Here is a 1,103,218-nt window from a genome sequence, read left to right as displayed (position 1 = left end):
GCAGATGTATTGACTGTTAAATGAGTATCACAGTTGCAGTTCAGAAGTTCTTAAATTGCAGAAATCACAAATTTGAACATCTGTTATGAATGCCATGAGTGCAGGGATACTTTGAAACTAAAGCAGCAGGAGAAAAATTTAGAAGTCTGGCATAAAATAAAAGAAGACAGGGCTGCAACACTGCCCAGAAATACAAAACTGAAGGTAATGGTAAGGCCGCAAAATGGCTTCTTGTCACTGAATATAACTTTTGGTGCCGGGCTTGACTCTTTACATTCATTCTTTGCAGGAACTCTAGTCCAAATGGTTCAGTTTAACTAAACCAAGATTACAGCACCCACGATGTCACCGTCTGTTAAATGAAGGCAAAGGATTTGGTCCAGGGTGACCTTGTGACATGGAGTCTTTTGTTAACCACATTTTATGGCTAGAATATTTATGTCAAGATTAAATTAGATTTTGCAAGTAACGTTTAGACTTGTGTTTTAAATTTCAATTTGCGATCATGAGGATGAATTAACACCCTATACCTCACAATTTTACCTTCAGTTGCACAAACCCTACTTTTCCGCCACCAAGAGACCGTGATGGATCTAACCCTACTTCTGAATACTTTCTCCTAAAAAGTCAAAGTGCTTCTGTTAAAGCTCTCATCTATTCTGTACTTCAAAGAGCAGAAATTTCTACAGAAAATCACAAATGAAGGGCGGGGTGGGGCTACAAAAAGTGGGTGTAATCGGAGTAACGGAATTGGTGACAGCTTTTAATCAACCTAGACATAACCTTGATTTTCTACATATTGTACCCCACACATTGAGAAAAGCTTTATTATTAAAGTTGTCCTGGATTTACGCCACTTACATGAGACTTTACAAATTCATTGCCCAGAGCCAATAAAAATACACCTGTTCATTTCTGGCAAAAATGAGTGAGTTTAAAAAAAATATTCCAAACACTGCTCTTAAGATAAATCTCACAATAATGTTCTTGTGGTTTGCAAGGAAACATCCCACTCTCCAAGGTCGTGGACCCTAAGTGCTATTGACCCCGGCATCAGTCACACAAGTCCTAATATCATATTCCCTGCCCTTGCCCTGTGCTATCGGTCCTGGTCATCTGTCTCAAATCTGTGATAATAAGAAATCCCTATTGAGGATGAGGATGGTTAGGAAGCAATCCAAAAAAACAAGCAAGCAGGTCACAAGGAACACTGCTGCCTGCTAAAGTGAGCTTTCTTTGAAGATTGCAGTCTTTGTGCTGTATTCTAAGAAGTGCTCCGGGCCCCTTCCTTAACGTGTCCTCTGGGTTAATCCCAAAATTGAGACTGGGAAGTGGGAGAGTTGCCATTCCTGTACAACAAAAACACTTATCAAGATAAATTTGCTATGAGGACACACTACAGAAAACCCCTCACTACCACAACTCCTCTGAGCCCGCTCGCTACCCACTACCAGTGTCAAGAGGTATATCGTTAGTCCGTTATATGTGGGAATTTGGTGCAGAATCTTCACAACCAATGCTGTGTAACAAGAGAAAATAGTTAAAAAGGGGAATGTAGGTTGGAGGTAGACATAAGAGGTGCTAGTCAAAGAAAGAAGAAGAATCTGAAACAAAATAGCATAATGGCAACATCACTGAGTAAATCTGAAAATCAAAACATAAGTGATAGAGCGCGCAGGTCACCCGGCTCAGAGTTTACCAGATTTTCACGCACTTGGGCCCAAGACGTGATTTTCGAAATACAATTTTGTGAGTCGAGTGAGTTTACACGCCACTATCAGTATTCTATATGCGTTTCCTGTAACACTATTACCATAGCACCTGACTTACCACAGGTACTTACTCTTCTTTGATGGATCAGGAGCTGTTTGAGGACAGGCAGCAAAATAATTCTTAAACACTTAGTCTATTCATTTAACATCACTTTTGTATTTTATCCAAATGACCACAGACACCTGAGGCGTTTTAAAGTCTTTATGTAAGAATGTAAAATTTAAAGTGACAAAAGTATAAGGCAAATGCTGATAAACACATCAATAAGCAGAATCACAAAAATTATGTAACTATGAATACGAGGAAACACCATTGAGGACAAATGAGACTCTATTGGGTAAGGGCAACAGGGAACATGCTATTCAGTTTCAGGCTTAAACTAGGGACGATAAATGTAAAACACATTAGTCAGTGAATTTCTATAGCCTATAAGTGATTCAAACCCTAATCTTAGTCTATCTAACTTAGATCCTAAATATTCACCACACTTTATTTAAGCAAAAACAGTTACAATATATCCTACAGGAAAGGGGAAAAATGGAACATACTAGCAAACTATTTGCAATTGCATCAATCGAGAGAACAGAGAGAATATCATTGGCATAGAGGCTTTATTAAAGAGCAGGAGGAAAAGATAGTAGACGGACACCCACAGGTATATTTACCTAGGACAGGAATGAGGACTAACCCTGGCCACGGGTCAGCTTCGGGAAAGACGAGGACAAGGACCCTCAAGGATTTAGGACATCAGTAGGTGAGCAGGTACAGCTCACGGAAAATCAGGACAGGATACCCCTCAGGATTTGAGTCAGGACTGGGCTCACCAAAGGGCACGACCAACACCTGCAGCTTCGGATGCAACGCCTGCGCTACCCCTTCACTGCACGGAATCCGCCAGTAACCCCGATTGGGTTCTCGAATCTCCCAGCAAAGTGCTCCGCCAGCACTTAGGACTATTTCCACCCCTTGGAGATAGTGGAAATTCGGACAGAGCGCTCCACAGCTCTCTGTATCAATCACCTATAGAGTCGTGGGGTCAGTGACAGGTCAGCTATTCGGACAAGTCGGACAATTTTCCCTAACTAAACTAGGCTAGTTATACCTCTTTTGGGTCCCCAGACCACCAACAAATGTTGCAAGTGACAAGGTCCCAACTTACGATTGGTCAGCAGAGGTGGTTAGGTCATAGCCACCACCTAAAATTCTGGGTTCCCATATTAAATATTCAAATGACAGTACCCACCCCTTACATTCCAGTACCCAGGCATATGTGTAGAAGAGCACAATAGAGTACACAGTAGGAAGAAACAAATGTATCGTTTTCAGGTGAAATTCAGCATCTTCTCCTGGGGTAGAGGTGATCTTCCCAGGAGCGCCTCAGCTTTGGTAGCCAGCTGGCTGAGTTCCACTGAAGCAAGGCCCGGTCCTCATATCACATGATCGGGTCCACATAGGTTTCCAAGATGGAGAAGCTCCCCAACTCCCAGGCCCCCAGATACGCGGTACATGAAAAGTAAGCGAAGACAAATTAATATCACAGAAAAATAGAGTACACTGTACACCATGATAATCTACACTGCACCCCTTACTTCATAATAACTATAGCGATTAATGATTAAGCAGGAATAGATAGAAATGCAAAGCAGCATGGGCAAGCAGAACGCGTGATTATAGACAAGCGGCCATGTCAGCTACAATGCGCATGAGCGAACTCTCCGTCCAAATCTGCGAGCGCGTCACATCACATGGGTATGACCGACGCATGCGCAGACTGAATTTCTGCGAAGCGGCCATTCTGTAGTATGCAAGCGGAGTTAGGATTAATGAACACATATGCAAGCATCTCTAGGACACCCGCGTGTACAGTAAAAGTGCAATATTAATAACAAACAGGATTGTTTAGTACTATTACAAGTTAACGAGGTTCATGAATGTGAACATGTCGCTTTACGTGCGAATCCTTGCTCCATCATAAGTAAACATGAGTTTTGTTTTAACTGACTCCAGATCTAATCAGTAGGTTCTTAGTAAATAGCCCTTCCACAACCACAATCCCACTACTGAGTAACCCAGTTAGCTCTCACAGGAAAGTTCTGTTCTGACCTAGTGTATGCTAGAATTTCCGTACTGTGACGCTGTTGCACTCTTAGCAATGTATTTCTGCCACCAGGATCAGTAGAAAGATGAAATAAAAGTCTCACTTTCTGGTAAAAAATAAAAAAGTGTTCCTACCATGTGTGGCTGTAGATACACTTTCTCTGCATACTGCTGCTTTTTAGTGTTGGGCTCGACTGTCACAGATTGTTTACTTGGAAGAAGCTTCAAGTCACAGAATGTTCTGTGATGACTCCTCTCACTGTCCGCGATGTTCATTGGCACTGACTCGACTTTAGATTGTTTTTCTGCCATCATGCTTGGACTTGTTCAGCAGCAGCTCTGAGATCGACGTGATCCTCGTGGCTTTTCCAGGCCTAACTATTCCTGTTTGAGACTGCTACTGCGTGGCTCCAAAAATAATTTCTAATCATCACTCACCATTTCCCTGAACCCTTTAAACACACAAAACATGCACCAGTGGGGCCCATAACACTGCGCATTTACTCTATTCACTTACACTTGGCTTCAAGGCTTTTGGTGAATCACAATGGAGAAATGCTGTAACATTTTGGTGGAGCGTCTAAACCTATTTAACTATTTATTATTTACACCTGCAGTTTAAAACAAAAATTTGCCATAGTTTATTAAACATTGGATTATTCCGACACACCCCCATAATGGCAATGGATCTGCTAGAAAGAGAATTAGGCATAGGAAAATCACAAGACCAGCTTTTAAAATTCCATTTCCTAATTTTATTAAAAGCAAAACTTTATTATGTCTGACATTTATGCATTAGTCAAATCTTTATTTAATTAAATCTCAAACTTTATTTCAATAATGATCATTTTATTTAGAGCTCAAGCTACAATGCACATGAGCGAACTCTCCCTCCAAATCTGCGAGTGCGTCACATCACATGGGTATGACCGACGCATGCGCAGACTGAATTTCTGCGAAGCGGCCATTCTGTAGTATGCAAGCGGAGTTAGGATTAATGAACACATATGCAAGCATCTCTAGGACACCCGCGTGTACAGTAAAAGTGCAATATTAATAACAAACAGGATTGTTTAGTACTATTACAAGTTAACGAGGTTCATGAATGTGAACAAGTCGCTTTACGTGCGAATCCTTGCTCCATCAATCCCCTCTTTGATGATATTTACTATCATCACTATTAATGGAAACAGATGCCAACTTTCAATTTTCTCACATCTCACTCATTTCTATCTCGACAAATTTGTTGTTAAGCCTTTTTTCAGCATCCTTATTGGGATGGAAATCTTTGGCCTTATAAATCTGGTTTCTTAACTCCTCTAATTCAAGTTCGTCAATATTTCTTTTGACTCCTCTTTTATTCACTGTATACTTTTTCCTACACTTTTGACACTTTTGACATTTATATATTTCTGAGTTTGTATAGCGCCTGGTTACACTGTCAGTGTGTCCCCGCGCTGTCAGAAGAGCTAGTTGCTCCGTCAGTCAGACAAGACGGGGCTATTCTTTAGGAAAGAGGAATGTTTTAAGTTTCCTGCGGAAGATGAGCTCCGATGTTTCCACTCTTAAGCTCAGGGGGAGAGAGTTCCATTTATGTGCCGCCAAAGTACGAAAGGATCTACCCCCCATTCTGGCTCTCTTGTGTCTGGGGACAGCGAGGAGGCCTTATTTATTTTATTTATTTATAGCATTTGTAGAGCGCTTCTGCAACCCTACGGGCATCCTGGCGCTGTGTACATATTGCTGAAAATACTGTGCATCAGAGGAGGGGGATAGTATAAAGTTCTGGTGAGATTAAACTTTGGGGAAGAGCCATGTTTTCACCTTTTTACGGAAAGCCATCAGTTCGTCTGTTTTCCTGATGTCGATAGGCAATTTGTTCCACAGATGGGCTGCGGCTATGCTGAAGGCTCTGCCACCGTAGGTGGCTTTCCTGATCCTGGGTATGCTTATCAGGTTGGAAGATGAGGAACGGAGGGGCCGTGTGGGTATATACCATTTGAATTTCTTTTGAAGTGGTCGGGGGCCCATTCCGTGTACTGCCCTAAAGACAATGCAGAGGGATTTAAAGCAGATCCTTTGATGTACAGGTAGCCAGTGAAGATCGGCTAGAGCGAGGGTGGTAGAGGATCTTCGCTCTCGGGAGAGTGCCAGCTTCGCTGCTGCCGCCTGGATGCTTTGCAGTCTGGAGATCAAATAGGCCGGGGATTCCAGAAGCAGAGCATTACAGTAATCCAGGCGGCTGAGAATGGTGCTCCTAACTATGGTGGTTCTGACCTGCGCTGGTAAGAGGGGTAGCAGCTTTCGCAGTCCTCTCATTAAAGCAAAGCAGCTACTCATCTGCTTGTTGACATTGGTCTCTAAGCTCAGACAGTCGTTAAAGCTGACTCCGAGATTCTTCACTGATTTCACTGGGGTTAATGACTCCCCCCGAGTCCAAGGGCCAGAAATCGGTGGGTAGACTGCTGGTAATTCTGCCAACTGCGCAGTGCATTATTTCCGTTTTATCACTATTAAATTGTAGTGAGTTCTGGTTTAGCCAGAGTGTCATTTCTGCCATGCAGGTATGGAAAGCCGTGAGTGAGTTGGCCTGGGCACCATCAAGGGAAATCATCAGCTGCGTGTCGTCCGCATAGTTGATCACGCTAATACCGTGGGCCTTGGGACCTGGGACTCCTAATGAGCGGAGTTGTCGGGTAGGCGTATAGGGGCAGAGAAGGTTCCGAAGGAAGGCCGGGCCCTTGCCATGTACGATCCTGTGACCAATACATAGGACCTTGAAGTCGATCCTTTCATTGATCGGAAGCCAATGTAGTATTTGTAGAGATTTTTTAGAGGCGGCTCTTCTGGGCAGCCGGAGGACCAGGCGAGCGGCAGCATTCTGGATTGTCTGCAGTCGACGCCGACTAGTGGCGTTGGCGCCTAGATACAAGGCATTGCCGTAGTCCAGTCTCGACGTGACAAGAGCGTGGACCAGGGTCTTCCTTGAGGATTCTGGGAGCAGGTCCAGGGTCTTACGGAGTTTCCGTAGAATCGAAAAGCACGTACCAGCTACCCGTCTGGTGTGGTAGTCGTAATTAAGCTTTGAGTCCACCCATACTCCAAGGTTCTTGACCTGATCACTGGGGGTAGGGAGGGGCCCCAGGGTCTGCGGCCACCAGGCAGATGACCAGACTGAGGGGGGTTTTCCTACAATCAGCACCTCAGTCTTGTCTCCGTTCAGACGGAGGCAGTTCTTCGCCATCCATCCAGCCAGCTCTTGGAGGCATGATGAGAAGTTCGCGGCGGCTTGTTCAGCAGGTTGGGTCAGAGCGACCACCAGCTGAGTGTCGTCTGCGTATGTCACTACTTCCACCCCATAGCGTTCCGCAGTAGTAGCCACGGGGGTGACATATAAATTGAAAAGGGTTGGACTGAGGCTTGATCCCTGAGGCACTCCTTGACCGAGGTCAAAGGTGTCGGAGCGTGCTCCTCCTTGCTCCACCGAGAAGCTACGGTTAGTAAGAAAAGATTCCAGCCATAACCAGGCCGTGCCTGTCACCCCTCCTTTCTTCAGACACTGTAGCAGCGTATGATGTGCTACAGTGTCGAAGGCTGCACTGAGGTCCAGGAGCACTAGTGCCGCCACATGCCCGGCGTCCACGTGCTTTCTCAGTGCCTCAGTCGAAAAAAGGAGGGCTGACATTTGCAGCAAATTATTATAATGAACACAATCAGACTTATTCCAGCTATTGGCATCAGTATTTTTCCCACGAGACTGCGGCCTATGTTAGTAAACCAACTACCTACAGAGGAGAGACCATCAGTCAGTCTCTTCCAGGCACTATCAACCTCCAGTGGTTTGAGTTCTTTTTCCAAATTAGTAATGTTTTGTACATATTTCTTAATTTCCACACTTTTATCAGGAATGTAAGTGCAACAATGTTGCGCCTTCAGCATTCTGCAGACTCCGCCCTCTTTTGCCAATAAGGTATCAAGAGCAAGGCGATTCTGTAAAACCATTGATCTGATCGCAACCATTTCAGTATTGACCAGCAGGAATCCAGCAGCAGTGTCAGTTGACAACCGATCCACTACTGTAGACAATTTGCAAATACGGTGAGTATTCAGAACCACTCCCACTCCAGGTATCAGTGCACTAAATATATCACCTATAATTTCTCCTACACTCTCACGTCTACTACGCACTAAACCATTAGTATTTTCATTGCTTCCAGCGTCATTGTTCACATGGTATATTTTCGGGAAGACAATGCCAAAATAGCAGCTTCCATACCAGTGATCCGGTAATTTGAAATAAGCCTTGTTCCCACATATATAATAAATTCCGGGAAACACAGGTTCTGACCCATTTTTGAAACCCCAAACTCCAATTACCTTGTAATTATGTTCGCATTCACTGGAACCGATGTTATAATAACTAGTCTTTTCTCTATGAAGACAGAGCTTCCCTTTCCGTTCAAAATCCAACAACAGCGCAGGATTTGCTTCGCCACTTGGGGTGCCCTCCATGTTTTCAGCCCATTTAGGAGTTTTCTGTCTCTTATCATTGGCCTTTCTTTGAAAACTCTCCCTTCTCTTTTCCGCCATTTTCAAAAACATTTTCTCTTGCTCTTTTAAAGAGCAAGTCAAATTATCTTTTCGAGTTTCATTCAAATCTGTCACCTATAGTCAGAAAGTATTCTCCCATGTAACGAGTCACTTCGCTTCTGACATGCACAATATTCAGGTGTCCCCGAATAGGCAGTTCAGAAAACATCACGTCAGTGTTTGAATAGTAGTACTGTAAAGTGCTTCTATAAAATAATCTTGCCAATATACTACAGGAAATTCCATAGGTCAGGGGTAAATGGTGATAGGTCACGCCTTCAGCTACTGAAGTAGGTAGCTTCATACAAACATAGGAATCTTCTATTTCCATAGCTTCTACGTAATGCACTAAAAGATTTGCAAAGACATTTAAATGTGATCTGTTTCTCATTTGGTGAAAATGTAGTCCTTCCTCATCTGGTGTTTCTAAGTCAGGTCGTGTTTGTCTCAGTCTGACTGAATTGTCACGTCTTTCTACACTTTGTGGTGTTTCTTCAGTATTTACAACTTCTGGGTCTGGGGTCATCGGTTTAGTAGGGTACAGGTTAGTATCTTTACTTATCATAAAAGGTATAAAGACTGTTAGTCCTATCCATATTACTATAACTATTGCTACACTGCATAAGCATATCTTACAGCAAGTTTTACAACAATTCCCTCTAGGTCTTCCATTTACACTTGAATCAGACATTTTTCCCTACAGGTGGCTTTCAACCCCTCTTTGTTCCTTAATACAAGAGGCTTACGCAGTTTCACTTTTCAAGGTGAATCTTGATCGCTTCTGTCACTCTCGTCTGTATCACCAATCTCTTCCAACACCAAATAGGTCCATTCAGGACTCCGATAGTTTTTATTTAGTCTTTTTACTCGGGTACTGCGTCTGTTTTGCTGAGTTCTTGCTTTCTGTTGTCTTTCACTAGCAGCTCTTTTTCGGTCTTCTATTTTCTCTTCTACTGTTTTCAATCTTAATTTCAGTCTCTTTATATATCTGGGTTCACTTTTCTTCTTGAGCCTTTTAGTCGTCGAGGTAACTTGGTCCTCTTCACGAGCTCTTTTATTTTCGTTCTGTTGTAACACTATTGCTTTGGCAGTGTCTTTTTCCCTTCCTGTCTGACTAGTTCCAGGTCTTTCCTTAGTTTCTTCTGCCTGGTTTCTAAGCTGGCCTTGTTCAGGTGTATTTTGTACTTGATTTTGATTTTCAACTGATTTAGACTCTGCTTCCTGAACACGTTCGTCTACTTCTATCTGTTCCTGTTCATGCACTTCGACCTCTTGATTTTCTTCCGCATGAACTTCAGCCTTTATTACTATCTGTCCCTTTTCAGTTTCTGGAGTCTCTGGATGTGTGTCGATGACTTGGTCTGTCCCTACTTGGCCTATTTCCTGATCAGGTCTGACGTGATTCTCGATAACCTGACCTTCTCCTTCTAATCCTGTCTCGCCCTCACTATCCCACTCTCTATCTAGGTAGGAATATTTTCTGGTTCTTATTGGATGAAGAATCAGGTCGCAAGCTGGAAACCATTCGTCTTGACTGTTGCTCGGTAGTATTACGTCAGCTAGATCCGGACCTTCGTCTGGAGTCTCCTCAGCTGTACCACCTTCAGCCTCAGCCGCCTCTTCTTCGGTCACCTTCTTGGTATGGCTGGCATGGATCCACTTCAGCACGCCAGCACACTTTACAGCAGTGGTAGTTATAAGGATCACTTGCCTCGGTTTTCCCCACTTTGGTCCAAGGCAACTCTTCCGGGTGTGTTTCTTCAACACCACCCAATCTCCAGGTCTCAGTTTATGGGCTGGAGTGGTTGGCCATTCGACAGCAGTCTCCCCAATCTGGTGAGAGATAGAACGCACTTGGTCACCCAGCTGCCTGCAGTATTCTAGCACCAAATCATCAGAAATACTCAGCAGTTTGTGTCCAGGTACCCATGCCTGTCGCATCACTCTTCCCATTAGTACTTCATGGGGGCTCAGGCCTGTCTTTCGGTTTGGGATGCTCCTCAATCCCATCAAGACAAGGGGCAAAGCTTCTATCCAGTTCAATTTTGTGGAATTACACATTTTGGCCAATCTTGACTTTATAGTGCCATTCACTTGTTCGACTATTCCAGAAGCCTCTGGACGGTATGCACAGTGTAACTTCGGCTCAATCTTGAATGCTGTATAGAGTTCTTTTAAGATGTCGTTGGCAAAGTGCCCACCTCTGTCTGTTTCAATTGTCTCTGGAAATCCATACCTAGGTATTGGCTCCCTGAGTAACAATTTGGCTACAGTGATGGCATCATTTTTCTTTGCTGGGTATGCTTCCACCCACCTTGAGAATAGGCAAACTATTACCAAGACATATCTGTATCCTTTACACATAGGCAACTGTATAAAGTCTGCCTGTAGTCTGACAAAGGGACCTTCTGCCTTTCCAATTGTACTTTGCTCTACCACAGTCCTCTTTCCTGCGTTGAACTGCTGACACACCAGGCACCTTTGGCAAAGCATCTCCACGATATTCCTGAATTTTGAATTGTAGAACACTTTGTCAAACATACAGCACATTGCATCGCTTCCAATATGGGTATCTCCATGAATCATCCGGGCCATTGGGGCAGCCATGCTATCTGGTAACACAGGCACACCTGTATTGTCAACCACAACACCATCCCTTTCCCTGAGCTGACATTCCTCAGTCTCCCATCTGTGTTTTTCATCCTCCTCTACAGCTTGCTGCAACTCTCTCAGTTCCTTCCAGGTAGATACATTCTCAAACACCATAAGTTGGCAGCTGTTTCCGCCCCCCCCCCATAATTTGCTTTTCAGGGACATTTTGTATCGGGCACAGTATTGGGCAATTTAGTCAGCATATCTGTTTCCGGCTGTCACATCGTCATTACCAGATTTGTGAGCAGCACATTTGACTACTGCCAATTCTTTGGGCAACTGGATTGCTTCCAGTAGGGTTTGCACCACTTTTCCATTTCTGATAGGGGTACCTGAGGAAGTCATGAATTCTCTTTGCAACCACAGCTGGCCGAAGTCATGAACAACCCCGTAACCGTATTGACTGTCAGTGTATACGGTTACTAGTTTATTTTTCCCTTGTTTGCAAGCTCTGGCCAATGCGATCAGCTCGGCCACTTGGGCAGACTTTATTTCACTTAGATAGGATGCCTCTAGGGTCGTTTCCAGTGTGACTACAGCATAGGCAGCACTCAACCCCCCAGCCTCATGTCTCAAACAGGAGCCATCCACAAACATCACAAGGTCCTCTATGGGAAGGGCCGTTTCTTTTATATCAGGACGTGGTTTTGTGCTAAACTCAGTCAAATCAATGCAATTATGCTCAATCTCGCCCTCCACTTCTGCATTTTGGGTGAGGGGCAACAGAGTGGCAGGGTTTAAAATATTGCATCGGGAAATTATTACATTCTCTGCACCAATAAGAATTCTCTCATACTTAGTCAGCCGACTAGGAGTGAGGTACTGGGTCTTGGTTCGGGTTAACAGAATCACAACTGAATGGGGAACATAAACCGTGACAGGATGTCCCATGACAATGTTTTCACTCTGTTCCAGACTCGTGCATGTGGCAGCTACTGCCTTCAGACACCCGGGAAGCCCAGCAGCCACTGGGTCCAAAGTGGCTGAAAAGTAGGCCACTGGACGTCTAGTCAGACCATGTTCCTGGGTTAGGACTGAGAGTGCACAATTGTCTCGTGTATCACAGAATAACTCCAAGTTCTTAGAGTAATCAGGCATGCCTAGTGCAGGAGCAGAGCACAGACAGTTTCGCAACTTTATCCAGGCTGTCATGCTTTCATCATCCCAACTAACTGGATCATCTGCCCCTTTCTTGGTCATTTTTATCAGAGGTTTGGCTAGAACAGCAAATCCCACAATCCACTGTCTGCAGTACCCCACAACCCCTAGGAACATTCTGACTTCCTTCTGTGTTCTGGGTAATTCCATGTCTCAAATTATTCTAATTCTTTCTGAAGTAACTCTTCTGATTCCTTTCTCTACTTGGTGTCCCAGATACTTCACTGAATTCTTACAAAACTGTAACTTGTCAGGGGATACTTTTTGTCAGGGGATACTTTATGTCCTCCTCTGCCCAAATGATTCAGCAGGGCAACGGTGTCAATAACACAGTCGCTCCTGACTTTTAGACGCCACTAGAAGATAGTCTATGTACTGAACCAGGACAGACTCCTTCGGTAGAACTAAAGATTCAAGGCATCTTTTTAGAATCTGATTAAAGATTGAGGGGCTTTCTGTGTACCCCTGAGGGACACGATTCCAGACATAGACATGACTGTCAAACTCAAATGAGAAAAGAAATTTGCTGTCTGGATGCAATGGGATGGAAAAGAATGCATGGCATAAGTCTGACAGTGAACCATTCTGCATTCCAAGGAATCTGATACAGGATCACTGCAGGGTTTGGCACAATGGGACAGCAGGGTACAGCAATCTGGTTCACCTTTCGCAGGTCCTGCACTACCCTGTACTTTCCGCTAGGCTTTTTAATTCCAATTATGGGTGAATTACAAGGACTGCTCATTACTTCCTGTATTATGTTTGCCTCCAATAATCTGTTTATTTCGAGTGCGACTCCAGCTTTCACCTCTGCACTCATTTTATACTGTCTAGTTTTCGGGTAGGTAGCATTGGGTTTAATGGCTATTTTAACTGGATCCACATTTGCCATTAATCCTACATCTCTCCCGGTGAAATCCCACACCTCTGGTATCACCTTTTGTTGGAGTTCTTCAGGTAAGTCATGAATGGTCAGAGCTTTAACTGCTGTGTCAGGCTTTAGCAACATTAGTTTGTACAGGCCATCTTCATCTGGGGTCTGAATTTCAACACCCTTTGGTGTGCAAAAGATGGTACAATTCATTTTGCACAACAAATCAGGTCCCAGTAGATTTACTGGACTGGAATCGCAGACCACAAATCTGTGCATTTCTTTGAAATTCCCTATAGAAATCTCCATGGGTTCAGTTACAGGAGTGCTAATTATCTGGTTTGATACGCCCAAAACTTGGATTGCTTCTCCCGAGAGGGGTAGGTTAGGAACGTCCGCTGTTCTCACAGTCGAACGGGTAGCACCAGTGTCCAACAGAAAGGTGACATCATTTCCTTCAACCTTTCCTTCAATGTATGGCCCTGTCTGGTCTACCGGTAGGGATGCGCCAAGTACGCACTCCCCTTCCTCCCCCCTCAGGCCCCGTCAGTACTGTTCATCACAGAGGAATGTATCATTTAACAGGAATTGTGAGGTTGCCGGATTTCTCTCATTCTGTCCTTCCCACACTTCAACCCTCTCATTCTGTTGAGCCTGATTCTTATAATTCGGTCTAGGAGCTCTAGGCAATGGAGGTGGATTTACCTGTTGCTGATTCTTTCGTGGCCCCTCTTTCTGCACCTGTGGATTTAAACCATTTATGGGGGCATTACCAGCCTGCAAATGTGGACACTCGTCTCTCCAGTGGCCTATCTGCCCGCACCCGTGACAGGGAAATTTCTTCTTAGCCTCTTCTTTACTCAATTTTACTCTAGGTTTCCCTCCCCCCCCCCCCCCCCCCCCCCCCAGAGTTAGTGTTTGGAAAATTGCTATTCATTTTATTTAACTGTTTCTCTTGTTGCTCAGCCAATTTCACATGTGCCCACATCACTTTCTCCTTAAGGGCCTTCTTTTTGTTCTCCATTTCATCCTCGCAGTACTTAGCGTACTTGAGGACATCATCTATGGGCTTTCCCTGCCAACAGATTTTATTATCTCTAATCCACTGGGATATTTCCGGTCTCAACCCCAACACAAATCGATAAATGAAATGAGTCATATCCTTCATTTCAATATTATCGATTCCACTGTAGGTCTTGAATACCTGCAACAACCTTTCATAATAAGAATGCACCGTTTCATTATGGTCCTGGGTAGTTCTATCTATTCGGGTCCAATCTGTTTCCTTCGCTGGTACCTTGTCTTTTAGATATTGTATGACTTGGTCATATTTCCTCATTACATCTGGGGAAGGAGCTCCAGTTCGGGAGTCCCTTGGTAATTCTTCACTGGGCCAATTAATGGCTATTTTGCAATCAGTCCATAAATCTACAGGAACTACAATGTCAAAGAACCCATCCAGGTCCTTCAGGAGACATGTTTGAACTTTCACAAACCGCTCCACCTGCCTATACCACTCCACTGGCTTCTCCCTCAATCTTGGGAAGTCGTTGGTAAACGACACAATGTCTTGCCGGGACCACGGGACATGTACATATTTCCCACCTGGTACTTCCCTCATGGGACACAGTTTTTCTGCTTGGCCTACTTCTTTCAACACGAATTCGGAAGCTTTTGGTTTTACCCTACTGTCTTCCTTTTTCTTGGCCCACCTGACTTTCCATTTATCCAGATCCCCCCATTTCTGCAGTATGTTCAACAATTCCTTTATCTGGGTTTTCTTTCCGGACACATTCATGTTTTCTAAATCCTTATCTGAGAATTCTGCCCTATAAGGTTTCTGCAAGACTTTGGATCTACTTACATCAATTCCCATGTCCGCAGCAGCGTCCATTAGTTTTTCATGGAGCACTCTAGTATTCCGGGTAAGGCTTTTGCTGATAAACAGCAACTCTTCTTCGTTAAGAGTATTTAATCTGTCTAATCCTACATTTCCGCCCATTAATTCCTCCATTTCTACCCTTAGCCGGTAAATGTCCAAAGGCTTGGGCGGGGAAGTTTCTCGGTCCATTTCTTTAGTCCATCTATCTAGTTCCTCTGGAGTCACCACTGTGGCACTCCGGATCCCTGATGTTGTTTCGATTAGGACTTCCCTAGCCTTAGCCTGACCTCCGGACCGAGATTCACTGTTACCAGGCTCTCTTATGGGCAGATCCATTAGGGAGATTACAGACTCACATTCGCTTACCTGGTCATCAACGATGCGTGGCTCTTTTCTGGGGGGTGCTGAAATGGGAGTAATGACTGGAGTTTTAGGACTAGCCTGCCTATCCCCATAAAGGGGTATAGCAGGACCGATAGTTACAGGGATTGTCAGGGCATCAGGGCTGGGATGTATCTGAGCTATAGTCTGAATTAGATCATTTCGTTGCTTAATCAGGGCATCTCTTTCTCGTTCTTGTAAAACTCTTTCTGACGAGTTATCATGCATTATTTGAGGCACCAAAGGAGGATATATATTCGGGGCAGTGGGGATGGCTGACCCTGGTCTATCCTCACCAAAAGGTCGGTAATTTGGGACTGCTGTACTAGGTCTCCAAAAGTCATCACTATTACTAGGCCTGCTACCAATGCCAGCTACATCTGTCTCGCTTGCCCTTCTACTTCTGGAATGGTGGAGAAAAGGATTTTTCGAACTTAGAGTTCCTGAAGCTTCAGCATAAGGAGGTGGATTTTTCATTAGCAAATCCTCCAGATACTCATCTTCTGAATCCCCCATGGCCATTAGATGTCGAGTTTTCTCTGTCTTCTTTCCTCCTGCTTTTTCGGTTACCCCAAGCATCGGAAATAGTCCCTCAACCATCATATTCTGTCTCCACTGCTTCATCTTTTGCTCTTTTGTCTCTCGCTGTAATTTTGGATACCATTTACTCACTCCCTTATCCATTCGGGGTCTGTCTCGCTCTAGAGCCTCAATCTCCCATTCCTCTAAAGCTTCATACTGCGTTGGTCTGGGTCGGGGGTGTAATTCATTCATTCGGGTTCTCAAGTTAAACAAGATTCTACCATTAAAAGTACCATCGAGGGGAAATGCTAAGACTCCGTCATTCTCAGTGTACTTTACCCAATTTTCCAACCACACACAAGTATGGTACCCTGTGTCAAACATCATGAAGGATGCAGAGTATTAGGAGGTGGAATGATCACACCCTCCCTAGTTCTAATGGGTTTATCTTTCTTGAAATAATTCTTGATCTTTTCGGCAAAGTCATTTTTCTCTTAACTCCGTACATATTGTGAGGTCTACCTCTGCTCATCAACTCCTTATGACAACCTAGATTCCTTCGATTAGGTAAAAATTCAGGATACCACATACACCTCTCGTAACAGTTTACAAGCTCTGTTCGCTCAATTTTGTTTACGTATCGGCTTCCAATGCTAATGCGTCTTTCAACTCACAGCAACCAATCAGCACTGAAGTTGCAAATTCTGTTGACCATTGGGTGCGCGACCCCTTCGTGAGACGCGGTCTCACTCTGCGGCACTCACCCCTCCCTTACAATTCTGGCTTCGCTACACACCCGCTGGCTCAACCAATACCAGCGCGGCACGGAGTGGCGTCAGCGCAGCCTTGCGACCGACTCCCTCCTTTACAAGGTAACGGAAACTTTGACTTTTTCTTAAAGTGCAAGTGCGGATTTTAGTTAACGTAAAACGTTTGCCACTGTGCTTGAGGGTTTTAAAAAGAAAGAGTTTTCCTTTTACTGCAAGTAAACCACTTTTGTCTACTTTTCATTCACTACGGATAGATCCCTTCCGCCTATCCTTTTCACACAAGCAATAGAGACCCTGCTACTCTTTGACTAATCCACTTCTTTCCGGGATATATACTAAGTCAATTTTCACCAATGTCCTCTCCTGCTGTCATTCAAGCTCCAAGAACCTATTACTCCTGCCGTTTGTGACCCTTACTAGGTGATATCACAACGAGTTTCACCTCGGTTTTGGTAGCTAACATTTACACATTGAAAGAAAAAAACCTAATTAGCGCTTCCAGTTCTGCCTAACCATGCACTAATCTCCCTCCTAGCCAGCGACCTCACAGCCAAGTGGATTCTACTCACCACTTGCTATTTCTTTTCCCCGGGGATCCCCACAACATGAAAACAATTACTCACAATTGGTTAGTAATATACTCAATATTTCATGAAATATAATAAACTTATTCTATGACATTTAAATGAAACAACAATCCTTATTATAGCAGCATAAGAAAAAATCAGCAGCACATTTTATTTTTCACGGTTCAACAGTAACTATCTTATATACCTATCTTAACTTGTCCTAACCATCCTCTGCTACCAGAAAATACTGATAGAGCGCGCAGATCACCCGGCTCAGAGTTTACCAGATTTTCACGCACTTGGGCCCATGACGTGATTTTCGAAATACAATTTTGGGAGTTGAGCGAGTTTACACGCCACTATCAGTATTCTATATGTGTTTCCTGTAACACTATTACCATAGCACCTGACTTACCACAGGTACTTACTCTTCTTTGATGGATCAGGAGCTGTTTGAGGACAGGCAGCAAAATAATTCTTAAACACTTAGTCTATTCATTTAACATCACTTTTGTATTTTATCCAAATGACCACAGACACCTGAGGCGTTTTAAAGTCTTTATGTAAGAATGTAAAATTTAAAGTGACAAAAGTATAAGGCAAATGCTGATAAACACATCAATAAGCAGAATCACAAAAATTATGTAACTATGAATAAGAGGAAACACCATTGAGGACAAATGAGACTCTATTGGGCAAGGGCAACAGGGAACATGCTATTCAGTTTCAGGCTTAAACTAGGGACGATAAATGTAAAACACATTAGTCAGTGAATTTCTATAGCCTATAAGTGATTCAAACCCTAATCTTAGTCTATCTAACTTAGATCCTAAATATTCACCACACTTTATTTAAGCAAAAACAGTTACAATATATCCTACAGGAAAGGGGAAAAATGGAACATACTAGCAAACTATTTGCAATTGCATCAATAGAGAGAACAGAGAGAATATCATGGGCATAGAGGCTTTATTAAAGAGCAGGAGGAAAAGATAGTAGACGGACACCCATAGGTATATTTACCTAGGACAGGAATGAGGACTAACCCTGGCCACGGGTCAGCTTCGGGAAAGACGAGGACAAGGACCCTCAAGGATTTAGGACATCAGTAGGTGAGCAGGTACAGCTCACGGAAAATCAGGACAGGATACCCCTCAGGATTTGGGTCAGGACTGGGCTCACCAAAGGGCACGACCAACACCTGCAGCTTCAAATGCAACGCCTGCGCTACCCCCTCACTGCACGAATCAGCCAGTAACCCCGATTGGGTTCTCGAATCTCCCAGCAAAGTGCTCCGCCAGCACTTAGGACTATTTCCACCCCTTGGAGATTGTGGAAATTCGGACAGAGCGCTTCGCAGCTCTCTGTATCAATCACCTATAGAATCGTGGGGTCGGTGACAGGTCAGCTATTCGGACAAGTTGGACAATTTTCCCTAACTAAACTAGGCTAGTTATACCCCTTTTGGGTCCCCAGACCACCCACAAATGTTGCAAGTGACAAGGCCCCAACTTACGATTGGTCAGCAGAGGTGGTTAGGTCATAGCCACCACCTAAAATTCTGGGTTCCCATATTAAATATTCAAATGACAGTACCCACCCCTTACATTCCTGTTCCCAGGCATACGTGTAGAAGAGCACTATAGAGTACACAGTAGGAAGAAACAAATGTATCGTTTTCAGGTGAAATTCAGCATCTTCTCCCGGGGTAGAGGTGATCTTCCCAGGAGCGCCTCAGCTTTGGTAGCCAGCTGGCTGAGTTCCACTGAAGCAAGGCCCGGTCCTCACATCACATGATCGGGTCCACATAGGTTTCCAAGATGGAGAAGCTCCGCAACTCCCAGGCCCCCAGATACGCGGTACATGAAAAGTAAGCGAAAACAAATTAATATCACAGAAAAATAGAGTACACTGTACACCATGATAATCTACACTGCACCCCTTACTTCATAATAACTATAGCGATTAATGATTAAGCAGGAATAGATAGAAATGCAAAGCAGCATGGGCAAGCAGAACGCGTGATTATAGACAAGCGGCCATGTCAGCTACAATGCGCATGAGCGAACTCTCCGTCCAAATCTGCGAGCGCGTCACATCACATGGGTATGACCGACGCATGCGCAGACTGAATTTCTGCGAAGCGGCCATTCTGTAGTATGCAAGCGGAGTTAGGATTAATGAACACATATGCAAGCATCTCTAGGACACCCGCGTGTACAGTAAAAGTGCAATATTAATAACAAACAGGATTGTTTAGTACTATTACAAGTTAACGAGGTTCATGAATGTGAACATGTCGCTTTACGTGCGAATCCTTGCTCCATCATAAGTAAACATGAGTTTTGTTTTAACTGACTCCAGATCTAATCAGTAGGTTCTTAGTAAATAGCCCTTCCACAACCACAATCCCACTACTGAGTAACCCAGTTAGCTCTCACAGGAAAGTTCTGTTCTGACCTAGTGTATGCTAGAATTTCCGTACTGTGACGCTGTTGCACTCTTAGCAATGTATTTCTGCCACCAGGATCAGTAGAAAGATGAAATAAAAGTCTCACTTTCTGGTAAAAAATAAAAAAGTGTTCCTACCATGTGTGGCTGTAGATACACTTTCTCTGCATACTGCTGCTTTTTAGTGTTGGGCTCGACTGTCACAGATTGTTTACTTGGAAGAAGCTTCAAGTCACAGAATGTTCTGTGATGACTCCTCTCATTGTCCGCGATGTTCATTGGCACTGACTCGACTTTAGATTGTTTTTCTGCCATCATGCTTGGACTTGTTCAGCAGCAGCTCTGAGATCGACGTGATCCTCGTGGCTTTTCCAGGCCTAACTATTCCTGTTTGAGACTGCTACTGCGTGGCTCCAAAAATAATTTCTAATCATCACTCACCATTTCCCTGAAACCTTTAAACACACAAAACATGCACCAGTGGGGCCCATAACACTGCGCATTTACTCTATTCACTTACACTTGGCTTCAAGGCTTTTGGTGAATCACAATGGAGAAATGCTGTAACATTTTGGTGGAGCGTCTAAACCTATTTAACTATTTATTATTTACACCTGCAGTTTAAAACAAAAATTTGCCATAGTTTATTAAACATTGGATTATTCCGACACACCCCCATAATGGCAATGGATCTGCTAGAAAGAGAATTAGGCATAGGAAAATCACAAGACCAGCTTTTAAAATTCCATTTCCCAATTTTATTAAAAGCAAAACTTTATTATGTCTGACATTTATGCATTAGTCAAATCTTTATTTAATTAAATCTCAAACTTTATTTCAATAATGATCATTTTATTTAGAGCTCAAGCTACAATGCGCATGAGCGAACTCTCCCTCCAAATCTGCGAGTGCGTCACATCACATGGGTATGACCGACGCATGCGCAGACTGAATTTCTGCGAAGCGGCCATTCTGTAGTATGCAAGCGGAGTTAGGATTAATGAACACATATGCAAGCATCTCTAGGACACCCGCGTGTACAGTAAAAGTGCAATATTAATAACAAACAGGATTGTTTAGTACTATTACAAGTTAACGAGGTTCATGAATGTGAACAAGTCGCTTTACGTGCGAATCCTTGCTCCATCAATCCCCTCTTTGATGATATTTACTATCATCACTATTAATGGAAACAGATGCCAACTTTCAATTTTCTCACATCTCACTCATTTCTATCTCGACAAATTTGTTGTTAAGCCTTTTTTCAGCATCCTTATTGGGATGGAAATCTTTGGCCTTATAAATCTGGTTTCTTAACTCCTCTAATTCAAGTTCGTCAATATTTCTTTTGACTCCTCTTTTATTCACTGTATACTTTTTCCTACACTTTTGACACTTTTGACATTTGCAGCAAATTATTATAATGAACACAATCAGACTTATTCCAGCTATTGGCATCAGTATTTTTCCCACGAGACTGCGGCCTATGTTAGTAAACCAACTACCTACAGAGGAGAGACCATCAGTCAGTCTCTTCCAGGCACTATCAACCTCCAGTGGTTTGAGTTCTTTTTCCAAATTAGTAATGTTTTGTACATATTTCTTAATTTCCACACTTTTATCAGGAATGTAAGTGCAACAATGTTGCGCCTTCAGCATTCTGCAGACTCCGCCCTCTTTTGCCAATAAGGTATCAAGAGCAAGGCGATTCTGTAAAACCATTGATCTGATCGCAACCATTTCAGTATTGACCAGCAGGAATCCAGCAGCAGTGTCAGTTGACAACCGATCCACTACTGTAGACAATTTGCAAATACGGTGAGTATTCAGAACCACTCCCACTCCAGGTATCAGTGCACTAAATATATCACCTATAATTTCTCCTACACTCTCACGTCTACTACGCACTAAACCATTAGTATTTTCATTGCTTCCAGCGTCATTGTTCACATGGTATATTTTCGGGAAGACAATGCCAAAATAGCAGCTTCCATACCAGTGATCCGGTAATTTGAAATAAGCCTTGTTCCCACATATATAATAAATTCCGGGAAACACAGGTTCTGACCCATTTTTGAAACCCCAACCTCCAATTACCTTGTAATTATGTTCGCATTCACTGGAACCGATGTTATAATAACTAGTCTTTTCTCTATGAAGACAGAGCTTCCCTTTCCGTTCAAAATCCAACAACAGCGCAGGATTTGCTTCGCAACTTGGGGTGCCCTCCATGTTTTCAGCCCATTTAGGAGTTTTCTGTCTCTTATCATTGGCCTTTCTTTGAAAACTCTCCCTTCTCTTTTCCGCCATTTTCAAAAACATTTTCTCTTGCTCTTTTAAAGAGCAAGTCAAATTATCTCTTCGAGTTTCATTCAAATCTGTCACCTATAGTCAGAAAGTATTCTCCCATGTAACGAGTCACTTCGCTTCTGACATGCACAATATTCAGGTGTCCCCGAATAGGCAGTTCAGAAAACATCACGTCAGTGTTTGAATAGTAGTACTGTAAAGTGCTTCTATAAAATAAGCTTGCCAATATACTACAGGAAATTCCATAGGTCAGGGGTAAATGGTGATAGGTCACGCCTTCAGCTACTGAAGTAGGTAGCTTCATACAAACATAGGAATCTTCTATTTCCATAGCTTCTACGTAATGCACTAAAAGATTTGCAAAGACATTTAAATGTGATCTGTTTCTCATTTGGTGAAAATGTAGTCCTACCTCATCTGGTGTTTCTAAGTCAGGTCGTGTTTGTCTCAGTCTGACTGAATTGTCACGTCTTTCTACACTTTGTGGTGTTTCTTCAGTATTTACAACTTCTGGGTCTGGGGTCATCGGTTTAGTAGGGTACAGGTTAGTATCTTTACTTATCATAAAAGGTATAAAGACTGTTAGTCCTATCCATATTACTATAACTATTGCTACACTGCATAAGCATATCTTACAGCAAGTTTTACAACAATTCCCTCTAGGTCTTCCATTTACACTTGAATCAGACATTTTTCCCTACAGGTGGCTTTCAACCCCTCTTTGTTCCTTAATACAAGAGGCTTACGCAGTTTCACTTTTCAAGGTGAATCTTGATCGCTTCTGTCACTCTCGTCTGTATCACCAATCTCTTCCAACACCAAATAGGTCCATTCAGGACTCCGATAGTTTTTATTTAGTCTTTTTACTCGGGTACTGCGTCTGTTTTGCTGAGTTCTTGCTTTCTGTTGTCTTTCACTAGCAGCTCTTTTTCGGTCTTCTATTTTCTCTTCTACTGTTTTCAATCTTAATTTCAGTCTCTTTATATATCTGGGTTCACTTTTCTTCTTGAGCCTTTTAGTCGTCGAGGTAACTTGGTCCTCTTCACGAGCTCTTTTATTTTCGTTCTGTTGTAACACTATTGCTTTGGCAGTGTCTTTTTCCCTTCCTGTCTGACTAGTTCCAGGTCTTTCCTTAGTTTCTTCTGCCTGGTTTCTAAGCTGGCCTTGTTCAGGTGTATTTTGTACTTGATTTTGATTTTCAACTGATTTAGACTCTGCTTCCTGAACACGTTCGTCTACTTCTATCTGTTCCTGTTCATGCACTTCGACCTCTTGATTTTCTTCCGCATGAACTTCAGCCTTTATTACTATCTGTCCCTTTTCAGTTTCTGGAGTCTCTGGATGTGTGTCGATGACTTGGTCTGTCCCTACTTGGCCTATTTCCTGATCAGGTCTGACGTGATTCTCGATAACCTGACCTTCTCCTTCTAATCCTGTCTCGCCCTCACTATCCCACTCTCTATCTAGGTAGGAATATTTTCTGGTTCTTATTGGATGAAGAATCAGGTCGCAAGCTGGAAACCATTCGTCTTGACTGTTGCTCGGTAGTATTACGTCAGCTAGATCCGGACCCTCGTCTGGAGTCTCCTCAGCTGTACCACCTTCAGCCTCAGCCGCCTCTTCTTCGGTCACCTTCTTGGTATGGCTGGCATGGATCCACTTCAGCACGCCAGCACACTTTACAGCAGTGGTAGTTATAAGGATCACTTGCCTCGGTTTTCCCCACTTTGGTCCAAGGCAACTCTTCCGGGTGTGTTTCTTCAACACCACCCAATCTCCAGGTCTCAGTTTATGGGCTGGAGTGGTTGGCCATTCGACAGCAGTCTCCCCAATCTGGTGAGAGATAGAACGCACTTGGTCACCCAGCTGCCTGCAGTATTCTAGCACCAAATCATCAGAAATACTCAGCAGTTTGTGTCCAGGTACCCATGCCTGTCGCATCACTCTTCCCATTAGTACTTCATGGGGGCTCAGGCCTGTCTTTCGGTTTGGGATGCTCCTCAATCCCATCAAGACAAGGGGCAAAGCTTCTATCCAGTTCAATTTTGTGGAATTACACATTTTGGCCAATCTTGACTTTATAGTGCCATTCACTTGTTCGACTATTCCAGAAGCCTCTGGACGGTATGCACAGTGTAACTTCGGCTCAATCTTGAATGCTGTATAGAGTTCTTTTAAGATGTCGTTGGCAAAGTGCCCACCTCTGTCTGTTTCAATTGTCTCTGGAAATCCATACCTAGGTATTGGCTCCCTGAGTAACAATTTGGCTACAGTGATGGCATCATTTTTCTTTGCTGGGTATGCTTCCACCCACCTTGAGAATAGGCAAACTATTACCAAGACATATCTGTATCCTTTACACATAGGCAACTGTATAAAGTCTGCCTGTAGTCTGACAAAGGGACCTTCTGCCTTTCCAATTGTACTTTGCTCTACCACAGTCCTCTTTCCTGCGTTGAACTGCTGACACACCAGGCACCTTTGGCAAAGCATCTCCACGATATTCCTGAATTTTGAATTGTAGAACACTTTGTCAAACATACAGCACATTGCATCCCTTCCAATATGGGTATCTCCATGAATCATCCGGGCCATTGGGGCAGCCATGCTATCTGGTAACACAGGCACACCTGTATTGTCAACCACAACACCATCCCTTTCCCTGAGCTGACATTCCTCAGTCTCCCATCTGTGTTTTTCATCCTCCTCTACAGCTTGCTGCAACTCTCTCAGTTCCTTCCAGGTAGATACATTCTCAAACACCATAAGTTGGCAGCTGTTTCCGCCCCCCCCCCCCATAATTTGATTTTCAGGGACATTTTGTATCGGGCACAGTATTGGGCAATTTAGTCAGCATATCTGTTTCCGGCTGTCACATCGTCATTACCAGATTTGTGAGCAGCACATTTGACTACTGCCAATTCTTTGGGCAACTGGATTGCTTCCAGTAGGGTTTGCACCACTTTTCCATTTCTGATAGGGGTACCTGAGGAAGTCATGAATTCTCTTTGCAACCACAGCTGGCCGAAGTCATGAACAACCCTGTAACCGTATTGACTGTCAGTGTATACGGTTACTAGTTTATTTTTCCCTTGTTTGCAAGCTCTGGCCAATGCGATCAGCTCGGCCACTTGGGCAGACTTTATTTCACTTAGATAGGATGCCTCTAGGGTCGTTTCCAGTGTGACTACAGCATAGGCAGCACTCAACCCCCCAGCCTCATGTCTCAAACAGGAGCCATCCACAAACATCACAAGGTCCTCTATGGGAAGGGCCGTTTCTTTTATATCAGGACGTGGTTTTGTGCTAAACTCAGTCAAATCAATGCAATTATGCTCAATCTCGCCCTCCACTTCTGCATTTTGGGTGAGGGGCAACAGAGTGGCAGGGTTTAAAATATTGCATCGGGAAATTATTACATTCTCTGCACCAATAAGAATTCTCTCATACTTAGTCAGCCGACTAGGAGTGAGGTACTGGGTCTTGGTTCGGGTTAACAGAATCACAACTGAATGGGGAACATAAACCGTGACAGGATGTCCCATGACAATGTTTTCACTCTGTTCCAGACTCGTGCATGTGGCAGCTACTGCCTTCAGACACCCGGGAAGCCCAGCAGCCACTGGGTCCAAAGTGGCTGAAAAGTAGGCCACTGGACGTCTAGTCAGACCATGTTCCTGGGTTAGGACTGAGAGTGCACAATTGTCTCGTGTATCACAGAATAACTCCAAGTTCTTAGAGTAATCAGGCATGCCTAGTGCAGGAGCAGAGCACAGACAGTTTCGCAACTTTATCCAGGCTGTCATGCTTTCATCATCCCAACTAACTGGATCATCTGCCCCTTTCTTGGTCATTTTTATCAGAGGTTTGGCTAGAACAGCAAATCCCACAATCCACTGTCTGCAGTACCCCACAACCCCTAGGAACATTCTGACTTCCTTCTGTGTTCTGGGTAATTCCATGTCTCAAATTATTCTAATTCTTTCTGAAGTAACTCTTCTGATTCCTTTCTCTACTTGGTGTCCCAGATACTTCACTGAATTCTTACAAAACTGTAACTTGTCAGGGGATACTTTATGTCCTCCTCTGCCCAAATGATTCAGCAGGGCAACGGTGTCAATAACACAGTCGCTCCTGACTTTTAGACGCCACTAGAAGATCGTCTATGTACTGAACCAGGACAGACTCCTTCGGTAGAACTAAAGATTCAAGGCATCTTTTTAGAATCTGATTAAAGATTGAGGGGCTTTCTGTGTACCCCTGAGGGACACGATTCCAGACATAGACATGACTGTCAAACTCAAATGAGAAAAGAAATTTGCTGTCTGGATGCAATGGGATGGAAAAGAATGCATGGCATAAGTCTGACAGTGAACCATTCTGCATTCCAAGGAATCTGATACAGGATCACTGCAGGGTTTGGCACAATGGGACAGCAGGGTACAGCAATCTGGTTCACCTTTCGCAGGTCCTGCACTACCCTGTACTTTCCGCTAGGCTTTTTAATTCCAATTATGGGTGAATTACAAGGACTGCTCATTACTTCCTGTATTATGTTTGCCTCCAATAATCTGTTTATTTCGAGTGCGACTCCAGCTTTCACCTCTGCACTCATTTTATACTGTCTAGTTTTCGGGTAGGTAGCATTGGGTTTAATGGCTATTTTAACTGGATCCACATTTGCCATTAATCCTACATCTCTCCCGGTGAAATCCCACACCTCTGGTATCACCTTTTGTTGGAGTTCTTCAGGTAAGTCATGAATGGTCAGAGCTTTAACTGCTGTGTCAGGCTTTAGCAACATTAGTTTGTACAGGCCATCTTCATCTGGGGTCTGAATTTCAACACCCTTTGGTGTGCAAAAGATGGTACAATTCATTTTGCACAACAAATCAGGTCCCAGTAGATTTACTGGACTGGAATCGCAGACCACAAATCTGTGCATTTCTTTGAAATTCCCTATAGAAATCTCCATGGGTTCAGTTACAGGAGTGCTAATTATCTGGTTTGATACGCCCAAAACTTGGATTGCTTCTCCCGAGAGGGGTAGGTTAGGAACGTCCGCTGTTCTCACAGTCGAACGGGTAGCACCAGTGTCCAACAGAAAGGTGACATCATTTCCTTCAACCTTTCCTTCAATGTATGGCCCTGTCTGGTCTACCGGTAGGGATGTGCCAAGTACGCACTCCCCTTCCTCCCCCCTCAGGCCCCGTCAGTACTGTTCATCACAGAGGAATGTATCATTTAACAGGAATTGTGAGGTTGCCGGATTTCTCTCATTCTGTCCTTCCCACACTTCAACCCTCTCATTCTGTTGAGCCTGATTCTTATAATTCGGTCTAGGAGCTCTAGGCAATGGAGGTGGATTTACCTGTTGCTGATTCTTTCGTGGCCCCTCTTTCTGCACCTGTGGATTTAAACCATTTATGGGGGCATTACCAGCCTGCAAATGTGGACACTCGTCTCTCCAGTGGCCTATCTGCCCGCACCCGTGACAGGGAAATTTCTTCTTAGCCTCTTCTTTACTCAATTTTACTCTAGGTTTCCCTCCCCCCCCCCCCCAGAGTTAGTGTTTGGAACATTGCTATTCATTTTATTTAACTGTTTCTCTTGTTGCTCAGCCAATTTCACATGTGCCCACATCACTTTCTCCTTAAGGGCCTTCTTTTTGTTCTCCATTTCATCCTCGCAGTACTTAGCGTACTTGAGGACATCATCTATGGGCTTTCCCTGCCAACAGATTTTATTATCTCTAATCCACTGGGATATTTCCGGTCTCAACCCCAACACAAATCGATAAATGAAATGAGTCATATCCTTCATTTCAATATTATCGATTCCACTGTAGGTCTTGAATACCTGCAACAACCTTTCATAATAAGAATGCACCGTTTCATTATGGTCCTGGGTAGTTCTATCTATTCGGGTCCAATCTGTTTCCTTCGCTGGTACCTTGTCTTTTAGATATTGTATGACTTGGTCATATTTCCTCATTACATCTGGGGAAGGAGCTCCAGTTCGGGAGTCCCTTGGTAATTCTTCACTGGGCCAATTAATGGCTATTTTGCAATCAGTCCATAAATCTACAGGAACTACAATGTCAAAGAACCCATCCAGGTCCTTCAGGAGACATGTTTGAACTTTCACAAACCGCTCCACCTGCCTATACCACTCCACTGGCTTCTCCCTCAATCTTGGGAAGTCGTTGGTAAACGACACAATGTCTTGCCGGGACCACGGGACATGTACATATTTCCCACCTGGTACTTCCCTCATGGGACACAGTTTTTCTGCTTGGCCTACTTCTTTCAACACGAATTCAGAAGCTTTTGGTTTTACCCTACTGTCTTCCTTTTTCTTGGCCCACCTGACTTTCCATTTATCCAGATCCCCCCATTTCTGCAGTATGTTCAACAATTCCTTTATCTGGGTTTTCTTTCCGGACACATTCATGTTTTCTAAATCCTTATCTGAGAATTCTGCCCTATAAGGTTTCTGCAAGACTTTGGATCTACTTACATCAATTCCCATGTCCGCAGCAGCGTCCATTAGTTTTTCATGGAGCACTCTAGTATTCCGGGTAAGGCTTTTGCTGATAAACAGCAACTCTTCTTCGTTAAGAGTATTTAATCTGTCTAATCCTACATTTCCGCCCATTAATTCCTCCATTTCTACCCTTAGCCGGTAAATGTCCAAAGGCTTGGGCGGGGAAGTTTCTCGGTCCATTTCTTTAGTCCATCTATCTAGTTCCTCTGGAGTCACCACTGTGGCACTCCGGATCCCTGATGTTGTTTCGATTAGGACTTCCCTAGCCTTAGCCTGACCTCCGGACCGAGATTCACTGTTACCAGGCTCTCTTATGGGCAGATCCATTAGGGAGATTACAGACTCACATTCGCTTGCCTGGTCATCAACGATGCGTGGCTCTTTTCTGGGGGGTGCTGAAATGGGAGTAATGACTGGAGTTTTAGGACTAGCCTGCCTATCCCCATAAAGGGGTATAGCAGGACCGATAGTTACAGGGATTGTCAGGGCATCAGGGCTGGGATGTATCTGAGCTATAGTCTGAATTAGATCATTTCGTTGCTTAATCAGGGCATCTCTTTCTCGTTCTTGTAAAACTCTTTCTGACGAGTTATCATGCATTATTTGAGGCACCAAAGGAGGATATATATTCGGGGCAGTGGGGATGGCTGACCCTGGTCTATCCTCACCAAAAGGTCGGTAATTTGGGACTGCTGTACTAGGTCTCCAAAAGTCATCACTATTACTAGGCCTGCTACCAATGCCAGCTACATCTGTCTCGCTTGCCCTTCTACTTCTGGAATGGTGGAGAAAAGGATTTTTCGAACTTAGAGTTCCTGAAGCTTCAGCATAAGGAGGTGGATTTTTCATTAGCAAATCCTCCAGATACTCATCTTCTGAATCCCCCATGGCCATTAGATGTCGAGTTTTCTCTGTCTTCTTTCCTCCTGCTTTTTCGGTTACCCCAAGCATCGGAAATAGTCCCTCAACCATCATATTCTGTCTCCACTGCTTCATCTTTTGCTCTTTTGTCTCTCGCTGTAATTTTGGATACCATTTACTCACTCCCTTATCCATTCGGGGTCTGTCTCGCTCTAGAGCCTCAATCTCCCATTCCTCTAAAGCTTCATACTGCGTTGGTCTGGGTCGGGGGTGTAATTCATTCATTCGGGTTCTCAAGTTAAACAAGATTCTACCATTAAAAGTACCATCGAGGGGAAATGCTAAGACTCCGTCATTCTCAGTGTACTTTACCCAATTTTCCAACCACACACAAGTATGGTACCCTGTGTCAAACATCATGAAGGATGCGGGAGTATTAGGAGGTGTAATGATCACACCCTCCCTAGTTCTAATGGGTTTATCTTTCTTGAAATAATTCTTGATCTTTTCGGCAAAGTCATTTTTCTCTTAACTCCGTACATATTGTGAGGTCTACCTCTGCTCATCAACTCCTTATGACAACCTAGATTCCTTCGATTAGGTAAAAATTCAGGATACCACATACACCTCTCGTAACAGTTTACAAGCTCTGTTCGCTCAATTTTGTTTACGTATCGGCTTCCAATGCTAATGCGTCTTTCAACTCACAGCAACCAATCAGCACTGAAGTTGCAAATTCTGTTGACCATTGGGTGCGCGACCCCTTCGTGAGACGCGGTCTCACTCTGCGGCACTCACCCCTCCCTTACAATTCTGGCTTCGCTACACACCCGCTGGCTCAACCAATACCAGCGCGGCACGGAGTGGCGTCAGCGCAGCCTTGCGACCGACTCCCTCCTTTACAAGGTAACGGAAACTTTGACTTTTTCTTAAAGTGCAAGTGCGGATTTTAGTTAACGTAAAACGTTTGCCACTGTGCTTGAGGGTTTTAAAAAGAAAGAGTTTTCCTTTTACTGCAAGTAAACCACTTTTGTCTACTTTTCATTCACTACGGATAGATCCCTTCCGCCTATCCTTTTCACACAAGCAATAGAGACCCTGCTACTCTTTGACTAATCCACTTCTTTCCGGGATATATACTAAGTCAATTTTCACCAATGTCCTCTCCTGCTGTCATTCAAGCTCCAAGAACCTATTACTCCTGCCGTTTGTGACCCTTACTAGGTGATATCACAACGAGTTTCACCTCGGTTTTGGTAGCTAACATTTACACATTGAAAGAAAAAAACCTAATTAGCGCTTCCAGTTCTGCCTAACCATGCACTAATCTCCCTCCTAGCCAGCGACCTCACAGCCAAGTGGATTCTACTCACCACTTGCTATTTCTTTTCCCCGGGGATCCCCACAACATGAAAACAATTACTCACAATTGGTTAGTAATATACTCAATATTTCATGAAATATAATAAACTTATTCTATGACATTTAAATGAAACAACAATCCTTATTATAGCAGCATAAGAAAAAATCAGCAGCACATTTTATTTTTCACGGTTCAACAGTAACTATCTTATATACCTATCTTAACTTGTCCTAACCATCCTCTGCTACCAGAAAATACTGATAGAGCGCGCAGATCACCCGGCTCAGAGTTTACCAGATTTTCACGCACTTGGGCCCATGACGTGATTTTCGAAATACAATTTTGGGAGTCGAGCGAGTTTACACGCCACTATCAGTATTCTATATGTGTTTCCTGTAACACTATTACCATAGCACCTGACTTACCACAGGTACTTACTCTTCTTTGATGGATCAGGAGCTGTTTGAGGACAGGCAGCAAAATAATTCTTAAACACTTAGTCTATTCATTTAACATCACTTTTGTATTTTATCCAAATGACCACAGACACCTGAGGCGTTTTAAAGTCTTTATGTAAGAATGTAAAATTTAAAGTGACAAAAGTATAAGGCAAATGCTGATAAACACATCAATAAGCAGAATCACAAAAATTATGTAACTATGAATAAGAGGAAACACCATTGAGGACAAATGAGACTCTATTGGGCAAGGGCAACAGGGAACATGCTATTCAGTTTCAGGCTTAAACTAGGGACGATAAATGTAAAACACATTAGTCAGTGAATTTCTATAGCCTATAAGTGATTCAAACCCTAATCTTAGTCTATCTAACTTAGATCCTAAATATTCACCACACTTTATTTAAGCAAAAACAGTTACAATATATCCTACAGGAAAGGGGAAAAATGGAACATACTAGCAAACTATTTGCAATTGCATCAATAGAGAGAACAGAGAGAATATCATGGGCATAGAGGCTTTATTAAAGAGCAGGAGGAAAAGATAGTAGACGGACACCCATAGGTATATTTACCTAGGACAGGAATGAGGACTAACCCTGGCCACGGGTCAGCTTCGGGAAAGACGAGGACAAGGACCCTCAAGGATTTAGGACATCAGTAGGTGAGCAGGTACAGCTCACGGAAAATCAGGACAGGATACCCCTCAGGATTTGGGTCAGGACTGGGCTCACCAAAGGGCACGACCAACACCTGCAGCTTCAAATGCAACGCCTGCGCTACCCCCTCACTGCACGAATCAGCCAGTAACCCCGATTGGGTTCTCGAATCTCCCAGCAAAGTGCTCCGCCAGCACTTAGGACTATTTCCACCCCTTGGAGATTGTGGAAATTCGGACAGAGCGCTTCGCAGCTCTCTGTATCAATCACCTATAGAATCGTGGGGTCGGTGACAGGTCAGCTATTCGGACAAGTTGGACAATTTTCCCTAACTAAACTAGGCTAGTTATACCCTTTTGGGTCCCCAGACCACCCACAAATGTTGCAAGTGACAAGGTCCCAACTTACGATTGGTCAGCAGAGGTGGTTAGGTCATAGCCACCACCTAAAATTCTGGGTTCCCATATTAAATATTCAAATGACAGTACCCACCCCTTACATTCCTGTTCCCAGGCATACGTGTAGAAGAGCACTATAGAGTACACAGTAGGAAGAAACAAATGTATCGTTTTCAGGTGAAATTCAGCATCTTCTCCCGGGGTAGAGGTGATCTTCCCAGGAGCGCCTCAGCTTTGGTAGCCAGCTGGCTGAGTTCCACTGAAGCAAGGCCCGGTCCTCACATCACATGATCGGGTCCACATAGGTTTCCAAGATGGAGAAGCTCCCCAACTCCCAGGCCCCCAGATACGCGGTACATGAAAAGTAAGCGAAAACAAATTAATATCACAGAAAAATAGAGTACACTGTACACCATGATAATCTACACTGCACCCCTTACTTCATAATAACTATAGCGATTAATGATTAAGCAGGAATAGATAGAAATGCAAAGCAGCATGGGCAAGCAGAACGCGTGATTATAGACAAGCGGCCATGTCAGCTACAATGCGCATGAGCGAACTCTCCGTCCAAATCTGCGAGCGCGTCACATCACATGGGTATGACCGACGCATGCGCAGACTGAATTTCTGCGAAGCGGCCATTCTGTAGTATGCAAGCGGAGTTAGGATTAATGAACACATATGCAAGCATCTCTAGGACACCCGCGTGTACAGTAAAAGTGCAATATTAATAACAAACAGGATTGTTTAGTACTATTACAAGTTAACGAGGTTCATGAATGTGAACATGTCGCTTTACGTGCGAATCCTTGCTCCATCATAAGTAAACATGAGTTTTGTTTTAACTGACTCCAGATCTAATCAGTAGGTTCTTAGTAAATAGCCCTTCCACAACCACAATCCCACTACTGAGTAACCCAGTTAGCTCTCACAGGAAAGTTCTGTTCTGACCTAGTGTATGCTAGAATTTCCGTACTGTGACGCTGTTGCACTCTTAGCAATGTATTTCTGCCACCAGGATCAGTAGAAAGATGAAATAAAAGTCTCACTTTCTGGTAAAAAATAAAAAAGTGTTCCTACCATGTGTGGCTGTAGATACACTTTCTCTGCATACTGCTGCTTTTTAGTGTTGGGCTCGACTGTCACAGATTGTTTACTTGGAAGAAGCTTCAAGTCACAGAATGTTCTGTGATGACTCCTCTCATTGTCCGCGATGTTCATTGGCACTGACTCGACTTTAGATTGTTTTTCTGCCATCATGCTTGGACTTGTTCAGCAGCAGCTCTGAGATCGACGTGATCCTCGTGGCTTTTCCAGGCCTAACTATTCCTGTTTGAGACTGCTACTGCGTGGCTCCAAAAATAATTTCTAATCATCACTCACCATTTCCCTGAACCCTTTAAACACACAAAACATGCACCAGTGGGGCCCATAACACTGCGCATTTACTCTATTCACTTACACTTGGCTTCAAGGCTTTTGGTGAATCACAATGGAGAAATGCTGTAACATTTTGGTGGAGCGTCTAAACCTATTTAACTATTTATTATTTACACCTGCAGTTTAAAACAAAAATTTGCCATAGTTTATTAAACATTGGATTATTCCGACACACCCCCATAATGGCAATGGATCTGCTAGAAAGAGAATTAGGCATAGGAAAATCACAAGACCAGCTTTTAAAATTCCATTTCCCAATTTTATTAAAAGCAAAACTTTATTATGTCTGACATTTATGCATTAGTCAAATCTTTATTTAATTAAATCTCAAACTTTATTTCAATAATGATCATTTTATTTAGAGCTCAAGCTACAATGCGCATGAGCGAACTCTCCCTCCAAATCTGCGAGTGCGTCACATCACATGGGTATGACCGACGCATGCGCAGACTGAATTTCTGCGAAGCGGCCATTCTGTAGTATGCAAGCGGAGTTAGGATTAATGAACACATATGCAAGCGTCTCTAGGACACCCGCGTGTACAGTAAAAGTGCAATATTAATAACAGGATTGTTTAGTACTATTACAAGTTAACGAGGTTCATGAATGTGAACAAGTCGCTTTACGTGCGAATCCTTGCTCCATCAATCCCCTCTTTGATGATATTTACTATCATCACTATTAATGGAAACAGATGCCAACTTTCAATTTTCTCACATCTCACTCATTTCTATCTCGACAAATTTGTTGTTAAGCCTTTTTTCAGCATCCTTATTGGGATGGAAATCTTTGGCCTTATAAATCTGGTTTCTTAACTCCTCTAATTCAAGTTCGTCAATATTTCTTTTGACTCCTCTTTTATTCACTGTATACTTTTTCCTACACTTTTGACACTTTTGACATTTGCAGCAAATTATTATAATGAACACAATCAGACTTATTCCAGCTATTGGCATCAGTATTTTTCCCACGAGACTGCGGCCTATGTTAGTAAACCAACTACCTACAGAGGAGAGACCATCAGTCAGTCTCTTCCAGGCACTATCAACCTCCAGTGGTTTGAGTTCTTTTTCCAAATTAGTAATGTTTTGTACATATTTCTTAATTTCCACACTTTTATCAGGAATGTAAGTGCAACAATGTTGCGCCTTCAGCATTCTGCAGACTCCGCCCTCTTTTGCCAATAAGGTATCAAGAGCAAGGCGATTCTGTAAAACCATTGATCTGATCGCAACCATTTCAGTATTGACCAGCAGGAATCCAGCAGCAGTGTCAGTTGACAACCGATCCACTACTGTAGACAATTTGCAAATACGGTGAGTATTCAGAACCACTCCCACTCCAGGTATCAGTGCACTAAATATATCACCTATAATTTCTCCTACACTCTCACGTCTACTACGCACTAAACCATTAGTATTTTCATTGCTTCCAGCGTCATTGTTCACATGGTATATTTTCGGGAAGACAATGCCAAAATAGCAGCTTCCATACCAGTGATCCGGTAATTTGAAATAAGCCTTGTTCCCACATATATAATAAATTCCGGGAAACACAGGTTCTGACCCATTTTTGAAACCCCAACCTCCAATTACCTTGTAATTATGTTCGCATTCACTGGAACCGATGTTATAATAACTAGTCTTTTCTCTATGAAGACAGAGCTTCCCTTTCCGTTCAAAATCCAACAACAGCGCAGGATTTGCTTCGCAACTTGGGGTGCCCTCCATGTTTTCAGCCCATTTAGGAGTTTTCTGTCTCTTATCATTGGCCTTTCTTTGAAAACTCTCCCTTCTCTTTTCCGCCATTTTCAAAAACATTTTCTCTTGCTCTTTTAAAGAGCAAGTCAAATTATCTCTTCGAGTTTCATTCAAATCTGTCACCTATAGTCAGAAAGTATTCTCCCATGTAACGAGTCACTTCGCTTCTGACATGCACAATATTCAGGTGTCCCCGAATAGGCAGTTCAGAAAACATCACGTCAGTGTTTGAATAGTAGTACTGTAAAGTGCTTCTATAAAATAAGCTTGCCAATATACTACAGGAAATTCCATAGGTCAGGGGTAAATGGTGATAGGTCACGCCTTCAGCTACTGAAGTAGGTAGCTTCATACAAACATAGGAATCTTCTATTTCCATAGCTTCTACGTAATGCACTAAAAGATTTGCAAAGACATTTAAATGTGATCTGTTTCTCATTTGGTGAAAATGTAGTCCTTCCTCATCTGGTGTTTCTAAGTCAGGTCGTGTTTGTCTCAGTCTGACTGAATTGTCACGTCTTTCTACACTTTGTGGTGTTTCTTCAGTATTTACAACTTCTGGGTCTGGGGTCATCGGTTTAGTAGGGTACAGGTTAGTATCTTTACTTATCATAAAAGGTATAAAGACTGTTAGTCCTATCCATATTACTATAACTATTGCTACACTGCATAAGCATATCTTACAGCAAGTTTTACAACAATTCCCTCTAGGTCTTCCATTTACACTTGAATCAGACATTTTTCCCTACAGGTGGCTTTCAACCCCTCTTTGTTCCTTAATACAAGAGGCTTACGCAGTTTCACTTTTCAAGGTGAATCTTGATCGCTTCTGTCACTCTCGTCTGTATCACCAATCTCTTCCAACACCAAATAGGTCCATTCAGGACTCCGATAGTTTTTATTTAGTCTTTTTACTCGGCTACTGCGTCTGTTTTGCTGAGTTCTTGCTTTCTGTTGTCTTTCACTAGCAGCTCTTTTTCGGTCTTCTATTTTCTCTTCTACTGTTTTCAATCTTAATTTCAGTCTCTTTATATATCTGGGTTCACTTTTCTTCTTGAGCCTTTTAGTCGTCGAGGTAACTTGGTCCTCTTCACGAGCTCTTTTATTTTCGTTCTGTTGTAACACTATTGCTTTGGCAGTGTCTTTTTCCCTTCCTGTCTGACTAGTTCCAGGTCTTTCCTTAGTTTCTTCTGCCTGGTTTCTAAGCTGGCCTTGTTCAGGTGTATTTTGTACTTGATTTTGATTTTCAACTGATTTAGACTCTGCTTCCTGAACACGTTCGTCTACTTCTATCTGTTCCTGTTCATGCACTTCGACCTCTTGATTTTCTTCCGCATGAACTTCAGCCTTTATTACTATCTGTCCCTTTTCAGTTTCTGGAGTCTCTGGATGTGTGTCGATGACTTGGTCTGTCCCTACTTGGCCTATTTCCTGATCAGGTCTGACGTGATTCTCGATAACCTGACCTTCTCCTTCTAATCCTGTCTCGCCCTCACTATCCCACTCTCTATCTAGGTAGGAATATTTTCTGGTTCTTATTGGATGAAGAATCAGGTCGCAAGCTGGAAACCATTCGTCTTGACTGTTGCTCGGTAGTATTACGTCAGCTAGATCCGGACCCTCGTCTGGAGTCTCCTCAGCTGTACCACCTTCAGCCTCAGCCGCCTCTTCTTCGGTCACCTTCTTGGTATGGCTGGCATGGATCCACTTCAGCACGCCAGCACACTTTACAGCAGTGGTAGTTATAAGGATCACTTGCCTCGGTTTTCCCCACTTTGGTCCAAGGCAACTCTTCCGGGTGTGTTTCTTCAACACCACCCAATCTCCAGGTCTCAGTTTATGGGCTGGAGTGGTTGGCCATTCGACAGCAGTCTCCCCAATCTGGTGAGAGATAGAACGCACTTGGTCACCCAGCTGCCTGCAGTATTCTAGCACCAAATCATCAGAAATACTCAGCAGTTTGTGTCCAGGTACCCATGCCTGTCGCATCACTCTTCCCATTAGTACTTCATGGGGGCTCAGGCCTGTCTTTCGGTTTGGGATGCTCCTCAATCCCATCAAGACAAGGGGCAAAGCTTCTATCCAGTTCAATTTTGTGGAATTACACATTTTGGCCAATCTTGACTTTATAGTGCCATTCACTTGTTCGACTATTCCAGAAGCCTCTGGACGGTATGCACAGTGTAACTTCGGCTCAATCTTGAATGCTGTATAGAGTTCTTTTAAGATGTCGTTGGCAAAGTGCCCACCTCTGTCTGTTTCAATTGTCTCTGGAAATCCATACCTAGGTATTGGCTCCCTGAGTAACAATTTGGCTACAGTGATGGCATCATTTTTCTTTGCTGGGTATGCTTCCACCCACCTTGAGAATAGGCAAACTATTACCAAGACATATCTGTATCCTTTACACATAGGCAACTGTATAAAGTCTGCCTGTAGTCTGACAAAGGGACCTTCTGCCTTTCCAATTGTACTTTGCTCTACCACAGTCCTCTTTCCTGCGTTGAACTGCTGACACACCAGGCACCTTTGGCAAAGCTTCTCCACGATATTCCTGAATTTTGAATTGTAGAACACTTTGTCAAACATACAGCACATTGCATCCCTTCCAATATGGGTATCTCCATGAATCATCCGGGCCATTGGGGCAGCCATGCTATCTGGTAACACAGGCACACCTGTATTGTCAACCACAACACCATCCCTTTCCCTGAGCTGACATTCCTCAGTCTCCCATCTGTGTTTTTCATCCTCCTCTACAGCTTGCTGCAACTCTCTCAGTTCCTTCCAGGTAGATACATTCTCAAACACCATAAGTTGGCAGCTGTTTCCGCCCCACCCATAATTTGATTTTCAGGGACATTTTGTATCGGGCACAGTATTGGGCAATTTAGTCAGCATATCTGTTTCCGGCTGTCACATCGTCATTACCAGATTTGTGAGCAGCACATTTGACTACTGCCAATTCTTTGGGCAACTGGATTGCTTCCAGTAGGGTTTGCACCACTTTTCCATTTCTGATAGGGGTACCTGAGGAAGTCATGAATTCTCTTTGCAACCACAGCTGGCCGAAGTCATGAACAACCCCGTAACCGTATTGACTGTCAGTGTATACGGTTACTAGTTTATTTTTCCCTTGTTTGCAAGCTCTGGCCAATGCGATCAGCTCGGCCACTTGGGCAGACTTTATTTCACTTAGATAGGATGCCTCTAGGGTCGTTTCCAGTGTGACTACAGCATAGGCAGCACTCAACCCCCCATCCTCATGTCTCAAACAGGAGCCATCCACAAACATCACAAGGTCCTCTATGGGAAGGGCCGTTTCTTTTATATCAGGACGTGGTTTTGTGCTAAACTCAGTCAAATCAATGCAATTATGCTCAATCTCGCCCTCCACTTCTGCATTTTGGGTGAGGGGCAACAGAGTGGCAGGGTTTAAAATATTGCATCGGGAAATTATTACATTCTCTGCACCAATAAGAATTCTCTCATACTTAGTCAGCCGACTAGGAGTGAGGTACTGGGTCTTGGTTCGGGTTAACAGAATCACAACTGAATGGGGAACATAAACCGTGACAGGATGTCCCATGACAATGTTTTCACTCTGTTCCAGACTCGTGCATGTGGCAGCTACTGCCTTCAGACACCCGGGAAGCCCAGCAGCCACTGGGTCCAAAGTGGCTGAAAAGTAGGCCACTGGACGTCTAGTCAGACCATGTTCCTGGGTTAGGACTGAGAGTGCACAATTGTCTCGTGTATCACAGAATAACTCCAAGTTCTTAGAGTAATCAGGCATGCCTAGTGCAGGAGCAGAGCACAGGCAGTTTCGCAACTTTATCCAGGCTGTCATGCTTTCATCATCCCAACTAACTGGATCATCTGCCCCTTTCTTGGTCATTTTTATCAGAGGTTTGGCTAGAACAGCAAATCCCACAATCCACTGTCTGCAGTACCCCACAACCCCTAGGAACATTCTGACTTCCTTCTGTGTTCTGGGTAATTCCATGTCTCGAATTATTCTAATTCTTTCTGAAGTAACTCTTCTGATTCCTTTCTCTACGTGGTGTCCCAGATACTTCACTGAATTCTTACAAAACTGTAACTTGTCAGGGGATACTTTATGTCCTCCTCTGCCCAAATGATTCAGCAGGGCAACGGTGTCAATAACACAGTCGCTCCTGACTTTTAGACGCCACTAGAAGATCGTCTATGTACTGAACCAGGACAGACTCCTTCGGTAGAACTAAAGATTCAAGGCATCTTTTTAGAATCTGATTAAAGATTGAGGGGCTTTCTGTGTACCCCTGAGGGACACGATTCCAGACATAGACATGACTGTCAAACTCAAATGAGAAAAGAAATTTGCTGTCTGGATGCAATGGAATGGAAAAGAATGCATGGCATAAGTCTGACAGTGAACCATTCTGCATTCCAAGGAATCTGATACAGGATCACTGCAGGGTTTGGCACAATGGGACAGCAGGGTACAGCAATCTGGTTCACCTTTCGCAGGTCCTGCACTACCCTGTACTTTCCGCTAGGCTTTTTAATTCCAATTATGGGTGAATTACAAGGACTGCTCATTACTTCCTGTATTATGTTTGCCTCCAATAATCTGTTTATTTCGAGTGCGACTCCAGCTTTCACCTCTGCACTCATTTTATACTGTCTAGTTTTCGGGTAGGTAGCATTGGGTTTAATGGCTATTTTAACTGGATCCACATTTGCCATTAATCCTACATCTCTCCCGGTGAAATCCCACACCTCTGGTATCACCTTTTGTTGGAGTTCTTCAGGTAAGTCATGAATGGTCAGAGCTTTAACTGCTGTGTCAGGCTTTAGCAACATTAGTTTGTACAGGCCATCTTCATCTGGGGTCTGCATTTCAACACCCTTTGGTGTGCAAAAGATGGTACAATTCATTTTGCACAACAAATCCGGTCCTAGTAGATTTACTGGACTGGAATCGCAGACCACAAATCTGTGCATTTCTTTGAAATTCCCTATAGAAATCTCCATGGGTTCAGTTACAGGAGTGCTAATTATCTGGTTTGATACGCCCAAAACTTGGATTGCTTCTCCCGAGAGGGGTAGGTTAGGAACGTCCGCTGTTCTCACAGTCGAACGGGTAGCACCAGTGTCCAACAGAAAGGTGACATCATTTCCTTCAACCTTTCCTTCAATGTATGGCCCTGTCTGGTCTACCGGTAGGGATGTGCCAAGTACGCACTCCCCTTCCTCCCCCCTCAGGCCCCGTCAGTACTGTTCATCACAGAGGAATGTATCATTTAACAGGAATTGTGAGGTTGCCGGATTTCTCTCATTCTGTCCTTCCCACACTTCAACCCTCTCATTCTGTTGAGCCTGATTCTTATAATTAGGTCTAGGAGCTCTAGGCAATGGAGGTGGATTTACCTGTTGCTGATTCTTTCGTGGCCCCTCTTTCTGCACCTGTGGATTTAAACCATTTATGGGGGCATTACCAGCCTGCAAATGTGGACACTCGTCTCTCCAGTGCCCTATCTGCCCGCACCCGTGACAGGGAAATTTCTTCTTAGCCTCTTCTTTACTCAATTTTACTCTAGGTTTCCCTCCCCCCCCCCCCCCCCCCCCCCCCCCAGAGTTAGTGTTTGGAACATTGCTATTCATTTTATTTAACTGTTTCTCTTGTTGCTCAGCCAATTTCACATGTGCCCACATCACTTTCTCCTTAAGGGCCTTCTTTTTGTTCTCCATTTCATCCTCGCAGTACTTAGCGTACTTGAGGACATCATCTATGGGCTTTCCCTGCCAACAGATTTTATTATCTCTAATCCACTGGGATATTTCCGGTCTCAACCCCAACACAAATCGATAAATGAAATGAGTCATATCCTTCATTTCAATATTATCGATTCCACTGTAGGTCTTGAATACCTGCAACAACCTTTCATAATAAGAATGCACCGTTTCATTATGGTCCTGGGTAGTTCTATCTATTCGGGTCCAATCTGTTTCCTTCGCTGGTACCTTGTCTTTTAGATATTGTATGACTTGGTCATATTTCCTCATTACATCTGGGGAAGGAGCTCCAGTTCGGGAGTCCCTTGGTAATTCTTCACTGGGCCAATTAATGGCTATTTTGCAATCAGTCCATAAATCTACAGGAACTACAATGTCAAAGAACCCATCCAGGTCCTTCAGGAGACATGTTTGAACTTTCACAAACCGCTCCACCTGCCTATACCACTCCACTGGCTTCTCCCTCAATCTTGGGAAGTCGTTGGTAAACGACACAATGTCTTGCCGGGACCACGGGACATGTACATATTTCCCACCTGGTACTTCCCTCATGGGACACAGTTTTTCTGCTTGGCCTACTTCTTTCAACACGAATTCGGAAGCTTTTGGTTTTACCCTACTGTCTTCCTTTTTCTTGGCCCACCTGACTTTCCATTTATCCAGATCCCCCCATTTCTGCAGTATGTTCAACAATTCCTTTATCTGGGTTTTCTTTCCTGACACATTCATGTTTTCTAAATCCTTATCTGAGAATTCTGCCCTATAAGGTTTCTGCAAGACTTTGGATCTACTTACATCAATTCCCATGTCCGCAGCAGCGTCCATTAGTTTTTCATGGAGCACTCTAGTATTCCGGGTAAGGCTTTTGCTGATAAACAGCAACTCTTCTTCGTTAAGAGTATTTAATCTGTCTAATCCTACATTTCCGCCCATTAATTCCTCCATTTCTACCCTTAGCCGGTAAATGTCCAAAGGCTTGGGCGGGGAAGTTTCTCGGTCCATTTCTTTAGTCCATCTATCTAGTTCCTCTGGAGTCACCACTGTGGCACTCCGGATCCCTGATGTTGTTTCGATTAGGACTTCCCTAGCCTTAGCCTGACCTCCGGACCGAGATTCACTGTTACCAGGCTCTCTTATGGGCAGATCCATTAGGGAGATTACAGACTCACATTCGCTTGCCTGGTCATCAACGATGCGTGGCTCTTTTCTGGGGGGTGCTGAAATGGGAGTAATGACTGGAGTTTTAGGACTAGCCTGCCTATCCCCATAAAGGGGTATAGCAGGACCGATAGTTACAGGGATTGTCAGGGCATCAGGGCTGGGATGTATCTGAGCTATAGTCTGAATTAGATCATTTCGTTGCTTAATCAGGGCATCTCTTTCTCGTTCTTGTAAAACTCTTTCTGACGAGTTATCATGCATTATTTGAGGCACCAAAGGAGGATATATATTCGGGGCAGTGGGGATGGCTGACCCTGGTCTATCCTCACCAAAAGGTCGGTAATTTGGGACTGCTGTACTAGGTCTCCAAAAGTCATCACTATTACTAGGTCTGCTACCAATGCCAGCTACATCTGTCTCGCTTGCCCTTCTACTTCTGGAATGGTGGAGAAAAGGATTTTTCGAACTTAGAGTTCCTGAAGCTTCAGCATAAGGAGGTGGATTTTTCATTAGCAAATCCTCCAGATACTCATCTTCTGAATCCCCCATGGCCATTAGATGTCGAGTTTTCTCTGTCTTCTTTCCTCCTGCTTTTTCGGTTACCCCAAGCATCGGAAATAGTCCCTCAACCATCATATTCTGTCTCCACTGCTTCATCTTTTGCTCTTTTGTCTCTCGCTGTAATTTTGGATACCATTTACTCACTCCCTTATCCATTCGGGGTCTGTCTCGCTCTAGAGCCTCAATCTCCCATTCCTCTAAAGCTTCATACTGCGTTGGTCTGGGTCGGGGGTGTAATTCATTCATTCGGGTTCTCAAGTTAAACAAGATTCTACCATTAAAAGTACCATCGAGGGGAAATGCTAAGACTCCGTCATTCTCAGTGTACTTTACCCAATTTTCCAACCACACACAAGTATGGTACCCTGTGTCAAACATCATGAAGGATGCGGGAGTATTAGGAGGTGGAATGATCACACCCTCCCTAGTTCTAATGGGTTTATCTTTCTTGAAATAATTCTTGATCTTTTCGGCAAAGTCATTTTTCTCTTAACTCCGTACATATTGTGAGGTCTACCTCTGCTCATCAACTCCTTATGACAACCTAGATTCCTTCGATTAGGTAAAAATTCAGGATACCACATACACCTCTCGTAACAGTTTACAAGCTCTGTTCGCTCAATTTTGTTTACGTATCGGCTTCCAATGCTAATGCGTCTTTCAACTCACAGCAACCAATCAGCACTGAAGTTGCAAATTCTGTTGACCATTGGGTGCGCGACCCCTTCGTGAGACGCGGTCTCACTCTGCGGCACTCACCCCTCCCTTACAATTCTGGCTTCGCTACACACCCGCTGGCTCAACCAATACCAGCGCGGCACGGAGTGGCGTCAGCGCAGCCTTGCGACCGACTCCCTCCTTTACAAGGTAACGGAAACTTTGACTTTTTCTTAAAGTGCAAGTGCGGATTTTAGTTAACAACGTAAAACGTTTGCCACTGTGCTTGAGGGTTTTAAAAAGAAAGAGTTTTCCTTTTACTGCAAGTAAACCACTTTAGTCTACTTTTCATTCACTACGGATAGATCCCTTCCGCCTATCCTTTTCACACAAGCAATAGAGACCCTGCTACTCTTTGACTAATCCACTTCTTTCCGGGATATATACTAAGTCAATTTTCACCAATGTCCTCTCCTGCTGTCATTCAAGCTCCAAGAACCTATTACTCCTGCCGCTTGTGACCCTTACTAGGTGATATCACAACGAGTTTCACCTCGGTTTTGGTAGCTAACATTTACACATTGAAAGAAAAAAACCTAATTAGCGCTTCCAGTTCTGCCTAACCATGCACTAATCTCCCTCCTAGCCAGCGACCTCACAGCCAAGTGGATTCTACTCACCACTTGCTATTTCTTTTCCCCGGGGATCCCCACAACATGAAAACAATTACTCACAATTGGTTAGTAATATACTCAATATTTCATGAAATATAATAAACTTATTCTATGACATTTAAATGAAACAACAATCCTTATTATAGCAGCATAAGAAAAAATCAGCAGCACATTTTATTTTTCACGGTTCAACAGTAACTATCTTATATACCGATCTTAACTTGTCCTAACCATCCTCTGCTACCAGAAAATACTGATAGAGCGCGCAGATCACCCGGCTCAGAGTTTACCAGATTTTCACGCACTTGGGCCCATGACGTGATTTTCGAAATACAATTTTGGGAGTCGAGCGAGTTTACACGCCACTATCAGTATTCTATATGTGTTTCCTGTAACACTATTACCATAGCACCTGACTTACCACAGGTACTTACTCTTCTTTGATGGATCAGGAGCTGTTTGAGGACAGGCAGCAAAATAATTCTTAAACACTTAGTCTATTCATTTAACATCACTTTTGTATTTTATCCAAATGACCACAGACACCTGAGGCGTTTTAAAGTCTTTATGTAAGAATGTAAAATTTAAAGTGACAAAAGTATAAGGCAAATGCTGATAAACACATCAATAAGCAGAATCACAAAAACTATGTAACTATGAATAAGAGGAAACACCATTGAGGACAAATGAGACTCTATTGGGCAAGGGCAACAGGGAACATGCTATTCAGTTTCAGGCTTAAACTAGGGACGATAAATGTAAAACACATTAGTCAGTGAATTTCTATAGCCTATAAGTGATTGAAACCCTAATCTTAGTCTATCTAACTTAGATCCTAAATATTCACCACACTTTATTTAAGCAAAAACAGTTACAATATATCCTACAGGAAAGGGGAAAAATGGAACATACTAGCAAACTATTTGCAATTGCATCAATAGAGAGAACAGAGAGAATATCATGGGCATAGAGGCTTTATTAAAGAGCAGGAGGAAAAGATAGTAGACGGACACCCATAGGTATATTTACCTAGGACAGGAATGAGGACTAACCCTGGCCACGGGTCAGCTTCGGGAAAGACGAGGACAAGGACCCTCAAGGATTTAGGACATCAGTAGGTGAGCAGGTACAGCTCACGGAAAATCAGGACAGGATACCCCTCAGGATTTGGGTCAGGACTGGGCTCACCAAAGGGCACGACCAACACCTGCAGCTTCGAATGCAACGCCTGCGCTACCCCCTCACTGCACGAATCAGCCAGTAACCCCGATTGGGTTCTCGAATCTCCCAGCAAAGTGCTCCGCCAGCACTTAGGACTATTTCCACCCCTTGGAGATTGTGGAAATTCGGACAGAGCGCTCCGCAGCTCTCTGTATCAATCACCTATAGAATCGTGGGGTCGGTGACAGGTCAGCTATTCGGACAAGTTGGACAATTTTCCCTAACTAAACTAGGCTAGTTATACCCCTTTTGGGTCCCCAGACCACCCACAAATGTTGCAAGTGACAAGGTCCCAACTTACGATTGGTCAGCAGAGGTGGTTAGGTCATAGCCACCACCTAAAATTCTGGGTTCCCATATTAAATATTCAAATGACAGTACCCACCCCTTACATTCCTGTTCCCAGGCATACGTGTAGAAGAGCACTATAGAGTACACAGTAGGAAGAAACAAATGTATCGTTTTCAGGTGAAATTCAGCATCTTCTCCCGGGGTAGAGGTGATCTTCCCAGGAGCGCCTCAGCTTTGGTAGCCAGCTGGCTAAGTTCCACTGAAGCAAGGCCCGGTCCTCACATCACATGATCGGGTCCACATAGGTTTCCAAGATGGAGAAGCTCCCCAACTCCCAGGCCCCCAGATACGCGGTACATGAAAAGTAAGCGAAAACAAATTAATATCACAGAAAAATAGAGTACACTGTACACCATGATAATCTACACTGCACCCCTTACTTCATAATAACTATAGCGATTAATGATTAAGCAGGAATAGATAGAAATGGAAAGCAGCATGGGCAAGCAGAACGCGTGATTATAGACAAGCGGCCATGTCAGCTACAATGCGCATGAGCGAACTCTCCGTCCAAATCTGCGAGCGCGTCACATCACATGGGTATGACCGACGCATGCGCAGACTGAATTTCTGCGAAGCGGCCATTCTGTAGTATGCAAGCGGAGTTAGGATTAATGAACACATATGCAAGCATCTCTAGGACACCCGCGTGTACAGTAAAAGTGCAATATTAATAACAAACAGGATTGTTTAGTACTATTACAAGTTAACGAGGTTCATGAATGTGAACATGTCGCTTTACGTGCGAATCCTTGCTCCATCATAAGTAAACATGAGTTTTGTTTTAACTGACTCCAGATCTAATCAGTAGGTTCTTAGTAAATAGCCCTTCCACAACCACAATCCCACTACTGAGTAACCCAGTTAGCTCTCACAGGAAAGTTCTGTTCTGACCTAGTGTATGCTAGAATTTCCATACTGTGACGCTGTTGCACTCTTAGCAATGTATTTCTGCCACCAGGATCAGTAGAAAGATGAAATAAAAGTCTCACTTTCTGGTAAAAAATAAAAAAGTGTTCCTACCATGTGTGGCTGTAGATACACTTTCTCTGCATACTGCTGCTTTTTAGTGTTGGGCTCGACTGTCAAAGATTGTTTACTTGGAAGAAGCTTCAAGTCACAGAATGTTCTGTGATGACTCCTCTCATTGTCCGCGATGTTCATTGGCACTGGCTCGACTTTAGATTGTTTTTCTGCCATCATGCTTGGACTTGTTCAGCAGCAGCTCTGAGATCGACGTGATCCTCGTGGCTTTTCCAGGCCTAACTATTCCTGTTTGAGACTTCTACTGCGTGGCTCCAAAAATAATTTCTAATCATCACTCACCATTTCCCTGAAACCTTTAAACACACAAAACATGCACCAGTGGGGCCCATAACACTGCGCATTTACTCTATTCACTTACACTTGGCTTCAAGGCTTTTGGTGAATCACAATGGAGAAATGCTGTAACATTTTGGTGGAGCGTCTAAACCTATTTAACTATTTATTATTTACACCTGCAGTTTAAAACAAAAATCTGCCATAGTTTATTAAACATTGGATTATTCCGACACACCCCCATAATGGCAATGGATCTGCTAGAAAGAGAATTAGGCGTAGGAAAATCACAAGACCAGCTTTTAAAATTCCATTTCCCAATTTTATTAAAAGCAAAACTTTATTATGTCTGACATGTATGCATTAGTCAAATCTTTATTTAATTAAATCTCAAACTTTATTTCAATAATGATCATTTTATTTAGAGCTCAAGAAAAATTGCTTTAGTTTTTAGTAAAGTTTAGCAAAGAACAGATAGTTCCAACTTCATTCTCTCCTAACATCCCTGTCTAACACCATCATCTTATCCTTATAGTCCTGCAAAGCAAACAAAGTAAAATAGAACAGAGTCTTACATCCAGGAATCAGTCAGCAAACGGGCAGCATCTCCGATAGAAATTGAAAAAGCGACCCCTTCTAGTCAAATCCAGGGGGTTTTATACCTTAATTCTCCTACCTTAATCTATCTAAAAGCAACTTGTCAGTCCTCAGCGGAAAAATAAAGGGTCTTTGTTATGTTCAGTTTGCAGCCTAGGCGCATCCGCGAATAGCAACATCCATCCTCTTTCCCAGGCTCTTGAGCATTACATCGTCCATTCTTGGCACCCGTCCTAGGTTCCGGGCCACATTCAGCCTTGAACAAGCAGCTCACTCTGACTTGCAGGTTTTAGCGCGCCTGCGCTTTTCAGCTCTTGCTCACAGTTTACCCACATGTCCATTTTGTTTAGGCCTCAGAGGCCGCTTTTTGGAACTATTATAGAAACAAACACAAATTCATGTTAGTTATTGAATTGAAACCCATTCTGTTTACCTCCCACCATACTAATGTTTCCTTTAGTTGTTACCTGGCAAATAAGCCACACAAATGCGTTTTATACTTACATAATCGACCTTCTCTTTTCACAATACGTGTACAAAAAGCACATTTAAATAGCGTTTTGTTTATAACCAAACAGCACATTAGTTCACAATACAATAATATTACACAGCTAGGTTTATTGCAACATGCAAGCAAAATTAGAATTCCCGTGTGTAACAAATAAAATAATGTGTGCATCTTACTCTATGGTTGATTTATTTTTCACAAAACATGCAATTAGTAATCATTAGTGTTATGGGACTTTGACTTCAAGAGGGGTACACAAAATTTTGTGTTTGCCACCTCGCTTCATCAATTCCAACGACTCGGATAACAATTACTCCACAATAAATCTCTGTTAAACTGTTCTCTCAACAGGAACACTGCTCCAATCTCAGACTGCTTCGCTTTGCCCTTGGCGGCCAGCTCTCAGGTCTCTGAATCTGTTGAGTCATCCTTGACCTTTGTGCAGCTAGTCCAGAGAATGCACACAGGAAGGGGCAATGGAATGCATACCCTTCCAATTTTTTCCAAGGTGCAACGGAAAGTACCCAAGGGTGGACTACCATGGTGCTTGCAAACTCTGCTTCTCTCCTGACCATACCACGGCCACCGGTGAGTTCTACTTTACCTTTTCAGTGTAAGAAGGCTTTCAGATACCAGAGAGGGCAGCAGTCATGCACTGAGACGCCTGACATTTTTGAGGAACAGGACCCACTCAGGGACCCACCTCTTCCTCCTCGATTCTAAGGAATCCGACCCCGATACATTGACCTTGAATGCCTACGAATAAGCAGTCCGGATAGTGAACCCTCGGCACTGTCACCAACAGGGGCCATCTTAAAGATGACACTGAATGGTGTGAGATTTACTCCAGTGCAAAGCCAGGGTCTGATACCTCACTCACACACATGTCTCATGCTGAGGCATAGCACCGCTCCTGCGTGAGTGGAGTCCTGAGCAGGACAAAATTAAGTCCTCAGCCTCTGGTCCTCTGCTATACTTGGGCTCCAGTTAGCACAGAGACAAACCTTCATAGTTAAGCAAGATCCCAGCAAATGGCGTTGTGCCGTGACACTCGACATCCACCATCTCGTCCAAAGGGCATCAAACTTTCCCCCTTCAGAACTCAAATCTACGTCAACAGCATCTCTAAGACTGAAGTCAGTGCTGAGAGCCTCTTCGAACAAGAGGAATCTGAAGCTCCTATCCCAGAGAAACTGCAGAAAGAACTCTATGCCAGGCAGCTCTTTATTAATCCTAAAGTTTTGCTAAGTTGCCCCCAGGAAAGACTTCAGCCAAGCTGCCCCGATTCCCAAAGAACAGTAGCTGACTTTCGAGGAGGAGCTCACCTTCTATGCACCACAGACATGCGGTACCGAAGAGGCATAAGAAAAAGGCATTAAGACTTTCTCCCAATCATCTACACCAACGCATTCCCCTTTCACCTCTACCACCCGCACACTCAAACTCACCTCCACCAGAATCTCCTAACAAGTGAGTGTATTTATATTCTGATACATGTAGCGCTTATAGGGATGGAGACCATTACGACTAGCTTGCTACAGCAGGGTGTGGGATGATCTACAAAGTTGACCCTGCGGATGATCCATATTTGGAAGCACACCCAGCTTATAATGCCGTCGTTTGGAGAGTGGCCTGCCACCATAAAGTTGACATGCATGTCCTAGAGGATGAGGATGACCTTTTGGTGGAGATCCTGTCCAGTTCCTGCCCATGCCAGCCCCATCAATTTCATGGACACTGTCAGGACAACCTTGGTCACAACGTAGGTCGCAAAGAAATTTGAGGCTTCTCCCAGTGACCCTTTTTAGGTCTCGGCCTAGCGTACACTGCGCAGCAGTGTCGTGCAGCAGAGAATTTATGTTTACAGTATGGGGGCTTGAACCCGCCCCTCTTCTCCAATGGCTGGCTTCCTAAACGGAGGCCAGCCATTGGAGGAGAGGGGCATCACTCCGTTGAAGCCCGGATTCAGGGGGGGTGTTTTTTAGCTTCTTTCTGTTTTTTCTCTCCTCTTCCCATTGGCTGGAATTTTATCTTCCAGCCAATGGGAAGAGGAGAGAAAGAAAACCACGCCCCCGAATCCCAAAATGACCGTGCGTTTCTCCGAGGCATTTCTGCTTCGCCTCGGAGAAGCATGGTCGTGTGGAGCGCTCCTCGTTTGGAATGCAGTAAATGTTAAATGTATTTAAACGTGTGGGAGTGTTTTGAAATGGGGACATTATGACTTCATGTCACACACAGCGTTGTCAGTTATAGCAGTAGCGTGTGGGGTGCAACTAATCCCTCGTTTACAGACCCGTTCCCTTGTATGCGCACCCACACTGGTCCTCATTTGCACCCGCCCGGTAATCACTTGCAATTACGTCAACCAATTGAGTAAAATAAAAATCTTACTGCATGCATTCATTGCAAAGTATCCCCGGCAAGCCTAGTATTATTTATTTTCAATTGCAAGATGGTTTGTGGGCTATCGAAGCTGCTTGTTCTTTTAGATACGCAACAAGCCTTCAAGAAATGAAAACGTAAGCAAAGAGGACAACTAACAGCAGACGCGGGCAATCACGTCAGCTTCCTACTCGCCCCAGATTACCCCTCCTTGTACAGAGCAATACAATGCACGATAGAACGTTGAATTACCCAAGGAGGCGGCTGCTCCTGGCTTCCCGAGTTTGGAATTGAGCCGAGGTGCCCTAATGGCCAATGAGGTGGTTTCTCCTTGCCCCGTACGTGTGGAATGAAGCATGGGTGCTCTATTTGACCAATGAAATGGCTGCCCATTGCTCCCGGCGCAGGCCACGAAACCAAGGTGCTTCCATTACCCAAAGAGACGGCTGCTGCCGGCTCCGCCCCTTCAGTTAGTCATAAATACCTGGCCCTGCCCTCACCCTCATTTGCGGGTGGAAGTGTGTGGTGGTCTGTGCTCTCAACTAGAGAGCACTTTAATTTTTGGCAATCACATAGAGCGGCTCTACGTTTATTTTTATTTTTTTTATTTTCATTTATAAAGTTTTGCATTCATTAGACTTTCTTTTTCCGAGATCTTTTTTTGGGCGCATTTTGTTAACAAAAAAAATAACTGTCTCTGTATCGAGCAACGACGTTGCTTTCTTGTGCCATCGTATTGTTAAAGGCCATGAGTTTAGTTTGTTTATTTATTGTATTCAGTTGAAATGTAAATATTTGGACACGACTGGTAGACGTTTGAAAGGAGCCGAGACTTCCGCATTGAACGGGGACAGACTGGCAGCAGAGGCGGACCGGGAACTCAAAGGGGTTCCGTGTAAAATGCTTGTGTAGACCCCGGACTGTGGGGCCTCCGTCTAGCCACGTGTGACATTCGTCCTCAGGGCTCCCCTGAAGCTCTCATTACAGGGAGGGAGAAGTGGGGCTGGATTCAGAGTTCGAGCCCCTCCTGCCTGCAGGGAGTGGTAACGGGGGCATCGGAGGGGCTTTAATCCAGGAATGCTTCATTGTTTCCAGCTGGACTTCGCTCTGTAGCTAGATGGTTGAGAGCTTCAGTGCGAGCACAGGAGGCGCTGGTCAGATGGCTGGGGGGTATTGTGTTCCCCATGCGGTTGCATGCTTGGAAAATAACGTTTGAGCAAGGGCGTGGGCACTGCTTTACGTGGGATGAAAACACTGGGGGCTCTCTAAAAGCGGTGTGGTAAATGGAACTAAGGACGTGCTTGTGCGTCTGCCCCCTCGCTGTGCATCTGCCCCCTCATGTGATTGCTTGCCGCCCCCCTCGCTGTGCTTGCTCTTCCTGCCACCTCGCTGTGCTTGCTCCCCTGCCCCCTCATTCGTTGTGCTTGCTCTCCTGCCCCTGCCCCCTCGTTCGTTGTGCTTGCTCCCCTGCCCCCTCGTTGCTCGTGCTTGCTCTCCTGCCCCCGCCCTCTCGTTGCTTGTGCTTGCTCTCCTGCCCCCTCGTTGTTTTTGCTTGCTCTCCTGCCCCCTTGTTGCTTGTGCTTGCTCTCCTGCCCCTGCCCCCTCGTTGCTTGTGCTTGCTCTCCTGCCCCTGCCCCCTCGTTGCTTATGCTTGCTCTCCTGTCCCCTTGTTCGTTGTGCTTGCTCTCCTGCCCCCTCGTTCGTTGTGCTTGCTCTCCTGCCCCCTCGTTCGTTGTGCTTGCTCCCCTGCCCCCTCGTTCGTTGTTCTTGCTCTCCTGCCCCTGTCCCCTCGTTGCTTGTGCTTGCTCTACTGCCCTTGCCCCCTTGTTGCTTGTGCTTCCTCTACTGCCCCGCCCCCTTGTTGCTTGTGCTTCCTCTCCTGCCCCCTTGTTGCATGTGCTTGCTCTCCTGCCCCTGCCCTGCCCCCTTGTTGCTTGTGCTTGCTCTCCTGCCCCTGCCTCCTCGTTCGTTGTGCTTGCTCTCCTGCCCCTGCCCCTGCCCCCTCGTTTGTTGTGCATGCTCTCCTGCTCCTTCCCCCTCGTTGCTTGTGCTTGCTCTCCTGCCTTTGCCCCCTCGTTGCTTGTGCTTGTTACATCTACGGCCACATTCTACTCAAGCAACTGTGTACACCCCTCTCTGCCAGGACAGCAAGCACTTCAACACCGCTAGTACAGAAAGAGCGAGGAAGAGCTGGAAAAGAATGTATTTGTGGCATGTGTAGTTGTACATGCACATGCTGTGCATACTTTCCTGCCATCTAGTGTTGGGCTCAGACATGCGCAACTTTTCTTTGAAGAAGTCTTTTTTTAGTCAAATGGCATAACGACTTTTCTAATGAATGGTAATGCACATAGGTTTCAGCTCCATGTTTAGGTTGTTTTCTTTCGCCACTGGGTTCAGACATGTATTGCTTAAGCTCTGGGTCGACGCCACGTGGTGCTAGTTGTCGGGGTCTTTTGGTTTTTCCACTCACGTTGGCAAGAAACAATCATGGTTTTCAGCCTTTTCGTCTCCGTTGTAGTTTCATTGGTACCATATGTAGGATCTTGGATGCCCCGTTCAGGGCCTCTCTCCTCTCGACCTTTTCCTATTGGCCTACGCACTCGATAATGAGCAAACTGTGGTGGAAAGTACTCCCTTTTGTTACTGCCACAGTGTTGCTCGAAATACTTGTGGGGGTCTGCATCCTCTGCTTGTCAGCAAAGCACAACAAGATGCCTGCCTTGTACTCCGGTCCAAAAAGGCCATCCAGTACCGACGTGATCGGAGACTCATTTAAGATGATGTTGGAGGGGAAGTGGATGTTTTCTTTTCCGCTGATAAGAAACCAAGTAACCACCCTAAAAGGAAGGAAGACTGCCACCTGACCCTAATTCTGAAAAGCGGAAGTACCTCGCTTATAGACTAGAAATTTAAATAATGGGCATGGACCGAGAGTTCAAAAAATACATCTCATATCACTGTATGCGTTTTTAAAAATGTATTAGATATTACTTTAGGTGTCATAACAAAAAGATATGATATATACTTTGTGACTCTATATATATATATATATATATATATACACAATATACACATATATTTCATTTGTGCTTTTGTTCTCTTTTTTCCTCTTTCTCTCTCAAACCTTACCATTCATAACTATCACGCATACCTCATCCACAACATTCAGTCATTCAACTACTATACTCAAGAAACTGAGTAGGAACAAACAGCAAACCAACTTGGGTATATACACAAATAGGAATAATAACAAGATCTCAAAAAGTTGAATCTATACAGAAAAAGTATCCTTTACGAATTCATCAAATGGAACTTTCAACATTTCAATTGTTTCCTAACAATATTGCAATTTTATGTTAGAGCATTTAAACATTGTTAAAAGGGTTTCCATGTGCTGCCCCACTCTGAGTATTCAATTATTCCTGTCGCGCAATATGTCTGTGCTGATAAACTATCCTCTTTCAGCCCGAAGCAGAGTTGTTCTCCAGGCTGTGAGACCGAAGACCAGCAACCCTCGCTTGGCCAACGTCAGAAAACATTGCCTGTGAGTTTGTGTTCACATTGTTCCCGACACCAGGTCTACCACCACACCTCCAGGGGTCAGGCGTGGAGTCCACAACCCATCAAACAGCCTACCTTTCCACCACTGCCTCCCAGCCATGGTTGCAAAAGTCGTAAGGCTTCGCAGCTGACTTAGGCTCCATCTCTGGCACCCAAACAGCCGCCCAAGCCACGGCCGTTTTTGGCACCGACCACTGCATCGATTCCATCAGGTTCTCTTGGGCACCGAAGGGCTCTTTGGAGCCGCAACACCTCTCGTTGTTGCTACCTGCCTCGAAGCTAGAACAATCTTTCGCAGGCAATAGACCACCCATGGCTCAATCTTCAGCGGACTCAGAGGAACAGGACCTCCCAATTTTACAGCGCCTACAGGAGGAATTGGACATGCATCAGACAAGATTATTTATCCATTAGCCAACTGGCAATATTTCTGTGAAATCTCTGCCAAAACCTCAAGAGACTATTCCTTGCAAAATGAAGCTTTCCTTTGAGGAGCAGCTTGCTTTGGTGCCCCACCACCTCCAAAGCTCAAGAAACATCATGATGGGGGCACTAGTCCTTTCCCCTCTCGCCTATCTGTCCCTCTTCCTCTTCCTCTTCCTCCTCCTCCACCACCACCTCCACCGACACCTTCCACCCCACCACACTAGCCACCTCTGCCATCCCATACTCGTCCTACAGCGAGGCTAGTCCCATGGACCTTTATGACGCCCCATATGACTGTAGCGCCAGGATGATTCCTGGGATTTTTATGGCATGGTTCCCCCAGGTGACAATGACCCAGACCTGTACCCAGGAAAACGCTTCCCTCCGGATGACACCACCTCTTACCACAAGGCTATCCATAGAACAGCCACATTTTAGAAGGTAGATTTCCACACCATTCCTAAGGAGGATTATTTCCTTATCGAAATGCTCTCCTACACCCAGCATTCGACCCAATTCCTCCCAATGTTCAAGGGCATATTGAAGACTGCCCAGGACACATGTAAAGACCCTTTGAAGGCGATAGTTGTTATTCTGAGGATAGATACAAAATACAGACCCTCCCACTCTCACATACCTTAAATTTAAGGTCAGTTCTCACCAGACTTGTTGGTTTTGCATATTGCTTGTAAAGGTGCTAATGCCAGGGTACTGGAGTTGCCTTGCCACCCTTCAAAGAAAGTAAAAAGATTGAAGTGGTGTGGGCAGGTTGGCTACTCAATCTGCCACCCACTGGAACAGCACCATCTCCTTTGGTTTACTCTCCAAGTATGACGGGGCCTAGTGGAATGAAATGGAGCACCTGATTCAACACCTCCCAGATCAGTAGAGGCAGCGGGCACAGGAGTTAGTTAAAGAGGGTCAGACAATTTCCAACACCGCCATTAAGTGTGCTCTGGATGTGGTGGGCACTGCCAAAAGGGATATTAATTCAAGCGTTGTTATACACCATCATGCCTGGCTCCATGTCTCTACCTTTAAGCCAGAGGTCCAGCACGATCTGATCAACCTGCGCTTTGATGGGAAATACGTCTTTGGGCTTCAGGTGGATCAGATGCTAGAGATTACGATAGAATAGGCAGTAGGTCTTTTCAGCCCCCAGCACCACACCGGTCCTTTCGTAGGCCCGATGCCATGGCCACATCACCAGAGGCTTCCACCTCATATCAGAGGAAGCGGCAGCACCAACAACTTTTCGGATGTTAGTCCAGGGGTGCTTGTACAGGGAATCACTCCGAAGGAAGGGGCAGAGGGATTGTAGCAAAGGGGGCCGTGGCTGTCAAACAGTGACACCCTGTCTCCCCATTGCACAGAACACCTAGTGGGGGCACTTACAGGGGCTCCTCACATGCTGGCAAATCATCACTTTAGATCAATTGGTCCATTCCATTTTACAGCAGGGTTACCTCCTTATACTCACTGCTCCACCACCCAACAACCCTCCCGCAAACACTCCCGCTCCATAGGACATCAGTGCCTCATCCGAGAGGAAGTAAACACACTCCTACTCAAAGGAGCCTTAGAGCTTGTGCTGTCACAGCAAAGTTGTGTGCTCTCTGTACTTTCTAATCCCCAAGAAAGTTTGTGTCGTCAGGCCCATTCTCTATTTAATACCCCTCAACAAGTACATTCTATTGGCTCACTTACACATGGTCGTGCTTCAGGATGTCATTACTCTGTTACAGCAATGCAAAATCATAACCACCCTCAATCTGAAAGACAACTATTTCCACATTCCAATTCATTCTGCGCACCATCAATACCTCGGGTTCGTGATAAGTAGGGAGCACTTCCTGTTCAAAGTTCTGCCCTTCGGGGTAACGACCGCCCAGACTTTTTACAAAATGCCTTGTAGTGGTAGCCACTCATCTCCGGAAGAACGGTGGCCATGTATTCCTATAGCTCGATGACTGGCTGATAAAGAGTGCAAGCAGATAGCAATGCTTGATCCAAACCCAAATCACCTTTGATCTTTCACACAATGTCAATTTCACTATCATTGTGTGCAAGTCCAGTGCTTAATTTGAGTCAGTGGTTTCCAGTGCTTAGTTGTCGGCACCGGGACCTGTGACAGTCTGCCACAAGGTGGCGCCTTCTAGCTAATTTCCAGACAACCACAACAACAGTTAATTATTAACTTGATATCCATTACAAATTATTACCTGCCACCCAAGCCATTCTTATAGCTTTGGGGGCCTGAAGTAGTCAGAAGTGTCACACTTGTAGGAGTGTGAATGTTAGTACTTGTGTTGTTACTATCATTGAAGGCGTTGACATGGGCAACGTGTGGTACAAGGTGCAGTGGCCTCTTGACGAGAGCTGTGACACTTATTTCTTTGCAAATTGAGCACTAAGCAAATCCCACTTGCAACCCCATAAGATACAGCCCTTTGTAGGGGTAACTCTCATTTCATTCACTGGGAACGCTTATCCCAGCCATGCACGGTTTCAATCTTTCTAGCTTCTGCTGCTCTTTGTCTGTCAGATCGCAGCCTAACAGAACAGTAATGCGCCTCCTGGGTGCGTTGGCTTTGTATCACCATTGTTCCCCCACACTCAATTAAATATACAGCACAATAGTAATTTTTTGGGAGGGGGGGGGGGGGGATTCTAGGAAGAGCTAGTGTTGATTTGGGCCAGCAGCCATCACTCTCTGCAGTGGTGAAATAGGAACAACCTGTTGCACGGCAGGCTTTTTCTAGATCCGGTTCCCCAAGTCACCATTACCACAGGCGCCTCTCTCATGGGCCGGGGAGCACGCTTGCAGGATAGGACCATTCAGGGACTTTCATCATCCTTGCAACAGAGCTTCCACATCAAATATCTAGATTTACTGGCAGTCCAGTTCACTCTGAAAGCTTTCTTTTGCCATGCACTTTACAGAATAGTCCTGGTCAAACGAAACAGCTTGACTGCCATGTGCTACCTTCAGAAGCAAGTAGCCACTCATTCTCCCCAGCTCTGGGTGTTAGCGCAGAAAATTTGGTGTTGAAAGCAAAAGAACAGGTGATGGGCTGAAAGCTGAACAATGCAAACATTCATCCCCCCCAGTAACAGATCTGGGTTTAATCCATATTTATTTTTGCTCATCACGCCACCCCAGTTTGGACCCAGCCATATGCTAATCAGTATCGACCTTGCTCCTCATGGGAAAAGTCTAGCCCAAACTGTCAAGCCAGGTCCTTCCTGGGTCAGAAACAAGCCTCCTGGGACCGGTTTCAGGGCATCACGCCTCATTAACCAGGCTAGGTTTAATCCAGTGGCACAGTGAGCACTGGACTCACAGCTGGGCATAAGCTTCCCACTTAGAGCTGCAAAAGAACAGATGATGGGCGGAATGTAAAACAATGCAAACATTCTCCCCTGATCACAGATCTGGGTTTAATCCATTTTTATTTTCTTTGCTATCCACGCCAGTTTGCACCCTGCGGTATGCAAATCAGTCTTGACCCCACTCCTCATGAGAACAGTCCAGCCCAAACTATCAAGCTAGGTCCTCCCTGGACAGGAAACCAGCATCCTGGAATTGGTTGTGGGGCATCACTTCTCAACAGCCAGCTTAGCTTGAATCCAGTGGCACAGTGAGCATGGGTCCCACGTCTTGAGAATATGATGTTGGACATTCGACCACCAAGTTCAACTGTTAGTGCAGAACCTTCGAGGAGTGGACAGCGACTATGCAGACCTGTTCAGTAGGATGCAGCAACAAGTCCATGATTGGGAACTCCACACTCAAATCCTCCTCCTTACCTTCAGACATTGGGGGGTTTCCAGCGTAAATCTGTTTATTAAAAAATGCCCAACCTTCTCCACCATGTTTCTGTATCCACAGTCCATAGGCAATGCAAATAATGAACTGATCAAGGATATTTGCCTATGCTCTTCTCCCTCTCCCACTACTTTGGTATGTAGTTCAGAGGGTACAGCAAACCCATCCCTAACTTATATCTTGGTGGCTCCCACAAGCCTGACAACCATGGTTGACAATCTTTCTTGAGTTGTCAGCAGTCCCTCATGAGAATCTGCCTAACGTGCCAGATCTTTGCACTCAATATCAGGGCAAAGTCAGTCACCCCAACCCCAAGCAGCCCAACCTTGTGATTTGCCCCCCGAGGTCCTAGAGGTTGGTTACCTCAATGTGATTATGAATGTATGTCCACCCTCAAAGAAACTCTCAGCCCCACTACTCGAGCCTGCTATTCAGAAAAGTGGAAGGGGTTCTTTCAGTACTGTCTACCCAAACACATTGACCCACTAAATCTAACAGTGCAAGATATTGTTTATCTGTTTAATTTACTTTTATTTGGCTACAGTTGCAGCATACCTACAGAACAGGGAACATGCTTCAGTATTCTGAGTTACCGTCATTAAAACCTTTATGGAAGGAAGATTACTCTCCCTAGGTTACCCTGCGCCTCTGGCTGCATTACACTCATGGGACTCGATTTTGAGCACAAGATCTTCGAAAGTACGTTTTTTAAAGTTGCAATCACTTTCCTCATGCAAGTGAGCGGACTACAAGCTCTTATGCTTGTACTACAAGCTCTTATGCTTGGACTACAAGCTCTGCGCCTTCCGGCCTGGTCACCCCCACGCTCCTGTGCCTGTGCCTGCTCCCGCAGCCCCAGCCACCCGAGGGCCACCGAGCCCACACCAGCCTCCCACAGCCCCAGCCACCCGAGGGCCGCCAAGCCCGCTCCAGCTTTTCCCGCCGCCCCCCGCCAGCCGATTGGCTCTCGCTCCCGCCTCACCGCAGACCCCCCCGACCGGCTCCCTTCTTAAGGGGAGCCTGACCAGAACCAGGGAGTGACCGCTGCGCCTTCCGGCCTGGTCACCCCCACGCTCCTGTGCCTGTGCCTGCTGCCGCAGCCCCAGCCACCCGAGGGCTGCCGAGCCCACACCAGCCTCCCGCAGCCCCAGCCACTCGTGGGCCGCCAAGCCCGCTCCAGCTTTTCCCGCCGCCCTAGCCCGCGGCCCCGCCCCCCGGCAGCCGATTGGCTCTCGCTCCTGCCTCCCCGCAGACCCTCCCGACCGGCTCCCTTAAGGGGAGCCTGACCAGAACCAGGGAGTGACCACTGCGCCTTCCGGCCTGGTCACCCCCACGCTCCTGTGCCTGTGCCTGCTCCCGCAGCCCCAGCCACCCGAGGGCCGCCGAGCCCACACCAGCCTCCCGCAGCCCCAGCCACCCGAGGGCCGCCAAGCCCGCTCCAGCTTTTCCCGCCGCCCTAGCCCGCGGCCCCGCCCCCCCTCCAGCCGATTGGCTCTCGCTCCCGCCTCCCCGCAGACCCTCCCGACCAGCTCCCTTCTTATGACGTCCCCAGAGCGACCGCGCAGCGGACGCGCGCAGCGGGAGCACCGATTGAGCGCAGAAGATGCGCCAAAGCTAAGCCCGTCTACGCCCGTCCGCGCCTGGAACGCGCCCAGTGCCAGGACCCCTGGCCCCCGCAGAGGCCACCCCTCCCGCCGGACGTACGACGCCGCCACCCTCAACGCACTCAACACCGGCCGAGCCCCGGGATGCTACCGAGCCACTCCGAGACGCACCCACGGACCCTTCAGCTGCCACGCCTGCAAGTTCACATGCATCCGGACCTGCACTACACCAGCAGCAACCACCTGAAGTGCATCCTGCTCAACACCCGCTCCGTCCACAGACACGCCGTTCAACTCTGGAACCTCCTCGACACCACATCTCCAGACGTCGCCTTCCTCACGGAAACCTGGATGAACGCCTCCTCAGCGCCCGACATCGCCGTCGCCATCCCGGACGGATACAATATCACCCGGAGGGACCGCGTCAACTAGACAGGAGGAGGCATCGCCATCATCCACAGGAACACCATCTGCATCACGACCAACACCGACGACACCCTGACAACCGCCGAACACCTGCACTTCCAGATCCACACCGACCCCAAGACCACCCTCAGAGGCACCCTGATCTACCGTCCCCCGGGACCCCGCACACAATTCAGCGAAGACATCGCCGACTTCATCAGCCCGCACGCCCTCCCCTCCGCTGACTACATCCTCCTCGGGGACCTCAACTTCCACCTGGAGAACAACAATGACCGCAATACCACCACCCTGCTTGACAACCTCGCCAACCTCGGACTCAAGCAGCTGGTGACCACCCCCACCCACCTCGCCGGACACACACTCGATGCCGTCTTCTCATCCAGCAAAGACATCGCCTTCAGCCACGCCACTGGACTCCACTGGACGGACCACAGCTGCGTCCACTTCAGCTTCAGAAGGACCACGATCCACCACCACCAGCTACAGGTTGCACGAAGAAGCTGGAACAAGATCACGGCCGACCAGCTCACCGCAGCCCTGAACCAGCACCCTCCCGCCAGCTCCGCGAACCCCAGCCAGGCCGCCGACAACCTCACGAAGTGGATCAGCAACTGCGCAGACGACCTCGCCCCACTGAGGACCCCGCCCAGCAGACCCGGCAGCAAGAAAGCATCCTGGTTCACCGACTAACTCAAGAGCTCCAAGAAGAACTGCCGATCTCTCGAGAAAGCATGGAGAAGAGACCCAACACCGGACAACATGACCACCCTCAAGCTCGCCTCTCGAAAACATCATCAACTGATTCGCGCCACCAAGAAAACAGCATTCAAGGAAAGACTGGACAACAACGCACACAACAGCAAGGAACTCTTCAACATCGTGAAAGAGCTCTCCAACCCCAACGCCGGAATCAACGACATCACCCCATCACAAGACCTCTGCAACTCCCTCGCCTCCTACTTCCACAACAAGATCGCTGACATACACAACAGCTTCAGCACACAACCAACGCTCCCCACGACCGCACTAACGCCCCCCACCACCACCCTCAGCGCCTGGACCCCAATCAACACCGAAGACACCATCCGCACAATGAACTCCATCCACTCCGGATCTCCAACCGACCCCTGCCCTCACCACGTCTTCAACAAAGCCGACGCCTCCATCGCACCCCAGCTACGAGACATCATCAACGCCTCCTTAGACACCGCAACCTTCCCTGAGAGCTGGAAGCACGCCGAACTCAGCGCTCTACTAAAGAAACCAACAGCAGACCCCACCGAACTCAAGAACTACCGCCCCATCTCGCTCCTCCCGTTTCCAGCCAAAGTCATCGAGAAGACAGTCAACAAGCAGCTGGCCGCCTTCCTCGAGACGAATGGACCCTCGACCCCTCACAATCGGGCTTCAGGGCCAACCACAGCACCGAGACCGCCCTCATCGCTGCCACCGATGACATCCGTGCCCTGCTTGACAACGGAGAAACAGCGGCCCTCATCCTCCTAGACCTCTCCGCGGCATTCGACACTGTCTGCCACCGCACCCTAGTGCAACGCCTCAGGAACGTCGGAATCCAGAAGAAGGCACTGGAATGGATCATCTCCTTCCTCGCTGGAAGAACATAGAGAGTCCGCCTACCCCCGTTCAGGTCAGAGGCCACCGAAGTCATCTGCGGTGTTCCTCAAGGCTCCTCGCTCAGCCCCACCCTCTTCAATGTCTACATGAGCCCCCTTGCGGCCATCGCACGCCAACACAACCTCAACATCATCTCCTACGCCGACGACACACAGCTGATCCTCTCCCTGACCAACGACCCCGCCACCACCAAGAGCCGACCTACACGAAGGGATGAAACACGTAGCCGAATGGATGATGACCAGCCGCCTGAAACTGAACTCAGACAAGACGGAAGTTCTCATCCTGGGCTCCTCGCCCTCTGCCTGGGACGACTCCTGGTGGCCACCCGCCCTGGGCTCCGCACCCAAACCAACAGACCACGCACGCAACCTGGGCTTCATCCTGGACTCCTCCCTCTCCATGACCAGACAAGTCAACGCCGTCTCCTCGTCTTGTTTCAACATCCTGCGCATGCTACGTAAGATCTTCCGGTGGATCCCCACTGAGACTAGGAAGACGGTCACCCAGGCCCTCGTCAACAGCCGTCTGGACTACGGCAACGCCCTCTATGCCGGAACCACCGCCAAGCTCCAGAAGAGACTCCAGCGAATCCAGAACGCCTCAGCAAGACTCATCCTCGACATCCCCAGACGAAGCCACATCTCCAGACACCTGAGAGACCTGCACTGGCTCCCGGTCAACAAGAGAATCACCTTCCGCCTCCTCACCCACGCACACAAAGCCCTGCACAACCAAGGCCCGAGTTACTTCAACAGCCGCCTCAACTTCTACGCTCCCACACGCCACCTTCGATCGACCAGCCACGCCCTCGCCGCCGTCCCCCGCATCGGAAGAGCCACAACAGGAGGAAGATCCTTCTCCCACCTGGCCGCCAAGACTTGGAACTCCCTCCCGACCCACCTCCGCCTGACCCAAGACCACCTCGCCTTCAGGAAGCAGCTCAAGACCTGGCTGTTTGAGCAGTAGCGGACCCCCCCCCCTTCCCAAGCGCCTTGAGACCCTCCGGGTGAGTAGTGCGCTATATAAATGCTTTGATTGATTGATTGATTGATTGAAACTCCCCTTTTTCCTGGTTTATGCTGACTGAGTAGTCCGTAGAACTAACCCAAAATTTCTATCAAAGGTGATGTCTTCTTTCCACCTCAACCAGACAATTGAGCTCCTGGTGTTCTTCCCACACCCAGACTCGGATGAAAAGAGAGCCCTTGACACTCTGGACGACAAACAGGACTTCATTGGGAGTCCGGCCACCCAAGGATCTTCTAGGTAGATTATTTAAATCTCTCTGGACTCGTACAACTGCTGGATACTACTATGACCTGATCCTAATACCCTAGCTGTTAAGGACTGCTTTGAGTCACCTTTTTTCCGTTTAACTATCAAATTTCCCTTAGGATCATAGGGGAAGGAATAATGCACAGCCACACGCAGGGTGCCCCCGGTACTGTGGTAAGCCCTGGAGGCAAGCGATGGTCCCTGGACCAAGTGGAATGCAAGTACCGCTTATGTCCAGATAAAGACTTGCAAATCTTTTATAAAATTTGAGCGTCAGCGGATCACTGTGGCCACACCCATAGAAATCTAGAACATGAAACTACTCCTAATAGAATGAATATAAAGGGGCCTTCTGAGGTCCAAGATAAACACAAGCCAATTATATCTTTGAAACCAAGAGAGGTGCCTGCGGTGGCCATGCTGCAGTGGAAGCTTTTATTTGTTGGCAAATGTCACATCTATGCACAAATTGTTTTATCTGTTTGTAGAGGCCATGCCACCAATAGCATTGCTGTAGCAACGAAACTGTAGCCACCGCTGTAGCAGTGAAACTGTAGCCACCACCTGCAAAGGCAGAAGTGGATCCCTTATGAGTGGCTATGATTTATTCTGGCCTGGTATTTAAAGAAGTTTTATATAGCACTTGCCTGACCCGAGGGTATCGGAGCGCTTTACAACAGTTACAATGCAGAGAATCACAAAATACAGTAATAGTGTAGGCTGATTAGCAGTTATGAGGCTTGCAGATATAGTCGAAGCTGTGAGAGGTGACTTTCCACCATCTGGTTGATCCTATCGGTTCCCTAGGGAGAGGTCGAGGAACAGGACTTTGAGCTGGCTTTTGAATTTTGTAAAAGAGGTAGTAGTTCTGATGTCGGGGGGAATAGAGTTCCAGATTTTGGGCGTGCTCCCGGTGAAGGATCGAGCCGCAGTTTTTTGTTTTCGAGTTTTCAGTGGAATGAGTAGAAGAGAGTTTGAGCTTCTGAGGTTCCTGGTCTGACCGGCTTTTTTGAGTTTGGCTGCCAAATTTTCAGGTTTGCTGGTGTGCAAGGCTTTGTGTGTGAGGCAGGCTGTTCTGAAGCTAGCCCACATTTCCACTGGGAGCCACTTAAGTTCTCTGATTGTTGGAGAAATGTGATCACATTTCTTGATTCCGGTGACCATTCTGGTTGCCGTGTTGAGCGTTGTTTTGAGGGGAGCAAGATGTGATTTTGCTAATCCTGAGAGGACTGCATTCCCGTAGTCTAGTCTTGACAACACCAATGCTTGAGTGGCCTGTTTGAGATCATTGGGCGGGATAAAAGGCTTTATTTTGCTCAGTAGTTTTAGGTTAAGGAAGGCGCTCTTAGCTGAGTTCTTGATGTGTAAGGTCATGTCCAGTTTTCGTGGTCTACCGTGATACCTAGTGATTTGACTGAGTCGGCCAGGGTGAGGTTCCCGTTGAGCGCATCAATAGCTTTTGGCCATTGAGCAATTTGGTATCAGGTATGTTCTGGGCACTCAGTAGGTAGGAGTATTTTGCTGGATATTTCTTAGGGAATTGTGTGCCTGCGCATGAAGCATTGTCCGCTACCATACTCTCTTCCAGCACTCTCTCATAATAACGAGTAATTGCAGCCACAACACCAGTCTGAAGCACTGCTTTTGCAGCTTCATCAGCCAGTGAATTCCCTGCAACGTGTATTCCAACACATTGGTGACTCACTGTATGAATTAAATGAGCCCGTGGCATACATTATTTTAGATGTGCCACCTTTCCCCAAAGCAATTTATGCTTGATAAATTCCCTTTTGAATCTTTGAATCCATTCAAGCACCAATAATGCAGGTGCTCATTTAAAGATTAGACTCAATAATTTGAATCACACCCTAGAAGTGTGGGGAATTCAGGATCAGTATTTTTCTAGTGCCAAAATTAGAGCTTTGAGTGCAGCCAGCTGGGCAGTACAATACCCTAGGGAATGTGTAAAGATTTTTTGAGGGAGGAATTCTTCATCCCTCATCACTCCACATACCGCTGCGCAAGCAGCAGAGTATAATTGTTTAGTTCCAACTGCGTGCTGGGCTAAACCATTAGTATAGACAGTAAAGTCATGCTAGTCAAGGAGCAAAGCTTCATTGGGCACAACATATTCTTGTTCAAACTGTAGGCATTCTTGTGTTTGTAGTGTGGGGTCAAAGACACAGTCTGCATCAGTAGATGTTAAGGAGGTGGCCCACTTTATCCATCAAGGATGTAAGACTTTTGTGTTAGGAACGCTGGCCTATGTGACTACCTCTCAGCCTGAAATGGGAGTTACCACAGTTATGCATTTTCCCTGAGCCAATGATCTTTCCTTTATAACAGCTGTCTGCAGTGCAGTCAGTATATTATTTGTAGATGCAAAAGGCATTCCAGCATTGGAATATAAATGCAATGTATATGCAATCGGTACAGTAGCACCTCAGTGGCTCCCGCAATCATACTGATCATCAAATTTGTGGCGTTGACATGTGTGTAAATGTTTGGATGCAAGCATGTCTGTTTGCAGTGTTCTCAGAATCTGTGTATGTTCTGGTGTCCAGTGTGAGCTTGAGCAGTGTGGACCCATTGTGCATAGTCTAGGCAGACTTTCCTTCGTCTTTCTGCCATATCTCCCTCCCATCCTGTTTTTCTGCGAACCTCTTCCCTCGACACCTGAGACCGAACTACTTTGTCTGATGCCCGATGGAGCTACCTGGTTTAGCTATAGGGGAGACGGACTGTGGATTCCCTCCTCGGTCGTCACCTACCCAGTCGGTCTTTAGACAGACTTACTCTCTTCTCTATGGTTGTCTCTTCCCTTATCCTCACTTTCTCACCTCACCTACCCCCCTCACTTCTTTTCTCTCTCCTTTCTCTCCTCTTTTAACGTATTGCTGACTGTTCGTTGTAAGGTATAATTGTTGAAATGTTTGTGTTAATCTGTTAAACCACATTGTTGCACTCCTTTCATCCCTTCTGCTATCTCCTCCCACATCCTCTCTCTTTTTATGTCTCTCCCTCTCCCTTCTCTCAATGTATTGAGACTGAACTTTTTTTTTGTCTGATGCCTGATGGAGCTACCTGGTTTAGCTATAGGTGCGATGGGCCGTGGATTCTCTCCTTGGTCTTCACCTTACCCTGTCGGTCCTTAGACAGATCTCTTTTCGTCGCTCCATATTGTCTCTTACCTTATCCTCCCTTTCTCACCTCCCCTGCCCCCTCCACTACCTCTCTCTCTCCTGTCTCCCCTCTCCTAATTGTATTGCCTATTATTTTTTTGGGATTTATTGTGTAATTGTTGAACTTTTTCTGTTACATGGTTGATTCTCATGTAAAGCGCTCTGATACCTCTGGGACTAGCCAGCGCTATATAAAACTGTTTAAATTAATAAATTAAATAAATAAATAAATTGTTTGGTTGTTGTAAGAGTGCATATTTCTCTAGGAAATATAGTGGTGCGCTTTTGCCTGTATTTGATGACTGGTCAGTGCTCAACTTTCTGAGTATCTTGAGCAAGGCAAGCTATTACATCCGAGTCAAACTAGTTTCCGCCCCCGTCACAGTAAAGAATCAGCAGTACTGGAGATCTCTGACCATATTAAATGGTCATTAGATTCGGGGTATAATGCGGCCTTATTTCTCCTTGACCTGTCTGCCACGGTTGTATGATGGAACAACGCATTCCATTGCAATTCATGCCTTTACCACGCCTGCGTTACAACATGAATGCCTTTACCACGCATTTTCTAACAACTAATATGCTTTTACCATGAATGCTTCTGTTGTAATAGCATGAATGTTACAAGCATATGTGTAGTAAAGGTTTTGCCTGAGCCCTAAAACCTGTCTCCGTTGTGATTACCCCCTGGACCCCAGCATGACCCCCCCAGCACTTCTAAAAAAAAAAACCTGCGCGTGACCCCTCCCCTTGCCCCCAGTCCTTTAAAAAGAAATATCCGTCCCCTGCCCTGAACCCTAAAACTGGACTCCTGCATGACCCCACCCTTAGCCCTTTTTAAAAAATAACCTAAAACTTTGTCCTCGCTCCCTAAAGCCCTAAAACTGCTCCCTCCGCCCTGGGCCAAATCCCCCTTACCTCACTCACAACTACAACAGGGCATCTCTTCAGGCGCGGCGCAGGTCGTAAGAGGAAGTAGAGGGGTCCCAAAGTTTTTTCTAACGACGCCAATAGACTTAGCCATGCTGGCAGCTTTACCACACATATGGCCTTACCACACACCTGCATCTTTACCACACATATTCCCTTACCACCAGTACCACGCATTTGCCCTTACCATGCATATCTTTACAGCTTTAATTAGTTGTAAAGGCATGCGTGGTAAAGGCATATGCGTTGTAAAAAAATGCATGGTAGCGGTGCATGCGTTGTAACGCATGTGTGGTAAAGGCATGCGTGGTAACAGCTGTGTTGCAATGGCTGTTTCCCATCGACAAAACCACAGTTGATTGGCAGAATGCAGAACAATGTCATACATTCACCCCAGTACAGAGATCTGGGCCTAAATCCATCGCCTTTTTGCACTCCACACCACCCCAGTTCAGACATGGCCATATGCAAATCAGTCTGACCCTGTGCCTCATGGGAACAGTCCAGCCCGAACTGCCAAGCCAAGCCTTCCCTGGACCGGAAACAAGCTTCAGAGGACCGGTTTCTGGCATTTCAGCCGTCTTCGGCCCGGCTTACTTGAATCTAGTGGTGTGGAGAGCATGGGACTCACGTCTGAGCATACCCATCCCACTCGGGGTGACAAATGCAACAAGCACTGGCGTTGCCAATAGGTTTCGCATTTGGAAAGTTGGAGCTATTGGTTTTGTAAATGACATTTTATATTTATATATTGTTATTGACAATGCCAATAACGATATATAAATATAAAATGTCATTTACAAAACCAATAGCTCAAACTTTCCAAATGCGAAACCTATTGGCAACGCCATTGCTTGTTTATAGTTACATCACAATGTAACCAACAGGGGCACAGAATGGACTGTGTGAATGCTGTATGTCTTATGCAGTGTTTGTGGGTTGCGGCGTGTGATCCTTACACTGTTGGGAATACAGGCAGTGCAATGTAACCAACATAGGCACAGAATGGAGCGAGGAAGGAGTGGGTGGGAAGGAAAGTGTTTTGCGGGTTGCAACTTGATATGTTATCACTGTTGGTAATAGACACATTACAATGTAACCAACACGGTAGAAGAATAAAGGGAGGAAGGAGTGGCTTTGAGGGAAAAAGCGAGCTCAGGTGGTTTTAAAGTCAGGGGCATAACACAGGCCCCCGCAGTGCTCCAAGGGGCCGCCTCTGCACTGAACTCTGGCCGGAAGAGCTCCTGATTGAGCCCGGATGGGGGCCCCCTAAGTACCGTGCAGGGAGGCCCCCTCACTTTTCGTTACGCCAGTGTTTAAAGTATGTGCGGGGAAGCTGGTGTAAATCACCGCAAGAGATACATAAGAATAGGTAGTAAGGGCAAATACCCGGGGCAAGAGCGCATTAGTAGAGGGGCAGCGTGACGCTGCGGGCTAATGCTGTGTGCAAGATTATTGCAGTGCCAGAGTGCGAAGATAAATAAATGTGCGCATCAGCAGCAACTTGGAATTGTGGGTGGGAGGGGTCCGATAGGGGAAGGGAAAAAAAGCAAGGGGTAAAAGGTTGTGTGGTTATAAGCCCTGCACATTGTCGTGGGAGGTAGTGGAAAGTTGTTCAGTGCATATGTGTGGGCTATGAAAAGCAAAATTAATTCCTGGTTGTTGAAGTAAATGTGGCGCAACCGATTAGCATGTGGGTAGGAGTACTCTGCGGAATAATGCTAGTGTTGTATTAGCAACCTAAATAAACAGCACAACGTCTGTGTTTACGTATACCACTCTTAACTAGCACTAACATAGACCTGAACGCGCCCTTATACATGTTTTCTACCATAACAGTGCGATTAATATTTTGGTGGAGCAGTGATTTGGAGCAGGCAGTGGTTTGTCTTTGGTGGGAGGATGACTTGTTTGTAGTGTAAATTAAATCTGTAGGTAAAGTAAGTTGCGCTACTGGGAGAAATTAGGTTAAGGTGCAACAGGCCTTAATTTTAGCAGGTAGGGGAGAAGCTGGGATAGACTTACATACAGGAGAAATGGGAAGTAAGGGCAGGGAAGAGGGGTTTTCTCAGAGTAGTATTAATATAGGGCAGAGGTAAGGGGCATGATGTAGAATAAAGAGGTAAGAGTCAGAAATGGGCTCTTGGTAGGATCCCTGTTTGAAGGAAGTTTTGATAATAAAAAAGCATGCGTGTGGATTTTTTTGGAGAAAGATGGGGAGGTGCGTGCTAAATATGAGGCTCCGAGTTTACCTTGTGCACAGTTTATAAAGCTGTACTAGAGTACAATTGCCTGTACGTATGCAAATTAATAAAGGGCAAAATGAAACGTGCAGAAGCCGAATAAATGCGGGTAGTGATACTGTGTGGAGGTATGTTTATCCCGTGATAGCGGCTTAAAACTGCTCCAGCGTTTGTTTATTCCTATATGACCCTTTGATCAGCAGTAGATAATGTCAAAGAAGGGCCAAGAAAGGGGGGGGGGAGGTAAAAAGAAGCGACGGACGAACTGATTCATGCGGCAAGGCGCTGGCAGATGGTGTGAAATATAAACTTGTCTGAAGCAGCCGAACAGGCCTGTCAAGCATGTGTTTAAAGCGACTGTTTATACTCCCGTTGGCGTGTGACTAGCAGCAATTGAGTGGAGGGAGGAGGGGCTGGGCGCTTTTTTTATGAAGTTGTGCCCAAATGAGAATATTGAAAAAATATGCTTTGTATCAATTCAAATTAGTGATTGTTTTTTGTTAAATTCTCAGTAACAGCTGCCTAAAATCATGTCAGAAACTGGTAAACTCGACTGTCTGTTCTATGGTCTAACTGCCTTTTGTCAATGTGCGCGGCACGCAGGTACCCGGTGAAGTCCTGCTCGGCTTCACCCATCGCAGACCGCTGAGGCCAGTAAAGTGCAGTGCGCAAATGAATCCCATTGGTATAGATTTTCTGCCACCTCCAAGTACATAAACTGAGAATGGATGCCATTAATGTTATGTTAATGATGAGTGGATCATTAATGCCTGAGAAAAAAAATGCCATTTGTAATGCTAATACTGTATTACGCTCTGTGAATGAGCTGTAGCTCCCATGCACGGCCATCCCTTCTGTGGCTGTCCCACCAAAGCTCCTTGAGTGTGATGACGACACAGGATGATGTTCCTGGAACTATAAGATGCATGCAGAGAGCATCTGTGACAACGCATAGGATGACACGCCGAGGCCGCGCTCTTTGCACCAGTTAGGGGCAGGGGTGCAGTCTCAACAGCCCCCCCCCACACACACACACGGGGGCAGGATCGAAAGGTGTGATCCTCCCCCCTGCGTTTAAAATGATCGCGGAAATGCTTGTCTGAGAAGCTAAATTTCTAGTGGGTGGTAGGTAGGAATTGCTAATCTGATCTGCTTGAGTAAACTTAAATCAAGGATTAGGGTAAGATTCCCGAATATGTTAATCTTCCTTTACAGAAGTAAACTCCAGTCCTGCCATCAACCCCATGGTTTAAAGTTTGAGCGAACAATGAACCAATTAAACTTCAGAAAGGAAAAAAATCTCCCGCACAAGTTCAGAGATTGTTGTCCAAAATACTGAATCGTTTTCATTCTTAGGTTTTTGGCTCGGTTGCAGAGGACCAGGAAACAGGGCAGCATTATGTTAGCGTGCACCCGTAATGCATTTCCAATTAAAAGCACTTTTGACAAACTTGGTTTTACATCTTTCATGTTACCGCGCAATTATTGAATAACCACAGATCCAAGACAAACGAGTTACACACTAGGGCTACAGAATAAAAAAAAACCTGCGACACAAAATTGTTCGGCCAGGGTTTGTTTACTCGTGAGAGATTTGGAATCGTCGTTTGCAAAATGGAGGTCTTACTTCTTGGGGCAGCGGCCACACACGCACTAAAAAAAGACACTAGTGAGTTACAAATTATCCATATGTTTAAGAATGTGCGGTCGCTGAACGTGATTCATACGCCAGGAGTAACACTGCGGTAAAGGCAAGTTTTCACAATGCAGTGATTTGTTACCACATACAAATGTCATCTCATTAGCACAAGTATAGGCACCCAGGATTAGCACTTGCCTTTAAAGGATTAAAACCACCCAAGAAGTTCGGTAATCCTCCGAAACGCGCAGGTCTTCGGCCTTCAAAAGACACCATCAAATAGCTGAAATTGATAGCTTTAAATGAAAATCCAACCTAACAGTATTGACAAACATGCTGGTCTCCGTTGCCGTTGCACCGTCACCGTGTGTGTCGAGGGCGCAGTACTAGTAAGGTGGTTTCTTTGTGCTAAAGCTTCGTCTTTGTTTTGAGTGGCGTTGTTCTGTCCACAACCATTGCATGAAGTGTTGCGAGTTGTCTGGCTAAAACAGTCGAGTCATACTGCGAGATAGTTTGGGGGTAGAGGAGGGAGTCTGTTGTATGTAAACCTAGAACAAGTAACAAACGGGCCAGTGAGGGGATGCGAGAGAGAAGGCAGGCGCTGGAGAGGGAGGGGGTTGGCTGCCCATATGGAGAGGGAGGGGGGTGGGCTGCCTGCTGGGCTGGGCTGCCTCTGATCATCTAATGCGAGTCACTGAAGGCAGGCGCTGGAGAGGGAGGGGGTGGGCAACTCGAACGACCATATGGCTGGTAGAAGCTGTGTGAGGGAGGCTGGGCTGGCTGGGCTCGTTCACGAGAGGCTTGTGGTCACCACGAGAATCACGTGACTCACATGCACTGTGAAGAAACTGCAGTGGTTTGACTAGTCGATCAAGCACTTGAATTTTCGCCTATTACATTCGCAAGCGAATGATAATAGGCGAAACCTAACCACAGTTGATGGACAGAATGCAGAACAATGTCATACATTCACCCCAGTACAGAGATATGGGCCTAAATCCATTGCCTTTTTGCACTCCACACCACCCCAGTTCAGACATGGCCATATGCAAATCAGTCTGACCCTGTGCCTCATGGGAACAGTCCAGCCCGAACTGCCAAGCCATGCCTTCCCTGGACCGGAAACAAGCTTCCAAGGACCGTTTTCTGGCATTTCAGCCGTCTTCGGCCCGGCTTACTTGAATCCAGTGGCGTGGATAGCATGGGACTCACGTCTGAGCATACCCATCCCACTCGGGGTGACAAATGCAAAAACCACAGTTGATGGACAGAATGCAGAACAATGTCATACATTCACCCCAGTACAGAGATCTGGGCCTAAATCCATCGCCTTTTTGCACTCCACACCACCCCAGTTCAGACATGGCCATATGCAAATCGGTCTGACCCTGTGCCTCATGGTAACAGTCCAGCCCGAACTGCCAAGCCATGCCTTCCCTGGACCGGAAACAAGCTTCCGAGAACCGGTTTCTGGCATTTCAGTCATCTTCTGTCGTAATTTGACAATGATCGGGTTAGCGTTAAGCTTTGCTACACGCATATCCCCTTAACTTGACTATGGTGGTCGGAAGCCATTTTGAACACACTGGCGGCCATTTCATAAGAATGCGTCGCCTCGTGGCCAGCATACCCTTTTGTCCTTTCTCTGTACCACTGACCACTCGAATTTGCCCAGCAACAGGTTATTTGTAGTACTGGTCAAGCTTGCACATGCGCAGTTAAACCTTCTGTACTAGTGGACAGTCATCATTTAGGAATGTCCCCCCAAACTGACCAGTGATGTTGTAACTCCTCCCATGAGTTGGCTGTGTTTCAAAAATGACCATATATGTAATTAAAACCGAGCAAATGTGTTCCGCCTACTCTTTTATTGCTGTAAAACTGTATAAAAGATGTCTCACACCGATGTTTGGGGTGATACTTCTTGCATTACCGAAGGGTGCTGTAGGTATGTACCACCACCCCATGGGGTCTTAATAAACTTGTCTTTTGCTTTTTCCAGTTTCCGTGCCAACATCTTTTTAGGGTGTAGCGGGTTTTGCGGAATATGTAGGCCTGGAGAACCCAATACCACAAATTGGCGACCACGAAGGGACTCATCGGCGACTCGGATGCCCGAAGGAGAGGTCGTGATGAAGGATTGGAAACTCGCCATGGACGCGTACGCTGCCACTGAGTGACCCGAGTCTTGGCACCCACGGTGTTTTCTTCCTTTCCTTCTGATCTGACCTTCCAGCTGGCGCCGGTCCTCGACTGAGATCCTGATCGTTCGAGTGGTTGTACAGTGCCGGTTTGGCTGATTCGTTTAAAGAACTTGGCAGTTGGAATCTGGATATCTGAGAAATTGGTAAGCTTGTGATTGGTAAGATAGTCTACGGGCGCTTACTGTGGCTTTTTGAATATGTTTGGAGTTAGCTAACGTTTGGTTCTATGATCTGAATTATATGTGCAGTGCACTTCACATAGGCGGGCATGTAGAGATATTTCTCTAAAAATTGTCTTTGTTTGAACGGCACATTTGTGTGGAGTATATTAAGTGCCATTTTGTGATATCACGTTTCCGTGATATTTTTGACATGCCTGTTTTAAGCACACTCCGAGGAATGTGCTGTCTTGGAAAAGGTACCAATTATCGATTAAATGAATCTCAGCCGTTTCCCCCAGAGGGGACTCCCAATCGGGAGATGTATGTGAAATTCGGCCTTCCCACTATATTATATAGTAAATTATGGAATAAGTACACCAGGTATGATCCCAAGTTGCAATGGCCACTACATGGGTCGTTTGATTTACGAAAGACTCAGTTTGTGGAGCAATGTTTGTTTCAGCGCAGGTCTAGACAAGATATGTTTGATTGTGTACGAATGTGGGAGAAAGCAGTGCGTGAACGAATGAAGCGTGAAATAGCCTTGGAGGACAAAGAGCAGCGGAAGGCTGCTCGGGATAAGGCTTTACAGCTGGAGGAGAAGGAGTTGCAGGAAAAGAAAGAGAGGGAGGCGCAGGAATGTAATTTGCAAATGAATGGTCAATTCCCTATTCGGCGTCCTCTTTATCCTGTCCTTACTAATGAAGTTGATGATTTTTCATTATTAGATCGTTGCCCGCCTCCGTACGTTCTACCTACGGCCCCAGATGCGGATCCGGATGGAGATGATCAAGGGGGTAGTCGTGTGAGGTTAAGTGCTAGTGAAACAGCGGAACTACGTAGCTTTGCCCGTAAACTTAACTTGAATAAAATAACTATGACAGAGATTACTGACCAAATGAGTAGGTGGTCTGAACGAGAACGATTGTATTTTTTGAATCAGTTTGGGGATGAAGTTGTAGAACGATTTAGGAAAAATTCGACTGATCTAGAGCCTAAGGACATATCGGTCAATATGGAGAATATGCGTAAAGGTTTATTTGTTATTGCAGATGCGGATCGGTTTTTCCATCGGTTGGTCCAGCTACGGGATGAGGCATCAAGATTACGGGAAGCACGCAAAGCATCAGATGTGTCTGTGCCGGGGTCGACGGAGATATCCAAAGAGTGTTCTATCTTTGGACCAGATAAGAGTTCTACGATTCATGTTATGCCTATGCGTGAAGCTGCACCTTTGTATGTTCCTCCTAAAGGGCAAGGTACAAGTGACGATAAATTGTCTGGGGATGCCAAGGGTTATTTCGTATATAATTGGGTTTATACACCTTGGAATAGAGCAGATGTTATGGCGTTGAAAAATGCTTTGCCAGATCCCCGTAAGAATCCGGCAGCTTTCTATGAAGGAGTGGAAGGGGCTATTTCTTCATGTGTTATGACGTTAGTTGATATTGATCTTTTCTTTGGGATGATATTGCCCCCTGATATGTGGAGAGCGATTCGTAAGTTCGATGATCAAGCGACCTTGGGAGCGGATTGGAAAACTTTAGGCCAAGCTGATTTAGATAGGGAGCCTGCATGTAAGCCGTGTCAATTAATCTTAGATCTTCCGACGGCTATCTTAAATAAATTAAAAACGCTTGTCCCCCCTAAAAAGATTGATTGGACTATGTTGGCTTCTTGCAAACAGAAACCAGATGAATCCGTTTCTGACTTCTTCTCGCGTTTTGTGGAAGCATTTCATGATTACAGTGGGCAATTATTAACAGATGATACGGGTAGGCACTTGTTTGTCGACAAGTATGTGGCTAATCTCCTGCCGGAGATTGCAAAACGTTTAAAGACTAGTGAAAGTTCCTGGACCACGGCGACCCCTGCGTCCTTATTGACTATGGCTCAGTATTATGAGCGACAGGAATTAGAGGCCAAAGAAAGTACTGATAAGAAAGCGAAGGAATTAAAGACAAAAGTGATGTTGGCTCAGGTTCGTGCTACACAGCCAAGAGGGAATGATAGAGGTAGGCGTGGAGCGTATGGTGCGTCTTCTGGTCGTACCGATATTGCTGAGGATCAGTGTGCATACTGTAAAGAGTTTGGACATTGGGCCTCAGATTGTCCGGTGCTCCATGAACAACGTAATCAGCGTGGTCGAGGAGGTGGAAGGACACGGAATAGTTATTCAGGAGCGAGGGGCGGAGCAAGTGATCGTGGCAGGTTTGATGCGAGGGGTCGTGGAAAGGATGATCGTAATACTTTTGATCGACGTAATCAGTATCAGATATCGGAGGGTGAGAATGTGGAGTTTCAGGACTATGTGCATGCATAGGATTGCGTAGGATGGGGTGTGGAATCGGTTGAAGTACCAGTAGATCAAAGAGGTCCATATGTATCAGCGGGCGTTTTGGGTTCTACTGATCAGTTCCTGGTGGATACAGGAGCTACTCGTAGTGCTCTGTCTAAAGACTTGGTTCCAAGGGCTCCCCTGTCTGGCGAAATGATTACATCCATAGGGTTCGATGGAACACCCTCTCTTAGCCCATTGTCACAACCCCTTACGTTTTACATTGATAGATTCTTTGGCCCATGCCCATTTTTATTGTCACTGAATACTCCAGACAATATTATGGGAATAGATTTGCTTAAATACTTCCGAGCAACAATACGCTGCGCTCCTGAAGGAGTGCGGGTTATTTTGAATGACAATTACCTAGATGTAGAGAGATTGTGTACTATGCTGGAAATTGAAGCACTGGCGTCCCTCCCACAAACGTTATGGGCTACCTCGGATACGGATGTGGGACAGATGCTTATTCCTCCTATTCGAATAACTGTTAAGGAGGGAGTGTCTCTGCCGCGTGTGCCGCAATATAAAATCTCTAGGGAAGGTGAAATTGCCTTAACTCACATTGTACACGACTTGATTATTGCAGGAGTAGTGGAGGAAGTTCCCTATAATGTCTGTAACAGCCCGATTCTCCCGATCTTAAAGAAAGATACTGATGACAAAGTCTATCGATTTATTATTGATTTGAGGGAAATTAATAAGATTGTAGTGCCCCAGTACCCGGTGGTGTCTGATATTACCACCTTACTTACTTTGATTCCGCCCACTGCCACCACGTTTACCGTGATTGATCTAAAAAATGCTTCCTTTTCCATTCCCATTCATCCCGATAGCAGATATGTATTTGGCTTCACATTGAATAATAAATCGTATAGATTTTGTCGAGTTCCTCACGGTTATACAGAAAGTCCTAGCATCTATAGCCAGGCTTTAAAAAGACAGCTTGATTCTTTCGAGTTGCAGTCTGGAGTGGCTCTCATCCAATATGTTGATGACATTCTACTTGCTGCAGATACGCATGCACAGTGTGAGGAGAGTACTCTTGCTTTGCTCTCCTTTCTTGCTCAGAATAATCATAAGGTATCTAGGAAGAAACTTCAATTTTGTAGACCAAAGGTGACCTACCTCGGTCATCTTTTGTCTAAGGAGGGGCGTGCATTAACATCTGATTGAATTCAAGCGATTTTAGATACACCAGTCCCCCGCACCCAGAGAGATGTGTGTGCTTTCATAGGTTTAACGTCTTTTTGTAGACAGTGGATAATGGGATTTTCACACATTATAAAACCTTTGTTAGCGTTATTGTTAAAAACTATACCAATGCCCCTTGAATGGACAGATGAATGCCAGAATGCGTTCGAACAATTGAGACAAGCTCTCTGTTCTGCACCAGTGTTAGGTACACCAGACTACACGAAGATTTTCACATTGTACGTACACGAGAAAGATGGTTGTGCATTGTCAGTCCTAGTGCAGACACATGGGGATAAACAGAGGCCCTGCGCATATTTTTCGGCAATATTTGACCCTGTAGCACGAGGATTACCTGGGTGCTTTCGAGCAGTCGCAGCAACAGCAGTGGCTATACGGCAGAGCGAGGGAATAGTTTTGTCACATAAATTGCTGGTGTTAGTTCCCCATGCGGTAGATGCTCTGTTAAACCAAACAAAGACCCAGTATCTCACGAGCGCACGAGTAACAGGATATGAGCTCACATTGTTGGCACCGCACATCACACTAAAGAGATGTGCTACCCTGAACCCTGCTACTTTATTGCCGTATCCAGTTGCTGAGGGCCAGGAGGAAGAACACCATGATTGTGTTTTCCTGACTGAAGAACAAACAAAGGGTCGTGTTGACTTACAGGATACGCCACTTCCAGATGTGGATGGGGAACTGTGGGTTGATGGATCGTGTTTAAGGCTGCCAGATGGTACAACTTCCGCAGCATATGCGATCACGACACTTAAGACAGTGGTAGAAGCAGCACGAATACCACAGAAATCGGCCCAAGCAGCGGAACTGATAGCCTTAACAAGAGCATGTGAATTGAGTGCTGGCTTGTGTGTGAACATCTACAATGATAGCCGGTACTCCTTTGGAGTAGCGCATGATTTTGGCCTACTCTGGAGAGAGCGAGGGTTTTTGACGTCACATGGAGTGCACATCATGCACGGAGAATTAGTGCATGATCTCTTGAATGCGTTACTTTGTCCAAAGAAAGTGGCGATAATCAAATGCAGTGCACATAAGAAAGTGACGGACAAAGTGGGACAAGGAAACGCTTTTGCAGATAGCATAGCGAGGGAAACTGCTATGTTACGAAATGCCTCGCCAATGTATGTAGTGAAATTGCAGGCTGAGCGATGGCATGATGCTATAGAGGAGATACTAGACATTCAGAAATCAGCGTCTGAAGCAGAACTCGCAACCTGGGCAGCGGAGGGAGTGCTGGATGATGAGGGTTGTTGGAGAAGCAAAGATATGGAAAGATGGAAATTGCCTGCAGCTTACTTGCAAGCGATGGTTCAAATGACACATGGATTGGCACATGTTGGAGCTCTTTCAATTACTCGATTGCTAACGCGAGTTTGGGAGCATCCTGAGATTGCCAATACGGCCAAAAGAGTAGTGCAGACCTGTATGATATGTTTACAGCACAATCCTGCTAAGGGGACCCATACTCCGAAAGGAGGGTTTGTTCCACCTACTGCACCATTCGAGGTACTACAAATGGATTACATCCAGCTTGAGCGTTGCAATAACCTTAAGTATGTCTTAGTGGTGGTATGTGCTTTCAGTAAGTGGATTGAGGCCTTCCCCACGAAGGATAATACAGCTCTGACAACAGCTAAGGTTTTGCTCAAGGATTACTTCCCACGCTACGGCGTTTGCAAATTTTTGTGGAGTGATAATGGTCCTCATTTTGTCGGGAAAATTGTGGAATATGTGATGAAGGGAGTGGGAATTCAGCAGAAATTCCATGCTGTATTCCATCCGCAGTCAGCAGGTCTTGTGGAAAGGTATAATGCTACTTTGAAATTGAAGCTAGCAAAGATCGTGGCATCCACGTCTTTGAAATGGCCGGATGCGCTGCCTCTGGCATTGTCATCTATCAGATCAGTGCCCCATTCCCGAACTGGCCTCACACCCTATGAAGTGGTGTTTGGAAGGCCTATGAATATATGGGGAGTTCCTAAGCCTCGATTGTTACATGATGTGACTTGTATAATGAGGAACGATTATTTGGCACGATTAACAAATGATTTACTTTCCATTCATCAACAGGTTCGAGAAGCGCTCCCCGACAATTCCATTGGAGAGGCTCACAATCTTCGTCCTGGTGACCATGTAATGGTCCGGTCCTTTTAGAGAACCAGCAGCTTGGAGCCGAGGGGGCGTGGCCCCGAGCAAGTGCTACTTGCAACTCGAACGGCTGTGCGAGTTACCAACAGGAAGTGTTGGGTGCATTCGACTCACTGCCGCCGGGTCTCTCCGGATCTGGTGAGCCCAACTGTGCTGTCTGATTATCGAGACATCTTGGACGAGGAGAAGAGCCCAGCTGTCACGTCTACTGAATCGGAGGGAGCCTTCCCGGACCACACTGTTTTTGGAAAAGAAAGATATAATTTGCGACCAAGAAAAGCAGTTGTTTTGTGCGAGACTGGTTGAGTTACCGCTCCAGGTTTCTGAAACGGAAGCCGGGAATATCAAGGGGGGGGATCTGTTCTGTCAAGTGTAGCGACACCCGTCTTGAATCTCGGAGAAGAAACCAACGGCTACCTCGGAGCTCAGCACTCATATTTTTATTTTTTAGTTGCTTTTTGAAGACATTTTGAACATTGAACTATGGCATCTACTACAATGCGAAATAAGAGAATTCTTGGTGCAGTACTTTTTGTTATAACAATTGTGGCGATTGCAGTTATAGCTTGGGTGGTAGAGTTGCTGGTGCCGGCAAGAGAACATTTATTGCCAACTACCCCAATTCCGGCTGAACATTTTCATTTCACTCTGCCTTACCACGAAGAACGACACAGACAGACTTACTTGAATAACAGCTTCATCCAGATTCTGCATCATACACATAACATGACAAACACTTCGAACTGCTGGGTATGTGGGATGTTGCCTGGACATCAAAAGAAAGGAGGCACTCCACTTATCCCACTCCCGTTTTCTCATAATGGTTCTTGCAATGCTTGGTATACCCTCTTGTTCACTTTGCGATGGCCAACGAAAGGTGGACTACTTTTCCGACTTAATAAAGTCTGTTTTAATGATCGAGATGGTTATCCACAAGCTGAAGGAACTAGGTTTGAATGGGAAGAGTACCGTCCTGATAATGTATCCTCGCCACGAATTTATAGTAACCGGAGAAATGTAAATATGTCTAATCTGCACGTGATTACTGTTATTGATACGAAAGCTGACTTATGCGTTCGTAATAAAGGTACAATCCCAGTAGGAAGAAGTGAATGTAACACCACTCTCACCTTTGACACTCCAAATGGTATTACCTTTGTGGCCTCACGAAATACGTACTTCATTTGTGGAAATAAAGGTTATCATCGTCTCCCTATAGGTTGGTTAGGAACATGTTACATATCTTTTGTATTACCTCCTGTGTTCATTGCCCCACCTATGTATCATAATAACTTCGTGTTATACCATGACTTTATATTGAATAGAGTGAAGAGAACATTAGCCCTCGAAGACATTGATCAGACCGACACTTCTTTGCAACAGTATGTTGATTTTAATTTAGGCCTCTTTTCATTTGTTGGGGCTGCCTTAAATAGTCGAAAAATAAGACGACTGACACGTGTTGTAGAAGCTGTTGCTAATGAGACAGTTTTTGCTTTAGGAAACTTAACAGAGGAACTTCAGATTACCAGAATTGTAACGCTCCAAAATCGCATGGTTTTAGATGTAGTATTAGCTGACCGTGGAGGTGCATGTCGCATTATCGTAAGTAGTTGTTGTGTATACGTGCCAGATAATTCACCTTCTGTATATGACGCAATATCAAAATTACACAAGATAGCTGCTGAGATACATCCTGATAATGGTACTTGGATATTTTCGGGGTGGTTTTGGACGTTACTTAGTACGTGGGGTTGGAAGGTGCTGACAATCTTATGTATAATAATTGGGATATTATTCTTTTTATGTCTCTGTATTCAATGTGGCCCTATGTTATGTTCCATGCGCCTTTCTGCTTGTATTCCATCCAGACGAGCTATTGTCAAGAATGAACAAACGATTCATAGAGAAGTAGCGAAAATTATGTCCATTGATATTGAAGATGAATATCCTGATTATGTCCACTATGAGGTAGCTTCAGCTAAAGGCTAAAAGGGTCGTCTGTCGTAATTTGACAATGATCGGGTTAGCGTTAAGCTTTGCTACACGCATTTCCACTTAACTTGACTATGGTGGTCGGAAGTCATTTTGAACACACTGGCGGCCATTTCATACGAATGCGTCGCCTCGTGGCCAGCATACCCTTTTGTCCTTTCTCTGTACCACTGACCACTTGAATTTGCCCAGCAACAGGTTATTTTTAGTACTGGTCAAGCTTGCACATGCGCAGTTAAACCTTCTGTACTAGTGGACAGTCATCATTTAGGAATGTCCCTCCAAACTGACCAGTGATGTTGTAACTCCTCCCATGAGTTGGCTGTGTTTCAAAAATGACCATATATGTACCTAAAACTGAGCAAATGTGTTCCGCCTACTCTTTTATTGCTGTAAAACTGTATAAAAGATGTCTCGCACCGATGTTCGGGGTGATACTTCTTGCATTACCGAAGGGTGCTGTAGGAATGTACCACCACCCCATGGGGTCTTAATAAACTTGTCTTTTGCATTTTCCAGTTTCCATGCCAACATCTTTTTATGTTGTAGCGGGTTTTGCGGAATATGTAGGCCTGGAGAACCCAATACCACACTTCGGCCCGGCTTACTTGAATCCAGTGGTGTGGAGAGCATGGGACTCACATATGAGCATATCCACCCCACTCGGGGTGACAAATGCAAAAACCACAGATGATGGACAGAATGCAGAACAATGTCATACATTCACCCCAGTACAGAGATATGGGCCTAAATCCATTGCCTTTTTGCACTCCACACCACCCCAGTTCAGACATGGCCATATGCAAATCAGTCTGACCCTGTGCCTCATGGGAACAGTCCAGCCCGAACTGCCAAGCCATGCCTTCCCTGGACCGGAAACAAGCTTCCAATGACCGTTTTCTGGCATTTCAGCCGTCTTCGGCCCGGCTTACTTGAATCCAGTGGTGTGGAGAGCATGGGACTCACAACTGAGCATACCCATCCCACTCGGGGTGACAAATGCAAAAACCACAGTTGATGGACAGAATGCAGAACAATGTCATACATTCACCCCAGTACAGAGATCTGGGCCTAAATCCATTGCCTTTTTGCACTCCACACCACCCCAGTTCAGACATGGCCATATGCAAATCAGTCTGACCCTGTGCCTCATGGGAACAGTCCAGCCCGAACTGCCAAGCCATGCCTTCCCTGGACCGGAAACAAGCTTCCGAGGACCGGTTTCTGGCATTTCAGCCGTCTTCGGCCCGGCTTACTTGAATCCTGTGGTGTGGAGAGCATGGGACTCACGTCTGAGCATACCCATCCCACTCGGGGGGACAAATGCAAAAACCACAGGGGTGAATGTTTGACATTGTTCTGCATTCTGTCCATCAACTGTGGTTTTTGCATTTGTCACCCCGATCGGGATGGGTATGCTCAGACGTGAGTCCCATGCACTCCACACCATTCCAGTTCAGACATGGCCATATGCAAATCAGTTTGAACCTGTGCCTCATGGGAACAGTCCAGCCCGAACTGCCAAGCCATGCCTTCCCTGGACCGGAAAAAAGCTTCTGAGGACCGGTTTCTGGCATTTCAGCCGTCTTCGGCCCGGCTTACTTGAATCCAGTGGTGTGGAGAGCATGGGACTCACGTCTGAGCATACCCATCCCACTCGGGGTGACAAATGCAAAAACCACTGTTGATGGACAGAATGCAGAACAATGTCATACATTCACCCCAGTACAGAGATCTGGGCCTAAATCCATCGCCTTTTTGCACTCCACACCACCCCAGTTCAGACATGGCCATATGCAAATCGGTCTGACCCTGTGCCTTATGGGAACAGTCCAACCCGAACTGCCAAGCAATGCCTTCCCTGGACCGGAAACAAGCTTCCGAGGACCGGTTTCTGGCATTTCAGCCGTCTTCGGCCCGGCTTACTTGAATCCAGTGGTGTGGAGAGCATGGGACTCACGTCTGAGCATACCCATCCCACTCGGGGTGACAAATGCAAAAACCACAGTTGATGGACAGAATGCAAGATTTATCACCCTCAATTTGGATGTTCAAATCATACAATCTATCTCGTGAGCTAACCCGCTGATTTGGTGTTTCAACTTGAATAAATTAGTTGCTCCCGCCATTTGAAACTCTAGAAGAGTTTGGTGAACTATGGTGACCTCTGCTGCAGTGTCCAGTAGTGCCAGTGCCCAGTCCATGTTTCGAAGTAGCATACTCAATATGTGTGACATATTTAACAGAAATATCTGCACTTTCTTCTTTTTGAATTGAGGCATTTATTGTGGAAGTTTCTCTTCCTTTTTTATGATGATGTCAGACGAGCGGTGTGAGACCTTTCTAAGTTTCATGTACTCTTCTGATGTGCCCTCTGATCGTCCTCTCTCAGCGTTTTTCGGATATGTTCTGAAAGGAAAGAGTATATCAGTATACTGATACCTATCAGGCTGTTTAATTGTTTCACGATCACGCAGATTATAGCGCTTTTTAATGGACTCTGGTTGGGGAGATTGAACCTGTGACTTTGTTTTTTCTTTCTTTTTTGTTTATCTCAGCGCTTTTTAAATGACTATGGTGCCTGTTTCGAGTTATCTTTTGCAGAATTACCATTAAGTTGTGGTTTATTTGGTCTAGCTCCCAAATTATCTCGATCTGTAGATGTATAGGTTTCAGCAATCATTTTTGTTAGTTTGCGCTCTTGGTCCGCTATGGGGAACCTGAGCGAGGAGCTGGCATACTGCTAAAGCTGCTGCTTCCCCCTTTAAATTTACTTAAAACAATTGAGGCGACTGTGGCATCGTTGCTAGTTTCATCCCCAAATCCAGAAGGTTGTATTAATTTGATTCTGTTTTAGCACTTCATTCAAAACAGCTATGGATGGTGTACCATGTGTTACGGTATTTATTGCTGCAACAACTGTGTCCCAAGTAGTCCATTCATCTATTGTGGTACCATCCCAAATGGTAGGCACATTGTGATAATTCTGTTTATCTTGTTGCCCCGTATAGGGAAATACTGCTTCAAGATGGTTTGCTTTTTTTTGCAATCCAGAACAGAATTTCCTTTTGTATCCCATAATTGAATTAATGGTAACTGGACTGATTGTAGGCACTGCAAAATGTGGCAGCGCTTCTTGACCGACCATCCCTGGGGCTGCTATTATTGTTTGTATAACGAAATGTTAAATGTCTGTACATTCTAATTAGACCTGTGTAAAGAGCACGGAGCTGTACCTCAGTGAGTGGCAATAATGTTGGATATGGTGTATAGCCGGCTAGGACTGGCCAGGACGCTCCATTACTGAGCTCCAGTGTATATATATGAAATGTTTGTGTGTTGGCATCTGCTGCAGGAAAGTGACCAATGAATCTACTACCTCTATTTTGTATGCTTTGTGGGCCTCTACCACGAAAGTATTATCTCCCCCTACACGAGGAAGTCCTCTATGTTACTGCATGCTTGCTATTGAGTGGAATAACCAGTGGTTGTTGCACCCTATTTACTGGATGGAATTCAAAGAAGGAAAAAACTATAGTGGGGTGATCCTTTTAGAAGTTCAAGCTCGTAAAAACCTACAGACAAAAATAGGGGTTCCCTATGTAGGGGAGGAGGATTATTTGCACCATCTAGAATCCTAACCTTACAGCAGTGGTCTTCAATCTGTGTGGCGCAACCCCCAGGGGGGCCGTGGAGGCATGGGAAGGGGGTCGCGCTCTTTAATTTTATAAAAGAAAACTTTCCAGACGGTTAATTTCGGGAATCTCATGTGCTGGGGAATCTTAGTCAGCTAAAGACACCTTTCTAATAGTGTGTTGCTGGCCTGTGAAAGAAATGCAAATGTGTGCAATGAGTTAATCTGCAAATGTAAAGGATTTGCAGATTAACTCGTTGTGAACATTTGCATTTCTTTCAAGCCAGCAGCACACAGTCAGAAAGGTGTGTCCAGATGTCTGCCTGCCTTTGATTACTCGGAGAGTGCAGTTGCATTCAACTGATCAAATCACATCACGTTTTTGAGTTGTAGTGCAATGCGTTCAAGAGGCTGGGAGGGCTCTATGCATTGAATGTGAGAAAAGGGATTTAAAAAAAAAAATAGCACTTGGAATGCGATCGGAAGAGACATTAGAACGGGTCAATATTGGGGTGCAGAGTGCTTACGAGTGCTTACAAGTGCTTAGAACTTAAATAAAGAAACAATGCTTAAATAAGCTCACCCCTTCTCTAAGAGAAAAAAATAAGATTTTGTCACAACCCTGGTGTGAGTATCCTGGGGAGGGCAGCAGTGGGGCGAGGGCATCTTCGGCATATAAAATAGAAACAACTCGGACAGCATTCTTTATAAAGGGGGAAAAACGGCCCATTGCCTGCGTTAGGAACAGCTTGTGCCCTCTCTGCCTTTACCATTTGAAATCATTATATGGTTTCTTGTTAAAAGGGGAAAGAAATGCAACTTGATGGTATGCACCATATCAAACAAGCGCTGAACACTGCCTGAGTTAAAAAAATATGTCCTTCTAGCTAAGATTCTGTGTATATCTCTGTGGGGGTTGTGGTCATGAGAACTGCATCTAAAGTCAGAAAACTAGAGGGGCACAGGGCGGCTCTTCACCCATGTCCTCGGAAGAGCAACAATGATGGGGTGAAGTAATGAGCAAATTAACAGAAAAGAAAGAAAACACACATTGTAAAACTCCGGCATATGACCTAGCTTAGAGATTGGGATAGGAGCACCCCAGGAAGCAGAACTCCTGGTTATGCTCGGCAAAGATTGTCAGTGGTTTTATGGTGGGGAGTGAGTGGGAAGAAGCACAAATGTTAATGAAAGAGTAAAATGGGGAGGGTGTCAAAACGGACTATGTAAAGCATTGCTACAAATTAAGCAAACAAGGGATGTTCTTACTTACAGCACCACATGCCCAAAATGTGTGCATATATAGATACAAATACACACAAATGCGCCATTTAAAACTACCTATTTGCTACCGAACTAAAGGTGTGGCATCACAAATGCTTTTTTTGAGGGGGTGGGGGTCTATCAGGGCAATCCAGTTTTTATTCTCACGAGGAGATGTGCGTTTTCCAATGAGTGTGTATTGAAGGAGGGGTGGGGGCAGCCATCCATCCACGGCCCCCACCACCAAACACACCTTTAAGCATAACAAGGCGACGGCATAGCACTGCAGATGTGACTCAGTGCAAGGAACACAGGGGCATATTATCAAGCCTGTGCGCTAAAATTATCGCTGCTTTATCGGCCGAAAACGGCCGATAAAGCGGCGATAATGGGCTTGATAATATGCTCTGTGGAATTCCAATCGAAGCCCATGTTAGATGTCTTCACATCTAACATGTGCTTCGATTGGAATTCCACAGAGCATATTATCAAGCCCATTATCGCCGCTTTATCGGCCGTTTTCGGCCGATAAAGCGGCGATAATTTTAGCGCACAGGCTTGATAATATGCCCCACAGTTCATGGGCTAAAAAGGGATGTTGTACTAAAAAGCAGCAACAGGTGTTGCCGCTCTGTAGAAGGCCCTTTGTAAAACTGTACTGGTTACCTTTTTGTTTCTTATTGCTATATTTGGGTGTTAAACTGGTACTAATGCGGTGCCACCACAGATTGACTGTTTCTCTGTAGAACATGTATAGTTGTCAATGATGAGGAATACTAGGTTCTACAAATTTTTGTCAAGAGGGGGTCCTTATGCCTAAAATATTTTGATGGGGGGGGGGGTCCCGGCATCAAAAAGTTTGAAGACCACTGCCTTACAGGGTACCGGATTGTATCTGTAACCTCAGAACATGACCACTCTAAAACCAAGGAAATTTTGGAAACAGATCAACACTTTCGCTCTTAGTTAGGCATGCCCAAAGGAACCAACACAAGAAATATACAAACTCGTGTTTCAAACATTTATTAAAGCTATTGTATACTAGTGCAAAAAACATGGGCTACAATTATTAGTAGGAGGAAAGAAAGCATCGTTACCTGCATTACAAGAATGGTGAAAAAGATACAGTTCAACCATTATGATCGCAATATATGATTATATGATTATGCCTATACTTATACCTAATCTACCTTCACTATCGAGAGCTTAGTGAGAGTACCATCTGCCAGATTGTTTGTGACAACACAACTTCCCATACATGTATAAGATGTATCAGGAACCAGTCTGGTGCATAACAGGCTGCTGTCCTTTGCAGGGAAGAGATTAGAGTCAGCGGGGCTGAATCTCAGTAACTGGCAAGCATTCCAGGATAATCTGTTGAAGTGCTCCTTGGAGGTGGTTTATATATTTGAAGTCATGTTCTGATTGCACTGTGTCAGAGGTGCAATGCTGATTTGTTTTTCTTTGGCTGATTCAGAGCTGCCTCCGACCGGACAGCCAAACCAAGGGCAACATGCTCAAGGTTCCTTAGCTTTGGACAGAGTGTACAAATGTCATGCTAACTGACGAAGAAATAGCTGCAAGCAAAATACTTTACAAGTATTTTATCATGTACGTGCAATGCATGTAAAACGTTACAGTATAAAAAGATGCCATGTTTAAACATGTATTACAAAACGGAGGCTTTGGTGCATGGGCCCTGTTGAACCTTTCAACAAACCCTTCAGCGCCCTGGTTCTGAAAAATATTTTCTGACAGCAAATGTTCATTTCTGATTATGGAAAATGGAAGAAAAAACACCCCTAATGACCTTTCGCCCCCTTATGCCACTGAGCTCGCTCCCTCAGTGACACATGTGGACAACTCATTACATCAGCCAAAGCCAAGTGCTATACAACAAGTACAACAGTGTCAACAAAGCTACCAATGAAAACAGAAGACATGTTCCAAAAAGTTCTAAAGACAGGACAGATCCTCCACTCCTGCAGAAATGCACACAGGACCCTAAATATCTTGCAACGACTGCCCCATCGCTCACCTACTTTTTAGTGACTTCATTGACAAAGCAGTCTATGCACAACTCCATGATCACATCATCAACCACTATGTTTTTCATGACTACCAATCTGAATTCATATTCAAATCTCATATGAAGCTGCAGCACAGAGAACTACGTTACAAATCTAAGACCGTGCTGTCCTAACCACAGATAATGTGACCATTGCCTCCTGTAACCTTTCAGCCAGTTTTGACCCCATTGTCCATTCAATACTTATCCACACACTGAAGTCTAGAATAGTATTCATGGCAATGTCTTCATTGATTCATCTCCTACCTATCCAGTTGGCACTGGTTAGTTTACATGGGCACCTGCATGTCCCAGAATATCCCTCTCACCTGCAGAGTTCCCTGGATTTCATCTTGTCCCCTGCCATCTTCAACCTCAACGTGGAGCCCTTTGGGACTCTACTCACTGATAACAGCACCAATATTCCATTGCCTTACAGTTTTACTCGAACCCTGCATCAAACACTTCAAATGATGCCTGCTCCTCAACACTACATAGGCAGACTTACTTCTTGTTCTTGACTATCAGAAGGATCAAGTAATCCAAACCTGCTCATTGGCTTGCAAATGGTCCGATTCAAACTCCAACTTCAACCTAATGCCAAGTTTACTTGGATTCACCTTGGACAATGACCTCTCCCTCAAAGAACACATTGTCAAGAAAATCAAAATGGTCTGGTTCCAATTCTCCCTGCTGAATAGAGTAAAACGATTTTGCCCTGAGAACGAATCCGGAGCTGCCGTTCAAGCCCTCCTGCTCTTGCATCTAGAAGGTTGCAACGCCCTGCTCCAGGACTTTCCAAAGCCTACACTGGCCTGCCCGTTAAGGCACGCCTCATCAACTGTCTCCAGCAGTATGAGCACATAATATCGACCCTGATAAGACATCCATGAACTACCCGTACCATCTTCAAAAGCAACTGCATCATTTCTAAAGCCATCGCAACAGGCATGTACGCCTATCTGGTTGACAGCTCACCACCTCCGGTGGCTCTTTGCACACCTACAACTAGGATATCACACTGGATAGAAAAAGTGCAGAAAAAGGGCAACAGGTCCTCTCCTTTTAAATACCTACCAAGGATCAGAAACAGCGTACCTGTATCTATCAGGAGAATAACAAAACATGACCATATTCAGGAAACTGTTGCAGACATATATCTTTTAAAGAACACTACATCACAATGAATTAACAGTTCATCCCCACTCTCAGAACCCAGCTTCCTCTCAAAATTACAGTCAGTATTTGGTCTTTGATCCTGTACAGGTTCCTCTGCCTTTGGCTTGGTTTGCATTTTATAAATACCAGGGGCCTCATTTATGAAAAGTGACGCATCCTTGCGGAAACGCAAGGGTGCGTCACTTTTCCGTACGACACGCTGCGCCAGAAACTTGCGGCGCGGAAGCGTCATATCTACGGAATGACGCACCGTGCCGCAAGCGGAGGCGCAAGGCGGGGAAAAGTCACGCAGACGCGGCCGTCCTGACGTAGCGAAAAGACACGCAAGTGCGGTAAAAATGCCGTAAGTCGCATTTGCGGAACGGCGCACGTGTACGCATCGCTGCGTCACTTTTACGTTGCGTCAGAATCCGGAAAACGCCAAAAACACGCGCATCTATCACCTAATTCTCCCGCAAATGGAAAACATTGCCACCATGGAGCCTGAAGGACAGAGCAGCAGCCAAGGAAACCTGCCACATGGCAGCCAGGATGCCCAGCCTGCAACACAGGGAGAAACTCTTGGAAAGAGGAAGCGCAAAACAAATTTCAGTGCTGAGGAGAATGATACACTGATAAGTGAGGTAACAGACCACCAGCACCAGCTGTTTGCCAGTTCCAAATTGCCACTAGCCAAAAAAGAGGCCATTTGGCTGGACATATTGACCAAGGTGAACAGTGTGGGCCAATCTAGGCGGACAGTCATTGACCTAAAAAAACGGTGGAATGATATCAAGCGCCGCACTAAAGAAAAAATGGCCAAAAACCGGAAAGACTCTGGGCTTACAGGAGGAGGCAGCCCAGCACAACAAGAAGAGCTGGATGACCTTGAGGAGCGGGTTGCAGCGGTCATCCCAGAGGAGTTGGTCGTTGGAATCTCAGGGCAGGACAGTGCACTGCATGAGGAACTGGAAGAGACACAGGAAGACACACAGGGTAAGTCCCTACAAGGGGAAATGTGCAAATAAGGTAATGTTGTGCTGTGCAGAAAGTAAGGTGGGTGGTTCAATTACTGACGTGTTGTGGAAAGCAGGGTCTACAAAATGTATTGTACCACGGACATGCACATGTTACATTTGGGAAACAGCTACCCCTGTGCAAGTAAACCTATATGTCCAAAGTGAAGTCCCAGCCCACTGCTGCACCTGACAAGTGCCACACGCAGGTGCAAAGATATAACTACCCTCCTGAAAAGAAAATCACACAACATCCTGCAACAGACCGAGTGTCACACTTGTATGACTTGGACTGCTACCACTGTGCTGGCAGGATGTAATTTTGTTCATGTAGTGGTGCCACAATGTGCCACACCCACAATAATAGGCCACAGACAGCCATCTAACATAGTACAACATATCATGTCATTGCATCATTACCACATTAAAGTGTCAGAAAGCGCACTTCCAGGGCTGTTGCTAAGGGTATACCCAGAAACATCTATGTCCAATTGACAATGTACAATAGGAACATCAAAATGTAACTATCATGCTGCGCAACAAAGATATGCATACACAGAGTCTGTGTAAGGCATGCAAACCTGAATTAAAACGTAATCTCCCCTCCATGATAAAAACAACATATCTCTTTTGCATTCAAGTGGACACATAGAAAGGTTAAAAATCTGTTCATGACTGCATCATGCACAAATGTGTCCTTTCCATGCACACAAACACTGATCCCCTGCACAGCTGGACCCCCTGCAACATGGTGCAAGTCTGCCTGGGTTGGCGCATGCCAAGCATTGTGTACCTGTGTTGTTGCGAAGGACAGGTGTGCTGCTGAGTATGGCCATGGGCCTGGTCACGATAATGTAGTTGTCGTAGTACATGGTCAACCTTGGCACATTAGAGTGCCTGCTCATTCTGAGTGTACCAGTGTATGGGTTAACAATGCCTCTTTGATGATTGTCGTGCTGCCACATGCAGGTGACACAGAAGTTGTCAGTGACAGTGATGGTGATGTCTGTAGCAGAGTTATGTCCTGGCAGGTGAGGTGGCATACAGGGTTGAAGGTGAGGAGGTACCTGACATTGTATACTTGCAGTGTTCAAGAGGAATAAACCTTTGTTCACAGTGTGTACCTGAGGCAGTCAAATGCAAACAGCGTACAGTATGGTAGCCGTTGTGTCATGCAATGACCATTTCAATGTATGCTGCACAATGTCAACTATGCAATGCATGTGTTCCAAAATAATATATACAAATTCTACTTCTTTGTGACACAATTTTGTTGTGATTGAAGTCATACATGTGGTAATGTGTCACTATGTGAAAAAAATACATATTTACAAATGTGAAAGAGTAATAAAAATGTTGTGCATTTATGTGTCAAACAATAACAATTGGTAGTGTCATGGGGGATAAATGTCTGAACTATTATTTGGATAGGTGTACATCATGAGAAATATGGGGTAACATCACAGATTATGAACCAATGCTGTGTACTTAATTTTTGGCTATGATAAATGGTGTGTGCAGCACTCACAAATCTGACTCCATTGTGTGTGTTGTGGTTGTTAATAAAGGTATTGAATGCTTCAGGTCTGGGTGTGTGGTGACAAGGAAACTCAATCCATGTACTCACTGAACTTTGAACAGTGTATTTAAAGTCTCCGCTGTGAAACACCTACTCTACAGTTGCAACATGCCAAGTATGAACAATGAATGAAATGGAATGTCATGACACGGCATGTTTTGGTATAATGTATGTGCCTTTTTGTACAAGAGTGTCACACCTGTTGTCCATGGGGGCACAATGTCAAACATTGGCAATTGTGGAGGGAGAGCTGTGAGTTAACAAATGCAGGACAGAACAATCAATGTCTCATGGTTGCAGGGATGTGTGTGTGAGTGTGTGCAGCAAAACATATAGAGGCCCATTCACAGAATGAACTCAAGACTCAATTCTAATCTTACTACTATATAGTAATTCACAGCATGCACTTACTACTTTTTCACATTCACACAATGAACTTAATACTTTTGGCATTCACAGAAGTAACGATTTTGCCTAAAATGTCTCTGAAGACAGACTTAAGATAGAGTAAAGGCAAAATCCTAACTCCTGTGAATACCAAAAGTACTAAGTTCATTATGTGAATGCCCAAAGTACTAAGGGCCTTATTTATGAAGGCCTTGCGCCGCCGGTGCGTCACTTTTTCCCATGTAAAAAGTGACGCACCGGCGGCGCAAGGCCTTCATAAATAAGGCCCTAAGTGTATTCTATCAACCCCAAAAAAGTATCAAGTTTACTATTGAGTTTCAAGTTTGTTTTGTAAATCTGGAACACATTGAGGGAAGTCACGACTCAAAGATGTGTCCCAGTTCTCTGCAGCCTATGCAACCCTGCCTTTGTGTCACGTGAAAGGAATCCGCCAGCCAGGCTCACTACTCTGAGTCAATCACAATGCTGTGAAGTGTTGGTGTCACTTGTAATAGTAAGTGGGACAATACATGCTGGAATGTTGGCCATGTTTGCCATGGATCCAGAAATCCAGCCTGTATACCTAACATGGAAGTGGGTATTACTGCTCTGGTCATCATAAGTGGTACCTGAGTCACCTTGGCAATATGCACATGAGCCACATTATGTAATATGGCCCCTACCCACCCTCCCATGCCATGATGACACATAGCATTATCACATCAGTCACTCATCCCTTCGGTCTCCATAATAAGTCATTTCAGTTCTCTCATCTGAGCCCACAATCCACATATGGTCTATGAACTACCACTAAGGCCACCACCCCTGTGTTCATGTGTTCCGTCATCACTGAATATTATAAGTCGCAATTAGCCTACTCCATGTCAGCCGCTGTGCAAGCCCACAGCAGACGGATGTACATGGTGTGCTGAAGCCACGCCTATGGGAAGTCCAAATGTGCCCATCTGGGTCTCAAATGCAATCATTTCCAGCAGCAACTGATATACAGTCATTCACTGATGCAGCTCAGCCAGCCTCCATGCACTTATACATGGAAAACATTTGAGAATGACAACAGGCCTTTCCAAACATGACCCACAGACATTGCACATGCCTACACTGCTGACAAACCTCTAACACCTATACAGATCAACAAGAGAGAGAGGACTAGATAAGCTAGCCTGTATCCCCAGTATTATATATATCAATCAATAAAGGCTAGCTAGTTTAAGGGAAATATTTTCGGAGACTCAGGTACGTCAGCAGTAACAATATGTGGAAAAAACACTGTTTTCCTTTGAAAGCCCTCACCCACCGACCTAGTCGGTGGCATGCTTCATCATCGGGCCCACCACAGTGGCACCGAATGTGCCCCGGGTGTGCTTCAACGCCAGGTGACTGCGGAGCTGGTATTTTGCTGAGTGTGCAGTGAAGGGGTGTGAAGGTGAGAAATTAAAATGCTATCCAGGAGGTCCCAGCACCCGAGGGTTTAGCAATATTTAATAAACTGGGCCTCTGTTAGCAGGTTAAAAAGGCAATAGGACGTTTTAAGGGAGAGTTAACAGAGGCCCAGTTTATTAAATATTGCTAAACCCTCGGGTGCTGGGACCTCCTGGATAGCATTTTAATTCAGCATTGGAATTAAGTGCATTTGAAGGCGAAGGTTGTCAGTCTGATCCTTGAACCTCTTGGTGGGGTGCTGAATGCAAGAGGGACCATCTATGTGTCTGACCCCTGTCAACATCAACAGGGCTGCCTCAGCACCATATGAAACCAAACACAGCCTCAACATTGTATCCATTGCTGATGACAGACTACTCATACTCTCTCACACCTAAGACTACACCAACTAAACACATGAAAAACAGTGAGGAATGCAGTACGTCCCAGTCTGCATCAACCACAGCTGCATGTAATCAAAATCAGAGAATACCGAATTCTGTGTCCTTGGAACAACTCCTTCAGCATGTGAAAACACATGTTGCATCTACCACTCTGATGGGAAGGGGCTGCCACTAACGCTCAAAGAGATACGTCTTGATGAGTCCTCTGAATGGGAGTAGGTCCTGGGTGTGCCGTAGATGGCCTGGGAGTGCAAGGTCTTGGCGGTGAGGTAGGACAGGGAACTGCTGCTGGAGGTTGGTCATCAGATGCGGTGGACAGCGGTGAGGGGTAGGCTGGTGGAGTGGACGTGGCGTGTGGGGGTGTAGAAGGTGAGTCTGCTGCACATGTAGGGTTGCCTGGCCTAATGGAGTGCATTGTGTGTCTGGTTGTGGAGCTTCAAGCTGATCCACTTGCTGATGGGGAACCAGTGTAGGTCTCACATTTGGGGGATGATGTTGCTGCGGTGGGGGACGTTGACAATCAATGAGCCGTAAGTGCATTGGATGTGTTGCAGTAGTAGTAGGTCCATTTCAGGGAATCCTGCCTACAGTGCATTGCAGTAGTCCAGTCTGCTGGTGCTCAGGGCCTGTGTCACAGTTATTGTTGTCTGGGGTGGGGATCCACTTGTGGATCCTGCATAGCATGTGGAAGCAGTTGTAGCATGAGGGGAAGATGGCGTTGACCTGCTCAGACATGGAGAGGGAGGAGTACTGGAAGTATTGTAAGTTGCGTGTATGGTCAGTGAGTGTTGTTGCTGTTCCCAGTGTGGTTGCGCGACAGGAGTAGTCCCAGGCTCAGGGTGTGGGTCCGAGGATGATGACCTGTGTGATCTCCAAGTACAGTTTCACACTGCTGCTCCTCATCCAGTTGGTGAGGGACTTCATACCCACGTGGAGGTTTGTTCATGGTGTGTGTGGGTCCCTGGTGATGGAGTGCAAAATGCCACATGCACTTCCCACTGTGCTGGAATGTGTCCCCAATACACCCCAACTAAACAGACATCAGGACATGCACTCAAGTAGAATGTTGCAAGTGTGCAAGCACTGTCTGCCCATGTGCCATGTTTTTTTGTAAAGTTCGTATCCATCAAATGATTAATGCCATGTCACTTTTTGTACACATGAGTGATGATGTGTCGCTTGAGCTTTGACATGTTGAAACACAGCAAAGTCAAAAATGGTAGATGACTCTAAATTGTGCATTTGTACACCACATGTCAGACATGATCATAAACCTACATCTACTTTTGATTTCAGGCCATGGTACACCTAATCTGGAGCTGGAAGCCATGTTTGAAACGGACAATGAGGGTGGTGAAAGTGTAACCAGTATGGGCCCAGAAATCATCCAGGACATAATCCAATCACTACAAACTCCCCCTCCACCCACAAGAAGGCAAAGCAGCCCAGTGGGATCTCCGGTTGGCCAACAGGGAAGCACTCCTATGCCACCTCCCACAACATCTGTGCCTCACCAGTCGCCAAACACACTAAATACATTTGAACAGCGTGTAGTGGATGTGCAGAGTCAGTTGGCACAGGAGGTGCGTAAGGGCATTGAGAGCATGGCAGGGACCCTAGAGGGAGTGCTCCGGTGCCTAACCTCAAATCCTGCCAGTGCGGAAACTGGTAGCACCACTGAAGCACCACCACGCACTTTGTTTGACGCCATGACAGAAATTTCAGAAGTCATGCAGCAGAGACACAGACTAATGCCCACCACAAGTGCCAGCTCTGAGGTGGCCAGCACTCTGAAGGAAATACAGGACACCCTCAAGCAAATGACAGCCAAACAGGATGAATACCTCACTAAATTGGCTGACTATCAACGAGATGTGACAGCTGTGCTTGAGAGCCAGCAAATAATGCTGAATGCATTTATGCGGTACCTGATGGGCATTGAACATGTCCCAGGTCAAACACCATCGACATCTGCAGTCCATGAAGTGGCTATGCCTACTGTGTCGACTGCCCCACTGGTCACACCATCAGCTGTGACAAACCCATCTGATGAAGATGAATCAGAAGATTTCCCAGTCCTCCGCAGAACAATGCGTTAGAAGCACATATTGTCAGTGTTATATCTTTGTAATGATGTAATGTTCTATGGTCTCTGTGCTCACAGGATTCCAGAGTGTGGAATCCAGGGGGCAGTACACAGATAAACAGTTACTGTGAGAGTTGGTCCTTGGATCTCCCTGTGGTTGTTACTTTGAATAAACTACATTTTCTTCTACAATCCACTGTACTTCAAGTCATTACAGTCATGAGTCGGATTTTCCTTCACGAGCAATTGTTGTCATCACAAACTACATGTTCCACAAACCCTGTGATCTGGGTGGAGTACATAAGGGTGGAACCTACGGAGAAAGACGTAGGATTAATTTTGTACCTGACCCGTAGGTGGAGTAGGAGGTTCATCCTTGGGAGTGCGTGTTCCTTGTGTTTCCTTGTCTTGGTCCTCTCTCCTGCTCCATGACAAACAGCATCAAGAGGTCCCTCCTAGACGCCACAGCAAAATCCACACAATCCTCAAAGTCGGTCACACTGCCAATCCATAGACAATATACATTGCTTCATTTCCAGAAACAATGTTCCACAACACACTAGCTGCCACACTCCACTATGGCATGCGGCAAGGTAATACACCACACTGGATTGTCTCCTCCCTTGCAGAGCAGATGATTCTGCATAACACATTTCACTGTACAACACACAGAGTACTGATGCTGAGTCCCTCAGTGACTGTCTATCAGTACCTTTGTCTACTATGTGTACATGGCCCCACTTGCTGAGAACATCAGTGGACATGGACTCTGCATATTACCCTACGCCTAATACACCCAGCTCTGCCTCTCCCTCACCAAGGTACACAACATCACAGGACACAACCACAATGGATGCAAGAATTGCCAACAAGTATGTGCCTCAGCTGGACAAATCTCCATTTGTTGTCAAAAGAGGACATCACCCTCACAACAACCACTACCACATGGGACTATACCTGGGGGTACCCTGGGCTGGATAAACAGTTCACCACTCATATGTCTAACACAAACTATACATTGTACAGAACACATCCCTCACCCTGTCAGTATGGATACTAGTAGTATCCTCACCATAGTACTTCACCCTCTGCAAACTGTGCAAGAGCATCAAAATTATTGTCAACTGATGCATTGATTAGACCTGCCACACATCCATCTTCATCATCCGGTTCTATGTTAATGGCCTCAATATCAGTATCAAAAATAGCCTCCGGACAAAATTGATTCACGTCCAGACAACCGTAGGTAGACGTTCCCAGTGGCTCACATGATTATACCACTACCGCCAGCACATACAGGAGCACTACTGCATCCACACCCATACAGATATACTGACACTAAAGGAGTTCACACACGCCTACACAGTCAGCCACAACCCTGGGCAAGCAAACCTCTACCAATGAATCTGCTTCTAGGCCCATAAGACATACGTCTGCAATACAGACCTAGCCATGGTCACATTTCCCTGCATCTACATAGTCAGCTTGTTAACCAGCTTTCTTTTCCACTTGCAGGAAAGACGTGGGTCATACTGGCTCTCAGCATTGTGAAACACTGCAAACATTGAGCTACAGTCTCAATACCAGGTGGCCCAATTAATGACGGCCATTGTGCCATCTGACCCTCACTTGTTGTGACGTTGTGTGACGCCTAACCCTGCCTAATTGTCATCATCCATCACCAAGGCACATGGTCATGCGATAATGCAGCATGCATCAAATCTGACCCTTACACGCCTTGTTCTGCGTTACAGGCACGTGCAATGGGTGTTGCTGGGTGCCTTGCCAACAACATCCATTTGCTGTTCACACTGGCCCAGATGTAATAGGAACATGAAATGGTAAGCTTTGTCCAGAAATACACTGACCCAAGGCAGGCTTGACGAAGGCTCAATGTAGAGAATTATGAAGAAGTCTACTTGTCTCACCTTTATCACACAATGCAGTACATATTGTAAGAGGAGGAGCCCGTTGTGATGATTGATTAACTGAGAGGTGTCCGTTCATGTACAAGTCTGATGGTCCCCGCAAGGCAGACACACTTGCCCCATTGTGCAAAGGTGACTGCGTTAGCGAAGAACAGGACATTGTACAACAGTGATGGTGAGAACAACAGGACTGCGCTGTATCTTGCAGACATGGCACGGTCCTGCCCTCCCTCCTGCAAAAGGGTAGCGCAACTGGAAGGGCTGCTGTGCTCCACTATGGAGAAACGTAATGAAAGACGTCCCACAATCTTTACACATGATTGTTGTTCACATGGGCTCACCTGAGACGCATTAGCTAAAGTCCCTCAAGGGTGAGTATTGGCCTGTATGAATTAGTGATAGTGTAAGAACAACTGGCTTAGAATAGCCAACACGTAATGGTAATCTCAGATATGAGATCATTGTTGACATTCCTTGTCCAGCAAGGATAACGCTCACCCAGAACTTATTTCACAACTTCATATGCCTACAAGTCAGAGTCATTGTGAAAGATAAATATGATTTATTAGCAAAAAAAGTTCACACTAAATAAAATCTATGCTAAACTACACTACACTTATCAAAACTATAAATCACATCCTAAACTAAGCTAATCTAAGGCGCTAACATCTACACTTATCTTGTCTAACTTATCCTATACCTACCTCACACATACTACACAGCACACAGATGACCCCCCACCCCCTATTCAACAATCACACATCAGGCACACATACACTTAATCTAAACACATACTAATTAACCTATCTAACTAAACAAGTATATATTTTTTTGTATTTTTTTAAATTTTTTTAAACATTTAACATACACTATACATCAACCCCTCACCCACTCCTAATAACTTAACACTTATCCTAACACTATTCCTAAGTACTAAAACTATCCTAATAAATATCTGACTACTTTAACATTTAAACAAGAACAAGGTCCGTAACTTGACAGGTGGTACACCATGTCATCAACAACCACAGTTCTGCAATGTCGTTATTCCTGCTCGTCCATTGCAGCAATGGTGGCCTTCAGGTCAGCAACCATGGACAACAGGGTGGCCAGCTGCAGCTGCATGCCCGCAACCTGCAAAGTCAACTCCTTTTGGCCCTTTTCAAAAGTGTCCATCTTGGCCTCTATTTTGTCTATCTTGGCCATCAGGAGCACACCGTCAATATCAGCCTGCGCACAAGCCTGTTTAGGTGGGGCTACTGCAGCTCCACCTGTCATTGTCCCAAGGGCCTGTGCAATGTTGGTTCCTGGTGTAGGATGAGTGCCTGTCACTGGGCTCAGATTAGAGGCATGTCCAGATGTGGAACAACCTGCTGATCGACTATCCATTTGGGGGTCTACATCTGCATGTGAGCCAGTTGCTGGTCCAGACTCAATGTGTGACCTTTTCCCCTTTAGATTCCTGCTCCGCATTTTGCATGGGGAAGTGGGAGTAGGTGATCTCCAGGCCCCTTCAGCACGTAAAGCATCATGTCGGCGTCCCATCTGTCGGAATGCACGACCAACATTGCGTATATGTCTGTATCTTTCCAGACGGATGCGATACTGCCTCTCCTCATCTTGTGACATGTTGTCTGTAATGGAGCAATGACATCCACATCAGTCTGCACTTACACATTGACACCTGTACACATGCACATTAAGCGATCTTCAGAACATTTTGGCAAGGGCCTATCGTTAACAGGGCATCTATTTCAAAGCATGGGGTCATCATCATCGATTGTCATATACAGGGATGCTAAGTGATGTTGCGTAATACCTAAGATGATAATCACTGTAGATGACATGTAAGGCATCAATACATATGAGATGGTACATTCATATACATTTGTCCTGGGCATGAACCCAATGCCCCCCATTCACATATGCAAGCTCCTTCTCAACATGATGCAAGAGCATCTGTGTGCAGGCAAGTTATCTCTCGGCATTGTAATTTGACACTTCATACGCAGATACAAAGCAAGGTATAGGGACCATCAGCACTGTATGCTGCACAAGGCAACACACATGTGAAAAGCACCATGTAAACAAAACATGGGCACATTAGCATTGTATTGGAAGGAGAAACACAGGTGTGCACTGCAATAGATTTGGGGACTGACTCCTATCATGTGACTCTTGTACATGGGGTGCTGCTTGGTAGTAAATATGTGGTGTGTTTTCACACAAGGCAACACACACTGCACAACACTTCCATGGTAGACGCTTCTTGACAGGGGACAACATATAGACAGCATCAAGGGCTGGTATGTGGATTGACTATGCATGATCATTGATGCAATGCACATTTAAGCACATGTACATCATACCATATCAACTACTGATGTCAATAGGGAATTGTGCCGGTGACCCTTTCAGTAGCATAGGTAAGTGCATGACTGTTGTGCTAATTAATGATGGACTTGCAGCACTGTTCCATCCCTATTACAATGGCAAGTACTGACACACGTGGGGCACAAGCAAGTTGAACTTGTAGGAGGAATATCTATGTACTACTACAATGAGCATGTCTCATGTAGCCATGGTATGAATACACTGACTGTCACGTACCCCAAGGGTCCTTGCTCAGCACAACAGTCTTCGACATCTCCATGAGCACACTTGCCACCATTGCATACACACACCACCACAACATAATATCCAATGCCAATGACACCCATCTGGTACTGTGCCTCACCCAAGACCCAGCCACAACCAAACACAACCAACATGAAGGAAAGATAGCCACTGCAGAATGGAAGAAGGTCAGTCAGCAGATACTGTAGACACACAATACAGAGGTTCTCAGCCTTGGCTAATCAACTAGCGCCAGGGACGCCGCCTATTGGTCAACAACAATGGTCACTGCAACAACACCCACGGACCATACACCCCACTTGGGATTTTTCCAGGTCTACTCACTCACAACTAACAAACAAGTGGACATCATGTCATCCTTCTGAATTTTCACCCTGCGCATGGTCCAATAGATATTCAGGTGGATCACCATGGGAACGTGTGAGACGGTCAGCCAGGCCATCATCGACACCCAACTGTACAAGGGGAATGCCCCATACACAGGAATCAATGCCAGACTTCACTTAGAACTACTACCCATAGTGAAAGCATCGGCACAACTCTTCTACGACATCCTTCATCACTGCAGCATTTCTACAGGCCAAAATGACCAACACTGGATCACCGTCAACACAAGGATCACGTTGAGGCTCCTCACACACACACACACGCACACACACATGACATGGGCCCAGAATGACTCCTCAAGGGGCTCTTGTTCTCTGATCCTACCGCCAACCTCTGCTCCACCAGCCTCCCACTAGCCACCATACCAAGGATTGACTGCTCCACCACTGGAGGTAGATCACCCTCCTACCTGGCCACAAAGACATGAAACACCCTTGGGGCACAACTACGACAGACCAGGACCATCTTACCTTCATTTAATATCTGAAGACCTAACTATTTCATGAGTAGCAGCACACCCCCTCCCTTCAGTGACTTGAGACCCTCACACCTGAGTATGGTGCTCTATGGAGGGCTAGATGTATTTTTTGAATGTGGTCTATTTTTGTGTGATGTATACTTACAGCAGCACAATTAGTGTTACTGTGTACCATGCACACTGTAACACCTCATACATGTGACCCTAATATTTGTGTTCATGCATTTCCACATGGTGCCATTGAGTCATTGACACTTCCATGCACATGTGATGTGTAAACAGGATGCATGCAAGAATGATGCATTTCGACTGTCTGCATACATGTCATGCATGAGGAGACATTGTAAGCATACAGACAAAGATAGTAATGATTTCACACTCACCAGTGGCCTTAGGATCCTTGAAGGACTCCACCTCTTCCCTTGTGTATGGTGGTGGCCCACCTACAAGTGAAAGACAATATACCAGAATGTCAGCGTATGCAGCATATTTCCACACAGTACAGACATTACATGAGAGTCAGTTGTATCCTCAAGATTGGTTTACGTGCGTCCCATGAGTCAACGTACATCAGACAACAGTCTATGGCTAACTGCTTCACATGTGAAGCACACTCTTGCACTGCATGTATTACACACATGTGATCTCTTGTTTGTGTTGTCACATTGAGATGGCATTTGCTAAAAATCTGCACACTAGGTCCATTGAGAAAATATGCCATTGTCATGTAGATGTATGTGATTGTGCTTTGAAGAATGTATTTAAACCGTATGGGATACCTTCCTGTACATCAATGGTCAAACTGCATACACATGTGTTGTTGTGTGCTGCACAATGCAGCTGCACACAGGGAAATATGACATACATGGATACATTTATACTTCACTCCCTGTGGCGCCTCACTTACACCTCCCCAGGGCAGGCATGTGCTTTTTGCGCTGCCTCACACTCGTACATCTCTGGCCTTATCTTCATAGGTCTTGCGCCGCCAGAGTGTTACTTTGACACATGTTAATGAGTGTTGCTGCGGCGCCAGAAGGCCTTCATTACAGAGGGCCCTGGTGCATTGACTAAGGTCCATGGATGTTGGTGTGAAGATGGCAAAGAACACACATTGCACGCCCTTTTGACACATGACAATGCATTGAAAGTGCTGACCTTTATCATGCATCATTATGCCTCAATGAGCGGCATAGTCCAGCATGGTGAAGATCAATCTTGCTTGTGCGTGACCACTACGTCAGTAGAGGCCATGTGTATTATGCCTTTTGTGAATTGCTAAGTCTGACAATTGCAGGATTTTGCCGTTGGAGCATTTCAAACTGACTATGTCCATGGCTTAGGATGTATGACACATTTTGCATTTACGGAATTTGAACATTTTTGTGAACAACAATTTGCCATAGCATGTTGGTACTTGCAAATTTGCTATTAGTTAAGTGCTATGGGCCTCATTTATGACTTTTTGCCGTAGGGAAGCGTAGCAGGCCTTCCAGCTGCGCTTCCCTATGGCAAAAGAAAAGGGCAGAAATGCGCCATATCTATTAGATACGGCGCATTCCTGTCCTTTTCCCCTGCGCTGGTGCACAATGTGCTGCCTGCGCCAGCACAGGCACCCTTGCACAATGGTGCAAGGGTGGCTGCGTTGCGGGGAAGATCATTTTTGTACAGGAAGGTAAACCTTTCAGTACAAAAATAAGCACAAGAGCCTTTTCCTCTTTCTATGTGTGCTGCAGAATGCAGCACACATGGAATAAGGAAATACGAGGAGAAATAATGACATTTCTCCCAGTTGCGCATCCCTTACGCCTCCCCTGGGGAGGCGCAAGCTTTAGGCACTGCTTCAGAGGTACGATTTCTGGTACATGTGGGGCAGTGTCAAAAGGGCATGGTTGTTGCTGGGAACGCCCCCAGCAACACCCATTGCACGCCCCTTTAACGCAGAACACTGCGTTACAGGGACTGATATTTATCAGGCAGCAGTACGCCACCAAGACTGGCGTACTGCTGCCTGATATATACCACGCAGGCTTCTGCGCCACAGAACATCATGAAAAGTGATTTTTCGATGGCGCAAGGGGCCGCGTTAATGATGGCCTATGTATGTGTTATTTTTGTGTATCAAATCATGTTTCAGATGTCGCTAATTGACAACAACCTGTATTTGATGGTAAGTAGCTATTTTAGGTAAATATGCTCCATTGCACATTTTTGAAGGTGCCAGGTGATGCACACACATGGCCATAGTGCATGTATGTGCACCATATGCACACACATCATTATGATGGGTCCAGCAGGGTTTTTTTGGGAAACACCTGCACCCTTTGGAGAAATCACGATGGCTGATTTGCTATTACAGTATTTATTGAAAAGTGATTCCTATGTCCCTCCTGGGCCATGGGAATGAATTTTGATTGACCCCTTACTTACATATTAGAAAATGCAAAGTAGCAACTATGGGACATTATCGTATTCCTACAAAGTAGTGATTTTTCTTTATACATACCATTTTGCAAAGAAAAAAAAGCAATTACATTAGAACCTACATTTATTTGTTTAAAAAGGGTTTGTTGATAGATATGGCCCTATGTCTGACTTTACAGGGGCACAAGGGGATCATCAGTGAGGCCCCTGTGGTTTGACATTTGGTTTGCTTTACCTTAGGATACCGTTGTGAATACATAAAATAAATATATATTGACTTACCAATTGTTCCATCAACCTCAATGCCAAGGTGGTCCAGGAGATCCTGCTCATGGTTAATGAGGTCTGCCCACCGGTGTTTGTACTGTCTGAGAGTCCGGTCCACTCCAAACATTCGCAACATCTGGTACCGGACCCTCTCCCACCTGAGCTTCCTTTCTTGGGTTGGGTAACCCTGCACTACCCTGCCTCCACTCCCAATCATATTTGGGAGGTAGTGGAGTATCAGCCACAGTAGCCCCCCATACTCCTTCTCACTGAGGTTCCTAGACCTGGGTGGCATTGTGACAAAGCACAAGCCACGCTGTGTAAATGCCACAAATAAAATTTTGCTGACACAGAAATACAAAAAGTACACAATTTCTCCACTTAACAGTACACTACTCCCCCTATTCCTAACTATGTAACAACCCCTAAACAGAACAGTAATCCCCCTATGAAAAAAGTTTTAAAAACCCCTAAACAGACAGACACCCCTTGACACACAAGACACAGTTAGACAATACACAACACTACAGCCACTATTTGGACACACTTACCAAGACACACACTGTAAAACAACTGCAGGACAGGACAAAACTCTCAAGCACTTTCCAAACACACTCCTACACCTCTCAGAGACTACAAAGGAGTGAAATAGAAAGTGAAAGTATCATATAACTTCCTGTTTGTGAGCAGGGCAGGCTGGGAGGCTAGGTACATCATTTCCTGTTGCGATGCGACTCGTTTCCGCAAATGCGACATTTTTTGACATGCGAACATTACCGATTTCTGTTGCATCGTTATTTTAAGCATGGTACACTGATAATACATTTTCCCTTACGGTGCGAGCTGTTATCGTGGGAGCGTCATTATTGTGATGCGACCAAATCATTATTGTGTCGCATCGGTATTTGAAGCATGGGTGACTGATGCCATATATTTCCATGAAGGTGCGACCAGTTGCAGTAGAAGCGTCACTATTGGCATGCGACTAAAACCTATTTATGTCGCATCGCTGATTAGACGCCGGGTACACTGATGACATATTTTCCATTACGGTGCGACCTGTTATCGTGGGAGCGTCATTATTGTGATGCGACCAAATCATTATTGTGTCGCATCGTTATTTGAAGCATGGGTGACTGATGCCATATATTTCCCTTACGGTGCGAGCTGTTATCGTGGGAGCGTCATTATTGTGATGCGACCAAATCATTATTGTGTCGCATCGGTATTTGAAGCATGGGTGACTGATGCCATATATTTCCATGAAGGTGCGACCAGTTGCAGTAGAAGCGTCACTATTGGCATGCGACTGAAACCTACTTATGTCGCATCGCTGATTAGACGCCGGGTACACTGATGACATATTTTCCATTACGGTGCGACCTGTTATCGTGGGAGCGTCATTATTGTGATGCGACCAAATCATTCTTGTGTCGCATCGTTATTTGAAGCATGGGTGACTGATGCCATATATTTCCCTTACGGTGCGACCTGTTATCGTGGGAGCGTCATTATTGTGATGCGACCAAATCATTATTGTGTCGCATCGGTATTTGAAGCATGGGTGACTGATGCCATATATTTCCATGAAGGTGCGACCAGTTGCAGTAGAAGCGTCTCTATTGGCATGCGACTAAAACCTATTTATGTCGCATCGCTGATTAGACGCCGGGTACACTGATGACATATTTTCCATTACGGTGCGACCTGTTATCGTGGGAGCGTCATTATTGTGATGCGACCAAATCATTCTTGTGTCGCATCGTTATTTGAAGCATGGGTGACTGATGCCATATATTTCCCTTACGGTGCGAGCTGTTATCGTGGGAGCGTCATTATTGTGATGCGACCAAATCATTATTGTGTCGCATCGGTATTTGAAGCATGGGTGACTGATGCCATATATTTCCATGAAGGTGCGACCAGTTGCAGTAGAAGCGTCACTATTGGCATGCGACTGAAACCTACTTATGTCGCATCGCTGATTAGACGCCGGGTACACTGATGACATATATTTCCCTTCCGGTGCGACCTGTTATCGTCAAAGCCGCATTATTGTCATGAGACCAAATCATTATTACGTGGCATTGTAAATTTGAAGCATGGCTGAGTGATGATATATTTTCTCCTCAAGGTGTGACCACTTTGACTAGATGCAACATTATTGTCATGTGTCACAATATTCAGTAATGGGGCATTGAATTTTTTAATCTGTCAATGTTGTTGCATATCTTAGCTGCTGTTTTTTTGATGTTGTGCAAAAGATGCATGTTTACGCTTAGCATGGAAGTGTCTCAACAGGGACAAACCATGTTAGCCTGCAGAAAATGTGTGTTTCAATATTCAGCTGAGTCAGACTAAGACATATGTTGACCATAGTCACTTTTGGCCCTTGTGTTATGTCACTTTTGTGCCTAGAGTCAGCAAAGCATGGGTCAGTTTCAGACTTATGCAGACCTAACGTCTCCCATCTCCCTCCTTTCTCAACATTCATGTAGGATCATGTTACCGGATGTCTATCACACTACATCGAATCCTCCTGTCACATGGAGCCCAATCAATGCGGCTTCAGACCTGCCCACTCAACAGAAGCAGTTATCTTGCCACTCTTGTACACACTCAGGGGCAATGCAGACGCAGGGTCCCCCCAAGCCCTCTTACTCCTGGACCTGTCGTCCGCATTCAACACGGTGGACCATTACATCCTTCTCCACCTTGGAAGACATGCAGGCATCCAGGGACCCACTCTTGAGTGTGTCGAGTCCTTCCTAACTGGAAGGACTGAAATGGTCCGCCTGGGACCCTATAGTGTAACAAATACCCCCACGTCCTGTGGAGTCCCACAGGGCTCCTCCCATTCAACACTCCAGTTCAATCTATACCTTTGGGCGCTGATCCATTCTGTACAGAAATGGGACCTTATTGTGTATTACTACGCTGACGACTTACAGATCATCCTCCCGCTCAATTCACCTCCTGCCATCAAGACGTTCCACGCTGTCATGATCCACATCCAATTATGGATGTACCAGTACCTATTGCAGCTTGACCCCGTTAAGACAGAGCTCCTCCTCCGTGGACTCAGTCATGGCCACTGTGGCCCTCAGTTCTGACCTCAGAGCTAGGTTCCCCCCCAGCCCTGGTAAAATCAGTCAAGGGTCTGGGAGTCATCATTGAGGCTGAACTCTCCCTCAGGCCACAAGTGGGTGCTCTACTTTCTTCCTCTATGTACCAGGTCCGGCAGATCGTTACAGTCAGTCACTTACTCCCTCCCACCGCACTTACCCAAGTGGTGTTCTCACTCGTGCTCTCACGCCTGGACTTCTGTGAGTCCATCATGTACGGTCTCCCACGATCCCTGCCACACCGCCTCCAAGTTGTCCAGATTCAAGCAGGCCGTCTAATTCACATTACACCCAGATGGCAATCAGCCAAACCTCTACTCCACAGTCTTCACTGGCTCACAATAGATCAGAGGGCATCTTTTAAGGTGACGTGTCTCACATTCTAAGCCCTCCAGTGGTCCCGCTCCACGTTTCTCAATTATCTTATCTGCCCTCACCGCACAACACAAACACTCATATCAGCTCACCGTCATCTGGTAGTCACGCCCAATACCAAAACCCAGATTTTTGGTGGTTGCACATTTTGTCATCTGCCTCCTGGGCTTTGGGATCTCCTTTCTCTCTCCTTCAAATCCTCCCCTTCCCTTCTGGACTTGTGGTTATCGCTTCCAACACACATTTTCCCTTCCATGTGCTAACTCTCGGCCACTCACGCTTCCTTCCTCACTCACTCTGTCTTATGGCGGCAGCAAGCCTATGGTCTCTGTGCACTCTATGAATTTCACCTATGAGAAGGTTACATCACATAACGTTGCTTTTCTGCTTTGAGTCAGGACTGCATGTCTCAGATTCTGACGTTGTCAGACCTATCGTCACTTATGTGCGTGGAGTCAGGAATGCATGGGTCAGATACTGAGGTAGGCAGACCCAACGTCACTTTTGTGTGTTGAATCATGAATGAGGTTCTGAAGTATGATACACTAACTTCATTTATGTGCCTACCACATTTGTTTATTTGTGCAAACTGGTGTGAGCACTGAAGGCTACTTTTTGATGGATGGTCAGATTGTGACGCACACCCACTGTGTAACATGTTGATGATAGAAATTTTTAACATATTACTTATTTACTTTCATCATGACTTTACAACATACAAGTTCTTTGTTGTTATTTTTCCTGCTGTGTGATTTCATTATGTGGACTCCTCTTCACCAGTGCTTTATTAAATGTCTGCACCACAACATATGGATGCTAAATGTTGCTTTTTGACAATTGTGAATGTACAACCTAATTTATGACGTATTAGCGTATAATATTACTGCATGCATTCCTGCGGCACTTCCCTACAGCAAGCAAATAGGGTGTGAAGGTGGTGTGTCTATGACATATGGGAGATTCATGTGCTTTTGATGTGTGCTGACGCGCAATGGGCGGCCTGCATACCTGCAGTATGTTTGCTGTGTTGCATGGAGGAATACTTTTGTACAGGAAGGGTCACCTTCATACACATGTGCATTCATACCCTGCACACCGAGACACATGCACTATGGTGCCAGGGTACCTGTGTGAGCCAGACACTGGTGAGTGTCCGCATTGCAGGTGAAATTGCAAGCCAGTACAATGTAAATGGATGTGTGGGCTGATGTATGTCTGTCAGCCTCCAGACATGAGAGTTAGTGTAATGTATGAACTCCACATATGAGATTGTCATGCAAATTGCAGTGTGAATTATTGTCAATTAATCATGCACAAGGTACATAAGGTTGTGTGAAGTATTTTTATTTGTGCAAACACAAATGTAGATGCATGATGCGGATGTTATTAGTGACATTCTTAGAAAAAATTGCGCACTATCTGAGCACGTCTCCGGATGCCTGCTGCTGTGCTTGTATTTACAGGAGCATGGCCATCCTCCTGGTCATCCTGTGGCATTTCTGCATTCAAATCTGGATCATCGTCCCAGGGAACACGTGTGAGTACACAAATATTGTGCAGTATTGCACAGGCCAAAATAATTTTGCACACTGTCTCTGGTGAATAGAGCATGCGTCCACCAGACTTGTCCAGGTGCCAAAACCTGGCCTTGAGCAGGCCAAATGTTCTTTCCACAATGTTCCTGGTCCGGCTATGTGCTTGATTGTATGCAACTTCCTGTGGTGTCTGCGGATTTCCATACGGTGTCATCACCCACGGCTGAATGCCATACCCCTGGTCAGCTGTAATAGAATAAATGAGAAGGTACAATGAAAAGTTTGATATGGTTGGGGTAAAGTAGAGGCCATATGTTGTGGGTAATATTTCATTTGTCAGTGTCCATTGGGCATGGATGTTGCAGATAACACACCCAGGGACTCACATGCAAGACACCTTTGCAACATAGTTCTGCTGTGCAATGGACACGTATTTGGAATTGACAGGTAGTGTAGTCAAACCACTGATTTTAACTGCATATCATTCCATAACATATATTTATTTATTGAAGTAGATGAGTATGTAGTCCTCCTATGCATTTTGGCCAGGAGGCCCTTTGTCATGGAGCGTTCATATCCACGCATTGCAAGGACCGTTACGCGGCTGTTCTGAGACCGGTGTTCTGTTATGCTGGTCTTGGAACAGCCAAGTAGCAGTCCTTGCTACGCGTTGCTATGAACGCTCCTTGACAAAGGGGCTTGTAGAAAAGTATTTTTGCTATGGATTGATATGCTGTTGATATCATCGATAACCCACTCACTTGAATACTTGTGAATTAAAACAGAACTTGTATTACAACTTCTTTGATTCTTTTTCATGATCATGTACAGAGTGCCTCGCCAAGGGAATGTATTTGCAGTGGTTTGTGTACACTGCCTGTCTTGCACTTTTGTTGCTTTGACGGAAGCACCACCCTTGGGAGCACCCTCAGCTGAACAAGATTCTACATACTTCTTTTACTACCGCTGTGCACCACCCACATCCTTTTGTATTTTATCAAATTTGGAAGGACATGCATTGACTCCCTATTTGCCTCTACATGACCGTGGGCCTCATTTATGAGGGACTTGCACCACTGGTGAGTGACCTTTTGCCATTTTGGTTTTGAGGCACCAGCAGTGCATGACCGTCATTAATTATGGCCCTTCTATTAATGTCTATGTATATGCTATTACATGGGTACTCACAAACTTTATATCGGGGCCAAATTTACAGTGTGGCTTGTGGCCGAGGGCCGCAGTGGTGGGGCCGGGGTCAGTGGGGGAGTGGCCGGGGCTAGAGCCACAAATACAAACTGACCATGAGGTTGGACACAGGCCGCAGCGACAGACGCCTTTTCTACTGAGTGACCAGACCTGGCATACACATCTGTCACACTCACTCTCTCCCACTCTGTCTGTCTGTGTGTCTCCCTCCCTCCTCTCTCTCCATCTGTCTCACTGTCTGTCTCTCTCCCTCCCTCTCTCGACCTCTGTGTCTCTCCCTCTGTCTGCCTCCCTCTCTGTCACTCTCCCTCTCTGTCTCTCTCTGTCTCCTTCCCTTTCTGTCTCCCTCCCTCTATGTCTCTCTCTGTCTCATCCTCTCTGTCTCCTTCTCTCTGTCTGTCCCTGTCTGTGTCTGGGCCTGTCTCTGTCTGGCCCTCCTCCCCCTCCCTCTGTCTCTCTGTCCTTGTGTCTATCTCTGTCTGTCTCTGCCGCTATCTGTCTATGTATGTCTGTTTCTTCCCCCATCTGTCTCTGCCCCCATCTGTCTCTGCCCCCTTCTGTCTCTGCCCCCTTCTGTCTCTGCCCCAATATGTCTCTGCACCCATGTATCTGCCCCCATGTGTCTCTGCCCCTATCTGTCTCTGCCCCTATCTGTCTCTGCCTCTGTCAGTCTGTCCCTGTCTCTGCCTTTCTCTAGCCCTGCCCTTATCTGTCTCTCACACTATCTGTCTCTGACACTCTGCCCCTATCTGCCCCTCCCTCTATCTGCCTCTGCCTCTATCTGTCTCTGACACTCTGCCCCTGTCTGCCCCTGTCTGCCCCTGCCCCTGTCTGCCCCTGCCCCTGTCTGCCTCTGCCCCTGTCTGTCTCTGCCCCTTCTGTCTCTCGGGTAGTGCACACATACTGTGTGTACACGTCCCCGTCACCAGCCCAGAGACAGCCTCCCCCCCTGTAATGTACAAGCCAGCTAGTTTTCTTTCAGAATTTGCTGCTTTGTAGGGTCTGTGTCCCACCACTTGTCACATCATGGCACCCCCAGCAGTGAGGCCAACGCCCCCTTGGCGCCAGTCAGCGGAGTATTTCAGGGCTCTTTGCAAGACCATTTAATTGTTAATGAGGCCTTGTTGATTTTGATCTCTTCTTAGCGCCCCTGCATCTCCACCCTATGCCTGAAATCACCCGGCCCCCATAAATCAACAACCGGTGGTGTTTGCAGACACTTTTGAATGAATTTAAATTTAACAGAGGTACATGTCTGCAAGGTCCGCGGGCCGCACAGGAAGGCTTGCCGGACCGCAGTGAAAGGCTTGCTGGGCTGCTGACGGCCCACCAGCCGTACTATGGGTACCTGTGTGCTAGTACAACATTTTTACATCCTGAACCTCATTTATGCATCATTACAGCAATATTAGCAGCATGGTAGCATGGATGGTGCATTGTATCATAGTCTTTTGCTTACCTACAAGTAGTCCATTTCCATACTGGCCATTCTTGAAACGATCATTTATGATGCAGTTCCTGAAGATGAACGCATCATGGACACTGCCAGGGTATTTTGCCAGCACATTCGTAAATAGTCCACGGTGATCCACGATGGCCTGTACATTAATTGAATAGGTGTGTTTCCGATTGATGTACAAATGTGCAGTTGCTGCTGGGGGAACAAATTGCACATGCGTACAGTCCATGGCACCCAGCACATGGGGTAAGCCTGCTATGGCATAAAATCCCTGCTTTATCTCCATCTGCTCTTGTGCATTGTTGGGAAAATGGAGGTAGCGGGGTGTGAGATGGATGATGGCATCCAGGACAGTTGGTAGGAATGATGAAAAAGCTGGCTGGGATATTCCTGCCAGTTTGGCGACTGTTGTCTGAAAGGAGCCCGACGCCAGCATGTGCAACACAGCCAGGAGCTTTGCCTGTGGCGGTATGTTTGTAGGCCTGTTGCTTCCTACCTCTAGCCTTGGTCCAATGAGTCCCAGTAGATGCTCAATGGTCTCCTTCTTCAGGCGGAATAGAGTAATGACCTCCTCATCCCTGATGCCTCTCAGGACGCTCCTTGGACGGAATAACCGCTCCTTTCTGCGGCGTTGCCTTGGGGGTGGATTTTGTGGTGCAGGGGGTTGTGGTGGTATTCCTGCAGCTAGTTGTCTCCGTCTGGCAGCTACTCTCAGCATAACGACCTCCATGGTGTGGGTATGGTTGCAGCAAAGTTCAATGGCCTCCTCTCCTCTCTCCTCTCCTCTCGCTATGTGCCGATGCGTCATTTCCTGCGCGTCCGTTTTGTAGGCGCACCAATTCCGACGCACCCGCAACGCTGCGCCATTTCCGTCGCGGATGCGTCATAAGCGGGAAAGTTGGTAAATGCAGATGCGTCACTTTTGCGCAAGCTTTTCCGCGGTTACGCCCACATTGCATACATTATTTTTTGCGCGTCGCAGGGCATTCTGACGCAGTGGGGTTTGTGGCGCAGTGAGGTAAAAGTGACGCATCGCTGGGGATGCGTCACTTCATTAATATGGCGCATGCGGTGCGCCGAAGATGCGTCATTATTTTTGACGCATCTTCGGCGCAAGCTGTTCATAAATAAGGGCCCACATACTTACATACACATTTTAACATTATACGTAATTATAGCTAAACTGCAGGTAGGTACGGAGATTTGCTCACAGTCACACTATTTTGTGCTCTGTTGTAAAGCTGAAATTGGAACAACGTTCTGCAGGTTCTATGGTCTAAGTAAGTACATCTGACTGTAATGAGAATTTTCTTTTAATTGGGAGGTAGAATGCATGCTACCTGTCCTTATTGCACCACTCTCCAAGAATAAACATTCTCCAAGAATAAACAAGCCTTGGTATTGCCTATGTGAGAGCTTTTGGTGTTGGCAATGTTTTTTAGCCATGTTATACAGCAACGTGGCTAAAAGTAATGTAAGAAAAGAAAGTGCTATGACAGCCAGCGCTGAATCTGTGTCAAAGCTCTTTTTTTCTCCTTCTTTTGGACAGGATGGGCAAGCACAGACCGGTATGGAGTGGGATTATGTGCAAGGAGCAATGACAAGCAAGGGTGGAGGTGACGGGAGCAGCAGCACTGAGAAGGGGTGGGTGGGAATTGAAAGAAGCAACACAGAGAAGGGGTGGGTGTTAGGGGAAGAAAGAACAGTACCTCAATCACAATGCTAGCAGCGGACATATATTAATTAAGTGAAAGCAATCTGTGCTTGGCCCATGCTTAGCAGAAAGGAAAGGAAGTGACAACGGTGTGCGCTACCGTATTAGGAGACAATAAAGCCAACAAATGGTAAGTAATGGGCGGTCTCCAAGCCATTTATTGTAAACAATACCCTCTCACAGTGACAGTGGATGCGCTGTCTGCAGGTAAGACCTAAAAACAGTTGGAAGAGCGTAGTTTAAGCAGAAATGAGAAGTAAAATAATGCCAGTATTGCTACAATACACACCTGAAAGTCAAAAATATGCTAAAGATGGAAAGCAAGGAAATGGGAACGGATGTATGGAGTATTCCAAGTCTACTTTCCCCTCTAAAAACTTTAAATGCAGGGAGAAATGTCATGCAATTACCTTCGGTTCTTTCAGCCCACCCTTCCCCACCAAAAACTAGTGGAATACAAAAAGACCAGTGTGCTTTCTCTTGCTAGTCACTTCCCCATAGCAAGGACATTTTGATTCTTTTTGTTTGTGAACCTTTTAAAAGCTGAATTTTTTTTAAAGGGTATTAATACCTGGTAAACACTCAATTTGTTTTCCTTTGCTTTGTTTTGGGTGAGGAGGGAAGGTTGATCAAAGTGAACGTCTGTAAATTTAAGATCAACAAACGCTAGGCTTATAGAGCTGCTGAACTCAGTTGGAGTGCACCTGATTAGTACATATGACTGAGCCACGAGACGGATAAAGTAAAACATGGAAGGAAAGGAGGACGGGGGCTCCCTGCAGAGCCATATAGCTATGCCTATAACTGTGTGAATGTCATTAATAGTATACAGCTTTGCTGGGAGAGGGGAGATGCTGTGCACTGTCACAGACCTGCTATGACAATGCCAACAATCCTCCCTTCTGCCGCCGGATAAGATATCAAACCAGGAGTAAACACAAGTTTAGCAACCCATATCTTTTTCCCCAGTAGGAATAAAGCAACCCCAATGTATTCCTCCTTTTACCAACCAAAAGAGTTGCACTTGACTTAGGGAGCCACATCCTCAAATAGCAGAGTAGTTAACGTCAACCAACTTTGAGGTTACAGCCAACTGGAACTAATTTGTGACCAACATGAGCAAAGCCTCTACCCAACACTGGCTTCTCTAACTGTATCTGCAGCCCTCCAGGTTTAACCAGTGAAGTTCTACCAAAACATTAGTCGCTGGCTATCTCACCGCCTTTAGCCACATCATTGTCAAGGAGAGACTAGAGACTTCAAGACCCAACCTAGGCTCCTACAAGACCACTCCTTTTATGGCTAAATCACTACTTTCCATCATCACAGTGAAAATGTAGAGATGCTGCTGTAGAGTTGTTTGGCACTATACAAGCAGCTATATGTCTGTGACTCAATCCCTTGCCCACAACCTGCAAAGTACCATTCCGCTATGGCGTTTTGCTTCTCCTGATCATTTTGTCAGGCCAGCCAAATCTACATTTCCGTCTCCTCACATTCTCGTAAATAATAGTGGATAACATGAACCGAATTTCATCACAATGTTGTAAAAGAAGCACTTCCTTCCTACAGTATTTGTCGGAGAGCTGGGCAAAGTATTTGAAGTACTTAACAGTGTCCACATGAGTCTCTAAAGGAAAGCATTGACTTACATCCTTCAAATGAAGGAACCTTCTCCTGAGTGACCCTTTTTAAAGTGAACAAACTTCACTAGAAATTATATGAATGGAATCTGTGCATGATGAGAGAAATAATTTAAAAACAAAACAAAAGTAGAAAAAATATGTATTATGAAAGCTATTGGAACCGTGTCTTATAGGCAGAGGTAATCATGGAAGGACCAATCTCTGAGGTACCTACTCTGAGTACAGACATCCTCAACATGGCTTTATTAAGCTAAGATGTGCTTCCCTCTGGGATTTTTTTACTGCTTTTTTATTTGTTCCTCCTGTGTATTGGACATTCTGCAAGCCCAGACACACGCGGTGAACTACCCAAGGCGGTGGCAAGGGCGAAGGGGCCTCAAATCGGGTCAGAAAATCAGCGATAGCCTCAGCCACGCAACAGAAGGTGACACTGGACGGGAGCAACAGGTGGCAACCCTCCGTTTTGGCTGGAGCGGCCCCTCCCGGGGGGAGAACATCCTGAAACTGCGACCCCATCGTGCGGAGCTGAGGGTGGCGGCCCCTACCACCAGTAGTCCAGGAACCGGGGGCCGACTATAACCCCCGGCCCAGCAGTGACTCCCTGGATGGCCCCAGAGCGGGCCGCCTAACTTCAAGAAGATGCCTGGAGTCCGCCGTGAATGGCGGGATTAACATCTAGAGATCTCGAGGGACGCATGCCGGTGGCAGAACAGAGGTGAGCAGCGATCCCCCCACTTGCAAGAGGAGACATCACAGTTGAGCCCCCCTCTCTTGTGGCTAAAGGAACTGGGCACATCGGAGCTAGAGGCTGCCTGACTTTAACATGGTGAATAATAAAGCGGGGCTAAGCCCGTGTCCCTCAGAACTTGGGTATAACGTCTATTAACAAAATTGTTTCTGTCAGGTTCTCAAAAGTAATTTCATCAGCGCATTAAGTGTCGCAAAAGCCAAATATTGATAGGGCATGAATATCACACAAGCCTAGACATATAAGAGTAGTTATCTGGAATAATCACAATAGCACAGTCTATGCATATCCACTTTGCATTTTATCTGACTTACTTATTTAACATGGCGGCATAGTCACCAGGCCGCATACAACAGTAACAAAGAGGCATACAGCCCAGATTCTGAACCATCCACGGCCTCCATAATTGCGACTCAACCATCCTGGCAGCACTCACCACCTGAGGTGAATTGAACAATAGTGCACCCTCCCCGACCAGGCACCCACCAAACTGCTTCACACCTCCCCCTTTACCTGGTGAGTGGACCTCCTGACCCGGCGTGGGGACTATCAGCGAGTCACACACTTCGCAACCCTTGCCAACGCTCGCAAAGCGCACAGTCTCCTCAGTCACCACCATGGGGAAACCGAAGGCAACACCATAAATCAGTGCCCGAGACTGCCCCGGCAAACATGGCAAACACCCGGACATGGACAAACACTACTGCGCCACAGTCTGACCCATCAATCTCGGACAAACTGGATCAGGTATTGGCAGCCATTAAACTCTCCAGGATGTCCATGGAGGAACGGTTTAGCACTCTTGCGACAGATATCGGCCTAATCCTCGGTGACCATCGCAAACTGGTGGGCAAAGTGAAGGACGGGGAAAAGACGCTTACTGACCTACAACCCATAGTCAAGGCGCACCAGAAGACGCTACAAAATGCCCTGCACCGCTTAACCACCATAGAAGAAAGCACAGATGATTTGGAAGTGCGTTTGAGACTCTGTAACTTTCGCGTGCTGGGTCTGCCGAAGGGAATTGAGGGCTGGAACCCGCTGGATTACATGGAGTGTGGGTGAAATCCTTCAACCCGATGACGGACTAGACGGCTTTCTTCTCCATTAAACACGCCCACAGGGTCCCGGCCCGAACACCGTCACAAGGAGCCGCCCGAGACCGATTCTGATTAAATTCCTACATTTTCGGGACAGGGACGTGGTATTGTGAACGGCTGGACTGGCAAGCTCCTTGCACGTGGAAAATAAACAGATTATGATACTCCCTGATTACACCCGAGCGGAGCAACAACAAAGGTCATCATTTTTGGACGTGAAACATCGACTACGGGCTCATAAGATACAGTGCTCCCTGCTATTCCCAGCTCGCCTCAAGGTCCTCCATAATGGCTCTGCTATCTTTCACCAACGCCAAAGAAGCGCATGACTGGGAGGACCATCACTGCTTACAGCAATCAAGAGCTGAGACCTTCCGTGACCCCATTCTTAAAACGCGGCGAACCAGAAGACGCAACCCGAAACAACAACGTGGCGGGGCAAATAACGTGACCGGGTCACGCACCCAAGACTCCTCAGACTTGGAACAAATCGTGAAGGAACAACAGGAGGCCCTACAGCCAGTGATCGACCTACAGGCATCCCCCTTGCAGAGGACATAGATCGACCCCCACACATTTTCTCGTCGGAAGGAGAGAATGACAGCGATGGAACTCTGTCTGGCGAGGACTCCATTACACTTCCCCTGGTCACTCCTCAGAGGGCCGACCCCATCCTGGATGGACAAATGAGCACCCTCTCGACATGAGCTGTTCTCACTGAGAACTCAGTGAGGGCCGGCACAACCTGGACTCGCTCACTAAACAGATGCAACATAGCCATATCCCAACATGCCTCGGGCGACGCCCACTGATCCTACAAAGGCGCGATCTGCCTCGCACATACACACTGCCACCCCCACCATATATTATTATACTCTCCTCTTCTGGGAGAGTAGGTTTGGACGTATCATTCCCAGCGATGGGTCCTTGGTATTGGGACTGTTTCCCGACACCAGTTTTACAGTTTAACACCCCGGTTCAGCAGTGTCCCACCCCCCTCATGGAACAGCATACAACAGGGTACCTGAACCACAAGAATGGGTGACACTATGGGTTGCATGTGTACCTCACCCGACTAGGGAATTATAGGTTATTATGCTCCGGCAGATGCTTGTCCTTTATGGTGCGCACTGATATTGATAAATGGCAATAACCACGCAGCAGACTGACATCAGCATCCTCACACTCAACGTCAGAGGCCTCCATACACCGAGCAAACGTTATGCAGTATACTCATATACAAAACGCCACAATGTTCGGAACGTGTTCCTACAGGAGACACACCTCACTGCTACCGAGGTATGCAAACTACAGACTAAATGGAGGGGAACCATATGTGCCACGACATACTCCGCATACACACGCAGGGCACTGATTTGGGTTCGGCCGGGGAAATCATTTCAGGAACTTAAACGGGTGGTGGACAAAGAAGGTAGATAGACCCTGCTTGAGGGACTCCTAGATGGGCAATCAGTACTCCTGGGTAACATATACGCCCCGAATGTAGAGCAAGACAAATTCTGGGACCACCTCACCGGGATCCTGGCCCAATTTACCTCCGTACCATGGATTTTAGGAGGCAATTACAACTGCACATTGGACCTCACGCTGGACCGTTCCCACCCACACACTCTCGCCTACAAGCAAGCCGAGCGATTTCGGGCCTGGTCACACAATTGGCACTCACGGATGCAAGACGACTAAATCACCCACAGACCCACTTTATTCATTTCACTCCATCCCACATAACCTGCGGGTCCGCCTAGACAGATTCTTATGCTCCGCAGCGGTTCCGCCCAAAATTCAACACAAAGACTACATTGGTAGGATTATTTTTGAGGAGCACAGGCGGATTACTGTGCAGGCTCTCGTGGGCTCAAGGCTAGACTATGCTAATGCCCTCTTTCTCGGCCTCCCTGATTACCTAGTTCAGCGCCTACAGGTGGTACAGAACTCTGCCGCCCGGGCTATTTTTGGCCTGCGCAGACGCGCCCGAGCCTCCGGGCTGCTACAGGCGCTACATTGGCTGCCGATCCGGAAGCGGATCCAGTTCAAATCCCTGACTCTGATGCACAAAGCCTTGTTTGGATCAGGGGCTGGATACCTGCGGCGGAGACTGGCCTTCTATCGACCAGCCCGCTCTTTGCGTTCGGAATCTCTTTGTAAAGCGGTGGTCCCGCGGGTGAGGAAGGCCCGCGCGGGAGGGCGTTCTTTCAGCTGCAAAGCTCCCCAGCTGTGGAATTCGCTTCCTCTTTTGCTTCGCAGCACTGCCAATTTGTTCCAGTTCAGGAAGAGCCTGAAGACCTGGCTTTTTAATCTTTAGGCTGTTTTTACTGTTTTCTGTATTAGTTCTGCTCTTATTTTCGCTGTGTTGTGTTCTTTTTACTCTGAGTTGCAGGTGGAAAGCGCCGGGACACTCTTTTCGAGGAGCCGTGCGCTATATAAAAGCTTTATAACATAACATAACATAACATAACATTTTTGACCATGATGCCCATATCCTACGGTTAAACTGGAGACCCCCACACCCTCCTGTTCCCACCTGGCTGTTTATCAGACCAGGTCTTTAAACACGAACAGGGACAAAGCATCCAAGACTACTTCGCTCATAATGCAAGCACAGCATCCTCAATGTTAGTGGAGTGGGACACATTCAAAGTAGTAGCCCGGGGAGAATGCATTAAACAAATAATAGGGGTCAAACGGACACTAGAACATGCACTCCCCAAAGCCGAGCAGCAACTTGCCACAGCTACTACGCGAGACGACTCATCTGCAGAAGGGGTGACACTAGTGGCCAAAGCCAAAACAGAATACCAAGTTGCCTGTGCTGATATCCGCCGGTACAATTTTAGGACGTATGCAACCCGGATGCCTAGAGATAGGGATAAAACGGGCACACTACTGCCGTGGTTAGCCAAACAGGACGCAGACGTGAAACCCATAGCAGAAGTAATTGACCCCCACGGTACTCTAGTACAATCCCAGGACGAGATCCTCCTAGCATTTGACTGCTACTATGCGGCAGTCTACAGCAGCCCAGCTCCGACCAAACAGGCCATACTCTATCGTTTCCTCGACGATCCCCAAAGTTACACAGGCAGATAGGATGGCACTAGATACTGAGATACAATCCACCAACATCACCCAAGCCCTACCTGCCCTGTCTCGCAACAAGGCACCGGGACTAGACGGGCTCCCTGCTGGTCCCTCGACTAGTAGCAATTTTTGCGACCGCACTAGAACAGGGAGAGTTACTGACATCCCTCCGGGAATCTGTAATCATGACCTTTCTGAAGCCAAATCGCGACCCGCAACAGATGGCCTCCCATGACTCCATCACGCTCCTCTCCACTGACTGTAAACTCCTTGGGAAGATATTAGCGGACACATACACGCAAATCATACGACCTCTGGTCCACTCAGATCAATGTGGTTTCATCCCAGTAAAAAACACGCCCCAGAATATAAGCCAAATATTCCACGTCCAAGACCAGGTGAGAGACGCACATCCCTGGTCAGCATGTCTTATCCTAGACCTCGAGAAGGCCTTTGATACCCTCACTTGGCAGCATCTTTTCTCGGTCCTACAACGAGCAGGACTCGGTCCCATCCTCTTAGCTTACACTCAACTCTTGTACACCAAACTCACCTCGGGTGTCTGCATAGGGCGGTACATCTCCCCAGAATTTGTGGTACAAAGAGGCACGAGGCAAGGCTGCCCACTATCGCCTCTACTCTTTGCCCTCGCGGTCGAACCACTAGCTATATGATTACGACAAGAAGAACACAAGCATTTCCATAGCAGACACCATACATAGTGTCTCCATGTATGCCAATGACCTCTTACTATACATACGAGACATCACCGAGGAGCCAAAACCCATTTGGGTAACACCGACAGAATTTGCAGCAGCCTCCGGGCTAAAGGTGAATTGGGATAAATCCACTGTATGCCCACTACATCCGAACCTACTCCCCGGGACATATGGTTAGGCAACCAGAAGGTGGCCTGGAGCGCGGAAGCCCCCTGCTACCTCGGGATCTGCCTCTACCATTCCCCAACCAACATATTTGAGGGGAATCACTGTTAGGCACTAACCGGCATCAGATCGGCAATCAGATTCTGTAGGAGCCTCCCATTAGCCCCGATCGTCCGGGTGGCTTTAGCTAAAATGATAATTGTTCCCCAGTTGCTATACCACTTCACGAACTTACAAGTAATCCCACCCAGAACCTTCTTTCGTGACTTAGTCTCACTTCTCAGTGCTCTAATCTGGGGATCTAACAGACATAGAATAGCATTGAAGAAACTACAATTACCCACCACACAGGGACGACTCGGTGCTCCATCCTTTGAATCCTATTTCCTAGCGGCAACACTACAGTGGTTATCCTACTGGACGGCAGGCAGGCACACAGACGAGACGCACACCATGACTGATCGGGTGCCCATTCTGGAACTCCACCGCCTATTACTACCTGGCACTAAAGCAAGAAGTACGTATCCCTTACAAGTGGCAGTAGCACGCAAGTGTATGCAACGAGTACACTGCATGTCACCGGGGACACCCCCATACCCCCCTTTGTTCCCGCTGGTCTGGTGGCCCAAACGCGAAAACTATTACACAACTAACATGCTTACCACATGGACGGACTGTGGCATCACCGAGACAGAGCCCCTATTCGAGGACGAACAGCTCAGACCGTTCCAACGCCTTATGGAAGACTACGGTCTCCCCCCTGGCCAGTTCCTACTTCACCGCCAACTCCTCGAGAGTTACTCTTGTATCATGACCTCTCGACAGGAGAGCCAAATACACACCCGGTCATACACACAGTCTTGCATATGGGAGTGGGGCGACACTTAACCACATGGCTTTATAAAACCATACGAAACGCACGAACAAAACCTTAGTGACCTTGCGAACCACTTGGGAGGAAGAAATTGGACGTCCACTACATGAGAAAGAATGGGCGAGGGCTCTGGAATATCCCAAGAAGGTGTCTAGAAACGCATGCTTTAAAAATATACAATTCTACATCCTCCATAGAGCGTATCTGACGCCGGCACGCCTTCAAAAATGTTATCCAGACACAGTTCCTTTGACCTAGATGCCAATCACTGGAAGCAGACTTTCATCATATGTTCTGGAGCTGCACTACAATTGATCCTATTGGCAAAATATTCATGACTCCCCTCACAGGGCTTACATACTTGAACACCTGGGAAGCCAGCACACTAGGTATTTTCCGGAAACAGAAACAATACAAAGTACAGATTCGATTTATTTCTCTAGCCGTTTTACTAGCTAAGCGGAGTGTAGCCATGCACTGGCGATCCCTTACAGGTCCCCTGCTTGCGGCATGGGTGGGAGTAATACACAAATGGGCTGCAGCGGAGGAAGAAGCATTACGAGAGGAGGTGGTGAAAAGGATACGTAGCACCCCATCTCCATGGAGTGAGCCCTATTACTGCACCGCTTCAAGCAATTATCACCTGGTGAGGACCCGGGTGGTGGCACGCACACACCAACGGACCCAGAATCACAAGTTCAGACCACAAATGCACACACCGTATGTCCCCCGGTAGCACAATCCTAATGCTGACTGTCAGTAGCACCACACACCACGTACCAATGGACAGCCAGATGTTGGAGCCAGACTGACTGCAATTTCCCCCACATCTCCAACAGCACACAGATGCATCAATTAGTGAGACACATAACGCCCCGACACCACACCTGATGTCTGTACCCATAAATTCCATGAACCATTCCCCAGTTTTGGTACCCTTGTTCTACATGGCAACCACTTAGCCCCAGATCCCAATGTTGACAAGTTGTCTATCGACCAAATTCATTTACGGATTTCACTATCCTATGATATGTGAGACGAAACATGCAATCCAACTAAATGTATCCTATCGCTATTTGTTATTGTAAACTATAAATGCCAATAAAAATATGTTTAAAAATAAAAAAGAAACACAGTGTTTATATAAAAATAAGGGGGCATATTAGCAAGCTGAAGTATCGCCATTTTCGGCGAATTGTGCCGAGAAAGAGGCCATACTTCCAGCGCCCTATTAACAAGGGCATGCTAACGCCTGCCTCAAGCCCACTTTGCATGTCAGCGAGAAACATCGCTAATGACATGCAAAGTTGGCGTTTCCACGTCCAACCACATGTAAAATGTGGTTGGAGGTGGGAACACCCGATTGCCAAGGCAGGCGTTGGGAGAAGAAGACCTGCGATAAACTCGTTTATCGCAGGTCTCCCAACGCCTGCTCTGACCAGGTGTTAAGGCATCATAACGCTGAATCCACCCCCCCATATTATCAAGGCACACATTAGCGCGTGAAAACAACGTTTGTTTTCATGCCGACTGTCACCGGATTTAATTTCGCCTGCGTGTTGCGCATTGATAACTACGCGCTAACACAGCGAAAAAATCTGGCGATAGCCGGCGATATGGAAATGTGCGATGTGCGTTATGTAACGCACATCTAGATAATATGCCCCATGGTTATTTATTACACAAGACAAACACTATCACTTGGTATATCTCCTATCCGGAGATATCAATACTACACATAAGAATACTTCAAATCAGGTAAGTAGCACAAATTTACAGTGGTCTCCAGGGAGAGACCAAACCATATTTTAAGCAAGTGGAATACAAACTGTAAAGACCAAAGGACTCAGAAGAGCTTGGGGAACAAGAAACCACTGAGGTAAGTACCCAGGAATCCCAAGGAGGCTGTGTGCAGAGTGAAACACAGCCACGTGCTCAATGGAAGTCAATGGAGAAGTTGTGGTTGCAGTTTTAAAGAAAAAGGAGCCTTCCAAAAGGACCTCGAAGAAACCCTTTGGAGGAGGGAAGGTTGGAGAGCCACCCCACCTGTGGAAGCCCCAGGAACCAGGTTACCTGCACAAGGGAAGATGTGTGCATAGGGTGAAGTGACATCGGAACTGCCTGTTGACTGCATTGGGAGACTCTGGACGAAGTGCCACTGGAGAAGTCTGTGAAGATGTCCGGTGGAATACAAGGGTGGATTGTTGGAGGAGAACCTGCAAGCACAGGGGACAGAGTCCATGCCACTCTGAGGTGACTGACCAGGAGGCATGGAAGCACAATGCCCAACCTTATCGAGGAGTTTTGAAGAGTTAAGGAGGACCTTGTCGCTGCAGCTGTGTGGACCAGATGACGCTGTAGAAATCCAGGAGCTGTACATGAGCTGTCCCACGTGGGATGCCAGTATTCAGCTGGTCAGTGTCTGGCAGGAGCACCAACAAGCCTTGGTAGTCGCAGCTGGCAGGGAAGCAAAAAGATGCAATCTTTAAGACCAGCAAGGTCCAGGGGACTCACCAAGTGCAGGAGTGTCAGAGCAGGCACAGAGCAAGTAGAGGAGCTCACCAGAAGAAGACCGCTGAGACGCCTCACAGTCCAAAGGCCCAGGAGTCGCAAGCTCCAGGAGTCAACAAGCTTTGGCAACAACAAGTTGACATGATGCAGGGTTTCGGTCCCAGCATCTCTAATGAGGGATACTGTTCTCTAAATTGCAGGGAAGATAGGTCAGGCCTCTGGGGAGCCACAGAACCACCGCCTGTGTTGCTGAGCTTTGGGAAGTCCTTAGGACAACAGGAGCAGCAGACCTATCAGCTTTAATGCGATGCCTGCAGATGCAGGGGAGTGACTCCTTCACTCCAAGAGAGATTTACTTCTGATGTCCTTAATGCCCACAGGTCTCTGGAGAACCTGGATGAAGCACATACAGGGCAGAATACTTGCAGAACAGCGAAACCAGGGCAGCAGGTGTCTTCCTTGATGCAGTCTCGGTTCCAGGCAAAGACTAAGTGTCCAGGCAGTCGAAGAGTATCTTGGTTTCAGAGGTGAGTCTTCATCCACAGTGAATCCAAGAATCCACCCATATGGGATCCCTTAAATACCCAAGGTAATAGTTGGAACAATTCAGGGACCCTACCCAGAGGAGGGGCTAGACAGAGGGGAGGATACTCCGCTGTCCTTTGCCCTGTTTCACTTCAGAGCGGGGACACAGGGTTCCTGAACTGGCCCAAACCGGTGTATGCAAGGAGGGCACCAAATGTGCCCTTCAATGCAGTCTTGTGGCACTGGAAAGCACCCTCACTCCAGCCAAATACACTAATTCCTGTCTGGGAGGTGGTCACACCTCCCTGTGGCAGGAAACCTTTTGTTCTACCTTCCCCGTTTTGAGCTTGGTTCAGCAGCAGGAGGGAAGAACAGTGTCTGTAGTCGGCAGTAGCACTAGCTTTCTGGCAGACCCTGAAAGTACAGGGGGCTGCTCCAAGGAGCTCCCCAGTATGTGAGATCATACCTCCAACACCGGTATCAGTGTTGGGGTATGATTCCAACATGTTTGATACCAAACATGACCAGGTTCGGTGTAGACATTATATAGTTAGACATCTCGTAATGACTGATGTCCACTGTATGTCTTAAAATGGCTGACTGCACTTACAAAGCCAGAAGAATAGACTCTGAGGTTTGAAGGGGTATCCTGCCCAAGCAGGGGCACCCTCACACTTATAACCACGCACCCTGCCTGCAGGACTGAAGGTCCCACCAAAGGGGTAACTTATAGGTTTTAAGTGTAGTGACCTCAGATATAAGAAAACGTATATCTGTTGTGAGGGGTGCAAGCACCCTCTCACACAGACTGCAATAGCAGGCATGGAGTCAGAGTTCAAGTGGACTCCCATGGGTGCCACAATACCTGCTGCAGCCCATGGGAGACCCCTGGTGTACCTAGGCACTGGGTACCTCAGTGCCATATACTAGGGACTTATTTGGGTACTGCAGTAGGCAGTTGTGGAAATAACAATGTACTTAACAAAGCCATTTTGGGAGAGGGAGCACAGATGCTGGGGTACTGATCAGCAGGATCCCAGCAAATTACAGTCAAAACATACTAACACCAAGCAGAAAGTGGGGTAACTATGAAAGAAAAATCCTACTTTCCTACATATCCTCTTTCCAAGGTCCAGTGGCCATGACAACCTGGCCTAAACCCAGATATGGAAGTTACATTTGAGGAGGACAGGGTTGGGGGAAATCACATAAACAACAAGTACTCTGAAATGACCGGAACCCTTTAGTATTGTCAACCAACTGTTGCCCTACCTCTAATGCTTGATGTCAATATAGGGTGCTAAAAATAGCCCAATCATGAACTCACATTTATTTGGACAGAAGGCCGTCACCACCACAAGGTCACATGCTTCAGCAAAAGCATTCCTCTTCCCATTGGATGAATATTTTTAACTTCTGCAGGCTACAACCCTTGCTAGAGGAGATCTTTATGACCCAACTTCCTTTGACTATGATATTGAGAGATCCTACTAAAAACAGATGGGCATATTACCGAGGTGTGCGTTGCAAAACGCACAACGCACATCTCCGTATCGCCGGCTATCGCCGGATTTTATCGCCTAATTAGCGCGCAATTATCAATGCGCATCAGGCAGGCGATTAGAAATCCGGCGATAGTCGGCGATATGGCACATTAGCGCATAAAAACAAACGTTGTTTTCATGCGCTAATGTGGGCCTTGATAATACGGGGGGTGGATTCAGCTTTATGATCCACACCCCCAAGTTAACAATGCCTAACGCCTGGTCGGAGCAGGCGTTGGGAGACCAGCGATAAATGATTTTATCGCAGGTTTTTGTCTCCCAACGCCTGCCTTGGTAATATTGTGTTCCCACCTCCAACCCCATTTTACATATGGTTGGACGTGGGATACTTTGCATGTCATTAGCGATGTTTATCGCCGACATGCAAAGTGGGCTCGGCCCAGGCTTTAAAGTGCCCTTGGTAATAGGCTTTAGCTGTATTGCTGCTTTCTCGGCACAATTCGCCGAGAACGCAGCGATACTAGCCCTTGGTAATATGCCCCAGGGGGTCAACGAACTCTAAACATTCTAATTCCAGTGTTTATTAATAATGCAAAGGCTGCTTTGTTTCTAAATCATACATTCTTAACTATATAATTAAATATTCTTCCCTTTTTTTAATATCCACAGCCAAAACGTATAGTGGCGTTGTTTGCTTACAATTTTCAATAAACATTTCCTTTTAAAAAAAGCACCAAAGCTCTTTTTTTCGAGCTATCTAATCCAAAATAAAGGCCATGCGTTGTCTAGGATTTAAACAAAAATGCTTGGCCTGCCACTCCTGTTGCTTGAAGCTGTCAAGGCTTCAAAGAGTGAGGGGCCACGTTATTTTTTGGCTGCGATCTGCATGGATGGACCAAACCCGTCCGCTCCCCTTCGGGTAATTCTTCGGCAGGTAACCATCTCCCAATAGGTATTGCCACAAAAAATATCATGGGAAGAAGATCCTCCTCCTCTTCTTCAATGAAAACGTCCAGTACCTGAGACTGTTTGGAGATGGGCATTTTACTCTTCCTCGTCATTGGAGGCAATTCTGATGTTGAAAATGATGAAGCCAGAATTCATGGCTCAGCTGAACCTGCAGAAGTCGAGACCTTCCAACAGGCCATGGTGAGTATCTTTAGGACAGCTCTGTTGAACTATGGACTACTCCCCAAGGAATGGGCATGCTCCTACGGGTTTGTCGAGTCTGTCGGCTCACCCTATTGTACCTGATTCTGCATCGCCAGAGGTTTCAGCCTTGGCACTGCTTGTGGTAAAGCCAGTGTTGCCCAGGGTGCTAACCACCATGCACTTGGCGCCGTCACCGGTGTTGCCCTTGGATCCGATTTCAGCTCAGCCTTTGAAGTTGACTGACTGAATCTCAAAGTAAAATTATTATGCCTGTTTCTAAAATGAACCTTTTGCACAACCCATCCATAGGCTCTAGAGACTTGCCTGCTTGAAGGAACCTTTTTGCACAGTTTCTGATGCTCTTGCTAAACCTGATAAAGACTGTGACCATATAGAATATGATGGTCTCCTCGATCTTTATGATGATGCAGGCCTATACCTGGTCTTAGAAATTGCGAGTAGTCAGTAAGCATCTCTAAAACGGGATATTTCTTACCCCTTTTAGCCCCCTTCATAAGAAGTCTCTTCAGTCGCTTTGGTGGTGCCAAAAAAGAGCAAGAGCATTGGAATTAGCTGTGCCCACCACTGATGCCAGTTTTATATTTTGACATATCTTGCAATCTTCCGCTGCAATTTCAGAGCACCTGAAACTTGTCAACAAGGCACTTTTGGAGTGTGTACTGGGTGCTTGGAGAAACCCTTCTCAGCCCAACATTCCGCATTATCTAATCTTCCTGCGTCACAGGTCTGCACTCGTGCCTCAGACTTTTTGTGATCATACCCCTCCCTGGAGTGTGTATGGGTCCAAGCTTCCTCTGCTAATTTGAGTCTGTGTTTCTTTCCTATGATGCCTCCAGATCAAGACTTTAAAAGCTGGACAGTATAGGTCAAATGGTAAATGAAGACTCTTCGGTGGTGTTTGAGTATACAAGAGCTCCAGCATCAGGGGAGTCTCTTGGCTCAGGTGTAGATCAGTGATTCTGTTCACCCAGATAATCAGTGGTGTATGTGTGTTGGGCCAGAAAAGTCCTCTGCATGATAAGAGGCGTGTACCCCTGCCCTGAGTGACCAACTATACTGTTGTCTGGATCGCTAATGCTGACTTTTTGTCATAGATGAACACAGATCATGCATATGTGCCATGACATAAACCCGTATTCTACGTTGTTAGTTAGCTTTATTTGATCAAATGCTTGTAACAAGAAGCATACAAGTTATTACTGTAAAGTGGCTGATTATGTTTGTGATTTAGGTTTCACGCAGCCATTCATTAAGATAGGATTGTCTAAACTGAACTACTATGACAAAAAGCTTCACGTAGACACCATCATAATTTTTATGATTGGTTCTGTCTGCACAAATACATGTATGTTTTGTTTGTTTTATGTTGAAAGTGTGTGAAGAGAATCTTGTTGTGATTGAGGGAGTAATTGAAAGAGGGTGTATGGAATTTTGTTGTGGAGCACTTACATTTGTTCACTGACGTCATTTGTCTTTGTTTACTGCACATATTTATAAAACGTTTTGTATACTTTTTTGCAAAAATTGAAAAATAAAAACCAAATGTTGATGAATTAATTAAACTATATGACTAAAAATTGACGTTTCTAGTCTGTCGCAAATTATTTAGGCCACTTATTTTTCAGTGCTGGCACTTGTTTTGTTCGTTTGGTTCACTAGCAATTAAGCAGCACAAGAGCAGTGGTGGCAGCATACTGTGTAGTGATCAGTAGTCGTGAGAAGGACCTTTTTACCCTGTGTCACTAGGGTGAGGCCTACAGGTTCACTCACCTTTTTAAAAGTTCCGCTGCTATGTGCTTAAATCACCCTTGGCCTACATCAGGTAGATGTGGAAGTTCTGCGCAGCACAGGCGTACTAGCTCTGCACTTATTGAATGTGTGCCTGTGGACGGTACAGTACAGGGATAGAGCAATACTGCACAGTATATGTATGGTTAGTGCATGCACTGAATGTTTGTATGCCTGTTGGGATACAGTACATGAGAGATGTAGTGCAGTGCATGCACATGGAGATGCAGTGTGTTTGCTTGCATGAAGTACAATACACAAAGAATAAAGTGTTATAGTGCACATATAGTGTGTATGTGTTTTAAAATAGCATACCCAGGTACAATGCAGAAAGGCTTCAGTGATGAGTGTGTTTGCTTAATGTATTTGTGCCTGTAATGGTACAATGCATTGAAGTAACAGTGCTGTTCAGTAAGTGTGCTATGAATGCATGCTAACCGTCAATGAACCTGCAATGGTACATTTCATTGAGGATCTTGGGTTCCATTTTGGGAGGCCCATGCCTGCCTGGTGAATGCATGAGAAGTAGATGACTCCCCCAGGCAGAATCATGTATTGCTGTATTCCTGTGAGCAGGGCGGAAAACACTTAAGAAAGGGATTATTCCTTTACACTTCAAAAGGTTGCTCTTTCAATCAATTAATCAAATAAACTTTATTTCAGCATACATGCCTTAAAATGTTTTCGCATACAAATGGATACAAAAAATAGAGGAATTTCAGATGAGTATTAAGCAGCATCATAATAATCACCATATAAGCGATTGAAGTTGAAAAAAATTATACTCGGTACAAGATCAGAAATTCTTATGTACTGATAGATAAAATGACAGAGATCACAGTGATACTATTTACATAGTAAAACCCCTTTTTTAAAACACCAATATTTAAAAGTCAGTTCCTGTACAATATGCAAGCGAGGGTTTGAATAACATCCCTGCACGTTACGTCTGGAACATATATAATCATAATTACATAGCAAGAATATATTTAAGAACTGTGGGCATTTCATGACATGAGGCAAGCCGCTTCATTCTAAGCTCCTGCCTTACACTTTTTCCTAATGCCCCACATGTGACCGAGGAACTTGGCAACCGCACAAGCAAAGAGGGGTCTGGTGTCTGATTTTAGAATTTGCAAGGCTTCCTGGTAATTCCGCGTGCCCATTTGCTGGGAAATTGGTTTTATTCATTTTGATCTCTGGCACGCATAGGCCAGGCAAGCACGTGCTACGGAGTGCACAGGAGCCTTGCATCCAGGACAGGTACTTGGGCTCAGAACTTTAGTTTGCCACATAGCTCTCAACTCGTTCATAGGGTGGGTGCCAAGTCTGAACAGGATATAGAGTTTCCGATCATGTATCTTTCATTAAGTGATAGATCACAAGGAAGGGGCTTGGGCACTCTCTGGAAGAGAAAAGGAGCTGATAAGTGAATAAAAGTGTTGGGCTTGGAGCCCAGGATTAACCTTTTGATCTACGTATCACTGTGGATGACATCCAGGTGTAAACTCTGGTCACTCCCATGAATTGTGCTTTGAGTTAATCAGCTTCGGAGTCATGCCTGCTATGACAGGCATCCTGTCAGAGGAAAGATGTCCACTTCAATAAACAAGCATTGGCATTGCTAATAGGTCTCGCCTTTGGGACCTTATAAGTGGTTAGTCATGCAGCACATTATCGTGGGTGCTGTGCCGCCATGGATTAAAGCATTGTCAGGCTTATCTGCACTACTTTTGCATCTGGCACGCACACCATAATGCTCTTTCAGGTGAAACATACTCTTTACTCATAGGCTCGGCCCCTCCCTAAAACATGACAGCAGGCAGCCTGAGAGCTTGATCGGGTGTGACTATGCAACCAGGCGTCCTAACAAATCAGATTATGGCTATGAGTTGCTCCATACCCAGTGCTCAGATCAGCTTGTCAAACTAGCCTTTACTCTTCCAGTAATCATCCAACATCCACAAACCACATTAAACACATCAGACTGAGTGCACCAGTACAAACTAGAGATGGCTCGTGATATCTACGGTGTGCTTCTACCATTCAGAGTGACTGCTACGCCTTACAAGGCTTCACACTCACTGGAGAATGGTGCATCGCCCATGCTGCCCGAAACATGTTTTTACACCATAGTATACTCAGTCCAGCACCCTTTTCAAGGATTTTAAAACTAGAGTTAAGTAATACTGAAATCCTTCACTCTGTGCTCTCCTTGGACATGGCTTCCAATAAGCATTAGATCATCTCTTTGCATTTCTCAGAGGTGCAAATGTCACTGATTTTAACACTAGGGGTAGGGGTACTCCTGCATGAACACTAGCAATCCCTCTAGGGTACTGTAATGTTATTGTGTACAAGCGGCACAGATAATATAAACCAAACTTAGTTTTCTTTTACTTAACAGCATTTTAATGCCCATTGTAGCAATGCATCACCGTTATCGCCGCACTCTTATTTTTGGAAAACAGGGAATAGTACTGTAGCTAGAATACTTAAGCAGGTGGAGAACAACAGCTGAAGGTTGTGTATTATTTTAATTTCATGGCTGAAGGCTCACTATTGTTACCATTGAGAATTGTATCAAATATTCAAAAGATTTGCACGTGGCAAATGGCCACAATAAATATTTCTGAAGGGAAGTGGCCTCTGCGGGGAAGACTGCCGTCCCATCCTCTGCCCTGGTCCCCACACCTGTACACTTAATTGCGTTTCGCATTCAGCCCCTGGCCGAAGTACTTATTGGTACCATCCAGAGTCAACCTATCTCAGGTATACCTAGGACTCAGCACAGAGGCCTTAAGGGACTTCATTAGTACCCTTACAAGGAGGAAACTCAGCCAATATTGGGATAAGAGGTCAAAACACTTGCACCATCCTACCCGGTAACTCGCCAAGTGCAGGACAAATATCAAATCAACCTAGCCCAGCTGAAAACTAAATTTGAGAAAATTGTCACGGGACATGTGGAAATGGATTATTTAGGGTATTACGGGGAGAATTAATTGCTTTATCTGAGTAAAGAGGCAGCAAAAGTGGCAAGAGAGGCACATGCCAGGATGGAAAAGGTGGAAGAGGAGTGTGGAATTGATATAACCCGACAAAATATTTTTTGCAAAAACACCAGAATGGCAATGGGTGAGAAAAAGCTAAGAATCTTAAATTTAAGGGGGTTGAGAACACTTGTAAGAGAATTGATTGATAATATTAGGCAATGGAATGACACTGTGAAGTTTAGAGCAATGTGGTCAAAGAAGGAAGGTTAAAGTGAAGCAGAAGAGAGAGAGATCAAGGGTATGTGAGGAAGCAGCCGTGAGAGGAATGGCAAAGGAGTATCCCTTGAGGGAGTTAATGTTTTATGGTCGTGATCAGACCTCTTTCATTTCACGAACCCTCTTCCAAAACTTAGGGAAAATCCGACAAGTGGAATACCCAGATGGAACAGATTGTGACCATCTTTAATATTTTGTGGGAAGATCTGAATGTCTTATTTGAGGTACCAGTCGCAAAAGGCTTGTGATCTTATTGCAAAAAGGCAGTTGATTGGCCAACTCAGGAACCACCTCGGGTGGCAGGGACGAATACCCCTTCACCCATTGTTAAAAGCAAAAACTCTCCACATTATCCTTCATATTTTATTCTTTTCCCCTTTTTTCTTACTTTCACTATTTTACTATTCTCTCTCAAATCTATTTTGTCTATTCTTTATGCAAGGTGAGTTTTTTCCTACGATAGTACCTTTCTCTATCATTATTATGATGATCACTAACTCATATTTATATTTGATATATTTCATCAATTAATAATATATGCTATTTCAATTTCTTATTTATGCCATTTACATATCTATTAATTACCCTTCTTGCATTCTCCTCCCCTCATCTCACTTGTATCTTCTCTGCTTTTTCACAATTTCTCTGTTTAATTATTTAACTATTTATTCACATGTCTATTTATATGCTCCATATTTATATGCTTTTATTCATCAACAAATGTCATGTATTTATCGTTACTCTTTATTTTTTATTGAACTTCTCATTTATTTATTCACACTCTATTACTGCCCGTATCATTATTCTCGATGTATTTTCATTGTAAAATTCAATAAAAAATTAACAACAAAATACGACATGGGTATTATGCATCTAAAGATAAAGCCCCCCCCCAAAAAAAAATGAATTGTCCCAGGATTTTCAGACTACTCAAAAGAGTCACTACACTCTCACTTTGAAAGGTTGATGCTGGTGTCTAGGGAGCACAGCTGGTTAAATGATCCACTGAGAGATAACTTGGGAGGGATTCTTGCACCTTTTGTGCATAGGCTAAGTCTAAAGCTCAGCAATCAAATCAGACAAGGAGTCCTTAATTGATAGAGCAACCCTGTTGAGGAGATATTCCACTGGGCGAAATATTGCAGTGACATGCTGTAAGCCAAATTAAAGTGACTTAAGGAAGTGTTCATGATAGCATAAACCCAGTTAGCTCAGAATGGAGGGGCCAAGGGACTTAAAGGTCCATGCCAGACACCTGAGCTACACCCCTATTGTGGGACAGCAATGCAAGAAGTTTCCTTGAGCTATAGTGGGAATGTTGCAGGAATGGGGAGAATATGAGGTAATGTGGCGGGGACAAATATAAGCACCCTCAAGAAAGTGACCCAATGTTACATTTGTAATCGAGTAGGGCAATGGAAGCGATAGCGACATTACAATCCAGACTGGATTGTAGTGAAGGTTTAAGGGGTGAGTCCCACAGGCCAGGGAGAGCTTCTCCCAGTCCTAGACCCCTTAGGTCTGCCCCAAAGGTCCCCAAATCTGGGATATTGCCAAATGTCTTTAACTCAACAAAAACACAGGGAGGTCTCACCCATCTAATCTCCAACCAAACCACACAGTACCCCAGAAACAGAAGCTGCCACAAGAGGGTTCAGTCCCCCATGATGTTCGAGAACTCCAACGAGCTCAATCAGGACCAATGGTGGTGCCTGAAGGAGGAGTGTGTACTTGGCACAGTCCTAGAAGTCGATCAGAGTGGACCATATGTGGACAGAGAGGTTAACAGACATCCTGTATGCTTCCTAATAGCCACAGGAGAAACATGTTCAATGGTTAGAAGAGTTGAGGTCTCTAACCTACCCATCTCAGAAAAAGAAGTTCAAGTTGTAAGTATTACAAACCAACAGTGCATTACCTAAATCAATACCTCAATACTAGTAAAAATAAATGACATTCAAGCACAACGTCAGTTTGTTATTCTAGAACTGTAAACGTGCTAGGGCAAGATCTTCTCTGCAAACTCAACTGCGCCAATTGTTGCACACACAAAGGGATCAGAATTGAAACTGAGACAGCCATTGTGGAGTTTAAATTGCAGTCCCTGGAACCTAGGTTATATCCGGCCGTTACAACAGAGGACTTGCCAGTGGATTTGAGAGAGACAGTTAAGAAAGAGGTCTGAGAAGCTATTGCAGGGTTCAATCCCGTCATTGAAAGCATGATAAAACACAGAATTTTAAAGGAAGTTATCTGGAGTCCCTCTAACCCCCCGTTCTTGCCACAGCAGAAAGCAAATAAAAGGAAGATCTTGCAAGACCTCCGAAAGATCAACCAGATTGTTGTTCGATGCTATCCTGTGGTACCAAACCCCGCTGTGATCTTGTTCCAAATTCTACTAGATGTAGAGTGGTTCACACTCACTGACCTCTGTGAAGCCTCCTTCTGTTACAAGAAGAGAGCTAGTTTCTCTGTGTTCTGGTGGGAAGAGACAAACCCGTGTGTGGGGTCATGCCCCACAAGGCTATACAGAATGTCGGTCCTACTTTAATCAGATACTGGAAAAGAACCTGGAAACTCTGCATCTACAATGTATTTCAACATTAATATAATACAGTGATGATCGTTTGATCACCTCAATGACTAAGGAGGCTTGCAAGAAGTACAATTGTCCTACCCAACCATTTGGCTGAGAAGCACATAAAGTCTCACCTGAGAGGTTGCAATATTGTCAGAGAGAAGTGAAGTGATGGGACATCAGATAGAAAAAGGGGGTAAGGCGAGTGTACCATGAGTGTATAGACAGTCCTTAAGATGAAGTTCTTGATCCCTCAGAGAGGTGAGGTTGTTTTTGGGCATGGTTGGCTTCTGCAGACAATGGATCCCATACTTTTCCTATGTGGTAAAGCCTCTGATATGGCCGACGCACACTTATGTCAATGACCTAGTATCAAAGGATGATGAAAGTGTGCAAGCCTTCCAGGAGCTCAAAAATCAGCTTTGTGTGCTGCCTGTACTAACACAGGCCGATGGGGAGTCTAAGAGCCCCACTGGATATTTCTCAGCTACACTTGATCCAGTGGCAGTAGCGTTACCTGGCTGTATCAAAGCGGTTGCAGCAGTACGCCTTAGTATTTAGCAGACAGAGGAAATAGTGATGGACTACCTCTTGATTGTAATGATAACCCTACTCTATTGAGATCCTCATGACACGTACCTAAACACAACATCTGACAAATAGCCACCTAAATCACTGTTACAGATCCATTTTAACACAGGAGAATGTTTCAGTCTAGAGATGTAACTCACAAACCTTACTTCTCTATTGCCAATTCCAGAGGGGGACAATGAGAGCTATTTCGACCACGACTCTGTTAGCGTTACTGAGTTGTACACAAAACTCGGACCCAACATACTGGATGCACCTCTTCCTGAGTCTGACGATGGGTAATGTCTGATAGGCTGACACAGCATTTTGAGAGCCGCATATGCTGCATGTACATTGAGCAGAGTTGTAGCAGTGTTTACTTGTACCATGTGACATCTGCATAAGTGGCTGAACTGATTGCCCTTACCAGAGCCTGTTGTACTTCAGAGGGCTCATGAGTCACTATTTACACGGACATCCAGTATTGCTTTGGATTAGTGCACAATTTCTTGCAGTTATGGTCACAGCAAGGATTTTTGACATCAGCTGGCACCCCCATCCGTAATGGGCTGTATGTTTAAACATTGTTGGATGCTTCAGAAATGCCAAAGGAAATTGCTGTAGTGAAGTGTGCTGCAAACAATTGTGAGAGAGATTTTGTTGAGAGACAACTGTTACTTAGATGACATTGCCCGATACTGCATTCTTGAGTCCAGCACCTTCCATTTAGATGAACAATGTAATGCACGAGAAAATGTATCCAATATGTTAATGAATACCAAACATACTTTCAATGAGCGGAGGGAATTGCAAAATTCTGCCCTAGAGCTAGCCTAATGGGATGTGTGAGGGATGCCAGCAACTTTTGGGTGTCCAGAGTGGGGAAAACAGTTCTTCTAGATTCCCTCTTGCCTGCAATGGTGCAACACATGTATGCTCCATCTCATGGAGGTAGGGGCAGAATGATGTCCAATTTCCAACTGTAGTTTTTGACAGCACTGCGTTGTCTGCCAAAGACAGAACATGGGCTAAAGGGTTACAGTGACCACGTGCCACATTGGAAAGTCTGATGGTCCCTATAACCATCTCCAGATTGACTTTGTCAAAATGCCCTGCAACCACTGCGATACCAAATACTGGTTTAAGAATTTACATCCATCTAAACAGTGAAAATTCATGGAAGGCTCAAACCTACCTGCAGCAGCAAATATCGCAAGCAGTAAAGGTTGGGTTGGGGCAAGTAAGCTCCACCTCAGAGAGCGACTCACCCTCATTGAAGCCTGAGATTTCAAGCATCTCAAATGGTCAAGGTTCAGCTGAAGACAGTGGGCTAAAAGCTACAGCTACCCGGAAAAGACTGTTAATGCCTCAAAAAAGACAAGAGACTACTAGGGAAGACAGTGAGTTAGAAGATCAGGGTAACCAGATTGACACTGCGGGCGAGAGTCAGGACCTGATCAGTATCAAGCGTCCCAAGAGAGAGAGAGATCAATCGAAAGTATTCAGGTCCAGACGGGACATACCTTGCCAAAATCAAGTTCGGCACTGATGACTACTTGACTGACGATGATGAGCCTTTCTGAGACAAGTTGATACAGCAAAGGGAGTCTATTCACATTGACCACTGAATCATTTTAAAGGACGGTCAGAAAGTTAGGGTAACAGTCAGAGGACGATAGTTCCTTTCGGCATCCAGTCGATGCAGAATAAAAATCCTGGTAGCTTTCGAGATAGGGTAGTAACAATAGAATATTACTTAGAGGACTAACTACTGCATTTCACATTTTATTGATCTGATTCAAGTTAACATAGCGCAGCAACGCTGCAAATTTCTACTTCAGTTGCCATTTAAGTTCCATGTTGGATGTCTAATTGTTGGGAAGAAATATCCCTTGTGTGTCAATTGCACATACCACAGCATGAGAATGTGTATAGTTACATATATATTATCAAATGTTGGCTGAATAGATAAAGGTCGTTGAAGTGGAGGATTTCTGAGTTTGTTCTCATCTCCCAGTTTCTGCTTATCTCCCAGCTTCTGCATCCGAGGGAGCTGAATGCTTTCACCTACCTTTGTCCTACTCTTTCTCCTGTTCTATTTTCCTAAATCTTTTCTATCATTCAAATTTTATCAAACTGTTTTATTTTGACTTCAATGATCTGTTAGAAAATGTACCAATTGTCAGTGGCGAAAATCTGTATCTGTGGGGTTACTAACCATGTTTTTCGCTTTAACAAAGGATTTACATCAAGGGGTCAGCAGGAGCATATGATGAAATTCTTTACTCCTGTAACTAATGTTAGTACCACTAACCAAAACATGTTATACCTTGCAAAGTTAACTAAGATAAGAGGGTATTCATAATATATTATAATCCTCTCATGTAATTCATCTATGAGAGAGGAGAATACAAAAACAAGTGCAGAGCACATTATTGGGAGGGGTAAAGAGACAAAAGGACCATCTCCTAGACCAAATATTAAGTTTTAAAAGGAAATGTTATTGTTCAAAAGAAGGGTGTCAATAAATGGTACAGAAACAATACAATGAAGAAGTTAAAACAGTCAAATATAGCAGTTTATCAATATTAAGAATTAAAAAAAAGAAAAAAAGGTTTTAAGATAAAACAAATGAGGTAAAATATCATAAACATGGGATAATGCAAATGGTGATGGGATACACTAATTAGGTGGCGAAATAAGGAACATCAGGGCAAATAATTGAGGGGGTTTCAAAACTTCCTGCTGGTCAGGTCTCAAAGGAAAAGAGCGTTTAGCACATGCATCAAGGTATAACGTAATAGGAAGCCATAAATTCATGCATTTTGTTGCCATATGAATAGGATAGACAAAAGCAGTGTCCAATCTATGGTTGTGAAAAACACTATACCACCATACCCTAAAGGAAATGTTCAAAATGTTTTTCCAGTTAGCTGTAATCTGTTGGAAAGCAACGGCCAGAAGTAAATCAGTAATTTAAACATTGAGTGAGGTATCATCCCAGCAGGAAGAAAGGCTACCCAGGAAAATATGAATGAAAGAAAAAGGAACTTGAGTGTGAAAAAGTGCATTAATTTGGGACCAGACTTGTTTCCAAAAATCATGAACAACAGGGCAGGAGAATAACATGAAATAAAGTGGCGTGTGTAAAAGAGCAGGTCCAACCAAGGTCTGGATTTGCGGATTTTTTTTATGTAGGTCATGTGGTGTGAAGAGAAGCCTATTATAAATCAAAAACAAAGTTTGTGTTATAGTAGCTGCTCTGGACGACTTGCGAATTTTGGTCCATATCTTATTCCACAAAGATATTGGCCAAATCGTGGTAAAATCATGTTCCCATTGCTCTTCTACCTTAGACTTTGGTCGCAATGAGTTTATATTGTGGAGGAATTTGTAAATATTGGAGGCTTCAGACATGGTACGTAAAAAGGAATGAAGCTGTGAAGAGGGGTTGAGAGGCGAAGGAGGTGCCTGAGAAGGTAAAAGACGATTGTAAGTCATCATTACCAAATTACTTTTATCTCTCAACCCTGTCCCTACAGCTACAGTTGCTGACTTTCTTACTTCCACTATTTGGCATATTAATAACATGCTTATTAATAATAAACCCTTTTACTGGAAATCCTGGAGGCAAGCAGGATTACTTTGGGTTTCCCAACTATTCTTGTGTTCTACCTTGATACCTTTCTCGAACTCTTAGCCAATCTTTTAACTTACCTGCATCTTTTGCCCATAAATATCTCTTACTCAAAGAGGCGGTAAAGATGACTTACAATCCTCTTTTACCTTCTAGACCAAACATTGATGTCAACCAAAAGGGATCTTTATGTATCATATGACAGCCAGAGGGGAATGAGATGGTTGAGAAACTGGGATGGAGCGAATGAGAGACCAACTATTTAGTTGAGGGAAACACCTTTTCAAACATAGACACAAGCATAAAGGGGATTTATTATGTATGTGATAAGTCGGCTTACATCCTGCTAACACAAAACTGGATAGGTAGTTCTTACACAGCTCTAGTTTTTCCTGGGATTTATCACATTAATGAGTTAGGTTTCCCTCGTTGATTGCCTCGCCACTAAAACCGCAGGTGCTTTGACTGTGAAAAGAAGGAATTGCTTGCAATGAGAGCTGTGATTATGCAAAATAGCCTTGTGCTGGATTTACTCCTCGTAAAGGAAGGCTAAGTTTGCAGTCATTCACGCTCAGGAATGTTGTGCGTACATTCAATGCATAGATAACCAGCTCAACAGCTACTAAGATTAAGAACATCACACATGAACCAACGGAGTTGGAAGAGTCAAGTACCTGGGAAGCGTTACAATCCATATTCGTATCTATTGGAAAGGGATTTACAAAGATAGCGGAATAGCTTTGTAGCGTAGGCAGAGAAATCCTAAAACTACTTCTAACCCCACTTTTGCTTATGTTGATTGGCATTGCATATATGATTATTTCCTTTAAGTTTTACAAAATAATTTCATCACGAAATCGTATGGATTGTGGGTGTAAGAAGCTGTCAGAAACGAGAGAAAGAAAGAGGCTTAATGTAAAGGTTTAACAAATGCATAGTGAACTTTACTATACCTTTCAGTATCTGGTAGAGTTCAGAAAGAAGAACCCAAAGTTAGTTAATGATGTTTTGTAATAAAGAATTGGAATGATGATTTAGAAATCATTAGAGGGGGGTTGTGGGAGTTGCCTTTCTTTCTGCATAATAAACACAGGATGAATTGAGTTAACACTCAGGTTGTGTTTACACTGTAATCAATCTTGCTCCAATATCATAATATATCACGTAATGACAACTGCTGTCTTCTTGTTCTGAATAAAGAATTGTAAGAATCACATGAACAACTCGAGATGTTCTCTGACTGCACCTAAAAAAGGATATTTGCCAATGTATTACTACTATCCGAGAAACGTCAAATGGATTCTGTAGTAAAAGTTTCTTCTTGCTTGTTCCCTATCGGTGCATATCCTGAGAATCATGTACTCATGTAGAATGTTTAAATGTTTTTGTTAGAAGTCCTATAAAAGGACATGTAGAATTATTGTACCCTCATGAGCTGGATTGTAGGATAGATTTGCACTCCAACAATACCACTCGTCAGCCATCAGCATGCCCGAATGTTGAAACTAAACATATCTTTATTCCGACCTATTAAATGGTAACCATTATACTATTGATTCAGAACACTATTCGTTATACATTTTAATGAACTTGTTACAAGAAACCTTCTGATTGCAGACTCTTCGTGAACTATTAAGCCTGAGATAGCGAACCAGGAGCTTATAATTTAAATGTAATCACCTACTCATAGTAGCAGATTAATCACAACAGAAGAAAATTCACTGTAAAACGACATGCCTTTAAATATCACGATAAATCAGCATGCAATCCAGACCTGTCCATGTGCTCTCAGGCTTCCTCTGTATCCAGTTGTTCGTTCCACAATTTAAGTAAGGGTCCTCTGTTTCATCCTACCATTTCTTGACTACCAACTTCCGGTTTCCTTCATCAATACCTTTGTACAATCTGCAGAAACAGCATTCATATTTGGCAGGCAAGACCTGACTCTGTCTAGCTGTTCCAGAGTGTAGCTACAATACTCTTGACTGAGTCCCATTTTATTTGCTCAATCTCCCATGTTGCACTCTCTCCAAAGGGTGCCTCTACTGGTGCGGATTCAGTTTGTATCACAGTTGGCTCATAAAGCAGTCTGTGTGTAAACTTCTTTTTCTATTCATGGCTTATTAGCGATTTTGAATTCAGACAGGGTTTGAAATTAGGTCACACTTTTGAAAATTGTACTGCGAGAATCCTACAGTCTTAGTCAATAACTTTTTCTTCAGCGACCACCGACAACCTAAACGTGAATCTGAACAATGAAAGCAGTCACTGGAGCAAAGCTGGCATGACAGACATCTCGTCTTTGGTTGAAGTATTGTGGGTTGAAGAGTTCACATGAACCAACATAAAACCAGTTTTCCTACATGCTTCTATATGTTGCTGTACCTGTGGTAATTATCCAAGACGTCTACATTTTGTGCATTCTATTGATTCAGACGATTTATCCATCAAAGCTCATCACAACATCAACAAGCATTGGCATAGCCAATAGGTCTCGCTTTTGGGACCTTATAAGTATTTAGTTATGCAGCACAATATCCTTGGTGCAACAACATCAACTGTTGCGTGGCTAAACACTTCCAAGGTCCCCAATCGCAAAACCTATTGGCTATGCCAATGCTTTTTCTGGTAGACACTTTTACTTCAAGACTCTCTGGCACTGGACATTGAGTAAGAAAGGCAGGGTTGACAGATGCATTACGATCGCGACAAGCAACCTGCCTGTTAATAAACTGACCTGAGCAAGGTTTTGATCAAGTGCCCAAAAGAGTGTCTTTCAAAGGTGCATTAAATAGAAACAGTGGCTTCGTGGGAGTCTGACCAGGTAGCAATACTTTCATTTGTACATTACTTTTAACTTCCATGGTTGTATTCGCAGCCAGCATGGCTCGTGGGCGGGAAGGGTTTAATAATTAAAGAAATGTAAAACTTACCTTTGGCACCCAGGAAGCAGGCTGCCTTCCTCTCCTCCCTTCCCGAAGCCAATCACAATGCTGCAATGGTAGCATTGCGATTGGCTAGGACGCCGACCCAACAGGCGTCTATGGGGAGGCCATTTTCTTTATGTAGGCTGCATGCAGCCTACATAGAGAAAATGCAGAGTGTGCATGACTGGTTTGGTTGGCCCTGGGCCCGACTAAACAGTCAGCGCCCACAACAGTGGGCAAGCCACTCCCCCCACTGCCTGGAGCAGGAACGCTCAACCCCAACTAAACCCATCCTTATGCTTTCTCGCAGTGCAAGAAGCAAAAATATAAAATGGTATTTAAAATACGATTTTATGTTTCTGCTTCTTGCACTGTGAGAAAGCAGTGATGCTACGCATCCCCGCACACATGGAGGAGCTGCCCCTGCATGGTTCGCAGTTGTAAGTCTGCAACTTCTGCCACTCTTCGCATAACAACAGTGAAAAAGGCACATTCCTCGTGGCAGGACCCAAGGGAGTGGTGTTGGGGGCACAAGGCCAGTATCTAGTGAAGTGACTAGCCCACTGAAATACTGCAGCTCTTCATACCACTTTTCCTCATCATATTGTGGAACATCTTTGCCCCGATCTTATATGCTTTGTTTGGGAGAGACTGGTGGAGGGGTGATGAGTACGAGATAAGGTAGCAGAACATAACTATAAGCATCCTTCTATTTCTGCTACAACTGGGGGAAGATGACCGTATGTGAGCCTACCACGTGTCTTATACTCATCAGCTGTTCCTCTTTAAGAAAGGAGTACCAGATTTCAGACCATTATTTGGCAAATGAGTACTTATTTTACCTCCCTTCTTAAAAATCTAACCTCCCAAGAACTGAGAGGATGTTTCTATCATTGATGAGTGACGTGGGAGTCTAGGGACGAGGCCGGGTGCCCAGAAGCACCCAAGTTCTGATCCAAAGAGAAGGTGTTGGTTTTACCATATGTAAATGGGTGCACAGTCTAAATATCGAATCCTAAGTATCGACCTACAGAAATATCGAGTTGGTAATATCGAAGGTACAGAATATCGAGGTCAAGAATATCGTTGGACAGAATATCGACCCCAAGGTACGTAATATCGATTTTTTTTATATCGATGTAAGTAATATTGAATTTAGTAATATCAATATCAAATATATCGAGGTTACTAATATCGATGTTACTAATATCGATATTTATACTATTGTTTTGTATTTTATTATGTATTTAATATGTATGTGTTATATGTTTTTTGTTAAGTATTCTACTGGTTTTAAATTATATGTATACTATTTTTATATGCTAATAATGTTTTTGTAAGTCAATTTTGGTTTTTTAGTACCGGAGCGGGTTGTGGGTTCATAGGGGAATAGGGTGGGAAGTAATTTAATTATACTAAATTAATTATTAATTTTTAGGAATTATAAATTAATTTTAATTAATTTTTGCGTTTACGTTCTGTAGCGGGTGGTGGGTTTATAGAGGAATTGGGTGGGAAGTAATTTAATTGTAATTAAGCAAGGACTTATTTTTATTTCTTGGTATTTTATTTTTAATTAATTATCAATTGGTAATGAATTTTTGTAATTGGTAATGAATTTGTTTAATTGGTAATGAATTTTTTAATTGGTAATTAGATTTTATTAATTGGTAATTAATTTTTATAAATTGGTAATTAACTTTTATTAATTGATAATTATTTTAAGTGTATTATTTTATTATTGGATTGCATTTATAGGGGAATAGTGTTGGAAGGAATTGAAATATTTATTGTTGGGTATTGATAATTAATTTATTGGACTTTAATTATTAATTGGTAAATATCTTACATTATAATTTTATGGTTATGAAAATAAATTTATTGTTGATTAATCATTAATTGGCAATTAAATATTATTAAATATTTATTGATATTTGTATTAGTATATTAAAAAAAGTATTATTAATTGGTAATTAATGGTTAATAAATATTTTTGGGTATAAAAAATCATTTGATTGAACAATATTTTTTAATTGGTAATCAGTTTTTAATGAGTAATATTTTTTTGTTATGAAAACTATGTTATTGCTCAATATTTATTATTCAATGGTAATCATGTTTTAAATAATTATTAATGGGCATTTGTAAATAATTTAGAGTGATTAAAAAATAAATCATTAATTATTTTAAATACAAAAATTATTTATAAGTATGTTATATTTAACTTCTACACTATCCAACACTTTCCCTACTGTTCCACTCTCTGGAGCTGGAATAGTAATGTTTACCCCTACGCTATCCAACACTTTCCCTACTCTTCCACTCTCTGGAGGGGGAATAGTAATTTTTACCCCTATGCTATCCAACAATTTTCCTGCTCTTGCACTCTTTGGAGTGAGAATAGTAAATTTTACCCCTACGCTACCCAACACTTTCCTTACTGTTACACTCCCTGGAGTGGGAATAGTAATTTTTTCCACTATGCTATCCAACACTTTCGCTACTGTTGCACTCTCTAGAGTTGGAATAGTCATTTTTACCCCTACACTATCCAACATTTTCTCTACTGTTGCACTTTCTGGAGTGGGAATAGTAATTTTAAGCCCTAGGCTATCCAACATTTTCCTTACTGTAGTTTTTTTGGAGTTCGAATAGTAGTTTTAATTTCTTTAGCTATTTAATATTTTTGTACTTTAGATAATGTAGTATATAATTAATGTAAAAAATATTGAAAATAAATGTAATATTTTTAAATGTATTAAACATAATTATTTAGTTTTTATTTATGTTATTGTTTTGTGTGTGTAGATGGATTTGTAATTTATCATATTTTTTAATAATTTATAAGTTATTAAAATAATTACAACTGATTAAGTATATATTATATTATTATTATTACGAGCAAGGCCAAATGAGGCTGAAATGTTAGGAAATCAGGAGGAAATCTACAGGGCACAGACTGGAAATAAATGTGGTTTGTTGCCAGCAATGGGCCTCTTGTGTTGATTATGTGCTTTATGGATGGGCTGTTCCGTGCCCATTGTTCCAGAGGCCACCCTGTAGGGTCAGGGGCCCCGTTAACGAGAGAATCTGTGTGCTGGTTTTCACTGAGGGGCATGACCCACACATGCTTCCCACCTACTGAGGAATGCCAATGTGGCGAAAAGGTTGCGTGCTGGAAGGGGTTTGTGAGGAAGAAATTTAATTTGCGATCGTGCTGGCTGGTGGCTGCTTCATTTGTGGTCACAATATACTCACCTGGAAATGAATACAGTTTGCTGCCAGCAAAGGGCCTCTCGTGTTGTTTATGTGCTTAATGGATGGGCTGCTCCGTGCCCATTGTTCCAGAGGCCACCCTGTAGGGTCGGGGCACCAGTAACCAGAGACTCTGTGTGCTCATTATATATTTTATGTATATGTTTTATTAATGCTTTATTATTATATATGTATGACTTATTCATTTTTCACTATGTTTATTTATTTATAAGAATTATTAGTTTATTTTACATATTTTTTACAAAAAAAAGATATTTTTAATCACAATATTTTTAACATCGATATTTTATTTTCGATATTTTTGTACTTACCATGTTGTAAATAGGATGTCGATATTCTTGACTTCGATATTCTTGCGTCGCTATTTCTGTAGGTCCATATTCTGACCTTCGATATTCTGTCAGTGATTCATGTAAATGTACTCAGTTTGTCGATCATAACAGAATTTAAACAGGTCATCTGGAGGTTGAAATTGGACCTCTGCAGCAACCTGCGAGTGAAGCTTCTGATCTATCCTGCTGGGTTTGGAAGCCTTACCTGCAAGTTACTTGTTGATCTGTGCAGCAATGACATTCACCACCGAGCTCTTATGCAGAGATCGAAAATTGTGACTTGCTGGGAAAGTACAGCTTGCGGTGGGCGCATTAACAACCCTGCAGCTTCTAAAGTAACCTGCTGCACCACTTGTCGGTGATTGGACCTTACCTCAGCCTGCTCACAAGCAGTCCCAGCAACCAAAACATAATGCCATTGATCTAAGTTACAATCACAGGCAACAGCAATCTGAAGTTAGCAAAAACGAACGCCCACCCACCAAATCAGGCTTGTTAATCTGACATGTTACTTTACTTTGCATTTTACTGGGATTAGATCGTATCTCTTTCACACAAATCTGCAAGCTTTGCATTATTATACTAAGCAATCTTATTGTATTTGAAGCCAAGGACCTGTACGTTGAACACCCATCTCTGCAGCAGATACTGAAACCTTTAAATTGGGATTGGAACCTGAAACCAGCTCATAAAACAATTTTCTGATGCATGAATTTAACTCACTGATACATTAGGAGCTCGACTTGAACTCTTTGTAGCAAACACATAGATCAAAAAGCGTGGGTGTTAGCTTTTTTTACCACATTCTAAACTGTGGTTTATATAAGTGCTAGAGGAAGCCGATGAATTAGCTAGCATTTGTACAACATATTGTGGGTGAATTACCAGGCAGCATTTTATAGAAGGTGCTATCACTGCACACAGTGGTACTCATGTTATCGTCCTTGAAAGGATGAAAGCCCGCGTCACTCTCTCTGGGATTCGAGTCTGTGAACCTGCAGATGTTGCAGTAGATATGTAAACTAGGTGAAAGAGGAGGTTTGTTTAATTCTACAATTAGATGCACCATGGGAAATACATTTTTAAGGATACCTGGGCGTCTCGGCAGTGCAGTGAGACTTCTGCATGTGCTGCAGGTTAGAATATAGGTCCTTGTGAGAGCTCTTTAAATGAACCATTTCAAAGCTACAACTATGCTAGGTGCGAGACAATGAGGAGGGGGCACTGTGATACCAGAGTAAAGGTGCACTGTGACAGCTCTCTGGATATTTCCATACAGCTGTCCTGCACAGAAGTGCTAGCTAAGAATTCTGGATGTCTTGGTTCTTGGAGACTAGTGCAAGATAACATCCGGATGTGTGTGGTGGGAGCTCTGCAGAAGCATCAGCACTATGGCACATAGGGAGAGGGAGGCCAGGTACCTCACCTGCTCTCAGGTTTACCTTAGGATTCTGATGCTTGTACTTGGCAGAGATGGGCAAAACAACAAATGAACAGGGAGACCTCGGCCAAAGGTTGGGTCTGGCTCTAAGAAGCAGTGCAGGAAATGAGCCTTGAAAACATTTGTCATGCAAATCTTGCCACAAACATCAGGAAAGATTATGACGAGGCGTCTTCAATTAAAAAGGTGTATATTTTCCCAACATGCAGAAACGTTTCACCTTAATGCGTCGGACTATACCGATGCACTAAGAAGTATACATTAAAAGTGAGGGTTTTTAACCATGAGCTGAGAACGATTCCTGTTCTTGCCTTGATGACAATGTTCTTGGTGCATTAAGAGGTTAGTTATCATTCATACCCAATACGTGTCCTAGATTCTTACTATAGATGTAACATTATAGGTGATTAAGTCAAACACGAGAGGTTTTTGTACAGCGAACCTCCTAAACACGCATTCTGTAGCTGTTCCTATATGTGTAAATAGACAAAGAGGAGGATCTATGAAAGCATTTGCCCAGGATCACACATTTTGATCAAGCAGAGAAGCTGGGATTGATGAAAAAAAAATCATTTTTACACAGTGTAGTACAGCCACTAAAAGAGTATCTCTTTCTGACATCACAGTTTAAGGATTTTTTCTTAATTCTTGAAAGGATGAGAGTACACCATAAGTGATAGGAAGAATCCACATTTTATTTTTGTCAGTTTCACATAACGCAAAACTTGCCCAGGGCCATAAGTGTGCTTCACAGCAGACATCTGTGGTGGGATTCACATGATGCTGTGCCGAGGACGTGATTCAATACTGGTCCTCGGTGTTAAAGAGCGAAAGCTGCAGCCACTAGGCCACATCCTCTCCTTTGAAAGCTCGGCTAGTTTTGGGCTGGAGGTTTCAAGAGGACCTCGAGGTCAGCCAGAGCCAGGATTCTGGCTATAGTCTGGCGCAAACTATCAGCTGCTCGCCCACCTCTAGTAGCTTGTTTTATTCACATGAAATTCAGGCTTGCAAGTGCCCCGGTTACTTACCAGTAATCTTTATTAATCCGAGTGTAGTCTTCCTCGCCACATAGGTTCACTACATTAATAATGTGGCGAGGAAGGCTTACGAGGAGGTAATGCCCTGGTTACTTACTGTTGATCTTCAATACTCTGAGTATAGTCTTCCTCGCCAAATTACTTATGTAGTGAACCTATGTGCCGAGGAAGATTTATGAGGAGCTAATAATACAAAAACAAGAAGGAGACACTCTTAGCTTAGATGAGCGACCAACCCATCATGCCTGGTGCCAGGGACGGTTTGACTCAGCAGAGCACCACGGGAGCATCAGACAGACAACCGAGAGATGAACTGGGGATCAGTTATAGGTTTTTCGCTGTTCATACCTTAAATATTAGGATTAAGTATCCTATCCACTCCCGGATTACACTCTGTATTCTGGTTCTTGTAGTTTTGTTCTTCAGGAAATAGAAGTACCATGATGCATAAAAAATGATGGGTCAGCTACCGATGCTGGAAATAGGACTATTTGGCAGTACAGAGGAAATACTCCACTTAATAAGTACCAGGCAAAGGGCCAGGAAAGTGCTGTGCAGGAGAGCTTCTATGTTGAAGGCGGGCAGAAACCATTAAAGTGCACAAAGACAAGTGTCACAATCACAAACGAGCATGCACACCTAGGAAATCTTTAAACGCAATTAAATGTCCTGCTTATTAACACCGCCATTAACACCTCTCAGATCTTTCTCTTAACCCCTACACCTACCACACACAGAATCAAATTGGCGAGTACCTGCACTTCTTTCACTACCCATTTAAAGCACAGGTTATGATAAGTTATTCCGGAATTTCTATAGCGCACATCTGTCAATGAATGCGGCCTCTTAGCGCTTATTACAGTTTATGGTGAATCAGGTGCATTTGAAATTAATCTGCACCCACATCTTTAAGCAAGGCGAGGGGCGTGCCCTTGCTTTCTGCGCTAATCTGTTCAAGTGGTTAAATTTTCTGGATGGCTAAAGCAGAAAACAGTGTAATCTGGGGCAAAATAATCAATCATTTTGCTGTTTCCGGAGCACCAACAATGCAGCTCTGCAACACGGCTCCCGCTCTCAGGCAACTATTACTGGCCAATTACAGAGCGGGGCCCCGGGGGAGAGCAAGAGACGTGTCCAATTGAAAACAGCCAAATGCAGGCCGAAAGGACGCAGCAAGCCTGGTCCATGGACCCTTGGGTGAACCTTACCTCGCAGGCCTATCATTTGGCCCCACTTTCCTGCAAGCCCCCTCTAGGGGAAAGTGAGATGGTCACTGTGGGAGGGCGCTGTACATTCTTCAGAGTGTTATTACAGCAGAAGTGGTTCTTACCGAGGGAAGGGCATTTATGTATGATGACTAATCGTATACATGTACGCTCATGCTAAACGTCTACCCATCTGTCAAGTGTCAAATGTTTGGAGGTGACCGACACTTGCCTCTGTGCCAGATATTGGTAGCCACCACAGCCATGATCTCATGTCAGCACCATCTAGCCAACGTTGTCAGCTCATGTTGGAGGCAGTGGGCTCTGTTGATAAAAGACTAGTGGTGTAAATAAAGGCAAACCATCTGACTTATGAGTCAGGAAAAAAAAAACAAGTAGAAGAATGCTGGGCCTGAATTATTAAGGACTGCTGGAAGCTGAATGCTAAAATCTCACACAAGTTAGTAGCAGCTGGAATAGGAAAATGAGATGCGCCAGAGGCATAATGCAAGACTGTCTGCTTGACCGGGCCCTGTACAATTTGTATAGACATCTATCAAGCTGTGGCAGAAGCAACTGTTAAGTCCCCAGATTTGGAAAAGAACAGTATTATATGTGGATGACTCTCAGTAGAACTACAAAAGCACACAGGGATTTCCTAAAAGTGGCTTATAACTGCACGCAAACAAAAGGATTACTCATGAAAACAAAACAACAAACGCATGCGCACCTCACGCAGCGGCGGTGGAGGGGGGGAGTGGGCCTGCTCGATTCACTCGCAGGAGCCAGCGGCTGGCGCTAAGATAATTGATAACAAATGGTGCCAGCCGCTCGCTCCTGCGAGTGAATCGCCACACGTGCACGAGTTGCGATTGAAGGCAATGGAACGCATGCACGTTTTTGGCTGAAAAGCCATACGATAGCTAAAGGTCTATTTGCCTATGCAGCGCATGCTCGCTGCGTAGGTGAGACCTAAAAATGACATGAACGCTTCAGAGAAAAAAGTGCAAGAAGCAAATAATGCTCGCAATCAATAAATAGCATCCTGATTATCGACTGAGTGCTCTAGGTCTAGCTATACACCAGGAACATGTTCATTCGAGACCTAACCAGAATTAACACTTCACTCCAATTGACCTTTGAAGTACAGTCATGGTGGAGTATTCCATGTGTCTCAGAATGTTTGTATTGGTAAGGACCAGTTACATTGTCGATTCAAATGCGGAATAGGACTGATTGTTGGCTTTGTGACAGATAGACAGACTTCCCATTTTCCTGTGTTTTTCTAATTTAAAAACGTTAGGGGCGGTGGGCAGATAAGTGAAGGTGGAGAATACCCCCCAAAAAACTCCCTGGCATCTAGTGGACTTTATGACCCCCCTGGGGGTCAGATGAGGGGATTATCCCCCAATCTGCCCCGCCGGGGGAGATGGTGGGGGGGGCAAAAAGCCCACTAGACGCCAGATATCTTTTGGGGGGCAAATTTGAAATAGGGTGGGGCTGCCCAAAACGGGCATGCCCATGCCCCCACCCCTCCCCCCCAACAATTACAGCCTTCCTGCCCCCCCTGGGGGGCAATACCCCCAATCACCCCCCGGGAGGGCAAAAAGCCCACTAGACACCAGGGATTTTTTTGGCAAAATTTTATTAAGGTGAGGGCATTGGTATGCCCGTTTTGGGCAGACTCCACCCCAATTAACATTTGCCCCCCAAAAAACTGGCATCTAGTAGACTTTCTGACCCCCCCTGGGGGCCAGATGGGGGCATTTTTTCCCCAATCTGCCCCGCGGGGGGTAAAAAGCCCAGTAGTCGCTAGGGATTTTTTGGTGGGCAAATTTGAAATAGGGTGGGGCTGCCCAAAACAGGCATGCCCATGCCCCCACCCTCTCCCCCGCAACAATTACAGCCTTCCTGCGCTCCCCTGGGGGCAGATGGGGCATTAGCCCCCAATCTGCCCCCCCCCCCCCGGGGAGGCAAAAAGCCCACTAGACCTAGGGATTTTTTTGGGCACATTTTTATTAGGGTGGGGCATTGGCATGCCCGTTTTGGGCAGACCCCACCCTACTTAAAATTTACCCAAAAAACTCCCTGGCGTCAAGTGGACTTTCTGACCCCCCCTGGGTGGCAGATAGGGGCGTTACCCTCCAACCTGCCCCGCCAGGGGGCTGGGGGGGGGGCAAAAAGCCCACTAGACGCCAGGGATTTTTTTGGGCAAATTGGAATTTGGATGGGCTTCCCAAAACCGGCATGCCCAAGCCCCCACCCCCTCCCCCATAACAATTACAGCCTTCCTACCCCCCTGGCGGCCTATGGGGCAGTAGCCCCCAATCTGCCCCCCCGGGTGGGGGGACAAATAGCCCACAAGACACCAGGAATTTTTTGAGGGAAATTTTTATTAGGGTGGGGGTATTGGCATGCCAGTTTTGGGCAGACCCCACCCTAATTAAAATTTGCCCAAAAAACTCCCTGGCATCTAGTGGACTTTCTGATCCCCTGGGTGGCAGATGGGGGCATTACCCCCCAATCTGCCCCACTGGGGTAGGGGCAAAAAGCCCACTAGACGCCAGGGATTTTTTTAGGGCAAATTTGAATTTGGATGGGCTGCCCAAAACGGCCATGCCCATGCCCCCACCCCCTCCCCCACAAAAATTACAGCCTTCCTGCCCCTCCGGGGGCAGAAGCCCCCAATCTGTTTCCCCGGGGGGGGGGGGGCAAAAAGCCCACTAGACACCACAGATTTTTTGGACATTTTTATTAGGGTGGGGGGCATTGGCATGTCCGTTTTGGGCAGACCCCACCCTAATTAAAATTTGATCAAAAAATACCTGGCATCTAGTAGGCAGATGAGGACATTAGCCCCAATTCCCCCCCCCCCCCCCTCCGGGGGACAAAAAGCTGACTTGACGCCAATGATTACGCTGGCTTTTTTATGTGTGGGGGCTGCCTAGAATGGGCATACCAATGCCCCCACCCCCCCCCCCAGAAAAAATAGCCACAGTGTTTCTGCCCCCCCACCCCCAAAATCCCCCCCCCCCCCCCGGGCAGAAGAAAGCCACAAGACACGGATTTGATTTTAGCAAGCAATCACAGGGGATTGATTCAGTTAAGGTAATCAGAGGCTGGAATCAAGGTAAATATTATCAAGTATGCGTTGCCTCTGACACAATAGATCTCACATATCATTTGTTTTCAGTGTCCTATTTATTGACAATGACTGCATTTATAATTATGCACTTTCTTTAGGGCTGTTCAATGGTTCACAATTGGGTGTAAACAAATCATTTGTAATCATCTCCTTTGATAAAGCACATACAACATATTAAGACAAATTACTTCCTAACATGAAAATAAGTCAACATAACACTTCACAGTACTACATAAATATACAAAAAACAATAATGAAACTGGTTAATTAAGCTCATATGCGAACATATTCCTTCAACCTTGCTATTTTTTCGGGTTTGCAAGGGAAGGAGGTCCTACTTAGAATCAAGGAAAGGTTTTATAAATAGCTTAGGGGTATGGCTATTTTTCCCTCAAAGAAGCATTAGTTGTCCTGTATTAGGCCGGAGAAGATCCCTTGTTTTTACAAAAAGTTTTTTGCCATAGTGTGAGGTTCGTCTCTCACTATATGTCCTGTTGCTTTACTGGATCATAAGGCATACAGTTCTCCTGGCCTGAGTAGTGAGCCTACGCGTTTCGACCTTCTGAATCTTGACAGGAAAAAGTTTTGGGAAAGGTCTTCATCAGATCTCGCTGTTGGTGCTGTAGGACATCAAGCTACACCCAATGTTAACGAAGGAGGTTCTGCTTATCTTGTTTTCAAGTTGAGCACAGAACTTGGCATGGTAGCGTTTGTCAGGTTTGTCTGGTGCGATGGAGTCTCTCTGCGATGAACTATCTCTCCACGGAGCCGGGTAACGCTGTGTTGAAACCGATTTCAACACAGCGTTACCCGGCTCCGTGGAGAGATAGTTCCGCGAGGAGACGCCGCTTCGAACGAAAAGGAAAAGCAATCTACCGGCCACCGGCCGACCCACAGTGTACCCCGGACTGTTGGACGACGAGGGTTGTAGGCGAAATGCTGTTTAAATTACCTTGCTACTGCTTCTTCATATTCGTAGAGACTCTCCTACAAAACGCAGCCGGCCCTAAATAGGGTTGTGGGCCTGACGCTACGTACATCTGGACCTGTGTTTTACTCTTTATTCAAAAAGAAAACAGATTTTCAACAAAATATAAAAATTGATTTTTAAAAATATATTTGTTTGTGAATTAAATAAAATATTTCATCCATTGTGTGTTCATTGGATGAATGCCCGTTTCTGTATTTTGTGTGTATATTGTATTGCGGTTCAAATAATTGGAAATGATTAGGCCAGGGTCCTCAGCTTCCAGTAATGACTCTGTGGGGCTCCATTGATTCTAACGATTCAGTGGGAGTCTCTGGGTTCCAGTAATCATTAAGTGGGGGTTCTCAGAAGTCAAAAGGTTAAGAACCACGGTGCTTTATCACAGCAGAAAGAAAACATGATAAATATAATACATAAGGACATGAGCAGAACAGTTTTTCCCAAAGGTCATTGTGAAGGTTGATATTTGTTAAATGGAGACGGGGATGTAGACTATCAGACTTTAAGATTACAAATGTGTACATTGCAAGCTATTCTTTAAGCTATGTAACCTAAACTTGTTCAATGTAGGAGAGAGCCTGGTTTAGTTTAGTTCCTGGAAAGATTCCTTTGGAAAAGGTGAGGTTATTCGTGTTGGGAGGGTATGATTTGACATTGCACAACCAAGAAGAATGTACCAAGAGGTCAGAAATAGCTGTCAAATATTTCAGATAAGAAATTGACATAAAGCAATGACCATAAACCTCATATCACACTTTTAGACATGGAAGGTATGGTTTCGATTTCGTCCACATTGCTACACTGTAAATGAAGTGGAAAGAGTTTACATATAGCATAGACTACATGTAAGGAGCAAATAATGTGACTATTTGTTGGGTTCTGTCCCAGTTTGTGTGTCCCTTCGTGCTCCATTCCACCTTGGAGCGTTCACTGTGGTTTCTATTCTGGGGTTCCTGGTCCGGCAGTTGCTGCCGGGGAGCCGCTGTTACTGGACTGAATAAACTGAATGCCAGTACTGTGCAACGATTTAACAAGTACCAAGGGGAATGAGAAAAGAATAGCTCATTCCCACAGACCACTCTTTCAGTCAATGATTTCTTTGATCAAATCTGTTTATTTTAAATATATTATTTTCTTTTTCCTTTTTTATGTAAATGATTTTTGTTTTGAAACACAAAAACTGAAACTTTTGTTATGACTTTTTAAGTTCAACTTAATTTTTGTGAAATAACATTGGGGAAGGATTTTTTAGAAAAGGAGTATGTGATTGAAAAATGAGGGGGGAAAAAAGGAACAAGACAAATCCACATTTCAAACATTCATTAGTGAACATGAATTGATGACGAAGTTGATCTTTGTTTAACGGAATAGGTGCATTTTGAATGGTATCAATAATCTTATGTGGTACGGGATACAAACATGTCAGGATGATTGGGATCTAAAACAATGTTCAAATCCCCGTGTGCGAGATATGATGGCCAAGGTAGTCAACACCATCTTAAAGAAACTTGCATTTGTCCTCCCTTAAGGTTAAACCACTGGTGCTTATAATGCTCAAAACTAGTTTGACTCTTTCATCATGCTCGGGCTCAGTCTTCCCGTGAATAAGGATGTCATCCTGGAAGAAAACCACCCTGGGAATGTCTTTAAACAGGTTGTTCATTAATCTCTGAAAAACGGCTGAAGCCGACGCAAGACCAAAAGGCATGAGGATGTAACGGAAAGCACCCTCAGGTGTTACAAAAGATGTTAAATGCCTGGACTCTTTACACAACTCAACTTGATGGTAAGCAGATGAGATGTCGAGGGAAGTGAAGAATCTGGCACCTTCAAGAGTGGACAACAGCTCATTTATGTTTGGAAGTGGTTGACGATTAATCCAAATGTTTGTGTTAATGTCTCTCAAGTCAACACACATCCTAAGACTTTTATCAGACTTGCGTGCTAAAACTATGGGAGCGAGCCACTGGGAACCCTCAATAGGCTCTATGGCCCCCACAGCACACAGTTCCTTCTTGAGTTCAGGACGAAAACTCAAAGGTACTTTATGCACCTTATGAGCTACAGCCTTAGCATCATCTTGGAGTACGATACGGTGCTGAAAACCTTTAAGCTTCCTAAGGTCACCTTTGAACACTTCAGGAAACATCTGCGTACACTTAACATTGGAAATTTGCGACACAGGAGGAGGAAGAGGTGCATTAGACAAAGAACTGTCAAATTGACAGAACGTGCTACGGGATACAACCATGTCAGGATGATTGGGATCTAAAACAATGTTCAAATCCCCTTGTTCATCCCACCCCATAAGTTTGCACCTTGTTCCTTTTTCTACTCAGAGTAAGGTTTTAAGTCTTGCTCATGAGGGGCATTCTGGTATTCGGGCGATGAAACGCAGAGTGCGGCAAGATTTCTGGTGGCCAGCCCTTGACAAGGATGTTGAGCATTTTGTTCGTGATTGTGGTGTGTGTGATACCAGTGATAAGTCTCAAGTGACACATCCTTCTCCCATGGAACCAGTTATGGTGAAAAATGTTCCCTGGTCTAAATTAGCATTGGATATTGCTGGTCTATTTGTACCTCTCCCAAGTATGCCCTTGTCTTGATTGAATATATATCCAAATGGCCTGAGGTAAGATTTGTCGACAACAAATTCTTCTGTGGTCATCAATTTTTTACAGGACGTTTTCCTTAGGGAGGGTTTTCCTGAGGAAATTGTGTCCGATAATGGGACCCAATTGGTTTCTTCTGAAATGGCTATGTTTTTCATAGAGGCTGGAATTAAACACATTCGCACATCACTTTATCATCCTCGTAGTAACGGCTTGGTTGAGCGTTTCAACCGTGTTGTTAAAGAACACCTCCAACTCACTTTGGTGAATGGTTTGCATTGGCGCCGGGCTGTTTGTGATATGTTGTGGGCAGTGAGAACTACTCCTCATGGGAAGAGTCGCAGGGACTAAGCTAAACAAAGAGTGGATATCCAGGAGAGTTGTGAACACAGAGGGTTTGGCTGTGGTAACTGATATCAGGGCTGCTGTCTAGGCCAAGTATGACACCAGATCTTCTGTTTCTTCTTTGCTCAACATTAAAGTTGGAGATTGGGTGAGGTTGAAGAAGCCAGGTTTTATTCGCAAGGGGGAGACCCAATTTTCGTCTCCCAAAAGGGTGTCAGATGTGAGAGATCGTGTTGTTGTGCTTGATGATGGAAGGATTTGGAATAAAAGTGCAGTCTCCATTGTTCATGAGTCAATGCTTGATCATGTCAACAAAAGTTTCGGGGTTCATTTTCCTCCTTGTGTTGATTCTTCAAGCATCTGTGGTGAGGGTGTTTCACGGTCTAATCTTATTCCTGAAAGGGGTGTTTCTTCAGGGTCTAACTTAATTCCTGTAAGGTGTGCTTCTTCAAGGGTGAAATCTGCTCCTATCAAATTTCAAGATTATAAACTGTTATAATTTAAACGAAATGCTATAAATATTTTGCTGCACACAATATTACATTAGGATATAATGTTCTGAACATGTTTCTTTCTTTGTTTTCCTTCTTATTTTCCCTTTTCTTGTTTTCTAGCGTTCCTATTTTTTTCTCTTTGCTTTCTCTTTTGTTATGAAGGAAGGGGGGTGTGTTGGGTTCTGTCCCAGCTCGTGTGTTCATTGTGGTTTCTATTCTGGGGTTCCTGGTCCGGCAGTTGCTGCTGGGGAGCCGCTGTTACTGGACTGAATAAAGCATACTCTTACCTGATCATGGCTGCATGAGATGCTCTTTTTTTCACTATTGAATGGGAAAAGTCCCTCGCATGGTGAAGGACGTGCCCCCTGCCTTGAAGATCCCATCTACAATGGTATCTGGATCCCTGGTGCAGATTTTTGTTGTAATGGGCGAAAATGGAACAAGCATATGAGCCATGAACTAGGCCTTTCTCATGGATTGTGGTCTTGTTGGAGGGGCACCCGAAGAACTACCATCATAGTGAGGAAAGGCTAATGGGCAATTGGCACGAGCACTGTGGTGGCAGCATACTGTGTAGTGATCGGTAGGAGTAACAGGCCTTTTTACCTGCCGTGAAACCTACCCCAACCCCCCCCCCCCCCCCAACCCCCCGCCCCACTCACCTCACTGCTGCGTCTTCCTGCTTCTGTCTGGCCAACAGCTAGCCCGTGCCCTGCCTTAACCATACATATGCACAGTTAAGGCATATGCATGGTAAAGGCAAGCATAGTTGCCCCAGCGTAGTCGGAACACACGTGGTTAAGTCTGCGGTGTTCAGACTGTTCCCTGGGCTGGGGCCAAGGGCTTACCTTTTGAAGGACATATCACTGTGAATGGCATACTGTTCTAAACTTCCAGTCACTCCCATGACCTGTGTTGTGGGGCTATCAGAATTGGAGCAGCTCCTGCTGTGACAGACTGCTTTCTGGAGGAAGGGCAGTGGAGTGGACACTTCAAGAGGAAGCATATGGGGGCGTGGCTAGGTGAGCCAGCATGGCAGACGTGTCTTAGCTGCGCTCCGTCCAGCCCGATAATTATCCTGCATTAATCCTAACTTCCTCCACGTACTTGAAGCCTTGGGGAGTCATCCCTGCACCTGCAGCCTGTCACGACGCTCCGCCGGTAATTCTGTTGTCTGGCGTGGCCAAAGACCGGAGATGTGGTCCCCGTGAGGTGGGGCCTGGAGCAGATCGAAGGAGCCGGGACGTAAAGTTTGGCACGCCCTGGGAGTGTGGTGAGCTGACGGCGCTGCAACCCGTACGGGTTCCCGAGGCAGCGGGCCCCGCTTGTGGCGATCGAGGGACATATCGGCCCCTTGGGGATCCCGCAATGCAGCGGCCGAGCGGCAGTCCCTGAATGGAGGCCCCTTTTCATTGTCCTGGGGTCCCCGCGAGGTGGGGCCTAGTGGAGGAGGAGGTTGGCACTGCCCGGGAGTGTGGTGGGCTGATGACACTGTGCCCGCGCTCTGCCTAGTGAGTTCCCAATCAGTGGGCCCTGCAGAAGGAGATCGGGAGCATATCGACTCTCTGGGGACCCCGCAACGTGGCAGTGGTGCAGCTGACCCTGATTGGAGGGCCAACTCCCCTTGTCCTGTGTCCTCCCCGGATCGGGCTGTGTTGAGCGGCTCACATAGCCCCTGGTTGGTGGGTCCGGCGCCTCCTGCTGCTGCAGGCCTCAGAGATTGGGCAGCAGAGCCAGGCCTCCATGGTGGTGGTGGGGGTCGTGGCCTCGCCGGTGGATTGGGCCTGCGGAGTATCCATGAAGCCTGGTGGTGTGGGCCGCGTGGCGGCCTCACGGGTGGCACTGGCCTGAAGGACGTTCTGCGGCGGTCGGATCTGGCCGCAGGAGTGTGGAGTGTGGCATAGGGCTGGAGCGGTGTCCCGCAGCAAAGTATTGATATCGGCGCCATCCTAGCCGAGAGTCCAGAGAGAGGAGTGTGCAGTGTCTGGCCGGACTTGGGGGGAGCTGGCATACGATCGTTGGTGCCCCACCTTGCCCCCTGGTGGTGCCTTCGGTGACGGTCAGACGGACCGGAAGAGGGGCCTGGAGGCAGTGGTAGCGGCTGGACCCTGCGGATACGCCGGGGCATTGGGAGTGATGTGGCAGAGGATCCGGGGGCTGACACCTGGGCCCCCCTGGGTGGATTGCGGGCCCTGGTTCGAGGGCACCTTTCTTCTGGTGGGGAGAGGCCCAGGTTGGATTCTGCGGTGTCTGAATGGGATCCGGTGTGGGCAAGAGAGCCGGTCCTGAATTGGGTGGATACCTACTGCAGGTGGCCATGACGCGGGACAAGGGCAGTGGCGGGCCGCAAAACATGGGCCCATTGACAAATTTACTGGACCTGGCAGGGGGTAGGTGCGTCAGGAGGGCAGCAGGAGTCCGGACCAGACAATGCGGCATTGATGGCAGCAATCACTCTGTCCCGGGATATGCTGGATGCTAAGATAGGCGCAGTAGGCTCAGATGTCATGATACTCCGTCAGGACTTGCGGAATGCCGTGTCCCGCATTACGGAGGCAGAGACCCAGATCTCAGGGGTAATGGACGACGTCGCGGCCCTGAAGCGTAAGGTGGCCAGTATGGAAAGCATTCAGAAGGGCCTGGCGGTCCGAGCTGAGGATGCGGAAGAGCGGGCCCGGCGGAACAATTTGCGATTTGTCGATTTTCCGAAGTGCTGCGAAAAAGGTAATATGGAGGGGTTCGTGACGCAGTGGTTGGAAAGCTGGCTTCCCCCTGATGCCTTATCCCGATGTTTCGTGATAGAGTGGGCCCACAGAGCACTCACGCAGAAACCTCCGGTAGGGGCCCACCCGCGGCCTGTGATCGCCAAACTTTTGAATTATCATGACCGTGATACCATCCTGAAACAGGCCAGGGTCAAGGAACCCCTGCTCTATGAGAACCAACGCATCCTGATCTTTCCGGATTATACGCGCTTAGTACAGCAGCAGCTGCAGTCGTTCATGGCCGCCAAGGTCCATCTCAGAGACCTCCAGCTCCCCTATGCCTTGCTGTTCCCGGCCCGCCTGCGGGTGGTGTTCCAATCACGCAAACTCTTCTTTGATACTCTGGAGGAGGTATTCAAATGGACTGACGAAACAGTGAAGGTGAGGGTGCACACACCGCCAGGTCTGGAGTCGGATTCTTCTCTGAGTGAGGCACAATCAAAGACTTCCCGAGGGTCTCGACGAAGGGGGAACTGGCGATCTCGGTGTCGGCAGCTCTCCGAGTCTTGTGGTGCCTCCGACCGAGGGGCTGCGGCTCCTGGGCAACAGACAGTAGACCCGTGACCTTTGTTTCATGCTGCCAAGATGGTGTTGGGGTGTTCCCTCTAGCAGACTTCTGTCTATGTTTGCTACAGTTCGATGGAGTGAGTTGTAACATGGGCCGACTCCCCCCTCAGTCTGGTACTTGTGGGGGGTGGGCCTAGGAGCTATGGGCTGTAGGTTGGGGATCCATTGGCATGGGAGGCCTCTGGTCCCTCATTGGGGCTGGGTGCAACCATGCCACAACAGGTACTTCAACGGTTTTGAGGTATGGGGTGGGGGTTTGTTAAATTGTTTTTGGGGGGGTTCTTGTTGGGCATGAGTCGTACAACCGCAAGGGGTTCCCTACACTTACTTTGTGCACACCCGCACGGCCCGGTGTCCGGGCTATGGTCCTGGTCGTTCCCTGATGGCGGGTCACACTGGCAATGCTTCAGGGCCCCAAGGCTCCCTCTGGGCTAGAGCTGACGTACTATTGCTACAAGAAACCCACCTGCTGGGTACTAAGGCTCTGTGCTTGCAGCGCTATGGATATCAACAAGTCTTCCATGCAGGCTTTGTGAGGGGCTCCAGGGGGGGGGGCATATTAGTACATCATAGAATCCCTTACATTCATTCAAAGCAGTGGGTCGGCACACAGGGGCGATATTTGTTTATCCGTGGTATGGTCGGGGAGGATCCTCAGGTGTTGGGCTGTGTGTACGCCCCGCCCCCCCTACAGTGGTCGCTAGTTGAGAAACTGTTTGCGATATGGGCAGACATCCCCGACGCGGTATCGGCAGTGGGAGGAAATTGGAATGATGTTTTTTTGGAAGTGCTCAGAGACAGGTATAGGCCTGGGGGAGGCTCAGGGGTAGGCCATTCCACCAAATTGCGTGATATGGTTGAGGGCTTAGATTGGGTGGACACATGGCAGCACTTGCACAGCAATGTACGAGATTACACATTTCTCTCTGCAGTTCACAAATCCTTCTCTAGATTGGGCTATATTTTTGTCCCTAGAGAAATGGCTGGCAGGGTGGAGTCAGCGGCCATACTTCCGCATGGGCTCTCGGATCCCTGCCCTATCTCTGTTGATCTCCAGATGGGCAGGGGGCGGCAGCCGTTTCTTTGGCGCCGCTTGGTGTGGCACCTGCAACAGGAATACTACGGGAGGCACATGGGTGAGGCAATCACTGATTACTTGGTCGGGAATGTGGGTTCTGTCTCTAGTGCCGGGACACTGTGGGAAGCACTAAAGCCCACACTACGGGGGTGGATATTGCTTAGAGTGCAGCGACCCGAAAGAGGCGCAGGGTAGACTTGGTGTGAGCCGAGGCAGAGATCGAAGCGCTAGAACGCCAGGGCAGCGCAGTGGGTGAGGGCCAGGCAGTGGGGCAGCTGCTCCTAGCGCAACAGTCATATGCTGCCCTCCTGATGGAAGAGGCGTGGCAGATCTGGCTTGCAACGCGCAGCAGAATATGTCAGTGGGGGGAAAAATCTGGCAAAATTTTACATCAGCTCTGTCAAGGTGCCTTCCATGCGCAGACCCTACCGGGGATACTGGATGGAGCAGGGGCCCCGATTACAAACCCGAGGGAGTTGGCAGAGAGCTTCGCTGAATATTATGGGGATCTATATGCCCCGAAACAGTGCCTGCCAGAATATATGGTTGACAAGTTCATAGCTGACTTGCCGCCTAAAGCTGTGTCTGATGAGGTGCGAGATCGGTTGGAGCTCCCGTGGACAGATGAGGAGCTGGGCACGGCCCTGGGGGAGCTCAACTCTGGGAAAGCTCCCAGATCAAATGGGTTCCCCAGTGAATACTTCAAGACATATCACCTACAACTAGCCCCTCGCTATAGGGCGGCGTTTGAAGAGACCAGAGAGCAGGGCAGACTCCACCCGGACTGGAGACACGTGGTGGTAGTGGTGTTTCCCAAGCTTGGCCGTCCCCAGATCATGCCTCATAACTCCCAATTTCTCTTCTCAACGTGGAGGCCAAGGTCCTGGCCAAAGCGTTAGCCAACCGGCTTCTACCTCATATCTCAGCGCGTGTACACCCAGATCAGGCCGGCTGTATGCCCCAGAGGGCGACCAGGCACAACATTCAGCGAGTGCATGTGGCGGCGGTTCGACGTACTGGGGAGCAGGCCGCACTTACCCTGGCAGATATGGGCAGGGCATTCGACTCGCTTAGCTGGGTCTATCTGTTTGCCCTCCTGCCCAGACTTAACCTCGGGCCTTGCTTCCTGTCCTACCTGCAACTTCTCTACACTGATTCAACGGCTTCGGTTCGAGTGGCGGGAGCAATCTCCTCCAGATTTCCCATCAGGCGTGGCACCCAGCAGGGCGGCCCCCTCTCGCCATACCTATTCGCCCTGGCTATGGAGCCGTTGGGGGCTTGGGTGTGCATTGATGCGCAATTGAGTGGGCACAGGGGCTGTCCGATAGGATCGCACTTTATGCAGATGATGTCCTTTTCTTCCTCACGGATCTCAATAGGTCGGGTCCGCGCCTCCTGTGGATAATGCAGATATTCAGAGAAACCTCGGGGCTCTACATGAACCCGCACAAGTCTACCCTATGGGTGCTGGGGGAGCGGTCAAGAGTGGGCGATTGGGCATCTACACTTCAGGTGGCAGTGGGGGGCATTAAATATTTGGGGGTGTTTTTATCAGAGATGCCTACCATCTCCTGGGAACGGAATCTAGCGCCAGTATGGGAGGGAGCTCGGGCAGATCTCAAGACCTCGTCCGGTATGCCGCTGACGATCTACGGCAGATCGGCAATCTTTAAAATGGTGGCTCTCCCCTGGCTGTTCTACCAACTGCAAAATCACCCATATCCCATCCCGCCCAAATAGTTTCGATTGGTGAACTCCGTGCTGGGGCAGTTTTTGTGGGAAGGTGGTACTGTGTGTGTGGCGCTGCGCACCTACTTTCTATCCACTTATTGTCGAGGGTTGGCAACCTCAGACATCCTCTCCTACTACCAGGCCTCTCACCTTCTGGTCTTGAATGAGTGGTGGTATGGCGACAGGGGGTACCCGGCGTGAGGTTCCGTGACAATTGTAAGTGGTGTTTCCGACTCGCGCGAATATGGTCGAGTCTGGTATCTATGAACCGCAAATGACGAGTTTAGTAAGTGTGCGCAGTTTCGCTGTGCTAACTTAAACCGTTCGTTTGTTACGTGGGTTTCTCATCTGTACCCACGGGTTCCATCTTAGATACGGCATCCATTTTGTCTCTTGCCCTCAAGTAGTCAGCGGACGGACGCTGTCCGCTTCGCGACCCTGGGACTCCCAAGATATTTGCGGAAGACACATGTTCTTTGTAAGTGTCTTTATGACGAGGGGGTTGCTACTGCAAGGCAGGTGGCGCCGCTCGAGGCTCATCTTGCCGCACGGACTTATTGTCTCAGCCGTGCATCTCATTAGGCACGTCCCTTTGATGCCTGTATCTCGTGCTTCCCGATACCTCCCCTTTTACACCCTTTCCGATCTCCCCACTGTCTCCGTCTTCCTCTGCACCTGTCTTCGTTCCTGTTTCGATCTATTTGATTGCTGATTGGAATTTGCTAATGGTGGGAAGATGGGTTTTTACAGTTGGGAACCGCCAAATGTTTCCGCAGTTATGTTCCGGACCTCATGTGTTTGAAAGTGACCAAAGCGACCCCTCTGGGAGCTAGATGTGGGAACCGAGTTGTAAACCTTTGTGTATCATGTTAGCCTATGGGTAAAAACTGTATAAAAGGAGCGATCCACAGAACCAATTTGAAGCAGTCTCCCCGAACTACACTCGATGTACTTCCTGTGATTTCTGTGTTCCCTGCAGTAAATAAACCTTGACTCTTTGACGCCGAAGGAAGTGTCCCGTGTCTCTGTGACTTGTACGCCGGAACAGGTTACCCACGAAGGTTTCAGGTGTTGTGCCCTGGCACCGCTGGGTCCAAAAGAACCCAGTCCTTCAGTTGGCGCCCAACGTGGGGCTGCATCAGTGGTACCGGTCCAAGCCCGACGATCGTGAGGAACTTCGTGTGAAATCTCCGAGGGAAGGTGCACCCCGCTTCATCGATCCTGTTGTCGAAATAAGTGGCCCGAAGACTTTTCCCGCGAAGATTCCCGCCTCCTAACGGCTGCGACGGACTGCTGCCCTGACTGTAGACCTGTTTTGGCGCCTGGCGTAGACCTTGGTATAGCGAGACGATTGACGGGCCTTCCTAAGGACGCCATTGATCTTTGAGTTAAGTATTTGTGGGTCGCTCCCAGAGTCCTTGGTTGTAAACACTTTAGCGAGTGTTTTTTTGTTGTAGACACTTTTAGCAAGTGTCCTTGTTGTAAACACTAGTGGTTTTTTGTTGTACACGCTGTGTGAGTGTTTTTGTCGGTGACACTTTGCTAGCGTACTTTGTTGTTGTATTTGTTTGACGACTGCAGCCGCCAAAGACCGAGGGTTTTGTTCTTGCTGGGACTTGGTAAATCCCGTAACCCTTGAAGTTTGTGAAACTCGGCTAGTGTGCAAGATGCCTGGTCGCAGTACTTTGTTCAGTTGTTGTAGACCTTGTGGTGCGGATTCCCTGCTGGAGGACTCGTGTCCGATACCTCCGGTTGGAACTCCTACATATGACTTATATAGCAAACATGGGCTAGGCCCGATTGCTTTTAACGATTATTGGATAAAATATACAAAGAAAGACGGCGATCTTCGTTGGCCACCTCACGGTAGCTTCGAAGCGTCGATCTTAGATAATTTGGAAATAAAGTTGTTCAAACGTAAATCTAGGCCGGCCATGTTTGATGCCTTTCGGTTGTGGCGCAAAGAAGCCCGACAGAAAGAAATCAGACAGAATAAACGTAGTGAGCGAGATAATGTTGCTACCATAGTAAAGAAAGCTGAGCAGTTTCAGCGTGATAAGGAGGATAAGGATAAGGAAGTGTTTGAGAGATTACAGCGTATGACCATAGATAAATGCTATCCTGCTTTGCCTACGGAGTCGGATAAGACGGAAGAGGCAGTTGAGGATCCTTTAATGTCCTATCTTATGAAGTCGCCACCTCCGTACGTACAGGGTACCGCAGCTCCTGTGGTCCCTGCCGTACCTGTTCTTCCACCTGTTATTCCTCCACCCGTTCCTCAACCTGCACCCGCTCTTCCGACTGTTCCTGCTCCTGTGCCTGTTTCTATTCCTACTGCTCCTCCGCTTCCACATACTCCTACTCACGCTACTGCTCCTGTGTTGTTAACACCTGTTGTTGCTAACGTTTCTACCCCTCCTCTTGTTAGTCCTGTGTCTTACTCTTGTCCCTCTACTCGTAACCGTAATTCTCCCATTGCGACAAATTTTTTTCAGTCGCTCGGACCTGTCTTTGGGTCCGCTGGTTCTGATGGTCCACCGCAGAGACGTAGTCAGCTTCCTGGCAATAGGGAACGCGCTGCGCTATACAATATGGCGATGGGTTGGGTGGACAATCCGCAGAGAAATCCACCCCGAGTTGTTCTTGAAACATTTAGTCAATTCAACATACCGACTCAGAGATATGTGTTTGACGAAATGTGTAAACTTGTGCATGATCAGATAGCGGCTGTTGCGCCTGACGAGGTGCTGACCGCCCTGTCTAATCTTCGGCTTCAGTTCGCGACTGGACTGATAGTCGATACTAATGTCCGACGTGCTATTGAGCAGTTGCTGTCTTTTCGTCTCGCTCCTATTCCTCACGCACTGTTTGTTGAGGATATTGAACGCCAACAAGCCGAGTCTGGCCAATATCCCATGCGTGAAGTTCCGCCGGTTTGGATACCAGCTGATAATACTAATGTTAATGCTCCAGTGGCAGCACATTTCCAGAGAGTGTGGATACATCTCCCATGGAAACGATCGGAAGTGCTTCAGGTGAAACAATCTTTGCCCGATCCTCGCAAAAATCCTGCTGGGTATTATAAGGAATTATCGCAGCTCGTAGATGCTACGGTAATGAATCTTGCCGATATCGACATGTTGTTTGGCAATGTCGTACCACAACCGGTATGGGCTAAGATTCGTCACCAAGATCACGCAAATGAGTTAGGTGGTGATTGGAATGCCATTACAGCGGCAGACGCTGGACAAGTGGCTGCTACTAAACCCGATCAGTTGATTGAACTTCTTCCTCAGCGAATCATTACGCTAATGAAAACGCTTATGCCAGCTATGAGGGTAAATTGGGACAAGTTGTCAGCCTGTAAGCAAAAGAAGGATGAGAGTGTATCAGACTTCTTTACGAGGTTTGAGGAAACATTCGTCGATCATAGTGGACAGGATCTGGGTACTGAGGGTGGACAGAGGTTGTTTGTGGATAAATTTGTATCGAACTTATTGCCCGACTTGTGCAATAAATTGAAGAATTCAGAAAGTGCATGGGCCGTTTCTACCTCAGCTCAGATTCTGGCTACGGCACAATATTATGAAAATAGAGAGAAAGAAGAAAATGACCGAGCTGATAAAAAGACAAAAGAGCTGAAAACTAAAGTGTTGTTACAACAAGCGTATCCGCCGCGTTCTAATCAGAATGCGTCTCAGCAGAATAGATCACAGTCGCAATTGAATGGATCGCAGTCGCGTAACGATTCCTCTTTCCAAAGATCTTCGTTGGGATACAATCAATGTGCTTATTGTAGACAAGAGGGACACATCAAATTCAATTGTCCTGCTCTGAATGAACGTAATAGTGGAAATTCGTCCAGAGGAGGCCGTGGTGGTTCGCAGAATACATCACGTGGTAGAGGTCGTGGTGCTCAGAACGACCGTTCTGACAACTCATCAAATTCTAATAATTGTTTCGATCAACGTGGATCATCGCAAGGACGATCTGCGCAGTACAATGTAGACGATTATTACGTCGATCAGGGGACTGACGACAGTAATTACTAGGACAGCCAAAGACAAAAGGAGGGAGTGGTATCAGTTCCGGTTGATCAGAGAGGGCCTTACGTCGCAGTTGCTACATCGGGCGTCGTTGAGCCTTTTCTGTTGGACACTGGTGCAGCGAAAAGTTCCATTATGCATTCGAAACTCCCTGGCGCACCTTTGTCTGGCTTAACAAATGTATCCGTTGGATTCTCTGGCGCCCCCGTTAGCAATCCAGTTTCACGCCCTTTGCCCCTTCAAATTGGGCCACGTGAGCTCGAAGCTCCGTTGATTTTGACCACTGGTTGTGGCGAAAATCTTTTGGGTCTGGATTTGCTTAAACGTTTGTATGCAACATTGTATTGTTCTCCTGCGGGTGTAAAGCTTACGTTAGGTGAGAGGGTTGTCTCTCCCATGTATTTGTCTCTCGATAAGCTTCCACCGGAATTGGATTCTCTTCCTGCGTCTTTGTGGGCAACGGGTCCAAATGATGTGGGCCTACTTGATATCTCCCCTTATGTTGTTCAGTTGAAAGCTAATGTGCGGCTGCCACGTATTCCCCAATATCGTATCTCCCTTGATGGTGAGCGGGCTTTGTTAGCGATCATCTATGATTTGATCGAGAAAGATGTTATTGAGGAGACTCGGGGAAACGTGTGCAATAGCCCTGTACTGCCCATTCTTAAACGTACTGATCCTACCAAACCGCCTGTTTATCGTTTTGTTATCGATTTACGGGAGGTGAATAAAATTGTGGTTCCTCAATTTCCTGTTGTGCCTGACATCACGGCGCTACTGACTCTGATTCCAGCTACTGCATCATGGTTTTCGGTGATCGATTTGAAAAACGCCTTTTTCAGCATCCCGATCGCCGAAGAGAGCAGGGACCTTTTCGGTTTCTCTCTTGGTGGACGTAGCTTCCGGTTCAAACGCGCTCCTCAGGGCTACTGTGAAAGTCCGTCTATTTACAGTCAAGCCTTGAAGGGTCAACTGGATGCGTTTAGGTTGCCGGTTGGTGCGGCCTTAATCCAATACGTCGATGACTTATTGGTGGCTGCTGATACTCAGGCCATTTGCAAAATTGCTACGGTGTCGTTGCTGCAACATCTCTGTGAGTTACATCACAAGGTGTCACCTTCTAAACTCCAATATTGTTGTCAAGAAGTAACCTATCTAGGTCACTTATTGTCAAAGGAGGGAAGGAGATTGACCCCAGAGAGAATTGCAGCGATTGCGCGAATGGCTGTGCCACAAACCCAAAGAGATGTGCGTGCCTTTCTAGGTATCACGTCGTACTGCAGGCAATGGATTCCAAATTTTTCATTGCTAGCGAAACCATTGGTGGCTCTTACGTGCAAGGATGTTTCAACTCCTTTACCATGGACGGAAGAATGTCAGAAAAGTTTTTCTGAACTGCGTGATTCATTGTGTTCGGCCCCTGTGTTAGGTACCCCTGACTACAGTAAGCCGTTTACGTTATATGTTCACGAGAGAGAAGGTTGTGCGTTGAGTGTCTTAACGCAACCTTTTGGTGGTAAGCAACGTCCATGTGCATATTTTTCCTCGACCTTAGACCCAGTAGCTAGAGCATTGCCGAGTTGTTTGAGAGCAACTGCGGCAGCTGCGGTCTCTATCCGACAATCAGCAGGATTGGTCATGGATAATATGCTTACGGTGATGGTTCCGCATGCAGTCGATACTCTTTTGAATCGAACGAAAACTCAGCACTTGACGAGTGCGAGGTTGTCTGGGTACGAATTGACGCTCTTGGCAAGCCACATTCAGATAAAACGTTGTAATGTCCTAAATCCGGCAACTTTGTTACCGATTAGTGCAGAGTCAGATCAAGTAACAGAACATGACTGCTACTTGCGTACAGAGGAGGAAACAAAAGGTCGAGTGGACCTTAAAAACACCCCATTGGAAGACCCTGACGGCACTCTGTATGTGGATGGGTCATGTTTTAAATTGCCGAATGGTGATGTGACTACTGCTTATGCTGTTGTGACGTTGAATACTGTTGTTGAGACTGCGAGATTGAATCAGAATTCTGCCCAAGCTGCAGAGCTGATTGCTCTTACTAGAGCATGTGTATTAGCGAAAGGAAAACGTGTGAATGTGTACACCGATAGCCAGTATGCTTTCGGTGTAGCGCATAGCTTTGGACGATTGTGGCGAGAGCGTGGTTTCTTCACGTCACACGGTACGAAAATACAGCATGGCCAGCTTGTGAACGATCTTTTGGATGCATTGACTTTGCCTGCTCAAGTTGCGATTGTCAAGTGTAGTGCGCATCGTAAAGTGACGGATGATGTTGGTCGTGGTAATGCGTTTGCAGATGAGATTGCTAAGGAGACTGCCCGGAACCTTAGTACTCGAATGTATGTGACGAGTTCGGTTAGGTGGCCTACAGAATCAAGTATGTGTGAGAATACCATAGAGAGTGTGAAAGCAATTCAGAATGAGGCCACCGAGACTGAAAAGATGAAGTGGAAAGAAAGTACGGGAAAGGTGGATGCGAATGGTTGTTGGATTGATTTGTCGAATCAGAAAAGATGGATGTTGCCTGATGCGTATGTGCTGGCCGTTGTGACAATGGCACATGGTGTAGCACATATTAGCGCGAAAGGTATTTGCAAGTTGTTGGCTGATGTGTGGAAGAATGATGGTATTACGAAGTGTGCTGAACGTCTGGTGAAGAATTGTATGGTGTGTATAATGTACAATCCTGGCAAAGGAACCCCAACTCCCCCTGGCAGTTTTGCTCCTCCTTCGTATCCCTTTGAGGTGATTCAATTGGACTTCATCCATATGGAGCGATGCAATAACTTGAAATATGTTTTGGTTGTGGTTTGCGCATTCTCCCGATGGATTGAGGCCTATCCCCTCAAAGACAATACTGCTTTGTCTACTGCGAAAATCCTACTGAAGGAATACTTTCCTCGGTATGGAATGCCTAGAGTCGTGTGGTCAGATAATGGAAGTGAGTTTGTTGGAAGTGTGATGAAGAGTGTGTGTAAGGGCCTTGGAATTACTCAGAAATTCCATAGCGCCAATCATCCCCAGTCAGCTGGATTGGTTGAAGGGTACAACGGCACCCTTAAACTAAAGTTAGCGAAGATTCAGGCTACGACTGGTCTTTCGTGGCCTGACGCTTTGCCTCTAGCATTACTGTCAACTAGGGCGACTGTACACTCCCGAATAGGGCTTAGCCCCTATGAAATAGTGTTCGGCCGTCCTGCGAATGTGTGGGGGGTTCCTAGGCCAGGTATATTCGTTGATCTTGAGTATCCGATGTTGATTGACTACTTACATGACCTGACTGCTAAACTGAGGTTAATTCATCAACAGGTTTACGACGCCTTGCCGACGCAGACGGAGGGTCCAGGCCACCAGCTCCAGCCCGGTGATTGGGTAGTTACCCGTAACTTCTCACGCAAGAAGAATCTGGACCCCCGCTTTGTTGGACCTTTCCAGGTGCTCCTGGCCACGAGGACTGCCGTTCGTCTTGAGGGGCGGAAGAATTGGGTACATGCTACCCATTGTAAGCGAGTCCCTATTCCTTTGCCGGCAGACCCGTGGGTAAGGAAAGGCATTGCGTCAACAGAAGCAGAGACATTGCCGGCGTTTGTACCTTTTAGCGACGCACAGCTTGTTGAAGAAACCTCAGCGCAGCAGAAAGCCATTGTTGGAACATTGTCAGCAAAAGACTCAAGACCAAATCAGCAAATTGATCAGCAGGACGCTGTCTCTTCAACGGATCCTTTGTTTGACGAGCAGACACGTCCCGGGAAACATCGATATTCTTTGCGTTCTCACACTAAGGACAAATAAAGTTTTTCTTGCTTTGCTGAAATTGATAACTGCAATATCTTCGTTTCCCCTGATCAACTTTGAACATTCGTATCGTTGAAACTTGCTTTGTACATATATCAAGCTTCTTCCTTGTATCTTTTTCCTTCCACAGCAGAGAATTATTGTGCTAAATAAATACATATTGTGTATTGAGGGCCGTAGGGCCGCGCGCGTACTTCCTTCTGGACAGTAGGTCTTGACGCTAGGTCAAAGGCTGTCGGTTCCTAGGAACTCCTGGGGATTGACTATTGCTGCACAGAACGAAGTGCGTCAAGAAACGTTGCGGACGGTCGTAGGGAAATGGCATTTTCGAAGCTGAACGATTTGGAAGGAGCTCAGGCGTACAGAGTCAAAATGCAGAAACTCAGTCGTACTAAATGTGTTGTATTCCAATTGTTTGTATTGTTTTTAACTGCTTCTGCGTTCTTGGCGGGTGGGGTGTATTACACTATGTCTTACTTCTTACTTGCTACCCCTACTCCTACTCCTTACCCTAACCTTACTTTTACTACTACTACTGCTTCTCCCCATTCCTTTCATATTTTACCGGAACACGAACAGGCTAGACGTGTAGAATTCCGCAACAATTCCTTTATCCAGCTCCTCCACCAGCATCAGTTAGTGGTTAACACTACTAATTGTTGGGTGTGTGGGTTGATGCCACATACTACGGGTAAAGGAATTCCATATCTGGTGTTACCGTATAGTTCCCAAGGGTCGGCTCGAGCATTCCAAACAATGCTTCGAAGCGCACTGGGTTTCCACCCCACTCCAGAACAACGTTCCCCCAACTCTGGTCCTACCTCGTATCAGTGGGTGCTATCGATGGCAATAGAGGATATGGAAGATGAGATCCATGATGCTTTTCTCATCCCTAAAGAAGAGGTACAAGCCTATAGGGTCCTGAGTAGAGGGGAATATAGTATGTTCACTAATGAAAAGCAGCTTAAAAGCTCGCCTCCAATATGGGTCGTACCCCACACTGGTAATCTTTGTCTCGTGGGTCGTGGTTCGCAAGCCTCACTTGGAGCCAGTGCTTGCATTGAAAGTTACGTTCTGCCAATGTCCCCTACCCCTGTGTTTCTGGCTGCCAAGGGTACGTACTTCATCTGTCATGATCGTGCATACTCATGGTTGCCCGTAGACTTCATGGGCTCATGTTTTGTTGCAAATTTGTTGCCTCCGACGTTCACTGTAGATGCCGATTACCATAAGACTAGAGTTGCACGAGGCGTAATTAGCGAAGAGGACACTGCCGGTCAAGAGGCAGGAGACTTTTTCAAGGGTTTCCTTCCGTTTTGGGGACCTATGGTTAATAGTAGGAACCTGAGACGTTTGACTCGAGTGGTAGAATCGACAGCTAATGTTACTGCCAGTGCCCTTGGTAATATCACCACAGAACTTCAGGCGGAGAGACTTATGACGTTACAAAACCGTATGGTTTTAGATGTCGTCTTGGCAGATCGCGGTGGGGTATGTAAAGTGATCCATTCGAGCTGCTGCATTTTCATACCTGATAATGCTCCTACTGTCTATCAAGCCATCTCGAAGTTGCATAAGATCTCCGAATCCATACACGTGGATGTAGGGGATTGGACGCTACTTGGTTGGTTTTGGGGCCTGATGTCGATTTGGGGTTGGAAGATTCTGATGATCATCGGAGTTGTGGTAGTGTTCCTGTTCACGTGTTGCCTTTGTGTGCAGTGTGGTCCTGCCTTATGTGGCCTATGTGCTACAACGTGTATAAGACAACCACCTGTTACCAAGGGGACTCGGTCGGACAGAGTTATGCTACAACGACATCTTGATGGTCTGATGAATATCGAATATGATTCCGACTAGTGCTTGCCTACATGAGGGCAAAAGGAGCGTCTGAGGTTCCGTGACAATTGTAAGTGGTGTTTCCGACTCGCGCGAATATGGTCGAGTCTGGTATCTATGAACCGCAAATGACGAGTTTAGTAAGTGTGCGCAGTTTCGCTGTGCTAACTTAAACCGTTCGTTTGTTACGTGGGTTTCTCATCTGTACCCACGGGTTCCATCTTAGATACGGCATCCATTTTGTCTCTTGCCCTCAAGTAGTCAGCGGACGGACGCTGTCCGCTTCGCGACCCTGGGACTCCCAAGATATTTGCGGAAGACACATGTTCTTTGTAAGTGTCTTTATGACGAGGGGGTTGCTACTGCAAGGCAGGTGGCGCCGCTCGAGGCTCATCTTGCCGCACGGACTTATTGTCTCAGCCGTGCATCTCATTAGGCACGTCCCTTTGATGCCTGTATCTCGTGCTTCCCGATACCTCCCCTTTTACACCCTTTCCGATCTCCCCACTGTCTCCGTCTTCCTCTGCACCTGTCTTCGTTCCTGTTTCGATCTATTTGATTGCTGATTGGAATTTGCTAATGGTGGGAAGATGGGTTTTTACAGTTGGGAACCGCCAAATGTTTCCGCAGTTATGTTCCGGACCTCATGTGTTTGAAAGTGACCAAAGCGACCCCTCTGGGAGCTAGATGTGGGAACCGAGTTGTAAACCTTTGTGTATCATGTTAGCCTATGGGTAAAAACTGTATAAAAGGAGCGATCCACAGAACCAATTTGAAGCAGTCTCCCCGAACTACACTCGATGTACTTCCTGTGATTTCTGTGTTCCCTGCAGTAAATAAACCTTGACTCTTTGACGCCGAAGGAAGTGTCCCGTGTCTCTGTGACTTGTACGCCGGAACAGGTTACCCACGAAGGTTTCAGGTGTTGTGCCCTGGCACCGCTGGGTCCAAAAGAACCCAGTCCTTCAGGCGTATGCTCTGGAACGCTATCTCATGGGGTCTCTCATACACTGCACAATATTCTCTACACAGTACCGTTGCGGAGCGCACTGCCTTCGGCCACGCAGGTTGTGTTTCGAATTTGGAGACAGGCTCTGCGCCGCATGGAATGGTGGAATACCCTAACTGCTGAAACCCCCTGTGGAACAATGGGCGGCTACCTAGCCTTGAGACATTACAGGGGTTTCGGGGATGGGACAACATTGGCATCTCGACTCTGGTGAATGTACTGAGGGGTACGACCCTTAAGTCCTTTCAGGATCTTTGTAAGGAATTTGGCATGCCCCGCTCCCAGTTTTTTATATACCTCCAATTCAGTCATGCACTGTCCCCCAGCCTAGAGGGTTTGGAGTCCCTCCCTGATTTTAGCCCCTTAGAAGTGAAAGAATTTATGGGGGACTTGGAGACAAAGAAGATATCCTGCTTATACCAGTCACTAGTCACGCACTGTTCCCCCACATTGCAGAAGCTCCGGGAGACATGGGAGGAGGATGTAGGTGAACTTGAGGAAGAGGATGGGAGAGAGGCTTTGGGTGCCCCCAGGGGTGCGGCCATAGCAATGCACCTCTGTCTCATCCAATTGAAATACTTACACAGAGTTTATTTTACCAGGGTTCGGCTATGGCGGGCGGGAATGATAGCATCACCGGAATGGCTCCGCTGTGGCAGGGAGGAAGGGGCGGTCTTGCATACAGTCTGGAGTTGCAGATCCCTAGACCGGTTCTGGAGGGGGGTCTTGGTCTGTCTATCCGAAGTGTTGGGGTGGGAGCTCCCACGAACGCCACAGCTTCCCTTGCTGCATGTGATAGATGGGGTGGGTGGCAACGTTTATAAAAGGCACTTGATGCAGCTTGGCTTCACGTTGGCCAAGAGAGACGTCGCTAAAGCGTGGAAAGATCCACGGGCCCAGTCACTGGCCGTATGGAAAAAGGGGTTGGATTTTTGTATGGGGCTGAAGCAGCAGATTTTTGAGGCCAGGGGTGCCCGCGAAAACATTATAAAATTTGGAAATGCTGTGCTGATTATAGGGCCCTGTGGCTTGAGCCTCCCTTGGAGCTGGATGACCTCCCAGGGGTGTGATGCAGGGGTTGAGAGGCGCAGGGGATTGGGGTGTGGGTGGGCCTGGGAGGCGGGTGTGCTTATGCAGCTATCTATTCGGTGCAAGTTTTGTTGTGTGTGGGTGACGCGTGGTGGATCTTGTGCGACTCTGGGGGGCGGAAGTTGGGGCGGGGGGATTTGGGGGGAGGGGGCAGTTGGGAGGGGGAGCGGTAGCTTGTTAAGTGCTGCTCTGTTCTATACTAGCTTGTTCTTGCTCGTGAAGAAAAGTCGATTGCATTTCAGTTGATGTCATGTTTCTAATCTGCAGATGTCTCTGGTGTGCAGAGCCCGGTAAAATATGTGCAATCTGTCAAAGTCTGTTTTCACAAAAGGAAGCAGAACCCCATCACAAACTTCAAAAGGCTCAGACTCTGCATCACGTTGGGGGTCTGGAAAAAGATTATACGAAGGGGAGGTGGAAGCACCCAACATTGCCAACTGTCAAGCAACCAATCTGGCTGTATGTCAAGGAGGAGAAGCTCAGCAAGACGTCTGCCTGTGACTAGGACTAGTGGTCAAGGTCTGCCAGTCTCCCAACTGGGTCAGGGACATCACTGTGGGACATCAAAGACCTCTTGCCCCTGGATCACCTTTGCCTGCCTGCTTACCAGTGTGACCTGTGAGGAAGAGGAGAGCGCTTGAAGCAAACAAGATCCAATGGAGGGATACAGCAGAGTGGATTCACGTAGTGAGGTGTGAGAAAACAGTTGCTGCGCCAAGCGGGTCATTGCCTGTGTAAAGATTTCAGTAAGCGACCCTTACGCACAGGGGGCCGCCATGACGTCAGCTGTGAGTACACCTATCGGGCCTTCGCCCGTGTGCAGAGTGAAATCAGTGACCCTGTTTAGCAGAGGTGGCTGCCATGGAGATTGCAAGACGGCTGTGCCGTTCAAGCCGTAACCAGAGAGTGGAGTGTATTCGACTACCTGGTATGCCAATGTGATAGTAGCCCTTGCGTGGAGTGAAGTCTGTGACCCTGTTTGCCAAAGAGGGCTGCCGTGATAAGGCTGTTACTACTGAGCCCATGGAGCCATCAACTGTGACCCTGTATGCCAAAGGGGGGCATACTGAAGAACAGGGGACACTGCTTGGTTCCGTTGCCGAAAGGAGAGGATGCCATGGTGACCTGTGCATGCCCGAAACTTGACTAAGTATTGGATTCCGAGTGAGTGACCATCTCACCAGAAGAAGCGGATGCCCAGCCACTGACCCTGCAGAGCTGCAAGTGCCGCAGACTGTCCTCAGCCACTGCAGCCCTCCACAACGTCTGAGTAAAACGTCCCCAGAGACACTCCTGCATGAACAGGTAAGACTGATTGTAGGACTGAAATGCCTGAAGAGAACTTGTTTTGCCACATAGCCCTTCAGGAGCTGGAACACCTTCAACAGAGTGGGACTCTTGAGACTCAAACTACTAGTGGGGCTTAACATGAATGACACCTATAGTGAATAGGGAGTTGCCACTACAGTTAGTGGAGCAGCGTAATTTAGACAACCACCCTTACACGTCAAAGAGATGCAATTATACACATGCACCTACTGTTATATTCACTGTGTGCCTTAAACTTTATTAAACATGTGAAACATTTAAACGCATTACTGAAATGTATTCACTATAGAATTTCGAGATTTATATATGTGTGCACTAATGTTCAGTTTAAATATGAGTCATTAATCAAAGAGAGGGGGGACAGGGAGCAAGATAAAGGCCCAGTACTCTTACTCCTAAATTAGAATAATATGTATTATCAATGTGGGTACTTGTTCCCTAGTGAAAAGAGCTAGAAAGGAGAGAAGAAGTAAATGGTTGGAATCTACGGTTATGGGGGGGAAATCTTTCTTATTTGGCAGTGTTGTCCTCACACACACATGCTTCATCGGGCCTTTTGCTCCTCGTGGGGCCGGCGCTGCAACGCCCCAAAGCCCCCACGAGAGGGCTCTCTGTCAGAGATCTTTTTTTGTGTCAGCCATGATTGTGTATGTGGGTGTGTGGAGCTCAATATTAGGGGCAAAGAGTGTAATCTAAAATTACCTCAAGGAAATTAAATTAAACTTTATTCAAAGTTCCTTTTGTAAGGTTAAAAACTAAGTCAGGGTAGTGTGCGCTGAGTTGGGAAGCGCCACTATTCGGTAATGTAGATCTACATGAAGGCAGGATGAGGAGTAGGTTCTGGGCGGCAGACCGTGCATGAAACTGAACCGCTAAAATTTGCGCTCCCCTGCCTTGACCTAAGGCACATTATGTCCTGTGAGTAGGGGTTGAGTTATGCATACTAAATGGGGTGAGCATATTATAGATACTAAGGATCTAATGAGTCATAATCAGGGATGACATAAAACGATACTCTAAATACCCACCCTGACCTGGAGTATGGGAACACATTTTTTGGTCCTAAAGAAACGCTAAGGATCCTGTATTGGACCGACAGAGCGAGAAACACGTCAACCTGAATAGTGAAACCTTGACAGATCACTACATTACACTCACTGAGGAGTGGCTTATTGTCTGTATTAGATGGCTGATAGAGAAGCCTGAAAGAGATATGGCAGTGAACGTGGAGAAAAAACGGTCGAAAGAAGCTTTCTGTTCATCGTGTACCAGGATGGCAAGATGTTCAAGGCTGAATACAGCAGCCATAGTTTGACGGATTGGGAATTTAGAGCTATGTTGCAGATACACTCAAGTGGTGCTCTGATTGGTTCCTGGTGGTGTGAGGGAGATTACATTTCTGAACATCCTGTTACTTTTATATTGTATTGGTGTACCCATACTTTGATTTACGGAGATTCCCTTTAGACGGAGAGGTACAAACCTCTCGGCTTGCCCTATTCTTGCAAGTGTGACGCTTTATGATAAAAACTTATTTCCTTTTTCTTTGGATTTCTACTGAAGTCTGATTATGCTTCCAAATTAGAGACCCTTGATAGATAATTTTGCATTTGACCCATGTTTAGAGTAGAGAAGGAAAGTTTCTTTATGGAAAACCTGCTCACTTTCATCTGTTATTTTACAATTGTGGCTGTTACAATTCTGTATCTCATTCTGTTGCGCCTCAACAGAGATATTTGATTTTGCTTATTGTACAGATGTATTACAGAACAATGAGGGCATTTACCACAAATGCCTTTATGACAACACTGGAACCACAACAGTGTCTTTACAACGCATGTCTTTACAACAACTTTTTTTTACCACAAGTATGCCTTAACCACGAAAATGTAAGTATGTTACAAGCAAGTATAATATATATGAATGAAAAAAATATATAAATATATATACACACTTACACACATACATATATTAAACCCTGTTAACCCACAATCCCAAAACCTTTAAACTACCCTTACCATTCAAAAACCCATACCCACTCTAAAAATTACCCTTACCACCCAAAAAGACAATAGCCACCCTAAACTAAAAAAAAAACAAATCCCTCCCCACCCGAAAACCCATACCCACCCTAAACCTTCCCTTGCCACCTAAAAACCCATACCCACCCTAAACCCTAAAAGTACTATTGCGAACCAAGAATCAACACCTACCCTAAACTTATCTTTTCCATCCCATGTTATGTTATGATGCATTTATAGAGTGCACGGATACTCAAGAGTGTCCGGCGTGGAGTGCTATTGTCGGAAGCAGAGGAGGCTAAGCATACCTCAGCTTAATCAAAGAGCAGGGTTTTGAGGTGCTTCTTGAACAGCCTGGTATCTTGGATGTTGCACAGTTGCACCAGAAGAGAATTCCAAGCTTCAGCCGCCTTAAAAGATAGGGAGCTGCCGCCCATACGAGTAAGGCGGAAGCAGGGATGACTGCCAGACACTGCGCAGTGGAACGCAGTCGTCTTCGAGGAACATAGAAGGCGAAGCGTCTCCTAAGGTAGAGTCGCCCCAATCCGTGTAAAGCTCCATGCGCCAAAGTAAGAGCTTGAAAATGGACACGACGGGCCACGGGAAGCCAATGGAGGTCCCGTATGTGTTGATTCATGCTAGATCTTCCTGGGATACCAAGCAGAACCCTAGCTGCCACATTCTGTATTGTTTGCAGTCTTTTTAGATGGTAGCCGGGCAAGCCAATGTACAGAGCAATGGCGTAGTCAACGCGTGACAGGATTAGAGCACGAGTCACCATTTCCTTAGTTGCTGAGGCAAGGGGAAAAACTTGAGTGATTTCAACGTGCCAAAGCACACTCCTGCAAGTTTCTTTATCTGCATAGAGAACCTGAGGTATTCGCTAAACCAGACCCCCAAGTTCTTAGCAGGGTTGCCAACAGAATTGGGCGGGGGGGGTATTCGGTGGGCCAGAGATCCTCCCTAAAATGCAGGGGAAAGGATCTGTACAGAAGTACCTCCGACTTGTCCTCGTTACACTTCAGCTGCGCCAGTGCAAGCCATTTAAAAACAGCTAAGAGACAGTTTTTCACTTTGTCTGGGGACAGGTCATTCTTCTTCCAGTGGAAGAGGAGCTGGGTATTATCAGCATAGGCAATGATCCTAGCTCCCAGCTCCTCTGCTAAGTAAATCAGGAGAGTGACATAAATATTAAAAAGCAGGGGACTCAGAGTGGAGCCCTGTAGTCACCTTTCTGGGTGCCGAACAGAACAGAGGCTGCCATACCTGCTGGGTCCTGTCCTCTAAAAAGGATTTGAGCCAGTCCCAGGCTGGTCCAGAAACCCCAAATACTTGACAGAAAGCACGCAGTTGGTGGTGGGGACCGTTTCAAAGGCGGCAGAGAGGTCCAATAAAATCAGAGCCGCCCTGCTGCCTGCATCCAAGCATTCTCTTATTGCCTCAGACATTTGAACTAGAGCCGTTTCTATAGTATTGGATGCTCTGAATACCGATTAAGCTAGATGGAGGGCGCTAGATGCCTCAACAAAGGTGAATAACCATTTAAAAACTTGCTTTCTCGTACACCTTCGCCAGGGCCGGAAGGAGAGATATAGGTCTATAGCTAACAAGTGTGGCAGGGTCTAGGGAAGGCTTCTAAAAAATATATATTTTTATTGTGGTGGTTGTCAAGAAAAACAAAAGCATTGTTTACGTCCGTGCACAAGCAGGTATAGGGCGAAAAACAATATACGGGTCAGAATACAATACACAGCCATTCAGTCCACACCCCTGAGGTCGGATGGCATACCGATTAGGGAAGGCTTTTTTAATAGCAGTAGCATTAGTAATTTAACCTGCTTCCAATTCAGAGGAACTGTAGCAGTCTGGAGAGAGAGATTTATGAGGGTATTAACCTCAGGGTTAACCACCTCCCCAGCCCCGGCAAGCAGCCTAGCCTGGTACGGGTCAGTCGGCGAGCCCGACTTAAGCGATTTAAGAATGGACAGTGTGTCAAGCGGGGCGATGAGTGAGAACCCCGCTAGGGGGTAAACTGACGGGTGGAAACAGAGATGGTCGAACTGGCAGACCCAACCTGCCCGGAGGAACAAGTCCCCAAACTGTCCTGGATTGCCTGGATCTTAACAATAAAAAAGCATGATAGCTTCTCACACCATTCATTGGAGGCAGGAAGGAAGGTACGCTCAGCGCTGGGCATTAAAAAACTCTGGACAATAGCAAACATTTCTTTCGAGTTATTTTTGGATTTGGCAAGAAGTTCCGCATAGAAGCAACTTTTAGCCTCTCTAATAGTATACCCTCTGGGCCTTCCTTAGAACGTTTTTAGCTAAGGGGCAACATGCCTGTCTCCAGCTGCGTTCCAATATTTTACAGGACTGTTTTAATTCCCGAAGCTTGCAAGAATATCAGGGTTTTGAAGGGGCGTTTCTTGCTCATCTGTTCGGACGGGGCGGGGTTAACAATTAAATTGCCTGGGAGATCCAGTTAGTGAAACTCTCCAGCGCACTATTCAGGTTATTGGTGAGAGCAGGACGTGTGTCCAACAGTACCTTGCAAAAGGCAATAGAATCAATTCTTGGCGAGGGTCTGCCTTAAGGAAATCCCGTAGAAAAGGGAGATAGTGCAATGGACCAAGAGAACTGTATCAGGAAATGATCAGACCAGTAAACTTGTAAATGTTCCATGATATACAAAGGGAAATTTGAACATACAGGATCTGAAATATGCCTCCCACTATGGGACGGAGAGTTAGTCCATTGACTAAGTTGAGCCATGTTAAGCGAGTCATAGAATTCCCTGGTGTCACTAGCCTCCAGACAGTCCCGATGGATATTAAAATCTCCCAAGAAGCAGGAAGTTCGAAAACCGAAGGGACCTGGGGACAAATACCTCATCTATGGCTTTCAAAAAGGCTCCCAAAGGGCCGGGTGGTCTGAACACCAGTGTGCCACCCAGTGTAAATCTATATCTATGCCCAACCTAAACCCTAAAAAATACCGTTGCCACCCAAAAATCCATACCCACCCTAAACTATGCCCCTGATACCCAAAGACCCATACCCACCCTAAACTATACCCCTGCTACCCAAAACCACACACCTATCCTAAACCCTAAAAATACCCCTGTCACCCAAAAACCTATACCCACCCTTTGCCCTAAAATTTCCCTTGCCATCCCAAAACCCATACCCACCATAAACCCTAAAATTACCATTACCACCCCAAAAAATCCATGTATATATATATATATATCTTACACAAATCCTTCGTTATTTTCTAACGAAAGAACCGAGGCCAAACTTCATATGCATGGAAGAAATTATTTATTCTTTATCATCGGCAAATCCTTGCCCGATGCGTTTCGGAGCCCAGCTCATTTATCACGGATATATATATATATATATATATATTTAGACGATTAGTGCTGCAACTGAACGTTCTTTGAGTGGTGAGCCTGTGTTCACCGCGCCCCCAGCATCTATCGTCTCCCTTCACACTCCTGAGGAGCCTCGGACTGCTCGACCTGAAGGGTTACTTGGCCCTGTTGCTCAGGACCCACAGTAGATTGGAACCCAGGCCATCAGAACAAAAAGGAAGACCACCCCGATGGTTGGGCCCAGTAGCACCTGCTTACCACTTGGCCCTCTGAAAGGGGTTCCGACACTGACAGATGTTTAATTGATACCACCAAAAAAATATGATAAAGTTGCTGGAAATGATCAACAGGATTGTCGGGTGGCAGAAACTGGATAGTATACGGGCAGAGAGAAGTTAAAAATAAGAAGTCTTAGCATGTGTCAGGAATAATATACTGAAAACAGTTTGAGGGATAACCCAAAGCAGAGTTGTGTTGTTGGGCATTGTCTGTAGATAGGACGAATCATATGGTAGATTCTCAATAAACGCTGCTAATGTAGTCAACAACTGAGTTGTATCTACAATTGTGAGGTGTATAATTTCTCATGCTGAAGTAATTCCTGGACGGATGGGGCAATGTAAAAATAGTGAAGTGTGCAACGATTATAAACAGTATAGAATAGGAACAAGAACAATGCAAGTATTGGCATAGTGTTAAAAATCCACACAAAAAATCCAGGTGAAGGTTTGTCAGTGGAGAAGAGTAAAATAAAAAGTCACAGTGGAGAGTCGCTGTGGTTTGAATACAACAGAGTGTTGAACTCTTTATTAACTATTTAACATAGAGGTTGGGAAGTTTAGAATTTCAGTCAATTTGCAGACAAATGGGTGATAGTGGTCGATGTGGTTTTCAATGGTGCATTGGCTTTCAAAGATGGTTACAGAAGATACCAGTATGCCAGGGCCGTCTCTACAAGCAAACAGAAGATAGACGAGGAGACAAAGGAGTCACAAGGAAATGAAAGGAAGGTGAGGATGAAAATGGGAGAAATTAATGAGAACTTTTGAAAGCAGAGTCAGTCTGGAAAATATCACTGTCAAGGGGTAAACAAAGTTTTGCTTGTTTATTGCACTTTCAAGATACAACTCTCCGGTTGCAAAATTTCCTAAGGAACATCAGAATTTGCAATGTAAATAATAAATATGGCTTATGATGGTCAGGGCTCTTTTCTTTATTCTTGCTTCGAAGGATGTCTTGCTATTTCTTTGACTTTCTTTAAAAGGGAGCAAACATATATGCAGGCGATTGTAAAGTATCTTAGGTTAGAACCACAGCAAATCATGGGATTTTAAATGTCACTGTGTTGCCCTTGATATTCCTTAGTGGTCAAGTGATCTGCTATTGTGGACCTTGCAGTGTGGCTCAGGAGATCCTGCAAGTTATCAACCAAATTGGTATCCAACCTCGTGGAACTGTCCTCAGCTACAGCCCTCTGCTTCGTCCTGCTGGAATTTTTGGACTTCCCTTTCGGCAACTAAGTTCAAACATAGAAATCTTCACAGCTGCTGTGACCCATGGCCATCCGATGATGGTGCTACCTCCTCAGACACCTCCTGCAGCCTTGCCCACCTGAACTTGACCTTCTCAGACATGTTTCTCAAGAATTTCCTCTAAGTCCAAAGGTAAGCGCTGACTGGGCCTAATTCTCTTCCAGTATCTGAACAGTACTCCTTTGCGGTCAGCCATAACGTTCGACTTTGACCAGGTCTCGCGTGGCTAGATGTTCGTGGTTGACACTGATCTTTTATTTTGAACTTAAAACTTAAACAATTAATTCCTCAGGTTCTAATGATGGATTTTTATCATTCTGGTGTTAAATAATTGATTAAAATGTACTCTATTTTTTGGTCGTGCCTGGCGTTGCTGCGCGAAAGCGCTGTCGCCAGCGAGACCTAATGTTGTTTTGCCTCCCATGGGAGGCAGACCGGTGCAGGAGCCGCTTAGGGTCTGTGGACGCGCTTTGTGCGCACACACACACACACACAAAGCGTTACTGAGGCCGGCCAAAGGAACGCACATACATACACAGACAGACGCACAAACACACGCGCACACACACACAGACACACACACCGCCGCCCCCCCACGCACACACACACAGATGCACACACAAACACACAGATGCACACACACACACACACATACATGCACACAACGCCGCCGCCCTCACACGCCCCCTCCCCCCCACAACTAAGCCCTACTTACCGCATCAGTGGCCTCAGCCGCTACTCCTGCCTTCTGCTGCCACCGCAGGGCTCTCCCTCAGGCATGGGAGCCCTGCGTCACCACTGCTCCTTGGCCATCCACTCCATGGGCATGAGATTCTCGCAGAAGACGGAAGTCCCGCCCCACGACAGGCGTGACGCTCCCGAACTTCAGGTTTCAGGATGTGAACGCTCACGGCTTGTCTTTTGCTGTCGCTCTTCAAGATTGCTCGACACGTCCGCTGGCAGTCCCCACTGTGACTTTTTGTTGTTTTCTTCCTCCACCAGCAAATTTTGGCAGGTGATTACTCTGTAGAGTTTATACACTCTTGCTGCGCACATCGATTTCAGTTGTCTACTACTGGATATTTCCCACACAGGTTCATCAGAACAGGATGAATTTGAGGGGACTCTGCTCACCTCTGCTACAGCAAGCACTTGCATGGAAAACCCTGTCAAGATAGATATATTTAAAATCCCCGCCGCTCAGACTAGATACACGATTGACGTTTTGACATTTGCTAATTTATAATAAACCTGAAAAACTGGCAGCATATGCGGTTTCTTCCAGGGAGCTTTAACGTACATGCCAATTTTAACTTGTGGGAAGAACATGCCCCCCAATTATTTTTTAACTCTTTCCTGTACATTAGCACTTTACTAGAGATTATTTATATTTCTTCACCTGGCGATTGCGCCGGCCTAGCCTGCTATATGTCTGTCTGTTCCCCTCACTTCAACACTGGTTCTGTGGTCTGCTGGAGAAAAGGCTCCACTCAGTGAAGTAGAATAGAGTGAGCTTACGCTAGCTCCCCATAGTTATGTGGGTTCTGCCGAGACTTTCACAGTGGCAGATCTTGGAGGCATTCAACTGTGTTCAGCACAAACACCCCACAATATTAGACCACCAAAAAAGTAATGCAATTCTGAGTGGTGCTTCTTTCTATCTGCCTGTTGCGTTATTTATACATTTTTAGGTCTCGCCTAGTGAGCGCAGCGCATGCGCTGCTTCGCCATGGCGAAAATATTGTGGTAGGTTTGGTGTGCAAAGGGAGACAAACCACGTGCGTGCCCAGACAGGCGATGTGCACACGCAGGGCATCTCCTCTCTGGCAATCTTAGCTTTCACGTGCTCCCACCGCGCTCTCACTTTCTCTGTGACTTCACACAAGGCAGACAGACACATGCCGGGCAAAATTTGTGCACATGCACTGTGTAAGGCAGGCACATGCCCTGTCACTCTCGTAGGAGATCAAAAACATAAATAAATAATGCAATGTTACTAAGAAAAGATATGTGGGGGGGTGTCCACGATGGTGGAGCGAATAGACGCATTCTCCCATCGCTCCATCCCAGTCCATAGTCTAGCACTCTTCACAGTGCCCCTCCCGACCCTAAAATCAGTGCCGGATCGAGCAACGTCAGCGTCCGGAGCAGCAACGCATCACTGGTGCCTGAATTGACCGGGACCGAGGCAACTACCCACAGCGGCCTTACAGATGATGGAGCTGTTGCGGTCGGGCCTTAGATAAGAGCGGAGACTGCCGGCGTATGGGATTGCGCCTGACCTGGTCAGATAGACATGTGCTTTGCGAGCCGCAGCCCAGCCCCTGGTGGCTCCGCAATGACAGCGGGGGGAGGGGGAATCGGGCCCTCCAACGCCCAGATATCGAGACCTCCATGAGTGCGGCCTAGCGGGCAGCCGCTACCCAGGGTCCAGATCGCAGAGGGACCCGCCCTCATGTACCTCCAGCTGCAGCGCCCGCCTCTTCACTTTGCTCATGGCTCCCGGGGCTCTGAGGAGGGAGGTAATTTGTGGATGCTCCCTGGATTTGGACGGCATGCCAGGCCTGCCCGAGTATTGGAGGGAATGTTTGCGACGACCAGCGTCACAGGCAGGCTATTCACTCTAGGCCAGTGTGTTGGAGCTTCCTAAATTACGCAATTTAGTTGCGTGATATAGCTTTGCTCGGCCCCCGCGAATGGCACATCCTGGCTTGGGTCCACCTCTGTATCTGTGGGGCCCCGGTCGTACGCAGCATCCACAACCCAAAGAAGACTCGCTGCTATCTCACCCGGCTCCAAGCTATATCCAAGGACCCAAGACCTGTACTGAGCGCAGTGCTGTGCGCAAGCCCAGGACGACGATGGGAACCAATGGGGATACCTATGAGACCACGTAGCCCCCGTTCGACACCAGAACACTTGCATCAGTTGGTAACCTGGAAATCTGAAGCTGATTAATTTGCGCATTCTTCCTGGAATCTCGACTTGAGAGAGGTAGTGTATGTGACTCGGACACCGGCTCGGGGAGTGGTAAGTGGAGCCTAACGTGATGGCTTCTAGCACACAAAAGCGGGAGGTCGCCCATAGCACTGAAATGGTGTCTTGGGAGATCTGGTGGGTCCTCTGCGCACCACAGTACCTCCTCGCTTGTCAATGCTCCTGTGGGGAATCATGGCCTCCATCAAAGGGACAAGCATTTGCAATGCAATAGGTCTTGCAGTTACACAAATTAAAGCTATTGGCATTGTAAGTTACAATGCCTTTTATTTAGGTTTTTAAAACAAAAACAAATATAAAAGGCCTTGTTATTTGAAATGTCAATAGCTCAAATTCACGTAAATGCGGGACCTATTGCATTGCAAATGCTTGTTCTAAATTGGTTTGGTGTTTTTCTTGTGTTTTCACTTGCATTAATGTCTGGGTACTGCATCAGTACTTTACACAAATTGCCTCCAAGTTAACCCTGACTGATTTTTGTGCCAAGCTACCCAGGGTTAAGCACAGGTTGTTTTAGTGACTTTTTGTGGTTTACCCAGCAAAGGATTGTGGATGTTGCTTGACCAGGGCCCACATCCAAGTTAACCAACAACCCAATTTCTCACAGGGGAGTACAAGTTAATAGTTTAAACACAAATGTCAACACACTCCTCAAATCCCTTTTGTTTTCTGTTCTAAAACGTAGTGTATGTATTAAGTCACAATTTCTCATGTGTAGGCATTATTTAAACACCGCTTTGGAAATCTTAATCATGCAATTCAGCATCTTAACTTTTCAATTGATGGTAAATATATATTTTGACAGTCTATTTATGTTCACATGTTAAATGATAACATTTATAGCATGCAAAGGTGGCTCCTCCTCATTTAATGTTCTATACTAGATCAAGTAATAGGAGTTATCCACTCAAGTCTACTTGCTAGCTAGGCATGGCAGCTTCAACATATAAACCTCCATTGTGAAATATCACTGTGATAGCGAACACAGACTTGGTTTTTTGGTTTTAAGAGCCATGCTTAGAGTAGAGCTGCTTCTTGATTAACAATGGTGACACAGAACAGGCAGCCAGAGAATGAAGTTGCATCCATTAGAGCAGTCACACACTTGCCTGACTTGAGACACTTGCATCATTGCTAAAAATATTGCATTCTTGTCTGACGTTTTTTTTGGTGGAGCTTTTTCTGCTGATACGGATAGTTTCCTGGTCTTTGAATGTCCTTTCCCAGTTGTAAGTTTTGCTAAAGTCAATCATAGCAATATATGTAGAGCACTGAGAAGGAAATTTAGCCAGTTTTCGCCAGTAAAGCACAAAGGTGTATGTCCGAGAGACTAGTGAAGCGCTTGTCACCAGTGATGAAGGTGCCTCTACAAGGTTATGGTTGAAAATGCAGTCCTTTATATTTGATGTGCAGTAAGCATATAACGATCCACAAGCTCCCTCCAACAGCATCAACTGCCTTCTTTGGAACTTTACCTCTAGTCAGTTCCATGATGTGGAACAAGAATTCTTTCACCATTCTACCCTCACTCACGATAGATACATCATCATTCATTGAAATTCAAAAGAATGAAATGTTGGTACAGTAAAAAAAAAAAAAAGCTACATAGCCACATCTTCCTCGAAAATATATAAAAGTGTAGATTTCTAACAAAAACAACTTTAAAAGTAGAGATTCTTTTATCAAAAAAGAATAATCCAGTTGTGTATGCTAATAGGAGTAATCGGAACAAGAAATATTATCGGAACACTACAACTTTTTCAATGATCATTTTATTTAATACAAAATATCAGACATTTCATAGAAATGGGTAAAATGCATAAAAGGACTTATAGTACCAATATGGATCATGCAAATCATATTGCTTCCATTATGACAACTAGCCCATGCTGTAACCAATAATTATTGTAATATTCTAATGTAACAAAATGAACATCTTCGACGGTGTCCAAGTTCTTCAATCAGTTACAATGGAAAAGACCAAAACACCATAACACCCTTTTACAAACATTTGCTAATTGCACTTGTTCAAGAGGTAGTTAATAGCACACGTTCATAACTCAAGTTTTAACCAGGTTTCCAACATGTTTATTCGAGCTCGAAGAAAGAATATGTAATATTTTGGCTTCATTCAATTTTTTTCAGACCTGTGATTTTCATTTTGAGATTAAAAATATATAGCAATGTGGATCATTGTATATGCATTTGTATATGCATCTAGGACACTATGGCTCACTTGTAGCCGTTTATAACACATAGAAAAAGAAGCAAAGCATCCTTAGTTCAGGCAGTTATGTGTTTTGAGCCAGATTTACCACGTCAACAAACGGCTCCGACCAAATGTCCTGCATCGCATACTTTAACATCCAGATCTTTACAAGAAATTAAAAAAAAATTGCATCAGCCAGGGATATAATGTAATCATGGTCTTAAGGTCACATACAAGCATGGCATCTACTATCAAAGTGCAGGTATGCTGTTTGATTTTGTTCAAAGGTGAAATTCTCAACCAGAGGAAGTAATCTAAAGTCAATAAATGGAAAAGGTCCAGTTTGTTTAATGTTTAAGAGTGCAAAGCATGACGGGCTTGAACTATGTTAAAAACTCTGCAGATTTGAGGACAACTAAAATACTTTAGTACTTTTAACAAGAAAGGAATTGAAACTGGAAAACTAAAAACACGTACCAAGTTGTCTATCACAGTTCATGAATTTGAAAGATAGTGAAGTAACAGAGGCGCGAATTCTTAAGAAGCTCACATCCACTCTGCTCGCAAGATTTTTAGTAACCGACCAGCAAATGAAACTGAACATTTCAATTATCTATAGTGGCTTCCTTATGATGGTGGATTTGTGTACATTAAATTGACCGAAAGGCAAAGGAGTCAAATCAAGTGCAATACTAAGCACTAGCATGTCAGTATTATTACCCCAAAAGCACTTGATAAGGACCGTTCTGGTATAAAAAGTATTGAGACTATTGGGTTAGAGCCAACTGATTAATCAAACGGCTGTGCAATGTAACTGAGGACCAGCGCCACTCTTGGAGAAACAGAATTCATATCCCATATCTTTTTACGTTGGATAAACTTTAGATCGAAATACATTCTTCTCAAAACTCACATCAAGTTTCCTTGGCAATATTCAGAGATCATACAAATGATAAGTAGACTAAGAAAAATCAATGTAGCAATACAGGTCCATACTCGGGCCCACATACAAAAAATTGAATAAATCGCAAGGGTGCACCAGTGGTAAAAAATCCCAACTGGGATGAATTAAAGAAGGAAGAACTAACAGTGACGGACACAAAAACCACATGTAAAACAAGGACATAGCGTGTACTTAAATAGAAAATATGCAGCGGGCTCAATAAACAAATATTTTGATGTTTCAATTATTTTTCTCAAACACTACTTTCTCACTTAATGGAAGAAGAAATTACCCTAAATTTTTAAAAATATTTTTACTGTATGGTAAACTAAATTCTATTTTTATATGTGCGTTGCTGTGTTTCAGAGTACAATGGTATCCAATAAGTGGTTAAAGCAGGCACATAAATAACAAATTACATTATAAGTGACACCAAACTAGCGTGGTGTCTCTTTAAAAAGACCACACTTTTTAAATAGCTTTGAATGGTAATATTAACCAACTTTCTGTTTTAAAGCCCCTTGCCCTTACAAAATGAGTCAGGCATGGAATTCCTTACTGAATGAAGGCAACATTGTAAGGTGCATGAGTTAAAGAGGTTTTACAAAACACACTACTAAGACATTAGGATTCTCCTGCAAAAACATGTTTGTCATTGCTAAGCAAAGTGCTTCTTTTCATAGCTTCAAAGAGTCCGTAGGAAAATGGAAATCTACGATCCCATAAAAATATATACATAATTATATTTCATATTATTGCACAATAAAGACCCATGCTGCCAAGATCAAAGGCCTAATAATCTTTAGACATGTAACTTTAGGTCCACTGCGATGGTAACCCCACTCTGACCAGCAGAGCGCATGGGGATTATGGGGAGGGGTAGATGGCATGTCTACCACACCAAGCATCTTCACACTATATCTTCAAGAAGTCTTTGCAGATTCTTCTGGATCTGAAAGGGCAGAAATGCTCAAATTATAAACTCAAAAGAACAAGTTTACGATTAGAAAAATAAAATCATGGAAAAGTGACTAGCATTAACAATGTGTCAAGTTCAACACAATTTCATCACTGCGAGAAAATCAGAGTACAAATTCGAAGTAAATAGCTAGCCCAAACTGGCCATGTGACTCTACCCTTAAAAGTCCTATTGCCTATTTATATTTGCACAATATTAACATTATATTCAGGTTTGAGAGAAATCTTCAGGTTTGCCAACACTGATTATCACTTTTCTGTTTCCATGTTGAAGGTGTCCATTGATTTTCACCTTAACCCTAAACACAATATTAAAAGTCTTGAATAGGTTACAATCTATTATTATGCTTAAATAAGACAGGCCAGTGCGTCAAATAAGGTAAATTGTCATCCACATTTGTCAGGTAGAGCACAGCCAGAAATAGTGCTATGCATGAGAAATTATTTTAATGTCATTCCTCGCAGATACAGTGAGGCAATGAAGGGTCCTCAAGAGAAGAGATTCACACTTACAGCAACCACTTGTAAGGGTGATGCATTTGGGTTCATATGAAGACTGGAAGGGCATACAGGTGTTGAGTCCTATTTCATAGACATGAATGGAGGCTTCTCTATTGTAACTGCCTTTACTTATGCTTTCACGCCTTGCAAATGTGCCGCATTGAGAGGAGCTGGTCAGCTACTCTCCTGTCTAGGCTCCTCTTCTCCCTTTTACTGCCCAACTTCCTGTCTCCTCCCCTTCCTGGAAGTTCCTCTTCAAGGCTGCAGCTACTCTCTTAACCTCTCCAGAGTACTGACGTTCATGGGAGACATTATGGAGTAAAGAAGCAGACCCCCTAATAGTAAATTATTTATCTCTAGGACATGGGAACAAAGTCTTGTATATGACTCCGAAAATCCAATTCAGAGACAAAGTGGACTGGCTATTCTGAATAAAGTGTAAGCTAACCCTAAACAAGGGAGGATACAAGTCTTTCCGGGAAGAGCTCCTTTTATTTTCTAGGAATAAAATCGAAAGTGTAACTGAAAAAATTCCAATGTGAATATTCCTTGTGATTGTATGCCTCAGCCATGTACCTTGCTAGGCCAGCCCAATACCAAATACATCGATTCTCAATGATGCAACAAGGGTAGTTTGCCATATATTAGTCGGTCCTTAAAAGAGTTTATGGAACTTCAGACTAACGATTACAAGCATGAAAGTCATACATCGCAGTGAAAGACTCTGGCGTTCCAAAAGAAATTAAGTACTAATGATTGCTTTTAGCTTTCTTAAAAAAGAAAAAAAAAAAAAAAAAACGTTTTGCTTCTTCCAAGTCAATAAATGCACACAGACATATTACTAAAAATTATTTAGCTAAGCAATGTGCAACGGTTAATGTAAAAATTCAAAAATCTAAAATGACACACATTTACAATGTGCGAGCTGCACCAAGCAGTCATAGTTATTAGAATAGGCCTCCGAAAAGCGAACTCGACATTGCTGTAATATACACAACAAAATTTAGGACATGACAACTAATGCAACATGCTTAGAAATATTTTACACAACCGCAGAATATTCCGGTTAAGCAACATTTATTAATTTACAAGGCAACAGTTCATTAGCTAAGCTTCCCATTTTTTTACTTTCACATAATGTTTAATAGAATAACTGTGCACTGTACACAATAATTCTTGTTCGTGTTAAATCAAATCCATTACCTAACGTGGCATTGCAAGTTTATTTTCCTTTTTCTTTTGAATAGTTTGTTGTTCTCGCAATTAAACTTTGAATAATTAGAAGGTGAGATGTGATCCAAGTCTATGAAAATCTGTTAGAGACATCTTGGGGAAGATTCCTTACCTTTTAACATCCAGACATCAGGGGGGATCCGGAAGATTTTGATAGCAGTACCTCTGTTTGCTGATAGGTGGCGTCAGCCGACTTCACGTAACATTGTAGGCGTCTGGTTCGTTGCCATGACATCGGAATCATCAATATAGGCGTCACTTTAGTGTGCTGACATCAGTCTTTTCTTTCCGCAACAGCCAGCACAGACCCAAAGAGAGCTACCCTTGTCATTTTTTGACAGACTTTTTTCAACTGTCGAATCTTTTTGGTGTGCAGATCATGTCCTGTAAGAACACCTCGGAGTTCAAGCCGTGCTGGCCTGTCCTTGCACCATGTTGGTCATGGACGCCCATTTGGTGTGTCTCTGGTGTCTGCAGTTTCACCACAACACTAAGTCATGCTCAGATTGCTGGGCCATGACGCCGAAGGCTTTGAGGGTGCGGTCCTTAACCCCTTCGAGGCTATTGACGAGCTGGGCACACAATAAAGTTCTATTGAGTCTTATCGAATGGTGTTTGCACAACAATTACTTTCTGTTTGGAAATGATCTTTTTAACCAACTCAGAGGGGTGGCTATGGGATCCTGTTTCTCCCCCAGCTACGCGGGTTTACACGTTGGCTGGTGAGAGGAACAGGTCCTAAGGAAACAACATCTAGTATGGGTAAATGAGAAGATAGTTAAATATCTTCGATATATTGATGATGTCTTCATTTTATGGCAGGGTGATGAGACTGAGTGTTCTTTGTTTATACAAGATATTAATAATAACAACCTCAATCTCAACTTTACGTCACATGTAAATAAGAAAGAAATTGAATTTCGAGACGTTAAAGTATACATCAATAATAACAAAATAGAAACCACCTTGTTCAGGAAACTCACAGCAGGGAATACCACTCTCCATGCCACTAGTCTACACCCCCAGCATACCATCAACAGCATTCCATATGGGGAAGCATTGAGAATGGGAAGAATTTGCAGCACCACTGTCGATTTTAATCTTTGTATTGGTGAGATGAAGGAAAGATTGAAAAAGAGAGGCTATCAGGATAGCACTTTAAAGCAAGCTATAGCGAAAGCTAATTACCAAACCAGAGAGAGTCTGTTATTCCCAAAATCCACTAATGTTGAATTAACTGAAATCAGTGATAATGGCAACGATCCCTCGGAAATTCATCAATGTCCCAGACTAGTCACCGTGTTCAGTAATGAGGAGAAACAAATTAGGAATATTGTAAAGAAAAACTGGCCCATAATTTTGACTGATACTGTGATTGGGTCTAAATTACCTAATTCTCCTCTGATCACCTTCAGAAGAGCTAAAAGTATGGGATCACTTTTAGACAAAACCAGTCCTGAGGTGAGCCTGAAATCTATGTGGCTACAGCCTACACGTGGTTTTTACAAATGCTCCACGTGCAGAGCTTGCAAATTTGGAGTAAACAAGATACATTATCAAACTCCTTTTAGCACTCAGGAAATTGCTATAGCTGGCAACTTCAACTGCAAAAGTGATCATGCTGTGTACGTCTTGACATGCACCTGTGGCTTGAACTATATTGGAAGTACCAAACTACAGGTGCATGTCAGGATTTTACAACATCTTGGGGAAATTTTACACAGCGATCAATCTTATCCTGTGGCACGCCATTTTAAGAGATTTCACGACAACAATCTGACATTTTTAAAATACTATGTGGTAGCGGCCATTCCTAAACTACGTAGAGGAGGGAACAGAGAACTCAGATTAAGACAATTGGAAACTACTATGATCTTAGAGTTCGATAGTAAATGGCAGAATGGGTTGAACAATGTAGAAGACATGATGGCCCAATGGGTTGAACAATGTAGAAGACATGCCCAATTTTTTATGATCTACATTTCCCCATGTTCCCACATATAATTGTTGTCCCTAGTATATTAAGTGAAAAATTTTTGATGCCGTATAGATCTTTTCCTCCATTGTATCCATATTCCTATATCTTGGTATTTCTTTATCTGTATTTATATATTTGTGTAATTCTTGTGCTTTTATACTCTATTTATTAGCAGATTTGCACATGGCATGTTTGCACTGTGGTTAGAGTATACAGGCAAATTTCTTGCACTGATATTTTTCGATTTGCAATTTGCAAGCTTTTGTTCCTGACATATTTTTTAGTGATGGGCATCTTTTCCCAGTTGCCTATCCTTGCTGATATAGATATTTACAACCCTTCCCCCCATTTTTTTGAAAGAGCAGTGGTTCATTGGAATGTATGAGATCATTTTTTAAGCTTAGAAAAATCAATTGCTTTCTAAATCTTTTTCCACTAACAGTTCCACTTGCCTTTCGTTTTTACTTTTATATTATCACTGTATGCACTATTAAGCTGCGTTTGAGGGTACTGAGATATCAGAACAGAATTTCTCTAAATAGAATGTAATATATATCTTTATAACTATTGGATATAGTTAATATTCATCACACAGTTAGCACTTTATAGCACCATGTTGCACTAATTCTTTCTATTCGCACTTTTTGCACAGCTTTGCACATAGACCATTATTGCTGCTAGCCCCCTTTTTTTAGAGATTGTGTATCTTTTTACCCTCTAAGTGTATACATGTTTTACTGTCCAAATTCTGAAGGGAAGATTTTGATACAAGAAATTCAATTAATAATGTATACGGTTTTTAGGATTTATCCTTTTGTATTATTTGTATTTATACAGTCATACATTTCACCATTTGCATTTATTTTTTTTAAACATACTTTCTGCTATTGCTGCCCAAAATTTGGCTTTTTATTTAATCTGCAGCAATAAGTTGTATCAGCCGCGTTGGACAGTCTGTTTACTATGCCTATTGGTCATGTGACCGGCATTTAGAGGAATTGAGGAAGATATCTCTTTAAATATCACACAATGGCATTTGGATGATGTTCTCCGCTTGTGAACAAGGGCTCTTGAGCCCGAAACGTGTCTATGCTGCCACTTAAAAACTAAAATAAACAATCTTCACCTACCTGATCCTGTGGTCTGTCTTCTTGCTTTGCCGTTCCTATGATCGGAGGTTGCTGCGGAATATTACTGCATATATATATATATATTATATATATATATTTTTTAAAGAGCAAAAAAGAATTGATATAGGTTTGTGAAGTTTTTGTTAGTTTATTGTGAGTACGAAAGAAAATTATAAAGGAGGGCGAGCTGCAGCGAGGAGTGCAGCGAGGAGTGAGATCACAATGTCACGTTGGGATTGGTTGGTTGGTGCACATTCACACGGAGATTGGTTGGTGTTGCACTGTGATAGGTCAGTGTTCATGTGGATATCACATTGGGATTTGCTAACAGGATTTTGATAAATAACTGCAACAGGATTGGAGTAAAGGAAATTGGCGTTTAAGGAACAGAATCCAAACACTAGATTCAAATAGTTTTCTTACAAATTTGTCAGAATCATGAAATGTTTTAAAGAATGTAAGAGTACAGTAAGGGGTGATTTTACAAAATCGGGTAAGGTGAAAAGGCACTTCCTGGAGGGTACGCCTGCACATTATCAGACAACTGAATTAGGATTACATACATCTTTGTGGCTTTGTCAATGGTGCAAGATCACAGAAAAAGTAGATGCATTAACATTTCCAGGGTATGGCACTTTTGAGACTAAAATTCTTGAGACATTAAAGGCAAAATTGTAAGAAATTCAACTGCCCACTAGACCCACATAATAGGAGGCTTTGAACATGTGGGAGAAAGTGGCACGAAAAAAAGAAAGGAAGAAATATCAGAAAAGAGCACAGAATAATAATTCAGATGCTCGGTGGAATGAAGATCAATAAAGATGGAGGAAAGCTAAAGTTGAAGGAACTAGATTGTATCCAGCTATTTCTACAGGAATACCAGAGAAGGGAAGGAACCAGGATAAGTAGAAAGGGGAAAAGGAAAAAAAAACGAGACAGATAATGTTACAGGGGAAAATATTTTAGAATAGGTGTTGCCTGCACGGCAACTGATCGTACATTAGTGGTACAATAGTTACTGCGCTCGAGGAAACCAGAATGGTGCAGATTGAGAGACTCCTTCAAATTCTCCATCACAAATTGCCCTGCCACACACTGTTACTTCACCTGTAGTAAATGCACCAGATATGTATGGTTCGATGACAGCATTGCAACCAGCTACTGCACAGACCATGCCTAGACCAGTTGCAAATATCCCAGTAAACTTTAACCTGACTTCGGAGGCTCAAAGAGTTGTAGGAGGTTTATCAACAACCGGATTTATTCGAACGTCTCAGAATTCTCAGATTGTTGTATGGAGACCACCTTTGACAGAACAAGCATTAAGAGATGGCGAAGGTTTGTTTCACAACATCAATTACTCCTGGGCAAACCTAACTGTTTGAAGAAGGAATTTTTCCACCATGGTTTGAAGAAGCTGCAAGGATTACAAAGGCACGGAGCCCAGTGCAACAAGCTAGCCCAGAATCTGAAACGGGAGACCATTAAATAGTTTCAAATTAAAAGTAAACTTGAAGAAATAATATGTGGATGTTTAGAATTAGATCATTTGAACCAATATCAAGAGAAATAATAGATTTACCTGTGGAAAGAAATGATAAGACGAGCAGCAATTGCACATGATAAATGAACTGAATTGACTCAGAAATATGAGGATGTTCTTTTTAAATGTTTTCCTTTGCAGAAAAGTTACAGGGTTCAGTAAGATGATGAGGCCGTTGAAACCGTGTGCTCTTCAGGAATACAGCTGCATATTACAGAGCTAATAAAATGTATTTGAAAATGGAGGGAAACTGACAAATTAGAATCTAAATGGGCAAGAAAACATGAACAGAAAAAGAGAGTACCTGAATTGGTAGGGGAAAAGAATGAGCAGAGCTTCAGCTTATCCTTTGAGAGAAATAGCAGTAGTGTATGTCCCTATACCTTGGAGTGGAGTAGAGGTAATCTGGCAGTTTTTATGAACAACTTCCCAAAATTAAGAGACAAGCATGTGCAGTGGTAGACACAAGTTGATCAATATGTGAAGATTTCAGGGATGATGTGGAGTGATCTGAATACATTCTTTGATATTGTGGTACTGAGCGGTTTGGGGGCTGAGTGTAAGACTGCTGTACAGTGGGCATGTGAAGAGCCAGCGAGAGTGACACACACTAATGCACCATCTCCTATAGTAATGGAGAAATATGTAGCAGTGATTACTTTCTTGAAAGGCAGAGAGCCTCTAAAAGATCGTGATTGGTTGAAAAATAACCAAACAACCCAAGCATCAAAAGAATCAGTTCATGAGATTTATAAATGATTGTTGAAGGTAATCCAGCAGCACAGTGGAAGAGAATATTCTGATGAGAAAGACATGGGTATTTGTATATCTTAGTTTGTTTTAGGATTAAGACAAGAGATCAGTTTGCATATAATCAAAAGTGTAATCTATTGGCAAAATACATCACTTGATGAGATTTTGAAGTATGCAAAATATTGCAGCGATGAACTAGAAATTAAAAAGAGAAAAGATTAAAGAGAAATTGATGTTGGGTCAGACAAAGTTTGTCAGGAAGGTTTTCAGAATCCTCCTTTTGCAGGAAATCAAGGAGGTAGGCAGGGTGTTGCTGTTCCACAAAAAGGGTTTCAGAGTAATCCAGGTGGTTTTTATGTTCTACAAGGTAGGGGTAGAGGGTTCCCAAATGATTCAGGTTCAGGAATGGAGGTTGCAGCATTGAAGAAAATTACCCCTGGTCACAATTGTCACAGGAACTGGCATTGGAAGAGGGAGTGTAGATTTAATCCTGATAATGCGAATGGAAATATACAAATGCAGAGAGGAGTGCAAATGCAAAATATGCCAGTACAACAGATGCAGATGGCAATGCAAAAATAAGTTCCGATGATGCAGGTCCCACAAGCTCAAATTGTGCCACAGAATAAGGGAAACCTGAGATTCTATCTGAACCAGATGCCAAAGGCAAATTTGAACCCCTTCCCGAATCAGAATCAGAATACGCTACAGCAATTCCCTATATTGAAATAGAATGCTTTTCAGACATTTTCTGGTTTTGGTAATGATGGTACAGGCTCCGATACTTTTTAATGAGTGTGCCTGAGAGGAGAGTAAGATTGCGCTCTTGGCGCAGTCTTAGAGTTAGACTGGAGTTGTTCATTCGTAGAAGGTTAGGCGAATGGCCACCCCATATACATTCTTATTGATACTGATGCTACATGATCCACTGTTAGATCTGTGGAACTCCTAGACCCACCCCTCTCGGGAAAGAAGATTCAAGTTGTAGAAGTTTCAAATAAACAGATTACTAATCCAGTTTCAGAGAGTATTCCAGTAAAGGTAGGCTCTTTTGGAGAAAGTCACCAATTTGTTGTTTGTGACACAATCCCAGTAAATCTGCTAAGGAGAGATTTTTTGCGCAAACTAAATTTCTCAATTTATTGCACTCCAGACGGTGTTGAATTCCAAACTCATGATGAGGATTTGGAATTTAAAATGGTTCAAAGGATTATTTCCCTTAATGAAAATCTAAGAACTGATCTAAGAGTGTGGATCCAGAAGTATGGGATTTCACAAGAACAGATACTGGACTGATTAAATGGGTAGCACCAGTCCAAAACTGATTTTGAGGGAGTCCATGTAATTATCCAAAGTTCAATCAGATGGCTGTCCCAAGTTGTCCCAGACACAAAGTTATCCCAAATTCCATGTACTGCAGAATGGTTTACCGTCATAGATCTTCGTCAGACTTTCTTTTCAGTGCCATTGCATAAGGACAGTCAGTTCCTCTTTGATTTTCATTTAATTTTTCAACAGAGTTTTGCCATGGTGCTGAGTCACACAAAGGCATACAGAGATTCCCTCCATTATTAACCAGATTTTGAAAAAGAATCTGGAGTCATTACAGATGTCCTTTACATGACTACTTGTTCAGCGCATAGATGACTTGCTTGTGGTATCAGAGACACGAGAAGCTTGTAAACAAGATACCATTGCATTGTTGAATCACCTGGCTGAGAAGAGGCATATAGTGTCACCAGGTAAGCTGCAGTACTGTCAGAAAGTAGTTTAATATCTGGGACAACGTTGAGAAAGGAGCTAGGAAGTGGTCAATAGAGAGAGGGGAATTAATTCTTCAGCTATATCCACCTTGAACTCAAAGAATTTCGGATTATTTCGGTAAAGATTGGTTACTGTAGACATTGGATACCAAACTTTGCCTTTGTGGCAAAGCCTTTACTGAAGCTGACACAAAATAGGTGTCTGATTTGCTACCTTGGGACAAAGATTGCTTGAAAGCCTTCCTGGAGCTGTAAGAAAAAGACTATCGTGCCCCAGCACTATGAATTCCGGATTACAGTAAAGAATTCACACTATTATCCAGTGACATGGAGGACTGTGCTATCTCAGTGCTAACGCAAATGCATGGTGAAGTTCGGAACCAGTGGCTTACTTCTAAATCCCCCTTGACCCCGTTACCACAGGGCTGCCTTAAAGCGATTGCCGCAGTGAGCACTAGTCTGTAAAATAGTGAGAGCATAGTGATGGGTTACACCCTTTAACTGCAATGGGCCCACACTCTTTAGAACTCCTATTGACATGAACAAAGACTCAATACATGACCCATAACAGACTCCCAAAATATGAACAGAGGATCCTATCCTATGATAATGTGGTTTTGAAACAGCCAAATTTGGAGCCCATCAAGTCTGTGGGCGATAATTGACACTATTTGTGATGAAGTTGAACATGATTACCTAGATGTCACAGATTTATGCAGAAAGCTAAACCCCGATTGAACCAGACCATGTAATTGTTCTGGATAGCTCATGTTTGAGAAACAATGAAGGTACTCCAAAAGCAGCTTACGCTGTAACCGATGTTGTTGAGGTTTTATGGCTTCAAGGGGTTACATTAGCACAAGTTGCAGAGTTGGTTGCTCTTACCAGAGCATGCTGTTTGACTGCTCAAATAAGAGTGACTATTTTTAAGGATAGTCAGTATGGATTTGGTGTTGTCTACGATTTTGGGCAATTGTGGTCACCAATAGGTTTTATGACCTCTTCAGGCACTCCCATTAGAAATGGAGTGCAGATGAGAACCTATGGGATGCATTAAAATTGTCTGCAGAGATTGCTGTTGTTAAATGTGCAGCCAATCAACAATGAAATGGGTACACTGCCATGGGAAACAGGTATGTAGACTCAGTCGCATGATATTGCGTTTTGTTGGCTTGCACATTTATTGGACATTTTGTGTGCGAGTCAAGGGAGGACACTTCATTTGCAATGTTCATGAAAGTAACAGACACTTGGGACAAGTTAAAAAGAGTAAGAAAATGTTTCAAAAGCAGAACAACAAAGTTGGATAAGGACAGGTTGTGAGAAAAGCTCAAATGACATATGGATGCCAGTTGACAGGAGAACAGTGTTACCCAAAAGTTTGATATCCTTAATGACACGATACTTTCACAGATATACACATTTAGGGAGAGACTTCATGGCGAAATCTGATGGTCAGAAAGGACATAATCTGTCTGGTGGCATTACCATATTTCTTATAAGAAGCGAAATCACCCGTTTTTTTAAAATCACACAAGCATGTATTCCCATATCTCCATTGTAAAGGGAATTCATTCTATGTACGGTAATCACATATACATAGACTCCCCCGAGACACAACAAAAGGTAACAGATAATTCCTTTCTAACATACGGTACAACGAGGGACTATGTCCCAGAACTCTGCACTAAAAGGAATGTACAACAGGCCCAAGGAATAGATCAAGATAACGTGACTGGGTGCACATTGGTCCCCAGTCAGGTGATTACTCACATACACACAGGTGTGCACTCGCTCTATGTGAATACCTTGTAGACACGCCCTCAGTGAAATCGATGGGCTCACACTCAAAACATCGGAGCAGGAGCAGCTCCAGGACATGAGTGGGGCACACAGCAGGCACGTAGGCTGTGGAAGTGACATCCACCACTCCGTTCTGCAGCTTTGTTAGGTCTCTCCTGACAATCAACAATCCTTCCAGGTGCTAATCATTACACAATGGGATTCACCCCATACTGGGAGGTTTAAAAACAATGGCTGATTTGTGAAACGGCTGTTGCACCGGAAGGCTGTTCGAAGAGGAACAGTAGGATCTCCAACTTGACGAAGTAATCGTAGAAATTAGCAAAGAGGTAGGGAGGCAGAATATGCCTCTGCTGGTAACAGTAATTAGGTTGCCTATTACGAAAAGGTCTGTCTTTGAAAATAATACAACTCTGGTTTTGGTTTTTTTCCCTATATACTTCACTTTATACAAACCTTAATGTTATATGTCGCCCTAGAAATCAGTGTGACAACCGGAGAAACCCACCCAAACAGACCATGCAGTAATTAGCTAAGCAGTATTAGGTAAATATAATTCCTGGCTCCCATGTTTTGTGTGTGACCTTAGCATGTTGTGCCTATTGAATGTTTAAAAATCACCTAATCACTCTTTGATTATTGTCTTCTATTGCTACATATGCTTTTTAATCAATATGAAAACCCTGGGTTGACTATACTCTGGGTTCCAGGAGTGAATAGTTGAGACGATCCTCTTCTCATGTATACTAATATATAAACAATACCTTGTTGCTACCTTCTTTTATCCATAGGTTCTTTCCTCTTAATGATACAATTGGAGAGGTAGGTCCTCTCTCTATACATTATAGCTATGCACACTCTGCACTTACTACTTGCAGTGTAGGGATACATAAACACAGCCCTGATGAATGCCTTAGACCCATGTCTAGTAAGAGGCAGAAACATGTTGGCATGAAATTTATTCATATACAGTGACGCATACAAGTCATTACATCAAGTTACGCCACCTGTTGGTAATTTTTTAACAAACCTAGGATACCACCAGAATAAAGGACACTTTAGTGAGTTATCCTAAGGTTTTTTTAATCTACAAACTGCACCCTAGCATTGTCCTAAGAAGAAAAGAAAAATCTAAGAACTCCCTCAGGTCAGCCCCAATCTGAGGTTCCGTCACTCCAGGTAGTACCAGCTTACTAGGGTGGGACGAGGTGGCAAATGATGAAGCATGTCACATTTCATAAGTGAGCCATCCTCGTCTAATTCTTGGAACGGTCTAGAGATTGGGTATATTGTAGGTAGCAGGCGACATGGATTGCTCCAGGTCCTTCATAACGACTCGCTAAATAGTCAAGCAGGCAGATAGCAGATCTCAGAGGGTATCATGCCAATTTGTGTATGTTTATGTAGAGCAGGTTTAATTCCAGGTTCAGAACGCTGGCAGAAGAGGTATGCTACAGATGTGTGACATGTCAACAAATGAATGTCGGGCAAAGAACACGTTATACTGAGTCACATAGGACTACAGATGGACTTAATCGAAATGCATGTTCACAACTGGCTGAGCTATGTCCTGGTCATAGTGTCTTCTTGATATGGGTAGATGCTTACCCAACCAAAAGAAATGCGCGTCTTACAGTAGCAAAACTGTTGTTACGAGAAATGATACCCCGGTACGGAAGCCCGGTATTTAACAATGAAGTCCTGAAGAGGATTTGCACAGCACTGCAAATTGAGCAAAGACTACATTTCAGCTATCGACCGGAGGCTTCAGGAATAATGGAACAAGTAAATTGGACAATCAAGTCTCACTTGGCTAAAGTCTGTGCTTCAACATCACTGAAATGGCCAGATACTTTACCCGTGGTGCTGGTGAGTATCTGAAATATCCTGTATATCGCCCCATGAGATCCTGATGGGCAGAGCAATGAGACTTCCTGCTGTACCTGCGAATGCACTTTTGAACATCACAGAAGAGATGATACTCTATTACTGCAAAGGATTAGCTGATGCGGTGCATTCTGTTTCTTACCAGGTTGCAGCGGTTACTAAAGATCTGCATCCAGAACTGTGCCACAACCTCAATCCTGGTGATTGGGTTTGTGATCAAGAAGTACGTTCGGAATACTTGCCAGGAACAAAGATGGAAAGGCCCCTCTCAGATTATTTTAGTGACAAATACTGCTGTTAAATGTGCTGGTGTCCCATACCAAGAAAGTGAGAAATATAGAGGAAGAAATTGTGTTCTTTGATCCTGGATGAATAGCCTTGGTGACTGTATCACAACCAGCTGAAACGCAGCAAAGTACAGCGGTGCTCTTAGTACAACAGCCGCAAGAAGAAGAGAGGTATGAGGATTTACAAAGAGACTAAGAGACTAATACTCCACTCTGGAACGTTACTGAGACAACAACAGTACAGTCAGACGATCCGGGTAAAGAATAAAGCACTAGAACGAGAAGAGTCACCCGCAAAACTGCATGGCCACAAGGCAGTAAACAAAGAAGTCTGAAAACAAGCATATCATTTGATCAGATTCTTTCGACTATCCCTGAAGAGACAGCATCAAGATATGAAAGTGATGCAGGAGATCGACAAAAACGGGGAAAGAGTACCTTGTCTGAGGTATTCAGCACCTGGCAATGTCGCAATCGATGAGCTGTGTGAAGTGAAATCTGAACTGTTACAACCTCCATGACATCACAGTGAGCACTACTGGAATAAGGATACTTGGCAAAAAACTAACTGTATAAAACAAAGACATTGAAAAGAAAATTGTTTGAAAGAACCAAAAGAGACTGACACTAACAAATTCAGCTGTAGAAGAGTAGGGATAACAATTTAGAACACAGAGTAGGGTTAACAAAGGTCTATAAGAAGATTGCTTTGCTAAGAGAAACTTAAAGAAGCTACTTGCAGAATTTCGCACTGACATTTGATATATCTTATTGTTCTTAGGAAAGACATTTGTTGCCTTAGAAATAAGTGTAAATATATTATGTGTTCAGAATGATTACCATAGTGCTAGTAGGAATTTATTTAACACCTGAGAAAGACACTAGATCTGCAAATAATACTAAAATGCATACATACATGAATGATGAAGAGCAACTGAAAGCTTTATTTGTTGCATATAATAGAGAAGATTACTCAACTAACGTTTACTCTAGATTGGTACAGGAACACCCGCCATGGGAGCAAAGGACTGCTATGTCTCCACTCATTTACCGGCATCTGCATCAGAAGTCGTCACATATTACCAACTGTGGTTATCATATGCAACTTCCTGTAAATAGTGCTTTCACTTGTATATAGAACGTTTTAAATATTTCTTTTCTAACTATGATCTAATTCTTTCTGAAGTGCCTTTCGGAGAAAGCATGAATTTACACCCGCAAGCCAAAGAAATGGATACTGGTTAGTACTATTTTGTGCCACACAGACCTATAGTGTTAAAGCTTATCAAAACAATTTAACTTTCTTAATGCGACCCTTAGAAAAGATTTTCATTTTGGCTTTAGAGGAAAGGAAAACTAACATAACATGTAGCAAAGATAAACATTGTGGTGTTTTAAAGAATGTTTGGAGAAAGATAAATTTAGGAAGAAAATGGTTTACCCAAAATTAAGATTAGACAATCAACATAAAGGAAACATCTGTGTTTATAGAACAACACTCAAATGAATCAGACCTGTAGGTATTAGTAGTTGTGAACACACATTTGAATTCATGGGAGGAACATGGCAAATTTTACAGTACAGGGGGGAGGAAACTGCAATTCCAGGAGTTGATTTTATTTGTGGGCAGAATGCTTATTTCTAGCTACCTGTTGATTCAGAGGGTATATGCTATATAGCTGTGCTAATTCCTAAAATGTATCATGTAGAAATTATAGATGCTTTGACACTGAAACCAGCAAACATACACATGTAGTACAGAAAGGGGGGTGAATTAGCAGGATACATATTTGGTGTAATCATTCCAACTGTAGCAGTCGTATTAAATGATGAGAAGATTAGAAAACAATTGTTGACAAAATGGCAACAAGTACTTCTGGCGCTTTATTGGTAGTTATCACTGAGCGTGTTGCAATCAGATTCATTGGTTTGCAGTATCAGTTAGCATTAGACATTTTACTTGCAGAAAAAGGTGGAGTCCGTCAGATGCTTAAATTAACCCATTGTTGCTCCTATATACCTGATGTATGTAAGAATATATAGGACTTTGCAAAGAATATTTTGAATTTAAAACCTGAATTAAAAGAGATGGAAACACCTAGCATTTTAAAATAAAATTGGAAAAGGGTTTCACGAACTTGGATTACAAACACAGGAGGAGGTACTGTGAAAGCAATACTTATGCCAGTAATAATAATAGGGCTTTGTTTATTATTTTTCCGTGCTTTATTTCAAGGCTGCTCGTATTCCTTACACAAGAGGAGGGAAAAAGAAAGGAATAAAAGATTTGAGAAGGCCCTAGATTTGAATCATCTCATGAACGAGAATTACATGATGTCATTGAAGATTCGAGGGGTAAAAAGTAAGCGTCAAGACTCAGATGATGAAAGTGCCCTCTGAGCGGAACTCATATGCGAAATCAAGATAGTGTGATGGATAGGCAGTTTATTAGACTAAGCCTCAGAAAAGCTAAATCAACATTGCTGTAATATGCAACCCACAATTTAGGACAGAACCCTAATGCAACATGCTTAGAAATATTTTTCATACCTGAAGAAAGTTCAGGTTTAGCATAATGTATTCATTTACAAAGCAACAGTTCATCCGCATTTGCTAAGATTCCTATTTTATTTTACTTTCACATAACGCTAAATATAATACCTGTACACTTTAGACAATAAATCTTGTTCAATTAAATGCATTACCTAACCCTGACATTGCAAGTTAACTTTCCCTTTTCTTTAGTATGGTTAATTATTCTCACAAAGAAACACTTAATAATTATAAGCTTATTGGAAATCAAGGATGATGCTTTCAAAAGGTACCCAAGTGAAAGTGTCCGTAGCTAACATTGTATTAAGACAAGCTGCGTGTTATTTCATGAAAAAGGAAGAACAGAACCGGCTAACAGCCAAGTGACGTCTCCTGAATGGACCAGAGCGAACAGAGCCTGCAATAATGTCTACGACTTAGTTAAATCGATTTTATATTTGTGTGTGTCCCTAGTGTAGCCCCAGCACACTCTCCACATTATTACCCACCTTGTGACTTTCCTTTTCCCTAGACTGATGGATGTGGCTACTGCTACTTCTATTATTGATTTCATTTTGACGCTGTATTTTACAGTTTGCTACTGTAACTGTATATTGATTTGTTCATGGTATTGAGACTTAAATGACTTTCATGAACTAATCGTTATGGGAAGTTCTGCTGCTTTAATTTGGCTTTCAACTTTATAGTCTCTTGAACTCGCTCTTTTCTCTTTTTCTTTTTGATCTTGGACTCTTTATTGGTCTTCCTAACTTTGAATTCCAATCCTGAGTTTTAGAATAGGGTCTGTATTTCTTTAGGGAACACGCTAAATGTGCAATGTGATTTATATGTTTTAACCAAACTCTTTTTATGAGATTTCTGTAATTTACTGACGATTTATTGACAAATCTGAATAAAACAAGAGTGAAAATGTACAATTGTTTAAATAATAAATAAATGTTTTAAAACCAATTTAAATCCATCATTGACTGAACTAAAATTTTAATTTTGAATCTGTAATGCCTGAAATACCATACGGTGACAAAGATCCATCACCTAAGGTGAGATTCCTGAAGGAGAGACCGGTGCGTAAACAGGGTTTTGCCCTGTGAGTGATGGTAATTGAAGGTTGAATCTTATTTATTTAAAATGGAGCCCCCTGCCGCGCTATCACAGCTTTTCAAAGATATTGCTACTATGTTTCAGTTTGCATCTTGTTACATTAATCCTAAATCAACTCTATTATGTGATTGAATTATTGAAGGAGAAATTTATAAAATAACCCAACCAAGATGAGGGGCCAACCAATAACCATATTCTTGGGTATTAATATTGCTACAACTGCATTTCCCTTATTTCTAAGCACTCATATGATTATACATTCAAAAGAACTGATTACTGGCCAACGAGCAAGAGTTAAAAACAAGCATTGGCAAAACCAAAATGTCTTGCGTTGGCCACTAGCATTTTGACAATTCTTGGGTTATGTTTTTTTTTTTTCAAAACTGTATTGTTCGGGAAGCTGCCTCATTAAGTCTAACAAAACGAAGAAAAAAAACTGGCTAAAGTCAAAGGCATTTTAGAGATTAAAAAAGACAATAAGTTACTTACTGTAACTGCAGTTATCTAGTATTGGTATCTTTCATAGATTCACATGCTTGAATCATTCCCAGTCGACGAAGTGGGAGTCCCACGGTACCATAGTACCCTTGACTCTGCTTGCAGGTCGGGCCGCTCCACACGCCGCACAGCACCTCCGCTGTGTCAGTGCCTCTCCCCTGCTGCCGCCGTGAGTTCGCCGCTCCTTCCCCTTGTTCAGTGCCCGTTGATTTTCATTACTGTTGCCCACTCTTTCTTCTGTGCCCCCCTGGTATTGTGATTTGATTCTTTTCCTTACTGTATATGGTTTTCTCCTCACTGCCTTTGTTTACTATGTTGTCCCTGACCCCCCTTTTTGCTGCCAAACACCCCCGCTCTGCCCCCGTTCCTGCCACTCCTTCCCTGCGGCCCGCCCCCTCGCTTGCCCATAGGCCGCCCCGCTTCCGCCTCCCAGCTGCTCCTCCCTCCCACCTACCCTTATACGGAGGCCGCTGCACAACAGTGAGAGCGACCCTTGACCCTGCTTGCAGGTCGGGCCGCTCCACACGCCGCACAGCATCTCCGCTGTGCCAGTGCCTCTCCCCCGCTGCCGCCGTGAGTTCGCAGCTCCTCACCTTCGTTCAGTGCCGGTTGATTTTCATTACTGCTGCCCACTCTTTCTTCTGTACCCCCCTGATATTGTGATTTGATTATTTCCTTAATGTATATTGTTTTCTCCTCACTGCCTTCGTTAACTGTGTTGTCCCTGACCCCCCTTTTTACCGCCAAACACCCCCGCTCTGCCCCCATTCCCGCCACTGCTTCCCTGCGGCCCGGCCCCTTGCTTGACCATAGGCCACCCCGCTCCCGCTTCCCAGCTGTTCCTCCCTCCCTTCCTGCCTTAAATGGCGGCCGCGCCACTGGCGCGCCAGAGGCAAGCCCCTCTGTGCCCGTCCGCACCTGGACCGCGCCCAGCGCCAGACCCCTGTACCCCAAAGCAGCCACAACACCAGACCCCACAACGACTCCAGCACCCTCCACACACTCAACCCCGGACGAGATCACTCCTGCTACCGGGCCACCCCGAAGCACACCCAAGCGCCCTTCACCTGCCGGAACTGCAGCTTCACCAGCATCCGGGCCACCAAACCAGCAACCAGAGAACCCAACCACCTCCGTTACATCCTCCTCAACACCCACTCCGCTCGCAAGCACGGCATCGAACTCTGAGACCTCCTAGACTCAACCACCCCGACGTGGCCTTCCTGACGGAGACCTGGCTGAACGCCACCTCGGCACCAGACATCGCCATAGCCATCCCAGAGGGCTACAAGATCTCAAGCAGAGATCGCACCAACGTAGTGGGAATCGCCATCATCCACAAGAACACCCTCAGAGTCTCGACCAACACTGGCGACACCCTCACCACCGCCGTGCACATGCACTTCCAGATCCAGACCGACCCCAACACCATCCTCAGAGGAATACTCGTCTACAGACGACCCGGACCCCGAACACAGTACAGCGACACCATCGCCGACCTCATCAGCACCCACGCCCTCGCCTCCACGGACTACATCCCCCTCGGGGACCTGAACTTCCACCTGGAGAACAACAACGTCAACTCCACCGCCCTGATCGACAGCCTCACCAACCTCAGACTCAAACAGCTCGTGACGACACCCATCCACGCCACTGGCCACACATTGGACCCCATATTCTCCGCTAGTCATCACGTCTCCTTCAACCACACCACCGAACCCCACTGGACAGACCACAGATGCGTCCACTTCACCTTCAGGAAACCCAACACACCCAACAGTTGCCACGACGCCGCTGGAGCAAGATCACCAAGGACCAACTGACCACCACCCTCGCCCTGGAACCACCCGCAGACCCCACCGACCCAGACACCGCCGCCATCAACCTCAAACAGTGGATCAACGACTGCGCCGACAAACTAGCCCCACTCTAGACCTTCGCAACCAATCACACTAACAAGAAAGCAGCATGGTTCACCGAAGACCTTCGGACCTCCAAGCAAACCTGCCGGAAGCTGGAGAAGAACTGGCTCTGCGACCGAACACCAGACAGCTACATCGCCCACAAGGACGCCACCCGCAGACATCACCAACTCATCAAGACCGCCAAGAAGACCACCTTCAAGGACCGCCTAGACAATGCACACAACAGCAAATATCTCTTCAACATCTTAAAAGAACTCTCCAACCCCAGCTCCAACACCAACGACTTTCCACCATCACAAGACCTGTGGGACTCACTGACCACCTTCTTTCACCGCAAGATCACCGACATCCACGACAGCTTCAACACCGACACCCCCACCTCCGCCCCGGAGACTACCGCCCCTGAGACCACCACCCGTGCGACCCCACCTGGTCAAACGTTCGCGACGAAGACACCATCAAAACCATGAACTCCATCCACTCAGGATCCCCATCTGACCCATGCCCTCACCACGTTTTCAATAAAGCCAGCACAGCCATCGCACTCCATCTCCGGAAAACAATCAACATCTTCTTCTAGACAGCAACCTTTCCGAAGAGCTGGAAGCACACCGAGATCAACGCCCTACTGAAGAAACCCAAGGCGGTCCTCCAGACCTCAAGAACTTCCGGCCCATCTCCTTGCTGAGAAGATTGTCAACAGACAGCTGACCCGCTACCTCGAAGACAACAACATCCTGGACCCATCCCAATCCGGCTACCGCACCAACCACAACACAGAGACCGCACTCATCGCCGCCACCGATATCAGGATCCTCATGGACAAAGGAGAAACAGCCGCCCTCATCCTCCTGGACCTATCAGCAGCCTTCAACACGGTCTGCCATCACACCCTAACAGCACGCCTCCTTGACGCCGGAATCCAAGAGAAGGCCCTGGCCTGGACCACATCCTTCCTCTCCTGCAGAACCCAGAGCATCCGCCTCCCACCCTTCCGCTCCGAGACCACCGAGATCATCTGAAGCGTTCCACAGGGATCCTCCCTCAGCCCGACGCTGTTCAATATCTACATGGCTCCACTCGCCCACGTCGCACAACAACACAGCCTCAACATCATCTTCTACGCCGACGACACCCAGCGGATCATATCCCTTACCAAATACCCCCACACCACCAAAACCAACCTCCACAGAGGAATGAAGGCCGTCCCTGAATGGATGAAGGACAGCAGGCTGAAGCTGAATTCAGACAAGACAGAGGTCCTCATCCTCTGCCCAACCCCATTAGCCCGGGACGACTCCTGGTGGCCTACATTGCTAGGAACTGCCCCATAACCCTCCGGCCACGCGCGCAACCTGGGGGTCATCCTCGACTCCGCCCTCTCCATGACCAAGCAAGTCAATGCTGTCTCCGCGTCCTGCTTCCAAACCCTCCGAATGCTCCGCAGGATCTTCAAATGGATCCCCTCCAACACCAGGAAAACTGTCACCCAGGCCCTTGTCACCAGCAGACTGGAATACGGGAATGCCCTCTAAGCAGGAACAACAACCAAGCTCCTGAGATGGCTGCAACGCATCCAGAACGCCTCAGCACGACTGATCCTCGACGCCCCTGACGCAGCCACATCGCACCCCACCTAAGAGGCCTACACTGGCTCCCCGTCGGCAAGAGGATCACCTTCAAACTCCTCATCCACGCACACAAAGCCATACACAATGCCGGACTGGCATACCTCAACGACGACTCAGCTTCTACACCCCGACCGCAGCCTCCAATCTGCCATCCTCGCCACAGTGCCACGCATCAGGAAAACCACCGCCGGCGGCAGATCCTTCTCCTACCTCGCCGCCAAAACTTGGAACATGCTCCCCACCGACCTACGGCAGACCCAGGACCTGCTGGCCTTCCGAAGACTCCTCATGACAACTTTTGCTAGCTCTGCTGAGAGTGTCTGCTAGGGTGTTGTGTACGCCGGACATGTGTTCACCCTTAAGGGATATGCTGTGGGCCGCGAGTAAACTCATAAGCTTTTGGGCTTAATGAGAACGTGTTAGAGATTTGGTAAATACTTGTTTCTTGATAGAATACATGCTGGTTGTATTGTCTGTGCCATCATCGAGGATCCTGCTATTCTTAGGAGAAAAGCCAGCAGGGAGAGAAAGATTGCTATAAGCTCAAGACTGTTGATGTGCGTGGTCATTTGACGTACCGACCACTACCTATAGATCAGTAGATCTTGCAAGTGGCCTCCCCAACCTTCCTGTGAAGCATCCATGGTGATGACTAAATCGGGTACCAATGGCAGAAACCTGAGGCCCCGCGACAGATGAAATCTTTGGGACCACAATGTTAGCGTGTATCATATTTGTTTAAGTCCTCGAAAGACACTTCTGATTGAATCCATTGGCGCTGTAGTTCTTCCAGCAACGGTCTCATCCTGATGCGCACCAACGGGACTAGGTTAATCCCAGGTGAAATCATGCCAAGTGGCAACTTGACCAGTCTCACAGAAACAAACTTTATTGATCTTGTTCGAGCCAAGTCTGCTAGCCTCTTTAGCCTTTCCTGGGAGAGGAAGGCTTTGTTCTGAGTGGTATCTAGGTAAGCTCATAGAAACATCATAGTTTGACTGGGAGTGGTTGAGAGTTTTCACTGAAACAGTGAGACCCAGCTTGAGGAAGAGTGCAACTTCCTGTACTGAAGGGTGCAGAGGGACTTGGCTGTGTCTTTATCGGTTTTATTGGCAAGAGTGTAATGAATGTGACTTGCCCTACAGTGTGTACCTATCATAGGCCATGTCTAATATCTTGGACTGAACTTCATGACGAAAAGAGGTTGCTTTAAACCATCCTTGGAGGCTTAAAACAGCTGCGCCTGCCAGATGATAGAAGCCTGTAGCGGTGATGTCCATGATGTAATCTATGATCTCAGAGGAGGTGTGTTTTTCCTCCTGTAAAATCTTCTTGGCTTCAGGTTTTCGGTCTTCTGGAATGAGGTGAATGATGGAACTGATATCTGACCACATTTGCTCGTCATAGTGGCCCAGAATAGCGAGTGAGTTTGCGGTTAGAACTGTGATGTCCGACATGTTGGAGAACCTTTTGCTGATGTTGTCTAAATGACTGGCCTCTTTATCCGGTTCAGAAAAGGGGGTGGTGATGAACAGAGTGTCTGAATTAAGCAGACCACTCTTACCCAGTCCAAAGATCAGGGCTTGATCCATCGCCGTTAATTATCTCACTGCACCATCCCAGCTCAGAACCTTGCTATATGCAAATCAGTCTGTCCCTGGCCCAGTGCATCATGGGAACAGGGCAGACTAAACTACCAAGCCAATTCTTCACCAGAAAGGAGACAAGCTACCGGGGACCGGTTTCTGGCATTTCAGCCGTCTTCGGCCCGGCTATATGCAAATCTTTATCCGGTGGCACAGATATGGGAGTGGCCAGGTTCTTGGATCAACACTGGCCAGGATGAGAAATGACAGTCAAGTTTTGGGTGTCCTTTGAGGCATGCAGGGCAATCCTCTGGTGCTCTGTACTTTTAGTCAATACGAAGCAGGACAGCTACCACTGTGGCAGGATTCCTCATTATGTTAACACCCTCTTACCAAAGGTAATCGATGACGGGTATAGCCTGGACCAATTTACCTGTATTTTTTAATCATAGAGGAAACAGTTGGATTGTTTGACCTATATAGGGAGGTGAAACCTGGTGCTACTCTTTCCATGAGGTTATGAAAACCTCCAAAGTCCTCTGGAGGCAAATCGACCAGGTGCTAAGGAGGTGGGAGTGGTGTGGGTATGACAGTCATCCAAGTCACCTAGTGGAGGCTGAGGCTCTGGACGCTCGCCTTCTTCTCTATAGTCATCACATGATGGATCATGCCTCAGTGGTGCTGCTATATGGGAATCAGGTGTCATTCTAGGAGTGGAGGTGCCAGATTAACAGGAGACACTGCATGTGATGGTTCTTCTCTGGGAGGTTGTGGAAAAGGTTTCCTGTAGTCCGAGAGCATAGCTGGAAGATCCAGGACTAACGATCTAGGCATTGTAAAGTCCTCCTGTCTAAGTGGAGAATCAGGGTAGTATCTGAAGGACTCAATGCTTTTGAGTAGGAGGAAGATAATAGTCCTGATAATACTGTCCTTCATCAAAGTCCTCATCTCCTTCTTGGCACTTTATGTGTAGCTCAGAATGGCTCTGCACTGTTCCGAAAGGACAGTCGTTGTCGGACTCTTCAAGGCCCAGAAAATGGCTTGGAGGCAGAGGTGACTCTTTGCTGGGCGAAGTAAACTCAAGACATATTGTCGTCTTGGTTATCTTTGTGATACCTGTTGACGGTGGCATCAACAGTGTCGCTGTCAGAGCAATGTATGTATTGTGCTTTGATACCTGTGTTGATGCGGAGCCCCTCATAGACATCGAGGTATTTGACTGGACAGTTGTCAACTGAATCATAGCCGACGGTTCATGGATGGGGCTATCGCCTATGGCAGTCGTGTTGCCAAGGTAGTAGTCAATGGGGGCATCTACAGGAGTTTAGATGAGGCAATTTTCGATGACAAGATGGGAGCGTCTATGGAGGCTGTCATCTTAGCCATCGATGGTCTCGACAAGACCATTGTAACAGTCATCTATGATCTTGCTGTTGACGGTGATGGTGGCGCTGAGGGCCTTAAAGGAGGAATTGCGCTTTGTTAGCGGGTCTGAGGAGGAGTAACAAGGGTGGTCTTTATCCCTTTTAGTAGTAGATGCCGCAGATAAGGTTACCTCGGAGGAGAATGGTTCATCCTTTTTCTTGGAGTCCTTAGCCTGATGTTTAGTCTTCAGGGATTTCCTCCTCCCCTTCATGGAACCTAGCTCTCTTGTGAGACCTGGATGAGGTATCACTGCCATCATCATTTATTGTTCTCTGAGCTTGGGGTTTTGAAGACACAATTGCAGCCTCCTCTCTCTATCCTTCAAGGCTTTTGAAGAGAAAGTGTGCCAAATTTTACACTTTCTTACCTTGTGGCGGGGGTAGAGACATTGAAGGCAATCCTTATGTGGTCATCAACATGTACCTGGGTCACGCCTAATTCAGACTGCTAAAGGGTCAAGGACCAGGGCAAAAAGGAGCGGTGACAGTGGGCAACCCTGCCTCGTACCGCGGTCGAGGGGGAAAGATTTGGAGCGATGATTCTTTACTGAGACGTGGGCAATAGGGAGTGTATACAAAAGTTTGATCAACCCAAGTAGTTTGGGCCCGAGCCCTATGAGAGTCAGGACCGCTGTTGTACCTTCATACTTTGCTTCTTAGCTTCCTTAGTCCTTCCTCTGTGTTTCTACCTTCTTACCTACCTGTATTCTATCTGGAGTGTTGGTATTCTAGCCCTGGCAGTTGGTCTGGTCAGCTGTGGGGTACTACTGCTCTGTGTCTTAACTTATTCTTAATAACTTAATAAATACAACTTAACTTAATAAATACAACCTAACTACTAAGCCAGGAGCCGACCCCTCTGTGATGGCCAACTATCGCCCCATCTCCCTTCTTCCCTTTTTGGGGAAGGTGCTTGAGCGACATGTTACATCTGCGCTCAGCTCCTTTGTCGAGGAGAATGGGAGGCTGGCCCCGTGTCAGGCTGGGTTTCGACCCAAGCACTCGACAGAGTCAGTGGTGGTGTCAGTACTAGACACCCTCAGAGAGGGTATGGACGTAGGCAAATCTCAGGCGCTGGTCCTCCTTGACTTGTCCGCCGCTTTTGACACGGTGGATCATTCCATCTTACTTTCCCGTGTCAGGGCGGCGGGCATAGGAGGCTCAGCGCTTATTTGGCTCTCGTCCTTTTTGAGGGACCGGACCCAGGCGGTTCATCTTGGGGAGTTTTCAGCTACCCCCTGCCAGGTCCAGTGCGGTGTTCCCCAGGGTTCTTCTCTGTCTCCTTTACTGTTCAACCTTTACATCTCGCCTCTTATCTTTGCTCTACAGCAGCTGGAGGTCACGGTATATAACTATGCCGATGACCTCCAGCTCATCTTTAACCTATCCTCTTCCTCTGACTCCATCTCTAACTTCCAATCTATTCTATCTTTCATCAGGGACTCGATGAACTTCAACCACCTGAAGCTCAATCCCGATAAGACGGAACTTGTGGTTACGGGTGGTTGTTCCAGTCCCTGGAATTCTCTATTTTGGCCCCCCTCCTTTGGTTCTCCTCCTACCCCAGTTTCCTCTGTTAAGACTCTTGGCATCAAGCTAAATGACAAACTCACTATGCACTCCCAGATAGGTTCGGTGGTTTCTTCCTGTTTTCTTACTCTCCGTACTATCCGCTCTATTTCTCGTTTTTTTCCTTCTCTGCACTTAAACTAATCATGTCCGCACTGGTCCTGTCCCGCCTGGACTACGGGAACATTTTGTTCAATGGCATCCCTCAGTACAGCCTGCGCAAACTGCAACTGGTGCAGAACCAGGCGACCCGCCTTGCCTTTGGTCTTCCCAAATTCCATCATACCTCTCCCCTCCTGAAGACCCTTCACTGGCTTCCCGTTCGGGAACGCGCCTTGTTTAAATTAGGCTGCATGGCGTTTCAGGCCAGGACGGGCCTGGCCCCTCTTTTTATATCTTCAGCCATCAAAGCTTATGTCCCTGGCAGAGACCTTCGCTCCTCGGCACAACATCTTTTAGCAGTCCCTCGCTACCGGAAAAAAAAACAGGGTGGCTCGAAATTTTCCACTCTTGCCCCCATGTTCTGGAATTCTCTCCCCTTCCACCTTAGGTCTCTCACCCAATATTCCATTTTCCGTAAAGCATTGAAAACATTTGTATTCACTCAGGCTTTTCTGTCTTAAACTCTGTTCCCCTTTTCAGTCTATGTCTTAGCGACTGACTCTGCCTAGCTGGCTGTTTGCTATCTCAGCGCCAAGAAACCGCTCAGGTGTATGTTGCGCTCAATAAATATTTTAAACTTAAACTACTAGAAGACGTGTCCTGCTGCTTACTTCATCTATGTACAACATTTGGCGACGAGGATGGTGTTGGTATTCTAGCCCTGGCAGTTGGTCTGGTCAGCTGTGGGGTACTACTGCTCTGTGTCTTAACTTATTCTTAATAACTTAATAAATACAACCTAACTACTAGAAGACGTGTCCTGCTGCTTACTTCATCTATGTACAACAACCACTAACAGATAATCCCATGCTACGGTGTCGAACACCATTTTTGCGTCCAGAGCGAGCAATATCTCTTCTTCCTCTAATGTCTCTACCCGTTCCAGTGTGCCATGGACATGAAGTAGATTACATGCCGTGTTTCGACCCGGCATGAATCCAGACTGATCAGGGTGAATCAGGTCGGGGAGATAAATGAGCAGACAGTTAGCTAACAATTTGGCCAGAGTTTTGGCCTCTAAGGTTATCAGCGAGATGGGTCAGTACGATTAGCAGTCCTCCATCTGATTACCGGGTTTGTGGATGACAATGATAGTGGCCGCACGGAGGAGGCCAGTCTCGAAACATTCATTGTATAGATTTAACAAGTGGGGGGCAAGTTTCGTAGCCATAGGTTATGCCAGCTTGATCAGAAGCCCATTAGGGCCCGAATTGATGTCTCGGATAGCTTTCCGAATCTCTTCAACCGAGATATCAGCATCTAGGGTCTCCCTTAGCTGTTGGGAGATACATGCTACCTTAATAGTAGCGAGGAGATCTTATATTTGCTCGTAATGTTTCGCGAACGCCTCTGTGATGCACCGGGGGTCGGTAATCAGATTATTTTCAGGCCCCTTTATTGCTCGCACCCACCTCGCCGACTGTTCTTTATGTTCCATCCATGCCAGTAACTTCCCAGTTCATTCGCTGTGTTCATAAATTCTATAGCGGGTGGCGAGAGCACGCCTGTTGGCGTGCTTTAAGAGCAGTCGCTTATAATCCTGCCTCTGAATACTAAGGGTATGTTGAGCATCTTGATCAGGGTCTTCGTTCAAGTCTCAAGATCTCAGTCTCCAGTTCGTTCACTCTCATGTTGCGCTCTGCCCTGTGGCTCACCATCATGGATAATGCCCTCCCCTCTATCACCACCCCGTATGCACCCCAAAGTGTAATAGCTGAATCCAGTGATCCTATATTCTCCTCAAAATAATAATCAGTATCTTTTCTTAAGTTTTCTCCAATGTGCAGTATCTTTAGTGCCCAAGGCTGGATCATGATGGGGCCTGGTTGTGAAGTTCGTTGTGCACCGGAAACTGCCAAGACCGGGAAATGGTCCGACACTCCTCGTGCGAGGCAAGCAGAGTCGGTGAAGTCCTATATATATGTTGCGCGGGAGTAAACAGGTAGTCAATTTGTGATTGACTGCTGTGCACACCGGATTGGAATGTGAAGAGTGCGTCGTGGGGATGTGTACCACTCCAGATATCTACCATCCCCAGGGCGTTGGCTGAGTCAAGTAATTGTGAACCATGTGTCGAGTCTCGCCTGGGTGGGGATCGGTCTTCTCGGTCATTCATAGTCAGGTTAAATTCACCCCCATCACCAATGTACCCACAGGCAAGTGCAGTAACATCGCTCCTACATCAGTTATAATGTCATGCGTTGAAGACCCGGTGGGGCATACACCCCGACAACATTGAGGTCTCTGCCCTCCCAAATGCCCGTGCAGGAGCCGTATCTACCCTGCGGATCAGTCCACGTGTTTTGTATCATAAAAGGGCAGCCCTTAAGGAGGAGGATCCCCATCCCTCGAAAACCCCCCGTAAAGCCGGAGTGTGTCACCATGCGATATCCATTCCTGTTAGGAGCCATACAGGAGTTGCCTATTAAATGGGTTTCTTTGAATAACACCATGTCAAGCACCTGACGGTGAATGTATTGTAACACTATACTTCGCTTTATTTTGTCCCCCAACCCATTGACATTCCATGTCATGAGCCTAAGACCTTTACCACCAGCCATTGCTCTCTACCATAGGTATAATAAAATATGTATAGCGTTCATGACAAGTGGAACCCTCAACTGCGTCCCTCCGAGTGGCTCCATGAGTGTGAAAGCACAATACAGTGTTTTGTAGCATGCAATCAGCGTTTTGAATGTTAAAACCAGCAGAGATGTACCCATACAAGATGCCATTTTGACCAGCTGCAATTAAATAACAACATACAAGCAGTTGTTCGGTCTTGCTGCAGTAACCCCATCAGAACGACCCCCCCCAACAAATCAAACCCAACATTACCCGTACCATTAGGAACACACCGCCATCCTGCCTCCCTGCTTGATGGGACTAGAATCGCCCCTCCCCCAACATGCAGAGAGCCTGTCGCCCACCCATGAACAACTCCAGGGAACGTGCGCTACCCCACTCCCAATACAACCATCACTTATCAGTAGATGCCAGGTCCCCCCGCCCCGCCCTACCCCCATAGCAGTGTATAGCACATAGCCCCAATAATACTCTCTTGTGTCATCCCGCTATGACTTTGGGAAATGATCAATACAGTGGTGGCCCATTAAAGAACCTACAATTGTGAAACAGTCAGCTACGATGAAAGAGCATATTGATCAAGACATTAAGCGGGTTCATTGAGCGCTGGGTCAACCCTCTAAACATCAGGGAGGGTGACCCCCTCCCCCCACCCCACCCCACCCCTCCCCCACCCCACCCCCACTCGGACCCAGGCCATGGTCCATTACCCCACATTTAAGGAGGCAGTGGCTTAGTGTTCAAGCCCTTGTAAAGTTCTGGAGGGCCTCCAGGGATCTGGATTGATAACGAATAGTCTTACCAGCCTCCAGGATCAACGCCCCTTGTGTGTCCCTGGGAGTCCGAGTCAGAATGTGGAGGAGATCGTCTCTGCTGGCGCCAGTCAGCATCCTCATCGGCAGCCAAGTGTCCATTCTTCGTCTTTTTTTCCACTGTGCGCCAGCCCTCCAACCAGTCCCAGAGCTTACTCTGGTCGGGTGAAGAACCAGGATTTTCCGTTGGCTTGGACTCTCAACTTGGCGGGAAACATCAGAGCATATTTGACCTCTTGGACCCGGAGGGCCCACTTCACATCAAGGAAGCTGCAACGCGGTTTCTGTACGCTCAAAGTGAAGTCTGGAAAGAACATGATTTTGCTGTTCTCTAGGGTCAGTGGTGGGGCCGCCCGTGCCGTCTGGAGAATGACATTAGAATCTCAAGAGTTGAACACCCGCGCCAGAAGTGGTCTAGGGGATGCGCCCGGTTTCGGCCGGCCTCCCTGAACGCGGTGGGCCCTTTCAATTGCGAAGCATTTAGATAGTCCGCAGGGTTGTAGATGTTTGAGGACTAACTCTTCGACAAAAAGATCTGCTGCCTGCTCCTCTGCGCGTTCCGGAACACCTAGAATGGGGATGTTGTTCCTCCGCATTCTGCCTTTGTAATCTAGCGGCAGGACCATCGCCTCGTGGGAGGTGCGTAGTTTGGCGACTTGTTGCTTTAGAAGGGACGGGAACCAGTTCCTTCGTGACATTTTCTACTGCACTCACTTGCTCTGCCATCTTCTTCATATAATCGCGGATCAGCGCTACCTCTTTGACCAACTTCTCAATCCCTACCTCGAGGGAGGTTCTAATCGCTGTAATTGCTTCGAGGAGATCTTTGTTTAAGGGCTCCGCAGCGCCACTCGGGCCACCATTTCCCCTCGATCTTCGTTCTGCAGGCAAATGTTTCCAGCTTGGTTTGAGTCGCAGTCCGGTTAGTACGTCAAGACGCCATAGGTCCTGTATTGTTACCGCACCTCAGTGTCTGGGTGCAACCTCTACTCCCCGCCGCCTGCAGTGGATGCGTCCACCCGGCCTGTCAGTTTTCAGGGAGCACTCCAAACCTCTGGGTGTACAATTGGAATCACTGCGCTGAGGTTGTTTCCGTGGAATCCGTTCCCACTAGGTACACACCAGTAGGGGACCAAGGCTGGATTTGGCCTCCTGTCTCCAGGCAGTCAAGATTACAGTCCACACCAATTCCCCGCTCTCTCTCCAGGGGATCGGGCCAGTGTTTGAGGGGAATCAAAAGTCTCAGGGGCCCAGACGACCAGAACTCTCCTGCCAGTCGCCCAGGGCCCATGTGATGAGCCAAGACAGTCCGTTTTCTCTTAGCCCTCAGCGTCAGCGTTCGAAATAAAGTTTTTGATAGCTAGCTCTATAGGCAGTTTTAACTCACTTTCACACGTTACCACTGCACAATATATTCTTTCACATGCCACACTCACATAGGGTTCGTAGTACAACCCATGTGCTCAATTTAAAAAACATCCCAGAGCTCCTCCCTCGTAGAGAGGGGGTTGTAGCCCGCGTCAGGACTAGGTTCCTAAAGTGGGGAGGCACCCCTATGATGAAGCATGACACCTAAGGTGTGCGAGGGGAACCGTCATTAAAAAGGGATACCTTCCCCATACCATTCGGTTTCCATTATGGTGTCTGGTATTTGTGCTCCACATATTCAGTAGTTTTTCATTCTGGACCCGTGGGCTCTTTGTGAGTTGAGCCTTGTTTACAGAACAGGTTTATTGACTAATTGATAAATACTTTAAAGGCATTGAAACATACTGGGAAAGGTAACAGTGATATTACTGCACTATAGGGGCAACATACAATCGTGACTGAGTAGCCAAAGAAACAGAAAAAAACAGAACTGCATGACACTAAAGAGAGCGATAGTGAACATCTAAATTTACTACAATAAAAAGTTCAGATTTTTTTTATTTATTAGTGTGCAACTATGCTTAGATATTGTGCTTATAAAATGTGGATGTCATCCTACAAGTTTAACATTTAAAAGGTGAGGCTTTCTGAATACACATTGTACCTTATCTAGTTTTGCAAGATTTGAGGTCAGTTCGTCATAGATGGTGTCAGCATTAACATGAAGCACTGAGCTCATTGCTAAACCTCTCGGCGTCTGTCTGCGGAAACAAGGGATGAAAGAAATAAGTATGGTTAGATCAATTATCTATGACAACTTCATACACCATATACACCTGTCTGGCCAGTTTCACGGGAGTGATCTGCTTCCAAGCACATACAAGTGTATTTAAGACATTCGACATTTATTCTTCACCTGTTCATTTAAGACCCATCACACCGTGCTCACTATAAATTGAAAAGGTTAAAGTCATGTCCATGTTTGCGTACTAGTGGTAAGCATTTAAGTGTGGTATCATATTTCTGTTTACTCTTGTTGTTAGAACTCCCACCTGGGATATCTGTGAATCCCGAAGGACGTTAAGTGACAATTACACTGATTTTGCAAAAAGCATCATCTTTTCAGACACTTGGGTGAGAAATAATTCTGGCCCTTTTACGGATCTGTAAATACTTGTAATCCCTAACATTTTATCTGGAACGAGTAGCAAAATTGTTGTTTGGAACAGGTCTAGTAAATATGTTAAAGCAATATATTGTTAATGTTGTTTTTAAAACTAAATTCGTTCTTTCAAAGAACTGAAACTTCAGAGAGGCAGCCCTGAACAGTGGTAGTAAGTAAACAAACACCTAGATTATTGCAACCCCAGAGCAAACGTGGGGCCTGGTGGCAGGCCGAGCACAATGGGGACCTGAAAAGGAGGGATCGCGTTTCTTAATGTTGGCGAACTCCCCAGTTTTTCAATAGCACCCAAAACAGGTTTAATATGTATTTCTCTTACTTTAAATGCACGCATGATGTTGCACCTACCAGAGAAATAAAGCACCCGAGTATTTTGAAATCCGCTGTCCAACAGCTACTTCCCCGAGTGTATATAATCAAGTCTGCAGGATCATTCTATGAAAAAGTAGCAAGCAATTTGAATACCTTGATCAGGGAAATTTAATCTGCCAATCTAGCAGCTTGAAGCCCTACAACTACAGAAATAAACAAAGCGAACAGTTCAGTGATTTTGTGTGGTAGGGAGTGACTTTGCTTTCCTACTTTATTTACTCTGGTTTACCCACCTCGCAAAAACAGACTCGTTTCCCTGTCCTCGGACGCGAATGGTGCTCTTTTACTGCAAACAATTGACTTCATTCAAGATTCCTCTCAGAAAGTCTTGGTTTGCCACGTCGTCATATCTTTCGTCGTTGCAACATTTTGTGCCCGCATAGTTTAAGCAGGCGGGTCTGCAGAGGCAGCATGCCGAAGAAAAACGAACAATGGGATTGAGATTAGAACTGACAAGTGTTCTCGACTTCTAAAACAAACTGTGTGTCCTTGAAACAAGTATGAGAGCACACCTCCATTTATAAATTCATGCACATCAACCTTGTCCCATAACAAATGCAAAATGAGACCTTGGACTTATTTTCCCGAGAAGCAGTAAGACATTTCAAACTGGTATAAAATAGCACAAGACCGGACCAAAGCTGGTTGAAATGCTTAAGAGTCATGATAGAATGCTGGAAATATTTTAGATGAAAATCTATTTTTTGAGTTTCAAGAAATGAACGCTACAGAACAATCTTCACCTACATCCGTTGGGCGGTGAGGTGTAAGTAGGAAAGGGAGGTTAACCCGGCGAGATTGAAGTTAGTGGGGGTAGGCTTGGCGGTAAAATGAAGAAGAATGACAAAGGAAAGAGGGTAGGCACTTGCTCGACAACCCCCGTTATCAGGAAATGTAAGGAGTTCAGGTCAAGGGGTAGCTAATACAAGTTTTAAGTGGTTACTTCCACACCTCAGTCAGCATCAATGTCCGTTTGTGTGAGGCGAAGGACACGCAAGAAGGCTGGACAGGAGTTTCCTGAATTTGTGAGCTAGAAACTGTATACAGGCCCCCCAAGTTTTATCAAATTACTGTCCACTATCGCGGTCAGCTTCACTATGCCAAGGAGTTCCCATAGTTCATGTTGACAATCCAGCTGTGTTGGCGTCCTATCCTGTAGTATCGTTAGAGATACGTTCTAGTGTTTCAGCATGGTGTAACCCACAATGAACACCCACTCACCACAGGCGCACGTGCTCATGGCCAGTTATCTAACCCAACTGAGTGCGTCTGCGTCACCTCATTCTAATAGTGTGAGGGCCTAGGGCCCAAATTCCACATTGGCGACAAGGGGGCTGTGCCCATGCGCGCAGCAGCCCAGCAGATGATGAAAAAGGGGGTGAGAGCTGCCGGGTGGTATCGCCGCCCCCGTGTGAACAGCGCCGGCAGGCCCGCTGGGCGTGTGACGAGCCCCGGGCCTGTATGCAGATTACTAGGTGACCGGGAGCCTACCCCGCACCTCATGAGCCCGCTGTGAGCCGCCCCCCTCCCCGGGGTGGAAGGGACGTGTAGAGCAGTGCCAGCCGAGCAGAGCCCACTCACATCGATCGCATCGGAGTGCCCCCGCAAGTGTGGAGGAACACGCGGAGCCCACCCGCATGGATGAAAGGGCCCGCCGGCCGAAGGTGAGGAAGGGGGAACACACGAGAAGTGACCCCGGAAGGTATGAAGCCAGCGGGAGCCCACCCCGCACATATGGCCAAGAGTGACCCCTGACTAGTCCGAGGTCCTGCAGCGAACAGCAGAACACACGAGCAGCTAACACCCCCACCCCGCGCAGCACATGAACTGAGTGAAGCTGCTGCTGCTGGGGGTGGGGAGGGAGCCAAGAGAAAGGAAAACTTGCAATCCGTGGCCGATCAGTGCGGCAACAGTAACCCCCCCACCCCCACCTGCGCAGCCCGTGAAGGTAAAAAGGCATGCTGCGCGGGGCGGGAAGCCGTGAGGAGTAAGTGGCTGCTGCTGCGTCCGATATGTGAGGAGACGCAGTAGAGGAATAGCGTTTGCCCAGAGGCCCCGCTAAGGCCCACTATGCCGTCTTGCATGATCTGAGACTGCCCAAGACGGAACAGGCCGGCCCCGGCAGCAGCGCCGACTTTCTCCACTCCCGCCCCCCCTCCCCAGCGCAAAGCGGGAGTTCGAGAGGCTGCTGCGGGCGGGGAGAGCAACGAGAGAGACTGCGTGAGCAGGGAGCAGTAAGGCCCACAGCGTGTGCAAGCTGCTGAGGCCAATGGGAAGTGCCTAGAGCCAAGAGAAAAAGTCTGCCCAGAACGGGGCAAGCAAGTTCTGGAAGCAGCTCCGACCCTCCCCGGCCAGCGCAGCGTGTGAACGGAGAGGCTGCTGTGGGCGGGGAGAGCGAGGAGGAGACAGCCCGCGGCCCGTGACCGATGGGAGCGCCCAGCATGCACTGATGCCTGCTCCCGCGCACCGTGTGTGCAAAGAGACAGTAAGGAGAGGCAGCGAAGGAAGTTATTGAGGCAACTCCGTGGGTCAGAGTGCCATAAGGGACAGTGAGCGCACAGCGACGCCCAGACATACGCTGCAGCGCCCCTCAACAGCACCGAAAGCACTGCTGCAGGATCTGTGAACAGTGGCAGCAGAGCGAAGTGTGCCCAATCGCGTTTGAACAGGCAACCTGGCAAAGTTACACGCAGAGAGAACAATAGGAAGGCACCTACCTGGCTGTGAGTGCCTGTGCCCCGGGGGTAAAGTAACGAGGACGAGCCAAGGTCAGGAGAAGTCTGCACCGGCATTCCTCCAAAGGAAGTGAGAAGGATGTGGTCCATCGGCATAAACGCCCGACGCTGGTGCCGGAAACCATGGTTCAAGCCTCAAGGTCGCGTCCACATTCTGTGATTCTGGGAAAATCACTTAATCTTCCCGTGCCTGAATGTGTAATGTAAATACGGTGCTCATGTAAAGCACTCCAATACCTTCGGGTCGAGTTCGTGCTATATAAAATATGCCAAAATAAAAAATAAAAAAGGCATCGAAAAGCTCGGAGAGGAAAGAGCCGAGGACAGCACTGGAGACAAGGCAACCCTGCCATCTAGTGGCCATTTCCCGGTACTGCAGGAAAGAAGGAAAAACAAGCCTGCAACAATCCCAATGGAACACTGTCAGCAGCAAAGAAGGAAAAAAGCTGTGAACCCACAACCACTGGTGAGGCAGTGCACATGCTCTGGATACCAAGACAAACAAAACAGGTGATGGACAGAATGTGGATCAATGTCACACATTCACCCCAGTCCAAAGATCTGGGCCCAAATCCATCGTTTTTTTGCACTCCACACCACCCTGGGTTAGACAATGGCGATATGCAAATCAGCTCTGACCCTGTGCCCCATGGGAACAGTCCAGTCCGAACTACAAAAGCAATGTCCTTCCCAGAACGGAATCAAGCATCCGAGGACCGGACCGGTTTCGAGGTAACACCTCTCATCAGCCCGGCTAGCTTGACTCCAGTGGTGTGGAGTGCCTGGGACCCACGTCTGAGCATCCCCAGCGCACTTATGGCGGCAATTGCAAACAAAACAGGTGATGGACAGAATGTGGATCAATGTCACACATTCACCCCAGTCCAAAGATCTGGGCCCAAATCCATCGTTTTTTTGCACTCCACACCACCCTGGGTTAGACAATGGCGATATGCAAATCAGCTCTGACCCTGTGCCCCATGGGAACAGTCCAGTCCGAACTACAAAAGCCATGTCCTTCCCAGAACGGAATCAAGCATCCGAGGACCGGACCGGATACCAAGACAGGCAAATCACGAAGGAGTGCAAGATGAATATGCGCAGTAGGTAGCGCACGAGGAGCCAGCTCACGGTGCCAATAAAACCCTGAAGAGCGTCTAAGGTGAAAGGCAGCGCAGGAACAGGAGCTGCAGAACTTACCAATAGCGAGAATGGAGCCCTGAACACAGCGGATACAGAAGGCACAGCGGTACCTTGTGGCTGCAGGTCGTCGCTGCAGCAGCAGTTAAAGGCAGGAGCACCACCAGGAACACAAGAGTGATTCAGGAACCAAGCACCAAGCAAGTGCGGAGCAACACAGACAGCGGCTACAGCTCCGCTAATGAAGGACTAAACAGTATAAGCAGTAAATGCACTCAACGCAGCAATCAGAATAGCGCAGTCAGAAGGGTGAGACGAAGGAGTGGTTGGGAAGACCACCAGAAGCATGAAGACTCACAAGAAGGAAGAAGCTGATCACCCAGTTGGTCGCAAGGAAAAAGAAGCCAACCACCCAGTTGGCCACAAGGAGGAAGAAGCCAACCACCCAGTTGGTCGCAAGGAGGAAGAAGCCTACCACCCAGTTGGTCGCAAGGAGGAAGAAGCCGACCACCCAGTTGGTTGCAAGGAAGAAAAAGCCGACCACCCAGTTGGTCGCAAGGAGGAAGAAGCCGACTACCCTGTTGGTCGCAAGAAGGAAGAAGTCGATCACCCACTTTGGTTGCAAGGATGATGCTGACCTGCAAGAAGTCAGCGAGCGAGGACGTCCGACAAGAAGAACTGAGAAGACATCTGTGAAAAGAACGACCGAGGAGGCGTCAACGAAGAGGACTAGAAGGAGACGGACGCGAAGTCCAACAACATCACTTGAAGGCAGATGTTATTACGTGAAGGAAGGTCGCGACGACAGGTCCAGTCACAGACGGATGTGAAGATTGTGTCCTAGGGGAAGACAAGACCAGAGAGACCCGGGTAGAGTGCAGGCTACATGGAGACGCCTGGTGAGGGAAGACCAACCAGATAGAAGACCAGACGGAGTCGCGAAGGAAGGAAGAGAAGACCAATCCTGAGTGGCACGACGTAGGAAGAAGAGAAGAAAGGAGAAGAGCAAAGAGGTCTGCGTGACAGACCAACACAACACACCAGAAGGGGAACGTGAAAAAATGCATGGACATCCGAACACAGTACCTGGAAAGCATCAGCACCACTGGGAGTACACATCTACGTGCAAACCCGAAGGTCACCCAGGAACGACAGAGGCGAGCAGGCCGGTCTGTTGGTAACAACCACCTCTGGGATGGAACGGACAGAGGACCGTGGCTATCCAAGGGGCAGAGGCCTCAGGAACACCGGTGGCAGCGGGTCCCGAAACGAGAAATGGACCGTTGAAGCTTGCTCTGGAGATCCAGAGAGAACAAAGGTAGCATGCAACAGAACAAGTGCCAACAACACCCTTTTCAGGTGGAGCTTCGGACACGGAGAAGGGACCCGTAGCTACTCCTCCAACGCTTTTGGAGCGACAAGGCGAGAGCCCACTGGTCCAGTGGAAGCCTGGCAGCAAAGGGCCTCCGGGTCATCCAGTGAGAGGAGACACCCACGAGAGAGGAGTATCTGTGAGAGGGATATCCTGCAACTTCAGATCCTGTTGGAGACAACCACCATTTGGAGAAAACACCTCAACGAGGACCATACAGTGGACAGGAACACACCGATGATCCACCATCATTCCATCTGCACTTTTCACTGACTGCAGTGCCGGAAGAAAGGGACTGTAAAGCACACTTCCACGGTGCAAGTACAAAGAGAGCACATCCACAGGGCACCCGAACATCGTACCAAGGAGAACTAGTGGTCCCGGCTGCAAGGAGACCCTCACCGGCAGATGACCAGTAGCGAAGAGACTATGTGGAAGTCATCTACATTGAGTTATGTTTGGTTTGCAATTCTGAATTCTTTCCCACAGGTTCGGACTTCATTTTGTTTGGACCTTCATTAAAGTTTGGGAGGGATGTAGTATCGTGAGGGATAGGTTCTAGTGTTTCAGCATGGTGTAGCCCACACTGAACATCCATCCACCACAGGCGTCATCAGTCAGATGACCATGCTAATAAAAAGGGCTGAGCGCATGTGCTCAGGGACAGTTATCTAACCCAACTGAGAGTGTCTGCGTCACCTCATTCTATTAGTTTGAGGGCCTAGGGCCCTAATACCACACTATTCGTAGCCCACTTGGGCAGTATGACTTGCTTGGCTGCACAGAGGGCAAGGGTGATAAGCCTCCCTCCTACCGATCACAGGGGGTACGTTAGTGCATTGGGGGGACCCAACAAAATATAGTTGGGGAACCTCGGCAGGTCGGTTCTGTACATCTCATTAATATCAGCCAGGACGTCCGTCCAGTATTGTAGTTTGGGGCAATGCCAGAGAATGTGTGTCAATGTGCCTCGATGCCCACATTGCCTCCAGGATCTATCATCCATACCCGCTTTCAATGTAGCTGATCTAGCAGGGGTGTAGTACCGATCATGTGCAATTTTAAGTAAAGTCTCCTTACAGGATTCACTACAAGCACACTTGCGGGCTCGGTGTAGAATGTCAGAGCATTCTTTAGGGGTAAAGGGGCACTCAAAGAAACCTCAGATTAAGGAGTCAACTCCTTCGCACCCTACGTATTAGAACATATAAATATGTTGGACAAGCCTTCTTATATTTTGCTACCCACAATTGGAATACGCTCCCCTTTTATATTAGGGCATGCACCGAGTTCTCAGGCTTTAAAAGACATCTTAAAACCTTGCTGTCCTAATGGCTGCTTCCTGACCTGTCTGCTACTTTAGTGCAGAGATGCCCCTCCAGGGGCAAGTCGTAGCGCTATATCAAGTATCCGGTAACATAACACACACTCTAGTTCCCATCGCCGCTGTGCTGAAGATTTGGTATTCATCATTGGGGCATTAAAGAAGGCGTAGATGTTATCGAGACGTGTTTTGTCTGTGCGATGGCTGAGAAGCCATTTCTCAACAGATGCAAGGGTTCGGCTGGCGTGTGGGCGTATGTGTGGTTGTGTAAACCAGTGCCGAATGGCAATATATGGACAACGTGCGCTGGGAGAGCTGCCATAGTTAGACTGGACCTGCATATAGGCCATAAGACCCTCTTGGTCGAATAAGCTCCCCACCCTTTTAAAATTTGCCTTCTGCCACAGTGAGAATGCGGACCCTTGGAGGGAAGTCTGGATCTTCGATAATCAGTATCTGTGGTGATATGCAGGTAGAGCGCTTCTGTGTCAACTGCACCTTATACAAGGCTCGTACCATCACCCTAAGGAAGAGATATAAACCCCTGGGGGTCGGTGTGGCTTGGGGAGCCATGGCACTTTCCAGATGTCGATCCCAGCTACTGCTTGGTCTACGAAGCACCAGTGCTGCCCAATGTAAGGCCTAGCCCATTCTACCAAATATCTGAGCTGTGCTACCTGATAGTACCACACCAAGTAGGGAATGCCCAAACCACCCTCGGCCACAGCAAGCTATGCTTGCTTGTTTGCCATGCGCGCCTTTTTGCCATTCCATTTGTAGTCTTCAATTAGATGATCTAGTTTACCAATGACAAGGGGGGGGGCTGCAGTGGCAATGTCTGCATGACATCGAGTATCTTTGCTAGTAGGGTCATTTTAACTGATGTCAGCTTTCCTAGCAATAAAAAAGGGAGCCTCGCTTCCAGGACTGTAGATCTGATCGGACAGTGGAAATCAATGCCGCGTAATTGTCTCCGCTGTGCACTCTAGCTTGGGGTATATTTGCCTGCCTAGATAGGTGACCCCTTGGTGGCCCATGTAAAGGGTTTAAGGTGGTCGAGTTGGGGTTGGTCAGCTTCTGGAATGGAAAGCCTCAGAGCCTGTGATTTCTGGAGGTTTACCTTAAAGCCCAAGACTCTCCCAAAGGCTTCAAATTCCTGTATCAGCAGGGGGAGGGATGTGAAAGGTTGTGCCACGGCTATCATGAAATCATCAGCATATAAAGGGAGCTTATGCTCCCGAACCCCCATGGTGATACTTGCTATGTGGGGGTGTCTAAGCACTCTTTCCGCGATCGGCTCCATATAGAGGGCAAAGAGGAGTGGTGACAAGGAGTGCTGTCTAGTGACGCATGCTACAGGTTGCAATATCAGCCCATTGACTCTGACCACACCTGCAGTGTTAGTACAACTATACCATATCCAGCTCTGGAATCTGGCTCTGAGACCAGCTTTGAGCAGCACCAATTGAAGATACAGTCAGCGCACCCAGTCAAATGCCTTTTCGGCATTGACAGAGTAGCAGCGCTGATGTACGGAAATAAATAATTTTGTCTATGAAAAGAAAAGGCGTTTGGGTATTCCTGCAGTCCCTCTCGAGAATTAACCTGGCCTGGTCAGGATCTTCCAGGCCCTGCACCTTGCACCCCTATGACCCCTCAATCTCGGTTCTTCTCTATTAGAATACATGAACCAGAAGACACCCTGCTTTATTGCTCCCTGCATAATACATTTTTTTCAGGGACGAAGGAGTGCGTATTCAGTCTTATCCATGTCTAGGACATTAAGCAGATCTTTGGCTATCGTGAGTCTGCACCCAAATTTATGTCAGCAAGACTGCTTATGGGCTTCTTCAAATTCCTTCTCCTGACCCTCTAGTCCAAGGGTCTCCAAACCGGTCCTGGAGGGCCGGATCCATGCCAGATTTGTAAAATTACTACATGTATCTCAATGGGGATATCCAAAAAATCTGGCATGGATCCGGCCCTCCAGGACCGGTTTGGAGACGCCTGCTCTAGTCGGAATGGTCCGTCTTTTCTGTCTTTATTAAATTGGGCTGAAATAGCTATAAAGCTGCTCAGAACACTGCTTTCAGTGTGTCCCACAGTATGTCGACGAGGGTATCAGGCATATCATTAGTGCTGAGAAAGGAGAGAATTGCATCACTGATTTCGGATATAGTTGAGTCATATGTTAGTAGTTTATAATTAAGGCAGCAGGTACTAGGCTGTAATTTGGATTCTGGGATGTGCAGTGTGATAGAGATGGGTGAGTGGTGAGAGAGAGCGTCCACCAATTTGGTATCTGCTGTAAAGCGCGATAAGCTCAGAAAGAAATCTATTCTGGCAGATGTTTGGTGGGCTGCTGAGAAGTAGGTACAGTCTTTTACTACGAGATGACACACTCACCACATGTCCACCAGTACCATGTCCCCCAGCTATTGAAGGCCTGTCAGATAAATGCCACCATCTGTCCCGTCTTCTGAGCCGACCTGTCCAGGAGTGTATCACGGACTAGGATAAAGTCGCCACCTATAAGAGCGTCTGTATCAAGGGTGGCCATCACTCGGCCCACAGCTTAAAGGACGAAAGCCTCCTGGTGGTCATTCAGTACATAGATGTTAGCAAATGTAAATCAACCAATCAGGAATTTATAGAGTGTGGCTACTTACCCATAAGGGTCTCAAGGCACAGGGGATGAGGGGGGTGGGGGCGGGAGGCTGCTGAGCCATCTGGGCATGGAGGTTCAGTCGAAGAGCCAGGTCTTGAGATCCATCCTGAAATGGGGTCAGAGAGGGTGATTGCCTGAGGTGGAGTGGCAGGGTGTTCCAGGTCTTGGCAGCAAGGTAGGAGAAGGATCTTCCTCCGGTCCTGGTCTTGTGGATCCGTGAGACGGTGGCCACTGCAAGTTGGGTGGAGCAAAGCTGTCTGGTGGTTGCGTGGAAAGATTGGTGGTGGTTCAGATATGCTGGTCCTGAGTCGTGGAGAGGGGTGTAGGCATGTGTGAGGAGCTTGAAGGTGATTCTTTTATTGACTGTGAGCCAGTAGAGTTGACGGAGGTATTGAGTGAGTGATGTGGCTGCGGAGAGGATGCCGAGAACCAGTCTGGCTGCTGCGTTTTGAACGTTCTGTAGCTTCCTGAGCTGTTTCTGGGTGATGCCGGCATAGTCTAGTCTGCTGGTAATGAGTGATTGGGTGACAGTCTTTCTGGATTCTGTAGGGATCCATCAGAATGTCTTTAAGAGCAGGCGGAGTGTGTGGAAATAGAATGAAAAGACAGCGTTGATCTGGCGGTTCATTGAGAATGAGGAGTCCAGTAAGATGCCATGGATGTGTTTCGTGGTTCATGGGGGGGGAGGGAGGGGTTGGGTTCCCAGTTGTGTATGAGTAATGTGTATACATTCGAGATACGTAAAGAAAGTAGTCAGCCTGGCAGCCCGGCTTGTGCCTGGATGACCTGACCTGGGAAGTGCATAGACAAAAGGACCGCCGCCCCCACCTGTTTCCATGGACCAGAAGCAAAGAATTGGCAGTCAAACCAACAGGACAGCAAGCGTTTTCAGTCAGCTTTGAGAAGGTGCGTTTCTCGGAGAAGGCAAATATCGCAGTTGGAGCACTGAGGCCTCAGACATTCAGGCTGAGTATTTTAACCACTTGCTAGAATGGGTATTAAGGCCAAGCAAGTGAGAGTGGGTTGAGCAGCAAGCCGTCCACCCAGTCGTGCTAGCTGAGCCATCACTGCCTGAGACAGGGGCATCAGTGCTTGCGTCGTCAAGCAAGAGAAGGGAGGTAAGAACAGTACAGCTAGAGCGTTCTCCTCTTTGGAACATAGTGGACAAAGTAGAAGAGGTCATTTTTGTCAGCGAGTAATTGTCTACAGTTGAAATGAGATCGGACTTCCACCGCATGAAAGAAGTGTCAATAAAGAGTGGGTAAGGCAGTCGGGCCTTCTTTGATCCAAGCTGGGGGTGCCCAGGGGACCTTGATGATTCAGCCATGTGTCAATCAGGCAAGGTGCAGGCAATCCTTGGTCTACCAGTCAATGTCAGAGTTTGATACACTGAACCTCAGCTGGAGTATTAATGCTGTTCTTTCTTTGCGGCTCTCTGTTCCTGCAGGCTTACCAAGGCACTTAATCGCGGATCATGAGGGGGGAGTCACGACATAGTGGATGATTGTGGTGGGCTTTGTGTGATTGTTCTCCTCCTGCGGTGCCCTCCATGCCCAGCACCGAACGATCTTCCACCAAGGTGCAGACAGTATGGGCCTCATTATTCCAGATGAAGATGCGCCGAAAAGGGTGACCACACTTATACAGGATCCCCTTTTCCCTTAAGAATAAGGTGGCTGGTTAAAGTACCCTATGGAGTTGTAACATCAGAGGAGACAACTCTTGGAATAACCATACCTTCGCTCCCTCACAAGGTGATAGTATTCCGGTCTCACACTACTGACATGATGGCTTCTTTCCGACGGGAATGCCCAGAACAACGAGGGCAGAGCCACATGTTGCGAAACATTGCAAGCTAAACTGCACTTAACTTAACAATGCATCTGCCTTAACCAAGCATAGTAGTCAGGATGAATGCAAAAAAAAACATTTGATGGGCAGAATGCAGAACCATGCCATTCATTCACCCTAGTACAGAGATCTGAGCCTAAATCCATCGTTTTTTGGTCACCATGCCTTTCCAGTTTGGACCCAGCCATATGCAAATCAGTCTTGACCCTGTGCCCAATGTGAACAGTCCAGCCCGAACAGCCAGATCAGGTACTCCCTGGACTGGAAACAAGCATCCTATGAGCGGTTTCGGGCTTTTAGCCCTCATCAGCCAGGATAGCTTGACTCCAGTGGCATGGAGAGCACGGGACCCACGTCTGGGCATACCCGTCCCACTCGGGGAGACAAATGCAAAAAGAACAATTGATGGACAGAATGCAGAAACATTTCATACATTCGCCTCAATACAGAGATCTGGGCCTAAATCCATTATTTTTTTGCTCGCCATTCCAGTTCGGACCCAACCATATGCAAATCAGTCTTGACCCTGTGCCCAATGGGAACAGCCCAGCCCGAACTGCCAGGCCAGGTCCTCCCTGGACTGAAAACAAGCAGGACTGGTTTCGGGGCCTTCAGCCCTCATCAGCCAGGATAGCCGGACTCCAGTGGCATGGAGAGCTCGGGACCCACGTCTAGGCATACCCGTCCCACTCAGGGTGACAAATGCAAAAAGAATAATTGATGGACAGAATGCAGCACAATATCATACATTCACCCCAGTAAAGAGATCTGGGCCTAAATCCATCCATCGGATGCTTGTTTCTGGTCCAGGGACGACCTGGCTTGGCAGTTCGGGCTGGACTGTATACACAAGGAATAGGGTCAAAACTGATTTGCATATGGCTGGGTGCAAACAGGGGTGGTGTGGTGAGCAAAAGAATGATGGATTAAACCCAGATTCTTGTGACTGGGGGTGAATGTTTGCATTGTCCAGCATTCCGTCCATCAAATGTTTCTTTTGCATAGTGTTCAGGATGGGCGGGGATGCGTCCGAACAGGAAGCTCCAGAAACAAAACAGGGTTTAAGTGGGGCTGGGGCCGGGTTTGGGGGCATTTTATTTTAGGGGTTGAGGTCGCTTTTAGGGCCCAAGGTGTGCAGGGGCAGGGTACTTATGGAAAGTGGTCAGGTTTTTAGGGCTTAGAGCGAGGAAGAGTTTTTAGGAGTGGGGCAGTTTTAGGGCTCAGGGCAGGGGGGAAATCGGGGTTGTTTAAAATAAATTGGAGACAGGGTTTTAGGCCTCAGGGCAGTGGAAGAGATTGGTGTCGTTTTGGATAGGGGGAGGTTTTCAGGGCACAGGGTGGGGAAGGAGTTGGGGTACTTTTAGAGACAGCGGGAGAGGGGGGTAGTATTTGGTAAGAGGCATGGTGTTAGGCCCCAAAGGAGGAGAAGGGGGAGTTTTAAAGGCAGGGCAGGTTTAGGCCTCAGGAGTAAGATATGAGATTCAAATTTTTGAGCTTAGGGCGGGGGTCGGAGTAGTGGCAAACCTTAACCATGCATACCCCCTTACCATTCATGCTGTTACAATAAGAGTGTGTGGTAATGAAAGTGCGTGGTAAAGGAATGCGTGGTTACGACATTTGTGGTTCGGGCTGCATGGTAGAGGCACGTGTGTGGTTAAAGCATGCATGCCTGTCATACAACTCTTTCTGATGGCAGTGATGCAAGCAAGTCAGGATATCCTGAGGCACGCCAGGGGATTTAGCTGGTCGTTCGCTCTATGGGTGTAATCCAAAACTATGTCCTTGTCTGCAAGGTCTAGTGCCACATGGAGGAATAAGCAAATGACCTAGTCCACCAGTTTCCCCGGAGTCCTCCTGGAGAGGGACTTAAAGGTGCAATTGCAGTTCTTCGATTTTGTCATGCAGTTCTAGTAATTCACGTCGGCGGTCATTTAGTTCCTCTTCTTGTGAGTCATAGGTTTGTCCCAAGATGACCACTCCTTGGTCCAATTCTCCCAGGTCTTTCTTAATGTCATTGACATCTGCTGCCCGGTCCTGCTTGAGGGCAGCTATGTCATCTCTTATGGTGCTAAGTATGGTCTCCAACAAGGCATGGGTGACAGGTGCCGCCTCCTCCTCCTATGAGTCTGTTATCGTCGCAGACGCTTGGGAGGGTGCAGTGGGTGAGGCGTCCCAATGTTGCTCAGATGTTTTGGCTGGGGGCTTACTGAGCGTGTCTTTCAAAGTGGTGTCTTTTTTGTTGCGGTGCGTGTCCATTTAAGCACCAGGTCAACCTACCAATGGAGGCAGGCTGACTACAGAAAGTCAGGAGTCACAGGTCACCGCCACCTGGTGTGTCTATATGTGCTCCCTTACAATTGGGGGATACTCTTGGTAGAGAATTCTTCTGCAGAATCCTACCAGAGGAGCTGGGGGGGGGGCTGGGAAGAGGTTGACCCCAGTGCAGCCAAAATACGAGGGTTTTCCCTGGAAGTAGTCTCCCCAAGGTCTACGTCTGCGTGTGGGACCCCCCTTAACTGCAAGTCTCACTAGATGTGTCTGCTGAAACATTAATGCTAAATCCCCGCTGCTGCTAGATCTGTAGGGCCCAGGGGGGTCCAAAGCTCACTGAAGCAGCTAAAGCGTTGGACACACCCTCGGTGGGCAGAGGTTGAGAGTGCTGTGGTGGGGCTGCTTTTTCAGGGTGTGCAAATGGGGTCTCGGAGTCTTACCAGCTGTGTCGCTATCCCTCAGTGAGGCACCCACTCCAGTAGAGCGCACATCAACCTTTGATGCGGTCGCCGAGGGGACAGGTGTTCCTACGCGCAATGCCCCATGTTGCTCTCTGCAAGGAGCCTGTTTTTTTCTCTGTGCCAGGAAATTAGAATCGCTGCAATTTATCTCTTGTGGCCGTAAGTAGCAGCACCTCACCATCACCACCAGTATGTGCCGCCCAGCGCCTCGCCCCCATCCAAGGGCCGCCCATTGTGAAGTTTTGTTGCCTCTTATTTTCTCAATGCAGGCTGAAGATGGCTTTTAATGGAGGGGGCACGATCCAGCCTGCCATCACTGCCACAGCCCAGATCCGGCCTCCGTGCTGCACTCGTGAGCGTTGGTCGCACAAGCACGACCGCAGGTCTGACCGCTATTGTGTTCCGAGATGTCCATGTGATACATGGGGGCCGGAGGCAATGCAGGGCCGTCAGGATCAAGACTTGTGGCGGACGCTATTTTAGTTGTCTGCGCTTTTCCTTGCAGGCCGGAGATCTCGGTACTGGATGTCGATGTAACCACAAAATTGCAATGCTTCCCCCACTGAGTTGAGTCATGGTGGTGTCCCGGAGCATGCCAAACCGACAACTTTTGAAAAAGCGGGCGGCAGAGCTCCAAGGAAGCACAGCTACTCAGCTGCCATCTTGGACATGCCCTTGAAAATATTTTAAAACAAATACCATACTTAAAGAAATTCTGGAGAGGCAGATCCAAGCAAGCTTTGAGAGTCACTTTTCTTTTTAGCTCACTCTTTGAGCATTCCACAAAAAGAATGGTTAGATATTTGAGGATAGGAGGCCAAAGACAAGCAGGGAATTTATCCGAAACAATCTTTTACAAGTATAGACCCAGATTAATCCGTTATAAGAGACCTGGTGGGGTCAATAATAGAAAGGTGGTGACTGCGACAGACGGCACAGTCGAGATGGGTAGGGCAGAAAGCAACACTGTGGGAGTAGCCATGCTAGGATTTTTATTTGAGCGTACTGGAAGCGAAAGGGATGCAGTTGATAGCAGATGACAAGAAGCAAAATAATCCTGAGCTCAACAGAGAGGCGTGTCAGTGAAGCCATCTCCCACCCAGCTGGTGTGTAAATGGAGACGGGAAACACCGAAGTAGCCAGCTTCGGAGAGGGTTTTTTTTGTTATGATCACAGGGGAGTACAGGTGAGTCTGGTCAACTCCTCTGAAATAACCTGTGAAAAAGGTCCAACGAAAATGGGTCAAGTAATAAATTGAGGTAGGGGGAGAAAGGCCCTGTTGCTTCTTCCTCTTTTGACATAAAATCTTAAACAAGAAGAAAAATGTTATCGATTGGTGTACAATTTCACAAAACTGAGCACCAGTAAAGTCTTTTTTTTTAAGTAGGAAATCTACTCCTGCAAAAACACTCCTATTCTTGGAGATTTCCGGCCCTATTGGTTTCACAAAGCATTCCAGAAGCACTCCTAGAAAGCTTCACGTCCATTATATTTACAGAAACCCTGTTGAGGGCAACATGTATGCAATAATGGTTCTACTCCTAACCACAAAGGGCACCACCTAATACCTGATTTTAGGTTCAAGAACAAAGGGGTAACAAAACCTTAAACATATAAATAAATATTCCACTCGACCATTCTGCATAATTAAGTGGAATTAATCCAACATTGTTAGTGACCCATAAACACACCCATAAATATTTTATTTTATTATTCATACAAACTTTTATTTAATAATCTTTTTTGTTTAACATTTTTGCTCCGACTTCAAAAACATATCTTTCATTATTTAATCATACATACTTTCTTCATAATTATCTTAAACAGGACCAACAATGAATGAATTAATCCAACTAGCAATACAACAACAATTAAATCAATCCTATATACATTAACGCTAAAAAGCGCCACTTCACTTGAATCCCCCTCTCATGATGGACCACACTCAAAACACACACTTCTCTCAGGACTCCCAAAAACCTTTTTTCAATGGTCCAACAAGGAGACCACTTCTAATTTAGTCTGAGAATTATTTCTCAGATAGAATCTGGTGCAGACTGAAATTCTCCATATTCCAGCAGGCGCACATGTTACAGGGAAGGGACACTGGTGTGCACGCGTGGGATAGGGAGTCTGTCCGAGATGGTATCAGAGGGTTTACCTGAGCAGCTCTCCTGGAAAAGCCATCCTTGCTGCCAAAGTTCAGTCCAAAGAAGGAAAGCTTTTGAAGGAGCAGAGGCAGGAGTCTGAGTCTTCTGCAAAGCACGTACCACACACATTCCTTCGTCATGATGGATGGTGAGCCACACTGAAGAGATTTCTTTGAGGTGGGAAATAAAATGGGGTGATTCCTATATCAAGGGCATACCCCAGTCAGTACACAAGCAGCAGGGGGGCTTCACCAGACCTTTCCCAATTTCTTCTTTGAAGGTCAGCTGTGTCCAGGGAGATTGGGACATAATTACTGCTATGTAAAGGTAGTGCGATGTAATGACTGTGTTGTAAAGGTTGTTTCCCGATATAGATATCTCAATTTATTGCTGAATAAACCAAGACTGATGTATAGGTTCCATGTGAAGAGGGACAATCTACCCACTCCTACAAACTGTCTCACCTGAAAGGGTAGGGGGAATCTTGGTCAGACACTATGCACAGCGACTACCTCATAGACCTAATGTTTACACAACTTTCTGTCGAGGAGTTCTCAGCTGTCACAACCTCACCCCTTGCCCCCACTCTAAGCCTGTCTCAGAGTCATGACACGCAAATTATATTCCCCCATAATTATTTTTAGCACATTGTCCCTCCTCTAAAAACTGTAACAGTCCCCAAGAATAAACCTCATTTTAAGAATCTACTCTGCTGTCCTTACTGGATTGTAAACACCTGTACCCTGTATACTTTCTTTTTGCACCTTTTCTATTTTCGTGGCCTCCAATTAAAAGACATACCCATTTATTTAATGTAATTTCCATCCCACTCCTCTTCAAATGTATAAACTGGATGCGTTGTATATACTAATAACCTCCTTGTTTGCAGTATCAAGTCTAGAAGCTAGTTAGGTATCGAAAAGGAGGGCCACTGTCATCTCAGCTACCCGTCTCACGCCTCTGAGATATGAATAGCTAAGTCTTGCTGCCCCAGAGCATGATATCAAGTACAGACACTCTTACACTCGCTTCCACTAATGTCCTGTCAGTGAATTTCGGAAACAGTTCATCTTTTGTTAACTTCTGTACAGCAACCCACTCTGTATCCATCACAACAGTTTTCCTCTTGGGTTTAACAACTTAGACTGTTCTCAATCTCCACAGCGTACAATCGTTGTTTTCAAGAACTTCAAAGATTCATTGTCCCCAGTACTTTATTTGGAGATAATACACAAGGCAGTGTGCATCGCGTTTTAGGAAAACAAAATGGTAATTGGTAACAGTGCAGAGTGAGTTGAAAGCATTCATGTTCCAACTAAGCAAAGGACAATTGTTGAGTAAGATGATGCTATTTTGTCTGCTTATTTGGAAATATATATTGATTGCTTAGTCTATTCTCAGAAGTCTTGTCTGTCACTAGACTAACTATCACATCACCACCACGAGACGAGTGCTGGCACCAATTTAGCTCAACCAACATTAACACACACAATATTTAGATCACCAACTAGGTAAAAGTATGCTTACTCATTCACAAAAAAAGGGCCCATTGTCGAGAGGCGTTCTTCCAGGATAATGATTTTAGATCTCATGTAGATAGTCGAAAACATTAGAATACAGACGCTGAGGAAGAAAAGGGAAAAACATACCCAAGACAATTAAGCGATGGTAGAATAGAAATTACACTGCAATACAGAATGACTTAAAAAATAATAAAAATATCCTACTACTGGGTGTCTACGGCTCAACCGAGAAGCGCATGCCGTCATGCAAAATTTGCAAACATTAACAGACAGCAACACAGTATTGTCAGGGAAAAGAAGTTACTTTCCTCATGCCAGAGGTTCTCAATCGGCTCCTCAAATGGGTAGCTAAAGAAATCGGGGATTTATTCACACATTACTTAAACAAGTGAAGTTGTCTTAAAACTCAAACCATTTTCAGCGGGTGTTTTACCCCCCCCCCCCCCCCCCCAAGTTGGAGCCATCTACCTCTTTGTTCTAATACTTAACATCCGCCTGCAATGCAACTTCTTAAAAGTAGCTACAGTGGTTTCTAGAGAATGTATAAAAGTGCAGCATACTTAACCAGACATATGCCCCAAATGGGAGATACAAAAATATTTGTAGGTCGCTACATTGCTGTGCATAAAGTTGCCGATTTCAAGCAGTAACTACAATAAAACCTAGCAAAAGGATAATCGCTTCCCAGTAAAATTAAGGTTCCAAAACACTATCTATCCATAAATTAAAATTAATTGACTGGTTTATGACCAGGGAGGTAGATATGCGTGCAGAAAGATCCCAGCCCATTAGGTGTGCAAAAAACCCACAACATTATTTAATGTACATTTTCTAGGATCGACTTGTATCTTTTAAAATAGAAGAATTAAAATTGCAACTAACAATTACAAAATTAGTTGGCTACTCCCGAGGTTGTAATATAACTGAAGCAGTGTGTACGGGAACAAACAGCATATCTATATTCTCAGAACCATTCCTCTTGTGGTGTAAACCCCCTGCTTTAGCGTGGACTATGTAATGTGATAACCTCATCCACATGCAGGTGCAGCACCTTAACGTGTGTTGGATCAAGCTGATCCGAATAGTAAAAGCAGGATGCAAAACATGTGGGTGCAAAAAAAATGACTTAGAAGCCAAGAATCTGGCTAGCCCCTTATTAGCACAATTTGTCACAGAGACTCCATGCTGAAGCCTTCTGTGCTCTGGTTTCCAATGCTTTTAAGCATAAGCATCAGATAACACAGGCTCAGCTGGAGTTTGGGGTTATTTTTTTTCTTTCCTTTTTTACCATTAAGCTGGACAGGGCTAGATCTAGGAAGGGATTTATTTCCGTCATCGTTTCAAATTCACAATGTACACCAAAAACGTATATATTCAAGAAATGCTATGGGATGATACTAAAATGTGAAAGACAACCCAGTAAGCCAATTCCTGAAGGGGCATGCCCAATCAAGTCAATGGCTAAAGAGGGCGGAACCAAATCGCCTTTCAGTATGTTATTACATATTGTGTATGTTGTGCTGACATGATCTTGCTAAAGCCTTACATTTGTCTATTTCAAATTATGGGATCGGGAAATCATTAGTGCAAATAATCGTAGCTTTCATAAATGAATATCATCTTGTGTTCTAAATTTACACTGCTTTGTCAAATTCCACGCAGCCCATATAAAGTATCCTACTGAATGTCAAATCAGAAATGGTAACGTTTAATAAGGCTAGCTCACTGCTGCATCCTCCCGAGTGAGGGGATTTGTCCTGTTTTTGAGAGGCAACAGACATCATACAACAGAGTGTATAATGCCAATCTTTGTTGGTTCATTCCTTTCAGCTGGTCATAACCATCAAGAGTTAATATATCTTACGAACTGGACACATAGCGTCCACAATTGGTTTGAAGTTTGCAAAGTTGATGATTTTGAATCAACAAACTTGCAGTTTGCTGCCTTCGACTACACAATGTATAATGTACGTACAGTATTTATACATACAATAACAGAATAGGTCCTTTATGGGTGAAAGGGTTTCTCAGGTTAGCTTTACTAATTCCTAGCCCATCGCAGGTTTGCCACATTTATCAGAATAAAAAAAAGTTCCAATGATAATAAAAAAGGGTCTACATAAAAGATTTGCTTGTAACCTTGCCGGATATATAATTTGCTTGCATGTTTTTGTTTGTGAAACATGTTTAATATCCAGCTTCTGCTCAAAACCTGTAAATCGTGAACCAGCACTCCGATTTAGCAACATTCTAGGAACCACATTTTCAGTCACCTGCAAAACAGCTGTATCCGCACAACCCAGCACAATTCCACAGCTGTGAACCTCCGTGAAGTTCCTCTGCACATTTCAGTATATGCAGTTTTGATCCAAGCAAGCTGCACAGCAGTGTCTCCTAAAAATGCAAGCCATTCGTTCATTTAGGTTTACTCTCCAGACCCGCTCTTTAACCTGTTCCAGCACGGAACAGATTGTGCGACAAATTAAACCTACTTTAGGGCGGTGGCTCTCCATAAAGCTCTTTCCAGATGTTCCTTCCACTAAGCAGCCGATCATTTTTCGCCATAAGTATACCCAAGGTGCCTTGGTGTGGCCATTAATCACAGAAATTCTTTACACTGCCTGTTGGTTACCATACATTCAATTTTTGAAGGAATTGGCAATTTTGCGTATACAAGTTCTCTTCAGTCAGACTATGCCAAATTTCGCACAAAACACGACCTTTCACAGAGACTTGCTTATTCACAGTCCCTCAGGCCCCGTGACTCAGATTCGAGGGGAAATATGCACTGCTTGAAATGGAAAAATAGATGTACATGTACCCTGTACCTACCTGATCTGAGAAGTGCCGGCACTCACCAACTAAAAGTATTGCACAGCTGCTGAGAAGTGCAGTACCCTCCCTCTCAAAATAAAGAATTGTAGGTACTCAATAACTGGCAGTACCACCCATTATGAGTTATGCCCTCTTCCTTGCATGCTGTTCTCATTCCACAGCCTCTGGATGGGGCACGCAGGTGTGGCAATGGCCACAGGCTTCGGTTCTCAAGACACAATTAAAAACACTCCATCACCAACTCTAGCTCTCCAGAGTGCAGACCTCAGCAAACTTAGAGGCTATCCATAAGAAATAATATGCTATATTTTGTAGGATCCTAGTCAAGGCCTCTTTCTGCTGTGTTTTGCCTGCCCTACTCCATCCCTCAAACTCCCAACACGTTTCCACTGGGCAACAAAAGATCCACCTTAGAAGTTGGACATGAGGTGTACTAAACAAAAGGAGTGGGCACTGTCGGATGTATAATGAGCATGAAATACCACTGGAGACCTTGTATGGTGGTATTTTAGATGCTGCTGTACTTTACTCCCGTTTCTGTTGATTCACAATAGGAAATTGAAACTAAAACTATTGAGACATTAGGCACTGAGAATACTTTGCACCGTTCTTTGAGAGTTACGCTAAAGTAATTACGTAATGGGCCCATGTTTTCATTTTATTGTCTCCATGACAATTGCTAGTAAGCATGGGATCAAGTTAGATTAAACGGGCGAGGCTGCATAAGACTTGTATACCGAGGCTTACATTCTATATGAATATTTTTAAAGATTTAGATTAATTATGACTAAGGATTTGGTTGCATCTGCTCATCGATAACAAACACGTAAAATAGTTATGCAATGTTTACCATTACCATATTGAGTCCATTTCATGCTTGTTGGGCAGTTTTTAAACAGCCTTTAACAAATCTGTAATTTTTACACAAAAGTCTCTCTGGTGAGTTTTATAGATTTTCAGGGTTTAGCGGCCTGAGAATATGCCCAAGCCCAATTAGCAGATTGTGGATCAAGATGTTTATTGCTGCAGAGCCCTAAATTGAACAATGTGGCACGTGAGATATGGGATATGCCTACAGAGACTATTCCATCACAATGTGAGTCTCAATTCTTCTAACCTGCCCATTTCTCCATGCCACTGTAAGTGGTCTGTCTTCCTCCCTTACCCCACAAGTGAAAACTTGACACCAGATCATTAGAGAACGGGCTGAAGGATCCGTGAGGTTTGTAAACTAATTAAAGGTTTAAGAACTAATTAACAAATACCGAATTCTTAAACCACAGCTTATCATAGGCCTAGCTGAACTAGCAAATACACCTACTAGAAGCATTTTCTGAGGAGAGCGTGCACAACGGACAGTCATAAAACGGCAAAACAGACAGAATACGCATTGGCAAAGCCAATCGGTTTAGAGTTGGCTTCCAGTCATTTGGCTTTGGCAATTCTTGTTTTGTTCTGTCATGGTTTGTGCAAAGCCTTATTGTTGGGCACTCAGCAAGGCCATCAGTTTAAAGAAAATCATTGGCCAATGCCACAAATATGTTTTGGTTTAAAAAAAAGCCACATTACCATAGTAGTCCCTGATGCCAAAGAGGATTACTTTGTGTGTGGATGTACTCCTTGTGAGAGCTACGCCAGGCTGATGATTAGTAATCATGTCGAAACAGGTCAAGAGCGGCTTGTGTTCCGTTCAGAGAGGACATGGCCTAGCAGTTCGGGCTGGCCTGTTTGCATTGAAGGGGGGTCCAGAATGACTTGCATATGGCTGAAAGTGGCAAGTTGTGCAGAATAACGATGGATTGGGATGCGGACAGAAAAAATACCAGTGGCTGAGATAAATCAAGCATTCCATGTATAACTTTCTTGTATTTTTCCTTGTAAAAGGCAAGCATGCTGTCACTCACAAGTGAAATCAGTCAGTGGCTGAAGTGTGATAACCCACAACCCCATGATGCGTGCTGAAGTGGCTGGTAAAAAAATTTGAATGATATACTAATGGATGAAGTCTGGCCAAAAAGCCCTATAAGTAACTATATTATACACATAATTGCGAAAAACCAAAAGATCTTGGCTAATACCTGACCGAAAAAAGCCAATGGTTTTCTGTTGGCTGCCAGCCTCTTCTAAAGATTTTTTGAAATATGTTTGTATACATTTCTTACAAACAGAAAGAGACTTACACAAACCGACAGAGGACTGCACACAAAGATAGGAAGGCTTACAAAAACAGAGAGGGTTGGGGAGACAAAGAGACAAAAAGGCTTACACAGACAGGCAGAAAGAGAGACTTAGCCAATAGAAAGGCTTGCACAGACAGAGAGGATTTCACAGATAGATTGAAAAGCTTGCACAGATAGATAGAATGGCTTGCAAAGACAGACAGCAGGCTTGCGCTGACAGACCAAGAGGCTTGCATAAACAGACAGGCTTGCACGGACAGGCAAAGGCTTGCACGGACAGACAGAAAGGCTTGCACAGACCGACAGAAAGGCTTGCACAGACCGACAGAAAGGCTTGCACAGACCGACAGAAAGGCTTACACAGACCGACAGAAAGGCTTGCACAGACCGACAGAAAGGCTTGCACAGACCGACAGCAAGGCTTGCACAGACCGACAGCAAGGCTTGCACAGACAGACAGAAAGGCTTGCACAGACAGACAGAAAGGCTTGCACAGACAGACAGAAAGGCTTGCACAGACAGACAGACTTGCACAGAGAGGCTTAGACGGACAGATAGAAATGCTTGCACAGAAAGGCAGAGGCTTCCAAAGACAGACAGAATTGCAAAGATAGAAAAGGTTGCAAAGGTAGATTGACAGACGGATAGGGTTGCAAAGGCAGATAGAACAAGAAACCAGAATAAGTGGCAGAGAAACTAAGTAATAGAATAGTTAAATATCTACATTAGTAGGACATACAAAAGCACTAAAAGCACACTAGACTGCTCCACAACCAAGACAAACAGACTGTATTAGTATACACATATAACGACATACAAGAGCACTGAAAGCAAACTAGAAAGCCATACATACAGAGCATATGGACTAAACTGGTTTACAAATATAACTGTAGCCCTCAAAATTCATACCAGAATAACATACAAGAGTGCAGTTAGAAATAAAATTCATTGCATGCATGCAAAAAAAAAAGAAGAAAATTACAACTTCATAATAGTATCAAATACAAGTTGGTAGGCTGAGAAACAGAAGTAGTCAGAAAAGAAAAAAAAACAAAGGAAACTCCAAAAAGAATTTATAAACACCATTAGCAGGGGATAGGAACTGATAGAGCTGAATGCACCCTATGCTCCACATGGAAGAGCTGGTAGAAAGTGTTCTTCATATCAGACTATAAACACAAAGGCAACACCAGAGAAATAAAGTTAGAAGAATCAGGGAGAGTAGTTGGCCTAACAGCTAGGGCGGTCAACCTCAAATCTGGGGAACTGGGTTCGAGTCTCGATAAGGACGCTGAGAGGCCTATGATTCTGGCAGATCACTTAATCTCCCGTTACCTAACAAAAATGAATGTATTCTCATGTAACGTAACTGGTGCTATGTAAAGCACTCTGATACCTGATTCGGGTCAAGTTTGCGCTATATAAAACTTTGTAAAAATAAAAAAAAAAAACACACTAGCACTGAAGAGTACTACCTGGCTTGTGGATGTGAACTTCGTGAAAGAGAAAAATGAAGTCATTCAAATGGAAGTTACCCAGTGGCTGAAGTAGGCTGGCCCAGTGCCCCATGCTGTTGTGGGTGGAAGCAAAATGTGAATGACACACCTACAGACCAATGGATGAAGACAGCCTCTTTAAATAAGTATATTATAAATATAGTTATTGAAAAAATCAAAAAAGGTCTTGGCTAACCCTAGAACTAAAAATGTGCAAACTCTGCCTCAGCTTTTCTTCCTAAAGGTGACTTACCAATGATGTGCATATTTTCTAATATATGTATATTATTACCAATAAATACAAAACGAGACATGTGGACTGTTAAATGGTCAAGTTACTGAAGAGAGTCAGAAAACCAAGACTGGACAGTGCCCTCGTTAGGAGAAACAGCGATTTATTATCAGATATTCACACAAGACCAGTCTTGCCATTAAAAACTTCCCACAAAAACATAAGCACATTAGAATACTTCCTCAAATGAGAGTGATGTAGGATAATAGTCTTAGAAACTGATGTTTTAACCAGTACTTGTGCATACACAGCAGATACCGAAAAATTGAACGAGACAACCTTTGAAGCCAGTGTCTGGGAGTTTGACAAAAACACCTTACTTAAGAGGCTAATCCCGATGAATACATCAAAAGTGACACACTGCAGAGCTGGCACGTAAAATTAAGATCATGACTACACAAAAGCTGAAGTACCACGTGTGGTTCAGCAACGGAGAAGAGGCCTTTAAACACCATGAAACATTCAGAGAAAGTCATGCATTTGACAATGAAAACGAAACTGAAGAATATTGGTTAAACGTTTCCCCCCAAAAAACAGAAGAGAATGTCCAAGCAAAAATAGAAGAAGGTTTTTCCCAAAGTTGAAGGAGTCATGGAGAAACATCAGTGAAGATCTAGGAACTAAGGGTTTACATCAAAAATGAAAGTCACAGTTGGCAAAACTTGATACACACGGGCAAGGGTTTTTGGCGCACATAAAAAAGTGTTGCTCCTTGCTTCCTACAGCTTTGCACCACTTTAATAAACACCCTGTTACAGTCCTTCTAGACACTTCAAAGATATTTGGGTGAGTGGGTATTCTGAAGATTCCTGGACACAAGAGAAGGGTGCCATATTAAGCTTTTGGCAACTCCAAGTTCCACTTGGGGGAACGGCTAGGCGACCCCATTTTGCCTTTAATTTCATCCCATCTGTGACTGTTAGAATTTTCTGTAATGCTGCACGAAGGAAGTAACAATATATTCTACATGCAAAATAAATGGTTACTGGAATTTGAGAAACTGTGGCTACTCACAGAACTGCATAGCAGATAAGCAGCCCGTTAAGGGACAATAGCTGCTGGGGTCCTGTGTGATGGAAGAGTCGCTGAAGTCTTGTCCCACCAGCTGCTGAGAAAAGGAACAGGCATTTAGCCACAAAAGGGGTCCTAGACTCTGAAAACGCTACGGTGCCTCAGAAATGGTAGCAGCGTGTTACACAAGCAGTGACATCAGAGCTATTGCACAATAAGACTAAAGCACAGTGAAGCGGAATGCATTGATTTACCATTTCTTGGGGAATTCCTGGCTTTTACTTCAAGAGCAGGTTTCTTCTCAGGCGTTGCAACTTTCAGAATGGGCTGAGCTTCCAAGGGAAATTCTGTCAAAAACGAGATGCTTAATAGTTGTATATATGCAGGAATTAAGGACCCAATGGGCTTTTAGGTAAGCTAATTTAAATGCTTGCTGTATTGTGATCACATGATTATAAGGCATAGTAAAATACAGGGGAAAAGTTAAACAAACTCATCCTCCTATTTATTAATAAAACAATATACATGCTATACTAACCACTGCACGTGCCTCGTTAGTAAATTAACAAACAAAAAAAATCAGCGAACTATTTAAAGGCCTAATCAACATGGGTTTAAATTGGAGATCATGCATTTGGGTGAATAAATAACAGTCTGATTTATATACATTTCGTTTGGCAGTCTAAAAGTTGGAGATGTTCTCTCAGCACCCTAACTGTACAGCTCTCCTTACAATGTGAAATATACTTTGTTTATAACAACGGTTTTCCGTTTGCCTCATACTTTTACTGACGATTCTACATTATTCACCCAAAGTAAGCATTTTTCATACAAAGAAGTGAAAGTTATGGCCGAAAACAGTGATTTCCTGTACAGTTTTAAAGTATGTTTTGGAACTCTATGTACATTATACAACATATACATTGGTGAGAAGCAGAAAACTACACATGCATTTCGAAGTTAAACCAAGAGCAAAGAAAACCCGAAATAGTATGAAATGTTCAAACGGAACAAATAACTTTTCTTAGTAGTGACAGTAAATTATCTATTATTTCTTACAGCTGAATATACGACTCAGTAATGTGCTCTACTCACAATCAGGGGATTTCAATCCTTCACACGTCACGGAGGGTTAACAGCAGCACCGCTTTAATAATAGGATATTAGAATAAACAGTGCTATACCGAAAGCCCAGGTCTGAACAGACTAGCCATTAAAATTCCCTACTCAACATATTTAAAAACAGACTTGAACAGCAAGGTCGGGAAAGAAAATAACTTCCTCACTGCAGTTCCGAAATTTCATCTGTTAACCAGGGCCCATTGATGCGCCAAGCGTCACTATGGTTACGTTCCATCCACTGTAGTTTACTCAAAAGATTGCAATTTGAGACTCTCTAAGGCAAGTTAATATGTATCGGAATTTCCAGCGGTCAACTTTACAACCCCGTGGGTGTGGAGTTGTGTTTTTCTGCACCCAAAAAAGGTAATACCCCTTCTCAGTTAAGTTATTTTGTGAGTGTGTCTGTATATGTTATTTAATTTGCTAAACATGTTGCATTGTTCCTCTTCCTCTTGTTATTCAAAATCAAAATGCGTACAGATGTGGAGACACGCATAATGCCCACAATATTTTATATTCATACTTCTTTGTGCATAGAGCATCCTGAGTAATCTTTGAATACCGCTCATATATATCATGGTAATGTATTAGAAAATGTACTTCCAAACTAGGCCATTATTTTGTGTGAATGCGGATTATGAAATTTAAATTTGAGTGAATAGCCCAAAGCTGTAGCTCAGTTAGGGCGCAGGGGTCACTGTGACTCATCAACATAATGGGATTATTATTAGTGGGTGACATTAAGCCTTTAATAACCTTGTTTTGTCATTGTTTTACTGGTATTTTTTAATTGCTACAGCAAACACCAAAAGAAAAGTAGCCACATTTTCCTACCTCCTCCATCCAATCGGAATGTACATTTTTTATTTACATAAACGTTTGAAGATTCATAACTTGCTGTAACAGTTTATAAATGTGTAACCAATAGTTTGCAGGCAGGTTTTAGAAAAATCCAGTTAAACTTGTATTTTGCCTTTTTGGCAGCTAGTGACAGAAAGAAAGTTATTTCTCTTACTTGGGGAAATCAATTGTATTAAGGACTCAACCAATATTTGAAAAAGTATCTCGTTCTTAATTAATCTGCCTTTGTCCGAGTTCATCACTTTTGGTATTCTATCCTCCAAGTTTATTGCCCGGTTCGTCATCACGATTTTGCGAGCATTGTAGAGGGTGCTTATCCTGTTTGACTAAAAATGAACATTTACCTCTATTACTAAATCGGTTATCTGCCAGGACTGAAGGAACCTATTACATTCTTTGATGAAAGGGCCAGCTCGCCTTTTTAAAAACTTTTTATAGAATAGCAAGGGTACCGTCCGAGCCTTAAACAATATCCCTTGAACCATCTCTTCCCCAAAGGAAGAGATGGACAGAGTCCTGACCTTCTCTTTGAAGTATTCCATTTCAATTGTGTTGTGATCCAGTCAACTAGATGCTTTGGGCAGCAAGTCGGAATACTGAGTACAAAAATATCAAGCTACCAAAATATCGCAGCCTAAATCAACTGGCAAAATATTATGAAGTTGAGAATATGTGCTTAAGTACAGATTTACTATTCTTAACTCCATATCTACATACTTGGAAGGTAAATATACCTTCAAGTTCAAGTAAAATTAAGTATAGTAAATTTACACCTACCAATATATACTTCTGTTCATGATATTTTGGTCGTCTACATTTCAGCTCTGACATTTTGGAAGCATGATATTTAAAACTCAATACTCAGGTGTACACCCACCTTTTTGTTGCTTTTGCCATAAAACACTTTCTTCAGTAGTTTAATTTTTTTTTCAAACTTTAAGTTCAGAGGCATGGAAGATGGAGCTCTCTTGTAATGTCCCATTAATTTAGTAATTTAAAAATATTTGCTTCAATTGAAGACACTGCACGTACAGTAGATGACTGAACCAGGAATATAAGTGTTTGCCAAAGCATGCATGAAGCAGGAGAAGAGGCAGCCATTCACTAAAGGAAGTAGGGTACTGCAGTTCGGTGGATTCAATCTAAATGGTCCTCAGGCAGTTCTTTTTTGTTCGCACAGAGAAAATACAAACAATTTCTTGCTGCAGCATAAGAACGCTCCAGTCTTATACCGCTAGACCTACAAATGACACCTGTGACAACACTAGCTTTGTACAAATTGGATTATGGAAATGCCCTTTAAGTAAACATCCCCCAAAAATATCTGCAAAAGCTACAGCGGCTTCAAAATGCATCAGCGCGCTTGCTGCTTGATAACCCAAAATATCAGTTGGTGTCACAAGGCCGGAGAAAAATTGCACTGGCTTTCAGTCGATAAAAGAATTACATTTAAAATCCATGTGTCTAGCCAACAAGGCACTGCATGGCTTCGACCCATAATACTTGAAGAACCGTTTGATCTGGTAATCACCCGCTTGAAATGTATGGTCCTTCTCCAGTAAACTCCTACTGAACTCCCCAGAACCAAGAGAGCGCACTGGGGCGGAAAGAGCTTTATTTTAGGAACAGCCACAATTCGGAACACTCCCTGTAGACATAAAGAACCGCCCCAATGTATGGTCCTTTAAAAAATCTCTGAAAACCTTGCTCTTTGTCAACTAAGTAACCATTACTTCTATCATCAGTAGCAATCTGGTATTTGCTGGGCCGCAGCACCAAGACGCCCCAGGGCATTTGAGCACTTTACAAAACTTCAAATCAATCAATCAATCAATATCTCTGTAAATCTTCTGAACACCTGGGTGGAACATTCCAAAGTAGGTGCATCCAGCACCAAATCACGATACCTAACAAGCGAAGATGTGTGTGGAAATTCAGGAATAATTGCCAATTACAGACTCAGTCTATGGGCTCTTCTGTCTTCGTAAATGGTTTGTATCCCTTCTCCGAGCAAAATGTGCGCTAGAATTATATTAGGATTACGAACTGGCACACTGAAATTTCAACCTCAAACTGGAAAGTTAGCACCAATCTAATTTGCCGCCATCAGCAGGGAAGCCAGGCCACGCCCACCGCCCTGAGGCCACACCCCTCTGGCTGCTACATAAGTCGCGCTACACTCTGAACGCGCATTAGCCTAATTGACATCTCCTGAGGCGGAAGCCGGGAGGAACGCTCGCTCGTTTTTTAAAGCATAAATTTGGAAAGTAACTGTTGTTTTTACCTGCACTGCACTTGCTCCTGGGCACTCCCCCCTCCAAAAATTCATTCAAGCACACTCCGCGCAGCCGATCTTAACGATGCCGTGGGCCAGATACTCATTTGCCGCCATCAGCAGGGAAGCCGGGCCACGCCGACCGCGCTGAGGCCACGCCCCTTCCCCCCAAAAAGGATGTGCCTTGGCCGGCCGCGCAGCAGACGCCCGCGCCGCCAGCGCGCCGAAGGCGCGCCAGGACGGGCCAGGGGCCCAGTCCCTCTGCACCTCCCTGCTCGTCACCTCTCACTTACTCTGCAGATACCCTCCGGCTCCTCATGACTAGTACCCCTTACCCCTGCCTCCATTCAATCTCTCCTGAAGAGCGTCAGAACAAATGCAACCACTGCACGTACAGACTCACCCCTCACCCCCCCCCCAAAATCAGTACAATCAAAATGGCCCTACTCAACTGCAGATCCCTCCCCAAACACAGCACTGAAATCAACCTTTTAATACTGAATAACGATATTGATGTGCTGTTTCTAACAGAAACCTGGATCAACTCAGCATCAGATCCAGACATAGTCCACGCCTTACCCCCGGGCTACCTAATTAAACACCTAGACAGACCCTCAGGGTCAGGAGGTGGCATAGCGATCATTACCAAAGCCTACCTCTCCTGCCAACTCAAGGACAGCCCAATCCTCGACTGCGAAAATATTCATTACTCCATTCACCTTTCCCCGGAGAAAACTTTGACGGGACTTTTGATCTACCGACCCCCGGGCCCACTCGGACAGTTCCCCAACTCACTGGTGGACACAGCCACTTCCATAGCCTGTCTTTCCTCCAACTTCACAGTGCTAGGAGACCTCAACATTCACTTTGATGACCCAGGGAACAAATTAGCAGGAGACCTCAAAGAAGACCTAGCCGCACTCAGCCTCCTTTTGAAAAATCCTCACCCCACCCATAATAAGGGCCATCTCCTGGACCCTATTTTTTTCAAACATCCCGGAATTCACATCATCTCTACCCCTCCCCATCCCCTGGACAGATCACCACATGATCCTTCTCAAACTTCCAATCACCACCGAACCCATCCACAGCTCTCCACCCCAAGCACCCTCTGGCCCATGGCACAAACTAGACATGGACAGCTGGACCATCCAGCTGATAGCCTCCATCCCCACCTTAGATCCGGACCCCTCTCTAGCACATACCCAAATTCGTTGTTGGATAGAAAAATCCTTAGATTCGGTCCTCCCTTGCAAACACCTCCCCAGTAAGAGGGGATCATTGAAGTCATCCTGGTTCACTCCAGAACTGCTTGAGCTACGAAAAAAATTTAAAAAACTTGAACGTCTCTGGAGGAAAGATTGGGCCTCAAACAGCAAAGAAACTTATAAATCAGCGATGAAACAGTATAAAATCCTCACAAAAAATATGCAAACTGCCTATTTCGAAGGGAAAATTCTAGCTGCAGCCAACTCCTCCAAGGAGACCTACTGCATAGTACGGTCACTTATGAAAGTCCCCGAACTGCAGCCTGCCGCAGATCCCACCGGCGACAGATGCTCCCAACTCGCCGAGTTCTTCTCAGCTAAAATTCTCAAGATCCTAAAGTCCTTCCCCCAGCTCCACCCCCCGACCGACCCTCCAGCTCGGCCCATCAACCAAGATGCCCCGTCCTTGGATGCCTTCCCTCCCATTTCCATCGAGAGGTTAGAGGCCACCCTCAATCAGGTGAAAAGTGGGTCCCCGGAAGATCCAGCGCCTATGAGCAAGCTAAAATTAGTTGCTCCCACTATATCCCCCCTCCTAACCAGGCTCATAAATTCCTCCCTCTCCCAAGGGTCAGTCCCCTCCAACTGGAAAAGTGCGACAGTACGGGCTCTCCTTAAAAAACCCCACCTAGACCCCTCAAGCTTTCGACCTATCTCCCTCCTCCCAGGCTTCAGCAAAGTGGCAGAAAAATCGTGAACGAACAGCTTTCTTCATTTTTAGAGACCAACAACCTCCTCTGCCACTCCCAGACAGGGTTCAGACTAGGACAAGGGACTGACACCGCCCTCCTAGCCGTGATAGTGGAGACTAGAGCCATCTTGGACACAGGGGGATCAGTGGCAGTGATCCTCCTGGACCTGAGCGCTGCCTTCGACACGGTGGACCACACCATCCTCCTCCACCGTCTCCACAACACTGGAGTCACTGGGACCGCCCTGGCCTGGCTAAAATCGTTCCTGGAGTATAGGACCTTCCAAGTGGCCGCCAATCACGGTCACTCCAAAGCTCTTCGCCTTCGATGTGGGGTTCCTCAGGGATCGTCCCTGAGCCCCACACTTTTTAACGTTTACATGGCCCCCTTAGACAACATAGTTTCACCATTTGGCGTAAAGGTGGTCATGTACGCCGACGACACCCAACTAGTCGTCTCCATCAACCAGGCCGATCAATCCATGGAGAATCTAGCTACCTGCCTGCATAACATATCCAAATGGATGGGCGACTCCCGATTAAAACTCAACGGTGAGAAATCGGAGATCATGCTCCTAGGTAACCCACACAGACTCCCTAAATCCCTCTCCTGGCCACCCAGCATGGGCACCTCCCCCACTCCAAAAAATGAAATCAAGAGCCTGGGAGTCTGGCTCGACCAGGACCTCAGCTTTAGATCCCAAGCGAGAAAGACAGCCGGCACTTGCTTCGGCCTCATGCGTGCCGCCCGGAAGATCCTCCCCCTTATCCCCCCCCCCAGTCTAGAAAAATTCTCATCCAGGGCCTTATCTCTATACTGGATTATGGAAACGCCCTATACCTAGGCACCTCAGTAGCGGTCATCAAAAAACGTCAGCACGCTCAGAATGCCGCAGCAAGACTCCTCACGGGAACGAAATCAAGATGCTCGGCTAAACCCTCTCTCAAAGCTCTTCACTGGCTCCCCATCCAGGAGCATATCGCTTTTAAGACCTTATGCATTTCCCATAAAATTTTACAAGGCAAAGGCCCACCCATACTAAAACCACTCATCAAACCTCATAAATCCACCAGACAGCTCAGGTCGGACTCCCTTTTCCTTGCCAGCATCCCCAGAATAAGAAAAGCGCGCACGGGCGGTCGCCGCTTCGCTTACAACGCCCAAAAGCTCTGGAATAGCCTGCCTCTTAACATCTGTAGAGAAACCAACCTGCTGTCATCCCGCTACTGAAGACCTGGCTCTTCCCCCAAAAATTTCACCTCAGGAGCACCTTAAGCTGACACTATAGCGCTGGGACGCCCTTGGGTAGCTACACGCTCTATAAATCCAAATCAAATCAATCTACTTACAGCAGTCTATATTTTTTCCATAACCTTTTTTGATGTTATGTATGGGTATGGTAAATTCCCAGTTTAATTTCTTTAAAGGATAAAATGAGGTTTAAGCTTCAGCTTTCACCACAACCTTGGGGTTTGGATTGGTCCTTTTGATCTAGTCCTCTAAGTCACATGAATTCCTATTTAAATCACATCAGTGTATCTGTGACAAATGCAAACCAATCCCTGTGAAGACATCAGCGGTTGAGGCAGCAAAGACTGGCCATTTTATCGACATTAATGTTCAGATGAAGAAAAGCACTAAAGGCCTTTCTCGCAGTACAGCCTTTGAAATCTCTATGGCAGATTTAACAGAGCAGGCTAAGAGAAGAACAGTTAGTTCTGTGAAATACTGTTTTATTCCGGACGGATCCAATCACAGGGGATTGAATTGCGGAGTTGTGGAATACAACCCCACTCCCATTGCCTTGGACTAGATAACTATTTGGTTGTCTAGAACTAACCGTTAGCTGAAATGAAATGAAATTAAGAGGCAGTGCTACAGAGGACTGAAGGACGTCAACAAATACTGTAAACTGTTTTAAAGATACGTGCTCTACTGTTCTAGGCTCGATGCCATGAATTGGGAAGGAAAAAGTAGCAAACCAGTTGATAATCTTAGTGCCCTTGTTACAACCTCAGTTTTACATAATCGCACGGCTGGAAGGCACACCAGCAGACCCCCCCTATCTACGGAGAAACGCTCACAGTTACCAAATAGTAAAATCTGGAAGAGGCCACCTAGTGAAACCAATCCTCTCTCTACAAGTCACAATAAGGAATGGTATGTGTGAAAATATAAAGAACGATGGCATAACCATTAGAAAAATATCCTTCCTTCTACACAATCATTTTTAAGAGCATAACTGTGGAACGAACTTGGAGTGAAATATGTTGTGCCTGCGAATCTCTACTCAACCAAAATAATATATTCTACGAGTAATCCAGATTAGAAATAAGAAGTGGAATCAACCAATATCAGTGCTATATATTTCCTGCTGAAACCTCTTCATTATTAAAAACATCAGAATCTCCGTCCTAAGAAATAACTGGAACCTACTCCACAGGATACCTAAGTAAAGAACTTGTCATACACTTGTCTGTGTGTAAAAAACGAAATGACGGTCACCTGATGAAGGCCTCAGGCCGAAACGCGTTGTGTTCTATTCTACCGCATTTTGCCTTCATATAAATTTCCATCGACCGAACATATCGTACAACACACCTTTTTTTGTATTTAATTGTGTATTGTTGTATGTTTTTTTCACAATAGGTATTGTATGTTATTTATTGTCACTGGTATGAACTATAATGGTTACTCTATAAATTAAGTGAAACTATATTTTTTTTAAAATAGAAACACAAAACTTTGTTGTCCGATATGGAAAAAAAGATATAAAAATGAAACAAACAATAAGAAAAATAAAATAATCATATATTTTGCATACGTTGCTGTCTAAGCGAATTATTATTGTCAATGTAATGATTATGTAAAACTGAGGTTGTAACAAGGGCACTAAGATTATCAACTGGTTTGCTACTTTTTCCTTCCCAATTCATGTCCGTACATTCCCTACGATTAGCAAGCCACTAGGTTGTAGGGGTCCCCTCTTTCCAATCTAGGCTAGATGCCAGCCATGTACTTTTGTACTGACATTTACTATGATATATTGTAGCGTACAGTAATTTTGATTCGTAAACTTATGACTCATATTACGCTAATGGATTTGCTTTTTATATGTCTATGCTGAAACAACCAATAAAAAACTTTTGAAATAAAAAAAAGAACTTGCGAAATATAAATAGTTAAGACTGAAAATGTATTAAATTCTGTTTTTATAGGGACCAATATCACAACAAAAGCATAATTGTCCTTTGAAGATTCAATTGCTCACATTGCCTTCTGCTACTAGAGTATTTCAGTTGCTGGATGGAAAACCTGAATGCTGTAGGCTGTTTCTCAGCTCTGAAGAGGGGTAGCACAATTGAAAAGCAACATACTAGGACATTTGTGACATCCTCCAATTCAATCACAGCCTTACTGACCTTTGGCATGGTCGAATTACATTTACTTTACCTGATAAGGGACAAATCAGCAAAACAAAGTGATGCAGCACCACTATTCTATAGAAACTGAAACTAAATATTGGAAACTGACCTATCAAAAGCGTATGCTTGAACATGTCGGCAATTTGAAGAACCGTCTGCATGCTTCTATTTCCATGCTGATTCCCACCATCTCTTTGTTAACCAACGTAGCCTTTGCTTCCTTTTCTTTTTTTCTAGAAGTGGCTATGTGAGGTTTGCAAATCTAGGCAGACCAGGTCTTTGCTACACATTTGCTTTTCTCAAATAGGTAAGAGGTCAATTTACAGCCAGTCACGTAGGGGCTCCACTCTAGGCGGCTTTGTCCCAGCACTCTCTTTGTAATACCAGGTTATTTTAGTTCACCTGAGGCCTCAGACCTCTGGCCACCATCTACAGTTTTCGTTTCCTACCTATGCCTCCATTCTTGCAGGCTTTGTTTTTTCTCCTTCAAGGTGTTCGGGTTATAAAGCAGATTATGAACCATGTGCGACTTAAAAGAGAAACTTTGGCTTTAACAGAAGAGGTATGCTGCAGAAATTCTGCATTGCGCTGCCCATCTTAAAACAGGTTATCTTCAGCAACAAGGTTTTCCTATATTGAACCTTTTTATGTGCTAGTGGCCAGTTTCAATGTAAATCAGCATATAAAAGCTAACTTGGGGAAACTTCATACCAGTGTGGGCTATCACAAGCCCAGACTAACACACCACGTGAATGCTGTACTTGTGATGTTATCAAGATGGGAGGCAAAATGAAGTTTCAACGGTGGCTGCAATCCAACGGTGGCTGCAATCCAGATCACGTGATGAGAAAAAATATTTATTTCTTTTAAGCACCGGAACATTCTGTTCTCGTTTTAGAGCAGCATGCTGCATGAATTCTATGCGTTTCCGGATGAGAAAAAACAGCACTTATTGGATTGTGTAATAATGTGACAACCAAGCAAACCCATTAGACTTGTAGCTGTATGCATTTTCAAGAATTCTCAAATCAGAATGAGCATAGTCTTACATTTACAAAATCAACGTTTGACAATAGTGTGTTTGACTCATTACCTTTTGAACAGGAAAAATCTGTCTGGGCACATGGCAGATTAGCCGAGGCACTCACCACGAAAACACCACCACTCCCTTGAAGTGAAATACTCCTGAAGACTCAGGCCTGAAGATGGCCCACCTCAGAAGTGAACCGGTCTACAAGGTTTGCAAGATGTGTATTTTTTGTGTTGTTTTTTTTTAAGAGCTTTGCAGAGGTAGAAAGCTCGTGGAAAAAGGCAAATATGTCGGTTACACAATCTGACCTACTACGTCACATCGTTCTCGTTTCCACTTCCAGCCTAACTGCGGACTCTGATTGAAGCACAGGACAGGTGCCCAGACAGAGCCTGGCAGTGCCCGGCGCATAGCATCACTTCAGTGACGTCGATCAGCTTGAAATGGAGAAGCCTTAAACCCATGTACCAAAATGCACTGAGCAACCACGCCATCACAGTGGAATTCAGGGGAAAGGTGGCATTCAAACCTCAAGAGAAAATTATGACAAAAAAACACAGGGCAAAAGTTGTCATTTTCAGTAAAAATTCGCAAGCAACCGGATATCTATTTTATATGCATTTTTACTTTTTTTTGGTTCAAAAACTAGGTAATTCAAGGATGCTTAATTTTTCTCAGAGCTACAGGGGCCAGCTGATGGTCAGGGGTCAGACATTCAAACTCCGAGACGGTTTAAAAAAATTGAACCTACGATGCTTTTTAAAACATTCCCCCCAAATTAGCAGAAACGCGTAGATTTTACAGGCACTTTTAAGAGTAACTAATGAAAAATTGTAATGCCTCAGTTCGGTCTCTACAGCGGCAGAAACTATGTGTACACTGCCCCACAGGTTTCTACTAATCTACTCCAACTGGTAAAAGATGGGATTTCACAAGTAACAGTCACCGATCAATCGTCATTTTTTATTTCAAAGCACAACTAGTCGCCTACAATTATCTCGTTTTCAAAGGGCAATCAATTTGACAGGAGGGTTGAAAACCCATGCCCTTAAGGAACTGTACAGTTCTGTGTTTTTGGTGAAGTGCAGGTGCTCAACCACCTCAACTTGGTCTTCATGTCCAAGCATGATCCAGCACTCGGAGCCAGCCATGATTCTCATCCACCCTCTCCTCGCACAGCCAGGGTCATTACATCACATTTAGAGTGTCTTCTGGCGGTTTCACAGAATGATTAGAAACTGCAGGGACGAAATGGGAGTTCTGATGCTTTTTAGGTTTCTCCAGCACAGCGCTTGCACTGCACTTGTTAGGTTTCACATGCACAGCATTTGTGCTATGCTTGAGAAATCTATTGTTTTTAACATAAACTTACAAGGGACTTACATCCTGCTTCCTCTCTGTTCTGGCTTCTCATTGGTTAACGTGCGTGCCTCTTACCTTTCCCCCATTTCTATTGGCTGTAGCATATTTTCCCCGCATTTACCAATGCCTGTTCCTCGTTTGCTTCTGTTATCAGTTTCCCATCGCCAAAATACTGTTAACATCCGCTTTAGTGGAACTATAGTTTCATAAAGCTTTGCCTTTTACTCTTGCAGCATATTTATATATCAATTTATCACCCAGAGCAATTAAGTGATTTGCATAGAATCACATGATGTTGCACAGCGCCACAGAGACTCGAACCGGGATCCACAGCTTTTGCTATGATCGCTGTGACACATCCTCTCCACTCGTGTGTTATCTGTCAGGGAGCTCTTTCCTTCTACGGACACTTATTAATGACAACAGCCCATTTTCATTACATAGGCGAAACCGATGAATTACCAATGCTTGTTATGTTAGCGGCACAATTTATTTCTTAACTACTTTATAGCCTCACAGCAATAAAAGTTCAAAGTTAGAGGAGGCCCTAAGCAACAGCTCATCATTCCTCCTTTGCCTGAAGAAAATACCTCAGGCTCCTAGGGGAAGATTAACAAGAGACAAAAAATGCTAAAAACATGCTGGAGCTATGAGAAATAGGAAACTCTCTTTAAAAGTTGTCAGTTTGTGGATCATTCAAATTCACCTTGTCTGTTATAATTCATGGGCAAGGACGCTTCTTCTCGGGAAATTCTTGGCATGCCCCTCAAACTTGTCAAGACTGGAGTCGTTTGTAGCCATATGAAGCTCAATCTCTGAATCATGCGTACGGCAAAGATGGGTGGTGCTTCCATTCGTGTGGATTAGGAGAGTGTAAACTAGGACACCTTCATAATGAAGGTGTCAGCAACTCTGGGGTGCTGCAGTGGGTTGGTGCAATTAATGACATTAGGGCCCACTCTGTGGGGCAACTGGCCCTGTGGCTGTGTGGTGCTACTCAACTCTTCCTTTGCCACATAGCAACACTTGCTAGTGTATACAACACGTCCCTGGGCTGGCTATAACACGCAGAAACCTTTGCTTTTGGATTGGGACGTGTTAGACCTGGCATCCTTGGCGTGGTTTCCCCCTATCTTTTTGCCTCTACCTCCTGTATTTTTGATGCTGTGCTGGATTTCGTTTTTGCTGGTTTAGATGCTTTGGACACTCTGCCACTGCTGATCAGTGTCAGAGTGCAAGTGCTCCCTGTGTAAATTGTTATTGTGATTGGAAATACATGATTGGCATATTTGTATCACCAAGAAGTCCCTAGTAAAGTGCCAGGGCTGGTGATGACAAATGCTACTAGTGGGCCTGCAGCACTGATTGTGCTACCCACATGAGTAGCCCTAAAATGGTGTCTCAGGCCTGCCACCGCAGTGCCTGTGTGCAGTCTGAACTGCCATGTCCTCCTGGTCAGTGTCCCCACTGACCAGGCCTAACCCTTCCCTTTCTGTGCACATTGGTCACCCCGATGGAAGGCCCAAGGTACCCCCGTGGGCAGGGTGCAGTGCATGTGAAAGGTAGAGCATGTACTTGTGCAGGTGACATGTTCTGGTAGTGAATTACAGCCATTTTCGTTTTTCACTGCTGCAAGGCTATCTTGCTCAATAGGCTATCGTGGGGGATGCTGGCTACCAGCATATCTTCTCATAGGAACAAGTTAAAACATTAATGTCTGGTATCCCTGAACTCAGAATTTAATAACACATCTTTTAGGAAAGGTTGTTTTTAAATCCTGTTTGAGAACAGCACGTTTAGAAAGTAGCTGTTCTCTTGTCTGACCTTTCTGTGTGCCTTGACCTGTTTGGGAATTGACGGTCTGGTTTGAGAGTGACAGGGGCTGGGGAGCCCCCAGGAGGCTGGCTGGGTCAGCCCTGGGCTGAATGACTGCATTTGCAACTTGAGTGGTGGGAGAAGATAGCACCTGGGCCTGAATAGGGCTGTGCCTGCATTCCACAATGCTGGCTCCACCTCCTGCTGGGCGGCTGACGACCCTGCCCCTCACTCTGAAGGGACAGGAGAAGCCAGGAAAACAAAGTGCTAAAGGAACACCCTGAACTGGTTCAGACCGGGCTCAGGGCCCACTTGCACAAAGAGTACAAAGACTTTTAGGGGTATAAGTACAGGACCCCTGACTACAGAAAATTAGATCATCCTGGATTCAAGAAGGAACCTCTGCCAAGGAGAAAGCTGAAACTGAAGAAGGAAGACTGTCCTGCTGTTGCTCTGCTGGACTGACCTGCTGCTGCTTTGCTGCCAAGGAGAGGGGAAGAACTTTGCTTTGTGCTGTTTTGCCTTGCTTGAAGGAATCTCCAAGGGCCTGAGAAGAGCTGGCTCCCTGTTATGAAGTCCCAGGAACTAAAGGACTTCACCCCAGCTTCCCTGAACTCTATTGAGAGAGTTCTGTCCTTCCTGGATTGCGTGGCCCAGTTGTGGTGCCTCTGGAAGTTGTACCTGTGTTGGGAAGCTGGAAGCCAAGCTTTTAAAGACTTTCTGCAAGTTTTGTCGCATCGCTCGCTTGCGGAGCGCATCCACGACAGTGCGAGGAAATTCCTGCCACTGCGAAGGTCGAGATAGTCGCAGCGCCTGTTGCTGCTGCCAGAGCCGTCGCATCCTTTGTTTACGGGACGCACCAGACCGGTGCGGGAAGATTACTATCGCTGCGAGTGTCGTCGCAGAGCCTGTCATTGCTGGGTGAGATCGCTGCACCGATTGCTTGCGGATGGCATCACGTCGCTGCAAGTGTTGTCGCAGAAGCCATCGCATCGAAGAGATGCGAGAGAGAGATCACCGCTGGTCCGCACATCGTCGCCCTGGAGATCATCGCAACTTCAAAGATCATCGTATTGTGCCTTTTTGAGAGAAAACTTCCAACGGAACCTACGCACCAGAATCCATACAAGTCCGCCTTACCTCCATACAGACCGGATTCGTCGCAACAGGCCCGCTGCTGCAGCGGGGTTGTCGCATCACCTTCCCAGGGTCTCAGGAGCAGCGCATCGCTTGTTTTCCACCACACCAGCTTCTGCTTTGGAACTTTGTCGCTTTTAACAGGTACTGTTGGCAAAACGTGACGCAACTGTGAACTTTTCAAGCAACTGTGGATTATTTTATCGTAACCTTAAGAACCCTTTTGCAACCATATTATTGAATTGTGTATGTTGGATTTTTGTCGTTTTGGTCTTGTGTAGTTTAGATTAAATACCTTTATTTTGTTAACTGTTGTGGAGTCAGTTTGTGGTGTTTTCACTGTGTTACTGTGAGTGTTGGTACAAATACTTTACACATTGCTTTTCGATAAGCCTGACTGCTGTGCCAAGCTACCAAGGGGGTGAGCAGAGGTTATCTAAAGAGTGTTTCCTCCTTACCCGGACTAGAAGCAAGGGTCTCTAATTGGACAGTGGTACCTACCTCTGCCAACTAGAGACCCCCAGTTCTAACAGGACAAATCATCATTAGTTTGTCACTAGTGGGCCAGAGGAGTGTGGGGAAAGAACATGGAGGATGCTAGAAGCCCTTCTAAACAATTGGGAAAACGCCTGAGGTTGAGTTGTGCTACAACTGCAGATGAAATCTGACGTTTCTTTCAGCAAAGGGATAACTATTGAGAAGGCACACCTTCCTATTACTAATAGTGAATGCCTTTGCATACTGGCAAAAGCAAAGAGGCAGTAGGTGACCAAAGAAGCACAAGCAGGCAGGAAAGGCACCAAACTCGAGTAATGGCGAACCAAACCAGTAAAAAAAAAAAAAAAAGGGGGCTGGCTTAAAAAATAAATTAAATAATCATTTTATCAACGGCTAAAAAAAGTCAATGGGTTAAATTAATAGGCACAAGGGGCCCAATCATAACTCCATGGAGCCAATCAGAGCTCATACAAGGAAGGATGCTGGTGTATTCTGTCTTACAAACACAGACTTGGCGCAAAACATAAGAACCTATTTGTTCATCACCAGAAGACAAACTACAAGCTACACTTGGGGTTGCATCAGTTTATTGAGAATGCCTCATATTTTGGGGTCAGGATTGCAATTATAGTAATTTAGAAACTGCCTACTGGATTTGCAGGTAGTAACTGATTGCTGGATTCTTTCAGAGGCAAAGAGGTCTAAATGATTTATGAACGTTAAGACTGAATGTTGCTGCATCTCGAAGATGTTTGATGTTATCATTAGGACTATTGTAGCCAGTAACACAGTTATTTGACTTAGGACTTACTGTTCACCTATTGGAAATTGTTGTTAGTGGGAATATCTTCACTTAAAATATAATATTTGTATAATATTATCGCTACTATCTTCCAAATAGCTATAAAATCTGGTTTACTACATATTGTATACTATCTATATCATTTACTCCCTAGTCCACCTTTCCTATTTCTTCCTTTCCAGGTTTTAGGAGTATCACAGATATTGTATCTTTTGATATCTGTATTATCTTTTTTGTATTTAGAAATCTGAGAAGTTAACATTTCATATTAATTCATTGTGTCGCCATAATTTTTTTTATTATACTCCTTTATGTTTTAATATATTGTTTATAAACTGACATGTACTTCTCAATAAAAATATACAACAACAAAATAAGCTGTTTGATGAATTGGTAGGTAGTGAAAGCCAAGTTGCCAAACTAAATTGAAGGTTACTGCGGAACTTTCAAAACTTTTGCTACATGGCATGTATTGTCAAATAATGGACATACAGACCAGAAGACTGGCCTACAAGATGTATTACCTTAACCCCTTGCCTGCTAATGACGAGCAGGGCCGGACTGGGAACAAAAACCGGCCCTGGCAAAGTGCTCGTCCAGCTGCCCCCCAGGAGTGAGTGGAGGTTGGGGATGCGACTGAGTTCTTTGCCGGGGCTGGTTTTCGGCCAATTTTGCAGCTATGCTGCAAAAACGGCCCTGAAACAAAAATGGCCCCCAGGGGCCCAAAACCATCCCGCACCACTCCCCCCCTGGGGCGAATTCCACGCCTGTGCGAACGTTCCACGGGAGTGGGCAAAGTCATGACAAGCTCAGCTCGTCATGAGCGCAACTCCACTGTGTCTCATGACGAGCTGTCATGAGCACCGCAGCGGGCCTCTCCCCCCTCAGCTAAGGGGTTAAGAATAGTTTACCTAAATACAGCACACCTGGACTTTCGTCATTTGTGTTTGTGTGCAGTTTTCACCCAGACTTTTTCTCAATCACTTAGAACTCTCCTCGCCATTTTATCAGGATTTGCTCTGTATATGATAAAGCTGCCAGAGAATCTTCTTCTCAACATACGCATCCCCAATTGTATTGGGTATATGTGAAAGCGAAGCAAAATATGCTTACATTTTACATGTTGCGCAAGGTGGCTTGTGTAGATTTGTGCAGAAAACAAACTAACTTTTCTCAATGACTATAATGCAAATGAAGGTGTTAGAAGCTGGGTGGTAGTTTTGAGTAGGCTTGTGTTTACTAGGTGACAGAGGAGTAGAGAGGGAGTTCAGCCAATCAAACAGCAGAGCAAAGCGAAGCACTCATTAGAGAAGCTCGTGTTTGGTTTCACCAGGGAGCACATGGCAGCACAACACTCTCTGGGTAAATTGAACAGGCTGTCTTGGAATGCTCACGACCTTCTATGGAAGGAAATCACAGGACCAAACATTCCAAGAAGGATGTTGCCTTTAGGCTGGAGGGCTGATGAGAGTTAGAATGTGTTACCATCAGAATAATGATAACATCCCTGATCTTGGGCACACCTTTGTGTTCTTGAAAATCAAGACTCCTTGGTTATTTCAACAATGCAAGGTTTATTTTAAAGTTCATTGTAGATTTAATACGGATATACTTAGTAAACCGTCCTTGCATGTTGATACTCGTTTTTATGACACGCCCGTATACACCCGATATCTCCAATGTTCACATTACTTTTAAAAGGGTTCCTGTGACTTTCGGTTCACCGCACTGTCTAAACGCTTTTCTTTATTAAGACAATTTTTCTTTATTAAGACAATGTTTCATTAAATAGCTGATAACGTATTGTATATTATGATGGCTATGCCATGTGGCTTACAGTTATATTTTACATTTTAGAGCTCCCAGATGAAGGGCTCTCAAGCCCGAAATGCATTGGAGCACAATGGAGCAGTTATAAGTTTGATATGAGTGGAAATAACTATGGATTGATGATAAATCTACAATGAACTTTAAAATAAACCTTACATTGATGAAATAAACAAGGAGTCTTGATTTTCAAGAACACAAAGGCGTTCCCAAGATCAGGGATGTTATCATTATTCCGATGGTAACACTTTCTTGTAACATTAAAATGACGTGTTGAGGACGGACAAGCCACCTGTAGGAGCACCCAACCTAAAAAACGGTATGATCAACTTGAATCAACTTGCTAAAAAAACAAGGGTGTGCACCAACCTACCAATAATCTGATGAGAGTTAGACCACAGAATAAATATATTCGGCTAGGCTCCACGACTGTCTAATGCCCTAGAATTCATTGCAAAGCCGGACTCTCAAACGACCCAGGAAGAATCGACTGGAGCGAATCAAAGAAGCGCTACAGCCTCACACTCCAAGGGCTGGTAAATGGTTACACAGAGTTTCACAATGACGTAAAGTGACTGCGTTTGATTTCCTCACTTGCTTTCAGGAGTTAAGCAATCTATCACTGGGATACATTGGAGAAGTGAAAACGTTTTAGGGGGTATTCGAAAGGACTGAATTCAGCCAGTAAGCGTGCGCATTTGGTGTAGGTAGGCCAGACCGGCGAGAGTTTGTACAGTTCCAGACTAGATGTGCTCTAAATTCGAGTTTGTCATAGTAAAAGCCTCGATGTGACCGAAGATTTAAAATAATTTTTCGAGTTTATAAACGAGCTGTTAATAAGGGTTACAAGTGGTGGCAACGGGTGACGTGGATATCAATTAAGGAACTTACATTACAGAAAGTCTGAAAAACTAGGCGGCTCGGGCTGCCTATTCTCTAAAAATAGAGATCATTAAATTAAAGAAGTGTAGATATGCTTGTTTGAGGGCACCGCCTGTGTGGCCCGCTGGTGCCCTTAGCAGTGCAGAAAGCCCGCCATCCATAATGTGAGAATGTCAACTATGAGCTGGAGTGACTGGAATGGGTTTCCAGCACCACAAACGGCTCACTGACCTCACCGCTCGTAACTGACCCTGTATTATTCTCGGCAGCCTTCACAATTCCGAGGGCAGTCGTGCAAGCACATACTTTGGTTTCATTTCCCCGCCGCGCACAAAACTAATATAACCTGCCGTTCAAATGACAACACAGCTAGCCGCACGAGCCAGTCGGTGAACATTCCAGCCTTGCGAACGTCTCTTTTGACAAACATGCACATTCTTTTTTTAAGGTGTGTGAACAGACTAGATTAAAAACAAAAACGGTTGCATGAAAATCAAGTGATCGGTATCAGGAGTACATTTTTCCAGTTATTTTAGACCACATTCCTACCTCTGACACGGTAATAGGTCTTCTAGGTAACAACTCAGTTAGGTTTTCGGTCCACTGATCTCCTTCCCATTCAGATGAGAACACACTTCACTACTGTTTCCCATCAGCCCATGCTCGCGCCCTGTGTCTCAACGTACCACGAGTCAGGGCAAACATTAAATGCTTACAAAATGCTATTTTGTACCTTAAGGTAACCAGTAATATTAAAAAGATAATTTTCTTTTCGAGTAAACTCGAGACTACACAAAAAACACCCATTTCAGGCAGGTTGTCATTAAATATCAGAAACCATCTATTTATTGATTTTCACGAGTGCCACAAGATACCACCGTCGCAAAATAACTCAATACTGTTCTTCCTTTTACTCAGGGCATCGATAACAGATACTTTTCTGAAACAACAGAAACGGAGTATTTGAAGAACAATGGATGTAACTGCCAACAAGCTGCTTTTAACCGAGGCCAACACGATGCAAAGAGATGAACAGCCATTTAGAATACAAAACACTTATCATCCTTAAAGTTTACCCTAAGGAAACTTTCAGATGTTATTGAAATTCAGAAACCTAGCATAGCACACCCTAATGCACAATCCATCCCAAAAAGTTCCTCTCCGCCTGGTGGGATGTTAAAAAGTTCATAAGAACTTATACTCTTTCATTACTCCTGGTAAACAGGGTTGTCTAGCACACATTTTAAACTTTATTTTTCAACCTGAGAGGAACGGTCAAGGAAAAGAGGTGGATAATAGAATTTGCTTTGAAGATTTACACATCTGGACAATATCCAGTATCCCCATGTGGAACAGGCACTCCTGTTTACGGTGATAAAAAAACTCGATGTGCTAAAGAAATGGTTTTGGTGTAAACAATTTCCATTAGTGTGTGTTGGACTGAAATACCAGGGTCACAACCCAGTATTTGTCCTGAGAGTTGCACTTTGTGACATTTAAAACCATGATGGCGCACCTTTGGTGTGCTGTTGCCCCTATCCTCTAACACTTGGTTCACCTGGGAGCCATCTGAGCCATTAATTATTGTCAGGAGACCAGCATCAAGTTGCAGCGCTTCAGCTAAAGGCTGCAGGTGAAGATGGCCCAGAGTGTAGGGGCGTTCCAAATTATGGCCAAGAGAGGATATGTATGGTACCTTATCCAATACCAGAGACTTAAATAAATTGCGAGAAGACACCTTACATTGATGAGAAACGTTCCCCTTTGTTCTCAATTTATGTTTTTTAGGATCAAAGCAAAAATTGGATTTTGAGATCTCTCTCTCTCTCTCTCTCTCTACAGGCTTGTATTGTCTAGCTACGGTCTTCACCACAGGGGATGTAGTAGGCCTCTCCCAAACCGCCATAATTGGCTCTAAAAGAGCATGAAAAGGGGTTCAGAGATTTGAGTGAAAGAACCTCTTTTCGGAGGTTTGCTTTTGATTAAACTAATGGAAGAGGAATTTCCAAAACCTTTGCTGCCTTCCTGATCATTGCATGTTAGGAAGCCACTTTTAATGATAAAGGGCCTGTAGGATGGAACATTTGTAATTCAGGGAGGATGTCTCTGCTCCTGACATCACCCAAGTCATGGTAGACAATTGATGGGTATTGTGGAGGATCACCCTAATCATCTGACTCTGACACTCTGGACATCCAGAGAACAGATTGAGAGAGGCCATGTAAGGTTTGTTCAGAAACAGGCACAGTTTTCTTGACCATAGCTCAAGGACACTTTGGGCCCCTCTTCAAGACCAGTGAAGATCTGGTCTCTTGACTTCGTAATTGGCGCCACTATCATCATAGAGAGGAACAGATGGCGGCATTAGAAAGGTGGGCCAGCACCAGTGAAGCAAAGGGCTTGACGGTGCGGGTGACAAAGAGAACTATGGCATGAAGGGGTGTACTGGCACAGTGGAAGTCCAGCTGGCAGAAGGCCAAACAGCACACCTAAAAGTACCATGAGGCCCGATGACGCTCCAAGAGGGACCATAGCTATCCTAAACACCTCAAAAGTGGTGACTAGTAAACATGCCAAATCTGTACCTTAAGCAGGGAGCTCGGGGTAATATAATTCCTGAAGTGGAGTATGCAATAGCACAGGATTGGGAGGTGACACCAGACCAAGGTGTGGAGAATGTGGGGTGTGCACGTACCTTTACTATGTTTATTGTCGTGTCTTTACTTCTTCTTGTGCTTATGTCACTTTTCCCCTTAACATCAAAGCTGGTGCCATTGGGGGACCTTAAACAGGGATGAGAGCATCACTTGTCCCAACAATCCTCTCTAGCACCGGCCATGAAGAGCTTTGCTTTCAGCTCTTTGATGGCTCTATGGAGAATGCTTTGACAGGTCTCTCAGAAGTCATAGTCTGAGCCAACATAAAAAGAAAGATGATCAGTAATAGACATCTGACCCTCACAATCCCTCCACTGTGTAAAGCCTAAATGTGGGGGCATAGGAAGGAAGAGAAATTGCTGGAGAACTTCTGACACAACTGTCAAAGAGCAAGCATCAGATCTTCAGAGAGGGGATTGAAAAAAAGGGAACACATGTTGGCACCTAGTGTGTGCTGTATGACTACGGTGATGCCATTATGATGTCCATTCTCTTGTCAACACAGAGTCAGTGTCCAATACTGGTGTGGAAGAGCTGTTGAAAAGCTTTGGGCTCAATTCTAGTGCCTGTGGTATTCAAACAGTGAGGAATTTGCAGATAGAACTACCCATCAGAATTAACAACTTTAAAAGCAGTTTGGGTCTGGCCTCTATGTGTCATGGTATCCATATATTCAGAACACGAAAGAGCCAACTCATAGGATTAATTAATATAACAGTGCTTTAGTCTTCAGAGTCTCCTTTCCTGTAGAGACTACATTCAACAACTGAGAGCATATCCTGGACAAGAATGCTTTGAATCTCGGTTAGTGGCCTGCTTGAAGATTCAAACACATTTGTGTTAAGAAAGATAGACATACAGTATTCTAGGTTTCATAACACATAAAATGTCCAATGAAAAGCCATACTTACTTTTGGCATTCATTTGATCTATAAAAATCTCATTTAAGTAAATATGAACCATAATGGAAAGAAATAATCAGCATTCTACATAAAGTGTGCAGAGACCCCAAGGACACAAGAAAGGGCCCTGTAAAGCCACCCCCTCCAGTTTGCTCATTAAGAACATTGCACATGTTCCCACAATGGAAAGGATAAAACAATTCATGCTGACCTGGAGAATTTTCAGATTCTGGAGTCTGTGAACAAGTACTGCTAGACCCATCTAGTTCTTCTCTTCTTTGTCTGACCATTCCATCCAGCTGTGAAAAATCTACATTTAAATCCTGTTGAAAGTGAGAAACACATTAGGAGGAATAACACTTGCCTTGGCTTCGAACCCAATGACATCCAACATAAAAAGGCCTATGCAAGAATGTTTTTTGTACAGGTGGGTAAAACCCAACAAGGGACCACACAAGTATGGCCTACAGTTTTCTTCGGAAAAAAAAACTGTAACTGAGCAGTATTTGGTGCAGGCACTGTTCGCCACCTCAATTACGATTCACTCTAGCTTGATAACTAAGTTACTCCCTCTGTATAGTTGCAGCCCAGTTGAGTTACAGTAGTCCAAGCTTGCTCCAGAAGCAGGTAGCAAGTATGGAACCTGGATCCAGTATGAAAGTAATAAGAAAACTAATGGCTAGTCACAGCTACAAGGGATTTTGTTTTGAATCTTACTCAATTATTTTTTAGATTCTTGGTTCTTACAGTAGAACCAAATGTATCCTCAGGATAACTGGATAAATGTGTTAAACACTTTTATGGAAAAATAGTACATTCATTATTGAAAGATTTAAAAAGTAAAAAGGCACACAGCAGGGGAGGGTATTATGTTAAAAAGAATTGTTTATATAGATATAAATCACAGAAAAAATTGATGGGGATACAGGTTGAACAAAACTATACAGAAACCATTATGAATAGCAACAAACAAATATTGAATTGACAATTCATAACAGTAACATCAACTCCAATAAGTAAAATAAGGAAACCAAATTCACAAATGTATCTTGATGTCCTATGGCAAAAATGCCTGGGGAGATGATAGTTGCCAGACGACTCTCGTTTCCTCTTCACGCTAGTCCAGGAGTGTTAGACCTAGGGGCTCCTAGACTACATAGGGTAGCCTGGCACAGAAGGGGGAACAGCTAACCTCCAAGGCGTTGGATAAGTGCTTACAGAACCCACTCACAGTAACCCAATGTCTTGCCACTAAAAATAAAGGACACCACACCAATTTAGAAAAATACCAGTACCTTTTATAAGAGCTCTCTTTGTTCTTTTCTAGTCAAAAAAAATAGTATACATTCAGTTCAGCATAAGTTTCCATATTCAATTCACAAGCTTCAACACTTTTCTCAATTCAGCGAAGATTAATTAAGGTTACATTACATTTGAGGTAAATCACCATCAGTTGCATCAGTATTGCTTCTTCAATTAGTTAATGCAGAATGGGAAATTCACTGTACAAGTTCAATGCGCCACTTTACATAACCTGGCATGTACATTACCCATCTGAACTCAGGGTCCAAAACAGCTCGAGCTCACAGCTCCACAGAATTCTACCCCCAGCAGCGTTCCTCGCAAAGCTCACAGCCAGCTATATGGCCAAAAGAAGACAAGGCAAATTAATTATGCTTTCTTGTATCTATTCTTCTACTCTGCCCCTATTGGAGATGTTCTGACTCTTAGGGATTAACTGCTCGGAGGGGTTTTCAGGATGAACTCTGGTTGCTACTGACACCCTGTAGCCCAGTTCTCAATACCCTTGCTTTAGGCTCATTTACTCGGTGCTCCGTTTCCCTTCTAACACCCCCAATATCTTGGTGTTTTCTCTAATGGTTTGAATCGAGTTTCTTAAGTTTCTGTTCCCAATTCCGGGATGTCTGTTGGCAGTTAATCTTTCTACCGGCGGTTCAGTGAACACTGCTCACCGGCTGTGCCACCTCCCGCTTCCCCACAGTTTTCCCCGCTTACTTCATCTGAAGGGGCAATCCGGCTTGAGTTGCCCAGGCGCTCAGTTGACTCGTTCCAGCGCCGACGATGAGGGCTCTGTGGGAGTCGGCGTCGGAGGGGGGGGGAAGGCTTACTCCAGTCCGTGTTGCTCCTCCGGCGAGTCCGTGGCGGCGCTTCTACCTCCTTCCGCGTTCCCTCAGGCCAAAGCTCCGCCTCTTCCGACCAGCTTACTCTGCTTCAGGCGCACCTCCTCTGACGCCGCCGGGGTCTTCCTGAATCCAGACTCCGCCTCTCCCTCCGCGACGACTCCTTCTGTCAACAACACGGGTCAGCTGGACTCTTCCTTCCCTACCGATCTCGCGTCAGGGATCGACTTGGCGGCAGCGTCTACAGGTAGGATCAACAGCTGATTCTGCCGCTTCCCTCCTCAAGGTGAATATCGGACTCGAGTGCTGCAGTTGCGGCTGGTCTTACTCCTTGCCCCCGGATTCCTGGGCCAGTCAGCGCGTCGCTGGGTCCAAATTCACCTGCTCTGCACACGGCCTTCAGGGCGGGGCGGTCAGGTCACTCGAGAGCCACACTACATAGATTCGCAGTGATTTATAAAACTTGCCACAGAGTCTCTGGTCACTGTGTATGGACGCCGTGACAGTGGGGTTTGGTCAGCCTAAAAGGGGGCACTTCCCAGTAGAGCGACAGCCGGCCCCACAGGTCGATCTTGTCACTACTAGTGCGCAATCCTCCTCCTCAAGTCGCCTCTCTCCACACTGGTCACTCCTATTAGTGCACAAAATGGCTGCTGGTCACTGGCCTTTTATAGGCTGGCCTCAGACCCCTGGAAGCCACTAGATGGTTCTGGAACCTTCCTCAGGTTAGCCTATGGGTCTGCCTTCCTTGGATGTCCGTTATGGCAGTTGGTGGACACCATTTTAGGTTTCTGAGTGTCCCTAGATTTCCAGAAGCTTAACTAGGCCTCACAGAGTATGAAGGAGAAAATGGCGTCATAGTCAAGGAACACCTAGCCCCCTGACAGCACTGAAAAATCCTGGTGAACATAAAAAATAAAAATAGAAACACTAGGAGGCTAAGGGTGACAAAAATAAATAATAATGGTTAGAACACCCCCAGATGCAGACAGGTCTAACACGCGTCCCCCCCAGCTGAAAGTGGGGAGAGCTACCCAATCCCTTGGGAGTTCTCATCACTAAGGCGGAAATACCTAGATAGACCGTCTGCGTTGGCATGGTCCATTCCAGGCCGATGTTCCACCCGAAAGTCCATTCCCTGTAGGGAGATTGACCACCTTAGCAACTTGGGATTCTCCCCCTTCATTTGCATCAGCCAACGAAGGGGCCGGTGGTCGGTCTGAACCAGGAAGTGCGAGCCAAACAAGTATGGACGCAGCTTCTTCAGAGCCCAAACCACCGCAAAGGCTTCTCGCTCAATGGTACTCCACCTCTGTTCCCTGGGGAGTAGTCTCCTAGACAGGAAAACCACGGGTTGATCCAAGCCCTCATCATTTAGTTGCGATAACACTGCCCCAATGCCATGTTCTGACGCATCTGTTTGGACAATGAATTCTCTAGAAAAATCAGGGGCCTTGAGTATTGGAGCAGTACACAATGCTTGCTTTAAGGTCATGAAGGCTCGCTGGCAAGCCTCCGTCCAGACTACCTGTCGGGGTTGTTTCTTAGAGGTAAGTTCAGTGAGGGGTGCCACAATGGTGCCATACCCCTTCACGAAGCGACAGTAGTATCCAGTGAGGCCCAGGAAGGCTCGGACCTCAGTTTGAGTCTTGGGGGGCTCCCAGGCCATGATAGCCTCAATCTTCGCCTGGAGGGGCTGCACCGACCCTCTGCCCACCAAGTGGCCTAGGTACACCACCGACCCCTGCCCGATCTGACACTTGCTGGCCTTGATTGTCAAGCCAGCCTGTTGCAGGGCATGAAGAACAGCTTGCAAATGTTGCAAATGGTCCCCCCAGCTGCTACTGAAGACAGCAATGTCGTCCAGGTAAGCAGCAGAAAAAGCTTCCATACCAGAAAGGACCTTGTTCACCAGCCGCTGAAAAGTGGCAGGGGCGTTCTTGAGCCCAAAGGGAATCACACAGAACTGGTAGTGTCCCTAAGGCGTGGAGAAGGCTGACCTTTCCTTCGCCCCATCAGAAAGGGAAATCTGCCAGTACCCTGAAGTAAGGTCAAAGGTACTCAAGTATTGGGCAGCTCCCAGCCGGTTGATGAGTTCATCCGCCCTGGGGATGGGATGAGCATCAGTCTTTGTTACTGAATTTAGTCCTCGGTAGTCCACACAGAATCTCAATTCAGGTGTGGTGCCCGGCGGGGCAGCTTTTGGTACCAAAACCACCGGACTGGACCAAGGGCTACTAGAAGGTTCAATCACTCCTAGCTCCAGCATCTTAGCGACTTCACCCTTGATGCTGGCCTTCACCTTGTCCGACAGCCGGTAGATCTTAGACTTCACAGGTGGGCTGTCTCCTGTGTCCACATCATGGGTACACAGGTGGGTCCTACCCGGGACAAGGGAGAACAGTGAAAAAAATTGCTCCAGGATCTGGCGGCAATCTCTCTGCTGTTCAGGAGTCAGGGATGGTGAAAGAATCACTCCCTCCACCGACCAATCCTTTTCTTGAGACGAGAGAAGATCAGGGAGAGGTTCGCTTTCCTCTTCCTCTGCTCCATCGGTCACCATCATTAAGACAACCTCGGGCCTCTCATGGTGTGGCTTGAGGCGATTGGCATGCAGCACCCGGTGGGGCTGTCTCGGGGTCTTAAGATCCACCAAGTAAGTGGCCTTACCCTTTTTCTCCAGTACCTCAAAAGGGCCTGTCCAACGATCCTGGAGGGCATTTAGCTCTCCAGGTTCCATCACCCACACTTTTTGTCCAGGCTCCAGTTCCACTGGGTGAGCATTGTGGTCATACCACTCCTTAACTGCTTGGCTGGCTTCCAAGTTGTCAGAAGCTTGCTTCCACAACTTGGCCATTTGGCTCCGGAAGGCCAGCATGTAGCTCACCACGTCCTGGGGAAGCTTCCTGGGAGTCTTTTCCCATCCGTCCTTCACCAGGCTGAGAGGACCCCGTACAGGGTGCCCATACAGAAGTTCGAAGGGGCTGAAGCCCACTCCCTTCTGTGGCACTTCCCTGTAGGAAAACAAGAGACAGGGTAGGAGGACGTCCCATTTCCTCCGCAGGCTCTCCGGCAGACTTCTTATCATACCTTTCAAGGTTTTATTAAACCTTTCCACAAGACCATTGGTTTGTGGGTTATAAGGGGTGGTAAACCGATAGGTAACACCACACTCCTTCCACATAGCCCGCATATAAGCTGATAGGAAGTTGGTCCCCCTGTCGGACACAACCTCCTTGGGGAAACCCACTCGGGTGAAGATCCCCATCAGGGCCCTTGCCACTGCGGGTGCAGTGATGGTCCTCAGAGGAATTGCCTCTGGGTACCGTGTGGCATGATCCACTAGAACCAGGATGAACCTGTGACCAGCTGAAGTTGGTGGATCCAATGGCCCTACAATGTTGATGCCCACCCTTTCAAAGGGGGTGCTAACGACAGGTAGTGGTTCCAGGGGAGCTTTTAGCTTCACCCCTGTTTTCCCACTGGCTTGGCAAGACACACACGTCCGACAATATGTATCAGACGCCACTCTCATCCGAGGCCAGTAAAAGTGGGGGACAAGCCGGGCAAAGGTCTTGTCCTGTCCCAAGTGTCCTGCCAATGGTATCTCGTGAGCCAGTTCCAAAAGAAAGGCTCTAAAACATTGAGGGACCACCAAGGCCCTGGATGAACCATGTCCGGGTGCCTTGGGCTCACTGTAGAGGAGTCCATCCTCCCAGTAAATCTGGTAGTTCCCTACAATGTTCCCTGCTGCCTGGGCTTTGGCCTGTTGCCGCAGCCCCTCAAGAGTAGGACACTCCTTCTGAGCTTTGCAGAATTCCTCCCTGGAAGGACCTCCCTCCACATGCCACTCAGCGGTGATGGGTAGATTCTCCAAGGAAGCAACATTCTCCTCTGTGGACTCCAGATCCACCTCCGCAGGTGGCCTGTCTATCTCACGAGGTAGAGATGTCGAGGCAGGGCCCTCCTGCCTTCTGTCCTTCTCTTCTCTGGCAGCGGGCTGGGCCATTGTTCCAGGCTCCAGCGTAAGCAAACTCCCCCTCCGGGTAGTCACGGACCTTGTGCTGACACAGGCCCAGTCAGGTGTACCCAGCATCTCAGAATGAGTCTGGTATTCCACCCCCTCCAAGCATTGTGCTCCATATCATTTCCTAACAGGCAATCAACAGGCACGGCAGGGCTTACGGCAACTCGAAGTGAGCCTGCAACCCCTCCCCACTCAAAGGGTACCTCGGCCACAGGATAGTGGCCCAATCTGCCGTCAGCCATCACGGCGGGATGGAGTACATTTGGGATGACCTGCTCTGGAGACACCAGTTGACTCCTCACCATAGTCATACTGGCTCCTGTGTCTCTCAGAGCCTCACCTCTACGGCCGTTGATGGTGACCCACTGCTCATACTTGGTAGTATTGGAGGGCAATTGGGTCTTTGGTACCATCTCCTTATCACCCAGGGACACTAAAGTGACACCCGCCCACTCCCCTCCGTTACCCAAAGGCATCTCCTCCCCGAGCACTACACTAGTTATTCCCGGGGCTCTTCCTCCAGTGGGAGGGGGTGGTCTTTTTGGGCATCTCACATCTCCTTTATAGTGTCCCACACCACCACACTTGAAGCAATGAACAACCCTTGGCTGCTGGCTTTGGCCAGGATTAGGGTTGCGGGGGGGGGGGGGGTTACCCTTAGGGATGAATCCTCTGCCCCTTCCTTGTGAAGTATTTTGTGGACTTTTTGAGAACTCCCTCTTATTATCTCCCCCCTCTTTCTTCTGGGGGGTGCCCTGTCCAGACTTCTGGGAATCCCCTCCAGTCCCCTTCGAGGACACCCGGGTACTAGCCCAGATGTCCGCCTCCTCAGCAAGCTTCCTAGGGCTGGTCAGCTTGCTGTCCACCAGATGCTGTCGCAGCTCGGGAAAACATTTCTCGAGTAGGTGTTCCTTGAGTATGAGGTCATATAAACCTTCATAGTCCCCTACCTCGCTGCCTTTCACCCAACCCTCCAAGGCCTTCCTGGCGTAATCAAGAAAGTCCACCCAATTCTGTGTGCCTAGTTTGTGGCTACTCCTGAATTTCTGCCTATACTTCTCAGGAGATAGCCCAAACTTCCTTATCAGCGCCACCTTCATTGTAGGGTAGTGGTTTTGCTCATCCTGCTCCAGGGCCAACAAGGTATCCCTGCCAGCAGGTGGTATGTATTTATACAACCCCCCCCCCCAGTGGGCTTCCAAGATCCCATGGGCCCTCAATGAGACCTCATAGGCGGCTAGCCATTTTGCAATATCATCACTTGGGGTGTAGCTAGCCATGACATCCTTGGGTAAGTAGGGTCTGGGTTCTCTGGTGTTCACCTTAGTTTCGCTGCCACCATTATCTGAATTGGAAGATCTTAGGGTTAAAGCTTGTAGGTCCATCTCTTTAATGGTTCGCTCATGGGCTAACCTCTTGTCCTCCCTTTCCATATCCATTCGAGCTAATTCCAACCTCATTCTCCTCTCCTCCCTCCTATCTTCTAGCTCGGCGTCGGTCAAACCCCTCTCCGAGACGCTGCTGCCCACCCTCGAAGGTGTCCTGGGACCTGTCAGTAGATTCCCCCCTCCAGCTTGGTACAACATTGCAGTCACCCATGCCCTTATGCTTGTCAGCAACTCGCCTTTCCTGGCACCTTTTTTAAAGAATACCCCCTGTTGCTGACACCATTCCTTAAGTTGGGTCACGGTATAGGAGTCTAGCTCTTCCAAATTTAATTCCATTTTTCACTATGGAATACAATTAACACACAGGAGAAAACCAAAAAGTGACCTGGGGTTAACCTCCACCCACCACCAGAAATAAATTTAGAAAAAACAAAATTCAAATTAGGAGGGCCGCAAGGAGAAAACTCCAGGTGTAGGCCCGTGGCAAGCACTGCGTTACTACGAAGTGAGTGTAAGCACAAATCCGTTATCCCACCGCTGAAACACCAATTATGTTAGACCTAGGGGCTCCTAGACTACATAGGGTAGCCTGGCACAGAAGGGGGAACAGCTAACCTCCAAGGCGTTGTATAAGTGCTTACAGAACCCACTCACAGTAACCCAATGTCTTGCCACTAAAAATAAAGGACACCACACCAATTTAGAAAAATACCAGTACCTTTTATAAAAGCTCTCTTTGTTCTTTTCTAGTCAAATAAAATAGTATACATTCAGTTCAGCATAAGTTTCCATATTCAATTCACAAGCTTCAACACTTTTCTCAATTCAGCGAAGATTAATTAAGGTTACATTACATTTGAGGTAAATCACCATCAGTTACATCAGTATTGCTTCTTCAATTAGTTAATGCAGAATGGGAAATTCACTGTACAAGTTCAATGCGCCACTTTACATAACCTGGCATGTACATTACCCATCTGAACTCAGGGTCCAAAACAGCTCGAGCTCACAGCTCCACAGAATTCTACCCCCAGCAGCGTTCCTCGCAAAGCTCACAGCCAGCTATATGGCCAAAAGAAGACAAGGCAAATTAATTATGCTTTCTTGTATCTATTCTTCTACTCTGCCCCTATTGGAGATGTTCTGACTCTTAGGGGTTAACTGCCCGGAGGGGTTTTCAGGATGAACTCTGGTTGCTACTGACACCCTGTAGCCCAGCTCTCAATACCCTTGCTTTAGGCTCATTTACTCGGTGCTCCGTTTCCCTTCTAACACCCCCAATATCTTGGTGTTTTCTCTAATGGTTTGAATCGAGTTTCTTAAGTTTCTGTTCCCAATTCCGGGATGTCTGTTGGCAGTTAATCTTTCTACCGGCGGTTCAGTGAACACTGCTCACCGGCTGTGCCGCCTCCCGCTTCCCCACAGTTTTCCCCGCTTACTTCATCTGAAGGGGCAATCCGGCTTGAGTTGCCCACGCGCTCAGTTGACTCGTTCCAGTGCCGACGATGAGGGCTCTGTGGGAGTCGGCGTCGGGGGGGGGAAAAGGCTTACTCCAGTCCGTGTTGCTCCTCCGGCGAGTCCGTGGCGGCGCTTCTACCTCCTTCCGCGTTCCCTCAGGCCAAAGCTCCGCCTCTTCCGACCAGCTTACTCTGCTTCAGGCGCACCTCCTCTGACGCCGCCGGGGTCTTCCTGAATCCAGACTCCGCCTCTCCCTCCGCGGCGACTCCTTCTGTCAACAACACGGGTCAGCTGGGCTCTTCCTTCCCTACCGATCTCGCGTCAGGGATCGACTTGGCGCAGCGTCTCCTACAGGTAGGATCAACAGCTGATTCTGCCGCTTCCCTCCTCAAGGTGAATATCGGACTCGAGTGCTGCAGTTGTGGCTGGTCTTACTCCTTGCCCCCGGATTCCTGGGCCAGTCAGCGCGTCGCTGGGTCCAAATTCACCTGCTCTGCACACGGCCTTCAGGGCGGGGGGGTCAGGTCACTCGAGAGCCACACTACATAGAGTCGCAGTGATTTATAAAACTTGCCACAGAGTCTCTGGTCACTGTGTATGGACGCCGTGACAGTGGGGTTTGGTCAGCCTAAAAGGGGGCACTTCCCAGTAGAGCGACAGCCGGCCCCACAGGTCGATCTTGTCACTACTAGTGCGCAATCCTCCACCTCAAGTCGCCTCTCTCCACACTGGTCACTCCTATTAGTGCACAAAATGGCTGCTGGTCACTGGCCTTTTATAGGCTGGCCTCAGACCCCTGGAAGCTACTAGATGGTTCTGGAACCTTCCTCAGGTTAGCCTATGGGTCTGCCTTCCTTGGATGTCCATTATGGCAGGTGGTGGACACCATTTTAGGTTTCTGAGTGTCACTAGATTTTCAGAAGCTTAACTAGGCCTCACAGAGTATGAAGGAGAAAATGGCGTCGTAGTCAAGTAACACCTAGCCCCCTGACAGCACTGAAAAATCCTGGTGAACATAAAAAATAAAAATAGAAACACTGGGAGGCTAAGGGTGACAAAAATAAATAATAATGGTTAGAACACCCCCAGATGCAGACAGGTCTAACAAGGAGTGATTGATGAACCTCTGCTAACTACTTCGAAAAATATATTTGGCGATCGAAATCACGATAGTTCGCGAGATTTACTTACCTTGACAAATCACTGACCGCTCGAAAGTGCTTGTATGTACCGCAACTGATCCAGGTCGTACAGTTCGTTTTTTTAAAATAAACTTGAATTATTCGTACAAGAGCCCATTTAAGAAAAGATACGTTGACTACACACAGTTATCTACTCCGCTTTCATTCAGAACCACTCCAGAGTGAAACACCATTCAATACCTTAAGACCCACCATATTCTCTGGTCTATCCAAGGGGTTTTCTCAAATAAACTAGTCCTGATGATGGTCTTGTTGACGACAGCCCAAAAGACCGAAACTTCGACATAAATATCATCTCCCCAGGCATTTTTGCCATAGGACATCAAGATACATTTGTGAATTTGGTTTCCTTATTTTATTTATTGGAGTTGATGTTACTGTTATGAATTGTCAATTCAATATTTGTTTGTTGCTATTCATAATGGTTTCTGTATAGTTTTGTTCAACCTGTATCCCCATCAATTTTGTCTGTGATTTATATCTATATAAACAATTCTTTTTAACATAATACCCTCCCCTGCTGTGTGCCTTTTTACTTTTTAAATCTTTCAATAATGAATGTACTATTTTTCCATAAAAGTGTTTAAAAAATTTATCCAGTTATCCTGAGGATCCCTTTGGTTCTACTGTAAGAACCAAGAATCTAAAAAATAATTGAGTAAGATTCAAAACAAAATCCCTTGTAGCTACTCTTTACCCTGATCACCGACCGCCCAAGCCTACAAGGGTATATTGGGTTTCCACGTTTGTATAGTCACAGCTACAGCATTGTAACTGAAAATGACACAAGCCAGCAGGTTCCAGGACTTTCTGCAGCACATGATGCAAAACACTTTGACTGCACTTTGCAGGACTGCACTACAATAGACATAAAACGGAGTCCTAGGAATAGTAAGTTCTCAGCTATAGCGCATTTGCAGCTATACCTTGTATCTAAAGTAAAATGCTGCACGAGTGAACTATTACTAAGGAGAATGGACACCCAGGATAATAGAAAAAAGCTACGCATCTAAGTTATGAAGAACAACTGGCTAAAGTTGATATGTTCAGGGGCAGGGGCATCTACTGGTCACCACTGGAGTTTAGGATTAGGGTTCAGACACTTTTTAATTATAATTTCTACAGAACCACACGGAGTAGTGAACTGGTGGAAACCGATCCACAATAGGTTAGACTACACTCAGCCAGTTGTACAGAACTCTAAACTAAGGTCAAAGCAAAAAGTACCCAGTGACTTTCTCGGGGTGGAAAACAGATATGCCTTGCAAAATGGCATTATGAAGAGCACTGGAAAATTCGGCCATGCAGGCTGGACTGCTCAAAGGAGGAGCACGAGCAGCCCGTGGTACCATTGGAGACTTCTAAAAGGAAGTCAGTTAAAAGAATAGCGAGCTGGGACAGTCCACATGACTTACCAAAGGTAAAGATGTGGGACGCTTAAGTTCGTCCCTGAAACTGTTTTCAACCGATGACGGAAAGGGGCTGTTTGAAGTACTGCCGATCTGAAAATAAGGAGTCAAGAATAAACAAAAACACCCCACAAGTATTAGAGCAGCTCACTGAGTCAAACAAAGACAGGGAAATCTAGCACAATACCATTCTAAGTCTCATGCATGCTATCACTGTATTTGCTAAATACTCAACAACATACTATCATGATTGTCTAGCGAAGTATTGGTTTCCTGAACGATTTGGCACATTCTGTCAGAGTTGATACTATCAGGCTGACCTTCTAACCAGCATTTATAATGTCCTTATGAAGAAGATAACAACAGCTTGGGAACGGCCTTGCAATTCTTATTTATTGATTTTCATGTTCATGAGTGTGATATTTCAAAAACGAAAAGTAACTAAAAGAACTAACAGGTAAAACAGTTAGTGTCCCTCTATAAAGAGCTTCTTATCAGAAACAATGAGGATCTCACCCAACTGTGGAGCAGAGATCCCTCCATCATCTGGGGGTTCAATGCCATTTGCTGGACAACAGAGACTCTGACCTCAATGAACTGCATGGAGCTCAGGATTGAGCACCATCGAGCACATGAGATTTTGGCATGTCTGTAAGAGGTGTTCATCTCAAGGTAAAAATATCCTCTAGATTGCTCCTGTATGGTACGAAACAAAGAACTGATCCAAGGTGTAACACCCACTACCATGATACAGGAAGTCAAAAACATAATTGCACTTTCAAGAAAAGGGGCTAGGACAGCCTAGCTGAATTAAATCCCTTACCCCTTCCACTCCCCATCGGCAATGATATACAGGTAATTAAGGAATAACCTCGGTTATCAGGGCAACTTTCGAACAGAAACCCAGCATATGCGATTCTGTGCTGGAGTGGTTCTCTCTCCACAACACCGGGGCTTGTGAGTTAAATAAATACCCTCCATCCTGAAATATTATTGGTAAAATAAGGGTTATAAAAGGTATTCAAGCATGGTTATTTCAGAAAGCAAAACCTTTTTAAAATGGGAACACTATTGGTATTCGGTAGGTTGACCTCAAAGGAAATGTTGCAGGTCCAGAAGTAGGCATTGTGCTCTCCATCTTTATAGGACCTAAACATCACCTCGCCTCCACTCCAAGGGAATGTAAGAAAGGGAGAAATGAGCATGCGTCTTCTTGTTATCTTATGTGGAGTGAGACAGAGTTTTTTTGGAGAGGTATGAGGGAGGGGGGGGGGGGGGCAAATCAGGTAGATTTCTAAATGGGTTGTCCTCTCTTTAAGGGCACTGCCACATTAACAATAATGGAATGCAGCTCCAAAGGCACATCACCAGGAAGTTTATAAGCAAGCATCTCTAGCCTATGTTTATTCTTTGAAAATAATTCGATTTTGGTACTCTCTGAAACTTAAGACGATTACACCTCAAATGAACAGAAGGGTGCTGAAACTGGCCTATCCCAAACACTGCACCAAACGTTACATCATGAAGTGAAGAAAAGGGAACGTGTCCTAATAGTACCATAACAGGCATGAAACTGAGGTTACCAAGCAACTGTGCTTTGCTTTCCATCAACGCAGCCATTTATAGATAATCAAGTGGCACGAAATCCCTCTTTATTCAGCAGAGAAACCAATCCTAATGCTCACAGCTCACCCAACATTTGGGCCATCTGCCCACACAACCATTCTTTGTCTTACTGCTTGAAAACACTGGGTTGTTCTCTTGAGCGCAACAAACCAAACGAGCAAAAAAGAAAACACATCAAAGAACCATTTTTCTTAAATCACGCAGTTGATGAATGCCCCTCTTAATGCTGAAAATAATGGATTTGAACCAAGCTTCTATAAACTACGTAGGGAACTGATTTGTGTAGATTCAGACTTTTAGAGGATTCACAAAAATCCACAGCAGAGAGCACTGAAAGCTACGCGAGTTTAGATTAGCATGCATTTTACTTCTGTCCTACACTTAAGCCCTAGGATTGCCTTTCGTCCGGCAATTCATAGGAGTTAGCAAGTCTGAAGTGTATTTTCACATTTATAGAAGTCTTTCCCCATTTTTATTCCTCCACTACCAAAACACACCACCAAGTGAAGCAATCTATGGTCTACACAAGGATAGAAAGTGTGTGTTTTCCCACCAATTTCCATACTTACTTCAGTCGTTTGCACTAGGAGGGCACAATTAGGATGTACAGGATCAGAACATGATTTCGAGATCTTCTCTCAGGGGAGGGCCAGGCGGTGGCCAGTGAAAATTAGGCGAATGCCCTTAGTCACAACTTTGTGGGAATTCACAAATATTTTAAGTGCAACATCCATCAAAAGTTTGAGCAAGTGTGAAAAGGGTGTGAAAGCGTTAGTCACTTACATTCTTTGACGAACATAGATTCTACGTTTTAAACTAGTCTCTGCTAAAAATCAAAGTATCAGCACAGTATTTGCAATTCCTAAAGTGTGCTGCTCCACCCCCCTGCCATGGCACCCAGCAAGAAAAGCCCTCAACGCCATGGATACTTCAACCATGCAGATCAAGGACGAAGACATGGATGACGATGCTCCAGAATGTGTTGTACACATGATCCATGTCATTGAACAGTCTCAGAAACGCACCCAAATGGCACCTTGCTGTCAGATCCTGGTGGAGGGCTAATACCTCAAAGCATTCTGACAACTAGCCCTTAATCAACATACAGCCGTGAGCGCTATGCAGGTCAATTCCCACCCCACTGACCCTTTGCCCAACAGCTGTGAGAGTGTATGCTTTTGGCACCACCACATCCCTCTCCCTGGCTGGGGTCTTCATTGCCGACATCCCAAACCAAGAACGATCGACAAGGGTGAAGATCTAATTCACTTTGGGAAAAATAAATGCTCTTAAGCTGTTAAATGGCAGAGAGCCTCCAGTTAGTTCAGTTCATGTTTAGAGTCTACACCAGTGCCACTGTTTCCCTTTTAGGAGAATTCGAACACGAGTTACAGCCACATGAGCCCCGAAAGGCAGAGGAGTCCTCCTTCACATAGACCAGTCCATCCAGCATGTTTCCAACCTCTTACCCTGTGCCACAGACGAGTAGTCTTCCACCTCAAGCCTAAAGTGGGGTCAGAGCCTGGAAGCTCGAAGCCTAAGAAATCATCCAAAAGGTCGACATGCCTACCCCATGGGTCACTCTTTTCCTCTGTCATCGCAATGAAGCCAAAGCAACTGGGAGAGGTGCGAATGTGAGTAGATATGTGCCTCCCAAATAAGGTCATAAAACAGGAAATGCATCTGAACCAGACAGTTGATAACATCGCAGGATGCTGCTGGCTCTCCAAGATGGACTTAAGATCAGGATATCACCAGATCCTATTAGCACTGGAACCACGCAACAATGTTTGCCACTCATATCGGATTGAGGTGCTACAAACTGTCAGTTTTGACATTTACAGCACCACCAAGGTGTTTCAGGACATCTGGGGAGTACTGGCTGGACTCCCAGGAGTGCTAATTATTAATAACGATATCCTGGTACACACAGCCACTCCAGAGAAACACCTCAGCAGGTAACAGGCTGTGTTCTGCCAACTCCAAAACAGCAGGCTCACTCTGCACAAAAAGACGTGTGAGATACTGATGGAGAAAATAAGATTTTTGGGTCCCTCTTCTTCGCAAAAGGAGTCATCCCTGACCCCAACAAGGTTCACAACATCCAATCAGCACCATCCCTGACCACTGTGACTGGCACAAGAAGCTTCCTAGGGATGGTCATGAACTGCAGCCACTTTATGAAAAACCTCACAAACCCATCCGTGAGTTCACCACCCTGACAATTTGGTAATGAACAAGAGCTAAAGCTCTAAGCCACCAAATAAGCGCGATCCAAACATACCACCCACGCCTACTTGGACCCAAGCAAGGATACTGACCAGTCAGTGGATGCTAGTCACACTGGCCTAGGAATCATGCTCTCACAGAGGCAGTCAAGCAGAGAAAGGGATCCCATCACTTATGCCAGTAGGGCTCTGGCGCCAATGAAGCAACGGTACTCCAATACAGAAAAAGATGAGATCTGCATTCACTGGGGCTGCAGACACTTCCGCCTGTACGTCAAACACTGACCACAAGGTCCAGTCCCCACTCTTTAAAGAATCCTCAGTGAACCCTCACCCAGAAGATCAACAAGTGGATCCTCCAGCTGCAGGAGTACCAGATCTTAGTCAAGTACAGACGAGGAGCACACAATCCTGCAGGCTATCACGGCCCAAGACGAGATGGAAGCGGCCGACAGTGAGGAGTACATCAGGATGGTCAAAGAGCAATTGTGGACTCTCCCAGTCTCTAGCTAACATAGCAAAGTCACCAATGCAAATGGCTGCTGTAAGTAGCTGCCCAGGTGGTACAATCAGGAAACTGGAAAACTGCCCCAAACAGTCTATAGAAAAGAACGGGTAGAAGCAAGCCATGTATGAGACAAATTAACTGTTAGTTATGACAGAAGGTTGCCTTCTGGGAGGGCACCGGCTAGTCATACAAAGGAGCGTTACTCAAAGGACTGTCTACCTTGCACATGGTTCCCATCAAGGAATTGTCAATATGAATAATCGACTTTGTAGCAAAGTCTGGTTCCCAGGGCTGGACGGCCTTATGGAGCAGACGGTCTAACACAATGAAATTTGCCAAGTCACTGGGGCATCAGACTCTCTGCCGTCCATCAACACAGAGCTCATCCCTGCTATGCCATTGTGCTAGTGCAGACTTCGGGAGTCTTACTGGCGGGTGACACCTATTAGTGTTTCTGGATGATTACGCGAAATACCTGGAGGTGGAGATCGTAGGGTCAACATCAGCAGGAAAGCCCATACCCAAATTGGGGAAAAAACAATGCCACCTGAAGCCTGGTGCTGCATACAGAAAATGGGCCTCTGTTTAATGGGAAAGAATTAACAACCTACCTCACGTCCCTGAAGAAGCAACACAGCAAAATCACTTCTTGGTGGCCCCAAGCCAACAGGGAAATTAAGAGGTCTATGTGGATACTAGTCAAAGCCATCTGCATCACTAAAACTGAACAGCAAATACGTGTAGAAGGCAATCTATGCCTTTCTGAGAGACTACAGACTGACTCCCCGCACCACAACAGAGAAAACTCCCAGCATCTTATGTTTTGGCCGGAAAATCTAAGATGCCTTTCCTGATGACCCTGCATAGGCCGAAGGTAGCCACAACAATGAACCAAGCACCTCACCAGCGTGAGGACCAAAACCAACACATCTCCCAACTGAGGAAGGTCAAGCCACTCAGCCTGAAGGTCGGGGACAAGATATTGGCTAAGGATTAACACCCCAGAAGCAGATTTTGGTTCCCCTTTGAGCAGTAACCATGGCCGGTCACCCATATTCGAGGTACTAGGGTGTCTGCGAGGAAAATAACAGCAGTAATTACACAGAACACTTTCCAAACATTTCCGTATGCCAGCAAGCGGAAGTGAGTTGTCAGATGGACAGGACAATGCAGACCGCAATCCACACTAGGTGCCCAGAAACATAGATGATGAAAAAGGACCATGGACTCCCTCCCTCCCGGTCGGGACAGAGATATGCCAGAGAGTTCAGGTTTCCAGCACAACCAACTGCCTCAGAGAAGAAATCACAGTGGAAAAGGATCAGAGAAGCGTACAGAAAAAATAATTGGCATAAGGCTAAGTCATTGATGATACAGATTCATACTGATGAAGGGGCGGAAATGGGAGCTCATGGGCTCAAAGGTGCTTCAAGTCGCCCACTGAAAGGCCAGCTGTGCTTTACTGGGCTGGTGCAGTTTAAGAAACATGTGACCGAGTAATAATTGAGCTGCATCTGTGGAGACAAACTGTGTGTGATGATGTGTAACACCAACACACAAGCAAGAACTGACCATCCCCTGTGCCAAGCTTTGATGTCCAGACAATGGAGCTAAAGGTAGGTAGTGTATTAATTGTTGTTGACACAGATCTGCAGTGTTTCAGAGAGCTTTGACACGTTCATGTGAGAAAAACAATTGCCACATCGAAACACATGAAATGTATATAGCTCGGAGCACTAAACACGGCAGGAACTGCCTCAATTGGGCACCTCCCCTCGAGTTTGGGCGATCGAGGCCACCTCAGATGACCGCCTGCAGGCCTGAGCTGAAATATCCCCGATCAATGGCCCTGCACTGCTTTTGGGCCAGAGGTGTGGAGATGGGTGGAGCTACGCAGTGACCTGGACGGCCTCGGAGGCCCCGTGGTGAGAGGGTCCATGGGTGAGCCTGAGGCCGGAGCAGCAGTGCTCCGTCAGGTATCCCACTGCCCCGCTCTGCACCTCCCCTTACCGCAATAATGCTAGCCCTGAAGTCTTACTCCGGGGCCTTTGTGCATGGATCAGGGCTGGGTGAGTGACAAAAGCGAGACCTGCGGCCTTACCCATGGGCCTACTGTTTGTCCCGATGCCAGGACTATCACCAATCTGTGGCTGCCCCTGCAACCCCCCGCCCGCCTCAATGCTCCTGCCGATGCTCCAGTCATGTCTGTGGTGGTGACAGGAGTGAACTGAAGACCTGCGCAACTGGGACCCGACCTGCGGGTGGCTCCGTGTGGAGGGTTCCGCTACGGTGACAGTATTTTTGAAGGTACTATCTGTGGTGCATTACCAGGGCAATGATCACTGCCCGATTAAATTAGTGGGGCTACATTGACTCTGGGGGCTGCGGGGGCCCCATGATTGAAGCCCGTGGCGGCTCCTTTCCTCTGCCTGCAACTGTGTTTCCTGAAAGCGACATGGGCGTGAGACCACCAGGCCTTGATTACTCTACTGCTCGCTGGGGGTGGGTCTCTGTGCTGCTACTGGAGTGTTTCCGCGGCTGAACGGAGTCCAGGCCTACTACTATCGGAAGGATGTGTGTTTACCCCTCTTCGCCTCCTTTCCTATACATACAACTGTGGACCCCGACGATGACCTGGGCCTGTGACCACTGACCTTGATTACTTTGCTGCTCGCCGGAGGTGGGGCTCTACGCTGCTACTGGAGTATCTCTGCAGCTGAACGCATGCTTGTGGAGTCCAGTCCTACTAATCCCTGAGAGGTGGGTGTTTACTCCTCTCCAACTCCCCCTGAGGCACGGCACTCGTCGGCTGTAAACCAATCCAAAGCCTCAATTCTTCATTGGGTGCCGCGGGCTGCTTCGGGGCGAGTTTCACTACTGAATTTGACGTGGGAGACACCTTCCTCGCCACCCCTGCTGACCGGGTGAAGTACGGGGCTTCTACCTTTTCTACGATACTTTGACCCACATACGCCACTGTCATGGATTGTAGGGACCCTGAACAACAGAAACTAAACTTTGATAAGCAGGGTGCGTCCAATGACCATAGTGCCGAAAGAGGGGAGGGCTCAGAACAAGATGAGCTGCCACTGGGGTCAAACAGCACCGCAGCTATTATGGCGGAACTCATAGCTGGATTCCATGCGATTGATTCCAGGTTAGACTCCCTGACCTCCAGCCTCGATAAAATGGGGGAACGACTAGAGAAACATGACACCAGGTTGGACAAGGCCGAGAAGCGCATCTCCTCTCACGAGGATCAATCCACCGACACACAGCACCGGTTGGAGCGAGTGGAGCGCCTACTTAAATCAGTGGCAATAAAGACCTGGAAGCGAGGTTTCGGAGGAATAACATTTGCATAATGTGTCTGGCAGAATCCACAAAATTGGGGCGACCTGTACCCTTTATCAAGACTTTGCTGGCGGAACTGTTTGGGGTGGACAACTTCTCCAAAGCCTTTATGGTAAAGAGGGAAAAAAGAGAAGATGCCCACACCTCAAAATAGTACACAATTATTCGAAGAAGGCACGTGTAACTGAATTGCACATGTAAAGGTACATTTATTTATACCAATTACTACTTTTTTTTAGAAATTTTTGGCAAAATGTTTTTTTCAAAAGCAGAAAAAAGGGGAAGAACCCACACAATCAACACAATGGTTATACAAATACAAACAATAATTATACACAATGACAATTGATGAGATACGTAAGAACACAGAGGGAATATTAACACATTTAGTAATTCATGGTCAAATATGAATGCCTGTTTTTAAACCACAAAAGCGAAGTGAAAAAGGGGGCAAGAGCTTGCACAATGTCCATTAGCGTAGATACAATTAATGTATTACTGTGCTCTTGCGAGATGCCGACGCGTTTCAGGTTCGAGCAGAACGTATTCGAACCCTCATCAGGGCTTTGTGAATAGTCTGTGTGAAAAAAATAAAAAATGGAAAACAGTTTTGAAAGCCACGACTAAATGTAAAGCGATTGAACTCATAGAGTTTTGAATGAGAAGGGTACCTGTGGTTATCAGGCTCCCAAGCTTTGTTCAATGGACAGGGGGCGATGACACAAAGGTTTAGTTCTAAAATGAATAAAGCACAAAATGTTGTTTCATATAATTGAATATGCATCAAAGGAGAATGGGGGAATCAAGGTTTGAGCCTACCTCTATGTGCACCGTCCGGCGCCCCTTAGAGGGAGGAGATCGAGGGTAAAAAATCTTGAATCCTGTCAATTAAAAGCAAAAGGCTTATGATCTAATGTCAACCTTAATAGGACTTGATATGCGTTGTTTAGGAAGAAGGGGCCCATACCTTGCGTTTTGCGTGCAATAAAGCGGAGTCCCTCTAGGTTGGAATCAGCATGAAGCTCCTACATGGACAAAGTGAAGGCGAGCGTCAAACTGGTTGCACTTAGCAAATATTAAACAACTACGTTATGGGCTGGTGGAAAGGAGCCTACCTGGGTCAGCTGCACGGATCATGGTGGCCCAGGAATCAGAAACCGGAGTGTTTTGTTTTGTCTCCGTTTCCGTGGCGCGCTGAGAAAAGGGAACAAAAGCGCGAATGAAATGCGCGTCTGTAAGCTGTCAGTTTGTGAATGAATTAAAGCTCCCGAGCGGAACGGGTTGCTACATAAATCAAGGCTCCCGAAGGGAGCACGTTTCTTACCTGGCCTCGAACAGTCACTATTCCAATGGAAGGCTTCTCGAAGAATGCCTAACGTTACGTGGGGCCATTTTGGGAAACTAGAAAAAGGGACGACCAGCGTCCCATTGCATTATGGGATATGTAGTCCCAATTTTGAAAAATTCGAGGGCGCGCCGAGTGGAAATGGATTCGTATTTGCACTCATGTCAGGGATGAAAATTAGCACACGGAAGGCAAAGGGGAGCCATTATGTAGGGCTCATGGGCTGCATAAAAGTCCACCTTATGAATACAAAGGAGACAAATGCAAGGCAGGGGGGGGCGCAAAAAGAGCTAATCAAAGCTAGGTCATTGTAGGAAAAACCAGCTAAATTCTTGATAGTTCAGACATACTGTTAAGCCCTGTAAGGGTGGTATTGAACTTGAGGATCAGGTATGCTTCGGGCCGGGGGAAGGGGCATTCTAAGCCATCAAGGAGGTGCCAGTTTTTGAGAATTGTCTGTCTCATTTTATGCGTGTCTGGACCAAATGTGGTCACGCATACCAACTGGTCCAGACACGCATAAAATGAGACAGACAATTCTCAAAAACTGGCACCTCCTTGATGGCTTAGAATGCCCCTTCCCCCGGCCCATTTTTGCCTACAAAAAAAACAAAAGTATTGGACAACAAATTGTCAGAGCAGATGTATCATTGCCGAAATCCAAACAAGATATTTTATCCTGTTGGAATTTGAAACCAATTGACGGCCACCATAGATGTGGTAACTGTGTGGCATGCTCTAGTACGATTGAGGGCAATGAGTTCGAACACCGTGGGATCAAATGGAAGCATTCAGGTTTCTCTAATTGTAAAACCAAAAACGTTATATACGTCATCCAGTGTCCTTGCCCCAAGATTTACATCGGGAAAACAAACCAGCAAGTTAATTTTCGCATCAGTCAGCACAGGTCCAGGATTAGAAAGAAAGTGCTTACGGCACCCATGGTTGAACATTTTATTGATAATTCTCATTCAGAATTGAATTTCAAGTGGTCAGTACTATTTACACTTGGTACAATACAGCGCCCGGCAGACATCGACAAGATGTTGCTCCAGAAGGAAGCATACCTGATCCTCAAGTTCAATACCACCCTTACAGGGCTTAACAGTATGTCTGAACTATCAAGAATTTAGCTGGTTTTTCCTACAATGACCTAGCTTTGATTAGCTCTTTTTGCGCCCCCCCCTGCCTTGCATTTGTCTCCTTTGTATTCATAAGGTGGACTTTTATGCAGCCCATGAGCCCTACATAATGGCTCCCCTTTGCCTTCCGTGTGCTAATTTTCATCCCTGACATGAGTGCAAATACGAATCCATTTCCACTCGGCGCGCCCTCGAATTTTTCAAAATTGGGACTACATATCCCATAATGCAATGGGACGCTGGTCGTCCCTTTTTCTAGTTTCCCAAAATGGCCCCACGTAACGTTAGGCATTCTTCGAGAAGCCTTCCATTGGAATAGTGACTGTTCGAGGCCAGGTAAGAAACGTGCTCCCTTCGGGAGCCTTGATTTATGTAGCAACCCGTTCCGCTCGGGAGCTTTAATTCATTCACAAACTGACAGCTTACAGACGCGCATTTCATTCGCGCTTTTGTTCCCTTTTCTCAGCGCGCCACGGAAACGGAGACAAAACAAAACACTCCGGTTTCTGATTCCTGGGCCACCATGATCCGTGCAGCTGACCCAGGTAGGCTCCTTTCCACCAGCCCATAACGTAGTTGTTTAATATTTGCTAAGTGCAACCAGTTTGACGCTCGCCTTCACTTTGTCCATGTAGGAGCTTCATGCTGATTCCAACCTAGAGGGACTCCGCTTTATTGCACGCAAAACGCAAGGTATGGGCCCCTTCTTCCTAAACAACGCATATCAAGTCCTATTAAGGTTGACATTAGATCATAAGCCTTTTGCTTTTAATTGACAGGATTCAAGATTTTTTACCCTCGATCTCCTCCCTCTAAGGGGCGCCGGACGGTGCACATAGAGGTAGGCTCAAACCTTGATTCCCCCATTCTCCTTTGATGCATATTCAATTATATGAAACAACATTTTGTGCTTTATTCATTTTAGAACTAAACCTTTGTGTCATCGCCCCCTGTCCATTGAACAAAGCTTGGGAGCCTGATAACCACAGGTACCCTTCTCATTCAAAACTCTATGAGTTCAATCGCTTTACATTTAGTCGTGGCTTTCAAAACTGTTTTCCATTTTTTATTTTTTTCACACAGACTATTCACAAAGCCCTGATGAGGGTTCGAATACGTTCTGCTCGAACCTGAAACGCGTCGGCATCTCGCAAGAGCACAGTAATACATTAATTGTATCTACGCTAATGGACATTGTGCAAGCTCTTGCCCCCTTTTTCACTTCGCTTTTGTGGTTTAAAAACAGGCATTCATATTTGACCATGAATTACTAAATGTGTTAATATTCCCTCTGTGTTCTTACGTATCTCATCAATTGTCATTGTGTATAATTATTGTTTGTATTTGTATAACCATTGTGTTGATTGTGTGGGTTCTTCCCCTTTTTTCTGCTTTTGAAAAAAACATTTTGCCAAAAATTTCTAAAAAAAAGTAGTAATTGGTATAAATAAATGTACCTTTACATGTGCAATTCAGTTACACGTGCCTTCTTCGAATAATTGTGTACTATTTTGAGGTGTGGGCATCTTCTCTTTTTTCCTTCATTAGATTATGGTCCAGCCCCTCCTCAGTCCCGATCAGGACCTAACTCCTTCTTTCCGCCTTTATGGTAAAGAGGGCACATAGATTTCCTGGCCCGCTCCCCCCCAGGATCCCCTCCTCGACCCATTATTGCCAGCATGCTCAACTGTGGGACTGTGACACAGCGCTCCGCCTCGCCCGAGAAAACGCATCAATTCAATATCAAGGGGCCACTCTTTCATTCTACCCGAACCACACATTGGCGATCCAGGAGGCTTGCTGAAAATTCACAGACACTAAACTCCAGCTTCGCAAATTGGGCCTGCCCTAAGCTATGTTGTATCCAGCTAAGCTCCGAGTGACAGTAGACAACAAGTCATGTTTCTTCGAGACTGCCGCTGATGCTGTATCCTTTTGTAAACAATTCCAAAGTGCAGCTCGTAGAAGCCCGACACGCATTTCACAACACTCCTCCCCGGACAGGCAACTTGCTGCAAGCGCAGAACTTTTCACCACACAATAGCAGCCATTAGGATGTTGATGTCAGGCCCTGGAGTAACTTGGCTCTGTACCTTGTTGAGTGTGGGGATAGCACTATGTAGAGTTTGTTCAAATGGTTGCATGACTTCCGAATGCTTACATTATGCAAATTGTTTACTTTAAATGACGGGCTCAGAACGTCCGAGGCGTCGCCCGCCTCCCGCGGAGGACTCCGTATGGTTTGTCTTTGGGGTTTTTCTTTCATGATTGGGAGGGAGGAGGGTGGTTTTTCACCGAACTTTCTAGTTCAGGTGTGGGAGGGGTGTGATCTTTTTCATTTACATCGTTTTTTGCATTAATGTATGGTTTTTCAAAGGTCCCTATGTTGTTCTCCCTAAATGTCACTCTCTCTCTTTGAAATCGAAGTGCAAATAAGGATTTACCTAGTATATGTACAGGCACATGACATACCCCATAGCTGGAAATGGCCCTTGACTTAGCTGACAAGACTAACATGATCACTTTGAACATTAGAGGGCTGAACCATCCTAGAAAGTATAAATTAGTACTGGTGTACCTCCGAAGTCATAATGTTAAGATTGTATTCCTACAGGAGACCCATCTTCCGTTGCAGACTGCCCCTCCGTTCGCAACGTCCTGGAGAGCGAATAGATTCTTTCCCAGTTACAGCAACTATTCTTGTGGGGTGTGCATTCTAATTCCTCATACTCTCCTATTTACACTCAAAACAATGGTGGCTGAAACACAAGGTATATTTATTTATTGGTGGTAGGATCAATGCTAGGTAAAATGGTGGCATTTTTCAACGTCTATGCACCTAACATAGATGACCCGTTTTTTTTTTTTGCAAATCTACACACATTATTGCACAGATATACGAGTACAACTTGATTTTCTTTGGGTGAGCCTTAAATATATGGTTGGACCGGGAGTGTGACTCCTCAAGCTCTGTGCACAGCAGCAAGCCTCCGCACATCAGGAGATAATGGACTTAATACGATCCCAAGACCTGCACGACCTCTGGCGCAGTGACCTCCGGATACACCTTTCACTAAGCACCACATTCCACCCAGACACGCTTAGATTATTGGCTTATTGATGCATTGGGATGCCACTGGACAAAGGGCATAGAAACATTGCCGCATATGCTTTCTGACCATACGCCAGTGCTCCGTCACTTAGACTTTTCCCATGTGGTTGGATGGGAACAAAGATGGTTCTTTCCTGCTACTGCCCTGATGGACGACCTGTTTAAGTCAGCTTTGTGAAGCTATCAAAGAATATTTTACTTTAAACACTGGGTCCGTAGATAAATATGCTACTCTCTGGGACGCCTTTAAGGCATATATCCGTGCTATCTGCATATCTAAGCAGGCGGGTGTATTGCGCTCTATATAGGGTAGCCTCACCAGGGTTGAGAGGGAGGGTCGCTGTTAGATATGACCCTAGATGCGGCTGTTCCCTTAAACGTAAAGCTCTTCGACGTAAATTTAATGAGTATGCTGATAGGGAAGCTACCTTCTCAGGTAAATTACATGCAGCCCGCCGTTATGGCGAAGGGGAACGCCCTTGAAAAACGCTGGCCCGTTTGATGAGGCCCCCTCGGGGAGCGGGGCACATAGTGGCAATAAAAAAAACTGATGACTCCATGGCAACTGAAGACTCAGACATTCTTACGGAACTTTTTGCATACTATAAATCTCTTTATGCTACCAAACTGCCCAAGGACTATACGCAGCACTTAACGTACTTGCAGGAGATTGCCTTGATGTGGCCTACCATGGGTCAAGCGGAGTTTCCTAGTGATCCTTTCACGGTGGAGGAGATTATCACAGCAATAGAGGCCCTGTGTGGCTCAAAGGCACCTGGCCTGGACGGTCTGTCCAGAGTATTTTATAATGCATTTAAGGACATTTTAGCGCCCCAGTTGCTTGAAGTCTATGCGGAGGCTCTGGACGTCGGAGTCCTACCCCCCTCTATGCGGGAGGCTGCTATCTCTCTTGTGTTGAAACCTGATAAGGAACCCACAAGTTGTGCCTCTTATCGGCCCATATCCTTGATAAATTTTGATAATAAAATTCTGGCAAAACTATTATCCACCGACTCTCCTTGTTGTCAGATCAAATATTGTCGCCAGCACAGTCTGGTTTTATCCCGCATAGGTCTACCGCACTAAACCTTTGGACAGTTTTTCCAGTCATTAATCGAATCAACCCAAGTGTCACCGCAGCGATAGCTCTTCTCGACGCGGAGAAGGCTTTTGATTTATTAGAATGGCCATTCCTGCTTTCCACGCTCCGTAAGTTGGGGCTCCCAGCTAACTTTATTGCGGTGATTGCCATTTTGTATTCAGCCCCTACGGCTCGTATTCGAGTGAATGGCTCCCTGTCAAAACCAATTCCTATCTCAAGAGGGACGTGACAGGGTTGCCCATGTCCCCTCTGCTTTTTATAATAGCCATGGACATCTACATCTACAGGAAAAACATCTGTTCCGTGGCCTCCAGTTTCAGTCCGGTCCCCTGTTAATGTCCCTGTATGCAGACAGCACATTATTGTTTGTCAGACACCCCAAAACCAACTTACAGCCCCTCATCGACAAGATAAATCGGTTTGGGGCAATGTCTGGGCTGTGGATCAACTGCAATAAATCGGTGATATTCCCAATCACGGAGTCTGCTACCCTCGGTTGAGCTGGAGATGCCATTACTTTGGGCTGGGAATACTACCAAATATCTGGGTGTTGTGCTACACAAGCAGAAGGAACAAGTTATACGCCTCAACTACGGACCTGCTATTCTAAAACTTAGCTCACAAGTGGAGCGGTGCATTCAACTACCTATCTCCATGGCTGGGGGTATCGCCTTCATCACAATGAACGTTCTTCTTCGCTGTATTTATTCGTTAGTATACCCATTCCGCTCACCAATGCCTTTTTTGCACAACTAAAGGGACTGCTGATACGTTTGAGTTGGGGGGGGGGGGGCGCCCAGGCCACGAATAGCCTTTGACAGACATGCTTCCATATGTAAGGGTTGGGTTTTCAGTCCCCGACTTTCCCCCATTTCTACTTGGTCAGGCAGGCACAGTTTGCCAGTCACTGGTTTCATCCAGACGCATGCATTCCCTATGCAAAGCAGGAACTGGACCTGGCCTCCCCATCCCTTGGGGGCGTTATTTCCACGGGGTATCCCATTGGATCCAAATGATGTACAACCTCTCTCAACTACATGTTGGGCTTGGCGTCGGTTGAGCCGGAAGCTAGGTGATAGCTCCCTCTACTCCCCTGAGCTCCCACTATGTCGGAACCCACACTTACTGCTTACTATTGAGGTAGTGGTACAAAATACAATCAAACTAAAACTACTTACTGTTGGTTCCCTCTTCCGGGATGTGCGGGCGATAACTAGGACAGACCTCACTACTCGTACTGAATTGATATATATGGACAAGTTTGTGGTAACAAGGCTTTTGGAGCACTCTGCTCATCTACTTCCACATTTCCTACTCCCCATGCGGAATTCCAACCACTCACATTACTAATAACTGACAAAGAGGGAGATCACCTTGTCACCAAATTATACTGAGCATGCTTGGTGTTAAAACCGGCTTGGGATCAAGGGGCTAGAGAACGGTGGGTCAGCCATTAACGGATAAGGAATGGGCGTGCTGCCTAGAACAAATACACAGGGTATCTCCCAACCATAGGCACAAACTCCTCCACCTCAGGTTTGTGCATAGGACATACATCACACCGTGTCAGCTGAATAAACTTGATCCTACTAGGCCACCCATCAGCCCAAAATGCCAGGCTCCTGCAACAGATTTTTCCCACATGCCCTGGGTATACCCCCGGATAATATCCTACTGGACTGATGTCTTTCAAACGATCTCAAACATTATAGCTACCTCATTTCCTTCCTCTCCCTAGTTGGCTTTACTGGGAATAGTTGGTCGTAAAATTATGTTACAGACGCTTCAGCCCCCAACCTCCCGTCCTAAGGACATCTGGCATGTCTACTGCTGCTACTTAAGGCAGACGCAACAGCCATCCCCTCACCCCTCTCCAGATTCTCCATACGCTGACAGAGAGCAAGGGCCCCCAGCCACCATTAGCCCCCAATACTATTCTGACACCCTAGAGCGGTATCTCACTCCACCCGCAACACACCAAGACGAGACAGGATTGTAAAGATATATGAAAGCACTGTGTCATACTCACCACCTAATGGAGTACGTTACTGCAATTTGAGACATATATGATCTTTTTACTTTTATTTTCGTAAATATATTTTCTTGTAAGAGAGACTGTCCCCCCGCCTTTCTGCCCCCCCTTCCTTACCCCCCCTGTGGGGACTTCATTTTAGGTTTGTTGTGTGATTTGAATGGCATTCCAATGTTGATATTATTGAGCAAATATGCTGGAACTACTATGTGGCATATGTCTAGGAATGAGTTGTAATGTTTTGTTATGGCAAATGACTGAAAATCTCAATAAGAAAAAAAAATAGCAGGGAACTAAATTGCCCTCCCTCCCCCAATTCTGCTGGGTACTAAAAGGTAGCCATAAAGGGCCTCTAAACTCGCAGAAACCTGGTGTCCCTGCGACAGCTGCACTAATATGCTCCTGCTTCCCACTGTGGCCAGGCCCCTATGTTGTGGGATGGGTAAAATAGGGGCGAGGTCTCTGCTGTAGGTCCTGCCCAACTTGGTGATGGAGTGCAGGGCTCCTGCAGTTCAAAGAACAGGGCCCCCCTGGAGTAATCGGGTTCTGCAGAAGCTTATTAATAATTAATTAATTAACTGATTCATTCTATCAGCACGCCGCGGACAACAGGAACCTGCATTCCCTGAACACTCTTTAAAACGAGCTTGGGTCCCTCTTGTGCTGCGGCCGACTGCTCCCTAGTAACTTCACAGATCCTACACATCCATCAAATGGCAGTGATAGGGAAAAATTGTCAGCATCTCATGTTGAAAAAAATGCCTCTTGCGTTTACTAACGGTAGCCTGGTCCCTCCATCGTACTTCAGTGTCTGGGACTCTTCCCTCTAGGTAAAGGAATGCGGGCAATACACTGCCACTGTCTGGGAAGCTATCCCCACCCTCATCCTGTGCCATGCAAAACTGGAGGCATCCAAGATGGATCCCACTTAGCTTTGGCAATTAATACTGTGGGACAAACTTTAAGGGTAAACATCAGAAGTCATCCGCTCCAGCATTTACTAAATCTCCTTTTCCATGCTTGAATGAGATATTTGCATTATTTAACCATATATGGCCTCTCATGGTGTTTTTATTTTATTTGTGCAGTTTGGTATAGCATTAACATGGCCAATGGGTGCTAAACCGTGCTTAATTTGCAAACAAATTAAGTGTCAGAGCCCACGTCAGGAGTCCACTTCATCCATTGCCCCAGCCAGTGCCACCAATGACAGAATCAACACAACTACTAAACATCACACTCTACAAGTGTAACAATGCAGACTATTCAAAACCTCCATAGCTATAAGAATGGCTTTGGCAGCAAGTAGTATTCAATGTTTATATATACTGAATGAATAAACAGCTGTTGTAGTGTTCACCTCTAATTTAGACAAACAATGGTACTATGTGGCAGACGGTCATAAGTACAGGTCTTAAGAATTAAGTGCCAGTGCGGAGCACCAGAAACCACTGGCTCATATTAAGCACTGGTGTTAGAGAACTTTACGAGAGAACATTGATCATTCTTTGCTCATGAAGTTTATCCTTCATTCAGTTCAGCCTACAACTCTCACTATGTCCTAATTTCTGTGTCCAGCCATTAAGTACCTCTTCCAACCCCGAGCTGATCAGCTGTCCGGGCTGAAGCAGTGACCGAGCAGCCAGCAAACTCTGTTTGTCTGATTTTAGGGTTTCTCAAGAGTACCTAATACAGGACTATCTCAGATGCAAATTTCTAGAGCTTTGCATTCTCAGAGTGCATGTTATCTCAAAAATGTACTTTATGTCCCTAAAAACCCTGCATGAAAATCTAACCAAGCCTACAGATTACTACCACTCACTTTTTCTTTAAATAACCCCCTTTTTTACTTCCATCCTCTGCAAGTCTCCTCTCTTTGAATATACTCAGTCTCATGCATGTTCCAATTAATCTGTATTGTATTTCTGGAAATTGCTACACCTTATCTCAAAGGTCATAACTTGTCCTTTAAAGTAATACCTGGTAACCTATGAATGCATTAACCCCTCGTATGCCAATGTTGCAGCACTTCTGGCTCTGAACCGATGACAAATATGCTTAATTACCACCCCATCCACCAGTCCAGCCCGAACTATGCACTTCAATCACAGAGTTTGGTGCCACCAAGGAATGAATTCCTGATGGCTCACCGCACAGCTACGGTCCCTACAGCAGTACCTTGAGTGTTAAATGCAGGACAACAAGGGGAGGTATAGCAAAGATGTGGCTTTACACAGTTCAAAATAAAAGAAAAACCTGGCAAGCGGATAATATGCAGCTTACCAAAAGGAAATATCCCCGCTGCTGTCAAAATACCAAGCATACATTCTCAGCCTCTGCTGAGCACTGGGCCCATGAAGAATAAAAACACCCTAAACCCTGTTACCGAGAATAAATATTGTCCCAAGCACAAAAATAACCGCCACATGGATCAGTAAAAAAAAAATGATCTTTTTGAATAGAATTACCACAGACACACACACACAAACACACACACTGCAACTTACTAGGAATAGTTGCTGTAAATGACACAGATAAACACAATGAAGACTCTCCCCTTGTATACTGTAAGCCATTAAAATAATAGTTTCATGTTGCCTTTTAACCACAAAGTAAGCTCTCTACATGTGACATTCAATACAAAATCAAGAGTGATCCATTGAAAACTAAGCACGTTTGCAATGCATAGCTAAAAACAGATTCTCTCCCACATGATCTCAAAAACAGTCACTTTGCTCTACAAGATTCTAGAAACATTGCAACACTTTCCTTTAATACAGCTCTCAAGAACAAACAACATCCTTGATCTTTAAAGGAATTCACAATTGGCCACATAACCGTGATATGTGCTGCAGCTTTCTCAAAACACTACCAAAGCAAGGCCCTCATCGGAACACAGTGGACATAGATCAGTGCCTTCTAACCATGCAGAATGTGGCAGCTCCGCTCGCTTGCTCAAGTCTCTCCATGCCTTTAATTTGTTCTTGGTATTTAATAGGGTGAAAATTAAATCATGCTGACTGGTCCAAATTAGTTAGCCAGTAACGCAATAGTCACTTGCAGCCTGAATAGGAACTCTGATCAGCCAAACACTACTGAATATACATTCTATGCTCTAAGGGATCCAGGTTTAGAGGCTGCTGATTCTCCGATCTGAAGATCTCATGTCAAGAACTATGTGCCTTGTTTATTTGAGAAGAATCAGATCTTTGGAAATTTAGCAACGCTACCAAGACCTAGCTGCTCCCCTCTGAAAAGGCACTTTGTAGCTGCTGGCCTATCATTCTCCTCTCCAGCACCAGGACCTAGTGAGCGAACTCATAGCGTAAATAAGTGCGCTCAATATCAATCTCTTGAGCAATCCTTCTGATGCACATGCTGGAAATAGGTCTGGCTTTCGCATCAGCCTCTTAGCTTTGTCAATGAGTGTTTTGTCATGGCTTTTGCAAACATTATCATTGTGAAAGCGGCTGTGCCCTTGTTAATATTAGAAAAACACAGTAAATTAAAGTAAAAATACTTTTGGCTCAATGGCATTCATTGACATAGTAGTCCCTGGCATTGAAAGGCACTAGCGTGTGTACTGATGTACTTTTTGTTGAAGAGCAAAATGTTGTCTCTCTTACAGCGAAGTTGACCTAGTGCTCCATGCTGTATGCCGCAGTGGGCGAAGAAAAAATGTGAATGGCACAGCAACAGACCAATGTATGAAGAGGGCTGACTGAAAGTCTCTTTAAGTAAGTATATTACAGATATAATTTAAGTATAATCACCTGGTCTTGGCTAGCGCCAGACGTAAAACCTCTGATGGTTCCTCAATGGATGAGTGGCCATTAAGTTGATAGAGGACATTTATCTATCCAATTCAATTCTGAAACTAAGGACACTATTTTAGAAATGCACAGAAACGTATGGGTTGCAAATAAAATTCGCAATTCTTGCACTCCCATTTTGCCTAGTAAAATTAGAACGTTTAGATTAGTCAAATGGATCCTCAGATAAAGCAGATAATTCATGAGTCATAAAACATGAATTTGTGATTTATGTAAGTTTGATGTCAAACAAGAACTTTGGGAAAAAAGAATCCTAGACAAATAATATTTAGTTTAAAAACTGACCTCTAAGTGGGTACAAACAGATTTCAGTAACTTGTAAGTGTTGTCTCTGGAGAGAAGAGAGACGAATATATACTGCAAAAAAGAAACAAAATGCAAATATTGTTAGCGAGAAACAGCAGAAAATGTAGAGGTCAACTCTTTGGTCTCTTTTAACACTGTTGTCACGTTTGAAGTTTGCACAACTTCCCAACAAATAAATGCAGACGAGTAGTAAGTAACATGGAAGAGATTTTCGTAGGTATTCTAGAGGTGAAATCACACTTACCCTTTCAGTGGCTGTGGATATGACCAGAGAATTTGGCACCAAGAGAGCGGTCCTAGTTTTCTTTATCATTACTACAGAAACCACGGGTATAATAATCTGAAATGTGAGCATTTAAACATGAGTTAGCTGTTTAGGATTAGGAAACAATATGGAGAGAGAACATTTTTCATGAAACCGCACACGTTGTGACAGTGTGCTGAATGTAACCCAGGAGGAGCCGATATGGCGTCTTCTCACTCACTACATGAACAGAAGATTTATTGAATTAAATGTAATGCCTGCAACACTTTCTGCACTATCAAACAAAATCCTAAAATAAAAGAAATTGCATTGCCTATGGAAGCATTCTTAAAATACATCTGAACCTTTCTGATAGAACTCTAAATAATTACATAATATGCTCTTACCTGTATTTAAAAAAAACGTACACAGTATGTTAAAGTGACAGTTTTATAGGTAGAACATACTGTTCATCTTCTTTACATACATATGTAACGACCCCTCTTAAAGGTCGGTAGTTAAAGAAATCTAACAAAGCTTTCAGATAAAGGATTTCCAATTTCAGTGTCAGACTTCTAGCATATACCACTTTGATCCAACTGAAACCTCCATAATGAAGTAATGAGGAACATTCCCATATATTTTAACTTGTTTTCCATACGAAGAACTGACAGGAATTCTTTGTAATAGCCTTTAAACAGAGCGATTTGATTATCTGAAAAACAAAGCTTGTTGTATCAGTTAACCAGTAATCTTTATATTGATTGTTTCCAGGACGTCCGCTTTCAATGAAGCCTTTTTAGGTGGCTCAGAAGTAGTCGTCTTGCTCTCAATATAGTAATATGGCAAATAAAATATAGGTGTGACATACCGACATACAAATTAAGTGAATAAATCCCCAATTCCATTCCTAATGCACTAAATGCAGTAGTTGGTCTAAACCCAGAGAAAATCTCTGTAAACGACCCTAAATATTGACAAAACGCCACCATGCTCCAGATCAAACATCCCATAATTTTTCATAAAATGTAAAGGTAAATTCCTCTTAATACAGTTTATTTTACTCAGATTGTTTCATCTTCATCTGTACTTTTGTATTGATGTTCTCCACCCCATAACCCCACAGCACTTCTTCCATAAGTATGTACTGTCAATTTTGCATGCATACTAACCTTGGTGTCTCTACCAAAGACTTTTGAATGGAATCCTATCCAATTTTCAGATATGTATAACTTCCCTTGATACAAGATCTCTTTTTGAAGTGCACAGCTGAAACCTAATTTTCAAAGATATAAATATAATCACCAAAAGAACACATTAGGATTACCATTCTACTTAAACCAAAAAACTTAAGGAGATATATACTTACCTCTCCATACGCAGTATCAATTTTTTTTGTAGCCTCATCACTACTCCCTGCTATCATGCGATCGCCTAGTCAAAAACCTTTCAACATTGGTGAGTTTTTGCCTCTGCTTTCTTTAAGATAAACCTTTACATTGTTCTCAACTTATTTGTTCACATTTCTTTGAAAAGGAGTAGCCCTTCACAATAATGCCTGTACAAAAGACAGAGTAGATCACTCACTGCCCCCAAACTCATGCCTCAGCATGCATGTCTTTGCCCCCAGAGGTAGCATAAAGACCTCTAAGCTTTATGTCCCTCTCCCACTGACATTTGTTCCTGGCTGCCTTAAACAACAGCACAAGTACCCACCTTTGAATATAACCACATTTTGCCTCTGGGAAGACAGTGAGTAGTGGCGCTATAGGAGCCCTACGGAGAATGAATGTTACCAGATATATACCTACCTGGGAGTGAAGCTGGCTTTTTATTTTTTTACTACTGGGGTCGCAGGGCTGATAACCAATTGTGGCTCCATGTACTACTAACTTTTGCATGCAGTCTTAACAGCGAGGGGAGTTGATCTAAACAGGAACTGTCAGACTTCCTTCCACATGATCCTTGTAGAAATCATTTGCATGGCTTGTACAAGTTGACAGAGTTAGGAGAAGGCTGCACTTTTTTCTTCTTCTTAAATAAGAAGTGGCATTCAGGTAATGGAAAGAAGCGAAGTAGTGACCAAGCCTCTTTTTAGGTTACGTGAATTCTTCCAAGTAGTTCACTACATAAACTGTTTAACAGCTAATTCTTCTGCTGAATGTTGCAACCCGAGATCTTCCACCCCAGCAACACAGCTTTTATCTTTTATTAATAGACTGTTGCTTCAGATAGTTGAAGACCCAACTTGAATTTTGCTAGTTAAAACAAATGGTCAGATAATACCTAACAGGTTTACACATATTCTAAAAGCACACCCTGATAGTAACAACATTGTAGGATTTGAGATGACAAAGTGCAGAAGGAGAAGTACAGATGACCAGCCTTCTACTACAATAAGCTGTGGATCTGGAATATCTATCTCAGATCAGATTACACTACCTCATTCTCCACTCCCTAAAGGAACTGAAAACACCTCCCTTCACTGTTCATACAGTTCTTAAACAAGTGATTCATCTTATCTTGCAGAATAATTAAGAATCTTCACTTCTCTTCAAATTAAGGAGCACATACTCCTTCGTTTGGACTCTTTCCCTCCACTCTGTTCAGCACTCTATTGCTTTGTATCTACAACTGTATTCTTTAAATGCACATATGCATGCATGGATGTCCAGAACCAGGTGAAAATGTGCCTCCCCACATTCTTCATGAATCCAGCGAATAGTTACAACACAGGTGTTGAAATGCAGTACTCATTCTCTATGTTAATTTATTCCTAAGGATTTAGCATTAAAAAGTCATTCACAGTATTTTTAAGACTACCAGCAAAACTTCGGATTATTTGTGGATAATAAATACGGGCCAGGGCTGTACACCAGCAAACTCAAAAAGTACTGATTTAGCATCCTTTCATGTCTTAAGATTACCCTACGACATGCTAAGTTTGCACTCTGGTGGCAACACAAGAATGATCTTAATGCTTGACAGTATTTTTTAACCAGTCTATGAATGACTATCAAATGCAATCTGCTCAGTGAAATAGCACAATCACTAGTCTTCATTCAACTAAGGTTTGTGTGGATGCCCACTTAAATGTCAGTGCGATCAACTTACAATCTAGTATACGTGCAGTCTTTTCACCCTACTACATGTATTAGCTCAGTGTGCGGCCCTACGCTCCACATGCTGGATTTTCTTTGACAAGGTTATAAATGCAGGCATTAGAACACTAGAATGTTGGGAGCTCCATTAAACACAATGAAGTGGCTCATGGCCAAAAAAGACTGGTATAAGCAATAAAAGCGTACACATGGATTTACTAGATAATCTGATTCAGCCATTGTTTTCTTGCGTATGTTGACACTATCCCCTGAAAAGCGCCAGGTCTCTGTGGTGACGCAGATCGTGCACCTTGGCTCCTAATGGGTGAAAACTAAGACGAGCCAGCTGACCTGAAACAGTAAATATATTTTCACCTATCTGAAGGTCATCCATTATTGGTTCCATGCTTTTAGACTAGGCACCTGCTAGTGCTTATTGTAAGAAATACATGTGATCCAAACTGAAAACCTGTGTACACTAGGGTATAAATTTGCATCTTACCTTCGGTCCACAGCTTGCTCCAAAAACTGTCCATAAAGGAATCTATGGCTTTTTGAACCTACGATTCACAGATTCTTTTTTCTTAAATTGGACTGGACCTCCACACAACAGTCCCAGGCACTAAAGGTTAAGACAGAGGATTCCCTGTGAAAAAAACGTGGGTGAAAGTTGTCCCAGTATCTGGCTCACCAATCGGGTCAGGCAGTTTTCAGTGTTTTCCTAATTTTTTTTAAAAGGAGCCTCATTGAGTTTACAGTCTGTATTTAGGTCCATTTGGTGTTCAAGTTAAGAACTGTTGTCTGGGTATGTGCCACAGCATAAAACCGGCTTGGGTAAGTATGGTTAGCCCCAGTAAGTTGAAGTGTGAATGAAATCCATAGTCTAAGAGTGGGAGGCTCTAGACGGTGGGGCAAGGGTTGCCTAGAACTCCAGGTCAGACCATAGTGAATGAATGCATCTGAAAGTAGTACACTAGTACAGCTGCTCCAGACCGTCTACGATCCCCATAGGGCTGGGATTGGAGGTCTTCCGATAGCAAGGGGAGATCAGTGGACAATGGAGAACAAACTTTGACATCCCTTCTAGGTAACTGACAAGAAAAAGGGCTTTCTGATCCTCCCTTTCAATCAATCAATCAATAAATATATAGAGCGCGCTACTCACCTGCGAGGGTCTCAAGGCGTTGGGGGGGGGGGGGGGGGGGGGGGGGGGGGACAGCTGCTACCGCTCGAATAGCCAGGTCTGGAGTTGTTTCCTCAAGGTGAGATGGTCCTGGGTCCGTCGTAGGTGTGCGGGGAGGGAGTTCCATGTCTTGGTGACCAGGTAAGAGAAAGATCTTCCTCCGGTGGTGGTTCTGCGAATCCGTGGTACGGTGGCGATGGCGAGGCTGGCAGAGCGGAGCTGGCGGGTGGGAGTGTAGAATGAGAGGCGGTTGTTGAGGTATTCGGGGCCATGTCGTAGAGGGCTTTGTGTGCGTGGGTGAGGAGCCTGAACGTGATCCTCTTGCTGACGGGAGCCAGTGCAGGTTTCTCAGGTGGGCAGATATGTGGCTGTGGCGAGGGATGTCGAGGATGAGTCGTCCGGAGGCGTTCTGTATGCACTGAAGTCATTTCTGAAGTTTGGCTGTGGTTCCTGCGTAAAGGGCATTCCCGTAGTCCAGTCGGCTGGTGACGAGGGCCTGGGTGACCGTCTTTCTGGTTTTGGTGGGGATCCACCGGAAGATCTTTCGGAGCATGCACAGGGTGTTGAAGCATGAGGATGAGATGGCGTTGACTTGTTTGGTCATAGTGAGGGAAGAGTCCAGGATGAATCCCAGGTTGTGTGCATGGTCCGTGGGCATCGGTGCGGCGCCCAGCGCTGTGGGCCACCAGGAGTAGTCCCAGGCGGATGGGGATTGGACGAGGATGAGGACCTCAGTCTTGTCTGCGTTCAGTTTCAGCCGACTGAGCTTCATCCATTCCGCGACGTCTTTCATTCCTTCCTTTGCTTTCTAACCAGTTGTCAGAACATCAAAACAGTATGCATTACTTTAGTCGTGAGGCCCTCTTGGACCTACTTTTATTCCCCATTTTATTTCATATTTACATGTTTTAGCAGAGTTTGTATTAGCCCTGTTATTTTTACATATTTTATTTACAGCATATTATTCTGAAAAGATGCTGTACATGCTGCTTGTTTTTAGACAGCCTTTTCTGCCACATAATCTGTACACTTCGTTCAAGGCTAATAAAAGAACAAGATACCTAGTGCTTGCATGGCCCTGTTTGAGACAGCTTCTAACATCTATACACATCATTGCACCAGAGCTGAACGTCTTACACAGTGGTTTTATTATATAAACAATGCACTGCCCCTTTACGGGTCAGAGGGGCACTACAGTCGCGACGGTCCTGGAATGAAGGTTGAATTCGACATGCAGTCCTACTGACACTGATCTTCCATCCTGCAGAGATTGATTGCCAATCCTACTTCAAACCAAGTCATCCAGGTATGGGGTCTGAGGCTAAACTAAGAAATCGGGTAGAGGGTACACCCACAATGCTCTCAGAGGAGGTGCAGTGATAGTTAGATATATCCAGAAATCAGACTGCCAAGTTTGGAATGCTTATTCTTTTCACCATGTTCATAATGCTGGTTACATTGCTTTGCTTCAGCTGCCTAATATTCACAGCTCATTCTGTCTATGCAAGATTACGATTGTTACCACAAATGTATTGGAAACTTCTGTCATGTATTTGTTTATTAACGGCATGCATGAGAAGACAACGCAAGGGGTAAGATCCATTTCCACGATTCCCTTGGGGATCAGAGTGTCCTGTTTGAGGTTGCCAAAATCCCTTGCCACCCAAGGAAGGTTATGGATTCGGGTGAGGCACTGTGAGCTAGCTAAGAATTGGGACAACAGTCTCTGATGGTATAGATGGACTCAGTTCCTGCATTCTGACATCCTGTTGTCCTAATACGCAGTTCTACCTTTTCTAGTGGGAACCATAAAACACCTGTGGTCAGAGTAGGAGAGGTTTTATCATGGGGTCCATCAAATTAGATGGACATAAGAGCGAGGTACATTTATAGTTCCTTACATGGAGCCATTCTAAACATTTATGTCTTGAATACTGATTTCATGTAATTAATATTGAATCCAGATTTAAATGATGTTCTATACTTCTAAAATGGAAGCCGAAATGGTGAGTGTTAAGTGTATATTTCCGTAATCAATATTGCATCCACATAGTGACAATCACATTCAAAATGATAACTAGAATGTGGTGGCCATCTTTCAATTGTCCTTGCCAATGGGCGTTTGTCTGCGCGCATCTTGCTGAGCTAGGTCGGTTGACTCCATGTCATGCAGAGGCGCAGAAGACACACCAGATGTGGAATTGTAAAGTGATCAATGGATACTGGGAAGGAGACGGGGGTGTAGCGACAGGATAATTTGCCCTATTTGGATTAGTGATGACTAGTAGTCCACTGCCATCTCAGTATATTGCTATGAGCCCTTTATTTCAGCCAATTTGTAGGGTTTGCCTATTGACCTTGGCATGATTCTGTGCCTTCTTTGCCTCTTTTCGGGCCTAGAGGCCTAAACTAGAGAGCAGCCATCTTTGTCTTGCCTCTGCTGACTGAGGCGCTTGCAGGGTAAAGGTAATGTTTATAGTTAAGCCTGTTGTGCGCTAGAGAAAAGCCAGCGGAGACTGGTTCTTATCGAAGAAATGTGTTTGTCTCTTGGGGTCTAGACGTAACATGCAGATGGCCACTGCGGTTGCGCGGAGAACCTTGGAGCTGGCACAAGAATTCTGTGGGAGGTAGTTTCTGTTGGAAATTTCCATGAGTAGAGAGCACTCTATATTATTGAAGTGCAGAGAGGCAGAGTTGTCAGATGGATCTTCGAGTGGTAGAAGTCAGATGGTTTTTGGAGCTGAAGAGAACAGTCAGTTGGTCTTTGGAGTTGGAACTGTCAGCTTGAGCTGCCAGTCTGTCAAAATATATTGAAGCAGTAGCCAGTCAGATGGAAGAGTTGGAGCTGCCAGTTGGAGCTTTTGGAGCAGTTGAACGAGTGGAGTTAGCATGTTGGTGATGGTGCAGGAGAGAGAGAGTCCTGATTCCACCTCAGAGAGAGAAACAGACAGCAGATGTTGGTCCGTTGGTGGTGGTGCCATGGTGACGGAGAGAGTCCTAATTCCACCAGAGAGGGACAGAGAGTTGGACCCTTCTTAATAGGGTGAGGTGTTCTTAAAATGTTTCTATTATATCTGTTCACAATTAATCACTTCTCTTTCAGCTATCTATGTGTATGCCATGAGGATTCACTTTACTTTTCAGTTCATTATATAAATGTATGTGTTGATGATTGAATTCTATCATTGCGCTATATAGAGCATTAGTCATTTAGATCCTTGTCGTTGTAATAAAGAGACCCCAGTCAAATTCTGTTTGTTTATTGTCTCTGAGAGAGAGTAAAGGGTTCCTTTTTAACCAGATGGTGATGTATAGAGGGCTGGGAGACACCCCCACTTGCGGGTAACTGTTGATAACTAGGTACACTACTCAGGATCAAGGATGGTTGCAAGACAGAATATATAATTGGCCCTTAGTTTCTGTGGAGGAAGGTCGGGCCCCTTTGTGCTGACAGAGAGATGGGTGATTCCTCTCTGGTGAAGGGAAATCGGCTCCTAAGCAGGAATGCCCAAATTGTTGATAGAGCTACCCCACATGGCATAGACAGTCGTGAGACTATAAAGATATCGTCGGGTGACGTAAAACATAAGATAAAGATAAAGATAAGATAAAGATAAAGTCGGGGGACTATAAAGATAAAGTCTTACGGGACTATAAATATAGCGTAAAGTGAGGTAACTATAGGATAAGATATGGAATCCATTAGATGTTAGTGGTATCTTTGATTGTACAGGCTTGTAAATAGCTTCTTTTCACTTTCTCAAGTGAGTATTCTAGATATCTTGTAAATAGTGGCCTGAGAAGAGTGTTGTACGTGACGACTGGGTTAGCCACGGTTGGTGAGCTGCCTGTCCTAAAAATCCGGTCGTTACAGGGGGTAATGATTTCTGGGATGGCAATGGAAGGGCCTGAGGAGCTATGAGCCAGATCGAAGAAAAATAAACCCAAGTAATTTTATTTATAGGCCTGGCAATGGTAATAGAAAATATTCACATGGCATTGGTGAGGCGATCCGACTAGGCTCCAAATGCAAGACTTTGGATACACAATGCTTTATAGTCACAAGAGCTTGAAGGGGATTTCTTCCACAACAAAAAACAAAGGGGTGTAGGTAAAATTGTGGAAATGTGGGATGAATTGTTGTAAATATTTGAAGAAAATATGGTAGATTAAGGCTAGAATAGGGGTTGAGGATAGCAACTGGAAATAAAGTTCTGCCTGAAAATGCAAAGTTATGAATCTCACAGATGGCATCATGAAGGGATTGAGTGAATGAGGAATCAAGATGTGTCCAGCATAAGAATGAATGTTAAATGGAGAATGACTGGATATGAAATACAACAGGAAATCAACAAGTGAATACCGCATGTGTGGAACCACCAGTTCACCAGCTCGGGGTTGAAGAGTTACGTTTGATGACTTTATTACATTATTTTTTCTCTTCCTTTAGGGAGATGGAGAGCATGTGTAGAATTAGTTATGTAACAGTGAAATAGAGTAAGATACCCAGTTATGTGTATGACATTTTTTTAAATGTGTTAAAAAGCAAAAAAAAAAAAACCAATGTCCTCTGCACCTGCTTAGGACTGCTTACGGGCACCAAACCATTACACGTTACAATGCTTATAAAGGGAGGGCTTGATTAGAGAACGAAGATCAAAGAAACAGCCTGCTTATTATAGTTCGGCTCCTGATGCTGTGGAAGCAGGGCTTCCTCAGTCTTTGCGTGTTGTCACTGCTGCAGCCTATCTTACTCAAGTATGGCGTAGCATTATATTTAGTTTACTTTTTATTGTGGCTGTCCCTCAAGCACTATTGCTGACTGCAAGAACAGCAATTGTCTATGTTTAGATTGTCAAAGTATGAAATATTGTTACTCTCTGCCTCTCACATCACAATGATTCAAAGACCGGTGTTAAATCCAGCTTCCCTTTTCCTTACTGTCCTCGAGGGGGGAACAACGCAATTGTTTACTCACCACTGCCTACGTAACCAAAGCCACCGTTGATCTCACTGCTGCACAATTACCGAACTATGATCCTGTATTTTAAGTTGATGGTTCAGGTCTCCAAAACGATAAGGGATCCCTGGCTGCTGGTTAGCTATCAAGTTGTTGAGCAGATTTTTACCACGTTTACACACTGTTTAAGTAGCTGGTTTAGTAGCCCGTACCGCTGCTTGCATTTTAGCCACTCAGAAAACTTGAACTGTTTTCGGTGATTTTATGGTGAGGTATCCTCAACTAAGCCAGAAATCCAATCAAAAAATGGGTTTTGCATTAAAGGTTTGCTTGATGCTCTTCAACTGCCTCTAAAGGTTGCTATTGTCAAATTTGTTGCTCAGCAATCTACTCTGGATTAAGCATCTAAATAGGAGCTGCTTCTGCTGACTGATCTACTAAGAAGGGTTGCTTTGTCTCAGATTCTGAGGTAACATGGTACGTGTCTTAGATTACTCAACCCATCATGCCCACTTTGAGAGACTTTGCTGAATGACCAGATGGACACCAAGCAATGAAAATGAGAACCTAGATTAGGCATGAATACCAAAAAAACTCTATGGCGAGGGGGGAGGGGCACCCTGAAGTAGCGTCCATTGTTACTCCGAAATTTAGCCTGACTATTCCATGGTCTTATACAGGTTAGCCAAAAAGGAATGATTCATGCTGGTGGCACTCATTGTTTCGCACCTGATTTCCCCTCCATTTCTCAGATGTAATGTCACGCTTGTGTTGTATGCTGGGCTTACAATGTTGGTAAATGTGTTAAAGCTATCTCAACTGCTTACCCTGCTTCAGAGAGGCCATGGAGGAGGTATCCATATTGATTATACAAAGATGCCCTGATTTTGTTCCTTTGTTAATGTATTGCATCTCTGTTCCCTGGATGGATCAAAGCTTGACCCTCTACCCTTTTCTGTCTACAGTTTTTCATGATGACTTGACAAGATTTCATTGTGCCGAACATTCTGAATTTTCAGGGAACGTCGAGCTGCAAAATGGCACACTGAAAGTTAGGCGTCTATGATATGTAGTGAAATGGGTCTTTAGTGGCCTAATGCATTACCATTGGCAATCTTGTCAAATTGAGCCACACCTAGCCCAAAGACTAAATGAACAAGTTTCTTACTTTCAGTAATGATCTTTCTGATGGATACTCCATTTAACATGATATTCTTCACCTTGTAAATAACCAACTTGTAAAGCACCAAAATGGATCCGGAGAATTTTCTCAGCAATTCTCTTGCACGTCTTTGTGGCTCCGCATCACGTCTGGCCCATACTGGATGCAGCGTTCGGGTCTCTACATGGCTGCACACAGAAATCAGTTTCATTCTTATATCTGTCCACACTGTGAGATTTGGAGACTTCAATAACCATACAGAGCCAGTGTGAAAAGCTCTAGATTGGAATCTTATCACTATGGACTAGAGGAGACCATTCCACAGAACAGGAGGTAGGTGAATCGTTGAGGAATCTGCAGCTAGAGAATCCACCAGAAAGATCCTTACTGAAGGCAAGTAACTTATTCTTCTGATAGATACTTCTAACTGCATATTCATCACCCAGTGAATAGATAACAAAGCAGTACCTCCCCAACTGGTGGGAATGTGGAAGACTCAGATTAGGAAATGCTGTACGTCAAAATGCTGGACATGGTTATCGAGCAGTAGTGCTTTGTGAATGTGTGAACTGACGTACATGTAGCAGCCTGGGAGAGCTCCAAGTTGGGCACACCATGGTCCTGGTAGCAGCGTTTCATATGGTAGAAGGAGCACGTAGCCCTTCTGAAGTCTGTTTCTTGGCTAGTCCATAACAGATCTTGATATACAAGACAACCCATCTGCACATGGTTATTTTTTTAACAGCTTTCCCCAGTTTCTCCCCAGAGAACCCTACAAAGAGCTGGCCGTCCACTTGATGCTCTTTGTTGCGATCAAAGTAAAAGTTTAGGTCCTTCTTTGGTTCAATGCAATGGAATCTTACTTCCTCGTTGGAGAAACAGTTTGGCAGGGTGTTAGTCTGATGTTGAAAGGCGTGACAACCTTAGGGAGAAATGCTGCTTTAGTCCTAAGGACTTGCTTACCAGGGAAGTAGGTGGTGTGTAGCTGCAGAACAGGTAGTGAAGATTATTTGAAGCCTGGCTCCGCCAGAGGCCCTACCAACCCACGATAATTGACTGTTAACTCCAGGTGGAGTAAGGGTGAGGTCTGCCACCAATCCAATTGGGGTCTAACAGTCTTTTGGAGTCTCCCCAACTCCTGGTTATAATCTGGTAGGTTTCCTTGTTGCAAAACCCACTGAAACTTCAAACCCACTGCAGAGCCTGCATGTGAAACCTGGCGAGGTCCACAAGGAAGATGCCACCAAGCCTCAGATCTGCTGTCCTTGAGACCCAGGTCAAAGGTTAAAACAGTGGGATCATAGCTAGAATGTCTTAGACCTGCTGAGACAGAGGGAAGGCACGGAGAAGCATTGTGTGCAGAATGGTTCGAATGAAAGGGAGTGTGACCCGGTATCCACACCTGACTCCGGGTATCGGCATCCTACCAGGTTTCACCGCCACTCAAACACAGACCCGGAAGCGGCCATAGCGGTCCAAACTTCACCCCTCTGCCCTCTCATATTCCAGGAATCAATCCCCTTCGAGGATGAACCGGAAAGACACCCGGTCGACCCCGGAAGTCCCTCCCTTCACCAAGACCTGAAAGCTGGAAGCGCCGAACACCAGAGGGAGAACGCCGTCAGGGGAGGGAACTTGTGGCAGGAGGCTCGAACTGAAATGGAACCAGAGGCGGAGACGGGAGAAGAAGAAGACAAGTGGAGCGAGGATTGGTGGCGTCCACAGGAGGTGGCTGGGGAGCGGCTGCAACTCACTGGAGAGTTGCGGCGGAGCCGGTGAGTACTCACCCACTGAGAGTAGACACTGAAGCACAGTGGGTGCACTGTAAATATAAAATTGTCACCAACAGTTCACGCCTGTGCACTATAAAGTATTGTTTATCACACCCTTGGAGTGTCACTACCCTTTCCCTCCTACTTCGGCACTTTCCTTTGTCCCTACCGCGACCCCTCACAACCATTCCTTCCTGCCGTGGACCATCCTTTTCTCCCATTCTTCTGACCCCTCCTGCTATCCAATACCCTACCCTCCTCACAATCGCTTTAAAGCCCCCTCACCTCTCGGGTTTCGGTAAGCGGTGCTCCATATTCATAGTCCGCTAGGACTAACGGCTCCCTCTTCTTTTCCCATACGCCCTCTGAGGACTACCCAAGGGACGACGCCATGGAGACGAAGACCCCCCAACCCTCGATATCCAGACCCTTCACCGGACGAAGACCCGGACACCTATCTTGTGGAGCCATATTCTTTGTGTTCTTTTCTTTATCTGTCTGTTGACTATATTAACAGCAATAAAACATCAAAACCATTGCGCACCTAATACATCCTCCACGCCTGTTTTTCCGGCCCGCCCTACCCCCACGTTCACCGGGAGCCTCTGCAAAGTAGTCAGGTGTGACTTTAGAATGTTGATGGAAAGACCCAACAACATCAACAGGTCGGCAGTCGTCTATAGATGTTTGAATCAAGCCCGCCTTTAGCAGTCAGTCGTCGAGGTACAGGAAGACTGGTATTCCCAACTCCATAGATGTGCAATGATCATCATCACTTTCAAGAACACCCGAGGTGCAATGTTAAGGCCGAAGGGGAGTTCAGAGAACTGAAAGTGCTCGCGGACTACCTGAAACCACAGGTAACGTCCGTGGGACTCTAAAACAAGGACGCTGAAGAAGACATCCTGCAGATCAAATACAACTATCCAATCTTCTGGGTCCAGGGCAGACAAAACTTAGGTCAGGGGATCGCATTCTGAACTTCTCCTTCAAGAAATAAAGTTCAGAGGGTAAAGATCAAGGAAAGGGTGGAGGCCTCCATCCTTTTTCAGCACCAGAAAGTAACTGGAATAGCAACCAGTCCCAATTTCTGATGGCAGTAACCTCTCCATGGCTCCCTTGGGTGAAAGATCTTGAACTTCTTCTCCGAGTATAAACAAATGGTTCTCTAAGAGGGGTTGTGGTGTAGGAGGCTTGTCCTGGGTGGGGTATGTAGGTAAGAAAGGGAAGGGAGTAACCATTCTGGACAATTTGGAGCACTGCAGGTTGAGCGTGGTGCTCCTCCAGGGAAAGGCGCTGTAATCTCCTTTTGGCCGATCGGAGGAGAGATTAAAGCGGTTTTGCAGCATCTGTGGAGTGAGGTGCTGGGATGTGGATAGCTCACTGCCTGGGGCATGGACACTGACGGATGGATCCCCGGCATCTTTATCGAAAGGCTTGGGGGCCCTATTGACATTTAGGGATTGACTGATGCGGTCTTTGTTGGAACCCCATTCTGAAGCCTTGAAATGAATTAACTGTTCGGAAAACTGTCAAACTGGTAGTGCCAATCCAAAAGAGCACTGCTGCCACTTTGCATTCTTTATAGTGCTCCAGAGCTAAGTCTGTCTCGTCTCCGAAGAGACTTGTGCCATCGAATAACATGTATAGGAGGGACAGTTGGACATAGCTAAAAAAAACTGTGGAGTGATTCTAAGTGTGGTTCGGAAGCACTACACTGGTCCCCACTGCCCTACCCTATCACTTGGTAGTGTCCAGACCAGATTGGATGGAGTGCTTTGCTATATACTGCCCATGCAGGGTAAGATATTGGAGATTAGGCTTAATGTCATCTGGGACGGGTGGCATGAAGTCCACTATTATATAGGACACATCAGTTTCTCCCCAAGAGGTGTTATTTACGGATCTAAGGGCAAGGCTAGCTGAGGAGAACATGGTTTTGTGAATGCCTCCATGCATTTCAATTCTGTCTGATGGGGCGGTCAGAAACATATTTGGGTTTAATCTACTTGTGGAGGCCTGCACCATAAGCCTCTTTGGAGTAGGGTCCTGGAGGAGGAAGGCGGGGTTGCCCAGAGAAGGGCTATGCAATCAACCTATTAACTGGGGTCCACGATCCTGACTTTGCCCAGGTAGTCATCAGTTTATCTGTCAGAGAGGCTCTTGAGGTGTCTGCCCTCGTTGAAGAAAATCAGTTAATATGTTGGTCTTTACCCCGCTAATTGGTAGGGTAAGGTTTAGTTATTCTGGTGCTCTCTTTATAAGTGTGGCAAAGGAGGCAGCAGATTCCTCAGTAGCAGTAATTACAGAATGGAGGTCAGTGTCAGAGGACGTGTCAAGCCCACTGGTATCCAGTAGGTGAAAATACATTCTTAGCCTCATATACAGGACCATGAGAGGCCAAAAGGACTACTGGAATCTCCCCTCCAGTGGCACCAGTGTCCATACTCGGGGTTGAGGAATCGGTTGCACCGCCGTAAATTGCATAGGGCTTGGCACCATGCCTGGAATTGTGGGCAACTCTACAAGGGGTGTAGTGGCAACGTCAGCATCGGGACAAATCTGCCGACGGTAAACTACCTGGTGGCCTCCCCAGATCCTTAAGGCCCAAAGGCACTCCAAGGGAGCCATTAGGGTACCAAATATTCTATCCATGACCTCCTTGAATTTGGGCTGAGTCGTTGCAGTCGCCAATGGCCTGGGGAAGTAGGGATGCATTGGGACAAGAGTTAGAGGTGGTTCCAAGGACAGAGACCAAGAACGTGGCTTGGAGGTACCCAGGGCATCACCTGACACCTTGTGATTAGCGTGGTGGTACGAAGGGGGTAGTGCTTAGACTTCTTGTGTTTCTTTGATTTATTTGAAGGTGGATCTTAACTTCGAAGATGAACGAGCTCAAGAGTGACCACTGGAGCGAGAGCATACCCACACCCTTAAATGACACGAGCCTTCTTAGTTTTCCGACAATGTTCCACAACGTAGACTTTAACATCACTCTCTCAAAGGGCCTTCAGGTTCATCTTCACACACTTGTTGCATGACGTTGAATTATGTATGGAGCCCAGACAACAGAAATCGACCTTGTGGGGGGTTGCTTACCTACATCTGTTTCTGACAATGCTTACATGGTCTAAAACCTATTGTGTTTGGAGTGGACAGGTTCCTTGCACTCTGGAGAGAAAATTTGTGTGTGAAAGTCAGTCAGGCCTGACAGAATTGAAGAGGAAGCACCGGATCTGCATCAGAAGGTGTGCAAAGAAAGGAACGGGAATCACCATGTGCAGGTGGCAGCTATGTAGGGCCCCGAAGGGCACATCTGGGGCTGGATGGACCAGACACAGAGCTGCACTGAATTGCTGACAAAATTCTCTGGATCCAGTGTGGCACCTGGCTGTATTCACAAGTTGAAGAATCTTCAGTTATAAGTATCCAATAAAATGACCCATTTGAAATTTTGATCGGAAGGCCCATGATCCTTCCGGTTATTCCTCTAGTATCTACAAAGTGCTTGATTTGCTTGAATGATGATCTGACTTTAGAATGTGGCAAATACATGATTTGCTGTATCAACTGTTTCAGGGATCCAGGTACAAGCTGCCCTTCTCACCAGTCCTGCCAAAGCCTGCCAGAAGCTGCAGCCCAGCGAAGGGGTATACATTCAAGATCCACTAGCAGAAGTCTGTGCTTCAGTCATGGTTGCAAGGACCACACCAAATCCTGCTCATCACAGACACTGTTGTGCTTTTTGTCATGGACTGCTTGCATGGGTTCAAGCATCACACTGCATGAAGGCTACAGAACAGAGAGACACTGGTCCAGAAAATTAAGTAATTCCTGCTCTTGCCGATGAACATCAGAATACTGTGCCTCTTCCTGTCCACAGCTATAGTCTGAAAGTAGTGGGAAGCCTCACAGCTACCTGATCCTTCAAAGTATCTGGCCAGCTGTTTGTTGCATGCTTATCTGGTTGGATCATTCTATGGCTGTGTCTGGAAGACGCCAGTGGGCTAAAAGAAACTGCCTACACTGAGTTAATTCCTAAGGTAGGCAACAGACAAGCAATCTACAATGTCAACAGATTCCTGCAAGCTATTAAGCAGTAAAAGCAGGATTTAAATATTTTATTCATGTACGGTGTGCACCCATTTGGCCACCAACTCCAATGGTGGAGTGCCCACAATCCTAGTCCCATTTGAGAAGAAGGAACATTGCAACAACCAACACCTGCACAGGCACTTCATCTCTGACTGTGACAACTGCATTACTTGCCTCTCAGAGATCAGGCGATGCCCCTGCCTGACCGATGGACCTTGCCCTCCTGCTGCTCATTTAGCTCCTACTGCTCACAGACTAGTCTGAGAATTTGGAATTGGAAGTATATTCAGGGGAAATAGTGTTTACATGTTTCCATCATTAAGCACATTGAGCCCACTTCTTATCGATGCTCTTCCAAAGTTAACCATTCATGAAGTATCTTTATAATATTGCTCACCTGCAGTGTAATTACGTATAGGGCTGGGACACAATACATTTATAGAAATCAAGCTTGCATTTGGGCTGCCCGAGGACTGGTCTGGATTTTGCTATACTGCTTATTTGAGCCAGGAATTTTACATTTTCCTTCCTGTACATCCACCTATCTCACAGGTTGAGCAACATTTGACGGCACGATTCTTCACCATATTGATCCCGGGCTATGGAATGGGACTGACAATCTATGAGATACACAGTGGTAAAAGTACTGGAGGAGGTGGCAAACCCAACTGGTACAGCCCTAACGTTAATTTCTACCTAATAAGTTGCTGCGCGAGCTGTTACTTTACAAAATGGAATGGCTCTTGTTTTTGTCCTAGCAGACAAAGGAATCATTTGTGCCATAAACTGTGCTGAATGCTGCACATTTATTCCAAACGTTTCTGTTGGTATTCATGCACATACAAATAAAATACATGGAAGTGTCAAACATTTACACACAATTGACAGTATGGGTGAGAGGCTTGGTCAGGATTGAAAAGCATTTCTGGAGTATGAGAAATTAAAATACTTCAAGCCTTATGATCATATGACAAATTTTGTGCTTTTACTGTTTTACATCCTTGTCCGAGTCTGTAGTGCCTCAATCTCAACTCTTACCAAGTCAGTATTCATTCACATTATACCCATGGACTACCCAAGACGACACTGATTATGTTGATTGGAGGTTTCACTTCGGAACTTTATATTGCAGTGAAACTGAGACTGAATATTGATGTGGCTTGAGCTGCCCACAAGGCCTTCTGCGCTAATAACCCAATGTTGGGTTTTTTGTTTCTCCCTTTTTAATTTATAAGCCTTCACACTTAGTAAGTGGAATGTTCTCATAGCATTATAGTCCTTCTGCCTCGGGCTGTACTGGTTGTTAAAGGCCTTCCTCATTACAGGCCCTCAAATATTTCTTTAGCCCTTTACTCAGGTCCAGGCCTTTTAACAACATTGTTTCTTTGTAGGTGTTGCAATATTGAGATACATTAATCTTAAACCGAAACAAACATCAATGCGGTTGGAGACCAACACTCGAATTACCTCAGCACAGAAGACTGACACCGTAAGTTGAAAAGATGCCACCCCAAGAGAAGCCAGGCATGCAATTGTTAAGTTTGCTACAGCACAATGTACCCTGTGGACAATGAACACTGCACAGAAATCAACCAACCCTTTTAGGGCACACCTGTCGGGGAGCTGGGTTGACAACTCTAGACAATTACACCTGCCTTCCGAGAGCGACAAAAAGTCATTGTTTCTCTACAGTACCTTCAATGTTTTCTTTAAAGGTTATGGACTCTTAAAAGTGGTCATTAGCACTGCTGTAAAGTATTGCATGGTTCATAGAACAGTTTGTGATACTGTTAGCCGATCTTTACCAAGAAAAAGCCCAAACAAGAAAAACAACATTTAAGATGCTGTGCCAGGAGACACTTACTTTGCTTCATTAGTTCTTCATTTGGTACATCCTGAAATAGTTTGTGAAATTTAGCATTTGCCTTGGAAAACTACAAATAAAAAAAGAGATGTTAGGACTCATTGCTGATCATTAATCGAATACAAGTGTTTACATCAGCACTGCCTTAGCAAACACATAAACCAAGACATTGAAAGAGAGAGAGAGGGCTTGGAGGACATAGTTTTGATTTTGTCATATGTGAAGCTACATGGCTGGCAGACATCACAGGTAAAACAGAAATTGACATAACTAAGCAAGTGGACACCAAAGCGATCTACGAAATGTAAAACATGAATATAGAAAAAAACTGATTAACAATTGAAAGCTAATTTGAAACCATCAATGTTAGTAGAGCATAACTTGCTATTGGAGAGTGGTACATCAACATCACACTGGACAGTTTTAATGTTTTGGAAGTGTGCTCAAAGTCACCCATTCCCAATGCAGATAGCATCTTCCCCCACCATCTTGTAACATTGCATCAATCTGTGTTGTGTGGCATTCTAACTGCCGGGAGGCAAAAAACATCTTTGGCGTCGGACACTCAATAAGATCTAGGTTAATGTCAAAATGTTCTCGCAAGGGACTGGAGTCTTTAGATCATCATATTGCACAATATTGTAGGCTTTAGGTAGGAGGAGGCAGCGGATATATAGAAACATTCACAAAATCCTCCAGAACAGAGCACAATGATCACCTCTAGTTTGGTTCCCATCCCTTGAAATAGGGTACTAGTGCATTTTAGCAAGATTATACTAAAGCGGACTGTTAGACCTGGCACCATTGGCGTGGGTCTCCCTTCCTTTTTTTGCTGTTGCTTCTTATGTTTTTGCTGGTTTTAGAAGCTTTTGGGCACTGTGCCACTGCTATCCAGGGCCACAGTGCAAGTGCTCCCTGTGGTAAATTGATGTATGGATTAGTGACTCCATGATTGGCTTGTTTGGTTTACTTGTCAGACCCTAGTACAGTGCACTGTTTGTGCCCAGGGTTTGTAAATCAAACGCTGCTGGTGGGCTTGCAGCACTGATTGTGCCACCCACTGGAGCAGCTTGTAAAGTGTGTCTCAGGCCTGCCATTGCAGAGCCTGTGTGCAGTCTGGTTCTGCCATGTTGACTTGGCAAGTGCACCCACTTGCCAGTCCCTATACCTTCCCTTTTCTACATATTAGTCACCCCTAAGGTAGGCCCAAGGGCAGGGTGCCTTGTAGGTAAAAGGTAGGACAGGCCCTGATGTGTGTGGCATGTCAGGATAGTGAATTACAGCCATTTTCGTTTTTCACTATTGTAAGGCTAACTGTTCCCCATAGGCCAGAATGGGCAGTTTGATTATTACATCTTATAATCCTAAATGACTCAGGGAACTAGATAGAAATTCGAGTCTAGTACGCCTGAACTCAGAATGATAAAATACATCTTTAAGTAAAGTTGGTTTTGACATTCTATGTTTGAAAAAAACACTTTTAGAAAGTAGGTCTTTTCTTGCCTAACTATCCAAGCCTGCCTCCTCTAGGTTGTGTATTCCTTGTCTGGTTTTTGAGAGACAGGGGCTGGAGGGCTACGGGAGACAGGGTGAGTCAGCACAGGGCTGAATAACCTATCTGCATGTAGAGTGGTGGGAGGAGTTGCACCTGGGCCTGAATAGGGCTGTGCATGCCTTCCACAATGCAGGCTCCAGCTCCTGTGGGGTGTCTTATGACCCGGGCCCACACTGTCAAAGGTAAGAAGGAGTCCTGTAAACAAAGTGCTCCAGGACTGCACAGAACTGGTGTGGACTAGGCACAGACACTCTCTGCCTTCAGAGACAAAGGGTTTGGGTATATAAAAGGGGGGACCCAGACCCCAGAACTTTAGATCACTTCTGGGAATCAAGACAACCCTTTGCTGAGGAGAACAACTGTGGAACTGAAGGAAAAGACTGCCCCTAAGCTGCGTGTTGTTGGGGTTGGCCTGCAGTGGTTGTTTCAGTGCCAAAGAAAGGAGGAAAGGACTGAGTGTGCTTTCATCATCTTGAGGAAAATCTCCAAGGGCTTGAACTTGAGCTTGCCTCCAGCCTGAAGTCTCAGGGATACAAGACTTCATCCATCATGCTTACTTGCATCTAGAACTGCGGTTTTAACTGCTGCAGAAGGAAATTGCAACACCGACACCGGCGAGCGACGCAGTCTTCTGCACTGAAGCAGTGAGCGCTGCTCCGACTTGCACCATAGACCCGACGCCAGGCGCCATGCCACATCGACACCAGCGAGCGACGCAGTTACCTGCCCGAAGCCGTGAGCGCTGCTCCGACTTGTGCTGTGGTCCCGACGCCTGCTGCTGGGCTGCATCAACTCCGAAGCGGACACCGACATCGCGGAGCCGATCCTCGACGTGGGTGACCGAGAATCCATCGACAGCACGACATCGTAAGGAACTGTGGTTTCGGCGCCATTGTGACATCACCTCCCCGGAGCAGTAAGGAACTGTCGTCTCACCTCCCCTGCGCTGCAATAAGGAACTGAGCCTACACCTCCCCTAGGGTCGTAAGGACCGACGCCGCGCAGCGCCAACAAACCCACACTTCCTCGACGCCGTGAGCAGTCATCGTTTTCATCGCTTTTCCAAGGTACGGTTCTTTGGGGGACTGTTTGACTCTGGGCCCGACGCAACGCACCTGCGGTCGGCGCTGTACTTTGGCATTTCTCGTGTCACAACATCGTGATAACTCACATTGGAATTATTGGTTGCTAGAGACTGATTTTAAGTGAACCACCTATTTTTAAGTCTTTTTTTGTGTACAGTGTTGTGGATTTTTTGTTGTTTGGTCTTGTGTTAAGTCTATATAAAAATACTTCTTTTTATAATACAACCTGTGTGGTGTCCATATTTAGTCTTGTCACTGTATTACTGTATGTGTTCATAAATGCTTTACACACTGCCTCTGAGATAAGCCTGCTTGCTCGTGCCAAGCTACCAAGGGGGTGAGCAGGGGTTATTTTAGGAGTGTAGGCCCTTACCCTGACTAGACGCATGGGAACCTATTTGGTAAACGGTACTCACCTCTGCCAACTAGAGACCCCCAAATCTAACACGGACGAAGTCATTTACAAAGCGTTCTGCAATAGACAATCGTACAAGCCAGATTCTTGTATATTGGAATGCAGTAGCTGCAACCCAGATATTTCAATATTCTACGTAGTGGTTTCTTTAATGGTAACCAGCACAAACTATAATGCTGCAACAACAAAAGGAGGGAACAAGGAATCTCACACAGTATGGATTTTATGTAAGCTCCCCACTGACATAGTGGCAATGGATGCCCTACAAAAACTACTTTTCAAGTTTGTGTAGGGAAAAGGAGCTCCATCCCTTTTCAGCCCTTTTAGGGAATATCCTACATTTTTTAAAACAGGACAGGAGCAAGATAGGCATAACAGAATTAAGGCTGTAGAAGGAGAAAGCGCTAGTGGAAAACTTGATACTTTCTCAGATTCCTATATCTGAAAAGGCCTTGCCTCTGAATCAGATCTCTTTTACATTTTGAAGATGCTCCTTTGACACAAAGTAGGGAATCTGTCTTTCAAAGTACGAAGACATAATTCAACAATACTTTATACCAGATATTGAACTAGAGGGTCTCCAACATTAGGGCATCAGCTACACTTGACAGGACTTTGAAATTTCAAATATCCTGTAAGGGTAGTACAAGAATAATCTTACATCTGGCTTCTCTGTACCAACCTGGAAGGTGTGTGGTATGTCTTGAAGCTTATGAAAAGATGGGCAGTGATCTGAACTTGCGCTGGTTAAGTTGCTTGCAAATTTCAATTAAAAAGGAAACATGGGGCAGTTTTATCACCCACCTTGGTCCAATAGGCAGCTGTAAGATGCAAGAAAGTCAGATCGATAAGTATTTATTTGGGGAACGATACCTTGGTGTGCCATAACTGCTAATGCGTTTGAGTGAAGACGAAGGTTAGAGGATATTAGGAAGTCAGTATATTTGTCAAGACATTTTTCTTACGAGCTCCATTTTAAACCCATTGACGTAGTGAGAGGTGGAGAAATTAAGACCATCCAAACAAGCAAAATACTCCCCATAGTCTCTCACCACTGATGAAAGGTTTTTATACTAGTGATTGTTAAGATGTGGAGACTAGCATTATCCCACTCTGGGACTGTTCTTGAAAGTTAACACCTGCGGGTGGCATATTTTGTTACATATTCTCATCTGAAGATGTACTGATGTGAGATGGCGGTTTAAAGATTTAGTTTTAAAGTATTTTTGAATGAGCCATTCCTAGTTCTCCTTCCTTTTAATTTTTTTAAATTTATAAAATCGGAGTTTGAACCTGGAGAAGCCTTTGAATCAAAGACGAACTACCCAGGGTGAAACTGATGACAGTGTCTAGGTAACGATTACAGGGTAGATTTGTTCCATATTCCGCTTGCATAAACTGTAGATTTTATGAAGAATGACAGAAAATGAAGTAATATGTTACTGTTTCCTTGCTGCTGAGTGTTCAGAGTAAAGAAAGAAAATACTCTCCAGGTGACTTTACTAGAATTTAGACTTTCTTAAAACGCTAGTAAAGAAAATTACTTTCTAAATAAAAATCTCACTATAGGACATACACTGTGGGGTGAATAGCTGGCAGTGTTGACTGATTCAACTTACGCTGATCCCTAAATTTTTAACTCGAAATGGTTCGCCCACAGATGATGCATTCAAGTACGCTAGGTGCACCTGGCTATTCAGAGCCCATTACTGTATCACCATTTAGGTGGAGCCAGGTCAAAATCCCACCCTGACAGTTCATGCAGAGAATGCAAGTAACTGTGAGCAAATCAACAGCATCTTCCTTGAAGCACAAGGACTGTGGCTTAAAAAAGGAAGCAATGGTTATGGGATACAGCAAAGTAATATGGAGATTCTTGCTCTAGGGTCAACATGCCACAGTATGTCTCCCACTACACGATTCACTTAATAATGGGAAATGCTAGTAAAACATTTCTATGAAAAAACCTCTGAAAGTAAAACTTCTGTTGGTGCTAAACAGGTTTGTGTTTCCAGATATCCTTTTTTGGCGACTGTCTACGTGTAACAAATATTAGAGCCAAAAACAGCTGGTTACCACCCATTCAGTGGAGGAATGCAAGTCTATTGGTGGATGCAAATGATCTTTCGTCTGAATTTATAGCCAGTCGCTGATTTACCCAAGTCATAACACGCCTAGCACATCAGATTGAGTCCCCCTTGGAAAAATAAGATGTCAGGCAAGGACTACTACACCCATCCCATGACAGGCTGCTCATCCTATATTTCTATGTGCGTCGTAGATGCTTCATGGATGTCAGCTGCGCTGTCCTTTGAGGTCTTAAAATCATTTCCTAACGAAAGGATACCACTTGCAAACACAAAATTAAATTGCAAATAAATTTAAAATCAATTATGCCAGAAGAAAGCCATCCATTGTTTTTGTAAAATTCACAAGGCAGAACCATCATACCTGGTTGAGACTAGATTTTTTCCTCTCAGGTTTTGTTGAATTTAAGATGTCTGGTGATGCTGGTGATCTGGAAAGTAATTTAACAAGCTGTTAATTATTTAATTCAATTTATCAGTTAAAACTGTGAAGAAGAATCGTAGATATTTTCATGTTCACAGACACAGTTGCAAACTTTTTACAATTCTGATTGATGGCGCTTATTAATGTCCCCACTCTCACCGCCTCTTTGTGTAAGATTGATTTTGCTGTCAAAGGGCTGCAATTGGTTAGTGCAGTCTCTTTGGCAGCATGTAATACCTGCGCTATACAACAAATCTGAGACATTAAAGCTCACGTCTCCATCTGCAGCTTAGAATACAGGCGCATTCAAAGAAGGGACAAACCTTTTATCTTGGAAGCCTACTATTGCTTTCATCACACTACACCTGGCATGCTGTACTTTCGGCTGACACAATAACATGCAGTGGGTACAAGCAGCCAACCTGTAAGCAAACAAGGTACTGTGCGTTTAGAACATACCTGGTAGACATACAGACGCTGCCAACCAACAATGTACCCAGATACAAAAGGATGCATTTCATGCTTTAGTTCATATGACTGGTTAAAACTGCATTTTGTTCTAGTAAAGGTTATACTTTTGAACCAGTATTTTCAGTAGGTTGCCTATGAAACACAGTAATATACTGTAATCAAATTGGCAGAACAGCAACGGTGTAACCATTGCTCTAATGAAGAAGAAATTCACATGAAAGACGTCTCGCCTTCCTGTTACGGCTCAAGTTGGCTTGTATCATATCAAAAGTCTTCAAAACAATGTCAAAACCAACAGTTTCTGATTTTCTATGGTGAACTAGAAAAGTATACCAGACTTGTACTGAAGGAATATATTTTAGTATTAAAGGGATCTAACATAAAGCATGTACATAGCAACACGAAATAGTACATATTATTGAAGGCACATGGTAACATCAAGTGGCGTGAACCTTAAGGCTCAACTGAATTCTGGTGAAGAGAGGGAAGGGTGTCCCACAAGTGAGAGCCATGCAGATGAATCATCTGAACTTTGGCACATGCAGTATCTGTTGGCTGAGCGTACAGGGGGATATAGAGTGGCGAGTGACTCATTAGAAAGAGGCTGCTTTTTTAAAATCCGGTTTTATTTGGCCGCTTGCCAATCAGCTTTTTGTTGCTGTAGATTGGTGGATGACTGGTGGAGAGAGCTGAATATTGTGCTTGCATTAAAAGGAATAATTCTGTACAGCGAAAAGAACGCATATGGAAGGGGGTCCTACAAATAGATTATTTCAGTAACTAAGTGTGGAATCCTCGCGGGGGGGCTCGTGTCTGCTGCTTATTCCTGGAACTCGGAACCCTCTGCGTAGGAGATTCCGAGTACTCCAGTGCGGCGGTTGGCGTGGGCTCCTATAGATGCTAACTTACCTTTCTGAATAAACCTTCATAAACCAACCCGTTCCAGCCTACCTAATTTCTTTCCTGACTGGATTCTTCACTGGCGACGAGGGAGAAGCAGGGATTCTGTAGATTACTTGGGGCATTCCATCAGTAAGAAGGGCAGTTCTCCCAAGTTGAGTTTGGTCAAAGCTATCGAAAATGCACCTGAACCTAGTAACAAAGATCAGCTCAGGTCTTTTTTAGGACTAGCCGAATATTATGCCAAATTCATCCCTTCTTTTGCTGACAAAACTTCTCATTTAAGAAATCTGATGAAAAATCAATAACAATTTATTTGGGATGCCAATTGTAAAGATCAATTTAATTTTGTTAAGAAGTATATTATTTCTGCTCCTGCTTTATCTCCCTTTGACACCAACTGTAAATCATTCATTGTCACCGACGCTAGCAATGTGGGCATTGGTGCGGTATTGATGCAAAAGCAGAAAATTGGTTTGGTTACTATTGCTTTCGCATCAAGACCGTTACGTGGTGCTGAGGTAAAATATTCTACGATAGAAAAAGAAACCTTGGCCTGTTGGTGGGGTATTGAATATTTTCGCAGATATGTGTACGGTACCAATTTTGTTGTACGGTCTGATCATCGTCCTTTTGTGGATCTTTTCACAACTAAAGGTTGTAGCAAAGCTACTTCCAGAATTGCGAGATGGCAATATAAATTGCAAGATTTTCATTTTCTAGTTGAATACATTCCTGGTGCGAAAAATGTTCTAGCTGACTTTCTCTCGAGATTGCCCGTGGAAGATGATAATCAAGTTGCTCTGATGACGATCCTGATAAGGTTGTATCAATTTGTGAGGTGTCCAATGGATGTATTAAAGAGGACGAATGGAGGGTTGCTTGTGATGATGATCTTGATTATATGAATGTGCTGTCTTTTGTTAAGAATGGTTGGCCTGTCATAACGAGTTTGTCGCAAAGGGTTTTGCCTTATTTCCATGTTGCACAAGAGTTGTCAATTCAGTGTGATATTTTGTTGAGGGGTCTACTTTTGGTTGTTCCTCAAACTCTTAGAGAAACGGTTTTGGACATGGCTCATGAAGGCCACCCTGGCATGTCCAGCATGAAGAGGAGAATAAGAAGTGAATTTTGGTGGCCTGGTGTCGACAGATTTGTTGAAAGAAAGGTTAGATCTTGTGTAGAGTGTTGTGTAAGTGACAAGTCTCAGAAAGTTGTGAAATATCAACGTGACTCTGTTACTAGGCCTTCCAGACCCTGGGAGTGTGTATCACTTGATATTGCTGGTCCAATGAGCTTTGGTCAAGGTCCTGTCTATGCTATTGTTTTAGTTGATCAATTTTCTCATTGGCCTGAGGTGAAATTTGTTCCGCATGTGTCAGCTAGAGTCATCATTGAGTTTTTAAATTCTATCTTTGAAAAAGAAGGTTTCCCGGTTTTTATCTTATCTGATAATGGTACGCAGTTTACTTCAGTTGAGATGAAGTCATTTTGTTGCAACCACGGATAATTCACAAACGTTCTTCCGTGTATTATCCTCAAGGCAATGGCATGGTAGAGAGGTGGATCAGAGTACTTAAGGAAGGTTTACAACTGGCTGTGTGTAATGGTGAAAATTGTTATGATGCCGTTAAGAAACTCTTATGGAGTTACAGAAATACTCCTAGTTTTGAAGGGGATTTGTCTCCTTTTGAAAAAATGCGGGGGAGAAAGGGTGTTTGTAACATGAGCCAACTGTGGATGAGGGATCTTATTAGTGGCAAATGCAAGAAACCCGGTTCTTCTTTGGTCAGTGATGCTGTCACTAGCCCGTGTAAGGTTGATTGGGTACGCGTGAGGAAGTCTGGTTTCATTAGATCTGGTGAGTCGCACTTTTCTGATCCCATGGTTGTAGTTAGAGTTGGCAGACAGGTGGTGGAGTTGTCTGATGGAAATGTTTGGAGTCTTTCCAAAGTTGTTAAGGTTCCCTGGTTAGGTGATAGATCTTCACCACCTGATGCTGGTGTTCCCCATAACAGGATTGGTGGTGCTCCCGTTCTTCATGGTGGGCGGTTCTCCTTTTCTGCTCCCATGCCCTCAGCAGCTCCCATTCCTCCTGTCAACAAGTCTAATCCTCGGCTAAGGAAGCCTCCCTCATGGTTCAAAGACTACAAAGTGGGAATGTAATTTTGTGTTTTCAATTTGCAATGATTATCTCATGCTTTAGTTGTTTTAGCTTCAAAGTTGTTTTGGTTGATGAGATTCTCATATGATATCTTTATTTGTTTTATCTTTATTTGGTTTTGTTTTTATGTTTATTCTTTTTAAGGAAGGAGGATGTGTGGTATCCTCGCGGGGGGGGGCTCGTGTGCTGCTTATTCCAGGAACTCGGAACCCTCTGCGTAGGAGATTCCGAGTACTCCAGTGTGGCGGTTGGCGTGGGCTCCTATAGATGCTAACTTACCTTTCTGAATAAACCTTCATAAACCAACCCGTTCCAGCCTACCTCATTTCTTTCCTGACTGGATTCTTCACTGATTCTTCCCTAAGGTTTCTCAATCTCCACATGCTCGTTGGGAACTTAATTGCGAAGACAAGATTCTGGTGGATGTTTTGCTTGCAACCGGAATCTAGTCATAGTGGATGTGGGCAGAACAAACGACTCCAATCACATACTGAGATGAAGTATAATTCCTCAGTTCCTGGCATACGAAAAAGATAACCGGGTTATTTAAAGGAAGACTGACAGAGACGAGGATTTTAGATGAAGAGGTCATCTGTAGATTTACAAGAGAATGGTGGTTGAGCAACTGCAAGGAAACTATCAGGGAGCCTCAGATCTTTGTTTAGAGCATGGCCAAAAAGGTGGTGAGAAAAAAAACAAATGTAGAGTACGCATGTAAATAGTGTGAGAAAAGCAAGCAGTAGACGATGTTGCCAAAGGATATGTTATAGAAGGAGAGGCTTCGTTGGTGAAAAGGGCTCAAAAGAATACATGCATATTGCTCATCTGATCCATGTTTCTTTGCATTCTGTAATTTTACTAACGTTTATACTACTATGTTGTCAGGGCTCTTAGCACAGAATGGCAAAATTGAAAAATCTGGACTGGATGAGCTACTGGAACATGGGATCTAAAAACCAGAGAACGGGAGCCCCACGCCACAGGGAAGGTTGACTCAGCTGTGACCCCTAGAGAGGCGAAAGTATTTAAGCATTTGAGTGGCAGGAGCCGCATCATCGGCACCGTGCCAAGCCAAGCAACGCTTAAAACCGGGGTTAAGGGCGACGGGCCCGACCCCCCCTGAAAGGACACCTTGACCTGCCCTATGATCTATTTTGCCAGGTACTGTACTGTGGCCATACCCCGGCCTTAATTTTGTGACTCTGTGCCTTTGTCTGCGGCGTGTAGATCTTACTTTTAACAATGAGCAAAAACAAGGGGGTTTCAGGGGTTACAGGAACGTTGGACGCTTTCCTTATAAGGGCAGAATCCTTACTTACTCATGAGATCCAACTTACGAAGAGGAGGTTATCTTTGGATCCGTCCTCCTTACAAAGGCGCTCATCATTAGGCATTGCTGCTTCAACTGCCCCCCGAACCTGTTTGTCGCCCTCTCCACAGGGTACGCTGCAGGCCCCTCAACCATGACTATGAGCCGAGGGTCTCCATAAAGGATACCTTCAGCGGCCTCAATGAGCCCAGCATATCTTTAAGGACTCAGACCTCTAAAATTCACTGTGAAGGTACGACAAGAGAGTTACCTGCGAAGCGTAAACGGGGTTAGGCACAGGTGCATATAAATCAAAAGCACTAAAGGAGCCCCATGGTACTCACTCTCCATCAATCCAAACAATTCCATTGGCATACAGACCGATGATTTTGTGCTCCCTACGCCAAGCATTGTTTCAGAAGCTGCGGTTACCGAGGGCAGTAAGCCTCTTTTGGATAGTGTTTTCACCCAGTCCAAGGACCTTATTGACACCAAATGTGCCCAATTGTATGGAAGCTTAGAACGTATGGACATGGTCCTAAACAATATGAACAATTTGAATGGTCAAAATGTGCCCTCTCATGTTGCTGTTGCTCCAGGGGAGGGTCTGGTCTTGGATAATTTCTATGCATCAATTAAAGCTCCCCCAGAGAAATTGCTGGCCAGGGTACCTGAAATAGAGGAAGCATTAAAAAGAAAGTTGAAAGCATAAGCTCAGTTACCCACTCAGTTCATCACTTGCAAACTTTTCCAAAACCCACACCCACACTGAATACTGGCAGTTCATCTCATGCCCCATGTCATGCACTCTTCAAACACAAGACAGGACACTTGAAGGCAACAAGAATACCACCAACATTAAATTTTCTGGAGCCGTAATACACAATAACGCCAGACGTCCTCTCAAGTTGCCAAGGCCTTGTGCAGCCCCTACGGATAGGGAGAACATGGAAGAGGTGAGATTGCACTTGCCCCCAGAAGCCAAGGCATATATAATATTGGCAAATGTTCCATCTCTTACCTCACAGGCTAATGAAATGTGGGCGACATTAAGGAACAAGGCACTCTGCTGGCTCGGAACTAGGACCGGACTAACAGAAGCCCTGTTCACCGAGTTTAAAATGGTGAGAAGAGTCGGATGGGTAGGGACCAGGGAAAAAACACTCCCTGGCGATTGTATTGTTATTACTCTTAGAACGCCCAGCTTGACACGGGAGATTCTACAAAGACTTGGTAGCACTTATGTGACAACTAGGGATCTAAACTTACTTCCCCTGGGATACTTCTACCCTCCAACAGATTACATCCATCACCAGGCACAATAGCAGAGATCTACATATTTAGCCAATCATTTACAATTTAGTGTACCACGACACAATAGATTAGATATACTCTCTTCCATGGAAGAAATATATTGACTCAACTATGCATCTAGTCACACAGTGCTGAGCCAGTCTACTGTAAGCTGTCCAGAAGGATTAGTTCCCAATCTAACCCTTCCTGACCCGTGGGATGACCAAAACACTTTTGACGCTTCACAAGAGGACCGTGGCCTAGGTAGAGAGGGCCCACTGGCTGATGCCCACTTAGATGCTGAGAGGCCAGGTGACAGCACTGTACCCTGCAATAACGAGCAGAGCCCAAATCAGTTAAATATAACGACTCCTCATGCATACTTTCTAAAAAATAATAGTCTCCCTTCTAATGCCTTTAATGAATTCCTCCCTGTAACAATTGTGATCTACTTTGCAGTAACCGTGATTGTCAGGATGCTTATGGGTCTATCCTAGAGACTAATACCTCTGGGAATGTGGCTTATAACTACTGGTTATTGTAACCTTCTCGGAAACGATATTGATAATAATAATAAGATCTGTATGAAATCATCAGGGAATAACCTTGCAGTTTTAAGCTGGAATGTCGCGGGGCTCTGCAGTAAACATAGTATTCCAGAATGGCTGGAATTCATGAATGGTTTTGTGATCATGATGGTGCAAAAAACCTGGGCCAACAGCCCTATACATCTTAATGGTTTCAAAACCTTCCATCACTGAGCTATTCCATCCAGTCATGGTAGATCAAAGGGTGGCCTCTGTGTTTATGTTTCTAACAAATTGGCCAGCAACAGTGTAACAGTAAATTCATCCAATCCATTTTATCAAATTGTCCAGGTTGATTCTACGACCTCTATTTCAGTGATCTTAGTTAATTTTTACAACAATGCCTGTAACTGTGACATAAACTTGATGAGAAACTGGAAACTATCTTGGATAAAGGTACAAATTATAAAATCTTGCTTTGGGGGGTAATTTTATTATCCAACCCTGCCAATTGCAGGCTAATAAAGTATGTGGCACGATTTCTCCATTGGGTAAATATGCCTCCCACTTTGTTCATTCAGGGTACAGGGAGAAACTTCATGAGCTGCTCTTTAAATAGGACTTAGGTTTTACTAACAAACTTGGCTGCCTGGTTGCAGTACCCTGTACATTTGATGGCAGCAGGGGTAAGAGTGTCACTGATTTCCTTTTCTTTCCCAAACGTTATTCTGCACTTTTTCTTAACTTTACATTACACTATATCGGTATGAGCAATCACTTTCCTCAGAGCTTTGAACTGGACATTAGTCTTCAGAGCAAGCCTGATCAAGGGCAATCCATGCTTGCCGCGGAGAATACAGTACTCTCCCGTTCAAACGGCTTTACCCTGCGTTGGTCCATGGTTGACCCATCTCAATTTTTACAGAATGTCATTATAAAACAGAGTAGGGCTTTTGAGGTCGGTTTGGATGAGACTGCCTATGCTAGTACGGTCGTGGAGGCTTTTGGACACATTAGTGAGGCGATTAGTGGTGGGTTGATTACCAAACAGATGAGGGGCAACGAAAAAGCTAGGATGGTTTGACCACATGTGCACTTCTGCACACAATAATGTAAAGGAGGCCTTGAAGGAGTCGCCTAGGAATAACACAGAAGTACAAAACTGTAGACGGGCCTATAAGCTAACACTAAAACATCGCAAAAAGGTTCTTAAAGAGGAGGCTTGGGGCCGTCTGCAGGAAGCAAACCAGAGTAAAGATTCTAAGTCATTCTGGCGTATTGTAAACTCTCTCTTATGCTGTGACGATGATAAACCCAGAGTAGAGGCAGCAATTACAGAACAAGAATGGGTGGCACATTTTGCGAAATTATATATGGGTTCAGCTGAAAAAGACCAAGAGAACTCTGTGGCCGGCATGAGAGATATCTCCCCCGGGGCCCACTCCAGTGTGAAAGTATTTTGATTTTAGCTTCACATTGGAGGAGGTGATCCGGGCAATTGGAGCTAGCAAGGGAGGGAAGGCTCCTGGCCCTGACGGGATCCCGATTGACATTTTTAAGACAACATTGATCTCTGGGGGCCTCTTTTGACCCTGGTCCTGAAGTCTTTTTGGGAAGTTGGTTTTCCAGCATCCTGGTCGAAATCACATATTGTGCCTGTATTTAAAAAGGGAGACCACAACTGTCCTGCACACTATAGACCCATCTCCTTGCTGGACTCGCTGGTCAAGGTGGTGGGTTGGTATTGTGCTGGACAGATTGCAGGAGTGGGCAGGCTGTAACAATATTCTGTCCGACTTCCAATATGGATTGTGCCAGGGTGTTGGGACCACAGAGCAGGCCATTAACTTGAACTTGCTAGTGAGCAAGTATACACAAATAAAAGGGGGCAACCAGTTCCTGGCATTTGTGGATTTGACCTTCACAGTCGACTGTGTCGCCCATGATAAACTCTGGTCTATTATGGCCTCGATGGGCGTTGACCATGCTATCGTCAACTTCATCAGATATTTGTATTCAATGAGCTCTGCCAAGATCCGATATGGTATGAATGGTGAATGCACAAGCCCTGTTGACATTAAGAAGGGTGTCAGTCAGTGGTGTGTGCTTGCGCCGTTATCATTTAACTTATAAATCAATGGTTTGAGCAGCACTCTTGTGGACTCCTGTATCGATCTACCCCAAATTGGCAATAGGCTAGTACCCATATTATTGTATGCGACTGACGCAGTACTTATTGCCCGCACCCCTAATGCCCTTCCGCATCTTTTAGATAAATTTGTACATTTTATCGAGAACCTAGGTCTTTTAATCAATATAGGTAAAACGTACTTTATGAACGCTGGTCGAAAGCTAGCCAAGGGACGCAAGATTTTAATAGGAAATGAGATTTTACCCCAACCATCAACTTTTTCATATTTGGAAATCCAGTTCGATAGTAATGGTAACTGGAAAAGTGCAGTGAAATCGAGAAGAATGCAGCTCCTCAGATCAATTGTGGGTCTGAATAATTTTTCTAGGAAAATGGAACGTAAATCTCCCAGGGATATGATGAGCATTTATAACGCCAAATACCGATCAGTAGTGATGTACGGTTCTGAGTTGTGGGGACACGTAGATGTCAATTCCTTACAGCTGGTAGAAAATGGGTTTCTTAAAAATCTTCTGGGGCTCCCAACCAGTTGCTCAAACTTTGTGTGTCATGCAGAGTTGGGTGTAACTTATTTAGAAGATTTAATAAGGGTGCAGCCAGTGCTCCTATGGCACAAGCTTTGGACATCGGACCACACAGGCTTTAGCAGAGCCATCATACAGGACTGTTGGGGTGCCGACCATGTATTAAAAACTCCATGGCTGAAGTACATAAAGAATTTTATGCAGGATATTTGTCATTCAGAATACTACGATAATCCTGAACCTTTGTTGCATTTATCAAGAGCATCCTTAAAGAAAACATGCCTGAACAACTTAGAGGAAAAGTGTTTAACAGCAGAACTTGAGAAGTCCATCGTACAATATATCCAATTGGTACTGACCTTTTATACGAAGCAACGTATTTAATTGGCGTTTTAAATGCTCAACATAGATTTGTATGGACACGTTTTAGGCTAGATATTTTTCATAGTTTGACAACCTTTCCCACTACCAACAATTGTTCTTGTCAATTAATATGCTGTCCTTGCAACCAGATCTCTAAACATTCAACTATTCATGTATGCTTTTCTGCAAATTTTATACAGACCTAAGGATTATTTTTATATAGGCTCTAATGAAATTGTTACATTTTAGACAATGCAGACCAGCCTACTTATACCTACAATTGCTTCCGGACTTGTTTACATGTGTGGTAGTGGCAAGATTCTTGAGGTCTGTTATCACTAAAAGGAAGTTTTTAACTGCTGTATTTTAAATTGGCAAGCGTTTTTACTGTACCCATTTTTAATAAATGTATTAACTCTTCTCATTTTTAAACCTGTACTGAACTGTAAGATTTTATGATTCTTTGTTTGAATCGAATAAAGTTGATTTGATTTGACTGTTAGGGGTTTAGGGCTTGCCTGCCTCTCTTTAAAAACACAATCAAATAATTAAACATTTTCTCATTCATATAGTTACAAAAACCTCAATTTAACTTAACATTTATATTGGTATAGCGTTAGGCTTTATGATTTAACTTAATCTCAACTAAAATAATAATAATGTAACATTTGTAACGGTTAAGTATAGAATATACTTTATTAAAGTTTTTGACATTCACAAGGGTTCAAACTATATTTACTTTAATTAAAAAGATGCACTTATTAACATTATTAAATTGAATGTTTTTTACATTTTTTTTAGAGGGAAAGTTTAGGATATGTCATTTGTTAACATTATTTTTTGGATTGTATGGAATAGGATAAGTGATAGGATTGAAGTAAGAGGTATTTTTAAAGTCCGGAATACCTGGTCAAAATAATGGGAGGGGTGAAGTGAGGAAGCAGAAGTAAATGGTATGAAGATACAATGATGGTCAAAGTAATGCAATGATATACATCCAATGATGTTAGGAAAAAGCGGTCAACCTGACAGCAATAGATAAGGGGGGGACGGATCGTGCAAGACTATTGGTGTAGTATGTCCAGCCAAATGCAGACTGCATTTATCTTACCAATTTTGGAGGGAATGCCAAATGCAAAGTCATTAGTTAAAGATCCGAACAGAGTTTTCCTGGAGTAAGGATTATGTTAGGTGTTCAAGTTTCTGAGGGTAATCCCCAAGGAAGGGAATTAAGTCAATGTAGCATTTTCAATTGGGTGAGCCGAGGGAGGAGTTACAGCACAGAAAGCAAGTTAGTAGGATCTAATTACAGGCGGCCCATGCAAGGGGATGCTCCATCTGTGTAGGCGAGTGCAGGTAGGGGCTGACAAAGTAATTATGCGGAGCAAATAATGAAAGAAAAGATTGGTCATTATGGAACTGGCCCAGGTATCCAGCGAGTATGTTGAGAGATTTGTCAACAGGTGATCAAAATTCTAGAGATGGGCGAGCACATGGCAGGATGATGAAGGACCTTGGAACATTATCTGTGTGACCCATGCATGAGTGGATGTCCTTATGTAGCGCTTGTTTCCAGTAATACATCTTGCTTTTCCTTACACTAGTCTTAATCTTAAAATACTTTATTTGGTTTTACAGATAGAAAACCATAAAAGCAATGTTACAACAATAAAAGGGGCAATTTCTGTTTAAAAAAACATATGCATTAATCTTGGGCAAGTATTAAAATAATTCATCCAAATATTAATACAAAACATGTTAAAAAACCTCCGGGGGGCATCGTAATAGTGAAAAGAAAACAAAGTGTGTCAGGTCCTGTGGAGATGAAGCATCGCAGCCACAGGGAGACAATACCTGTCCACTATGGCTTCCCTTTGGAACAGTGAGTAGGAGGTGGTAATAGTTAAACCTGAACCTAGTTAACAAGAACCGCTCATGGGAGGAGAGGGGCCAGGTAAGATATCGTTCCAGCGATGGAACAGTTTTAAGTAACATAAAATTACGAGCGCTGGATTTTGCCAATTCTGCCCAGTCTCTGTTGAATTTTTGCCATAGAGAAAAAGTATTTTTAATCGAAGCCACATCCCCGACAGTGATTGTGTCAGGGCTTAGGAAAAGGTCCGGACGTCCCAAATCATTAAAGCAGGATTTAAAATATTTTAGCCAGAGGATATTAAGCATATTGTCCAAAGCCAGGGCCTCTTTAAGTAGCTGGTGATTGAGGGTAAGGTCTTTATTTAGCCAGCACTTAAGCCAGAAAAGCAAAGGGTGCATGGCTAAAATATCACCAATTAAGTTTGAGATTCCCATTGGTACTCCCAATAATTGTTTTAAAAAGTTATTCTCCGCCACCTCAATGCCCTCACTACTGCATATCCCCATAGCTCACTGCTGTAACTACCAATTGCAACGCTTTTTGCCTGGTATAACTTCAGCATTGCAGCAAATGGGCGTTTGCCCATTTTGCTTGCAAAACTGAAGATCGCGGCATTCGCCCGTATGATCTCCCCTCTTTTCCTCTCGACTAAAGCGGCCCAATTTAGATTGTCATCAAACAGGACGCCCAGGTAGGAAAAAGTTGTGGTTATAGGCACTTTCATTATTTATCATAAAGGGATAATTTTGCTTCGGTGGGTCCCAACCTGTAGTATATATGATTTAGAATTATTTATGGCTAGATCGCGATCCGCCATGAAGCTGCGTAAGGCATTCAGTAAGGATTGCAGGCCTCTTGCGGTTCTAGCCAGAAGGACCGTATCGTCCGCATAAAGAAGGACGGGAAGACCCCTTCGCCCTACATATGGGAAATCCACCCCAGTTTCAATCAGAGACTTATCTAGCTCATTAATATATAGGTTAAAAAGAAAGGGCGCTAGAATGAACCCTTGCCTTACTACCCGAGTAACCGTAAAATCCCTTGATACTCCAAGATCCTGTGAGAATCTAATGTTCGCCCTGGTGTCCCGGTGTAGATCCCTCAGGAAGTAAACTAGAGTGACATCCACCCCCATGGCGTCCATGGACTGCCACAGTTTGCCCCGATTCACACAGTCAAATGCGGAGGAAAGGTCCATGAACGCCATGTAGATGGCACCCTTACGGGCGACAGTTTACTTCCCGAGGATCATATACAGATTAAGGCATTGTGCCAAGGTAGAGTTCCCAGGGCGGAACCCATACTGAATATCAGAGATAACTCCATTTTCTTCAGCCCAAGTGGACAGTCTGTTCAGGACTACCCCTCCCACTACCTTAACAACAGAATCAAAAAGGGAGATCCGTCTATAGCAACTATTGCCATTACGGTCTCCCTTCTTGAAAACTGGAACGATCGTGGAGGTACCCCACGACTCTGAGCAACCTTCCACCACTGCTGCATTAAGCACAGCCGTGAGGACTGGGGTCCAGAGGTGCTAGTTTGATTTAAAGAGGTCTGGGGGCAATTCATCCGGGCCTGGAGCCTTATTACAGGTCAGGCCAGAGATGCCTTTCTCGACTTCACAAAGCGTAAAGGGGGGCAGAGTTTCATTACTTCCTCCCAATTTCGGGTATGACTTTAACGAGGTACAATTAAATATAGACCCAAAATGATGTACCCAGTCATCTTCTGTGATATTTGTGCCAATGACGTCCACCCCTTCCCTTTCGAATCGGGGTTTGTTGATTATTCCCCAAAATTTCGAGCTATTACCTAACGTGTCTGGTTTTTATGAGCTCCTTCCACGTGATATCCTTTATTTCGGATTTCCGATTTCCCAGGACCCTTTTATAATTGAGGCGGAGAACCCTAATTCGAGATTGATCTCTTGGGATGGACCTCAGACCCGCCTTTAGCTCTCTCGCCGCTCTCGAGCATAAACTGTCAAACCACTTAGGGTCTCTGAGCGATGGTTTTTTAGAGCGGATAAACAACAATGTTCCCGCCTTATTAACAATGGCCTCAAAGGCGTTAAGTATATTCTCAGGGGAAGAGTCAAGGGACACACATGCTGCTAAATCAGGAGCACAAGATTCCTGGATATTGTGATAGAATGCTACGGGGTCCACCTGGGACCACTTAAGTCAGTGCCTGCCGTCCGTAAGTTTCAACACGCCAGACGCTACTTTCTTCCTTTGTTGAAACAGTAAATCTCCACTGAGACATACACACACAGGATTATGGTCGCTAAAAATGCTACTTCTAATTTTAAACTCCAAAAAAGAAGATTGTAGGCCAGTAGAGATCAAAAACAATCTATAAAAGAGCCCCCATTATGACCTTTAAAAGAAGGAACAAGTTGTTTTCTAGAATCATCTACCATAGACATAGCTGAGATCAAGTCTAACTCATTAAGTAGATTATTAAGCGCGTCTCCCTGCAGTGAATGCTCAAAATGTAGGCCCCCCATCTTTGCACAACCAAATTCTCCAATGCATGTTAATGCCGGGTCTCCACACGGTCGCAAGTTAAAATCACCCGATACCATGAGGCAGTAAAAAGATAACCACAATGCTGTTTAACAAATTCACCCAGTAAGGTGATCTTGCAGGACCCCGCAGCGTGTACTGCATTATAAAAGTTAATCAGGCAGAGATTTACATTCCCTTGCTTTAAAACAACAGTTTGGAGATCTAGGTGGGGGGAGCAGATGTCCTTTATTCTGCATTTCAGAGCTAAGGCTGTGTAGATAACCAAACTGCCCTTAGCTCTACCTCTCATCGAGAGTGATGCGGGGACAAAAAAAGCGTTACATCCCGCCAGGAATAGATTACATTTCACCATCCAAGTCTCCTGTAAGCAAATCACTGGGAATTGCTTAATAAACCTGACCCACTTTGGATCAAGGAACTTCCCCACCAATCCTGCGATGTTCCAGGAGATGATATTATGTAATACTGTCTCTGGGTGGTCCTTCAAGGGGACATTCAATTTAACCTCTAGTAGTACAGGGATACACACCCTTTGGGAGGGCTGCCTACAGTATAAAGAGGGTGTAGGTCACTGAGTTCAAAGTTGCAACGGTCGAATCAGAACTAGGACTCAGTCAGTCACAGTCTTCTAATCCCGAGAGGGCAGCGAATCTATTTGTCCCCTGAGGAATTGATGAAGAGGGGCGCCCATCCAAGGTAGAATATCTTGGGATATGTGGAGTTATGTAGGGGCTCACATTGTTCTCAATCTGGCGTACCGATAGTTGTGGCCGTGAGGCTTATTACCAAATAACCCAGGGGAAGAATCTGAATGTTAGAACCCCTATAGAACTGACCAGAGTGAGATTCTCTAAATATTCTTTCAACAATCATTCGATTATTGAAATGTATAATAATGCAGTCCCTTAAAAAAATGGGCTATCTACAATCTGAATGTCCTAAATGGTCCCGATTAGCAGCTCCTCACAGCAAGAAAGACAAGATTATTGAAGAAGGATGTAGGCTGAAAGTACAAAGAGCTCACAAGGGAAGACACAGGCACTATTTGGCCTGGAAAGCACACAGGTCAAATGGCTGCTTGACCTCTACACAAAGGGCAAGGTCAACAAAGGACAAAACAATAGATATCTAAGCATGGAGTCGCCAATCTTGCCCATATGCTCTTGAGACAGCTCTTTTCTTGTCCCAGGTGTATGTTTGTGGGGCATGCGTTAAGAGGGCTTCTCGGTTTCTAGATCCCTCTGGCTGGCTGGGATAATCTACAGACAGAAGGAAATGGTCAGCACACTTCTTGACTTTCTAGAAACAAGTCAGCAGCAAATTCCCTGCAGTTCTGTGCCCAAGCTTATATTTCCAAGTCCTTGAAGTGGGCATCAGCTTACATCACATCTGAGTCAGCACGTCACTGAAAGTACAAAAATCTAACCAACCAATCTGGAGTAGAGTTCTCTTCTAAGAGATTTAATAGTGAAGGAAAGCCTCATAATAAAAAGCACTGGAATGGCCACAGCCTTCCTGCAGTTGGCCAGGTGAACTTAAGGGCTCTCCTCTTGTGAGAACCTATGTTAATTTCTTTCAGACAGGTCCAGGGAACAAGGAAACCATAGGGGAGGAGCAGGAGCTGGAGCTGGCTTTGTTATCCTTTCTAGGCAGCATCCATCATCTTGCAAGTGCCATTAAAGCTTAATCTTGATGGCTGGTGGATTTCTAGTGATAAACTACTTTCATTGCACATACTGTCTAATGTTCACCATGATTACCAGAAAACCTAAACACAATGTTCCAGATCATTTCAAATAATCAATCTGCTCCAAGCCACTGGACACAATTTTCACAGGCCAGTATGCATGACCCCAATCACAAGTACTGCACATAAAATCCTAGAACTGATGATGCCACCAGGCAGGGCTTATGCAGAGGTGGTTAAACTTGTGAGGCAACAGCTCCATCTGAGGGATAACAAGTGTGTGTGTGTGTGTGGGGGGGGGGGGGGGGGGGGGGGAGGGGGGTGCCAAAGAGTTCCTCGGAACACCAAAATTAGCAGTTTGAGACTAACCTTGAAGATCAGGGAGCCCACAAACTATTGCCAAAACGTAAAATATAGGGAGTCTTGCAGAGTGATTTTGTAGCTCCATAGGGTGGGGGTTGTTTGTGATTTTAAGCCTTGCAAAGTTCTTAGGATGACCATCTCAAGTCAGCAAAGTTCCAAGCTTGAGAAGGCACATTTAACCAGTAATGTGGATGTGGATGTAAATTACCTGCTAACTCAAACGTGTTAATGAGGTGGTGGTATTGTTGAGGTCTTCCAATGGCAATGATGCATGATCCAGATACCCTGATTTCCCAGACTACATGTGTTGGTTTTCAGAGAGATCTCTTGATAAGGAGTAGGGTAATTCTAGCATGACCATTTGTTTCATGCACATATGATGTCAATAGCCTTTTTCAGCAGTGTTATTACAGATACGTTTTACTTCTGATTACAGTTTATTGTTCGCCCACAGTATGTTTACATAGCTTACTTCCTTGAAGCCAGAGTAGACCTTGCCACGTGACTAGAGCATAGCACCTCCATGATTGGAAGGCTTTCCAATCACGTGACCGGAACTATAATTCTTCCGCTTACTTATTAACATTTGGCGCGTAACTTTGAGAACGCCAAGACGACAACAGTTAGTACACTCCGTGTAGCAGACCCGATCGTCGCAAGTAAGTAGACCCGCCGTTTGACTGTAAGCTTATAGCTATGCGATTATGAATTGTACCATTAGTATAAGGTTTTCCCTGAGGCAGTTAGTCACTAATCAGGCATCTTTCATTTTAAAATTCGATAGTTTTTTCATTAGGAATTTTATATTTACCCCAGTAGATAACATTTAGCTTAATATGATTGTATCGCCACATTGACTATGTGCAATTTTTTGGTCTTATTGGTTTCGTAACTGTTGTAACTTTATTGACATTGTGACTATTGGACAGTGAATTAATTGGTCCTGTTTCTTTTCATTTTATAGTCCCCTGACGAAGGGTCTATTCCTTTGGACCCGAAATGCATTGGGTGTTAAAGATGTATTGACCATTGGCAAGATAACCTGTAATGAACTGTGTTACAAAACAATAATCAAATGGATTACTAAATGGATTTTTGATTTGCAAACATTTGGAATAAATACGGATGAAACTCAAAAATGTGGTGAAGAAACCCGAGTGTTTCATTGTAAATTGAGCGCACTCATTTGTAGGAGGGAGTCTCCTTCCACACTACATACTGCATGTGTATTTGTTGCCCACAACGTTTTCAATATGGTCTTCGCAATTTCTGTGCAAGTGAGTGATTGCATGGGTCATGGGAGTACCTCAAAGATCCATTTGGCATAGCTGTATGCTGCATTCAATCTGGGCTTGGAAACAAAGTTTTAGTTCCAGTAATGTGGTTCTTGTACTGATTTCTGTCACATCAAAGTAGTACATAGGTAGTAATTTGGCACCATCTCCTAAATTGTAGGCCCAAAAGGCTTATGTGCAGCCTGGCTGATGTACAATGAGCAGATGGTGTTGCTATTATTCTCTTCAAGAAGAGCTTTCAGTTCATCAAGAGGTCGCCACTGAGTTTAGGTCTCTGCCTGCCCAGTACTGCACAAGACCAGGGGAAAAAAATCTGTTAAGCTTGTTTAGGTATATTCTTGTATATTTCAGACCCATGTTTTCTGGACGTTGGGTTGACCTGTGTTCCTCGTCATGCAAAACTAAGAAGGGAACTCGAAGTGATTAGATCAGTCAACTAAAAACTTGCTCTTACATCACAGGGCTATTTGTTCAAGATGAAGAGCTTTATTTCTTGCAGTGTTACTCTAGGCAACAATCGTAAGAACCATAAAATGATCTCCAACTCAGTGGAGGTTAAGGCCTCTGAAGAAGACGTTACTTCAGAGTGCAAAATATTGCTCCATGAATAGTTTATGTTTCTAAGTAGCTAGTTAAAGTATATTTATTCTAGTGGATCTGAAAGCAGAAATGTTTAATTGTATGGACAAGCTTCAAAAATGGAAAATAACTGAATGTGCGTATATTTGCTGGCGAGGGCGCTTTGGTGCAGTTTATGAATGCTTCAATACCCAAGAGACATTGAGAAGTCTGCCAATTTATGAAATATGTTTGAATGAGGTTTTTGTTAGCATGAGTAGTTTGAGCTTTTTTTTATAGTAAGTAAATTTCTTTATTCGGCATTTCGTGATAGAAATCCATAAAAGCATTTTTGTACACATTATACCAGAAAGTTAAAAATACAACAATATTTACAATAAAAAACATTTTTCAGTGCAAATTTGAGAAAGGTTGCTTGGAGGAAGATCATGTCTTCTTTCATTGAATTAATTTCATTATGATTAAAGCAATTGTTCTCACAGATTATTCCTATGTTTAAAAATGCATTTTAAAAAGTTAACCATGTGATAGCAGGAAATTTCAGAGTCCAAAAGTTGAAGGCGCAACATAGCAGGGCGACACTGTCTTAAGTCCCATGATTTCAGCAGTGGTACCAGCCAAATTTTGCGATGAGCATGGTAATATTTACAAAACAATACTGTATGTATGGTGGTCTGTACAGATATATCATCGCAAGGACAGTGGTATAACGTTTGTTCCCAGGTGTTTCTCGTTGGGAAGGCTATTAACCGATGAAAAAGATTTAGTCTAAATCTGGTTAATAAAAAGATCGAAAATGCTAATTTCAAGCGTTAGGTATGGCTGAATTGTAGGGACAAGATGGACCCTAATTGCGTGGTGGACAGAGGGTTTCCCTATTTCACTTGCGAGTCTTATTCCATCTAAGTGGTTCAGGGCCATTTCTTTTAACTCCTTCTTGGATATCTCAGTGATCTTTTCCGGTGTTATATAATAATCCTCTAAGCCTAAATCTGTAGGAAAGTTTCTAATGTAGGCGAGCCATTTTATGTCTCCCGAATGATCTAGTGTAATAGAATCCATCATAATTCCTCTAGTTAACATGTTTTTTCTGAGGTCCAGATACGCCTCCATAGTAGGAGAGGTTGGATTTTAGCTAGGTCCTCAATATGGGGTATGCCCAGTTCAATGTGGGATGCGTATATGGAGATTCGCCTCGGTGCAACCAGAAGAAATCTTAAAAAGGAGTTTTCTGCCACCTGTAGAGCGCTGACATCGACATGCCCCCAGACCCCAGCCCCATACAGAGCTACAGCTCGGCATTTTGCATTATAAATGTTCAGCATTTCCACAGGCGATCGTTTGCCTAGTTTTTGTGAGAAGGAGATTAATGCAGCTATTGCCCGCTTAAGGGAGTGTTTTCTAGCCTCAACTGCCGCTTTCCAATTTAGTTTATCGTCTATTATTATCCCTAAGTAGGGGTATTGGGCCGTCAGTTCGAGGTTTTGGTTGTTAAGGGATATATTTCTAAACCTTTTTTTCCCTTTGCCTGCCACCATTACGAAGGTCTTCTTGATGTTGATGTGGAGGTCAAGGCTGCCCATGAAGTCCGCGTACCTAGTTAGCGCTTTTTGCAGCTCGCATGGGGTGCGGGCCAAGATGACAGCGTCGTCCACGTAGAGCAGAGCGGGAATAGGGCGTGACTTTACTTGGGGGATGTCCTGAGCCCCCCTCAAAAGTTCTATCTCCAGGCTGTTTGTGTATAAGGAGAATAAGAAGCGGGCCAGGACACAACCCTGCCTTACTCCACGCTCTACTCCAAAAGACGCGGTCAACTCGCCCCTGACACCATAGCGTACTCTTGCTGAGGCCTTGGAATATAGTTCCCTTAAAAAGTCTAAAAGTGGAGGGTCCACACCCATTTGGGAAAGAACCAACCATAGCTTGGTATGGGACACGCAGTCAAAGGCTGCGTACATCATGTAGAGTTTATCTTTTTTTGCATGGACATATTTTCCTACAATTATTGATAGATTTAAGGCCTGCTCCACTGTACCAAACCCCTCCCGGAAGCCAAATTGTAAGTCTGACAGTACCCCACTATCCTCTGCCCATTGCTGGAGGCGCTCGAGTATGACCCTGCCGGCTACCTTACCCACTGAATCCAACAGTGAGATTGGACGGTAGCAGGCAGGGTCCTGGCGGTCTCCTTTTTTGAAAATCGGGACCATGACAGACTTGGTCCAAGATTCCAGGAGCCCTTTTTTTGCAGCTGCCGTACACACCCTGGTCAATATAGGGGCCAATAGGTCTGAGTTGTATTTAAAAATGTCCACCGGGACTCCGTCAGGACCCGGAGCTTTTTCATTTTTACTTAAATTTATGGCCGTTAGGACTTCAGAGATATCAAATTCTATTTGAATAGGGTAGTCAACAGCTGGTTGAGTTATTTCTTCACTCTCAGGAAGCATCTGTTTCTTAAAATTTTTTGAGAAGTGAGAAATCCAGGCGCCTTCTTGTATGGCTACTTCTATTTTTGGTAGATTGTCATCAGCTAGAAAAGTGGATTTTACTACTCGCCAAAAAGCCTCACTGTTTTTCTGTAGGGCACTTTTATGTAATTCATCCCAAAGGGTCTGCTTTAATTCTGCTTTTCTCAGCTTTTGAACGGAAAGATATTCCTTTCTGAGTCTAGCAATTGTCCGTGGGTCTCTATTTTCGTTATTCGGAGCCAGTTTGAGCTTGGTATGTGCCGAGGTGCAGCTGTGGTTAAACCAACCTCTTTTATTTAAAGTTTCTACGTTTGATGTTTTTGTCAAGAAGCCCTTGATGATAGAGGAGGAAGTTATAATCAACTTCTGTAAAATTCTAACTATCACAGTTATGTCAAGGCATTTTATGATATAAGGGTATGCTGCTTTGATCACTTCCTCCGTAATTTGCCCAGGGTCTATTTTCCCCCATTTTAGGCTATACCTATTTACCTGTGCCAATTGTAAATTATTCTGATTCAGAGCTTGGGCTATCGTTGTCTCAAGAGATTTTTGTTGTAATAAGTTGAGTTCTATCCTTACGGCAAGGTGGTCTCTTAATATATTTGGTAGAGTCTCAACATGTTTAATCTTGTTTGACAGCCCATCTGATGTGAGAACATAATCAACAGTGGACTGGTAACCTCTCCCTACGTATGTCAAATCTGGTTTTCTTGTTTTTGGGTTTAAGCTATTGACTATTATAAGTCCCAAGTCGGACATAAGGTAATTCAAGGCTGTGCCTGGTTTAGTATGACAGAAATGGTTAAGGGGAATATCCTGGTCCTTAATCGTTTCAATGCAATTTTTGTTAAGGCAGGGGTGCAGATTAAAGTCCCCTCTCCATAGGAAGGAGACCGCACCTTTCCCTCCTTTCGACTGTCTAAGATAGGAGAGTTTTTAGTTTAGGTTTACTATTAGTCTCATGAATTCTCCTTCCTCTAAGTTATTGTAGAAATTGATGAGTACGATAGTCTCATTTTTTTGTAGGGAGAGGGAAAGAAGCTGAAAATTTGTGTCCAATTCGAGAGTAGTTATTTTTATTTGGACAGTGTTCGCTATATAAATAGTTAAACCCCCCTTTGCTCTGCCCATGTTCCCAACCAAAGCTGGAGAAAAGAACGTCCTAAAGCCCGAAAGATGCAGTTCTGTTGATGACCAAGTCTCCTGGAGACATACAATTTGGTGCCTGTCTAGGAAGCTTATGGCGGTACCGTCCTCAATCTTGGGGCGGAGACCGGCAATGTTCCAAGACACGATGCTTAAAGTTTGGGAATCTCAAGTTGGAGTCCTAATTATTTGTGATCCTCTATTACTCTCTAATTCCCTTTTTTTGGGGCTGAGATGTTTTTTATCCTGTGATGGTCAGTCAACTAGCTCAAGGCCACTATATCTATTCAACATTGGAATACCATTCCAGCCCTCCCAGGGTAGTGGTTCTCTATATGAATCCCTGTGCTGAGGTCCTCCCCAGTCGTCCCTTTCTCTACCCCGATGTCGGGGGCCTACTGTATGCCAGGATCCATCATGATGATAACCATTTCGATTTCTCGAGGGGTAGAAGAAGGAAAGACGCTTTGTTCCTATAGCCCCAGTTGAACTCTGGTAGTCCCATGAGCAGAAGTAATCAACTAATCTGGGATCATAAAAGGTGATGAGGACGCAATCACCTTGTATCGTTTTTTTGCCATGTCCTACTCAGGGCGCTCTTCTTACCATTAGGATCTTAGGTGAACAGTAAGGAGGAGGTGGGCGATTTGCATTTAACCAATGTTGGACCTTGTTCTTTAGCGACCAGATTGTTTCATTAGTTTGGTTTCCCAGTTCCGGTACGCCAGCCATTCCAACTGTGAAAGGACTGGCTTCCGGTGGGAGGTTGACGGAAAATCTTCCATCATGGGGTCCTCTATCCCACCCTTTATTCGACTGTGTAGCTGGTGTTTTTAAATCTATGCTGTTATGTGCCGAGTTAGTATTAGTGACATTGGTCGGAGTATTACTTAGGGTGTTATCTAATGTCTTTTATTTGGTCACTAGCGGTTGTACTGGTTTAGCTACTGGTGGAATAGGTTGTTTATTTTGTGCATTTGGTATTGCAGAGGGGTGCTTGACTCCCCCTGTTTTTTGTCCCAGTTGGTTCATTTTGGTTTTTGGAGGAGTTGTCAGGTCAGCTAATGCTTTTTCTATTTGTCCCAGTCTCAATTCTAATGGTTTGAGTAGATGTTTGAGAAGGTCTCCAATTTTGGTTAGTAGATGGTCATTGGGATCGGTGTTAGCGTCTGCTTCCTTATCTAATGGGAGGCCAGTTATAATTTCCCCAGTATTAGGGGCCGGGGTATCAGGTAGTGCCTGATGAACAATCAGATTGGAAATTTCCTGGTCTCTTCTCTGTGGTATGATGGTTCGAGTCTCTCCTGTCTTGTTCGGAATCTTATGCGTTTTTTTAAACTTTTGGTTGTTCGGGGTATAGGTTTTTTTTTTTTACTTATTGCACCCTCCCTCCTCCCTCTTGACAGTCTAGTTTCCTCTGGGGTAGTTTCAATCACTAAGTCTGGGGTTTTTTCTAGGTCCAATGATAGTTGTGAGTCGGAGAGCTGTGAAACCGATAGATCCACCGTGGTTGGAAGGCTAAGCCTTTGGCCACAGGGTTCACTCGGTCCAGGGTCACTACGTTGCTCCGGCGTTCGTGCATCTGCCAGATGTCCCATGGAGGACCTTTTTGCGTTAACTAGATCTTGGGACACTCTGAGTTCTATCAAGGAGACACTTTGATCTATAAAAGCGTTTGCTCTGGTGATGAAATTGTCTATTGGACCTGTTATTTGTCCCTCTTTTGCGGCAGTTTTACTTCTACTACCTCGTGTAGACATAATGGACGTTCACAATACAGTCTTACTTATAGAAAGGGGGAGGTGGGGTGTATGTATACAAACAGAACCTCAAATTTGATATATTACAATACTAAAGATTTTGGGGTATGAATGCGCAAAAACAACAGGTTAGGGGGGTGGCCCAGCCCAGTCTATAACGGTCTCTAACGGGCACAAACGGGCACAAACGGGCACAAACGGGCACAAACAGGCACAAACGGGCACAAACGGGCACAAACGGGCACAAACGGGCACAAACGGGCACAAACGGGCCCGCCCTTGGCCCGGGCTTCGCCCGGCGCCGCCCGCGCGCGTCCCGCGCGCGTCCCGCGGTTGCGGGATTGATGCTCCTAAAATAGAGCAGGGGGGGAGGGGCGGGAAGAGGCACCAGGTGTCCGCGATGTCAGGAGCGCTGAGAACCCTGGTCCTCGCAGTCCCGCTTCCCCACAGTCAGCAGCAGTTCAATCCAGGCAAGAGAGGGACCCGCTCTTCAGGTCAGCAGATTCCCCAGCAACAGATGCGGTAAAGACTCCGTATTGCGCAGAGACCCAGGAAGCGTTTAAATGCCCAAGGCGACTTCGAGCGGCACCTCGCGTTTTAAGGTACAGTGCAAGCCGGGCCGAAGACGGCTGTAATGCCAGAAACCGGTCCGCGGAAGCTTGTTTCCTTTCCAGTAAAAGAATTGGCTTGGTAGTTTGGTCTGCCCTGTTCCCATGATGCAGTGGGCCAGGGACAGACTAATTTGCATGTAGCCAGGTTCTGAGCTGGGATGGTGCAGTGAGCTAAAAAACGGTGATGGATCAAGCCCTGATCTGTTGACTGGGTAGGAGTGTTCTGCTTAATTCAGATACTCTGTCCATCACCACCCCCTTTTCTGAATCGTTTTGTCCACCATAAGCGTGGAAGGGTATGCTCAGACATGAGTCCCTTGCTCACTGCACCATCAGGATTCAAGCAAGCCGGGCCGAAGACGGCTGTAATGCCAGAAACCGGTCCCCGGAAGCTTGTTTCCTTTCCAGTAAAAGAATTGGCTTGGTAGTTTGGTCTGCCCTGTTCCCATGATGCAGTGGGCCAGGGACAGACTAATTTGCATGTAGCCAGGTTCTGAGCTGGGATGGTGCAGTGAGCTAAAAAACGGTGATGGATCAAGCCCTGATCTGTTGACTGGGTAGGAGTGTTCTGCTTAATTCAGATACTCTGTCCATCACCACCCCCTTTTCTGAATCGTTTTGTCCACCATAAGCGTGGAAGGGTATGCTCAGACATGAGTCCCTTGCTCACTGCACCATCAGGATTCAAGCAAGCCGGGCCGAAGACAGCTGTAATGCCAGAAACCGGTCCCCGGAAGCTTGTTTCCTTTCCAGTAAAAGAATTGGCTTGGTAGTTTGGTCTGCCCTGTTCCCATGATGTACTGGGCCAGGGACAGACTAATTTGCATGTAGCCAGGTTCTGAGCTGGGATGGTGCAGTGAGCTAAAAAACAGTGATGGATCAAGCCCTGATCTGTTGACTGGGTAGGAGTGTTCTGCTTAATTCAGATACTCTGTCCATCACCACCCCCTTTTCTGAATCGTTAAGGTACAGGTAGGCGGGGGGGAGGGCGGGAAGAGGCACCAGGTGCACGCGATGTCAGGAGCACTGAGAACCCTGGTCCTCGCAGTCCCGCTTCCCCACAGTCAGCAGAAGTTCAATCCAGGCAAGAGAGGGACCCCCTCTTCAGGTCAGCAGATTCCCCAGCAACAGATGCGGTAAAGACTCCGTATTGCGCAGAGCCCCAGCAAGCGTTTAAAAGCCCAAGGTGACAGAGATAGAGAAGTGTACTCTAATTAAAGGAGCGAGATATGGCTGAGGAGGTCATAGTGTAGTTTGGCCATTTCTTTCGTCATTAAGTAGATTTCCACTGAGAGTTATTGGATTTGTATGCAGGTACTTTTTAGGGGAAACCAATCATTTTGTCTAGAGTTGTAGGATTGTAAACGGATTTGCACACTGAACAGGTTTTGATAGCCGGAGTCTTATTCTAACTTTAGAAAAACCCATAGTGTCCACTCTCAAGCACTATGGAACAGGTAAGATGATAACTTGTCTTACAACATATTCAGTCTTTAAAAAAACATAATTCGATATGCTGAATTGACATAATCAAATGTTCAGTCTTTATAGACATTTTAAAATCCTTTTTAAAAGGCATATTTGTACTTCTTTATACCATACATTTTTGTTCAAGCCTATAAACGGGACACAAATTGTGTAAGATTTTACCAAAAGCAATGCATTCTGCTTGGCTTGGGGAATACTGAGGAAGGAGCTTGCCAGCATGTTGCCTCTAAATGCAGCTCAAATTACAAAAACCAAAACATGTTTAGAGATGTTCTTATTACATCAAAAGATTGGCAAGTATCCACTGCAAAAGAAAGACTTCATATCTTTGCCCTCTGGTGCACGGAGAGGAGTTTTAACAGCGTGATAACAGATGTTTATTGTGGAGCTTCACCCACAACTCTCGGAATACTTTAGAAGTCAACTTTACAAGCACAAATCCTCACAGACACAAAAAGAACATTCTCTAAGAATTGAGATAATCTCACTTTTATCTAGCAAATGATATAGCGTCAGTATCTATATCAAAGTTCAACAGGAACTGTTGTGGTTGTTACCCGAAACAAATTTTCGGAAATACAAAAAGATGGGGTGGATGTTCGGATAGTAAGCATGCAACTCAGATTGCACACAATCCGAGGCAAGAACTGGAATTGTTTCCTTTTTTTAAAGCCAATAGTTGTTTTACATGTTTCTTCTCGAGTTTACTACAAAACTGAGCAAAGAGTACCACTGAGAAGGTAAAGGGATAACTGTTAGTGAGGTGTTTCATGACAAAGTGATCACATTCTAGAAAAACTCAAAGTTATATTGCAGAGGCGACAAATGCACATTTGGAGTCAAATTTGATTATTGTATTGTAGCAAATCAGTCCAATTGAGCCACAATAGGCTCCAAATCTGTTCGCAGATTTAAGTTATTAACTTTGTGAAATGTGATACATAACCCACGGGGAAAAGTATTCTACCCTAAAGATACCTAGGAGAACTCTAGGGCTGCAACCATTACCTTGATATGGAATTTTTCTTCTTGATCTCAAATACTTCTGCATCACTGTTTGCCAGATGATGAACTGTAGGGTTCAACTTTGCATGCTTCCATTTCTCATCCACACCATTTTCTGCATCCGAGCTGAATGAAAAAAAAGTAACAAAATATTAAACAAATTCTTGCTACAAAGCCAAATCTAGAGAGTGGTCTCTGAAGCATAAAGGGACAATTTCAATTGATTCAAACAATTTCTCACTCAGATGGAAGAGCATTCACAACCATTTGATATACTAAAGGGAATTCTTCCTACACTAATGCCTGATTCAGAAACTCAAGCTGGCTCTTAACACCTGTTGTTGCACAAAGCTCTGTAGTGCTTCAGTTTTTTTGGAACTGGGTCATTTCCGCCTCCGCTTTCGGCTGTAACCAAGCTGGGGGACCAAACTAAATTGACTTCATTTGCAAGGCAAATATTGAAATAAAAACAAACAATATGGAATACATTGTGTGCTGGTGAATAACCTCAACTAGCAATCGCCTGTGGAAAGATTCCCAGAAGACATCAAGGAAGCTACTACATTGGTCCTGCACTGTGCATTTTTCGAGCTTTCACAATTGTGGCAGTGTATTCAACTGACCTGGCATGACATTTGACCGCTTTAGCCACTGACTCTAATCGGTTCTTGTGGTTAGTTGTACCCTGCATCTCCACCATATTGCCCAACTTCACATCCAACATCCCAATGTTCCTGCGACCACTTACTACACGCTCCAACTTACCTTTAAAGCCCACCCACAAATACCTCTCCTCAAAGAACGCACCATCCTTACTTTCCTTACTCCTTGAGCCCAAGCGGTCTTGCCTCGTGCAGTCGTACTCCACACGTAAACTTAACACCCTTTGTTCCCAACTTCTCATACTAATTTTTGCATGCCTTTGCGGTCAACAAACCTTCTCCTATCTCCAATACAAACTCAAGTGATCAACATTTTGTAACTTAGGAAAACAAGAATGGTATGAATTGAAAGTTCTCTAAAAATCATTCGAAGATTCTTTCTCTTCCCTTCTTCCGCTTCACTGTAGGCACATAGCCTACTAAAAAAGGAAACACCAACTTCACATTAATACAAGTTGCTCCCAACTTTTACAATCCGTGAATTTGTGTGGCACAAAAAATGGGGATCAGAACGAACAAACTGTGAATTGCACTACAGCTGAGAAATGGAAATTTAAAATCTTTACCGAAATATAGAATACAAATGTGAAATAGACCAGCATTGCTAAACTAAACAAAAAGGTGTGTCTGGTGCTGCCCCTCACCAGTCTAAAAAGGCATTGTTGGGAACCAAAGCCATAACAATGTTTGACTAAAAGGACAGTAATGCAAGTTAGCTATGCTGTTTTGTACGTCTTTCGTTATCTGCTTAGGGCAACTGTGGCATGCCTGGAAACAAGGATAGAAGACCTTGGTGCAGAACAACAAAGGAAAGTAAATGTAGATAAGGAAATGAAATACGAGAACAGTGCACGTTTCTTTTTCCTTAATTATATAACCAAGCTATAGTATTTGGACACATAGGTCGTTTTTAGGGCTCGGACTCCTCCCCACTGAAAGTGGGAGGAGTTTCGAGAACTAATGTTAAAGAAGAAAAAAAAGAAGTATCTCCTAGGGCTTTGGCCGAGACAAATTCCACACATTCCTTTGCGTGTTCTGTCATCTGGCCAGTGATTCGTGTTCGTTGTGTTGTCGTTTTAATAGGCTTGAAGTGATAGGGTAAATGTAGTTTTGTTCCGCCATTTTGGGCATATTTCGTTCGTGCTCGCGCAAAGAAGTACATTAATTATAATTAGGAGCTGTCAGGGTGCCTCCGTAAGTGAATCCAGATGGCCGGGCGCGTTCACCATTCAGCAGCGCTCAGCGCGCAGCTGCTCCAGTCCCGGGCTGCCGCTAATTATCCTCGTAGTCAGGGAACTCCTCGTATTTCGATAACTCGACAAGCTCACAGGGTCCCAGCGTCCGTGGCAGGGAAAAAGCAGAGGGTTTGTAACAGCGCCAATGAAGAAAAGAAAACGCCAATGTTCAGTGTTGTACTGCGAGCGGCCATCCGAAATAATTGTTTACTTTCTTGTACCGTGCAAAGAGTAGCTGATTCACCCCTCGTTGTAGCATAGTTTGGTGGAGCTTTTCTGTACCCTGTGTTCGGCTGAAGAGAGGTGCGAATAGGGAGCGATTACGAAGCTGTTTTCCTTGCCATTAGTGGAGAAGGCGAGGCAGAGAGGGCCTCACAGTGATCATGGAAAGGGCGCCCTGCAGCAGCCGCCAGGGAATGGGCATTCACGCTTGGGGGGAAGAGATAGGAGCAGCCTTGTTCAGTCACACTGTCCTGATAAGCGGGTTTGCTGACAGGAGGCCTGATTAAACTGCCAAACTTGCTTCAAAGAGTCAGATCACAGTATGAAGGGGCCGAAAAAATGTCGAATGAGTGTGCCTCGGGAAAAATGAGAGGCCAGCGGGTGTAGTTGAAATGTCCAGCCTGCACACACCCAGCCCACCTTTACCACACTGCAGCATCCGCGGCGCAAACCTTTCTTTTTAGTGGTCGCTGGTTGTTACTAGGTGCGAGGTATCTTACACAAGTTGCCAGTGGTAAGCCATGTTTTTGTTTTCTTGAAAATGGCTATTTTGCATGCGTTTCTCGGTTATTCTGGTTTGGTACCGACTGGTAACTTTTGTAGAGTTAAAGGATGATGTCTGTTGTCGGCTGCTAAAGGGGAGGCGTGTGGGTGTTTTAACACGTGTGCCTAGTTGCCCTCAGTTAATGCAGCCGTGTAGCCATTTGCTGCTGCCCAGGCGTGGTATTGATGCAGACAGCAATGAATCAGCTAAACATATTAAGGAGTTGCAGACCTACATAGATGTCTGGCGACCTTCCCCGACTAAGCCCCTGACCCTTGTTTGATTATATTTGAAATCGCTTCGAGAGAAGGAACACACACAGTAGGGGAATTGAAACATGTACACGACATGATGACGTTTCAGCAGATTTACATTCTTGCCATGTTGTAGTGTTATTACAAATATCGTAATGTTCGCTTTGCATGTGATGGGAAAAATACCCTTTATTTGTAAGCCCTAGAAAGCTATGGTAAACGAGTCCTCTGGTACAACTAAAAGTGCAGTTTGAGAGCAGTTTGAGAGTGCAGTTTGAGTGCAGTTTGAGAGTGCAGAGTGCAGTTTGAGAGTGCAGTTTGAGAGTGCTGTTTGAGAGTGCAGATTGCAGATTGAGAGTTGAGAGTGCACGTTGAGAGTGCACATTGAGAGTTGAGAGTGCAGTTTGAGAGTTGAGAGTGCAGTTTGAGAGTTGAGAGTGCAGTTTGAGAGTTGAGAGTGCAGTTTGAGAGTTGAGAGTGCAGTTTGAGAGTTGAGAGTGCAGTTTCAGAGTGCAGCATGAGAGTTGTGAGTGCAGTTTGAGAGTTCAGAGTGCAGTTTGAGAGTGCAGTTTGAGAGTGCAGTTTGAGAGTGCAGTTTGAGAGTGCAGTTTGAGAGTGCAGTTTGAGAGTGCAGTTTGAGAGTGCAGTTTGAGAGTGCAGTTTGAGAGTGCAGTTTGAGAGTGCAGTTTGAGAGTGCAGTTTGAGAGTGCAGTTTGAGAGTGCAGGTTGAGAGTGCAGTTTGAGAGTGCAGTTTGAGAGTTGAGAGTGCAGTTTGAGAGTTGAGAGTGCAGTTTGAGAGTTGAGAGTGCAGTTTGAGAGTTGAGAGTGCAGTTTGAGAGTTGAGAGTGCAGTTACAGAGTGCAGCATGAGAGCTGTGAGTGCAGTTTGAGAGTTCAGAGTGCAGTTTGAGAGTGCAGTTTGAGAGTGCAGTTTGAGAGTGCAGTTTGAGAGTGGTGTTTGAGAGTGCAGAGTGCAGTTTGAGAGTGCAGAGTGCAGTTTGAGAGTTGAGAGTGCAGTTTGAGAGTGCAGGTTGAGAGTGCAGTTTGAGAGTGCAGTTTGAGAGTGGTGTTTGAGAGTGCAGTTTGAGAGTGCAGAGTGCAGTTTGAGAGTTGAGAGTGCAGTTTGAGAGTGCAGTTTGAGAGTGCAGGTTGAGAGTGCAGTTTGAGAGTGCAGTTTGAGAGTGCAGTTTGAGAGTGCAGTTTGAGAGTGCAGTTTGAGAGTGGTGTTTGAGAGTGGTGTTTGAGAGTGCAGAGTGCAGTTTGAGAGTGCAGAGTGGAGATTGAGAGTTGAGAGTGCAGTTTGAGAGTGCAGTTTGAGAGTGCAGTTTGAGAGTGCAGTTTGAGAGTGCAGTTTGAGAGTGCAGGTGGAGAGTGCAGATTGAGAGTGCAGATTGAGAGTGCAGTTTGAGAGTGCAGTTTGAGAGTGCAGTTTGAGAGTGCAGTTTGAGAGTGCAGTTTGAGAGTGCAGATTGAGAGTGCAGTTTGAGAGTGCAGAATCAGAGTGCAGAATCAGAGTGCAGAGTGCAGATTGCAGTTTGAGAGTGCAGTTTGAGAGTGCAGAGTGCAGATTGAGAGTGCAGATTGAGAGTGCAGTTTGAGAGTGCTGAGTGGCAGTGAGTGCAGAGTGGCAGTGAGTGCAGAGTGGCAGTGAGTGCAGAGTGGCAGTGAGTGCAGAGTGGCAGTGAGTGCAGAGTGGCAGTGAGTGCAGAGTGGCAGTGAGTGCAGAGTGGCAGTGAGTGCAGACTGACAGTGAGTGCAGAGTGACTGTAGAGTGAGTGCAGACTGACAGTGAGTGCAGAGTGAGTGCAGAGTGAGTGCAGAGTGACAGTGAGTGCAGAGTGACAGTGAGTGCAGAGTGACAGTGAGTGCAGAGTGACAGTGAGTGCAGGGTGACAGTGAGTGCAGGGTGACAGTGAGTGCAGGGTGACAGTGAGTGCAGGGTGACAGTGAGTGCAGGGTGACAGTGAGTGCAGGGTGACAGTGAGTGCAGGGTGACAGTGAGTGCAGGGTGACAGTGAGTGCAGAGTGACAGTGAGTGCAGAGTGGCAGTGAGTGCAGAGTGGCAGTGAGTGCAGAGTGGCAGTGAGTGCAGAGTGACAGTGAGTGCAGAGTGACAGTGAGTGCAGAGTGACAGTGAGTGCAGAGTGACTGTAGAGTGAGTGCAGAGTGAGTGCAGAGTGACAGTGAGTGCAGAGTGACAGTGAGTGGAGTGACAGTGAGTGCAGAGTGACAGTGAGTGCAGAGTGACAGCAGAGTGACAGTGAGTGCAGAGTGACAGTGAGTAGTGAGTGACAGTGAGTGCAGAGTGACAGTGAGTGCAGAGTGACAGTGAGTGCAGAGTGACAGTGAGTGCAGAGTGACAGTGAGTGCAGAGTGACAGTGAGTGCAGAGTGACAGTGAGTGCAGAGTGACTGCAGAGACAGTGTGTCAGGGTGCACATTGTGTGAGTGTGCAGAATGAGTGTGCAGGGTAAACAGTGTGTGACTATGCAGGGTGACATTGGGAGTGTGCGGGTGAGCAGTGTGTGAATGTGTAGGGGCAGTGTGTGAGTGTGCAGAAAACACCCCACACACATACACCACACACACATAACGCACACACAAACCATACACCTCAGTCTCTCAACACCACACACTTGTCACCACTCAACACAACACACTCACCACCACACTCACTCCCCAGGCTCACCCCCACAGACTCACCACCACACACTCACCAGCACACAGAAAACAACACACACAACAACACACCCCCAGCCGTCAATGAATGCTTTCACCATGCACAAACACCAACAACCATCATCCATCTGTGCACGCTTTTACCAAGCACACACCCACCAGCCGTCAGTGCACCCTTCCACCAGGCACACACACCTCCAGCCGGCAGTGCACTTTTCCACCAAGCAATCGCAGTATGGTACACTTTACTTTTAAACATATTCATATAAAGCACAGCATGCCACCATTGGTAAAATTACAATTCAACCAAGATACTTCCACTACACACCACATGCACACACTCCATAACACATGGCAAAAAGACATTGGCATTTACAATGCCATTAGCTCAAACTCAAATAAATCCGAGCCCGATTGCATTTCTAATGCTTGTTTAACAAGCTTACACCACTGGCAATCATAAAGACCCACTTTTCTAACTGCTCTGACCATTCTTCACAGAACCAGCCATGGAGATCTGCCAGCAACGTACTGAAAACAACATATACAAGTGTAATGTGCAGCAAGAATATTCCCAGCCACTTATCCCACGTTTTCCTCATTTCACTCACTGATCACCCTTAAAGAGCACATTCTGAAATATATTTTAGCCTGGTAGCAGGTCTACTATCAAATAGAATGTCTTTGTGCATCTAAGATATAGAGGTCCAACTTCTTATAACTAAAACATGGCAAGACAAAACGGCCCATGCTAGAATAAATGTATGTATACATATAACTTCTACGCTGGAAATATACCAAAATGCTGCTACAACTCTACTATTTGGAACTGCGATCCATGGATCAGGTCATATCTATGGTCAAAGTTGGTGTGTGCTTTTGAATACCTTAGTTAATTATATGCATCTTCAAGAAAAAAAAGGCAAAATGGCAAATTCTACATCAAGCCTTCTACATCACTGACTCAAATTCAAGACATACAATGGTGCTTGCAGCACAAGTCTCCAAGACCCAAAACTAAATTGTTATTCAGTCTGGAATATCAGCAAGGTCACACTAAACGACTGAATTCGCTTCAAAGCTAAGGCCCCAACTTCATAATACTATTCCTCCCTGTTTACTTAAAAATCAAAACATTTTTAAAACAATTACATGAAATTAGCCAATCACCATTCTCAAGTACATTGATGCACTCGTGAGAAATTCTCACTTTTAAAATAACTATTGACTCAGAGACAGTTGGACAAACCTGTAAATTGATCAATTCTAGAAAATTTAATCTCAAATGGAAATGGAAATAGAAACTTAAAGCAAGGATTGACATTCATTCACCGATCTATTTGGAACAATGATGAGAGTAAGCAAAAAGCAGCCACTACATAAGGGGGTTCAGCCCTGAATGATGCTGGAGGAATAACGCTCCTCGCAAGTTTACTCCATCCTTTTTCAATATTTTTTTCACTGTGAGGAAAGTGGCACATTATGTGGTGTGGTTGTGAGTGCTCACCGTGGAATACACTCACTCACACTACTTACTTGGATCCAGTTAGTATAGTATGTTAACATTTAGAAGTACCAAAAAACAGAAATAAGAAAGTCACACAACACAAAAAAGATCCAACACCAACTTATTAAAATAGATTTTAGTTACACGAATTTCTAGATTCCAAAACAAACAAAATTGTTCATGAATTTCTAGATACCAAAGCAAACAAAATTGTCTGGAGATATAGATTTCTTAGTACATCATAAATCACAGCTTTTCACTCAAACACGTACAAGCATTGGTAACCAAAGACGTTGTAAAACTATTAAAGAGTTGTGTTTAGGTACTCCAGGTAACTTTGGGTGACTACTTCAAACAGGGGAACATTGGAGGAGGGGTGGCAATGAGGAGTAGTAGAACAGCTATCCTGTCAACAAAGCAGTCTCAAGTTTAGTTCAGGGCTCAATGGGTGAACTGCCATAGACTTTAATTAATAGGTCCTGACGCAAGGGATACAAGATGCTGAAGATGCTGTGGTTCCTGAGACTACTCCTCGGTCCACAGTCCAGGTGAGGCAACTTTGGCTGCAGGGGTTGATGTCCTTCAAAGTCCTCTTTAGTCTTACAAAATTCCAGTTGCCACTGGACCATTGGTCTCCAATCACAGAAAAACCAGTGGCTCCCTTTGGTGAAAAGTGTGCTGATCTTGGGTGATGGAATTGCACTCCGACCACTCTCCCAGGTCAGGGAGACTCGGGTGCAACTTTTGAGTGTCGGGACTTGGTTGTAGGGGCTGCACATAAGCAGTCAATGGAGACTAACCAATTGTGGCTACTGAGTGGCCAGAATGAGCTCCTTTTGCTTCAGTGACCCTGGTACTGGAACAGAAAGTCAGCCAACTGACTCGTGAAGTTCACCTTTTCTGTCTTGGGCTTGGCAGAGACTTTTCTACAAGCCAGACACCACAGGCACAGTCCTCTCTTTGCTAGTTCAAGCATCAGCAGGTGCAATCCAGTGGTTGGTGCAGTCTCTTCTAAAAGATCCAGGGAATAGTAGGGCAGTCCTCCTTTGGTCCCCTCTCCAGTCCAGATGTGATCTGAGGTCTGGGTGCCAGGGGTGCCATATTTAAACCCATAAAGTGCCCAAAGGGAATGGATCGATTTCTAGTCAAAGAGATTTTTAGGAAACTTCCGCCTGATGATGACTTTGTGCAATGTGTTACATTTGGCAATGCCAGCAGGCATTATTTTGCCCACACCAAGATGGAGGAACCCCTCTCTCAATGTGTGGAACCTGTTAGCCCACATTAGAAATGTGGCTACCCGAGGGCTAAACACTACCCGAAAAACTGGTTATCAACTGGTCTCCCCTCTCTTTCCCCAACACCACCCAGTCTACTTCAACAAAAGAGCAGCCCCTTTTGTGTGTATCAACCACTTGCCCTTCAAAGGCACTTCCCCTTTGAAGCTCGCCTTTTGGACTCGTTCTCTGTGTGGCTTCCCACCAGGAAGAGTGGACAACTCTTCCAACTTCAGGCCTTTATTGTTCGCACTCCAGGGAGTTGTTCACACTTCTCCCTAGGAGGGCAGAAGGCTTTCTTGTGGCTCGCATCTGCGAGTGGCCACAGGATAACTTGGGCAACAGAGTGGCAACTTTCTGAAAGTTGCATTTCTTAAAAAGTTAAGTTAAATTCGACTTGGGCATCAAGGCCGATTTAATGTAGCGATTATTTTGATACCTTGAAGTATCAACTTTAGTAGTCCCATTCACAAGTTAGCACAGCTAAGTAACATTGCACTCAACTTGTAAGTAAGTAAAGTTATACATAGTGAGTATAAGCCAATCAAACATATACTTTGTAGGGTCAGAACACTGGCACTGAGCTCTGGTTAGTAGGCCTTCGTGCACTCCGAGTCCAAAAAACAGCAGCATTAGTACAACATTTAGGGGTATCATGCAAAAAGAGTAATTTGCTTACATTTACTGCATCTGGTAATCCCAGTATCAACACTCTATCCATTCAGGATATTATTCCAATACCACAACCACTACTACATCCTTAATTCTGTCAAAGTAATATTCCTATCCACATGCCAGCATGTTTTGCATAACGCTTCATCAGGGGATTGTAAGTCTTGCATTTTTATAAGATTGTTGTATGGCTACAATTAATTTGATGAATAAATTAGTTGTAACCAATTCAGCATGTGATCAGTGCGTAGTCCAAATGTTGAAGCCCTGTTTAAGTTCATGTTGGATTTGATGAATGTCCGACAAGAACTAATTAATATAATCCTGCACTCTAACCCACTATCATTATGAATTGTGTTACAAGAAATGTAGCTAATCAATTGTTGCCCATACAGTAAGAACATATCAATGTGAAAAACGTTTTGAAAGTAAAACTTTGCATTCATTCCTAAACATGTAAATTTCATGCTAAACCCTATCCCTACCTTGAGATGGTAATATAACTGTATTAAAGTAACAAGGATGTCAATTAATTGTTATTAAACTAGGAACACACATGAAATATGGAAGCTTATTTAAAACAAATTGTGCTCATAATTTAAGTTTAGTCTTCTGTGTATTTGTTTTATATTTTGATTCAGATTGACCAGAGTGAATTCTGAACTCAAGTAAACAATTATCTAATAATGCATTGGAAGTACCTACAATGCCCTGATGAAGCATAATGCGAAACACGTGTTGGCAAGTGTATTGGAATATTATTTAGAATGGTTACAATAAATTAAGGTTTGAGGTTCTGGTAATGGAATAATATCCTGAATGAATTAAGCGCTCATTCTGGAACCATCAGAAGTAGTAAAATAAACTGAAGTAAAAACAAGTGTATTGACTTTTACTCTCATTCGCGACAGAGCGGAACCTACATCTATTAGTTCAAATAGAAGGTGCCCAGAAAAGCTATCAAAATGTAAGAAAGAGAGCGTCCCTCAGCATAGGACACAATTTATATGAGCACCACCCGAGGGGCTGGTAGCATACCATGTCTGGCCTACTACAGAATGTGTCAATACTCACATGTTGATCTTAAGTAGTCAGGTCCCTTAATCTGAGGATACAAAAACTGCAATACTCAATCCAGACAGATTATAGACTCTGGTAGTTTACTGGGTCAATGAAAATGTAAACAGTGGGATGACAAGTTTGTGTAATACCATTATGATCAACTGCTGGTGTAAAAGGTAAGATTAAAGAGAGAATTTCAATCACCAAAACACTGCTGTTTTAGCTGGAATTGAAATGTTCAGAGACTTTGATGATCTTAAACAAGCATGCTGAACCAAAGTGTTCAGATTCAGACAAGAGCAGGTCTTGAGATCATAAAGATGTCTACGAAGAATATCAGTTTTAGAGACCGTGCATGCAAAAATACAATAATAAAATCTGGTTATTGGAGACTCTTGCACAATTAAAATAAGTAACCGCACCGTGAATGCCTGCCGCAGCCATTATGACACTAGATTTAGTGCAACCGAAATATTTACTTCTGTATTGACTCATGACAATAAAGTAACAAAAAACAAAAATAGTAGCTCAGCAATATCGGCATAAAGCGAGGACGGGAAGAGGTGTGTCACAGCGGCCAGGGCGGCTGACTCCAGAACCAGGGGGCTCACGGTTCAATCCTCGGGGAAAGATCAGCCCAGCACCATGCGACTCTGGGCAATAGCTTGCTTAATCTTTCCGACGGCCCCCAGCGCCTTAATGCCCTCGGGTAATTGTTTGCGATTTACAAATACTGGACATTCGCATTTACATCTGGACATTTACCTTGTGTTTTTCAAACTTAAACGATATGCTGCGAGGTTACTTGCAAAACAAATGACATAGGTGGGTGCGAAAGGTGGTGGAAGATCACCAGCACTTGAAGCCAGGACACAAATAAATAAATAAAGTTCTAAAATGTCATGCAGTGCAATATCCTCAGTTCATTCACCTCCTGATTCCGATCTGTCCCCATAAAAGCTTCACACAGGTATAAGTGCAATCTGTTCCAATCACGAACTGAACAAGCATTGGCATAGCCAATAGGTCTCGCCTTTGGGACCATATAAGTGTTTAGCCATGCAACAGTTGATGTTGTTGCACCAAGGATATTATGCTGCATAACTAAATACTTATAAGGTTCCAAAGGCCAGACCTATTAGCTATGCCAATGCTTGTTTTTTTATTCCCTCCACACATCCCTGTTCCCAAACCCCCGTTTGGTAGCAGCCGTTACTAATTAAGGGGCAATATATCAACGTCCTTCAGCCATTGGTTGACTTTACTACTACTACTACTACTACAAGGAACACATACACACCAAAATAGTTCCCTTCAGTGCCAGGAGCACTACGGGAACGTGTGCTATTTTTTTTGTTTGCCCAGATCAAATGGTTTCGTTTTTTAGATTGATGAGGGCCTGGCATATTCCCAAGCAAAGTTTTGCAAAAACCATTGCAATACAAAAAAAAAATTGCCAGAAGCCTGTGGCCCACCCCATTAATTTGGGCTTTCCATGTGAAGTCCACCGAAGACCCCTGATCGTGGTGGGACCCCACAGACTCGCATCTGGCAGTTGAGTCCTCTTCGCCCAGTACTCCTGTGCGGGTAGGACAGCTGCAGTTCTTTCTATAGACCAGGCCAGAGGGAAGCCTAGCTTTTATGTACAACTTCTCTTAAGACACTTTGCACAAGCAGTGGTCTGTCACAGTTAGATGCTCCAACAGCCAATCCTGTGTTGTGGTGCTCTAGTTGCTTTGGTTATTTCATGTGAGTTATTACTTTTTTTTCCTCAGCAAAGTTTTTATTACTGTCCACTGAAAGCAACATTAGTATTTATATGTGCATTAGTACCTTTATCAGAACTAAGGGTAGGAGCCCCGGTTTTCCTGCCAGGTATCTGAGATTAGAAATCAACTTGATGGCGAAGTGTCAAAGAAGCAGTCATCACAGTAAGAATAATTGCCCTGAAGAGACCGCTCATTATTGCACGATGCACCTTGAGTCCTGCAACTAGTGACTGCACGCAGGCTTCGGTGTGGAGGACATAGCGCCTTCTAGGATCATTAATCAGGGCTCAGTCGCCCATGTGTCTGTAGTGCTGATTGCCTCAGTCAGAGATGTATACACCAGCCGTCACTCTCCTTAAGATGGGATCAACAGGCCTCTTAAATTGTGGGCCTGCGTTATTTGATGACATTTAACGTTCACCTTTGGCAGCTTCATTGCTTGGAATGTAGCTTTGTTTACAGTGGGGGCTTGCACAGCGGCCGAGGTGTTTCATGGGAGCCGCTCTCCCGATCAATAAATCATCGATGCTGCAATGTAATAGCATTAATGTGTGATTCTGACACGCGCGCAGAGTTGGTTTATCCCGAATCACAACCCGACATAACATCGTATTAAACAAGCGCGTGCACCTCACGCCGAGAGTAAAAAAACGAATTTGACAAGGAGAAAAGGAGGCAGCAGGGGAAGGGGAGAGAGGAGGGGGCCTGCGCCCGTTTCCCTTGCGGGAGCGAGCAGGAACCATTTGTTAATTACAAACAGATGGTTTCAAAGCTCGCTCCCACAAGGGAATCGCCAAACTTGCACGCGTTGCCATTCAAAGCAATGCAATGCATGCACATTTTGCCTGAAAAACGGAATCGATTTCTAAAGGTCTCCTCCTATGCAGCGCAGGCGAGACCTTAAAATGATTAAAATACCTTGGTGTTCAGGAAAACATGAAGCTTTATCCATTTTGCTAAAACTATTCCAAGACAAGCCTACAGTATTTCTTGGGAAATAATCCCTTGCAGAGCAGTAATGGGTCACTGAAAAATTTGCCCAAACACAAATATGAAGGATTTTATAAATATATTTGAAACAGCTTTACTTTCATGATCTGACTGGAAGTAGTTACATTTTGCTATTTTGCCGTTCAGATGTTCTACAACTAGTTGGTTAAGAGCTTATTAAGGGCAATGTTTTTATTTGCACCTTGTAAAATAAATTATTTGTAGCCTGTCTTGAATAAATAAATAAAATGAGCGAAGCCTCTGGAGATGTGATATGACCCACTCATGTAATACTGCAGTGTTCAATAGGTTAGCCTTTTCTAGTCGCATCAGAAAAACCTACAAACACAGGTCTTCGGTCTGCGGGGGAAAGCGTGTCAAAGGTTTGATGCTGAAAGGTGCATAGATTGTTACTAAGGGATAGGCTGTGTTTCACCAGTGCACAAACATTAGAACAGCCCCGAGTAAGAAACAATAACGAACAAAGTAATGCTGCACAAGCTCGTGATCATATTCCATGTTCGGCACACCTCACCCTCAGGCACACACGTACACCGAGGTCATTGAATATGTACGAGCTTTCTTCTCTAAAGAATGTCACTTGCCTCTCAGGGAACGTCAACCACGACTTTCAGCATGACGCCCTGGAAAGTAGACCCATTGTGACCTTCGTGAAAGCCTGGCCATTCATGTGTGGTAAAAAGCAAACAAGGCACTGTCTGAAGTGAAAGGGTCTGTGAAGAATCTTGGTTTCAAGATTGATTGTGGTGGCCGAATGGCACGGAGAGGATTTCACATTGCTTCAAGGCCATCTTTTCAAGACAATAAGCTGACGGTTTGACATACTTAAATGATTATTGCTCGAGAAAATAGTCGCACGCTTGTGCGTTCATTGGTTTTAGTCCCAAATACATTCAAAGATGCTACTGGGCAACTTGCACCTGACCATGTTATATACAACGTACAATAAAAAAAGAACTAAACCTTGATATTTATATTGATGATGAATTTGGTAGGAACGTTTTGTGCATTTAGTTTGCTCGTTTTTCATGCTCATGTGACACCGAATGAAACAATGATAAAGTATCTGTTGCTGTCCCTTCTCTAGAGCTTAACTGGAGTACCTGATCTAGTGGACATAAAGCAATTCTGGAAATAATATACTGATCTGACAACCCTCCAGACCTCATTTCAATTCGTTCTGCTTTGCATACATATAATTGGGCCCAGGTACGGGTGGCTTTCAAAGTTTCACAGTCTGATTTACCACATAGATTCCAGTGCACTATGGATTAAACCAGGGCTGTGTGTTGGTGCCAGCCCTGTTTGGGTTGCACTTGGATGATCTGCCAACTACATTAAATGAAAGGGATTAATTTTCTTCCTGAATAGGAGAAGCCATTGTGCCATGTCTTCTACAATCAGAATACCTAGTCACAGTGGCTCCCACGCCAATCCTTCTGCAATGGAAGTTGGTGGCTCTTCACGAGTACTGTATTAATCTTGATAATCTGCTTACAGTAAGCATTGCTAACACAAAGTCGTATTTTGGCAAAAAATATAGGAAATGGTCTCCTGTCAGTTTGCAGAAAATGGTGTGCTCACATAAATATCTAGACTTTACTTTCTCCAGCTCCTTAAACTGTTCAGTCTAAGGTAATCGAGGGCAGTGTAGCAAAATGTAATCATGGGTGCCCAAGACTATGTACTACCTTTCTTTTTATTAGCCTTTAAAAGTAAAATATTGCCGAAGGCTCTGCATGGTGCAGAACTACTGGCCTTGGACCACCATCCCAGTGCCCTCCGAGTTGTTTCTATGATGGACCATTTATTTAGAAGATTACTGGTGAAAGTAGGTGAGTGAAGGCCATCTGTGTTTCCTTCTGGAAACATCATGGTAGGAGGAGCACCTGCACCAAAGCATTTTCAGAATTCATTTTAACCTTCACATGATTTAAAATGGAAGAAAAAAATCAAGTTAGATTGTATATGTAGGTAATCTATCCAGGTTTTCCTCTACAATGATGTTTCACCTCAAATGGTTTACAAGGAACATAGGGGCATATTACCAACAACTAGCGATAATTATCGCTATGTTGGCTTAGCGCGAATATCTCCAAAAGTTGGTAATAGGAGATAGCGATGTTAGCGACTGTTTCCAGTCGCTAACATCTTGGCACGCCCACTTTGCATGTCATTAGTGATAAATTTCACTGACATGCAAAGCGGGGCCCAAGATGGTCACTATCTCCTACTAGCTGTCGCTAACTGGTGTTAGCGACAGCTAGGTAATAGGGAGATAATTATATCTCCGCTTTCTTGGCTTTTAAAGCCAAAAAAGCGGAGATAACCCCCCTTGATAATATGCCCCAGAGTTTCTGCGACTCAGATCACAGAACATCATATCAAGGTCTGAGTTGGGAAGAAGGCACACGTATGGATAAATGTCCAGATTCCGGGAGGGAAAAGGCCAGGGGAGGATGCAACCTGTCTTAGGTTTGGAAAATTCCATGCGATACTGGACATAAATAGGGCAGGAAGGATGCATGAATACAATATACCGGTTCTAACGTACAATTCGTCCAAAAATTAAAGGAAGAGAAATATTTGGAAGATGTGATGTGAAAGATTCAGTTAGGTTGAAAAATTTGAAGGGATAAAACATGCATTACGCCTCTGTCACTGTTTAGAAAGGTAATAGATTTCCAAAAGTATTGGTACCGCAGAAGAAATAAGAGGTTCCCTCATTTACTTTTGTGTGTAGAGTAAAACTTGGAAATGTCCTGAAAACCTTTCACAAAAATGATACTTTTGTAGCGAAATTAGGTTTGCCAGTAGTTCATTTATTTTCCTATCTGAGTGTGTACGCTGTGTTAAAGTCCTGTGAGATACTGGCAGGAGAATGATTAGAGTAAGAAAATTCCTCCTTGCAAACTATTTTCTATTCAAAGAGGTTTCCTCTAGTAAAAAAAAAAAAAAGTAAATTACACAAAAAGTGGGGTATTTCGTGATTTCGAGAAATTTCATCAATCTTGTAAAAAGCAGAATAATATAATTTCACTGGCGTAATTAGAATTTCTGCAAGACCTAGTGTGGAGCTTGCTATTGGAAACATCTGAGCAGACCAATAGTCCTATATTTACTGCAGCTTTGCAGTGCTGTCCTCGGGATGACTAATAGCCAGTCTAAGGGAAGGCAACCTTATCCTCCCAGTCAGGAAAACGAGGGAGCCAGATAGCACAGTGATGAGCCTTTCAGTTGTTTCTGTGACTGTTATAAACAAGCATTTGCAATGCAATAGGTCTTGCAGCATTTAAGTTAGAGCTTTTGGCATTTTTTTGTCAGTGTATTCTAGTAAGAGGGAGCCAGCCAAAATGGATGCTTAAAGCGCAAAAAAGCCCAAATAAATGCTTAAACCGCGAAAAAGCCAATTTTAAAAAGGCAAAACACATCGTGGCAGGTATACAAATGCACGTTAATTTTTAGCATTTGCCACTGACCGATTTTAGTATTCTGAAAAGCACTGAATTAGCATTTACCAGAATAGATGCTTGAAGCTCCAAAAAGACCATTTTAAAAGGGTAAGACACGTGGCACCAGGTATACAAATGTGCATGCAAAGAGGTCTCCTGGTTGGTTATGCTTGCTGTCCTGCCCCTCCCTCGTTGTTTCTGCCAGTGTCGGGCCCCCCCGTTGGTTGCGTTTGCTGTCCTGCCCCACCCTTTTATTGGTTGTGCTTGCTTGCACCTCTGTTCCCTGCTCGTGTCTCTATTCTCTGCCTGACAGGCTGTACAAAAAAAAAACGCTAAGCCGTAAATATTAAAGCACGTGAATGTGGAGCATTTTACATAAAATAATCGCCTGACACGCTGTACGAAAAAAAAAACCGCTACGTTGTGAATATTAAAGCACGTAAATGTGGAGCATTTACAACAATCATGCCCTTGCCCGCCTCGCACGCAGTACGAAATAAAATAATCGCCTGACACTCTGTACCCCCCAAAAAAACGCTATTACTTAACTGACGTATTAGCATTGTAAAAAGCCGTACATTTTTAGCATTCACTTTAAGACGTAAATATCAAAGCACGTCAATATGAAGCATTTACAACAATCATGCCCATGGCCGACTGGCACGCAGTACGAAATAAAATAATTGCCTGACACGCTGTACAAAAAAAAAACGCTATTACAATGCTGCTGCGCAAACCTTACAAAGCCACAGAGGCAGCTGTCCCACCATGTACACAAAGCATACCCTCACACGGTGTTAAACTGCCACATCACAGCACCTTCAAAACTCATAAATATTGACATTTACTACCGCCAGCAAGGCGCCACTTGATTTTAAGCAGACGCTGCTATTACAACCCAGCGATACAAAAGTAAGCAAAACCAAATTGTAGCCTGCTTAATGAAGCGCATGTTCATGTGCATGTGCGTGAATGAGTCACTAAGAACAAAACTGAAAGTAAAGGAAACAAAGTGGTAAAGAGAAGAAAAAAAAACGATGACGTTCAAAGTGCACTGTGTCTGTAAGCGCGCATTGCAAGGGAATTGTGGCCTGTTCAATGGAGCGCGCGTTCTCGTGCACGCAGCCCGTTCAAATCGCTTTCTTGGAGAGGAGATGCGGGCGGCCAGGTCTCCTGGAAAGCTGAGTCGCTGACACTAGGTCTCTGGCGAGACAGCGCTTCGCGCTGTAAACGCCACGAGACCTAAAAAAAAACGAACAAAGCCAGGCTTCATGAACATCAGATTTCATGGCATCCAACCCCTCATCACAAGGGAGGTAAAAGAAGTGGATAGGTGCAGCAATATTTCATCACAAGAGTTCCTTCAAAGGACTTGGGGGTATGTACAATTCTCAAAGCCCTATCTAAAAATCCCAGGCTTCTTCTAAGAGCACGTTTTCCAGTTAGTGAAACTTTTGAAGGGGAAAAAAAAGAAGTTTAAATGGTGCATTTTACAGCACAATTTGTCCTAAATTGCCTATACATCTAGAGATTTTCAAAGGCACTAATGAAATCCTGCAACATTATCGTCCCCTGACCTGCTGGGGCTATTGGGACAACTTTTTCATGGGGCTTTGAGGTCTATGGGATTGGACTGTATATAATTGATCAGTAAATCATTTTCTAATATTCCAATTGCTTTCATGCATTTAAAACTCCTCAATGGCCCCCACATCTACTAACAGCCTCCACAGCGAGCACTCGGAGCCCATTCCAGGCACAGAGGATGCCGAGGGAAGTTCTGCTCGGCACCTTTGCAGGAGTCTGCCTTCTAAAAACTCTGAGCTGGGTCCGGGCATTACCAGCATTACAGGGAGCTGCGGGCTCCCATCTGGCAGAGCAGGTGTGTGGTCCTCCGGACACTGGGGTTTCAGGCATAGTAATGTCGTGAGGCGCCAAAGATGTGGTGATGACATCCATTGCTAGCGTGCACTGCAGAGGCCTTGACACACTTACTCCTTTCAAGCTAACACGCACTAGATAAACCTATCAAGACTCCGAGAACAGTCATGCTCTGCCAGAGTTGAATGCCCTTTATCTTGTCCCTTGGAGCTAAATTAGCCAATTGAGGGCCTGCAGAGTATTCCACCAAGCTTATGATCTCCCACCACCGTGATGCTGAGTGAGGATCAGTTATAGATAGCACTAGACTACTAAGGCACCAGGCGAATGGCTGCCCTTCAGAAATAAACAGGGCGCAGTATGGAAATCCTCCCTATAAAACCGCCTGATACACTACATTTTTCAAAAATGTACCCTGAACACCATGACAGAAATCTCCTGGAGGAGGTCTGAGTGGAGCAATGTGAGTTTCCCTTTGAGGAAGACCATTAGGAATCCATAAACTCCTCAAATAAGAAGGCTGTTCTACATTAAAAACCCTGGGAAGAAATATTTTGCTCTTGGTAGCTGCACAGATCCATCCTGGAAAGGTGTCAACATTTTCCCATATGATTTTGAATAAATGGTGCCAAAAGAAGGAATTTTTCAAGGAAAAGTAGAAACACAAAAGCCCTTTTTGGAGCGGTCCACAAGGTTTGATCATCTTTATGGTATAATCTGACACAGGCTAGGATGGGCACTTTGCTACGTCTGTGGTAAAATACTCTAAACTTTATTCCTCCATGCTTCAATGGTTAAAAGCATGAACTCCTGCAGAGGTTCCCTTATGTTAAGGAGACGGGGAAGTGGATACAAGTTAGCCTCATGCTCATTTTCCCCTGTGTCTCAAATAAATAGTAGAGGGCCTGTCATCCCCTATGAAACTGGATTCTACCTGTAATGAGACTCCGTGACATCTGTGAGGCCTCTCAGTAGACCAACAAGTTGTCGGGTAGATTTTCCTGCCACTATGTCCACTGAGTCTCCTAAAGGGTTCCTAGCCTTCCTTTAGAGAGGGACCAATTAAAGCTCTGGGTCACTCTACCAAAGTTCCAGCTGCTGTGAATCAGTGCTTATGAATAGAGCTAGCTGATCAGAGAGGATCTCCTTAGGGAAGTTTACAGTCTGTACTAACTCCTTCAGAGACTCAACTATTGACAGGCACCAATGGGCATTGGGCCAATGCCTCAGAGTAACTAGTGATTTATTCCATGACCAGCAGATGAAAGTCTTTGTCTCTCTTCCAAGGGGCCAGCACTGTCTATTCGTCCATGCTGAATGTGTATACCTGTCAGAATAAAGTCCTTGACTTCGCACCTCTAATTATAGCCAGTTAACAAGCATGACATCCAGCAGAAGGTAGCAAGTCCTCTGTAGAGGTGAGCCACACAAGACTATCAGTTGCTTGGATTTAGCTAGATCCCAATAGTCAACACTGAGAATCTTTCAGGCCAGTCTCAGGATCGCCCCCCTCCTGTAGAGGTTTGGAACCCAATGTCAGTGCCAGAGTCTACGAGTGTAGTTTAGGGAGCTCTCCTTTCCAATATATTGTGCACTTGGAAAATAATTTCTGTGCCCAGGAGGTCCAACGTCAGTTACCTAGCTTCAGACCTCAGCTGTGTCGTTGCATGATCTCCTTTAGGGCCAGTGAAAGTGTACCCTGTTGTAGTAAGTCCCCGCAAATCAAATAAAAAAATCGAAATGGTCATGAGGTTTATAAAAATGCTTGATGAGGCACACCAGCGATGCTTATACATTCAGCTCATTACTTCTCTCCAGAAAGAGGATACTGAGGAATTGGGTAAAAGAGAGAACAATTCTACTAATATTTCTGCCTTACAATAATAGGCATAATTATTCGAGAAGAACTTAAAGGCTAGACGTAACTTTTTTTTATTTCGATACATTTTCTGTTGTTTTTTACAACATATAACATGTAATCGTCAGTGCTTTGTCGTTACAGGATGGAAGCCCAAACTGGCTGTGTTAGTTGTGGTACAGTTTCAGTTTATATAAGCTTGGCTGTCCCCCTATCCTCTGTATAAGCAAGAGACAACCTTCGATAGTTTAGCATGAGCAGACATGGGGATATAGGAGTGACGTCCTAAATGAGTACATTTACACCCTAGACTCGCACTTCATTCAGTACAGTCAATATAGTTACCCATGTGGTCTATAAACTAGCCAACAGCCAAGAAACCCAGTGTTGTCACATTCGAGAGGATTTACTGAGAGCTGTAATTGGTCTGAAAAAAGGACCTCCAGAGAGTAGCGGAGAAATACTTCGGATACTGTCCGCGTCGGAGGTTGAATGATGCCACACACCATTTGCAAGCCAAATTACTACCTTTAGAATTTTCCTCTTCAACATCTCCTGACGAATCGGGTATTATTGTTTTAGCAACAAGGAGTTGTTCAGAGATTGCAGCTTGCAGAGTACTGGTTTGCCTTGGATACCTATTTTCCCGGCAGAACATGCAATATGAATGTCAACTACAGCTAACTACCCGTGGAAATGTATGGTTAAATCCCTGAGTATTGCGGGCAGTATTTGTTGAAGAGAAACATATATGGCGAAAAAAAGACGAGTGCCCCATGGTGCAGAATTACTGATGGAGAAAGAAGCAGTTTCCAGTCCCACTGATTTGAATAAAGGGGTGATGCGGAGGAGATATGGGGTACACTGAAGTTATGGGCAGAGAACCACGTATGTGCACACATGAAGCACCCTGCAAAAAACTCCCACTTCAACATCTTCAAGAAGTGGTTTTTGGCACCAGCACTCGGGGAAACAGGCCTACAAATGTTGTCAACAGTAGAGCAAAGGATATAAGCGTAAACTGTGAATGAGGATATTTAATAATGTAATCAAGTATGACAATTCTATACACGAAGGAGAGAAAGTAAAATGTAATTATTTATTGACTGAAATTCGACGATGAAAATATACGCCATACACACACACTGTCAAGTGGAATTTGCAGGTGAACGGCACACACCCAACAAAAAATATAGAAACAACCAGTTTTACCAGTTCTCAGCATCTGCTCACCCTAAGATATATTGGCAAAACTCACAACACAGCCTTGCCTTAAATTCAAACTCCAGGTATGAAACCGCAGATCTACTAGCTCACCACTGATGTCATGCTTATGCAAACATTTAATTTCCCTAGACGTTAAAAAGCAGCACTTGGATCAAACTGGAGAATTCTTCCATAGCTTACTCTGCCGATTTGTGGAGAAAAAAATAGGCTATACTAAAAACACAACTTTTCCAGGATCGATTTTGTATTAAAAGTTTCATTTATTCCGGGTCTAGACGTCTCGTTTATTACCAATAGCTCATTATGCTCATAACAACCACACATATATGGATGGGTAAAAAAAAAAAACACATACACAATCTACTCTCAACATGAAGCAGGCAGGCAATGACAATAGGTATGCACAGCCTTCCACCAATGTAGCTCCCTGATAGGCTATGGTTGCAAGCGTGGGGGTGAATGAGTGAAAAAGAAAGGACTAAATATTTGTAGGATGAGAACTGGAAGTCCCAATACCACCAGCTACTTATGGGCCCGCACTTCAGAGTAGTAAACTATGTGCAAGGTTTAACACGGGTGAAAACAACTAGATCCCTAGTTCGCTCTCCCCCACTGCCAACTGCACCATGCCAAAAGGAAAATGCAGATTGGAACCCTGCTTCATACCCATTGCCCCGGCTGAAGGTTCTTTGGCCCACATTGTTGCCTCTTCTGCGCCTTCGCAGTTACAATCATTCCAACCTCTTAACAACCTAACCACCATTCTCTAAACATTTCAGGAGGTCCTGGTGAGCTTTCACACAATGGCAATTTATAGGCCAGCGCTATAGTGCAGTTCAACAGATACTGTACCCTAGGGAGGACTATATGGGCCCATTTTGATCCAGGCATTTCAGGAATCCCTGGTGAGCTCTCGCACACTTGCTATTTATAGGCCAACACTAGTGAGGTTCAACAGGCACCACATCCTATGTATGGGCTATTTTTTATACTGATCCTCAATGACCTCTCCTGGTAACACATTAAAGAGGGACATTAAGACACAATGTACTTGCAGTTAAACTACTGACCCAATACTTCCCATCAATGCGATCAGTAAGAAACTCATGCCGCATAGAGATTGGCTCATACACACCTCTAAAGCTTGTGACCTGCTGCATCACCAATATCACTACACCCCTGAGCACTGTGCACCTCTCAATGGTTGTGCTCCAGCTCTCCCGAGCTCAAAGACTGAGATCTGTGATCATAATCCCAGTACCCCGAGGAACTGTTACTCTTGAGTGTTCAATGCCCCATATAGACCTTTGTGCTCCATCTTTAACCACCCCAGGTTCCCTCCACCCACGCACTATTTTCCAACTGAATGATCAAGGTCTTAAAACCAAACATCACTATCTGTTGTCAGCACATGTACTTATCTCCCCAGTGACTCCCCAAACACTGACCTAATCCTCAGGCCTAAATTCCTCCACAGCCATGTCACCCTTCCACTATCAATACACTCTAGATCCTCAGTATGGGCCACTGCCCTCCACGGACACTAGAGATATGCCACATCACACCATGCACATATACAGTCCACACCTCTTTCACACTGCACATGGATATTCGTGATTTCCCAATAAATCCTAGTTATCCAGCAAATACTAACCCAGAAAGGCAAATAACTAGCTAGATCCCTGCGTGTTCCTGCTGATGGAATGCCATATTCATCTGTAACAAGCCCCCTTTTAAAGTCACTTCAGACATTTGGATTGACAACAGACACACCATTAGCCCTCCACATAGCCAGCATTTAACTAGCTTTTCACACACAAACATTCACGTTAAAAGCTGCTGTCCTCAACCCAGGACCATCGCTCCCATTGTTTAAATCAAGGAAAAAATTATCAACATATTCATAAGTCAACTCATCTTATGCATCTTCTAAATCTTTCAGTCCTCAATGGTAAAATCTTGTCCAATTTCCTGTTCAATCATTACCTTTCCACTGGGTGCTCTCCTCATATCTTCTCTGCTTCAATAACAGCCCTTACCAACTCCCTAACACCTTCTGTTTCTACCCCGTTTCTCAACCATCATTTTTATTCAAAGCTCTTGAATACCTTAATAACATGTGTATTTGTAAAACGCACGCTCACCCAGAAGGGTATCCTAGCGCCGAGTAATAGATGTTTCTTGTTATCCAGTCAATGATACTCATTTAAATCGACCTCAGAAAGATACAAGGCTGAGTGGACCCGCAGAGATTTGAACCTGTGACCATGAGGCCAAAGACAGGCCCCGACAGTAGAAGCATTAGTCCAGTAAGCCACCGACCCGGCTAATGCATTATGTTCAACTAACCTGCTCAGTCATAAAAAAACATTCATCCAATTCTTGTCTTGTTTGTAGAGACATCTGTCAGATGTAAGATACAGGGCCCCAAAGTGGTGGTCTGAGTCAATTACCATTGGTATCATTCCTACTATAGCTGTGCAAACGGAGCCAAGTACAACCCTACCCACAGTGGACGCTCAGGGTAGTAAGGGCAAGCAGTCCTAAGCATGTCAGGGAGGTAGTGCGAGGGGCAACAAGCTTAGAACTCAAAGGTCAAGCACCCCAGTGTTTGGTTTTAGTTAAAAGAAAATACTTTTCAACGCCCAGGTTGTTTGCATGCGATGCACACTACGGCGGCAGACTTTTTTCCACGTAGCAGGGGACTGTACAGCATTGTGCCCCTAAATGGGGTGGGCCGAGAGCTCTCTGCGGTTCTTGTATGCCGTTTGAACTTGATCTCCTGTAATGTGGTGCTGGATTTGTTGGAAGAACTAGGGGATCCACAGCCTGAACGAATTTTCCTTAGGGTGGACTGCTTGGTTCCGAAGAGAGAGGTAGCGCATACATGGAGACAATGGCCACCCTCCATGAACCAGTGTTGGTGCCGGGAGGGGGAGTTTGGGGGTGCTGTTTGGTAGATTGATGTGTGCAACAGGAGAAGCCTATTTATATTGCTCGTGGGTGCCCCCATAAGCATGAACTGATGCTCCTATGGACTGTCAGGGTACGATGGTTTGTATGTTCAGTACTTTTATGATCCATTTTATGAATCGAATAAAGTTTTGAAATGAAATAAAATGACTGTCAGGGTAAGCAATTGTTTTTCGCCACTGTGATGGACCATGTCCTGCTTTATCACCATATGTACAGTTTCATCTGTATGTGACAATGAATGTTTTGAAGCAAAACTTGCAATAAAGTTGGTTATAATAAAAAAAAGAAGAAAATACCATTATCTCATAACAAAACTCACCTGTGTAGAAAGGCAGTCGTCACGCTAATAGGCATATCTTGAGACTACAGATTTCAGTATACCAGAAACCATATAAGTACAGCCCGTACCTCTAAACTCTTTCTTGTGATGGATGCTCCAGCTAATAACCCACTTTAAGCATGGTAAACCATTTAGTATGTCCTCTGGCTCCCCAGACCTAATTCGCTGATGTTTTCAGAGCCTGGCTCATCTCAATTGGCTTCAGCTAACTACTCACTGCATGTTGCTGTGCAGTGGCCAACAAGTTCGCAGCTGAACGTTGAGCAGTGTTTCAGTCCAAAGCAAGTGCCATCTCCTGATGTCAACCTCTTTAACCACATGCGCGCAGCTCTTATTCTGCTGATATGCTGACTTTTTAAAAAACCCATTGTTCATGACGAGCTGGGCTCGTCATCAGTGTTTGAGGAGGCTACACCATGACGAGCCCAGCTCGTCATCAGCCTCGAAGGGGTTAACTTAAGAGCATTATGGAGTGTAGATTTCTCATAGCTCTGGCATCAGGATGATAGAAACAAAGATCACGGGGCACAAGGATGCCTCCAGAATCCATTCCCTCCCATAAAACACTGCACCCTACTCCCTTGATCCTAGTTTAATGCATGATTTCATTTATTTATTTATAAAGTTTTGTATATAACGGGAACAAGACCCAGATGGGCATCAGAGCGCTTCATAATTTGGAGTGTCGTAAATAGGAAAGGGAGTAAAACCAACGTAATTTGAGAATGTATGCAAGGGACAGTGACAGAGGGGGTATCACACAACATCACATTTAAAGAATACAAAGCGTGCTGGGAGAAGAACAATCATAACTTATGAGAGTATAACTGGACAACTCTGGGCTTCACATATAGTAGTTAATCCAAGGGCGGTGAGCGAGACAGAAGAGCCATGGTCATTGTTCATAAGGATTATTTTCACTTCCTTTTTAGGTCTCGCCTACGCAGCCCGCATGCGCTGCATAGGAAAAAGACCTTTAGTCATCGAGTCGGTTTTGAGGCCAAAAAAGTGCACGAGTTGCATTGCTTTCAATGGCAACGCGTGCACGTTTGGTGATTCCTTGAGGAAGTGAGCAGCAGGGCCATATGTTATCAATTAACGCACCTTGCTGCTCGCTCCTGCAAGGGAATCGCGCAGGCCCCCTCCTCTCTCCCCTCTCCCTGCTGCAGTGCAATGCACACGCGCTTGTGCTGGTTTAAAATGTGGTCGCCCCTTAACAATGCGGAGAGCCCCTGAACGATGCGGAGATGTGTCGTATGGCTGGAACTACCGAGCTTGGCACTGGGGAAACAGGCTTCAAATCTGGCACAAATTCTGGTCATTCTGGACAAAAATTAATCCTCCCCGTGCCAGGAATATTGTGTAATATGTTCTAGAGCTTATGTAAATTGCTGTAATGCCCTCTGGTCACCTGCGCTATATCGCATAGCAACAAAAAAAAGAGCAGAAAGTAAAAGAACGTTGTTACACTGGGTAACGTCATCTTCCAGTCCTACTCTATGGCGGAAGCATTGTTAAAATATCTTCGTACCAGCTGTGCTGCTGACTTTTCTTTCACTTAGCGTGACGCTTCAGAATACTGTCTAGCGTTTTCCATTATGGTTGGCTCGTGTGGCATTTATTTCTTACCTCATCATGATTGGCTGTCGCTGGAGACCGTGTGTTTCCTGTTTGTTACTCGCTCTGTGATTGGGGAGCTTAGCCGGTGCTGCTCAAGAATAATGATGGAGGTCGGCGGGAGGTTGTTGTGAGTCCCCGCACCCTGGAACCAAGTTGTCTGCGTAAAGAAGGCCCCGGAAAACAACAGGGGAGTATTAGGGTTGAAGAAGGTGCCGCCGGGGAACTGGGGAGGAGTCTTATGCAAAGACCGGTCAGTGGCCAAAGAGGTAAGGCAGGAGGAGAATCTTTTTCTGAAGTTGCTAAGAGAATTTCAAGAGCTGCAGTCTGGGCTTGCCAACCGGAAAAAAGATCACTCTTTATCCAGTCGGGAAGTGAAGTCATTAGGGCAGGCAACAGGATATATGGAGGATTGGGTTGAGGGAGCGGCCAGTAAGCACTAGCAAGTGGCACTGAGCCTTAAAGTAGGGGGAAGTGGCTCAAGACATTGGAAAGGGCAGGAGGGAGTCATTGGTCATAAATTAGATGCACTGAGGGTACTCTATTTGCAACTTCTTAGTCGTGCTGCCTCAGCCGATCACTGGCCTTTGTCATCCTCCCTTCCAAGCTTCATTCTGGCTGTCCTGAACAGCATGATCAGCGACTCCACAGAGACAGTTGTGGGCGCTGCTGTCTACCCAACACACCACGGGTTCCTCACAGTTGCTTTCAGGGAGTGTACCATTGCGCCCTTCATGAGTTACAGGCTTTAAGCAAGCACCAGGGGGCGGCTCTCTGCTGTCAGTCACCAGAACTCTTTCACCAGGGTCTACTCTACAGCTAACTGAGCTGGAAGGAACAATGGCTCCCTGAAGCTCCAGGCTTCGGTATCTGGGAGTGCCACGAGTAAGCATGGGGTTGCCTGGTGTCTCCCGGGTATCTGAGAGATGGGTCTGGGTGCTGGATGGTCTAAATTTACCCTATTTTTTCTCGGGGTTTGTCCCTATGCACTTTATCTCTTCTGCTCTTTCCGCTTCGGCATCCTTACTCTCGTCTTTAACCCGCTCTCCTGCGGGCATCGCTCTCTTCTCTGCACCCTCCTTTCTCTCCGCCGCATCCGCCTGTGTCATAGCTGCAGCTTCCTCTCTGTCTCTGACCAAACCTCTTTTTTTCATCATCTCACCCTCCTTTTATGCTCAACCTGGTCTCATCTGAAAGTTCATCATGCATCAACCTCCTACAGAGCTGCACTCCTCTCTGCCTCACCTTCTCCTCTCCACCTCACCGTTGGCTCTCTGAGCCGCACAAGTGGCGTAATGAAACTTGAGGGGGCCCCTTTGTAAAGTACAAGAGCGCCCCCTCCCCTGCACTCAGTCAAGAGCTCTCCGGCAACGGGCCCATCACCCGTGGAGCTCGGCCCCACCCAACCTCGAAGGCTGTGGGGGGGGGGGGCTAATGTTACACCTCTGAGCCACACCATCTTATATCTTCCTCTCACCCTCCTCTCTCCCCACCTCACCCTCCTCTCACCCCACCTCATCGTCCTCTCTCCACATCACACCCTCCTCCCACCCCACCTCACCATCCTCTGGCCCTACCTCACCCTCCACTCTCCCCACCTCAGCCTCCACTCTCCAAACATCACCCTCCACTCTCCCTACCACAGCTCCCTCTCTCAGCTGCACCCTCATCTTTCTCTTGCTTCATCCTCCTTTCTTCACCTCGCTATTCTCTCACTGTGTGTCAACCTCCTTTCTCTAAACCTCACTCTTGCCCACCTCTCCATTCTCTCTCCAACTCACCCTCTTCGCTCTGCCTTACCAACTTACCATCTTTCTTCTCTCTACCTCATCATCCTCTATCTCTGTCTTCCTCACTATCCTTCCTCTCTCTACCTCACCCTGTTCCCTTTCCCCTAACTCTTCTTTCTATTAGACTCCCTATTACACTCCCCTCTCTGCTTCACCCTCTTCTCTCTCCACCACACCCTCCTCTTTCCACGTTACCCTCTCTCCACATCACCCTCCTCTCTCTCCACCTCACACGTGACTCTCCACATTACCCTCTTCTCTTAGACTGACTGCACTGATGCTGCAAATGGCGTACTGCAAATGGGGTACTGTTTTTGTGTATGTAAAGGAAACTTTGGGACCTTATAAGTGTTTAGCCATGCAACAGCTGACGTTGTTGCGCCAAGGATATTGTGCTGGATAACTAAACACTTAAAGGGTCCCAAAGGCGAGACCTATTTGTTATGCCAATGCTTGTTGAAAGAAGCAGTTGATGAGATTCTGTGGTCTTCCGGTGGGAGTTTCAGATCTTCGGGGCCGAGCCTGAAAAAACTCTGTGCCTCATTATCTTTTTACAGAAAATCTGTGGTTTCAAGAGGAAAGAGTGTGCACTTCTTGATGGTCTACCCCATTCTGATCGTTCTAGCTTTTGTGGCAGGTAAAGGGGGGTATTGAAATGGTGGGCAGGATGGACTGAAAAGTAGGTCTAGATGAGCCATAGTCCTTCAGATGGGGGGGAACAGCGTCCATATCATGAACATCTTCAGTTATGTTATGTTATGTTATATTAACTTTTATATAGCGCACGGCTACTCAAAAAGAGTGTCCCGGTGTCAGTACTCATGTGTATGCCTCAAAGGGGGTTGTGTGGCAGTTTTACTTAAACTATGGTGCTTTTTGCCCATACATGGACTCAAAAAAGTTACAAGTTAGTGTTAGAGCTGCGGACAATACAGCTCTGAAATTTAAAGAGGCGATTGTTGCTCTGTGCTTCCTAGTATTTGCTCCACACAGCTCAATTTCAGGACACAACAGGTGCATGGACTGGTTTCTGATGAGCCTGTTCACAAAATAGGGATGCATCCGTAATACAGTCCCAGAATCACAAAGATCAATTTTCATTGCTACTGCCTCCATGTAAAAATGAGCTTTGAACTTATGGTATTGAAACAAGGCTGGACGCTTAGCAACATCACTTGAACAAATCCCTTTGACTGCATTTGACGGAAACCTATTGAGCTGAGCTTTTGTTTCCCACCTACATACAAAATGCACCATAACAGTGCACAATACACAGAAAACAAAGCTAAAATGTTGTGTGCAATTCTCACACAGGCCCAGCAGGAACGCAATTCTACTCTGCTTTTAAATAACAAAAGTCCCACACGATTGGTTAAAATGAATAGCAAAATGTATTTTTGATATCTTAAAAAAAATAAAAATTCTCAAAATCCCACATACACAGACCATCAATGTAAAATAAATGTCATTCACGGTGTGAACTGCACCAGCAAATGACCCACCATATCCTGCAGGTTATAAAAGTTTAGTACCTCCATTGCTTCTTCGTACAGTAGCAGTTAGCTATGGGGACTTTGTTGACAGCTAACAGTATTCATATTCATACATTTTTTCGCAGGCTTCTCTCCTATGACCAGACAAAGCAGGAATAGGCCGAGCCATAATAATGCATTTTTTTTTTAGCCCAGGCCTGTTTTTGGTATCTTGAGGAGAAGAACTGGGTAATGTGACACTCGCTCGCAATAACAGAGCACCGCACAATATGCAGCTCATGTTCGGAGTAGAAAAGCTCCATTCAGCAGATTTTTGCCATTAGTTTAAAGAACAGAGCAGCAGGAACATGTGTTAAACACCCACCTTTAACCTTTTTGTCAATTACTATCGAATCTCAATGAGATGTAAGCCTATCTTCAGCTGTGAACATCCTTGACATGGGGTGGTACTGGGCCGCTGGAAAGGGGTTTAGGTACTGAGAACTTGGGCAGTGAGTTGAAATAATGGAAAGCAAATTGAAAAAGCAAATGCAAAGTAAGGGTACAAAGAAGGGGGCTAGGCGCAAGAAGGAAGGGAGTAATAATTAACAATTCAAATTACCAGGAAGGAAGGTAATAAAAGCACATTTCTTTATAAGCACTGGAAAAACACCTCTCTCAAGATTTTATGTGGAGCAAAAATCACCAATAACCAATGATTTTTATACTTTTTAAAAACATTAGAAAATAATGTAAAAACACTGGAATTCACAGATAGTAACTGAAAACAGGAAAGTGTAAACATGAGTGAGATTCATTATTGCAGTAGTCTAGAGGTAGTATTGTTTCACACCTATAGACAAGAGAATACATTTGGCTGTGAGCACCATTTTCAGCCTCGACAAACAATCGCCCAACTCCAACATTAGGTTGGATGTTTTTTTATACATAAACAGGACCATATGTACATTTCTGATACTAGTCCTCATACACCTATTATTATTATTATTATTATATAAAATTTATAACGCGCTCAGTTACCCAGGGGCATCCCGGCGCAGTACAGAACAAAAAAGAAGCACCGCTCAATCACTACACTGGAAACAGATGGGTCTTCAGAAGTTTCCTAAAGAGTAGGATCTTAGGCTCTGAACGGATCTTAAAGGGAAGGGAGTTCCACAGTGCCGCCACTTGCACTGAGAAATGCCTGCCCCCAGAGCGAGCTCTCTTTACTCTCGTTGACTGCAGGAGATGTCTTTGGTCCGAACGCAGTGGGCGTGTGGGCTTATAGGGGCGTGCCATGGGGGCAAGGATCGGTGGGCCCTTACCATGCAAAATTTTATGGGCCGTGCACAGCGCTTTAAATTTCACCCGTTCCCTAACGGGGAGCCAGTGAAGCGTTTTCAGGGCCGGGGCAGCTGAATGTCTTCTGGGAACATCCATCAACACTCTAGCGGCTGCATTTTGTACCTGTTGGAGGGTTTTCAAAGTCGCTTCGGGAGCACCGAGAAACACCGCGTTCCCGTAGTCAAGCCTCGACAAGATTAGACCACAACCTATGTTGAAAAGCTCCCTTGAATCTCTCTCAATTGATCTGCTGCCACTTCATAAACTGTATCTTATTATTAATCTCCAAATCAACCTGCATCTAGTTAAATCCTTTAACCTCTTAACCCACGTGCTTTAGAACAAACTTTCCAACAAGCTTCAAACAAGTGTCCTTCCCTCTCTACAAACCTATCTGAAGAGAATACGTTCTGAGGAGAACCTTAGAGGATGACCAACCTCCATATAGAATTACTACTAATGGTTAGGAATCAAAATATATCATTTTGTTTTTGTGATTTACTTTGTAAGCTGTAACCTCAACTAAACACAAAAGTCTACACCGCCTTTACAGTTCATCCATTTTGGACTTTGCTACGGCACATTTTTTTTCTTTATCTTAAGCTTTGTACAGCATTTATAGTAGGAATACTTCCACTTATTTTGTCAACTTGAAAGATTTATATACATTTAAACTTTGCAATGAACATTGGTGGTGGTTTGGGATGCCTTTTGCCCCACTCCACTCTCCACCAATAACTTCCTCTTGCAGACAACCTTATTTTCTGCCGTTTGAAGAGTTCATGAATACACTATGGTTACACACCCACTACAGGCAAAGGCTGAGGGAGTCTAATGGAAAATGTCTGATATTTCTCATCAGAACGCCTCTAAAACAAGAAATGTTTGCTATTAAAATAGGCCTGCTTGCCCCACCCTCCATCGGGTTCATTAGGAGGTAGAGTTCGCCCTGGTGGTATTGTCCTACCAGGGTGGGGAGAGGTTGCCTATGATGAAACATGTCACATTACTTGAGTGAGGCTTCCTCTTCCAATATGATTAGACTTTCTTCTCCTCTTGGGTTTACCCCTATTGATGCCAGAATCTTGGTAATTTAGGTCTCAGGGATTTGTACCAGAACACTGAAATATAGTTTGCAGAAGCCACCATACCTTTGTGTGTTTTGGAACTTTCTTAAAGTGACATTTTAAATATAGTGATCAAAACTCGACTTCACCACTAAATGGGGCTTTTCACCCCAATTCAAAAAGCACCAAATCTCTTCCTATTTGAAATTAACACTTATGAAAATCACTACGGCAACTCCAATGTTATTCTATGGGATAGCTAGGCCTTGCAGTAGTGAAAAACGAATTAGCAAGTATTTCGCTTCCAGGACATGTAAAACTTAAAAGTACATGTCCTACTTTCAAAGTACATTGCACCATGCCTTCACGGCTGTCCAGGGCATTCCCTAGGGGTGACATATGTATTTAAAAGGAAGGTTTGAGCCTGGCAACAGGTTTATTTGCCATGTCAAATGGCAGCTTAAAACTGCACACACAGGCTCTGCAATGGCAGGCCTGAGACATGTTTAAAAGGCTATTTAAGTGGGTGTCACAACCAGTGCTGCAGGCCCACTAGTATCAATTAATTTACAGGCTACATGTAGTACCACTTTAATAGGGACTAAGGGTCAGATGTACCAAAGGGTTTTACCCATTCTGTGTCTATGGGAAGATGTGTTCAAACATATGGCCCTTAGTACATTAAATATACCAACTGGGGAGGAGCCAATTTTAACACATTTTAAAAGTGAGAACATGCACTTTAGCACGGGTAAACTGTGCAGAGTCCTGATGCCAGAAAAAATGAATACAGCAAAAAGTTGCAGGAGGAGAATAAAATGTTTGGGGATGACCCTGCAGGAAGGGCCAGGTCCAACAATCACTAATCAGGACACACCTACATTAAAAAAGGCAAGTAAAAGAAATAGGCATAGATGCATCAAGGTAAAATCCGCTCGCAAAGGGGCAGATTCTCAGAATCTGCCCCTTTGCGACTTGTATTTTTGCATTTGGGATGCATCATCCCAAATGCAGAAATTGCAAATTAAGAAATCGCAAAATTGCGATTACTTGCATTTAAGGAATCTCAAATTGAGATTCCTTAAATGCAATGCATTAAAGTTTAAAAAATAGAGATTTCGTTAATAGGGCTCGCAAATTACCATGAAGTTGAACTTCATGGTAATTTGCAAAAACTTTGAAAAAGGCACTAAAGTGCATTTTTCAAAGTTTCATGTTGCGCACATACATGCCCTAAGGGCATGTGTGTGTGCAACATATGTGCACAGATCAATTTCAGGGGTGCAACAGGGTGTCCTTTGGACACCCCTGCACCCTTGAAATCGTATTCTCAATTTGCAATTCGCTAATTGCGATTCACAAATTGAGAATGACTTCCCATTCATTCCTATGGGCCTCTGGGCCTATAGGAATGAATGGGGAGGTATTCCTTAATTGCGACTCGCAATTTGCGAGTCACAATTAAGGAATTTTAGGAAATCTCTATTTTTTTTAGTGATTTCTGCATGCATTGCATTTTGCTATTCCTTAATAGCAAGTCGTTATTTTTCGCTATTAAGGAATAGCAAAATGGGTTCTTGATGCATCTGGGTGTTAGTCTTAGAGTTTCGGTAAGGTAAGAAAGTAAGGATTAAGGGGCCGTTAGGATCAGGATTACTGGTTATAGTAGGATTAGTTTAATGGCTACTTTTAAGGAGTATAGGTTACGTTTAGTGTTACTAAAGGTTTATAGTTATGCGAGGGATATGGCCACAGTTGGGTCAGATTTAATTTTACAGTAAGGTTATGTTTAGACTATCGTATCACTGCAAAAGTTAGTATACTTACTCCTATACTTGACAAGTTCAATGTTGCAGTATCTTCGTTAAGGGCAATTTGCATTTAGTGCCCCCAATACAGTGCCACCTCAATATAAAAGCATTCTTTGCAGTACTGCGATACACCTCCACAGGTGGTAGTATTGTATATGGACAGTGGGAGCAGGATGGTAAGTGCGTCGGGTAAACAAAGCAAACAGGTTCACCAGCCCGGTTGATAAATCAAGCACCAAGTCAGTCTGCTTACTTTTGTTCTCAGTGGGCAAGGTTCAAAGCCATGGCAGGGCGTGTTATATTATCTTATTTAATCCGCATCTGTACAGTGCAGTTATACCATTTGTATAGCACTGAAGCATCTTCGTAATCACTGCACCCTTTTCAGAAGGTTCTGGGATTTTCATTGACTGATCAAGAATGGTTGTGTCTGTGTTTCTTTAGTTGACATTTCTAAAACGTCTAGTACAGAAATGGTTTGCACTGGTGAAAATATCAATGTAAAATAAATCCTACATAAAGAAATCACTGTAGTACATTATGTGGCTGGATGAGTGTGTCAAACAAATGTGCTGTTTTTCAATGTGTTGGAGTGACCATATAGTCCACTGCTTGGCCCCAGAACACTTTTTACGTCGAGCATTCGAGACCTCTTGTATCTACTTTAGTATATACTTATAAGTGTATGTACTTTGTGGGCTCTGGAGACCAGCCTTAGGATTGGTCTGCTTCCGATTAGAGACTTTTTTTTCTGTTCAACTGCCTCTATTTAACGGTCTTGATAGAAAACGAGTAAAATACATGTATCACTTTAGCATTCTCTAGTTTCCAGTCCATAGAAATGGTCTTCCAAGAGCACCCGTAGACAATATTTTTTTTTAAATCTTGTATTTTCAGTGATATGACCACTGAAGGCCCTGCTTTTATAGTAAAAACAGAGCTTTGGACTATAACATTTCCCGCTGAAAGGCAATATTTATCTCCATGTGTTCCCATACCTGGTGTGTCACGCAGTTTGGTGTTTACTTTTCCTCCATGTTAAAGAACAGCAGGTGTTTCAGCACCCAGGCTAATGTGCTGCATGGCTAAATACATATAAGGTCCCAAAGGTGAGACCGATTGCATTGCAAATGCTAGTTTATATAGATACTGCGACCAGGTACAAAGGTGTGATGCAGTGTTGTTGAGTATCAGAAGTGGCACTTTCTGTATTTCATTTGACTGGCTCTACTCCCATGACTGCATCCCATCCCATCACTTGCCACTAGATCTACTTCTGACCCTGCATGGCTGTCCTCTACTTTCCCGAGCCTGTGCTGCGTCCATGGATAGTGGCTGTGATTGGGATCAGTAAAGCTTAAAACTTGTCAAGAGAAACAGCTCAAAGGTGTTCACTGGGTATCATGTAAACCCCCAAACTCCTCATGTGTTAGAGGGACTGGACCGAAATGGATGGTTATGGTGTGCGCCCAACTACGAGTGCTAGTATATTCCATGGTCATGGTTCAGAAGGCATAGGAGTGTCCCCTAAACGGATACCTACCTTTATGACGCCAGATGTGCAGCATTCAACAGAACACACCCTCATACAGTAATCCCCACATCGTGGAGCGTTTCATACACTGAGCTCTTGTCTGTGGTACTACTGGGGAGAGAGAATGTGTTGATAACGCGATAGTAAACTGGTAAAACTGTTTTCAGTACTTTTTGGTAAATGGTACAGTACATGGGGGATAGATGAACTGCATCTCCCCACAATTAGGATCAGTAATTCACTCCTGCCTTTCCACCAGATTCTGCACCAACCCAGGTCTCATTCAAGTGGGCACCGGTACAACGTCCTGCACAGTTGCTCTCATTCCATATACAGGAGTCAGCATGCACAATGGACTCCCTTTCTGGACAACCCCAATTTACATTGCAGGAAAGCTACATTTGTGAATTCACCTTTCATTTCAATGGGCAACAGCAATTACATAAAGTGGGATTATTATTTGTATCCAACCAATGCACATAAACAATACACTCGGCTGATTTCCATGAGATAACAAAATAACATACAACCTCCGACAAATGATGGAACCGATGGTGATAATCCTAGCCACGCACCATTGTCCAGGTAAAACTTTGAAAGTACGGCTGACATTTTAAAAATCTGCTTGGGGATTCTGTTGCATTTTTTTAATGTATTTTAAGCCCTCAGGTCCGCCACAGCACGCAGTTTGTGCGGAGGTTTTTTTTTTTTTTTTTTTTTTTTTAAACCACCACTTCCTGGTTTATTTTTGGGCACATACCACACCCCCATTGTGGGGGTTCGATGGTCCAGTGATGCTCTCTCAATTTGGGCGTTGCCTAAAGAAGGGCTGATGAGAGATTGCATGTCAAATGCAAGCCTGTCCGCACCTGGACGGCACCAGGGGCCAGAAGCCCTAACATTTCTCCGTAACATATAAAAGAGAGCAACTGATTAGGTTTAAAGTTGAGGGTAAAGAGCGCTCTTTGTGATAATTTGGACTTCACTTGATGACCTTCATGTAAAATGTAAACACTGCTCATTTGCATCCAGAACAGTAGCAACACCTTCAGCATCGATGCCAAAAATCTCTCCCCACAATACTACGCAGCTTAACACCAAATCTATCATAGTCTCAGAATGCAGGGACGATCTCCTATACATTTTATTAAATGCTCATTCCATTATTAACCATTGCTATGAGTTCAGAAACTTAATGGAAAACTATACATCCAACATAATGTTATTAACTGAAACCTAGGCACACCAGACCCGAACCTCTGTACTAGTGGTTGCAGTACCCAAGGGATATACGTCCTTGAGGGTAGACCGCAATAATAAACCAGGAGGTAGGATTGCTATTATTTATCAAAGCCACCTAAAAATTATGGGGGCGGAAATCTCCCAAGTTGATTGTGAGCCACTTATGTTTAAATGCAAACGTTAAATGCAAAACTAACAGGGAAGGGTTTAATGGTCTTCTTATTTATCGTCCTTCAGACCCAAAACCCTAATTTCTATCGACATTAAATGATTATATTGAGTCCTATATGCAGTATCCCAATTTTACTATCTTCGGGATTAAAATGTTCATCTTGAAAATCACAAGAATGCAAATACAGAGCAGTTCATAGAGAACCTTACACTTTTGATTTGGTTCAACTGATCGGGCAAGCTACACACACGGCTGGCCCTACTTTGGATGGCATCTATTCTAACTATAAAGGTCAAAAAATTAAATATTATTTTTACCATTGCCGTGCTCAGACCACAAAGCAATTTTGTTGACTCTAAAAACCCTAAAAAAGTTACTCCTGGTAAGAGTTTAAAGCAGTGTCTCAAAATGAAAGCTTGCAAAAAGATTAATTCAACTAATTTCCTTGAGACCCTGGCAAATTCTACCTCTGCTGGTGGATCCAGACACAGCAGCCTCCAATTGTTCCCCCAAAACCCTTAAAAATGGCAGTACGCAGACTGCCTGAAAGTGTAGACGCCGAGAAAGGGAATGGAGGGACAAATACTGCAAGATTGAAAAATCCAAATATAAACAACTTCAATTGGAATATAAGCAGTTAATTGTTGAAAAGAAATCAAAGTATTTTACAGAGAAATTTAAAATCAGCAAAGAATTCTGCAAAGGAGCTATTTAATAGGGTAAAAAAACAGGTTAGTTTGGACACCCCTTATATTACTGCACCGAATCAACTGATATGTAATAAGTTAGCCAATTCCTTTGAAGATCAGATAAAGACAACATTTGGTAACTTTACACCTAGCCTGAACACTAATAACTCAAGGGATGGTTTAGATAATGCTCACACTCCCGGGGTACTTTCCTAGAGTTCCCTTCGCTGACTAAAGAGAAGGTGGGTCAGCTTCTTGAATCCACAAAGTCTGGCTCACCTTTAGACCCTGGTCCTCCATTTACTCTTCAATTAGCATCAAAAGCAATCTCAGGCCATCTGAACACACTTTGATTTTAATTATTCAAACAGAAACCTTTCTCACTGAGTGGAAGAATGCAGCAATTCTTCCCCTACTGAAAAAAACCTTCACTGGATCCTAAGGAGGCAAAACGTTATAGACCCATAGGTAGGCTTTCTCTTGCATCAAACATATTGGAAAAAAATCTCAACCCTAGATTTCTGAATTTCTAGATGCAGATGAAATCCTTGACCCAGTGCAGTTTGGTTTCAGGAAAAAGCACAGCACAGAGTCAGCATGGAAGAAATAAGAATGATCATGCATAAGGGAGGAAAAGTGACACTGATCTTATAAGATCTCTCTTGCCGCTTTTGATATGGTCTCAGATTCAGTACTGATCAAGTGTCTAAAAAGTATAGGGATTGGTGGATCAGCACTTGCTCTGTGGACATCTTTTCTGATGGATAGAGAACAGACGGTTCTATTTGGTGATTTTACATCTACCCCTTTCATTTTGCCCTGTGTTGTCCCTCAGGGATCTTCTCTGTGTCCGACCCTTTTTAACATTTATGTGGCACCAATGGGCAAACAGATTAAATCATTTGACTAGTCCACTGTATCATATGTCGATGATACACAGATTGTAGTTTCAATCTTGGGAGATCCATCAGAGGTTGGAAACCGTTTCAGATCTTGTACGAGGAAAGTTGTAGGCTGGATGGGCAACAACTGTCTGAAATTAAACCTACTGTTTTGGAAGAGACACCACCTTCTGGAATCCAACTTGGTGGCCTCAGGAATTAGACCCTCTTCCGTCTCCAAGGTCAAAAATCTAGGGATTATTCTTGCGAGTAAACTCATGCTCTCAGAGAAGATAAATCAAACTACCTCTGCCTTTTCCTATCTCTAAGAATTCTAAAAAAATATGTTGCCATTTATTTCCTTTGACCTACAAAAAACAGTTATCAGTTCAGTAATGTTGTTTAAGATTGATCACTGTAGTACCCTGCATTTGGGTATCCAAAATAAGGCACTTAAGCAAATTACAAGCTCTCCAAAATGCCGCTGCTTGTTTGCTGATTAAAACTCCTAAACGTGCATCAGTTTCTCAAACTATCAAGCAGCTGCTGGTTGAGGTGGCAAAAAGTGACTTTCAAAGAACTGTATTTAGCTTATAAAGTGCTTCATGATATAGGCCTTCACTATTTGAGGAAAATGTTTTGCTGGTATAGGCAGAGTAGATCCCTCCGTTCCAGTTACAACAAATGTATGGTACATCCGAAAATCAAGATAGCAGCTTGGGGAAGGAGAAGTTTTTCAAATGTCAACATCAAGTTCTGGAACACACTTCCTTGAAGTATCAAAGCATCTCCTACCCTTATGCAGTTTTGGAAACAATTCAAAACATGGTTCTTTTCACAAAAGCAGATTCTTTAATATCTTCATATTTGACTAACAGATTTGCTTTTGGTTTCTGGACGTCAGCGCCAAAACGGCCAAGGGCATTCGAGCGTTCTACAGACATTTTCAATATCAAACTCAATTGTCTTTTAAGACGTCCTTTGAACGTTATCCTGAGGGCTTTGAAAATAAAAGGGATCTGCTGTGTGTTTTGAGTGCAGTGAGCCAGAGAAGACAAGTTCACGATTGACTGAAGTTCTTTTCATAGAATATCTAGAGGTTTGTTTAAATATGTGGAATTAGCATTTTTGTTAAGAAATTTGACAATGTTGATTTAAATGACTATTTAATATAGAAGTATACGATTAGATTTATGTTCAAATTACGCAACACCAAAAGTGTAATTCTTTCTAAAGCTGAAAATGAAATCTTTCTCATTGGAACCATACTACTTTACAGACCATCCTATATTTCAAACATAAGGGGCTACAGTGTAATGTGTACTTATATTGAGAGAAGTTACGATGACAAGCCAGGAGGTCAAAAGCCAATTGTGTTGCATCTGTCACCAAAACTCTGAAAAGCTAATATGGGACAAATATTACATAGTTACCATTTAAGTATTTTTAATTGCATGCTTATTTTGACTCAGCATGAAAACGTATTTTCTAGATAGGTAAATGGTCATTGGAAATGGAAAGTTCACCACTGGACTATACTATTTAGTTGTCATTAGTATAAAGAAGAGAACATATTTAAATCTGTGGATGGGTATGTAGTTTATTAAAAATGTTTTGCTTTATTAAAAAAAAGCATTTGCTCTCTAGAAGTCGTGAGCTAACTTTAAGTTACCTATGAAAAAGATACCCACAAGCTTAGCATTACATTTAATGTCCTTTAACAAGTGGTTTTAGTGCCACTTTTTGTCTCCTTACAGGAAACAGGGAAATTAACTCCAAGAGGAATGCTACAGGTGATGCCATTCACACAGAGACTTCCTGTAATAACAACGGAAAACCCATTATGTACAAGAGGACCTATGCCAAGTGAGAAAAAAAATTAGCTGCAACTCACGCAACATGGCCCTCCTCCATCCTTGATGAAAGTAGCCCAAGCCAAGTATGCTTGGGCAGCACAACTCTCATCTTAAAAGGAACTGGAAAGGGCTCAGTGCAGAAGCCTTTTCCCAGACCTTGAATAACTGCAAATGGAATGCTCATCAGGATGCTGAATTAGCAGCCCTATAATGTTATGCATGGCTCACGGCATCTATTGATATCGTGGCCCCACTCAAGGTAATTCACATACAAAGAAAGATGCCCACAGCACCATGGTTTTTAGAAAGACTGACTGCTTAAACAGGTTTGTCGCCAGGAATGAGCATGGCGAAAATCTTGCCTCCTTCCTGAAAGAATTCCCAACAAGGCTATTTTGGCTGAATACAAAGCGCCTATTAGGGAGGAAAAGTCACGGTACTGCACCAGTGAGCTTCCTTCAACTAAATCTACTAGAGATCTTTTCAAGCTGATCAACCTTTGATCTGTCCCTCCAGCTCCTTTGCGCATTTAGAACTCCATTGATTTCTGTGACAGAATGGCCAATTTCTTCTATTCTAAAGTTGAGTATATGTACAAAGACTGTGACCTTCACAACTGAAGCTCTAACTCCTTCAATGTAGAGTCTCAGGCAGAGTATGGCCTTCAAAAAAATCTGTCTGCCAAAGACATTCCCACAGCAAGTTTATGGTGTTTTACTCTTGACACAACAGCAGACATACCATTATCTGCTCTGTGTTGAATCGGGCTCCCCACTAGAACCTTGCCCACCTAGTGTCCCGCAATTAGGAGAAAAGAGAATAGCTCCCCTTCTTACTGAAAGTCTGAATAAAGTTATTGAATCAGGGTGTTTTCCTCTAATTCGGAAAAAGGCGGTAGTTAAGCCTCTGCTCAAAAATGCCAGGCAGAACCAAAAAACACTATTGGCCCATTTCCGTGCTGGCTCTAGCCACTAAAATCTTGAGAAACATCTGAACCTTCAGGGTATTAATTATCTTGAACAACTCCAACTCCTAGAAGCATCTTCTCAGTTTGGCTTTAGGAGTAACCATGGGACTGAAACAGCAGTAGTATTTGCAGTTAACAACATCCGCTCCATGGTGGATGAGGAGGCTGCAGTGTTGGTCCTTCTGGACCATTCTGCAGCCTTCGATACCATCTAGCTGATCAGACTTGTTTATCTGCTCCAGAAACTGGGGGAGGGCGGTGGGGTGCACAGACTTGGCACTTATACCCCAGGCATCTTTTTTAAGTGACAGGGCAGAGATGGTCATGGTGGATCAGTTTTGTTTGGGGTCCGTAATGATGCCATTTTGGGAGACTCGGGGCTCCTCTATGAGCCCAACACTGTTGAACTTGCATATTTCTTGACTGGCGAAGCGGATTAGATCTTTTGGCTCCAAGATCTTTTAATGTGGATAACACCTAAATCACTGTCTATCTCAAGAAACATGGATGCAACAGCAGGCAGTGGTCACATGGATGGAGAGAAACTACTTAAGACTGAATGGAGACAAGATGGAGGATCTGATCTTTGGACAATACAGAAGGTTGCCAATCAATCAGTGGTGGCCAGATAGGCTGGGGGCTTTACCTAAGCCAACAGTCTTTGCAAACACTTTTGGAGTAGTGGTCGATAGAAACCTATTGTTTGATTTGCAATGAAACAGGACAGTTTCTAACTATTTTTGGATAATTAAATCCTTGAGGAAAGTGTTTCCCTTCATGCACGAAAACAAGTAGCTTTGCCACTCATGTCAAGGTTGAAATACTGTAATACTCTCTATATGGACATTAATAAGACTGTTCTTGCTAAACTACAGCTTGTTCAGAATGTTGCAACCAGACTAATTCTTTATATTCCTAAATTTAAGTCAGTCTCTGCAGGAATTCGGAAGCTTCACTGACTTCCTGTGAATAAACAAATTACCTTTAAGGCTCTTTGCTTGGTTCACAAAGCCCAGGAAAACATAGGCCCGAAAAAACTCAGGAATCTATTTCAATGTTACACTCTCTCTAGACAGCTGTGATACTCAGGAAGACATCTCCTAATTATTCCTAGGTATAGGAAATTGAGTTGGGAGGTAGAGACTTTTTAGGTGGCTGCATCCAAGCTGTGGAACTCGCTTCCCCTTTCAATTTCCAGTCTTAAATCTTACGCCTTATTTCGCAAGGCCTTAAAGACCTGGCTGTTTACTCTGTAATAGGTAGTCATCAAGACTCTCTTTGTTTTCTCTCCCCTCTGAAGACTAACTGCTATCAGTGCCTAGAAGCAATTTGTTGTGCTTTACAAGCCTTTTTTCATTCATTCATTTTCCAACCTATTGATACACATGACTTGAGAAAAGATAATCCAATCTAATTAAAATGCAATTAAAGGAATGAGAAAAGGATTTAAAAAGGATAGAGTATGTTGTTCATCTAAAGCAGGGGTTTCCAAACCGGCCCTGGAGGGCCAGATCCATGCCAGATTTTTAAAACTACTACATGTATCTCAATGGGGATATCCAAATAATCTGGCATGGATCCGACCCTCCAGGACCGGTTTGGAGACCCCTGATCTAAAGGAAGAAATCAAGCAGATGGTAACTACATCTTTACTAAGATATCACATTTACATATTTTATAGATTAATACATTTTGAGCGCTTCATCACAATGGGCAGGTAGAAATCAACTAACATAGCGAACGAGTGCAGAGTTTTTCTACTGTACACGACCCAACCATGAACTATATAGTGAAAATGAACTTCAAAACGGATCAAACTTATTGTATTGTATGGCATATTTGTATAGCGCAGAAAACTGTCACCCAAAGGGTATCCTGGTGCTTTTGACTTTAACCAACCATACGCGATGTTACACTGCCACAGTCTTTACACTGTCCTAGGGAAGAGGTATGTTTTTAATCCTTTTTTAAAGGAGGAAAGATCCCCCTTATTTCTCAAAGGCAGGGGTAGAGAATTCCACAGTTTAGCTGCGGTGATTCTAAAAGAGCGTCCGCCCGTCCGAGTCCTCACAATTTTAGGGATTACCACCAAACAGGCTGACGAAGAACGAAGAGATCTGGAAGGTGTATACCAAGAAAACATAGTCTGCAGCGGAGACGGCCCCTGACCATGCGCTGGACAATTGGCAACCAGTGAAGGTCCATAAGCGCCAAGGAAGAGGAATCAGAACGCCGTCTAGAAAGGGCCAGCTTAGCCGCCATGTTCTGTATTCGCTGCAATTTACCCACTAAGGTGGCTGGCGCGCCCAGAAGTAGCGCGTTGCAGTAATCGAGCCTGCTTAAAATGATACTATGCACTACTTCTGGTCGGGCGTGAGCCGGAAGCAAAGATAGAATCTTCCGCAATGTGCGGAGCAGCATCATGCACGTAGCCACAGTTTTGTTGACAAACGTGTCTAACTGTAAGTTGGATTCGAACATCACCCCCAGGTTACGAACTGAGTCTGCAGTCAACCCAGAGCCCTGGGAGGAAGAAGGCCAAAAATCCGGTGGCAGAGGTCGGGGAATGCGATTCAACGAACAGTGCAGTACCTCAATTTTAGAGCTGTTAAATTGCAGGGAGTTTAGACTCAGCCAATCCGCGGTAGCGGTCATGCAGCGATGGAAAGTCTCCTGCGACACAGTATCCTACCCTCAAAAGAGAAGATAAGTTGCGTGCCATCGGCATAGTTGATGACCGCAATGCCAAAGGACTTAATCAGCCTGACCAGGGGATGGAGTAATAGATTAAATAAAATGGGGCTGATGGCCGACCCTTGAGGTACGCCCTGCCCCACCTCTTTGATGTCAGAACGATAGGGCGGCAGGGCTACCACCTGGCGTCTATTACCAAGATAAGAGACCAACCAGTCCAGGGCCAGACCAGACACCCCAGCTTCCTCTAGTCTCCTTACCAGAATGGCATGGTTGACCATGTCGAACGCGGCCGACATGTCGAGCAGCACTACAAAGGCTGCTCGGCCAAGGTCGACACGCGAACGAAGGTCATCCAAAGCGGTCACCAATGCAGACTCAGTACCGTGGGCTGGCCTAAAGCCAAACTGAGCCACGTCCAGACAGATGTTAGTCTCTATAAAGCTGGACAGATGTTTAGTAGCCAGCTTCTCCATGATCTTAATTGGGAAAGGAAGCAGTGAAATTGGCCTGTAGTTCGCTGAGCAGGTAGGATCCAATGTATCCTTCAAAAGCGGCGATACCACGTCCAGCTTCCAACAGTCCGGAACCCGAGCAGTGCTGAGGGACTGACAACAAATGGCATGCAGGGGGGGAAAAAGCTCCTCATGGAACAAATTCCAGTATTTATGTGGTAGCGGGTCAAAGGGAGAACCTGAAGAAACCCCGTCAGCTACTGAGCAAAACTCCTCAAAGGACGGGAGGGGGAAGCTGTTCAACCGAGCCTGCCTACCATCCACCTCCAGAGATCTAAGGGTGGGCACCGGTACGAAATTAGACATAGCCTGGGGGTCAGGGATGGATGGAGTACCTAGATTGCTCAAAATAGAAGCAATCTTGTCCTCAAAAGCCTTTGCCAGAGAGTCACATAGCGACTGGGAGGCCCGAATATCATTAATAACATAGGCAGGGCGAGAGAGATCCTTAACGACCTTAAACAGGGCTGGGGACTTGTTCACTGCTAGCAATAGCGTCTCCTCAAGAAATCTGGCATTGGCACGCTTAATCTACGTTTTGTAAACCGACAGTGCCTGTTTAAAGAGGGCCTTCTCTGACTCAGAATACTGTTTCCTCCAGGCACGCTCGCCCCGTTTACACTGGAGTTTCAACTGAGGAAGCTCCTTGAAAAACCAAGGCATGGTGTGTTTGGCCCTGTCCCTGGTTTTCCGCACGGGGGCCAATTCATTCAACGATTTAGAAATTTGCTGGCTAAGAAACTCATAACTCTCCTCTACACTGCCACCCAAAGTAAAACCCTCTGAGAGCAGAATTGGCAGGCTCGACTGTTTCAGGAGCCTTGACCATTGCCTACCAACCTTAGTAGTAGCTCCTGTACTGCCACTCTTCAGTGTATCAGCAAGAAGTAGGAGAGAGAAGTGGACATGGGCATGGTCCGTCCAACACTGGGGGACGATGTTCCGAACAGTCACTTGACTAGCCTCTGCAAAGATCAGGTCCAAGGCGTGACCCTTTGAATGAGTCTGAGAAAGTACCATCTGCTGCAGATGGATATTGCAACAGGCCTGGACCAGTTCCTTGTAAGCCAGGTCTATGGGCCCATCCGGCCACAGATTAAAGTCTCCCAGAACCAAAGTCCTGGTATGGGAATTGGAGAAATCGTAAATCAAATCTACCAGCTCAGGCACGGCAGATAAAACACTAGCCGAGGGTCTGTAGCATAGCAGCCCGGAATACAGGACACCTCCTTGTCCTTTTAAGGTGAAGCCCATAAGTTCCCAACCCGGGATGTTCTTGATCTTCAGCTGGGAGATATCCAATGCTTCCCTAAAAATGAAGCCTACGCCACCTCCTCTAGTCCCTACACGGGGGTTGTGTCTAATTTTGTAGCCCGGGGGACAGGCAAGGCCCAATTCCACTGCACTGTCTATTCTGGTCCATGTCTCTGTCATGAAGAGCACATCTAACTCGTAAGACTCGATGAGTAGTGCAATTTCCACATGGTGCTTACTGAGAGATCTGACATTGAGCAAGCCACAGGACAGGGGCTCCGGATGGCTAGCAGTGGTGTGAGGCTGGCGGTTCAATATAGAACGAGGATTCATACTCATAAGCTCATCTCTCGAGTAGGTAAAATGTGTAAGTGACCGAGAGGCAGCGTTCCCGGCGCCCGGCGCGGCCTGTGCGCGAACGGGCGCAAACGGGCTTACCTCTGACGCACCTCCGTCGCGCCCGCTGCGCGCCTATGCTGCGCGCTTGGGGGGTGTCCATCTTATATACCGTAGATCGCGGAAGTCCTGTGAGGGCAAGCCGCTGGCCCCTCAGCCAAGATGGCGCCTAGGATGAGTCACCTCCTGGAACCCCACACCCAATATGGCGGCAAAAGACGGCGCGAAGCGAACCCAGCCCGCCCTAGATGTCCCTCTGTCCCGCTAAGAGCGGGTGCCCAACAATTATAGTGCAGGTAAGCTCTACCTAGGATTCTTGATATATCTAGAGGTCAGAAGCGCCTGCGTCCTGTACTCGCGCAGCGCAGCGCGATTGAAGCGAGTGTAATTGTATTTTAAAAAAAGTTAAAATCTGAAAACAGAGTGCAAATCAAAGGGGTAATAGTGAAGCAGTGCGAGCAAGTCAGTCAGTAATTAAAAAATATATTCACATCAGAAACTTACAATGTAGAGTATATTAATACAATTATACTTAAAAGATTAACGGTCACATCCAGACATATTCCATTTTTCAAAGTCATTAAAACAATGAATCCCTTCTATATGAATGTACCCAAGAATAGAGTAGTCTTTCTCTTATGTTTCTACTCAACCAGTCTCAGTCTTCAATTTTGATCAACATGGTTACTTTCAGATCTTCATCTAAACATGCAGAATTTTGCCATGAATTTTTATAATAGGGGTCTACAGTTTCATGCAATCTGATATAGACTCCTAGAAAGTCATAAAGCACATTTACTATATAGTACATTTATTAAATCTGAGGATTTCAGTCATTTAATCAGAAAAGCTTAATATTACACAGCTTCGCCAATGAACTTAATTTTGGGCAAAGATTAGAACTGTGTGGAACAAAAGCAAACTTTATGTGGACACTTTCCGCTTTGTCATTTTCAAAATCATCCTGAATTCCGTAACACTCCCATAAGACGGGGCACCCTAAATCTCTGTGCCATCCTTGGTGGAAGATTAACAAAAAATCTGGCATGAATAAGAATGGTACAACTAAATGTTTTTATCTCATTTTGGAGTCGGAGCAGAGTTACAATTTGCAGGTGAGTCCCTAACTGGCAGACCGGACTTCGCTGGGTGAGTGAGTAGTTTGGTGGTCAGAGCCCCCAAGTCTTTCTTCTAAAGCTGGGAAACACAGGGCCTGCTGGTCTGTCCTTTGTGCCTTAGCCTCAGATGACATGTGGTGGATGGTCAAGGTGGGAGCAAGGTTGGGGTGGTGGGTGGTGACAGCCTATCCGATATCCTGCAGGGGTCCGTCCCTGCTCTATATAAGACACCAATAAAACCATTTTTTTGTTTTATTTACCAAGAACAAGGATACACATCAGACCACAGCCACAACGTTGTCCATGAAGTGTCTGGGCACTCAAGTGCAGTCCTGATTGCCAGGTCGTTCCCTTGTGAGGATGTACCATGTTACTCCGCATACTATTACAACTACCTACCGTTACAACCCGACCATTACAACGCATACCATTACAACGCATAGCGCTTTGAGGTGCTGGATAGTGGTAAGTATAATTTACTATTCTAACTCCAGTCCCCGTGGACCCTAGGGAAGGTGTTGGATAGTAAATTATACTTATTTCCTATCCTAGAGCGCCCCCCAGCGCAATGCATTGTAATGGTATGCGTTGTAAAAGTCGCGTTGTAACGGTAGTGCGTTGTAACAAATGCGTTGTAACAGGTGTATACCCCTTGTGATCTATTAAGAATCCAAGGCCGACGCCTTGATCTTGTGACGTCCCAGAGGTAGCCAGAGTGTGCAACATACTTTAATGTGGCAATCTCCCCAGGCACCTGAGTAGCTTGGCATGAGGAACCCATGTACACCTACGACTTGACAACTTGGGAGATAGCTGCTACCTCTGAATAAGTGATGTAATGAGGACCTTCAGACGTTTAAGCAATGTTGGGGATTCTGAAAGTAGACACCCTACTGTAGCTAATCACGGATGCCCACCTACAGTTAGTCTGTAGATTGGGTTGAGTACTTATTTGATAGGGTGCGGATGCCATGTAAGTAGAAATACTGTTTGTAAGATCAAGGGCAACCAAATAACACAAGCACATACAAGTTTGTTTAAATGGCTCAGACAAGTGTTGATGCTCAACCAAGCTATAATACCTTGTCGCATGACCTGGCTATGCCCCTTAACTGTGATTTGTAGCAGCTCGCCCTAGAGGGAATCAAAAAGAACCCAAGATGTCAATCTCAGTTAACAATTGCCCAAGACCTGGAGAAACCGACAGATTGTGCTTCTAAATCGTATGCTCAACGTGGAGGGCAAGAGTGAGCAAGCAAGTACAATAACAGGTATGTGCACAATACTGAAGCAACATGAAGATCAACGGTAAATTTGTACAACAGATCAAGACAAAATAACATACAATTTTGGGCCTTCAGAAAGGAACAGAAACATATCCGATACATATCTAATAAAGTCTTTCATGAAAGATTTCAGCACTACATGGTTTGAAGACAAATAAATCTTGATGGGCAAGGATCATCAGACATCCACACAGTAAATCCTCCCAACCTCTTCCCACATGTGGTCAGTGCTTGACTTCTGATACAAGAGACACAATGAACTTGCTCATAGTGACTAGGACACAAGTGTATCTGACTTACAATCGAAACACAATATTGCTGTAATTCAATTATGGCACCGACTACACAGACAAAATATGTTCCTTTGATGAGAAAACTGCTTAAAATCAAACATTACTTACACTCAGTTACCCCGCACTGAGATGAAGAGACAGGGAGCACTGTCTTAATCACCTTGATGCACTGCACTATGTTGAATCTCTAAGTGAGGGATGATATCTGTTGCTCAATAGGCAGAGGGTGTTGTTGGAATCTATCACACTTTGTCACTTGCTTTAGTTGTCTGGGATTTCTTTCTTTACATAATCTGCTTGGTAACTGTTTATTATTGAGGGGGTGTGGGTCACATCGCTTTGTTGCAAATACCACCGTTTTTTTAACCTTCCATCTTCTTGGCGGATGGTGATGTAAATTCTTTTTTCTTTGCACAACTGGTTGGTGTCAGAGGAGGGCGGAGGCATTATATGGGGTACTTAGACCTGGTTTGCTCAGACCACTTTCCCTCCGAATACTAGAGGCTTAGCTTGCACCTCCTCCATACCCAAACTGGTAGACTGGTGTGGCACCCCAGGACAGCATATTGGCTACATTTTCTAACACATCTATAGATGGGTCGTGGTTGGTGCAAATGCAAACATGATTATCTGAACTGGTGGCAGAATTCAGGTAGTGATGTTGCTGGGGATACAGTTGACTAAAGGAGAACTGTGAAGGGAGTTGGAGAACAAGCTGGGTTATTCTTTGTATTCCTCTCCCACTAAGGAAGTACTGCTATGGGTGGGCTTGGACGCCCTCTTCCAGGCCCAACACTCTATGACTGGCACAGAAAGGTGATCTGTGAGGTCATGGGAGCATTGTAGGGCACACAATTCATTTGCAAGTATACACCAAACAAAGTCTACTACTACTTCTCCACTGTCGCACAGCTACTCTGAGAACCCCTAGCATATAGAACTATATGACTGGGTGACTAATTAAACAGTGATCTCTGAATTGAATAATATTAGATTGTCTGAAGGATGTCTCTTCAGTGGTTTTTTGAGCAATTACTAGACTGGAGACAGAACGAATGTACTGGAGAGAGGAGCTGCAGTTGGGGGAAGATGTTGAATATGAAATAGAAGTGCCTGGTAGAGAGCAGGAAGACAGGCTCGGGCTTCACGTTTATCAAGCATTGGTGATTGGACAACATCGAAGCAGAAAAAGCAGGATGTGTACTCACTTTGCTGGTTAACATAGAAACATTCTGGAAAGGTCCAGAATAAATATTTTGACGCCACTACATTTGTTTCTAGTACACAGCAGTCTGAGGACATGCCAACAGTGTTCTGAGACAACGGAGCTATTGAACTACCAACTGTCAAGATATTGCAGACCCTGCTGACAAGGGATACTAAACACAAGATGTCAGAATTCCATAGCATTTACTAGATGTCCTAGAGCAAAGAGCCTATTGGAATACACACACAAAGGGAAGAAAAGGCGGATAGATAATTTGTGGACATACAATGTTAAGGAATAGTTACCTGTGTAACTTGCAACTCTAGAAATAGTATGTTTAAACTGATACAATTAAATTTCATCAATCCCACCTATGAAGCCCCACCAGACTGCGTAGAATATTTGGCACAGCCTTGAAAAACTGCCCTAGATGCCACTCCTCGTACTTTTTCCATTTAGTATGAGAATATCCTGTGTTAATTACACAAGGGGGCAAGGTTCTCTTTCTCATATCAATGCAGTCCTGCAGCACCAGCTGCCAATCTAGTATGAAGTGAGTGTCCCGAGACTTTTTCCACACAAGTGTATCAATACGTATCCCTAAATTTGCAGACCTAGCACCATTAGCCAAACATCAGATAGCCATGTAACTTGAAATCTGCATAGAACCACAAATAACATCATGGAGCTCAGACATAATGCAATTGGCCTTATATTCGTGGGAGCCTTCTCACATGCAATGGCTGCAAGAATACAGAAAAGCGTCTCCCTGGAAACAGGAGAAATCTCCCACCTAGAATTAATAAACGAAATTAAATCATTTGACGAGCCCCTTAAAGACATTATGTGAGGGTGGGGCCAGTGACAGGTTCCAAAAAAAACTCAAGAGCGCCATGCCAATATATAAATTATATATTACATTAATCTGGGAAAGCTTATTGCTTATTATGAAATTTCATTCTGATTTCATTTTGTTTTTACTCATCGGCTGCCTCCTCTACGCACTGTGAAAGTAACGCCATTCATCCACCTATACATCTTTGGTACCCTATACTCCATGGATAAGAATGTTACAGAAATTAAGGCTGACATTCACTGTACTGTTCTGTGTGGAAAAACAAAAATATTTCTACCCCTTCTCCTTTACATCTAGTTAACATGGGGCATACGTTTTTCGGATGCAGTACCAGATGATCAAAGCAATGTCCACAGGGAGACCTACAGCCTCAATTAACCACAAGAACTTCAGATGAGGTAAAGGAAAGGTTTTAAAGTCATTCTACGAACCTTGTTAAGCTTAGTAATATTCATCAAAATACAAAGAATATTCACATCAAAAGCCACCGAAAACCAATATTCATCTCCGAATCCCTGGGAAGGACCACTTATGTCCCAATTAAAATAAACATTTTTCTACAGAGCTTCATAGTGCATCTTCATCATTTCAAACAGCTGTAAATACTACGAGCTACTATTACCCAACTTACTGGCACTCAATCCACCTTTATCAAAAAGTACTATTTACCTATTACACTACCATCAGCCCTAGTAAATAGCACGCCGCATTCCTGAACAACATGCAAGCCCAGTCCTTTGGTGGACACACTGCAAGGCCTGTGGAGTTTTAAGAGAATCCATGAGCTAACATGGGTTTACCTCTCACCATTTCCAAGTTCATGAGGGTGGCGTCCATCATAGGGAAAGGCGAATCATCAAGGAGTCCTCCAAGAGAAGCACGGACAGGGCACCAGGGCAACTCTGAAGTAGTGTGCTTGCAAAGGGGTATCTCTCGGAAACGACTCCAAGGTAAATAACACCTTCAGGAATGCTTCCCAGCTTTGCTGATCCTCTCAGTTGCTTTCTTCAAGTGATGGCCTCAAAATCCTGCTCCTACCGACGTTGACCTTTCTTTAGGCTCATATCCACTACAAATTTTTCCTCCACCCGTTGTTCTCAACATCTGCATTGTAAACTAGGTACAATCATTCTACATGCCCTGCCTAGTTTATACTGCTGTTTCTATGTAAAACTCCTCTTTCACACAACTACATTGAACAAAATGATGCGGGTGCAACATATGGTTCCAAATAATAGTTGTAACTCTTTTCATTCAGAAGGATATAATGGTAGCAGAGCGATAATAATTGTTTTTTCCATGATGGTATTTAATCACAATCTTCTTTATATGGAGGCTTACAAACACAGGGGTCACAAGATCTCCAGAAAGACATGTACAACAAAAGACAGTCAGTCACATTCTCTTTATGCCCTGCGTCCAACATGGATGCAAGTCCAATGAATGAAAATGCTGCCTGCGGCCCTTACCACTGGAAGCACGCTGCCCACAGTCTTTTACAAACCACTCCAGTGTGAGTCACTCCTCCTCAAGTCAGCTCTCTCAGACACCTTAACTGAGAAACGTCTTGTCGGACAATCTGTTGGTGGCTAATAGGGAACCTCAGATGGATGAAACACAGGTGCGAAGGATCAAAGATGTGGGGTCGAATGAACCCCCCTGCTTAAGGGTCACTTCGCTAAATACCCGGTCCCTCCAGAAACATAACAGAGAAATTTTTACGTTGCTTTAGGAGGAGAAACTGGATATCCTCGCATTGACGGAAACATGGCTAGATGACGCTTCAGGCCCGGATATAGTGGCCTCCCTCGCCCAGGAGTATGATGTTTTGACATATAACCGGCAGGAGAATAAGAGAGGGGGTGGGGTCGCAGTGTTCTGCGGAAGGGCACTGTCCATGGAGAAGACAGAGGAGGAGAGCCTTGATGGGGCGGAGGTCTTGGGGATTAAGACTGGGCTGAACTCATCCTGCCCGACTGTGGTGGTGGCCTACCCAGCTGTTTAATGACCAGTTCCATGAAGTAGCCAGCGACCTGTGCACGAAATACCAACAGATTCGGATTTCATACCTAGAGATCATGCGGCTAGTGGGTTCGGGGACAATATGACTATGATAGGGTTGAAACAAATTATGGACAACCCCACCCACGAGATGGGCCATACCTTAGAACTGATCTGGACCTCCTCCTCATCATCTTCGCTAGTAACAGAGTGTAGGCCCTGTAGCTGGTCAGACCACTATCTGATCAGCCTCGAATTTTCGTTATGCAGTCAACTTCATCACCCTCCTCTACTGTGGAGGTCAGTATGGAATCGGCATGAGATAGAGGAGGGGAGTCTGAGGGTAGCACTAACCAAGACCGTTTAACAAAAGGCACAGTCTGATGATCAGGATGTGGGGTATGAGAAATGTACTCATCAGCTAAGGACAGCCATTGCTGTTGTGGCCCCCGCATGAAGGGAAAGGATCGTGGATAGAACAAAGGGTGCCCCTTGGTATACCGAAGAATTGAGAAGCGGAAAACAGGCCCTTCTTCAATGCGAAAGGCATTGACGGAAATCATATGCGCCAATGAATCGGGAAAGCTACAAAGTAAAATTAGCCCTTAACAAAGCATCTCTAATTGCCGCTAAGTCTGCATATCATGATTTGAAGGTCAGGGAAGCCACTGACACCCAAAAGGAGACGTTTAACGTACTTGGGGAGCAGAGTAAAAAGAAGGAACTGAGGTCAGTCGCTAATCGGGAGGCTGTGGCAAGATACAGGACTTCTTTTTAACCAAGGTTACAGAGATCATTAGGGAAATAGGCACTACTCCTATAAGTCAGCTTCCCTTCCCGGTGCTTGACCCACCAGACTTTGAGCGTGGCACACTCTGTCTTCCCTGCTCTCGATTTAAACAGGCTAGTCTATAATATGACTAAAGTAAAGTCTGGGTCCTCCCAGTGATAGGGAAAGAGATTCTGGAAGCCATTGTAACCCATTTGCTAAATAAATCAGGGGAGGATCTGAAGAATTTTCGACCTATCTCCAGACTTCCACACCTGGCAAAAGTGCTTGAGCAACATAGAGTGCTCTCATCCTTTTTGGAAGAGCATCAGCTGCTACACACCAGGCAAGCGGGATTTAGAGCCCACAATAGCACTGAGTTGGTGATGCTCTCAGTGCTAGATGAGCTACAGCTAACAGCTGATAGGAAGCCCCCCTGTGTTGATCCTATTGGATCTTTCAGCCACGGTGAACCATGCACATTGGTGGATCGTGTCCGTCGGCTGGGAGCCACTGGGACGGTCCTCCAATGGATTTCCTCCTTTTTGGAGGGTCGGTCCCAAAAAGGTCCAAATAGGGGAATGTAAATCTAGTCTCAGCCCTTTCCCATGGGGAGTTCCGCAGGGCTCTGCGCTAACCCCGCTGCTTTTCAATATTTATCTCCAGCCTTTGATTGCAGCATTGGCTAAACTGAAATGTCAGATATATAACTATGCATACGATACTCAACTAATTGTCCGCATTGATAATTCCTCTCAGGCATAGCTCAAGGTACAGAACATCCTTCAGTTTACTATGAATTGGATGACTCTAAATTCACTCAAAGTAAATCCAGACAAGACGGAGGTCCTTGCTATTGCTACAGGGGCTATCACCAGGTCCAGTCACTTCTGGCCACAAGAGCTTAGCACTACTCTGATACAGGTGCCAGCAGTGAAGAACCTGGGTATCAGGTTAGACTAAGTTAACAATGGATACCCAGGTAGCTGTTGTAGTGGGGAGCGGAGTGTGGGATTGATGGGGCAACTATGGAAACTTGTACCCTTGCTCTCTTTCGCTACCATGCGTACCGTGGCGTCAGCTTTAATCTGGTCACGCCTGGACTACCGCAACGCAGTATACCTAGGACTACCCGATACACTTTGGGGAAACTCAGGTGGTTTAAAACGATGCAGCGACACTGATCCTTAAACTGCCGAGAAGAACAGATGCCACACCATTTCTACGGCAGTTACACTGGCTCCCTATTAAGCAGAGGGTCAGGTTTAGGGGCCTGTGATTGCACATAAGGCTATGTATGGAGCAGCGCTTCGCTACATCAAAAACGGTCTGAAGCTTTATGTGCTTGGTCGCGGTCTTCGTTCATCAGGGACACAACTGCAGGCCTGTCCGCGCTTTTACAGAACCCCCTTGGGAGGACGTGCCTTCTCGGTTGTGGTTCCACAGATCTGGAATAAGTTACCAGAAAGTGTGCGCAGGGAGACAACTCTCCTCCCATTTAGGAAGAAACTTAAGACCATCCTGTTCACCGAGGGGTTTGGATAAGCTCACCCCAATTCTTCCCTATCTGTAAGTTATATGGTATCCCTGGGTTCATGGTAATAGTGCTTAGAGACAGTTGCTGATTTGGTGCTTTACAAATATAATTTAACATAACATAACATACATGCGTGGAATAAAAGGGATACCACAAACCTTAATGTCCCTGACAGAGGTAGATAAAGAACAGGTTTCAAAAATCACTTGTGCTGATTCCTTGCAAATATTTACTTTCAAACCGGTACTGCAACACAAGCCTAGTAGAATGGTGAGAGGCCAGGTCCTTTATATGGTGTTCTTTAGCTTTATTCGATTTTGGTTTAAAATCATAAAAGCGTACATTTAAAAACAATCATAATGAAAGTTACATACAAAAGCACAAAATGGCAAAGAGATAAAGCATTTGTCCATGCTGCAGGAGTAAGTTCCTTGGTTTCATAGGAGAATTCATGGTTTTCCATACCTATGGCCAATGTGCATTGTTACGGGGTGATTGAACGCAGAAAAGCCACGGCCACACAATGCCCGGGTGCTTCTGCCCCTCGAGTAAGCTGACTCTACCTTTGGTTTTAGTACTGGGGTATATGCTATGCTTGGATAAAAATCGTGTAGATCCCAAATGGATATAGGGCCATCACCTTCACGGGGGTACAAAGTTTGCAGGTAGGGAACGATTAGACTGCTTCTAAATTTTATTAGAACTAGGTCGCCGTCAATATCTTTTTGTAGGGGACCTAGCCAGCCCACCCTTCTAACAGACATGATTGTACCGTCAAGATCTAGGGGCAGGGGCCTGTTTATAGTTAACTAATACGTGACTTTATTTAGTAGGTCTTGTTCCCACTCAGTTTTTCCATGTTTGAGTGCTGGGACTCCCGCAAGAACACACACGAAGGGTGCAGCCTCCGGGGGTAGCTGTATATGAGTTGTATTATAAGGCTCTACTCTTGTAGCAGTGTATTGTAAAGGGCCAGGTTTGGAGTTAACTTTAGGGGCAGTGGGGGGTGGTAAGATAGAAACTAGAGGATGAGTTTGATTATTACTATTTGTACCAGATGGGTTGGAGCAGATTGGTGTTACAGATTCTTCAATGGGAGTTAGGTTGGCCTTAATACTTTTCTCTATTCCCAGCAGCCTATGTGGGAATAGAGAATTTTGTCATTCAGTGGAGAAATGAGTGATCTAACCAATTGTTCGATCTGGGACAAAAAATTCGAATAGAAGGAAGTTACCAGTTGGTCTATTTTTTCTTCCAGATTTAGAGGGGGGTTAGTTACAATCAATGGGGAGCTAGAACACAATTTTTGTAGTTTTGGTTTATTCCCTGTGGGGTTGACCCCATCCCACTTCCTTTTGCTAGATAAGGACTGGGGAAGAACTATGTTTTGTGTATTTGCGTTTTTGGGTAATGAGGGGTGTTCCAGGGGGCTGGCGATTGGAGTTGATATACTAGTTTGTTTAGCGGGGCAAGGGGAGGAACTTTTGATTTCATTTCTAAATTCCACAGTGGCATACCTTGTTTTGCAAAGGGAATTCAACTCGTCCAACAGCGAGAGATGTTGTGCTATACCATTCGTTGGGTCGGGAGATTGGTTGGTGGATATGCTATCTATAATCTTGGCAGGTTCATTCGTAATGGCGGTGGGCGGAGATGACCTACAAAGAACTTGTGACCCGGAGCGTAAGCCTCTCTGGCTGATAGGTATATTGGTCACCCCCTTGCAAGTCATCATGGAGTGTGCTAATGTTCGAGTATAGCAAGGCCACAAGGCAATCTGGGGATATTTGGGAAATTTCGACTAAAGTCCAGTGGGGTAATCCCTTGCCAGAATGTCAGGAGGGGTCAAAAAGTCGTTACCTTAGCGGTGTGATGGAGACAAGGGGGTGGCCCCGTCCCGTCCTCCTCATGCCTCTGAGGGCCACAGAGGGCCCGCCTTTCGCCCGGGTCTAGCCCGGCGTCCCGCAAGGGAGGGATGTCGGAAGTTTAATGCGCCTCCTGGCGCTACGATTTGGTCACGTGGTTCTCTGGGCTGCTGGGGCTTGTAGTTCCCTGACCTGCACTGCACGCGGCGGCCAGCGCTTCCCCAGATGGTAGTGGCAGCGGGAGGCAGGCAGGCGGCAACCCCAGCGAGTCAAAAGGGTCAGCAGTCCTCCACCCGGGCTCCCCGGCGGCAACAGGCAAGTTCCCAGATGCTCCCCCCGCTCAGCAGGGCTGTCGGAAGTTTAATGTGCCTCGTGGTGCTACGATTTGGTCACGTGGTTCTCTGGGCTGCTGGGGCTTGTAGTTCCCTGACCTGCACTCCACACGGCGGCCAGCGCTTCCCCAGATGGTAGTGGGAGCGGGCAGCGGGAGGCAGGCAGCAACCCCAGCAAGTCAAAAGGGTCAGCAGTCCTCCACCCGGGCTCCCCGGCGGCAACAGGCAAGTTCCCAGATGCTCCGGTGATTAGTGGACCTTTTAGGGTGTGACTGTTCTAATATCAATTAATGGAGACGAGATAGAATCGGAGGGCCACGGGAGAACCGGCGTCTTCCCAAGAGTATCGGGCGCGTCTCAGGTCCTTTATATAATCAACAAGCATTTGCAATGCAAAAGGTCTCGCAGTAGTAAAGTTTAAAGTTGTTGGTATTGTAAATGGCATTGTTTTTTTATCTATTTTGTTATAAAAGCAATAAATATATACAAGGTTATTTATAATGTTAGTATGTGATAGTGGGTAAATGTGTTTATGCACGTGGGATAAGACGCTATCAACTACTGCCACTCCCTATAGCCATGGATTAATATGATGTTTTGCCAAGTGTGTTTTCTGTTGCAGAACACATACCATGATTGCCAATCGATGCTTTGTGGTCAATACCTAATTTCCCCTAACTTGAAAGAATCGGTTGGTGAGAGTTGCGTGCTTTCCAACATATACACCATTAGGAATGGGGAGCATTAGTTTTTAGTCACTGTGATTTTTAGGAGATATTGCTCTGTTATGCTGTCTTGGGGGTAATGTCATCCAAAACAAGACGTCGATTTTTTTTTGATCTGGGACCTTAATTCACTTTCCCAGTATGGCGTCAAGTTTCTTGTCATAAACTACCCACTGCCTGGCAAAAAAACATGTCTACTTCACATGTAACATTAAAAAAATCACAGGGAATGGCAGGAAATACAAATACGGGCAACTGTGGTATCGGTTCACATTTAAAGGAGGAAATGTACATGCGTGTGTTAAGTGTTCTGGGCGACAGGCAGTCCACAGAGGACGATATCCGTGTACTGTTAAAAAGTCAGGGAGGCAAATGGTACATAATCAATAGCACTCACGGTTTAGTATACCACCCTATACTGACAGTGCAAGTAGCCTGTAAAGATACTCAGACACAGAATTTTGAAGACTGCATTGCAGTCCGGTTAGTTCATGGGTCAGCTGCATAAGTCTCTTACTGTTACTGTTTACAGACAGTGGCAGACCATTTGCTCTGCATTCCTGTATCGAGATTTATGGCGAGGGCATCAAACTACCAACACAGCCCTCCATCTCCGAACCCCTGGCTGCGCTGGGAAGTAGGCGTAACCTGGAGCCCCGAAACTGATTGAAAGGGAGGGGGGAGAGCAGACAGAGTGGAATGAAGGGGAGAAAAAACAGTGAAAGCAAGAGCGCTGTGCTGATACAAAGACCTCCTAGTAAGAGCCCATGCATGAAGTTCTTCCCGAGACCAGAACCAGTCCACGATCGGGGCACAGACTGCCCCCACCTCCAACGTGCACACCCACCAACTTAAGACCCCTTTCAGCTTGCAACCTTTGTTAGGCACAGAAAAAGCGAGGTGCCCCAAAACAAAAAAAAACAATGCTCATATATGCAGAATCAAAACAGGTTCTAGTTATTCACAACAACATCATTATGTAATGCAACTAACGATCATTGGCAAAGGCAATTGGCTCAGATTGTTTTGTGTACATTTTCGTTCTGTGCTACGTCTGGATGCAACAACCGAAAACTCAGACAGGCATGCAAACATCAGTCAGGTGGCACTTTGTGATAAACACAAAATTGCAGTTCATGTTTATGCCATATCTTTAATTAGATCAACAAGGCAGCTTGGAAAGGAATCCCAGTTAGGCTCCATTTTCTTTGGCAATATCGCTTTCATGGACCACCCACCACTAACTCTACTCTCTGCCTCAACCACTCGCCTTTTTCATCCGATTCACTGTTTCCGGCACTGGGCATTCATTAAAAAAAAAAAAAAACTAAAAAAAAAAGAAAACGCATTCTGGGAGTTGTAGTCTTACATAAACTTCATTTGGATTAAAGTAGCATTGTAAAATTATTTTGTGAAGAAATACCACTCTTGTTGACGCCAAGTTCCAACAGTTTAAGGACTACCTTGACTATAGCTCGGCTTAGGATATTCGTGGTTGCCGATTTAACATGCAGTCCCGAGTATGGCTAGAGGCAAACATAAATGATAGGGGTTTGAGAGTCGTGATATCACGCCACCCCAACTCATGTCCACACACCCAAGCACGGGAGTTATAAATAGCCGACACGTTACCGTGCCAAACCGCACACTGTTGTCATCGCTCACGGGGACAGATGTCAGAAGTAGATGTCACATCGAGTGGTTGTCGGAAGCCACAGGACGCAGATGCAGTTTGTTCACATATGACACAATTATGGGTGTGTCTGAGGAAGGGTCCAAACTGTAAATCAAGCAGGGCAGGTGCTCTGGGCTCCAGGGTACATGCAGAGTTCGGAGAAGTGCCAGGATGATCTCATCAAATGTACCTCAGCTCTGCTGAGAACTGCTGGCACTGCCATAGGAAGTGTAAGAAGTGCCAATTTTGACTCAGAAGATGCAGTCAACACAGGACACCCACGTAAACTTCCATAAATGGCCCTCTATAACAAAATACATTATACCTCACTATTAGTATAGTCGTTCTACTATGTGCAGGTTGAAAGTGCAACGGCTTTTCTTTTGTAAGAACAGCAGGTGAAGTGCTGTGAAATGGATAGCAGAGTAGTTGACAAGTTCTAGACCGGAGCTGTTCACATTTCCCATGTCCATGTGTGAGTGCCCATTTTCCAGTCCAGGTTTTTAATTTTGATTCTGGACCTTGTAGTCCCATTTTAAAAGTAGACAACATCCAAAACGTTCACAATGGAACTAAAACAAGCAGGGAATCGAAATCAGTGGTGTGCGCACACCACAGAGGAGCGGGGGCTAGAGAGCACGGCAGCGGCGATAATACGCGCTGCTGCGCGTGCTAGAATTTGAAGGGATTGGGCCGAGCAAAGCCGGGACATGCGCCCGCCTTTGCCCAGTTGCGCGTCTTATTTGTGTAAAAAGTACCTGCTCAAGCCAATGGCAGCGGGCGAAAGCCTGATCAAACGCATGAGCGTGTGGTCAGCTTTCAGAACCCCGTACAAGAGGTCTTGCGCTGCGCGTGAAATGCTGAGCACTGCAACGCTAGGCGCAAGACCTAAGAAAGGGATTACTAGCGGGTTTTGATCGATTTTCAAAAGAATACACATTTTAGTTGTACACATGGTCACAAAAAGTTTTTTTTTTTTAAAAAGAAAATATGCAGGCAGAGTTTGAAGCATCTATTTACGTATTGCTAATAAACATTCACTAGGCAGTGGATATCTCCTTCAATATTTTGTGGTCTTTTGTTCTAACTAAAATTTGAAGCATTTCGCTCATTATTCACATTAAAATTCCAAAGTTACATGTAGATTTAATTGAAAGAGCTCATTAGAAAACACCCTCCTTTTTGCTTGGCATTATATACGGCAGGGGTTCCCAACCTTTTCTTTAGTGAAAGCTACGTCTGATCAGTGAAAATCGGTGTGAGCTACTGAAGGATAAGTTACTTCCACAGTTTTACCAAACACACCCTGTTTCATAAAATCTAAGCCTTATGTCCATAGAGCCAAAGAATAGAGTGAACAAAATACTTTGCTTAGTGGCTATGACTGAGCGGCCATGTGCATCTGTGAGAGCTTGGTCTTTGAGGATGTATGATAAAGTGTATGCATGAATGGGATATTTCTGTATGGGTGAAAGAGAGTATGTTGTATGTACTTGTGGCACAGGACATACCTTGGCCCATATGTGGCATTGTTACATGTATAACACAAACATACAACCATTTTGTTTTAAATGGGAGAACTTTAAAATGCAGAAAATGTTCTGCAAAAATGTCATAATACGTAACGTTTTTCAAAAGTTAAAATTTTTCCACTTGAATAAATGGCTGTATTTTTCAGTTAAAAATATAACAGTGCATTCCAGCCACTAAGAGCAAGAGGCCTGTTGTGTGTAAATGTGACACTCTGAAGTGAGATAAAATTTAATTGAGGAGTTACTTTCATCTTTATATGGATTCCATAAAACTCATCATCTAACTTTTACCCATTTCAACGTGTCATATTTACAAGCAGCAGGCATCGTGCAGCCAGTGGCCTGTAGACGCGGTGCCATCTTTATAACAAAAATACAGCCGTTTGTTTAAATAGGAGGAATTTATAGTGAACGAGCATTCGTCAAAGTATTAAGATGTAATTGGCTTAATTGAAAGTAGAGAAAAATATTGACTAAGTGTTTCATAGAAATATTTTTATATACTTTACATTTCTCCCATTTGAAACAAATGAGTGTTTTGCCGGTTATATATATGGCATAGTGGCCACTGGGAGCAAGTGGCCTGCTGTCTGTAAATGTGACTGTTTGAAATGGAATACAATTAAAATGAAGAGTAAACTTTATCATTAGGTTAACACTACATTTTAATTTTCTCCAGTGCAAAAGCATTGAGAAACATCATTTTGTTCTCATGATCCCATACTGAGTTGACAAGGACCTTTATTTAAGATTGAAATACCTCAGTGCTTCAGTTCTTCACCTATTTGCGCTGGGTCATAAAAAGGACTTCAGCAATGCTCATCATCAGGCCCTGCTATCTGCAGCCTGAAGGTAATAATGTAAAATAAACACAGCCTTCCCTTAACTGTTAGGGGACACTGTGACCCTGTGTTTATTTAAAAATGAACTCAAGGCTGGGAGCTACTCTGAAGATGTCTGAGTTACTGGTAGCACATGATTGACTAGTTGGAGACACCTGATATAAAGAATAAAGTGTGCCCTGCTGTACATTATGAGGATATTGCAAGTCACCGAGAAGAAGCATAATCGTACCATAATCATATAAAGGAACGAGGCTTACGGCAGTGTTCATTTATAAGGTTATGGAATTCTGAGGTGACATGCAATATCCTTTTGTATGCCGGGAAGGGGGGGGGGGGTACTTTATCCCATTCAATATACGGTCACACTGCCCACTTTCCCACAAACCACTTAAAACCTTGGTGTGCAGCTCTTTTATATGAAAGAGCAAGCATATTTGCAAACCTGAAGACTAAAAAAAACTCTAGTGCAAAATTAAACACATCAAAAACTGGTTATTTGTTGCAGATATTGAAACAGTTCAATAAACGTCAGTTTAAAAATAAAAGTTACACTGAATGTGTAGAAACATGCAGAAAGATTCAAGCTTTTTCTTTATCGGAGAGCAAAAAATAAACATGGTCTCTCTGCTAGTCATTGTATGCTAAAAAAATATAGCAGAAGAAAAGCAACATTCTGTTTTTGTTGCTTTAAACAGCTGTCTCAATTATACTCTGTGACCTGACCTGCCTTTCAACTTGGCTGCAGGATCTGGCAGCAGGCAGTGACAAAACTCGACTGTATTAACTCATAATAGCAGAGTTCTGACGTCTTTTCTTTTTAATCGGCAGCTGGGTGCGTCACAAGTTGGCGATTAAAAAGTCATTGGATACTGGTGTTTACAAACGGATTACAGAATCCCATGCATTATAAAATGATTACTGTAACCCTTCAAACACAGAGTCTTTGCGCGATTATATAAGCGATCCAACGCAAAGATTATTTCATTTTAGCATTTTAGAAGCTTTTTCATGTTCATGATCAGAATAGATCTGAGTTTATGGGTTCACAGCACAATGGGTGGCATCGTCCTCCTTTGTAGGATTGTAGATAGTAAGCCATTAAACAATCTTTCTCTTTTACTCTTCACTCTCCTGAACCAGACCCAGTCTGCGATGTTGTTAACCTTAAATAGTTGTAAATACCATTTGTATTAGCTGCACCACTGGATGCCTTGAGGTTACTGTGAAAGATAAGGCAGCAATATATGTCCCTGGGTCTTACTACTTCAGCAAAAGAATCTTAGCCAGCGTTCCTTTCTTTCCAGACTTCTTTTCCCAAAAAGGCACCATAAGTGAGTATTTCTATTGATTGCATAAAACAATCGGATACATATAAAAAGGAGGTGGTGGTGTGAGTAAGCCAGGCAATCCTAGGCTCTTGTTTCAGGACCCTGATAAAAGCAGTGGATATACTCGCCATTACCTGTAATTGTCTTGAATTTACTAACAGGAAGTACGGAGGTCAAAGGAGCGGATTACAGCACTCGTGTTTCATGGCCTTCTAGCTAAGATCAAGTGTACTGTCTGGTCCGACAAGAGGACAGTTGGCCCCCCATGTGGACTGACGTGCTTAAATAATTTAGTCTTGATAGCTTCCTCAAACAGAATAAATGGTTGCCTTGCAGCCGACTACAACGCAGTCAATGTACTGTTTCCGAATGTACTCTTCCTATCAATACTTTCGAGGATGGACAGCGAGACAGTAGGGTCTCGGATACAAGGACAAAAGCAACTCTGCCATGTCATGTGGGTGTGGGAAAACACTGGTGAGGCCCAGCTGATGAATATAGGATTACCATCATCCTGACAGCCTGGCACGGTCTGATCTGCAGCTGAATGTAGACTTACCTGGCCCAGCAGGTCTTTAGGTCTTCCTTTAATGGAGGCTAACACAAAGGAGAATGGCACAAATGAAGCTATTTTCAGCCCTTCAGACACGAAAGCATGGACACCTGCCAGGGAGGTGCAACAAAGAACACCAGATCAAGATCTAGTCGAGTTCTTTAAGTGCCTCAAATACATCACTGCTGGGATGGATATGTCCCCAGCATAGTGACAGACGTGCTCCTGTGCCCCAGTTGTATCGATATATCGATCCCCGGTACTAGTTTTTGGCCATGGGTTCTAAAAAGGCTGCTTAAATCTTGAGGTGCGCACCAAGTGTTCTCCCTCGTGAAGGTGGAAAGCGACTGCTCTTAGCTGGAGTTACGGGACACAAGAGAAGTGGTTCCAGCATGCCCGTTTTGTGTTCAGTAGAATCAGTAATAGGGCAGACCTTTTTACCTGTGTCCCTGGAACGAGGCTTACTGGCAGACTAGTACAAAGTTTGGTGGCTGTGTACTTAACTCAGCTTTGACCTGCATGGATTCTGTGCAGTGCCCGACACCACGTGATAGTTTGTGCATGCAGGGTTGTATGTGTGTGCCTCTGGATAGTACATCACATGGAGGCCTATGTGTTCCATTCCATCAAACTTTATTTAGGTCTGAAAGACCTTAAAAAGTGAACAATACAAACAATAATCAATAAAAATACATGGAAAAGCAAATATATAAAGCATAAAAGGAGAACAAGCTCAGTTAAAAACTCCAGTAGAATTCATCATGACAGGAGATTAATACAATTCAGATACTAGTAAGCGACAACAGATTGCCCCTTATCAAGTTGGTAGCTTCAAGTTTCTATTGTGCAAAAATGTTGATGTTTGGAATATTAAAATCCAATGTGTGTGGCACTCCGTTTCTATTCTCGTTGTTTTTTGTCTCAAACCTTTGTGGTGGATATGTTAACATGTTTGGGTGCTGGTGGGTTGCTCCCTCTGACCTTGGGGAGTTGGATTCAAAGATTTGTCAATAACACTGCTAATCATACCAGTGTGCCAGCCAGCACTCCTTTGTGAGACAGAATGTCTTCAAAGAACGTAATCAATTGTCTGCATGATGTAATCCGAAAAAATCAAGGTATTCCAAACAGTTCATGTCTTATTTTTATCCAATTTGGTTAGTTCACTGTTACATCACAGTTTCAGAAAGTTCGCAAACTTAATCCATGTAATTCTGGTACATATGTAATCTTATCCAGAATATTATTGTGGTCTATGTGCGTTCAATCCCAATGCATTTCGTGCCGCAGCACTTCATCAGGGGAAATACATTACATCAATGAATAAAGTAAAATAAATGCGTGTAAGATGATAAGGAAGTAGACACATGAAAGTCAACAGAACTACTCAAAAAGTAGACATTTGCAGAGGGTAAAAAAGCGTGTGCCATGCAGTGATCTTAGTTAGTCGCGATCTCAATGTTCCAAAAACTGTCGTGGAAAGTGATTGACATGAACCTGAATGGTCCCGTGCGTAAAGTGAATCTGTGACTATAAAACAGTAACAACCCGAGTGAGTGGAATTGATTAAACAAGGGTTCAAGTGCAAAATAAAAATAAAAGAACAACCGGGTGCATCATGTTAACCGGAACTTAACGTGCTAAAACGGAAAATAGAATTGCCAAGAGTTAAAGGTGTATAGGCAAAGTACGTGAAGAAACGGCAAAAAGTTGAGTCACCAGTTTAATCTAAGGGGATCGATGGGCATGCTAATTCGTGCGAATTTCTCTTACCGGTGAACGGCGTCCAACTTTCAAATGCGGCATAGAAGTAGAAAAACTCCCCCGCAATGGTACCGTGATTATAAACATGGTACTGCGCATGCGTGAAGCTCCGATCAGTGCATTACATGAACAACGGACTAACGCGTAAATGAATATTTGCCAAAATGAAACGTGGTGCATTAATGCGTTGGTAAAAGAATACAAACTGATAAGTTATGTGCGTGCAATATAGCGAAATAAATAAACGTGTACAAATAAGCGCCAGTGGAAAGTGTCAGGGGACAATTGAAATGATGTAAAAAAGGTGTTGGCGGCGGCCATCTTGGAAAGGTATATAGAGACAATACTAGTGGGAGAAACAGTAAGAAAAGATGCTGAATAAGGTTGAGAACCAAGGTGTAAGCAACTGTAGATGTTATTTAAGTGTGTATATGCGAATTCACGAGACTGCTGTGTGTGTGTGGCACGGGAATAACACAAATCTATCCCATCTGAAAATGTAAACAAATCATTATGTGTGAATAATGTATGATTATGATACAAAAGTTATTAAAGGAAGCAGCAGTATTCCATACGGTCATTTAACCTCCTGGGGTTACATGACTCCAATTCCTTTATCCAGTACATTTCGCGTTGCAGTAATTTCTTCCTGTTGTCAACGCCTTGTTTTACAGAAACAACCTCCAAGACCATGAATCTAAGTTGACTAACATTATGGTTGTTGGCGGCGAAGTGTGCGGCTACCAGTGCCTTCACTGTTTGGTTCCTGATGGTGCTTTTGTGCTCTTTCAAGCGAGTCTTGATTTTCCTTTTCGTTTTACCAGTGTATGGAAGCCCACACGGACATTTCAACAGATATATGAGATTTTTGGTGTCGCAGGTGCCGTTGGTGTGTAGTTTGATTGGCTGGCCTGTAGTCGGATGGTTGAGAGAATTGCCACATATTATATTATTGCAGTGTCCACAGTTCAGACAGGGGATTGTGCCTTTGTGTGTTACGTTGTGATCAGTTGGCTTATATTCTAGCATATCTTTCAAATTTCTAGATCTTTGATAAGCAAATAGTGGTTTTGAAAAAATTCCATTAAAGTCGGGTTCAGTTTCAATCATTGGCCAATTTTTCAAAATGATTTTCTTGATCTGGTTGCTCCTGCTTGAAAATTTGGACACAAATACTGGCCTGTTGGGGTTGGTTTCCCTTATATTCGTTTTTAGTAACTCCATCCTGTCAATGGTTCTAGCCCTTGTCCTAGCGTTGTTCAGGACAAAGTCCGGGTATTTCCTCTCTTTGAATTTCATTATCATCTTTGAGTTACTAAAAACTAAAAAAGCTTGAGAAAGCCCCAGGCCTCTGTACCAAAAGGGGCGAAACGCATGTTGTCGGTCTTTCACATGTTATTCCAACATAGGTTTTGTTTTGAACTATGAATGTAAAATTGTGCAAATACACAATTGAATAGAAAATTCACCAACATTTACAGAATCTTATTTCCTGTGAACTACAAAGTATAATACCGGTGATAAGCAAACGTGTCTGGAATTATAGTACTGACTACTCTATACATTTATTCATATTGTACTGTTTTTTGTTTGCTGTTCTTACCAGACAGACATGTTGTCTTGGTTGGGCTGAGCTTCCGGTCAGTACTGTGCAACCAGGTTTAGCTGATGTGCAAGAATTGCTTAAGGAATTGCATGTAAAAAGCACAGTAGCCTTTCAAGTAGAGCTGTGTATCATCACTGTGTCAATGGCAGCTAAGTGATCGAGGAATATCAGGAAGCAGGGGTCATCTTTATCTGTTGTCAGGAGAGCATTGCCTATGAGGTGTAAGGTAGTGGTCTCCCTGCTGAAGTTTGAGCTGAAGTCAGACAGGTAGTTGTGCATATAAAAATGACTTCATTTAAATGTACAAGGCATTCACAAACTGTGACCATGCAGTAGTAAATCCATTTAATTATTACTCAAGGAGGAATAATATTGCTCATGGATAAATACTATGACAGGTGCAGGGAATAGGTTTTTGAGGATTTGGATGCCAGGGAATGTTTTACACTCAAGCTTTTGTGAATATTTACAATTATTTTTCCAAACCATTCCTACTATGGAAATGGTTGGTGATTCACTCGTTTCTAGGGGCATGAAAGAATCCTACGGAACATGAAAATGGGTCCGGAGCTCCGGCAAAAACAGAGTGGCATACAGGAAAGGGTATCGCCAAGCTCATTTATATTATCCTGGATGAGAAAGGGCAATTGCAAATACAAATTCTTAATTATTAAAAAGAATACTCAATTTTGGGTCAGCCCGTGTTTTATTTTAACCAGTGCTGGTATTTACCTTAATTTTTTTCTTCCTCTGATGACAGTTGAAATCTGAACCAAATATTAGTATTGCTCTGAAATGATCTTATCTTCTTACACAAAGTTTTAAAAAAGCATTGTTGACCTCGATTCACCAAAATGCTAAGGGTATCAGGAAAAAAACTCTCTCTAAGTGACATCACAGGAATTGTCATCACATGATCTTTGAAAGCAATCGTCACAGGAAGCGACCTCACATGACCACTGACCACACACCACCACACAAATTAACATACTTGTTAAGAACTGCAAAATAAGTGTACAATTAGTAGTTGCTAAGGTACAGTGTGTGCTTTCTATACCACCTATATTTTCACTAGGGTATTGCCACAATATTCCAGTGGCTCAGTCATCTCTTGCTCAGGTACAGCCATCATATGTTTAGCTAACAGGGTTATATGCAGGCACAGCCGAAAACACATGTGCACAGCCATGGCATGTCCATCCATTTGTTCCTTAGCTGTTCTTGCAAGTATTTCATTGCAATTCAGTTGCTACTCTTGCATCGAATGTCCTGTGCAAACCTCCCTGCAGCCTCCAATACACCAGTCCAGCCTCCAGAGCCAGGTACACCCAGGGGCGGCTCATCTATTTGAGCGGAGAAGCATCACAACACAAAGAAAAGCCCCAGGCCAGAACTGAAAAATAAAATGTCAATGAAGTTTCTTTATTACAATTTTATTTTTCAGCAACCAACTCATCCTGAACTGAGTGTCAGGACGGATCACGCGGGGCTCCTGCTGCGGAGTGGCAGCAGGGAGCTGTGCACTTAAGTTTAAAATGTGCAGGTGATAGAGCATGGATGTTAATGAAGTCTATCTCTATGAATTCACCCTGACAAAATGATTTGCAACATTTATTTATGAACATGACAAATGTGTGTTAAGAAAAACGCACAAAATTAGATATAGATGCTGCATCGTAAAAGAATGCAGAATATTAGACGTAAGTTTGTAATGACATTTAATCGTCAACAAACTAATGTAAAGCTTAACAAATATATTGATATCTTTTCTTTATGCATAAATAAACGTCATAATTAAAACAAGAAAACTATAAAGAATAAGGCTGATAAGTGTTAAGAAAAGGGTCCATCACATTAGAATGTGTAATGTGAGCACAAACATTGAAGAGAAAACAGATGCTATAAAGATTTGTGATATAAAAAGTTTTATTTTGAATGTGATTTTGAATCTTGAATGATGCATTAGCCTATAACATGAAAAGAGAATTGCAAATTAGGTTCGCAAAATAATAATGAAGTATTAAAACGTTATTGGGGTACTTTATTCGCATATGATGTAGATGAAAAACATTAATTTGCCAATTTAAGAACTAATTTATTGTATTCAATAATGTGAGATTCATATTTTAGCATAAATTCATCATGCACAAGCTGTGTTTCGTGAAGGCCTCAAACTTCCTTTTCTTTCTTCGCATTAACTTATGAACTGAATAGTATGAAGCCTATGGGAACCTTTCGTAAAGTTTCTACTTTTTCTCTAAGGCTCAATGATTCCTTTCACGTTTGTAGCTACTCGACTGGACTTGCAACAAATGTGTTACTTCCTGGATCACATACTTGAAAAAGAACTGACAAAGGATGACAACATGAACTCGCCTATTTCCCAAATGTAACAACCAATCGCATGACTAAAGTACAGTGGTCTTAAGGAAAATACAAAGTCATTCTTCCGGATTTGTATACTTTTACCTACTACATCATTTCATCTTACCGAAACTGACCAATGGGACAGAGTGGTCCGACAAATTGGGGAGGTCAAGGGGTGTAAACCAGGAATCTATGGAGTATAATTGCCCAAACTATGGACAGGGGTGGTTCCTATTTTGTCCACCTTCTCCTCTCATCTTGCGGTACAGAGACTGACTAATTGGATTTCCAGAAATAATGCAAACTGTGACGAAATACTGAGTTTGATGCCAGCTAGTAAGCTTGCATACTGGATTCTTTCCGGCTGGAAGGTTTCCGACAATAGCTGTGGCATGGACGCTGCAGTACAGTCAGGGGCAGATGATCCTGTCCATGAAATGGACCTGGTCATTTGGCGTTTTACTGAACTTTCATACATAGGGTTTGTATGCAAGAGAATTGCTTTTTATAGACTCACTTCTTTAGGTTTTAATCTCCGGTTGAGGAGGATAACTCCCTTCTGATTGAATTTCAGTTTGTTAATGCTTATTGAATCCTTTCAATTCATAAGATTATATTGGTATGCAAATCTTTTGAAAATCTTATAAAAATAAACATTGAGAACAATTACCCTGCTGATTCTGTTTCATTATTTGTTGTGGCCAATTTATCGGTTTCAAAGTTTACTGACCTAAAGGATAGAATGTATCCAATAAATTCCCTTTATTAATGAATTAATGTTTACAATTATCTCATTCCAGGTCCTCATATGATAATTGTTCATCATTAAAGTATCCTGGTCCCTTTCAGCACAGAACAAGATCCACCGGAGGACCTAATGGTTTTAGTGTGGTAGCCGAGGTTATTCCTGGATAAAATTAGACCAATTAAAATAATTTATAAGGTCCAACACGTTTACGCTACAATACGTCTCTTGCGGCAGCCAGCCAGACATGCGCATTTTAAACTTCTCTAACATAGCTGTCTTAGACAGCTGGGTTAGAGAAAGCGCAGGCACCGAGTGCTCTTAAGAGTGCTGAGAGAGTCAGCTCACACCAATCCTGGCGCTTCTCTATTGCTTTTTACCAGCATGAAAGCTGCGCCAGGATTGATTAGGCTAGTTGGCTGGGCTTCGTGTTGGAGATTGCCTCGAATAGAGAAGACTGACATAGGAAGGTAAGTGTCTTTTTTTTAATTCTGTGCCACCAGCTTCATCACTCTCTGTACATGGTGGCTGCCACTGGGTACACACAGCCCAGACGCAGCACCACTGTCCAATGCCTGGGGCAATCTCAATGGAGGCAACCCAAGCCATATACTGCCTAGCCTGCAGTAAGTTATTAAAGTTTGAAGCTCTCCAAGAGGTTTACCAGATCGATTACTTTACCACTTTTGGAAAAGTGATTAACCTACCTGTCTAATGTAATATCATTAATCCATTAGGTTTGAGCATGGTGTTGAAGTCACATATGTATTCAAATGGATCTTAAAACAATAGGCAATGATTAAATTGACCATTACAATTCTGTGTCATTTGTGCAAGTCATTCAGTATTGAAAAGCAAACAGGCCCCTTGGTGATGTGATACATATATATATATATATATATATATATATATATATATATATATATATATATATATTTAAAGGCATACTTGGGAAGTGCATGTGCTACCAGCCAGCCTGTTGATAAAATTTAGATGCTTAATGTTAGAACTAGGGGTCTCTAGTTGGCTGAGGTAGGTACCTTAGGCCAAATATGGACCCTTGTTTCAAAGTCAGGGAAGGGTAGGACACCTTCTCAGATAGCCCCTGCTCACCCCCTCGGTAGCTGGGCACAAGCAGTCGGGCTCATCTCCAAGGCAAATGTGAAAAGTATTTGCAACCCCGCACTTAGTAAGCCAATGACGACACCACAAATGGACTCCACACGAGTTTCATAAAAACAAGTATATGTTTATATATAAAGATGTAAGATAAGCCCACACGAAAATCCAACATAGGCGTATTTTTAAAATCTCACCTGGACGGTTATTAGGTCAGCCAGCCCTTGTAGGTTCTTGCAGTATTGATGAGCAATTCTAGATGATCCAATGCAGTCCGAATGCAATGCTATGCAGTTCGTAATGCACAAATCAGGCACTTCGCAATGTAAAAATAATGCAGTTCGTTATGCAACAATCAGGCAGTTTGTAATGCCAAAATAATGCAATTCGTTATGCAACAATCAGGCAGTTCGTTATGCAAAATAATGCAATGCGTAATGCAACAATCAGGCAGTTCGTTATGCAGAAATAATGCAATGCGTAATGCACAAATCAGGCAGCTCGCAATACCAAAATAATGTACTCCAGCACCGTTCACGGTGCTTCTGGCAGTCTTTATAGCACTCCCGCTGACTCGCGGTCAGCTGCTGCCAAAATATTCCCCCCAACTCGGGTATGGTGTAAAACAAAGTGTAGCTCCACACTCCGGCCCCAGTACTGCCACTCCTCAGCAAGTACGGGCCGCAATACTGACTTCAGCGGAGGCTCGCGCTGCAAAGTGAGGAGAGGCCAAGAGCGTCTTTCTCGGAGCCCGCACCCAGCTCCAGGCGTTACACATGCACGCTCGCTGATCGTTACCTGGGGGGTGCGATCTCACTCTCCTCGCAACTTGGGCCTCCGATGCGACTTCTTTGATCTTGGGAAGTGGAACATGGCCCCCCCCCCCATTGTTCCATCTAATTTTCTTGCTGTGTATGTAGCAGTGTAAGGTCTCTGTGTGCTGCAACCAAGGCTATGTGCACCAGGAACCAGACTGGGCGTGTGTTTGCAGCGACAAATATCAAGAGCAGATTGTGTGAGTATTCATGTTAATCGTAGCGCGAGTCATGAGCTGCAATTAACATGAATAATTTCTCAGAGGCACACAATATGCCCCGCACACGGACAGCCTTAGTCGTGGTGGCGGCCTGTGTAACAATGTTTGTAGGCGTCCCCCAATGACCACCTCTGCCAGTGATTCCCTTACTATTACCCTTCAACAGTGCCCCTCAAATCTCCATTACCATACTCTCCGAGAAGCATTTAATTAGGTTTATAGTGCCACTCATACCATGACGGTGTCAGAGCACTTTACATCACACACACATTACACAGAGACAATCAATCACACATGTGTAAATCAGTGTACAGAAAATGTTACATCAGACAGAGGAATGCAATGTGTAGGAGTCCAACCTATAAACAAGGAGCGTTTAATTTTTCTATATTTCATTAATGATCAATGTCAATGCTGTATGCTCTTCCTCCAAACAAAGATGATCTTAAGGGAGTCTTGTTGGTAGATAGAACAGTTCCAATTTGTATTCAATCCACCAGGCGTTAAAAGTACGAATTCAAAACAATCCAGACAGTAATCAAATTAAATCAGACGTACAAATTCAAAATAATCCAGCCAGAAGTCAAATTAAATCATCCAACGCATTTCATTCAGTGCGGACATCATCATGGCTCGTAACATCGTATGCCCATCCTGGTACATTCATTTGTACAATTGTACACACTGAAGTGAATGTACCAGGATGAGCATACGATGTTACAAATTGTTTAGATATAAATGAAAATAAAATATTTTTCACATGTGATAATGAGCCATGATGATGTCCGCACTGGACAAAATGTGTCAGCTTATTAAATTTGACTACTGGCTGGATTATTTTGAATATGTACGGCTGATTTAATTGGACTACAGGTCTGATTGTTTTGAATTTGTACTTTTAACGCCTGATGGATTGAATACAAATTTAAACTGTTATATCTACCAACAAGACTCCCTCAAGATCTTCTCTGTTTGGAGAAAGAGCATACAGCTCAGACATTGATCATTAACGAAAGATAGATCGATAAATTACATGCTCCTTGTTTATAGGTTGGCTCTTCATCAGACCTGGCCCATTGGCGGCTGGACCACAATAAGTTGAGCGTGATTGGAACTTTGCAATAGATTACCAGGAACTGACGCCAGTGCGCACTTGTTCCATGCTCCCACTGCCAGAAAGTTGTGATCTTGGTAGGCGCTTGGTCTGGAGAAGCACATACTCAAAATTTTAAACATAACGCCAAAGTTGGGGGGGGGGGGGGATTCCTTTAATAATAAGAATTACAATTTTATTTTTATTTTTTTACAGAAATGAAACTATTTTGCAAGGTTAAAATAGTGAAAGGCTGGGAAGAAAAGCAGAATGTAATAATAATAATAATAATAATAATAATAATAATAATACACCCTGCAGTTCGCTTGCAGCTGTTTGATGTCAGTTCTGTACGTTATATGCACTCTGTGATCTGCATGGTACACGTACTTTGCATCAGGCTTATCAACCCACTGTGCTACTTATGGTTGAGTCAAAACTTCCACTAAACAAAACTCAGATCCTACTCCAGGACCCAAATACCTAAACTACCATCTCTCCTTTTACACACTGACCAGACCTCTCCGCTCCACCTATCTGGCCCAGGCCACTGTCCCACAGATCCGCAAGATCTCGGCTGGAGGAAGATCCTTCTCCTACCTTGCGGCGACGACCTGGAACTCCCTACCTCTGCATCTCAGGCAATCACCGACCCTGCCTCAATTCAGGAAGGATCCTAAGACCTGGCTCTGACTGAACTGCAGAACCCACCTCCTTGGGATCCTTACAGGTGATTAGTCACACTCTACAAGAACCTGGATTGAGTGATTGACTTTTAAATATTCTGCTTCAAAAATCGAATAGCGTCAACAACCAATATATCAACAAGGTAATTATATGCAAGTATCTGACATGTACACAACTTCAAGGTACATAGATGTAGAGTTAAGAATAGTAAATCTAAACCTACCAATATACATTTATATCATTTGTAATTTGGTTGTTAATATTTTTGCGACAATATTCTCATAGCACAAGGTTTCTGTAGTCAGTATTCTGACATACGACTTCTGTAATTGAGTGCACCTTGCACAGACCCTGGACAGTGTGGACAATTCGGAATACAGCCCCGGGTATATATACAAGGTTTTATGGGTACATGGGGCTTGTGTTTGCTCTGTGAGGCTCAAAATAGACATAGGATGCTATCCTTAAGTAACTAAGATCCTGATTTGGGGATTGGTAAGAGATTCACTATAGAATTGCAACAGATGCTGAAGTCCACAGTGATTACATCTCCTAAAAATCAAACTCAGATCTTTGTTAAGATTTATAAAATGCTGGGACTTAGGGTCATATATTTTCAAAGCATTAAATATCTAATGACTGTAGGATCTAGACAAGATCCGTTATTCCATGTTCTCGTAAGTTGAGGGCTCAGATGGAATCTTTGACACAGTCATTAATTTATAGATCAGCAGAATAAACAAACCAATATTTTTATGATTCTACCTCACGAAATTCGTTAATACAGATAAAACATGTTGAGAATAATCCACCAAGTTTCACACATTTTCTCATTTGTGGAAAGATGAAAGGCTGAGTCAGCCTGACCAGAATTCCTGCAGTTAGCATATCGTTCTCTACAGCGGGCACTCGATTCCAATAGCTATCTTACCGCCTTCTCAAGAAACCTGAGCTTTATTTAAAAAAACAAAAACACAATGAACGTCCCCCCTCCCACCTCCCCAGCTGGACCAAATGCTCCATGGAGATCTGAATCAGTGTGTATGACATACAAAGGGAATGCTGCACAAGTTTGTGGGGACGGTTTGATAATATCTGCCCGGCGGAGATGGAAGAAGGTGATACCCTGTGCCAGTGGATGCAGACGCAGCACGCATGCCAGTAAAAAGGGACAACATTTTCCGTATTGATCGACCAGTAATGTGTTTTTTTTTCCTGCCTGTTCAACACAATTCTCTGAAGGGGATTAAGGGCTTTGAAAATAGGGTGACAGTTTAATCAGCAGGTGGCCGGCCCTCTACCACCTTGCTGCGACCACAGAGAGAAACAATAAAATTGTGTTTAAGTGGAATTCATTTGGGAAAAAGTAAGCGGGGTCGACAGATGTAGGGCGAACGCAGGATCATTTTATTTTCCATGTTTTTCCCCCACCTCTGTATATTTGGCCATTGACCCAGGGTAATTAGCATGCACAAGTATTTTCTAGGCACTTACCAGCGCTGACACTAAAATAAAGGTCCCTCACTTTCATAGCACCTTGCTGTAAACACAGAGATGCTTGTTTTTACTGCGCTAGCATCTTGTTTGCACACCCCTGCAGGCCGGGGTGTTTGAACTTTTGCGCAGCACAGTTCTGAAACATGCTCCAGCGCTGTCCGTAGTATCCTGCCGCACATCCTTGGTGTGTTCGAGCTGTGTCTGTGTGCACATGGTTGACACCTTTACACCTATTTTTTTGTTCAGTTCCTCTACTGTGCCCCATGTGCTCGACTCGCCCCTCTCCCTGGTTAGGCCCCGCCTCGTATGTGTAATCTATGGGTGTCAGAACCCTTTCTCACGCTACACGTATGCCCAGTCTCACCCTGGCCTCATGCATGTAAAGCCTCTGCGATCCTCCAATCCATCTGAAGCGCCTAGTGTGTGCCTAGTTCATTTATATCGGCCACTTGGGAATTAAATCCCTTTCCCCACCGTTCAATGAACTCACACACACACACACACGCCATTGCCCATTTATATAAGTGACAAGAGGTATCAACTTGCATGCTTTGACGAATCCTCAGGGGTAGTAAGCGCTATATAAATACAATTACAATAAAATACATGCTGCCAACACCAAGCATGCCATGTGATTGCCTTTACATCAAGGGAGCAAACCTGCTGCTTCCGACAGAATACCGCCTCCATGCCTTCGAAACCATTCTTAAGCCAAAGTAAAGAACTACAACTCCCATTCTGCACTGAGGTGGCCATTTAAATCACTGTAGTGAAAGTGCAATGCTGACCCGGGAGATCTGGCTAAACTACCTACACTAGAGCTCAAACATTTGCCAAGTATTGGTAGTCTGGGGCGGGGTGAGGAAACTGAGAAAAGCTGCACTGTAGAACAGTGCAGAGTGCAGTGCACACAAGAATGTCTTCCCCTATCACCCTTTAGAGCTTTCTAGCCATGCCTACGCCTGTTCTGAAACTGTTTAAATAAACCTCTTCCTGATCTGTCAAAGCCCAACGGAGCAGGCAGACTTTTATTCTACTACAGCAGTCAGGCTCCTCTCGCGCCTGCCGCCACCCTCCCCCTCTTTCCAGGAGCTGTCAGCCACTTCCAGGAGCTGCCGTACACTGCACCATGGTCAAAGCTGGAAGACAAATGAAAGAAAAAGAACACCCGTGCAGGCCGGTATTTCTTGGAGCTGTAGCAGGCAGTGATACTCAAAGCACACGTGTGCTTGTAGACTTGTATTTCTTTTGGTAATAGAGCGGCCAGATGGTGTGCTGTGCTCGATTTCCAAAAGAAATTCAGCAAGTCAACAAGCACACATGTGCTTTCAGAATCCCCTGAAAGTACACTTCGTGGTCCTTTAATATTGCTGCCTTCATGTGTTTAAAGGGCGCGCCTGAAGGGCAGATTATTTCCCTTTGTTAAAGTAATCATGCTAATTACAGCGCATGATGGGCGCTGCAATTAATATGGATACCTTCACAAAGGCATACGATCTGCCCCGCAGCGGCGCCCTTTTAACAAAAGAAATGTATTAAGTGCAGGAGGCACTTGCTGCTGAACTCACCTGTGTGCGCTTCAAACCCCCCCACTGCTCGCTCGAGGTGAGATAGGTGCGCACGCGCCCAGGCGCGCACGTTTGAGGGAACAGTCCCCCACCCCCTTTCCCCCCGACGGGATTGGTTCGAAGTCCCTCCTTGGCAAAGACAGGCTCGGAGCAGCAGCATAGCTCCTCTGGGGATGCCAGTCCGGGCCGATGGCAATGACGCAGGTCTCAGGCTGCAACAAGGCGCACACACACACAAACACACACACAGCGTTGCTGAGACTCACTTAAGCTCCGGGTGCCCGCGATCACAGGGCAAACCTCACGATGGTCTCAGGCTGCACAAAGCACATGCACACAGCGTTGCTGACTCACTTGGACTCCAGGTGTACATGATTACAGGACAATCTTCACGAAGGTCTCAGGCTGCACGAAGCACATGCACACAGCGTCGCTGAGACTCACTTTGATTCCAGGCGCACACGATCATTGGCAGTTCTTACGAAGGTCTCAGGCTGCAAAAAGCACATGCACACAGCATTGCGGAGACACCTCTGAAAACATTTATGTTCCTGAGTTTCCACAACAGGGAGCCAGCTCTCCTTGGGCCCTTGAGGATAAGTTACTTCAGGACACAGGACACAGCAAAGTCCCTTAGCCTCTCCTGGGTTAAAGCAGCAAACTGCAGGCCAGCCCCAGAACACACAGCAAGGGTTAGTCCTTTAATTCAGTCTCTTCAGCCGTTTCTTCCTTGGAAGAGGTTCCTCTTGAACACTAAGTAGTTTCAATCCTTTTCAGTCTTGATCAATCCATTCCAATCCAATGTTCAGGGGCGTTAGCGTTCATAGTTATACCCCTAAATGTCTTTGAAGTCTTTCTTTTCAGGGGGCACTGACCCCTGTCCAAACCAGTTCTGTGTGTCTCCCTGCCAGTGACACCTTTTTCCTTTGATTGGTGGGGGTCTGGATCCTTAATCACTCAACAGGAGATGGGGCCATTGTTTTATGGCGGCAGCCCAGGCCTCTTCAACCCCAGGGGCTACTCCTCCCCACTACTCTCAAGATGCAGGTCAGCCTGTTACTGTCTCACCTCCTCCCCTGGGTCAAGACATTCCCCAGATCCTATCACATTTAAATCCAGGCAGTGAATACACAACTAGGCAGAGACACACAGAAATGTTAGAACACAAAAAACAGCCACTTCTAAAAGTGTGGTTTCTAAACACACAATGCAACAAACACCTTCAGAAAAAGATGTGGTATTAAATTGTGAGTTCAGGCATACTAAACTTCACCTCTCCATCTTACGCCTATGGGAAGATAGGCTGGAAACTTATTACACAGCCTCCCCATTCGGTCCTATGGGCAAGGTAGCCTTTTAACAGTGAAACACAACGAAATGGAGTGCATTTCACTATCAGGACAAGGTACGTACCTCTGTACATGTCTTACCTTTAACATACACTGCACCCTGCCCAGGCAGGTACTCTGGATCTACCATTTTTATTTATTTATTTATTTAGAGGGTTTTATAGAGCGCAAACAAGATCCTTGCGGATATCAGAGCGCACTACAATGATCAAGGTTGATTATGTATAATGAATAACATGATACATTATACATGCAGTAATATGGGGAGAGAACAGGCATGAGATAAATAGAAGAATACACACGAAAAAGTCGTAAAGTACCGAAACATGGGATCATAGTAAAAAAAATAAAAAAACACAGAAAAGTCGTCAAAGAACATGACAGGCGCGTCTCGGTTGAAAAAGGTTTAGGGCAGGTTAGAGTGGTCAAGTAAATTTTGCCATGAGGATCGCTTTTACTTCCTTTTTTAAAGATACGGTAGAAGAGATCAGTCTGGTTTCAGGGGGAAGAGTATTCCAAATCCTAGAACGTTTATATGTTTTTTTATTGAATCTTTGAGGTTTCAGTAGTAGGTTATCTGCACCCCCTAGAGGACCTTGAGCCACCAGAGATTGTCAATTTCTGTGCGAGGTAAACAGGTGCCTTGTGGTGTAAGGCCTTATGAGTCATGCAAGCTATTTTTAGATTAATTCTTGCTTCAAACGGGAGCCAGTTCAAGGATTTTAGGTCAGGGGAGATGCAGGAGCTTTTTTTCGAGCCAGTGATGAGTCTTGCTGCAGCGTTTATTGATGCTCTAAGAGGGGCTGTAGTCGCTTTTGGGAGGCCGCATTAAGAGACACTACCATAATCCACACTGGGGATAACTAGCGCCTGTACAGCCTGGCAAGAATGGCTTCAACTTTCTTAGAATGTTTAACTGGAAGTTTGCTCCCTTTGTACCGTTGCTAACGTGTTTCTGCATAGTGAGACTGCTGTCCAGAGTTATTCCCAAGGATTCTGCAGTCCACAATTGTTGGTTGAACGTTGAGGGCAGTGAGATGTTGGATTAAGTTTTGCATCAAGGGGATTTTAGCGGGGGGCTTTAAGGAGGAATTCGGTCTTTAGAGCGTTCAGTTGGGGTTTGGTTTTCTGCCAACCATGTTTGGGTGTTCATGAGTGTGGTGTTAAGCTGTTTAATGTCTTCTAAGATATTAATCTTTAGATACAGATGTGTATCATCAGCGTACATATGATATTGCACGTTAGCCGCTTGTAGAATTTCGGTGAGCGGCTCCATGAACAGGTTAAACAATGTCGGGGATAGTGAGGATCCTTGTGGGACGCCCAGCCTTACTGGTACTGGGTTGGAAAGAGTGTTGTTGATCTTGAATTGTTGTGTTCGGTTATGTAGAAAGGAGATAAACCAGTTTAGCACTGATCCTGAAAGACCCATCCTAAGTATGAACAGATCAAGCAAACTCTTGTGTTTGACCGTATCAAAAGCTGAAGATAGGTACAGAAGGTTGAGTAGGCATGATCCGTTCTGGTCCAGGATTTGAAGCGCATCATCAATAATGTGGGTCATGGCTGATTCCGTGCTGTGCCCTGCTCTGAAGCCTGATTGGTAGTTGTTAAGAAGGTCAAAGTGAACGATATGTTTTGTTAGTTGGTGGTGCACATATTTTTCAAGCAGTTTGGCCAGGGTAGGGATATTGGATATAGGACGATATTTGTTAAGATCCGTGGGGTCAGCTGTTGGTTTCTTTAGGATGAGTGAGACCTGACCAACTTTGAGGGTGTCCAGAATGCAACCTTGTTGGAGTGAACTGTTGATGATTTTTGTCCATAGCGGAAGCAGCCATGGGGTAAGATCTTTAACAGCGTTAGCGGGGAGCGGATCGATGAGGTGGTTGGAAGGTTTCAAGGCATTTAGAATCTTACCCAAAGCCTCTTCCGGATAGGTGTCAAAGGATGACCAGGCGGCTTCATTCTTAAGGTCACACTTTGAAGGGATTTGGTGTGTCGTAGTTGGTGGTGACGGGGGGTTTGTGAATGTGGCACAGAATATAGTAATCGGTCCTTTATGAGATCATTCTTGATGTTGAGGGTCTTCCGAGTAAAGAAGGTGGAGAATTGTTCACAGTTGGGTTGCGATTGGGCGGCGTCTTGTAACCGTTGAGGTGCGTCCTTAGATTGAGTTTTGATTAGCTCAAAGGGTTTTTTGGGGCAATTTCTAGCCTGGTCTAGTTGGTGTTTGAAGAAGTCTTCCTTGGTGCGCTTAATCTTCTTGTAATAGGCAATTCTATTTTTCCTTAGTAATTTGCGATGAGTAGTCGATGGGACAGATCTCCAGTTTCGTTCAGCAACTCTGAGAGAGCGTCTACCTTCATTGAGTAGGCTATTGTACCAAGGTTTTGAGACTTTAGTGGAGACTCTCTTTAGTTGAAGAGGGGCTACCTCATTGATTATTGCGGAAATCGAGTTGAGGTAGTGGTTTGTGAGATCATGTACGTCTGCGGTGCCAGCAGGTGGCAATAAAAGGTTGTAGCTCGAGAAAGGTAGTGTGTTTGTGTTGAGTTGTTTCAAGTCTCTTTTCCAGATCTTTGGTTTCGTGGCCTGAACAGAGTTAAATGTTACTGTTTCCTTGATAAAGAAGGTAATGATATGGTGATCAGACCAGTCAGAGCGTTGTATCGATTCCAGTTGAATTACGTCAGTTTAGGAGATTATTAGATCCAGGGTTGATCCTTTCTTATGTGTAGGGCCATTGCAGGTTAGGGTAAGGGCTAGATCATCCAGGAAGCTTCTGAGGCAGTTGACAATTGTGTTGTTGTTGCCATTCCAGTGGAGATTGAAATCGCATAGGAATATTTGGTTATTTTGCCTACCGTTGTTAGTTGAAATCATATCCATGAGTTGTTCCGAAAATATGAGATTGTCACCTGGATGATGATAGATGTGCAGTGACCAAGTTGGCTTGCCGTTGCTGCTAAGGTCTAGGCAGAAGTATTCGCAGGACGTGAAGACAGGGGATGTGGCTCTGGCTCTATTTACAGTGATGTCACTATGATGAATACAGATGATTCAGAAAAGGGGGTGGTGATGAACAGAGTGTCTGAATTAAGCAGACCACTCTTACCCAGTCCAAAGATCAGGGCTTGATCCATCACCGTTTTTTAGCTCACTGCACCATCCCAGCTCAGAACCTGGCTACATGCAAATTAGTCTGTTCCTGTCCCAGTGCATGATGGGAACAGGGCAAACCAAACTACCAAGCCAATTCTTATACTGGGAAGGAAACAAGCTTCCGGGGACCGGTTTCTAGCATTTCAGCTGTCGTCGGCCCGGCTTGCTTGAATCCTGATGGTTCAATGAGCAAGGGACTCACATCTGAGTATACCCTTCCACGCTTAGGGTGGACAAAATGATTCAGAAAAGGGGGTGGTGATGAACAGAGTGTCTGAATTAAGCAGACCACTCTTACCCAGTCCAAAGATCAGGGCTTGATCCATCACCGTTTTTTAGCTCACTGCACCATCCCAGCTCAGAACCTGGCTACATGCAAATTAGTCTGTTCCTGTCCCAGTGCATGATGGGAACAGGGCAAACCAAACTACCAAGCCAATTCTTATACTGGGAAGGAAACAAGCTTCCGGGGACCGGGTTTCTGGCATTCCAGCCGTCGTCGGCCCGGCTTGCTTGAATCCTGATGGTGCAATGAGCAAGGGACTCACATCCGAGTATACCCTTCCACGCTTAGGGTGGACAAAATGATTCAGAAAAGGGGGTGGTGATGAACAGAGTGTCTGAATTAAGCAGACCACTCTTACCCAGTCCAAAGATCAGGGCTTTATCCATCACCGGAAGCTTGTCTCCTTTCTGGTGAAGAATTGGCTTGGTAGTTTAGTCTGCCCTGTTCCCATGATGCACTGGGCCAGGGACAGACTGATTTGCATATAGCCAGGTTCTGAGCTGGGATGGTGCAGTGAGCTAAATAACGGTGATGGATCAAGCCCTGATCTTTGGACTGGGTAAGAGTGGTCTGCTTAATTCAGACACTCTGTTCATCACCACCCCCTTTTCTGAATCACTATGATGAATACAGGCTATACCTCCCACTATCTTATCGATTTTGTCTAATTTGATGATGTCGTAGTTCGGGGGAACTAGAATGTGCATCAGTCGGGTGGAGGAATCAGTTAGCCAGGTTTTGGTTAACAATAGCAGGTCTAGTTCCTGTGAGATGATGAGCTCAGCTAAATACGCAGCATGACTGGAAGCAGATCTACAGTTTAGGAGTATGCATTGAAGACGTGGAGTAAGGAGGGAGCAGGAGGGGTCTTGGGTGAGAGGGACGCTTCTAAGGTTGCTATTGAGGATCCCTCTATTGTTATGTCTGGCAACTCTGAGTGGTTGGGGTGGATAGTAGGTATGGTCAACTGAGTAGGGGTAATGTAATTAGTGGGAGAGGGTTCGTAGGATTGTAGAAGAGATAGTAGATCGCACCTTGAGAACGGATTGACGCTTCGCTTAGGGCGAAAACGTGTATTGTGGAGGGGAACTGAATTCCAATTGGGGGAAATGAGTTTAGGGGTGTGAGTTATGTGGTGTGATCGGTAGTTTGGATTAAAGGCTCTTGAGGAAAAATTACGCAGAGGTTGGCTAGATATCAGATCCTTGAAAGATTGGAGTTCCTTTTTAATATGGAGTAGAGCCAACATTATTTCCTCAAATCGAAGGTTGGGTTCAGTTATGCCTGGGGTAGGAGGCTGTGTTCTGCATGTGGGTGGCTGCAGCGGTGCGGGTAAGGCTAATGTTGGAGGTGGTATTGTGTGGGAGGGTGGATGAGAGGGGGCTGTTGATGTCTGAGTTGAGGGGGTGGATGGTTGTAAGGTGGGTGGGGAGGGGGAAGTAGGGGGTGGGGGGGGTGCTCGTCAGGTAGAACATCATTACAGTAGTGTGAGGTCGAGACATGTGTCAACCTAAGACTTCTGAGGGGAGAGTATTTGTGATGAGTATCATTAAAAGGTAGTGATGCCGAGACCGGCGGGATGTTGGAGGGTTTAAGTGGCTGAGGAGAGGGGGTGGCTGGTTGTAATGTGGGAGTGGTGAGGATAGATGAGAGCAGGGGGATCTCGGAAGATAATGCTTGATCATTAAGTTCCTGTGTTGTTTCGACATGTGGTAAAGCATGGCCTCGTATGGGGTGGCTGAGACGGGTGAGTACTTAGAAGGAGTAGCAATATAGTGCAAGGATGCAGAGACAAGAGAGAGGTTGGTGTTAGGGTGGGGGGAGCTATAGTCTTGTAATGTAGGGGGTTCAGTATCCCTTGATGGGACATATGCAGAGTTGGTCGTGTTGGGAGGTCTAATGTGTGGGACTGTTGGGGTGTTGTGAAGTGTTAGGTTAGGGGGGGGTCGTCTGGGTGTGTATAACATAAGAGTCAGATGCCAGAGGTGGACAGGGAGAACAAGAAGCGGAGAAGATCGGGGTTCTGGGTCGATTAGGTGGGATGGGGTGTAATGTATTAGGGGGGTAAGTTGGGTGTCAGCTTCGGAGACCGATGTCGGAAGAAGACAGAGTGGTAGCAGGAAGTCAAGTGTGTTGTTTGGTTTTGGTGCCGTGAAATGTGGTATGTTAGCTGTGTGAGAAAATTGGGTTGAGATCTCATAGGATTCCAATGTCGGAAGGGGGCGGGGAGGTTGGAGGTCCAAGATGTCAGACTGGTTGGGTGAGGTGACTACCAGTGTGATGGTACTGGATGGAGATTGGGAACCCACATGAGGTTTGGACACTAGGTTTTTGATGGTAGGGAAGAGGTTGTCCATGAGAATAAGATTGCGGTCTGTGGCTTGGATGAGGATAATACCGTTATTGTAAATGGTGATGGTTGCTGTCGCATGGAAGAGCTGGGAGGGCGAAATATATAAACTAATACCATGCGCGATTTTCCTCGAAGAAGAGATCAAGAGTGAGGTGAGGAATGCTTTCCTCCATTGGGCTCTTCGTTTTGTATGGAGAATGAGGTCAGTGGTTGTAATCTCGTTGTGTATTGAGAAAAAAGGATCAGCAAAGAAGGTTTCAGGGTGCTGTTTTATAAAATTATGTTTGAACAGTTTGCCAGTTTTTTTTGTGAGGTCGGAGGGGTAAATGATGTTGTAGGAGTGTGTGCCTGGGGGTTCCATTATAGGGTCAGCACAATAGGTGAGGTGATATAAGGAGAGTCTGATGTGCATTAAAAGGGAAGGGTAAGGCCTGGCAAGTGAGTGCACTGGTCAGGACAACAAGGCAGTTTAACAAACTGTGTGCAGGCACTGCAGTGGCAGGCCTGAGTTCTCCCTTTAAGGCTACTGGTGTGGGTGGCACAATTACTGCTGCATGCCCACTAGTAGCATTTACATGACCAGCCCTGGCACACACAGTGCACTTTACTAGGGACTTTAATAGTAAAACAAATATACCAATCATGGACAACCAATTACAATTACACTTTACACAGGGAGCACTTGCACTTTGACACTGATCAGCAGAGACAAAGTGCCCAAAGCATCTAAAGTTGGCAACACCAGGTCACAAAAAAGGTCTAGGGGCAAGGCAAAAAGTTGAGGGAACTTTAGCCAAAAAGGGCCAAGTCCAACACTTAATATCACCCCACTCAATGGCATTAATTGTAATTCTTCCAAAAGGCAAAGGCTGGTTTGGCAAGGCTGGACTAAAACCTTGGACCATGGTGTCAAATACAGATGCAATGCATGCATAGATCTACTGGCCAGGCCTGGCATAACATTTTGCAATGTCTGCACTTCGAAGCAGAAGTATTGTACTATTAATGGGCAGGACAAGCACTTAGAGGATATTTAATGCATGATTAACATAATCAGATACCCATTTGTAGCACTTAAAAAGACTGAACATACACAGAAGATAACTACCAATTATTTTTGCTTATTGTCTTTAGACCATAAGAAACACCTATTTTTAAAACAACTGTGTTTATAATTGATGGGTCTTCCATGAAATATCTGCACACAAAAACTGTACCAAGCCTCCACTTCCTTTTGTCATAATTCGACATTACCTCCAGAGACTCAGGAACCCTCAGCTTGAATTGCTGTACTTTTTTTGTCATACGCTAGTGATGGAGAGGCCGATAGAGACCAGTCTCAGCACCTGCTTTTTAGAATTACTTTTAAGGCTCTTTTTCCCTCTAAATTGGTTTGCTTTCAGTCTGACTTTGCCGTCCCTTTTGTATGTAATGTCTTTTTGGTTATATATAAGGTGATAAAAATACTTAACATTTTTTTACTGTAACTTTCCAATATGCTGTACAGCAGCCACACTGCTCTACAACATAGCTTAAAGACATTGGCAAAGCCAATAGCTCTGACTAAACACTTATCAGATCCCAAAGGCGAGACCTAATGGCTACGCCAAGGCTTGTCTTATGAGCTACTGAACTCTTCACAGTGTAATGATCCATTCATTTTTCAAAGAAACAGCTTATCACGAGTCTCGCCGCAGCAAGCTTGCAGACGTGTCACTTGACAAGCGCTCTTTGCCTGCTTTGATTTCTGTGCATCTGAACCCTGGATGTCATCGGTTCAGGTGTCTGCTCTCCCGGGCAAGTACAGAAGAGTGTTCCCCCACCCTCCCCCCAAGCAGTAATTCGATTACAGATTGGGCTCAACCCATTTGCAAAAGTGTTTTCAGAATTTTTAACCCCAAAAAATAGAGGGTGTTCATTTTGTCAATGCTCTCATCCGATTTCAACGATACACCTGCTTTTTTGTGACTCGGTTTCTTTTTCTCGCCGAAGCGGAAGTATATATAAAAGTTGGTGGACAAACAAAGGTAATGTGAGCATGAACTGGAGGTTTCTGATTTCTAAGGCTGTAAAATCTATCCTTGATATTTGTCGTCCTTGTTTCAAGTGGACTTGAATTGTGTTTTATAGAGGTATGACCTAGACATTCAGGAGCCGGGCTTGTGATGTAATCAAAAGGAGGATGGATACTTCATGTTAGATTATTCAAGTTACTTTATTAAGATAAGTTGTTAAGATAGAAATGATAACCCCATCAGGAGCAGCTGTCCTGCTGCTCAGCCCTCACCCAACTGACATTCACAAACCACTAACATTCCATTCATCCACCATTCCACATCACATGCATTCTAGCCGAGCAGCAGGAAGATATAAGATACACCAGCTTGCCCATGTAAATAGTTGCCTCCCCCAACGCCCCGAGCCCCTCCCCCCACCCCCAATGCCCCAGGCAGCTGCAACACTATATATATTAAAATTCTGATTATTCACGCAAACTGCATTCACATTTGAATGCGTGTATTGTAAAATGAAAATAATATTCAGCCTCAAAATGCAGCCTAACTGAAAGAAAAAAACGTTTCAATGTGGCACCTTTGAACAGCAGTTTGTTGCGGACAGTCAGCCTGCCGAAGAAGGTGGATGGTTTGTCCTGGGGATAACCTCTGAGAGGGAGGCACAATAGACCACCTGCATAAAAACTAAAATTCCTTCACCAGTGTAGTGTCTCTGCTGAGTTTTGCAAGTGCACGTGCCAGGCACCTCTGATCTGGAGTAGAGAAAAAGAGGAGGTGGGAGATTCCAGAGAGGGACAGCAAGTCTCTCTGTGCCTGTAGCTTGCTTTCATCTTCTGGACATGGGAAATGGAACTGAAACTGTGGCAAACTTTCTAATTTCCTTCACTTATGCAGCCTAGCAGAAAGGGCAGCAGTGAACAACATTCCTGGGTCAGATACATTGTGCAAAGATTAATACAAGAACACAAAATGTTTCAACTGCAAGGAAGTCCGGCAGGTCCGATCCCTGAAATCCCTGTAAATTACAGCTTGGAGCTGTAATGTGAATTTTAACAACAGGAGTGACTGCACGGTCAGGATTACTTTTGCTAGGTGTTCTAAATTACTTACAGAATATCAATGTGTTACTCGCACATTTCAGAACTACTGTTTGCACAAGTATAACTGCTGTCAATAAGCTCCATTATGTGTAACACATCCACCACTCCAACCTTTAATCCAATCGCATTTTGCATTTTTTGTTTTACTGCATAAAGCAAGCCTATAGATATCACAGCATCTAAGGTACCATTAGGTAAAAATCAAGGACTGCCGTAAAGACTGTCACATGACATGATGCCCCTTGGCAGCTTTGCACAATTATGCCTAACACTTGCTTCCGGTGCTCAGCTGCTGCTCATGCTGTTATTTTGTTTGGACGTTTGCCCTCAGATCCTACCATCCTCAATCTGTATTGTGAAGGAGCTTTTCCCTGCTACTCCATATAACTGTGAATGAGGCTTGCAGAGCAGCTTACTGTAATGCACCATGTTGTGTGGGAGTTGCATGCCAAGCTCATTTCTGTGATACAGTTACTTTTCCTGAGAGTGATCTTCATAGTGGTTGTCAATTCTGTGCCTTTTTTGTCCTTGTCCAAAGGAAACTTGCACTGTATCTGCCAATGTTTCTATGTTTGAAGGAAACATGCATAGCTACATTTGTGCTTTACCACTACTGCTTGTCTGAGCAAAGCTTGTAGTACTGCTGCTATAGTAAACCGCTCATGTGTGATGAAATCCCACACTCTGGCCCATGTTCTACCTGTTGTGTGTGGGCATAAAGCATGCAATGCTGCTGTAAGTGTAGTGCCAGTACTGCATATGAATTACATTTAAAATGCTACTGCTTCTGTCTCCTGAACCCTATGAGAGAAACCTTATTTGTTGCTGCCTTGGCTGTGTGTTGCAATCATTTAAGTGATCTCTTCCCCCCTCCCATCACTCCCCCCCCACCCACTCCATCCCCTAAATCCTTGAGCTACACACTCCATGGCAGCCTCTAAGGTACTCTGGGTGAGAAACTGACTTGACTGGGCTGAAGGACCACAGAGATCGACTGCGGAACACAAGCTGAGAGAGATGGAGAAACAGTGTGCTGTTAAGGACGTGGGAGGACACTGCAAAGAGAGGAGGAAAATGATATAAATTTAAGAAGCAAAGATGAATTTTTAACCCCTTCACTGCGGCGGCTATTCCGCCGCAGTGCTAAGGGGGTGGGGCGGCCGCGCGGCGGCCGCATGCTGGTGACGGAACCGCTCCGTCACCAGCGTTGGTGGCGCTGTGCTTATGACGGAGTGGTTCCGTCATGGCCCGCCCCGCTCAATGGAACGCCCAGCCAGGCGCGGAATTCGCGCCGCGCAGGCGCTCCGAGCGGGCCATGACGGAACCGCTCCGTCATCAGCACAGCGCCACCGCAGCTGATGACGGAGCGGTTCCGTCATCAGCAGGCAATGGGTTAAAGATTGAATTAAATAAATAGCACCAGGAAGCACAAAGCAGCAGCTACTGTCATCTGGTTGTGCTAGACTGGGTCAAAGTTAAAAGTTAAGGCCGACCACAATGGAGGGCAGGTCGGATACAGGGACCAGGTTCGTCCTGGTGGAAAGTTTACTTTCAGAAATAGAACATTTAGGTTATAAAAGAGGCTGCTGGCGAGTCGTCTTCGTGGGAAGCTAGATTTTAAATAGGCTCTACGAGGCGGGTTGCTGAAGAGCTGGATCCCAGAGCGTTTGCCTATAAAGGCAGTTGAATGAGCCAGCAAAGACCATGCCTGGGAAGGCTTGATGTCTATCAGATGCTGTTTGGCATGGGCCCCGATGAAGCCCTCTATGTTCGGACTTAGAAATATTCTGGAAGTCAGATTTCCCTCAGGAGGGCAAACTAACAAATTGAAGGGGAGGCTAACTGGCGATTACACATCAACAGCTGCGGTTTTGACATCAATCCCAATCTCCGTTGATTCTCCAGGCAGAAAGCTGCCAAAAAGATTCTAAATCCCACTTCTTATAGTTGAGGGAGAAGAGGAGTAGACCAACACCAGCCTATGGTTTACAACCTGAAGGGCACCACTTGGGGGTTAAGGCTCACTTTAACAGAGGCCAGCAGCACAGTCCAGGGCAGGTCCAGTTAGAACTGGTTAGCTGGCCAGTTGCAGGAAGAGAGTCGACTGGAAGCTCCAAATCAATCCTGTATGAATTTGAAATTGTATTACATGTGGCGAGGAAAAAGGGGAAAATGCATGTATTTTTCAATTACTGGACTGTGTATTTTTCAATTACTGGACTGTGCAGGATTCCATCTACTCCACTGGTTTCTGGTTATGCAGCTCTATAAAGCTGGGTTAGATATAAGAAGAGCCTTCCTTGTGAATGCTCAGATCATTCTCCTGCAGCGATTAGACATATGCACACCCAGATGGTGAAAGTGGACTGTAGGATGAAGGTACCCCAATGAAGCTTTGGGAGACAACGTTCAGGGGCAAATTACTGCTAATTTAGCAGAATACTTTGAATAAATAGAAAATGATTCACTAGCTTACAGTGTACGAGGTCTTTAAATCCATGATACAAGATACATACATATCTAGACAGGCATTGATTATGAAGAACAAGTGAAAAATACGTTTTCATTTGTTCCCATTTTATTATTTATATTGTACCACATGAATTTCTGAGTAGTCTGTATACAATGAAAAATCATTGTACGGTGCAATTCAGTTGTTGGCTTTGGGTTATTGTGTATTCTTGGAAACCCTATAAATCCTATATATTGCAGCGACCAGAAAGGTCTGTCATACATAACGGTGTACTGCTTTTGTAAATCTGCCATTGTGATAAAAATGTACAGATAAAAACATTGTCACAAATTACTTTTCTTACTTATTTACAGTATTTTTTATTTCAGCATTTGTTTCTTTGGGAAACCCCGAGGAGTCTACACAAATGAGAATTTGCTTAAATTAGAATGTTGTCTGCTTACCAGAAATGAATGTTGCTCTCAGATCACTAAAGGTTTCTCACCCAATTCCAACACAAACTAGAAGAAGGCTGATAGCAAATAAAATGAGGAAAAATGGGCTACCTCTTAGAAAAATGTCAACACTTTGGTAAAAGATTTTTGTTCATTTACCTCTACTCGTTTCTGAAAGCTGAAGAGATGGTGATTTTAGCACAGCACCATCTCATTGAAGACATTTTCAGGAAAGGGAAAAAAATAAAAAAAAAATAAGATAATTTAGTGCAGCACTTTGTTCCTATTTTCCCCAAAAACATATCAAAACAAAATGTCGCTGATTTGGGGTTACTTTCACAATCCCCTTCAAGGGGAATTCACAAACCCAGAGTTCCTTTGGAATCCCAATGACGTGGAGGAAAAAACAACGGCATTTGGTGTTGATACCTTATGTGGGGGGAAAAAGTTATGGAGGCCTAAACAGTACACCAAATAGCCAAAAAAAGGGCCAAGAACAGGTGGCAAAGCCTCAGCAGTTAAGAGATTAATACCAAGGCGAGATCAGCCCATAATTTACAGCCTGGTCTCCTTTGCACACCTAAAAAGCCCAACTAAATCTAATACATAGGCACTGCTATACACTGCTGTCTTTCCTCTTCCTACGACTAGCAAAAGCCAGCAAAGACAGAAAGAAGACGGCGTGGTAGCAAGCGTAGATGTGGCACTGTGTCTGCCAGCAAGTCAACATTTTAACTGACTTTACATGCATTCAAGTAGAAAATATAAATTATTTTCTAAAGTGAGGCAATAACCATGCTCCAAAAAACAGCTATGTGTTTTGAAGAGCTGCCCTGTGACCGAAAACATTACTCAGTTTCCCATATGTATTTGAGATACTTGTGTTAATAGATTTCTGTTGGGTTGGCAAATATCTGGGGAGAAAGAAGGAGTGTAAAGTGCACACAGGTTTAAGGCTACGTTTGTGCATCTTAGAGGAAGATTTGCTCATTGCTTTGTTTGTAACGTGATGCAATTGTGTACGTACCTGAAGAGAGAGTGAGCAGTTGTGTCAGGTGCAATAGGTATGACTGATGCATCAAATTGACACGATAAGGTAGAAAAGTGTTTGTGGTGCGCTTTGTCCACATCGCCCTGGGCATGGCAGGCAGACTATAAAGGTGTGTGTGACAAAGTGTTTAGTGACTGAACAGGTGACCGTACCTATTATGGGTTTTTATTATGATGACATTTTTGTGCGAGGGATTGTAAAATGTGAGTGTCTCAATGCGTTATTATACAGCTCTCAGAGTATGTATGATACTACTGTGAGAGAGTATAAGAAGTTGTATTTATCAGTATGTCCAAATGTATAGTTTAGAGAAGCATGCATAAATAAATAAGGTTAGCTTCTGTGTCTGTGAGAAAAGTATGTGTTGGTGCACCTGTAATTGTTAATCAGCTAATTTTAGATTAAACAAAGTTTTGGATGTGCTGAAGCACGATTTTAAAAATTATAAAAGACACAGAAAGCTGAAAGTGCACTTTGCACAAGTTAGACAGCGACACATGAAACTGAGACAAGTGTAGCAGAAGCACTGTAAAAGCATGCTTTAAAATGTAAGATGTAGAAAGCATATATACAAAGTAATACTAATACATATAAACGAGTTTCACTTATGAGAATTACTCATGAACATGTTTATAAGCAATTACTGCTGAAAATTGTGCTATTGATAAAGTGGCCTATTGTTTCTATTGTCTTCTATTAGAATGTACTAATCAGAAAAATTGGTGCAAAAATGTTAAGAAACCAAGAAGAATTTTGAAATTTTGCATAATGATACTAGAAATTCTATAGTTTATGAAAAATGAAACACACATGTGTGAATTTAGAAATGTAAATATTTATATGAATAATTAAAATAATTGTGGGAGTAAGCTATTTCTAACGTTAGCTATTTCCATTAAATAATGCCTGGGGAAAGTTCAACATGTTCCCTATTTGAAATGATTTATTGCATTATATTTGCTATTGATTTAGAGTTTGTTTAATTTGAAATGTGTAATGGCAATTTAAAGGCTTTTTCTCTAATGCTGACCTTTCCCTGACTTAATACAATGGTCCTTTTACAACTAGTGAAATGTTGCTTTATTTGTTCAGTGCATGTGTAACATTAGACGCTCCTAAATGTTTCTTCAATGTTCACAGTGAATTATTCCTGTGGAAACAGGATTTCAGCTGTTACTATATATAGACTGATACTTTGTGAATCCAAAATTGAGATTCATTCTCATCTTTCACAAGTAAAAGCTTCTGAAAATGAAAGACGAAATTATAATCAAGCAAAAACTCCACTGATGCCAGTAGGGTTGGTTATTACCATGTCATGCACAAACAAAGGTAAGTACCGAGGAATTCTCATTTTGAAAAGAAATTCACTCCACATTCTTCATATCGTCACAATTGCTGTAATCCCATTATCCCAAATGCTTCACACTCCATTTAGAACAAAGCCCCCTCAAAGATTTTAAGAGCATCTCTATTCTAGGAGGAGTGGCTTGGACTACGTGCAAGATGGTAGTTTTTATTAGAGCTACAGCAGCCCTGCTGCGCCAACAAGATCCTATCTATGACAGATCAGAATAAATATTGTCTCAAATGGCAATATGATACGACAGAAGCTGCACGACACCCATGCCAGCTTAGGCAAAGAAGCAGAACCGGCTCTGAAGTTATAAGCCCCAGGCTTAGACGGAGCTGGGAGCAAGATGGAGGAAGCATCACTTCATCATCAACAACTGCTGCTTCAGTGTCCTAAACAGAGCGGCTCACCACAATTATTTTAAGCAGTTATCAGTCCTCCACTGGTCGCTGCGAATACCAAAGGGTGAGTCTTCTTTGGGCAGGGCTGTCTATCAGGCTGGCGATCCATAGCTCTGCTGCCACCCGGCTGCTCTGACATTTTCAGAAATAGGTCTCTCGTCTTTCCAGATGAAAGAGTGGGTCTCATGGTCCCATTTTTATACCTGGTGCCCTCTTTGAAGTAGGAGAAGCTTCTGGTGTTTCACCCTACAGCGGTGTCCTTAATTGCCCTAATCTCTGCACTGGCTCCATTCTGTCTCTGGTGCAATAGGTTAGTGTTAAATCCTTTGTATATGATCTAGGTCAGTGCCTTTGAAGTGCAAGTGTGGAAGTGGTCAGCTCCCCCACCCATCCTGCAAGAGATGGCCCATCCTGCCAACCGCCAGAATCCCTATTGTGATACTGTCTGGAAGTAATACACAAAGTCCAACTGCCAACTACACCCAGTCATGGGACTCAGTAACAGGCTGCAGGCACCAAACAGGCCAGGAGAATGCCACGTGGCTTAAAGGTGGCATTCTCAGAATTGTGACTTAAAAATCTGGACTTTTCAATTAAAGAGTATTTTAAACAATTGCTCAGACACTGTTAGATTTGGGGGTCTCTAGTTGGCAGAGGTTGGTACCTTTGACCAAAAAGGGACCCTTGCATCTAGTCAGTGTAAGGGGGGTACAGTCCTAAAATAACTTCTGCTCAGCCTCTTGGTAGCTTGGCACGAGCAGGCAGGCTAATCTCAGAGACAGTGTGTAAACCATTTGTGAACACATACAGTAACCCAGTGACAACACTACAGATGCATACCACACAAGTTGTAGTATAAAAATAAGTATTTTTATATAGGACCACAAACGACAAAAATCCACAGTACTGTACTTTAAAAATGGTAGAAATAGCTTAGTTCTCTTTAGATATAAAATGCGACACTGAGTTCAATGTACCTTTGGATGCGTACTGCTATACAACAAAAGTGTTGCAGGGAAGCTGATGCGACGTAGGTTCCTTACACGCAGGAAGGGTGATGCGTCGGGTCCCTACTGCTGCGTAGGGGATGCGTTAGATTCTTCTCCACGTGGGGGGTGATGCATCGGTTTCTTACTGTGCTTCCGTGGCGATGCGACCAGCAGCGCTGTGATGCAATGAAGATCTGATGCAATGAAACAAAATGGCACCTTCTTGTTGTGACACGATGCGTGCATGCCCGATGGCCGTGCTGCGACTCAACAATTCTTCTGAGCCGCGACAGGCCCTGCGACATACTTCTCCGGTGATGCGAAGGCGTCTGCTGTGACGGCAACACTCTTCTCCAGTGATGGGACGACAACGGCGGCGACACACTTCTTCATCTTGAGTCGCGCTTCCAGCTCCCAGAGACACACAGTCTCTCAGAAGACTCAGCTCAACTGCAGGCACTTCAATTCCCATCAAGGGAAGGAAGGGGAGCTGGTTGATGAAGTCTGTTGTCCTTGAGACTTCAGCAGGAGGCAAGCTCCATCTCAAGTTGATTTGAAAGTAGCACAAAGTCTTTTCTTTGGAAGTCAGGCAACCACTGCAGGCCAATCCCCAAACAGCACTCAGCTTAGGGATAGTCTCCTCCTCAGTTTCTCTGGTTCCTCTCCTCAGCAAAGGTTCTTCTTGTTTCCCAAAAGTGTTCTAAAATTCTGGGGTATGGGTCCCTATATTTATACTAGCAAACCCTTTGTCCACTGACGGCAGAGGGTCCCGTACCCAGTCCAAATCAGTTCTGTGCAGTCCTGGAGCACTAGGTTGACAAGACTCCTTTCCTTTGACAGTGTTGGCCAGGAACACACCACAGGAGGTGGAGCCAGCATTGTGGAAGGCAGGCCCAGCCCTATTCAGGTCCCAGGTGTAACTCCTGCCACCCATCTACATGCAGATAGCTCTATTCAGCCCTGTGCCGACTCACCCTGTATCCTGGAATCCCCCAGCCCCTGTCACTCAACCTCCGGACAAGGAATATACAGCCTAGCAGAGGCAGGCTTGGATAGTTAGACAAGAAAATACCTATGTTCTAAAAGTTGTATTTTCAAACACAAAATGTTAAAACCACCTTCACTAAAAGATGTATTTTATCATTCTGAGTTCAGGCATACTAAACTCGAATTTCTACCTAGTTCCCTGAGTCAGTTAGGATTACAAGATGTTATAATCAAACTGCTCATTCTGGCCTACGGGGAACAGGTAGCCTTGCAATAGTGAAAAACTAAAATGGCTGTAATTCACTATCAGGACATGCCACACACACCAGAGCATGTTCTTCCTTTTACCTACAATGCACCCTGCCCTTGGGCCTACCATAGGGGTGACTAATATGCAGAAAGGGGAAGGTTTAGGGACAGGCGAGTGGGTGCACCAGCCCAGTCAACATGGCAGTACCAAACTGCACACAGGCTCTGCAATGGCAGACCTGAGACACACTTTTACAGGCTGCTTTTGTGGGTGGCACAACCAGTGCAGTAAGGCCACCACCAGCATTTGATTTACCAGCCCTGGGCACTCGCAGTGCACTGTACTGGGGTCTGACAGTAAATCAAAGAAGTCAATCATAGAGTCACTAATCCATACATCAATTTACACTAGGGAGAGCATATGCACTTTAGCACTGATCAGCAGTGGTAACGTGCCCAGAGTCAAAAAACCAACAAAAAACAGGTCAGACAAAATACAGGAGGAAGGCAAAAAGTTCAGGGATGACCCAGCAAAAAGGGCCAAGTCCAACAGACACCAACATGAATTTCCTACTTGCACTCACTCGAACGTTAGCACTTATTAAATGCAATATGGTAACCCAATGTTGTCCTATAGGGGGCCTTGCAGTAGTGAAAAACAAATTTAGGCGTTTTTGACATGGAAAACTTAAAAGCACATGTCCAACTTTTTCATTACAGAGCACCGACCCTATGGGCTGACTACTGCCTACCTAGACTTATATGTGATAAAAAGAGACTTTTAGGCCTGGCAAGGGATTTATATTGACAAGTCAAATTGCCATTTTAAAACTGCATATGGGCTGCAATGACTGGCCTGGGACATGTTTTAAGCGGCTACATACGTGGGTGGCACAATACGTGCTGTAGGGCCACTGGTAGCATCTAATTTATAGGTCCTGGATATACAGTATACCACTTTACTAGGGACGTATTCGCCCTATGCCAGAGGGGTGGCAATTTTGATCAAAAGAGGGGTGCAGTTTGTGGAGGGAGGGCAGGAAGTGGATCCTGAGGGTTGGTACTGTCTGATGTGGGGGTCATTACGATCGCATGACATTGTACTGGTGAATTATTATGGGCCCAATGTTGATGACCCTCACTGTATACAACTACTCCGGGGCAAAATCAGGACGTTAGGATGCAGGCACCTGATGTGGGGGGGGGGGGGAGACTTCAATACGGTTGTGAAGCCCATTTGGGACAGATCACATGCCACAGCGGCACATTACCCCTCCTCCCAACGCACCCTCCAGGATATAGTAACAACGGAGTGCCTGGTGGATGCTTGGCGTTTTACACCCTGCGCAGAAAGAGGGCACACATCACTCATCCATTCACAACACTAGGGCCAGATTGGATTATGTGCTTCTTGCCAAAGGCATGTCCCACTGGGTGGAGGGGGTGCATCACTTGGCCAAGACTTTCTCTGACCACTCCCCTGTGAAGGGTTCCTTACAGCTCCCATTAGATCTCGCACCACACCTTAGCTGGAGACTTAATCCCTTGCACCTAAAGGATGCCGTGTTCAAGGCAGAGCTGGAACAGGAAATGATAGAATTTTTCCCCAGAAACACTGGCTCTGTGGCAAGCCTCACAACTGTCTGGGAAGCCTTTAAAGTCACTGTCAGGGGGTGGTGCATCTCCAAGGGGGGGGGGCTCTTGAGAGATTTCCGTCGCACACTACATACTTTGGAGACAGAGCTAAAGGCACTGGAGCGGGAGGATGCGGGCACTGGCAGTTCATGTTCCCTGAAGGCACAAATAAGGGAGAAAATGACGGAATATAGTGAGGTGGCCGAACAGGAGTGCAGGTTTTGAGGGAAACAGGCAGTGGCCAGTCAGTACGGAGAGGGGGACAGGGAAATCTTTAGCTGGAGCGATCAGACCTCCCCGCTTCCGAATCCACGTCACGGAGCTGCGGGATGAACAGAATGACCTCTGCAGGACCATACCGGGCCAGATGGATATCCTGACTGCCTATTAAAAGGCATTATACACGTCGCGGAGGCAGTCTACGCTACAATTGCGGGACTATTTTGAAGATGTGGCCCTCGCTAGGCTAGGACCAGTGCAACAGACATTTTTAGCGCTGGAACATGACATTGATTAAATTAAAGAGGCAATAATGAGCATGAAATCAGGTAAATGTCCCGGATCGGATGGCATTCCCATTGATTTTTATACAACTTATGTCCACATCCTGGCTCCTATCCTTAAGGCAGTATATTACGAGTCGCTGGAAAGAGGGCGTACTCCCAGGTACTATGCGAGAAGCGCACATACCGTCCTTGCTTAAGTCCAGTAAGGCTTCAGACCAATGTGACTCCCATCGACCCCTCTCCCTCCTGAACAGCGACACTAAAATCCTTGCCACGGTGCTCACCACCAGGCTGAACCTCCTACTTGAAAGGATAGTGCTACCTGACCAGGCGGGAATTGTCCCTAATCGGGCCACATCTCATAACCTTCGTACACTCCTGGCGATCCTTCAGGACATTGACCCCAAATGCACCGCGGTGGCTGTTTTTTAGACGCCACCAAGGCGTTTGATTCAGTGGAGTGGGACTACCTAATTGGGACTCTAGCATATATGGGGATACCGGAGCAGTTCCTACAATGGGTCAAGCTGCTCTATAAGGCACCACTGGCCAGGGTTCAACTTAATGGATCCCGCTCTGACCCCTTCCCCATTACTAGAGGGACAAGGCAGGGCTGCCCGCTGTCTCCTGTCTTGTTTGCTATTGCAGTTGAACCCCTGGCGGCCAAATTACGCCAGCATCACAACCAAAGGGGCCCCATTTACCCCTCCAGACAGGTCCTAGTCTCGCTCTACGTGGACAACATCACCCTGTACATTCGCAACCCTGCAGAAAACTTTAACCCAGTCTTAAGGGAAATCACCAAATTCGGAGTGATTGCCGGTGTACAAATAAATTGGGGAAAGTCGCCTGTGTTTACACTGACTGAGCATAACCCCCCCCCCATCCCCTAGACTACCCACTAGAATAGGAGGACTCAGAAGTTAAGCATCTAGGGATTCATGTCTCCAGAGATAAAAGACACACTCATTAGAACAAATTACGGCCGTGCCATAACTAAAGTAACTGACAATGTCACAAATTGGATTAGGCTTCCTCTGTCAATGGCCGGGCGCATATCCCTAATCAAGATGGTTATAGCCCCCAAATTCTTATACTTATTTATTAACATCCCCTGGAGCACATTTTTTCGCCACCCTCAAAACGCAGATTGTCAGATTGAGGGAAGCATGCACGGCTGAAACTAGACACCCTGGCAATCCCCTATCGTCACAGAGGCTTCGATTTGCCTGATTTTGAACAATACTACTATAGTGGAGAAGCGTGGCTCAGTGGTTAGAGGCGGCAGACCCGGAAGCTGAGATCGGCCGTGGACCAGGGTTCGATTCCCCGCCTCGGCGGGTCTCGGGCTCAAAATTCCACGGAGTCGACAATTCTCGCTCCGGTGCCTACTCGAATCACGGGGTCACACTCTGCGACTCTGGGCAATAGCTTGCTTAATCTCCACTATGGCCCCTCGCGGCGGGATGCCTGGCTTTCACCTTGTGGATACCTGGCCGGGATATCTCACAGGGGAATACCAGGACGGGTTCCCTAAGCAAGCGCCTTGGGACCCCTGGGTTAAAGTGCGCTATATAAATCGAAACACATTTACATTTACATTTAGTGCACAGGCGCACTACGCAGTGTACTGGTTCCCCCCACCCCCTCCCCCTACATGCCCCATCTCGCAGTGGAGGATGGCCACATGGCGCCGGTCCCCCCAGTTGGCTATGTGTTCGCTCCCTATAGGGAGAGAGATAGGATCCTACTACTGTAGACTGTACGGTTAAGGCGCTGCACTGGCTGGCTAAGGCTGAGGGGGTTGCGCAGCTCTTCTCTCCTAGAATACTACTACGTAACTGTCCGACCTTACAAGTGACGACTGAGAAAATCTGTCAAAACCTGCTTACTAGGCTGCAGTATTTCACGTGAGGAGATTTATTCCTCGAGGGAACGTTGCAGTCCAAAGAACAATTTTTCGGGGACAGTCCTTTTACATTCATGGATCTGTTCCTCTATACCAGACTTCGACAGAGTGTGCCGGCCGTCTGTCCTGAATTCCCGACGGAACCGGAGGTTTTCAATTCCTTGCACCTAATGCTGCAAGACGAGGCCCTGAAGCACGCCACCTCGGTGCTCTATTGCAGAATAAGATCTGTGCCCCCCCACCCCCATTGCATGCCAGAGCTAGAGCGGAATGGGACAAGGACTTACCTGAACCACTCACAGATGATCAGTGGGAACTAGCGTGTACACAGACGGAACGTATTTCTGGCAGCAGCAGGCTTCGTCTTCTACACTTTAAATTCCTGCACAGACTCTACCACACACCTGCTAGATTACACAGGATAGGCTTCAGGGAGGACGACAAGTGCCTCAGATGCAAACAGGGCCCCGTTGATTTTATTCACCTGGCTTAGAACTGCCCCCAAGTGGCTGAGTATTGGGTTGAGGTCTTTGCGGGACTCACTGACATGCTGGCGCTCCATCTTGACCCACTCCCTAAAATAGCATTACTGGTACTAGTAGCAGACATTGACACCCCACACGGAAGGTTTCTACTTATGGGCATACTATTGGCACGACGCCAAGTGGCGTGCCGTTGGGGTAGAGGGAGAGCACCAAAATTCAAGGGATGGTTACAGGATATGGTTACATGGAAAGAACAATTGCACACCTATGCGGAACAACTGCCACTGAAGTCTAGGCCTAAGGACATATGGGGCCCGCTTCTAGCCTATCTCAGAGAACATCGGGACAAGGGGGACGTGGATAGTCCGGAGATGGCCGAGGAGACATGAATTTTGGGGGTGGTGAAGGGAGGGAGGGGCTAGGCAGGGACATGGACGGTAAGCTGATTTGTTGCAGGCGCTCTGTGACCAACATGTAGTGTTTACTGTCCTGGGACGTGCCCTCTTTACGTAACTTACACTATATCGATAGCACTATGATGGACTGCCCATACCGGAACACTATCACTATGTGTGTATTTGACTTCAATTTGGCTCAATAAGACACCATGCACTGTTGGGGAGATTTTGGGAGCGGAGGGAGTGGGTGGGATTATGTGGGTGGGGGAGTTTGAGGTGGGAAGTTTTGAAGATTTACTGTAATCCACCAGACGATGTATGTCTTTTGCGACAAATGACAATAAACAAATACATTAAAAAAAAAGAATCTTTGATATGAAGCCATGTAGTAATCACCGACTGTTAGATATTTTGTCAACCTTTTCACCATTTGCTGTATCATCTGATGCAATTTGTATACATTCAAAATCAGCCAAAGTGCAAGCGTTTACACAAGGACAGAGGAGTACTTTCACATTAACACTCCTTTATTAGCCAAGCGAGTTTAAGCCAAGCTTTACCTGGCTTACTTCCTCTGCCTTTTGGTCAAGTGGCTGCGGAAATTAATGACTACTGATACAAGGATTTTCTTAATGCAACTGAAATGATATTTAAAAGGAGAGGGGCCCATAAAAGATCTGGACCTCTAGCTAGTGTGACAGGACGAGATCCAGAGGCTATGCTGTGTGTTTGTGGATGGAAATTGAAGGGAGGAAAAATCAAACTTCAGGCTCATATTAGGTACAAGCTTAAGAACTACTACCCATGTACTTAGATCAATTTAATGATCCCTAAAGAGAGGACGTTTACATTTTTGTGCGCGGGTACGCTAGGGCAAGGCCAGCAAATAACATTTAACACAGAGCTTCCCAAGATACTCATGAGAATTGACCAAACCTTATTTCTCATTCAGGGTGCTTAGCTTTAGGATGTGCATACACAAATCATTTTTGCAACTCAAAACTTTTAAATGAAAAGATCAGGCTGTACCAGCATTTTAGTGTTAAAGGGCGAGCAACATCTACATAGCAAAACTTCATCTACGTACAACCGGTTTCCAGTCATTACCCGCTTAAAACTTTTCATTGCCATTTGCAACTAGGACCCAAACTGTGGCTTTTGAACTATACTACTGCTTGCTCCTTAAGATGTTGTATACTTCCCACAAAGTATCAATATGTGCTGGGACACAGCAAAGATTTAAAATGACTAAATGTGTCACTTTAAGTACCTTGCGCCACCTTTTGTACGTACGTATCCGAGCATTGGCAATATTGCATATTTAGGAGCTCTTGAATCAGGCCACTATAGAGGTAGCATAGGCATTTTACTTGGTTAATCCTGGTCTGGTCTGACCCAACAAAAACAAGCATTGGCATAGCCAATAGGTCTCGCCTTTGGGACCTTATAAGTGTTTAGCCAGAGATTAGGTGTTGTTATAACAAGTCTGCAAACTAGGGACATGTGGTCCAAAAATAAGAAAACAATAAATGGCGGAAACGTTTTTAAAGGCAAGTCTTTTCTCAGAGAATCTTTAGAATTAGTGCGGAAATATGATTCCGCACTAATTATAAAGCATTTGCTGAAGCCTAGTGACATGCTTAGTAGGGTGCTGGATGAATTTGTTTTGTTTTTTAAATGCAAGCTTGTGCTCTATACTGTTTGCAGTAAGAATGAACTTCGTCGCTGGATTTTCAACAAAAATGTGCATCTCCGTTTCGATAAACATGACTGTAGCTTTGAGAGAGACAAGCGATGAAAAACTCCCGATAGTGACTGCTTTGTCACGGGTGGACAAATGTCACCTGATACGGTAGTCCTGTCGGCTAAAACACCTGCTGCACAGAATACTCTCAACTTCAGGCGAAAGGCTGGAAATTTAGTAAGGGAGGTTAATGCGCCAGATGCAGACTGTCATATTAATCAGCCCGCTGCAATTCACAGAGAGACTGCTCAGGTGGTGAATGTACCTGCACCAGAGATCTCAATGCCAGCAGCACCTTACAAACAAGAATTCTAGTGAGAAAGCATGCAAGGTTAATGAACCTGTTGCTGAGATTTGAATTCTGTAGGTCACATGTTCTAACTTGAATAAGTCAGCTCAGAAGGCACCAGTCATTGAGAACTCTATGTAGCCTGTTGGCCAAATGTTAGAAGTGCAGTATAACAGCTCATAAGACTAATGCAACTGTTGCAGACATATGTATATCATCTTCAAAACACTTGTTAACACTGAATAAGACAACTGATAGGGTTCACCTACCTGCCACAGAGATGTGTGTGTAGCCTGCAGGTTCCAGGGTGAGATTCTAGGGAGAAGATGATGAAGGCTCGCGCAACTGTAGCCAAAAGGTCAGGTATTCACTTTCAGTTCAACAACTCAGAGGATTAATGCACCTTCAGCAGATATCTCTTTGTCCATTGTCACCTACAGGTTAGAAGTCTAGTAGGACTACTCCGTGGGTTAATGCCTCTTCAACAGAGATCTCTTTTATCATCTATAGGTTAGAAGTCTAGTAAAACAGCTAACTCCGTGGGTTAATGCACCTGCTATAAAGATCTGTATGTAACCTGAAAGTGACAGCATCTAATCCAATAATACAAACATGCACTGCAAGCCTGTGTATAATGCTGGTATCTAATTTCATAATAATATAGAACGCCTGTGGTGACAATTAACGATCACTTCTTTAGAGTCGAGATACACAAGTTTATTTTTTCGCATGTTGCTGCTGTGAGCAGATTATGCAGTTGGGGGCTTTTTTGAGCTGGCTGGCACAGACCTGGAAGCCACTGTTACCCAGGAACTAAGAATTGGAAAATCCGTTTCCACTAGGCGCTGCATGACACGTGTGTATACAGCGCTACTTCCGGCATTGCCAAGCTCCGTACACATAAATTCATAACCCAGCGTCGTGGAGCTCACGTTATTGAGGCCTTCTAAGGGAAATGAAGGGCTCGCTGAATTTGAGCCGGTGGCCTGCATATCTCATCCGCGACTGTACAACCCACTGAGCTATGCCGCAGTGTCATAGGAGGTGTCTGCTAGGACCCCTTGCTCGTTGCCTGCCACTGACCTACCGCACCCTGCTCACATCGTCACGTGCAGTACACGCAAATCACAATAAAAACAGATTCATAAATGGTGTTCCAGCCCATTCCATGCGGTTGATTATTTTTAAAAAGTCCACAAACCAGCACATATGCGATCGGGCGTGTTCCAAAACTATACGCGCAGACAATTTTTTTCAAACAAATATAAAACAACGAAAACCACTTAGAAATGATCATATATATATATTAAATTCACGTACATGTTGTCCGTTCACAAACACAGAAGTGGACCTCTAACCCACACATGAGCAATAAACAGTTTAAGCCATGAATGGGAACAAATCAAACCCACGACTCTAAGAGGGCAGAGACAACTGATCTGCATTCCAGATGCGGTGAGCTTTCCGGATTCGAAGTAAAACAGCAGAAAAACTCCCCCAGGGAGTTTCAAATGCACATTTCGGGAACACCCAAAACAACATAACCAGGGCCCCCTCTTGCACGTGTCGACAAGACTCAAGACAGCTGACCCTGATGGTCTGGCCCCATTAGTAACAAGAAGCAAGAGCAAAAAAAACGAGATACAGTTCCAGCCCTGGGTGGTTCACGCGACAATAGGGAAGGTCAGGGATTCAGTCATGCAGGGGTTGTTTAAAATGATCGCAATTACACAGTACAGAACAGCAAGTTCCAGGACTCTGTAACGGCACACATTCACTATATGTACCAGGACCTCTCTCTCAGACATTTACAGAAGCGAAGGGGGGGGGGGGGACATTATAGCTACAGTGCACGAGGCATGCAGGGAACAGCTGAGGGTCTGCGCTTTATGTCCCAAAACACACTGCCCAAAATGCGAGCTCTTCCATCACTGGCCTGCCTTTCTCCTCAGTAACAATTGGTGTCGGTGGAGTACTAATGTATGGTGCAAAAGAAATGAAAGCGTGCAATTGGGTACACTGAGCCCCATGCAGAGTGGGGAAGTGACGCAGTTAGCGCCATGAGCAGCAGCCTGGTGAACACGGACAATGGGAGGGGACGGGGACAACAGGAGGGGGGTCGGGAGCATGTTGAACACTGCCAACGGGAGGGGGGGGGCGGGAGCAATGGGAATGCACACAACAGGAGGGGACGGGAGCAAAGTGAAACACAACAGGAAATTCAATAAAGAAGAAGCGTGAGTGCACGCCACTGCAAGCCATGTGTTTCTATTATCGCGCCCGTGTTTGCACGCTAATAGAAACCACGTAATGGCCTATTGGTGTCTATTACGCACACCAAGCGCGTAATAGACACCAATAACCGTGGGCGCAGGAACGCGCCAGCCTTTGGCCAATTGCGTGCAGTCTTTTATAAAAAGACGCATGCAAAGGCCAATGTGATAGCACAAAAGGAATCGCACACGCATGAGCGTGTGTGCGATTCCTAGGTCAGTACTAAAACCCCGTTTTTGATTACAAAATACCTCGCGCTGCGAAGCACTGCTTTGCAGTGCAACGCAGGCGAGACCTAAAAACAGGGCTAGGAAGATGGGTAGTAATAGTAATATTTATTATCAGCAATTTGTTATTATATATTGAAAGATAAAACATTTGGTTGCTGTACAATTATGCGTATTATAGATTCCCACCAACAATCTTAAGATACAAACATTAAAATCCATACAGAAAAGAGAACACATTTCATAAAATTTCACTTTGGGCAAAAGGAGCATACTGTATAACTTCCCCCATCATAAACTTCAGTATAAAGTGCATTTAAATTTTATGTATATACACACACACAATGGCAATACAGATTACATAAACATCCTAATTAATAATTCCATTTGGTCTACTCCTGGTCTGAAAATGCATAATAACTGGCAATGCTGCCCATATGCAAGACATAGTTGAACATTATCTCATCGTCTGACAGAAAACAGAGCAATATTGTGCCCGATCCCGACCTGATGCTAAACATGTGGAATAAAGGAAGTAACCAGAGTTTAAGTACTGCATACAATTTTGAGCAGAATAGCAACATGTGCATGGTGTTATCAATGCCTCCAACTAAACAATCACAGAACTCTTTCCTTTTTTCGAGCCTACCGCTCCTCACTGGGTACACCCTGGTGGGGAAGGTGCCAAACCTGAACTTAAGATTTAGATTGTGTTTACATTCAGATAAATACAGTCGCTTGAGGACAAGATACCCATCAAAATAATTTGCTGGGTGTTTTTTTTTATCCTTTACTCTAACTTTTGAGATAAACAGCGGTCCTTAATTATTTACACAATTCTTGGGCATTTTGAGGTCGGATTTACACAAAGAGGTTATAACTGCAGTAAAGATGAGGTTTTCTTAATATGTCCCAGCCAGCTAGCTCTGCCCTTAATACAATTGCCTCCAATCAGTGCAAGAACACTAATTTAGATGCTGACCGTGTTTGTGGTATCACACCCAACATGCTTGGAGTACGAAGGCACAGGGGATAGCCAAGTTGAGGTTAGAGATATAACCGTGATCCTTTGAATAGCGTCTTCAGTATCTCCAGAAAAATGCAGATACTTCGCTCTGATTTTGGCGCTCCCCGGCGCCTTGGTACTCCAAGCACGTTCGGTGTGATACCGCCAACGCGGTCAACATCTAAATTAGTGTCTCGCACTGATTGGAAGCAATTGTATTCAGGCATGTAATGTAATGTCCTGATAATGATCCCAAAATGTATAAAAAGGGATCACAATGTCGTCGACTTAACGTACACCATATACACTTTTCTACTGAAAATTAATTATGCGTAACAGTGTCCCATCACACTCTTGTTTCTCCTATCTGAATGTGCAACATACAAACAAGTCACTCTGCCTGAGCCTTTTTTGTTTTTCTATTTTGTATTCTGTGTTCTTTTTACATGTCTAGTAGGATGCAGGCGTGTGTCCTACTCTATTGCTTTCGTTCAAATTTTATAAATTAAAAGTATTCCTGTCCGGCTGGACAGCTTTAAATATAGCACTGACTGAGACTCTATTCATCTTTCTCCTTGTCCATTGCCCCCGTCTTGGGACCACTTTGTCTAAAACTTGTAACTACCCAAGGTCCCTGACCAATTATATTTGGGTTCCCTTGTCCTTCATAGCACTTCATGCCATCCCGGAGCACCCGACATTGCATCCGTAGGCTCCCCGAGGCTCTGGCCCACCGTCATCAAGTGTTGAAGGGTCTTGCACTGCTCCTTCTTGATTTTGAGATGGCCTTTGATACGGTGGACTTACCTTCAGCAGTTGTATGTTTGTGCCGACTTTGGACTACACTTTCGGAACATGGTCCGAGTCCTCTACTCCAACCCCACAGCTCATGTGCGCGTCAATGGGGTCTTGTCTGACGTCTTCCCTATAGTGAGGGGAACCAAACAAGGCTGCCCAATGCCCCCCATCTCTTTGCCTTGCAGATACAGCCTTTGCCTCAACTCATACGCACAGACCCTCAGTATTCTAGTTGGACCTGGAGCGTTGGCTACGAGAACTGCATCGCACTCTACGCGGATGACATACTCCTCTATCGAACCCGGCGGTTAGCAGTTCTAGGTACCTTGGGATCCTTAAAGAATTCGAACTGCCCTTGGGACGTCGGATGAACCCCTCATAATCCGCGTTGGTCACCCTGACACAAGCTAGGGACTGCTTTGATTGGCAATCCACTATACCTCTACGCCGACTCAGTTTCAAATACTTGGGCATATGGGTCGACCTCCAGACAGAGCTGACCCCGACCCTTAACCTTTGGTCCAAAAAGTTAAAGCGGATCTCACTAAATGTTATGAGGCACATTGAGCTGTACAACATTACGATTCTACCAAGATTTCTTTACATTTTCCAGAATTTACCTTTTCACTTGTCCCGGGAGGGGTTTCGGACACTGGATGGAATTACAGGGACGTTTCTGTTTCGGGCCCTAGACCCCATTTATCTTTCACACACTATCAATGGGGTCCCCTTGAGGGTCGCCTGGAAATGTTCAATCTTTATCTGTACTATCTGTCCTCGCATCTCCTTATTATCCATGACTGGCTCATGCAGGTGCCCGTCCTATTACCTTCTGCCCTCATTGTGGGACCTACAAGGCAGATTTTTTTCACATGGTATGGAACTGTCAACCAATTTGCCAGTATTAGACCAAAGTGACCCAGGAGCTATCGCATGTCCTTGGGTGGGAGGTCCCCCTTTCTCCCCTCCTGATTTTCCTTGGTGTGCTTGAGGGCTATTGTGGCACGAGGGCAGAGAAAGCCTTCTTGGGCATGGACCTTCTCGTAGCTTAGCAAGACATTGCTGCATGATGAATATCCCCTGCGCCCAAGTCTCTTACGTGTTGGGAGACGGGGAGTAGATTGGTGTGCCCAACAGGAGCGTGCGGTCTTTCGAAGCCAGGGGCTGCCCTAGGAAACATGAACGGGTATGGAGAGTGGTTGGGTCCATTTCTGTAAGATTGCTATTATTATGCTTTTCTATTCCCTTTATTAGTCCCTTCTTCCCTAACAGTTTGTTGCTCCTATTTCTTTCACTCATTTATTTTTTCTCCCCTCTTAGTCGCAACTCCTCGTTGTTGGCATCCTTCGCACCCTCCCCCTCCCTTGATCCTCTCCCTCACCGTCAGGCAACCTATCCGCCCTGGTACGCAAGCCCTGCAGCTCCGGAGCCCTGTCCTACCACCTCCCAGACTGCCCCTCCCACCTCCAACGGCTACTTAAAGAAGGGAGCAGTACGGCCAAGCTGCCGGCGCGCAAAGGCAAGCCTGTCTGCGCCCAACCCACCTGGACGGCTCACAGCACCAGAAGCCCTGGTTCCACAGCCTGCCTCCAGTACACCACGGATGAGCTCCGAGCACTCAACCCCAAGAGCCTGGACAACAGCTGCGGCATCGCTTCACCTCACTCAACGGAAGGTCTCTTCACTTGCAACCACTGCTGATTCACCTGCGACGTAGGAATCCCTGAGACCAATACACAGCTAGCACCAGACCAGAGACTGCAGCTCCACTGCACGCTGCTTAACGCTGGATCCCTCTGCAGGCATGTTCACAGCTGGCGACTATGGCAACAAACTTCCTCTTAAGCCAACTCCAGACCATTCAAAATTCAGCAGCTAGACTAATCCTCGACCTTCCCAAAAGAACCAGCACGTACCCTCGTCATAGAGCCCTCCACTGGCTCCCTGTTCAGAAAAGAAACCTCTTCAAAATCTTCACTCACGCCTTCAAAGCCCTCCACAATTTCAGACCCGCATACATCAACAACCGCCTGACGTTCCACCAGCCAAAGAGGGAGCCCTGCTCCTTCCCCCTCACCCACGTCCATGGAAACCGCTGAGGTGGTCGTTCCTTCTCCTACCTCGCAGCCAAGTCATGGAACGTCCTCCACCTATGCACCTCCCCTTCACTGGAGGACTTCAGGGAGAAGTTCAAGACCTGGCTCTTCGACTGGCACAGCCACCCAACCAAGGCTCGCAGAATCCCAGGGCCTGGAGATACCCCTACCCCACTTCCTGGGTGACAAGTTGACCATTTTCATACCTTATGATCGACTGACTAAATTTGTGACCTGATTCCAACTAGCACCTCAAACAGGACATTTTTGCCCTCTGCCCAACCCTGGTCCGATTTAACAAGACTTTACCAATACTTTTCCCTGTCCCATCCAGCAATAATATTGCCCAATAGTTCAACAGGCTACTACTGAAGATTGGCATGTTTATTTGTACTGAAATGAGTACCTCACCTTCTGTTTAAGTGCAAAACTATATTTTTGGTGAGATGATAATGCAATAGTATTATTTAAGAAACAGCAGTTCAATCAAGATTCAATTTGAATTAATCGCACTATGATAGCTATGCATATGTGGAGGATTTATTTCCAAGATTACATTCTTCTATAATTAATTTGCTTATCAAGACACTAACTGCATAACATACCAAATGAAATACGTTGTAGGCAATCGTTAATAATTAATAAAAAGAAGAAATATCTTTCAATATTTCTAAGCAGACCAATCTATGGCTCAGGAGTAAAAAGCAAATACATTAAGCGATTCACGCGACTACAAAGCACAAAAAAAGCCCTCTCCTTTTAGGTTAAAGACTTATCAACACGAGGAATGAACACTATGGTAACAATCACTATATAAAAAGCAAGTTCCTATTATGGCCACTTTTTTTTCACAAACATTGATAATCTACCATTTTGAAATGTTTGTGTTTTACAGAACTTGAACATCAACAGGTAAGAACTGTGTAGCCATTATGCTGTGAATTTCCAAAGTGTTCCAAGCAGGTGCACTGAATGTCGGGGACCACAAGTTCACTTAAGTAATCTGAGAGTCTCTACGGGTCGAAGCTCCTACCTCTGCACTAACCTTTGGAACCCATTGCACTGTCAGAGATCCATTAACTTTAGGGTCATAATAATTGTATAGAGGAGGGACCCCTGCAAAAAATTATGAGTACCTAGAGCAGGGAAAATATATCAACATGCAAAAGTCTAGGGCAACTCAAATAATTTCTAGCCGTTTATACAATCTAAGAATAGAAATAAATTAAGATTACCAATGCATGAACAAGGCATAAAGATATTTTGAACGGTAATTTTTATTTATTGATCAATATATTTTAAAGTGTTAAAAACAGTTGCACACTATAAAGACTATCATTAGGCAATTCATCAGTAATTGTTCCATTCATACTCCATTCGCATCTGCAGTCAAACTGAAAAAACAACACATACACACTAAGAACTAACTCAATCAGATGTGATCTAAGACAATTTATGTAAAATGAATGATATCCTAGGTGTGCATTAGACACTATTGCTACAACAGATCAGAACAGCGTAGCCAATCCAGGATAGCAGGTGATGGATAATATATCCACAGCTGTAGGCAAAAGAAAAGATCGCAATTATGTTAATGAAAAAAGTGAGATAATGGATTAGTAATGATAAATGGATCGGATAGACCTTTGGTCTAGATATTTTTGTGTCACCATCATCACCGTCTGAATTCTGCAGTTTAGCAAGTCATACACAGCGAGTAGGAGGAGTTAAGGTTTGGTATTTTTCCTGTTGGACCTTTCACACCATGAAAAACTGGCTTCTGGCCATCATGCTCAGTTTATAACCACGTACACCTATGAATATAGGATCTCAGGTGGGTTTTTACTACTTGTTAGTTATCTATTGTTATATGGCATAATGCCATTAAAAAAATATATATATATAAATATAAAACTCAACACACTGGGATGGCGGATGTTACTGTTACCAACTTGAATAACGTCACTCCACTTGTTCTTGCTAGGAGACATCAGCCAATGGGAATGAGAACAGATCAATTAAAAAGACTTGCAACTGGCACCCATCTTGTTACCAGTATTGAGAAAGGCAATGTCTCCGAAATGCGTCTACTTGGTTATAATACAGAAATTTGGAATCTGCAGAGTGCTCTTATGTCCCTGGTGGATGCTTGTTGAAATAAATAAATATGTATATATCTTTCTCACAAACACTGTGTGCCTTGTTAATCTTCATTTATTTCCATTCTTAGATTAAATTGCTAGAAATTATGTAAGTGTTGCTCTAGGTTTTTGCATATTGCCTTAAGGTTCATAAAGACATCAACAGAAAGGGATAAGCCCTACTTTAATCGGCCTGATTAAGTTCTATTCTTTACACTCTTTGTCCTACCAATAGAAAACACGTGGCCGCTGAGAAGCGAAGGGTGAGATAAGGGGTCTTGAGGGGTCAAACTGTGATGTCACTTCTACAACCCTAATATTTTGGCTAGTGTTCGCCCAAGTTTTATCATAGCATTAATAATTCCTTAGGGCAGCAGAATGTGGTCTAGGGTGACAACATTGGCACGAAAAGAGCTGGCTGGAATCTCATCTTCACAAATGACCTTAACGCGTGCAACTAAACAAATTGCTTTATGTCTCGATTTATTTTTCTTGTGCCCTCTGGAAGAAAATCGCCACTGTATGGATTATTTGACACAGTGGGACTAATCTCGTCGATACCTGGCCAGAAGGGTGTCAATAACCTTCACAATGGCAACCACCACATGCACCCAAACTGCCCAATCAACGATTCAAGTATTTCATTAAAAGGCTTTAGACATAAATGTGAAATGCGGTTTCTTGACACTAAGCACTTGACATTAAGTCCCTTAATTTACTCAAAGGTGGCTGTTTGGCAATATGCCTACCAGAGTGCATGTCGGTCGTAGACATCTGCAGTAATCAGAAGGTAAAAAGCTTTACTGCTAGTAAAGCAGACTCGACTTTCCAACTTTCGGAAGCAAGTCAATTAAACACGATGAACTTAGATGTTAGTAACATCTCTTATTTACAATCCTAGGCTATTTGATTAGTGTGACAACGTGAACGAAGACACATGGACTCTGGTGGAAAAACTAGTCAGTCTACTCTAGATGCACCGTTGAAAACGAGCATATTTTAGATGTGTTTATTATGGTTTCAAGTTTACCGAAAAAAAGTGTAATTTTATTTTTCCACCCAATGATTATTTTACGCAAAAACATATATTGAAAAATATACAAATAAATAATTACACTGGTTTGGGCTAGTTATTGGTCACATTAAATGTTGCTCCCTGTTGTACCACAATTCCAAATCCGATGCAGGCTCCATACTAGGATGGTCGCCGAGGCCACTGTAGGGGAGATGTGGGTCACCCCCCTGCCCCCTGATTTATCGTCCTGGGAGTTAGGAGGGGAGAAGTAAGGCCAAAAAGGTCTAACGAGGGGTAATCGTTCTCATGTATTGTGTTGCGTGCATTTTATTGTTGAAATTGCGAGGGACCTCACATTCTCATAGGGAATGCTAAGCACAAACTAATGACGAGCAATTGGAGTAGCCCTAAAAACGTTTAGAGCATTTGCAAGTGTTCCCTCGACAATGAATGGGCGCAAACACTACACAAGTAGTATGCAAGTGTTGAGTTTACATTTCAACAGATTCCATAAAAATTGATCGCCAACATTCGTGTAATTCTTTGGCCTGCTAGACGGATAACATTTGAGTAAATTTGCGCCACTACATCTTGCGGGATGCAAACGGGCTCGCTGGTATCTATGACAGCACAGACTTGCAGAACTCCCCGGTTGGAAATGTTTACCTGAAAGTGACCGCTTTGAAGTCCTTCTTGGAGCCGGAGCCCCGATGGGCCATGGGCCTGCTGGCGTCCTCCGGCTCGTAGTGCTGCTCGGTCATGAGCACCATGTCCCGCGGAGTGTGCAGCCAACTCGCCCTGTGCTGCCGCTGCTCCTCCGCGCTCAGGGCGGAAATCTCGCACGCAGACAAGCCGCTTCCTTCTGAACTAAAACACGAAACACCTCGCTCAACAAGTCCGTCTGGGGGAGTGGTACCAGAGGGGAGGTCTAAATGCGCTCCCGGCAGCCGCTGCCGACTGGGCGAGTTTCCACGCCGCAAACGACACACGAAAACTTTTCCCTCTTACGCTGGTGTTGGTGGTGAAAGCCCAGAAATGGTCGAATCCTCAACGGCGTACATCTTGACAGAACAAAAGTATCCCTTCAGCGGTCAACACCTGGGCTCCGTCGTTTTGCGCTCCGGTAACAGGGCGTCGAGGAGGCGTGGCGCCTCTCGCACGGCCTGAATTATTCAGGCAATGTGCTTCCTGCCTCCCCCGACACTGCACGCTGCAAGCCGCGGCACGCTCACGGCAAGGTGGCAAGAGGCAGGGCAGGCTCCCGCCCTCACACTGAAGTTGTGAGTGACGGCGATTAACCTTAAGGTTATGTCTCATTAGTATTAGAGGGACTTGGGACCGTCTTCTTGTCACTGAGAGAGCTCATAGTCGAACCCACCACCCCTTTTTAAAGTGCACATGGGTACTTTGTACTCACATTTTAAACTAAACAGGGGCAAAAGTGGGAACTTTGGTTTCAAATGTAATCTCTTAAAATCCACGGACTTTAATGTGGTCAATACAAACGTTTACGTGCTCGACCAAGTCGTAGATCCAACTCACAAGAAAAAGCTACAACCATATTTATTTGTTTTTTTAATTTGTTTTTGTGGTATTGCTTATTGTAAACATGAACCCAATGTATTAGAGTAATTTGCAACAGAAGAAGCAAAGTTACAGGGAAAAGTAGTCAAAACAATAGATAGATTATACAGTGGATACGTCTTAAACCAAATAATTATGAATGGCAGTAGAAAAAATATATATACTATTGTGAGGGAAGCAAAATAAACACCAGGAAATTCAATAAAAAATGGATACTCACTAGGTATATAACTGACATTACACCAAGTAGTAACTACTAAAACATAGTTGGTAGACCTCATCACTGAGAGAAGCAAAGGAAATATGATAATTCCTGATAGTAATCCAGAAATGTAAGAAACTGGCCAAAACAGGGAAGATGATGAAACAAGTTAATTTAAAAGGTTAAGCTAAGGATGCAGGAAACAAGAATTGGACCAAAAGATGTTCGAAGCAACAGCCAAGATGCGTAAGTGGAATTAGAACATTGGAATGTGGACCACTTTATTGAAGACTTTGGAGTGCTCCGTGCTTCTATGGGCCGGTAAAATTTATGTATTTATTTATTTAACGATTTGTAGAGCGCCTGGTGACCGAGCGCAGGAGTCTGGGTGCCGTGTATGGGGTGACCATGTCTCTCAAGATCGAAGGGCCTAGACCGTTGAGGAGTTTGTGGGCGGTACACAAAGCCTTAAATTTTATCCTCTGTCGCACTGGAAGCCAGTGTAGGGCCTTGAGCGCTGGTCTGGCAGAGGCTCTGGAGGGGAGACTCATAAGGAGCCGGGCAGCCGCATTTTGGGTGCGCTGAAGTTTTGCCAGGGTAGATTCGGGGGCTCCTAGATAGACAGCGTTACTATAGTCTAGACAAGCAAGGATCAGGCCTTGAACCAAGAGTTTCCTTGATAGGGGAGGGAGTAGCGGAAGGATCTTCCGGATGGAACGCATGAGTCCGAAGCAGGTTCCTGCTGTTTTGGCTGCCTGGGTCTTCATGGACAGATCAGGTTCAAGCCAGACTCCCAAAGTCTTGATTTCCTTCTTCGGGGTGGGCACCTCGCCAAAAACATCGGGCCAGACTGATGGAGGGATAGTAGCCCATTTCTTGCCCAGTGGCATTACTTCGATTTTAGATCCGTTGAGCTTAAGTGATGACTCGCACATCCAGTGGTGGATTTCCTGGAGTCAGTTCAACAGATTGTCTGGGTGGTGGTCAAGATGTGAGAGTGAGACGACCAATTGCGTGTCGTCCGCGTAGCTCACTATCTTGATCCCGAATGGGGCAACTACATCCTCCAGAGGGGCCATATAGGCATTAAACAAAGTGGGACTTAGCGAAGACCCTTGGGGGACTCCGCTAGAAAGAGGGAGTGAGGCTGAGCGGGAGTTGCCATCCCATACCTGGAACGAGTGGCCCGATAGAAAAGACTCTATCCAGGCGAGCGCGGTGCCCCCAAGTCCTACCCTGGCCAGCCGGTGGAGTAAGACACGGTGGTTCACCGTGTCAAAGGCTGCACTAAGGTCCAGGAGGATCACTGCCACTGACCCTCCTGAATCCAAAATGCACCTTGCCTCCTCGATGACAGCGAGGAGGGCGGTGTCCGTGCCGTGGCCGGGACGAAACCCAGTTTGGGACCGACGCAGAAGGTTGTTGGATTCGAGGAACTGGGACAGTTGGACATTGACCAGTTTCTCGGCCATTTTGCTAATGCCCGGGAGGAGCGAGATCGGCCTGTAGTTTGCCAAATCGGTGGGGTCCAGTTGAGGTTTTTTAAGTACAGCTTTGACTACTGCACCCTTCCAGCTCGGAGGGACAGAGCCTTGGGACAGCGAGATGTTAATCAGCTCCGTGATAGGGGAAACGATGGCAGGGGCCACTGTTTTCAGGAATCTCATGGGAGCGGGGTCACAGGGGGAGCCGCTTTTCATCTTGGCCAGAGTCTTTCCCACTTCGTCCAGAGATACCGCCCTAAATGCGGTCAGCTGTGGATGTGGGATGTTTCCTGTATGGGTAACAGGTACATCAATGTCCCTGTGGTTAGACAGACTGGGAGGTGGGAGTGAGGCTAGGATACGGGAGATTTTGGAATCAAAGTAGGTTGCCAGTTCATCACTTCTGCCCGGAGGGGACCTGTTGGAAGAGGGGGGTGCTGGTATATTCAGAAGCTCTTTGGTAATGTGGTAGGACTCTCTCGCCGAATTGGCGGCATTTTTTATTCTAGCATCGTAATATGAGGCTTTAGTGAGTTTCAGGGTGGATTTATAGGTTCTCACCGACCTACGGTAGGCGTCCTTGCTGGAGTGGAGCCAGTCCTTTCTCCACAGTCGCTCCTCTTTTTTGCATTCTTTGCGGAGAGTTCTGAGTTCCGGGCTGAACCATGGGGCTGATCCTGTCTTTCCGTTTTTATCCTCACAGGTTTTTATGGGGAGGATAGAATCAAGGGAGGTGGAGATCCACTCCCTGAAATTTCTGTCCGCTGTGACAGGGTCCTCCGAAGGACTAGGGGTCGTAGAGTTCAAGGCTCTGGCCCAGTCCTCTGTAGAGAGTCTGGACCATGCCCTGTCCCTGGTGTAGGTGGCGGGCTTGTGGGGCTTCCTGAATGCTCCTGGCAAGAAGAGAGGGACCAGAAAATGGTCCGTCCACGGGAGGGGAAGGGACGCTTTGGCTTGAAGGGTGTGGATATTGGTAAAAACTGGGTCTAGCAGGTGACCCTTGATGTGGGTGGATCCGGAGTTGGTCAGTTGGAGGCCGTAGGCCGCCAGATCTAGGATCAAATCGGCTGCCCCTGTGTCTAGGGGGTCGTCAAAATGGATGTTGAGGTCTCCTAGTATAGTGAAGTTGGAAGTAGAATGGGCCAGTGATGATATTGATTCTAGAAGGGCGCTAGCGAAGGGGCCAAAATGGCCAGGGGGGGCGATATACTAGGAGACCTGACAGCGAGCTTGTCGGTGCCAGCTGGATGGTAAAATGACAGCTTTCTGAGTCCAAGATGTGGGCATCGTTAATTCTACAGGAGAAGTGATCCCGGTGGAGGATGGCTAGTCCACCTCCTTTGCCAGAGGGCCGTAGTTGGGACTGGATGAGGAAGCCCGGGGATAGGGCTAAGACCACGTCCGAATCCGAGTGGGCAGTGAGCCACGTTTCCGTAAGGAACAGAATGTCGAGGTCGTGGTCTACCATTAGGTGGTTGATGAGCAGAGCATGCATAGGGAGTGACCTGCAATTCAGTGCGGCTAGTTTAAGGCCAGAGTGTGAGACGGGTGGATTGGTAAGTTGTAGCTGGACTGGGTGACAGAGTGCACAGCTAGTGAAAGGTCCGTCTAAGTCATGAACATAATTGCACATAATGTTGTTAGTGGGTCTGAGACTTAGGAGGGCCCGGCCAGAGTAACTCACCCTAGTGAAAGCTGGCCCCGGCATAGGTTCTGGCCCTGAGCCCGTTCGAGTGCGACGGGCGCAGACGGGCTAGCCTTGGGCGCGCAGACGGCGCTCCCGCTGCGCTCGTCCCCTGCGCTTCCTGGCCAGGCACATAATGAAGGCGTTTGCTGGAGAGGGAGGTCAGGAGGGCGTGTCCCAAGGGGGTGTGTCCCAAGGGGGTGTGACCAAGAAGGGTGTTGTCCAAGGGGGTGTGGCCAAGAAGGGTGTGGCCCAAGGGGGCGTGGCCAAGAAGGGCATAGCCCAAGGGGCGTGGCCTAGAGTGGGCGTGGTCACCGTCCACGCGGTGCTGAGATCATTGGGGGTGTAGGAGGGGGTCGAGGCAGCGTGGTAGCGCTGGGGTCTGCTGCCCGTGCCAAGTGCCGCTCGAGAATGCCCAGGTGAGAGTGATTTTTAAAAGCACAACACAAAATCAATTAGAACGCGAGTATTCAATTTTTAAAATATAGCACAACAGGCCCGGCTTTCCGCCTCAGGACACAACAAGAACTGGCTGCCAGTCGCTTGCAATCAGCGTTTATATCTGGTGCTTGAAGGGGGCGTGGCCTAGAGTGGGCGTGGTCACCGTCCACGCGGTGCCGAGATCGTTGGGGGCGTAGGAGGGGGTCGAGGCAGCGTGGTATCGCTGGGGTCTGCTGCCCGTGCCAAGTGCCGCTCGAGAATGCCCAGGTGAGAGTGATTTTTAAAAGCACAACACAAAATCAATTAGAACGCGAGTATTCAATTTTTAAAATATAGCACAACAGGCCCAGCTTTCCGCCTCAGGACACAACAAGAACTAGCTGCCAGTCGCTTGCAATCAGCGTTTATATCTGGCGCTTGAAGGGGGCGTGGCCTAGAGTGGGCGTGGTCAGCGTCCACGCAGTGCCGAGATCGTTGGGGGCGTAGGAGGGGGTCGAGGCAGCGTGGTAGCGCTGGGGTCTGCTGCCCGTGCCAAGTGCCGCTCGAGAATGCCCAGGTGAGAGTGATTTTTAAAAGCACAACACAAAATCAATTAGAACGCGAGTATTCAATTTTTAAAATATAGCACAACAGTCCCGGCTTTCCGTCTCAGGACACAACAAGAACTAGCTGCCAGTCGCTTGCAATCAGCGTTTATATCTGGCGCTTGAAGTGGGCGTGGCCTAGAGTGGGCGTGGTCACCGTCCATGCGGTGCCGAGATCGTTGGGGGCGTAGGAGGGGGTCGAGGCAGCGTGGTAGCGCTGGGGTCTGCTGCCCGTGCCAAGTGCCGCTCGAGAATGCCCAGGTGAGAGTGATTTTTAAAAGCACAACACAAAATCAATAAGAACGCGAGTATTCAATTTTTAAAATATAGCACAACAGTCCCGGCTTTCCGCCTCAGGACACAACAAGAACTAGCTGCCAGTCGCTTGCAATCAGCGTTTATATCTGGCGCTTGAAGGGGGCGTGGCCTAGAGTGGGCGTGGTCACCGTCCACGCGGTGCCGAGATCGTTGGGGGCGTAGGAGGGGATCGAGGCAGCGTGGTAGCGCTGGGGTCTGCTGCCCGTGCCAAGTGCCGCTCGAGAATGCCCAGGTGAGAGTGATTTTTAAAAGCACAACACAAAATCAATTAGAACGTGAGTATTAAATTTTTAAAATATAGCACAACAGTCCCGGCTTTCCGCCTCAGGACACAACAAGAACTAGCTGCCAGTCGCTTGCAATCAGCGTTTATATCTGGCGCTTGAAGGGGGCGTGGCCTAGAGTGGGCGTGGTCACCGTCCACGCTGTGCCGAGATCGTTGGGGCGTAGGAGGGGGTCGAGGCAGCGTGGTAGCGCTGGGGTCTGCTGCCCGTGCCAAGTGCCGCTCGAGAATGCCCAGGTGAGAGTGATTTTTAAAAGCACAACACAAAATCAATTAGAACGCGAGTATTCAATTTTTAAAATATAGCACAACAGTCCCGGCTTTCCGCCTCAGGACACAACAAGAACTAGCTGCCAGTCGCTTGCAATCAGCGTTTATATCTGGCGCTTGAAGGGGGCGTGGCCTAGAGTGGGCGTGGTCACCGTCCACGCGGTGCCGAGATCGTTGGGGCGTAGGAGGGGGTCGAGGCAGCGTGGTAGCGCTGGGGTCTGCTGCCCGTGCCAAGTGCCGCTCGAGAATGCCCAGGTGAGAGTGATTTTTAAAAGCACAACACAAAATCAATTAGAACGCGAGTATTCAATTTTTAAAATATAGCACAACAGTCCCGGCTTTCCGCCTCAGGACACAACAAGAACAAAAAGCCCTCAGAGCAACATTCCAATGTTGTTCTCACAAAGGCCTCTTGGAGCCCGTGGGTATTTAAACCCCCTCGGGCTCCGAGAGAACTTTGCTTTATTTGTTAGAACATCCTCCCCTCTAGTGGCAGAATGTTCAAATAGCCTTATAGCCCTTTGTAGCTGGGCTGTACCGGCTATTAAAGTCCCGCTCCCTTGGCAAAGGCTTGAGCCGAACGCTGGAGCGGGCCTTTAATAGCCGGTATGCCCACCAGGGCGGGCTATAAGGCTATAGTATCTGCATTAAAGACCGAAGGAGGCAGGAATTAAGCCCAAAAAAGGTTTTTGTTTTTTTTTAGAAAAAGGAAACAAAGAATAGTAAGATGGAGCAGGAAGTGTTATTAATCAAGTATGGAGGAAACAATGATTTTAGGGCCTTGTGACTGAGACAGGCCTTCTATTAAAATTATTTAGCTTCAATGGGGAGCCCTTGTAGTGTTAGTAATCCAGGGCTGATTTCAACAAATGTGTTGCCTCTGGTAACAAAGCAAGCCACTGCATGTAGAACAGCTTTCAGTGCTGCCAGATGAACGTTTGGAAGATCGATCTGAAGAGTTGCCTCAATCATGCCTTGAGGAATTGAATTGATCTATGGTCATGACATTACGTTTGGAAACAACTATCTTGAAAATGCAGTTGGAACTGCACACTCATGACTTTCATTTGTGCTTGAATGGTAACTCTTGTCAAGAATGACGCCAAATGAATGATGTCAGGATTGCAATCAGGAAGGTTGGAGAAGTCCGTCCAAGCGTAGTCAGGATTGGTAGAGTGAATAGGTGCGGTAATGAGGAACTCTGTTTTTAGTGGGTTTAATATTAGGCGGTGGGATGTCATCCAATTCTGGATGTATAGAAGGGTTTGAGTGAAACTTCCTGGGAAGAGGACATTTTAGGATTGATCTATGTGTTTCATTAGGATATTAGATAGAATAGCTCAAAGTTCCTGAGGATGACAACAAAATATTCAGGGTAGATATGATAACAGGCTGGCATTGTAGGTGAAGTAGTGCCCATTGTGGCGTAACCCTAAAGAATGATGTCCACATTTCTGACCACTACTGTAGTTTAGTTCCTATATTCCCAATAGGCTCTGCACATTGGAATAACATATCCTATAGATGTGACGTAGGACTTATGTCTACTAGGTCTCTACCGAATATATTCAACTTAATTGTGAGTGCCAGTTAGCTCAGAGGTTACTAGAAACTTTCTCGAATAAACAAGAAGGGATTCGTTTCTGACAACCGCATAAACATGACAACTTTGTTTCCCCAAGAATAAAACTGATCTTCAGAGTCGTGGAAACAATAGATAGATATTTCACTCAGTCAATCGTGCATGCTTTGTTTCATCAGAGGTGCAGAGAAATAGAGAGACGGGCGTTTTCAATAAAAGGGTTTATTGAACAGTCTTCTTTCTCAAGCAAGTAAAGTGAACTGCTACAATCGTAATACTGGTTGCAAAGTATAATGCGTACAGTAAGAAGAGTATTATAAAATAATACTGTAAAAGCATTGTATGGTTTCTAGACCATAGATAAATACATACATAAATAACAAAGCTAAAAAGTTCTCAACTGGTGCTTCTAAACTACTCCTACCCCGATGTACCTAACCTAAGTGTAGTACGAGGGAAGAAGTAAGTGAGGTGTAGCATAGGTTTAGTTTTTCGTTGCCAAGAATCTAACCAAGATTTGTCTTAGGGTCTAAACGGTTCCGTACCTTGGTTTTAGAATGAAGGAGGTCTGGTATCTCTGTCTCGGGACTCGATTTCCTAACACCCCGTGAGGGGAACTTGGAAACACTAGAGCTGGATTCTCAGCGAGAGAAAGGACAGCTTCTCTGTCAGTACGTCAGCTGGAGGGTCGTCTTCCTTCGGCACTTGCTGTAGCGAGCTGCGTCGGGCAAGTAGATAGTCGAGCTGCTCCGAACCACCGTGTGTTTGCTAGGGGAAGTGTAGGCATATTTATACCTTGAAGGTTCCTAGCTTGATGTAAAGTCGGACATAATAACGTCACCAAAGAACCCCAAGGGAATGGTAGTTCTTTGAAAATTCAAAGATTTCTAGGACAAATTAATATTCAAGTAAGGGGATGCCCCTGACTGCCGAAGCCGAGTTTTCCAAGAAATCGTTGTGGCTTTTTTGAACGAGTGGAAGTAGCCATGCCTGTATATGGACTGGTTTGGTTATGTCTAAATATGGATATGATTTCTATGTCTATATAAGGGCAATGTGAATTATACCTATATAAGGGCATGAATCGGTAAATTGCGCTCGAGTCCTAAAATGCCACACAAAACTCACTCCACTTTATTATGTTGGATATTACTAAATTCTATGCATTTAAAACATATCTAGGCATGATGTGTTATAAATCCCTCCCAAAATACATAAAATGCATTACAAATGGCTGTACACGAAAGTTGAGCATTTGTACTGCATGCATTTTTTTTTATTTTTTAAAAAAGCAATATTTTCATTCAAAGCATGTAGTGTGATATTGGAAAATGCTTTATCAGAATGAGTCATGAAATAACATTTATGAAATGGCTCTTGAATACAGAAGAAAAAGTCGAGACCATTCCATGACAGAATATACTGTTTAGGTTGTGGACAAGGTCAAATATTGTCTCTTGGAAGTGTTTCAAAGAATTCTTGTTCTCTAAGATTAGTTCTACTTTAAGCAGATTACTTTGTGCCAAAAAAAGTTCAATTTTGGAAAATGTCAAATTGCAGAAAAATAGAGTTCTTAAAGTTGGAAGTTTTGTTTTGAAAAGTGAAGATCGAATACAGAGTCCCATAGAACGCTGTGTGCTAACTTCAAAAGTCATTCTCGTTGTTTGGAGAAAACATTAAATCTTCTAAGCAGGCAAAGAAATCGTCTACCACAGTAGGTGAAAGTTGGACCACTTCATTAAGTAAACCAATAGCACAAAAATGTGAAGCATCGCCGTCAGTGTTAGCCGCATTAGCAATGTTTGTCGTAGATGGAGATGAAGGTGGTACCTGTGTGCCTGTCGATCCACGTATCTCACCATCAGCAGATTGCGTCTGTGAGATCTCGATGAATGCCATCATCAGGATTGGTAGCCGCTGGGGACAACACGATGCATGGGTAGTTACCCAACCAATCAGGGTATCAACATCCGCTGGCAGTACTGATGGAAGTGTTAGACAGACATCCAACACACATTCTTCTCCACATAGCAGGCATCATAGAACAGGTAAGATGCAATCTTGACAGATTGGTCGGAATGATAGGAACCATGTGATATTCAGGTCTCGTAGACGAGCCAGGCTCAGGATCTGTATTATGCGCTCATGACACTTCATTGCCAGGAGAGTATTCTTGATGGTAATCTGGGTGTCGTTGCTGACCGGACTTGCCACATCGAAGCAAAAGGAACAAGAATATTATTCCTGCTACAGGTCCCAAAATGAGAGGCAGGCCGCCAAACACAGTGTGCACGAAGTTTGGAAAAATGCAGAGAACTGCTTCAAAAGGTGCTAACAGACCCAAAATACTCTTAAATACATGTATAATACCACTGGCATCAGACATGTTTAAAATAGGACCTAACATTTCTACAAAATGTATTGGACAGTTTGTGGATAAAAGGCATGTATCTCTGCAGAGGACCTTGCAACTTGTAGTTCCTACGTCTCTTTAGACGAGGTCAGTGGCACAGTTTTGTGTTAAAGAACAGCTTTCATTCTGCTTAAAGTATCAATTCGAATAGAAGAGATGTTCAGTGAAGGCCATAGCGGCGACTCCCCGTCTGTTTTAGCTTTAGGAAACAATACTTGCATACGACAAGTGACCCTGGCTGACACAGTTACGAGATAGGCTATTCCTGGCATCATTCCACAACAGCTGTGATCGTTCAACATTATATAGCTCCCGTTAGAAAGCGGCCTAAAAAATGGATCTATCACTGCTGCTGGAGAACCTTGCAGGTGGCAGGATAAGTTGTTCGAAGAACCTTCACAGGCTCCATGTAAATTAATACCCTGGAATAAAAGTTTACCGCTTAGTGTGCTCTTACATTTGGTACCACTAAGAAATACTTCTTTTCCCCCACTCCAACATTTGTGTGTGACTGGTAATTCCCAGCTTGACTTCATGTATTCCTTACCCAACCTTTCATACACGGCCAATGGTATATGTTTCAAACAGTATTGAAAGTTGAAAATTGTGACAGGCAGAGTGATTATCCCGTCTATTAGCCATTCTGTTGCAGGTTTTCCCGAAACAGTTAATGGTGATCTTTCCAGTTTTTCAATGCTCAGCACCGTATAGTCGGCTCCTTTCTGTGCCAAGCTGATTTGTTTATCTGTAAGGTTAAATACAGAAAACATTGACATGGTGTTTATTAGACGACATGGCACATATCCGGAACGAAGATTTTGTAACGTCCAGCCTAAAAGCATTATAGAATGTAATTGTGACTGGTCATGCTGTAGCATGAGCAAGTCCTGGTCCTTTATGTCAATGGCAGAGGATACTATGCTGTCCAAAAAATAAATTCTGGATGACAGGGTCGTTAACCCATTGTCAACTACAGAGAGTGCTTTCTCTAAATTAATACAATCAATTTCTCGTATTCTTTCTGCAGTCTCTGCCTGTGTCTCTTTCCAAGCTTCATTATAAATGGCATATATACCTGCGTTTATGAAACGTTTATGACGTCGTTTCGCAGGACCTAGTAAGAAGTCCCTTAAATCAACGCCATCTTTAAGTAAAGATAAGTGTTGTTTAACCTCTGTTAGTGCAGATTTTTGTAGCCACTCAAGGCATAGTTTTCCTACACTGTATGTTGTTATTATCCATGGATGTTGTCTCTGGACATATCTTGGATCTGGCCTGGTTACTGTAAACCCTTGTGTCTTGTTCAGGAATCTATATTGACAGTTATTCTTGTCTGTGGGCCAGATTAACCATTTTTTCCAATCGGGATCAGTTCTGTTTTTAAGTAAAATAGTTTTTACGTCGATCCCTCCTTCTGAAGTGTTTTCACTGTCATGTGTAGGTATAGGTATGGACGGTTTGTTTAAATCTTTTATCTTGGCCAGGCCAAGGCAGGATGTCTGTTGAACAGTGTCGTTCAAAAAAATAATTTGTTCAGGGATAATGCAGGCTCGAAATAAATATTCTATTCCCTGTACTTGCCAGTCTTTTGATCCCCAGGAAGTTTTTGTTTCTATTTTGTCACTCCAAAAGTTGAAACCTAATGAGGACAGCTGGGCATAAAAGGCTGCAGAATAAATTTGCTTTGTATTGGTTAACATACTTTTCATTCCTGTTTTATTAACATTTTTAAAGTAAAATGTCTCCGGATTCGAGACATTAAAACCGGAGAAGTATGGAAAATTTTCATAGAATGTTTTTGAGCTACCTTTTGGTGGCATTGGACAATGTTCCCATTGATTGTAAGTATAAATATTCCTAGGGTTTGCAGATTTGTGCAAGTAATGTTGACCATAGTGATAATAACAATACATTTGTGCATAATCTGATGAACCTTCTAAGTATTCATGTTTTGAAAATTTAGCAGACATCTCTAAATCTGACATCATATTATTAACAGTCGCAAAGTCCCAATAATCAGAAAACGTGCTGGTTGAAACAAAGTCACTCAAGGAAACCTTAAATTGATATGGAATCTTCAGCAGCTCTGCCGGACAATACATGTCATAATCAGTTCTGTCCCATGCTATACCACCAGGTATAGGAACGGTTGGTATGTTCACTGATGTCAAGTCTCTTTGTTCACGATGAGATGATTTTTGTGGCTTCAGGAGCAAGTTGATGTTCTTACTTGCTGTGCCCATTTTACTATATTTTCCAGTTATCAGCATCGCCAAAGTTAATACCATGATTAGCCAAAGTAGGAGAAAAAGTACACCTAGCACAATCCAAAGTTCAACCCATGGTGGAACCAGATAAGTTTTTTCAAGTTGCTGAAAGAGTTCTGTTACTTGATCTTTAAAAGTTTTATTTGCTGGCGTCGTTTCAGGCTCACTGGGATCCTCAGAAAACGTATCAAAGTTGATGAAATAGCCAGAAGCAGTTCTGTCAATTGATGAAATTGCATCAGGATTATTTTAAATCACTGGGGCTACCGGATCTTTTGTCATATTAGTGTAGTCAGATGCTACATCATTGTAGACGGGATTGTCTTGACGAACAGTAACTTGGGTTTCAGGAGGCACAAGTTCCATTGCTTTATTGCTTAGTCCTTTGTTTTGTGCTGCAGAGTCTTCAAATGTTATTAGTCTCTCAGTCTGAACCTCTTGGATAGTAGCAAGATTTGGTCTTCTGGAACATCTTTGTAGTCCACTGGGCCTACTACTTATTATCGGACACATGATGTGGTTTGACCAGGTTGATGGATACAAACCTGTTCTCTTTTCTTCCAGCAAGGGGCGGCAGTAACACTGTTCTTGATCCGTGAATTTCTAGTACAGGTACTGGTTTTCTGTAAGAAGGCCCAAATTCCTTCTTATCCGCGATCGTTTCTCTGACTAGATCCCCAATCTTTGGACTCCGGACAGGCCTTGCTGGGATGGGTGGTTCTCCTTCAGTGGTCGTTGGCTTCTGTATTGTGTTGCTTTGACTTCTCATTTTCTCTTTTAAGTCCTGCAAAACAGCCTAACGGTCTTTGATATCAAAGGGTTTTTGTTCCACCACTGAAGTGTGACAATAGAGGTCCTGGACAAGCATTTTTGTACCAAAAAGGATTTCATATGAAGTTATTCCACCCAGAGAATTTCTTGGCAGATTATTTAAACTACGTTGGACACTTATTAGATGTTTGACCCACCCGTCACCCGAGCCTAAGACCCTAGCTGTTATAGATTGCTTTATGTCCCGTTTTTTTCTTTCCACTACAGAATTTCCCTCAGGATGGAATGGACTCGAAAATTGCAATGCAACGCCCAAATTGGCCATGGCCTCCTTGTAAGCTTTAGAGCTAAACACAGACCCTGGTCAGAATGTAGCGTGCTGATTGCGTATGTGCTGATAAAGACTCGCAAATCTTTCATAACAGTTCGGGCGTCAGCCGAGCGCTGAGGCCACATCCAAATTAATCTTGAGCATGAATCCACTGCGACCATGATATATTTATAGTTACCATCTCTCTGTAAGTGACCGCAGTGATCCAGGTAAACGCACGCTAATGGTTTATCTGAAATTAAAAGGGGTGTCTGCGCCAGGCGTTTCACTGTTGAAACCTTTATTTTCTGGCATATTTCACATTCCAAAACATAGTTTCTGGTCTGTTTCCTCATGCGCGGCCACCAGTATCTTTATTTTAGTAATGACACTGTCGCAGAAACACCTGCGTGTGCAGAGGCAAGCCCTTCATGTGCTGCTAAGATAAGTCCTAATCTATGTTCCATGTTTGGAATTAGTTTTTCCCCCACTCCAGGGATCTGAGCAAAAGGAACATTATTTACATCAGTTACATATGAGTACTTGAGTGGAAAGCATTTTGGTAAAGTTTTACCACTGTCTTTATTGGAAGCGGTGACAGCCTGCATTATTTCACTGTCTATTTTTGTTTTTGAACGAGTGATTGCAGCTACGGAAGCCGTTTGCACAGCTGCCTTCACGGCTTCATCAGCCAATGAATTCCCTGCAACGTGAACGCCATCACGTTGATGACTCAGTGTATGGATCACGTGAGTCTTTTGTAGTTCTCTCTGTAATTGAACTACTTGTTCCCAAAGCAACTTATGCTTGATTGTTCCACCTTTTGCATCTTTGAAACCATTTTGAACCCAGTTCTGCAAGTATTCATTGTAAGACTGAACGCAGTAATACGAATCGCACACTATGAGTGTGGGGAATTCGCGATCGGTATTTTCAAGCGCCATCTTGAAAGCCTGTAGTTCAGCTCACTGAGCTATACAGTCTCAGAGAGATTGTGTTTTTGTGATCATAGGTCGGAATTTACCATCGCGCCAGCGACCTTAAACAATCGCTCACGCAGCACTATAAGCTTGTTTACCCCCAATTAAGGGCTGTGCTGATCCATCTGTATAAATTATACATTCGTACTGTTCTAGAGGCAGAATCTCAGTGGGCAGAGGACATTCTTGTTCGTATTGTAGAAATTCTTGAGTTTTTAAGTAGGGGTCAAAAACGTATTCAACGTCTGTTGCAGCTAGAGAGTTAACCCATTGTATCCATCTCAGATGTAAAGCCTTTGCATTCGGAATGCTTGCTTTTGTCACTGCCTCTAAGGCAGGTACAAGAGTAATGACCATTATGCGTTTACCCTGTGCGAGAGCTCTCTCTTTTGCTACTGCAGTTTGAACCGCTGTCAGACTTTTTTCTGTTAAAGTGAATTTTATTTCAGCTTGTGTGTACAAGTGTGAATTGTAAGCAATTGGTACTTTTTACCTTCATTAAAGGTTAAGTACGAGAATCCGCATCTTCCTGGGATTATTCTGATTACAAGGTTGCGTACGTTTACGCGTGTCTGTAAATGTGATGTTGCTAACATGTCTGTTTGCTCTGAACGCAAAGTTTTTGTGTGTTTAAGAGTCCAATTAGTAGTTTTGAAATCAGGTTTGATTAATTCGTAGAGAGGTTTAACCCTTTCTGCTTAGTTTAAAATGTATGTTCTTCCGAAATTCAGAAAACCCAGAAATGGACTGTAAGTTTTTCAGTGTTTTTGGAGGTTGGAGCAGAGTAAATTTTTCTAAAAAGTTGCCTGCCAGCCTTTTGCCTTCACGTGATAACTCATATCCTAGAAAAAGGACGTTGAGGTGGGCAATTCTTGATTTAATAAAGTTGAATTTGTACCCTTCAGTGGCGAATCCAAGTATAATGGTATTATTCAAGTTCAAGTGCCTGTCCAAATCATCGTCTGTTAGATAGATGTCATCGACATAAGATAATGCCTCATCATCATACGTTTATAGTAACTCTGTTACTCTGGCTGAAAATAACCCTGGACTATTCTTGAATCCCTGAGGGAAACAATAGAAGTGATGCTGTGTCCCCATGATTGAGAAAGCGGTCAAGTTCCTGCTTTCAGGTGCAATGATTTGACAGAAGAAACCGTTAGAAATATCTTATGTGGTTTTATATTTTTTGTGCACAATGTTATTCATCAGTGCTGCTCTATGTGCATTTGTACTGCAAAGGTTTTGCAACAAGAGTTTAAATGTCTGTAGTCCAAAACTAGACAATATGTTTTGTCTGGTTTGGAGACAGGAAACAAAGGATTGTTCATGGACGAGGTTCATGTTTCAATCACCCCTTGGTATTCAAGTTGATCTAAGATCTCCTTGACCTGTTTTTCAGCTTCTTGCTTAACTGGATACTGCCTCTGTGCAGTTGGTTGTGATTTTAACTGGATTTTGTGGTGAGGAGAATCCTCATCCTATCCTACATGATTTTTATATAAGCTGGAGCCTGGGCTACAGCCCATTTTCTGGCATAGGTGTATTTTAAGTGAAATGGAATATGATTTGAGAAGGCTGGCATAATGATGTATTCACTGTGTGGGCACTCCCTGACAAATTCTGGTGGCTTTTGGACCTGGCCCTTTTTGGCAGGTTCACACCGAAACTTTTTTTGCCTAGCCTGTTTCTGTGACCTGGTGTTGGTGATTTTAGGCCTCTGCGCACTTTTTCACGGTGGTACAGTGTAAAGTGCGTGAGCTCTCTGTGTATGTGTGGTGAATGACCTGCCTTCCCATAGGAATGCATGGGGAATATGTGTGACCATGGTAGTTCCTGATGTGTGGGGAGTGCAGGGTCGAGTTTGGTGTGTGCGAACTCGTGAGATTGAATGCTGTGTAATGATGTATGCGGCATGAATGTGTCTAGTGTGGAAGTGTCACTTCTAGACATGGGTGTGCGTGTGTAGTGAGTGTGCTGACACGTGATTGGCTGGAGCCTGGCTCCAGGATGTCTGGATGGGTCTGCCCAGTGGTGAGTGTTGAGATTAGCATGCTGATGTGAGGGAGGAGTGCACCTGGGTCCTGAATGGGGCTGGGTTTTCCCCACACAATGCTGTCTCCGCCCCCTGTGGTGCGACTGATGACCCTAGCTGACAAGTGAATGGGAGGGGTGGCTGAGCTCATCAAGGGGGCTCCCAAACCAGTTGGGCCTGGTTTTTCACCACCCTGCACCTTTAGACAAAGGAATTCACTGCATTAAATGGGGCTGTGTCCCCTTCCAAACTGTTCTTGTTCCAACTTGAATCCTGGCAGGGGCGTGCTGCTGCTTGGACCCAGGGGAAGGCGTGCCTCCCTGGGCCCTGCCCGGCCCCTGGACTCCTGAAGGACTTTGCTGGACTTATGGACCTTTACTTGTGCTCTAGCGCCTGGGAGCACTTGATTTTGGCCCCCAGCGCTTAATAGCAATTTACTTTGGTTCCTCTAGCGCTGGGAGCGCTAAATTCCCCTCTAAGCGCAGGGAGCGCTTTAAATTTCCTTTAGCGCTTTAATTGTGCTAGCGAGAGCCCACCTCGCTGCTTTCTGCCTGGATTCATGTTTATGTTGCGGGGGCCGTCCCGCGTCATGGCCGCCAACATGTATATTTAATTGAGAGGGTACCCACCCCTCGTTGTGCCCCAAATCGTCGCCCCAGCCCGGCCGCGGCCGCCCCGGAAGCCAGGCGAGTCAGCCTGTGACGGGGGCAGGACCGGAAGCTGTGCGGCAGGCGAGGGTAAAGAAGGAGCATGGCGGCCGAGGGTGCAGGCGGGGCTCCGGTGGGGAAGGAGAGCCCCGCGCTGCTCGAGGAGAGACTAGCGTGGCCGGGGCTCGAGGGAAGAGCCCTGTGTGCGGGCAGAGCCCGGCCCGCTTGCAGAAGAGCCCGCCGCAGAGAGAAGACGTCCCTGTGATGGCAGACCGGTGAGTGGGGGCCGAGTGTGATAAAGAGAGGGGACGTCAAGGCACGTTGCCGGTGCCCGCCCCCCCTTCCGCAGAGTTAGTTGTTTCAGAGCCCGAGAAGGCTCCTGGCGCCCCACTTGTCTCCCGGGCCCCAAGAGGCAGGCGGCACCTTCGTTGAAGAGCCCGAGAGGCTCGAAGCGCCATATTTGTTGTGCGAGGCCCACGGGGGCCCCGGGGGCCTATCTTCATTCCGAGTCCACCAAGGGGACTCCGACGATTTCCGGGGCACAGTTGTGTGATCCCGAGCCCAAGACAGCCCACATTGCGTTTCGAGCCTGAAAGGCATTAGTAGTTCGAGCCCAAAGAGAGGCTCCAGGGCCCCACAGTTGGTTTGAAGCCCCGAGAGGCACTGGAGTGCCGCAGTGTTTGTTCAGAGCGGCCCCATTGACAGTGGGCTGGTCCTACCTATGGGGGCAAGGTTATTTGTAGAGCCTGTGGGCTCCCACGATGGACATGTTTGGTGTCAGAGCCTGTGTGGCTCCAGCAGTGGGCGCAGTTTGCTCCTAAGGGCCAGTGAGGGCCCCTGTCGCAGTTTGCTGTTTCTCAGCTGCCCAGCAAGTAGTGGGCAGCTGCACCGTTTAGGCGCAATTTGAGAAAGAGAGTTCCTGGGAGGGACAGAGATGGCACAGTGGTGCCAGGCCTTCTACAGCTGCGCAGCACTTAGTGCCAGCTGTAACGTTTAGGCCTTGTTACTGTTCCCAGTTGCCCAGCAAGTAGTGGGCAGCTGTAACGTTTAGGTTTGTGCCTGTGGCACACCCCATTCTGGCACTGCATTGGCAGCGCACCCTGACATTCTGGACACAGGGTTTTTTAAATCTCCTTGTTGGATGGCCAGTTGGCCTGGGGGCTGGTATGTGGGTAGGGCGTAAGGCCCTAATGTGATTTTTGTGCAATGTGATTTTGCTATGTTTATGATAGTAATTGCCTAAGGTGATGTTTGCGGTATGTGATTATGAGGTTCTTTTACATATATAGGTTTATGCTTTTGAGAGTTTATTTCACTATGTGAGTTACGCCCCTAAATGTGAGTTATACTTAGGGGGGGAGTCTTAATGTGTTTAGACTAGTGAGAGATTGCCTACTGTAGTTTTTACTGGTTAGGCCCAAATGTGAGGTATGCGTAATGTGCTATGCCATTATGCCTGTGACACCTCTGAATGTGTTTTATGCATTATGTGTCTTACCTACACCTCTAAATGTTTTAATGCATCATGTGTTTTCCTGTGCTGCACCTCTGAATGTGTTTTGATGCGTCACGTGCCTTGTTCCTTACACCGCTGAATGTATGTTTATACATCATGTGTCTCTCCTACACCTCTGAATGTTCTATGCATCATGTGTGAAACTTCTCATTGTTATATGTTCAAAGTGCTATTTCTAACAGTATTTCTATTCCTACTAAGTGCTGATTCTGACAGTGGCCCACGTGGCCCTGTCCTGTGTAAATAATCCCTTGTGAATATTGCCCGTTCCAGGTGGCACCATGTATATTGTGTGATTACTATCTGATGTGTTTTGACAATACAAAAGTTATTTTTATATAACCTTGTGTGGAGTTCCTTTTGTGGTGTGCCTAGGATGTTGTTGCTGTTGTGTGCGTGCGCAAATGCTTTACCCATTGCCTCCGGGATAAGCCTGTCTGCTCGTGCCAAGCTACCAAGGGGGTGAGCAGGGGTTATCTTGGCGTGTGACTCCCTTGCCCTGACTAGAATGGTGGTTTCTGCCTAGCTTTGGCATCAGCCTTAGCCAACCAGAAATAGCCAGTTCTAACAGTGGCCAGTAAAGCTTTTTCAGCTAGAATAATGTCATAACCCTTAAAGAGCTGGAGTGTTACTTCATATAACTTATGGGGTACACTAACCCTGGTATCAGCTGTTTCATCTTGGATGTACTCATTGAAGTCCACTGTCTCCAGATGATCCTTCAAGATCTTGCGAGCTATGGTGACTTCTGCTGCACTGTCCAGCATTGTCTGGGCGCACTCCCTGTTCTTGAGTTGTGTCCTCAAGATCCTCGGCATGTCTGATTTTTAGACCTGCTACCTTCTTTTTGGTGAATTGGGTTTTCTTATTTTTTGGAACGTGTTGATCGTCTTTGGACTTCACACGTTCTTCCTTGTGTTCTGACCGTCTTCTTCTTTCCGATTTCTGTGAAGTGTATCAGTATCTTGAAATCTATCAGATTTTCTCAAATTAATCCTGTTCCTGAGGTTATACCTCTTTTCAAAGGGCTCCTTTTGAGGAGACCTTCCTCGGGACTGAGAGCGCTTCTCATTAGAAGTTTGTTTAGTATTTTCCCACTTCTTTTTAGGAGTAGTGAGAGTGTTTTTTAATAAAGACCTTTTCAGGACTTTCTGTTAGTTGGGGTTTAATTTGTTTCCCACCTAAACTATCTCTTCCTAGTTCTTCGTAGGATTTTTCAATTATTCTGGAAAGTTCAAATGGTTGCTCAGTTATATCAATTTCCCTTATTTTTTGGAGGATCGCCAGGGATGCTGCCTCACCTTTAATATTAGCTAATGTTATAGCTGAGACCTGTTTGAAATCTTTCAGTAATTTCATACCCAGATTTAAAGCAGGCTCTGCCCCGTATTCATTTTGAATCTATTTCAGGATGTCTGGTATCACCGCCATAGACGGAACACCATGTGTTTTTGTGTAGATTGCAGCAAAGACTGTACCCCAAGTGTCGCAGTCCTCCAGGTGTGGTGCGATCCCCATTGGTAAACAGATTGTTAAAATTCTGTGTTTCTCATGAGGTGTACTGTCAGAAATACTGCCTCGATTTGAGTAATTTTTTGAGCTATCCAGAATGGAATTTCTTCCCTTTTTGCGGGCAATTTACCAATGACTGATTGTATATTCTGTGGTGTATTTTATTTGTGTTCCCCTGGTGAAGGGTTTGTTGTGGAATCCTTATAGGAGGTTGGACTGCTAGAGTCCGCATGACATATTGAACCAATTGTCTATGTATTTTTTGTTGTTGTTTTAGTTGAACTAATAGTTCTTCACTTGACATTTCTTAAATGTCAGGATGTGGTGTATAGCTGGCTAGTACCGGCAATGTTGCTCCAGGTCTACCTAGTGGACTGAGCCTGGTAATGTGATTTTGATGTTGTAGGGCGCCTTTAAACCAGAGTTGATGCTCTTGGTAAGTTAGTGGAATTTCAATGTCCTCGAAAGGAATGAATTCCGTTGGATTATCTGCTACTTTATAGAAGTGAAACACATGCGATACTGCATTTGCTTCAGGGAAGACTATCCATGGATAGGATACCTCTGTCTGCCGATATTCGTGTGCCTCTATAACAAAAATTACCCTACCACCTCTAGGTGATAGGCCATTCGTTATAAGCTTTATAGCGATGGTTTTCCTAAAGTTTTCCGGGATGATTATAGCATCCGCGTCGGTTTCTTGGAAACCTGTAATGTTTAAACCCGGTTGGGCTGCAGCCCCACTATTCTCGCTTTCAGTCATTTTGTTGGCTGAAAGTTTGCAGAGCAAGTTTCAAGGAAACAAAGATAAGGTGCACAATATTTTGGAACACTGTATCCTTCAACATTAAATCAAACCAAAAACAAATACTAGGATTTTCGTCCTACTGAGTTATGGCAGATATTTGATCCTTTTACCCACTTTAGACGTCTATTGGAGTATTTTACGGGAAAAAAGGGGTCTCTGTGAAAAGCACGACTGAGTTACTCTACTATCTAGCGTTAAATTAGTGCCTTACCAAACGTTGAGCACCATGTAGTGTAGTTTCTATATTCCCAATAGGCTCTGCGCATTGGAATAACGGGCAAGTAGATAGTCGAGCTGCTCCGAACCACCGTGTGTTTGCTAGGGCAAGTGTAGGCATATTTATACCTTGAAGGTGCCTAGTTTGATGTAAAGTTGACATAATAACGTCACCAAAGAACCCAAAGGGAATGGTAGTTCTTTGAAAATGCCAAGATTTCTAGGACAAATCAATATTCAAGTAAGGGGATGTCCCTGACCGCTGAAGCAGAGTTTTCCAAGAAATCGTTGTGGTATTTTTGGAACCAGTGAAAGTAGCCAAGCCTGTATTTGGAATGGTTTGGTTATGTCTAAATATGGGTATGATTTCTATGTCTATATAAGGGCAATGTGAATTATACCTATATAAGGGCATGAATTGGTACATTTTGCTCAGATCCTAAAATGCCATATAACACTACCAGTCAGCCATGCACAAACATGACAATTCTTTCATCCCTTAGACACGACTGATAGAGCGGAGTAGTGATAAAATTTAAATCTTATGGTTCAACCTTTCCTTACTATCAGTTACAGGGTTAAGCCCTGTTCTCGCACTGGCTTCCGAGTATAACTCGCTCAGGTGAAGGATCTTTGTCACCATGTTTTGAACCAGGAGCTATATCATCATTACAAGTTAAATCACAATGACAGTTCCAAGTTCAGTCAATTATGTGAGTTTAAATGAGTTAAAAAAGTTTATTTCTAATTAAGTGTAGTAAGATTATTTTTATTCCTTTTATTCAAATTAGTCAATACATTCAAGTAGGTTTACAGAAGTCTCATAAAAATATGGTTAGAACATTAGTATAATTCATGAAGAGCTCAAATTTAAAAGGAAAAGATTTGGATAAATAGAGCATAAATCTCAAAATCCAATTAAAGCAGCGAAGCTTCCCATTAAGAGTAGTTCATGAAACTCAGCCAAGTCTCAATAATTCAAGCAAATAGGCATACAGTTACAGCAGCAATCTGTAAAAATTGAGCATCAATAATAAGGTAAAGGATAAACAGCAGCAGCGGTAACCACTGCTGTCAGTCAAATATAATGGGTGTCTAGGAATAGCTATGTGGAAATGAGAGTTGAGTCTTCTAATGTTAAATGTTTAATTGCGTAAACAATGAACTACGCAAAGAAGAGAAACATCTACTTACAAAAACACTGTTTATTAATACATTTCATTAACACAGACAAGAAATACTGTTTTAAAATGTGCAACTATTCTATTCAAGCATTATGTGAAATATGGGGAAAATAGGAAGTTTAGTTATTACTATAAAATACTTTTTAGCAATTTTTAATACATTTGTCAAACCAGAACATTCTGCAGTTATGACAAATATTTCTAAGCATGTCACATTAAGATCATCTCTCTAAATTCCATTGTGCACATTTCAGCATCATCAGATTCACTTCTAGTTAAAAGAAAACTTGCATTTAAGTGTTTCCACAGCCCATACAAATAACTAAGTCTGCCTAGTACAGTTTGCACATAAAATGTGTCATTTTATCTTTACATTTTACCTTAAACATTGCACACATAGCTATTATTTTAAATGATTTAGATCTTAATTAGTTAGCTTCTCAACAACCACATCTAGGGTAATGAAGGGAAGAGGATGTAGTCTACAGGCGAGGTTCTGGACTTTTGCATAAGGAGACCTAGTTTGGAATTATACCTTTTGCAGTTGAACAAACTGTGGGATCTTGAGCAAACACTTTAGATTTCCTTAAAATGTCACAAAGTGGTAAATAAACAGATTTTATCCCACTTTTATAGTTTCATAGATTACATATTCTGTGCAAATCCCACTTCGACCCATGCCTGTAAAAATTCTGGTGAGTTATACCTGGAAGACTTTGCTCAAACAAAACATTGTGAAAAGGGAAATATCATGCAGTAAAACTGGTTATGATAACCCTAACTGTACATTATTCCACATTGAATGGGGAAAATCCTCACGATCAAGCACACTACCTGTTTTTGTGTAATATCAGTATTTGCCAGGCTGTTTTTTCACCTAATGTTTTCTGGAATGTAATGTGAGGGTATCAGTTCTTTTATTTATTGAAATCACACTTGTGCATGGTTTACTATTGTCTTGGGGCAAGAATGGTGTTGTTTTTACAGTTATGTTGTGTTTAACTAAATTATTATCTGGTTGATTGAGAATATTATGGAGAAAATTACTGGAAAGTGGAGTTAAAAAAAATTCCATTCATATTTATATATAATTAGAGGCATTGGAGATGTTTTTTTCCTGTGAATAATGCTTCTATTTTTTCTGAATGTACAATGAAGTCTTTCTTCTTTTTGAATGTGATGAAGTTTTCCTTCAAAATGTTTGCTCTGTGTTTTGCTTTCTCGTTAAGATTTGTATATGGGCTAATGAAGGAAAAAAAGAGAACATTTATACCTGGTGTTTCAAGAATTGACACCCTCAAGCTGAATTCGTTGTTGCTTTCTCTAAAGTTTGCAGTCATTGATCAGGGAGGGGGAAAATAAAGTAGTGTCCTTGTATTCAGATGCACTTAAGGCCAGGTTTACCACAACGCTGCTAAGTAAAGCGCAATGGAAGGCATTCATGTGTATACCGATAATAGACCTAAATTACCGCAGTTACATAGACTATATCACACACTGTCAATGCTACAGGCAGGAAGGGGTGGATTTCTGCACCTTGCCTGGTCACTGGAGATAACTAATACAATAATTGACCATAGGGGGTACCTCTCAATGACTCTGATGTTTGCACTGTTGGGCTGTGCTGCAGAGATTCCAATATAAAGTAGAACATTGGTTGCAGTCACATTACTTCTAGCCGGGCATGGAGTACCATTTCACTGGTACAAGGCACCGCCACCCAGATTGAAAAACTGACTTTGTGATCTAACACACTTTCATGAACTGTCAGTAACATATGCAGACATTATATATGCAATGTTCAAACCAAGAGATGTTTGCAACCCATTTAGTGTATACTTTCTTAATAGAGAAGATATGACATGGAGGAATCAGGATATTTATGAGCACAAAACAGATCAGAGGCTATACGTGGAAAATGCAGACAATAAGTGGACAGGTCTGGTAGGCCACCTTGTCAGATGATAGTACTAAAGAATGACACTGATCTCTGGAATTGGGGCCACACGTCGATCTGGTACAAAGGGTTACAATGTGACCCGTCCTGGAAAATTGGGTATGAATAAATCTTGTTCATTTAGTAGATTACGCAAGATTTCTTGATCGGACTGGATCAAAAATAGTTAGTTGGGTTTAGTTAGCCAGTATTTTGCCCACACCCGCCACACAAGCGAAGGGAGTTTTGTTTATTTTGAGTGTTGTACTCCACATAAAAGCTTCTTTTGCATAGCCACAGTAAATACAATGCTGGCTGCCATAATTTACAACTGAAAAAGCTTGTCATAAAGAGTAATTATAGTACAAATTAGGATTTTAAATGACACATACTGAACATAATGCATGGTAAGCACCGTTGCTATTTGTTGATATCTTTCATCATTAGATTACAATACCTTTTGTAACTGAGTGGGCGATTCACAATTTATTTGCCTCAAGTAAGCGTAACTCTTTGTTTATAAAGACAGGATCAGACAATACTTACACTTGCAGTTCAGATTTATGAATGAAGATAATCTGACAGTATGGTGAGTTGATCTAGGCATGAGTGCATAGACATGATTGTATGACAGAACAAATCGTTCCGTTGCAATGCGAATGCCTTTACCACGCAGTTTCAACAACGAATACGTCTTAACCACGCATGCTTTTCCAATGTTTTTCTTTGTAAAAGCATGAAAGTTAAAGGCATATTCGTGGTAAAGGTTTTCCCTGAGCCCTGAAACCGGTCCCCGTCATGATCCCCCTGGCCCCCAGCCCTTTTACAAACAACCAACCCATGCACTGAGCCCTAAAAGCGGACCCCAGCGCGACCACCCCTTCCAGCCCTTCTAAAAGCCCGTCCCCTGCCATAAGCCCTAAAACAGTACCCCTGCGTGATCCCTACGCCGGCCCAAGTCCTTTTTAAAAATACCTGTCCTCTGCCCTGAAACCTAAAACAAGGCTTCTCTACGACCCTTCAGCCCTTTTAAAAAATATCCTAAAGCCCCAAAAGCGTATCCCCGCCCCCCTAAAGCCCAAAATCCATACCCCCACCCTCTAAAGCCCTTAATCCGACGCCCCTCCAGGCCCAGTCTCCCTTACCTCACTCACAGCAACAACGAGGCATCTCTTCAGGCGCGGCACAGGTCGTAAAGGGGAAGCGGAAGGGTCACCATTTCCGCTAACAACACCGGTAGCCTTAACCAAGCCAGCACCTGTACCACACATATTGCCTTACCCCACGCTGGCACCTTTACCACATATGCCCTTACCATGCAGACCTGGTAAAGGCATGCGTGGTAAAGGCATGTGCATTGTAAAGCGATGCGTGGTAAATTTGCATGCATTGTAACGGATGAGTGGTAAAGGCATGCATGGTAACTGCCGTGTTGTAATGGCTGTTTCCCCATAGCCATTCTATTTTGTGGGGCAGTGCCATGCAAAATGTGGGAAACAGCCACATGTTGGTATTCACAAACACCCCTTGGTTAAAGCATGTTAAAAAAAACTCAAATTACTTAACCTAGGAAATTTGTGGGCCATACCTGACGAAGTTACCATAGGTGACAAGCTGCTAATAAACAAACATTATTGGACCCGTGACCTGACCAGAATCTGAGCTGAGCATAAGGAGAGCTCATTAACAGGGCAATTTCTACTTCATAATTGCTCGCCTGGCTTTGAGTCCTACATGGATAGCATATATCCAGCAGGTGCCAAATGAGTGTACATCCATTTCAGACTCTGTATCTTACCCCTAAGAAGCCTCACTTCGAGATGGTGTACAATGGAATGTGATCTGGAGAGTGTTGCCCCTTTCGCCTGCTACTAAAGGAAACAGAGGTTTACTTTCTGCTGTTTTGTCTCAGATATTTCATTCTACTGACAAAATGGATCTTAGCACGGTGTAAACTTAAGGGTGTAAGGCACTATTGGGAGGCAATGCGTATCTTGAAAAGTGACACAAATGAGCCTTTAGTATTTGCAGTTGCACAGTTTGTATGGGGGCTTGGACAATACACATGAAAAGTCTAATATCTGTGAACCTGTAATTATTACTGTTGCTATGTATATATAAGCCATATTATTACGAGCTATTTATTACCAGTCTAAATTGCTTAAATGAATTGTTCTTAAGCTTGTTTTTTCTATTTGATAATTTTTATTATTTTTTTAAACTTTTATTTGTAGAGTAGGATACTTACTGTTGATGGCTAGTATGAACGGGAGAAGTCCTTAGCTATTTGATAAGGCGGATCATGTATTGGCACAAAACTAGGCTATTAAGGAGGTTTATAGTGATAATTGTTTCCCCTGAGGTCCCTCATAAGGGCCATTCTATGGATTATATTTTATTATAATGTTTTATGTTTCTTTATCCTTTTTTTCTGTTATTATCTTTATTGTGTTTTTTTGTATTATCATGATGTATTTATTGCAATTGCACTTTTATGGTCATCTGGACTGTAATAAAGTATTTGCTACAATTCACAAACACTTTGCAGATAGTTTCTCACACTAGAAATGGACAATCCCATATGTTGCTACATTAAGGCCATGCTATGCATCCCCATTAAAGTGGCAACACAAGAGGCCCTGGGAGACCACCAGTTCCTAGAAAATAGCCTACAAATTTACCTAAATTACCATGTTGTTACCGGAGAGCGAGTGCGCAAGTGGAAAACTGTGATTATATATGGGGCTTTGAAAATCAGTATACCAGTGCTACCTGCAAATTTAATGTACTAAAAAGGTGGGGCATGTGTAAGACCGAGTGCAGGAAAGGGTATAGCTCAATGTAGACTTGAATGATTATTTTATTTCCTTTGGGAAAATGTTTTACCTTGGAGGAAAAAAATAAAGGGAAACATGAGATTTTGTATATTTCTATAATGCAATTCCAATGGGTTGTCCGGTATGTGGACATTTCCGTGCAGTACAAATAGTGGGCAGAGGGTAAGTTTAGATGCCTAAAAATATATGATTTACATAACTGCAGTACAAACTCCTACTGCATTTATGAATCAACAAAAACATGTGTATCAATGCAAATTGTAGCGATAAGCCTACCATTTGAAGTCACCTTTCCTTCTTTTTGTGAATGTGATTTTCTAGATAGCTAGTTCGATATCTACCAGTAGTTTGCCATAATATCTGGTGCAGAAAATACTATGGCCATAGCCAGGCAGTACATGGTTGTGAAGTGACCCAAAGCAATACCAAAGGGGATGATGGACGGAGTGTTGAACAATGCAAGCACTCACCCCCAGTCAACTGATCTGGGTTTAATCCATCATCATTCTTTAGCTCACTCCGCCACCCCAGTTCAGACATGGCCATATGCAAATCAGTCTGACCCTGTGCCTCATGGAAAAAGTCCTGCTCGAACTGCCAAGCCATGTCTTTCCTGGACCGAAAACAAGCATCCTGGGACCGATGTCTGGCTAATCAGCCGTCATCAGCCAGGCTAGCTTGAATCCAGTGGCAAAGTGCGCAAGAGACCCACGTCTGGACATACCCTGCCAACCTAAAGGCGAACAAAGCAATACCAAAGGGGATGATGGACGGGGTGTTGAACAATGCAAGCACTCACCCGCAGTCAACTGATTTGGGTTTAATCCATGATCATTCTTTAGCTCTCTCTGCCACCCCAGTTCAGACATGGCCATATGCAAATCAGTCTGACCCTGTGCCTCATGGGAAAAGTCCAGCCCGAACTGCCATTCCCTGGACCGGAAACTAGCATCCTGGGACCGATTTCTGGCTAATCAGCTGTCATCAGCCAGGCTAGCTTGAATCCAGTGGCAAAGTGAGTAAGGGACCCACGTCTGTGCATACCCTGCCAACTTAGGCCGAAAGGTGGAGTGCTCCTACATCTTGTGAGACAGTTTAAGACAGTCTTGGATTTTTCCTAAGAGCACTTTCTATGCTTACACATTTAGACCCTTAGATGCAACCGTACGAGTGAAACTACAAGTTTCAAAATGCAAATGCGATAGGTTAAAAGCCTAATCTTTCCAATGTATTACATATCACATGCTGGCACTTAGTAGCATATGGATGATTCCACACCTATGCATGCTAAATTGTTTCAGAAAATTATGTTTTGCTGCTACCAGGCACTCTTTACGAACCCCTTCAAGATAGGAGGTATTACCACATAACACTGATTACAGTCAATCAATCAATCAATCAGGTATTTATCGAGTGCACCAAATCACCTGTGAGGGTCTCAAGGCGTTGGAGTACATAACTGCTTTGTGGTGATTGTTCATTTGAATACCCAGTTCTTGAGACCTTTCCTGAATTTCCAGAGCAATTGGTCAGTCCAGAGGTTCAGCATAAGGTCGTTCCAGGATTGGTGTGAGAAGGAGGGTCCTCTGCTTTTGCTATGGCAGAACTGAGGGGTGTCTATGTGGAAGAGGGAGGCGGAAATAGGTGTCTGGTTGGTTGGTGGAAGGTCATGCATTTGTTGATGTATGCTGGTCCTTCGTTGTGCAGGGTTTTGTATGTGTGGGTAAACATCTTAAACTGGCATCTCTTCTGTAACGGGAGCCAGTGTAGCCTATTGAGGTGCAGTGTGATATGGGTCTGTCTCGGGAGGTCGAGGATGAGTCTTGTCACAGAATTTTGTATTGACTGCTGTCTCTTCTGGAGGTGTGCAATGATTCCTATATATAGTCTGTTCCTATAGTCGAACCTGTTGGTGATGAGAGCCTGCATGGCGGTCCTTCTGGTGTTAACTGAGACCCACCTGAAGATCTTGCGGAGCATGCGTAGGGTGCAGAAGCAGGCGTATGAGACTGCATTTATATGTTTCGTCATAGGTAGCTTGCTGTCCAAGAAGATGCCTAGGCTGCAGGCTTGGTCTGTCGGGGTGGAGGATGGGCTGAGTTCAGCAGGCCAACATGCATCGTTCCATGGTGAGGTGTTGTTCCTAAAGATGAGGACTTCCGTCTTGTCTGTGTTGAGCTTTAGACAGTTATCTTTTATCCAGTTGGTTACATCTGTGCAAGTTGATTCTGGTGGTGGAGGGATCTTCTGACAGCGAGAGGATGAGCTGTGTGTTGTCGGCATAGGAGATGAAGATGAATCTGTGCCATCTGACAGTGTTGGCCGGGGGGAATCCTGTACATCTGTAAGAGGGTGGGGCTGAGAAACGATCCTTGGGTGACTCCGTAGATGATCTTCTTGGGTTCCGAGGTTAATGGTGGGAGACGGATTCTCTGGGTGCTTCCGATGAGGTAATCCATTTGAGGGCATCTCCCTCTACATGACTACTGGCCATTATTTACGAGTAAGGGGAGTATTTACAGGTGCATTTAGAGGACAATGCAAAATCAAAAAACAGATCTTAATCAGTTTTGCACCAGTTATGTTTTGGGCACAAATTGTGCGGCCTGATTCTTCTCTTTCTGTTGTGCCAGAAGCTAGTTGTAACTTATGATTCAAATGCTTTCTGTGCCTGTGATTCCAAAATGTTTACCACGAAAGACTGAGCACTTCATTTAGCTTACTGTAGTGCACATAGATGTAAAATAGTGCAAATACTCTTTGTTTTGTTTTTTAACAGGTAACTTGATGGTGCATTTTAGACACTACTGGAAAGGATAAGGCACAAATGATTTCTGCCCCTGTAATTTCGCTCTTTTTGCACTCGCGTTTACCTCCAATATACAAGCTGGTAGTAAATCAAAATACAAACATGCAGTTGCTGTCACTATGTGCTCAAACTATAATACACAGAACGTTAAAAATAAATATTGGCAAAGCCAGTGTGTCTGACCTTATCAAGCTTGTGAAATGGTTATTTGTTATTGCAAGCATATGCCACACAAAACGAAAGGAGGTATAAAAGAAAACATGCCACCACCTAAATGTGGCACCCATATGCTTCCAATAGAATGATTCAAATAAAAAAAAAAATCAAATATACTTTTAATAGAAAATTACCGGCATTAAGGTGTACTTAGAACCAAACCCATTTCAGTTTCAGTGTACACCACGGGAAAGTATCATTCTTATTGGCCCACCCAATGACAAGGTGTTATTTAGTTTTCATTACCGTAACCTGAAGTGATAGTTTACGCACACAAGAATAACTACAAAATAAATAAACAAAACATAAGGAATGGAAAGATATATCCCTGAATTGCAGGTCATTTTAGGTGAACATGTGCACATGTGATCAGGCAAAATGCCTTCACCCATAGTGCATCACAGTGGCCAAACCTAAAAAATCACTAACCTGTTTAAAGCATGTGTCAAGGTCTAAATTAGACTTTACTTTGGCAGATAATGCCCAGTGCAAATTAAAAGCAGAAATATGTAGTGGCATACTTATCATATTTTTTAGTTTTTGTCCCTTTAGTTTGTGCAGGTTTTGTCTCCCATGTTATGTTATCATTGTATTACTGGTGCACTATTATCGTAACTGGGAACAATCATATAGATTCATCAAAGTCCCTTTTTGCGAGTCTGTATTAGCGATTATTAAGGAATCGCTATTACAGACTCGCAAAACGGGATGCATGTAGGAATCGCAATATTTTTTGCGATTTCTACTGCTTCCTTATTTGCGATTCGCAAATTGCTAATTGCAAATAAGGATGCGATTTCCCATTCATTCCTATGGGCCTAAAGGCCCATAGGACTGAATGGGGAGTCAATCCTTATTTACGATTAGCAATTAGCGAATCGCAAATAAGGATGCGATTTCAAGGGTGCCAGGGTGTCCAAAGGACACCCTGTAGCACCCCTGAAATGCAAATGTACACAGGTGTTGCGCACACACATGTCCAAAGGACATGTGTGTGTGTAACATACAACTTAGAAAAATGCACTAAAGTTTTCGCTATTTACTACGAAGTTACACTTCGCTGTAAATAGCGGCCCCATATTGCGATTTCGCAATTTTTTAAAGTTTCATGAATAGCATTTAAGGAATCTCTAATTGGAATTCCTTAAATGCGATTCTTCGCAATTTAGCGAGTTCTGTAATTGCGATTTTTGCATTTGGGATGATGAATCCCAAATGCAAAAATAGCGCTCGCAAAGGGCCGGATTCTCAGAATCTGGCCCTTTGCAAGCCGATTTTACTTTGATGAATCTGGCTGTGCTGTACTTGGTGTACCACACTTTCCTCCCATTACCGGAAAGGTCTAAATTACATTAACATTAAGTAAACACTGCTGTCTCCAGTAATCTCTTTAATACTTTTTTGGGATCGTTAGTCCACATGTGAGGCTAGGGCTCGAGTGATGTCCAGTTGATTTTTAAATTTTCTTTTGCTTGTTTCTGTCAAAATTTTATCATTTGAAAACTCCTTCTGTTTTTTTAACGTAATTTCTCAACGGAGTTACAGGAAGAAAAACAACCAGGCTTCTGTTAATTTCATGCTTTTTGCACCCTGATACAGGCCACCTATGACAGGCAGTCATAACATTGGTCATATAGAGAAAGGTGTGTCGCAATGAGTAACTGATATATTGTACGTTAATTTTAAAGTGCAGTTATCAGGAGTGTGCATGTTTCTTGGCACTCAAGAGAAACAAGAGGCTCCACCATTGGAGGCCCCATTGTGCCATCTTCCCATAGTTAGTTTCGCCCCAAGAAGTAGTAGGTGCCCTGAGTAGCAGAGAAAGGAAGAGAAAAAATATTACTGTAGTGGTATGAAGCTGAGTGGAGAAATCATGTGTGGAACTAACATAAATGATTTATTGTCTTCACTTGGTGGTTGGCAAAGGTTAGTGGCTCAGTGCAATAAACTCTACATAATTTCACTGTGCGCCCTATGGATTGAAGGAGAACCAAACTAATAGTGCTGGAACTAGTGTCATGGTCCCTGTGGAAATAATAAGAAAATAATCCTAGTATTTATAATAATGATACTATTTCAGCACAATGGCGATAATATATGAAAAGATGTACGAATTTTCAAAAAAGCACTTAGAAAGCTCAGTAGGTAAAATGCATTGTAATTTATATTCAAAAGTTCCAAAAACTTGTACGGTGTCCCAAGTGAAACCTATATACAAAAGGTGACCGGGTGTGACATACATGAAGGCTTAAAAAAATACAGGAGAGCAAAAGCGACCATCTAATCAATCTACACTAAACATTCACAGTCTCCTGTAACAATGACAGAGGCTGAGAACAATGGTTCGCTTTGCAGGTGTGTCGACAACGTTTCATCTTGTTAAGAAATATGTAGTGTCATCAGGACCTAAGAATTGAGGGACATCTGGTTAAAAATAGATATTCTGTCAGATGGTAGTGCATGCACCCAAGGGAAAGTGACTAGGTGGGATGATGGAAAGTAGTAGTACTTACATAGGGCCCTGCTGGGCGCCCTGTAAGTAGGAGGGGATCTGACAGTATAGATCACGTGTATCCAATTACAGGTCTGTAATGGGGGATGGGTTAACTGAAAAGTCCTTTCCGGTATGAATGTCACATGTGAAAAGCGATTAGTCAGTAATGCAGTGCTTCACCGAGTTCGGTACAGTGAATATCCGTGTGGCTTCGGGATATGCAGCCGCTATGTGGAGAACAGCATCCGTCTGTCTCCGTCAGGGTGCTGTTACCTTTTTTGAAAATTCGTACATTTTTTCCTATATTATTACCATTGTGCTGAATTAGCATCATTATTATAAATTCAAGGATTCTTTTCTTATTATTTCCACAGGTACCATCGTTTTTTGATATGTAATATGTACCCGGGTTCCGTGTGAGTAGGGTGACTAGTGTCATGGCATCTCTGGCTGGTGTAACTAAGTCCTAGTGTAAATTGTCTGCCGTAGCCCACAAAAGAAAAAAGTCCTCCACCATGTACCAGACATTGTATACCTTTCAGGGCATTGGATGGGCATGATCACTGTCCTTGTGGAGTTAAGAGCGGTGCAACAGTCACTTCACTATTAACATGACCACATAGGCGGCCCTTTTAGTATATTGACCCTATTCCACTTACTCACGATAATGGTCCCAGGAAAGGAAGCAAGTGGGTGTGCAGGAATAGAGAAATGGTGGCTGCGAGGAAGAGGATGGATTCACCCAAAGAATTTTGAGTAACAGGCATAGCACTGATTTTCCTCAGGTTTACTGTTGAGGGACGGTTCAAAGCAAAGCATATTTTCAATAGGTTTTCTACCCATCCAGAATAGAGAAATGGTAATAGGAGGGTATTAGTGAGGAGCCTGGCTTAAAAAAGAAAGAGAGAACTACTCATTCAGTCTAAGGTTGCTCATGGAAGAAAACAAACCTATCCTGACAACATTTGTTTCTCTTCCATAGGGAAGTGTAGTAAGTTCTTAGAAGAGAAGCAAACAGGAGGTGTTAACATGGTTGGTCATGGAGCAATGCAGGCATGTACTAATAGCATTCCTCTTCTTTACATGGGTAATCCAATGGACTTATTTGTTGAAAGCAATTATTTGGGGAGAGGTTGTAGGCTTATGGCTAGAGCGTTTGACCTCGAAGCTGGGGAATCGGGTCGAGTCTCAGCAACGATGCTTAACATCCTGTGATTCTGGGCAAATCACTTAATCTCCCCGTGCCTAGCAAAAATGAATGTGTCCATCTGTAACAAAACAGGTGCTCATGTAAAGTGCTCTGATACCGGTTATCTTCGGGTCTAGTTTAAAAAAAAATGTAGTCATGGAGAGAAGAGAATGTATCTCGACAATCTCTCTTCTTCACAGAGAGAAGTTGTCAAGGACAAGTCTTCTTGGTGCCAGCGTAGGGTCTTCTTGGTGTGTAGAAATGACATACTATCTTGGGAAACACCCAGATGCTAGAATGTAACTGGAAGTCTAGAGTTGCTTCAGAAAATAATATTTAGAAGGAAGGAAAAAACTGAAGACCAGAGAAACCTTTCAGCTGTCCAGGTTCAGCTCAAAAAGCTAGGCGAAGAGCAAACTGAAAACATGTCAACATTTCAAGAAAATTGAGTTTCCCCTAAACCAGTGAGCGAGCAATCAAGCAAGAACAGAAGCAGCACAACTACACCGAAATGGGACTACCCTTAAATAGTGCCAAACAGGATGTGACACAATCCAGAGATAAGTTCAAGCCATCTTGGACTGTGAACTAACATAATGAAAAAAGACAAAAAAGCAGAAAACTATAATTAATATAAGGACTTCCAAAAGTTATTATGTGAAAGAATATTTGTTTCTTTTAAATTAACAGCGCTTAAAAAGAACTGAGGTCCCAGAAAATCCTCCTGCATGAGCGAATGGATACCCACAAGGAGCCAAAGCTGCTGCCACACCTGACATCGGCACAACAAAAGGAAGGGGAAAACTCCTACTGAAATACCCCTAACTCCGGGCTTCTTAACGCTAAATAAATACTGCACATCAGATGAATGGGTTGGTTTTGGAGGTTTCTCAACTTCACATTTTGATAAATGATAAACGAAGTGAAAATAAACCTACAGATTCTGGACTTTTCCTGATAGCCAAAGGTCCCAAGTATTTGTATCCCACCCCTGTATTTCTTTCCCAATGTTCATGCCAAAGGAGATTGTAGTTGTGGCCAGTATTGAAAACCTCGAGGCTAAGTTTGAATCTGAAATTGCTTCCTCAGTTTGGGGACACCTGTACCTGAAACCAAGAAGACCGTGATCAGTGAGAGGAGTAACCTGACCACTTAGCCCTTTGTAGGAGCAGCCAAGACAAGCTAAAATAAAGATGTTTCTGATGGTTCAATGAAGAACTGAGGAAAGGTTCCAAGGGCAGGTTCTTGTAACTGGGCAGGGGCCTGAAAGAATGCTGATGCGGTAGAGGCAAGTGACTCCCTTCCAGGTAAAAGAAGAAAGCCAGATCAGTGTTAGTTGTTTAGCAGGTTGCAGCAGTGGCTCCTTCTGAGATAGTGGTGTGTCAGGGAGTGTGTTTATGGCACAGAATGCAATGGGGAATCAATGGTCTCTTTCAATGGGTTCAAGCTATGAGGGTGTGGGTACAGGTGTATTGAGAATTGCTCTGCCTCTTGCAGACACCTCTAAGGTGATCAGTGTTGAGGCATGTGGGTATCTTTACCATGCGTACAGATTCAGCAGCAAATCTTTTCTGGTCATCACTCAATATGCACCAGTAGGAAAGAGGGCTAAACCTTTTGACCTCCTCTGTCCAATGATGTCAACAGGAACAGTCAGTCTCAAGGAATGGCGTACTTCCCAATCCAATGGTAGGCCAAGTCTTACACACATTTGCCTTCTCTTTCCAGAAGATTACAGAGAGGTAAGCATACCACTTGTCTCTAGGGCATGGCCAACCTACCTTGGTCTAAAAGATTTTCTTGAGGTCACTAGTTCAACTAAATCTAATCTTCTTTATAAAACATTTTTTTATGTCCGGTTGTTCAAAATCGCAAATCTCCGAAAGTTCTTCACTGATTGCTTTGAAATTTGGACACAACGTTGGATTCGAATAGGGGTGTGTTTTTATATTCACAACGTTGGATTACAATACGCGCATGTCTTTAATCGAACAGACACATAAAAATGTCAATGTTCGTATGTTCAAAATCTTAAATCTCTGAAAGTTCTTCACCGACTGATTTGAAATTGTGACACAACGTTGGATTCGATTAAGCGCGTGTTTATATATACACAACGTGGGATTAGAATACGCGCGTGTCCAATACGCGCGTGAGTCTTTAATCGAAAGGCCGAACAGACCCTATTGATTTGGTTGCTGCGCAAAAAGTACAAGGGACGCATAGAGACAATAGTCTACATATATTAGGGTGGACAGTTGGTGTCAGGATGGCAGACCGGGAAGTGGGTGGAGGGAGGGGGGCGGAGTTGTTTCACTCTGCAACATTAAGAAAGGACGCATAGAGACAATAGTCTACATATATTAGGATGGACAGTTGGTGTCAGGATGGCAGACCGAGAAGTGGGTGGAGGGAGAGGGGAAGAGTTGGTTCACTTTGCAACATTAGCGCATGTTTATATATACACAACGTGACAATAGTCACAAAAATATATTGTGTGCGCACAAGCATTGTGAAATTAAACATATTAGAAACGTGTGCTTGCTCTTTTCTTTCTCTTCCATTTAACCAGACTGAGCCACAGCAACGTGTGGCAGGGTACAGCTAGTACCCAATAAATACCAAGCAGCCATTTCTTATTTTCTGTCAATGAACAGCTCCAAATTGGGCATTAAAATTCCTATGTCTTTCTGCAAACCTGGGTTCTTTATAGAACTGTAGCATGAATTTTGGCTTGGGTGCCACTGTGACTGTGTGGCTTGAGACGATATTGGGAGTGGCGAGCATGGTGCCTTCTCCAAGACAGTGGATAGATGGGAAACAACCTTTACAACGCAGTCATTACATCGCACTACCTTTACATAGCAGTCATTACATCGCAACATCCTTTACATCGTATGTCATTACAACACAGCCATTACAATGCATATCACTACAACGCAGGCATTACAACGCAAACCATTACAATGCATAGTACCCTTACACTATCTGAGACTTACTCTACTGTTGCACTCACTGGAGTGAGAATAGTAATTTTTACCCCTACACTATCCAACACTTACCCTACTGTGGCACTCACTGGAGTTAGAATAGTAATTGTTACCCCTATACTATCCAACACTTACCTTAAATGGAATGTAATGGTATGCATTGTAATGGTATGCTTTGTTAAGGAATAATGTGATGTCGTGGAATGCGTTGTAAAGGTAGTTTCTGAAAATGCGATGTAATGGCATGTATTGTAAATGTATGCGTTGTAACATCATACATTCCCTGCACCACTGGTGTACCCAAAAGCCAGTAGTTTGATGATACTCTGTTTCCACAGAGAGGTGCACTCGAAGTAATGCTATAGGTAAGATTCTGATGGGCTCATAAAATGCCCTAGTAGGGTGCCATTCTTTCTTGTATAAAGTCTCAATAGGTACAAATATAGAACCAGACGTTTGAAAATGTATTCTCCTAGTTTTGAGTTATGCCTCATTGACTTAACAAGCTCTCAAAAGAAACTGTGAACTTAAACTGCGTTGATCATTTCTTAAATAATTAACTCTCAAAACTTCTATATTTTTAACTGTGGATGCAAATGTTTTCATTTTCAAATTCTTAGCTTTCTTTTCATGAAACCCCATACATTTTTGTTGTAATATTTAGATGTTGGAATGTGAGGTACTATCTATTACTGCATTAACTGCAATGTTATGGGTGAGACTTCCAGGACAAGTCAATTGGAACCTAGAAGGCCTAGGCGCACACCCTGTTCAATTGTCTCAAATACAGGCTTCTTACTAGACTGAAGATGTTGATATTTTTACTACAGTTTGGCGATGACTGGTCAGTCGCCCAGGAACTATTTAACATGGGAGTGGTGTTCAGACTTTATTCGGATGATCCTGCTTCCTTCGGGCAAAGAGAAGTAGGTTGTTTTCTAGGTACTGTGCTCCCTACATTTTGCAATTGTGTGTCAACACACTGGTCTATTAGCTAGCAAATATGCTCAGAGGCACTTGGTCTTCAGCACGATCTTCACAGGCTAGATAGCAAGCTTGAAGTTGCCCAACTGCTGAAGCAGGTATTGCAAGGCCCATTGAGCGTGCCATTAAATGGCGCATCTACTCAGAGCTTCAGCGCAAAGCTTTGGCCCATGACCCTGCAAGTCCGCCTGGCCTTCTTCAACTTAGTAACCATGAATAAATATTACAAGCATGCAACAGTTTTTAATCTCAAAACAAGGGTAAAGTTACTTTGATGACAGTATTATTCACAGTTGCATGTTACTCGGGGAATGCTTCTTATCACTAATGTCTTCAACTTCACATCTAAAGTGCCAGTAGTCAGAGAAGTTCCTGGTTTGGATGGCATTCTGTATTTTTCCTCATCTCCAGCGTGAAACACTTTCTGACATCACGTCAATTAAGGTTACTTTGTACCTACATACAATTCAAAGACATGCTGTGTGCCCTTCTGAGTGCAGGCGTTTGCTGTGTCACACCCCAACATGCAAATGGCCCATAATAGTGAATTTACTAGATATTGTTCTTGAAAACTTCTTTGTAGATTCTTTGCTGATTATTCCAGTGTTAGTCGGCCAAGATGCACATTGTATAATTCGTCCCGTCACCTGTTTGGCATAACCAAAACCTCCACCTACAGTATGGGACCTGTTTGTAAACTACTTAGTGGCTTTGGATGGACAAGATTGTAGCACTAACGAAAAAAACTGTTGGTCATGGCCCTTGGGCAGGAAGGACAGTATATTTTACATTTCTTCCTGGTAGCCAAGGACCAACAAAGACATGACTTTGCAGATGTATATGAGGTAGAAAAATGAGGGTTGGAAACAGATCTGCTTAATCAGTGAACTTGGCTATGACTCACCACAAATTCTACATCAAATCACAGAGACTTGTAAAAAGTAAATAGAGTGGATGAATTTGTTGTTAGAATAAGAGAACTATCAATCAAATGCCAGTCTGGAACAACAATGCTGCATGAATTGATTAAAGATCAGCTAATCATTCAGAGCCACATTAAAGAAGCTGCAGGAGAGGCTGTTGGTTACCAGAAACCCTTCTCTGAAAGAAGTCATAGAGCTTGCAAAAATAGCTGAAGAATCAAGCCCATGCATGTGAGAGAAGGATGATCTGGAACATAGGAAGGGAGTAGGTTAAGCAACCACTGTCAATCCCAAGATCAAATGAAATGTGTGTAATGGGAATGATGTCAAATGAGAGGTAGGAGTTAGTTTGGGAAGTAGTGGTGGATCTTCAGGGATAGGGCACAGCTTGTGGTTAGTGGGGGAGTCACTGCCACTTGCCTGATTTAAAAAGTTGGTTTTGCTATAGGAAAAGAATCTAGGAACTGTGGCAGACGTGGGCACTTAACCAGGCTTTGTAGAGGAAGAGCAAATGTAGCAGTGGTAGGGGAGGGGAGGATTGTTATTGTATTGATCGAATGCTGTGTGTGGAATCATAACAATCGATGTAGGAGTCAAAGACAAAAGTTGTGCTTCATTGTGAACTGAATAGATTGATTTGATGGCATATCCTGGAGCAAAGAACACCATCAATGCTAAATTTATGTAGTTCGAAACAAAGGGCTAAGCCCTAGTGGAGCCAAAAAAATCAACCGGAAATACTACCAGGGGACTTCAACTGATGTGCTTGGATACATGTGGGTAGTATTGGTTTTAAGGATAGACAAGTTAAAGAGGTTAACATAGCTATGGCTGGACCACCTATTCTGGGATGGGTTCCCCAATATGACCTTCATGTAATAATATATCCGATGGCTCAGGAGAGGTCATGGTTGGTAAAAAACACCAGTTTCGAGAAAATAGTAGGTGCTGCCAACAAGGTTTTCTCACAAAAGATTGGAATGCTATGGGGTTATGTGCACGAAAATGTACTTAAAGAGAGAGTGGAGCCAGGTAGTCACATGGCGAGAAGAATACCCATGGCACAGACAGAGGAGGGTAAAACCGTGCTAGACGATCTAGTGTGGGCGGGGATCAATGAGTCTATAGAGGTTGTGGAATTGGTGTGCCCATTCATGATCACTAAGAAGGCTGATGGAAAGTTTAACTTTTCTGTGGGTTTCAGGACCTCAATAGCAACATTGTAATGGATATTTTTCTTTTGCCCAACGTCAGCGAGATGGTGCTGATGTTGAATGGAGGTAGGTTCTTCTCTGAGTTGGATTCGAGAAGCATCTACCACTAGATAAAATTGCATTCTGATTCTAAATCTCAGACTACCTTCATAGCTTGCAATTCTCTCGTTTTTCTCAGCGACCAGCGTGTTTTATAGAACGATCAATTGCATTTTCAAGGAACAAGACCATGTGCTGTTTTTTCAGGCTGTATTACTTATATTTGGTAAGACAGTAGTGGAGCACAATTTGGCATTGAGAGAGGTGGTACAAGTTGGGAATGTCCAATTTAAAACTAGAAACGATGTCATATCCTGGTTGAACAGATTGAGGGCCTAATTGCGAGTGCAAGTGTTGTCATCTTTGAATATGAGAATTATTGATGCCACTGTACACAGACACTTCATCCTGCTTTACTCTTTTAAGGATAGGCACCTGTGCTAGTCTTTAAAGCTGATCGGTGCAATTTCATTTATTTACTTTGAAACTGTAGGATGCGTTGGTCTTGATCTAAACTACATATGTAAACTACATATTTACTTTGAACCTGCACGACCTGTTGGTGTGGATCTAAGCTGCATTGCATGTTATTTCTAGTTGAGTTATGATGTGTAGTATAAGGGTAATCTGCCTGTACCAAATTGTTGATACAATTAACATTGCAGAGTTACAAACTGATTTGATCTTTCAATGAAGATACCAGAAATCTCAGCAAAGTTACAATAACTGAGTTCTTAAGTGGTTTAAGGAGAAATGTACTTGCAAATATTAACCAAAAGTCATGTATCTTGCAGGAAATTAGGCTTAGGGCTAGAAATATTTTATGTTATATTCAGGTAAGTAGCCTTTGTCCTTTTTGTGAATTCCATAATAAGGGTAGCTTTTAGAAAACCATATTATTTCTCTAAACTGCCATTGCAATATTTCATTGAAAAAAAGCAATATAACTTTAATGTACATATTTTTTTAACTCAGTATTGCAGATGACTAAAAGAAAAACAACAATTGAGTGGGTAAATTCATATTGTTGTATTATTTTGCCCGATGTATCTAAGTTAGTGCTCATTTAGCCCATATTACTATTTTCAAGGAATAAAGATATCATGTGTGTGACAGCTCTTTCTTGCCTACTGTGTTTCCCAGACTTTGTCGGCTTTCATGTAATCTGATTTTGGACTTCTGCTGGGGACTGAAGCCAGTGGGTATGGTTCGCACCAAATTTGCTCTATCCAAAATGGCCCAACCTTCTTTTCAATCCAGTATGGTGTTGGGCTATCATTTTGCAAGTCATCACATTACTAGTGCGGCCTCCTGGGTCCAGATCATCACCAACACGGTCTTCCGTCCTGAACTTTTCACCTAAGAATCAGAGATTTCAAGTATATTATTCCAATTAGATCAAAAGAAGCAAAAAAAAAGATGAAAACATCCGGAATGCTTTAGGATATCTCACAAACATCCAGGATGAGAAACAGTGCCCATGATGGCATGGATGGAGATGGTCACCCTATTTGTGGCTGGAAGGTTTATACTTTTTAAATGAACCCTGTAATTTGAAAACCTACATCGAGAGGCTATTCCAATGCATTGTTGTTTGTTGTAGCCTTTAAAAGTGGGTATGATTAAAATGTGTCTACATGCCTAGTTTGTGCCTGTTGCCTTCCAAGCATATGGTTTACGGTGTATGCTAGCTTTGACACTAACGGGCACATGCATCATTGCTCCGTTTGCGATTCCTAACTTGCGAAAATTAAGGAATCGCAATTTAGAAATCGCAAACGGCAATGCATGAACAAATCGCATTTATTTTTTCGATTCTGTATTTTTCCTTAATTGCGATTCACAATCTGCGAATCGCAATTAAGGAAAGCCCTTCCCATTGATTCCTATGGGCATAGAGGCCCATAGGAATGAATGGGAAGGCATTTTGCGAATTTCAAATTGCGATTCGCATAATGTGAATGCAATTTCAAGGGTGCAGGGGGGGTCCAAAGAACCCCTCCCTGCACCCCTGAAATGAAACTTTAAATGCAATTTACACACACACACATGCCCTAAGGGCATGTGTGTGTGTAAATTAAAACTTCCAAAAATGCAATTTGTGCATATTTGAAAGTTTTAGGTAAATTAGCATGAAGTTCAACTTCATGCTAATTTAATACTTCCAAATTGCGAATTCGCAAACAAAAAATGATCATGCATTGCATTTAAGAAATCTGAAATTGCAATTTCTTAAATGCAATCGCAATTTTAGAAATTGCAACATGGTTGCGATTCCTAAAATTGCAAAATGCATGATGCATTCGAAATTAGTCAATTGCATTCGCAAACGGCCTAAAATTGCGATTCGCATTGTTTGCGAATGCAATTGAGTTTGATGCATGCAGGCATTAGAGTAATTTGGGTTCTGGAGCCTTCCCACAAAGTAGGAAGCATCTAGATATCAAATATGGGTAACACAGATTTTGAGAAATAATGGTCTAAACATCAACCACTCACCATTTAACACTCATGAGACCAAGCATCTAAAAGTTAGCCCAACTATAAAGCTCTGATTTGCCTGCCTGTAATGTACCCTGCCTCACAATTTGTTGCCCCCAGGTGCGGAGTCCATCCCAAGATATCAATTGATGTGTAATTCTGTCGCTCTGCTTCAGCCGCAAACGTAGCAACACCTCCCTCCACTTAGAGTAGCTTGCTGGTGCATGCCCCACATGTAGGAGAGACCCCACAATGCAACCGTAGTAAATGGCCAAGAGAAAAGAAACAGCAGAGTCTGAATGGTACCCGAGCATTTGCCTGTGTTAAGGCTTATTGCAAGCTTTCCTCCCATCACTTTTTGTGGGTTTGTTGTGCAGCCCTCAGTGGCAGGGATATGTCCCAATGTCTGTTCCGTGCTCACTCTGCCACTGGAACCAAGCTACATTCGACTGACAAACCCAGATCAGGGTGAAATCGCTCTTGGGTTGCGTGTGGTCTGGTTCAGGAAATGCCTGACAGTTGGGGAGGAGCAAGGTCACTAATTTGCATATCGTTGGTTGCCAACTGAAATGGCATGGTGGGCAAAAAAACGATGGGGTGAAATGCTACCCTGCGCAATTGCCAGTGGTTAGACATATTGCAAGCATTCCTCTGATCACCTTTTGTGTTTGTCAGGCTGAATATAGCAGTATGGAAACAGTCCCTGTGATAATGAATTTGTGGGGTCCCCAAAAAGCGCATAGTTAATGGACTGGTGGAATAAAGAATAATAGGGTAATGTGGTACCTGTTGCCCTTTGCAAGGTCTACCAGGAAATGATACAGGAGAAGAAAGAGACTCCCACAATGGCAGAGTCAACAGTATCACTGATTACAAGATCAGGCAGGCGTCCTGATGATTTGTTGCATATTGGACAATATTCTTATTCAATAATTTGGTAAAACATTCACAAATATGGCGGCTTTGCACCTGCAAACACTAATTGGACATCTTGTGCATCCCCTCCAGCCAAGATTCATGCAAGAAAGGCGAGCTAGTGACAACCACAAGAAAGCCCTTCATTTGCTTGACATAGGTAGCACTGGTAGCAGCCTGTGTTGTCAGGAATGCTCCCATCCTGCGAAAGAATACAGAGAACTGGATTCTGAAATTAATCCACCAGACTCCAGTCTGCACACCCCACGAAGCAGAGTAGTGTAACTACCACAAGAAGGATGTGTTTGTGGGTAAAGAAGTATTAGGACCTGGAGGAATGCCGCACCGGACTCATCGTAGTGTCCTCGCGGGGTGACACACATTTTAGGCCGTTGACCCCCTCCCCCGGTTTTGGTCCATCGCCGTCGCCGCGGTCGTGGTCAGGAGTTGTTTATGTATTGCCGGATGTGGACCTTTGACGCTGGTGGATCCTGTTAGCGTCTCTTGAACCTTGAGCGCTTTCCGCACTTCAGACCGCTACCCCTTGCCGGACCCACTTCGCGGGTCCCGCTGCGCTGTGCTGTGCTCTATGTGGATGTTGGCGTGCAGAACTGACTAAAACGTAGTGAGGGCATCTTTAAAACAGGGCTGCGAGCGCGTCTGCAGCAGGACTCCAGATACCAAGAGTCCCTGCTGCTCACCTTACCGCAACCACCTGGTGCAGCTCTCCCTGTTGGCCACGCCCCCCTCCTAACGTTAAAAGATCTTGGACACAGACCTTCGTTGGATATCTTTTCCTTTGTGACAGTATTGCCGGATGTGGACCTTTGACGCTGGTGGATCCTGTTAGCGTCTCTTGAACCTTGAGCGCTTTCTGCACTTCAGACCGCTACCCCTTGCCGGACCCGCTTCGCGGGTCCCGCTGCGCGGTGCTGTGCTCTATGTGGATGTTGGCGAGCAGAACTGACTAAAACGTAGTGAGGGCATCTTTAAAACAGGGCTGCGAGCGTGTCTGCAGCAGGACTCCAGATCCCAAGAGTCCCTGCTGCTCACCTTACCGCAACCACCTGGTGCCGCTCTCCCTGTTGGCCACGCCCCCCTTAACCACCCTGTTATAAAATACCGAACGTCATCTCCGCTGCGCGGGAGCGCGCGGGAGTGCGCCGGGAGAAGCCCGGGACAAGGGCGGGACGACTGCGACCGACAGAGACTGATTGAGGCTGGGCTGGGCCATTTCCCTTTAGTTTGTCTGTCTCAGGACTGATAGAGTGTTTAATGTTTACTGCTAATTAGCGGAATATATTGTGTTTCCTTCTTACTTTTTTATTCTAACTTATTATCCTTAAGGTGGTATCGTATATTGTCTCTCTAGACAAAATGACTACTAAGAAATTGAGATCAGGAAGAGTATTAGTTGGTAGAGCCTGTTCTAAAACTAAATCTAACCCCTTGCGGAACAGAGATGGGTCAGCTTTACAATTAAAAAGTAAATGTCAACTTTACTCTTTGTGGGATAAGGGTAAGTATAAAGTAGACCGGGAGGGATCCTTCACTGAAAATATTAATATCAACAGCAAAGAGCAGGTGAGAGATCCCTCTGTTACTAAAAATGATAGTACCTTATCAGGTATCATTGCCCTGCCTCCTTTAGAAGATATATTTTATAAGAACCAAGAGGGAGACCCCGCCTATTTACCTGAAATCCAAGATAAAGCTGTAAACGTTGCAGATTTAGGTAATACCTCAGTTTTCCCTGTTGTGGCTGTAGTACATAATTTTCCCCCTCCTCCTAAGGCAGATCAAAAAAACCATCCTGGTACATCTTCTTCTTTGCATATTCTCCCAGAGGACTTCACCCTTCCAGATATTAACTTTGAGTCCCAGAAAGGATTAATTAAAGCACAGAACTCCATTATTTCACAAGATATTATAGCTACTCCTAGGTTACATCTTTATAGCAGTACCCCCGCGAAAAACTCTGAGTTCTCTACGCCTGAAATTAACTTTTTTCCTAGCCCCGTTCATATTCAAAATAAAGACCCTATTAACTCTTATACACGAGAAGATAACGTAATATCTAACTCCTTATCCTCTTTAGAGCGGCTCATCTCATCTATTTTACAGCTTCTGGAAATATTAGTTAATGGGTCAGATAACGTATTTGATACAGTAACCCTGATTTTAAAGGCACTGCTGAGTCATAATAAAGGATTAGAAGGTGTCACCCAACCAAAAATAATTACTCCATCAAAAAACTCAAGTAAGGAAGGAAATAAAGAAGTAAACGTAAAAACAGCCCTTGAGGTATCTTTATCGTCAGATCCCCTGGTTAAAGCTAACACTCATACTGCAGTTACTTCTGAATCTTCCGTATATAGGAATGAGAATCCAATTAACGGTAATTGTGTAGCATTTACTAGCTAGGAGATCGAGGCCTTATTACCTTCGGAGGATAATTCGACTAACATTTTACCCCCTATCTTCCCCATTTTTATTTCCCAAACAAATAAAGAAACACCAATCCTCCCTGTTTTCCCGGATAAAGTTTCTCCGCTAAAGGAGAAAAAACCTGAAATAGCAGTATCTAAAAAACAACAATGCAAAAAAAGAAAACCAAACCGTAGATTTTATAAAAAAAGGCAAAGGAAAATTACTTTTGAATGTGAACAAGAGTTTTCTTTGGATAATTCCAATCCTGTGGTTTTGGACTCTGACTCGTTACATGATCCAGTGGCAACATCAAAGTTGATCCCCACAGAGATACAACAAGAATCTTTATCTCACATAAATCAACATCATCTCGATGAGCAGATCAAAATGGTGAATGATCAAAATCCAAATCCAATTATAGATCCCAAACCAAAATTAAATCTTAACCCTCTGGCCATTCCCTTTTCAGATGTGGTTGCAACTGAATATGTATCTAAGACAGTGCCTAAGATTAGAGAAAATGTGGATACTTTCTTCCTTGATTTTATACCTATCTTTGATCCAGATCTTATTTTAAATAGATCTGCATTGGTTAACTGTTTCCGTGAAATAGAGAGCCTAAAATTGATCCAATCTGCAGATCTAGATGTAATAACACTAATAAACTCAGAGAATGGAAAGATAGCACGGGTAAAATTTTATTCCAAATTGGTAACAAATCACATCCTACAATGGGCAGAGGAATTTCATATAAGAGGAATTGATGTCGATCCTTTTATTCCGGTTAAAATAGAAAGCCGAAGACCCCGAAAAATGTTAACCTATCAGGGTATAAATTCCGGTCCTTCAGATGGTTCCTCTGTAGTGACCGAAGAGTTAAAAATACGTATATCAAAAAATGAGCGACAGGTGATAGTAAATAATCCTCTATCTATAAAACAAACTAGGGTAAAGGACGCCGATCTGGAGTGGAGTTGGCTGCCCGCTGTTCTATCAGATAAATCTGGTCTTACATCTAGAATGAATTCTGATTTTTAACGATAATTTAAAAATAATATCGTGGAACACTGCTGGATTAATCCAGAGGACCGAAAAGTTGCTATTTCTGCATTCTTTAGATGCAGACGTGATCTGTTTGCAGGAAACTTGGCTGGTAGGGAATTTCCCGGTTGAAAAAGATTATTATGTATTGGAGAGTAATGCTACCCCCTCTACGAGAGGGCGTGCGAAGGGAGGACTAGCCTGTCTTCTGTCCAATAAAATTAATTGGAATTATACCCATTATTTAGATCCGAACAAATTATTTCAGGCAATAACCTTAATAAAGTTCGCTAAGGATGCCCCCCAGAAATCACTTGTAATAATAAATGCCTATTTACCTCCAGATATAAATTATAATTCTGGTATTAAGACGATTTGTTCTTTTATATCAAATCGTCAGGAATCTATTTTCCCCCCTCATATTCTATTACTAGGGGACCTAAATGGTAAAATATCTAATAGTGCCTTGGAGTCATTCAGGAATAAGTTAAAGGAGGAAACGTTCCAGATACCTAAAGCCATATTTCCAGAGAACATTAAAACAAATAAAAGAGGGAAACTAATCTTGGAGAGTTTAGCCGAACTAGATTGTATTATAATCAATGGAAGGCTCCCCTCGGATAGTCCTGCTCATCTTACACATAAGTCAGGGAATGGTGGTTCGATCCTTGACTATATAATAGTAGATAGTACCTTTTTTAGTTCTCTGAAGGATTTATCTGTACTTATTACTGATCTCAGTGATCATAACATTTTGTCTGTAAAATTAAATGTAACATCATCTCAAAGGGATCTATGGAATATTGGGGATGACGTATTGAACTTTGATATTAAAAAAGGGAAATGCTATTGGAATCCAGGGTCCATCAGAAGCTTGGCCAATATATTAGAATACACAGCAGAGAACTTAATCTTATGGGAAGGGAGAGAGCTACTTTGTTTTGCGTCCCTTTTACATACCTTAAAATCTAAAGTACAAAAGCCTCCATCAGGAAAGATAATTCCTAAAATCCCCTCTGACCTTCGTCTCCTAAATACAGAAATAAATAAATTGGTTAGGGCTCAGTACCTCTCCTTTATTCCCGAACATAGACAAAGAATAACCCTTTTGAGAAGAAGGAGAAAAAGGATAAAGGCTAGATTAAAACGGGAGAAAGAAGATGCCCTTTGGATTAAACTTCGTGAGGCAACTAGGAGTGGGCAGGCAAAGACCTTCTGGTCATTAATTGGAGAAGGATGCGGGGTAAGATCCAGACCCTTACCGATATCCATTAATGAGCAGTCATGGGTTGATTTTATCCAGCATCTATATAGCGGTAATGGTGTGAAGTTTGATTCCGGTAAGCTACAGGAGGACTTGTTTCCATATGATCCTCCGTCTGAATTGGAAATTGTTGCTGCAATTAAAGCTCTGCGTACATCTGGTGCACTGGGCCCAGATGAAATTCCGATTTCAGTGCTAAAATCACATAGTATTTTATGGGGGAAAATTTTATATTCAGTCTTTAAATTTTGCTTTACCAATGGCACCGTCCCGCATTCCTGGAAAGGGAGTTTATTAATTCCTCTCTTTAAATAGGGGGCTAGAGATTTACCTCAAAATTACAGACAAATTGCCCTCCTAGATGCCATTGGCAAGGTTTTTGCTAAATGTTTATTAAATTCTCTAAATGACTGGGTATCTGCGTCCGCAATACTTCCGTTAGAACAGACTGGCTTTAGGAAACAACATGGTACCCTAGACAACCTTACTGCTCTTCAAATCCTGGTAGAAAAATATGTCATAGTTCGTAGTGGAGGTGTATATGGGGCTTTTAGTGACTTCTCTACGGCCTTTGATAAGGTGGACAGATCTTTGCTGTGGAGTAAGTTAATTAAATTAGAGATGCCCCCTAGTTTATTAAGGCTAGTTATTGCACTGCACACAGACACCTGGTGCAGAGTATTAATGGGTGGCGAGAGAGGACTATCCAGGGTTATACCCACAAATAATGGACTTAAACAGGGCTGCCTATTGGCTCCTCTGTTGTTCTCTTTATATATTGCTGACCTCCCTAAGGCCCTATTATCATCTAGCAATGGTATTGCTCCAGTTTTGGGGGGATCCCCAATAGTGTGCCTAATGTACGCAGATGACATTTTAATTTTGGACCTTACCCCAAAAGGTTTGAATGGTCGTTTACAAGCTCTGATCTCCTACGCTGAGGCTCATTTTTTAAAAATAAATATTTTAAAAAGTAAAATAATGTGCTTCCGGGGAAGGAAAAAGTCCAAATATGAAAATTATTACTGGTCCGTTGGGGGTGAAAGACTAGAAGTAGTCAAATCCTATCCCTTTCTTGGAAAGATTGTCACGAGTAGTCTAAGTGAAAAAACTCACATTGAGAACAATAGCAGGAAAGCTCTTGCTCAAGGGAAGAGTCTTATTTCTCTTTACAAGGCGACAGGTAGAAGGCACTTCTCCATATTGCTTGAGGTTTTCCGAGCAAAAATCCCCGCATCCCTAATCTACGGACTAGAAATAGTAGATATGGCATGTTGGAATTTTCTGGATTCCACTAAAGGAAAAATATTACGCAACTTAGCTTCTGTAAATACTGCGAATTCTACGTCTTCGTTGAGACAAGAATTCAGTTTGCGTAGCTCCTGGGCTCAGGCAGTTGCGAGTGTGGTGCGTTGGGTTTTTAATATTGTTGGAGGAATGCCTGGCACACTGAGGTACCTTATAAAAAATGAGCTTTTGGGTACTTTTAATGCTTATTCTTCAATTGTAAGGAATTTCCGACAGGCTGTTACATTATTACAGCTAGATGAACAAGGCCTTTTTTCATTATCTGCAGCCCAATTAAAGCTTTAAAGTCTGCCTCTTGGGAATTGAGTTTTAGAGTAGATAGTGGGGCAAGTAAAGTAAAGAGAGGAATGTTCCCTACCGGTAAATTTTGTGAAATAAAAAAACCCCAGCCATACATATGTTGGAATCTCCCTCATGGAGTTAGGCGATTTACCCTTCTGTTAAGGTATAACTTACTCCCTTTGAACTGTCTTCTGTCCAAATGGTATGGTGGTTCAGATATCTGTGATTATTGTAATTCTAATTCCCAGGATATGTATCATGTTATTTTTGTTTGTCCGGTACTTATGGCATTTAGACGTAAATGGTTAAGGCCTATGTGCCTTCAATTGGGTATCTTTACTGCTTATGATTTTATTGAAGCAATGCTTAATCCTCCAAACGAAATGTTTTGTTTTAAATTGTTTCATATCTTTAAATGTTTTTTACCATTAAATTGACAATTTAATATCATGTAAATTTTTTAAGAAATCTTGTTGTTTTTTACTGAATTATTATGTGGACCTCAATTGAGTTCCGTCACCATAAATAAATAAACTTGAAACTTGAAACTTGACCTGGAGGAAGGGAGAGAGAATAAACCACAGCTGCCGCCTGGCACCACACCGAGCTTCCTCAGTACTTGCAGTTGTGATGGCGGAGAAATGTAACACTGGGGTGTTGGTGCAGTCCCAGTGTAACAGACAGCAGATCGATATTAGAAAAGGAATGCAGAACCATTGAAGTATAAGGTTATATGCAAAACTCAGGAATGACTCGCCAGTTACCTCCGATGAATAAGCAATTACAAGCCCCATACGTAACTGGAAACGCCCTGGGACCCTGAAGACACAAATATTAAAGGTGCCCTCAGACCAATGCCCTCGATGGTGTTTATTTGTCCGGTGTTCACTGAATGCAGATGAGAAGGTAGAACAGGAAGGAAATCATTGTACCCAATGACAAAACAACAAAGGTGTGGGACGCAAGCCGGTGCTGAACGTAGCCAAGCCTACTTCGACAAATCTGCTACCTCTGCTGGTCTAGATCCAGAACTGACTCTCTGACCCCTTTGGGTATTTGTGTTGGCCAGCCTCCTTGGAACAGTCCTCCCTCCATAGTCTCCAGAGTACCATCTGGCATAGTGTGTTGTTTTTGCGATTTCAAAGGTTCTTGCATAAATGTTTCTTACTTGGCTAGCCCCTTGATGAAATCCTGACATGTGAACAATCTTGGCTGGACACATTTGATAAAAGACAACTTCTGGTGTTGATTTTTGATGCTCTTTTTATATAAAATGCTTAGCAAATGTCACTGGAATTTCATTCTAAACAGAATTCCTTTTTTGGCAGACTTTGAAGGCAGATCCCACGAGCAGATATGTTGTAATTGGAGAACTTGTGCATCCCCTCCAGCCAAGATTCATGCAAGACAGGCGAGCTAGTGACAACCACAGGCAGCTCCACACATGTTTTTACAAAAACAATTTTTTATAATTTTTGCTGGATGTAGAGCTGTGAATGCTACAAAAATGCAGGAATCAAGACTGAAGCGCAGGGTCTGGCCGCAGCACTGCCCCTGTGACCAGATCGTGCTGTACATGGCTATGACCCTGTGCCTAGAGCCAAGACCACGCTCAGCTAGTTTGGATGGGCAGGCGGCTTACACAGCAACTGGCACTGCCAAACACCACTACACACTTCTGAAGGACTTGCGCACTGTGAGTTGGTTGTCTGTAAGTTGAATGAATTCACCCATAAAAGCTGGAGAACACTCACAAAACTATGTTTGAGAATATTCACCAATAATTTGCTGGTAGTTTCCCACTGTGGAACCACGTGCAGGTTTAATGTGGAGAAAACACATGCATGTGCAATAGGGTGCAGATAAGGGAGCCGGTCCACAGGGAAACATCTTTAGCTCATGGAGACACAAAAACATGATTTAGACCAGCTAATGCACTTTTGCTTTACAGTTTGGTTTGTAGAAATGTTCACCTAGCTGACTAGCTGCATGCGGAAATGTTTATTTATTTATTAGTGTTTTTACTGAGAGTGATCCAGAAAGTGAAGACTCACGAATGATATATAATGATAGCAATGTAATGTGAAGTAGCAATACTAATATGGATACATGAGGGTGGAACATACATGAAATAATACAATGTAAGACAGTGCTTGTTCAAACTTAAAACGTGAGCATAAATTGACCCAGTTGAAAATAAAGGAATCTGTTACTAAGAAGCCATTACCTCATTATTTAGTAAATTATGTTTATCCACAACCCTCCCTTAATTTTGGGCTGAAATCCCCAGGCATACCACGCTTCACTCCCTTGCATACCTTTGTGCGTTCTCCAAAATTAATTGTTATGTTTTTCTTTTATTTTTTCAAGATCATAGTGTTTTCAGGCTTGTGAACCTCTAGCCACTATTCACTAAGTGAGAGGAGGGGCGGGGCATTGTGCCAGGCACTGCTGCAAAGCACTTCTTCCCCTTCCCTCCACCTCTGCCACCACCGGAAAAAAAACAAAGCTTAAAAAAAAAAAGCTGCTTCTGCTGCTGCCAATGTCCTGAGGGTGTTTCAAAGTCTGGGTGTGCAAAGCCTCCATTCATGAGCTGCAAACCTACTGGGTGTAGTGGTTTCCAGCTCACATTTCAGTTCTCTGAGTGACCGGCTCTTCACAGTGACCTTGTTAAAGGAGCCAATATTGTGTGAGATGGAATTTATATGATAGGTATTTTGTTGTAATGTTACCTAAAGGAGTAGGCCTTTGGCAAATGTCTTCCTAAGGGCCTGATTCAGAGTTTGGTGGACAGTGTGCTCATTTACAAACGCGAAAGAGTGTCCTGCACTCCAAATACTCAGGCCGCCTGCCTCATTTATAGACTCGTGACCTAAAGTATTCTGTTGATGTAGCCTCCATTGGCTTCGTCGATGGAATACTTCCTCCAACGGCCTAAAGGAGTATGGACCATCAAAGAAAGTTCATTACACTGTTCATCTTATTTAGGGTGAACTGTGTAATACCTATTCAATACTTTTTAGGTCTCGCTAGATGTACGCAAAAGCGAAGCTTTTGCGTCTAGCGAGACAACTAATGTAGTCACTTTCAGGGGAATGTGGACTGGAGACTGTGACGTGCTTCTCATCCTGGAGATTCTATCTCGTGAGCGCGCACGGCCAGCCCGGCGCCGTGCACGTCCCCTGCCACAGACACACACATGCACACGCAGGCAGGAAGAGCCACACACACAGACACACGCGCGCACCCCCCGCCCCCCCCGCCGCACACACGCAGGAGCGCACCTACACACACGCACGCACACATACAGAGACATTCCCCCCCCGCCCCCCGCGCCGCATACACAGAAGCGCCCCCGGCCGCCGTATACATACAGAGACACCTCCCCCCCCTCCCCCGCCCCCGCCCCCGCCGCAGCTCTCCCCCCCACCTGACAACACTCACCGGGCTCTGCTGGCGGGGGCTACACGAGAGCTCCCGCTCCTCGGGGCTCTTTCCGCAGCACTTCTCTTTGCTCCCGGTGTGACTCCTCGGCTCTGCAGCTCTTCTCCGGGGCCGCGGGACAAAAGCTACTCCTCTGCGCAGGCGGCTCCGGGGCACTCCGCAGCTCACGGGAGCCCCGGGCCGCGGGAAGACTTTTCCTCTCCTTTCTCGGGTGCTCGAGGAGGCGGGACTTCCGGCCGGGCCGCGATGCAATTGGCTGGCCGGCCGGGCCGCTGGTTGCTTTCGCTACCTTCTAAGATCTGGTTGGGCGGGGAGTACCGCTAGACGCTAAGCCTGCTTACTGAATGAAATGCGCGTGAATGCCACCGCGTCACCACAACAGTTCCGTGGGCGCCCTTCCCCCGCCTATTGTACTTCCCCCTCCCGCCAGGGGCCGATTGGTCAATAAGAGCCTTTGGGTGCTGCTGACGGAATCACCACTAACGAGTGTCACGAATCTATTTAAATGAGGAGTTTCATAACGGCAGAATCCCAGCGCCCACATGGAATGCTGAACATTTCATCTGGTTGTGAGAATCCCTTTAGGAGCGGCCACTAGACACAGACGAAACCGGCAAAGGGAGCTGACACACCTCTGTGCACGCACCTGCTCTTCTCTGTCTTAGCCTCGATGTTCTGCTTTTGTTGACCGAACTCCTTCCTAAAGCTGCAGACCTGTGCCCCGCCGTTCTGCCAAACCACGAGGAGAGTGGGCAGGTGCTTGGACCCAAGGATGTGTCCCCGTCATACGGCCAAGGCATGCATCCTGACGGCGTCAGCTGCAGAGGTAAGAGTCCTGGCGCGTGCAGCGAGATGCTCTTTGCGTATAAATACTACCAGCCTCAAAGGTTCATTAGTGGCCTCCGATGAAAGATTTAAAAAAAAAATGTTGTCGAGCTTCAATTACCCGTCTTATTTTCCAGGGTGTCAAATTATTCTTTTATGAATGCAGGGTCTAATTATTCATCATGATCCTTGTGTTATTTCGGTAAATAGACTTCTTTAGGATTGTTCAACAATGGACTTTTCTTTGGATGTTGCTGTCCCTTGTGATGTGGTAATATCCAAAACTGTTTATTTCGGATTCTTGAGCCATAAAACAATTAAACAAATAAATACATACAGACATCTCATACTTTTCACCGTTTTAAATAAAAAATATGTCACAAAATGGGAAAGTGATAAAAAGAATACCCTCCATTCAACTATAATAAATGGATGGCGGGGGTGGTGTGGAATTGGCAGCGTTATTGGTGACACCACTGCCATGCATACACAGACACCACCACTGGCATGCACACACGGACACCACCACTGGCATGTACACACGGACACCACCACTGGCATGCACACACGGACACCACCACTGGCATGCACACACAGACACCACCACTGGCATGCACACACAGACACCACCACTGGCATGCACACACGGACACCACCACTGGCATGCACACACAGACACCACCACTGGCATGCACACACGGACACCACCACTGCCATGCACACACAGACAACACCACTGCCATGCAGACACGGACACCACCACTGGCATGCACACACGGACACCACCACTGGCATGCACACACAGAAATCACCACTGCCATGCACACACGGACACCACCACTGGCATGCACACACAGACACCACCACTGGCATGCACACACGGACACCACCACTGCCATGCACACACGGACACCACCACTGCCATGCACACACGGACACCACCACTGGCATGCACACACAGAAATCACCACTGCCATGCACACACAGACACCACTACTGCCATGCACACACAGACACCACCACTGCCATGCACACACGGACACCACCACTGCCATGCACACACCGACACCACCACTGCCATGCACACACGGACACCACCACTGCCATGCACACACGGAAACCACCACTGCCATGCACACACGGACATACCACTGCCATACACACAGGGAAACCACCACTGTCATTCACACACGGACACCACCACTGGCATGCACACACAGAAATCACCACTGCCATGCACACACAGACACCACCACTGCCATGCACACACAGACACCACCACTGCCATGCACACACGGACACCACCACTGGCATGCACACACAGACACCACCACTGGCATGCACACACAGACACCACCACTGGCATGCACACACAGACACCACCACTGGCATGCACACACGGACACCACCACTGGCATGCACACACAGACACCACCACTGGCATGCACACACGGACACCACCACTGGCATGCACACACAGACACCACCACTGGCATGCACACACAGACACCACCACTGGCATGCACACACGGACACCACCACTGCCATGCACACACAGACACCACCACTGCCATGCAGACACGGACACCACCTCTGCCATGCACACATGGACACCACCACTGGCATGCACACACAGAAATCACCACTGCCATGCACACACAGACACCACCACTGCCATGCACACACAGACACCACCACTGCCATGCACACACAGACACAGACACCACCACTGCCATGCACACACAGACACCACCACTGGCATGCATACACAGACACCACCACTGGCATGCACACACAGACACCACCACTGGTATGCACACACGGACACCACCACTGGCATGCACACACGGACACCACCACTGGCATGTACACACGGACACCACCACTGGCATGCACACACGGACACCACCACTGGCATGCACACACAGACACCACCACTGGCATGCACACACAGACACCACCACTGGCATGCACACACGGACACCACCACTGGCATGCACACACAGACACCACCACTGGCATGCACACACGGACACCACCACTGCCATGCACACACAGACACCACCACTGCCATGCAGACACGGACACCACCACTGGCATGCACACACGGACACCACCACTGGCATGCACACACAGAAATCACCACTGCCATGCACACACGGACACCACCACTGGCATGCACACACAGACACCACCACTGGCATGCACACACGGACACCACCACTGCCATGCACACACGGACACCACCACTGCCATGCACACACGGACACCACCACTGGCATGCACACACAGAAATCACCACTGCCATGCACACACAGACACCACTACTGCCATGCACACACAGACACCACCACTGCCATGCACACACGGACACCACCACTGCCATGCACACACCGACACCACCACTGCCATGCACACACGGACACCACCACTGCCATGCACACACGGAAACCACCACTGCCATGCACACACGGACATACCACTGCCATACACACAGGGAAACCACCACTGTCATTCACACACGGACACCACCACTGGCATGCACACACAGAAATCACCACTGCCATGCACACACAGACACCACCACTGCCATGCACACACAGACATCACCACTGCCATGCACACACGGACACCACCACTGGCATGCACACACAGACACCACCACTGGCATGCACACACAGACACCACCACTGGCATGCACACACAGACACCACCACTGGCATGCACACACGGACACCACCACTGGCATGCACACACAGACACCACCACTGGCATGCACACACGGACACCACCACTGGCATGCACACACAGACACCACCACTGGCATGCACACACAGACACCACCACTGGCATGCACACACGGACACCACCACTGCCATGCACACACAGACACCACCACTGCCATGCAGACACGGACACCACCTCTGCCATGCACACATGGACACCACCACTGGCATGCACACACAGAAATCACCACTGCCATGCACACACAGACACCACCACTGCCATGCACACACAGACACCACCACTGCCATGCACACACAGACACAGACACCACCACTGCCATGCACACACAGACACCACCACTGGCATGCATACACAGACACCACCACTGGCATGCACACACAGACACCACCACTGGTATGCACACACGGACACCACCACTGGCATGCACACACAGACACCACCACTGGCATGCACACACGGACACCACCACTGGCATGCACACACAGACACCACCACTGGCATGCACACACGGACACCACCACTGCCATGCACACACAGACACCACCACTGCCATGCAGACACGGACACCACCTCTGCCATGCACACACGAACACCACCACTGGCATGCACACACAGACACCACCACTGGCATGCACACACGGACACCACCACTGGCATGCACACACAGACACCACCACTGGCATGCACACACAGACACCACCACTGGCATGCACACACGGACACCACCACTGCCATGCACACACAGACACCACCACTGCCATGCAGACACGGACACCACCTCTGCCATGCACACATGGACACCACCACTGGCATGCACACACAGAAATCACCACTGCCATGCACACACAGACACCACCACTGCCATGCACACACAGACACCACCACTGCCATGCACACACAGACACAGACACCACCACTGCCATGCACACACAGACACCACCACTGGCATGCATACACAGACACCACCACTGGCATGCACACACAGACACCACCACTGGTATGCACACACGGACACCACCACTGGCATGCACACACAGACACCACCACTGGCATGCACACACGGACACCACCACTGGCATGCACACACAGACACCACCACTGGCATGCACACACGGACACCACCACTGCCATGCACACACAGACACCACCACTGCCATGCAGACACGGACACCACCTCTGCCATGCACACACGAACACCACCACTGGCATGCACACACAGAAATCACCACTGCCATGCACACACAGACACCACCACTGCCATGCACACACAGACACCACCACTGCCATGCACACACGGACACCACCACTGGCATGCTCACACAGACACCACCACTGGCATGCACACACAGACACCACCACTGGCATGCACACACAGACACCACCACTGGCATGCACACACAGACACCACCACTGGCATGCACACACGGACACCACCACTGGCATGCACACACAGACACCACCACTGGCATGCACACACGGACACCACCACTGGCATGCACACACGGACACCACCACTGGCATGCACACACAGACACCACCACTGGCATGCACACACGGACACCACCACTGCCATGCACACACAGACACCACCACTGCCATGCAGACACGGACACCACCTCTGGCATGCACACACGGACACCACCACTGGCATGCACACACAGAAATCACCACTGCCATGCACACACAGACACCACCACTGCCATGCACACACGGACACCACCACTGGCATGCACACACAGACACCACCACTGGCATGCACACACAGACACCACCACTGGCATGCACACACAGACACCACCACTGGCATGCACACACGGACACCACCACTGGCATGCACACACGGACATCACCACTGGCATGCACACACAGACACCACCACTGGCATGCACACACGGACACCACCACTGGCATGCACACACAGACACCACCACTGGCATGCACACACGGACACCACCACTGCCATGCACACACAGACACCACCACTGCCATGCAGACACGGACACCACCTCTGCCATGCACACATGAACACCACCACTGGCATGCACACACAGAAATCACCACCGCCATGCACACACAGACACCACCACTGCCATGCACACACAGACACCACCACTGCCATGCACACACGGACACCACCACTGCCATGCACACATGGACACCACCACTGCCATGCACACACGGACACCACCACTGCCATGCACACACGGAAACCACCACTGCCATGCACACACGGACATACCACTGCCATACACACAGGGAAACCACCACTGTCATTCACACACGGACACCACCACTGGCATGCACACACAGAAATCACCACTGCCATGCACACACAGACACCACCACTGCCATGCACACACAGACACCACCACTGACATGCACACACGGACACCACCACTGCCATGCACACACGGACACCACCACTGCCATGCACACACGGACACCACCACTGCCATGCACACACGGAAACCACCACTGCCATGCACACACGGACATACCACTGCCATACACACAGGGAAACCACCACTGTCATTCACACACGGACACCACCACTGCCATACACACACACAGACACCACCACTGCCATACACACACACAGACACCACCACTGCCATGCACACACGGACACCACCACTGGCATGCACACACGGACACCACCACTGGCATGCACACACGGACACCACCACTGCCATGCACAAACAGACACCACCACTGCCATTCACACACAGACACCACCACTGCCATTCACACATAGACACCACCACTGCCATGCACACACGGACACCAAAAAAAATTTATGCAAAGCATTGTCATTTACAATGCCAGTAACTCAAACTTTAATGCTGCGAGACCTATTGCATTGCAAATGCTTGTTTTTCTTGTCCATTACCGGCAGGAAAAACCTGGCAGTGAGGGACAGGGGAAAAAAACAAATGACCCACACACTTGGAAGGAAACTCTCAGGTATGGGGCTCCTTTTTTTCAAGAACAAATTCTCAGTCTGTGAGTTTTGTTTTTGAAAACCAACAAACATTTGAAAGGTTTGAGGGTGGTTCATTTCAATGTTGAGATATGTCCTTGGGACCAGAGGACAGTTCTAAATTTAGTGGGAGAGGTCCCTCATGATGGCAGAGGAAATGTCCTTGGCCATCCCAATGGAGTAACTCCATCAGCCAAGCTCTAAACAGGGTCCTAAATTTGGTTTACATGAGGCAGAGACCATCAGAAGGTGTGCATTTTGGGCAGGATATGTCTTATTTGCATGTTTTTTTGTTGAAGGGTGTTAGCAAAGAAAGTATGCAAGAAAGGGCAGTGGGGCTGAACACAATTCAATCATGTGCATTCTAGGAAATGATAAAGGCTCCCGTCACAACGATTTTGCTGTAACATCAACATTTAGAGTTCTCCCACTGGCACAACTGCATTTCAAGAGTAATCTACTCATCTTCTCATAGTGACATTTTTATGGATCCGGCCAGTTGTAGCATAGATTTTGATCCAGCATAATTAAAAAAATCATAATACTCGACACATTTATTCACAGAAAACACAAAAGATTGAAAGTACACGTTGCACACGTTAGACACAGTGACACTTGGAAAAGAGACAAGTATAGTAGAAGCATCATAAACGTGTGCTTTAAAACATGAGATGAAGCAAACACATTTATTAGATAACACTAATACATATAAACAAGTTGCAAAAATGACTTTCTAATGCATATGTTGCTTATTAACGTATACAGATGAAAATATTTATGTACTGTGATGTGGCCTAGTGCTCTTTATGCTTTATGCTGGAGTCCACCAGTTTGAAAAATCTGTGCACAAATGTGTAGGAATGAGATACAAGCTTGAGATTTGGCAAATTGATATTAGAGAGTATATAGTTTATAAATATCTATAAACAGTATTAGAAAAAAACAATTTGAAAAACGTGCATTTATATGAATAATATGGCTATTTGTGGTAGGAGGGTATTTCTAACGTTAGTCATTTCCATGTAATAATATTTAGTGAAAGTTTATATATTCTTTATTTGAATTGATATAATTGCATTATATTTGAAGTAAAGCCAAAGCTTAATTAGTTTAAATGTGCAATGCTAACTGAGAGCCTTTTCAAAATGCTTTTTCTCTAGTTCTGATCTTTCCCCTGATTTAATATAATGGATTGTTCTTTTCAAGTGAAATTTTACACATTTGTCCTGTACACTTCTACACACTATCATTTTTTATGCTTTTTGTTTTCCAACGTTTACAGTGAAATATTTCTGTGTAAATAGAATTTCAGCTATGGCTATGAAACGCAACTTTGTATTTCTACTCCACCAATGTTAGGCCTATGTGAACTCGCAAAGTCTTGTTTGTCATGACTAGCATGGGAAACCAGCTTGATGTTTCATTCATCTCAGGTGATATGATGTGAAAATATAATGGTCTTTCGATGGTGGTGAGATGCCACACCACTGGACTTAGCTTAAAATTCTATTAAAGCAGAAAACCCCTAGGAGGGGCAAAGTCCGCCATTAGGAATTTTCCTACTTGGGACCCGGATGCTATGCAGATCAATCTTTACTTTAGGCTGTTTGTCGATGCTACAATCAGTAGCTGATAGACTGAGACCTTCTTTGCTGAACCATTTCCATTTTTTCAAATTTCCTATTTCTTTAGCTCTAAGCTAATGGACTCGGCCCCAATGGATTTTTAGTCTGAACCTTTCACCCTTTTCCCTAGGACCTGATCTGTTAGAACTTTGACCTATTGTTCTACTCTAAGGGGTAGTAGGACTCTGAAACTCTGAATTTAATAATTATATTCCCAAATGCTTAGTGTTTTATAATTACATGCCTAAATGTTTAGTGTTTTAATGCAAGCTGTGCTATACTGAAGTTCTTAAGAAACTGCTTATTTTTGATGAATTTCGATTTTTTAATACAATAACAAAATTAGTCAAATATTTGTGTGTCTATTATTGAGTACTGTTCATTCTTCCATTTTGACTTCGACTACAGTCTACTTGTGTTGTAGAGAGAATCAGCGAGCTCTGACAGAACATCAAGTGTTACTTCTCTTGTTTTGTGTCACAATTGCTGAGCTTTTAGTTAGTATAATCCTCTTCCGACTTAACTTCTTTAGCAGGTTGGGTCTTCCAGTTGCTATTTTTTATTTTTACAGCATGGTATTGATAGTGGTCTATCTGAATCTGATTTCAAATCTGTGAGTTTGTTGTCAATTAATGACCCTCATTACCAGCTAACTTTGGTCATCCTAATTTCCACCCCTCCTACCGACAGAGAAAGATTTATTAGAAGATCATTGCCTCTGTGGTAATGGAAGTGCTTCAGACTGTCTAATTGTAAAGGGCCCAGTACCATTGGAGAAGTAAGGCGAGACAACATACAGATAGATATGCATGCACTGCTTCACACTGCAACTGTTTACAGAGCTACTTCTGAAAATCTATGAAGATTCTCAAAAGAATCCGAAATTTGCAACAAAATTAAGAGTAATTTTATTGGAGCAAATTTCTGACTTGACCCTGTCTTATGTGAATCAGGCCCCCACATCGCTGCTCCCTGCTCTGCCTACCACTGGATATCGTAGCGCCATACCGCAAGAGTGCTCTGCGAACCATCATTGCCTGTCTGCTGTGCCGAATTATATCGTAGCGCTATTGCCTGATTGCTCTGTTGTTTTAGATCGTAGCGCCATATACCTGCTTGCTCATTGCCTGTCTGCTGTGCTGAATTAAATCGTAGCGGTGTTGCCTGATTGCTCTGTTGTTTTAGATCGTAGCGCCATATACCTGCTTGCTCACTCTGTCTGTATCGTAGCGCTGCATTGCCAAGGTGCGCATTCGCGAGTGTTTCTATTGTGCTGTGCTGCCTGTGTGTCTCATTTGTGCCTAATTGTGCCGGTGCCTCTGCCATTTTGTTCGCTTTTATTCACTTTGTGCCCCAATCCTGTTTCGATTTTTGGCTTGCTGCCATTTTGTTGTTGTTGTTGTGCTTCCCTGCCCGGCTCTCCGCCCCGCTCCCGCCTCCCAGCTGCTCCTCCCTCGCACTAATAGTTAGGCTCCGCTCTCCCCGTGGTAGCGCTGTGACCGTCCTGATCTCGTCAGAAACGGTCGCTCCCCACGCTGCTCCCTGCTCCGCCTACCACTGGATATCGTAGCGCCATACCGCAAGTGTGCTCTGTGAACCATCATTGCCTGTCTGCTGTGCCGAATTATATCGTAGCGCTATTGCCTGATTGCTCTGTTGTTTTAGATCGTAGCGCCATATACCTGCTTGCTCATTGCCTGTCTGCTGTGCTGAATTAAATCGTAGCGCTATTGCCTGATTGCTCTGTTGTTTTAGATCGTAGCACCATATACCTGCTTGCTCACTCTGTCTGTATCATAGCGCTGCATTGCTAAGGTGCGCATTCGCGAGTGTTTCTATTGTGCTGTGCTGCCTGTGTGTCTCATTTTCGCCTAATTGTGCCGGTGCCTCTGCCATTTTGTTCGCTTTTATTCACTTTGTGCCCCAATCCTGTTTCGCTTTTTGGCTTGCTGCCATTTTGTTGTTGTTGTTGTGCCTCCCTGCCCGGCTCTCCGCCCCGCTCCCGCCTCCCAGCTGCTCCTCCCTCGCCCCTCCCCCTTCCACTATCCTCATATGACAGATGTATACGCGCGCAGCGGTCACGCGCAGCGGACGCCCCCCATGCGCGCCGTAGGTGCGCCAAAGGTAAGCCCGTCTACGCCCGTCCGCGCCTGGACCGCGCCCAGCGCCAGACCCCCTGGTCCTCGCAAATCCCACTCCACCCGCATAACATATGATGCCGCATCCCTCTCAGCACTCAACCCCGGCCGACTCAAAGACTGCTACCAGGCCGCCCCTGGACACACCCACGGACCCTTCTCCTGCCATTTCTGCTAACTCGACTGCATCAAGACCCACTCAAAATCCACAGACTCCGAACAGAGCTCTGACACCAACCACCTGAAGTGCATCCTGCTCAACACCCGCTCTGTCCACAGACACGCCATTGAACTATGGAACCTACTCGACACCACTTCGCCGGATGTCGCCTTCCTTACAGAAACCTGGATGAACACCTCATCAGCTCCAAACATCGCCATAGCCATCCCGGACGGCTACAAGATCATCCGAAAAGACCGCACCATCCAAACAGGAGGAGGCATCGCCATCGTACATAAGAACTCCATCCACATCACGACCAGCTCAGACGACAACCTTGCAGCCGCCAAACACCTTCACTTCCAGATCCACACCGACCCCAAGACCACACTCAGAGGCACCCTCATCTACAGAGCACCAGGACCCCGCACTCGATTCAGGGAAGACATCACTGACTTCATCAGCCCACACGCCCTCCCCTCTGAGGACTACATTCTACTGGGAGACCTCAACTTCCACCTGGAAAAGAAAAATTACAGCAACACCACCACCCTCCTGGACAACTTAGCCAATTTCGGACTAAAACAACTTGTTGATACCCCCACCCACTATGCCGGGCACACGCTCGACCCAATCTTCACCTCCAGCAAGCACGTCTCCTTCAACCACACTACAGCGCTCCACTGGACGGACCACAGCTGCGTTCACTTCAACTACAAAAAAACCACGACCCACAACCTCCCTCAACCAATCCCCGAAGAAACTGGAATAAAATTACCACCGACCAGCTCTTTACTTCGCTTCACTAAAACCCTCCCGCCAAAACATCGGACCCAAACCAAGCTGCCACCAACCTCACACAATGGATCACCCACAGCGCCGACGAACTAGCATCAAACCAAGCAAAGTAGCAAAAAAGCCCCCTGGTTCAACGATGACCTTAAGACATCCAAAAAGCTCTGTCGTACCCTCGAGAAAGCCTTGAGAAAAAACCCATCCAATGACAACCTGACCACCTTCAAGAACGCCACCCGCAAACACCACCAACTGATCCGTTCCACCAAGAAATCAGCATTCAAGGATCGACTTGACAACAACGCCCAGAACACCAAGGAACTCTTCAACATCGTCAAAGAATTTACCAACCCCACCGCCGGCACCAACAACATCACCCCATCCCAAGACCTCTGCGACTCCCTAGCCTCTTTCTTCCACAACAAAATCGCCGACATACATAACAGCTTTGAAAACCAGTTCAGAGACCAATCCACCCCACCCACCCCCAAACCAAATCCCCCCTCCAACAACCTGTGCGCCTGGGACCCAATCACCACTGAAGACACCATCCACCTGATGAACTCCATCCACTCAGGATCGCCTACCGACCCATGTCCCCACCACATTTTCAACAAAGCAGACTCCATCATCGCACCCCATCTCCGAGACGTCATCAACTGCTCCCTCAACTCCGCCACCTTCCTGGAAAGCTGGAAACATGCCGAACTCAGCGCCCTTCTGAAGAAACCCACAGCAGACCCCACTGAACTTAAGAACTACGTATTAGCTTGCACACTGCTATTCGTGGGGGCTTCCCTTCTGACAGGAGATGGCCCACCTCCGCCTCAATGGACTTGAAGTCAAAGTGAGAGACTCAGATAGGTGTGTTTTGTACAGCATATAAAAACCTGGGGAGAGCATAATTTTGAACAGAGCCGCCCTCCGCAAGAGTGTCAATGGCAAGGAGTGCCAGCATTTCTCGTCACTACAGAGTCTTTTAGGGGGAGGCAATAGATTACGCTCAAAGAATTCTGTGGGGTGTGGCGTGATTTGTATGCCAAGGTATTTAAACCCATCTTCTGTGATCTGTATCACAACACCCCGGGGCAGGCGTGGAGGAGGGCCCTTAAGTATATATAACACCGATTCAGCCACGAGGACGCAGAGTCGTCTTAGGACACCAGGAGCCAGAGGTGAGTGGTCCCACGAAGGATGTTGAGTGCTGAGGGGTCGGTGTCCGGCTGGAGCACCCATCAAGCCTTGGCAAATGCAACCCACACAGGAGGACAAAAAGATTACGGTGTGGACCAGCAAGGTCCAGGGGACTCTCCAAGCAATGGAGAGTTAGGGAACGTCTAGAGCAACCAGGGTAGTAATTACAACTAGAGAGGTGGCCCCACTGCCAAAGGGGACAAGGCACTACTAAACAGTAGAAAAAATATAATTTCCCCTTGGTAATCAATTTGTACAGGACTATCTAACTCACTCACCTAACATTCACATAGATCATGTAATGCAAGACTCAATCCACTATAGTATATCCTACTTATTAATATACCACCAAACTAGATGTGTAGCTCTCAGGGATTATTTATTTATTTCATTAAAAACCTTTTGCAAAGAAATTTTTAAACGTGAAAACTCAACATTTTTAATTCATGTACAGCATGCTGTCTTCAATCAAATACAATGTACAGTCATGTTAAAATCCGGCAAAAATTGTGACAATCATAAAAATAAAACAATAACAATAGGAGACCCTTTCTACACAGTTATGAGCTAACTGTAGTATGATCCAACACTAAGCATTAATGTCATCTACAAGGAGGTATTTCAATTTTTCCCTTCCCAGCATTTCTTGTGGTTGGGTTCAAACTTAATTGGCATTTCGGTGGTGCATCTCTTTACTTAAAAATCATCTACATCAGGACACAAATTTAAGGGAACTGTTTCTCCTTCAAATATTTAACAGTGGTAATCACTCCTGATGTAGTGTATCTCGATTTGGCGAAAATCGAGCTTGTGGCGTGTCTATTGCTCACAAATGTCACTTTTCATCTTGATTAAAATCACTGTTGTGTGGTTACTCCAAAGTGAAATTATTCTATGTATGAATGAACTCTTCGTTTATCCTTTTTGCTTCAGGGAAACTAGTTCTCCTGATATAGTCTGCTACTGGGGGACAATGTACCCTTTTCCGGTTCAATTCCAAATTTTCAGTTGCATATGGTACATACACGTCCAGTTCGGTATAGGAACACACAAGGTGACCCTTGCGAGGACCCACAGGCCAACAGACCAGGAGTCGCGAGGAGACCTCAAGCAAGTTTGCAAAGTACCAGCCCATGGAGCACTCGGTACGAGGAGGCCGGAGTTCTTTGGTGCAAATACTGCTCGGGGTCAGGACTACATGGAGTCCAATGTACAAGTTCGGGAATCATCAACAAGCACATGCACTTGCAAATGTATGCAGTGCACAGGGGTTAGGGTCACGCAGTCCCCACAAGGGATACTGGCCTCAAAATTGCCGACAGGGCAGATCAACCTCAGGGACCTTCTGAATCCCACCTCCTGTGTTTCTGAAATCTTCGGAGTGCTCAGGAGTTTGGGAGCAGCAAGTGGTCAGATGCGCTTAGGTGCCTGGGAATGCAGGAGAGTAACTCCTTTACTCCAAAGCAGATTCTTCAATTGTCCAGCGCCCTGCAGACAGTCAAAGTACGTCTTATCTTCTTAGTAGAATCCTGTCCAGGTAAAATCAAATGTCCTGTAGCCAGGCAACTCATTTTCTATACCCACAGGAGAGTATAGGATAGATTCAAGGGTCCCGCCTATGGGAGGGGCAGCAGAGAGGGGTGGCTACATCCATGTCCTTTGTCCAGTTTCGCACCAGAGCAGGAGCCAACGGCTCCCAGAACTGGTTTCAGCTGGACTATGCACAGCGACACCAAATGTGCCCCAAGTGCAGAATTTCTGGCATTCTCAGAGTGCAAAAACACAAGGAATCTGGTGGTCAAAAGGGAATAGCAGAACTAAGATACAAGAGGAAATGCAACTACTGATCATGCGCCTTTCTGACAAATGTGTTAAATTAATAAAGTTTCTTCAATTTAATAAACCCTTTGTAACCTAAGGAAGTGGCTGTTGGATTTCCATCAACTGCCCTTTGTGGCCAGTGTCATCATCTGGAATTCCAGCTTCCCTGTCACAGCACCCCATTAAACCAGAAGGTGACTCTGTGAACTAAGTATATAATGCAAAAGCCGAAAACCAGTAGGTCAAAAGAATGTACCTGAAAAGCCTACAGTCCCAGATACAAAGGCCAAAAAAATGCAGTGCAAAACAAGTGAAAGTTTAAAAAGGATATGGGGGCAAACAAGTATTTTTATTAGAGTTTGCTTCCAAACCTATTAAAAGAATGCAGGAGCGGCTTCCAACAAATATGCCACTGATTTCAGTCAACTAGTTTCAGCCAGATTGGGCTTTTTGCCCTGGCTTTCTTCGGGACCCTCTCAAATTTCAAGCTACTGCAATTAGTGAGAATAAAATCTAAATTTGTACACACACTGTGAACATTCAAAATACCTCCATACAGGAAGGGTGAGTTTCACTCCTAAAGGGGAGAATAACAAAGAAAAATTGTAATAATAAACAGAAAAAACAGCACAAACAGCAAGTTACATTCCTCTATCTTCTTCCGCAAGTCCTAGGACAGTTACACTCACCTCTCCCGTATAAGGTATTGGCCTCACCTCACCTGGTGCAAACTCAGGTTTAGGAGACCCCGCCCTATGAAGAAAACAATTAGAATTTCTTTCATTAAGGGTCCTTTCATCCAAAATAGCTGGGCATTAATAAACAGCAAGAGCCAAAGAACTCTATGCCTACTGGTCTCTATCTTATTGTAGCCTCATTATAGTGCCTTATGATTGCATCTAGTGGTCTTCAAGATTGTTACTAAGAGTAAAGAGGTCATTCTGCCTCAGTGCCCTAAACATCTAAAGATTTACAGAATTTCCCTCTGTTTCCTCATGATAGTGAAATGCTCAATGTGTAAAACAATAGTGTCATCCGAAATAGTACTTGATCACTTTCTTTCTGGTATAAGCAAAAACCTGACTGTAAATAAGTAGACAACAAATTAGACACAACCTCTCAAGTGAATGCTTGCAAAGAGCTACTCCCTGCCAGTAGAACGTTAGGAGACTGCAATTACTCTCCTGTCGATTAGACCAGGTTTTGCTTAATTTCAAAACCCACATTGCTATTGTTAGTGCCCACTCGGTAGTTGAAACTACACTGTGGTAGTTAAAATAAGCCTTGATAGCCCTTCAGGTTACTTCTGAAGGGTGGAATCATTCCTCCCATACCGGTACCAGTGTGGAGGTATGATTCCAATGTGTTTGACACCAAACACAACATGTTTCTACGCAGCCGTTTTAAAGATAGCATTTACCACGAGGTTATAATGCACCCTTACCTATATGTATGGCTGCATCACAGACAACCCGGGAGAATGGTCTCCGATGGTCTACTCATGCAGGGGTACCTTCTCATGTAAAACCCAGTACCCTGCCTTAAGGATTGATAAGGCCTGCTATAGTGGTAACTGATAGGTTTTAAGAGTAGTGATGTAGATAGATATACTGAACCTATACCTAAGTAAGTGGTGCAAGCACCAGCTTACAGAGGCTGCAGTAGCAGGGCTGTTGTGTCATTTTGAATGGCCTCTCAGGGGTGGCATAATATGCCCTGGGAACATGTGTACCATATACTAGTGTCAGATAAGGGTCACCCAGTATCCAACCTGGAGTGTACCTAAATTACATACATAGCACTTTAAAGGAGAAAGCAGATAAACTGGGGTCCTGGACAGCAGGATCCCAGTCAGACTATTCCAAAAACAGTGGGGGTAACCATAAGAAGCAGATCCTACTTTCCTACACATAGAAAGTAATTTATATAATGTGTTTTTATATGCTTATTTTATATACGGTGTAAATCTCATTAATCTTGAAAAAGATTTTGATCTGTTGGTATTTCAGCAATATTTATAGGTTGTTTTACTATATATATACCAGGAGGTAGTTATAGTTAGAACCTAGTTTCCATAGGAAAAGCATTTTTTGATTTGCTAATAACTTTGGCGTCATTTGACGAATCTTTCTGAAATTCTCCCCAAAAAATTCTATCTTGGTCAGCTCCTATCCTGAAAGTTTGAGGGTGATTCGTCAAGCGGGGGCTGAGAAAAACGGGGGGTACCAGAACTTGTTTTCTCCATGTTAATTTCCATGTTAAATTTTGCGACGGGCTACAGCCCGAACTGCTTAACGGAATTACCCCAAATCTGGCAGAAAGGTAGAGCTTGTTTTAGAAAGCGGTTTAGAAAGTGACCTTTTTTTTAAAAGGTGTAAATCCGCTCAGTAGTTTTCAAGAAATTCAAAAAATAAAAGTGAAAAAAACCATTTTACCACAGGAAACTTTGTGCAAGGTTAAAGCCTACTGAACGAAATTACTCCAAATTTGGCAGAAAGGTAGTGCTTGGGTCAGAAAGCGACCTTTTAAAAAATGGTGTAAATCTGCTCAGTAGTTGCTGAGAAATTAGAAAAATAAAAGTTTCGATATCTTGGTGGAGCCTAAGTCGCGTGCGTGAGCTTCACTGTGATGGGCTTTTAGCACTCCAAGCCAGGAAGTGTTGGCAGCCATCTTGTGGCTCAGTAGAAGTGAGTCACCTGAAAACGGAGAAACAAAAGGTAGAAAACAAGGGAAGGGGGCGTAGTAGAAACACCCTGACCCCCTAGGCCTGTCGAGGGGGTCCCAGGAGGACCCCAAAAATCATGTAAAAAGAAAAAATTAAAAAATCGTCAAAAATTTGCGCTGGGGTCGCGGGTTGTCGCGTTTTCTCTTAATGAGGCCTCTGGGTGGGCTAGGTTCCGGGGGCATTTCTTAAAAAATAAAAGCTGGGGTTGGGTGGCCCGCTGGGGCACCCACAGCCCCGGTGCTTCACTCATGTTGGGAGGGTTGTTGCACTGCCCCCGTCCTGGAGCCCCCCATGTGCTTGTAACTTTGGCGTCGTTTGACGAATCTTTACGAAATTTACCAAAAAGTTTTTCTTTTTTGATCAGCTCTTATCTTGAAAGTTTGGGAGTGATTGGTCAAAGGGGGGCTGAGAAAAAATGGGGGGTCCCAAAAGGTGTTATCTCAATGTATTTTTTAAAGGAAACTTTAGACAAGGCTACAGGTTAAACTGCTGAACGGAATTACACCAAATTTGGCAGGGAAAAAGGTCTTGGTTCAGAAAGTACGCTTTTATTTTTAATGGTGTAAATCCGGTCAGTAGTATTTGCGAAAAATCACATTTGACAGATATCATTATTTGGGAATTGTGACATGTGATTGGCTGAGGGGTTACGAGCTTGCATTTGATTGGCTGTGGAAGGTTGAAACTAGGAAGTGTTGCTAGCCATTTTGTGATTCAGTCTGTGTGCTGGCATCTCTCCCTCTACAAGCAATGGGGCCGTAGTTCTACCTCTGTTAGGCAACACTCAAAATATAATGCAACTCTGTCTGCGAGATACCCCTTTCACGGTCCCTCTCCCCACATCACCGGCTCATGGCTCACTCCCCACGTCACAGGAAACCAGGAGGACCTCTGTATATTGTGGTGTCCGAAAAACATGCCTCAGTGCACATAAACCCCTATCCAGCTAGCTATAATATGGCATTTGTTTTCCGTACTACAGCTAAGCTACCAATGATTAGATATCCTACAGCAATGCGACTGAGGTCCTCGCAAAATTCGTGGGAACAAGACACTCTTTCGATTAGACACGCATACCTGTTCAGAATGTGAGTAGGCAGAGACTTTGTATGGTTTAAAATGTTTATTTCAACTAATGAGCTCTGTAATGTAGTACATGTGCTAAGGTGAGCAAAGAAATGCATGTAAACAATACAATCAGCATAGTTACAATTACATAAAGTACAAATGGGGAAAGGATATTATAATGTCAGTGGATTAAGGCAAATAGCACTTAACACCCTCCGTATGCTTCGAACATAGTTTATTATATTAGTGGAAGACCTCTGGCTGATTCGTTCTCTGTACTACAGTGGAGCTACCAAGGATTAGATATCCTAGAACAATGTGACTGAATTTCTCTCAGAATTCGTGGGAACAAGACAGTCTTTCGCTTAGACACTGATACCTGTTCACAATGTGAGTAACTAAAGACTTTGTATAGTTTAAAATGTTTATTTCAACTAATGAGCTCTGTAAAATAGTAGTGCAAGTGCTAAGGTGAGCAAAGAAATGCATGTAAACAATATAATCAGCATAGTTACAATTGCATAAAGTACGAATGGGGATAGTATATTATAATGTTAGAAGATTAAGCCAAATAGCGCTTACCACCCTCCCCGTACAACAAGCCATGTTTGTTATATCAGTGGAAGACCTCTGAGCTTGGACAGTAAAACCCCCTACCTCAAGTCTTATATGATAGGATTTAAATCTCCGGACAAGCACAGCTCTTTCTCAGGAAAGATTTTTCTCTAAGTGTGTGTCATTTGCATCCTGTGCAATATTGAAAGCACTCAAAATTCAGAAGCGGAGGTTTGTTCTGTGTTATGTCTATATGTGGGTGGAACGGGTCAAAGCTGAATAACCGGCAATGTTGTTTTCTGCTCTTGAATACGGCGTACAGACGAGAACTCACAGCAGAAATAGTGAAAGGCAGACAGTTCCCATGCGAAGAAGCAGAAACTGAAGTGTTTACGAGGAGCAATGCATTTACAGTTGTGTGGAAAAAACGGCTAAAATGGCTGTGATGCAAGGTACAAACTATGCTAACTTAGGAATGTTCGTTGGCACCTTGTAACTCCCATGACAAACTTATGTGGCATCGCCAAATTAATTCATCAGTGTGTAAGAGCAGTAAGCTGCAACAGCTTACAACAGAAAATCATTATTTTCGTCTGCAAAAGTAGACGCCATCCAATTCAGCAATTCGAAAGAGCAAACGTGTTCATTGATTATCGGTGCTTCCAGCACCATAGCAGGGCAACTTGCTTTGTACTCGATGTAACTCCGTTGGAGAAAATCTTGTGCAGCCGTACATACATCCCACTGAGCTAGTACACCAAGTCTAGCAGCATATGCTATTAAACCAATACCGGAACATTCACGCTTATGATTCACCAAAGGGTTCATCAGTAAAGGAAAATCCGGTTCAGGCGACGGTGTGTTTGTGAGGCATAGATCCAACACCCATTCGAAGGGACAGCACATGCATGAGAACACTGGCTGGATGCAAGTACACCAGGTATAGCGGAAAGACAAATTGTAAGCCACGCTGAGAGTGGCCAGGGGCAAGGTACCATAATAGTCAAGCATGCGGTTGCAAAGTAGCTGTAGTGAGGCTGGGTTGTGAACGAACACAAGTGGAGAAGCCATTTCTGAGCATGCATATGAAGAAGAAAACTCTGGCAGCCAAAGCTAGTCGAAGTGGCAACCTGCCGAAAACACTTGAGAAAATAGAATGAATGAAAGCAGGGATCACACCAAAAACTGTTTGAAAACACGTTACAGGCCAGATTTCAGAAACTAAAAAAAAAATGCACTAGCCTTGTTGTATGTGAAGCATTGAAAATAGAATTAATTAGTTCAGCAAAATGTTGTTGGAGATCAGTGTTTAAAAGATTATGAGCTTCTGTTATCGTGTTGGCCACCTGCAGGACAGAAGTCTTAAGATCGGAAGTGAAAAAAAAGTTCTTTCTGGGACAATAAGGCTCTTATTCGACTCAGCTTGTATAAGTCTGCCTTCCTGCTCGGAATGGAAGGCCAGATCTAGGTATCGAAACTGCCCTATGAGGGAGTAAAGAATACGTTTTTACAGCAAAGTATAAGTTGTGACACAGTCATAATGTATGGAATACCTTTTATGATGTGGCAGCTTTTTTCATTATTCCAGAGTAAATAAGTGCCATTACACAACATTGTTTTGTGTGTTGTTGATATTGTAGAGGATGATGTATGTGTGTTATGTCATGGTCATAATCAATTACGGCTCGGGGCTATGCCTTTAGAAACCAGTGCATCAGCTAGCAGCTGTGCGCCAGCGAGCCGTCGGGCCAACAGCTCTATGTCTGTGAGCCATCCGGTTAGCTCGTAGGTGTGTATCTGTTAGCAGGCCTGATGCCCCCTAGCTCTCCCTCTGCAAGCCGATATATATATTCACTGAAAAAACATAGGTTTTACAGACATTACAGTTAGAAATTAACATTTTAAAAAACATTCAAAGTCACTGAAAAAAACATAGGTTTCAGGCACGTTATAGTTAGAAATTAGCATTTCTAGTGATGTCATTTGAGATGGTATCAGTGATGTCATCAGTGATGTCACTGACCATGTCATGAATGAAGTAATATGTGACGTCATTAGCAGTGCATTGCAGGGGCGCGAGTTATAGTTACCTGAACTAACTATAAGGGGGAAATTTTCTGGTTTTGTATGAGTGAAATGTCCAACTAACCATAACGTCCCTGAAACCTATGGTTTTCTCAGTGAATATAGATATATAGTTATATATGTATATATTCACTGAAAAAACCATAGGTTTCAGGCAGGTTATAGTTAGGACTTATCATTTAAAAAACCTTAGAAATTCATTGAAAAAACCATAGGTTTTAGGGGTGTTATAGTTAGCTGGACATTTCACTCTTATAAAACCATTGAAATTCCTGTTATAGTTAGTTGTACTAACTATAACTCGCGTTCCCGCAATCCACTGCTGATGATGTCACATATTGCATCATTCATGACATGGTCAGTGACATCACTGATGACATCTCAAATGACATCACTGATGACATCATCCAGTGAATGTCATTTGCTTCAATATTTAAATAAGTATTATATATATATAGCAATCTACCTTGAAGAGTGAGTAGATGTATACGTGTCTGAATGGAGGATTTATTAGCAATGTGATTGTCTAAGTGACGAATTTAAAGTGTCAGTATCATGAGGTATATCAGTTTGTCACGTCAAAAGTAGACGCCATCCAATTCAGCAATTCGAAAGAGCAAACGTGTTCATTGATTATCGGTGCTTCCAGCACCATAGCAGGGCAACTTGCTTTGCACTCGCTGTAACTCCGTTGGAGAAAATCTTGTGCAGCCGTACATACATCCCACTGAGCTAGTACACCAAGTCCAGCAGCATATGCTATTAAACCAATACCGGAACATTCACGCTCATGATTCACCAAAGGGTTCATCAGTAAAGGAAAATCCGGTTCAGGCGACGGTGTGTTTGTGAGGCATAGATCCAACGCCCATTCGAAGGGACAGCACATGCATGAGAACACTGGCTGGATGCAAGTACACCAGGTATAGCGGAAAGACAAATTGTAAGCCACGCTGAGAGTGGCCAGGGGCAAGGTACCATAATAGTCAAGCATGCGGTTGCAAAGTAGCTGTAGTAAGGCTGGGTTGTGAACGAGCACAAGTGGAGAAGCCATTTCTGAGCATGCATATGAAGAAGAAAACTCCGGCAGCCAAAGCTAGTCGAAGTGGCAACCTGCCGAAAACACTTGAGAAAATAGAATGAATGAAAGCAGGGATCACACCAAAAACAGTTTGAAAACACGTTACAGGCCAGATTTCAGAAACTAAAAAAAAAATGCACCAGCCTTGTTGTATGTGAAGCATTGAAAATAGAATTAATTAGTTCAGCAAAATGTTGTTGGAGATCAGTGTTTAAAAGATTATGACCTTCCGTTATCGTGTTGGCCACCTGCAGGACAGAAGTCTTAAGATCAGAAGTGAAAGAAAGTTCTTTCTGGGACAATAAGGCTCTTATTCGACTCAGCTTGTATAAGTCTGCCTTCCTGCTCGGAATGGAAGGCCAGATCTAGGTATCGAAACTGCCCTATGAGGGAGTAAAGAATACGTGTTTACAGCAAAGTATAAGTTGTGACACAGTCATAATGTATGGAATACCTTTTATGATGTGGCATGCAATATTAAATTTTTAATAGTACATCATAATTTTAAAATTTTACAAAGTAATTTCTTTGCCGTTTATGCTGTTCTCAGAATATATTGAATTTCACTAGAAATAGTGATTTCAATCGTACTCATCACATTCATAACAGCGGGCAAAGAAAAAAATCAATTAGATTGTTTAAAACAACATTATTCCATCTATAGTAAAATACTAGACAATACAAATCACACATATATAAAATGATTACTGTTAAGAAAATGTTATAACTTACATTTATAAACACTATAAATGATGGCAGTTAAAATTATATACCGAGACAATGTGCAACAAAAAGTCCATAATTCAAAGAAATACATTTCCTTGAGGGTAAATTGTATTTTTGCAGTCATTATTACATAAATTGTCCAATGTTAATGCTGTTAAATCATAATAATAAATTTGTCAGAGACTGAATTATATTCCTAAAACTTTGGTTTTAAAAATATTAGGTAGGAATTTGGTAATTCAGAAGGCAAACGTTGTTTGAAAACCAACTCAGCATCATTACAAAGGCTCCAGCCTTTCTCACTTTTTAAATAGGCAGTATAATGTCCAGATTTTGTTGAAGGCCCATCGTGGAAAATAATTGCTACTGCTACAAAAGTCCTTCCTGATATTGATAGTTGTGTTGCTACAAAATGTTTTATTAAAGTGTCCAATTTTCTTCCGTCAGCTGTACAACTTTGCATCATTAAAATTATATATTTTCCATATCTTTGCATGAATAATGTTGATAACATTTCTGATTTGCATTGGCTATACTCCATGTTTTGATTTGCAGCTTTAACTAATTTACTGAAAGACACTGATTTACAGTCCGGTAATGTCAAATATAGAAATCTTTCAGTATCTACATTAGTGCTACATGTATACATATAATTTTCACTTTTATGTTCCCATTTATAAAAATGCCCAAAATGTTCTCTATGTCTACACCTTCATTTTCCAATACAGTAAGCATATACATTAGAAGTTCTTAAGCATCTTGTTGGATATTTTGTGTAAATTGTGTAGAACCAGAACATACACCCAAAAGATTAGGAACATCAGAAACGCTTTGTATTTTACTTTTATCAGTTCTCAATTTTTCATGAACAGAATACAACAAGGAACACAATTTTTTTCCCAATTCTCCATAATTTGCTGTTGCAAACCTTCAAGAAAAAAACAACATTGACCACTATATTAACATAGCAGTTGACACCAGAACTTTTTTCAAACTGATACGCAACAATCTCTTCAACAGTCTCCTTTTTCTTTTTGCTTGCAAATACATTATCTTTTTTCCCTTCTCTACACCTTCAGTACAGATATTCTCATTCCTTCTTTTTCAACCAAGCACACACTTTTCAAATACAGGATATTGACCTAAATTAGGAGCATATGTTCTTCTTAACCTATTATACTCTTTGACACCGTTGGCATGTGCAGTAACCTTTGTATCATCAAAATCAATCAAAAACAAACCAGATAATGTTCTGACTCGTGACAAAGCAACATATGCCATACCCTCTTTAAACACAGTATATCCAAAGTTCACCAAACCACTGCCAACACCTAAACCTTGAGATTTATGAATAGTCACTGCATATGCCAGAGAAACTGGAAACTGTTTTCTACGGACATATAAATCTTTAACAAGAAAAAAACGAACAGAATAACGACCAATTTGTTTAACTTCTTCAATCTAATCAAATGTAATCTTTAAGAATTTAATACCATCTTTATTTTGATAATTAACAAAATCCACATCTTTGCCTATTGCTCCATTAACTAAACCTTTTTCTATGTCCAAATTACACCTTAAATGACTCGACAGTTTCTACATGCATATAGATTCTTTTCTAAACCAGTAGTTTTAGATATTGATTTTCTAAAGAATCCAATTTTGTCTTCAATTTTTCAGTCAAAATAATAGTGATTCCTTCATGCTCTATTTCATCAATGGCTTCCATTTTTATTATTTCATCATTTTCCAGTTTCAAAAGTTGTTCATTGAATATAGAACACTCACGCAGTGTTGGCATTAAGCAGATTACAGATTTCTTTTCTGCAATTTCCATCTATATTTTCTCTGGAACTATATCTTTATCTGAAAAATCTACTCTGCAAAGTTTGTTTGCCATAATCAGTCAGTAGTCCAATTCTTATATCTTGGAGAACAAGTGCATAATCAACATCATTTGCCTGCCGCATATTTGTAATGAGTTCTTTCTATTCAAAATATGACCAAATGTTCACGTTTCCAACACAACCAGAGACTTTCTGGTGTATTCATGCGCAAGTGTTTTAAATACGGGCTGTCCTTTTACAGGAGTCAGTTGCAGTAGATCTCCAAAAACTATGACATGTTTTCCTCCAAATAACACGTCGTACTCTGTTTTAAGAATTTGCTGCATTCTTAAATGCACAAAGGCAAGCATTAAGTTTGATACCATGCTTGCCTCATCAATAATGAGAAGTTTCATTTTCTTCATAACTCTTGAAACTTCACAACAAGCTTCTCCAGATAACTTGTGGTATTCCAATTTGTTTTCATGCTCTACTGGTAGCATTAGTAAATGTTGTAAAGTAATTCCTTTAATGTTGTGTGCTGCCAACCCAGTTGGAGCAGTGACAAAACAAGACAAATGCGACTCAGTTGTTTTCTGTAAATAACTTGTAATTACTTTACTTAAAAAACGTTTCCTGTTCTAGCTTGTCCACTCACGTACATTCGGATAGGTTGAAATGACGTGCATGAGCACTCTTTCTTCTTATGAAGTAATCCATCGTCAATCTGTTGTCTCACTTGCTCATATATTTGTTTTTACACGATATTTAGTTGTTCTTCCAAGTTTGCTAAGTTTGTTACATCTTCTTAAGCTCGATGCATTGCTGTTTTAACCTCATTCATGGCAACTGCTGCTTCATTTTCAATACTTGGTTGTCCTAGTGGATCTTGACTTAGCGCAGCAGAACTTTGACTGTCTTGAGAACTGTCTCTAGCAATCTCATCTGCAATTGTAGCTTCTTGATCAATTTCATTGTTCAACATTTTCACATAATTTGCAAACGCACTGCATTGTATGCTATCTTTACAAGCATTAAAGGAATCTTCATAGCTCTGGAAAGTAATTCCAGTTCTGAACGCCATGGTTTGAATAGTTGTAAAAGGGCTAAATAGTAAGATTCCCTTTTATCAGTAGCGTCGCAACTCAGCTTCCTGTGATTAATCAAATTTCCTTTTGTTTGTTTCACCAAATATTCTTCGGAACCAATGACTCCACATTTTCCATCATTGATGTTCTCTGTAGTATTCCGTTTAAAAGTGTAGTTTTGCAGCACTTCATAGAGACACATGTTCTCAAGATGATGACTTCAGTTTGAGTAATATGTGTCCAACATATTTGTTTTCAAAATATCTGTACTTTCTTGGATCTTTTACTGCAAAATATTCAATTTCTTGTACAGATTTCAGTAGCGTTGCAGCAAGACCTAGACTCACCCAAAGGTTCATCTAGATTTGGAGTACAGACTTGCAAATGATAACCAATCTGGGCATTCATATGCTCCGATTTCTTGATGCGATAACATCTTCAAACTGAAACTGTATAATTTCTTACTTAGAGTCTTCTTGTGAGAAATCTCTTTCCACATTTCTTTCAATTCCGTCTTTTCTGATTTTGTAATATAAGATGTTACATATCAGGCAACAGCAATGGAATTGTCCGCAACATATTGAATATCCATGTTAGCATTCCACATGGACAAAATAACTGGGTTGTAGTCATTTATGTATATTGATTCTTCATTTCTTCTTCAGTTCTAGGTATTTTTTAGAAACTTTCTTGTGATAGTATGACGCACAGGTGACATAAAACTGTTCACTCTTCTTTTCGATATTACAGGACGTGGAAATGCAAAATGACATTTGGTGTAGAACTTGTCCTTAGATTTGGACTTTCATCAACAGTATTTTCCACATCAGTGGCTTTGTAATCGTAACACTTGTGCTCTTAAGTTGTTTTCTTCTGTGCTTTTGGGTACTGCACATGTTACATATTGTTCAATAAAACTCAATACAGTATCATCCGCATCTGTTCCAAATTTGGGAGCGTCCTTAATCCATAACAGCATATGTGTATGAGGAGCACCTCTAGCGTGATACTCCTTTCTCCAAAAGAAATTAAGAACTTCTCCAAGAGGAGGATTTTTTTATTGCAGATAAAAGACATCATGGCCTCAAATCTATGATTAAAATACTTGCATACATTAACAGGATCCAAAGAGCACAATTCTCCAGGTGTCTTGTATTCAATATTTTTTATATTAGAATTTGCCTCTCGAAGAAATTCTAGTAAATCATCCCAAGCGTACTCAGCATAGCTTAGGGTAAGGAACCATGTTGGAGTTCCTAAGTTCTGTAACATACATTTCAGTTCTCCATGGCGACGGTACCAATATTCATTAGTCCCACGCTGACATGCCATAAAATTAATGAGTTGAGATTCTAGATGATCATCTCTCTGGTGCACTTTATCCATACAATCTTTTGCAGATACATTTTGAAGATGTATTACAGTTTTTAGAATATGATTGACTCCATATGAAAGTCAAGACAAGCCACTTTCAAACAAAAGATTAAATATATAAGGGATACATTGTCGAAATCTTGGATCTTCTGCATATAATCTTGTTGTCCGATATTCAGATGCAGGAATCTTCACAGGACGTTCATCATATCGTCCTCCTTTTCCAGTTGGTAACAACTGTGGAAAATAACAAGCTTCCAAGCTATCTTCCCATACACTCATGGGAGTTCCTTTTGCTTTGTTCATTTGGAACAAATCAATAGTGTTCCCCATCACTTCTTTTGAATGAAGTGGATGTACAATGTAATGTTCACAGATTTCTTCACATCTTAACATATCCACTTTTTCAATTTGTCCACTTAACGTTTCAGTATCTTCTGCTAAAACTATTTCTTCTCCTCCTATATAAACATTCTTATAGTATGTATTGTTTTTTATCAAATACAATGTTGCCTTTTGTACTTTCCTAACATCCACTAACTCCTGCCAGATTTTCATTTCTCAGTCGGCACACCATTAACAAGAATAACTAGTGGTTCACTTTCTACACTCTCTACACCAATAGTTCCAATATTTTTCTTTAAATCTAACAGTAAATATACAACTCTTCCTTTTAATCCTCTTTGTAAATCTGAAGGAGGCAATTTACCTGTTTTAGGCTCCATATGAACAATAGCCTGAAACGGGTGCACACATTGAATGAGAATAGACTCATACGCGTTTAAATCTATCAGTTCTGGAGGAATAGCAACCAACTCTAGATTATTATGAACAGCTCTAGCTGGCATTTTATTATCATTTAATTTGTTATAACAATATTTACAAATACGCTGAGCAGAACCCAAATCAAAGCAATTATCTACACACATAAATAAGTTGTAAATTCTTTCCACGTATCATTATTTTCTTTTTCATTTTTTAAATACAGATCAACACTCCCAATCTGATTTTTGAAGTGAGTTCGACGACAACAAATACAAGAACATTTTTGACTTTCACCTGAAATCACCTTAAACTTTGTAATTTCATTTTCAAAATTTTTTGTACAAATATGTTCAACATTCTCTACAACATTTTCTTCTATTAATGTCTCCGTTTCTGCACTCTATTCTTCAGGACCAAAGTAACAAAACTCAATATCATCACAAACCTTCTTCACATCTGATACTGACCCACTCAAAAGAGCACTGTTTAACTCATTTAAGTTTAGTGCTGGACTTTTTGCATAATACAATCTTCTCACTAACTTCTGCATCTGCCTAAATCCTGAAATGGTGAAAAACACTTTGACATACTTTCCTAGAAAGACAAGCCAAAGAATGACCATGCAAACCAGTATATTTTCTCACTTTGCAAGGGTCTAGTCCTTGCAAAAGCTTCATCTTTTGTTTAACACTTTTTTTTACAATATGCATGTAAGAAATTGCGTAATTTATCAATAGATTCTTATTGTATACTACAAATACTACTACAATTCCAAGTGTACACTGGGGCTTTAGGACGTCTGCCTAGAACTTCATCAGCTATCACTTCTTCTGCATTACTAGGAACCATTTTTTCTTTCTCAATTGGACAACCATTTCTAACCTCATAAGCTCAACCACTGGTGTCAACAGCATGCAACAAATCATTGCTCTGTAAAAAATTCTCTTAATTAAAAAAAGGCTCAGAACTTGAAGAGTGTTTCCATTCCCCTAAAAAAAAAATCACAAAAATTACTTTGGTTAATTACTCTTCTCCTCTTTTAGCCTTCATTAAATGGATTAGTTTATCTAGTGATCGAATTCTGTTTATTACTAAAATAAAGAGTTTCCTCTTTACTTCAAAAGCCTTTTCAACAGTGGATTTGATATGCTTCTTCTTTTTATAAAATTGTGTTCTCATTCTATATTTCTTTGTATGTTTCAGTAAATTATGGACTACTCTGTTGTAAAATATTTTTGGGCGCAATTCTTTATATTGATTTTCTCTTCTTTTACTATAAGGTGTATCCTTTGTTTTTTCATTGCCTTTTTTCCTTTTCTATTGTTTGCACTTTTTTTATGATTGGAACATTTTCACTGCTTTCCACATTTGCATTTTTTTTCTAAATCTAGTATTATTTTTTATGAAGTTTTTTGTGGTCTTACCAGAAATTATCCTCTTTTTAGCCACATTATGTTGGTCTTCCAATATATGTGGTTGAGTTTTTTTCAAGTAAGTATCTTTTTCTGACCTTTTCTTTTGTTTCTCCGGCATGATACCTTTAGTTTAAGGTTGATAAACAGTATCTGTAAAAAATAAACATAAATAAGTATTTATTAACAATTTAAAAAAATTATACATTTCTATTACTATATAAACACTTTTCATATAAATTCTGACTAAAAAATTGTAGCCCTGAAGCACAACTGTGAAGGTGATAAGAGCACTACGTACATAATGCATAGCAGTTTGAAGCACTGTATGAGTACATGCATATTTACTAAAAGATCACAATACTATAAGGAAATACACTGAGTGAATACATATTTGGTTCACTTTTACTTTAGTAAATTCATTACTACATGGTACATAAACAGTCACTATGCTTTTGCAACAGTACAGATTTAGAATTTAGAGTAAATGTAAATGTAAATGTATGTGTCTTGTAAAGCGCACTGCTGCCCTGAGGCGTCGTGGTGCTGTAGACCGCTGGGGAACCCGTCCTGGCTATCCCTGTGAGATGGTCCCTACTGGGTATCTCCAAGGTGAAACCAGGCATCCCCGGCGAATGTGGGGGGCCGTTGTAGAGATGAGGCAAGCTAATGCCCAGAGTTGCCGAGTGTGATCCCTGGTTAGAGTAGGCACTGAGGCAAGAATTATCGTGTCTGCTGACCCTGGTCCACGACCCTGCCGCGTCGGGAATTGAACCCTGGTCCCAGCCGTTCTCTCCTCCGGGGTCTGCCGCCTCTAACCAGTGAGCCACAACACTCCACAGAGTAGTGCAGTGTTGTTTGTCTAGTGTAGGGAGTCCTGCTGAGGTACTGTTCTAGGGTAGTGCAGTGGTATTTCAGTAGTGTAGGAGGTCCTGCTGGCGTAGATTTAAGGTTTAGGGTAGTGTACTAGTGTTTCAATAGTGTAGGGGATCATACTAAGGTACTGTTTTAGAGTTTCGGATACTACACTGGTGTTTGGGTAGTGTAACAGGTTTTGCTTGGATAGATTTAAGGTTTAGGGTACTGCAATGGTGTTTGGATAGTATAGGGGGTCAGGTTGGGATACTCTTCTAGGATAGTGCAGTGGTGTTTATGTAGTGTATGCGGTCATGCTAGGGATAGTGTTTTAGGGTTTAAGGTAGTACAGTGGTATTTGGGTAGTGTGGGAGGTTCTGCTGGGGTAGATTTAAACTTTAGGGTGGTAAAGTCGTGAATAGGTAGTGTAGGTGGTCATGCTGGAAGTAGATTAAGAGTTTATAGTAGTGCAGTGGTGTTTGGGTAGTGTAGGAAATCATACTGGGGTAGTGTCACTTCAAGACTACATGTACTTATTTGTCTGCAAAAACATCAAGCATGCATTCCATATATTTCAGAACTGCATTTTACTATTAATATTAAACTCATTTTGGAAACACATAACCAATGACTATTTTCTAATTCTACCAAAATGTGAGAACACAAAACTTTTTTAACCAATTACATGTCGGGAAACACATGAATTACCAAAATGTTTCACTCAGAGTGATTCCTAAATACACAGACTCACTGTGTGATTCTAGTCAAATAACAAGATTTCTTATAAATGCAGTAGTAGGATACTATAGTGGGGCTTTGGGAAGTTTAAGGGGTCCTGCTGTGATAGATTTAAGCTTCAGAGTAGTGAAATGGTGTTTAGGTACTATAGGTAGTCATACTGGGATAGTGCTCTAGCATACTGCAGTGATGTTTATGTACCGTAGGTGATCATGCTAGGGATAGCGTTTTAAGGTTTAAGGTAGTGCAGTGGTGTTTTGTGTAGTGTAGGGGGTCGTTGTAGGCTACTGCTCTAGTAAATAAAGTGGTGTTTAGGTATAGAAGCAGGTTGTGCTGGGGTAGATTTAAGGTTTAGAGTAGTAAAGTGGTGAATAGGTAGTGTATGTAGTTAGGCTGGAGGTAGATTAAGGGTTTGCAGTAGTGTTTGGGCAATGTAGGAAATCATACTGGTGGAAGTGTCACTGCAAGTCTACATCTACTTATTTTTCTGCAAAATCATCAAGCATGCATTCCTTTCTTAAATTTTTATTGACAACACAACAGTAAAAAACAGATACAAAAAATTTCCGGGAGGAGGACTGAAAATAACAAGATAGCTGCAGAATGGATAGATCAATAATGAATGTAGATGAAATAAAGCAATCATCGAGGAACCGGAGCAACGACAGAGAGACGAAACAATAAAAAAAAAAAAAACACAATAGTGCAATCAAATGGTTCGGACTTAGGTACACCTTAGATACATTACCATTTAAAAGAAATTACCCCAGATTTTTTCAAATTACCTAAGGGATCGGACCCCTCTTAGCTTTGTCAGAGCTGCCTCCATTGAATATATTTCGTTGACCAATGACCACCACTCCATGATATAAGGTGGTTGCTGGGAGATCCAGGCACGGGTGATGGTTAATTTGGCACATGAAAGTAATATAGTAACTAGGGCCTGCTGAGGGAGAGGTATGGAGTGTATGTCTAATAGTACCGATATAGCTGACAAAGGTGGTGATTTACCTAGTTTTATTTTCAAAGCCTTATCAAAGGCGGCCCAGAACTCCCTTAGAGCCGGACTAGAAAAGAACATATGTTGTAAATCGGCCCCAGCTAAATCACATTTCGGGCATTTAGTGCGGTCACAGTATGAAACATTCGTGGACCATTTAGACATTACTTCAGGTGTGAAATAGAGCAGATAGGTAGTTTTAAATTGCTGTAGCCTTAAGCTTGATGATTGAACAAGATTATTCAGATTGGAGAGAGAAAAGGCAATCTGTTTAGATGTAATATTACATCCGATCTTCAAACTCCATTTCTCAGCTAATCTTGTGCAATCGCCTGTCTTGTGAGCATTGAGGCACTTATAGCCTTCGCTAATTAGAGATTTCGTTTTTGATGAATAAAAACAATCCCAGATGTCAGAGTCAACAACTTCTAGAATTTTCATTTTGTGTATCAGAAAATCATGAATTTTTATATACTGAAACCTCATTGTATTGGTCAGTTTATATAAATTTTTAAGTGCCCCGAAATCTAAAAAGCCCTGTGAACCATAAAGGTCCCCCAGTGTTGTGATGCCATGAGCAGACCATATACTTGCTCTGCCATCATTAAAAATCCCGGGAAGGCCCGGATTTCCCCAAAGCCGTAATTTAGCATGAAAAAAAGAAGTGTTGCAAAAGGTCAGGATGTCTCGGGCAGTCTTAAATTTGACCCTTTTGTAGTAGTTCGGGTCATTTAGCCTTAGGAGGAACATTCTGGAGTCTGAATTTAGTATCAAGGTATGAAAAAAAAGTTGAGTATCAGAATTCAACAAAGAACGTAAGCGGCCTATAAATGTGGCCCAGTAATATATTTTGAAATCCGGGAAAAAAGCATGCATTCCATATATTTCAGAACGGCATTTTACTATTAATACTAAACTCATTTTGGAAACACATAACCAATGACTATTTTCTAATTCTACCAAAATGTCAGAACACAATACGTTTTTAACCAATTACATGTCGGGAAACACATGAATTACCAAAATGCTTCTCTCAGAGTGATTCCTAAATGCACAGACTCACTGTCTGATTCTACTTAAGCAACTCTATCCCTTACTTTTTACCAAGACACATTTACCACTCTACAAGACTTTAGGTGACTCTACACATTGCACAAAATGTTCTACTTCACATTAGTATAGACTGCTTCTATCAGAATGATTCCTAAATGCACACAAGACTCACTGTGTGATTCTAGACAAACAATACTATCCATTTCATTTTATCAAAACACATTTCATAGTCTAGAATAAATACTGCATTTTTATGTAGAAACTTGATTCATTTTTTAAAATAAATAAAAAATAACTGGTTTCTAATTCTACCAAAACATGAGAACAGCATAGTTATGTGTCTGCAAGCACATAAAATACACAAATGCTTATCTCAGAATGCTTTTTAAATGCACACACACTCACATTAAAATTATAGAGAAAAAAATGTATTCCCTGCACTTTAGCACGACAAACACATTAGTCTGATTAAAATTAAAATGCACCACATACATTTCCTCAAAAATTAATAACTCACCTTTCAAATTGTTTTTTAGAATAACACATATATAAGTCACACAGGTGAAAGGTCAGATAGACCGGTCTTAAAAGCCTATCAAGCAATGGTCCCCCCACAATTTCTGTATGGAGCTGAGGTTATTTATCTCAGTGGCAAGCCCTCCTGGGATAGTGAGGAGGGAAATATATTAAAAAGCTTATTCGCTCTGCCAAAATCCTCTAGGGTGCAGGCAGCACGACTGGAGCTGGGAATAACCTCCTGGGCTATAACAGCTTGTATGAGCCTTGTACGCTTCTGGCAGCGGTTGGGAGTAGGGGAAATCGCTAAAATCTCCCAATGGCCTAAGGAGGAAATTACCATTAGTGAGCTCCCCTGGGCAAAAGAGGTGAGAGCCTCAATATGCAAGGCTTATGGGGTGTTAGATTTGAAGATATGCTTGCTGCAAGACCCCATAATATTTGGGAAAAAAGAATTAAAGATTCAAGGGGTCAATATGTCCCGTAGTTATGATCGGGAATACCTTGCTCAAAAGACCTCGGTAGCACACATGAAAGTGGCTCGGGAGAGCAGTCAACACTTCCCCTACGTGGATCGATTACCCAGCCATAGTCTGAGGCGAGAAGTCTTGAAAATGCAAATTGGCATAAACCCAGGCTAAGCAAATAACGGGGTTCGAAACCTAATGATAGGATGTAATGCGAAATACACTTGCACTTTAGGAACCACCTGCGATATTTTACATATTTTATTAGATTGTACAAGATTTTTAGACTTTCGAAAGGAGTTTTTATGTCCGATTTTGAAAAAATATAAGATTACGCACAGAATGCAAGCTGCCACTCTTTTGGTAGAAATGGAGAATTTAGATATAGCCTGTGTGTTGGGGAAATATATGAATAAAGTTAGGCTGTTCCTCAAATGCGCAGAAGAACATGTATAGTGCAGCCCTTATCTTTGAATAAAGGTAGAGATACTAAGGGACAACAGTAGTAAAAATTGCATTCTGAAGAAGTTATATATAGGAAAAATGTTAGCGATCTTAACAAATAAATGTTATAATACTCCGTTTTAAAAGGAACAAGAGAAGTTAAATTACATGTGTCTTGAGGTGTAATTGTGGTTTTAATATTATCATGTTATGCTGCTGCTCTTTTTCTTGCTGAATATTGCCATGTTTTGCTGCTGTCCTTTCTCTTATCACGGAATGTGGAATGTACTTTTAAGATTTTAACAAATCAAATAAAGTTTTGTTTGACTGACTGACTGACACACAGCAGATATTCTTATACAGAATCTCTGTTTTAAACACCTCTGAAAAGAACCAAATAATGGCACAGTTTACCTCTCATTTTGAACACATATACACCTTCCCATCAAATCACATTGCTTCCCTCATTAATTCAAAAGCAACTTTCAATTGGTTACAGATTTTGACCCTTTCCAAACAACATAAATTTCAACCCTACCCCTAGTCTGCCTTCTGCCTGTTACCATAGAAACAGTTCATGGAACACTTAACTGAGCACACAGGTCAAAAGTTCATCACACAATGTTGTTAATCAAAACAGCAAGTGTGCTTGACTTTTCAACATATCAGATTATCTTATGTAACGTTTCTTTCAATCAGTTTTTGTTAACCAATAAGAATCATGCTTTTAAAAAACAGAAACATGCACCCTAGTTTTCAGTGTAGAATGTAGTCAAACAACCAATCATTTCTATTCTTTTTTCAAAACTGTATCTTATCCACCATTTTAGAAAAATGTTACTTCTCAAACTGCCATTTCATTTACAGAGACCATCTGAGTGCATTCAGACCTCCCTTCAAGATGCTTAGAGTGTGGATTGTGGGACACAGCTATATTTCCTGGAGCCAAAGGTATTCAGAAAATAAAGGAATTCACAAAGACCTAGGTTTACCAAATGTAGACATTAAATTGATTGGACAGAGATGGTTAAAGTGGCACCAATTGATGCCATTGGTTAAATCATTTTTGCATCTCCAACACCCTGACTTCATAATTGTGCACTGTGGTGGCAATGACCTAGGGCACGTTGACTGGGGTAGGTCTGGAAATGCTTATGAAGGACACCTTTGGAGAAGTGATGTCACTTTCCCCCAAACTGCCTTTGTCTATTCTAACATATGCCAAAGGCAGAAATGGAACTGGTCCAATCAATTTTGTCCACAAATTGAGAAAGCTAGGAAACATGTGAATACATCTGTTTCTGCTTTCCTCCGAGACTATAGAATGGGATCCATATACCACAATAATCTGTCTTTCAATACGGATGGCATCCATAGGAGAGATGGTGTACATTTTACAGATGAGGGTAACAGAGTCTTCCTCTTGAACTTTAGACTCTGCATCAGTATTTACTTGTAGGTACTAAAATCTCTCAATAAACACAAGTGCTCTTTTTAGAGCCACCTAACAACTAAACGCATAAGCTTCATGTATATCTGAATAATATTATTTGTTTTTTTGCTTGAAGTCGCGCACTCATCATGCTACAGTCGTGCAGCCAACACGTACAAGTCGTGCACCATATGCGCTTGTCGCGTACCCTATGGGTTAGACGTCGTGCATTCAACGCGTGCACACCAAGGGCCGCACTGAACGCCGTGCTCGGTGCGCAACTCCTAATTTTACAGTAAACTTTTTTTGCCCCTATCAGTAATTTTTATTACCCCCGGGGACCCCATCCCCCGGGGCTTATATAATACGTTGGAGACCGTGGGGGGACCCAAATGCCCCCACGTTCCCAGCCGGCTCCCCGCATCCTTCGGGAACCAGCATTGCTTTTCCTCATGGGGAGCAGCTAACATGCTGCTCCCCCTGAGGAAAAACAATCTCCTTTCCTATTTGGAAGAGAGAGAGCAGCTTTCCTGCTCTCTCTTCCAAATAGAAAATCAGTTTGCAATGACAGGGTGGAAGTCGCGAGGCTCTCACCCTGTCATTGCAAATGGGAGTGTCCCGGAACACTGCAGGAGCCGGCCACACGGCCCCCTCCCACATTTTTTAAAATCTCCGGGGTGGTGGTCCCCGGGGCTGGAGGGGGCCTCAGAGCCCCCCTCAATTAATGTTTTGAAGCCCCCGGGGATGGTGGTCTCCGGGGCTGCGGGGGGCCAACATGAGCCCCCGCATATATTAACTAACAGCCCCGGGGAGTGGCGGACCCCAGGACAGTGTGGGGCGGATTGGGACCCTCCCCACACTATTGTTTTAAAAATGCCCCCGGGATTTGGCCCCCTGGGCAAATTTAAATATTTAGCGCGGGAGACCATGCTTCCTTTTATTTTTATCGGATGCGCAGATCCTACGTGCATCCCGCAATTTAAAAAATATATATATATTGACTGTGGAAGTCCTTGTGGGATCCCCTGAGCAGGCCTAGGAGCTCAGGGTGTGTCTACCCTGCCTCCTTTTTGCGTTTTGTTCACATATTTCACAGACTTCTTCAACCTCGCTTCTACCGAGGCATAAAATGGCTGCCAACAGTTCCTGGTTTCGAATATTTACAACCGCTTGACAGCCAATTAGCATTGAGCGCGTGATCGGAACGGGGCGCTTATGCTAGGATGCCAATACTCGCACAATTCGCGGATCCACCGCGCCCATAGATATATATGTACTTTTAAATGTAATTTTCTCAGAAACTACTGAACAGATTTTCACCAAGTAACCAAAAGGCACGAGTCTGAACCAAGGACTACATCTCTGCCAAATTTGGTGTAATCCCGTTCAGCCGTTCTGGCTTTTGGCCTGTCTAAATGTCCTATGGAGAATTGCATGGGGATAACACGTTTTCGGACCCCCCTTTTTTCTTGTCCCCCGCTTGACGAATCACCCCCAAACTTTCAGGTAAGGAGTGGTACTGAGCTGGCCAAAGGTTTGGAAAATTTCACGTACATTCATCACCACCAATTCTAACTCAAGCTATTAATGCCAGTATTAAGACAACATTCCCCAAGACCTCTGTGCAATTAACGATCATCCCTATCTTCAAAAAAGGGGATAGTCAGGATCCATGGTGTTATAGACCGATTTCACACCTAGATTTCATGGACAAAGTGGTAGGGCGGGTCTCTTGGAGCGCCTTCAAAATTGGGCAGAAGAGACCCAGATTTTGTCAGACTTCCAGTATGGTTTTCACGCCGGGCTCGGCACAATCTGAATTTGTCTATTTTGATAGGCAACTATACTAGAGCAAAAAAGGGGAGTCTTTTCCTGACTTTTGTTGGCCTCACCGCGGCTTTTGATTCAGTCAGACACATTAGCCTGTGGGAGGTCCTTGAGAAAGTAGGGGTCGACCCCCAAATAATAGTTTTTTAAAACTGCTGTATAATGGAGTTACTGCAAGTGTGAGGTATGGTTTGGGCAGTTTCCCATTAGGAGAAGGGTCATGCAAAGCTGTGTGCTGGCCCCTTTTCTTGTTAACCTTTACATTAACGGACTGAGCGAAGCTCTACTCTAGAAATGTAAAGATTTTCTCCAAGCTGGAGGCCGATTTATACCCACACTTCTTTATGTGGATGATGCTGTGATAATGGCACATACTCAAATCAGCCTCCAGAGAGCATTGGATGGGTTTGGGGACTTTATGAAGGACTTAGGATTAAACACTAACATCTCAAAGACGTTTGTCTTGAGATGCAGACAAGGGACTCAGCGGATGCAGGAAATGTTTATAGACGGTGAAAAGCTAGAAACTACTAGAAATGTTTCCTACCTGGGAGTGCTATTTAATCAGCATGATCGATGGGCGCAAACTATTTCTTCAAAATAAATGGCACGCACTAGCTCAATAGCAGCCCTGACAAACTTTGCGAAAAAACTAGGTAGGAAACCTCCCGCAGAACTTCTGCAAATGTATAAGGCTAAATGTGTCACAATGGCAACTTATGGAGCAGGGATCTGGGGGTTCGCAAACGTTATCCCTCTACAAACGGTTGAAAAACGCTTTTCTCAGGTACATTCTTTCTGTTACCCTGAGTACCTCCTCGTATGTTTGTCACGAGGAGCTGGGCCTCTATTATATTGTTGATCTTATAACATTGAACCCAATACTCTTGTGGCACAGAGTTTGGTGTAAAATTAAAGAGAGAGATCCTGAAAGATACTTTGTGATTGGAGGGGTCTCTAACGATCCCTTGGATTCATTTTGTTTATGATTTCATAAAAGACCTGTGTCATCCAGAATATTTCTCAAACCCGATCTCCATGTTCGAGATCCCCAGAAACATTTTTAAAAAAGAGGGTCTCCACCTACTGGATTCCATCAGAATGGCAGGAGAAACTTCTAAAATTAGTGTAAGGCAACATCAGTTTTTACAAACAACTTTGGGGATGGAGCCTTACCTATCCTTTGTACCAGGGACATTTGTCAGATTTCTCTTAAATAGGTTTAGATTGGGAATTGTACGCAGATTAGTGTCTTTATCGAAAATTAACGATTGGTCCCATGAACTGTTACCTTGTCCTTGCGACAATATCTCAGAACAATCCACCATCCAATTAGTCCTGCGCAATTACAAAAAAAGCTACTAGTAACACAGCAGACTTAGTACTCTTCCCACTGGTTTGTAAAAAATCTCTATCCAGTAGGTGTCGAGTACATGTTTTGATTGGTTGAATGTGAGAGGTATGAATGTGAGATGCTTGAAAATTATGAATGATAGTTTGTATGAGGTTTTTTATCCCACTCCAGTGTCCTTTTCCTGAATGTTTCTTGATATATTATGTTGTATTTTGAACCCCAGTATTAATGCAATAAGTATGTTAAAAAAACTTTTCCAAAATAAATTGCTATTGAGTAGCTTTCTTGTACTGAACTGTGGTCTTTACATTTTTGCAATTTACTTTGTTGAAATCAAGTATCAGTATTGGCATTCCCCTTTTTTGTTATATAGCTAAAGCACTCCAGCACCTTAGGGTGAAGTTTGCCCTCTATAAAATTGCAAACAAATATATATTGAGTACCTCTGTGGGCATGGCGTACGCACAGAAAAGGTGTAGAATGCACTTGTGTGTACGCTCTAACTGCCAGTCTCAGCGGTAACTGCTCTGCATAGAGGTGATTGTGTATGCAATGCATTTTATATAGGAGTAGTGTTTATTAAATATACTGTACATAGGCTCCCAATTTCATTTCTGATAATAAGTTCATACTTTCAGTGTTCAGTATTAGCAACCTTCGCTTCACATTAGTCAAAACAAAATGAAAATACAACGTAACAAGTATATGACACGATTTGAAGGAAAATTGCTAATACGCAAAGACTGTCATATCATATTCAATGTAGGTTGTGACTGTGGCGCCCATTTGCAGTTCACTTTCAACAGTCCATAGAATACATCAACAGTGCATCAGCTAACATGTCATCTTTTCTGCATGGTACCAATAAAGCTTTTCATTATAAAAGGTTATGGGGAGACAAGCATGGCTGTTCTCCCCAACCTTCATGCACTCACCCTCTCACCTAGGGTAATGTAACACAGCATCACTCTGCCCTGAGCAGCCAAGGCCATGAAGCCCTTGCACGAATGAGAAGGGGCCTGCGTCCTTCCGCCATGGACACTCTAAAGTGCAATGTTCATCTCTGCACTCACCCTGGTGCCCAAGGCAACATAACGTAAACTTCTAGCAGCATAAAAAAGGTGGCAGTGCCCGATATCCTTCCGCTCTCAGGGGTACCGTACACTTCACCACCCTGACCTGCACTCTTTCTCTCACGCAGAATTACATACCAGAATCTCATTCTCCCCTAGCACCCAAGACTCTGCACACACACTGAGGCCACCTAGGACAAGTTCCTACACTGTAGCAGTCTAGCCCCGGTCCAAATTAAGCTTTGATGAGTGCTGATGGAGTGCTTTCAGCATGCTTTTTGGAGCTCATCCTCGAACCTATACACCTCTGCCCTCACTGACGTCATAGCACCTAGGGAAATGAATAGGAGAGTGCTAGTAAATCCAGCTCTGGCTCCCACCGACCCCTCGCATCACAGGGAGGGGCAGTGTGATGTCAGAAGTGGAGGAGGCATCACTACTTACTTCCCCAGGACTCTACAGGGCCTGTGCCTTTAATTTACTGTCCTTATTTTTAAGCCTCTGAGAGGCCCAGATACAGTTTCAAGCTCGTGAGACACACACACACACACACACACACACACACACACACACTCTCTGATTCCACCTCACTCTCTCTCTTATGCTTTCACTGTGCACTAAACATTTGTACAGCCAATAGGTTTGGCACTCACACTTGAGCACTGATGATAGCAATACAAAATACTTGCTGCAGTGCAAAACAATTAAAATAAGGATTCCTTTGTGTATATAATGCACTAAGGAGAGAGATTTTAACATGGGGTGGCATGTACTTTTCAAAAATAAAATAGCCCCTCGTGTTCCAGGTCCCGCATTATTAAAGCTTGAGCTATTGGCATTGTAAATGACAATGCCTTCTTATTAATTTGCATCGGTGCGTAAATAAGCGCTTTGTAATTATAGTCCATGCTTATGAGAAGCAAGGCTGGCAGTCTCTTTTACTGCCAGCCTTGCTCATCGTAAGCAAGGACTATACGTTCAAAGTGTGTGCTTATGCACCGATTGCAGGTTTGAAAAACAAATGAATAAAAGGCATTGCCATTTACAATGCCAATAGCTCAAACTTTAATAATGCGAGACCTATTGCATTGTAAATGCTTGTTTTTTAAATCAGGGGTTAGGGCAGTGTCGCCCCACTATGTTTTTACTCCAGCTACTGGAAAATGAGCATGTAGCGTGGACAATAGCTATGTTTTTAAAGAAGGTGCTTCAATACAGGAAATGTTGTATAATTACTGAGTTGTAGTTGGAGTATCTTGTATAATATCAATTGAGTTTTCTTTTAATGTTATATTGCTGTGAATATATTACGAATGAAAATGTTTTTTATATTTATGTGCCTGTATGCCTGTTTTAAAAAAGCAGGGAAAGAAAGCTTTCCTTGATTGATAGATTGAAGCCCATTTTAATGTGAAAGAAGTATAGTAATACATGGACTTTTTGGGACTTATATTTGTTGAATTATTCCTTGACAGACTTAAGTGAATGTTAAGCCAGTGAAATGTCAATGTGCACATCAGAACCCCCCCCCAAAAATTGTAAAAAATAAATTGATGACTGACCAACAATTGGTAGTATTTAAATTTCTTTTGGTTGTTATGATCAACATCCCACTCATTGACTAGGTACTCCGCCCATTTCCATACTCTAGAGATGCAAGCTTGGCAGCACCATCCCAATGTAAACCTCTTGGTCACCCTGAACAAATGACCCCGTAGACGTCAGAAGCAGATGCCAATAGATGAACGTCCACATGAGTATGAAGTGAGGTGATCACACCTGAGACATTCAAGGAAGAGATCCTTCTCTGATTTGAGTTAGTATTCTGAGAGGCAAGTGTCTGATGTCTTTTGAATCTAGACAAAATGGCTGTGTGGTGTTGGTGACCTGTGCGGATCATATAAACGTGGAGATTGTTGCATTTTTCCCGAAACAATGGGACCATCCATAGGTCTTTCTCCACAAGACCCATCGGAAAGTTCAGATAATAGGACAAAGTGTGGTAAAATCAACTAACAACTGACCTAAACAGCTTCCTTCTAAGCTTTTGACCAATTATCCCCCATTGCTACTCTACTGCTGGGCCCAGCAGCTACAGCATGTGACACATTGTGGGCCTGAGATCTTTTGAGAGATTAACCCACAAATGCCTGCAGAGCTGGTGTTATCTGATTGACAAACTGAACACTTTGTCTACTTGTTATTGAACCTTAATCATTTTTGGAAGATCCTATTTGCTGATATGCAACATACTGTTCATTAAAGATGATTGTGTGCTCACTTCTTCATGCGCTGCCAAGAGCCATGATACACAGCTCTGCCAACACAAAAGTTGAGCTGTTATATCACTAAGGATAAAAGAGTCTCCAAGGCATAAGTGAGCAAACGTCAGAACTCATCATTGTGTCTGGCATTATGATTCTGTGAAGTATACCAGGTTGTTTGGGGCTCAAGGGCTGGAGGACAAATTACATATGCGTTTTCAGTATTCATTATTGTTCCCACCTTGGTCTTGAATGAATTCGTCCTTCTTTCCTCTTTGGCAATGTTTATCTAACAAAGCAAACCCTGCCATATAAGTGAATAGTCCATTTTATTTGTCGCCCGACAGGAAACTGATTTCAACATGCGTCCTTGTGTATTCAGCACGTACTTCTTTTGTTTATCAGGAAAAAACATTGATGGTTGTTAAAACGTGCCAAGCCACACAAAAACATGCATTGATGGGGTCACAAGAAACAAAATTCCTGTTTCTGTATCTGCTTAGGAAATGTATCTTTACAATGACACTTGAGGCTTTCAAGAATGCTGCTATACATGCGATACTATGAATATTTAACGTCTTTACTATACCGTGGAAACTCACAGGCACAGTGTGACATGGGAAATTCAGTCCCACGCGACCCTCTAAGGTAATCACAGGGTCGCATTTAGCTTCAGCACAAGCTGAATGGTGCCAGCTTACAAGGTATGAAAGAGAGGAACAGGAACTTACAGTGGAACATTGTGGACTTAACCAACTCACTCCTGAGACACAAACATATACATATCATAACTGCCACTAAAAGCACAATTTGTCCTTTTTGACCTAAGGAAAGACAAACAAGCATTGGCAAAGTCAACAGGTTTCGCTTTAAGGACTATTTGTTTTGCAATGCCATCTGGTGATGCTGCATAGCCAAAAGATAACAAATATCAAAGAAAGGCTCCACTGCACACCTGTAGTGGTATTGCATTTTGTAGGCGTGTGTTCGTGTGGCATGTCAGCATTTGTCATTATGCATTTGCGCCTACAATATGATGCAAGCAACTTTTTATAAATTTACCGGTCCAAAATAGTAAATAGAATACAATTAAAAATAAGTAGCATTAATGCACTTTTTTAAGGTTGAGGGGCAAGATGACAGCAATTTGTTGTCTGGTCTAACTACCCACAATGAAATAAAAAATATATAATAATATGTTTAAAAAAATAAAATGACTGTGGGCATGAAGCAACAGGAGCGGTTGAGGGAGGAGCAATAAGGAGTGGGCGTGGGAAGGAAAAAGCTGCACACGAGGGAGAGCAACATGGGGGTAAGGGAAAAGCACATGAGTGAGAAAGCAAAATGAAGCGCAGGGGGACAAAGTAAGTTTGGTGGGAGAGAAGCACACAAACGGGTGCTTGCAACACAAGGTAGATGGCAACATGGAGTGCAGGTTGCGGAGAAGCATGTGAGGGAAACAGTTGTAAAACATATGAATTCTCATGCAATGCTTAAGCCAGAAACAAGAAAATTAGCTCCCTATATTTGAGCATTGGAAAGATAGAATCCAGTCAATCAGAGAGATTGTAGAGGCTATGATCCAGGGGCAGGACAAACACCAGATGCACAAGATGGGACAGTTAATCCCATAGAAAAAGAACCATGAAAATCCGAGCAACAGTAAAGCCAGCCGATTGTAATCAGTGGGTGGGCTGTAAGCCACTATGAGGTATTGGTAAGCACACAATAGGTTTGTTCTGGTAGACTTGTCCTAAAAGTTGGTCGGCTTCTTAAACACTAAAAGAGGAGTTATAGGGTTCTTGTAGGATTTAGGGTCCAGATATTTAGTCAGCAACTTTAATTTATTTTTGTGAGTTTCATCTTATTTAAAGCAATATTGTAGTGTACACACACAAAATGGAAGGTGCACACAATTAGAGTCACAAAGAGCAGTGATGTATTAAATGTTTTCTTCTTTATTTAGTAAAGTTCATTGGACATAGGCACAGCCAACGTGTTTCGTTCCATCTGCCTTTAGGAACTTCGTCAGGGCAAAAGAATATAAATCTGTACTGTTGCCGATGTTGGATACGTTTATAAGGATCAATCCAGTAGTCACCAAATGTGGGTCAAAGTCTTAAGATCTGAAAGGACGGCGTCCTCACTAGGAAAAAGATGGGATCCTAAGGGTGTCGTCTCAGTAGGCCAGGGCTGTCTGATGTCAGGTATGCCATAAGTTGGTAAGCACAAATGAGTTAAATATCCAAACGAGTTCTAGTATATCTCGTGGGGAATTTTTTAGTATGGCTCATTACTTCGTTTTCCAGGAAGAGCCAATTACGTGGACGTAACCGCCACCAGTCCGTAATCTGGTAGTGTGTTCGTGGCAATATTCACCAAGCACCTATTATAGGGTGCTCCTGTCACGTAGTTCCGTATCCCGTGGCGTCCTGGAGTCGACACTCCACGAACGGTTATTGCCACGAACACACTACCAGATTACGGAATTTGTCGTACAGCAGTGGTGAGTGATTTCCACACTAGCGCCTGGTTCACAGTGCATGTTTTGGTTGAAATTGTGGTATAAAGCCTTACCCCATTTTTGGACTGCGCATCAATGTTGTTATGGAACATCATACATTTTTCATGAGGGTACAAGCCAAAGTAGAAAGAGTTGGCAATTATTTTGCAACATTGAAGGCCCTGGCTCAAAATTGTGATTTTGCTGATCTCGCGGACTGCCTCATTCGTGAACAACTTGTGTGGTGCACAAACTATCTCAAAGTGCAGGAGAAGTTGTTAGCCAAAAGTCCTTCTCTCAAGAAAGCAATTGATATTGTTGAAAGTATGAAACACACTTCTTGTTGGGTTAGGGAGATGCACAACACACCAGGTACCACTAATGGATCAACTCCCAGTGTTGTGGAGGTTGCTGATTAGGAGTGTGAGTATAGTGGGACTAATATGTACATGGGAGCTGTGCAAAATGTACTAGCTTGTTCGGGTTTATTGAAGGGATTCAAACACACAATAATGCTTAAATCTAGGGCAAAGCTTATTGTACACCAATTAAGGAGGGTACCCCACCTCATGTTAAAACCCATACAAGAGGAACTTGATAGACTACAGCGTTGGAGAGTAACCGAAGAGATTACATCTTCTGAATGGTTGGCTCCAGTTATTTTGCCCTAAAGGATTGTGGAAACAAATTCAGGATGTGTGTTGACTTGAGGGACCTAAACTGAAGTGGGTTTGTATTATTACTTGGTGTGTGCATCGTTGAGGATTCGTTCAAGGATGCATACCGTAATATTCTGATATTTCTTTTACATCATAAACTCCTGATGTTCTCTGTGCAGGGCTGTCAATGGTAACTTCAAGCCCTCTTTTTGGGCTGACTTCTTCCCGGAGGACCCGATTCACAAAGGGCCTCTGCACTCGTGATAGAAGCCCTGCAGTTGTGGCGGGGGCCCTCACTCGTGACGGGTTCTCCACAGGGAGAAACTGCAGTTCGGAGATCTAGCTATGAATGCGGGTCCCCCGTTATGACTGCAGGACATCCACCACTAGTGCAGAGGCCATTTGTGAATCAGGACTGATGTGTGCTCACAAAACTGTTAACTCTGATTGTAGTCCCTCTTAATCACAAAGATATCCTGGTATATCTTTACCAGGATAATTGGTTGATTCATATCTGTTAGATTTAGGGGTCTCTATTTGGCAGAGGTAGGTACCTTTAACAAAATAGGGACCCTTGCGTCTAGTCAGAGTAAGGGGGTACACTCCTAAAATAATGATGTAAAATGCTACACTTTGAGGTCAATGTACCTTAGGATGCATAACGCTATACAACGAAAGTATTGCAGGGAAGGTGATGCATTGGTTCCTTACAAACAAGAACGGTGAAGCGTCCGGTCCCTACTGATGCTTAGGGGATGCATTGGTTCTTCTCAGCGTGGGGAGGTGTTGCCTCGGTGTTTTACTGCGCTTCTGTGGCGATGTGGCCCGCAATGCCGTGATGCTATGAAGATCTGATGCAATGAACAAAATGGCGTCTTCTCCTTGATTCAACATGATGCATGCACGCCCGACGGTTGTGCGGCGACTCAACGATTCTTGTCGCGACAGGCCCTGCGATAATCTTCCCGGTAATGTGGCAGCATCTGATGCGACGAAGATCCTCTTCTCCAGCAATGCGAGGCGCTTCGGCAACGATGTGGCAGCGGCGACATGCTTTTGCAGCGATGCGATGACAGCTGCTGCGGTGGCATCACGCTTCTCCGATAATGCGGGGGCATCTGGTGCGAGGTCGATCCTCTTCTCCGGTGATGCGAGACTCTTTCGCGTTGTGCGGCAACAGCGGCTGTTCGGCGACACGCTTCTTCTTCGTGAGTCGTGCTTCCAGCTCCTTGCGGCAAGCTGTCCCTCAGAAAGCCCAACGCAACTGCAGGCCCTTCCAAAGAACTCTTGGGGAGCTGGTTGGTAAAGTCTGTTGTCCCTGAGACTTCATTAGGAGGCAAGCTCTATCTCAAGCCCTTGGAGATACTTCACAAGTTGAATGAAAGTAGTACAAAGTTCTTTCTCCTCTCTTTGGCAGTCAGGCAACCACTGCAGGCCAATCCCTCACTCGTAGGGGTAGTCTCTCCGCAGTCTCTCTGGTTCCTCCCCTCAGCAAAGGTTTCTTCTTGTTTCCCAAAAGTGATCTAAAGTTCTGGGGTTTGGGTCCCCCTTTTTATACACAGTTTCAGGCAGAGAGGCCTTTGCCTGGTCCAAACCAGTTCTGGTCAGTCCAGGAGCACTCTCTTTACATGACTCCTTCTTTTCTTTCACAGTGAAGGGAAGGGACATCAGACACACCACAGGAGGAGGAGCCAGCATTGTGGAGGGAAGGCACAACCCTATTCAGGTCCCAAGTGCAACTCCTCCCTCCCATCTGCAAGCAGATCTCTCTATTCAGCCCTGTGCTGACTCACCCTGTCTCCTGGAATCCCCCAGCCCCTGTCTCTCAAACTCCAGACAGGCATACACAACCTAGCAAAGGCAGGCTTGGATGGTTAGACAAGAAAATACCTACTTTCTAAAAGTGGTATTTTCAAACACAGAATGTTAAAACCAACTACACTAAAAGATGTATTTTATCATTCTGAGTTCAGGTATACTAAACTCTACCTAGTTCCCTGAGCCAGTTAGGATTATAATATGTAATATTCAAACTGCCCGTTCTGGCCTATGGGGAACAGGTAGCCTTGCAATAGTGAAAAATGAAAATGGCTGTAATTCACTATTAGGACATGCCACACACACCAGGGCATGTCCTACATTTGACCTACAATGCATCCTGCCCTTGGGCCTACTATAGGGGTGACTAATATGCAGAAAATTGAAGGTTTAGGGGCTGGCAAGTGGGTGCACTTGCCCAGTCAACATGGAAGTACCAGACTGCACACAGGCTCTGCAATGGCAGACCTGGGACACACTTTTACCGACTGCTTCTGTGGGTGGCACAACTAGTGCTGCAAGCCCACCAGCAGTATTTGGTTTACAAGCCCTGGGCACACTCAGTGCATTGTACTAGGGTCTGACAAGTAAACCAAACCAACCAATCATGGAATCACTAATCCATACATCAATTTACCACAGGGAGAGCATATGCACTTTAACCCTGATTAGCAGTGGTAAAGTGCCCAGAGTCATAAAACCAACAAAAACAAGTCTGACAAAATACAGGAGGAAAGCAAAAAGTTCAGGGATGACCCTGAAAAAAGGGCCAAGTCCAATAATATCTCATCAAAGGTTATTGTTCAGGAATGCACACAGGAATTTTGTCAAGTTTCTATTCATTATAAACATTTTATCAACTTCAATAAATCCCTTCTTGCCCCAATTCAGGATTTGGAATTTACTGGTACCCAATTTCAGACTCATCTGGGGCTGGTGAATCTACCATAATCTACCATAAGTAAGGGTGGACAGGATTCAAACTGTACTGTTTGAATTCTTTCCAGTAAGAGTTGACAGGATTCAAACTTCAAACTTTAGATTCTGTGAAAAAGATGGCAGCTTAATGAAGGGTGAGGTAGAGGTAGAGGATGAGAATAGTTTCATCATTAATCTTCCTACACCAGTGGACATTACAAGTAGTACTACACTTTGTGAAAGAAGAGTGGCTCCAAGAAGACAAACAACTAGATCTTCTATACATGTATGTCCACCTACACAATGTAGAACACATTTCTACATCCAAAGACGTAGAAGGCAAAGATTAATAACACTAAGACCCGGGCCTACTCAAACATACTATGAGGCAGGTGCAACACCCACATGAGGAGAATTTGTGCACATTGAAAATCAATGTTAGATGTACAAAATAAGCAGTTGGACTCTATTATTATAATTGCCAGAAACATCAATGAAAGATTAGCTTCCACTATTAACAGCATTAATAATTTAAACAAGCCATAATATCATTATCTGGGGCAATTCACAAGGAGACACAACAGAATGAGAATATCACCATATACTTTTTAGAATACAAAACTATGGTAAGAATGTTGAGAAATTTGATGCTGCTACAGGAGTGCTTGGCAGGCAAACCATATATACTCAACATGAATTGGCAAACTGTAGCAATGATGTAGATAAGGCCTTGGGGCAAGTTACATCATCAATGAAACTGCCGCAAACTATGCAAAGACTATTTTATTTATTATTATACATTATAGAGCACTTATAATGCACTTAGCTTATTAATGCTTGTTATGTTTATTCGGCGAACCCATTCATTAGCAGGCCTTATTTTATCATGAAGTGGGTTTTGTGGTGATAGTTCCACCTCCTCATAAGAGCTCTCTAATTCAGGCTACATACGAAATCCCTTTCTGAATGCGATGAAAAATTGCACAAACTGTTATTATTTTACAGGACACATCAGTTGAATATTGCAGAGCACCACTACTTTTGGGAAGGCCGTGAAATCTAGCCTTAATAAGTTAAAAAGTGCGCGCTATTACTTCTCTAGTTCGAGTTTAGAGCAGTGCAAATCTATATGTTAAAAAAATATAAAAACATTTTAATAAATAAGTCTTCTCTTGAAATGCATTTGTACAGGCCACAGTGCCTGAACATGTATGAATCGTGGGTTGAATCAGGAAATTGTGGTACATAAGGTCTGTTATGAAACAGCCTGCTTTGCATACAATTTTTAGAGTACTGGCTTTTCCTGATTCTATGCAAATTGTCTGTGGCACATGGAGGACAAATTAAAAGTGTGCCAAAAACACAGCTTATAACCGGGGGAAATGAGCCATATGGGAAAAAATCTAATGTTGCCTACTGCAAATCTTGTGGAGCATTAGGAAATACAATGTCTCTGTCAATGTTAATCAGCATTGCATACAAAGAAAAGTGGACAAAATGGGAAAGTGAACTTGATTAAACACCTCCTGTTCTGGCTACTACTGTGGCTACTACACTCTGATAACACATTGAGGGTAAAAGGTGAAGGAAGCAAAGTATCTCAATATGTGTGGGGATAGAGAAACTCATTTGTGTGTCCATAGGCAACACTGGAGCTAAATCAGAAGTAAGATTTAATATACCAGTGCTGCTCAGCCTTAATCTTACCACACATCTCCTCCAGATTCCGCTGGAATACAGTCACTCCGACTCTGAGATGCCCTCTGTGTCTTCTCCTCTGATGGTGTAGAGCAAAAACCATCCTCCTCCCCACAGCATGCAGGGCAGCCACTGTAAAAAAATGTGTTTCTTCCGCTTTAGTTTGCACCTGCTTACCAACTGCTTGCAGTTGTTGTTCACTTGACAATGCAAAAATCTGTTTTTGGGACTATTCGCAATTTGCAAATGGTTAATGCATGCTATTTTCGAAACGCAATTAGAGATTCATAAATAGGTAATAACTATTTTGCAGTTGCAAAATTAGTAAGATTTGGTTCACTACTTTTGTGAATGGAACTGAAAATCACTTTGATACATGTTATACTTACCTATTCGCAGTCACAAACCTGTTTGTGACCTGTTTGTAAGTTGCAAAACCTTCATACATCTGGACCAATGTGTATGTTTGGAGAATTAATGCTTGCTTTTAATGTGATTTAGGTACCATAACTAGGACTCTGTCAGAAACTAGGCCAAAATCAGCCTGCATTGACATCCGTTTTGCAGTAAATGTGACTTTTAAAAGTACATTAATGAGTTTCCTATGTGCATGTTTCTCTTTTGTGTTTTTCTTTTGCAGCAGGTATGCAAAATATAATTCCTTTTTCTGGTGTTGCTTATTAGCTGTGTTGGACTATAGAAATGTGTGTACCCCTAAAAGGAATCATGTGCTGAATGTTCCTGTAGTTGCAACATATTCCAGGACTTTGATCTGGTCTGCTATAGGCAGCCACACTGTGAATTGTTTTCACTTGTTGCATAAATGTCACATTATTTTTCTCATTTCCTATGTATGATGATAAATTAAAGGTGTTCCTAAATGTTTATTTGACGTATCACATTTCCTTGTCTTATTATTAGTTTATGTGGATTAAATATTATTAGTACAACTAGTCTTTCCAATGCTCTCTGCTCCTGAGTAAGAAACATTACACACATTGGATGTTTTAAAGGCAGTAAAAATGTATATTTCAAGAACACAGATTTTCAATGTAAAATTTGTTTGTTCATTTTGGTGTTTTTTTTATCATACTCAAAAAGCCTCTTTGTCTATCTTGAGCAGATGTATCAAGAATGTATTTCCTTAGCCACTAGTGCACAAAATGTGGTCCTGCCTGTAGTGGTTAAGGGTAGATACATTAGGTGCATGGCTGTCTCCTGAGCAGAAGCATGTGGATCCTCAATTGCATATATTTGTAAATTGGCCACTTGGGCGACGTCATCTACTTTTGCTTCCCTCTATAGATTTGATATGGTCAATAAGTACAGTGTTGGCAGCTGTTATGTCCAAGGCAGTTATCTTCTCCTTTTTTGCAGAATTACTATTAAATATTTTTTGCATTAATGTGGAAGTTATGTCATTCTTGGAATCATGTTGCCCTGTATTGCTCTTGCATATTCTCATACACTAAGTAGTGGTCAGCGAACTGGGTAAAGCAGTAATACATTGATTACTCATTGATAGTCCTCATCATTCCCAATACCATATTCTCGTACAAATACATACATCCCTCCTTCCCTACATAGGCTATGCAGATGCCCACCATATACATTTAAAAGGTAAAAGAACTGTGCAAGCAAATTAGTCCCTTGTGGGCGTGTCTGCGTTGTGCTGTGGGTGTGTGCTGGGGGCGTGACAAACGCTGGGGGCGTGTGGTACATTCCGCCCTTCATGCCATGTCTCATATCGTGTGCTAATCCCACCCTGCTCCCTTTAAATACCCCCGCACCCCATAATCATAACCCACCTTTACTCCTTAAAATACCCCAACATCCTTAAACACTAACCCATCTTAACCCTATAAATATACCCTGTACCCCAAAACCCAAATCTAACCCGAAACCCTAAACCCTAAAAAAAACCCTGTACCCCAAAACCCAAACCTAGCCCTGAACCCTATAAATACCCCTGTACCTCAAAACCCAAACCTACCCCTGAACCCTAAAAATACCCCTGCACCCCAAAACCCAAACCTAGCCCTGAACCCTAAAAATACAACTGTACCCCAAAACCCATACCTACCCCTGAACCCTAAAATACCCCTGTACCCTAAAACCCAAACCTAGCCCTGAACCCTAAAAATACCCCTGTACCCCAAAACCCAAACCTAGCCCTGAACCCTTAAAATACCCCGGTATCCAAAAACCCAAACCTAGCCCTGAACCCTAAAAATACCCCTGTACCCCAAAACCCATACCTATCCCTAAACCCTAAAACTACCCCTGTACCCCATAACCCAAAACTATATCTGAACCCTTAAAATACCCAAACACCCCAAAACATATACCCCAGTACCCCAAAACATATTCCCCTATACCCATACTTACCTCATCTAAACATTAAAAAAAAAATGCTTTTACCATTCATGCATTTACAACGAATTTTGTTGTAAATGTATGCATGGTAAAAGCATATAAAATGTAATGCCATGCGTTATAATGGCATTGGGGAGTCATGGTACTTTCGTAATGAAAGTATGCGGAGTGATGGTATGCGGAAAGAAAGTTGCGGAATAATGGGTGTTTACCCTCCCCCGGTAGGTACATTGGTGGCACGGCGGCCCACATCTCCAGCAACATACTCATATTTTTTCACTACCCATTTGAAAAATGCACAGGTCTCTCTCATTGATGGCCAGCACCAACATACACTTTTAGACTCACCTCCCGCCACAAGTTCTAAAATTGCGAACTTTAGAACTGGGGAGCTACTTTCAAATCTCGGCATCAGCTCATCATCCTGTGATTCCAGGCAAATCGCTTTGTCTCCCAGTGCCTACCACAAATGAATGTGTTCTTCTGTAATGTAAATTGTGCTCATGCCATGTTGTCGAGTTCGCGCTATATAATATTTCAAGGAAAAATAAAGTAGGGAAACTCGAGTTCACACACTACTGAACGCGCACTCTTAAGTGCATCAGCAGTGCACTGTGAATCGGGGCGTTTCACAGGCCTGTCACAGATGAGAAATGCTATCAAAACGAAATCCTACAAAACAATATACTACTGGACGGCAGCAATTCATACCCGGACAACGTCGGGACGGGCTGCTAGTTACTGATAAAATAAAAAGTGATGGAGTGACAAGAAGTGCTTTGTGTGCTTTTCCCATTTATTGATAGAGGAGGAGGAATTTGGGGTAAAAGAGAGTATTGAAACATATAACTTTTGGTTGGCACAGGCTGGGTCACTTGGTGCCTGGATGCAAGGTAGTACACTTCATATAGTAAGTATTGGTATGAGAATAGGGGATTCCGTGTAATGCAGATTAACAGTGAGTAACCAATTCATTCCCTGTGCAAACTCCTCGTTGTGCAGAGATTGTATTTTAGCCCTAAACACATTATCGGGGCTGGAATGTCTTCTGTTATCCTAAAGAACATTATGCTTAATGTCTGAAGTACATCGTTGATTGAGAAAAGATGATTCACCTGCAGAAATTTGTTTAAATTCAAAACACTCTTCCAGTTGCAGCAGTACTGACCAGCTCCCATTTTCAAGATATAATAGTTCCTAATAAATGTAGCCACTGATAAAGCAAATGTGCATGGTCCCCAACCTCTTTGGAACGTCAGGGCTCATTTCTGATCTTGACAGGTAGATGTTTTTCCCCCTCTTTTATTTATAATGACACAGATGAACAGTCTTAGAGAAAATTGAGGATGGACTAATGCTTTATTATTTCCTTTTTCGGGATTAATTTGAAACTAGCCCATACCTGATTACCGTATCTATTTGGCCCTTTATATCACCATCACACATTGAACCGTTTTACATGATATGTTGCATACTTTTCAAAAGAAATGTAACGAGAGTCTTCCTGTCATCCTCTTTTTCTTCTTTTTCTCCCTCTTTTCTTATTATTGTTTTTATTATTATCATACTCACAACTAAGACAATTATAAGGTGCTTGTAAACAAATTGTCTTGGAGCGCCAGTCATGGCAAGGTGTCTGGAAGGTAGAGAATTGCTGCTAAAACACATTTGTCTTTATTTAAGTCTGAAAGTTTTGAAAGCTATTTTATCTCATATATCGATATATACTCCTACCTCTCAGGAGTCCCAGTCTTCTCTTGCTGGCATTGGAAAGTTTAGCAGGAATCTGAACAAAAATATTTGCCCCTTTTTCAGCACAGAGTCCTGGTGAGTTGCATAGTTTAAGTTTTTTTCTTCTTCTTTGAATTTAAATAACACACAGAGAAATTTAACTTTTTACTTACTTTGGCTACCAAGGTGCTAGTCATATTTTGGGTGGGGATGGCTATCCTGTCTTTGGTAATCCCAAGTTTTAGAGTTTTCCATAATTCAATCTCAAATTGCCAGTGATTCAGTGAGAATGCCCTGTAGCTTGCAGGAACAAATGTCGAGTGTTTTCAGAGAGTTTAGTTGATAAATTATACTTTTGACTAGTCTGCGGTACGTGATACTTAATTGGCTCTAAAATGTTTAACTTTGTGTTTTGTCTGAATGTCTTGATGGAGGATGTGATGTGTTAGGATTTTATGGTCAACTTTGTTCAGTTTATTGTTTGTCCCTATCATTATTCTCATGAATGATAGGGATTTAATAAGCATCCATGACGGCTCTCTTTTGAACCAGAAACCATTTGCACTATTCCTAACTACACCAATTCCTGACACATTATATTATTGTCCACCAGGTACAAGGCTGTATACAGATTCTGGAGCACCAGCATTCTAATGTCCCTTAGTTCCTATTCTGTTAGAGAGTATCAACAAACTCATTTGAGTTGAGCATTCTCTGTTCTATGCATGGTACAAAACTCTGATTAATTCATATCTGGATTTTGTATTTCTTCATAAGGGTTGGCATTGACCAATAATCACATTCCAGGAATAGGGTCATAAGCAAAGTCAACTTTTTTGAATTTTTATTTGTTTCCTAGATGTTATAACCACTTGGGCAGTTGCCTAGGTTTCTGAGACCGTTCTTTGCTGGGCCACACAATTTAGATCTTTCAAGGTTAGGTCCAAATGTGTGATGATAGAAAATAGCATTTCTCTAATTATCTCTTTCTTTCCCCTTCGCCATAGAGCTCTACAATTCACTTCATGTTCAACATTTTTTAGGTGCAATAAAATGTGGTTATACGATTATACCACAAAATGTACCAATATTTTTAAATGAACAGATTTGATGTTTTTTACAAAACAAAAAGGGATGAACTAGTAGAGAGCTGTTTGTTTTATAAGATTCCATTAGAAGGGCTCACTCCAGAATTCAGATGAAGCATGCTTCAATTGCATCTCAAAAAGAATACCTCCTTGTCACCAAGAAACCTACAATGACTTCATCAATTAAAGCCAACTACTGATTCCTAAGCAGCCTTCAGATTTGCTGATTAACCAATTGCACTCATTTATATTGTTTTCAAGTAGCAGACATGCTGGCAGGAAGGCTTGTTTCTTCTTTTGTTGTCTGCCTCCTCTTGGTTTCACAGAACAGGAGAACCCCACCCCTTCAGCGAGACGCACTTGAAGGCTGACATTATCTTTTCTGGAACAGATGTTTTTAACAAAAAAGTAGAGTATTGTTACTGTAAAATTAAAAAAGATTGGCAATGTCATTCCCAATTCATCCAGCCCACTTCAACCACAGAGGTCTTCCAACAGCGATTTACAGGTGGAGGAGGCTTTGCTTGTTTTTTCAAGCTTCTCATACCTCAGGGTGTCAGGTCACTTGCAAAGTTTATATAAGTGACATGGGCTCCAATTGGGAATTGCGAAGAGTGCAATTTCATTCCATTTTGCAGTGTTCCTGAACCAATATTTATCCACTCCAGATCTCCGTCAGACCCATGCCCACACCACACCTTCAACAAAGCCAGCACCGCCATCGCACTCCATCTCCGGAATGCCATCAATATTTCCTTTGAGACAGCAACCTTCCCATAGAGCTGGAAACACGCCGAGATCCATGCCTTACTCAAGAAACCCAAGGCGGACCCAAGGACCTCAAGAACTTCCGGCCCCTTTCCCTGCTCCCATTCCCGGCGAAGGTCATTGAGAAGACCGTCAACAAACAACTGACCCACTCTCCTCAAGGAGTACAGCATCCTGGACTCGTCCAAGTCCGGGTTCTGCAGAAACCACAGCACGGAAACCGCCCTCATCGCCCCCACGATGATATCAGAATCCTGCTAGACAACGAAGAAACCACGGCCCTCATCCTCCTGGACCTGTCAGTCGCCTTTGACACGGTCTGCCGCCGCACACTATGAACACGCCTCCACGACGCCAGGATCCAAGAGAAGGCCCTGGACTGGACCACCTCCTTCCTCTCCGGCAGAACACAGAGCGTCCGCCTCCCCCTTCTGGTCCGAAGCCACCGAAATCGTCTGCTGCGTACCCCAGGGCACATCCCTCAGTCCAACTGTGTTTAACATCTACATGGCACCGCTCACCCACGTCGCCCGACGGCACAAACTCAAACATCATCTCCTACGCCGATGACACCCAGCTGATCCCCTCTCTCACCAAGGACCCCACACCGCCAAAACCAACGTCCACAAAGGAATGAAGGCCGTCGCCGAATGGGTGAGGAACAGCCGACTGAAGGTGAATTCGGACAAGATGGGGGGCCTCCTCCTCTGATCCACCCCTTTGGCCTGTGATGACTCCTGGTGGCCAACCGTACTGGGAAAAGCTCACCCACCGGCCACACAGGCAACCTAGGGGTCATCCTCGACTCCACCCTCTCCATGACTAAGCAGGTCAACGCCGTCTCTTCCTCCTCCTTATTATTATTATTATTATTATTATTATATTCTTATATAGCGCCAGATTCGACCCCCGAAGGGGTATCTCCGCGCTTGCCTTGGGAACCCGTGTTGGCTTTTCCCTGTGAGATAGCCCCTACAGGGCATCCCCAAGGTGAAAGCCAGGCATCCCGCCGCGGGGGGGCCGTTGTGGAGATTAAGCAAGCTTAATGCCCATAGTTGCAGAGTGTGAACCCATGATTAGGTCAGGCACCGAAGCGAGAATTATGGAGTCCATGGACATTTGAGCTCAAGACCCTGCCCCGTCCGGAATTGAACCCCTGGTCCCGGGTCTGACCTCTGCTTCAGGGTCTGCCTGCTCTAACCAGTGAGCCACACTTCTCCTTCAACACCCTCCGCATGCTCCGCAAGATCTACAAGTGGATCCCCACCGAAACAAGAATAACTGTCACCCAGGCCCTCGTCAGCAGCTAGCTGGACTACAGAAACGCCCTCTATGCAGGAGTCTCGCCAAACTCCTGAAACGGCTTCAAGACATCCAGAACGCCTCTGCACACCTGATCCTCGACATGCACCGCTGCATCTACATCACGCCCCACCTGAGAGACCTGCACTGGCTCCCCGTCAACAAGAGGATAACCTTCAAGCTCCTCACCCATGCACACAAGGCACGCCCAAACACCGGACCAGCATACCTCAACAGACGACTCAGCTTCTACACCCCCACCCGCCAGCTCAGCTCCGCCGACCTCGCCCTCACCACATTCCCCCACATCCGAAGAGTGACCACCGGCGACATATCGATCTCCCACCTCGCCGCCAAGACCTGGAACACCCTGCCCTGCCACCTACGGCAGACCCAAGACCTGCTGACCTTCAGAAGACTCCCAATGACCTGGCTTTTCGGGCAGTAGCAGCATTCCCCACCCCTCAGCGCCTTGAGACCCTCACTGGTAAGTAGTGCGCTTTACAAATGCTATGATTGATTGATTGATTGATTGATTGATTGATTGATTGAGAGCGGGAACAGTGAACTCAATTTTACAAACCCGGAAAATACAGTGGGTAAAATAACTGTAGGGAAAACACTGCACTGAAGTCTGGAACCCTTCTAATACCCCTGCCGGAAAACCAGGCAAAGCATGGGGGAGAATGATGTGCTTCCCTTGCCAGCTAACTTTCCCTTCTTCTTCCTTCCCGCTCCACAACTCATCCCCCATACCCACCTTACAACAGCCCCCTGCACATTTTTACCACAACCGGCTGCCCATATTAAAAGCACTCACCCAGAAAACCTCTTTGTATTGAGTAAATAAGCTCTCTAAGCAGGAGTTTGTTTTCTCAATACATAACACAGTTGGCCTGATGCACTGAGCTTTCTCCCTGCATGTGGAGGCCATTCTACATTTTTTCTTTATGAATCCACCATGCCTCGGGCAGGTAAAATGAGTGATGGTAGACCTGCTCTCAATAGGGTGGGATGACCAACATTGAGACGTGGTAGGCCCTTGACAGATGGACCACCAGGTCAGAGGATTACCCCTATAGAGATGTAAAAGGCTGTACTAGTGTACTAATGGCCAATCCACCAACTCTAAATAAAGGGGGTAACAGAATATCTGGTGAAGAAGAAGCTCAACAGTGTTATGGTTGTGTCCCAGCTCCACCAAATTCTAAATGAGGCCTTTGGTTTCACTTCTGTCATTAGTTAAGTTGCCTTGACTTTTCTAGCGCGAGGTATATAGAACTAAAGAAAACACCTAGAATAGTTTCATAAACCGGAAAACATCATTGTTTACAGAGCAGGACAGGCTTCAGCTTGTTTAGGCATATCCGACAGAGGTAAGAGGAAGAAAAACCAGGCTGTAACCCCTCCACTTTTCTATGTAAAGTATTTAAAAATGTTGCACTGGGCAAAACATGAATTGGTATACATATACACACACATAAACTAGACTTTGAAAGTAAGCAGCATATATATATATTAATAACACAGGCAGTGTAAAGTATCCCTTACTGCTATTAAGATCTCTTTGATTTAACAGTCTATCTCTCAGGCCTCCTGCTCCTCGGGGGCTCTATTGGAGGCAGTCTCCAGTCTCACCAATCTTCCTTGTGCCAAAATAACTACTTTCCCTCCCATGTTATTTGTGACAATTTGGCCTCTTTCTTTATATGAAATGACCAAAGGATCAAGACAATTCATGATTGTATTGCCCAGCTTCATAAGCTTTCCCCTTTTTGTCACCCCCATAACAACTCTCCCAATAATTAAGGGAGATAATGTTTACTCTTTGTTTATGTCCCTAAAGTTGGTCAGCCCCGATGACGTATGCCCAGTCAGAACTCTAAAGGTGTTACACCTGCTTTTGCCTTTATCCTCTACACCTGTTTTCAACTGTCACTGTCGCTAGAGGATGGAAGCAAGGGATAGTCAAACGCCTTTTACAAAGGACAAACCTAGACTCCAAGACAGAACTATAGGGTCATCTTTCTTTTGCTAGCAGTTACTAAAATTGGTAAGACGTTCTGGCTCACCAGATTTCTAAACATCTTGAAGAGCACAAGTTACTAAATGCTAGCCAGAGGAGTTTTGAAGCTGGTTTTCACACTCAAATTGCCCATATGACTGCGCTGAATTACTCCAAACAAGATTACATTGATTACATTTCCACCTGACGCATCCTACTGTTGCAGTTGTGTTATCCTGTTACCTCCAAATGAGGATCTCGAAGATAAAATGTATTTTTATTCTGTCCCACATGAAACTTCATGTTGTTAATGCTACTGTTATTTCTATTTTGAACTACACCAATGCTTGCTACATGGGCTTTCCCGAGTCTGCTATTTACAAGCATCAAGGCATTAAGAATATGGCAGCATAGCTTGTTACGAAGTTGCTTCTCTTTTGTTGCTTCCTCGATTTGGAATGCAGCCTGTCTTGGCCATTGCAAAATAAAGGACTATTCTATGTTTAGGGAGGCTTTATAATTGATCTGTGTGACTGATTATCTACATATCTTTTCTGGTATTGTTAGTTCAGTGTCAAGATGCCTGAGGGCAATTGTTGCACCTTTTTAGTAACAGCTCAACTCATATCTTGCATGTATAGGTTTTCAGTATAGTTAGTGGGTGCCCTCAGGCACGAAACGCAGCGCTGTGACAGTTTTAAAAGAAATCAGGCAGATTTTGATCTGTCCATTTGTGATGCAGCATTGTAAAACCAGGGATTGATCAGAAGTCTGGTGCCTGACCTTTGGGAAGATAGCTCAGCTATGCAGAGCCTGAACATATAATTTATGTCTAACCAGAGTTATGCCTCTTTTGTGCCCTCCCCAGGCCACGCATATTGTTATAATTAATACAGGTATTATAGAGAATATAGTCCTTCTTCTCAAAGGATTTATTGAGAAATATGTAACAAATGTTGCCTTTTACAGCACATTGTCCTTGGAGGATTTAATAACAACACTGATATTTTAGTGGATTTGGCACTCAATGTGCTTTGGGCTTCAAAACAGAATTGCAATCATGGTATCGTTATTATACCTTATGCAATTGAGAAGCATCATTTCTGTTCCTGGTGGAGTGACCTCTTTGCAGAACATCGCCCATCAGCCACACATTCTGTGTTCTGGGGGCTAAAGTTTTACTTGTGATCTTTGCATGCTATACCATCACGTGTGGCAAAGTTATTTCAGGCAACTACCTTTTTGCCTGTTCTTTATGCCTGATGGCTTCCTGCCTGGATGTAGCGCTCAGTCATATCACAGGATAATTGCTGAATGGGAGAAACTATTTTATTGTTGTATTTTGATTTTGGATTGAGCAGATTCTTGGCAGAGTGATTAACTGCTGGCAATATTGCAAGCTGATTGGCATTCACTAATTCAATCGCAGGAGGAATTGAAGGTGAGTTAGGAATCAAGCCAGTGATTTGCCAGTCAAAATCAGGTGCATTAACCCGCTAAGCTTACTTCTGAGAACTGTACATGTGTCAATCCATAACAAACATATGTTGGAATGTTGCGATGAGCAGACTGAACACGTATTTTTATCAACAGTAAAGCAGCAGTGCCTTTATTAGGAAGGAATGAAAAATATTTATTGAGCACATTGACAATTCACAGAAGGGATTTTTGGAGCACTGCCAAAAAGTGTTGTTGTCTTGAAACAACTTTGCGAAAACTGGTTTTAAAATTGTGTGCTGAAATCTGTAGAAGCTGTTTTTGAGTTGTCAAATCGCAAATCACTGTTTTGCCTTTTTTTTGTAAAACATTTTTCATTATTAAGAAATAAACATCAGCAATACAATGACACTTCAGAGGAAGTAGTACATTAGGCTTCATGGGAACAGCAGGTGCATCACAATATACAGAATAGAATGTGGAAGGTCTAGGGTGAAGAGGGATCTTCAATATTGGGAGTCAGGTGAGGTTGACATATATCTCCTTGACAGGAGTTCCAAAAGCCCCAAACATGAGATAATTTTTTGGGACATCCGCGGGCCACATATACAGTTTTTATCGAAACATTGCCCAATTCAAGTCTTTTTCCCAGTCTCGCTCTATAGGAGGGAGCGGCGTTCCCCATCGCTGGGCAATGTTTCTCTTAGCTAGCATTAGTCCCAACGTGACCAATTGTTTCAAGCTGACATTCAAATTTGTTGGCTCCCAGATATTTAATAAGCACCTGCGGGCTTCCATACGAAGTTGCACGGACAAAACAGTATTAATGATGTCATGAATGTTGCACCAATAGGGTTGAACCAGTTCACATTCCCAGACTATATGAAGGAAGGTTCCCAGCTGGCCAAATCCTCGCCTTCAGTCTCCCTTGTCTGCCCTCCCCATACGCACCAATTGAGGCCCTGTTACACATACCCTGTGTAGGAATTTTAGTTGGACAAGTCGGAGACGAGGTGATATTGCCACCACTCTGGGAGAGGAGATAGCTTCCTGCCACTCCTCGTCGTCCATCTCAATGCCATCTGTGGTCCACTTCTCGCGGAGGGCCTGGAGAGGGTCCGAGATATTGTTGACCAGTTTTTTGTATATCAGTGAAATGGTACTGTCAGGAATATGGCCGTCTAATATTCTATCTTCTAGCGGGGATGTTTCCGGTAACGTGACACCCGGGCTGTAAGTGAGTGCGTAGTGCATGTCTGACCTGCGTGTTGCGGAAGCATTCAGAGTCGGCCCACTTGTACTGTTGCTGCAATGCGGCCAATGACTTAATGTCTTATTTTTCCCACAGATCGCCTATGTGGGAAATACCTATGAGATCCCATTTGTCAAACCCCTTACTCCTCCACAAATTGCTAAGTTGTTTGGAATCCTATAGCGGTGTTGCAAGTGTTACCCTCAACCAAGGCATTTAGTGGCCGCATGCCAGACGTGTACTGCGTGTTTAGTGGGGCCCATAAGTGGATAGCGCCGGGGCCTGGAGTAGAGGGCTCTTTTAAAGTTCCCCCAGAGAGGAGCCATCTATCCATGCTATAGCCTGGGTCTCCAGGCTGGGCGTAAGTGCAGTGGATGGTGGAGAACAGGTGATTCGCCCAATAGTACAATTTGATATTGGGAAGGCTGATGCCCCCGTCATACCAGTTCAAGGAAAGCTTACCTAGAGCGATACTTGGTTTACCATTCCACTATAGATCACTTTGGAGACTCTCTACTTCTCTGAAATTGAACACAGGTATCGGGTCCAAGGAGTCCTGGAGGGCATATAAGAACCGGGGTAAAGACATCATTTAAAAGAGGGCAGCGTTCCGGAGCAGGGAAAGGGGGAGCGACTTCCATCTATCAATATCCTTATGCAGCCTTAGCAAGGGGGGGCGGAGGTTGTGAGAGTAGCGAAGAGAGGGATCTAATGAGAGGATAATAGCCAGAAATGTAAAACCTTCTGTACATGTCTGTATAGGACACCCACGTGGTGGGATTGGCGATTTGCCCGCCACCACGAACAGGAGGGACTTGACTGTTTTGCCTTTTTATCTCTGCCAGTATCTTATTAAACACTGTCAAATCTACTACAGCATGTGTGTCGTATTGGGTTGACCAGTATGTTTAACATGCACAATGTTTTGTAATTTTCCTAGTATTTGCTCTACGGATAGCTTCGCCCCATTGTTTGAAGTGCAAGCCACGCCTCCATCGATTGATCTGCTAACCACCCCGCCCCTCAAAATTCGGTTCTAGTTGTGGCTTTATACAGAGTTATAGGTCATCTCAATTGAGGAAATATATTGTGTTTTTTTCCCACATTAAAGATTATGAGCATTTGCATGAAGAAAATCCAGCTTGATTCAAATTTACTGCAGCTTATCACTCAACATTTTATTCCCATCATAAATTGATTTTGGTAACATTGGACTGTCTATGCATTACTAATTCTTTCTACTATGTAGTTCTAAGTATAGCTATGAGGCAGAAGACTAAATGAATCAATGATTTGTGTCCAGTCAACATTCACTTTTCTTTCACTTGTTCTAACATCACTAATACTGCTGTCATAGGTGTATTTCAGTTCCATCCCACCTAATATATATAATCTATCTAACCAATGCACTTACGAAAAACACTTCAGAAGGCTACAAAAAAGGGGCCAATTCACAAATCTCCCAGTGTGATAATCTGAATGTTACACTCCGAAAATGCACAATTCTGCATTGTGTTCTTTTTGTTTTTTCACAAGAAAATCATTTTCATTTGGAAAGAAACCCTTTCGCCTACACACCACCAATTTTAGGGGTGCTCATTCTCCTTTGACACTCTGAAGACACCTTTTCTCCTGCTCTTGACAACTGTAAATCTTCAACTATTTTCATGGTGGTTAACTACCTAAAACAAATCTAAATATTCGAAAACTTTTTAGCATTGAGAGTCATTTTAAAAATTCAACAGATCCTTTACCAAGCCTAACCTTTACCACTAAGCCTTTACCATGCTTGTATGTGTACCTTTGCCATGCAGTACTTTACCACTTAGGTATTTTTTTAATAACATAATTTCTATGTTATTTAGGTGTGGCTGGACGTAAAAGGAGCTACAGGTAATTTTAGACTTTATGGGTGAATAAAGGTAAAAGGAGGTAAGGGTGATTTTACAATTTAAGGGTGGGTAGAGGGAAAGGGAGGTAAGATAGATTTTATGGTTTGGGGTGGGAAGAAGTAAAGGGAGGTAAGGTGATTTTAGGGGTGGGCAGAGGAACATGGAGGTAAGGTTAATTTGAGCTTTTAGGGGAGGGAAGTAGTAAAGGGAGGTAAGGGTCATTTCTGGGTTTAAGGTTGGGTAGATGTAAAGGGAGATAAGGGTAATTTAGGGTTGAGGGTAGGGAAGAGGTAAAGGGAGATAAGGGAGTCAGGGGAATGTCAGTCAGCAATGCCTTTAAAATTAAATCTGCAAAACGAACAAGAAACATTTCAAGTTTTCATGTACCTCCTCTTCCACCTCACCACTTCCTAAATCATTCTATTTTTTGAGATTATCTTGTCAGTATAAGTCTTCTGAGTAAACAGCATACAAAGAACAGAAGGCTTATAAGACAAAAAAGACTGCATTGCATCAGCCAGCTACAATCCTCCAGACATCAGACATAGGTATTGACTTAACTGGAGGGCTCCTATCATCAGGTGGAATAAACATCTTGAGAAAAGGGCTGTCATTTACCTAACTACCATAACAACACTAGCATGATGAACAGGTTTGAGTAAAGACACAGACTTACAAAAAAATTTAAAAATAATCCTGTTGTTGATCTGCCAATTGGCCTCCCAGATCCATCAAAGAAGTGCCACACTCCCAAGTCATGGACTGTCCAAAAAGGTTGAAATCCTGTTCTTGATAAATACATTTTACCCATCAACAAATTCATCAATGAGTCAAAACCTAAAAGGATATTTGTTAACATTAACCAGGGAAGAAAAAAAAGCTCTCCACCACCTGTAACATAGAATGAATGTCATTATAAAACCAGCAGATAAAAGTGGTGCAGTGGTTGCCATGAAAGTAAGTGATTATATTAAGGAAAGAATGAGACAACTAATAGATACCAACACTTGCAAACTTTTAGAAACAGAGCCAATAAAAACCTTGATCAAAGACATTAATAATATGGTTGAAAAGTACAGCAGCTTAAATCTCATTGATGAAACAACAGAAGATGTACTTGTTCTTGCTAAAGAAAGATCTGAGAAATGTTATAGTATTCCCAAAATTCACAAAATAAACAAACCTTTGCTCGTCACTGAGAGACTATCTTTATCTGTTGACCTGCACCAGCTGGACAGTCCTATCTTTTTATGTACTGCAGTCTTAAAGATACTACTAGTAAAATGCCTTTGTACATAGCAAACAATTAAAAACACACACAAGCGTGTAACTTAACATTCGTAAATCTGGCCCTGTGTCTCTTAAACCACTGTTTTTACATTGCAGCCAGAATTTATGCCACAGTATTAATGCTGTTGCGTGTGAGCCGTCAAAGGTGGATGTTGTGAAAATGTATTAGGAAGAGACCTGTAGATACTTACCAAGTCCAGCACCCTAAGTGTCAGGAGCAAAAAGGCAACCTGGGTGATGGCTTCATGGACAACAAACAATGGCAATGTGGCCAGGTTTGCAGTGGCTCTTTCTACACAAATATGAATTAGCAAACATCTTCTGTTGCCTACGTGCAGCTTTTATCAAAAAAGAAACTTCTATCTACCTCAATTTGGTTAGGAACTTGGTACACAATGTGCAACACTATTCCTCACACTGTGCAGAAGTTAACTGGTGACTATTAGAAATGGGGGTATATAGTTGCCAGTTGCTTGCACCCTTTCCAAGTAGGGTCCCTTATTTTAGTCAGGGTAAGGGAGTTAAACACCCAAGATAGCCCCTGCTCACTCCCTTGGAAGCTTGACAGTCAGGCTTGTCTGGGGGGCAATGTGTAAAGCATTTGAACTAGCCCATACAATAACACAGTTAAAACAATACAAAAGGACACCACACCAGTTTAGAAAAATAACCAATCTTTATCTAAGTAAAACAAGACCAAACGACAAAAATCCAACATACACAAGCAAAGATATCACTTTAAAAAGGTTTAAAATAGTCTGTCCATAAGAAACTATGGATGAGTCACTTTTTAGCACAAAGTACCTGGGGTACACCAAAATCAAAGATGAAAACAGGAGCAGGGGAGCCAAAGCATAATTTTCTAGACATGCGGCCTCGCGTTCGCACTGCAGGGCTATGGTGATGAAGAACTTGGTGCACAGGTGCTATGAGTCAAAAATTTGGACATGCTGGGTCGATGCAGAGGTGCCGAAACAGGCGCTGCGTCGATTTTCCAGCTGTGAGTAGGCCTGAGACCCGATGCTCAGGACTCGGGTTGTAGTGATCTTTTCAGCCACATGACAAGCGCTGCATCGTTTCTTCAGCTGCACCACAGTGATGCGTTAGTTTTTCAACTGCATGGCAGTGCCCAGGTAGGAAAAACAGGCGCTGAAGGGCGATGCCAGGATTTTCTTCTCTCTTTCCAGAAAACTACCTCCAGGGACCCAGAATTGGAATTTGCACCACTTGGCAGGTCCAAACTCACAGCAATTCATGGGCTGCAGGTGAGGTTTTTGATGGCCCTGAGACTTCTTAACAAGAAGCAAGTCCACACTATCCCTTGGGTAACCTTGGCAAGCAGGATACAGAAAGCAAAATCCAGTCCTTTCCCTCTCCAAGACAGAGGCAGCAAGTAGCAGGTCAGCCTAGCACAGTGACAAGCAGAATTCCCTCTTAGTCAAGAAGTGTTCTGAAGTCATGGTGTCACAGCTCCAGTACTTATACCAGTTTCTGGATTTGAAGTAGGCAAACTTCAAAAGAAAGTCTTTGTAGTGCACAAGACCCTGCCTTTCCCTGACTTGCTCCAGACACACACTACAGGGGGGTGGAGACAACTTTGTGTGAGGACAGGTACAGCCCTATTCAGGTATCAGTGACAACTCCTCCCATCATTCTAGCTCAGGAAGACCCATCAGCCTGGTGATGGGACATCAGGAAATGCAAGGCATATCTCAGCTTCCTTTGTGGGACTGTCTAGAATGAATGCATAAACAGCCCAACTGTCACTCTCCATCAGAAGTGGATTTCATAGGCAGGCAGAGAATGATAAAGCAAGAACATGCCCACTTTCCTAAACACAGGCACAGGGTCAGACTGATTTGCATATGGCCATATCTGAACTGGGGTGGCAGAGTGAGCTAAAGAACGGTGATGGATTAAACCCAGATCTGTTGACTGGGTGTGAGTGTTTGATTTGTTCAGATGCTCTGTCCATCACCACCCCCCTTTGTTCCACTTTCTAAAAGTGGCATTTTCAAACACACAATTTTAAAACCAACTTCACTAAAAGAAGTATTTTTAAATTGTGAGTTCAAAGACCCCATACTCCAAATCTCTATCTCTTCCTAATTGAAAGTTACACTTGTAAGAGGTTACAAGGCAGCTTCAATGAAAACCTATGGGGGGATAGTCCTGGCAATAGTGAAAAACAGATTTGGCAGTATTTCACTATCGGGACATGTAAAACACACCAGTACATGTACTACCTTTCACATACACTGCACCATGCTTATGGGGCTACCTTGGGCCTACCTTAGGGTACATTACATTAAGTAGGTGCCCTTGCCAGGTGGGCAAGGCAGTTTAAATCTGCACTCACAGTCACTGCAGTGGCAGTCCTGAGACATGTTTGCAGGGCTACTCATGTTGGTTGCACAATCAAAGCTTCAGGCCCTCTAGTAGAATTTGATTTACACTCACACACAGTACACTCTACTAGGGACTTATAAATCAAATATGCCAATCATGGATAACCAATTACAGTCACAATTGACAGGGGGAACAAGTGCCCAGAGTTCTAAAACCAGCAAAAACTAAATGCAACACACAGTCAATAACAGTTGGTCAGAAGCCAAAAAAACCCAGGGGATAAACACACCAAAGAAGTCAGGTCTAACAGTCACCATTCTGTTCTTGATTGATGCTCACAGTCATTTTTTATTAGATGAAAAACTTCCTCTGATAGTGGATAAGGGAATGGCTTTAGTTTATAGCAGGAAACAAAACCATAAAGAACTTAAATATTATTCAAAGTAAAAGTAAATATCCCTTCTTTCTCATCCAAATATTTGTTTCACTGCTTACAGAATTGTATGCTTCCTTCACAGATCTTGTTTTGAAAGTGGTACTTATTGCAAGAGCCACAGCCATGTTTTATACCAATTTAAGGTCCAATTGCTTGATGCCTAAAACACATGCATCTGTAAAATCTACAAAATAAATATGAAATGTAAAATGCTTTTTGGCAGGGCTGTCTGTTAGTGGAAGGAGTTGCTCCTAGAGACTTCTTCTCCACTAGCACAAAGAAAGCCCGAAACTCAAGACAGGATCGGAAACATAACTACTATCTGCCGAATGAATTTGGGCTGCTATTTAATATATGCACAATGGGTTTCTTCTGATTGCTAAATTGTAAATTTTTACAAAATATACTTAATTTTTCTCCGTAGCAGTTTGATGGCACCAGGACATCTTCAGCAGTGCCTGTGCGTTGCCTACTTTTCACTCTGAGTAGCAATCTGCACCTGGTGACCAAGTATTCTTATTTTCACTTCCAGCTGGGCTCAAAACAAAGGCTTAATTTAAAGGGTCATCAGCCCTTTTTTGTTGTTCAAGTGATATCCTGTTTGAGAGCTATCTGAAGTCTAACACCTTGGTGCCAATACAGTGGAGGCAAGTGCAGAATGTATGCAGCAGCGAGAATTAAGGGTTAGGGCCTTATTACGATGTCGAGTGGAAGGCCATCCAACAGCTCTTCGGTGGTGGTCCGCCCGGCATCAGTCAGACAGCCATATTTTGATACAGGCAGTTTAACTGATGCATGTGGGGAGAATCCGCTCTGCCTTCGACTGTCTCAAGGAGCCCGTTGGGGCAGAGGGCGGATTGTTATCCCCAAAATGAAGGCGGTGCCTGCTCAGGCACCACTGTGGGGATTACGATGCATATTTCCAACAGCCTTTTCATGTCGGTTCTCCTGCCATGAAAGGACTGATGGAAAGGGTCTTTTGGGGCCCCTAGTAGCGGCCCCTGTTGCCATTGGCCCTCAGCTATGGACCCTGGGGGGGCACCTGCATGGTGCCTGCCACACGGCGCAGGGATGTTTAAAAAGTGAATTTTTACAATTGCGCCTTATGCTGTGACCCGCTACACAAGCACAATAGGAAAAACACACTTTCTGACTGCTGTGAAGGGGGTCACATTGTAATTTGTAAAGCGAGACCGCTGACTCCTTGTCAGGCGGTCCTCTTTCTGACACGATGTCCGACCAGCATCTTAATGATGCCTTTAGAGGTTTTTAGACAGGAAACTTAGGGGCCCATTAGTATGTCGGGCGGATCGCCACCACCCGCATGGCGGTGGCGATCCGCCCAACATTTTCCCCCGGCCGCATACAAATTTCCCCCGCCACATTACTATGGCTGGTGGACCCCGGCAGGCGGAAAGACCGTCTGTCGGTTTTTCACCCTGTCGATGAGTCGACCGGACGGAAAAACTGTTAATATGATGGCGGTGTCTGGTAGACACCGCCATCCATATTAGAATACATGCGGGGACATGCCTTTCTGTGGCGCAACGCTGCCACGGAAAGGCATGCGGTTTTCAACATTGGGGGCCCGTAGCGGGCCCCCAGTGATTGTGGGGGTGAGGGGTGCACATGGGGGGTACCATTTCAATGTACACCGTGGCAGGCACCGAGCGGTGCCTGTCATGTTGTGCATTAAAATGCAGAACTTGCATTTTTGGCATTGCGGCGGGTGTTGCTGAGAGCACCGCCCGCCGCAATGTTAAAAATGCGGGACGTGGCTGCCAGTGTGGCGGGCACATCCTAATTGTGGGTGCGGGACTGCCGCATGCATTGCGGGCGTTCCCGTTTCCCAGGGCTAGGGTGGGCGGACAAAGTCCGCCGGCCATACTAATGAGCCCCTTAGAATCTTCCTCTGCTGTACACCTTAAAGCAGGAACTTAGAACCAAATTGATTTGCTTTTACAAGGAGACCTTACTCTCAAGTGTTTTGCTTTAAAGATTTGACACTGTAAATTGGGTTGGTGCAACCCATATATAGTCTGGCTACACAGCCATGTCCAGGTGTTCGATGTTCTTGCATATGACAAGCAGCTCTCTCTTTCCTCCATTGAGTCTCAGAAAATTGTGCTCCATCCTTTCATTGATGTCTGTCAAACAATCCCTCAGCCTCAATGCAGAAGCAGAAAACGTCTTGCTCAGGAAAATAATAAATGTAATCAACTTAGGACAAGGCTATGCGGCCAAAAGATCTAAGCAACTCCAGTAAATGCCAGACATACACATTAAACAGAATTGGGGACAGGGATGAACTACTGTGGAACCTCACAGTGAACCTCTACCTTGGCTGATCTAAATGGGGAAGACACAGGGTCTGAAAGCAGTGGAATTACCTGAGCACCACACACCTGATTCCGCTTTTAAATAGTAATGGTTAAATACCTTGAGATCCACAGTGCCAAATTCAGTAGAAAAGTTCACCAGAATCTCAACTGTTCAATGATAGAACTTATCTTGTCTTGAAAGGAAACCAGGGCTAATTATGTCCCCTGGTGTGGATGACAGCCCAAGTGAGAGATATGCAAGGCATTCAATTTATCTAGTCCTTCAGCTGCCTTACTACTAGCTTCTCTCACATAAAATACTTCTCTTTGTCCATCTCTTTCTCTCGAGTTTGCAATGGTCTTTGGATATTTTAGCGAGAAACACTGGTGGTGGGGTATGTAAGGTGGAAATTCAATAAGGTGTCAAGTGTTTCTTAATGTAAGGAGAACATTAAGCATACTGTGGGTTTCATTAGATCCACCTTCTGCAAAAAAGCATTTTAAATCGACCATGAATAAAAAGAACCTAAAAATAGTCTTACGTTTTAGAGGTATATTCTTTACTTGCTGTAATGAGTTCTTGATCAAAAGCATTATATTGAATACAGATTAAATTATTATTCATAATGTGGCCTGATACAGCCAGCCAAATAGAAAAAGATACTTGTAGTGCGCTCTGCTCACCAATGTAATACATTGTTTTTTCTACCAAGAATCCTTAATTTGTTCCATGCTTCACCATTGAGACCCATCCACAGCCAAGGAAAAACTTTCCTTGAATGGACTCAACCACTCTTGGGACTCCTATATATTTTTCTTCTATGGGGGGTTTTGTTGAGGGTGTCCCCGATAACATTCAAATGTAGAAAGGGATGCCTAGGAATGTCAATTATTTCAACATCATATAATGAGTCAACATGTTTCAGCCAGAAAAAAGTCCACATGGGCTTCCTCAGTACTCCAATCTTGCAGAAATATTGTGTCAAGAATATTGGGATCCCATATATATAATGGAAATGAAATTCTAAGGTAAAAATATTGTTTTAAGTGTTGTTTTTAATATTAATGTAAAAAATATCGATGTAGTAAATATTGTTGGATACAATATAATTTTTGGTGTAAAATAGTATGTAATGTATTTTTGTTAATCCGTGTGCTTATATATTTTTTGATATGTTTTAATTTAATACTTTGTTAGATGTTGTGTTTTTTAGTTGTTTTAATGTTTTTTTTAAGCATTGAAATTTTCTATTAGTAGCAGGATGCTGGGTAAAAAGAGGATGATGGTGGGAAGATAAAAAAAAATTACATTATAATGAAAAAATGTAAGTTAATAATTTTTTAGATATGGATATCTTAAAATGTATTTTACAGTGTATTTCATGATTTTATTTTATTTTTCAATTTCATGTGAAAAGGGATATATTTAAATGTTTTTTCAAAAAATAATATTTGTAACCATCTTTAAATAATTTTATATTTGTATTTATTTATATGTTTAAATGTAAATGATTACATTTTTTATGGAATTGTTGTGATTATACTAAAAACCTTTAAAACTATTTAAAAAACATATAGGGTCCGATGTAGGTAAATTCCATTTACCGATTTTGAAATACCGAATTTTACCGATTCGGTATTTCACAATCGGTAAATGGGATGTAGGTCCCAACATCTGGATTCGTTACCGAATCCTTAACAATTCATTAATTACCGATTCGGTAAATACCAAATCGGTAATGCCCATTCATTCCTATGGGCTTTATAGGAATGATTAGGCATTACCGATTCGGTATTTACCGAATCGGTAATTAATGAATTCACAAGGGTGCAGGGGGTGTCACTTTGACACCCTCTAGCACCCCCAAAACGGGCATGTGTGCAATGTGGCACACAGACATGCCCTAAGGGCACGTCTGTCTGTCACATGGCACATGTGTACATGCACAGATGTGCATGTACACAGGAATCGGTATTTTACCATGGATTTGTATTCCATGGTAAAATACCGATTCTGGAAGCCATGTGCCAATGGAAAATTGGCTACCCACATAGCATTTTCGGTAATTTTACCGAATCGGTAAATATTACCGAATCGGAAAATATTACCGATTCAGTAATTATTACCGAATCGGTACTTATTACCGATTCGGTAATAATAACGATTCGGTAAAATTACCGAATATGTGCACCTACATCTCCCTAGCCCTTTACCGATCGGAAACGGCTGAAAATCTGTATTTTCGGCCGATTCTGATCGGTAAAGGGCTACCTACATCTGGCCCATACTGTTATAATGTCAAAAATGTAATAACTTTGTAAAAAATTTTCTTTTTTTGAAAATTAGGTTTTATGAAAAAATGTAGTTGTACTTTAACATTTATTTTTTGAATGGTAAAAAATATTAATTAAATTTTTTTTGTTCTTTTGCTAAATAAAAATATTTTTAATTTTTCTATTTCATTTTGTATACAAAATAATAGTAGTTACCTTAGTGTGTAATAATATAACATTTTATAAAATATATACTTTCCGTGAGTGTGGTAATGCGTAGTATTAATTTTTTTTTATATTTGAAAATATGATATTTTAGGTAAAAAAACGTATTTGAATTGAATTGAATTCATTGTGCATTATTAGGTTTTTTACACATTCGCTAATTTAGACTTGAATGGGAATTGGAAATGTCACCCCTTTAGTGTCCAAAAACATCCCCAAGTTGGTCTAGAATGGAATGGGAATAGTAAATCACACCCCTTTACTGTCTAACACCTTCCCTAATTTGGTTCAGGTTGGAGTGGGAATAGTTAATGTCCCTCCTTTACTGTCCAACACATTCGTTAAATTGGTTCATATTGGAGTGGGAATAGTAAATGTCACCCCTTTAGTATCCAATACCTTTGTTGAGTGTGTTTATATCAGAGTGGGAATAATAAATGTCATCCCTTTAGTGTTCAACACCTTTCACAAGTTGGTTTAGATTGGAGTGAGAATAGTGAATGTAACTCCTGTAGTGTTACACATCTTCCCTAAATTGGTTTAGATTGGAGTGGGAATAGTACATGTCATCCCTTTAGTGTCTAACACCTTCCCCAAGCTGGTTTATATTGTAGTGGGAATAGTACATCTCACCCCTTTAGTGTTCTACACTTTCCCTAAGTTTGTTTAGATTGGATTGGAAATAGCATATTTCACCTCTTTAGTGTCCAGCACCTTCCTCAAACTGGTTTAGATTGGAGTAGGAAGAGGAAATGTTTCCCCTTTTGTGTCCAACACCTTCCCTAGTTTTGTTTGGATTGGAGTAGGAATTGTAAATATCACCCCTGTAGTGTCCAACAAATGTCACCCCTTTAGTGTCATACACATTCCTCAAATTCGTTTAAATGGGAGAGGGAATAGTAAATGTCACCCCTTTAGGATTTAAAATTTTCCCCAAATTTAGTATAATAACAAGATGTATATTTTTAAAATTGAATTTTTTACATCTTTAATTTATTGTATACTTTTATAATTTGCCAAATATATTTTTAAAATAAATATAATAGCAATTTAAAGTGAAGTGAATAAATAATTATGTTTTACATTGTAAACACTGAAATAAGTCACATTGTATACATATTTGTATAATGTACATTTTCACAGGTTATTTTACAGTCAAAATAATTTTTACACATTTTGTGAACGTTTTTACATACATTTTTTAAACACTGTTTAACATATTTCTCATTTGTATATTTTAAATAATTGTATATATGTTATACTATTATTACATTTCTACTTCACAATTCTTTCTACATTTTTTCCAACAACAACATTATTTAACATGTTTAACATTTTAAATAATTAGTAGAATTTGTATTTACATTTATTAAATTTTTACTATATTTCCTATTGGTTTCTATGGGGAGATAGACTTTTTTGTTTGTTTCATTTGGCTGCCATTTATATTTACCAGTAGCTTCTATTTTTTCAGTTTATTGGAGTTATTTTGGGTTGTTTTTACAGGAGGCAAGTCGGGGTTAGGTGCTGTTGTTCTTCGGAACAAGCAAGTCCTTGTTTAGGACATTTTAAGGGTTTTGAGGGTAAGAGGATAAAGGATGAATGTGTAATGTTTGAGTATAGTATTGTTAAAGAGTTTTTGATATGTTTGGATGGGTTTTTGTTACTGCCCTGCACTATGTTGTTGTGTTACATGTTGTATTGTTAATGTATGATTTGTTATTGCTAAAATGTGATGTTACTTATATTTTGATGATTAAAGGCCTGATTACGATGGAACGCCGAACCCGTGGTGGCAGTCCCTGGACCGCCAGACTGGCAGTGGACCCGCCAGACCGCCACAGGCTCACTGCAAGTGCCAGGGACCATGGATTCCGCAGCATTGGTGCGGTGGTGAGAGGCTCTAAAATGCTGGTGGTTTCACCGCAGCACCACTGAGCATATTCGGAGTTTCCACATGCCACAATTTTCATGGTTCTGAGGCTGCTATGAAAACTGTGGCGGTGAGGAAACATAGGAGGCCCTAAAGGGCCCTCTTTTGCCTCAGGCCCATGGTGTGCCTGCAGGGGGGTACCTGTTGTGCCCTCTGTGTGCAGTCAGCCCCTTTCCTGCATGGCATGGACTTTATAGTCCATGCCTTGTAGGAACAGGCTTTGGTGTTTCCTTTGTGGTGCCTTTTTAATAGGTCCCAACAGCTGTGGGAACGCCAAAGGACCTCTCACCAGACTACAAGATTACTCGTAATCTGGTGGGTGGCCGGTGGTCAAATTTGGTGGTGCTGGGGCGGTGCTGGTATGGATGCCCGCTTCAGGACCTCCAAACTCGTAATCAGGCCCTAAGTGATTTCCCCAGAATCACAGGATGCGGAGCAGATGCAGGATCTTGAACCTTGTTCCACAGTTGCAAAGTCTGCAGCTGTGGCCATAACGCCACAGCTGCTCCCTTAAGTGTAAAATATAATTAAGTGATCAACTGGATAAAAAAAATAAAGACAGCAAATTACTTAAAAGTGGTTTGTGGCTATTTGAGAACTCAGTAAATATGTCCTCATTTTAGTTGTTTAGAACACTAATCATAATTTCTATGGGAATAAGACCCTCTCATGGAGGAGGGTGGAGAGGCAACAAGTTGACCACGCTGGACAGGCAGGAGGGGCAGTGGCAGCACAACGGACTATGGAAGGCAGGGTAAAGGGGGTCAGGGCCAAAAAAGCAACCATGCAGTACAGGCAAGAGAGACTGTGGCAATATAAAAGACCACTGAGGGCAAATGGAAGAGTCAATGGCAGTACAACCATACATCCCAACAAAACATACTCAGCCTGCCTAAAATCTCCTCTTTTTCAATATGTCAATGGTTGAAAATCAATTCCCCTGTTTATTTAAAAAACTCCCTCTTACCAAGTTAAAAATATTTCCAAGTAAGGTACATTGGATCACGCAGGGCAGGTGAAATGGGGTAGAGACATTACCTCGGATAACAGAAGGCAGGAGGAAGCTGGGCAAGTATATCAAACTGACCTTACAGGGCAGGCATCAGAGGTTGCAGCAGAATATTACACCATGTAGGGCAAGTAGGATGGCAGTGCAGCACAACAAACCATGGAAAGCAATAAGGAAGGGACAGGGAGATGTACATGGACAACAGAGAGCAGAGGGGAAAGAGTGAAGGTCAGCAAGCTTACCATACAGGAGAGACAGGAGGGACAGTTGCAGTATAACAGACCATGAAGGGCAGAAGGGATTTTCCAAGGTCACAGCAACTGATCAGACAAGATAGGAGGGAGGGGATAGGGGTCTGCACAAGGAAAATGCAGGGCAGGTCGACAAGGGGGAAGTACAGGAGCAGCAAGCTGACCATAGAGCACAGGCGGGATGGACACTGGAATCACAACACGCCATGGAGGGCAGCAGTGAGACTACATTGGCATACACACAGACAATGGAGGGAAGGTGGGGCTAGGGATAGCAAGCTGACCACAAAGGGCAAGTGGGAGGGGCTGTGGCAGCACAGAATACCACACATGGCAAGCAGGAGGGTTATTGGTAGCACAATGGCCATTGTGGGCATGAGGGAGGGAACAGAGGCATGCACAAAAGACTGTAGAGGACAGAAGGGAGCAGTAGGAACTGGACACAGAAAAAAGGGCAGGGGAAGGGGCTTCACAGCGGACCACGTAGGGCAGGCAGGAGGAGTGGTTGTACCACAACAGAGCATGGAAGGCAGAAGGGAATTGCAGAAAATGATCAGTGGAGGACAGGAGGGAGGGTAGAGGTGGTAGGGACAGGTGGCAGCCCTCTGTCCATGCTGGGAAGGTAGAAGGGGCAATGGAAGCTCAACAGAACAGAAGAGTGGCAGGTCCATCAATCAATCAATCACTGCATTTCTAAAGCATGCTACTTACCCGTGAGGGTCTCAAGGCGCTGGGGGGGGCACTACTGACCGAAGAGCCAGGTCTTAAGAAGTCTTCTGAAGGCCAGCAGGTCCTGAGTCTGTCGTAGGCTGGTAGGGAGGGCGTTCCAGGTCTTGGCGGCGAGGTAGGAGAAGGATCTGCCGCCGGCGGTGGTTTAACGGATACGAGGAACTGTGGCGAGGGCGAGGTTGGCTGAGCGGAGTCTTCGGGTGGGGGTGTGGAAGCTGAGTCGGTTGTTGAGGTAGGTAGGTCCGGTGTTGTGTAGTGCTTTGTGTGCGTGGATGAGGAGTTTGAAGGTGATCCTCTTGTTGACGGGGAGAAAGTGCAGGCCTCTGAGGTGGGGTGTGATGTGGCTGCGTCAGGGGATGTCGAGGATCAGTCGTGCCGAGGCGTTCAGGATTCGTTGCAGTCGTCTCAGGAGCTTGGTTGTTGTTCCTGAGTAGAGGGCGTTCCTATAGTCGAGTCTGCTGTTGATGAGGGCCTAGGTGACGGTTTTTCTTGTGTCGGGAGGGATCTATTTGAAGATCCTGTGGAGCATTCGGATGGTGTTGAAGCAGGATGCGGAGAAGGCATTGACTTGCCTGGTCATGGAGAGGGTGGAGTCGAGGATGACCCCCAGGTTGCGTGCGTGGTCTGTGGATTCCGGGGCTGTGCCTAGCGATGTGGGCCACCAAGAGGCTGATAGGATGGGTCCGAGAAGGAGGACCTCCGTCTTGTCTGAATTCAGCTTCAGTCTGCTGTCCTTCATCCAGTCGGCTACGGCCTTTATTCCTCTGTGGAGGTTGGCTTTGGCAGTGTGGGGGTCTTTGGTGAGGGATATGATCAGCTGGGTGTCGTCGGCGTAGGAGATGATTTTGAGGTTATGTTGTCGTGCGACGTGGGTGAGCGGTGCCATATAGATATTGAACAGCGTCGGGCTGAGGGAGGATCCCTGTGGTACGCCGCAGATGATCTCAGTGGTTTTTGAGCGGAAGGGTGGGAGGCGGATGCCCTGGGTTCTGCCGGAGAGGAAGGATTTGGTCCAGGCCAGGGCCTTCTCTTGAATTCCGGCGTCATGGAGGCGTGCAGATAGGGTGCGGTGGCAGACTGTGTCAAAGACTGCTGATAGGTTCAGGAGGATGAGGGTGGCTGTTTCTCCTTTGTCTATCAGGATCCTGATGTCGTCAGTGGCGGCGATGAGGGCGGTCTCGGTGCTGTGGTTGCTGCGAAAACCAGATTGGGAGGGGTCCAGGATGTGGTTGTCTTCGAGGTAGCGGGTTAGCTGTTTGTTGACAATCTTCTCTGTCACTTTTGCTGGGAACGGGAGCAGGGAGATGGGCTGGAATGTGGTTGGCAAAACGGAGGGAGCAGAGGCTTGCACACAAACATTGGAGGGCATGGGTAAGGAGTGTAGGGGCAGCAAACTAAGCACAGAGGCTAAGCATGAGGTCAATGAAGGAGCCTAGAATTGGGCAACATTCTGCAGGCTGAGTGGGAAAGGACATCAAGCTAAATGGAGGGCAGAGTCAGCACATAGGACCATGCCGGGCAAGAGGGAGGGGGCTGGTGCCTGGACAGAGATGACAGAGGGTAGGGAGGAGGTGGTTGGGGCACCAAGCTAACCATTTAGGATAGGCAGGAAGGGCAGTGGAAGAAAAATGGCCACACAAGCCTGTAATGAGGGAGCAGGGTCACATACTTTGACAGTGAATTGCAAGGAAGATGAGAGCAGGAGCAACAAGCTTGGGTGGGGGCAGCACAATATTAGGCCAGGCCCTGTAATCAACTCCCTCCTCCCACTGTGCATTGAGATGGGCATCTTACTTAACATTAAAAAAACCTTACAAATCAGTGAAATTCGTCAATTATAGTTATCTGTGCTAACTATGACTTACGCCCCTGCAATGCACTTCTTATGACCTCACATATTACACCACTCGTGACTTGGTCAGTGACATCACTGATGACATCTCAAATTACATCTCTGATTACATCATCCAATGATTATGAGTATTTTATAAACATTAATGAGTGTTAGGCATATATACTAAGGTACTACAAAAGATAAATTACTATACTTTGTGCACTACTAATGAGTGATGCTATTTCTAACATATATTATGTGAGTGACTGTGTGTATCTGTGTTTGAGTGGATGTCTGAGTGGCTATATAGGTGTGTAAGTTCATATGTGAGTGGCTGTATGTGTGAATAAGTTCATGTGTGAGTACCTGTATGGGTGAATAAGTGTCTGTGTGAGTAACTCTGTGGGAGTGGCTGGGTAACTAGCTGTATGGGTGAGTGACTGAGTGTGTGAGTAGCTCTACAGATGACTGAGTGGGTGTCAGTGACTGTATGATTGAGTGAGTGACTGTTAGAATGGCTGTATGGGTCTGTGAATGTACATGAGTGGCTATATGGGTGAATAAGCAGCTGTGTGAGTTGCTGCAAAGGTGAATGATTGTGTGTGTAAGGGACTGTATGGGTGAATGAGTGACTGAATGGGCATTTGGTTAACTGATTGGTTGTGTGGGTGACTGTGTTGGAGAGTGAGTGTCTATGTTAGTGGCTGTATGAGTGAGTACATGTGTGAGTACCTGTATGAGTATGTGAGTGGGTGTGTGGGTGGCTGTATGGGTGGATGAGTGGGTGTGTGAGTGACTGTACTGGTGAGTGAGTGGGCGTCTGACTGGGTGAGTGACCTGGATGTGTAACTGGCTGTATGGGTAAGTGAGTGGCTATTTCAGTGGGTGTTTGGTTAAGTGAGTTGGTGTATGAGTGGCTGTATTGGAAAATGTGTATCTGTGTGAATGGCTGTATAGATGAGTGAGCACATGCGTGAGTGCTTGTATGGATGTATAAATGGGTATGTAACTGGTTGTATGGGTGTGTGGGTAAGTGTGTGAGTGGTTGTATGGGTGAGTGAGTGACTGTCGTGAAAGGCTGTATGGGTGAGTGAGTGGGTGTGAAAGTGGCTGTATAGATGAATAGGTTGGTGTGTGAGTAGTTGCCTTGGTGGGTGTGTCGCTGTGAGACTGGCTGTATGGGTGAGTGACTGGTTTTATGAGTAGCTGTATGGGTGAGTGAGTAGTTGTGTGAGTGGCTGTATGAGTGAGTGACTAGGTATGTGAGGGACTCTATGGATTTGTGAGTGGTTGTATGAGCACTTATATGGGTCTGAGAATGGGTATGTGAGTGGCTGTGTTGGTATGTGCGTGTGTGTATGGCAGATTAAATAAGGATATGAGTGGGTATGTGAGTTGTTCTCTGGATGATGTCATCAGTGATGTCATTTGAAATGTCATCAGTGATGTCACTGACCATGTCATGAGTGAAGTAATATGTGAAATCATAAGCAGTGCATTGTGGGGTGTAAATTATAGTTAGCTCAGGTAGGTATAAGTGCTAAACTTTACTGGTTTTGTACAAGTGAAATCTGAGCCTAACTATAACGTCTGTGTAACCTTTGTTTTTTTTCAGTGAATTTCTATGGTTTCTTAAATTCTATTTCCTAAATATAATGTCCCAGCAACCTTTGTTTTTTTAGTGAATATATTTATATACCAAATAACAACAATTGTTGCACACTCCGGGTATATTTCAAGAATTTATTCTGCCACAAACAATATCCAACAACAGACACGTTTCGCCATTTAAAGAAAAAGATACTCAGTGTTACATGATTGGGCAGCAGCACCCATGCAGTAAAAATAAACAATGGTGATAAAAAAACCTTACACAAATCAATCAGTAAGGTGGCGGCCATCTATCAGGGTGATTCAATTGTCTACAATAGTAGGAGTTCTTATTTAATATGATTTTAATACTGTATATATATGATTCATTGTTTCTTTCACAATATTTTTCAAAGTGTATTGGTGTATAGACATTAAAATGATGTGTTTGATAGAGCACCCTCTGTGAGTAAAATACTCCGTAGGTGTCTGGCTATTGAATGCTGAAATGACTGCTGCATGTAGTTCCCCACATCGGGCTCAAGTCTGCTATCTGTTTTGCTATGGCAATCAAGTTATGAATGGCTAAAGATGGCATTGCTGTTTATTCATATTGGACTGAATCCCAATGTCCCATTGCGCTCTGAATGAGCTAACCCCTCATGTCTATATGTAGGATTACTTTTGTTGTGGGACTTTCCTCCATTGCTATTTAACAATTAGGGAATATGTGAAACATGAGACTGCAGAGAAAGCGGCTGTAACATTCCACCCTGTATGGGCTAATATCCGCTTATATTTGAGCAGCCTTAAGCCTCTGCCATCATTACAATTAGTGAATGCTACAATGAAAGATGAACAGTGTCATAGGTGTATATAAAGAAATAAAACAATCTACATGTATAAAGTATATCCATATAGGCTGTGCTCAATAGAAATGTGTCTTATCTTATGTGTCCTCTAATGCTAGCAATGTGTGGCCACAGCTGCTCTTCACTCTTAAGTCACCATGGGGCTCTAGTGCGCGTTTCTCTAATAAAGCTTGATTCCAATCTGCGTTGGGCTCTGATTCTATTCCCTCCTCTTTCATCACTGCGGATCAGGTCAATACAAAAATGATGCAACATGCCCCTGTTGCTTTTATAGTCTGTGAAAAAGTGTCTCGCCACTGGATAAGTAGCATCTTGGTTTTCAATTGCATGCATGTGCTCAAGGATGCTTATCTTCGCTGGATGTACCATGCTCCCTACATATCTTTTCCCACATGGGCAGACAAGGCAGTAGATCATGTAGTTCATGTTGCTATTCAATCATTTTGTTATCAGTTTGGTAGTTGTTCTGCTCGGGCCCTCATAGTCTCTAATTCACGCTTGTTTTTAATTAAAGCAAATTTGCACTTGTTTTTAATTAAAGGCCGGGTGGGCAAGTTCCCTGGGACATGCCAATGAAATGGGAGGGGGGGCACACAAGGCACCTCCTTAAGGCTTATGAAAGCCCGGGGACCGCCATCTCCATGGGGAATTTTGTTGTATGTATGTGGGGGTCCCCACGCGGCACCACCTGTGCCTCGGCGACCGCCACCTCCCAGAGGCAAATCTTACTAAAATAATGCAGGTAGGCCTGCCTGGCACCCCCACAACCCTGGAGAATGCCAGCTTCCCAGGGCAAATTATTTTCAAATAAAAGGGGGGAGGAGCTGCACGGCCCCTCGGAGCCCCAAGGACTGCCGCCTCCCAGGGCCGAAATACATTAATATAGGGTGTCCGTCATGGTCCCCGGAGACCACCACCTCCCCAGAGCTAAATTGTGCAAAGGAGGGGGGGCACTGCCCCCTCATGGAGTCATGTATGGCACTGCCGACTGTTACCCCAGGGCCAGCTCCTGCTACCTCCCATGTTGTCAACTCCTGGGAGATGGCTGTTTGCTTGGAGGTTGATAGCCAGAAACCGGTCTTTGGATTCTTGATTCCGGTCTAGGAAAGACATGGCTTGGTAGTTCGGGCTGGACTGTTCCCATGAGGCACAGGGTCAAGGCTGATTAGCATATAGCCATTGTCTGACCTAGGGTGGTGTGGAGTGCAAAAAAAACGATGGATTTAGGCCCAGATCTTTGTACTGGGGTGAATGTAAGACATTGCTCTGAATTCTGTCCATCAACTGTGTTTTTTGCAATTTTCACCCCGAGTGGGCTGGGTATGCTCAGACGTGAGTCCCAGGATCTCCACATCACTGGAGTAAAGCTACCCAGGCTGAAGAAGGCTGATAGCCAGAAACCGGCCCTTGGATGCTTGATTCCGGTCTAGGAAAGACATGGCTTGGTAGTTCGGGCTGGACTGTTCCCATGAGGCACAGGGTCAAGGATGATTTGCATATAGCCATTGTCTGACCTAGGGTGGTGTGGAGTGCAAAAAAACGATGGATTTAGGCCCAGATCTTTGTACTGGAGTGAATGCAAGACATTGTTCTGCATTCTGTCCATCAACTGTGTTTTTTCCTTGGAGGGAGCTGACAGCTCCCACCATGTCGGAACAGTTACAATTTCTCTCTGTATTGTACATAAAGCCCTGCATGGTACTGGTCCACTGTATTTTCAAATCCACATCATGTGTTACGATCTTCCTCAACCAAATTGGTGGCTTCCCCAAAATTATAGAGGACTGGATAGGGAGGTCAAAGTTTTTCGTTTTTGCATTGTAAACTTTGGAACTCTGTATGTCTGTCTATTAAACGAGAATCAAAGTTTCTCCCTTTCAGGAAACAACTAAAGACATGTTTTTTTGTCTCTTCTTTATAGTAGTCTTTCTTAATTCAATTACCTCTGGAAGTTTCGCTAGCGCCAAGACACTTCGGTAATCGTGCACTTTAGAAAACTGTAATTTACTTACTTACCTCCCAAGCAAAAGTGAACATGACACCGCTTTCCGCAAGCAAGAGCTGTCAAAGGGCTATAGCTTGCAGAAAGCGGAGTTTTCATCTGTTTCCCTGCATACAAATATGCGTGCAGGGAAACAGATGAAAACATTCACTCCGACAGACAATGAGCCACCTTTCAGCCGCCCCCTGTCTGTCAGAGCAATGCTGGCCCCCACAGGAGGTGGGGAGCTGGCATGGACCACGGGGGTCTTGAGACTACCCCGCGTTCCCAACAGAGGTCACTGAGTGCCCTGGGGCACTCAGAAAAAGAGGCCAGGCTCTGGGGTATGGGGTCCCCGGGACGAAATTGGCCCAGGGCAGGGACCTTGTGCCCCCCCCCTAATATAAACACTTATAAAAAAAGAAATCTGGGCCCTGGGGCCGATATTGGCCTGGAGAGAGGGCTGCGTGGGCCCCCTCCCCTAATAAAAGTATGCTAAAAAAGGCCCAGCCCCGGGCAAAGTTGTCAGAGGCCCACACTCTCTCATCCACTCTGCAAAGGGGCCTCCTGGTGCACAATTGGTTGCGGGTAGAAGTCCCCTTGACTTCTGAGAGTCCTTGGGAGCCAAGTACCCCTCCTGTTACCTCCAGTAAGTCCTACACAGTGGGATTGCTGAGAGCTCATGGGAGTACTCGCTTCCTTTCTCCATCACTCTGCAAACACGACTCCTGAGGCACTCCTGGTTGGGGGATAAAGTCTCCTTTGATGCTGAGGGTCCATGGGGGCCAAGAACCCCTTCTGTTACCTCTAGTAAGTCACACACAGCGGGTTTCCTAAGAGCCCATCTGCGGCCACGCCCCCTTTCCCCACCATTCTGAAAATGCACTACTAGTTGGGGGATGAAGTCCCCTTAGATGCTGAGGTTCCTTGGAGACCAGGATCCCCTCCTGTTACCACCAGTATGTCCCACACAGCGGGCTTGGTGAGAGTTTGTCAGAGACCCCACCCCCTTTCTCCACCACACTTAAATTGTGCCTCTTGGTGCACAATTTAAGTGTGGTGGTATTTGTTCATTATTAACTTTCCACCTGTTTGAGGAATGTGCGCAAAACTTTGCAGACTTGCTGCCCCCGTTTAATGTTTGAGGACTGAAAGTTTCGCAATGTTTGGTAAAGGGGTTGCAAAGAAAAATCAGGGGTCCCAAAATGGGATTACCAAAATGGGGTTGAAAAATTTTCCATAACCTTTTCTATTTTGTGTAGCGCAAAAAACGTCAGCTTGAATTTTTCAAATTTTTGGCAATATTACATATTAGGGGACGCAGATGATTCTGTGAGGTTAGTGCAGGTAAGTAGAGTAAGTCTTTTTTAAGTTATAATGTTTTTCAACTTAGAGATATCATGTAGCACAATACTACTAAAAGTAGCAAGGATGTCCAAAAAATAAACAAGAATGCATATGTGAAGTTTCAGATTAAATATTGTTTTAAATACATGGTAAACTGGTATACATATTAATAGCAATTGCTTTACAAGTTACAATTTTTATTGGAAGTCCAAAGATCACATTTCTCTTAAATATTGGTGGAATTTGCTGTCATTACCACAGACGGGATAGACGTAATCCTAATTCTTTACAGTTAGCTACTAAAATGACAAAATATGGTTGCCAATTATTTATCTCACAATGCCATTACAAATGCTTCTGTTCACAATTGGCCGGCTTTATGATTTAATAATATTGTTGATATTATGAGTTTAATATGTATTTCTTCTTCTTCTTGGATTTTTATAGTTATTGTGGTTTTGCCACCCCTGCATAATTTCTCTTTGTACTATTTGCCCAGTTTTACTTTCTCTCAATTGCCTCTTTCTTCCTTTCCTTTATCATAACTACCCTTTTTTTCTTTACTTCTTATTTACTCATAAATATCATTTTCCTACTGTGTTTCTTATAATCTACCATTTTTAATCACAGTTATCTTATCGTCTTACTGTCACTGTATATAAAGTAATGTATTAGCATATATTATGATATATTGTATTTATTACATAATAAAACATTTAAACCATAATAAAATATGTTTATACATGCATTGGTCTTTTAAATATTTACTGGTAGAATTATGATCCAATACCAGTCTAAAACATTTGATAAATGCCTTGTAGCTATATGTTTGAAATACACTGTACGTGGTACTGCAACTTTTGGTCGTTTTACTTATCTGGATATTTTGTTACCTAGAAAAGGATATGCTTCACTGCTATCACTGGCCTGTTTTCTTATGTTCGATTTCATAGATGAAATGTATTTCTACTTTAAATGTTTCAAAGTAGAACTAGTTGAGACTCCTGAGGATATATGTTTTTGAATAACTTTAAAACATATTTAACTGATCTAGTTTGGCTCCCGTCAGTCTCCTGTCTTCATAACAAGGAAATTGTGGGTAGTAGTGTAATGTGACACAGTGTGTTTAGGACTTGCCTACTAGACAGCACTTGCACTGCTTGGTGCAAGGAGTAATGTTACCTTAAGGTGGGCTTGGAGTCCACCCACTGCTCATCACTGGTTTACTTTATTGTCACTCTCACTTGCTTGCTTTTGTTCATTAGGGTGTGTGGGCGTTATTTTCTCTTTTGGCGCTTGTACCTCCCTTGCAGCATTGACACATTACTGTGTCCTTACAATGCTCGCTTTTCCAGGCACTATCTTCATTTTGTTTAAGCATACTGTACGATTTGATGTGTTTTCCAGTTATCTCCTTAGTGTGCTCCTCCTCTCTGCTCTGCTCTCTCTTATCCGAGTGCTTCTCCCCACCGCCTTACATGATGGACCGGGCATTTTGTGCCCTTCCCCTTCCCCCTGATCTGAGTTGGATCTGCAATTAAAAAAGTGGCAGCGTAATTCACAATTAAGCAATATGCTTTTTTTTAGGTCTCGAATACGCAGCGCGCATGCGCTGCATAAGACAGGGACCTTTAGCCATCGCCATAGCTTTGGGGGCAAAAACGTGAATGCGATGCATTGCTTGCAATGCAATGCGTGCACATCTTGGATGGTGGCGCCATATGGTAGCACGCTCCTGCAAGGGAATCGTGCAGGCCCCTTCCCCCTGCTGCTGCGCGAGGTGCGTGCTTGTTTCTGGTTTCGGTTTCTTTTGACACGTACATTGTGCTTGTACTCCATATCGTCTATGGCAACACAGATTACTGAATTCTGCGTGCTTCACGACAGAGTGGCTCGATTGTTGTTGTGGATGATGCATTTCGCCCATAAGTCACGCCCTTGCTGCCTCGTTTTACGGCAGTGTGGCTTCCTGTGTATGAAACTGAGTTCCCGGCGCTTCTGCTTCACTTAACTGTGTAAAGAAATATTCCTTCTGAGCCTCAACCGCTCTTTTTCGGAGCGAACCATGGATGTGGGTGAGCTGCTGAACTACCAGGTTAGTTGGCAGGGCGAGAGACACTTACGCGTGACCGGCTGAACTGTCTCTGCTGGAGTAGTACATTTTATATTGTTGCAGATTTATATAGCACATACTCAACCCAATGGTATTGGAACCATCATAAGTGAACCATTGTGTGTGTGTCTGAGCCAAGGCATGGGCACTTTCGGGGACACAATAATATATCCTTCACTGTATACACAGACTCCTTCTGCCGCACACCTGACCTAATAATGTACTTCCTGGTGCACATTACCTACCCCCTGCGCACTTTCTCAATCTCTTCTTTGAAGTACACATCTGCACCCACCCCTTCATGATACGCAAGTGCCCCTTTTCCTTTATACGTGCGTACCAGCTAATCTTTTGTAGTTCATGTTTCCTTCATGTTCCTCCTTTTTTCCTGCCATGCACAACTGGCCCCCTCTATTCTACACACCTTGGCTTACCTTACTTACTCTGGCCCACCCTTCCTTCCTAATGCATTGATGCCCCCTTGCCCCCCTTCATATGTATTTTCCCTTGCAAACTTGTAACTTTGTTATTGTTTCAAGGCTATCTCTTCTTCGTTTTCAATACCAGATTGTTCCCTTCCTTTCCTTCGTGTACACATGGCTCATTTTCCTAGTGCATGCTTACGCTCTTTTAAGTCCCATTGCACTCTTGGCCCATTTACTTCCTGATGCCCATTTGTCTCATTCTCTTTCCTCCTAGTACACTTCCCCTTTACCTTTCAGGCGCACACTTGTCATCCCTTCCATTTTGGTGCACATATGTTCCACATCTTTCTGGGACACGCTTCCATTTCTTTCCTGGTGCACGTATGTTCCCCTCGTTTCGCAGCAACTTGGCTGCCTCAAGATTGTGTAAACAGCACGAAGCTGGAATGCAGGTCAAGAAATCTGTTGCAAATCGCTGCTCTAGGTAATTTTAAAGTAGAAAATAATTGTTTTTCCAGAATTTTCGCTGGAAAACAAAAGTAGAGAGATGAGGCGGTAAATGATCTCTTTTAAGCACTCTCAAATAGGTTTTTGCCCTGGCCACAGTACGAGTCTGCGTTTCTGATAGTGATGGAAGAGCTTGATTTGATTTATGCATTAATAAAGAGCAACCATCACTCCGGAAGGAGCATCTTGGTTTAAAGTTACCCTTATTGCTGGTGGCACTGTGGCCCTTACTTTACTGGATCTTAGTACAACGTTTTATACTGTCCCATCAGGTACCACTTTGAAGACTGAAGGAGTGTGGGGTCTCATGCATAGCTTTGAACTGGTTGGATAGTTTCTGAATGATAGCTCTTTTCAGGTACTATCTAAAGCTTCTACGTCATCAGTGAGGTGAAATCAGTATGGGCTGGTACAGGGTTCTTTGAGCCCCATACTTTTCAATGTCTATATGCGTCCTTTAGCAGATTTTGTGGAAGCTTTTGGCTTCTCTATAATCTCTTATAGGGACAATATGCAGATTACCATTAGATTGACGCCCGAGAATAATGGCTGATCTAAACTTAAGTAGTTTCTTTTATCAGTGGCCAAATGGATGGATGTTAATTGCCTAAACATTTATGGCAATAAAACAAAAATGATGGTGGTAATTATCCCACTTTATCGGGGTCGTAATGGTGGCCAACAGAATTAGATCGTGTCCCTGCTCCAACATCCATAGTGAAAAACCTGGGTATTTGGCTGGAAAACCACCTATACTTTGACCAGCAGTTTAAAAGGTGACATAATCATGTTTTGGTTTTCTCAGATATTTGAGGAAATTTCTCTGCTCTTTGCCAGATAAGATGGAGAAAACAATTATTCAGGCTATTATCTCCTGCCTTGACTATGGAAATGTGTTATACTTTGGAGTAAATAAAGGCTTTGCTCAGCATCTTCAGACCATCCAAAATGCGGAGGGCCGCCTTCTTTGGCATTTGCCCAAATATTCCCATAGTTCAAATCTACTTGGGGACCTTCACTGGTTTCCTCTGGACAAATGTATTTGGTTCAAGACCCTCTGTTTTGTCTATACTATAGAGATTTGAAGGGTATTGCCTCGGTCGATCTTCGCCGCCTGATCCCTCAATATTCTCCTGAGAAATGTCTATGTTCATCATATTGATGCTTGGGACAGTTTCTGAGAGTTAAAAAAGCCAAGGAAAGCAGACGTTTATTTATTCATTTATTTGGCTACGAAACTGTGGATTTCTCCACCCCCCTGACCAGCTGCAAGCCTCCCCCACAGAGATTGGCTTCCGCGAACTCCTCAAAACTAGTTTATTTCACAAATAGTGTAATAAAGTAGTTTATTAAGGGTTTTTTTAGATAAGGCACTACTGGCTTTTTTCCTTTAGTGGTGGGAAACCTTGGTTGGGTAGCCATGCGCTCTATAAATCTCAAATTCATTCATTCAAATTATTGAACTGGATTTGGTGACATGCTGATCTGTGATGTTTGCAGCTCTCAGGTGTTACACTCTTCTCTTTCATAGTCTATTGAACTGCTGTTGCTCTTCTTTCCACAACTTGCCTCATTACATAATTTGCCCCATTTCTCCTCTGCTTTTATGTAGCTTAGATTGCCGTTTCGTAATCCCATCTAGTGAATATCATACATGCCTAGGTAACCAAAGTTGTCATTGCCTTCAGTGTTTGTTTATTGTGAAGTTTTATTGAAGCTTGTGAACGTCATTCTTTTCTTGACAGATAGGCCAGAAAAGGGTGCACCTCTGATGATCATCTTGGCTTCATAGTTTTGACAGTATGCTGTTGCAAGGTATTCACCAGAAGGAGTTGTCAAATACAGCACTGTATAGAAACAACAATTTAAAAATCCTTGTTGGCATCTCACATATTTGGTGGACAATGACAGAACGTTGACTCTGTTCCCTAAATCCCCCTGATGTGAATACACATTATTTAGATTCACAGTGCTAATAACCCAGCTATTGTAGTTTCAGAGATGTATAGCATATAAGAGAGTTATTTACATAAAACATGGGGGAAGCTAGGGAGGAGAATAGAGCATGTCACCTATTATTTCAAAGAAGGTTGAATCCATTAATTTGATTCACTGGATTGTATTTAAGGAAAGTGTTTTTTATCAACTGTGTTCTTTATCATCGAAACTTTTCTGCAGTCATTATACAGCAGATGTACCCTTTTCTTTTGCGGTCACCCAGGATCAATATTAGGGAAATTAATGTGTGGCAAGTTGGTTGAAACCTGTATTTGCTAGGTCTAAGAGACAGTTGTCCCCACGAAAATGCTGTTTTTTGGTCTCTGACTACCAATTTAACAATGTGTTGGGTTTAAGAGAGTAAAATAGGAAGTCCAGTGGGGCTAGTTTTTGCTTTCTATACTGGGTAGCATGACGTGTTTTTGATAGCTGTTGGTTAGGTAGAATAAACAGGGCTAATAGTGGTATGAATCGAAGAAAGGAGTAAGAAAGGAACGATTTATTCTAATTTTATTTATTTAGCGCTTACTACTCTTGACAAGATGTTGAAACACATTATCGGAGAGTAGCATGCTGCTCCGGAACCTAAAAAGGATTACTGGTCAATTAGTATTGGGAGATAATAAATTAATTTCAGAGGTGGAAATGTGAGTTTATTTGGATTGAAAAAGGATAGTGGAGGGGTAGAAGAGGGAAGGGTTTTCATTTATATAGTGCTGATGAGGTGCCAAGGTGCTTTTCAGCAGGTTGCGCGCTACTCCGGAACCCAAAGAGGATTGGTGGGGAATTAGTATAGGGAAATATGAAATTATTTTGAGTGGTGGACATGTTAGTCTGTTAGTTAGATTGCAAAGGATAGTGGAGGAATAGAAGAGGGAAGAGATAGATGTTATTCTTCCACACCTGCAACAGTTGATCTCGTCATTCCGATCTTGTGAGGACCAGCAGAAACAAAAGCATGCAGTGGTGCTTCCTTTGTGGGAAAAAAACCTAAAGCCGATCCCATGCAACTAGACAATCTGCGATCTATCTCTCTCCTTCTATTTATTGCGAAAATAACAGAGAAAACTGTGAATAGCCAATTTACGAGCTTTATTAATTCCCATGACCTGCTTCATCCAGCTCAGTCTGTCTTTAGGGCCTCTTATTCCACCTAGTATGCTCTTCTACTTGCTACCGAAACTATGAAAGGGCATGCAGACGAAGCGCAAACTGCTGCCCTGGTAATGATAGATCTAAGTGCAGCCTTCGGTTAAGTATCGCATGGCCTACTCCTCCAGAGGCTCATGGGGTGCGGTGTTGGAGGTACTGCGCTGGATGACTTAATTTATTGTATATGTCAGATATCATCTCTGTGACGCAAGGGGTGCCACAGGGCTCTATCCTGAGCACAACATTATTCAATCTCTATATTTGCCCCTTTGTGGAGACAGTGGAGGTGCACAATGTTAAAATTGTGCCATATGCAGACAATACGCAACTCATTGTTACACTTTTCAAGGACGTGGATGCTGCTGCTGCCCAGTTTTCATTATGCTTTAAAGAACTAGCCTCCTGGATGACGCACAATTGTCTTAAATTGAATGGCAACAAAACAGAGGTACTGATAGTTGACAGAGCACCCTCCATTTGGACATCGGCTTGGTGGCCAGATGTCCTGGGCCAAACCCCCATCCCTAAGTCTAAAGTCAAAAACCTCTGTGTATGGTTCAACCCCAAGCTTGCGTTTGAGAATCAAGTAAATAATGTAGTTTGTAAATGCTTCTGTACTGTCAAAAAAACCTGAAGAAGATCCTGTACTTACTACCTATAGCAGCCAAAAAAAACAGTTATGCATGCCTCAGTTACCTCTCAAATAGATTTCTGTAACATACTCTACCTTGGGGCTGCCAAGAGAGCCTAAAAAAACTCCAAAGGATATAAAATGTGACAATCCGCTTGGTTTTGAATCTCCCCAGAAGGACGTTGATCTCTAAATCCCTGACTACCCTCTACTGGCTTCCCCTTTGCCCCCCCCTCTTCTTTGTCTCCCTATGCTCACCACGTTTTACCTCTGCCCCCTCCTCCTCGTCTCCCCATTCTCACTCCACGTTTTACCTCTACCTTCCTCCTCCTTCACCCTCCCAGTTCGTCCTATTCCTCCCCTCTTCTCCTAATCCTCTCCTATTTCCTCTGACCCTCTCTATCTGTCTCCGACTCTCTCGGTTTCTCTGACCCTGTCTCGGTTGCTTCGGCCCTCACTCGCTGGCTCCGACACTTTCTTGCTCCAGTGCTCTCTCACTCACCAGGCGCTAGCTGCACTCCTTTGCAAGCTTCTCATCTCTTGCGTGCTTTTTCCATTTTACTGTAAGTGTTTTGTCCCTGTTACTCTTACCATGTAAAGCACATAATTCTCAACGTCCACGTGCTCTCTAAGTAAATACATATTCAGACCCTCAGTTTCTCTTCATGCAACATGAAACAAGCATTGGCAATGCAATAGGTCTCGCATGTACGCAAGTTTGCCCTATTGGCATTGAAAATAACAATGGTTTTTAAAACATAAATAAAAGGCTTTGTCATTTACAATGCCAATAGCTTAAACTCGTGTAGTAAAAAAATGCAATAATTTGCGAGAGTTTAAGCTATTTGCATTGTAAATGACAATGCTTTTATTTATGCTTTAAAACAAACATTTAAATACAACACATTGTCATTTACAATGCCAATAGATGAAACTCTCGCAAATGCGAGACCTATTGCATTGCAAATGCTTGTTTATTTAGTCATGCTGCACAAGCATAGCTAAAAACCATGCCAAACCAGTAGGTTGCAAATGCGAGAACTGACAATACTTGTTTTAGTAAAGCTTCTAGTTACTGGATGAGAGAGTTATGCTCATATTACAAAATGCACTGCCTATATGCATTACAATGTACAGAAAAAAAGAAGGCAAATGGAAATACAATCATTCATAAATGTATCCTAAAGAGACTAAAATATAAAGTGGAAGACAGGGAATGCAACTATTAACAGAGTGAACATGAAAGTAGTGGCAATGCATGGGAAACAAAAATATCCTTTTCTAACACCGGCTTCACGCTGACTTCTACAGCGCGGGGACACACCAGTAGGTGTAACCAGGCGCTTTACAAACTCAATTTACTTACTTACTTACTAACAAATGTTCACTCAGCGAAAAACATCAAAGCCTTGCTGGCACAGTACAGGTGGCATGCCTTAGAATCATGAAGGGATCCAGAATTTACAGAGGCTCGGCTGGGGTTAAGTCAAGTGCGAGCAAAGCACACTTCACTTATTGCTAAGGGATCCGGACTGGAAAATAATGGAAGCTCAAGGGAATATGGATAAACATGATCTCATTCGCAGATGTCAGTTATCACTGCATAATGTGCACTGTGGACCCATGACAGACCATAGAGTTGGCGCTTTATTTACTAAAGATATGATGTTTGAATAGATGAGACACATCGTCAGTCTCTCACCACACATAAGGGACTAACATCTATTAATGCTGATGGAGGTAAGGAATGCTGAATGAACCACCAAACTAACCTTATCTGGTTGGTGATGCTGGACTGACAGACATAAATCAACATGTCTCACTATCTTTTCCACATACATGGACACTATGAAGCATAGCTCAGTAGGATCCCAGAGTGGTGCAAATAGTCCTTGCATGGAATCACTCACTCTTAGTACATACCTTTGCCCTGCTAGTCAGAGGAATCCAGGTGTTATATCACTTTACTAAACTGTTCTGGCCAGACCTTGAAATAAGAGAAGCATTGTGTTATATTATTGTAAACATGAGGACAGATGCTTTGCCAAATTCGAATTAATGAAATAATCTAGATATTAAACAGATGAGGTGGCTAATGGATGATTTCTGTGGAATATTGCAACCAAATGTGTAGAGATGTATTGACTCTTGTAAGAATTTCTGGGAAAACAATAGGGAGCAATTCGAATCTCTGGCTAATAATACAGAACTGTCCGAAAGAGTACAGTGGAGCGATATTCGGCTTGCAGCCGAGAAATCTATAAAAACAACAAAGATCATAGTTATAGTTGTATTTCTCTGATGGAATAGTGACACCATACTACTTTGGTAAAAAAAGACACTGTCATAAAAATAAAGTAAGAACGGGAGCGATACCCAACTTAGAAGAGAAAATGAATGTAAGTTGTTTTGGATTGAATTTTCGGAAGTGAGGTAGTCCAGCTTCAAAAGCAGTGAGACAGCCAGAGGTCACATGCATTCTGCATCGAACTCCACCAGCACAGTGCATTCCCCAGAGATATGTGAGAAGGGTGCTTCTCCAGGGACAGTTATCAAGACAGGATTCTGGTTCCAAGTTCCAGGGTGAACATCAGGGTCAAGGGAAGATTGTGTACCCCTCCCTCTAAGCACTGTTTCCAATACATGCTGGGGCCATGGCTAGCCAAAAAAGAAGCATTAGGAGGGAGCCACACTCCTGCAGCTATCATGGCTGGGCCTTGAACTTAAGTCTCCTACTTAAGGTTGAGATGGGAACTAGCTTTTCAACAGATGGCACAAGGACGAAACTGAAGTAACACATGTGCACTCAAAATGAAGAGGTAATGAGTATAAGGGAACTAAAGGAAATATCTGGATAAGGGGTAAAATCAACTGTCATACAATATGCATGAGCAAACAGTGAAAACATGTAAAAACACAAAGCCCAATTCACACAGAATTTGCCGAAACTTACGTTTGTAATACTCTTGACTACCAGGACTACGCCAGGAGTTATATGCCTTACTCCTGATATCCACAAGTAAGTCAGGAGTACTAGAAGTGTAAACTACTCTTACTTTTACACCAGTCTTTACGAGCTGGTCCGCTATATTTCATGGGCAATGGGATTTAGCAGGAATTATATTCTACACATTGGCAGCAAAAGGTACCTATTAATGCTGTGATAAAAACTTTCTGCTTCTTGATTAAGGAAAAGGTGAGATTAACAACTAATTATGGCGAATGTTTTAAATGCCATTAATCAGTCCATCCATTTTTGAAGACTGGGTATATTGCATTTAGTTTTGAACATTAATCTTTGTCAGCCTTAAAATGAAATTACAAAAAACGACAGATTTTTCATGACTATGTGTATGTCTGTGCCGCACAATTCTGCACACTACCTGGTGTCACAGATCTATGAGCCCATTCAAAAATATAATTCTTTTTAAAATGCATAATTACAGATGCCTGCATGCAAGCATGTAACTATGGGAACCTATTGAGTATTTCTTTAGAAGTAGTGCACAAACAACCTCTAATTAAAATTACATTTAGGGATCTTAAGCTATAGATTCCATGCTGAGTGAATGCCTGCTAATAGCCTTTAACAGACATTAACAAAACCAACAATTCTAGGTGGTGAAACCTATTGGCTGTGTCAGTACATGTTCTGCTTAGATATCATCTGCATGCGAATTAGTGGCGGTCACCATGAAACTGGTTTTAAAACATTGCAAATGTATTAAAAGATGGAATCCGCGGATGCATCAACAGCAGCCTTCTTTGAATGCATTTGTGATGTTTTAACAAATTCCATTCGAAAAGGGTCATCATGGATGTGCATGCATCCTGTATCTGCGGTGGCAATCCATGAATGGGACTTGTAGAAGTAAAACAAAAAATTCATGCGTGCCCTCTGCATGCGTGTCTGCATGTGCACTCATGTGTGGTTATCTTGAAATGGTCAAAACATGCATTTCATAATGGCTGCCAATGATCGCATGGCAGGTAACTAAAAGCAAAACAAATTGTAAAAAGCATGGAAGCTGGGGTAGGCTAGTGAGGGAGAGAAAGTAGTTCCTGCCAGGCACTGCAAAGCAAGGTTAGATTTCAAGCAGTGGAAGGATACACCATCCAGTGGGAGCTCCGAGATCGAAAGGCTTGTGGGTAGCACAAATACAAAAATAGGAGACTACCAAAACAGGGGCAGAGACGTGTGACAGACTCGAAGGTCATCCAATCATGAGCAAGGGACTGACCTAAAGCCCACTCCTTAATGATTCGCAATGCGTTGTAAACAATAGGTCTTACCAATAGAGAGCAAACAATGTGAGTGATGTGATTATTGCTGTATGACCAAACTGTCTGACCTCAGAATTAAGATATAAATCTCAGAGAAAGGTGGCACTTCAGACGGGATTCTAGTGATATATTCTAAATGTAAACCATTTGTAGCGATTATGAAGCCCAGTAAAGGAAAATAACCCCCCCAAAAATCAGGAAATACCTTAGTACATTTCAGGATGTTTAAAACGTTACTTCAGGAGATGGCATTCTAGAATGTCCCAGAGAAACATAGAGCCTTGGTTTCCTCCTAGACAGCTGAAGATTTTAAAAATAATAAGCAAAGGCAAAACCAATAGGTCTGGGATTAATGTACTAATGCTTGCAGCTTTTATGGGAGACAGCCAGCAGATGGTGCCAGAGATGGTTTGGTTATAAAATTGGCCCTCGTGCAGTTCAGTGCATTTATTTGAGTGGAGGTGGAAGGATATACCCAAACAGCCAACAGCATTAGGTGAGAGATGAATTCTACACTGCAGTGAGCAGGGATGTCTCTATCCACTGGTTGAAAGAGCCAGCCCCAAAACCCTCTCTATGTATGCTGTGCTGTCAAAAACCAGGAACTAAAAAAGGTGCTTCTTATGCTCTGAGCTGCCAATCCGAATTGCCCCCTGCAGTGTGGCACAGCTGTTGAAGCAAGGAGAACAAAGCACAGTGTGGAGCTCACCAAGTGCTGCAGTTTACTGGAAACCTGAACAAGTATTTCTGCTCTCAGATCAGTAGTTAGATGAGAAGTTAATTGCCAGGAGAAGCAGGACATGGGCCCAGAAGTGTGGGGACTTACCAGTGGTCTGGTGACCTAACTTTTCTCTAACATGCTGTCAGTCTCACATGCGTTCCACATACATTAGCAGCAGAGCTTGACAACTGATTCAAATTCCTCTTGAGACAGAAGATGCTGGTACAAAGCATGCCTGCTGATATTGCAACCAAGCCGAATTAACGCCCAGAGCATTAGAAAAAAATAAAGAGCAGGGAGACATCTTTTTCAGCTGAGCAATGTTGCTATATCGGTCGTTCTGAAAACAAGCACAGAGGTAGCCCCACCACTTTGTCCAGAACCCTATAAGATTCAAGGGGCTGCAAGATATCGGAGACCTCTTAATAATCGCATAAACTGAGAAAAGAAAGCGTTACATGTAGTAATAAGGAAGTTGGGGTTGTAAATGCCACAGCAAAGCAGGAGGAGCAGTTAGCTATTTAGATAGATCAATTATGCAACTGGGATCCAAAATATCATGCAAGAATGAGGTACATAAGGCCTTTGGGCTTATGCAAGCCAAGACTGAGGAGTATTTCATACTGAAATGCAGGAATCCCCGTTTTATACATTGCTGGTGCATGTGGGGTGGTTGGTCAGTGTAGAAACTAGTGTAAGGAGTGAGTGGTTGATAGCCGAAGGGAACAGAACACGTTTGGGGTTCATTGCTTTCTCTCGTTCACTCTTCCAGGTCTATGTAATGTGTCTCACTCTTTTTATGGAGGGCCTACAGTAGCAAAAATATGCATGGAATGTGTTATTGCCAATATACAAAAGTGACCTTCAGACAAAACAACTGCTTTTAGTCGGTGCTCCCAATGTAAGTGGCTTTTTTGTAAATAAATTCCGCTTCATAAATAATAATATAGCAGTGAGACACACACAAGAGTAATCTATTTAAAATGCAAACTTGTGTGAAACATTTAAAGAGCCTCTTAAACAGCAGCTATGAGTAATTCAAAGACTTATTATATCCGTACTAAATAGTGCAGTTATATTTTCGGAACCAATGAACAGAGCAAGTCACCCCCTCCCAGCAGACTGTTCGCCATGATGTAATAAACTTACAGTGAGCCATATCCACACACAATGTGTGGATGTCACAATTTTCAGATATTACATCTACGGAATGAACAATCTGTACACAGACTCCAATGTGCAGGAAAATGCTTTAGTATGTTCAGTTGTTAAAACAGTTGACAATTATAGGTAATTCTGCCAACAAAGCTTTTGCCCCCTTTCAACAGTCATAAAAGTAAATCTTATATCAAAAAGATTACAGATAGATGAAAAAAACGCCGAGGATCGCATAACCTTTCAGTCTGCAATATCTTTGAAGCCATAAAACGCCTTCAGACACTCACAATCTTGTGAGTGAGCTTATCAACATTTTGTCACTCTCACTATGAATTCTGCATTGTCGCGTGCTGGGTAAATACTACACATCACAGCCCCCACTCAATCTCCTGCATTCTCCTTGTGACACTTCTTGATAATATAAGCTGCACATTTTTGCTAATTCAATTCCTTTGTTTTAAAGGAAGGGTCCTGTGCGCAACCAAAATCTTATCTGTCTGCAGCGTCAGTGTATTGCTTACATTGGTACAATATAAAAGATATCTACGCAACACACTCCACAATACTCGTAGAGATGCCCTTCATTAAAAAGTTAAATGTTAAACGCAAGTCTACAAACAATTTACTTGTAATTCAATTTTTGTTAATAAGACAGCGTTAACATTTACAAATGGGAGGTTTTCTGAATACTGTCTGGTGCACGAGATGCAGCCTTCTGCAGTCCGGGCTGGATGTATGATAGTACAACGCGATCTTTTTGATCGCAGTACTTTACATCGCGGATTTTACAACGCAATTCGTTGGAGGGGGCGGATTGAGGATTATTATAATTTTCTATTCTAACACCAGTCCATGTAACAGTAGGGAAGATGTTGGAATAGAACATTACAATATTTCTTAACCAACAGCGCCATCCATCGCAAGTCGTAGTAACGACTTGCGTTGTAATGGCAGCGTGGTAAAGGTAGTGCGGTGTAAAGACCGCGTTTTAACCGACGTTTCCCGTCCGGGCTCCACCACAAGAAAGCTGTCAATCTACAAAGAGTAAACTGGAATACTGTATTACAACAATGCAACAAAATAAAATGATCTACAAATTAATAGTAGGGGGGGTAACTTTTTAAGTAGCTGTTATTGTATGAAGGAAGCTATGCCCTTAGCATGGCCATGTGACTTTGTTACAAATAATATGTACCAGTACCTGCTTGTTACTGATTCACAGAACTGGTAATTGTTACATGGAATTTATATTGCAGAAACACTTTCAGAATAATACAAAATTTCTAGATATTTGGGTGTACTTTCCCCTCAAAGCTTTTTGTGGCTACCAATCACATGAGTACTTGTTACCACTTAAAACTATTGGCTATCCAGCTATGGAATGGAATGATACTTTAATGTAAGTTCGAAAAACACAGAAAATACTCATGTGCTAGTAAGCAGCTTGAACACGTTCCTTGCTCTGACACACAATCATTGCAATAATATACAAGTACTCAAAGTTTTAAATGAGGGATAATTTCAGCAGTGCTAATTTTAATCTTTGGGGTCCTGGTCACAGGTACTCAGGTAGACTGGGTTACAGAGCCTTATAATAGTCGACTTTGAATACTACAGTATCTCTGGGTATTCAGTAATTATTATAATTCTCCACTAAACTCAGCTGGAGAGACCCAGGGAACAATAGTAGTTTATTCCTCCGCCTACTTGAATGAACGTATAGCAGGTTTATGTTATTGTGAAGCATGCTATGTTGCTTTGTCCCTACTTGTTCCTCCCCTGTGGCCAAAAAGGGCCAGGTTTATTTTCCTCTGTCATGTCCACATGAAGAGGACTGAGAATGCTTGATGAAGCTACAGATCTATATTTCTCTGTACCAGATGGCAAAACACTGGGCATTCCATGTTGTGTCAGGAGGTGATACTAGACCAATGTCAAATGTGAGTGGGCGACAGGGTGAGCACGAATCTTTGCTCATTATTTGGAATACACTTTTTAATTTCTTTTTACATTCACCAAAGGATAACATTCAGCACATTTCCCCAATTGCTTGAACCATGCATTGCATGATACCTTACGTGTGAGGCTCCCTATACGTTTGCGCTGCCCCTGGTCCAAGGCGGCTCCAAGATCCGTCTCCCAGGCCCCCCATTAAGGCTGTACCGGAGGAGTTGAATCCTGTCGCATGGCTGAATACAGCAAGGAAATCAATCTACGCCCTCTACCACAGCAAAGAATGATGTTCAGGGTATGGGAGATCGGGGGCGCTTCTGGGAATTGGGGCCAGGCCGCTTTCACCACCTCTTGGAGACCCCGGTAGTGTAGATATTGCCCCCCTCCCAGTCCAAAGGCCTCCTCAGCCTCTTCAAAGGACACAAAGGACTCACTGGGGTAAAGGTCAACAAAGGTCTCACAGCCTCCCGCCCGCCAGTCCCGAAAGGACATGTGCTACTCCATAGCGACTATAGGGGTCAGGATCCACACCGGCAGCTCCCTATGGAAGGGGGCTCGTCGCAGTATCTTCTCTACGAACCGCTGCCAGATACCTGCCGTGTGACGTACCACATACGGTAGGGCTGCAAGTGCTCCCCGTCCCTGCATTAATGCGACCTGTAACGTCCGCCCGTTTGCTCTACCGGCCAGAAGTTGCATCCCCCAACTATCTGCGTCAGCGAACCACCGCGCTGTCGGCAATAGTTGTGCCGCGTAGTAGTACAAATCAAACCTCAGCGCCTCCAGACCACCCTCCTCCCAGCTTCGGACAATGGTGTGAAGGGCAACCCTGCTACACCTTCCCGCCCAAAGTAGAGAAGTGAGTAGCGTATTAAGTGTGAGGAATACTCACGGGGGAGAGGGCACAACAAGTTCTGGAGGATGTAAACCGTCCTGGGGAGCATTACCATCTTTGCGACGGCTAGCCGTCCTATAAGGGAGAGCATCTGGGTGTTCCAAAAGGACAACGACTGTTGTAGGGACGTAAGAATCCTATCGACGTTCCGGGCTATCAACTGTGCATCTGTCGGGACCACCTGAATTCCGAGATACCGGAATGCCTCCTGTTCCCAGCGCAGCCCAATGCTCTGCAGGTCCATTAGTGGCCCAGAGCTATAACCCGCCAGAGGGAAGATCAAGGACTTACCACGATTGATTATCAGACCCGAAGCCTCTCCTAAGCGTTCCAGGTGCTGCAGCAGAATGGGCAGCGATTCCCGCGGGCCATTAAATAAAATAGGGCATCGTCCGCATATAAGGACACCACGTTACAAGTGTCACCTACTAGAATACCCCACTGCGCAATTTCCGTTCGGACTCGAATTGCCAAAGGCTCTATTGCCAGAGCAAAGAGGAGCGGTGAGAGGGTGCACCCCTGCCGCATACCCCGTCCCAACTGCCATTCCTCTGATCGTGCCGCACCCAGTCTCACCCTGTCACGGGGGGCCCCATACAGTATGCGGACCCAACGACAGAAGTTGGGTCCCATCCCCACCACACGGAGGACCTCCAGCAGGTACCCCCAGTCAACAGTGTCGAACGCTTTAGCTAGATCGATCGACACTATGACCATCTGCTCCTCCCTATCGCGTACCTCATGTAGAATGTGATTCAATCACCGTAGGTTTATGGCAGTGTTGCGCCCCGGGATAAAACCACATTGGTCTGGGTGTACCAGGTGGGCCATATGTGGCGCCAGCTGGGCCGCTAAGAGTTTGGTCAAAATCTTCGCGTCCGTGTTTATCATGGCTATGGGGCGGTACGCCGCAGGATCACACCTATCTCCCCCCAGCTTCAGGATCATACAAATTTCGCCCTGGTTCATACTTGGCGGAAGGGTTTTACATTCGAAGGCCTCAAGATACACCTGTAGGAGGAGACGGGCAAGGGTAGCCCCAAATACCTGATAGAATTCAGGGGGGAAGCCATCACTCCCGGGTGATTTAGCCCACGGGAGGCAGGCTATCGCCGCTCGCACCTCACTCAGCATCAATGTTTCATCCAATTCTTTCAAAGCCGCCCTCGGAAGGGTCTGGAGGGTCAATCCCTGCAGATAAGGGAAGTACGAGGTCTCGTGACCGCGGGGTCCGCAGCATACACTGCTTGCAGGTGGGATTGGAGGACTCAGGGAATGCCCACCTCTGAGTGTACCACTCTTCCCGTAGGTTCCCGTAGGGCCACAATCGGCAAGGGTATCCCCAAATGCCTGATAGAATTCAGGGGGGAAGCCATCACTCCCCGGGTGATTTAGCCCACGGGAGGCAGGCTATCGCCGCTCGCACCTCACTCAGCGTCAATGTTTAATCCAATTCTTCCAAAGCCGCCCTCGGACGGGTCTGGAGGGTCAATCCCTGCAGATAAGGGAGGTACGAGGTCTCGGTGACCGTGGGGTCCGCAGCATACACTGCTTGCAGGTGGGATTGGAGGACTCAGGGAATGCCCACCTCTGATTGTACCACTCTTCCCGTAGGTTCCCGTAGGGCCACAATCCTCTCTGGGGTGAATTCACGCCTAAGGATCTAGGCCAACAATCGGCCTGATTTGTCACCTTCTCTGTGGAGACGTTGCCTGTATTGGCCAAGGGTATATTTGTCTAGACGGTCTAAGATGTCATGCACACAAGACCCGGCCGCCTGTACCGTCTCCTGATGCAAGTCATCAGGGTCCGGCAACGTTTGCTGGTGCAGCAGATTATCCTCTGCCTCTTGTAGGTCTCGGAGAAGCTGCTTCCGGACCCCATAGGTGAGGCCCATACACTCCCCCCGTAACAACGCCTTCAGGGCATCCCACCTGGTAGAGTAGGTGAGGTCTCACCCCTCCCAATTCAGATCTAAATAGTTGGTAAGGGCGGTCTCCACATGATCCCTCCCCACTTGGTCCTGTAAGAGATCAACCGGCATCCTCCAAGTCCGAGAGCGGTAGGGCTGTCTCTCCCAACTCAAAACGCATGCCACTGGGGAGTGGTCGGACAGGAAACGGGCCTGATGTGTAATCGCTAAGGAAATAGATGCATCCATGTTCGCAGCCAAAACCTTGTCCAATCGGCTATGTGTGTTATAAGTGGGGGAAAAACATGTGTACAGTTTCTGGGTCGGGTGTCTTAGGCGCCACACATCACTAGCTCCTAAATTCGCCATTACCTCCCGGAGCCGCGCTGTCATACGCGGCTTTGTGCCTGCGCGTGGCAGGAGCCTATCTAGCACAGGGTCCAAGACACAATTAAAGTCCCCTAGCCAAAGCAGGGGGGCCTCCAAGTCCGAAAAAAGGACCTCCTGCAGGGTCAGAAGGGACTCGGGTCGTCTACATTGGGTGCATATGAGTTCAATATTGAAAGATCTCTCCCATCTAGCTTCGCCCGCAGGAGCAGGTACCTGCTATTTATATCCGCCTCCACGTACTGGTTGGCAAATGGGACCCCGGGTGCCACCCCTATCAAGACCCCCCTAGCGTTTGTAGAAAAGGAAGAGTGAAACATCTGGCCCGCCACTTTTTTCCTAACTTTTGGGCACCCTCATCATCAAGGTGGGTCTCCTGCAGGCATGCAATGGAAACCCCGTGCCTACGGAGGAAGGACAGGACCCAATGCCTCTTGACGCATGTGCCCAGACCCCTCATATTCCAACTTAAGAACTTATATCCCATGGCCGATGACGTGGCCCACCCAGGGCTGCAGCTCTACTTCCTATGACCCACCACACCCGTGCCCGAACTGTGATAAATCCCCCCAACATTCCCTCCCAAACCCCCCCTCCCACGAGCAATATTCCTGCAACAACCAAACATGCTGATATGCCCTTCCCCTGCTGGTGCCAGGACGTACACAGTGACCCCATGTACCCAAATGTACCAAACCACCCCAACAATTAAAGAAAAGAAACCCCTCGCCCTCATTCAGCTCCCAGCACTGCCAGCGAATTCAACAGTCTTGTGCGACTCAGACTCTTAGGGGTGCAACACATGCGTCTGCCAGAGCATCCGCCCCTCCCACGGGGCCCACCCCCCTACAAGGTCAAATGTGTCCAAGTAAGGCCCCTCACTGTCCCCTACAGGATGCAACCCAAAGGATCCAGCTAACGGACAGCAGTATGTCCCTCAGGACCGGGTCTCAGCCGTGGCCGATGATTCCCCCACCGTCTCAGGGATCGTGTCGACGGTAGGCGGGAGAGCATCCAAAGGGGGCGGCAAGGTGTCCGGAACCAGCACCTTGTCCTGAGGCTAATCTACTCGTGCTCCCAGGAGATGCCCGGGCTCTGAGGATTCCAAGCGGAGGGCTCCATCATCTCCCACTGTGACTCTTCGCCTCTCTACGTGTTCAGCATTGCCAGTCGAGCGCCGGCGTCTGGGTCCATGGTTCCTCGCAGGACGAGTCTCCCACGCACTTCTGGATCTACCTCGTTCCCCAGGCGGGAGAGCATCACCCCTGATCTCTAGCCACTCCCATACCAGCAAAGGAACGTACAAACCCGGAGCATGGCAGCTGCGCAACCATCAACCAGCAAGAACACTCACTAATTGTGAACCTATTGGAGGTAGAACTTACAAGTGACCAGATATCAGTCTTGAACAAGGGACTGGGATTCGTCCCTACTCCAAAAATAGACACTTTTAAAATCAAAAGTGAGCTGGCTGAATTTTGCAGAACTTTGAAACTTAAGGCTTTTTTCTCTAACTCCACCACAAAACAATCAGAGGGAGATACTACTCTCCGCAAGAAATCAACTTTCAACCCCCCTGTTTCCTGCGTACCGCCGGAACTACAAGCTTTTGAGCAAGCACTTCTCAAAGGCATAGACAATTTGGATACAACAGGCATCAAAATCTTCCAAAATCTAACTAAGACAGAACGCCTAGCAATGGAAAATCTCAGCAAAAATGAAGACCTGGTGATAAAACCAGCGGATAAGGGGGGAGGAATAGTGATCCTCACAAAAACAGGATACCACCAACAATGCCTTGCTCTCCTCTCCGACACCAGATTCTACCAGCAAATCTTAATGGATCCCACCGAGAGACTGCAGAACACCATATCAATCATGGTGTACGAGGCCGAAACTAAAGGATGGGTCTCTAAAAAAGAGGCGGAATTTCTAATGGTTAGGGAACCAGTCACTCCCTACTTTTACTCGCTCCCAAAAACCCACAAGAACAGAACACCGCCCCCGGGACGCCCAATAGTGTCCGGAATCGGGTCTGTGTTAGAGCCCCTGTCAAAATTCGCAGATGAATTTTTGAAACCTCTTGTTCAGAAAACAAGCTCATACCTAAGAGACACCAAGGATCTATTGGTACAAATTGCAAACATGCCCTTTAACTCAGACACAATGCTTCTAGTAGGCTTGGATGTGGAATCCCTTTTCACCAGCCTGCCCCAAGATACCACTCTCCAGATGCTAGAGGATGTTCTATACTCAACAACGTGGCATTACAACACACCCAGACACTTCATCCTGGAGTGCTGCAAATTGGCACTTAAAGAGAATTTCTTTAGGTACAATGACCAACTGTACCTTCAATGCCATGGTACCTCCATGGGCAGCGCCTTCACGCCGTCGGTGGCAGGACTATACGTCAGCCATTTCGAAACTGAGTTGGTTTTCAATGAAACCAACACTTTCTCTTCCAGTATTATATACTGGAAGAGATATATTGACGACATTTTCCTAATATGGAACATCAACCAAGATCTGCCGGAATTCATGACATGGCTTAACTCTCTGGACCCTTGGTTAAAATTCACATACACCTCTAGCAATAGCCACCTTGATTTTTTGGATCTAACAATCTTCAATGACAATAACACATTACAAACTAAAACTTTCACAAAGCCAACTGCGAAAAACAGCCTGCTGTCCCACAAGAGCCACCATCCCAAACCCCTAAGAGACAATTTGCCTTTCAGTCAATTCCTTCGACTGAAACGGAATTGCAGCAAAAATTGCGACTATCAATCACAGGCAGCGGAATTAAGTAAAAAATTGCAAATGAGAGATTACACTGAGAAAGTTATCAAAAAATGCAAGAAGAGGGCTGATAACCAACCCCGTGAATGTCTCCTGCAAACATATCCAAAAGAACCAGTGAAAGATTTAACAACGTGTGTGACCACTTATAATCCAGCAACATATGCTGTTCAAAAATTAATCAAGAAGAACTGGCACATAGTCAACACGGGCAAGTTCGACTGGCCAAGACCAAGATTCGCTAATAGAAGGACCAAAAACCTGAAAGACACCCTAGTACATACACGCCCCAGGCTGGGAGCTGTAGCATCTGTAACCAACAGCGTGAATATGACACCACTCTCAGGACACTTCCCATGCGGGACATGCATAGCCTGCAAAACAACAACAGCTACAAAAAGTCTGCAATTGGGAGAGAACTTTGTATGGACGCAAAAACAGTTCACAAACTGTAACTCATCTCATGTCATTTACATGATCCAGTGCCCGTGTAAAAAGAGATATATCGGGATGACATGTCGCAAGGTTAAACTCAGGATAGGGGAACACAGGAGCAACATCAAGCTGAAAAAGAATACCACTAAGCTATGTGCCCACTTCACTGAAAGTAACCACACACATGAAGAAATGCAATGGACAGTAATAGAAATGCTGACCAACAGAGCCGGTAATGCAGAAAAGATCCTGTATGAGAAGGAGCAAAGGTGGGTGGACCGCCTACGTACCTACGACTCTGGGTTGAATGATAATGTGGCCTGGCACCATTTTGCTAAGTAAAACGATGAACATATCTAAGCATCCATCCCTGTCTTTATTAAAAAAAGTCCTCAGGAATTATTTTAACACTAGGATATAAATACTCTACTATCCAACATGCAGATCAAATACTTTGACCGCCCTGAAATTAGTGGGAATTGCATCCCGCAATGATTGAATTCTCCTACTACTAGATGCGTAATCGCCAAAAACTACAATTCCCCGTCAGCGCGCCAGTAGCGTTGACCCAGCAGGAATACCTTCACTTTGAAGTGCCAAATTCCTTTAGAAATAAACTACAACCCGGCTTCCATAACTCCGTTAACACAAGGCAGGAGGAAGGGCCAATTTCCTTTAAAAAGAAACTACAACCCGGCTCCCATCACTCCGGGGGCAGAGTCAGCACAAGGCAGGAGGAAGGACTCCATGCGGGTAATGGCGATGTAACAAGTCTCCGTTTTTTCCTTGTGGGTAAGCATTAACAGCTAATCTGTCCTGACAGTGGTCCCTGTCTCCGCTCCAGCTCTGTGGCGATTGAAGGTACCCCTGTAGGAAGTAGAAGTCGTAATCACGACAGGTAAGATCTCACAGAATGCCGTAATAGCCGGTTTGTGTTTTCTCGACCTTTTCAAAGCGCCTTCCCGTATATACTAGCCATGATGCCGTTTTCACTCTAGCGAGAGCTTTAACACCAACTATTGTTTTAAAACAAAGATTACAAATGAATGAAAGGGTAACTTTGTTGAATGTGAACGATCTGTACTATGACATACGATGCGAGGCTGAGAAAACATTTTGACTAACTATGAATTTCCGGTTGAGCCACAATATTGATCAGCGCTTGCACCTATAAACGTAAAAGCATTAATAGCGATAGCCACTTTCCCGTCTCCCTAGTTCACGAGCGATTTTCAGTGGAAAGTAATCATTTCCCGAAAATTCAAAACGCTCACCTTCATGAAAAAACCTTTCATGAACTACACTAGTGTCACTATTAATCACTATCTATGTTACTGCACTCCCCCCCTTTTAAGGATTCACTGCTCACAGCTTAACATAGCTTTTATATGTATATTCTTTCATAGATCCAGAAGAATACAATACTCAAATCAATGCATTGAGTTGTGGGATTACCGCACAATTCGTGTGAGTAGTTTTTTATATGTTTGTTTGTACCAACCCCTTTGTAAGTCCTGACGAAAGCTCTACAGACCGCCTGGCCCAATAGAGCTGAAACATGTCGACAATATCACCCTAGTAATACTATATAGTCCCGTAACTTGGCTTATGAATGAGTATTCAAAATTTTTAATAATGTGAAGTTTGCCCAACATTAAAAATTTTTTAGGGCACTCTTTTTCATTTTTATTCAATCCTTATGGGAAAATCCTTTTTGTCTCTGGACACTGCACTCGAGACTGGAGGTGCCTCTGGATGAGGCTAGCAGTACACACCAAGAGGAAAAACCCGATGATAACTGCATGAATGTCAGTGTGGGGCGGATGAAGCTAATATACCGCTAATCTTAAATATACACTGACTTCTATGAGGGTTTCCTTATTTGCACTGAACCAAAAGTCAAACAGTGTAACAAGTGTCCAATTTTGTTGATTACAAACTGAATATTTTCGGGGAAAGAAACGGACACTGTAAATTCCTCATCCCTCCCAGTTGATTAAGTTACTTATATAAGCAGCGGACAGCTGCGGGATAATAAAAAAGCTTGCCAATAAGCTTTACACTTGAATCTCAAGTATGGAAGGAATTGTGGGACTGAGCTATGATGCAAGCGATATAGATGAACTACTAGCAGGGCAACCACTGATCAACAACACAGACCTAACAGAAGCCCTAAGCCAGACGGATGACTGGGACATCTTAACCGAAAAAAAGAGGAACCAAATTAGAACTGCGATCCACGGGATCATTATGACCGAGTACCTAAGGTCTAAAATAGCGCCCAGAGGCCTCTGGGTCGGGAATGCACCACGCATTTTCCTCCACGACTTGGCCTTCCGAAAGGACTGGTCTTCCATTTCATGGAAGTGTACCTTGGACTACTTAGTCTTAATCATCAAGACTGCAAAACGCCTATCGGATGCATTATTAAAAGAAATAGAAGCATGTGAAAGTGAGCTGAAAAAGGGTATCAACCCACAAGTCTACAAGAAAAGACTTGATGAAATAACAAAAGAGATGGAGGAAACTCAGGAGTTCCTGATGCAGAACAAGCTACAGAAACTCGCAAAGGACATCAAAAAATTCAGCCAAGAAAAGATGCACCCCTATATAAAAGAGGACTTTGTCTTTATAGATACAAATTCGGATAATGAATCGACTGGGAAAAATTCATCGAATAATTCCTTCAGCAGTTCAGATGACCAAAACCCGAACAGGGGTCGAAATAACTTCCGGCACCAACGGCCGAGAAGAGGCAATAGGTGGCAACGTCCTTACCATCCAACCTACAATATACCGTATTATCAACCTTTTGTTCCACACTACGGAGGGTGGATGGATCCTTTCCATCAAGGAATGCAAGGGATGCAACAAATGCCCCAATTAATGAACCAACAAATGTCGGGTCAGCACAACCAACCACCACAGGAACAACAGCCTTTTTTATCCAGAGGCCGCCCACAGCCCCGAGGAAAAAGAAAGTCTCTGACCTGGCAAGACCAGCAAAGGAACGTACAAACCCGGAGCATGGCAGCTGCGCAACCATCAACCAGCAAGAACACTCACTAATTGTGAACCTATCGGAGGTAGAACTTACAAGTGACCAGATATCAGTCTTGAACAAGGGACTGGGATTCGTCCCTACTCCAAAAATAGACACTTTTAAAATCAAAAGTGAGCTGGCTGAATTTTGCAGAACTTTGAAACTTAAGGCTTTTTTCTCTAACTCCACCACAAAACAATCAGAGGGAGATACTACTCTCCGCAAGAAATCAACTTTCAACCCCCACTGTTTCCTGCGTACCGCCGGAACTACAAGCTTTTGAGCAAGCACTTCTCAAAGGCATAGACAATTTGGATACAACAGGCATCAAAATCTTCCAAAATCTAACTAAGACAGAACGCCTAGCAATGGAAAATCTCAGCAAAAATGAAGACCTGGTGATAAAACCAGCGGATAAGGGGGGAGGAATAGTGAGCCTCACAAAAACAGGATACCACCAACAATGCCTTGCTCTCCTCTCCGACACCAGATTCTACCAGCGAATCTTAATGGATCCCACCGAGAGACTGCAGAACACCATATCAATCATGGTGTACGAGGCCGAAACTAAAGGATGGGTCTCTAAAAAAGAGGCGGAATTTCTAATGGTTAGGGAACCAGTCACTCCCTACTTTTACTCGCTCCCAAAAACCCACAAGAACAGAACACCGCCCCCGGGACGCCCAATAGTGTCCGGAATCGGGTCTGTGTTAGAGCCCCTGTCAAAATTCGCAGATGAATTTTTGAAACCTCTTGTTCAGAAAACAAGCTCATACCTAAGAGACACCAAGGATCTATTGGTAAAAATTGCAAACATGCCCTTTAACTCAGACACAATGCTTCTAGTAGGCTTGGATGTGGAATCCCTTTTCACCAGCCTGCCCCAAGATACCACTCTCCAGATGCTAGAGGATGTTCTATACTCAACAACGTGGCATTACAACACACCCAGACATTTCATCCTGGAGTGCTGCAAATTGGCACTTAAAGAGAATTTCTTTAGGTACAATGACCAACTGTACCTTCAATGCCATGGTACCTCCATGGGCAGCGCCTTCGCGCCGTCGGTGGCAGGACTATACGTCAGCCATTTCGAAACTGAGTTGGTTTTCAATGAAACCAACACTTTCTCTTCCAGTATTATATACTGGAAGAGATATATTGACGACATTTTCCTAATATGGAACATCAACCAAGATCTGCCGGAATTCATGACATGGCTTAACTCTCTGGACCCTTGGTTAAAATTCACATACACCTCTAGCAATAGCCACCTTGATTTTTTGGATCTAACAATCTTCAATGACAATAACACATTACAAACTAAAACTTTCACAAAGCCAACTGCGAAAAACAGCCTGCTGTCCCACAAGAGCCACCATCCCAAACCCCTAAGAGACAATTTGCCTTTCAGTCAATTCCTTCGACTGAAACGGAATTGCAGCAAAAATTGCGACTATCAATCACAGGCAGCGGAATTAAGTAAAAAATTGCAAATGAGAGATTACACTGAGAAAGTTATCAAAAAATGCAAGAAGAGGGCTGATAACCAACCCCGTGAATGTCTCCTGCAAACATATCCAAAAGAACCAGTGAAAGATTTAACCACGTGTGTGACCACTTATAATCCAGCAACATATGCTGTTCAAAAATTAATCAAGAAGAACTGGCACATAGTCAACACGGGCAAGTTCGACTGGCCAAGACCAAGATTCGCTAAGAGAAGGACCAAAAACCTGAAAGACACCCTAGTACATACACGCCCCAGGCTGGGAGCTGTAGCATCTGTAACCAACAGCGTGAATATGACACCACTCTCAGGACACTTCCCATGCGGGACATGCATAGCCTGCAAAACAACAACAGCTACAAAAAGTCTGCAATTGGGAGAGAACTTTGTATGGACGCAAAAACAGTTCACAAACTGTAACTCATCTCATGTCATTTACATGATCCAGTGCCCGTGTAAAAAGAGATATATCGGGATGACATGTCGCAAGGTTAAACTCAGGATAGGGGAACACAGGAGCAACATCAAGCTGAAAAAGAATACCACTAAGCTATGTGCCCACTTCACTGAAAGTAACCACACACATGAAGAAATGCAATGGACAGTAATAGAAATGCTGACCAACAGAGCCGGTAATGCAGAAAAGATCCTGTATGAGAAGGAGCAAAGGTGGGTGGACCGCCTACGTACCTACGACTCTGGGTTGAATGATAATGTGGCCTGGCACCATTTTGCTAAGTAAAACGATGAACATATCTAAGCATCCATCCCTGTCTTTATTAAAAAAAGTCTTCAGGAATTATTTTAACACTAGGATATAAATACTCTACTATCCAACATGCAGATCAAATACTTTGACCGCCCTGAAATTAGTGGGAATTGCATCCCGCAATGATTGAATTCTCCTACTACTAGATGCGTAATCGCCAAAAACTACAATTCCCCGTCAGCGCGCCAGTAGCGTTGACCCAGCAGGAATACCTTCACTTTGAAGTGCCAAATTCCTTTAGAAATAAACTACAACCCGGCTTCCATAACTCCGTTAACACAAGGCAGGAGGAAGGGCCAATTTCCTTTAAAAAGAAACTACAACCCGGCTCCCATCACTCCGGGGGCAGAGTCAGCACAAGGCAGGAGGAAGGACTCCATGCGGGTAATGGCGATGTAACAAGTCTCCGTTTTCTCTTTGTGGGTAAGCATTAACAGCTAATCTGTCCTGACAGTGGTCCCTGTCTCCGCTCCAGCTCTGTGGCGATTGAAGGTACCCCTGTAGGAAGTAGACGTCGTAATCACGACAGGTAAGATCTCACAGAATGCCGTAATAGCCGGTTTGTGTTTTCTCAAACTTTTCAAAGCGCCTTCCCGTATATACTAGCCATGATGCCGTTTTCACTCTAGCGAGAGCTTTAACACCAACTATTGTTTTAAAACAAAGATTACAAATGAATGAAAGGGTAACTTTGTTGAATGTGAACGATCTGTACTATGACATACGATGCGAGGCTGAGAAAACATTTTGACTAACTATGAATTTCCGGTTGAGCCACAATATTGATCAGCGCTTGCACCTATAAACGTAAAAGCATTAATAGCGATAGCCACTTTCCCGTTTCCTTAGTTCACGAGCGATTTTCAGTGGAAAGTAATCATTTCCCGAAAATTCAAAACGCTCACCTTCATGAAAAAACCTTTCATGAACTACACTAGTGTCACTATTAATCACTATCTATGTTACTGCACTCCCCCCCTTTTAAGGATTCACTGCTCACAGCTTAACATAGCTTTTATATGTATATTCTTTCATAGATCCAGAAGAATACAATACTCAAATCAATGCATTGAGTTGTGGGATTACCGCACAATTCGTGTGAGTAGTTTTTTATATGTTTGTTTGTACCAACCCCTTTGTAAGTCCTGACGAAAGCTCTACAGACCGCCTGGCCCAATAGAGCTGAAACATGTCGACAATATCACCCTAGTAATACTATATAGTCCCGTAACTTGGCTTATGAATGAGTATTCAAAATTTTTTATAATGTGAAGTTTGCCCAACATTAAAAAATTTTTAGGGCACTCTTTTTCATTTTTATTCAATCCTTTTGGGAAAATCCTTTTTGTCTCTGGACACTGCACTCGAGACTGGAGGTGCCTCTGGATGAGGCTAGCAGTACACACCAAGAGGAAAAACCCGATGATAACTGCATGAATGTCAGTGTGGGGCGGATGAAGCTAATATACCGCTAATCTTAAATATACACTGACTTCTATGAGGGTTTCCTTATTTGCACTGAACCAAAAGTCAAACAGTGTAACAAGTGTCCAATTTTGTTGATTACAAACTGAATATTTTCGGGGAAAGAAACGGACACTGTAAATTCCTCATCCCTCCCAGTTGATTAAGTTACTCCCATACCTCTTCAGGACCATCAAAAATGTGTGCCTTGCCCTGGGATATGACCTTAAGTTTTGCGGGGTAAAGGAGCATATATTGGAGGTGCAGTTCTCTGAGCTTCTGCTTGACCGCTAGGAAGGATTTTCGTTGTTCCTTGACTTGGTGGGTGTATTCCTGGTACACGGACACCCTGGAATTTTCGAAGGTGAGATCCGCCGTTTTCCTCGCCGCCCTCAGGATACAGTCCCTGTGTCGATAGTTTAGGAGTTTGGCGATGAGGTCCCGAGGCGGAGCGCCAGGCCTCGGCAGCAGGACCAGCGCTCTATGGGCGGGTTTGATCACAAACACATCGGACAGTCCGGTAGGACAAAGCTTTGAGCGGATCCAGCGTTCCAGGAAGTGCTCAGCATTCCCCATCTCTGCGCGTTCCGGAATGCAAAGAACCCTGATGTTGCTGCGGCACGCCCTCCCTTCGGCATCCTCCGCCCTGCGCTCCACCTCCCGTGTCGAAGGCAGAGAGCAGCGAGAATGTCTGTTTGAGGGACGCCACCTCCTCCTGTAGCTGGACTATATTCCCCTCCGCCGCAGTGACTTTATCCCTTACCTTGCGGAGATCTGCTCTCAGGAGATTCACATCTATGGATACCGTCTCCATCTGTCTTTCCAAGGAGGTGTGGGACCCTTGTATCGCCTTCAGTAGCTCTGCCCGGGAGGGCTCGCCGGAACCGCTGGGGACGTCCTCCTCATCATCCTGACCAGATTGGCGCGTGATGCGCTGCAAAGAGAGCCGCTGAGTGGTGTACTGCGTGATGGTGTTTGGCTGTGAGGTTCGGGCCATCTTGTCCTTACTCATTATCAGAGTCTATGGGGACCCCCCCAGACGTCCGACCAAACGAGGTGCCTCTCGACAATGCCCGGGGTTGCAGAGGGTCTCCAGCAGTCCCCCAGGATGTGCGCCACCAGGGACACGTACAGTTCTTGGCCCCACTCACCGCTATGCCAGCTGCGTAGTGACCATCCCAGGAAGAGGCTCCGCCCTGATGTCAGTCATCCGGGACCATTGCACGCGTCCCGGCCTAGTCCAGTAGGTACCACGGACCTCCCGCTATCCAATCGGGCAATGGTGTGGCCAGGGGACAGCCCGGGACCGCGTCCACTAACCGGTTCCACAGTGAGGGGTCGCCGCGACAGTTTCACCTCACCCCCAGTCACGGAGGTGCCCCCAAAACGTTAAGGGCAGGTCCACCGTCCCAATCCAATGTTTCCTGGGTTCCTGAGCTCAGGTGATATCCAATGCTACCTCAGTGCCTGGATGCCTCAGGGCAGCAGTCGCGCTTAATAAAAATTATTTTCATTTCCTTTCATTTTATTACCTCCGCCGCCGCTCGCCGGGCCCGACGTGCAGAGGCCTAGGATCTCAGCAGCTCTGTCCCTCCGGCTCCGGCCGGCACCCCGGGCACACCCAGCAGGGTCAGACAAGCTCCTAGGGCCCCTCGATGATGGAGGGCCCTCAAATGCAGCAGGCTCACCAAAAGGACCGGGCCGATGGGGGGCCCGGTCCTGGATCACTCCCCCTCCGCTCCTCCGCACTTCGCCTCTGGCGCGATGGAGCTATGCCAGTGGGTCCCCGATGGCAGATGGTGTCACTCCGGTCCCACGCGGCTCACCCTGAGTCCTCAGGCGGTTGGGTTGGGATCACCGGCCGCCTCCTCCAGCGAACATCGGAGCCCTAAAATTGTGGGAGGTCCCCGATGGTAGTAGGGATCCCATCCGCGAGTCCAGGCCAGACCCAGGGCCCAGAAGCCAGGATCGCTGGTCGGCGGCTGCCCCGCACGTCCGTCGTCGCAGTGGGCGTCACTCCCGCCGCGGCTTCTCTAAGTGGCGAACTCCGATGGGTCCCGGCGCTTCAGGGAGACTCTCTGCACCCTCGCAGGGCGCCGCCGCAGCCCCACAGTCCGATCGCCGGGCACCCCAGGATCCGGATGGTCACGGGCTCTTCCTCCACTCCCCCACAGTCTGACGTTGTGGCCGCAGAGAGCCTCGGCCGGCAGGCCGCGAGTAGGCCGCAGCATCGGCCTCGCGTAGGTTCAGCGCCGGCGGTCCGCAGGTCGACCACCTCTCCTGGCCTGCTGCTGTCCGTTGCTCCAAACCACGATATCGGATGGAACCCCAGGCGAACAAGTCTACGGAACCACAGTATTTTCGGTCCGAGCACACCAGAATCTGCTTTAAATCAGGATTAGTAAGCTGGGCCGGCCGGGAGCTGAAGGAGCTCACGTCCTGTCAGCCATGCTGCTTGGCCACGCCCACCCCTTGATTTTTAATACATATAAGTCACCCCTAAGGTAGTCGCAGGACAGCCCAAGGGCAGATGCAGTGTATCTAACAATTTGGACATGTACTTTTAAATTTTACATGTCCTAGTAGAGAAAATCTCTTACATTTGTTTTGCACTACTACAAGTCCTATCTTGCCCATAGATTAACTTGATGGGCCTTAATGGGCCATTAACTGGCTTGATGTGGGGAGGGCCGTGGAGCTAAGCACAGCCCCACTTGCAGCTGAATAGGATGTGCCCTGTCTCCACACAATAAGCCTAACAACCCTGTATTGTCATTCCAGCCAGGTTGGAGCCAGGGCAGGGGAGAAAGGGGATTCTCTGCACTTCAAAGCCACTGTCTAGATGCTTCTCAGACCTTTAAGAAACAGGGCAACAAAGTATAAATACTGGACCTCAGACATCACTACTTCAGTACAATTCTGGACCTGTGAATACTCTGCCAGAGAAAATTACTGCTGTGCTGCTGCAAGGACTGCCACTCTGGCGGACACCTGTTTTGTTGTGCTGACCTGCTGGCAACTTGCCTTGGAGCGAGAAGGGCAGGACCCGCATCTTTTCAACCCAGAACCAAAGTTGCTCAAAGGGCTTGTTGATTGCCTCTTGGTCTGAGGTCTCAGGGACACCAAAGACTTCAACCTCCCTGCTGCAGCACCTGGACTCTGCCATCTGTGAGTCTTGACCTGCCAAGTGGCGTCAATCCAGTTCACCCTGGAAGTGGGTATAAAGTGCGGCTTCTGTAGAACATGAACGCATCGCTTTGCATTCACCCCTCATCTTTGTTGACACAACCACGATTAAGGTAGGTTTGTTCAGCAAGCCTCACTGACTCTCTGCATCTGGCCCATGCTTCATTGGGATCAGCCTGAAATCTTGACTTTGTCCCGGTCCAGTGCGACCAGATAACCCACATAAGTACTTATTGCTTCTAAACTCTATTTTGAAGTTTTTTTTAAAACTTCAAACCTCAAGTTGTACTCATTAAATTAAGCTCTATTTTTTAAGCCTTGCTGATAAAAGTTGTGTATCTGCTGTGATCCTCGGAGCTGCCTGCCTACTGAAACGGTAGAACTTTGTCCTCCAGGGGTATAACTTCCAAGGGAGGTGAACTCAGCTGATAGGCTCAGTGTGAAAAGTGACACAGAGGGAGAAAAGGAAACATACAACAGTGATGAGAAAACCCATGAAGCACCTATGGTCTTCTGGTCTCCCTGGCCGACTACATAGTTAATTCTGACTGAAGAGAGGATCTGTTGGACTTGCCATTGTCAGTCGTGAGATTGCTGGACACGTTTTTGTTGAGCTTCTGTCTTGCCAGCTGGCTGACTGCAGAGAGGAGATGGAGTTGCCTGAACACTCCTTGGGAGCGCAACAGCTTGCCCGATGCCCTGTCCACCAGCACACCCATGCTTGATAATCCTCAGTAGCCCCACAACAGGTAATTCCACATGTCACGGGTACAAAGACTGAGAAACTTTGGGTAAAAGAGTTTGGTGGGGCACTTTAGTGAACATTGCTTTCCCCACACAAGAACTAAATAGTTGTTTGCTAACACTGAGTAGCTATGCTGTAACATAGTGACTCTGCATCAGAGCTTTAATCATGATTACGTCTATGTTTTCATTCTGTAGAGAAACATGCAGACCCCTAGTGCATCTCTGTAGATTTACTTATTCTGTGTACACTGTAATACGACCTGTTGTGATTAAAATGCTTCTCCTTTGCTAAAAAGACAAGCATCGGGCTGGATATGACTTTATTGCCCCTACTGTGTGAGTGTTTGAGTTCTGAGTCTCTACCACCCACACTACCTTCCTGAGATGTCTTGGACTGGTTGTCCTCGCCACCTGAGGACACGGGGCGGATATGACCACAGGTGTTACCAAGTATCCCATGTCTGTCCTGTGACCCTTGCCTGTCTGGCACGCTGCATCATGTATGCTTGCAATTGTGAAAATCAAAGCGGTTCGCTTATTTTTAAGACATTGACTTCTCTAAAGTGCATACACACTTAACTGGGAAACTCTCAAAGCTAATGGATGAGTGCTTATAGCACCACTTGGAAACAGGGAGACCCTATCACCCTTCCTGTTTACTCGCCACTCTATCTGAAGTGAATGAGTTTTAGGCAGTGCCACAGCTATGCCCTGCGCGTGGTCACAAGTTCACAATACGGTCTTTTGATGTGGAAACATAACACAAATAAACTGTGAATTTTAGTTATGGTGAAAATATATTCTCTTCATCGTGCCTTCGTTGTTATTACTAACACGAATCTCTTCTGAATATTTATCATTTGACAAGGAATAGGGGTTGTATCTTAATATGCCGTGATCACTAGATTGCACTGTCTGTCAGGAAAATATCAGGCTGTTTTTTAAACTGGAAAAAAGAATTGGTTAGATGAAAAGGGAAAGAAATTGAGAGATGTGTATTTAAAGATATGCCTTTAAGTTCTCTCAAAGTTGATAGTTACAGAGCAGTACAAATGTAAACATTGCACTGCCATCACGTTTCCAACATATAGCTTGTGCTGCTGCTATAGACATTCAATTAGTGTTATCGAACAAAGTCGAAAAAAGGAACAAGCTTCTGACGTGTGGTTGGATATATGCTAAGAGCCAATTGCTCGGTGGAGGGAGTTTGGGAGAACACAGTTTCTGTTTGCAGTTCCAACACCAGAAAGCGACGCATCTGTCATTACCACGCAAGCAATAGACGTATTTCCAGAAATGCAGGCCTCGCTCTGGTGAACTGAGTGGAAACAAGAGGAAGCAAGCCCCGACTCGGATGTGGACGAAGGAGAGCGCTGCGAACAGCCGTCCGAGTGCGTAACAAAACAATAAGCACTGGTGTCGCTGACACCAGAAGGCAAACGTGCGCACAGGGAAACAGAGGGTGAATGGAAAGTTTCAAAATTGACCTGCACGTGTTCCAAGGTTCGTTGGAATACGATTGCAGGTGCTTCAATTAGCCTTTGACGTCACTAGACTAAATAGCGGAACAAACAAAACCTACCAGTGGTGTTTTTCCAAAGTACCGATTGATCCCTGGGGTGTGGGCCATTGAGAAAGACTTTCCAGGTGTATATATGATTTTCGGTGGAAAACTAGAGGGAGCAGAACCAAAATGTGTGGTGGTTTAGAGAAAGGTGTTTCCACATGGGAAATCTATTTCCCCCATATAGAAAAATTATCTAGAAGTACAAGATGTACTTCATTGTTGAATTTATGCATTTGTAAATTGCCACTATGTACATGCACAAATGAGTAAATATTAACCTTTGTCTGTAACATGGATTTTACTAAACAATACTGGAATAACCCAGACTGTGAGACTGTTGCAAAGCCCCAGATAGTGTTATGTGCAGTGCTTCTTAACCTGTGGTCCAGGGACCACTGAGGCTCTCCGTAGCCTACTCTTGGGGCACGCTAATCCTTAAGACATTAAATACTATTAACATATTAATAGGAGTATAAAAATAAAAAAGCAAAATATAAAATGTAACATTTTAAACCGTTCAATAAATATGAAGGAATCTGAAATAGGAGCCAAAACAATTACGTTAAAATTCTCGGATTGATTTGTGGGAACTCTGCAAGAGCATCGAACAGAATATATTACAGATGATGAGTGGCCTCAGTTGAATTTAGAAAAGCTCCATAATTCATATTAGAGTGCAATTTTTTCAATGTGTTTGAAGTGAATAAAATATGTCATAATTTGTGAATATTTTATGAATGCTTGTTATTATTTTTTTTCCGGATTGTTTGGCAGTTCAAATAATCGAAAAGGCTTAGGCTAGGGTCCTTGGCTTCTAGTAATGACTCACCGGGAGTGCCTGGAGTCAAAAGGTTAAGTCCCACTGGTGTAGTGAAATCAAACGTGAATTATACAGTAGTCAGAAATGCATTGCAAACGTAGGAGGAATCCTTATGGATATAGTTCGAAGTAATGATATTATTAGATCTTGTCATGGCTAACTTTCTATATGTTTTTGTTATAGGAGAGCATATTCAACATATTAAATCTTTGTAATGCAAGTAACTCCCATTTGTTTTGGCTGGGGATTCATGTACTACATTAGAGCTAAATATGTATGGGAAATATTTAAACCGTGGCAATTTAACTGTACTAATACAGTATGAAACAGCTTTAAATTAGTGCTATCACGTTATATTTTTTAAAGAAAGATTTGTTTAGTACATATATTTTAAGCTCCTTTCTGATGCGTTGAGTGAAACATTTAGTTAGTACCAAACAAATTGATAAGACCCACTTTCTGAACATACCACACAATCTCCATTACCTCATATCACGATAAGCCAAGTCAAAAGAATCTTCTATATCTGTATAACCAAAAATGGTCAGAATGTGCTAACAGCATCAATCAGCCAAATAAAACAACTAAAAAAGCAACAGCATATTTACCTGCCTGTAGGTAAAAACCCTCAAGCATTCTTTAGAGTTTGTATTCATTCTCTGAATGCATCCTGTGTTAAATACCTAGTCCCACCATTTTCCCAAAACCCTTCATAAAAAATGTACCTTTTTTATACCTAGTGATTACTCTCTCTGCTTCCTTTCTACTGAAATATCTATTCCTTCGAGGCCATCCTCTGAATACCCGTAATAGTGTAGCCTACTTTGTTGCATGCATGCCCATCTTACTCTCTACTATATTTCAGTAATCAATAAATTATTAGATTTATTAGAGTGCTACTTGTCACCCGTGAGGGTATCCAGGTGCTGGCAGGGTCCAGTTGATTATCTGAATGGCCAAGTCTTCAGGGGCTTCTGGAACTCTGGAAGAGATGGGAAGTGCTGCGTTGTTGCATCTTGTTCTCTACTAGGTATTATAATTATAATTATAATAATAATAAAGTGATTTATAGAGCACCTAGTAACTTCTAACAAAGTGTCCCAGAGCTGAGAAATAGACCCCAAAAACAGGTTCAAGCAACTAACACAAACAGTCCCAATCAGATCTATCTAAATTACCAGGCTTTTAAGTTTTTACAAAATGATAGTTCTGTTTTTTTTTCTTGACTGAGAGGGGAAGAGAATTCTACATTTTGAATTCCAAAAGACTAAAAGAGCAGCCCGATACGCAGTCTTCTTCTTACAGCATGAATGCAATCCAGATAGGCTCCTGCTGATCTTAAATTCCTCAGGGGGAATAGGGTGTAACCAGAGAATGCAGATAACGAGTGCCCTGTCGGATACAAGGGGTGAGGGTTAGAGAATGGGATGCGGAGCGGAGGTGTCTGGTGGGCGGATGGAAGTTGAGGCGGTAGTTCAAATAGGTTGGTCTGCAGTTGTGGATGGCCTTTTATGCATAGTTCAGGAGTTTGTACTGGCATATGATCTGTACAGTGAGGTAGTGAGCTCTCCGAAGTAGAGGGTGAAGTAAGTTTGTCTAACAAGATGCATACAAGTCTGGCTGCAGAGTTCTGTGTGGCCTGTAGTCATCAAGGAGGTGAGCTACAATCCTTGTTTAAAAAGCGTTGCCATAGTCCAATCAGCTGAGATGAGGGTCTGGATGATGGTGCGTCTTAAGCTTTGGGATAGCCATTTGAATATCCTGTTAAGCATGCGGAGGATGAAGAAGCAGGAGGAGGAGAGAGAGTTAACCTGGGTCGTCATGGTTAGCTTGTTTTCTGAAATGCCTAGGTTCCTGGAATGGTCAGTGGGGGAAGGAGTAGGTCTGGGTTCTGTGGGCCACCAGGATACGCCCCTTGGGGAGCTTTTGTTTCTGAAAATTAGTACCTCTGTCTTGTCCCTGGTTAGCTTCTGCCAGTTGTCCTTCATCCGTTTGGCGATGCCGGTCATGCAGTTGTGGAAGTTGTGGAAGTTGATCTTGGTGGTGTCTTGGAAGGGGGAGAGGATGAGTTGTGTGTCATCAGGATACAATATGTGTCCATGGGTATTGGTGATGCTGGCCAGATGTGCCATATAAGTGTTGAAGAGGGTGGAGTTGAGCAAGGATACTTGGGGTACACCACAGACGATTTTCTTGAGCATGGAGGTGAAGGGGGAAAGGCAGACTTTCTGCTTTCTTCCCGTCAGGTAAGAGGAGATTCAACTGAGAGCAGCTCCTTGTAAGCCTATTTTGTGCAGCCTTGTGATGAGTGTGTGGTGAGAGACCATATTAAAGGCTGCCAAGAGGTCTAGGACGATGAAAGCCGCAGTCTCTCCTCCGTCGAGTAGGGTTCGGATGTCATCTGCAGCTGCAATGAGGGTTGTATCAGTGCTGTGGTTGCTGTGGAATCCCGATAGGGAGGAGTCGGTAAGCAGGTTCTGTTCCAGATGTGAGGAGAGCTAGTGTTTGATTCCTTTTTCTACTACTTTGGCTGGGAACGGGAGCAGGGAAATAGGTTGTAGTTGTTGAATTCACTGGGGGTCTTTCGATGGTTTCTTTAGTAGAGCATTAATTTTTGTGTGTTTCATGTCCTCTGGGAAAGTGGCCATGGCAATTGGGTATTTAACAAGGTGGTGAGTATGTAAATGATTCTGGCTTTGCCTAGGGTGAAGATGTGGTGAGCGTATGGGTCAGTTGGGGCCCCTGAGTGGACTGAGTTCATGATGGATGGAGATGGTGTCCTGTGAGGAGAGCTGGCTCGACTTGCCGGTTAGTACAGGTTTGCAAGGTTGTCGCAGAGTTCCTGTGAGGGAGAAATGTTGTTTGTTGCAGCTGAGGGGTTGGAAAATTCTTTGACGATGTTGAAGAGTTTTTTGCTGTTAATGGATTTGAAGGTCTTTTTCTTCAATGCTCTCAAATGTCTGTGGTAGAGGCTGAGGTCTATCTTGATAGTAGTGTTGTCGGTCGTGTCCTTACCATACATCTCCCCACAAATTTGTCTTCTAGATAACCAGAACCATAGGGTCCAACAATGCCTCACCTTTTCTAGCCTATCTACACTTCAGAGCTTTACTCAATGCTGATCACATCTGAACTCTCCTTCTGTTTAACCTCTCTTTGCTCTCTAATGTGATACAGCCTCCTCAAGCCAGTCTACTCATCTACTCATCCCATTTTCAACTTTCATGAACTCTCACTAGTAATTTCACATACATCCTTCTAATGTAATTTACCCAAGAGGCTATATGGAAGACAGACTCAAACTTCCATTTTCTTCTAAACAATCAAGGTATTAGCAGTGAACTAGTCTTAGATCTTCGATTTCTTAGTAGATGGAATCTTGAAACTCCAGAATAATGTCAGTGTGAACCCTGACTGCAGATACCTTTGTGCACTATTGTGAATATTATTATTTTTTTTAAATATTTAATAGAAAACCCTTCTAGGGTTCTTTGGGAAGTGTGAAAAAGTTCCTCTTTTTGCAAGGTAATACCTGTTTTTGTGCTGACTGGTGTTGTTGGTATTTGAACTCTGCACCCAGGGGTACCGCTGTCTGGTGCTGAGTTGATATGCTCACACCCTTGGAAAAAGTGGCTAACTCCTAATTGGACTACTAAACCTTCCGGTAAGCTACAATATATGGTATAGGAAAATACACCAATGGTGTGGAAAAGTAAAATGTCACCTGTGGACTGCAGCACATGTTGTGCCATTCACAAGGCTGACAAAGAAAACATGTCTTCAGGCCTACCTGTGGGGCCTGACTCCTGAATCTTTTGAACTTGTGGGCAAACTTGGCAAAATGAGGCTTTTAGGCAGGACAGAAACCCACTATTAAATATTAATTAAGCCACCCCTATATAGGTCTTATAACTGCAAAGGTAGGGTGCCCGGTATTTAAAAGAGGCACATGCAAGAAGCTAGTGTTGGCATGTACCTACAGTGACTCCTCCAAATGCTGTTTTCACTGTGAAGGGCTACAGCTGTCCTATGAGAAAAAACTAAGTTCAGAAAAAAATCATAATTCTGCTATCTCTGATTGGAATAATCCGAACAATCATTTTTAATGTTTATTAAAAAATCCAATTTAGTTGTGAAGTCTGATCTTTAATAAATATTTAAGAAAGGTGACTTTTAAAAAATAAGACTTTGCCTGCTTGAACCTCTAGTAGACTAATTAACATTGGTATGCCAGCAACCGATCTTCCTGTTCTTCCTCATAATGAGGCGTGTAAAATGCTACTAGAACAGAACAAATGGCTCCTGCATTTTAGCAGGAAGAACTGAGTGAGAGGTATGTGACAAATAACAGCTCAGAAAGAGCAGCAGGAGAGGGTTCAGGAACTTCAAAAACTTGAAAGTAACCAGGGTGAAGCTGGCCTATTTATAGTAAAGTTTAAGGGGAGACCAGAGGAATATAAGCATTTTGTCCCCTGGGCTCTCTGTAGTCAGTTTAGCACCAGCCCAGAAGGAGCTGCTCTCAGAACCAGTTTTGTGTAGCTGAGGAGGAGGGAACTGCTCACACAATACACCCTTGTTGTCACACATGCCACCTCCAGGGGCAGAAAGGCTGTGCCATCTTGGATTTTCCTAAGAAAAGTGCACTGTTTGCAGGAAGATAAAAAAAGATGTGCTACAAATGTGAGAATGGTGCCCTTAAAAACATTTTTCTCATTGGTTTGGAAGTGTCCATAAGTCACCCCCACCAACTGTCTTGTAAATCCTACAAAAGTAGCACCTCCCTCCCAGCTCCTCAGACCACTCTCTGAAACTGTGGAAGAACAGACAGGGACTGTACCTGCTGTTTGAGACTTGAAGAGCTGGACCTGCTTTCACTTGTACCCAGGACTATGAAGTGGACTCAAATGGACCTGCTGTGTGGCTGCAGGGACACCACAAGCTGACTGAGTCTTTTTTCCTAAAGGGCTCAGCTGACCAGGATAAACCTGACCTGAACTGGACCCTGATGGTGGTCTCTACTGGACAAAGTCCTGCCTCTCAAGAGTTGGCCATGAGGTCCTGGGAGCATTTGGAGTGACCGACAGGAAATGCTACAAAAAACTCTGAAAAGATATGACTTAGAAACTTTTTGAACTTCTACAAGCTTTGAAGTGTCAGCAGGACTTCACAGTAAAAGTATCCAATTTCTAAGGGATTTCATCGAATACAAAGTCAGGCTTGCCTGCTTGAGGGTTTGAGCTTGATAAAAAGAGCCAAGTTCGAAGCTAGAAATAATGTTCAGCACAAAGGCGTGAAAAGTATTCACTCATCGCGAGGTCTTCAGCGGCCCCAAAAGTTTAATTTTTCCCACTTGGAGAATTTACAACCAAAACCAACTGCTTCAGTGGGACATCATCAAGTGGCTATCCGGCTTCAAGAGAACTTAGGCAGATACAGCTACAACTTTACCCCAATGGAGGATTTTGACTTCTACAGCAGAGACAAAGTCAGAAGGCAAATTCTTTGACTGAGACGAACCCACTTGCTGATCTGACCCAAACTCCATCACGTCTAGCCTAAAATAGTGCTGAGGTCCCGCTTAACTGTGATTACTGATTGGTGCTTTACTTTTTTTCTGCTCCTTTTTGCCTTAATTCTTTAAAAAAGTATATTTCTGGATCCTACTTTTTGCATTTGTATCTTCGTGGGGTCATTTTGTTCATGAAAGATCTCTTTATTTTTATACATTTGTTGTGTGCTTTTTATAGTGTTGATTTTGACTTTTTAAATGCTTTGTTACCGCCAACTATGTTACACATTTTTCTAAGTTAAGTCTGGGCTGAACCCAGGTTTAAATTACTGCAAGTGTCTTTTACCCTGACAAGTCAATGGCCTTATTCATTGTGATGAACTCATATCCACCTTGGTAGAACTGGGGGTCTCTAGTTGTCAGAGATAGGTATCACTGTCCAAATAGGGACTCTTGATTCTAGTCAGGGTAAGGAGGAAACACTCTTCAGATAGCCCCTGCTCAGCCCCTTGGTAGCTTGGCACGAGCAGTCAGGCTTATTGTAGGCAATGTGCAAAGTATTTGTACCAACAATAACAGTAACACAGTGAAAACACCACAAACTGACTCCACAACAGTTTAGAAAGATAAAGGTGCAAACTACACAAGACCAAAACAACAAAAATCCAACAAACACAGTTCAAGAATATGGTTCCAAAAGTGTTCTTAAGGTTGCGTTAAAATAATCCACAGTTGTGTCACGTTTTAGCCAACAGTACCTTTAGATGCAACAAAAGTTCCTAGTGAAAGCTGTAGCGTTGAAACGCAAGCGATGCGTCACTCCTGAGACCCTGGGAAGGCGATGCGACAACCCCACTGGACGTAGCTGGCGTGTTGCGGTGGCTCCGGTCTGTATGAGAAGGGATACGATACCTTCCGTGGATTCCAGTGCACAGGTTTCGGTGGAAGCGGCTTGCAAAAGGTACGATGCGACGATCTTCAGGGTGGCGACGATCTCCGGTGCAGCGACGATGCGCCGCTCAGCGTTGATCTTCTCCTCTCGCGGCCCCTCGAAGTGAAGGCTCTGCGACGACTCTCACAGCGACGTGATGCCGTCCGCAAGCAAGCGGTGCGATGATCTCACCCAGTGACGACAGGCTCTGCGACGATGCTCGTCGTCCCGCAAACGAAGGATGCAACGACTCTAGCAGCGGCAACAGGCGTTGCGACGATCTCGGCCTTCGTAGCGGCGGGAATTTCCTTGCACTGACGGGTATGCACTCTGCAAGCGAGCAATGCGTTAAAACTTGCAGAAAGTGGGGGGAGGAGCCAAGATGGCGACCTGATCGGACGTGTAGTCCCTCGGCTCCGGAGACCGTCTCCTTCTTTGTGACTATCCTGCCGGTGATCCTGTTTTTAAAAGGCACGCTGTGGAAGCCGATGTGCTCAGGCGGCCCGCGGTGAAATCCTGAGGCTTGCGATTCCTTGCAAGCGGGAGAAATGTCCGACTGAAGTTTGCGGCCCGCAGCGGACCCGAGACCGGGGCCTCGAGTGGACGCTGGGGCCGGATGCCAGGTGATCAACACCGGGCGTCAGAAGCTGCTTTGACCCGGTCGGACCATTTACATTAAACGCAGCCGAATTTGGAACGTGCGCCCCCTTGGACTGCAGGTACTGTGTTGGTTGTGCCTGGTGACTTATCCGCAGAGATTGCAGGAGTACAGATACCCACACCGCGACTGCGGACGAGCGCTTGAACACAGCCCCGCTAGCGGCGGGAGACTCCCGCTCTTTCTACCCCCTCAATATCGAGCGGGCGGCTTGCTTCAGGAACAATGTACACGGCCTCTTCTCGGACCTGCTTAATGCATTTCCTTGAGCTGTGAACCTGTGGCCCAATATCAGCACCCCTGCGCCACTCAAGGTGTTTCCAGTGGTGATCACGAAGCGCACAATGGAGGACAGCTTTGGAGAGCCTGTGCCATGGAGTGATAGCGGACGTGTGGCGCAAGACGACCTGACCGGAAGGGAGCATGGAACTGATCGGGGCTATGGAGACCTATTGGCGGCTATTGACTCCCTTCATTCCGAAGTGCTACACTCTGCAAGAATCCTGATCAACAAGGTAGACGATCTAATAAGTGCTCGTGGATGCTCTAAAATGGCCGCCTCGCCAGACTGTAGCGGTGTTCTTTGTTCCACGTCTGACCGCGACAAGATGGCGGCGTTGCGTAGCGGAGCTTGCCCAGCGACCCCAGACCCCGGGGTACCTCTTGCTACGGCTGATTATTGCCCTGGCCGAAGTGGAAAGCATGGCCTGCAATCACGGCGGGTGTTCTCTCCCAGCACCGTGTCTCCCTCTACCCGGAGATCGCTCCAGACGGGGCCTGACATTGAGACTTTCATCCTTGGACCGGTTTCGCTCTGTGCACAGGTGTGGTGTACTTTTGGCCCAGCTTGTTATCATTGGCCCTGTGTGTTCGGGACATGGTTGAGTGCTCCAGTCGATGTTCCCCGTTTGGACTATCGTACACTTTTCCCTGGACTCTTTGGGTTTCCGTGGTTAGCAGTGGTGGCGGAGAGAGAACGGGCCAGGGGTGAACATTTATTCTTATGGTTTGGGGGTCTCCCGTTGCTGACCTGGGCATGTGGGTGGTGTGTCGCTGCCTTTGACTGCGCTGTATGTTGATTTTGCATCTCCAATTTATCCTGATTGTCCTGCTTAATATCACCGGGCTTTTTACTCTGTGCTGCTGCTGAAGTTGCGGGATGGTGGGGCCGGGGGGCAGGTGGTGGGCTCCTCCCCACCTTTCTTTATTTACTGAGAGTTATAGATTAGGATTCTTTTCTTACTCTCTATATTTCGGGACTCCTTTTACTGGGCGACAGGCACACTGCTAGGGGGGTTAGGCCGTAGCCAGCTGCAGGGGTGCAGGGTGGGGGGTGGACAGGGGGTTTTTTTGTTTTTTCTTTTTGGTTCTATGGGCCTTCTATTCTTTTTCTTTTTCTTCTTTTCTGGGTTTAGACGTTCTATATGCGTGGTAGGCAACAAATCTGGCATTTTATTACGGTTTGTATTTGTCTATCCTGTTCCTACGATGCCGGAACCAACTCGTTGTTCTTCGATATCCTGCTCCTGTCTATCCTTCAGAAAAAATCTTCAAAAATTAGACCTCATTATTCCTGTCACATATCCTTTGCGCCTTTTCTGTTGAAATGTACTGTACTTGCTAGCCCTCGGGCTCATTGCTGGATTGTATGTGCGATTTTTGTCAATAAAGGTCTTCCAAAAAATTTTTTTTTTTAAAAAAACTTGCAGAAAGTCTTTAAAATCTTGGTTTCCAGCTTCCCAACACAGGTACAATTTCCAGAGGCACCACAACTGACCCAAGAACTCTAGAAAGGACAGAACTCTCTCAGCAGAGTTCAGGGAATCTGGGGGTGAAGCCCTTTTGTTCCAGGGAGCCAGCTCTTCTTTAGGCCCTTGGAGATTCCTTCAAGCAAGGGGACACAGCACACAGCAAAGTCCTTCCCCTCTGCTTGGCAGCAAAGCAACTGTAGGTCAGTTCAGCAAAGCAACAGCAGGACAGTCTTCCTTCATCAGTCTTCCAGCTTTCTCCTTGGCAGAGGTTCCTTCTTGATTCCAGGATGATATAATTTTCCGTAGTCTGGGGTCCTGTACTTATACCCCTAAAAGTCGTTGTTCCCTTTGTGCAGGAGGGCTCTGAGCCTGGTCTGAACCAGTTCTGGGTGTTCCTTGAGCACTTTGTTTTCCTGGCTTCTCCTTTCCTTTCAGAGAGAGGGGCAGGGTCGCCAGCCACCCAGCAGGAGGTGGAGCCAGCATTGTGGAAGGCAGGCACAGCCCTATTCAGGCCCAGGTGCTACCCCCTCCCACCACTCTAGATGCAGATGGAGCTATTCAGCCCAGGGATGGCCCACTCAGCCTCTGGCAGCCACCCAGCCCCTGTCACTCACAAACCAGACAGTCAATTCACAAACAGGCCAAGGCACACAGAAAGGTCAGACAAGACAACATCCACTTTCTAAAAGTGCTGTTCTCAAACACAGGATTTAAAAAAACACCTTTCCTAAAAGATGTGTTATTAAATTCTGAGTACAGGTATACCAGACTTTTATGTCCTACCTTGCTCCTATGGGAAGATATGCAGGTAACCACTGTAGCCAGCATTCCCCATGTTAGCCTATGGGCAAGATAGACCTACAATAGTGAAAAATTAAAAGGGCTGCAATTCACTACCAGAGCATGTCACCTGCACTAGTACATGCTCTACCTTTCATATACACTGCACCCTGCCCAAAGGGGTACCTTGGGCCTTCCATAGGGGTTTCCAATGTGTACAGAGAGTTAAGGGTTAGGCCTGGCCAGTGGGGACACTGACCAGGTGGACATGGCAGTTCACAGACTGCACACAGGCACTGCGGTGGCAGGCCCGAGACACCATTTTAGGGCTACTCATGTGGGTGGCACAATCAGTGCTGCAGGCCCACGAGTAGCATTTGATTCACCAGCCCTGGCACACCCAGTGCACTTTACTAGGGGCTTCTTGGTAATACAAATATACCAATCTTGGATAACCAATCACAATAACAATTTATACAGAGAGCATATGCACTTTAGCACTGTATCAGCAGTGGTAAAGTGCCAGAGTCCTATTGCCAACAACCACAGGTCAGGAAAAATAAGGGAGGAAGAAGCAAAAAGTTTGGGGATAACCCTGCAAAAAGGGCCATTTCCAACACACGTCAATTAATACCCTACTTTCTTATGGGGATATTTAATGATCCATTGGAATCCATTTGAAGATAGAATTAAAAGTACTATTCTGGTGCCTTTAAGTGATCGAGCAGCAAGAAAATCAAGGTCTCATTACAGACAATGTGCAAACAAATAATAATTCATTTGGCCCAAGGCTTCATTAGTGGGTGTAAAAGTCTACACATTCTGAGTCTGTGACTCATGATCTTGGAGTTAAACCAATGATATTTTCACACATCTAAGCTGAACATAGTTGTGCGAAAAAGTTTGCAAGCCAGAACCTCAATGTAAGTTTGAAAGCTATCTTATTTTAGAAGCACTATTGGGCGACTTCCATCCCTGTAGCATTCCTCGCCCCCTGCAGTCCACAGATTGTTTATGAAGCAAGCTCTAGAATGATCTATGATAACACATGGGCCTCTCCTACCGATCAGCACTAACCTGCATAGTCCTAATGGTACCCACCGGTTGCACAACCTTTGTGATGCTTTAGTCCATCACCACAAACGAGTGTGCACATTATTTGATGTCTTAATGTTCATTATTGATTTACTTTCTATTCATTGAGTACATTATTGTTCATAATTACACTTTTTGGCATCTCTGCCTTCCAATAGAATTCACATATGAGTACTTGGAATTAACAATTGCTACCCTCACTGTTAGTGTTCCTGGATCCTCACTGATGTCAGCATACAGGCGCTCAGCCTTTACTGATTACAGTTATACACTTTTGTGCTACACCTGCCTATTTCTCTTGGACACATCCCTTAGATGCGTACTTTATTGCAATACAACAATTAAACTGTATTGGAGATATAATAAAACATGCCAATAAAAACTATCAAAAACAAAAATGAAGCTGGCTCTAGAATGGAAAGAAAATTCTTCCAATGTAAAATCTTCTATAACGAGACATTACATGCATCAAACAAGGGAGCAATGGGTATAAGGCCTGACTGTGATAAACGTATGGCTGATTTTTCTGTTACCTAGGTGTATATTCAGACAGCATAATAATCAGTCTAAAAGAACAGGTATTCCATCCCTTGCAATACCTAATCCCATCAATGGAGTGTTCATTTTTAGTTTGCCAACAATTCATTACAAGCTAGGTGCACTTGTAAAAGAGCTAAAACAATAGAAACATGCATAAAATATAACAGCAAGGAAATATGACAAATATATTCCAATCATTGGTTAGAAGGCTGAAGGAAGGCAAGCAGGCCCAACTAACCATACCAGGCACTGAATGTGTCCTGCTGTGCTGGATGAGTGGGCCGGTTTTGTTGCTGGGCGCCAGGTATGCAGTGTGTCCTGCTTGCAGTGCTTTGGAGCTTTACAAACAAGCAATGCAAAACAAATGGTTTTAAAGCATGCCCAGTCAAACTATGCTTGCCGCAAAGCCTGTCTCCTGCAGGGTTGTCACAAGCAGCGGTGAGCTTCAGGGCACTAGGGTGAAGGTGATGAGGGGTCTGCTGTTGCTTGGGTCAAGCAGTCCAGTATATATATGATAGAGACTCTTCAAAATTTAAAACACTGTATTTCTTCATAATCTGAATATTGCAACACATTTAAGATTATTATAATAAAATATATCACTGCATTGAGCGACAATTGATATAAGTGATGCTCATCATGGACTTCAAAACATTCATGTCCTTTCACCACTGTCCCGACAACGATGCTTCTAGTAAACCAAGAGGTAAGACACTTCTCTTTTGTCCCTATATGTGTCCTAGGATGCTACTAAAGATGGAGTCACATTATAGTCTTTTGCATTTGTGCAACACACTCTTGAACTAATGTGTTTAAAGATGCTCTTAGGATTATGAAGGAAAAGGAGACAGTGTGAAAAGGAAGGCTAGGATGACACAATTTGATCAAGTGAAAACTGGGATTAATGTGAGGTTTTGTGGTTTCCAGTTGTGTAATTTGGCCACTGCACGGGTATATCTTTATCTCTCCCATTTTAAATCAAAGCTTAATGTTTTGTGTTTAATTCTGTTTGAAATACATCCAGAAAATGTATGTTTCACAAGGCTTCGTGATGGTACTGCTTGGGGAGAGTGGTGTTTTGAAGCAGAAGAACAATGGAAACCAAAACACACACCCTTGATAAGTACATTGAGGCTGTTTTCGCTGTATCGCTAAAAGTTGTTATTCGTTGTCCTCCAATCTTGAATGTATTCATCCACCCGCTCCTCAGCCATCCAACTTTGAATTCATTCATTGACAATGCAGTCATGTCTCCAATTTTCATCCATTCAATGACTGGGAAAGGTTGTATAATTAAAATGTGTTGTAAATGCACATTAATTGCAATTTTTTTCAAATATTTCTTGAGGAGAGAACCCCTGTAAAGTTCCCTTGCACTGGTCATGCTTGCACGCTGTGCTCGCTATGTGCAGTATGACCGACGGCTGGTCTGAGAATTGCCATGGCGGCTTTTGGTTCTCAGTCCGACTCTGAAGGCAAGTGAAGGTATTTTCTTAAATACAGTTACTAGATGACTCCATGTTATCAGGGATTACATGACATTCATTTTACTGTATTCTGTAACTTGGAGTCCTGATCACATAAATTGAACCAATTTGACTAGAGTACTATGTCACAGTGGTTTGTAAAAGAAAAAAGACATGGTTCAGTGCCCCCCAATGAAACGGAGTCAGAGTATGAAGTGCAGACAGCCCAGTTTGGAATCAAGAAGAGAAAACCCGCTGATCACTGTTTTCTCAGCTTTGCTTTCTGTAGAGCATGCATTAACCCTGCCAAAACCTCCAGTTAAGTGGATGTTAGACAGCCCATCTCCATCAAAACAGGCCCCCAGCTCTGCCCTGCTTCCATGCACATGCTCGTGTTAGGGGCCTTGGAGTGCCACTAGTGAGGAGACAGCTTAAACATAATCCGGTGCTTTAAACACCCAATAAAGTTTCAGAATGGAGAATATGGTGGAAAATCAAGGTGCAACGGTGGTCCTGAAACTGCACTGCAAGAGGGCAAATAAATCACACACAGAGATCAGGCCTTATACATGTGGTAATTATAATGGGAAAGGTGACAATGTGCACTCTATAATCTAAACCCTTAAAAACGTGTGTTCAAAAACTCATTATCAAAACATTGTGGGGCTTCCTAGTGCATGCCACTGGTTTCTATTGAATTCTTGGTGATAGGAATAAATGGATGTTTCCACTTCACCCTTTCTGAAACAGATATGAACAGTCATTGAACACAAAACTTGACCAGTTGAAGTTCTCACTGCAAATGAACTGCCTCGTCGTGGGGCGACGAGCCCCAACCTGTCAGGAGGCCCCCATTTAGCCCAAGTTCAATGAAGATATGTGAGATATGAAGCTGTGGGTGGGGGCTTCTCGTTTTATAGAGGGGGCCATCACTTTGCGTTACGCCACTGCCTGTAATCATAAAGCTGGCCACCGCAGGCTGTAGCTCCCCCATCCCCCTAGTCTCCCCTGAGCTGTGCGTGTAGAGACGGATTAGATGTACTGACCTTGGGTTTGTCTATAAAAGTAAAAAGCAGTCAAATGCGGTTGTACAAAAACTCTTCAAAGTTGTTCGATTTTGTCTCTTCGTCGCCCCTCGAATCTTAGCCTTTAAGGGACTGCTGTTATTGCGTTGTCTGACATGCAATTATCAATGTAACGACAATTCGAGGACTTACCTCAGGAAGACAGACCCGTTGCTGTCTGCGGGGCTGGGCTGGGCTTCATCGCAGGGGCTCAGTCCGGGGGCCTGCTGCTCGTCAAGGAACACCGAGTCATCGGAAGACAACCTGCTCATTATTTGTTCTCAGAAGCCAGAATTGTTGCTTATTTATGGAAAAGAATGAAACTGAAAAGCACACAGCAAGCTCGCTCCGCAAAGGCCTGAATTGTAGACCAACTGTTTGCTCTCAAAGACTGGAATATACTGTTCCCGGAAATATGCTGCTGGCCGGGCTCCAGGTCGGACTATGTTTTTATCAGTCAATGAGTAACATATTATTACGAGTTTGTGACAAAGCGAGGAATTTTTTCGTGGCTGCCTATTATTCTCAACGTTCTGTCACAGCAGAGGTTTTTCGAGGTATGTGTTCGGAATTTATTAAACTACGTATGATGAATGTGTTTTTTCAGTCAAATAAATAATCCTCGTTTGGAGCACTTTGCCGCTGCGCATTCACACATTGAGGCTGGCGAGCGATAGGGAGAGGTGGCGAATGTCAATATTGGATGTGGTATCAGGCCGCCTGCCTTTTTACAAGTCTGGCGGCAATAAAGTACAGTACTTAAACACGAAGCTTATTTTGTGTTTAAAATACTTACTATAGGGAGGCATCGATGCATATAGAACTGTGGCAGGTCTACTTGCAAGTGGACATCACCTGTACTGTCCCGTGGAAAATAGTCCTTTTTAGGTCTCGCCTGTCGATGCGCATGCGCATCGAGCAAGGCGAGAGTATTGGCACTTATCCACTCTTTATCCACACTGCAAGGAATCGTGGCGATTCCTTGCAGTGCACGAGAAATTTAAGCTCAATGCGCATGCGCATTGAGCTTAAATGCGCGTGCACATGCCCCCAGCCGCCTGCCTTGCCTACTCTCTCTCACAGCCTCCCCCAGCTCCGCCCCCTCACTACTTGATTGCACGGCCGCTAGGCCGTGCCTCCCCTACTCTCCTCCCCCCTCCTCCTCTCCTCCCCTGCCTGCCTGCCGCTAGGCCGTGCCTCCCCTACTCTCCTCTCCCCTCCTCCTCCTACTCTCCTCCCCTGCCTGCCTGCCGTGTCGCACCTCTCCCCTCTCCGCCCCCTCCCCTGCCCGCCGTGTTACTGTGAAAGGCTTGTTGTTTAACCCAAGTGTGCATATAATCCAGATATCTTCCAATAGAAATCGGTGCTCCTTTTATGGGAAGGATGTTTTTGCGTCTTGTTTTTGGAAAAGCATGTTATTTAAAAAAAAAAAGGTAAAAGAACATTGGTGGTAGTTAGATACATCTGAGCCAGCGGGGTCTCTTTTCTTTCTGATTTGAATGGTTGTTTCTCTCATTATCTGCGAACCTAAGACGAGCCGAACATGTATAAATAAACCGGTTCCACAATGGATGTTTTTTTAAAGCAAAGATTGCACACAGCGCAAGAACCGTTGAGAAAGAAAAGCGCGAGGCAAATTCCCAGCAGGCTGCTCCTGTTCTCTCTCTCCGCCCTCCCCTTTCTGAGAAGCCGTGGAGTTTTTTTAATGCAGCTTGCTCGCTCGCTCGCTCCCTTCCCTCCGCTCCCCTCCCCCGCACGTAGGCTCTTGGAGAAAGGAGGGGAAAAAAAGCTCCCAGCCTGACTCGAAAATCAGCCTCGTTTCCTCAGAAACCGCAGCTGCTGCTAGAGCAGAAAACACGTCAGGCTGGCCCTCCAACGTACACAGATGTGCCTTTGTAACTCCACATAAATGCTGGGAAAGGATTGCGCGTTGGAGCAAAAAAAAAAAAAAACTCCCATGCAGGAAGAGGCGAATGTTTCGTGCAGGCTATGTTTTTACCCTCGATGGCGCCTTCCTTCGCCCCTCCCCTGACCTTGTGTAACAGTTACTTTTGAGCTTTAAAGTTGTATTTATTGTTGGTGACTGAAAGGATTTAGACTTGAGGAAGAAAAGGCATTCCGATTTGCAGTGAATAACAGTCCGCTTTTAAGTTTTTTACTTTCGTTTTTTTAGGTTTTCAAAGACCGAGGTAAAATGTCAAGCTGTGTTTACATGGGAACCTTTTTATTTTGCTCTAGGCTAACTTCAAAGTGTGAGCGTTTATAGGAAAGAGGAATGCAGTATACTTGCTCCAAAGAGCCTGCTTGTGCCTTTTAAAAAAAAAAAAAAACCTCACTCACCCTCAACCCCTCACCCTCACTCACCCTCACTCACCCTCACCCACCCTCAACCCCTCACCCTCAACCCCTCACCCTCACTCTCACTCACCCTCACTCACTCACCCTCACTCACCCTCACTCACTCACCCTCACTCACCCTCACTCACCCTCACTCACCCTCACTCACCCTCACCCACCCTCACTCACCCTCAACCCCTCACCCTCACTCTCACTCACCCTCACTCACTCACCCTCACTCACCCTCACTCACTCACCCTCACTCACCCTCACTCACCCTCACTCACCCTCACTCACCCTCACTCACCCTCACTCACCCTCACTCACCCTCACTCACCCCCTCACCCTCACCCTCACTCACCCTCACCCTCACTCACCCTCACCCTCACTCACCCTCACTCACCCGCACTCACCCTCACCCTCACTCACCCTCACTCACCCTCACTCACCCTCACTCACCCTCACCCACTCTCACCCTCACTCACACTCACCCTCACTCACCCTCACTCACCCTCACTCACCCTCACTCACCCTCACCCTCACTCACCCTCAACCCCTCACCCTCACACAGTGCAATAGGTCTCGGAGCATTTGAGTTAGAGCTTTTAGAAATGTTTATGGCTTTTTTTTTTAATTCTTTAGCATTGGCTACAGGAAACAAAAATGCTAAAGATTTACAAAAAAACCCATAAACAATTCTAAAAGCACTAACTCTAATGCTGCGAGACCTATTGCATTTCCAATGCTTGTTATTAGAATACAGCGCAATAGGATGCTCAACGAGTACACTTAATCCACTTAAACACGAGCTGTGGAACGGGGAAGGGCAGAGAGAACAAAGGTGCAGGGAGGATGCCGAGGCCTACAACCTTTAGGTATAAGCACACATTCACATGCGTCACTGTGTCTCACGCATGACCACAGTGCTCCGGTGAGGTATTTATCATGGCTCCTATCTATGGAGAAAGGTATTCCACAAATGTAAAATCTGGAGACTCTAAACTCGGCTGCGGACATACACATTGCTGCCGCACACGCAGTCCTGCATTACTCTCTATAGCTTTTGACATTTGCAGTATCCTGTCTGGGTTTAAAAGCTTTTGTAGAGTTCATAGTATTCCACTGTGTCACATACATGATCTTATCTCAGTGTTGCTGCTATAAAGACATTCCTGAGATTGCAGCTACCTTTCAGTTGAAGGACACGCTAGTGCACAAACTGTGAGGGAGGGCTAAACGTTCATGGTCTGGGACTACTGGCCACCCCCGCCTTAATACACAGACTACATTACTTAATTCAACCAGTCAACACATGAGTCTTTGGAAGGCAGGGGGTCAGGGACCCCCTGGCCGTATTTATTAAAATATGAAACAAAATAAAAAATTTTAATAAAATAAAACCTTTATACAATTATTAAATGCACACTTCAGAACATTAGATTAACATCCATTTTGACATGGTATGATGGGCTAACCTTAACAAGTAGCTAGTACAGCGTGGTTCCTAACCAAATCTAACATCCTGAAAAATAACTGTGCATTCTAATAATTAAGTCGTACGGCAAGGTCGCTAACCGGTGTCAGATCCTTTTATAGCTACGCTCTCACGTTCGAGATGCGCATGCGCAACCCAGGGCACGTTTCACCCACGTGCGCGCGCAACCCAGGGCACGTTTCACCCACGTGTGCTCCCTGAACTCCATTTAACCATAACAGGAGGGCCCGTACACTCGCGCACCTTGATGACGTCATAGTGTATGTGAGGGGTGGCTACCAGCCTGAGGAAAGCGTAGACTCCCTCCCCGCACCCTTCTAAGCGATGGATATCCTGCCCCAGAAGTTCTGGGAGAGACCAGTGGCCCCTCCCGCTGGGCGGCCCCTTTCGTGAATGGGACCGCCCCCCCCTAAGGACCTTAAATTGCTGCTCATGGATTATGACCTTACCCCCACGGTGGGGCGAGGAGCGAGCCTGGGAAGCGCGGGCACAAAGAGGCCGCTTCCCACTCTCCTCAGGCTCTTAACCCCTTTAAAGCCATGGCCCAGCCCCCTCGGCCCGGAAGTGCCCAACTACTTCCGGGGCAGGGGCGGGGGCAAGCCACCACGAAAGGACCGGGGAGATATAGGAGGGGCCGGGCCCCGCCATGCGTGCGTGGGGGCCGATTGGCCCCCCTTTTCTTTAGTGATCTTGGTAATAATGGATGATAGTGCTTAATTTGAGCCAGTGTTTCCTGGTGGCTCCCACCGGCACTCTGTTTTTTGGGACCGGCACATATTTTTCCTCATCAGATTTTGTTCCAGAGCAAAAGAGAGAAAAACACAAAAGGGGGAAAGAAGGAGAAAGAGAAAGAATTTGCGAAAGGGAGAACGTCGGAACCTACTTTGAGAGTGGGATAAATGGGTAGGGTGGAGTAAAAAGACTTGATGTGGTATTGGGCACCCCGGCCAATCAATAGCACTGTCTGTGGGCCTCTGAACATAAATGTATGCCCTGGCACTTATTCTTTTGCAAATTAAGCACTACTTCCCTTCCCTCAGGAAAAAGCCACAGCGGCCAGCGCCACTGACTATTTGCATGTGTGGACTGGGAGCGAAATGCAGCCCTGTCAAAAAGGCTCACACCAGCCCTGCTGCCTTCCCCCTCTCTTTCCATCCATCCATTCTTTGTTCCATTCTCTCCCCTCTCTCTCTTCTCACTCTGTCCTCTCGTGGGTCTCGGCACACCTGCAGCCAGGGAACAATCAGATTGGAAAGTAAACAGTGCAAAAAATAAACAAGGCAAAAATCCTTCTCCATACGTACCAAAGGTCTGGAATCATAACCATCAGGACTGCCTAGGCTCTTGTCCATTTTTAGGCGAGAACTGAAGATACCCCTCATCGAAGAATTCTGTATCATGCCGTAGTAAGTAACCTTCGATGTTTGCTCTCAAAAGCCAGCTCTCTCCCCCTCACTTGTCGACAGCCTTGGCCAGGTTTGGTGCTCTGCTGCCTTTCAGCTGGGTTCAGGCTAAACAATACAGTCATATGAACATATACAACAGAGCGTACCTTACCATTTATCAATACCCGGACTGTTCTTATAACTCGAACAGATATTAGTATTTTCTACATGTGCAATTTGAGGCTAATAGAAAGTCAATTTACTTGTTTGCATGATTAATAAAAGAAAATGTTTTACATTAGGGGGTTGGTACATTGATACCAAGTTTCTCATTCCACAATAACGCTGTCTTTGTTGAAGCGCTCAATGATCATAACACCTAAAAGCATCAAAGAGTTCTGAAACTTTAACGGGTTTAATTAATTTTGATACATTTTAGAAGAGGTTGACACTGGTGTTTGATATTCACTCCTATCATTTTCAAGAGAAAAATATACTACGCACCCAAACGAATTCCAGATCAAATAAACCTTTAATTGTGATTCAGAAATGCAGGTGAGAAGATGTAGAGGGAAGAGCTTTCCTACTTTAAGTAGCCTTGATGTGGGATGAAATACAATGGAAGGGTATAGGAACTGTGAAAAAGATTTAGAAACATACCTGTCCTATCTGCAGACCAATAACTCTCATTCCAAATGTGATCTAGCGCCTAAGTTGCAATTGATGAGCTATATAAAAATACAACATAGCATTTCAACAAGATGATCTTTCTTAGGGCAGACTGGTATCACATTATTGCCCTCCGTATTCAGTCCAAATAAAAAATATCCCAAAATTGACTCTTTTCACAGGTTGTTCAAGAGATGACGCATGCATCAATCGGTTGAAGTAGTTGCATAACTGCATTAAATACTTAGGGCCAGATGTAGGTAAAATAGATTTACCGATTTTTAATTACCGAATTTTACCGATTCGGTAATTAAAAATCGGTAAATCTAAGGGGTGGATATGTAGGTATTTCCAGATGTGGAAATACCGAATCTGTAACATTCGGTATTTACTGATTCTGTAAATACAGAATCAGTATTTCCCATTGATTCCTATGGGCTTTGAAGCCCATAGGAATCAATAGGAAATACCGATTCTGTATTTACAGAATCGGTAAATACAGAATTTTGCAAGGGTGCAGGGGGTGTCACTTTGACACCCTCGGGCACCCCACAAATAGTCATGTGCGCCCTGTGGCACACAGACATGCCCTGAGATTTACCGAATCGGTAAATTTACCGATTCGGTAAATTTACCGATTCTGTAAAATTGTGCCCCTACATGCCTATTCTTGAATACCGGTCGGTAACGGCCGAAAATACCGATTTTCGGCCGTTACCGACCGACCTACATCTGGCCCTTAGAACTAAACTTCTCATGAACCAAGTTGCTACAATATTAAATTGGACTACATAACAGCAAATTAGTTTAATCGAAGTTTATCTAAGTTGACTTGTTAATTTGAGACTTTTGAGAACGTCTCTGGCAAGTCACTCTTTGGTGTTTGTTACAAAATATTTACCCCTCCAAATTGGCACATACCAGGGCATTTTTTTATAACTCTGTTTATTGGTTAAATTAAGCATGATGGTCGGTAAACGCAGGGAATCATTACTTATTACAATCAGATCTCTACTAGGTGTTGTTAGATTTGGGGGTCTCTAGTTGGCACAGGTAGGTAATTGTCACAAATAGGGACCCTTGCCTCTAGTCAGGATAAGGGGATTACGCTCTTAAAATAACCCCTGCTCACCCACTTGGTAGCTTGGCACAAGCAGACAGGCTTATCTCAGAGGCAGTGTGTTAGGCATTTGTGACCACATACAGTAACCAAGTGACAACACTACAAATGGACACCACACAGGTTTTATATAAAAAATAAGTATACTTTATATAGAGTTACCACAAGACCATAAACGACAAAAATACACAATAATGTTACTTTAAGATGGTTGATTTAGCTTTGTTCCGTTCAGTTCTTAAGATGCAACACTTTGCGTCAATGTACCTTACAATGCGTTGCGCTACCACAACAAGCAATGTTGCAGCAATGGAAATGCAGTGAAGTTCGGGTGCAAGGAAATAAAGATGACGCTCTTTCCTTGGTGCGACACGCTTCCCGTTGATGCGGCGGCGACTGCGGCGACGTCGGTCCTCTTCTCCAGTGATGAGCCGCGACAGGCCCTGTGACACGCTTCTCCGAGATGCGGCGGCATCTGCGGTGACGTCGTTCCTTCTCTCTTGCGACACGCTTCCTGGTGATGCGTCGGCAGCGACGTCGATTCTCTTCTCCGGTGATGCGGGGCGCTTGGTGTTGTGAAGCGGCAGCGGCCGGGGCAGCGGCGGTTCTGCTACACTCTTCTCGATCTTGAGTCGTGCTTCCAGCTCCTTGCGACACGCAAATCCCCCACAAAGTCCATCACAGCTGCAGGCACTTCAGGAAGACTTTTAGGAAGCTGGTTGGTGAAGTCTGTTGTCCATGAGACTTCAGCAGGAGGCAAGCTCTGTTCCAAGCCCTTGGAGATCCTTCACAAGTTGAAAGTAAAGCACACAAAGTTCTTTCTCCTTTCTTTGGCAGTCAGGCAACCACTGAAGGCCAATCCTCCAAGCAGCACTTCAGCTTAGGGTAGGATAGTCTCTCCTCAGTTTCTTAAGTTTCTCTCCTCAGCAAAGGTTTCTTCTTGTAGTCCAAAGTGATCTAATTTCTTGGGATCGGGGTCCCAATATTTATACCCCAAAATCCTTTGTTCTCTGAGGGGAGAGGGGCCTTTGCTTAGTCCAAGCCAGTTCTGAAGCACTCTGTTTACGACTTCTCCTTTCGTTTCACAGTGCAGGGTAGGCACATCAGACGCCCCACAGGAGGTGGAGCAAGCATTGTGGAAGGCAAGTACAGTCCTGGAGCACTTTGTTTTACAGGACTCCTTCTCTTCTTTCAGTGTGCAGGGCAGAGACATCAGCCGCTCCGCAGGATTTGGAGCCAGCATTGTGGAAGTTAGGCACAGACCTATTCAAGGTCCAGGTGCAACTCCTCCCTCCCATCTAGATGCCGATCTCTCTATTCACCACTGGGCTGACTCATCCTGTCTCTTGGAGTCCCCCAGCCCTGTCACTCACAAAACCAGACAAAGGAATACACAAACTAGCAGAGGCAGGCTTGAAAGGTTAGACAAGCAAATACCTACTTTCTAAAAATGGTATTTGCAAACAGAGAATGTTAAAACCAACTTCACTAAAAGATGTATTTTCTCATTCTGAGTTCAGGCATACTAAACTCGAATTTCTACCATGTTCTCTGAGACAGTTAGGATTATAAACATGTAATACTCTAACAGCCCATTCTGGCCTATGGAGAACAGGTAGCCTTGCAATACTGAAAAACGAAAATGGCTGTAATTCACTATTAGGACATGCCACACACATCAGGGATTGTCCTACCTTACTTACAATGCACACTGCCCTTGGGCCCACCATAGGAGTGACTGATATGAAGAAAAGGGAAGGTTTAGGGATTGGCAAGTGGGTGCACCTGCCCTATCAGCATGACAGTACCAGACTGCACGCAGGCTCTGCAATGGCATACCTTAGACACATTTTACAAGGCTGCTTCTATGGTTGGTACAACCAGTGCTGCAGGCCCACTAGCAGCATTTGGATTTACACTCCCTGGGCACACTCAGTGCACTAGACTAGGGTCTGACAAGTAAACCAAACAGTTAAACATGGAACCACTGATTAATACATCAATTTACAATAGGGAGCACTTTCACTGTGGCACTGGATAGCAGTGGCACAGTGCCCAAAGCATGTAACACCAGCAAATATACATGAGGCAACAGCATAAATGGAAGGGAGACCCACACCAATGGTACCAGGTCTAACAGGTGTCTTATAATAAGGTGGTGGGTGATTTAAAAATAAATCATTCAGAAGTTCATCATCTATGTCACTCTTTCCTCCCTCTTTCCCTGTTTCAGTTTTGTCTTTTCTAATTGCTGCTTTATCTCCTTTTTCTTGCCCCTAGCTTCTTCCTCAACCTTTAACACTGAATACAATCGTGTTCCATGTATTGTATCTGCTCTCCACATTTTCTGTTGAGCATCCCATCTAGCTTCTGCGTAATGATCCATAGTTCACCTATACCTCCTGTTAGAAAAGAGGGACTATAGTTGGCAGAGGTAGGTACCTTTGTCCAAATAGGGACCCTTGCTTCTAGTCAGAGCAAGGGGATACATGCTTTAGATAAACTCTGCTCACCCCTTCGGTAGCTTGGCATGAGCAGACAGGCTTATCCCAAAGGCAATGTGTAAAGTATTTGTACTAACACTCACAGTAACACAGTGATAACACCACAAATGCACAACACACCAGTTTAGAAAAATAAAGTACCAACTTTATCTACTAAACTTAACTAGACCAAAATGACAAAAATCCAACATACACAGTTAAAATATGACTTTCAAAAGAGTTTAGGAACTTGTACCATAGAAATCTGTGGAAGCGTGACTTTTCACCAAAGTACCTGTAGGTGCGTCAAACTTCTAAAGGCCAAACAGCCGCAAAGTAGGAAAACAAAGAAATGCGACACTCCTGAGACCTGGGGAGGCGATGCAACAGTTCTGTGACACACAGAGAACGAGTTGTGTTGAATCTGTTCTGTATGGGGAGTGATGCGCCGGTTCCGGTCCGCAGGTGATGTGTCAGGAAAGCGGGCCGCACAGGTACAATGCGCAGGTCTTCGGGATGCGTTGGTGATCGATGTGGTGGTGTTGCACGGCGCTGCGTCGGTCCTCTTCAGCTGTAATTCCCTTGATTAGTTGATTTTTGCAGCGGCAACAGCCGCTGCAACCGTTTTTGCAGCTGCACAGTGGAAAATCTTCTTGCGCCGTGGAGATGCGTCGAGAAAACAGCCGCAAGAAGAGCGATGGGACGATTTTAGCAGTTCTTCACATTTCTTCTTTCCTCCAGCTCCCAAACAGTGGCAGCGACCTCCACAGGCCCCACAATTGGCACAGGCAACACTAGGCAGGTCAGATCTCACAACAGCAGAGTTCAGTGGAGCTGGAGGTGAAGTCTTTGTGTCCCTGAGACTTCAGAAGAGGAGGCCTGCTCACACAGGCGCTTGGAGATCTTTTTCAAACAGGGGATACTGCACACAGCAAAGTCCTTCTCCTTTCCTTGGTAGAAACAGCAACTGCAGGCCAACCCCAGACACACAACAAGGGTAGTACTTCTCCTCAGTTTCTCCAGTTCTTCTCCTCGCAAAGGGGTCCCTGTAAATTCCAGGAATTATCTAAAATTCTGGTGTTTGGGACCCTCTTTTTATACACAAAAATCCTTTGTTCTCTGAAGGCAGACAAAACCAGTTCTGTACTCACTGATGCAGCTTCCTGGCAGGAGGTAGAGACAGCATTGTGGAAGGCAGACCAGGCCTATTTAGGTGAAAGGAAATCTCCTCACCCTACTCTAAATGCAACCCAGGTCCATTCAGCCAAGCTCTGACTCATCAGACTTATGGAGCCGCTGCCCCTCTCCTGCCCCTGTCACACCAACAGCCTGACAGCCAACACACAAACCTAGCTGAGACACACTGTATGGTTAGGCAAGAAAATACCTACTTTCTAAAAGTGGTATTTTCAAACACAGAATGTAAAAATCACCCTCACATTTTAACATTCTGAGTTCAGGCATACTAAACGTCGTTTTCCTACCTTGTTCCCAGGGGCAGTTATGTTTATAAGATGTCATAAACAATCTCCTCCTTCTGCCCTATAGGAACAGGTAGCCTTGCAACAGTGTAAAACAAAATGGGCAGTAATTCACTATCAGGACATGTTACACATATCACTATATGTCCTACCTTTCACATACATTGCAAAGTTTCCCAGGGGGGCACCTTGGGCCTACCATAGGGGTGTCTTATGTGTAAGAAAAGGGAAGGGTAGGGCCTGGAAAGTGGGTGCTGTTGACAAGTCAACATGGCAGTTACAAACTGCTCCCAGGCACAGCAGTGGCAGGACTGAGACATCTTTTCCTGGCTACTCATGTGGGTGGTACAATCAGCGCTGCAGGCCCACTGGTAGCATTTGATTTACCTGCCCTGGCACGCTTTGTGCACTTTACTATGGACCTACTAGTAAATCAAATATGTCAATCAGGGAGTACCAATCATATTCACAATTTGCATAGGGATCACTTGCATATTGACATTAATCAGCAGTGGCAAAGTGCCCAAAGCACCCAAGCTAGCAAAAACTAAATCCAGCACAGCATCAAAAACACAGGAAGTAGAGGTAAAACGTCAGGAAAAACCATGCCAAGGATGCCAGGTCTAACACCTCCCTTGGTGTTTCTCTTTGTCTCCCAGGTATTTAAAGCCTGAAGAATATTGGGTCTAACAGGATCTCAAATTTTGTATATTCTTTTCCTTTAATTTTCATAAATCCGCAAATGAAATATCCCATAATGAGGGAACTGTAAGTCCTCATCCTGACAATGTTTCCTGGCATACCCTCAGGCGGTACCTCTACCTTTGTTTTGGCAAATTCAGTCTCATCTTTATTTACTAATTTCCGCAATTTCTCCAAAAAGTTCATTTTTATTCAATTCTGTATTCACAAATTATTTCTGTAAATCCAGGATATGTTATTCTCCCACAATCCACCTGTTCAGCAAGCTCGACCACTGACAGCATGACTCTTATTACGTAGTCAACCAATCGTGCTACGGTAACAAATAATTGATGGAATGCTGAATGCATCAAACATTCACCCCCAGTCATGAGATCTGGGTTAAATCTATCTTTCTTTTGCTCACTACACCACCTCAGTTGTACGCAGCCATATGCAAATCAGTCTTGACCCTGTTCACCATGGGATCAGTCCAGCCGAGCTGCCAAGGACCGGAAAGGTCCTCCATGGTCCGCCATGGACCGGAAACAAGAATCCTGGAACCGGTTTCAGGGTAAATCCCCTCATCAGCTAGGCTAGCTTGAATCCAGTGGCAATCTGAGCGTGGCTTTAAACCAACTGACCAATCACAGCGTGGCACATTGTGACGTCATTCTGGCTCCTCACAGCAGCTCGCCCTCCTTCATAATTTTCTCCTGTGCATTTTCTCTAAGCAAAATGTCAATACAATTCAAGCGATAAATAAAACTGTCTGCTCCACTAAAGTATATTCACTTTCACAAGGTAACTAAACTTTTCTATACTTTTTTGATTTAAATGAAACCCCGACCAGCAGGATTTCACAGTGAATTGGTATAGTTAGCCCCTGTGCACCTGAGGCCAACCATACCAATCATTTACCACTAACACACAGAGAGAACCCATACCAAGGAGTTGCCGGCGACATCTCACAACCAACATCACAAGCCAGCAGACAGCTTACTCAGTGTCTTCTACACTGAGACAACCTGTAGGTAAATAGCTCAAGAACTTTGCACAAAGCGCCACAATCATACATAGACCTTAACCATTTCACTCCTCTCAATAACACACTACCATTTCAAAGACCGCAATCTTAAGCAAAAGCAATAGCAATTTGCATCCCTATTGATACTCACATTTCTTTGCTGCTACACGTTGACTCCATCCAGAGCAATATTCCATCAGCACTCCATCAATCCTTTTCTTTGCTGAACCAAAAATTATGGACTCCTTGGACTTAGGCTAAGGACTATTTTCAGCACCCTAAAATAAATCTCACTTCCCTAGGCAAAACCATAACTTGGCTACCATATTTTGTGCAGCATAAGTGTTGTTAAAAATATTTATTATATGCTTATTCTCCTTACTTCTCTACCCGTACTGGGCCCTTTATGATTAGACAGATTACAGCCATTCACCACAGAGACATTGATCCGCTGATAAACATTTCTCCGCAGATTTGAGGGGTGGAAATTAGGGTGACCAAACTCCACGTTAGCTGCACATTGAGGACCAATAATTGACAGCCAATCCACAAATTTGAAATCAGATTTAGATACACCACTCTCAAAACCATGCTGTAGAAATAAAGAATAGCAACAGGAAGACCCACCCTCCTGAATTAATTAAGTCGAGTTAGGATAAGGCAGACTAAAATCTCTGCAACTGCAATGCAGCACAACAGAATTAATGCCTGATGTTCTGTCAGAGCTTGATGATTCTCCTGCAACACATTAATTCATTAGGAAAAAGAACATAGAAAATAGTGGAGCACTCATCATGTAAAAATCTATTTAACCATATCTGTTTAGGTGCATTTAATTTGTACATTAGAAGTCATGGAATATTCAATCATGTTACTTATATAGCGTACAGACAATGCCCCCAAAATTACTGATAATGTTAAACATTCAAATAGATGATATTTTCTTTTTACTTCAAATCCATAACACAGGCAATAACACATTATGGGCCAAATGTAGGTAGTGAAATACCGATTGCAAACGCAGGAATTCGCAACATTTCTACGTTTGCGATCGCAAAAGACCCATGTGGAATGTAAAGGCAAGCGCAAAATAAGGAATCGCAAAAAAAAGCGAAATCAGTTAGCGATTCCTTATTTTGCAAATCAGATCCACCGACTCCCAAATTGCGCCTCGCAAACTGCGAAATCGCAAAGAAAATTTGCAGACCAATGTAAGAAAAAGCGCAAATAGCAATCTTTCGGAAAATCGCTATTTTGAGTCGCAAATTACCACCAACTCAAAGCAGGTGGTAACCAGGTGCACTGCATAAAAACAGCCCCGGAATGCAACAGTTCAAACACAATGGCAGCCCTCGATGTCATTGCAAGGCGGATGCCGATCCAAGCAGCAGCATAGAGGATGAGGCAGCGACAGGAACGCATATACAGAATATGCCTCACCCTTTTCCAACTCACAGAAGAGGAAATACATGACAAGTACAGGCTTCACCCTACAACCATCCTAGACCTCATACGTGACTTCCACCCCATCCTGGAGCAGCAGACACGCAGGGCACATGCAATTCCACCACATGTGCAGGTCCTTTTTTCCTTGTACCTGGTTGCATCCGGTAGTTACCAGGGGGTGATAGCTGTGGCTGGAGGTGTCTCACAAAGTTGCCTGCCACACTTCTTCAACACCATCCTCGAAGCCATGCTTTAGAGAATGCAGCATTATATCTGGTTTCCCTCAACGCAAATGGAACTGCATAAGACCAAGATGGATTTTTATCAGATGGCCCAGTTCCCACGTACTATAGGGTGCATCGAGGAGACACATATCGCAATCTGCCCCCCCTCTGCCACTGAGTACATATATATCGGAACGGGAAGTCATATAATTCGATCAACGTTCAGGTAATTTGTGATGTGTCACACATCATAACTGATATAGTTGCGAAATTCCCTGGGAGCACGTATGACTCCCACATCTTTAGGCACAGCGGAATCTACACATGTCTGACTGGGGGTAAATTTGGCGAAGGATACCTGCTAGGTAAATGCATGTGACACACCCTGATGCATACATTTGTTGTATCTATTAGTGCCTGTGATTAACATCTCATCCGTTCCCACTTAGGTGACAGCGCATATGCGGTAAGTGCATTCATACTCACCCCATTCCTCAACCTATCTACCCCAAGTGAGAGGAGATACAATGCTGCCCATAAGTCCATGCGGAATGTGGTGGAGCAGACTTTTGGACTCCTGAAGTGCAGGTTCCGCTGCCTCAATAAAAGTGGGGGTGCATGGCAGTACCACCCCAAGATATGCTGCAAAATCATTGCCACCTGTGCAATGCTACACAACCTGGCCACGAAGAAGAGGACACCAGTTGAAATCACCGACTCAGACCCAGAGGATGAGGAATGTCGACAGCCACTGCACAGCACAGCAGGTGTTGTAGGAGCGGCAGATGGAAGACACAGACGTGCTGAGATCACACGTAACTATTTCGAAATAAGTAATGAGACAAAGCAATTAATGACAATTGTGTAACAGTGTTTTATTGTACTTACATCAGGTGATAGTAATGCACAACGCCTCACCATATTGGCCTCTGAGTGCCCTGAGTAGCACTGCATGCACCTTGCATTCCACTATCAGTGTGTCCTGTGGGTTACCTCACCCATCTGCAAATGTCAGCAGCAGCATGGACTCATCTCCTGCAGCCACGCACAGTAGTGTCCCGCTCAGTTTGCACACTGCTCTCCCCAGAGAACTGTTCTGCTGTTGGCCCCTGCCTTGCGCTACGCCGTCTGGGCTCAGCCATGAGTGGAGTAATGCTGCTGCGGCTGGTGACCTCCTCACTGCCTCCACCATCCCCAGACTCGGCTGCAGCAGAGCTTGTGGTCTGGAGCAGTTCGACCCCAGTGGTGACCCCCTAGCAACAGCCTGGCTGCAGTGGACCATTTCCAATTGCATGGCCACTGTGCGCCTGCTGAGGACAGAAGTGGCGTTGGCTAGGTGGTTCACAGCCTTGGTGAAACCCTCCAGGCGCTGTTTTTCCCTGTGCCTTGCACCACGTTCACTGTCCAAGTTAGTCCACAACAGCCTCACTGCCTCATCCATGTCCTGCATGCCCTCTGCAACAGTGTGGTTCAAGCCATTGATGCCCTCCTTGATGTCCTTAAGGTTCCTGTTCATGGACACCATCTGTCATTGCATTGACCGCATTGTCTTCCCTTGCAGACACTGCACCTTCACCATTGTGCCCTCCAGACCTGCGAAGACACTGGATCCTCCACCCTGCGCAAATGGACTGTGTGCCCTTACTCTGCATCGAGGACCACTGGTGGCGCTACGCTGCATGGGAGACTGTGTCTCCTGAGACTGTGCTTGTTCGGTGTGCAGGGTCTGTGGGGCTCCAGTGCTCTTCTCCTCTGACCACTCCATCTCCAGCAGGCTACCCACTATGTACCTCCTGGGTCTGGGGGTGGTGGTGGCGGCGGTGGTGTGACATCTGTTGGTGTCAGGGTCTCTTCCCCCTAAGCATAGTGTTCCCTAGGTGCCTCTTGTGTCTCCCTCTCAGCAGTCTGTGGCACAGGTTCGCCTGGGGGTACAGAATATCCGTTTACTGACTTGCCTAACAGCATTTGTGTTACATTAAATTACATGTATTACTATTCACAATAACAGTCCTCCGCTTGCTTGACTGATGTTTGGGCCCTGCACTCATGTTTATTTAACTCACTAATATGATATATGAGTTTCAGGACTACATCCCCCATGATGCATTGCTGGTTGTTTACAAAATCTGGACTGGAGTGGAATTCTGACTTACTCATGGGGGATTGGGAATTGGGGGCGTCAGGCCATGTGCATGCATCTTACCTTGTCTGTTGTTGTCTCTGGCTGAGCTGTTCACATCTCCTATCCCACTGATGGCCTCAGGCTCGAAGGTGGACTCCACCAATTCATCCAGGGGTATGCTTGCAGGCGCTGCGGATGGTCCACCACCTGTCTTCTTGGCTTGTTTAAGCCTGTCAGCCACCCACTCCTCCGCATGTGAGCGCAGATCATACCAGCGCTTCTTCAGCTCATCGATAGAGCACTGGGTGACGCCAATGGCATTCATTTTGCCTCGGATTTCAAGCCAGATCTCCCTTTTCTGGGATTCTGGAACATGCAGAGATTTCTTCCCAAACAGTTGGTTGTGAGTTTTCACAACCTCTTCAATTAACACCTCCAACTCCTTCTCGCTAAATTTCTGCTTCCTCTTCCTCTCTGCAGACTCCTTACCCTTCTCCTGTGTCTCCATCCTGGCATTTGGTGTCTGCCTGGTGTGCTCCTGCTCTCTGCCTCTCCCACAGCCTCAGGTACTGAGAATTAGCATGGGTGGGGCCACTTCCTGTGTGTGATGTCATCAGGGTGCACCTGAATGGCAGATCGGCTAATTTGCAATTAAAAAAATTGTGATTTCGCTTATTCCGAATCAGTAATATCGATTCGGACAGGTGTTTGCGATTTTTACTGAATCGCAGACATTTTGCGATTTTTTTTCTACATTGCAGTTTGTGAGTTCTTAATAGCGATTCAATAAAAATAGCTATTAAGAACATGCAAATTTGTTTTTACCTACATCTGCCCCTATATCATCAATCTAAACATATTTCTTCATCAGTCCCTCAATTATAAGTACAATGCTTTAGCTAGAATTTGTAGATATATTGCTGTCGTTTCTTGATGGGTGGTCTCAGCCGACATGTGTTTCGTCCCTTTTGGGACTTTCTCAAGGCTATGTTCTTTTTTTTTTAAACATATTTTATTGATTTTTTCACATGCATCATCATTAATGTGTCTTACATAAATCTTATGTGCATTGCCGGTAATCCATTATCAACTATTCATCTGGGTTCCAACACCCTTCCCCACCCTCTCTCCCTCTTGAGTTGCTTCCGTTTCGGAGTACTGTTCTCTCTGTAAAAATATTGACTCACAGGGTCATCCTAGTGTAGGATCCTTTGATCGTAAATGTCAGGGGAGGTATTCAGAGAATAGCCCTGTTCTTTCCTTATCAAATGTGGTCCTCCTCTATTTGCTAGTCATGAATTGGGGAGCCATCGGGGGGCGGCTGCTCCTGCTCCTCTTTAGGTGCCATTAATTCATCCTCTATCTGCCCCCACACTCTGGCGCTATCCAGAGTGCTTATACCCAGGCTTGCCTCTAATAAGAGGATCCTCCCCACCGCACATGCCCATTTTCAAACTCTCGCTTCCAAGTTCCCACCCTCATACCCCCAGGCAATTTCCAATTTCTAGTGATCTCCCATTTGGCCAGTACAAACGCCAGGTCCTGGATATTCCCAGCCGTTTTTGACTTGGCAGTGTGTGGAAACCAGCCCAATAAACAGTTCTCAAGGCTATGTTCAGGTAGATTTTCTCCCGCCAACCAAAATAGGTAACTCAAGTTCAACTTATCCAGTAAAAGGCTCTAAATTGGTTCCTTTCAGAATAGTTTTAAGGATATTTTATGCAGTGTCTGTCCCATATGAAAAACACATGCCGTCCGGTCCCAAAGGTATAAGGCTGCCACATAATTTTCATTGTGGTGAAATGATTGATAGAGGATACGTTCCTCGAATGGTCGGGGACCTTGATAAGTCCCTATCTGCACTAATTAACCCCAACACGTTCTCTCCACTTAGCATGATTGAGACTACACCCACACCCCTATCAAGGTGGGAACTGCCTCCTAGTACGAGCAGGGCTCTCCCCCTACCACCACCACCTCCCCCTCATTCCTTTCTTCCAACACACCACCCATACCTTACAACTCCACCCCTAACACAGAACCCACACATCCCAGCCAACCCCTTACACCTCACTCACCAACACATACGAATACACCCCACCACCACACAGATCAAATGAAGGCACATTCGACTGCTCCCCTCCACTCCCATCCCTAACACACTCCCCCCAGCCCAGACTCGGTTCCCATCTACACCCACCACTCCCACTCACCAGCAATCTACCCTAACACCTCAGTTACACGCATTAACAGATCCCCCACCCACATATACAGCACCACCTACAACTCTATATTTGCCCGGGACAGAGCGTACACCCATCCAGGCTGTGGCACAACCCCCCACACACATATTTCAGCCACCCTCCCCAATCACATCCGCCCCCGATACCACGCTGGATGAGTTATCACATCCACCCACCCATAATAGCTCCAGATACCAGTCTGGATAAGATTATGTCCGCACTCCATCAAATCAAACATGAACTCCATGCTGTCAAAGAGATGATAGCTAGACAACCAATGCACATTAGATCTGCAAACACGTCTAGACCAAGCAACCCCCCAACTCGCCTTTCACACACCCCCAATCATATTCTCCCCTTCTGGAAATCCATAACCCAATCTCCCTTCCCACCCAATCGGAAGCACCAACACATTTTCGGTTAGTGATATACGCTCCCTTCTTCTATTCCTACAACCCCCCTCTCATCACCCCCATCTCTTCCGCATACACGGCCATCCCGACTATTACCCCCAACCCACACAGGTCCTCGACACACAACAATAGAGGAAGTCTTGACAATTATCTTAGAAGAATCACACTCACACTTGATCCCACCCCTTCCCTCGTAACACCCCATCTTAAATGCACCCTCCTGAACTGTAGATTGGCCTCTAGACACGCTGTAGACATCGCCAATCTCATCATCTCACATGAGCTTGACTTGCTTGTGTTAACAAAGACTTTGCTAACTGAATCCCCCTCGCCCCTCTTGGACATTCTTGAAGCACCAAACTATGACATCATCAGACTGGATAGAAGTGATAAGTCTGGGGGAGGAATGGGGGAGGAATAGCATGCAAATACCGAAGCAGCATTTCAGTAAACAGAGCCTTATCCCCCACATTCTCCTCTTGTGAATACATGTGCATTGACATCACCAGTAATGGCACTCCAGTATGCTCACTATGACCACCGGACGTCAAAACACTCAAATATTCTAGGCGACTTCAATCTCCATTGGAATGACCTCAATGACTCAATGGTCAACAGTTTCAAAAACTTCATTGGCGTGCTCGACCTCACCCAAATTTGCAACAGCCCCACACACAACAAAGGTGCAACCCTCGATTTAATAATCTCCAAAAATAACTCCACTCAGCTTGACTCAATCCAACCCTGTGGTTGGTCAGACCACCATAGCATCACCACCTTTATCAGGGAAACCGTGAAACTCAACGCAGCCCAATCCACTAAACCAAAGATATGGAAAAGAGACTTGAAAAAACTCAACCCCAACACTTTGCCCGCCAACAGCCATAAACTACTGCAGCCTCCGGCCGGCCTCTCTAACGTACATGACCTCACCAACCACTACCTTAACTCTATGTCCTCGGGTATCAATGAGGTTGCTCCTCTGCAACTAAAGAGAGTTTCCTAAAAAAAACTCGAAACCTTGGTACAATGACCAGACCCATCTACCAAGCACCTCAAAATTCTAAGGAATAAGAGAAATGCTTACTATAGAAAGATCAAACGCACTAAAGCAGACTTTTTCACCCACCAACTAGACCAAGCAAGAAATCGTCCCAAAAAACGCTTTGAATTAATCAAATCCCAATCTAATGATGAACCTCAACAACTACAAGACATTGCTCGTACTCAAACCACGTGTGACGAATTCTCTACCTTCTTTAATCTAAAGACCGAAAATATCAAGAATGATCTCCTCAATGACCTTACAGTCTTACAGTCAAGCTCTCACACCAAAACTCCTCCCACTCTTCCAACGTCCCCACAACATGCCACCCCAAAACTTGAACTAAAAAACGATGCAACCTGGTCTTCTTTCTATACCTACACTGAAGAAGCAATAGGTAAGATTCTTAGCACCCTCAAACCGGCCAATCTTACCACCGATCCTCTCCCCGCTAACGCAGTTAAAGATCTAACCCCTCTGATTCTGCCGCTCTGGACCAAGATCATCAATTGTTTGCTGCATCAAGGCTGCATCCATACCAGCCTCAAAGTTAAACAAGTTTCACCCATCCTAATAGCACAGCTGACCCTATGGACCTTAACAACTATCGCCCTATTTCTAATAGCCCTACCCTAGCCAAACTCTTGGAAAAATGTGTACTCCACCCACTGACAAAACACAGTGACCACTTTGACCTTCTTGATAATCACCAATCTGGCTTCAGAGCAGGGCACAGCACCGAATCAGCCATGACACACATTATTGACGACGCTTTACAAATACTCGATCAGAATGGATCATGCCTACTCATCCTATTAGACCTCTCATCAGCCTTTGATACAGTCAAACACGAGAATCTGATAGATCTGTTTAATCTCAGAATGGGCCTATCAGGTTCAGTGCTCAATTGGTTTACCTCCTTTCTTCAAAACCGGACTCAAAAATTCAAGGTCAACAACTCCCTGTCCAAATCTGTGCCAGTACCTCTGGGAGTCCCACAAGGGTCCGCATTATCCCAGACACTGTTTAATTTATTTATGGAACAACTTACTGTCCTGTTGCAAGCATCCAACGTCCAATTTCACATGTTTGCAGATGATACACAACTTTACCTTAAGATTCATACTCCAGAAGATATCAATTACTCAACAAAACGCTGTTGGACACCCAGTCATAGTTAGCTGAGTCCCATCTCAAGCTAAACGCACTAAAAACTGAATTCCTACTAATAGCTCCACCCCCAAAACACCCCTCTTGCAGGATTGGCTCAAACACCTTACTTCATTCAACGTTCAACCAACCATCATTGATTCAGCAAAATCATTGGGTATAACCCTTGACTACAACCTCAACATGCATAAACATATTAACAACGCAACAAAGGGAGCAAATTTCAAGATTAATATAATAAGGAAGCTGAAACCCTTCCTACCAATCAATGATTTCGAGACGGCAGTTCAAGCTCTAGTTATCCCCAGGGTGGATTATGGAAGCATCTCTCTTTGTGGCCTCCCCAAAGCGACAACAGCACCACTAAGAGCCTCCATCAATGCCGCAGCAAGGCTCATCACGGGCTCGAAAAAAAGGTCCGACATCTCCCTGGACTTAAAAGCCTTGAATTGGCTACCATGGGAAGTGAGAATTCACCCAAAAATAGCCTGCATGACTCACAAAGCCATTCACCATAAGACACCCAGCTATCTCACTCACAAAGTGACTATCACTGGGGGTAATAGTTCCACAAGAAGTGCAGAAAACCTATTACTGAAGCCACACAGATTCAATAAGACGAAAACTTATAAACGTTCCTTCTCAGGGATGGCTCCTAGTATCTGGATTGCACTAACCCCAGAAACCAGACTTATCACATCTACTGTATTTTTCAAAAAGGAATTAAAGGCGATTCTCATGGAAAAATTCACATGATCATTACCTAAGGAAACCACAACCTCTCTAGTACCTCTACTGGTAGTTCTTTTAGAACACGGGTACAAACAGACAATCTACGTTGCACAGTTGCTTTTCCTTTCCGCACCCTTTTCTTTGTTTTACTCTGCACAACTTGTTACTTATATTTGATCTACCTCCTTGTTTGATTTATTTTTCACATTATGTCATGTATACTTGGTCGACTTGTCTCTTTTTTGTTGTAAAATTTTTCATCACTGCTTGTAAAGCGCTCTGATATCCGCAAGGGTCTGGTTCGCGCTCTATAAAACTTTCAAAATAAATAAATAAAATAAACCATTTTAGAGCCCTTTACTGAATAAGCTCTGATTTAACATTGAGTTGGCATTCCACAGGTACAAAGGTCATATGTATGATTTGCACCATGCCCTTTGACTGTAGTTCCACTCGAATATAGCCTTGAAAAAGTCATTATGAAAGGACGAAACACATGTCAGCTGGAATTGTTTATGGAACAACATTGCCAACGCATCTGGAATTTTTATTATATTGTTGTAGCCACAGTGATGACATGTATGTAGCTTATGTGCAAAAAATATCGTTAAGTAAAGAATATTTTTTCTATGGCAACACTTGGAAGTCTTTGACAAATTATTTGAGTATTTAACCATAGTGATATTACATATATTTCAGGTTTTTATTCATTGCAACTAGACCTAAACACTAACATAACTGATACACTACAAGAGTGTTCCACTATTTTCTTGTTTAAGCTGTAAACTGCCATTGTGCGGTGGCTGAGAAGACAAAGTTGTCTCATCGGAGATTATTCAGTACTGATTCGTTCCCAGGAATTGTGGGGAGTGTTCCATTTCTTTGAGACATTGAATGATTCATTTGTGCATTGCTGAGCTAGTTAGAGTCAGCACTGCTTTCACACTTGCTTGAAAATAAATGCCTCCTTTCTTGAGATTGCCTGTCTTATTTTGCTCAACGAGTTAGACTCCTGAACACATCCATTCTTCGTTCACATGCAGAATCTTTATTTGATTCTACCTTTAGAGGCTTTACTTGCTGACACCTGCTGCTTTACTTCTTCCAACCTCATTTGAGTCATCCGCCTAGCACTAGGGAATTTCCCTTCAGGTTAAACAGTATCATGTTCGAGTTGCATATGAAAATCTTTAAATAACTTGCCTTTGTATTTTCTGTTTTGACTTACTTTGGATTATACCGAACAGTGCTTTCATAAGGTGATTAATGATTTATGACTGATTTGAACAATTTGAGTTTGTAACCTTGCTATTCTGCTTATAACCCCTCCATGGCTTGCAAATCTACAAATCTCGGGCATTCTTGTGGTGCCTAATGTGCTTTACTGTCGTTAATGAGTTGATGTTAAGCCTCAATTTAAGACAAAGGTCCATCCCCTCGAGTGAAGGTTGTACCTGATTTTGGAACCACTGATTTGTACGGGGCAAACCCCATCCAACTTCAATCGTGCCTCCAGTTCTTGAGATTAGTAGTACGTGGTGCCAAGATCTTTAAGATGAAGCCAAGTTCTTTAAGATGAATGAGCACCATACTAACCTTACATGTTTGGACAGGAATACCTCTGCATTGACTTCATTGGTGTAGTTTTGGATGGGGGGAGAGTAGACCAGTTAAGGCACTGGAACTGCTTTTCACTGCACACTTTTCTATTATGTCACAGGTTGGGGTAGAGTCATATAAGCTGGACCCAAACCTCTTTTCCTGAGTTGGAAAAGGGGTGGAACTACACACTCCTCCTTCTCTAACTCTACCCTTTCCCATCTTGTCAAAGGTTAGGGTTTGGACCAGTACACCTAGCCCAACACCGCTGGTGACTTTAAAGAAAAGAATAGAGTGAAAGGAAGGTCTCGGATCATGACCCCCCCTACTAGAGTGTCAGGGTTGGTGAGCTCTATGCCCAGATGGGTTTCAACATTCTGTACTTTTGTACTTGGTCTTAGTGCATTTCAGCAGAAATTCGAGGGCTGACCATGGTTCATCCCTAGCTTTCCCTAAACACACGCAGTGGACCCGGCTTGGCAGTAGTGGCAGGGTCTACATTGCAGAGCCTCCTGCAGGCTCGTACACGCCTCTGAACTGTATAATGATAATAAAGGGCTGAGAGTAAGTGGGCATAGCCCTAACACTCTCATAAAGAAACCACTACTACTGTTCCAACCTACAGTCTGCAATCCTGCGCCAAACCATGAAAATGAGAGAAGGTTTCTCCATCTTTTCATTGTTGCTGCTTAGAGGCTAATGCTGCACCAGTCCCTGCTCTCCAGGACGAGCTTCTTTCTGCCCGCTGCTGTTGGTGCAGCAGCAAGTCAACTCCCCTGTTCTGTTTATAAGCTCTGGGTACCACAAGAAATGCCAGCCACTGGTATTTCACTTCAAGCAGGGTGGTACTCTGTCAATGACATTGGTGGAAGATGACACACTGAAACTCTAAAGTGGATGGGGATAAAGGCAGCACAATCCAGTCATCCCACTACTGGTAGCTCTTTGCTTTCAATCAATCAGGGTTTTATATAGCGCGCTACTCACCTGTGAGGGTCTCAAGGCGCTGCTTTTTCACCCTCATAACCTAACAGGTGCGCCATGTGTTGACCCTCGTATCAGCGGGAGCCAATTCATCAAACAATGCCTCAGACTGGAATGTGGCAGACCTTGGGAGAACAGGAACTCTCCGGAGTTTGTACAACCATACCCATTTCTTTGAACCGTTCTAATTAGGTACAAGACCCTCTGGACATTAGCATGGGTTTGATGTTTGTGCACAAACATGGATTATTCAGGGTCCAGAAGTTGGAGCTGGATCTTCTTGATTCTATTGTTTGTTATTTCTGTAAACAGTTTAATGTCAGTTTATGATCACAATTTGTCAATAAGACTTGCATGCTGTATGATATTTCTGAGGCACAGGATTGCCTCCACAGTAGTGTCAGTAAGAGATGATGCTTGAAACGTGTTATATAAAAGTCTCTAGGTATTTTGAGAGAAGATCCTGGAAAGTCTGATGAAAGCCAGGTATAAAACCTTGCATGTCATTCATGACCATGCATGATCCTGCTCGTGCTTTCCTTTACTGGGGTATAAGGAATTATATAAATTGTGAAATGACCATTTTCCGTATTTCACCTGTCAGTAGTGCATCCTGCTTGTTTTGAACTTCTATTCATCGATTGCTTAGCCCTTCATCTATGTGTAAATAAAATATTCAGCCCATTACAGTTCTGAAGGGCTGTATTAACCATAATCTTTTTTGTCTGCCTAATGTCTTATATGATCACATTCATAAACTTTTTTATTAGCAATTAATGTACTGCCATACTCTGAAGGACTGGGTTCTATAAGACCCAGCGGTGCCAGGGCACAACACCTGAAACCTTCGTGGGTAACCTGCTCCGGCGTACAAGTCACAGAGACACGGGACACTTCCTTCGGCGTCAAAGATTCAAGGTTTATTTGCTGCAGGGAACACAGAGATCACGACAAGTACACAGCGTGCAACTTGGGGAGACTGCTTCAAATTGGTTCTGTGGATCGCTCCTTTTATACAGTTTTTACCCATAGGATAACATTGAACACAAAAGTTTACAACCCGGTTCCCACCATCATCCCCCAGAGGGGTCGCTTTGGTCATTTTGAAACACATGAGGTCCGGAACATAAGTGCGGAAACATTTGGCGGTTCCCAACTGTAAAAACCCATCTTCCCACTATTAGCAAATTCCAATCAGCAGTAAAACAGATCGAAAATAGGAACAAGGACAGGTGTAGAGGAAGACGGAGACAGTGGGGAGATCGGAAAGGGTGTAAAAGGGGAGGTAACGGGAAACACGAGATGCAGGCATCAAAGGGACGTGCCTAATGAGATGCACGGCTGAGACAATAAGCCCGTGCGGCAAGATGAGCCTCAAGCGGCGTCATCTGCCTTACAGTAGCATCCCCCTCGTCATAAAGACACTTACAAAGAACATGTGTCTTCCGCAAATATCTTGGGAGTCCCAGGGTCGCGAAGCGGACAACGTCCGTTCGCTGGCTACTTGAGGGCAAGAGACAAAATGGATGCCGTATCTAAGATGGAACCCGTGGGTACAGATGGAAAACCCACATAACAAACGAACGGTTTAAGTTAGCACAGCGAAACTGCGCACACTTACTAAACTCGTCATTTGCGGTTCATAGATACCAGACTCGACTATATTCGTGCGAGTCGAATGCACCACTTACAATTGTCACGGAACCTCAGACGCTCCTTTTGCCCTCATGTAGGCAAGCACTAATCGGAATCATATTCGATATTCATCAGACCATCGAGATGTTGCTGTAGCATAGCTCTGTCCAACTGAGTCCCCTTGGTAGCAGATGGTTGTCTCATACACGTTGTAGCACAAAGGCCACATAAGGCAGGACCACACTGCACACAAAGGCAACACGTGAACAGGAACACTACCACAACTCCGATGATCATCAGAATTTTCCAACCCCAAGTCGACATCAGGCCCCAAAACCATCCTAGCAGCGTCCAATCCCCTACATCCACGTGTATGGATTCGGAGATCTTATGCAACCTCGAGATGGCTTGATAGACAGTTGGAGCATTATCTGGAATGAAAATGCAGCAGCTCGAATGGATCACCTTACATACCCCACCGCGATCTGCTAAGATGACATCTAAAACCATACGGTTTTGTAACGTCATAAGTCTCTCCGCCTGAAGTTCTGTGGTGATATTACCAAGGGCACTGGCAGTAATATTAGCTGTCGATTCTACCACTCGAGTCAACTGTCTCAGGTTCCTACTATTAACCATAGGTCCCCAAAACGGGAGGAAACCCTTGAAAAAGTCTCCTGCCTCTTGACCGGCAGTATCCTCTTCGCTAATTACGCCTCGCACAACTCTAGTCTTGTGATAATCGGCATCTACAGTGAACGTCGGAGGCAACAGATTTGCAATGAAGCATGAGCCCATGAAGTCAGCGGGCAACCATGCATATGCACGATCATAACAGATAAAGTATGTACCCTTGGCAGCCAGAAACACAGGGGACGAGGACATCGGCAAAATGTAATTTTCAGTGCAAGCACTTGCTCCAAGTCGGGCTTGCGATCTTCGACCACGACCCATAAGACAGAAATTACCAGTGTGGGGTACGACCCATATTGGAGGCGAGCTTTTAAGCTGCTTTTCGCTAGTGAACACACTATATTCACCTCTACTTAGGACTCTATAGGCTTGTACCTCTTCTTCAGGGATAAGCGAGGGATCATAGATATCGCTATCTAAATCCTCTATGGCTATCGACAAAGGCTTCTGATACGAGGTAGGACCAGAGTAGGGGGAACGTGGTTCTCGAATGGGGTGGAAACCCAGTGCGCTTCGAAACATTGTTTGGAATGCTCGAGCTGACCCTTGGGAACTATACGGTAACACCAGATATGGAATTCCCTTATCCGTAGTATGTGGCATCAACCCACACACCCAACAATTAGTAGTGTTAACCACTAACTGATGCTGGTGAAGGAGCTGAATAAAGGAATTGTTGCGGAATTCTACACGTCTAGCCTGCTCGTGCTCCGGTAACATGTGAAAGGAATGGGGAGAAGCAGTAGAGGTAAGATTAGGGTAAGGAGTAGGAGTAGGTGTAGCAGGTAAGAAGTAGGACATCGTGTAGTACACCCCACCCGCCAATAATGCAGAAGCAGTCAAAAACAATACAAACAGTTGCAATATGAAACATTTGGTACGACTGAGTTGCTGCAGCTTGAGTCTGTGCGCCTTAGCTCCCTCCAAATCATTCAGCTTCGAGAATGCCATTCCCTACGACCGTCCGCAACGTTTCTTGACGCACTTCGTTCTGTGTAGCAATAGTCAATCCCTAGGAGTTCCTAGGAACCGACGGCCTTTAACCTAGCGTCAAGACCTACTATCCAGAAGGAAGTACGCGCGCGGCCCTACGGCCTTCAATACACAATATGTATATACAAGCACAAAATCTCTCGGCTGTGGAAGTAAAAAGATACAAGGGAGGAAGCTCAATATATATATATATATATACAAAAATTATAGTGATACGTATGTTCGAAACTGATCACGGGAAACGGGGATAATGCAGTCGTTAATTCAGCAAAGCAAAGTATTTTTATTTGTCCTTAGTGCGAGATCGCAAAGAGTATCGGTGTTTCCCGGGACGTGTCTGCTCGTCGAACAAAGGATCCGTTGAAGAGACAGCGTCCTGCTGATCAGTCGATTGTTCTGGTCTTGAGTCTTTTGCTGACAATTGTTCGACAGTGTCTTTCTGCTGCGCTGAGGATTCTCCAACAGGCTGCGCGTCGCTGAAAGGTACAAACGCCGGCAATGTTTCTGTTTCTGTTGACGCAATGCCTTTCCTTACCCACGGGTCTGCCGGTAAAGGGATAGGGACTCGCTTCGTATGGGTGGCATGCACCCAATTTTTACGCCCCTCAAGACGAACGGCAGTCCTCGTGGCCAGGAGCACCTGGTAAGGTCCGGTGAACCTCGGGTCCAGATTATTCTTGCGTGAAAAGTTGCGTGTCACCACCCAGTCTCCAGGCTGGAGCTGGTGGCCTGGACCCTCCGTCTGCGTCGGCAATGCGTCGTAAACCTGTTGGTGAATTAACCTCAGTTTAGCAGTCAAGTCATGAAATAGTCAATCAACATTGGATACTCAAGATCAGAAAACATTCCTGGCCTAGGAACCCCCCACACATTCGCAGGACGGCCGAACACTATTTCGTAGGGACTAAGCCCTATTCGGGAGTGTACAGTCGCCCTAGTTGACAGTAATGCTAAGGGCAAAGCGTCAGGCCACGAAAGACCAGTCGTAGCCTGAATCTTCGCTAGCTTTAGTTTAAGGGTGCCGTTGTACCCTTCAACCAATCCAGCTGACTGAGGATGATTGGCGCTGTGGAATTTTTGATTTATTCCAAGGCCCTTACACACACTCTTCATCACACTTCCAACAAACTCACTTCCGTTATCTGACCACACGACTCTAGGCATTCCATACCGAGGAAAATATTCCTTCAGTAGGATTTTCGCAGTAGACAAAGCAGTATTGTCTTTGAGAGGATAGGCCTCAATCCATCGGGAGAATGCGCAAACCACAACTAAAACGTATTTCAGATTAGTGCATCGCTCCATATGGATGAAGTCCAATTGAATCACCTCAAAGGGATACGAAGGGGGAGCAAAACTGCCAGGAGGAGTTGGGGTTCCTTTGCCAGGATTGTACATCATACACACCATACAATTCTTCACCAACCGTTCAGCACATTTCATAATTCCATCATTCTTCCACACAGGCGACAACAATTTACAAATGCCTTTCACGCTAATATGTGCTAACCCATGTGCCATTGTCACAACGGCCAGCACATACGCATCAGGCAACAACCATCTTTTCTGATCCGACAAATCAATCCAACAACCACTAGCATCCAACTTTCCCGTACTTTCTTTCCACTTCACCTTTTCAGTCTCGGTGGCCTCATTCTGAATTTCTTTCACACTTTCAATGGTGTCTTCACACATACTCGATTCCGTAGGCCACCTAACCGAACTCGTCACATACATTCGAGTGCTAAGGTTCCGGGCAGTCTCCTTAGCAATCTCATCCGCAAACGCGTTACCACGACCAACATCATCCGTCACTTTACGATGCGCACTACATTTAACAATCGCGACTTGCGTAGGCAAAGTCAATGCATCCAAAAGATCATTCACAAGCTGGCCATGCTGAATCTTCGTACCGTGCGACGTCAAGAAACCTCTCTCTCGCCACAATCGTCCAAAACTATGCGCTACACCAAAAGCGTATTGGCTGTCGGTGTACACATTCACACGTTTACCTTTTGCTAACACACATGCTCTAGTGAGAGCAATCAATTCCGCAGCTTGGGCAGAATTCTGATTCAATCTTGCAGTCTCAACAACAGTATTCAATGTTACAACAGCATAAGCAGTAGTCACATTGCCATTCGGCAACTTAAAACATGACCCATCCACATACAGAGTGCCATCCGGATCTTCCAATGGGGTGTTTTTAAGGTCCACTCGACCTTTCGTTTCCTCTTCAGTCCTCAAGTAGCAGTCATGCTCTACTACTTCATCTGACTCTGCACTAATTGGTAACAAGGTTGCCGGATTTAAGACATTACAACGTTTTATCTGAATATGGCTTGCCAATAACGTCAACTCGTACCCAGACAACCTCGCACTCGTCAAGTGCTGAGTTTTCGTACGATTTAAAAGAGTATCGACTGCATGCGGAACCATCACCGTAAGCATATTATCCATGACCAATCCTGCTGATTGTCGGATGGAGACCGCAGCTGCCGCAGTTGCTCTCAAACAACTCGGCAATGCTCTAGCTACTGGGTCCAAGGTCGAGGAAAAATATGCTCATGGACGTTGCTTACCACCAAAAGGTTGCGTTAAGACACTCAAAGCACAACCTTCCCTCTCGTGAACATATAATGTAAACGGCTTACTGTAGTCAGGGGTACCCAACACAGGAGCCGAACACAATGAATCACGTAATTCAGAAAAACTTTTCTGACATTCTTCCGTCCATGGTAAAGGAGTTGAAACATCCTTGCACGTAAGAGCCACCAATGGTTTCGCTAGCAATGAAAAATTAGGAATCCATTGCCTGCAGTACGACGTGATACCTAGAAAGGCACGCACATCTCTTTGGGTTCTTGGCACAGCCATTCGCGCAATCGCTGCAATTCTCTCTGGGGTCAATCTCCTTCCCTCCTTTGACAATAAGTGACCTAGATAGGTTACTTCTTGACAGCAATATTGGAGTTTAGAAGGGGACACCTTATGATTTAGCTCACAGAGATGTTGCAGTAATGACACCGTAGCTATTTTACAAATGTCCTGAGTATCAGCAGCCACCAATAAGTCATCGACGTATTGGATCAAGGCCGCACCAACCGGCAACCAAAACGCATCCAGTTGACCCTTCAAGGCTTGACTGTAAATCGATGGACTTTCACAGTAGCCCTGGGGAGCGCGTTTGAACCGGAAGCTGCGTCCACCGAGAGAGAAACCGAAAAGGTCCCTGCTCTCTTCGGCAATCGGGATGCTGAAAAACGCATTTTTCAAATCAATCACCGAAAACCATGATGCAGTAGCTGGAATCAGAGTCAGGAGCGCCGTGATGTCAGGCACAACAGGGAATTGAGGAACCACAATTTTATTCACCTCCCGTAAATCGATAACAAAACGATAAACAGGCGGTTTTGTAGGATCTGTGCGTTTAAGAATAGGCAGTACAGGGCTATTGCACACGTTTCCCCGAGTCTCCTCAATAACATCTTTCTCGATCAAATCATAGATGATCGCCAACAGCGCTCGTTCACCATCAAGGGAGATACGATACTGGGGAATACGTGGCAATCGCACATTAGATTTCAACTGAACAACATAAGGGGAGATATCAAGTAGGCCCACGTCATTTGGACCCGTCGCCCACAAAGACGCAGGAAAAGAACTCAATTCCGGTGGAAGCTTATCAAGAGACAAGTACATAGGAGAGACAACCCTCTCTCCTAACGTAAGCTTTACACCCGCAGGAGAACAATACAAAGTTGCGTACAAACGTTTAAGCAAATCCAGGCCCAAAAGATTTTCGCCACATCCCGTGGTTAAAATCAACAGAGCTTCTAGCTCACGTGGCCCAATTTGAAGGGGCAAAGGGCGCGAAACCGGATTGCTAACGGGGGCGCCAGAGAATCCAACGGAAACATTTGTTAAGCCAGACAAAGGTGCGCCAGGGAGTTTCGAATGCATGATAGAACTTTTCGCTGCACCAGTGTCCAACAGAAAAGGCTCAACGACGCCCGATGTAGCAACTGCGACGTAAGGCCCTCTCTGATCAACCGGAACTGATACCACTCCCTCTCCTTGTCTTTGGCTGTCCTAGTAATTACTGTCGTCAGTTCCCTGATCGACGTAATAATCGTCTACATTGTACTGCGCAGATCGTCCTTGCGATGATCCACGTTGATCAAAACAGTTATTAGAATTAGATGAGTTATCTGAGCGATCATTCTGAGCACCACGACCTCTACCACGTGATGCCTGCTGTGAACCACCACGACCTCCTTTAGACGAATTACCACTAGTACGTTCGTTTAAAACAGGGCAGTTAAATTTTATGTGTCCCTCCTGTCTACAATAAGCACATTGATTGTACCCTAACGATGATCTTTGGGAGGAGGAATCATTACGCGGCTGCGATCGATTCGATTGCGACTGCGATCGATTCTGTTGTGAATTATTCTGATTTGACCGCGGAGGATACGCTTGTTGCAACAACACTTTAGTTTTCAGCTCTTTCGTCTTTTTGTCAGCACGGTCATTCTCTTCTTTCTCTCTATTTTCATAGTATTGTGCCGTAGCCAATATCTGAGCTGAGGTGGAAACGGCCCATGCACTTTCCGAATTCTTCAATTTATTGCTCAAATCGGGCAATAAATTCGAAACAAATTTATCCACAAACAACCTTTGACCACCCTCAGTACCCATATCCTGTCCGCTATGGTCGATGAATGCTTCCTCAAACCTCGTAAAGAAGTCGGAAACACTCTCATCTTTCTTTTGTTTGCAAGCTGACAATTTGTCCCAATTCACCTTCATAGCTGGCATAAGAGTTTTCATTAATGTTATAATCCTTTGGGGAAGGGCAGTTATCAACTGATCGGGTTTGGCACCACCAACTTGTCCAGCATCTGCCGCTAAAATGGCAGCCCAATCACCGCCCAATTCATTTGCGTGATCTTGCTGGCGAATCTTAGCCCATACCGGTTGCGGTACGACATTTCCGAACAACATATCGATATCGGATAGATTCATTACCGTAGCGTCTACAAGCTGCGATAATTCTTTGTAATACCCAGTAGGATTTTTGCGTGGATCAGGCAAAGATTGCTTCACCTGTAACACTTCCGAACGTTTCCACGGGAGGTGTATCCACACTCTCTCGAAATGGCCCACTGTTGTCGGAGGAGCGGCATTAGGATTAGGCGGTATCCAAACCGGCGGAACTTCACGCATGGGATATTGGCCAGACTCATCTGGTTGTTTTTCAATATCCTCGACAAACAATGCATGAGGTATCGGAGAGGGGCGAAAAGATAGCAACCGCTCGATAGCACGTCGAACATTAGTATCAACTATCAGCCAAGTTGCGAACTGAAGCCGAAGTTCAGACAGGGCGGTCAGCACCTCGTCAGGCGCATCGGACGCTATCTGATCATGAAGGAACTTACACATTTCATCAAACACGTATCTCTGGGTTGGTATATTGAATTGACAAAACGTGTCGAGAACAACACGTGGTGGATTTCTCTGTGGATTTACCATCCAACCCATTGCCATATTATATAGCGCAGCGCGTTCTCTGTTTCCAGGAAGCTGACTTCGTCTCTGAGGACCATCGGAACCAGCGGACCCATGAACAGGTCCGAGCGAATGAAAGAAGCTAGCCGCAAGAGGAGAATTGCGACTACGGGTAGAGGGGGAAGAATAAGACACAGGGCTAACAAGAGAAGGAGTAGAAACAGTAGCAGCAACAGGGGTTAACAAAACAGGAGCAGTAGCAGGAGCAGGAGTATGTGGAAGCGGAGGAGCAGTAGGAATAGAAACAGACAAAGGAGCGGGAACAGTCGGAAGAACGGGTGCAGGTTGAGGAACAGGTGGAGGAGGAATAGGTGGAAGAACAGGTACGGCAGGGACCACAAGAGCTGCGGTACCCTGTACGTACGGAGGTGGCGACTTCATAAGATAAGACATTAAAGGATCCTCAACTACCTCTTCCTTCTTATCCGACTCCGTAGGCAAAGCAGGATAACATTTATCTATGGTCATACGCTGTAGTCTTTCAAACACTTCCTTATCCTTATCCTCCTTATCACGCTGGAACTGCTCAGCTTTCTTCACTATGGTAGCAACATTATCTCGCTGACTACGTTTATTCTGTCTGATTTCTTTCTGTCGGGCTTCTTTGCGCCACAACCGAAAGGCATCAAACATGGCCGGCCTTGATTTTCGTTCGAACAACTTCATTTCTAGATTATCTAAGATCGACGCCTCGAAGCTACCGTGAGGTGGCCAACGAAGATCGCCGTCCTTCTTTGTATATTTAATCCAATAATCGTTAAAGGTAATTGGGCCTAGCCCATGTTTGCTATATAGATCATAAGTAGGAGTTCCAACCGGAGGTATCGGACACGAGTCCTCCAGTCGGGAATCCGCACCACAAGGTCTGAAACAACTAAACAGAGTACTGCGACCAGGCATCTTGCACACTAGCCGAGTTTCACGAACTTCAAGGGTTACGGGATTTACCAAGTCCCAGCAAAGAACAAAACCCTCGGTTTTTGGCGGCTGCAGTCGTCAAACAACACAACAAAATACGCTAGCAAAGTGTCACCGACAAAAACACTCACACAGCGTGTACAACAAAAACACTCGCTAAAGTGTCAACAACCAAGAGCTATGGGAGCGACCCACAAATACTTAACTCAAAAATCGATGGCGTCACCAGGAAGGCCCGTCAATCGTCTCGCTATACCAAGGTCTACGCCAGGCGCCAAAACAGGTCTACAGTCAGGGCAGCAGTCCGTCGCAGCCGTCCGGAGGCGGGAATCTTCACGGGAAAAGTCTTCGGGCCACTTATTTCGACAACAGGATCGATGAAGCGGAGTGCACCTTCCCTCGGAGATTTCACACGAAGTTCCTCACGATCGTCGGGCTTGGACCGGTACCACTGATGCAGCCCCACGTTGGGCGCCAACTGAAGGACTGGGTTCTATAAGACCCAGCGGTGCCAGGGCACAACACCTGAAACCTTCGTGGGTAACCTGCTCCGGCGTACAAGTCACAGAGACACGGGACACTTCCTTCGGCGTCAAAGATTCAAGGTTTATTTGCTGCAGGGAACACAGAGATCACGACAAGTACACAGCGTGCAACTTGGGGAGACTGCTTCAAATTGGTTCTGTGGATCGCTCCTTTTATACAGTTTTTACCCATAGGATAACATTGAACACAAAAGTTTACAACCCGGTTCCCACCATCATCCCCCAGAGGGGTCGCTTTGGTCATTTTGAAACACATGAGGTCCGGAACATAAGTGCGGAAACATTTGGCGGTTCCCAACTGTAAAAACCCATCTTCCCACTATTAGCAAATTCCAATCAGCAGTAAAACAGATCGAAAATAGGAACAAGGACAGGTGTAGAGGAAGACGGAGACAGTGGGGAGATCGGAAAGGGTGTAAAAGGGGAGGTAACGGGAAACACGAGATGCAGGAATCAAAGGGACGTGCCTAATGAGATGCACGGCTGAGACAATAAGCCCGTGCGGCAAGATGAGCCTCAAGCGGCGTCATCTGCCTTACAGTAGCATCCCCCTCGTCATAAAGACACTTACAAAGAACATGTGTCTTCCGCAAATATCTTGGGAGTCCCAGGGTCGCGAAGCGGACAACGTCCGTTCGCTGGCTACTTGAGGGCAAGAGACAAAATGGATGCCGTATCTAAGATGGAACCCGTGGGTACAGATGGAAAACCCACATAACAAACGAACGGTTTAAGTTAGCACAGCGAAACTGCGCACACTTACTAAACTCGTCATTTGCGGTTCATAGATACCAGACTCGACTATATTCGTGCGAGTCGAATGCACCACTTACAATTGTCACGGAACCTCAACTCTATAGAACTTGCTAAGTAACATGAAGAAGATTGTATCTTTGTTTCCTTTGTGGGTCAGGCAGATCACTCCACCTGCTGTCAATTTTCGAGTCCTCGTAACTTGAACAGTTAGAAACCTCTCCCAAATTACACTTTTAAAACACCACAATGTGTCACAAGAATGTTATTCCGGTCTCAATTTGTAGAACGTTTTAATATGCCATTCATTTTCAAGTGCAGAAAAGTTGGTGCCACTTGAAGGGATCTTTCAACTGAGTTGTATGTCAAAGGGAGCATTGCCTTAGTTTAAGATGTTTCCTGCTTTTCCTGCTACAGCATTGTCTGTGTTTTACCAAAGTGATTCATATTCTTGGAAATACTCAGTTAGTGTAAAGCTCCTATACATATTGTAAAGAAAAGTAAGTCCTTATCGTCAGGGCACCACATATCTCACATTTTGATGTCCTTAGCGGTCTTTCTCACACGTTTGAGTGAAGATGAGTCATTCTCTGGTAGTGCCACAAGAATCTGGAACTCCTTACTTCCCTCCCTTCACCTAGCAACCTGCATAGTCAACTTCAAAAAGGACATCAAGCTCCTCTTATTTGACAGACACCTGCGTTAATCACCCTCAACCATACCTAAGTACTCTATCCAGGAGACGAAGTACCTTCATTGTGTGTGCCACCATCTTAATCAATGCTTGAACCATCTACATCTTTGCCCAATGGCTGCTTTTGCCCTGGTGACAGCAACCAATGCAATATGTCTTAAATGTAATTATTGTAACTGTATCTTGCTGTACCCTTGTATCATGCTACTGTTGTAAAGCTCTCTGATGCCTTCAGGCCATGTCCACTTTATATAAAATTGCTAAAATTAAATAAATAAGATGAGATTGCACATGCACTATTAGGATTTGTGTCCTACATCAAAATGAAGTGTGATTTCGCTTTGTGCAAAATCAGGTAGCCAATGAAGGGCTTCAATAAGAAATTGGACTTGTGTCCATCAGTCAGTTAGTCTTCAACCATTACATAGTAACCCCTTGCTTCTCTGCTTTTCTCAATGGGAACCTTTGTGGAGCAGAGTAGCTAAGTAGCTGTTTTTTCCTTTTTGGCAGAGACATTGAATTCCAATTGGAATAACACATGCTCCCTTCTCGTGTGCTCAGTCTGCAATACGTGGTTCCGTATTTTTCCGTATCTTCCTTTTCAGGTTTGGTACGTTCTAACATATTGAAAGGGGACTGTATGGTGTCTCAAGAATGCTTCACTGCATCAAACGTGAACTCCTGGGTTACATAGGGACACACAATACATAAAGGAGACAATCCCATTTTTCCCAGGATAGTTTCCTTTAAAGTAAAACATTTAGAGTCAGCCCAGCTGCTGAGGAAGAATTTGTATGACTATCTGGAGTAGCAATATTTCAAGGACTGCACATTCAGGCAGAATGGCTGCACAGTCTGGCTCTTGGCCATGGACTTTCTGCCTCCTATAGTTTAGGGGGCGTGTGCCCCATTAGAGGAAGGTACAGTCGATGAAGTGCAGATCCTTCCCGTAGAGTGTGGCACACCTCCTTTCCTTGCCTCACCCCAATGCCTCCTCCCTCACCGAGCAGAGATGCGGCACAATGGATTGTTGGGAGAACGCCAGCCTAGGCAATCGGAGTCGCGTATTTCTGTATTCATGGAGCTGTGCTATGTAGTGCAGATTTATTCAGATTTGGATGCTGTAATTCATCAACAGCAGCAGTACATGCTGGAGGTTTGATGCAGCAAACTCGCAACGCAGACGATGAGCTGCTAGGCACCCTGAGCAGTTACTGCTGCATCGCCCCACTAAGGTGACGGCCCCCTTGCTGCTCGCTTAACAACGACTGCGAGATTTTTCAGGCTAGAAGTAAGCTGGCCACTGACTCAGGAGGGAAGAATCCATGGAAGCAGACATTGTAGATACCGTATATTGTAAATATCACAGGAACAAAAGAACTTAAGGCTGTCAAAGGCTGCTAAACTGAGATGAACCATGCCTGCAAAACTGCTTAAAGGGGGATCTCAAACTAGTAAGGCAACCTGATTGAGAAGCATGCTTGTTTTTTTGGGCTGCTATTTAAGAGACAGTGGTGTGAAGCTCCTAAGTAATTCAAAGAGAAAATTATGGAAAAGGTGCAAGAGTCGATGCCTGAAAGGAGGCCAGATTCAGAAGCGGGGGTGTTTTCCCAGCTCTCTCAATCATCAGCATTTAGCGATCAAGGAGAAACTGACATGCAACTACAGACCGAAGCTCTGGAGGAAAGCAGCAATAGCACACTAAAGGGAGCAGCACTGGAAGTAGCAGTGAAGGCAAGTGGGGGAGAGCTCCTGAAAGTTCACCCCTTAGCTCTGACAAGAATGTCATGGGGCAAGAAGCGATGCAAGGGACATTGGATAAAAGCAAAACTGCAAACCTTTTCCCTCTCTTTATAAGCAGATCAAACATCACTAATAATGCAGAAAATCTCGGATCCGAATGAACTATTCCCATAAAATCAAGATAAGATCAGGCGCCCCTCAGGGAGGAGCAGAACTGGCAAATAGAGGCTCAAGCACTTTAAACATTTAGAGGTGATAACTGTATTAGCCACACCATAAAATAAGGAGAATAAGTAAAAGACAATCCTAGGTGAAGGTTTAGCAGGGAGTGTGAGTGAAATCCCAGCCACCCTGCATGGGGTTCTCCATGAGATTCTTGAGGAAATTAAACTGATTAAAAAATACCTGCAAGAAAATGCAAAGCAGACAGCAGCGTGGAGGGGAAAATACCACTTAACAGAATGTAGGAGATGGAGCAATGAATATCCGGCTGTGAATTTCTGTGAAGATAAGCTCTCCCAGACTACTGGGGCTGTGGAGAATATTGAAAAGCAATTGAGGCTCCTATGGAGTATTTATAAACAATATTAGGTCTGATCCCCAAGAGCAGTGAGACTTACTATTTCAAGACTCCTGGGGTTGTTAATATTTTTCAAAAACCCTTTCCAGTACAGTTCCAGTTAGGAATCTATGAACTGATTAGTCGTTACTGCTCAACTTTAAAATGATTCGTCAATAACCATGTTACATACACATCCACCCTAGTTGAAATTCATGTGTATACCCAACTCAAAATATGGGAGAATTTGGAAAAAATGTGTGAGAAGGCTAGAAAGCACCTCACGTGTGCAAACCCATAGGGCTGCTAGATGGTACTCGCCAGTATGCCCATGTTATCATCCTAGGTTGCTTTCTACCCACAAAAGAAAATAATATAAAGAAATAAAGGTGTGTGTGAAGATTCTTTAGAGGTGGAAAGTGAAACAACATACACATGCGTGACAGACAACACTGAAATCCTGTAGCTTTCTCAGTGTTATCTAAACCCCAACTGTGCAATGAGAAAACATTCTCAAGTTAAAATTGAGGTACCACTCACATACAGCACATCCTTTATTAGTTGTTGTGAGCGTCCTCAGTTTGAAAAGCAAAGCATGTCACTGGTCACTTTTAACTCCAAAAGGCCAACATGTTTCGTTGCTGTACACTCTTGGCAATTTTGTCAGGGTGGTTGGCAAGTCAATCTTCACCTCAGTCCATTATCCACACCCAATCTATTGTTATTGGCAAAAGTAAAAGTGGAAGGAACGTACCGATCATGAACCAACTCAATACACAATGGGAATACAACACCCCTTTTCTCCCAACCTTCCATTTACCTAGTAGCTGCTTGTGTCCAACGTACCAGCAACCACCATCTTTAAAAGAACCTGCGCCAACTGGTCACGTTCCACCTATTGGACTGCAGATGTCAGTCCTCGTCTGGAAATCACATACAACATAACTTATTCAAAGAGGGTCATATATCGCCACACAATAACTTTACCAATGACCTCTACTTCTCCTTATGTGTGATGCCCACTAATGCTCATAGGCCCCCATGGGTTCCCAACTTTAAAAGCCAAATCATTCTAATGTGAGTCTCAAAGCTTCAACTATACATTTAACACTCTGTCTACGCGGCTTCTGACAATGATCATGCTCCGGTAGTACTCAATGCCTATTCTCTTTCACAAATCCTCAACCTGGCTGCAGTGTAAAATCACCGACTTGCTCTGTTCTCAATGTCAGGTACCGACTTTGAGCTTACAACGTTCGCTGCGTGACACATGGGAATTATCAAGCTCTATTCACTATCCAGTGTTCCACATCCCCTGAGACTGCCACCCTCATAAGGCTTACAAGATCAGTGCTTCTATTTCACACTGACTCCAAACTGGACTCCCTTACCGCGCTCTGGAGTTTCCTCCGCGTTCTCTCATGCCGCACGAATGCCCAGCTCTGGCGCTGCTGCAATTTTTAAGATGCCCAGCGTCAAGTGATGTATACACTTGACCGTCAAATCCCAAGAATATGGCGACCATCTTGGAACTGAGCACTATTCGATCTCTAACTCCTAGCCCCTTTCATAACTGCCATGTCTTTTACTCACAAGGCCTGCTATTAAAGCTAGAACCCAGATTTCACAAGCTATATATCAATGCCCACTCTGTTCATCAATAGTACGATCATCAGGAAGGAAATATTCTATAACTCACTCTAAAACGATTTTTTAGTCATGAATTCTTCAACAGCTTTTTATATATACAAGAGAATAATTACTGAACAGCAATATCCCGCCCTGGATGGCATGCCAGATATTATGGACCACAGACCACAGGGTGGTGACTACATACAAAATACCACACAGTGTCAGGGAGCTATTCTGTTCCATTCAATGGAATCATTTAAACCAAGACAGTCCACCCTCTCGGTAAAAATCCAAGCTTCCTCTTTCCTAGCCAAAATTTCATCAATATTGTATTTTTCACCCACAACATGTTCCAACACAATCCATCTCAGATCCCTGAGATCATATTTAAATTTACTGAAATGTTGGACAAGGCGTGTGGTTAGCTTTCCTGATCTCAAGGTGCTTAAATGTTCATGTATGAGTACTTTGACTTTGTGAGTTGTAAGACCTATGTAATGCAACCCACACACACACACGTGCTCCTAAATGTGTGGCGTTGCAATTACTAAACTTGTTAAGGTGCCATACTTTCCCACTAACAAGGTGAACACTTTTTGTCGCTTCTGTAAGCTCGCATGCCGAACATCCCCCACAGCGATAATGACCTGTGGGTAGGTTTGATTCTCTCTTTTCCTGTCCCAGGCATGTATGAACAAGTTTATCCTTCAGATTCGGAGCCCTTCTAAAGACGAATCTCGAAGCTGGCATTTTCCTCTCCCCAGTATCCAGCAGTGACCAGTGTTTCCGTATCACCTGTTTAATTTGAGTAGACAGAGGATCAAAGGTTGTCACTACTGGTATACACTGGTCTTTTTTCTTGTCCATTCTTTCTAGCAGTGCTTCACGCGGTGTATTCAGTGCACGCTTGTGGGCCCTTTTGATCACATTATTAGGGTACCCTCTGTGTTTCAATTCCACAACTAGGTCATCAGATTGTTCCTTAAAAGATTCAGTCGAGGAGCAATTCCTCTGATATCTCAAAAATTGACCCACCAGCAGATTATCTCGGAGGGCTCTAGGATGAAAGGACCAATGGTGTAACAGGGAGTTCCAGTCAGTGGGTTTCTGGTGTACAGTTGTCACCAGTCCATTATTCTCAGCTGCGATGTCAACATCCAGATATACAGAGGTATCCCTGTTTATATTCCAAGTGAACCGCAGGCACTCATTTTGTTCATTAAGCCTAAAAAGCAATTACAAGAGCCTATCCTCTGATCCATTTCAGATACAGAGGACATCGCCTATGAACCTCCTACAGAGAGAAATATTCTCCCGGAAGGGGTTCAAGACGTGGTGTACCACGTTCTCCTCAAACTGGCCCACATAAATGCAGAATTGACGGGTGAGTGAGGTGCACTCCTTGTGGTTTTTTAGAACTCCTTGTCAATGGTGCTATGATTGTAGAGGGTTGTCACTCCTAGGTACAAATGTGGTTAAGACTAGCCCAACGGTTAGTCGAATCATGCACTGTTCATTCGGTGTTTTCCCACACCTTATCAGTTTATCATTCTAAATCAATACATAATGCCATTATTCTTCATGCTTTTAATTATCTTTGTTTGTAACAAGATTCATATTCAAATCAAATCATAAGTTCATCATCATCATTTTGAAGATTCAAAATCATATGTCTTCATTTGTGCTTTAGAACAAATTATCATTCCATGTTTGTATTTAGATCAACATTGACTTTTAACACGCCCAATGCATTTCGGTACCTCAGCGATACCTTCTTCAGGGGCAAATCTGAAAAAGGAGAAATAAAAGTGTGTATTTTTATCCTATGCGCCCATGGTAGCTAAGTGTACATTTGGTCAATAGAATGTAAATTCGCCTACCTCACTCGTATGTATTTCTGTAGGAATTTGCCCGAAAAAGCTTTGAGCCAATAATATGTGAATCTGTGTAGAAAGTTTTTCGGTGAGAAACCTGAACGATTTGAGTGTTTTCGCGTATCTGTTGTTGATGTAATCTATAGCGGTATGAAGACGCCAAGTGTACCACATAAATGCAGGCCAGACTCGGCACAAACATGGCACCCATTTAAGTTACTGACACTTGGAGATATATCTGGTCCTTGTGTGCAAAAATGTTTCTTGTTAGAGCAAGCTCTATACATTGTAATACAAAGGTTTGGGGTACATTGTAAAACCATTCCAGTGCCCCAAGAGCACGTGCTGCTGCCACCCGCGTGGCATCTTGGGGTATGCTGTTGTATAAAGACTCTATGTCTATTTTTTACCAACAACTGTGCAGATGGATTGTATTCCACTTCCTTTATTCCTTTAAAATATTTAACACATCGGTGGCATCCTTCACAAAGGATGCTTGGGTGATCACAGATTCCCTGAGAAAGAAGTCCGCAAATTGGAACAGGGGTTCCAATATCGATTGAATCCCCGACACGATCGGGCGACCTGGTGGCGGGTGTTGGGCTTTATGTATCTTCGGCAGAATGTAAAACACCGGCATTCTGGGTCTCACATTAACAAGGAACTTTGCCTCTTTTTGGGTTATCCATTTCTTCTCTCTAGCAACCACTGCCAAGGTCCTAATAGTCTCTTGGAGTTGAGGTGTAGGGTCGCGTGCCAGTGGTTGGTAGTTGATGCGAACCTCCTGTAGCCTCAAGACTTCTTTTTCATAGTCCTGTGTGTTTAGGACTACCACCGCACCACCTTTGTCAGCTTGTTTAATTTTTATTTGTTTATTATCCTGTAGTAACTTGACTGCCAACCAGTCCGTTCTATTTATATTGCATGGATGAGTCATTTGTTGCAGTTCTTCCAATGCCTCAATGTCTCAAAAGACATATTGCTCGAGCACAGAAACCTCCAGAAGATCCCACTTAAGAGTTACAGTGATTCCTGAGCATAACGAAGATGCTGTGGGATCCATTGCCTATGCAAAAGAGTTGAGTGAAAAATGTGTCATCCGAACCACACACAGAAATTAACTATTGTATGTGCACAACGAGTACCTTTCCAGGCCTCAACAAATGCACAGTTTCCCTGCACACTCTTAACCAGCTGAGCAGATTTTTGAGTAAAAGAAAGGATTCAAAGGAAGGCAGTTGATGGGAAAATATTTGAAATCAACAAATGATTCTCAATTAATATCTTTTCTGACATGACAGTTGACTCTACCCACTTGCGCAAGGACTTTCCATCGAATAGGGGTGCAGGCAACCATTATTCAGCCTGTTAAGCTTAGTGCACTGCATAAAGGCTGGTTTAATGTGTTTACAACAATTGAGGAAGCACATGGGCTCTTTAAAGAGATATTAGAAAGTTCAGGGGTGGCAAATAAACACGTCTCTATAAATGATTCGTAGGGTGGAGGGGGCTAGTGGAGAGGGGAATGGAAGCATGGCACACAACCATGATGTCAAATGGTGGAATGAAGGGGGTTCTCAGGGACTACAGTGAGAAGGGGCCCTGGAGGATAGGGGGGGGGGGAGGGAAAGGGAAAGAGCAGGTGTTAAATGGGAGAGTTTGCATTATAGGGATCGGAAAGTCTAATCATTAATTCTACAGAGCAGAAATGTATCGTAGAACAGTTGTACAGTTTTTTGCACTCTAGCACCTTTAGATACAATGGTTTGTACGATTTCAGAAATTTCAGAAGGTGTGAGATTCCTTAAGCATGGTGGCACTTTGGCGCATGACACTTAAGCCTGACAGGGAAAGCGCACTTCAATTTTAGAGACCTTTCAGATGCACTTTGGCAAAGATATAGAAGTATCTTTGGCTTTTTCGGCCAAAAACATGTCATAACTGATTAAGATTGGGAAGTGTATCACACGATTATTAAGCACCGTCAGGTCAGGAGTACGATGGAGAAGATTTATGTCTTGCCTAGGTTTTTTCATTCTGCAAGCAGACATTTTGATGTACTTTCTGCACAGTACACTTTAGAGATTTATGAAGGGGAAAAGGATAGCTTTGGTCTATGATATCCTAGAGCTTTGCACCATGCAACGCTGTTTTTGCATTTAGCCGAGTCTCGCACTGTATATTGCACTTTACAACAAAATGATATGTACTGTATTTTATTTCTCTGTTTAACTTCACTTTTGTATTGCCCGATGGATATGTTATAGACTCTAGATTGTTTTTCACTCTTTACGAATTCAATTGCAGGATTGTTACAAGGGGTTTGACAAGCTAAAATAAACTGAATAGGATGAGGATTCAAAGTGAAGAAAAACATTTTCCCAACATATTTTATTGGATGTTGGAAGAGTATGGTCACGCTGGACCCAGACAGGATATGGTAGATGTATTTCTACATGAATATAAATGAATGCCCAGGTCATGGACCATCATGGAAAAGACAGTGAACAAAAAGCAAAAGTAGAACACAGCAACTTAGCACATTGCTCAATGACCCTCTTGAGTCGGTATCTCCAAGCCCATGTTAAAATCCACACCCCTCTTCCATGTGCTCATGAGGGGTGGGCGCTCGGCCTCCCATAGTCAGACTATATCTCGCTTTGCGAGTGTGAGGCCTAGAAACAGCAAATTTTGCTTATATCTGTGATTTGGGAAGATTCCATGCTAGTACCTCAGCTAGACATGCAACCACCCCTGTCCAAAATCTATTCAAATTAGTATAGGACCAAACTGTGTTATGAAAGTCCCCTCGTCACTACCACACCTCAGACACATAGGGGAGGCAACCAGTCTCATCCTCCAAAGTCTCTGTCTAGTATAGGATGACCTATGTAGATATTTGAATTGAATCAGCTGCAGAAGCAACGAGATTGCTACCCTCCTCGGAGATGTCAGCGCCTACGTCCAAACATCGTCATCAATAGGGCTTAAATTTGTCTCCCAAGCTATCCTCAATTCACCCAAGGTGGTTGAGATGTTTGTGATTAGGGAATGGTAAATGTTTGTAATTTAATGGTCGCCCAAGTCACCCATCAATAGTTTACCCTGCAATGGGCTGATTTCGAGGAATGCCGTGAGGTCAAGCATATAGGGGTGTAAAGCATGCTGTAGTTGCAGATTCTTATAGAATTGACTGTGGGGCACAGAGAACTCCCCTTGGAGTTACGGGAACGACTTGAACACATGTCCCCGCATGACATCCCCCAAACAGGATATCCTAGTTTGATCCCAGTCATCGAAGCCCTGGAGACCTGCCACTGGAGGGAGAAGTCTGTTTTGCCACAGCGGAGTCTCTCGCATGAGGCAGCCCCACTATCCCATTTGACGAGAGACTGACGCCACGTCAAGATCTCTACTCTTGTTGCCAAAGGGATATCTCAGGGTCTGACCTGCTACATAGGTATGAGTGTATGGATAGGTCTCCCATAACCTGCATGATGTGACCGGACATCTGCGGCTGCTATACCGTCACAATATGTTTACTGAAAGCATGTGCGCAGGGCCACTCGTGAGGCCCTCTTCCCCTAAAAACTGTCCCAACATCACATTGATCTGATAAAACCATGCCTCCAGGATCATGTAGGAGTAACATTCCAGCTGGTATACTAAGTAGTACAAGGACACTGTCTTGAATATGGTGCATCTCCCATACAGAGACAGCGGGAGGCCCAACCACGACCGAATTTCTGTGTTCATGTTGTCCGCAAGGAGCCTAGGTTACGTTCCCATGAAACTGACTGAGTGTCTGATAAAAAGACCCCTACGTATTTCAGTCTGTCCGCTGCCAGGGTAAGATCCACTGTCCAGTGCCCACTACCCAGAGTCCCCCTCAACAGCCATATGACATATTTCTGCACGTTCATGTATAGTCACTATGTTTCTCCGAAAATGTACATTATCTGTAGGATCCTGGGACCTGACTGGAGGATCCGTAAAGAAGAAAAGGACATTGTCAGCATATAATGCTATGCGGTCTGAGATCTCATGTGTCCATTTAAAGCCCTGTACTAGCGCATCTATCCGAACCCACGCAGCCAAGGGCTCTATGGTGAGGTCAAATAGGAGGGGGGACAGGGGCCAGCCCTGTCTGGTACCCTTTCCAATGGGAAAGGAGGCAAACATCGAACCTGAACGGTCGCTGTCAGGACAGTATATAAAAATCATATATATGCCAAGAAGCAAGGACCAACATTAAGGCTTTTCAAGAGTAAGAACATATATGCCCACCTGACCGAATCAAATGCTTTAACGATATCTGCCAAAAACATGGCTGCAGGACGACCTAAACGATCTACTGTCGCTATTGCTATGCTTGGTTGGTAACTCATTGCTGTTCAGGAAAAACCGAAAACCTTTCCTTTTGTGCAAACTTAACTTTCATCTGCCCAACCTTTCTATGTCCGCACTGGGACACTCTTGGGAGTAGCTGCACGCAATGTAAATCACCTATCATATCATATCATATCATACCACATTATGAGCTCTACGGATATTGTGTCTTATTGCGCGTCGGGACATGAAGCCTACCTCGCCTGGGTGTATTAAGTCATGCATGTGGGGCATCAATCTATTAGCCAAGGCCTTTTCCAGCAAATGAACTTCAATATTTTATAGAGATATTGGAGGATATGAAGTATAATGTTCCGGTGGACGACCCGGTTTTAGAAATTCCCCAATCTCTGCATGTTGCCAATCTGGCGGCAATCATGCCTCTGTCAGAGCATTTTGTATGGTAGCAAGATAATGAGGTCCCAGTAGGGGCATACAGGCTTGAAGAACTCATAAGGGAACCCATTAGTGCCGGAAGCCTTCCCTGGCTTTATCTCCGATAAGGCTACCGCTAGTTCCTCCAATGTAGGGGGGCCTCTAGCAATTCTTGAGCTTCAGCCGAGAGTTCCTTGGAGGCAAATCCTCAAAGAAGTTCTCGATCTGCCTAACAGTCAAGATCGCCTTCTGAGCATATAACATTTGATAGAATTCTGCAAAGCTATTGGCCATTTCAGCTAGATCCGTCAGAATCATGGAGGCATGCAATCATGTTTGACAGACATCTGAATGGGCCTCAGCGAACAAAAATATCGACTCCTATACTTAAACAGGTAAGTACAAAAATATCAAATAAAAAATATAAATGTATAAAATATCGACTTTTACATAAATATAAAATAAAAGAATATATACTGAATACATTAAATATTAAATATAATATTAACAAAATAAAATTCATTTAATATACATTTTAATAAAATATAACAATTACATTTAATTAAAAACACACAAACTTAATTTATACATCTATATTTACTTTAAAGCAATTATAAACTATTATTTTTAATTTATGGTAAAAGCTTAAAATAATATTAAAAAAATATATATATATTTATGATTTAAAATACAAAAATCTAGAATAAATTAAAACATTAAACTATTAGATAAATATTTAAACTTATATTTCACAATAAAATCAGTGCAACAGTAGGGAAAGTGTTGGATAGCAAGGTAAAAATAACTATTCCCACTCCACTGAGTGCAAAAGTAGGATGAGTGTTGTATAGCGAAGGAATTATATTTACTATTCCAACTCCAATGAGAGAAACAGTTGGGAAAGTGTTGGATAGCGGAGGGGAAAAATATTATTCTCACTCCAAAGAGTGCAACAGTAGGGAAATTGTTGGACAGTGGAGGGGTAACTTTTACTATTTCCACTCCACTGAATGCAACAGTAGGATAAGTGTTGGATAGCTGAGGAGTACCATTTTCATTCCCACTCCGGTGAGCGCAACAGAAGGGAATGTCTTGAATAGAGGATTGGTAAAAACGTACTATTCCCACACCAGTGAGTGCAACATTAGCGAAAGTGTTGGATAGCGAAGAAACAAAAATTACTTTTCACACTCAAACAGTTAAAAATAATATTCAAAATGTAAAAAAATCATAAAAATAAATAAACAACATTTAAAAAATGTAACAAATAAAAAGAACACATATTGCAAGAATGTTTACATATAACCAAAACCAGCAAATATTGTATAAAATAAAATAATAAATACATTTATAAAAAATATTTCTTTTAAACTAGAATATATTTACAATTATTTAAAACATAAAAGTATTTATTTTATTTCCTACCCTAGTGTTTCCCAAACTGTGGTCTGCGGACCCCCAGGGGTCCCTGATACATTCCCAGGGGGTCCGCAGGCAGCAGTTAAAAGCACTGCAAAGTATAATGTTTAATTAGCAGTTTTAAAAGAACAATAAAAGTGTCAAGAAGATAACGGCAGTGATTAATGTCCCTGCTGGAGGGAGATAAGATTTTTGTCCAGTGGCAGCTTTGACTAATCTAATGTAGCACGTGCAACGCTGCAGAAGACGGGTGTGCCTGGTCCTGAGAAAGCACTAGAGACAGGCTTCATTTCTTAGCGCCACCTAGGGCTTCTGTGGTAAACAATATGAAGTTTATTTCAGCCAGAAATGTTATTTTTAATGGTGTTGTCTTAAAATGTGCTTCTGATCAGTTGCTTTATTTTTGGATCAACGTCTCCCCCTTTTTAGCCCTGCTCCTGGTGCCAAGGGGAGAGGATGTGGGGTAAGGGCCAGAGATGCCAACATGTGAGCTGGGAAAAAGGTTCGATCCTCCGCATCGGCTGAACATCCTGTGATTCTGGGCAAATCACTTAACCTCCCAGTGCATACCAAAAATGAATGTGTCATTGTGTAACATAAGTGGCGCTCATGTAAAGCGCTCCGATACCTTTGGGTCGAGGTTGCCTTAAAAAAAACGGCAAAAAGTAAACGTGCATTGGGTACAAATCTGGCCTCGCTTTAGGTCCTTCCACGTGACTCCGAAGGTGCTCAGAAAATTACAGTAGGGCTCACTCCCATCCTGGCACAGGCAGCTCAAAGCTGTAATCCTCACGGGCGCTATTTTGGAGTGGGGGCCAGCTGAAGTGGACAGATCTACAAAATGCACCTGCCCGATCCCGAGGAAGCAGACATGCCTAATCTGAGGGCGCTCCCCAGCTAGGACTTCTGTATGAAACAATTTGGAGTTAATGTCAGTTACATAAAATTTATATTTGATGGTCCATCATTTGTGTTTAACAAGTGTTTCTGAGCATTTGGTACATATTTAGGTCAACTTCACCCCCTCCTGCCACTGCCCCCTCCAAGCCATGTAGTATTTCTTAGCCCTGGGGCTCCACTTGGTAAACACGTGTCTGGGGTTCAAATTGCAGCTGTTTTGTACACAAATCCCTGACCCCAGCAGAGCGCAAGAACCTTATGTGCCCAGGGAAGCAAATCCTGTGACTTTTCCCAGACTTGTTGCAATACTGTTCTGTGCTTTTGCTATAACTTTAAAAGCCAAAAAACCTGGACAAGGGAGGGGGTGGCATTTTTCAATTCTCGCCTAAGGTGGCAAAACACCTAGAAACGGCATTGGCAGAGGGTTAATATGCCTACTGCAAAAAACGTGTACCATGCATTTTAAAAAACTATATTTTTTATGCATAAGTCAGTGTGTTACTGCTTTTGTCAGAGAGATTCTTTTGTTACTGTGCTGTTCATAAGTGACAATCGTAATCTAGCACAGTGACCTATAAACTGTCATCAAACAGCTGCTTGCAAACTGCAAGGTCCAAGTTAGTGACTTATGTTTTTTGCCAGTCTTTCATTATCCTGATGCTGTTAAAAAGGCTTATTTGGGTGGAAATTATTTTTTATTGTTAAAGTCAATGGTAACCACTGTGTTATGTTCTGAATCCTGAGTTTGTGCTTCTCCAGACCAAGCACTATTTAAAAATGCCTACCAGTATGGATGGCCTATGAACCCTACACCTTGTAGTCTCCTTTGCCTAAATTTTCTACACACTGATTTAACATGTATGATTCGCTGTCTCTATATGTGTGTGGTGTAAAGTGCTCTGACATCCTACAATGGTATGAGAGATGCTATAAGACAAATGAAATACATGTGACAGAGGTGCAATGGAGAGATGAGAGGCACTGTTGGAGGGTGATAGTGAGGAAATCATTGAAGAACCCTCAGAAAGATTGTCGTATTCTGGTGCATAGTCAGGTCTTCATTTACTATTCTTTAAAAAGCTAATACAATTCAATATATAATGATAAATGTGTTGTAGACTGAACCATTGTTTCCTAAATATTTTGGGGGGAGAGCCTCCCAATGCCTCCTTTGTAGTGGTCACGCTCACTCACTGCACTTGGTGTGCACCATATGGGGACTGGTCTGAAATAATTTGCCAGGGCTGCTTTGGGTTTCCAGTCTGGTCCTGGCAGGATCAGGAGCCTGGTACTGCAAAATAAAACCAACCATTGAAAAGTTAGTCACGGAGATGCAGCACTAACCTTCCCATTAACTTTTTTCTTTTTCTTGCAAATTCTTTCAATATAAAATACAACAGAAGTGGAAGGGAGTGTCCTTATCCTCCTTGGCTTAACAACACACTCCGCCACTTCAGAAACGCAGGGCTGCACCATATTTACAAGAATATGGTGCAGCCCCGCATTTCCCATGCGCTGGCGATACACTTAACAGGGGAAGATTGTTTAGTACAGGAAGGTTCCCCCTTCCTGCACATAAACAATCTTGAAATGTCATTTTGTCCCTTCTATGTGTGCTGCTTAATACAGTACACATGGAAGTTACAAAATGTAATTTTTTTTTATAAAGATTGTTGATGTGCAGGAAGGGTCACCTTCCTGAACATAAACAAACCAAGGAGGTTTGCAAAAATGAGGAGAAATAAACTATTTCTCCTTGTTTCGCCAAGTTAAGACCAGGTTTTCCCTGGTGTTCATTTTGGAGCTGCCTCCCATTTACGCTGCCCTTGTAAATAGGGGGCAGCGTCAAAACCGATGGGTGATCAGGGGAAACACCCACCGCAACACCCACTGCCAACCCCTTTCACGCTAAGCATTGGGTGAAAGGGGGTCTTATTTACAAGGCACTGTTAAGCCATGTTAAGTGGCATAATGCTGCCTTGTAAATAAGGCGAGGTCCCTATCACCACGGGAACGTCGCAAAAACTGATGTTCTCATTGTGATAGGGGCTTGTAAATATGCCCCTAAAATCATTAGTAATTCGAGTATTTGTTTTGTGCACACTTGTGTTAATGTTTTTCGAATTACTGTTTTAATGTTTGAAATTTAAATCCTACAAATTGTTTGGGGGTCCACGGCTCCCAGTGGTGACTCAATGGGGGTCCTCTGGAGTCAAAAGTTTGGGAACCACTGTCCTACCCTATAAAACCCCATCAATAACAAAACTCTCCAATATTTTTAATTACATTTATTTGAATAATTAATCCAATATAAAGTCAATTAAAATAATATTAATGATAAAACAAGGCTAAAAACAGTAATTGACTACACACACTTTAACACTATAATATCCACAACACACCCTAAATTAAACTATAACAAAATAAAACACAATTACAGCTTATTTTTAAATTCAAAACTATTAACAAATACTAATTAAATAAATAAAATGTATTTAACAGCCACCCTTTACCCCTTTAAAAATAAAAACACATAAAAATAAACAATTACCAAAAATAAATATCACAAAATTAACATGAATTAACAACTATATATTAATTAATTAAACAGAAATTAATTCCCACCCTTTACTCCTATGAAGGCCACAACACACACATAAAATTAATTACACAATTATCATAATTAATTACCAATTAATTAAGACTAATTAACAACCAATTAATAATTCATAAATTAAAAATAAACTACTTCCATCCCTTTACACCTATAAACACCACAACACATCTAAAATTATTTACACAACTACCATAATAAATTACCAATTAATTAATTAAAATGAATTGACAACCAATTATTCAAAAATTATGAATAAATAACTTCCCACACTTTACTCCTATAAACACCACAACACACACCTAGGGGTCGATTCCAATTCGGGAGAAAAATCGTCCGTACGATTCGCATCCGGAGCCATCTCCGTACAAATCGTACCCGTCCGTCCGAGTCGCGGAGTACGATCCGTATTCCGTCAATCCGTGTGAATCCTCGTGATTCGAACGTATTGCAAGGCTGAATCCGTGAACCGTACGACTCGTACACATGCCGTACGACCCGACGAGTACGATCCGGAATGGGGTATGAGGACGCGATTTGTACGGTCCATGTCAGGTAAGGGCGATTCGTACGGAAAAGCACACAATCACATACACACTGTACAGTCCGTACGCCCCATGATCGCGGGGTACGGTACATACCCCTGCGATCATGGGGTGTACGCATCGTACCCCTGCGATCGCAGGGTGTACGCACCGTACACCCTGCGAACAAGGTGTACGGTCCGTACGCACCATGATCGCGGGGTACGGAGCATACCCCCATGATCGCAGGGGTACGTACCGTACCCCTGCGATCATGGGGGGTAGGCACCGTACCCGGGGGGGCCATTCCATGCCTGTTTCGAGGCAAACTCTGCTTTTACGACTGTTTTTGGCTGTCGTAGGAAAAGGGTCGCACAGTGCGTACCCGACACGAATCGTACTTGCTGGGTCGGAAAAACCAGCCGCAACCGTATGGATTTGAATCGTGCGGTCTTTGTACTATTCGTACAGAGTCCTGCTCCCGGTACGAATCGTACTTCGTCGTACATGCGGGGGACGTGGCAGGGTACAAATAGTACGGAAAAACGCTTCGAAAGGCTATTCGGACCGGTTTTTCCAGAATCGGAATCGACCCCCTAAAGTTAATTACACAACTACCATAATTAATTTCCATTTAATTAGTACAAATTAAATAACATCCAATTAATAAGTCATAAATTAAAAATACATTAATTCCCCCTTCACACCACAACACACACCTAAAATAAATTACACAGTTACATAATTATTCCCTATTAATTGATTAAAATTAATTAACAATTAGTAATTAATTAATAATAAATCACTTTACACATTTAACACTATAACATCTCAATTAAACAAATATTAATAAATAAAAAATAACCAATACATTTAATATTACTTCCCACCATATTCCCCTATAAACAAACAACCCGCTACGGAACTAGAAACACAAAATTCATATAAAAAAATTAAGAATTACTAAAAAGGTAACACATATATTAAAAATACAAACAGTCCTTATACAATAAAATATACATCACATACAAAATATGTTCAGCAATACATAACATTTATAGAAAATGATATTTAATACTTCTATATTTTCAAAATCGATATTACTTACCTTAAGTCAATATTCTTAATCACGATATTCTTGCTGTCGATATTACTTACCCATGATATTAATGACTCGGTATTTGTGCAACTCTATATTTTTTACTCAATGTTCTCTCTCTGCACCAATCTCGACTTATTCCCATACTGATAAATCCTACTCTGTGTGGCCAGCCATGCGCATTTGGACTCTTCCAACAAATCCCCTTGATATATTTGTTGTTTAAGGCTCAATTGTCTACGCGTGAAGCCACCGTCACTGTCCTGTCCCAACCTCTCTAATTCCAGTATATAGGCTTCAATTTACAGTAATTTTTGCTTGTGTTGTTTGCGCTCACTGCTCAAATGCTAATGTCAACACTCCGGATAGTAGGCTTCATAGCCTCCCACAATACTTCAGCAGATAAAGCAGTCGCCGTACTGAATGAAAAGTAGTTTTCCAAGGCCTTATGGATATGTGTTCTATAGGACTGATCTTGCATGGGCCATGGAGATAGCCTCTAGAAAAACAGAGGCCTCAGCGGGCCCATCATGAGTCTCACCCACACAGAGGAATGATCAGAGAGTCCCCTGGAATGATCACGACTTCTGAAACTATGAGCATATCCATAGGGGCCAAAAAGATAATCGAGCCTGGAGAAAGACCCATGGACAGAGCAAAAGAATGTATACCCCATGTCCATTGGATGAAAGGCTCTCCACGAGTCAATCTATCTCAGTATGTCCATCATTGGTCCTAGACAAGACTCCTGTGCCACCCAGTGCATCTCCAATGGCCTCCACCTATTTCGCTCGGGGTGTATCACATCATTCCAATCTCGCCCTATGACCACTAACCCCTCCGGCATAGACCACCAGATTTCTACTTTGCGTTTAACAAATGTCTGACTAAGGGGTGGAGGGGCATAGATACTACCTATCACAATGGGTTCTTCTCAGATGGTCCCACGTACAAACATGTACCTGCCCTGAACATCGACCCACGTCCTTGTGGATTGGAAGGGGACCTGGTGATGTATCAATATGGCCACTCCCCTGGAACCTCTTATGAAATCTGCATGAATTATGTGTGTAAAGCCAAATTGTGCGATGCATGTGGTTTTAGTCCCTAAAAGATAGGTTTCCTGCAGTAAAAAGTATAACTGCTCGCAGATGCTACGCCTGTCTAAGTACGGCACCCTGCTTTAATTTGTCTAACACTCCCAGGACATTCCAAGTCATTGCGTGATGCCTCCCCGAGGGAGCTACATTATTTAGTTCTGTCATCTAGGCATTTGACTACTAGGGTATAGATCTTTGACACATTGTGTAGACAAGTTGTAATGACTCAGGTGCAATAAAACCCACAAGGAAACATCATATAACTCTGTGAACCCTTTCACCTGCAACCCCCACCCTAATTCCTCAAACAGCATTGAAGTATCTGTCGCGGGAGCGATCCTGCACCAACCCCAATGGGGAGTGGGTACATTATTTGTCTAAAGGATCCCCAAGTACCCCTTTAACCTTGAGTGTTCTGGAGAGCTTGGAGTATACTTCTCCTTTGGGGAAGCCATGGAGATAATGTCTTGCTGGCACCTCAATCTCAGCTATAGCACGGCATCTTTTTCTGCCCGTTCTGCCACACACTGCCTGTCTAAAAGTCAAATGTTCAATCTGCGGGAACCCTGGCCTAATCCTCAGTGCGCTGCTTGGAACACCATGACGATTGTGATCGACGTCGCTGCTTGTCCTTGTTTTGAGTCTGAGCCTGTGTTGGGTCTCCAGATGAAGAGTTCGAGTCTCGATGTGGAGGCGTGTCGGGTTTCAGCTGTCATATCTCATCGGTCCAAGTGAACACCTCTTCAGGTGTGTCCGGAAAGACCATTGTGTGATTGGAGTCATAGAATGTTGAGATGTGGCTCTTCGGAGGATAACATCTCCATCATGGAAGTTTAATATCCTTACAATGTTCAGCCATGGCCTGGCGCCTGGAGGGGGCATCACTGGCAGGCCTCTATGGGTACGCTCAATTATAAAACAGGGGGAAGAGCATCCACAGAAATCCACGTCTTGAGACACTGAACCAGGAATTTGCCCTTATCTGTGACCTTACATCCCGTGGGAAAGCCCACAAAGCGAAGATTATTCCTATGGGCTCGTCCTTCCGCTTCTTCTACACATGTTATCAAGCCTCTTGTGAGCCTCTCGAGGGCAGAAACTTTCCCCTGGAGTGTGACAACCGAATCTTCTACACCAGAAACCCTTGTCTCAGCCTGAGTAAGGCGCTTCACCACAATGCGCAGGTCCTGGTGCAGCAACACCACATCAGATCCCACCGCCCCTATTCTAGCCTCCAGCATATCTCGGGATTGAGTTATTGCAGTTAACAAAGTTGTTTTGTCTGGGGATCCATCCTGGCCAACCTCGGTCGCTGCCGCCGCCGTATCGTTCCCAGAGAATCTGTACATTGTGCTCTGTTTTGATGTTGGAGAAAAAATAGGAGATGCCCACACCTCATGAGATAAACAATTATTCAAAGAAGCACGTGTAACTGAATGACACATGTGAAGGTACATTTATTTATACCAGCGACTCATGTCTTTTTAAAAAAATTTTCAACAAAATATTTTTGAAAAGCAGAAAAAGGGGGATAAACCCACACAATCAACACAGTGATTATACAAATACATACAGTTATTGACAGTGATGGACAACAACAATCAATGAAAAACATAGGAACACAGAGCAAAAATATTAACACATTTGATGATTCACGGTTACATGTGAATGCCTATTTTTATAACCACCAAAGCGAAGTGAAAGGGGGGGCAAGAGCTTATACAATGTTCATTGACATAAATACATTTAATGTATTACTACGCTCTTGCGCAGTGCCGACGCGTTTCAGGTTCGAGCAGAGCGTAATCGAACCCTCATCAGGGCTTTGTGAATTGTCTGTGGTTATCAGGCTCCTGAGAACTGATCGATGGACAGGGGGCGGTACCTCAAAGGTTTTAATTCTCTATGTGCACCGTCCGGCGCCCCTTAGAGGGAGGAGGTCGAGGTAAAAAAGTCTTTGTGTCCTTGCGTTATTAGGTGTTGAAAAAGCGGTTTCCCTCTAAGATGAAATTGACGTGGTGATTCTACCTGGGTTCGCAGCGGCAGTCGTGGCGGCCCAGGGATCGAAAGACGGAGTGTTTCAATTAGGCTCCGTAGACACGGCGCGCTGTCCATAGACAGTGAGTCTCCAAATGCGAGGCTTCTCGAAGAATGCCCGGCGTTTGATGTTGGGCCATTCAGCTTATCCTTCATCATGGCGAAGCTGTGGCAGCTTAGGATAATTGCTGAGTCTGCCACCTGCGGGGTACCCACACCTCACCAGCTGGCTGCAGCAGGTGTCTTTAGCTGGGTACCGGGGCCAGGCTGCCAAACGGCCCAGTCCCCCACAGGGGTTGACTCCTGTGGGCTTCAGCCATCCAAGTAAGAACAGGGTGCCCTTGGTCACTCTCGGCGGGTGTCTAGGGCTGAATTTGTCCGACCACAAGCTGCAACAGGACCTGGCAAGGTCGAATCCATGGACGGAAAAGCACCCCCACCCCTAATGGGTGCACCACTGTGCCATATGATGAAACACAAGGCGTCTAGCCAAAATTGCTGGTAGTGTTGTAGGAAAGTGTAATCCAGCTGATATTCCGTGCGGGGCCACTTTGTTGTCCCAAGGCCCCTCCTGTCAGCAGCCGTCAGCCGCTGGCCACATCCATGTGATGTCCTTCATACTATACTGCACAGAGCAAGGAGGAAACTCCACCCACATCCACTAACAGAGCAAATCGCCAGAGCCCCCCGACCGGGGGGTTATCAGATCTCTGGATGGATCTCTGGATGCTGCACTTTGTCTCTGTCGGCCGTGTCCTCCTCGAGCAGCTTACCCAGTCTCCATGGTCGACTGCTAGGTTTTGTTCCAGGCAGGGAGCCACTCGGGCTGGGCTTCTTCCGCACTGGCTTTTGCTGCCGTGCCAGTCACTGAGACCCCTGGCCCGTGCAGGATCTGTCTCTCTGCTCACCCGCATGGCTCCCACTGCTGTTGCCCCTTGTAGTCAAAGGCTACTTCTATCTCTGCAGGACAGAGATTCCCTAATGCTGGCTGCAGTCTCCCGAGCGAGTCCTATCTGGCACTCGTCGTGTGCAGTCTCAGCTGGCACCGCATGCCTCACACCTCAGTGACCATGTCTCGGCATTGTGGTCTGTCTCCGGGTTCTGCCGTTTAAGGCCGAGGTCTAAATGTTCACTGCCACACCTGCCACTTCGGTATGAGCTATTGGGATGTATTGAGGTGCAGCAAACTGGACGAATTGTGGCAGATGATTGCGTGGGCTGCAGGAGCTCGCCTAAAGCATGTCCGCCACATTGGACTGCTAGGCCACACCCTCCTCAAAGTGAAAATGTTAAGATTATTTTGTTCAATACTAATGCCTGAATAATAAACGAAAGGCAAAAGTAATCGAAGACCGAATAAAAGGCCACTCTTCAGATATAGTCTTAATTTAAGGGCAGGTATAAACAAAATTTGGCAATTTTTTAAAACTGGGCTGGGTTTAAATGTATATCTAGCGCTAAGGCAGCCTAGAGAGGAGTGGCAATTTATATAAATATATCAATGACTTTGGACAACCCAATTGTGGGCTTGGGTGATAAAGTTTAAAAATGTTTTCTTAAAAAACTCAATATATCTTCTATAAAGTGACAACATATGACACCACAAATAATTCAATTGAAACTTACACGATTCATTCAGAACGAAGAAATATTGAGTTTTTTTAAGAATGTCTTTTTTGAATGAATCCCTTTTAGGCATCTTTATTTGTTCAATGTACATGAATTAACATCCCAAGTATGAGATCAGTACTTTTGAAACTGATAAAGAGGGTAGATAGGTAGTTTTAAGAGGAGACTTTAATTTTCTCCTCAACCCCAAGATTTGATTCATCAACACATACTCAAACACAAAATAAGCCTCAAACCACCAACTCAATGTCAGTGCACAAAACCCCTAAACCTAACTGATTTATGGAGAAACAAATATCTGACTCAGCAAGAAGACACCTGTATATCATAAAAATATAAATCAGCCACAAAATTAGACTACTTTTTTTCTTCTACAGATTTATGCTTCTGCAAACATAATCACATAAACGATTTTCCAGACCATTCATTAGTCAAATGTCGCAGTCTAGGATAGAATTTGACAGGCCTAGCAAAAGATGGTCTTTTAATAAGGTGAAGCTAGAGGATGCAGCTTGGACTCATGAGATCGAGAATGAGATTGTTAACCCCTTTGAGCCTAATTATAACACTGCCAGTGTAGAAATGGTCTGGGATTCTTTCAAAGCTACAATGTGCACTTTCATAGCATAGCAGACAAAAAGTGCCTTAAAGAGAAGAGAATGGGATTAGAACACAAACTGAAGCTGGCCACTGAAAAGGTTCTATGCCATAAATCATATTCTAACAAACAGGGGCTCAGGAAAGTTCATAATACTACTATTATGAACAAAGCTACATTTCAAGTAGTGCCTACTTGCTAAAGATTTACGAAGGAGCGAATATGCCGGTAGGTTTTTACCTTGGCAGGTGCAGGAGAGGAGGGCACAGATCACAATTATGTCTCTCTATGATGAAGAAGCAAAGACACGGGTCACTGATCCCAAAGAGATACAAGATACATTTCGGAAGCATTCTGAGTTTGTGTCTAGTACGGAACCAAGAGTGTATGTAGAACAGCTGCAAATCTTTCTGAGCAAAATCCCCAGCCCAAAATTAAGAGAAAAACAAGCCAAAGCCTTGGTGACTTAGTTTATTTTAAAGGAGATAGACCAAGTATCAAACCCTTACCTAACAGGAAGGCCCATAGGAAGGATTACATCCCTGCTAAATTTTTAAAGACTTTATTGCCAGTCTTGTACAAGCAGATTTGGAAACTCGCTGATCATATCTTAAAAGTGGCAATATTCCACCTTTATTCCATACAACCATTGTAGTGAGTTGTCTTACTAAAGACAAGAATCTGGAGAATATCAACTCATATAGACTCACCAGACTTTTAAACACCGTCTATAAAATAGTAAGGAAAATATTTGCCTATTGTATGAACAAGGTGGTTGGAAGACTGATCAATAGAGATCAAATTTAGTGTTCAGTAGAAGGTACACAAGGTCTCAGCCTGAGTATTAATGCCTTTGTTCAATTGATGGGGAGGCTTTTCTCGAGGTATTGAACCTTTAGTACCTCATTATTTAAGCATTACTTTGATGTGAAGCAGACTCCTCTTCTGATTCTTAATACTCCTTTAGATAAGTAACATTCAAGGTACCAATTGGTAATTTTCAATATGATCTTTTATTTATGCATTAAAAGGATAAATTGATCAGTTTGTTCCTTTTAATAACAACAAGTGGACCAAGAGATCCTGCACAGCCGACACATGTTTCGCCATTAAGTCTCAATCAGACCAGGGCTTTTTCACGGCTGAAAGGAAGGATCAAACCAAAGATATCTATAATGTTTTTACAAGCATAGCAAGAGTAAAAGGAAAAGAGAAAGGTGGAAAAGAAGAAAAGAAGAGCAAGGAAAGAGAAGACGGGTGAAAAGACCCATATCTAATTCTATGTGAAGTGAAATAAATGTATGTAGTGATTGGGTGCTGCATGCATGTGCATAATATTATCCTTATAAAGCATTATGATGGTAAGCCATTTTGAATATAATTCTTAGGGTGTGAAAAATTGAAGTCATTTTTTTGGTGTCTATTTTGTTACTTTATTATTCATTTAAAGGTGCTGGCTTTGAATACTTAATCAGTGTTAAGATATTTAAAGGCATTTTAGCCGATTGTTTTAATCATCATTTTCTAGATGTTACTTATAGAAAGATCACCCTTGGATGTGCAGCTAATAGCCAGAGGTGAGACAGGTGCCACCCCATTGAGAATCAATAATTAGACATATAACTTCAGCATTCACGATTTCATGATGTTCAAGTCACTGGATATTTATAGAATTCTGCATTGGTAATCTATAACATAGAAATTTACGATTTTATTTAAGTAAATCAGTTGTGAAACAGTTTATTTAAGAGATATATAGATCTAATTAGTCTTCAGTTGTTTGTGAGACATGACATTATATAATATATCAACCTAGCTAGAGAATTCATTGCAGTGTTCAAAAATTGGTGAAAAGAGAAGGACTATTCAAGTAAGGTATACAATTGTTTGTCCCCAGACAGTACTTACACAAACAGTCATGATGGTCAATAGGTAGGTGGTCTAAGTTCTTCATTAATACTGTTATGCATTGATGACAGTAAAGATAAAACAACTACAGAAAATGCTAGTGCAACTTCAGTAATTAACTAGTGGAGTCTATTTTCTCGACTTGGTGCATGGCCAGACAGTAGTGTCATAGACTGTGTTCTTCATATCTTAGAGGAAATATTAGCATTTTCGTAATAGGGGATTCTTTATACACGATTGAGAGGCAGTGAGGCGAATGCCCGATTAGTGACGGTCTCACAATACAGTTACACATATATCCTAGTGTCGCTTAATTTTTAATGATGTTTCTACTTAAGCCAAGAGCATGACTAGGCTATGGTGACATTAGTTGTCAACTTCATATTCAATAAAGAAGAGTGTTTGAAAATGCGGTTACCGGGTGACAAGACCATAGTAGACAGTTAAAAGACGGTCAAAATAGGTACCCATTAGGGTAACGGTCTCTCGTATGAAAAACGGAGTTCCCAAAATTAGGTCCCGGGTGGAGGGTATGGTTACTCACATGTCTGCGGTCTGTGTTTATCAAATTAAGTTAGTCCATCCACGAGCGATTTCTGCACGTTGTTCTTCCTGCAACAAGCTGTCATCCAAAACACACTATTGCCAATATACCATCTGGAGAATATCGGAGAGCACGAATCAACTGTAGTTCAGACCAGGAGTATGAAAAGAAATCATTGAAGATAAGTGAACGCCTAGACAAGAGAAGCTATGACCCAGTTCTACTAGAACAGAAATTACATAATTTTGCACAAAAAGAATGTTCAACCCTTCCACATAACAAAAAAACAACTTCTTCAAAGCCAACCAAACGCTTCATACCCAAATGCACAAGCGGTCAGTACCATGTGCGCAAGACTCTTCAAAAACACTGGAATCTACTCACCCAAAATCAGACAAAATGGAATGCTCTCAGTAATACACCTTAACGAAGCTTCCAAAGATGCAAAAAGCTAAGGGAAGAACTATGTCCATCATTCTTTCAGAAAAAGGAACACAAATAATTTTTACAACAACTAAAGGGATTCTACACCTGCTCCAATTGTTCCATATGCAAACTTGGGAAAAATAAAAGGAAGTAATGATAAATGTACATAAGCATAAAATACAAGATTTCATCAATTGTGAAATTACAAATACTATATACCTGATCTCAGGCCCATGCAATAAAAACTACATAGGCAGTACAATGAGACCTTGAAAAATCCGTATTCAGGAACACTTTCGGAATATCCATAAAGATGATGAAAATCAGCCTTTAGTTGACCATTTTTTACAATTTCATCCTCATCAACGTACTTTTAGTTTCTGTTGCCTGACAAAAATGAAAACACCCGCAAGAAGAGGTAATCTGGAACAGAAACTACGTCAACAGGAAAAGTTCTCTCTTCATCCACTACAATACAGTGATTAATGACCTAAATAGATATCCAGAGTGGCATTCTTGGCTGTAACTTATGAACATTATGGAAGTCTTTTGACTGTCTTTTTTGACCTGTTGGTTCCTCTTTCATCAAATTGAACACTTGGAGTATTTTAAAAATATCTGTCGAGATAATTATTTTTGAAAATATATTTTGATCTATGTATAAAATCGTTAGTTTAGATTTAAATAGGAGTTACTCTAATATCATTTTCAATAGGGTCCGTCTTCTTACTAGAAATACCTTATGTCTCTTTCACCACCTTATATATTAGCAAAAAATTATTTTAATCTAATATTTAAAAAAAAGTAGTATCCCTGCAGAAAGCTGGAATTACCTATGCCCAACTTTCACCCTTAAAGAGAGAATTGACCCATCACAAGATGGCGGGTCCATCTGGACACAATCCCTTAAAATGTTTAATGAGCTGACTTTGATTTATTCTTCACTGCCGTTTTTGACTAAATGTCGTGATCTGTAAATACTTGGATCATGACTTGTTAAACTAAAGGTTAACCTTAATAGTGTAAGATCATGTTGCCCCTTGTAAATACCTGCGCTTATTTCGAACTGAAACAGGGCAACACACCATTACAAGATGGCGGAAGCGCTCGAACCGCTGAGCTGGAGTCACGTTACCCACTGCCATATTAGTATGGCTGGGGGGTCCTTGGCGGATGGAAAGACCGGCCGCCGCAAGACCGGGGCGGAAAAGGGTTTATATGGTGGTGGTGTCTATCAGACACCGCCAGCCATATTGGGATGGGCGGTCTTTGCTGTGGGGGGCCCCTGCGGGCCCCCATGGTGAAGGCGAGGTGGGGGGTGCACATGGGGGTTGCCTGTGGTACCCCCCCTGCATTTGCATACACCTCCCGCCACAATGTTAAACATGCATGATGTGCCCGCCACTGTGGCGGGCGCATCCTAATACCCCCCATGGGACCCCCATCCTTATGGCGGGCGGTCCCTTCCCCCGATAGGATGGCGGGCAGACTTAGGGCCATATGTATCAAGACTTTTTCAATTCGCAAAGGCCGGAATTCAGCGTATTCCGGCCTTTGCGAATCGCAAAAGGCTGTTTTGCATTTTTTTTATATGTATCAAAAAATCGCATCATAAGGAATCGCATACATTTGCGATTCCTTATTTTGCTATAGCATTTAAGGAATCGCAATTTTGCGATTTCTTAAATGCTATGTATGAAGCATTTTTCTATAGCGAATTAAGCTTAAGAAATCGCAATTTACCACCAATTTTCAATTGGTGGTAATTTGCGATTTCTTGTAAAAATGCACTAATTGGCATTTTTGAATGTGACATGTGACGCACATACATGCCCATAGGGCATGTATGTGCGCCATATGCCATATGGCCTGGAGCCGCCGAAACGCGCGTCGACCAAGTGCGGGGTCTCATATCAAGTCCTGAGACCTGTATTTTGGCAGGGCATCTCTGCCATATATGATTCAGTCTCCTTGTTTCAGATGATGCGGTGATGTATGTGGTTCGGGTGTGAATGTGTAAGTATGTTGAGAGAGATTGTCTTTTACCAGGGGCGTTATAAATTGTTTGTACTGTATAAAAAATAGATTTGTATCTAGAATCATGTATTGTATATTCCATGTTTTTTTCTTGTTTGTTTTTTGCTTGAATCATAAAATGTGTATATTTAAAAGAAACTCTTTCTAAAAAAATTAATTTTCTACTTGTGATAAAATAAGAGAAGAGACTTCTAAAAAAAGAAATGATAATTTAAAGAAAATGAAATAAACCTTATACTTCTTTAAGGAAACGAAACACATTGTTGTGTATTTGTCATCAATGTTTCATTTTGAAATAGGAATGTATTTACATTAGAATTGTGTGGCCTTTGAGGGAAATCTGTTCTGTGTAGTGTGCGCCATATGCACACACATGCTGATTTCAGGGGTGCAGCAGGGTGTCCTTGAGACGAATCCTGGCCTATAGGAATGAATGGGAAATTATTCCTTATTTGCGAATTCGCAAATAAGGAAGATTAAAAATCGCTATTTAGAAATCGCAAAACGGAACTATGATACATATGGCCCTAAGTCCGCCCATCATCCTAATGACCCCCTTAGTTTTTCGTACGAGAGTCCGTTACCCTAATGGGTACTTATTTTGACTGTCTTTTAACTGTGCACTATGGTCTCGTCACCCGATAACACTCTTCTTTATTGAATATGAAGTTGACAAATAATGTCACCATAGCCTAGTCGTGCTCTTGGCTGATAAATAGAAACATTGATACAAATTAACCAACACTAGGAAACATGCGTAATTGTATTGCAAGACTGTCACTAATCGGGCATTCACCTCACTGCCTCTCAATCATGTATGAAGGATCCACTATTACGAAATTCAACTATTTCTTCAACTAAGATATGAAGTACACAGTCTATGACACTACTATCTGGTCATGCATCAGGTCGAGAAAATAGACTCCGTTAGTTAATTACTAAAGTTGCACTAGCATTTTCTGTGGTTGCTGTATCTTTAATGTCATTAATGCATAACAGTATTAATGAAGAACAATGAATTATCTAGCGAGGTTGATATATTATAAAATGTCATGTCTCACAAAAAGTTACGCCTAACTAGATCTTTATATCTCTTAAAAAAGCTGTTTCACAGCTGATGTACTTAAATGAAATCGTAAGAACTATATTTAAAATGGTTTACCATCATAACACATTATAAGGATATGATGATGTACCTGCTTGTACCACCTAATCACTACAAACATTTATTTCACTTCATATAGAATTAGACATGGGTCTTTTCACCAGTCTTCTCTTTCCTTGCTTTTCTTTTCTTCTTTTCCTCCTTTCTCTTTTCCTTTTTCTCCTGCGATGCTTGTAAAAACATTATAGATATCTTTGGTTTGATCCTTCCTTTCATCCTTGAAAACGCCCTGGTCCAATCGACACTAAAGGGCAAAACATGTGTCGGCTGTTCAGGATCTCTTGGTCCACTTGTTGTTATCAAAAGGAACGAACTGATCAATTTATCCTTTTAATGCATAAATAAAAGATTATATTGAAAATTACCAATTGGTACCTTGAATGATACTTATCTAAAGGAGTATTAAGAATCAGAGGAGGAGTCTGTCTCTCATCAATAGAGATCAATGTAGCCTTGTTTTAGGCAGGCAACTATGCACAAATACACATTTTTACTTCAAGCACTGGATTTTCTTAAGCAGAAGCAAGTCCCTGCCCAAGTTCTATTATTGGATGCTGAAAAAGCTTTTGATTTAGGTAATTGGGAGATTCTTTTTTATATTTTAGGGAAATTTAAATTTCCAATTTTATACAGCTTATATCAAAGATGTACTAGGGAAAACTAACATGGTTACTATTGAATTTGGTGGATGTAGGTACATGAAAGGGAAACCAGGGAACAAGACAGGGATGCCCGCCTAACCTATATTATTTTCCATTTTTATTGATCCAATTGCTTTAGCCATATGAGAAGACAGCAAAATAGAACCCCCATTAGCGGGATGTCTAAAATCAAACGGTACGCTAATGACGTTGTACTTTTTTAAAACCCGACTTAGAAATCCAGAAACAGGGTTTTTAATGAATTCCAATTGTTCAAATTGGAGGGTGGATACAAGGTTACCAGACAAAAATTGGAAATTCTTATATGTAATTGCACGTGAGACACTTTAGCCTCAGAATTCCATCCCCTCATGAATTCAAAACCCAAGAGGTATCTTGGTATATATATACAACAGAGGACATTGATAATCTTTTTGGCCTAAACAATGCACCACTAATCAGAAAGATGAAATCTTTGTTTTTGAAGTGGACATACCCACCTATATTCATAATGGGGAGAATTGCGCTGATCTGCATGTCAGTGCTGAAATATTTAATTTTCTATTCGCTGCCTTCCCCTGTGTTTTGCAGGTGAAATGTTTTAAAGAAATAGAAGGAATGTTCCCACATTTATTTGGGGCAGAAAAGTGCCCAGAATAACCTTAGACACTCTCTACAGACCAGTAAAAGACAGGACATGACACCAACAGATTTGAGAGAATACTATTTTGCAAGCTGTGCTCATTTTTAATCGTTACTTAAATTCCCAAGTGGTTGAAAGGCCAATTGACAGTTTCTTTTTGTATTCTGTTCCACAGGGATATCAGATAAATGATGTTCTACGCCTGACCAAGTTACCAAAGTTCGAATTACCTTCTGCAGGGGCGGTCAAAATAGAAAGAACAGCTGTTTAAATATTATACTATACCGGTCTTTAATGGACCAATTTGATTAGTAGATATCTCAACAGGATCAGGCCCTCCATTAGATAAAAAAACGCCTATATATGGGAAATTAATAGCTATCAAACCATTGGCGATTTTCTAAATTATGAAACATGGAAAGTGGAGGCCGACTATAGAACCAAATTAGCTACTGGAAAGTTCCCATTCAATGGCCTTTTATTCAAATCGCATACTTTTTAAAGGAACTGGATCCAAAACAATAGGGCAAAGGCTGAATTAGGTGGAAGATCTGATTGAGGCAAGCACATATAGACCTGTTAGGTACTGGAAAGATATGCTTGAAAAACACAAAGAAGGCAATATTTTCCGCAAAGCCTAACAGAAATGGTAGTCAAATGATGAATTGATTATCACGGCGAGACTTGGAATAAGATAAATTGCTTTAGGTGTTCGACGGAAGCCGAGGGCAATTAACATTATCTGGAAGTATCCAAAGATTACCGAATATTGCACTGCCATACAGGAATACGGTCGGCATACAATTAAAATCGTTTTACGAATGACCCGCATTTAATGTTATTGGGCTATTCATCACATGTTAACTGCAGTCCTAAGCATAAGAAAAAACCTTTTGGGGTCACTGCTTTCTGCTCCGTTTCACCCTCTGACTCCTCTGTCTCACTCCGCTTCTGCCCCTTTCTGCTCCATTTTCCCCCTTCAGCTTTTCTCACCCTTTCACTCTCTTTAGCACTCACTTTGTACTCTTTATATATTTTTTCCTTTTCTTTTTCATCCCTTTTATCCTTTTTTTCCTCTTCTTCTATTGCCTGCTTTTCCCCCTGTTTTTACTACCGCTGCTGCCCCTGTGGCCCCTCCCCCCAGTGCGACTAGCCCCCGAGCCAGTTCCCCTCCCCACCTCCCAACTGTCCAGCCCTCCCCGACCCCTACTTAATGGCAGCCGCTGCGGGGACAGGCGAGCAAGAACGCTGACTCACTGTCAGTGAAACTGCTCTCTCACCCTCGCAGCTCCACCATTAAGTGAGGCCTCTCCGAGCCCTGCACTTCCCTAGTGTTGGTGTTCGATCCCCTCCTCCACCCGCAAGTTATACCTGCGCCTCATCCCTGGTGGTCCAGTGGACCTCTGACTCCTCTCTCTCGCTCCACTTCTGCCCCTTCCTGCTGCGTTTTTTACCCTTTCAGCCATCCTGACCCTACTTAATGGTGGCCGCTGCACAGCCACACCAATGGAGGGCCAAAGGAGAGCCCGCTTGCGCCCGTCCTCGACCCAACCGGGACCAGTCCCAGGAACCTTGGAACTCCGCACCACCAACGCTACAACCCAGCGGCACTCCACGCACTCAACCCAGGCTGCAACAACAACTGCAAGCTAGCATCGCCAGCCGACACCCACGTACCATTCTGCTGTCACCGCTGCTGGCACACCGTCAGGAACACGGACCCAGCACAACCCAGCACAACCCACCAGCAAGAACACTACCGAACCAAAGACCGTACAATGCATCCTCCTCGACGTCCGCTCACTCCACAAACATGCCACTGAAATCTGGGACCTCCTTAACAGCACCACCCTGGAGGTAGAGTTCTTCACCGAAACCTGGACCACCACCAACTCGGGATCGCCATTCCCCAAGGATACAAGATTTCTCTGAAAGACCGCCCCACCCACCAGGGAGCAGGAATCGCCATCATCCACAAATCCACCCTCCGGCTGAGCACACTCTCCGACGAGCCCACAGACCTGATGGAACACCTACATTTCTAGGTACAGGCCAGCCCTACCACCACCCTTTGAGAAACCCTCATCTACTGACCCCCCGACTCTGCATTCCTTTCACCAACTCCATCACGGATATCATCTCCCCCCAAGACATGGCATCCACCAAATACACCCTGCTGGGAGACCACAGCTTCCACCTCGACAACCAAATACACCCCAACACCACATCCATCCTGGAAAACCTCTACAATATTGGACTCCACCAAATCATGACCGAACCCATGCACTCAGCAGGACACACCCTCGACCCCTTCTTCACAACAGGAAACTCCATCACTTTCAGCCACACCACCGAACACCTGTGGACAGACCACCGCTGCATCCACTTCACCTTCAGAACACCCACCATCCACAGACACCAACACCTGCTACCACATAGAAACTGGACCAAAATCACTGACGACCAGCTCACCTCACCTCCTCACTCAGCAACTCCACCCCAACCACTGCAGAAGAAGACGACCCCAACACCGCAGCCCGAACTCTGCACAAATGGATGTCCAATAGCGCCATCACCATAACCCCCCTTAAGAAGAACAAAAACACACACACCAAGAAAGCCAGATGGTTTACCACTGAACTTCGAGAGTCCAGACGCACATGCTGACGCCTCGAAAATGCCTGGAGGAACTCCAAATCCACAGAAGCCCATAACAACTTCAGAGCCGTCACCAACGCCCACCACCAACACAACAGAAAATTAGGAAAAAAACTATCGAAGACAGAATCTCCACACACAAGCACAACAGCAAAGAACTCTTCTGCATTATCAAGGAGTTTGCACAACCCACAAATGAGTCTATGGACATTCCTCTTTCACAAGACCTCAGCCACAAACTCAGCACCTTCTTTGACCACAAAATCAAGAACACAACAACTTCACCGAAGACAACCAACACGCTGAACCCTCACCAGCCACCCCGAGTCAACAATTGACAACTGGACAGCCCTCACCACCGAAGACACACTGAAGACGATGAAGTCAATCCACTCCGGGGCCCCCACGGACCCCTGCCCCACCACTTCTTCAACAGAGCCGCCAACACTATTGCACCCGTTCTTCGCCACACCATCACCCGCTCCCTGGCGAATGCCTCCTTCCCTGATGTCTGGAAACAAGCCGAGATCAACCCCCTTCTGAAGAAACCCTCGGCGGACCCCACCGACCTCAAAAACTATAGACCCATCTCCCTGCTCCCGTTTCCAGCTAAAGTAATTGAGAAAGCCATCAACAGCCAACTCACCACCTTCATCGAAGAGCACAACATCCTCAACTCTCCCAATCCGACTTCCAAAAAAAACACAGCATGGAAACTGCCCTCCTTGCCGCAACAGACAACATCCGCTCCCTACTGGACAGAGGAGAAACAGTAGCCCTCATCCTCCTTGTCTTCTCACCAGTCTTCCACCGTACCCTGACACGCTGACTCCACTACGCCGGGATCCGAGACAAGGCCCTCGACTGGATCCACTCCTTTCTCTCCGGCAGAATGCAGCGGGTCAGACTCCCTCCTTTCCTCTCTGACCCTACACCACCCACCTGTGGAGTCCCCCAGGGGTCCTCCCTCAGCAACACGTTCTTCAACATCAACATGGCTCACTCACCCCCATCGTCAGAACCCACAAACTCAACATTGTGTCATACGCAGACGACGCCCAACTCATCCTCTCCCTATCCAACGAACCCAACGCAGCCAAACACAACTGTCAAAAAGGCATGGAAGCTGTCGCCAAATGGATGAAAAAGCAGCTGCCTACAACTCAACACCGATAAAACAGAAGTACTCATCATGGGCCCAAATCCAGATGCCTGGAATGACACTGGTGGCCCCCGCTCTCGGAAGCCCACCCACCCCTACGGACCACGCACACAAACTTGGAATCATCCTAGACTCCGAGCTCAAAATGTACCGCCAGATCAGCTCTTTCACATCCTCCTGCTTCCACACTCTTCTCCTACGTAAGACCTTCAAATGGATCTCCCTCGAGCACAGAAAGACCTTCACTCACACCCTCATCACCAGCAGATTCGACTACGGCAACACACTCTACTCCAGAATTAACAAACACCTCACCCGCAAGCTTCAAAATATTCAGAACCCAGCAGCAAGACTGGTCCTCTACCTTCCAAGACACTGTCATATCTCCCAGCACCTGTGCACACTCCACTGGCTCCCAATCGAGGCTAGAATCATTGACAAGATTCTCACCCATGTACACAAAGCCCTCCACAACACCGGGCCAGCCTACCTGAACAGCTGACTCAAATTCCACGCACTCCTAAGGACCCTACGATCAGCCCAGCTCTCCTACGTCGTGGTCCCCCACACCAGAAAGACCAGATCGGGAGGCCGCTCCGTCTCCTTCCTTGCGGGCAGAGCCTGGAAAGCCCTACAGCTCCACCTCAGACAGACAACATCACTCTTCATCTTCACGAGAAACCTCAAAACGTGGCTCTTCAACAGACCCCCTCCTTGATGGAGTGGAACCTGCAACCCCCCCCCCCCCCCCCACCAGCACCTAGAGACCCTTGCAGGTGAGTAGTTGTGCTTAACAAACATGTGATTGATTTGATTGACTCTTATTGCATGGTCCATAATCCTGCAGAATTGGAAAACAGATGTTGCACCTACACTTAGACACTGGCAATCTAAAATGTTGAGAATAAAGGGATTAGAACGGTGCTATGCATTAAGGTCAGGTTCATATAGAAAGTTCTTTAAGCTGTGGGAAGACTAAATGAAACACCTATGAAAAAGGCTTGTATGAGACAGAACACTGTGTTTATAAGGAATGCCAATTTATAAAATGGAAAATTAAAGGTATTATGTATAGCATTGCTGTGAGAACAAAGGATGAATTGGTTCTGCACTCTGGTCTTTGAAGCCTGCTAGGATTATGGGAAATTAAGAAGAAATGCACTATCGCCAAAACCCATATATCAAAAGAATATATTTCCCCTCTTTGTGCAAGGGAAAGGCATGGACCTGCAGAGCTGCACTCTAGTAAAGTGTGCATCTATGCAGCTTCCTAGGATGTCTCTACTGTAAAAACGCAACCTTGGTTGATGGGTGGCATGAGCAATCTCACAGGGTGCCTTAAGCAATGTTCCTTTAAATGACTAAGGTATGGAGGAAGAACCTTTGGAGTCCAGAAAATGAGAACTTTCAAAAACCCTATTTTCTCAACTTCAAACTAAAGTTCATTATTGACAGGTAAAAAAAACTCCAGTGAAGTAAACTGAAAAAACTATCTTTCAAATAGGCTGTTCACCTTCCAAGGAGAGAATGAAGAATGTGGACTCTATCTTCTACTTTCAGAAATTTCTGTTTCACTTTGTCTTTCTTTTGCAGAACTCTGAAGTGGATGAAGTGACATGCAGTGTTTCATAAAACTCATAAATACATAAAGTATATCATTAGGCAAAGCACATTTAACCTAATATACCAATCTTGTCTTCAAATTGAGTGAGTTTAGGTTTCGGTCGAATTTGCTTTTTTGTTCATCTGAAATCCTTCAATAGGATGGTAACAAGAGCAGGTGCACTGATGTTTACTCCATTATGGGGGAAGATATAAGTCATCACTGGTAGTTTATCGTTTAGGGTAGTGATTTTTAGGTTTAAAATATTTTGTTGCAAAAATGTCATATATAACAGCATGTACCTCGTTCAGCCAAGCAGTCGACTTGGGTGTAATAAAATGAGAAAACCCCTTTCCACTGCAGACCGCTCAGAATCAAAATCCGGATTAATTATATTTTCACTGTGTCAGACGCTAGTGTTGAAGCATTACTATGCCCATCTCAAAATCACTCTCTGGCAGATTTTTTGTATGTTTTCTCATTACCAATGATTCATATCACTCTCTTTGTCCTCCAAAGGACTTTGCTTCGGGCTGAGAGGAGTTAGACATTAGGGTTTCAACAGTCATCCAATGAGGACCAGGAATTGGATAACTGAACTACAAACTAGAAATTATGCTCATGTAGATTACCCTCAACACAATACTATAAAGATAGAAAATTATCACAGCAAGCCCAAATTTTGTGAAGAAACGTAGGTGATCATACACACTAAGAGTTCAGTCAAAGCTACACAGAATAACAGCATTAGTATTTGATGTTCAAGATCTCTCTAATAAGATCTCCTCTAGTCATTAGAAACCCCAAATTAGGAAAGCACACACAATTGAAGAGAAACAATCATGAAAACCGAGTCGATAGGGTACATTTAGTCTAGTTTATCAACATTTAGGCAAACAAGTTGTAGTGATGAGGGACACAAGAGTGGTTACTAGTTTCTTTAATGCTAAGTAAAGCACATCAGAATGCCGTCAGCTTGTCAACCTGGGAGCCGGCTCGCTATGTCAACATTCCATAGCGAGCGCCAGGCTGTCCAGGGGAATGTACCAACATGTAATCAGGAGGAGGGGGGAGGGAGAGGGGAACCGGGAATAGGGTTAACACATTGACTGTAGTTATAACACATCATCCCCCTTAAGGGAAAAACAGAAAGAAACAGGTATATAGTAGTGGGTGCTCCTAAGCTCCGGTAACTATGGTATTAGAGTCTATCTCATTATGTACTGTTTGTGCCACTGAGGTGTGGTCCTAAATCTGTCACTCCTTCTGTCTAGTCTGATGTTTTCACTGATGTCTTTACCTCCCTCTCTTCTCGTTACTGCCCTGGGTTCTCCCCCCTCAGCAGGAACCACCCTATCATGACTCCATAGTCTACCATCATCTACAACCACAGAGTTCCTGTTTAGTCGCTGGATGGTCTTGGGGGCATAGAACTTGTTACCTCCTTTCCACAGTCTCTCTGGTTTCTTTACATAGACTTCTTGTCCTTCCTGAAATTCTCTCTCCTTCACTCCCCACTTCTTATCATACCATTCCTTGTATTTCTGTTGATTATCTTCAATTCTCCTCTTGATCTCTTTGTGATCGGTCTCCTTTATTTGTTTTCTCCCCATCCAACTGGGTGTGAGTTTCGTGCCAGCTTTTCTTCCCCTCAGCAACTCAAAGGGCGTGCATTCTGTGGTGGACTTCGGCGTGGTGTGGTATGCCCACAACATGTCCCTTATGGCTTCCTCAATGTTCTCACCCGCTTGGTTGGCCAACTGTATGCACTCCTTCAACATACGGTTCACTCTTTCCACCTTCCCGTTAGCTTTGGGGCAATACAGTGGTGTGCGAACATGGGTCACCGAACAGTCTTTGAGGAAATCCTTCATCTCTTCTGAGATCAGTTGTACACCGTTGTCTGTCACCAGTGTTGAGGGTATGCCTTCTAGTGTGAACACCTCTTTCAGGAAATCAACTATGACTTTGGTGCTTACACTGTGGACGGTCTTACAGGTTATCCAGCTTGAGAAGTAGTCCACTAAGACCAGTAAGTACCAGTCTTGGGGTCCTTTGCCATGGATGGGACCTGCTATATCGAAGCCTAACTTGCTCCACGGCTCCTCCGGTACTTCAACTGGTGACAGAGGTGCTCTTCTCGTGATCTTAGTTTTGTCACTCAGAGCGCACGCGTAGCAATCGCGTACCTTGTCCTCCATTTCTCTGTCCATAGTAGGAAACCAGTAGTCTGCGCGAAGTCTGGCTTTGCACAAACTTCTTCCTAAATGTCCCTCATGGGCCAGTTCCACTACTTTGTTTCTTAAGGCTTCTGGCGGGACTAATTTCCCCGACTTCAGTATGAAATCACCTTCCACCGATAGATCCTCCCTCACATTCCAATATGGCTGGATCTCTGTCTCCATGTCCTTGCATTTCTGGGGCCATCCAGATAGTATATGCCTCCTCACCTTCTTCAATACTTCGTCTAGTTCCATCTGTGTTTCCCATGACACCTTTTCCCCTGCCGCTAGGCGCACCTCCAGTATTGAGCTACCCTTCACTTCTTCTTCCTCTCCTCCTTCTGCGGGTGCTCTCGAAAGGAAGTCAGCAACTCTATTTTGTTGTCCAGGTATGTAGGATACTCTGAAGTTGTAGGCTTGTAGACCCACTGCCCATTTCGCAATACGTGGCGTCATGCTTCCCATGTCCTTCTTGGTGAACAGGGAAACCAAAGGTTTATGGTCGGTCTGTACTTCAAATGGAATTCCCCAAATGAAAAACTTGTAGTGACAAATGGCCCAATAGACAGCTAGTGCCTCTTTCTCTATGGTCGAGTAATTCTTCTCAGACAATGTGAGTGTTCTTGATGCGAAGGCTATCACGTTTGTCTTGCTGCCGTCTCTCTGCGCCAGAGTTGCCCCGATGCCTCTTTTGCTTGCATCCGTAGAGATGATGGTTGCACCGTTAGGATCAAACTTCCCTATAAATGGGGCTTCAATGATTGCCCTCTTTATGCACCTCATGGACATTTCTTGTTCCTTTCCCCAATCAAAAACACTGTCCTTCTTTATCAAGTCTCTTAGCGGCTGCGACACCATCGCAAAATCCTTAATAAACTTGGCCATATATTCCGCAAGACCTAGGAAAGAAAGTATGTCCTCTTTACTCTTGGGAGTGGGAGCATCCTCCACTGCCTTCACTAAGTCGTGTTTTGGCTTGATGCCGTCTTCGGATAGGGTGTGTCCCAGGTAGTCCACCGAACCTACTCCTAGTTTGCATTTGGAGGGCTTCGTGGTGAAGCCTACCTCTTTCAACTTCTCCAACACCCTTCTAGCCATTTCATTGTGTTCTTCTTCGCAACCTCCAAAGATCAGTATATCATCTTGAAAACAGATGGTGTTCCTACAGTCTTTTAACACATGTTGCATGACTCTTTGGAAAGCAGCAGCTGCTGATGCCAAACCAAATGGCATTCTCTGAAACTTGAAATTTCAAAATGGGGTGGTGAACGCTGTCAGTAGTTGGGAATCCGGGTGAAGCTTGATTTGGTAATAGGCTGATGATAGGTCCAGCACACTGAAATACTTGGCCCCCCTTATGGTGCTTAGCATCTCCCCTATTCTGGGAAGAGGAAACCTGTCCACAAGGATATTCGCATTCAGGTCCCTCAGGTCCACACAGAGTCTTATGCTGTTCCCTTTATCTTTGGGCATGATAACTATCGGGGCTAACCAGGCTGAACTCTCAATTTCTGTGATGACCCCCTCTCTGACTAGCCTCTGTAGTTCCTGCTGGAGAGGCTCCCTCATGCGCAATGGTATAGACCTCGTCTTGTGCACCACTGGTACTGCCCCCTCCTTTAACACTATCTTGTGCATGTAGTTCTTAAATACCCCCAATCTGTCACTGAACACTTCTTTGAACTCTTTAGTGAGATCCTCTGCTATTCCTACAGGATCAATTAACAACACCTGCTCTCTGTTGTTTGGATCAAGAGTGATCCCCAACTGCTTCTGATGTTTCCAACTCAATAGGGTCGATCCTCTCGTGGACACATACACCTTTCCTATTGTGTGTCTATCTTTGAATGAGATTCTCATGGTCACCATGCCCTCAAGAGGGATTTTCCCCTCGTTGTAACCCTTAGGACTGATGTCTGGTGGCAACAATTTCACAGGATGGTTGGCAAATTTATCATCAAACACTTTCTTGTCTACTAAAGTATATGGGGAGCATGAATCTGCATACATGCTAAACATCACTCCATCTAGTAAAACATCACATTTGGGGTAAACATCATCACTGTTATCATCCTCATCCCCCACTTGGAAAACATAAGAATTTTCCCTTTCCTCTTCCTGGGGTGACTCCTCTATAACATGCACTGCCTTTCCAGGAGCCTTACACACCTTGGAATAATGCCCCCACCTGTTGCACTTTCTGCACTGTACATTCCTTGCCGGACATTTCCAGTTATTGGCCAAGTGATTGGGACTACCACATTTATAACACACAGAGGAACTGGGCTTGCTACGATTAACCTCTTTACTTTTGTCACCTACTTTACATACTGTTTCACTCTCAGTACTAGATTTGCTTTCAGATCTCTCTCTGTTAGTCCCATCAGGTGCTCTCATTTCCTTCATGCAACGTGCTGTGTGCTCTAGACCCTTAGCTATGTTTACTGCTTCCTCTAGATTGGGGTTCTTGGTAAGTAGTTCCTCTTGTATCTTGTAGTCATTGGTGCACCTCACCAGTTGGTCTCTTATTAAAGAGTCAGTGAGTTGACCAAACTCACATGTGGCTGACAATCCTCTCAATACCGCTACATAATTGCTCACTTTCTCCTCCCTCTTCTGCACTCTCTTGAAGAACTTATGTCTTTCCATCACCACATTTATTTTCTCCTTAAAATGAGACGCTAATTCCCTCAGGGTGCTTTCATAAACATTGACACCTTCCTCCACCTCCTCTTGCTCATCCTCAATCAATCTCCCCGTTATATCTTCATATATTTTCCTCCCATGTGTGCCCAAATTGTGTAGCAATATATGTTGTTTTCTTATATTGGTGTAGTTGCTACCCCCAATTGCTATTAAATAAGATTTGAAGATACCTTCCCACCTTCTCCATGGGATAACTGGTTCTCCTAACTCATTGAGGAAAGGTGGGGGTTGGCTCATTCCTGCACCTGCCATTGCCATATAGTTCCTAAAAACCTTGTGGGTCTATATTTTCTCTAATAAGCGCAACAATGTCTAAGAGAGAAAGAAAGCAAAAAAAATTGACTGACTCTCCACCCTAGCTGCTGTGGTTCGGTTCAAACTGAGGGATTTTCACTTGGATCTACCATAAAACTTCACTTTTCTTACTTTGCGACCTACTGCTTGTACCACTTTGCGACAATAACATTAACACAGAGGTTTATGCAGTCCTCTTTCTGCTTTCACAGTTGAAAAATTAGGTCCAATGGAACTGCCTGCTCTCCCTCCTGCAGGCGGGAACTTCCTGTGAGGAAACTTCCCCTCAAGAATGTTCCAGTCAGAAAGAAGCCGACTTTCGAATGGAGCTCTGGTCACTGGACACGCACTCCGCTGGACCGCTGCCTCTCATAACACCTCAGCACTGCTCTTCCTGGTGCCCACACAGAAGTGGGTAGCGAACATGAAACACGGAGTCACCACATGAAAATTGCCGGTGAGCGCTCTGCTAGCGAAGAAGTTCAGTCAGCGCCGTTGGTTAGTGCGCGCAGGAAGCTTCGTGGTAAAGCCGATTAGCCTCAACGATCAATAAGCGCAACAATAGCTTAACTGCGCAAGGGCCTCGCGCTGGGTGGTAATCTCAGTGTGCCTCAAAACAGGAAACGGGCTAGACAGTACCGCAGACCACCTTCAATCTGTACGCGAGTAAAAGATTTCTGTCACGCCGATGAATGACTGGGTACAGCGCGCACTTCCCCTCAGCTCTCAGCTTGTGCTCAGCCCGGCATACGAGTGTGAACGCTAACACACCAACCCCTATTTCTTCAACTCCGCTTTAGACTTTATCTTAAAATTCCAAGTCAAAACAGGAAACGCGATGCCCGACCTGGCAACCGATTACGTTAACAACCATAATATTGTTTTTTCAAATAGTCTCTGACTTGGTTTGATTAATGTCGCCTTTTCTCCTTACTTGTGAAGCGTAAGCAGCTTTTCTTGACAGCCAGCGTTGCTCCTTTTCTTTCTTTTTCCTCAGGCTCCGTTGTATGTTTTGTTCCTCCGTTGACAACCAGTCACATAATACCAGGGAAACGGCACTCACTGTCCCTGGCCCAGTTTCCTCCTCCTCGTCGCCAAGAAATGTAGTGATGAGGGACACAAGAGTGGTTACTAGTTTCTTTAATGCTAAGTAAAGCACATCAGAATGCCGTCAGCTTGTCAACCTGGGAGCCGGCTCGCTATGTCAACATTCCATAGCGAGCGCCAGGCTGTCCAGGGGAATGTACCAACATGTAATCAGGAGGAGGGGGGAGGGAGAGGGGAACGGGGAATAGGGTTAACACATTGAATGTAGTTATAACACAAGTGCATCAATGAATTTGGTTAAAGACATTTGGGTAAATGCTAATAAGACATTTGAAATAAGAAACCAAAGCTCAGAAGTTCAGGAAGGGACATGAAGCATGTCAGTTCAAGTAGTCTCCCAATAAGAAAGAGACCACTCAGCGCACACAGCGTATGCATCAGTTCATAAAGGAAGCTAGGTAAATCCGGATCGGGCAAGTCAAGATTGCCAAGGAAAGTTCCACAAAGAATCTGTCCCCATTAAGAGAACTAACACCAGTCAGGCAGCTAGGAAAAACAATGACCCCTTTCTCTGTTAAATCGGGCAATATTATATTTTGAAGTTTCCGGTTGTGACACCTCCTGGAGTCACTTGTGTATATTTATCAAGGACCCCCTGAGAATGTGAATCATCTGATTCCTAGGTCAGGGAAAACAATATATATGTGAAGTAACAACCTAGGCAATCAACAGTTTTAAATGTGTGCTTGACAAAGAATAATAAACAGGTAACTACAGCTGGCTAAAAGACATAACATTTTATTCATTTAATTAAAACAGAAAACATTTCATTCAATGTGACACAAGGTTAAAAATCATGCAGTATTGTATTGCAGGTGAAAACAATTTAAAAAAAATATACAATGAACAATAAATTCATGAACTAAACAAGACGAGTGGCGAAATTATTTGACTCTACGCGCGTTTCGGCGGCCAGCGCCTTCTTCCTGGAGTAGCCACGTGATATCTACAAATATAAAAACGTACATCAAACTCATATATTTATGTATACATAAAAATTACAGTCTGACATTTATCAGTTTGTCTTTTAGCAGCCGTTTTTAAGACAATGTTACAATTTAAAAATACATCATTCTATTAAACATATAAATATATATTTCCTCAAACGTTGTCATTTCCTTACGGTTATTTTTCTCGATAGAGAGACTGAATGATTAAAGATGTGATAGATTGGGGAAGATAGTATAGGTATCTATCACGTCAGTTAGAGCAATTGAGAATATCTCAGTTCATGTGCTTGATTTAAATGTATAGTCAGATATGTTGATTGTACCCAAGAAATATATTTATATATTTCTTCTTTCCCTCATTTGCTATTTAATAAAGAATACCTTTACTCATTTTAATTACATAAAGCTTATTGTATTTTGCAGTATTTGTACTGCCCATTATCTTGATAGAAGGTACTTACTCCTAAATACAAATCCCTTTTCAAAAAGCAGTCAAATTCAGTATAGTTGTCTGCTTCTTTTTGATAGTTATTAGCTGTCAGGATTCACCTAAATTTTCAGAGAAAGAGCAGAGAAAAAAGGTGCTATTTAATAATTTTTTTAAAATTTAGTCCCGCTCTCTTTGATGATTTAAAAGTTTCATTCCTAGTATTTTTACCTAGATAGGGATGACAGAGGATATTAAGCATCAGCCACCGGAGCCCTTAGTATGATTTCGAGGTCTGTGGAGTTTCCAACTTTGCTTTTTACACAGTTTCCTGGGATGCGACTTTTTCTAGGATATGTCTGAAGAGGAAAGATAAAAGGATATTCCTTTTCAGAAGGTGATAGTGGGCCAATTATTTCTGGGCACTAGGCATCTGGGCTTCTATAGTTATACTTCGTTTCACTCTTACCTATTTATTAAAGTACTGTTCTTAAAAGCCCGAATTAGTCTTCATTGTTTAGCGTGGTGATCAATCAGCAGGATTTTATGCTTTTGGTGATTTCTTCCTTGCCTAACAAAGAGGGGGCAATGTGATGGTTAATTATTTAATTTTTTTTTTTTTTTTTTGGCTCAAAAATCTAAGTTTCCCACTCTAATATTCAGCCATCGTACCTATAGCGGTGGATTCCTCTATTTCTGAAGCTTCAATGAGTTAATATAGAGGTGCTGGATTAGATGATGAAAATTAAAAGATCTCCCTGTCTGGAAAACAAATATAGAGACAATAGGGTAGAATAATATACTATCTAATAATGGGTCGATTTAGGAGAGACTTGTCTCGGACGTTTTACTCTATTCTAGAAACTTACCTGATGATAGTCAGCAGGGCTCGATACGTCCGGTGGCGAGATGGTTCGAAACGGCAGCTGCAAGCGCGGGAAAATGATGAACCTGCGTTTGTTTTGAGTACTGGTATATATACCTGACTTGATTGGTTCTAACCGTCCACACCTGATCTGTTTGTTGTTTAGGGGGTGGCGATATCTCTGCGGAGTTCGCGTAGTGTTAGCGGAGTTTTCTATTTGCCTCATTGATTGGTTGGATATATCTCCACAGTTTCCTATGAGGTTGGGCGATTGGTTTTCGAAGCTACCAATAGTTTCTTTCTACCAATAGTTTCTTTCTATTAGATGGATCGTATTTCTACTAATATTAAATGTATTACTCTCTGTAGATGCCGGGTGTAAAACAAAAATATGTTTTTTTGTTTTAATGATTTATACGTCCTTTAACAGATATTGTTCGCCGAGTTTTTCAGAAATAATAATAGGCGCCTTATTTCGAAAATTACATGCTATTATTTTTCAATCGCGTATTGTTATGGTTCTTTATAACTGCGGGCGTTCTAATATATTTTATAAGGCAACAATTAACTTCTTTACGTGTTTGACAATGGGATTGCTGGATTGTGCGTAGACCTTCTTGAGTGGTTACTTTCATATGTGCTGTTAAGTATGTGATACGTGATTGGATAGAACTTTTACATTCAGTTTTATGTAAATCATAATGTGGGGGTAATATTTCTAGTATATGAAGGTTAAATATTTTATTCTGCAGATGTTTTATGTTATAAAGGTTGAGTTGTGGAACAAGTTCTCAGATTGGAGGTATTTATTTATTTATTTATTAGAGCATATCAAAAAGACTCTCCAATGGTTGGTGATTGAACACTTATCGGATGAAAAGGGTGTGATACTACCCATATGCATTTTCAAAGGTCTTTTAGTTTATACTCTCTCCGGGCGGAATTACAAGGCCTTTACACTTTTCTATAGGAGAGTTGAGGATTATTAAAGAATTGACAGGTTTTATTTTAACTAATGTCATTGAGATAGCAATTTATAGGAAGGTTATCTAGAAAGAATGTGGCGACCTAAAGTTGGTATTGTTATTGGTTTTATGGGAGGAATATGGTTCCATATTGGGATCATAGCTACATTGGGGTTATTTAGCAGTTATTTTAGTGGTCGTTACAGTAGTTATTACAAGATCCTCAGTTTAGCGAATATTAAGTAAAGGGTTTTGTAAATAAAAGTTATTTGTACAGTATTCAACAGATGGCATGTTCCCACGGTATTTCATTGTTTAGACCTTGGCGAAAAGTGTTAAAAACAAAAATCCAGAAGACTTCTCTTTTCTTTCTGATAGTGGTGCCTCCCTTAGAGTCAGCAGTGTGGATTTTCTCTAAGATCCTCCATTTGAAGTCCTCTGCATTGTGTCCTTTCTCTATGAAATGTTTTACCATAGGGCATACAGTTTTCTTCGTTCTAATAGCTGAGCGATGCTCATTTAGGCGTGTCTGTATGTTACGTGACGTTTCGCCTATGTATCCTTGCTGGCAAGGACAGAGTATAAAGTAAATCACATTATTTGATTTACAATTATACATTTCTCTGGCTATAGTTTTGTGTCCATTGTGTTCAAATTCCTCTCCTCTTAGGATACTTTGGCATGAGTTGCAAGAGGAGCAAGGAAATGTTCCTTTTCAATGGGGTATTTGTTAAAATGGATCTCTGGTTAAAGGTCTCCTCATTTGTATTATTGAAGCGGGAGTGCACAATATATTCTTTAATGTTTTTGTTTCTTTTGTGAGCAAAAAGAGGTTTAATTAATTTCTGGTCTGCCTGGCAATTACTGTTTAAAATGTGCCAGTTTGAGTTAATTATTTGTTTTACTTTTTCGTTTAGGGTGGAATGCTTTGTTATGCATACTAACTGATCGTTAGATTTTGGGGGTTTTGTTCTCAGTAGACAGTCCCGATCATAGTAGCGTGCTCGTTTATACGAGTCTCTTACTAGACGGTGGGGGTATCCTCGAGCAATGAATTTGGTTCTCATTATTGCGGCCTGTTTGTCAAAGTCATTCAAATTGGTACAATTTCGTCTGACTCTTAAAAACTGGGAAAAAGGAATACTATTTTTTTGAGTTCTGGGGTGGAAACTTTGATAATGCAGTAATGTATTCCTTGCAGTTGGTTTTGTGTGGAGATCTACTTTAAGGGTTCCTGCATCATTTGTAATTTCTAAGTCCAAAAATTCCACCATCTCATTGCTGACATGAGAGGTGAATCGCAGATTAGGATTTGCACCATTTATCCATTGAAGGAATTCTGTCAAAGTCTCTCTCGCATCGGTCCAGACAAAGAAGAAGTCGTCGATGTATCTGGACCAATGGGAGATGGACTCAAAAAATGGGGCAATCTCGTTGTAGATAAATTCTTTTTCGAAGGCTGCCATAAATATATTGGCTATTGACGGGGCCACGGAAGCCCCCATACTCACACCTTTGATTTGGCGGTATATATGGGTGCCAAATTCAAAGACATTTTCCGTTAGTACAATTTCTAGGCAGGCAAGTAAGAAATCTTTTGGACAGGGAATTTGATGTAGGTCAATGAACCAACTGGTGGTTTTCATTGCGTCACTTAATGGAATATTGCTATATAATGATTCAACGTCCATTGTGACTAACAATTCATTACTGGTATTAAACGGTATTCCTTCAATTTTTTTAATCATATTTCCTGTATCTCGTATGTAGGAAGTTATTTTGGGAATGAAGGGACGCAGATAATTGTCTACATATTTGGACAATGGTTCCGTTGGCGTACCAATTGTCGATACTATGGGTCGGTAAGGGGGATTATTTGCATTTTTGTGGATCTTGGGGAGACCGTAGATGCAGGCAGTCTTCCACTGATGATGATTTAGGAAGTCAAATTCTTTTGTATCAATAAGTCCGTCCTCTAAGGCAGATTTGGTTAGGCAACCAATTTTTTTGGACAAAGGCATTATTGAGTAAGATCTTAAGGGGACATAAAAAGTTGGATCATCTAACATTTTGAGCATATTCCTTTCATATTCTGAGGTATCGACAATCACTATACCCCCTCCTTTATCGCAACTTTTAAAGATGAGGTCTTTATTGTTAGAGAGGGATACTAAGGCTTGGTGTTCGTCCTTATCTAAGTTATAGATCGGCTTGGGGATGAATCTTAACGCTTGGTCCAGTTTTTTGAGGACAACTAATTCGAAGGTTGCCACCTCGGGTCCTAATTGTTCTAAGTTGGGGTAGAAGGTTGATGGGAGACATAGGGGTTTTACAAGTGGACTTTCTTCCTCTAAAGTCGTATTTGATCCAAAGAACTTTTTTAGACGAATTTTGCGGAAGAATGAAATTACATCACAATATAATTCGAAAAGATTAGCTGTGGAATGAGGGACGTAAGATAGTCCTTTAGACAACAAGTTGGTGCTACTTTTATCTAATTCAAATTTGGATAAATTGAAAATTGGGATCACATGCCCTGTTTCCAATATTGTCGACTCCTGGTCTCGCGGATGAATTGTGGTTCTTCTTGTTGTTGGTGGTGTTGCGGTTGGTAGTGCCCTCTCGATTGGCCCTGAAAATGGACCCTTGGGCGTCCTCGCCCCCCCCCGCGATTCCCTAAAAAAGGCTGTCTACGGGTTCCTCTGTTAGGGGTTGGGTTATAAGCTAGATCTGGTTCATAATATCCTTCGTTCATTTCATTTTCTGAGTCTGAGGTTTCTGAGAAGGTGTTTACGCGTTGTTTTTGTGGCTGTTGATCTCTAGTCTCAGTTGTATAGTGATTCTGCTGGTAAAAGTCTCCTCTCAGATATGGATAGGTATTTTCGATAGTTGCAAACTTTTTATCTTTCAGTAACTTATCGTTCTTTCTTTTTTCTAGGTAGTTAGTAAATGACTCTAGTTCCTTATTACATTCTGCAATTTTCTTCATTGCTTCATCTATATCACCCATTTTTTTAATTTTATTTTCTAGTTCTTCTACCTCTGATCGTACTTCTGCTGCTAGTTCTTTAGCGGTCTCTACAATGAGCATCATCAGGTCCCTTGAACATCTGCTGGCAATTCTGCTCCACTTATCCAAAAATGCCTTATAGTGGACAAAGAGACCTGGGATATTTCTCACCCTTAGACCCATGGGAATAATACCTAGCCGTAAATATGCCAGCATGAATTCTCCATGCGCTTCAATTCTTTTTAGTTTTTTCTTTAATTCTACTAGCTTTTTGGTGTCATCGTTATGTTGGCTGGGGTTCGTGGTGGAGTTACCAAAGGGAGATGATGTTCCCACCAGAGTTTCAAACTCCTCATCTGTAAACCCAAAGGTTTTTTGAAGGGCCATATAGGTGGATGGGTATGAAATTTAAGACAGATGATGTCAATATAAAGGGATAGATGCGACTTCAGACTTAGATAAGTGATGTCAAAAATGCAGGAGTGCAAGGAAATGACAAACGAGGATTTAATGTCTGGATTATCTGATAACCAATTGATAAGATATGTGACGCCCTACACAGTCAAGCTGTGGGATGAATTGTGTATATTTATCAAGGACCCCCTGAGAATGTGAATCATCTGATTCCTAGGTCAGGGAAAACAATATATATGTGAAGTAACAACCTAGGCAATCAACAGTTTTAAATGTGTGCTTGACAAAGAATAATAAACAGGTAACTACAGCTGGCTAAAAGACATAACATTTTATTCATTTAATTAAAACAGAAAACATTTCATTCAATGTGACACAAGGTTAAAAATCATGCAGTATTGTATTGCAGGTGAAAACAATTTAAAAAAATATATACAATGAACAATAAATTCATGAACTAAACAAGACGAGTGGCGAAATTATTTGACTCTACGCGCGTTTCGGCGGCCAGCGCCTTCTTCCTGGAGTAGCCACGTGATATCTACAAATATAAAAATGTACATCAAACTCATATATTTATGTATACATAAAAATTACAGTCTGACATTTATCAGTTTGTCTTTTAGCAGCCGTTTTTAAGACAATGTTACAATTTAAAAATACATCATTCTATTAAACATATAAATATATATTTCCTCAAACGTTGTCATTTCCTTACGGTTATTTTTCTCGATAGAGAGACTGAATGATTAAAGATGTGATAGATTGGGGAAGATAGTATAGGTATCTATCACGTCAGTTAGAGCAATTGAGAATATCTCAGTTCATGTGCTTGATTTAAATGTATAGTCAGATATGTTGATTGTACCCAAGAAATATATTTATATATTTCTTCTTTCCCTCATTTGCTATTTAATAAAGAATACCTTTACTCATTTTAATTACATAAAGCTTATTGTATTTTGCAGTATTTGTACTGCCCATTATCTTGATAGAAGGTACTTACTCCTAAATACAAATCCCTTTTCAAAAAGCAGTCAAATTCAGTATAGTTGTCTGCTTCTTTTTGATAGTTATTAGCTGTCAGGATTCACCTAAATTTTCAGAGAAAGAGCGGAGAAAAAAGGTGCTATTTAATAATTTTTTTTAAATTTAGTCCCGCTCTCTTTGATGATTTAAAAGTTTCATTCCTAGTATTTTTACCTAGATAGGGATGACAGAGGATATTAAGCATCAGCCACCGGAGCCCTTAGTATGATTTCGAGGTCTGTGGAGTTTCCAACTTTGCTTTTTACACAGTTTCCTGGGATGCGACTTTTTCTAGGATATGTCTGAAGAGGAAAGATAAAAGGATATTCCTTTTCAGAAGGTGATAGTGGGCCAATTATTTCTGGGCACTAGGCATCTGGGCTTCTATAGTTATACTTCGTTTCACTCTTACCTATTTATTAAAGTACTGTTCTTAAAAGCCCGAATTAGTCTTCATTGTTTAGCGTGGTGATCAATCAGCAGGATTTTATGCTTTTGGTGATTTCTTCCTTGCCTAACAAAGAGGGGGCAATGTGATGGTTAATTATTTAATTTTTTTTTTTTTTTTTGGCTCAAAAATCTAAGTTTCCCACTCTAATATTCAGCCATCGTACCTATAGCGGTGGATTCCTCTATTTCTGAAGCTTCAATGAGTTAATATAGAGGTGCTGGATTAGATGATGAAAATTAAAAGATCTCCCTGTCTGGAAAACAAATATAGAGACAATAGGGTAGAATAATATACTATCTAATAATGGGTCGATTTAGGAGAGACTTGTCTCGGACGTTTTACTCTATTCTAGAAACTTACCTGATGATAGTCAGCAGGGCTCGATACGTCCGGTGGCGAGATGGTTCGAAACGGCAGCTGCAAGCGCGGGAAAATGATGAACCTGCGTTTGTTTTGAGTACTGGTATATATACCTGACTTGATTGGTTCTAACCGTCCACACCTGATCTGTTTGTTGTTTAGGGGGTGGCGATATCTCTGCGGAGTTCGCGTAGTGTTAGCGGAGTTTTCTATTTGCCTCATTGATTGGTTGGATATATCTCCACAGTTTCCTATGAGGTTGGGCGATTGGTTTTCGAAGCTACCAATAGTTTCTTTCTACCAATAGTTTCTTTCTATTAGATGGATCGTATTTCTACTAATATTAAATGTATTACTCTCTGTAGATGCCGGGTGTAAAACAAAAATATGTTTTTTTGTTTTAATGATTTATACGTCCTTTAACAGATATTGTTCGCCGAGTTTTTCAGAAATAATAATAGGCGCCTTATTTCGAAAATTACATGCTATTATTTTTCAATCGCGTATTGTTATGGTTCTTTATAACTGCGGGCGTTCTAATATATTTTATAAGGTAACAATTAACTTCTTTACGTGTTTGACAATGGGATTGCTGGATTGTGCGTAGACCTTCTTGAGTGGTTACTTTCATATGTGCTGTTAAGTATGTGATACGTGATTGGATAGAACTTTTACATTCAGTTTTATGTAAATCATAATGTGGGGGTAATATTTCTAGTATATGAAGGTTAAATATTTTATTCTGCAGATGTTTTATGTTATAAAGGTTGAGTTGTGGAACAAGTTCTCAGATTGGAGGTATTTATTTATTTATTTATTAGAGCATATCAAAAAGACTCTCCAATGGTTGGTGATTGAACACTTATCGGATGAAAAGGGTGTGATACTACCCATATGCATTTTCAAAGGTCTTTTAGTTTATACTCTCTCCGGGCGGAATTACAAGGCCTTTACACTTTTCTATAGGAGAGTTGAGGATTATTAAAGAATTGACAGGTTTTATTTTAACTAATGTCATTGAGATAGCAATTTATAGGAAGGTTATCTAGAAAGAATGTGGCGACCTAAAGTTGGTATTGTTATTGGTTTTATGGGAGGAATATGGTTCCATATTGGGATCATAGCTACATTGGGGTTATTTAGCAGTTATTTTAGTGGTCGTTACAGTAGTTATTACAAGATCCTCAGTTTAGCGAATATTAAGTAAAGGGTTTTGTAAATAAAAGTTATTTGTACAGTATTCAACAGATGGCATGTTCCCACGGTATTTCATTGTTTAGACCTTGGCGAAAAGTGTTAAAAACAAAAATCCAGAAGACTTCTCTTTTCTTTCTGATAGTGGTGCCTCCCTTAGAGTCAGCAGTGTGGATTTTCTCTAAGATCCTCCATTTGAAGTCCTCTGCATTGTGTCCTTTCTCTATGAAATGTTTTACCATAGGGCATACAGTTTTCTTCGTTCTAATAGCTGAGCGATGCTCATTTAGGCGTGTCTGTATGTTACGTGACGTTTCGCCTATGTATCCTTGCTGGCAAGGACAGAGTATAAAGTAAATCACATTATTTGATTTACAATTATACATTTCTCTGGCTATAGTTTTGTGTCCATTGTGTTCAAATTCCTCTCCTCTTAGGATACTTTGGCATGAGTTGCAAGAGGAGCAAGGAAATGTTCCTTTCAATGGGGTATTTGTTAAAATGGATCTCTGGTTAAAGGTCTCCTCATTTGTATTATTGAAGCGGGAGTGCACAATATATTCTTTAATGTTTTTGTTTCTTTTGTGAGCAAAAAGAGGTTTAATTAATTTCTGGTCTGCCTGGCAATTACTGTTTAAAATGTGCCAGTTTGAGTTAATTATTTGTTTTACTTTTTCGTTTAGGGTGGAATGCTTTGTTATGCATACTAACTGATCGTTAGATTTTGGGGGTTTTGTTCTCAGTAGACAGTCCCGATCATAGTAGCGTGCTCGTTTATACGAGTCTCTTACTAGACGGTGGGGGTATCCTCGAGCAATGAATTTGGTTCTCATTATTGCGGCCTGTTTGTCAAAGTCATTCAAATTGGTACAATTTCGTCTGACTCTTAAAAACTGGGAAAAAGGAATACTATTTTTTTGAGTTCTGGGGTGGAAACTTTGATAATGCAGTAATGTATTCCTTGCAGTTGGTTTTGTGTGGAGATCTACTTTAAGGGTTCCTGCATCATTTGTAATTTCTAAGTCCAAAAATTCCACCATCTCATTGCTGACATGAGAGGTGAATCGCAGATTAGGATTTGCACCATTTATCCATTGAAGGAATTCTGTCAAAGTCTCTCTCCCATCGGTCCAGACAAAGAAGATGTCGTCGATGTATCTGGACCAATGGGAGATGGACTCAAAAAATGGGGCAATCTCGTTGTAGATAAATTCTTTTTCGAAGGCTGCCATAAATATATTGGCTATTGACGGGGCCACGGAAGCCCCCATACTCACACCTTTGATTTGGCGGTATATATGGGTGCCAAATTCAAAGACATTTTCCGTTAGTACAATTTCTAGGCAGGCAAGTAAGAAATCTTTTGGACATGGAATTTGATGTAGGTCAATGAACCAACTGGTGGTTTTCATTGCGTCACTTAATGGAATATTGCTATATAATGATTCAACGTCCATTGTGACTAACAATTCATTACTGGTATTAAACGGTATTCCTTCAATTTTTTGAATCATATTTCCTGTATCTCGTATGTAGGAAGTTATTTTGGGAATGAAGGGACGCAGATAATTGTCTACATATTTGGACAATGGTTCCGTTGGCGTACCAATTGTCGATACTATGGGTCGGTAAGGGGGATTATTTGCATTTTTGTGGATCTTGGGGAGACCGTAGATGCAGGCAGTCTTCCACTGATGATGATTTAGGAAGTCAAATTCTTTTGTATCAATAAGTCCGTCCTCTAAGGCAGATTTGGTTAGGCAACCAATTTTTTTGGACAAAGGCATTATTGAGTAAGATCTTAAGGGGACATAAAAAGTTGGATCATCTAACATTTTGAGCATATTCCTTTCATATTCTGAGGTATCGACAATCACTATACCCCCTCCTTTATCGCAACTTTTAAAGATGAGGTCTTTATTGTTAGAGAGGGATACTAAGGCTTGGTGTTCGTCCTTATCTAAGTTATAGATCGGCTTGGGGATGAATCTTAACGCTTGGTCCAGTTTTTTGAGGACAACTAATTCGAAGGTTGCCACCTCGGGTCCTAATTGTTCTAAGTTGGGGTAGAAGGTTGATGGGAGACATAGGGGTTTTACAAGTGGACTTTCTTCCTCTAAAGTCGTATTTGATCCAAAGAACTTTTTTAGACGAATTTTGCGGAAGAATGAAATTACATCACAATATAATTCGAAAAGATTAGCTGTGGAATGAGGGACGTAAGATAGTCCTTTAGACAACAAGTTGGTGCTACTTTTATCTAATTCAAATTTGGATAAATTGAAAATTGGGATCACATGCCCTGTTTCCAATATTGTCGACTCCTGGTCTCGCGGATGAATTGTGGTTCTTCTTGTTGTTGGTGGTGTTGCGGTTGGTAGTGCCCTCTCGATTGGCCCTGAAAATGGACCCTTGGGCGTCCTCGCCCCCGCCCGCGATTCCCTAAAAAAGGCTGTCTATGGGTTCCTCTGTTAGGGGTTGGGTTATAAGCTAGATCTGGTTCATAATATCCTTCGTTCATTTCATTTTCTGAGTCTGAGGTTTCTGAGAAGGTGTTTACGCGTTGTTTTTGTGGCTGTTGATCTCTAGTCTCAGTTGTATAGTGATTCTGCTGGTAAAAGTCTCCTCTCAGATATGGATAGGTATTTTCGATAGTTGCAAACTTTTTATCTTTCAGTAACTTATCGTTCTTTCTTTTTTCTAGGTAGTTAGTAAATGACTCTAGTTCCTTATTACATTCTGCAATTTTCTTCATTGCTTCATCTATATCACCCATTTTTTTAATTTTATTTTCTAGTTCTTCTACCTCTGATCGTACTTCTGCTGCTAGTTCTTTAGCGGTCTCTACAATGAGCATCATCAGGTCCCTTGAACATCTGCTGGCAATTCTGCTCCACTTATCCAAAAATGCCTTATAGTGGACAAAGAGACCTGGGATATTTCTCACCCTTAGACCCATGGGAATAATACCTAGCCGTAAATATGCCAGCATGAATTCTCCATGCGCTTCAATTCTTTTTAGTTTTTTCTTTAATTCTACTAGCTTTTTGGTGTCATCGTTATGTTGGCTGGGGTTCGTGGTGGAGTTACCAAAGGGAGATGATGTTTCCACCAGAGTTTCAAACTCCTCATCTGTAAACCCAAAGGTTTTTTGAAGGGCCATATAGGTGGATGGGTATGAAATTTAAGACAGATGATGTCAATATAAAGGGATAGATGCGACTTCAGACTTAGATAAGTGATGTCAAAAATGCAGGAGTGCAAGGAAATGACAAACGAGGATTTAATGTCTGGATTATCTGATAACCAATTGATAAGATATGTGACGCCCTACACAGTCAAGCTGTGGGATGAATTGTGTATATTTATCAAGGACCCCCTGAGAATGTGAATCATCTGATTCCTAGGTCAGGGAAAACAATATATATGTGAAGTAACAACCTAGGCAATCAACAGTTTTAAATGTGTGCTTGACAAAGAATAATAAACAGGTAACTACAGCTGGCTAAAAGACATAACATTTTATTCATTTAATTAAAACAGAAAACATTTCATTCAATGTGACACAAGGTTAAAAATCATGCAGTATTGTATTGCAGGTGAAAACAATTAAAAAAAAATATACAATGAACAATAAATTCATGAACTAAACAAGACGAGTGGCGAAATTATTTGACTCTACGCGCGTTTCGGCGGCCAGCGCCTTCTTCCTGGAGTAGCCACGTGATATCTACAAATATAAAAACGTACATCAAACTCATATATTTATGTATACATAAAAATTACAGTCTGACATTTATCAGTTTGTCTTTTAGCAGCCGTTTTTAAGACAATGTTACAATTTAAAAATACATCATTCTATTAAACATATAAATATATATTTCCTCAAACGTTGTCATTTCCTTACGGTTATTTTTCTCGATAGAGAGACTGAATGATTAAAGATGTGATAGATTGGGGAAGATAGTATAGGTATCTATCACGTCAGTTAGAGCAATTGAGAATATCTCAGTTCATGTGCTTGATTTAAATGTATAGTCAGATATGTTGATTGTACCCAAGAAATATATTTATATATTTCTTCTTTCCCTCATTTGCTATTTAATAAAGAATACCTTTACTCATTTTAATTACATAAAGCTTATTGTATTTTGCAGTATTTGTACTGCCCATTATCTTGATAGAAGGTACTTACTCCTAAATACAAATCCCTTTTCAAAAAGCAGTCAAATTCAGTATAGTTGTCTGCTTCTTTTTGATAGTTATTAGCTGTCAGGATTCACCTAAATTTTCAGAGAAAGAGCAGAGAAAAAAGGTGCTATTTAATAATTTTTTTAAAATTTAGTCCCGCTCTCTTTGATGATTTAAAAGTTTCATTCCTAGTATTTTTACCTAGATAGGGATGACAGAGGATATTAAGCATCAGCCACCGGAGCCCTTAGTATGATTTCGAGGTCTGTGGAGTTTCCAACTTTGCTTTTTACACAGTTTCCTGGGATGCGACTTTTTCTAGGATATGTCTGAAGAGGAAAGATAAAAGGATATTCCTTTTCAGAAGGTGATAGTGGGCCAATTATTTCTGGGCACTAGGCATCTGGGCTTCTATAGTTATACTTCGTTTCACTCTTACCTATTTATTAAAGTACTGTTCTTAAAAGCCCGAATTAGTCTTCATTGTTTAGCGTGGTGATCAATCAGCAGGATTTTATGCTTTTGGTGATTTCTTCCTTGCCTAACAAAGAGGGGGCAATGTGATGGTTAATTATTTAATTTTTTTTTTTTTTTTTGGCTCAAAAATCTAAGTTTCCCACTCTAATATTCAGCCATCGTACCTATAGCGGTGGATTCCTCTATTTCTGAAGCTTCAATGAGTTAATATAGAGGTGCTGGATTAGATGATGAAAATTAAAAGATCTCCCTGTCTGGAAAACAAATATAGAGACAATAGGGTAGAATAATATACTATCTAATAATGGGTCGATTTAGGAGAGACTTGTCTCGGACGTTTTACTCTATTCTAGAAACTTACCTGATGATAGTCAGCAGGGCTCGATACGTCCGGTGGCGAGATGGTTCGAAACGGCAGCTGCAAGCGCGGGAAAATGATGAACCTGCGTTTGTTTTGAGTACTGGTATATATACCTGACTTGATTGGTTCTAACCGTCCACACCTGATCTGTTTGTTGTTTAGGGGGTGGCGATATCTCTGCGGAGTTCGCGTAGTGTTAGCGGAGTTTTCTATTTGCCTCATTGATTGGTTGGATATATCTCCACAGTTTCCTATGAGGTTGGGCGATTGATTTTCGAAGCTACCAATAGTTTCTTTCTACCAATAGTTTCTTTCTATTAGATGGATCGTATTTCTACTAATATTAAATGTATTACTCTCTGTAGATGCCGGGTGTAAAACAAAAATATGTTTTTTTGTTTTAATGATTTATACGTCCTTTAACAGATATTGTTCGCCAAGTTTTTCAGAAATAATAATAGGCGCCTTATTTCGAAAATTACATGCTATTATTTTTCAATCGCGTATTGTTATGGTTCTTTATAACTGCGGGCGTTCTAATATATTTTATAAGGTAACAATTAACTTCTTTACGTGTTTGACAATGGGATTGCTGGATTGTGCGTAGACCTTCTTGAGTGGTTACTTTCATATGTGCTGTTAAGTATGTGATACGTGATTGGATAGAACTTTTACATTCAGTTTTATGTAAATCATAATGTGGGGGTAATATTTCTAGTATATGAAGGTTAAATATTTTATTCTGCAGATGTTTTATGTTATAAAGGTTGAGTTGTGGAACAAGTTCTCAGATTGGAGGTATTTATTTATTTATTTATTAGAGCATATCAAAAAGACTCTCCAATGGTTGGTGATTGAACACTTATCGGATGAAAAGGGTGTGATACTACCCATATGCATTTTCAAAGGTCTTTTAGTTTATACTCTCTCCGGGCGGAATTACAAGGCCTTTACACTTTTCTATAGGAGAGTTGAGGATTATTAAAGAATTGACAGGTTTTATTTTAACTAATGTCATTGAGATAGCAATTTATAGGAAGGTTATCTAGAAAGAATGTGGCGACCTAAAGTTGGTATTGTTATTGGTTTTATGGGAGGAATATGGTTCCATATTGGGATCATAGCTACATTGGGGTTATTTAGCAGTTATTTTAGTGGTCGTTACAGTAGTTATTACAAGATCCTCAGTTTAGCGAATATTAAGTAAAGGGTTTTGTAAATAAAAGTTATTTGTACAGTATTCAACAGATGGCATGTTCCCACGGTATTTCATTGTTTAGACCTTGGCGAAAAGTGTTAAAAACAAAAATCCAGAAGACTTCTCTTTTCTTTCTGATAGTGGTGCCTCCCTTAGAGTCAGCAGTGTGGATTTTCTCTAAGATCCTCCATTTGAAGTCCTCTGCATTGTGTCCTTTCTCTATGAAATGTTTTACCATAGGGCATACAGTTTTCTTCGTTCTAATAGCTGAGCGATGCTCATTTAGGCGTGTCTGTATGTTACGTGACGTTTCGCCTATGTATCCTTGCTGGCAAGGACAGAGTATAAAGTAAATCACATTATTTGATTTACAATTATACATTTCTCTGGCTATAGTTTTGTGTCCATTGTGTTCAAATTCCTCTCCTCTTAGGATACTTTGGCATGAGTTGCAAGAGGAGCAAGGAAATGTTCCTTTCAATGGGGTATTTGTTAAAATGGATCTCTGGTTAAAGGTCTCCTCATTTGTATTATTGAAGCGGGAGTGCACAATATATTCTTTAATGTTTTTGTTTCTTTTGTGAGCAAAAAGAGGTTTAATTAATTTCTGGTCTGCCTGGCAATTACTGTTTAAAATGTGCCAGTTTGAGTTAATTATTTGTTTTACTTTTTCGTTTAGGGTGGAATGCTTTGTTATGCATACTAACTGATCGTTAGATTTTGGGGGTTTTGTTCTCAGTAGACAGTCCCGATCATAGTAGCGTGCTCGTTTATACGAGTCTCTTACTAGACGGTGGGGGTATCCTCGAGCAATGAATTTGGTTCTCATTATTGCGGCCTGTTTGTCAAAGTCATTCAAATTGGTACAATTTCGTCTGACTCTTAAAAACTGGGAAAAAGGAATACTATTTTTTTGAGTTCTGGGGTGGAAACTTTGATAATGCAGTAATGTATTCCTTGCAGTTGGTTTTGTGTGGAGATCTACTTTAAGGGTTCCTGCATCATTTGTAATTTCTAAGTCCAAAAATTCCACCATCTCATTGCTGACATGAGAGGTGAATCGCAGATTAGGATTTGCACCATTTATCCATTGAAGGAATTCTGTCAAAGTCTCTCTCCCATCGGTCCAGACAAAGAAGATGTCGTCGATGTATCTGGACCAATGGGAGATGGACTCAAAAAATGGGGCAATCTCGTTGTAGATAAATTCTTTTTCGAAGGCTGCCATAAATATATTGGCTATTGACGGGGCCACGGAAGCCCCCATACTCACACCTTTGATTTGGCGGTATATATGGGTGCCAAATTCAAAGAAATTTTCCGTTAGTACAATTTCTAGGCAGGCAAGTAAGAAATCTTTTGGACAGGGAATTTGATGTAGGTCAATGAACCAACTGGTGGTTTTCATTGCGTCACTTAATGGAATATTGCTATATAATGATTCAACGTCCATTGTGACTAACAATTCATTACTGGTATTAAACGGTATTCCTTCAATTTTTTGAATCATATTTCCTGTATCTCGTATGTAGGAAGTTATTTTGGGAATGAAGGGACGCAGATAATTGTCTACATATTTGGACAATGGTTCCGTTGGCGTACCAATTGTCGATACTATGGGTCGGTAAGGGGGATTATTTGCATTTTTGTGGATCTTGGGGAGACCGTAGATGCAGGCAGTCTTCCACTGATGATGATTTAGGAAGTCAAATTCTTTTGTATCAATAAGTCCGTCCTCTAAGGCAGATTTGGTTAGGCAACCAATTTTTTTGGACAAAGGCATTATTGAGTAAGATCTTAAGGGGACATAAAAAGTTGGATCATCTAACATTTTGAGCATATTCCTTTCATATTCTGAGGTATCGACAATCACTATACCCCCTCCTTTATCGCAACTTTTAAAGATGAGGTCTTTATTGTTAGAGAGGGATACTAAGGCTTGGTGTTCGTCCTTATCTAAGTTATAGATCGGCTTGGGGATGAATCTTAACGCTTGGTCCAGTTTTTTGAGGACAACTAATTCGAAGGTTGCCACCTCGGGTCCTAATTGTTCTAAGTTGGGGTAGAAGGTTGATGGGAGACATAGGGGTTTTACAAGTGGACTTTCTTCCTCTAAAGTCGTATTTGATCCAAAGAACTTTTTTAGACGAATTTTGCGGAAGAATGAAATTACATCACAATATAATTCGAAAAGATTAGCTGTGGAATGAGGGACGTAAGATAGTCCTTTAGACAACAAGTTGGTGCTACTTTTATCTAATTCAAATTTGGATAAATTGAAAATTGGGATCACATGCCCTGTTTCCAATATTGTCGACTCCTGGTCTCGCGGATGAATTGTGGTTCTTCTTGTTGTTGGTGGTGTTGCGGTTGGTAGTGCCCTCTCGATTGGCCCTGAAAATGGACCCTTGGGCGTCCTCGCCCCCCCCCGCGATTCCCTAAAAAAGGCTGTCTACGGGTTCCTCTGTTAGGGGTTGGGTTATAAGCTAGATCTGGTTCATAATATCCTTCGTTCATTTCATTTTCTGAGTCTGAGGTTTCTGAGAAGGTGTTTACGCGTTGTTTTTGTGGCTGTTGATCTCTAGTCTCAGTTGTATAGTGATTCTGCTGGTAAAAGTCTCCTCTCAGATATGGATAGGTATTTTCGATAGTTGCAAACTTTTTATCTTTCAGTAACTTATCGTTCTTTCTTTTTTCTAGGTAGTTAGTAAATGACTCTAGTTCCTTATTACATTCTGCAATTTTCTTCATTGCTTCATCTATATCACCCATTTTTTAAATTTTATTTTCTAGTTCTTCTACCTCTGATCGTACTTCTGCTGCTAGTTCTTTAGCGGTCTCTACAATGAGCATCATCAGGTCCCTTGAACATCTGCTGGCAATTCTGCTCCACTTATCCAAAAATGCCTTATAGTGGACAAAGAGACCTGGGATATTTCTCACCCTTAGACCCATGGGAATAATACCTAGCCGTAAATATGCCAGCATGAATTCTCCATGCGCTTCAATTCTTTTTAGTTTTTTCTTTAATTCTACTAGCTTTTTGGTGTCATCGTTATGTTGGCTGGGGTTCGTGGTGGAGTTACCAAAGGGAGATGATGTTCCCACCAGAGTTTCAAACTCCTCATCTGTAAACCCAAAGGTTTTTTGAAGGGCCATATAGGTGGATGGGTATGAAATTTAAGACAGATGATGTCAATATAAAGGGATAGATGCGACTTCAGACTTAGATAAGTGATGTCAAAAATGCAGGAGTGCAAGGAAATGACAAACGAGGATTTAATGTCTGGATTATCTGATAACCAATTGATAAGATATGTGACGCCCTACACAGTCAAGCTGTGGGATGAATTGTGTATATTTATCAAGGACCCCCTGAGAATGTGAATCATCTGATTCCTAGGTCAGGGAAAACAATATATATGTGAAGTAACAACCTAGGCAATCAACAGTTTTAAATGTGTGCTTGACAAAGAATAATAAACAGGTAACTACAGCTGGCTAAAAGACATAACATTTTATTCATTTAATTAAAACAGAAAACATTTCATTCAATGTGACACAAGGTTAAAAATCATGCAGTATTGTATTGCAGGTGAAAACAATTTAAAAAAAATATACAATGAACAATAAATTCATGAACTAAACAAGACGAGTGGCGAAATTATTTGACTCTACGCGCGTTTCGGCGGCCAGCGCCTTCTTCCTGGAGTAGCCACGTGATATCTACAAATATAAAAACGTACATCAAACTCATATATTTATGTATACATAAAAATTACAGTCTGACATTTATCAGTTTGTCTTTTAGCAGCCGTTTTTAAGACAATGTTACAATTTAAAAATACATCATTCTATTAAACATATAAATATATATTTCCTCAAACGTTGTCATTTCCTTACGGTTATTTTTCTCGATAGAGAGACTGAATGATTAAAGATGTGATAGATTGGGGAAGATAGTATAGGTATCTATCACGTCAGTTAGAGCAATTGAGAATATCTCAGTTCATGTGCTTGATTTAAATGTATAGTCAGATATGTTGATTGTACCCAAGAAATATATTTATATATTTCTTCTTTCCCTCATTTGCTATTTAATAAAGAATACCTTTACTCATTTTAATTACATAACGCTTATTGTATTTTGCAGTATTTGTACTGCCCATTATCTTGATAGAAGGTACTTACTCCTAAATACAAATCCCTTTTCAAAAAGCAGTCAAATTCAGTATAGTTGTCTGCTTCTTTTTGATAGTTATTAGCTGTCAGGATTCACCTAAATTTTCAGAGAAAGAGCGGAGAAAAAAGGTGCTATTTAATAATTTTTTTAAAATTTAGTCCCGCTCTCTTTGATGATTTAAAAGTTTCATTCCTAGTATTTTTACCTAGATAGGGATGACAGAGGATATTAAGCATCAGCCACCGGAGCCCTTAGTATGATTTCGAGGTCTGTGGAGTTTCCAACTTTGCTTTTTACACAGTTTCCTGGGATGCGACTTTTTCTGGGATATGTCTGAAGAGGAAAGATAAAAGGATATTCCTTTTCAGAAGGTGATAGTGGGCCAATTATTTCTGGGCACTAGGCATCTGGGCTTCTATAGTTATACTTCGTTTCACTCTTACCTATTTATTAAAGTACTGTTCTTAAAAGCCCGAATTAGTCTTCATTGTTTAGCGTGGTGATCAATCAGCAGGATTTTATGCTTTTGGTGATTTCTTCCTTGCCTAACAAAGAGGGGGCAATGTGATGGTTAATTATTTAATTTTTTTTTTTTTTTTTGGCTCAAAAATCTAAGTTTCCCACTCTAATATTCAGCCATCTTACCTATAGCGGTGGATTCCTCTATTTCTGAAGCTTCAATGAGTTAATATAGAGGTGCTGGATTAGATGATGAAAATTAAAAGATCTCCCTGTCTGGAAAACAAATATAGAGACAATGGGGTAGAATAATATACTATCTAATAATGGGTCGATTTAGGAGAGACTTGTCTCGGACGTTTTACTCTATTCTAGAAACTTACCTGATGATAGTCAGCAGGGCTCGATACGTCCGGTGGCGAGATGGTTCGAAACGGCAGCTGCAAGCGCGGGAAAATGATGAACCTGCGTTTGTTTTGAGTACTGGTATATATACCTGACTTGATTGGTTCTAACCGTCCACACCTGATCTGTTTGTTGTTTAGGGGGTGGGGATATCTCTGCGGAGTTCGCGTAGTGTTAGCGGAGTTTTCTATTTGCCTCATTGATTGGTTGGATATATCTCCACAGTTTCCTATGAGGTTGGGCGATTGGTTTTCGAAGCTACCAATAGTTTCTTTCTACCAATAGTTTCTTTCTATTAGATGGATCGTATTTCTACTAATATTAAATGGAGTCACCTCATATGGTCAGATCATTCAGTCCATTGGTCAGTTCATATAGGAAGAGTGTCAGGGAACATACAGAAGACACAACATGGAGACAAAATAGGTGGAACTATTACGCAGTCCTTAAGCAATTCAATACGTGAAAGATCAATGCTTCTTTAGCAAGAACACTTAAGCGAGTTTGTAGTACATTGTATAGGGTTTGTTATCGCTCTAGTCTTTATAAGATATTTGTAGAATGCTTCATGTTAGGAATGTATTCACTTCAATGTTCTGTGTATTCTTATGCTTGTGGGTTCTGTTCTGTGGCAGTTTACTGGTTGCGGCTGCAGGGAAGAGTCCGCTCTTGTTCTTCTCTACAACTTAATAAAGGACATTCTTTGCTTACCTGCTTTGGCCTGGGAACCTATTTACTACAACTTTTTGGCGACAATTACTTGAACCCATTGCTTGCCTTCAACATCGTCAAGACAAGAGCGGACAAGACTGAGGCATACGTTTTGGCATTATTCTTTTTATCCATGGTTGTCTTATTTCTAAGGCGAGCACTTTATTAAGTGCAACTTCTATGTGACTTTTCAGTGACTGTATACCCCGGCTTATGGGAATACCTGCTTGTTACATGCCTGGAAATACATCTTTATTCTTCTAGACCGTGTTTAAGGACTCGGTTTTTGTGATGGACTTACTGCTGTGATTGTCTCTGGTGCGCATTCTCACTTGCTGTGTTTGCGAGATGTGTTGAACCTGCTTGACTTCAGTTTTCTGCCATGGCCTCTCCCGTCCTGTCCGCCTCGCTTTCCTCAGTGATTGTGATGACGTCATGGAACCTCCTAGGGAGTTGGCGGAGACCTGCATGACGTGGAGTTTATTGTCCAATCACTTTGCCCTCAGCTTACGCTTCAGTCCTTTGCTGATGAAGAGTTCAAGAGGACAGTTTCCCAGGCAGCTAGTTAGGCTTGTAACAAAAATTGTTGCAAAACATCTTGTACACTACATGAGAACTCAGGAAAGAAAACACTGTTTCATACTATTTTGTTATATTGAGGAATTCTCTCACGAGCAATAGATTCAGCGAGTCAAGAAACTTCACAAATGCAGTTTGACCTACATTATATCGAGCTAATATAACGAGAAATATGTAGAATTATTATGCATACATTCATAAGATATATAAAGATGACATTATTCTAATACGACTTTGATGTACTTGAAATAATTTAGTATGGTTACAAATATTTTGTGTCAGTGTGACAGGGGAAACAGCCTTAACCACATAGCTTAAACCAAGTTGGGGCTGAACCACGCAGGTGGTAGCACGCACATCTGCACCACGAATATGCCTTAACCATGCATATACGTGGTGAAGGCCTATGTGCGGTCTAGTTGCTTCTGCTGCCAGGCAGAAAAGCAGGAAAAGGAAGAATCGGGATGAGGTGGAGAGGTAAATCGGGTTTTGAGGGGGTGGGGGTAGCTTGTAGGGGTTGTGGGGCCGTTTTCAGGCCTGGGGAGGGTGTTAGGGTAGTTTACATGGACAACTGAGGTCGGGAGGGCTGGGTGAGTCGGAGTTTTAAGGCTCAGGGCAGGGAAAGGAGGTGGGGTAGAATATTTGAATGCAGTAGTTTTGGGGGAGAGGGGTCTGGAGTTTTAGGGTTCAGGGTAGGGGGCAAGAAAGGGACAGTTTTAGGACTGTGGGGGCAGTTGGGCTGGGGCGGGGGTAGGTGGGGTTAGGTTTTAGGGGTAGGGGCTTGTTTGGGGCTCACTGAGGGGGCCTGGGTCGGAGTTGTTTTTAGGGGCTATGTTGTAGGGCTCAGGGTAGGGGACAGGATAGGGGCAGTTTTCAGGCAGAGGGGCAGTTGGGAGTTTTAGAGCTCAGGGCAGGGGACAGAGAGAGGGCAGAATATTTTGGATGGGGTAGTTTTGGGGGTAGGTCAGGGTCGTTTATTAGGGCGGGGGATCGAGAGTTTTAGAGCTCAGAGCAGGGGATGGGAAGGGGACAGTTTCAAGGCTGAAGGGGCAGCTGGGCTGGGGTGAAGGTAGGTGGAGTTAGGTTTTAGGGGGTGGGGCTTTTGGGCTCAGGTACGGGGGAGGTAAGGATTTTTGGTTTAGGGTGTTTTTAGGGTTTAAGGCAGAGGGCCAGGAGTGTGACCTTTACCATACAAGCCCATTTACCAAACATGTCTTTACAACAAAATTGTGTGGTAAAGGCATGCGTGGTAAAGACGTGGTTGGGGTTTAGACCGCGTGGTTAAGGCATGCGTTATTGAGGCATGCGTTTTTCCATCACACAACCTTATGACAGTCTTATACTTTTACTTTTAATGTCCTAATGTATAAATATGTTCTAAAATACATCTTAGGTAATTCATTATTGATACATAGTATTAGTACAGATACGAAATACAATCTGTGAAAGTTTCATGAAGTTATCATTAATTTAGAATATGTAACACCTACTTTTCTTTTGGCATTGAAAAGTACATTTATATAGAATTCGTCATCATATTCAGGTTAAATCTCGAAGGTTAACTAGTTATTTTTAGTTACATACACACATGTATGTTAATAAAATATGATTAGAGATAAACTCCATAAAGTTAAGCAAACTAGTACTTTGTCCATTAGATAGTCACAATCTAAAATATTTATACGAATAATATCGTCTAAGCTACACTTTTTCTGCATTCTTTTACAACGTTTTAACCAACATGATCTTGTTGGGTCATGTTCTTGAACGTGAATTAGGTGCACAAATTGTCATTATCGAGTTTCTCATACCATTAAAAGTTTGAATGTAATTTCTTATCCATCACTAGCAAACCTCAACTCCGCCATGCTAGCCAGTTAAAGGTTAGGAGTGAGGAGAGGGGGTAAGTAGAAAAACGAATGGCTCTAACTTCAGACTACATAATTAATGACATTGATAAATCAACAACGTATACCTCCCCACACCATAAAACAGGACAGTGACATCACATGATCCAAAACCCAGGATAACAAAAACATAGGTTAAAAGGAATGACATATGTCAAATAGTCTTGAATCTCAACCTCTAATATGGGCCTAAAGAAGTTGCGTGCCTCCTCCATTTGTGTAAAGGAAAACAACTCTAATTGTTTCTGGGAATCAGAAGGCCATCTCCAGTCTTTCAAATCTTTCCTATTCCTGTAGCTCTTGCTACCTATGAAGTTTTGCTCCTCTTAGATTAGAGAATATATGCAATCTGGAAGCACCATAGACAACTTCAATTTCTTTGTTCCACTCAAAGAACTAGTTCCCTTGACGTGAACTAGTTAGATCCGTTAGCACAGTACTGGTGCCCCTAATTTCATTTTACTGTCATCCTTTAAGCTTCAAACACCTGAAGGCATGCACTGCTTTCAGCACTCATCTACCACTTAATTTTGCAGCCGATCTCGCCAAACCTTTCCCAAGTCTTCCATCTTGACTACTGACTGGTATACAAGTGCCTTTCACCTCATTTTCAGGAAACATATTTTTCCTTAAAGGTGGTTCATGGTTGAGAATATGCAAGACTCAATCTGCTTTCTCTAGGTAACAGCTTAATTCACCTCAACCCTCTGTGTTTTTGTGATCTTGCCCAACTATTCCAAGCTACCCACTGCTTACTCAGTGCTCCCCAATTTCCCTTCCATATTCTCGAGCACCCACCCAATGAGGATATTTTATTTTTATGCGACTATTCCCGAGCCTGAAATGTCCTGTCAGAGTGAGGCTTAGGTGAAAAAACTCATATTCCCGGAAGGCCTCCTCTTTGGGAGATATTTGCTACTGGTGAGGCACCACGATTTTGAGCACCGAGCGGGAGTCTATTGTAATCAGGATACAGCACTTTATTTTTTTTTATTTTTTTAATTTAAGAAGTTTTATATAGCGCTGGCCTGACCTGAGGGTATCGGAGCACTTTACATCAGATACAATGCAGATAATCACATAAAACAATAATAGGGAAGGTCGGAGGCGGAGTGTTCTGCTTCGAGGTCTTGCTGACATAGAGCCTGTTTCCGGGCTCCGACTGCTCCTGTCGGTTTACTAGGGAGCGGTGGAGGAACAAGGTTTTGAGTTGACTCTTGAATTTTACAAAGAAGCGGATATTTCTGGTATGAGGGGGTGTGGAGTTTCAGATTTTGGGAGCACATCCAGCGAAGGATCGAGCCGCAGTTTTTTGTTTTCGAATTTTCAGCGGGATGAGTAGACGAGAGTTCGAGCTTCTGAGGTTCCTGGCCTGACAAGCTTTTTTGAGTTTAGCCACCAAATATTTGGGTTTGCCTGTGTGCAAGGCTTTGTGAGTGAGACAGGCTGTTCTGAAACTAGCCCTCATTTCCACTGGGAGCCACTTGAGTTCTCTGAGTGCCGGAGAAATGTGGTCGAATTTCTTGATTCCAGTGACCATTCTGGCTGCCGCGTTGAGAGTTGTTTTGAGGGGAGCAAGATGTGTTTTTTACTATTTCTGAGAGTACTGCATTCCCGTAGTCAAGTCTTGACAATACTAATGCTTGGGTGGCCTGTTTGAGATCATTGGGCGGGATGAAAGGTTTTATTTTGTTCAGTAGCTTTAGGTTAAGAAAGGCACTCTTAGCTGGGTTCTTGATGTGAATGGACATGTCGAGTTTCGGGTCTAGCGTGATTCTTAATGATTTGACAGAGGCAGCCAGGTTGAGGTTGCTGTTGAGCGCATCAATAGCTTGTAGCCATTTAGCAATTTGGGGTTCTCCTCTTTGTTCGAGATGAGGAGTATTTTGGTTTTGTCGGGATTTAATTTAAGCTGGTTATTTGACAGCCACTGTAGGACATCTCTCAGTACGTCATTGAGTCGTTGAATGTCCCTTATGGAGGCGGTTTCCAAGTAGATCTGAGTATCGTCTGCATAAAGATGGAAGTGGATATTGGCTTTTTTAAGTAGTTTGGTGAGAGGTTCCATGTAGATGTTGAAAAGTTGTGGAGAGAGCACTGAGCCATGCGGGACTTCCTTGTGGACTGGATGAAGGTCGGAAGTAACGTTTTTGATTTTGTTTTTTTTGGTGCGGTTGTGTAGTAAAGAAGAGAACAATTGGAGGACCACCTCGCCAAGACCAGCTCTTTCTTTGAGAGCCCTAATGAGAAGTTTGTGGTCTACCGTGTCGAATGCTGCCAATAGGCTGAAGATGTTTTATAGCTCTTTGGGTCTGTTTTTTCCGGTGTCCAGCGTGGAGCGGAAGAACGAGGATTTTTTGTTCTTGATGTGGTTGTTTTACTTACTGCGAGCTGTTTTGAGTTGTTCACGGAGGGTAGTTGTAGGATTGCTCCTCCAGTGTCTTTCTGTGGCTCTAAGTTCTCTCCTTTCAGAGCTGATGTCATTGTTGAACCATGATCTGGACGGAATGGCTCTGCTTTTTTTTAGCTTCAGGGGGGCTAGTTGGTCAAGTATGGCCTCCAAATTTGAGTTGAGTGAAGTGAGTTTGGTTGTGGAGAGGTGGTCGATGGCACTGGGAAGGAGCAAGCTTATGCTTTCTTCTATGGTGGCCATGGGAATCTGAATGAGGTTTCTAGCCCATTTGTGGGGGTCTTGCGCCTGTGGCGGAGAAAGCATTATTTGGTTAATGTGGAATAAGATCAAGTCACGGTCCGACCAGTCCACGGGGAGTATGTGGTTGATTGTAATTGTTTCTTGTTGAGCAATAATGGCATCCAAAGTTTCTCCTTTATAGTGCGTTTCCTCTGAGCAGTGTTGTAATATGTTGTTGTCACAGAGAAGGTTGGATAGCGTTTGAATTAACTGGTTGCTTGTTTCATTCCAACGTAAGTTTAGGCCGCCAAGAATTAGATTGTTAGCATCCCCAAGTACGCAGTGGGCAATCAGGTCGGCCAAATGTTCCCCGAATGCAGTTGTGTTGCCTGGTGGGTGATAGAGAAGGTGTCAGAGCAACGATCCATTATCCTTCTTCTTGATATTGGTGGTAAGACATTCAAAAGTGCTGCACTTACAAGAATCCATTTCCACGATGGCGATGTTGTCCTTATGAATGATAGCTACACCTCCCCCTCATTGATCTTTTCTGTCTTTGTTAATGATGGTAAAACCCGGAGACACAAGCATATCTCAGCACGGTGAGGAGACATTATTGAGCCAGGTCTCCGTGATGAACGCAATGTCTATGTCCAGCGAGAAGAGGGCTTCTGCTAGTTCAGTTGCATTCATAGAGGCAGATCTTCAGTTAAAGAGCATGCAGTTGGTGGAAAGCTCTTTTTTACTATGTGTCTTTCCAGGGGAGGCCCTAGGTAATGTGGTGAGGAGGGGCAGGGGTCTAGGGGGTTTCATGAGGGGACGTCTCTTCTGAGACCTGTGATCACTTGGATCTTGGATTTAGGGGAGTCAGTAGGAGGGTAGTTGAATGATGAGGCTAGATCGGCCCCTTCTTCGCAGAACAATGCGGGAGGAGGGGAGTTGTATGATGAGGCTAGATCGGCCGCTTCTTTGAAGGACATTGCGGCTTTGGTTCTTGTGGGTCTTGCTGTCAAGATCACAGTGTTAATTTTTATGAACTTCTTCTTATGTTTACAGATAGATGAACAACCTGTGCCTGCCACACCAGACCTTTCCAATGACCATCCTAACCGATACAGAACCCAATGACCTCATCACCAGAACTACCTGTACATCACCCATTACATCTGCAACATTCTACTCCATATCCCATTCCAGATGAAAACTCTAATTATAACACATCCCATTCCACACCAAACACGTTTCCAATAACAATCCCAACCGCCACAGAACCCAATAACCTCACCACCCAGGACTCCTGTATATCACCCATTACATCTACAACATTCTACTCCATATCACTCTCTAGATAAAACCCCCCGTTATTATACCACATCCAATTCCTGCCAAACCAAACACCTTTCCAATTACAATCCCAACCGCCACAGAATCCAATAACCTCACCGCCCAGGACCCCTGTATAACACTCATTACATCTACTACATTGTATTCCATATCCTACTCCAGATAAACACCACCATTGTAACAGAGTCTTGCAGGGTAAGCTCAGCAGAAACCAAGAACTCTGGCCTGAAGATCAACGCTGCGCCATTCACAGAACAATAAGAATCGCTCTCCTCTGTAGGTATCTTCCAGTGTCCTTTACCTGCCGCAATCATGCAGGTCCACCAGATGTCAGTACCTACAGCAGGTCAGTAATGCCCTCTTTCAGGCCTTATGACTCGTTCTGGGTCTTGTTGCATCTAACTCAGGTCACCGCTATCTTGCCGCAGGTGCCGCATGCCAGAGGAGAAAGCTGCCTCCATATTTAATATCAATCAAATTGAGTGCTGGGCCAATGCTTGAGGGTAGGATTCAGTGGAACGCCTCATCCAGCATTGAACACCTGAGACTGTTTATCACTTCAACAATAGGCTTCATCTCCGGATAAGTGAGCCAGCCTGGAGCGAACGAGAACAGCTGCCATCTCAGAGTGCCACAGGCTCTGCCACAGGTGGTGATGTATATGGCTGAGGCTAATTCTAAGTACCTTCACTTTTGCATCTTAAATGTCATCCCTCAATTGGCTGCGTCCTTCATTATGATGCATTGTTTAGTGATTGTTAAACTTTTCTCAGAAAGTTTATTGGTGTTAAAACAAACATTATGATGTTTTCTCATTGCTCTAGTCATATTTCCTTTCTTTTTGCATGTGCTTTGTTCATGTGTTTTTTATAAGTTCATATACTGAGAGGTTGTTGGATAGGGTGTGCAGGATTTTAAAATTGGTCGAGAACAACTTGTAGGTTGATGGTTAACATGAAGAAATTAGTATATTCTATAGCTTTTCTTTAGTCTAGTGAGTCGTTGGTTGCTGTTACCTTGCATGTGAATTCTGCCTTAGAGAATGTGGGTATATTTGTTTTGAATTCCAAAAGTTTGTAATTTGACAGCGGCATGGCTTAGGTGTGGGGGGGGTTAGACCCTCCTAATAAATTAATTCTGAGATGAATAGTTTAGTACAGCTGCTTTCAGTCAAATATTGTGAGCCTTCTCTCTCTCCAATCTCAAAAAGTCTTTGAGAACCCTGGTTGTTTTACAAAATATTGTGTTTTCTGCCTTTCCTTACCCCTAACATGCCATGCTCCTCTCCCTCTTGACTGCCCCTTAAGCCCCGCTCGTGCCCTTCTTGTCATGTTGATGTATTTTAACTGGATATGCCAGTGTGATTGTTTGAAAATCTGAAGGTATGACTCCCCTTGCCCCCACCCCTCAATTTCTCTGAGAAAGAGTTTTCTCTTTTTCACGTAAGAGTCATTTAAGAGTTAGCCTGCCTCCAATAAGTACTCATTTCAGTTCGCCCAGTAAAGAGGTGTTGTGCCACATTATCCTGGTCGAAATTTCGACCTACACGTATATCCTGACAAGTTATTGCAAGCAAGTTTACTTACGTTGACAGTATTTCAGAATCGACATCAAAGTCACGATATATGTTGGTTGATATTTTCATCGGGACAACGTGACACACCAGAGGCATGATAATTTGCAAGGGCATTAGAATAGTGCCCCAGCCAGGGGTTACTATTGTGTCCTCCAGTTTCAGAATATTTTATCAGAGGACATTCATGCAGGTGTTGCGCCACAAAACTGTGGACATAGGACAGGCTGCCAAACGTTGTTCTTTTATCTGTTTGTGTTGTCTCTGACCCCTGACTGGAACTGTCTTCTCAGAGAGGCTCGTCTGCCTTCAGCTAATAACTGCACAGTCTGTTCTGCTCTGAAAAACAAACACTAGAGCAAAATATTTGTTTTGGAAAGGGCGCTATTTGACAATGCGTTTGATGTACTGAAGTCAGTATTATATGCTTTTAAGTGGAACACCGTTCTAGATAATTCTCTGTTTACACAAAGTACGTTTGTTTACCATCTATTTAAGTCATCTGCTCACATTATTGTAGTGATCTAACATGACTTTTGTAAAACTGATGGTAGTTTTATAATCTTCTAGAATCTGATAAAAATAAGTGTACTAGAAATTAAATAGCTTACCATATCCCTCAAACTCACAGAAAATTAGATCTCCAGTCAAAGTTGTAAAATTCCATGGTCAACATGTGGAAATCATGTACTTTCTTTAGAACCTTGAATACAAAATGCCCGAAATTTGAGGAGTAAATTAATTCCTTGGCAAAAAAAATGAATGTCAGTATTGTGAGTGGCAGGTTTAATACTCCTGCAGAGCAGTTCATTTGATTTGTAAAAATGTTATTGGGAAATAGCTCAGATATGATCCCCCTTGTAATTCTGATAACTGTAAGAATTACTTACCCCATCGGATATACAAAATCTGCGGTCCTGACTTTTAACTGGGGAATCCAACTTCTCAAAGCGGCTGGAATCTCATGATAAACTCTCTGGGAAAATAAGGAATTACCACTAGGAATAGGTGCACTAAATACAGTTCCCCATTATTTCTAAGGGAACTCTCAGGATCCCGCTCATAATCCCACTGACTCCACTCGGAACCCATGGCATCGATAACTTGAGAGATGGAAATACCAGCTGAGCCAGAAGGTGTGGAGGGAAGTATTCAGGGAGATGTTGAATGTAAAAAACTGTTCATTCGCAAGGTTAAGAATAAGCATTAGGCTCCCAAAGCAATGTTTTAATCAGTGGTTAATTTGTAAAAAACATAAGTGCCAGGATTCTCATCAAGAGACAGCTTGCACAAGCTCATTTGTCCTGTTAGTGCCGCCTAAAACCGAACCAACTACTAACTGTGAAAGTGGGGACAGGATGTGGCATAACGGGCAGAGCTGCCACATTCGGGGCTAGGGGCCCAGGTTCCAGTCTGGGTGTTGCCTCAACATCCTATTATATCTTGGCAAATCACTTAATCTCCCTATGTCCTTAACTGGTGCTCATGAAAAGCACTGGTGTTGATTATGTGCCGGTGGAAACCACCAGCTTAAATTAAGCACCAGCTTTAATCACGATTTTTGAAGAACTTTAACTTTCTGTTTGGGTATTTCTGTTTTTTCCTTCTTTTCCTTCTTTAACTTTCTGTTTGGGTATTTCCTAGTTTTTCCTGGTTGTAAGAACGTCCAAAGACAGCATAACAAAGGATTTCTGACAATGTTAGTTCATTCCAGTAGGAAAAATTGAAAGTAGTTATTTTAATAAGGATCATTTTAAAAGACATAGGCCAATATTATGATTTCATCAGAGGGAGATGAACTAATTACCACACCTTGTTAAATCTAATGGGGCCAAATTTGCTGATTTTGGTATTTTTCATACCAAAATCTGTATGTACTGGTAGATAACTGGCATTTTTCCGTGAGAAAAATATTAGGGCCTTGCAATTTACTGTACCTGAGTAATTAGCAGGTGTGGTAAACGTGTTTGGACATTTTTTAAATAATTTATAATTACATTCTCTGCACAAAGAAATGTTGAACAGTGGTTTGAATTATCCAACGCAATTGCAATCAGGGCCATGTCATTCAGGATTATAGTTTAGTCAGTGAGATTCAGGAGTGGCAAATTTCAAATTTCCCAACTAAAAGAGCAGTGGGCCACAGGGTGAACATGAGAGGTGACCAATGATGGAGATGGACTGTTCCCCCGAAGAGCAGGGTCAGTACTGATTTGCATTAAGTAGACCTCTGGGGCTGATTTAGCGTTTGGCAGACAGTTACTCTGTTGCAACAGTGATGGAGTAAGTACCCTGTCTGCCAGACTCACGGTCAGCCTACACAATTTTGAGTCTGGCATACCACATATTTTACGCTAAATTAAAATTTGCTCTGTCAGTGTAAAACATCCTTTGACAATCCAATGGATTAGGGGCCAGATGTAGGTAGACATTTACCGACCGGTAACAGCCGTTTCGGCCGTTACCGACCGGTAAATGGCTATTCTAGATGTAGGTGGCCTATTTTACCGAATCGGTAAATGTACCGAATCGGTAAAATACCGAATCGGTATTTTTACCGATTCGGTAATTTTGAAATGTAGGTGGGACTCTTCTGAGTCCCACAGGCCTTACCGAATCGGTATTTTACCACCCAATCCAATTGGGTGGTAAAATACCGATTCCAGGTGTGCATGTACATGTGTGCATGCACACCTATGGCATGTGACAGACGGACATGCCCTTAGGGCATGTCTGTGTGCCACATGTCACACATTCCTTAAATCGGGGTGCTAGAGGGTGTCAAAGTGACACCCCCTGCACCCTTGCAAAATTCGGTTTTTACCGAATCGGTAAATACCGATTCGGTAATGCCCATTGATTCCTATGGGCTTCAATGTCCATAGGAATCAATGGGCATTACCGAATCGGTATTTACCGATTCGGTAAATACCGATTCTTACAGAATCGGTAATTCAATTACCGATTCTTTCTACATCTCCCCCTTCTATTTTACCGATTCATAAATACTGAATCGGTAAAATTCGGTATTTATGAATCGGTAAAATTAACTTACCTACATCTGGCCCTAGGTGCCTTTGGAAGTAGGCCATCTGAAAATCTTCTCCGTTTAGAGTGGCTGATCAGTTGTCTTTTTGTTATTTTTATTGATCGTAACTGCCAGAAATATCTTGGCAGTGAGGGATAGTAAAATGAAACAAAATTACCTTCACACCATGGGAGAAAACTGGTGTGGGAGTTATTAGTTTTTTTTTCTTCCAAAACAATCTCTTGCTTTGGGAGTTTGTTTTGTAAACATTGAAAAATAAAAACTTTGGAAAAGTTTGATGGCCTGCCATCATGTTTGACCTGGCCTGCCGTTAAGATTTTTCTACATTAACAGGAACCTCCATAACAGTGGTTCCTCCCAATGTATGCAGCTGTCTGCAAGGGTTGGCAGACATCTATGAGTTTGGCAGGCGGAGTACATTTTATTTTATTTTATTTTTCATTTTTAGAGTTTTTTATAGTGCGGACCAGACCCAGGGAAGGGTATCAGAGCACTTTACACTGAGAGCACATACGAATGAAACAATTTGCAAAACAAATAGCATACATAAGATCAACTTTTTTAACAAAGTTCGTACGGTCGCAGGCGTGAGAGTATTTCTAAGCAACGGGTCAAGAGCAGCGAAGGTGTCTTTCGAGGGATAGAAGGGGCAAGTTTACATCTGGAAAGGTCCATGTGATAGTTTATGGGAGGAATTTGCACATAAGGAATGATTTTGCTTCTTTTTGGACGGAAAAGTAGAGGAGATTTTTCTGATGTGGCGAGTTCCATATTTTTGGTGCTGCTCCGTAGAATGCTCTGTCAGAGGTTTTTTTCTTCCTGAAGCATGAGGGTGTCAGGAGTAGATTATCAGCACTCCTTGAATGTCTGATTCCTCAAGATAAGGTCAGTTTTTGAGATAGGTACTGGGGAGTATTGTGGTGAAGCGCTTTGTGAGTGATGCATGCCATTTTCAGGTGGATTCTAGCTTCAAAAAGCCAGTTGAGCGCTTTTAGGTGTGGCGATATGTGGTCAAATTTCCTGGATCCTGTTAGGATTCTTGCTGCGGCGTTGAGACAGGCTTTTAATTGGGCGGTTGTGATCTTGGGAAGTCCCGCGAGGTTGGTGCATCCGTACTCCAGCCTTGAGATGACTAGGGACTGAACTGCAGTTTTGAGGTCCAGGTTCTCAATGAAAGGTTTCATTGTCCTGAGATAGCTGAGGTGAAAGCATGCGTTTTTAGCTAACAGGTTGGTGTGTGTTTGCATTTTAAGGTTCTTATCAAGTGTAATTCCAAATGATTTGGTGGAGTCCACCAGAGTTGGCGTGCAGTTAAGTGCAGTGATCAACTTGGACCATTCCTTTGTCTCCTGGGAATTATTAGGGGGGGGAAATTAGAAGAAATTCAGTTTTTTGTGCGTTTAGCTTGAGGAAGTTGGTTGTTAACCAGTGGATGGTCTTTTCTAGTGTAATGTTCATTGATAATATGTCTTCAATGGAGGAGATCTTGATGTAGAGTTGAGTGTCGTCCGCATACATGTGGTAGGCTATATTTGCCTGCTGTAATAGTTTGGTTAGCGGTTCGACATATGGGTTGAATAGGGTGGGGGATAGGGTAAAGCCTTGTGGTAAACCCAGAGGGTTCGGTGAGGAGCGAGAAAGATTTTTGTTCACCATGAAAGAGTGCATTCTGTTTTCCAGAAAGGATTTGAACCATTGAAGGACTGAGCCAGATAAACCCATCCTATTTTCCAGTCTTTTTAGAATTTGGTTGTGATTGAACGTGTTGAAGGCTGAGGAGAGGTCAAGCAGGACTAGTAGACAGGTTTCGTTGCGGTCAAAAGCAAGGAGGGCGTCGTTCACTAAATGTAAAATGGCTGTTTCTGTGCTATGGCCTGAAACCCGATTGGTGGGTGTTCAGAATGTTGAAGTCCATGATGTGTTGGTTCAGTTGTTGTTGAACACATTTTGCAAGGACCTTGGCTAGCATGGGAATCTTGGTCATGGGTCGGAAATTGTTGGGGTTGGAGGAGTTCGCTTTCGGTTTCTTTAATATAGGGGTGAACTGGCCTGTTTTTAGGCAGTCCGGTATGTGCCCTTGCAATAGCGAGGCGTTGATGATTTTGCTCCAGAGAGGGGAGATGACTTGGTAGATGTGGGGAAGGCAATTTGAGGGGACGGGGTCATTGAAATCGTTGTTGAGTTTGGTGGTTGCTAATGTTTTGGTGATGCCATTGGGATCGTAGAGTTTGAAAGTGGACCAGTGAGAGTTATTTTTTGGCAAAAATAACTCGGGTTGTTCAGGAATTTTAGCTTGAAAGTACTTAGGGGTGGTTGAGTTCGCTGCATCCATGTTCAGCTCGAGTTGGAGGGAGTTTGTTTTTGCTGTAAAAAAAGAGGAGAATTCTTCACTGCTAAGCTGTGATTTTGCTGTGCAGAGAGAGGATTTAGCCAGTTTGTTAGATTGCTGGTTTAGGATGTCAAAGAGTTTCTTTGGTCTGTTCTTGTCATTGTCTAGTTCTGATCTGAAGACGTCTTTTTTAGATTGAAGAATACTTTTGTTATAGGAGTTTCTAGCTTGCCAAAGTAGTTTGAGATGGAGAGGGGAGGGATGCTGTTGCCATTTCCGTTCTGATGATCTAAGTTTCTTTCTTTCTTCATTTCGGGCTCCGTTAAACCAAGGGTTTTTATCTTTGTCTGGAATTCATTTGAGCTTAGGTGGAGCAGCTTGGTCAACGATCTTGGTCATCCTGGAGTTGTACTTGTCGGTGAGGTCACTGACGTTAGACATGTTGTTGGGGGGATAAGAACTTTCTCACAGTGGAAGGTTAGGGTGTTCCAGTCAAGGTTGTTTGTGTTTCTTATCCATTGTTTAGGTTTGTTTTGTAGTGGGAAGGTTTTCTTAGTAGCTGAGGAAATACTGAAGGTGATAATGTGATGGTCTGACCAGTCACAAGGGGTGATCTGGATAGATTCAATCGTGTTTTGTTTAGAGATGAGCCAGTCAAGAGTAGCACCTTCAGCATGAGTGGGCTTTGAGATTGCTTGGATCAAGGAATGGTCTGTGAGGAAGGTTTTGAGGGGGTGGACCTGTTTGTCAAGGGGGTTTTCCCAATGGGGATTAAAGTCACAGAGGAACATATTGTTCGAGAGAGGGGTCGAGTTTGTTGTGATGATTGGTCTGTATATACTGCGTTCTTACCTTGGGGGATGGTAGAGTATATGTAGCTTGTGGGAGTGGTTATCTGAAGATTTGACAGAGATACCAAGGTATTCACAGGAGTCCAAGGGTTCGGAATGAAACTTCGAGATGGTAATGTTGGATCAATGAATGCAGGGTAGTCCTCCGCTCTTTTTGAGAGGTCTGTCTAGTCTAATAATGTTGTAGTTAGGGGGGACTAAAAGGTCTAGGCATGGGGAGGACGCTTCTTTGAGCCAAGTTTTCGTAAGGATGATTATGTCCGTTTTCATATTCAGGGTGGGGTCGGCAATATCCTAGGCATGTTTTAAGGCTGAACGGCAGTTTAGGAGAAGGCATGATATCAGTTTAGAGGAATTCTTTATGGACGGCTTGTGAATTTCAGAGTTGGTGGTTACGGATTGGAGGTTGCTCTGGTTTATTCCTCTGAGTTTTGGATGGGATGTTTTGTTTGGGTTGATAGGGACTGGGAGAATAGAGAATTCTTCTTCCGTGGTGATGAGGTGAGCGGGGCATTCGTAAGACGGCAAAAGGGTTTGGGTTTCCTGGTCTGTTGGGTAGTAAGGATCTTCTTCAAGTCTGATGGGGCTCGTAGGGTTTTCATATAGTAGTAAAAGGGTGTGGATTTCCATGTCCGTTAGATAGTCGGAGAGTCTGCGAGTGCATAGGAGTCGATTTGACAGAGGCAAGGGGATAGTTTTTATTGCATTGTTGATTAACGCAAGAGAGTGCTTTGAAGATGGGTACGTTGGGAAAGAGAATTTTCAGCAAAAAGAAGGATGCTTCTGATATCTAATATAACGTTCTAAAGTTTTCTGGCTGTTAGGTGGGACTTTGTTAAGAGAGGGTTTTGTTCAGAAGTGTGATAAAGAGGAGGATACATGATTGGTGGACAGGGAAGGCTTGGAGTGGTATTGCTGAGGGGTTTACTGTCTGTGTGGGTAGTGTGGTGGGTATGTGTGGCAGGGAGCAGGAACGGGCGGCAGGGAGTGGGAACGGGGTGGTGGAAAATGAAAGTGGTATGTGCTGGCTGGGGGCTTTAATCTGACTCAATACAGTGTCCGTGTCGTGGTGGGTGACATCAGTGATCGGTAGAGGGTTGTGGAGGAGAGTGATGGAAGTGGGGATAGGGGAGGTGGCGGAGTGTGGAGATGCAGAAGGTCGGAGATTGGACAAAGCGGGAGGGGCGTTGTTGTTGGTTCTGCAAATGATTTCATTAGGGGGTGTGGGTGATAAGAGATCTAAAGAAGGTGAGTTGTTGTGGCCTCGTTTGTAGGTTCTGGGTAGAGTAGGGGGACTCTGATCTACAGGAGATGAGGTGGAGGGTGGAGGTAGGTCCTGTGGTGCATTGAATGGGGAGATCGTGTGGTTTTTAGGGTGGGAAAGTATTTGTTGAATAGTTCTTCTTAGCTGCTTGAATAAGAACAGGGCCAGTTTTGAAGGATGTTATGTTTAGGGTGGCTCTGATGTTTGGTGCAGGTCATGTTGTTATCCTGGTTCCATAGGGGATATTTTTATGGCTACAGTTGGATAGAAAAGGCGGACCATAATTTGGCTATTTTTCTAGTGAAGAATATGAGGTTAATGATTATAGCGCCTTGCTTGGTGTTGAAAGAGGGGTCCAGAAACAAGACTTCAGGGTTTTTTCTTAGAAGGTTGTGCTTGAATGTCTTCGAGGCGCTTTTCAATAGATTGGGGGGGGGGTAGTGAATAGAGAATGCACTGTTTCCTTAAGGTATCATGTGTGGACCAGCCAAGATGTGGAAAGACCTTGGTCTGAGTGGTATTCTACCTTCGGATGGGGGGGAGCCGGTTTAATAGAAGGTGGGAGCCAAATAAAGAAGATTGACGATTTATTGTGGGCCGTTAAGATGGCCGATTCTTTTGCGGGTGTTTGCAGCAAAAATACTATTTGGACCGGGAATCCTTTTTATTTTTGGATTAAGATTCAGTCACCATGTCCTAATATATGGCACTGGCTAGCCTTTACGCTAACTTCTTATAATGCTCTTCCATTAGACCACTTTTGCTTTTAAGATGCGGGGCTTGTGAGGAGCATGATCAACATCCCAAGTGTTAAATCACAGCAGAAGCATTGATATGGTCATAGAGAGGGGGACCATATCTGTTCACCCTTATGTAACTGAATGAAATGTAGGAATGCCTGCCCATCATTTAGTTGTCATCTTATGGTCAGACTTCTAGATTGCAGAGGAGAGTTGAGCAAACTACATTGGTACTACAGATAGGCATGGTTCTGCAACCAAACACATGCGCACATACCTGTATTGTATTTAATGGTGACGTAGAGTGTGGAAAAACCTTCTTCGACATCATGAAGCCGCCATCTTAGGAGCAGGCATCCTTCCACGAGAGTTAGTCAATGAGACAAAGTCGTACCCTCCAAGAGGTGCTTTTTATGTGGAATTCGCTTGATGCAGCAGCACAAGCAAATTAAAATAAAGATCCTTCTTTCAATCCCCCTGCAAACAGAAGCTCTTAATCTTGCGAAGGTATTTCGTCGTCGTCACAAGACCGCCATTGTGGGGTCAGCCAACATTCAGAGAGAGATTAGTTTAGGCGGGCAGCTTGAAACATACCTTCAAAGTGTGTCAGTTAATTGTGTGCTGCATCTACAACAGGAGCCTGCATGTGACCGTCACCTCCTCTGAACACCTTTGCAAAACGGATCTCTGGACCTTGCAATGTCAAGTCATGCTTAGGCAGCCATTTTGGGACAGGCTATGACCCATAAGGTAACACATCGGGAGATGCATCCAGATATCATCCAGATATGTCCCAAGATGGGAGTGTCCAAAAACTCTCTGATGCCGAAGTCTTACGGTTCCAGTGCGGCGGTCGTTGGCGCCGTCATAGCCAACTTCTGGACTGTTTCTGAAGGGTGAGAGAAGCGCTGTCCACTTGATAGTGCCCCAGAGATCCACCAGAAAAGGCTAGATGTGAGGCGGGTGGAAGTTATCCGTATCCCTGCATCTGGTGTCTCACACGGCTCCGGTGCAGTGATCGATAGAGCAGTCAACAGGTGCGGGCTGAGGCAGCATCCCATTCGGAAACTCTACTGAAACGGAGGCATGAGGGTGGAGCGATCAGCTCGTGATACACCCATAGGGAAACAGCTGGATCGGATGGGATGCGAGGCAGGAGGCAGATGCGAGACTCACTCAGGCTGTACAAGCTGCTTCGGGGCTCTGCAACCACAACAGTCGGGAATCAGGAGGCTCCGGACTTCTCGGGTCAGAGGCAGCTACGGGATTCATCATCGTCATTGGTGAGACTGTTCAGGTGAGATGAGATATCTGTTCAAAAACACTTTTTAGCAGGGTTTAACCGGGATGGTGGGGTTGCTGCCGCTTTCCTATTCTCTGGGTTGTCGGTTAGAAGGGTGGATGGGGGGGGGGGCATGACCAGGGATTTGCACTAAAAGTGATGCCAAGCCCCGGAGTTTCTAGGGAAGTTCCTGCTAGGCGGCCATCTTTTATTGGTGAATGTGAAGTAAAGTAAAGGAAGTAAAGTCCTCTGTCACCCTCTCTGTTTTTGTCTGTCTTCTAAATCCTAAATCAGGCCCTCTGTCTAGAGTGGCAGAGTGGGAAAAAAACAATAATTTGGAATGGTGTCCCGAGGGATTGTCAGTGGTTAGACTATTTGCATGGATTTATCCCATCGTTTCTTTGGCTGATTGATTGCCAGTAGCATGCCTGAAAACCTGAATCTGTTGTAACGTTCTAAGCATACTACTGACAATGTTTTTGAATTCTTAAAAGTAGCACATTTGCACCCATTCAAGAAGTAATTCTATGGGTACAGATTTGCTCATTTTTCGGTTAACTCGTCACTAAGGTGAATATTTACAAAGAAACAAAGTTGCTGTGCTGAGTTGCATTATCTGAAAATAGCAGAACTGCGCCATCTCTTCAAAGAAATGGGGCAGTTCTACTCTCTCCATGCACTGGAGCACTTTGGCCTGCCTAGTACCAACGCAGGCACTCTGGCGCCATAGCGCAAGGGTTTCTGCTTTACGATCAGGGTAGTTTTTGAATAAAGGTTACCTTCCTGCACAAAAACTACCTTTGGAGGCTTTATTCCTCTTTTGTATGTGTGCTGTCACCTGCAGCACACAGGGAAAGACGAAATAACCAGGGGAAATAAAGTAGCATCTTTATCTCAGCCTCAGGCAGATGCACCATTTTGGCGCAGACCCATTTCTACAACTGTTTCTAAATATGGGTTTTCATCAAAATCCATGGGTGGATGCTTGGGAAGGCCCTGTGCCACCCATGGAACACCTACCTGATGCAAAGTATTCAAGGCAATGCAATGTGCTGCGTTGTGTTATTTGTTCTTACTAAGCCACACAAATAGACATTTGACTGGCATTGTAAATACTACAAAGGATTTTGTGTTGGGCTGTATCAAAAAAGTGACACAACCCAGGCGCAAAATCTTTGTTAATATGGGCCTACATAGATTTAAGTCCCTGATTCCAAAAATTAACATGTTAAAACCTCTTAGTGAAATCAGGATGAAAAGAAAAACTCATACAGACATAGCAGACCTGACTCAGGGCATCCAGACCCAATAACCAAGCAACAAAAGTATTTGTTTGGAGGAGTCACACCTCAAAATTCCCCCCTGACGCTATGCCCTAGTGTATTTCCACATGAAATTCATTCTCATGCAGAGAGACTTGTAAACGAGTGGAGCAAAATCATTGCATGAAGCCATGTGGTAATTTTGCTCTGCCTAACTCACAACCAGCGCCTTAATTATAAGAAGGTGCTGGTGACAGGAAAAAGTTAAACATACTGAATAGACTATTCAACAATGTTTAAGATCATGATAAACCAACATGCATGAGGACTTCAATGTCAAAAAGAAAAAACTATTTATTACAGACTATGTTCCATTCGAGTGATTAATGGCTAGACTATATGTCCAGAATGCTACTTGATTATTCTTTGTGTTAATATATTTCTACTAAATTGAATCAGCATTGCACATTGTAATCCAGCCAATCTGGGATTTGCAAGTATGTATGTGAAACTATTGTACATTCCAACAGGCGGCGAGCACCATTAGAAAGTTGTAGGGTGGGCAAATGGGTGGTGGGTGGGGAACACATTAAATAAAGAAAATAAGAAAGAAAGAAAAAAACACTTACCTGTATGAATGTCTTCCGCGCTCTGGTCTTCATATTCTCGTCTTCTTCCTCCAGCGCAGGACCGTCAACAACTCTTCTAACCAATGCTCGTGCTGCAAAAAATCAAATGGTAACAAAATAATGTTATTACCATTTTATTTTTACTCTCTGGGGCATTTTTGGGCATTTTGGTTAGTGGGGCGATGCTCCTCCCCTCAAACGGAGGAGCTGTCCCTGATTCTTAACTGCTTTTTCACATGGGTGTTAGGAGTCTTCATATACCCTGCCCCAAAACACACACACCAAACTTCAGTCTGCCAAAAATAGCAAGAAACACAGACACTAACAATGGGCCTTTCTTCATGAGAACCTATGATGATGACAGAACACACACCTTACTGGCTTCTGCATTGTAGGTATTGGTGTGATTAAACAACCTGACAGATGTACGAGTTTCTTCTATGAGGACCCAATAACCAGAAGGATAAATTCCACTAATACGAAAAAGCTGACTCCACTAGGCCATGTACAAACCATTATAAAGTGGTTAGACACCTATACTGCATGGTAACATCTGAACAAAGATCCAGTGGGACTTTGTTTCTAATTACCCAACAGAGTTTCTCCATGGTAATGAGACTAAATCATCAACACGTTTGGTCAGCAGTGGGTGCAACTAGTGTTTTATGTGATTTTGTTATGTAGCATGTTTACACATTATAGAGTACTGAATTGTCTGCACTTTCACTACTGTATATTCAGCACTCTAGATTGTGAATTTAGAGAAATACATTTTTTAACCCAAGAGGCACATACATTTGTTGTGTTTGGTGTGCACCCATTAACTGAATGTCACATGCATGACCAAATGTGTTGTTGATTTATTGGTATTACCTTGTAGTAACGTTTGGCCTGATTACGATCTTGGCGGACAGGATTACTCCATCACAAACGTGACTGATATTGCATCCGCCGTATTACAAGTCCATTATATCCTATGGAACTTGTAATAAGGTGGACAGGATGTCTGTCACGTTTGCGATAGCATATCCCATCTACCAAGATCGCAATCAAGGCCTCTGTTGGGTAACTAGAAATGGAGTCCCACTGGACCTTTGTTCGGATATTATTATATTTATCCCCGTCCTGGTGGGTTACAAGGGTCAGTCCTTTTCTTAGGTGTAACTATATTGCATGGTGGCATGGAATGGAAGTACATATTGAGATGTGTGCCTCTGTCTTTTCCTCCTTTCACTCCTACTCCACTGTCAAGTGACTGCAGCTGGTTGTTTCCTATTTTTTGATGTTTTGTTATGGAACCTAATACTATTCTGAGGGTGTTTTTTCTAGGGATAGTGACCTGAGAAAATGCTACAGCAGCTTTATTTTTCAGTAGTTCCCAAACTAAAATGCAACACCATGTTTGAGTGTATATCCCCTCTTCAAGCAGATGGATCTGGTGTAATATGCACATGTAAGATGGATGTGGGTCTTGACACACACATCTACCTCTCACAAGCTATGCATAATTAGCTAATTAGGAACAGTATTGTAGGAGGATCTGAGAATCAAAAGAGCTGAGCCTGAAAGAAAGATCAAGTATCTAACATGCTTTGGTCTTGTGAATGCCTGCATTGGTTTGGACAGATGTTTTCGAGAGAATAAACTTCATAACTGATCTACAGCTGCAAAATGCACCTTGAGGATATGAATAATTTCTCTTCTGAGTTTTGGTGGTCACCAGTGGAATCATATTGAGATTGTGGTTATCTGTAACAAAAACTTGTTTGGATTGTATCATGTGCAACACTAGATTTTCCCAAATTTAGACTCACATGTAAGTGAATTCATGTGCATGACTTCATGAGTCTCACAATGTTCAGAATGGAGAATGAGCACACAGATGCCAACATCTGGATGGAATTCAATGTAAGCAATTTTAAATGGTTTCGTCCTAGATATTTCGCTGTTGTTTGTTTTAACCACAGGCAACGAAACGTATGTTGCTGACTCTGAAAACGGATTGTATTTATGTGGGTGAGAGAATACATATACTTTGATGTACGTTTTCATGTATCTGGTTACTGTTCAGAAAAATGTTAACTAGTCAAGATTGAGAGATACAGATTATCAAGAGGTTGATTTTAAAATGTGCTTTAAATTTGTCAAACTAAACTTAAAAACTGAGTTTGACTAAATCAAGTTTTAAAACGTTGTTCCTGGCTGAAAACCCTGGGGACTTCCACAGGAATTAATTTGAATATATTCAGCATAATCCTTTATTTGATGATCTAAGAATTCTGATAGTCAGTGAGAAAGAGGTTTATTTGTCTAGGTGCATTGCACTTCTACCGTGGATGTCAAATAAGTAAGAATTTATATTGGTTTTTATTCGAAACCAGCAATAAGTGCAGTTTCCACCTGGCGCTTGAGATGACAGATTGCTCTTACCAGTGAAGCCCTTGTTCTGTTTTGACAATAGGACTCTTTTAACTCACAGTTACATACAATTGGCAATGTGTAGTTTGGCATGATCTCATCAGGTGTGATTCCACCTGGGGGTAAATTAAAGTGAATTATTTTCCTCAGTGCAGATATGATGCAAAACTTTACACTTAACATATGGCCGGGATACCCGTCACCCCCTCCCAACACAATCCCCAAGGATGGGAAGACGGACACAGTTCTTGAACTTTTGGAAGGCGGGAGGGAGTTACCCTCCCGGCCGTATTTATTAAAATATGAAACAAAATTAAAACATTAAAATAACAGTTTCATATCATGTACAATTTTTCACTTCCACATTCCGATGTTTATTGGCTAACCTTAACACATCTCTAATACAAAGGTTCTCCTAGCCGAGTCTAAAACATCCTGCAAATGCATATTCTCAAAATCAAAAATTGTACATCCTAACATTACGGGCCAACGGCAAGCTCGTAACCGGTGTCAGATCCCTAATACCAGAACTCCCCCCTCACTTGTGAGGGGTGGGCGCACAGAGGACTGTACCTCTGTGCCAACTTCCAATTTCCCTTGTCTTAACGGGGGCCCCATATTTACTCGACGCCATCTTAGTGGTCGTCCGAGGACTCGTGTGAGGTGTCTAGAAGGTAGCGTAGACCCCCCTCCCACCCCACACTGCTTCCCACATCCGCCGTCGCGGATGTCCTGGCCCCGGGAAATTCGTAGGAGGGGCCCGTATCCCCTCCTCCCCTGGGAGGGGCCTATGACCGCCTTCCCTTTTTGGCGGCCCCATCCTTAGAGGGTGCCGCCTCCCCGTGTGAGGGGCCAATGGCCGCCTCCCCCCGGGCGCTCCCATCCATAATGGGTGGTGCCCTACCTCTAGGGATCTTCCAATTACTGCTCACCGATCATGACCTTACCGCCACAGGCCGGATAGTTGACCGGCTATCCGGACCCCCCACAAACTCCTACTAAAGGTCATGGCTACATAAACTCTTTAACCAAGCTAGGAAGTCCCCTATGAGTAAGACCTTCCCCTCCCGGGACAAATGTACCCCATCTTCCAGATACATGTGGTCCCCCCGAATACATCCATGTGGGATACAATGCAACTGGCCTGAACGAAACAACCTGCTAAGTTTGTTATTAACTTTCTTTACCGACTGATTCAAAGCTGACACAGAGAGGGCCCCCCGCCACACCCTCCGAGGAATCATGTGTGACCATGCAATCGTGCACCCTGGAACCCTTCTTGCCAACCAACTCACTGTGGATAAAATTAACTCGAGAAGTACTCATCGACCAATGGTCACCAAATCGTTGCCCCCAAGATGTACTATGATTACAGACGGCGGTGACCTCGTCCGCCCTAACAGTCCCTCAAGAAAACTTTGAAACTGGTCAATACAGAGCCCGCCCCTTCCGTGGAAGGTCACCCTGTACCCGTATTCCCCAGCCACGTGAATCATGTCACCTGCTTTGAATACGTCCGCGGCACGCCTCACGTATGAGTGGCCAACGACCCACACCACTCTTTCCTCAGCCGGTGATCTTTGACCGCTGGTCCCCAGGTGTCGGGTCAACTGCACAGTCCGCCCCGCAAAGCCTGCTCGCGAAACTGTAAACCAAACAGAAAACAAGAAGCGTGAGTGCATGACATTGGCTTCACAACATGTGCAACCGCACATACCTTTTATAACAATTCGAGGACCAACGCCCCAACTGTTTCACCTTTTCAACACTCAGACCCCTGGCTGTAGCCTCGGTAGCAGCCCCTATCCGGAAGGAATGGGTCCCAAAATCGCTCGGGTTCAGGCCCGCTGCCGCGATTGCCATTGTTAACACCCGCTGAAACTGAAACCTAGTCAGTGGGGTGGCGTCGGAGTGTCTCAGCAAGCTTCCCCCCCATGATGCCGCCCTCTGCGCTAAATATTCCTCCACGCATTTTACCGGGCACATGGGAGACCCTGGAATGCGCTGGACTACCACACTGTCCCCGATCGCTCCCTGATCGGTTTTGGACCTGGCTATTGTGACTACCATCGTATCACCCTTAATTTGAATGTGTTCTCGACACAGACCTCCCCCCGTATCCTGCTTGTTCCTCGCTACCAGTTCGCTTACCCGCATAGCCCCATGGAATGCTAATGCAAAAGCGGCCCGGAACAGCACTGTCTCTGACTGAGATGAACATGTCGCAGGGAGTACGGACATTAACAGGGACAACCTTGCTAGCCCTATCGGGCGCCTCTCGTCCCCTCTACGACCCTCAAGGCGTTGCCACCCACGCAGAGTCTTCCTTACGAGAAAGGACGATGTGGGGTCCTGGATGTCATGAGCCTGCGCCATGAAGGCAATGGCGGCCCGGTGCTTATTGGCTGTTGCCACTGATCGGCCTGCCTGATGTAGTGATACCAGAAATTTCAGGACATACTCCTCCTGCCCCCAATGCTCCCCCCTAGCTGCACCCAAAAATGACCAATAGGAACGGAACGCTCCTTCATATGCCTTCCTTGTCCTGGGTACTAGACTCTCTCCCACGAGGTTTTGTAATCCGGGGCACCGAGAGACCAGAGAGCTTCGGGAAATGGTGCCGCCACCGAGTCAGCTGAGGGCAGATAACCCCGGAAGGCCTGCATGTGGGAACGAGAGAGTGCATCAGCCGCCTGGTTCAGTACCCCAGGCACGTGTCTTGCCCTAAAGTGGACGTTTAGTCTCATACACAGCAGGACAATTTCTTTCAGCAATCTCAAAATCCATTTGCAGCGTGCTGCCTGATTATTGATACATTCAACCACGGTCATATTATCAGACCAGAACACAACTGTGCGATCACGAAACCCTTCTGGCCATGTTTTCAAGGCCACTAGAATGGGGAACAGCTCAAGAAACCCAATGTTACCTGTGAGCCCACTATCGTGCCACCACGCCGGCCATGTTCGTGCCGACCATCGATTACCAAAGATGGCGCCAAAACCCACACTCCCTGCCGAGTCGGTCCACAACCCCAGCTCCTCGGAGGAAGCTGGTGGCTTGTTCTACACAACGCGACCGTTGAAATCCGCCAGAAATGCCAACCATATGCGCATGTCCTGGCGAACCTCTGCTGACAGTCTTGTGCGGTGGTGCCCTTCCTTGAGGCCAACCATGGCTTGTGCGATAGAGCGGGAAAAGGGGCGAGCCATCGGTATCACTCTAAGGGCAAAGTTAAGCTGACCCACCGCTTGTTGCAACTGATGAAGAGTTACTTTTTTTTTCGCCGATGCATATTTCGAGCGAGGCCTTAAATTTCATTACCTTCTCCTTGGGCAAACGGAAGCACCCCTCCACAGAGTCGAGCTCAATTCCCAGAAACTCGAGTGAAGTAGATGGCCCCACTGTCTTGCCTGGTGCCAGTGGCATGCCAAATCGTCTCATGAGATTACAAAATTCCATCAAAGCCTGTGCACATTCCGTGTCCCCGGTTGCCCCCAGAAACAGAAAATCATCAAGGTAATGCATAACCTGCGTAAAGCCCGTGGCTCTTGTGAACGCCCATTGCAAAAAACTACTGAACTTCTCAAAATACGCACAAGAGATGGAGCAACCCATTGGCATACATTTATCCATATAGTAGCGACCTTGAAACACAAAACCTAATAGACGCTGATCCTGTGGGTGTACCGGGAGCAACCGGAACGCTGACTCGATATCTGATTTAGCCATCAGCGCTCCGGGCCCCAGGCGATTCAAAATGGCGATGGCCTCATCAAAGGATGCATACCGCACCGAACAAACTCCTGGATCAATCGCATCGTTCACCGAAAGCCCCCTAGGAGCGGACAAATTATGGATTAACCTAAACTCACCTGGGTCCTTCTTGGGGACTACTCCCAACGGTGAACAAACAAAGTTAATAACTGGCGGGTTCCCATATGGTCCCGCAACTCGACCTCGGGCCACCTCCTTAGCAACCTTTGCCTGTACTACCGCCGTATTTTGTTGAACCGATAGTTGGTTCTTACACTGTGCTTCCCCCCAAAAATCCCACGCCGGGATGCGGAAACCATATGAGAAACCGTCTCGCAACACCCCGGCGGAGACATGATCAGGGTATTCGTTCAGCCAAGGGATCATTGCCATGATGTCAACAGGAGTAGGTAGCAGTGCCCCCCGGCCGATATTAGACCTGTTTGGCCCCTCCTCTACCCCCTGTATCACCATTCTTGGCTCTGCACGAACTCTCGGGGTGTGAAGACTGTCCGCACCCTGCACACTCATGCCTGAACTTGCATGTCCCTTGTGGCCTAGTGCACTTGCCTCTGTTAAAGCTCCAACAGACCCCTTTCCTACCCGAGTTCCCATTACTCCTTGTGTGTTGATCACTGCTGGCGCCCGCTCGAAAGGGCGCCGTCGAATAATGGCGGGAAGGCTCCGCCCCGTTCCCGCCAAACGAAGACGACTTCGTCGTGTTCGGCATAACCTGTTTCGGCCAGGAAATGGAGTCGAAACAATCCCACGTCAGGGATGAGTCGTGCTCCTTGGCCTTACGAAATTTGTTATCATACCCCATCCATTGATTACCTTCATACGTTTCATAAAATTCCATTATACGTGTCTGGTAACAAGCCAATTCCTGCAGTACTTCGGGCCTACGTTCCCCCATGATTGCAGTGAACATTCCAAACGCCCTGGCCCAATTAGCGATCGTCTCATCTACTCTGAAACCCGCCATTTTTGCACGCCATACACTCGGATGCAACAGCTCCTTCTGATTTTTAAGGTGCTCTATCTCATAGTGATCAGTCAACAGCGAAAACATGTTCACATATTTATCAGCCCAGATCATTTCTTTCGTGGCCATCGGGATATGTTGGACCACCTTTTCCCTCCTTGAGGGTAACGACCCCTCCCTCGCCATTGGCAACGGCCGCTTACCCGAATCAGTAGCTGGACTTGATGTTGCTGCTGTTCCAACGCCCGACGCCGGTTGTTCCGAGGGAACCTGAGGGGAAACAAGAGGACAAGGTGCCTTCGCAGCATCTCTCGATTGCCGCAACTGCTTCATTATTAACCTGGCCTCCTCGGCCGTGTCTCCCGGTGCCACGGCACCCTCGTTGCTCTTGCCTTACCACGCCGCCAACTGGGCGGCCAGCTCGGGAGGCATATCCCCCTCGTTAACAGGTGTAACTACCACAGGGATCGGCTGTCCCGCGTTCGGGATCGGAACTGGGGCCTCCACTGGACTGACCGGGCTCGCCGGAGGTGACTCGGGAACCGGGGCCTCCCCCCCTGTCGCCCTATTCCTGGCCCTTTTACCTCTCCCGGCAGGGACTACTCCCGGCAATGCTGGTCCGATGACATTCTTCGGTCTGCCCGTACCATTCATTGCCGCCATCTGCTTCTTCATGTTTGCCATGTCTTTCACCAGCATGCGAAGCATTTGTTCGGTCCCAACCTTCTTTCCGACCCTTTTGCCAGGCATCGTTCACGGATATTCGACTCGAGGCCCTGGATCCAAAGAATCGGAATCACTGAAAAGAGAAACACAAAATTACAAGTTCTCAAAATTGGCTCCTTGTTCCGTCTAGGGCTCACGTGCAACGTGGAGGTGCAGCTTTCAAGCACAGGAACAAGAGGATGCTTCCTTGGATTGTTGCTCCTTTTATTCTTCCTCGGGAGGGCGTGTATCCTCCTCCGATCCGCCTACGGGGCGTGGCCAGCGGTGTAAGTGTCTAGGAAAACCCCTCTTGGGGCGGGAAAAGGCGCGCCCCGGCTACGCCGCTTCGGGCATACCAGCCGAGACACGCCTCCCGCCCAAAATGGTTTCCCGGGGGGGTCAGGGCACCCTACCATACGTTCGGGGGGACCGAGTGGTCGCCCCTTTCCAGTTTGTTGAGCGCCGGGTGAGTAGTAAAACGCTTGTGCAGAATTATTCCTAGGTTTTTCGTTTTCCTGACTTAAAGAAGGCGAGGCCCGAGGGTAAATCAGAGACTAGCTTCTGAGGTTTTAATTTGTTTTAAGTTCCTGCTAGTAATATTTTGGTCTTTTTAATATTACATTGGAACTCACCTTTCTTGTATGGAGTCCCTGACATCCTCTAGACCTGTCTTGGCTCTGGGTACCATCACAGTAAATCTGATAATATTAGCCCCATCACTGACTGATATTTACTAAAACAAGATGTATATATTGCACTAACATGGCAAGAGAGGAAAACCTTGGGAAACCCCAAAGTTTAAACTAACAGCTGTGGAAGGGAAGAACTCAGATTAGGTTGGCATGTTTTTTTTTTCAGAAAGGACTTGAATTATCCCAGTGTAACCCTGGTGACCCTAGTCACTGAGACAAATCACGCCAAAAGAAGTGGATGACCTTCAGTATGGAATGCCACGTGTAGCTATAGCAGGACTAACATCTCTACAAATCCATTGTCTTCTCTCATCCTGATTTTGTGACACCAAGCAACACCATCTCTGCCCCAAGTAAAACCGGAATGAAGGCATATATAGCAACTGTTGTCAATCTAGATGAGATGACATTGATTCTTCTATCATCTTTTCCATCAGTGTGGGAAATATGGCCTCTGTTTTGCATTTTGCCTGAACCTCATAGTACATGAATAATTTGGAGCAAGGAATCTGCAGGGTAAGCTGCAGAAAATGGGGTGGGGGGGCGTGGCTTGCATCCGAAAGGAATGGCAGTGATCCTGTGACTCTCTTGCGGCGGCGTGGACTCGGGCGGAGCAAACCTGACGATTTTTTGCATGCACCCATTCAAAAATGTAAGCGGTGCTGTGCAAATGTATGCGGAGCCCGGGGATCCCTTTCTTCTGTTTGTTTGTGGTCGGAGTGCGAGTTTGTGGCATAATTTACTGGCGGCGCGGCTCTGACGAGCTTGAGTCCGCCATCTTGTGTAGTTCTCTGCCGCTGATGGAGTTCGGCTCCAACGCGGCTTCACAATGCCACAACCTGATCCCTGCCAACAACGATTTTACAACCGTCATTTTGTCCTTCCTTGGAATGGAGCTCCTCTTTGCCGCAATGCCTTCTATCTTCTTCCTGCAGTAGATAGTTTTTATTCATCAACAATCTTTGGATGTGTTTTTACCCTGCTACTCCTCCTGTTGCTTTTTCTTCACAACTTTCAGTCCTGCTACAACATATGTGTGTTGCAAGTATTTTTTCTCTCAGGATTTGGACTGGAATTTTTTTTCTTTTTATCTTATATTGCATTTTGACTCCAACGCAATGACATTTAGATTAACATTTATCTCTTTTATGTCATTTAAACCATATTTCTTATTCGACCAATGCTGAATGTACTGTTATACCTGTCATTTTTAACTGAATGCATGTTCTGCTCATAATATATTTCTGAGTACTCCCATGGTTACTAGTGCATTAAAGGTGTTGCGCTTGCATTGACACAATTTATTCATTGTTTGAGCCTGCTGTTTTATATGCTTTTACTACAGAGTTCTTTTTTCTGCTTATTGTAATTCGACTTGTTATTTATGCTATTCTATTTTCGTGAGGTGGTTTCTTTAGGTTTATGAGCAGGATATCTAAATCTATATCTCTGTCTACATCTGCTCCTCAGCGATTTTTGATTCATACTAGCTCACGCTATAACTGCTTATCCATGGAGGATTCAGCCACTTCTTCATCTAAAGGCGGCGAGGCTGGATCAGAAAGGCAAACTGCTAATTTTATATAACTCACCCCACCACTGCGACGCTTGATTTTATAAGCTGCGCTGTAATGACTGTGTTTTTCAGTGCATAACCACTGCTCCCCGGTCCACCACGGGCACGCCCGATTGATGTGGAGGGAGCAGCGATCCTAGCACACTTCCGGGTCTGGGACGGGGAAAGTGAGCGCTGACGTCAGCAGTCAGCTGTTAGCAAGGCTTGAAAACCCATGCCCCCACTTTACGCGCGGCTGGCGTGCGCAGCGGGCGCGCAAGCGGCGCGCCAAAGGCAATCCCGTCTTCGCACGTCCGCGCCTGGCACGTGCCTAGTGCCGGAACCCCTGCTCCTTCCACTCCTCGCATTTTGCACTACGATTCTACATGGATTCGCCGTCTTAACACTATAATCCCCAACTGTTGTACATAAGTCCCAGGCAACCCACCCACAACCTGCACATGTGGCTTCTCCCTACCGGAACCTCTGAGAACCAGGGCATTTCAGACAGCCCAGCCCTGCGAACATAACCACTCCACCCCACCGGGGACGAGTTCCACTTTAAAGGGTGGCCTAGTCAATGTGAGATCATTAGCCAAACATAAATACGAAATATCCCAACTCATCACCGATCACGATTTGGATGTATTATGCCTGACCGAGACATGGGCCGATGCTGCATCTGACCCCGACTTTGCTACTGCAGCTCCGTCAGGTTACCAGGCAATAAGGTCGACAGGCCTCTCAAACGCGGGGAGGGGTGGCAATCATACTAAGGGACCATTTCCCAGTCAGGTTTTACCCGACTTCTACATCTCTTTATGAGTCCTTGCTCTTCATTATAGAACTGAACACTAAACAAACCTACAACGGTATTCTCCTATATCGGCCACCCGGTTTCAGGAGCCATTTTATCTCTAACATCGACAGCTTTTAGAATCCAGCCTACAAAATGATGAATTCACCATCCTCGGAGATTTCAACTTCTATCTCGAGGATAAAGCCAACAGGGAGACAGAAGCATTATTAGAAACCCTGGAAGCAGTAGGGCTCTTACAAAAAATTCACACCCCCACTCATGAGGCTGGCCATACTCTGGATGGCTTCTTTTCCTCTATTAACAACCTCGCGCCTATGGAAACGCTGGCATTAACGTGGTCCGACCACTCACTGATTAAATTTTCATTTCCTCTTACTCCCTTGGGATCGTCCAAGGTACCGAAGTCTGCTAGTATTACCCAAAAAAAATGGGATCTCATGGACAAGCAATCTCTTCGCTCCCTGCTAGAAAAGTCCTGCCCCTCATTCCTCGGGCCCCCGAAGTTTCAGCCCCAGTATACTCCAAATGGCTTAATGACGCTTTTAACATCACCCTTCCTATCAAGAAAGTTTCAGGTAATAGACAAACCCCCTCAGCCCCCTGGTTTTCTGATGATCTTCGGCTGGAAAAACAGCGCTGCCGGCAATTAGAAAGACGCTGGCGCACAAATTACTGTCCCATCCTGAAATCTGCATACAAAACAGCACTATCACATTATAAAAATCATCTAATAGCTAACAAAAAGGACTTCTATACCAAACAAATCAAGGAAGCAAAAAACTCCTCTAAGGAACTTTTTCGAGTGGTGAACATACTCACTTCGATAAAAGGTCCAGCAATTAAATGCGATCAAGAGCTTTGCGATAACATTGCAACAACCTTCAAATCCAAAGTATTGGATATTTTCAACAACTTTCAGAACTCTACCCCTCTAACATAAACAGACTCCTGTCGCAGTGAGCGTACCACCAACACTCTGCTTGCCTTTTCTCCCGTCTCTGTTGAGACCGTTGCCAGATACATCCAAGATTCCAAATCTGGATCCCCCTTTGATCCCTGCCCACCGATAATTCTTAAAGAAATCGGTGATGTGGTTGGCCCAGGTCTCACAGACATCTTCAACTCCATGTTTATCACTGGCTGTTTCCCCTCAACCTGGAAAGATACCTCCATTTTCCCATTACTCAAGAAACCCTCACTGGAGCCCACTGACCCTACCAACTACCGCCCTATTGCCAGGCTTCCTCTACCAGCCAAAATAATTGATAAAATTATGAACTCCCAACTGACCCAATTCATCAACGATAGTAACCTGTTGGATCCATCTCAGTTCGGCTTTCGCCGAGAGCACAGCACTGAGACAGCACTAATTAAAGCTACAGAAGAGATCAGGATGGCGATGAATCGGGGCGGCACAGCCATGCTCATACTCCTCGATCTGTCAGCCGCATTTGATACGGTTGACCATTCTCTCTTGCATGAGCGGCTCGAGAGAATAGGGATCGGGGGCACAGCACTGGCTCTGCTATCCTCTTTCCTCAAAGACAGAAGACTCATGGTTGAGCTGGATGCCTACCGCTCGGACACTTACACCCTCCCTTGTGGAGTGCCTCAGGGCTTGTCCCTGAGCCCATCCCTTTTTAACGTGTATGTCTCAGAGCTGGCCCCAATAATTCAGAACTTTGGGTTCTGCCTCACGTCATATGCTGACGATACACAGATTGCCATAACAATACATAAAAAAGAATCATCTCCTGCTGCACAATTTCAAACGTGTATGCGCACGGTCAATTGCTGGATGAACACCCACTGTCTCAAGTTGAACTCCTCTAAAACAGAGATCCTAACATTCAGCAATGTCCAACCAGCCTGGGGTACCCTGTGGTGGCATGGGGAGATAGGTGAACCCCCTAGACCGGTTGAAAAAGTTAAGAACTTAGGGGTGTGGCTTGATCCTAAGCTTACCCTAATTCATCACACAAACGCTATTGTTTCAGCAAGCCACTTCTTCATAAAAAAGATTAGAAAAATTCTTCCCTACATTCCAGTAGACGCCAGAAAAACCGTTGTCACAGCTTTGATCCAGTCAAAATTGGACTATTGCAACGGACTACTAGGCAACGCCCAAAAACAATGTCTGAAAAAACTTCAAAGTGTGCAAAATTCGGCCGCCAGACTGCTTCTCAATATCCCCAGAACTCACTCAGTCACTGCTGAAATCCGCAAGTTACACTGGCTTCCGGTGGAGCAACGGATTAAATTCAAGGCTCTTTCCATAGCCTTTAAGGCCCTTAACAACAAAGGACCGACCATTTTCCAAAATCTGTTCTCCTGGTACGAACCGACCAGGAATCTGCGGTCTTCAGGCTGTAAACTACTTCAGGTACCAATAACCCGCACCGTGCAATGGGGCGGGCGTAGTTTTCACTTTTTTACCTCCAAACTCTGGAACACACTCCCTCTTGAGCTCAGAAATTCCTCCTCTCTCATTGGCTTTCGGAAAGGCTTGAAAACTTGGCTATTCCAAAACTAGTCGACAGTGCAGACTTCCTTGCCCGTCCACAGCGCCAAGACACCTACGGGTATACGTGCGCTCTACAAATTTTAATAATATAACATAACATAACAAGGTGCATCGGTATACCACAATGCCCTGGGTTCTAATGTCACCAAAGCATCAACAAAAAGACTGAAAAAAGATCCTCCCTCTCGACCTAAACAATCTAATTCTGTTACAATGGATCTGCTGCTGGAGGAGATCAGAGCCTTGTTCCCATTTAGGGAAGAGACCAACTCTACTCTTCAGATGCTCTCTGATAAGTGGTCAAATATGGATCACGCGTTGCTACCTTGGAGCAGAATTTTGAATCCTTATCTTCCTCTACTTCCAAAGTGGACTCTCTTTGCTCACAGGTTTCCATGCTTCACAAACAAATTGAGAATTTGGAAAGCAGAAATAGGAGGAATAATCTTCGTATTTATAGTCTTCCTGAAGGAACAGAAGGTTTGGATCCACCTACTTTCTTCAGATCCTTTCTTCCAAAGCTTCTTAAGTTACCTGATAGCACTATTTTGAACATTCAGAGAGCTCATAGATTGGGACCACCTTCACGCCTATCATCCTCTTTACCAGCACAAAAACCGAGAGGAGTAATCTTATATTTTCTTGAATACACTGAACTACTCTAGGTTTTATCAGCAGCCAGAGCAATTAACATTATAACCTGGTCAGGGAGCCTTTATTTTTCTCCCAGGATTACACCAAACCGACTGCTGATCGACACAAGGAGTTTCTACAGTTACGCTCAATAGGCGCAATTTATGGTCTTTTCCACCCTTATTTGTTTAAAGTAACCATCAACAACAAAACCACTACCTATGAAGATCCAATAAAAATGAAGAGTTTTCTATATTCTTATTACACTGACACAATGGAGACTAATTCTTCATTCAGTTCTAACTAGCCTGTTTATAGACTGTGTTGTGGTTATAAAACTCTTATGTTCTTTTCATCGATTCCTGATCCATTTGCTATTTGTTAATATGTAAACAGCCAGTTCGCTGATATTGTCATTGTTTATCATTGTACGTACCCTTTCTTTCTCTCCTAACAGGTAGTTTCTGCATGCTTTACCTTCCCTGTGTTTGAAGTCTGCATGTTTTGCCCTTCTTCCCACCCTCCCTTGTGGGTCCTGGACACGTCGATGTTCCTTGTGGCCTTCAATCCCTCCACCTCTCGTATGTTTTGGACTGTTTGTGAGTGCCTTTTTTTCTCCTCAATCAATCTTTATCTTTTTCATGATCCCTTTCTTTTTATTGTTCTTTTTCTTTCTACACACATTTTATCCTCTTTCTTGCTCTCCTCTTTCCTTTATTCAACTTTGCATTTTTCTTTTTTCTCTTGGAGACTGTTACTTCTTTTTGCTTCTCTTTCTTTTTGTTTCCTCTTTCTAATACCATTATTTCATTTTCTGTACAGTTAGTTTGATGTTAAAAATAGTTTAATTATTTTAAGATGTTCTTCTTATTGGAATCTTTCACATGTTCCCAGTTTTAATCTATGCCTTTGAAAACTATTTCTTGGAATGTCAGAGGTTTACACACACCTATTAAACGTCAGAGAGGTTTGACACATTTGGCTAAACTAGGGGCAGATGTTGCATGTATACAAGAATCTCACTTAACCGCTAAGGAATCTGCGAAACTCAAAAGAGCATGGGTGGGAGATGTTTTCATTTCCCCAGGTGACGGCAATTGCAATGGTGTAATTATCCATTTTCGTAAATCCCTCTCCATTAAGATCCTGTCACATAGCACGGACCAAACTGGTAGATAGGTATTTGTCAAATTTGTGGCTGATAATGTTCCGGTCTCTTTACTGAAAGTCTATGCGCCCACAATTGGTGACCCATCTTTTAGGAGTTCTCTGACCCAACAAATCACACAATGCTATGATGATAATTTTATCCTTGCAGACGACTGTAATGAGATTTTAGATCCATTTCTGAACCGCAACTTCTCAGTTCCCTTTACACCTCATAGATCTCACAAAACATTTTTACGCACAATTAAACAACACATATCTCATTCTCTGGCAGCCATCCCTTTGGCTGCAGAAAAAGCATTTGTTGAGTTGAGTGGCCTTACCTTTTCCGTACGCTTCAGTGGTTTGGTTTTGGTCCAAAAATGAGGGCTCTAATTCCTATTTTATACTCCAATCCAAGAGCAGCTGTAACAGCGAATGGTGGAGTTTCTTCTTATTTTAGTCTCGCTAAGGAAGTTAGACAGGGTTGCCCCCTTTCCCAGTCTCTTTTTAATATTGCCTTAGAGCCTTTTTTACTCCAGATTTGTCAAAATGATAATATTCACGGCTTTAATTTTAAAGAAACAAGCATTAAAATGGCAGCATATGCTGATGATGTGCTTTTATTTCTATCGCAACCTCAAACCTCTCTTCCCGTCCTCTTACAAGAGGTGGAATCCTTTGCGTCCCTTTCTGGATACAAATTGAATAAAGACAAATGTGAAATTTTACCTTTACTAAAAGTATAAGTGCTGATTATGCTATCTCAGGCTTTTCTTGGAGCCCCAAATATATCAAATATTTAGGTTTACATTTTACCTCATCCTTAGCAGGGACGATATCCCGTTCATGGACAACTGTGTACAAGGAATATCCTCTTTAATAACAAAATGGCATCCCTTATATCTATCCTGGTGGGGTCGCATGGATACCATAAAAATTATGCTTTCCCCCATATTCCTATATACAATTTCTAATATTCCTTTGTCGATTCCTCTCAAATATTTTAAAAAGATTAACTCCATCTTATCTTCTTTTTTATGGGGGAACAAGAAATCTTGTATGTCCATTCGCAAATTGATTCGTCCAAAATCGGAGGGAGGGACAAACTTTCCTGACTTCCCTCTTTATCATAAATCCTTTATCTTGACCCAATCATCGCACTGGCTCTCTGAGCCTTCAGTTCCTTGTCCTCTTTGGACTACGTTAGAACGTTCCTTAATTTCTCCTTTTTCCTCTCAGGAATATCTATCCTTTACACACAGTCTGTTCCCCCCCCATTCCTAAACATACTTCCAAAATTCTCCCAATAGTTCCTTTGACATTCTTCCTTGACTCTCCGAAATGGCACAATTTACACATTATAATCAATAATAAACCTTTTTTTGAACAGCATGGAGACAATAAGGGCTGATTTGGGTGAACCAATTGTATAGTCAAGATTTGATTTTACCCTTTTCATAAGCTTGCACTATTTTTGGCTTTCTGTCATCCTTTGGCTTTAAATACTCTCTCTTAATACAAGCTATCCAATCTGCCCAGTTACAACACAGGTCATCTTCTCTTACCAGCTCTCCTGAGTCTGCTCGCACTGATAAACTACATTCCCTACTACTTTGCAAGTCTAAAGCCTCCACTATATATAATTTTTTACATACTTTACATATACCAAGAGGTAAAACTAAGACAGAACTGCTATGGGTAAAGGAACTTGACATTTCTTGGACTGCAGACTTCTGGGATAAAATTTGGCTTAAACTGAGAAAATCGTCTAGAGCCGCAAACACGACACAAACACTCATTTTTACAGGCTTCTATTCTCTCCCCTTACTCTCCATTCACATCGCTATGAAATTGCACATCATTTCTGGTCTTGTTCTCTGCCACATGCTGACTTATTCCACCTGCTTTTTACATGCAAGTTTGTCTGAGTTTTTGGGGAAAGGGTGTGGACACAACTCAATTTGATTTTTCCCTTTAGTCATCCTTTCTCTATTATACACATCTTTTTAGGAAGCTTATCCTCTATTTGGACCATGCTGACACTAATGTAAAAATAATTGACCTGTTACTAGCAGTAGCCTTCCAGCAAATAACGAAGAATTGGAAAGACTTAACAAGCTCTCATATCATGCATGGTGGTATGCTGTCTGTTATAATCATAGGCTAGGCACCACATTTGTGTACCCCTCACACTTGCAAGCCAAAAGTTTAAACTTGTGGGAACCAGTTGTATTATTCATTGATACTAGCGCTAAACACCCTGTCGCCTTCACCCCCCGGCAGCAAGACGTCACTAAACCTCCATGACTTACTTTATGTTACTCTATAGTTCTATTTGTAATTTCTTATATGTAGTATAACATAGGATATCATTCTTTAGACTATGTTTTTAATCTCTGTTTTGTTTTACACCCTAGACTTTCTTCCAATCCAACTGATACATTGTGCATCATTTTATTGAGTTCATTGTTTTTATATTATGCACATCATTGTATTCCTTTATACTAATAAACTTTTTTCCTGAACTTAAAAAAAAGCTGCAAAAAATGAACGATTTGGGTCTGCATTCACTCATGCAAGAAGTTCTGACCAAATGGAACTCCTCTTCTGTGCGTGCTTTCATAATGCAGCTCTCTGAATGACTACACAGTACAAAGATAGTCAATACATCTTCCTTGTAGTTAACTTCGTAGCAATGGCAGCTAATCAGGAGAATTATCCAGAGACTGATGCACTTGCAGTGTGCCACACAGGCAGTGAACAGTATGAATAGTACTATGAGCTACGTTGTGCCTCGGATCCATGTGCTGATGGAAAACATGAGAAGGATGGAGATAATGAAAATGTAAAGGTTGACATTATGAACACATATTTTTGCTTGCAAAAGTACAAATGTGCCATTTTTTTGATCCACACTTCAGATCTGCACTATCCATGTTTCTAAACTATTCTGAGGAGCCTATTTCTGTGTAGAAATGGAAGATCATAAAGAAAGTTCTAACACCTGGGGTAAAGGTTGTGCCATCAATGGCAAATGAAAGGTCCTTCATCATTTGACAGAGGGTAGTAATATCTGAAACCCAAAGCTGTTGGCACAAACACTACCATTGGTTGGTACATTTGCTAGCTCTGCAGTCTCCTCAACATCATCATTTTTTTAATTTGTACAATCTCAAAATCGAATCCATCTGAAATCAATATTACGAATGGGGATGCTGGAGTGGCAATTTAAATAAGATGGTTTAACATCCTGATCTCACACCAACAGGGTTGATCCCCGCTCTTCAGTGTTTGTTAACCAATTCCCTTAGACAGATCTTTGCTGCAGTTCATGAGAAGATCAGGAGCTGTACATCAAAAAATTCATACCACAATACTATTTCTAAATTCAGTCAATAATGAGATTTGTGATTAGTTTTACGAGTTCTATTTTCATTAGAAATGTTTAGTAAGTTTTCTTTTTCTTTATCTTTAGTTAGTTTAAGCAACCGTCAAATTACAGAATTGACAATAAAAGAAGAGTTAGAGAAAAGGATAACAAATAGGCATCAATCGCATTCCATAAGGAGAGAATTCCCTATTCTAGAGAATGGGGCAAAAATAGTGTTAGCAGGAAAGCCATAAAGAGGCCAAGTTAAAAAGGTGGAGTGAGGTAGAGTATAAAGATCAAGGTTCAATGAATCAGTTACAGCCGAGGGGGTGCTAGAGGGTGGGGGCAAGATGGCTGCACCTTAGTGCAGCTTTGCCTGCTGAACCTTCCATTGGCCCATTATCCTTCCTTATGCTGTGGCAGCCAGCTGCATTCACCTGAGGACCTGGCTTGGCAGTTCGGGCTGGACTGTTCCCATGGGGCACAGGGTCAAGACTGATTTGCATATGGCTGGGTTCAAACTCGAATGGTATGGAGAGCAAAAAACCTATGGATTTAGGCCCAGACCTCTGTACTGGGGTGAATGTATGACATTGTTCTGCATTCTGTCCATCAACTGTTATTTTGCATTTGTCACCCCGAGTGGGACGGGTATGCTCAGACGTGAGTCCCGTGCTCTCCATGCCACTGAAATCAAGCTATCCTGGCTGATGAGGGCTGAAAGCGCGAAACCGGTTCTAGGATGCTTGTTTCCAGTCCAGAGAGGACCTGGCTTGGCAGTTCGGGCTGGACTGTTCCCATGGGGCACAGGGTCAAGACTGATTTGCATATGGCTGGGTTTAAACTGGAATGCCATGGTGAACAAAAAAACGATGGATTTAGGCCCAGATCTCTATACTGGGGTGAATGTATGACATTGTTCTGCATTCTGTCCATCAACTGCTGTTTTGCATTTGTCACCCTGAGTGGGACGGGTATGCTCAGACGTGAGTCTCATGCTCTCCATGCCACTGGAATCAAGCTATCCTGGCTGATGAGGGCTGAAAGCCCGAAACCGGTCCTAGGGTGCTTGTTTTCAGTCCAGGGAGGACCTGGCTTGGCAGTTTTAGCTGAACTGTTCACATGGGGCAAAGGGTCAAGACTGATTTGCATATGGCTGGGTTCAAACTGAAATGGCATGTTAAGCAAAAAAACGATGGATTTAGGCCCAGATCTCCGTACTGGGGTAGATGTATGACATTGTTCTGTATTCTGTCCATCAACTGTTGTTTTGCATTTGTCACCCCAAGTTGGTCGGGCATGCACAGACTTGAGTCCCATGTTCTCCATGCCACTGGAATCAAGCTATCCTGGCTGATGAGGGCTGAAAGCCCGAAACCGGTCCTAGGATGCTTTTTCCAGTCCAGGGAGGACCTGGCTTGGCAGTTCGAGCTGGAGTGTTCCCATGGGGCACAGGGTCAAGACTGATTTGCATATGGCTGGGTTCAAACTGGAATGGCATGGTGAGAAAAAAAACGATGGATTTAGGCCCAGATCTCTGTACTGGGGTGAATGCATGACATTGTTCTGCATTCTGTCCATCAACTGTTGTTTTGCATTTGTCACCCCGAGTGGAACGGAAACTCTCAGACGTGAGTCCCGTGCTCTCCATGCCACTGGAATCAAGCTATCAAGGCTGATGAGGGCTGAAAGCCCGAAACTGGTCCTAGGATTTTTGCTTCCAGTCAAGGGAGGACCTGGCTTGGCAGTTTGGGCTGGACTGTTTCCATGGGGCACAGGGTCAAGACTGATTTGCATATGGCAGGGTTCAAAATGGAATGGCATGGTGAGCAAAAAAACGATAGATTTAGGCCCAGATCTCTGTACTGGGGTGAATGTATGACATTGTTCTGCATTCTGTCCATTAACTGTTGTTTTGCATACACTGGGGCATTGCTATAGTGCCCAAGCGATGACTGGAGAGGTTTGATGCTGGAAGATTGAGGCAGTATGGCGAATTTGACTGGGTGGGTATCGGTGTTGAAGACGACATGGAGGCAGTTTTGGGCGTCTAAAGATTGCGCAACCCCCTGACTGCTGTTGTTGGCCTTGTGGCTGCAGCCTGGATCGTACGGGGCTCTGTGGAACTGTGGAGCCCTGTGTGCTTGAGCCGACAGTGTGTGTGCGAGCTGTGGGGGCCTGCTGTGCTGCAGAGCCATGACTGCCATCTGAAGACCTGCTTGGTCCATGCTGCTCCTGCCTCATGGGTGAGGCTAGTTACTGCTGTGGTGCTCTGGGCCTGCTGTGACTGGGCTGCAGAGCTGTGGTGCGCTGGGAGGTGAGCAGCAGTGGCCTTGCGGACAGCAAAAGTGGAGGAGACAAGATACGGAGGTGAGGTATGATATGGCGGTCCGAGTCCCCCGGAAAGTAGCTGCACTTCAGGGCGCTCCTCCCTTGTTTATTCACACTTCTTCACCCCAGCGGGCATTAAGGATTCTTGAGTGCCTCGGCCTGCAATCGGCGTATCACAGCGGGCTTGCTGAAGTGGCTTATTCCTGGAGATATGGAGAAGTAGTTTCCCTGTCCTCGCGTGGCTAACTGCTTAGTGGTCACGGGCACAGGCTTGTGCTGGGATCTTGGCCCCTGCTGGTGTGGGCATCTGGGCCCACAGAGGCATTAACATTAGCAGCGTTCATGAGTCAGGTTCCGCTGCTGTGGAGGTGCTGTGCCCCAGCTGAGAGGCAGAGTCGTTACCACACACAGCTGTGGTTACCTGTGGCTCCCACATCGTGCTGCTGTTACCTCAATCTCATGCGCTGGAAGATTCCTGGACTCATTTAATGCAATTTCGGTCTGAGGCGCCATAGTTGCGGTGTGATAATCTGCCTTACCTGTGGCTCTGAGCGGTCAAAGTTGGTGTCACAAGGGCATTGTCCACAATGGGGAAAACAAGACTCAATCCCGCCTAACATTTGAAATGTGTAAACCAACAAAGGTGGAACTCAGACTCTGAAGTAGATGCCCCATCGCAAGCCACCCCTACACTGGAGACAATGTTATTGGCAATGCAGCACAGCCTGGATTTGATCGATTGCAAGATTGACGCACTAAATCTGTGCATGAACCATATGTCTGTGAAGCTGGACAAACAGGGTACCCGGCTAGGTGAAGTTGAGAAGCGTGTCTCCACGGCTGAGGATGACCTTCAAAGTGTGTCCAGTAAAGCCCTGAACATGGAAAAGGTATTGCTTGTCATCCAAGCGAAGAATGAGGATTCGGATGCCGTATTGAGGCGGAATAATCTGAGAATAACGGGCCTGCCGGAGTTGACCAACACTGGGAAGTTGGAGATCTATGTCAAAGCGATGCTGAAAGATATCTTTGATTCAGAAAAGGGGGTGGTGATGAACAGGGTGTCTGAATTAAGCAGACCACTCTTACCCAGTCCAAAGATCAGGGCTTGATCCATCACCGTTTTTTAGCTCACTGCACCATCCCAGCTCAGAACTTGGCTATATGCAAATTAGTCTGACCCTGGCCCAGTGCATCATGGGAACAGGGCAGACCAAACTACCAAGCCAATTCTTATACTGGGAAGGAAACAAGCTACCGGGGACCGGTTTCTGGCATTTCAGCCGTCTTCGGCCCGGCTTGCTTGAATCCTGATGGTGCAATGAGCAAGGGACTCACATCTGAGTATACCCTTCCACGCTTATGGTGGACAAAAATGATTCAGAAAAGGGGGTGGTGATGAACAGAGTGTCTGAATTAAGCAGACCACTCTTACCCAGTCCAAAGATCAGGGCTTGATCCATCACCGTTTTTTAGCTCACTGCACCATCCCAGCTCAGAACTTGGCTATATGCAAATTAGTCTGACCCTGGCCCAGTGCATCATGGGAACAGGGCAGACCAAACTACCAAGCCAATTCTTATACTGGGAAGGAAACAAGCTACCGGGGACCGGTTTCTGGCATTTCAGCCGTCTTCGGCCCGGCTTGCTTGAATCCTGATGGTGCAATGAGCAGGGTATACTCCGACATGAGTCCCTTTCTCACTGCTCCATCAGGATTCAAGCAAGCCGGGCCGAAGACGGCTGAAATGCCAGAAACCGGTCCCCGGTAGCTTGTCTCCTTTCTGGTGAAGAATTGGCTTGGTAGTTTATTCTGCCCTGTTCCCATGATGCACTGGGCCAGGGACAGACTGATTTGCATATAGCCAGGTTCTGAGCTGGGATGGGGCAGTGAGATAAATAACGGTGATGGATCAAGCCCTGATCTTTGGACTGGGTAAGAGTGGTCTGCTCAATTCAGACACTCTGTTCATCACCACCCCCCTTTTCTGAAAGATATCTTTGGACCTGAAAATCTGTCCACCATGTTGATTGTGGAAAGACCGCATCGCTCGCTGGTGGCTCGACCAGTCCCTGAGGCCCGCCAGACCCGGTCATTGCCTCTTTGGGAGGCTTTTAAGGTCACCATTGGGGGAGAAAGCATTGAGGTGCAGGCAGGTGTATTAAAAGCACTCCGGAGTAGGTTACAGGGCCTAGTTCATGAGATATGTCCGCTGGAGAGTGGATATAAACAGAATCCCTTGTCACCACTGTTAGCTCAAATTAGAGAATTGGCCTCAGAATATAATCAGGTGGCGGAACAGGAGATACTGCATAGGTCCAGGAGGTGTAAGGCGTGCTCCTATGGGGAGGGGGGCAGGCCCAGTCCTTCTCTGGTGCATAAATTGGCTCTCCCGAAAGGGCAGGAGCATATTGTAGAGATGCTAGATAGTGATTCCATTTCTCACTACTCTACTTCCGAGATCAGCATGGTGTTATCTGACTTTTTTTATCTATAAGGGAATAGGTCATTGGCAAGCGATAACAACACCTCCGGCTACCTGGATGATATTGCACTGGGGTGGTTATCCCATGGTCAGTGGAAATATTTGACACAGCCTTTTACAGTAGAGGAAGTCAGAGAAGCTATAATGGCACTGCAGTCGAGCAAAGAGTCCTGATTAGATGGGCTGCCTAGCAAGTTTTATACAACATATATTGAGGCTCTGGCTCCGAGGCTGCTGGGGGTATTTGCTGAAGCGTACAAAACTTTTTCTCTGCCCCCACCCTAAGGGAAGCACTTGTTGTAACATTATTAAAACCGGACAAAGAAGCTAATAGGTGCAAATCCTATGGACCACTGTCCTTAATAAATATTGACACAAAAATATTGGCCAAAATTATTGCCAATAGGCTCCAGCCCCTAATCCCCAATCTGATCTTTCCGGACCAATCCTGATTCGTGCCCAAGCGATCAACCGCGCACAGCCTATGTACCATTTTCGCAGTGCTGCATCAGGTAGATCCCGAGCTCCCAGCCGCGTCGGTGCTCCTTGATGCGGTGAAAGCTTTCGACTCACTTCAGTGGAGGTAAATGTTAGTGGTTTTGCAGAGAATGGGAATTTCCACATTTTTCCTGAAGTGGGTGTGCCTACTGTACGGCCCAGTCACTAGGATATGCGTCAATGGGTGGGTATCGTGTCCAATCACAATATGCAGGGGTACTAGGCAGGGCTGCCACCTCTCACCGATGCTTTTCTCGCCATCCCACTGTATGCGGATGACATGCTGTTATACGTCCAAAAGCCGCCACGCATCTGGCATCCATACCACGTGAGTGCGTCCTATTTGAGAGACACTCTGCGTTGGATATAAATTGGGCAAAGTCCACGGTCTTCCCACTAACTGAATGCACTCCAGAAACTGTCATGGAGTACCCGCTTGCCTTGTCCACGGAGCCAGTTAAATATCTGGGGTTCTGGGTACAGAAAGACCCTGCTCAGTATGACTTATGATTCAGAAAAGGGGGTGGTGATGGACAGAGTATCTGAATTAAACAGAACACTCATACCCAGTCAACAGATCAGGGCTTGGTCCATCACCGTTTTTTAGCTCACTGCACCATCCCAGCTCAGAACCTGGCTACATGCAAATTAGTCTGTCCCTGGCCCAGTGCATCATGGGAACAGGGCAGACCAAACTACCAAGCCAATTCTTATATTGGGAAGGAAACAAGCTTCCGGGGACCGGTTTCTGGCATTACAGCCGTCTTCGTCCCGGCTTGCTTGAATCCTGATGGTGCAATGAGCAAGGGACTCACATCTGAGCATACCCTTCCACGCTTATGGTGGACAAAACGATTCAGAAAAGGAGGTGGTGATGGACAGAGTATCTGAATTAAACAGAACACTCATACCCAGTCAACAGATCAGGGCTTGATCCATCACCGTTTTTTAGCTCACTGCACCATCCCAGCTCAGAACCTAACTACATGCAAATTAGTCTGTCCCTGGCCCAGTGCATCATGGGAACAGGGCAGACCAAACTACCAAGCCAATTCTTACACTGGGAAGGAAACAAGCTTCCGGGGACCGGTTTCTGGCATTACAGCCGTCTTCGGCCCGGCTTGCTTGAATCCTGATGGTGCAATGAGCAAGGGACTCACATCTGAGTATACCCTTCCACGCTTATGGTGGACAAAACGATTCAGAAAAGTGGGTGGTGATGGACAGAGTATCTGAATTAAACAGAACACTCATACCCAGTCAACAGATCAGGGCTTGATTCATCACCGTTTTTTAGCTCACTGCACCATCCCAGCTCAGAACCTGGCTACATGCAAATTAGTCTGTCCCTGGCCCAGTGCATCATGGGAACAGGGCAGACCAAACTACCAAGCCAATTCTTATACTGGGAAGGAAACAAGCTTCTGGGGACCGGTTTCTGGCATTACAGCCGTCTTAGGCCCGCTTGCTTGAATCCTGATGGTGCAATGAGCAAGGGACTCACATCTGAGTATACCCTTCCACGCTTATGGTGGACAAAACGATTCAGAAAAGGGGGTGGTGATGGACAGAGTATCTGAATTAAACAGAACACTCATACCCAGTCAACAGATCAGGGCTTGATCCATCATCGTGTTTTAGCTCACTGCACCATCCCAGCTCAGAACCTGGCTACATGCAAATTACTCAGATGTGAGTCCCTTGCTCAATGCACCATCAGGATTCAAGCAAGCCGGGCCGAAGACGGCTGTAATGCCAGAAACAGGTCCCCGGATATGTGTTATCCTGTTATTTTGCAGCATGGAAGCATTGTGCACGCTGTTGTATGTAATTAGGCAATTCAACTAATAAAAAACTTTACCAAAAAATGAGCTCAAGTAGACAACGATTCATCAAACTCACTAGAGTCTCAGCAATAGTAAAAATAATCATGCAGTAACAGTAGTGACTGTAATTAACAATCAGGTCAGAAAAGGGACAGCAAATTAGCGTTCAGCCTTCAGCATAAAGCCATTAGCATTCAGCTTCAGTGTGGACTAGTGGTATGGGTAATAGCATAGAGGGAAAAGATGTGTTGAAGAAAAGTAAGGAACAGCCTTAACGTATGCTAAGAACACACACTAATATGAACACTCTAAAGAAATGTTGCAGTTCATGTAGCATCTTCTCTTCTCGTCCAATCAGCTTTAGATTCTTCTTGACAACAGATTCTTCTCATACTTTCCCATGTACACACACAAATGGTTTACAAAGACTTATTATAACGTATGAAACATTCAACACTATGTCTACAAATGAGGTCTTTTGATTCTTAGACCTCCTTCCCCTTGAGTATGAACTCCTTTTTAACCTTCTAATGAAACTACTGCATGTTAGGCTAAACAATAGGCTGTGTGAAATAGAAACATCTTCTTCAACAAATATTTATTCAGCATCACATTTATTCATTTTAAAATAAGAAAACTATGTTAAAGAACTAGATTTTCTATTCATGCTTTGTATTTAGCGTGTCAAATATAATGAAGTCATTCTATTCAATGATAAAGTGTTTCTAGCAAAACATTTCAAATTGTTCTTCTTGTTATATGATGTGAAACTTTCATTAACGCCTTAACCGCGGCGGTTTTTCATGTTAGGGTAAGTCCAAATACACTTTAAGCATGTATCTGCACATTCAACTTTGATGCTGGAAAATGAAGCTTACTTAAACGTTTTGAGCCTAGTACTAACATATATCGTTACCTACTGCCTGTTTGCACATTTTAATGTGGCAGTTCAATATCAATTGTATGTTTAACATTGCATATGTCTCTTTAGCTATGTTATTTAGCATTTTAATAAAATGTTTTTCACAGGGACCAACCAAAATATTACAGAAAATGCTATATAAGAATGACCAATTTTCAGTTTGTTTTCACATGCACTGTCGGTAGCAAGAATCAATATTTTGAGTCATGGGTTAAGGTTTGTTACAACACACATTAATTATATATTTGGTAAAAAAATCAGAATGTTTACTTTTTTAAAGTATTTGACTATAATAGTTCTTATTTGACAAGACATAGAGCCCAATTCTGGACTCTTCAAGACGGCATTTACCATCAGCATTCTTCCCATCTACATTGATGCAGAAAGGAAAAAATATTGACACTTGAGAAAGTTGTAATGTCAGGTATTGAAGACTTGTTTACAAAGAAAATGTACTTTTTATTTTATCAAATGGAGAAAAAGTGAAAACTCAAAGGCCTATCAAGTAACCGCAGTGCTGTTCCCAAACCCTCCTATAAGGGTGGTGGGATAGTTAATATAACATGAAACTGCAACCCTATGCACACACATATGAATTACAAGTAACAATATATCGTAGGATTCACGCAAAGTAACAACAAGGTAAAGTTGCAGAAAGACGAAGAAGTCTTGTGTATGTAGAGGTCTTCAATTCTTTATTTGCATCATAGTGAAACAGCAGCCAGCCGACACGTGTTTCATCGCTCACGCGATTCTTCAGGGCTGGGAATAACAACAGATTTCTCTTAACACGTATCACTACTAAGTATATGTATCTGACAATAAACCGTACTTGAAAGTTGACAAGTTCAACTAACTGGTGAGACTCCTTGTGAAAGAAGTAAAACACCGTGACCATTCAAAATATCATACATCGCTGAGTGGCAGTGACTCTTTGTGAGCATGCATCTATTAAAGGTGACACACGTGGACCCTCACTCGTTTTCACTCGTTTTTTTCCCCTTTCTATCTTTCACCTTTCTGCACCTCTGCTCTTTTGTGCCTTATTTCTGCCCATTTTCCCTTTCTCTCCCTCTGCTCCTTCACTCGTTTTTTTACCCTTTCTATCTTTCACCTTTCTGCTCTTTTCTGCATCTCTGCTCTTTTGTGCCTTATTTCTGCTTATTTTCCCTTTTTTCTTTATCCCTTCTTTCCTCCCTTTACCTTTCCCCGCCGCTGCTGCCCCCGCGGCCCCTCCCCCCCAGCACGACCGGCCCAATCCAGCTCCCCTCCCCGCCTCCCAGCTGTCCAGCCCTCCCCGACCCCTACTTAATGGCGGCCACTGCGGGGACAGGCGAGCAAGACCACTGACTCATTGTCAGTGAAATTGCTCTCCCACCCTCGCAGCTCCACCATTAAGTGAGGTGCCCCTGCCCCTGCACTCTTCAGTGTTGGTGATCGAGGCCCTCCTCCACCCGCATGTTTCCCTGCGCCTCATCCCTGGTGGTCTGTCTCCTTTCTTTCTTTCTGCTCCTTCACTCGTTTTTCTCCCCTTTCTATCTTTCACCTTTCGGCACCTCTGATCTTTTGTGCCTTATTTCTGCCCATTCTCCCTTTCTCTCCCTCTGCTCCTTCACTCGTTTTCACTCGTTTTTTTCCCCTTTCTATCTTTCACCTTTCTGCACCTCTGCTCTTTTGTGCCTTATTTCTGCCCATTATCCCTTTCTCTCCCTCTGCTCCTTCACTCGTTTTTTTACCCTTTCTATCTTTCACCTTTCTGCTCTTTTCTGCATCTCTGCTCTTTTGTGCCTTATTTCTGCTTATTTTCCCTTTTTTCTTTATCCCTTCTTTCCTCCCTTTACCTTTCCCCGCCGCTGCTGCCCCCGCGGCCCCTCCCCACCCAGCACGACCGGCCCAATCCAGCTCCCCTCCCCGCCTCCCAGCTGTCCAGCCCTCCCCGACCCCTACTTAATGGTGGCCACTGCGCGGCCGCACAGCGGCCGCTGGCTGCGGGCGCGCCGCTGGTGCACCGAAGGCGCGTCAAAGGCAAGCACGTCTGCGCCCGTCTGCGACCCGTCCGCAACCAGCACCAGGAACCCTGGACCTCCGACCCGCCAACGCTACGACCCAGCAGCACTCCACGCACTCAACCCAGGCTGCAACAACAACTGCAAGCTAGCATCACCAGCCAACACCCATGGACCCTTCAGCTGTCACCGCTGCCGGCACACCTGCAGCACCGCCAAGAACACGGATCCAGCACAACCCGCCCACAAGAACACAATCGAACCGAAGACCCTGCAATGCATCCTCCTCAACGTCCGATCCCTCCACAAACACGCAACAGAAATCTGGGACCTCCTCGACAGCACCACCCCAGACGTAGCATTCTTCACTGAAACCTGGACCAACACCACCTCGGGACCGGACATCGCCATCGCCATCCCCCAAGGATACAAGATCTCCCGGGAGGACCGCCCCATCCACCCAGGAGGAGGAATCGCCATCGTCCACAAATCCAGCCTCCGCCTGAGCACACTCCTTGACGAGTCCACAGAACTGATGGAACACCTTCACTTCAAGATACTGGCCAGCCCCACCGCCGCCCTCTGAGGAACCCTCATCTACCGACCCCCTGGACCCCGCGGACCCTTCGCCAACTCCATCACGGACATTATCTCCCCGCAGGCCATCGCATCCACCAACTACACCCTGCGGGGAGACCTCAACTTCCACCACGACAATCCACTGGACCCCAACACCATATCCCTCCTGGACAACCTCCACAACATTGGACTCCGCCAGATTGTGACCGAGCCCACGCACTCAGCAGGACACACCCTCGACCCCCTCTTCACTACAGGAAACTCCATCACCTTCAGCCACACCACCAAACTCCCATGGACCGACCATCGTTGCGTCCACTTCACCTTCAGAACACCCACCTTCCACAGACACCAGCACCTGCTTCCACAAAGAAACTGGACCAAAATCACGGATGACCAGCTCACCTCCTCACTCAACAACTCCACCCCAACCATTGCGGAAAACGACGACCCCAACACCGCAGCCCGAACCCTGCATAGATGGATCTCGGACAGCACCAACACCATAGCCCCCCTCAAGAAAAACAATACCCGTGCCAAGAAAGCCAGATGGTTTACCACCGAACTTCGAGAGTCCAGGCGCACATGCCGCCGCATTGAAAAGGCCTGGAGAAACACCAAATCCACAGAAGCCCACAACAACTTCAGAGCCGCCATCAACCCCCACCATCAACTCATCAGAGAAACGAGGAAAAAAGCGATTGAAGACAGAATCTCCAGCCACGCACACAACAGCAAGGAACTCTTCAGCATCATCAAGGAGTTCGCCCAACCCACCAGCGAGTCTACCGACATCCCTCCCTCACAAGACCTCTGTGACAAACTCAGCATCTTTTTCCACCACAAAATCAAGAGCATCTACGACAACTTCGACGAAGACAACCAACACACTGAACCCTCACCAACCACCCCCGACACCCGGAAACCAGCGATTGATGACTGAACAGCCCTCACCACCGAAGACACACTGAAGACAATGAAGTCAATCCACTCAGGGGCCCCCAAGGACCCCTGCCCCCACCACATCTTCAACAGAGCCGCCAACACCATCGCACCCATGCTCCGCCAAACCATCAACCGCTCCCTGGCGACCGCCTCGTTCCCCGATGACTGGAAACACGCCGAGGTTAACCCCCTCCTAAAGAAACCCTCAGCGGACCCCACCGACGTCAAAAACTACAGACCCATCTCCCTGCTCCCGTTCCCAGCGAAAGTCATCGAGAAAGCCATCAACAGCCAACTCGCCGCATTCATTGAAGAACACAACATCCTCGACTCCTCCCAATCCGGCTTCAGAAAAAACCACAGTACGGAAACCGCCCTCCTCCCCGCAACAGACGACATCCGCACCTTACTGGACAAAGGAGAAACAGTAGCCCTCATCCTCCTCGACCTATCAGCGGCGTTCGACACAGTCTCCCACCGCACTCTAATACGCAGACTCTACGATGCAGGAATCCAGGACAAGGCCCTCGACTGGATCTGCTCCTTCCTCTCGGGCAGGACGCAGCGGGTCAGACTCCCCCCTTTCCTCTCGGACCCCACACCGATCACCTGCGGAGTCCCCCAGGGCTCCTCCCTCAGCCCGACGCTCTTCAACGTCTACATGGCTCTACTTGCCCCCATCTTCAGAACCTACGGACTCAACATTGTGTCATATGCAGATGACACCCAGCTCATCCTCTCCCTATACAACGAGCCCAACACCGCCAGACGCAACTTTCGAGAAGGCATGGAAGCCGTCGCCAAATGGATGAAAAACAGCTGCCTTCAACTAAACACCAACAAAACAGAAGTGCTCATCATGGGCCCAAACCCCGACGCCTGGAGCGACACCTGGTGGCCCACCGCCCTCGGAAACCCGCCAACCCCCACAGACCACGCACGCAACCTGGGAATCATCCTGGACTCCGAGCTCAAAATGGACCGCCAGATCAACTCTGTCTCATCTTCCTGCTTCCACACCCTCCGCCTCCTTCGCAAGACCTTCAAATGGATCCCCCTCGAACACCGAAAGACAGTCACTCACGCCCTGGTCACCAGCAGACTCGACTACGGCAACGCACTCTACGCCGGAATAAACAAAAACCTCATCCGCAAGCTACAGAACATCCAGAACGCCGCCGCAAGACTGGTCCTCAACCTGCCAAAACACTGCCATATCTCCCAGCACCTGCCCACACTCCACTGGCTCCCCGTCGAGGCGAGAATCACCTTTAAGATGCTCACCCACGCACACAAGGCCCTCCACGGCACCGGACCAGCATACCTGAACAGCCGACTCAAATTCCACGCACCCCAAAGGACCCTACGATCAGCCCAGCTTTCCTACGCCGTGGTCCCCCGCACCAGAAAGACCAGATCGGGAGGCCGCTCCTTCTCCTTCCTCGCGGCCAAAGCATGGAACGCCCTTCCGCTCCACCTCAGACAGACAACATCGCTCCCCATCTTCGCAAGAAACCTCAAAACCTGGCTCTTCGACAGACCCCTCCTTGATGGAATGGAACCTGCACCCCCCCCCCCCCCCCCCCCCCTAGCGCCTTGAGACCCTTACGGGTGAGTAGTCGCGCTTTAACAAACTCCTGATTGATTGATTGATTGACCCTCATGTTCAGAAGGTTGTGCCAGAATCACGTGAATTATATAAAAGAAAAGTCGCCATTGGACTGTTTATGATTTAGATTCAAGAGAAGAATTCAGTGAAAATCTAGTATCAGAAAAAGGTGTCACCTGATAGTTGTGTTGTTCTAAAGTTAAAAACATACCTCTGATGCTACTGAAAAATACTGAGGGGGTCTGAGGATACAGAAATTGAAAATTTGGAGAAAGGAAGAAAGACAAGGGGAACAAAAGAAAAAGGGGAACAAAAAGAGAAAGTACTATGAGATATTTCAAAGAGTATATCCTTGTGTCCCCTCTTAATGGAATGAGTATAAAAGTAATTGCTCACTGCTCTGCGGGTGATACTTCCGACCCCGTGGGGCCCTTGACCAACTTGTTTGAAGTCCAAAAAATATATCAATGTATATATTAGATCACTGGAAGATAAGTTGAGGAGCATATCAAAACTGCGTTAATCCTGATTTTAGGTTATGCTAGATTCATGTAAAGATAGGGGTAGTAGCAAAATACTACGAAAAAAATGAAAACTCACTTTTAGTTTTATGATTGAAAATCACAGCATTTTTTTAATTAAAAAAAGGGGAATTGCACCATGGCAGTATAGTACATCTGAAATAGTGTCACTGCAGAGGCCTGATATGTCGAGACAACATGCATTTCTGAGGGATAGGAATAATGCAGTTCAGTAATAGGGCTATGTGGGTATTACCAAATAGATTTTCAATATTTTGCCCTTAAAGCTTATCAGATCCCTGGGATATATGGTGAATAAGTCCATCGCTAACAATCATCATGCCCTAGAGACATAGTTAGAGTAAAAACCTCGTCCTATGATTACAAGTCCTCCCATAGGTGAAATGCGTGTTTTAGAAAGAACCCGTTACTGTTGTCCATATTATTGCCCTATGACTACCAGTGACAGTGATCCCGAAAGGGTAGATGTTCCAAGTACCAGTAGCTCTGATTTTTTACGCGAGGTACAGCGCATAAGAAGAGGCAACAGGGTCAACCTACCAAAACCCGCAGGGGCAGGAGGAGAAAGCACGGAAGATTACAGGAGGAAACTCCGTTCCGGTGCGACCAGGAATTAGACACACAGCAATCTAAAGAAGTACAGGTTATTAATCTTTCTTCACATGAGTTGACATCGGACATGATCTCTCTACTTGGCAAAGGTCTAAATGTTAATCCCTATGATGCAGGAGATTTATGTAAATTGAAAATAGATCTGTTTAGATTTATAAGAAACCTGAAACTAAGAAAAAAATTTTTGAGAAAGATAATACCTCTACTAATGACATGCGTTGTAATAGCAGCTGCGTTGTAATGGCATGCGTTGTAATGGATCCTGCGTTGTAAAAGTTATGTTGTAATGGTATGCGTTGTGAATGTATGCGTTGTAACGTGATACATCCGGCTGAACCCATGTGCTTTTCTCAGAGCTAAGGGACAATTGTGCAAACATATGTATAGAAGCATTGTAGGCTAATTGTACAGCGCTCATGTCTCCAAAAGCTGCTTCAATGCGTTTGGTCTGTTTTGATTATATCAATATATGTTTAGACACTTCAGTCTTTTCCTAAACGTTGGGTTTAGATGAAAGTTCTTGGGAAGTGCAAGAGGGGTCCGAAGATGGCTGGGGTCAGGGGCAGAGGATGCTAACAGACATCTTTATGAGCAGGGCTTTAAGTGGGCCGGGTCCTGCCAGTGCTCAGCACTAGTATTTTTTTTAAAGCAGGTGCTGCAACTGGTCTCTATTGGGTTCTCCATTTTTGCCCTCACACTCTGGGAGAAAAAAAATCTTAACTCTGCAGCCGTGCCACCCGTCACTGCCTTTGATGTAACTCAAAAGAAACTCGTTGTAGTTCTTTCTCTGTTTCATCATGTCAGAACTGAAGTATTTTCATAATATATACAACAATGCCATAGCTGTTGTTTATTTATCTTATGCAACTAACAACGAATGACAAAGCCGATACTCCTGGCTTGATGTAGGCGTAATAATTTTTGTAGGCGTAATTTTACTTCTTGTGTTATAAATGTGAAGCCAATAACAGAAGCAGCAAAATACCAGTCGGGCAACACACTATGCTGAGCCCAAAATTTAGTTTGTGTTTTGAAGCCACGCCCTTAATTACATCAACCACGCCCAATTGAAAGAAACCCCCCCAGTTTTTTCATCCCACTTAAAGCCCTGCTTATGAGTGTAGTGCCAACAGTGTAGCACCTAGGTTCGGAGTAACATTCCGAAAAGTAGCGTGTTAGGTGTGTTTTTCATACACACACACTATGAGCCTTATATCTCCACTCTATATGGGTTAGCAGTTGTTAAACGCAGTGGCTTCAGAGCGTTGGAGGCAGATTGGGGCAGGGGTGTCACAGTACCGTTATGAATGTGAACATCCCGAAGGGTTGTTGTTCGGCCTGCCCTATACCCTTAGTGTCCTGTACGCATCTGTGCGCTGTATTCATCCGCGCTGTCCGGTGGGTCCATTTGTCTTACAGCTGCCCCTTTATTTGATGAAATCTGGACATCCGGCCTCAGAGTCTGTAAATTGCAGCCTCGAACTACCCCATTCGCCTGATTTTTTTAATCTCTTCCAATCACTTGCCAACATTATATTGGAAAATTCATAGAGGATTTATTTGGGGTCTTCTAGATTTGTAGTGGGGGCTGCTAGCCTTGGGTGTGGAATAACAGAAAAACGAGCTGCCATATTTCAGAAACCTTCAGCTCTCTGTTAGAGCAAACTGGGCTTTTAATGGGGCTGAAATATGATGCTTCGTAAGTTGTTTTTCAAACACATTCTCATGCACACATTTTCTCTCAAGTGCACACACCCAATTTATACTCACACACACATTTCTCTTGCACATGCTTTCAGACACCCTTCCCTTCTCTCACACACAGTTTCACCCTCACAGACACACACTCTCGCTAAAGCTCTCTCACGCACACTCTCAGCTTGCCCTATCTGATATATTCCATCACTAGTGACCCTCGACATTTTGAACAGGTGAAAGAAAAGAATACCTTTTTCCATTCTTCATTCTCCCCTTCAATATGTTGCTTTAGGCAACCCCTAACTTTGGGAAGAATTCTATGTTTAAGAACAGTAGATGTTGCAGTGCCCAGTATAATGTGCTGCACGGCTAAATACTTATAAGGTCCCATAGGCGAGACCAATTGCCTTACAATTGCTTGTTTTAACTAGTTTATAATTATTTAGCATGCAACCTAAATTTTAATTAGATCAGATTTAACAAGCATTGACAAGCTTCTAAAATCCAGATATGAAAGGACGTACCTTCCTCAGCCGAGGGAGATGTTATCCTAAAGAAATACATTTTTAGAAAAAAATCAGTTGTCTCACATACCAACCCTATTAATACAAGTTCACTAAATTCCGAATGACCAGTTTCAGTTCATGGAAATGAATGTCTGCCCCATCTGCACTTCACTGTCAACGTCACAACTGCTCCTTGCTAACCCTTTCAATTAAAAAGGTTCCACTATGCAAGCATACCAGCCGGCAGCAAATGCAGTATTTCGTCACAGTTTGCACTGTTTCTTGAAGTCCCAATTGTCAGTCTCTGTACCGCAAAATGGGTAGAGGGAAGAACCGCCCCTTTAGATAAAAATGTAAGCAATTATACTCCATTCATTTCAGGCTTACACCCCTTGACATCACCAAATTGTCAAAGCACTCTGTCCGATTGGTCAGTTTCTATAGGATGAGATGATGTAGTAGGTAAAAATTTACAAATCCGGAAGAATAAAATAATCCATTACTTGCATTTTCCTTAGGACCACTGTATTTTAGTCACATGAATGGTTGTGACATTTGGGAAGTAGGCTAGTTAATTTTCTCATCCCTTGTCAGGCCTTTCCCACGCTGTGCTCTAGGAAGTAACAATTCTGTTGCAAGTCTAGGCAAGTAAGCTTCAAGTGTGAACACAATCATTTGAGTGAACGAAAGGTTCCCGTAGGATTTGGACTATTCAGTTCATAAGCTCATACTAGGAAAGAAAGCAGTTTTTGAGGCCTTCGTGAAACACAGGTTGTGCACAATGAATTTGGGTTAAAATAAGAATCTCCCTTTATTCAAAACAGTACATTAGTTCTTCAAATAGGCAGATTAATATTATATTAATATGAATTGCAATTAATTCATGCAATTATAAGGTACCCATACTTTTTTTAACACCACTATTACTGTGCATATATTTTGTAAGTCTCTTTGCATTTCATAGGTTAATACATCATTGAGGATTTGCGAGCACATTTGAAATAAACTTTTTCAAAGGACACATTATAGCATTACTTTGTGTAACATTATTTTTTTTGCATCAATCTCAGTGCTCACAATACACATTCTAGTGTTATTGACTGTTTTTCTAACACATGAGAAATGTTCTGTGCTATTTATTAACCATATTCTACTATGCATGAGAACATATATCAATATAATTCTTAAACGTCACATCAGACTGTTAAGTGTTATCAGAAACCTATTTCTAACATCCTGCATACTTTTACGATGCAGTCTCTAAGTCAAACTTCCTTATTGTGTTTTCTTAAAACATGATAACCTATCCCACATTTGTCATTATCATAAAAACAATGCCACAAATCATTTTCAGTATAAAACTGACGCAAATAGATGAGCGACAGTGTTTTTGCTCCGTCACGCCATTAGAAGAAGTGGTTAGATGGTAAACCCAGGAATAGTGAGGTTGTCTGCTAAAAGGACATATTTATGCAAAGTAAACAGGCAAAATGCAGTCACTCACGGTGAAGAGAACCAATAGGTGAAGTGGGCTAAGCCACTTGCCCATGCTGAATGCTATGGGGGAAGGAACCAAAATGTGAATGACATTTGAGCAGACCAAAGGATGAGAAGGCCACAACGATAGCATCTGTATGTTTGGTTTATATGTAGGTATTTTTGTCATGATTTTTTTGTAAACATTAGGCTTGCGAGACAGAAAATACTGTCTTTAGGTGAAACCTAAAAAGAACACTACGAAAATGACCCTGGCAGGCTTCCTAAAGCAGAACGGTTTGAAAAATACGTTCTGCTTTAGGAAGCATAGTGAAAAGTTAAAAACACAGGTGGTTGCAATTTTTTCTCTTTTTTTGCAAACATATGCAATAAGCATTAGATGTGAGGCCCATGCATACGTCGGCAGAAAAGTAAAAAAATATACACATCACAAAAATTACCTAAAAAAGAAGCAGCTCTATAAGCTTGGGAAATACAAAACAGGGCACAGACATGGGAACGACAGAATGAGGCAGATGGCACAAAAACGCAGCACAAATAGTTTATGCACGTATTTGCATGTTATTTTCTGCGGACGTTAGAACTACATAAAGTAATAGTTCTTTTGAAAAGTAAACATTTTGTGGACTGAAAAAAAGTGTGAGAAATGAATGTCACTGCAAAATTGTAATTGCATTAGTGCAAAGTCCATATAAAATAGCTCCCTGTATTCAAATATGAATGATTTGGGATTCTACGGCCTCTCTATCAATATGTTGACAAATATCCTTTATTTGTCAGATATATTGGAAAGGGGCGACCACTCGGTCCCCCCGAACGTATGGCGGAGTGCCTCGATCCCCCCGGGAAGCCATTTTGTGGCGGGAAGCGCGTCTCGGCTGGTATGCCCGAAGCGGCGTAGCCGGGGCGCGCTTGTTCCCGCCCTAGTATGGGCTGGCCTAGACACCGACGTAGCCAGCCCCGCCTCCGGGACGGGCAGGGGCGGGTTTACGCCCGCCCTGAAGATGGATAAAAGGAGACGCAAGGCCTGAAGACGTCCTCTCGTTCTTGTGCTCCGAAGCTGCACCTCCTCGCCACACGTGAGCTCGGGACAGAACGAAGAGCCAATTTTGAGCGTTTTGATCTTTTTCTTTGTCTTCTAGATACTTCGTCGGAGAAATGCCAAAGAAAGTCGCAAAGAAAATGTCGACCGACCAGATGGTGCGGGCCCTTTTCAAAGATATGGCAGACATAAAGAAACGGTTGGCAGAACGAGACGGGGAGGAGGGTTCGGGCCCGGCGCCGGCTGGAGGGAGACCGAAGAGGCCGAGAAAGGTCCCAGCCGGTGGAGACACCCCGGTTCCCCCTGCACCGCTCGAGGCACCGACCCCAGTTCCAATAGAGGGGAATCCAATCCCCGTTGTCGTCACCCCGACGTCCAAGGAAGACATGCCCCCCGAGCTGGCAGCACAGCTAGCAGCTTGGTTGGGGGATAGTAGTGATGGCGCCACGGCTGCCGAGGCACAGGCGCTGATAAAAGGGCTTCGTGAGAAGAGAGAGGCAGCAAGAGTAGCTGCGCCATTGGCGGGGATAGACAAGCCGCAGGCGGCAGAAGCTGCGTCCAGTTCAGGTAAGCGGCCGTTGCCGATTGCAAGGGACGAGTCAGCACCCTCTCGTAGAGAGAGATTGGGACAACATGTGCCTTTAGCCATAAAGGAAAAGATCTGGGCAGGGGAATATGTGAATATTTTTTCCTTGCTTGTTGATCATTATGATGTGGAGCATGTGAAAAGTCAAAAGGACTTAATGCATCCGAGTGTTTGGCGCGCAAAAATGGCCGCCTTTAAGGTAAATGAGAACATTGGCAATTGGGGCAATGCATGGGGAATTTTTACATCGATTCTGGGGGAACGTAGGCCCGAGTTGCTCCCTGAGTTTCCCGTTTATCAATCACGGATCATGGGTTACTCGACAACATATCAAGGCAACCATTGGTTTTGTTACGACAATCTGTTCAGGAAGGAAAAGGAACATAACAAGAGTTTGACTTGGGATTGTTACGATTCTCTAACATGGGATAAAATGAAGGAATCGGGAATTTTAAAAATGCCATTGGTCGGGAGCAATGTTGTTGATTACTCCCGCCAGAATGTGGGGACGCCCTTTCGACCAAGTACGAGCACCGACGACCAGTCGAGGCCCGCGGGCAATACAGGGAGAAAAGGTTTCTGTTTTAATTTCAACAAGGGGAAGTGTACTAGGCCACCGGGATCGTGTAAATTCAAACACGAATGTAGTACGTGTGGATCATCCCATCCTGAGTCATCGTGCAGAGCCAGAACGAGTGAGAATGGGGGTAAGGGAGGCGCCAAACAGGTCTAAGCTAGGCCGAGGGGCGCCTTTACCAACCCCGATTGATACCCTGGCAATGATTCCCTGGCTCAGCGACTACCCGGATCGGACTTCTGCCGGGGTGCTGCGGAACGGTTTTACAAATGGTTTCCGCATCCCGGTAGGGGACTTTCAGGGTGTAGGGATGTGCAAAAATCAACTTTCCGTTTTACAACATACATCTGTAGTACAAGAAAAAATCCACAAAGAGGTTAGCCGGGGCCGGGTCGCCGGCCCGTTTAGTGTACCCCCGGTACCAGATTTCGTTTGTTCTCCGTTAGGGGTGGTCCCCAAGAAGGGCCCAGGTGAGTTTCGTTTGATCCATAATCTGTCTGCTCCCATTGGTCATTCAGTGAACGACGCAATTGATCCGGAAGTTTGTTCAGTGCGATACGCATCGTTTGATGAGGCAGTAGCCATCTTGAATCGCCTGGGGCCCGGGACGCTGATGGCAAAATCAGACATCGAGTCAGCGTTCCGGTTGCTCCCGGTACACCCAGACGATCAGCGTCTGCTGGGATTCGGGTTCCAGGGGTCATTCTACATGGATAGGTGTATGCCAATGGGATGCTCTATATCATGTGCTTACTTTGAGCAATTCAGTACTTTTTTGCAATGGGTGTTCACTAAGAAAACGGGTTTCCGAAATGTAATGCATTACCTTGACGACTTTTTGTTCCTTGGCCCCGCCGGAAATCCCGCATGTGCACAGGCCTTAGCTGAATTCCGTGTGTTGATGGGCCAGTTTGGTGTACCATTGGCACCGGGAAAAACTATGGGTCCCACGACTTGCCTCGAGTTTTTGGGGATCGAGTTGGACTCAAGGGAGGGGTGTTTCCGTTTACCAGCCAGCAAAATCTGTAAATTCAGAGCAGCCCTCCAAGTGTGTTTACATGTATCCAAGGTTACACTACAGCAGTTACAACAATTAGTGGGAAAGTTGAACTTTGCCTTGAGGGTGATCCCAATGGCTCGCCCCTTTTCCCGCTCAATTGCCCAAGCAATGGTTGGCCTAAAAGAGGGTCATCATCGCACGAGGTTATCGGCCGAGGTCCGCCAGGACATGCAGATTTGGTTAGCATTTCTGGCGGACTTCAATGGTCGAGTTGTTTGGAACAAGCCAGCCATGTCCTCCGACGAGCTTGGGCTATGGACAGATTCAGCAGGAAGCGTAGGTTTTGGCGCCATCTTCGGCACAAAATGGTCGGCACAGAAGTGGCCCCTATGGTGGCACGAGAAGGGGCTGACAAGTAACATCGCTTTCCTCGAACTATTTCCCATTCTGGTGGCCCTTAGAACCTGGCCAGAAGGGTTCAGAGATCATTCTGTTGTGTTCTGGTCCGACAATATGACCGTGGTAGAATGCATCAATAGTCAAGCAGCCCGTTGTAAATTGATTTTGAGGCTGCTCAAAGAAATCGTCTTACTGTGTATGCAACTGAACGTGGTATTCAGAGCTAAACATGTCCCTGGGGTGATGAATCAGGCCGCTGATGCACTGTCTCGTTTTCACATGCAGGCTTTCTCGGGTTTCCTTCCTTCAGCGGACCCGGAGCCGGCACCCTTCCCCGAAGCTCTCTGGTCTCTCGGTGCCCCGAACTTCGTCACCTCGTGGGAGAGAGTCTAGCACCCAGGACAAGGAAGGCATATGAAGGGGCGTTCCAGGCCTATTTAGCCTTTTTAGGGGCAGAGAGAGGGGGACTTTGGGGGCAGGAGGAGTGGGTAGTACTTTTCCTGATGTCTTTACGTGGGGCTGGGAAATCGGTGGCTACGGCCCAAAGGCATCGTGCCGCCATTTCCTTTGTTGCCAGGGCCCATGGCATCCTGGACCCAACAGCGTCTTTTACGGTACAGAAAGCGCTGCGTGGGTGGCAACGTCTAGAGGGTCGTAGAGTAGACGTAAGACGACCGATAGGTCTAGACAGGTTGTCCCAGTTGCTGGCCACACTCCCTAACACATGCTCGTCCCCGTTCGAGACCTGTTTGTTCCGGACTGCATTTATGCTGGCATTTCACGGGGCTATGAGAGTTAGTGAGCTAGTGGCAAGGAACAAACGGGATGTGACGGGGGGCTTGTGCAGGGAGCAGGTTCGGATCAGGGGTGATGCAATGATTGTCTCCTTTCTCAGGTCCAAGACTGACCAAGATGGGAGGGGGGACTGTACGATCATTCGCAGGATCCCCGAGTCATCCATGTGTCCGGTTCAGTGCTTAGAAGATTACCTAGCACGAAGGGTGGCATCATGGGGGGGGACATTGTTGAGGCACGTGGACGCCACCCCGCTGACGAGGTTTCAGTTTCAGCGGGTGCTTACAATGGCCATTGCCGCAGCGGGCTTGGACCCGGGTGAATTTGGGACCCATTCCTTTCGTATAGGGGCTGCCACAGAAGCTACAGCCAGGGGTCTTAATGTAGAACAAGTGAAACGTGTGGGGCGTTGGTCCTCCAATTGTTATAAGAGGTATGTGCGATTGCACATGTTGTGAAGCTGTAATCATGTACTCACGCTTCTTGTCTTTTGTTTGTTTTCAGTTGCGCAAGCCTACGCGGCAGGGCGGACTGTGCAGTTGACCCAACACCAGGCCAGCGGTCACACATCACCGGCTGAGAGAAAGGAGGTGTGGGTCGTAGGCCACTCATACGTGAGACGGGCCGCAGACGTATTCAAAGCAGGTGATATGATTCACGTACCTGGGGAATACGGGTACAGAGTGTCCTTCTACGGAAGGGGCGGTCTCTGTATTGACCAGTTTCAGGCATTCTTTGAGGGTTTGTTAGAGCGGATGAGGTCACCGCCGTCCATAGTCATAGTACATTTGGGGGGCAACGACTTAGTTACCACCGGTAGACGACTTCTCCTGGAGGCTATGCTTTCCACGGTAAGTTGGTTAGCAAGGAGAGTTCCGGGGTGTATAATTGCGTGGTCTCATATGATCCCACGAAAAGTGTGGCGGGGGGCTATCTCGATCCCTGCTTTGAATCATTCCGTTAAGAAATTAAATAACAAAGTGAGTAGGTTGTTCCGTTCCAAGACATTGCATTCGATCTCGCATAGTTGTATTAATGACGACAGTATGTATTTGGGGGATGGTGTGCATTTGTCGAGGGTGGGCAATGAGTTACTCATAGGTGACTTCCTAGCTTGGTTAAAATCGTTAAAACATGACCTTTAGGTAGGAGTTTGGTGGGGGGTCCGGATAGCCGGTCAACTATCCGGACCTGTGGCGGTAAGGTCATGATCGGTGAGCACTAATTGGTAGATCCCTATGAGTGGGCGTCACCCAACACGGATGGGAGCGCTCGGGGGAGGTGGCCATTGGCCCCTCAATGGGGAGGCGGTCCCGTCTAAGGGCGGGTCGCCGGAAGTTAAGGAAAGGCGGTCAAGGCCCCTTCCTGTGTAGGAGGGGTTACAGCCCCCTCCTGAGGAATTTCCCGGGGCCAGGGTCATCTGCGACGGCAGATGCGGTAAGTTGTGTGGGGTGGGGGGAGGTCCACGATACCTTCTAGATACCACACACAAGTAATCGAACGACCTTTAAATGGCGTCGAGTCTTAAGTGCCCCCGACAAGTCAAGGGAAATTGTTAGTAGCTGCACTTGAGGTAAGCCTCTGTGCTGTCGCCCTTCCCAAGTGGGAGGGGTAAGTCTGGTTAGGGATCTTGACACCGGTTATGACCTTGCCGTTGGCCCTTAAACGTTAGGATGTACAATTTCAGTGTTTATAGAGAATGTTTTTGTAGGATGCTAGTTCGGCTAGGAGAACCTCTGTATTAGAAAATATGTTAAGATTAGCCAAACATCGCAATGTGATAATGAAATTGTACATAATATGAAACGTTTAATGTTTAATTTTTTGTTTTAATAAATACGGCCGCGGGAGGGTCACTCCCTCCCACATCCAAAAACTTCAAGAACTGTTTCCGGTTTCACTCCTTGTGGGATTGTGTTGAGAGGGGGTGGCGGGTATCTCAGCCATATGGAAAGGGGCGACCACTCGGTCCCCCCGAACGTATGGCGGAGTGCCTCGATCCCCCCGGGAAGCCATTTTGTGGCGGGAAGCGCGTCTCGGCTGGTATGCCCGAAGCGGCGTAGCCGGGGCGCGCTTGTTCCCGCCCTAGTATGGGCTGGCCTAGACACCGACGTAGCCAGCCCCGCCTCCGGGACGGGCAGGGGCGGGTTTACGCCCGCCCTGAAGATGGATAAAAGGAGACGCAAGGCCTGAAGACGTCCTCTCGTTCTTGTGCTCCGAAGCTGCACCTCCTCGCCACACGTGAGCTCGGGACAGAACGAAGAGCCAATTTTGACCCACCCACCAGCCCCTGAGGACAGCAAGTTGTTGTGCATTAAAGTGAATTTTCTAAGTATGTTCTTTCTTTTTCGTTTACAGGTTGTGAAAGTATCATTTTTGTGGTTTATCATAATAAAGTATGGTGAATATCGTTAGGTTGTTACGATTAAAAGGACTTGATGTAGTGTTGCTTTTGTGCATGCCCTTTCGGTCGTAGCGACCAATGTTTTCATAAGTTCGAATTGTCGTATTTATTTTTTGGTAGGCGGTAAGGTCATGATCGGTGAGCACTAATTGGTAGATCCCTATGAGTGGGCGTCACCCAACACGGATGGGAGCGCTCGGGGGAGGTGGCCATTGGCCCCTCAATGGGGAGGCGGTCCCGTCTAAGGGCGGGTCGCCGGAAGTTAAGGAAAGGCGGTCAAGGCCCCTTCCTGTGTAGGAGGGGTTACAGCCCCCTCCTGAGGAATTTCCCGGGGCCAGGGTCATCTGCGACGGCAGATGCGGTAAGTTGTGTGGGGTGGGGGGAGGTCCACGATACCTTCTAGATACCACACACAAGTAATCGAACGACCTTTAAATGGCGTCGAGTCTTAAGTGCCCCCGACAAGTCAAGGGAAATTGTTAGTAGCTGCACTTGAGGTAAGCCTCTGTGCTGTCGCCCTTCCCAAGTGGGAGGGGTAAGTCTGGTTAGGGATCTTGACACCGGTTATGACCTTGCCGTTGGCCCTTAAACGTTAGGATGTACAATTTCAGTGTTTATAGAGAATGTTTTTGTAGGATGCTAGTTCGGCTAGGAGAACCTCTGTATTAGAAAATATGTTAAGATTAGCCAAACATCGCAATGTGATAATGAAATTGTACATAATATGAAACGTTTAATGTTTAATTTTTTGTTTTAATAAATACGGCCGCGGGAGGGTCACTCCCTCCCACATCCAAAAACTTCAAGAACTGTTTCCGGTTTCACTCCTTGTGGGATTGTGTTGAGAGGGGGTGGCGGGTATCTCAGCCATAATATAATTTACGCTAAATGGCACCTATATTAAGATTGTCAAAAGGCTTTTATTTCATAATTAGTTGACCTGATTATGATCTGAATGTGGTTGATTCAAACGTGAAATGTCCATTAATATTTTACCCTTGCTTTAGTGATGGGCTGTCCCATTTATCAATATACGATTTATAATGTAAAATTTCACCAATAATGAAATACAGATTTTGGCAGGAAGCGATTAACAAAAGCCCACATTTAATAACACTGTGCATGTTTAATCACTGCATAATGTTGCAGTTGGAGATTATTTTGATTATCTTCATATTTTAAGGGAAGCAGAAAAAAAATTGACTCACTGCCTGTAAACGTTTTGCAGATATGAAACTGTTCTGTTGCCATAGTAACACTTGACGGCCTTCTGAATTTTCTAATGTTGGAAGAGCACAATATATTTATATTAAAGCCAGCCTTAAGATCTTCCATCACACACGAGTGCGACTGATTTGGTAAAGGACACAGAGCAGGACCTTGCAGTTTCTGGAGTAAAAGTGCACCACTGATGGTAAAACCAGAACTTGAAAATGGCTGAAATGGGCGAACGACATGAATAAGTACAGTAAAATCAAAACGGTGGCTTAACTTCTGGTCCGACACCTGAGGAGGATGACATCCCAGCCACAGGAAAGTGGCATAACACCAGCCTTGTGGTGCAAGGGGGGGGGGGGGGGGACTCCAACCACCAGGGGCCCTCTCCGGCAATGTGCACTGGTGGTGGGCTCTGGCCTGAGAGCTCCCGACTGGGTCGGGGGAGGGGTTCCATGTATTTTGCAGGTAGGTCCCCTTAAATTTCGTTATACCACTGCCACAGGACAGAGGTCTCTAGTGTGACCCCGGACATCAGAACTAGCCACATCCATGCCACTGATGCTGTGCTGGTGCTCCCCCTTAGTCTTGGCGTCTGCAGTGAGAGAGTGAGTTCAAAGCGCTCGATGAAGCGCAAAACATAATTACAAACGACTGCCATAGAGTGGTGGGGGCTGCAGTGAAAGTCAGAATTGCGGCCCGAACTTAGGAGAATAAGTGGTGGGGACCGGAAGTGCGTGACAAAACACGCCATTGGATGTCTGGTGCCCGAAGAATGCATAAAGTAAGCGTAAACGTACAAAACAGAAGGAATGTGTACATAATTGCAGGCACTGAAAAATACCTTCTTGGGAGACCTATAGCTTAATGCATAATGAGCGAACCAACAGCAGCGACAGGAGAAGCTTTAGGGTGAGCCGATGATAAAAGAATCAACCAGACTTGGGAGCTGTCTGATAAAGAACTAGCATTAGAGGGCTTCCAAGCACTATGAATGTTTAGCCAGCGGCCTCCCAACATATCAAAGGAAGCTTGGGGTGAACCGGTGGTAAAAGAAGCCGTCCAGCAGTGGGATGCATTAAATAGTAAGTAAAAAATGCATTAAATAGTTAATAAAAAAGGCCATGCACTCTCAAATGTCAATGGTAAATAACAAAAATAAATCCCTAAAAAAAATTAAATGAAAGGATATATTGACTCATAAGCCCTGGCATTTTTAAGGCGGATATACACATGTGCACAGGCAAATGCTGTCACTCACAATGAGGAGGGTCAATGGCTGAAGTGGGCTGACCAATTATCCCATGCAAGATGCTATTGTGGGCAGAGGAAGAAAGTGAATGGCACAGAAAGATACCAATGGATGAAGACAGCTGACTGGATGCCCCATATAGGTAAATATAGTATATATATGATTTTAGTAAAATCAAAAGCTCTTGGTTAAGCCCAGACCTAAAACATGACAAAAGGAAATATAACATGGAAAGCCCAAAAATAGCCCTAATCCAGATTTTTAGCACAGTATAATAATTTATATTTCCCACAGAGCAAGAAAAATACAACTAAGGTGCAACAGCATGGAATTCAAGATACGAAGCTCTAATGCCATGTTGTGTCAAGTAAACCACTATGGAGAGTAGCATATGCAACTTGAGTTGAAATCCAACTGCACTCAGTCTTGTTAAAGGGCAATGGGACATCTCAGAAGAGAGAAGACAACTCGCTCTGAAGCAGTCACCAAGGCCACTAAAGCCATTTACCATTCCTACAAGATAAAGTCAGAATTCTATGCAGATACAATGAAAAAGCACTGTGCAACACACCCATACCACCCGCCTCTCCCCTGACCGTGACTCTGACTGCGGGACATAGAGCCAAGTGATCTGCAACTTTGGTGAATGTATGTCCCACGGTATGTTGAAAGCACCTTAGGGGAATATTCACAAGGAGCTATGGCCAAATTAACTGTACTTTATCACAGCCAAAGTCGTGATAAATTTACCCCACCATTCACAAGCAGGTGCTAACAGCCCACATCACCACTTTTCCCCCGATAGCAGCCGCAAAAAACATCGCCACAGAGGACCCGCAACTATCGCTAATGAGATGCAGAGTAGGTGTTCCCGTGACAAAATCCACAACAGCACCACAGCTCAACATTCAATGACCGGACAGATCGGCGATAAGAACACAAAACACGCAATAAGGTGCGGTAGCAGCATGAATTTTACACCTGCTCTAACCTGGTGTAAAGTCAGATGGCAGCCTGCACCACAATAGGGAGCCCAGCCCAGAGCCTCACCAGAAGAACAACAGATGCCATGGAGGTACTGATTATGCCCACCGGACACCCAGGAGGGCCACAACACCCACCGCCACCACACCCAGGATCCCCCCCTACCCCCTGGGCTCCCCCAAGGCAAAGACATGCTACTCCAACTACACCTAAACATGTACCAAATAATCTGCCTGATGTCGCACTATCACAACTGGTGACATGCATGTGTCGGCACAGAAATGACCATGACACATTCACAATTGAAGCAAACAATTAAACTTTATTGAAACAACACAGAAATCACATTAAGACACATTCCGCTGCTCCCCTCGACACATTTCGTAGGCCACAGCCTGCAAGACATAAAACATGATGAGAAGGAGTTTCCTGCGCACATCAGAGGACAGAGAGAACCCAAAGGAGACAGAGAGAAGAAGAGAGATAGAGAGAGAGAGAAGAAGAGAGGGGGAGAGAGAGAGAGAAGAAGAGAGCGAAAGAGAGAGCACGAGAGAGAGAAGAAGAGAGGGGATAGAGAGAGAGAAGAAGAGAGAGAGAGAGAAGAAGAGAGGGGGAGATAGAGAAGAAGAGAGAGAAAGAGAGAGCGAGAGAAGAAGAGAGGGGAAGAGAGAGAGTGAAGAAGAGTGGGGGATAGAGAAGAGGAAGAGGGAGAGAGAGAGAAGAAAGAGATAGAGAAGAGAGGGGGAGATAGAGAGGAGAGAGAGAGAGAGAAAGAGAGTGAGAGAGAGAGAAGGAGAGAGGGGGGAGAGAGAGAAGAAGAGAGGGGGAGAGAAAGAGAGAGAGAGAGAGAGAGAGAGAGAGATAGAGAGAGAGAGAAGAGAGAGAGAGAATGAGAGAAGAAGAGAGAGAGAGGGAGAGGGAGAGAGCAGACCCTGCGTACCCAGGCCACACTGCTCTACTGCTACCACCGGTGTGTCTCCAACCACTTGCCGGTATGTAGAGCTGCACGCCAGGTCCCACATCTGAGACAGCGACGTCATCTGAAACAGGGTCCAGAGACATGACCGGCACAGTACACACACTTGCACAAGACAACTTCGCCCGCCCCCATGCACACCCAGGAAGAGGCATCCCAGCCCCTCCCGCTGCCCATCGGAGCATGCCCGCCCATGCACACACGGGCTTCACTGATCACCTTTCGCCACCATCGTGTGGACTGCAGGTCCCACAACGTGCCGCTGCAAGCCACAAGGTAGGGGCCCGCAGACATGGCACCCTCTGCACCATGCATCCACGCTGCACTGGCCACGAGGTAACACGTCTGGTGCTGGGAGCATATTACACTATGGCATGGTATGAACCATGGCACCCGGCAACATCGCAGCCTGCACAGCCGCTTAGCCCAATGGGTGCCACTAACTCTGTGACTCTGGAAGTGGGCCACGTTGCGGACGCTGGCACAGCCTATTTTATATAGACAGATCGGTAGTGGTGTTTCCAAATAAATTGGAAAGGACCGCACATTCACTAATATCAGTGAAAAATAGAAAACAGTACTGGACAGTCAATAGAATCTTTCTAAATATCAAAGACAGAGTGCTACATGGACCAATATCCCCCACTACCAGGAAGGAACACAACTTCTCAAGCCAAAGGATTGACAAGTAAACATACAGACAAATGGTCAGGAGAGCACAATCCTACAATGTAAGTGTATAATAGACTAGTACAGTATAAAGTCCAAGTAACAATAAATCCAAATGGTGTCAGTTACTCAAACTAGGATGCAGGACACATAGATGAGTAACGTTCATAATTTGTTTCATCTTTTCCTTTATTAATTTATTAAGAGTAATTGTCCAGTTGGTTAAAACGACAGCCGACACGTGTTTCATCCGTACTATGAATTAGTACAAGGACTTTTTCAAGGCTGTAAAGACATGACAAAAAATGTATACATAAAATTACCAAAAGGTAAACTAAAGTGATGAACATAATGGTGAAGGTAAAGAAAAAGAGGGGCCTAAACACAAACCAAAGCACATAGTGCTAGATGTGAAGAATATCCCGGAGGGACAAATTAGATGATAGATGATAGATAGAGAATCCAAAAGAAAAGAGAAGTCTAATGTGATCAGATGGTGAGTCTGAAAGATCAGGAAGAGAAAGAAAAAAAGGGAAGAACTTGAGTGGCTAAAGAGTGAACACCAATGTTAAGGACACCAGAAATGTGCATGAGTTGAACCTCTTCTAGTAGATCCAAAGTCAGAGTGGTGTAATAGCAGCAAGCACCAAAGAGAAAAATAATAAAGATTAACACTAACCTAGTAGAGTAAAGTATTGCGGCATACGAATTGGCAAATCACGTGAAGAATAAATAATCAGCTCGATGCTCCCAAGTACTGAAAAAAATGTAATTAAAATGTATGTAAATAAATATAAAGCTAGGATGGTGGTAAGTCATGGTAACGTATCATGGCGTCAACAGATAGTAACCTGTAGAGTCTAACAATGCAAAATGGTTGCTAACAGAGAGAGAGCATGTCACCACTTGATCAGAATCTTTATAATGAGAAAACATGTTAGTCTAGAGATAGGCAACAGCACATCTAGAAAAAGTAGTATCAATAAATAACTCTCACCATAAGTACTCCCAATCCGAGTGGCCTGATTTGATAGGTCAACAAAGGTGTATGCAGATCGCTAAATATCAGAGCCGGGATACTTGACCCTCAGTTCTATGAAATAGATGTGAACAAATATAAGTAACTAGAACCAACGGTAATAAAAAAAGGCAAATCAATTGATACGTCTGGCATGGTCACTAGAAAGCTCTCCAAATTAAGTGATAGGAGGCCTTAAAACAAAAGAAAGCAGTCTCACCTATTCTGTGAAAGGTATTAGTTTGTCCTGATGAAATCACGTGATTGAAGCCACAGAGGTGGCTACTGCGGCCAAACAAATAGACTCTATAATATAAGAGTAGGACAGTATCAAAAACGAGTCCCCAGTTGTCAATATGTGCATGGCACAAGGTTAGCAGATCAAACACTCACCAGTAATTTGGTTAAGTTTAGTCCACAATCGAGCAAAAGGATTAAATGGATAGAAAGTAGACTGCCTGTGTGAAAGAAACAATGGAGAATAATACGACACCATATATACAATGAAAAGTGATAATGGGGTAACTCCACCATGAACTTCTAAGGGAGCATAGAAATTACTGGCACAACATGATTAAACAAATATATTCTCATGGTAAAATACTGTCATTACTATGTTAAGTCAAGCCTATATGCCCAATGCGGCAATAAACTCCAAAGACAGTACATTGCTCAAGTCCGTGGGAGCACAAAAGATAAAAACTCCAAATACCAACTCAGTACTCAAGTTGAAAGTTGAGACAAATAATTGTGAGAACATGATAGGTATAGAATGTTACAATACCGCACATGTTCTGGTCAGAGCATTCTAAATTGCGGCGGTAACATCAGTATTGTATGACTATACGGTGTAATATGACACCACCATACCGAAACAAATGAATGAGTAAGCATATTAAAGCAGTGAAGTAAAACAAACATCTGAAAGCGTAATAGAAGACCTATAAACTTGTACCGTTATCTTACCTATAGAACACCTCGAAGCTACACGAGGCTGTGAACAGAACAGAAATGTGAATAAATAACCGTCCTGAAAGCAATTGAAGGTAAAAGACTGTTGCACACCTTCTCACTACTGTCAGTCTAGCTCCGTTCCATACAAGACCCCGCTTACCGTAATATGTATCCTGACACCACTTAATAATGGCACTCCGTCAGCGGCTGTGCCCCCCAGAACACACAAATAAATACAAGAGCGGGATCCGACATTGGTGGAAAAACCGGAGCTGCCCCGAGAGACAGACGAGATAAAAAGTAGACTAAACAAGCTCCACGTATAAAGTGAACCAGCCATAAATGTCATAGCCTGTCTGCCATCTTGGAATGGATGAAAGTAAACAAACTAAATCCAGAAAGCCCATCGTAAGGCTAAATTTATATAGTGTTAGCGGGTGTAATGGAGATTGGTGAGCTAATATTAAGGAAATTTCAGCCGTTAGATCGATTTAGATATCCGTTTAAACGCTACAAAAAAGTAAGTATGAATGTATAAATTGAATAAAAAATATAAATAAGGTAATATAAACCAGAAGGTTCTAAACCTAATCTAAAGATACTTAATTAAAGAAGTTAGTAATGGCAAACATTGACAGAGCCAGATGTGAGGGTAAAGCAACAGAAAAGATTATAAAGACAAGTATAGTTTAGCCCACGTGCAGGGGACCAAAGCTATTGACAAGGTGCTGTGTCAATACCATATCCTATCATCGAATAAACATGATGTCATAGTAAAAACATTTCCAAAAATATAAAGATTGCCTCAAATGGAATATATTACATCGTTGCTTTTTGTCAAGTCAAATGTACAGTATAATTTGTCTCTTTAGCACTGGAACAGTAATTGCATAACTATTCCCATTTGTCAAAACAGGTATCACTAACATTTTTTGTATTAAATATGAAACATTTAAAAGCAGAAAGTACAAAATTATGATTACATGTCGATTATATCAAAAAACAAGAAGATTTGTATCAGGTTACAAAGACAGATACAATATGGTACCGGTGAAATAGTCTCTCATATTGCAGAAAAAAGTGCCAAGGCAGGAGAGATACAAGGAGGATTAATTATATCAGGGCATAGTGGAATATGTACCTTATCCAAGTGTATAACGACCTAGCTGGTAGCAGGTTAAAAAAACACAGTACATATCATTGGAGACATATAACAGTAAATGATCAGGTGTTTATACAAAGACATGCATCTCTCTGTCTACATTCAATCCCTGATCTACCGCTCTTAGTTTGATGAGCCATTGTGTTTCCAGTTTCCTAAGGGCAGCTATCCTGTTACCACCACGAGTATCATGTTTCAGGGTGGCGATTCCATGGAATCTGATGTTAATCAATTCAGATGATTTATGTTCTGTATTATAGTGCGCTGCTAATGGATAGGTGGAGGTATTATTACGAATGGCCCTGATATGCTCTTGTATTCGTTCTTTAAGGGGACGAATGGTACTCCCTACGTAAATTTGTTTGCATTGGCATACAATGCAATAAACAACAAATTTCGAATTGCAGTTAATAAATTCTTGAATTTGGTGGGTCTTGTTGGTATTGTAACAAAAGGCCATTGTTTCCTGATATCCTCACGCTGTGCAAGGACCCCCATTGCGGACCTGCACCCTCCGGTTTACAGATTCTTGGACCAGGGCATTGTTCCCCATTGAGCCCACAGTAATTGGGCAGACTATAATCCCTAGAAAGTCACCAAGATCACTAGACTTTCTTTAAAGCGACCCTCAGCATATCCGGACTGGATCTTAAGTTGAATTATTAACTCTTTAGGCAATTATTTCTTGTCCTGAGGATGAACCAATAATATGTGTGGTTCGAAACGTCGTCGACAATTAGTACACTAAATGCAGAGTTAACATATTATTTGAACATGCATATGTGTACAATGTGGATTATCACTGTTTCAATTTTCATTGTTTGATAACCTGCTGTTGCCTGAATATTCCCTCCTCTTTGTTTTGTCCCCCAAGTGTGTTGGCTGGACATCGGCTGGTGTCCCACTTCCATCGCACTGTGTGCTTCATTCCCTTGTTTCACACTTTTTTCATCAAGAAATTAAAGTGTCCGGCTGGGCATTCTTAACAATATAGTTCTATCGAGTCTATATTTATTGTTTCAATTCCCTTCCTTTCTAAGGACCGCTGTCTTTTGAAAATAAGTTTCTACCCATGGTCCTTAGCTTATTGCGTCCTGGGTTCCCTTGTCCTATTTAAAAGATTGTTTTGTTGCAGGCAAACTGACAAACATTGCACATTGTGCAGCTGTAAAAGCCCTTAGGTTTAGAGGGGAGCCAATTTTTAGATGCCAAAGTCTTGACATTGCAACCTGTTGATCCCAACAGGTTGCGTAGAGTCTTGCCCCTTCTGTATGTCATAAGGGGTTTGTTTTTGATGAATGGATCAATATCTCGATCCAATTGAAGCAGGTGCCAGTGTTTGCGTAGTATGTTATATATCTCATTACTGTGGCAGTGATATTGAGTAATGAACGCCACACATCCCTGATTTTTGGTATTGTTATTCCTTTTTTTATTGTTTTTCAGTAAATCACTGCGTTTGCATTGTTTGATCCTGGAAGAGGCTTTCTTCAAGATGTCAGAGCTATAGCCCCTTTGGATAAAACGTTTGTTAAGTTTGTCCAACTCAACATGGAAATCGTTATCAGTGCTGCAATTCCTTTTTATTCGAGTCATCTCACCAAAAGGGATGGCATTGATCTGACTAGTGGGGTGGGCACTGCTAGCGTGCAAGACAGAATTGCACGCTGTTGTTTTTCGAAACAATTTCGTTTGGAGGGATCCATCTTTAACATATAATGTTACATCAAGGAAATTGATTTCCTGTTTGTCATGACAGTAAGTAAATGTCAGGTTATAGTCATTGTTAGTGAGATGTTCTGCAAATTGGACGGGGGACTCAGTATTTCCACTCCAAATGAGTAGGACATCGTCGATGAAACGACCCCAGTAAATGATGTAATTAGTCAAGTGATGGACACCGTCCCTCCAAATATGCTGGTGTTCAAAAAAACCCATATACAGGTTGGCAAATGACGGAGAAAATTTAGCCCCCATGGCCACACCCGAGTGTTGTTTGTACCAGACAGATCTATGTTGGAAGTAGTTGTTATTCAGCGTTAATTCAGTGAGTTCAAGAAGCATTCTAGTGTGGTCATAGAGAGAAGCGTCTCTTTTGGATAGAAAAAACCTAAGTGCCTCCATGCCTTTATCTAGTGGTATACTAGTATATAATGCGTTAACATCCAGAGTAACTAGTGTGTATTCATCAGACCAAGGAAATTGTTCCAATTTGTTAAGGAGATCTTTCGTATCCTGGATGTAGGCAGGAAGTTGGAACACGAGGGGTTTTAGGAATATATCAATATATTCAGAGATGTGTTCTGTCAATCCCCCTATGCCCGATATGATCGGTCTACCGGGAGGGCGGGTCATGTTCTTATGGACCTTAGGTAGTATGTATAGGTATGCTGCCCTGGGCGTGGGGTTGAATAAATATTTGAATTCCATGTCAGTTAATAACCCATTGCTGAGCCAGTACCGAAGAGTTCTTTCAATAACTGGAATTGCAGTAGTCATGGGATCATGTGGTATCAATGTATAAGACTTGAATTCAGATAATTGTCTCTCTATTTCATCAAAGTATAGGTCATTGTCCATCAGGACAATGTTCCCTCCTTTGTCCGCCTCACGTATAGTCAGATGTGTGTAACTCTTCAATTTTTTCAAAGCATCCCTTTCTCTGGTAGATAGATTGTCTTTATATTTCCAAGGCTTTTTTTGGAATTTGTCCTCCAATTTGTAAAGCTCAGATGTGACTGCTTTATAAAAGCAATCAATCATATTACCAGGGGTCAGATTAGGGGTAAAGGTGGACTTGTTCTTAAGTCCACTGCTCACATGGGCGTCTGAGGCAATATTAAGGTCAGTCAAAACGTCTTCCATACTCATCAACCCATCAGTGCTATCATCCAGTGACATGAGCAATCTAGTTAATTCAATATCTTCAACTGTTTGACCACATCTGGTAGTGTTTTATATAGGTATGAGACAGTCATTGGTTTTGTTTGCAAAATATTTTTTTAATTTCAATCCGCGAACAAATCTAAATAAGTCTGCATGGATTTGTAAAAAATCTGGGTTTGAAAGAGGACAAAAACTCAAACCTTTTTTCAGAGTACCTATTTCATATACATCAAGTTCTTGTCCAGATAGATTAATAATTGAAACATCGTCATTACTGTTGCTAGTATCATTTGTGGCACTGGATGAAGTAGTACCTTCATTCACTTTCTCTGGTTCTTGGACACTGATCTGGTGACTCTTTTGTCGCCCTCTTGATCTGTGTTTGATCCCTCCCCTCCTGGTTCTCTTCTTGGCAATGTTCTTTGATTGAATCCTAGTCTCTTCCCTTTCCTGAAACGTTCCAGTTCTGATAAAAAAGCCGAGTTAGTGGTGGAATTCGTATTTTCTTGAATTGAGGTAGAGGGAGTAATGCTGCTAGTTTCACTTGCTTCACTGGTAATGATAGACGCATCAGAATCACTAATTGTTTTCTGCTCTGTTGTTTTCTTACTTTGTAAACCTTTAACTCCTGCTCTTGGTTTAACATCGTCATATTTTTTCGCAAAGGTAAAGATGCGACCATTTTTATAGTCGTTGTCATCTCTCTTTAACTTGCGAATTTTTTTCTCTCTCAGATGCGTTTGATGGGCATTAAGAACTTCTTTTAATATCTTAAAGTTCTTTTCTGTGTTGTCAGGGAGATTTAGTTTTTTAATCTCATTCTCAACCAGTTCTATTTCTTCCAATAGTTTAGTTCTTTTTCTTTCCGCATGCCTTATTAACAAATCCATCATCCCATAAGAGGATGAGGAAATAAGACACTCCCATTCATGGAGAAGGTCAGGGTCCAAGTCCTCAAAAGTGGGGAATATGATGACTCTAAGACCTCTAGGTATTTGCTTCAATTCAATGTATTTTTTCAATGTTGTAAGATCCCACCATCGTGAGAGTTCCGCTTTGCGGAGTCTTTCTAGTTTAATAAACAATTGTTTCAGGCCCTGAGGAGTATTGTCAACCGGTGTTATCTTAGGTAATTGTTTATCCTGTCCTAGAAATATGTCGTTGAATAACTTGTCACGGTCATCATCAAAACCCGCCAGCAGGGCACACAAATCTTGGGCAGTCCGGACCGCCAGGACGGGCCATCATCGTAAGCTGCACACCCGCTCAGCAGCTCAAGATGCCAATGACTCAGTGCACCCTAAGTCACCGTCCTGTGGTGGGGTGCCTGTGCCACTCGCAATGCAGCCTCTGCAACAAACCCTGTCCAACCCCAGTCAGCCTCCCGTGGCGGGGTGCCTGTGCAGGCCACAATGCAGAAACTGCCAGAAACCCTGTGCAAACCCAGTTTACGCCACATGGTGGTAGGCCCCTGCAGGCTGCAATGCAGCGACTGCCAAAAACCCTGTGCAAACCCAGTCAGCCCCATGTGGTGGTAGGCCCATGCCGGCCGCAAGGCCTTGGGTCCGCCATCCAGTCACCACCCGCAGAAGGGTATGTTATGTCGTCGGCCCCTTATATTTGCAGGGTCACATGACCTGTGACGCCTGTGCTGGGTGGGTGTGGTGTGTGTGCAAACCTGGCCTCAGGGAGTGGCTGTGACATGCTGACAACTAGACCAGGGACCTGCACAACACCAGCGAGTACGTCTATGATGGGTAGCAACGAGGCCCCCCCTGGGAGTGTGAGCAGAGCGGTCTGGCCTCCTGTACGCCGAAACAGGGCCGGGCTTGAGAAAATGACTCGTGGGCACTGGGCGTGGTTCAGTCTATGTCCAGACTAGAAAGCGGCTGCTGTGTGTGGTTCCCCTGTTGTGTCCACGGGACCCCTGACACAAATTACCATGTTGCCCCCTCTGACTGCCATCCCACAGGATGTGCATCATTGACGCAAGGGAAATCACTGTCCCTACATTCATCGACACATACATACATGATTGAGGAAAGACATGACACAGCAGTACGTCAGTGGATGTTTATTACACATCCAGTGCTTTTCCGCAGCTGAAGCTGTACAGGGCAATGCCGAATACATCACACTGTCTGTGCCCGTGGTGAGTCAGTCAGAGTCCATCCGTGGAAAACAAAAACTGCGGAAGTGAAGGGGTGCAGTCCGCAGTCTGGTCGCCATGTCATTGGTCATCAAACAGGATGTGGCATTCCATGTCGCTGTCAAAGGTGAGTGCTTCTGAGTGAACCGGGGGTCAGTGGAAGGTCATGAGGCCACGTGCAGGACCAACCAGGAACAGGTCAGATGGCAGAAATGCATGCTACTGAGCCCTTCTGATCATAAGCTCATCCATATCTTCGTCTTCGGATATGTGCCCTGACCCACCTGGTGGGGTTGCTGTACCGGCTGCGGTACTGTGTGGCACAGACACCTCAGATGCCGGAGGTGGATTGTTTGCCACACTGTGTGGCACAATCAATCAATCAATCAATCAATCAAGAGTATTTGTAAAGCGCGCTACTCACCCGCTAGGGTCTCAAGGCACTGGAGGGGGGGGGCTGCTACTGCTCGAAAAGCCAGGTCTTGAGTTGCTTCCTGAAAGAGAGATGGTCCTGGGTGAGTTTTAGGTGGGTGGGGAGGGTGTTCCAGATCTTGGCACAGACACCTCGGGTGCCTGAGATGGATTGTCTGCCACACTGTGTGACACAGACACCTCAGGTGCCGGAGGTGGATTGTCTGCCACACTGTGGGGCACAGACACCTCAGGTGCAGAGGTGGAATGTCTGCCACTCTGTGTGGCACATACACCTCAGGTTTGGGAGATGGATTGTCTGCCACACTGTCTGACACAGACACCTCAGGTGCCGGAGGTGGATTGTCTGCCACACTGTGTGGCACAGACAGCTCAGGTGCAGAGGTGGAATGTCTGACACACTGTGTAGTACAGACACCTCAGGTGCTGGAGTGGTTAGGCCTGCCGCACTGGGAGGCATAGCCACACCAGGGGTCAGAGATGTGGATGGTGTGGGGGCAGCAGCATTCAACATCGCCACGCCTTGTGACAGCAATGACATGATGAGGATCTGCAGGGCATTGTAGATCCCTGCTATATTCCGCTGATGTGCAGCGGTGGCTGCCATCCTTTCCGCCTCCGTCCGTACCATGTCCTATGTCCTCCATGAATCTCCACATGTGTGCCAGCTCACGGCTGGTGACAATGGATCCACTCTGTGCGAACAGGTGTTCTTCTCTCCACGTCATGACTCCAGCGATGCCAGTCAGGGCTCGTTGGAGACCATGCAGCTAGGCTACACACCCTAGGATGGCGTCAAGTTTGGTTGCCATGTTGCCGAAGCTCAACTACACCTGCTCTGCGGTGTCCCTCTGGCACTCCAGCACATGGCGTTGGAAGGCCATGTGTTGTTCCTGGGGGTCTTCGGGTGGTGCTTCCTGCTGGGCGGTTTGGGTAGTGGGTGGGGTCTCCTCGATGCAGCGGGCCTGCCCTGATCCTAGAGGTGAGTTGCCGATGAGGTCCATGATGTCTTGGATGGCTTGGGTGTTGATGGTGGAGTTGTCTTCCTCGTCATCAGTGAAGAGTGGTTGGGACTGCTCTACAGGAGGTGTTGACGGTGCCCCTGCGATGTGAAGGGGAGATGGTGTATTACGAAGTGTCCACATGTATGTAGTCGCATGGCACATGTTGGCATTCAGACAGCATGGCATTGTACATTGTGACAGTCTGTAGATCTGGGCCAGGACCCAGAGTCATTGTGGTTGTGCACTGTGCTGTGCTTGATTGTGCATGTGTGCCACTGTGCCCATCTCCTCCCATCCCCCCAGTACCTGGTGGTCACTCACCCTGTTGTGGTTGTGTTGTGACCTGTCGAGCAGTGTCTGATCTCCCGACTACGGCCACAGTCTTCACAATGATGACTGTCAACACCAGCTCCTCCATGTCATCCAGCTCGAGCTGTGGCGCTGGGGCCCCACCTCCAGTCTGAGTTGCTGCCTTCTGGTTGGCGGAGAGTTTCTCCTTTGTCCGCCGCTTGATGTCATTCCATCGCCTCTTTACCTCACCCAATGTCCCCTAGTGCTCCCCGAAGGCATTCACCTTGTCCACTATGTCACGCCATATTCCATTTTTGGTGTCCAATGACACGTTGGAGGTGACGAAGAGTTGTTGATGGTGTAGCATTACCTCCGTGACTATGATCCTGTTCGCCTGCGGACTGAACTTCGTCTTCCTCTTCTTCTTGTCCTTGCCCTTTCCTGTCCCCGAGGTCCCGGGCTGGTCGTCCGGGGTGCTTTGGGGGTTGCGCTCGTCCTCTGCGCCTGCTCCAGCACCCTCCTTGGTGCTAGGATGTTGGTCAGTTTGTGTTTGGGTGTTTTTTCTACTTTTACGGTGATTTTTCCTGCCTGCCAGGTGTGTGTTGCAGGCCTGGTGCTGCTTATCACTGGTTTCCTCATTGCGCTTGGGCACATCGCAGGTTTTTTGGTGTTGTGGTTTGTGTTATTGTCTCCATCGCGGTGGTGGTATCGTGGACATTGTCCGCGGTTTCGGCAGACTATCGCAAGCTACCACTGTGTTGTTAATTCCACGTTGTCAGGGGGTTATTTTGCTGCGATGGACTGAGATGTTGAAAGTTGCGTTACGCTACTCTTGCGGTAGTTATCACATGTTCTTGTGAATATATCCCTTAGTCCTTATATTTTCAAAAATCAGAAGTGCCCTCCACCTCGCAGTCTCCATTAGCCCATGGATTTAAAATAACTACACGCAAAGGAAATATACACAGGACATACTTACAGCACATTAACTTGTATGTGATGCTTTAGAGTGTGCTCAGCAGTTGCTGGTAGGTAGAGACAGAGGCTGTAGAGTGTGTATGCCAGGTCCTGCTCAGAGGTCCTCAGCCTAGAGGTAGCAGTGAGAAGTGGTGGGGTGGGTAGGTGTCAGTTTGTTGTGATCCTGGGAGTTTGTAGTGCTGTGGATGGAAGTAAGTGATGACAGCACAGTTCTGTGAGGTTGTAATGTGTTCTAGGGTTGGTAGGGAAGTGGTGGGACTCATACAGTTCTCTGTAGCCCAACTTAAAAACAATCACCAACGGAAAACTAATTTCGGAGAATTTTAGATGTTAACGTCAAACTAATCTCCTGTTTCTGCACTCTGCATTTTAATGTTGATTACGTCCATGCTTCACTGGCCTCCTAACCCGTTTACTTATTGTTTTAGATTCCTTCCACAATTACACTTTTATACTTCAGTATTCTTGGCAACAGAAATAGTTTATGTCTCCGTTGCCCTACCATTCTCATGCCTACTTAATGCAAGTGCTTATAATTAATTCCTTAATAGTCCCCTCTTACCCAGCTCTACTTTAACTTACCACTGTTATCTGCTTTGGTTGTCTTTTTAGTGTTTTGGACGGGATTCAGCCCAGTTAGTAATGTTAGTCAATCACGTGGGAACGCATTATTTTACTTTTCATCAATACATTTCCAAGAATGGCACATGCATAAATATATGTAAGTTGTTGCTATAAAGTGATAGCAGATACAGACACTGTTTATTGCAACTTATAGAGATTTGAATGAGCCTCCTTATTTATCCTGGCTTTAGCGGTACACACAAGAGTACATAGACGGTTTGTTGAAATCCTGCATTTTTTGCTTGTTTGGAAGATTCTTCTATTTCCTGGTGGGATGTCAAACATTGTTTACCCGATGACTCTGCCGGGGATCCACCCCGCCAAAGAGAAGCTGAGACAACAGATTCATTGCCCTGGGATCAAGGGTACCTGGGAGTGCTCCTGGCCACCTAACCCAGTGTTACTCCAAGTGAAAACACATTCTGGCCATGTCCATGTAATCCAGTGCCCATCCACCTGAAAACACACCCAGGGCATGCCAGACCCGACCCTGATTCTCTTAGGGAAACTAAGTAACACCAGTCACATGACTCGCTTTTCGCTCCACCTTTTTCTGTGTGAAGTATTATATTATAAAATATGAACACATGATTTGTGTGACAGTAAAGCTCTTGGAGTGGCACTCTCACTGCTCTCACAACTGTAAGGCTGACACTGTAAACAATTTCCGGACGGAGGGCTCCATGTGAGAATATGGTGAAGAAAGAAAATGCATTTTTCAGACATTTTTCCCTAATTTCATAGTTTCTTTGAACAAGGGCTACATAACTTGTGAAATATTATTTTGGACAATATAGAGACATTTTAGAGTCCCCCTTGTGTGGAGTTCTGGGCTGTAGGCTCCTGTTGGGAATGTCACATGACCGTCCCAGGAATACACATGTAACCTAGTGCAGCATTACATGTATGTGCCTGAAAATATTTTTGCATTCCAGAACTTAGTAGCTCTACATTTGGACGTATGTGTAAATCTTCAAATGCAGATTTACTACTTTCTTTGTGAATTGTGGAGGGTAGACTGTACACCCTGAAAACAGTGTATCAGGAAACGGAAGCAGACAGACCATGTTCTGTAGATAGTGTGGTGGTTTAATGTTGAAATCCTGACGGTCTTTATGAATTGCATGCTACAAATATGCGATGTGCACTCGTGCTCAATTCACCATATTTTGATATTACGGGTGGCCGATGAGAGGAGGGCGCAGGTCCTGCCCTCCCTGCCTAAGCTGCTGCTGGTGTTTGTGGTTGTGGAATCTGGGTGGAATCTGGGAACAGCTCAGGATGACTGGAAGGAGGCGGGACTAAAAGTTCAGAGTTTATGGGAACAAAGTAAGAAGTCACAGGTTCACAACACAGTGGTGACAACAGGTTGAAGAACACTGACAACACACCAGTTCTTCTGGAGTTACTTTGCCAACAAGAGCAAGACATGCTTTCAGCCCCCAAACCCCCACATCTGGCACAGCTGCTGACACTCTGTGGGGAGGATTGGTACACGGGTGAGAGAAGGAGCAATGCTGTCTCCCAAGAGCAATTCAAGAGGACGCAAAGTTAACACAAGGGGGAGATTTCAGCCATGTATGTGAAGCCAGGTAAAGCGCCCAACAGAGCCCCACTCCTTTTCAAGTTACTGTTAACCAGATCATACTTCCAGCCACAGTCCGCAACCGGGGTGGAGGACACAAAGGGCTGAAGGAAGCCAACCATTCAGAGCACAGCTCATGAGCAAACAAGGCAATAAGCTATGGTAGTTGAGGAAAGTAAGCCAAAGCAAGGCAATTTTTCGGAAATGCATAATGACTTTCATTGCAGAAACTCATGCTGCATAAGAGATCCTGTGAAATCACACGGATACCAGCATGAAACCTTACTGAGGCTGCCCTGCTGCTCATTTGCATGTTCTGTTGATTGTGATGTAAAATGAGTCAGAAGGTATTATCCTTCAACAGAAGCAGAAAAGAAAATGCCTCCCATTTAGAATATGGGATCTGTAATCCAACCCTGTGTTACAGTGTGCAAAGTGAGCCAGCCGTGTGACTTACACCCACTAAATATAGAGCTGGAGCTGATTTTAAATTCTGCACTGGATACTTTTACAGCATCCTCAATAGAGAAGTGGCCATCAGTCCCCTGAAAGGAAAAGTGGCAACATTAGCCTTTGACATTCACCTATCAATAAAACTGGTTTAAGTTGCAGAAGTTGTGTCTGAATCATGTGGACTTTATTTGTGCACAGAGCGACATATCAGGAAAAACTATACAGGTTACAGACTATAGTCCAGGTATTGCACTTAGAATGATACGCATGTCTGCTTCACCACAGGAGCAATTCATGTTGTTATGCTTTAGGGCCCTTCACAAGTCACACACCTTGACCATGTGCATGTATGTAACACATTTAAGTCATGCATATGTTTTCTGCTGGTGCCAATTTGATGGAATCACTTACAACGTACAATGTAGACCTCAGTGAGATCACGTTTGGTGCTATTGCTCATCTGTAATTTTATTTCTAGGAAGTAACAATTCACAGCTTTAAGAATTAATTCAACAATGTGTTTCTGGTCCCTTTCAGATTGCTGCATTCTGCAATAAAACTCTTTTAAGTACACTTACTAACATATAACAAATGGTCGAATCAGAGAATCCAACAGGGCCTTCTAAGGTCTAAGCTTTTCAAAAAATCTTCTGAAATCTTTTCAGGTCTAGCCTAGAGTCAGCTCCAGCTGTCGGAATAGCCTCATATAAAAAGAACCATAAATACAAAATGCATGCATTTGTGCATAAAAAAAGGGGTTTGGGGTGAGCTATCTTCATCCATGGATCTTTTCAAATGCCTTTTACATTTTGCATCTACCTGCAGTATACATGTGGCAAGGGTCAGCCGACTTCAGCTATTGGCTGTCTTGCACTGTGAGTGACAGTATGTTGGCAGATCTCTTGTAAACATCTTGCTAAAAAGAAGTACACTTCAGTGCCAGGGCTGGTGGGTGAATACTGTAGTTTACCAATGTTTTTTCCTGTGTGTTTGAACTATGCTTCTGGGTTACTGTAATTCAAAGGTAGTAGTACACATCTTTGTGACAACTCTAAATATATTTTCAGGTGATATTATTAAAATTAAAAAGGAATTCTATCAGTAGCGGACAGTGGTGGGAGTGCTGCCCGGCGGTGACGTTAGGCGAGAGAGGGGCAGGATGGAGGGTAGTAAACTACGGAATATGGCCAAATACAGGTAAGTAAACATATAAATAAATAAAACTAATTTTGTTGCGCGCACTGCATCGCCAAATGCAATGCAGTGCGCATAACAAAATTCATTTAATTTATGTATATGTTTACTTACCTGTATTTGGCCCTATTCCCTAGTTTACTACCCCCCACCATGCCCCTCCCACACCTTACTTCACCTCCCAGCAGCACTCTCACCACCGACCGCTACTGAATTCTATATCTGTTCTAACAACATCTACCTACTGTGAACCACCGGCTTGCTCTATCAAAATTATATGTAATGGAAATATTTCTTATATACATGGACCCCACTCGTTTTAAATGAAGCATTTTTTTTATATTTGGGAATACTTTCTTTTGGTTTGCAGAAACGATAAAAGCAATACATATATAATTTGTAAGAAACATTTAGATAAATAAAATGCAGTACTAAATACGTTAAAAACAATAATACAAAACATAAAAAAATCTAATTTCCATTAAAACATTTAGAATAAAAACTGGGGAAATGCGACCTTCGTCATAAAATAACTATGGATTAAAACTATCAGGGTAAACCAGAGCAATAATTACCACATGCCCTCTCCTCTCCCTCCCAACTTAGTTAAGCATTTAACTTAGCTCTAGTGTGGCATCTTAGTTTTATACAATCGTATATTACTATGTTTTGCTTTCAGCTTTTAAAGTCTTTATGACAGAAGTTGTAAACAGAAATCAGACTATAAAATTGAATATACATCAACACGACATTAACAAGAATAGGCAAAAATAGGATTTTTGGAAAGTTTGATTGAATTCAAAACTGTCGTTTGACACTCAAGAACACACGTCTACACATGTATCCTTTAAGATTATGCACTCCATAGTTTTCATACCCTGAATATTCCACAAGCCAACATTCACCCATTTATACTCAGCTTACAATGTGTACTTGGGTGCTGCCTCTTTTCCAAATGCCTTCGTAATCAGTTCCTGGATATAGTGAGTATATAATCCCAACATGTAAAATATGTGAGGGAAAAATGTATACACAGCCTACTGGTGAAGATGTAAAACCAGATATACGACTCACAAGCAACGACGAGGTGCTCCAGTTCAAGAGCACGTCACGCCATGTTCATCTGCCAGTTTAGATGTGTCCTGATCTCAGTGTCAGGACACTGCACTCCACTGGCGACCACAGGTCCTGATCGCTGTCTGTACAGAAAACGACTCCTGAAACCTGAGCCTGGCACGTCCTGGAGGACATAGTATACAATACGATGCGCGCAGCATCTCCCTGGGGCTAGTGCTTGCCAAAGGACAAAAGGTATCGGTAATAATCTAGCCCAAGTGGATGAAGGGGAGATAAATTACTTTTGCTATATTTGTGTGTGTGAAATTAAGGCATCTATGCATGCACCAAACAAATGCCATGCTTGCGGGTTTTGTAAATGTGTGTTTCTCACTGTCACAAAACTCTTCATATAACCTTTATTTTTTATTTATTTTTTTGTGTTGAAATTTTTTATTGGAAATTTTTCAGATAAAAGTACAGATACAAAAGATAAAGCAGGATAATATCTTTGACAAGTCACATAATACAAATGAGGAAAGGTATTACACGAAGTATGATAAATATGAGGACATAAAAATATCGTATATTCCATAATCTTAAATACAATAATAATGAGAAAATAGCAAAATAAGTACAATATAGAAGAAGAATAAAGAAAAGGAAACAGGAGGAAAAGGAAGAAAATGAATAAAATGAAAAGGGAGAGAAAAAGAAAAGGAAAAGAATAAGCAAGAATCGCAGAGCAACATGAGTAAGCACAAAAGAGGTAAAGGAGAAAAAATGTAAAGCTGAGCAGTACAAAAAAAAAAAAAAAAGAGAATCTAATAGAAGAGAATTAAGAAGGTGGAACAGTCAAAGGAGAAGGAGGAGTGGAAACAGAGTCACTATGCACAGTGGCTTCCAAAAAAGGAGACCACACCTGGAGAAAAATGGAAGTTTGATCCTGCAAATTATAAATTGTACGTTCATGTAGAGCTGTTTGCATCATTGCCACCAACCACTCTTCCTGCGAAGGAGGCAGAGGCGATTTCCAGTGCCGCAGTATACACATTTTTGCCGTGGCCAGAGCCGTGTGGAGAAGACGAGTTTGCGGCCTAGAAAACTTCGGAAGCCTACGAAAATCATGCAAAATAATATTCAGAGGAGTAAGGGGCTGAGGGAGTGACATGCAATTGTCCAATGTCTTCCATACAAAACGCCAAAAAGGTGTTGTACGAGGACATTCACAAACAATATGCGTAATATCACAGCCAGAAGTCGAACACCTCCAACACAAAGCATGTGATAACAATTTAGCATGATGCAATTTGACTGGAGACCAATGCCATTCATGTAAAATTTTGAAAATGCAAAATTTAAGACGGGCTTCACGGACTCCCTTATGCAACCCTTCCAAAATTTGGTCCCATTGAATATTGGAATATACAACCGATAGGCAAGATTGCCATTTTAACTGGAGAGCTTGCGAGAGAGGCTGTGAAAATAAAGGATGCAAAAAAGTTTTATAAAGACCAGAAGTCACACCTTCAAGATTCCCCCAAGACTGTAGGTAAGACAAAATAGGAGATACAGATATTAAGTCAGGTGGAGGATCTAAATGTTTTGTGAGAACTTGTTGGAGCTGAGTGTATTTGCAGGATTGTGTGGATGGCAGATGAAATTCCTCACAGAGTTGAGAAAAAGATTTAAAAGAGTTATTATGAAATAATTGATCTATAGTCTGAATACCAGCTTTCTGCCATACAGACCAGGACAGAGTGCGACCCCCAATACGAACAGCAGAGTTAGTCCATAAAGGGGCTTTAAAATGGATACGTGAATTAGATTTAAGTATACGATGACTTCTCTGCCAGGATTTGTGCATTGCAGATAGGATAGGGTTTTTAGGATCAGAAGAACTGACTCCTTTACCATACAAAAGGGACAAACCAAGACCAGAAGCTAATAAGTGACGTTCAAGGGGGACCCATTGAGGTATGTCTTCAGATTTGGGTAGAAAAAAAACAAGTTGTGAAAGATGAAGAGCAAGCGAGTAATGCTCGATAGAAGGGAGACCCAAACCCCCTTGTAACTAATGAGATTTTAGTTTTGCAAAGGAAAGACGCGGTTTAGCCGTGCCCCAGACAAAAAGTTTAATTTTGGAGTCAATGGATCTCAGAGTTGTTAAGGGGATGTGAAGAGGAAGCATACCCAAGACATAAAGAAATCGAGGATTCATATAACCTTTTAATTAATCATACTACGATTTGGAACGTTTCACCGAGTAGCAAATGGAAACTTTGTCAATGAGCTGCCTGGGCAATATTTCATCTGAAACAGTCCTTTTGACATGTCTTTAGTTCACAGGACCACATTTAAGTTAAGTGGGAAGGCGGGATTTTCGATCTCTCATTTGCTTACTCTAGATCTAAATCCCCAATCAGGTCGACTGAATCTTTGTTGCCTGTCATAGAGTAAAAGCAATCCACTACCAGGTCAAGTAAACCAATAATTGGCACGACTCTGAAAAACCACTTACCACGAATCAGTTTTAAAGTTTTATTATAAAGCCAAAGATAATTGAAGATACAAGCATCTCAGTATAAGGTTCAAAAGATATACTGGCACCAATACAAACATGAATTCTCTGAACGATCTTAGTCGACAGAAAAATACCACTAAAGCCAATTCAAAGATTAACAGGTTAACAAGAATTGACACAAGATGTAACTTAAGCGTCATTTACAAAAGGAGAAAAGAATCAGGTTAGACTGTCCCTACACTAGACTAAGTGACATCCCTACTTAACAGAATCTTAAGCTAAAAAGGTGTCAGCCGTGGTGACTTCCAAAGAAGTTCACTCACTCTTCTTAGTCTTTGGTGAAAATCTGTGCATTGCAGTCATGCCCTCTCTGCCTACCCATCCTCTCTCTAAGGGTCCTCAGGCCATCTGCTCTAACTCCACCCAGGGGTACTGTCCCTAATACAAAACAATAATTACAGTTGAAACGCCCCTCAGAGACGCCCTTCACGTACACCTCTCACGCGGTTTCGATTCTGGCTTTTTCCATACTGATACTCCTCTGGGCCTCTTGTTAGCGTTGACCTTGCTTCCCAGGCTTCTTCTCCTCTCGCCGGTACCCCCCAGGAAATTCCTGGATCCTCCTCCAGGCCTGTGCCTGTCTCCCAGGACAGAGCTCTATTCATCACGCTCTTGATTGAAACCCCCCTCGCACCTGCAAACAGACACCCATGGATTGGGCCCCGAATTCCAACCTCCAGCTATCTATTCAAGCCATAAAACTTCGAACACGGTTGACAATTTATGCTTAACGAGACTCGATTTTAACTAACACGTGCAGATCAAAGAAGCAACTTTATCTTTCCAGGCCTACTAAATTACTTTGCAAGAGGCCTGCACTCTGTGAACCTTTATTTCTTAAACTAAAACGATTTCTAACCTATTACACTCTGGTTATATGAAACACCTCTATAAAACATAACTTCTAACATATGATCAATAATATTCTAAATAATATCAAATCCATCTTATGTGAAATGTAAAGGCACGTTTTCGTTCTTCATACATTGCCATGAGGCCTGCACATTTCTACGTTTAGCAGCATCACATTTTCTTCTGCAGCAGCTGCATAACATGGAATCTAATATCATTTTAACATTTCTAAACACTACTACATTAGTTTCACACTCTACAATATGCTTTCTATATTGATTAAACATTCATGAGTATATGCATTTCTATATTTTTCGACACTTCTAAATGCTTTAGCTAAATACGTGCATCTAACTTGTAAGTTTGGCGCACTTATACATTTTTCTCAGTTTGCGCTCTCTCAGTTCCCCCCTTTGATGACCTCTAGGGGTCATCATCATCACAACACCAACATTGAGTTGAATCAAACAGAACTTGTTGCAATGCTCCCTCGCTTTATCATTTCTAGAGCCCTCAGACTCCTGTACTGGTTATCTTGCATCGCAGCTAGTCTCTGCTCCTGCTCTCTCATGGATCTTTGCAACCTATTTGACCTATACCATTGGTACAGCCTCACTAGTCCCCACAATATGATCACACAGATCACTATTATGATGATAGGTTTTAGAATGTACCATACAAAGCTTTTCCCTAGGTTGGCGAACCAACCTCCAACTTTACCCATTCCGTGACCCACTTTTTCCCACACATTTACTTTTGACAGATCTTCAATTTCTTGGTGTATCTCAGTTATATTTCGTATGTACTTCTCAAGAGGTTTTGAATTGTCTGGAATGTAAGTGCAACATTCCTGGACCTTCAAAGCCTTACAGACACCGCCCTCTTTGGCTAAGAGAACGTCTAGAGCAAGTCGGTTTTGAAGAACCATTGCCCTTATCGATTGCATCTCTCCTTCCACCAGCATTAATGATCTTGCAGTACTGGCAGATAATCTATCTACGACTGTTGCCAATCTCCTGATCTTGACATCATTCAGTATTAATCCTAAAAGAGGGAACATAGCACCAAACACATCTCCAACTACCTCAGCATCTCCTACATCTCGTCTCCCCCTTGCTGAAGTTCTTCCCTCTATGATTTCTAAATCTTTAGCATGATATATTTTGGGGAAGACAATTGCCAAATAACATGAACCATACCAATTGTCAGGTAGTTTCACGTAAGCATTTCTTCCACATACAAAATATACATTCGGAATCACTTGCATTCCCTTTAAGAAGTCTTTCGAGTAATATTCTAATTGGAAGGCATGTTCACAACTCACTTCTCCCACAAACACATTTTCATAGTAGGTTTTACCCCTATATATACATAGTTTCCCTTTTTGTGTTCGATCCAAAGCTATTGGACCGTTGCTACCCTTCCTTTTGTGTGACTTTTCCTCCTCAGTCCAATCTGTTTTCCATTGGCCTGAAGCTTTTAGAATTTTCTGTCTTCTGTATCGATCATCTACCTGCCCTATAAACTTTTTCTCAATTTCAGATACCTTGCAAGTCAGATTATTTCTTCGGGCATGTGAAGTATCTTAAGTTTTCCAAGGAATGAAAAATTTCCCTAATCTGTCCTCACTCTTATAATAGTCCCACTTATTTAGGTGCTTGTAGTTCGGGACTTCAGGTAATATTGCGTCAAAATTTGGAAAATAGTACTCAAAGCTATCTCGTCCATAAAATATGCTAAGCAGCAAACTACATGTAATCCCATAAGTCAATGGAAGATGATGATATCTAATACTTTCGTCTACAGAGGCTGGTAACTGCATACAAACGTAACAGTCTTTTGCCTCCATAACGTCAATGTATTCATACAACAATTTGGCATAAGCGTTTGATTTAAAGTTTCCCTGTGACTCATCTACATGTAACCTACAAGCTTCTGCTGCTAGTAAAGCCTTTTCCTGTATAGCATTGTCCTCCTTTTTACCAGCAGTAGTAGGTTTCAATGTTACCATAACCTTTGCTTCCATTGCTTTTGTCTCGTTTTCATGTCCCACTATATATGATACTGTAACTACTAAAACTATAAGGGAAATTACTCCCGCTAAAAGTGTACCTATTATACATTTCGCTTTGCGGTTCATGTTCTTCAGACAGTGTAGCTTTTAGTCTCTTTCTCAATGCAAGTCTTTTCTCGTTATCTCTTCAACAGTCTCTTTTTGTTCATTCAGTCTTTCTTGCACTACACCTCAGGAAGCTGGCAATCTCTTTCAAAATCAGTCTTTTGAATCGCAACAACAGACAACCCTAGCCCTTCTCCGTCAACTAAATGGAAAGGTCCCTAAATTTTTTCTTCTTCTACTTGGCGCTAAATTATCTTCTCAACTTGTTTAGTTACAAAAGTCTTTAGGTGTCCACAATGGTACGTGTTCCAGCGGCTCTAATAGCGTATTCTAATATTTCTAAGCGAAGAATGGTCTCCTCGAGTGCTGATACTGTTGTACCAAAAGTCGGAAATTCTACTCTGTTTAGAACCAGTTCTCGTATTCTGCTCAGGTAAGGAGGATTGGGGATGGTGAGCGTTAGTAACCCTTCAGCTTCAACTCCAGACACCAACAACGCTACTTCCAGCTTTATGATGGGGTCAGTGCTGATCACTGTCACTTCCCTCACCCTCCCGGATCTCTGTGCACATGACATCTGCTGCTAGGTAGGTCCACTCAGGAGTGGCGTATCTTCTGCAGGGTACACGCACCCTCCTTGATCTTCTTGGACCCTCCGCTTCTGAGTTCTGTGCACCTTCGTCTAGATCTGAGTCTTCGGATATAGGAGCAAGGGTTCTCTCTGGGGTTGACTTTAGGCTCGGCCTCCTTCTTCTTTCAGGCCAACTGGTCTCTCCACGCCTTGTTCTCCTGCTCCTTGTCCTCACACTCGACTCTTGATCACTTGCAGCATGATCAGTGTCTGTTTCATACTCACAGCTACTTTCTCCTTCTGTGGCAACGTCAGTTTCACTGTCGTCTTGCCCTTCTTCCACTTGGTCTGACACGCTCCCAGCTTCCTCCGACACCCCCACAGCTTGGCTGGTCCCCTCTATCGATTCTTCGTCCACAGCTGGATTTTCATCCGAGAGAGGAGCTGTTTCTTCCAGGGGTGCTGGAACTCTCCGCGTATGGGAGGCGTGTATCCAATTGGGCCGCCCTTGAGGTTCCGTGACATTCGTAACGATGCTTTTGACTTGTTTGAATATGGACGAGTTTGGTATCTATGAACCGCAAATGACGAGTTTAGTGGGTGTACGCGTTTTCGCTACACTGGCCTGAACCGTTCGTCTCATTCGTGGGTTTCTTCATCTGAACCCACGGGTTCCATTTTAGATACCGCATCCATTTTGTTTCTTGCCCTCAAGTAGCCAGCGAACGGACACTGTCCGCTTCATGACCCTGGGATTCCCAAGCTCTTGCGGAAGACACGTGTTCCTTTGAGGGTGTCTTTATGATGAGGGGGATGACACTGCAAAGGCAGATGGTCTCGCTTGAGGCTCATCTTGGCGTGCCGGTCTATTGTTTCAGCCATGCATGCATTAGGCACGAGTCCTTTGATCCTGCAATCGTGCTTCCGATATTGCCCCTACACCCTTTCTCTAGCTGTTTCTGTCTTCCTTGCACCTGTTTCTGTCTCTTCCTTAAATTCGTTTACAGCCTGAATGGAATGTGTGTAATGGTGGGATAACGTACTTTTACAGTTGGGAACCGGCGATGTTACTGTAATTATGTTCCGGGCTCCTGAATACATGAAAGCGACCCATCGAAGTTTACTGTGGGAACTGAATCGTAACCTTTTGTTAACCATGTTGTGCAATGACTAAAAATTGTATAAAAGGAGCGATCCACTTTAGCAATTTGAAGCAGTCTCCTAGAACCTACATGCGGTGTACTTCTTGTGACTTCTGTGTTCCCTGCAGTAAATAAACGCCGATCTTTGACGCTGAAGGAAGTGTCCTGTGTCTCTGTTATTTGTACACCGGAACAGGTAACCCACGAAGGTTTCAGGTGTTGTCCCCTGGCACCGCTGGGCCTTAGAAAAGCCCAGTCCTTCAGTTGGCGCCCAACGTGGAGCGACATCAGCGGTACCGATCCAAAGCCCGACGATCGTGAGGAACTTCGTGTGAAATATCCGAGGGAAGGTGCACCCCGCTTCATCGATCCTGTTGTCGAAATAAGTGGCCCGAAGACTTTTCCCGCGAAGATTCCCGCCTCCTGACGGCTGCGACGGACTGATGCCCTGACTGTTGACCTGTTTTGGCGCCTGGCGTAGTCCTTTGTACAGCGAGACGATAGACGGGCCTTCCTGGTGACGCCATGGATCTTTCAGTTAAGTATTTGGTGGGTCGCTCCCAGTCCTTAGGTGTTGGTTCCTTTCTGGGACCTTTTGCTTTGTTGTTGGTACTTGGTTGTTTGCATGGTTCCATTGCATTTGTGGTTCTTAGTTGTTGGTTCTTAGTTGTTGGGTTTTATTTGACGATTGCAATTGCCAAAAACCGAGGGTTTTGTATTTACACCTTAATCCGATAACCCTTGAAGTTTGTGAAACTCGGTTAGTGTGCACGATGCCTGGCCGTAGTACTTTGTTTAGTTGCTTTAAAAGTTGCGGTGCGGATTCCCGATTGGAGGACTCTTGTCCGATACCTCCAGTTGGAACTCCGATATATGAGCTCTATAGTCGCCACGGAGTGGGTCCTATCATTTATAATGATTATTGGATCCGCTACACTAGAGATGATGGTGTCCTTAGTTGGCCACCTCATGGTAGTTTCGAAACAGCGATTTTGGATAATCTCGAAGCTAAATTGTTCAAAAAGAAGTCTAGGCCGGCCATGTTTGATTCCTTTCGGTTGTGGCGCAAAGAGTCCAAGCAGAAAGAAATCAAACAGCTTAAGAAAAATAAGAGAGAAGGTATTGTTACAACGATGAGAAATGCAGAGCAGTTTCAGCGAGACAAAGAAGAGAAGGAAAAGGAAGTTTTTGATAGACTCCAACGTATGACGGTGGATAAGTGTTATCCCGTTTTACCGTCGAGTACCGAAAAGAAGGGAGAGGAAGTAGTAGAGGACCCTTTGTTGTCCTATCTATTGAAATCACCACCTCCATATACACAGGATACTACAGCGCCTGTGGTTCCTACTGTTCCTCAACCTGTCGTTCCGGCAGCTGCTGGTCAGCCTGTCGCTGGTCCTGTTTTTCCGAATCCTCTTGTTCCTCAAGTTGTCCCTATTCCCTTACCTGCTCCTGTTCCTACTGCTCCACTGCCTATACCTTCTCAGTCTGCTATTCCCGCTACTTCTGCTCTCTTAGCTACTCCTACTGCTCCTACTGCTCCTGTGTTTAGTCCCCGTGTTGTTGCTCCTTTACTTCTCTCCTCTTCTCCATCTGTTCGTAGTTGCATACCTAATGCTGTTGCTAATCTTTACTCTTCATTTGGACCTATCCTCGGGTCCGATGTTTCCGTTGTCCCTCAACTTCGAAGTCAAATTCCTGGTGGTAGGGAGAGTGATACGTTAATAAAAATGGCGCGTAATTGGATTAGGTATCCCGTTAAAAACACCCCGCGCATAATTTTTGAGACCTTCTCTCAGTTTAATGAGCCCACACAGAGATTTGTGTTTGAGGAAATGTGTAAATGTTTACGAGAAGTGATGGATAATGATGAGGTAGATAATGTGCCGTCCGATGTGATTGAACTTCAGCATCAGTTTTCGAGTGGTATGCTTGTGGGTAGTAATGTTCGACGTGCAGTAGAACATCTTCTATCTTTTCTGTCAAGACCTCTGCCTATTCGGAGTGAATCACGGGGAACAGGGGGGGAGGTAAAACAACAGACCCCTGAACCGATGGAGATAGGTGGAGTCAGAGGACCGTTGTCATCAGTAGAAAAAGAAAGGCGTAGAACCAACAACCTGTGTTTATATTGTGGCCATGAGGGACATTATGCAAGGGACTGTCCCGTGAAGCCCTCTAAGGAACCTTCGCGTAAGGCGGTGGCTTGTGTGCACAGGGACGCCCTGCTTACAGACTCTATGGTTCAATGTACCCCGTATCAGATACCCGGCATAGTGAAGAGGGTCCCTAGACATTTCACTATCACCGTTTGTTTGGTTATATCAAACAACCATAGGGCTCCAGTGTCGGCTTTGTTGACTCCTGTGCTACGGGGAACTTTATGGACATCAAGTTGGCCGAGAGAATTGGAGTTCCCTGGGTTTACAAGGAACAACCGGAACCGGTAAGGGCCATTGACGGTACTGAATTGTCATCTGGTACAATCACACGTCAGACCGAACCTCTGTGTATGGTAGGAGACAATGGTCATTCGGAGGAAATAGGTTTTGATTTGATCAATGCCCCTTCTTTCGGTGTGGTTTTGGGAGTACCGTGGTTGCAGACACATAATCCCAAAATAGATTGGTTAAGGAGAACAGTGACCCTTGACTCCGTTCATTGTTTGCAGAATTGTTATAAGGTCGCAACTGATTGGATAACCCCCTTGACTTGTGCTGTGAGTTCTGGGGGAACGAGGGAAGAGTTGGGAGTCCCTGAATCCTATTCGGCCTTTAGTGATGTATTTGATAAAGGGAAAGCTAGAGAACTACCCCCGCACCGTTCTTTTGATTGCCGGATTGATCTGATGCCAGGGGCTACGCTACCTTGTAGTCGTGTCTATGCTTTGTCGGGCCCTGAGGAACAGCATTTGAAGGAGTATATCGAAGAGATGCTAGAGAAAGGGTTCATCCCTCCCTCCTCCTCGCCAGTGTCATCGGCTATCTTCTTCATTTCGAAGAAGGAAGGTGGACTTCGGGTGTGTGTGGACTATAGAGCGCTCAACAAGGGTACGATTAAGAACAAGTACCCTCTTCCCTTGATACCTGTGTTGCTTGATCAACTGAAGCATGCAACGGTTTTCACCAAGTTAGATCTCAGGGGTGCTTACCATCTCATCCGCGTCCGTGAAGGCGATGAATGGAAAACTGCCTTCCGGACCAAATTCGGCCTTTATGAGTATTGCGTTATGCCTTTTGGGCTATGTAACGCTCCGGCTGCTTTTCAGTTTTTCATCAACGAGGTATTGAGGGAATATTTGGATGCGAGCGTCATAGTCTACATTGACGACATCCTTGTGTTTTCCACCACTGTGGAGGAACACGAAGTCCATGTAGGGCAGGTCTTGCAGCGTCTAAAAGAACATCAGTTGTACGTTCGACTCGAAAAGTGTAGCTTTCACACGCCTAAGGTGGAGTTTTTGGGATTTGTGATTTCTGAACAGGGGATCATGATGGATCCCAAGAAAAAGGAAGCTATCACTTCTTGGTCGTCGCCAACTTGTGTGAGAGATATTCAAGTCCTACTTGGGTTCGCCAATTTCTATCGGCGGTTTATTTCGCATTTCTCGGAGATCATAGCCCCCATGACAGTGTTATTGCGGAAGGGGGTGCCTTTTGTTTGGTCCGATCATGCTCAATCTTCTCTGGATCTATTAATTGAAAGGTTCACTACAGCACCCGTTTTGGTTCATCCTGACCCTACATTGCCTTTTTTTGTGGAAGCGGATGCTTCTTTGTGCGCCGTGGGGGGGGGGGTGTTGTCCCAGAGAGATGTGGAAAACGGATATATGCATCCGATTGCCTTTTTTTCTAAGACCTTGCTGCCCGCTGAGAGGAATTACACCGTGGCGGAGCATGAATTGTTGGCCATTAAACTGTCTTTTGAAGAGTGGCGCCATCATTTGTGGGGTGCTCGGCATCCGATAACTATCTTTACTGACCATAAAAACTTGGAGTTCTTCCGGTCAGCGTGAGCCTTAACCCCTCACCAGATGAGGTGGGTCTCGTTTTTTAATGAGTATGATTTTATCATTACTTATAGGCCCGCAGTGCAGCAGTTAAAATCAGATGCATTGTCCCGTATCCATGTGAAACACACTGACCTGACAGTTGAGAAAGAGAAGTGTTCATTCATTGCTCCTGAAAGGATAGTGGGCAGCATTTCCATTGATGACTTTAATGAATTGGTTCGGGTAGAACTGGCAAAGATCGATCTTACACCTTGGTTGTCGCAGCCTTTGATTTCCTTAAGAACTGGGTTGCTGTATCATGAGGACAAACTGTTTATTCCCCCTGATCTTCGGGATATGGTCTGGGAATGGTGTCATTCTTCATCTCTTGCTGGGCATCCTGGTTCCACCAAGACAATGGAGTTTTGTTTGCGGTGGTTCTGGTGGGAGTCAGTGGCTAGAGACGTACAGTCATATGTAAAGGCCTGTCCTGTGTGTGCCGTGAATAAACCGACTCATGCTAAGCCCTCAGGATTGTTGCATCCTCTCCCTGTCCCCAAGGCTCCTTGGCAAACAATAAGTATGGATTTTGTGACGGACTTACCTTTGGAGTCTGGTTTTACAGCCATATTAGTTGTGGTGGATTCATTCACTAAAATGGCACATTTTATACCCTTAGCTAAGCTACCTACTGCTGGGGAATTGGCAACAATCTTTTTGTCTTCAGTGGTACGCCTGCATGGATTGCCTCTGGCCATTGTTTCGGATAGGGGGGCTCAATTTGTTTCTCATTTTTGGACTGAATTGTGTGCTGCTTTACGGATGAAACTATGTCTGTCCTCCCCATATCATCCTCAGTCGGATGGTCAGACGGAGCTCACCAATCAGACCATGGAGCAGTATTTGAGGTGTCTGGGAACATCATTGTCATGTAATTGGGTTGTGGCTCTCCCGCTGGCTGAATTTGCATATAACAACAGTGTGCATTCAGCAGTGGGAATGACCCCTTTCTTTTGTTCCATGGGGTTTCACCCTCGAGCAATCCCTATTCAGCCTTCAGGCCAGGTACCGGCAGTGACTGCCTTGGGTCTCTCTTTGGTTCAGATCTGGAACACGGCTTTGGAACATCTAGAGAAGGCCAAGGTTGACATGAAGAGGCAGGCAGATAAACATAGGGCCCCGGCTCCTTCCTATCGGGTGGGGGATAGGGTGTGGCTCTCCACCAAGAATTTGAGATTAGGGGGGTCGCGAAAATTACAGCCTATATTTGTGGGTCCTTTTCCTGTTCTCCAAGTAGTTAATCCTGTTGCAATGAAGTTGGGGTTACCTGATGAGTATGGGATCCATCCTGTCTTTCACACCTCCCTCTTGAAACCTTATGTAGTTACCACACAGGTATTGCCCCCTCCTCCCCCGGTGGTGGTAGGTGAGGAAGAGGAGTTTGAGGTTAGTGCTATCTTGGATTCCAGGAGACGGAATGGGAAACTCATGTATCTGATAGACTGGAAGGGATATCCCCCGGAGGATCGTACCTGGGAGGCAGCGAGTGGGGTTCATGCCCCTAGATTAGTGAGGCTTTTTCATTAGCGCCACCCATCCAAGCCCCGTCCGGTTGGGAGGCCTTTGAGGGGAGGTACTGTTGGGATTTAGAACGGGCTGCGCCCAGTCCTCTCTCTGTGCACATGCCGTCGATTACACCCCTCCCTCTTGACCCATGTGATCGCTTTTAAGGAGAAGAAACCGGGCAGTCAGTGCTTGGTTTAGTTACCGGTCACGTTGTCTTTTCTGGTGACCGAGCTACGTGGGATTATCGGCTGTGTTCGTGTTGTACTATTGGGAGACACTTTGCTTGCTGAGCGAGGCTTCGCTCTGATAAAGATACCTCCTGTATCGGGATTGGGAGTACGGACTTTGTTGGGTTAATTACCTGATTTAGCATTGGAGTCGTACGCGGCTGCGTGCGGACATTTCAAGACGCCAGTGCATTCATTTCCGGATATTGGACCTCACTCGATATCCTTTTGTGTCATTCGGGTTCATTTTACGAACCAGCTGCTAGTTGGCGGTTTTTTTTCCCCTTTCTTTTTTGTGGCCACTGAATTTTCGGGTTGTTGGGAAGGGGGACGTTTTGTTTGTTTACACATATCCAGGACGGAAGGGTTTTTTTATGTCGGAAGACTTTTTCCCCTAATGTGTATAAAGTATCCAGGAACCTACTATAGAGTGGAGTTAACTCTAGAAGATTTCAATACTAAGGAAGAGGCACAACGTCTCCTGTCCCGCGATACTGACACCTCCTGCGGGTAAGACGAGAGGGGTTGTTGTGGTTCCCGAAACCCTGGATGTGCATAGAGAGAGTACAGGGGTGTGTGAATTCTCATTTGTATTCTTTGTGTTTATCTCTCCCCTGCAGGGTGTGTTGCTCTCTGTACCCCAGAAGAGCCTTAAGAACAGGAGACGTACTGGGTCCTCCGAAGTCTTCCTCTTCCCCGGGACGGGTTCCTGTCTATCCTGCCCCCTCTCCTGGCGCAGGCTGTAGTGTGCAGTGCTATACATATTACGGGCTGCGGTCTGTGTAGGGATAGAGGGCTGGGAATATCGACGCTCCTGCAGCGTGGTTCCTAGTGAGAGACAATCTGACACCCACCCCATCCCTCCCTGTAGACATGGGGGCCTGTTGGGAGTTGTAGTGCAGGTCTCTCACGCACCCCCCACCCCCACCCTCCCTGTAGACATGGGGGCCTGTTGGGAGTTGTAGTGCTTGTCTCTCACCCACCACCCCACCCACCCTCCATGTAGACATGGGGGCCTGATGGGAGTTGTAGTGCTGGTCTCTCACCCACCACCCCACCCACCCCCACCCCCACCCTTCCTGTAGACATGGGGGCCTTTGGGGAGTTGTACTGCTGGACTCACCCCCCCGGCCCCACCCCCACCCTCTCTGTAGACATGGGGGCCTGTTGGGAGTTGCAGTGCTGGACCCACCCGCCCCCCCCACCCACACCCTCCCTATAGACATGGGGGCCTGTGGGGAGTTGTAGTGCTGGTCTCTCACCCACCACCCCACCCACCCCCACCCTCCCTGTAGACATGGGGGCCAGTGGGGAGTTGTAGTGCTGGTCTCTCACCCACCACCCCACCCACCCCCACCCTCCCTGTAGACATGGGGGCCTGTTGGGAGTTGTAGTGCTGGTCTCTCACCCACCACCCCACCCACCCCCACCCTCCATGTAGACATGGGGGCCTGATGGGAGTTGTAGTGCTGGTCTCTCACCCACCACCCCACCCACCCCCACCCCCACCCCCACCCTCCCTGTAGACATGGGGGCCTTTGGGGAGTTGTAGTGCTGGACTCACCCCCCCGGCCCCACCCCCACCCTCTCTGTAGACATGGGGGCCTGTTGGGAGTTGCAGTGCTGGACCCCTCCACCCCCCCACCCCCACCCTCCCTATAGACATGGGGGCCTGTGGGGAGTTGTAGTGCTGGTCTCTCACCCACCACCCCACCCACCCCACCCTACCTGTAGACATGGGGGCCTGTTGGGAGTTGTAGTGCTGGAGCCCCCACCAGCCCCCCCACCCTCCCGGTAGACATGGGGGCCTGTTGGGAGTTGTAGTGCTAGTCTCTCACCCACCACCCCACCCTCCCTGTAGACATGGGGGCCTGTTGGGAGTTGTAGTGCTGGTCTCTCACCCACCATCCCACCCACCCCACCCTCCCTGTAGACATGGGGGCCTGTTGAGAGTTGTAGTGCTGGTCTCTCACCCACCACCCACCCACCCCCACCCTCCCTGTAGACATGGGGTCCTGTTGGGAGTTGTAGTGCTGGTCTCTCACCCACCACCCCACCCACCCCCTACCTTCCTGTAGACATGGGGGCCTGTTGGGAGTTGTAGTGCTTGTCTCTCACCCACCCCCACCCCCACCCTCCCTGTAGACATGGGGGCCTTTGGGGAGTTGTAGTGCTGGACCCACCCCCCGGCCCCACCCCCACCCTCTCTGTAGACATGGGGGCCTGTTGGTTGTTGTAGTGCTGGAGCCCCCCCAGCCCCCTCCCACCCTCCCTGTAGACATGGGGGCCTGTTGGGAGTTGTAGTGCTGGTCTCTCACCCACCCTCCCACCCACCCCACCCTCCCTGTAGATGGGTTTACTCTCTCATTTTCAGATTACAGAAGGTCTTTGCATCCCTGAATGTTAAGCACGTCACAAAAGTCAAATCAAGTAGTGTGAATGGAGTTAATTTGCACAATAAGACATTTGAACATTAGCTCACTGGGGCGGAACTCAGTTTATGAGATTAATTTTGTGAAGGTCCAAAGAAACGAATTATATGTATCGGGCTATCGGATATTCGGTTAAGGAATGATGTTATAATTCCTGTGCAATATATACGACAAAGTATGTAAGCCCACTGGGGCTTAATCGTGAATAATTAAAACTTGGTACAGAGATATATCGGGTAACGGAATGAGAAACAATTCCGGCTGAAATGTAAAATGTGAGAGATAATGAGCAAGCCCACTGGGGCCGAACTGTTAACAAGGAGGGGCCGAACTGTCAACAATGATGCAACAAAGTTTCTTTGTCAAAATTAGGCAACAACTCGTAAAGAATATTGAATTGTGGGACTAGTAGTTCCGATTAATAAGCTATCACGGAACGAATTGTGATTGAAGAGGTTTAATTTATTGTTAATGTCGGAATGCAGACGTTTGAACTTAAGAGTACAAACCATGATACAGAAAAAGAATTGTATCGTTTGTTTTGAAGAAATGATGAAATCGTGAGAGTCTGGTTTCGCTTGTTATTTTTAGTCACATGACAATGTTTTCTTTTTTGTATATAACTTTATTGTTTAACACCACTCTTCACTCGTGAACAAGCGGCTGCGGCTGCGAAACGCGTTGGGTGTGATCGCCGAATAAATTTCACTTTGAATGCAGTTTGGGCCTCGACTTGTTGTCTTTTGAAATCACTGGGACGACGTTCATGTTGGATATATATATATATATATATATATATATTCACTGAAAAAACCATAGGTTTCAGACATGTTATAGTTAGGAATTAGCATTTAAAATACCTTAGAAATTCACTGGATGATGTCATCAGTGATGTCATTTGAGATGTCATCAGTGATGTCACTTACCATGTATTGAATGATGTAATATGTGACATCATTAGCAGTGGATTGAATGCGGACGAGTTACAGTTAGCAGAACTAACTATAAGGGAGGAATTTCAATGGTTTTGTACGATTAAAATGTTCAGTTAACTATAAAAGCCCTGAAACCTATGGTTTTTTCAGTGAATTTCAGGAATTTCTCCCTGTTGGGAGTTGTAGTACTGGAGCCACCAACCCACCCACCCCCACCCCCTCTGTAGACATGGGGGCCTGTTGGGAGTTGTAGTGCTGGTCTCTAAACCACCACCCTACCCTCCCCCACCCTCCCTGTAGACATGGGGGCCTGTTGGGAGTTGTAGTGGTAGACCCACCCACCCCCCATCCTTACCCTCCCTGTAGACATGGGGGACTGTTGGGAGTTGTAGTGCTGGTCACTCACCCACCACCACTCCCACCCCAGTCTCCTTGTAGACATGGGGGCCTGTTGGGAGTTGTAGTGCTGGACCCATCCCCCACCCACCCCCACACTCCCTGTAGACATGGGGGCCTGTTGGGAGTTGTAGTGCTGGTCTCTCACCCACCCCCCCACTGACCCCCACCCTCCCTGTAGACATGTGGGCCTGTTGGGAGTTGTAGTGCTGATGTCTCATCTACCACCCCACCCTCCCTGTAGACATGGGGGCCTGTTGGGAGTTGTGGTGCTGGCCTCTCACCCACCACCCCACCCTCCCTGTAGACATGGGGGCCTGCTGGGAGTTGTAGTGCTGGATACCCACCCACACACCCACCCCACCCTTCCTGTAGACATGGGGGCCTGTTGGGAGTTGTAGTGCTGGTCTCTCACCAACCACCCCCAACCTCCCTGTAGACATGGGGGCCTGCTGGGAGTTGTAGTGCTGAAACCACCCCCCCACCCACCCCCACCCTCCCTGGAGACATGGGGGCCTGTTGGGAGTTGTAGTGCTGGACCCACCCCCCCACCCACCCCCACAATCCCTGTAGACATGGGGGCCTGTTGGGGGTTGTAGTGCTGGTCTCTCACCCACCACACCACCCACCCGCACCCTCCCTGTAGACATGGGGGCCTGTTGGGAGTTGTAGTGCTGGAGACACCCCCCCACGCACCCCCACCCTCCCTGTAGACATGGGGGCCTGTTGGGAGTTGTGGTGTTGGCTGCTTTAACAACATGCACGCCTGGGAACGTAGGAGGCAACATTTTTGCTTGGTCATGGTGGGTGCATTTGAGCCCAGGCCTTCACACTTGGGTGACTGTGTGGTCCACATGCATGTATTGGAGCCTGGGAGATGTGTCTTGGCAGTTTTGCAAGGCAGACCATGACAGTGTGATAGTGGTCATTGGTTTGTACTTACCAGCCTCAAGTCCCTATTCTATTCCTTCCAGGCTCTCAGGGTGCAGTATGCCCAGCACCTTCTCCTCCCATTCGGCAAATGGTATAGGCTCCGGGGGAGAGCCGCCGCCAGTGTGGTGTGCCCGCAGGTGGTTCTTGGCCCTGATGCCTTTCACCCTTGCCTTGAGGTCGTGCCACCACCTCTGTATCTCGTGTTTGGTGCGTGGCACGGTCCCTGAAGCATTCACTCTGGTCACTATCCTGTCCCACATGTTGGTTTTGGTTGCCAAGGTGGTCTGCTGGACTAGGTTACCGAACAGATGTGGTTCCACACAGATGATTTCATCCACCATGACCTTCAACTCACTCGCTGTGAACTTGGGGTTTTTCTTGGGTGCCATGGTGTGTGATGTGCAAGGTGTTGGTGGGGTGGGGTGGGGTGGGGTGGGGTGTGCAGGTGTGTGGTATGTAGGGATGGTGTTGTGGGGGTTTGTGTGGTGGGTGTGTTGGTGTACAGGTTGTATGTGTGCCGTTTGTGCTATTCTGCCTCTTTCTTCCAACTGTGCTGTGATGCAAAGGATTGTGGTAATGGAGGGATTCATTTTATACTCTGTATGGTTGATGTGTCCCAATGATTGTTGCCAGTTAGATGTTCTGTTGGTGTGGTGACTTGGGTGCTCTTGTTTGTGCTGGGGGGGGTTGTCATTCGGGCGTGTAGTTTGTGGGGGTGGGTGTTTCAGGTGTGTGTGTGTCCTGTTTAGTGTATTTTCTATTTACTTCCGTCCGCCATTTTTGAATCGGTTTGACGGCAGGGGTGATGTTCGTTTGGTCCTTCCGCAGTCATGCTCTGTCTATCGATGATTTTTTTCCGCGGCGGTCATGGGAGGTGGTGAGTTCCGTTGGGATGGCAGGGTTATCCTAATCGTGCGGCCGGAACCTCCGCAGGTCTTGCGGCGGTTGGGCCTGTTTCCGCGGTGAATGCGGCTACGGCGGAGGGTCTTTCTGTGGTACCGTCCGCTTGCGGCGGTCTTTCATGTGATCTGTCCGCCGCGTTCTATGTTTAATGTGATCCGTCCGCGGCGGTCTGTGTTTGCTGTCAGTAATATCCTAATCGCTACCGCGGATTATCCGCGGAGCGGTCTGGAGTATTTTTGCCGCGACCATGGCGGACGGAACAAGTTTCCGTCCGCCATCCTAATGACCCCCTAAGTTAAGCATTTAACTTAGCTCTAGTGAGGCATCTTACTTTTATACAATCATATATTAGTATGTTTTGCTTTCAGCTTTTAAAGACTTCATGACAAAAGTTGTAAACAGAAATCAGACTATAAAATCGAATATACATCAACACGTCATTAACAAGAATAGGCAAAAATCGGATTTATGGAAAGTTTGACTCAATTCAAAACTGTCGTTTGACACTCAAGAACACACGCCTACACATGTATCCTTTAAGATTATGCACTCCATAGTTTTCATACCCTGAATATTCAACAAGCCAACATTCACCCATTTATACTCAGCTTACACTGTGTATTTGGGTGCTGCCTCATTTCCAAATGCCTTCGTAATCAGTTCCTGGAAACTAAAAATGTCTTTAGTGAGTATATAATCCCAACATTTAAAATATGTGAGGGAAAAATGTATACACAGCCTACTAGTGAAGATGTAAAACCAGATATACGACTCACAAGCAACGACGAGGTGCTCCAGTTCAAGAGCAAGTCACGCCCTGTTCATCTGCCAGTTTAGATGTGTCCTGATCTCAGTGTCAGGACACCGCACTCCACTGGCGACCACTGGTCCTGATCGCTGTCTGTACAGGAAACGACTCCTGAAACCTGAGCCTGGCACGTCCTGGAGGACACAGGATACAATCCGATGCACACTGCATCTCACTGAGGCTGGTGTTTGCCAAAGGACAAAAGGTATCGGAAATAATCTAGCCCAAGTGGATGAAGGGGAGATAAATTACTTTTGCTATATTTGTGTGTGTGAAATGAAGTCATCTATGCATGCACTACCAAACGCCATGCCTGCGGGTTTTGTAAATGTATGTTTCTCACTGTCACAAAACTGTTCATATAACCTTTTAACTAATCATACTACGATTTGGAACATTTCACCGAGAAGGAAGTGGAAACTTTGTCTTTGAGCTGCTTGGGCCATATTTCATAAGGAACAGTCCTTTTGACATGTCTTTAGTTCACAGAAGCACATTTAAGTTAAGCATGGAGAAGACATAACTCCAACACGAGGCTTATTTTAATGTATTGCACAAAGAACACCCTGAACCTCCATTTCCTGTTCTATTACAAAAAATGAGGAGTTTATAGAAAATTCCACAGACTGTACTGCACTATGAAGCATCTAAAGTCATGGCATCCAAACCAGACTCAGAACTAAAGAATGGCTAGGTCATAAACGTTTTGGTGCACATGCCGCCTCCCTAGACACCCTACTGCCTGCCAAATTTAGGCTATGGTGGGGAATTTACACTGACAGTTTCTCTGCCGACCTGGCACCAGATCTTTTTGCAAACTGTAGAATACAGACTGGCCGGGCACATCATAGTATCATGGAGCACCAGTCAAATTTTTTTTTTCCAAAAACAAATTTCAAAAGCAGGAATGTGTTTTTGGGCTCTGATGCATGACAGTCCTGGGCCTGTAAAAGAAATTACAGAAAGCCTGCCTGAGTTCCTGACGGTTTGTGATTTTAGCATCCAGACTTTTATTTTGGAATCATGCTTATCTGGCATGTGTACAAAGGCCCAGGTGGACCTAGATCTAGGTGAAGGGGTGCACCAAGTATGCCCTCATAGTTCACAGAACACTACTGTCCCTGTCCTGGGTGTAGCACATAAAGTGATGATGGCAACATACTGTGTTTTGTGATTTATAATTTGAAAAGACCTTTGTGTCAGAGGTAGTGCGGCCTCCTGACCCTTCTTCTGTAATGTCCCATTGTTATGTGCCAGTCACTCAGAACCTTGCCCTGACATCACATATGTATGTCTAGTGTATGTGCATGTATGGGGAGTCTTCCATACATGTGTATTAGTGAGAATCTCTGTGTGTCTGTCAGTGGGATCAATTTTGGAGGCCCCAGTTTAACAGGGCTCAAGCTGAAAGCTGAAGACAACTAATCTAGACAGTGGTAGTGTATTGTCTGCATTCCTATGACTAGAGATAGAGACAGTGAAGTGAAGAGGCTATTGAGAGGTCTATCTTTAGAAATTCCATGAACACTTTGTTAGCAAGTGGTTCTTTTAAATACTTCCTGATCACTGCACTTTGGTTAGTGGTAAGGGTGAATGGTGGGACTGCAGGTTCTGTTGTTCATTGTGAGAAAGTCACTAGGTTAGCCCTGCCATTTTGTTTTCCCCTTCGGAAATGCTCATGACAGCCAGGTGCAGAAACCTCACACTTGTTTGTGCCCATTTTATAGGCGCTCCTGCTTAGAGACAGCCTCAGTACTATCTGCTATGAGACACATCACTTTACACAACAGCAGTATCTGGAGGGCAGCATGAGAAGGGCACTTAAAAGAGAAACGCCCTAAACTGGTTCTGAAGCTTGAGACAATGGATCCACATCCCCCATTTAGAAAATGTATATAAAATTGGGATCAAAACCATCCCGTTGTGTTTCAGTTTCAAGTTCTTCATGATCAAGGAAGGAAGTGTTCCACGGTGTACTCAAATAGCTGCTCTGTGTATGCAGGGCTGGTGTTTGTCTGACAGCTAGTCTTCCAGGAGAGAGGCTACATCACCTGCACTTTCTGCTGGAGGAGCTCCTGAACTGCCTTGTGCGAAAAAGCTTGCCTGACAGCTTAAAGGGGGAAGTGGTGTGCTTGGCACTGCAGAAGGGGAGGCTCTCAAGAAGCCTATAGAGAAAAACCAGTTGCTCTTCAACAATAATTGACATGAAGACATTATTGAGCCAGGCTAGGCTTCACCAACTGTCCACTCTGGTTGTCACCCATGCACAGCAACTGCACAGCACCGCTGACTGCTTGATTGGCTTGGGAAGCCACAACTGCACCTTGCTGTTGGATGCTTGATCAGCGTGGATAGCTGCAACTGCACCGCACCACTGGATGCATGAGAGGCCTGGAAGGCCATAATCCTAGAAGTTACCAGGATCAGGATAGCGCGTTAAAGTGGGAAGGAGATACCATTTGAATTCCACAACTAGAGACTTAACACTGTACATGTAATTGGGAGTACTTGCTTTTCACCAAAAGACAAGCAATAAGCTGGACATGCAAGTTATTGTATCTGTTGGTTGCTTGTTGAGGTCTGTGCTCTTGACACCCACACTGCCTTCTTAAGAAGCCTTGGAGTGCTTTCCTTTGCTACCCTGGGAGATAGGCTCAGAAAGATTTATACGTGAACCCAGTTTGAAGAGCGATGTTAGGACAGATCCCAGGACACTAGGGGTAAATGACCTCAACCACAACTGTTGCAGCCTCATAGCCCCTTTCCAACCTGTGATGCTTGGAACAGGGTCTGACACTGTTCAGATTTTCCAACAATCATGGAAGTGGTGGTTCTGAGGCAGGTGGATTGCTGCAGAAGTATTTCTGACAGTGGAACTAGCTGAAGCTGTTCTATCAAAAGTACAGCATTTTCTATGTCTCCGAACGAGGTGGGAAAAGCTAGAGGTGTGTGATTAGGGCTTCTGACATTTTTTTTTGTCAGGTGCACAGGTACCACCCACCAGTAAAGTTTTCCCTACACCTTCACATTTGACTATTTACTTACACATGGTATGTTCTGGATGAATCACTTCTTGTCCTGCCAATGTAATGTGTGTTTTAGTGATGCTTGGTACTTTATAACACTAAAAAGTATGTAAAAAACATCAGCCCTGAGTCAAAACTATCTGTTATTTTTTAAAGTAAGTGAATCACCTACACTGCACAGTGAGTTTGAGTTTGCCTCTAGAAGCATTTATTATTTATGTTTTATTTGCGTTGACTTTTTGAATAAAGATTTGATTTTTGCTTTGTTACTGAAGCCTTTATGGCATATTGTGGTAAAAAAAAGGTCATGATTTTTTGCAGTCATCCTAATAATCCTGTTTAGACAGGTTTCTAACACATGTATTCTGTTACATGTGATTCAGGTGCTATTTGAATTCATCATCCGAGCATAAATGATATCCCCTGAAATCTTGTTCTGCCTTTGTTCAAGTACTGAAACCTGCCGGCAAAGTCTCAGGAGGTTCAATGAGTAAAGGAACAATGCACAATTGAATCTCACCTATCTCTTGGTGATATATACTGTTTATAAATCTAATGTACTGAGGGTACCCATAATCTCAATAAGGGTGCCCAACCTTTTAGAACAAAGAGCAACATTTGTGTGTCCTACAAATGGTGAGCAGCATCTGAAACACAATGGAACATATCTGCATTGATGTGCTTAAAGGGGCTGAAGCATGGATTAGTATGGTAATGAACCCAATACATATAAATATTGCACCTATGTTTACAGAATTCAAATTTTTTTTCAGGGGACATTTACTGTTCAAATGAGCATTTAAAACATTATATGGGGCCCGATTCCGATTCGGGAAAGTAATACGTACGACGATTTGAATTTGTAGCCGTTTCCGTACGAATTGTACAAATTCGTCCGAATCGTGTTGTACGATCCGTAGAAAAAAAATACGTCCGAATCTTTGCGAACCGTACGAAAACCAAGGGAAAATCCGTACGATACGGACCCTCATGGTGAACCGTACGAATCGTAAACATGCTGGATGACCTGACAAGTACGATCTGGACCGGGGCCCGAGAGCGCAATTCGTACGGTAAACGTCGTATGAGCAATTCCTACGGAGTGCACCACATTCACATATGCACCGTACCCCTGCAATCATGGGAGTTCACACCGCACCCCTATGCTCTGTACCCCTACGCACCGGACACCTATGCACCGTACACCTACGCACAGTACACCTATGCACCATACCCCGATACACAGTACCCCGATGCACCGTACCCCTACCTACCGTACACCTATGCACCATACCCCTGCAATCATGGGGTGTACTCGCATACCTGGGGTGTCCGTTTCGCATGCGTTTTGAGTCGAAATCGGCTTTTATGGATGTTTTAAACTCCCCTAGAAAAAGAGTTGTACGGAGTGTTGTCGTAACGAATCGTACTTGGTGGGTTGGAAAAAGCTGCTTCGATCCGTACTGACATAGAGTACTGCGTATTCCGAATGCGATTTGTACGTATCCTTAAGTCGTATGGTCATTTGTACGATTCGTCTGGAGATCTGCTTTGGGTTAGGATCGTACTTCATCGTACGCACGGGGACATTGAAGGTGTACGATTCGTACGGGAAAACTGCTCAGTATGGCTATTCGTAGGGGATTTTACCGAATCGAAATTGACCCCATGGTGTAGTGATTGTGACAAACATTTGGTTGGATCTCAAAAACAGTGAGCAGTCAAAATATCAAAATTTTAATATAGACCTACACTAATATCCAGCTTTTAAAATCGAGGGACAGAATATCGTAGTCAGGAATATCGTTGACCAGAAAATCGACTGCAAGGTTAGTAATATCGAAGTAAGTAATATCGAAATAAATAATGTAATTAGCTAAAATATTGTTGTAAATATTACCAGATTTTCATTTTACTGTTATGTATTTAGTATGTATTTTATATGTATGTTTAACAATTTTTTAAATATTGTTTCATTAGTTTTTTTTTTTTTTTTTAAACCTTTATTGTGCAGATTCAGCAAAACAAATACGGGCCCACAACCACCTGGCCGGCCGCGGAACAATTAAGGCACATTCGCAATCTATACGATAACCTAGTAGCATGGCAGTCCAAATAAGCAATTGATCAGAGATACGCTGGATTCACTCGTGCCACCAGGAGACAGGAGGAGTGAAGGTTATTTTTTAAATTTTTGTTGAGATTTTATACTAAAGAAATAGAAACAAGAAGAGTAACAGTCCAGTCAATACCGCTACGACACGAGTATGCAACTTTTCAGTAGGGGAGTCCCAAGAGGCAAAGGAAAAATTATGAGTAATGCAACGGAATGACGAAATACACATCAGGATAATTGAGCACACAGTATGTTTTGAGTCAATCAGAGCCCACCTTACAATGAACCAAACTACAACCCGAAGGCAGAAATAAGACAAGAAAAGAAATCGGAAGAAGAAAAAATAGGGCCCATAGAAACAAAAAACGGACAAAAGAAAATCCCTCCCCCACCCCCCCACCCTACACGCATGCAGAGGCTATGGCCTACCCCCCCCCCTAGCAGTGTGCCTGTCGCCCAAAAAGAATACCCAAAATATAGAAACAGAGAAAAGTAGGAAAAGAAGAAAAGGAAAAGTATTTTATAAAGAAAGGTGGAGGAGGAGCCCACTACCAGTCTCTCGGCGCCATCTTTCCAAAGGTAAAGCAGTCACATGGTAGTACAGGATATATTGTACGATAAAAAGGATCGCGACATAAGCATACAGTGTGAAAAAGCGCAAAGTCGGCACACCGGATAACCCAAAGTACCAACACAGTCCATACCCAATACGGTCTGCTACCGGGAAATCATCAGGCAACAACAAAGAATGTTCATCCCTGTCCCGTCTTCACTCTCCCCTCCCTGCCAACAAAGGTATCCCAGAAAGGTGCGAGCAGGAATCCAAAGGGGGCACATCGATCCCCACACACTGCCGGAGCAAGAACACTGAGGGTCAACAGATCAGTCAAGGAATGCTTAACCCCCCTAGGCGACTCCAGGGTTAAACGGATGAAGAGAGTCACGATGTCCTGCTCCTGTTGAAGCGAGCTTTGGGTACCAAGGGGCGAGGCGTGGGGAAAAGACTCATGTCCAAAACGCAAGCCGAGGGTCAGACATCGGTCCAGGCTGGTGTCTCTGATTCCATGGGCAGCTCCGGATGTTGGAGTCACGAAGCAATCGCTATGTTGCGGGGCCACCATTTTGTGATAGTCAAACCCTGGGGGAGGCGCAGCTCTGTGGTCCGGCAAGTCCGCCATATTCAAGCCCTCCGGTATAGACAGTATACTGTTCACCTTGCCAATCAGGGTGAGCGCGGAGAAAGTAATTTCCTGATGGAAGGAGACGATGGCCGCCAGTAAAGCACCGTAGCCTTGGGTACACCCACGCTCACATCCACTTGCATCCCCCAGCTCATCACAAATGTAGCCGTTCGACGGCCCCGATTCCCCAGGAATGTGCGCCATTGCTCACCGCAAAAGGAAAGCCCTCAAACCAGGGGCTGGCGCCTCACAGTACACAATAGGGCTATGCTGAGATACGGTGACAGGCAGACACCAGGAAGCAGCAGTTGGCAATATCCCTTAAGCCAGCCGTTCCGCTGGAAGACGGTGGGGCATGGAGACGGGAGACCATTCGCTGGCAGCAGGGTAGCGATAGGGCAATCAATCGTCCATAAGCGATAAAAAGTTCCTCACATGGAGAAGCACTCCAGACCCAGGCGCAGGGCACAGTCGATCCTTTACCTGCCGTCCGATGAAGCGAGAGGGCCGGAGCCGGCCGCGATTTCCTCAATTGGACCGGCCGGCGTGGCAGAACTGCCGACGCCCGACGGTGGTCACTCCGCAGCCGGCGCCATGATCCGTGCGAGGCCCCGGTCTGAGGGCCGCCGCGGGTCTCGATCTTCAATCGAGTATTTCTCCCGGTTGCAGGGGAGCGTGGTATCCAGGATTTCCCCACACGCCGACGGTGCAATACGGCAACCGCATCGTGCCGACTGAGCGCAGGATCGGGGACAGGATAGGCGCCATAGAAGAATTGGTCGGCGGAGCCGAGGGACTACACGTCCGACCCGGTCGCCATCTTGGCTCCTCCCCGTTTCATTAGTTTTAATTAAATATATGAATGAAATGTTTATAAAATAGTAATTTTTTAAAAAATAAATTTTGCAGTTTAGTATCATTGCGGGTTGTGGGTTCATAGGGGAATAGGGTGGGAAGTAATTTAATTATAATTAATGAATTATTATGTTTTTATTTATTGTTATTGATTGTTAATTATGTATTAATTGGTAATTCGTTTTTATTAATTGGTTAATTTATAATTATATTAATTATAATTAATTTAGAAATATTTTTTATTTTTGTTATTGTTAATTAAATTATTGTTAATTAATTATTAATTGGTAATTAATTTTCATTATTTGATTAATTGATAATTACATTAATTGTGTTATTTTTTTATCTGTAGAGCGTTGTGTGTTTATAGGGGAATAGGGTGAGGAGTAATTTAATGTTTTTTAAGTAAATATTAATTTAATTGAGTTTAATAGGTATTTATTAATATCTTTGTTAAATAATTAATATGTTATTTATTTTATAAAACAATATTTAATTGATAAGTATGTTAATTTAACTCCTACGCTATCCTGCACTTTCCCTACTGTTGCACTCACTGGAGTGGGAATAGTAATTTTTACCCTTACGCCATCCAACACTTTCCCGACTGTTGCATTCACTAGAGTGGGAATAGTAATTTTTACCCCTCCTCTATCCAACACTTTCCCTACTGTTGCACTCACTGTAGAGGGAGTACTAATTTTTACCCCTACGCAACCCTACTGTTGCACTCATCATCATAGTTTCTTTTATTCGGTTTACAAAGTAGAAAACCATAAAAAGTTACAAATCTCCATAAAATGTACAAATCACATGTATACAAACACAAAACATAACACACCCAAAAAGCATTTCTGAGAATATAAAGAGACATATATATATACCAGGGACAATAATACAAAATATGCTATAAAATACAGGTAAATTAAAAATGGGACAACCAGCCAAGAGGAAATTGTGTCTTCAAAGGATATAGCAGGTAAAACAGCCGTTGGGCGAATGAAAAGAGAATATTTTGATTTTCCATACAGTTCTTATACCTCAGAGAGCATTTCAGGAATCCAACCACAAATGGGATACATTCTGGCTTTAACATTTGTAAAAAGTAAAGGGCTGGGCGGACCTGAGTAAAATGTAACTTTTTTAAAAGCGATTTTTAAAAAGAATCTCTGGGGAGCATCATAGAGGCTATGGAAAAACATGAATTGCAGCAGATCCTGTGGAGACACTCCGTCGCACCCACAGGGTGCTAACACTTGTCCTCTATGGCACCCCTTCGGATCAGCAAGTAAAAAATGTGAATAATCCATTCGAAACCTGGTCAATAAAAAACGCTCATGTGCCGTCAAAGGCCACAGAAGATATGGCTCCATGTCTGGGGTAGTTTTAAGCATCACAAATTTACGGACGCTAGTTTTAGACATTTTTATCCCATCTCTATTTGATTTTCTAAGCAGAAAAAGATTTTTCACAAACGCCACATCTGCTGCGGTAATAAGATCAGGTCTTAAAAAAAGGTCCGGACCCCCCAGCTCTCTAAAACAGCACTTATGTATTTTAGCCACGGAATATTAATCATGTGGTCCAGGCTCAGAACTTCTTTCAGTAGCTCGTGATTAAGGCCAAGGTCTTTGTTTAGCCAACAACTGAGCCAAAAAAGCAGTGGGTGCATAGCCAATATGTCACAAATTAATGTTATCTCTGTCTTGACGTGTACTAATAGGTTTGAAGTTCCTTTAGGTAGCCCCAACAGCTGTTTTAGAAAGTTATTCTCTGCCCCCTGAATTCCCTCCGAGACTACATATCCCCACAGTTCACTGCCATAACTGGCGATTGCTATGCTTTTTGCCTGATATATTTTCAGCATTGCTGCAATCGGGCGCTGGCCCATTTTTGCAGCACAGTTGAAAATTGATGCGTTAGCTCTTGTCACTTCCTCCCTCCTTCTCTGAACCAGGTCACCCCAATCCAAGTTGTCGTCTAGAAGGATGCCCAGATAAGAAAAAGTTGAAGTTATTGGCACTTTCTCCCCATTCACCTTGAAGGGATACTGCCTCCTTGGGCGCAGCCCGACTTGCATTACATAAGATTTTCAGTTATTTATAGCCAGGTCGCGTTCTGCCGTGAAATGACGGAAGGTGTCAAGCAAAGTCTGCAGACCTCTTGGGGTGCGAGCTAGGAGAACCGCGTCGTCCGCATAAAGCAGAACGGACAGCCCCCTTTGCCCCACATATGGCAAATCAGTCCCTGTTTCTATCAGGGTTTTGTCTAGATCATTGATATAAAGGTTAAAAAGAAATGGGGCTAGGATGCACCCCTGGCGTACACCCCTTTCAATACTGAAATCCATAGAAACCCTAAGATCCTGAGCAAATCTGATGTTTGCCTTAGTGTCCCTGTGCAGATCCCTCAGGAAGTCAACCAGGTTAGCCTTCACCCCCATGGCCCTCATGGACTGCCACATTTTCCCCCGGTTGACGCAGTCAAAGGGGGAGGAAAGAGCCATGAAGGCCATGTAGATCGTCCCCTGGCAGGCAACCGTGTACTTTTCGAGGATCAGATAAAGGTTAAGGCATTGTGCAATGGTAGAGTTTCCTGGGCGGAACCCATATTGAATATCAGAAAGAATCTTATTATCTTCCGCCCAGGCGGCCAGTCTGTTCAGTACAGCTCCACCCACAACCTTAACCACAGACTCAATAAGGGAAATCGGTCTATAGTTCAGTGTGCTATTACGATCGCCCTTTTTAAACACTGGTACAATAGTAGAGGTGCCCCAAGACTCTGAGCACCCTTCCATTGCCTCCGCATTAAGTACGGCCCGAGGACCGGGGCCCAGAGGGAAGGATTTGATTTGAAAAGGTCTGGCGGAATACCATCTGGACCTGGCACCTTATTACACGACAAACCGATAATACCTTTCTTAACTTCACTCAGGGAGAATACAACCAGGTCATTATTTTGTTCTCTAGCTTGCTCCCTATCATGGGGTTAAGGTAACTAGCCCAAAGCGGCTCCGCCGGCTTCAGAAACCCTGTATAACGTGATATGTTTAGGATCTCATGCCTTGAGGGCTCCGCCTTATAGAAAAATCCCAGAGGGAAAATCTGAATACCATATTCTCTATTTACCAGTCCAGCATGGACTTCCCAGAAGATTTTCTCCACAGGGAGAGAGTTATTAAATTCACTACTATACAGTCACCCCCCATTGATTTCTTAGAACTTCCCAGCCAAGCAACATGGCGTACCATGTTAATATTTCGTTCAATCGCCAGACCCACAGAAGTATTGCTAGACAGCCAGTGAGTAACCTTTGAAGCACTCATGCTTGTGCTGGCATCGCCTTGAGGGAGCGAGCAGCGGCGGCGCGAGAGCCATACGTTTTCACTTAGCATGTGTGCCGCTGCTCGCTCCCCCAAGGTGGATGCCAGCACAAGCACGAGTGTGCTTGAAAAGGAGCAGACCGACTTCTAAAGGTCATCTCCTAGTGCAGCGCATGTATGTTGCCTAGGCGAAACCTAAAATGGGAATGATTTAAACACTACTCTGCAAGGTAGCTGGCTGCTTTTCCCTATAAACCATAGGACGTTTGTGACAAAAATGTAAGGCTGCCGTTAATTAGGCCAGTAGCAGTAGTACAAACATGTTGAGACTTAATTGCAATTTAGCCAGGTGGTTTGATTCCTTTTATATAGACCCTATAGATATTTAGGACTTCATTGTGAGTAGTCTTGGTAATTCGGAAACCTGCACATACAAACCCCTTTTTTTGCAGGGATAAGAATTACAAGCTATGAAAATATTACTGCACCCAGTCATTTCTGGGTATGATAAAGCTTGCATACCTTGGTAAACTTCGGCAGGTCAAACCTGCTGGAATTTAACAAAAATAGATGTTGAGTAATTACAGGAGCATGCAGATTTTGGTGTGATGAGTACGAAATTCTGCATCTTATTCCCTAAAAACTTGTAATAGATCCTATTGATTAAATCCAATTTATTTTGACCCCTTGTGGAATAAGACTTTGCTTGTTGCCCGTTCTCCTAGCAACTTATAAGAGCCTTGGTAGTAAACGTTTGGCCATAATATGTCTAAATATATAATTTACTAAGTTGAGGATAAACCCTGAGATATTGTAGCTCATACAGGGTTGCCACCACAATTGTCTCAGAGTGGAACCACTCTCTCTAGTAATTTAGGGCCAGACGTATTTAGTGGTCACAAACGGAGAATCGGGCCATTTGCAACTGCTAAAATGGCTTTTAGCATGTATGAACTCTATTTTGCGAGCCAGTAACTTATTACTGACTCGCAAAATAGGGTCTGGAAGTTCGTGTTAGAAAGGGCTGTGTCAAGGATGTCCCTTTCTAATACCAAGTCACAAGGGCATGTTTGAATGCGGTCGTAAAACATTCATATTTTACAGACTCAGTGAAGGAGCTAGTAACCCATTTGAAAACGTGAAGGGACGCCTTCCCCTTTGTGAATGTGTGAACCAACATTTTTAAGAGCAGGCAGTAGTTCCATGAACCACTGCCTACTCTTAAAAATTAAAAAGTAGCTTTTCATTTTTCTATTTTGAATGCATCCCGTTTTCCTTTATGGAAAACAGGCTGCATTTCCAGGACAAACATTGCTTTATTTGAAAAACAATCACAGACTGGGTCACAAATTGTGACATGCCTGATGAATATTGATGTGGTAGGTCATTTGCGACCCCATTGGGAATCGCTACTTGTGTCTGAGACATGTTAATACATCACATTTTGCAAGTCCCCATTTGCAAGTCGCAAAGAATCATAATTAGTGACTTGCAAAATGATATGGTCTGGAAGTTGAGAAATTGGTCATAAATTAGGCTAGTTGCCGGGATCTACAGGCTTTTCTTCAGTAATGGGATTAATAAGGACATTTTTATTTTAGAGGGCACTAAACCAAAGTAAGAGATGTTTTTCAAATTTTCCTAACAGGAGCTCCACCAAAGTGTAAGAGGGTTTTATGGAGCTTGTCTGATAAGATGACTAAGGAAGAGCCAAAACCACTGCTATTCTGTACAAGCTGAGCGTTTTCTGTGTCTTCATGTTCTTTTAGTTGCAATAAAATACCAGTGATAGATAAGGCTGGTAAGACTCCTTTGTGATTAATTTTGTCTCTATCGACAGCTAATGTGTCTATAATAGTGACTATTTTATGGTGGAAAAAAATGATCATATTGCCTTTGGCAGTGGAACCTTCAATTGTATGATGCTTTGTGGTTCTTTTCATTTTTCAATTGTTGCTAAATTCGCGGAGACCGTAAATCCGTTATGCAAATTTCTTTCTGTCCCTTAAAGTAATTCACAACTTTACATGTTTCAAGAGCAAGAGTACATTAACCCCTTCGGCGCTTATGACGGAACCTTTCCGTCACGGGCCTCGGGTGAGCTGTGCTAGTGACAGAACTGTTCCGTCACGGCCCGCTCGACGTGCCTACGTGGCGCTGATTTCGCGCCTGCGCGGCGCGTTCTATTGAGCGGGCGCGTTCGTGACGGAACCGTTCCGTCACTAGTACAGCTCACCCGAGGCGCGTGACGGATAGGTTCCGTCACAAGCGCAGGTGAGCCGTGCGACCCCCCCTCCCCCTAGCACTGCGGCCGATTTGCCGCCGCAGTGAAGGGGTTAATTTCACAGTGGGATTGCTGACGAAACACACACAAAATTGTTGAGGTCTGTGGAAAACATACTACCGTCAGGAAACAAAAAAAACTAATAATAACAAGTGTAACTTTTCTATTATGTCCCATTTCCGCTTGTGGAAAGCAGGGCCGGACTGGGAAGCAGAACCGGCCCTAGCAAAGTGCTCGGCCGCGAGAGGAGGGGGAGGTGTGACTGCGCTCTATGCCAGGGCCGGTTTTCGGCCGTTTTTGTTACAGGGCCGTTTTTGCAGCATAACGGCCCTGTAACAAAAACGGCCCCCAGGGGGCCAAAACCGGCCCCCAACCATGCGGCCCACCGGGGGATTGCCCGGTGCCCGCAACGGCCAGTCCGGGCCTGGTGGAAAGGGACATGTTACAGTTTCATTTGCAGAATCAAAGCTAGGCACGAGTACTCTCGGGAATCTGCACGATGACAGTTTTCCTAGAAGTTTTCTTCCACTGTAGGTGAAATAAAATTAAAGTCACAATTTACTCTAAATGCAGCAAAACAGCCAATGAAATATGTTTCTGATTTAAACTAGGGAATTTTATGAATTGGGCTTGTGATGCACATTTTAGATGATTAATGCATTGATGACATAGCAGTATGTTTTGCTCGGTTCAGCCACTACAGTATGGAAAGTAGCTCCTATGGGTTTGCCAGTTCGAAAAGTAAGCATATGAATGTAAATAATTCTGGTTCCGTTTTAGTCTCCTAAGAAAGGAAGCATGCAAAACTAGTTCTTGATATTGCTCTGACCTTACTCTGACTAAACGTGTGCACACCCACATGTTTTTGACATGTCTTTAGTTCACAGGAGCACATTTAAGTTAAGCATGGAGAAGACATTCCTCCAACACGAGGCTGATTTTAATGTATTGCACAAAGAACACCCTGAACCTCCATTTCCTGTTCTATTACAAAAAATGAGGAGTTTATAGAAAATTACACAGACTGTACTGCACTGTGAAGCATCTAAAGTCATGGCATCCAAACCAGACTCAGAACTAAAGAATGGCTAGGTCATAAACGTTTTGGTGCACATGCCGCCTCCCTAGAAACCCTACTGCCTGCCAAATTTAGGCTGTTTTGCCACTGTGGTGGGGAATTTTCACTGACAGTTTCTCTGCCGACCTGGCACCAGAACTTTTTGCAAACTGTAGAATACGGACTGGCTGGGCACATCATAGTATCATGGAGCACCAGTCAAATTATTTTTTTTCCAAAAACAAATTTCAAATGCAGGAATTTGTTTTTCGGGCTCTGATGCATGACAGTCCTGGGCCTGTAAAAGAAATTACAGAAAGCCTGCCTGAGTTCCTGACGGTGTGTGATTTTAGCATCCAGACTTTTATTTTGGCCCTGGAATCATGCTTATCTGGCATGTGTACAAAGTTCCAGGTTGACCTAGATCTAGGTGAAGGGGTGCACCAAGTATGCCCTCATGGTTCACAGAACACTACTGTCCCTGTCCTGGGTGTAGCGCATAAAGTGATGATGGCAACATACTGTGTTTTGTGATTTATAATTTGAAAAGACCTTTGTGTCAGATGGAGTGCGGCCTCCTGACCCTTCTTCTATAATGTCCCATTGTTATGTGCCAGTCACTCAGAACCTTGCCCTGACATCACATATGTATGTCTAGCGTATGTGCATGTATGGGGAGTCTTCCATACATGTGTATTAGTGAGAATCTCTGTGTGTTTGTCAGTGGGATCAATTTTGGAGGCCCCAGTTTAACAGGGCTCAAGCTGAAAGCTGAAGACAACTAATCTAGACAGTGGTAGTGTATTGTCTGCATTCCTATGACTAGAGATAGAGACAGTGAAGTGAAGAGGCTATTGAGAGGTCTATCTTTAGAAATTCCATGAACACTTTGTTAGCAAGTGGTTCTTTTAAATGCTTCCTGATCACTGCCATTTGGTTAGTGGTAAGGGTGAATGGTGGGACTGCAGGTTCTGTTGTTCATTGTGAGAAAGTCTCTAGGTTAGCCATGCCATTTTGTTTTCCCCTGAGTGACAGCCAGGTGCAGAAACTTCACACTTGTTTGTGCCCATTTTATAAGCGCTCCTGCTTAGAGACAGCCCCAGTACTATCTGCTATGAGACACATCACTTTACACAACAGCAGTATCTGGAGGGCAGCATGAGAAGGGCACTTAAAAGAGAACCGCCCTAAACTGGTTCTGAAGCTTGAGACAATGGATCCACATCCCCCATTTAGAAAAGGTATATAAAAATGGGATCAAAACCATCCCGCTGTGTTTCAGTTCCAAGTTCTTCATGATCAAGGAAGGAAGTGTTCCACAGTGTACTCAAATAGCTGCTCTGTGTATGCAGGGCTGGTGTTTGTCTGACAGCTAGTCTTCCAGGAGAGAGGCTATATCACCTGCACTTTCTGCTGGAGGAGCTCCTGAACTGCCTTGTGCGAAAAAGCTTGCCCAACAGCTTAAAAAGGAAAGTGGTGTGCTTGGCACTGCAGGAGGGGAGGTTCTCAAGAAGCCTATAGAGCAAAACCAGTTGCTCATCAACAATAATTGACATGAAGACATTATTTAGCCAGGCTAGGCTTCACCAACTGTCCACTCTGGTTGTCACCCATGTACAGCAACTGCACAGCACCGCTGACTGCTTGATTGGCTTGGGAAGCCACAACTGCACCTTGCTGTTGGATGCTTGATCAGCGTGGATAGCTGCAACTGCACCGCACCACTGGATGCATGAGAGGCCTGGAAGGCCATAATCCTAGAAGTTATCAGGATAGGGCGTTAAAGTGGGAAGGAGATACCATTTGAATTCCACAACCAGAGACTTAACACGGTACATGTAATTGGGAGTACTTGCTTTTCACCAAAAGACAAGCAATAAGCTGGACATGCAAGTTATTGTATCTGTTGGTTGCTTGTTGAGGTCTGTGCTCTTGACACCCACACTGCCTTCTTAAGAAGCCTTGGAGTGCTTGCCTTTGCTACCCTGGGAGATAGGCTCAGAAAGATTTATACTTGACCCAGTTTGAAGAGCCATGTTAGGACAGACCCCAGGACACTAGGGGTAAGTGACCTCAACCACAACTGTTGCAGCCCCGTAGCCCCTTTCCAACCTGTGATGCTTGGAACAGGGTCTGACACTGTTCAGATTTTCCAACAATCATGGAAGTGGTGGTTCTAAGGCAGGTGGCCTGCTGCAGAAGTATTTCTGACAGTGGAACTAGCTGAAGCTGTTCTATCAGAAGTACAGCATTTTCTATGTCTCTGAACGAGTTGGGAAAAGCTAGTGATATGTGATTAGGGCTTCTGACATTTTTTTTTGTCAGGTGCACAGGTACCACCCACCAGTAAAGTGTTCCCTACACCTTCACATTTGACTATTTACTTACACATTGTATGTTCTGGATGAATCACTTCTTGTCCTGGCATTGTAATGTGTATTTTAGTGATGCCTGGTACTTAACACTAAAAAGTATGTAAAAAACATCAGCCCTGAGTCAAAACGATCTGTTATTTTTTAAAGTAAGTGAATCACCTACACTTCACAGAGAGTTTGAGTTTGCCTCTAGAACCATTTATTATTTATGTTTTATTTGCTTTGACTTTCTGAATAAAGATTTGATTTTTGCTTTGTTACTGAAGCCTTTAAGGCATATTGTGGTAAAAAAAGGTCATGATTTTTTGCATTCATCCTAATAATCCTGTTTAACAGGTGTCTAACACATGTATTCTGTTACATGTGATTCAGGTGCTATTTAAATTCATCCTCCGAGCATAAATGATATCGCCTGAGATTTTGTTCTGCCTTTGTTCAAGTACTGAAACCTGCCGGCAAAGTCTCAGGAGGTTCAATGAGTAAAGGAACAATGTGCAATAGAATCTCACCTTTCTCTTGGTGATATATACTGCTTATAAATCTAATGTACTGAGGGTACCCATAATTTCAATAAGGGTGCCCAACCTTTTAGTACAAAGATCAACATTTGTGTGTCCTACAAATGGTGAGCAGCATCTGAACCACAATGGAACATATCTGCATTGATGTGCTAAAAGGGGGTGAAGCATGGATTAGTACGGTAATGAACCCAATACATATAAATATTGCACCTATGTTTACAGAATTCAAAATTATTTTCAGGGGGCATTTACTGTTCAAATGAGCATTCAAAACATTAAATGGGGCCCGATTCCGATTCGGGAAACTAATCCGTACTACAATTTGAATTTGTAGCCGTTTCCGTACGAATCGTACAAATCTGTCCGATCGTGTAGTACGATCCGTAGAAAAAAACATACATCCGAATCTTTGTGAACCGTATGAAAACCAAGGGAAAATCCGTATGATACGGACCCTCACGGTGAACCGTACGAATCGTAAACATGCGGGATGACCTGACAAGTACGATCCGGACCGGGGACCGAGAGAGCAATTCGTACGGTTAAAGTTGTATAAGCAATTCCTACAGAGAGCAACACATTCACATACCCCTGCAATCATGGGAGTTCGCACCGTACCCCTATGCTCTGTACCCCTACGCACCGGACACCTATGCACAGTACACCTATGCACAGTACACCTATGTACCATAACCCGATGCACAGTACCCCGATGCACCGTACCCCTACGCACGGTACCCCTGCAATCATGGGGTGTACTCGAGTACCTGGGGGTGTCCGTTTCACACGCGTTTCGAGTCGAAATCAGCTTTTACAGACGTTTTAAACTCCCGTAGAAAAAGAGTCGTACGGAGTGTTGTCGTAACGAATTGTACTTGCTGGGTTGGAAAAAGCTGCTTCGATCCGTACTGACGTCGATTACTGTGCGTTCCGAATGCGATTTGTACGTATCCTTAAGTCGTATGGTCATTTGTACGATTCGTCCGGAGATCTGCTTTAGGTTCGGATCGTACTTCATCGTACGTACCGGAACATTGAAGGTGTACGATTCGTACGGGAAAATTGCTCCGTATGGCTATTCGTAGGGGATTTTACCAAATCGAAATCGACCCCATGGTGTAGTGATTGTGACAAACATTTGGTTGGGTCTAAAAAACTGGTGAGCTGTCAAAATATCAAAATTTTAATATAGACCTACACTAATATCCAGTTTTTAAAATCGTAGGGACAGAATATCGTAGCCAAGAATATCTATTGTTGACCAGAATATCGACTGCAAGGTTAGTAATATCGAAGTAAGTAATATCGAAATAAATAATGTAATTAGCTAAAATATTGTTGTAAATATTACCAGATTTTTATTTTACTGTTCTGTATTTAGTATGTATTTTATATGTATGTTTAACATTTTTTTAAATATTGATTCATTAGTTTTAAATATATGAATTAAATGTTTAGAAAATAGTAATTTGTTTTAAAATAAATTTTGCTGTTTAGTATCAGTGCGGGTTGTTGGTTCATAGGGGAATAGGGTGGGAAGTAATTTAATTATAATTAATGAATTATTATGTTTTTATTTATTGTTATTGATTGTTAATTTATTGTTAAATGGTAATTCAGTTTTATTAATTGGTTAATTTATTATTATATTAATTATAAATAATTTATAAATAATTTTTATTTTTGTTATTGTTAATTAAATTATTGTTAATTAATTATTAATTGGGAATTAATTTTCATTAATTGATTAATTGATAATTAAATTAATTGTGTTTTTTTATGTGTAGAACGTTGTGTGTTTATAGGGTAATAGGGTGGGAAGTAATTTAATGTTTTTTAAGTAAATATTAATGTAATTTAATTTAATAGGTATTTATTAATATCTTTGTTAAATAATTATTATTATGTTATTTATTTTATAAACAAATATTTAATTGATAAGTATGTTAATTTAACTCCTTCTCTATCCTGCACTTTCCCTACTGTTACACTCACTGGAGTGGGAATAGTCATTTTTACCCTTGCGCTATCCAACACTTTCCCTACTGTTTCATTCACTAGAGTGGGAATAGTAATTTTTACCCCTCCTCTATCCAACACTTTCCCTACTGTTGCACTCACTGGAGTGGGAATAGTAATTTTTACCCCTACGCATCCCTACTATTGCACTCATCATCATAGTTTCTTCTATTCGGTTTACAAATTAGAAAACCATAAAAAGTTACAAATCTCCATAAAATGTGCAAATCACATGTATACAAACACAAAACATAATACACCCAAAAAGCATTTCTGAGAATATAAAGAGACATATATATACATATATATATATATATATATATATATATATATATATATATATATATATATATATATATATATATATATATATATATATATATATATATATATATATATACCAGAGACAATAATACAAAATATGCTATAAAATACAGGTAAATTAAAAATGGGACAACCAGCCAGGAGGAAATTGTGTCTTCAAAGGATATAGCAGGTAAAACAGCCGTTGGGCGAATGAAAAGAGAATATTTTAAATTTCCATACAGTTTCTATACCTCAGAGAGCATTTCAGGAATCCAACCACAAATGGGATACATTCTGGCTCTAACATTTGTAAAAAGTAAAGGGCTGGGCGGACCTGAGTAAAATGTAACTTTTTTAAAAGGGATTTTTAAAAAGAACCTCTGGGGAGCATCATAGAGGCTACGTACAAACATGAAGTGCATCAGATCCTGTGGAGACACTCCGTCGCAGCCACAGGGTGCTAACACTTGTACTCTATGGCACCCCTTCGGATCAGCAAGTAAAAAATAGAAATAATACATTCAAAACCTGGTCAATAAAAAACGCTCATGTGCCGTCAAAGGCCACAGAAGATATGGCTCCATGTCTGGGGTAGTTTTAAGCATCACAAATTTACGGACGCTAGTTTTAGACATTTCTATCCCATCTCTATTTGATTTTCTAAGCAGAAAAAGATTTCTTCACAAACGCCACATCTGCTACGGTAATAAGATCAGGTCTTAAAAAAAGGTCCGGACGCCCCAGCTCTCTAAAACAGCCCCTATGTATTTTAGCCACGGAATATTAATCATGTGGTCCAGGCTCAGAACTTCTTTCAGTAGCTCGTGATTAAGGCCAAGGTCTTTGTTTAGCCAACAATTGAGCCAGAAAAGCAGTGGGTGCATAGCCAATATGTCACAAATTAATGTTATCCCTGTCTCTTCGTGTACTAATAGGTTTGAAGTTCCTTTAGGTAGCCCCAACAGCTGTTTTAGAAAGTTATTCTCTGCCACCTGAATTCCCCCCAAGACTACATATCCCCACTGTTCACTGCCATAACTGGCGATTGCTATGCTTTTTGCCTGATATATTTTCAGCATTGCTGCAATCGGGCGCTGGCCCATTTTTGCAGCACAGTTGAAAATTGCTGCGTTATCTCTTGTCACTTCTTCCCTCCTTCTCTGAACCAGGGCGGTCCAATCCAAGTTGTCGTCTAGAAGGACGCCCAGATAAGAAAAAGTTGCAGTTATTGGCACTTTCTCCCCATTCACCTTGAAGGGATACTGCCTCTTTGGGCGCAGCCCGACTTGCATTACATAAGATTTTCAGTTATTTATAGCCAGGTCGCGTTCTGCCGTGAAATGATGGAAGGTGTCAAGCAAAGTCTGCAGACCTCTTGGGGTTCGAGCTAGGAGAACCGCGTCGTCCGCATAAAGCAGAACGGACAGCCCCCTTCACCCCACATATGTCAAATCAGTCCCTGTTTCTATCAGGGTTATGTCCTGATCATTGATATAAAGGTTAAAAAGAAATGGGGCTAGGATGCACCCCTGGCGTACACCCCTTTCAATACTGAAATCCATAGAAACCCTAAGGACCTGAGCAAATCTGATGTTTGCCTTAGTGTCCCTGTGCAGATCCCTCAGGAAGTCAACCAGGTTAGCCTTCACCCCCATGGCCCTCATGGACTGCCACATTTTCCCCCGGTTGACGCAGTCAAAGGGGGAGGAAAGATCCATGAAGGCCATGTAGATCGTCCCCTGGCAGGCAACCGTGTACTTTCCGAGGATCAGATAAAGGTTAAGGCATTGTGCAATGGTAGAGTTTCCTGGGCGGGACCCATATTGAATATCAGAAAGAATCTTATTATCTTCCACCCAGGCGGCCAGTCTGTTCAGTACAGCTCCACCCACAACCTTCACCACAGACTCAATAAGGGAAATCGGTCTATAGTTCAGTAAGCTATTACGATCGCCCTTTTTAAACACTGGTACAATAGTAGAGGTGCCCCAAGACTCTGGACACCCGTCCATTGCCACCGCGTTAAGTACAGCCACCAGGACCGGGGCCCAGAGGGAAGGATTTGATTTGAAAAGGTCTGGCGGAATACCATCTGGACCTGGCACCTTATTACACGACAAACCGATAATACCTTTCTCAACTTCACTCAGGGAGAATACAACCAGGTCATTATTTTGTTCTCTAGCTTGCTCCCTGTCATGGGGTTAAGGTAACTAGCCCTAATCGGCTCCGCCCGCTTCAGAAACCCTGTATAACGTGATATGTTTAGGATCTCATGCCTTGAGGGCTCCGCCTTATAGAAAAATCCCAGAGGTAAAATCTGAATACCATATTCTCTATCTACCAGTCCAGCATGGACTTCCCAGAAGATTTTTTCCACAGGCAGAGAGTTATTAAAATTCACTACTATACCGTCACCCCCCATTGATTTCTTAGAACTTCCCAGCCAAGCAACATGGCGTACCATGTTAATATTTCGTTCAATCGCCAGACCCACAGCAGTATTGCTAGACAGCCAGTGAGTAACCTTTGAAGCACTCGTGCTTGTGCTAGCATCGCCTTGAGGGAGCGAGCAGCGGCGGCGCGAGAGCCATATGTTTTCAATTAGCATGTGTGCCGCTGCTCGCTCCCCCAAGGTGGATGCCAGCACAAGCACGAGTGTGCTTGAAAAGGAGCAGACCGACTTCTAAAGGTCATCTCCTAGTGCAGCGCATGTACGTTGCCTAGGCGAGACTTAAAATGGGAATGATTTAAAGACTACTCTGCAAGGTAGCTGGCTGCTTTTCCCTATAAACCAAAGGACGTTTGTGACAAAAATGTAAGTCTGCCGTTAATTAGGCCAGTAGCAGTAGTACAAACATGTTGGGACTTAATTGCAATTTAGCCAGGTGGTTTGATTCCTTTTATATAGACCCTATAGATATTTAGGACTTCATTGTGAGTAGTCTTGGTAATTCGGAAACCTGCACATACAAACCCTTTTTTTTGCAGGGATAAGAATTACAAGCTATGAAAATATTACTGCACCCAGTCATTTCTGGGTATGATAAAGCTTGCATACCTTGGTAAATTTCGGCAGGTCGAACCTGCTGGAATTTAACAAAAATAGATGTTGAGTAATTACAGGAACATGCAGATTTTGGTGTGATGAGTACGAAATTCTGCATCTTATTCCCTAAAATCTTGTAAGAGATCCTATTGATCAAATCCAATTTATTTTGACCCCTTGTGGAATAAGACTTTGCTTGTTGCCCGTTCTCCTAGCAACTTATAAGAGCCTTGTTAGTAAATGTTTGACCAATATTGCTGCCATAATATGTCTAAATATATAATTTACCAAGTTGCGGATAAACCCTGAGGTGTTTTAGCTCAAACAGGGTTGCCACCACAATTGTCTCAGAGTGGAACTAGTCTCTCTAGTAATTTAGGGCCAGACTTATTTAGTGGTCACAAACAGAGAATTGGGCCATTTGCAACTGCTAAAATGGCTTTTAGCATGTATGAACTCTATTTTGAGAGTCAGTTACTCATTACTGATTCGCAAATAGGGTCTGGAAGTTCGTGTTAGAAAGGGCTGTGTCAAGGATGTCCCTTTCTAATACCAAGTCACAAGGGCATGTTTGAATGCGGTCGCAAAACATTCATATTTTACAGACTCAGTGAAGGAGCTAGTAACCCATTTGAAAACGTGAAGGGACGCCTTCCCCTTTGTGAATGTGTGAACCAACATTTTTAAGAGCAGGCAGTAGTTCCATGAACCACTGCCTACTCTTAAAAATTAAAAGGTAGCTTTTCATTTTTCTTTTTTGAATACATCCCGTTTTCCTTTAAGGAAAACAGGCTGCATATCCAGGACAAACATTGCTTTAATTTGAAAAACAATCACAGACTGGGTCACAAATTGTGACATGCCTGATGAATATTGATGTGGTAGGTCATTTGCGCCCCCATTGGGAATCGCTAAATGTGTCTGAGACATGTTAATACATCACATTTTGCAAGTCCCCATTTGCAAGTCGCAAAGAATCGTAATTAGTGACTTGCAAAATGAAAGGGTCATACATCTGGCCCTAAGACAGGTATGGAAGTTGAGAAATTGGTCATAAATTAGGCTAGTTGCCGGGATCTACAGGCTTTTCTTCAGTAATGGGATTAATAAGGTTGATTTTATTTTGGCTAAATTCGCGGAGACCGTAAATCCGTTACGCAAATTTCTTTCTGTACTTTAAAGTAATTAACAAGTTTACATGTTTCAAGAGCAAGAGTACATTAATTTCACAGTGGGATTGCTGACGAAACACACACAAAATTGTTGAGGTCTGTGGAAAACATACTACCGTCAGGAAACAAAAAAGCTAATAATAACAAGTGTAACTTTTCTATTATGTCCCATTTCCGCTTGTGGAAAGGGACATGTTACAGTTTCATTTGCAGAATCAAAGCTAGGCACGAGTACTCTCGGGAATCTGCACGATGACAGTTTCCCTAGAAGTTTTCTTCCACTGTAGGGGAAATAAAATAAGTCACAATTTACTCTAAATGCAGCAAAACAGCCAATGAAATATGTTTCTGATTTAAACTAGGGAATTTTATGAATTGGGCTTGTGATGCACATTTTAGATGATTAATGCATTGGTGACACTCACATGTCTGTGTGTGCGAGGAGTGCCGATTGACTAACTTGTGGAGTGCGTAGAAACGAAAGTAGAAAATGGCTACCACTCCTCTACCTTCTGTTACGTGAATACATTAACACTGCTCACGGGAAAGTTAAGATGATTGGCCTCATTTTCCTTTCAAAGGACACTTCATGCACTGCTCCATGTTTCTCTCCGCCTGCTCCCAGTACACAAAGATGACAAGTCATAGCAGTATGTTTTGCTCGGTTCTGCCACTACAGTATGGAAAGAAGCTCCTATGGGTTTGCCAGTTCGAAAAGTAAGCATATGAATGCAAATAATTCTGGTTCCGTTTTAGTCTCCTAAAAAAGGAAGCATGCAAAACTAGTTCTTGATATTGCTCTGACCTTACTCAACCCGTGCACACACACACACATATATATATATATTCACTGAAAAAACCATAGGTTTCACACCAGTTATAGTTAGGAATTAGCATTTAAAAAACCTATTAAATTCAATGAAAAAAACATAGGTTTCACACCAGTTATAGTTAGCTGGAAATTTTACTGACATAAAACCATAGAAATTCCAATGTTATAGTTAGTTGGACTCACTATAACAAGCGCGCCTGCAATGCACTGCTGATGACGCCGCATATTACATCACACATGACATCGTCAGTGACATCACTCATGACATCACTGATGACACCAGCCAGTGAATGTGTGTCTTTCTTTAAAATTAATATGTTTAATATTTGTATTTGTAAAGGTTGATGGTAGAATAAATGGTTAAATAAGTGTGTAAATGGATGTTTTGTTTAAAAAAATGATTGGTTAACTGCTTTATTAAGTGTATTTTATTGAATACATGTATTTGCGAGTAACTTTTAAATATTGAAATATATGTATCAGTGTTTCACTTTGTGTATAAGTAGCTGCATGGGTTGGTGACTGACTCACAGTTTGTATGTGTTGAAGACAGCATATGTGCAGGACTGTATGGGTGGATGAGTGTGTATATAGTTCTGCCACTACAGTATGGAAAGAAGCTCCTATGGGTTTGCCAGTTCGAAAAGTAAGCATATGAATGCAAATAATTCTGGTTCCGTTTTAGTCTCCTAAAAAAGGAAGCATGCAAAACTAGTTCTTGATATTGCTCTGACCTTACTCTGACTAAACCCGTGCACACACACACACATATATATATATATATATTCACTGAAAAAACCATAGGTTTCACACCAGTTATAGTTAGGAATTAGCATTTAAAAAACCTAATAAATTCAATGAAAAAACCATAGGTTTGACACCAGTTATAGTTAGCTGGAAATTTTACCGACATAAAACCATAGAAATTCCAACGTTATACTTAGTTGGACTCACTATAACAAGCGCGCCTGCAATGCACTGCTGATGACGCCGCATATTACATCACTCATGACATCGTCAGTGACATCACTCATGACATCACTGATGACACCAGCCAGTGAATGTGTGTCTTTCTTTAAAATTAATATGTTTAATATTTGTATTTGTAAAGGTTGATGGTAGAATAAATGGTTAAATAAGTGTGTAAATGGATGTTTTGTTTAAAAAAATTATTGGTTAACTGCTTTATTAAGTGTATTTTATTGAATACATATATTAGTGAGTAACTTTTAAATATTGAAATATATGTATCAATGTTTCACTTTGTGTATAAGTAGCTGCATGGGTTGGTGACTGACTCACAGTTTGTATGTGTTGAAGACAGCTTATGTGCAGGACTGTATGGGTGGATGAGTGTGTATATGTGTGTGTTAGTGAGTGAATGACTGTCTCACTATTGTGTTTTTTAGTAACGACATATATTTTATTCTAGTGTATGTGAGTTTTGCTGTATATAAGTGAGTATATGTGAGAGTAAGAGATTGTAAGAGTTCCTGTTTAAATAAGTATATGTTTATATAAATGATTGTTCAAGAGAGTAAGTATGTGTAAGTTTCCTTAGAAGTAAAGAGGTAGTATGTGTATAGTTTTATATGCTAATAAATGGATGTTCAATAATTTATTTGCATGTGTAACTTTTGGATGACTGTCAGTATATAACAGGATGTATAGATGTATCACTACATATGATGAGTGAGTATATGTATGAGTGACTATATAGAACTGTTGGTAAATGAGTGGATGTGTATATAGATGGTGGAATGACTGAATTGGTTGTTGTAACTGGTATGGGTATCTCCATTTTTTTGAAAATGTTAGTTTCTATTTTTGAATATCTATTTCAAGGATAACATTACACTGGAGGTCTGTCACTCTGTCACAAGGATGGTGTCATCAGTAATGTCATGAGTGATGTCACTGACGATGTCATGAGTGATGTAATATGTGACGTCATCAGAAGTGCATTGCAGGCACGCTTGTTATAGTGAGTCCAACTAACTATAACGTTGGAATTTCTATGGTTTTATGTCAGTAAAATTTCCAGCTAACTATAACTGGTGTGAAACCTATGCTTTTTTCATTGAATTTAATAGGTTTTTAAATGCTAATTCCTAACTATAACTGGTGTGAAACCTATGTTTTTTTCATTGAATTTCATAGGTTTTTTTAAATGCTTATTCCTAACTATAACTGGTGTGAATCCTATGGTTTTTTCAGTGAATTTCATAGGTTTTTTAAATGCTAATTCCTAACTATATATAGGGCCTCAAACCTATGAAATGTAATATTTTTTATAATGAATCCTATATTGTATATTTATATAATACTATTTTTTTTTTTTGCCCTGCTGCGCTCCCGGTGCGCGCACTGAAAAGCGCAGTTTTCTGGAGCGCCCCGGGTCGTGCACCGGTGAGCGTCCCGTTAGCACTATTGCCGCAAACGAAAAACATTGTGACGTATCGCGTAGCCGCGTCCGCGTGATACGCATGGCGTAAGCGCACCCGGAAGTACTCGAGCGAATACGATCGCGCATCGTAAGCATCTGACACGCTTACGCGACGCGCCCCGTGGCGCACCCGGGGGCGCGTCGGGTCATGTACCCTGAAAATAACACTTTTTATTGGTGCAGAACAGTTTTGGTTTCCAAATGATGAAAGCCCGGGTCATGTGACCTGAAAATAACACTTTTCCTTGGTTCAGGACAGTTTTTTTTTCCAAAAGATGAAAGACCCCACCTTTTTTCCTTATTCTGACTTTGTCCTTTGACTGAGGAAGACATGTTTGGAGATTTAAGAGAAATATTTTGTACTTTAAAATGGCTACAGTAGCAGCAGCAGCTGGAGCAACTGCACCACCACCACCACCAAGAGGACCACCACAACATCACATTGGTGGTCACGAAGAAGAGGAGGAGGAGGAGGAGGAGGAGGAGGGGAGAAGGTGGCTATGGACGTAGAAGTGCGGATCTTCCAGGTCTCCAATGACTATGCTAAACTAAATTGGGTTTGTTACCAACTAGCTCAGAGGTCACTGGAAACTTTCTTGACTGAATAGGAAGTGATCAGCTTCCCTGGTACAGACAAGAAGGGATTCAGTTTTCCAAAAACCGCATAAACATGACAACTTTGCTCCTTAGAATAAGAGTCAATCTCTAGAGTCGTGTGAAACAATAGACAGTTATTTTACTCAGACAGTTTTTGTGAAGATTACTTTCACCAATATGCAGAGAATAGAGAGACGGGCGTTTTCAATAAAAAGGTATTATTTATTGAACAGTCTTTCTTCTCATACAAGAGAAATGAATTGCCACAATTGCAAGACTAGTTATTATAAAAAGTGCGTACAGTAAAATGAGGATTGCGAAATAATACTGTAAAAGCATTGATATGGTTTCTTAGCCATACAATGGTTTAAAATGAATAAAACATATATACATTCATATATACATTAGGCTAACGTACTCAACTGGTGCTTCTAACTACGCCTACCCCAGTGTACCTGACCTAAGCCTAATACTTGGGAGGGAGTAAGTAGCTTTAAGTTAAGTTGGTTTTGCCAAGGTTTGCTTCAAGAATTCTCTCTAAGGGTTTAGTCAATACCATACCTCTGGAATAGAATGTTGGAGGTCTTGTATCTCCTTCCAGGACTCGATATCCCAGTCACTCGCAAAAGTGGGCTGGAAACGCCGCAGCTGGATTTTCTCAGCAAGAGAAAAGACAGCGTCTCTCTCAGCGCGTCGAGGAGGAGGAGGAGGGGCAGCGTCCGTGGGCAGCTTGTATCTGCTGGGCTCTGCAGGGGGCAGCTGTTCTGCTCCTATGTTCACCACACCATCGCTATCATCGATGTCGTTGAGGCAGCGATAGCATCAGCATCAGTATCAGCGTTTGCTTAAGGCAACGTTTGGAAAGGGGCGACCACTCGGTCCCCCCGAACGTATGGCGGAGTGCCTCGATCCCCCCGGGAAGCCATTTTTTGGCGGGAGGCGCGTCTCGGCTGGTATGCCCGAAGCGGCGTAGCCGGGGCGCGCTTTTTCCCGCTCTAGAGTGGGCTGGCCTAGACACCGACGTAACCAGCCCCGCCCCTGGGACGGGCAGGGGCGGGTTTACGCCCGCCCTGAAGACGGATAAAAAGAGACGCAAGACCAGAAGACGTCCTCTTGTTCTTGTGCTCCGAAGCTGCACCTCCTCGCTACACGTGAGCTCGGGACAGAACGAAGAGCCAATTTTGAGTGTTTTGATCTTTTTCTTTGTCTTCTAGATACTTCGTCGGTGAGATGCCAAAGAAAGTCGCAAAGAAAATGTCGACCGACCAGATGGTGCGGGCACTTTTCAAAGATATGGCAGACATAAAGAAACGGTTGGCAGAGCGAGACGGGGAGGAGGGTTCGGGCCCTGCGCCGGCTGGAGGGAGACCGAAGAGGCCGAGAAAGGTTCCAGCCGGTGGAGACATCCCGGTTCCCCCTGCACCGCTCGAGGCGCCGACCCCAGTTCCAATAGAGGGGAATCCGATCCCCGTTGTCGTCACCCCGACGTCCAAGGGAGATATGCCCCCCGAGCTGGCAGCACAGCTAGCAGCTTGGTTGGGGGATAGTAGTGATGGCGCCACGGCTGCCGAGGCACAGGCGCTGATAAAAGGGCTTCGGGAGAAGAGAGAGGCAGCGAGAGTGGCTGCGCCATTGGCGGGGATAGACAAGCCGCAAGCGGCAGAAGCTGCGTCCAGTTCAGGTAAGCGGCCATTGCCGATTGCAAGGGACGAGTCAGCACCCTCTCGTAGAGAGAGATTGGGACAACATGTGCCTTTAGCCATAAAGGAAAAGATCTGGGCAGGGGAATACGTGAATATTTTTTCCTTGCTTGTTGATCATTATGATGTGGAGCATGTGAAAAGTCAGAAGGACTTAATGCATCCGAGTGTTTGGCGCGCAAAAATGGCCGCCTTTAAGGTAAATGAGAACATTGGCAATTGGGGCAATGCATGGGGTATTTTTACATCGATTTTGGGGGAACGTAGGCCCGAGTTGCTCCCGGAGTTTCCCGTTTATCAATCACGGATTATGGGTTACTCGACAACGTATCAAGGTAACCATTGGTTTTGTTACGACAATCTGTTCAGGAAGGAAAAGGAACATAACAAGAGTTTGACTTGGGATTGTTACGATTCTCTGACATGGGATAAAATGAAGGAATCGGGAATGTTAAGAATGCCATTGGTCGGGAGCAATGTTGTTGATTACCCCCGCCAAAATGTGGGGACGCCCTTTCGACCAAGTACGAGCACCGACGACCAGTCGAGGCCCGCGGGCAATACAGGGAGAAAGGGTTTCTGTTTTAATTTCAACAAGGGGAAGTGTACTAGGCCACCGGGGTCGTGTAAATTCAAACACGAATGTAGTATGTGTGGATCATCCCATCCTGAGTCATCGTGTAGAGCCAGAACGAGTGAGAATGGGGGTAAGGGAGGCGCCAAACAGGTCTAAGCTAGGCCGAGGGGCGCCTTTACCAACCCCGATTGATACCCTGGCAATGATTCCCTGGCTCAGCAACTACCCGGATCGGACTTCTGCCGGGGTGCTGCGGAACGGTTTTACACATGGTTTCCGCATCCCGGTAGGGGACTTTCAGGGTGTAGGGATGTGCAAAAATCAGCTTTCCGTTTTACAACATACATCTGTAGTGCAAGAAAAAATCCAGAAAGAGGTTAGCCGGGGTCGGGTCGCCGGCCCGTTTAGTGTACCCCCGGTACCAGATTTCGTTTGTTCTCCGTTAGGGGTGGTCCCCAAGAAGGACCCGGGTGAGTTTCGTTTGATCCATAATCTGTCTGCTCCCCATGGTCTTTCGGTGAACGACGCAATTGATCCAGAAGTTTGTTCGGTGCGATACGCATCGTTTGATGAGGCAGTAGCCATCTTGAATCGCCTGGGGCCCGGGACGCTGATGGCAAAATCAGACATCGAGTCAGCGTTCCGGTTGCTCCCGGTACACCCAGACGATCAACGTCTGCTGGGATTCGGGTTCCAGGGGTCATTCTACATGGATAGGTGTATGCCAATGGGTTGCTCTATATCCTGTGCTTACTTTGAACAATTCAGTACTTTTTTGCAATGGGTGTTCACTAAGAAAACGGGTTTCCGAAATGTAATGCATTACCTTGACGATTTTTTGTTCCTTGGCCCCGCCGGAAATCCCGCATGTGCACAGGCCTTAGCTGAATTCCGTGTGTTGATGGGTCATTTTGGCGTACCATTGGCACCGGGTAAAACTATGGGTCCCACGACTCGCCTCGAGTTTTTGGGGATCGAGTTGGACTCAAGGGAGGGGTGTTTCCGTTTACCAGCTAACAAAATCTTGAAATTCAGGGCAGCCCTCCAAGTATGTTTACATGTATCCAAGGTTACACTACAGCAGTTGCAACAATTAGTGGGAAAGTTGAATTTTGCCTTGAGGGTGATCCCAATGGCTCGCCCCTTTTCCCGCTCAATTGCCCAAGCGATGGTTGGCCTAAAAGAGGGTCATCATCGCACGAGGTTATCGGCCGAGGTCCGCCAGGACATGCGGATTTGGTTAGCATTCCTGGCGGACTTCAATGGCCGAGTCGTCTGGAACAAGCCAGCCGTGTCCTCCGAAGAGCTTGGGCTATGGACAGATTCAGCAGGGAGCATAGGCTTTGGCGCCATCTTTGGCACAAAATGGTCGGCACAAAGGTGGCCCCTATGGTGGCACGAAAAAGGGCTGACGAGTAATATTGCCTTCCTGGAACTATTTCCCATTCTGGTGGCCCTGAGAACCTGGCCAGAAGGGTTCAGAGATCATTCTGTGGTGTTCTGGTCCGACAACATGACCGTGGTAGAATGCATCAATAGTCAGGCAGCCCGTTGTAAATTGATTTTGAGGCTGCTTAAGGAAATTGTCCTACTGTGCATGCAACTGAACGTGATATTCAGAGCAAAACATGTCCCAGGGGTGTTGAATCAGGCTGCTGATGCACTGTCTCGTTTTCACATGCAGGCTTTCTCGGGTTTCCTTCCTTCAGCGGACCCAGAGCCGGCACCCTTCCCCGAAGCTCTCTGGTCTCTCGGTGCCCCGAACTTCGTCACCTCGTGGGAGAGAGTCTAGCACCCAGGACAAGGAAGGCATATGAAGGGGCGTTTCAGGCCTATTTAGCCTTTTTAGGGGCAGAGAGAGGGGGACTTTGGGGTCAGGAAGAGTGGGTAGTACTTTTTCTGATGTCCTTACGTAGGGCTGGGAAATCGGTGGCTACGGCTCAAAGGCATCGTGCCGCCATTTCCTTTGTTGCCAGGGCCCATGGCATCCTGGACCCAACAGCGTCTTTTACAGTACAGAAAGCGCTGCGTGGGTGGCAACGTCTAGAGGGTCGCAGAGTGGACATAAGACGACCGATAGGTTTTGATAGATTGTCCCAGTTACTGGCCACACTCCCTAGCACATGCTCGTCCCCTTTCGAGACCTGTTTGTTCCGGACTGCATTTACGCTGGCATTTCACGGGGCTATGAGAGTTAGTGAGCTAGTTGCAAGAAACAAACAGGATGTGTCGGGGGGCTTGTGCAGGGAACATGTTCAGATCAGGGGTGATGCGATGGTTGTCTCCTTTCTCAGGTCCAAGACTGACCAAGATGGGAGGGGGGACTGCACGATCATTCGCAGGATCCCCGAGTCCTCCATGTGTCCGGTACAGTGCTTAGAAGATTACCTAGCACGAAGGGTGGCATCATGGGGGGGGACATTGTTGAGGCATATAGACGCCACCCCGCTGACGAGGTTTCAGTTTCAGCGGGTGCTTGCAATGGCCATTGCCGCAGCGGGCTTGGACCCGGGTGAATTTGGGACCCATTCCTTTCGTATAGGGGCTGCCACTGAAGCGACAGCCAGGGGTCTTAATGTAGAACAAGTGAAACGTGTGGGGCGTTGGTCCTCCAACTGTTATAAGAGGTACGTGCGATTGCACATGTTGTGAAGCTGTAATCATGTACTCACGCTTCTTGTCTTTTGTTTGTTTTCAGTTGCGCAAGCCTACGCGGCAGGGCGGACTGTGCAGTTGACCCAACACCAGGCCAGCGGTCACACATCACCGGCTGAGAGAAAGGAGGTGTGGGTCGTAGGCCACTCATACGTGAGACGGGCCGCAGACGTATTCAAAGCAGGTGATATGATTCATGTACCTGGGGAATACGGGTACAGAGTGTCCTTCTACGGAAGGGGCGGTCTCTGTATTGACCAGTTTCAAGCATTCTTTGAGGGTTTGTTAGAGCGGATGAGGTCACCGCCGTCCATAGTCATAGTACATTTGGGGGGCAATGATTTAGTCACCACCGGTAGACGACTTCTCCTGGAAGCTATGCTTTCCACGGTAAGTTGGTTAGCAAGGAGAGTTCCGGGGTGTGTGATTGCATGGTCTCATATGATCCCACGAAAAGTGTGGCGGGGTGCTATCTCGATCCCTGCTTTGAATCATTCCGTTAAAAAATTGAATAACAAAGTGAGTAGGTTGTTCCGTTCCAAGACATTGCATTCGATCTCACATAGTTGTATTAATGATGACAGTATGTATTTGGGGGATGGTGTGCATTTGTCGAGGGTGGGCAATGAGTTACTCATAGGAGACTTCCTAGCTTGGTTAAAAACGGTAAAACATGACCTTTAGGTAGGAGTTTTGTGGGGGGTCCGGATAGCCGGTCAACTATCCGGACCTGTGGCGGTAAGGTCATGATCGGTGAGCACTAATTGGTAGATCCCTATGAGTGGGCGTCACCCAACACGGATGGGAGCGCTCGGGGGAGGTGGCCATTGGCCCCTCAATGGGGAGGCGGTCCCGTCTAAGGGCGGGTCGCCGGAAGTTAAGGAAAGGCGGTCAAGGCCCCTTCCTGTGTAGGAGGGGTTACAGCCCCCTCCTGAGGAATTTCCCGGGGCCAGTGTCATCTGCGACGGCAGATGCGGTAAGTTGTGTGGGGTGGGGGGAGGTCCACGATACCTTCTAGATACCACACACAAGTATTCGAACGACCTTTAAATGGCGTCGAGTCTTAAGTGCCCCCGACAAGTCAAGGGAAATTGTTAGTAGTTGCACTTGAGGTAAGCCTCTGTGCTGTCGCCCTTCCCAAGTGGGAGGGGTAAGTCTGGTTAGGGATCTTGACACCGGTTATGACCTTGCCGTTGGCCCTTAAACGTTAGGATGTACAATTTCAATTTTTATAGAGAATGTTTTTTGTAGGATGCTAGTTCGGCTAGGAGAACCTCTGTATTAGAGAATATGTTAAGATTAGCCAAACATCGCAATGTGATAATGAAATTGTACATAACATGAAACGTTTAATGTTTAATTTTTTGTTTTAATAAATACGGCCGCGGGAGGGTCACTCCCTCCCACATCCAAAAACTTTAAGAACTGTTTTCGGTTTCCCTCCTTTTGGGATCGTGTTGAGAGGGGGTGGCGGGTATCTCAGCCATATGGAAAGGGGCGACCACTCGGTCCCCCCGAACGTATGGCGGAGTGCCTCGATCCCCCCGGGAAGCCATTTTTTGGCGGGAGGCGCGTCTCGGCTGGTATGCCCGAAGCGGCGTAGCCGGGGCGCGCTTTTTCCCGCTCTAGAGTGGGCTGGCCTAGACACCGACGTAACCAGCCCCGCCCCCGGGACGGGCAGGGGCGGGTTTACGCCCGCCCTGAAGACGGATAAAAAGAGACGCAAGACCAGAAGACGTCCTCTTGTTCTTGTGCTCCGAAGCTGCACCTCCTCGCTACACGTGAGCTCGGGACAGAACGAAGAGCCAATTTTGACCCACCCACCAGCCCCTGAGGACAGCAAGTTGTTGTGCAATAAAGTGAATTTTCTAAGTATGTTTTTGCTGTTTTCGTTTACAGGTTGTGAAAGTTTCAGTTGTTGTTTATCATAATAAAGTATGGTGAATATCGTTTAGGTTGTTACGATTAAAGTGACTTAATGTAGTGTTGCATTTTAAGCATGCTCTTTCGGTCGTAGCGACCAATGTTTTCAAAGGTTCGAGTAAGAATTGTCGTATTTATTTTTGGTAGGCGGTAAGGTCATGATCGGTGAGCACTAATTGGTAGATCCCTATGAGTGGGCGTCACCCAACACGGATGGGAGCGCTCGGGGGAGGTGGCCATTGGCCCCTCAATGGGGAGGCGGTCCCGTCTAAGGGCGGGTCGCCGGAAGTTAAGGAAAGGCGGTCAAGGCCCCTTCCTGTGTAGGAGGGGTTACAGCCCCCTCCTGAGGAATTTCCCGGGGCCAGTGTCATCTGCGACGGCAGATGCGGTAAGTTGTGTGGGGTGGGGGGAGGTCCACGATACCTTCTAGATACCACACACAAGTATTCGAACGACCTTTAAATGGCGTCGAGTCTTAAGTGCCCCCGACAAGTCAAGGGAAATTGTTAGTAGTTGCACTTGAGGTAAGCCTCTGTGCTGTCGCCCTTCCCAAGTGGGAGGGGTAAGTCTGGTTAGGGATCTTGACACCGGTTATGACCTTGCCGTTGGCCCTTAAACGTTAGGATGTACAATTTCAATTTTTATAGAGAATGTTTTTTGTAGGATGCTAGTTCGGCTAGGAGAACCTCTGTATTAGAGAATATGTTAAGATTAGCCAAACATCGCAATGTGATAATGAAATTGTACATAACATGAAACGTTTAATGTTTAATTTTTTGTTTTAATAAATACGGCCGCGGGAGGGTCACTCCCTCCCACATCCAAAAACTTTAAGAACTGTTTTCGGTTTCCCTCCTTTTGGGATCGTGTTGAGAGGGGGTGGCGGGTATCTCAGCCATAGGTAATATTTATACCTGAAAGGTGCCTGGTTGGACGTAAGTTTTTGGACATAAGACGTCAATAAAGATGTCACTAGGAAGTGATCGTCTCTCAGTGCTCATTAGAGTTCTATTACTAATCAAAATATAGCAAGCGGGGCTTTCCCAGGTTGCTGAGTTTTTATCTTGTTGAAGAACTCTGAGTGTAATCTAGTAATCTTAGATAGTGGCTTCTGCTGTGTCATTTGCTCTAATGAGCTGCAGAGGAAGCTGCAGAGGAAGAGATTCTGAAATGTGGCTCTGATCGTGTGAGGCCAGAGACAAGTTTCTGAATATTGCATTTGATCGTTTATGCCAATATAGGGGTACAAAGGGATTATAGCCGTATAGGGGCATAAGGTCACAGTATTGATCGGGGTCCTAGATTAGAACGCGACACCCACTCCACGAATTTATGTCCATCAATTTACTAAAACTATAGCAAAAGATGCATGTGTAACATTACCCACCCCAAAATACATATATGCATTTGAAATGGCGTATCTGAAATACGTGGTAATTTTGGTACTGTACGGATTTAAGCATAGAAATCATTCAAAATTATAGCATATGTAATCAATGAACGATTTCGCGAAAAAATTACACATGAAATATCTCTTAATACAGAAAAGAAAGGCGAGATAATTTCATCACATATAAATGCATTTGTTATAAAATGTGCTAGGGATGTAAAGTTATTATGTCTCTAGATTTACCTAAAAATAGAAGCTTCTGTTCTCTATGAATAGGTCTACTTTAAGCAAAGAATTTCGTGCCAGAAAAAGGGTAAATATTTTTTTTAAAGTGTTCAATTAAAAAAAATTATTGTTGAATGGGGGAATAGAGTTCCAACGCTTTTCAGCAGTTTTTGTTGATCAAAACTGAAGGCCGAATTCAGAGTTCATGGGAACGCTGTGTGTCGGAATGCTTTTCTAAAGTTATTGTTTCTGTTCAGGGGAGAACATCATATCAGACAGGCTCTCAAAAAATTGGTCTACAAAATCAGCTGACAGTTCGACCAAGTTCGATAGTGCTGTAACTTGGCAGGTGTGAGAATGATTGCTATCATCAAAGTCTGGATCAGCAATGCTCACAGAAGGTCGTACCTGGGTGATGTTGCTTTTATTTCTCGCCCCACTGTCACCACCTAGTTGTAGCACAGGAGTCTCAACGAAGGCCGTCATCAGGATAGGTAGCCGCTGGGGACAACACAATGCGTGAGGCGTTATCGGACTTAGCAAAGTATCGATATCCATTAGTACTGCTGATGGAAGTGCAAGACAGATGTCCAACACGCACTCATCTCCGCATAGCATACATCGAAGCACAGGTAAGATGCAGGTCTGCCATATCGGTCTGAATGTAAGAAACCAGGTCATGTTTAGATCTCTCAGCCTGGCCAATCCAAGGACTCTAGTTATTCTGTCCCGGTAGCGGATTGCTAGGATCGTTTCTTCCATCCTTGTGGGAGTCATGTCTGAGCTTTGGCTTGCCATAGAGCAGGAGGGTCAAAAATAAAATGCCTGCTACAAGTCCCAAAATCAGGGGTATGCCGCCAAAGACTGAATGGACAAAATTGGGAATGATTCCCAGAATTGCTCTGAATGGTGTAAGCAGTCCCCTAAAAATCATCTTAAATATGCCTGGGATGCCTATGGCGTTAGACATGTTAAGGATTTGGCTAAGCATTTCTGTGAAATGCACGGGGCAATTTGTTGATAAAAGGTCATGTATCTCCGAAGCAGTCCTTGCAACTTGGAGATCATACGTCTCTTTTGATGACGTGATGGGCACTGTTGTCTGTAAAAGCACAGACTTCATTCTGCTTAAAGTATCAATTCGTATAGAAGAGAAATTCAGACGAGGCCATAAGGGAGTCTCGGAGTCTCCAGGGCCGTTTGGAAACAATGCTTGCATACAGCATTTGACCATGGATGTTACGCTTACGAGATAGGCTTTTCCTGGCAAAAGGCCACAACAGCTGTGATCTGTTATTAGAATGTAACTCCCATTTGCGAGTTGCATAAAGAAAGGCTCTATCTGCGTTGCAGGTGTGACATGTTGGTGGCATGAAAGGTTGTTAGAATTTCCTTCACAGGCTCCGTGTAAATTAATACCCTGGCACAAAAGTATACCGCTTAGTAAATGTTTACAGTTTTCACCACTAAGAAATACATTTTTGTTGCTGTCACTATAGCATGTGTGTGTATATGGTAATTTCCATGCTGACTTAATGTCATGCAGGCTCGAAATAGTGCTTCTAGGCCTTGTACCTGCCAATCTTTTGTACCCCAGATTGTTTTTGTTTCAATGTTATTTTTCCAATATTCAAAACCAAATGTCATCATTTTTTCATAAAATGCTTCTGAATATATCAAATTAGTATTTGTCAGCATTGTTTTCAACCCTGTTTTATCTAACAGTTTGTAATAAAACGTTTCTGCATCACTGGTGTTAAACCCTGAGAAGTACTGAAATTTCTCATAGAATGTTTTAGAACTGCTTTTAGGTGGTGTAGCACAATGTTCCCATTGGTTATACTTAAAAACATTTCTAGGCTGTGCAGATTTATGCAAGTAATGATCACCATAGTGTGTGTAGCAGAACATCTGTTCATAACTAGACAAACCTTGTAAATAATCATGATCTGTGAATCTAGCTGACATTACTAAATCAGACATCATATTATTAATACTTTCAAAGTCCCAATCATCAGAGAATGTACTAGGTTTTACAAAGTCACTTAAGGAAACCTTGAATTGATGAGGATACTTCAGGATTTCGACCGGACCATATATTTCATAGTCAGTTTTGTCCCATACTACCCCGCCGGGTATTGGAATGGCTGTGACATTTACTGTTGACAGTTCTCTTTTCTTCACGTGGGATGATCTGTGTGGTTTGAGGACTAAGTTGATGTTCTGACTTGCTGTGTCCATTGAATTGTAATAAACTTCCCTAAAATTAAAACTAAAATTAGGCATAGTAGGAGTATAAATACCCCCGAAATAATCCAATGCTCAATTAAAGGTGCATCTAGATATACTTCTTTGATTTGTTGAAAGAGTTCTGTTGCTTTTTCTTTAAAAGTCTTTTTTGTTTCTGGCATTACTTCGGGGTTGCTTTGATCCTCGGAAAAGTTATCGAAGTTGATGAAGTAGCCAGAGGCAGTTCTGTCAATTGCTGGGATTGTTCTTTCAATTTGTCTTTCGGTAGCACATTCTGATGCCACATCATTGTAGACTGGTGTTTCTTGACAAACTGTTTCAATCTGTGTTTCAAGAGGCACGAGTTCCATGGCATTATTGCATAGTCCCTCTCTGTGCACTGCAGGCTGATCGAATGTGATTAGTCTTTCAGTTTGAACCTCTTGAATTGTTGCAAGTTTGGGTATTCTGTTGTTTCTCGGGAGTCCACTGGGCCTACTGTTGATTATAGGCCACATGCTTGTGGTTTTACCAGGTCGATTGATACAACTCTGTTCTCCTTTTTACCAGCAAGGGGCGGTAGTACTACTGATCTTGTTCCGTTGACTGCTAAGACAGGTACTGCTTTTCTGTAAGAAGGCCCAAATTCCTTCTTCACCGCTATTTTTTCTCTGACTAGATCCCCAATCTTTGGAATCCAGACAGGCCTTGCTGGGGCTGGTGGTGCCTCGTCAGTGGTAGCTGGCTGTTGCTTTAACTTTATGTTGCTTAAGGATTTTCTTGTTTCATTCAAGTCCTGTAAAACAGGCAAACGATCTTTGATGTCAAAGTCTGTTTTCTTATCTTTTACCACTGATACCTGACTATATAAGTCCTGAATTCGCATTCTAGTTCCGAACAATAGTTCGTATGGGCTGAAACCTTTTAGAGAATTTCTTGGCAAGTTGTTTGGGCTTAACTGGACACTTATTAAATGTTTGACCCACCCATCACCCGAACCCAATACCTTCGCTGTTATAGATTGCTTTATGTCCCGGTTTTTTCTTTCTACCACACTGTTCCCTTCGCGGTGTGATGGACAAGAATACCGCAACCCAACGCCCATGCTGGCCATGGCCTCCTTATAAGCTCAAGAGCTGAAAGCAGGACCTTGGTCAGAATGGAACATGGCAATTGCGTATGTGCCGATAAAGACTCGCAGATCTTTTATAACCGTTCTGGCGTCAGCCGAGCGCTGGGGGCCACATTTTTTAAGTAGGTTTAGCCTTAATAATTAATAGGACGCTGGATGGCATGTAGACAGCATTATGCCTACCATGGCATTAATGCGCTTTATTCATTGCTGCGATCCCTGTCACAGTCCGGGCAGTTCTTTACATATTTGTAGTGGTTTAGGCTCATTCCTGGCCACCATACACTGATTGTAATTCTTTCAGAGATTCCTTGATCTTTTTGTGCCTAGGACCTTCACCCATGTGTGCGTCTGCTATTAATAACTTTCTCCGGTTCATGTTTGGAATTACCCTATCCCCCACTCCAGGGATTCGAGCAAAAGGAACGGAGTTTGCATCAATTACGTATGCATAATTGAGTGGATAGTTCACGGGTAGTGCTGCACAGTCTCCCTTTACGGACGTTTTTACTGCCAGCATGGTTTCCCCGTCTATGTATTTTTCTGAACGCTTTTTTGCTGCTACGGAAGCCAGTTTAGTTGCTTCCGCTGTGGATGTATTAGCCAATGAATTCCCTGCAACGTGAACGCCATCACGTTGATGACTCAGAGTGTGTATCACGTGAGTCTTTTGTAGTTCTTTCTGTAAAAGAGCTACCTGTTTCCAAAGCATTTTATGCTTTATTGTGGCACCTGTGTCATCTTTGTAATCATTTTCAATCCAGCTCTGCAACTTATTATTGTAAGAGTTGACGCAAAAATGAGAATCGCACACGATTAGTGTCGGGAATTCACGTTCTGCATTTTCAAGCGCCATCTTTAAACATCTGATTTCAGCTCTCTGACCCGAACAGTTTCTTACTGATTCAGTTTTTGTTATTTTCGGTCTGAATTTACCGCACAGCCAGCGACCTTTAACAATCGCGCATGCTGCATCGTAGGATTTGCTCTCTACGTTAAAATGCTGTACAAATCGATCTGTATAGATTATACAGGCGTACTGTGGGAGAGGCAGAAGTTCGATTGGCAGAGGATATTCTTCTTCATAAGTCAAATCATTCAGTTTTTTGAATTGCGGGGCGAAATAGTATTTCACATATTCCGCTCCAAGAGAATTTACACACTGTATCCATTTCGGATCCAGTGACACCGTAGGCCGGTTTACTGGGCTGAATAGTGCCTCGAAGGCGGATTCCGCTGTTAGGATATTGATCCTTCTACCATGTGCTAGTTCTCGTTTATTTGCTAATGCAGTTTCTACTGCTTTCACAGTATTTTCTGTTGGACTGAATGTTTTTTCCGCTTGTGTATACAAGTGAGATTTAATTGAAATTGGTACCTTTTCTCCCTCATTAGAGGTCAGGTATGTGAATCCGCATCTTCCTGGGATGACTCGGATTACAAGATCGCGTGTGTTGTCACGTGTATCTAATTTTGTTTTTGCTAACATGTCTGTTTGCAGTGATCTCAAAATTTCTTTGTGTTTTTGAGTCCAATTGATTGGTTAAAAATCAGGTTTAATTAGTTCGTAGAGAGGTTTAACCCTCTCTGCGTAATTTAGAATGTAAGTTCTACCGAAATTCAGGAAGCCTAGAATAGATTGTAAGTTCTTCCAGCGTTTTTGGTGCCTGGAGTACAGCGCACTTCTCTAAGAAGTTGTCCGCTAGACATTTTTCTTCACTTGACAACTTGTATCCTAAAAATAATACTGTCAGATGGGCAATTCGAGACTTTTTAAAGTTGAATTTGTAACCCTCTGCTGCTAACCCAAGTATAATGGTTCACTCTTTTCAAGTGAGTTTCCAAGTCGTCGTCTGTGAGATAGATATCATCTACGTAAGATAATGCCTCATCATCATACATTTGTAGTAACTCTGTTACTCTAGCTGAGAATAGTCCTGGGCTGTTCTTGAATCCCTGTGGGAGCCTACAGAAATTTTCTGTGAACCCATTACTGAGAAAGCGGTCAAGTATCTGCTTTCTGGTGCAATATTTTGACAAAAGAAACCATTAGATATGTCTAATGTTGTTTTATATTTTTTCCTAACTATGTTATTCATTAGTGCAGCACTATGCGAATTTTGTACTGCAAATGTTTTGCAACATGCGTTAAGGTGTCTGTAGTCCAATACTAGACGATATGAATTGTCTGGTTTGGAGACAGGAAACAAAGGATTGTTCATTTGAGAGGTGCATGTTTCAATCACCCCCTGGTATTCAAGTTGATCTAAAATCTCCCTGACTTGTTTTTTAGCTTCTTGCTTAATGGGATACTGCCTTTGTGCAGTCGGTTGACTTTTTAACTGGATTTTGTGAGGAGGAGAGTCCTCATCCCATCCTACATGATTTTTATATAATGCTGGTGCCTGGGCTACTGCCCATTTCCTTGCATAAGTACATTTTTTGTGAATCGAAATGTGATTCGAGAAGGCAGGCATAATCATTTCTTCGCCACGAGGGCACTCCCTGACAAACTCGGGGGGCCAATCTTTTTCAGCTAACAGAATGTCATAGCCTTTTGAGAGTTTATCCCAAAATAGACCCCTTATTTTCCTAGTCTTATCGCCCTCTATACGCAATTTTATTTCATATATCTTATGGGGTTCGCTAACTCTGGTGTCAGCAGTTTCAACCTGAATGTATTCTTTCGTGTCCACTGTCTCCAGATGACTCATCAGGATCTTGCGAACTATACTGATTTCTGCTGCACTGTCTAGCATTGTCTGTGCCCACTCCCCGTTTTTCAGCTGTGTCCTCAGTATTCTCGGCATGTTCGATTACTCTAATACTGGCTACCTTCTTTTTTGGAAATTGTAACTTTTTACTTTGAGCAGGTTCCTTGTCTTTGGACTTGGTGTGCTCTCCTGGGTCTGACCGTCCTCTTCTTTCCGATTTCTGTGAAAAAGATTGAGAGGGACGTATATCAATACTTTGATATCTATCAGGCTTCTTCAAATTATCCCTATTTCTAAGGTTATATCTTTTCTCAGAGGGCTCCCTCTGGGGAGACTGGTGTTCTCGAGTCGGAGTTCTTTCCCTCCATCGAGGAGACCTTCCTCTGGACTGGAAAACTTTTTCCTTGGGAGTGAATTGTTTATTTCCATCCCAGCTCTTTTTAGGAGTGTTTGAATTATTTTTAATAAATAATTTTTCAGGATTTTCGAGCAGTTGGGACTTTACTGGTTTTCCACCCAAGCTGTCTCTACCTAATTCTTCATAGCATTTTTTTATGATTCTGGCAAGCTCAATTGGCTGATCTATTATATCTGTTTCCTTCAACTTCTGGCGGATCGCCACAGATGCTGCTTCTCCTTTTATATTGGCTAGTAATATAGCCGAGACCTGCTTGAAGTCTTTCAGTAATTTCATACCAAGAGTTAAAGCAGGTTCTGGTCCGTATTCATTTTGAATCTGTTTTAGCACTTCTGGCATTACCGCCATTGACGGAACACCATGTGTTTTTGTGTAAATGGAAGCAAAGACTGTACCCCAAGTGTCACAGTCCTCCACGTGTGGTGCGACCCCCATTGAAAGGCAGATGGTCAAGATTCTGTGTTTCTCAATAGGGGTAGTATTCGGAAATACTGCCTCTATTTGAGTAATTTTCTGCGCTAACCAGAAAGGAATTTGTTCCCGTTTTATGGGTGTTTTACCAAGACACGATTGTATGTTCTGTGGTGTAATTTTATTTTTGTTCCCCTGGTGAGGGGTCAGCTGTGGTACATTAACAGCTGTTTGGACTGTAGCAGTCCGCATTACATATTGGACTAATTGTCTATGTATTTTAATTAATGTTTTTAGCTGTGCTAAAAGTTCTTCTCTAGACATTTTTGCAATGTCTGGATGTGGTGTGTAGCTGGCTAGAACCGGCCACGTTGCTCCTGGTCTACCTAGTGGACCGAGCCTGGTAATATGATCATTGTGTTTTAGGGCGCCTTTAAACCAGAGCAGGTGCTCTTGGAATTTTAATGGAATTTCAATCTCTTCGAAAGGAGAGTACTCTTCCGGTGGATCCCCTATTTTGTAATAGTGGAACTCGTGTGTTGCGGCTGGAAATTTTATCCATGAATAGAATACCTCTGTCTGCCAATATTCGTGTGCCTCTATCATGAAGACGACTGTGCCACCTTGTGTGGTCAGTCCATTTTCTATAAGTTTTGACGTTATAGATTTTCTTAAATGTGCCGGGATGATTATTGCACCAGGTTCAGTAATACCAGCGTCCCGTTGATTTGCATCTATTGTGGTTTCAACGGTCCCGTTTTCAGTGTCTGACATTTCACTGTCAGAAAGGTTTTGCAGAGCAGGTCTCCAAGGAGACAAAGATTAGGTGCACAATATTTTGGAACACTGTATCCTTCAACGTTGAATAAACCAGAGCTTTACATAGGAATCTCTTCCTACTAAGGTCAGGCGTATTTTAACCTTTCACCCACTCCAGACGTCTATTGGAGTATTTACGGGAGAAAGGGGTCTGTGTGAAAAATGCACGACTGAGTTACTCTAACGTCTTGCGTTAGTTTTATCGCCTTACCAAACGTTGGGCACCATGTAGTGTAGTTCCTATTTTCCCAATAGGCCCTGCCTATTGGAATGACATAAACAGTAGTATGGACGTAGAAGTGCGGATCTTCCAGGTCTCCACTGACTATGCTAAACTTAATTGGGTTTGTTACCAACTAGCTCAGAAGTCACTGGAAATTTTCTTTACTGAATAGGAAGTGATCAGCTTCCCTGGTACAGACAAGAAGGGATTCAGTTTTCCAACAACCGCATAAACATGATAACTTTGCTCCTTAGAATAAGAGTCAATCTCTAGAGTTGTGTGAAACAATAGACAGTTATTTTACTCAGTCAGTTTTTGTGCAGATTACTTTCACCAATATGCAGAGAATAGAGAGACGGGCGTTTTCAATAAAAAGGTATTACTTATTGAACAGTCTTTCTTCTCATACAAGAGAAATGAATTGCCACAATTGCAAGACTAGTTATTATGAAAAGTGCGTACAGTAAAATGAGGATTGCGAAATAATACTGTAAAAGCATTGATATGGTTTCTTAGCCATACAATGGTTTAAAATTAATAAAATATATATACATTCATATATACATTAGGCTAACGTACTCAACTGGTGCTTCTAACTACGCCTACCCCAGTGTACCTGACCTAAGCCTAATACTTGGGAGGGAGTAAGTAGCTTTAAGTGAAGTTGGTTTTGCCAAGGTTTGCTTCACAAATTCTCTCTAAGAGATTAGTCAACACCATACCTGTGGAATAGAATGTTGGAGGTCTTGTTTCTCCTTCCAGGACTCGATATCCCAGTCACTCGCAAGAGTGGGCTGGAAACGCCAGAGCTGGATTTTCTCAGCAAGAGAAAAGACAGCGTCTCTCTCAGCGCGTCGAGGAGGAGGAGGAGGGGCAGCGTCCGTGGGCAGCTTGTATCTGCTGGGCTCTGCAGGGGACAGCTGTTCTGCTCCTATGTTCACCACACCATCGCTATCATCGATGTCGTTGAGGCAGCGATAGCATCAGCATCAGTATCAGCGTTTGCTTAAGGCAACGTTGGTAATATTTATACCTAAATGGTGCCTGGTTTGACGTAAGTTTTTGGACATAAGACGTCAATAAAGATGTCACTAGGAAGTGATCGTCTCTCAGTGCTCATTAGAGTTCTATTACTTATCAAAACATAGCAAGCGGGGCTTTCCCAGGTTGCTGAGTTTTTATCTTGTTGAAGAACTCGGAGTGTAATCTAGGAATCTTAGATAGTGGCTTCTGCTGTGTCATTTGCTCTAATGAGCTGCAGAGGAAGCTGCAGAGGATGAGATTCTGAAATGTGCCTCTGATCGTGTGAGGCCAGAGACGAGTTTCTGAATATTGCATTTGATCGTTTATGCCAATATAGGGGTACAATGGGATTATAGCCGTATAGGGGCATAAGGTTACAGTATTGATCGGGGTCCTAGATTAGAACGCGACAATATAGTTAGGACCTAGCTACCATAGGAAATCCGCAACATTATATTGGGAATAACTTTGGCGCCGGTTGAAGAATTTGCGAGTAATTTTCCAAAATTTAGGCCAGCTCCGCTCTGCTACTTCCCTGGAAGTTTTGGGGGATTCGTCATGCAGGGGCTGAGAAAAAAGGGGGGTCCCAAAACGTGTTTTCCCCATGTTAATTTCCATAGGACGATTAGACACGGCTACAGCCCGAACAGCTGAACGGAATTACACCAAACTTGGCAAAATTGTAGGGACTGGTCCGCAGAAGTGCCTTTTCTATATTTGGTGAAAATTGCTCCAGTGGTTTTTCCGAAAATTAACTTAAAAAACACATATATATCTATATGCGCGCTTCGAGCGCTTACAGGTACGCATACCGGGGAGCGCACCCGGCGCGACACGGAAGTGCGTGAGCGGAAAGCTGATTGGCTCTTGGGTGTCTGTGAACATTCCAAACATTCTGGAGAGTCCGCAATCTTGTGTCTCGGTAGAACCAAGTAAACAGTCAATTACACTGCTGAATGGTAGGGCCTGGTATGCAGATGTGCCTTTGCTATGTTTGGTGAAAATCCCTCCAGTAGTTATTGAGAAAATTGAATTTGAAATTTTTCAAATGGCATTTTCTCTGCGACCTTTAGACATGGCTACAGCCCGAACGGCTGAACGGAATTACACCAAACTTGGCAAAATGGTAGGGACAGGTATGCAGCAGTGCCTTTTCTATATTTGGTGAAAATCCCTCCAGTAGTTGTTGAGAAAATTGAATTTGATCAAATTATATATCTATATGCGCTCACCGTACGCGTACATGCGCGTACCCTTATGTGCACAAGCGAGTTTCTGATTGGCTGGCAGTCGACTGTCAACATTCCAAACTGTCCAAACCAGGAAGTGTTGCCCACCATCTTGTTTTTCAGGAGAACTGAGGCACAAGAGAGCCCAAAACAAGAGTGGAAAACACGAAAAGGGGGAAGGGTAGAGACCCCCCAACCCTCTAGCCCTTTGCAGGGGGTCCCAAAGGGACCCCCAAGGGCAAAACAAACAAAAAACAAATAAAAAAAAAATCACAGGGTACGCGCACCATACACGTACGGTACGCGTACCGTGCACGTACCCCGCGATTTTAAAAAAATAACTTTTTTTTTGCACTTGGTGGACCTTGTGGGACCCCCTGAGAAGGGCTAGGGGGTCTCAACCCTGCCCCCTTTTCACGTTTTCCACTCTTGTTTTGTGCTCTCTTGTGCCTCACTTCTCCTGAGAAACATGATGGCTGCTCAGGTGGTCCCAGAAGGATAATAACATATATAAACGTTATCCGCTAATAGAATTAGCATTTAAAATACCTTTGAAATGTATTGAAATAAAATATAGGTTTCATGCCTTATATAGTTAGGAATTAGCATTTAGAAAACCTTGCAAATTCACTTAAAAAACCATAGGTTTCAGGCCTTATATAGTTAGGAATTAGCATTTTAAAAACCTTGCAATCCACTGCTGATGATGTCACATATTACATCATTCATGACATGGTCAGTGACATCACTGATGACATCTCATTTGACTTCACTGATTACATCACTGATGATATCATTCATGTGATAATACGATGCACCTCCTCACACTCTAATATAACCTTTAATACACCCAGTGTTAAATACAGACTACCATTCTTGAAACCATTGACACACCAATACCAGTTACTACATACGCACTCACTGACTCCTAGGTCTACACACACATTCACTCATTCATCCATAGAATCACTCATACATACAGTCACTCATCAATACAACACTATCATATGCTCTCATACACCTATACAGCCACTCACACACTGCCACTCATCCATGGAGTTACTCACACACCTAGTCAGTCATGCAAAGAATCAATCACACTTCCATTTCCTCAACTATACAATTATACACACAACACCTTACTTATTCAAACATATACTAACACATACTTACTCTCTTATACAATCACTGATACAAGTACACAATGATCCATACAGCCACTCGCACATTCACTGGCTAATAATAATAATAATAATAATAGGGGGTTTTGTAGAGCGCATGTGACGCCTGACGGCGTGTCCCCGCGCTGTGATGCGAGCGCTGGCAGAAAAGGTGCTAAGGTGGGAAACCACTACTGGGCATAAAGAAGTGTTTTTAGCTTAGCTCTAAAAATGGGCTCTGAGGCTCTCATGTATAGTCATTTATATATGCCAACTCTCACATGCACTGTGTTTTACATATGTACTTACTTGGACATGTAGCACTGAGATATCCATTCACTCACCAACACACCCATGCACACAGTCAACCGCCCATATAGCTGTTTCCACATGCACTCTTGAACTCATACACCTAGTGAGTCAACTGCTCACACATCTATGCACAGAGTCACACACCTTCCAGCCACCCACACACACACTCAGTCTCCCATTCAAATACTTAAGCAACCAATCAATAACCCATATAGCCACTCATATAGCTACTGATCAACACATGCAGCAGCTTACACAACAACAGTCATACTGATGCACACATTCAGACAGTTTAGTCACTAACCCATGCATTTAGTAAGACACATTTAATCATTCACTCATACAGTCAGTCACGCACCTACTAAATCCTTCAACCAGACACTTATACATCCACTCATTCTTCAATATGTAAAACATATTGAAACTTTACAGAAACACACAGTCACTGGATGATGCAATTTTCCATAGGGACCTTTAGCCAGGGCTACAGCCCGAACGGCTGAACAGAATTACACGAAATTTGGCAGAGAGGTAGAGTTCTGTTCGCAGATTGTGCTTTTTGTTCAGTGATATAAATCTGTTCAGTAGTTTCTGAGAAAATTGCAAGTAAAATCATAGCGATATCTAGGGACAGAGTTCAGCGCGCGTACTGAAATCTGTTCAATTACGAGTGCAAGCTGCATGCTGATTGGCTGTGAACTGTCTGTCAACACTCAAAACCAGGAAGTGTTGGCGGCCATCTTGTGCCTCGCTTGAACCGAGTCACAAGAAAACAGTAAAACAAAGTTGAAAAATAAGGGAAGGGGGTAGGCTAGAGACATTCTGACCCTCTAGGCTTGCTCATGGGGTCGTACATGGATGTTTAGGCTCTATTTTTTTTTAAATTTAAAGAAAATCACAGCGTACGTGTATGGAAATATGTACAATTACGAGCAGGAGCTGCATGCTGATTGGCTGTCAATACTCAAACCAGGAAGTGTTGGCCGCCATGTTGTTTGTCGGGAGAGGAGAGTCACAAGAAAACAGTAAAACAAAGTTGAGAAATAAGGAAACGGGGCAGGGTGGAAAGATTATGAGTCTATATTCTTGGTCGGGGGTGGTACATGGATTTTTAGGCTCAATTTTTATTTATTTTTTTAAATAAAAAATGGCGGGGTACTCGTACAGTACTTGCACGCGGTGGAAAAGGTGAACAAAAAGTAGAAGCCTGTTTTATTCATTAGGTCCGGGGGGAGCAAATTACGGGGGCAATTTTTCTGCATAATGGGGGCATGTAAGGTGTCCTGAGCACTGGGGAAGGGCACCCCTCTGGTTTAATTTTGAAGTATGCGGGGAGGTTACTGTCCTACTCCCCGCAGTCTCCGTGAGCGGCACCTCTCGGGTCTTTAAAAAAATATATGTTTTAAGCTCTCTCTCTCTCCCCGTACACGCCGCGGGGAACGTCACAATTCTGGGGCAGTGATATGTAAAATGACCTTCCAGCTCCGGGTACCTGTATTGTCTGGAGTTTTTTATTAATGTTGGGAGGGTGGGCTTGATAATACGTACTTGTAAATTCTCATAGAAGCCTATGTTCTGGTGTTAACATGGGCTTCTATGGAAAATAAGAAGGCCGCATTATGAAGCTCATTATCGCTGTTTTATCAGCAGTTTCCTGCCAATAAAACGGCGATAATTTTAACACCGGTCCATGATAACATGCACCAAAGTTTACTGGTCAAAAAAAGAGCAATGGACCATATTATCAACAAAAGGCGATACATTATCGTCGCTTTTATTGGCAGGAAACTGCAGATAAAGCGGCGATAATGGGCTTGATAATATGCCCTTTTGAATAACCATAGCAGCCTAGGTTAACATCAGAACTTGGGCTGCTATGGGAATTTACAAGGGCCTATGGTTTTTTATTAATGTTCGGAGGGTGGGCTTGATATTACGTCCTTGTTAATTGCCATAGAAGCCTATGTTCTGGTGTTAACATGGGCTTTATGGGAAATAACAAGGCCGTATTATCATGGTCATTATCGCCATTTTATCGGCAGTTTCTTGCCAATAAAACGGCAATAATTGTAACACGGGCCCTTGATAATATGCACCTAAGTTTACTGGTCAAAAAAAGAGCAATGAGCCATATTATCCACAAAAGGTGATACATTATCGTCGTTTTTATCGGCAGGAAACTGCAGATAAAGTGGCGATAATGGGCTTGATATTATGTCCTTGTGAATACCCATAGAAGCCCAGGTTAACATCAGAACTTGGGCTGCTATGGGAATTTAGAAGGGCCTATGGATTTTCATTAATGTTGGGAGGGTGGGCTTGATATTATGTCCTTGTTAATTGCCATAGAAGCCTATGTTCAGGTGTTAACATGGGCTTCTATGGGAAATACCAAGGCCGAATTATGAAGGTAATTATCGCTGTTTTATCGGCAGTTTCTTGCCAATAAATCGGCAATAATTGTAACACCGGTCTTTAATAATATGCACCTACATTTACTGGTCAAAAAAAGAGCAATGAGTCATATTATCCACAAAAGGCGATACATTATCGTTATTTTTATTGGCAGGAAACTGCAGATAAAGCGGCGATAATGGGCTTGATAATATGCCCTTGTGAATAACCATAGGAGCCCAGGTTAATACCAGAACCTGGGCTGCTATGGAAAGTTACAAGGGCCTATTATCAAGCCTATTATCGCAGCTTTATCAGCAGTTTCCTGTCGATAAAAGGGTTGATAATGTATCGCCTTTTGTTGATAAAATGCTCTTTCATTTCTATGATAGTATGTAAAGCTTTCCTTTGTTTTTTGGTGTAGCAGTTGTATTCTCTTTGCATGCTCAGCGTCATTTCGATTTAGAAAAGGGGGTGGTGATGAACAGAGTGTCTGAGTTAAACAGACCACTCTTACCCAGTCCAAAGATCAGGGCTTGATCCATCACCGTTATTTATCTCACTGCCCCATCCCAGCTCAGAACCTGGCTATATGCAAATCAGTCTGTCCCTGGCCCAGTGCATCATGGGAACAGGGCAGACTAAACTACCAAGCCAATTCTTCACCAGAAAGGAGACAGCGTCATTTCGAAGCCTACGTTTTCTTTTTCTTCAAGTTCAACAAGCAAACCTTTCTTTGTATCAGTTAGTAAATCTGTCGCTTTCTTTTCCTGGTTCATGTTTGTCATCCGCTTCTGTATTTGTTCGGTATTAATAGTAATATTTTTTATATATTTATTTGAAAGGTAGTGCCAAGGCACCAAACATTGATTACGTACTCCTTCCATCGCCATTTTCGTAGTTTCTCACCATTGTTTTTATTATATCTGTTAGTTAGAACTCAGTAGTTTTCAATCCTAGTCTTGAATATCTTACTATAGTATTTCAACATTATTTGTATTGTGGGCCGTCATACCCCTCCCCCACAAAATAAAAGAAGTATGCAGTTTTTTTCCTTAACATTTATTAAACAATAAATATAAACGAAACTCAATTATAACTATATTAGAATAAACAAATTGTGAAATGGATTCCAAAAGGTATCTGATTGGTAATCTGCAAAAGAAAAAAGAAAATTAGAATTTAGAATTATGTAGATGTGAGTAAATGAGCTGAAGCATCATGGGGCATATTATCAAGAACGGCGATAAAATTATCGCTGTTTCAGTGGCGGGAAACTGCTGCTTAAGCGGCGATAATGGGCTTGATAATATGCTGTTGTGAATTCCCACAGCAGTCCAGGTTCTGGTGTTAACCTGGGCCACTATGGGAATTCAGAAGGGCATAATATCAAGCCCATTATCGCCGCTTTAGCGGCAGTTTCCAACCGCTGAAACTGCGATTATTTTATCGCCGTTCTTGATACTATGTCCCTACAAGTTTTGATAACTCTACGGTTTTACATGTGCAGTGTGACTCGTACATTCCAGTTCTGTTATAGTGCAGCGTTTAAGTGGCGTCTATATGGAAGTGCCTACTGCGTTACTGACGCCCGTTATGGCGACTTATTTCTATAGCATTCCTATGAAGGCTTTGTACATCTATGCCTCTGTGCTTACCGTTGTATAAACTTTGCGGGTAAACATTTCAGGCAGTTGGTGTCACAACTTATTCTGAACAATTCTTCTACACGTCCAAGACAGCAGTGTCTAGGTTTAAGAGAGAAAGAGAAATGATGTCACAGAGAGTGAGAGAGAGAAAGAGAGAGAAAACAACATAAAACTGTGTCACAGAGTCTGGAGTTGAGATTTTTTATTGAAAAGTGAGATGTAGATTTACTAGCTCCTTGCATCACTTTACACCCATGTTAAAAGTGACTCAAACGTGGCGTAATAAGGTTGTGGATCTGTTTGTCAGACTTTTGTAACCTATCTGTTGTCATTGCTCAGAGGTAATTATAGATCAAACCCGTTATAGTCACTTTAGCGTCAGTTTACTGCCGATAAAGTGGCGATAATTTTGTCGCCAAGGCTTGATAATATGGCCCTCTCTCGTTTCACAAATAAAGCTAACACTACAGTTTTACGAAAGCAGTGTACCTGGTACATTTATTTGTTATAGTGCCACGTTCAAGTGGTGTCTGTACGGAAGTGCCTACTGCGTTACTGACGCCCGTTATGCTGAATTATTTCTAATGCATTCCTATGAAGGATTTGTAGATCTAGGCCTCTGTGCTTACCGTTGTATAAACCTTGCGGCCAAACACATACGGAAGTAGACTTCACAACTTCACTTCAACAATTCTTCTACACATTCTTCTACACGTCCAAGCAGACAGCAGTGTCTAAGTTTAAGAGAGAAAGAGAAATTATGTCACAGAGAGTGAGAGAGAGAAAGAGAGAGAAAGAGAGAGAAAACAACATTAAAACTGTGTCGCAGAGTCTGGAGTTGAGATTTTTTATTGAAAAGTGAGATGTAGATTTACTTGCTCCTTGCATCACTTTACCCATGTTAAAAGTGACTCAAAAGTGGCGTAAAAAGGTTGTGGAACTGTTTGTCAGACTGTTGTAACCTATCTGTTGTCACTGCTCGGAGGTAATTATAGATTTTATAGAGAAGGTGCTGTACACTACGCACTCTGGGCCATGATATCAAGCCTGGGCGACACAATTATCGCCACTTTATCGGCAGGAAAGTGTTGCTAAAGTGGCGATAATGGGTTTGATAATATGCTCTATGGAATTCCAATCGAACATGAGCTTCGATTGGAATTCCAAAGAGCATAAAAAATATTTTTTTGCCCCGCGGGGCCCTTTTATAGCCCCCACATCAAACCTAGGGGGTCAGGGGGGTCTACTCTGCCCCCTTATGGTCATTTCCCCCTTTGTTTTTGCCACCTCTTGTGTCTCGATCCTACCGAGACACAAGATGGCGGCCACTCCGGACTGTTTGGAATGTTGACAGACACCCGAGAGCCAATCAGCTTTCCACGCGCGAACTCGCGTAGCGCGCTGGTTAGCACCCTGGTGCGTGTACCGGGGAGCGCTTATAGATATATATTTTTTTTTAACCTAAATTACTCAAAATCCACTGGAGCACATATCTTGAGACATACCAAAGGCACATTTGGCTACCATTCCCTTCAATTTTGCCAAGTTTGGTGGAAATCCATTCAGCCGTTCGGGCTAAAAGTGAGGTCGACCGCCCTATGGAAATTAACATGGGGAAAACACGTTTTGGGACCCCCCTTTTACCTCGGCCCCCGCTTGACAAATCCCCTCCAAACTTTCAGGGAAGGACCGTGGCGCCGCGAGGCAAATTTGAGGACATTTTCAGGCAGATTCCTCAACCGGCGCCAAAGTTATTCACAATAGAATGTTGAGATTTTGTATTGAAAATAATCCTAACTATAACTACCTACTGGCTCCCGCCTACTGGGAGCAGATATACTGTTTGCTCTTGCTTGGTTGGAGCTGTCAGAGCTCTGGCCAAGTGAAAGCAAACTATCAAGTTCTACTTATGGGATACCCAAGCCTACACACGAATGATGCACCATGAGCTTGCAAGCAGCTAACCGGGGCCTCAAGGAGCCCCACACAAAAGACCGGATCTGGGAGTCAATGAGACGGAAGGTGATTAAAGGTACTAATAGGGGTAGCATGCCCAGTGTTTAGGTGAAGCATGGTATAGTGACCATTCTCACCTCCTGCACCCTGCCCCACATGGGGAATTCTAGGAGAGACCACTTATCGAAATCCAGTTTAATCTTGGCTATCAGGGGGTCTGGATTTTCTGACACCATCCCATCCAGCCCCTATTGACCAAGATCCCCAGGCATTTTGAGACGTGAGGATTTCCAGCTGAAAGAATAGCCATGGTTCGCTGCTTTCGGAATGCTGGATGAAAGTGGCAGGGCCTTGCTATTGTACAAGTTCACTTTGTAACTAGATAGAGCTGCAAAATCATTGATGATTTCCAACAGGGCAAGTAGTGAGCGGGGGAAGTCTATTAGGGTGAGTAGGACATCGTCGGCGTAAAGATAAATCTTGGACACCCGCAAGAGGAACACCGGCTATGCAAGTTGACCGATGGATGGCAGAGACAAGGGGTTCCATGCCCAGAAGAAATAGGAGGGAGAGATTAGGCAGCCCTGGCAGGTACATTTCTGTACCAGGAAGGGGTCTGAGAAGAACCACCCCCAGTTGACCTGGGCAGTGGGGCATTTATACAGCAGTCACTCTTTGGTAATAAATTAGTCTCCCAGTCCGCATCTTTCAGGGTGGCAAAAAAGTAACCCCACTTAATGTGGTCAAACACCTTCTCAGCATCCAGGGAAAGGGCCACCGCATCAGCCGTGAGATCCTTGGTCGCCCAGAGGGTGTGGGCCAGGGTGAAAAGGTGATTCCTGGAGGAGCTGACCAGTACCAAGCCAACCTGTGTGTGGTGGATAAGAGAGGGGATGACCTTGCAAGTCTCAAAGCCAGGATACTGGCAAGGATCTTGATGTCACCATTTGACAGCGAGGTGGGTCTATAGCTGCCTCACTGTAATGAGTCTGCCCCGGGTATGGGCAGAACCTCCCTGTTGGAGACAGGTCCCAATAATGCCACCCACTTCATCTCCTGGAAGGTGGCATGCAAGGAGTCTATTATCTCCTCACCCAACCATTTATATAACTCAGGGAAGCCATCCTCACCCGGAGATTGGTCCAGGCTATGCCTCTTGCTCCTGGGTGTCCTGATGTCCACCCAGGGCAGCAAGTGTTCTATGTTGGGCCTGCGGGGAGAACACCAATGCCCCCTAGTCCCTACTAGCTACCTGATTACACAGGGAGCCAGCATTGCTCCTGCAAGTAAGGAGACGCCTACTGGGAGCAGATTTACTGTTTGCTCTTGCTTGGTGGGAGCTGTCAGAGCTCTGGCCAAGCAAAATTAAACTGTTATCTACCAAGGTTGGGCACCCCGGGAAATAGGGAACCGGCCCTGGAGGAGGTGGTGGTCCCCGCAACCATAAGTGGCAACAGGATGGGGCTGCGCGGCCCCCTTCTTTGTTGCTAAGGGCCAGTCCCAGGGAGGGAGTGCCATCAGGGCTGAAAATGGCACAGGAGGAGGGCTACACGGCCCCTCTCCTTTAATACAATTATTTATGAGCCTGGGGAGGTTGTGGTCTCCGGAGTCAAATATGGCCTGGTTGGGGAGATCACCAGCCCTGCTCACAATATGTGTCTGGTGCCGGGAAGATGGTGGTCCCCGGGGCCATCCACAAGAATTGAAAGTTCCACGCAGCCCTCCTCCAATATTTAGAATACATCCCGGAGAGGTGGTGGTCCCTGGGACTCTTAGGAGCTTAGAAGGAGGGCCTCGTAGCCCCCCTCAAATTAAAAGTTGGATCGGCCTGCCCCAGGGATTTGGTGGCTCAAACTGGCCTTGAGAAAGGGAGCTGCATGTGCCCCCTCCCCATTATTGCTATATGAATATGTCCGTGGGATGAGTTTTAAAGAAGCGTGAGAGACTGTATTTTTTTTTTAAATGAGCAACTAATTCATGAATAGTAGCAGTTTTGCAACAAATCTTTAAAAACAATGTTTTTGGGCCCTGGCGGATTCCCTGGGGGAATGCAACACCAAGGCTAGGGGTCAGGGTATTCCTACCCTGCCCGCTTTTCTTTATTTTTATATTTGTTTTTGGGCTGACAACACTTCCTGGTTGAAGAGTTGCCAGTCTATCAGATCTCTGCAAGAGATCGTTAATATTCGCAGAGGTGTCTCGATGCCTAGATATAAAAATCATAATTTTCCATAATATCTCAAAAACGACTAAACGAATTCCCAATAACGAAAGGGCTCTTACTGGATCAACTGGATCAAGAGCTACTTTTCTGCCAAATTTGGTGTAATTCCGTTCAGTGATTCGGCCTAAAGTCATGTCTAAAACCAAAGGTTACAGAGACTTTATACTTAGGAAATAAAGGTTAAAAAACCCTAGAAATTCACCCAAAAAACAAAGGTTACCAGGACATTATAGTTAGGTTCAAAATTTACACACAGAAAAGCATAGAAATCCAGCAGTTATAGTTAGAGTTATCTCAAGGAATTATAATTCATGTCCTAAGGTAACTATAACACATACCTTCGTCATGCACTATTAATTACCCCACATATAACACCACTCATAACATTTTCTATGATGTAATTGATAATATCACTGCAACATTTGCTGTAAAACTATAGATGAGAAAACTGTTCATGGCGGGTACATGCGTTAAAGTTACCTTTGGGCAAGAGGTATAGTTTAACTCTAACTATAAGTGCTGAATGACTATGGTTTTGTGTGTGTAAATTCTAGACCTACTATAAGGTCCCTGTAACCTTTGATTTTTTTGGGAATACACATACATAGATATATATTTCAGATCCAAGTCACCAAATCGATGCACTCGAGGGCTGGGCAGTAATCGCCGGGGTGCTCCCGTATGCATATGTCAGCTTCCAAGTTTCACACGGTAACCATACCCATAAATGAAGAAAGCACTCTCCCGGGTGAGTTCTGTGAATTTATTTAAACAGACTCTGGCCAAACAGACGCGTATTGGCTGCCGCCTTTTTCAATGTTTATTAGGCGCGCCAAAGGAACAATTTTTTATATACAATGCATTCTTCTGTTGACAACACAGTAAAAGGACCAAGATCGCAAATGCGAACAATTCCGCCATTTTGACACTGTGCAATTACATTTCTACAACGGTTCTTGCATTACCCCATCCTAGATTACTTCAATGAAGTAACGTCACGTATGTATATTATTTACATTCCAATAATATGTTATGATTCGATGTTTTATACATTTTTCAGTATCACATGCCCTTATTCTATCGTATTCGGTATTACATAAGATGCCATTTAATTTTCCAATATCTCACCCTGTAAAGCCCATTTAGCCACAGAATTGCACATAAAATGTATTCAATGTCAAATGTCCATATCACACTTGGTAAGTACCTTGTGAGTTCATTACGCCCAGCATGGCGAGAAAAAAAACTGAAGTGCAAATTCCCCGCTTCGTTTTATTGAAGCCCCCGGGTAGGTCAAGTCCCTGGGCATGTAAAAAAAAATGTGTGGGGGGCTCCAATCCCCCCACACTGCCCCGGGGACTGCCACCCCCGAGGCTTTTTTCATTTTTGTGTGGGGGGCCTCCAAGCCCCCCTAGCCCCAGAGACCATGAATACATTTGTGGGGGCACATGGCCCCCCTGCGACCCCGGGGACCGCCATCCCCGGGGATACTTATTTTTTTAATAAAACTTGTGTGGGGGGCTCAAGCTCCCCTGCACATCCCAAAGAACCGGCACCTCCCCAGGGCTTTAATTATTCAAATTTGGGGGTCCGGGATGGACCTCCATGCCCCAGGGACCACCACCTCCCAAGAGCTTTGCCAATAGTGGGAGGGAGGCCACGCGCCACCCCTCCTGGAGCCAGTGATGACCATGGGGACCACCATCCCCCAGGGCTGGCTCTTGTAGTGTTAGGGTGTGCCCACCTCGGGACACTGCTGTTTGCAACGACAGTGCCCTGTCACTGCAAACTGCTTTGCTTCAATGGAGCAAAGCAGAATTGCCCACCAGGTACCTCCAGTAAGTGCCACAGAGCTGCGTTGCTGAGAGGTGTTCAGAGGCCATGCCCCTTTTGACACCTCTCTGTAATGCAACTCTGTGGCGCTTACTGGAGGTACCTGATGGGCTCGTTGGCCCCCAGGGACTCTCAGGATTGAAGAGGAATTAATTCCCAAACTCAAAACGTGGCACAGGGGCCGTTGGCACACATGTCACATCAGGCCCGCCCCCTTCCTTCACCACTGTGCAAACGCTCCCCGTGGCGCTTTTTAAGAGGTAGTTTTAATCCTCCTGCCCTATTATGTACTAGGGCCTCACAGAGGAGGTCATGCTAATCACAGGAGTACCCCAACGCATAGTGTTCCCTACTGTATGTAGGTGTTTTCACTGTACTCTAAGTGTCTTTTAGCATACCAGTAGGCCTGGTAAGTCAGAGTCAGTTACCACCAGTACCCATCTGAAAAAGTTGTGGGCACATGATGATTTTGTAACAAGGCCTCTTTCTGCTCTTCTGTTGGTTCTTTCTGCACATGTCTTGCTTCTTTCTGTACTTTTCGTCGTCTTTGTGGACTTTTGTTGCTTCTTTCTACATTTCTTTTGCTTCTTTCTGTGCATTTTTCTTCTTTTTTCACATGTCCTACTTCTGTGGGCATAGTTGGAAACTAGCATTTAAAAAACCTTTAAAATTCACTTAAAAAAACCATAGGTTTCTGGAACGTTATAGTTAGAAATTAGTATTTAAAAAAACCTTTGAAATTCACTGAAAAAAAACATAGGTTTCAGGGGCGTTATAGTTAGTTGGACATTTCACTCGTACAAAACCAGAGAAAATCCCCCGTTAAAGTTAGTTCAGCTAACTATAACTCGCGCCCCCGCAATGCACTGCTGATGAGGTCACATATTACATCACTCATTATATGGTCAGTGACATCACTCATGACATCACTGATGACATCTTAAATGGACATTATAGTAAGAAATTAGCATTTAAAAAAACATAGAAATTCACTGAAAAAAACATAGGTTTCAGGGACGTTATAGTTAATTGGACATTTCACTCATACACAACCAGAGAAATTCGAACATTATAGTTAGTAGAGCTAACTATAACTTGCGCCGCCGCAATGCACTGATGATGACGTCACATATTACATCACTGATAACATGGTCAGTGACATCACTGATGATATCACTGATGACATCATCCAGCGAATGTGTACTTCTCTAAAGTTTAAATATATTTTATAATATTCACGGAACTTCGTTGCTTGCTCTCCTGTCTTTTTAGGAACACAACGAAATCGGACCGATTCAGGTAGTTTGCAAAGTTCTTTACTATTCGTGCAACACCTTTGCCGCCATATTTTTTATTTTATGTTAATGCCAAGGTGTATTGAAGAATGAGTTGTTGTATACGTGTGTGGGTGGAGGATGTATAAGGTGTGTGACTGACTGTATAAATGAGTGATTAATTGTGTCTTACTGAATGTATGGGTTAGTGACTAAACTGTGTGAATGTCGATATCACTCTCTCTGTTGTTGTGTAAGCTGCTGCATGGATTGATGAATAGGTACATGACTGTCTATATGGGTTACTTATTGGTTGCATGAGTATCTGTATGGGTGCCTCAGTGTTTGTGTGTGTGAGTGGGTGGGTGGGTGGGGTGTGTGTGACTTTCTGCCTACCTGTGTGAATGGATAATTTACTGGGTGTATGGGTTCAATAGTGCATGTGGAAATAGCTGTATGGATGAGTGAGTGTGTGTGTATCAGTGTGTTGGTGAGTAAATGTATGTCTCAGTGGTATATGTGTGAGTAACACAATATGTGAAAGGCAGTATATGTGAGTGTTGGAGTGTATAAATGACTGTATGTGAGAGTGAGTAATTCAATTCAATTCATTATGTCTTTATTTCGAATAAAATTCATAAAAGACGACATACAATACATAATATATATAAAAACTTCTGCAGACATGTCCCCAATTGACTAAAAAGAGTGTGGCAAGCAAACAACATGTGATCATGGCAATTAATTTAAAAAGTGTTCGATTTCTTTGTACGGATCAGCCACGCCCAACCCAGAAATTTAGCTACACAAATCACAGACATTTCAGTTCTAATATCACGTAATTTCTGCAGGGCTTCACGATGTCCCCCACAATCCAAAGTTACGCCTATGGGTTTCAGCCATTTAATTCGAGGGGATCGATATGCTGGACATGCAAAAAACAAATGGCCAATGCTTTCTACCTGGTCGGGACACCATAAGCATTTATTGCTTGCATTCTTCGCCCACTTTGTAGTAAAGGAGTTGATGGGTAATGTACCTACACGAAACTGGTGATACAGTTTACGGTCTAGGGTTTTGCAAATCAAATCCCAGTAGGGCTCGATGGACGGAGTTACCTTATGTGTTAAAAAAAGTCCCGTTAGGTTATTGTCCGAAGAATGGGTAACCAGTATAGATTTTTTCGAGGCCCAGAAAAGATCCTTAAAATCTTGTTTTGAAGGAAAACTGGAGTACCCAGGGTTTATCCACAGCTCAGGGAGGCCCATTGTATACAGTATTTGTTTGACTTCCCTGAGCCATGGGATTCTATGAGCACCCCACAGTGATTTAACCTCATCCAGTTCATGAGCGAAGAGGCTGAGCTCTGGAGTCGTCCAAAGCCGACGCTAGAGTGCCACTAGACGAAACTGTGCCATCTCGTCTAAAGGTCTGCAACCGAGGTCTAATAGCAGTGGTTTAATGGGTGAGGATTGTGGAAGCCCTACCAGGTTCCGTAGGAACCTATTCTGTGCTGTGGCCAAAACTGACAAGTCCTTGTAACCCCATATGTCAGCTCCGTACAGGGTTGCTGCATTGACCTTGGCCTCATACATTTTTAGTGCTGGAGTAATGCGTTTAGTCAAGGATTTTTTTTTCCTGCAGTAAGCAGCCCGTAAGGCGGACAAATTTGAGTTTTAGTACCTCCAACTGGGGGTTCCAACTAAGTTGATGATCAAGGGTCACACCCAGATACGTCATGACCATGACCTGTTCAATTGGGACACCGTTCAAAGTAACCGCAGTTTTAATTGTGGTTTTCTTGCTAAAAACCATAAATTTAGTTTTGTCAACGTTGATCTGCAAGACGTTGTTCTTGCAGAACTCTGCAAACCTATTCAGGGCTGCCTGTAACCCGCTCCGGGTTTTAGAAAGGAGCAGGGTGTCGTCGGCGAAGATTAACATAGGATATTTTGATCCGCCCAGGGTAGGTGCATCAGTCTGTGTATTGTTAAAAAATTGGACTACCTGGTTGATGAAGAGGAGAAACAGGGTAGGAGCCAACACGCAGCCCTGGCACACCCCTCGTTGGACTGGAAAGCTGTTGGTCACCTGACCCTGCCTCCCCCACCTTACCTGAGCGAAATTATCCTCATGTAAACGCCTGACTAATTCTAGGAGTTCTACAGGAAGGCCCATAAATCTAAGAGCTTCCCATAGTTTCACCCTTGGAACTAAGTCGAAAGCCGACTTAAGATCAACGAATGCGGCATAGATAACCCCTCCACCCAAGAAAACCACCTTCCAATAGAGCATGGTGAGTCGAAACACCTGGTCTATAGTGCTGGTGCCTAATCTAAACCCTGCCTGCATAGGGGAAAGTATATTGTTCTGCTCAATCCACCCCTGGATTCTTGCTAGGGCCATTCTTGATACTATTTTTTGGATCGAATCGATCAGGCTTATGGGGCAATAGTTATTTGGCAATGATCGATCCCCTTTTTTATATACTGGCAATATCTCAGCCCCTTTCCAGGATTGCGGAATCCTTGCCCCTGCTGCGATATTGTTTGCCAATAGCGTAATGTATGGGACCCATAAGTCAAGGTTTAGTTTAAAAAGGTCAGCTGGTATAGCATCTAAACCTGGAGCTTTACCAGACTGGACAGAACCTAAGGCATGTACGGTATCTGAAGCGGAAAATGTGAGCCTATCCCCGGGGTTTATGGGTATTGCCCCCACCGCGGGCTCGGTTGCCAGTTCTTGCTCGGCACTCGTGTCTTTAAATTGGGCAGAAAAAAATTCCACCAAGTCCAGAGCAGAAACATGGTTGACCGACATTTGGGAGTCAGGGTCCCTACCCCATCTGACTGTCTCCCAAAATTTCACTTGATTAGATGACTCACAAGCTTTAAGGAGATCTAACCAGTAGGAATCGTCCCAGTCCCTCTTAGCTGCCCAAAGGACTTGTTTATAAAACTGCCTAGCTTTCCTAATATCATAAGTAATCCTAGATTTAACAGCTGCTATTAATTTACTGTGAGCTTCTCTGCAGATCTTGTTATACCATCTTTTGTGTGGTTTAGCAATCTTATTATTTGATGGCTTGGTGAGGAGATTTTTGAGATCCGTAAAACACTTCTCATGAAGATTAATGATTGAGGAATCGGCTCCACCAGAGGGGGAGAAAGCAGTCATCCTGCCCCGTGTGTCTAAAACCAACTCCTCTATTTTACGGATAAGCTCTGGATCGGCTATGACCCTAGACCATTTAATTCGTCTTCTGTTGTCACACAAGACTAAGTCGGACGTTAGGCAGGTTGTTTCCATTTGGAGATCACCCAGTCCGGGAACCCTGAGCCGCAAAGAGAGGGGGTTGTGGTCACTCTCTGGCCTAGTCTCTACCACCATATCTATTACATGTGACCAGGATTCTATATTGACCAATATGTAGTCAACACGACTTGCACTGGACCCATTATCAAAAGTTGGCTTCCCTAAGTTGTCCGACGGAGTGCGGCCATTCACTGCCCAAAGCCCCCACTCCAGGCAGAGTCCCAGCCAGTGGAGGGCCGCCTCCGTGCCCCTGACACCCTTGCTTATAGATAACGGGGGAATATTCCAGGCTGTATCTTCATCAATTCCCACATCTTCTGCCAGACTAAGGATGGGTTCAAATGAGCAGTTCAGGTCACCTGCTACTATGACAAAATGATCGTCTTTGTGCTTCTTCAGAAGATATTCTAGATCATTCAGGACTGGTTGCTTCCTCCCACCCTGACAACCTCGGGCGTAGATATTAATTAGGAGAATGTCCTTGCTGTTATCCTTACTCAGGCTAATACATAGGAGGTCGGCAGTCTCTACCAGGATTTCCATAGCACGGAATCCCAGGGTATTTCTAATCCACACCGTGAGTCCTCACGAAGCCCTACCCCTAAGGCCCTGTATGGCCGGTTTGTGATAGTTCAGGTAGCCTACTCTAAATAGAGGGACGGTTGTCCAAGTTTCCTGGAAAACGATGATGTCATGTGTGTCGATATAATCGACCCAGTCATCGTTATCCAGGCGACCCCTTAGTCCTGCAATATTCCGTGAGGCCACCCTGATTGTATCTACTGGGCTACTAAGTGAGATAGTCTGCGGTAAACCCAAGTCCCCTGTCCTGATCTTGGTAGGAGTATTAACATGATCCAGGTTTGGCCTGGAACCTTTGGGAGAGGTTGAACAATCCATACAGATTACTGGGGGGGTAGGGGGAGCAGTCACCTGAGGGGGAATGGGTTCCGTAGAGTGCATTAAGGCGTCAATCCCCCCAAGTCAATCAACCTCATCCAAACAACCGAACATATTAGAAGTGGGCGCCCCTTGCCACCAGTTATTTTGATTTTGCCAGCCATTCCTTCGACCTTTCCGTCTACTATTTTGGACTGTTGACCAGGACCCCTCCATCTCAAACTGCTGCCGTGGTGGGTAGAAAAAAGTAAGAGGTCTGATGACAATGGAAGGGTCGTCATCTCGTGAGGCCCATGAACAGAGATGCTAAGCTGTATGGGGATCTGCAAATGATACTACTATACAATCACCAGGAATGAACTTACGTGTAGGGCCTACCCAAGGTACTCTACGTACCATTAGTACCAGACTTCTTTGGTGGTTAGGGAGCTGTCTATTTATATTGAGCCAGTAAATGACCTTATTTTTTAGGGACCAATGGTTCTCTTGGGTTTGCGGACACAGGGCAGGCACGCCAGCTAATACAATGACATAGGGCCCAGCTTCTGGTGGCAAATCAATAAAACCCCCACAAAAATTCGGACGACTGGGTTGCTGAGGTAGTGTATTCGTGGTTGCTGGCTGATTTGGCTGGTGTGGAGCAGCTTGTGGCCTTGGTTTGGAAGGTGCTATACTTTGGGGGGGACGGGTGCTTGGGACTGTAGATCTTGGAATAGTAGCAGTGGGGTTACAGACTTTCGTACGGGGTTTGGGTATGGGTTTGGGTTTTTGGGGGGGGGGAGGCAAGGCCGGAGGTTCTGGCACCTGAGCCTGAGGGGTACAATTCTCACCCTGGGAAAACTTAGCTTCCATTTGTTTTAGACTAAGGCTAGCCAAAGTGACTATAGTCTTATCCATTTCTAGTAAGTTGTTTTCTATACGGGAAAGTCCAAGTTCCAGGGGAGTAAGTAGCTGTTTTAATGTGTCCCAAACGATTTTGAGAAATTCTTCATCACCCCCCCCTATCCTTCCCTGTCTCACTCAGCCTACCCTCAGTTGGCCTCTCTTCGATCTTAACTGGAGAGGCCCCCATTGTAAGGTCTAACACAACACTGCGTGAGCCAGGGTCATTTTCCTCTCCCAGGGTGCAAGTGTTAGTTTTAGAGGCTTCTTCATCGACCCCATGTGTGACCAGCGGTCGTCTACTATTAAAGAACTGGGACCTCGCAATTTTAGCCTTTTTGCGTGCATAGGTGGATCTAGCAAGACATTTCCTTTTGTGGGTGGCAACTTTCTTAGCACTTACTGCTGGCTTAGGAAAATCGGGTTTAGTGGGGAAGCCTATACCTGCCTCAAAGACATATGGCGCAGACACCTCGGTGGACTTTAGAGGTGGTGGTGATGGAATAAGCGGGGGCTCAGGAAGAGATGTGGTTGGAACATGATGGATGTCTGCCGCCGTTAACAATGGGCGAGGGCCTGATGTACGATCTGGAGTTAAAACTGAGGCAATATTCTCTAAGGATGATTTTTTGGAGGAAGCTAGGTTCAGGGAAAGCCTTCGTGCAGCTTCTAATTCCAATGATACCCTATGTTGCATTTTACTGATTTCCACATCAATGGCCAAATTGGTCTTGGTGAGGAAATCATCTAGGGTTCCATTGGGCTTGTTCGCTCCCTTAGCAGTTTTGCTGCGACTACCCAGTGTGCACATTGTGGGAATAAGGGTGAACAAAGTGGCAGGAATGAAATATATCAACAAGCCAAGGGGGGTGGCCCAGCCCAGACCTCTCTGACCTCGAACGGCCTCAAACGGCCCGCTCTTAGCCCGGTCTTCGTCCCGAGCTGCGGGAGGGCCGTTCCTATATGTAGGGAGGGAGTGTTATGGGCGGTGGGCGGGCCAACAGGGAGAGCGGAACGGAAGCTGTCACACAGTCACGCAGGGCCTCCAGGGTAATGGAGTCCCTGCAACGCTCGCAGCCCTGCTGCAGCCCTCGCCCCTGGCCCTGCTCTGTTCTACTCCTTGTAAGGTTAAAAAGTCCAACCCCACTCTGGTGACGGCGATGCGGCACCCGCGGAGCGGGTGCGGCGAGGTCCGGTTGCAAGGCAGGTCAAGGTGAGCTTCGCACAGAAGTCAGCGCCTCCGGGCAAATGCGCTTGCTGAAGGAATGGTGTCCCAAAGATGCAGTGGAGGCAGGAGTTTAAAAAGCCCTCCAGTGGGCGGTGGGCGGGCCAACAGGGAGAGCGGACCGGAAGCTGTCACACGGTCACGCAGGGACTCCTGGGTAATGGAGTCCCTGCAACGCTCGCAGCCCTGCTGCAGCCCTCGGCCCTGGTCCTGCTCTGTTCTACTCCTTGTAAGGTTAAAAGTCCAACCCCACTCTGGTGACGGTGACGCGGCACCCGCGGAGCGGGTGCGGCGAGGTCCGGTTGCAAGGCAGGTCAAGGTGAGCTTCGCACAGAAGTCAGCGCCTCCGGGCAAATGCGCTTGCTGAAGGAATGGAGTGAGTAATTGTGAGAGTGGCTCTCTAAATTAGTGTGTGCTTGTGTCAGTTATATATAAGAGAGTAAGTATATGTTAGTATCTACATGAATAGTTTAGATAGTGAATGTATAACTGTATAGGGGAGTAAATGGCATTGGTATTGATTCTTTACATGACTAGCTAGGTGTGTCAATAACTAAGTATACATGACGGTGTATGAGTATTTGTATATGTGTATGAGTACATATAATAGTGCTGTATTGATGAGTGACTGCATCTATGAGTAACTGTATGCATGAATGAATAAACGTGTGTTTATAGCTAGAAATTAGTCAGTGGGTATATAGTAACTTCTATTGGTTTGTCTATCGTTTAAAAAATAGCAGTCTTTATTTTAGAGTGGGTGAATCAAAGGTTATATTAGGGAGTGAGGAGGTACATCAGATTATCACATGGATGATGTTATCAGTGATTCATTTGAGATGTCATCAGTGATGTCATCAGTGATATCACTGACCATGTAATGAGTGATGTAATATGTGACGTCATCAGCAGTGCATTGCGGGGGCGCAAGTTATAGTTAGCTCTACTAACTACATTCGAATTTCTCTGGTTTTATATGAGTGAAAGGTCCAACTAACTATAGCGTCCCTGAAACATATGTTTTTTTCAGTGAATTTCTATATTTTTTTAATGCTAATTTCTAACTATAACGTCCCTAAAACCTATGTTTTTTCAGTGAATTTCAATGGTTTTTTAATGCTAATTTCTAATTATAATTTTCATTAAACCTATATTTTTTTCAGTGATTTTTAATTACCATTCCATTCTCAACCTGGTGACAACAGCCGATATCGCCAGTTTTCCAGCAATAGCTTCCTCAAAACAAATCGCCACAAATGAGAGCAACAACTATGCTAATAATATGCAGAGTAGGCGTTTCCGTGCAAAAATAACACAACAACACCACTTCCTGATATTTTAAATGAGCAGCCAAATCTGTGGTGCGATCCAAAAACAGGTGATAAGCTGCGTTAACTGTAGGAATCTAACATCTGCCTTTTACTGGTGTAAAGCAGGACGACTACCTACAGTGTGAAAGGGAGCCCAGCCCAGAATCACATCTGAAGACCAACACATGTCATAAGGCTACTGATCATGTACCTTCGACACCCAAGAAGGCTACAAAAACCACTGCCACCAACCTCAGTACACCCACCCCCCCCCAAGCTCCCCTCCCTACTACCACAGAGGCAGCACAGAACAAGACAGCGGACCTTCCAAAAACGGCATGGTCCCTCAGCCACACAATAGCTGAATGTTGGGAGATGTGGCAACCAAGTATGTGTGAAGGACGCAAGCCACCCATCAATATTAATGCACACAATACCAAATGTAGTGGTGATGTGCTGGACAGACTGCAGTTTGCAGAGCACAAACCTCTCCATGTGGACATAAACTGCTGGTACTTGTAGTGCTGTGCACAGTGGATGCAACCATGTTACCTCAGGCAGTTGGAAAGATCTTGGTCATGTAGCTGTGTTGTCCCCCTGGAAGCGGAAGCACAGTGGGCTGGTCCAAGGTACGCCACTCCAGTGTAGGAGTATGAATAAATAGTCTGGGGCTCTGGGCGAGGTTCACTTGTGTAAAGGCCAACGCGTCTGCCAGAGCAGCGGCCCTCATCCTGCCACGTGCCTGCCGCAATGACCGCGGGCCTTGGCAACACAGGCCCCCTGTGAATCCAGCACACAGCACTGCAGACTTATGTCTGTACAGACTACTGCCTTCGATCTACACTGCGGATATCAGGGCTAAAAATGCTTATTGAGTCACAATTGCAGATGACGCAGTCAAGTAGGCAACAGACATTGCTCCCAGTGTGACTTGTCCGCACCACACATGAATGCTAGCTGCGCACGCGCTAAATGCTTCTGATGCCCCTATCTCAACGCAGCACAACTCATGGACTCTTTATGACACAATATTTTGTGTATAATTTGACATCTGCTGCCCCTACCTCAGTGTACCACAATTCATGGACCCTTTACGATAGAATCTTTTGTGTATTATTTCACATCTGCTGCCCCTACCTTAGTGCAGCACAAATCATTGACCCTTAATGATTCAATCTCTGTGTATGATCCAATGATTACTGTTGTACCTGTTACCAGCACCAACCATTCCCGAAGGGCTGGCTTACACTCACCCCATACGCATCCAGCACAGACATCACTGGACATGTGACCCTGGTAATAAAAATGAGTTGGCGCATGTGCCTGTACCCAGTTCCACTATCTATCTGTGTCCGTGTGTTCATTATGTATGCAAGATGCTGCCCCTGGGCCCTACAACTTTACATTGTGCTGTGGACAGTGTATGCAACCATATTACCTTTGGCAGCGGGGGAAAACTTTGGTTATGTAACTTTGGCTCGGTCATTGTATAAGTACGTACGTAGAGACTGGATCATTAGAGAACTGCAAGGAGAGGGTATAGTGAATTGATAAGTGCTTGGGTATTGGTGGAGTGATTGTATAACTACATATGTTGGCACAGCCTAACCCCGAACACAAGCTTGGCTCTAATTGGCTGCCCTCCATGTGCCAAAAACTGAAACTTGAGCTTTCCATGGCCCTGTGTTGCAATAGCTGCAACACTCCACTGAATGTGCAATAAACATTCATATCCACACAGATGTGTCATGTCCACCATCTTTCATGTGTGGAACTATGGATGAATGTAGGGTCAGTGATTCCCCGTACCTTCCATGTTGGCCGTGTTGTGGCACTTGGCTCACAAAGTGACAGATTGGCGCTTCAGACCCGGGTGACTGCAGCACTACAACACAGACACCCGTATCAGTTGATTACACATACAGACACCTCAGAAACACACCCATAGCTCCTCATTCTTCACAGCCTCACACAGGACTGGCATACGACAGGCCAGCCCACGCTGCTTTCGCTGACAGGGAAGGACAACAACGCTACATGGCCCAGGTTTTCATTGCAGTGATATGCTGGTCACAGCCTAGTTGTCAGTATACCACAGCCACTCCCTCACAGCTGGTATACACCCACACCACACCTATCCAGCACAGGCGTCACAGGCGTGACCCTGCCAATAAAAAAGACTGGGCGCACGTGTTCTACGCCATTTCAAAGTTGCTCGCTCCGGATGCACTGCGGCCGGCACAGGCACACTGGCGCGGGACGGTGACTTTCGGTCCACTGAGGTACGGGTACCTTAACTGCTGAGCGGGTGTGCAGCCTGAGGTGGTGACCCATCCCAGCATTCTGGACAGCTCAGGATTTTTGTGCCCTGCTGGCCTCGTCTCGCTAGTCACTGAGTTAGTGGCACCGCAAGGGCTGAGCGGGTGTGCAGCCTGCGATGAAAAGCCGGGTGCACTGGTATGTCCTCTGCCATGGCAAAATCAAGACCCAACACTAAATGTGAGACCTGGTGGCCTACGGAGCGGGCATACATGATATGCAGGGTACCCTGTCTGCTAGCAGCAGCACATGGTAGGCCCGCTTTTCTACACGCAGGTTGCGAAAGGTGAGCAGAGAGGCTTGATTACGCAGCGAGGAGCAGTCCCCTCCTGGTAGTGGTAGTGGTAGTGCATGGGGTGCAGCAGCCTGGGTGTTCAGCAGCCAGCAGTTTTCTTTGGGCAGTGGGAGTGGATGGGATGCAGCAGCCTGGGTGCGCAGCAGCGAGACAGCTATTCAGTCATGTGCAGTTGTCTGTACTCTGCGTTAATGATTCCATACTACGTTTCAGATGAGTAAACTTGAGGGCTCCACTATGTCCCGGCACGTGATTGGAGACACATCGGTGGTGGAAAGGTGAGCTGTGAGGGTTTTGTCCACAGTATGGGCCTTCACTGTCCCTCTGCATCTCTTCCTGTCTCTCTGTCAGACTCTTTCTCTCTCTCTTCCTCCCTCACTCTATCTCTTCCTTTATCTCTTTCACTCTCTCTTCCTCTCCCTTTTTCTCTCTCTCTCTTCCTCTGTTTCTCTCTTGCTCTTTCTCACACTGTTTCTCTCTTTCTCCCTCTCTTCCTCTCTCACTGTTTGTCTCTCTCTTCCTCTTTCTTACTCTCTCACTCTTTCTCTTTCTTTCTTTCTTTCTTACTTTCTCTCTCTTCCTCGCTCTCACTCTTTCTCTCTTTGTCTCTCTCCCTCTCTCTCTCCTTTGATGGATGCATGACGCACAATATTATCTTGCTTTTTTTGTCTAGCAGGCCTGCGATGATGCGTTGCCATCATGAATTGTGAGCTCTGTTTCAACCGGAGTACACAATGGTTGAGGAGGTTGCTTCGGCATGTGGTGGACCCTCTTCGACACACACCGGTGATGGAAGGTGAGCAGAGAGGGTAGTTTGTGCAGCGGCAGGCAGTCCCCTCTGGGCAGTGGGAGTGCATGGGGTGCAGCAGCCTGGGTGTGCAGTGGCTGTCATACACCTCTGGGCAGTGGGAGTGGATGGAGACACACCGGTGGCAAAAAGCTGAACTATGAGGATTTTCTCCACAGTGTCAACACTCACTCTCCCTCTCCATCTCTTCCTTTCTGTCACTTACACTCTTTCTCGCTCTCTCACTTTCTATCTCTTCCTTTCTCTTTGTCACACTCTTTCTCTCTTCCTCTCTCTCACCCTCTTTCTCTCTCTCTTTCTCTTGCTCTTTCTCTTTCTCTCTCTCTCACTCTTACTCTTCCTCTGTTTCACTCTTCCTCTTTCTCACACTGTTTCTCTCTTTCTCTGTTTCTTCCTCTCTCTCACTGTTTGTCTCGCTCTTCTTCTCTCTGTCTTCCTCTCACTCTTTCTTTCTTTCTTTCTCTCTCTCTCTCTCTCTCTCTCTCTCTCTCTCTCTCTCCTTTGATGGACGCATGACGCACAATCTTATTTTGCTTTTTGTCTAGCGGGCCTGCGATGATGCGTGGCCATCCTGCAATCAACACTCATCCTGAAATGTGAGCTCTGCTTCACCGCGAGTACACAATGAGTGAGGAGGTTGCTTTGGCATGTGGTGGACCCTCTTTGACACCCACCGGTGGCGGAAGGTGAGCAGAGAGGCTTGTTTCTGCAGCGGCGGGCAGTCACCTATGGACAGTCGGACTAGATGGGGTGCAGCAGCCTGGGTGTGCAGCGGTGAGCAGTCACCTCCGGGCAGTGGGAGTGCATGGGGTGCAGCAGCCTGGGTACGCAGTGGCTGTAATATACCTCTGGGCAGTGGGAGTGGATGGGGTGCAGCAGGCTGGGTGCGCAGAAGCAGGCAAACACCTATGGACAGAGGGAGTGGATGGGGTGCAGCAGCCTGGGTGTACAGCAGCGGGCAGACACCTCTGGGCAGTTGAAGTGGATGGGATGCAGCAACCTAGGTGTGCAGCAGTGGGCAGGCACCTCTGGGCAGTACAAGTGGATGGGGTACACTAGCCTGGCTACACACAGGCGAGACAGCGATTTAGGCATGCGTAGTTGTATATACTCTTCCATTAATAATTCCATACTTTTTTCGGATGACTACGCTTGAGGGCTGCCGTATATCTGAGCACGTGGTTGGAGACATACCGGTGGCAGAACGGTGAGCTGTGAGCTGCGAAGATTGCCTCCACAGTGTCAAAACTCACTTTACCTCTCCATTTTTTCCTTTCTGTCACTCACACTCTTTCTCTCTCTCACTCTCTATCTCTTCTCTTCCTTTCTTTTTGTCACACTTTTTCTCTCTCTCGTCTTCTCTCTCTCATTCTATCTCTTCCTCTCTCTCACACCGTTTCTCTCTTTCTCTCTCACTCTTTATCTCTTTCTTACTCTTCCTCTGTTTCTCTCTTCCCCTTTCTCACAGTTTCTCTCTTTCTCTCTCTCTTCCTCTCTCTCACTGTTTGTCTCTCTCTACCTCCCTCACTCTTTCTCTCTGTCTTCCTCTTCCTCTTTCTTTCTCTCACTCTCTCTCTCTCCTATGATGGGCGCATGATGCACAATCTTATCTTGCTTTTTGTACAGCAGGCCTGCGATGATGCATGGCCACCCTGCAATCAACCCTCATCCTGAATTGTGAGCTCTGCTTCACAGCGTGTATACAATAGGCGAGGAAGTTGCTTCGGCAGGTGGTGGACCCTCTTCGGCACACGCCGGTGGCAGAAGGTAAGCAGAGAAGCTTGTTTACGCAGCGGCAGGCAGTCACCTCCGGGCACTGGGAGTGGATGGGGTGCAGCAGCCTGGGTGCGCAGCGGCGGGCAGTCATCTCCGCGCAGTGGGAGTGCATGGGGTGCAGCAGCCTGGGTGCGCAGCGGCTGTCATACACCTCTGGGCAGTGGGAGTGGATGGATGTAGCAGGCTGGGTGCGCAGCTGCGGGCAAACACCTATGGACAGTGGGAGTGAATGGGGTGCAGCAGCCTGGGTGTACAGCAGCGGGCAGACACCTCTGGGCAGTGGAAGTGGATGGGATGCAGCAACCTGGGTGTGCAGCAGTGGACAGGCACCTCTGGGTAGTGCAAGTGAATGGGGTACACTAGCCTGGATACAAAAAGACGGGACAGTGATTTAGGCATGCACAGTTCTCTGTACTCTTCCATTACTAATTCCATACTATGTTTCAGATGACTAAACTTGAGGACTGCCCTATATCCAGGCACGTGGTTGGAGACACACCGGTGGCACAAAGGTGAGCTGTGAGAATTTTCTCTACAGTGTCAACACTCACTCTCCCTCTCCATCTCTTCCTTTCTGTCACTCACACTCTTTCTCTCTCTCTCACTCTCTATCTCTATCTCTTCCTTTCTCTCTCTCATACTCTTTCTCTCTTTCTCGGTCTCTTCCTCTTTCTCTTTCATTCTTTCTCTTTCCCTCTCTCTTCCTCTCTGTCTCACTCTTTCTGTCTCTCTTCCTCTCTCTCACACTGTTTCTCTCTTTCTCTCTCTCTTCCTTGTATCTCACTCTTTCTCTCTCTCTTCCTCTCTCTCTCATTCTTTCTCTCTTTCTCTGTCTTCCTCTTTCTCTCACTCTTTCTTTCTTTCTCTCTTATTTTGCTTTTTGTCTTGCAGGCTGTGATTCACAAATGGTCCACGGATGACACGCCATGGATGTACATAGTTTTATTTGTTTTGTTTAAATAAAATGTTTTATATGTAAATCCATACATGACTGTGATTCTTATTTGTCCAACCTCACGTGCATCTTCCTAATTATAATTGTGCGACATCAGCCAATTTATTACGTATCAGATTTCCTAAGGTTGCTCTCACATTTGTTTGTGAGGTGGTGAGGGGGGATGGCGGACAAGGGGCTGGTGGCCGGGGGTGTTGGGGCAGTCTTTTAGGGTTTAGCCCAGTGCATTAGTGTTTGGGTAGTGTAGGGGATTGCGCTGAGGATAGTGTTTTAGGGATTAAGGTAGTACAGTAGTATTTGCGTAGTGTAGGGGGTCGTGCTGGGAGTAATGTTTTAGGGTTTAGGGTATTGCAGTGGTGTTTGTGTAGTGTAGGGGGTCATGCTAGGGATAGTGTTTTAGAGTTTAGGATTGTGCAGTGGTGTTTGTGTAGTGTAGGGGGTCCTGCTGGGAGTAGTGTTTTAGAGTTTAAGACAATGCAGTGGTGTTTGGGTAGTGAAGGGGGTCATGCTGGGCATAGTGTTTTAGTGTTTAGGGTATATCAGTGGTCTTTGGGTAGTGTAGAGGGTCATTATGGGGTAGTGTTTTAAGATTTAGGGTATTGCAGTGGTGTTTGGCCAATATAGGGGATCGTGGTGGGGGTCGTGTTTTAGGATTCAGAGTAGTGCAGTGGTGTTTGTATACTGTTTGGAGGTTTGTGTTGGGAATAGTGTTTTAGGGTTTATAGTGGCGCAGTGGCGTTTGTGTAGTGTAGGAGGTCATGCTGGGAGTAGAGTTTTAGGATTTAGGGTAGTGCAGTGGTGTTTGTGTAGTGTAGGACGTCATGTTGGAAGTAGTGTTTTAGGATAGTGCAGTGGTGTAGGAGGTCGTGCTGGGAGTAGTTTTAGTGTTTAGGGTAGTGCAATGGTGTTTGGGTTGTGTAGGGGGTCATGCAGACGGACTGACACATAGAGCTTCGAGCCAACGGACTGGCTTCTAAAGGCATAGCCGCGACATGGTGATGTGGGGAGAGGCAGTGTGAAAGGGGTATCATACACAGAAACACATGCAGAATATTTTCAGTGTGCCCTCACGCAGGTAGAACTAAGGACCCGATGGCTTGTAGAGGGAGAGATGCAAGCTTCCAGACTGAGTCTAAAGATTTCTGACATCTTGCAGACCCAGAGCTGCGAGCCAACGCACTGGCTTCTAAAACCATAACCGCAAACTGGTGATGTGGGGAGAGGAACAATGAATGGGGTATCTCGCGGAGACAGAGATGCAGTATATTTTTTGTGCTGCCTCGCAGAGGTAGAACTACGGACCCGAGGGCTTGTACAGGAAGAAATGCGAGCTGACGGACTAAATCACAAAATGCCTGCCAACACTACCTAGTTTCAACAGTTTACACCCAATGAGCTGCAAGCTCGTGCTCATAACTCCTCCGCCAATCTGATATCAGAATTCTCAAATATCGATATCTGTAAAATGTGATATTTCTCAAAAACTACTGAACAGATTTACACCATTTAAACAAAAGCGTGTTTTTTGGAGCAAGACCCTTCTCCCTGCCAAATTTGGCGTCATTCTGTTCAGCAGTTTGATCTGTAGCCTTGTCTAAAGATTCCAATGGAAATTTCATTGAGAAAACATGTTTTGGGACCTTCTATTGTTCTCAGCTCCCCTTGCTCAATCAACCCCAAACAGTCAAGATAGCAGCTGATCAAAAAAAAGAAACTTTTTGGAAAATTGCCAAAGTTATAAGCACATGGAAGGCTCCAGGAGGGGGACCACACAACCCCCCTCCCAACATGAGTGAAGCCCCGGGGCTGCGCGGGCCCCAGCTGGCCCCTGCAGCCCCAGGGAGCCCCCCACTATTATTTTTTAAGAAATGCCCCAGAACCTTGCACACCAGGGGCCTCATTAAAATAAAACTTGTGAACCCGCCACGCCAGCGCAAATGGTGCCTTTTTTTTAAATGCTTTTTTTTGGCCCTGGGGCTCCTTCTGGGACCCCCTGAGCAGGCCTACAGGGTCAGGGTGTTTCTACCCTGCCCCCTTCTCTTGTGTTATATCTTTGTTTCTCTGATTCCTGGTGACTCACTTCAACCGAGTCACAAGATGGCTGCCAACACTTCCTGGTTTGGAGTGTTGGCAGCCAATCACAGTGAAGCTCATGCTTGTCACTTATGGTCCGCCCAGATATAGAAACTTTTATTTTTCTAATTTCTCAGCAACTACTGAACGGATTTACACAATTAAAAAAAAAGGTCGCTTTTTATGCAAAAGCACAGTACAAATTGCTATGAGTACACAGCCGATACAGAGATTTTTCACATGCGGGTCATGTAAAGCATGTAAACATAGCACTAATTACAAACAAATAGAGCTATATAAACACCAACGACCATTTCTGATAAATAAAACATCTTCTAGCAGGTCTGTCCTTAGTAGGGAGTGTGCTCTTTTTAGCGCTTGTGTCAGGACCAGTTTGCTATTTTTCTTCAAACTAAACTGCCTTATGCTCTCTTTCGCAGCTAATCGAAACTCAAATTCATTGGTACTATTTCTTTTCAATCTTAATTGCTCACTATATGGAATGCTATTAATGAGTTTCTTAGGACGGCTATTTGTGGCGTGGAGGGTGGAATTACCTGCCGTTGATTTTCTATGTACCCTAGTACACAATTTTCACTCTGAGATATAGAAATTAAGGTCCAGATAGTTTACTGATTGGGAGTTCACTTACCCCGTAAACTTTAAGTTGACCCTATTAGAATTTAACACCTCTACATGAGCCCTCACTGTCTCAGGTGACCACTTCCAAATGATAAATAGGTCATCAATATATCGATGCCAAGTTATAATGTTGTTTGTCCAGATTTTATTGGATGTGGCCCAGGCTACCTGCTCCTCCCACCACCCTATGAATAAATTTGCATAGCAGGGGGCGAAGCAGGTACCCATGGCTGAACCTGAGACCTGTTTGAAGTGTTGATTCTGAAAGAGAAACATGTTATTTTCAAGACAAAATTCGATCAAATCCATCAGCATGGCACTATGTTCTAGGTTTTTAGAGGGCCATTATACTGAAATAACTTCACTGCCCTTAGTCCATCTTCATGGCCTATGCATGTATAAAGGCTTGTGATGTCCAAGAACATAAGGTGGAAGCCGTCTTCCCAACACATTTCATTGATATGACTTGTGCCTTATGCCATTAGAAAAAGAAGGGGAGCCCCCCTTCTTAAAAGATTTTTTAAAACTGGATCATACAGGAGGCCACGCCCCCTCCTTGTACTACTTTGCAAACGCGTCCCCTGATGCGTTTGCAGATGAGGAATGAATTTTCCTTGAATAAGTTGCAGAGAGGTGTTCAGAGGCCACGCCCCTTTTTACACCTTTCTGCAACGCAGCTCTGTGGCGCTTACTGGAGGTACCTGGTGGGCTAGTTTGCCCCCAGGGGACCTCAGGATTCAAGGGAACTTAATCCCCCAACTTAAAACGCTCCACAGTGGTGTTTGCACAGTGGTGAAGGTAGGGGGCTTAAAACTATGGCAAGTTTTAAGTTGGGGTATTTATTCCTCTTCAATCCTGAGGTCTCCTGGGGTTCAACTATCTGACCAGCTACCTCCGGTAAGCGCAACAGAGCAACGTGGCAGAGAGGTGTAAAAGGGGCGTCTACTTTGTTGGACATGTGTCATTGAGTAATATATTTGCTCATCACCACACCCATAAAGAGATTCACTCACCCAAACAACTGTTTCCACATACAGGTTTAACCTCACATACCTACTAAATCAACTATTTACACATCTTTGGACAATCACACACCTCCCACCAAACCACACACACATTCACTATCCCATATAAATACTCACTTAACTACTTAATAAGTAATATAGACTTTCACATAGCTAGTAACCAACGTATGCAGTAGTTTACACAACAAGAGATAAAGTGATAGAGATATTCACAGTTTAATCACTATCCCATATATTTAGTGGGCCACTTTAAATTAATCACTTAGACAGTCAATCACAGTGCTACTAAATCCTCCATCCAGACACTTATACATCCACACAGTCTTCAATGCAGATTGATATATATATAATACTTATTTAAATATCGAACCAAACCACATTCACTAAATGATGTCATCAGTGATGTCATTTGAGATGTCATCAGTGATGTCACTGACCCTGTCATGAATGATGTAATATGTGACATCATCAGCAGTGGATTGCCGGCGCGCGAGTTATAGTTATTACAACTAACTATAACAGAGGGATTTCAATAGTTTTGTACGAGTGAAATATCCAGCTAACTATAACACCCCTAAAACCTATGATTTTTCTTTGAACTTCTAACGTTTTTTAATTCCCAACTATAACATGTCTGAAACCTATGGTTTTTTCAGTGAATATATATCTATCTATATATCTATATATATATATATATATATATATATATATATATATCTATATATATATATATACACACACACACACACACATATATAAATATACACACATACACACTGAAGAATCATTTCCTGTCAAGTGCGTCTTCACATCAGGGCAACTTGGGAGCAATTAATACACGGCAGTCCGGACGTTTGAAGACTGCACCACCATTACATAGAACAAAACAGGGCCGCAGGGGCTGGGAATTATGCTCACCCTGGAAGCAGCACAGGAGATTTGTAAATAAAAACCAGACTTGTTTTCTGAGGCCCACTTGAGGGCTTTAAATGTGGAAAAGAATTATCTAAAAAAAACACAGAATCCAGTGGAGGGATAAATACTGACACTACACAGACTACTGTTCCCAGCATGCACTGCCTAGCATAAACTCACCTGAGAGGCCCACCGGAGGGTAATTACTCTTCAGCATGCAGATGGGAGAGTGTGTGTGTTGGTGCATCTGTAATTTTCAGAAAATGATTATGATTATTGCGCTTGAGGCTCTGAAACCGGTCAAGCCTTTTAAAAGATTGGAATGCAATGTGCTGGTTTGTAAATAAGGATTCCGAAGAATCATTTCCTGTTGCGTGCGTCTTCACATCAGGGCAACTTGGAAACAAATATATAAAATGGTGCTCACTAGATTGAGGAAGGCCGCTGCGTCAGCCAAAACACGTAACTTTCTTGTTGGCCGAGTCGGAGGAGGCTGTATGCAATAAAAGAGCCTTATACCCAATAGCCCTCTTGTTCGTGCTCCTATCCAAGTGGAGCAGAGGTTTCTATTTGATTTTATCAGTGTTGGCGGGTGACGCTGTACACGCACCACCAGTCATTTGTGGCTATCAGGTTTAGCCGTAATCTGGAGGTAGCAGCATGGAAGTGCTATACTGACAGCCCCCAGGATATCCTCTGGGAAGAGGAGTTATGGACGACAGCAGTCTGAGAGCTGTGTCTGTTTAGCAAGGAAGTCTGGCGACTTTCAGCACAGGGGCCAGTTCTCTCCCAGTCTCGATAAGCCCTATTCAGAAGGCCAACATGACTCCTAGTGACTGGGCACCTTGTACGCTATGGCCGTAGCGGTGAGGACTATCAGGCTTCTTAACTTTTTTATATAAAGGTCTCTGCCTATTTGTTCATTTCCTCAGTGAGGGCAGCCGCCACAAGTGGAGACTTTTTGACTTCAACGTGCATCATGGAGGCAAGAGAGTTGCAGAAACAGGCAAATGAGCAGGGCCGGACTGGGAACCTGAACCGGCCCTGGCAAAGTGCTCGGCCGGCCCCCCTCCCCCCTCCGGGAGGACGGGGTGCGACCGCGCTCTGTGCCAGGGCCTGTTTTCGGCCATTTTTGTTACAGGGCCGTTTTTGCCGCATAGCTGCAAAAACGGCCCTGTAATATAAAACGGCCCCAGGGGCCCAAAAACGGCCCCCAACCATGCGGCCCACCGGGGGTTTGCGAGGTGCCTGCAACAGCCAGTCCGGGCCTGCAAATGAGGTACAGAAAGAGGGAACAGGGATGGAGACAGAGGCAAGAGGGATACAGAAAGAGGGAAGAGGGGTGCAGTAATTTGCAAAAGGTGCAGAAAGAAGCAAGAGTAGTGCAGAAAGAACTAACAGAGGTGCAGAAGGAGGCAAGAGGGGTGCCGAAAGAGGCAAGAGGGGTACCGATATTTGCAAAAGAGGTACAGAAAGAAGCAAGAGCAGTGCAGAAAAAACCACCAGAGGTGCAGAAACAAACAAGAGGGGTGCAGACAGAGGCAAGAGAAGTGCAGAAAGAAGCTAGAGAGCTTCAGACACAGGCAAAAGAGGTGCGTAAAGAAGCAAGAACAGTGGTGCAGAAGGACAAAAGAGGGGTGCAGAAAGAGGCAAGAGTGGTGCAGAAATTTGCAAGAGAGGTGCACTTAGAAGCAAAAGAGGTACAGAAAGAGGCAAGAGAGGTACAGAAAGTGGAAAGAAGAGTGCAGAAAGAGGCAAAAGGAGTGCAGAAAGAAGCAAGAGCAGTGCAGAAAGAACCAACAGAAGTGCAGAAGGAAGCAAGAGGGTACAGAAAGAGGCAAGAGTAGTGTAGAAATTAGAAAGAGAGGTGTACAAAGAAGGAAAAGAGGTGCAGAAAGAGACAACAGGAGTGCAGAAAGAGGCAAGAGAGGTACAGAAAGCATGAAGAAGAGTGCAGAAAGAGGCAAAATGAGTGCCAGAAGAATCAAGAGAGGTGCAGAAGAAAGCAAGAGAAAGAGGCAATAGGGGTGCAGAAAGAGGCAAGTTAAGTACAGAAAGAAGCAACACAGGTGCAGAGGAGGCAATAGTGCATATAGTCAAGAGAGTATGTGGCACTGTGAGTCCTGCTTGACTTCTTCAGTCAACACTAGCTACTTTGACCGACGCTGCTTTTCGTGAGATTAGCAGAGACTTGTGGTGGTGCATGGCTCGCATGAAAAGCGCACCTGAGCTGGGATTAAGCTTTTGCCTCTTGTGGCCCTCCTGACTCTGTGGTGTTGTATGCATTGGGCAGCAATGAGATGCAGCGGTTTGCGAATGGCCTGGACAGTGCTTTGGGGGAGTTTGTAGGTCGGCAATCATATTTAGTAAAACTGGAGCAGACTGGGTAAAGCTTCTAGACGCCGTGTATTTCAGAAAATTGTTTATTGTTTTTGGACTGGCCGGCCCTGGCCTAAGAAAAAAGCATAAGGGAAGAGGTTTTAGAAGTGTCAAAACATCATAGAATCCTACAACGCAGCGCTGATACCCAGTCTTGGAGTCCTATGACCTCTTCTGACATGTCTTACGAACTCTTTTCCCCAACTGTAAGACTAGCTTTTTGAGTGATATACTGGACTTCTGACTTCTGGACCCTTCTGGACCAAGAGCAGTCTGAAATAGGCAGGCAGGAAGTGCTTAGCCCAGTAAACAGAGGGGGAGGTGAGGAGGCATCTGAAGCAGTCAAATGCGGTAGCCAAGGTTGACTCTGCAGCCGGGCTAAAAGCTAAAACACATTTAGCTCAGGCAAAAGCCACTGCGTCAGTAGCCAGAACTGAGCATGGCACACATCTTCCTGGTCTGAACTCTAGTTTTGAAAGTTCCGAAGAAGAACAACATTTATATCCGATGTAAGTAGCTTGTGGGCCAATTGAAGTTCAAAAATCTATGGAAAACACACCTGCATCAGCAAAGGATCAACAAGGTGCTAAGTATTTTCCACTTTTCCTAAAAAAGGCATCTCTGTTTGCTCCCCCTAACCTATCAATGAAGTCTCAAGAAACATCGAATGATTCAGAAGCATTGCCAGCAGCATTACCATCCTTAATAACATGCACAAAGCAGAATCATACTCAGCCAGTGCCCCTTATGCCTGAAGAGAAAAATGTATCATCAGTAGAGGTTCAAAAAACAGCCATAGTCTTTACTCCTGCCTCAAATACAGAGCGGACTGCCAGGTGACAGTAGGCCTTAGGTGGAGGACTCACTAACCGGAAATCAAAAGTCTAATGGAAATGCCTCTCGGGTTAGCTGCAATCCTCAGACAGAAGGGAGCTTTTCACAGCAGATGGAGATAAAGGATATTCTGAATCTTATCCTGGAAGAGATCAGGGAGATGAAAAAAACACAAGAATTTGAGATCGCCTCCCTCCACCAGCGACTCGGTAAAATTGATTAAGTGTGGCTTGTTTACCAGCCAGACTGCAGGAGGCAGAGACAAGAATCACATTTCTAGAAGATCAGATGAGCGACATGTGTTTGAAGACGAGTGAAGCGGTGAAAAGTAAAACATTTCTAGAGAATAAACTTGAAGAACTCGAGAACCACTCTAGAAGAGCCAATCTTTGAATAGTAGGGGTCCCCGAAGGAACTCAGGGGGCTCAGACTCTTCAATGGGCCGATACGTTCATTAAACAAAAAGTCCTTCCAGAATTTACTGGAGATTTAACTATTGCAAGGGCGCATCGAGTTCCCGCTCACCCTCTGCCAAATTCAAAGATACCACGAACAATGTTATTGAATTTTGCTTACTTTCATGTTAAAGAGAGAATTTTAGTGAAGGCTCTACAGCAAAGACAGTTTCTCATAAATGAGTCGGTTAAATGTTGCATTTTTGCTGACATGGCAGCTGTTGCAGCACATAGGCGTAAGGAATTCATAAAGATGCTATATCTGTTTAAAGCTCAGGGTGCCCAGGCCTCATTAGTGCAACAATCTACGCTCTGCGTTTTGGTGAAAGGGAAGTTTCATCTCTTCTGTAACCTAGAAGATGCCCAGGGCTTACTGGAAGAAATCTCCTCTAGAAACTGAAAATGACTCCTGGGTGGAAGTTAACATTTTGGCATTGCTGGGGGGTAAAGAGCAGCTAAGTCACCAAGGGTGTAATGACATGACACCCAACAGGTGTGTAGGGTGGGCTGAAATGTTGCTAGTGTGGCTAGAGAGGTTTTCCACATTTCTAGGGGAGGGTGTGCAGGGTGGTGGGGGTGGGTATACAGCAGTAAAATTGAGCAGGAGAAAAATGAATTGCATCAGTCATGTATACACGCTATGAAGAGATTCTACAGAGAGGCAAGGTTTGCTAAGTAGGGATAGGTTAATGGGGTTGGATCAAATGTCAAAAGATATAAAAATGATAACGTGTAATGTCAATGGATTACTGAATCCACGTAAAAGTTCAGCTTTTTTAAATTGGCTAGCATCCCTTTCTCCAGAAATAATATGTTTGCAAGAAATGCATTTTAGGACAGAAACTCCAAAAATAACACTACCTAAGAAATATTCTTTGTCGTATTTCTTGTCAGCTAATCTAGCGGTACGTGGGGTGGGAATCCTCTTATCAAATACATTAGATTGGCAGGTTGAGGAAGTTTTGCGCGATGGAAAAGGGAGATGGTTATGGCTGAAGGTTAAACTAGAAAGGATTGGGCTCAATTTAGTCAAATTTTATTGCCCAATAGACGATGATACTGTGGCGCTTGAGCAGATTTAACAACTTGCTGAAACCACGGAAGGCATAATGATTTTGGGGGGGGGGGGGGTTTAATCATACACAGAATCTGGCATTAGATGTCTCAAATAGGACCAAACAACAGTTAAAATCTAAGACTGTCTAAGACTGCAAAGCTAATAAATAGGCAGTCAAAGGATTTTGCATTGACCCGTGGAGGCTGGGACACCCTGGTGTTGCTCAATTTACATACCATTCCTCGAGGTATAGAACCACTTCTCGCTTGGTTTTTTTCTTGTTGATAAACTACTGGCTAACGGCAAGTTAGATATAGTGGTTAACTCGTTTTTGGCACATTTCGTAGTTTTCCTCATACTAAAACTGAGGAAAGAATGAGCAAGATGGCAATTTGACAAATCCATATTGGAAGACAACTATTAGGTGGCCAAGACAAAAAATTTTATTCAGGAATTATTTCAGTTGAATATAAATACTGCCCCAATATTTGTTATTTGGGAGGCATTCAAAGCCACCTTCAGAAGACAGACAATAGCCTATAAACTCAGGTTAAATAATCAACACAGACAAAAGATCTCGGAATTACAGCGTGCAGTAGAGGAGGTGAGACAAAACTTAGATTTGATAGGGATCCCAGAACATACATTCAAAATATTACAGTAAGAGTTGTTAAAAGCAAAAGATCACTTAAAAGATTGTTTTTGTTTGAAGAGATCACAGGCAGCAAGGCCTATCAAAAAAAGGTCTAGGAGGAGAGTCAGCAAATTGGCAGATACCTGGCTTGTTCTATGAAAAGTAAGAAAGCAGCGCAGACTATTAGCCAGGTTAGAAATCCCCCTACTAACCTGCTAGAAAAGGATAAACAGGCAATATCTGGGGTATTCCTTTACCATTTTAAATAAATCTATACAGACACATTAGTAGTTGAGGACTCAGAATTACAGTCCTATCTAAGAATTACTGGAGTTTCCCCAGATATCCCAGCAGCACACCGAGATGCTGAATAAAGCAATAGAAAAATCTGAAATTTGTCAAATATGAGGGAGTATGTCTAACGCAAAGGCTAGCAGATAAGAAGGGATGTCGGTCGAAGTGTTTAAGGCATTCCAGGAATAACGTATCCCTTTTCTGATTAAAATGTTTAATCAAGTTAAGGATGGGATGGAGACCCCTAATAGTTTTAAGGAGTCAGTTCTTGTAATTTTTCTTAAAAATGATAAAGATCCTAGCGATCCAAATTCCTACCGCCCAATCAGTCTGTTAAATACAGACTACAAACTGTTAAGAAGATTTGGGGTAGAAGGATTGCTCCTTGCTTCATGCGCCCAACAAGTAGTTTACTCGGATCAAAATGACTTTCTTCCAGGACGGCTAATGACCACTAATACATACCTTCTCATGCAAGCAGCTGATTTTTTTTCAGTTAATAAAACTAAAGCGGCTATCTTAATGATGGACGCGGAAAATGCTCTTGATTTGGTGGATTGGTAAGTTTTATTTGCGATTTCAAATAAGTTAAAAAGCCTATATAGCCAGGCGGAAGCAAAAATTATTATCAATGGTGCAGAGGCCGGGAAAGTGAGTATTAAACGAGGCCCCTGTCAGGGGTGTCCTTTATCCCCTATATTATTTTCTCCGTTTATAGAACCCCTAGGTGTTAAAATTCGTAATAATTTGTTGATAGTGCCCCCTATTGAATATATGCTCAAAATTAAGTTGAATGCAGACAACATAATTTTATATCTTAAAGCTGAAGAGTCTTGCATACGGAATACAATGGGGAAATCCAGAAATTTACAAGGGTAGTTGGGTATAAAATCAATCCAGCAAAAACAGAGGTCCTTACGTTTAATTCAGCTCCGTCTGATCTTCCTGCATCAATATGTACTCGAGGGTCATGCCCTATTAGATCTTTATGTACACATGTGGGGTAGACCCAACCCTCGTGTCATTTGGATGCCTTTCCCAAATTTACGCTAAGATCAAACAATATATTACTTATGTATGATCGTTTTTATTTTCCTTTTTCTTTATGATAGCTCAAACAATTTTGTATCAAATCATGAAAAAGAACATGTTAAACCGAAGAATGATGCGCAGGCATGTCTTGTAGGTAAAGTTAGTAGTTTTATTCTTGAAGTTACATCACAGGTTCAATACAGGAAGATGTTCTGATCCATACAAGTGCCACGCCAGGAGCAGCCTCCTCGCTGCTCAGCCCTTCCAAACCAACTGATTCTCCCTTCAATACAAACACTCCAAACATTCTATATGACCTCATCATAGGCTGAGCAGCAAGGCAGAGAACCACTGTAGGGAGAGTGCATTGGGTAATTAGTACATTACAACATATCTCCCCCTTATAATGATAAAAAACATTCAAAAGGATTGAAGGTGATAAGATACACATGTCAGCAAAGGAGGATGCATTAATAACAAAACATTATAACACAGCCGTCCCCCTGGTAATGATCATATACACAAAAAATGCATAGAGATAGTAAAACACACCTTTGACAGAAAAGGAGGATGCATTACCACGAAACATTATAACACATCCTTCTCCCTGATAATAATCATTAGAAAACAAAGAATGCAAGAAAAAGAGATACATTTTTAAAAAAAAGTGGATGCTATCCACCATAACTCACACTACAAACTGCGGGTACAATACTACCACACCACACTGAATACCCATTGTGCTACAAACTAACAGCCTGATTCATGAAGCAAAATTGCGCTCGCAATAGCTGCGAAAATGCTATCGCGGGCGCAATTTCCCAAATCGGTATTCACCACGAATATAGCGAAATCGCAAACACAGAATTGCGAAATCGCAAAAAGATTCGCAGAATCCCGGCAGTAGACCATTAGCGATTCGGAAATAGCGAGAAATCACGGAATCTGCGAAAAGAATAGCGATTTCGCAATACAATCGCAATCGGTATTCATGAAAAATCGCAATTAGCGAAAAACCCCAAAATCGCTGTTTGCAAGGCGCAATTTAAGGACAACCCAAAGCAGGTGGTAACCACCAAAGCCATTCTAAAAAAAAATTCGAAAAACCGTTGGCCAATCAGTAACTGGTGCAGGCCTGACCAAACACACTTAAGGAGAAGCAGCATCAGCATAGGGAGTGTCAGAATGCCAGGACTGTACATGGTGGTCAGGCGGCGAAGGCTACAGCGAGCAGCACGGAGGAGTCGCAGAATCCAGGACAGGATATTCAGCCAGCGGGTCACCCTGCTGGGCCAAACCAGAGAGAAAATATACGCAAAGTACCGCCTGAATGAGGCAATGATCATCAAGCTAATACAGGACCTTGACCCCCTGATGCAGCACCCAACAAGGCGGACCAATGCCGTGCCAACACATGTATTGTGTAGCCTGCACCTCCTGGCCTCCGGTAGCTTCCAGGGGATAGTTGCAGCTGCTGGGGGTATATCCCAGCCCACCATGTCCCGCTGCCTAGGGAGTTTCCTTGACGCAATGCTGACCCAGCTACACCACCACATCAAATTTCCCACCAGCCAACAGGATTTGGATGGGACCAAGCATCAATTCTACAATGTTGCTCATTTCCCACATGTGATAGGATGCATTGACTGTACCCACATCCACATCTGCCCACCAGCTGCAACGGAGTACATGTAACGCAATTGCAAGTCCTACCACTCCCTCAACATCCAGATGGTCTGCAATGCTAAGACATACATCACGGACATAGTGGCACAGTACCCGGGGAGTACACATGACTCATTCATATTCCGGCACGGCGGCCTCCACACATGACTGGCCAGTGGATGACTTTGGGGAAGGACACCTACTTGGTAAGTACACTTTGCCCACAATGTCACACTGCGATGAAGTAGCTGGGCTGCACAGGCACTCACCCTCTGCTCCTCTCATTCAGGTGACAGTGGCTACGCCCTCCGTGAATACCTTCTCACCCCATACCTCAACCCTGCTACACCACAGCAACGGCGTTACAATGTAGCACACATTCGCACAAGGAATTGCATTGAGAGGACCTTTGGGCTACTGAAGAGCAGATTCCGCATACTGCACAAGACAAGTGGGGCCATGTACTACAGTCCTGATGTGTGCTGCCGCATTGTGGCTGTGTGTGCAATACTACACAACATTGCTACCAAGCGCCGGATACCTGTAGACATCTCTGGCAGTGAGTCGGAAGGGGACGACCGACCACCTGCACATGTGCGTCATGCACGCGGGGAGAACCCAGCTGAAGGCCACAGATGCCGCAACCACATCACAATGAACAGTTTCTAGTGCACCCACTCCCCTCACCCAACAATTAGCAATTGCATGCAAATGGAAATTATGACAGGAGGCCGATGTATGATGCAAGAATAAATATTATTGTTGAATTCACAATAATAGTGTTAAGTTTCTATCCTTGCTATGCAAGCAGTATTGCCCCATACTACTGCAAACAAACAGGACAGGCTTGTATTGTCAGCATGTCCCAGCAAAAGTACATGAAACTCAAGTGCGCCTCTGGCGCGCAGCACCCAATCGCCTCTCCGGCTCCTCCTCTGCCACGGCACGTGACCCTGCAGTGGGCCTGGTGCTGCGGCGTAACACGGCAACCTGTGAGGCAGACAGGCTGCTGACACTGGATGTGCCCTCGCTGGTATCGTCCCCCCCGACATTGCCTGGCCCAGTGTGATGGAGTGCCAGTACGGCAGTGGTGACGTGCTCCAACACTCGGGCCACGTCCTCACAGCATTGGATCAACTGCTGCTGCTGCACCAGGGACCGTCGCGAGAGCTGGGAGGTCGCATTCCCTATAACATAGTTAGAGCGGGTGTATGCTGACAGCTGCGTCAGTAGCTGCCGGTGGCGGCGGCGGGTGGTGTTGCGCTGCGATATGAGCGCAGCAGTGTTGGCCTCCATGGCTGCCATCATGCGGTCCATCCTGTCTGCCACATTTGCCACATTGCGGCCGATGTTATGGAGCTGCATTTGGATCGCCCCTTGCCGTTGTGCCTGCAGTTGGTGTATGCGTAGCATCCGGCGCTCAATGCTCAAGCCTGGCATGCGCACATCCATCCCCCTCCTGCCGCTGCGTGCAGTGTGCTGCTGGCGAGCCCTGCCATGCCTGCTCTGCTGGCTGGCCACAGTGGGTGTGCGCACGGTCACCACTGTCGCTGCACCAGATGTTGAGGGTCCAGCTGGTGGTGGAGTTGAGGTAGTCAGAGGTGCTGCGCCTGATGGTGCTGGCGCAGATGCTGTAGCCCTGGCTGTGGGGGTAGGTGCTGCGCCTGATGGTGGTGGCGCAGATGCTGTAGCCCTGGCTGCGGGGGTAGGTGGTGCGCCTATTGGTGCAGGATGTGTCGCTGTTGGCACCTCCTCGGCATCCTCTGGTTGCTCATCAATGAGCAGCCTGTCACTGTCGCTGCTGTCGTCAGCACCACCTGTTAGGGGAAGTGGATGTTCCTTAGTTGCATGTATCGGTCACACGTGCAGTTGCTACATGCATGCTGGATGACATTCCCTGACTGGCTGTGGCATTGCGTACTTTGGGACATGTCTGGCTGCATTGGGGTACTTGTACATTGTGGGCAGACTACATGTCCCACAATGCTTTGGGGCATTACCTAATGTGCATGGATGGCATGACTTTGTAAGATTATGGGAGGCTATAGGGTCATGGCCATTGATAGGGGACAGGGTTGCAGTCGCATGCCACTTACCTTGGCTCTCTTGAGTGGGGCAGGATGAGTCCAGTCTGATGACCCCAATGCATGCCTCTGGCTCTAAAGTATCCTCCACGCGGTCCTCCATGCGGGTGTTGGGAGGGACTGTAGGTTCTCCCCCTCCAGTAGCCAGGGTCTCGCCCAGCCTCTCTGCCACCCTCTCCTTGGCACGACCTCGGAGGTCGTACCACCTCTTCTTGAGCTCCTCCAGTGACCTGTGTGCCACGCCCACAGAGTTGACTTTGGCCGCTATCCCAAGCCAGATTTGCCATTTCTCCGGCTCAGGCACCCTCCTGGATTCTCTCCCAAAAAGTTTTGGGTGGTTATCAACAACCCCATCAATGAGGTGCTCCAACTCCTGTTCGGAGAATTTGATCTTCCTCTTGCGCCCGGTGTTGCTGGGCCCTGGTACAGCCTCCTCTACCATTGCTGCAGTAAGATTTGTTGAGGATTTGCTAGTTTGCTGGTGTCCTGATAGGAGCTCAGTAAGTTGCAGCCTCGAGATTAGCCTCACTGTTCTGAATGGGCGTGGGAACTGGCTGCTTCCTGGTTGTGATGTCATCACTGTGCTCGAAATGCGACTTCCCGTTTTTCCGATCTTGCGATTTTGGCAATTAGCGATATCGCAATTTGCTATATCGCTATTCCTACACGGATGTTGACGGAAATAGCGATTATTCTGCAATTTCAGTAAATCGCTAACGCTTTTTGCGGCCGCGTGCGAATCGCATTATTTTCTCGGTAATTTTGATGAATGCCGAGCTGCGATTTCTAAATTGCGATTCGCTGTAAATCGCAATTTGAAAATCGTAGAATTTGGATTTCATGAATCAGGCTGTAAGACACAAGACTGCAACAGAATAGGGATCTGCAACACTCAACTGCACATACTAATGGCAGGACGGTCTTCCTCAAAGAAGAGGAATAAGACTCCACCCATACCAAGATAGGGTAATTATAATCCCAAAACACTCTAAAAACTAATCTGGGTATCTATAAACCCAAGTAAATCCAGGGTATAATTTAACCCAAAGCAAATCCAGGATCTCTTAAAACCAAAGTAAATCAAGAGTGGAAAGGGGCGACCACTCGGTCCCCCCGAACGTATGGCGGAGTGCCTCGATCCCCCCGGGAAGCCATTTTTTGGCGGGAGGCGCGTCTCGGCTGGTATGCCCGAAGCGGCGTAGCCGGGGCGCGCTTTTTTCCCGCCCTAGAGTGGGCTGGCCTAGACACCGACGTAGCCAGCCCCGCCCCCGGGACGGGCAGGGGCGGGTTTACGCCCGCCCTGAAGACGGATAAAAAGAGACGCAAGACCAGAAGACGTCCTCTTGTTCTTGTGCTCCGAAGCTGCACCTCCTCGCTACACGTGAGCTCGGGACAGAACGAAGAGCCAATTTTGAGCGTTTTGATCTTTTTCTTTGTCTTCTAGATACTTCGTCGGAGAGATGCCAAAGAAACTCACAAAGAGACTGACGACCGACCAGATGGTGCGGAACCTTTGCAAAGAGATGTCCGAGATAAAGAAACGGTTGGCGGAGCGAGACGGGGAGGAGGGTTCGGGCCCTGCGCCGGCTGGGGGTAGACCTAAGAGGCCGAAAAGGGTTCCAGCCGGTGGAGAAGTCCCGGTTCCCTCCGCACCGCTCGAGGCGCCGGCCCCAGTTCCAATGGAGGGGAATCCAATTCCCGTTGTCGTCACCCCGACACCCAAGGATGACATGCCCCCCGAGCTGGCAGCACAGCTAGCAGCTTGGTTGGGGGATAGTAGTGATGGCGCCACGGCCGCCGAGGCACAGGCGCTGATAAAAGGGCTTCGTGAGAAGAGAGAGGCAGCTAGAGTGGCTGCGTCATTGGCGGGGATAGACAAGCCGCAAGCGGCAGAAGCTGCGTCCAGTTCAGGTAAGCGGCCATTGCCGATTGCAAGGGACGAGTCAGCACCCTCTCGTAGAGAGAGATTGGGACAACATGTGCCTTTAGCTATAAAGGAAAAGATCTGGGCGGGGGAATACGTGAATATTTTTTCCTTGCTTGTTGATCATTATGATGTGGAGCATGTGAAAAGTCAGAAGGACTTAATGCATCCGAGTGTTTGGCGCGCAAAGATGGCCGCCTTTAAGGTAAATGAGAACATTGGCAATTGGGGCAATGCATGGGGTATTTTTACATCAATTTTGGGGGAACGTAGGCCCGAGTTGCTTCCTGAGTTTCCCGTCTATCAATCACGGATCATGGGTTACTCGACAACATATCAAGGTAACCATTGGTTTTGTTACGACAATCTGTTCAGGAAAGAAAAGGAACATAACAAGAGTTTGACTTGGGATTGTTACGATTCTCTAACATGGGATAAAATGAAAGAATCGGGAATGTTAAGAATGCCATTGGTCGGGAGCAATGTTGTTGATTACTCCCGCCAAAATGTGGGGACGCCCTTTCGACCGAGTACGAGCACCGACGATCAGTCAAGGCCCACGGCCAATACAGGGAGGAAGGGTTTCTGTTTTAACTTCAACAAAGGGAAATGTACCAGACCTCCGGGATCGTGTAAATTCAAACATGAGTGTAGCACGTGTGGGTCGTCCCATCCTGAGTCATCGTGCAGAGCCAGAACGGGTGAAAATGGGGGTAGGGGAGGCGCCAAACAGGTCTGAACCAGTCCGAGGGGCGCCTTTACCAACCCCGATTGATACCTTGGCGATGATTCCCTGGCTCAGTGAATACCCGGATCGTACCTCTGCAGGGGTGCTGCGGAACGGTTTTACACATGGTTTCCGCATCCCGGTGGGGGACTTTCAGGGTGTAGGGACTTGCAAAAATCAACTGTCCGTTTTACGACACACATCTGTGGTCCGAGAGAAAATCCAGAAAGAGGTTAGCCGGGGTCGGGTCGCCGGCCCGTTTAGTTTACCCCCGGTACCGGATTTTGTTTGTTCTCCGTTAGGGGTGGTCCCCAAGAAGGACCCAGGTGAGTTTCGTCTGATCCATAATCTGTCTGCTCCACATGGTCTTTCGGTGAACGACGCAATTGATCCAGAAGTTTGTTCGGTGCGATACGCATCGTTCGATGAGGCAGTAGCCATCTTGAATCGCCTGGGGCCCGGGACGTTGATGGCGAAATCAGATATCGAGTCAGCGTTCCGGTTGCTCCCGGTACACCCAGACGATCAGCGTCTTCTGGGATTCGGGTTCCAGGGGTCATTCTACATGGATAGGTGTATGCCAATGGGATGCTCTATATCATGTGCCTATTTTGAGCAATTCGGTACTTTCCTGCAATGGGTGTTCACTAAGAAATCGGGTTTCCGAAATGTAATGCATTACCTTGACGACTTTTTGTTCCTTGGCCCTGCCGGAAATCCCGAATGTGCCCAGGCCTTAGCTGAATTCTGTGTGTTGATGGGTCATTTTGGCGTGCCATTGGCACCGGGTAAAACTATGGGTCCCACGACTTGCCTCGAGTTTTTGGGGATCGAGTTGGACTCAAGGGAGGGGTGTTTCCGTTTGCCAGCTAGCAAGGTGTTGAAATTCAGGGCGGCCCTCCAAGTATGTTTGAATGCATCTAAAGTCACACTGCATCAGTTGCAACAATTAGTGGGTAAGTTGAACTTTGCCTTGAGGGTGATCCCAATGGCTCGCCCTTTTTCCCGCTCGATTGCCCAAGCGATGGTTGGCCTAAAGGAGGGTCACCATCGCACGAGGTTATCGGCTGAGGTCCGCCGGGACATGCGGATTTGGTTAGCATTTCTGGCGGACTTCAATGGCCGAGTCGTCTGGAACAAGCCAGCCGTGTCCTCAGATGAGCTAGGGCTATGGACAGATTCAGCAGGAAGCATAGGCTTTGGCGCCATCTTCGGCACAAAATGGTCTGCTCAAAGATGGCCCTTATGGTGGCACGAGAAGGGGCTAACGAGTAATATTGCTTTCCTTGAATTATTTCCCATTTTGGTGGCCCTGAGAACCTGGCCAGAAGGGTTCAGAGATCATTCTGTCGTGTTCTGGTCCGACAATATGACCGTAGTAGAATGCATCAACAGTCAGGCAGCCCATTGTAAATTGATTTTAAGGCTGCTCAAAGAAATTGTCCTACTGTGTATGCAACTGAACGTGGTATTCAGAGCAAAACATGTCCCAGGAGTAATGAATCAGGCTGCTGATGCACTGTCTCGTTTTCACATGCAGGCTTTCTCGGGTTTCCTTCCGTCAGCGGACCCAGAGCCGGCACCCTTCCCCGAAGCTCTCTGGTCTCTCGGTGCCCCGAACTTCGTCACCTCGTGGGAGAGAGCCTAGCACCCAGGACAAGGAAGGCATACGAAGGGGCGTTTCAGGCCTATTTAGCCTTTTTAGGGGCAGAGAGAGGGGGACTTTGGGGTCAGGAAGAGTGGGTAGTACTTTTTCTGATGTCCTTACGTAGGGCTGGGAAATCGGTGGCTACGGCCCAAAGGCATCGTGCCGCCATTTCCTTTGTTGCCAGGGCCCATGGCATCCTGGACCCAACGGCGTCTTTTACAGTACAAAAAGCGCTGCGTGGGTGGCAACGCCTAGAGGGTCGCAGGGTGGACGTAAGACGACCGATAGGTTTAGATAGGTTGTCCCAGTTACTGGCCACACTCCCTAGCACATGCTCGTCCCCTTTCGAGGCCTGTTTGTTCCGGACTGCATTTACGCTGGCATTTCACGGGGCTATGAGAGTTAGTGAGCTAGTTGCAAGGAACAAACAGGATGTGACGGGGGGCTTGTGCAGGGAACATGTTCAGATCAGGGGTGATGCGATGGTTGTCTCCTTTCTCAGGTCCAAGACTGACCAAGATGGGAAGGGGGACTGCACGATCATTCGCAGGATCCCCGAGTCCTCCATGTGTCCGGTACAGTGCTTAGAAGATTACCTAGCACGAAGGGTGGCATCATGGGGGGGGACATTGTTGAGGCATATAGACGCCACCCCGCTGACGAGGTTTCAGTTTCAGCGGGTGCTTGCAATGGCCATCGCCGCAGCGGGCTTGGACCCGGGCGAATTTGGGACCCATTCCTTTCGGATAGGGGCTGCCACTGAAGCTACAGCCAGGGGTCTTAATGTAGAACAAGTGAAACGTGTGGGGCGCTGGTCCTCCAATTGTTATAAGAGGTACGTGCGATTGCACATGTTGTGAAGCTGTAATCATGTACTCACGCTTCTTGTCTTTTGTTTGTTTTCAGTTGCGCAAGCCTACGCGGCAGGGCGGACTGTGCAGTCGACCCAACACCAGGCCAGCGGTCGCACATCACCGGCTGTGAGAAAGGAGGTGTGGGTCGTGGGCCACTCATACGTGAGACGGGCCGCAGACGTATTCAAAGCAGGTGATATGATTCACGTACCTGGGGAATACGGGTACAGAGTGTCCTTCTACGGAAGGGGCGGTCTCTGTATTGACCAGTTTCAAGCATTCTTTGAGGGTTTGTTAGAGCGGATGAGGTCACCGCCGTCCATAGTCATAGTACATTTGGGGGGCAATGATTTAGTCACCACCGGTAGACGACTTCTCCTGGAAGCTATGCTTTCCACGGTAAGTTGGTTAGCAAGGAGAGTTCCGGGGTGTATAATTGCGTGGTCTCATATGATCCCACGGAAAGTGTGGTGGGGGGCTATCTCGATCCCTGCTTTGAATCATTCCGTTAAAAAATTGAATAACAAAGTGAGTAGGTTGTTCCGTTCCAAGACATTGCATTCGATCTCGCATAGTTGTATTAATGATGACAGTATGTATTTGGGGGATGGTGTGCATTTGTCGAGGGTGGGCAATGAGTTACTCATAGGAGACTTCCTAGCTTGGTTAAAATCGTTAAAACATGACCTTTAGGTAGGAGTTTTGTGGGGGGTCCGGATAGCCGGTCAACTATCCGGACCTGTGGCGGTAAGGTCATGATCGGTGAGCACTAATTGGTAGATCCCTATGAGTGGGCGTCACCCAACACGGATGGGAGCGCTCGGGGGAGGTGGCCATTGGCCCCTCAATGGGGAGGCGGTCCCGTCTAAGGGCGGGTCGCCGGAAGTTAAGGAAAGGCGGTCAAGGCCCCTTCCTGTGTAGGAGGGGTTACAGCCCCCTCCTGAGGAATTTCCCGGGGCCAGTGTCATCTGCGACGGCAGATGCGGTAAGTTGTGTGGGGTGGGGGGAGGTCCACGATACCTTCTAGATACCACACACAAGTATTCGAACGACCTTTAAATGGCGTCGAGTCTTAAGTGCCCCCGTCAAGTCAAGGGAAATTGTTAGTAGTTGCACTTGAGGTAAGCCTCTGTGCTGTCGCCCTTCCCAAGTGGGAGGGGTAAGTCTGGTTAGGGATCTTGACACCGGTTATGACCTTGCCGTTGGCCCTTAAACGTTAGGATGTACAATTTCAGTGTTTATAGAGAATGTTTTTTGTAGGATGCTAGTTCGGCTAGGAGAACCTCTGTATTAGAGAATATGTTAAGATTAGCCAAACATCGCAATGTGATAATGAAATTGTACATAATATGAAACGTTTAATGTTTAATTTTTTGTTTTAATAAATACGGCCGCGGGAGGGTCACTCCCTCCCACATCCAAAAACTTTAAAGAACTGTTTCCGGTTTCCCTCCTTTTGAGATCGTGTTGAGAGGGGGTGGCGGGTATCTCAGCCATATGGAAAGGGGCGACCACTCGGTCCCCCCGAACGTATGGCGGAGTGCCTCGATCCCCCCGGGAAGCCATTTTTTGGCGGGAGGCGCGTCTCGGCTGGTATGCCCGAAGCGGCGTAGCCGGGGCGCGCTTTTTTCCCGCCCTAGAGTGGGCTGGCCTAGACACCGACGTAGCCAGCCCCGCCCCCGGGACGGGCAGGGGCGGGTTTACGCCCGCCCTGAAGACGGATAAAAAGAGACGCAAGACCAGAAGACGTCCTCTTGTTCTTGTGCTCCGAAGCTGCACCTCCTCGCTACACGTGAGCTCGGGACAGAACGAAGAGCCAATTTTGACCCACCCACCAGCCCCTGAGGACAGCAAGTTGTTGTGCAATAAAGTGAATTTTCTAAGTATGTTTTGTTGTTTTCGTTTACAGGTTGTGAAAGTATCAGTTTTGTTGTTTATCATAATAAAGTATGGTGAATATCGTTTAGGTTGTTACGATTAAAATGACTCGATGTAGTGTTGCAGTTTAAGCATGCTCTTTCGGTCGTAGCGACCAATGTTTTCATAGGTTCGAGTAAGAATTGTCGTATTTATTTTTTGGTAGGCGGTAAGGTCATGATCGGTGAGCACTAATTGGTAGATCCCTATGAGTGGGCGTCACCCAACACGGATGGGAGCGCTCGGGGGAGGTGGCCATTGGCCCCTCAATGGGGAGGCGGTCCCGTCTAAGGGCGGGTCGCCGGAAGTTAAGGAAAGGCGGTCAAGGCCCCTTCCTGTGTAGGAGGGGTTACAGCCCCCTCCTGAGGAATTTCCCGGGGCCAGTGTCATCTGCGACGGCAGATGCGGTAAGTTGTGTGGGGTGGGGGGAGGTCCACGATACCTTCTAGATACCACACACAAGTATTCGAACGACCTTTAAATGGCGTCGAGTCTTAAGTGCCCCCGTCAAGTCAAGGGAAATTGTTAGTAGTTGCACTTGAGGTAAGCCTCTGTGCTGTCGCCCTTCCCAAGTGGGAGGGGTAAGTCTGGTTAGGGATCTTGACACCGGTTATGACCTTGCCGTTGGCCCTTAAACGTTAGGATGTACAATTTCAGTGTTTATAGAGAATGTTTTTTGTAGGATGCTAGTTCGGCTAGGAGAACCTCTGTATTAGAGAATATGTTAAGATTAGCCAAACATCGCAATGTGATAATGAAATTGTACATAATATGAAACGTTTAATGTTTAATTTTTTGTTTTAATAAATACGGCCGCGGGAGGGTCACTCCCTCCCACATCCAAAAACTTTAAAGAACTGTTTCCGGTTTCCCTCCTTTTGAGATCGTGTTGAGAGGGGGTGGCGGGTATCTCAGCCATATAACTTTAAACCCTAAACACACTCAAGACACTACATGGGTATATTTAAACCAAGTGCAAATCCAGGATATCCTTAAACCTACTCTCGCAACATACTATGGGTATCCTTAAACCCATTACAATCCAGGGTATCCTTAAACCAGAGACATATGTTGGCCTAAACATGGAATTTCAGAAAACTAGCACAGATCCGCACAGTCATGACACTCTCCCAACATTCAACAATCCAACGGGTATCCTTACACCCATGACAATCCAGAGTATCCTTAAACCAGAGACATATGCTGGCCTAAACATGGAATTCAGAAAAACTAGCACAGATGCACACAGACATGACTCTCTCGCAACATACGACAATCCAGAGTATGCACACAGTCATGACAAAGGAGAAACAATCAAAGTACATCTAACCCCTAAAATAGACAGTAAGTATATCTAATAGATGCTGTCTAGGACAAACATCAGGAATTCTTAAAACATCCTACTCCAGGGGTGCATAAAATTATAGTGACACACTCAGGGAGGAAGAAACTCAATTCAACACTCCTCAATGTTTGCCGGATTGCCAATGCTTTTTGAGGCCTGGGCATTAAGTACAGGGGCTGTCTTCAGGGCTTCTTATTTTTAGAAGCGATGGTGTTGTCAAATAACAAGTATACAAAAAATTGGTCATTGTTCGGGGCTTCCACCCTATTGAACATTATAGCACCGCCTCAAATATATTTATGAATTTACCCAATGGGGAATATCTAGTGGACAGTACTTCTTCTCTCACGCTCAATTTTCGAATAAAAATCTGTGCACCAGTTTCTGTCAAAGACGGAAAAGGATGACTGATGAGAATTTTTATCTTTTTTGTTCCACACATATGTATGGAATATGTTTGCCACTAGAGCCTACCTTTTTTCTGAAAGTCTAGGTCCTTCGTTCTTTCCAATTAATGGCTGTGTGGATGACTCTAAAAGATAGACAAAATTTTATTCATAATAATTTTGTTCGAAAACTGAATAAATAAAGTTGCTTATGGCACAACTAGAGCTGGCTATTTTCACAACAACATACCTGGCGTTCAAACATATTCATCTGCGGCTGCTTTTGTTCATGACAGTCCGTCGCGAGTAGCGGAGCTGTTTCTTCTCAAGCGTGCTGCAGGAAATTAAGCGCTTGTGAGCAAAACTGTTGACCAAAATTCGAAGGAGCCACCCTCACTTCACAGTTACTACAGAGCTCAGCAGGCATACCTTTTAAAAGCAGAAAGCGCAACTGGTGCGGCTTGCAGCTTACTTCTTAGGCGGGGCTTTCATCAATCCTCACGAAACTTTGAAAGGAGGATAGAAGTAAGCTTGGTTTGGTTTACATTTTACGGACGTCGAATTCAATTAAAATGAACGGCTTGCTGAAGCAAGCACCTGAATATTGATCCTTTCTCACTGCATCTTACTTCATGTGAGGTGTCTGTCACAGACTGAAACAGCATACACTCTCAGGCTCACTTACGTAGCGTTTCTCTAAAACATACTTGGGAGTTGTAGTTTGAAAACTTAGCCAATAAAATAGTTCAGATTGCTTCTGTGTATTCGTCAGCATCTGTGATGCATTATTGTTATAGTAGTTCTTTAAGTTCTTGACAACTCAGTCATTCTATTTAGACCAGTCAGGACACTATTACATTTTTAAATCAAATATGCTTCTTTTTGAAGCAAAGCAATATCAATGTCAATCGACCGTTCTGATGTATTGAAGGACGCCCAGACTGTCCAATTGAACTGATGTTCGCTATGCAGATTGTCAGCAAAATGCTCAACCATAGGAGCAGTTATGTCTTTTTCTTAATCCTGTAACAATGTTGTGTGATTCTTGTGTTTATTCATTGATTTGTCTTCCCTATATATACATTTTGGCACGGACAAACAATTGCATAAACCACGTTTTTCCGTGTGTTTCCATTTAATCATATAGTGAGTAAACTCAGGCCCTTCAATTGGTGTTGTACAAGCCACACAGGTGCCACACTTCTGGTGGCCTTCAATTGGTCTCAAATGCTATTGGGTTTTTAGGTTATTTTTCACTTTTGGAAGAGAGCTGTCAGCTCGCACAATTTGTTGTCCTATATTTGTGTTCCTCTTCATCACAAAAAAAGGTTTTTGAAAAGGGCATTCAAGATTTTCCAACAAATGCTAATTTTATAGAATGATCTGCTTAAATGTATTAGTATCTGGAGGGAATGTAGATACACACACCAATTTCTCAAGAGCTGGTCCGGGACTCAAAACGCGTTGGCAATCCGTCAAACATTGAGGAGTGTTGAATTGAGTTTCTTCCTCCCTGAGGGTGTCACTATAATTGTATGCACCCCTGGAGTAGGATGTTTTAAGAATTCCCAATGTTTGCCCTAGACACCATCTAATTGATAGTGTAGAGTGTTGTAGGACTAGTAAATGTTGTTTCTATCATGCAATATTGATATACAAAAAAGTGCTGTCTTGTTTGTTGTTATTCGATTTGAATCGTCTTTGATATGTTGTATTGTTATTGTTATGTGTAAATATTTGGATATGGTTTGAATGACCATTTTGCATTGTCGTACACAAAATGTGCCATGACTACATTGTGTACTTGGCGTCTTTTTGGCCCAAATAAATGAAGAAAACAAGGCTTCAGCTTTAGAAAAAAAAGATCCCGGCAGAGCACAAGGTATTGTTGAAAATAAAAAATTAAATAAAGGGAGGACCGACATCTTAATTAGTGCGACCCGACCAATAATAGTTAATGGTAGAGGATTCCATCTTTCGAACATTGCTCGTACCTTCTGCAACAATGGTATAAAATACAAGCTGTAAAGATCTGAAACTGCAGGAGAGAACATAACCCCCAAATATCTTTTCGGATTGTTATTAATGCATGATCTTAAATCAGGGTGAATTACAGGATTAATGCCCCCGCATACTAAGATCTCGTTTTTTTTTTGTTTATCCTATAGACCCCCAACGCCTCAAACTCTTCAAATATTTGAAGTGCAAGTGTTTGGCATTGCAATTCCGGCTTAATTAACAAAATTATGTCATCTGCATAAAGTTTGATTTTAGGTATCAAATTAATCGGGTGGAATAAAAGAGGAGCTTTCCTAATTGCAGTTGCTAAGGGTTCGATAAAAAAGGCAAATAAAACCGGAGACAGTGGGCAGCCTTGTCTAGTACCATGTTTAACCGATACTAGCCCCACAGACTCGGCATTGATTATGATATTAGCCCTAGCCCCTGAATAAAGACTCCAAATTAAATTTATAACTACCTTTGGGATAGCGAAGTGCTGTAAAATAATAAAAAGTGTCTCCCATACCACCAAATCAAAAGCTTTTTCGGCATCAAATAATAAAATTAAAGCGGGATCTTATGTGACTCAAAAAAATCCAAAGCCTCTGCTAAAAAGTGAGTGTTAGTCAAGAGCTGCCTGCTGGCAACAAAGCCATTCTGGTCTGCGTGAATCAAATCTGAAGAAAAAGAGTTAAATCGTGTAGATAATAATTTAGTGGTAATTTTGTAATGTGTGTTAAGAAGCGTGATGGGTCTATAAGAATTTGGGTCGTTGGGGGGTTTACCTTTTTTAAGAAAACTTACTACTGTACCTTCCCTGAAAGAATCCGGGATATGTCCACCCAACAACATAAAGTTTAATAATTGGACAAAAACATCTGAGAAGGCAGTAAAAAAGACTTTAAAAAACTCTGAGGGAAACCTGTCCGGTCCGGCCGCTTTCCCTAATGGAAGCTGTCGTACAACTTTCTCTACTTCCTCTCTAGTGAATGGAGTTGCCATACTAAATTGATCTGCAGGGGAAAGAGTGGGAAGAGAGTACTTTTCCAAATAATTCAATAATTTTTGATAATCTATCGTCAACTGAGTATTATAGATCCTTTTATAGTGAGCGGTCATTATTTCTCCAATTTCAGCTGGGACCGATGTATCCCTAAGAGTATCTGGAGAATATAGGGAGTGTATGAGATTAGTCGAGGCTTGCTCTCTGGCCTGCCACGCCAGGAGTTTGCCAGTGAAGTTACTCTCTTCATACATTTTTGTGAGCTCTTGCGAAAGATCTCCTCACTCTCAGTGTAGAGCTCCTGAGAGAGCTCACGTTTGGCCGCTTTTAATTGATCTTGAACCGATCTAGCAGAATTTTGTTGCCTGAGTTCAGTCAAAGCCTGAATTTTTTGTTGGAGCAATTTATATTTATTCCTAACTGCTGAATAATCTGCTGCATCTCTACCAATCACCAGGCCGCGAATATATGCCTTAAACGAGTCCCACACATAATTGAGGGGGGCAGTTCCTATATTCCGAGAAAAAAAGGTTGATATCTCAGTTTTAATAGCCGCCACCCAAGTGTCATCAGTCAAGTATTTTTTATTAAAGACCCAACGTTTAGGGGTTCTTGCCCTATCTGCCAATCCCAATTCGATAATGATCATAGCATGATCTGAGAACCCGTTGTGAAGCATCGTCTGTTTAGAAAAAATGATTTGACGTGAGATTAGAAAAAAATCGTATTGCCTGAATACGTTTTTCGAAGATAAAGGACAAGGTGGGCTGGCCCTTCCCAACCTTAAAGACTATTACAATGCATATTTGGCTCAATTCATGACCAGATTCAAGGATAAAAATCAGCAACTCTTTATAAATTTTTTCATTGATTTGATTTGTGAAGAATCCCAGATTCCCTCCCCACTTAAACTATTTAAATCTCCAAAAACAGTCAGGTATAAAGTGCTGCACTGGATTTTTAAGAGACGTTCAGCACTCCTAAAGAGATACTCCCTTTCGTTTCTTAATACATCCTCTTCCCTCTGCTCGGCATTTTCATTCTTCGGAATGGATATTAGCATGGATCTGCTAGAAAAATGGCAGAAGATAGGGTTTAAGATGTTAAGTGATTTTATGAAAGATGGCGCTTGGATTAGGATGTCTGATATGTCAACCCTGGTTCAAGGTAATTTCCTATTGCTGGGATCGTATAAGTTAATTTATGGAATCTTGATCCAACTAGACCCTTCACTCCTCTTTGCCCCTGCTCCCTTATTTAATGACTTATTCTGTTTAATACAAGAAAGAAAGCCGTGGGAGTGGAAACAATGCTTAACTGTGAATAGGGACCCGGATTTGTGTCTAAAAGCAACCTATAAGTGGCAAGGACAGGAAAATATGGTATTATCCCCTGCTATATGGAAGAGAATTAATGTTCTGAATTTGTCCGTATTAAGAGGTGCTAATTGGCGCAGAATGCTGTTTTTTAGTAAATGGCTTCTGTACTTCACTCCGGCAATGGTTAGTAAAATGTATCCTAACTGCTCTTCCAACTGTTATAGATCCTGCTAATTGGTCTCACGTTGTTGCTTATTGTTCCAAAATTGTACCTTTTTGGGAAGAAATATTTGCATATATACAAAACCAGTGTAAAATATCAATTTCGGTGAATGTTAAATTGATTTTGTTTGGATTTGATCCTGAATTGATGTTAGAGGGGCAACTAGTTAAACTAATATATATAGCTATGGCTGTAGCGAGATCGCTAATTCTACAAAACTGGCGTTCACAATATTGCCCCAATCTATATGAATGGTGCTATAAAATGCAAAAAGTAAGAAATAGTGAACATTTGTATGTTCAAAGAGTTGGGGCGATTCGTAAATTTGAGAAAATCTGGGGTTCGCACTTTGATTTGAATGATTCAAATGGATTATGTTTTTTTTTTTTTTTTCTTTTTTCTGTGATTCATCTTTATGAGACGGCCTGATGTGTGTCTTCTGATTTCGTTTTGGTATCTGTATATCTTGCCTAGCATATGACATGTTAGTGTTTGATTTTGCTTGATTATCTAAGACTTCAATAAAAAATTTAAAAAAAAAAAAGACTACATTGTGCACTTTTTCATGATTTGATAAATTTTTTTTGATCTTTCATAAAGAAAAATAAAAATAAAAACAATCATCCATAAGTAATATATTGTTTGATCTTAGCGTAAATTTGGGAAACGCTTCCATTGACATGAGGGTTGGGTCTACCCCACATGTGTACAATTTTACAGCCCTACTTGACCCTTGTCCCTAGTTGGGCCAAACTCCAGAGTTGCAATACTATTATATATTTAGGCATTTATGTCCCAAACAACTACGACAAACTCTATTCCTTGAATTATACCACCATGTTAGGAAAAGTAAAAAAATTATTGGGAAAGTGGACTTTGCTGAATTTATCTCTGATAGGCCGAGTGTCTATGGTTAAGATGTCAGTGCTCCCACTCTTTCAGTTTCTTTTTTAGTAATCTTCCTATGAAAATCCTAAGTGCTTATTTCAAAGAATTGGACAGAATGTTTAGGAAAATTGTATGGACGATAGGCACCCCAGAGTCAAGTTGCCCATATTACAGTTGAATGTAGCATCCGGGCGATTAGCGCTGCCATGTTCCAACTTATTATCAGGCTACTCTGCTTAACTTACTTTCACAATTAAGAGAAGAGAATTCGTTTTTTGATGATTACTTTTTAATACAAATGGTGAAATAAAGCACTATACAACTCCCCATTTTTCTGCGATCAGCACAACTACCTAAAAAAAGAGATGGAAGATCATTTCAGCTTTGGTAACTAGGATTACACTTTTTTAGAATTCAAGACATTTTCCAGCGTATCATGATTATATCCCCATACAACATTGTGTAGCTGGAGGTATAATGATGTCAAAGGAACTCTATCAAGAGAGGCAAGAATTAGGTTTCGGCCTTCTTGGTGATTTTTATAACCATGAAACATTAATTACATGGGACTCGTTAAGGCTACAGTTCGGTAATTTAAATACTGCTTTTTTGAAAGTTATCTTCAGCTTGCAAAATTTCTCGAAAATAACTATACTATGCTGAGTGAAACAGTGATTCTAATAATCAAGCAAATATCAAACAAAGTCACGTGGGTTGGAGTTTGGTATTGGCTTTCGGTATTTCGGAAATAGTTTTTCCTAGTTGCACAGGCACTTTAAAAAATCCGGCCAATAGGGTCTTTTTGTTTATTTATTTATTTTTAGATCTAGGTGGATATATCACGCAGAAATTAGGTACCAAGGAACATAACCTGCTATAGAATTCTGTTTTAACGTATCCTTTAAAAAAAATAATTTGTCTTAACGTCTCGATGTTATACCCAAATATTATTGCTATTGTATATATTATGGTGTAATGGACAGTGTTTTTCTTACTGCTCTTAATAAAAATATAATAAAAATAAAATAAAAATTAGAGGTGCACAAAGAAGCAAAAGAGGTGCTGAAAGAATGCAATTCAATTCAATTGATTTATATAGCGCGCTACATACCCAGAGGGTCTCAAGGCGCTTGAAGAAGGGTGGGGAATTACATGTCGAAAATCCAGGTTTTAAGTTGCTTTCTGAATGCTAGGTGGTTCTGAGTGAGGCGAAGGTGAATGGGAAGTGAGTTCCAGGTTTTAGCCGCCAGGTAGGAGAAGGATCTTCCTCCCATGGTGGTTTTGTTGATGCGAGGTACAGCTTGGTTGGAAATGCGTAGCTGGCGGGAGGGGGTGTAGAAGGAAAGTCGTGTGTTGAGGCATTCGGGTCCAAGTTCGTAGAGTGCTTTGTGTGCGTGGGTTAGGAGGCGGAATGTTATCCTCTTATTGACGGGGAGCCAGTGGAGGTTTTTCAGGTGACCGGAAATGTGGTCTTTACGCGGGATGTCTAGTATGAGTCTGGCTGATGCGTTCTGGATGCGTTGGAGTTTTTTCTGAAGTTTTGCGGTGGTACCGGCGTATAGGGTGTTTCCGTAGTCCAGGCGGCTTGTAACCAGTGCGTGGGTGACTGTTTTCCTAGTTTCGGTGGGGATCCAGCGAAATGTTTTTTTGAGCATGCGAAGAATATTGAAGCAAGATGATGAAACGGCGTTGACTTGTCTGGTCATCGAGAGTGAGGAGTCCAGGATGACGCCCAGGTTCCGTGTGTGGTCCGTCGGGATGGGTACTTTTCCAAGGGCCTCTGGCCACCAAGAGTCATCCCAGGCGGCGGGGGAGGTACCTAAGATAAGGACTTCTGTTTTGTCTGAATACAGTTTCAGACGGCTGTGCTTCATCCACTCGGCTACTTCTTTCATTCCTTCATGTAGGTTGGCTTTGGCGGTGTTAGGGTCTTTGGTGAGTGAAAGGATCAGTTGAGTGTCATCAGAGTAGGAGAGATGTTGAGGTTGTGTTGGCGTGCGTTGGCTGCGAGGGGGCTCATGTATACGTTGAAGAGGGTGGGGCTGAGTGAAGATCCTTGTGGCACGCCGCAAATGACTTCAGTGGCCTCTGACTTGAATGGTGGGAGGCGGACTCTCTGAGTTCTACCGGCAAGGAACGAGGTGATCCATTCCAGTGCTTTTCCTTGGATTCCGATGTTTCTGAGGCGTTGTAACAGGGTGCTATGACAGACTGTGTCGAAGGCTGCGGAGAGGTCGAGGAGGATGAGGGCGACTGTTTCTCCGTTGTCCAGTAAAGTTCGAATGTCATCTGTTGCTGCGATGAGTGCGGTCTCAGTGCTGTGTTTGGCTCGGAAGCCGGACTGTGAGGAGTCGAGGGATTTGTTGGTTTCGAGGAAGGCGGCGAGCTGGTTGTTGACAGCTTTCTTGATGACTTTGGCCGGGAATGGAAAGAGAGAGATGGGGCGGTAGTTTTTGAGTTCGGTTGGGTCAGCTGTGGGTTTTTTCAGAAGGGCGCTGAGTTTGGCGTGTTTCCAGCTTTCCGGGAAGGTGGCGGAGTTGAGGGAGCAGTTGATGACGTCTCGGAGGTGTGGTGCTATGATGGAGTCTGCTTTGTTGAAGATGTGGTGAGGGCATGGGTCTGTTGGGGATCCTGAGTGGATGGAGTTCATCAGGCGGATGGTGTCCTCAGTGGAGATTGGGTTCCAGTCATTAAGGATGTTCAAGGGGGGTGAAGGTACGGCAGAAGGCTGGGTGGGTTGGTCTCCGGGTTGGTTGTCGAAGCTGTTGTGGATGTCTGCGATTTTTTCGTGGAAGAATGAAGCTAGGGAGTCGCAGAGGGTTTGCGAGGGAGTGATGTCGTTGGAGTTGGCGGTAGGGTTGGTAAACTCTTTGACGATGTTGAATAATTCCTTGCTGTTGTGGGCGTTGTTGTCTAGTCTGTCTTTGAATGCGGCTTTCTTGGCAGTCCGGATCAGTTGGTGGTGTATGCGGGTGGCGTTTTTGAAGGCGTCCCTGGTGCTGGTGTTTGGGTCTTTTTTCCAGGCCTTCTCGAGGGAGCGACAGAGTTTCTTGGATTTCTTAAGATCATCGTTGAACCAGGGGGCGTTTTTGCTGCCTAGTTTGATTTGACGTTTTTTCAGAGGTGCTAGGTTGTCGGCGCTGTTGGTTAGCCATTGAGTGAGGTTAATGGCTGCTTGGTTGGGGTTCGAAGAGTGGGCAGGGGGGTTTTGAAGAAGCGATGAGGAGATCTGGTCGATGGTGATTTTGTTCCAGTTTCTTCGCAGAGTAGGTTGAGGATGGTTGTGGGTTGTGGTCTTTTTGTAGACAAAGTGAACGCAGCTGTGGTCCGTCCAATGGAGAACTGTGGTGTGACTGAAGGAGATATGTTTGCTGGAGGTGAAGATAGGGTCGAGTGTGTGACCTGCGTGGTGAGTGGGGGTATTAACAAGTTGTTTGAGTCCGAGGTTGGCGAGATTGTCCAGGAGGGTGGTGGTGTTGCTGTCGTTGCTCTTTTCCAGGTGGAAATTGAGGTCTCCCAATAGAATGTAGTCTTGGGAGGGGAGGGCGTGTGGGGTGATAAAGTCAGTGATGTCTTCACTGAATTGTGCACGGGGTCCTGGTGGCCTGTAGAGGAGGGTGCCTCTGAGTGTGGTCTTGGGGTCGGTGTGGATCTGGAAGTGAAGGTGTTCGGCGCTAGGGAGGTTGACGTCTGAGCTGGTTGAGATGCGGATGGAATTCTTATGGACGATAGCGATGCCTCCTCCTGTTTGGATGGTGCGGTCCTTACGGATGATCTTGTAGCCTTCCGGGATGGCAATGGTGATGTCTGGGGCTGAGGAGGCGTTCATCCATGTTTCTGTTAGGAAGGCGACGTCCGGAGAGATGGTGTCTAGTAGATTCCAAAGGTCAATGGCGTGTCTGTGGACCGAGCGGGTGTTGAGCAGGATACATTTTAGGTGGTTGGTGTCAAAGCTCTGTTTGGTGTTCGTGGATGAGGAGTTGGACTTGGTGCCGTCATACTTGCAGGAGTTGCATGTGAAGGGTCCATGGGTGTATCCAGGAGCGGCTTGGGCGCAGTTGGGGAGTCGACCGGGGTTTAAGGCTAAGAGGGTGGAGGCGTCATATGTAATGCGAGTGGGCTGGGTGGGACGAGATCCAGGGGGTCTGGTGCTCGGCGCGGTCCAGGCACGGACGGGCGTAGACGGGCTTACCTTTGGCGCACCTTCGGCGCGACTGGGGCGCGATCGCTGCGCGTGGACGCTGCACGCGATTGCATCTGTCGTGCAGAAAGAGGCAAGACAGGTGCAGAAAGAGGCAAGAGAGGTGCAAAAAGCGAGAAGAAGGGTGCAGAAGAGGCAAAAGGAGTGCAGCAAATAGCAAGAGAGGTGCAGAAAGAAGCAAGAGAAGAGAAGAAAGAAGCAACTGAGGTACCCAAAGAGGCAAGAGGAGTGCAGGAAAAGGCAAGAGATGTGCATAAACAAGCAACAGAGGTACAGAAAGAGGCAGGAAAAATGCAGAAAGAGGCAAGAGAGTTGCAAAAACAGGCAAGAGAGATGCGGAAAGAGGAAAGAGGGGTGCAGAAAGAGGCAAGAGAGGTACTAAATGAAGCAAGAGAACTGCAGAAAGTCACAAGAGAGTTGCAGAAACAGTCAAGAGATGTGAAGAAAGAGGAAAGAGGGGTGCAGAAAGAGGCAAAAGAGGTACAGAAAGAAGTAAAAAAAAGGTGAAAGAGAAGCAAGAGAGGTGATGAAAGAGACAAGAGAGTTGCAGAACGAAATAAGAGGTACAGAAAAAAAGCAAAACAATTACAGAAAGATGCAAGTGCGGTTCAGAAAAAGGCAAGAGTGGTGCAGAAAGAGTTTAGAGAGGTGCAAAAGGTGCAACAGGGGTGCAGAAAGAGGCAAGAGAAGTGCAGAAAGAAATAACAGAGGTGCAGAAGGGGGCCAGAGAACTGAAGAAAGAGGCAAGAATGAAGTAAAAAGCAAGAGGGATGTATAAAGAGGCAAGAGAAGTACAGAAAGAAGAGGCAAGAGAAGTGCAGAAAGAAGCAACAGAGGTACAGAAAGAGGCAAGAGAAGTGCAAGAGGAGTACAGAACGAGGCAAGAGAGTTGCAAAAACAGGCAAAGGAGGTGCAGAAAGAGGGAACAGGGGTGCAGACAGAGGAAAGAGAGGCGCAGAAAGAGGGTAGAGGGGTACAGAAAGAGGCAAGAGGGGTGCAGTAATTTGCAAGATATACAGAGAGAAGCAAGAGTAGTGCAGAAAGAACTAACAGAGGTGCAGAAGGAGGCAAGAGGGGTGCTGAAAGAGGTAGGAGAGGTACAGAAAGAGTGAAAAAGGGTACAGAAAGACACAAGAGTTGTGCAGTACTTTGCCAGAGGTACAGAAAGAAGCAAGAGTAATGCACAAAGAACCAGCAGAGGTGCAGAAGGAGGCAAGAGGGGTGCAGACAGAGGCAAGAGGGGTACCGAAATGTGCAAGAGAGGTACAGTAAGAAGCAAGAGCAGTGCCGAAAAACCAACAGAGGTGCAGAAAGAGGCAAAAGGGGTGCAGAAAAGTACAGACAAAGGCCAGAGAGATACAGAAAAATGCAAAAGAGGTGCCTAAAGTAGCAAGAGCAGTGCAGAAAGGGCCAGCAGAGGTGCCGAAGGTGGCAAGAGGGGTACAGAAAGAAGCAAGAGCAGTGCAGAAAGGAACAACAGAAGTGCAGAAGGAGGCACAGGGGTTCAGAAAGAGGCAAGAGGGATGCAGAAAGAGGCTATAGAAATGCAGAAAGAAGCAAAAGAGGTATAGAAAGCAGCAAGAGGGGTGCTGAAATTTAAAAGAGAGATGTAGAAAGAAGCAAGAGCAGTGCGGAAAGAAACAACAGAGTTGCAGAAGGTGGCAAGAGGGGTGCAGTAGTAGTCATGAGGGGTGCAGAGAGACAAGAAAGGTGGACAAGAAGGGAAGAACAATACAAAAAGAGGCAAGAGGAGTGCAGAAAGAAGCAAGTGAGGTGCAGAAACAAGCAAGAAAAGTGCAGAAACAATCAACAGAGGAACAGAAAGAGGCAAGAGGGGTGCAGAAAGACGCAATAGAAGTACAGAAAGAGGCTAGAGAGTTGCAGAAGCAGGTAAAAGTGGTGCAGAAAGAGGGAACATGGAGCAGGACAGAGGCAAGAGAGGTGCAGGAAGAGTGCAGAAAGAGGCAAGAGTGGTGCAGAAATTAGCAAGAAAGGTACAGAAAGAAGCTAGAGCAGTGCAGAAAAGAAGTAGGAGCAATGTAGAAACAACCAACAAAGGTACCTAAAGAGGGGTGTAGAAAGAGGCAAGAGAAGTGCAGATATAAGCAAAAGAGGAGCAGAAAGAAGCAAGAGGAGGCGTAAAGAGGTATGAGAGGTCAGAAAAAGATAAAGGAGGTGCAGAAATTTGCAAGAGAGGTGCAGAAAAAAGCAAGAGAGGTGCATAAAGAAGCAAGATGGGTGCATAAAGAGGCAAGAGAAGTGCACAAAGAAGCATTAGGGGTACAGAAAGAGGCAAGAGAAGTGTAGAAAGAGGAAAGAAAGCGGCAGAAACAGGCAAACAAGGTACAGAAAGAGGGAACAGGGATGCAGACAGAAGAAAGAGAGGTACAGAAAGAGGGAAGAGGGGCACAAAAAGAGGCATGAGGGGTGCAGTATGCTATTTCAATTATTACTTTATTCGATTTTCACCTGGTTAAAAATCATAAAAGCAGTTCATACAAAAAATTCACATTACAAATACATATAATAAATAGTTATAAAAACAGTATTAAATCAAGTTTGGGTGATTAATCGATAATTGATGAATTCATGGTAGGTTCCGTAATTTTACAACACTTTTTAAAAATATCGACATAGAACTAATGCATAGAGGGTTTCCTAATTGTTGGAGATTTAAGTAAGCCGGCCTACATTGCCTCCAAGCCCCACCTCTTAAATAGGATTTCAGCCATCTCGCACGCTCTTTTTTATACAGTTTACAGAATAGTACAAGATGGAAGGTGGACTGGGTGGATATGTTGTCACATGGACATGGGGCCGAAGTTCTATTCCAGTCATTTTTCTCCGGATATGAGACCAGGCGGTGGAAGATATTAAACCTGAATCTAGTCAGGACAAAGCGCTCAAATCCCAAGGTGATGAAAGTTAAGTATGGTTGCATTTTGTAGGTAGTCAGCAGCGGATGATGGTCGAGCACAGTTCTTTTGCTGACTTCATTCCCAAGCCTTAGGGTATTAAAATGTTCCATACATAGGTTTTTTAAGTCTTTCTTAGGGATTTTCCCAATTAGTTCAGGTTTATAATACCATTCAGGCCTTTCAATGTCCGTCAGGGCTTTCTTCACATACTCAGGCCAGTGAAGTAGTGTGGCTCACTGGTTAGAGGCGGCAGACCCGAGAGCAGAGGTCGGCCCGGGACCAGGGTTCGATTCCCGGCGCAGCAGGTTTCTGGACCAGGGTCAGCGGACTCGATAATTCTCTCGCCTTGGTGCCCACTCTGATCAGCGATCACACTCGGCAACTCTGGGCATTAGCTTGCCTCATCTTCACTAACGGCCCCACCAGACCGCCGGGGATGCCTGGTCTCACACTGGAGATACCCATTAAGGAACCATCTCTCAGGGAAGCCAGGAAGGGTTTCGCAGCGGTCGAAGCGCCTTGGGACCCTATGGGTAAGTAGTGCGCTATATAAATGCCAATACATTTACATTTACATTTGATTCTTTTTACATTGGCTAATGCCTTGACGTCCATGATGACTTCTCGGTTTAGGCCCAGTTCTTGCGTCGCCCAAATTCTCTTCCAGAGAAGAATTGGCTGGGTTTTAATCAAATCTGTCAAATAATCCATTCCTAGTTCTACATGGCAGTTATAATTTGACGTACTTTTTGGGAGGGACAAGAGATATCGGAAAAAGTTATTTTCGATAATCTGGAGCATCGTCACATCATGGTATCCCCATATCCCTACCCCATACAGGGCAATACTTCTGCATTTAGCCACATATATATTGAGCATTATTCCTGGTTGTTTTCTGCCCAATTTGCTAGCAAAATGCTTTATAGCCGCAACCGAGCGTTTAAATGCTAGCGCTCTATTTTTTACCTCGGGACCCCAGCCCCCTGTTGCCTCGATTGTGACTCCTAGATATGGGAATGTTTTTGTGGCTTGTAGTAGGGTGCCTGCCACCTTAAGTTGTTTACATCTGGCTCCACCTTTGCCAGATTCCATCACAAAGGACTTTTTAGCGTTCAGTTTAAGGCCCCTCTCTTCCATGTAGGTTATGTATCTGTTCAGTACTTTTTGTGCGCCAACCTTTGTTCTTGCCATCAACACATCGTCATCCGTATACAAAAGGGAGCTGATCTGCATATTCCCGGCCTTAGGAGAGTCAATATTGCTGGCGCCCAGTTCCTTCTCCTAGCTGTTAGTGTATAACGAGAAAGGAAATGGGGCCAGCACGCACCCTTGCCTCACCCCCTTCTGTATGCGGAAAGACCCTGTGCATTCCCCTCCCAAACCGTACCTTACTCTGGCAGAGGCATTCAAGTATAGTTGTCTTAGAAAGAGGACTATCGAAGAATCCACTTTCATCTCTTCTAATGTTGACCAAAGTTTGTCGTGTATAACACAATCAAACGCCGACGAGAGGTCGACGAAGATTGCGTAAAAACACCCATCTTTTGCACTAGTGTATTTCCCCTGTAAAAGGACAAAATTTAACACTTGTTCTACCGTACCCATCCCTAGCCGGAATCCATATTGTACTGGGGTCCAGATATTCTGTTCTTCTGCCTAGTCCTGGAGCCTAGTCAGGACTACTCTTCCAGCGATTTTCACTAGCGAGTCTAATAGTGATATCGGTCTGTAATTTGATGGGCTTTCCCTATCCCCCTTTTTAAATATTTGGATGATCAATGATTCTGCCCAAGTTTTAATAAAACCTAATTCACAGCATGCCCCCATTACTCGTAGACAAACAGGTGCCCAGAGATCTGTATTCATTTTGTAAAGATCACTTGGGATCCCATCTGGGCCCGGGGCTTTATTATTCTGAGTGGACTTAATAGCTGCCTTGACCTCCTCTAGTTCAAAATCTAGTGGGATCGGGTGATGCTTACTCGGTAATTGTGGCTCAGTTAGAGTGTTACAATACAGTTTAGAGAAAAACTCCACCCAGGCCTTTTCGTCGATAGCAATTCCTATTTTAGCTGTCGCCTTGTTATTAATGAGTGGTGAATTAACTACCTGCCAAAATAACTTGGGGTCTCTACTTTCCGCTGCCACCAATAAATCTTGCCAAGCCTTTTCCTTGATTGCTTTCTTTCTTTGGTCTCTTACTACCTTATATGCTTTCCTTAGTGCTCTAATCGTCTCGTGATCCCTTACTGGGTCTTTTAGGGCCTTTTTTAGCGCTTTATGTGCCTTGGTACATTGGGTGTCAAACCAACCCTTGGGAGTGTTATTCTTTTTTGGACACTTCCTGGTCAAAACACCCTTTATAGTTGTTAAATGCCTCCAATATTTCACCACTTGTGGGATTATCCTCTAAGCATACAAGTAGTGACGGGAGAGCATCATGCACGATTCTTTGTAAAGTTTTTTCGGGGTCGGCCATGCTCCATTTTAAAGCAATACCATTTTGGCGTGCTACCGCTAAATTTTGGGTCCATGATAAAGTCTCAGTTAGTGAGGTTGTTTTAACACCCGGTATATTAAGATCAATCTTTAACGGTAGGTGGTCGCTCAGGCCCATAGCAAGAGTTTCAAAGTTCGTAACCCTACTCCCAAACCTATTTGGGAGAATTATAAAATCAATAATTGACTGAAGTCCTCTTGCCATGAAGGTGGGGGTGAATTTAACCTTGGGGTAGCATAACCTATTTGCAAACCCTAGGTCAAACTTGGCCATGATGTCATTTAAGATTTCCCCTTTAGTATGGTGTGCAAAATGACTGCTATCCCCGTGTTCCCCCTCCCCATATTCCTGGAAACCACATGTTTCGCTAGTACATATGTTCACGTTAAAATCGCCAACCCAAATCCAGATTAATTCCTTCCCTTTTAAGGGTTTTACCTCCCTCATTTCTTTGGACACTTTCATTAGTTCTTCCCTGAAATGTGCGTTTTCAATATTGTTATAAATATTGACAACTATCAGCACATTTCTACAATTTAAGTGAATCGTTACCAATTGAAAGTAGGGTGTCATTGATCTACCTACACTGGTACTGGTATTGAAACGATTAGACACGTAAACGCATAGACCCCCTTTATTCCTGCCATGGTTGGCGGTTACTGCAGGAACATGGAAAGTTTTAAAACCATCTATATGCACCTCAGTTAAAGCCCACGTTTCCTGGACACAGAGTATGTCAACGTTGGTAACAAACTCACCCCAAAGAGTTTCTGTCACTTTGTTGGCAATCCCACACACATTCCACGTTACTACACTTATTTGGCGTTCTATTGGTCTTGTTTCTTTAATTTTAGTTGTATTTCTAATTTTAGTTACCGGTATCAAATTCGGTTCTCCCACAGCATTCTTCCTTATTGCCCTCTCTGTTATAATTTCATTGCCCTTACCCATTATATAGTTTACCTTTTTAATTTTATTCATCATCCCTATTTCATTGACTAAGGTTGTGTTTCTCTTACTTCCTACTCTTTGGTCAAATGAGAGGCTCTTATACATGTCTTCCTTTTCCCTCACCTGATTATCATTTGACTTAATTTTTGGTTTATCGAGTCAATCGTTTAGGTCTAGACCCGACAGTGGTTCAAAGAGGTTATTTGCAGGAGGTGCAGAAAGAAGCAAGAGTAGTACAGAATGAACCAACAGAGGTGCAAAGGAGGCAAAAGGGATGCAGAAAGATGCAGAAATGGGCAAGAGAGGTACAGAAAGAAGCAAGAGCAGTGCAGAGAGAACCAACAGAGGTGCAGAAACAGACAAGAGGGGTGCAGAAAGAGGTAAGAGAGAAGTAAGTATGAGCAGAAAATCCGTTCCGCTCGCGGATTTTGCGAATTTTCTGTAAATTCGCGATCCGCGAACTCCCGCGAATTTACCGAGAATTCGCAAATCCGCGAGCGGCGGATTATTCCGGGGGCAAAAGCTGAAGCCTGGCCTGTTGTAACTATTTTACGATGGCGCCGGCAAGCTGCCAGCGCCATCCTAAAATAGTTACTAAGTTAGCTTCAACAGGAAGCTCTAATAGATAAAATAAAGCAGGTGCTCGATTTTATCTATTAGAGCTTCCTGTTGAAGCTAATTTAGTAAGTATTTTAGGATGGCGCTGGCAGCTTGCCGGCGCCATCGTAAAATATTTACATCATGCCCTTCCTGTGAGCCCAAAAACAATCGTGAGCGTCGTCGAGGCAGGTGTGCCTTCTTCACAAATCTACTGTGGAAAATCAGCTGTGATGCTGGATAGAGGCTTTTGCATCCTTGACTTTCACGAGCGCAATACCCGTGCTGTTTCTTTGACCAGGAGCTTATTTCTCTTCATCTGCTGAACTGATCTTTCTCTGACCTTTTATGTGTGAACTCGCATGGTAGCCCTGCCCGTTTGGCCCCGCCCACACACTCGCGGTTTGCACCGTCTTCCCGCCATTCACCCACTATGATGGACAGCTCACTCAAGGGACCCCTGCGCCCTTCGGGGCGATTGCATAGTAACACACACATGGTCGCTCGAACTAGTTGATGCTCAAATTCAGTGACTCATTCATTAGCCCAAAAACAATTGTGAGCGTCGTCGAGGCTGGACAGGTGTGCCTTCTTCCCAACTCTACCGTGGAAAATCAGCTGTGATGCTGGATAGAGGCCTTTGCATCCTTGACTTTCACGAGCACAATACCCGTGCTGTTCTTGTGACCAGGGGTTTCTTTCTCTTCATCTGCTGAACTGATCTTTCTCAGACCTTTCAAACACACAAGAGGCATGTGCACTCACATGGAAGCCCCGCCCCAAATCCGCGGATCCGCAAATCCGCAAAATCCGCGGATCGTGGATCCGCAAAATCCGCCCATGCCTAGAGAGAAGCAGAAAAAAGCAACAGAGGTGCAGAAGGAGGCAACAAAACTGCAGAAAATAAAAAAAACAGGCATGAGAGGTGCAGAAAAAGGGAGCAGGGGCAGAAAGAGGTAAGAGAGGTATAGAAAGAGCGAAGACGGGTGCAGTAAGATGCAAGAGGGGTGCAGAAATATATAAGAGAAGTGCAGAAAAAAACCAACAGAGGTGCAGAAGGAGGCGAGAGGGGATGCAGTCACTTGCAAGAGAGGTACAGAAAGAAGCAAGAGCAGTGCAGAAAGAAGCAACAAAGGTATAGAAAGAGGCAAAAGGGCGCAGAAAGGGATAAGAGAAGTGTAGAAAGAAGCAACAGAGGTGCAGAGGAGGCAACAGAATTGCTGAAAAATTCAAGAAAGGGTGCAGAAACAGGCAAGAGGCATGCAGAAAAAGGAAGCAGGGGCAGAAAGAGGTAAGAGAGGTACAGAAAGAGCGAAGAAGGGTGCAGAAAGATGCAAGAGGGGTGCAGAGATTTGCAGGCGAGGTACAGAAAGAAGCTAGAGCAGGGCAGAAAAGAACCAACAGATGTGCAGAAGAAGGCAAGAGGTGTGCAGAAAGAGGCAAGAGGGATGTAGAAATTTGCAAGAGAGATACAGAAAGAAGCAAGAACCGAGCAAAAAGAACCAATAGGGTTGCAGAAACAGACAAGAGGGGTGCAGAAACAGATAAGGGAAAAGCAGAAAGAAGCAACAGAGATGCAGAAGGAGGTAACAAAACTGTAAAAAAATCCAAGATAGGTGCGGAAACAGTCAAGAGTGGTGCAGAAAAAGGGAGCAGGGGGCAGAAAGAGGTAGGAGAGGTAGAAAAAGAGCAAAGAAGGGTGCAGAAAGATGCAAGACGGGTACAGACATTTGCAAGAGAGGTGCAGAAAAAGCTAGAGCAGTGCAGAAAAGAACCAACAGAGGTGCAGAAGGAGGCAAGAGGGGTGCAGAAAGAGGCAAGAGATGTGCAGAACTTTGCAAGAGAGGTACAGAAAGAAGCAAGAGAAGTGCAGAAAAATCCATGAGAGGTGCAGACACAGGAAGAGAGTATGAAGAGAGGTGAGAGATGAGAGATTCAGAAAAAGGGAGCAGGGGCAGAAAGAGGTAAGAGAGGTATACAAAGAGCGAAGACGGGTACAGTAAGAAGCAAGCGGGGTGCAGAAATGTACAAGAGAAGTGCAGAAAGAAGCTAGAGCTGTGCAGAAAAGAGCAAACAGAGGTGCAGAAGGAGGCAAGAGGGTTGCAGTCACTTCTAAGAGAGGTACAGAAAGAAGCAAGAGCAGTGCAGAAAGAAGCAACAGAGGTATAGAAAGAGGCAAAAGGGGTGCAGAAAGGGATAAGAGAAGTGTAGAAGAAGCAACAGTGGTGCAGAAGGAGGCAACAGAATTGCTGGAAATTTCAAGAAAGGGTGCAGAAATAGGCAAGAGCGGTGCGGAAAAAGGGAGCAAGGGACAGAAAGAGGTAAGAGAGGTACAGAAAGAGCGAATAAGGGTGCAGAAAGATGCAAGAGGGGTGCAGAAAATTGTAGGAAAGGTACAGAAAGAAGCTAGAGCAGGGCAGAAAATAACCAACAGAGGTGCAGAAGAAGGCAGGAGGGGTGCAGAAAGAGGCAAGAGGGGTGTAGAAATTTACAATAGAGATGCAGAAAGAAGCAGGAACAGTGCAGAAAGAACCAATAGAGTAGCAGAAACAGACATGAGGGGTGCAGAAACAGACAAGAGAAAAGCAGAAAAAAGCAACAGAGGTGCAGAAGGAGGCAACAAAAACTGTAGAAAAATCCAAGATAGGTGCGGAAACAGGCAAAAGAGGTGCAGAAAAAGGGAGCAGGGGGCAGAATGAGGTAAGAGAGGTAGAGAAAGAGCAAAGAAGGGCGCAGAAAGATGTAAGACGGGTGCAGTAATTTGCAAGAGAGGCAAAAAGACGCTAGAGCAGTGCAGAAAAGAGCCACTATAGGTCTAGAAACAGACAAGAGTGGTGCAGAAAGAGGCAAGAGAAGAGCAGAAAAAATCTGAGAGGTGCAGACACAGGAAGAGAGGTGCAGAAAAAGGTAAGAGAGTTACAGAAAGGGCAAAGAAGGATACAGAAAGAGGCAAGAGAGGTACAGAAAGAGGCAAGAGAGGTGGACAAAGAGGGAAGAAGTGTGCAGAAAGAGGCAAGATGGGTGCAAAAAGAAGCCAGCGAGGTGGAGAAAGAAGCAACAGAGGTGCTGAAAGAGAAGCAGAATGAGGCAAGAGGGGTGTAAACAGAAGCAATAAAGGTACTGAAAGTGGCAAGAGAAGTACAGAAAGAGGCAAGAGGGGTGCAGACATTTACAAGAGAGGTACGGAAAGAAGCTACACAGCAGTGCAGAAAAGAAGCAAGAGCAGTGTAGAAAGAACCAACAAAGGTACTGAAAGAGGCAAGAGGGGTGCAGAAATAGACAAGAGTGGTGCAGAAAGATGCAAACAAAGTGTAAAAAGAAGCAACAGAGGTGCAGAAAGAGGCAAGAGGGGGTATATAAATCAACAAGAGAGTTGAAGAAACAGGCAAAAAAGGTGCAAAAAGAGCCAAGAGGGGTGAAGAAAGAGGCAAGAGAGGTGCAGAAAGAGGCAAGAGAGGTACAGAAAGAGGGAAGAAGGGTACAGAAAGAGGCAAGAGGGATACAAAAAGAAGCAAGCGGGGTGCAGAAAGAGGCAAGAGAAGTGCAGAAACAAGCAACAGAGGTGCAGATAGAGGCAAGAAGGTGCAGAAAGAGACAAGAGAAGTGCAGAAAGAAGCAACAGGTACAGAAAGAGGCAAGCGAAGTGCAGAACAAGCAACAGAGGTGCAGACGACATCAAGAGGGGTGCATAAAGAGGCAATAGAAGTGTAGAAAGAAGCAACAGATGTACAGAAAGGGGGGAGAAGAGTGCAGAAGGAGGCAAGGGTGCAGGGTGCAGAAATAGGCAAAGGAGGTGCAAAAAGAGGAAACAGGGGTGTAGAAAGAGGGAAGAGGGGCACAGAAAGAGGCAAGAGGGGCAGAGTACTTTGCAAGAGGTGCAGAGAAAAGCAAGAGTAGTGCAGAAAGAAGCAACAGAGGTGCAGAAAGAGGCAACAGAGGTGGAGAAAGCGGGAACAAGGGTGCATAAAGAGGCACGATGGGTGCAGAAAGAAGCAAGAGAGGTGCACAAGGAAGCAAGAGAAGTACAGACAAAAGCATCAGAGGTACAGAAAGAGGCAGGAGAAGTTCAGAAAGAGGCAAGAGAGTTGCAGAAACAGGCAAACGAGGTGCAGAAAGAGGGAAGAGGGATGCAGACAGAGGCAAGAGAGGTACAGAAAGAGGAAAGAGGGGCTCAGAAAGAGGCAAGAGGAGTGCAGTAATTTGCAAGAGGTGCTGAAAGAAGCAAGAGTAGTGCAGAAAGAACCAAAAGAGGTGTAGAAGGAGGCAATCTGGTGATTCCTGAGGGAGAAGCCAGGAATCATTTAAACTATTTCCCCAGCATTACGCTTCACTTTTAACTTGCTTGCTACTATTTTGCCCCCTTTAGTACAAATGACTGCGCTAGTACACACGCGCCCCATCTAGCGATTCCTGAGGTAGAAGCCAGGAATCATTTAAACTATTTCCCCAGCGTTAGCGCTTGGCTTTTAACTTGCATGCTACTATTTTTAATTGTGTTCTGTTCCTTCACACAGGTATTATTTGTAATTGTGCTCTGTTCTTTCACTCGCACACATTGTTTCAGCCGATTAGGTGCTGACCGGATTGGGACTGGGCAACTTGGAAGGCCGCTATCTTGGGGGTAACCTCAGCTTGTGGGCTAGTTGTTTTCAACCTCATCGTACAAATAACCAAGCTAGTACGCACACGCAGCAGACGTGCACAGCGGGTGAACCGCTGGCGCTGCAAAGGCGTGCCAATGGCAAACACGTCTGCGCCCGTCCACGCCCGAACGAGCCCAGAGGCAGGAAATGCTGCTCAAACTAGGACCACTACTCAGACCACGAATCGCCTGATTTATTCTGGAAATGCTCTGTGTGAAAACGGAACAAGAGGATTAATTAATCACTCCCCCAACACATGTTGCTCAACAAATTTTCCACTTGTCTTTGAAGGTCCTTCCAAGACAAGTTTGTAGAACCTGCCTCTTTCAGAGAAATTTGGTCATACATGCTCATCTGATCCACTAAACGAACCAGACCACGACTCTACTAGCCCCAAGTATATTTTATGCAATGTATGATCTTTAGCTAAACATCCCATTGAAATATGGGATATGATTACCTCCTACTCCCCAGAGCTCTGCTTTATCACAGAAACTTGGCTAACACCTACAAAACATCCATCAATTAATTTGGCCATCCCGGAGGGCTACAAATTCATCCATCTAGCTAGAGTGAGAAAAACCGGGGAAGGCATTGCTATAGCCTTTAAAGACCATCTTAAAGGTGCAATGGATCTCCACCTTGGGTAATGACAGATTGGAACTGGGTATTTTTAATATCACTTTGTCTCCCACGGATAGCTGGAATGGAGCGCTAATTTGTCGGCCCCCAGGCTCATGAGCTAATTTTCCCGACTATCTGATCGAATAAATACCCATGCAGGTCTTAGCTTCCAGCAGATTTATTCTGCTGGGAGACTTTGACTTTCATTGCGAAGATCTCGCCAATTCAGAAGTAAACAAGCTCATAACTAGTCTTAACTTAATTGGTCTCTCCCAAAGGGTTCTTGGCTCCACTCACCGGGCTGGCCAGCCATGACCTTGACGTAATTTTCACCAATATCGATCATCTTAGTAGCTATACCCCATATCCTCTAACGTGGACCTACCACTTTATGGTCATGTTCACCTATCAACCTCTGTTTATACTGACTCCAATGGGAATTACGTAACGGAAGAAGAAGGAATTGTGCAGGCCTTGGCATAAACTATCTTTGGAATCTTTAAATGAGGCTTTCCTCCCCTTCCACGGGAATGTGGTTCCGACGACTATGACGTCTCTTGAATGTTGGAAGGTTTCAATTCTGATTTAGTAACAGCATTGGACCAAGCAATATCTCTAACAAAATATAGTCCAGCCCAGTGGCGGAAATCTGCCCCCTGGTACACAGTTGAGTTATAAATTGACAAATCCAAGCGCAAGACTCTGGAGAGACAATGGAGATGGATAGAAAAGCCTATAACTTAGCTCTATCCAGCTACCATCTGAACATAAAATGGCCAGGCGAACTTACATCATGAATCAAATTGATCAGATCTAGTAATTCATCCAAAGCCTTATTCAATATAGTTAAAGACTTTGTATCACCTCAAGCATGCAGACAAACCCCAGCCGAATCACAAGAACTCTGTGATTCATTAGCTAGCTATTTTCAGGAAAAAATCACACAGATCTATGTTAACTTTCCAACTATTAAATTTCAGGAGCCGGCCCTTTTAACTGGACCAAATGATGTGGAGATACCATAGGTTAGTACTCTTGACCAGTTTGAAACATCCACGCTCGATGAAATTTCTAACTTTTTATCATCAGCTAAATCTGGTTAACCTGGCGATCTATGTCCTCCTAAAACTATGGCCCTTCCATCTCCCAGTTGTGCCCCGGAAATTCTTAACATTTTTAACGCTAGATACTAAAGTAACTCAGCTGTGCTTTTCTCAGAGACACCTTTTTCCATAAATGCTCCAATAGATGTCTGGAGTGGGTAAAGGGATAATATCCGCCATAGCTGAGTAGGGCAAAAATCGTATGTATTAGCTTCTTGGTTTGTTCAACGTTGAAGGATACAGTGTTCCAAAATATTGTGCACCTTATCTTTATCTCCTTGAAACTTGCTCTGCAATTCTCATTAAACAATGTCGATTAATGGAAACAACACCGAGAACGGTGGAGCTGCGGCTGATCCAGCAGCTTTTAACACAGCAGGTTTTAATGAAACCGACGAGGATGCTATGAACATTCCTATGACTTTAAGGAAAGCCATCACTATAAAACTTATAAAAAATGGCCTAACATTGAGAGGTGGTAGGATAGTTTTTGTGATAGAGGCACATGAATATCATCAGACATAGGTATTCTATTCATGGATAATCTTCCACAAAGCAAATCCAGTAACACAGATGTTCCACTTCTACAAAGAATATGAACCACCGGATGAGTATATTCCTTTCGAGGATATAGAAATTCCACTCACATACCAGGAGCATGAGCTCTGGTTTAAAGGTGCCCTAAAATATTTAAATCACATTACCAGGCTCGGTCCCTTAGGTAGACCGGGAGCAACATGGCCAATCTTAGCCAGCTATCCACCACATCCTGACATTGAAGAAATGTCTGATGCGGAATTAAGAACTCAACTTAAAGAGTTAATCAAAATCTATAGACAATTGGTTCAATATGTCATGCAGACTCTCACAGTCCAACCTGCAATAATGATTCCACAACATACCCCTCACAAGGGAAATACACTAAAAATTACACCACAGGCTTTACACTCAGTCATTGGTAAGTTACCTGCAAAAAGGGAACAAATTCCATTCTGGATAGCTCAAAAAATTACTCAAATCGAAGCAGTATTTCCAAATACTACCCCACATGAGAAACATAGAATGTTAACTGTTTACCAATGGGGATCGCATGACATCTGGAGAACTGCAACACTTGGGGGACAGTCTTCGTTGCTATCTATACTAAAACACATGGTGTGCCATCTATGGCGGTAATACCTGATGTCCTGAAACAGATTCAAAATTAATACGGGGCAGAGCCTGCTTTAAATGTGGGTATGAAACAACTGAAAGATTAAGGAAATTTGATGTAACTGAGCAACCACAAGAACTAGCCAGAATAATTGAAAAGTCCTATGAGGAATTAGGCAGAGACAGTCTGGGTGGGAAACCAGTGAAACCCGAACTGTCTGAAAGTCCTGATAAGGTCTTTAATAAAAACACTCCTACTCCTAAAAGGAAGTGGGAAAATAGCAAACAAACTTCTAAAGAGAAGCGTTCTCAATGCAGAGGTAGGTCTCCTCAAAAGGAGCCCTCTGAAAGGAGGTATAACCTCAGGAATAGGGATAATTTGAGAAAACCTGATAGATATCAAGATACTGGTACACGTTCCTCTCGTACCTTTCAGACCTCTTCACAGAAATCCGAAAGAAGGGGATGATCAGAAAACAAAGAAGAACGTGTGAACTCCAAAGATGAACAACATGTTCAGAAAAGCAAGAAACCTCAATTCACCAAAAAGAAGGTAGCAGGTCTAAAAATCAGACATGCCGAGGATCTTGAGGACACAACTCAAGAATGGAGAATGGGCTCAGACAATGTTGGACAGCGCAGCAGAAGTCACCATAGCTTGCAAGAACTTGAAGGATCATTTGGAGACAGTGGACTTGAATTAATTCATTCAAGTTGAAACTGCAGATACCAGGGTTAATTCTCCATATAAGTTATATGAAAAAACCTCCGGATGGAGGTAGACATATCAAGAAAGATAAGAGCACTCTTCTGGGAGCGACTCTCTAAGGGCTATGACATTCTTCTAGCTGAACAAGACTGGCCACCAACATTTGTCAGGGAGTGCCCACATGGCAAAGACATCCTTATGCTAGCCTTCTCTAATCACATTCCAATTCATTTAAAATATACTGATGCCAAGAAATGTGCAGTTACCCCGGCTCCAGCATTATACAAAAATCATGCAGGATGGGATGAGGACTGCCCTCACCATAAAATCCAACTAAAAAATCAACCAACTGCACAAAGGCAGTACCCAGTTAAGCAAGAAGCTAAAAAACAGGTCAGGGAGATCTTAGATCAACTTGAATACCAGGGGGTGATTGAAACATGCACCTCCTCAATGAACAATCCTTTGTTTCCTGTCTCCAAACCAGACAATACATATCGTCTAGTATTGGATTACAGACATCTAAATTCTTGTTGCAAGACATTTGCAGTACAAAATGCACACAGTACAGCATTAATGAATAACATTGTGCGTAAAAAGTACAACACCACATTAGATATTTCTAACGGTTTCTTCTGTTAAAACATTGCACCAGAGAGTAGGTATTTGACCGCGTTCTCAATTATGGGGACACAGCGTCACTTCTGTCATCTCCCATATTCTCAGCAAGAGTAACAGAATTAATAAAAACTTATGATGATGAAGCATTATCATATGTGAATGACATCTATCTGATAGACGATGACTTGGCTAGGCACTTGAACAGGGTGAATACCATTATACTTGGATTCGCCTCTGAGGGTTACAAATTCAATTTTAAAAAATCTAGAATTGCCCATTTAAAAGTCCTGTTCTTAGGATACGAATTATCAAGTGAAGGCAAAAGCCTGGCAGACAGCTTTCCAGAGAAATGTGCACTGCCCCAACCTCCAAAAATGCAGAAAAACTTACAGTTGATTCTAGGTTTTCTGAATTTCTGAAGAACTTACATACTAAACTATGCAGAAAGGGTTAAACCTCTCTACGAATTAATCAAACCTGATTTCAAAACAGTAAATTGGACACAAAAACACACAGAAATTTTGCGTTCACTGCAAACAGACATGTTAGCAACTAACCATTTGCAAACATGCCTAAAAGTACGCAACTTAATGATCCAAATCATTCCAGGACAATGCGAATTCATGTACTTAACTTTTAACTAAGGAGAAAAAGTACCAATAGCTTATAAATCACACTTTTACACACAAGCAGAAATGAAATTCACGTCAACAGAAAAAATTCTGACAGCGGTACAAACTGCAGTAGCAAAAGAGAGAGCCCCCCCACAGGGTAAGCGCATTATGGTCATTACACCTGTACCTGCCTTAGAGGCAGTGACAAAAGCAAACATTCCAAATGCTAAAGCTTTACATCCCAGATGGATACAATAGGTTAACTCTTTTGCTGCAACAGACGTTGAATACGTTTTTGACCCATATTTGAAAACACAAGCATTTCTAAAATACAAACAAGAATGTCCTCTGCCTACTGAAATTCTGCTTTTTGATCAGTATGAATGTATAATTTATACTGACGGATCAGCTCAACCTGCTACGGGGGGAAACAAGCCTATAGTGCAGTGTGCGCAATCGTTAAAGGTCACTGGCGCGATGGCAAATTCCCACCAATGGTCACTAAAACTTAATCTCTAGGAGATTGTACAGCTCAGCGAGCTGAACTACAAGCATTCAAGATGGCACTTGAAAATACAGATCGCGAATTCCCCACACTCCTAGTTAGTAATTCGAATTATTGTGTTCAATCTTACAATGAATACTTGCAAAACTGGCTTCAAACCGGTTACAGAGATGCAAAAGGTGGCACAATCAAGCATAAACTGCTTTGGGAACAAGTAGTTCAGTTACAACAAGGACTACAAAACACTCATGTGATACATACGCTGAGTCATCAACGTGATGCCGTTCACGTTGAAGGGAAATCATTGGCTGATTAAGCCACGAAGGCAGCTGTGTAAACGGCTTCCGTAGCTGCAATCACTCGTTCAAAAACGAAAATAGACAGCAAAATAATGCTAGCTGTCAATGCTTCAAGCAAAGACAGTGAAAAAACGTTACCTAAATGGTTTCTACTTAAATACTCATATATAACTGATGCAAACAATGCTCCGTTTGCTCGAATCCCTGGAGTGGGGACTAGGGTAATTCCAAACATGGAACATAGATAGAACTAATCCAAGCAGCACACGAAGGGCTTGCCTCTGCACATGCAGGTGTTTCCGCCACAGTGTCATTATTAAAACAGAGATACTGGTGACCACGCATGAGGAAACAGACCAGAAACTATTTTTTAGATAGTGAAGTATGCCAAAAGATGAAAGTCTCACCTGTGAAACGTCCTGTGCAGTCGACCCTGTTAATTTCAGATAAACCATTTGTTTGCATTTACCTGGATCACTGCGGTTCCTTACAGAGGGATGGTAACTATAAATACATCATGGTCGCAGTAGATTCATGTTCAAGGTTCATTTGGATGTGGCCTCAGCGCTCGGCTGATACTCGAACTGTTATAAAAGATTTGCGAGTCTTTATCGGCACATACGCAGTTGGCACGCTACATTCTGACCAAGGTTCTGCATTTAGCTCTCGAGCTTAGAAGGAGGCCATGGCCAGTTTGGGCGATAAATTGCGGTACTCTAGTCCATTCCATCCTGAGGCAAATTCGGTTGTAGAGAGGAAAAACCGGGGCAGAAAGCAATCTATAAAGCTAGGGTATTAGGCTCGGGTGGGTCAAACATCAAATAAGTGTCCAACATAGTCTTAACAATCTGCCAAGAAGTTCTCTAGGGGGTATCACTCCATATGAAGTCCTTTTTGGGACCAGAATGTTAGTAGCAGGCCTCGATTGTCTGACTTCAGTGGTAGACCAAAAACCATTTGATATTAAAGACAGTTTGGATGTTTTACAGGACTTAAATGAAATAAGAACGAAATAAAGCAGCGTGTTCCTGAAGCCAACCACCACTGAAGAAAAACCAACCGTCCCACCAAGGCCTGTCTGGATTCCTAAGCTTGGGGATCTAGTCAGAGAGAAGATCGCAGACTAGAAGGAATTTGGGCCTACTTACTGACAACCAGTACCTGTCCTAGCAATCCACGGATCAAGAACAGTATTACTGCTGAGCCTTGCTAGTAAAAAGGAGAACAGGTTTGTGTCCATCGACCTGGTCAACCCACATCATGTGGCCGATACTAAGCAGTAGGCCAAGTGGACTGTGACCAAGTAGCAGACGCCCTAATCTGGATACTATCCAAGAGGTTCAAACTGAGAGACACGTCACCTTTGAGGAATCTGCAGTGCAAATGAAGGACTATGCAACAAAGCAATGGAACTTGTACCTCTTGAAACCCAAATAACAGTTCGTCCAGAAACACCTGTCTACAACGAAGTAACAAGTGATCAAGTGGTTCCAGCGATGTCGACAAATCCAGTGCAATCCTCACCATTGACAGAACTGCCTCTGGCTATTTCGATACGTTTACCGAGGATTCCAGTGAACCTGAAACAACGCCAGTAAAAAGAACTTTCAAAGAACAAGCTACAGACCTTTTTCATGCTCTGGAAAAGAATTATCTAGTTTCACCATGGATTGAACTTGGGATTGTGTTGGGTGTGCTTTTTCTTCTAATTTGGTTGACTGAATGAATGAATGAATGAATTGAGTTTTATAGAGCGCACATAGCTGCCCTGAGTCGTCCAAGCGCTGAGATTACCAACTGATGCTTAGAATGCTTGAGGGAAGGTTATCTACCCAACTACTAATTAATGAACAGGAACGTTTTCAGCTGTTTGCGGAAGGAAATGGGATCGGGGTTGGACCTTAGGTGCTGGGGGAGGGCATTCCACAGCTTGGCCACATTATAGGAAAAAGAGCGGCCTCCCGATCTTGATTTCTTTATTTTTGGAACAGTGGCCAAGTTGGCATTGGTTGAACGCAGCTGTCTGGCAGGGTGATAGGGTGTAATGAGGGGAAGATTGATTACTTGGCCTAAAGACCAAAAGGCCTGATGAGCAATACAGAGTGATTTAAAATGGACTCTTTCCCTAACGGGGAGCCAGTGCAGTCTCCTTAGGCCGGACTTTACTGAAGATCTGCGGGGATTTGTAAAAGAGTCCGTGCAGCGCAATTTTGTATCAACTGCAATTTGCGCAGGGTGAAGTCAGGGGCTCCCAGGTATAGAGCGTTCCCTAAATCTAACCGTGATTGGATCAGGCCCAGAACCACGGTCTTTCTTGCTTCGAAGGGGAGTAGAGGGAGGATCTTTCTGATGACTCTGAGGATGCCGAAACAAATGGCAGATAGTCTTATTGCCTGCTGGTCGAATGACAAGGACCTGTCTAGCCAGATACCAAGGCTCTTAATGGTATCTTTAGGTGCAGGGGCAGGTCCTAAGCAGGGTGGCCAAAGAGTGTTAATAGAAGATGGTGCGAGACGACCTAAGAGCATGAGCTCAGTCTTGTCTCCATTGAGTTTGAGACAAGACTTGGTCATCCAGCTCTTAACCATCTCCAGGCAGCCTGCAAGATCCACTCCCGCTACAGCACCACCTTCCTGCGCCAGAGAGACCACCAGCTGAGTATCGTCCGCGTAGGTAATGATCTTGATACCATACGGACGGACGATCTCAGCCAGTGGCCTCATATAGACGTTAAACAACGTCGGGCTCAGCGATGATCCCTGCGGGACTCCACATCCCAGAGGCTTTCTGGTGGAGGTGACATTTCCCTCATATACCTGAAAAGATCTATCATTCAGGTAGGACCTGAACCACTCCAAGGCTTTGTCAGATATTCCGGTATCCTGGAGACGCTGCAAAAGGATGTCGTGGTTAACGGTATCAAATGCAGCGCTTAGATCGAGGAGGATGACTGCCACCGATCCTCCCTGATCTAAGATCCTTCTGGACTCCTCTGTGACAGCCAGTAGTGCAGTCTCCGTCCCATGCTTGGGCCGAAAGCCTGTCTGGGAGGGATCGAGCAGCTGGTTTTGTTTGAGAAAGGTTGTTAGTAGCCCGTTTATGTATTTCTCCAAGATTTTGGCTGCCCAAGGCAGCAAGGAGATCGGGCGAAAGTTGTTAGGATTCTTGGTGTCCAGGTTGGGTTTTTTTTACAAGGGCCCTCACCATGGCCTGTTTCCAAGCCACTGGGACTGTGCTGGTGGAAATCGAAGCGTTAAGCACAGCTAGCAGTGTAAGAAGTATGGTCTGTATGGCAGAAACTAGAATATGTGGTGGTGCTGGGTCCCTAGGTGAGCCTGATTTCACTTGACCATGAGGGAGGTGAGTTCGTCCGCATCCATCTGGGGAAGTTCAACCAATACTGAGGGGCAATTGGATTTGTTTTCTTGTGGGGGACATAAGGGTGTCTCCTTCGATCTAATCTGTTCTGAAGAAGGAAAAGAGGAGTAAATAAGGTTGATTTTCTGAAAGAAGAACTCGGCCCGATCTTCACAACGGAGCTGAGGATTTTCGTGGATAAGTGGGGGCGTTGGGAGATTAACAAGACTTTTTACAATTTTAAAAATCTCCTTGGAGGTGGAGCTGGCCTCTGCGATTTTATGTAAGTAATATAAGGATTGCGCACTCTTTATGTCTTTTTTATATGCTTTAATAGCCTCTCTATAGATAATTTTGTCTGCTTCAGTATAACCTAGTCGCCATTTGCGTTCTAGTCTCTTGCAGTAGCACTTTTTCTCCCGTAGCTCATTCGAGTACCGGGGACCAGAGATCCTAGATCTTTTTAAGATACTTTTCTTCAAGGGGAGCGTAGCGTTTAGAGAGTTGTTTATCCATTCATTAAACATTTCATTGGCCAGTGATGGAGTCTGACCAACTGAAGGAGTTGAGTTTTGTAACTCATGAGTCCACTGAACCAATGGGATTTTAGACCAATTGCGTGTTTCTCGTACTGTGGGTGTGAGGGTCGAGAGCTTGTCAGTTTTCCATAGTAACGGGATTAATGCATGGTCAGTCCAGGGGAGTGCTACAGGGGGGCATGCCTTCAGGTTAGGGCAGTTGCTGAACACCGGATCCAGCAAATGACCTTTGGTGTGCGTGGGGGATAAAACCAGCTGAAACAGCTCTAGAGCGGAGAAATCCCCAGTTAGTTTATTGGCAGTGGAGTCATTAGGTTCATCGAAGTGAATGTTAAGATCGCCCAATAACGTAAAGTTAGAGGGCGTAAAAGCAAGGTCAGTGACCAGCGAGGGTAGGGAGTCGTAAAACTGTTTGGCTGGGCCCGGCGGACGATAAACAAGTGCCCCAGAAAAACTGGTATTGGGGGAAAATTCCAGGGAGAAAGACATGCTTTCACAGTCCGTGAAGGGGTTAGGGGTGCAGCAACACGTAAAACAGTCTCTGAAAATGATTGCTAAGCCACCCCCCTTTCATTTACGCGGTCCTGTCTCACAATTTGGTAACCTTGCCCCAGGGTTTGAACCAACTCAGGGTTGGATTGAGGAGTCAGCCATGTCTCGGTGAGAAAAAGTACGTCAGGTTTTCTCTCATCGAGTAGCAATGATAGTTCTGTGCAGTGTCTTGGCAATGACCTGCAGTCTAAGAGGAACATTCTAAATAGTTGTTGTTTGCGTGTGTGAGGCTTATGGATAAGGTAAGTGTTACAATGCCTACACTGAGTGGGTAGGTCTGGGGGAGGGTACTTATGTACGCAAGACAGATTTACCTGTGAGTTAATGGCTCGTAATTCTGTGGATGAGTAACTCCTGATATTTTTAATAGGAGAGATAGGGGTTGTGGCCCCTGGTCCCAGCCTGTCGCGGATGGGCGCAGACGGGCTTGCCTTAGGCGCGCCTTTGGCGCGCTGACAGCGCACCCGCTGCGCGTACGGGGAAAGCACATTATTTGTAGGACAGAAGGGGGCGTGGCCTAATGCAGGTGGGCGTGGCCTCGGGAGAATGGCGGCGCGAAAGTTGGAGCCCGCTGCAGCTAAGTAGTCTGCTGCGCGGGAAAGCCCAGAGTGAAAGAGAGCGGAAATACAAGTCCCCAGGAGAGTGAGTTATGTAGTTAAAAGCACAATCAGATGACACAATTTTAAAATAAAGTTACGATCCTAGCATATCCCGGCTTCCGCCTCAGGAGTAGGGTTGGCTTCTAAATGGCGCTCGCAATCAGCGCGATTTAAGCCCTCGGCAGGGGGCGTGGCCTAATGCAGGTGGGCATGGCCTCGGGAGAATGGCGGCGCGAAAGTTGGAGCCCGCTGCAGCTAAGTAGTCTGCTGCGCGGGAAAGCCCAGAGTGAAAGAGAGCGGAAATACAAGTCCCCAGGAGAGTGAGGTATGTAGTTAAAGGCACAATCAAATGACACAATTTTAAAATAAAGGTACGATCCTAGCATCTCCCGGCTTCCGCCTCAGGAGTAGGGTTGGCTCAGATAATAACTTTGGGAATGCTGATAAATGGAAGATATGTCAAAATGGACACAGCAAGTAAGAACATCAACTTACTCCTCAAACCAAACAAATCATCTCATCGTTAACAAAGAGACTTGTCATCAGTGAACATCGCAGCCGTTCCTATACCTGGTGGTATAGCTTGGGACAGAACTGAATATGACATTTAAGGCCCGTCATAGCTGTTGAAGATTTCACACTTGTTCAAGATTTCATTAAGTGACTTTGTTTCATCTAGTATCTTTTCTGATGATTGGAACTTCGAGACTGTTAATAATATGATGTCAGACTTAGAAATTACTGCAGTATTCACAAATCATGAATATTTAGAAGGTTCTTCAAACTATGAACAAATGTATTGTTATAACCAATATGGTCACCATTTCTTGCACAAATCAACAATGCCTAGAAATGTATTAATGTATAACCAATGGGAACATTATCCTACACCACCAAAGGGTAGCTCAAAAACATTTGCAAGAAAATTCCAGTACTTTTCAGGGTTCAATGTATCCAATGCTGAATCCTTTTACTTCAGAAATGTAAACAAAACAGGCATGAAAAGTATGTTGACAAATACCAAACATCCCCAAATTTAAAAAGACACGCACTGGAGGCCGACGCTTCTCAGTGAAAGCTTCCACTGGATGGAACTCCCTCCCACGCACCCTCAGACTGGAACCCAGCTATTTGATTTTCAGAAAAAAATTGAAAACACTTCTTTTCTCCAAATAACTTCCTCCCCCTCTCTTCCTCCCTCTCATCTGGATAACAAATCTTTATAGCGCGGGGATGCCCTCGGGTCACCAGGCGCTTTACAAATCGTTAAAATAAATAAATAAATAAATTTATTCTGCAGCCTTCTTTGCCCAACTGTCCAAACGAGGTTTCGACTTTTGGAAAGACAACATAGAAACGAAAATTGTCTGGGGCACAAAGATTGGCAGGTACAGGGGATAGAAGCTGTGTTTAGAGCCTGTATCATCCCTGAGTAAATTATATTTTTGAATGACACTGTCCAATAGACGTCTTGCCTTGAGTTAGCCAAGATTAAAGATCTGAACAATCCGTCCATATCTACACCTACACCTGTAAATAGTAACACTTCAGAGGGGGAGGTCGACGTACATACTATTTTACATCACAACAGAACTGATCCAGACTGGAAAAAATGGTTGATCTGGCCCACAGACACAAACAACAGTCAAGATAGATTCCTGAACAAAACACAGGGTTTCAGATTCACTAGGCCAGACCCAAAATATGTTTAAAGACAGCATCCAGGAATAGTAACAACATGCAGCGTAGGGAAACTGTGCCTTGAATGGTTACATAGATCTACACTCAAGGATGTAAAACAATACTTATCTTTACTTAAAGATGGTGCTGATCTTAGAGAATTCTTGCTAGGACCAAGAGCACCGCGTCAAAAACATTTTATATATGCCGGTATCAATGCTGCTTATAATGAAGCTTGGAAGATTACGCAAGCAGGGGAAGGGAAGTGTTTCTTAGTGGTAAAAATTGTGAAAACACACTAAGCGGGTCTCTCCTTTGTCAGGGTAATAATTTACAAGGGGCCTGCGATGGTTCCTCTACCTGCCACCTGCAAGGTTCAGCGGCTGCGGTGATTGATCCAATTATTGGACAACTTTCTAATGGAAGTTACCTCATGTTGAACGATCACAGCTGCTGTGGCATGTTGCCAGGTATACCATATCTAGGAATGGTGTCATCCGGGGTCACTTGCTGTGTGCAAGTATTTTTTCCAAAGACCAAGTCAGACAGAGAGTCGCCTTTATGGCCTTCACTGAACATCTCTTCTATACTAATTGATACTTTAAGCAGAATGTAAGCCATTCTTCTGCAAAAACCGGTGCCACTGACCTCGGCCAAAGAAATCGATGATCTACAAGTTGCAAGGACTTCTGCCGAGATACATGCCCTCTTAACTACAAACTGCCCACTACATTTCTCAGAAATGTTAAGTTGTATCTTAAACATGTCTGATACGAGCGGTATTGTACATGTATTTAGGACCATTTTTTCTGGACTGTTAGCACCTTTTAAAGCAGTCCTAAGAATATTTATAAATTTTGTGCACTTAGTGTTTGGCAGACTTCCTCTCATTTTGGGACTCGCTGCAGGGATACTATTTTTGCTCCTACTGCAGAAATATGGCAAGCCAATTCACCAGCGACACCCAGTTCTCCATGGAGACAAATCTACTGGCGAGGAAGTGTCGTGAGCACATTGTCCAAATTTTGGGACTAACTTGTCTATGACAACTAAATACCATATGGTTTCTGTCATTCAGACCAATCTGGCAAGATTGCATCTTACCTGTTCTACGCTTCCTGCTATGAGGCAAGAGAGGTACAGAGAGAAGCAGGAAAAGTGCAGAAAGAAGCAACAGAGGTGCAGAAAGAGGCAAGAGGGGTACAGAAAGAAGCACGTGAGTTGCAGAAACAGGTATGAGGCATGCAGAAAGAGGCAAGAGAGGTGCAGAAAGAGGCAAGATAGGTCTAAAGGAGGGCAGAATGAACCAACAGAGGTTCAAAAGGAGGCAAGAGGGGTAGAGAAAGAGGCAAGAGGGATGTAGAAATTCGCAAGAGAGGTACAGAAAGAAGCAAGAACAGTGCAGAAAGAACCAACAGAGGTGCAGAAAGAAAAAAGAGAGTTGCATAAAGACGCAAGAGAAGTCCAAAACGAAGCAACAGAGGTGCACAAGGAAGCAACAGAACTGCAGAAATATACATACAGGAGAGTTGCAGAAACAGGCAAGAGAGGTGCAGAAAAAGTAACAGGTGTGGATAAAAAGGTAGGAGAGGTACAGAAAGAGCAAACAAGGGTACAGAAAGACGCCAGAGGGGTGCAGGAATTTACAAGAGAGGTGCAGAAAGAAGCTAGAGCAGTACAGAAAAGAACCAACACCGGTGCAGAAGGAGGCAAGAGGGGTACAGAAAGAAGCAAGTGAGTTGCAGAAACAGGTATGAGGCATGCAGAAAGAGGCAAGAGAGGTGCAGAAAGAGGCAAGATAGGTCTAAAGGAGGGCAGAATGAACCAACAGAGGTTCAGAAGGAGGCAAGAGGGGTAGAGAAAGAGGCAAGAGGGATGTAGAAATTTGCAAGAGAGGTACAGAAAGAAGCAAGAACAGTGCAGAAAGAACCAACAGAGGTGCAGAAAGAAAAAAGAGAGTTGCATAAAGACGCAAGAGAAGTCCAAAACGAAGCAACAGAGGTGCACAAGGAAGCAACAGAACTGCAGAAAGATACATACAGGAGAGTTGCAGAAACAGGCAAGAGAGGTGCAGAAAAAGTAACAGGTCTGGATAAAAAGGTAGGAGAGGTACAGAAAGAGCAAACAAGGGTACAGAAAGACGCCAGAGGGGTGCAGGAATTTACAAGAGAGGTGCAGAAAGAAGCTAGAGCAGTACAGAAAAGAACCAACACCGGTGCAGAAGGAGGCAAAAGGGGGGCAGAAAGAGGCAAGAGGGGTGCAGAAATTTGCAAGAGAAGTACAGAAAGAAGCAAGAGCATTGCAGAAAGAACCAACAGAGGTGCAGAAACAGACAAGAGTGGTGCAGAGAGTGGCAAGAGTTGTGTTGAAACAGGCAAGAGAGGTGCAGAAAAAGGGAGCAGGGGTGCAGAAAGAGGTATGAAATATACAGAAAGAGCAAAGAAGTGTGCAGAAAGATGCAAGAAGGGTGCGGAAACAAGCAAAAGACATATAGAAAGAGGCAAAAGAACTGAAGAAAGAAGCAACAGAGGTGCAGAAAGAAGCAAGAGGGGTGCAGAAAGAGGTAGGAGAAGTGCAGAAAGAAGCAACAGAGGTGGAAAAGGAGGCAGAGAACTGCAGAAAGAGGCAGGAGAGCTTCAGACACAGGCAAAAGAGGTGCATAAATAAGCGAGAAGGGGGTAGAAGGAGGCAAGAGAAGTGTAGAAAGAAGCAGCAGAGGTGCAGAAAGAAGAAAGAGGGGTGCAGAAAGAGGATAGAGAAGTGCAGAAAGCAGTAAGAACAGTACAGAACGAGGCAAAAGGACTGCATAAACAAGCAAGAGAGGTGCAGAACGAAGCAAGTGAATAGCAGAAAGAAGCAACAGAGGTACACAAAGAGGCAAAAGGAGTGCAGAATGAGACAAGAGATGTACAGAAGGAAGCAACAGAGATACAGAAAGAGGCAGGAAAAGTGTAGAGAGAGGCAGGAGAGTTGTAGAAACAGGTAAATGAGTTGCAGAAAGAGGGAAGATGGGTGAAAAAAGTGGCAAGAGAGGTGCTGAACAAGGCAAGAGAGTAGCAGAAAGACATAAGAGAGTGCAGAAAGAGGGAAGCGGGGTGCAGAAAGAGGCAAGAGAGGGGCGGAAAGAATCAAGAGAGGTGTAGAAAGAGGCAGGAGAGGTCCAGGAGGAAGCAACAGAGGTACAGAAAGAGGCGAGATAGGTGCAGAAACAGGCCAGGGAGGTTCAGAAAGAGGCAAGAGAAGTGCTGAAAGAAGTAACAAAGGTGCAGAGAAAAGCAAGAGAAGTGCAGAAAGAGGCAACTGTGGTTCAGGAAAAGGCATGAGAGGTGCAGAAAGAGGCATGAGAGGTGCTAAAGGTGCAACAGGGATACAGAAAGAGGTAAGAGAAGTGCAGAAAGAAACAACAGAGGTGAAGAAGGAGGCTCAAGAAGTTCAGAAAGAGGCAAGAGTGCAGGAATATGAAAGAGGGAGGCACAAAGAGGCTGGAGAAGTAAAGAAAGAGGTAAGAGGGGTGCAGAAAGAGGCAGGAGTGGTGTAGAAATTTGCAAGAGAAGTGCACAAAGTAGCAGAAGAGGTGCAGAAAGAGGCAACAATGGTTCAGAAAGAGGCAAGAGAGGTGCAGAAAGAGGCAAGAGAGGTGCAGAAAGTGGAAGAACAGTGCAGAAAGAGGCAAAAGGACTACAGAAAGAAGCAAGAGATGTGCAGAAAGAAGCAAGAGAAGAGCAGAAAGAAGGAACAGAGGTACACAAAGAGGCTCGAGGAGTGCAGAATGAGGCAAGATACATAAAGAAGGAAGCAACAGAGGTACAGATGGAGGCAGGAAAAATGTAGAAAGAGGCAAGAGAGTTGTCGAAACAGGTAAAAGAGGTGTGAAAGAGGGAAAAGGGGTGCAAACAGAGGCAATAGAGATGCAGAAAAAAGTAAGCGGGGTGCAGAAAGAGGCGAGAGAGGTTCTGAACAAGGCAAGAGAACTGCAGAAAGACGCAAAAGAATGCGGAAAGAGGGAAGAGAGGCGTAGAAAGGGGGAAGAGGGGTGTAGAAAGAATGAAGAGGGGCATAGAAAGAGGCAGGAGAGGTGCAGAAAGAAGGCAAGAGAAGTGCTAAAAGAAGTAACAAAGGTGCAGAGAGAAGCAAGAGAAGTGATGAAAGAGACAAGAGAGTTGCAGAAAGAAATGAGAGGTACAGAAAAAAGCAAGAGAAGTGCAGAAAGAGGCAAGAGAGGTGCAAAAGGTACAACAGGGTTGCAGAAAGAGGCAAGAGAAGTGCAGAAAGAACCAAAAGAGGCGCAGAGGAGGCACAAGAACTGCAAAAAGAGGCAAGAGTGCAGTAAAAAGCAAGAGGGATGCACAAAGAGGTAAGAAAATTAGAGAAAGAGGCAAGAGAAGTGCACAAAGAAACAACGGAGGTACAGAAAGAGGCAAGAGAAGTGCATAATGAGGTAAAAGAGTTACAGAAACAGGCAAAGGAGGTGCAGAAAGAGGGAACAGGGGTGCAGACAGAGGAACGAGAGGTGCATAAAGAGGGAAGAAGGCAAGAAGGGTGCAGTAATTTGCAAGAGGTACAGAGAGAAGCAAGAGTAGTGCAGAAAGAACCAACATAGGTGCAGGAGGAGGCAAGTGGGATGCAGAAAGAGGCAAGAGGGTTGTAGACATTTTCAAGAGAGGTACAGAAAGAAGAAAGAGCAGTGCAGAAAGAATCAACAGATGTGCAGAAACAGACACAAGGGGTGCAGTAATTTGCAAGAGGTGCAGAGAGAAGCAAGAGTAGTGCAGAAAGAACCAGCAGAGGTGCAGAAGGAGGCAAGAGGGGTGCAGAAAGAGGCATGAGGGATACAGAAAGAGTCAATAGGAGTGCAGAAAGAAGCAACAGAGATTTAGAAGGAGGCAACAGAACTGCAGAAAGATCCAAGAGAATTGCAGAAAAAGGTAAAAAGGGGTGCAGGAAGAGGTAGGAGAGGTACAGAAAGAGTGAAGAAGGATGCATAAAGATGCAAGAGGTACACAAAGAGGCAAGAGGAGTGCTGAAAGAGGGAAGAAGGTACAGAAAGAGTCAATAGGAGTGCAGAAAGAAGCAACTGAGATTTAGAAGGAGGCAACAGAACTTCAGAAAGATCCAAGAGAGTTGCAGAAAAAGGAAAAAGGGGTGCAGGAAGAGGTAGGAGAGGTACAGAAAGAGTGAAGAAGGATGCATAAAGATGCAAAAGGTACATAAAAAGACAAGAGGAGTGCAGAAAGAGAGAAGAAGGTAGAGAAAGAGGGAAGAAGGTACAGAAAGAGGGAAGAGAGGTATAGAAACAGGCAAGAGAGTCATAGAAAGAGGGAAGAGGGGTGCAGAAAGAATGAAGAGGGATATAGAAAGAGGCAGGAGAGGTGCAGAAAGAAGCACCAGAGGTGTGGAAAGAGTCAAGATAGGTGCAGAAACATACCAGGGAAGTGCAGAAAGAGGCAAGAGAAGTGCTAAAAGAAGTAAAAAATTGCAGAGAGAAGCAAGAGAAGTGATGGAAGAGACAAGAGAGTTACAGAAAGAAATGAGAGGTACAGAAAAAAGCAAGAGAAGAGCAGAAATAGGCAAGAACGGTGCAAAAGATGCAACAGGGTTGCAGAAAGAGGCAAGAGAAGTGCAGAACGAAACAAAAGAGGTGCAGAAGGAGGCACACAAACTGCAGAAAGAGGCAAGAGTGCAGTAAGAAGCAAGAGGGATGCACTAAGTGGCAAGACGAGTACAGAAAGAGGCAAGACAAGTGCAAAAAGGTGCAACGGGGTGCAGAAATATGCAAGAGAAGTGCCTAAAGAAACAACAGAGGTGCAGAAGGAGGCAAGAGAAGTTCAGAAAGAGGCAAGAGTGCAGGAGGATGCAAGAGGGATGCACAAAGAGGCTGGAGAAGTATAGAAAGAGGCAAGAGTGGTATAGAAATTTGCAAGAAAAGTGCACAAAGTAGCAGAAGAGGTGCAGAAAGAGCAACAGTGGTTCAGAAAGAGGCAAGAGAGGTGCAGAAAGAGGCAAGAGAGGTGCAGAAAGAGGAAGAACATTGCAGAAAGAGGCAAAAGGACTGCAGAAAGAAGCAATAGAGGTGCAGAAAGAAGCAAGAGAAGAGCAGAAAGAATCAACAGAGGTACACAAAGAGGCAGGAGGAATGCAGAATGAGGCAAGAGGCATGAAGAAGGAAACAACAGAGGTATAGAAGGAGGCAGGAAAAATGTAGAAAGAGGCAAGAGAGTTGTAGAAAACAGGTGAAAGAGGTGCAGAAACAGGGAAAAGGGGTGCAAACAGAGCCAATAGAGATGCAGAAAAAGGGAAGAGGGGTGCAGAAAGAGGCATGAGAGGTGCTGATCAAGGCAACAGAACTGCAGAAAGATACAAAAGAGTGCAGAAAGAGGGAAGAGAGGTACAGAAACAGGCTAGAGAGGCGCGGAAAGAGGGAAGAGGGGTGCAGAAGGAATGAAGAAGGGTATAGAAAGGGGCAGGAGAGCTGCAGAAAGAAGCACCGGAGGTGCAGAAAGAGTCAAGATAGGTGCAGAAACAGATCAGTGAAGTACAGAAAGAGGCAAGAGAAGTGCTAAAAGAAGTAACAAAGGTGCAGAGAGAAGCAAGAGAAGTGCAGAAAGAGGCAACAGAGGTGCAAAAGGTGCAATAGGGTTGCAGAAAGTGGCAAGAGAAGTGCAGAAAGAAACAAAAGAGGCGCAGAAGGAGGCACAAGAACTGCAGAAAGAGGCAAGAGTACAGTAGGACGCAAGAGGGATGCACAAAGAGGCAAGAAAAGTACAGAAAGAGGCAAGACAAGTGGAAAAAGAAGCAACGGAGGTACAGAAAGAGGCAAAAGAGGTGCAGAATGAGGTAAAGGAGTTACAGAAATAGACGAAGGAGGTGCAGGAAGAGGGAACAGGGGTGCATACAGAGAAACGAGAGGTTCAGAAAGAGGGAAGAGAGGCACAGAAAGAGGCAAGAAGGGTGCAGTAAATTGCAAGAGGTACAGAGAGAAGCAAGAGTGGTACAGAAAGAACCAACATAGGTGCAGAAGAAGGCAAGTGGGGTGCAGAAAGAGGTAGGAGGGTAGTAGAAATTTGCAAGAGAGGTACAGACAGAAGAAAGAGTAGTGCAGAAAGAATCAAAAGATGTGCAGAAACAGACACAAGGGGTCCAGTAATTTGCAAGAGGTGCAGAGAGAAGCAAGAGTAGTGCAGAAAGAACCAGCAGAGGTGCAGAAGGAGGCAAGACGGGTGCAGAAAGGGGCAAGAGGGATACAGAAAGAGGCAATAGGAGTGTAGAAAGAAGCAACAGAGATTTAGAAGGAGGCAACAGAACTGCAGAAAGATCCAAGAGAATTGGAGAAAAAGGAAAAAAGGGTGCAGGAAGAGGTAGGAGAGGTACAGAAAGAGTGAAGAAGGATGCATAAAGATGCAAGAGGTACACAGACAGGCAAGAGGGGTGCAGAAAGAGGGAAGAAGGTACAGCAAGAGTCAATAGGAGTGCAGAAAGAAGCAACAGAGATTTAGAAGGAGGCAACAGAACTTCAGAAAGATCCAAGAGAGTTGCAGACAAAAGGAAAAAGGGGTGCAGGAAGAGCTAGGAGAGGTACAGAAAGAGTGAAGAAGGATGCATAAAGATGCAAGAGGTACATAAAGAGGCAAGAGGAGTGCAGAAAGAAAGTAGAAGGTACAGAAAGAGGGAAGAAGGTACAGAAAGAGGGAAGAGAGGTATAGAAACAGGCAAGAGAGTCATAGAAAGAGGGAAGAGGGGTGCAGATAGAATGAAGAGGGATATAGGAAGAGGCAGGAGAGGTGCAGTAAGAAGCACCAGAGGTGCGGAAAGAGTCAAGATAGGTGCGGAAACATACCAGGGAAGTGCAGAAAGAGGCAAGAGAAGTGCTAAAAGAAGTAACAAAGGTGCAGAGAGAAGCAAGAGAATTGATGGAAGAGACAAGAGAATTGCAGAAAGAAATAAGAGGTACAGAAAAAATCAAGAGAAGAGCAGAAATAGGCAAGAAAGGTGCAAAAGATGCAACAGGGTTGCAGAAAGAGGCAAGAGAAGTGCAGAAAGAAACAAAAGAGGCGCAGAAGGAGGCACACAAACTGCAGAAAGAGGCAAGAGTGGAGTAAGAAGCAAGAGGGATGCACAAAGAGGCAAGAAAAGTACAGAAAGAGGCAAGAGAAGGGCAAAAAGGTGCAATGGGATGCAGAAAGATGCAAGAGAAGTGCATAAAGAAACAACAGATGTGCAGAAGGAGGCAAGAGAAGTGCAGAAAGAGGCAAGAGTGCAGGAAAATGCAAGAGGGATGCACAAAGAGGCTGGAGAGGTATAGAAAGAAGCAAGAGTGGTATAGAAATTTGCAAGAGAAGTTCACAAAGTAGCAGAAGAGGTGCAGAAAGAGCAACAGTGGTTCAGAAAGAGGCAAGAGAGGTGCTAAAAGAGGCAAGAGAAGTGCAGAAAGAGGAAGAACATTGCAGAAAGAGGCAAAAGAACTGCAGAAAGAAGCAATAGAGGTCCAGAAAGAAGCAAGAGAAGAACAGAAAGAATCAACAGAGGTGCACAAAGAGGCAGGAGGAATGCAGAATGAGGCAAGAGACATGGAGAAGGAAGCAACAGAGGTACAGAAGGAGGCAGAAAAAATGTAGAAAGAGGCAAGAGAGTTGTAGAAACATGTAAAAGAGGTGCAGAAATAGGTAAAAGGGGTGCAAACAGAGGCAATAGAGATGCAGAAAAAGGGAAAAGAGGTATAGAAACAGGCAAGAGAGGCGTAGAAAGTGGGAAGAAGGGTGCAGAAAGAATGAAGAAGGATATAGAAAGAGGCAGGAGAGGTGCAGAAAGAAGCACCAGAGGTGCAGAAAGAGTGACGATAGGTGCAGAATCAGACCAGGGAAGTGCAGAAAGAGGCAAGAGAAGTGCTAAAAGAAGTAACAAAGGTGCAGAGAGAAGCAAGAGAAGTGATGAAAGAGACAAGAGAGTTGCAGAAAGAAGTGAGAGGTACAGAAAAAAGCAAGAGAAGAGCAGAAATTGGCAAGAGAGGTGCAAATGTTGCAACGGGGTTGCAGAATGATGCAAGAGAAGTGCAGAAAGAGGCAAGTGCAGTTCAGAAAAAGGCAAGAGATGTGCAGAAAAAGGCAAGAGAGGTGCAAAAGGTGCAACAGGGGTACAGAAAGAGGCAAGAGAAGTGCAATAAGAAACAAGAGATGTATAGAAGGAGCCAAGAGAAGTTCAGAAAGAGGCAAGAGTGCAGGAAGAAGCAAGATGGATGCACAACGAGGCAAGAGAAGTATAGAAAGAGGTAAAAGAGTTACAGAAACAGGCAAAGGAGGTGAAGAAAGAGGGAACAGGGGTACAGACCAAGGACAGAGAGGTGCATAAAGAGAGAAGAGGGGCACAGAAAGAGGCAAGAAGGTTGCAGTAATTTGCAAGAGGTACTGAGAAAAGCAAGAGTAGTGCAGAAAGAACCAACATAGGTGCAGAAGAAGGCAAGTGGGGTGCAGAAAGAGGCAAGAGGGTTGTAGAAATTTGCAAGAGAGGTACAGACAGAAGAAAGAGTAGTGCAGAAAGAATCAAAAGATGTCAGAAACAGACACAAGGGGTGCAGTAATTTGCAAGAGGTGTACAGAGAGGCAAGAGTAGTGCAGAAAGAACCAGCAGAGGTGCAGAAGGAGGTAAGAGGGGTGCAGAAAGGGGCAAGAGGGATACAGAAAGAGGCAATAGGAGTGTAGAAAGAAGCAACATAGATTTAGAAGGAGGCAACAGAACTGCAGAAAGATCCAAGAGAATTGGAGAAAAAGGAAAAAAGGGTGCAGGAAGAGGTAGGAGAGGTACGGAAAGAGTGAAGAAGGATGCATAAAGATGCAAGAGGTACACAAACAGGCAAGAGGAGTGCAGAAAGAGGGAAGAAGGTACAGCAAGAGTCAATAGGAGTGCAGAAAGAAGCAACAGAGATTTAGAAGGAGGCAACAGAACTTCAGAAAGATCCAAGAGAGTTGCAGACAAAAGGAAAAAGGGGTGCAGGAAGAGCTAGGAGAGGTACAGAAAGAGTGAAGAAGGATGCATAAAGATGCAAGAGGTACATAAAGAGGCAAGAGGAGTGCAGAAAGAAAGAAGAAGGTACAGAAAGAGGGAAGAAGGTACAGAAAGAGGGAAGAGAGGTATAGAAACAGGCAAGAGAGTCATAGAAAGAGGGAAGAGGGGTGCAGATAGAATGAAGAGGGATATAGGAAGAGGCAGGAGAGGTGCAGTAAGAAGCACCAGAGGTGCGGAAAGAGTCAAGATAGGTGCGGAAACATACCAGGGAAGTGCAGAAAGAGGCAAGAGAAGTGCTAAAAGAAGTAACAAAGGTGCAGAGAGAAGCAAGAGAATTGATGGAAGAGACAAGAGAATTGCAGAAAGAAATAAGAGGTACAGAAAAAATCAAGAGAAGAGCAGAAATAGGCAAGAAAGGTGCAAAAGATGCAACAGGGTTGCAGAAAGAGGCAAGAGAAGTGCAGAAAGAAACAAAAGAGGCGCAGAAGGAGGCACACAAACTGCAGAAAGAGGCAAGAGTGGAGTAAGAAGCAAGAGGGATGCACAAAGAGGCAAGAAAAGTACAGAAAGAGGCAAGACAAGGGCAAAAAGGTGCAATGGGATGCAGAAAGATGCAAGAGAAGTGCATAAAGAAACAACAGAGGTGCAGAAGGAGGCAAGAGAAGTTCAGAAAGAGGCAAGAGTGCAGGAAAATGCAAGAGGGATGCACAAAGAGGCTGGAGAGGTATAGAAAGAAGCAAGAGTGGTATAGAAATTTGCAAGAGAAGTTCACAAAGTAGCAGAAGAGGTGCAGAAAGAGCAACAGTGGTTCAGAAAGAGGCAAGAGAGGTGCTAAAAGAGGCAAGAGAAGTGCAGAAAGAGGAAGAACATTGCAGAAAGAGGCAAAAGAACTGCAGAAAGAAGCAATAGAGGTCCAGAAAGAAGCAAGAGAAGAACAGAAAGAATCAACAGAGGTGCACAAAGAGGCAGGAGGAATGCAGAATGAGGCAAGAGACAAGGAGAAGGAAGCAACAGAGGTACAGAAGGAGGCAGGAAAAATGTAGAAAGAGGCAAGAGAGTTGTAGAAACATGTAAAAGAGGTGCAGAAATAGGTAAAAGGGGTGCAAACAGAGGCAATAGAGATGCAGAAAAAGGGAAAAGAGGTATAGAAACAGGCAAGAGAGGCGTAGAAAGTGGGAAGAAGGGTGCAGAAAGAATGAAGAGGGATATAGAAAGAGGCAGGAGAGGTGCAGAAAGAAGCACCAGAGGTGCAGAAAGAGTGACGATAGGTGCAGAATCAGACCAGGGAAGTGCAGAAAGAGGCAAGAGAAGTGCTAAAAGAAGTAACAAAGGTGCAGAGAGAAGCAAGAGAAGTGATGAAAGAGACAAGAGAGTTGCAGAAAGAAGTGAGAGGTACAGAAAAAAGCAAGAGAAGAGCAGAAATTGGCAAGAGAGGTGCAAATGTTGCAACAGGGTTGCAGAATGATGCAAGAGAAGTGCAGAAAGAGGCAATTGCAGTTCAGAAAAAGGCAAGAGATGTGCAGAAAAAGGCAAGAGAGGTGCAAAAGGTGCAACAGGGGTACAGAAAGAGGCAAGAGAAGTGCAATAAGAAACAAGAGATGTATAGAAGGAGCCAAGAGAAGTTCAGAAAGAGGCAAGAAGGCAGGAAAAAGCAAGATGGATGCACAACGAGGCAAGAGAAGTATAGAAAGAGGTAAAAGAGTTACAGAAACAGGCAAAGGAGGTGAAGAAAGAGGGAACAGGGGTACAGACAGAGGACAGAGAGGTGCATAAAGAGAGAAGAGGGGCACAGAAAGAGGCAAGAAGGGTGCAGTAATTTGCAAGAGGTACAGAGAGAAGCAAGAGTAGTGCAGAAAGAACCAACATAGGTGCAGAAGAAGGCAAGTGGGGTGCAGAAAGAGGCAAGAGGGTTGTAGAAATTTGCAAGAGAGGTACAGACAGAAGAAAGAGTAGTGCAGAAAGAATCAAAAGATGTCAGAAACAGACACAAGGGGTGCAGTAATTTGCAAGAGGTGTACAGAGAGGCAAGAGTAGTGCAGAAAGAACCAGCAGAGGTGCAGAAGGAGGTAAGAGGGGTGCAGAAAGGGGCAAGAGGGATACAGAAAGAGGCAATAGGAGTGTAGAAAGAAGCAACAGAGATTTAGAAGGAGGCAACAGAACTGCAGAAAGATCCAAGAGAATTGCAGAAAAAGGTAAACAGGGTGCAGGAAGAGGTAGGAGAGGTACAGAAAGAGTGAAGAAGGATGCATAAAGATGCAAGAGGTACATAAAGAGGCAAGAGGAGTGCATAAAGAAAGAAGAAGGTAGAGAAAGAGGTAAGAAGGTACAGAAAGAGGGAAGAGAGGTATAGAAATAGGCAAGAGAGTCATAGAAAGAGGGAAGAGGGGTGCAGACAGAATGAAGAGGGATATAGGAAGAGGCAGGAGAGGTGCAGAAAGAAGCACCAGAGGTGCGGAACGAGTCAAGATAGGTGCAGAAACATACCAGGGAAGTGCAGAAAGAGGCAAGAGAAGTGCTAAAAGAAGTAACAAAGGTGCAGAGAGAAGCAAGAGAAGTGATGGAAGAGACAAGAGTGTTGCAGAAAGAAATGAGAGGTACAGAAAAAAGCAAGAGAAGAGCAGAAATAGGCAAGAAAGGTGCAAAAGATGCAACAGGGTTGCAGAAAGAGGCAAGAGAAGTGCAGAAATAAACAAAAGAGGTGCAGAAGGAGGCATACAAACTGCAGAAAGAGGCAATAGTGCAGTAAGAAGCAAGAGGGATGCACAAAGAGGCAAGAAAAGTACAGAAAGAGGCAAGACAAGGGCAAAAAGGTGCAATGGGATGCAGAAAGATGCAAGAGAAGTGCATAAAGAAACAACAGAGGTGCAGAAGGAGGCAAGAGAAGTTCAGAAAGAGGCAAGAGTGCAGGAAGATGCAAGAGGGATACACCAAGATGCTGGAGAAGTATAGAAAGAGGCAAGAGTGGTATAGAAATTTGCAAGAGAAGTGCACAAAGTAGCAGAATAGGTGCAGAAAGAGCAACAGTGGTTCCGAAAGAGGCGAGAGGTGCAGAAAGAGGCAAGAGAGGTGCAGAAAGAGGAAGAAGATTGCAGAAAGAGGCAAAAGGACTGCAGAAAGAAGCAATAGATGTGCAGAAAGAAGCAAGAAAAGAGCAGAAAGAATCAACAGAGGTACACAAAGAGGCAGGAGGAATGCAGAATGAGGCAAGAGACATGAAGAAGGAAGCAACAAAGGTACAGAAGGAGGCAGGAAAAATGTGGAAAGAGAGTTGTAGAAACAGGTAAAAGAGGTACAGCAATAGGGAAAAGGGGTGCAAACAGAGGCAATAGAGATGCAGAAAAAGGGAAAAGAGGTATAGAAACAGGCAAGAGAGGCGTAGAAAGTGGGAAGAAGGGTGCAGAAAGAATGAAGAGGGATATAGAAAGAGGCAGGAGAGGTGCAGAAAGAAGCACCAGAGGTGCAGAAAGAGTGAAGATAGGTGCAGAAACAGACCAGGGAAGTGCAGAAAGAGGCAAGAGAAGTGCTACAAGAAGTAACAAAGGTGCAGAGAGAAGCAAGAGAAGTGATGAAAGAGACAAGAGAGTTGCAGAAAGAAGTGAGAGGCAAAGAAAAAAGCAAGAGAAGAGCAGAAATAGGCAAGAGAGGTGCAAAAGGTGCAACAGGGTTGCAGAAAGAGGCAAGAGAAGTGCAGAAAGAGGCAAGTGCCGTTCAGAAAAAGGCAAGAGATGTGCACAAAGAGGCAAGAGAGGTGCAAAACATGCAACAGGGGTACAGAAAGAGTCAATAAGAAACAAGAGATGTATAAAAGGAGGCAAGAGAAGTTCAGAAAGAGGCAAGAGTGCAGGAAAAAGCAAGAGGGATGCACAACGAGGCAAGAGAAGTATAGAAAGAGGCAAGAAAAGTGCAAAAAGAAGCAACAGAGGTACAGAAAGAGGCAAGAGAAGTGCAGAATGAGGTAAAAGAGTTACAGAAACAGGCAAAGGAGGTGAAGAAAGAGGGAACAGGGGTACAGACAGAGGACAGGGAGGGGCATAAAGAGGAAAGAGAGGCACAGAAAGAGACAAGAAGGGTGCAGTAATTTGCAAGAGGTACAGAGAGAAGCAAGAGTAGTGCAGAAAGAACCAACATAGGTGCAGAAGGAGGCAAGTGGGGTGCAGAAAGAGGCTAGAGGGTTGTAGAAATTTGCAAGAGAGGTACAGAAAGAAGATAGAGCATTGCAGAAAGAATCAACAGATGTGCAGAAACAGACACAAGGGGTGCAGTAATTTGCAAGAGGTGCAGAGAGAAGGAAGAGTAGTACAGAAAGAACCAGCAGAGGTGTAGAAGGAGGCAAGAGGGGTGCAGAAAGAGGCAAGAGGATATAGAAATAGGCAACAGGAGTGCAGAAAGAAGCAACAGAGATTTAGAAGGAGGCAACAGAACTGCAGAAAGATCCAAGAGAGTTGCAGAAAAAGGAAAAAGGGGTGCAGTAAGAGGTAGGAGAGGTACAGAAAGAGTGAAGAAGGATGCACAAAAAGGCAAGAGGAGTGAGGAAAGAGGGAATAAGTTGCAGAAAGAGAGAAGAGAGGAATAGAAACAGGCAAAAGAGGTGCAGAAAGAGGGAACAGGGGTGCAGAAAGAGCCAAGAGAGGTACAGAAAGAACCAAGAGGAGTGTTGAAAGAGGCAAGGAGGTGTAGCAAGAAGCAACAAAGGTGCAGAGAAAAGCAAGAGAAGTGATGAAAGAGACAAGATAGTTGCAGAAAGAAACAAGAGGTACAGAAAACAAGCAGAAGAAGTGCAGAAAGAGGCAAGTGCAGTTCAGAAAAAGGCAAGAGAGATGCAGAAAGAGTCAAGAGAGGTGCAAAAGGTGCAACAGGGGTGCAGAAAGAGGCAAGAGGGATGCACAACGAGGCAAGAGATGTAAGAAAGAGGCAAGAGAAGTACGGAATGAGGCAAGAGAGTTTCAGAAACAGGCAAAGGAGGTGCAGAAAGAGGGAACATGGGTGAAGACAGATGAAAGAGAGGTGCAGAAAGAGGGAAGAAGGGTACAGAAAGAGGCAAGAGGGGTGCAGTAATTTGCAAGAGGTACAGAGAGAAGCAAGAGTAGTGCAGAAAGAACCAACATAGGTGCAGAAGGAGGCACGAAGGGTGCAGAGAGAGGAAATAGGGTTGTAGAAATTTGCAAGAGAGGTACAGAAAGAAGCAAGAACAATGCATAAAGAACCAACAGAGGTACAGAAACAGACAAAATGGGGTGGAGAAAGAGGCATCAGAGGTGCAGAAGGAGGCACATAACATGCAGAAATATCCAAGAGAGTTGCACAAACAGGTAATAGAGCTGCAGAAAAAATTATATAGGGGTACAGAAAGAGGTAGGAAGGTACAGAAAGAGAGTGAAGAAGGGTGCAGAGATACGCAAGAGGTGTGCAGAAAGAACTGAGAGAGGTGCATAAAGAAGCAGGAAATGTGCAGAAATAAGCAGCAGAGGTGCAGAAAGAGGTAACAGGGGTACAGAAAGAGGCAAGAGAGGAGAACAAAGCGTGAAGAAGGGTGCAGAAACAGGCAAAATGAGTGTAGAAAGAAGCAAGAGAGGTTTAGAAAAAAGCAAGAAAAGAGCAGATAGAAACAACAGAGGTACACAAAGAGGCAAGAGAGTTGCAGAAAGAGGCTAAAGAGTTGTAGATAGAGGGAACAGGGATGCAAACAGAGGTAAGAGAGGTGCAGAAAGAGGGAAGAGGGTGCAGAAAGAGGCAAGAGAGGTGCAGAAAGTGGCAAGAGGTGTGTAGAAAGAGGCAAGAGAGGTGCAGAAAGACGCAAGAGAGGTATAGAATCAGGTAAGAGAAGTGCAGAAAGAGGGAAGAGGGGTGCAGAAAGAGGCAAGATAGGTGCAGAAAGTGGCAAGAGGTGTGCCGGTTAGAGGCAAGAGAGGTGCAGAAAGAGGCAAGAGAGGTGCAGAAACAAGCCAGAGAAGTGTATAAAGAGGTAAGAGAAGTGCTGAAACAAGTAACAAAGGTGCAGAGAGAAGCAAGAGAAGTGATGAAAGAGACACAGGAGTTGCAGAAAGAAACAGGTGGTACAGAAAAAAAGCAAGAGAAGTGCAGAAAGAGGCAAGTGTGGTTCATAAAAAGGCAAGAGAGGTGCTGAAAGAGGCAAGAGAGGTGCAAAAGGTGCAACAGGGTTGCAGAAAGAGGCAAGAGAAGTGCAGAAAGAAACAACAGAGGTACAGAAGGAGGAAAGAGAACTTAGAAAGAGGCAAGGTTGCAGGAAGAAGCAAGAGGGATACACAAAGAGGTAAGAGAAGTGTAAAAAAAGCAAGAGAAGTGCAGAAAGAAGCAACAGGTACAGAAAGAGGTAAGAGAAAGGCAGAAGGGGGCAAGAGAGTTGCAGAAACTGGGGTGCAGACAGAGAAAAGAGAGGCACAGGAAGAAGGAAGAAGGGTACATAAAGATGCACGAGAGGTGCATAAAGAGGGAAGAGGTTCACAGAAAGAGGCAAGAAGGGTGCAGTAATTTGCAAGAGGTACAGAGAGAAGCAAGAGTAGTGCAGAAAGAACCAGCATAGGTGCAGAAAGAGTCAAGTGGGGTGCAGAAAGAGGCAAGAGGGGGACAGAAATTTGTGAGAGAGGTACAGAAAGAAGCAAGAGCAGTGCAGAAAGTACCAACAGAGGTGCAGAAACAGACAAGAGGAGTGCAGAAAGAGACACGAGGAGTGCACAAAGAAGCAACAGAGGTGCAGAAGGAGGCAATGGAACTGCAGAAAGATTCAAGAGAGTTGTAAAAACAGGCAAGAGAGCTGAAGAAAAAAGGAACAGGGGTGCAGAAAGAGGTAGGAGAGGTACAGAAAGAGTGAAGAAGGGTGCAGAAAGACGAAAGACAGGTGCAGAACGAAACAAGAGAGGTGAAGAAAGAAGCAGTATAGGTGCAGAAAGAAGCAGCAGGGGTGCATAAAGAGGCAAGAGGAGTACAGAAAGAAGCAAGAGGGTTGCAGAAAAAGCCAAAAGAGCAGCAGAATGAGGCAAGAGGGGTGCAGAAAGAGGTAAAAGGGGTGCAGAAAGAAGCAAGAGAAGTGCAGAAAAAACAACAGAGGTGCACCAAGGCGTCAAGAGGGTTACAGAAAGAGGCAAGATAAGTGCAGAAAAAGGTATCAGAGGTCCAGAAAGAGGCAAAGAAGTACAGAAAGAGGCAAGAGAGTTACAGAAACAGGCAAACCTAGGTGCAGAAAGAGGGAACGGGGTTGCAGACAGAGGCAAGAGAGGTACAAAATGAGAAAGAGGGGCACAGAAAGATGCAAGAGGGGTGCATTAATTTGCAAGAGGTACAGAAAGAAGTAAGAGTAGTGCATAAAGAACCAGCAGAGGAGCAGAAGGAGGCAAGAGGGGTGCAGAGAGAGGCAAGAATGGTGGAGAAATTTACAGGAGAGGTACAGAAAGAGTGAAGAAGGGTGCAGAAAGATGCAGGAGGGGAGCAGAAAGAAGGATCAGCAGTGCAGAAAGAAGCAACAGAGGTACAGAAGGAGGCAAGAGAAGTTCAGAAAGAGGAAAGAGAGTTTCAGACACAGGCAAAAAAGGTGCATAAAGTAGCAAGAGCAGTGCAGAAAGAACCAACAGCGGTGCAGAAGGAAGCAAGAGGGGTGCAAAAAAAGGCAAGAGTTGTGCAGAAATTAGCATGAGAGGTGCACAAGGAAGCAAAAGAGGTCAATAAAGAGGCAACAGGGGTGCAGAAAGTGGCAAGAGAGATGCAGAAAGAGGCAAGAGATGTGCAGAAACAGGCAAAAGGAGTACAGAAATAAGTGAGAGAGGTGCAGAAAGAAGCAAAAGAAGAAGAGAAAGAAGAAATATAGTTGCCCAAAAGGCAAGAGGAGAGCAGAAAGAGACAAGAGACATGCAGAAGGATGCAACAGAGGTGCAGAAAGAGGCAGGAAAAGTACAGATGGAGGCAAGAGAGTTGCAGAAACAGGTAAAAGAGGTGCAGAAAGAGGGAACAAGGGTGCAAACTGAGGCAAGAGAGGTGCAGATAGAGGGAAAAGGGGTGGAAAAAGAGGCAAGAGAGGTGCTAAAGGAGGCAAGAGAACTGCAGGAAGACGCAAGAGAGTTGCTGAAACAGTCAAGAGATGTGCAGAAAGAGGGAAGAGTGGTGCAGAAAGAGGCAAGATAGGTGCATAAAGAGGGAAGAGAGGTATAGAAACAGGCAAGAGAAGTAAATAAAGAGGGAAGAGGGGTGCATAAAGAGGCAAGAGAGGTGCATAAAGAGGCAGGATGGGTGTAGAAAGAGGCCAGAGAAGTGCAGAAAAAGGCAAGAGAAGTGCTGAAAAAAGTAACAGGTGCAGAGAGAACCAAGAGAAGCGATGAAAGAGACAAGAGAGTTACAGAAAGAATTGAGAGGTACAGAAAAAAAGCAAGAGAAGTGCATAAAGAGGCATGTTAGGTTCAGAAAAAAGGCAAGAGAGGTACAGAAAGAGGCAGGAGAGGTGCAAAAGGTGCAACATGAGTGCAGAAAGAGACAAGAGGGGTGCAGAAAGAGGCAAGAAAAGAACAGAAAGAAGCTACAGAGGTGCAAAAGGAGGCAAGAGAACTGCCGAAAGAGGCAAGAGTACAGTAAGAAGCAGGAATGGATGCAGAAAGAGGTGAAAGAAGTGCAGAAAGAAGCAAGTTCCCTTGTTCTGACATTGATTTAACTTGGGATTCAATTTAGACCATCCAGCGAACACCCAGTCTGCTTTTAAAATTAGACCTCATTCACAAAGGTACTCACCAACTGGTGTGAAACTGGTGGTCTCCCCTTGTTGCTGCTCTGATGTCTTCTCTCTTTTTCTTTCCCCCTTTTGGTGCTTTTGCAAGGTCATGAAAAAGCAGAAGATGGAGATAGCCAGCGTAGACCTTTGCCTCCATTAAACACACTTCCGGCTCCATTGGAATATGACTGACCTTGCCATTGGCTTTTCAATGCCCAAAGCATGCACCACCGGGTTGAGGGAGGCTTTGCTGCTCCAACAAGCTCCTTTGTGGGAACTTGAGTCATGCCCCCCTCAGAGAAAAGCAAAACCCAGATGGGCCTCTATGCTACCAGCCTCGCTGTGTCTCCTACTGTCAGCACCCTCAACCCGGAAATGGAAACGGGAGCAGGAGCCAATCAGTGGTGTAAATTGAAGGATAGGGGGACAACGAAAGCAGCCTCCTGACAGAAGTGCATGTAGGCATCCCTGCGGTTCGGTAATGGTTGCAGAAGACCTGAGGGTGCAGTGTCTTGTTCTTTGTTTCAGGCACATACTGGACAGGCAGACACATATTCTCATACATTTTGTCACATGCCTTCCCTCCAATATTTGTTTTGAAAGTTGCCCAAATTCTTGTCCTGGATGACCTGTGAATGTGGAATCATGACTCCACTGACTCACCTGTGGCCTCAGTGTCTTGGTGGAAATGTACAGATTGTTCTAGTAAAAGAACACGTCATCCATAATGCTGTGTCTTGGGTTTTGATCCCAATCTTGTGGATGTAGCCTGTTGATTTCTTGTCCTACATCAATCATAAAAGTGTTGACATCACTCACCTCAAAATAAATCTCTGGTGGAATAATACTGGGAGGTTCGGGTTCAAGACCCACTGCAACTTCAGAGGCGTGGGCCTCGACAAAGAAGGTTTGATCAGGGTTTGGATGCTGTGGTACTAGTGCCATTGTGAACTTGTTTTTTAGGGTGCTGAATGCTTGGGCTACAGCTTCAGATCACACAAAAGGTGTTCCTTTTTTTAACAGTAGTGTGATTGGTGTCCCTGTATTTGAACACAGAAGGATGAACCTCCTGTAGAAGTTGGCAAGCCCAAGTACTTGTTGCATTTATTTTACTGTGGTTAGTGTTGGCCAGGTCATACTGTCCTCTACCTTTTTTGGATCCATCGTGGTGCCCGTAGGAGACAGATGATATCCTAAGAACTCAACTAACTCCATGTGAAATGAGCATTTCTCCAGTATGGCGAAGACGGCATGCTCTCTGAGGCATTGAAGGATGGCGCACACATGTTGCACATGTTCCTGCTCAATATTTGAATAAATCAGAATATTATCTATGGAGACAATTGCACACACATCCAGAAAATCTAGCAGGGCTTCATTTATGAAATACTTAAATGCTGCTGCGGCATTGCTCAGGCCAAAAGGCATCGTGGTGTACTCAAATAACCCAAATTTTGTACTGAGGGCTGTCTTTTACTCATCACCTTCCATTACCCAAACAAGATAGTAGGACCCACACAGATCAAAGTTTGTATAGATGGTGGAATTTCTCACTTGGTTTAGCAAAACAGGGATCAAAGATAACGGGTACATGTTCCTAATAGTGGCCTTATTGCCTGCCCTGCATTCTATACAGGCGTGTAATTCCCCATTCCTATTTGGAACAAAAAATAAAGAAGAGGATACAGGTGAAGGGGAATGGCATATAAACCCTAACTCGAGTAATTGCTACACATTTTTACATACATGTTGCATGTGGTAGAATAGTGCTTGCTGCAAGGGAGTACGGCCCTAGGAAGAAAATTGATGCAGCGATTGAATGCCCAATGAGGGTATAACAGAGTGGTCTTTACTGGATTGAAAACATCCTGATAATCCTTACATTCTTCAGGTACGCCTGCTAGACATGCTCCTTGTACAGCTGCACAATGTAATGGTGTTACTAAGTCCTGGGCTTCTTTTAAAAAAAAATAATATTTTTATTTGTTTTCCTTCTTTTTTTTGCATTCCAACACAGTACATTAACATTAAGATCGCAACATCCCCAATTTGTCCCAAAGTCTGGGCACTGTACATCCACCAAGGCAGAGTCCATATCATCGTCTCTTATTTTATTCCACCACATTGACCTTCCCATTCTCCTGAGGTTTATGTGGAAAGACCACCAAAGCACTATTCAATCTCTCTACCCTTATTGAAGTTTTTTATCCTTCGTTCCTCCCATCTCAACCTGCATTTGTGTCCCATCCTTCCTATATTGTACCAAATTTCCTTACACACTTCCTTTTCCATCATTCTACAGCATTCCATACCAAGCTCCCAATTCTGATGTGTAGGGGGTTAGTCCAGAGCCCCACCTTTGTGTGATATCTTGATTGACCACCTCACAACGCAGGTAAACTAATACTTTCTGGTAACAGGAGTGATCTGCTGGTCCCCTAAATCCCCAGTAGTGCCAGTCTTGGCTATAGCCCCAGGGGAAACCCTGTTGCCTCCTCCAATGAGTTCCTAACCACCTCCCAGAAGGTTTGTATGTGGGGGCAGCTACAGATTATGTGTAGAAAAGTTCCGTCCAGCCCACAACCTCTAAGACAGTCCACATCTCACGTCATGCCAATCCTGCATTGTAGGGTGCATGTAATATATGCCTGGTGTGTAATCTTTAACTCAATCAATTGAAAAGTCACTTGTATAGCCACCATTTCAGGGACCTCCGAAGCCTCCTGCCAGCTGTCCTCCTCCAACTCACCAAGGTCCTGCTCCCAAGTGCTCTGCAGTTTCCACAGAGGGGGCTGTGAATTTCTTATCACCGTTCTGTATGTCAATGAGATCAATTTCTTATTGACCCGACCATCTTGGAAGCTGCTTTCCAGTGGACTTCTTCTAGAGACACACCATCTAGGAATCTGCTTTCCAGTGGTCTTCTTCTAGAGACACACATTGCATGAAGGCGTCCCTCCATTGACCATAGCACAGCCATTGTGTCTCTGACATCTGATATTCCAGTTGCACAAACGCAAAGAGAAAATTTGATCAGTCATACTATTTAACCATAGAACATCTTCTCTCTACAGGGTTGATCATATGGGAATCTGTTGCTTCACAGTACTTCCTGTTCTTGTCACAGTAGTGCTTTACACGCATATTACATCATATACATCATAAGTAATTTTGTTTGCAAACATATTGCATCATAAGCCAGTAATTACAAAACACTCATAATAGTGTCCGATGTGCAGTTTTTGTCCATGTTACACAGCGCGTAAGCAAAGATAAACAAAGTACCAAAAGACAAACAAGTTCCAATGCCAAAACCTTGGCCAAAGTCTTTCAATGCATACTAATTCAGTAATCAACTAATGAATGCGGTGTCTCAAATGTCTCAATTGTCACAGGTTCGCTAATTTAAAACACTGCCTACTGGCTGTTTGTTCCCCACGTCTCTTAAAAAGTGTGGGCACCTTGCGCAAAGAGAATAATGCAGAGTTTATCTTAAATGTAGCTTTTCCCTTTGCTGCCTAATGCAACGTCCACAAGGCGTCGAGCAGGAATACCTTTCTTCATGGTGTGTTCTCTGTTTTCTCTTTTCAGGATCCACTGATGCAGAAGGTGCAGTGGAGGCAGTCCTGAAGCAACGCTGGGAACCCGTGACAAGGCATCAGGAGCACCGAGGAAGTCCAGGAGCCCAGGTAAGTGGTCTTGAAGTAAATATACTAAGCTTCTGGTTTGTGTAAGATTGTGGTTTAAATAAATGCACCTCCAAGTGAGCCGTGACTCAGCAGGTGTGTCGACACATGCTGTGGTTGCTCAGGGTGCTGATGCACGGGTTGGTAGATGCTGCCAGAAATGCAAGGGAATCAATACAACTCACGAGCTTGAGCCTACCAGTGCCACCAGGGATGTACATAAAACATAAAGGAAAACAAAATGAAAGCCAATCTCAATAGTGCACTGGAAAACCTACCACTGCCACCAGGAAACAGTAAATCACAAACATCAACTATAGAGATATCATGAGAAGAATGCCACTTCTAAGATAATAAGGACTTCTGTGTCCATAGATACATGAGTGCGCTGAGGTGCACGCAGTAGAAAGGAGCGTCACACTCCTTTTGCAGCACTTCCTCTTTGTTTGTCTGTAAAATTACAGAGGTGCCTCTATTTCAGTTGTGAACCAGGTGTTATCCTCCTTCCATGCATAGCTCATGATGTAAAAGCTCACATAGGACATCTAGGGATTGTTAAAAGATAGGAGAGGTTTGAGGTCTAATTTTTGGTGGCCTGGAATGGATGGGAAAGTGGAAAGGGTAGTCCGTGAATGTGTGGAGTGTAATGTCAGTGATAACATTCTTAAAACCAAAAATATACCAATGGTGGTGCGTGCGCTACCTAAACATCCATGGGATGAAATATCAATTGGCATTATAGGTCCTCTTAGTGGTAAACAATGTACACCATACTTGATTGTATTACTGGAATTATATTCCACGTGGGTGGAAGTGAAGTGTGTGAGACATAACCTCCACTAGTATTTTGACGTTTTTAAATGAAGTTTTTAAATAAAGTTTTTAAAAGGGAACGTTTTTCCAAATCATTATTGTCTGATAATGGTCCTCAGTTTAGTTCAAAAGTGTTTGAGAATTTTTTTTTAAATAGAGGGTGGTACACAAAAATTGCTCAATATATCATCCTGCGACAATTGGTGCCATTGAAAGGAGACTATAGAATTGGCCAAAGCAAATAATTTCAATTGAAAGCAAGCCTTACAGGATAGGATCACTGCATATAGATTGGCTCCTCATTCATCGACAGGGAATACTCCATTTGAAATATTTAAAGGGAAGTCACCAAACCTTTGCTGTGTCCAAGGTGGATGTTGAGGAACAATAGTGTAAAGAACATGACAGTGGGGGATTAGAGAGAAAGAGAGAAAGTAAAGCAAGAAATAAGGAAAAAAATTGTATCATAAACAAAAGAGAATATAAGCGGTATTGGTTAGAGTGGGTGATTTTGTAAAAATAAAGACACCAGTGGGTTGTGCACCATTGTCCAAATACACAAAAGTACATAAAGTCATAAAGCTGTTTCAAAATGCAGTGAAAATTGATGATGGTAGGGTGTGGAATCTAAGTCTCCTTGTGGTTGTGAGGTGGTAGGCCAATATTGTAGCTCATACAAAGGAATATATTAGGTACAAAGGAAAAGTATGAGAACAATTAAACATTCAGAATATCTTAAGGATTTTGTGGACATGTAACTTGTACTTTCATCAAAAAGTTTCTTGAATTGTTCAAGCACGAATATAGTAGGTTTATGTATGTGATCTCAAACAGCACAATGGTTAAGCACTCCACACAGTGTACATTTAACAATAGTAATCAATACAGTAATCCGAAAGGAACACTTCAGTAGGACTCAGAGTTCTTTTCTTGTTTTTATTAACAATCTTCAAAAAAACGTTATGTATGTGATCTAATTGAATATTGAAGTTGTATATATAAATCAATATAGGCACTCAAATGGAAATTGTAAATGGGGGGAGGTGTCTGGTATTTTCCTTCCGTGCATTAGCTGGAACCTAACTGTCTAGCAGGGTGCTGGGGATGAACAGAAAAAGCTGTTCTGCCATCTCCAAACCAAAAAGGGCTGTGCTAAAACTACCCTTTGTTCTGCCAATTGTTTCTGTTCACTCCCAGATTTCTAATTACTGCTATGTGGTCAATAGTTAAGTCCCATTGGCCTTACTTGGTCCTTATAGAAAGCCTTTTGTCCTCATATCCAGTGTTGTTAAGTTTCCCAGCAGAGGATCTGCATTCCAGCTCTGGAAGTGTGGTTGGCAGCAGAAATGATTTTTCCTCCTGTGATAGGGGACAGGCGGTCTGTGAGGGTCTAGGCAATGAATTGGAGAAGTCCTACCTGGCATTTACAAGTAAAAATAGGCCGAGTTTTTTTTTTCACTGGCTTGGGCAAGTATAGGCAGGCTGGATCAGCGAGCGTACAACATTGAGGCAGCCAGGATGAGTGGTTGGTACGCAGACCTCTCAATGACCAGCCAGCTCACACTAAAATGTTTTCACTGGCAGCCTAACTCCTTCCACGAGTGACGTTGTTGAAGGGGGAGGAGGGAGGAGCACTGCCCACACCACAGCTACATAGGCAAGTGAGAGGGGATGAGCATAGGCTTGAGAATCTGCTGCTTCTGAAAGGGCTCCCTTTTGCAGGTGAGGATTTGCAGGGGCAAAAAGGTAGTTCTGAGAGACAGTGGTACAAGTAATAGATGGTGTTGATACGTCACTACTCATTTGTAAGAAATTATTATATATTATTATAAATGATTAGTGATATTATTTACCTAATAGAAGTACTTTCTAATGTAATGTCTTTTTTTTATATTTCTTTTTATTAGAAAAAACAAGCAAGGTGACAAAGTACATGAAGTGCATAGACTGCGCAAAGGCGGAACATCATTATATCGACAATAGAATGATCGACACATTGGCGGGGGAGGGGGGGGGGAGAAGAGGGAGCATCAAAGACCTTAAAGCAATCAAGAAGTAATGCAGGGTCAGGGGGAAAGCGGGACATCAAGGACAGGTGTCCCTGGCGGCACACATATGTCACCTCTATATCGGTTCAAAGGACCCCATATTTTGTGCCACTTCCGGGGACGACCCCGAGCCAGGTATACAGTTTTTTCTCTGAACATGCACCAATCTATGTTTTCCATCCACACTTCAAGGGTAGGGGCCCTCTGGGATCCCCATAGCTGTGCAATATTACGTTTGGCGATCATAGCCCCTAGGGTCACCCATTGAGTTTGAGCCACATTATGGTCGGTGGGCTCCCAAACATTTAGCAAGCAGCGCCTGGCTTCTGGCAAGAGAGCCACACCCGTGACCTCCTGAATAACCTTGTGGACCTTCCTCCAATAAACAGCAACTTCCCTACACTCCCAGATGATGTGGAGCAACGTACCCAACTGTCCGCAACCCCGTTGGCACAGACCCTCTTCAGAAAAGCCCATGCGAACCAGCCGGGGACCCGTGACATATACTCTGTGTAATATTTTTAGTGAAAAAATCTAAGTCGTGCCGGAATCTCGACCTCATTGGGGGAGGAGATCGCCGATTGCCAGTCCTCATCATCAAGCTCAAGGCCGTCACGGGTCCACTGATCTCGCAATTTGGACAGGAGGTCTGCTCTATGGTTAATCAATTTTTTGTACACCAGGGAGATGGTACTGTCCGGCATATGACCATCCAACACTCGGTCCTCCAGCGGGGTAAATTCCGGTATCTACTCCCCAAACGGGAAGACTGAAGTCAATGCATGACGAACCTGAGCATAACGGAAATACTCAGACCCTTCCAATTCAAACTCAACCTGCAGGGCCGCAAACGACTTTACCTGTCCCTTGGCCCAGAGGTCTCCCACCTAGGTAATGCCAATAAGATCCCACTTGTTGAACCCCTTAGTGGTCCACAATTTACCAAACCTATCAGATCCGAAAAGCGAGGTTGCCAAGGTCAAGCGATCTTTCCAGCCTAACGCACTAGTGGCATCTTGCCAGACCCGTACGGCTGTCCTCGTTGGACCCGACAAAGACCTCACCACCGACTTAGAATATAGCGCCCTATAATAGTTGCCCCCGGGAAGTAGCCACCTATCCATGGCAAAACCAGGGTTTAACTCGGGCCATACATACCGTGGTTGATGGCCCCTAACTGCGATGCCCAATAGTACCTTTTGAAAGGCAATACCCCTGTCGTACCACGGGAGTGTCAATTTGGCAATAGCTATATGGGGCCTGCCATCCCACAACAGTTTCCCCTGTAGACCCTCAACTATCCGAAAGTAACTAGCAGGAACTATGTCAAGCGTTTTCTGAAGGGCGTACAAAAAATGAGGAAGAGACATCATCTTAAAAAGGGCAGCTCGCCCAAGCAACGAAAGCGGAAGCTTCCGCCAGCCCGCAACATCTCGTTTCAACCGATTCAATGGAGGGAGAAGGTTTTGCTCATACCGAACCCGGGGGTCCATCGAAACATAAATACCAAGATATTTAAACCCCTCTTGCGCTATCTGAATGGGACAGTTACGCGGCAAAACAGGAGTATCACCACTGAGGACGTAAAGATAGGATTTAGCCCAGTTGATAATCAGGCCCGAGTTTTTACCGAAGGAAGTCAAAACATCACACAAAACTATCAGAGACTTCCTAGGGGAAGTCAAGTAAAGCAGGATGTCGTCTGCATATAGGGAGATGCGATCTTCGTACTCCGGAGACCAGTAAATACCCCTCATGGAGGGCTCCCAACGGATCCACACAGCGAGGGGCTCCAGGGCCAGTGCGAACAAAAGGGGGGAGAGCGGGCAACCCTGACGGGTACCCCGCCCGAGACAAATCGGAGCCGAAACGCGACCATTAACCACAATCTGAGCGAGGGGTTCATTATAAAAAGCCAAACCCAACCGATAAAATCCGATCCAAAACCGAATTTAGCCAGCACCGCCCACAAATACGGCCATTCCACAGTATTGAACGCCATAGTGGCGTCCAAAGACGCCAAAATGGCCGGCTCACGCAACGTCGCGGCCCTCGAGAGAACTCCGTGCAGACGCCGAAGGTTCAACACTGTGTTTCTATGCGGGATAAAACCAGACTGATCCGGATGGATTAGAGCACTAGTGGTTTTGATCAATCTATTAGCCAGTAGCTGGGCAAGAATTTTAGGTTTGGCATTTAACAGAGAAATCGGTCTGTATGAGGCACACCTATTCCTCGGTTTCCCTTCCTTGTGTATTACAACTATCATCGCTAACCTCTGGTCGCGGGGGAGAAAACTACGGGCCTGGGACTTCAGGAACATGTCCCTTAAATATGGAGTGATCTTGTCAGGCCGGAGCTTGTACAATTCTATCGGCAGACCATTGGGACCCATCGCTTTACCGGAACGTAGGGAACGCATAGCTAACGCTACCTCATCGGCAGTGATTGTACCATCCATAAGTTTCCTGTCTTCCTCAGAGAGACACTAAAGGGCAATATCTCGTAACAATAAGCACGAGTCCTCTTCCGGCCTATCCGACACAGAAGAGTACACAGTATGAAAATGATCCGCAAAACACGCCACTATCTCTTGTGGGTCTGTCACAATAGCTCCACTCACTGTCACAATCTCCGGTACCACACGACTCGCTCTATCTTTTCTATCCAACCATGCTATCAATTTGCCTGCCTTGTCTCCAACATCATAAAGGCGCCCCTGTTGTTCCCGACTAAGAGTCTTCGCAGCCTCCGTCACCAACGTCTTATATTCCAGCTGCTTCAATTGCAGAACATGCAATCTAGAACGGGTCACCTCCCGTTCTAGCGCTAGTTCCAAGTCAGCAATCTCAGTCTCTATCTTTACCACTTCTTCCTCTTTCTGCTTCTTGACTCCAGCAATGATAGAGCTTGACCCCTAATAACGGCCTTAAATGCTTCCCATAATGAGACCGCAGAGGAAACCGAACCTTCATTCTCCCGGAAATAGTGATCCAAAGCCTTTACAACCTCACTGCGGGTCTTGGGATTGCGAAGATACCAAGGGTTAATCGGGGCTACCCGTCCCTCGGCACCCAATGCTAATTCCAACCTAAGCCACAGTGGGGAGTGATCAGAAATATCCCGGGCCATATGCCTGATCTCCTTAATACAAAACGCCTGTGTAGCCGGCACCAACACATAATCAATCCTAGAGCGGCTACCATGGGCGCCCTAGTGAAACCTATACTGCCGCTAATCAGAGTGAAGCAATCTCCAGCAGTGCACCAGGCCCAGAGTGTCCATGAAGTCAGGTAGCCAACCCCTGGACCCAGAGGAGAACCCGGCATGAGCAACTAGACAATACCCCTTCCTATTCATGGCATGACATGTATTCCCTACCAAGTGGGTTTCCTGTAGTAGAACAACATCAGGGGAGTGATGTTTCAGGAGCTGCAGTACTACCCCACGCTTGATCTTATCCCCAGCCCGTTAACATTCCAACTCATCAACCTCAACCCCCTACCCACATCATGAAAGAGAAAGAGGATCCAGCCCGAGCAGAGTCCAGCACATCAATGATAAAGTCCAGCAATAGAGCGCCTTGCAAAAACAGCAACCAGAAAACCAACACCCCTCCACCCCACCAAAACAACCCATTACAACACCCCCACCCTGCACCCCTGCATACGACTAAAGAGCCACCCCAACTCGCAGTGTGCCTGTCGCCCCCACATCTAAACTAAACTACAAGAAGTAAGGCTGAGGAGGAGAAAGACCCGCCGATAATCCCGCAACCCCCCCGTTCGAACAACAATCAGATGCACATCATAATTGGATCCATCACAGTAGCAATCCCCCCCAATGTCCCCAGAAACCGGACAAATGGCACTCATTCCTGCCTCGCAAGTCATCCCTCTGCTCCACCAGGCTGACTCTCGGGTTCCTGTCGGGCCGGCAAAGTGTCCAACCAGTCAGCCACCACCTCTGGCTTATCAAAGAAGTGAACCTGTTTGTTATATTCGATCCTCAGCTTGGCCGGGAAAAGCATGGAATATTTGAGTCCCATATCTCGTAGTCTCCTTTTTACCCCCAGAAATCTGAGCCTCTGTTTCTGGACCGCCTGTGTGAAGTCCGGGTAGTAACTGATAGAAGAGTTTCCAAACTTCAAGGGTCCACCCGCCCTCGAAGCCTGTAGGATAGCATCTCTGTCCCGAAAGTTGAAAATCCGCGCTTTAATAGGCCTCGGCGGGGCTCCCACCTTCGGTCTGCCACCCAGGATCCTATGGGCCCGTTCCACCGTAAAAAACGTACTCAGTCCCTCATGGGCTAGATGTTTGACGATAAGGTCCTCAACAAAAAGGTCAGCCGCTTGCTCCTTCGCCTGTTCCGGAACACCAATTATGCGGACATTGTTCCGCTGAGCCCTTCCCTCAAATTCCTCCAGGCGACGGATAGCAATGTCATTGGAGGATTTCAGGTTACGGACCTCGGTCTGCAGGTCAACGACATCAGTGGTTAAGCTCGACATTTTTATGTCCAAAGATTTGACCTTTTCATTGGTTTTTGTAAGGTCCGTATGGACCAAATTTACGTCGATCGCCACTGTATCCAACCTATGAGCAAGGGTCTCCATTTGCTTTCTGAGGGAAGACTTGATACCATCGATGGCGGCCATCACATCCTGTAAAGTCGGTTCCGTTGCCGGAGTCAATGAACCCCCCGCTTCCTCCAGCGGTCGACTAGGTCCACTGGGCGACCCCTTAACCTGAGCGTAGCGATCCATCACGTTGGTTTGGGTATAGCCACCTCGTCTGGTGGTTTTCAACCTCTGTTTGTCCCCCTCCGATTTGTTCGCCATTTCAGGATAATCCCAAGTATTAACCAAATCAAGAGCAGGGGGGGACACAAGCAGGCCAACCAGAAAGCGGTAGACAGCACCCAACTGTAAGGGATGTCGACCAAGATGCTAGAGCAGCATGGAGTCGAGAAAGCAAAAGTCCAAAATGGCCCTCAGGCGAAGGAACAAAAATTGACAAAAAGACAGTTTATGGTGCAGTCCATGGCCAAAACTCCAAATTTTGTTCGGCACGCCCACGTACTGCTCAGGATACAAGCTTTCAAAGCGATTGAGGTGTCCTAAGGCCCGGGATCCAACCCAGATGACAAAAACGAAAGCGAAAGTGGACCAGACCGACTGCCTCAGCTGCCTTAGGCCGTTGTTGTTTAACTGCGCCCTGGGCACCGTGCCAACTCGGGCACCGGGGATCCAAGAGGCGAAAGCCGCAAACTTTCCAGCATCACAACTCCGGTTACGAGGTCCGATCGGGAAATAAGTTTCAGTTTTCGCTTCACCTGTCGTTCATCCACACGAAGACGTCAACAGCGAACAGGATAAGTGACAGGATATGTTCGGGAGGTTACGTGGGTGTCGGGAGCCCTGTGCTCACACAACCATCTTGGTTGCGCACGAAGCTCCTCCTCCTAATGTAATGTCAATATTGCAGATGTATTGAGAGAATTCATCTAGAACTATATTGGGAAATAACAGTTCCGACTTATGCTTTTGTTGTGCATTTGTAAAATAGTAAATACTCCATTCATAAAGGTAATAATGTTGTTATTTGACGATAGTTTACTTAGTGAGAATGCGCATTTGTGGGTGAGTACTCTATCCTTCATACCCTAAATCAGGCCCTAAGTGGTTAATGGCACACTATTGGACCTGACCTTCTCTGCAGAGTTATCTAAAAACTTTTTGCCTTTCTCCTCCATTTTTTTTGCAGAATTCTTTTTTTGGTGCCCTTAGGATTCTGTGCACTTTACCACAGCTAACCATTGCTAAAGTGCTTGTGCTCACCCCCTAAAACTTGGTAGAACAGGCTTATACCCAATTGGTATAGTTAATCGTAAGTACCTAGTAATTTGGCACTACCCGTGCCTAGGCCTGCAAATTAAATGCTACTAGTGGGCCTGGAGTATTGGTTGTGTCCACAGACTTAAGTAGGACTTTAAGCATGTCTCAGGCCTGTCTTTGCAGCCTGTGTGTGCAGTTTTAAGCTACCCTGCAGACCTGGCATAGTGAACATTCTGCCAGGCAAAAGGTTCCTTTTTAATATATATAAGGCACCACTAGGGTAGGCCCTGGACAGCCCAAAAGGTAAGGTGCTGTGTGTTTAAAAGGTGGACATTTACTTTTAAGTTTTACATGTCCTGGTAGTGAAAAACTCCTAAATTAATTTTTCACTACTGCAAGGCCTACCTCTCCCATAGGATAAAATTTGAGTTACAGTTTTCCAATCAATGCACTTTAAGTTCCAAATGGGAGTAGGCAATTCATTCATGTTTGGTGTCTTTGAAATTGTAATGAAAAATCCTAACTTATGGTGAAATTGGATTTTAAATTAAAATTTAAAAAATGCAGCTCTTAGAAAGTTGGTGTTTTCCTGCCTTAAACATTTAGTTTCTGCAGCATGTTTCTGAGTCATATGACTGGGTATATTTGACAGTTGGGCTTTATGTATTCCTTAATTTGCATCATGGCTCACGCGGTTGCGATTCTGGCTCATTGCCACGGGGAATTTACTCATTTGTTGCAGCATGGAGTCTCCAATGCGGTGTCTACCCTTGTTTTTGTGGTCAAGGCAGATCTTTATACTGTTTCAAAGTCTTTTACTTCTGGGTTATTTTTCCCGCTGTGGATGAGAATGATAATTATTTTCATGCTTATACTGCTGCCGCTTTTCCGGCAGCTTTTTGCCCATATCCAGTTGTCGAAGTTCCTTTTACAGCCTGGGAGCACCTAGTCTTTCCTAAAAAGACATGGGACAAATGTAAGGAGCAGCAGAAGCCTAAATCTTCAGGGGGGATCACACCCCCCCCGGATTCTTCTGAACGTAGATATGATTTTCGTGAGAGGTTTCAGGTTCCTGTTCCTCGTTCCTTTCAGGAATCATCTCATCAACAGTATGGTTGAGGAAGACAGCAATATTGCTGGCAGGGTGAGTCCTCGCAACCCAAGCTAGACCCACAGCGCTCTTAGGATGTGAAAGTGAAGAGAGAGGAACCTCCTCCATATAGAGCCCATTCCAGAAGAAGAAAGTTGCTGCTTTGACAGCAAAGTATGCCCCAGATGGTGAGAACCCTCCTCCTGGACGGGAGTTGGGCTGTGACTCTCCTCGACAGTGCAGCAGAGGGTACGTAGTGCTCCAGACACTCCTCCAGTTTCTCGAGGCGAAAGCAACTCACACCTTTGTAACTGTTGAAACAGTGGACATCCGCGTAGCTCCACCTTACAGACTTTACCAAGTAAAACTTCAGATTAAAGGTGACATTAGTCGCACCATAAATGCTATTCTTTGGGACAACCTGATGTCTTCTTATGACATTTTGTTGGCAGAGGTCGATTGGCCTCCTCTGTGTGTTCTTGCATGTCTTCGGGCGAGAATTTGATTATACCTTCTTTTTCTAAATTCATCCCTGATAAGACTAAGCATACTTATGCTTCTGAATTGGCCCTTGCTTTGACCCCAGTCTTATACCACAACCAGCCTGGTTGGGATAAGGACTCTCCTTTGTGTAATCTTCCCATACGCTCTACTCCACAGCCGCAGCCTCAATATCCAATTAAGCATGATGCTAAAGCGTCCGTCAAAGAAATTCTTACTCAATTAGAAAATCAGGGTGTTCATGAAACATGTATCTCTGCGATGAATAATGAGAATTTGCCTAGCCTTAGTGCTGGTAAGTTCCAATTCTATTAAGGACTCGTAGGCGAGGATTATGCCATACTTTCTTCACTTTATTTTCCACAGCAGCAAGAAAAAACACATAAAACTACTTTTCTCATGAACACTTGGGAAAAACAAGAACTCAAAACATAAGTCCTTTGTCAGTCTCTGTAACCATTGCAGCTCCCATCATGCTCCTCTGCTGCCTCCCCTTCCTATTTCTTCACGTGAAGCCCACGTTCCGGCATTCTCATGCTTCCTGATTGGAACCATCATTCCCTGAAAAAAATCGCATCATCAGATTCCGAACATCTCTTCAGAGTATCTCAGGTAAAAATACCGAACACAGTGCAGCAGCATTAATGTTAACAGCATAAAATTCCCATGAATGATTTACTTACATTGCATACGGGGAGGGTCCACTTCTTTGAAGTCATTGGGGGGGGATAATCCTCGCCTCCGAGTCCTTAATAGAATTGGAACTTACCAGCACTAAGGCTAGACAAATTCTCATTCTATGGCAAGACCGGAGGCTTCGGATTATGCCAGTTCAAAGCTTGTCGACAACCAGCCGAGCCACTTCCAACACTGGCTTAAAATAGAACCTCTTGAACGTTGAATCTGAGGACCAATCGGCCGCTCTCATTAGATCCTCAAGCCGTGCCCAAGGGCAAATGCTTTAGAGGTCATAGCGCCTCGCGCTGAATGAGCGCCGAACTGTTTGGTATCAATCCCCGCCTCCTGTATCACCCAACGCACCCATCTGGCGATCATAGGGGAGGAAACAGCCTTGTACAGCAATGAGAAGTTGTCGTTCGCCCGGAGGGCGAGTATCATCAGTCATATCCTCATAGGCACGGAGGCACTGTACTACACACAGTTTAGGGGAGTCCGGAAAAGCTGGGTATGAAATAACCCATGTAAGGGTCTTGGTTCGTCTTGTCACTGTAAAGGACACCCCATCCGGGGAAAATACTCTAGCCGTGATGTCAAAAGCTCGTACATCCGAGACTCGCCTGCAGGACACCAGACACAACAACATCGCCAGCTTAGCCGTAAGCTCTTTACGGGAGAGAAAACTATTCGGTTGTCACGAAAGAAACAAATTCAGAACCTTGTTTACGTCCCACAGGACGGAGTAACGTGGCTCAGGTGGCAGCGAAAGACGGATCCCTCGCAACAATCTGCACACCAAAGGGTGCTCCCCAATCGGGGAACCCTGCACCAAATCATGGCCAGCCGAGATCGCGGAACGGAATGCATTGATGGATCGATAGGCCAAGCCCTCTTCCGCCAGATCAGCAAGGAAGTTAAGGACCTGCACTACATCTGCCCCCATAGGATCGAGACTCCGTCGCATACACCAGCGACGCCACCTATGCCATGCTGATTGGTATCTCTTGGTTGTGCTATCTGCCCAAGCCTTCAAGAGCAAGACCTCTGCTTTTCCCGAAAGGCCAGGGAGTGTCCAGCGACGCCAGAGATCCTCCAAGCCATCAGCCTCAGCGATCCCTCCTGAACCAACCGGTGGGGAGTCCCTTCCGGACTGAGCAGAATGTGAGGAGAGAGGGGGAGCAGGATTGGAAAATCCCAAGAAAGTTCCAGAAGAACCGGAAACCAAACTTGAGACCTCCACCAAGGCGTGATCAACACTACCTCCGCCAACTGACGATTCAGCATCACCGACACTCGCGTTATCATTGAAAACGGGGGAAACGCGTAACCCTTCTCGCTCGACCAATCCTGGAGGAACGCGTCCGTTGCTTCCGCCAACGGATCCGGACGCCAACTGAAGTTTCTCGGAAGTTGGTGGTCTAGGCGCGACGCAAACAGGTCCACCGTGAAAGGGACCCCACTTGTCTGCCAACTGAGCGAAGACCTGAGGGTCCAACTTCCAGACGCTGGCATCCAGCAGGTGCCGGGAGTGCCAATCTGCTACCTCGTTCTGTCGGCCCGGCAAGTACTCTGCCGTGACCGACACCTGATGGTCCAGGCAGAAGTGCCAAAAATCCTGTGCGAGGTCCGCCAGCATCTTGGATCTGGTCCCACCAAGATGATTGATGTAGCAGACCGCAGACACGTTGTCCATGCGCAACAGGACACACGATTGCACTCTGTCCCTCGTCCAACATTGGACTGCAAAAGATCCCACGAGCAATTCCAAACAATTGATATGCAAAGATTGCTCTTGGGCAGACTAGGCGCCACCCATGGAAAAATAGCCGCACCTGGCCCCCCAGCCTGACCGACTGGCATCGGACTCGATGACTATATCCGGGGCCGACCCAAAGATCGCACGGCCGTTCCAGGCCTCCATGTGTGACAGCCACCACTGCATCTCGCCTCTCATCTCCTCCGAAAGTGGAATGAGCTGAGAGTACGTTAGGCTCCTCCGAAGATGGTACATCTTTAGACGCTGCATCGCCCGATAATGGAGGGGGCCTGGAGAAATGGCCTGGATTGAGGACGACAGGAGGCCCACTAAACACGCCAAGTGCCGTAGAGATATGAGCGGCCTCACCAGGGAGTATCGCAGCTCGTGCCTGATCTTCGACATCTTCTTGGCAGGAAGGCTCAACGTGGCCGACACCGAGTCTATGTTGAACCCCAAAAAGGTGGCACACTGGACGGGAACCAGAAGCGACTTCTTCTCGTTGATAACAAAACCCAGACATTGAAGCAGGTTGACTGCCACCTGCAGCTGGGACACCAACCGTTGTGGACATTGATCCATGAACAGCATGTCGTCCAGGTATTTATTATTTATTTATTTATTTTTTACACTTGTATGGCGTGCAGCTACCCAAAAAGGGTTTCCCGGCGCCGACGATATATAGTTGAGCAGAGGTATGAGGTGAGCATGATCAGTAGAGTTATATCTGGAAAAGCCAAGTCTTTATGTTCTTCCTGAACCTGGCATAGTTTTCTTCTTTGCGAATGTGAGGGGGGAGTGTATTCCAGAGAATAGGCCCTAGGACAGAGAAGGATCTTCCTCTCATTCTTGCCAGTCTGAACCTGGGGACCACAAAGTTTGCTGCGGTTTGGGAGCGCAAATTCCTTCCCGGTATGTAGGGAGTAGCTTTTGATTGCAGGTATTCCGGTGCCGTTCCGGATTTAATCCTGAACATATAGCTCAGGGCTTTGAACCTGATGGGGTTTTCCACCCTGAGCCAATGCAGGTCATTCATGTGCTTCGACACACTGGCCATTTTTGGAATACTGCACAAGAGTCTTGCAGCTGAATTTTGAACAAGTTGTAACCGTTTAATGACTGCCTGGTTTGAGCCCAGATAAAGAATGTTGCCGTAGTCAAGACGAGATGTAATAAGTGCATTGACTACGGTCTTTTGGGTAGCAAGGGGCAGCATCCATAGGATTTTTTTCAGCCACTTCATAATGGTGAAACAAAGGCCTGCCACTTTGTTGGCCTGTTGTTTCATGGATAGGGCGTTGTCAATGATAACCCCTAGGTTTCTTACCTGGGTTGCAGGAGTGGGGAGGTTTCCTAATTCGGGGGGCCAGTGGGAAGAGTTCCATAGATCTTTGTTTTTTTCCAAAAAGGGGAATCTCTGTTTTATCACCATTTAACTTCAGCTGGTTGGTGGACATCCAGCTGAAGATTTTTTGGAGCCCCTGTTTGAGAAGGGAAGGAACAATCATTCTGACACCCCGAGCCCTCAAGGCCTCCACTGCCGGGCGTAACACCTTTGTGAAGCACCACGGCGCCGAGGAGAGCCCGAAAGGCAGTGTGGTGAACTCGTAGACCTGACCGTCCCACCTGAACTGGAGGAACCGGCAGTGGGGAGGGAAAACAGGGACCGCCAAATAGGCGTCTTTTAATGTCGAGCCTGACCATCCAGTCTGATGGCCGTAAAACATCCCGCAAGAGGTGAATCCCTTCCATTTTGAAATGGCGGTACACCAACCACTCGTTGAAGTCTTTTAAATTGATGACTGGGCGACGGCCCCCGTTGACCTTGTCGACCAAAAAGAGGTTGCTGATGAACCCTCCGGGATGCTCCTGCGCGCAACAGATCGCCTCTTTGTGGAGGAGGGAGGAAACCTCTGCGCGCACCAAGTCTGCATCGCGCTGCGAGAAAGAAATGGGACGGGGACGTTGTAGCTGTTGTGGACGACCAAGGAACTCCATCTGAAAGACCTGGACCGTCTGCAGCACCCAAGCGTCGCTTGTCAGGGAAACCCAGGCTGGGAAAAACTGTGCCAAGCGCCCCCCTACCCGCAAACTCGCTGAGGGCAGCACATTCACCTCTTCCAACACTCTGTTGCTGGCCTTTCTGGCCTCCCCGGCCGCGGTATCTCTGTCCACTCGTGGGGTAGAAGTTGTTGAAGCTGTCGTTGGACTGAAACTGACCACGGCCAGAGCTTTGCCCCCGATCGGAGCTGTTGCCGCGGCTGAACGAGAGCCCCCTGCCACGTCCGGCCCGGTCAAAAACCCGAGGGGCAAAGACCTTCTTTATATTCGACTGAGCCCTGTCTAAGGAAGTAAAATTGGCCACAAATTTGCCAAGCTCCTTGATGAACGGGTCTCCGAAGAGCCCGCCCTGCGCCACCGTGCCAGCCTCAGACGAGGCGAGGTCACCCAACTTGGGGTCTATCTTAATCAAGAGCGCACTCCGTCTCTCAGTAGAGAGCGGGCAATTCGCATTCCCAAGAAAAACAATGGCTCGCTGTGCCTAATTCGAAAGGACCTTAGGGGATATAAGGTCCCCTGTCACCTTGGCCTCCTCAGCCATGTCCAGAATCTTAGTCATGGGACCAATCGCGTCCAACAACTTGCGCCACGACCTGTCTATACCCTTCCGAGGGTCCTTAATAAACTTGGCTAAAAATGTTGCCATTTTGGGGTCTATATCCGGGGTCAACGCCACCTTACCTTCTAAGGTGGGGAGAGGGCACTCTGCCCTAAGGCGACTGCGGGCATCTTTATCCACGGCTTACGCAACCGGTTAGCCACATAGAGAGCCACCTTCTCCCCGGGAACCCAGTCCGAAGAGCGGGGATGGACAATATCATCCGGGTCTAACATGTCTGTAGGGCCAGAAGAGGTAGGCGCCTGAGACGTAAGCCATGACCTGGAGGAACAAGCTTCTTTGTCCGTGTCAGGCGAATCTCCATCCTCCTGCGGGTCCGGGGCTATCGTGCGTGGGGTAGGAGGAGGAAGTTCAACCGGGGGCACAGAAGCAGGTTGGGGATCCTCATGCTCCGTAAAGGCACGCTTAACCCTCGCGAAAGCCTCAGATACCACTCCCTCGGTACACTGTTTCATAGGAGGTGGGGGGGAGGTGACGGGACCAGGGTCGGTGTCGTGGCCGGGGCCGGCGCGGGAATCTGGGCCGCAAGCTTTGCGTACGCCTCATCCATGCGCACAGTGATCCGCTGCTCTAGGGGAACTATCGCCTAGTCAACCACCCTCTAGATGCTATCATCAACAGCCTGATAGAAATAGTCATCCCAGGGGACATAATTCAGAGGTTCCTCCTCAGGGTATCCGCCTTGGTCCCCCTGCATAATGAGTTAAGTCAGGCTCTGCAGGAACCTGAGAAAAGGTGCAGGATTTGCACAGGGCCGTCACCGGCACCAACTTTAAACTGGGAATGAGCCCAGAAAAATGTGGGGGCCATGAAGGAGCACACAATTCTAGGGGGAGCCAACCCCAGGGGACGCCAAACACCCTTTTAGATATGTAGGGCACCACTCGGACAAAAGCGTCCCACAGCACCACTTATATGGAATTGGTGCCAAAATACGACCCCGCAGGGTGTCCACTAAAACAATACAATCCACACAGGGCGTAAAAATAATAGTACAGTGAAGTTTGCGGTGTTAATCCGGGTGGTAGGGGTAAAAACGGCAATCTCCTGTGGTAAACACGGGCAAAAACGCTGAGAAACGTGACTTTCTCTCGCGCTGACCAAAGAGTAGATATTGCGCCCCCTAGCGGTGGGAGGACCACCGCACCGGTCACTGGGCTCAAAATCGCGTTAGGATCGCGCTAAGCGTTCCGCGATTTGCAGGGGACTCTGTAAGGGCACAAAACGTTAGCGCTAGCCTGGCAGGACAATAAACGCTCCTTAAACATCCCCCAAACCCAGGAGAGAGAGAAAAAGGCACTTAACTTGCTGCTGAGAGGCAAAGAAAGAGGAAGGGGAGGCAGCAGAGGAGCATGATGGGAGCTGCAATGGTTACAGAGACTGACAAAGGACTTATGTTTTGGGTTCCTGTTTTTCCCAAGTGTTCATGAGAAAAGTAGTTTTATGTGTTTTTTCTTGCTGCTGTGGAAAATAAAGTGAAGAAAGTATGGCATAATCTGAAGCCTCCGGTCCTGCCATAGAATCCTCATCTTCCTATCTTGAAACCTGATGGTCATCTGATATATAAAAATTGTTTCTTCTGTAGAGGGTGGTTAGGTTATTCTGTCTAATACAATAACAGCTCCTTTCATGATTAATGGACTACTTACTATGTTGAACATATTTGTGGTAGGCATTTTCTTACTTATCGCATAGTTTGGAGTTAAAGGCATTGGAATAGCCATTCTCTTACTTTTTCGGTGCAGAACACACACACAGTAAAGCTTTAGTAAACAATATTATGCATGAAAAGTTCAAAACTACACTTGATATTTCAAATGGATTTTTCAGTCCTAACCTGCTCCTGAGAGCTGAAATGTGTCTGCGTTCAGCGCCCTAGGCTTCCAGAGGTGATATGCACGACTGCCCATGGGGTATAAGAATAGCCCTGGGGTTTTTGAGGCACATATAGTGTCTCTTTTGCATGATATTGATCCTGACCCTTTCTCTTATGTTGATGACATATACCTTAATGATGAGTAATTAAATCCCCATCTTGCAAGAGTGGATCCCATCATTACAGGATTTGCTGCTCTGGGCTACAAATTCAATTTTCCAAAATGTGCATCTTGCGTTTCTGGCCTGACTTTTTCTTGGTTATGAATTAACAAATGAAGGTCACAGGTTTGTTCCCCATTTCTTGGAGAAGTGTGCTCAATTACAACCTCCATCTACCCTCAAAAATTTGCAGCCTCTGCTATGATTTTTTAATTTTGGCTAGACATTCCTGATTCTGCTCAGCGTATCAGACCCCTTTACGCCTCGATACACCCATCCTTTTCTGCTTCTTCCTGGCTTTCTGAACATACCGCAGCGTTGCATGATTTACAGTAGGATTTGCTTGCTATGCAATACTTGCAGACTAGGTTAATTACTACCAATTTGTTCATTCAGATTTTGCCTGGTGCAATCAGTTTCACTTTTGTGACATTTAATGAGGGTGACACTGTTCCAATCGCTTATAAGTCACATCTGTATACTCCTGCGGAATTGTGTTTTTCTTCAATAGGAATTTTTTTGACTGCTATGCAAATAAATGGCTATTCTAAAAGAATGCCCTCTAGCTCAAGGTAAATGCATTTTTGTCATCGCCCAAAAGCCAGTATTCCTAATTCTAGAGCTCTGCATCCTCTTTGGATTCAATGGGCAAAGTCTTTGACATTGGCTGATGTCAACTTTGTATTTGATCCTCCTTGCAGACGCAAGAGTTTCTTCACTATGAACATGTTCACCCTCTACTTTCTTCGGTACTTCCCCTTGACCAGTATAAATGTGTTATTTACAATGACGGTTCACTTCAACGAGCCGTTTGCTCTAAGCAGCTTACTCTGCAGTTTGCGCTATTGTCATAGGTTCAATGAACAATGGAGTTTTTCACTCTTCCCTGGTTCATACCCAGTCCCTTGGGGACTGTACGGCCCAGCTGGCCAAATTGAGGGCTCTCCTTTTAGCTCTCGAATATGCTGATCCTGAAGTACCCACCATAGTTGTGTGTGATTGTTTCTATTGTGTACATTTTTTTCAATGACAATTTGTTCTTTTGGAAACATAATAAAGCATAAAACGCTTTGGGTTTGAGTGGCGCTGTTATAGAACGCTTGCCAGTTTCACATGCTGTACATACTCTGGACCATCAACGTGCGGGAGCGCATGCTGTAGGTAATTCGATGGCTGATGAAGCAGCCAAATCTGCAGTAGCCACAGTTAAAGTAGCTACACGTTCTATAACTAAAATCGATGATGACATCTTGGCGGCCATAGCTGCTTCTTGGGACAGTACTTCCTTTCTTCTGGGATTCCCTTCTAAATGTACTTATCAGTTAACTACTGGCAAAGTTCCTTTGGTGTCCATTCCTGGGGTTTGAGATTGCCTGAATCCCAACCTTGCTTTTGTGTTCTGTTCTTTCCTGGGATTTAGTCTGCACAACATAGACTAGGTCAAACAACAATTTCCCTTGTTATTTTGTTCTAGTCAGGCCTTAGCACTAAGACAAAACACACAAGAGCAGCTGTTGTTTGGGAACACATACTTTGTCATAAAGCGATGCACATAATAGGTAACAAAAGACTTGGTGAGAGCACCTGAGAATACTTTCATCTGTGCATGCTAAGGTACAGGGTCTGCTGCCAACACCTAGAGATCATCTCATATATAATAATTGTTTCTTCTGTAGAAGGTGAGGGTGGTTAGGTTATTCTGTCTAATACAATGACAGCTCCTTTCATGAGTAATGGACTACTTACTATGTTGAACATATTTGTGGTAGGCATTTTCTCACTTATTGTGGCACATTTACTGCATACTAGAGCGCAATAGTTAAAATAAACATTTTAAACTTTTCTCGTGTCTCTGTCAGAACTTATTGTGGACCAGTACGAGTGTGAGAGTGAAAGGGTGTGTCCTACAACTGCGATTCCTGAGAGGGTCGGGAGTGTTGTGTTCTGGGGTGTCTAATCACTTTTGCGTCTGTGAGTGAGTAGTAGGACAAGTGAGACAGTATAGCTAGTTGGTCAAGGGCTCATGGGTACTCAGGTGGTGGTATGACTCAGTCCCTGCCTCCTAAGGTTCTTTGATTCCAAGCATAGTTATGTGACTCAGCAGAATCCCTGCAACAAAACCTCTCACTGCAAGCATACTGTCCCAATCGGAGCCCGATGAAGGTTGCATAAATTAATCAAAGTGTATTCTGTGTTACCAAAACGAGTGTAGGCGCAAGCTTTTATGAATTTTTGTTTTCCCAGTGTGTATATATTATTTTGATTTACTAAAAAAATAAGGAAAACGTTGAGCTTTTTGTATAAGCTTGACCACGGATGTCGAACAAAATATAGAGCAAGCAATAATATTCTTGACATTTTCTGATTTTAATGTCTGGAAAGCATGTTTTTTCTACTAGTATGAGTGGGTGTGAGTGCTTTGGATTGTGATGATATTTTTGGTTCTTTTTAGTTTATGAACTTGTAGTGAGCTCACATTATTTTTGTATATATATTTTGGTTTTATATGATTTTGTAATTATCCAAAATGTTATATTAATACATATTATGTAAATAAACTATAAGTAGAATTAGTCTGATTTATGGTACTTATTATCTTAGGAGTTCGTGTTTTTCTTGAATTATGTGGAGAAGCTAGTGCTTCGTTTGTTTGTAAAGGTTTTCTTCTGCAGGGTTGCCTCTCCTCATGTATTCTTCAGGGCCCTTTTCATTGTCCTGACCTAGAAAGAGAGTGTCACCTTCAAAGAAGAAATGACAATACATGTTTTCCATTTCTTTGCAGGGTATGTAAATAAGTAACAAGTCACCCAGTGCTTCCTAATTAAGAAAATTATTTAATTTTAAGAATTCCTCTTTGTAAGTTTGGTATTAATTACAAATTACAAAAGTTGAAAACAATTCCATCATGTAATTACATTCTGCAATGCGAACAGGCGAACAGTACCAATTCATACCGCTACACATGGAGGCTCAATATCTTCAGTTTTATTAATTTATAACTATAACTGCTGCTCTACCAAGACATCGTAGTCATTGTCTTGTCAATGTCTGTGTTACAGCTTGCAAAATTACCCGTGTCCCATTTTAATTATTGCCAACAATTTTCACACAGTTACAGAGCATGACAAAAAACACTGCATCTCATTTGCTCTTATTAATGTATTAGCAGTGTCACACATTTAATGCAACTTTACATAAACAGTGGATTCCTCTATCATGTTAAAATGAAGTATCTCATCTAGGAGGCATGCATCTCTAAATTGCCTCGTTTAGTATAGCCGTTTGGCTGTTTCTGAAGAGGAGACACGAAAGTAAGCGAATGGAAGTGAAATGCAAGAAATCCAGAGTTCAAAAGAAGTCAATCGTAAGGAGGGGTGATGGGGCCACGGGTTTCATCTAGAGAAGAATTTTGAACTAGAGCGAAAACATGAGCGTTTTCCAAGCCTATGAAGGGTATACGAGCTGAATCACCACTATTTGGATTAAGAAATGTGCCATAAATAAGCTACACAAATTCTCTCTATTTTGTGAAACGACCGACCTATTAATGACAAAAAATCAGCATCTGAGTTTCAGTTGAGATTTGAAGATCTCGAGTTCAAAGAAATGTATTGTTGGGTCCTGAGAAGAACCCAATAATGAAGAGGGTTCGAAACGCGTCGACGGGCGTTGTTGATTACCAAACATACATTCTGTAAAGTGTCTGGTTGTTGTGCATTTTTGTGAAGTTTGTACTGCTAAAATCTAAAAATCTTTGTATTTTTGTGGTATGCACTAAAACTAGCAGTTAAAACTGCATGTTGTTTGGTTTGGTACCCTGGTCCAAGAAAGGGACAAAGTGGGCAAGAGATCAGGGGGGATGTTGGGGAAGTTGAGTGAGTGTGTTATGGTATTAGTATGGTATGAGGCTTGTGGGTATTTGAATTTGTTGTGAATGAGACTGGTGAGACGAGTCCAGAGTGTTCGGTCCTTGTGTTTTTGTACGTTTACTAAAGTCGTATGTTCGTTTTTTGTAAATTGTATATAGTCATTGAAATGTGATTTTCAAAAAAAGTTATTATTAGAAATGAAAAATTATCTAAAATAAAAACTATTCAATAGATTCCCGGCTGCCATTGATGAGTGTTCATGCGCCATGGTATAATCTGTTCGGAAAGGACTATCAGTATTGGCATCTTTTATTGTTTTTGTTGTTCGCTTAGTATAGTGCACTAGACCAAAAAACAATAAGCTGATATGTGCTGAACTGATCCTGGCATGGAGGCAGTAGAAATAATCATCACACTTTTGCATCACAAATAAATTATGAATCTGCACTTGTTAACTCGACATTTCCCCAAGGGAGAAACATTTCCCCCTTGAAGAAACTTCCTCTGCTACACCTCAACCAATCTTTTCCCACTTTGCAAGCAGATTTACTTATGAACTTCATAGCTGTAAATCTATGACCATTTCCAAATAGTAAAATGCATATAAATGAGCTTTGTATGGACACAAACATGTCCGTTTGTGGGTGCGGACCACCTTTCTCTGATGCCCAACATCTCACATGTCTACAGCCTACATATGTGAAATGTAATCAGATATACAATTATATGAAACTCCTATAACTGTATATGAATAAATTAAATTACAAATTCAAATGAATGTTTTGGCAATAAGAAAAGTATAATTTTCTATTGTAAATGTTGCGATTTGTGCAACTAATAGCCTATCTTTGAACAACTGTAGAATAGAGTGGCATATTTATAGCAGCTGGTAAATGCTGATGCCCCAGGATTGGGTGTACATCACCTGCAGTAAATATCTCCTGCTCCCAGTTTTCACCTTGGAATGAGATACAACATGCAGATTCTATATTTATCACAACAAAATCTGCATGTATTGCATTTTGCTGGATATCCCCCTCCAATAAAATCCACTAAGTTTTTTACCTGTCGAAATCTGTAAGGGAAAACAGTGGGCATTATAGTTGTTGCGCAACTCAGAATTCCGATCCTTGCACAAGCTTTCGTTTGCACAGGGATAAGAATTCCCTCCTGCACTTGGAATCCAGGCTTAGCTGTCACATGAAGTAGTAGCAGAATATCACTGTCAGACAAACAACCCGCGTAAATATTTTCAGCTACATCTTGAATCAGTAAAAGAGGACCCATTTAGACATAAAACAGTCCCACAAATTGCTAATAAAACGGTTCGCACCAGTCAGACCAGCCCATCAGGCACTGCCTGATTGCCCTATCTGCCAGTCCGACCCTATCTGTATATGATATTCTAATGTGAAACTACATGCATGAACAGCATTGAGATTCGTGTTTCTTCAAAAGGAAGATAATCCTCTGTAATACATTACGATCAATGCTCCAAATAGACAATGAACTCGAAATATATTTGTATAGTCTTGCTTCTCCCTCAGGGGATCTCCATTGATAGTCATACGCACCAAACAGTTCCGCCCACTTGTGGAGATCCCAGAGCAGTTTTTCATAGAAGGTCTTCCTAAGAGCAAGGGGCGACATCCAACGCCTTGGCCTTCAGCTTTCACTCCGCAAGATAGTGAACGTCGTGCCCCTACAGGGCGACCAGGGTTAGGGACCTCTCTCCCCCGCCCATCAGTCCTCCCCTACAACTAACACCATTCTACCTCGACACCCAGCAGTGAGCTGGTTATGAATCAGACCCCCCAGAGGGCCTACCTCCATGTTTGTTTTGACCCCAAACAGCCCCCAACACTGATTATATGGGCTTCCTCTCCTGTCCTGATCACCAACCCCATCAAAGGGCTGTTCCTGAAGTTGTGATGATCCACCAGTTATTTCACTCCTCAAGATGGCGATCACCAGTGTCTCTCCAGTGAGGCCTGGATTTGCAAGTTTCCGGATTGGCTTCAGACACAGAGAATTGGCTCTGGTTTCAGGAATCCCAGCGCTGCTTCCCTGGTCTTATCTGAACTGGTTACAGCTATGAAGTATGGGTGTTGGTTTCAGATATCCCTGTGCTGTTTTCCCAGGCCAGCTCCTTGTGTGAATTCTTCAGACTTTGGAACTGTCTCTTCCTCCTCTCCTCCCATAACTTGTGTCCTGGGGGTATGCTGAAAGACAAGGCTGACGGCACTCCCCAGGAATACTGGGACCTGGTGCTTTTTGATGGAGGTATGACGATGCCCCCTGGGCTGATTCCAAAACTGTTTTGTACCTACTGTGGAGCCCGAGCAACCTTGGCTGTTGCCCGGTGGAGCTGTTATTTGCTGCTATTGAGGAGTCTGGCTCTGGTTCACCCCCTTGGCCGTCACCTACCCAGCCGGACATCTGACATTGTTTTCCTCGTGCCCTGCTGTTTTTTCTCCCCCTCCCTCCGTTTTCTTTGCTCTAATGGATGGAACTATGTAACCTGTAACTTTCTGATCCTGTAACTTTGTAACCTGTAACACACTGATCCTTATGTAATGCCCTCTGATACCTCAGGGTCTAGCCAGCGCTATATAAAACTTTATAAATAAATAAATAAATGAATAAGTTTAGATGTTTGCCTTTTTTAAGGAAGGCCTGCAGAAATGCTATAGGTAACAACATTGTGCAGCCTATAGGGAAGGCTATAATCAAATTTCTCAGATTGTGCCTTAAAAAAGAGTAAGAAAACCCATTTATGTGTATATTTAAAGCTGAATACTTTAGAAGAAATCTTAAATTTCTTTCACAAACCCTTTTTTGCAAAGTTAGAAGGCTGTCATTATGTGAGTGTAGAAACAGTATCTGTGCCTTTAAGGGCCCTGAGACCACCAGTATTCCACAATGGCCAGGAGGTGGCAGTTGCTTCAGTTCTGTTTTGCGGCTCATGGTGACAGGATCTTGGAGTACTGAGCTTGGCCTTTTTCTGGTATTTCTCTTCAGAAATCTCACACAGATTTTTTTCACAACTGTTTCACTCCACAGTTTTCAAGTGTGTCTTTCATTTTCTGTCGGTTTCCGACAGGAATTTTTGGTATTTTATCAAATAAAAGGCCATCTTTATTTGACAAGTGTCCTGCCTTTGGGAGAAAGAAAGCTAAGGCAGACCCTCAATAATATCTGAGAGCCATGTTTCTGACAAATGTCAACACTGCAGGAAGTTCTCCAGACTACACTGAGGGAAAGGAAAATATTTCCCTCCATGGCACAGGCCGAAGGCGCAGTCAGAAGGCGCAGTCAGAAGGTGGGTCATCCAGAGAATGATGAGAGGGTCAGTCCTCTCCCCGGGCTCTGCTACCTTCGTCTGATGACCCCAGTCATCAGAAGTCTAAAAAGAGAAGTAGGGTCCAAAAACGACATTGTTCCAGATCAACATGAAGAAGATCGATGTTGAGATAAGTTACCATTCCAGCTTATCCTCCATCGAGGGCTGGGTCATCATTGAAGAAGAGACTGAGGTCAACAGCGAGACAGGGTGTTAAGAAGTAGTCAGAAAGCAGTTGTAGTTCCTCAGAATAAGTTTATTAGAAACAGCCCCACACCGATGGTGGTGCGTGGGTCAGTGGAACATCAGTTATGACAGTTGATGTCACAGGTGGTGAACCAGGGAGGAAAGGAATGTTGGGGGAACCAATCAGGGAGGGGAGAGCACAGAGGGAGATCACGCGCAGGGGAGGGGAAGGTACCACGTGCAGGGGCACTGGAGGGGTGGCATAAGTGAGATACAACACATCTTCCTCTCTTGAGAGTTTTGACAACTGTGCCACGGGATGTGGTAAACATTAACATGGGGGTACATAAACAGGTGGACAATTAGTCACAGACAAAGTCATCCAAGCATTTTGGTCTTCGGATGGTTCTACCAAACCTTCCAGAGACCGACGGTAAGTTAGGTGCATAATCAGTGTCAGAATGGGAAACATAGCTAGTTCTGCCGAACCTACCACTGAACCTGTGACCGTCAGACGCAACTTCAGAGTCAGAATGTGGGTCATCGTGACAACTCCGATTATATGTCGAAGTGCTTGGATTGACAACAACAGACCGATCTGTCGATTGACCATCATCTGAGTCAGTGTCAGGTTGGAGATCGTGTGTGATGTCATTTCTAGACATATTACTCTCTTCAACACAAGACCTATCAACATCCACCCACAGATCATTGCTAACCGTAACATGTTGCTGTTGATTGTGAGCCTTGCCTCCAGGATGATATTTTGCCAGTCTGCTCATGTGCCATACTTTACCATCGCTGAGTCTTGCCGCATTGTTAAACAGTTCATCAATGTAAAGAGGGGCAGTGAATCTGCTTTCTCCTTTCTTTACTCTTTTTTCCAAACGAACTTTCACAAGGTCGCCGACCTTAAATACATGTTCCTTAGCACTGTGTTTCGAATCATACCATTCCTTGTAGTATTTCTGGGTTTTGATAATGTTATTCCTTATGTTTTCTGGTGACCATTCAATTTGCTTAGATTTGGACATCCACCCCAGGTCAATGCTTAAAGGCTGTCTGCTTGTCATGAGAACAAATGGTGCTGTGCGTGTGCTTGCACAAGGAGATATCCTGAATGCCTAGATGAGTTTGTATACTTCTTCTTCCCAGTTTAGGTTTGCATTTCTAGATAGTTGTATGTGTCCCTTCAAGACACGGTTGAAACGTTCAGTGAGACCATTACCTTCTGGATGGTAAATTATAGTGGTGTGATGAGTGATACAGTTCCTTGCTAGAAACGACTTGAATGCCTCTGAGCAGAATTGCGGACCATTATCTGTGAGCACAGATTTGGGTAATCCTTCACTCAAAACAGTTTGTCCAAGAAATTAATACATTTTGAGCTGATTTTGAGCTGTCGATTTCATTGACAATTTTTATTTCCGGCCACTTGGAGAAATGGTCTATCGCCACTAGGATGTACTTGATTTCTCCGTCATGTCCTTCTATGGGCCCCACTATGTCTAAGCCCAATTTCTCCCATGCCAATAGGGGGGGTTGACTTGGAGAGAGACTGACTTTTGAACTTTTAAGGGTTTTGTCTGAGTCACAGCATTCTACACAGTTCCTGACCTGGACCTCAATTTGTTTGTCAATAACCGGCCACCAATAACTTGACCTGACTCTCTGCTTAGTCTTGGTGATGCCAAGGTGGCCTATGTGACACAATCTTAGAATTTTGTCTCTGAGTGTGACAGGGGCTATAGCTTTACCGATTCTGTACAACACACCGTTTTCCCAACTGAGTTCATTTCTTGTTTCCCAGTATGCTTTGATATTGTCATGTAGGCTGCGCTTTTCAGGCCATGCAGAGTTGACGAATTTGCATACCTCTTGTAGCGTAGAGCCGCGCGACATGTGTTGACCCCATTCTTCCGCTGATATTCCATCCAAGTCAGTGTTGAAGAGCAGAGCCACTTTCTCCTCATCTTCTTGTGCGACCATGCTTTCAGTGTGAGGCAGAGGCAGTCTGCTGAGGAAATCTGCAATTTTGTTTTTCACTCCAGGCCAATATTCCGCCGAGTAGTTGTAATCCAACAACTTGATTGACATTTTGCTCAGTCTCGGTGAAGCATTTTGTAGACCCGAGGCAGACAGTATCTTGATTAATGGTTTGTGGTCTGTGCGAAGATGGATTTTGTATCCCCACACATATGCTCTGAAGTAATTGAGCGCCCATGAACAAGCCAGCATTTCACGCTCAATTACTGAGTACTTTTCCTCTGCAGAGGTGAGCGACCTGGAGGCAAAGGCTACAACCCATTCTTGGTTCGATGTGTCCTTCTGTGCTAGCACAGCACCAATTCCCTTGTTTCTTGCATCGGTGGTTAGATAGATTTCCGCTTTGGGATCAAAACCTTTGAGAAAAGGTGCCCAGCTGATTTCCTTCTTGATGGTATCAAAGGTGTCCTGACAGTCAGGTGACCAGACAAATTTGGTTTTATTTTTCAGTAATTGTCTTATACTGTAGGTTTTTTCTGAGAAATTCCTAATGAATTTGGAGTAATACTCCGTCAACCAAGAAAAGCTCTTACATCTTCTTTGCTTGAGGGACACGGAGCATTGAGGATTGCGTCCACTAAACCTTGTTTGGGTTTAATGCCTTCTTGGCTGATGGTGTGCCCAAGGTAAATCACTTTGTCTTGTGAGATTTTACATTTGTCTAATTCTACGGTTAGAGCATGCATTTTCAGTTTTCTAAAAACTTGCCTAAGGCGTGTGTCATCTTGGAAAAACCTGATGCCATCAACACCTTCCAAATGGATGTCATGACCCTTTGGAACAGTGCTGCAGCAGAGGCTAATCCAAATGGTACCCTGGTAAACCGATAACAACCAAAGGGTGTGATAAAGGTTGTGAATTTTTTACTGTCCGCGTGCAGTGGAATTTGGTGATACGCGGATTTCAAGTCTATAATGGAAAATACACACATATCATAGGTGGCACTAAACATTTCACTTATACGTGGTAGAGGATATTGATCTACAATAATGTTTTTATTGAGGTCCCTGAGATCGATGCAGAGTCTAATTTTCCCATTGGGACATTTCACAACTACCAAGGGAGAAACCCACTCCGCCGATTCCACCACTTCTATAATACCATCCTTGACAAGTCTGTTTAATTCTGCTTGAACATCACTTCTCACTGACACTGGTAGATGTCTTACCTTGTGAATGCAAGGAACAGCTGAGTCTTTTAGTTCAATTTTATGTTCGAAGCTGTTAAGAAGACCAACTTTAACTGAGAACACTTCTGGAAAGTCTTTTTGTATTGCCAGTTTACTAGAATCATTAATAGACAACACCGGATCAGCACTGTTGGGATCAAGCATGATACCGAGATCAGCTTGGTCACTCCAACCAAGGACAGAAGGGCCTTTCTTAGCAACATAAAGTCTGCAAAATGCTCTCCTGTTTTTAAATTCAAATTCTAGATCACGTGTTCCTAAGAATTCTATGTTGTTTCCCGTGTAGCTTCTAGCTATAACCTTTGATTTTTCAAGAGTTGAGCCTATTTTATCTGTGAATTGCTTCCAAACGTTCTCGTTGATAATCGTGAAGGGAGTCCCAGAGTCTGCCATCAGATTGACTGTCACACCACCCAATTTTACATCACACATGGGTTTTTTCTTCTTTGTTGGCGTGAGTTCCAACACGTCATATTCAATTGAGAAAACATAACTGACGCTGTCGGAGTCAGAATACTCAGAATCCTCTTCTGTGGAATCATTCTCTTCTTGAATTTGTCGGACCTGTCTGCTCTGTTTATAAAATTTCCTATTGCATGCCTTAGCGATGTGTCCAGTCATTCCACATGACAAGCATTTTTGATGTATAGCTGGACACTTTTTTGAATCAGCTAAATGGGTTGGAGACCCACAACGATAACATTTAAGTTCAGGAAGATCATTGTCTCTTGCATTAACACGTCTTTCACTGCTTTGTTTTGATTTGCTTGGTTCACTTCTTTTGTGATATTCATGTCTCATTTCTCTTCTGTTTCCTTTCTGTTTTAGTTTGCTTGCTTTAGAGGACCTTATAGCTTTCATTTCCACAGGTTCATCCATAACTGCTTTGGGGCATCTGCCTGTAAGTTCAGCTTTCTTGACAAGAGCAACAACTTCCTTCAAAGAAGCCTCTCCATTAACCCAAAGTTTGTCTTGGATATTGGGGTGTCTCGCTTGCATAATTATTTGATCACGCACAAACTCTTCTTGCAGTGCTCCAAATCTGCAGGTTAAGGCTAAGTTGTTCAAGGCAGCAACATAATCTTCAATGCTCTCTTCTTTCCCTTGCTTTCTTCTTGAGAATTTGTACCGGTCAACAGCGACACACACAATAGGCGAGAAGTGATTGTCCAGATCATCCAAGGCATGCTGATATACATCATCACCCGTTCTCACTTTCTTCTCTATGTTGTTGTAGGTCTTAACCCCGCCTGGACCTAAACAGTACAAAAGTACTTTTTTCTTCTTTACAGCCGTGAAATCCTCATCTTCCTCTGTCTCAATATAATTAATAAAGTACTCTTTCCACTCTTTCCAAGGCATGCATGGTGCACCTTTTAGAGGTAGGAACGCTTGAGGTTGTGAAAGATTCAGGGAACTAAGAGCACACATAGCAATAGAAAACCTTCTTGCTCAAGTTCTCACTGTTACAAATTCTTTTTTTTTTATGAGTAGCTTTGACAAGTTACTAATGTACTTGTGAATGTCACTTTATGCACCCCTTTTGGAATTGTTCTTGAAGCTCTACTTTTTTTTAGTGTGTGTGTTGAAGCTGTCACCTTCAAAACTCATAAATTGTCACTTTTACTCAGATTAGTATATCTTCCTATAGGCCCAAATTACTAACAGTCCTTTGTAATTTGCTTGCTTCATCCAGTTTCTCCTGTATTATTATTGGCCCCTTTTTATACACATTCCGCAATGTTCCACAAATACTCAGCGTTGGCCAGGCTCGAACACTGAGACTCGAACAGCACGATCAATTTCAATTAATAATTATTTTTTTTAAATGGCCCCCAATGCTGCGTTTCAGTGACGGCACGCGTCGCCGAGCAAGCGCAGACGTGGCTGATCTGAGGCGTAAACACAGCTGACAGGAATTTCCTTGGTGAATGCGCACGGCAAGCGCAAACACAGCTGACCGGAATTACTCCGCGCACGCACTACCGCTGTCCGGAGACAACGTCGGGCACCCTCAGGCGACACTCGTGAAGGGAAAATCCTAAGTGCCGTGCGGCCCTACCTCCGTGCGACGCTGCAGCTGTCACGTCCCGAATGACTTGCTTCCCTCATCCAAGATGAGTCATGAAAGAACCGCAAGGCACCGCACGTCCTGAGATACTCAAATCTCGGCACAAGGCATTCGCTTCCACATCCTCCGACACAGCATAAGGCCGGGAAACCCACTCCGAGTTATGTGGCTGTCGTCTTCATCCACTCACGACAACAAGGCACCAGAATCAGGCAGTCCCTTCTTTAATCCAAACACGAAACAGCTTTCACAAGGTAGGAGGAATTTGTCCCGATCTGTTGGTTGATTACAGATTTCTTTTAAGTTTTTCAATCCATCAGCTGTTTCTTAAATATACCACGGTGTGAGGCTGTAGTTCCGCTCATCGCCACTGTTAAGAAGTAGTCAGGAAGCAGTTGTAGTTCCTCAGAGTAAGTTTATTAGAAACAGCCCTACACCGATGGTGGTGCGTGGGTCAGTGGAACATCAGTTATGACAGTTGATGTCACAGGTGGTGAACCAGGGAGGAATGGAATGTTGGGGGAACTAATCAGGGAGGGGAGAGCACAGAGGGAGGTCACGCGCAGGGGAGGGGAAGGTACCACGTGCAGGGGCACTGGAGGGGTGGCATAAGTGAGATACAACACAGGGTAGGTAGATGCTGAAGTTGACTAAACCGTTGAGGCATAGAAGGCGATCAACGTCTATGAGTGTGTTGATGTTGAGACATGGAGGAAAGTTGATGTCGAGGCATGGGGGAAAATCAACGTCGAGAAGTGTGTAGACGTCGAGATCATCTAGGCATGTGGAAAAATCATGAAAATCAGAGATGCATTCCATTATCCCCGGACTCTGAAAATACCAGGGTGTACTCTCTGTTTTCTGCTATAGTGCTGCCAGATTCTCCTACTCCACAGCATCCATCTCCTCTGCCTCCATTGTCCTCCTCTACCGTCAGCACTAGTTCCTCAACCACAGCCTGTGGAGGCCCCTCCTTTGAGGCCTCAAATTTCCCCATGAAGATCAAGTTCCAGATCTAGCCATCATTGCTGTAGACATCACCGCAGGTCTAGGCAAGCCTCCAGATGCTTTCATGGTCATCATGTTTCCAAATCTAGGTCCAGGTCACGTACCAGGCCAAGACACCATTCGGCCTACTATTCTACTTCTTCCGGCAAAGGTAGGCACTTGACAACGATGTTAAATTCTCCTCAACCACGGGTCTCTCTAGTGGATGATGTCAACACCATTCAGGAGGTCCTGGTAAAAGAGGCTGCACAGTGAAGCACTCCGATGCCTGCTCCTACACAATCCACATTAGTAGTCTTCAAGACACTTTATCACAGATCAGCTTCCAGCCCTCTCCTGTCTTTGGTTCCGGACCTGTTGGAACCAGCAATGGACATGTTTCTTACACCAATCTCAGTCAAATCTGATCTATCAAGGCTGCAAAAGAAATACAGCCCTCCAGAGCAGGACCCACTTTTTTCCGCTCCGACCCATCTCTAGACTCTGTGGTCATCCTGGAGGCAAACGAGCAACATTCTACTACTCCTTCATCTACTGTACCACCTGACAAGGGAAGTCATAAAATCTGGATTCAGTGGGGCGCAAGTTATGCAGTACATCTGCCACCACCATGAAGGCAGCGAGTGCATTGGCTCTTTTCAGGAAGTACAATCGGGCCTTGTGCCAGTCTTTGCAGAAATGTGCCGACAACCTCCCTAGAGAGAAGAGGGAGGACTTCCTCCCACTAGTCAACAAGGGTATGATGGTCTCCACCAGATCATCAGTGCTTCAGCTGATTCATCCTTGCTAGAAGGCCATTAGTACTGCCTCTGGGTGGCCTTATGAAGACATTCATGGCTCTGTCTCATGGCCCTGAAACATAAATCTTAGCAACAGATCCTTAACCTTATATTCTTAGGATCCACTCTATTCGGCAGTCATATGAAGCTGGCCCTGATAAAATCTGAAACGAGGACCCTAAAGGCAGTATGCCTCGAGAAACAGAAGGAACAACTAAGGCCCTACAAGCCATTTCAACTGTGTATTTTTCCACAGAAGGATCAAACCCCTCACTGGTACCAAGGTCACAGCAAACCCAACAGCAGAGACCTTACTAACAACAATAACGTGAGCCTGTTCAGGGGGTAATGCCTACAGAAGGCTCTAAGCCATGACTCTATGCTTCACCCTTTTCCGTTAGCCACTCCTTTAGGGGCAAGTATTTCTCATTCTCAGTGGCAATTCATCACAAAATACGCCTGGGTAATAAATATTGTTCAGAATGTGTATTGTCTGAGGTTCACCAATCTTCTGCTGAAAATTCCACTCAAACCATCCAATCACTAATCGAAGATGCTGCGCTTGCAAGTAAACATCCTTCTGCAGAAGCATGCAATGAAGACTGTTCCTCCCAAACAACAGGGAACAGGAATTTATTCCAGCTATTTTCTGGTGAAGAAGAAAGGTCCCAGAAACGAGTTCGGACCCTTTCTTGATTTTAAACTGGCCAGCACGTGGATTTGACAAGAAACATTTTGAATGATGGCACTGCATCATATCTATCCCTAGTTACACCAGGGAGGCTTGCTCTAATCGGTAGACCTTCAAGATCTATGCTTTCACATAACAATAGCCAAAAAAGCATTGCAAATTCTTGAAGTTCGTCATGGGCCACAATCATTACCAGTTCACAGTGCTTCAATCTGGCCTTAAGTCAGCGACCAGATCTTTCTCAAAGTGTATGGCAGTGGTAGCTAACCACCTCAGAAACCACAGAATTTTCATTTACCCCTATCTGAATGACTGGCTCATCAAGGTGTCAACGCCTCAAGAGGCCCAACTGCATTACAAGTTGACAAGCAATATTCTCCAAAGATTAGGGCTATATGGCAATCACAGCAAATCAATGTCTACTCCAGTCTAAATTCTGCATTATTTGGGGGCATCCATCAAAACCTTTCAAGCAAGAGTGTGTCATTCGGAAGCAAGACTGTTATCAATCCGTCTGAAGTATCATTCTCTCACAAAAAACTCTCACCCCAAAGTGAGACCAGTGTCATCTCTCCTTGGCTCGATGGCTTTGTGTATCTTTCTAACTCTGAATGCCTGTTTCCACATGCGTCCTCTTCAGGAATGTCTTGAGGATCAGTGGGACCAACCAACTCACCGGCAATGGGGAGGACAAGATCACACTCTCCACCCATGCAAAACAGTCTCTGAAATGATGGTGCTTTCTGGCAAATCTGCTTCAAGGGAGGCCATTTCATTAGGATGTCCCTTTCCAGAGCATAGTAACAGATGACTTGTTGATAGGGTTGGGAGCACACATGGATCACCTCCAATTCGAGGGAACATGGTCTCCAAGAGAGAAGACCTACCACATGAAACTCCTCGAGTTACACACAGTTCACCTGGCATTGAAGGCTTTTCTTCCATCCTTCAAGACTTACTCCCTGCTTGTTAAGACAGACAACATGACAACCATGTACTACCTCAGCAAGCAGCAGGGAATGAGGTCCAGACAATTATCTCATAAGTCACAGACAATTTGGAAGTGGCTGGTAGCCAGAGACCTGTGGTTCACTGCAACTCATCTCCCAGGTGTTCAAAATGTTCAAGCAGACTCCTTAAAAATGGTACTGCAGGAAAATCACAAAGTCGTACAAAACATCTTTAGACTGTGGGGCCCTCCGCACTTAGACTTTTACGCCACTACAGAAAACAAAAAATGCCCAACGTTCGTCTCCAGGTACTTCCAACCATGGAGACTGGGGAATGCCCTATGGGTTGACTAGTCCGGCAAATTTCTCTATGCCTTTCCTCCGATCCCTAAGATCCCATCAGTTCTCATCAAACTGTCTTATTCGAGAGCTAGAATGATCTTGATTGTTCTGAAGTGGCCACATCAATGGCGTTTATGGACCTTCTCCACCGGTCAGAGCATCCACATCTCAAGCTGCCGTGCAGACTGGAAATTTGGAGGCCAGATGGTTCACCCTAAATGCTCCTCCTTGAATTTGGTGGCATGACTCCTGAGCTAGTTCAGTATGGGCACCTGAACCTTCAACAAGAATGCATGAACATTCTCAAAGAGGCTAAACAACCGTCAACTTGTTCAGCCTATTTATTCAAATGAAAAAGATTTTACATTTGGTGTTCTAATAAGAAAGTGAACCCAAGAACCAGCCAAGAAGATGTCATTCTTCTATACTAACTTCATTTGGCAAAATCTGGCTTCCAAATATCTTGCATAAAAGTTAATTTGGCAGAAAATGTCCTTCACAAACATCTTTTGTCAAAATTCCTGTTATCAAGATTTTTTAGAAGGGTTGAAAAAGGTGTTTCCTCACATTAGGCATCCTCATACTCTCTGGGTGCTCAATATAGTTCTCTCGCACCTCACACAAGACCCTTTTGAACCCATTCACTAATCATCCTTGCAACATCTATTTTGGAAAACGGCTTTCTTGTAGAGATCCCAACAGCACATAGGGTTCAGGCATTGTATTCTCACAAACCATAAACCATGTTTTATTCCAATAAGGTAGGGATGAGGACTCATTCCTAATTCCTTCATAAGATAATTTTGGATCTTAACCTTAATCAGTTGATTTCCTTATCCACTTCCTTTCAAAATCCTTCCATACCTGCTGAAAGGTCGCTCAATTCCCTAGACATTAAAGTTTTATCTAGACAAAACAAGTAATTTGCACCAATTTTTTGTAAACTATGGCCCAGTTCGTACAGCTCTAGTGACATCCAAACAGTTCATCTCCCAATGGATACTATCTTGCACCCTTCTATGCTACCAGAAAGCTAAAAAGGTTTTGTGTTAGGCCTAAAACTCACTATACTAGGGGGAAAGAGGCTACAGCCACTTTGATGAGACATGTCCCTACAGCTGAAATCTGCAAAACAGCTATATATCTATTTACACATTTACCAAACATTGTTGCTTGGACCCGGATGCTAGAACAGATGCTCAAGTAGGACAGGCCTCCCTGAAAAAGTTCTTTGCTTGATTTGGTCATTCCTCTGTCTTTTCCACTGCTCTTGTTACAGATGGCTTGCTACTCTATTCAGTGCTTATGACTATCCATGGAGATCCTCTGAGAGAGAAGAAGTGATTTGTTATCTGTAATCCCAGTTCTCTCTCAGGGGAATCTCCATTGAAGTCATAAGCAGCCCTCCACCTCCCTGGTGGACATGACAGAGGCAATTATTAGGCCTATCTGATACTGCCACATGTCATCAAAAAGAACTGAAGCAACTGACACCTGCTGGGCATGATGGGATACTGGTGGTCTCTGGGCCCTGAAAGTCATAGGAGATGTTTTTACACTCACATAATGCTTTTACAAAAGAGGGTTAGTAAAAGAGATTTTGAACAAGAAACCCTTAGCTCGCCAGTGACATCAGCAGAAATAACAAATGGCCATTAAATCCTGCAACGCTCACAAGGCCCCAGGGCCTGATGGTTTTACTGCCCACGTTTATAAAACATTTGCCACCGTCCTCAGTCCTACACTTCTTGATCTCTTCCACTATTTCTCAAAGTCAGGTGTCATTGCAGGCATAGCCAGTGAGGCTACTATTGTTGTGATCCCCAAAGATGGGAAAGACACAATCTTTGAGGAAAATTATAGGCCAATTTCACTGAATGCAAATACGTATGCCAAAATCCTCTGTAAAAGACTTAAGCCACTTTAGCCATGCCTGATTGACCACGCACAGGTGGGGTTCATGAGAAATCAACTATTTAAAGGTAATACACACCTTTTATGTCAAAGTATTGATAGAGCAAAATCAATAAAGTCTGATACTTTTGTGATTACTGTAGAAGTTGAAAAAGCATTTGAGAGGGTCTCCTGGTCAGTCATCTGTGATACACTCCTGAAGTTCTGTCTGGGTGAAATATTCACTAAGATGGCCCCTCCACCAAAGTAAGAACCAGCGGTTTATTATCCTCATCCTTTAATTTAGAAAGAGACACCAGACAGGGCTTCGCAGTATCTCCCTCTTTATTTTGTTTGACGTTTGAACCCTTACTAGTATCTGGACTAACACCATCATTTCAAGTGTCTCTTTCAATAACACCACAATAAAAGTGACGGTCTATGCCGATGATATTTTATTTACGGCTGAGAATGCCTGTCACTCTATCTCCCATTCACTGCAAATGATTGATGAATATTCCTTAGTTCCAGGCTATAAACTAAATAGGGATCGATCCGAAGTTAAAGGTTTAAATAATATTTTTACTAGTGGCCATTTAAACTCCTCGGGACTTTCATGGCAACTTCATTTCATCAAATATTTAGGTCTAGACTTTAGCTTGGACCTGATAGAAATGCTCCTTCACAACAGAAATTTGATGCTAAAGAAAATTGAAAATCTTCTTAACGACTGGAATCCTAAGTTTCTTACCTTGTGAGCCCATATAGAGACCATAAAAATGATGGTTACCCTGATAGTTCACTATCTTATAAACATGCTACTCTTAATGCTATCTGATGAATTACATCAAAAGTTGGACAAACTATTAAGAAACTTTATTTGGCAGAACAAACACCTCAGACTCTCCATCAAAAAATTGTGACTTCTCACAAATTAAGGAGGTGTTAACCTGGCCGATTTTAGAAACTACCAAACTGCATTCTTAGCCAGAGATCTTTATGGTTATCCTCCCACATGACTAGGAAAAGCCCTACTTGGTGATTTACATCCCATAACCCTTCTTTCTTACAAAATGAAATCTACCCTACCAGCCAAATATATATTTAATAATACAAAAAGAATATTATTGAGAATTGACAGACTACTGGAGACTCCATTACCCGCTCTAATCTGCCCACTTTCGTATCACCCTAAAATCAAAGTCCAAGGTGTGCCTATGTTTTGGCACTCTTAGGCCTCATAGGGCATTCATTTCCTACACCAACTAGGCTCACAACACACCCCTCTCTCCTTTGGAGAACACAAAACAATAGACCTTTTAGATATTGATTTCTATGATTTTCTAAAGCTCAAAGCTTGCCTATCTAAAGCTACATTTCCCAATGAGGAACCCTCTCTCCTCAAGATCTGCAACATGTAAGTTTTATCTGAATAACTGGAAAAATACTGTTTCCACTTCCTTTCGATCCAGGCAGAACTGGGTCTCACACCTACAAGGTGCCGATAATATAACACCAAAACTCTTCCTGGCGACCATAGACTCGATCTGTTTGGCAATCACTCGACAACTATTTTGCCACTAACAAACCACCATGAACTCTTTTGTATACACTGATATAGTGTTTTAAACATTTACTTGCCCTGTACACTTCCATTGAACATCGCCAACATATCTCCTATATATTGCCGCATTAAACCACAGATCTGTGAGACCTACAATGGTAAACGTCTTGCCCAGCATTATATTTTTGTTTTTTATTTATCAAAAATTACTTGATTTTTCTTACTCACATTTGTTTGGTTTGATTTTTCCTATGCTTTCTTTGCACTATGCGAAATAATATAATATACACTGTGCCAGTTTTTTTACAATATATCTGGTTTAATATTTTTGATGTCTTTTATTTACTGTTTCTATGCATAAACCCAATAACAATTATTTGAATTCAAACAAAAAGAACACAGGAGCTGTTTTTACATTCACACAATGTCTGCCTATAGGGGTACACTGTCCTTATACCCTTCATCTTTTTACTTTTAGAATAAAGGGTTTGTAAAAGAGATTTAAGCTTTCTTCTAAAGTATGTGGAATTAAATGTACATATACACGGGGTTTTCTTACCCTTTTTAAAGTACAATCTGAATAATGTAGCCATTTTACCCTTTCCTGTAAGCTGCACAATGTTCATGTCTTAAGCGTTTCTACAGGCCTTCCCAAAGAAAGGCAAACATCTTCACTTAAGAAGACATACTATAAAAAATTGCTCCGAGATCCCCGCACGTGAGAGGGACTATTCCGTGCTTTTGACTTTAATGGAGATTCCTCTGAGAGGGAACTGGGATTACAGGTAAGACACCATTCCTTCTTTTATTCCTTATTTGATTAAACGCCAAGCAATCTTCCATTAAAACACAACCAACACGTGTGTCGAGGTAACACCTCTATTCAAGATTGGAACAAACATATATACACACATAAAAAATTTCTGATCATATTGAAAACACTAACATTTTATACATCATTAAAAAAAATCAAGTCACACAAACTTGTCTTTGTTCACATCGAGTTCACAATTTAGTACTCTAAGTAATTTTCATCAATCACACAAATAAAAAAGTTATAAACACAACACTACAAATATAAACAGTGACTTCAGAGACACTAGCCCAACCCTACTTTGAGAACCCTTCTAATTCCTTAGTTCCTGCTTCTTTCTAATTTCAATACAATACACTTAGACATTTTTCTTATTGTTATCCATATTCTAATCAGAACTCTTTCACTGATATATAATATATTGTTATTCAATGAAGAACAATAACTTTATAAAAGATAAATGTCCATTATCTTTCTTTTTTTTATAAAATATGAGTAAACCTGAAAGACACACAAAGGACTAGAGTATTTTAGTATAATATCTAATGGATGAAGATACTCTACAGAGTATTCACATTGATGGTTGAACAATATAAATAATTCAAAGAAAGCTCTAGGACGCAAACTAGTGGATGAGACTCTAAGTGGTATTCTCAAAAAAATCCCAAATTACATGAAGACCATAATCTCCTTTTACAATGCATCTTCATGGACCCAGTTAATACCCATTGGAAAATCTTTATCATTACTAAAGCTTTGCACACAGTGTTTAAAAACAGCTACCCATTCACATTGTTGCCACTTATATATGACGGATATCAAACAAAAGGTAAGGCCTAACACATTACATAACTCTGCTCAATTCAGTTCTCTCGATAAACTTCCCAAACCATCTACTTTGTTGTCTAACCTATATATACGTTTCTCAAAGCACCCTCCACACATGAGCCATTATGACCAGTAAACGAGTCAAGTTTGAATGAATTTACTAACCGTCTCACAGTTCACGAAACTCTATTCATTTGAAAAGTCAATTACATCAACATAAATACAGTTCAGAAAAAAAACACATTAAGTCAATAACATCAAAGAGAACTATCTACCAATTACACTATTACCAAACAATCACCACTAATCTGCCAGATTGCATCAACTCACGAATCTTGATCTTCATAAGTTTGTACATCACCACATCACCTCCGGGCCAAGGTTGGATTTCAAAAGGGAACCCTTGGTTCTCTCAAAATAATATTCATGCTAATACCAACATATTGGCATTCATGGAAATCACACTTTAAGTTCGCTTTTCAGTAATATACATTTAACTCCTATACCTAAATTCCCTAATAAAATTTATTTTGGCCTCCACATCGTTTGACCTAGATCCTAAAAAAGTGTAGACTACAAAAACATTTTTTAGGATCTGCGCTGAATGATGTGAAGGTCAAAGAGAATGTAGTTCATGAATAAAGATATGAGAGTTTATTTTTAAGTACTGTTTCTTTGAGTGTGCCTAAAACTATGAAAGAATTGTAACATACAGATAAGATATTGAAATGGGCGAGTCAGAAATTTTAGATGCTCAAATTTACAGCAAAATGCAGTTTTGAAACTGACCTTATGTTAGTAACTGCCATAATAATAATTTTGAATTTGATTAGATATACTGCTTGTGGTTACGCCAGTATTTTTTGTGGCACGTAAAAAATCTTAATGTTGAAAATTGACAAACTTGGATAATCATATATCAAATGGTGTTTTAGCAGTTACTACCTCTGAGGGTCTTCATGTTTAGGTAGTGTGGGAGTTCAGTCACGGTGTACATTGAGACTGTGAACTTTTTCTCTATAGACAACAGGTGAATTCTCCACAATAGGTTGCTGAAGGAGAATTCCTTTAAGAAAGGCCAGCATGGCACTGGGAAGCTCTGCATTCCCTCTTTTCAGATCGTACAGGACAATAGTGTGACTAACGTGTTAGAAGTTACGGGCAATATATGGCTGCACCTTCCTAAGTAAATGAAGATGATGAAGTGAATTTTTGGTTATTTTATTAATATGGGCTTGCAATAGCCAGTGTCTGCCTTTTAAGATGAGGTTCGCTGCTGGGCTGCTATGCTAAGAGGCTTAGGGCTGGTTACACGTGCTTATGTGTGTCACATGTGCAGGCTGAGCGTGGGTGAGCGTACCGTCTGACTAAGCCCGGTATTGGCGCACAGGTAGGGCATCCCAGAAGGGAACCTTCAGGCCTTGGTGCTTTTCTGTGTAGGCCTTCTAATATAAGTGGGCATTAATAGCATGAATATGTTCATCTGAAGTGCTTTATTGTATTATACACTTGGGGAGAAATCAGCAACAAACCTGTCTGCACTCCTTGTGCCTCATCAAGATTTATCATTTTTCCTCTGACTTGGTTCCTAATCATATTTGGGCATTTGAAACGCTGCTGGACCAAGTTAATTATCCTACTGTGCAGCTGAAGGGTTAACAACCCCCCCTCCCAAAAACAACACACACACTTTTCACACAGCACCTGGCTTGGGAAGACTCAACCCCACAGAAACAAAGGAAAGCAGCCAGACCTCTGAAGCCAATGACAGGAGGGACTGCCCTGGAAGGTTTGGAGGAAAGAGACCGACAGATGTGGCAATTAGGGGTAAGGATTAGGCTCTTCAAGAAGGTCTTTCAGAGGGCCACTTGACAGCACCACATTGAGAAGTTGTACAACTCTGTGCAGGAGGGTTTGGGCATGGTGGATTGATGATATGTTACTCTAGAATTGGGCAGCAGTGCCTACCTTTTGGAACTTTCCACCTCCACCTTAACCCCTGCACAAGTTAGAGAGTTTTGAGAATAGTTTGTACCTTGAGCAAGCGACACCAGATGAGGGCACAGCCGGAACAGCAGAGGCACTTGACCTCTACTGCAAGAATGGATTCAAGGACTTCTGATGTCAGTTGGCACCCAGAGGTTAGGATTTGTTCTCCCATGGCCAGTGACAATTGAAGATATGTGTGTAACCGGACACCCCTTTATTTTTCAACCCTAGTGTTACTTGATTTTAAACAAATCGGTGCAGACCCGCAACCTGACTAGCCCCTGTCAGGTCTTTCAAAGAACTGTACTTGTAGACACAACTATGTCTAATGCAGGAATGCACTGTTCGAACTTGCACAGGTGCAACATACATTTTTCTTCATTTACTACATATTTTGCAAGTATTTCAACATTATTTTAAACACTTTAACATAACACGTAATACGTGCATTAATCAATGTTATTCCTCCTTTTCAAAACAAAAGTAACAAATTCTATTGTAGTTCATTGGTTGTTTACTATTAGTTTTCACAACATTCTTTGTATTTCAACTTTTTCAGTTATTCATAAACATATTCTTAATTCATCTTCATTGGGAATATGATTTACTTTTTTCTAACAAGAACCAAACTAATACTGTTGTGATAAAGTGATTTCATCAGAACTCGCGATGACTCCCAATGCATTTCGATGCTTCAGCATCTTCGTCAGGGGAAACACTGGATAAAAAATTTCAGAATATGGTATCAAATAATGGTATATGTTTCTACAAAAATAATTTCGCAACTTATGCTTATGCATTATACAATTTATAAACATGCGCTCTAAGTAATCATATTATTACATTATCTCTCTTTAACCAAGCAAACCAGCAATTCAAAAGTCACATAGTTATTTATGTGGTGATTGTGCCCTAAACATGCCATCAAGTGTGGTATAGTGTATCCAACATGTGTATTACGTTACATGTACCAGTGTAAAAAAGTGTAAAAAATGAATAAATAAACATACCCTCCAGATGGGTGTGTTGTCTCTTAATCAAAATCTCTGACAAAAACAACAGTATCTGCCTCTGAAAACAAGACAGGACTCCTGTAAGTATACACCTGCATCACCGCAATTGTTTTAGAAACAACCCTTTGTAATGCAACACTTACTTCCTCTTATTCCTCCTTATGGCTCAATAAATCGGTATACGTTGTTTCGCCTGTAAAACAAATAAAACTGCCCTTACTATCTACTTTGCTTAAGATCTGTACTATCCAATTCTCGCGTCTATTCAACAACCAAAAGAAACTACCCCCGTATCCTACCTTCCTGCCGACCGCTGACACCGGCTCCCTGCTTCACTTCCGTGTACTGAAACCACGCGATATCTCAGAGTCGCGTGTTGAAACGTCTTATAGCGTCCATCATCAACGGCGGACTGATGTCCCTAGCCCCTTTTATTTAGACATCGACACTATAAAAAATGCCGAGCTTTTCAAAATGAAAAAATACTGCGAAAATACTAAATAATGAATTCTATACTGAAAAGACCGATATTATACTTGTCAACATGAGACATGATTATTGAGTCATCAAAATCAAAAAACGGACTGCCACTTTTCGCTAACTCCATATATCCCCTCCTCACAATAGTGATAGAAGACAGACTATCGCTTAGCTTGAACATCTATGTAGATCTAAAAAAGCGAGTTTAAGATGTCTCATTTATGTAAATCAGACGTGAACACGAGTGTATTGGTAGTTGATCAAAAAAAAAATGAAGGGATAGTGTGTTTTAAATGTCTTTCCCCTCGGTTTACTAGCTCTTGACTAGCCTATGAGCACTCCGTCCTATACATCAAGGAGTTAATGCCAATATGCCCAGGGCACTACTCCTTTGAAATGCGCCGGTCCATTGGACGTAAAATTGTCTCATTCCACATACTAGGAAACGCTCTGTCACTGCGTGTTTCAGTGCTCACGTTTCTCTTAAATGTCACTGTAAACATTTACACTGCTCTCGGTTTTCTAGCCCTTGATTAGTCTACGAATACTCTGTTCTACACATCAAGGAGTTAATGCTAGTATGTTAGCATCACGCCCCCCGGACATTTCTCCTTTAAAAGGCTTCTCCGTGTTCACGCGCTGGTCTACCCATGCGCGAAAGAACAGTGCTAACCGAGACGCCACTTCAGCAGACGATTTTCTTGAATACTTTGTAAATACTTTCCCCCCATGCCCTTCGTATCAGTTAGGGTGCTTACGGCTTAGAGCAGAACCTTAATCCCTTGGCTGCCTCTGGAAAGGGGCGACCATTCGGTCCCCCCAAACGTATGGTGGAGTACCACGATCCCCCCGGGAAGCCATCTTGGGCGGGAGGCGAGTCTCGGCTGGTATGCCCGAAGCGGCGTAGCCGGGGCGCGCCTTTTTCCCGCCCTAGAATGGGCTGTCCTAGACACTGACGTGGCCGGCCACGCCCTCGGAGGCAGGCGGGGGCGGGTTTACGCCCGCCCTGAAGACGGATAAAAGGAGCGGAAGCCAAGAAAGCATCCTCTTGTTCCTGTGCTCTGAAGCTGCACCTCCCCGCTGCACGTGAGCTCGAGACGGAACGAAGAGCCAATTTTTGAGCGTTGTTATCTTTCTTTTGTCTTACAGATATCCCGTCTGAGAATGCCCAAGAAAGTCGGAAAGCGGGTCGGTACCGAGCAGATGCTCCGCATGCTCATGAAGGAGATAGCCGATTTGAAGAAAAAGGTGGAGGCTAGGGACGGGGAGGGAGGGCTGAAACGGCCTTTGCAGGGAGCAGTCCCCGGTGGAAGAAGCAAGAGGCCCAGAAGGGGGGCACTTGGGGGGGACACCCCGGTTCCCGATACCCCACGTGAGGAGCCAATCCCGGCGCCGAAAGAGGGGAATCCAATCCCTGTGGTGGTCACCCCCGTGAACAGGGAGGATATGCCCCCCGAGTTAGCGGCACAATTGGCAGCGTGGTTGGGAAAAGATAGCGAGGGCGCCAGGGCTGACGACGCCCGGGCAGTAATGAGGCAACTGCGGGAATCTAGGGAGGCTGTGAAGGCAACATCTTCTGTTCCCCCACAGGTTCCGGCGGCCGGAAGTGCAGCAGGCCCAAGTTCGGCGGCAAGTGCAGGGTCTACTTCAGGTAAGCGGCCATTGCCGATTGCGGGGGAGGGGTCTGTACCTTCTCGAAGGGAGAAGATTGCCCAGCATGTTCCACTAGAAATTAAGGAATTGATTTGGGCGAATAAGTATGTAAACATGTTTTCATTGCTTACCGACCATTACGAGATAGAGCATGTGAAGAGCCAAAAGGAGCTCATGCATCCGAGTGTTTGGCGCGCAAAAATGGCCGCCTTTAAGGTTGACGAGAACATTGGTACTTGGGGCAGAGCGTGGGGCATATTTACCTCCATCATGGGCGAGCGCAGGCCCGAGTTGCTGACCGAGTTACCTATTTATCAGTCACGTATTATGGAGTATTCTGTGGCATATGGGGGCAATCAGTGGTTCTGCTATGACAATCTTTTTAGAAAAGCTAAGGAACACGACCCATTGTTGACTTGGGATTGTTACGACTCCGTGTCATGGCAAAAAATGGAGAGTACAGGAATGTTGAAGGTGCCATTGGTAGGGAGTAACGGAGGGGAATCTTCCCGCCAAAACTCTGGGACACCCTTTCGGACGGGTGCAGGTAACGAGTACCACTCGAAGCCGAGTGGCAACACAGGGAAAAGGGGGATCTGTTGGAATTTTAACAGAGGGAAATGTACGAGGCCCCAGGGGTCATGCAAATTCAGACATGAGTGTGGGGGGTGTGGGCAGCCATCCCATCCTGAGTCCTTGTGCAGAGCCAAAACGGGTGATAACGGTGGTAAGGGAGGCACTAAACAGGTCTGATATAGGCCGAGGGGCGCCTTTCCCTACCCCGATTGATACCATGGCAATGATTCCTTGGCTCAACGAATACCCAGATCATGCTTCCGCTAGGGTGTTGCGAAACGGGTTCTCATATGGTTTCCGCATCCCAGTGGGGGATTTTCAGGGTGTAGCAAACTGTAAGAATCAACTGTCGGTCTTGCAGCACGCGGCGGTGGTACAGGTAAAGATTGGGAAGGAGGTGACTCGGGGTCGTGTTGCCGGTCCATTCGATTTGCCACCGGTTGCTAACTTTGTTTGCTCCCCTCTAGGGGTGGTCCCCAAGAAGGACCCGGGTGGGTTTCGGCTGATACATAACTTGTCAGCCCCACGTGGTCTTTCCGTGAATAACGCGATAGACCCGGAAGTATGTTCAGTGCGGTACGCTTCTTTCGATGAGGCCGTAGCCATGTTGAATCGCCTGGGGCCCGGGGCGCTGATGGCAAAATCAGACATCGAGTCAGCGTTCCGGTTGCTCCCGGTACACCCAGACGATCAGCGTCTTCTTGGTTTCATGTTTCAGGGTCGCTATTACATGGATAGATGTATGCCAATGGGGTGCTCGATTTCATGTGCCTATTTCGAGAAGTTCAGTTGTTTTCTGCAGTGGGTATTCACAAGGAAGACAGGTTTTCTACATGTTATGCACTATCTCGATGACTTTCTGTTTTTGGGGGCAGCCGGGGATCCTGAGTGTGGACAGGCTTTACATGAATTTTGTGTCTTAATATATCGATTTGGTGTGCCATTGGCGCCAGGTAAGACTGTGGGTCCCTCGACCTTGATCGAGTTTCTGGGGATCGAGCTCGACTCGGTAGAAGGTTGTTTTCGATTACCCAAGGAAAAAGTGTTGAAATTCAGGTTATCCCTTGAGACATGTATTCGTGCAACAAAAGTAAACCTGCATCAATTGCAACAGGTGGTGGGTCCGTTGAATTTTGCCCTAAGAGTGATACCAATGGCGCGCCCCTTTTCCCGCTCGATTGCGCAAGCCATGGTCGGTGTAGCGATTGTGGTGCCCGGGGGTCGAGGGATGGTACTACTATCAAGATCCCGAAGATGGTATGCGTGTGGGGACGTTTGTAGAAGAGGCAGAGTGAACTACAGTGACCAGCATTCCAAGGGGCAAGCAGGAAGAGCCATGAGACCTAAGGCATATTAGCCCCTCCCCTCCTCATGGATGGTGCTTGTCAATTTTTGTTTGTTGAGAGGATAGGAGTGGCGGAAGGTGTTCCCCGCCGGATTCCAGCGAGAAGCTAGAAGATTCCTGGATTTGAGAAGCCGTGATTACCCAGCGTTTGGAACTTTCAGCGCTTTTCTGATAAGTACTCAAAAAACGGAAACAGGCTCGTTTTCGTTTTCTGCTTTGTTGTTTAAAAGTCCCTAGCTAGTTAGATTAGGGCACTCTTGGGACGTATTGCTTGTTCTTGCAACTCATATTAGGCAGCGTTCTGCCTGAAGACGCGCTGCGCTAATATTCCTTGTACTTTCTCTCCAGAGAGGGTTTCTGGGAGATGTAGTCTCAGAACTGTTTTTGTTTTGTTTGTTTTGTTCACGGACAGTTCTTGCCACACAGAGACAGAGACATTATTCCACGGACGTTTCTTGTGGGTTCCCTGAAGCAAACTTGTGGCTGACTCTGAGAGCGGTTTGTGCCATTTTAAACAACCGCTATTTTTCCATATCCTTTTTTGACTACCTCATGCCACAGTTCTGAACTCATTACAGAACGAGTCATAGTCCTTGCAGGCTTGCTGTGGTGTCCTTTATTCACTGCCAGGGTTTTGTATGATTCCGGTGAGTGATGTGCCTACGAATTGCTTAAGATACTGTCCGAGAAACCTGAAGTGTAGTGTTGACTGTGTTCCTTACTTTTCCCTAATCAGGTGGGTCCTCTCCTGCTGTCCTACGTATCTTGGTGACCAGACTCCCGGGGGATCCCAAGGAATCATCGCTACCCATTTATTATTTTATCCACTTCCCCTTTCCCGGCTAGGTACGTGTGCGCACAGTGTGTTTCGCTTCCACTGTGGGTTCCGTGTCTGGTGGGGGAAGGAGAGCTTAGCATCCGAAGTCGTTTCTGCCGGACACCCTGAGCTAAGGTTAGTGGCGTGTGTGAGCCTGCGCTGCTGCCAATCCATGACAGATTGACAAGCCCAAGTTGACACACCGGCCCGAACGATGAATGTTGAGGCAGTCTTGGCCTCCCTGGTGGAAGGCATGGCCGCCTTACAACAGGAAGTAGCCACTTCCAGAGCTGAAAATCAAACCCTGTATAAAGAAGTGGGCACATTAAGAAGGGAAGTCGCAGGACTAGTCCAAAAAGGAACAGGAGGGAGTCCTTATATTAAACCTGCTACCTTACCTCCCCCTGGCGCAAAAAAACCTATAGAAGTGGAAGGGGGTGGGTTCTCTGTTCCCCCTCAATTAGCCACCTCTAGTGCCTCCTCGGCTGAAGCCGCTCATACCGTTCATGTGGTGCAGACCGTAGGCGTTCCTTTAGCTTCCCCTGAACGCTTTTACGGAGACCCCCGTAAGTTTGAAACATTCCTGAATCAATGTAGGTTACATTTTTTATGTAAGCCCGGGGTATTTCAGGACGATTCTGCTAAGACAGCTTTTATGATGTCTTATATGGGGGGTAATGCTGCTAGCTGGAACATCCCTTTGCTGGAGAAGAACGACCCAGTGCTGCACGATTTTTCTGCTTTTTGTGTTGAGTTGCGCAAACTTTTTGATCGCAAATCTCACATGTTGACCCTGGATAGGGAACTACTCACCATACGTCAAGGTTCGCAGGACTTGTTGACTTATATCACCTCATTCAACAGGTTGGTGGTAGAGACCGATTGGCCCCCTGCAAAACGCATCTCGTTATTTTATCAAGGCCTTCGTGGTGAATTAAAAGACGTCCTTGCCCAAGTGGTACAGTTACCCGACACCTGTGAAGAATTCATTGATTTGACTGTCCAGTTGGACCACAGGCTCCTAGAGAGAAGAGGGGATAGATCACGAGGAGACAATCGCCCTTTCTACCCTCGCTTTAGAGGTCCAATAGAAGAACGTTCCAAACCCTCCGAAGGTCCTGAACCCATGAAAATCGGTGGTATCCGTGGACCGCTGACACAGGAAGAAAAAGAGAAAAGACGTCGTTTGAAGCAATGTCTCTATTGCGGAAAAGGGGGTCACTTCATTAAGGACTGTAGAGCCCGGAACACCGTTCCAGCCAGAAACCCCGTCCCAAGGATACAAGCTCTAGTACAGTCCGATCAACCGACGGAAAACTGAAGAACCCAAACCAGGAAGAGGTCTCTGTCTTGGGTTGTTTGCCGCAAATGATCTCCCCATGTCTTGCAAACACATTGCATCCTGCAGTGGCGCATATGAACCTTCAAATCATCCTCTGGGTCACCCCACAGAAATCATTGAATATAGATGCCTTAGTAGATTCAGGAGCCACCGGGAATTATATTGATCAGGAATTTGCCATGAAGATCGGCATTGCATGTGAGAAAAAAGAAAAACCGGAGTTGGTGAAAGCCGTGGATGGAACTGTTTTATCATCGGGTCCAGTGGCCTACCACACCTGTCCCATGCTGATGCACATTGGAAACAATCATCAGGAATACATCCAGTTTGATCTCATTGATGCCCCCCAGTTTCGGCTCATCCTGGGAATGCCCTGGTTAACTCTACATGATCCAAAGGTCTGTTGGGCAGCACGCACTATCACCTTGTCATCCGATTACTGTCAGGAACATTGTACTCAGGTTTCTTCGGTTCCCTGCACTACCGAACTCTCGTCTTCTCTTTGTCTGGCGGCTGCATGTCCTCTTGAGCGATACTGTTGTGCCACGATACTTCCCTTGGAGTATCAGTCGTTCTCCATTGTGTTTGACAAACAACAGGCTACCCATTTGCCGCCACACAGGGTATACGACTGCAGAATCGATCTCGTACCAGGAGCAGATATTCCATGTAGCAGGGTCTATGCCATGACCGAGAAGGAGACAGAATATCTGAAAACATACATTGAAGAGAATTTAGCATCGGGATTCATCAGGCACTCATCATCTCCTGCCTCATCCCCTATGTTTTTTATTCCCAAGAAGGATTGCGCAGAATTAAGGCCCTGTATAGACTACCGAGCCATTAACCGTGTGACCATCAAAAACCGGTACCCTCTCCCCTTGATACCTGTGCTCATGGACCAACTCAAAGGAGCCAGATACTTTACCAAACTCGATCTGCGTGGAGCCTATCATCTGGTGCGTGTCAAAAAAGGGGATGAGTGGAAGACCGCATTTCGAACGAAGCTGGGCCTGTTTGAATATAGGGTAATGCCCTTTGGGCTGTGCAATGCCCCCGCCGCATTTCAGTTTTTCATGGACGAGGTTCTGCGGGGTTGTCTAGAAACCTATTGCATAGTCTACATCGATGACATCCTGGTGTATTCCTCCACTCTTTCAGAACATGTCATGCATGTGAAGTCTGTGCTAGACCGGTTACAACGTAACTCTCTCTACGCCAAGTTGGAGAAATGCTTGTTCCACGTCCAGGAGGTGTCCTTCCTTGGGTACATCATCAACGAGAAAGGCTTTCAAATGGACTTGAGTAAAGTGGAGGCGATACTCAATTGGACTACACCCAAAACCGTGAAAGCTGTACAAAGCTTTCTCGCTTCGCAAACTACTATCGTAGATTCATCAAGGACTTCTCCAAGATCATACATCCGATTTCTTGTTTGTTAAGGAAGAATATGCCTTTTGTGTGGAGTAAAGATGCGGACGCGTCTTTTCAATACCTGAAGAAGCAGTTTACTCAAGCTCCTATTCTTCGTCACCCTGACTCACAACTACCATTTATACTGGAAACCGACGCATCTCAATATGCTGTGGGGGGAGTGCTTTCCCAAAGACACCCTAGTACGGGCCAAGTACACCCTGTTGCCTTCTTCTCTAAAAAGCTCACGCCATGTGAGGTGAACTATGCCATAACAGACAAAGAACTTTTAGCTATAAAAAGGGCATGTGAGGAATGGCGTCATTATCTACTAGGCGCAGTACATACAGTTGAGATCTATACTGATCACCGGAATTTGTTATTTTTGAAAACAGCTAAGGCCCTCACTCCCCGACAGTTACGGTGGTCTCTGTTTTTCTCTGACTATAACTTCATTATCAAATACAAACCCGGACCCCAAAATGGGAAGGCAGATGCGCTGTCACGTCTGGAGGATGGAGAACTGAGAAAGACCGAAGACATAGAAACACCTTTGATCCTTCAGGAAACAACTGCAAGCGTGGGATCTGTAGCTCTCCTGTCGTCAAACAACTTTCTTGAGGACGTGAAAATAGCCCTTGCAGATATGAACGTACTTGAATGGATACAAGAGGATCCAGAGCATCGCACGGAAAAGGATGATCTCGCCTACCAGGATGCTGCGCTGTTTATCCCCACCGATGCCCTAAGACAACGAGTTTTGGCCTGGTCTCATGATTCGGTTCTGGGGGGTCACATGGGAATGTACAAAACTATTGCTATCGTGGAGCGTTCCTTCTGGTGGCCCCAGCTAAGAGAGGAAGTCCGGTCTTATGTGAGGAATTGTGCCATCTGTACGCAAGGAAAAGCTGTGCATGCTCGACCGGTGGGACTACTGAGACCCTTGCCCATACCTCCCCAGCCTTGGCACACTCTCTCCATGGATTTTATAGTTGAGATGCCCCCTTGTGATGGAATGACAGTGATATTAGTTGTCGTCGATCACTTGACGAAGATGGGCCATTTCATACCTCTGGAGGATGTTCCCACATCTACTGAATTAGCAAAAGTGTTTCTTCAACATATAGTCCGGGCCCATGGTCTTCCTTGTGTATTGATCACCGACAGGGGTTCTCAGTTCACTTCTCGATTCTGGAAGGCGTTATGTACCACCTTGAACATTGATGCCCGTCTATCCTCCAGCTACCACCCTCAGACGGATGGAAAGACGGAGCGCCTGAACCAGACCCTGGAGCAATATCTTCGTTGTTTCTCTCTGAGGAATGATATGGACTGGACTGTGTTACTTTGGATGGCCGAATTCGCATACAACAATGCCGTGCACTCAACACTGGGTTGTTCGCCTTTTTTTTGCCTCCATGGGTACCATCCAAACATCCTTCCCTTTGAGTGGCCTGTCCATTCCCCTGTTCCTAGCATCCACGAACACCACGCCCATCTGAGAGCGGTGTTGTTGGATGCACGAAACAGCCTGGCCGATGCCCAGTCCGCGCAGAAACGCTTCGCTGACAGGAAAAGGAGGGTCGAACCGACATATGGGGTAGGAGACAAGGTGTGGCTCTCCACCAAGAATCTCCACATTAAAGGGCATACCAAACTGACACCCAAATACGTGGGCCCCTATAGTATAGTTGAAGTGATCAACCCTGTTGCTGTGAAACTCCTGCTCCCGGTGGGTTGGAAGATTCATCCTGTGTTCCATGTCTCCCTCCTGGTTCCCTGCCCTCCCAGTATGAGGCTCCCGGTAGCTCCACTTCCTATTGATGTGGATGGTCAGGAGGAATTTGAGGTGCAGTCCATCCTAGATTCCCGTATGGTGAGGGGCAGGATCCAGTACTTGGTGGAGTGGAAGGGTTACGGCCCGGAAGATCGGTCTTGGGAACCCCTAGGGAATCTGCACTGTCCGGAACTCGTTGACCGGTTCCATGCCCTGCATCCGGGCAAGCCTGGTCGACCGCCGAGTCGGCAGTCCTCGAGAGGGGGTTCTGTAGCGATTGTGGTGCCCGGGGGTCGAGGGATGGTACTACTATCAAGATCCCGAAGATGGTATGCGTGTGGGGACGTTTGTAGAAGAGGCAGAGTGAACTACAGTGACCAGCATTCCAAGGGGCAAGCAGGAAGAGCCATGAGACCTAAGGCATATTAGCCCCTCCCCTCCTCATGGATGGTGCTTGTCAATTTTTGTTTGTTGAGAGGATAGGAGTGGCGGAAGGTGTTCCCCGCCGGATTCCAGCGAGAAGCTAGAAGATTCCTGGATTTGAGAAGCCGTGATTACCCAGCGTTTGGAACTTTCAGCGCTTTTCTGATAAGTACTCAAAAAACGGAAACAGGCTCGTTTTCGTTTTCTGCTTTGTTGTTTAAAAGTCCCTAGCTAGTTAGATTAGGGCACTCTTGGGACGTATTGCTTGTTCTTGCAACTCATATTAGGCAGCGTTCTGCCTGAAGACGCGCTGCGCTAATATTCCTTGTACTTTCTCTCCAGAGAGGGTTTCTGTGAGATGTAGTCTCAGAACTGTTTTTGTTTTGTTTGTTTTGTTCACGGACAGTTCTTGCCACACAGAGACAGAGACATTATTCCACGGACGTTTCTTGTGGGTTCCCTGAAGCAAACTTGTGGCTGACTCTGAGAGCGGTTTGTGCCATTTTAAACAACCGCTATTTTTCCATATCCTTTTTTGACTACCTCATGCCACAGTTCTGAACTCATTACAGAACGAGTCATAGTCCTTGCAGGCTTGCTGTGGTGTCCTTTATTCACTGCCAGGGTTTTGTATGATTCCGGTGAGTGATGTGCCTACGAATTGCTTAAGATACTGTCCGAGAAACCTGAAGTGTAGTGTTGACTGTGTTCCTTACTTTTCCCTAATCAGGTGGGTCCTCTCCTGCTGTCCTACGTATCTTGGTGACCAGACTCCCGGGGGATCCCAAGGAATCATCGCTACCCATTTATTATTTTATCCACTTCCCCTTTCCCGGCTAGGTACGTGTGCGCACAGTGTGTTTCGCTTCCACTGTGGGTTCCGTGTCTGGTGGGGGAAGGAGAGCTTAGCATCCGAAGTCGTTTCTGCCGGACACCCTGAGCTAAGGTTAGTGGCGTGTGTGAGCCTGCGCTGCTGCCAATCCATGACAGTCGGCCTGAAGGAAGGACATCACCGCACGAGACTCTCGGCAGAGGTTCGCCAGGACATGCGCATTTGGTTGGCATTTCTGGCGGATTTCAATGGTCGAATTGTCTGGAACAAACCAGCGGTGTCCTCCGAGGAGCTGGGGCTTTGGACGGATTCGGCGGGGAGTATAGGTTTTGGTGCCATATTTGGTACACAATGGTCGGCTCAAAAATGGCCGTCATGGTGGCATGAGTGCGGGTTGACGAGTAACATTGCTTTTCTCGAACTTTTTCCTATTTTGGTGGCCCTGAAAACGTGGCCCGGGGGTTTCCGTGATCACTCTGTGGTGTTCTGGTCTGATAACATGACCGTGGTTGAGTGTATCAATAGTCAGGCAGCACGATGCATATTGATTCTGAGACTGCTCAAGGAAATTGTGTTGTTATGCATGCAACTGAATGTACTGTTTAGGGCAAGACATGTGCCGGGGGTGATGAACCAAGCGGCTGATGCGCTTTCTCTTTTCCGTATGCAGGCCTTCTGGGGTTTTCTGCCCACAGCGGACCCGGTGGCGGCACCCTTTCCCGAAGCTCTCTGGTCTCTCGGTGCCCCGAACTACAAAACCTCGTGGGAGAGAGTTTAGCACCCAGGACGAGGAAGGCATATGAAGGGGCGTTCCGTTCCTATTGGGCCTTTTTGGGTACTGCTAGGGGGGAGCTGTGGGGTCAGGAAGAGTTGGTAGTGAAATTTCTGCTCTCTTTACATCAGGCAGTCAAATCAGTAGCTACGGCCCAGAGGCATCGGGCCGCCATTTCCTTTATGGCAAAGGCTCATGGGATCCAGGACCCGACAGCGTCTTTCGTTGTGCAGAAAGCGCTACGTGGGTGGCAACGCCTTGAGGGTCGCAGAGTGGATGAGAGGCACCCGATAGGTCTGGATAGGTTGGCCCTGTTATCCTCCGTACTCCCTGCAACATGTTCATCCCAGTATGAAACTGTGTTATTCCGAGCCGCATTTGCGCTAGCATTCCATGGGGCTATGCGGGTAAGCGAACTAGTGGCAAAGAACAAGCGGGATACGATGGGGGGATTGTGCCGGGACCACATTCAGGTCAGGGGGGAGACGATGACGGTCTCATTTGTTAGGTCCAAATCCGATCAAGGAGCAATCGGGGACTGCGTAATCATTTAGAGGATCCCCGGGTCTTCCATGTGCCCTGTGGTATGCGTAGAGGAATATTTGGCACAGAGGGTTGCAGCATGGGGGGGACCTTCTTGAGACACGCTGACGCCACCCCACTGACGAGGTTTCAGTTCCAGAGGGTGCTTGCGATGTCGATTTCGGCCGCGGGCTTGAACCCCGGCGAGTTCGGGACCCATTCCTTTCGGATAGGGGCTGCTACTGAGGCTACAGCCAGGGGTCTGAGTGTGGAACAAGTAAAACGTGTGGGGCGTTGGTCCTCGAACTGTTATAAAAGGTATGTGCGGTTGCACATGTTGTGAAGCTGTAATGATATACTCACGCTTCTTGTTTCTGTTTGATTTTCAGTTACGCAAGCTTACGAAGCGGGGCGGACTGTACAGTCGACCCGACTCCTGGGGACCAGCGGTCAGAAATCACCGTCTGCGAATAAGGAGGTGTGGGTCGTGGGCCACTCATATGTGAGGCGTGCCGCGGACGTATTCAAAGCAGGTGATATGATTCACGTGGCTGGGGAATACGGGTACAGGGTGTCCTTCTACGGAAAGGGCGGGCTCTGTATTGACCAGTTTCAATTCTTTTTTGAGGGTTTGTTAGAGCGGACAAGGTCACCGCCGTCTATAATCATAGTCCATCTTGGGGGTAACGATCTGGTGGCCACTGGTAGACGACTTCTTCTTGAGGCAATGCTTTCCACAGTAAGTTGGTTGGCAAGAAGAGTTCCAGGGTGCACAATTGCATGGTCCCATATGATCCCACGGAAAGTGTGGCGGGGGGCTATTTCGGTTACTGCTCTGAATCATTCAGTAAAGAAAATAAATAACAAAGTGAGTAGATTGTTTCGTTCAAATACACTACATTCTGTTTCGCATGGTTGTATCAAAGGGGACAGTATGTATTTGGGGGACGGGGTTCATTTGTCCCGGGTGGGGAATGAGTTACTCATAGGAGACTTCGTAGCCTGGTTAAGGAGTTTACAGCATGACCTTTAGGTAGGAGTTTTGTGGGGGGTCCGGATAGCCGGTCAACTATCCGGCCTATGGCGGTAAGGTCATGATCGGTGAGCAATAATTGGAAGATCCCTATGAGGGGGCGTCACCCATGACGGATGGGAGCGCTCGGGGGAGGTGGCCAATTGGCCCCTCAACGGGGAGGCGGTCCCGTCTGTGGAGAGGCCGCCGGAAGGAAAGGAAAGGTGGTCAAGGCCCCTTCCTGGATAGGAGGGGCTACGGCCCCTCCTGGGGAATTTCCCGGGGCCAGGACATCTGCGACGGCAGATGGGTAAGTTGTGTGGGGTGCGGGAGGGGGTTTACGCTACCTTTTAGACACCTCACACGAGTCCTCGATCGACCGTTAAATGGCGTCGAGTTTATTGGGGCCCCCGTCAAGTACAAAGGGAAATTGGTAGATGCACTTGAGGTACGCCTCTGTGCGGTCGCTCCTCTCACAAGTGAGGGGGGTATTTCTGGTTTAGGGATCTGACACCGGTTACGACCTTGCCGTTGGCCCTTAACGTTAGGATGTACAATTTCAAGTCAAATGTTTTGTAGGATGTTAGTTCGGCTAGGAGAACCTTTGTATTAGAGATCTGTTAAGGTTAGCCAAACATCGTAATGTGGAAATGAAATTGTACATAATATGAAACTGTTATTTTAATGTTTTTATTTTGTTTCATATTTTAATAAATACGGCCGGGAAGGGTAACTCCCTTCCCGCCTTCCAAAAGTTCAAGAACTGTTTCCGGTTTCCCAATTCTTGGGGATTGTGTTGAGAGGGGGTGGCGGGTATCTCAGCCATATGGAAAGGGGCGACCATTCGGTCCCCCCGAACGTATGGTGGAGTACCACGATCCCCCCGGGAAGCCATCTTGGGCGGGAGGCGAGTCTCGGCTGGTATGCCCGAAGCGGCGTAGCCGGGGCGCGCCTTTTTCCCGCCCTAGAATGGGCTGTCCTAGACACTGACGCGGCCGGCCACGCCCTCGGAGGCAGGCGGGGGCGGGTTTACGCCCGCCCTGAAGACGGATAAAAGGAGCGGAAGCCAAGAAAGCATCCTCTTGTTCCTGTGCTCTGAAGCTGCACCTCCCCGCTGCACGTGAGCTCGAGACGGAACGAAGAGCCAATTTTTGACCCACCCACCAGCCCCTGAGGACAGCGAGTCGTTGTGAATACAGTTTTGATATAGTATCTCTTTTTTGTTTTTCTCTGTTTTCTTACAGGTTGTGATGATTGTCGTGAAATTTTTAAGATGCAATAAAGAATGGATATTTTCAGTATGTTTTGCAAATAAAGTAATTTTGAACGAGGATTGATCAGTATTTACGCTTGGTAATAAGTTATGTTTGCTTTGTAATCTTGGTAAGTTAGGTAGAATTGTCGTATTTATTTTGGTCGGGCGGTAAGGTCATGATCGGTGAGCAATAATTGGAAGATCCCTATGAGGGGGCGTCACCCATTACGGATGGGAGCGCTCGGGGGAGGTGGCCAATTGGCCCCTCAACGGGGAGGCGGTCCCGTCTAAGGAGAGGCCGCCGGAAGGAAAGGAAAGGTGGTCAAGGCCCCTTCCTGGATAGGAGGGGCTACGGCCCCTCCTGGGGAATTTCCCGGGGCCAGGACATTTGCGACGGCAGATGGGTAAGTTGTGTGGGGTGCGGGAGGGGGTTTACGCTACCTTTTAGACACCTCACACGAGTCCTCGAACGACCGTTAAATGGCGTCGAGTTTATTGGGGCCCCCGTCAAGTACAAAGGGAAATTGGTAGATGCACTTGAGGTACGCCTCTGTGCGGTCGCTCCTCTCACAAGTGAGGGGGGTATTTCTGGTTTAGGGATCTGACACCGGTTACGACCTTGCCGTTGGCCCTTAACGTTAGGATGTACAATTTCAAGTCAAATGTTTTGTAGGATGTTAGTTCGGCTAGGAGAACCTTTGTATTAGAGATCTGTTAAGGTTAGCCAAACATCGTAATGTGGAAATGAAATTGTACATAATATGAAACTGTTATTTTAATGTTTTTATTTTGTTTCATATTTTAATAAATACGGCCGGGAAGGGTAACTCCCTTCCCGCCTTCCAAAAGTTCAAGAACTGTTTCCGGTTTCCCAATTCTTGGGGATTGTGTTGAGAGGGGGTGGCGGGTATCTCAGCCATATTTCTATTCTCTTGCAGTCACCTTCCTCTGCGGTTTTTAAATATCTTTTTCGACAGAGGCTTGAATCCCACGAAAGTACTGATTTATGTAAGCGCTTTTACATTTCTAAACGCCCATCTTTTTCTTCAGTAATTATTTCAAATATACGTTTTGATACCAGCCGTTTTTTCACTTTTTTCCCCACTAGGTAAATCTCTCTACAGGAGAACCTAGGAATTGTTCTTCCACTCGAGTCCGGGCATATTGATTTCTGCCACCCTGCAGAGGTGAGACTCTGTTACTTTTGTTTGAACACGCTTTAGAGATACGTTGTGCACTGCAATTGTCACAAGTACTTTATAATCTCTTTTACAGTATATTAAAAGACGAACACGGAGTACTAAACAGCACACTTTATAGAAAAGGAACATCCTCCCCTTGTGGGTAAGGTTTAGCCCCCTTTTTTTCCGATTCCATATGGTAAGCTTAAGTGGTCACTTTAGTCATTCCCTTCTACTTTCCTTCATTACAGTCACCCGACAATACACGGAGGAATATGTGACCTCGAGGTCTTCGCATAATCCTTCCTACATTCATAGGCAGCATTCGCCTTAACCTAAGGACATAGATTTTAAGGGTAAGCGCATTTGTTTTTTGTCCCCAACGAACCCATTTTTGCGTTTTCCATGAATCTAAATCTAGTCTTTTTCATTTCTGTAGGTAGTTTCTTGTGTACGCCTAAAAAGAATACAGCGGCTTAAACACGTGGACTTTTGAGAGAGTCTTTCCATTACAGTAAAGGTAAGTAATCTATAAGATAGTTAATTCTTCGCACTAGAGGGATCCCCTGTGAACATAGGGAATATAGGCAGCCATTTTTCCACTTTTCCATTATTTTTTAAGTCTTTTTGTCAGGAAACTTCTTTCAAGCATCAGCATAAAGGGAGACAGCCTTATCCTGTTTGTTACCGTTTGAATGACTGGTCGTCTGTATTGCTCAGCAGTTTTCTTGATGTGGTTCTTGTAATGTTTGATAAGCTTTGGTCATCCCCATTTCTGCTAGAACTTATGTTGTTTTTCCGCATTTTCATTCCTTACAGGACTTGTCCAAGCCCTGATGAGAATCCCCAACGACTACAGCGGGATTCGAAAACGCGTAGGCTTCATCCAACCTGTCTACAAATGCTCGTGGCCACCATTTTTTAAACCCTGAGCAGAGTGCTGTACATTACTTTATACCATTAGTCTTCAAACTCTAATTGGTCCACAGAAATATAAGAATGTACTGATAAAACAGACAAAATTTGTTTTTGTAAATAATTGTAGACATTGGTATTTGTTCTTAACTCTTCCTTTCCCCCATCCTTTCCCATCTTTTTCCAAGTATGTATATATGTTGAATGCCTGTGATATGCATGAATTTAGAATGAATGGTTGAATGCCTGACCAATATTCTCTCCGCCCCACGTGTCTTTATAAAGTTTCTTTGTGTATCAAAAGAGTGTAACATTGAATAAAAACACTATTGAATAGTATATCCCCATCTCTATTTTTTAGTGCAGATTTGTGGTGGTTAGTAGCCTGTTTGAAATTATACTTATCAGTACTGGCATCTTGTTTTTGTTTGTGAAGTATTAGGCTCGGCCTTACTGATTAGAGCCAGCCCCCTTTTGCTTTTTGTTGTTTTGCTCTAATCATTGAGTCACACTTCTTCACCACAAATGTAGCAGAACCAAGTGGCACGGGCCCCTACCATGAATCTCTTGTACAGCATCATTCAGAACTTGCAGAACATTTTGTTTCTGTACTGATACCTTATTAATAATTGCCCAGATACCTTATTAATAATTGCAGAGAAGATGGATTCCTTCAATTGTGTTTTGATCAGCTTCTCGTAATCCGCCTCAGGAAAGAGAGTTCAATACTGGTAGAAAGTTTGGAGGTCGTTTTGGTCTAAGTTGGGTTTGATTCAGTGGTGGATGTCATTTTTGGGTTGTTAAGAGAATACTACATGTGTGAGCTATGTGATAACACTTTCAGTATTACTTGACAGGGTGAAGTGGCTCATTTGTTTATATATGTGGCTGGAATAGCATCATGCAAAACAATTTGATTTTGACCAGGGCCAAGGTATTTTGTGAAGTGTTTTCACTGATTGTTTTGATAAATGACCATATAGCAATGTTCTGAGAAGATGCATTCTGATTTGGTAATTTTTCCACTGAAGAATTGTACATTGGCAAATTCTAATTATTTGTGCTCTGAAGTCTTGCACTTTCATCTTTTGCATGAGGTCTGTGTGTACTTTGCAATGGACTTTGATGATGGAGAACCCTTAAATTATTGCTACATTTATCTATATTCATTGCTTATGTGTACTTTGTGTGTGTCAGTATTTGATGGTATCTGATTTCATGTAATTTGGATGACAGCAAAAACCTCCTCTCCATGATGAACTTTATGGGTTATAGATATTCCAGGTACTTTGGACTGCTTATGCCAAGTAGACCGAGACAGAGGTTTGCAAACCAAGAAAAAGTCTGAGAAACATGGCGTTTTCTTCTATGGAATAGGATGTATAGTAAAAGTTATTTTTCAAAATTTGTGCAATCTTCCTGGTTATATTTCTTTTGGTTGTAGATAATAAGAAAGCGTTTGGTAATAGTCAAACTATTTTTATAATTCCTGTTTTAAACATTTTAAACCTGGGAACTGCATTTTGTAACACAGTTTTGTAGTGTAGTTCTTATATTCCCAATAGGCTCTGCACATTGGAATAATATATCCTATAGATTAGACATAGGACTGAGGTCGACTAAGTCTCTATGGAATATACTAAACTTAATAGTGAGTGCCAGCTACCTCAGAGTTTACTAGAATCTTTCTTGAATTCACAAGAAGGGATTAGTTTCTGACATCCGCATAAACATGACAACTTTGTTTCCCAAGAATAAGAAATATATTTCTAGAGTCGCGGAAACAATAGATAAGTATTTCACTCAGTCAATCTTGCATGCTTCGTTTCAACAGAGTTTGCAGAGAAATAAAGAGATAGGCATTTTCAATAAAAAGGTTTATTGAACAGTCTTCTTTCTCATGCAAGAGAAGTGAACTGCTAAAATCGTGAAGCAGACTGCAAAGTATAATGCGTACAGCAAGAATAGTATTATAAAATAATACTGTAAAAGCAGTGTATAGTTTCTAAGCCATACAAAAATACATACATAAATAACATTGACTAAAATACTCAACTGGTGCTTCTAAATACACGTACCCTAATGTACCTAACCTAAGTCTAGTACGCTGGAAGAAGTAAGTATTGTGTAGCATATGTTTAGTTGTTTTTGCTAGAATCTACCAAAGGTTTCTCTAGGTTCTAATCAGCTCCATACCTTGGTTTAGAATGAAGGAGGTCTGGTATCTCTGTCTCAGGACTCGATTTTTCAGCACCCCGCAAAGGGAGCTTGGAAACACTGGAGCTGTATTCTTGGCAAGAGGGAGGCAGCCTCTTGATCAGTGCGTCAGCTGGAGGGTCGGCTTCCTTCGGCACTTGCTGTAGCGAGCTGCGTCGGGCAAGTAGATAGTCGAACTGCTCCGAACCACCGTAGTTTGCCATAGCAAGTGAAGGTATTTTTATACCTTGAAGGGGTTTAGGAATGCCATAGATTGACGTAAAGTCGGGCATAATATTGCAGGAAAGAACTCCTAGGGAACAGTTGTTCTTTGCAAAGTACATGAGTTCTTGGACAAATCAATATTCAAGCAAGGGAAAGTTTCGTAACTGCTTAAGCCGATTGTCCAAGAAATCGATGTGACGTTTGGTACGGGTGGAAGTAGCCATGCCTGTATTTGGTCTGCATGGGCTATGCCTAAATATGGGATTGATTTCTATGCCTATATAAGGGCAATGTGAATTGTACTTGTATAAGGGCATGAATCGGTAAAATTCACTCGGAGCTCTGAACGCCACACAACACCCACTTCACTTTATTATGTATGACATTACTAAGTTCTAAACACATTAAAACATATCTAAACATGATGTGTTAAAACCCACCCAAAAATACATAAAAATGCATTAGTACTGGTTTTACACAAAAAGCATATGTGCTGTACGCATTTAAAAAAATGTATCATTCAAAAGCATATAGATGACATTTGAAAATGCTATCCGAATGAATCATAAAAATACATTTATGAAATGGGTCATAATTACAGAAGAAAAAAGGTCAAGACCATTCCATGGCAGATTATATAAACTGGCTGAATGTGGATAAGGTCAAATATTGTCTCTAGGAAGTCTTTCAAAGCATTCTAGTTCTCTATGAATAGTTCTACTATGAGCAGATTACTTTGTGCCCAAAAATAAAAAATACAAATTTGGAAAAACAAAAGCTTGATCATAACAAAAATTGAGTTCCAAAGTTAGAAACTTTTTTAGAAAAAAATTAAGGTCGAATTCACAGTCTCCCAGAACACTGTGTGCCAATTCAAAAGTCAGTGTTATTGTTTGGAGAAAACATAAAATCTTCTAAGTCTGAAAAGAATTTGTCTACCATTGTAGGTGAAAGTTGGATTACCTCGTTAAGAAGACTAATTGCACAAAGATGTGAAGCATCGCCGTCAGCGATCATCACTGCCTCTAAGGCAGGTACAGGAGTAACGACCATTATGCGCTTACCCTGTGCGAGGGCTCTCTCTTTTGCTACTGCGGTTTGAACCGCTGCCAGAATTTTTTCTGTAGAAGTGAATTTCATTTCTGCTTGTATGTACAAGTGTGACTTGTAAGCTATTGTTACTTTTTCTCCTTTATTAAATGTTAAGTACATGAATCCGCATCTTCCTGGGATGATTCGGATTACTAAGTTGCATACGTTTACGCATGTTTGCAAATGTTTGGTTGCCAACATGTCCGTTTGGACTGAACGCAAAATTTCAGTGTGTTTGTGCGTGAGTCCAGTGAACTGGTTTGAAATCTGGTTTGATTAATTCGTAGAGAGTTTTAACCCTTTCTGCGTAATTTAGAATGTAAGTTCTTCGAAAATTTAGGAAACCTAGAATCGACTGTGAGTTTTTAAGCGTTTTTGGAGGTTGGAACAGCGCACATTTCTCTAGAAAGTTTGCTGCCAGGCTTTTGCCTTCATTTGATAACTCATATCCTAGGAAAAGGACGTTTAAGTGGGCAATTCTCGATTTCTAAAAATTGAATTTATACCCTTCAGAGGCGAATCCCAAAATAATGATGTTCACTCTGTTCAAGTGCCTATCCAAGTCATAGTCTGTTAGATAGATGTCATCTACATATGATAATGCCTCATCATCATAGGTTTGTAGTAACTCTGTTACTCTGGCTGAAAATAACCCTGGACTATTCTTGAATCCCTGGGGGAGACAACAGAATTGACTCTTTGTCCCCATGATTGAGAAAGCGGTCAAAGGCCTACTTTCATGTGCAATGTTTTGGCAGAAGAAACCATTAGAAATATTTTTTACGCACAATGTTATTCATTAGTGCTGCACTGTGTGCATTTTGTACTGCAAAAGTTTTGCAACAAGAGTTTAAATGTTTGTAAGCCAAAACTAGACGATATGTATTGTCTGGTTTGGAGACAGGAAACAAAGGATTGTTCATGGACAAGCTACATGTTTCAATCACCCCTTGGTATTCAAGTTGATCTAATATCTCCCTGACATGTTTTTTAGCTTTTGCTTAATTGGGTACTGCCTTTGTGCAGTTGGTTAAGTTTTTAACTGGATTTTATGTTGAGGAAAATCCTCATCTCATCCTAAATGATTTTTATATAATGCAGGAGCCTGGAGACTACCCATTTCCTGGCATAGGTATATTTTGTATGAATTGGAATATGATTGGAGAAAGCTGGCATAATGATCTTTTTGCCATGTGGGCACGCCCTGACAAATTCAGGAGGCCAGTTTTGTTCAGCTAAAAGAATGTCATAACCCCGAGAGAGCTTCTCCCAAAAGAGTGCTCTTATTTTTCTAGTTATGTCCCCTCCATCCCGAGTGTTACTTCATATAACTTATGTGGCACACTAAGCCTGGTATTTGCAGTTTCAACTAGGATGTACTCATTCAAGTCCACTGTCTCCAGATGATCCTACAAGTTCTTGCGAGCTATGGTGCCTTTTGCTGAGTTGCCTAACATCGTTTGCGCCCATTTCCCGTTCTTGAGTTGTGTCCTCAAGATCCTCGGCATGTCTGATTTTTAGACCTGCTACCTTCTTTTTGGTGAATTGAGTTTTCTTATTTTTTGGAACGTGTTGATCATCTTTGGACTTCACGTGTTCTTCTTTTTGTTCTGATCGTCCTTTTCTTTCTGATTTCTGTGATGAAGTCTGAAAGGTACGAGAGGAACGTGTATCAGTATCTTGATATCTGTCAGGTGTTCTCAAATTATCTCTATTCCTGAGGTTATACCTCCTTTCAGAGTGCTCCTTTTGAGAGACCTACCTCGAGATTAAGAACGCTTCTCTTTAGAAGTTTATTTAGTGTTCTCCCACTTCTTTTTGAGAGGAGTAGAAATATTTTTAATAAAGACATATTCAGGACTTTCAGACAGTTGGGGTTTCCCTGGTTTACCACCCAAACTGTCTCTTCCTAGTTCTTCATAGGATTTTTCATTTATTATGGCCAGTTCATATGGTTGCTCAGTCACATAAAATTCTCGTAACTTTCGGCGGATCGCCACGGAGGCTGCTTCACCTTTAATATTAGCTAATATTATTGTTGAGACCTGTTTGAAATCTTTCAGTAATTTCATACCTAAATTTTAAGCAGGCTCTGCCTCGTATTCATTTTGAATCTGTTTCCGGACGTCTGGTATTACTGCCATAGACGTAACACCATGTGTTTTGGTGTAGATTGCAGCAAAGACTGTACCCCAAGTGTCACAGTCCTCCAGGTGTGGTACGATCCCCATTAGTAAAATTAGTCTACACTTTGTAGAAGTGAAACACTATCGTTCCTGTATTTGCTTCAGGTAAGACTATCCATGAATAGAATACCTCTGTCTGATGATATTCATGTGCCTCTATCACAAACACTACCCTATCACCTCTAGATTATAGGACATTTCTTATAAGTTTCATAGTGATGGCTTTCCTTAAAGTTTCAGGAATGCTTATAGCATCATCGCCGGTCTCTTGGAAACCTGTAAAGTTTAAAGCTTGTAAGGCGTTGTCGCCTGTAGCTCCACCGGTTGAGGTGTTGTCGCTGTTAATTGACATTTTTTAATGAAAGTTGCAGAGCAAGTTTCAAGGAAACAAAGATAAGGTGCACAATATTTTGGAACACTGTATCCTTCAACGTTGAACAAAGCAAAAACTAATACATAGGATTTTCGTCCTACTCAGCTATGGCAGATATTTTATCCATTTACCCACTCCAGATGTCTAATGGAGTATTTTACGAGAAAATGGGTCTCTGAGAAAAGCACGACTGAGTTACTTTAGTATCTAGCGTTAAATTAGTGCCTTACCAAACATTGGGCGCCTTGTCGAGTAGTTCCTATATTCCCAATAGGCTCTGTGCATTGGAATAATATATCCTAGAGAATAGACATAGGACTGAGGTCGACTAGGTCTCTATCGAATATACTAAACTTAATAGTGAGTGCCAGCTAGCTCAGAGGTCACTAGAAACTTTCTCGAATTCACATGAAGGGATTCGTTTCTGACAACCGCATGAACATGACAACTTTGTTTCCCAAGAATAAGAAATATATCTCTAGAGTCGCGGAAACAATAGATAAGTATTTCACTCAGTCAATCGTGCATGCTTTGTTTCAACAGAGTTTGCAGAGAAATAGAGAGACGGGCATTTTCAATAAAAAGGTTTATTGAACAGTCTTCTTTCTCTTGCAAGAGAAGTGAACTGCTACAATCGTTAAGCAGACTGCAAAGTATAATGTGTACAGCGAAAATAGTATTATAAAATAATACTGTAAAAGCATTGTATGGTTTCTAGGCCAAATAAAAATACATACATAAATAACATTGACTAACCTACTCAACTGTTGCTTCTAAATAAGCCTACCCCAATGTACCTAACCTAAGTCTAGTACGTGGGAAGAAGTAAGTATTGTGTAGTATAGGTTTAGTTGATTTTGCCAAGAATCTACCAAAGGTTTCTCTAGGTTCTAATCAGCTCCATACCTTGGTTTAGAATGAAGGAGGTCTGGTATCTCTGTCTCAGGACTCGATTTCCCAACACCCCGCAAGGGGAGCTTGGAAACACTGGAGCTGGATTCTTGGCGAGAGAGAGGGATCCTCTTGATCAGTGCATCAGCTGGAGGGCCGACTTCCTTCGGCATTTGCTGTAGCGAGCTGTGTCAGGCAAGTAGATCGTCGAACTGCTCCGAACCACCGTAGTTTGCCATAGCAAGTGAAGGTATATTTATACTTTGAAGGTGTTTAGGAATGCCATAGATTGACGTAACGTTGGGCATAATAACGTCAGGAAGGAACCCCTAGGGAATAGTTGTTCTTTTCAAAGTACATGAGTTCTTCGACAAATCAATATTCAAGCAAGGGGAAGTTCCCTAACTGCTTAAGCCGATTTTCCAAGAAATCTTTGTGACGTTTGGTACGGGTGAAAGTAGCAATGCCTGTATTTGGTCTGCATGGGCTATGCCTAAATAAGAGATTGATTTCTATGCCTATATAAGGGCAATGTGAATTGTACCTATTTAAGGGCATGAATCTGAAAATTCTCTCTGAGCTCTAAACGCCACACAACAGTATCTGAAGCTACCCTGGTTAAACAAAAGCACATCCTGACATTACAAAGGATGCTTTTTGGCCATCATTTTAGGGATGCTGGATAGGCTTGTGAATATAATCCTAGAATGGTGAGTAACCCACTCTCATAGCAATTATAACATGGAGTTCAACTTTGGTTACAGAATCAGGATGGTATGAATTATCAACCTGGATGTGTAGCTGTCTCATTCTGATGACCAGATGAAAAGTCAGGAAATGCACCAGTCTCTAACACCAAAGGTTATAATGTTCAGTATGGTCCCTCCCAAGAATCATTCCATCCGGTTGGAAAACACTCCCATTACTGTCAACAGAAAGTCTAAGTGGTCCGTGAACAAGACAATAGATTTAAAGACAGGACACTGGGTGTTATTCCATGGTGGTCATTACTCATGTAATTTATTGTTGTGCAATTATGTAAAATTACTGCAACCTTACACTGGATTATGCCAAATTGCAAGAAGAGTGTGTCTAATCCAATATTTCACGAAATTGTACCATCTTGTCCAAAATGGACCAAAGGAGGCATTTTGCACTTAGTAAATGGAACTAAATGCAACAGAATATAAACAGCAGCATCCAGCATCCACGCCAGCTCGCCAAGTTTATTCTTTCTGTGCTCCCGCAACAGGATTTCTGTGCCAAATGACTCATGATTATATTAATGGGGGTAATTGAGTATTTTCTGCAATTTCGGGAGTTTCAAATTAAGAGTAATGCGAAATTAGCAAAATTACTCAGTTTACTCTTGCGTATTTAAAATTTTACCCAGGCCTAGAGTTATTATTGCTCTTGTGGAGTGAACTTGCAATAGAATAGTAAGGTCAAATTTGCCTCCACATTGGAGGGCATACGTATATTACAATACAAAAGGTTTGGTGCTGACGTGAGCTGATGCCTCAGGCTTAATAGCTGTGAAATTTCCTTCACATTAAAATTAGAAATTTCATGACCCTATTATGCTATTTCTAGAAAAAAAACATACAAACACTTTCAATCACAATGAAATTGGTTTTAATTTTCACTTGAAAGAAATGGAAAAACATTTAACTCGCCAACTAGCATTCATGAGGCTACCTTGCCAGTTTGCAGGGGAATTACTTCAACATAGGAAAAGTTGCAAACTTTACAAACCACTGGTAGGCCTTTATTTGCAATCTATATGACACTTTTCGAACTTAATAAAAACTTCAAATATCTTTGGGAAAATTGACCAGTACGGTCGATGTGTGGAATTTAGGAGTTTGGTTGTTTTCTTCTCCTTACTTCATAAAACTCATTTACAGAATGAGCAAATAAAAATATAAATTACAGCCAGGTGAAAAATTCAACACAGAACCTATATGTGGTCATTATTCAATGTTCTTAAATATAAAGCATACTCACTAAGATCCAGAACAGGCACCAAACATTTAAAATGAATTACGAGTGCCTCCGTTACCGTCTTCCCAGTCTGCGTAATCTTTCTGTTTTCACCACATCCCAAAAACATAATGCATATTATTGGAAGGCTATATTACCCTTTTTTTTAAAAAAAAGGTCCAAATAATGGATTTCTTAGAACATCATTGTACCTACAGTACAGGATGAAATGCTTCTGGTCTTCTTTGTCACCACGTTTGCACTTACACTTCTCATGGCACCTCTTTGATTTGCACTTCTAAGTGTGTCACCTGGCCGTTAGCGGAACTTTATTAAACCTTATGCTAGTACTACTCTCCAGTGAGCAAATCGCATCCTGCACCTTTCCTTCTTAAAGAGGGTTATGCATATGCCTTACACAGACAAAAAGGTAATTTAAGGCTCTGTTCTCAATCAGATGTTTGCTAATTAATATTCTATGTCGGGTCCTAAGGCTGTTTTCGATGCATTGTACGGAACATGTAGAAGAGTATTTCCTTGGCCCATTGTATCTTGATATAGTGGCTGCTATTGGATGTTAATATTAATGTCACATCCTATTGTGGCATTATCAAGGCTGAGCACTGGCTAACTTAACCCTTGACTAGATCTAACCCTTACAGCAGCTTTGATTGGTAAATTTCTTGACACTCCCAAGACTACTCTTGTAAAAAAATTATATCCCTTCAAATGGTGAGAATGAGGCTGTGTCCCAAACTTCACACTCAGTAGATCTCAGTTAGTAATTTCCTAACAAATATGTCTATGTTGTCTAAGACATTCCAGTCCTCAAATTTGTTGGAAAATGTAAGTTAACCCTGATGTTTGATGCTGACTTTTTTAATTGATTCGTTATATGAGGCCCTTCGGTGAAGAGTCCAAATAAATTCAAGGGAGCTCAACTGAGGCCATACCAAGGGTCTGGGACCTGATGGGCACAGCTTGAGGTTCAGGAACCCATACTGGCAGACCTCAGTAAGCCTCTGGCAGGTCCATGCAGCAGGTCAGCTGGGCAATAACAGAGAGCCTCTAGAATTTGTAATGTCCCTGTAACTCAGAACAGGAGGTCAGCTGACTGACCCTTAGAGTTACTTCAGCATGCAGGTCCAATGTTCCTTCTCAGCAAGCAGGACAGCAGGGAGCAGAGCAGCAGTGTAGGCAGATAGCAGAGTTGCTGTCCTCCTGGTTGCAAAGCAGCACAACAGTCATTCTGCTGTAGAATCCACTTTGAAATATGAAAAGTTACTAGAGAATTCCCTTTGGAGTGCTTGAAATGTTCTTCCTCTACTGCCCTGGCTCCAAGCTGACTACATGCTCAATGCAGTAGTGATATGTCATTTGTGTGAAGGCAGGGCACAGTCTATTCAGTTGCAAGTGGGGCTGTGCCCAGCTCCATCCCTGGTCATGTCAGTTGATAGCAGATCCAGGCACACCTAATCCCTCTATTGAGTGGCTATCTGGGAGGAATAAACAAAGTCCAACTGTCAGCTATACCCAGTCATGTGACCTAGGACAGACTGCAGGCACCAAATAACAAGCGCAAGAAAATGGAAACGTTATAAAATTTACATTTTCACAATTTAAAATCTGATTTTACCATTAAAGATGGTTTTTAGTTACAATTTCTTAGGTAACATACCTGAAATGCTTACCTGTTCCCAACAAAAAGTTATCACTTAATAAATGTAATTAGGCAACCCAATTTTATCCTATGGGAGAAGTAGGCCTTGCAGTATGGAAAAAATAATTTAAGAGTTTTTCACTACCAGGACTTGTAAAAGTTAAAAGTATAAGTCCAACTTTTTAAATATACTGCACACTGCCCATCTGGCAATTTATGGTCTACCCTAGGATTACCTCATATGCATAAAAAAAGCAAGGTTTAACCCTGGCGAAAGGTTTATTTTGCCAGGTTGAAATGGCAGTTTAAAACTGCACACAGGCTGAAATGGCAGGCCTGAGATATGTTTAATGGGCTAACTAAGTGAGTGGCACTATAAGGGCTGCAGGCCTGCTAGTAGCATTTAAGTTACAGACCCTGGGTACATCAAGTACCACTTTACAAGGGATTGCAAGTAATGCCAATTGGGTGTAATTCAGTGTTACCATGTTTGAAGGAGATAGCATAAGCACTTTAGCACTGATTAGCAGTGGTAATGTGTACAGAGTCCTAAAGCCAGCAAAAACAGAGTCAGCAAAACAGGAGGCAGAAAAGGAAAAGTTGGGGGAAAACCACATCAAGGATGCCACGTCCAACAGGTACCATCGTCGACCTTATAAATTGTCAAGATTAAAACTGCATATGATTCTCATTAAAAACTGAAGAAAAATATTAAAATATAGGACCAACAATGCTAATGTTGGGTAACGAGAGAGGATATATCTTTGTTTCATACCTGAAAGGTACAACTACAAAGCTGTAAGCTTGATCTGTCAAAAATAATGATTTAAAGGTCAAGTCCGAACGCTGTGCCTCCGTCTTGGCTAGTCAACATGTATTATAGATCTGTGTTAATAGTCACTGAGAGGTCTGACCTAGCTGCAATCTATTTCCCTCCTAATGTAATTGGCTGCTGCTACAAGTGCACATTCTACCTCGTGCAAAGTGTACCTCTTTTTGAAGGGGTTGAAGGAACCATTTTTCTGAAGATCCTGATAGATGTTCACCATTATGTTACTGTCTTTAGTTGACAGGTTATTTTGCTTCTGCCTTTTTTTGCTGTTAGCACTGGGTACCACATCAGATGTATGTATGTGGTATTGACATCCCGTTAACCTAGAAGAAAGAAAGCAGAGCACTCTAGAGCATCAAAGGCAAAGACATAGTTAAAATGTGATTGTAAGGTATTTGGTTCCTAATAGCATCTGTGTATTGTTACTGCATCATAATGTGGTATTCATTAGAAGGTGTGTATTTGGCTATTTCCTAAATTGGATCAGGTTTAGAGCAGTCCCAATGGCTAGGGGTTTGTCATTTAAGATTCTGGATGGATAAATGGGCAAAGTCTGAATATTTCCTTTTGTTTTTTTGCACTTTTTTTTCTCCTTTCGGATGGTATGTATGGTGTGGGTCAGCAGCGAACCACTGAAAATGTTCAGTTTGTCCAACAGATAGTCAGGGATCTAGTTGTGATGGCTTTGTAGATGATGTAGCTGGTTTTGAAGAGGTTGTGGGCCAGCAGAGGCTGCCATTCATGTTCCATCATGGTGAGGATGATGTGCTCATGTTTTTAAAGACCCTTGATGAGGCATATAGGTGAAAGTAGGATGCCCCTAAGGGAGGACTGAAGGCTTGAACAGCACTTTCTCTGAGGAAAGGTTTCACTTTCCTTAGCAAACATAGCTGGTAATAGGTCATTTTGACTTTCTTGGTGATGTGTTCCTTGAGGGTAAGAACAGCGTGAAGAAAGGAGACTTGATTTCATATTTACAAGAGGTTTTCGACACCAGAACGTCACTTTTTGTGATGTTCTGGTGGCGATAAGCCCTTCGCCTTATTTACAAGGTGGCATTAAGACAATTAATGCTGCTCTGTGAATAAGGCCCCTTTTCACGCAGCACTTAGCGTGAAAGTGGCGTGCAATGGGTGTTGCAGTGGGGGTTTTGCCCCAACACACATTTTGACGCTGCCTCCTATTTACAAGGGTGACGTAAATAGGAGGCAGCGCCAAAAATAGGACCAGGGAACTCCTAGTTCTAACCTGGCAAAACGGGGTGAAATTATTCATTTCTCCTAGTTTTTGCTGTTTCAATGTGTGCTGCATTCTGCAGCACACACAGAAACAGCAGATCACCACTAGTGATTATTCCTGTGCAGGAAAGTGTCCCTTCCTGCACATAAAAACTCATTAAAGAATTATGAGATGCAACTTTTATGTGTGTTGCATACATCAGCACACATAGAAGTTACAAATCACCATTACTGATTCTTTATGTGCAGGAAGGGACACCGGAGCACATAGTTAGCAATTTTGGTTTAAACCAGCGCTCTGCCATTGTCTTTTAATTAGACCCTTTGGTATTGGCTGAGAGCTTAGGTTCTAATCTGTCCATATTTATGTCATTGAGACTGGTTCGGACAACTTGCTGCATTTTGTTGTTGGCAAACAACAGGAATTCTGTCTCAATGGGGTTATGCTTCAGGTAGGTGCTGTTGTGTAGTTCCTAAAAATACATAGGATCTGTTCGCTTCCACAAAATAAACTAAGGGATTGGTGTCCAGAATGATTCCATACACCTCCAAAGGATATGTTAGCCTTTAGACCAGCAAGCTCACAGTGCCCCATAAGCCCCCTAACCTCAGCAAGGAGCAAATAGTTTCTGGCAACTATAGAACATTACAACCCTTGACACTGCAGGGCTCGTGGAAGCAGGACAGTGCTTTTAGCTCAATCAAGCATTCTCACTTAGGGGCCTATTAGTATGTTGGGCGGATCACCACCACCCGCATGGCGGTGGCAATCTGCCCGACAATAACCTCCACCTGCATGCAATTTACCCCCGCCTGATTATGTTGGCGGGGGCACCGCCCGGTCGATGAGTCGACCGGTGGAAAAGGTTTGAATATGGTGGCGGTGTCTGCTAGACACCCCCATCTATAATACAATGGAAGCGGGAAGCAGCCTTTCCCTGGTGGTGTGGTCGCCATGGAAAGGCATGCGGATTGCTCAGTTGGGGGCCCGTTGCAGGCCCCCTGGATGTTGGGGGGTGGGGGAAAGCACATGGGGGGGAATTCACATGGACGACGTGACAGGCACCGCACAGTGCCTGCCACGTTGTGCATGCAAATGCACACATGCCTTTTTTGCAATGCGGCTGGTGCTGCTGACTGCACTGCCCGCTGCAATGCAAAAAATGAGGGATGCGCCCGCCAGTGTGTTGGGCCCATCCTAATTGCGCATGCGGGACCGCCACAGATATGGTGGCCGATCCCATTTCCCGGGGCAATGGCGGGCGGACAAAGTCTGCCCGCCATCGTAATAGATCCTTTAGTTTCAGAGAGATACACAGAATAAACGTTGGGGACATTTTCAATAAATTATTGAACCAGCTTCATTCTAGTAAAAACATGTTTGCTGAGACAATGAATAGACAGAAGCAAATGTAAAAGATTTCAAGTACCAACAGGGTAAATAATAGGTAGAATTCTACCATGGTGCTAAAACAGAAATATATACAGGCATCTTGAAATGACAGTAATCAAGCATACTCCTACAATGCAAACCCTACCTAAGTGTACCTAGCATGTATGTGGGTGTAAAGCCAAGATTTCTCTAGGAAAGAGCCAACCCCATTTACTGATGGGAGAGAACGAAGGACCCCATCTTGGTCTCGAGTTGGACACCCAGCAAGGGATGTTAGACCACTATGTGCTGGAGCTTCTGCATGCAGGGACCTCAGCGTCTTGTGACAGAGTGGAAGCTTCTCCTCTGCCTATCTAGTGTAGGTATAGTTCTTTTGGACCATAAAGATAGCCTCGGCGTTCCTAACACAATCAATATGTTGTGAGTACGATTATGCAAATGATTCAAAAGTAATACCTCAAAATATGCAAAGTGGTTCCTTTACACTAGGATGAAGATGGCCATGATTCTTATACAGAGCATGTTAATCTTGTTCTGTACGTCATGTGCAGGGGACTTTTCTAAGAATCCTCATACATAATAAATTAGGATGGTTTCAAGGAAACCGATCAACATTTATTCAGTACATAACTGGGTAAAAGGTCAGTGCTAGAACTTTTATGCAGAGTAAGGTAGAACAAATGCAGGTGAAAAGCTGTTTAGCTGTTTAGGCTTATATTGGGGTACATCACAGAGTCTGAAAATGTTACTTACCCTTATGCAACCCTTACGCCCAGGGTAAAAATCCTGTTATTTGCATAGGGGAGCGCTCCATGCAAATGAGTCACTTCAGCTTTCCTGTGCCAGCACAGTGATATTATTTGTGATTACAAAGCTGGAGGGGGAAATTGAAAATTACCAGGAATTAGAACTGACTTTTGCTGGTCAAATCCTCTGAAGGAACACATGGGAGTTTAAAATTGACCTCTAGGCTTTTATGATGTTTGCTGTAATAGATAGGGTTGTTTTTAATGAACTGGCTTTGCTTGTTACCGCCCCATTGTTTTACTCCTGTCTCGCCTTTAGCCTTTTTGTGCAGTATGCAGCGCGGGGACACACTGTTTATGGGTAACCAGGCGTGAGGTTCCGTGACGATTTGAACCCGTGTTTTCAACATTGTCGTAAATACATAATCTTGGTATCAGTGAACCGCAAATGATCCATTTAGCATATCCTGGTGTTTTCGCTATGCTACGAGCAAGAGCACTCCTGTTATGAACACATTTCTGATCTACCCATGGCATCCATCTTAGATTACGGCAGCCATTTTGTCTTTCTTGCCCTCACATAGTCAATGGACACGCAGTGACCTCTTTCACTTAAGTACACGTAAGCTTTAGCCGGCGATTCACCTTGCTAGTGACACGTGCACCTTAGGACAGAAAACGCCATGGTCGCATGACTCGACAGAAATTGCCTCCCCAGCCTGAGGTCAGTCCTGCTATACTGGTTCTCGTGTTCGTTGGCCTGATCATGATTAGGTGGCCGAAGCTGGTAGCCTTGCCCATTTACGACCCACAAACATCTCTTATCCTGCTTTTCTATCTTCTGCACCTGGCTCTGCTCCTTTCCTTCTGGGCCTTTATTAGGGGGAGGTAACGAAATTTACGATGAGGCGGTCCGGGTCTTGAATGAAAAGTTGACATGGGATTATGATGGAACAGTGGGAACCCCTCGTTCGTAATGTTTTGACATCAGATATTGTTGACGATTCCTGGACAACGCCAAATATTTATTGTTTAGGACACAAAGGTTTAGAAATGTACTAACATGTAAAGAATTTGCCCCAAGCCTAAAATTTAGTATTTAAGGAGCAACCCACTTTGTACAAATCGAACAGGCTCTTAGATACTGCCCGTGTGTAGTTTCTGTGACTTCTGTGTCCCTGCAGTAATAAACCTTTGGTCTTTGACGCCACCATCGAAAAGCCCGTGTTTCTGTTTATTTGTGCACCGAGACAGGTAGAACTCCGGGGTCTTCGGGTGTTATCCCTGACACCTCTGGACGGAACCAAAAAGTCCAGAACTCCAATTGGCGCTCAACGTGGGGCGACGTCATTCGGTACCGGTCCAAAAGCCTGAAGAGTTCGAGAAGCTTCGTGTGAAGATTCCAGAGGGAGGCGCTCCACTTCATCGATCCCGGCATATCGCAAAAGTGGCCCGACGTTCTCTTCCACGAGGGTTCCCGTTCGGACGGCTGCAGTGGTCCGTTGCCTTGACTGTCGCCCTGTCTTGGACCCGAGGTGCAGACCTTAGTACGGCGAGACGTAGACGGGTTTCTCCTTGGTGACGTCTTCAGTGCCTCAGTTAAGTATTAAGTGGTTGCTAGTTGGTTACTTCGTAAGGGTTGCTCCTGCTTGGAATATCCTTTTAGTTCTTGGTTTGGTTTGGCTTCGTAAGATTACCACTGGTAGTTCTTGTTACGATAATCATTTGGTTTAGTTTGGGTATCGATACATTTGTTCGCTTTGATAGGCCTAAGTTCTTGGTTCGAGCGCGCACCTTTGTTTGTGTTTTGTCTGTTCTGTGTTCCGGATTATAAAATGGTAAGTCGGAAAAATTGTATGTTGTCGTGTTTTGGTTGCAACAGTGATTCCCGGTTGGAGGACTCATGTCTGGTTCCTCCGATTGGAACTCCTCTTTATGATCTGTATTGTAAGTTCGGTGTGGGTCCTATATCTTATAATGAGGTGTGGATCCGATATACAGAGAAAGACGGTGTCCTTAGTTGGCCACTGCATGGTAGTTTTGAGCCCGAAGTTCTTGATAATTTAGAAGTGAAATTGTTTAAGAAGAAAGCCCGGCCGGCAATGTTTGATTCTTTCTGTTATTGGCGAAAAGAATCCAAACAGAGAGAAACTAAGAAGTTAAAAAAAGAACAGAAAGAGCAAGAGTTGACTTTAGAGCAGTCTGCTAAGCAGCTGCAACTCAACGAATCTGAGAAAGCGATGGAGGTGGCCAATAGAGAGCGTAATTTAGCGATAGACAAGTGCTATCCTGCCTTGCCATCAAGTACAACTAAGATATTAGAGGACCCCGAAAAGGATCCCCTGCTGTCTTACTTGTTAAGGTCACCCCCACCGTATGCACAGGGTGCTACAGCTCCACCTTTACCGAATGTTCAATTACCGGTTGCTGGACAGCCTGGTATTCCTACTCCTGCTCCCCTGAATCAAGCTCCTGTACTTCCTGTGGTCAATGTTAATGTTCCTCCGGCACCCCCTCTTCCAGGGTTGCCGGCTTGTTTGCCTGTACCGCTCATACCTGTTGTTTCACAAGCTACTTTGCCTGCTACTCCTACTGTTCCTGTTTTATCTGTTCCGACTGCTACTCTACTTATGGCTTCTGCTAGCATTATGACTCCGCTATCTGTTCGTCGGAGAATCACTGACTCTGTCTCTAATATTCTATCTCCCTTCTATAAAACTTTAATTAAGACTCCCGCCTCTCACTCTGTTCAGAGACGCAGACAGCTTCCCAGTACTGAAGAACGGGGAATATTAGATTCCACAGCTCTTAGATGGGTTTCGAAAAGTGGAAGATATAGTACTAGAGATGTATTAGATACATTTATGCAATGGAATGAACCGACACAGCAATATGTGTTTGATGAAATGTGCTCCCTTTTGCGTGAGGAATTGGAAGAAGATGACTCTGAATCAAATCTAGGCAAATTAATTCATGTTCAGAAAGAATTTGCTGCAGGTATGATAGTTGGCCAGAGTATAAAGGAAGCGATGGAATTGATTTTAAGTTATAGGAATGATCCATCCCTTCGTTCACCAAGAGAGTTAGAGAAACGTAGCACGAAGCAAGGTCGCCAATATCCTATGAGGGAGGTTCCTCCAATTTGGCGCGAAGCTGTGCCAGCTGATGTGAACCGTGGTATTCCTGCCGCTCGGGCCCAATTCCAGAGAGTGTGGATACACATTCCGTGGAAGCGAGCCGAAGTATTAGCAGTGAAACAGGCCTTGCCTGATCCGCGTAAGAATCCAGCCGGATACTACAAAGAATTAGCACAGACAGTTGAAGCTTGCGTAATGAATTTAGCGGACATTGACATGTTATTTGGTAATGTAGTTCCGCAACCAATTTGGGCTAAAATTCGTAAAGAAAATCATCCAGTTGCCCTAGGTGGTGATTGGGCAGCTATAATAGCGGCGGATGGTCAACAAATAGGTGGTTCTAAACCCGAACCTCTAATTGCTGATTTGCCCGGCAGAATAATTGATTTAATGAAGACTCTGATGCCAGCATTGCGTGTTAACTGGGACAAGTTGTCCGCATGCAGGTAGAAGAAGGACGAAAGTGTCTCCGATTTTTTCACAAGGTTTGAAGAAACTTTCGTAGATCACAGTGGTCAGGATATGAGCACGAAAGGAGGACAGAGACTATTTGTCGATAAATTTGTGCACAATCTGTTACCAGAGCTAAGTAATAAATTAAAAGATTCTGAAAGTGCGTGGGCTGTCTCTACGACTGCGCAAATACTTGCAACTGCCCAGTATTATGAAAATAGGGATAAAGAGGAGAAGGAAAAGTCAGATAAGAAAACGAAAGATTTAAAAACTAAAGTCCTTTTGCAGCAAGCATATCCGCCTCGCACGAATCAGACTAACACACAGCAAGGGTCATATCAGAGGACAGACTATGGTTCTCAGAGACCGCAATATCAATGGAATCAGTGTGCTTACTGCAAGAAAGAAGGTCATTATAAGAATGAGTGTCCAGTATTAGCACAGAATAATGCTGCAGCAGCTCAGAGAGGTCGTGGTGGTTCTATGCAAAATTCTAGAGGTCGAGGACGAGGTGCTATGCCTCCACAGACGAATGATCGCCCTTCTAATTATTTTGAGCAGCGAAATGGACAGTCTGCCCAACAAAATAGATCTCAACAGTATCACGTTGAAGAAGACTACTGTGAAGTTAGTGAGGAATTTCAGCAGAGTGAGTACTAGGACAGCCATGGACAAAGAGAGGGAGTAGTATCAGTTCCAGTAGATCAGAGTGGGCCTTATGTCGCAGTAGCAACAGCAGGTGTAGTCGAACCGTTTCTGTTGGATACTGGTGCAGCAAAAAGTTCTATCATTCATGCGAAACTCCCTGGCGCACCTTTGTCTGGCTTAACAAATGTTTCTGTAGGTTTTTCAGGTGCCCCTGTTTACAACCCCGTATCTGGTCCTTTGTCTATTTCTGTTGGACCCTGTCAATTGAAAGCACCCTTGATTTTGACAACCGGTTGTAATGAAAATCTGCTTGGTTTAGACTTGTTAAAACGCCTATATGCGACATTGTACTGTTCTCCTTCAGGAGTACAGCTTACATTAGGTAAGAGAATCATCTCTCCGATATACTTGTCGATGGATGCGCTCCCACCAGAGCTGCGTTCTCTCCCTGATTCTCTTTGGGCGACTGGTCCTAACGATGTAGGTCTCTTAGAAATTCCACCTTATGTAGTCACTTTGAAAGCGAATGTCAAATTTCCACGAATCCCTCAATATAAGATCTCCAGTGAAGGTGAACGTGCACTTTTGTTGATTGTGCAAGATTTGATCAAGAAAGACGTAGTAGAAGAAACTAGAGGAAATGTCTGTAACAGTCCTGTATTGCCAATTCTGAAACGCACTGATCCTTCAAAGCCTCCAGTCTATAGGTTTGTAATAGATCTTAGAGAGGTTAACAAAATTGTGATTCCGCAGTTTCCTGTGGTTCCAGACATTACTGCATTGTTAACGTTGATTCCTGCTACAGCCACATGGTTTTCAGTTATCGACTTGAAGAATGCCTTTTTCAGCATCCCGATAGCCGAGGAAAGCAGAGATATTTTCGGCTTCTCCCTAGGAGGTCGAAGCTTCAGGTTTAAACGTGCTCCACAAGGCTATTGTGAGAGTCCATCCATTTACAGCCAGGCATTAAAAAGTCAGTTAGATTCCCTTGTACTTCCTACTGGTTCTGCTTTAGTGCAATATGTCGATGATCTTCTAGTGGCTGCCGATGACAAGGAAACTTGCAAAGCAGCTACAATTTCCTTATTGCATCATTTGTCTAGTTTGAATCACAAGGTGTCACCTTCGAAAATGCAATACTGTTGCCAAGAAGTGACCTACCTAGGTCATCTCTTGTCAAAGGAGGGAAGAAAGTTGACCCCAGAGAGAATAAAAGCAATTACGCAAATAACTGTTCCTAGCACACAGAGAGAAGTACGTGCCTTTTTATGTATTACCTCATACTGTAGGCAATGGATCCCAAATTTTTCTCTTTTGGCAAAACCATTGGTGGCCTTGACTGGGAAAGGTGTTCCGAGTCCGGTGCCATGGTCTGCCGAATGTCAGGAGAGTTTTTCTGAGTTACGAAATGCATTGTGTTCAGCTCCTGTATTGGGTACACCCGACTACAGTGAGCCATTCACGCTCTATGTTCATGAGAGAGAAGGTTGCGCGTTGAGTGTTCTGACGCAAAGATTTGGTGGCAAACAACGCCCTTGTGCGTATTTTTCATCAACATTAGATCCGGTAGATAGAGCGTTGCCTAGTTGCTTGAGAGCTACAGCAGCAGCTGCAGCTTCCATTCGACAATCTGCTGGGTTGGTGATGAACAACATGCTAGTGGTTATGGTTCCTCATGCTGTGGATACACTCATGAACCGGACCAAGACACAGCACCTTACCAGTGCTATATTATCAGGCTACGAGCTGACACTGCTAGCGAGTCATATTCAGATCAAAAGATGCAATGTATTGAATCCAGCAACATTGTTGCCGACTGGTCAGGAGTTGAGTGATTCGGAACCACATGACTGTTGTTTCAGAACCGAGGAAGAGACAAAAGGACGAATTGATCTTAAAGACACTCCGTTACCAGATCCAGATGACACGTTGTATGTTGATGGGTCTTGTTTTAAATTGGAGAATGGTGATGTGACAGCTGCTTACGCAGTAACGACTTTGAGTACGATTGTGGAGACTGCAAGAGTGAGTCAGAATTCTGCCCAAGCTGCAGAATTGATCGCACTAACGAGCGCGTGTGTTTTAGCTAAGGGAAAGAGAGTGAATGTGTTCACAGATAGTCAATACGCGTTGGCGTGGCCCATAGTTTTGGCCGTTTGTGGAAAGAAAGAGGTTTCATTACGTCCCATGGGACTAAGATTCAACATGGTCAGCTAGTTAATGACTTGTTGGAATCTCTAACCTTGCCGACTGAAGTTGAGATTGTGAAGTGCAGTGCTCATAGAGCAATCACGGATGATGTTGGTCGTGGGAATGCTTTTGCTGATGAGACCGCTAAACAGACAGCTAGGAATATGATGAGTAGAATGTATGTTGCAACGTCTGCAAGATGGATTTCTGAGTCTGGAATGTGTGAGGATACAGTGGAAAGTGTGAAAGAAATTCAGAAAGAGGCGACTGAGGAGGAAAAGCTTGCATGGAAAGAGAGAACGGGTAAATTGGACTCAAATGGGTGTTGGATGGATTTGTCGGAACAGCAGCGTTGGATGTTGCCTGATGCGTATGTGCTTGCAGTAGTAACGATGGAGCATGGAGCAGCGCACATCAGTTCTAAAGGGATTTGTAAGATGTTGGCTCCAGTCTGGAAGAATGATGGGATTAGTAAGTGTGCAGAGAGAGTGGTGAGAAATTGCATGATATGCCTGATGCATAATCCTGGCAAGGGAATCCCCACACCCGCTGGTCACTTCGCTCCTCCTTCTTGCCCCTTTGAAGTGATCCAGTTAGACTTCATTCACATGGATCGTTGCAATAATCTAAAGTACGTCCTAGTGGTAGTCTGTGTTTTTTCCAGATGGATCGAAGCATATCCACTGAAGGACAACACTGCCTTGCCCACTGCCAAAATCCTTCTCAAAGAATACTTCCCCAGGTTTGGAATGCCACGGATTGTATGGTCAGATAATGGAAGTGAATTCGTAGGGAAAGTTATGCAGAGTGTGTGTGCCGGTTTAGGGATAAAACAGAAGTTCCACAGTGCGAATCATCCCCAGTCTGCTGGTTTAGTTGAGGGTTACAATGGCACCCTCAAACTGAAACTTGCTAAAATACAGGCCTCCAAGGGTTTGTCCTGGCCAGATGCACTACCTTTGGCTCTGTTTTCCACAAGAGCGACTGTGCATTCTAGGGTAGGGCTTAGTCCTTATGAAATTGTATTTGGTCGTCCTGCAAATGTTTGGGGGGTACCTAGACCGAAGGAGTTTAAGCAGCTGGAATACCCAATGTTAATTGATTACCTTTTCGACTTGACTGCTAAATTGAGCCTTATTCATCAACAGGTTTTCGATGCATTGCCAAAGCCACCGGAGAGTCCAGGTCATCAGCTGAAACCAGGTGACCAAGTGGTCATAAGAAACTTTGGACGGACGAGAAATCTCCAACCCAAATTCGTCGGACCATTCCAAGTCCTGTTGGCGACGAGGACTGCTATACGTGTGGCTGGCCGAAAGAACTGGATCCATGCAACGCACGCCAAGCGTGTGCCCCTGCCGCTTCCTTATGACAACTGGGTGAAGAAAGGAATCGGTGCCTCTGAAACTGAACAAGTCCCCAGGTTCATCCCATTCAGCGATGCAGAACTGATCACTGATTCACCAAACTCTGACTCCCCTTCTGAAACTGCTCCTTTGAACTCCGAACATTTGTCCTCTGCATCAAAAGAACATTTGCCATCTGCGAACCTGAACATTGCAACCCCTGCTGAAAATACACTGTTTCCGGATCAAACAGCTCCTGGAAAATTGAGATACAACTTACGATCTCACATAAAGGACAAATAAAGCAGGAAACTGCCTATTTTACACATTTGAATTTTGATACATTGCCTCCAGCCAGGAAGTTTACTAATACGTTGAATTGTTATGTTGTTTTAAATTGCCTTGCCGTCTGGGTAGCCGTAGGGTCGTGGCTGTGTGCCTAGTTGAATCTGCGGGGGTCAGACACAAGGTCGATCTTTCTGTTAGTTCTGGGAACTTCCAGGGCTGATAGAGGCATTTTCATCTACGTACACATCATCAGTGGTCGCGAGCGGTCGTAGAAGATGGAGCTTCCTGAGCTGCACCGAGAGAATGTAATTTATGTTCGCAGAAATAGACTTTACGAAATTCTTCATGGCAAATGCTTTCTGATGCAATGTGCAATTACGTTTTTGATTGTTTTAATAACGTTGGTGGGTGGAATCGTCTTTGGTATGCATTTAATTTTTACACCGGTAACAACTACAGTACCTCCCCTTGATCCTGTTTCTTCTACTGTTGCTTCTTATCATTCTTTTCACTCGTTTCCTGAACATGAACAAGCTCGACGCTCAGAATTCATTAATAACACTTTTGTACAGCTCTTGCATCAACACCAACTGGTAGTTAACACAACAGACTGCTGGGTGTGTGGTTTGATACCCCACACTATGGATAAAGGCATCCCTTATCTAGTCTTGCCTTTTAGCTATAATGGATCATTTCAGGCCTTTCAGACCATTTTTGTCTATGCCCTTGAGACCTATCCTCCGCGTCCACCACGTTCCACTAAATATAACTCTGCCAATAAAGCTTTAGTCAAGAGAATCATTGACATGATTAAAGACGTCAATAACACCCTATCCTACCCTAGAGATGAATTACGGGTATATTTGAGTTGGAATTCTACGGAGTATCGCATCAGTTTGGGTGAGAGCAAGCGTAAGAGCTCCGCTCCAGTCTGAGTCGTACCTCACCGAGGTCAAGTCTGTTTGCAAGGAAATGGGAGAAATCCAAGAGCTCAGCTAGGGAAGAGTGAGTGCATTGAGACTTACGTGTTTCCGTCTAACTCTTCCCCTGCCTTTCTTACTGCTAGGGGTACCTACTTCATTTGTCAAGATAGAGCATATACATGGCTGCCTGCTGACTTCTCAGGTTCGTGTTATATTGCTCGTCTGTTGCCTCCAACATACACTGCTGCCCCAGATTATCACAAGACCAGAGTAGCAAGAGGTGTTTTCAGCAAGGAAGATACCGCTGGTCAGGAAGCTGGAGACTTCTTCAAAGGTTTCCTTCCGTTCTGGGGGCCTATGGCCAATAGTAGAAATCTACGTCAGCTAACACGGGTAGTTGAATCTACTATTACAGAAACTGCTGGTGCCCTTAGTAATTTAACAGCTGAGCTTCAGGCGGATCGTCTCATGACGTTGCAGAACCGTATGGTTCTAGACGTAATACTTGCAGATCGAGGTGGGGTATGCAGAATGATCCAATCGAGCTGCTGTGTGTTTATTCCCAATAATGCTCCGACTGTCTATGAAGCAATCTCGAAGCTACACAAGATTTCCGACTCTATTCACGTAGACAAGGGAAACTGGTCCTTAATGGAGTGGCTTTGGACCCTATTATCAGCGTGGGGATGGAAGGTTCTGATGGTCGTTGGTATCATCCTAGTATTCCTGTTCTCGTGCTGCCTTATTATCCAATGTGGTCCCGCTTTGTGTAGTCTCTGTGCTGCAAACTGTTTCAGAAAACCACCTGCATTTGGAGACAAGGTACGAGAAAGGATGATGATGCAACAACATGTTACTGACCTGATGAGCATAGAGATAGACTCTGACATAGACTGAGTAATTGCCTATGTAAGGGCAAAAGGAGGGTCTGAGGTTCTGTGACGATTTGAACCCGTGTTTTCAACATTGTCGTAAATACATAATCTTGGTATCAGTGAACCGCAAATGATCCATTTAGCATATCCTGGTGTTTTCGCTATGCTACGAGCAAGAGCACTCCTGTTATGAACACATTTCTGATCTACCCATGGCATCCATCTTAGATTACGGCAGCCATTTTGTCTTTCTTGCCCTCACATAGTCAATGGACACGCAGTGACCTCTTTCACTTAAGGACACGTAAGCTTTAGCCGGCGATTCACCTTGCTAGTGACACGTGCACCTTAGGACAGAAAACGCCATGGTCGCATGACTCGACAGAAACTGCCTCCCCAGCCTGAGGCCAGTCCTGCTATACTGGTTCTCGTGTTCGTTGGACTGATCATGATTAGGTGGCCGAAGCTGGTAGCCTTGCCCATTTATGACCCACAAACATCTCTTATCCTGCTTTTCTATCTTCTGCACCTGGCTCTGCTCCTTTCCTTCTGGGCCTTTATTAGGGGGAGGTAACGAAATTTACGATGAGGCGGTCCGGGTCTTGAATGAAAAGTTGACATGGGATTATGATGGAACAGTGGGAACCCCTCGTTCGTAATGTTTTGACATCAGATATTGTTGACGATTCCTGGACAACGCCAAATATTTATTGTTTAGGACACAAAGGTTTAGAAATGTACTAACATGTAAAGAATTTGCCCCAAGCCTAAAATTTAGTATCTAAGGAGCAACCCACTTTGTACAAATCGAACAGGCTCCTAGATACTGCCCGTGTGTAGTTTCTGTGACTTCTGTGTCCCTGCAGTAATAAACCTTTGGTCTTTGACGCCAACATCGAGAAGCCCGTGTTTCTGTTTATTTGTGCACCGAGACAGGTAGAACTCCGGGGTCTTCGGGTGTTATCCCTGACACCTCTGGACGGAACCAAAAAGTCCAGAACTCCAGGCGCTTAATAAATGGTTTGAATATTAATAATAATAATAATGATATATAAGAGACAATTCCTTAGAGAGCTACCAAGGCGGTTCCGAAAAAAATGCAGCCTCAAAAATCTGTGTAATCAAATGTAGGGAGCAGACATGTGAACTGTGACAGTGACATTTAGGGACATATGTATCAGAAGATACATTTGCGATTCTCAAATAGCGATTTATAGAGAATCGCTATTTGAGAATCGCAAAATGCTATGTATGTAGGATTTGGAAATAATTTTGCGAATCCTACATATTCCTTAATTGCGAATCGCAAATTGTGATTCGCAATTAAGGAATATTTCCCCATCCATTCCTATGGGGCTAGAGGCCAATAGGAATGAATGGAACACATTCGCAATTTGCGATTCTCAATTAGAGAATCGCAAATTGAGAATGCAATTTCAAAGGTGCCAGGGTGTAAAAAGGACACCCTGTTGCACCCCTAAAATGTGCATGTGTGCGCATGTGCGCCACATGGCACTTTGACAAATGCAAAAAAGTGCATTTTTCACAGAAATCGCAAATTACCACCAACTTGAAGTTGGTGGTAATTTGTGATTTCTTAAGGAGAAATCGCACAACTTGTGTGTTTTTTACATTGCATTTAAGGAATCGCAATTTGCAATTCCTTAAATGCTTTCGCAAAATAAGGAAACACAAATTTTGGGATTCCCTATTTTGCGAGGGCCTTTTGGGATGATACATCCCAAAAGGCTTTTTCCTGTTTTGTAAACAGCCCGATTCTGAGAATTGGCCCACTTGTGAACTGGAAATAGGCTTCATAGATACGCCCCTTAGTCACTGAGTGGCTTTAAATGCATTAGAAAATATACAGGCACATTGAGATTCCTTAAATCAATGCATTAAAGTTAAAATAAATTGCGATTTTGCTAATAGGAGTGGCAAATTCCCTTGAAGTTGAACTTCAAGGTAATTTGCAAAAACTTTAAAAAATGTCATGTTGCGTAAGGGCATGTGTGTGTGCAACATATGTACACAGAACAATTTCAGGGGTACAACAGGGTGTCATTTTGAAACCCTTGTACCCTTGAAATTGCATGAGCAATTTGCGGATACCTACTGGTACTCGCAAATTGCTCATGCAATCTACAATTAATTCCTTAATTGCGACTAGCAATTTGCGAGTAGCAATTAAGGAATGTGTAGGAATCGCTATTTTTATAGCTATTGCTACATACCTAGGCTTTTGCGATTCCTAAATAGTGATTCCTAAAAAGTCACTATGTAGGAATCGCAATTCCTTCTATTGATGCATGTGGCAGATAGTCATGTTCAAGTATTAGTGTGATCTGTGAAAACAAGGTCATGAGCTAAAACCTATTGTGTGAAGTTTGAAACAGCATTAGAACATTCTTTAAAAAATTAAATATGACTGTGGGGATCTAACAGCCACCTTCTTGCAAGACATTCGAGGGCAAAGTTAGTAATCAAGTTCTAAAGGACTGAGACACATTTAGTGTAATAGTACAAGGAGCAAAGGAACAGGCAAAACTGTAGTAGAAGTAAATTAAGTGGGAGTAGTGAGAGGACAACAACAGAGCTGGCGAGTTGTGGTGTTTGTTGTTTTACAACCATGAAGTGCAAAGTGTATGTTGTAAGAGATTGGTGATTCTTACCTGCCGTCAAAATCCATGCAACAGCTATTTGTCAATATATATTCTAGCCAGCTAAGTGAGAACATTCGATTCATCTGCTGTTTAACCTAATGCTCTTCGAAGGGTTGAGTAAAGATCTCCTTTCCGTGTACATATTTAGATTCATATTACATCTGCAATATGTTTCAATTACATGGTTTAATGCTATCTTTTCACAATGTGTTTAGAGATTTCATATCTCCGTATTCTTACTGAAAACAGGTTCACGGCCCTCGTGTCAATCACAGTATTCCACCAACAAGCGGTAGACACGAAGGGTCAAAGGACAGAAAGAATTTCAAATCTATTCTTTCTAACCCTTAGAAAACAGGCATTATCAAACGGGATTGCTTTGTATTTCTAAACTATGTACTTGATTCCCTGGCTTCAGGCAGCGGGCAGATCACCTTGGAAACAGCTGTATCAGAAAACGAGGGCTTCTTTCTGTCTTATTCCAGGGAGAAGAGAACATTTTATGTGAACAAAGAAAGTCTTTTTAAAGGTTCTCGGCTGTTAATGTTTCACTGACACATTCATGATTGCTTTCTGACATGTCAGTGAGTCAAATTGTTAATATGCTGCCATTGGCAGCAAAAACGTTGCCTTTATGTCTGAACTTTGTCATTAAATTCAGTCAAGTGAACCCCTTCCATTGTGTTAAGTTTCCAGAGGGATAGCGTGCTATATCTAAGAGCTAAAATTAAAAAATGTTCATAGTGAGCCGTCATGACTCACTATGCCAGTATCATGAACAGGATAAGGAGGACACTTCTCTAACAAAGTGCATTACGTCACTTCTAATTGCAGTTTCTCTTTTCCCAAATCGATGTCCTATACATCATTGTAGGTCAGTACTGAACTTTGGCTGTGGGCATAATGCCAGTTTTTCACCCATGTTTTTCGTGTTCAGATTGCCTGTGCATTCAGATTTTAACTGCAAGGACACATGCGAAAGGCGAGTGAATCATAACATATATTGATGTGCTAACAGTATTCACATACATTGATTTTTCCATCGTTCTCTTGAGATACTATACTGCATCCTTTCAGAGTTATTTTAATACTCATCCAAAGGTAGTGTGCCATGTAGCAGAAACTGGAGGTTTTCAAAGGCAGAAGTGTTTCAGAAACATTATGTAGATAGAAGTGTAATATCACATTTAGCCACTAGATGTCATCAACTGAACACGTAATGATAGCAACTAGAGCTTTATGTCTGAAAGGGATTTTACTGACAGCTAACCTCTGCAAATGTATCTAAAACTGATAATATCTTCACACGATGTTTTCCAGTGACAGCTGTCGATATTCTATGGCTACAAGGTGCGATAGCATCAATGTTAACACTCTTGTCACTTACTCATAATCTAATTAGCCGTTCTTCATTAGGGACAGACTATATTCAGTAAACAAGCAACTTCACTAGGACTGTTCATGTAATAAACAATGCGATCCCTTGTAACCATCTAGGAACGTTAAAACCGTGTTTCTCCGACAGAAATTTCCGTTTGCGATATTCAAACCGTGTCTCTTCAGTGGACAAAGACATAGCTGCCAAGTTTTTGGTTACTTATGTGTGACATTTTACGTCTTTTTAGTGGGATTATGTGTCACTTGTCAATATGAGTGACACTTATGACAAGCACAACAAAGCAGGTATCCACCAAACCCCCACTATGCAAGTCTGATGCGCTCCGTGTGCGCCTGTTAGTCTTTTGCACCCAATTTGCATGCAGCCAGAGTGCTTCAGGGTTTCCTGGGCTCCTAAATGTTAGTCCTTTTCCCTTTAGGCTCTAATAATATCACATGACCTTCAAGTGCTGGTGTCTCCTTCCTGAGTAGCTGCTTTCACATCTTTTGCATGATAAGAACTGAAAATATTTCTTCCTAGGCTAGATCTTTGTTGGTGCCATTTGGCAAGATACCGCTGAGCCAGCCTAATGCAATGTCCCACCGAGCTTCACCTGTCCCTGGCGGCTCTGCAAAGGCGAGTATGAGAGCTCAGTGTTCGCATGCAGGAGAGCTGCCTTCTTACTCCATGTACAAACAAGGCTGGGAATCCTGGCAGTAATAATATGCATCAGGGATGTCCAGGCACCCACCTGAAACGGGAACATCCTTTACCCCGCAAGCAGAATCACGATCTGCCTTTACGCTGCAGTCACTACCCCAACTGCGACATTACCACGTGTTCCTTTACCACGCAACTTGCTTTAGGAGGCGCGTTGTTATATTGGTGTTGGATTTTAATACCTTTCTTACACACTGATTGGAGTTGAAATAGTAATTTATACTATTCCAAAGTTTAGCTCACTGCCCAAGGCAAGACGTTGTAACAACTTGCAAGGTAAAGGAACACGTGGTAACGTCACAGTCGGGATAGTGATTGCGGAGTAAAGGCATGCATGGGAAATGCATACAGGGTTCCATCATACTTCCATCTGAAACAGCATCACGCCCAACAGAGAAAAGATCAGGTTAGTAATGACATCCATCAAAGCCATCACAGAGAAACTCGTACACCCACCAGAGATAGTATGGAAACAAACCAACTGAGTAAGCAGATTCTGATCCATCAGTGTCTGATAGCATAATGAAGCAACTTTGCCCGTGATCAGAGTAAAAAACTCCTAGAAATCCAATCAGACAACTGAGTAATCTTACATCTGCTTACAACTGAGAGGGAATAAGTGTCATAGAGATACTTAGCCAATACTATTGTGTGAGATATACTCAGACATCCTGTGTTTTACACAGTGTAGTGTCTTACGATATTTTAGAACGTAACCCTTTTGGCTCTTAACGGATACCGTAGAGCTGGGAGGTAGGTGTCAGAGCACAATGCTATGAAAGCTTGATTTAGAATGTGGAGTTGGCAGTTACACTCATTAGAATAAATATGTGAAATACTAAGCTCTGTGTGTGCCATGGTTACTGATGGGTACCAAGATTGGGAAGATGCTACAAATGTCAACAAGGTAGGGGATAATTCACCCGAAGAACAACTGTGCCCTTCCAGAGTGTTTGCCATGGTCCAATGAAACTGCTTGTGTATGCCATGTGTGTTTCTGTCGAAGATCGAAGTTGATGACTCATGCACGGAGAGCCAAAGTGCAACTCTAGACACTGAAAAGCACATGAAGACAACAGAAGCATTTCAAAAAATTTAAATGTTGATGGTCCAGAACCTGATGGTCAAGCCATATATAAAGGTACTGTGCTGTCACACAAGATAAAGATGTACATTATACAGAGTATAAACGCCGAAAGCGGATTCAACCTGGTTTAAAAAGTGCAGCCGCTCATAATTAAGGCTCCCGGTTTTCTGTTTTTACGGATTTTTATAGATAATTACAGACCGAAAAAAAGTGTTTCCTGTCTGCATTTATTTTTAAAAGCGGAAAAATGCAAATATGTGTGCTTCTTGCGGGTGACTCTCCAGGCTGTTTTTCGTGATTTCTAGGACAACATCTGAGCAGAGAGGCAGCATGGGAGGTTAAAAATAGGTTGCGATTTCCCTAAATGCAGGTATGTGGTAACATATATTTGTATTATAATGCACATATTTACCTGAAGATGCAGTGTTTTGCTATATTTGGCTGCTTAATTTGCTAAAATGCAACAGAGAACATGTTCATCAGATAAATAAATGTGGAAATAAACCATTTTATGACTCAATATATTCGCAAAACACAAAATAAATACAGATTAAAACCAATAAGATGGGCAAAAAATATATATGGATAAATATAGACAGAAAGGTTAAAAAACAGAAATACCATAAAACCGAGAGCCCTACTCATAATCATAACATACTAAATAACGCTGTTCACAGAAGCGCTGCAAGGTGGGGATCAACCAGGTGTTGCAAAACACAAATTGACATATAGACGAAAGAAGAATGGCTTACTGAAAGCCCTGAAGAGAGTCCTCATAATACCGGACTCTGTGAATGTGCCTCAAGGATAAGTGTTCAGGGTTCTGTTTCAGAGCCATCCATTCCATACCCGAAGCAGTTCATTCACAAAGTTGCAGAACAACTTCATAGATCTTCAAGAATAATGATCCAAGAACAACTTCTGGAATAGTGACATTTTTAGATAGGTGCAAAGAAAGTTACGTTTCCATCTCTCATTAAATATGAGTTGGAAGCCTGCACATCGCAAGGTCTCCCAGATGAATTGCAAACACTGAGTCACAAGGAATCACCCTCGGTGGCAGTAAGTTCCACACTGGTCTACAACACTGCTGTGTTCTTGAAACCACCACCAGCTTTTGATACTGCCAAAAAGCAAAATATTGGCGATAGATGGCCTGCGTTGATATGATGATTTCATTGATCCACTTGAAGAGACTAATAGTAAAAAGATGATCAAGTATCTATAAAATCTTGCTGGTGTGAAATAAGTCATAAAGAAAATACCACAAACTGACGAAGAAATTACATATTGTCAGATTAAAGAAATGCTAAATCTAAAGTTTGATCCAGTACCAAACGTTGATTATGAAAGATACTTTTTCAGTCAAAAATGCCATAGTTAGTGAAACCATTGATGAATTTGTGGAGGGCCTTGATGCTCTCATCAAACACTGTAAGCTCAATAAATGTAATGAGGAGGAAGCTATGCGACTTTGAGCTATTGATGGTTGCTTGTCAGATTAATTCAGATGAAGAATGCTGAGAGAAACTCTTAGTCTGGAGTCAGTGTTGATGGCTGCCTGAGCTGAGGAGCATGCTGAAAGACAAGCCATTGACATGGAGGCCGTACTTGCCTAAAGTGAATCAGTGAGCATAAAAAGTTAGCCAAAGCAAAATATTGAAGGACACAAAGCTCTGCCTACAAAGTTATGTTTTAGATTTGGATTTTTTTCTCCACATGAAGGTAAATGTCCCACCATGGGAAAGATATGTAAAGGCTGTGGGAAAGAAATCCATTTTGTGATAGTTTGAAAAGCAAAGGAAAAAGGGAATGCATCACGGTGCAAAGACAAAATGTCTGCCAGAACATTCCATAGGCAACGTTTGACGCAACCCCACAGGTCCAATCAGCGACATCAATTGAGGCAAATTGATGCTGAACAAAGTCAAATGTCATCTAAATCAGCGTCAAACAGTTTGTTCGCGTCAGTGCCTAGTGAAAATGAAGAAGATGGTTGCGCCATGTATATGTTTACCTCAGGGAAGATAGCGCATGTCGGACTGGGAGCATGCGAGGAAAAATGTCAGTCAAAGAAAGTCGTCATGCCAAAGCACCAAAGTCATACAAACAGTGTCTGAAAATAACATTACAAAAATGACTGCTGATACTTTTCATCATCATTAGTGGCACATCAATAAATATAATGCCTGAAGAGGAATATAATGAATTGTCTCCTTTGCCTCAATTCGCACCATCAAAATCCAAAGTGTACACTTGAGCTGCATTGACGCCCATAAAAAGTCAAGGCTCATTTGCACCGACATTGAAAAACAAGAAAACGACAGTGCATGCATCCATCCATGTGCTCCAAGGTACATCAGCAAGGGCCTGTCTGCTCAGTTTCAGCACTGCTGCTGGTATGGTACTGAATTCTGTGAATTACAACCTGAATGCTCACCTCAAAATAGTAAGTCAATTTCCTTCTTTGTTTCATGGTTTGGGAAAGCTTAAGACTATGAAAGTAAAGTTAAGCACATTAATGACGATGTCCGTGCTGTTGCTCAGAAACCTAGATAAGGTGCTTTTTATTTACAAGAAGCTGTTGAAAAAGAACTTGAATCCTTACTTAAGCATGCCGTTATTGAGCATTCAGCTGGTCTGACACCAAATGTAGTGCCCAAAAAGGACACTGAAGGAGCTGTATGCATATGCGTTGACATGCACCAAGCAAACAAGGCAATTGAATAAGAACCACATCCAAGGCCACATATTGCTGACATGATAATGCAACTAAATGGTGCAAAGGTTTTCTCTCACCTTGATTTAAATTAAGGTTTTCATCAGCTGGAATTCAATGTGTAATACTACGCTCCTTGTGTTGCCTCGCTATTGGAGGCACCGCAGGCTGGGAAGTCACTACACACAGTTGATCTTTACATCTAGCATTTCAAACATTTCCCTTGTCTTATAATTAGGGATGTCAGAAACAGACTTCAACATCGAAAGTGACTTGAGTAGCAGGCTCTTGTGCACATCTACATCCAGCGGGTGCTTGTCAATTGTATTTGCTTATATGGAAGACATAGAGGAAAGAGTTGGAACACAAATGGTGTTTACCACACCCCTCTTTACCAAACACACATCACTGTCAGAGCAAGTACACAACACTTCTTCTCTAAACAAATATAACATTCATAGCAAGTATACAGTCCTTTTTTTTCCCAAACGAACATCACATAACAACTGAGGATGGCACATTTCTTCAAACAGAAAGTGTCACACTCTTTGAAGGCACACTACCTATGTTCAAAAGGGACTGTGGTTGCCATATCGCTGCATGACAAGAGAACGCCACTTAGTCCAGTTATGATATTTTGTTTCAACAATAATTGATTCAGATATTTGAGTCCACTTGGCCCATATTAAACAAACGCTATAGCTTCCAGAAAGCAAACGTACCCTGAAATAAAGGACAGTGCTGCAAGTAGGGATAATAGTGGAAAGCACAATTAAAACACTCAGAGCAAGTGTGTTAACACTGACCAGGAAATGAACATCACACTTAAAGCAAATGTGCACCATGACCCTTCTTCACCAAAGTTCAGGCCAGAGCAAGGGCACTGCCTTTGCTTGTACACACACTCTTACAAAACTGTGCACAGCAGAGAGTCATGGTCACCACAAGCTATTTCATTTGTCAATAGTTAAACTGGTTGTTCTTGTCAGCTCTGGGTGCCTTTCTTGGAATTGACAAGACCCAAACATAAAATAAAAGTGAGTCTATCATCTAAAGACAGTGGGGTGCATGTGTCAGAGGATGAGGCCTGTGATACCATCACCACAGCAAACCTGCTCTTTGTAATTGGTTTTCACAATAATCAAGAGGCATGAGGTTGACACTTCAAGTATGGTGTTTAAGCCTTGAATAGAAGGCAACCTCTGCTTAAGGTGCTTAACTCTAGGCACAATATTTCATATTGGACACGTTTTGAGAACAAGTTACGTAAAAAATTATAAACCATAAAACTGCTGGAGAAAAGGTAGACGTTCTACATTTCCATTCAGGTAGATGCAAAGCAAGAAACAATAGGGCAGTCAGAATGCAGCCATCTCAAGCCTCCCTCGGATCAGATCGTGTTGTCTGACTTTGTTTGTTGCTGGCCCAGCTCCGTCCAACGCCTTTAAACTCCTTCATTCTCCATGAGCCTGGGGTGGCCCAGAGGAGACTTCTGCACGCCTAGCTTCAGCTGTTCTCTACTCTTACAATGAGATAAGAATGGGATATCTTATTTCAACGTTCAAAGTTCAAAAAGTGCTTCATTCAGTTAAAAAAGACAATAATCATAAAAGCAACAAGTTAAGATTCCATTTACAGTGATTAATAATGCAGTTTATGTCTGAGGAGAAGGAGACACAGTTTTTTCCCTAAAAGAACAATTAAAATTCATCCATACAAATTGATTTTCGCAGTTTAATAACATATTTTAAAAATTCTGATAGTGATGCAACAATAAAAACCGTGTCCATTCTTTGTAATTCAAGAAAAGCTGGGCGACATCTATTTAAATTCATCTCTTTGAGGATAGGAACAATAAATTTCCTACGAGGCAAAGTGTAAAATTTACAAAAAAATAATACATGAATATCGGATTGCAGAGACAATTCATCACATGGGCACATACACAGGTCATTCGACCAAGAGTTCATTTCTGGGAAGGTCAATAACCTAAAAACAATATTAAGTCTAAAACGTGTAAGAAGAAATCTATCATAATTGGACATAGGAAGGCTTAGGTATGGCTGTAATTTATCTCCGGTTAATATCAACTGATGTGAGCAAACCGTCATTTTCTTTGTTTCCTCTAACAATCTCTTTTCCCTGAGGTGGTCCATACACAGTTTTTTCAACAATTTTCTGGATATGTGGACCATTGTAGATGGGTCCTAATAGTATTGTAAACAGTCAATTTCTGTCAAAAAGGTATTAACATAATTTAACCACTTAAAAACATTAACATTTTCAAGTTTTAACACATCCTGGAGTATGGCACGATTTACTACACACTCATCTTATTTAAAACATGTTTGATGATGATGTGTTTCGTTAGACTCCTCTGAAGTGAAGTATGTCGCAGTCTATGATGAGGGTTGCATATTGGCTTTTTTATGATGTGCCGCCTCTTCATATTTTTGAGCAGTTTCCTAAATGTCATGCAACACTGTTACTGTTTATTTGAAAACTCCCTCAACATATCAAGAGCACCATATTTCGCTTATCACTTCATCCCATAAAGCGGTGCAGACGTGTGACGGGGCACATAACTCTTGAGGTCTTGGGAACCTAGTGGCAGGTGAAGTAAAGAAAGGGGCCCATTTTTGGCATATTGAAGGACCACAGTGTCTTGGTGAAAACAACATGTTATCGTAGCCCTTCAGCCTGACTAAGTGGGCGAAGCTAAAAAGACTCAGGTGATGAGGTCAATTATGTGAAAGTAAGTATAGTTTATGTTATTGACTATGCTTAACCAAATATATTGGATTTTGATGACAACAAAACCAACCACATACAAAAGATTGTTGCTTTCACTTGGTATGGTTTAAAACTATGCACCTATATATGGGAGTCATCTTGTCCTGAAGAAGGTGGTCATAATTAAGGTTCACTACTGAAACGCGCCAACGCTTATGTTACGCTAAATGCTCTAGTTTTATTACAACATAGCTGCCTGCAGTGCCTCATTGAGCTGCTAGGAGCTTGGTAATTCGTGACTTATGCTTTTTAGTGCAGTGATGCAGTCATCTGTATAAAATGCGTTAGTTTAACCACTGATGCATGGTACGTGGCAGGGCTGCAAAACGGAGACTTGAGGTTCAAAATCTTATTGCTGGTATCTACAGAAACCCCAGAGCACAAACCTCTATATACAGCACCAGCAACCATAGTCTCAGAAAAAAAACCTTTCACTGCAAATTCAAAATGTGCAAACAAAGGCAGAAGTCAATAAAATGGAAATCCAACCATGCTGCAACGAGCCGAAGACTGCCAAGCCACAAGCGTTGTAGCGTAGCTCAGTAAAAGTGAAAAAGAAATCCAAAACTCCAGAACTTTCCAGTGAACTCAGGACTACAGCAGGAGCAGGAAAGCCCCCTGGTGAGAAGAGAGACACTGACCTAATTGTAGACTCCCTGGCGCAACTAGAAACACCTACCATTCAATACTCGATGTCATCAAGTGAACAAGAAGGAGGAAACCAATCCTTTTAGGCTAGATTTTTAGAAACCTAAAGGTGACACCTGTAGGATCAGAAAAGATGCATTATTCAACATCAGGAAAGCATCTGCTGTCTAATCATTCTCCGGCTGTACTTGAAATAGAAATACACAGTTGTACATGTTATATGTTTACTTATGAGAAGTGCTGATACTTTCCCATTAAATGTATTACACCTCTGGTTAGAAGTGCTGGTAGTCTCTCTTTATACTGAAGAAGTGCAGATACTCAGTACCTGACACTACTTGTCCTCTTAAAGTTTAAACCTCGAGTCTCATGGCATTAATATAAACCACATCATGGTGTCCTCCTACATCTGGTATTGAAGTACCCATAATCAAAGCACTCAGACTGAGGAAAAACAAGGAGCACAGTCAGATGCAAAACTTAATGAAATAAGTCTCAACAGTGTTGAACAATGACAGGAGCCCACCTACAGCAAGTTGGGTACTAATAACCAGTTCAAAAATAGGCCCAATCCTGAGGCAGTATGAACACAGCAGCAGCTGCCGTTCAGGCACAATGGCAGATTCCTCTTTTTTTTTTAACCCAGCCACATATCCTATTATTTATGCATCATTTATACAGCTGGGTAAATAATACAAGTAATTAAAAAAATTGTTAGTATAAAAAGATTGTACCCAGCTGAACTTGATCTCATTTTATTACGCTCCGAAATACAACATAAAATGCATTCCATTGGATTAAAACGTGAAGTTTAGTCCAAATCACAAGATAATTGTTATAAGTGCAAGGAAAACCGGCTACACCAGTCCCCCACTCACTATCCCAATTGGAGTCAACCCTCTGAATAGGTGATCTCTGAAAAGAGAGTGCCAAACAGCTCAGTTAGCAGCACACTGTTTTAAAAATATATTACGTTTACTTGTGTGCTCAGGAGTCGCTGGCTATTCTGCTGTTTCATCTGTTCAGTATGACAATGGCTTTGTAATCCTGAAAAGGATCGAGGTATCATCTGCCCAGGACAGCAGTGGCTTTGAAATCTTCATTTGCACCTGTCCATCCTTTCTGCTGGACACCAGCCAGGCATTTGATTTGCCTACTGGGATCCAGTAGAAGTCTAGCACGGCAAGCGGCGGATGGGAGCACTTAATAAAAAGAGAAAAACAGAGACCACTAGAGAAATCAGGAGGGTCCTGGACTGTGATCCTTAGCTAATCGTTAAAGGGCAATCATTGTATAAGCACGAATAAAAAAGAGCTAGATGTATGCAGCATCCAGGTTTAACAAGGTATGTAAATCTCAGAGAAGACTACATTTTGAGGGGCGGTGCCACATATAAATAGCTTTAGGGTACCAGGAGGACCTAGCAATTGAAAGTGTACGTGTTAGCAGGGTTGCCTGTTTC

The 1,103,218-nt window shown here is 44.4% G+C and overlaps 3 protein-coding genes and 1 pseudogene across 8 annotated transcripts; 2 read left to right on the top strand and 2 right to left on the bottom strand.

The window, feature by feature from the left end:
- The first annotated feature begins 49,376 nt into the window (after positions 1-49,376).
- Positions 49,377-96,777, top strand: LOC147727039 (uncharacterized). The gene is made up of 3 exons (XM_086963561.1): positions 49,377-49,593; positions 90,523-90,669; positions 95,796-96,777. Exons 1-3 carry the CDS (start codon positions 49,377-49,379, stop codon positions 96,596-96,598), a joined length of 1,167 nt encoding a protein of 388 aa, XP_086819687.1. The 3' UTR covers positions 96,599-96,777.
- A 92,006-nt stretch (positions 96,778-188,783) lies between these two features.
- On the bottom strand, positions 188,784-651,892 carry GRAMD2B (GRAM domain containing 2B). Of its 6 annotated transcripts, none has more exons than XM_086961100.1 (15): positions 651,634-651,892; positions 568,922-569,044; positions 353,356-353,478; positions 326,772-326,838; positions 321,266-321,335; positions 304,301-304,404; positions 303,129-303,224; positions 302,864-302,935; positions 282,303-282,389; positions 270,883-270,994; positions 248,371-248,463; positions 248,120-248,210; positions 240,307-240,402; positions 221,917-222,013; positions 188,784-191,133 (listed from the first exon to the last, which is right to left on the bottom strand). In XM_086961100.1, the coding sequence occupies exons 1-15, from the start codon at positions 651,750-651,752 to the stop codon at positions 191,092-191,094; spliced, it is 1,392 nt and encodes a 463-aa protein (XP_086817226.1). In that variant the 5' UTR covers positions 651,753-651,892; the 3' UTR covers positions 188,784-191,091. The 6 variants fall into 6 exon arrangements, with proteins under 6 accessions (XP_086817226.1, XP_086817225.1, XP_086817227.1 ...); XM_086961099.1 differs by having other exon boundaries at positions 248,120-248,213; positions 651,634-651,891; XM_086961101.1 differs by lacking the exon at positions 568,922-569,044 and having other exon boundaries at positions 248,120-248,213; positions 651,634-651,891.
- LOC147727038 (uncharacterized) lies at positions 379,703-393,470 on the top strand (annotated as a pseudogene).
- A 16,089-nt stretch (positions 651,893-667,981) lies between the features above and the next one.
- On the bottom strand, positions 667,982-668,458 carry LOC147727036 (t-SNARE domain-containing protein 1-like). The gene has a single exon (XM_086963560.1). The coding sequence runs from the start codon at positions 668,456-668,458 to the stop codon at positions 667,982-667,984; it is 477 nt and encodes a 158-aa protein (XP_086819686.1).
- Between the last annotated feature and the right edge of the window lie 434,760 nt (positions 668,459-1,103,218).

The sequence above is a fragment of the Lissotriton vulgaris genome, chromosome 3_1, assembly GCF_964263255.1.
Source record: "Lissotriton vulgaris chromosome 3_1, aLisVul1.2, whole genome shotgun sequence".
NCBI classification, from domain to species: domain Eukaryota; kingdom Metazoa; phylum Chordata; class Amphibia; order Caudata; family Salamandridae; genus Lissotriton; species Lissotriton vulgaris.
The sequence above is the reverse complement of the archived record's forward strand: the minus strand, read 5'-3'. Positions and strand labels throughout refer to the sequence as shown.

Coding starts and splice junctions, on each gene's coding strand:
- LOC147727039 (XM_086963561.1), top strand. CDS start 49,377: ATGGCGTTGTGCCGTGACACTCGACATCCACCATCTCGTCCAAAGGGC. Junction 49,594..90,522: donor TAATCCTAAAGTTTTGCTAA/GTTGCCCCCAGG, acceptor CTGGGCTTACAG/GAGGAGGCAGCCCAGCACAA. Junction 90,670..95,795: donor GACACAGGAAGACACACAGG/GTAAGTCCCTAC, acceptor TTTTGATTTCAG/GCCATGGTACACCTAATCTG.
- GRAMD2B (XM_086961099.1), bottom strand. CDS start 651,752: ATGAGCAGGTTGTCTTCCGATGACTCGGTGTTCCTTGACGAGCAGCAG. Junction 282,390..302,863: donor CTGTTTGTACCCACTTAGAG/GTCAGTTTTTAA, acceptor CCTTATTTTCAG/ATCGGCAGTACTTCAAACAG. Junction 270,995..282,302: donor GTCCCACATCTTTACCTTTG/GTAAGTCATGTG, acceptor CACTTTCAACAG/GATTTAAATGTAGATTTTTC.
- LOC147727036 (XM_086963560.1), bottom strand. CDS start 668,458: ATGGAGACACAGGAGAAGGGTAAGGAGTCTGCAGAGAGGAAGAGGAAG.